This window comes from Anopheles merus, chromosome 2R (assembly GCF_017562075.2).
Source record: "Anopheles merus strain MAF chromosome 2R, AmerM5.1, whole genome shotgun sequence".
Taxonomy (NCBI): domain Eukaryota; kingdom Metazoa; phylum Arthropoda; class Insecta; order Diptera; family Culicidae; genus Anopheles; species Anopheles merus.
Genome location: NC_054082.1, coordinates 2,593,914 through 3,730,216, shown reverse-complemented (window position 1 = coordinate 3,730,216; position 1,136,303 = coordinate 2,593,914). Strand labels below are relative to the sequence as shown.

Sequence of the window (1,136,303 nt, the reverse complement as noted above, 5' to 3'; positions counted from 1 at the left end):
AGCGTCTTAACTCACGCGCTTTGGAGCATATGGAGATGGGCATGAGTCTGTTTGTGTGTGTGTGTGTTTGTGGTTTGGCTACCGAAGCGTAATCGGTTGCTCAATTCTTATTCCTCCAATTTACGTCTCAACCATATTGGGGGCTACACAAAACGTGGCCGGAACACACGGGGAAGGGTTGAGCCAGAAGATTTAAATCCCATTTAAAGGAGAGAAAACGCTAAAGCTACAGAATTGAACTACCGTTCAACTGGCAAAGTCATCGACCCGGGGGGGGGCGATGTTTTGGGGAACAGGGTTGTGGTCTGAGGCCCCGGCAAGAAGCAAAAGAGAACGGGCTACTGCGGCGCGATCTTCGTGCAGTACACCCGCTGACCGGAACGATCGGAGTGGCTTCTGGTTGCTGCGATCTGGTTGCAGGCGTCACTTGCACAGCACGCGGGCCAATATTAAATCCTGCTGCTCGATGCACCGTCACGTTTCCTGCACGACTACGAGGCGTTTCGGGAGCGATGAGTCGTTGTTGGCCCATCTGTCAGGGCAGACACGTTTTCGGGATCGTTACGCAGTTTTTACGAAGCTACCGAATTGCTGCTGGACGAAGATAATTGTGTGATGCACGGTGTTTTTGCTGTTTTCTTCCCGTCCATGGATGTTCATTGTCATTTGCTGCAACATTGTTTGGCACACAGAGCACAACAAATCCAAAAGAAGATAAGCGCTCTTTTGTGTGAGATTGATGCATCTCTGGGTGTGTAATTATCGACACGATGATATCGAAATTATCTAGCTGATGAAATGCATGGAGGACGTTTTACGGAGGATGGTACTCGTTTTCCCCAGCTTCAGCAAAATCGAGGTGGATTGACATTAAAGATATTAAGAGTAGGCTTTGTACAGATCGAGCCCTTGATGATCATAAACACATCATACGACTCTTGGAGTACGGATACGGATTCATTCTCTGCAAATGTTTCTTAACAAAGCCCCACTTCAAAAGAGCAGTGTTGTACCGAAAGTATAATGCGTTCGCGTTTAACAGTAAAAAGAGCTGTAGAATTAACAATTTCACGAGCATTCAACAGTAACCAAAATAAGGCTCCCCTCCCGAAAAATGAAGCATATCAAATCCACACCCAACATGCTTCTGGGCGCACCGAGCAAGGGCCACCAGTTTGAGAAAAGCAGAAGTAAAAACCGCAAGCACAAACCGCAACCAATCTCGGGTAGCCTGCAAGCGTCCCACCCATCTCCCAAGGCAAAACCACACCAAATCCTTTTGGTTAGCTCTTGAGGAAAAGATTTATTTGGCACCTTATCCACCAGTGGCCCGGTTTCTGTTCTGAAGCGCATCGAAATCGTTCGTCGTTAATGTGCTGTCTTACCGTTTTGCGCGAGAGGGCAGCGACGGTATCCCGTACCGGTAGCTGAAATGAGGCTTTTCAGCTTTGTTTCGTGCGACTGATCCACAGTCTCGGCTGTCGTTCGCAAATGATGCTCCACTGCTCCTTTTTGCGGTTACGGTCATGCGTGTGTACATGTGAATGTTTTCTTTTTTTGCCTTTTTGTTCGAGCTGTGTTCAGTCCTGCTTATTTATTGTTATTAATCCACGATCGTAAACATACGCAAGGGTGTATGGCAATAAAACTGAGCTTCGGTCAGTGTGAGATGCAGCCTTCGTTGATGGTTACACACTAGAACACATACACACAACAGAAGAGCACGAACAAGCGACAACCTGCAAGAACATATCACTGCTGGAACGGCTTTGGAGATTCATCACGAATCGCCAGGCACAACAGCACCGAAATGGTAATGACCGGTGCAATAATCTTTGTTATTACTGGCCATCAAAATCATTCGTGTCTTCTCGCGATTTTTTTTGTCTTGCGTATCTTACTGGTCAAACGCGTATGTTGTTTTGCAGGAGAAAATTATAATAATAATCGGGAAAGCGCACATCGCCTCGCAGTCGTACGGTGGGGCACAGTTTCTTAATGAGCCAACAGTTCCCAAACTGCTTTGCATGGTGCAATTCAGTGTGTATTTTATTTTTTAGCAATTTGGCAGACATGATCAGTGCAAGATCATGTTGTGGGTCAAACAGGATGGATTCTGCAGAACCTATGCTGAGATCAAACCTTCCCTTAAATAATACGGAGGATACGCTAAACACGTTTTATGGCTTTACTGCATTTCCCCACAGCTTCGGTAATCGACATTGACTTCACGTTTTCGCCCTGCACATTCGTTGAAAATTATAATACAGAATCAATAAATCAATCCATGTGCTCAGAACTCAGTTTAGAAACAAGTCTTTGTTCTTCAATGTTCAGCATCTAACCAGAACAACTTCCAGGAAGGTCTTCGCGTTCGCGATTTTCGGTAACTACCGCACCAGGTTTTACGATTCCAGACGCGCTATTATCTGGTTGCCCATCGTCCAGGAAGGGACTGGTCGCGAGCGATTAAGAAAAGTATTTTGGAGGCGTACCACACCGGGAACCAGATTTTGTGTTGGAAAAACGATCTCCGTATTGCATCATCTTCGCTTGACGGAGGCCGGTTTCGGCAATCTTCATGCCCTTTTTATTGGAAGCCCGACTTGGCCTGTCTTTAAATTTTAAACGGAAATCCATTCCATGCCTACTCAAAACATTCCCCAAGGGTATGGTTTGCTAAAAATTGGACTCTGTTTTATGTTTCCTTCGTAATGGGAGGAAAGGGATGAAGAAAAATCGTTCAAAACACAACCATTGTGTCTCGATAGAAAACCACCTGCATTAGAAAAAGGGTTAAAAGGGACAAGGATAATAATTTGCCAAGGCATCCAACAGCGAAACCACCCTAAAATCGTCGAGTTGATTCCGCGAACATAATGGTTCAAATATTTAATGGTGACTAATCTTACGACCGTCAACGGTTGGTGGTGGAATGCTTTGTGTTTTGTTTCGAGTTTTCGCTGTCTGGCTGTGAGTCATCTAACGCGCCGAAGATGCTGAACTGTTTCAAATAAAGCAAATACTTCAATATTACCATTCAAGTTGCATCATGTTTCATAATTTAATTTTCTCGCAAACTGAGGGGAATAATAGGTAAGAAAAAACAACAACTATTCACACAACTGTATAGTTGATCGATTACTGTACTGTGGTTAAAATCTCCAGCACGATCAATCACACCATTCCAGCACGCCTTGTCACTCATCCTGCTGCCACGGTACATCAAACAGAGCGAACGACTACTTCATTTGCGCACCAATCGTTAGTAATCACGTTAGAGGACGTCATTAGGAAATGTACACACACACACACACACACACAGCCACTGCTGGACAGTAGTCTATCGATGTCCTTGGTGGAAGACACTAATTGACGCAGGACGCCTTCTTTGCAGCGGATCGAAACAACTGCCCCTACAACCGATACGATGACGTCGTGCATGGTGTGCCTGCTACTCCCAATGACCGTAATGCCGTACAATTGCATGCGCACTCATTCATTAAACAGTCAACTCCCGCGCCTCCCTTTGCCCGGGAAGCCTCGGGATGTCCAACCCTCCTGATCAAATGTTGTGAACTTCAGCACTTGCACTTGATGCGTTTGCTACGTTTGGTTGATTCTACGCCTGGCTACGGCTGGCGCGCAGAGGGTTCACGCGCACTTAATTGACTAATTGCCAACGTTCCTTCCCTTTGCACAAACACAAACAGGGAGCCAATTTTTCCATCTCCCGTACGCAAGCTGGAGCTCAGGCGGGAAAGGAAAAATAGGCCACGTTTCCCGAAAGCAAAACCCGTCACTGCATCAGCGATCGGCTAAATGAACGTTGATTGGATTAACTTTTGCAAACGATTTACAATCGTTTGCCATGGGGGGACATGAAGAGTGTTGTACTGTTGCCATTCGAAGGGGAGGACACAAACATCCTTTTGCATCGAGCGTGAAACGTTTTGTTTTTTTGCTAGCGAGGCGTTCACTGCTAGACATTGGTGGACAAATTAGGGCCAATTACGACCCCGTGTGGCTGGTGCACTGTGGCCAGCTGTACCACGACCTATGGCGATTAAATCATGATCTAGCGCGGAGAAGCCTTGGCAAAGTGCAACAAAACCTACCCCACGGGAAAGAAAAGAGTCACTTTGTACAGATGCCCTTTTTTGCAGTGCATGCAAATTCTACAACCCGTTCAAAATAAGCAAATCATCGGAAGAATAAATTTGAAAACAATCACCGTATGCGGGGAGGATTTCCTGCATTTAATTGCTGCCTCGATTATCACACCGGAGGTTCTATTTGCGTTTCCGGGATGGTAAAATCTTCGTTTTTGCATCGTGTGTCATTGATTTTCGCGATGAGTATCTAGCTCTAACCCGTTTCAAGGTGGCTACAGTTCTAAACTGTATGTACTTTAACTTAAGTTTGCAACTTTCATGTGTACTTTAATAACATGTTATATTTTCTTTCGATTGAATTTCCATTTTCTAACTCTATTCTACATGCTCAAATCATCGCTGCATATCATCAGCAATCACCCTCACACCTCGGTTATCTGCCCGCATCGACAGAAGGTGCATACGAAATTGCAATCAAAACATTTGCATCACCTCCCTCCTCCCGCGTGCAAGATGCAGCAGCCACGACAAAGTGCTTCCCGCAGCGGCAGCGCAATTTGCATATTAGTTCGCTTTTATGTCTTGGCTTTTGACGCCATTGTTGTCGTTATTATTAGCTTCGACTGAGTCGTTGCATCAGGCGCCCATGGCTTCGGTAGAAGCGGGTGCCAAAGCCTTCCTTTCCCGCCTCAGAAAAAAAAACAGTTGGGCAGGGCAAGCATGGCCCCCAGCGGACGAAGGTGGGAGGGGAGATGTGTGAGGTTGAACTGAAGACAACTGTGATGGGCAACAATTGATCGGTGAATAGAACGTCGAGCAGTGAATAATTGCACATGTGCACTTAGAATAATTCATTTACTGCAAATCTCCCCTCCTAGCGGGGGGAGCATTCGCTAACAGGCCCCCACCGGAGGAAGGATGGCTCTGTGGGGTGGGGAGGGCGGGAGAGACAGAGCAAAGGTTAGCGTGGACGGCGTAAGGATGCCGCGAGACTGTCGATCGTCGGCGAGTGTTCGGAGCGGGTGCAGTGCAGCGGGGCAAATAAAGTTGCATTCGACGGGACGACGGGGACACGGGGCGGACGCAGAGCGTTAGCAGAGCCTGCGCGTCTAATGAATCCGACTGCACCCGATGCACCCGAGCGCGGTGGCATACGGAACACGCCGTCGGCTTGTCTTGTCGCTTGATCGGGTCTGCCCGCTGTACGATCGGAGGGAGGCTTATGCAATCAGGCAAGCGCTCAAGGTTAGCAGCGTGCGCCGGTACCACGCGATACTGCTGGCGAAGCTGGGCTATTTCCTGGGCTACTCTTTTTTCGCGCGCGCTCTCGTACGTGTTGCTCGCTTGCTGTGGTGCTGCGCTTTGTGCCAAAGCTGGGCATCGAGCGGCAGAGGCAGAGGGACCACAAATAGTGCACGTATTTGTCGGTAATTTGTGATCGGTTAGTAATGTGCGTTTGAAGTTTTTTCTTCTTCTTCTACTTCTTTATGATGCCTGCATGTATCACCCTTCACCATACCGTCCAATGCAACCACATCATGTATCGTACTTGTTTCTAGCTTCTTCTGTTGCAGTCTGCTGCATTAAATGCATCAAATCTTAACCGCGAAGGTTGACGTTTAGGAGTCTATGGGCCTATGCTGCTGCGCTGCGTTTATGTTGCGTTCAGCGCGGTGCCACGGTCGAACACTGGGTGCATCGCTTCATCATTTGTGATTACAATCGCTAACCGTCGTCGGGGTTGTTTGTGGTATTCTTTTTTTTTCGAATTTCATCGCATGTTTCAGTTGCACACGATTGCTGATGTCTGATTGTCTAGTTACTGTCTACATTTGAAGGATGCAACTCTAATATAATAACGACTGTAACATATTATTGATTTTAAGTAGATATATCGTTTTGAAAAGTTTTTTTTTTCAACAAAAAATCCTTCATAAGTATACTTGGCTTTTCTTTTTGTAAGAAACCACAGGAACTGGCACAGTTTTTAAATCAATTAATTGCATTTTTATGCATAATAAACAGTTAGCTCTGGGCTGTTTTTGGGTATATACTTCATTTTCAAATTGAACTCAACACGCCCATTTTGTTAATCTACTAAGCCCTGAGATATAATGTTAACAAGTGATTGAAAAACTGACCCGTTTAAACCATTTACCTTGTAATGTAGAACAATTGCCGCGAAGCATCGCACATTGGATGGATCCGGTCGGTGTTAAACACAATTAAAGCCACAACATAAAAAGCTCTCGAAATAAAAGCGTTAAATCTATTCTTGCTGTTGCTGCTGGTGCTACACTCCACACTGGCACCAATGTCACCCGAGCAGTGAGCCTTCCTGACGGTCACAGATGCATTTAATTGTTCCACTGCACGTGAACGCGTCTTGTTCCGTATGCTGTTGACACATTATCATTAAAGCTCGCGAGCGCCGTTGCACCTCAAACGAGCTGCACACTTGTGGATGGGTATCCGAGGGCTCCCTCCCCCAACATGTCAACCCCATTTTAGTTGGCTCTAGGTGAAGCATTTTTTTATGATTCTGGTCATTGCAATCCATTTGCCATTAGTTTCTCGCTGCTTAAGATGCTTCACCGTTCTGCCAGCGACAAACGTTACTATTAAAACCGGTCGTCGGTGAAGTTGGGGGGGGGGGATACTTTTTTAATTCATCAAAGTGTCAAAAGCGTGGACTCGATTCTGAAGCGGAGTACCTTTGCTTAAGAGCTACTTTGCCACCACCACCAAACAACACCGATCGCATAGACGATCGCATGCTTTGACGTGGAGCGAAAAAAATATGGTCTCATATTAAACCAAACAATCTACACGTGGTCTGGTCTTGTAGTTATTTTCATGCTTCTCTACAGAACGCAAACATGTGTGGTCATGGGCTCATGCTGTGTGTGTGTTTTTTTCCTCTATACCCAACAATACAGCACACCACTTCCCATCCTGTGCAGCTTTACTTGCTGCACTTAGGCGCGAGGGTTGCTCCGCGCATTAATCTGCAACTCATCGCTCGGCATCAAACGGCATCCTTCGGGCTGTTCGCCGATCGGACGGGGCAATTTGAGCGATCATTAAATGATAAGTGCATTCATTGTTATTTATCTAGTGTCATTTTTCGTCTGCTCCCCTGCTCCTGCCCATCCATGCAATCGATAATCATCTTTGCCTCGGCAGACCGGTAGCTCGCAAAGTGGTTCGCAATATCATGTTTATTTAAAGCCATTTGGTTCGCGAGCGCTCCCTACTGCCGCCGTTCGCACCGATTCGCTGCCCAGATCCCTTGCGATGCGTTTGGCGATGCGCTGCCACCGTCGGCCATCGCTCGGCCCCGCAGGATCCATGCGCAGATGTCGTGCTTTTTTGCACGTTCCTCCTCAAATCAAGCCCACCGATCAGTGGCGGTGCGCGTCCACTCGGCGCGAACCAATGAGCATAAGCTTCGAGCCTCACGCCTCGTACGCGAGTCGCGAAATTACTCCACTCCCAGCCGACCGTGACATGTGGGGGCAGCATTATTGCAGCATAAAATTTTTATTAATATGTGCACGTCGTCGCCATCGCTCGGAGAGGCAAGCACGGCAAACATACTGCGCAAGGGGACGACGAATCGATCGATACGTGAGTGATCTGGGAGAGACCGGAATGATTACACTACGGCCACGGGTACATTATCGGTGCACCGACAAAGCACTAGAAAAAAAACATAGTAAAATTGAACGACGAAGGAGAAGGAAAAAAAAGTACGTGCAGTACGTGCAGTATGAGAGAATTGTGTGCTATTGTCAAGGTTGGCCTAATGATCGGAAAAATTACAGTGCCCCGGTTAGTGTTTGTGGAGTAGCCGCAGTGTGGGTCACGGGATGGAAAGGAAAAACATACAGTACGCAGGCGCAAAGTGATCATGATGAGTGTGGAATAATCAGTCATAAATAAAAGGTCAAAGTTTGTCTCGAAGTAGCTACAGAATACATGTGTAAATCATTCTTGTAACAAGCGATAAATATGAGTCCTTATGTATTATTTCACATTTCATACTGCATCTAATTGCTTACAACTTGCTGTTGCTTTTTATAAGAATATATAACTAGCTATTTTCATCACAACAATCAATCAAAAGCATAAATTACCATTACCAATTGAGAATAAATTAGGCTTTTTGCTTTTGCTAACTCAACTCGAAACATCAATCAGAGCACCAAGTCCCCAACAATCATAAAGATATCGCTGTAAACTACAAATGATACATTATTCCGAGTGATCACAAACGTTAAAGTTCATGAACCGCCGTTAACCCTTTTATTGCGTCAGCCCTAAGAATAAAAGCGGCCGCCCTTAGGTGTGGTCCTAACCCGATAAGCGGCACAAGCAAAGCGAACTGGCGGGCAAGATCGAAAAGAAAGAAAGGGGGAAAAAACCTATCATGAAACATGATAAGCGCCATCGTCGGCGTTATTCCTTCGCGGAACTCTTCAACGCGCGCTTGGTTTGAAGTTCAAGCGCGCTCTGAAAATAAAATAACAAACTCCGCTCCGGCTACCAAGATATGATGGATCCAAGTCGTTGCGTATGCAAGCCGGCCGGGGTCAGTACGCATCGTACGATCGCGTATCGCATGCCGCCCGCCTATCGGTGTGTGCATGCGCGCTGCTAGCGGTGGAGTGGGAGAAACGGGTGCGATTTGTTTACGGAAACCAACGCCGAAGCACTCGCGATCGCTGCGCGCGCGTGGTTCGAAACTTCAGAGAGATTTTGAGAGCAAACAGTTACAGTGAAAGGAGGGGGCAGAAGGGTAGAAAGGGAAGGCAAGGAGGGGCTTCTTTCGTTGAAGCCGTACAAAAACAAGAAACGAATCACAAGTGCACCACGAGAACAGAGTGGAGGAAAGCCTGCGGCTGACCGAGGAGGAGTCGATGCTTGCAGACTGTGTACGTGCATGTGCATGTGCATTAGCATGTGGGGAACCGCATCTAGCGACACCTCCTCGTCCAACTCGTTCTAATGTGCAGTCGCTTTGCCTCCAATGCTCCTGCTGCTGCTTCCTTTCGCCCCTTCGCTAACCCAGGAGGTCCCAATTGAAATGGATGGTTAATTTATGGTTCGCGCTCAAGCCATCGTTGCAGTCTCTCCATTATCGTTCGGCCGGCTACGATGTGTGCGCGGCTTGTGCAAGTGCTGATGTTATGCAATCGGTCGCGCAGAGCGTGGAAGGGCGGCAATAGGAGGAGCAAGTGTAAATATTTTATTATTATAATCACAAACACTTGCCCCCGGGCACGATTCTCACTGGAGGATCGAGAGGCAGCAACGCTAGACGAAGAACAACTGAAGATGGGGAGGAATGGTAGCCACAACTATCGCAAGGGGGGTTGTTTTTATTGTGGGAGAGAACGTGCGAGAAAGAACCGAACATCTGGATGCGAGGGGATGTGTGTGACCGATATGTGAAATGGACGAACATTTGTTTGGACGCGTTGGATTCAATCCGTCTTGCTTCACGGAATAAGCCCAATGCTTCTCAAAAATGGTATCTTAATATAAGATAAACATACATCTACGTACCATTGCGCTGATTTATCATAAAACATCCCTTTTATATCTCGCTATAAACACGCTAACTAAGAACCTAGCTCCTGTCGCTCAATACGACGCCATTTTTCAGTCATTTTATGGACTCTGGTACTTTAATGCACGCATCACATCACATTACCCTCAAGGGTCTGGGCAATAATTATGCAAACATCGTAACTGACGGATGAGTTTATTGCAACGTTACGGAGAGTAACGATGCCCTGTCCGTAGTGGCAACTCATCGGACGATATTAACTCACCGAGTGGCTGATAATTTGCTAGCCAATCAATCCAATGCATCTGCAGAGCCTGTGCTGTGAGTTTAACCATTAATCCCGATAGCACCTGCTGCGCCATGGCGTGGATGAGGTACCCCAGACAGTCGACACGCGATGCGATGTGTGTCGTTGCGGATAAAGGGATGCTCATGATAAAGCGTAATTACATCCCTATTGATGAGACCTCCGCTGGCCTACATCGACACGGTCCAGGTCGTGTGCTATTTTGCAGCGAACCCCTCCGTTTGACATCGATTTCGTAGGTCTCTTGGATCTACAACAGGCATAGTCTCCCCAATCTCACCGTGCATGGGCATTCAACAACTTCCAGCAACTGAACCATCGATCGTTACAATGTTTGCGATCGGTGTGCATCACAACAAGGGATTTTGTTTTGTAAACAGCACGATCGCGCCCTAAGCCTTACTATTTCCCTGAGGCGACATTCGCATTCTGAGCTTCCTCTCGCAACGGGATCCCGAGCCGTTACAGGGGAATGTAATTCCCGCCGCTCTTCCCTCAACGTCCACCAGCAGCTGTAGCCAGTGGTGATCCTTGAAGATGGCGCAACGGGAAGCTGTAATATCCGATTCTTCATGCTCCAATCGGCGAGGTGTGTTGCACGGGGTGAAACAGGGTAGCACAAGTCGTGATATTCTATGAACGCGCGCACTCTCGCGCGATATTCTAACGATCGCGGTGACGATCGGAAACTGGTTTTAGCAAAAAGCGTATACAATCCAAGCACAAGCAGCTCCTTACATCAACAGCAGCATGGAGGTAGTTGAAAGGCATCAACAAACAAGAGGAAGGAAAAAACCGGCTCCTTTACAGCCGTTCCGAAAGGCGTCCCTCCTGCGTCCAGGCAGGGACGGTAGGCAAGGCTCGGGTAGCTGGTCGGTACCTTGCGTAGTAGCATCTCAAGCAGCGATTACTCGCGTGTAGCGTGTGACGTGTGGCGTGGGTCTTTAAGCCTTCCATCGGAGGCGTTAGAGGGCATCGTACATTTGGCGCGCAAAAGCACCACCTCCACCGGTTTCGAGTGTTCGTGACCAGTGTCCGCGGTGCCAGCTGTTTGGTGCGGTAAGGTTCTTGTTTACGATGCTAGTGCGACTCGGCGAGGCGGGCACCGCTCTGCTCCAGCTCGCTTGCACCGTAATCGTAGCCCAGCGCGGCAAGGGCTCGGGTCGATGCTGCGGTTTTGGGGGAAGCCGGTTTGCATAAAGTTGCACAAAGAAATAATCAATGCTGGTCCGTGCACGCAGATGGGAGGGGGCACGCTAGGGCCCTTCGGCAATGTGTTGCAACCCCGTACGGTCAGCAACCGACAGCAAACGGTGGCTTCCGTCAACAAAGCGGCGCATGGCGCGTACGATAAAGCCCGACGCATCGGAATCGCGCCGAGAGAGTGTTTCAAGGTTTTGTTTTTCTTCTTCGAGATGTGTACCATGACCTAATATACATTTTGTCGTGGTAATGGATTACACCTACTTCAAGTATTGACTGCAAACTTTTAACAATGCCAGACACCGGACGGCAAACACCTTACCCATACATCATTTCATGTCCTCTTAGTACAACGACAATAGAAACTTTACCAACATCCTGCTACCTAAGGTCACCGTCGAAACGAGCCCTTTAAATCACGCAAGATATCGTTAGAATCGCGTGGACGAAAAACATAATCGATATTGACCAATTCCCTAAAGTGCCCGTAACCACAGCAACCACGGTCTCTTATCCACAAGCCACTGTCTGGGCGGCCACTTTTCGCAACCAGCACCCGAGCTCAGTTTCGTTCTGATCGTTCGCATCGTGCGCATTCAAAATCGTTATGACCCGTGCGCGGACCCGTGCTGCCGTGACGCCGCTGGGTGTGTCCCAATCTGCACAATTTGGCTTCAAGGTGAGGGTTTTTGTGCGCCATTTTGAGCTTCGTGTAGCCACTCGATCAGAGGGGAGTTTTCACTCTATGCCAACTTCTAGGGGAGGGCAATAAGTTTGATCTAATTGAATATCTGACCGCCTCCAATAGATCCTAGCGGGTAGTCTACGATCTAACGGAGGGCGTATGGAAAACAAATGCAATTGACCCAACAAGGGTGTACTTTAGCTAAATGGCCTACGGAAGTACGGTAGCGCGGAGCATGTTCGTGGCACGAGCCCTATCGGGCGTGATGGTTGAAGTACGGCGGGATTAATTTATTGCCGACTGACTCAAAATTGCAACTTAGAAGCAGTTTGTTATTAAATCACTATTATTCACACCGCTTTCCATACGATATGGATGGGCTGTAATGGGTTTGTTGTTTGTGTTTTCTAGATTATGGATTTGAAGAGACGTTCAATGAGCCATGAGCATGTACGCAGAGCCAAATTAAATACAGAATCATAACAAAAGAGCTACTTAATCCTTTTTCCCCCCGAAGATAGCAGCTCGCTATTGCTTCATCCAAGGAATTGTGAAAAGGTACGTACCTGTAACGAAAGGGAGACGAAACAAAAATTGATTAGCATCAACACTACGGATATACCTTTTACATCAACCTCTCTGATAGATCCCTCCAGGCACAGAATATCGATAAAATCCCAATAGCACCCTCGCATACACAAAAGGAGCTCGAAAATCATCAGGTGAATACGGCAGGCTTCATTTTTGTTATTTTCTTTATCGAAGCGTAAGCAAAGGAAGCACACAGTGCACCCATATGTGAACCACGACCCAGAAGTATCCTTTCCAAACCCGTAGCCAGAAAGAAGCGAAGTAACACCAAACAACCAGCGATAAACGCGTTGAAGGAAACACCAGCAACGAGGCTCAAAATTGGGCCAGATGTTCCACATTTTTCCCCGATCAGGCTGTACGCTTATTGAGCATTGAACCCCTAATTTACTACCACACGGAAAACGCACACTTCACTAGCAGTGGCAGGTCCTCAATCGTATACAGGAGCCTCTAGGATCCTTTTGCCATGGGTCGACTGCACTGCTCACGGTGCAACACAACTCAAGTGCTCCGGCAAAGGCCCGAGGCATTCTCGTATTACAGCCCCGAATCAGACCAAGGACAAACGTATGCCCCGGAGCAAATGCTCGAATCTCGCCTTTCGCTAGGCCTTCTTATCTACACACGCACCACCATCCTTCTCGGCCAGCCGTTGGAACACTTCAATCATTGAGGCATAAAAGGAGAAATATACCAAAAAAAAACATGGATGAGCATGAAACAAAAACCCATCACATACTGTGATGCGTACGGAAGCTTCAAACTGCCGATTGCCAAACGTGCTCGAAGTCTTTTTTTTGTTATACACCCTGTCATACCACGCGTGTCCTGCGATCCTTTCTTCGTACGCAACGCTCAGATTCGGTCGCCCGGGGTTTTGTCTCGCTTTTACGATGCACGCGCGTGTAATTTTCCCACACATTTACATTTGTCCGCGCACGGACGAGACAAGGGAGCGTCCTGTTACAAGGAGCACGCAATGGCGAGGAACAAACGCGAACAACGTTAAAGCCTGTTCGTCCGTCGACGGGTCGTGCTTCTGTTTCGTACTCCTGGATTGGTGGTGGGTTTTTATTGCCCGACATTGCCAGCCTCTTACTTCGAGGGAGGTTACCATTTGACACGGTTTGACGCTCGACCTAACAAGTGTGAAATGGCTTGCAAGGAGTGGAGATCGCTCGGGGAAACAACGACAACGACTTGTACCGCGCTGAAGCGTAGGAGCAGCGGTTTACGTTTATGGTGCACATTGAAATATGAGCCCAGTTTTGTGCCCCGAGTGCAAGCGAGGACATCGCGATATTGGAGCCCACGTTTAATTTTTCATTCTAATCAACCGATGCAGATCGAGAAAACTCCTATTCCGATCCGGCAGAAAAACCGGTGTCTTGGAGGTGGTTTTAATTATGATTTTACACAGCAAACAAATGTCGGCGATTAATCAGAGCGGCTAGGAAACACAGTTGTATGCACTCTTAGTTTGTTTTTCGATCGTTTGCCCCGTTTGAAGTAGACCGAAAGTTATGCATTGGATAGATCTTCACATTGTTTTTATGCACCTAGCTTTTAATATTTCATAACTCAGCTGAATAATATGTTGTGTAACTTGCAAGTCCATTGAGAACAAGACGGCTTTAACATCTCTTACCTTACCTTAAAAGCCGCGCGAACAAAACGTGACAAACATGGTAGCGAATATTAATTCTCCAAGAAAGGAGCAAACAGTGATGTAAACTTGTAGTAAGGATTTAAAACAAACATCTCCCTCTCCCTGGCATTACTCCAAACCCTAGTACGCAAATGGAATAAAATGCAATGAATAATGCATACCGATTAGTCTACCGATCTCGTACAATTTATTCCACCAGCACGAGCCAAGCCGATTAATTAATTGCAAGACTTAACCCGACTGTTGGAGAGAGGGAGTACGTGTTGCTACCGGTTTTTTTTTTTTTTTTTTTTTTTGTATTTCTATCTTAACCACTGTAATTCTAGTTATAATTCTGATGAGAAAGTTTGTTTTCCTTTTTCCGTCTCAATCTCAAGCTCCTTCCACCTCCAAACAGACAACAACCTTTGGTCCATTTCCACCGAGCAAGCAAAACAAGTGCGACGGGGGTCGCCAAGTCGGCGGTGGCGAAAATCGATGGGCAATTAATATTATTAGACGAAATTATGAAACTCAGCGTACGAGCCCTAGCACGCACACGGAATGGTCCCTCGCCGTACTCTGCGCGTTAGCGCGCAAAGCAAACGGACCAACATAATGAGCCCGATCGGTACTTCCCTGCCGAATGGCACACTCTGCGGCGGCACACACAGGCACACCAACTCAGTTAATGCTAGTGATTTGCCAGCCACCACGCGGGGATGTCCACCAACGCGTACCGTGCGCCGCCGCTTTCACGCAGCACACGGGGCGTTCTTCCGCGTTGTGGCGTTGTGCTGCAGCGCAAATCCGTACAGTGGGAGCAAAATTAAACTAATTTCATCCACGCGTTTCGCCACCGCGTTTGGCAGCAAGCAAACGCCGTAGAACTCTTGCCCAAGCCTTATGCAACGCGCGTGAAGGTGGGATAAGAATAGGACACGAGAGGGGCTGGGTGTGCACACTGTCGACTGTCGGGCTAAGGAGGATACGCCACAGCGCAAAAAAAAAGCTGTCGATAAGATCCAATCAATCGATCGATCAGGAAAATGAGCAGCTCGTTTGTTTGCGCAGAACAAACCTGCGTAAGAAGAAAGCTTAATCGCCGCACACTAACGCAGGCTCCCATCAATCTCCTGTTGCCCTAAACGCCAACGTTACACTCATAAACACCCATCAAGCTGGCGCGGTCAGTGTTGCAAATTATACGATTCATTTCTTCCAGCCACCGACACCTTTGTTTAAGGTGCATTTATTGCCATATTACGAAACCAACGAACCAATGCTCCCGCTCAAGAGCCTGCGTCCAGAAGCGAGCCACGCAGGGCCACGCGCCTATCAATTTATCCTCACGCCAGCCCGTACGCCGCCGTAAGTGCGGGTGATTCCCGTTAACATCTATCCCGGTTTCTAAAGCACTTCGGGGTGCTGGTGTGATCGGCTGGAAAAACTGTGCAACACACAAATCAGGTGGCGCACAAATTGGTAGCGATTCGCCTGCTGCTGCTACTCCTTACTCGGTGGAAACGAGCTTCGAGAGACACACTGAGACTGAAGGGCGCCCTGATGAGGCAAAATTGAAGCATGATTGTGCTCCGTTAAAAAGCAACAACCACCCATAAGCAGCTGATGTATTGAACACACAAACAGAACAACCCATCTCGCGATCGATTCGTGATCATGGAGAGGATCAGCATCATACAGCAGCAACAAAAAAGAGCGCCTTCAGAGACACATAAACACGTAGGCAAACGCACACCTCTCCCTCCCCGCAGACACGGGGTAGCCCATCTCGTTCGATTAATACATCAATTCGTTTGGTTTGCACTGGCAATGTGCGCCAGGAGGTAATGGAGGAAAGGAAGGAGCAGTCCCAACGATCAAGAAGATGTGATAGATCGCGGATGGCGGGTGGACACAGGAGAGGGTGCAATCAGCGAACACAATAACGTAAACCGCGACGCTAAACAGGCCTTGACGATGGGTCCGAGCTAGTGCGAACAGCAAAGAAACGCGAATCAGATGGTGAAGAGAAAAAAAACACACACACACACACACACACACACACACACACACACACACACACACACACACACACACACACACACACACACACACACACCCGGAGAGCCGTGCTCTGCCTGCAATTGCAACTGCACCACCGGTTGGGGCAGGCTGGATATATCGGGAAACCAGTAGGGGTTTGTCTCGCAGCCCCCGAGTCCCCCAGGCCGAAGCGAGAGCGGTAAGCGCACGCGTGAGAGAAAGAGAGTGACAGCAAAATAGACCTATAATAAGCATATGTTTATAGCGGGAATAATTTATGAAATGCATACAAATACACACACTCAAGCGATGGGGCTCGTGTGTGCATGTGTGGACGTATGCAGGCAACAGAAAACCAGAATTGCGCACGTCCGCTAGAGAGAGGGTGGCGGCGCAAAGAAGGCGCATGAGGGAGGTTGGAATATTCGCGACACGAGGCACGAGGACTCCTGGCGCGAGGAGGGTGTTCTTGGGGGCAGCCAAGAAACTGCGTCGTAGAATTCAAGCTGCTAGGCTCCGGGGCTTCGAGGCAGCGAGATGGTGAGTCGGCGAAGGCACGATACGGCCTGCAGTTTCTTGCCACCGTTCCCTACCCCACCGGGTTTCGTCGCTCCGTGCGGCCCGTTGTCGTTTGACGTGCGCGAGTTAGACAAAGAGCACATAGGATACTGTGTGCAGCGCCTGCTGTGGTCCCGCACGAGACCCTTTTCCACCCCGCTTTTTTGCAAGAGTGTTCGCAACGATCGCGAAACAAACTGATGGAAAAGTGGCTCACTGGATATCGTCCCTTCGGAACAATTATTAGCATCGAGCAAAAATCCTGACTCGCATCCTGACACACGGTCCAAGATGGGTCGAAGCGACGATAAAACCTCAACACCATCGCACGCACAGCGCACAAGACCACACCCGTGAGGGATCCATGCCACCGTCCCTGTGTCGCCTGTCACGACACGAGCATAATACGGACAATGTCCAGGCGTGGAGGAGCTCGGACAGAGAGACAAGACAAGCGCAACGAAGGGCGCTATAAAGTGCAGAAAAATAACCTCATCATAGCCAATACTCCAATACACCCCCCGGGACGCGGTGTTCGGTTTCGGACGCCGGACGCACCAAACCATTCCAGGCAAGCGGTGGCCCGCCCGTCCTCTGTACGCCTGTGTGTGTGTGTGTTTGTGCCAATCTTAGGCGAAGTGATTAATGACGACGAGTGACAAGTTGCGAGTGTTTCTTTCTTCATTGCATTCACGCCGACCGTATCGCCGGGCGTACCGTTTTCCACTGCGGAGGGGAGCACTTGCACACGCGTTGGCTTAATCTGTTGCGCCGTTGCTTAACGAGATTCGCGGAGGCTGATGCCTGGCCGATGGTGGATCGTTTCAGGTGGTACGATGTCATAGGAAAGCGGGCACAGATCGGATCGTTTTTTTTTTCTGAGATCTGTGTTTCTTTTTCGGTCGTTACTATTTCTCGTTACGATGAGGTTTGTTCTGTTTTTCATAGAAACAAGCTAGCGGAATTAAGAAATAGTTGTTTACCATGAGAAATGGAACGTTGTGGGTGATCTGGTATAATTCTTTAGGACTCTTTTTAACACTCTTTAGATCCTAGACTCTTTTTCCATCTGGATCCAAGAGTAAGAGCATATTTTGGGAGTAAGTCTACATTTTCTTGAAGTACGTAATTGCTCATGCTATTTTGTAGTAGCTATACAAAGCACAAACACTGTAAACATCCGCAAAGACCCTCGCTATCGGCACAACCAATCAATATATCCGTAGCACATTGTCTGCCCGACTCACTGCCTGGTGTGCCCGCATGTTGCACAAAATTGCACCACAAGTGCACACATCCACACACACACACAGCTCTAGCCTCCTAGAGCAGCGTTTGCATCGTGTCTTTCCCGTCCGCTCTAGCCACAAAACAAAGAACGACGAAAAACGCATAAAACACACATTTATTTTTAATCACTCGCCATCCCACCGCCCGCTTGCGCGATGCAACAACACCATTCATGACCGGGGCCTGCACTGAGAAAGTGCAGCAAACCTGACGGAGGGACCGGACGGTGGCGGAACTCTGTGGTGAAATGGAGCCCCGTGTGTGTGTGACACGGGAAAGATGGAACTGGAGTTTGTTACATTATTTTAGCGCAATAAGGAAGAGCTTCGAAGACGTCGGGGGGGAAAAGTCACCTCGAACGCACTCTAATGGGGCTGCACGCGCACTCGCCTCGTGTAAGATCACGCTGCACAGTGGCTAATAATGGACAGGGGCGGGAAAACGGATTCGCATTGGAAACTGCGTATCGCCATCGCGGTCTCATCGCACATCGCTTTGACTTTGGCTGATTTATTATCTATGGTTTTATGCATTCCGCTCGCAGCGCCGCCTTATTTGCACTCTCCACTCAGTGTGTTCTATGTCATCCCCCACCCTGCCGAAAAATCAAACTTCCCTCGTTCACTTCAACAGCCTTTAAGAAAGTGAAACATTACCCACACACGCTCGCGCGCAAAAAAGCATCCCTGTCCGATCCTTACTCCATCCCAAGCAAGTCCAAACGACGGGCTCGCCCCTCGGTTACGGTTTAATTAACCCTCGCACACCCGACAAAAGGTGGCAAGGGTTAACTGCAGCTAACCCGAGAGAGCCGGGGAGAACTCTGTACCGAACTTGTTTTATGCCTTTTTGCCTTTTGCTGCTGCAGTTGCAACGGTTCTTGACGGCACCCCAATGAAGTCACTAGCTGCCCATCGCCCCTCGTCGACGTCGGGCCCTCCTTTGCCTCGCGCTCCTCGCACGATCGTAAATCAAACCCACTGCTCAACGAACCCCCCACCCGTTTGCGCTTGCACGCGAGTTTGCTGTTTGCTGGCGTGGTGTGCTATTTGCAATTTTGTCACAGTAAATTAAATTCAACCGAAGAAAAACAACACATCACAGCCCTTTGCGGCACAGCAACAGCAGAAGGAGAGAATGGGAAGTGCCTGCTTTTTGGTGCACTACGAACACTGCGGGGAATGCACACGCTCCGAACTGGAAACAGGAAAATGTGGGGGAAGCATGATGATGCAGATTGTATCCGGTAGATTGGCGTTCGCCAGAAATAGCATCGACAAAAAGGAGGGGATGCACCGTACAGCATCACTTCACTGTATCCTTCCACGCACTGGGGGCTTTGGAGGCAACGCTCAACGCTTAGAAAAGACACCAAGACAAGTGGAAAACAAACTCGGCAGGGGGCCTTACGTTCCCAAAGTGACACCAAACAAAAATAGTAAAAACACATCCTATTACGCGATGTTTTCGCAGTTCACAAATAAAATGCATTATGCAGCTCAGAGGGGGAAGCTGCCAGGCCGGATTCGCTCGTACAGCTGAAAATAGTGTTCTGCTGTTCGCCAAATCACCTCTGAATGAACGCAAACACACTTACGATGCACACAACATGCTCCGTATCGTACCAGGTGCCGATGACATGGAGGATGGGTTAAATTGATCGTGCAAGGAATGTTGTAACTTCTCGGGTCGGGGGTTGGCACGATCTTTCCTTTTGCTGCGCGGGAAAAAGGGGAAACAGGAATCCAGATGGATGGATGGTTGGCTGCTTCAAAGGAAAGTGTCTCACCCCATTCGGGCGCAAGTGCTAAACGATGGATGCAACACGTGCAGGAAGCATCCTTCGAATGCATCACGATGCACCGGTGCACGGTTGTTCTGGTCGTTTGAGTTGTGTGTGTGTGTGTGTGTGAGTTTTTTTTCTTCAAGAGACTCGCTGAGTGGTACGATTCTAAATGTCACGGACATGTTCCTTCCCCTCCACAAAGCGGTGATGCCACCGTCATCGACTGTTACAGCACAGCTATTTTGTACCAAGCCAGGCAAAGTTGGGGTTTGAATTTGACGCTTTTTTTCCTGGCTCTTCCAGTGGTTTGCACAAGGTAAAAGGGTTGGTCGGTTGTTTGCCTGTAGAAAGAGCAGTTAGGTCACTCCGAAACAAAAGCATGCAAATCCATCCAACGCGCACCAACGCTCTGCTCCAAACGGGGCACGATAGAACACACACACACGCTAAATCCACACCAAAGTCAGAATTGAACAGCAGCGGGACAGGAAATGAAAAATTATCCCCGTTTTATTTCACGCCCCACATCCACGCGGCTGTTCTAGCGATTGCAACGACACGAAGTCAGGAGAGTTGTCCCTTGCGTACGTGCCAAAGTTCACTGACATTGCGTCGTTTCGGGAAAGGGAAGAGGCAAACGATTACCTTTCCAAAACCTAATAACAGCATCCCAACAACAACGTGCTAAAAGACGATGCCCTTCTTACTTGCTTCGTTCTGTGTTTAGTTTCGTTTCGCTCGTTTCGTGTCATTTTCCAGCGCGGTTTTCCCTGCCCGATTCGCTAAAGCATACACAGCACCGTGAGTGTGGGGTGTGTCCACCGAGGACCGAGTAAAATGGATTCAATTGGCTTTTTTTATACCAAAGGAAGAGTTTTCGTGCCGTTTAAATCGAAGCTTTACTGTGTCCAAGGGACTTTAATTCCTAATTTCAATCGTTTTGGAGAAGTGTAAACGTTTCAATTGGAGAAAGCAAGTGTTTGGTAATAATTAAAAATGGAAAATGAAATAGACAAAATATTACAGATGCTTATTTTAAAATCAAAGTAGAAGAATAAAACATCAACAATGAAACACAACAACTCCACCAAAGCACAAACGGAACAAAGAACAGTTGGAAATAAAAATAGATAATTGAAACTATCAACGCCAGCCTGCGAGGTGGCGAAAAGATTGTTAATAAATGATTACGCCACAGCAGCATAAATAAAAAAAAACACAAACGACTGCACCACCATCGTTGCAGCATGGACGCTTGCCGCTGCAGACTATATTATCCCATAAAACAAGAACGACAAAAAACGGATAAACTACTCTGCAAAACGCAGCCCGGTTCCTAGTCGTTCCACCGTGTTTTTTTTTACTCTGTTTACGTGTGTGCATGTTTGGCTGGTGGTAAATCCGTTCCCTTCCCGCTCGAGCAGAGAGCGTCGCGGTAGGGTGGGACCGGTTTTATTATAATTGTAATACGTGTGTTTGACACAGATATAATAATAATTTGTTCGCGGAGGCGCGCGTGGCACAATTCTCGAAGGGCAACTCGGGGCGGCAAAACCGAGATTTAGAACTACCAACACGGCCGGCACGAGCGGAAACGGTTCGAACGGTGTGGCGCACGTCCGCCCCAGAACGGCGAACCGTTTCGGAGGCACGAGCCCACGGAAAAATTAAAGCTCCAGCGCCAGTCCTTTGCTTGTTTTATTCATTTGCGTCGGTAGTGGTAGTGGCTTTTGTTGTTGTTGTTGTTGTTGATGCTGATGTTTGACTCGTGCACTTGCAGCTCTCGTGTGACTTGCGTGGAGATGCATGAAGAAGGAGTGTTTTAACATCCCTGTTTACATACCGGTCTTTGATCTGTGCGGTTCGTGTCGGTACATCATGCCAAACGACAACCAAACAGCGACGATTACTGCACACCCCATCTCGCCCCCTTCTGCTCGTCTGTCTGTCCCGTTCCTGCCCTCTGCCCATGCGGTCGGGGACTGCCGAGCCTTTTGCGAAACATAAATCGTTTATAACGTTTTCACTTTATTGTTATATCGCTTATTAAAACATAGTTATCGTTGGGGGTGGGTCACTGGCAGCAGCAACAGCAACAGCGAACGCAAACGCCAAGCCTTCCAAGCAAGCAAACCTGCAATGATAGCGTTGACCAGCGGATTCATGTGCGAAGAGCAGCAGCGCAATGCTGTTCTTGGGATGCAATTTGCCCGTCTCGTTTAATGATAATGGTTTCCAGTGTGCCCGGGTGAAGCATCTGCCTGCTCGCAGGAGAGATTATCTCGTGCGACGACGGGCTCGGGGCTTGCGTTGGATAATGTGTGTTACTTAATTGCGGCCTGGAAGAAAGTCTGATCCCTTGCCACATGTCGCAAGATTGTCGTTCGTTTGGTGGAGATTAATAATAGGACGTTTTATTGCGAGGTAAATTACGTATCAAGCGACCGTTGTCTGCACGCAAGCGGCTGTAAACGTCATAATTGAAACTGAAGCGATTGTGCTGTAGATTTATGAAGAGAAAAGAAGACTCCTCTCCTGCAGTAGTTTGCGCTCATTTTAAAAACAAATAGTATAAGTGCCAATGGGAATGAAAACATCAATCCTCTATTGCAGCATAAATTACCAACTGCAACAAAGACACAGGAAATCACAGCAAGAATCACAAAGAACATGCTCAAAATCACGATTATGCAACGCATCCAAGCCCTTCTCGCTGCTACCGCCACCACGAGCTCCTTATACGGACGGTTCATTAAACTTTATTCTTCCCGGAATTGGCAAACCTTGGCAAGACGTGAAAAATCACCCTCTTTAGCTTCTCCCACACACTCTCTCTGTCTCTCCTTCAAAACCTGGCTACCAGTGCAGTACTCCAATCCAAAAAGGTTACAGAATTCACTTAAATGCGTAACACGTGTTTGGTTGGCTTCACCGTCTCCATCCGCGCCACTCCCCCGACGGTCCCCGAACCGATGCAAACGGACCCATCCGATGGATTCGTCAAGATAAAGCATCACCGGGGTGTGTGTAAAGGAACCACACTCCTCCCTCCTGCCCCCAACAGCACCATGACGCCAACAGCACGTGTACGCTAATGCACGGGCACTGTTCATGCGTAGCCTGCCTGTGTGCAGCTTAAAAGCTTAATTGATTTTAAAGTCTAACGGTACAAAACGGGTGCGACCGGTGGCCCACCGACGTCCCGCTCGTAGAGCTGATGTGCGTCCGTTGTTCTTGGTTTCGCCTAGAAAGTGACCCAAACCGTAAGGAAGGTGAGATGAGGGAGCCACCGCAAGAACCTGTGTATGGAGCGGCACAAAGGGAAGGGGGAATAAGGGCAATGTCTTCCCCACTAAAACATCGACACTAAAACCCTCTGCCAAATGGGGCCCTCTGATTTGATGACCATTTGCACCCGCTCAACTCTGCCCGTGTGTGCCTGTGTCTCTTGTCTCGTGGTGCTATCGCTTATGCGCCTTATGCTCGCGCTCCATCGAACAACACGTCTGGGGCGCGCGCGCGTGTGTGTGTGTGTTTGAAGCCCGATATGGCGAACCGAGCGGAGCACGTCTTTATTTATTCAAATGACGAATTAAAATGTTACTATCGTTCACTTTACACCCGTTTGCTGAGGTTTGCCTTTTTATGCTTTCCTCCACTGTCATTCCGTTCTCTGCCTCTGCCTTTCCCTTGCTGTTCGTTTTATGGGAGGATCTGTATGGAAGAAGCAAAATGCAAACATAGCACGGACCGAAGGAAACATATTTCGTACGGATTGTTTCCAGTAGGAGACCCAAAAAAAAATCCCCACAAGAGGTTTATGGGTATCAAAAAAGGGTACAGAAAGTACACTGTGAGTGCCTTTCTTAGGTGCCTTCTCACACACATCCATACACAGTACGGTACAGTAGCAATGATAACAAAGTCAAGTTGTTAATGCATTCGTGGAAGTGTCGATTAAATGTGGAAGAAAGCGGGCGTCGAAAAACAGTCCATCCATCCAAAATGCATCACCGAGATGTGCGTTGGTCGGAGATAAGCATCTTGAAGCAGCGGCACCACCACCACTGTCTTGGACGTGAAATTTGTGCCCAAGCGGCTCCACCACTACTTTGCTGCGTACGTCGAAAAGATCACGCAAAAGATGTTCTCGAGGGTTATGATTTCTGCTTCATTTGAGTAAGAGAAGGGTACGCTGGTACGGGGCGCTGAGTGGGGAGGAGGGTGATTATGCTTCTTGTTCGTTCGTACCTTCGTTGTAAGGGTCTCGACCAAAAGCCAACAGCCCGCAGGCGAACAAGTTTCAGCAGGTTCGTACCTGTTGTCGATGGCCGCCGGAAAGGCTTACGTTCTTTTCTGTGCGGCTCGGTATCAGAAGAACTTGATAGCACGCAATGGTTTTATGTTACGATATTGAAACGGGGCGATTAAAGATGGATGGGAAGTTATGAAAAGTATGCTTTATGATTTGTGAGAGCAATCATCACAATTAAAAGGGGGTTACATTATTTCCCTTTTAATGCCCCACTCAACGGCATTGCAATTAATTGAAGCTATTTAATCGTTTTAGTAGTGTCAAGAGAATGATTTTTTATATGAACTATTGATTTAAATCCGTACAACAGTATACTTTTATGTCGATCAATTCCCTTTAAATGCTAGAAGACGATAAGAAGAAATCAAAATGTAGCATCAGATCGAGCACAAATCAAACAACTTTTTTATGTGCGCTTTGCTTCAACCTGGGTCACTTCTTGCTTTCTTTTCCCCGAGCCCAAACCCCCGACAAGTGATGCTTTTGAAACGTCAAATGTTTATGTTAAGCTGGTGGGTACCCCCTAAATCACAACCCTATCACTGTTCCAGTTCCACCTCACGGAAGCCATACGATCCCTCCTTACAACCCCGAAGTATCAATTTGTCTTCAAAACCCGCATGCCCCGAACAGCCCGAACCGTATGGAAATGAGGAGGATGTGCTTGTTTTACGTTACACATTTTTCCCGCCATCGTCCCCCGAGGACTCGCATCCGTGCCTTGCAATAGAGCCGGTGTACAATTACATTAGACTTGATTACATTTGATGAGCTTTCTTCGCCTGAATCGTTTTTTTCGATTCTTCTATCGAGCCTTGGCCTGTCGTGCCGATGTTTGGGGCGGAAGGATTCGGTCTTGGCGTGTTGCACGATAGGGTTTTGTTTCCTTTCCCAGGACATAATGATGATACTTTACTGTCGCTCTGGGTGCTGGTAGAGTACCTTCCTTGCTTTGGAGTTGTCGTCCATGAATCATTGGAAAAGAAAGCAACTCAATACGTCTCTCCTCAGTGTACCGGCCTTGCCAGCGAGAAAGAGAACCTACACACGTATCTAGAAAATCATTTGATATGGTTCAGATTGCCCCTCCTCTGCTAGGGCGTCGGGTTAAAGGTGATGTAAACGTGTCATCATAGCGTTCAATTTCGGGTGAACCGTGAGCAAAGGATCATGGCCCGGGGCATTGTAAAGCAAATCAAGGTGCCATCGAAACCATCACTCATCAACTCGTGTCCGTGTGCCCGTGAAACTGCCGGTATCAATTTCTCGACATAGATCTTTACTGTGCGAGAGGCAGAAAGCCCTACAAAAATTTAAACCTGCCTGCCAGAGACGAAGCATGAATAATAAATTATATTCCCGGGAAAGCATTTCTTTCTCTCTAACCGACGCTCTGCTGAATCAACAATTACTCAACAGTTCGTAAGCACAATCTATTACGAGGCTCGTTTGAAGAAAAAAAACGCACCCTCTTCCATTGCCCACGAGACCACGGAGCAAATTATATTAAAAGGCGATTCTCATCTCTGCCAACTAATCGCACCTCATTTCACTCATGCCGGGGCGAAGCGCAAGTACAAAAGTAGCCAAAGAAAATCCGCTCAACAGCCTTCTGTTTCTCCACACCGACGGCACCCTGCTGCAACCGGTCGATGCACTTGGCGACGCAACGAAAGTCGTCAAAGCACGCGAAACGAACATTTAATTCGGAGCACTTCTTCCCAAGCGCGAAACGAGCGGATGAAGCAAGTAAGAAGATCGGCCCCGCACAATTATGACCGACGGAAACAGGAAGAGAAAGGCCAAGATGGACGGGGCAAGGTGGAACAGAAACGTTTTCTTAGTTAATTTAATGACCAGCTTGGGACACATCGTTGAAACAACAAAAAAAGGCGACGTTCCCCGCCCGGCCGTTGGTGGATGGTGTAATTAAATAATCGAAAGTGTGCGGTCAGAACGGTGGAGTCGTAGCTTCGTTCTCGGAAAATTCTCTTCACACCCCCCCAGTAGGGGATGATTTTACGCTTTGAGACGCTTCCGTTGCCATGAGGAAAATCCGTCCCCCAGGTGCATGACCGGACGGGCCCAGACCGCCGACGGCGAAGGATATTTTCACTTTAATTATTATCTACAGCAGGCGCACTAGCGACCAAGAAAGGGCATACTTTTTAATGATCCTTTAAAAGGATTGCCTCAGCCGACCCTGGGCGATTGCCGTTTTTGGTGCGCGGTCTACTCGGACGACGCTCAAGGATTCGCAATTTCCGCGTTCGATCGAGTTCTAGGATTTGTAATCACGGATCGCTGGAAATCACGAATTTACTCTTGATCGTCTGTACTTGATCAGCACCGTATTAAGGTCGCACCCTCACTAAGCTAATAAACCTAAACGGGGTGCGCTACACGATACGGGTGAGCTCTTTTCATTGACACGCGGGATTAATGCACAATCCACATTGTCCCGTATATTTATTCAACATCACTGATCTGCCTCAACTCATATGCGCACATATAATAGCGCCGTAATTTGCAGTGTAAAGTTAGCGATGCGAAACATTAGCCATCATCGTGGCAGCGGCGTGTCAGCAGCGCACGATAGAGGATCCACCCGAACCAGCGCTGCACCAGTGTGGTCACTAACCTACCTCACTAACCTGGAGTGGGATTAACATGTTGTGTTCTTTTTTTGCGCTTCCTTTCTACTTCTCTCGTTCCCTGCTTTCCCTCATGTTTCTCTGCCACGATGCGTCTGTTTGCACTTTGCGCATGAGTCACACCTTAAGGGGTCTTTGCGTTTAAAGAGACCAACGCACCGGCGAACCTAGAGAACCTGTTTCCCGCATGACACATTGCTCTGGTACTGCTGTTTGTTTATTCACGCCAGAGGAATCTATGATGAGTGACTAATAGAGACTACGGGAGAGGCTTTTTGACGTACAAATCCATAATCATTAAAAGTTAATAAAACGAAATTATTAAGATGCTACCTTTGAGGATGCAACATCGTAAATTGAACCTCAGCAACAGCCTCAAAGTCTGATCATATCATATCCAATCCAATCGTTTTATATCAACGGCACGTGCTACTTCTACACGCCCTTCCAGATGCAATTCATACCGTCTACTGTCTGAGCTACCTGAAAGTGGGCCTTTTTCGTTCCAAATTTTGCATTCAATCCGTAACATACGCCGCACAGAAACATCTATAATATCCATACCATCTGTTCTGGACCATTATTGGATTCTTCTTCTGCACAGTGATTGAACCTTCGATGTGCGTGATGAAAGCAGATATGGTATGATTTACTCCTCGGTTCCCTTTTGCATGTGCTACAAAGACGGCTGCTGTTAGTGTTCATGTCTTGTCGAGCTATCGATATGGTTTTCTGGATCCACCCAAAAGAGAAAAAAAATAGGGAAGCCAGCCCCAAACGCATGGGTTCGCAGAATTCAATTTCATGCTCGCTTCACCACTAATGACGTTCGTTCGGCAGGCTTCATCACGGACGAGCCTACCCAACGAGCGTCATGTTCGCAGCATGAATCATTATGCCCTCCCGAAACGCGGAGGATAACGCGAGAGTGAACCGATGGACGAAAGAGAAGAAGAAATAAACTGCTCAGTAGCATCAACAGTAGCATCGATCGACTTCTGCAACTTCCTTCTGCGCGTTCGAAACAGCACGTCTTTTGTGCCCAGCATCTGGTCCGCTTCCCTAGCCGCGGCGTATCCAATCCATCTCTTCGATTCCGTTCCCTCGCGGCTCTACGATGGCTAAAGCATTGGGCGATGATTATCCATCCACGACGCTTGATAATCGTCTTCGTCTGCAGCGTCGTTTAACTCGCGGGGTGGACAGACAGAATGGAACGCGGCTCCACCACAATCTCGACCTTTTCTTCCCGTTTTCGGTGGACCTCCGTAGCTTACCGGTCATGATATTGGCTACCGTTTTGCGCTTTCGGAAAGCATAAAAAATGATGGAAGATTTGCGCTGCTTGCAGCGCCCGGCACGGCAACACAAGAACAAATCCGTCCGGCGATGATTCGATACGCGTGTTACCCGGGTGGGGGGAGGGAGAAGATGCTTCAGGTGAAAGATCTCCAGCCCGGCCGCATCGGTTGGGGTGTACCGAGCGAGCGTAGCAAAATAAGCAATGAACAAGATAAATCGCCAGACAGACAGGGCCGCATTTGGAGTGATGAAATCGAAGGGAGAAGGGGCCCTGGACGGACGAGCCCGGCCAAACCTTCATCACCCCCGCTGGGCACGCGTGAGGAACGGTGGAAAAAGCCCAAAAGGGAGAAGAGCACACAAAAAAAAAAAACGAGCAATAAACATGTTTTAACATAAATCGAGCTACTGGTGTTGCGGTCGGACGAATCCAATGGCACCGGGGGAGAGGGGTTCGTCGCTTGCTTGAATTTATAATATTTTTCTCCGTAACACCATCGCGCCAATGCATCGAACGGATTGTCTTTTTGTGACAGGTTGCAGAACGCTTTGCTGTAGAAAATAAATCATCGGTAGAGCTCTTGCCCATTAAGAACTTTAAATGAACTCGCCAACTACTACTATGCGTCGAATGCATTGATTGTTCATCTTTTCTTTCAGATTTTTTTTTCACCCAACTATGATTCACCAGACCGATAGCGATCTTTGATTTCTTAGCTCGTGCCAAACCCGTTGCTTTCTTTAGCTTCGTTCCTCCTGTGTGCTATTACAATACGATAACATCTTCGATACCCTCTACGACCGAAGCATTCAATTCGATTCGCTTCATCCCGTGCCCATGCTTAAACCATAACCAATCATATGCTTGAGTGGTAGTTGCTGACCGCTACGTATAAAAAGCGATTAGCACAGGTTGGATCGTCCTACAACGGGGCGATGCGAGAACAAATATGTTCGATAGCAAAAATAAAATACATTTCCGCACCCAGTTCTGTTAGGCAGGCGATTAAGCACGCAAAATCGATCGATTCCATCGAACTCTGCCACGGCAGTAAGATGTTTATGCTTGTAGATGTTTAATAAATCTACCGTTTGCATAGATTACAATTCGAAACGCATCCATCAGACTGAAGCTGCACCATGGTAACAACGTTCGATTAAGGTTTATGGATCTTGAGAGATGGAAATCGGTTTGCAAGGCTTTTGCATTTAAATAGTGATGGCGATTCGTTTCTTCAATAATGGTTGTTAACCTATTCGCGGCTAATAATCAAATCGTAGTTCTAAAGAGATGCTGTTCTTTATGGTTTTAATTCATTTCTAAATCACAATATATTTTTATAGCCATATTTCAAAACAACAAAAAGCTAATATTCTCCCGTTTTACAAAATGCTGTCTATTAAATATGCGTTCCACCAGCAGCTCATAAATATCAAACACCGCAAACGCCCAGGCAAGCAAAACAACCAATTCTACCGCAACCATTATTCAACAGCATTTATAAAAAAAAAACTCTTTTTCGGTGTTCTAACCCACCCACCCATTCCTCACTGCGGCCAACAGTGCAGTTTATCCATTGCAACACAGGACACCGCACTATTAGCCCACCCAATCAACCCCCCCAGCTGTATCGAAATCCGGGGAGGTGTTAGAAAAGGAATCGGAATCGATTGCTTTGTGGTTGGGCTCACGATTAACTTTGCAGCACGGTAAACGGGCCCAAAGTGGTTCCGAGTTCGAGCTTACTTGAGCGGAAAAATAGCTACACCGGAGCTGCTGCACCAATGAAGATAAAAGCGAAGCGTTTGAAAAAAATAATAAAACACACACACACACACTCGCGGTGCAACAAAGAAACACGGAGCGGAACCAACGAACGGGCAAGTGTTATTTCCAGCTGGCCACCGCTAGCAGGAGAGGGGCGCTGGGTTGCAGCGGTTCAGGTGGCAAACCGCGAATGGATCGTTGTGAGTCATATATTCTCATACAAACGCACACACACACGCACACGTATTTACCCATGTATTGGTGCGGGTTTGATTGCCATCGCGATTCGGCCCGGTCGCGCTTCGGTCATAGATCATGCACCGTTTAAATTGTCATTTCCTGGCCCTTCCGCTACGGTTCTTCCGCTTATGCTCGGGGCCCGTCCCGTGTGTGCGTTGTCGAGCTTTTGTGTATTGCTGTGTGCTCGCGTTTCCAGCCGAGCGGACTTCATTTGCTAATCGATCCGTTACTCACAGCGTCATAATTCACCTCAAACTGCATTACAATACCGATTAACGAGGTCGCGAGGGCGTGGTGATGGTCGGTGGAAGAAGCAGGGAAGCTCATAAGATATGATTTACACCTAACCATCCGCCGCATGTGTGGCTGGACACATTTTCACATCCATTTGCAAATTCGGCAAGGACTCGGCTCCGCTGGTCCGCAGGTCCGCTTATCACTTCAGTTTGCGTTTAGGCGCGGGATAAGGTGGCAATTAATTAGATAATTAACATGTCGCTAAATGCAAACCAGCGCACCAGTCCTCTTCACACCATTGGCGCTTCAAACCAGCTGCTTGCTCGAACGCCATCGTAGACGAACCGACGCCACGGCGAACAGGAAGCGCTCGAAGATTGCGTTTCCCTCTTCCGACTGGCCGGCTGGAGGTTCGTTTGTTCTTACGCGTCGGCATCGGACACCGAGGTGTGAGGTTGATGTACCGTGTGTGTGTGTGTGCGGTTGTTGCTACGTGCTTGCAACTGTAAATAATTGATGCAAGTACCGCATGCAGTGCATTTCCCAAAACGGGTGAATCATATTTACTCCCCACTGGGCACCACGCACGCTTCTTGCCGTCTGGCCGTTGTCCTGTTTAAAGACTAGCGGACTTGGGTATGTCAATCGATGCAGTAGAAGGGTTGTCTGTGGTAAGAATCTAGCATTAAATGCTTTATCATTTGAACAAGCCTATGAGGCTAGAAATTCAATTTCTTGTTTGAAAGATTCCAAGCATCAGACATTGATTTCATGATGAGTTCATTGAATTATCAAACAAGAATAAAAACAATTTGCTCGTGTTGACGATGCCATTGACCGTCTGTCGCACTGACTTGCATGATTCATCCTGTTCCGGTAGCGCCATTACCTGTCGTGCAAAGCTACCTCGCTACTGTAAACATCGATCCGCTAATGAACCTCCAAATTTGTCACGGTGCAGCGGTCCAACGCTCGGCCACAGTTCACAGCAGGTCACAAGCACCAGCACAAAAGGTCGGCGCGCGGAAAGTCTTGAAAGGGACGTTCACTCGAAACCCCTTTTTCGGTCCGTCTCACTCGAACGGAAGCGAACCGGGCTGCTTGGCTAATTAAAACAGTTTTTACACCGCCAACGATACCAATCGATAAGCGGCGTGCAGCGCCGATTGCAAGTGTCGCAAAAACCAACTGCACTCGGCGCCATTTAAGGATGCACCCGACTGATTGATCTTCAAGGCGGAGCAAACTCCCATGCGAACGATGTCGCCTGGGAGCCGGAGGCCACCATTCCACCACAGAAGCAGCATAGAAAGAGTTGTCAATGTCAAGTTCGATCGCCGTTCGGTTATGTTCGATGTTGTTTGTGGTGCTTGGCATGTTTGGCCACTTAAGGGAATCACTAGCGCACGCCATATCAACGCAACGGTGGCGTCGGCAGGGTTTGAGGCTCGATTTAGAACCAGCAGCTACGCGAAGGATTAGACACACCGTCGCCGTACCGTCGATGGCTATGGAAATGCGGAAGCAAAACCGGCGCGCTAGGCCGATGTACGGAAGCCCGATTTTTTCACTGCCGCTCGTGTGGCTTCTGTCGTCCCGGGGGAGGAAATCCGCACTAATCACTCGTCAAAACTGTCCGCAGTAGCTTAGAGCCCGTGCCCGGCAAAGGGAAGCTGTCATGCGATTTTCAGCCAGCAACTGCCCAAACACGGCTGGCTGGATGGACTGGAGGATTAGCGTACGACTGATTGATCCTTTGTTTGTTCGCGTAATTCCCGTACTCAGGTGGAACGAAGCTTGCCACCGTTCTGTACTGTGCTGACGTCTGTAGTGTCTAAACATTCAATCGTGGTTTTACAGAGAATAATGGCTCAAACCACCGTGTTCAAAAAGGAAACAAGTCGTTGCATAAAGTGTCGCTTTACTGCTAGCATTTGTTGCAAATCAAGAGTAAAGCGCTTTTCCTAACGATCTGCGGACAAAAGAATTCCCTTTTACGGCCGACCGATCATTAACACATCCTCCCGCGCGGCGCAACGAAATTAATTAAGATAACCGTAACCCGTTCGAGCAGCGGTAGAACCCTGCCCCGGCACAGCAGCGTTCTTACGTTTTTCCGCAGAAATCCTCCACCTTTGCACCGGGGGCATGCATCGCACCGGTGAGTGCGTTTTAATTAGCGCCGCTTGCGAATGCTCGCCCAAAGGTGCAAGGTGCTGCAAGCAGGGTAGAAGATAAGCACACAATTGCATTGACATGTGCCTCCATTGGCCGTTGAACGACACCCCGGATCGTGGGTGACTCTAGTGCAGTGCACACACATGCATTTCTCCGACCGGCGGCGGCAGTAACAGTTTCAAGTGCAAGTGCAAGTGCACAGATGCGTGAAGGTTGAAAGCGACGCGCATTAGCTACCGCGCGAGGTGGTGGTGTTGGAGCGCTTCGGGGGAAGAGTCACTTGCTGGAGCTTAACCATTAAACCGGTTCAAATATGGGCGCAGGAATGGAATCGTTCTCATCTGTGCTCACCGCTACAGGAATGTGTGTGCAGGGGCGTTAATAAGCTTTCAGCTGCTGAGCTCGCACTGTGCTGTACGCTAAATGCAGAGCCACAACGTACTGCCATTCCACTGTGCCTCGCTGTAAAGTAGCACAAAGGGTACGCTGGATCAGTGGTGTGTGGCCCCTGGAAAATGGGTTCCAAATTCGACCAACAGCACAGACGGGAAAAGGTGGTAGCTACAATCTCATAGGCACAAGTATTTAATAGGTGCAACCAGTGATCGGTACTTTCCCGAGTGCTGCCTTCCATCACGGTGTTCGGTGGTGCTAATTTCATGCTTCATCGCAAACTCGGGATGCAAACGCAAGGTCAAGAGAGCTCGGGATGCAAACGCTGCACCTTTACGATTCCCGGCCGACAGGACGGTGCAACAAACGTATCGTTTGTTGGGCGTATTGCCACTGCCACTGTCGTCGTCGTGGGAAACGATGGAAAGGTTTTCAGGTGAGCTCTGGATGTGTTTGGGCGTGTCTTTGACGGACACTGACGGTGCTCCAAGGAGAACACATGTTATGACCCAAGCTGCCATAAAAAATATTGACTTACAAGTTATTTTGTTTTTTTCTCATCTTCTCTTTATTGCAATATTCAATCAGGGGAAAAGCTGTGTTCCCTCAGAGATTGAACACATCGGAAAATGCATTGCATTCTTGTAGGGCAGTGCAAATTCACCCCGCACAATGAATCGAACGAGCTGATGAGTAATAAAAAACTAAAGCTCCTCCAGCTCCAGATTGCGCTGCAGAACGACGCAGTAAGCCGCGATGCATGACCGATTCTTTCCAGGGCAGCAGTTTGTAGTGTTAGTTGCTTGTTGGTGGGAAAAAAATAAGCTCGATCGCATATAGGTGCCAGAGCAGACGGAAACAAAATCGAACGATCTTGTATAGGCCGATCGTGGAGTGCACGGGCTGGATGCACGCGCCCGCGACTTGACAAGGGATGAGTCACCGTATCGACGGCGAGGGCCAACAGTTTGTGGAAGATGACCGGTGAGAAGGGTAGCAGGGAAGCGAAGAAAGGTACGATAGCTCGCAAGATGTATGTCCAAGAACAACAGCAACTAGATTGCGTCGGATGCGCCGTGTCCATTTGTGTTTGCTCGATGAAAGTAGCGCTAGAGTGAGGGGCAAGTATTGGAGCCGCAGTCGCTCGCCATCTCAACCATTCGAGCCACATAAACCGGTGTGCTTGCTGCTGACGCTGACTCACGACACGTGCCACTTGTTTAAGCTGCCCCTCAGAGGGGTGTGTGTGTTCGTGTGTAATCATATGCAGTGGAGCAAAAATTGAAATATTAACAAAACTGAAGCTGAATTTATTCTCGATGCGTTTGTGTGTGTATGAGAGGTAATTTAAAAGAAAATTATAACATGACATAAGCATGTTTTCCACTCCCGAGCTGCCCGCACTGCGGGAAAAAGGGAGCAGAAAACTCGAAAATAAGATTTTCGATTCAGAACGTTTGAGCGTTGAATGGCTGCCGGGGGAGGGGATTAGACACACAAAAGGCATCCCTAAAATGAAACCAGTGAGCTTCGAGGGTCGAAGTGCCAAAACTGCCTCCAGCCTCGTACACAGGTGTTGGCGCGCTCGCCGTTTGCCTGCGGGATGGAAAGCGGGCTCGCTTTCCTCAGACTCCCGGTGGAACAGCGTGACGCAGCATCCCAGCAGCAGCTAACGATGATTTCTTGATTCTGAACAACTCGGAAATTTTGACAGTGACGGTGTAAGTTTTCGAACCCTTTGCCACCTAACCCTTGCCCTTCCTGCTGTTGCTCCCTCTCACTGCTGCTCACTGCAAAAGCCTTCCCAGCGTGCTTGAGCAGGATAAAATCGGGCGATTAAATTTTCGACACTCAATGGAGTTTGGAAATTGAATTTTAGAGCTGGTTTGCGCCTATGTTTGTGCCCTCTGTCTACCGTGCATGCAATCGAGCGGTTTGAGCAAATCGATTAGAGCGTTCTTGGCTGTGCTTTCACTGGGAACTGCGCCGAGCAAGATGTCTCTGAGCGATCGTTCGAGTGTGGGGGCTGTTGTGATGGAAATTAACGAATCCATTTACAGTTACAAGCATCGCGCACACACGGTAGCAGTCGGTGCGGTGTTGTTAATTTAAATTGACCGTTGCACGAATTGATTTTCCACACGGCAGCAGTGGGGTTTACTGCCCTAGGCTGACAGCAATTTGTTGCACGGGGAACACAGCGTCGTTTCGTTGTAAAGAGATCAATTTGTTGCGCCTGCTGGTGGTAATTTATGTGTTAATTACAATAATGCGCGCGACAGACTCAAAACAACGCCCCAAACGCTACCCCCCTCCCCTCTCTGGGCGACTCAATGTCAAACGGGAAAGAAACAGCAATTGATCACGATCGCGATCACCGTCGTCGCCCCATTTCCCTACGCTCATCAAACGCTAAGCAGCCATGTCATCGCCTTAGAACAGTTCACAGTGTTCGACGGTACAGCGCAAGGGGTAATGAATGAAAATCATTAAAATTTTACTTTCATGTCACGGCGTGTCACAGTGCGGTGATGGTATCTCCCCTTGTGAACGCACTGTTATTGATTTGTTTTCCTTTCTCGCGTCACGCACCAAAGCCATTTCCTTACGGACAGCAGCCACTGCCTAGCACAGCCCCACCTCTCTTTAAACGAATGTCTCACATTTCACACCACGCCAGGATGGTTGTTTGGACGCAAAACATGCGAAACGAAAACAAATAGCATTCATCCACTGCTGCAGCGACACTGCACAACCGCTGCGTTTCCGGGAAAATCCCTTCAATCATATGCACACTTGTTCCTAATGCGCTGGATGCAACATTTTTTGGCAAACCTTAAAACCACATTCTGCTGGAGGGTATTGCTTGCCTTCGTTCTGTTCCCGTGCAGCAAACGGACTTTTGGAATTTTCATTCTAAGCAAAAGCAGCTGCCGCTTCGTGAAATCATTAATCTTCCGCACCGAAACGCGAAACCTACACGCTCGCGTTCTTCCACACCACATGACACTTGTCTCTCGGGATCGATTCCATTACATCTCTTGGAGAATGAAAAGGCACTGCACTGCTTACCGGAAAACACATTTTTCAACCCTGCCCTGCCCAGGGTGGGAAAGGTGGAATGGAAACAGCAAACATAAATAAATATTTCTGCTCTGCTGCCAGTGGTACGCAACGCATTTTTCACTTGCATCTTGATTTGTTTGCATGCAAAAGCTTGACGGGGCGTGTGCCAAACGAAATGCGATGACTAAACAATGCTCCCTCCGGACCATCGGGGGAAGCAAATTTGTCTTGCCCGGCCAGGGTGACCGACTGACTCGGTTCGATTGGCGGATGATTGATTCTCCGCACTACTCTCGGTGTGTGTGTTGTGAGTGTTTTTGCTGCATTTGTTTGCTCGATCGGATTGTTTATCGAGCGGCGCGCGGTGTATGAATATGTATGTTTTTGCTTGCTGTCGCTTCCTTCTTCAACCCATCGCCCCACGTGGGATGCTTCGTTGGGTGGCATTATATGTCCATTCTGAAGTCATTAATCTCGCACAGAGCCAAGAGAGTTCGATTGGTTTGTTTGGTAGTTGATCTAAGAGAAAATAATAATTTCTCTACTCCAATTCAAACAACTCATCGCATTGCGCAAATTGAACGACACCAAGGTCATGTTCAGAGTGAGTCACAAATATTCTCGTTCAGCTCCTAAACCCTCGTTTCTAGAATCACTTGACTGACCTTGACAGTAATAGTCACCAGTGCGACGTGCTCTGGTACTTAACAAATCCATTCCTAAACAAAAACCCCAGTTCCTGCTCCCGCCGTTCCCTGTGTTAAATCTCCCGGCAGACGAAATGCAAATAGAACGCAAAGACCAATCCACTCTGCTGCCACACTATCACCATAGGTCTTTCACGCCATTGATCCGCCAAAAACGAAAACCTACGACAATCGAATGCCACTTGAGATGGTGCGAGCAGTAAACCTTCTCGCAAGCGTGTCGCACTGGATTCGATTTCGCAACAGCGTCCAACGCTCAAACAAAGCCAGCACGAGCACGTCACTGTCGGCACGTGGTCGGCCCATACGGGAAGTGCACTACCCACAACAAAGAGGCGAATGCATTTTTCACGTTCTTCCGTTTTACGTCACCGACCCGTATGCGTGTGCAATGGGGTAAAATGGGTTCAACCTCTCCGACTCGCTCGCATTGGAAAAGTGGCAGTTCTCGATTACAGTGCACACCAAACCCAGGCAAGGAAAATGCAATACGACACATTCCGGAAGGACGGAAGCAAAGTGCATCCAGTTCTGTGTACACTTTTGTAACTCGTTTTTTGATATCTGCGTTGCGTTTAAAATATTCTGCAAAGCCTAAGCTCTGAATGTTGCTGGCCTTGAAAAGTCCGCGCAAGCCTGTTTGCGTTAGCGTTATGAAAGCGTTAGCACGGCGTTAGTGTCAGACAGCTCGACGGCAGGCTCGCGAGACGTAATCCTATCTGCCACCGGTGGAAGCGATAACCCTGTGTCGGGTCAACGCAGGCCATTTTTGGTGCCTTAACAAGGGAATAACGGACTTTTAAAGCGCATTTGGAGCTCCACCAGATCCCCCCGCCAGAACAGGGGACGTGACGAATGCTCTTTTAGGGCGATAAAAATGCGATAAAAATCGTTGCCCTCTTGGGAGCTTCGCGTTTAGAACTGTAAATACAGGCCTTCAACACATCCACAACCGTAGGGGGCATGAACCATCGCTTTTGATTGCATTTCCTTCGTCCCCCAAAATTGGTCATAAAACTGGAGCAGGCAGCTTCTTGACCAGACGGGACACAATTTTCGATTGCTTTTGGACATAGAACACAATATCCAACAACAACAACAAAAAAACCTGAAATCGCTACAAATGCCCTCTAAATGGGGTATGTACGCGCCACATTCAGGCGCAAAGCGCGTCGTCAAGTGTTCAATTAGTTAATAGAAGATTGATAGGTTAATATAAATATTTATGTAACGGGTTTTGAGTGATGTGTTGTTTCTAGTTCGCCTCCCTTGCTCCTCTAGCTTAGATTGCACGGCCCCGGTCGAAAGCAAGCATGCAAGCGGCGTTAAATTAATCGTAAAACATCACCATCCAACCGAACGAAACCGATCCTGTACACCGAGCCAGGACAAAGACGAATAAATTAGCATATTATGAGCTTGATGGGTGTCTGTGCCCACCACCCGTTCCTTCCCGTGAACTGGTTGAATGAATCTTAAACCTATTCATCAGCAAACCGAACGAAATGAGCGACTCGTGTGCTAGCATGATGGAAATGCATCTTTTATGCCGTTGTCGGGGGGGGGGCGACTTATTGCACTCTAATCACTTAAAGTAGCGCGACTGATGCACTCGTAAAACTGATTACGTTAGCAAGAGACCGGGGGACGACGGAATAACACTGTCACCCAAAATTACCATCACTCATACAAGCGTTTATAGTAGGCAGAACCTTGTGTGACGCTACACGTCTGCACTGAACGACAAATACATCAGGCACGCGCTGAAAGGAAGCCAATCAGTCATAAAGCGACCCACATACCGGAACTACTACATGATACGTTGCGTGTTTGGATAGCATATTTAGTGTAACGCAAAATATGATTAATTCGATTTCAATGGGGAAATGCATTCCTTCCTTTCCAGGGACGGTTTGTACGTCCCGCTTCGTAATTGAGAAAAAAGTGCAGGTATGGAAATCAGCTCTCGTAAAAAAACGTTTTTCGAAGGCTCGATTGTGTAATGAGCGTCGTGGTACGCTTGTAAGTGATTAGATGTGTGGCCCACCGCTGTGGGTTTAATTATAATTACTGATTGATTACTGGACATTCAAACGAAACGGTAATTTATGCTTCCAAATTGAACTTCCATGTAGACCTTTGATAGGATGTCGCAAAAAAAAATGCTCCAATACCATTGTTTTAGGTACATGAATATTCCATTTTGAGCTCGTTTGATGTTTGATTTGATTGATTGAACATAATCGCCGGTCAAAGGTTCTACTGATTCTTAGATGATGTGTATCCATGCTCTATTACGCAGTATATCTGCTCATTGTCATAATGAGTACAACATCTTGGATCTTACATCCAGAGTGACACGAGACTCAACTCGACCATCTCTTATCAAAAGTTGTGGTCAGGCTCTAAGATGAACTCAAAGTAGAACATCTTCGTAGAACTCAATCCAAAAGTCTGTACTCTCAGATAAACTCTGAGCGACTCAAAGAGTGAAGCAGATCGTGGGATCAATTATCGCTACAGCAGCCTTAACCGCTTCATCATCTCTAAAGTATCCATACAATCGCTATTGATTCTGCGCAGACAACGAATCCTCATGCTGCGTGTTAAACGCCGTTTTTTGCGCCTTTCGTTCCAAGCTATTTGAACGATTTGCTACGCACCACGCGCGAGTTCGCGGTGGCAACAGTAACACAGAGAGCGAGATTGAGTACAACAACCGGACACTTACCTCCAAGCGAACAGCGATAGATGGCCTCGTACAGGGCCTGCACCAGCTGCTCGTTCACCGGTGGAATCTGCGGTGTCTGGACGGTGGTGGCGAACCCGCTCGGCGGCGGTGTCATCGGCAGCATCAGATGCGGATCCACCGGCACGGCGACCGACGACCCGGGTGGTGCGGCCATCAGCGTGCTGTGCGGGCCCTGGTACGCCTGGTAGTGCTGCTGCAGCTGCTGGTGGTGGTGGTGCAGCTGCTGCAGATGGTACTGCTGGGGCGAGGTGGGTACGGGCATTGGGATCGGAGCGGACGGTGGATGCCCGAGCGGACCGGCCGGATTGGCCGGATGGCTCGCCCCACTGCCCGAGCCGTTCGGGAGGGCGGGAGTGCTGGGAGCGGTACCGCCAGCAGCCGCGTTCGAGTTGGAAGACACGTTGTTGGCGGGCGGACCCGCGCCAGACGAGGACGATCCTCCGCCTGGGCCGGGTTCGGGTAGCGAAAATGGTTTGGCCATCACAAAACCAAACTATCACACAAACGCACACAAGCAGAAATGCTCCTGAGATTTTGTTTACGGTTTTGTCGTCTGCCTCGCCCTGCGCTGTCTACAATCACTTAAACGTTACGTGTGAACACACTGTTTGGAACACTTTGGTCACTTTGGTGCAATGGGCAGTGTAAGAATGGGCAAGTGCACAGGTGCGCTCTTTCAGTACTGATCAGTACACGGGTTACACGAACACAAACACACACACACACACACACTGGTATCAATCGGGACTCTCGAGAAAGATCGACAAAATGATCATCTTCATCGGTAGCGGGCCGGTCTCGGGAAAGGGCTTATCCGCACACACGCCTCGATGCGCCCTGCAAGCCACTTTCAATTGCTGTCAATTGTTGCTATTGCACACATGCACTGCGCGACTGTTGCACCCGCTTAAATTGATGTTTATTAGTGGGCCGTGCGTTTCCGAGCGCTGATGCAATGCACGATTAACACTTTTTTCCCTGGCGCGGCCCTGTGAAAGGTGTCGGAGGGTCAGATTTTCGTCTTCACTTGCATATAAACTCGCACGCACACACACTTTGCACACTCGCGTCACACCCTTTCTAGCTGTCGCAAGGATTGTTTACGTTCGTTTGTTCGATGATCGTTCTGGGGTTGATTCGTAGGATCGTGATTTTTTTTTTTGGGAGCTTCTCCGCAAATTCACACTCGACGCGTTTTTCGCACAATCTTTCTGGAAGACGTTTCGAACACGGTCTGGCCGATCCCACCGCTTGGAAGGCACTACTGCGGGGCTACACAACACACACGCGCGTAACGACGCTCTCGCTTGGGTCGCGGCGGAACACGACGATGCGTTCACTATGTGTGTGCCGAGTCCTCCTTTAGCTGCCTGCAGGTAGGTGCGCTGGTGTGTCTCTCCGACTGGTGCGTCCGACGCGCTGTGCAACTCCTATACAAATGCTCTCCACTGGCACTGCACAGGGCGCTGCTGCTGCTCACTTGCCTTTCCGAGCGATCACGGGCGAGGGAGAAGCGAACAACAGGAATAAAAAGAAACAAGAAACACACACGCAGGCAAGAACGCAACAAAAAAACAACACACACTCGAAGCCTGTCCCTACCGATGGCGTGAGCGTGTGTGTGTGTGGGAGACGGAGAGATAAAAAACCGAACGATAGAACGCGAGCGCTCGCTCTCCTCCTGCCCCGCTCTTTTAGCCCTTTTGCTGTTCTGGGCTGCACCGCACACACCGACAAGATAACGCTCGTACGATCGAGCGTGTGTGAGCGAGCACGCACAACAACAATTCGTAAGCGAGTGCGGGAGTGAGCGAAAGCAAGCTGCTGTACCCGTGTTTGCCTTTCCTCTCGCTCTCGCTCTCGTTCTGTGGCTTGCGTTTCGCTTCATCTCACGGTAGCGCACTCACGGTACAAGCAAAAACCTGATCTTGCAGCGCTTACAGGAGAGCACACGCCAGTTGTCTTACATTGGAATAATTTATAAAATATTTACAGTAAATTGACCCGGAAATTGAGCGTACAGTATGATCGATCATATGAAAAGTCTCATAATTTTTTTATAATCTCCCAAAAAATCACAACATTTCTATATCAAAAATAGCAAAAGCTACGCACATCACTGTACCTACCACCACTCTCACACACTATCCTGCAGCGATCATACTCAGTGTAAATCTAATTCCGCCTGCTCTCACGTCTCGTGTATGTGTGCGCGAGTAAAACGCATCCACCAGCTCGCTGCCTGCGATGACGGATAACAAAGAAACGATGACGTACGGGACGACGCGCTGAGAGTTGTGTGAGATCCTACTCGATCGACTCACAACCGCACGAGTGAGTCGTTTCTTCACACTCTCACATAGCGGGCAAATCACGGCGGTGCAATTTGCGTATCATTTGTTGTTTGTTTTTTATCTACTCTTCGTATTGTGAGCCTCTATCCACTCGCGTTACAAACACAGACGGGGAGAGTGTGTGAGTGTGCGCGAATGTTCTTGTGTGTGCGAAACCTCCACACCCTTCCACCGAGGTGGAGCAGCGTAAACATCCCCAACGGAGGGATGGATGATGCAATGCGAACCATTCCTGTCGCTACACGATTACGCGAGCCCTGGCAGGATCGATGCGGAGGCTTGTCCAGCCACTCCAACGGAGGGCAAAGTGTTTACGTTTCAGCGGGCAAGATAAGAACCACGGGAAGAAACAAACAGATATAGGGCTTTTAAAGCGTTCTTTAAGTAACCATTTTTATTCACCCAGTTCAGGGGTCAAACTAACGAATCGTTTAACCACACCCGATGATCCTGTCCGATAAGGGGTTTTGGAGCTGGAGCTTGGAGGTACTCTCCGAGCCAATAAAACGTTAATGGACGGTGAAGAGTTGTTAAAGACTCGGCCCAGAAATGGTAGCTCGAATAACAAACGGAAAAACCATAAACGCATAGGGCATCATTTACTGCAGCAGGAAGAAACATAATCCTATTAGCATCGGGTGCTGTGGGTATTAACGATTGAAAAATAATATTTCTAATGTCGCGATCGTAAAGCGATGCAGCGGGAGATGTTGGCGGGAATTCTTTCCCGAAGCCCGAGGAAGGTGCTGAAGATCGGTATCAGTAAATATGATCTTGCCTGACGTATCGTTTCGTAAGGAAAATACTTTTAATGAGAGATATTTCGCTGGCTAGAATAAGTGAAGAACGAAACCGAAAAAGGATGTGTAATAAATTATTACACTGCGAGTGCGAGCAGGTAATGTTTCTTATCCTGTCCGTCAGTTAATGTCAAACATTATGAAACGTAATGTACCTATAAACACATCCTCATCCTTCCCAAAGCCAAAAAAAAACAAAACAAAAACAATCATCTTTTGATATATGACAAAAGAAGGCTTCTGCGGACAGTTTGAGCGGTGCTAAATTTATTCCCATTACATCACACACAACGCAAACGATAAAGCGCATAATTTTTGTGCCCCATCCGGGCAAACGCAACGGAAGAATCGCTCGGCAGCGCGTGCATTACATTCTTGCTGCGATGTGCAAAAATAATCTTCACCATTTTGCACCAGGCTTAGGAGCAGAGCGCAAAGTTCTAATTTTCCCGATGACAACAATCCCGGCATGTACGGTGTACTTTCTCTCTGCATCTGTTCAGGGCGGCCCCTTGTTCACTTGTCCCTTTTTGACAAATAAAACACAGCAAAGCGACAGGAGACGAACCTGCCGTGCCGCGCACGAATCAACACTGTTGGTGGATATTTATATTTACACGCCGCAACGGTGCCATAATTCCAGGTCAGCAGCAGCGATCCCGCTGGGGTCGCCCTGATCGCCCCCAGAAGATCCGCGATCCTCCAAAGCAGCGAATCATAATATTTACAAAATGAGCCGAGCGCGCGAAAGAAGTGCGTATTTTCAGGGATAAAAATAGACCCAGGAACCGAGAAATGTGCAAGCATGGAAAGGGGGCAAACAGAAGGAGAATTGAAGGGGGAAAAAAACGCAACAAGAACAGCAAACAGGAATCGTTTCGAGCAAAGACAGATTCATTTTCCCTCGCTGCTTAGAGCGCACCCAACGGTGTAGGGGTGTTAAAAAGGAGATGTGAGGGATAGGCTTCTTTTTTTTTGCTTCTCTCCTTGGCTCTTCATTTATTTCACCCCAGAAACGGGATGGTTCCTTTTCATTTTTTTTTTTTTTTTGCTCGCTCGGTGATGCGCTCGACGAACAACGGGCTCACATGATGTGGCATCATGTGCCCATCAAACCGCCGGGTCCGGGTCCGGGTTATGCACACACGTGCAGCAAAACTGTACGGTGCACTCTTTTTCCGCCGCTGGAAGCGTACGGCGAACGGGCTGTGCGTGTGTCGAGGGCAACCGAGAGAGAGAGAGAGAGAAAAGAAGAAAACGAAAAACTCCTTGCCCAACCTCCGACGGAAGACGGAAGACGCAACGCACGGGACGAGACGAAGATAAATGGATAAAAAGGGCAAAGAAAACAAGGCGCAGAAGCACGGGCGGGAAAGGAGGGTGAAGGGACAGGGTCCATCTTGAGGGAGAGGTTCATCACCAACCAACAAAAAAAGGAGCAATAGACCTCGAGAAGAAGAAAACAAAAAAAGGCTGTCGATGAGGGAGCGAGCGAGAGGAACACAATCCACACAAACACACCAAAGATACGTCGAGTTTTCCATCGTTTTCGATGATTTCGATCGTTTTGCTTAAAAACCCCCTGATCGCGATCGTGTGTGTGTGTGTGAACGGTCTGTTCATGCAACCTCGGACGGTGAAGGGTGAAGGTACAGGAGTAGCCGGGCCTGTTGAAGAGGGGAATCGTAAAAAGGGAACGATTTTGGGGTACCTTGAGCTCAGCTCACCCTAAGCTCTCCCCACTTTTTCCCAACAGGTTGTCCACCGCTCGGTGTCCTTTCTCGCTCGCGAACGGCTCACCAAAGAAAGAGGTTTATTGTGCGGGATGGTTGTGGACAGAGGTTTGTGTTTCACAATTTCCCCCAATCCGTGCCCCGTTTTCTCTCGTTTTCGGTGCCTTGCAACGCGCTGGACGATGCACTTTGCAAAGCGAATTCGCTGCAACGGCTGACCAGAACGCGTCCAATTTGCCCTCAAAAAACCCCCCTCCTCCCCCCCTCCCCCTTCGGATGGTGGTTTAATGCAATGTATGCAGGTTTGTTGTTTTTTGCGAGCTTCATTTTTATCTCTTTCCCTGTCTCTGTCTCCCTTTTACGATCCTTTGCGTTCGATCTTATGCATTTAATTTTTTGCTTTTTGTGCAAGTTTCGCTTCCTTGCCTTCCACATTGGTTTGCATGTGTTTTATATTGCTTTGCGCCTTGCTTTGCCTCTTTCGGTTCTTTCCATATTAATTCCTATTTCCTCGTTTCCGTTTCATCTTCTCTAAAAGAAACAGCACAAACGTTCGGGCGATTTGGCACTCACAGCGACGAACTTTTCGTGTGGGTTATTCCTGTTGCTGTGCCCGCGTGGATTTTGTTGTTCGTGTTTGATCGCTTCGCTAGCGATCCTTGCAGTCCGCAGGACGGCAAAGCAATTTAGAACTTCGTTTGTTGTGTATTCTTTTTGCTGATGCGTACATCTTTTTTTTTTTCTCGTTCTCTTGTTGGTTCTCTTTCATCTTCTTCTGCCTGCCAATGCTTACTTCCGTTCACTTGATCGAGAGGATCGATCGCCGTCGATCGAGAGGCTTTATTTGCAAAAGTGAAGAGCACTTCACGAAGGAAAGAAAAAAAAAGGTCTACCAGAAGCTTCGCAGCAGAAGAAAGGATCTGTAAAAACCGAAATGCAAGGCAATGAACGTGGGCGAAAAATCGGTAGTTCGTTTGCGAAAGATTTGGAGAGGATGCATCATAAAACAGAACAGTCCAAAACTTGCAAACACAGCACAGGCAGCATCAATGCTGCGGGAACGAAGACCATATTGTATGGTTCGTCTCGTGCAAAGACCTTCTTTTTCTCTCTCAATTCGGACGCGTTTTCTTCCCCTCGGCCCCTCTCTCTTTCGCCCCCTCAACTGGCCACTGCAGGACGGAAATTCGATCCGATTTATGATAATTTAAATGACAGTCCCGTCAAATGGTAACCATATGTGTATGGCTTTTTTTTTGCTTCCTTACTGTCCCGAATCGTTGCCCAGATGATGGACCGTTCCGACTGCACCGAGCGGCACCATGCACATTGGCCAACTCGGGCTCAGTGCAAGTAAAACCAACAACAACAAAAAACCCCACAATAACCGCAATGAAAGTGACGTATTAGCGCCATGTCGTTCGCATCAGTGAAGGATCGGATTCGCGATCCTCCTCCATGCTGACGATGCTGGCATTTGAGCGCGCGCGTGTGTGTGTGTGTGAGCATGTTTGGGTTGTGCTTCTGTGCGGAAGATCACTTTCAAAACCAGTCCACCAGCACCGACAGCCTCCCTTCCCGGTCCAGTGGGAGAAGCGCATGAGCTATCGTTATGATGATGCCGGGTGAATGATTGCTCGGCAGCAAGTGCGTAACATTTCGCTTGAGGTTGGTCGGCGTCTCGTGGCGTTCGGTGGGCAGGAAGGCAATAATTCAGCCGAAAATCTGAACCGTCAAGGCGGGAGGGCTTGGGCTACGCTTCTTGGGAGGTGCCGACAACATTAAACAAATCATCGCTTCATCGGCCGCAGTGGTGCGCGGCGCGTAGTTTGGTAGCGTTTTGGGGTTTGCCGGTTCGATTTCAATATTAGCGGATACACTGGGCGGGCATCTAGTGTGTGTGTGTGTGTGGGGTAGTGAGATGGAGCAAGGGAAAAAGTATTTATAAAACATTGGCTCTGAAAAGGTCTATTTATTTTGTGAAGTTAATGAGACTGAAAATGCGTAAGCAAATAAAGTGATATCTTTAGCTGTTTCCAGTTCCAAGAACAAAATAACAAATATCTTCTAATGAATATATTGAAAGGTGCAGACATGAATAGTTTGATGCGCGTTCGAAATGTCTCGCATAAAGGGTAAGTTCTCAGGCAGTTAGAAATAATAACAGTAAGAATCTGCATCTTCAAACCCTTCCTCAACAATATAGCGAGATTATAAAGGGGTTACGAAAAAAGGGGAGGCCGCAAAATTAGGTTACGCTGATGAATTGTGCACCGAACTCTCCGAATATCTCCGATCGTGCTGTTGCATTTTTCGTTTTCCCTTCGAAATCATCCCGAGAAACGTATACCCATTCCGCTTTCCAGCAAAATCGTTCTTTGTCCCTTGATGCAGCTCTGGTGATGGACGGGCGGCTAATTTTATGATGCAGTGCAGCGCATACACCACAGTCTGCAGGTGGCCCTGCGATTTGGAAATGTGCATTTTTATTAATGTAGCGATCCGGGGTTGAGTGTTCGCTGTATCGAATTACAACGCACGGGTTTGCATGGGTGAAGAAATGTTCGCCCTCGCATAAAGTGGGACACAGTACGGAATCACACGGAAAGAGAGATGCCTGATAGGCTGGAATACCAGAATTGCACAGAAAGATTAGGATTATGGGAGCAAAAACTTTAATGCGTGTTAGAAACATTCGCTTGATCATGCGCTTGTTGCGTGAGTGTAAGGGTATTGTTTTTATCACATTATCACGTTCTCTAGACACTGGATTTTCTTCTTCTTCTTTGGCTCAACAACCGATGCCGGTCAAGGCCTGCCAACCCACTTGTGGGGTTGGCTTTCAGTGACTTATTGATTTCCCCCCATAGTAGGATAGTCAGTCCTACGTATGGCGGCACGGTCTATTTGGGGCTTGAACCCATGACGGGCATGTTGTTAAGTCGTACGAGTTGACGACTGTACCATGAGACCGGCTTGGACGACTGTACCATGACACTGGATTTTCACACACACAAAAATTGATATTGCTTATCAACATGATTTCTCTTTTTGATAACAACAAGCTTGTGCTTGACGGCTCGTTGTTATGACACCATGTTTTTTAAAACACTTTCAAAAAAACAGACAAATTAATGCGTAATTGCTTTGTAATCGTCAGTGATTCTCCCAAAACCGCAGCCCATCCAAATGGTACAAAGACAACAAAAAACCCCAATCCACGGACAAAGATCTGACAAACAGTCGGCAGGAACTTCCTCGTACAGCTGCGTTTGGCTGCCGCGTCTGATGATGATCGCGTCGGCAGAGATCGTTATCGTTTCGAGGTCAGTCTGTCGAGCGTATAATGAACTGCGGTTAACAGAAACCCCGGCCACCACCGATACACCCCCGAGAGGGTTGTGCTCTGAGTGGTGAAATGTGCTGTCATTCCTAGGGTTTAAGGTCAACCAGATAAGACGTGGCGATCGATTGAAGATTAGAAAGATCCGTCGCTCAAAATAGACCATATTCTTCGAGCCGTTTAAGTCCTTTCGAACAGTTCATTGCAGTGTAACCATCATGAATCAGTGCATTTAGTTGTCTACGTTACCGTATAAGCTCCAATTCGTCATCTGTCTGAGATTATTATTATCAAATCAACTGATTGCTCAAAAACAAACAAATCGTTCCGATCGCAAAACAACACGCCACCACTGTTGCTACACTTGTAGGAGTGTGAAATGAAGCACTTTTGCTGTTGCGGTTTACACCACCAGCTAGACGTGCTGGTAGACGCGCTTATCAGCGACTCAATCCACTTTCGTGACTACTCGGGGAATAGGGGTGAGGAAGGCCAGCGAAGAGTCTTGACACTCGTCACACTTCATTTGCGACGAGTAGCGGCGTAGTAATTAACATTCGCGTGAGCGAATTATGTACGTTTCTTCCGGGATTGAGTCCCCAGTGGCATCTTAAGCCTAGTTATTTCAAAGATTCGCCGACTGAGTTCTGTAAATTGTGGATTTTGTTTAAAGTGTTTATTAGTGCAGTAAAAACATCTTTGCCGAGGGGCCATACTGAAGCCGCATTTCACTTTCCCACGCTAGTTGACTGAGTCTGTAGTTGAGGTTGGAGGCAATGTCATCGTTATCAGTGTTTGCCAGTTCACCGGTTAGTTTGTGACAACAATGTGCGCAGTTTCATACGCTGCAGCTATTTTGCATGCAATGCATTATTGAGATTCGATAGATGGGAAAAGGGCAATACAGGGGAAGACCATATCGGGTGGTGAAGCGTGTGACAGATCAGATTGAGGAGCAATTTTAGACCTGCCCTACAACGACGTATATACGATGTGTGGAGGTAGTCTTGAATCACACTTTGAGTCATTTGGCAATTGAAATCGATTGTAAAAGAAAGTGTCGGCAATTAACGGGTTGAAGTGCTGATAACAAAGCCCTACTACATAGCGGTAGCTCATGCTATTAAGATGCTATACATACTTCAGGAGGGCAATTATGAAGGCCAGATATCTTAAACATTCATATTGAGCAGTAAAACCACTCAGTTCCAGGTGTTCACAGAAAAAAAAGAGCCGGTCTAGATCTCAAAGAGACAGTAATTGAATTGAATTGATATGTTTGAATAAAAAAGAAAATAGATATTCTTTTGTTTAACACATGAGACAACTTGTATGAACACACTTTCCTCAGCATGACACAAAATCATGTCTTGTGGTTGAAAGAGCTGAAGCAAAAACTAGAACAAAAGTGAATCATGCTTTGTGCGACACAAATTTGTGGTTTCGTTGTTTTCCGTCCCTCTGAGCTACTTTCTCTGTTTTATTTTTCTTATCTTCTGCCTGCAACGTGTCTGTTCCCAATTGATACGGTGCTGACCAGAATGACCTAAACCTTAAAACAATAGCCGATGCAGTTGCGGAGTGACCGTCACTCAACGTTATTTATTTGTTTCCTCCTATTTTAACGCTTAAAGGTACGGCTTAACACCAACGCAGGGCACTCATTGCACAAGCCGTAAGAGAATGATGCCTGCAAAGTAAACTATTAGACAAGGTTTGTTGCATAATGATCTCGGTTTTGTTCCTTCTGTGCTACCTCTCTTGTGCTTTTGAGCTGTCAGGAAGGAAGTCATACTGTGCGGAGTCGAACGGAGAGCCCCGGCATTCGATACCCACTGTGCAATTATGATGATAATGTGACTAAAACCAACCGAAAGCAGAATAGGAAGAAAATCAAATCGAATCGAGAAAAGAGGGAGCCAGTAAACATGGATGAAAGGTCCGGACAAATGGATTTATCAAAGTGCCCTCTACGCGACGGGTACGATGACAAACTCCGACCGAGGAGTAAGCGAGAGCGACAACTGAATACAAACCGCCAGGCGCAGTGGCCTGAAACGAGATAGCACGAAAACAATCTCTCCCACAAACACATGCACACACCGGGAGCGCATCTACGAAGGGCGTAACTAAAAAGAACGGACGGACCAAGATATCAAACGAGAACAGCGTGTGGAACCCTTGTTCGGGGACGGGTTTTGGAAAATTGGACCCTAAGTAAGCGTTGCATGCATAAATCAAGACACCCATCGGGGGCGAGCGAGACGGCACGATCGCAAACGCAAACAAATCATCCACCTTTCTTCCCTATCATCGGTCTCCCCAACCCAAACGATCGGCCGGGCTCGTACACCGATCGAAGCCCTCCGATCCGACCTAATTGTTCATCCGGCGCGGACCTTCCACTACTGCAAGCAAACCCTCGGGCACGGCAATTACAACGCTCCGGCTCGAAGGACCAAACACTGTTACGGAGCGATGAGCTGAGGTTGTACGGACCGATGCCCCGTCCAGAAGGGGAGCTTTTACATTTGATGACAAAAAAAAAACAACGTGTCGTGAAACGCCCAGACACTGCCCAGACAACGTTAGAACGTAGGATTCGTAGGGTATCTGACGCTCTGGAGGAGAGCTGGAGTTCCCGCGGGATCAGTGCACTCGAGCAGACGACGCTTTCATATCGACAAATGCAGACGAAGGCAGACCGAAGGCGATCGAGTGCAAGAGAGGGCAAGAAAGGAGGATCTCTTTTCAATAACCTATCATCTTCAGTCAGGCAACAACCTCCATTCGGGGTCTTCCGCTGGCAGAGATGAGTGAGTGTGGAGTGTGGTGTTTGATACAGCCAGGGATTAATGCTGAAGCAGGACCTCAAAGCTGAGATCGAACGAAAGGGAGCGAGAGAGAAAAAACAGCAGAATCAACATAATAAAGAACGAAAGAGACAACGGGACCCATCCGAGCCACAAAACCAGTTCTGGGAACGCTCGATGTCTCGATGTTTTTAGTGCAACAACCTGCAACAAACTGCGCAGAAGGAGGGAAAGAAAAATATAGAACACATAGGAAAGGAGGCGGATAATACAGGCGCGTTTGTTGTTGGGATGGGATTCAAACGCTTGGGAAAAAAGGGAGCCGGGACCATCGGATGCATATCCGAGTGCGTCGGTCGGTGCCGTACCGCCCGGCCAGGATCTGTGAAAGCCCGGGAGTGTACGCGTTAAGCCCGCTAAAGCGCTAATTGTGATCCACGCGGGCAATCGAGCGAGAAGCGGTCGCGGTAGCTATGACCTTTAAGGGTTAAACTTTAATGCGAGCTAATCGGCTTCGAAATTTGGGAACGGAAGAGCTTTAGGCGGACCAAACGTTGGTTGGTTCCATTGGCATCCCTTCCGTATTAATTGGTGAGAAATTGTGTTGTGTTAAATGCAGCCGTGCATGTTGTTTAAAGGTATTTTGTTTTCCAAACCCCTTTCTGCCAGTCATCGGAGGTGTGCGATGTGGGATTGGGAGAGAATAATAAGGGCTTAAATCCACTTCACAGCACAAAGATGTAATGATTATTGAAAAATTGTCTTTTTTCAGACTGTTATCTTTGTTTGAATTTCTGTTCCAGATCTTCAAGAGGCAATCGATTGATAGCTTTGGCTCCCGCGGTGTTTTTGATATTCGCCTCGATAGTCTCTTTAGTGGCTGCGTGTATCTGTGACTCATGCCAAGGGCGATGACCGACATTCAGTGTGGAGTATGGAGTGTAAAATATTGTTTTAATCGTACTCTGCATATTCCCTCTTAGTGTTAATTCATTATTACACCACTTACCTTCACACCTTTTCCGTTGACCTGTTGAACTCAACAGGTCGTGATCGATTGTGATAACCAAACAACCACACATTTCGAGCTATTTTTTTTTTTCGATTTTATTTGTTAACATACGTTTTCAATCAGTTTGATTATTTGATTCCAGTGGCACACTGCAAACATGTGACTCATCTTCAAGTAAAAACGGTGATTAATACCAGCACAACGTACACTTATCACACCTTAGCGTCCTAACTTTTTGTCTTCCTGTTTTTAAATAAACAATAAAAAAAAATCCAGGCTCTACATAACAACCTACAATTGTGGTTGGAGAGAAGAAGTATACAGAGCGGGGTAGAAATTGGAGTTTTAAAAATATTATTCTCATAAGTTCTGTCTTGTCTTGACGTAGTACGTTCCTCGTCATCGCATTATTATCCTCCCCCCCATGTCTGGTGTCGATGCTTTTCGTTTTGATGTTTGCTTAAACCTAACCTTTCTCGTCGGTTCCCCTCCATATTTCGACAGCATAATAACACGTCGTTGTTTCATTGATGTATTTTTCGCCCGTCGTCGATTCGAATGTAGGCCAGGTTAATCGTTCCCAAATCGATGCGAATGAGCAGCACGGTTCGATTTAATTACGTCGCTCCGCTCCCGTCAGTTAATTGGCCCGAAAGTCAATCATCCCGCTGCCGTCCGGTCGCGTTCGGATGACGACTACTGGAAGTGGTACAAGCGTTCCAATTAAATTCCTCCCCATTTCCAGTAGAGCGTCCTGCGTGTTTTTTGCCATCTCCTGGACGGGTTCGGGAGGTGGACATTCCTGCATTCTTCCTGCGTAGGCCCTTTGTTGTTGGTATGCCAAGGACTCGAAGGATAGTTCCCGCCGGATGGACGGAGCTAAGAATCGAAGTGCAAGTGTTACGGAATGGAAGGAAGGAATGGAATGTTGGGAAAAAGGACCCGTGCTGCCTTTCCCTGCCGAGACTACGAAAAGCGCAACGGAGACGAAAGGGTCGCCACACCAATCGCTGTGCTCAATGGTTCGTAGTAACGCAGAGGGCTTCCGAGATTGGATGTGCATCGGTGCATTTAATGCTGCATCCCTTCGTCGGACGGTAGCAAGGATGAGGGTGGGACTGCCAGCGTCAGCTTTCCTTCGACGACCGGGAGATCTGGTTCACTTCCATCGGACACCGACGGCAGCGGGACGGATGAGCCGGGCAAATCCTGACGCTGCATCTCCACCCCGACGGGAAGCGCATGATGATGGTCCAGCGGATGGCAGCCGGACGGTTGGGGATGGCTTGGAAGCGTGCCGGGTGTCCCGGATCCGGACGATGCCGGCGGACCCCGGCTGGACGGGCGGATGATGGCGATGGGCTCCGGAGAGGGTAGCTCTCCGATTGCTTTTAATTATCTTATAATCGGTGCCGAGCGGTCGTTTGTCTTGGTCGTGCGCAGTTTGACCGTCGCAAACTGGGAAGCTCTGTGGGTGGCGCGTGGGCGATGACAGAACACGCCGCAGGACATCCGATGACACAACGAGCACAAACAGAAGTCAATGGAAAAGAGAAGAATGAAATATTAGCGTTTTCGTGTGCTCTCAGCTGAAAGATGCAAATGTTTGTGCTATTCGGTGAAGGCATACAAAAGGAACTAGGTTTTGTTTTACTCTTTTCATAGAATTACTGAGACCAATTTAAAGTAAGAAAACGTTTCGACGATCAAGGGATAATTGCTGTCAGAACGTGACGTTTGTTTAGCCATGATAAATAGCGGTGATGTTTGCCGTACGGGTGCCAATATTGAATCAGGTTTGTTTGAGCTCCCGAAATGGGTTGGTCAAACAAATTCTGGATTGCTTCAGGAATCATCCATGAGCTGTTATCGCATTACCTATAGCAGGTCCTTGCTTTTGCTTTTGTTATGTTTCCAAGAATTCTCGAGCACTTTTATCAGCCAACGGAACAATGTTTGCACTGCAGGCTTGTTTGAAAGCGTGGTCACAACATTTTAACAACGATAAGAAAGGGATGTGGAGAGGCAAATGTGCTGCAGATGTGGCAGAGATTTCATTTTGTGTTGTTTTTTAAACAAATAAACAGCAAAGTAGCTTCGAAATCCACCGATACCTGAAGAACGTGCAGGAATCACATGGCACATGGAAATGAAGACAAGCGCCTAAATGTATGCAAATGGTACAACACAACTTGCATACCTGTTAGGCGCTACGAAGAGGCGCGAGCAGGCGATTACTTTTTGCTGATTTCGGTTGCAATTAAAGAAAAAAATCTGATCGTTGTTAACTAATATGATTTTATTGACAATAATAGATAATACAATCATAAACACAAAACGTTTCAAAAAGCCATCCGAAGACCGTAGCTCGCGCTGTGCGCAATGTTCAAGCTCGCGAACAAGATGCGAACCAGAATATTCCGGAAGTGGTTTTTTAAATTAAACATTCATTCGATTACGAAATGGTTGACTATCTTGTTACACTAGCCCTAAGAGTAATGGTTGAATATTATTGTCCCTTCCTTTGTTGCACTCCGCCCAAGTGCATCGTTCGAACTCAACTCTCCAGCGACCATTTCGCTCACTATTGGCACATTAACGTCTGTCTGGCGGTACAAAAAGTACAAAGCTTACTCTATTTATAACTCGCAGGAATGGTTTCACTAGGTCCAACATCAACATCGAATGTTTGAGCAGAAATCCTAACGCTTCCTCTTACACAAAACAGGTCGAAAGGGACGGAAGTGGATAATAGATGGAAGAGAAAAAAACACATCAAGTAAACAATACTGACTATGACGGGGCAGTTAACATCATTTTACAACATCGACAACCTGTAAATTACTGCCGAAATACTGCTGCTCTCCATTTAAAAACAAAACTAATACCGCGATTAACATTTGGAGAATACATCCCACAACCAGAAATAAAATTTCATTATAATATGCAAACGTAAAGGGAACAGTGGAAAACAAAACGAAACGATTCTGAACGGTCAACGTAAACATTAAACAGCGCCAGCGGCCGATTCTAATCCTGCTACGCGTTTGAAACCTTTGCATCTGGATCTGGGTACCAAAAGGGTAAAGCATCCGCATACGGTCTACTCTCTTACGTGCTATCGTAACCCTAAAAACATGCTTACCACGCTACTGTACGCACGCTCGACGGCGGCTGAGGTGAGGGTAAAACGAACGATTTAAATAATCGACTAATAAGACTAATAAAAAAAAACATTGCAGCGCCACTGCCGGCTGCATACATTTGGGAATGGTTGCATGGTGGTAATCATGTCGGCGCATATCCGTCCTGTCACTGTCCTGTCCAAACCGATCGACCATTGGGGCGTCCGATTTGTATCAATTTTTAGTAGTCATTTGCCGAAAAAGATTCACTTGAAGGTCATGGCGTCCTGGTTGTCCTGTATGTGCTATCGAATATTACTTTAGGGCTTGTATGCTGATTTGGTGACGTTATGATTGGGACTGCTGATTAAACTGTTGCATTGTGTGTACGTGTGTGTGTTTGTGCTTTTCGGCTGAAATGCGATCTTTACACCGACGTTAAAGATCGATTCACCATACGGAATACGCATACGGTGCACGATGGATTCTACAGCTTCTGGTTGTGGACCGAGCTATCGGCGCCCCACAGATCATACCACGGCCCGTACGCCTTCCCGTCCGAGGCGATCGATTTGGTGGACTTGCGCTTCTGTTGCTGCTGCTGCTGCTGCTGCTGCTGCTGACCGTTGCTTTGCATTTTGGCGCTGATGCGCGCCTCGTGCTCCGATTCGTACTTCGACTCGGCCAGATTGCCCTTGGAGCTTTTGGAACGGCGATCGCGGGTCTGTTGCTGGCGGGACTGTTGCTGCTGCTGCTGTTGCTGATGATGATGTTGCTGCTGCTCTTCCTCCATCAGCTCGTCGTCCAGTGTCATCGATGCCATCATCGTGTCATCGTCATCATCGTCCATCTGCCCGCGGCCTCCATTGCCGCCCGAAACACCGCCCCGGAACGTGGAGAATGCCATCTTGTCGTCGGGCATGCCGCGATCCTTCTTGTCGCCCCGCCGATCGTTCGTCATGCGCATCATCGTGCCGTCCTGGCCACCGTTCGACTTCCGATCGCGCCCCTTCGCCACCAGATGGTCGTCCACCACGATGCAGTCGTACGGGTCCGAGCTGGACGAGTTGCGCTCCGTGTCGGTGCCGCTGGAGTAGTACTGCTTCAGGATCTCCTTCCGGCGCACCGTCTTCATCAGCATCATGTCGTCCATCATGCCGTCGTCGTCGTAGAAGCTCGTGTCCTGCATCATGATCGAGTCGGCCGGTATGATCGAAAAGTCGTCGAACGTCTGGTCCTGGTAGTACTTGTTCAGCGCATCGTTGTTGCGGTTCTTGCTCGTTTCGCGCTCCGTCGTGCGATACTTGTCCTGCTTGCCACCGTGCTTCCCGCCGCCCATCGGTGCCTCCCCGTACAGCTCCTGCTCCTGGTGGTGCAAATGTTCGCCGGCGTAGCTGTGGCGCGAGTTGTTGTTGTTGTTGGTGTCGTTTTTGCCACCCTTGGACTGCTTGCGATCTCCTCCCTCGCCGCGATCGCGACCGGAACGACCTCCACGATCCTCCTCCTGTCCGCCGCGGCTGGCCTTCTTCTGCTGCTGGTGGAACTCCTGGTCAATCTTCGAGATGCGCTTGTCAATGTCCGACTTGGTGATGGGGAACTTCTCCTGCTCCGACATCAGCGCAATGCTGTGCGGCCGCTCACGCATTGGCTCGCCCCGCTGGTCTCGATCGCGGTCCCGCGACTCACGGTTGTTGCCGCGCACCAGCGTGCTGGTGTTGCTTTCGTTGTCCATCATACCGTTCGCGTTGCTCCGGGAGTTATCCTTGCGTCGTTGCTGCTGCTGCTGCTGCTGCTGCTCCTCCTCCGCCTTGGCCGCGATCATTTCCTTCTGCTTCTGCTTCTCCAGCTGCTCCTTCTTGCGCATGTTGCGCTTCAGCGTGGCCTCCTTCTTCTCCATCTCGCGCTTCTCGCGCCCCGTCGGTATGATGTCGTTGTGCTTCCACATGGCCATCCCCTCCAGGATGTGGTCCTCGGACTTGGAGAACTTCCAGAACGATTTGGTGCGCTTGATCTTCTGCGAGTCGCTCTGGTTGGGCTGGCCCTCCGAGCCGGACCCGCGGTTGCGCGTGCGATAGCCGTACTCGAGCGTGCCCGAGTTGCTTTCGGCAATGTTGCCGTAGCTGTTCGCCTGGCGCATCATCATCTGGCTTTGCTGGCCGCGGGGCCGCGGTGGCACAATCGTGCCGTAGATATCGTCCTCGTCGTGGTAGCGCGGCGAAGGGACGCTGCTGTCACGACCGCCGGAGCGTGTCATCGTCGTCTGGTCGTTCAGCAGGTTCTTCTCCGAGCGGGCCGATCTGCGGAGCATAGTAGCGTGTGAGGTTTTGGTCTTTCTTTTCGATTCTACCCGCTTCGATAAGCGATGTCCTTCACCTTTTGCTGTTAGTCAGCGCTCCACCTCTAGGAATTGTTAGTTATTAGTGCAAGAAAGCCCACAACACTCCAATCATCAAACAGCTCTTAAATTGGTTAGTAGTTGTCACCCAAAATGCCTTCACCGAAAGAGCCAAACCGCCAAGCAAAACCAAACCTCCCAAAAAGCTTACCTTATTGGCACTCGGTTCACTGGTTCCTCGTCCGAGTACAGATCAGCTTCCGGTTGCGGTTGGGGCTCGTTGGAGAACCCGCTGTCATTGCTGCTATGCAGCGAGGCACTGGCCATACCGTTGCTCGCCCGTTTTTGTTTCGGATTGCTGCTTGCCGGCTGCACATGGGAAGAAAGCGAACACAACATTAGCATCATGTTTTCGTCAGCATTCTCTCTACCTTTGATGGTACTTACCGGCTTGCTGAAGTTCATCGTAGCCGAGCCCGATTTGCGTTTGTCCGACGCCATCGGTGGCGCTCCGGCCGACGAGAAGCTGTTCGACTGGGGAATGCCCCCCGAGCCGGACGCCCCATCGTGACGCTGCTGCTGCTGCTGCTGCTTGCTGCCGCCACCGCTGTAACTGTTCGGCACGACCGGCGTCGGTACGGGAGCCGGCAGCTGGGGCGGCGGGCCCGGCTTTGGCGGCTTCTCGCCGCGCGACAGACGGCGGAACTGCTTCGACTGCCGGTACTGGATCGTGTCGCCGAACATGCGCGTCGGCGATGCGTCCTCGCCGCCGTGGTACGAACCGGTCATCTTCGACAGGCTGTCGTCCACCAGCGTACTCTCGAGCGACGTGTCGGGCGTGTGGTCCAGCTCGATGTCGCTCGCGGGCGCCTTCACCCACTCACTGATGCTGAAACACGCAGAAACAGAGGGAAACGTATCACGTCGCTACCCTATCACGATCGACCGACCGGCGGCACCCCCCCCACTTACCTCTCCTTGTCGTCGCGCTCCGTTTCGGTGTAGGCTATCGGGAACCAGCCGAACTTTTGCGTGCGCAGATTCTCCCCAAACTGCCAGCCCTTGGCCCGATCGCCCACGAGCGCAATGCGATCGCCCTCGAGAAAGCTGAGCTGGTTCTCGCCCGACGACAGGTACGCGTACAGCGCCTTCACCGTGGGCCGCTCCCAGTGCGAAATGTCCGGCTTGCCGTTGGTCGCTCCACCGATCATACTGCCAGCCCCGCCACCGCCACTGCCACCCATCATCATCATCGCGTGGTGGTTGTGGTGGTGATGGTGGTGATGGTGTCCACTCAGCAGCGTGCCGGTGTTGTTGTTCAGATTAAACTCGGACTTGGCCCGCGGCATCTGGAGCGTGCTGTTCGCGACGTCGGCCAGCGAGCGCATGTCCAGGCAGGACGCATCGATCGAGCGCGTCTTGCGCAGCTGGGACGCGATCGACTCCCGGTCGTCGTCGTCCTCGTCCTCCACGTCGCGCAGCGCCTGCTTGGCGGAGAACATGTTCTCCACGTTCGGGGGCAGAAATTCGCGCGTCGCCGCCACGTCGTTCCAGTTGTCGAGCGACTTTTCGATGATCATGTGGCCGGAGTGGTGGTACGCCATCCAGTGCTTCGCGAGCGAGCACTGGCGCTCCAGCACGAACCCGTACCGGCGCCGCTCCTGCGTCATCGCGTTCTTCAGGCTCTGCTCGCAGAACTGGTCCAGCTTGTGCTTCTCCTCCTCGAACGCCTGGATGCTCTTGATTTCCTTCTCCGCCTCCTTGGGCGTGTTTTTCGAGTTCTTCTTGCGGTACTTCTTCATCGTGGCGGCCGCCTTGCTGTAGCTGTCCGAGCGCATCTTGTGCTGCTGCAGAAACTTCTTCTGCTCGAACTGCACCACCTTGGTGTCCTTCTCGAGGTTCGTTTCCAGCGGCACCAGCAGATCGACGTAGAACGCTTTCAACTGCATCAGGGTGGGGGGGGGGGGAGGGAGGCGATGAGCGAGAGAAAAACCAAAAACCAGGTGTTAACATACGAAGCTTTCTATCTAATCTAAGCGTTTTCTGCGACTAGCAACTACGGGGCACTACTTACGATGTTCATGTGCTGATCCTGGATCTCTTTGTACACACCGACAATGTTCATCAAGGCGGAACCTGTAATCAGCAGAAAAGAAAGCGCTTATCCGTGTGTCCTGAGCAACAAGGAGCGAGGGGGGTGGGAATTAAATGGAAGGTTAACAACTGCCACTGGCACCGCACCGCTGCTCATTAATCGTAGTGCCCGTGCTGCCGGAATGTTGATTTATGACAATGGAAGGGTACGCGCTCGTGTTCATGCGCTTGTTTTGCGCCGGGCGTGCGATTGAAACGCTCGGTTCTTGCAAAACTATTCTGAGCGCCAAGCGTTGTTGTAGACAGTGGGAAAGGTTCCGGGTTGCTTTTACTTCAATCGGTGGCGAGAGTCATGAAAAGCCCCTTCGGGGCAATTGCTGCTAGAAAAGTAATTGTATGACTGCATATGTTGAAACTAGATTAAAAGCTAGTGAATAGAATGGCTTTTCTAGACATGTATAAAGGTAAAATGCAAAACAGCAATAAAAACACCTTTGGGCGTACGTGGCACATTCATTATGCTCAAAGTAAATTAATGAACAATTGCGAGCGACGGGGGCCCGTACAGCGTATTGAAACATTTTAATTTACTTTATAACCAAACTGTGTCACAACAAACAGATGGTCAGCAGAGTGGAACACGAAAGCGACAAAAGCAAGGAAACAATTGATTATTTATTTGGTTTGCAATTCACTCCCCATTCATCTCAATTTCGTGAATGTATCCGTTTTTTCCTGTGAGCGTTTTTTCCTTCCTCATTTTAAAATTTTCCCACTCCCACTGGCCGATTATTTTCCGATTTTTTTTTGTATCAGCCCGACATTATGCTCAATCGATGACACATGCGTTTGGCGCTCGAGATAAAATAAAATTAATGACCCCGTATCACCGTGCAGACGGCGGCGAGCGTGTGTGGATGTGGGCAGTTCCGGAAAAACTTACTCAAAAATTGATTGATGATGTCGCAATGAATTTTCACTTGTTTGGGGATGAACAACATGCATACAACACAAGGCAAACAAAAAGCAACGACAAACAAATATGCACCAATTTGCATCGTCATTACCATTATTACCGGAAAGTTGGGTTGTTTTTCTCGGGGAGTTTCCGTTGGAGGACTTTTTATGCAGTGAGCCTAAAAGAGGAACTTCACAGGTAACACCAGCAGATAAGTGCAGAAAGCATGAGGTCGTACATTTATTGCAAAAATACACGCTTTTGAAGTTATCGTGCATTTAAAAAGCGATGTAAAAATAACGCTTTTGTATAAAACTCTGCGTACATTGCTTCTAAGAGAATAATTATAAATAATACTGCTGTAGTGTACTACGCTGGAATGTTGATTAAAATCGACGGATGTTTGATGTGTGTTAAAGAGTTGAGAGCTTAAAATAATGCTACGGCCCGGTAAGCAACTAACATCATCGAGCAGTAAAAACGATCCCGCCCTCGGCAGCATCATTCAAAATCACTCACCGAAGAAACGAACCCGTATTTAATAACGCAAAACGCTGCACTTGCTAACGAAGTGCAGAAACAGCGATATGGTAAATAAATGAACCAAAAAGTACCCACTGCACGCATCTGGGAACGTCGTGGCGTATCGATGCGTACGCAAGCATCCCTTAACAGAGCGACAAAACTGCACCTGTTTACCACGGCGCCGGCAGTTGTTTATTCAATGATAAAAAGTGTGGTTTTTAATAATGAACACGGGCTGCACAATTCGCACAATATTTCGCTCCAGCCCAGAGGTTGGGACTATTTTATTTTTCGCGCTCTATAAAAGCACAGCTGCCGCGGAGTACGTTTGGGAATTTTGCTGCTTTTTTTGCCATTCGCCGCCACAGTTTTGCAACCAACAGGCACGTTCGGCGGGGAATGAATGTGAAATTTCTGCATCCTTTTTCCCGCGGTTCGATTTATCGCACCGACCGAAGCACGTACGTTCGGAAGCGACAGCGGAGAGGGAGAGAGAGCGCAAAACACAAAAAACTCCCTCGCCGTTGGGATGCAAATGGTAGGCAAGGGCGCCTATCGACTGTCAGAGGGTCTGGTCTGCGGAGTGCGGTGTGCATTTTTATCCACAATGCAAATGTGCAAGTGCACACATAATAGTAATAAAAAAGCAGCAGCTCCCATCACCAACAGCAAACAGACACACACACACAACAAATCTGAATTTCGAATTCTATCCCGAGCCACCGGGTACGGTTCGATCGTTGGCTTGATTTGCATTCGATGCGGTTCGGTTGAATCACAACGAATGTCTCTGCCCTCTGCACGCCTAGATGCTGAGACGCCTCTCTCCCTTTTGGCCAATCAATCAAAATCCACCGATCGTACACGGTGGACGTGAATCGGTTGCAAACAGCTCCAGCTAAAGTAATAAAGCTTGCACCCGTAAATGGACGCTTCAGGTCGGTTCGCAACAACAGGGAAGGAATCGTGTAAAAAAAAAATGGGAAGCTTCCTCTTCAGGAATTACGTTTTTATCAGCGACACACTGGCCCGGCACTGGTGAGAGTGATGGGAAGCATTCCTGTGCAGTGTATCATCGTCCGACGGTGCACTTTCGCTCTCGGCATTTACTGCGTCCGTTGTCCGGCCCTCCTGCTAGGCCGTTGACAGTAATTGGACAGTGATTGAAGCGGCCTGAACCGCCATTAGTCCCCGTACGAATCGGTCATCCGGTTGAGCTGCAAGGTTCGGCTGCAGATGTCGTCACGCACGTCGCAAGCGCCTCGTTTCAATCGGAGCGATTAGCATCGATCAGGTGGCTGTAAGGAACGCGTCCCTACAGTTCCTACCCGGTGAAGGTGAAAGAGAAAACGCTGCCCTACGCGTCCGGAAGCGTGCGGCGATAACTTCCAAGACAAACACCGTCAACCTGAGCGATAGTTATCAAACACTTTCCAGTGTGTCTGGTATGCTTTCCTGTAAAACAAAAAAGCGCGTTCGCCTCTGCACCGGTCGGAGCGGTTGGTGTTAGCAGCAAATTAATGACAAACTACAAATTATCTTCATTCCAGGCGTCATGCGTCCTCCTGCAGCAACGATGCGCTCACGCTCAATGTGATAAGAGGTAAATAAAGCGATCGTGATGAGATAATCGTAGGCTGGTGGCTGGTAATAAGGTGGCCACCGGACCTGACGACGATGGTAGCAGCAAATGCAGCTAATTGATGAAATCATAAGCTGGGCGTTTGTGGAGCAGGATGAAAGCAGGACGTTTGGTTTCTTGTAGCCATGGCAATCAATGCATTAATGAGTTCTTCCGCGATGCGACAAGACGGTCATTGATGGACGGAAGGATGATTGTAATAATTAGCCTCATAATACACACATCTAATGCTGGTTTTGCATGGACAAAAGCTTCCGTTTGCAGCAATCTTAAGACCGAACCAATAGTCTGTCAAGTTGAATGTTAATTAGAAATCAAACTCAACGTCGTTTTGCTCGATTGGGATAGATTTTGCTCCATCACAACGAACCTGTTAGAATCACTAGCACGTATGTGACTTTAAATCTAATTCTACCCAAGTGTTTGTGCGACAGCAGACGATAAAATCTCGCACCAAGTGCACCGTGAAGCCAATCGAGCTGCATAATGGTTAAATCGTTCGTTCAGACATTGAAACGATCCCGCGGGGTGGAACTATCTGACGGGTGAACATTCATTTGCACTCCATTTTTCTTGCCCCTATCGAGTACCGAAATCTCAAAAGCACACCTTACCGTATCGACTCGAGATCGTACGAGACGAGATATTTGGTTATCGCACTTTTTCCCCCTTATTTGCTTGAACTTTCTTCCTGGATCGACACAACGGCCGAAACGGTAGCACTAGCGCTAGGGAAGCAAGCACCACCCGTACGCCCGTGAGTTTCCATTGAATTTTCCACCTCATCAGCATCGCACAATCTGATCAGGGGTGCTGGCAATCGAGTGGAGTAGAGGGAGGCAAAAGGCAAATGGAAAGAAAACATTGAAAAGGAGCAAAAAACATCAACTACAAATCGTGCCAGAGCACATATGAAGCTTTGTAGCTTGGGTTGGCTAAAGAAGCAGAAAGGCGAATAGAAAAAGCACGCTCGAGTCAGCTCCATTCAGCACTGGCATCGTCAGTAAGCTGAGAGAAAGAAGTACGAAGAACGATAGAAGATGGTGGTTGTTGATTTTTCATTTTCAATTTAAGGCTTCCAAATCGGTGAAGCCTAAGAGCCAGATTTCCTGTTCCCTTTAGAACAAGATTTTCTTTCCCATAATTCAACTTTTCCAGGTGACTTTTCATTTGCTCTCGACGGCGATGCTTAGCGAACGAAGAGTTGGAGCTGTACGTGAGTTCTTTTCATTGACGGAAAGATACGAACGGGTGGATCCATCCTTCAGCCTGCCTGATTCTGATATTGGCTGACAAGATTAGACGTCGCTCGTGGCAGGTTTGTTTTTTGTTCATTTTGGTGATTTATTTAATTTCTGCCAGTCGCGAATTGGAAGCTGCTGGCTGGGATAAAGATCCCCATTTGCAGTGCTGGAATTGAATTAATTTCAACGAATTCAATTTCCCTGTGCACTCAAAATGTAAGTCCTTGGAGGTCGCAGGTTGCTGGAGGTAGGGCAAAATTCGTGCAGATTTGAGTATGTGTATGAATGCAATAAGCCGGATGCTTTCCGGAGTCATTTGATGTAGTTCAGCTACGAACAGCATACTGTAAACCAGACAGTCTTAAAAAGAATATCGAGGCACACTCTTAAGTAGTTCTTCATATCTGTTACCGGAAGTGAGTGTGCTACAAATTGGCTCGCTTCTTTAAAATTACCTTCCATCGAACGTAGACGTATCAAACTAGTTGATAATCTATTCCAACGACTCAATCGAGTCAAAAGAACCGCCCGGTAAGTGGCTTTCCAGAGACGAGAATGTATTGCCGGAAACATCATCGCCGGTGCATAATCTTTTTCCACCTCAACGGTCCTGTTCAGCTGAAGCAACCTTTGAGCAGCACGAAGGTACTCTCGCATATTGTAGCATTAAAAAAATCTGAAGTAAACCAAACCTTCCACCAACCTGCTCACGACGGTTTGTGAACGTGCAAACTTGTTCACATAAACGGGTCCTCAGCGTGGACAAGGACGCTCCAACGAGCTAGGCACATTAGCGAATGCATTAAACAGACACGGAGGGAAATATCAAAGGTTGATTCGCATATACGTTGTATATGCAGGCATTGGACGAACCGATGGGTCCTCTTGGTTCGTTAAAAAGCTTCCAGCTGCATCGCATGTGACCAGTGAGCGGCAAATGAATGTTTACCAATGCGTTAATGAGGGGTAATTCTAATAATCAGTACACCAGTGCGTCTAGGTTCAATAAAGCCTCATCGATTAAACAAATCACACTCCTGGACGGCTAGCTGTCCTCTTCCCGGTTCTTACCAATATCGATGGTTCCTCCCTGTTGTGCATTGACGGCGATCTTGGCGAGTGCCTCGTTAAAGACGTTCGACGCAGTGGACGCTCCATGCAGTGCCTTCAGGTACGCCTTGCCAGCGCTGATCAGCTGTCGTGCTCCGGGATTAAACTTTTCCAGTATGTTCTGAAAACAGACAAGAGCAGAGGAGTTCGTTAGCATTCAGTTGTTGTTTTTTTTTTAACGTCAGCAAGAGGAGATAGACAATTTCAATGAAATTATGTACGCTAAGGAAATGGAAGGAAGGTGGTATGAATCGTAAATAAATATGATTATGTTGCTATTGCGTCGTCAGTTTTGATGCTCATCGACTTGCGAAATCATATGGCACAAGTATTGGTTAGGCAAGCGACCGAATACCTCGAGCGCGCTGGCAACTGCTGAAGTTCGCACAAGACATTCAGCTGATCGAACTTCTTCGCGATCGGTTGAAGAGTTCGCAACCAGTCAATGATGCTGTAATGAGCATCAAGCAACGATTGTGTGCATCTGCCATAAGACACAAACTCCCGGTACCACAGCCGGTAGAAAAGCTACACAAAAATCTATCCGCCGGCAAAAGTGGTGTACTTCTGCGTCGCTGTCAGTTGCAATTACCGCTGACATTAATATCGATACTAATGGGCGGCATCTTTGGAGCCCTGGGGAGGTCAGATGACTCACTGCACGACGGTTTTGGCACCCTGCCGGATCTGCGAAGCTCATCAATGGCGAAGTGTAAGCCGTATGGGGCAATCGCAAGATCAAAATCGTGACTTGAAACACGCGGCACAGTCGGAAGACCGTAAAGATGTGCGCAGTTAATGTTTTCCTAAGTAGTAGGAGCAATATAGCGTGGTGGAGTAGTCTTTTTGATAAGTTTGATAAGTGTACGATTTAGCGTTGCTTCGTGAGTTTGAGGCATGAAGTCATCCTAAAATTAAAACACCCTTCGCGTGTTGACAGTTTGTCATGAATCTTTAAAAAGATTCGATACCAAAATGGTTATCTCCAAAGTGTAATTTTATACACGCCATTCCCAGCAAATCTAGCTGAGATCCTATCGATCTTGTGTATGTCACATGCGTTCGATGTCTGCATGGAACATGCTCAATCGCTACCATAAGCATGAACAGTTTATGGAAATTGTCATAATGCACGATTTCACGATCAATCAAACGCCACCAACGTCGACAGCAAGCATCTTACCAGGTTTGTGGTTTGCTTCCGGCATTCACGACATTTTGGTTTGCTTGAGTTGGGATGCAAAATAGCAACAAAGGGCATGATAGAAAAAGGAGAAAGAGAAGTACAATTTTGGAAATTTTTGATGTGATGCAGTTTTGGTACAGCTTGAAAGCTTAATTTCATTTTATGTTTTTACATTAAACTAAATTACCATTACGGCTTATAAGATCAAACAGTTATGTCGTAAAATTGAATGTATTACATTGTAAAATTCACTTTCCCTAACATTCCTGCAAACCAATGCTGCTCCTCCAAAAGAATCATCCATTCTGATGCACTGTGATCAAACTTTTAATGGGATAACTTTTCTAATGTAATTTTAAACCTGTCGAACCTTTCGCTAGCGCCTGCCTAAGGGAAGCAACACCGAGCGTGTGAGAAATATTCGTAGGAAAAACTGCACACAAACTCGAAAGTGCAGACAAAAAATCACAACTCAGAACAACCGGACCGGGCGTCCCTTAGGCCCTATTTCTTCTCATCCACCCACCAAACGGTACAAGGCGGAAAGTGTCGAGAGAGAAATATTTTCCTCTTAGAAAAAAAAGGCTCATCCAGAGCAAACGCATCACACCGTCGCCAGGGCCTTCCGGAGAAAGAAAAAACAACACAACGCCTTGCTTTATGCTACCCTCGGGGTGGAAAAGCGCGCTCCGAACGGCCCAGGCCCGGGAAGTAATCCGATTGTACGCCGCCCTTTTCGCACATAAAACCCCCCCAACAACCGAGAAGGCACGTGTGGAAGTGTTTGTGTTTACTTATTTTGTTGCCATATTTTTTATCCATTTTGCCAAGCATCTTTCTTCCCCCCTGAAAGATGGAATGAAGTGGAAACAAACGAATGGAATCGATGGAAATGGCAACAGTGTTTGGGAAACAAGGGCCCAAAGGAAAGACAAACTCCCTTCGTGGGCTGGTGAGGCTACAACGCTACCGGATGTTCAAACTTAACCCGAAACCGTTGCAGCCAATAGACGAAAATGCGACTGGGGTACGACTCTGGAAGGGGCCGCTGGGATGAAGAGGAAACACAGTAATGGGGACGTGGACGAGAGAAACCTTTCAAGAAGCCTCACAAAAATCGTCCACCCCGCCAGATCGTGGCAACGGAAAAGCCATCAATACCGTCGTTAGGGCTGATAATGCTTATTTATCGAAGAGATGATAAGAGGATGATGGGGTTTGGTTTCGGGCTTAGGATGATGCAGAACGTTCCCGCTTCGGCTTGGGTTACATGTTGCGTCTCCGAGGTTGTCTAAATTATTGTAATTAGCGTTGGAGAAAAACTTTTCCGTTACCCTCGGTCCTTGGCCCTTTCTTTTACTTCTCCAGGTTCGAAAGATTAAGATGATGATGATCATCATTATGATAATAATTCTCATAAAGCCAGGGTCAAGTGGTGGCATCGGCGGTGAAGATAAGAGGCCAGGCGCTTATTATGCTAATAGGGTCGGAAGGGATTGAACAAAAATATTAGGAAAACACGAAGTTTTACAAACAAATCCGCTGAATATGTTTTCCCCGTCTAGAGTGTCTTAAAATAGTCTAAATTCAACAGACTCGTTACTCCGATTGTGTCAAGTTCACATCCCAAAAAAAATTGAACAAGCCGTAAAGTCAATGCGTCATTTTTATGCAAATCAGATGCATTACTTTTAACGCTCTCCGCCCTCCCTGAAATGGTCTTGCATGATGTAACACTGTTTCCGCCGCTGTTGTATCCTTGCCGGCGGGTGTAATTTTTTATGCAAACACTATTTAAATTCGATATCCGAAATTGCTTTTGAGCCTTTGCGTATTCCCCGATGCGCATCACACCAACCGTCAAACGACCGAGAGTACCACGTGCTGGACATTGGAAGGAAAACAAATAAAAACTAATAAAAAAAAGAGTCTTGTCCTCCATTCGCACACCTACACATCCCGCATGCAATTATCATTTCCGCTCAACCATTCTGCCTACATGGGGCTAAAGGAAAAGGGTAGCTGATCCTTTTTCGCTTTGGCACACGGGAACACGTACCAATCACTGTCTGCTGGCGAGTGTTTTTGTTATTTAAAGGGTTGAAGCGGAGGAAAACACACTGGACCAACGTCACCACTGACGGACGGGTGTTGTGTCCCGTGGGACGCAAGCAGCCGCACTGTATCGGAAAAGAATATCACGAAAAGCTGCTCCACGAAGGGTGTAAGGTGTCCATCACGTGTAAAATAAATCGGAAGCCATTGAAGGGATAGCCGGCTGATGAGAGAGAGATAGTGTGTGTGTGAGCGTTGGCGAAAGTTAGGGGCAAAAAAGAGACAGAAATAGTCGCCAGCGAAATCGAGTTGTACTGCAAATTTACCCAAAGGTCGGCTGTACGGATTACAAACTGACCAAGCAGTCCCATTCAGGTGCAGGTGAAGCTTGCGGCAATGAGTAACGTCTAATAGTATTAGGAGACGGCTCGCGTACATCAGGATGGTGGTTTTGTTTTCTTGAACTATGTACAGAAAATATTCCTTCAACCTTCAATCTACTCGGTTCTGGGAACGGAAGACCCTCTTGACACCGGCACAGTGTATGGTGTATTTGAGAGTTTATAAATAAGTTTGCAACTGCCGAGGGTAGAAATAGAATAATCCCGCGTCACACTTGTGGAATCATTCGAAACTATTGCTAAAAGCGTGTTACGATACGAATGCTTCGAAACTACTTTTCCAATGTGTCGTGCTAATTCAATAACCTATTGCACGAACACGGGCTTTTCATCGCAAAATAGAGAGCTTATCAGTTCAAGAGGTGAACTTTAAACTTAATTTTGCTACTTGTATGGTTTAAAGAGGATCTTCCCAGTTGTTATGAATTGTTTTAACTTAACATTAGAAACAAATGAAAAATACAGCATTACACTAAATAAATCCTTAAACAACTCTTTCAAATTGCATGAAATCACCTCTGTTTTACGCCAACGATACTTCATTAATATCAGCTAAGCACTGTCCATTTTTCACCCATAATTCCCGCCCAAACAGCAAATCTCCAAAAGTGACTGTAACACGTTGAGCATTAAATCATCTCCCGCTCCACTTGCCCATCCGGACGTGTAATTCTTCCGTCCGAAGCATCCGATACTATGTACTGCCACCGGGTACTACACGGTACGGCACATGTGTTGAGCTAAACCTCGGACATGCATGTCACCGGGAAGTCTGTGTGTGTGTGTGTCGTGTTGTACCAGCAGGTGTCGGATAAAGTTGCAACTTCAACACCCGCTCGGCGACCTCCGACATCCCGATGCAGACACTGACCGGTAACCAGAAGGCTAGGCTCGGCGTTACACGCTGCAAGGTGGTCGAGAAAAATCCTTGGAAAAAAATGGCTAGAAATAGGAAGGCAGCTTCCACATGTAAGGATGTTCCGTACGTTCGCCTATTCTGCAGTCTCCCGCCGGTCTTACACGTTCCTGTAAATGCCAAAATGTGAATGACCGGCAACCATTACAGGCGGAAAAGGCGACAGCGCAAGATGAAGAGCGTTTAATCCCCATCCTTCCCCAGCGGGGTGGTCGAACACTCACACATTCACACGAAAAAATGAAACGCAAGGATTACAGCCGTGTCGCTGTGGGACGCCATACCAAAACACAGTGTGTCAGGTGTCGCTCCTATCAGAAAGGGCCGCCAGCACTACCAAAACTCACAAACACACACACACACACACGCATTCGCTTGTACCAACCCACGCAAGAACTATAAATCTCAAGCAAAAGGAAACACATGCCGGTCGACAATGGTTTGAATTTTTGCACCCGGAACTAGACCGGAACGGCGTGATGGAGCAGAAAAGCTCCCATTCCTTTTCACGCCCCAAAGAAACGTACCTCCCCAACGGTGGAGGCTGCTGACCGTTTGTGTGGCCGATTCTGGCCAAGTAACAGGAGAGAAAGAGGGGCGTTGGAGTAGCGGATAGGGAGCAAATAAAACCATTCGAATCGGTTCAACCGACCGACCATAATGCTCTCCTCAATCCGGCAGCGAATTATACTTCCTCCGGCTATGCCACGCAAGGTTTTGGGATTTGCCAGCTGTGGCCCGGATTTTGGGCATCGTCGAGGATTGAAAGCGGATTACCGACCGACTGACCATGGGTGGCGAACTTTTTTGCTCTCGATTGCCGAAGGATTTGTTACTATTTTTTGTGTTTTGCTCCCGTGCAATTGAGCTTTATCGTGTAGCACAGACGTAGTACGGTTGGTGAGTTTAGTTGTCCACGGTGTTTGGAAATGGTTGCATTAATTAGTGGTTTGTTTGAAAATGCATAAAAAACTGTGCGATTTTACAATACTCGATTCGATGCTTTAATTAAAATTCAATAGAACCTACAGTAAATATTAAGTCTGTATTCAAGACAACCCTTCTCCAACCACGACGACATTTTTGGCCTTTTCTTGAAAGGATACATCTCCAAAAAAACATTCCACAAAGACTGTAAATTGTAAAACGTTCAAGCAAACGCTCTTCTCGATCAGCCATCACTAGACTTTCACGCAATCCACAAACCAACTGGACCGAAACTTTCCCAGTTTACAACTCCTTCCCTTTTCAGTGACTTTTCACACAGAGCGGGCTTCACAGCACACAGCCCTTGCGAAGAGGTCGTAGCCGGAAGTTTGCTACCGCTCCACGGAAGATCCACAAAAACGGAAAGCACAAACACGCAGCAAGATGAAGTTGGTGAGCTTGTCAATTTTATTGTCAATTTTATCTACATTCTACCATTGACTGTCGCGTGCTGGCTGGAAGTGTAGTACCAAACGGTTCTAATGCTCAAGAAAACAGGAAACGAATGAAACCAACCAGGAAGCTGAGTCGTACTTCTTGCCAATGGTACCATCTGTGCCCTTCCGGGAGTGTCAAATGTGAGGGCAACTGGCACTTTTCTCCGCTCCCTGCAGTACACAGGGATATAGTAAATAGGATTTTTCCTTCCGGAGCTTCTGTCGTGTCGCTTCTGTATCACACACATATGTTCGGCGTAGGGTTCACCATCGTACCGCCCCGCGACAGGGTTACGTTTCATTTCGGTCGTGTTGAATTTACTGTTTTTGTCTTGTTGTTTCTTGAGCCTTCAACTCTACCCACGCCAAACAACATTAGACCGTCTCTAGGATAGTGAAAATTGCAGCAATACGGTTCGGAAACAGTGTGTTTGCTGTTACTTCAGTTCAGTGTCAAATCGATTCGCTGCACCGTCAAGCAAACGGAGCAGCGATTGCCAAGGAACCACTATAATCACATTAGGTCGCCGGCTCGTTCGGAACCAAAAGGAAAACACAAATGGATTCCGTAGAAAAAGAGTTTAGCTGAAAACTGGTTGAAGCATGACAATATTCCGTACACCTGATTTATTTTCCACCGACAAAGATGTCATTTTGGGGTCGTGTTTTCGGAAGTATGGAATAACATGCACATCCGATCATCTGTACCACGTCACACAGGGAGTGATCATTAGATGCATTTTTGAACAAACTTTCCCTTAAAACATAGCTCCCTTTTGTTCCGTTCTGTAAAGAATATGCTAATTTGATGTTGAAAGTTATGCTCTCCCCAAATATGCCTCAAAATTCCACCAGGCAGCAACTCTGTGTCGTAAATCACACAGCACAGCGCACGACAAACTTTGTAAAATGGCAGCATCCTGATGTCTGAAGTATGCTAGTTTATCTTTCATCCCCATTCCTCTATCCCGACAGTAAACAGCTCCCTTGAAACACACAAAACCCTCATAATTTGCAGATGTCTAGCTGCCTCCGCACATCAGCGTCTTGAGCGTTCTGACTTGAAGATGCGCTGGAGCAGGCGGCCGGGAAACGTTCACAACGCTCACATCTCTATCCGGCATGACGACGACAACGACGACGACGTAGACGGATGGAAAACTTTCCAATTCGCGTCTGGCGCCATCGGGTGCGCGTGTATGACGTCGGGGTAGTGTGAAAGGTTGATGGCGAAAAGTTCACACCACCCAGAACCAGAACCAGAGCTGCGAGCGGACGCACCCGGTCGGAACGTATGGAAGTGACATGTCGGCACACACACACACACACACTCGGGCGAATGAAGTGTTTTCACGAGATGAAAACTTGATTGGCATTGTGTTGGGGGAGCGGGCGGCTCAGTCTGTTTGGAAATGTGTGAATCGATACTGCCAGATGCAGTCATCATTTATTTCACGAGCAGGTATGTGAGTGATGTTATGATGAAGGGCCACCGTGAAAAAACGGGAATGTTGATTCGGAGTGTCGGGCGCGTTTATTGGGCTCAATTTAGCTGTGGAGTAAATTGATTGAGTCAATTGACGCTTGTTTGTTTTACCGTTTTGTATGAGTGTTTTTTTCTGAGTTTTTCGGTTATTTGTACATTTCTGAAACATTGTAAGCTATGCATCTAGCGAACAGCATGATCCTGTTTCGCTAGGTCGCCCTAAACCTTGAAATTGCATCATTGTTGGCACATCCTTAACTTTTAAACGGCTGAAACGGGCTTGGAAGCTTTACTACCTTCCAAAAAAAACCAAACTGAGCTGTGCTTGCTCGCAATTTTCCCTTTTCTTAGTCAGATACCTAGCAAATCTAGGTCAAGCAGCAAACATTTGGTGAACATAGCAACGTCATAATCCCCACGGGTTGCATAATCTCGCTAACCAACCTCACTCTTTTCATTCAAGGACATAAGACTATTTCATCGTGCTTTTTATCTACATTTTGCTCGCTGTTGTTTAAGAGGCAATAAAACATTTCTGAAACATAAGAAAATCTCATCTCACTCAAAAAACCGCGCCTTAAATGCAAACCAGCAAAGCAAGTGGGTTGCTGCTTTCGCGAGACAAATCTCCACCGTGACAATACAGTCTGGGTGGATATTTTTTGTGGCACTTTGCCAGCATTTTGCCAGCGAACGATTTGAAGCAACAAATTGAAGAGATAAGACAATTTGTTCCTCCTCTGTGAAGTGATTCCCGTTCCTCTAACGTGGTTGTAGTGATTTTTTTTAGGCATCCTCCTCTTTAAATCCTTTATTCACCGTGACATAACGCTTGCGTAGCTTCGTTCAGAACAAAAACGACACCACCATGGGGACGAAAAGTAAAACATGTCCCAATTTTAGTAGCTTCTCGAGTGAAAGTCAAACATCAAATCAACCTAAACGATCGTTTTAAGGGATTCGTGGGATTAAGCGTTCATTTTTCATACCATTTGTTAAGTTTCAAGTGCAAAGAAAACGAACCAAAACGCCGTTCCAAATGGGTACAAATCGAATCATGTCAAGCTCAGTTTACGTCCACCTCACCTTTGGCGGAAGGAAAAATCTCGTAAAACAAATCTAATCTAGCTCCGGTGGAAGCCAGGAGGGACACACCAAACACACCAAAAAATGTCTTCCACTAGTTGGATATTTTTTGCCTACAAATTTACGTATCCACAGGCCAGCTCTTCAAGAGCTCAGCTAACAGCGGATATTCTACCAGGCGTAAGTATGGTTGAGAAGAGAAAGATGATGATAATGGTAATCATGGCTGCGTTGAATTTAATTTTGCTTAATACACTGGAAAACACGACTCAACGAGCAGAAATGGAACGAAAAACGAAAAACCACTCATTTGCATTGTCCATGGCGGAAAGAAAAACGAAAGTAGAAAAACATGCAAGTGGGATCTCAAGACCCAGCGACTGGTTACGCCAAGGAGCAGAACGCTTTTAGCTTGCTGAACAACAATAGCCATTGCAAAAACTACCATAAGGCACCATTATTCGTCGTCTTTACTGTGAAAACAAGTCGAGATAAGAAAATGAGCCGGTCAGATGTTACTAATTACTATCTCAGAGTGCAAATAATGAAAGTTTAATGGGCTAGCTCTACAAGCTACCCAACTGTTCATTTACACAATTTACACGACACATACAGATTTTTAAGCTATTTTTACAAAACTTCAAAATTGATGACCCTTTTGAACGTCGCACTCGAAACGATAGCAACCGAACAATACAAATTTCAGTGGACTTTTGTGTGCTTCTCATCAGACATGCCGTTTTATCTCTGCTCCATCGTGGGTCATAGTTTGCGTAAGCTGTGCCGTAAAACGACAATCCTCTTGCAAACATGCAACCGAACTCCCTTCAGTGCGTGCTATCCTGTGTGTACGGTACATGGTGAAGCTGGTGTAAAACATTGTTTCTACCATTTGCGAATGCACTAGCACCGGAACCCGTCCCGTCGGAATAGCTGCTGACCAAGCTTTCGTCGGACGCTTCTAGCCGCTGGTCTGGGCGCTGGATGATGGTAACACCGGTTACAACAAATCGGACACAATTCATCAGTCCCAAAAGCACCAGATGCACTGGCAGAGTAGTGCAACGAACTGTGAAAAAAACTCCAACTCTAACGTTCTCACCGTTTGCACTCGGAAGCCATTCAAGCGCTGCCTTGCCCGTTCGCAAAACCGTAAGGGGAAAGTGGGAATGCTTTTTGAAACTGTTTAGATTGTCCCGTAGGGTCCAGGGTGCTAGAACCAGAGCTTGGTAGTTGCCCCTGATTGTACGTCAAACGCCGGGCATGCCTTCACCTCCCGCAGGTCTGTTGATAAGACTTCACCCAGCTAGCTCACTTCATTCTGGTCATGCGAGTCATGTTGCTAGTTCACCTTTAGCAACTCCAAAAGCGAGACACACACAACACAGCTAGAGCGTCATAAATATTTACGCTCTACGCTCACCGGCAAGCCGAGTACACCTACCGAGCCACACCTGTAATCCTGCAGGTCAGGTTCGCCAATGGGGCTGATCTCTACCCTTTTCCTACACCGTCCGTGCTGCAAAACCGGGACAGACACGATACAATTGCCCTCGCCACAATCTCTCGGTCGGTCGGTCGGTCGGTCGGGATCGAAGCGAAGCGGAGGAAGGTTTTGATCTACTTTAACCCACATTCCGTACGCTCGTCTCACGCCGGATAACGCGAGCCGTTCTGGTTCGCAGGGCAGCGGTTCGTGGAGTGTACGGTAAACTGGTTTAGTTCTATGCTCAACTTGCCGACATATGTGGAGCCGTGTGCAGTCAGCAACACACATACGGCGTTGGGTGTTGCGGATCCCGGAGCGTTAAAGACCAAGCCCATAACGTTTGCCCAGGAATGCAGGAAGAATGAAGAATGAACTGCGAAGCGGACGTCACACATCCTGACGTCAGCCGCGTGGTTGTAATTGCTGACAATAGCTCTGTCTCTGAGGGATGTTTAACATTGCCCTTTAAGAGAGTGCAGGAACGCATAATGACATCATTTGCAAGCTATTTCAATCCATGTTTCGTCTGATTAGTTTCCACATTAGGAATGTTTTTGTATGATGGTTTATAGTTTTACATTAGCTATATCAATTCTATGGTCGAAAAGCATCTCAAGCGACGTGCTTTCATGCTTCTTTCTTTGCTAGATTTTTATTCGGAATCTCACAAAATTGTCAGCATTTTTTACCAACTTACCAACTACATACCACGTCAAATACCTGTCTGAAAATGCTGTGTACCTGACTGTAACTTTTGGAAAACTATTTCCCTACTTTCTGTTCTATCCGCCAAAGGGTGTGTCAGTTGAAAGTTTTCCACTACTACCATCGCTACTCTAGCCCTTTGCTATTCAAAAAGAAAAACTTCATTTACAATCCCACCCACAGCGGGGCTTACCCTCGCCCGCTTCCGCTAGCGTTCCTTCAAACCACTCACCTTATAGATCCCGTCGACCAGTTTGATGATTTCCTCCGTTTCCATGTTGCCGTCGATGTGGATGTGCTGATGGCGCTCGGTTTGCTAAATGTCGGCCTCCGTACGCGAAGATCGGAGACTTTGATCGTCGTCCTCCGTTACGAACCCTTTCCGGCTCTCGGACGGATCGATTTTGTTGCTAATTCCCGACCCGACCACGGCTAACACTGGGTGCTGGCTGCACGAAAGCGGACCAATATTTGGATTAATTAACTTTTTCCCACCGGTACGGCCGGCGTGGGGTAAAGCGCCGTTTCCCGTACCACCAGCGCGATTCACTTCGGTTCACTTTCGAGGGACCACTTCCGGTAACGTTCGTTGGTCCGGTGCGGCAAGGGCCTTCGGACCGGTAGCCGGAATGATTTCACTTTCTATGCAGATTTATACTCACTTCTTTTATTTTTTCGATTCCTCGCTAGGTTGCACTATTTTCTCACACAACACACGTTCACTTCTTATGCACACGAACCCATTGGATAGGGCCGTTTCGATTTGCCTTTGGAGAAAGAAAGGGTAAACAAAAACGTAATGGATTTTAGATCTACTTTTGCTACGGGATGGGATCGAGCCGTTGAACTTTCTTTGAAAACAATTGTGTGGAGCTGTATTTAATAATACTTGCTAAAAGAACGAATAAATCACAATCATCGAAAAAACCATGCAAACCTAAAAAACACATTCATTTTCAAAACAATAAAACTAATACCAAATTCGATAACAATCCACTATGTCTCACTAACACCAACATGTGCGCTCGTACATTTATTACAACACAGAACAGCACTTGACCGAGCACAGGAGGAGCCCACGTTCAGCCCAGAAAAGTAGAACGGGCTGACTTTCCCTTCCCCGTCACGCATCGGCACAAACCCGGAACTGTCTTTGTGCGTCTGTGTCGGAAAGGAAAGAATTTGCCGTCCGTAACAAATTCTTCCTTATGATGACGCCGGGCGCAAAACGTCCACTGGACAACTGCCCATAAATCATGCCACACGTTCCGGCGTATTTATGATCTCTTACTGTTCGGGTTTTCTACACCAAGTCCCCCGAGAGTGGGGACACGTAACTAATAATTTATCGTTATGAGAGGGCAGCTTTCGGATTTCTGGTGGTCTGGGTAGCTACAGATGAATTTGTCGATGTTTTTCGTGCGGGATTTGTAGTGGGGATTTTGGGCACCACAGGTCTCGGTGAGCCGCTATCCAAATGGTAAAGATCAACAAGCGACGCCAGGAAGCCTGCAATGGAAAATAAAACGGAAAGATATCATTAGAAGAAATGTTTGACTGAGGAATGTATCGTTTTATTACGTAATTGATAATAATTTATCTCAATGTGCTTTTGATGTCGAGATAATCTGGCATTTATTCATTTTCTACTGCTTCTATAATCGTCAATTCCTTCTAATAAGCATATCAAAGCAAACAAATCTAAAGTCACGATCAATAACTTCGTAGTAAACTAAATTTATTCAAACTCTTGCAAAAAATAGCCTCCAGCAGGTCACTTTTACAAGCTCCATCGAACAGGTTTGGTGTCGCATTTGAAAAGCATCGCACATCGCACAAACGTAGAAATGACGTTTTAGTTTTAATTAAATTTATGAACCACCTAACGCCCATCGAACCGAGGGCGATTTTATTACACGCCATGTTGATTTACTGTTTGTCCATCGATGAGTCTTCATGCGCGATTGAAACCCATTCGAGCAAGCCCCAATCGTGGCTAATATTTCCCTGGTTCCCAAACCCTATGCTTCCACTTTGGTGCCTCGCGTGCCTCCGAATCGAAACACGTTCCCTTTAATCCACGCTGCCTTCTCCCTCGGCCCTCGTCGTTACACCCTGGGTGCAATTTAAAATGCAAATATTTTGCAATTAACCACATCGACCAGCAGTGCGGACTGGACGAATCAATCGAGTGCGAATGCGGTAGAACGATAGAAGGCAGAAAGGAAATCCTTTCAACCTGCGACGGGAGAACGTGCCCGGGATAGTGGAAACGGTGACACGCGACGAGGGCGAGGGATTATGCTTGCGGTTTCGATATTTTATTGAATCTCAACGCTTACACTCCGTGTGCTGGACACACGGAGCGTTGTGGTTGGGATGGTTTTCATGCTGATTTTTTTTCGACGCTCTATCTCTCTCGTCTGCTGGGTTTCGATTTTGCATATCCACCGCCCATTTGGCGAGAACCTTCGACCTACCCGGACGGATTGAACTTCAAAGCAATGACCCACAAACGGATTGTAGCATTCAAGTCTGAACGGCATCAGTCGCAGTTCAATAAATCGAATCGCCAGATCACTTTTTAATTTTGAAGCCAGAAAGCTATCGTTAAAATCGATTTTATTGTTTACTCGTTTACATTGAAGCTAAAATAGTCAGGCAATGAACGTTCCGCAGTGAATCATATCATCTCATTCACTTGAATATCCATTTCATAGTTATATATAGAATATAGTTTGACCTTCAATTACGTACAACTTCTATATGACAGCTACTTCTATGGCTTCTAGAGAATACTCGCAAAAGAATCATGCTTCTATCTAAACCACATCATGCTCTGATTTTATCTAAAGATGATTATGTCCGTTGCGTCCTTCTGGCAAGCTGTTCAAATAATCCAATCTCTATCTACCTTGCTCCCTGAATAGTGTGCGCACCGCTACGCTAGAACAAGTGTTTTTTCCTCCCCAAAGTGGGTGATAACATTTCTCCACTCAACGCCGTTATGATTGAGGTGATGCACAGTGAAGATGATGAACGCCGATGTTCATGATGGGTACCCCGTCCGACGTTGACTAATGGCCACGACTGTATGACTGCGCGCAGCTTTCTTCGCCGTCCGTAATGATGGTGATACAGTTTGAAGGACGAGTGGGTTTTCCGTGGAAAAGTAGCACTCGCTGCAAGAACCATCCCGCTTTCAGTCTAATGAGATATTTTCCCATCAGCGAGTGGGAAGACAGATGAAGCTGTACCGAACTATCCAGTCAGCTGGAAAAATGGAATCACATTCACTGCGCCTGAAAGAGTGACCAACTGAAAAGGATCATTCTGTGTGCCATTATGCCATTAGCTCGCGCAAGCTGCCAGGCAGCAAAAGAATAGAGCCCGCGCTCCTTTGTGCATTTATTGAGATGTAACTAGCACGCGTCCTAGAAATACTTTGTAACGTACTTCATAACAGGCGTTGCGAAGCAAAATACCACACTACCATTGAGATGGACATCCAGCAGGGTTATTACCGTTTCGTTTCGAATTTCTCATCCGCTTTGAAACCCTCAAGTTGCAAAACAACTCTACTGTCCCGGGCCGTCCTATTGTTATGAGGCTTATAGCTTGGTGCTGGCGAAATTAATTAACCCCTCACACCGGCGCCCAATACGGGCAAAAAGGGACGACGGGGGTGCGAAGATTTATTCGCTGGTAATACTTTAATTAAATCAATCGAAGCGTTACTTTTAATCCGATTTGAAGTGGCTGGTGTCGTAGCGTGTCGATTTTGTTTTCGGGAACGCACAATGATGGAGCATCCACAGCCAGACAGCGTTGTTTTGGGGCGGTGTTGTCTGAACCCGAGCATGTCTGGGATGTTCTATGGCCGGTGTCACACCAGACGAGAAACGATAGCAATTAACGCACACAATATAGGACGGTCCTGCTGGGTGGAGGACGTTGGTAGACATAGGCTAACGCTTATCAACCATTACGAGTGGGGGGGCGTCTGATTTAACACGAATCAGTGGATTTTGCCTTTCGGAAAACACTTTCAATGGCTTCCTGAAGGTGACGCTGGATTATGTCGAGGAAATGGTTGAGTTATCAAATAACTTAAGCAGGATTGTGTCTGGAGCGTTGGAAATGCATGAAAACTGTTGTTTAAGGAATTTAACACCGAAGGATGCTTGCTTTAACTCCGAGTCTGTGTCACAAAAATAATGGAATATTTGTTTCTTTTACTAAAATGATGCCAGATTCATCTTTCTAGCAATAATCAGGAGACAATTTTACGGTTAAAAAGATCTTAAAATGAACGGTCTAGCACACCAAGCAATGCGAATCTAGAAAACTACTTAAAAAGTTCACAAAAACTTCGTCGTCTACCGGCAAACGTTTTCGCAGTGCAATCGCAGTGCAGCGTGCAAACGTACTCATAATCAAGAACTTAAAAGATGAAGACGAAACTTTTACTTTTGTCTGTGTGCCTACTGAAAGGTGTTTGTGAATAGAAGAAGCAGTTGCGTGTGCTGTAGATATGAATTGGCCCCTAAAATGCCCACACACATCGAAGAAAACTCATCCATTTACTTTTCATACTAACACGAGCCAAACTTTACCCTCCTTCGTTATCAACCTTGCCATGTTATGCTTCCTTCCCCTCAACAAACCTAGTCCAAGATAGACTGTCTTTTTTGCCGGAACCTTAATTTAAAACACTGGAAATGTTTATGGTTGCTCGTTTCTATAAACGGAGTCAATCTGTGATAAGAAAGACCTGCTGCAACCATCCAAACAAGAAAAACCGTTCCATCGCAAAGCACAATTCCTCCCAAAAAATGAAAACATGGTGGAAAATCAGGGAAAATATTTTACTTTCGGTTTTGATCAACCGTTCCCCGAAAAGCACATTGCCCACAAAAATGGTAGTTTTTCTTGATGCACCCATCCCAGACTGTGGCTGCTGCCCCGAACCAGATTCTACTGCAACTGACGGCGAGTGTACCAACGACCACGAGGACGACAACGCCGCCGATGATGATGATGATGATGATGATGATGCGCCAGCACAAATTGCGTTGATTCGTTTCGATTCATATCGTCTCGCAGTGAGGCGCCACATCGAGCCACGATACGCCGTATTATGCGGCCACATAAAGCAGCATATTGCAGCAGCAGTAGCAGCAGCAGCATCCCTGTCTCCCCGGTCGGACGCCACAGACCGGGACCGTCGCTTGGCTCGGTCGATGTGCTTCGAATACAAATGGGCTAAATTTAGTGGCAGAGATTTCTTGTTTTCCGTTCTGCCAGTTAGGACTACACGAAAGGGAACGCAGTGGAGCCGGTGTTTCGCCGTATTTTTCGCCATCTCCCGACCAGGAGGGAAATTGTTCGCGTAGCATGCGTATTTCAGAGGGAATTTTCCTTTTTTTTACTGATAAACACACACAAACATAATGGAACGCAAAGTGGCTTCAATCAGCCCTATTTGTGCCCCGTTCCATTTGCATTTTTATCTGCAATGGTACAAACGCGTAAGGCAGCGATTCGCAAACAGGTAAGTGCTGTGTAATAAATGCAATTTCTTGTAACAAGGTGTTTTCTAATTGGATCTGTTTGGCAGGGAAGCTGCAGGATTAAGGTAAATACATTTTAGAAATTACATGGTAGTGTTGGCAATATTTGTAAAATACAGAAATGATGGAAACACGCACATTAAATTCATGTTCAATATTGCCACACAAACATAGTCATCAACAATGTTTACGTCTTTATTATTGTCGCTGTTTCGTTACAAGAAACAATTATAAACCGTTGCAAAACAACAAGAAAATAAAGATGTAAACCGACTCCTAAACATTCGTGTTTTAATAGGCAATCAAAAAAAAAACAACCACAGTGCTTAGCTTTGCCAAAGAGATAATTTTCCTCTTTGGCCGTTTTGCGGAAGAAAGGTATACCTTTATTTGTCTTTCTCTTGCACTCCTAACCCCCGAGCAGCGTAATCAGATAAAACCGGTGATAAACATGAAAGCGACGGTAAACATTTCCTCTCTGTTTTTTTATTTCATCCCATGCCAAACCGCTACATCCCGGGGAGGTTGTTTCTTGCACCGTGAGCATAAACGCTAAACGCAAAACACGCATATTTTGCAAGGGTATCCCCGATAGAGGAAACGCTTTTCTTCCCCATTCGCGCACCGGATGTGGTCGCGTAAAAACTGCCGCGTCTATTGCCAGATTTTTATTTCTGCGCTCGCTCGAGATCGGTGTCGTGCCATCAGCGAAATGACAAAGGCGTCATAAAATAAAAAGAAACTAGTCAGCCAAAATGGGTTTGTTTTTCGTCAAGTGGCGTGTTCCGCCCTTTTGGGAGTAGCAAATGTTACGTTATTTCCATTTGTGGCTCATCGGTGAATTTTATCGCAACACTGCTGGACAGTTGGAAATCGGTGCTACTTTTATGTTATCTTTTCTTTCATTTTGACTAATTCTATTTCCGGTAGATATGCAAAAAATGTGACAACTTTCACTCGCCCATTCGTCACCGGGTGCCACCTGGTGCGGTGTAATAAATTGGGCCTTTGCTTTGACGGCCACAAAAACCTTTATGGGTAGCTGCACATTAAATTTTGCGCGTTTAAACGCGCAAGACAATCTGCCTGAGAAGCGAACACTAATTTGGCTGATGATAATTTTTATTCCACTCATTGTCTGCAGCACATCATTCGTCTTCGCGCTTTTGGATGCTATCATTGCTTGTATTGTTGTCTTTTTTGTATTCACTTGCTTAACCGTTCCCTTTTTTTAGGTTCAACCATTTTCTGCTTCGTTCCGTCTCTCTCGGCCTGTATTTATTTTTCTTCTACTGTGGCAATGTATGTATGTTTGCGATTACGGGCTTCACGCGAGAGAGAAAAAAAGAAACAAACTGCTGAATGGAAATCGCGATAAAAACGAAACATATACATCTTCTCACGAAATGCTCTTCCACAAATGGTCGCACTCCTTGCCTTTGCCTTCCAAAACAGGCAATTTAAACCGACCAAGCCCGGTTGTGGCGGTATCAGTTCGCACTTGCTCCTCCCGCCAGACATGCACAAAGCCCGCTGCTGCACACTGCAAAAGAACTGTCAAATTGCACGCGTGCTGAATGCGAACGCTCATATCGCGCAACAATGGGATCATAAATTTTGTGCCACACTTCTTCCACGCTACCGGAATTGGCCGGCGGACGTGGAAGACGATCGGCGAAGAAGTGTCGTTTTTTTATCATGCAAATTGTTCCGCGCACTGGAAGAAAGCGTACACAACGACTGTGGTCGGTTGTTTGGAACTCACAAATTCAACCTTCAATTGAGTGTAAACATCTCCGTGAGATTGTACACACAAACTTCAAGTACTTGTTTGCACATACACACACGAATACGGAAATAGGGGTCGAAGCATACAAAAAACCACACATACACAATAAATTAGTCGAGGTATGATTTTAATCCTGTTTTACCTGACGATTTATGAGTGCTGAACCGGTTACGAAACCAGACGGGCGCACAGGTCTACCGCTCCACGCAGATACCTGCCGGTCCTGAGTCATTGTGAAGATTAAAAAACATTTTTATATGGCCTCCCACAAAGGTGTTCACCGGTGATAGCCCGACAAAAGAGGTAAAGACTTTCACCGGGCGGCCAATAAAGATGGCGAAACGGCTTTACTTTCCGTTGTGTAACGGACCTGGCGGTCAAAGGTTGCGCCTCTGTGATAAGCTCGGTAAGCTGCTAATACCACCGAGTTTCGGTGTTTACCGATGAGGTAGAACCTTACCCTTCGTTGGGCATAACACGCTAGCGGTTAGTTAACTCAATACAGCTGGAAATCGAAGGTAAGCGTGTGCACGGGAACTCAACTTAAAAGCAGGTTAGCATCATCTTGGGAAGGAAATTGACTGTTTGATCGAATCAATCAAACCCACCCCGTACCCGATACTATCGACTCGATTACGAAGCCGGGCAAGCACGTAAGCGAGTTGATCATGTGTGGGTTTTTAATTTTCACTTTTTTGGCGACTTGAGGAACTTCCAGCACGATTCGTATCCAAATATCTCATCAACCGAGCCTTCCGTTCGGGCACTTCATTAACCGTTTCGCCCAACCAAATATTGAAACGGGCAAATTGAATTTTCTCCAAAACTCTCTTTCCTCACATTCCATAACTCTCGCATCCTCATATAACGTCCTGTTTGGTGTGCTTCGTTAAAGGCACGAATGAGCTTTCTATGATAGGCGATGTACATCCATTTTAAACCTCCTTGCCCTGGCTAGGGGGCAAAACGGCGTGTGTGGATGCTGCCTGGCGAGATCAAACGACATAAATCCAATTATTATCGATTTCTCCCCGGGAATCCGGCAGAGATATTCCCGTGAGTGCTTATTGGTCAGATTGAAACATCATCGGAGGGAACTTCAGCAAAATTGCACAACTGAATCGTTTTAATTGGGAAAATGGGCACCGCATGGGGCACATTGAGTGCATCGAATAGAGCAGCAGGGTCTCAATTTCATTGCACTGATGTAGTGGATGTCGAATATGGCCCATTTAGCATGCACTTTCAAATGAAGCTCATTGTAAGTAGCCAAAGAGCTTCTCACTTGATGGTGACATGTGATATTAATAATAAATATGAAAGTTATAGAAATCTAAGCCTTGGAGCAACCATATTAGTTTAGTTTCATAAAGGCATCTTCGAATCTTGGAACTTCTCGTCATCCTCCCCTCAGAATGTCTATCAGTTAGAACTTATCTCTGGCGCCAAGATCCAGTACAGCATTAGATTGTTTACTACAATAATTAACAGACATCTCCTTACAAACAGAGTACATCTTGACGTGAACTAACCGTCGGTACGTCGGTCCATATCAAGAGCCTGATAAGCACATTTCCACAATCACCAGCTCCTCTACTCTTTCGCTGGTCGCGAAAGTTTGCCTCTAGAAACTAATTAAATCTGTCACAACATCATCCGGTTCGTGCTGCTTAATTAAAGCAAACACACCCATTGCCAAAGGAATCTAAACTTTCGCTCCGTTCGGCTTAGCAGCAGCAACAATCGGAAGATGCTACACCACTCGACCACTATTTCTTAAGCTTCAGACGCTCTGGTACACAAATAGAAGGGAAACCCTTTCGCAGTGTCGTTGCTGCACGCGAGCTGCACTTGTCGTTGCGCAATCGGCACCGCCAGTGAGGAGGACCGTAGCACGTGCACTGAACGGTTTATGTTCATCGTGTGGCACACATTCGAAGGCTTCTTCTTTCACCCAACATGAGAGCGAACGAGCTGCTAACGATGCCGCCGTTGCCACTCTGCAACCATGAACCGGCGAGTGAGGTTAGATGTTGGGACCTTTCGTGTGCGACCATGTTCGTGCCGGATCTTTAACACCGAAACAGGGCTAGGACGTGCCTCGGTGAAGAATGTGGTGAGATGTTGGGATGAATTGATGGCGTGCACAATGCTGGGTCAAACTGGTGGACCTCTGTTGAGTTACGGTTCGTGGAGGACATCAAGGTACTATGCATATTTATTTTATATCACGAAGGTATGTCCTTGTGCTTTAAACGTGAGTCGCATTAACTTTTGGGATGTTTTTGGACATTCTTCACGTACCACAACATTACGAAAGATCCTATCTTTATTTCGCATTGTTAGAAATATTCAACGTTTACATGTCGTTGTCTTGCCCCGTACAAGTACATTATTTTCATTACTTTCTCTTATTCAAAACCAATCCCACGTAATGGTGTGATGGTTCGGAGTGACAAACATTTTCCACCTGTGGGTATTACCGCTGATTGCATTCCCTAACAACTGCTGTGTACAATTTCCTGTAAAGTGTATTTCCATCAGCCAAATGCAATGCTCCAACGCAATGCAACAAGCAACGACAGGATTGCGATGGGAAACTTTCGCCGTGTTCTATAGTTTTCCACTTCCACAGGTGCACTGAATGGAGTGTTTCAACTCTCACGCTTCCTGTCTCATGCAAGTGTCAGAACAGTTCCTATGCAAAGCAACCGTGAGATAGTACACGTATGCTGATTGCGAAAAGTACTCCCCGGATGAAGAACGTGCGGATGGATTAATGCGACGGTGGCGACGGCAGAAGAAGCACGTGGTTGGGTTTAAGAAAATATTTACTCATCCGGTTATAGTCCTTGCACATATCCTCAGGAATGATGGAACGAAGATGATAGAGCACTCTGGTACACAGTTGTTCATGGGGAAGTGATGCTGCTGAATGGCATACATTTCGTGATGATGCGAGTTGTGACGTGCGAAACCAATATGAACGAATGGAAATATGAAGTGGGCTAGGCGTGGGGAATCAGAGGCTCGGCTGGAAAGTTTTGTCATCTTTTACGATTGCCTTACGGGTGGAACACTAATGACATCCGAAGACAAACATGATTGCACTTTTCGCGAGGGAAGTTCTACTTCTGATATTCTATAGATTCTATAGAAAGTAGGAAAATATTTGCATTGCTCTTCGGCAATCCATTGTATATTTTTTTGCCGTAGATTCAAACAAGTAAAACAAGCAAATGGAACCAAAAATCACATTACTTTGCAGTTCCATTTCGTAAATTATCATTATCATGGCCCGTAAATTGGAGCATTTTTGGCCAATCATTAGCAAACATTAGCAGCTGTGGCAACATCTGCGCCCAAATCCATTACATTCAATTCAACCTCGCGTCCAACTAAACCCGCACCAAACAACTTCGATTGAGCCTGCTGCTATCATTGTTCACGCCGCTTTAGATTCGTGTAACTCTTTCCTCATTTCCTTCGCTAAATTGCACACATTCAAGCAGTCACGAAGCCAGCCACCCCAGTCGGCGCCAGTAACGAGCCCAAATTTGGTCTAATTTCCATGCCCATCGCCCATGCGATTCGGCGAAGCAATTGCTGTACCACAATTTGAAGCGTCCAAAATTAATCAGGGTGTGTCTTAGGATTATACTGGGTGCGATTGGAATTGTTGTCACGAAGCTCGATTTGCGGCGAATGTCGGTGGAATGGTTTGAACTTCTCTGTAGATAAAAGCAGGAATAGTAGTACGGCATTATACAGCAACAACATGTTGTTTGATTTACTACTGCACCGTTATTATGCGGCTGTGTTTTAAGATGCAGCCAAATGCATCGACAAACTGAAACCTAAGTCAAGAAATATCGGAGAAAAAATGAAACACAAAAAAAAACGAAACACCAATGAACCAATCGCACGAAAACGAAAGCCCGTCAATGCACTGTACCGAACACCGAACTGATCGTAAAAGTGTACAGCAAACAGACCTACACTCGTACACACACATACACACACTCTTGCTAGCAAAAAGGGACTGCCAAACAACCGCAGGGGTGGATGACGAGCGCCACCCTGCCGGCAAAAGAAAGGGAAACACCATTTTCCGCTAATGAAATTACATGCTCGATTATTTTACGACTGGCGATGGAGTCAGGGCGACTTGGCCGAGAGTTTCGATTTCACCAGAGAAGTTTTCCTGCGTTACGGAGGGCAGCTTAGCACGGAGGCAGAAAAAAATAACACAAGGAACGATCGTTGGTCCTCGATTGGTTTTACTCTGATTTGATTTCCACTTTTTTGCGCCACTTTTCTTTTCGATTTTATAGATTCGATTTTTTGCCCCTGATGTGTGTGTGTCTAGTTGCAATTTTTGCCCTCTTTCTTCTGCGTGCGATAATCGTTTTGCTTAGGTTGTAAGGAATGAAGGCGAACGTTTTTTTTTGTTTCGATCGTTTCAGTTCCATGACGGCGAGTTGGTCGCGATTTGATCGTGTGCAAAAAATCGTCAAACATGTTACGTTCCTGGAAGGTGCAGACCCCGTTGTTAGTGCGTAAAATGTGTCCTGCTGGATAATGAACATCGCAAATGGGTAATTTGATGGTTCGCCATTTGCGCTCTTCGCTCCATCAATTTTAAACTGGCGTTAAATAATTAAATGTGCAAATGTGGCATAAATTTACGGTTTGACAGAGAGAGAGAGAGAGAGAGAGAGAGAGAGAGCTTCTCCATTGCAATGAATCGCTACCGTTTAAATTGGTGTCGTAAATTTGCCACTAATCCTACCAAAAAAAAATATGGAAACTCAGGAGCCGCACCGCTTAATATCGCCATGCGTGAACCAGTACATGTGTCCCATGCCCCCAAAAATGGCAGAAATGGCTCTTTAAGTGGCTTTAAATGTACCATTCGAAGGATTACGAGCACCACTCCCGCAACGTATGTACGGCAGGTCATAAATTTGGAGGGAGCCCCTAATCGCAACAAACACACTTCAAATCGGTAGGCTTCGTCGGTTTCCCGCTACAGACGGTTAATCCCCAATGCTGCTACACTGCTCGATCTTAAATTTTCCGCGAATGCATTTGAAACGCGCTTCCCTCGCGAAACCGATGAGATAACACCACCGGTTTAACACCTTCCGTCTCTTTCGATGGGGCATACACCCGGCCAAGCCCTTGGCTCGTTGGTGGTTTTAATACACCACACGCTTATCCTAGCCATACTTTACGACTGGGATAACTTTTCCACAGCATAATACCGCGTTGGAGGGTGATGAAAATTGCAAAATCATCCAGCACCCTGCGGTCTGTGGGCATTATACTCGCGTACCAACGTTCCAACCAAACAGGGGGGAAAAAACGAGCAAAGTTGTGTCCTGGTGTTGTTACTTCGGAAAGAATCTGTTGCCCACCGCGCATCGCAGCACAAGGTGCCGTCCAGGGAACGAATGGTAGAACAAGAAAAAACATAAATTTCACACCAAGGGATTATTTTTCCGGTCATACTTTAACGAGAGCCCCGTTTCGCGGGAAGTTATATTGCGTCTGGATTTGATTGTGATTTAAAATCAACGACAAACAATCACACACTTTGCACTCGTGACGGAACGATCTTTAAAAGCGCCATTGCGAACGGAATGATAACGTTCGTCCGTTTGATGGTGGTCGGAGCATTAACAGCGACCGTTCATCGTTTAATTAGCCGTGAAATCGTCTCAATGCGCTTTAATTGCAGATTAGCTAATAGGCAGCTTTTAACGCATAAATGACAAGTTTTAATTGATTGTTATGAAGACAGGACGAGGCAAAATGTAGATAATGCTCGGAAAATTCATCAAAAGTAAAGATAATTAGATTGCGAACGGTTTTCGGTGCGCAAATGAAAGCAATTTGAAGAAAAATTACATTGCCACGCAAAAGACGATTTTTACGATTATGAGAAAAACGAACGTAATTTCACTGCTTGAAAATAGAAAAACACATGAATTGAAAAACATTAATAAAAAGGAAAACAAGTCTTGTTACCTTGTGCAAGTGTATAAAAATTGGCCAAACGTATTTTTCATCACATTCTTTCATTGGCACCATTCACCACCGAAAACTTTTCTTTTCATTCGCTCCTGCCATTCAAACGTGTAGTAAAACGTGTCCAAACGATTGGATCCTTAAGTGGATGGAACGTTCCTTTGATGTAACATCTGTTTACTTTATGTTTACGATTGCAATCTTGCTCATCCCTAGCCACCACACCGCACCAGCGCCAGGCTATCGGTGTCCATTAAACATGCATTAGAATTTGCTCGTTCTCGTCCTTGGATAGCCGGCCGGTTTGCTTCCAATCTACACCAGGAGCCTATCATAGGAGCGATTCGTTCCAAAATTCGCTTCTGACGATAAACTTACAGTTTACACGACCGGGAAGATGGGAGGAAAACGGCAAACATCAGCATACGACCACAGTGTGTTGCCCGACAAAACTCAGATTGCGGTCACCCTTCTCAATATCAATAATTTTACTCTCCCGTGTAAAGACGGTCGCTTACAGCGTACCGCCACAAATCAATCCCATTTCCCGGAGGGAGTACAGCCGGGAGTAAGTAAACCATCACAACACTTGCTTGCTTTCAAACCCTTTTTTTCAAAGCGGTGTTTGCATTACCACTACCTTTCAGCATTCCCGTAGACAAGAGCAAATACAGTAAATGTGTACACCTTCTCAGTTCCTCGCGGCGCTTGTGTAAACTTCCACCATGCCAAGAACCGCTTCCTGTGTAATGCTAAAAAAGCAACTGGTACGATAGCTTAGCAAGTGATATCGTAACATCACCCAAACATAAATCGTCATTTACTGGGGCTTTGATACGCGCCAAAAGCCATTATCCCGGCAGCCGATCCCTTGGACTTTGATTTCCGGCGTGGGTTACCTTTGCTAGAAGCTAGCAAAGGGTTCGAGCTTACCTTGCTGCAAAAAGCAACTCCCTTAGCCCCAGAAAAAAAAGGATGTCGAGGAATCAGCGCGCCATCTGGCAATTAAAAAGCACGTGTCTGTGTCAATTTTCCGACAGATTTTCACCCTTCCCTTTGGGGAGCTGGAGATGGTAACGTGACATCCCAAACAGCACACCTTCATTAATGTTTCAGCAGCCCCGCCGCACCTCGGCTAAAGTAAACGAGACGCCAATCCCCGACGACCACAAAAATGCAGATGTTATTAATAAAGAGGTTGACATTTGCCGGCAAGCAATAAATCCCCAGGTGTAATGGTTCATTAAAATCCGGTCCGGTGAAAAGGACCTTCGCAAACCGCACCCTTCCCACAGGATCAAGCTGTCTTGCTGTGGAGGCAAGATGGAGATGTTTCGCCGTACCTGGTGGATGTTTAGCGAAGGATTGTGATTTTGTGTCGCTTCAGTCGGATTTTCATCGACCGTAACGTTGGCTTTTGTTAAATATTTGCCCGCCCTCCCTTAAACTCTACACTAAACTCCGGAATGGGTCAAGATTTACGCCGGCAATTTCAAGGAACGCGGTTTGATTAAAAAGTGAGAACGTTTCTTGGAAAGGTCCACACCGCAAGGTAATTTTTCAATCCGATACGCAAAACGCTGTCTACAATTGCCATTGGCCACAGGCTAGATTAAGCTAGCATACTGTCAACCTGAAGGTGGGCAATAGAGCACGGCAGTAGCACCTCAACAAAAACGCCAAACCAAAGAAAAACAGTAATTGAAAACTCCGAGCAATTATGCAATCCAAAGCGAAGCCGGCGAAACTTTGCAGACCGCGACCGCGAAGGGTTAATGGTTGGGTCGTTTGCAGCGAGAGGCTGCCTTCAAAAGAATGCGGTCAACGCATTTATGCTCGCTTTCCGACGCTGATTTCGATCCATCATAACCTGTTTCTTGTGTCGCAGTTGTTTCACTGCAAGTGGTTGTAATTGCAAACGACACAACCAACGCTGATGCCACAGTTGGGTGAGCCAAGAGCACACACCGGACAGGTGGACAGCAGTAGCCGTTTTGTGCACATCATGCACCATAATGCTTATCTTAGCTATTAATCAAAAATTTAAACTATTTCATGGGGTGAAAGCAACGTGCTGCAATCAGCAAGATTCTTGGATTCGTTCGTGACCCAACAGATTTGTTTACATTTTTTTAATCCAAAAAAGTTGAAATTTTTCATTCGATTTATTATTAGTTTCTTGAACGATCAGATTTTTTCCGATATGTTTCTTCTTAGCAATCAGCTGAATAAGCAAAATACCAACTAAATTTATGACCACTAGACACGAACCAATTTATTTTATAAGAGCCTAGGCTAAACTGCCATTAGAAATTGCCCTACGATGTTCCAACACAAACCAGTTCGCTGCATACTGTCAAAGAATTTGCACGTGCGTAGGGTCAGCAACCCCAAAAATGGCGAACGATAACTTAATTAACATGGATTTTGTGACAGTATCTGTGACTTGTAGGTCGGTCATGCAGATTAACAGTAATTAGCACATATCGGGAGCGAACGCTATTTCAAAGAATGCATACCAAGCACAGCAACCTTTCACGAATTACACCATCTTTCTTTAAGATACAGGTTTCCACGTTGCGTGCTCTTTTGAACGATGCCAAAGCTTAGTGTCGATGCCATCTATCCAGTAGGTGTTATTTTGATTTGCCGCGCTGTGTGTGACACTATTAACCGGATTGGTTCATCACCATCAGCTCCCATGATCGAATCGGCTTGATGACACCCCACGCTGAGAGTCAAGAAGGTAGCAACGCGCGATGGAATTGTTTTGAAGCTATGAAACAATCCTCACTTCAATCTATTACATAGCCTGGGCGAGCTAATGGAATGCCAGCTGGCTGTTGTGATGCTCTGCAAAAGAGGCACTAATGTGAGAAAAATCCATGAGAATTTAAATTATAAAATCGAATGCCTATATCCCACGCAACAAAACAAAGCTTATCTAAGTGATCTTACATTGCAGTAGCAGTGTTGCAATTTTATTGAGAGCCATTGACTCTAAAACTGCCCTACCCTGATGAACAAATCCTACATCATCAAACAACGGCACTATCAGAATTTTAATGTTCGGCATGTTCATGAAGGGTACCAATATGTGGTGCGTTTCTAAGGTCGCCTGCAGCTGAATAGACACCTAAGGTAATCTTGTTGGTGACGCTTGTCACAACCGTAGTCACAATACTTCACCATTCAATCTAACGCCAAAGAACACTTAAAGGCTTACGAAAACACCTCACAACTTACTGTTTCACTTCAATAATCCATCGGACACGAGTCAAGGTTGCGTCGTGACCGGTAACTTCCCTTCCACAAGCCAGAAGTCACACTCACACGGTAGAAGCAGGGCCGTACGGCAGGTGCTTGTTTTGAAAATTGGATGTCATCGCCTGAGAAGCAGACGAGTCAAAGGGCTGGCAATGGAGAAGATTGAAATTTTAATAACCCATTGCCCGGTGACGGAGTTCGTGAGACACTGCGTCTGAAAGACACCGCGCGCGATAGCACCTTCCAATATCTGGGTCAAGCTAACCAGCCAAGTCATATAGATCGTGTGATAGGTCGCGATAATCAATAGTCGGAGCGTTCCCTTGGAAAACCGCGTCGGACAATAAAAATTACTTTGCCAAGAAACAAGAGGGAAACCCACAGGCCATCCACAGGCTATGCCTGCTGCAAGCACGCTGATGATGGGCAGCAGTGTGTCAGCGGGCTTCGGTATCTGGCCTGGGCATCTGACTTCTCCCACCTTCAGGCTTTCCGTTGCCACAGTGCCCATTCGCCGGTTGAACCGCGTCAGGTCGATCAGGTTTACTTTCATGCCACTGTGGAGGTTGCTCAATGTCAGCATAGAGCTGGGCGCGGAACTACACACGATTTCTTGGGTGCGCCCTTACGATTATGGCAAGACTGGGGCTGTAGAACTATGGTTGTGGTGGTGCTATTTTGTACTCGTACGCATATGGAGTGCGCAGGTTTTGGTGCAAGGGATCAGACATTAGCAGACATCGCAGAAAAGTCAAACGACGCCCAACCGCCACGAGGTGGACCAGTGATGGAATTCTTGAAGTAACGTGAAAACAAAAAAAAAGAATTGACCCATACGACCAACACCAACAGTCCGATACATAGGGGAGCCAAATGACGAAATCACTATGACAGGGCGACGTTCACTGACAACCGTAGGACAGATATAATTAATTGCAGAATGCTAGGGACAAGAATATTCGGTGAAATCATTTGACCATGTTGGGAGCCATTATTCAAGAGTTGATACAGTTTGCGATAAGTTGGCACTGGGCAATGTGAAGATTAGTGAAACTTATGACAACTAAAAACAGTGTCCTGTCAGCTGTCGAGGTTGACTACTTTCGAAGCAGCGGGTTTAGCCTAACACTGGATTAAGACAAATTCCTCACTCAAAATCCTCAAACCTATCTAATTTTTGTCACAACACCTTCTACTCCTCAATGATAGCCACAAAAACTCATCAAGGTTCGCAATGAATCTTTGGCACTCCTCTGGGAAAATGATATCAATTTGATCAAAGTCATCCCATTAACCTCCTTCCATAAGGTCAACAGTCATTACGGAGTCGTGCTGCGTATCGCACTGGGATCCTGTGTCATCTCTCACCGAGCCAATTTATTGACGAGGGGTGTCGTGATGGAAACTCATTTTAAGGAGAACGGGGGAAAAAACTGTCCACTTCCCAGCATCAGATAGCAGTTCGCATCAATCGTTTCCCTTTCACCCCACAGCACGTATTGTGCGAAACACACTCACCACATGTGCCAGCTCAATTTAGCCACCCTGGAACGTTATGATCAATCTGAAAGTAGAAAGTAAGAAGTGGTTAGATAAGAAAAATAAAACAAAATGCGCAAAAAACATGTCTGGAACAAACAATCACAACGCACACACACGCCGAGAGTGTTATCCCGATTGAGTGGCCATTAACTCATCATCAGACGTGGTGAGCCAGAACAAAAGCATTGTTGTGGGTCGGCATCGTCAGCCGGCTGAAGCAGAATGGACCACAAACACTCTCCCTTGCTAACGAACGTGTTGACGTAGAGTGTGCTTTTCAAACGTCCCGTATGGTGCAACGTACTTGCACACACAATGAAAACGCTGGAAAATGGTACCACCGAAGAAAATAGCAACGGTCAACCACAGCCACCCGGAGAGAAGTGAAAGTTCGTTAATTCGATCTCCGATCATAATAATGCGCCCGGAAAAGGGTGTTCTCCACAGTTTCCATGTCAAAACCCAGCTATCACCCTGTTTTGAAGGTCTTTTGAAACATGCAGAGTTCGTGTGGGTTGGCATGCGGGTTCGCAGTAGCATATTAGCACCAAGAATAAACGATTGTTGCAAACTGTCCCCATGCCAACACTCCACTGAACCGGAGGAATGCTGTCGCTGAAAGTTCGGCTTGTTAAACAAAGTCTAATTTTCTCATTACATCGACAACCCTTTTGATACGCCGTGCTGCGCTCTATTATCGACACAGATGCACACAAAGTTCACAGAATATGGTTCACTTTCGAGTAGGGCGAATGAGATTTTAAAGTTTGATTAAATGTTCCAGTAACCGGCGCTTACTGCTACGTCGTTCCAAACTAAGGCTATTCAAACTGCTGCAGGAGAAAGCTTTGGCCCGCCTTATCGCTTGTACCATGCATCAACGCCATTGAATGATTTAGAGCAATAAGTTGGTGCAGCTCTTAAGCGCTTATGAATTGTTGAACGGGTAATATTACTCGCCCCGTTACCAGAAAAATATCAACTCTTTCTCCCGCTCCCTGGAGAAACATTTACTACCTACTACTACTACTACTACTACTACTACTACTACTACTACGGTTCAAGTGAGCGAACAAACACTTATTGCCAGTGGCTTATCGCACTCCCACCCCCCTTCACGCTGAGATGCTTTATCTGCACCGACCTCGGAAAGGAATGGACTTCTTGCACCCAAATTCACTTAACTTCTGCACAAACCGACACTCGACCAACGGCGGGCAAGCTAAAATATTTACTACCCTCTAAAACCACACTCAATTCCACACAGCTCTTCTTTTGCTATCTGCCACACAAACAAAACCCCAAACCTTCAAGAAAGCAAAAATCTAAACCGAACCTTTCCAACCACACACTCATGCCCGCTCGTCGCTTTCCCCTCCCGCTCCCTACTCTATGATTGTTGGACTAAATTTTCATACCAAACCCCCGCCCCGATTGGTACCCGGCCGTCCTGTACAATCCGTTCTCTGACTTTAGGATCCGGCTCGAAGGACCAGCAGCAAAAAAAAAGAAGAATAAACCACCAAACTCGTTTCCAACAAACAGTCGAAGCCAAACGAGCAGTTCCACACGTAATGCCCTGCAACGAGAACTAATTCGCACCAGGATCAGAATGTGGAAAAGTGGGCGGAAAAATGGGAAAACTTTTCCCTCCACATGCCCTTTGCATGCCTTCACTTGCTTCCTGGCTTTCCGGACAACTTTCTCCTGACAGCACACTTGCAGCACACATAAATTAGAAGCACGTGATAGGGCTACTGGAAGAGATTTCCACTTGCTCAGCTCATTGCCCGCACGGGATCGAGCCCGGTGAGTGGGCTGTTGGGAAAAGCCACTTTAATTGCTTATTGATTTCATTCAATAAACGAAATGGAAGTTCTTTCGCTTCACCAAACCCATCGACCAAAGACGGGTGTGGCAAGCGAGGCAAAGCGTAAGATGTGTATGGTTCAGAGGGTTTTTTTTTTGGGACGGCTTTATGCAGCTTTTGATTTTCAGCCTTCACGTCGATTGCATCGATCGATCGATCGATCGTTTGCTCTTCAGGGGAATCTGCACGTAGAACAAGGGCCTGCTGCCGGATAAACTTTTCTCCGAAGACCGAAGCGAAACCGCATCGTTTCGGAGTGAAAACGTTTTGCTTTCCCCATCACGCTTCACCGAGCACTTTGGAAAGTCGGGAAAATCCCTGCTGGAAACGACAACGGCACTGCTAGGGCAGTTCTGTACCAGCACCAGAACTTTTTACGAACGCATCATCAACGAACTTTCATTTACGTGCCCTCCTCACATTCAAGGGCTCTTTTTCTTGTTGGGAAAGAATTCCTCCCCATTCCGCAAAGTCACAATCGATGCTCTTGTTTCGGGTTTGAATGCTGTAGTGTTCGGTAGTGCTTCTAGTTTGGCACGCCGCCAACCGCCTGCTAGATCATGATGATTCGATTCGTCCCTTTTTTACAGTGTCCATCGCTGGAAAAGCGAATGTCACTTGCGATTTCTTTTGTCGCTTCTGCCAGGGCAGCTGGGTGCAAAGGACCCCGCAATTCCGTTACGAGACGATAGAGGACGAAAATTTTGGAACAAGATGTCAAGTGTGTCGTTAAATTGTATTGGGGAAAAGTCCTTTGTGCAATTATCCAGCGCATACCCCATTCACGGGCGCCTGGTTTTGTCTCGTTTTCGGCCAAGTGTAAGCAAACATAGAAACAAAACACTTTTCGAACGAAACTTCCACCGGTGACGATGAAGTCGATGAGCGGGAAGCATACCAACGGCTGTTAGGGTGTAGGGACGAACGCATTTTCGTCACAATTACTATCGCTTCAGTTGAGAACATTTCTCACATTTTTGATCGTTGCAAGAGTTTTGCACACATTCTTCAACGTTCCGTACTTCCGTGAAGTGCTGTCGATTTTTTTTGGCTCCGCTGAGATGCTGTGCGGATTGGAAAGTGCACAATGAATCTTGGAATGAATGCAGTAGTGTTGGACGTTCTAGGGATTTGATGAAAGGGAAGACCTCACGTTGGTGAAGCGGTGAAAGTAACGTTTCAACGTGAAGAACTTCTTCAATACAGTGAAGACGAGGGCATGATTGTTTTTCATCGTTTCTAGAGCCAAGTCAACAGCTGCTCCTTTCTATTATCTCGCCCTGATCACTGAACGACGCAAAAGCTGTCCACAACCACGTCCGTCCACCGGTGTTTGTCTATTCATCGATACACAAACGAGCCGGAGTTGAACCAACAACGCTGGACAAACATTTGCACAAACACCTGCGAAAGCATCGCAAGACGCAATACAAATTACCCAACCACGACATCGAAAGTGTGATAGCATTTGCACATCGGCTTCCCACATCGACGCCAGGCCTTTTAACCATCTTTTAACAATTATCTAACATTCCACGTTATTCCGATGCACGTCACCAAACCAAAAGAAGGCGTGTGTTGAACAATTTCCCCCTGGCTTCGGCATCCACCACCTCAGCGAGCACGTCAGGGTGGAACGAATGCATTCGCATCGCATGTCGCACCCTGCCCGCTGACGAGAATGCAGATGAAGACATCAGGCTGAAGAGATCGCGCGCCAAATCGATACAACGATTGAACAGTGGCCACCGAAAACCCTTCGCCTAGTGGGCGATCTGTTTCGTGCAGAGTTTACCGGTGAACTCTTGCACTAAAAATCAGCCGACCGTGCGCTCCATCGAGACGGATATTAATGATCTGCAGATCGAGATGATGGAGCGAACATAATTTTTTTTTTTGTCGAATTTGCGTTGCCTTACTCCGCCGCACAAGCAGCATGCAACGGGGCACATGCACGGTAGCGTTTCACTTTCATCATTTTGTGTTTCTGTTTGCATTTCATTTCCAGCCTGTGTTTTTCGCCATCTTCTGCTCGCTCTGCACAGATTCGTCCCTTAATTTCGCTCCCATCGGACAGGTGCTTTAAACGTTGCAAAGTTTTTTTTGTTGTTTTTTGCTCGCGTCTATTACATATCAGCCTCCCACCTCCCACCGCATCTGTCGAATGTTGTTGTTACAGCGTGTGTATCGAGTTGATCGATCGGTTGGTGCACGGTGAAATAACATCGGACGTAGCATGTGTGTAAGCGGCACTGCACCGTGCGAACAACAACTAATCGCGTGCAGTGTGCTCGGTTGGTCAGACATCGATCGATTCGACGCGGGGGTGTTGAGATGTGGTTTTTTTTTCTTTCACTGCCGAACAACACACAGCGCGCACATGTTCCTATTATGACTAACTGAAACGGTGAGCTTGAAAATACACACTGAACGAAGGATACACATAGAAAACACCCATCCAAAGCGCGTGAAGTGCCAGAAAAAAGCTTGTTGTGCAAAGGTCTATTTTATCTCGCAAAAACTATCTGAAAGAAAGTACTCACAAGACAAAACAGTCCATCATAGAAGGATGGGTTGTAGTTTTTGAAAAGCATTTTTCTTTAAATAAGAAAACAAATCAGTCGCTGCATTTTCATGCACTACCGTATAATTTATTCTGCACAGTCACATCATCTCCCACCCGTCAAAGTGATGCACAAAATGCCACTCTTCTCGCCCACACATATTTATTTAACTCATCATCGTCAACTGGTTTTGCCTTCACGGGGCCACAAAAACCGTCAAAACAAACCCTATTTGCCTAATGTTTGCGCTCCACGCTCGCGCTGCATTATGTCACTCGCCGTTTTATCCTCGCATGGCAAAGTTTGCGCGGCATCACCCACCTCGACAGGAGAGCGTGTGTCCCTAATGTCATAATTTTGCGATGCAACGGAGTGACGCCCCAAACACGGGGCCTGCCCTACCCTCCGATGTCTGATCTGGGAGTGACGCCGTTCTGCACCATAATTGCATTACCCACACCGCATTTGCGCGTCTTCTGTGTTTTCTCGCTGTATGTGGTTAACTTCCTCGAGAGACTCAACACTATGGCGAGTGCGCAAGTGCTCGAGTCGCGGTCTGCTGCACTTTGTGCGAACGTAAGAAGTTTCTCGCTACTTGTCTGGTCTGTTTTTTTTTTTATTCCACCCATCCAAACGGCACAGGGCCGGGGCATAATGTTATGCAAAATATGCTGTAGGGTGCTTCAGCTAAAAGACACCCTTTCCGTACTTGAGATGTGGTTGTTCTCGCCATGTTGACCGCACTTCAGCCTTACGCATCGGCAAAACGAGAAGTGGTCAACACTTGTTGTTGGCAGCAACGTGTTCGGAGCTACACAAACAGTCATCCAGCTTTTTTTCGGGTATGCATCTTTAAGCATCGTGGTAGTACTTCTTGTCCAGGAAATTGCTATTCCTAAAAACATTCGAAAGCGTTAATATTACTCAACTTCTTTAGCTCCAGTGTAATCGGACGTTAAAGCGTTCTCAATAAGGCGTTCATAATTGCTAACAGCTTTGCCGCTGCGTATGAAAAGGACACTTTTATGCAACTTCCAAATCCTTCCAAAATGGAACAAACTTTCTCTACGATTCACCAACATTTCGGAAACACTTTTCTTCGAACTCAATTATCACCTTTTTCCCAGTATAAACCGTTGTGCCAGGGGAAAAAACAACACAAACGTGTGGCAAAACTTTGCACAAGAAAACGATCATTACCAAACGCACCAGAGCGCCAGTGTGTAGCAACTTCGCCCGACCAACTATCCTTACAACCCATTATCACTTTCATCCAGGCGCAGATCCGATGGCGGAGATGGGTTCCGACCACCGAAAACGGATCATACCCCGTATCTGGGAACAGGGAAAAGTTTTGTAATTTAATTTCCTTCCGTACGAGAAATCGACACACAAAGTGGCACGTTCCGAAAATTAACCATTTTCCCGGAGCTTCAATGGGTTGGGGGCATGGCCTCTCCCTGCCGAGTGCACACGGAAGAAGTCATCCTTAACACTCATCGGGAGGTTCCTATGCTGATGTGCTGGATGGATGGGACACTGTCAGCACGTTTCGCAAACTCGCAAAAGGTCCTACGAATGGAATGCTGAAGAAGACATTCGTTCTAATCACGAACTAAAATTCAATTATCCTAAAACTAAGCCAATCGTGAACAGGAAGTCCAGAAGTCGGCTAAAACAAGCACACAAGCGCACACACACGTCCCATCTTATCTCTATCTGGGAGAGCATCCCTTAATAGAAGAACGCAATCTTCCAACTATCCTTTTCAGCACGTTCACGTACACACACACAACGAGCACTATCAAGCAAGTGGCTTTGTCTTCTCTAAACTGCTCTTAACTGTCCCTCCGCTGGTCTGTTACAGGAAAATTAGAGGGCTGGCTTCTGGATGTAAGTGACGCTGTTGGAACTGAAGACGTGAACCCAAGTAAATGGTGCTGCCGCTGTAAGAATGACATTATATTTTTGGGCCCAGGAAGAAGTAATGCTAGGTTCGGTGGAACTTGTACAAACCCCAGGAAGCTCGCCTTCCGTGCAAAATGATCTGTTATTATTATTTTGAGGGGCAGGGCAGGGAAACACTCATGAATATTCAAACGTAATGGAAGGATTTTATTCACTGACTTTCCTTTGCAATTGAGAGGGGACGCAAGAAGCTCCCTTGCCCAAAAACAACATCAGCTAAAGAGTTTTCCTCATCTGCGAGTTGGTTTAAATTTTTGTCCTTAATTCGTCTCGGGAGCAAAGCGTATCGCAAGACCCTTCCCGAAGTTCTTCTCACTTCTACGTAAATCTTCCGGCGCTACAACTTTGCCAGAAATTCTTCCACTCCTAATCATTGCGCACCAAAAAAGGGGGAGACTTCTTACGTTCTTTTGAACGTTTCCTTCCAGGCGCACCTGGAAATTTGGAAAACACCATTAACTTTCCTACCCTTTCGAGCGCTGCCAAAAGCTGTCGGAGGCCGTGGCATGAAGCGAAACAGTTCGGAATGTGATAAACGATTGAACTTTGGTAATGAGGCAATGTTGGGAACACGCGCGCTTCAATATTTCATGCCAATCAGTGATCCAACCGGCTGGGTTTGGAAGGGCAGCCTGTCGTCGCAGCTTGCGTGCCGCTGGAAGGTGAAGTTCGACGGAAACTCGTGCCCGTGGAAAACTGAGGTAAAAAGTTTTGCTGCGTGCTAACGGCTCCGAACGGCAACAAATGGATGGTATAATTGGTTTGCAAAATAGTACATGCAGATAATGTGAACGTGTGCCGTATGAGTGATGGGAGGTTCACACTTCGATTCACACTTGTGGGCTGGCGCATTGGCAGCAAATAGTTGAGCGCAAAGATAGTTTATTTGAAATGAATTTTACATGACAAGGGGTAATTGAACTTGGCAGTCTAATCGATAAAGATATCATGGTGTAAAGTGGGCTCAACTAGGCGGTTGGTATTTCTTTCTAGCTGTAACTACTCGTTCATAACATGGCATTGAGTATTAAGCAAGCGTAACTCTAGCTACAAATATCCAATTTTACGCATTTATAGTAAACCACTTCATCACAGCGGTACGTCCGCTTCCCATAACCTCGAGTTCTTACAAAGGCAAACACCTTCCCGACGCTGCTCGTACGGCGCAATTTAATCTCGTTCTGTCCACCGTTCACATCAACCATCGGTCACAACACCGTTTACCGCATCGATCAGCCGATCGGACCTCGACGGGTTGACCGACGGCTCAGCAACGTTAGCATTGACGGTGGATGGCACTCCTCTGGTCAAGCGAGTTTAAAGTGCTGGATCAAGATAAATGTGGGATCAAATGGCTTCTGGGTTGCTGCTGGCGAGGGACGCTTGACGAAAGAGATTGACCTTCAGCCTACCAGCATCACATTCCAACGGATCGGTGCACCACCAGCCGCCAGGTTACTGGAGCCTCAGCCTCGGCTATGACATTTCAATGATCAAATAACCACAACACACTGCGATACGCCATCATGTGAGCTGGCTTTTTTTGCAAAAAAAACATCTTTAAAGGCATACAAATTTTCCACACTTACAGACATTTTTCACTAAATCAACAAAGCTTTTGCTCGAAGTCAACAGCTGCCACAGACGAGTGATCGTTAAACAGTGTAACGTCCACCGAACGTCATCAGCTACATGATCTCAGCAAATGATTCTTTGCACCAAAGTCAAGTCAAGATCATCCAAAGCCCAGTGCAGCATCCATAACCGCCAGCGAGTAGCAAGCGGGTGGAATTTCATCACAAACAAACAAATACCTCTGCAGTCGTTAGATGAGCTCGTGATTGTGTGTGTATGGGGGGAGAAGTGTAACCAACCTGCTCCGGCTAAACGGATGAGCAGCGCAGAACGTTTTCAAGGTGAGCAAGGTTTTATGTTCTTGGTCACCCCATCCGGCATCGCGTGCGCCCATTTCTCAAACGCAATAGACACTCAAAACCTCCGCATGCTTCGCCAACAGCTCGTGGGCAACCACTGCTCTGCGTGGCTGGCTTTCGCGTGCACAGGCCGGTTGGAGGAGGATGTCCGTACCGCCTACCGCTCGATGTCGCGATGTTTTCAAACGCGGAGGTGTTGAGTGGTGAACTTCCTTCGCCTGGAATGTGCAGCACGGTGTCATTCACGGTTTAACGATTTCTCACTCCGGTAAGCGACTTGGAAAGTTCGAAGCGGGGTTTCATTTCGACGGGTGTGTGGGTTAATAGTAGGTTAGCCCCAGCAAGGGACTCGAGCTACACTATCATATTCAAATTAACGTATGAATAGCTAATCGACTTTAACGCTAACCTTCCGCGGCGGTTGGTAAGCTGATCGTGGCAGTCATTTAATGGCAAACGTAACAGATCTAGCCCAGATCGATCGGCGCAGGAGCACGCGACTGCAATGGAATGTGAGGAATGTTCCACTCGTGGCATGGTATACTTTGCAGGTGGCTATAATGAAGGAACTCAAAGCACGAGGAAATGCAAACATCTTAGGCACATGTTCTGCAAGTTCTTTGCTTCAACAGAACAAAAAATGTGGCAAGATCCCGTGGGCAAATAAAACAAGTGCTAAGAAAGAACATATTTACACGCAACTTCAACGCCCTCGCTTTCTGCACTACAGAACCACTAATTACATCATCATCACCCCTACCGGCAAAACGACTTCGGCTGAGCAGACGTGCAATTAAAATGCAAATAATCTTATTTGCACAGCACGACGAGGGAGGAATCTTCTTTTCATCCTGCTTTGCTCCTCACTCGCACCACATCTTTGCTCAACTTGCCGATGCTCGAGTGAGTGAGTGTGAATGTAACACACATTTACTTCATCGAACTCGCCTGGAAGTGAAAGCTTGATGCGCCATTGCAGGCACGTGATTGACAAGAGGATTGCAATTGCTGGCAAAACTTCATGCCTTTACAATAGACATCATCTTGCTGGAAACATTGTGCTGTCTTTTGATTGCTAAAAAATGAAACAAACAAAAAAGAATGTCTCCAGCGAACGGAAACAGAAAAAACATGGATACATTCTATCTGCTAATTTGGATGCATTTCAGCGCACGATGCACGAGTGCACGATGCAGTCGTGTCTGATTGTATCTAACAATTAGGAGACAATGTATCAGTTTGTGGGAAGCCCTGTGTTTTTTTTTCTGTCAGGAAATGTAAGCGCCATCAAAAAAGGGACTTCCACGGCCTCTACGTAAATGCCAAAATAATTGCATCCATGCTAATACCTTGGACTGTTGCGTGGTGGCAGTGATGCCCGCAAATGGCGTCAGCTCAATTGTTTAATGATGTCTTTACAATGTTTTAGCGTTTGAAATAAAAAGAAGGGCTCCTTGTTTTTATCCGTGCTGATATGGCAAGAAAGCTGGTTTAGTATTCTTCCTACAAGGCACTCCATAACGAGCGGGATGATCTAATCAGATACACACAAACTCACAAAAACGACTCCTTCTCACGACGTTGTCTCTTCAAACAAAACAATCTCCATCCAATCCATTCCCTTGGAGCCCTTTTTCCATTCTCTTTTGGACGTTATTTTTGTGAAAAATCTTCATTACTTCCCCATCCGCGCGGGGAGGCACTAATCTTGGTGCTTGGGAATGGAAGACCACTCATAAATGCATTTTAAATGACAACCGTATCTCCGGGTGAGTGTCATTTAGATTAATGCATTTGCACTCGTACAAATGGAAACCCATACACTTGCATCGGATTTAATACTACGTGCCAACAACAGAAGAAAAAAACATTCCATGACACACGGCTGTGGCCGTTTGCTGCTGCGTATCTTAGCAATACTGCAGTCCATAAAATACGAGCAAGCAAATACACCCAGAAGCCGTCGTCCAGAGCTAATGTTTACGAGCCTAATTGTTTATAGCGCCTGGGAATAGTAAACCGTAGTGGGATCTGAAATTATGGTGCATGTTTTTTTTTTGCTTCTCTGCTGTCCTCTGGCCCTCTCGCTTACGTTCGCAACCGTCGATTGTTTGACCGTTCGCTCGTTCTCGTCCAAATGCGGGCCCGACTGCTTCGATGTAGATATAGGCGGCAGGCTGGTGGAATGTGCCTCCGGTTGGCGATCGAGCTTGCGCTTGTCCTTTCACTTTCCCTTGGTGGCAAAGCACCCGAACCGAGCTACCATTCATTGGATGGTCACACCGGTACGCGACTTCGGTGCCGCAGCTAGTCGCTGCTCGCGTCCTCTTGGACAAGGTCTCCACAATTGCTCATTAGAAACTGCGATTCTCCGGCCTTTTTGCGCCGGTTTCAACACTGTTGCCGATAGGACGCTCGTACTCCTACAACTACCAGCTGTACCCGGTTGGCATTAGGCTCCGAGCACTGGCGTTTCAGGAAGAAATTCGATCACCGCTCGATCCGATACGAAACTCGTTACCCCTTTGAGGCCTTCGAGAATCAAGCGACCAAGCAGCGGCGAGAAACGAGGGGGAGAAACGATCGAATCGACAGGGAGGGAAGTTATTAGCTTGGGCATACAGCAGGATTAGCAGCGGTGGTGGGCCGTGAAGACAGCAGCGCCATCACGCAGCACAGCGGTAATTGGCGAAGATAATCGTACGGCACTGGGCCACACAGTGTCCGACAGTCGGCTTGCGGTTTGTTATTGTTGTTGCACCAACAGACCAACCAGTGGTTGTTGTGGTTGCACAGCCTGTCAAAACTACCAATTCCCCACGTCGGTCGTGGGTTTCCGCGCCTCTCGAGACCGGTGCGTAGTTATAATGATAAGTTTATGGGCCGGAATCACTGGAATGTGGCCAGTGCAATCGTGGTGGATGAAACGCGCAAACCCAAACATTACGATGCCGCGGGCTATTTGGAGCCCAAGAAGCGAGTAACGCGTATTCTGGGTAACATTTTTTTTTTGTGAGCTGCCATTAGTTGTGTCGCCTTAAGTCAATTAGCCGAACGTAAAATTCGTTCAGCTGTTGGTACCAACATTCGATTCAACGCTACTACCTTTCTGTTTTGTTGTTTATCTTTAAACGTTGACATATCACAAAGCTGCTCTTGAAGGTTGCATTTGCATACAGTTCACTTTGAAGGACAACATCAAACAGTTTCGCTTCAAACTGAATTTGAACAAAACATCCCTTTCCCTCTACTGCTATATTGCCGTTATCAAAACGTTAAATGCACGAAAATCATTCAACATCATACTGACAGACGATAAATTGTGCTTCTATTGAGACATCATTGCTCAAAGGATTAGCTCACAGCAACCAAACATACAACCACACTTTGACAGCCGACAGCCGATACGCTTCGGTTCCAATTTCCCGCCCGATGCGATCCTGTTTCCAGCTGGAATCAGAGCGCTGGAAAAACTTTTCAAACTGCACCGGCAACGAGCACCGCAACATACAACCATTCATCTTCATTTTTTCTCAATCACAGCACAGTAGATCCCCGTCCCTTTCTTGTTCGACGTACGCCAAGTTGCTTGATTGCCTGGAAGCGCCACCGGAAAAAAAGAAACATCAAACCATCGTTCTACCGGAATGCCGTGAAAAAAAAAACGCCCGATGGTAAAACTTTTGAGACAGCAGACAAATCTTCAGCTCGGGAAAATCCTCCGTAGCAGACATTCTGATGCTAGCCTGTCGGAAGGAAACATCCCTTTGATCCCCGAAGGGACGCTGCTGCACAAGCGCGCCACATTGCAGCGTGACAAACGTTCATAAATTTCCGGTTTATCATGTCACGAAACTGTCTGACAAACGAAACCATCGATTGACGGCATTTCGCGGAGGACCATGAAATAAGAATGGTGGGGAAATGATATCTTCACGCAAATGTATATCATCATCATCATTATATCACCAACCAATTTGGTTTTTGTTCATCCAAGGTAATGTAAACAGTAAAACGAAAGGCTCCGAATTTTATTCCATTCGGAATAGTATTTAGGCAAGTACATTAAATGATTTATTTAATAACAGGTATTATAATATCTGTCTTGGTAGTGAAACGTGACAAAATACTCCCATGTGTATATTTCATCATAACTCTACGCGTGTAGGAGAAAGTTCCAAAGCATTATCGGTCGAAGGGCCTGTCTCTTCGAAATCTTTTGAAGTTATCTTCAATGAACGGTATCCTGAGTTTTCGGTAAAGACCCCATTTTATTACGCAAAAATTTCACTCTACATATTTGCCAGATCTATACATTTCCTTTCTTCTCCATGCACCAATTTCGCTGTGAGAAAATCACTGAGGGCATTGACCGGGCGAGATCATTACACAAAACCTGCGATCGATTACAAACCAGAGCGACCCCAAAGTCACCTGATGGGTCATTTCCACCTCACGTCCGAACACATTAACATCCACACAAACACATACATGGGCTCTTAACATACACTCACACAAACTCTCAGTCAAAAGCACTAAAGGTGGAGGCTCACTCCGTCCGTCTACTTCAGCCGAGCTTCGGGTTCTTCTCCCTCTGGCGATAGAGGTCGCACACGATCAAGTTCGAAAAAAGAGAAAGCGACCTCTACAAACACACCGACCCACACACACACACACACAAACACACATGTGCGGCTCGCAAAACCCATTGCTCTCACAATACGACTTGCACCGAAATAAAAAAAAAAAAAACGAGTCAAACTGGTCTCACATGGCGCACAGATCTTACGTGGGGTCCTCTCGGGAAGACGGCTTGGATTATGCCGGCTGCTATTACTACCGCATCGTTTATTACCACTACCACCACCATCAGCACCTGAGGGCTTGGCAAGGGTTCGCACTGGCAATTACACCGATATGACCATTCGGAAGTCTGTGGTCGCCCACCAATTCCAACTGCATGCCGAACGATGCGACTGAGATGCTGCGCGTCCAAGCCCTTTGCGGAATGGGGAAATGATTGATCGCGAGCCGTCCTTCGCATCTCTACCATTTACGTCCGCATTCACTTCAATGGGCATTGGTGTCGTGGGGGGCTCCCACAGCTGGAAGCAGTTGCCAAAAATGGTCTCCCATACGAAATGACGATCACACTAGGGAAAGTGGTAACCCTACATGGGTCACTTTCTTCCAAACGGAGAGCTTCAAATTGGCGATTCTTTTTTCGGCCTTTACTTCTAGGACGGTGGCCGATGATGAGCCGTAAGTGGAGTTGAACTTCACACTCCACCGTACCCGCAAACGTAGGACGACTGTCGTAATTCGTTTAGCGAGGCAATCGAGTTACCGCGTGAAGATTATTAGCGCATCATAAAATGGATGCAAATTACCGAAGATTGGAAGGGCAATAGATTTTTCACTTTTTAAAGCTCCAATTATTTTCCTGCCGTGGTTAGGTGATGGGGTCAAGCACCGCTACATTTTTGTCTAAAGACCCACATTTTCTGAGCGCCTGGAATGTATATCATTAGGAAATTACTAATTAATTATAATCATAGCCATATTTAGAAATGAATCCTTAGGCAACTTACCACTGCAGTTACTGACTGATCGCCAATCGAATTAGAGCTCGATGATTCGCTAACTTCTTCAGTGACACATCGCTTTCGTGCAACAAAAACGGCGCAATCATCACATTGATTTCTTTTGCGTGCTGAGCAGCATTTTGACAACGATTAGCCTCATTTCCGGCACGGCTTGTGGCCAACCAAACCTATGGATTTGCCCACTCAGCGGTGTTCGTTTCGTGTGATTTATCATCCGTCAACAGTCAACGCAATGCTCGCTTGATGCGTGTCAGTGTACACTCCATTCAAACACATCATCCCACTCACACCTCACGCTGTACATTTTCCGCCACACATTGTCGGCTTTTCTTTTCTATTTGCCACCCAGAGGAAATTGGAAAGGTGTCTCAAACAAAAACATGACCTACAAGTATGCTCTGCCATGCAGGAAACGGCACATCATCTTGCAACGCAGCGCACGGAAAGTAAAGTGCGTTACAGATAAAGGCACCGAAAACAAGCGTTACCAATATTGCGAGGCGTTAAATACGGACGGCCCAATCGTATCCGAACGACGGGTAAATAAAAAAAAAGTGAAAGCCATTTAGCTGATGATGGATTTTTAATGGATAGTTCTGGTCGTCGAGTGGTGTTTGTTTCCGGTTTTGTTTGTGTGGTTTTGTTTGCCGGCACCTAGTTGTTTGTTCGTTTGTGATTAGAGAACGTTGTTTGAAGGGTCGCAAAAACATCTAAACCAGATGAAAGGAGAAGATTAGTGTGTGTGTGTGTGATACTAGTTGGGATATCGGAATAAGAAGATTAACATGTAAAGCCAGTAACTGCCGATTTACGAAATGGAGATAATAATTTCTATAAAGTCAGACCGATCATTAAATTTCTATTAACGCTCTAGAAGTGTTTGTCGTTAACAGGGGAGGATTTTTGTATATTTACTCTACAACTATCTTTTAAGCTGCAAAATATGCTTTGGGCGGCACGTGATAAATTGTTAAATTATATTGTTGATACAAACTGCTGTTTTCCTGTGCCTCCATTAATCACCCCAAAGAAAATAGAAGAAATATTGTTCCACACACTGAAGCGCGTAGCTGATTGTGCTCGTATTCCTCCAAACCATGGCCAAATTTCCTAATCACCAGATTAAAACGAAACCCCCGACTGAAAAGAAATAACGCAACATTGCTCCAACCTTTCGCTCCACTTCTGATCGATCGATTTTATAATCGGTGAATTATAATTTGCATCCTAAAGCCAAATTCACCAACACTCAGACACACACATACAGCACACCCCGATACAGCACAACTGCTTTTGCAACGCATAAAATTCCATTCAAAAATTAAACCGCGAACGGCAATCGCAACAGCAACAACAACAAAAAAAACCGTACCGTGATACAAATCGTTCCAGCGCCATTAGCAATTCCACTCCACCGCTCACTATAATTACGGGCGAACCCAACCGCGTGGCTAATCAATCTTTGCCTCTCGCGGTTGCATTCCGCCTGAGTCGCGGGAGAAGGTGGAAATCGCTTTGTCAAAACAATAATTTTTATCCCATTGCAACACTGCGGTCGGTCGATCGGTTGATCGCGTGGGTCCCACAAGGCGGTGCACCGGGAGATATTAGGGCTGCAGCTGCCGCCCACACCACAGACACTTGCATTCTTGGCTACGCGATTGCCTTGACGGAAACGGTTGCACGAAAGGGGACAAATCGGAAAGCTTTCTTCAGCACGGACAGTAAACACGGACCACCGACATTCACCTGACTTGGTCAACTGTGTCCCGATCAATTAAATACTTCTCAATACGAAGCGTGTCACAGGTTTCGCTCTGTCGCAAGTCGAAGCGTTTGGCGTTCCATAAGTCCTACCGGGAGCATTTTTAACCCCCAGTCGTTTGCAGAACGCTGTGATTGATTAGTTCCACGGTTCGTGATTCCACCTGCAGCTCAAGCGCCAAGACCACCATTGGGTTTGAGCAATCCGAAGGGTTTCTTTCCACTGGCAGTGTCTACAGAAAAATACGTACAAACTCAATCCCAACCCAGCTGCCAGCTGGTGAAACTTTCAGCCCTCGTCGTTTTGACTAAACAAACCTCCCCAACAACAACAAAAAACGAAGTCATGGCTAAAAGCCCAACTGTGATTCGGCCCCTCGATACCGAAATATTGAACCACAATTGCCACTAAGCTCTCCCGGTGACATAACAAGGTCTCCCGCGCCAATCGACATGCGTCCAAAGCAAGGAGAAATGTCTACCGGTCTTGAGCCTGCGCGCTCCAGTTTGAGAGGTCTGTCAAAACAAAAACCCCAAACGCTGCGTTCCATGCTGCACACAGAGACTCGTTGCTGAGGCATTGAATTGTTGATTCGATCCAGTTTTTTTTTCTTGAGGGAAATTTGAGGGAAATACCAAGCACAACTTTCGACAAACTATTTTTCTGCCGCTGGAATGAATTTCCACGACCCCCAAATTCGAGCACGGCCGTTTGTTTGTGTGTCGACAATCAATAACGACCGATTGCCGATTGACCCAGTGCCGGTGCTCCGGGCAGCAGTAGCTGCTGACATTCGATTTCCAGCCGGCCCTCCAATAGCAGATAAAACGGTATCGAGTCGGCAAATTGCATAAGCCTGCGTCCCGGAAAGCCCTTTGCACAGGACGCAGGACTTCCTGGGTGAGACGACGTACATAAATACGGCACGATGACATCCGATTGCAATTTGTCTGCACTTTTGCGCTGATTGCATCCAGTGCCAGAGAATCCGGACAGTCCTAAATTGATGCACCAAAACTCACTCTTGCGGTTTGCACCGTTCGCATGTTGTCGAAACAATTGTGCAGCGTGGCTGTGGCTGTGGCCATTGCACTAATGCGGCAGATGGATGTCGGAGATATTTCGCATCGATGGTTGTGTACAAATTCGCCCACTTGTCAACGACCGGGCCGAATTCGATGCACATTTGAGCATCATCCCCATTCCACTGGCTGCACCGAAAACCGAACCGAAGATTTAATACGCACCACCACCACCACCAACGGCACCACCTCTCCAAAGCGATCGATTCGAAAGTTTGAACCACTTCAGCTCAAAACTGAGGCTCTGTTTGATGTTCAAATGCTTAACCATTTCACCTGACCTGACCGCCACCTGAACCTTCACTCTCTCTGTCTCTCTCTCTCTCTCCCTCGGTTGCGATATCAGTTTCGAGGCTCGGTGGTGCTGCTCCCGATCAATGGTCAATTATTTCGCCTGAACGCCGAGAGTGCTTATCGAGCATCCACTTTGAACTGAACCGTTTTGCCGCACGAGAAAGTGATTCAAGTGTAGTGGATGTAGTAGGTGCACTTGTTCGGGGCCACCACAAAACATAGCACCGAGTGGTCGTTCAAACTTGGCAGAGGGAGCAGGCATCTTGTTTTGCATTAAATTTGCAAATTATATAACACATCTACGGTTTGGTGTGGAATCCCGCCGGGTGGAACAAAGCGGCAGAAATAGTTGGACATCATACGGTGGAGTTGTCCGTTTAGTGAATGAAGTGCTCATGAATGGTTAAAGAGTGTCGTGGTCGTGATGGGTCGTGATTGGGGTACGTAGCAACTGACCGCTTTGTACGGTTCAATTGTGACTGAAGTTAGTATTTGGTACTAATTGACCACAAGCTTAAATTGGCCACAAGTGGAAAGTATTCTGTCTGGAGCTATTGATTTAATGATATCCCGACATCTTTGATCATGGCTGCTATCAACTCATCTTCAAACTTAGTGCACTAATCCATCAAATTTCTCCTTCTCATTTGGAGTAATCCTGCTCGAAACGATTTTCGGAGCAAATTTTTGTAAAAGACTTGCGTTAAGATCGTCCCATAAATCGTCCTTAATTCCATGCAACAATGTAGCGTAACCGTAAGCACTTTAGCGAGCATGGCCAAAACAAAACTCTCCAAAGAACGTTTTAAGCATAAGTTGCTCCAGTCTGTGAAACAACGGACAAGATTGCAACCCATCAGTACCAGGGCTACTCCCGGCAAGGCTTCGGGCCTTCGACCTTGTGAAATTGGTTTCGACCAGGTACGCGATGATACCGGGCGAAAGTTTTAAATTAACTTACGAACTTTTCACATCTGTTTCACCTCTCGCTTGCCTGGTTTGCATCCCTAGAAGTCGTGTCGTTACGGGTATGAAGATGGTCAGCTTACCTACAATGAAAGAAGAAAAGAAAACGATTAAAGAAACTTGTCACAAACGTAGCTCACCCAGCAGGGTTACACCACACAAAAGAAGAGAAACACTCTCAAACGCTCCCAAATGCTCCAAATTTTCAATCCAACTTTCAATAGTTTCACAAGCAAATTTAATTAACGCCAACTGCATAACTCGCCCATCGACCAATTAATGCCGTGCCGTGCGAGTTTTATCACAAATTTTCCCTTCAGTCCCTGCGGTATCGATTTCTAAATTATGATAAAAAAACGACACATTCCCCTCGGGTTTTCTTGACTTCGGTGTAAAACAAAACGGCCCTCTTTTGCTTTCATTTTCCAGCTTGCCGAACTTTTACACCCTCCCAGTTCTAATTACCGAAAACAACCAACTATGACGCATGAGAGCACATTCCGTTCGGGCCTCGGCCCTTGCTTACGGCACCTCTGGGGCTGGGGTTGCTGCTTGGAGAGGTCGACCTGGCTGGCTGGGCCGATCGAACCAGGGCGGCTAATAGCTGAACATTCGATGTAATGAACGGGAGCTGTCAAGCTGCTCACTTTTCACTCTTTCACTTGTATGTCCACCATCCCTCCTGTCCGCCGCAAACACGGAGAGATGCATGCGGCGTAAGTTTTATCACCGATTAATTTGCAGCCGAGCATACTTTCCCTTTTTCCCACGTAACTCAACTAACGCGGTAGCTCAAATTGCTAACATTCACCCGGCCATGGATGCCCCCACAGGCTGGATGGGCTTCCCTTCAACATGCTCGTGCGGATGTACCAGCATTACTCGTGCCAAAAACGACCGCACTTTGCGAGTGAGTCTTTTGTCCGGTGCCCGTTTTGTTGAACTGGACTGGAGAATTGGTACTCCGCACCACGATGGTCGCTCGGAAGGTCATGTGTACGATGCGCTTTTAATCAGCTCCAGTACACGCTCCAGAGACTTTGGGGCTGCTCGAAGTGTCATTCTACACGGTGTAGTTTTGAGCCGGGACATACCACTTGGAAACATGCATTCTAGCCTCTATTGACACCAGCTACTCCATTTGTTAGGCAACCATTTGTCGCTACCAACATCATCCCCCTGTGGAAATTCCACCCGGCGAACACTTTGGCTTTCTAGCGATAATTTGACCTGTCATGGCTTTTCCGCTTTTAATTATCACCAGACCAGACCTGTGTAATGAACTTGGGCCCGAGCGTTGGGCTTTGAGCGACTCCAATCTACCGATTGGAAGACTGTACCCGAGGAGCTGGCGTTGCCATAGGGAGATCCTCACGGACACAGAGACAAACAATTAACTCATCCACCCCGTCGAAAGAACCGATAGCGATACCTTCCAGCAACACCGCGCTCCACCGATTATCCGCCAAAGGTCTTCATCTTTCACAGCGCCAAAGCCATCAACGGGAGCCGATCGGAGGTGCAGCCGTCCGTCATGCGACTATCGTTCGGTTCGTCTGTGTCTGTGCACCAAATCAATTGAAACAATTAAGCAAAGTTTTCCGCCAGGTTTCTTCTGTCTGTCCGGTGGCTAGAAAAGCCGCTCCGTCAAACAACGGTAGGAGAGAATGTGTTGCCTGCCCCGTGACCGGATGTGGTGCCCTCCTGTCCGGGCATCTCCAAACCAAAAGGCACACACACACACACACTCATGATGGCTTCATGATGATCATTTGTTTCTTTCCCTTCCCTTGTTGGAGAAAGTTCAGTTCTATTGACAGTGTATATTTTAACTTTCCTCAGTGGCACGACTAACGATGCTAGACGTTGTGCCAGGGCCTTTAGTCGGATGCTGGCAACATTGGTGCGGACAGCGACACAACGCGCACCTCTTCCCGAACACAAACATACGAACACACACACGGAGCAAAGTTCCGTGATTAGCCGCCCAAGAAGACCGGCCAACGCCAGAAGAGCATCATCATGGCGTAGAGCCAATGCCATTGCAATGTATCTTTTTTCGTTGTTGCTGCTGCTTCCTTGCTTAATAAAATATGTAAATTTATCGTACTGCATGACGCCGCCAAAGAAAGAAATGTTCCGTGGTGTGCAATAACGATTTCATACGCAGGTAAGAGCATGGCCGCCATGTTCATCTGCCGAAAAGGGCCGACCACCTGCCCCAGCAAGCTGGTCGCGCAGTTATCGCACAAAACACTTTCCAATGTTCGGATAAGACTCCCAATTTGTTCGTTCGCTCGGCACCGGTCTCGGTGGGACGGTCGCACCGAGAAGCAATGATGCCGCTGCATCGTTTAGCTTAAACGTCCCTTTCGTCCCGTACCGAAGCTAGTTAGCATAATCTATTTGAAATTCTAAACATTCGTACTGACCGGGCTCTGCACGAGGGCATAGTGCTTGGAACACTTCGAACGGTTCCCGTCCGAGCGGGGTTCGTTGTGCCCCAAACGACCCGAATGATAATCCAATCGAGCGAAACCAATCGTTTCCACTCTGTCGTACGACACTGCGATTATGCTCGATATGCGTCGTGGAATTAATTTGTATTAATTCGATCCGTTCGCTTGTCGCATGGGGACGTAATTTTATGTGCCACCGGACGGACCGGAGAATGTACATTCGGCTGGGTGTCTTTCCAAACATTCCACCATTTCTTTTGGAATCAGCGTCACCGGACCAGATAAAGGTCGCTTTATCTTAAAGTGGCATGCCTTATGCCTTATTCGTGTATTTTTATGTGAATCCACACTATGTTTTTATTTCATTGCACCCATTTACGCCACGAGCAATATCGCTTACAGATGAATCAGATACGAAACCACTTTGACGTACTCGTCGCTGCTGCTGCTGTTGCTGAAACAATCCCAACTGTCTCGAATGTCATTTTACCATAAAGTTTCGCAAAAGCAATCTCACTCGCTACATTTCACAAGCGAGCATATAAATTTGCAACTCTCCGCTTGGCAATCCGTAAAACCTGGATGCGAAGTTAATGACGACGACCAACTCCGGCTGACCGGCAAAGTTTGCCTGACACACACGGCACAACACACACACACAGTGAGTGTAGAAAACTCACCAAGACAAAGCTTGATGATTATTACCTACACTGCTGGTTGAAATTACATTCCAAAGCGCTGCTTATGGTGATTCAAAGAGTTATGCTTCTACTCCGAGTACGGCGCACGGACATGAACCCTCCGCGAGTCCACCGCGAGCCGGGTCGAGTGGCCTCCAAAGCTCGCGCCGTCTGTCTAGTTTTATGGGATTGCGAACGGCACACCTTTAAACTCTCGAAATAAAGGCAAAACTCTGGGCGGCTGTATTGCTGGTTTGGTAGCAACAGGAGGAGGGATGGAGCGAGTTTTGCACACCTTTTTGATGCTTACTTCTTTCCACTATGCTCAATAGTTTCAGTACACCTCTCGAAAACAATTGTGCAGCTTTTTTACAGTAAAAACCTCGTCAAGTTGAGCCTTCCGGTGGTCCTGAAAAGCTTCAGAATATACGAGACTTCACAAACCCTAAATCCAACTCAAACTCACTCCTAACCGCCTGCAATCACGGTGGTTGAAACGCTCTAAATAGCTGGCAAATTTAATGAACAACTTCCCAATCACGGAACGAAAGGGAACACGTTTTATTGAATTCAAAATGACAAATAATTTGATTGTGGAAATTGGTGTGCGGTTTGTACGGTCACCAGCGCAACCTTGCTCAACATTGCGTCCATTTTCGGTCACTGAAATAAATAAACACAACCCACACTCGCGCTGGAGGAGACTGACCGAGGAGCGGATTATGGTGTGTACACCGAGACATATCAAATAATGATCAAAACAAATGCACACGCAGTGCAAATGCAGTTGAAATAAAATTGATTAAACAAGCTGAAACAGCACAATATTTCCCTCCCGGGAGCATCCAGTTCCGTTTCAACTTGCCCGCAAACACCCATCGCCAGTTCATTTTTGGACGTTTGGAGTTGGCTTTAATTGATTGTTGAAACACCACCCGGTCGCACCGACCGACCCAACGTTGCCAACGCGTTTGATGCAATCATTAGGGAAATGTGTCCCTTGCGATGCGATTCGAACTTTGCTCGCTTCATTCACGCACCGGCCACACACATATCAAATTGCCGGTGGTGATTGTTGCGAATGAGTACGTGCACGCGTGTGTATATATTCTTTTTGGTATTTTTTGGGTTATTCCTTTTCGCCCTCAAACGACCTTGTTTTGGTCGTACGCAAAACCGCGGAAAATCGCTGTCTGCAGCGTGCACCACGCTCACCTATCGACATTAATTTATCTCCACCAACCCTGCGGAGCGGTGCGCTGCGGTCATTATAATTAAGAGCTAGGAAATGGGGGCCCTCATTCGATCAGCCATCGACGATATACATCCATCCATCGGCGGACTCCTTTTTCGTACCGCGTGCTGTGATCATGCACCTTCATGCAGTTCGTATATGGCCATGCGAAGAGTTCTGGAAGCATGAAAGACACTCTGCGCTTCGGGTTAACTCTACTCGAACCGACGGATCGGCAAGCTAATTAGGAAACGATACCGATTTATGACTGACACATGCCGTTCCGATGCACGATATAGATACCAAAACATAGGCCTTCGTTCGTTTGAAGCCGCTCGATTGTAGTCTGATGATCTTGCGCTCTGCACGGTGTACATCGCTGAGGACAAACGTCATGGCCTGCCAGCGGGAGGCGAAAAATCGCAAACGTGAAGCTGTAATCGATCATTGCAGTTCGTGTCGAGGTTCGTGACAGCTGCCGGAAGCTAGAAGCGTTACACTAATCTTTTCGTCAAATGAACTAACCTGTTCGATCGACAAACTTTAGCACCATACCATGAGGCTGCGCCGGCATAACACTCATTAGTGACGCGTTTATGGCTATCTCAGAATTACCCCGTGGCACTCCCAAAAATTGTTCTACAAGGTCAGACAATCAACACGTTGTTGTTTATGGCACGGATTCGAATGCGGATATAACCAGCTCGAGGCAATGTTCAAAGTATACAAACGTACCTTCACATCTCTTGAACACCGAAACCTCCTTTTCCAGTTACGACAAGCTTCAAACAACACTCTAAGGAACCTACGAAGACCCTTCAACGCTGGCCAGCACTTCTACGCATCGACACAATTGACAAAAAGTACTTTTAAAGAATGGACTGCCAAGAAATGGGGCATCATTTCATCGACGCCTCCCCGCGACACAAACGGGCGCCGAGTGTTAGGGGTGATCAACCGCATGAGCCACATGAACGTGCAGGAATCTTGCATATCATTGACCCACAAATGGGTCGCACGAACCTTTCCTTTGTGAGTGAGAGCTTGCTTCGACAAAGAACTTCAAGAAATCTTTCCCTCAATCCGTTGAAAGCGAGCAACGGTTATTGCAGCTCAGCGCAAAAGGAAACAGTTTGTTCTTTGCAAATATCACCCTGTCCTGTCCAACTAAATCGCCGACACCTTCCGCTTGATTACACAATTAATCCCCATGTTTTGTTGTCCATGTTTAGCTATCTTGCGTCCCCGCATTGATTGATCCCGCAGTCAGACGTCAAAAGTGATCATCCAAATCGAAAGCCTGCATCATTAGAACGAGCAGGTTTAGCGAATGATACCGACCTGCTGGCTCCATCCTCTGGGCCCACTGGTCGCGCAAACTGGTTACAGTTCTTTGACCCTTTCCCCCCAGAATCCAACACTCCAATCTCAAACAAACGATCCCGGTCGGCGAAAAAGTTTCAACTCCCATGGTCCGCGAGTCTACGGGAGAGTGTCGAATTCCTAGATTCCTCCATTTGCTAGGCCTCGGCCGTCTGCTCCAAGCCTCTTCTAGCTAATGTCCCAAAACTTCCTTCCAATAACTGGAGGCGCTCTGGCTTTGGCTCGTATCATAAATATTAATTTTCTTCAGCGCTTCATATTTTATCCGAAATATCTCGAAGGTATGCTTGGTCCCCCCCCCCCTCGGCAGGGTGTCTCGCAGTACGAAACCCACGCCTGAAGTCCAAGCCCCCAGGTTCGATCGACAAAAACGTTTGCTTTAAAACCCACCGCATGCCGCATGCTTCGAACGTTTCGAGCACATCCACGCACGCTCCCTCGGGGACGGTCATGGGCAGGGACAGGGACTGGAATCGATCGTTTGCTTGTTCCGTTATTCGCGCGACACGCACCTTATGCTGGTAAGATGAGCATGAAGAAGAGGGAGAAGAAGCCAAGGTGCGGTGGATGCGTACGCGCGTTTTTCAGCGTTTACCGGTTTTTTGGAGCGTCCGGGGCGACAGACAGGTTGTTGAACGCGTGTAATCAACGCAGCTTACATAACCTCCACCAAACCGGCCGTGTGGGGACGGAACGATGGAATTCGTCTATCACCATCCCTTTTGCCTCAATAATCTCTCCCGATCATAGCTATTTGGCCATGTCGCAATCATGCACGGTGAGTGCTGTGTCATCGCTTCATACACAAATTAATAGCGATTGGAGCGATTCATTTGGAAGAATTTGCCAATGCTCTCCGATCCTCCACACCTTCTGCTCGATCGTACGATGTCACACAGGTCACACACACAGACCTCAAGCCGAACAATGTAACAGGGAACAACTATTTCAAAGAGTTTACACTGAACAAAAAACCCTCCTCCACTGTCATAAGATATAATAAAGGCTTGGGAGATGACATCATACTGCGTACACTTTGGAACGTTTGGAATGATATCCTCTGACGCGACATTCCTCGCCAAACCTCTCGCAGAAGGGCCGGCAGCCTTCTTATTGTCTTGGGCCGGAGATGATGGTATTTTTTTATGTTAGCGACACACGCATGGTATGCAAATGAGCCTTCAGAGAGGTCTCCTTTCACCGGCCACATCTCAACAGGTCAACCAACTCGGAACGATATGACCATTGCGGGTTGCGTGAACTCTGGACATCGTGGACGGGTGGTACATTTTATTGGAGAAGTTTTTCGAGCGCATCATCCGCATCTTTTAACGACACACGACCTTCTTCTGTTCCGCCCATCCGCCCGCCGTATATTGACACAGCATTTGTTCTTCACCAAGCGAGATATCTGGTGCTATACCGTACGAACAGGAACTTTAATCCTTCCAATTTACGATATTGTCTCTCTTCACGGCCCATTAGCATACCCGCGCGAGCTAGGGAATGCGGACACATGGAAGGGCTCGAGCAGCGAGCTTTTAACGTTAAACCCGTTCACGGAGTTCACGGCTTGCACGAGAAGGCAAGTCTTTTCGGGTAAGATACTTTTAGGCTCAAAATCACCCCCCACACCGCAACTTGGCCGGTTGATGGCCCGATGTAGTTCCTCGCCGGCAGTGGCTCGGGACACCCGAAAATGTGCGCCCCTTTGCAATCGGCGGGCTGCAGCAGCAGGTCGCCGACCTGCGGGGCGATTAGTGGGAAAAGAAGCCAGTGACACTGCCGCTTGGCTTGCGGAGAAAGCTCCATAATTAGATTAATGCTAATCTAATGTTTAAAACACATGCCCTAGTCACCCTCCTGGGTGGACGAAATGTGCGACGCTAAGCAGGCTTATGCTGCCACGAACCTGCCGCTCGTAATAATCAAGATGGTGGTGAAATTCAGCAGCAGCAGCAGCTTATATACAAGCCAGCCCAAAAGCCAGCCTGCTTGGACCAAAAATTGCTAAACGTTATTAGTCCACACCCGACCCTACCCGGCTTGTGTGCGTGTGCCCGCAGCCAGGGCCAGGAGGGAAACATTGGAAGTCAACGCACCGCGACGGTAATCAAATTTGGAACCGTCGATAATTGGGCAACATCAAATCGATAATGACACACGGTGCTGCTCCAGGGGTTTTCTTTTTTGGGAGTTGCTCTTTCTCTCCTTCTGCGGTGGGCGGCTTTTGAAGTTAATTCGCCCAGGTGAGGCAACATTAGTGGCAAACACAAAACAGGCCAAAAAACACACACAGAAAACGGCAAAGAATTCATGCACGGTCGGCAGAAATCGTAATCGCTGTGCGAGGCAGTGTCAATACGTTTCGTTTTTCCCCCACTAATTGGAATTTGACCTGCAGCATTAACACATACTCGTGCAAGCGGCACAGGCCGTGCAGTTACCGTTTGTGGCCCAATGCCCACCGCCCAGCTTGGCTAGTGTGAGCGAGGTGGCCGTTTGGCGAGGGAAGTTAAGGTTACGTTTGCAGTTTAGTAGCGTGGATGAACCAGCAAGCCAAAACAAATCAATGCAAAATAGGCAAGAGAGAGTTTTCATGTAAAATTACTGAAATATACTTATATACTTCCCAAAATACAAACTTCCTATTGAGTTTGCAAGAAATACACAATAATGCAATTTTCGCAGCACAATTTCAACATAAACATAAAAATGACAAACTTCCTCTAATGATGAGCATTTCAAACATGGCACAGGAATAGAATGAATGCCTGCACAATAACAAATACGCCACATTCAGCAAGATGAGCATCGTTTAGGGAACCGGAAAGCATCAAACTACGTCAACATCATCCGGCGAAGCCACAACATGGGCACGATGAGGCATACAATACCATCCACCCAATTATTTACATACTTAAACCGAGTCCCGGTCGAAGCAACATTTTGGCAAAATTTCTCTCCACCAGGAAGTTGGCAAAAATGTTCCCTCTGTCAACCACGCAAAAAAAACCAAAATCCACGACGGAATTACATACCAAGAAAACATTCAAAAATGAAATGCGTAACCGCAATCAGGAGAATGGGCGAGCGACCGCAGAAGGCAGCCCGACATTTGGTGCCACTCACGCCACTGTGATGAACTTAACATGGGAGCCAACAACAAACAGACAATCAGAACCGTCGCTTGATTGTCGATCTCGTTATCATTATGCGTATCATCATCAGTTATCTTCATCGATAATATAGCGTGGAACAGTAGAACAGCAATTTCCATACCGACGCCTCAAACGAGGACGATCGAAGGTCATGCGAGACGCATTGGAGCTAAAGGCGAGGCACTCTGTTCACACACCACTGCCGAATCATTTAGTAACGGGCGTTTTATGACATTCGGGTGGCCGAAATTCGAGCACAGGGGGCATTTTCGGGGTGCAATTCCACAATCCGAAGCAATTCGTTGCCTATCAAAAACAAAAAGCGCCCAGCCAGGAGCGAGTGAAGGGAACTTGTAGCACACGATTGCAACAAGCCTGTTGCAACCGATGCTTTTTTAAAGCCATGGAAAATAAAGCCCAACATACGCGTACGCACCGACGAAATGCGCTGTCACTCTTGTCTGTCCCAATTCTATGCCGGGCCTCGGCTTGTGCCTCGAGCCAAGGTTAAACCCGCACACACACACATGGTCGTATCTCTTTCGCCTTTCCCGCACCTGAACGGAGGGGAAAAACACTTCGATTTACATTCTGGCGAGAGGCGTACAACTTCTTCGACCAGCCGGTATGGTTGTAATTTATTTCACACTCCAAAACCATACGGTGTGTTAATTGTTCGACCTTTCGGGAGGAAGCCAAGGGAAAAGCCGAAAAGACGACAAGACACTCTGTGTGTTGGTGCAGAAATTCGTATTAAGTGACCTTAATATTTAACATCCCTTTTCTTGATAGCCGGACAGAGAACGGGAATCGCGTGCAGTTTTGTTCGACGATCTCTTTGCCCCCTTTTTCCCGTCGCTCATCGCTCGCTTACTTCTTCCCTCTGTGTAAGTGGTTAATTTTGCCGACTTAACTGCAATGCAATGAGTTTACCACAGAACCAGTTATCAACCGGTATTAACGCGAGAGCCCCGTTGGGGAGATTGACCACCGAGTGTCGACTTTTGCTTGGCCCCTCTATCTGCTGCATCTGGCTCGGCTGCTCTCTGATACCTGTGGCATCACGACGGCGTCGGTTTTCGTGCTTCTGTCGCATAATAACCTTCTGCATCCTTCAATCAACCCTTTACGGCTAAAAATGGAACATAAAATGAGATAAAAAAAGCACACACACACTCACTGCCCGAAAAGATAAACACGACGGAAAAGTATGAGATTTTATAGGCCCGATATCTTGTACGACTATAATTGAGTTCGTGTACTACTGGACCAACAACAATGTAAGGCAGAGCAGGATCTCACAACAACAGGGGAATTGTTTTTGAGTTTTGTTACTGCTTGTTGCTGGTTCTCGGTACCAGTGTCCTCCTACTTGATCGTACCACAGCAACGCCATCTGTGAGAAAGATCACCTACCGCGCCTTTATCAAACTTACTTAACATTCATTCACTTTCACGCCACTCCTGCATCCCATAAAGTACATTTCCCCCAATTTCGACGCCGGCAACAACGAAACACAAACACCATCGTTTAATTGTTTACACCACGTGGAGCGCAATTTGAATTTCTAATCAGTTGACGAATCATTTTTCACTCCCTTCTTTACTCACGAGACGGAGCAGCATTGGAGAGCACGGCCGGCCTCGGGTGGACGGTACTGGTAGCGTGGAATCCAATTAGTAGAACATATTTCATCCCCCTCCCCAATTGTGTACCATCCAGTTCCGGGAAAGCCAAGACAAAGAGCGCATAAATGGACATGAAATCTCATGCTCGTTAATCAACGTAGCAAATGGCGGTCGGCGGGATGGCCGATTCGGTGGCACGAAAACAACAACACCTCGTCGCGCGTAATGGAAAACGACTATCGCTTATCAAATTTCAGTACATTTTCACGCCACTCCAATGTGAGTCGTCGGTCCCCCCCCCCCCTCCCCCAGCTCCTGTCGGAGAGCATTCCAAATGGACATGTTCCTTTCATCACGCCCTTTGATCGGACAACTCCGCCCTGCCGCGCGATTAGTTGTCGCGTCTTATGCAGTCGCGATGTGTTTGCGTAATACTGTCATCTTTCGATCGTTGGAAAACCGGATCGAACGAGCATTAAAAAAACACAGACGGCCACCGGACGACAAAACCGGACAAACCGAAGCGGAACTGGTTCGATGGCGCGCAACCCGTACTCGCATAACCGGACCCACACCGGATGCCCGGGTGCATAATCCGTTTGCCGGCATCACTTCCAAACGACCTCGAGCCGAGCGTCCATCCCTCACTGCACTGGCAGCTAGCTCGCCGCTGCCCGAGCGCCATCCGATCACACCCGACGAGGACGTAACGAATGAAAAGAAAGTGTCAAAAAATAGAAAGCATAGCATAATTTGCATACAGCCACCGCTGCCACCGCCCGGCCGGACGACCGAAAGGGTGTGGACGGTAAGAAAGGCACCTTCACCATCTTCTCAGCCAATGATTGGATGATTGGATCCAGTGATGCTTTCTCGGGGTTTTTGCGTGATGACAAAACCGCTTACCTCTGTGGTCTTCCGCAGGGCGTGCAATGAGACGCACCACCGGGGGTACGATGCTTGGTTTGAGTTTCTCCAAGTTCGTGACATCGAAGGGTACTCGTCGGATCACCGCCAGACACTTCTGGAAGTCACGATCAGTGGCACGGAGAAGGGAACAAGTGTAAAAGTGCATGGAGATGGGAGATTTCATTCATTCAGTGAGGTGACTAGGTGGCATTTCCCGTGATGCGTTTAGAATGAATCAAATTTCTTGACAGCTTTCTTGTCTCCCTCGCTGAGATCCAGGCCTTTCCCTTTTAAATTAACAAAGTAGTAAAGTCTGACTGAGGTTGGGACACATCCAATCTCCGACACACTCCCCTTGAAGGTGGGAAAGATTAATGAAACCAGTTCCATTCCTGCAAGGCATCGCTTCGATACACATCACCGACACACCAGCTAATGCTGCGTGGAAAGTGTTGACTGATTGAAGAGCGATAGATCAATCGGCTGATAAGGTGAATCGATCCCCACGCCAGCGCTCATCGCCCGTATAGTTTAAACAAAGTAAGAGATAAAAGCCTAATTCAGTTTCACTTTCCAAAGCGAAAAGATTCACTCGCCAGTTTGTTTAAGTGATCCCAAAAATTAGCCCGTACCCGCACAAGACCCCGATGCTCCAGCAACTCCAATTTGTACAGCAACTTTCGTTTTCGAAAAATGTTCGTGCTCCTCACAGGGCGACCGTCAACAAAACCGGAAACCAATCGAAAAACAGCCGCCCCAGGACACTCGGTCCGCTTGGTGGTGGGCATCCCGGCTTCAGAGGAATGCGACGCCATGAAGAGTTTGGTCCAAAGCATAGCCGAAACTAAAATAAAACAGCAAGTGCCGCTTTTCACACAACATTGCTGGAAGGTGGGAAGCTACGGGAGAAGGAGGAGCACGGCCACATTATATTGTTTTACCCCTGGAGGAAAAATTCGCAAAATGATTAATGACAGCGCCAACCCCCGACCACCCTACGCCACGCGGTTCAAACGAGAGAGGGCGAGATTGTCTGCATTATTTATGTTTTGATTGCTACAAACCTCGCCGGGCGCGTTTCGAGCGCTGGCGTGAATGCAAACAAAATTGAAGGGTTAAGACACCTTCTCCTTCTGGGGCTCGCGGCACGAACATCGCGCTATCGCGAACGAGATGCCGGTGGTGGTGGTACTTCCTTCCGTGATCACGCTCACGCGCGTAGATGTCGTTTCGTCGTTCGCTATCTAAATTCCAACGCCACAGTTTGCGCAGTCACGGCATGCTGGCTTCTCCAGAAGATGCTGGGGAGTTGCTCCAGCGGGGAGGGCATCAAAGGGATGTCCCTGCGGGCCTGATGGCCAAAAATGGATGCCTTCAACGAGCAGAACCCGACTCCGGTGTCCGGTGCGATAAGCAGATAAGCAAAAGTGAGATCCACCAACGTCTCGCTAGATCCTGGTTCCCAGAAAAGCCCCCCAACCGTTCGAGACGTTGTTTGGGGAGTGTTCGCCGGCACGGGAGAGATAGTGAAAGTTACCAGCGTTGCCTATCACCTTCACACACTAGACAATCCACACACAACCCAGCGCCGAGTCTTGCAAGGTCGGTGATTGATTGCTTCTGTTTGCGACGCCATCGATGCCCCACACCACCACCACGTCACAACGGAATTAGAAACCTATACAGTCGGAAAAGCAGTGCCCCGTTGCGGGACTTCCGAAACCGAAACAGAAACCGCAGTATAAGCTTCACGGTAGCCTATCCGGCTCACACAGGTGCACAATTCAATTACGAGCAGCTACACCTGCCGCGCGCATCGATGTCCTCGTGCCGAGCGTTGGTGCTGGAATTCCGTCCGGAACCACAACTGGGCCATGCCTTACTTTTCCACCCAGTGCCGCCCAGTGGCACTTGTTGGGCTTCATCCCTGTGCGCCTTCAATTATTGTGCCGCTGCAGGAACGAGCAAGCCCCGCACACATCGTGTCAATCAGTGAACCATTCAAATCACTCGCTACGGCGGCTCCATTTGCTTTCCAGGGCCTACTTTATCACCCAGTCGTCTCCCCACCTGGGATGACAATAGCAGATCGGTGGAAAAGTGCACTCCAAAGGCATCCGTGTGTTGTGTGTGTGTTTTCAGTGATAGTTTCCAAGATAAAGATGCACGACAAACTGTCACTAGGTCAAAAGTGACAGCGCATCGCAAGCCTTGCGCGTTACGTAGCACCTCATCTCAAGGGTTTGAGGATTGAACCGCTCCACCACTCGGTACAGAAGCGAGATTGAATTCGGTTTTTATTAGATACCAATCTGAGACCGCGCAAGCACTAAACCCAACATCGTCGTCATCATCATCATCGAGAGAAAAAGCGCTTCTTCCACGGTTCATAACAAGACAGCTTGTTACGCCGCGATTGGTCGTAAAATTAAAGAGCAGCTTAATGGAAAACGCGCGGCAGCCAAGGTACGCTGCTTGTGGATGGGAAAATCGCCAGCATTGAGCGTTCTGCATTGGCACGAGGGAAGACGTCACCGATAGGGTGACCACAGCACAATGCGCAAGGGCCGATGCAGGGCTGATGAGGAGGGGGAAGCTGTAAAGTTGAGCCACTCCTAATTAGGATTAGCTTCCGTACTCTGTACTCCGCAGCAAGAGGTGCCAATCAATTGAATTATTTGATAAAAATCAATACAAATAATAAAGCTGCGATGGTGAGCGGTACAGATGAAGCATATAATTTAGTGTACCACTCAATCAAGCTTAGTGTGTGTTTAATGACCAGCTCGATAGTACCACCCGGGCGAACGTCCTATTTCTCCGTCAGCGACCCTGTTCAGATGACACACAGCAGTTTATCGATTTTTCCACAGTTGCATGTAAGAGTGATCATTAAATTCATTATCTGCCTCAGTGTTTGCTCTTGCGTCTGTCACTATTAAAAACAAACAAGTCGGTATCGTGAGCAGTGTGTCTGTTTATTTTTAAGTCCTTCCTAAGCCTCTGCTGCCTTCCACCCAGTCATTGATCCATGCAATGCTCCTCCAATGTATTGGATTGACCCATAAAACTTTACGGCCAACCAACTCTTCCTACGCCTCTTATCTGGGACACACACACGTACACACAGTGCCGAAGCGCCTCTGCCAGCAGCAGGTGAAAGAAGATGCCACAAAAACGCGCAGCCCCATCTGGCGATCACCACCCCTCTGGCAACCCTATGAACCGTAACGCATCCTTAATTAATTGAAAGCTTATAAATTACCCCAACGCCCGAATATCCCATCCCAGGCCACCATAAAATATGGCAAAAGAAAACGCATGCAATCATGTTCCATGTTCCGGCAGGAGAAAACTAAAAACAAACCTCCCCCTCCTTCCCCCACAACCTGCGCCGTGTGTAGCTGTGTGTAGTTTGCAAAAGCGCCAAAAAAATCTCTCCCAGCTAATGACAGCAATTCCATCGGAAAATCACCCACCAATCGACACAACCCGGGCCCCGGTAGCCGTCACGGCACGGCAGCGGAGAATTCAATTTTCCACCTCCGAACCCCCCCAGTACCCAGTGGCAGGTAACGAGTAGTTTGTCGATAGATACCTACCCAACTACTCAGCTCTGCCTCTCAACACTCCGAACTCAACACGCCGCACAAAGCGGTTCCGATAAAATGTGGAAACTCTTTGCGTTTTTAATTCGACAGGAAAATAAAATTTTCATCAGTCGTGAGAGAACGCACCACCGGCTGAGGGTGTACAAGACAGCTTAAGCAAAAACGCACGCACACAACGACCATCCCTCTTCTGCTTGAATTGGGTGCAATGGTACAAAAAAACGGGACTGTCCGTGTATCTCTCTGTTGTCTTTACCTTCTCGCACTCAGCTGAACAAGATCTCCCCCAAAAAACACGACCCCTTGTTGGCAAAACATCCTCAATTAGCATAATAACCTTGAAAACGATGCAGCGTTTTCGCTGTGCGCGGGCTTTAGAGGGGAGCTGCGGCCAGGCGAGATGCTGCACCATAATCGCTGCCGAAGTCGTGCCCGCCCGGATGCTCGTGCCCCCGATGCCATTTTTGAATTCGAATAGCCACACCACTGCTTTGGGGTGGTTTGTGCGTGAATTGGACGGTTATGGGTCGCTCATGTGTGTTAACGGTTCGAGTGAGACTTTCGGATTGGCTCGCAAGTTCGGAACATGGAGCAGGCAATTAATCTAATTTCGATGCGATTTTTGAACGGCAAAGAAACGATTGAACATCGGATCGGAATAGGATATGGAGCTTCTTCGTTGCTTTGTAGTTTACGTGTGATTGCTGTGGCGCATTTTGGCATTTAATTTAAATAGTTTTCTCTCTTTTATCAGTAGAAACATCTAAGCTCATCACAAAACTTAATAAATTATTCCAACAACATGTGTAATTAATGCGTTTTTCCTTGAAACTTCCAATGAATATTCCTCCTATTTATCCAGCATCTCTCCAACTACTTTCAGCCGTACTTTACGACTTTTATCGATCACAACGCAGCAAGAAATGGCAACGTCTGCGACACAAATCAGCACACACTTCACACCCAATAACGGCTGAATTCCATTAGACAAGTGGTCACGCAGTCATGTCCAGACTGTGCGATGGAATAGGACATTCTTCGAATGTAACCTTATTCCAGGACACCGTTTCGTGCTCTGTTAAAGGGAGATATTCCCAACCACACAATAAGAGGGGAAAGTTATTGCGTAGTACGTCCAGCAGGATAAAATTACTCACTTTTCCTGAAGGGAGAGAAACAACAGCCTACGCCTGCCAAAGGTTTCCCGATAAATGTCATCTTTACGGTACAGCTAGACGCCACTTTTGCGTAAACGATATGAACACAATATTGAAACGACTTCAGAAACATCTTCAGAAGGCATCGAGAATCAATTCCCTCGCTTTTGTGGGACGCCACCGAGCGGCACATTCCTCGGCAGCAAATCGAGCGGCCACAAACAAACAACTCCCTGCCCTGACCCAAAAAGCCAAGAACAAACAGTACGTGCGTCCAATTTCCACTTCCGTTGAAAAACAATCCTCTTCGAGAGGATCTCCCGGAACCTACTGGAACCTCACACAGTGGCAGCGGGATGAAAAATATCGTCAATTTTGCCATGGATATGGGCCAATTATGGATGCCGAAAATATCCACACCTACCCGGAACAGGGCCCGCACGGCATCGCCCGAAAGGTGACGCCCGTCGAGACGGAAATAAAACAGACTTCTTGGTGGAAATGTGTTCCTGCTGTCTTCCGCCCGTCAAGAAGTTCGGCCGTCGTAACTCGCACTATCCTCAGAGTTCCTTCCCCGACTCCCAGGAGCAGGAGCCCGGCTGTAGGGCATGGTTCTTAAATTGGCTACTTCTACCACATTAGCACGTGCGAAATGTCTCCTCACGTCCGGCGGTTTTTTCCGCTGGCTGCTCGGTGGCGCAATTTCCGAAACGGAACTGGGATGGGCCCGGAAACTGGTCGCGAAACGCGCACGAAACAGCAGGACATCGGTTTACCGGTGACGGTAAAGCCGCAAGGAATCATTTCACGATTGGATTGCCACTAACGGTGGCCAAAGGGGGCATGCTTGCTCTGAAATTGGCTAGCTGACTTGCCAATTTGAAGAAGAAAACAGAAGCCAACTCACCCAGCGGGCCTCCACAAGGGTCTTGGGTCTTGGTATCGTATTGCGTGAAAAGGATTTTGGTTTCGAAGTTCCATTTCCAACACCCAGTCGAGGGACGGAAACACAAACACGGCTACCTGTACGCAGGAGAAAGGGCATTCGCCCTGAGGCGCCATCTTCCAGGCAGCCCCGTACGGCGGTAGAGAAGACGAATTAGATTTATGCGCTACGTTTTCCGCTCATGATCCTGCAGGATGGAGGGAAAACACATTTCCAGCCCTTGCTACACTTTATTTATTGGCTGAACGCGGCGCCAAAAACCAAGGAGTCTGCACCGGCTGTCCCGTTCGCGTTACGGCAATAGTATCCGTCGTTTCGCACCGAAAGCGGATCCATTCGCAGGCCAATTTCTAGAGCCGTACTACACTTCACTGCGATATCTATCTTAATAAATCGTAAATGAAGGCAAAAGGCACAGCACCGGGCCTCCCTGCCGCCGGGATAGTATCAATTGGGATATCGAAATAAATGCGTAGAGTACGTACCCTTCAAGCATCATTAAATTTTATTTCACTTTTTCGTGTTTTTCTTTTGGCAACCTACCCGGTGTGCTGTTGGGAGAGCTAATAAAGTGAATCAAAGTACTCAGTACGTGTGTATTGAGTAAATTTTCCAAATAGAATAGATGGTTTTTTGTGAAGAAAGCATGCTTTTCCTGCAGGAAGGTGCTTTAAAACCCTGATTTTGTCATGCGTATTGCATACATCCAGGCGGATCACGCGTACCTCATTACAGGCTGCGTGCTGCTTTTGATGGAACAACTTTGTTTATCATTCTTTTCGCACTTTTTACGCGAAACTCCTTCCCAAATTGAGACAGTTTTACATTTTACCCAACGGTGCTGTTGCCACTAGCTACTGGCCCCCGTTGACAACCCCGAAAATCTTCGCCCGCTGCTGGCACGCGCTAATGCAACCGTGACGACCTGGAGGGGTGTCATGCGTCTCTCGCCTTTTCTCTCGCCCGTGGCACTTGGAAAGAAACCTTTTTGCATTCAGCCCCGGTTCTGGTCACGGGGCCTTGAATTCCGACTCCAATCTTTCAGCACACGCCGTGGTTCAACAGTTTTGACAGTTGAAGAATTAATGATGCACGCAACGAGCTAATTAAAACTTTTTTGACAGTCAGATTCTATTATTTTTGCTTTTATCGCGCTCCGGGATACTCCCGGATGAAGGGGAACACATCCAGAAAGAATACGAACTGTGATGATAAATTTTGGCAGAGCCGTTTGTTTTCCTTCCTGAACGCACAAAAAAAATCAGTCTCCTTAGGGATAGGAAATTGCTATGCGCCACGGGTTGCCGCCGTATCGAGTTTCACCATCCTACTCCCCTCTTACTTAGGCTCGAAACACACGGCCACAGGGGGGGGGGGAGGGCTAGAACAAATCTAGAGCAAAGCGGTCCAATCCAATATGCGAATTCAGGGCAGCGACAACACTCTAACGAAACAGTCACGCCGCTAAGACACTGATGTCCCGTTCCAGCGCCACCAATTTCAACGCCAACAGTGCACTACACTATTTTACCCCTGCAAGCACTTCGCCTTTACCCAAGCTCCAGCCAATCCAGCACAGTTGGGGGAAACGCAAACACAACGACTGCGAAACATACCAAAAAAAACCGATCGAATTCAATTTCTAATGCAATTTCGATTGCCTGCCCGCCCGAGTGGTGCTTGGTGGCGGCTTCGAAAGAGGGCGAAAGTTTCGTGTAAACATACCAGCAGAAAAGGGCGGCACAGACTTCTGCCGCTGCGTCGTGGTTGTGGGGAAGAAGATCTATCGATTACGTCAGCGGCGACGGGACATTGTTGTTGTCTGTGAAAATACGACCACTTTCTCACGGACTGTACCTTGGGTTTGCTGCGGAACGAAGATGTCTTAGGTGGCATTTTCCCGCCTGTAGTGGTTGAACTTTACCGAGTTGAATTCACCGACGACGGGGGAGATGGGTTGTTTTTGTAGTGGCAAAGTGAAGTTGAAGGCTGGAGCAGTGCTTAAAGGCGAAGAGGCGGTTATGTTGTGTTTATGCGTAGCGCTGTCTATAAAGTCATTGGCTGAGTGTTTCACTTCCTATCGACGTTGTTGTAGTCTAATGAGGAGTTAAACGGCTCGCAGCTAAAGGGATGGAGCTACTGTGGCAGACTGTCATCGATAATAACACACACAGCACTCTCTGTGAATCCCTTCACGAAACCTTCACAACCGACCTAAGCCATTGCCAGGGTTAGATGAAATCCTAATCAACGTTGCCACCTAGTGTCGCTTGCTTCCGTAAACCATTTTACGACACAACATCAAACGACAAGCTTTTTCCGCCCACAGACGCACATCGGACCCTGTACTGCCTTTTTAAGACCCTCTTTTTCAATCATCATTTCCGAAAGCATCTACCCACCCACCCACTCGCATTGGCGCGCCTGCTGCCACCCATCATTGTTTTTACGAGTTCCCAGCGAAGCGTTCGTTACAAACTAACCGACCGTTACACAAAACCCTTCGGAGACTCGTTTTGCTGTGCAGCTCCAAAACCATCCAGCGCCGACCGCTGGCACCCCAACCCCTTCGTGTGTTTTCTTCACTTTCCATCTCGTTCAAAAACGGTGCAGCTAGAAACAGTTAAAACCGGTCCTTCTCTCCCGCTTGCAGGGTGACCACGGGACCGACAGACTGGGAATGCACACCGTCCGGGCAAGTTCGCTCTTCCGCTCGGACAACGCTCAGAGCGGTCAGTTCCGCTTCCGGTGCAACTGAAACTGGTTTAAATCTCGGCGTTTTAAGCACACCCGTCTAACTTCCTTTAAAAGTTGCTCCATGTTAGCGCTGTTTACGTGTGTTTTTGAGCGGAGTTCGCTACCATTTTTGTCACAAAACTCTCATCAACGGGGTTTTGCGGTGTGTTTTGGTAAACATTTTTGTATTCCCTTTTCACACCAATACGGTCTGTTTGAAGTGTACAGCAATCTGTGTGACCTACTACCGAACGGCAGACCGAACGGCGTGTGCAAGCAACACAAACAGCGCGTACTCACTCTTCGTTGTAAGTAAAGATCATTCCGTTCGATTGAATGGACACAACAGAAAGAACGCAAACGCATCGGTGCGGCAGCAAACAACCCCTTTCGCTTTCGTTTTCATCCTCTTCTGCGTGTGCCCGAAATGAGTTCACCCGAACTCGATCACGTTTCGCCACAACTCTAATCTCCCAAAAGCACCGGCGCCACCGTTGAAAGAAATCAAAGGAAAATCCGCCCCTGCGAAGGTCGACTCCTGCGGGGACTGGGTGTGTGTGTGTTTTTTTTTCTCCCTGTTTCCCCGGCTTCCCATTTCGCCACGCACCGTTGCGTTTTCTCCTCCTGCAAGCCAAGGGAGCAAAGAAAAACGTGCATTTCGGAATTGCAAACCTGGAATTTTCACCTTCTGCGTCCTGCTTGGGCGAGATTTATATCTTTTTATCATCCCTACGGTAAGGGGAAAAAAAGGCGAAGGAATGCACACACAAAAAGAACCACATTTCTCCACCGATGAGCCTATCTGAAGCCACACGGACGGGAAAAAGTTAGCGCAAATAGTAAAGTTGAAAAGATTGCCTTCTTTTCTGCCTTCTGAGACAGTCGTTGTCAGTCGTCGTCGTCGTCGTCGTCGTCGTCGTGTGTCCTTTTGCCTGCGAGGCGGAAGGAATATTTTAACTTCATCTCAATTTATTGCCGCTCAAACTTTCTTCGGTAGTTTTTGTTTTATTGTTCTTTTCTTCCCTTAGTTGCAATCGAAGTTATTTCTGCATTTTTTTGCTCACGAACGTACGGGGTACAGTTGGCGAGAAAATATTATTAGTGAGAAAAATTGTTTTTTGCAATAGTTTTCCATGCGGGACGGGCAATTCGTTTGCGCCCTTACGGACGAGTTAAGAAAAATCGTACTTTTGCAGGTATTTTAGTTGCGAGCAGCTGTGTTCTTAAGAAGTTAAGCTAATTGAAGATATGAAGAGGCTTTGTAACCTTATTTTAAAGGGTAAATTCACATCACAACGAACGAATTTAAAGCAGGATGAGCTGTATAACATTGGAGCTTTTATCTCCCCCAACAAAACGAGTGTGACTCTTAGGACTCAAGCTCAACATAAGCTTGAGAAGGCATATAACCGTAAGCAAATTTCAACCCACCCAGTATCTTGGCCACGGTGCCACAACAGCGCCTACGTCATTGGTGAAATATTTTACTTCCACCTCGCACCTCCAAGAGCAGAAGGACCCAGAGCACTACGGGACGAGTCACTCATTCTTGGCGCTCAGTGCGGAATCCGCATACCGCCGCAATGTGCTCGACTCGCCCACACGGTGAGCAAGAATTCAACAGCTTCAAACTATTTTAGGCGTGGTGGCCGTCCCGTGTAGTGGTTTTGCCATCAAAACTGTCCCGAAAAAAGCAACCTTGAGGAAGCAGCGTGAAGCGTCGCTGGAAAGAAACAACACTTATCCACTGAAAGAGTATTTATTATACCCATCATGTGGGAAATGGTTATTAAAACTAAGCTCCCAACTCCACCCGCAGAAGTCCTCTGTAGCAGAAAACAAATCCACCTTCAACATTTCGATTCTTGGCCGGCCGTCGGGCGTCATCGGGAGCGGTGCGCAACATCAAGTCCAAAAATTAACATAAACATTCCTTCCACCTCGGACAGAGAGACAGAGTGAGAGAGAGGGGGAGGTTTCTTGTGTCTCTCTGAAGAAATGATTTTTTTTTTTTGTAGCTTCAAACCGTCCAACCGGTTCCGTGCGATGAATAAGAAAAAAACGGCCGATCATAGCTACATAACGCCGCGGCTTGGCTGACCCCCACGGCACGGAAAGATCAGGTTTTGGGCTTTGCACACAGCCCCACAGCCCCACGAGGGAATGACATTTGGAAGAGGCAAGGCAAAGCAAAAAAACGGATCCCTTCTTGTCCAGGTTGGGATGGATTCGCGATGGATTCGGCTACAGCATTGAGTACACAACGGTTGGGAGGAGTTCGAAGGGGCGCTTTGTGTTATCACAAAAGTACGCACTGCTTGCGTTGAAATAAAGGAACAGCTCATCATGCCTTTTTTGGGGGAAAAGATGACCCGTTAACACTCGTTTGAAGCCTACTTTCGAGAGAGAGAGAGAAAAAGCGAACAGAACCAGAACCCATTCCCTCCCAACACGGAAACACGTGGCGTGGGACCCTCCTCGAGGAAGGTGTTTTCAGCCTCACAAAGAAGGAGCGATTTTCGGGACCCTTTTTTTTTGGAACCGCTCGATTGTGGAATGTGTAACCTATTTAAAGCGAAATCTTACGCTCCGGGGGCGATAAATCGAAGACCTTTATTGCCCTTTCGATTCGATCGTTATTTCCCTGGTCTGCCCCGGTCTGGTCCTACCACAACCGATCGTTCTCGATCCAACTTCGGCAAGCAAACAAACCACCTCCTCGATCGTATCTGGGAGGCCTTTTTGTTGTTGTTGCCACTCTCGTTGTACCACACACACACAGGCCATATTCTTCGAGGCAAATCAATCAATCAGCTAGTTCTCGCGGTGCCCTGAATACATTCACCGGAGGTGAGTGCAGAGGGATAGGTGGTTGATATTGAAGGTGCAATTTAAAATGCAATCCTACGAATCGAGATTAGGTCAGCCAAAGCGTAGCAAGCGGAACTTTGCCGAAAGGGCGAAACAGGGCGTTGGAGAAGGAGAAAAAAAAGCATCAACCGGTACAGAACCATCCTCCCATGGTGGTTCGTTCTTGATCACACAGTACCTGCTTGCCAATTAGCAACTTTCGATAATTAATTGTAATTACAATCAACCCACTGGCAGTGGCACATTAAAACTATTCCCGCAAAACAACACTCCGGAAATGAGATCATTCAATGGGTGCCCCCGGAAAAAAGGCCTTAAAGCGTGTCTTCTGTAAAAGTGGCCAAACAAGAGCACACACCGGCGTCAAAGTGGTGCCAACCGAGCGATTCCGATATCGTAAAGTAGCGCAATAAATTAGCCCCCCCCCCCCACCCCTCACACACACACCTACTGGCCGACCCAACGGGGCAAGAACGGAACCGCTAGAATCGGTTGAATTCGCAAACAGCGCCCGTTGCTCGTTGGGCTGGCGGCCACTTAAAGATTTTTCGTCTGCCGTTGCAGTTTGTTTTTCGATCCTTCTTCCTTCTTTTTTATGATTTTTATATGCGCTATCAGAGGGTGTATACGGGGTTGTGTGTGAGGGGGAAGGGAATTAGTGTAGCAATGATTCAAATCCACTGCGAAAAAGAACCGCTTTGCGGGGGAAAAAAAGCGGAAACACAGGGAGCGGGCTCCTCCTTTGAGGGATGAAAAATTGGCCCCACCGATTTCGGGCTCAAAACCCCAAAAATTGCACACCGCGGCCACGCATCGTCGCGCACCGGGCCCCCGGTGTTTAACGGTGTTAGCGGTGGCCTGCGGAGGAAACGCGGTTCTCTCGATTGCGGCCACACTTACGGCCGGGCCGGTTTTTGTGTGTGCACCTGTGCGCGCACCAAACAAACGGTGATTTACGGAAAGCCCAGTCGAATGTATCGAACGCCCACCCCCGGAGCCGCCACGCACAGGTAATTGGTGACGAATTTGGCGAAGCAGTTAGAGAAGATGCGTGTCTTTTTCTGTTTGTTGCGCTTACCGTTTGCCGCAGCTGTGTCTGCGGCCGCGGCACTGGTGGAGGGGCTCTCTCTCTCTCTCTCTCGGGTGTCTGGCGCAGAGGAGATCGTGTTTGGCTTCCCCCCGCACCGGTTGACCTTTTCGGATTTGTAATTTTTTGCGTCTTGTGCGATCGATCACGGGTTCACGAACGAGAGCGGGAGTGGGAAGGTTACCACCAGCAACTACCACACGCTCGCACACCTGAGACTTCGTACAGTTATTGACATTGAAACTTCACAGCGATCCGATCGAATCGAAGCGATCTTTAAAACCGATCATGCAGCAGGGGCTGCTCACTATGTTTTGGTCAAATGATATTCCCCACGTGGCACTGTGCACTGCGTCTTCTGCTTCTCGCTCACTACCGAACACACTACGAGATGTGTGGCCACTACCGCCAATTACCCCCCTCCGCTCCTCACACTTCTCTCTGATCACGACCCGCACAGTGAACGCACGTCTCTTCTGATCACGAAAAAACAAACACACACACACACACACACACACACACACACTCCCGCTCACATACAGCCTCCCTCACTTACGTCGGATGTGGATGCGGGTATCGCTGCGTAAGCGCTCCTACGTACACGTACACGAAGTTACAGAAAATCGTCTCTCCAAGCCACGCGCACGCACGCTCGACTGCGGAACTGCAAATGCGGCCGACGGGATCTGCGAGCCGCTGCTCCACCAAAGCGCACGGGCCAGCGAGCGTGTGTGCGTGTGTGTTGGTGGCGGTGGCCGACGACGACGCCGTTCGAACATGTCGCTGTCCCACATCCGTTGCGCACGCTGCCGCTCGCGCGACAGAGACGGAGCGCAAACACGGCCGCTTCTACTGTTCGCCTCGCGGGAAAAGCGTTGCAATTTGGTACCGACTTGCGATGGCAAACGATGAAATTAATCATTTTTCATTCCTTTTTTCTGTTTTTCACGTCTTTTTCCTTCAAAAATATCTGAATCCCTCTAGTGATGAGCAATTTTGCTCAAATTTTCTCGATTTGCTGCTGTCAGGGGCCATTTTTGACGCAGCCCAGGCTTTCGACGCCTCTAGGGAGGTACGGCGTGAGTTCGAACCATTTTCGAACGAGGCGAGCCATTGAAACGGTCGTTTTGAAACGTTTCGCGGTGAGTTTGAATTTTTGCGCCATTTTTGAATTTTCGCCGTTGTTGTTGGGAAGCGGACCGTTACGTACCGGTAGCGTGCCATAAAGCGACCGGTAGCGTGCTATAAAGTAGTTTGCTATAAATTTATGATTTTTAATGTCCCAACGTGGCCCAAAACATCCCCTAACTCGATCGTGAGCCAAAAAGAACGGCCAGCAACGGCGGAACCGGCGCATCGAATGGCCCAGTGAGGCGCCATCCACTTCGAGACGACTCTGGTAGCAAGGAAGAGGGGGAGCAGAGTTCAAAAAAGGACGACAGACGGAATTACCACACAAACCGAGCTATGGGAGTCCTCGATGCCGCTTACCTAGGCAGCTGTCTGGTGCTGGTTCCTTGAGACGATCGTTGCTTCGGGAGGTGAATCCCATTCCGGTGACAGGGAAATCGTCGTACTACGGTGATCCGTGGACCACCTCAGATGGTACGTTCCAGGATAACTGATGCAGAAGGGAGGACGACGAGACGTTCAGAGAGGACCTTCGATTCGGAGCCTACAAGCCGCGACCAAGGACCGAATGAGCCGTGGCAGATCAAAGTAGAAGAAGAAGCAATGTTCAACGGTCAAGTTCCAATTTTAATCTTTATTTCCGTATCTATGTACATACTTCCGTCCGCAGGCCTTCCCTTCCCGGCAGCTCGTTCAGTGCGCCTATTCGCCATACCCTACCGACCCTTCGACTTATTCCCATCCCCAGCTAGCTAATATTTTTTGTAATCCACTATGGGAGAGGAGGAGTCTGTCCGTGTGTGATTTAAATTTCTGTAGTGTTCAGAGATCTACCCAGCCGCCTCTCCTTCCGGTGCACTCCGGCCACTCCATTCGCAGTCTTTGTCTCGTGTATTGTATGTTTTCGTCACTCACTTCGCAATCCTGCTTGATCGATCGCACCTCCGCCTTTCTTTCGCTACCGACGAGCAGGGCCGGTTCCAGCGGCCAGCTCCCAACTCCCCACACAGCAGCATTGTTTCCAAAAAAGGGTCTGTTTATTTTGTTGTATCATCGTTACGGCTACGCTTAACCAGTAAATGTTACTAATCTTTGTGTGTGTGTTCCAATCCGTCCCCGCACACCCAGGCATGCTCTCTCGCGATTTCTCATTTCAATCATAATCGACTCGGGTTGCGGTTAGCTGCGTTCACAATGCAGTCGGTCGGCACGATCTGCCCCACCAGCACTTGCCTGCCAGCGTGCTCTCAGTTTATTTTGTATACAGCGTACGGATACTTCAATGATTTAGTGAAGATGTGCTGCTGCTCTTCCCGTGCGCGTCGAGGATACAGAGCACTCTCCCATCCTAATTTGCCAAATAACTTCCGGGAGCAGATCTCGCTGCAGATCAAGCAACTTAGCGATCTGCGCTCTGGGTACCTGTTCTGAGGGCACCCGCACTGTGCCTCTTTTCCTTCGCAACTCGCACACGGCGGCCTAGCTAGCTATGGGTGTTTTTGTAGTGTTGTCTGACTTATTCCCCTAAAACGAAAGCCCTCTTGAGGACACACAGCGGCAACACAACCCAATGTGTCTGGGACGCATCCTTCCGCCGTTTTGTACAGACACGAACGCCCTCCTGGATGCGCGATCTGCTCCCGCGCCTTCCCGTGGCATGCGCGTTTTGCGTCGCTTTTGCTATATATATATTTACTTTTTTGCTTCTTTTAAAATCAAACCTCTCGCACTCCTCCGCTCCTCTCCGCCTCCATTGCCCACACACTGCTACTGCTACCACTCTCTTTCTGTTTCGTCGGTCTTTGCAAAGCGTATTTTTATTTTGCAAAATCTCTACTATCTTACAAACTACTGTACAGCGTCGTACACACAGGGGCAAACTGCGGGATCAAACAAAAGTACACATAAAATGGGCAAAACTAAATGTGCTGCTGCTGCTGCTGCTGCTGTGGACGGGGCCTCGTCGCGGGAGAAGGACCAGGGCCAGGGAGAAGGACCGGATGCGATAAACGTGTACTCTCTGTCGTCTCTCTCTGTGTGCTTATTCTTACTTTTAATTCGAACTCCAGTTCACCCTAAACATACACCTGCGATGCCCCCTTCCGCACTGTGGCCGCTTGGTGCTCGCTCGATCGACAGCATTACCGGAGAAGAGAACGGAGGGCGCGGCGTTACACACGACAATACAAACAAAACTTCTAATTCCGATATCGACGATACACACGATCGATGCAAAGCGACGAAACGATTGAAAATTGAGCATTATGAAATATACAAGAGCAAACGAAGTACGGAGCGCCTTTGCACTAATTGATATGATCCAGGCGTGAAATCGATGAGTTCAAATCGAGCTGCTCCCATCACGGCCACAGTGCTCCCTTCCCGTTCTCTCCTTTCCCCTTTCCCTTTGAAACCGCCCATTTCCTTTCCCCCAACACATCATCCTCATGCGAGAGGAGGCCCCCACCGGCCCAGCACACTACTCCACTCTCTCTCCCTCCTCCTTACTCGATTTCCTGCTTCTGCAGATTGATCAGCGCACCCACGATCACCACGATGTCGTCCAGCAGCTTGAGCGTCCGCGCGTCGATGCAGGTCTGCGGGCTGAGCAGCTGATGGCTCTGGAAGTTCTCCAGGATGTTCTCGATGTAGTTCTTCAGCTTGAACGTTTTGCTCTTGCTGATCTTCTCCGACACGATGTCCTCGAAGTTGTCCACGCTGTTGCTGTTGCTGCCGCCGCCGCCGCCGAGTACCCGCTCGAGATCGTCGTCGCCGTCCGCGCCGGACCTGCTGCCCGAGGCGACCCGATTCCGCCGGCTGCCGTGCCCGCCATTGTTGTTGGTGTGGTCGTGGTGGTGCCCGTTCGCCAGCTGGTCCTCGAAGTGGTGGAAGTTTTTGCCCGCGATCAGGTTCGTGTTCGTCTTGAACTTGGTGAGAAAGCCGGACTGGCTCAGCACCTGCTCGTCGTCCGTCTGCACGCCGAACGCGCGCGACACGAAGCACACGCACCCGTCCAGCGTGGACGCGACCAGGTACTTCAGCTTGTGGCACTGCTCGTCCGGGCAGAAGGAGGTGGCGATCTCGACCGCCGGCAGCTCCTGCACGGCGCTCTGCTTCACCCGCACCACCAGATAGTTCAGGATGAGGTGGATCCGCTGGAAGTGCTGCCGCAGGCTGATCGGCACGTTCAGCTTCATCGTGATGTCGTCCGGCCACACGATGAAGTTGCGCAGGCAGTCCGCTATCTTAGGCACGTTTGTGTGAAACAGCAGCTCGACCTCGGTCGAGCCGAGCGCGAACACCGACCCCAGCCGGACGCTGCTCTCGTTCTGCTTGATCTTGCGCAGCGTCAGTATGATGTCGCGCTGGTTCAGATCGAACCACTGGGCCAGCGAGTTCACCAGAAACATCCGGTTGCGGCGCAGCCCGAGAAACAGCATCGGGAACTCGTGCACCATCTGCAGCTTGGCCTTGGCCGAGCAGTCGCTGCTGTTGGCGGTGCTGACCGTCGCGCCGCCGCTGGTGCCGCTGCCCACCGCGGTGCTGCTGTTCGGCCGGATGGGTAGTTTTCGTTTCACCTTCTTCCTGAATAACCGGTTGCCGGCCAGGGTGCCGTCTGTGTCCTCGATGTCGTCGTTGGCCGACACGCTGCCACCGACCACGGTGACCGCCTGCTCGTACTCCTCCATTGGGGCGTCGTCCTGTTGCTGCTGCTGCTGCTGCTGCTCCATCGTCATCATGAGCGGATCGACTGAGGACGCGTTCGCGCTGGTTTCGTCTGCTCGCTGCCGCTTCAGGCTGTGGTGGTGGTGGATCGTATTCGGACGGCCTTTGTTGAAGCTTTCCATCACTTGGTCGAGCGTCTCCTCGGCAGAGACCGTCGACGAGGACGTGCGGTCGTCCTCGTTGAGGTCCTCCACCAGGCTGTCGGTATCGGCCTGCTGCTCCTCCTCCTGCTCTTCCTCTTCCTGATGCTGCTGCTGCTGCTCTTCCTCGTGCTCCTGCTCCTCCTGCTCTTCCACAAGACGCTCGCTCTCCTCGCCCTGTATTATGTGCTCCGACAGCTGGCTGTCGTTCGGTTCCTCCTCATCCGTCTGAGGCTTCGACTGCAGTTGCGCCGTTTCCGACGCTGACACACTGTCCTCCTCCTCCACCCGACGCCTTTTCGCACCGCTCGTGGTCTGCTCCTCCGCCTGGCTGTCTTCCTCCGGCGCCACTTCCACTTCCTCTGCCACCGCCTCCTCCTGCTGCTGCGGTTCCGTTGGTTGGTCGCGTTGACCCGCGCGTTTGCCCGCTTCCAACGTCAGCCGGTTGGCCGTATTCTCCAGCTCCGGACTTAGATGGGTGGGGGTCGGAGAGGTGGCCGCTTTCGGGGCTGGTTTCTGCGGTTGCTGATCCTGCTTGGAGGCACCTTCTGCTTCGGCGACAGTTCGCACCGCCGTCCCGCCGTTCGTCTCCTGCGCTTCTCTGCTGACGACCGATCGAGTTCTCACTTTCTCGTGTGGTGGTGGCTGGGTGCTGTAGTTATGAATTTTCATAATACCGGCCTAAAATGACAAACGAACGAGACAATCATTATTGCAACAGGACACTTTGGACGTCTTTCGATTAGAAATTAACGTAATGTGGGGACGGGTAATGAAACGAATTTGCTTATCATCACCGCCACTGCCACCACAGTGATGAAAAGACGTGCGCGGATGTGTCATATACACCCCCTCAGCAGTCCACGAAGTAATGCAAATGAGGTCAGCGATTCTCCTCCGAATGAACATCGCGCGTGTGTGTGTGTGTGTGTGTGTGTTTCTTCCCTATAAGGAAATCGTCGTTACACCGAGCAACGTGCTCCAATAATCCACAGATGGTCTCGCGACCCCACAGGTCTTCGATCGGCACGGCTACACCACCGCAGACACGCATGATGCCAATTCTCACCAATACCTTGCACCCAGCGGTGCAAAAACGTTAAACGAAGATCACACGACACACCAGCAGGGGGGCCGGCCGGAAGTAACCATACACACAGCCAGCTAATGATCGTTGTTCGATTGCATTGGCACTTTGATGCATTACGTGAACAGACCACCCTCCGCACGCGCACCCCGCTGCGTTCCAAACAATGCGCATATTCTCTCGCGGACGACGCACACACAGACCGAGCCGAGCCCCACAGATGCGTTGGGCCGTGTGCGAGGTGGGCTGCCGCGCGCATGGGCAGATAAAGCCTAGGCGGATACAAAGTACGCGTCGCGTACACTTACAAATGCTGATAAAACAATAGGTTTCAAACACGCTTGCCGGGGGTGGAGAGAAGCACGTCTGAGGTAACATACAATGACATGGCTGGTAGATTCCCTTCAACAAACGATGGAAGGGACGAGAATGCATAGCACACACGCGCCGTTGCGCTTAGCGCGAAACTCACTTTTTTCGTCATCTTGCTGGTGGTGGCGGCGTTGGAAGTGGAGAAAACGAAACGATCACTGTATGACGACGATGAACGACGGACGAGTGTGTACTCTGGGGTGTAATTAATGTCCAAAAACCGACTTCAACAATCTGGTAAACCTGTCACCGTCTCCCAAAAAAGGGCCATATTCCTACACACTTGCGGACAACACACAAACACACGGTGTTTTTTTTTCTGTACGCTGCACCCACTGGGCGTTTAGCTTCGGTATCGAACACACAAATGAACAAACGACCGAACGAAGCCAGTAGAGCACACTAACCAGCGCGCGACTCAGGCAACGGTCACGACGCAACTTCTGCTCGGCGAGGCGTCTATTTCGAGCGCGCGCGCGCGCGATCGCTTCTACACGGGAGGAGACACGGAGGGGGAGAGGAGGGACCCGAATAGTTCAGAATGTCTGTGACGAAACCGACACGATACGATGCCTGTCCGCTCGGCACAAACCCCAAACCCGCCAGCGGGTGTGGTTTTGAACCTGTCCGCGTGCACCCGGCTCCAAAGTGCACTCCACTGCACGCTGCCTTTGTAGGCAGCTGGTGGTGCATTAGTGGTCTATCACATGCTGTTCCCTCTCTCTCTCTCTCTCTCTCTCTTCCCAAACGACACAACTGGGCGAGATCGTGGGCAGGGCGCACAGCACACGATACGCGATCACCTCGGGGGCACTCCGACAACTACTCTGACAATTCTGGCTGCCAAGGCGGCCGTGCAAGCCGACGAACAGACGAAAAAAAGCCGATAGTGTGTGCAGTCTCCTCCACTCCTCTGAGCTGCATCTGCTGCACACAGAGAGGCATATGCATCTCTCGCTTCCTCTCTCTCTTTCTGGTGTGCAATGTGCAGCAAGCGAAAGGGTAAAACATCGACATCGAGGGATCAACACTCACGACGATCACACCACAAGCGAGGGGAGGGTAAGGCAACATGCCCACACACACACACACGCATGCGCTCTCGATGATAATAAACCACTTTTACAGGGCAGCAGTCTACTTTACGCGCCATTGTGGTACATCAGCAGCACCACCATCGGTTCCCCCTCCAGGGCGAAGATAACAACATGAGAAGAGAGGACTGCCTGCCGCCGAGTTGCACCTAGCAATGAGTTCATGTCCATTGGGGGGAGGCCGAGCTGCAATGCAAAGGGAAATGGAATTGTGGAAAACAAACCCCAAATAAGGATGTGCGGCAGAAGTAGGTCAGTTGGCGGAGAGCGAACACACTGGCGACATATACTGGGAGCGTCAAATTAGGGCTTTCGAGCGTGAGTCATCGTGTGCAAAAGACAGTTACAGTGAGCAACTCAAATCGATGATGCGTATCATTTGCTAGTTAAGTCATGATAAGGGCGCCATCCGTTGGCGTTTAAAAAGTGGGCTATTCGGGGCGTATATATTTTTATCTTTTCCCTAATCAAACACTATTGCGCCCCTCGGGGGCTCCATCTCTCGAGCCACACACCACCAGTTACTGGGGAAACACAAATTCACTGTTCAAAAGCCACACCGCGGGGTTTGGAGGGGGTCCGCCGTTTGCGCCACCAACACCAGCGCAACACCACCACCAAGGGCGCACCAGCAAAAAAGGCGCGCATTTTCCGTCGCTTCACGACACACGACACACGACACACAAACACATACGCACGGCGGATTAGCGTAGTACGGCGTAGCACAAAGGGTGTTAGAAGAGGAGAGTAGTAGTGCGCACAATTCGCTCTTGGTACGATTCTCTTTTTGGCCGAGTGTGTGAGTGTTGGGGAGGGAAATGCTGCTCTGTCCGCAAAACGCCCGCGATAATCTAACACGCGATCATGAGATGATCCTCACTCTCTCACACTCGCCCGCTGTGTGGTTTTCCTTTCGTGAGTGAGGGTTCGTGCTTGGTGAATGAAGAAAACTGAAGCAAAGCCGAGCTTGTGTGTCTCATGTTTACAAAGGTCATCGTGGTACCGGGGCCCTGGCAAAGGGCACCACAGTGTTTGGAGGAAATAAACGCTTTTCCATGTCGGTTAGGGGTGCTTATCGCTTGCGCACTTGCAGATAGCTTATTGTTTCCACTTTGCAGGTTTGCTTCGTCGGATAAAATAGAATGGGGAAAATATGCTTCAGTATCATAACAACCGCCCATTGTTGGAGCATTGTTTGTTTGAAGAAGGGGTGGAACAACACGCACCTTAAGAGCGCGTATGTGCAAGCGTTGTTGATTTTAAAAACAGTATTTACTGCTGAAAATAACGAATGGGGCTTTATCGATTCCAAAACATCATTACTATTTTGTGCTGTGGGATAATTAAAACTCATCACTTAAGTTGCTCAAAATTAGGTAGCTATACTTTACTATTCTGTGGCAATGGATCTGGATGCTAAAAATACGTGCTTCTTAACTCACAAGACGAAAAGAAAACGATACAAAGCGAAAATGGAAGATTTTTACGGAACAGAACGACGATCGAGCGCACAGGAGAAGAGCACCGGATGTATGAATGATAAAGCAGGAAAGCGAAGTGAAATAGTGCCCGGAGTCGACCATAAACACTGATCAACGATCGAGCCACCACCACCACCACACACGGGCGCGCTGCTCTTGAAGATGATCGACACACCGGAACAGGGGCGTTGTCCGCACCCCAACTAGCCAGTAGTAGCGTGTACACCCAACAACAACAACACACCCTCAAGCGTACAGTACATGTTTGGAATAACGCACAACGCCGTATCGTAAATACTTTGCTACACCACCAGCAGCACCACCAGCAGCACCACCACCATGCTTTCCCAGCCCGGAAGGGCAGGCAGCCCGGTGAAACAGAAAGCGAAAACCCAAACACGGACTCGTACGTTTGCTAATAACGCCATTAAAACTACTGATTGTGTGCACGCTGTTGCTGTTCGCCCTCCCTTGATGAGCGCGATATGATAAGGGTGATCATGATCTTTCAGAAAAGTGTGTTCCCTTTTACCCGCAGACCGCAGAGATCCATCGGAAAACGAGGACCATTTTTCCATCGATGCGAGAAAGTAAGCAAAGCTCTCCTGTGTTGACCAGCATGATGGCTGGGCACGTGATAATTAGTAACAATTAAGATTATTAAACCACTGAGCCCTTCCGGAGTGAAAGTTTGTCAGCTCTTCATCATGGAATTAATTGCAGTATTGCTTACTATACTAGCGCAGCTATCAAGAAATGTTAATATTACCGAAAATTATACGAAAAAAATAGTAAAATCTTCCAATAAAATCGTTGCCTTGGTCTTCAGTGCGTTCCTCATGGGACGACAAAAGGCACACATGACTGGGTTGGCACGATTAAAGACAAACACTAAACGAGACACAGGTCCGTTGGGTCTTTTAGCGAATAGACCACATGTTCGGCTACTTATTATCAGTCGTCTCCCGGCACGTTCATTTTTATCTCATCCACACAAGCATGTGTTCACAGACCCATCATCACCAGTGGAAGTGTACACGATAAGAAGAGAAAGTCTTGAACAGTTCGCAGGCAGACTACAATGAAATCTGGGGAGGGAAATCGGCAACCATGTTACTCCCGTATTCCGACAGAAAAAATGGACACCAAGCAGATAATTCTGACTGAAAATTTCAACTCGACAAGAAGATAGCTTTTGATGCAGAAAACGACTGAATTTCGATTTGCAGTTTACAGTGGCAACAATAAAACAAAATTTCCCATCAAAAACCAGCCACACACAAAGAGGCATATAAAACATACCGTGACATAAAATCGATACCGGCACGCGATATTATTCTACAGATGGGGGAAACAACACACACACACACCCCTGCCAAGGGGATGAAATGATTTGGGTATTCAGTGGAAAAAAATGGTTTCATACAGCAACGGATTATATACACAACTTTCTTATTGTGAGCGTGCCATTCGCATTCGCTTGTGTGCCTTTAACTAAAAGAGAGCTTATTTCTGAAGCAATGGAACGCCTAATCACTTGCCGCAAATCCAGGAGGAACAGAACGCCGTATCCCCCCCCCCCCCCCCCCCCCAAAGGAACACTTGACACGATCCTCCATTGAAAACGCAAGGTTGGTCGATTTACATGTTTCAAGTTCTGCCGCTTTTCCCGTACAAAAGATTCGATTTTTTTACTTTTTAAGTCATTCACATAAAGGAGAAACGAGACATGCAGCTTGACCAACACACACCAACCGGGGGAGGGTGGCGACATGGAGGCAATTGCATGGTTCAACCGATGAGTTCGTGTTTGAATTTGTGGGGAAAACTATCACACAGATACACACACATGAAGGCACACATACAAGGAGCACTCTACGGACGGGCATGCGAATGTTACACATCATCCTTTCGGTCTGGCAACAGGAAATAAGGTTTGAAACCCCCTTCCCCACTAAAGCCCACCCCGGGGGAAAGGTGTAGAATAATCTAATACATAATCGAGTGGCCGAACAAAGCGACGGAAAAGGTGGAAAATTCGAACGAAAATCTCATACACGCGGCGCCGATTTTACACTGCGCCTGTTACAAAAAAGGGAAGAAAGAAGGCTTCTTACTGATTTCTTTAGCGTTTTTCGAGCCCCAAAACTCGCACGCCCCAAAAAAGGAAAGGTGTGAAATATTTGCAAGCTTTCGATCACCCGGGAAGATGCCGCAAAGCAGCAAACGCACACACACACACACGAAGGTCACCCTCGAGAGAGCTTGGAAAGCTGGCTGGCTCTGAGGCTTGCAAATGCGGCGAAAATTCCAAGGCTCCTTCTGAACCTGTAAGCAACTGACGCCTTCGTCCGTTACACGCTCCTGCGTCGTTCTCCTGCTTCTTCGAAGAAGCGTGTCTTTATCGCTTCCTTGCTTCCGGCAAATGTGCTTTTTCCATCGCCAACCGTGTGTCCAATTACTGATAAGCGGTTAAGCAGGGCACATGAGTGAAGAAACAGATAAGATCGTATCCTTTTTTTAACCCGTTCGTTTCCCCCAGGATGGAGTAGGCTCCTTGCTGGCTCCGTTTATCAGCAACAGCAGCGGATGGAAGCAACAAAAAAGGGCCCACAGACACTCGCCTCTTTCTCTGCAGCCCATCCCACGCCACTCCGCCCCACACGCCACTTAAGGACGAGCAACGTCCGGTGCAACAGAAGCGCTCGCCCAGTCACGCTGCTGCCTGCCACCCGTCGCGTACTACCACCAACACCACCACCACCAGCATCTAGCGTTCTTTCTGCACGCACCTTTCCCTTCCCTAGAAACACACACAACGCTTCACATATACACACACAGAGAAGAAGCGGCACCAAACGTCCGAACGACAGAGAACGCACGAGCAGAAGCCCTGCCTTCTTTCTCTCTCTCGCAATTATTGCGCTTTTTCGCTTCACATTCGCTCGCGGTCTTTCTCTCTCTCTCTCTCTCTCTCTATCATTCTCGTTCGTTCAACCGTTCAATGAATCGTCCACGCACGGTGATTCATGCACCAATGGGGAAATTGCTTCACGTACGCATTATCGCACCGATTTTTCTCACACAATCAATCAGCAGTAGCCACCACGGCACACCACGCACGAAAACGTGTCACGCACTCTTCCCGCACACTATCACGCGCCCCGTCCGCATTGTCTATCTGTGTCTGTGTGAGTGAGAGTGTGCGCGCGCGCTTCTTGCAATGGAGAGAGAGCGAGAGAGAAGGAACGAGATATGGCTGCGAGCGAGAAGGTGAATGATTACGTTACGATAGCCTGGCTTGCTACCCGTGGCGCTTCTGCTATTAGCGCGTTTTCTTCTTACACCCACCGCACACTACGACGACGACGACCGAAAAAAAGTGCTTCGACCGGATGAAATAAGCGCGCACACACAGTCTCACACACACATGTATATATACGGCTTCAAGCGGGTGTGCGAGCATCATCGTCATCATCAGTATCCTCATTCACACCGTCATTTCGTGATGAAACCAAAAACGCGCCATAACCACACGGAATGGAAACTTTTGCCTCTTCACACTACTATCGCAACAGCAACAAAAAAAAAAACAACACACTCACATTTCTTTCACAGCGGAGGACTTGCGTTGTCGTTTCGGCGCTGTCGTCAACGGTGTGTGCTTTTGCTCACACAACAGAAAATGCACTGTGCGATGATGTGTGTTCGCGCTGCGTGTGTTTTTTTCGCCTGTGCGGTCACGAACGTACTACGCTCCCCGGGTTCGACGATTCCGTTGCCAACGTTCTCTCTTCCAACACACACACACGCGCGTACACACACACGCACACACCAACAACCCCGGCCAACAATTCACACGCACACCAATTTACGCCTCCCTTTGCTGTGCAGCCGCTCAGCACACAGGCCAGCGTATGTACACACACCGCTTCGCTATCCTTCTCCCTCACTCACTCTTGCTCTCTCTCTCTCTCATACGCTATCGTACCGCTTCACTCGCACAGCGCGCGGTGAAGCAAAAACGGACGAAAAAATGCGTTTCAATTTGACCCCCAGCGTATGGGAGCGGGAGGGGGGTGACCGAGAAATGCGCGGGATGCGCTTTTTGTAGCGCTACACCCAGCACTACACGCACACACACACCCCGCACGGAGCCAACGGAGACGGCAGCAGAACAACCACCATACGGGGACTGGACCGGACCATGCCGCGTACGCCTTCTTCTTCTTCCTCCACTTGCCGGCTTCTTCCCGGGAGCGCGCGCGTTGGTTTAAGCCGGCTTGGCTGCCCTTTCACGCCCTGGGCCAATAGGCTGTACAATTGCAAACCGTTTTCTCAAAAGCTAAGGAAACAAACTGCAACTCACGCATTTCACACTGGAATGACGGGGCCACACAACTGCGGTTGGGTCAACTTTCCTCTCCTGCCGCTTCAGACGCTTGTTTTCTCAGGTGAGAAACAACGAGGTCATCGCAGGACACTAACCAAGCCAGAACCGCCACAGCCGACGACGGAAAAATCTAACCTACGCATCTCCGCTGCCGCGCGTTCCAAAACCCTTAACCAGCGACACACACACACACATACACACGCTTCGAAACGCGTGGCGGAAGAGAGAGAAAGAGAGAGAGAGACAACGCGCATGTATAGGGCAAGCATCGCAGCACACTCACACCAACTAATGCCGCCCAGATCGTCGACACGGCCTTTTTTCACGGGCTCCGTCCGCACAACTGAGGAATCAACCGCCTCGTGGCATGTGTGCCCCGTGCCTTTCGGTATGCACACAAAATGGTAGATTCACGACCCGTTGCTGTAAGTGCAGCCGTTCAGCCGACGGTGCATCCACTCACGGTGCAAAAATAAGCCGTTGGGCAGATTATTTCAGGAGGAAAAGATTTTTCGCACTTACCACACGAGCAGCTCGCGTTCGTTCGCTTGTGTCGCCTTGGCGAACAAAACCCGTCCGGCGTGTGGCCGTATTCGAACAGCTCACGTATTTGGGTGTGTGCGTAGTCCGCTGCTTGCGCTGGTGTGCAGAAGTGCGCTTGCCAGACGGAGAGAGCGAGAGCTACGTTGGAAAGAAGGAAACGACTAGCTTTCCGATTCACCTTTCATCGAACACACACACACATATGCAACAGGCGTACCAACGCCTAAACGGACACGGAATATCCCCACACCTTGTGCTTTGAAATAGAAAATATAGGTAATTTAATACAATTCTACAAGTGCGTAATTTTACGTGAATATTACGCATCGCGATTATGGACTCTTCTCGCTTCTCAAAGCACCAGCAACGACACATTTGAAGCGTTTGAATTTTGACGGCCATCTTTGAAAGACGTCACATTTCTTCGTCAAGTTTCACGTTCGTTAAAATGTCTTTCGGATGCAGTAGCCGTTAATTTGAATTCAAATTCTGCTTGCAACTCGGTTAAAACGACAAATGATTGCACACACAGTTCCTGAAATCGGTAAGATAGAAGTCAAGTTTATTGTTTCATTTTGTTTTTTTTTTCGCCCCCCCCATGAATCCTCCTGAAAACTCACATCTGTGAATCAAATAGTAGATTATCACTTATCTGGATGATTACTGGACTGTTCTGGCGGTTTCCAGGCTGTTTACATGCGTCTCGATTGATTTGCTCGCCGTAGCCCCGGCTAACCTACATCCGCTATCGCTTCTTCTCCACATTTTTTTCTTCCTTTTGTCCATCCCAGCTAATGATCACAAGTTTTTTTTCTTTCTCTCCCCTCACATCTCACACTCGTCCTGCCACTCGTGGTTCGAGATTCTTATTGCTAATGCTTTCAAACCTTCCGCAATACACCTTACATGGCGGTTCTTTTCCTTCTCAAACGTTTCACTGTCCAATGTACTGTTTAATTAACACTCACAATTGATAAAACGTTTTTCCAGCTGCTCCAGACGGTTCTGTTGGAGGAAGTTTACTGCTGGAAAAACGGCAATTAACGATCAAACGTATTCAAAGATTAGCCTGCATTAAACACACAGAGAGATATGGGAACGAAAGCGAACCAGCTTTGTGGAAAGCTTCAAATAGAACGAGAGAACTGGTAGGTGTAAAGATTGCTCGCGAAACGAAAACCCATGACTAACTCGAAACGATGCGCTGAGATAGATATCCTACGGTACACTTGATAAGATAGTCAGTAAAACAGCTAGTGTTACATCAGAAGAAGCTCGTTCGCGAAAGAGTTTATGCTCTTTTGGTTTGGGTTGTTACACACGTTTGAGTAATGTTTGATATTATTGTGTACGTTAAACATGCTCGCTTAAAAGTTACAAGAGAAAAAGGAACCTGAACATCCGTTTTTTTGTTTTTGTTGTTTTGTTTATTTGCGTACGTTTCGCATCCACCTAGTTTAGAGTTGTAGAGAGAACGTGTTCTTGTTTGGGGAGCACGAGGAGTCACCTTCGATTGTTTTGCATCATGCTTTTGTAGTTGTTGTTATCGTTGGAAAAGGTACTTTCGGTAAGTGTGCAATGTATATTAGTGTGCTCCTCATTACATTCGACTGTCCCCATGTGCGCCCAGCTGGCACCGCATGACAGCCCTAAAAGGTGGACTAGTACGTGGACGTTAAAAACTACCACTTAAAAATAGAGCCTGAATACAACAATATACTGATCACTTAGCTACGTTAACTAAAGGGCTGAAGTAAAAACGAATACCTCGGTTACCACTATATGTACAAACGTATGTATGTCAAGGGACTGGACATACCGTCCAGCTGCCCCTTTCGGTTGTGACCAATTCCAACTCGGCTGGTACGCTCACAAATGTTACCTACTCACTAGAAATTTGTTAAAAAACTTTACTATCTAAAAATACCCCACAACTTCGGGGACGACTAATATTCTCCAGCATGTGGGAGCGACATTGGGGATTGGGGGTTTGCATTCTTACGAGTCCCATGATTTGAGTGTTTATAAGTGAGAAAGGTGAATGTAGCATGTAAGTGTATATTGTTTTTTGAATAGCTGTACGCACTATGTATACGAGAGTTGTTAACGATAATACGGGAGCTCGGAGCACGACGGTTATCGGCCGGTTTTTTTGTTGTGATGTTTACAATATCAATAGCCTATTGAAATTAAACTGAACCAACCAGCAAAACAGCATTTCAATCACTGCGGTTTCATGATATCTAGCGAAGGAAACAGGATTCAGTATCTTCCATGCAGCATTGAACTGCAAATTTGCTTTTAAAACATTACTGACAGTATATGTGTTGGAGATGAAGATCTCTTTAATGGCCATCATTGACCCTCGCTCGGTTACAGCCAACATTAGAATAAATATGTACAACATCACTTTCCTCTCCCTTAAACTTATGCTTCTGTCTGTGTGCTTGTGTGGTATGTGTTTAAGGTATCAATCTGTTTTGGCCACTTCTTTGGTGCATATCCTAACCTACCATTAATCTCAGTAGAATGGTACATTATTTCTTGATATTTATATGCGAAAATAGCTTCGTCGGTCGTTGCTGAAGTGAAGAATAAACTGCAATTCTGTGTGTGTGTGTGTTCGAGCTTGTCAGTCCGGTTCGCGTAAAACTGGTGCGAACCATTGCGCGGAGTGATGTACATCTATAATGGAATAGTCTGGCCACTGAGCCTGATGACGGTTGCTTCCAAAATGTTAAGTACCAATCGCACCTACCGTCCGTCCGAAATGCCGTCTCTCTGAGCACCAGTTACTGTATCGCGGAAATGGGGTTCAAATACATTGATCGGAAAGTTGATATCGCAAATAAACAAAGCCATTTCACATGCGTAGGAAGGGCCATGCCTTCCCAAGATTCGATTCCTATACGACGCGGAAAAACGCAACTCTTTATGGGCCCTCTCCTCTAAACACCCAGACGGAGAGTTTCTTTAGCCAACGCGGCACCATCAGCGAATGTCCGGTCGTGTTCCACTCTTTCTACACGAGCCAGCTGGTCAGCTGTACCAGGTTCGTGCCGCCGTACTTCTTGCGATCCAGGGCCGGTGCGGGAGGATTTTTCCTTGCCTGCGTGTGCCACGTCAGTATCTGCAAACGAGAGGCGACCGAAGTGCCCGAACAGAGCGGACCGGTGAGTAGGCATACGATGGTAAAAATATTCCTCCAATTTACTTACCTCCGTACAGTTCGATGCTAGCAGCTCCACTTCCTTCAGCTCGAGCGGCTCCAGGCTGCGCAGGAAACCGTCCTCCTCGTACCCGGGCTTAAATGGCATCTGGGCCTTGGGGCGTTTGTGGAGAAACTTGACCGCCACCGCGAACCCGGCCATATCGAGCGGATATTTGCGCCCGCCCAGCCAACCGTCGTAGAAGCCCGTTATCGTACCATTCTTTACGACCGGCGAGCTGACCTGGTACTTAGAGATTAGACCCACCGGAAACATGGCCACCTTGCGTACGTGACGGAGCTATGGAGATGAATGGGATGAAGGACGCCATTTATTCAAGTGTAAAGTGAGTGCGTTACCCTGATTATTGCACGCTTACCTGTTCGAATAACTTCAGATTGTACGTGTTGTCATCGTCGGCAAAGTATAGGGTTCCTTCTGTCGCGTTCGCCCTGATCCACTGTAGCGCTCGGTTTCGATTGGACACACCTCGTGGTTTGACCTTTTGCTTGCGATACTGGGCGGGCATAGGCGCTGTGTTGCAAGAACAAAAAAGCATAGGATTTAGGATTTATTTAATGTTTCAGATGCTTTATCACATAATATTCAATCTCCAAAATGTCTCAAATTCCATGAGAAAAACTTCAAGTCACTGTATTTCTCTATAATGATTTCAAATTTCAATGGATCAATTTCATTGCTTGATCGACTCGCCATCTAAACTTCCCAGACGGTTCCAAACGTAACATTTCTAGCGTTCCATTTAAACAAGAATTTGAATAGGCACTATCAGTTCCTCACAACCAGCCCTATGAAAAAGGGCATCCTTACTATTCTAATTTGCCAGATCTGATGAACTTCTGGTGGTGCTGCTAAGTTAATCAGAGTATATGTGCACGTGAACGCTTGTGGCTTGAACTGTCCTCAAACTTCACATCCTCTTCTCTCATCCCCCCGAGATATACACATTCACCTACCGGCAAGCTGCACAAATGGCACACCGATCTCCTCCAGCAGCCGGGTAACGGTGGCGGTTCGGTTCTCCGAGTCCTCGACCACAATCCACAGGACGTTCTGTACGTGTTTCAGCGTGTAACCGAGGCGGGTAAGCTCCGGTATCTGTTCCGGCCGCCGGTACGTCGGGGTGATGATGTACAGCGGGGGCAGCTGCTTCGTGTCCACCGGAAATCGATACGGCACCTGCGAATGCATGCAAAAGAGAGGAGGACATCCATGAAACCATACCATACCTACGAACTACGGGCTGGAAGTTGTCTAATTGTCAGAAGGAAAGTTTGCCGTGCTGTTAATCAGCAATTTGTGTGAACGGTAGATTACGATGCTACGCTTGCTACTACTGGGTGCGCACGCGATGCTGCTGCCAACACGTGCAAAAGTTTGATAATTTTTGAAACCGACCTAGATACTGGGCTGGGTGCGGGGAAAATTATGTTTTCGAAAAGCACATCCTGGAAGGGGGCCTTTTTAGATGAATAAATTATCGTTCAATTAATTTGATCAAAGGGATGGCTTCCTCGGTGAAATTCTACTGGATACGGGGTGTTTTTTTTTTTTTTGAAGAGGCACGAAATTAAATTGGAATGCCCGCAAGCAGGAGTAGCAGCAGTGAGCTACACCGTCGATTGGTTCATATAGGAAGCCCTAAAATGCAAACAAATAATGGGTCGGTGCTTTCAGTAATTTTTGTTCCTGTTTTACAACATCCAATCAATTAATGGATGGCACGCTTATCGAGATGTTGGTTTTAAAACACATGCATTATTGAATGAAAGAAATGGTCCGTGCTTCCGTGATAGCTCGATCGTCCTTGCCCGGAATTGTGACACGGTCCCGGTATGGTAGGAGAGCTGGACAGTTGTCATCGGTTTGACTTTCGACACGTCGCGCGAGGCAACGCTCAATTACTTATTCATGAAACTATTGCACATTTAGCCCTGGAATTTGTTAGCCCAGTGGTGGTGTGATGTCTCCAAAGACTTGTCGCCCGTCAAATGTTCGCTGTCCGTTCGGTCCCATCTGGACGATACGGTCGCGCTAATGGAACGGAAAATGAAAGTACAAATGGAAAAAGCAGCTCCGGTGGCAGCTCGTTGCCTTCCATTAGCAAACGATGGTGTAGCATAATTTTGTAGTAGTGCCACCATACGGGAAGCAGAAAAAAAAGGAATGAGATGCGCTTAGATGAGATGTCCCTTGGCTGCTCGGCGCAAACACGCGACATTCGACACAGCATTAAAGCCATCGGACAAAGCGTCGAAAGGACAAAGGACCGACAGCAAAATCAACACACCGATGTTTACCAAGCATTTGCATCTTCGTTTCGTTCGAGCGGTTGATTCAAACTCCAATCAAACGCCCAAACACCCACCACCACTCCCAGGTGAAGGTGGTACCAGGATGCGACCATGCAGAAGGAGAATAAATTTCCCAGGAGCCATGTAAAACAAAAACACCTTTACATGCCACCGTCGCCCTCGGTACGGTGAGTGAAATATTGTGCTGGTAATAAATTATAGATGCTACTACTACTGCTACCGCTCAGTACTACTATCTGCCACCAAGAGTGTAGGAGGATGGCGTTGTTTGGCGATTCGTTGGTATCCGACTAATCAAACCTCCCCTTTACTGCCGCCTGTGCTCCAGCGTTTACCGAGGACATCAACCAGGCAGAAGCGCTTGTAATTGCTGGCATGCAGCAGCAGCAGCAGCAGCAGCAACAAACCACTCCAATACACGCTCGGCACGCTTCAAAGCGGCATCCAATTGAAACAACAACCACCGCCCGGACACACCAACGTACGGTACGTCACGGCATCCGGTGCATCATGCTTGCATGCTTCGGTCTGTTGGTGCATGTTTCGCTTCTTGTAGAGTGCATTCAATCGTGTACACGATTCTGGTAGCCGGAACCATCGTTTTTCCAGCCCAACCTCCTCTAAGGGATCTAGCAATCCATATGCAACCGATTACTTCCCGTTAGCGGACGATTCTGCTCCTTTGAGTGCGGGATTGGTGAGCACGGGAGAAAGAAGCTAAACTCCGGTACAAACGCGTTTAATCCTGATGAACGATTTTCACCGAGAAGGGAAATGAAAATCAATCGATTTTGGGCGTATGAGGGGTGCATGGCCAGCTGGTCTAGCTGCACCGAAAGACCAAACAAACGATCGATCGCAAAAACATCCATCATACACATGCACACGCGGCAGGGTGTAGTGCACTCGGACGCAAAACTAGAAAATACAATTTATTTGGCCCCGATTTGACAGATTCCGGGCGGAGTGGCTCGGGGAATTCTGAGCATGCATTTTCGATGTTGACGATGTGGTCCAAAAGTGCATTATATTAATTTGTTTTGGAACTTTGATTTGGAATGCTCGTGCTTTTTGGGTTGTTCGAACACAATTACATTACCAATATCAATGAAAGGTGGAAGGTGGAGATATTCTATCAATTACTTCAATTTTAAGTTTTTAATACATCCAGTTGGGCCGGTCTGGTGGTACAGTCGTCAACTCGTACGACTTAACAACACGCCCGTCATGGGTTCAAGCCCCGAATAGACCGTGTCCCCATACGTAGGACTGACTATCCTGCTATGGTAACAATAAGTCACTGAAAGCCAACTGAAAGTCACAACACGCCCGTCATGGGTTCAAGCCCCGAATAGACCGTGTCCCCATACGTAGGACTGACTATCCTGCTATGGTAACAATAAGTCACTGAAAGCCAAGCTCACTTCACTAGTGGGTTCAAGCAGGCCTTGACCGACAGCGGTTGTTGTGCCAAACAAGAAGAAGAAGAAGAATACATCCAGTTATTGGCATGTTTGCCAAGACATTTGCATGTTTGCAAAAACGTATCTGGAATTCATATTAATGTTCTTCCGAATAGGAATCATAATTACATAAACACCTGTGGTAGCTAACAATTTTGCATCTTGTACTTACATCTGAAGAACTTCCAGCTAGTATTCCATTTGTGCTCGGCGCTGTCGGTACCACTTTCGCTGTTGTCGTTGTGGATGTTGTCCTTGCCGTAGTGGTGCTCGTGGTGGTCGTAGCTGTGGTACTCGTGGCGGACGAAGTCGACGATGAGCGATCGTTTAGCTTCTGCAGCATATCCTTAGAGTTGAGGCTCCTCGAACGGATCTTCTCTGCTCCAAGTGCCGGCTCCGAGTCCCCGTACAGCAGCTCCAGACCATCGTTGCCTTGCAGCGGTGCAGCGACCACACCCGGCAAATCGTCAACGGATCCGGACGAGGCGGCCGCCGCATTGCTGACGAGGCTCGTGATAGAGCCCTGGTTCTGGCACACGATGAAGAAGATCGAGCTAACGAGCAGCATCAGATACAGTTTGTACGATCGCAGCATACTTGCAAATGGTAGGATATCCGTAAACCGACGACAATGTGGTTCCTTTTGCTTTACCGCTCGGTAATGCGTCTGCATCAATGCTCGAGATGAATGCTGCTGCGTGTTTGATATATCTTTTCGTTTTTTGTTTTACTATAAACTATCTATGTAGCGTAATGGCAAGTAGTACACGCGGAACGTGCGACCCAGGGCGTACGCCCTCTGGTGGTAAGCTATTTTTGTTATACCTAACTACGTAGCAGTGGCACGCGTGAAGGCCGCTTGAAGCCACCGCTCATCGAGATATGATTGTGCAGACGGATGTGGTCGAATGTGATGGACGATGCTATCGCCGGCACCTGAATGCGTTCGCTGTCCTGCTGGAACGTGCTCGCGTCGATTGAATGTCAGTGCCATTTGTGAGCGTCACCAAGTAGCGAAGCACACCAACCGCTGAACGAAGCTCTCGCTGTTCTTCATTAATCTGCAACGAAACAAATAAAGATATTGATCGTTAACTTCCGTGACTTAGATGCTAATATCTTTGCACTTAGTACAAACTGTTCTACAATTTCACTGTGCTAAAACACTTCCAGTGGCTCAGAGCAAACTCCTGCCAGAGTGTACGATTCTCTACGCTTATCGCATTGCTGATCACACGCACATGTACGGCAGTCGTCCGTATGTTGGAACTTCCGCCATCACGACGACTAAGCCACCATCATCATCATCATCGCTGTAAGTTACTCAGAGGCTATCGCTGGGCTTCCCTTGGGCATACTTTCTGCTCGATGCGACTAACGAGACAGTAATTGTATGTAAATTTTACCAACAGTTTCGTTCGTACTTTGCTTCCGACGTGACCGACCGCGCGGAGAATGAATATTTATCGTGCCTGAGAGATTGAAGAACCTAGAACCGCTTGGTTTGCAAGAGAAACCGACGGGTCGGAAATAGATGGTGTGTGTGTGTATGTGTGTGGCATGAAACCTCATACTACTCGCAAACCAACCAGTCCAGTGGTCCAGCGGTTGATAAGACTCACCATTCGCTGCTGAATACGATAAACGTATCAACGGAGCTGCCATAGACCGCAATTCTTGTATGAAAGCATCTGTTCAATTGGCTCGAGTTTCTTCGGGTACAAAGTAAACTGCCATTTCATGTTCATTTCGTAAAGTAAAGTAACCATACGTAAAATGCACTCACTACTGAGTCGTTCACCATCACCATTTGAGGTTAGATCTAAGACTAACAGAAGGTTTGCTCCAATTCATTCGAGTTCCAGCTATACCAAATTTCCGGATGTGTTGCCCACCGGAACAAACATCCAACGAAGCTCTTGAAGGCATCCAAAAACATTCCAAAGTGAATTACAAAGTTTCAGCTTCCTTTATCCTTGGGACCATAATCGCTTGATCGGATTATGCGTCGCTTTCGAGTGAAGCTAGAGCTGTCGTAGGGAGAAAAAGCCTCAAAATGCTCAAAAGAAGCGACGAAAGCATGCGATTCACAAGCGAAAGAAGAAGTTATCAGCTAACGGTCTCCTACATATTCAATTCATATTTCGATTATTGAATGCAAAACAAAACAAAAAACATCCATAACAGCTTCGGACAGCTTGTGTTTCGAGCCTTGATTGAAGATCCGGAGTTCCGGTTTCGTCTGGTTTTCTCTGTTTGGAAGGACGTTTACTTTGCTTGCTCTGTTTTGAATGGTACATTTCATCAGCCAAAGAACATGACTCATATTTTATTCATTCGTTACGCGTATCACGTACTCTTGGTGACCTTGCCATCGTTTTATTTATCTGCTTTCCACACCAAAGCCCCTTAAACTTCTTGCTTGCTGACGGGTTTTCCACGAACATGTTGCCAAGCCTATGAGGGAATAAAAAGCGAACTCTCCATCGGAGATCATTCAGCATTACTGTAGATTTCTCATCAATGTCGGCTACTGCTTCCTGGTCTAATGGTTTCCCTGCGTCGAACTTTTCCAGTTCGTTGACCATTTTTGCACATTTCATTTCACTTCCAATACGAAACACGACTATCGTGTTAGCCGATGTTTTTTCTCATCGGCTTTCCTCATCACACACCGTTTCACTCAACATTCGAGCAATGGTTGGCTCGTTGAAAAATAGCGTTTTACTCGGCAAATGGTTAATGAGAAAACACTTTATGTCAATTTTTGTAGACCTATTGAGTATGTCAATGAGTCGAACATAATGCTGGGCATATCAGCCTGCCGATGGATCTGTGTTCGTGGTAAAGATGAAAGGTTAAGCGCTTTACTGATGATGATTGTTCGACATTAGAGCGACAAGAACAGAATTTATATCATTGTACTCGTTGTCAGCTAAGAAATTAAGCAAAGCCTTTGCATATAAAAATAGAATCATCCAGCAACCTTTAATGTAATGGAACCATCCAGAAGAAATCAGAACAAAAGCATAGCAATAAGACTCCAACTGCGTCTCACGCAACGTGATTATTTAATTGCCTTTCTTTTATGAATGACATCATTACCGCATAACAACCCCTCACCAATTTCCCAAAATACACACTGATGGAAATGCCACCCCGCCATTCATCGGAAAACCAAACTGTCACATAATCGGCCACGGCAACACAACGCTTACGCACATTATTGTCGCGATCATCATCATCATCATCATGCAGTGGCCGGAAAGTGCTCTTCTCTGCAGCAACACCGCAGCATCCGGTAACCCACAACGCGGCCATCGTACACCGGAAACGCTTTGGCCTACACCTAGTTTTGCGTGGAAAAATCAAAACATCATCGACCGGCATAAGTTGGCCCGTTTCCGGCCACCGTGCACCACGAACTGGAGCAACGGGGGCGAACAGACACGCCGGACAGACGGATATACAACAAAAACTTTTCGCTACACAGTCTCCCACACACACAAACCCAAGTCTCGTACACATGTGCGGTGAAAACAGTTCCACACCAAAACCGGAGCCGTATAAATCACGGAACGTGGTGGGCCGAATGCCGGTCGCGGCAAATGTTGGCGCGGCAACCGAGATGCTTAATTTATGTTGCACATAGCCCCGAGACCCGCAGCGACAGTGTTTGCGGTTATGTTTGATTGCATGCTCGCTGCCCCTTGCCGCCCAAGTCCGAGAAGTGCATCAGCATAGCAACGAGCGTCCAGCGGAAGACGACATTGTTCCGATTGTGTGTTTTATTTTCCACCACCGCCCTTGTTGCGAAATCAGCAGCGACTGCTGTGTGCCACTCCCGCGAGTTCACGCCCGCAACCCACAACCGCACCGCGACTGTCCGCACTGTCCGAAACAATCAAAACCAGTACGCCACACTAGAGAGGCCAGTATGCCTAAATGGCTGCACCTCTGCCGACGAAAATGGTCACACTCCGCACCGCGGGACAGGGCCTCCGAGTGGAGAGTGTTTCATAATTAAGTGAAAATCATTTCATTAGCATAAATCAATAGCTTAGAATCGGAAACTCGGTACGGTACTCCCCGGAGCTGGGGTGGTGACTTTGGTGTAGTGGGCGGCCGAATTGATTAAACAACGTTTGTCAAAACCCTGGCGTTCTGGGCCGGCACTGTGTGGGAAGCGAACAGGCAGGGCTGGGTTGCCCGTGTGCCAAAACAAACAGCATAAATTGTACCTTTCGGTGGTGTTTTCTTTTTATCGGCCATTCTCATCTACGGAAATGTTTTACTCTCTTAGGTACTGACGTACTCTGACGCATCCTTTTGCTTTCATTTCTGTTGGGAGACTGATAATGATTTATTGGTATAACAACGGTAAGAAAATATTAAAATGTGGAATATCAAGGTTCACAAAGTAAATTTACATTTAGCATTGCTTTGCTGAACGCTTCACGGCATTACGGAAATATCAGCTTAACTAACCCTCATTTTTACCATACATTTTCCAACAAATAAACAACTTTAATCGTAGCCTGAATAAGTAAACCTCAACAATTAGTAGGCTGCGTACACAGTTCATTACTATTTGTCCTTGCTGGGGGGTTATTAAATGGAAGTTAACCGCTTTTTACGGAGCCTAATTTTGTTAATACTTTGCCATTTATTTACGCAACACGGCCACAAAGCCACGGCACGGCCGTGCCCTCAACCAAATTGGGAGCAGTGCTGTAGGCGGCGCTCTGGAATGCCATCCCATGAAAAGCTAACCCACCGGGAAGCTTCCCATCGGAGGTTTGAGATTTTTTTGTTCGCTCACTTATTCCCCACAAACGCGAACGCTCTCTCATACATAATTCAACCATATTCCCGTAAACCCTAATACGGCGGGCTACAGCATCACCGTTACGAGCATCACCTTCTTTCTGGGCTTCAGCTCATCACACTTCACCTCAGCTCCACCTGGTTCAGGCTTGTCACTGCGGTTGGGCCAAACGCCGCAGCGAGAAGAGCGGAGCATCATCGTTGGCAAAATTTCATATTATATGGCAGCATTATTTATTCCTTCCTTCATCACCGTGCCGTTATCATCCCGGATTCACCCGGTGCCGTACCGCGGCAAGTGAGCTTTGTAAAATTAGACTTAATGAACGGAAAATTACGCCCGGCGCAGAACTTTTTTTTTCCCCCAGTGTGCCCCAGAGTGCGCCCCGTCGCTCCAATGAAGCAATGTAATCCACCAATTTTACCGACCGTGCTGTGTCGTGATCATATTTTCCGATGCCCATGGTTGGGTGGAGGCGGTGAAAATCCGTTCGATTTTGCAAGCCTTCAGCAACAGAAATCCGTACGGACCTGGATATCCAGTGCGGTTTTTTAAAGATATTCCAAAAATGTGCGCTTTCGTGCCATCCATTATCATCATCATCAACATCATGGCTGATAGTCGAGTGATAGATTAGATGAACGAAAAAGATTTTCTGCCCAGTAAGGTTCCACTGTGATGGAGAAACTGCAGCCAGAGTTTCATAAATTCGTTATGACGGTTTAATTAATTTGGGATTATTATGGAGATGAGATGAGGGTGACGTTTGTTCAGCATGGGGAATTGGTGAACATATAAACGGTTAAATTTTGTGTCGTTGTCGCACTAGTTCGCTGAGGTTATTTACCATGTTCCAACGCATTTTACATTAGAAAACTCCTTATCGGTTTACTTGATATGCTGTTAATTATACGTGAATGTGTTCTCATTATTAAACATTACAACCTACAAAGCTTATTTCATGAACAAACAAACCCATTCATTCTAAGCTACTCGAAACGGCACCACAAATCACCCACTGACAATCATTAGCCTGCCGACGAAGCAGTTCCGGACGTGATGAACCGAAAGTTCGTACTCACTGTAGGGCTTGCACATGCTCGCGGAAGAAAAAAATGCTCCCCCATGGCGGAAAGTCTCGTTGACGCGTCCATCAACGAGCGGACATGGACACGGAGACCATTAATCTTGCAACACAATCGCAACCGATCGGGAATGGCACGCGAACGAACGCGAGACAATACGCATGACGTCGACAACTGTCAAGTGTCCGGTTGCCACTAGCGTGATGGATACGGTTCAGGTTGACAGTACGAGGCGTAGTGGCTGCGATACGAAAGCATAGTAGCTGCCGGGGATGATGCATGTACCGAAATGCATTAGTCCATCAGAATGCACCGGGTTAGCGTATTATGCAGATCATCCACGTGGGAAGTTACGACCTTCTGGGTAGCCCGTCGACACCCCGGTAGCGTCAGATCCGGTCGAATGAGTGAATGGCGACAGCTGGTTCTGATCTCATGTTACAGATGATAACTTCATAATGCACTCGACCACGAATGGGGATGGTAGAATTCTGTAGGTACTCCAGTAGTCGGTTGCATTTTTTCTAGACTGGGTTGAAATGAAACGGCCGACGAAGCTGTAGAATGCCGATAGTATCTAATTATAGTAGCGTCTAGGCACCAGTCAACCCAGTGCTTGAAGCAGAGAATAACCACTCATCGAAATAGGAAAAGGGCAATCACGGTTGCAACATAAATGAAACGACGTTTCTCAATGACTGAGCAGATTCGAGCAAAGAAAAACGCTCTGATTTTGAAATCATACCACGTCTGTATGGGAGCGAGTTCCCAGGAACAGTAAAATATCAGCCAGCTGCTTTTATTTTAATCACAGCTTCACGCCCTTCCTCACCAGAAAGAGCGTCTGTTGGCGTAGTGTTACATATTGCACGCCTTTTTACTCACTTCCGCAGCGAGCTACTCAACGTTTCCTGGAATGTCTGGACGTGGATGTGCAGCTTCCGTCTTCCGCGTGGAGCATTGCGAAAACGCAATTTTGTCGCTACGGAACGGGGGTACACGTGATTGCAGAAAACTCTTGGAGCCGGCATCTTGGACCGGGAGGGAAAACAATGTGCAACTTACTTTTCCAGCTGCTGGCCGATATGAATTTTTCCCCAACCCAGCGTGCTATAACAAAGCGACCACTGCACACGATTACCCGCTCCAGTGTGCAAGCATCCAGCAACAATCCACCAGGAGTGAAGATGCACGATGCAGTCGTAAAAAGTGTCGTCCATACCGACAAAGCGAAACGTGACCGCGTCCCACACAAAGCGACCGCCAGTGTTTTCCCCGGTGCCTGCGCAATATCCTTTAACGATGCTCGCGCTGTATTTCTTTCGGGTTTCATTTTTCACATTGGAAAGACCATTCATAAAACATGTCACAGCCCTGCGCACCAGGTGACACATCGTACGTTGTGCGGGAGAGTTTGTTGTCGGGTATGGGGGATTCTTTTTTTTGTACCAAACAAGGCGCTCCTTTAACTACCAAACATGGCTCTACGTTACCAGATTGTCACCGAGATCAGAACTGGCGACGGGTCGTCCACATACGCCCGGATATTGAAGCCATTAGCAACCCGTTGCAGCACCCCAGGCACACCAGGCTGCACAGGCCACTTCGCGACATTCTACGTATTTTCTTGATGGAAAAGTTGTCGCTCCCATCCCACCCAGACCTAGACGACCGGCCGACAGTCGCGATTCAGAAGTCGTCTGCACGGTCGCCAGATGCAGATCCGAACACGATGCATCGTACGGTGTGGCAGCAGACTGCAGACGGCGTCTGGATGGTGCGGTAGAGCATACACGAAACCGCACGGTGCATGCCCGCCCGAGGTGGGAAAATATATGGCAAATCATAAATTATGTACCACCGGGAAGTATCCGGGTGAGATTCCATAAAAAGGACCGGGTATGTAAAAAAGCCGACACTAGTTTCAGGATGGGTTTTATTAGATTATGTTTTAGATCGTTCGTGCGGTGGTACCATGTGCCCGATAGTTGGAAGAAACAGGAAATATGAAAATGCAAATCATCGACCGTCAAAATGGCGAGGTTTAATTTTAGCTGTGTTTGGGTCTTCCGGGATTCTTTGTGGCTCGCACAGGGGAATCCATTGGGATTTTTTTCTTACTGATTCAAAACCATAGAATACTTTACAAAAGATGTGCTCAAAGCAAACCTCTCCCAATATTTTTTTTACAAACAGCAAACACTAACCAATTCGATGAAAACTGACAATTAGTGCCGGAAATAGAACTACCCTGTCCTGGGAGTAAGTGTCTTTCAAACGAGCTAAACTCCGCTGGGCATTGTGCGCTTTTCGTCTGCCAAAATGTTGGATACCAGTCGCTACAGAGTCTGACGCAATGTTCTCGTTTATGGGACCTCCAGCAGCAACCAACGGCACCATTTCGCTAGCAGTATTCATGCAGCATTGGGAAACGTTCTGCTCACTTTTTACAGATCAGCAATCTAGCGGAAAAACTACCGAATGGTACGTGACTGGAACTCTGACGCCATGCCGGTGCTTCATGGGACCAAAAAATGAACGAACGAAATGTGAATGAAAAACATCGAGCAAACTAGAGCTGCGGCCAATCTTTCCTAGAACATCCGTAGACCATCGTGGGATAGCATCAAGCGCCTGGGGTACCTTTTAATAAAGGTGCAGTAAACCGTAATCATCTTCTAGAACGAAACGATACCAGCAACTGATAAGAAAAACACTTTTAAACAAGAAACAAAAACATGCACAGTTTTCCCTGGAGGCACCCCAACCGATGTCTGCACCATCCTTTGAGACTACCTTTTGAACTATAGTTAAATAAACTCGTTAACTTATAATCATCATCCTATCGAACCAAATGGAACATTGTGGAATGATCCGGGCCAAAGTCATGGTTTGCACAAGCCGAAACCACTTTTCCATTTTCCGACAGAAGCACTTTGTTTTGGTGAATAAATAAACATGTAGCATATGGCAAATATTTACCACAAGTATCCCACGGGAAGCAATCCTCATGGTCAGCAAAGACTGCGTGGTGCTCCAGGTGTGTTGTGCAAGGTGCAAAGGTTTTGCGCTCAAGTCTTCGTTCCAAGAAACGCACCGACAGCCAGGGCAACAATTCTATTTCAAGACAATTCCATTCCAACCGGTAAGTACCAATTAATTAAATATAATAGACAGGTTCTCGTTCTGGCATAACGAATGTGAGGGCTCACTCAAACGATACGTACTTGAGGTGGAAAAATTAGATCGATCGGGCTTACTGAGCGATGCCCTATATGCTGATCTGGGCGTTGGAGCCGTGAGCTGTTGTGGTATTATCCAAAGCTCCTAGATTGAAGATAAGCCGATGTAAGCGAATGGAAGCGGTACGGTTTAGTTGTGAAGAAAGCTTGTTCTTTCCACAAATGTTCTTCTTCGTGTGGAAGCAAACAATGTTCAGCTTCTGCAGCTCCTACCAAAGCATCCGGACATTGTCGCTTCCCAACATCTGGAACGCAACAGAAACAGCCTGAGCTGGAACGTAGAAAGCTTCGAGAGACACAAACGGTCAGCTCATCGGTCGGTCATTTATCATTGGATGATATTCGATCTCTATCCTGGTCTGGACAGAAAAAAGATGTGTCGCATACGCACCACAATCCCTTGCAGAAAGCCCTCTGCACCAATCGAGCGAACAGGATAGTGTACGAAGGTGGAATGTTTAATTAGATCGCACGGTTAAGGGATGGCAGTGGTATAACATCGAGGAGCGAGGTGCTTTCAACTAGCCAAGCTTCTAGTTATCCCTTACCATCCATTCCAGCCATCCATAAATCAATTAATCCATTCCGGACTCAAACACCAGCACTATTTGTTGGCGGCACATTGTGGACTCGAAAGCTCCTTTGCGCAGTAAATGTACTACGACGGAGGCCCCTTTCACGACCTCTTCTCTCCAGCTTCAGCACATTGGGTGACCATGTGGAGTGCGAAGCATACCTCACCAGCTTTCCTTCCCACCCATCAGAACAAAACGTCAATGCGGCAGTTTCTTCCGGTTCGTCCGACCGGTCCCTTTCACGCGAGGGTAAGCAACACGCAACAGTGAGACCGTCGTGTGGGATGCTGCGACAGGAGCAACTTGTTGCTTGCGAGCATCTGCAGCAATTTCCAATCCCCATCGTATGCGGCTCGTTATCGCCTAACGACCTAGATTTGCGAAATGTGTGGCCGCCAGGCCTATCGGTCCTAGGGCTGCTATCATGCACGTGAAACAGTACATTGCAAAAGATGAGATACCATGCCAAAGCAAGATGTAAATTAAAGAGAATGGAGCCTAATATTTTGACGTTTCATTTCATCGTTGATTGCGATATCAACTTGTGCTATCGACGGCTCGCATCTTTACCCAAGCTATGGAAAATAGATTTAGATAACTTAAGATTCTCACAATGCGTACCACACTGTGCGCGCTCCGGTCGTACGCAGGAAGAAGGTCAAACCCCAGCACCCGGTGGCGGCAAACCAAAACCGGAAACATCCAATGATGATAAAATTCAATGCTATACAGGCACCAGTATCAGCAGCAATAGCAAGTGTCTAGGCAGCGGTACGCATGTACGCGAGCGATTGTCTTTGATTTACAACCGTTTCATGCTCTGTATGTAAGTATGCATACGATAAAAGGGCATCAAATCGTCGCAAAGCACCATTTTATTTAGTTCTTGTTCAATTGCAAACGCGTGACAGAGCTAGTGCATTTGATCTTACTATCTCGAGGGACAAATTTTAGATAAGTTACAAAGCTAGATTTGTTTTAAGCTATTAAATGTTCCAAACATCTGAAGCACCACTTAAGAACAGCTCTGTCCAAAATGTTGGATAACTTTAACCGCATCAAGATTAGATTTCTGTAAATTAAATATGCTTCTGACTTTTTTATCATACCTAGGCGTTGCTGCAGTAATGGCACATGTGTCGCAATTCCATCCCGCACGATAATGCGATGCAGATGGTTTTTGCCCGACTCTCGACAGCAAATTGCTTCTTGATGGACACCGCGTGTGTAATCTTCACCCGATCCCATCGGTCGTTCCCATTATCGCCCGTACCACCCCAGGATAAAATGACGTTACATTTTCAAACGAAAACGAAGTTCAAGTTCAATTTCTGATGCCTCTTTCGTTGCTAGCGGGCCGAGGTTTCGGCGGCAACGAGCTGAACCGCACGAGAAGAATCGTTAACTGAAGGCTTACCATCAAATTACCATAATATAATATCGTCTCGTATTGCGCAAAACCTCATCTAAGACCCACATACACACACAAACACACACTCGCACACACATACATGTATGATTTCCAATGCAGACGGAAACGACGACAACGGCGCCACAGCATAAAGCGACATCACTTTCCGCGTCCCGCGTTATGTAGACGCCAAAAATCGTGCAATAGACGGGTGAACCTTAGAGCGAGAGAGAAAGAGAAAGCAACACAAAAACGCAAACCACCAAAGAACAAGAGAGCATGGAGATATGTTTTGCCTGATAAACTCGAGCCAGCACACGGAACGCTTGTGCCGAACAGGGAGCAGCAGCAGCAGCAAAAACTCATTCTACCAGCAGTTCCTTCTTTTAATGCAACCCAAAGAAAAGGCAGCAACTGAACCACGGAAGTTGGTTTCAACGGCACGCCAACGCCGATAGCATCGGAATCTGAGGGACCGAGCACCATACACTGTTTGCATTTTCGGCATGGAAATTGTGCAATCAGTTTACAGCTTCCTTCTGCTTCGTTCGCTTCACGGTGTATCACGAAATGTGGCTGAGCGGACCTTTTTTTTTTGTTGCTCTTGTGTTGTTAACGGGGTGCAGACCAACACCACCGACCTACCCTGAGCGTGCTAGAATAGAATGCGCGATTTTTTAAGCGAATAAAACCAGCCCTCCCTGCTGGCCCAGGCTGATGATGATGTTGAAGTAGATCATCGTGGAGCATTTGGGTATTTTTTATTTGTTCGCTCTTTCCACCGAAATGCGATGAGGGTACGGTGAGCGAAAAGTTGAAAATCAAATTTCTGCAGCTCCGCTAACAGCAATTCAATCAAACGACGCGTTTCTTTTTCTTCAGTTTCGGGAATGGGCAATTGAGGGTGGCCAAGGCGAATCCACCGGATCCCGGAAAATCCATATTTCTTTTGCAGTGCTGTTTTACGGCTCTAGAAGATCGCTTCGATACGGAAAGGTGCAAGGAGTAGTGTGTTTACATTACGAACACAGATTCAACATACCAGAGGCTGCATCGCTATCTGTGAACAATTCTCAATAATACATTTTTCTTGTAAATGGAATCTTTCCGGTATGTCTGGATGTGAGAGTAGACCGTGTTTGCTCATAGCGTATTTGAAAAAGTATGTACTACAACGTTATTGTTTTGTACAGAAACTCTTACACCTGACGCATATTATAACTAGATCAGCGAAACAATTTTGAAGTAATTTTGAAGATCCTGCTTGAGGAACAAACATTTCGGATCCTACCGAACATAATAATGCTGAAAAGAGCTTGGGAAAGACCTTAACAGTTCGCTTGTTTGCTTAAAATTTATTCATATCCGCCTCTTCTGTTCTTATGCTCTTATGACATGTACTTCTACTGCGTACTCCGGTTTACCTTTCGGAAAGTTATAAGTGAATGTATATACTACATTTTTTACATAGAAAGCTAAAGAAACTTCATCACCAGTGACTAGCAACTGTATGGAGGGAAACCAAACAAATATATGCTGTTACGCACCAACCTCAAGCACCAAGACTTCGGTGAATGCTCAAGAGTGTTACATTTCTGCAAAACTTTTAAGGTCTTGCAAATTTGTTATACATGGGCTGGTCACGTGATCAATGCGGCCAAAAAAGGAAAGTTTTCCAGCTTCCCAAAAGAACCTCTGGTTAGTAAAACTAAAACAAAGAGCACACATATAGAAATTTATGAAAGCTGCATGGTTTCAGTGTAAGAAAATACAGCAACACAAAAAAGCCTTCCATTAGTGCTCTACATGCGGTACACTACACCCTTTCGAAAGTGAGCAGCATCCCTCCTGGGTGGCGGAACACCGGCTCTAATTCACTCAACTACAGCGGTACGACAAAGTTCATCTTATTAAGAGCTGTGTACCATTTCTTCCCGTTGCACATATGCCCAGCCACGTATGAAATTCAATTTCCTTGTACCAAGCTCCCCATGACAGCCCCGGAGCATTTCAGCGCGCAGTTCCGTCACGAAACATCACTTGCACATTTACGCTTACGTGTGGAAAATCTTCGCTGCACTGTGTAGCGGGGTACTCACTGGCTAGATTAATATCTTACAATCAAGCATTTCCAACCGATTCGTAACAAGTGTGAGCTGCGAGCTTCACACTGAAGAGTGTAAATGCTAATCAGCGCTTGGCGATATCCTGGGCAAAAGTTGCTCCTCCGAAGAGGGATGAACTGATTAATATCCATAAATTTACGTCCGCCTTGGACTATCCTTCCTCCACCGTTCGGTGTGCTTTTCCTTGGCAGAGCTGAATAGAGCGGAAATTTTACAAGCAAGAGGAACACCCGACACCATGCCGGTAGACGGCACAGTTGAGGCAATTCATACCATAATAGTTCACACTAAAATGCAAATAACGCAGTTGTGCAACGTGGTCTGTGGTTTTGCAGATCGGCTGGATGTTAAGTGAAATTGAAATGAAACACACTCGCACAAATATTCTGGCATGCGAATACAGTAAGCATGAAAACATTCCACAATTACGGAGGAAAAAACGGCTCGGAGGAAAAGAAATGTTGTTGCTCTGAATAGAGTCATTCCGTTTACTTTCCGTCTCCTTTTTTTACTAGCTCCATCTTACCGTTACAAACACCGTCAAGTGATGTTTTCGTGATTCGTTTTGGGTACAAGCGAACTAAAAAACATCATTACCAGGGCGACTTCTTAAGGATATACAAAACGCCGGTGCCTTGAGAACGAGATCCAGCTCCAACGCTTCTCTCCTTCTCCGTACTGTACTTATGTGTCCATTGCAGCACGGTGGCGGAGAAACACTCGTACACATTTTAAGGACCGGATTTCAAATTATTTCATCCCCGGTAAAATTGTGCAAACGATGAAGAAGGAAAATGCAAATTCTCGCCCCAAGTGTCGACCAAAGTGGAGGCCTGTTGTGGACTCTTCCACCCAGAAACTACTGACAGTTGGAGAATTACTTATTCAGCTTGCTTTGTACTAGAATTTACCGAGGAATACATTTAAATCGAGAGAAAAGGTTCGTTCGTTCAGAACGAAGGAAACGGTAAATATATCACGTTTATCACCCAGGAAGGATTTCATCGTTTCTTATTTACGTTAGGCCAGGAAATGTGACACAGCAAAGTCTTTTTATTGAATTTATCATTAAAAAAATGTACGAAAGCAAAAGCTTCAAACGAATCCAACCACGAACGAACTGTGATGGTCTAACAGCATTGATCGTTTGAAACGAAATCAATCAAACTACGAAAGTGGTACGAAAGAAGAAAGAGTTTCCCGCGTCTTGGCTGCTCTGTACAAGGAGTCGCACTGTGCGCAAGGGCGTTTTCGTGCGTTCCATTTCGTGGTAGACTCATTTTCTCGAGAGCATCCTGCCCCAATGCAACGAACAAGGCCATCCGCCGAAAGGAAAGTGAAAATTCAATTTAAAAGTCATCATTCACCAGGCATAAGACCTTTTGCGCTCATTCGGTAAAATGAAGAAGTTTGTCTTGTGCGTCGTTTGGTGGCTTAACGAGAAGATGGGGTACGTTATTTTCATGCAATTGTTCGAAAAGACCGTAATAAAATGTCAGAAGTCGTGTGATGAGCAGATTATATAACTCAAATATCACATTTAAAACAAGCATCAAGATATTTAAAGTTGCTGTACAAACAAAAATTCCGAAAATAAGTGATTTTGTGATCTATCTGACATAATTAGCTAATGCCCTGGAGCGTTACCGTGCTCACTAATATCGTAAGTTAATCAACTCTTCAACCAATTTCATCCAATCACACTAAAACCCCCTCTCAGCAGCAAGTGTGCCGTGCGATAGCTTCCGGGCAGCTTCGAGTTCCGTCAAAGCCGTACTCTTCACCGATCGGACAGGATTTATCACATTCCCGAATCGCGGCAGCCCAGGAACGTAAGGATACAGGGCTGCGGTAAAAGCAATTTTCTTCGATAGCGAACCGATACCGTACCGTTCCGAGCCTGCCGAAGGCTTGTCCTGTTCGATTGCGTATCGATTTCATAGCAACAGTCTCGCTCAACCGAAACGGTCTATCTTCTGATTCGCACCCGGTGAAGGTGCAATTTCTCGGAAATATTGGTTACGTACTCACCAAAAAACCGCAAACTTGTCGGTTGGAAAGGAAGCGGCCAGCTCCAGCGCTGGGTGTTGAAGCAGCGAATCGAATTCAGGCGGTAAAGTTTCCGCACTTTACGGCACGAGAACTTCCTTTCGCATCGTTTTCTAAACTGCAACCCTATAACGCACGTACGGATAGACGTTCCTTGGAGCAAGCTTGCGTAAAGTTTGAGCAAGATTGAACTGCTCCTGAGTGGTTGATGGACATCCATAAGAGATTCGCTTGAATTCAAAGATTCACTAACGTAGTTCAACCATTCCAATGCAAGATTCTTTGAACAGAAAATTTCGAACTGGAATGATTGATTATCCACATTAGCCTCAGATCAATGTACAACTATTTGGGACGCTAGCTCAACTCCACTTGGTTACTGGCAGCTTTGGAGAAGAAAATACACCAACAATACCCGTTGAGTAGAATTTCGAATGATGCTCAGAACACTACCTCCACCGTGAAGCATCCTCCCATGGTGTTTGATTTCACTGAGGCAACTCGGCTTTCGATGCGTGTAAACCTTGAGCAACAAAGAGCTACATATCGGCTACGTGCCATTCTACCAAACACCTGATCCCATAGCTTCGTGACCCGAAACATGCTCCACTTGCTTGCTTTCTCCCGACATTGGCACATTCCGAATGGTTCAAAGAATCTCCTTCAGAACTCTTTTGTGTGGTTTTTCTCAAGAAAAAAGATCCATGTGCTGGGAGAAAGCACTCGATAAAAGTCAAATGAAAGCGCAGCCTGTACATTCCAAAGCTTGGCTTGGTTGTGTGGAGTTTGCAGGCTGTTGAAATCTGCAGACCCGTACAGACAGAAAGACAGTCAGACAGAGGAACTAGCAAACTGACAAATATTCAGTCTTTCAGGGAATGTGAGACTGCCAGGTACGCGAAATATAACCCGAACAAACACTGCCCCGCTCACCTCTCCAACTGGGCCACATGTGGGGAGGGAGTTTCCACCACTGTAGCGTTGTATTAAGAAAGCTCTATTTCTACACGATGTTTGCGCTCCCATCTAATCGTCCGTACATGCGAAAGAGAGGGTGAAATGGCTGCATTGGCTTTTATACGTGTGCCGCCTTCACCGAACGTGGCCAACACAAACATGGCCTCCGGAAAAGTGCAAAGGCTACAATGCCATACACACGACAAATGAGTGAAGGTTTTCCAACCCAGAGTTTCTCGCCCTCCCTTCGCGCCCGCTACTCCATTCCGGCCTATCACACAGCAATGTGCTCGGAAAACGTTTGCCTGTCCCTGAGCAAAAGCGCCAGCACCTGCACGACTAGGCTCTTGTTGCTCTTTGCTCTTCTCGCGCCATTTTTCCCGTGGTACTGGTGGTTTGTGCTCAACCTTTTCGCCGAAAAGTGATGAACGGCGGCTTCATCTACCGGAAAAATGGAATGCTAACACTTGGCGGAGAGCCGCTTCTTGGCGTGCAATTTTCACAACTTGCTGCAATAGTTCCTGTTCTAGCGCCCACGTTCACATACGAGAACGTTCAACTAGCAACGCGTACCCTACCCTAGCACACGAAGTGGTCGTTTGTTCTTGAACTTTAACAGTTTGTCTCTCCCCATAACCCTGACAACGGCAAGCGGTCACGGCCGTTTGTACTGCACTACGAAGTACCAAAGGCAGCTGCTACACACGAGAAATTAAGAAATATTGACATGGTTACAAAATATGTTCCTCCTCCTGGTAAAGAACATCACCTTTAACCTATGGGTGAAAAATCTTTCAATCTTGGATTGTGTTTTTGTTTGAATTTAGCACCTTCAAAATAAACGAAAGCTTGCAATGGTGCGCTGTATGTTTGGGATGTTTAAACATTACCGATACTCAAATAACCGACTCAATATGTAAAGCGACTTGTGCTCGTTTGCATTCCAACAACGATTGATACAACCTCTAGAAAATGTCTTAAAGTAACAACACAGCATACCACCCACCCACCACACAATGGTCGTAAAAGTAATCAACTTCATTCGCAATTATGTGCCGCGGCACGTGGTTCATTTGCGTGCGAAAGCGTCGGCGAGGACTTGAATCGTTGAAGAGGCGCAAATGTAATCAAGATACCGGCAAGACCCGCCGCCCATTGCTCTGTCGCCAACTCACCCAATCTAGAAAAAGCCCGACTAGAAGCAGTGACGTGAGTGGCTCCAAAACTTTGCTGCCTTCATGCCGGCATCTTCTCGACATCTTCGCGTGGCAAAAGTTCCTCCAAAGTGCTGACGTTCGATGAAGCGAATCGTAAACCCGACGCATCTCGAGTCACCGCAATGGATTCCGACTTTCGGGCAGACAATTTTATTGTGCCGATTATGGTGACTTTAGCTCGCTGTCTACTCAACGCAAACTTCTCCGGCCGGTTCCTGACAGCTCCGACATCATACTGCACTGCAACAATCCAGCTACCCGGCAGGAACGAAATGGAGAACGGTAAAACAATTGAGCAAAGCTGAAGCTTCTACTGCCGACGAACTGGGCATGAAAGCCTTGCCGCCAACCATCGTCATGATTGTTGCCAGTTAATGTTGGAAGGATGGAGAAGGGAATGGGTTCCTCCATCCTGATGGCTAGATTGCCATCCGATTCGAATGTAAAAAAACAGCCCCCACACACACACACACACTACATCATCGAGCCTCCGAATGCCGCAGAAATGTGACTCAGTACGAACCAATTTCGAATTTATTACTTCCTTCGCTTCCGGCAAAGTTTTGGAGCGGACGAGTTCGCCAACAGCTCTCTCCGGCACCTGTCAGCCGCCAAGCGGCTCTCGTGACAAAGAGCAGAGCTCCAATGGATCGGCCGTCGTCCGGAGGCGATCATTTATCTCGGATGCCTGCATTCATGGACAAACTAATTTCGCCGGCTTTTTGCCGAGACTTGATGTGCCCACCCCTATGGCCGTTTAGTGTGACAAACTTTCCACAGCAATGCAGCACGGAAAATGGCCCCGAGTGGGAATTCGGCACTCCAGCAGGCACCAGGATTGAGTTCACTCTCAACATTCCTACCGATAAATGATCTTGAGAAATTTACCATTCAACAACGAGTTTTATTACCCTCTGGCGGGTTTATCCGGCCTACGATCTACATTAATGTGATTGAATAAATTTGGTGCCAACGTGCCGAAAGCGGTTGCTGCCCCGGTAAGTTTTCTGGGCCACATTCCCATGCCCGACACTACGTGCCCGCTGCCGTTGGAACAATGTTCCGCATTCTTCGCGTCTTGTTTCTTCTACTATTTCACTGCTAATCTAGACGCTCCGGGAAAGCTCTCAGCTCCATCATACTTTGTCATTACTGTTCTCAACAATTCCCACTGGTGGCCACCATACGAACAGCAGCAGCAGCTGTAACCTCCCGGTAAATGATCTGGATACACCATACACGCTTTTTGGGGCCTCGGGATGACCCCGTTAGTAATCCATTTTTCCCCTGCTGCGTACACCGCTGGGATACGGCTGTCTGCAGCAGGAGCCTTTTCTAAGCAAAAGTTATAGGCTACCCACCCCGAAAAGTTTGCACCGTAGCACAAGACAAACGGTCTCGTATGCTTGTTGAAACTGAACCATTTCACATGCAGCCAGCAGGACAGTGTGCACCGACCGTCCGTAGGCAAAGTTTTGCTGCCAGCAAATTTTCCATTCCGCTCTTGCAGGCCTAGAAAAAGCGGCAAAGTCACTATAGCGAAGCATTGGGAGTCAGTATGTGCATTCTTCTTTTTTTCGTTCCAAGGAGCGTATAGCTTTTTCCCACATCTGCCAACTGCAGCAGTTTTGGCAAACAGAACACATAAATCAAAAGACCCCTGAATTGCTGTAAAAGGTCGACTGTGACATAAAAGTAAGTTCGGATCAAAATGGGAAGAGGGGGAAATTTTTCCTACAAATAGTGTTGATGTTTTCTTTCTGACTGTCCCGAGACCAAAACTCGGTGCAAACACGTCCGTCAAATTTCCGTCTCATACGAACGAGTTAAAAAGTTTGCCCTACCGTTGTGATAAAAGGCCCCCGTGCTGGATGTTCCATTATGGAATTCATTTCTCAAACCCTTTTGCCACATCGTCAGCGAACCGTACCTGATCACCATCTGTTGCCGATTGTTGTTAATGACTTCCTGACGATGGAAAAGGTGATAAATACAAACAGTTGCACAACATGCTCACAACTCATATCCTTGTGGGGCGGGCGGTACCAGTTGAAGAAAAGTCCACCACTGCTGAAAATTGCAAAAGGTGTGACATACCTGAAAGTAGACCAAAAAAAATGGGGGATACATTAAAATCAGCACATATTTTTTGTTGTGATGGGAAGTGAAAAATGGAAACCCATTATAATGAAAAAAAGCTTTTCCACTTTTCCGCTAGCTGGTTTTTGTTGCTGCTCCCGCATCGTGTTTTCCCATAAAAGGAAGCTGCAATTAGCAAGAAAAACAACGAATGTTGAGAACCTTTTCCAACAGCTGGAAAGTATTTTTCCTGCATACTCTGGATACTCCCAGATGGAATGGATGCCAACGCACTTGTTTCCCGACCCGGATCGCGGAGAAAAGAATTTCCGCCGAACTTGGGCTGCGATCCATCACCAAGCTTTCGGAAGCGTTCCCGGCGACAAAAAAAGGGGTCAACCTCGGCTGTCTGCCACATTTTTCAGGTTGGAATAGAATGAAAAATGTGAATGTACCGCGCTTAAATCGAGCGCACGGTCGAAAAAGGTAAGCGCACCGAGCCAAAAAGGTGGGATCCTTTTTGGGTATCTCGAAGGTATGCAAGAAGCCTGAGCCTTTACTGTTCGGCGAGTGCGAAAGCGTAGATCCAAAGATTGGTAAGCTAAGGAAACGCTGGCCATTGAGATCATCTTCAAGATTTAGGGCCACAGTAATAGGTTTTGTTGGTGCTGTGATGGATATTTCTTGGCATTTTTGTTCTCATTTTGAACAGGTTTTATACGCCTAATCGCTTTCTTGCACCTACATCCGATGAAATCTTCGGTTATCTAGCGTTATTTTAAAACCATTCTCTGACCATTGAATTCGACTGATTTAATACTCTTTCTAAACGTCTAAAGCTACCAAATAAGCATATTCTATGAACTCAATGTCTGTAAGCTTTTCCGAAGCAAGCTCCTTTCCAAAAATAAACACGATTAGCCATACAAATTTGACCATTCGTCCAGGAGATTGTACCTCCGTCGCTTCGCTGCGCAGCATACAAATACCAAGCACAAAGGACGGAGGACACTAACCAAACATCGTACGTTGTATCAGGAACCTGCAGTAATCCGATTGTCATTGAAGGAATTATGGGTAGGGCCAGTATTGGCCCAGCACCGGGAAAGATTCACCGACTCAAGTTTTAAATTCGATTCAAATCCCCGAGAGGTGTCATATTTCATCCTATTTTATTGCTGCTTGCAGTGCGGAGCAGAACAGGCGATTGTAATTTTGGTTCGCTTTACCTCGGAGGCCAATACGTTCTCGGAACCGGAATGCAGAGCTGTTGTGAATATATTGCTACTCGATATTCCACTCCAATTACAGGCTAAACGAGGGACCGAAGCGGAAATTTGCTCTAATGCAGCAGTAAATGTCATTCAGTAGTAGTTGTTTATCGAAAAAAGTCCCTTCCAAACCTTCGTTCCAGAAGTTTTAAACATTATTCCCCCAAATAACAAGTGACTTATCGTGCCAAATGCAGCGCTAATGCACAACGCTGGTCCCATCTTGCGTAAGCGGTTTCAGGGTCAGCAGACGATTTGCTGCAGCACAAAATGGCACTGCGCACCGGTTTTAAAAGCACTCTGGCTGGCAATGCTTTTGCAAAAGCTATAAATATTATCCACCGCTACCGGGCACATCATGCACCGCCACTGCCCGCGTGCCGCAAGTCCTTGCTGCTGACAACAAAGCACACGCGGCACGGTGGCACAACGAGCACCAGGGCGAAATAAATTGAGAACAGAAAGAGAGAGAGAGAGAGAGAGAGAGAGAGAGAGAGAGAGAGAGAGAGAGAGAGGAAAAAACAACACCATCCTGCCCGGAACACCGGAAAAGTGGAGTGATGATTTCGGAAATAGAATACGGCGAAGAAATGTGTGCAGGAACGATGCACGAGCCCGCCAACACATTCGCCACCGTGGGTTTACCAAACACGAAAATCAATTCTATTTTCACAATCGTTCATTAAGGTGATTATCAACGCTTTTGCGGATGGTTTGCGGGGGGGAGGTGTGAAAATGCAGCCACCGTGCGAAAAATGTAGGGAAAACTTTTAGCAACGCGAGCACGCTCATCAGCGACAGACAAGCGGCATCGTTATTTACGGCCTTCTGTGGATGGCTGTCTTTAAAATAGTGCCAAAATTTAACAAATCAATAGCAACGAAATCCGGCCTTTCTTTACCCATTGCTTAGCAGCTGCTCTTCATCTCATCAAGCTCACGATGGCGCAATTCAACGAGAACGATCGCGTAAAAATGCTTCTTGTTCATGGTAATTTGTTTTCCATATTCAAATGCCTACTGCCCCAAGTTTTCTACGGTATTATGATCGGTCGATGTAGCCCCCCTACAGCAAGCCACCAACAATAAGCTACCATCACTAACAAACCCACCTTCGGGTGAATCGTAAAGCTGGCCAAAAATAACGAAACTCTGCCTAATGACTCACGCCCATTGCTTCCTGCACGCCAGAGACAAACTTTTGCTTCCCAAACACATGGCCGCGGCTTGCCCTGCCCCGTCAAAACCCCATCGGTTGCAAATTTAATTACCAAAGTTTCGCGTTTTATTCATTCGCGTAACGGGCAGCCGGTGGAAACTAGCGCAACCCACACACACACACTTGTACAATTCTTCGACCGAGCAACGAAATGGAGCCAGTGCAAAAACTGAAAACTAGTGTTCGACAAAAAAAATGCCCAAAATAACTCCCGCTTGTATAACTATTTGTCCAAATCTACCATCCAACATGAAAAACAACGAAAAAAACGCCCTTTAACGGTGCAATAACAATCCGGCAGGTTTGAATTGCATTCCATGGGTGTGTGTGGGCGCATGTCCCGTTTGTTTGTTCTGCTAGCCGATATTTATTTGTGTGTACCTTTTACAACAATCATTTTTCTCTGTTTTGTTTCGCTTTCAAAACTGCCCCGCTTTGCTGAAACCTAGCATAAACTAGCATAAACCATCCGCGCCCCGGTTGCCCCTGCGAGTGCGAGTGGCACTTTTAATTATGAGTTTGCAACCGAACACACATGAGTTTCCTCCAGTTGCGCCGGTTGTAGTTGTTTTTTTCTCTCTCTCTATCGTGAATGAAGCACACAACAGGCGCACCCAAACCGCCCCGAAAATGAATGTGCCCTCCATTCAAAGCGAGCGCATTGGCGAGAGGGCGGTTATTTTGCATGCGCAGCATTAATGTACAACAAAGCGAAGCCCTCGGCCGGGACAGTTAGCAAACGTGACCCGGGCAGAACAGATGGCTTCTGAAATGAGCATGGTTTGTTTTTGTTTTGTTTTGCTGTTAAGCATGGCGAACGTTTATGCTGCGCTGTTGATTGACTGCCCACGAAGTAGAGTTTTGGGTGTGGAGTGGGTTTATGGCACCACGGGACGGGACTACTACAGGTGGCAACAGGTGAGAACATGAATTTCAACAACAAATGAATATTGATTCTGTGCTATTCTTATGTAAATTGTATACGTCGTTTCGTGCAAACTAATGCCAGCAATTCGATTTACATTCTTTTTAAATACTTGCAGATGGAGAAGATGGTGTTATTGCTTTCAAAAATTGATTGATCAATGTCGTTTTTTTCAGCCTTATGAAGATTAACGTAAGCCAAGCGGTATAATCAACTCCATTCCGAGCTTCTGAATTGCTCCCAGCCCCAGTAAACGCTTATGCTACGCACCGTGAGATCGCTCGTGGCCACGCAAATCCCTTTCGCACCTGTTTCACTTAACTCCTACACTCACAATCCGAATCTGACTCTCGTCCTGCCAAAAGCAAACAATTGCCGGTAGGTCGGGGAAAAGATGCGTACACGCTCGTAAAACCCCCATATTTACGACGCTATACATTCAACATTGTCGAACTTTATCCACCCGGGGTAGCACCGGAGCAGCATTCTGCCTTCAGACACTACCGACAGCAACTCAGCGGCCGTGATTTCATCCAGCCAAACATTTACTTCACCTTACGTTTTATGGGTGCGTCGTTTTATTTCTTCATCTTTCCCCATCAGTGCTCTCGGCGGCACAACCTTCTGCGAAGATCCGTCCGCTGAGAACGCGTTTGGCCGTGCCATGATACGCGCGTATTATGCAAAAGGCCATTGCAAACAATTGCCATCTTTAATACCGCCCGGGCCATTCGGATTGCGTACCGTTGAAGACTCACACAAGACGACGCAACTTCCGGTACAGGTATGACGAATAAAAAAGATGCATCATACATATTTGAAATCAGATCGCAGGACATTTCTTCCGAGATTCTAAACGATTGGCAACACATCGCAATGAAGGCACCTTTTTTTTATTTGCATGCCGTTGACTTCTCGGAAGCATGAATTGCGTGCATTATTGAGGTAATACTAGGACAACGCAACAAGTCTTTGGCTTAATAAACCGTAAAAGATAACCGACAGAGGTTTCAAGAGCAATACACAAGCTGTAATGCTGTTCAACGAGTTCAAGTTCAAGAGTCATTTGTTTAAAAACGAAAAAGAATTTGAAGAAAACACTTAGTTGTTGCCCATAAAAACAATGTTTTAGTTTCACAGGTGATCCTCGAACAATAAAGTCAATACCGCTAATCAAATAATAGGGCATTCCCTTCGAGAGACTACCAAAACCACGTGCAACCAGCACCAATTAACCAGCAACAATACCACCCGCTGATATCCCTCTTAACGGAAGTCAACCATTAGCCGCATCGATTGGCCGCTTATGCAGTCAAAACAAAAACAAGACCCATACACAATCCCTGCCATACGCAATCCTGCCTTGATGGCACAACATACGCCCCATTGCTCCCGTGCTGGTGCATTAATTAATGCCGCTTTCGAGGGCAGCATCCGGTAGCAACAATACCGGTGCGCTGGCCACACTGTCAAAGCACATGGCATCAATTTCGTGTCCACGTCCACCGTGGTCCACAATTCGCGCGCGCGCGCCCGCGCTCAAAGTATGACGATGACAATAATGGTGTAACTGATCCGGGCGGACATCTTCTTTAACGTGTAGTTGTGTGAAGGCGGCGTAAATAAGGCGGGAACGATTCAAATCATGCAAATGGAGCTGCCACTGATGGACGCACACGCTCACGCGGGGTTCTGTCCGTAAAATTAAACCTAATCACAGAACGCATTATGTCTCACTTAGGCACATTGTATCTGGATTACCTCCAACCTAAAACATACAGGTTACAGTTACAGGGCCAAGAGGTATAGCACGGTACAGAGTTTGGTGAATCAATGATTAATTTTCTGAATAATAAGCAACCAACACTTGAGCTAAATGAAAGATTTAAAAATGAAAAAATAGTTCTGATTACTTCTCATTCAAATTGTCCTATTGGTGTAGCCCTCATCAGCATTAGTCACATGATTCATCTACATTTAATGCAAAATAATCCACTTTCACTCTGTTATCTTCTTCCATGTCTGAAAATAATTCATATGCAGCGCTTACGAAACACTATCATCCCATCGAGGCCCATGTTTATCACTCGGACCTCCTCGGTTAGCTCAGTCCCCAGTTGGCCTGCTTTCCAGTGGACTAAAATAGCATTACTGATTTCAATTGAGTGACATCACGAAGATGCGCGTCGCATTTTTCGCTCCGTGGAGTGTGTTTGTTGTTTTGCCTTTTTCCTTGAGTAGCGGATAAGCTCTGACAATGTTTACCCAGCCAGCCCTGCTGCCATTTCTTAGCCCTTACGGTCACGCGAAGATATTGCGCATTGCGTTTGAGGAGAATGAGCATAAAGGGCGCTTAGCGAAGGGAAGCTAGCACGCTTCGCTGAGGTCACAAAGCTTTGCAAATTGTTTTGGTATGGCTAAAACAGTATAATAAATACTAATCTACTAAGATACTTTAATGAAATTAGTGGAACTATGGGCGAACCAGCTGCGGCATGACGCAAGTGTTTCGATTCTTAAAGGTGTTTATCTAAGAGATAATACCTCCGGCATCGGGTATGGGAACGTGGATCCTTCCCCTCTACTGGTTAAGAAACAAATTTTCCAAAGTACACTAAATTAAATCTTATTCCAATGTCCCCAACAACTTATCGCCACTGCAATGGGACTTTTTTTACATTATTTCTTCTCCATTACGACCATTACAGCTTGCTCTTTACCCTTGTTGTATTACATCGCTTCCCACCTTCGGCGCACATTACGGCTCCACGACGTACTACCCGTGCAGATCCGCGAGCAAAATCCCGGACCACAGATTGATGCCGTAAAGATGATGATTGATGAACATAACTTTTCTGTGTCACTGTTGTCGGCTTCGTTGTCGTCGGTCGTGGTGTCTCCCTGGAGGGAGCGGAAGAAGTTCGTTTTGTACCATTACCCGTGCTGCTACCGGGGCATGCCCATTTGCCGGCTGGAACGGCTGAACGATATAATTAACTTCGTTCTTAATGGGGAAAAATGGAGTCAAACATGGTTCGGGTACCGACCGTGCCCTGTTTCCCATGTCGCCGTGTTTGGCCCGCTCCGTCGGGAAGATCATTTGCATGTGAAGTAAGTGAAATGAAGCTTGGCGTTGCGATTCATTAGCGGATCGGGACTGGAACGGAGGGTGCATGTCAAGATGGCATTTCCAGCCCCTAGACCAGGAGCTTGTTTATTTTTCTTGCATTGAAATTGTAATTACAAAAAAATAAGCCACCATAATGCTCATCGCACAGCAGCGCATTGCTGCATAATTCATAAAAAAAACAAAGTATTTTTGTGGTGTCATGGTAGCACGGTGAATTGTTTTAACCGCGCCCTTGACGGGAATACATTGTGCATGGTTATAAATATATAGAGTGATGTTCATGTTAATGTAGCTCCTTACAGTTATCATACTCTCTAACGATCACTGGTAATAATGTAATAAAAACATGTTGAGTTATTTAATTGAAAAATGTTGCAACTCTTTGAAGTCCTCTGCGGTTCCAAACATTATTCCGAGCAATAAAGCAATATCTATTAAAAAAGAGCCGGTGTTTGTTATGCAACAACAAACAAAACCATAATATTTTCAATTAGTTCAGCGTTCTGTTATTAATTTTAACTCATTAGCAGTCACGCTCTAGTACGAGCGTAGTATATTCTCTTCTTGGAAAATGATTGTTTGAGCACTGTAAAATGTACAACAACTGTCCTTCGCAGCGTCCGATAGCATTCCACAGCATCATTTTCGCTTAAAACTATGCAAAGTCTTTCACTGACCATTGCTGCTACAACCATTCACTGGGCTCACGAAGGATTGCCTTGGAATGAGTAGCTTCAAGAGAGGAGCTCGTGGCCCGATACATCAAGTGAACCTTTTGATCTGAACTGTACGAATCCGGCAAAATGTTTAGGGTCTTGGGATGCCATCACTATCAACCTTTATTCTCTCGCTCTTTCTCCCTCCTCATGACCCAAACTATGGACAGCAACTGAACATCAAAATCATCCTTCGCACTCCAAAACCTTGCCAGCCTTCAAGACGTTGTGCATTCCTCAGCAAATGTTTGAAGTTTGAATAACGTTATCCGAACCCTTTTCGGGAACTCGAAAAACGTTTCAGATGCCGAGACTGTACAGGATTGTGTCTAGCATTGGTACGTCCCGTAGGAAATGTTGGGAATGCATTGGATTGCAAGATTATTTTCATTACGCTCTACTTAATTGCGTGGCTGACGAGTCGTTACACAGCTCCATTGAGATTCATTTTCCTGCCAAGTACGGCATGATTCTCAGACGTCCTGTCGTGCACACTTTCCTTCATTCATTATCTTTCTCTTATAGCCAGTATGATGCATGGAAAGGTTGTAGAAATAATTTAATGACGCAAAAGATGGTGGAGAGTGATCCTGGTTCACTTTATTCGTAAGACATGAACGACGAGAACGCGTGCAGCTCCATGTGTTTAAGGATAGCTTAACTTTGGAGCAACACTTATGTTTTGACGCAGCAGTTTTGCTAATGGGACACTTTAAATTAATTAAAATATAATTTCATACCAGACTGTTCATAAATTGTAGCACAGACAAAGGAAGATCTATGAACAGAACTTATCATTTACAAATTACAAGATCTCATTAGCAAGTAAATACAATACACTGTACAAATACACATATCCAGTAACTTTAATACTGTAGCTTTTGATGTACTCTGCTAAACTTATCATTTAAAACTATCGAAAACAATCCTTTTGTTGTAAAGTGAGTTATAAGGATGGCAGAGAAGAGTGAAGTTGTAAATAACAGCATAAGTACCAGGTGTTGGATAGTACAGTGCCATAATTTACACAAAATTTCAGCGGAAGCAATTACATCTACCCGAAGTAACTCACCGCGTTTAAGCACTTTTCCTTATCTCCATCCCCATCCGCGAGCCATCGCCTTTTCGAGATGGCGCTCTTTGTGATGAAACCGTTGAGCATGCATACTCCCAGGAGTGGGTTTGTGATTGTTCTTTCACAAACTCGCGCATACTCACATGCACAAACACACACACACATAACTCTCATTGCCATCCCGTCGTTTCATTTTACGCGAAATGAATGGTTTTTTTAGAACACAAACAAAAGCTTTCCAGCGGCAGACTCGGACCAGCCCAGAACCATTCTTGCTTAGTTAGAGAGGCAGCACGGCGTTACATTCCCATTGGGAGCAGCGTCCAAACGAACGCTCGGAGACTCGTGAACGCATACACACACGTTCGTACGAACAAAAAGAAAATTGTGAGCAAAGGTAATGAATTGTTTTCTCTTCCCACTTTCGGTCTCAAACAACCCAACCGTAAGAAAACCCGTAAAACCAATAAAGCGCACTTAAAGGAAAACAGACGAACTGCCCATCCTGAAACACGGGTCGGATGTAAGGGGAAGAAGGCAGGGGGGAAAAGCGTATCCATGGCACACAACCGCACCAAACGGACCAGTTTTCCATTCCCTGGAAAAAAGGTGCTTTTTGGCTTTTACTTACTAAGCTTCGTCGTCATCGACCGGAGCGGGAAAGCATCTTCCCGCAACAGTGTACTGGGTGTTTGGGAATTAAAAGTTCTTCCACCGCTACCTGCCTGATAAATGTGTTTGTTTGTATGTGTGCGCGTATGTATGTGCGCGCTTTCCGGTCTAGCTTTTGTTCGGTGAGTGGAGAGGTTAAGCTTCTATTACTTAGTTCGCTAATTTATGGGTTAGTACATTTCTCGCGCGCGTGATGGCGATTTTCCGACCACCGACACGCACACTGCCACCCGATTGGGAGAATTTATTGCAGTAAATAAAGATAAATAGATAGCCCACACACATATGGGGAGGTGCACACAATGCGCGCAGCCGTACGTGCTGGGTGCTGTTTAACAGATTTGCTCTGTCCCTTGTCTGAGGTTGCGGTGGTTCGTGCTTATGGAGCGTAGGTTAAACATTATCCTCGAAGCTCAAGCTTAACACGGGCTAACCAGTAGGCGTAATCTTCGTACAATCTCACAATCGATCCTACTACTTAATGGTGTTTTTTTTATTTATTTCACTCACTGATACTATGCATGTTACCAAACCTCGAAACCCGAAGTCACCCTGTTCAGGTAGTAACTTGAAATCACGTCCACGAACAAAAAGCGCCGCTGTAGGATCAAGGGACATTAATAGTTTATTGATCAACAGTTCCCGAAATTGTTGCGTTTTGACAGCACATCAAATGTGTCAGTGGGGCTTAATACTCCACCTTCCACCCTCAAGCAGGGAGCGCTCAGGCCCTCGAGGATTTGCTTTTCCCATTTCCTTTCCACGCCGGAGTGGAATAATGGACTCACACATTTACACCATGGAACCCCCGCTACCATAAGCGGATTATTATCAGAGCATTTGCTGTTGTTGTCCAGCTCTCTCCAGGTTTCTTGTCCAATAGTGGGGTTTCCACTTCTCTTGCTGCACCACAGCGCTTTGCAAGGTACGTCGTGCGTCGTGCAGAATGAAGACATACGGATTAAAAAAGTACGGAATATACGGAGGAGATACTGCAATGTCCAGCACGTAAGCGTTACCAGCAGCTTATCAGTAGGTTGGTGGATGGTGTCGGAGGTGTCACTTTTCAGTGTGACCCATGGTCGATTTGGAAAATTGGATTTCTTCGTGCCGTCTCCATTGTGTCGAACCGATGCATGGAGGCGCCTAGTGCGTGGTACGTGGAAGAAGCTTGCCTCCTGAACGCTACTAGCGTTTAACGATTTGCATTACAAATGGCTCGGTTTTGAACAAGTGTCTTAACACTCCTGTTCAATCATGACCTGGAAAATCATATATTTAAACATAAAAACATTTTAATATGAAACTAATAGGCTTTTTTGAACATTTATGTTATCTTGTCATAAAACAATTTACGAGGCTTGACGTTGAAACATCTTGCTGGGTTGAAATGCGACTGAAATCATAACCATACTGGCTCCTCGAGAAAATCTTATAAATATATTCTTCCCAGAATAAAGCTCTTCAAAGAAGCCAAACAAGCCGTTATATTCGTAGAAGGATAATAAACTGGCCCAACTCTCAGAAACGTGCTGCACCAACATAAGGTAAGGAGGGATGTTTACCTTTACGCACCATCACCGAGAAGTGAAAGTGTATTTTAACCATAGCTTAGCGAATCGATAATCGACGTCCATTTCTTTTGCAGATAGTTTTACTACAAAACATTCATCTTGATGCTGGCGCAAAGGCTACTGACGCTACGGTCGTTCCCGGCAAATAGCTTGTAATGTACATTAACATATCATTCGCATGGTGCTTCTTTATCACTTTATATACCTTACAACCAAAATAGATTTATTTCGGTAAGATACAGTACTGCCAGCTTTCCTCCGCAGCAGCTTACACACACACACACACACATTAAACGAAGAAGAATGTGCCAGCAATTTATTCTAATGGCTAGCGCAACCCGCAAAGTCCATCGCAAATATGTGCCCGGCATAGTTTTCTCAATTTGCGAGCTCAAATATCCTTTTTATGGCCGTGGTGAAACTGTGCTCATCCTCCGGCTGGCGGGAACGATTTCCCGGAATTTGCTAGCACTGTGCGACAGGGAAAATCGGGAAAATGACTGCATTCTGCCAGAATGGGCCACGCCCCAGCTCGAGTGCCACCGGTTGATGCCAGCCAGCGTCCTGTAAATCCTTAATACCTCTCAACGACCGGTGGCTTAGTTTAGGTCCAAATTTCATCACCCACCCCCAGTTCACGCTCACTCGCTCTCTCTCTCTCTCTCTCTCTTTCTATCGCTCGTTTATGCTCACTCGGCGATTCCAACGGCGGCGATGATGACGATAGTCACGACTCGCAATGAGGCAATCTTAAAATAATGAACATCAGTGGGTAGGTATGCTTTTACTACGCCGTGAGTCCACTGCACCCCTGCGTGGGGACTAGAGTTGGACCATCCTGCCAACCAGGAAGTGTTCCCATATGACCTACTCCCCTTCGAGCGAACCGACCGGGTCGTCCTGGCGAGCTGCCTAACAACGCCATTAGAAGAGTTGCGTGCGTAAAAGCCGTACATTGCAGGTGTGCCCTATCGAGCGGTATAAGGCTCAATCCGTACGTGGTACCTATGTACAATCTAACAAGCGAATCGCGCGCGCGCGTTTGTATGTGTCTGTGTGGACTATCCGGTAACACAAGAAACACAAAAGTTCTCGTCCCGGTGCCTTATAAAAGCCTTTCTCACGTACTAGAAAATCCGGCGCTGAAGTATTTCTTTTCGCAATAATTTCCACCCGCACGTCTCGGCTTCCCCCAGTCCTGGTGGTCCCATTTTCCTACACATTAAATAGCACTTCATTGTAGAGGATTTGTCCAACCGGGGCCAGTTCCGGTGCTGTTTCGGGGGAAAACAAAAATTGGGACAACCACAAGCGAGGAGTCACACGGTTTCCCTTACTTTTCACATACTTGTTGATGACGCTGTCGTTTCTACGGGTGTAGAAAAACTATATCATCATCGTTTGGCGATACAAAACCAATCGATCCGCCAATGTATGTAAGAACTGTGGCAAAATGGTATTACCGCGGAAACAAGATCGATTGTGACAGAAATGGTGTCAAAAAAAGTGGATGTGTCTAGAATTAGGGAAACATATGTACCGTTTCGGCAGCCCTATTCGTTCCGTGAGGAAGAAGAAGAAGAAGGAAGAAGGTATTGAGCCTTATGGTAATGACCTCACCAAAGATATTGGTGTGTGGTTAGCTGATTTTGAAGTAGTGGCAAATACGGCGCCGTGGGCCGATGAACAAATGTTTATCATGTGCCGCCGAAAAATGGTTGGTGTTGCGCGGAGTTTTCTCTCGGCGGAGAGAAACGTAACATCGTGTGCAGCTTTGAGGCCAAAGCTGATTAAAGAATTTGGAAAAATAGTGCGTTCGAGTAACGTACATAGGCGACTCATGGTACGAGTAAAACGTTAGAATACGTGTACGAGATGCAGCGCGTAGCTCGTGATACGGAAATCGATGATGGTAGCGTTGTCGAGTACATCGTGGACGGTGTGTCTTACGATGCAAAGGTGCGTGCGTCACTTTACCGATAGCTGATCGAAAGAGCGGAGAAGAAAAGTGCGGTAAAGAAGAATAGTGTTCAGCAAGAGCCAAGGTTGGCAGTAGGTGTGCGCAAGTGTTTAGTTGCGGCAAGCCTCGGGCATCGGGCTCAAGATTGTTCCACTTAAAAACGATCAACAGCTGACACGCACGCTTTTGTCCCGAGTACAAGCGAACGTACTACGATGAAGGGTTTTAGCTGTGGTGGTGAGGGGCATTTCGCCAAAAATTGTGACAAAAACAGTTACAGCGCGATGGGTGGTCAAGCTATTGTGACAGGTAGAGAGCACGACGAAATCGGGAAAAGACATGCGAAAGAGCGAGACAAAGTCGTCGATATTTGGATATCCGACGCGAGCGACTACCGATAGGAGAACACTGGTTAAGGCAAGGACATTCGTAGATGGTGCGTAGTGCCAGAATCCTCGATGGGCAGGAATTGGGAAAGGATGGAAGAAAGGAGATAAAAAAGGAACAAGGTCGATACAAGATGCATTTTGATAGGGGGGAAAAGCAAGAGCGTGAATGTGGTGTTGGATAGAATTCAATTATGATTAGGCGTAAAGAGTTTCACGATCAAATTCAGAAATTTGGATAGGATAATGAATGAGAAGGCTAGAACTTCGAGGATCGAAGTGCATCAGGAAGGGCCGAATGTAAGAATTGTGGCAAAATGGTATTGCCTGATGCAAACCGATATGAACCTATAAAGAAAAGAACTTGGGCTGAGAAGTCAGTCGTTGATCAGATTGCAATAAAGCAACACCGTCAGAAAAACAAATAGTCTGTGTCAACGGTTTCCCTCATTCGGTCCACCTCCTCTACCCCCTCGGTCGTCGAGTATTCGTCGCAATCATCCGCTCTCGTTCCTTCTTCTTCTCGTCATCGCCCACCCCCTGTCTCTTTTACATGTATCGCAATTGGGTGAGCAACGGCGTATTGATGGCGAGAAGGAAGTCAATAAATATTAGCATCACCAAGGAAGCGTTGCGCATAAAAAGCTTTCTCTCTTCTGAATGGCTGTAAGCCTGTGTGGGAATATTTGGAATTGTTTTGTTTACGATCAAATGGATAAATGTTTCATAAAGGTTTTTTTTGAGACGAATACTCACAACAACCACAAAACAATAATCTTCTAGCTTCCACGGATTGAAAATTTACTAATACCATTTATTCAGTGGTGAAAAAATTAATAAAAGAAAAGATTTTACTTTTTAACTCCACGAAAACAGAGAAGAAAGCAAAATGATGCTAAAGCTTTAGTGTGCTCAGGCGATGAAGCTAAAGGGGGAATACAAATTTATGGCAAACTTCTTGAAATATTTATCAGCTACTCTCCGCGACGGAGACTTTTACGAGTTGCGTTTTTGTAAAGTTTAGCTTATCCTTCCGATATGCTAAGTGGAGTTGCTGTAGGACGAAAAGAAGCTCCACAGCGCTCCCATGCTCCCGGAGGGAGTATTTCTGAGTAATACCATGCAGATTCGTGTGACATTTAGTGTGAAATAAAAGATTGCTCGCTTTCAAGAAGTCCCTTAAAATGTTTACGAACATCCAGCTAACATCGGATGGGTTGGTGTTAGACACTTGCAAATTTAAAACCTTCAAATCGCACACCACACAAGCTATGGTTTGAAGGTGTACAGCAGTTTAACTGACTAGAAAATGTAATATTCACTCTGCAACACACCACCACCACACGGCCACTACCTCAATACACTCATTTTTACCGAGAGTAGCGTCCATAAACGGCAGATACACCTGGTCGTACCGGCAAAGGTAATGCGAACTTTCTTGCACCGCCCCCAAGCCACCATTCAGGTGAAGCACCCGGAAGGAAACAAAGAACGAGCATACAAAAGCTAATGGCACTCGCTCGGTCCATTGTCGTCTTAGTGTAATCATCTCGCAGAGGGGAATAGTTAAGGTAAGAGGACGTAGGGCCGTAGCTGGTCGGCTGGGAGGGCGAAAAAGATATGATAATGGAAGTGCTCTCGCTCTCTATTCTGTTCTTCCATCCGGCGCTGCTTGGCTGCAATTTTTAATGCATTTCAAACTCTTTTGAAACGTTCATTTTTTTTGCTGTGATTACTGCTGCTGTTGCTTTGCACAATTCATTGAGCGGAAAATTGGCGCAAAAGAACTACTTTACTGATAACGCTTGGTGGAGTGTGCAGAAGAAAGTTTTAGCCATTTGTTTCACCGTTAGCTTTCTTGGTCGTTAGTAACAAGAGCGAGATTTAATGGAAACACAAACAAATTAAACTTTACAAAACTGAACATTATTTTTTTAACGCTTGATGTAACCTTCAAACACAACTAGCTCGATTCTAATTAATTAATAAGCCCATTAGACTGCTCGTAACAATTACAAACAGCACTACACTTCCTGCACCATAAAACAGCTGATTGGCAGCATTATCGGGCTCATTCTCAATAAAACATTATCGTAAAGCAGTGCATTAACACCACCGCTTTCCGCGTGTGGGCAGATACGTGTGAATGTAACGCAAAAACAAAACTCATCACACAATCGTGCTTGCGCACCGTGCCAAGGCATTGATTTTCTATCCATTCATTGAGCGTAGGAAAAGTCATAAAACCTCGCAACTCACGAGGCCGCCGCGTCTAGAATAAGCTTTTTGCTTCAGCTTGTGCCCTTCTTCTCGCACTGTAGCGTTCTGGGAGCGTCTTACTAAATGGGAGAATGATCGTAAATCTCCTCCCCCACCCCCTCTTCCCTTCCCCCTGCAACCCGGAGCCAAGGCATCATTCCAATAAGTCTGTTTACTTTATTGGCACAGGGTTAGCTAATTAGCTATTGACACGATCTCTCGCTCCCTCTGACCGGTGCGAACGTTTGCAATGGGAATTAGCAGAAGAACAAAAAAAATGGATTCCCGAGATGAGAGATCCGCTACTTCATTAGCACATTATCACAGGATGGTGAGTATGTGGGTATCTTTTTTTGCGATTTCTCCACGGTTTTTGCTGCTGCTTGTGTCTGACGTGAGTAAGGTTTAAACCGGCGCCTGCCAGTGCTAGGCCCGTGTTGTTTGGCTTGTTTTGCAAGCGCACATAAAGTTATGACAGATAAATTTCGCTTTGGTGCAGACATTTTACGAGGGGCAGTAAAATACGTCCGATTGTATCTTAACATGCGTGACAGGTAAATGTGTAATAAAGAAGCGCTCGGCAAAAGAGCACGCCATTGAACTGTAATGCCACGCAAAGGCTAATGCTATGAAATTGTTTACATAGAAAGAAAGCAAGAGACGCAAGTACGCCCCATTTCATTGGTCGCGCAAGTGAATCAAATTGTGTTTGTGTGTAAAAAATTAATAGCAAATAACAATCAACATTTGGTGGTGGTGCGGCAAACAATACTGTTACTGTTCAACTTTAACTGTCCATTTACGGGTTGACTTTGAGGTTTGAACAGGTCGTGCCAGGTACGGAACAATGTACAATCTTGTAGTGTTTTTGATGTGCAAACATGCAAACAGCTGTACTTTAAACGAAATGGTCATAAATAATTCATTTTTCTATTCCACGATGCTAAACCTCATCTCCACTAATCCAATCCAATCAATACCGTTTTGTATAAATTTGGTATCACAAAAAGTATGTGTGTGTGTGTGTGAAGGCTGGGCAGCCGTTTGTAACCCTTTTATCGTAAACCGAGCTCGGGAGCGCTCTCGATTTCCATTCCCACTCCCAGGAGGTCAATAAATAAGCTTATTATGGAGACGGAGTGGACCTTTACGCATGCTGGCCTGACCTACGCCACCGAGACTGTGCACGCAACCCGACCCGGCCGGCTGAGAGTCGGGGTCATTTTAATGACCCGGGTTCCGGTTCCCGGAAGTATCATCTATCATTTGCGCCAACCTCGAACTGCCAGAACGCACCACAAACCCGTGTCGATGTCCTTCGAAGCCGGAAATCGAAGGAAACGAGGCAAAATAATTTGGTTTTCCGTACGATGGGTGCCACCACCGGCACGACGAACGGTTATCGAAATGAAAAATATACACCTCTGATCGGGTTGGACCGGGTTTGCCGTGGCTAGGTCAAAGGGCTGATGCGGTAAACAACCCCTGTGCTTCCGCGGAGCAGCTTGGGGTGGAGGTAAGGAAATCCTAACCTCTGAAGATGATGATAACTTGATTATCCTTACCTTTCGTGTTGTGACAGTTCAATTTATCACGCTGCATCCTTTTTCGTTCCACGGTACGTCCAGTTGTGGTGCTCTGGCGTCGCGTCGCGGTGACTGGCAACGGTGACAGACGAATACGTGATGTAAAGAAAGGAAACGCTCGCTTCCCTTTTTGGACCACTGAGTCAAGCGTTCGGGCAACGTGTAACAGACGCGAAATGGCCGCCGCTCTGGGCACTGCGTGACGGTTGATAAATTGAATTTTTCACAGCACTGCACTAAACACACACACCACCACGGAATGGAAACAGTTTGCAAAACACTGGCCCTGGACACACTTTCACACTAAACTCGGCTGACCCGGGACAGTTCGGTTCGTGTCTGGGAGTGCTCTCAACACCAAACCCGTGACAGGACCGTGAGGCTATCTGCAATGGAAGGAAACCGTGAATCCAAAAGGCTCTCCCGTACCCGAGCCACGCCGAGCCACAAAGAAACGACAAACAAAGGAGGCGACGCGACCGGCGAAACTAATTTTGACAGATGATCTGCCGCGACGTCCTGCTACCACGGAATGGCTCGAAAGGAAAAGGAGAACCCTATTGTGGCTGTGGCAGATGCCAAGTGGTCGAAACAACCGCCACCAATACCAAATGCTTTTCCCTCACAGACACACACATTACCAGACATTCATCACTCATCGACGACGCACTTCACGACGAATGCGCAGGGATCTAAACAAACAACCGTGGAGTGGGCAAAACGGGAGTGAAGGACACGGATAAGCCGCCGACGAAAAACGCGACAATTACACACACACACACTCAGGTACGTTACTGTGGAAACGCTGGCGAGGCAGGATAACCTGCAGCAAGGATTAAACCGGACCAAACAACAGCAAACCAGGGGGAATAAAGGGTCGCCGAATGCGCCAGCCAGCCAGCAGTCCGCACGAAACGAGGGCGAGATTCTAATTTATCGAACCACACCGTCCGGAAGGGGCCATTAAGCGTTAAAAAAAGGGGTGAGAAATTGCGAACGGTAGTAAAAATGGGGTATTACGTTTGCTTCCCCTCTTTTTTAATGTGTACGCACGGCAGGTAAACACGCACGATGCGTGTGGCGTAAGTTCTGTAACGCCGGGAAAGTTGCTCGGGACAGTTTGTTTATACGACCTCGGAAGGGAGGCACTCAGGTTCTGGAACGCGCAATGTACGCAAAACGGGCAGTTCCTATATGCCCATGCACGAAGGCCGAGCTACTGCTGCAAGCTGGACAGGCGTATTATTAAGCAATTTAAACTCAATTTTCACCACCGCCGCACTGTCGACGGTCTTTAGACTTGGTGCGCTTGGCAACAACTACCCCGACACTCCAACCAACGGTCGACCATTAGCTCAACCTCAATAACTCTTTTCAAAACATAACTTTTAACTATTGCCACTATGAAAACAACGTTTTTTGGGGGTACGATGAGCCGGTTCCTTCTCTCCCCAGAGCCAGAGCCCGGGGCCCGAATTGGGCACTGCTTTTCCGTCGTCCGCAGACGACGACAGCTTAAAAATGCTTCTTTCCGTTTGTTTGTTCCTTCACTTGCCTGCAATGTTTTGCCTGTGCACCAACCGACCAACACCAACACAAAAAAACGGAAACAATCGATAACCTATTTTTCCATCGCACTCTCCCCAGCTCGGGCCGGAGTGGTTGGGGGGGGGGGGGGGGTGGAGTTGGCCGTGCCGTGCGTGTTGTCGTGCCGTTTGGTCAACGCACTATCGCACCCGTTTAGCGTTTGCTTTCGGAAGTACGCCTTAAGTGTCGGGGGACACTGAGTTGGAACACTTTCGAGAGTACGCGTACAAACGTTTTGGCCCCACAAAAACAAGCTACTGGAGCGATACCAACGAGTATTTAGGTCCTAGTAGACGGCCGGGCGATACGCGACACCTTCCCCAACAACTTTGAACTACTACTGCTGCTGCTGGTGCTGCTGCTGTCAAAAGAGCTGGAATTCGACTGTGTTGTCCCCAGCATCAACAATTCGCTCCGTGGGGCTAGACGGCATGGAAGAGAGAGAGAGAGAGAGAGCGTGTTAAGAGAGCGAGAACAACAACTCACGGAGAGAGAGAGAACATTACTCGTGGAAAATTACAGGGCTGATCGTTCGAAGGATGGTGTAGTGTTATAACGATAAATGAATATTTAAGGTTTTTGAATACCCTCTATTCCCTTTGCCATTATGCTATAGGTACGATATAAAAATGATAGTATATGGTTGTAGATGATAGATAGATTATGAAAACATTCTACACAACTGATAACGCTGTCGGTGAGCAACCCTGCACCCTGTTGGCGAGAACAAGTTGATTGGATATTCGTTCTCCAAACTCCTATTCGCGTGTGCTGATTTAAAATGTTCTCTCCTTTGCTTGCAGCGCTGGAGTAGAGTATTTTTGGATAAAAATGAGAATATCGTGAGTGTTTTAACCCTTTGCGCGCTGTTGCCTAGTCAAACCATGCACATGCCGGTTGCTGTATGAAAAAATGCATTAAATTCTCACTGTTTTGTGTTGGAAAATGTTCTTAAAATTAAAGAAAGATTAATAAAATGTGTAGCTTCAACACACTTTAGATCAACTGGCTTAAAATTGTCCGTTTTTTGTTGTACAAATTGATGCAATTCCACCGTGATTTGTGAGCAGCATTTCCAACTGTCATGTTGAACTCTCGCTCTCTCCGCCCTTTTAAATTCTCTCTTTCTCACTTTATTTTTCTCTCTCCTCTCTCTCTCTCTCTCTTTCTCAATGCGGTTTGTTTTCCTTTCGTTCGGAGGCCAGGCAACCAGCACGTTCCGATTCTCTGCGCTGGAAACGGTTTGTTTTCCCGCAGCAGCCCTCTTGGACCTCCTCCAGTGTTCTTTCCGCCTGCCTTTTTCCTCCGTACCGCTGTCTGTTTTCTTTCCATGGAAACACACCACAAACCAAACCAGACCAACACACACGATGTCTCGTCTCACTACTCCAAGAGCGCTTGCTCTCGGGCTCGGGGCATCACACCGGAGAACGTCGCCAGCTCAAGCAACGCGAAAACCGTTTACCGGGATTGGAAAATGGTACCTCGCTGGTTTAGCACATCGTTTCCCCCTTCTAATTTGGATCTTTTTTCGTTTATTTTTCCCCCCATCGCTTGATTGTGAGTGAACGAGCGGAGCGGCATTAGCAATTCAATTTCTAATCGCTGCCAGATTAATGGTGCACCGGTTGATGCAACTGCACCGGGCGACCGGCAGCAACAATGCTTCCCTCTCTTCCCTCAACCACCACGATGACCTTGCGCCGTGTGCGAATGCACTGTTTTTGTTCCCTCGGTACACCCGCACACACACACACACACGCGCGCGCGCGCGTGCTACCCTCATATGACGGCGGTTTGGAGGTCGGAGGTCGGAGATCTAACGATATATGACGGTCGATAAAAACTGGAGGGCTCCGTTGGTGCAATTGTTCGCTCGTCGATGCCCCCGAGGATTATGCTGGCGAGCGTGTGTAGCTCTTTATGCATGCCTGCTAATTGTTCAGTGCATCGACAACAGTGCACGGCTGTGCAGCGACCCGTTTGATGCAACTGACGGTTCCCGCTGCTCGACTGCGGGTTATGTGTGCGTTTCGGGGGGTTCGCTGCAATAGAATCGCTCGTGCACGGGAAGCGGAGGGAACGGGATTTCAAGTACGATTGGTTTGGTATCGGAAGGACATGAACCACCCAAGCGAACATGATTAAAGATTCATCTGAATTCTGAATCTTTTTCGGTTGGTGCGGATATGGGTGGCTGGCGGTAGACGTGCTTGTTCGGGTGCGCAGACTTGCGGGATTGGACGAGGGGTGGGGATCGAATATATGCGGTGATTAAATTAGGCACGCCAGCAGCCATCGGTGCGAACGCTTATCGCGGACAGGCAAATTAATTGCTCGCCCGTGAATACTTAAACTGTTTCTACCGGAATTGGAGTTTTTGTTGGGCAGAAATAGGAATTTGGAAGTATTGATTTAGGATATGTTAAACAAAGAAGTTAACACTTGTCTGTTGGTTTGTAAAGGTGATAAGAGCTACTAATCTTACCAAGATCTATCTTTTTAGGCATTATGCCCTGTAGGTACGTCATGTATCAGATGAACTCCACAAAGATGAACATGTAGTGAATTTTATAGCTTTTATAGAGCAAGGCTATGGTTGACCTTTTTGGCTGGATGTATCTTCGCCAATATTGTTGTCACCTATGCACTTAGCTTTATTGTGATTTACCATTATGAAGACGTTCAATTCATCCCACCATGGTACCAAACAGCAACCTTCACATACGTTTAATAGCACCTGTTTTGATCGTTTCGGATGCATCACAACATCTCACTTCATCACCTTTCCCTCACCCAGATTTATAGCATCGCCATTAGGCTTGCCAGGTAGCTCGCTCGCCTATCCTACCATGACCTTCATCCACGACACTTCTAAAACCAAAACTTTCCTAGCTTCCGCAGGTAACCGCATGTGAAAGGGAATCCCCTGCATGGGGACGACTGCATCGGCTTAATCGTGCGTTGAAATCGTTCGTGCCGACGTCACAGTGACTCGACTGCCGTGCGGAACGCATCGCTGCATGTCTGATCGTACAGCGCACAGCGTGGAGACAAGTGCATGCCGTATCAAGTGTCGGACACTTGAAGCAAGTGCCTTCGGGTCGGGAGAAAACTAGTTACGTTCTTAGTCCCGCCGTAGACGTCGTGCAAGCTGCACGATTGTGAGACGTTTGATCGATCGATCGTATCGATCGTGTGTGGACACGATCGTGCCCGTGTTCGGTGATTGCAGTATGAAGGTGAACCTTATATTATTAACTATACAAACAGATTTTTACTGTCGTTTAAAGTGATTACAGGTGCACAATGTGTATTTAAAGTGTTAATTATACATCAAGTTTTTACGATAGAAGAATTTGCGGTGTATCCTATGTTCACTTCCTGTTTTATCTAGCAGTGTAGTACTTTCGAGTGCAAACAGGTTCTTGTTGGGTAATTCTAGAATTTGGAACGAGCTTACCACCACGGCAGTGTCACGTTACAGTGGAATTTTTCACCAAACTCTCATTTTTTCAACAAACCTTCAAAGAAGATGAAACTTACAGTTCAGATAACCTGCCCACTGACACCTACCTCGGTTACAAACATCTTTCAAACCTCGCTGCCGGCCGTTGAAGTCACAAGTAAACGGCGTCGATTGCGACTTAAATGCTGGCGTTTGCTAGCACAAACCACAGCGTCTAGCCATGATCATTGATTATTATTCGATACGATCTACCAGTTTGTATGAGTGGAGACCATAGGAACCCTATGCGGTGTGTAGTGACGTGCGACACATGCGGTGCGAGGGGATCGCGATTGCCTGACTGTATAATACGCATATTTAATTAAACACCTCAAACCGGAAATGCCTGTAGGAGGATCTATCTAGCAGCTAAATATGGGCAATTGGAATAGAATCACTTTTTGTAATGTAATGACGATTCAGCAGAATTGTTTCAGCTTGTTTTGAATTCTGATCGCAAGATGATCGTACAATTCATTCGATGTATGTTCAAACTAACTGTATGCCTCATCTTGCAGCTCCTTTGTTTGTTGATCATTCTTATCGTGTGCGTGAAGATCAGTCATCAAAAAACGTCCCCATGTCCGGCGGTGTTTTCGTACGATGAGCGGGACGACACCCATGACACCTGGTTCGGTACGATACGCCTAAAAAGCAACGTACCGCTGTACGGTATCTTTGTGGACATTATCTTTTCCTCCCCGGTGCTGGCATTTGGGGTAAGTGTGCATGTCGTAGCTGTCCAAATTCTACTTTATTATCATGTCCTGTCCCTTCCTTTCCAGACATTCCTGCGGCAGCACAACACGGACGATAATGTGCACTTCCACATCATGGACAAATCGTACCGCGTGCGGGCGGGTGAGGTCGTGATCGTTAAGTTCTACGTGCGGTACGCACCGGACAGACCGGTTCCGTTGCTGCGTCAGGTCCGGTTCAATGGACAAAACATTTGTACCGAAACGCGTCAAAATCCGGTGCGTACGAATGTACGCCCCGCCGGAACGAGCTATGGCAATGCGCACGTGTAAGTAGGCAGCTGTCTGTGGAATTCTATGTTCACCTATCTCCAAGTAGTCACTAACCAGTTGCATTGGTTGCGTATACAAATAGAGCAACATCCTCTGAAACCGATGACATCATTGCCGATGTCTACACACCACCCGTAGTACAACCGATCAATTCCCACGTAGCGCATGCTCCCGTAGAATCCCAGGTACAGCCATTGTACTCCTCCAGTGCGTCGAGCTCGTCTCGCGGTGGTGCGGTGACACCCCGAGCTACCGATGCCCACCACAATCCCGCACACACTGGCGATGTGTATCCATCACGATTCAGCACCGATGACCAGGTGGAACACTCGTCTAGCACGTCCGGAAGTGGGGACGGGAAGGATCACGACTCGGATCGGTAGAACCCTTAGCTCCTGCAGATCTGATAGATTCTGACGTTTTTCTTTCCCAAATTTCTTCCTTCCAGTCAGCGCATAGCGAACAGGAGGATCACTACAACGACCACTACCTACCGACCAATAGCCGAGGAGCGTATATGGAACCAACCGTCGCAAAGATCTATTCCATCCGAGCCTACAAGCCAACCGAAACGTCTTTCGACCGTTCCACTGATCGCCGACAAAGGCTTCACCACACTAGCGCCCATCGCTCGCAGTACTACCGCGGGTGGCACTAGCCGGGACCAGTACTTTGCCGGTGATTACGCCTTCCTGCAGCACGAAAGTACACCCAAAGCCGGCCAAACGCACTACATCAACAAGTACGAGGGAGACATCTGCGGTACGGTTGTGCCGAAAGCAAATCCTCTCGTAACGCACGGCACGGTGTCGGAGCGTGGCCAATTCCCCTGGCACGGTGCACTGTACCGCAGTACGGTGACCGAGCTGAAGTATCTCTGCGGAGCAACGCTGATATCGCGCCGGGCTAGCATCACGGCGGCGCACTGTGTGACGCTGGAGAAAAGCTCCAAACCGGTCGATGCGGGCAGTTTGCTGCTGTACTTCGGCAAGATCGATCTGAGCAAGTGGAACGGGCCGGAAGAGGACGCCCAGATCCGATCGATCCACATACCGGCCCAGTATCAGCACGAACGGTTCTTCAACGACATTGCCGTGCTGGTGCTGAAGGAGGACATCAAGTACAGCAACTTTGTGCGGCCCGTTTGTTTGTGGAACTTTGACGACGACTACAAGACGCTGATCAACAAGATCGGGTTCGTGCCGGGATGGGGCTATAATGAGCATGGGCTGGTCAGTTCGCGGCTCTCCTTCGCCCAGATGCCGGTGGTGGCGCACGAAACGTGCATCTGGTCGAACCGGGACTTCTTCAGCAAGGTCACCTCGGACACGTCGTTCTGTGCCGGGTTCAAGAATGGCACTTCCGTGTGCAACGGTGACAGTGGCGGCGGCATGGTGTTCAAGCACAACAACCTGTGGTACCTGCGGGGCATAGTGTCGGTCAGTGCGGCGCTCCAGGATCGGTTCCACTGCGACTCGAAGCACTACGTCGTGTTTACGGATGCGGCCAAGTTTACGTCCTGGATCAAGGGACTCATGTAGCAGGTAGCGCAGGCAAGTGCGCGCGCAGTAGGAGAGCAGTAGTGTTAGTGAGTTATCAATGTAGAGTTACTACAGCAATATGTACAATAGTGAGCGCAATAAAACCATGTAATATGTCTTAATCTAGCGAATGCCGTTCCTTAATCTCGAGTCTTGAATTCCGACCCACTAACTCGAATTCCCACCGACGTCATCGTCGCAGTTCCTCGACTGCGCGTTCGCTTGACCATTGCGACCGATACGTCATCAGTACGGTTACGCGTTAGGCTTTGAATCACGCTACCCCGATGTAGCGATCGGTTCCCTGCCCCATCCATCAAACCCGCGCGAACGAGTGACGAGTGTTTGATTGAAATGCTTGGCGCCATTATCAATCCAAAGGGTCGGGATTATCGGTGCAGCAGGCGTGTTTGTGGTCGCCCTGCTCCGAAGCGCCGCCGTGCGAGCTCAACTCATTCGGTTCGTGATCTTCGATCAGACAGGAGCTAGGAGCACACAGAAGAAACAAATAAAACTGATCAGTCAGTCAAAGATGTTGCGCGAGACATCACTGCTGTCGCTGATCCTCGTGTGGACAGCCGCTGGCGCTCTCGCCACCTACATACGCGTGGGGCAAAGTGCAGAAGTGCGCCTGCCAACGCCACAAGCGACCAGCTGCAGTGATCTGTTTACGATCGATCACGAAGATGCGTACCGGAAGCAGTACGAGGGTACGCTGGTGCTGCGGCCCAACGTTACGATCCGCTACGTCCAGATGGTGGTGCAGTTTGATCGTCAAGTGGAGCAACTCACGGTAAGATACGCGGTTGGGATCGTCCGAGGACTGTGGTGGCCATTGCCAGTGTCAGTGATCGCGTGCGTCTTGTTTACAAATAACAGCAAGAAGAAAAAAAAACTACGTAGTGTGTAAGTGCACCGATGCAACGGATGCAGTGCTGGAATTTGATGATAAAGGCTTGCCAAGGCAAAGGCTATCAATGGTTGTAGGAAAGCAGTTTCGTTGCGTTTGTGAATAATATATAAAAAAAAACACCTGAACCGTCGTCGCACTGTGTCGGTGATCGTGTGCTCACTGTAGGGTTGATGAAGGATGTAATTGATTAACGATCGAAGTTGATCGACGTAATGAGTAACACCAGCGACAAGTGGACTGTGCATTCTGAGAATCCAATGCAAGATCATTCATCTTGCAATGGTAGTGGTTACCCAATGGCAGGGAATTGAGTAGTGCGCGTCAACGCTATTCGCAGGAACCGCCCCATGGCGTGTTCTCATCATCGCTAGCAGCACTTCAAACGTGTGATTTATGGCAGCTGTATTGATTGCTGTATCATTTCTATTCAAATTAGAATTACTTTGGAAGAATCAGCACCATCGACCATCAGAGCTTTCACATCGCCAATCTCACGTACCCGTTGCGCGCTGGTACAGTGGTCAAGATCCCGCTAGAGGTGTCCTACACCACCGGTTCCCCTCCGGCGGTCAGCCGAATCGAAGTCAACGGCGTTACCATCTGTCCAGTGGGCAATTTAAGGTAAGCGAGCATAAGCCTATGTGCATCAAAATCGAAGACTTAATTCAACCGTCTTATCACTTCCAGACCTTTGATCAGGAATTTCCGTGATCCATGGACGGGATCGGTAGTGCCGGGCGCGAGTACCACGACCCAGCCGGAAGTACACTCGAAAAATGGAACCGCAGAACCGGCCCATCAGTTCAACTCCTCCTGCCAGGCGATTCGTACCGGGGTGATCGTGTCGTCGGGCCGCTGGGACGCGGTTATGAATCTCGTGGCCGAAAACACGATCGATCGGGCGTTGATAGAGATCGTGTTCGATCAGCCAGTGTACATGTTGGGGGTAGGGGTAATACAGTGGCATTGTGACATGGGGTGTGAAGAACAGTTTAAAGCTACTTTTATCTCGTCCTTTTTTTTTTTGGTCAGAACGCTTTCGGCGAGGTGACGACGGAAGACAGCGTGCGGTTTAGGATCGAAAACCGAACCTTCATACTGGCGAAGGATGCGGAAATAGAGCTCAACTTCTTCATCCGCTACAACCAGATGGGACCGATCCCGGACGTGGTGGAGGTGAATTTCAACGGTCACAATCACTGCCAACAACGAAGACGCCGTGTGTTGAATGAACCTGCCAGGGAGGAAGAACACCGGAGAACCACAGGCAGGACTACCTCCACTACGGAGCGTGCTACGGCGTGGGTAAAGTTGGAGCACACAACGGAAAGGACGGTAAGATCGGACAATTGCCTAATGTGAGCTGTTAATGAAGAGGTGTTTCTTTAGCATGAAAATACCGGATGGTCATTGGAGCAGGATGAGTGTGCGACAGTGCTGGAACCGGTCGGGCCCCGTATCCGATCGCGAATCATTGGTGGAGTTACGTCCAACCAGGGCGAACATCCGTGGCATGTAGCTATCTATCTGGATGAGGTAGGTCGGGATGAGGTATACTAATACGGGAAGTGGAACTAATAGCAATTGCCCTTTACAGGAGTATCAATGCGGTGGCAGTATCATCGGACGACGCTGGATCTTAACGGCGGCCCACTGTCTGACGCGCCAAAACACGAACGAAACGCTGGACGTGGAACTGTTCCGGGTGTACACGGGCATCATAGATATCAGTACGATCGATGATCACTTTTACCGTACCGCCGATGAGGTCATAGTTCATCGGGACTACAATCCTGTGATGTACACGACGGATATAGGGCTGCTACGGCTCAAGCGTAACATCACCTACAACAGCTTTATAAAGCCCGTCTGTCTCTACAATCGAACGGTGGACATTAGCACGTTCTATGGCCGCGAGGGAAAGGTTACCGGCTGGGGATTCAATCGGGACGGCGTAATCAGCAACGTACTGAACTATCTAGAGGTGCCGGTCGTGTCGCAAAAGATGTGCTCCCAGCGGAATGTACAGTTCAATGGAGTGCTGGCGGTAGGCGAGTCTTTCTGTGCCGGACATGCCGATGGTACGTGTTGGAAGATTTTTCAAAGGGATTTTCGTTTTAATCACCGACCCCTTCTCCTTCGCAGGCAACTCCGTGTGCAATGGGGACAGTGGTGGTGGATTAGTGTTTGCCGAAGGCCCACGGTACTACGTCCGCGGAATCGTGTCGATCAGTGCCCAGCGTCGGAACTTGCTGCTCTGCGATCCGAACCAGTACTCCGTCTTTACCGATGTTTCCAAATTCCTCAACTGGATACGGCAGCAAGTATCGTAGACAGGTGAGCGGGCGCGTTACTCTTTTATGGAGAGAAAATATTTATTTCAATCGACACAGCAAAAATAGAACAGAACAACGATTAATAAAAATGCTTCTGCGCGGACAAAGCGGACACCGCGGTACGCTGGATGTTTTAGTTGTTGCGTATCACATTGCGTTGGTAGCAGCAGTACGGACGAAATGGAAACCCATTCCTGTCGAAGCAGCAGGAAACACTGAAACGGAAACTATCGCGGTCACTAGCAACGGCATCCGACTCGATCGCGGGGAATTAACCGAAGCTCGGAACCGTGCTTGAGGAACACGGTGCCAGCCGTCTGCTGCGGGTTGATGCCGATACCATCGTCCGTAATGATGGCACTCGTCGCTGGGGGCACTTTGAACTCTTCCGCCGCGAATTTTAGAACCGCCGTGAAGGGTGTCGCTTCCGGAACGCTTAGCCTGTGGATGGCAAAGCATGGGACGCGTGAAACACGATTCGGGCAAAGGATAAAGTAGACAGGTTTAACTTACACCTTGAACGGCAACTTCGGATCGGAGGTGAGTGTAATCTTGAACGTAACTTTAGAGCTGCAAGAGAGAGCAAAAATGTAGGTGAAAGTATGGTTCAATGTGGTTCTTGGAACGATTGCACGAGGCAACGCTGCCTTCACTTACGCTGCCATCGTTGGAAAAAGCCGTTGATTGAGTTGTCTATAATCTACGTCTAGCTAATAAAGGATGCCTTTCGCGGGGGAATGTAAAGCAAAATGCAGCAGCTTTCCCTGAATTTTCTATTCCACAAATTCCTTCCAAAACTGGCACACGAACCAGACCAAACAAAATTGTCAACAAATGCAACTGACACGTCGCCGCAACACGAGATGACAGTTGAGAGTGGGCACAGTGACCTACGCATTTTCGCTACACCTGCGCGGTGTGTTGCACTTTTCGCCGAGGAAAACAAAATGCACCAATCAATTTAGTTGACTTTGCTATTGGCTTCCTTCTTGAACAATAGGAACATTTTAAACAACAGGAGGAAAATTCCTTAATTTAAACCAAACAAAGAACGTTTCGCCCGATATTCGCCCGTATCAGGTACCAAATTCAATTCAAAACAGCTTTCCGTTACTCCGATCACTGTGACAACTTGAAGATTTCAGTTAAAACTTTATTTAATCTTACTTTCCATTTTACAGCTTACAACCATCATCGTCACTCACGCACACACGAACACACGCACACGAACACACAAACACACAATCGATATCTCTTCAACGCGTGAACGAGATTTGTTGCTAAACCTTTCAAATGTAATTTATACACAACCGCCAATTCTCGCTCCAGACACAGGTTACATCCTACTGAAACATAACTTGCTGGTTAAGTGTGCCCGGTAATCGTACAAACGTTCCGCCCTGCTGTTGTTGCTGCTGCTGCTGCTGCTGCTGCTGTTGCACCACCAGCGGCACACCAGAGCCGGACGCTACCGCGACGGTCGGTGCGACAATGGTGGCGGCGGTCGGTTGCAGAAGCAGGTCCTGCGACAGCATCGGAAGCGGTGGATCGCCCTGGAACCAGTTGATCAGGGCGTGCTCAGGAAACTTGGTACACTTTAGCTGGTCGGCGATCAGGTTCTGGGAAAAGTGGACGTGATTGTTGTACGCTTCGATCTCCTGCGTCGGTTCCTTCAGCATCCGATGCAGATCCTTCAGTATGGCACTGCCCCACAGCTGCACGTGAATGTCCGGTATTTTGGACGCCAGCTGCATTGCCGGCGTGACCATGTTCATGCTTTCCTTCGAGTTGCCAATGCTTAGGAACACGTGGCTCAGCAGCACGAGCGAGCAGGACGTCAACCGGTTCAGGTCTTCCGCGTTTGCCATCTTGAGGGTTTCGCGCAGAAAGCGTCTACAGTGGTAGGAAAGAAAGCAACGTGTTAGGACAATGTTTGATCAAACCCTTCACAAACCACCTTGCGGCTTTCGTACTTGGCCTCATGGAAGCTGCTCTTGTGGAATGCATTCAACCCCTGCACGTAGTAAAAACTCCCCATCAATGCCTGGCTGTTGGAGCACTGGGAATTTTCCTGCTGTATCTGCTCGAGGATGTTGCGCAAATCTTGCTCACGTTTCGTGCGCAAGTACACGATGGCAAGGTTCAGGTTGGCGAACAGTTTCAGCTCCCGTTCGGTCGTTTCCTGAATGCAGGCGTAAAACTGCTTCTCCGCGTGCTCGAACAAACTGGTGGACATGGCGTACAGGCCCAGCAAGCAGTGCAGCTGCGGTGCATGCTTCTTCAGCAGAAACTTGTTCGTCGACGACAGGCACACATCCTTGGCCAGGGCGATCTCCTTGATCGCGAGCGATTTGTTGCCCATCACCAGCCGGCACATGATGATGTGCTCGAGCAGGATGATCTGAAACACCGCCAGAATTGGTTTGTTTTCTTGAGCTGCAGGGAGAGTGGAAGAAACAAACGAAACGACCTCATTAGCGAACCCGATGCACGAACCCCCTCCAAGGAGCGACTTACATTTCAGTTTCTCGATTTGCGTCAGTGCCTTTTCGGTGTACTTCTGTGCCTTGTCCATGTAGCCAGCCATCATCGAGTGCGAAACGGTGACGAGATACACGAGCACGTACAGCTGCTCCTTCGGCAACCACATGAACATTTCCGTGTTGTTCTGGCCGAATATCTGCTCGTCCGATGGCCAGTTCGGTGCAATGATCGTCTGGATGCTTTGCTGCAGCATTTTCAGGCTCGTCTTTACCGTTTTCACCTGGCCCAGCTGTAGGTAGTGACACACTTGCAGCACGTAGAAGAACACCTTCAAGTACTCCTTCAGGTGAACGTTCTGGATCGAATGGTCGATGATGGGGCTGGCCTGGTTCAGGATCGCCAGCACGTCGTTCGTTTTCCGTTCGATCATCATGATCATGGCCCGGCTGAGCAAGAACAACGATTTCAGATAGGTCGCGTTCGATTCGTCCGTCGATTCCACACCCACCGCCAGCAGCTCCGAGGCCAGCGTGTACTCTTTGTCTGTTGCATGCGTTTGCTGTGAAGTAAAGACACATCTTTCGATCAATTCAAGCTCAACAGCAAGCCCCTTACTGTCCCTTACCGCGAGCTGGAACAGCAGCTTACAGTGCCAGTACACGTTGTGCTGGGACAATTCGATCGCTTTCCTCAGGACCGGTTTGGCAAGCGAGCTTTGGTCCTGCTGCTGGTACAACTGCGCCAACAAACTGGCCGTGTCGAACTTAACATCGTCAAAGTTGTTAATGTTTTCCGAAAGGATCCACTGGAATGAAACGAGAAGTGAGAAGTGAGTGCACGATGCATCTAATGCTGCCGGGGGATGATAACATGCTTCCCGCCGTCTGTGCTCCCCGGTCACTGGCAGTTCGCTAATCTCTATTCCCCCCTACTAACCGCCTGCTCGAGATGGTTCTTGGCAAGGTCCGTGTTCTTCGTGTACGCCATCAGTATCTGGCCGAGCTGCAGGTGCGTTCGGGCTTCCACCTTCAGCGGTGGCTTGAACGTAAACAACGCCTGCAGGCACTGGATGCACTTCTTGATATCCGGCGGAGTCGAAGTGCGAAAGTATTCCGCCAGTCCCAGCAGGGATATGTAGCACGCATCCTGGGAGGATGTCATCAGACGGATAGATGCACAGAAAAGGTTGAAAAAGGCGGAAAACTGGAGCGCTGGAGTCTCCCCGATGCTCTCTCGGCGGGGGAAGCGAATGTGTACCGATCGACGTAAACAAAAACGATGCATCGGTGCCCGCACCGCTGGAAACGCTCGCGGTCAACGGCGATGACGCGGTTGCGATAATTGCGAAACCAAAGCTTTATTTATTCAGCAAAATATACAGAAGATTTATTTGAAGATCGTAAAGGTCTTGGAAACACGTGTGTTTCTAGTTTTTCTTGAATGCATAATCTTTTGAATATTTTTATCTACAAAAGAAACATGACGGATTTGTCCAATATGGGATAGTGGTCGCCCACCGTGCGATTTCGCCACTTGACAGTGCTGCCAGCGTTGGGAATGGCGTCTATTTCAAATTTCCAACGGTTACGAGCCACGCGTGATTTCAATGCGTATTTTTTCAAATCTTTACTGAAAATAATGGTTAAAGTTTGTTACCGTAGATGGAATGGTTTTCATAAATGGATGGTTATGAATTAAACCGATTGAATGCATCTAATTGAGAATCATTTCGTCATTATTTTGCACCGTTCGTGTTAGGCTCATGAAGGTTTTTTGAAAGGACTTCAAAATTTTCTCGTTTGTTAGATGTACCCGAGTAACCATTTACCAATTGTCTATCTGTTTTGTATAGAGCTCGCGGGTCTACAGTTCACGCAGACGCATCTTCTTTATTACTTCTTTTTTTTTGCTATCTTTTACATCGGAAAACAGTCATTTGTACACGGGGCTTAGCGTATGCATCCTTAAATGCTAACTTTCTTTTTTACCAATAACCAACGCTTCCCTTTTCGACAATCACACAAACGCGATCCTTCAACCACATTCGTACAACCTTCCGTTGTGGTACGACGACGACAACGACGAGAGAAGCGAGTCACCGATTGGGCCTCAATTCCGTCCACGTCCACCAAACCGGCGATCGCGTCGGCCACCTCCACCTCCACCACCACCACCACCACCACCTCGATCGTCCCGAAAGTCTCTGCCCCCGCCCCGATTCCGGTGGTTGCCCCGATGGCCTCCACCTCCACCGTCGTTGCGCCAATCATCATTCCGGTTAAAATCGTTCCTATGATTGCCGGAATTGTGGTGATTGTTGTTGCTGTTGTTTTGGTGGTAGCCACCCTCCTCCTCGTTCTGGCCACCCATCATGGCGAACGGATTCGGGTTAAGGTTACCGAACGGCGGCGGCCCTCCCGGAATCGGCGGTGGAGGTCGTTGTAGATTAAATGCGTCCATCGATCGGCCACCGTCCTCATCACCGTAACCACCTCCGAACGGTGGCATGCTTCCCGAATGCTGGTTATTGCCACCGCCGGCACCACCACCACCACCACCACCGCCTCCCCCATTGCCACCATTGTTTGGCAGCTGCCACGGGGCCAACCCGTGCATGCCGGGCGGTGGACCACCCGACGGACCATCATTATCGTAGTCCGGCACCCACTGCCCGTTGCTGTTGGTGTTCTGGCTGACCGGCGTATCGGACCGGTTGGCCGAGGAGCCGGAGGGCGGTTCCATCACCATCACCGAGTCATCATTGTCGTCCTCGTCCCAGTTGCGATCGTTGTACTCCTTCCAGATCTTTTTGTCCTCCTCGAGATCACGCTTCTCGCGCTGCTGCTGGTCACGATCGCGTGCCTTCCAGTTGGCGCGCACATCTACCGGGTCCTCCGTGTTGAACTGCACGTTCACGGGCGGGTTTACGTCGAGCTGTAGAAGCGACGGAAGCTTCGGATCGAACGCCACGTCGTCCTTCGAGCGAGAATCGTCCGCTGAGTGGACCGAGTCGCGCGACTGCTCAGGAGGATCCATCATGAACGGCTGCGGGCCGTAAAAGAACTTTGGTTCGACGTCGAGCCGCGCTCGTTTAGCGGGCGGTTTTGGACGCTGCTCTTCGTCACCGTTCGCCGACTGTTCCGGTTCGTCGATCGGTGGGAATATGTCGCGCAGCTGCGGAATCCCACCATTCTCGATGAAACGGTTCAGCGCTTCCGTGCCGTCGCTTATCGCTTGCTCCAAGGCGCTGCCCGCTAGAAACAGAAATGTTTTGGTGAATAAGGCAAAGCCAAGACCGGGGGTCCGGTCCTCCTCATCCTACTTACGTATCACCGGGATCATATGCTCGTACAGCGAAATAGCGGTCGGCAGCGGCTTCTTCGGCGAGGCCGGTCCCCTGTCGACGATCTGCGAAATCACCTCCTTAATCTCGTCCGCTGTCGATGAGTGATCGTCAAGCTTGCTTGACTCGTTCCACTGGGCCTGGAAGTTGCGCGGAATGGGCTTGCTGTACGGTATCTTCTTTTCGCGCATCTTCTCATTGAAGCTGTTCAGGTTGAGATCCAAGCCCGGAATGGGGCCCGCCTCCTTCGTGGCAATGCTTTCCACGATGTCCACCTTGTCCTCCGGACCCATGCCCGGAATGACGATGTGTTCCTCCAGCTCGCACTCATCCAGCCCGGCCAAGCTGGCGGGCAGCGTGTTGAGGTTGTACTTGTCTCGCATCTGGTCGCCGGGCCGGTTGCGCGTCCAGAACTTTACCGTGTGATCGTTCGACCCAGAGCATAGGATGTGCCCGAGCGGATGCCACGCCAGCGTCCAGACGATACTGTCGTGCGCCATGTCGATGCTGCCCACCTCCTTGTCCGTTCTGCAATGGTTGGAAATAGAGCAATTGATTACCCACGATCGCCGCGATCGATCGACGCCTTACTTACCCAACGTTCCAGAAGAGGATCGACCCATCGGACCCACCGGATGAGAACAGACCCTCGTGTATCGGGTGCCACGATACCGCACTCGCTTCCTTCTTGTGCCCTCGGAACACCTGAACCTCCTCGCTGAGATTCCGCAAATCGAACAGCTTCAACAGGTGGTCCCGGGACGCCGTTACCAGCCAATTGCCGTTATCGTTCCACTTCAAATCCATCACCGTCGACTTGTGAGCGTGTCTGCAAAGGGGAGGGCGGAAAAAACACAAAGCATTACATGTTGTACCACGTGGCCGGGGGTGTTGTAGTGTCTCCAGATGCCGTACAGTGTTGCTAACGCTTGACCACACTTGGGATCCCACAGCTTGATCGGTTGCTGGTTGTCCTTGCTTCCCGACACGATCAGCGCCTTCTGCGGATGCCAGTGAACACACTTTACGTCCGCACCGTGGCCTCGCAGTACCCGTTCCTCCTGGCAGCGTAGAAAATCCCACACCCGCACCGTGCCGTCATCGCTGCAGCTCGCAAACTTAGCATCCGACGGACTAAAGCTGTTCGTTGACGTGGTGGATCATGCAAAAAAGGGGAAGAAAATGGGAAGAGAGAAAGGGAATTTCCATGTCGTGGAAAGAAAATTAGCATTACATTAGCGCTGGTAGGTTTGTAATTGCATATATCACACACACACGGGTCCATTTTCTGCTTCAATGCTGATAACAACCTCTTTTGCTCCATTGCTCCCCCGTGCCTCCCGTTCGACTGTGATAGGAAAGTAGTAGTTTTTATTCAACTGTGTTACGGGTTTCGCAACGAAACCGGACCGAATTTCGGAAGACAATGGCTGCCCTCAAAGGGAATCAAGGGGTGGCCCTCGCAGCGGCCTCGCGGCGTGTTTATTAGATTGCAAAGATGGGGGAAGGAACTTTATTTGTGTGTTGTATGTTTATTACCACATTCTTTCCACTTCATTCAGTTGCTGCAAGCCACACAACGCGAGAACGAGAATTGGCCACAGGTTAGCCGTTCAGAAGAAGAGCTACGAAATCAAGAGAAAGAAAAAAATGAACCCAAACGGTTGAATTCGGTTTTGTTTCCCCCGTTGGCTTCGGTTTGACCAAAACGGGATGTTTAACGATACTTTATTCAGCTCATTTGCCACTGTACAAAGCATAGCGCGGGGCCGGAGTAGGTACTTGCGGCACTTGCTGGGACATAGTATGATTATTCCGGCCAATGTAACTTTATTTGCACTTTTTTTTATTTTTGGCATATGATTTCGTGTTAAAATGTATGTTTTCCTTATTTATTTCGTTGCTTTCATTTTATTTGTTCTCTTCAGTTATTAAAATACACACACACACACACGAAAGGGTGATTTTACTCTACATGTTTCACAAACTTTCAAAGGCCGTTTGGGTGTAGTTGTTGTGCGCAGAGAACCTGTATCGTTAACGTTAGCTGTATTTATTTATTTCAGGTACTTTGTTCCGATTGCAATGAACCAAAATCAAGAAAATTAAAAAATTTAATCCATGAGATAGATGTAACACAGTGTTTGATATTCTGATGAATGCATCAGTTGCATCAGTTGTGTTCCGGAAATGGCAACAAGATGCATTGGAATGGGGAAAAATAACATAAAAAACTAGTATCACAGACAATGCAGCTCAATGCTTTAAGCAACAACACTGAGCATAACCGATTAAAGTGTCAATTGTCAAGAGAAACCTCTTGAACTGAACCATTAATTCACGATCAATGATCGAAATGGACCGCTAAAGCGATGATCCAAACAAAAAGTGCGCACCCATTTCGTAGTGGATGGTTTAAAGCGTAACTACTGATAACAAGAGGGGAGAGAGTGAGTAAAGGATAGATTGTATAGAGAGGCAAAGAGTGAGATAAGGTATACTTAGTCGAACGAGCAATGGCAGGATTATTAGCAGCATGAATGCGGCCAACGTCGCTAGCACCCGGCGTGCCCTTGAGAGAAGCCGTAACTGCAACCCAAAGCGGCGACGCACCGTGCCACCGACCGATGGCCACCAGTGGATGGACGTGGTGAGTGTGCTGCCGCTACCGGCTACCGCGAGGCCGCGTCCGCCGCTGTACCTGATTCCACGTATCGGGTCCTTGTGGGCCTGGAACATCTTGACGTTGTTCATGTTCGACTGCCAGTACTTGACGAATCCGCCGTGGTCGCCGGTCACCATCCAGTTGTCGTTGTGTGACCAAACCATCGTACGCACCGACACATCGTGTGCCTTTGGTTGGAGAAAGAGAAGGCGAAAAAAAACATTAATGAAAGACCATTTTGTTCCCATGGCAACAGGTGAAGGAGCGCATTCGTGCCGAGACTTACCTGCAGAATTGTCTCAAAGTTAAACATGAGCCCGTTCCATAGCGTAAACTCGCCGGAGCTTGCGCCCGTAATCAAACGGCGCCCTTCCGGGGTCCAGGCGAGGGTAAAGATCGGGCAGCGCATCTTGTTCGTGGCCGTCTTCACGAAGCGCGTCGTGACCGCGTTGCTCGGATTGTCCATGTAGCTTGGCGGGGGCAGCAGTTCGGGAATGTAGATGCTTTCCGGCTGCAGCGCGCGTCTGTCACGATGGTCTCGCTGCCAGGTTCGGCACTGTGGAAGATGAATGGGGCGGGTTTTGAGATTATTTGCCAGCTCTTACCAACTGAACATGCGAGTCTGCCACTTACCTCCAGTGCCTTTATGATGGACGCGTTATAGTCCACCGTTTTGCGCATAACCGACTTCCGGAGCCGCTTGCCATCGAAGTCATCCTGCGACATCGGGCCGCCGCCTCGGAAGCCATTGAAGTGGTGGTACGGTTTGTGGTGGTAGAAGTTAAACTGCTGCTTCGGTGGCTGCGGATGCTGGTAGCTCAGGATGCGGTTGATGGGCGGAGGGTTCGCGAAATGCTGCACGGACGGTGCGGCATCGACCGACGGCGGTGGCTGTGAGAATTCCATTCTCAGCTAACCGAGTGGAAGGAACGCACACCCACCACTGCTAACAAACGGCACCAGATAAGGAGGAGGGGTGAAATTTCGGATCTTTGGTTCACACTGACAAAACAGAAACACTGCTATCTACTACTATCTAGGCCCCGGGGGTAAGTAACTGCGCACTATTTACACACTATGCCACCGCACTGCCACAACATACTGTGTGGGTCACGATCCGGTGCTCTTGCAAAACAAAAAAAAAACAATCGGACTTCACTTTTCCTTTCCTTCACTGAAATGCGATACGGGGCCACCGGGAAAGAGCACACTATTCGCGATAGGTTAGATCGAACTACTTCCTGCTGTTATCAAACGCGTCGTTTAGCTTTCGCACCGGACAACAGACGTCCCTTACGTTTCGAGCATAGTAGTTCCCGCACGTCCTCCTCCCAAAGGTACCGTACGACGGTGTTCCGATGCTCTGGACGGGAAAGAACGCCACTCGGAACTGACTTCCCCGTTGCCGTTAGACTGCCACGGACAATGGAGAAAGGTTGGTGGGACTTTCAGTTGCACACATTTACCTAACTAATTACAATGCAGGTGCTTTAACCGCACAATATTTCCTGTTTCGTTTGCAAGTGGGTGAATGTTACGCGTGATTTTTGCGGCCAACCATTTTTCTGGCGTTTGACAATCGTCGCGATGACAGCGGTAATTTCCGACAAATGGATGACAGGTACGTGACATTTGCGCTCACCTGGCGATGTTTGTCGCATTTTTGTAAATTAATTTTAAATTAAAGAATGTTAACAACTACAATAGATTTGAATTAATTTGTTTTTTTTTTTTTTGTAAAATGTTCCACTTCCTACAGCAAATCATCGGTATACAATACAAAAAGCGTTTCTTTGTTTTTTTTTTAACGTAAAATCGATGTTCGACAGTGCACTATGGGTCATATCGAAATGGCAGCGCGGACAAAATAATTTATCTTCACAAAATCGACCAAAGGACAATATTCAAAAACAAGATTCTGCATTGGCGAAAACACAAATTGTGGCAGGTGAACACAAACCATAGACTAAGCACGATTTAGTTCTAAAATATATGTACCGATGGTGTGTTAGAGGAATAAATGCTCGACTATATTGCATATTTCGAAGTTTACTTTGACAAACTTTCATTACAATTTCATGAATATTCTACATACAATATATGTTCTTTTTAAACGGGCAACATAACATCCATGGTACGGTATTAGCCAAATTTAGTTTAATTTCGTCCGGTAGTGGAAAGTTAGATCCGATGACTGTTTCCAAATAAAATGCCTCACTGTACGAAGGTCCATGTTGGGATCACACAGCTAGTGGTAACGAGAAAAATGAGAGAGAAAATACGATAAAATAGTTATTAAAGTACAAATGCTTTGCAACAATGATGGATTCTCCTCCTACTCACCACCTCATTACACAATAGCTCGATTCGTTCCTCGGCAGGTATCTGACTGCTTTCGGAGTTACCATCACTTTGACTGTTATTTTGCGAAGAGTTGGAGTTGCCATTACTGTCGCTCGTTGGCAAATCGGAGCCCAGTACTTTCTCCAACACGTGCTCACACACTTTCCTACATTGAATGAACTCGTTCGCTATCAAGCGTTCCTGAGGAAAGGACCAAACCAAACGCAACGTTAGCACATTTATCCTAGCACAAAGATTGCACCCTCGGTTGGATCTTAATTGGAGCTTACCTTTTTGTTGCGGTCCTGCTTCAGCATCGATGGATGGGCCAGCAGATAAAACGGAAGCTTTATGAACTTGGGTAGCGTCCGATCGATGACCACATTGGTCACCCACGACGGGACGGTGTCGTTTAGCAGTGCGCTTTCCGTTTCACCGGCAGCATCCTTTACCAGCAGCCGGCACACATTCCTTCCACCAACTTCGCTAAAAATAATTGGAGTATGCTTCGGCACGCTGAAGTATTCATTGCCCCGAACGTCACCATCACAACCGTTTTCCAATTCAACCGGCCCGCCCTGGATATGGTGGTGCGATGGTGCAGGTCGCCAATGTTCCAGCAGCGCCTGTAGCAACAGACTGCCATAGTTCACCTTTGGATCTGACCCGGGTTCCGCATGCTCTGGAAGGCCCGCTTCCGCCGAAACCCATGCTGCGAAGCAATCGATTTCATCCTGTCCTAGCACTATCATTGGCATCTGTTAAAGGGGGCACAATGGAAGGATATGAAATGAACACACCATTATCACACGAGAGGATGAGAAACACTTACTCCTGTTTTTAAATCCACCATGAACCAATTCGGTACGTAAATTCGTTGGCTGCGCTTTTTAATTTCCTCCTCAAAGTCCACCTTTCCGAGATCCTCTACCTTTTTTATCTTCAGCACGTCGTAGATGGCCACGTTTTCGTCCGTATCCCTCGTCAGCATGAACCGTTTATCGTTTAGCACGTGGTATCGTTTGATGGCGGCGCCTCCTTTGATGCAAGCAACCTCATAGCCCTTGCCCGAGCTAGCCGTGGTCGTCCCGGTAGGCACTGCTGTCGGTGCTCTGCTGTTAGATGCTGGTGCTGGTGCCACAGAACTGGAGGTGCCATCACCGCTGCCGTTGTTGATACTGCTGTTGCTGTTGGAGTAGCTGTAGTTGCACAGTTTTTCCGTTTTGTGTAGCTTCCAGCATCGAATGTCAGAGTTCCATGTAGTGGCCCACACGCCTGTTTGGTCAATATTGTAGCACATGCTCAGAACGGGAGCCTGCTCTTCACATATTAAAACACTGTTCGCGGGATTCCGTAACTCTGTCATAATGATCTTCCGATCCCGGCTACCGGAGATCACGTGTGAGAAGCCCTCCGTCATCAGCAAACACCAAACACCTTCCGAGTGCACGCTAATGGTTTGAATGCAGCGCTGCTGCCCGATGCTCCACAGCTTGATCTTACCATCCGAGCTGCCGGACACGACCTGCGTGCCATCCTCGGATACGATTAGCGCTTTCACGTTTTCCGTGTGTCCCTTCAGTTTCGCGATCTTGTTGCATGTTCGCGGGTCCCAAATTCGAAGCGTGTTTTCTGTCGATCCGCTCACAATGATCGTCCCGGACGGATTCATCGCCAAGCTGTAGATTGAGTCCTTCGATCCCGATATGCTGGATGCTGAAACGTGCCCCCCCAAAACAACGTCGTCAATTGCAATTGTAACTCAATTACGAAATTACGAACACCTACTTGTAACTGTGTTATTGGAGGCAGTCAGTGCGGTAAGTGTGTTAACGTCCCACAGAAATATTGCCTTGTCCAATCCAGCGCTGGCAACCTGTTCGCGATCCTTTGCGTACGCAAGTGCTTGCACGTAATCCCGGTGCGTGCGCAAAGTCGACATGCAAAAACCTTTGTGTGCATTCCACACCTTCACTGTGGTGTCACAACTGGCGCTTATCACTGTTATAAACGAAAAAAAAAATACTAATTAGATCCTTCACAGCTATTCACAGCTCCAGCTCAAACTTACAGTTACGACCCCCGCAGCATAAGACGATATCGTTCACCCAATCGTTGTGATGCTCCATGCTCTGGATGTACGGCTCTGAGGAGGAAGTCTGTGTCGAGTTCCATAGGCGAATAATACCGTCTCTGCCGGCCGAATACAACCGGCCATTGATGCTGTCCAGCTGCAGCGCATTCACCCCATTTCGGTGGCGTTTTTCCTCAGCATCCCGTATGACGAAAGCCACCTGCATCTTTTTCCGTCCACCTTGATTGTTCTTGTGTGTAAGCATCTTGAAGCAGCTGTTTCTTAGTAGCTTTAACGATCCCGGAGAGTGACAATAGGTGTTGTCTAATCAGCAAACAGTGGAGCGAAGGAAACAATCACACCGAAACGTATCCTAAATGTTTACCTGCAAAAAAGCAGCACAAACATGTTTAAGGATGCCACACATAAACTATGATGGAATGGTGCCCGTCGCGCCGTACGTACAGTAGATGTTTTGTGCAGAACAAATGCTGTAATAATTTCATAAATTTCCTTGCTCGACACTCCGTTTCAGCAATCGATCAGCAGCTAGATGTGTGCTCTTCACATGTTTCCTCCAATACTTATGATCTGTAAAGAAAACGAAAGCCGTACAATCTCCGCTTGGGGAATCCGGAACGTATCGTCTGAAAAAACACCGTCGTACGCGGGGACAGGTACCTTGTAAACCACCCAAGTGTTGTTTGTAATCTAATTAAGCCTCTTTTAATGCCATATCAATGTGCCGTGTGTAGTGCCGCGCTGTTTTCCACAGAGATATGATTTAACTTTTTGCAATCGTCGGAATTTTCTCTGCAAAAACACAATTTACCACCGCTGTACAAGGAATAAAATTGTATTGTTGATTTATTTTGACGTTTGCTTTTGCCACCGTTTGACAGATTCGGCTTTGACATCGTTTTGCATTCATTTTCGATGTGCACAGTGCGTAGCGTGGATGACGCATGGCAAACCCCCTGGAAAATAAATAAAAACGAGAGATTATGAGTTTTTCGACAAACTCCGCGGTGTTTTGAAAAATCAGCAAGATAATTGTTCCATTTTATCAACGACTTTATGCGTTTTTGAATGCTTTCCTACGATTTCGGTACCACCGACCAAGTGCTGCGTGCTCGGCATTCTCATAGAGCACCGCCTAAGCTGGCCCTGTTCGGGTATGTCGCTTTCATTCATTGTTGATTCTCCTCATTCATTGTTACACTTCGGAAGGAGCAACAACGGTGGAACCGCGCTCGGTTGCTGAGGAAAAAGTTAGTTTCCCATTCTATATATAATCTTACACAATAGCCAATCGCTGTGCTCTGTGGTGCTGAATGTAAATGCGCTGGTTCGCATTTTCTGCCTTCCTATCGCTATTTCGAATCAGTTTGGTGTGGTTTTTTTGTGGGGAGACGAGCGCTTCCACTTAGACTGTGCGAGTGTGTGTATGTGTGGTGTGTGTTTTCGCGTACGTGTGCCGCTTGTGTACCGTGTGTGGGACTGGGCGTGTTTGTGTGTGTGTATGTGCGTATTTAGAGAGACGATAAAAGGTTTATAAAACAGCCCCACCAGCGAGAGAAATTGCGCTGCGATGTGTGGGGCGGTGGTGAAGAAAATGAAAGGAAAAACATCTAGAAGGTTTTATTTTGACCGAGGCTGTGTGCGTGTGTTATGTTGGTGAAACAGAAAACGAAAAAAAAAAATAGATTCCCTCATTATGTACGCAATTTGATGGTGTGTGGGGCCCGTTGTTGCTTCGTCATGCTAGCAACGTGTGTGTGTGTGTTTGGTTTCCGATGTTTGTTTGTTTGGTGCTAGCACAGTTTCAATTTAGAATTTCGCCCCTATTTGTGTGTGTGTGTGTGTGTGTGTGAGTGTGCTGGCTACAGGAATAATTTTCTATTGCGTTCTGGGTGAAAAGCTATCACACTTTTCTTCCGCTCCATTCTGTCCACGCCCTTATGGTGTACTGCAGGGGCTAGCGAGAGGGTGCAGTGTTAGGAGTGTATGTGTGTGTGTTTTTTTTTTTTTTTGGTACCGCCGTAGCGGAAGTTAGCGCATTGAAACGCATTCGACCGTGCAAATCGGGCGAGAAAAAAGGGAAATGTGCACAGCAGAGCTGGGCAAAGAACGAGCCGAGCCAAAGAGAGAGGGAGAGAGAGGGAGAGAGTTTTGAGTGGGAGTGGGCGGTGGAGCCAGAGCTCCCTTTTTCATTGCCACCTCAACGCGCAACACCCGTCCGCGCTCACATCCGGCCGTCCCCTGGAGTCCGTGTCTGCCCGTTCAACCCCGCACTACAACCATACACAAAGAGCAAGAGAGCAAGAGACGCAGCGAGCGCCAGAGAGAGAGAGAGAGAGCGAGAGCCCGCACGAAGCAATAGAAGGTTCCCGATGGTGCTGATCACGATGGCGCAGTGGAACCGAGTGGAAGTGAGTTTTAATCATGTTTATAGCTAGCATAGCATAAGTTGCCCACTCCCCTCCTCCACTCCCACTATCCTTCGTCTTCGTCTTTGGATGTATGTTGTAATCTTTTCTGTCTCTCTCCAATACAACCGTGTACCACCGCCAACTGTGTCATTCCGTCATACAAGTTCTGGTATTTCGATGGCGCGTGAAAAAAAACCCAACACTTGAGAGCCGTTCGGAACAAAAACACACCACCGCGGTGTGGTGCGAGACCACAATCTCTCGGCAATCAAAGCAACCATATAGCGCGCTTTGAGCCGCTGCACACAAGAACACACTGGCACACCCCCCCACCGTTGGCAGCCCTTCTGCCTTCGTTCGAGGTAAGGGTGTGTGCGCGCACGTGCGCCCTACCGTCCGTTGCTCGCCCTGCCTGTGGGGGTGAATCTGTACGTTTAAGGGTGAGTGTGAATGTGTGTGTGAGTGTGCGTGTGTACAGGCATGTTTCATTGTGATTTAGTTTTCAAGCCCTGAAGAGGGGCCTTCATTTGGCCGTGCACATATACAGTCGCACAAAGCGCGCAGGCATACCACACGCACACACACACCGAGCACAAGTACACCGTTGTGGCTGTGATTCATGCCGATGGGTCAGCTCTTTGTGCCAAGGATGACTTGTACGTTGGATGGGTGTATGGATGTATGGGTGTGTGCGTGATTTCCTCGTTATGTTTACTTTATGCTGCTATGGAATGGTTTGTTGATTAGACGATGCTTTGGACGGTTCGGTTCATTTCCGTGAGGGCGTTCAATGTTCCGTACGCATAATTTTAGATCATTTTTCACTGCTATAGTGTTTATTAATGGGTGGATTTTTTTGAAGCATAAATTATAAAACACTCATTACATTAGTTGGTAGATTAAAGGTTAAAAGTTAACCAACTGCGTTGTACATAAAGATTATCCCGATATGTGTGTGTGTCTGTTAAGGTCTAAAGACAGAGATCCAAAATGGAACACCGGGTGGCACGGTAACAAAGCAACCATTGTGTGTTTGGCCATTGTGTGTGTATCGTCTCTTCCTTCTTCCAGGGCTCTGAAATTCGCAAACATAAAAGGAAAAAAAGTATGCTGCAGTAACAAAAAAGGAGTACAAATTTGTGCCACACCACACACCGTCGTCACGCGAAAGTAAAATGAGTCCGGTCTTGACGATACAGTGACGGGAGTGACGCTTGAGAAGAGGGGGGCGAAAAAAGGGCAACCGCGTGTGAGATATCGTGTAACAAAAACAGAAAACGGACGGACATTCCTTCGGCGTGTGAGCGTGTGTCTGTTGTGTGTCGGCGTGTGTGCTTGCGTGTCTCCCGCTGGATAGTGCGAGTTTCCTTTGTTTCGCTTTTCTGTTCTGCTTTTGGGGGCATTTCATGCTGCTCTCCCTCCGTCTGCCTTCCCCTTCAGTGCTCCATTTGTTTCACTTTTACGAAGTACGCGCATGAAGCGATGACGACATTGATGATTAAACCACCTTCCCCCCCCCCCAGCGATTCGTCTCAAATGTGTGTGTTTCTTCATTGTTTTCTTTCCCTTATAGACGAGGAGTTGCTGTGGATTGCGGAGAGGTAAGAGGGGGTAGCTGCTGTAGCATAAAAGCACAAAAAGAAAATCGAAACAAAAACTGCTCGATTACCGGTGGAAGCGAAAAGCAAAAAAAAAAGAAATAATGAGAGAGTGATGGCATGAGGAAACAGAGGACGGAGAGGAAAACGAAAGGGCAACAAACCGAAATGATGAAGCACGAAGAGTGAGTGAGAGTTTGCATTTTCCGTCTAACGTTTTTTTTCCGGTCCCCGTCACGCTTCCCACCTTCACTGCACCCCTCTTGGCAAGGGCAGCTAAGCCGGCCAAAGCCTTACTTGATTACTCCATCGGCCTAATGGGGCAGCTTCTCCGATTTTTTTCCCGCCCGTCTTCTTCCCTCCCCCCCCCCCCCTCTCCCCTAACAGTGAGCTTTTTTCTTTGTGCGTTTTGAGATTGAAAGCGAAAATGAACCCCCAAAACATGTTGGGTATGTTGTGTAGGATGGTTGATGTGTCTGTTTGGGGAGGAATGGAAAATCGTGGCAAGATAGCTGACAAAACAAAAGCCCTCACGTGAAATCCCTCCTGCGAGTGGCGCTGAAGCCATTATTCTAGGCCCTTGTCAGCTTTTCATCTACGAGTTCCCGGTTTCCCGGTTGTCTTTTGTTGGAATGTTTCGGTGGGTTTTCGGTTTTTTTTCCGAGCCGCAGCCGTACGACGGTTGGTACTTGTACGGGCTCAAAACTTTAGTGAATAGCGACGCGTTACGAATCCGACAGCCTGGGCCACTTAACAGTAATGATTTCGATTGAAAATGTTGCTGGTAGGCTTGTGCAATCGGTGTTAAAACAACTGCTGGTGGTGGTGGTGGTGGTGCTGCTGCGGTTGCTTTGTTTGTTTGTACACAGAGACGTGTTGGAGAGCTTCACAGCACGTCCGTCAGCTGTACATCACACAACCACAACGACAAACAGCGTTGATTAGCGTTGACGCTGAGTGGCAGTGAGTTGATGATGAACTTCTTCACGTGTATCACTAGTGGGGATGAGCTTACATGATGTTCACTTCTAACATCAGTCGTATTTATTGTCCTTTTCCTCAATGATGGTAAACTTATTCGAGTTTTATGTTCTGGTCACTTTTCGCCACAGTTAAAGTTGTGTTCTAACACGGGGAAATGTTATCTGAACATGGAAATTGTGCTTCTAGAGCTCTCGGTCGATCTTGATATTGGCTGCTGAAAGTAGACTTATCATAGTGCAACATAGAACATGATTTAGCACATAGAACTGGACAAAAGAAGTCATTCTTTCGAAAGGAACATTTTGTAAAAAACTCTGTTTGCACTACTTTTGGTATGGCTTTCTAATGAAATGCACGACGCAAACGTTCCATAGAGTCAGCTTGTGCCGAAACCATTGCAGTGCGATGAACAATCTGACAATTTCCATCGGTTACGGGTTTCCCTTGCCCATCATACCACCACCACCGTGCCTGTATAGAAAATCCCCATGAGAAACCAGTGGAGAAAATCCAACCTTACCATCTCGCCATTGCTTATACTCTCTCCATCGGGATTCGTTGTGTTCGTTCACCGGGAATACCGAACGCGCATGTTCCCGGTCCACTCACACACACACACACACACACCCACATACGCAAAACGTTTGCGTTCCTGTCTCGTTTTGAAAAAGGATTTTGATGTGCCTTTACCCTCCGATGGTGTGCTGTGCTGGTGTGCCGCTCAACGTCAAAACCACCCGTAGCCGCACCCGCGGGGGTCGTCGGTCGTAGTGGCAAGGCGGAACTTTGTCTTTATGTTGCAATCTAGCTGCTGGTCCGCCGTTCGTAGGGCACGGGGGCGCAGGCAGCACGCAATAGAACGCGAGCACAAAAATAAAAGTTTTTTTTTCCTCCCCGAAACGGGCGCACCTAGAAGATTGTATCGGATTTCCCATTTCCCGTGTAGGAAAAGTTTACGATTAGTTTTAGCCACGGCAGAAACAAATTCCTGTTTGCTTGGAAGCCAGCTTAGAGCACTGTATGTGTACCGCTCTCTGTGTCTGTTCTGTACGAAGACTTGACAGTAGGTGAAGTATGAAAACCGGTTGATGGTGCTGTTGCAAACAGATATCGGTTTTAATTTGTGTTTGGACATTTATTTTCATTGGCGTCATCGCCATACGGTTCTAATAGCGCCTTTAGCTTTCATTAGTACATCAAAGCACTTGGTGTGCGTGTGTGCATGTTTTCGAGTTTTCCAAGTTCTACCGGTCTCACCCGGTTGAAGACAACTTTTGCTGAATGTGAATTGAATCAAACGTTGGTTTTGTGTTGGAAAGTTTCGAGAGATTGCGAGTGAGGCAAGTTTTCTATTTGCTACATTTGATCGTGTGCCATTCTCGGCAATCGATTCCGCATGTTTTGCGCGCGATTGAGCCACTACGTCGAGCTACGTAATCTCACACGCACGGGACAGCTTGTGATGAGTGTTTTTGAGGTGTTCATTTTCTATTTATAATTGAATTGATACAATGTTCGAAGTTTAGGTTTCGAAGCTCCGGGGGTAAGAGTGTCAGATGAGGCGTCCCAACAGAGCATCATTTAACCTTCTGTTGCTACAGGGGGCAATGGGACATAATAGCAATGGCATTGAAGTGGGCAACCATGGTCGTGGTCCAACTGCCAATAAAGAAGCGCATGATTGGTGGTGACGAGCAGAAACACATCTTGTTAGGTGTAGCATTTGCTTTTGATCTTTAAACCAGTAAATATTGCTGGGTCAGATCATAGCAAGAATTCAAGAATGTTTCAGGAAGTACGTATGCTTCCCAAGATGTTGTTGTGTTCACTGTTATATGGAGGGTTTGGACCTCTTGGGCCTCTTTAGCATGTATCTTCCGAAGATATCTTCCTTGGTAGATATTAATCCGACGTTGTTAGCCATAAACCAGCGTGCCCCACAACATATAGGTGCTTGTGCTGCAGGCTCTGACCATCGAATGACACCCGAGATGGTCGTTAAACGTTGGCCTTTTATGGGCATACCGACATACTACACGAATTACCGCGCAGAAACGGGCAGCATCACCAATGATAAACACGCTCTATACCTACTTTTACTTCTGGCAGGCTTCACGAAGTGCTTTAAAGGAGAATTCAATTTGTATGTCTAAAGAAATAAAATGTTCTTCTTCCTGCAAATCGGTTGGGTGGTTAGCTTATCGCGCTTCGAGTGATCGAAGGAGCAATCAGGCGGACTTTGAGATCGTATTTATGAGTTTATTGGCAGGATTCAAGATATTGTATTGCACTTGCAGCTCAAGAACTCATCATGTCATTAGTATGCCTGGTTGAGCTATAATCTGGATCACTTTATAGATCTGCACTCTTGACTCTGCTCGGATGCAGAAGACGTAAAGGATTAGTTTGGCTAACTTCTAGAATTCATCTCGGGGATTAAGAGGTGTGTGTGTGTGGTATGCGAAGTGCATTGGATTTATCGTTTGATTGCCTACTAAGGTAAGATTTGACGACGTCGAACCATCACTAATCATCATTACTCAACCACCTTTAGCTTCGACTTGTTTGGAGCATTTGACTTCAACGCATGGCTATCGAATGAGTCACACCTCGAAGGTAGTCTTGCACGGTTCGGGCTGCTTTTAGGATATGTTGTTGCGTGTGGCCGCGAAGGTAGCCCGGAGTTTTCGCATAAATTAAAACGCTTTGCGATGATTCACGCGAAATTGAACCAAAATGACGTAAGCAAAAGGCTTCTCATAACAGCAAGCCCTGCAAAGCCTTCGGATGGCTTGGGAAATTAGCATTAAAAGAGAACCAAATTTGTTTCGCTAGCTTTGCATCGCGAGCGCGAAAACGAAAAAAAAAAGAAACACTGCAACCATCCATATTGACTTTGGCTGGCCCGGCTTGGCTGGGTGTTGACAGAAACCTTCCCCGTGCCGAAAGGGGGCAACAATCCACCGCTTGCAGGTCCGACGAGCCAACATTTGCATTTGCATGTAACGGACGGAGGAAGCGCAGCAAAACGTGATCGAAGTACAAACGCGCTTTGAATAACACACGCACACACACACACACACACACACACACACACACACACACACAAACGCCTACCAGGCATAAAGTTGGGTCGTCTCCCACCCTGTAGTTGCAACAAACACGGGTGGGGAGCACGAATGGGGCCGTCATTGTCGTCGTCTAGTGGAAGGCTTCTCGTGCTGTAAATATGTAACCGTGAATTTTAAACAACCTTTGGAACGGTGCGACGGCCCTTCGTCCCCCCAACGAGGAAGGGAAAAAAAGGTTTTGCTGTACGCGCAGCAGAGCGCCGTGGCCGTGGCAAGAAGCCAGGTGGCGGAGGTGGAAGCAGTGACTGCACGAACACACACGTGGCTTTATCGCAATGTCTGTGCGCGTTCACGCTCGCGCCGTAAAACCGCTCCGTTGCGAACCGGTTGGTAACCGGTGGTAACGGAAATAGTAGACTCGGTTTCGAAAACTAGTCTCAAACCATATCATAATGCATAACCATGCTCACGTTTGAGTGGAGAGCCTTATTCGACTTCGTACGAACGTAAAACACACACCTCTATTCGCACGGATTCGTCCAATCGAAAGCGCAAACCAGTATTTTGGTCCTTCGAGCCGGATTGAATGACGTAGTACGATTTTGCCATACGTATTGCATTGATACAAGTAAGTCTTTTGACGGAGTTGTTAAAAATACTCCTCGTAAAAAGTGCCATCGACGACATTGAAACGTCACACGAGGAAATAGTTTTTTTAATAACCCTCATTTTTTTCTAACCTTTTTTATACACAAAGCCACAATGATAGATGACGCTCGCTACCGCTTCTCGCGACCCTTTCTCAGCAACGTCTCAACCCTGACTTAACCTTGGCTTTTAATCGGCATTCTTTTTATATTGTTTCCCTTACACAACTTCACACGGTCGTCATTGGTGTTGGGTGAGTTTGTATATGTGTGTGTGTGTCTCTGAGTTTACTTGATTCTTTTGGCAATGGCCGTAATTTTGATTGACCGCCCGGTCACGGACAGCCGACAGTGTCCGTTCCTGGGACGACCTGCACCTTCCAAAAGTGATCTCGACGCGACTGATGTCACTGTCACGGTACGCGGCTGAAGATCGCTTAAGCCGCGTGTCACTTCGTTGTTGTCCTTACGCTATCCTGGTTCATGGAGTCGTGAAAAAAGACACACAAGAAACTAAAGGCACAAACCTTGTAGTCCATGATTTTGATTGCGGTGAGGAGCGTTTTTTTGTAGTTGATTGTCGTTGTAAATTGCTGTTTCCTCTTCGGTGTCTCCAGCGCAACGTGCCGCAGTAATGGAAAGCAATGACAATTTGCCAGAATAGGCAAGGAGGACAAATCATAAAACAGTTTGCTTGGTGCCGGATTGTTTCGATGACAGCGCACTGGTGGATTTAACCTTCCGTCGTCGCTTAATTCGCTTGGAAACACGTGAAGCAAAAGGCAGATGGACGGAAGGTAGCCGCCATCGGCTGATGGGCACTCTTAGCCAGACGAGCCAGACAGACAGACAGGCCTTCAGCAATTTAGCGTGTGCGTGTGTGTGTAGTACCTGGCGAATTGGAGGGAACCTTCAATCATTTACTCACCACACACTTCTACACCGTATCTCCGTTGATGCCGAGACATAAGGCCCTCTCCGGTGGGGTGTTGCGAGCCCCTGCCTGCTTGCTTTATGTGTGAACCGCTCAACAACGGCACTCGCGCGCGGCGTGTGTGTTTTGCCACCGAAAACAATTGCGCATGGGAAGAAGAAAAAAAACGCATCACACATATGTTGCGGTTAAAATGTGCGAATGTTGCAGTCTGTTTACGCGTGTGTGTGTGTGTACTTTGTGTTTCGTTAGCATTGGCGTTGAGGAGGCCACAACAATTAAATGATGAAATAGGCAGGTATTTTTTGCAATAGATATTGGTGGACGTTCTACTGTAACCCCTTTTTCATATTGCTCATCTGCATGTATGAAGTGAATGAAACAATGCAACAACACTGTATGACATATTGTAGACAAAGCTTGTTGATTTTTCACGAGATTGTTTGTGGAAAAAACTGCGAAGTTACGAAATGACGCATTGTGTGTTATTGCTCTACAGTCTGTCATATACTGTGTCACCACAATTATGCTTCTGCTTGCTGATCCATTAATGTATGGTACGGTTCTTGTCTGGGTTCAGATATGTAATGATATGATGATGTGTATGATCAATGATGTATAGATGCCACAGGACAGTTGGTGTTGTCTTTGAACTTATGGAAATGTATTGAAATAGAGTAACCTAATAAACCAGCAAGAAGAATGTACTCCAATACAGTGCAATTTTGAATTACTTTTGCCAAAGTTGTTCTAGAAGGTAGAATAGTGTAGTCATTAAAGTACAAATAAAAAGTTCTGCATCCACAACTCCATTTAGATTGCACAGGCAACATCTCACTTTCGAACGAAAAGCAAAAGCAATCCAACGACTCTCATTTCCCTGCTGCTGCTTGTTCTGCGATCGTCTCCCTCTGTTACGTTGCGTTACGGGAAGTTTGCTGAACCCTGATGGGCCCGGTTGGTGGGTGGGTGGGTTGGCGGGTTGGATGGATAGTAGTCGGTTGATGCGTTCGCTCGCCTATTACGTGCTTTATGCGGGCTTGAAGATTATGTTTGTGGCTGGCAGCTTTCCAACCGTGCAATCGCCTTGCATTGAGAGCGCCAGCCCGCATCAGTGTGCCGAGGCCCCCTATCTCATCATCATCATCATCATCATTTTCGTTATAATCGTCTCCTTGAGCATCGCAATGCTGCTGCTGCTGCTGCTGCTGGCGTTGTTGGGTAAAGTGGTACGCTTCTCGGCGTGATGTTTTAGCCTTCCAGACGATCGCCTTGAAACACACACTCACACAGACGTTCCATCATTGAACCTTTCCAGCTCATTTTCATTTGGTTCCACCGGTTTGGTTTTGGTCCGCTTTGGGTTGCGTTGCGTTTTATTCCTGTATACATTTGGGCTGTTTTTCAGCATTTTTGTTTGCAGGTTTCTTTTCTTATTTGTGCTGGGGATTATTTTTTCCATCGACTAGTCGCGGTCGAAAGCGAAGCAGAAAATGCTGAAATTAAATTTCAGCAAGAAATCCCCGTACACACAATCGCCCGCAACGCTCCTTGGAATGGGGAATGCTTGCAGAGCTGATTGCCCTTCTAATCGCAATCGTTTATTCTTTTCCGATCTGCCGACATAAAAGAACCGACAGAGATGACTCATTTTGGAGGACAAGGCGATGATGTGAGCAGTAGGTTTGTTGGCTGAAACGATGCCGAACGAATGAGTTGTTGTGTGTATTTTAACGTTCTTGTGTGAATAATGCTTAATTTCTACTAATGAATACGGTTCGTTAATATTTCAAGAAGCAAACATGATGTTTAATTGACCATCCTTTCTATTCAACACCACGTTAAATCAAAATAGTTGCAAGAATAGTTCCTCTCTACCTGAGCTGCACATACATAAGTGCATAGTTGTGCGCTGCCGTCAGAAGAAACACTTCTTGACAGCCGAAACGAAAATCCGAAACCCGAACAAAGAACTTAACGCTCACCGGGAGAGCGGACGAGAGATGGATCACCGTTTAGGAATGTTGAGTTTCTTCAGTACGTGCTGCAAACAAAGCAATCGATCCTAACAGAACGGAAACGATTCAAAAAGCCATGAAAAGAGGCGCTTTATTTCATTCTCATCTTATCCAGGTGCATCATCCAGGAGAGGGTTCGTTTCATCTCCAGCTGCCACAGCATTCATCACGTCCGCCGCGAGTTGAACTCAACCAAGTTCTGGGCCAGCTGGCGGCCGATGCACCACCACCACCACCAACACCGCTCGAATGTGCACATGCGATGAAAGTTGTGTACGCCAAAAAAGAAAACATAAATCCGTAGGAGAAAATGTGAACAAAAACGGAATGGTGAAGCTGCTGCTGCTGCTGGTATGCCTTCTGTTCGTTTTAGCGGCTTAGGGCAGGATCCTTGCCCCTCGACCCAGACAGGTTTGAGACAGCAACTGAACCGTGCAGGGTGGGATTCGGGAGCGCACAATAAAAAAACTCTGGGTCGATGCCAGCAGAACAGTTGGCTCAGGCAGAAGCACGTATTTGAGGTGTTTTCGTTACCTTCCAGTGCCCTTCCATGACCCTTGGCAGATACTTGTGCCTCTGTCTCTACATGTCTGTGTGTGTTTGTGCGCTCACTGGTTTGGGTTTCCATTACACATGATGATGGTGGTGGCTGATTTTTTGTGACCTACACTTCCTGATCGTGGAGCAAGTAACACAAAAAGGAGATCGACAGAGAGAGACCGCGAGAGGACAAAAAAAAAGGCTAGCAATAACCGGCTCTCGGCACGAATGTGTAAGGCTTTTCCTCTTGCAGGTTTGATCCCGCGGGTTGAACCGGAAATTCTTCTCGATCGAGAGCACTTTCGGGCTGCAGTTTTTGAGCCGGAATTTCTGGTTGAAGCAAGAGTGCGGCCGTTGTGGCGGAAATCAAACGCAGAAAGGTCTAGCAAGTGCTGTGATTAGCCCAGATTTTTTTTCAAGGGGAAACCTGTCCCTCAGATTTGCAAAGTCTGCAAAAATTGTAACATGTAAAGGTGTAGAAACGTTGTAATACTCGCACATAAGCCAGACCATCGTTCTTTGAGCTGTGTCTATTTCCGGACCGAAGCTATCTCGTTCCAGTTCATGAAGTTCAACTGCTCTTGGGGACGTGTTTCAACCGTAGAAGAGAATGATAAGAAGAGAAAACCGTGCACCAAGTGACGGACGGACGGACATTTTGTGTAAAAAAGGGTCTAAAATAATCTTGCACTGGCAAGGGGGCAAAAAGACAGAGCCCCCCCCCCCCCCCCTTCTGTTCATTAGGCTTTGATGGCAAAACTATCAAAAGTCCTACGGTCCAAATTTTACCAAAACGCGAACCACGCCGACGTTCCAGGTCTTCTATGCGGCAATGCAGTAGAAGACTTTCCCGGGATTTTTTACTTCTCTCTCTCTCTCTCTCTGTTGATAGGCACCGGAAATAAAACCCACAAAATCCGCGTGATATAAGCTGTGATGGGCGCAATAAAAGAAGCAAAAGTTGGTCGCGAACTTTGCCCCCCCGACGTAGATGGGGCGAGTTGCAGTCCCACACAGGCACGGGTCCGCCATCGTCCCGGACCCCGAGCGCGCGTGTCATTAATTATTCATGACATTTTACTTCTTGTCTCACGGCTGCTGGTTGGTTGTGTTACTGCAGCATGCATGCAGTGAAAGCATAAAGCGGCCACAGCGCGTCCTTGATGATGGACTAGTTTAACTTTCTGCTGCTGCTGCATGTCTGGCATAGCGCGTCACATGATTGGCTGAATGCTAGTTTTAAAGCGACGATAAGAAAAGTCTGTCACCGAATGTGAAGACATTTGCAAGGCATGTGTTTTCTTTTTTCGGGCCTTTTTGTAGACAAACAGCATTCCAACTTTGATTAGTCATGTCGCTTTCGTCGCTAGGAGGTAAAGCAACCGAAACATAATCGAATAAGCTTTCAGACAGAAGCGAGCGTTCAAATGGTTCAAAAGCGTCTGCGTTTCTTCCCCAGTGTGGATGGTTTTTCTTTTCGGCTGACGATACAACTGTGCATAAAAAGCTCGCTGTGTGAGTTGAGTGACACCTCATCGCGCCACGGGGGCACGCCCGTGTCGTGCCATTTGTGTGCCGCCGAGCAGCGCCGTGCCAAACGGCGGGTTGACATTCACGGGCAAGCGTGGCCGAGAGCAAAGTTTAACGGCACCCTTTTGCTCGGTGTATCTTTATTTTCCGAATCGCATTTGTATTGGGTTGCTTGTTTTTGCTGCATTCTGTCGGATGATGTCACGGATGCAGTTGGTGCTGCTTTGGTCGTTCTCCTTGATGCTTTCATTTTTTCACGCCCCGACAAGATGCCCTCCCTGCAGTGGGGAAGATTTGTTGTTGCGCGCGCTGCACCGCTGTTGCTGTTTTGTCCCGTGTTGCGAAGGAAACATCTGGTCCGAACCGTGCACACCATCACGTCATCCGCTCTATTCGTGCGGCGGGCGGCGGGCACTGAGTGGTTCAGTTTGAGAAATTAAATCCTATCTAGCTGCTGATCCCGGGGGAAATTATTTTTCCTCCGGCCACAAGTCCCCGTGTCCCCGTGGGAAAACGGAGTTGCCGTTTCTCAGCTTTTTCGTGTCTGATTGGTATTTTAGCCTGGGCAAACAATCAATTTGGTGGCTGGCTGGCTGGCTGTGGTGGCCACCTTCTCTCTCCGTGCCGAGGAACAGATGGTGTCTGAAGCTGTTGAATATTTTATACCCGCTACGAAGATGATGTGTGGGGTGAGGGATTTGCGCCGGATTGGTCTTTCTTTCTCTTCCTCTAATGCAGCCTTATAAAGCTGTGTTCAGCGCGCTTAGCTGCTCTCCCCGGCTGACGCTGACAAAGTGCTCCTTAACAGCTACACATATTGTGAGGATTTATATGGTTTTGCTTGCTATTCGTCGACCATTTATTGTTTCAGCCCCTTGTTTTAGGGGCCTCTGGAGCGCATAATGCACACCACGGGAAGCATAGGCTGCATAAACCTCTCAGCTCTCGACTGAAGCCTTCCGTGGATTCCGTGGACTATATTGGAAGTGAGGAAGAATGAGAAGTGTAAAACATCCCGGGTGTCCCCTTCAGAGTGCGTTGCTCTCGTACTTTCCGGTATCCGAAGTTCTGGTAGGGCTTCTTATCAGCCGCCGCTGGAACCTTTGAAGGTATTTTCTTTTCCATGCTCCCTCTGTACGTTTCGGTCGAACTCAGCACGAGTTCTCAGGTTTCGATTCTGGGTTTTCGGAAGCATTATCCCGGAGTTGCCGCGCAGCTAAAGTTTCACGGCAAACTGTCCGTGCCCAGGATCCGTTCTTACCCGGCTTCCTCCAACCGTTCCAATCATTCAATTCATCGGAGAGCAACTGCCGGGCCGGATGGGGTTTGCTTCCATACACCTCCATCGACAATGGCACGAAACTTTACGTTTCCCTTCGCTTCGGTGGTACCTTTTTCGGTAAACTTGTCGAGAGGCAGCTGGAGACGCCGAAGAATGGTTATTGTAAATTTCAAGCACCTAAAATAAAAAAAATGAATGTACTTGGCGAAACAGTTTTTCTTTGCTGCACATTCTCACGAGCGTCGTTTTTGCACAATCGCTGTTTCTACTTGACATTCACTGTTAACTTTTCGGTGTCGATCGATCCTGCAGGCAATCCGGAGTATGCCAGGCCGGTGGGGGGGAGGAAGCACAGCAAGTCGATGGCATTTCGCATGCGAAGTTCAGTAACCGATTGTCTTTGGGGTTTGGTGGTTGCTTGTTGCATGAAAAGATGGAGCATGGTGGTTTGAGGTTAATTTAGGGTAGGTTCAATGGCATGGCTTGGCTAACCGCAGACAGAAGCATTGCATATTGTAGAACGGACATTAAGGTTGGGATTAAAAATGGAAGAGTGGTAGAGACGTTCCACCCCACAGCGTTACACGTTGGATGTAGTCGGTTTCGTTTGATGCTATAGTTCCCGATAGTGCTGATAGCTTCTTTAAATTGATTCAAAATAATGAAGACCCTCCCAAAGTATGTTTTGCAAGTTGCTGCATGCTCCCGTGGCACCACAAAATCCAACAGATCGTTGATAATAGCCCCTACACCAGCTTACGTGCAACTTCGTGACATTCATACACGTCTGGTCAACCGGTCCGATTTGGCACCAAGCGACCAATAATGGGGGTACACAGGCAGTCGTGCCTGAAATGTCCTCTCACGAGGCGCGACGTGATAATAATCGGTTAACGCACATACCTTCGTCCCATACAGCCGGCAATGGCCGGGGCCGGATCCAACGATTACGAGCGTCTTTGCGTGAACACTTGATTTAGTCGAGCGAATTCTGTTCGATAATCGCCGATTCCTTGACGCGTGATGTGTTTCAAGGTCAGCGAACCGAAACGGAAGGGGAAAAAAAAATCATGTCCGAGAGTAATCAGATCGATACGGTTCAACTCTTTCACCGACCGCAACCGGCCAGCATGCAAAAACGCTCCCCACGGGAGGGGAGAGAAACCCGACCGAGTCCTAGGCGTCACCTTCTCGTCATCATCTACCGTGAGGCCAACAAGTGCGTGTGTACGTCCGCGAACGTAAAGGCATAACGCGCCATCAATTATATCACCTTGAACTCCACCTCGTGCGCTTCAGTAGAAGGTCCGCGTTTCGCGAGGCGCTGCGCTGCGGTCCGGGAATGGTTCAGTGGTTTTTCTTGTCGTTAACCTCCCTGCCTGAACATTGTTTCCATTTTATTGTTTGCGCGAGGATGAAATCGTCTGGTTGGTCGTGGCGGTAATTGGTAGCCCAGCAGAACCGTCTCCTTCCTGGGGAGAAGAAACAATACCGATGGCTGGTTTCGAGTGGTTGAAGTTAAATTGGTGATTTGTGTGTGCTTTGATGGCGGGCCAACCGTTGCTGCAGGAAGTTCCAATTTCAATCATTCTTCTTGTACTCGGCAGTTCATTGACGGTGCAGAAAGCATTGTTGTTCTTGGGAAGTTCGTTTCAAGTTCAACTGAGGTTGAGCTGCATGCCGTCAAGGTAAAGTTCGATGAGAAATGTTGGGAATGCTCGTTGATTATCTAAAAGTGGACAAAGTTAAATAAAATCATTTGAAATCGTGTTTGTTTGACGAGTTGCCTTAAACTACTAAACTGAAACTCTCAAACATCTCACAGCAGATGTTGATAACGTTGAATTGCTTTAAATCTCTCAATCTTTTCATCGTATTTTTTAGCTGCTAGCGTTTCTGCCACACTCGAAATGGAACTTAGAACGCTCCTAGAACGGGTCCCCCTTTGCTTGAAACCAAAATTAATTTTGCATTCTAATGGCATTCGTTCTTCATTGCAACACCGCTCGCTGCATCTGGTGCCAATTAATGATCGGTCGTTTATTTTCCAGGGAGCCGGTTGTACCAAAGAAGAAGGGATACTACAGCGCACTGGAATCGGTTTGCAATGGCAACATTCGTTTTCTATTACCTCAGATCCGGACAAACGGGGGTACTTCTAATGGTGCCGGCTTTTCAAAAGCATTTTGCCGTCTGATGCGGGAGTTTCGTTACAACAATAGAAGAGTGAGAGCGAGAGTGGGAGAGTGCTATAAATGTTATCTTGATGCGGCTAAATTGCTGGAATGGATCCTTTCTTTGAAACTGAAGCTGAACCGCATATTGATTGGGAATTACCGAAGCAAACCACCACCGCAACATCACGCTTGTTTTTTTTTTCTGCGAGAAACACTTACCAATCTGCACGAATAAATTGTTGCAGTATATAATTTTGCAGTCCAAATATCGAGCCCCTTCTTTCGACGTATCAGGAACAGTTTTCTTTCGGGATCTAGATAATCATTTTTATAAATTCAGTGTACATTTCGAAACGATCGCAACCATCGGGAGTGATGGAAACCCTATCCCTCTCGATAAGCCCCGGTCTCCATGGCAAGGCGGGGGTTTATTTGCATCCTTTTTTTTTGCGTTTGTGTGTGTGTCGATCGAACCCTTCTCTTCTGTTAGCAGGAACGGATTTTTTGAGGCCAATGGAACATAATAATCGCCTCCATTTTTCATGGTTATATGAACCCTCCCAATGGTGCGTGTGGTGAAGGGTGGTGATGGTGGTGGTGGTGGTGGTTGCCTCTAGTGTGTGGGATCCCTTCTTTTATTTCTGGAGGCTTTTTGGGCCGCAGAAAGCATGTCGTCCAGTCCCGTTTTGGCAGCAACCCCTCGTCGACCGGCTTACCGTTTATCGATGATGAGGATTTGCCAGGATTTCTATCGTGGTACCCAAAACGGTCATCCTTTTGTTGAAGCCTTTGGGGCAGAGCTCGTACAGTATTGCTATTCCTTTTTTTTTGTTGGCGAAGGCTCTCATATTTGCCGGTTAGAATAGCGACAGGGTTGGGTTCAGCATAGTTTGTGTACCCTGCGGGCAATCGGAGCCAACGAGTTTGCCGTTTTGGAAATACAATCCTCTCCTTGCACATCAGCTCACTTTCGTAGCGTGTGGATCCACCATCATGTTTCATTTGGGGTTTTTTGGCTGTATCTTTGGCAATATATTTTATCTGTAGGGTCTTTTGGCTCTCTCTCTCTCTCTAACTGTTTTCAACAGCAAAGCTTAAAACTATCCACGACTTCAACTACTGTACTACGTCGTTGGTGTATTGCGGAGGGAAGTGAGGTCTAATCAAATTATACATAGCGATGCAGCAAAAGTTAAGAGATTTGTGGCAGAAACTGTGTGTGTGTGTATGTGTTGTATGTGTAATTGTGCTCGGTGTTTTGACGACCGGAGTGCTTCTTCTTAGAGACATGAAATTTGATTCTGTTGGTAGACACACGAGACAAGGAATAGGAGAGTATAAATTTGATTACGGTCTCTGCAGCACCAGCAGTAGCAGAATTCAAAGTTTCTTGTTTCTCACCTGCGCAATAGTTTCTCGTTTTATGAGGTAGCAGAGCGTAACTTTGTTTTGTTCTATAGTTTTCGAACAAAGTTTGTGTCGTCCTGCTCTGGTGTTCAAATACTCATCCATCATCATTTAGATTCGATTCGTTCGTCGCTTTCGTCGGACATGTACAGGACGAAGTGTAGTTGGTGTCCGAGTTCCTGCTCTATGTAGTGTAGCTGTTGGTGAAACATCGACTCTGCTTAAAGCGGTAGCTTTTTCCGTGTGGGACTTTTACCCTTTCACCACGAAACATCTGCAGCAAAGGACAGCATGTTGAAACATTCCGCAAGCCATCGGTATCAAACATCGAGTGCTACAGTGAAGAATCGATGCGGGAAGAGCCCTCGCTACATTACTCACTAACACGTCCTTCGCACAACACACACACACACAGACACACGCCACATACAACGGTGAAGTGGTTGGTCTGTGTGCCTTTCTCAATCCCGAAAGCATTCTGTGCTTCGTGTAGAAAAGTGAATTTTGTGCTGGAAGGGAAAAAAGGCCAAACTAACTACATGAGAAAGATGCCATCGGGCGTTCTCTGGACTGCAGAATGATTTAACGCTACTAGCTAGGAGCTGGAAAAGTGAGCTCGTTCGTACACGCTCGAACACGGCTCCCTCCGCGTGTCGTTGAGCCATGGGGTTGTGTGTTGTATGTGTGTGGTGTGTGTCGATGGAAACATGGGTTTTCTATTCCCTCCTCCCGGGTCCCGGCCAGCACTGACCAAACCCCTTGAAGTGATAGAAATGGTGATCACTTCACCGTACATGGACGCGTACCACCCGCCATTTGGTACAATCTAGCCAGTGTGGTTTTTGTACCATGTTTGTGTTCTTCGGTACGCTAGAAAAGCAGGAAAGGACACACCACTACCACCACGATTGGAGTAGTGTAAATGTTGTGGAAAGCTGAAATTGACGAATGCTTCACAAGGCTTGCGATAAGTTTTCTTTTTGTTGTTCGAGATTGTCGCACTGCTTCTAATGAGCGGCTGCTAGTGGAAAAGGAAGAATGCGTTAAAGTGTATGGTTTTAGGGATATTGATTACGGGAGGACCAAACATAATGCAAAAAGGTTCTGAACGGTTTATTAGTGTACCCAAAGTTCGAGAAAGTTGTACATGTAGCTCATACATTTTGAGTTGAAAATATAATAAATCTTCCATTCAATTCATTTGCGTTACTTGCTGAAATTGCAAATCGATTGCAAGAAATAATTAATTCATATCAAAATAAATTGCGTGGTTATCTTCTCCTAATGCTTCGTGTGTCTGTGTAGTCCTTTATTTGTTTATGTTAAAGAGTTGTTGATGTAGTAAATCCTCCATTCAATTCATGTTCCTCAATTCATTGTAAATCAATCGTAAGAAAAAGTTCATATCAAAAGAAAACGTTTGGTTATCTTACCCCAAAGTCTTTTGTACTTCGGCGAAGAATACATTTCATGTAACAAACTATCATAAAATATAAAAATTATCCTGATCGGTCTATCGGTCAGTTTGGCAAACTTAATGAATTTCGAGTCCTAAATCTTGGTATTTCACATTGAGATATCATATATCAGATTTAGCTCTTGCTGAAACGTTTTCAACATATTTCAGCAACCATGCAATGCAATACTTCACCCCTGATCGCTCATTTACGGCTTGGTTTTTTCTGTCGTTGGTGGTTTGCTGGAAAGAAAAGTAAAATGTAACTGTTCTATACTCTGGTCCACAACGAGCGACTTAAAATCTTACCTTTCTTTCTTGTGACTACGATCTTTTCGATCGTTCGTTCTGCTGCTACTGCTGGATGATTTCTTCTTGGCACAGGAAACACAGATCGATACAGTTGGTTCGTTACGCACTTTGCAGGCCGTGCATTTCCACCGCTTAGACGGTTCACTGTCATTTGTGGTAACGCTGGACGTAGTTTTGCTGGTGTTAGCTGTATTCCGTGAGCTGCGGTGCTGCTTCGGCTCCTCCGGTTTCGGTTCCTCCGGTTTCGGTTCCTCCGGTTTCGGTTCATTCGGTTTTGACTCTTTCGGTTGCGACTCCTTCGGTTTTGATTCTTTAGGTTTCGACTCCTTCGGTTTCGGTTCCTCCGGTTTCGGTTCCTTCGGTTTTGACTCTTTCGGTTGCGACTCTTTCGGTTTTGATTCTTTAGGTTTCGACTCCTTCGGTTTTGATTCTTTAGGCTTCGACTCCTTTGATTTCGACTCCTTCGATTTCGACTCCTTCGGATTCGATTCTTTCGGTTTCGATTCCTTCGGTTTCGAATCCTTCGATTTCAACTCTTTTGATACCGACTCCTTCGATTTCAACTCTATTGATTTCGACTCCTTCGCTTTCGATTCTTTCGGTTTCGACTCCTTCGCTTTCGATTCTCTCGGTTTCGACTCCTTTGATGATTTTGACTCCTTCGGTTTCGATTCTTTCGACTTCGGCATAGAGCTGTTACAAGCGATGCAGGTTTTCTTGTGTGGTTCGTTTCGTACCATACACACCTCACATGCCCATCTGTTGCCGGAATCAGCCATCAGGTCCTTGAAAGATCGTACCGGCGGTTGGTCATCATGCAACGGCTCTGGCTCGGCAAATTTAAACTTCATTGTCGCAGCGGGAAATGGATCATCCTGCAGCTGAGGTGGCCAGCTTCCGAGTAGCTGCGGTCGTGCAAATACAAACGTATTGATTTCACGCAGTAGTGTACTGGCTGTACTACTTTCTGTTTTCTCTGGTGGTGTCTGTTTCTGATCATGTTTTCGAACGCTAGTCTCTTTGTCGCTTGCGTTAGGTTTAAACTCACGCACGTTATCGGCCACCGGAAGTGTGCGACCTTTTAATGGTACGATGTTATCAAACTGTGGCAACCCTTTGATCAGCGGGGGTAGCTGTACGTTTGGGAGCTGGACCGGCTGTATCTTGGACAGCTGGGGTTCCTTTACCGGTTTTGCATGTATCCGTGTTCTTTTCGTTGTCTGCTTGCCACCGGTCGGTGTGCTTTGTTTGTTTCGCTCTATAGGACTGATCGGCACCGGAGGTTGGAGTCCGAGCTGTACCGGGAGCGTGTACTCCATCAAGGGAACAATCGGCGGCAGTGGTCGTTGCAGCTGCTGCTCTGTCTCTTGAGAATGTTCTCTCTTTGGCACGCGCATTGGTTGGACCATTGGAAGGGACCGTGACTTACACAGTGTCGCCTTCGAATGGGCTGCTGTGCGGTCCGATCTGTTCGTAGCATATTTATCCACTATCGCAAGTATTCGTTGCGAAGGGTACGGAACTGTCGAGCCACGGGAAGAGGAGGCCGATCCGTTTTCTGTTGGGATTTTTCTTCTTATCAGCGTAGTGACTGCCGTTGAATTAGGATCGTACCTGGCCAGCATTTGTGCGGCGGATGCACCACCGTAGCGAGTAAACCCTTCGTAAAACGGTGACCCTCCGTACTCCGGCGGAATATAACCAGTGGTCAGCGATTTTGCCACAGCGGTAATGGACGGTTTGAAGGATGGACGCTGGGAGGAAGCGAAGGAATCGTTTCTCCCCCTGGTAGGTTGAAGATGTGGGGTACCGAACAGCGGCTTGTGTATATTGCCATGGTGCCGTTGCTGCTGCATTCGTTTGCGATAGTGTGCGTTACCAAGAAAACCGGTAAGGCGGCGGTTTTGAACAGCCGGCACCGTATTGAATCGGCCCAAAGTCTTCGGTGGCTCGGGAACGTCGCACGTTTTTCCTTCACTTTCACACAGTCGGCGACGTTTTGCAGCCGTCTCACAGAGGAGGCTTTTGTTATTGTTGAACTCATTCGACTCGGGCACATTCTGTGAATGATGAACCACCTGCCCCAGCTCTTCTGGCGTTTGCGTTGCAAGGCTGCGGGATAATCTTCGCACTTCCTGCTGATTATGCGACGATTCAATGACGTCCTTTGAAAGACGAAACGGCAACAGCTTTGAAAACATGCACGAAAAGTTGGATCGAATTTTGTCGACAAAAGATTCTTCGTTGTGGTAGATGCTGCTGCTGCTGCTGTTGTTTATATTCGAGACGCTGCTTACATTCTTTCTGCCATCGATACTGTCTTCGGAAACGTTTTTCCATCCGGATGGCGAGGGAGTTTCTTCATCCTTTTCGTCCGAATGTTCTCCACCGCATTCCTCTACACGTCCCCCTGTACGCGGTGATGTTGAATCTCCGTGAGGCATTTTGTCCTTTTCGCACACGCGTGTAACGTACGGTGTTATCGTCAACGTGCTCTGCTTCACCAAATGAAGTGTTCACACATTCCAAATTCACAATTGTTTGCTGTTCCTGTTCCTGCGAAGAGCAGCTCGATTTATCACCAACGAAAGATCTGTGTTCGCTCACGCAACTTGCTGCACACTCGTTAGCGATCGGAAGTCGATTTGACAGTTCACTTGTTTGTTTACCAACAAGACGCCCAAGGTGTAGTTAGCTGAGGTGCGCTCGTTTTGTTTTCAAATGGACCGTTGGTAGCCTAGGTGGCAAATTTGATTTGGCTCGTTATCTAGCTGATTTGATGGCTTAATAGAATAATAATTTAAAAAAGAGATAATAATTTAAAAAAGACTGTTAAATTGCTTCGCAAAAGAATTGCTGCGCTAATTTCGTTCTACATGTTCGTGATTTTGCACAGTTTTAGCCAAAAAATGTATCTTAAAATGTATCATGCCGTGTTCCATCACATTATTTCCTTTTTTGGAAATACTATTGATTTGTTATTTATTTCTCTGCTCCTGCAATCTGCCGCAACGGAATAAAGAGTATCGGCAAGGGTGCCGAAAGGGTTTTGGGCGTTTGGGAAATTTATGTTTCCTTGCTGTTTTACGCTTCTTTTCCCGTAGGTGCATTACGTCAAATCGTGCAACGAAAACGAATGAGCTAGGTTTAGCGCGGTTGGATGGTGAATTCTTTGCCCGAAGTAGGGCCAGAAGCAACGTGCCTTCGACGAGCTTTGATAGCATCTCTAGTGTTTTGTGCGCAGGTTATGCAGAACGAACCGTTGAGTTGGTGGTTACGTTGGAAGAATTTTAATTAGCAAACCCACTGCCACACCTCCACCAGGAAATGCCACGTTGTCAAAAATAAAACGGGCTCAGTGCAACACACACACACGCGCGCGCATTCCTTTGCTTTTTAAAAGGACCTTCCTTTGCGCAAAAAAAGCAAATAGGCTGCGTTCTGATTCGATCGTTTTGAGAATGGGATTTTAGGAACGACAAAGACGAAAAGTGGCCTCGTTTCACTAAACGCCCTTTTTCCGGCAGGGTTCCGTCTAGTTGGACGTGTTGGAAAATGCAACCTTTTTGTCGCTTCGATTGCTTCCTTCTAGTCCCAATTTAAGGTGACGTATTTTAAAGGTGACAAGGAACAAAAACAACACAAAGGAAACAGGATAGAAAGCGTAATAGAAAATACGGCTCGAAAACAAAGACAATCTTATTAGGACGAAGTGGTTGTGACGAAGGAAAATGTTCGTTTCCCTTACCTTACCAGGCCGAAGAAAGTGAAATTATTATGGTACACACGATAGCGAAACGAGGCAGGAAAAACACGCCAAACTCGCGCTCGCTTTATGATTGCCGTCGATAATTGAAGTCGGCTCACACAGCCACACCTCCCCCCTTCAGAGCACTCATACAGGTCGGGAAAAGCAACGCCCTGTGGTGTACCTGGGTGAGTGGGAGTGTGAGCAAAACGTAAAAAAACAACAAATGGCCCGTAAAAGGAAGAAAGTACTGCCAGGAGCATACCAAGTGGTGGTAACATATCTCTCCTTCTCTTCCTGTCGGAGAGGATAAAGTCGCAACGGGTCCGCGCCTGGATGATGTGAAGATTGGTAATGATGGTGATGATGATGATCAAATCGTATTTGCGGTCATAATCTCGTGTACTCACTTGCGGGGTTTTATTTTCCTGTTCTTCGTCCTATGTGTGGGGTGGGGAAGATCCCATTTCGGATTCGATTTCCCACAAGCCACAAGTTATTATATCCTGTGCTCCCATCGACGCTTAACATAATTTTCCTTTACTCTCTCACACACTCTCACATACGAATAGCGCTATGTACGGGAGGTGTTAAACCCCAGGCATTGCTTCTCCTTTTTTTTGGCTTTCGCCTAACTCCTCCCCTGTAAGGTCGGGTTTGGCTCTTTGCGGCAACTGTCTGCGCGTACTTCAGGATATTGCTACTACATTTGTTGTATCTGCAACCGACAGACGCCTGTCGGAGTTGATACGAAATTTAACGTGTTTTTTTCTGTGATCTTTTGACTAGCTAAGCACAAACAGGTTTGTTGAGAATTTTCGTGTATGTAGGCCTGCTTTAGGCTTAGCAGAAGGTATAATACTGAAATTGAGTTTTTCTTCTGCTCGTTATTGAGAGAGCATTGCGAGAACGAGTGCTTTATTCACATTTTTTATCTCGACTTGAATCACAGAGATTCGTTTGATGATTTCTTGTAAGGAGAGAAGAAGTCAATTTTACTTTAAAAATTGAATGTTATTCAGTTTACACTCAACTCCAACCATCTCTCTATTGAAGATTACTATGCGGAAGTCTGACACAGGAAGTCCAATATGAAAAGCCCAAGGAAACACTGATTCATCGTCACACCGACTTCAGTGAATCATCTCGCCGTTACGAATCATTTGTAGTCTAATTCAATGAAGCGACCAGCATCATTAGCCTCCCGATCATCACGCACTCAGAGGGATAGGGAACCGGATCCATTAGAGCAGAACCATCCCTCCTGTAAAGTAATTGCACGCGATTCAGCCGTACTCCAATAAACGCCTAACTGCATCATGAACCCATGTTTGACCATGTTGTTGTTGCTGACGCTGCTGGTTGCTGCTATTGCCGATGTGCTGGTGGATGTTGCTGATTCCATCATGCGATCGCTTCCGCTGGCGCAATAGTTGCTCGGGCTTTCTGTTGCGCCCTGCTGGTCTCTGCAGGAGAGAAGTTTAATTAATCAGCTTCGCTACTGGTGAAGAAACGGAAGCCATCCAGTCATGTTGCATCGCCTGACGCCGATCACAGACGCCGAAGGGTTTATTGGGTCGAATAATTAAATTCACCATTTTCATGCCTTCATCGTGGTGCCCTTCTGCGGGTGTGTTGTTGTTTACGAAATATGATTAGGCGTTTATTGATGGCGCTTTAGTTGCTGGTGAAAAGAGAACTTCATTTTGCTTCTCTTAAGGAGCATCATACTTTAAATCACGAAAAAGGCCGTTCCATTTTAATCCAAACAGTTTGAGCGTCGTTTTCTTTCCCTGTTTTTTTAGCGAGAAAACGAACAAGGCCCCTCTCTATTTATACGACAATCGCTACGTTCATCCGAATGAAGGTACAATTTCTGCTTAGCATAATTCGCTTCGCTTAATGCAGCATGATAGGGAAAAAGTTGGAGCTAGATATTGAACCATTCCTTCAAAACGGTAGCGGAAGAGAAAATATGCAGAAAAATAAAGATAAAAGCGCGGTTGGTTGGTGGGATGAGATGGAATGTACTTCGTATCGGTTGAAGTTTTGGTTGGAGGAGAAATATGCAAATACACCTTTGCACGTCGTATGCCAAAGTGTCGAACCCACTGCAGCCCACTTTCGACAGTGCCGTGATGCTAGTTTCAAAATAATGGTAGTGAAAAAGACAGTTTCCGTTTTTCTATGATGTGCGAAATTTACATATTTTAGCATAGCGAGCCAATTGTTTGGTGAGTTTTTGGAAGAAACATCGAGGCATCAAAGTGCGTTTCGGTGTCGTACTGGAATGTATACAACCTTTTCCCGTTTAGAAGTTCACTTGCGCTAGGCATGTCCAGGAAGGAAGCGCGCTGTGTGAACAATAATTAAGAAAATGTTACTGCAAAGTGAAATGATATCATTGAAGAAGTTGAAATGAAAAACCTTCCAAACATAAAAATCAACAATAAGGAAAGCTTCCTTATTTCCTGCTCCTCGCAGTCAACGCAAACACGGGCTTCAGTTATGAAGAGACTGAACATTGAAAAAACGAACAAGTACCACGAGGCACACGAACAAAATGGAAGAAAAAGCTTTCATAATTGAATTTAAAATATCAGCAGCGCCTCTTCACATCCTTCTGAGTGCTCTTACTTCTGGGTTTGGATGGAAAGTAAAAGTGCGCCTTTGCTGGTTTACGGTTCACAATGTCTACGGCATTTCACGCGTGGGACGACGAACAGGGCGCAGTACCGAGAAGGTCGACATCTCCTCCTGCCAGGGCGGCCAAAGAAACCGCGTATGATCGAATGTAAACCAACAAGTTGGTGAGCGTTCTTCATCCTTCTTTCCAGTGTTGGCCCCGAAAAAAGAAGAAGGAAAAAAAACATCCACGTTATCTGGCCTCCGGTGGCACTTGTTTAGATGATGGGCGTCCAAGAGAAGGCTTCGTTGTGAAATTGCGTTCTTGCGGGAAGAAGTAGACACACACCCGGCCCCAGGCTCCGAACAGAAGCAGCGGCTATGTGTGTGCGTGGTTGCGCGCGGAGATAAGAAGCAATGCGGGATCGCTCGGGTGAGAGTAAAAGATTTTCAATTAAATTTCCTCCACCGGAAGGAAGCAGTAATAGGGGCAAATTTGGTGCTTAGTTGGGGATGGTTGGGCTGGGACCGGTACCTACAAGGCTGCTCACATTTTCATTGGTTGTTATTTCTTGGGCTGAGCATTCCTAATTGCAAGTTCTGCAAGTGTAGTGGAAGTGAACAGCTTCACCTGTGCTGTCGCAGACACACCTTGCACCGGATGTAAAAGTTGGATATGTGATGTACTCCTGGTGGAATGTAATGTATTATGGGGCGCGAGTCATCATGCTTACGATGCTGCTTAGGTTGGCTGCTAGGCAGTGCTATCAATATTAAGCTTTAATCGTGCTAATGGATGTACGCCTAGGGGATGGTTGGAGATATTACAGCGGCACAATTTTCATAAGAGTCCATTAGCGTCGAAACCATGTGTGCGTAATGGGCTTTCTGTGTGTGTGCGTGTGCGAATGTAAATTCGCTCGAGAAATGCCGGAGAAACCACCTCAGTTGATGTATGAGGATGGCTTCCATGGGTCAGATGCTTTTAATTAGAAACATTGCTCAAAACGATGTTCTGTTGTGGAGTTTGAAGAAGTGGTCGGATACGAAGGGGTAAGCAATTCATTTCAATCATATCAGGAAGATTGATTGCCGCACAGGAAAGGGTACGCGATGCAATGGAGGACTCTTTTGCATATGTAAATCCATTAGTATTAAAAAATAAAATTGAAGGATCCCTCATGCTATACTTTAAGTTATTCCTTAAGCTTATTCTTGGCACTACACATGTCTATATAAATCTACCAAACCTACCTATAGTCTACAAAACAGCGCACTAACATAGATCGATGTACGTTTGCTTTTTCTCTTCCAGAAATTTCCGTTCCATCATTGCGAGCCGTTCGGTAGCACCTTGACAAGCCGGAATCTTCGCGTCCTTACCCAAAACTAGGTCGCAAAGCAGCACAGCACGGACGGGGATGGGAGCGCGTCGTTAGTTGCAGAGCGAAACTCTTGCACAGCCAAACATCTGTAGCCCAGCCTCAGGAGTGGTGCGCCAAGTTTAGAGTATGTTTTAAAAATTTATACTCGCCAGTACTACGGTGTGTGTGTGTGTATGTCTTCGTTTGTGTGTCAGCTTTTAGTCGGAAGTTTTTATTTTGTCTATTTGCCGACCTTCTCCCCTTCTCTGCCGAAATCGATCGCAGAGCTCTGGTGTCGTCGTGTGGTTGTTTGCGGCCCTTTTTTTGCTACTTCCTCCTCGAATGCCCTCAATAACCATGATGTAATTTCCTAACGAGCCTAAATTACGCCAGTAATCCTTTTGCGAGTCAAACATCTAGACCTTGACAGGCCGTTCAAACGTGTGCTTTTTTCGAACGCTATTAAATGTCAAAGTCGTTGGTCCCCCGGTCATCGGAAGCGACGCGGTAAAAGGCCCCGGGCGGTGGGACGAATATCATCCAGGTTTCACCTATCGTTGAAAGCTCATGTTTAATAATGAAAATGCAATTTAAATTTCACATTAGCATGTTTTGTGTGGCGGTGTTGGCGGTGATCATGCTACATATGTACACGTGTACCTATGCTGTGGCTTTAGGCAAAGGATTACTCGCATTATGATGTGTGCAAAACCAAAAACCAAAAAAAAAAAGAAGAGATTGAAACTGTAGCCGAAAAGGGCAAACAACCACACACACACACACACAGTTAGTAGCTGCTCTGTTTACCACTTTTTACTGTTTAGAATGTGAATTTTGCTAATCCTTCGGGTTTGGGAAGCTCGGAGCTCCTGTTGTTTGTGCCGCAACTGAAATTAAACCTTGCGGTGCCGCCTTAACAACACGCTTCCTGCGCCCCGCAGGAAAGGTTTCCGCTGTTCATTTTTCTTAGCTACTCAGAGCTCAGACCGGTAAGCGTCGCACGGTTGCCTGGGCGTAGATTGTTTTCAGTAAAATTCATTACACGATGAATCTCCATGCTGGTATATGAACGAGAATTCATGGCACTAGCGCTGCGTATGAGGCGGAGGCAGCACTGACGAGAAATAACGAGCACTGCCGACTTGAGCCTGTTGTACTGGAACACCCGTAGAAATGCCGGCGGGTAAAGGTTAAATAATTCATTGGCAGTTAAATTAAGTACCATCACATACCAGCCAGCCTTTCCCTGGCTGTGTTCTATCAGCAGATGGTATTTTTTCGCTCTTTTGAGACGCGTAGTGTGCAGCGGGACCCACGATATGATGCCATAGAACGAAGATGCTAGTGACAAATGCTTTTATTTTGCAATATTAGTAGCTGCTCTGTAGAATGAGAGCATGATGCTGAGTCGAAAGAATAGTTTTACTCAAAAAATACTATATTGTATAGTTTACAACATCTACGCTAGAAGTTCGCTTTTACATTGAAGATTCATTTTCAGCCCGAGTGTGTTTTTGGTGACTAATAGACCATTCGAAAGAATATATCAATATAGATTTTTGATATAACATACGGGTTGTAAATAAGTATGACTAGCATGCCTTTCAGTGAACTCAAGAGTGATAAAACGTACCATTCCTTTCCGTATCGCTTATAATGTATGCTAAAAAAGTTTACCGTAAGAAAAAGGGTCATCTGCTTTTAAGTAAACTAACGTTTAAAATAGATTAAATGCCTCAACAAACCACTGATACGATATCAGTAAGCAAACTCGGCAAAGGCAAACTTTCGCTGGTCCGAACCAACAGAACGCGCTACAAACTTTGATTGCGATCTACCCAAAAAGCCTTTTTTCCCAGTCACCACGCGGCTCCAGGCGACGGCGGCAGGCTTCCGATTCAACGGTGACCCACCCGGCCGTTTGGAAAGTTAAACAAAATGATTATCTTGTGCGCTGCAAAGCACAAACAAACTTCAATGTTCGGCGATTCCGGGCGTCGTGGTCTCTGTATGCTTTGGCGGAGTGGTGTGGCGGCCGAGTACGAGAGGGGGAGCCTCCCGATGGCATTATCAAACGGCGGCAGCACAGCGTACAACCGCAGCACAGGGCCTTTATCGAAGATTTACTTAGGACTTATGGGTTGCCGGCGGTAGTTGTGGCCATGGCTTGGAAAGCAGGAACCACCCGGTTAGGGCGCATCTTTGGGTGTTATTTTACGACACAGTCCTTCGACGCGTTCACATCCGGGAAGTGTGTGTGTGTGTGTCTGTGTGTGCGCTGCTATCAAAACTATCTTTGTGCTTCGTGCTTCGACGGTTCGCTGTGTAACGCTGTGTTGCAAGACCGCGATAAGACGCTCGGTCATATCGGGTCATATAACTAGTTCGTTCGCTTCGACTGTAGTTACACCCTCCCCGTCGATCAGTTCGTTATGGACGATTGTCGCATTAGGGTGTTGTTTTTTGATGTATTTCGAGGCCCCGTAAGCCTTGGTGATGAACTGGCAGGATGCGCTAGACACTTTGCCAGAAATCATCGTCAAAGGGCTTGATTTTTGGGGTGTTCAAGATTCATTCCTATTTGATTAGTTCGTAAGATGATATGTGGGTGAATGTGTGTGCGTATGGATGGAGTACAATCTCGGTGCGACTTATGACCTCTTTCTGCACGTGGCATCTGCTGGCATCGTGCTGTGTATGCGGACGTGCCTGGAATTACTGATAAGGGTAGGTTTGCTGCAAGCCCGTAAGGGTACGATACCAGGAATTGGTCGCTCTGCTCTGTGCCACAAACACAGGCACACGCCCACTGGTAAATTGTATGCATAAGGCATCGTGCCATGCACATACATACTGTCAGAGCGGCTTCACTTAATTTCCCATAAATGTCACGAGTGATGAAATTAAAGTAGAAACGAATGACAAATGATTCAATGAACTCTGCCGTCAGTGACAGTCGGTTACGCGATGGTCTTAGTTACTTTTTTGAGCAACATAGGACAATTGTGCATTTTTTATGCATTGGTTTCATTTCCAGAGCTTTATAATGGGTCCTAAGTAACCTTTTTGATGGTATCACAATGTTGTTCCTTTGAAACCCAGATAGGCGTTCGATACGCAAACAAGGATAATAAATGTGAGTGGTAAAAATGGGGCGCAGGTTCAATGCAGATGTGTGTGTGCCCACAAAGTAACGTCATAATTCATGATTATGTTACACTGTGCGTTGTGTTTTTGTTTCACACTTCTCTCGTGTGCGCAGGCAGTGTTTATTATTGAAATTGTGGTACGCTGGTTAGCGTAACACAAAACATAACAGAGCAGCAGCATGATGGAACATGAAAATCAACAACCATGACCCGAGCGGTCGTCGACTGTTTGTGTGTGTGTGCGTGTGTCCATAAACCGAACATAGACCACTGCTGCATTTTTTTTTACAGCCCACCAAATCCCGTCTGGTTCCAGCGCCATCGAATGCGCGTCGTCATCCGGATCGTTGACGCAAATGATTATCGAGCACTTGAGCCGAGGGCCTCGTGTTGGAGGGTTATTGTTGGGTTTGTTGTTTTAGCCGCTAGAAAGAGTGCATCATCGCGTTCGTTGTACTGTTATGTGCTTCATGTGAAGCTCTTGTTTGTGATGCACAAGGGGTAAAGTTGGTACATTTTCCCGGCACAGCACTATGTTTTGCTATAACTGCCTATGAAGTCATGGTGGCAAATGTTTCGATCCCGAACTCGAGTGATGTTCATCGTGAAGTTATGAAATTGTTTCATTGTTCGAGATCCTTATGATTTTGGTTTTTAAAGGGATAAAGGACCATCTTTACTCTTTAGTGTAGGTAGATGCTTACCTCATCGATATTTACATGCCTCTATCAAGGTGAGGGTTTCGTTGAAAAGGCGTGTAAAGCCCGGGAAATTACTTGAATGACGAGCAGGTTTTGGTGTTTCTCGTTTTGTGTTCCATTTTCTCCATTTTATGCGATGCTATTATTGGAATATATTTGCTACAATGTTTGCGTGCTTTTTGCTGATTTATTTTCCCTTTCACTTCCATTTGACGAAGGACTAACGGGGATGATGGATTGATTTCCGCTAAATGTGTCGGCCCTTCCGTTTCTGTCTGTTTCTTCCGGCTTTTTCAAAAAAAAAACGTCAAAAACGTGTGGGATTTATGTATTGTAACAGTTGATTTGAATTTTTTATCGTTCACATTTCACATTTATCCTTTGTTGATATATTAGACTGTCTTATCTAGCATTTATATTCGTGTTGAGTGGTTTACTAGCGATAAGTTTTCGCTCGCTTTATTACTTTCTTTCTTTCTCTTACTAACTATGGTCGTGAAGATGAATAATTGTGAACATTTTTTACCATGATTTCGTGCAAAAAAAGCTGGGAACTAAAGCTTATGACAAAACGCGTTCACAAACACATGCACTCACCTCCTTCATTCGCACACAATTTTTGCCGGTAGAACAACACACTGCTGAACCCATCAACGACTCTCGCGGGTGACACAAAGGCTGAAGCGCTATTTCCGTTCGGTTTCAAAATGACTCACATATATCACCGGCATTGATAAAAGCTGTTGGCAATGTGTATTGGGCGCTGTTAATGCTAAATAACAATCGATGGAATAATGTATAATAAGCGTATAAGATTTGTTTTTTTTTTTCATCAGTTTATGAAAGAGCTGGGCTCAAGATGTTTCAAGGTACGAATTAGTTTTAGGTTTACGTGTGTGTAATTATTTGTCGGTTTAGCAGCGTATCTTTCTACTGTTGTCGTTGTTTTATTTTAGTTTCTGGTAAAAATCATTATGCGAATGTGATATGCACACACGCTGGCAAAGCTATTTATTTAAAGATATTAACCTACTACCTAGATGATTAGAGCGCAAATATGATACTCACACACACACGTTCATTGCGTGCCTAGTGGCTGTGCCTTACTTTATAATATTGTTATATGTTTTGTGCAACATTGTTGACGGTTCATCGGGTTTTTTATTTCGGTTGTTTGTTTAAGTATTTATTTCCTCCCCCTCCATCTCGCAAGCGTAAGTGGTGATGAGTGGCTGTAATTATAAATTATCGTTATTAAAATAATACTAGCCGTAAGGATACACGATTGTTAGGATTGCGAACATAACTACTATGTAATTTATTTCGTACTGTTATATATTTATATATGCATGACACTCTCTCTCTCTTTCTCTCGCTCTTTCTATACACAGTTGGATCGTTTCATATAATTTTATCGCATTTTTTATTTATTACAAAAAAAAGAAGAAGCTATACTGTATCAGTAAAACACAAAGAGACGCTTTTTGTTTATCTCAAACCATTCTTCTTTGCATAACTCATCACTAATTCGTTATTTCACCATAAGTAATGATTGTGGCTTTCGGCGAGCACCCGTCGCGACCTTTGTGTGTGTCTGTGTGTGTGTGTGTGGTTCGCAGATTCATTTTCGGTTATTGTGAATAGTTTTACATTGCTTTAGGTAGCTTTTGGCTCTATTTACTGACATGCACATGCGGTTCGACAAAAGCCCTTATTCAAAGTGCGTTTAATACCATGTTCCAGTAGCAACAGTTTCTGTACCGTATAAACGTACTTTGTATATGATTGTTTAGTATAAATCACACCTTTTATTTACTGTTATTAACACACTCTCTCATGGCTGCAATGCTGCAGGAGGACTATGAGCAAGTAAAATCCTTTTAAAAAATCGCACAGCAAAAACGGTCATGAAAATATTTGCTTTAATTTTTAATTGTACATCAAGTTTCATTCCAGTAACACACTACCCTTTAGTATTGTTGTGCAAGTTGAATGGGATGCGTTGCCAAAAGCATAACCGATCATTAGATTACACACGCTCTCTGGAGCTGGCGTTAATAATAATGTATACATACACACACACACATACACACACATCCTCACCTCACGAAAACAATTATTAATTATTAAACCCACTCAAAAACACAACACACCCACAGCCCGGATAATGATAAACTATGTATGTACCTTGTTGGAATGTATGTACAAGCCATTTACTAAAAAGGAATAAAATATATATATTTTATAGTACAATAAAATAGCAAACTATAGACACCTTGTTCGTTTCGAATCGTTTGTTAACTTAAATGTAATTGTTTTTTTGTTTTGTTATTTTGTTTCTACCTAATCTTCCTCCACCCTATGCGCTGTGCTCTCTTTTCCTTTACTCCTTTTTTCCACTGCAACCACCGATGTCGTTTTTCGTCTACTAATAGAGTGCTTCCTGTTCCCCCGTCTACACCCCGGGCAAGAATAGCGTACCGAACTAATCCAACCTCTCACGGCTGTTAGTTTTGCTGTTTTCCATTTGAATTTCACGTTCGCTACAGTATAAAAGGGTATAAGGTTTTTACAGAGCCCATCTTACTTTGTGTCGTACTTCACGTGTTTCATGTTTCTATATTTCTCAACGTTGCAACCGATCAATGCTTAGTCATGTTTATATTTTATGCGTATTGATATTACTGCTTCTACTTTTACACTAGTACAATATTGAGTTATTTGTAATCCGTTTGATTGTGTCTATTTTTCAACTTCAACCAGTCGTTAATGATCCTTTCGGTTGCCGAACTCAAATTTTATGCAGAATCTCAAATTATTTTTTGGTGTTTCATCAATCGGTGCTGGAATTAGTAGTTAGCTTTCGCATGCATTTGTATACTTTTCATTTACAAATAAGTAATTTTTAGAACCTGCTTACAAATTAATATACCGCGCCTGGAATCAAACCAGGGGGATCGAGAGAGAGAACAAAAAAAAATGCCAACAGATGCAAACAATACAAATGATTTATGGAGAGTTTCTGTTCGTTGTTGATTAACAATCGTTAATCAAGTTCCTTACAGGATATTTATCTCACGTGCTTTTTATAGCATTGAAAAAGTATACGAACTACGCAGATAGCGTAAAAATCGCTAGCATCACTTGATGAATGAAGCTAACAACTTGTCCCAGCACTGATTTTTAACCTATTTAAGCAAAAAGTGGCTTTATGTTACCCTTTCTATGGCTCTGCGTGCTAGCGAACTGTAATTTGGTGCCAAATTGTACGATTCGCCTTGTTTTCCTAGTCCGTTAGTTTGTTGTTGGTTCCCCATTACAAGCAAATCATAGAAGCACTTAGTGTAAAACTAACCCGAAAGAAAGGTTACCTCCCACACCGGAGTCATTTCCTTTGTTTTGACAATAAAAAGAAGGGTGCGCGATCGTTAATTTATCTGTTAATATATGTGATTGTTATTATTATTGTGCACTTATTTCATCTTCAACTGCTCGTCACGGTGTGATAATTTCCCTATTTAGTGCATTAAGCGATTGCGTGCTATGAATGGTGTGTTTGCATTGCAATGTAAATCGAAATGTTCGAGCTGGCACGGTGGTGTGTTTCATCATCTTTGTACAGAGAGGGAGACATCCTGCCCAAGGAGTCTATTGGGCCGGTTCCGTAGCTACTAATAAAACCACGTGCCACGTTCGTTGCCGCTTAGTAACTTCCTCACTGAGGGAAGGGATGAGTTGTGCCTGCCCACGCCTGCCTTGTCCGTTTTGGGTTTCACTAGTTTTTAGTACCTTGTTGGGCCCGGAAGAAAAGCTCTCCATCTCCATCCCCGGTCGTGTACGTATGGTGCAAGGTGTTGAAAGGTTGAAGGTAACTATAGCTTGTAAGGTAGTATAACAAAGAGTAGATGCTTTTCTATCCCGAAACAGAACAACAATATCACATTCTTTCATATGTTTGCTTTCTCTTAGTAGCTTCCGTCGCTTCGAAAGAAATGGCCGCGAATCGGACTAACAAAGAAAAAAAAACCGATGAAATTTTAAATACACCTCCCATTATCTACACATCCCATTCTTCGATTCTAGTTTAGCCGCTAGTGTTGGTAATCCTTTGTGCTATGTGTGTGCGTGCATTTGTATGTATTTGTTTATCATTTTTGGTTCTATTTTTTGCAGGTTCTATTGTGCCGTTCGGCGCGGGTTTGTGGACACCGCTGTACACACTTGTTGTAGCTACTGCATCTTCTTCGATTATGCACCCTTTTGCTCTTATGGTTAATTATTTCATTGTACAACTAATCGACCTTCATTGTTTTGTGCCGGTAACTCATCTTTGTTTCTTTGTATGGTAGTTTTTTTTTTCGTCACAAAATAATACATAATTGACATCATTTAAGTTTACGTGCTGTATGTTATACATCCTTTTTCTATACAATGTTCCTTATTCATTTAGCTCTATTTCCTAGCCTGGTGTTTGGTGTACAAAAAAAAGCATGCACGGCGTGGTAAAGTGCTCCCCACACACTCACTCAAAGCTCTCTTAATAAAACAAACCAAATATTTTGCGTTGATTGCTTGAACAATTTTCCTTTATCAAAATTACGCTTAAATTACATGTGTAAAAATCAGGCACAAGATTTATTGGCGGTACACGACCAAACACGACCGCCGCAAGCAATGAAGTAAGGCAAACCATAAGCTATTGAGGGTGTTGTAATGTGACTCTGCTGTCGTATCGCTTAAGCACGGCGCTAAGAACGTACTTTAACTACTACCGCTATTACTACTAGAGAGCTGTGGCTACAACACCTCACTCTGCGGCAACCATCAATGCCTACTACTACCTTTACTACGCCATCCAACATCTATCCAATACTGCTTGCTGCACGCCCCGGGTGTGTGTGTGTATGTGGTTGTTACTCTTCACAGGTGAGAGGTTTGTATAGCAATAGGTAGTAATTTCTAACCATTTATTTGCTGCTAATGCTAATATTGTTACAAATGTATGTTTTTTATGTATTTATGTGTGTGTGTGTGCCTAGTAATTATTTAAATTTGAATGTTTCGCTTAACTACAAAAGCCACAAATAGTGTTGTGGTTGATGGTGGGTTACTTTGTTTGTGCTTAAGATTAGTTAAATATTAAGTATAAAATATTCTTTGTTTTTTTGAGGTAGAAAACTGTACGCACAAAAGTATGTTTTAGAGCTTCTACTAACAATTATTGCTGCAAATTCGCTCGAACATGGTGCCGTTAAAGGTCGTAGCTGTTCTACAAACAATAGAATTGGGGGAAAACCCTGCTCAGAACGGTACGGCACATTGCGTGACAGATGCAGCATTTCCCGTTTGCCAGCGAGGGTATTTGCGCTTGTTTGTTTGTGCCTCATTTGACGCTTTATGAAGCACAAACAATATTAGCAAAGAACCGGCGAGAAGAACGCTCTCCGAACGAAGAGATTGCGATGGCCGCACCACTGTTAGTATGCGCTACCACACGAGCACTTTGTTGGTAGAAGAGCGTGACACTTTCAACGGATACACATTGCCTGAGCTTCGCCTCTGAGTGGTTAGAGTAGAATGCGCGCGACTATATCCTCTCTAATCCACTTATGGCTGATTATATCGTGGCCGAGTACGCCGAGGGAGAAATTCGCTGTGAAACGGGCGAAAGCGTGTGAAAAAAAGGTAAATGCATAGAACCGAGCGGGAAACTTGAGCCCCGATGCTCCTCTACCCGTAGTGTGTGACATTACGATTCGCGTATTGTGTGCCAGTATTTTTTTCCTGTTCTGTGTGAACCCATGGATAGTACGTGGGTGTCTCTTTGTTCATACTTTTTGACACTTTCAAGCGAAACTGAAGGACGGCCCACAGCAATGTTGACCTATTCGTCGCTCGTACATGCACGCGTATGATCGGCCTCGTATGGCACCGTGTATTGGGCAATGGGTAATCCCAGTTTCGCTACGTGCTTTTGATGACTTTTCGATGGATGGATTGATCCTGGTGCGTCCACTGTGACACGGTGGCGACAACAAACTGGCTAGATTATTTGTTTTTCTTTGGTGAATTTCCATAAAACCGTGTGAAACATAATTGATTGATTGGCGTGTACCACGCTGATGGAATGTGTTGGGTGCCAATGAAAATATCATCGCTTAATCGATGTATGATTGAGCCGAAACAGTGCAAAGGATTAAGCGAGCGTGTTTGTGTGTGTTTCTCCTTTTTTCCAGCATTCAACCATTTTGATCGATCGTTTGGTTCGATTCTACCAATAAGTGAGGAGAACATGCTGACATGACGAATGAAATTTACATTACTGTTGTGCAACTTTCTATCCACACCGGTTATGGATGAGCCTGTTGACATTTTGTAATTGTCATTCCTATAGTGATCATAACACCTGGTGCCCTCTTAAGGGAAGTTAATGAACCGCCGCAGCACTGTTTGTCGTTTCTTTTGCAGTATTTAGGACTTCTGCCATACGGAATTCGGACCAAAATCAAATCGAAATTCGTTATGTGTTTCACAGTTCTGGAATCGTATGTCCCTTAGCTTTTTTTTGGTACGTTTTAATTTGAGTATGAAATCAAACCCACTCATACAAAACCAACCTCATCATCTCCAATGATTTTGATGGTAAAACCCTGGTTGTTTGCTGAGTCGTGTCTACAGGCAAAACCTATTTTCTGGAAACGGTTTCCCTTTCCTTTCACTTTACCCTATGCTTTACTTTCCTTTCCACACTCACACACACCGTGATGGTGAAAATAGTATGTTTTTGTTTGCAGAATCTCCTTCCTAGACCCTTCAGGTTGCGGTTGAGGTTTCGTCCCACCAGATAGTGTCATTTCGTGCGGATTGCTTTTGTGTTTGCGGTATGCGGTGGTTTTTGTGCTCACGCGCGCGCGCGCCTTCTTCTGCCTGGCAGGTTTGCAAAAAGGGTTTTCTTGTAGCTTTTTATCGGACTTCTGGCCCATCTATAAACTGCTCCAACTGCCAACACACCATGGGACTAGACAGCGGGGTCTTGCAAATAGGGTCGAAATTACGCTCGGCAGCTTATCGTTCAGTTTCCAGTTGACGGTTTCTGGGAGGCCCAGTTCGCCGCGTGTTCGTTCGTCTCAAAATTTATGTCCTGCTAGCGGCTTAGCTTTTTTTGTCTTTGAAGAAATTTGAAACGATTAACATTTGTGTGTTGAAGGATGGCAAATAATCGGACTGATGATGAAGCACAGAAAAAAAAAATCGGGAAATAAAGGCGTCTAACCAAAACTTTCATCTATACCGCCACAGTAGGCAAGATTTTTCAAGTCTGTGTCTATGCAGAACAAGTTAGGATGTTATTTTTTGTGTTGTTGAATTTAATTCAAAAGTGCACCTTTTAGGGTTGCGATCCCGAACGAACCACAAATCGATGCAGGGGCGTTTATTCCATTTTCTGGGAAATGTTTTATGATAAAAATAAAACATAAACGCGAATGAGCCGACAGCCAAACCTCTGGAGCGCTTTGTTGCTTAAACAATCTTTCTAAACATATCCACCGGGGTCCTGCACGGATGGACGAAGCATCATCATCATCATCATCATCCTCAACACGGGGCCATGGCTGCAGGGTAATAATGGAAAGATGAAAAGCAAACATGCCTGCCAGCTTTGTTGGAGGAGATTAGAATTTGGGGAAATAATTTTTGCATCATCCCCACATCCTCTTTATTGCGGTCGTTTCGGCTCGTCGGATTCTTCATTATGAACAGTGTTGTTTTTTCTCCGCCAGTTCCACCACTAACGACGCGCCACAACAATGCTGTGAACATAAAACTCCTTGGACAGCAGTGCAAACAGCAGGAAAGGAATCCGCGATGCGTTGCGTTTCGTGTTAAGCGGATGATGTCGACTTTTTCTGCTCAGTGATCTTCCATGACGGTTGAAGCTGCTGTTTTGTTTCCCAACAGGGGGCGCACTTGTCGCAGTTTCCTACCCATTCAGGCAATGTAGAGAGTAATCGTTAATGAAATTACGAAATGCCGGCTCCCCCCCCCCCAAAACATGGCCACTCTCTATTCAATCTACTGAAATTTGGGTTCGTGTACACATGTCCTGCCGAGCACAGCAGCTTCCGGCCGGAGCGATAGATGGCATGCCTGTGTTGACGAATCACTCTTCTGGATCCCGTCTTGCTTAGTGGTTCGTGGGCGTGACACTCCCGCCGAGATCACCTTTTTGCTGCGTTCCCCTGTGTATGTTGATCTGTGTTTTGTTTCATTTCGTGTGACATCTTGTGTGGGATGGCGATGATGTGGTCTCCCGTTGTTGACTGGTGACGCTAGCGTTCCTTGATGATTATTTACGGGCCACGGTGCTGTGTACGTTCCTGTTGGAAGATTTATACGAACCAAATCCTCACTCAAGGTCACTCGGATGTGGCTCCGATGAAACACTCGCCTCGGTTTGGAGGCGGAAAAGAGAAGCTCTCCAACCGGGATAGATTTCACTTCGATAAGCACTTAAAGGATTCGCTGCGTGTGGCGTCCGTCATTGCCTTAAGGCTATCGATAAATCATCCCGTGGTATCCGTGGGCCGCGCGCCGCAGCCAACCCCAGATGCTCGGCACCGGAAATGAGCGGTAGGCTTGTGATTCGATTAATTTTGAATGGATTTAATGAGTATCATTCTCCCGGAACGCGATTTCATTAGGAATTAATGTGTTTTCCATTACCGATTGCATAAAAGACCAAAAGAGCTCGGCATGAAGCGCCCGCTGGGTGGTGTGTGTGTGTGTGTGCGTGGGGCTTGTGACGTGCGGTGGAAGGAAGGGTGTGCTCTATTTAGTTGGGATGGTAATATGAACCCTATACACACTGCGGAAAATGAGCCCGTAAATGTTCGCGCTCTCCCCTCCGTCCCCTTCGTACGTGTGCCTGATGCTGATTGGGACTTTCTGTGGCAACAAGCGCACAGTGAGAGGCACAACTTCACCTACGCTGCCACTTCAGAAGTTGAAAAGCTCAAATTTCCAACACACCAGCCACACTGAGCACGGAATCGATAAAACTTAATGTTGGCGCTCGGTTGGCTCACCGGCTCACCCGCCTAGCTAACGAACATTAATTAATCAAGTGCCATTTTCTTGTGCCTATTCTCGCGCCGGCACGCCTCCCACCAGGATGCGAGTGGGCGGAAAATAGAAATAATGTCCATGATATTGCTTTTATGCACGAAACGTGTGCTCGCATCATAACGGGTGCCGCCGGCCGTGTCTTGGTGTGTCCTTCTTTTTTTTTGTTCTTTTGGAGCATAAAGTTCTCCCTTTCCCCCGGAGGACGCCAGTTGGTGGCCATCGTTTTCCCTTGATGAACCCCTCGTGAATGCATCTGAATTCATTAGTAACTGGGAGAATTAATTGCCATCGAAAATTGAGCCACATTAATCGACTGGAGCGAAGGAGGAAGGGAAGTGGCAACCACGAACGGTTCGGTTTCGATTTGCTTTACGGTTATTAGTGACGCACGGAGTGCATATCAATTGAGCTGATCTGATTTGTTGGCTGACCAGTGAGGTGTTGGAGTCATGGAGTACAAAATTGGGGATTGGGGTTTTATTTTGCATCCATTGTTGAGCTAGGCTGATCGAATTGGAAGGATACTATTGTTGCATACTATTTAAATAAATAGTGACGGTAACTTCCTCGATAAGCGCCATCTACTGGCTACACAGAGAAAGATATTAAAAAGGCATTACGACTAGGAGCGTTACTTTTGCCGGTAATCTTCTCATCAGTTTCGTTATCCTTTCTTTTGAAACCGAACCTAGAGAGCTTGTTGCATTGTCCAAAGAAACCATATCCTGTCAAAGCTAAGAAACGCAGAGAACCATCGCACTCACCAAAGTGGGCAAAGCAGAGTGCCCAGGACAGGACCGTCCCGGGCCGCATCGATTATATCGTTAATACCATATCAAAGAAAAGATAAGTGAACGAATACCTTGCACGCCTGCTGGCGCCTGACCACCTACACCGACGCTTCTCACTCTCAAACTACCGATTTAATCCTCCATTTCAAGAACTGTTGCCTACGGAAAGCGCACCGAAGCGTGTGGTGGGTTTTACGGTATGGGGTAATCTTCAAAGCCCTGCCCGGCCTGCATAAATAGTAGTCAAATTATCTAGCACGGTAGAATCTGCTCGTCGAAAGGCTTGCCAGGCCAAGATCTATCCGCTCCAAGGGTAAAAGCATTTGCCCCATCATCCTCCCCACCCTTTGCCCCGGCCCCGTTGCGCGTAAAAGCAGCGAAGGTGTTAGTGTTCTATCATCCAATCTAACTTGCAAAGCTCATCCCCTCATCCTTGTGGCTGTGTGGCTTCGGGCACACTCGGGTGGCAACGTGCAAGCCCCCACAGCACACAGTCTTGCTTCTTATTCTTCTTTTTGGTCTAACAAGCTGGAGCTGGCGCGCGAACCTCTCCAACCGCCGGCTCAAGTGCTAGGAAACACTCTAACGAGCTGCCATTGTTTCACGAAAAAGGGAATCCTTTTCATTATGTGTGTCCCTCCATCCCCCCCCCCCCCCCCCTGGCCAGACCCATCAACCAGGAGTACTGTTGGTGTGGTCCAATAATTGCCACGTCCCTGTTCCACGCTTCACCTATCCATCCGTCGATCGTCATCAAGCCCCGTGGTGTCTGTCGTTGTCATCGTCATCTTGTGAGCGCGTATCTTCAAGTGTGCGTTGCCGGTTGCCTTTGAACGGTAGATAGCGCAGGAGGGTGGATAAGGAACGCTTTGCCCATCATTATTATCGTCACCATCGAGTTCGTCACGGCAATTCGTTGGAAGTAGTGTATGGCATTAGTACCTAGTCACCTACACACACACACAGCACCGAGCTCTGATGGTTTAAGGGTGTGTTTCAAGCTCCTCTACCAAGGCCGTCATTATCCTTAACGTTTTAGCTACAACTTCATACCAATATACATATCTAACACACGCACACACATAGAGACACATACATGCAGGGTTTCAATCCGATTGTCACGTGTATTCGGGCAGTTGGAAATAGTAGAAGAGATGGGACATGTTTGAAAAGTACCACTGTCAAGCGTGTGTTTCTACCATCACTCGTCGATGATGATGATGATGATGTGTGTGTGTGTGTGGGTGTTTGGCAAAACGAGGGGGGGTTGATGAATATGCTTCCAGGCAAAATGTGCCCCCGCTCACCGTACCACCACCTAATCTTGCCGCCCTCTTTCTCCCCGGGCACGCATCGCCGCCCCGAGTCGCTGTTTTGTTCGCGTTTCGGGTGGATTATGTATAAATATTGATGCATACCGCGCGTTCGCTCCCTCGACACACCCTGCTGCTGCCCTGCTGTTCGTTTCCGTTCCACGCAAAAGGACAGGCGGTGACGGTGCCGTGAAGAAGCGCCCTTTTGCCGCGTCTGTGGCGCATGTGCCCACCGCTGGGGCTTTTGCCGGCTCGCAGTGCGCAGCCGTGCGTCAACAACAAACGTCGGATTGCTCCGTTGCTCTGGGCGGATTTTGGCGTCGAGTGTGTTTTTCGGAATTGGGAAACGTTCTCGCGCTTGCTATTGTTTTCGAGCTCGCACATTTGCACGGCCTCTAATGGGACACAAACGGAATTAGTTAGGCGACGGTGAATTGTGGCACCGACTGTGGGACGTCGCCTTCGGCATACCTGCGGCCGAATGCTGTGTGATGGCATTTTGACGGACAGCTGTGTCACAATTTGCAGTTCTAGTGTGATAACTGATATCAGTTTGGAGAGGAGTTTTACCAAACAAAGGCAAAGGTGAAGATGGTATTTATGATGCTTTTCGCTAAGATAAACAAAAAAAAAGTTATTATTAAAAAAATAGCGTATTGAATTATAATATTGATACTTTTTAGCATGAATTATTAACAGTATTGATTTTTTTTAATCAAACATGAAATCATATTACAAAAGTATTAAATTTCCACAAAAGCGGTACGTACTGATCATACGTCCGTCTTGTCTCCCCCTTCGTGATGTGGCCAATCGTCAATCGTAAGCAAACTATTTCGATCTGTTGTTATTTTCGCCGTTTTCTGTTGATAAACAACACTTTGCATGAACATAACAACAAAACATGAGCGAAAGGAAAGAAACACTAGTGGTAGAGTGATGAAACCGGAGAAAATTGTTACAATTTCAGCGCAGCTTACGCACGCACGTTTGTACCGTGCCCTGTTCGAAACAACGCAAAACGTACTAAAACCGTTTTTAATCGATTCCAAAAAACCGGCAACGAGAAGATAAGCCTTCCTTCCCCAACTTTGCAAAAGGATGGGCGCGCGCGTATGTGTGTGTGTGTGTTTGGTGACCATCCTCTCGCACGGGGGAGTTGCACCTCCCCTCCAAAAAGCTCTTTTCCACACCAGCCAGGAGGGTGGAACAGCCGTGGGAAAAGCGGATCAAATCGGTATTAGTTGCGTTCGTCTTTCGTTTCGTCCATTTGGGTTTCCCCCACCATCAGTTTGCCCATTTCTCTTTCGCTTCGGCCCGCTGCTGGTCCGGTCTCGCTTGCGTAATAGTGTGCGGCTGGGAAGGAGGCTCACATTTCTAGGGCGACCGTGTTTAGACGCCACACATTCCACGTGAAATCGAAAGTCGCCGAACCCCGCGAAGACTCGCGAACGACGGCGCGGTCTCTTTTTTCTCTCTTTCTCTCTCTCTCTCTCTCTTTCTCTCTCCCACACACACACATACGCTCTCTCTCTCTCTCAATGTTTGTATGTGTGTGTGCGTGCGAGGGTGTGTTTCTCTCGCACATGCACGCATGCCACCATCGAAGCAAACCGGGAGCGGCTCGAATACCAACGCTCTTTCTCTCTCTCTCTCTGTACGGTTATGTACGCCTTCGTAGTAGTAGTGGTGTTGGTGGTGGTGCTGTAGTGAAAGCCCACCCCGAGCACGACGGGGCACACACAGGCAGCGGTTACTTAGTTCACCCCATAGCGTAAGGGTTGCTCGGTGGTACAGCACCGTCTAGTTGTTTAGTTTGCGAAGATGTCGTTAAAATAACGTTGTTCTAACAATTGTTTATGTGCTTTTTTTCAACTCTTTCAACAGTTCCGGTACATGAAACGCCACCACACACCTCGTGATCTGAAGACTCTCGCTAGGTGTGCGCGAAAACCAGGGAAATAGTGGCCAAAGCGACAAAGCTCGATACACATTCACCGTTCAGTGCACGACATTGCAAAGCGTAGCGTCGATGTATGGCTGTGGTAGTTAGTAGACTCTCGACCGAGGGCCAACTAATGCGTGCGTCTGTATGCGAAGAAACCCCTTGCCACAGGGACACTTCCTTTGCGAGGCTCGTTAAGATAACGCATACGCGCGGCAGTAGTAGTAGTGGTGGTAGTAGTAGTAGTGCGAGTGATTATTGTTTACACAGCAGCGTGTTCGAGTGTACGCGTGTGTTCGCGTTTTCGTGAATGGAAGTCATCCCATCTGGGATTGTTCCGTTTGTTTCCATCGTCTAACCATTTTGTTCGTTCTATCAGCAGCAGCTCTTTTTCAGCAGCAATCAGCAGTGTGTAAAGTGTGGTACGGAAAAAGGGAAAACATTACTACCCCCATGTGTGTGTGTTTCTGTGGGTGAAGTTATAAAAAAGAGAGAAATAATACTTTGTGTGTGATTTTGTACGCGTGTGGTACAGTCCTTTTTCTGTTTGGCCAAGGTGTAGTGATCGCAAGTGACAGATCGATAGTAAATAAACACTAAGGAAACGTCGGTGAGTAGCGCCGCTGGCGCTACTACTGTAAACAAATCGGCAGCAATCGGCAACGCCATCGAAAATGGTGTAGAAGGCGCAGAGGGCGCATAAGGTAAAGCTTCCGGTGGTGTGATACGTACATTCCACGAGACGTTCTTTCGTTTTGCGAGCAATTCCCCACCCATACAACGGAATAGAAAAGCAAAAACGATACGGGAAGGGAAGTGTGTGTCCCACACTGTCGTCTCTCCAGTGCATGAAGGAAGAAAGTGAAGCAAGAAACCCTGTGCAATAATTAGCGTGTTACTAAAATAGGAGGGCAGTGAGAGAGAATTTTCCAACAACAACAAAAAAACCCTTGCTCGTGGAACAAATCGCGCCCCACCACCGGACGCTCAGCAACGATGATGAATCCGAACCATTCCGGTGCGTCACGGCGGCCGTACTCGCGCGGTGCCGTACCGCGCAACCGCTCCCGGATGCCGTTCTCGCCGCACCATTCGCACCACGCGAACCGGAACCATGGCGGGCACAACCAGTCCTGGTACAACAAGGACATGGAGAATAGCTTTAACTACGGGTAAGTTGATTCGTTCGTCCAGGTTAACCGCTTCGTTCATACATATCCCGCTTGGTTAGAGAATACTTGTCGGGGGAAAAGGGGGAATTGCTCTTTGCTCTTTGCTCCGCACAAGTTGTAGTAGTTCATTTACGTCCATTTGCGATATGCGTTATGCGTTCTCACCAAACGCTCCTCGCTGCACACCACACACCGAAGGGATCAACTGGAAAATCCTTCCCTCGGTTGTATTGTGGCCGTGCGGGGGTGTGCGTGTGTGTGAGTGCATGTTCGCATCAGCAAATGTGTAGCTAAAAAAAATTAAAGAAATGCTAGGAAAAGACAACCATTTCCACACTCACTTTACAGTTAAGGTTAAGGCTACTCGGTAGAGGGTAATAATAACATTTCCGCACCCGAACCGGAGCAATGGTATCAACTGTGAAGGACGGAGGCACCATGTGCAGTAAACGGTGTATGGCAAATCATCTCAGACCGGCACATTATGCATGGAAACGCAGCATGCAGCATCATGTATTTGGTTCATTATTTAAATAGATTCTGTGTCGTCCTGTCAATCTAATAATAGTTGTACAAATAAGGCTACATTTCATGCAAGAAAATGTCGAATTTTTTAAATCAGTCTCAATTCTAATTGCGTTGTAGTATGCTTAAAAGCTTTCACAAACAATTTACCTATTTAATGTTTTTGAATTATTTTATATCTACTTCATGTTATTCACGGGCTATGTGTGAAGGTTAAAAAAGAGTGTTTGTAGCTGTAGTTATTTTATCGTTACTAACATATTCAAAGTAAAATATTTAGTGAAAATATAAATTAAATAAACTAATATTTCCGTTGTTTCACGCCACCTCTTGAACATGAAGGCACAAATTGCATGAAATCGTACTGATGTCTGAGCAAATTTACCTCTCCGCACTGCGCCAATACCCCTGTTGTCCATTAGCTTACCCGCACCTTGACGACGTTGATACCATTCCTCACATATCGGTGGCCCGAGTGGCATTTGCAATCGATTCAAAAGCTGCATTGTGCATACATTTGACTCTATTGCACATACCGCTGCACGGAAAACAATCTAGAACAGCAACAAGAACTCACAAATCGACTCCCTGGGTGGGGTAAATGTGTTTAATCAAAATACCAACTCTTCATACCTGCAACTGTCCTGTCCTCATATGAAATTTCGAAAAAAAAACCCACCTGCAAGTTCTCTCTCTCGCTCTCTCTCTCTCGTTCCTTACTCTACTAATGCAAATACAATTTAAAAAAAAAAAACACGTTTTAAATAACGATCAGTGTTGGTACCACTATTAGCATTATTCAATAGCATTTATCATTATTGCTACCACTAGTACTACTATACTTCTTTTTTTTATCTTTGATCAACTTAATTGCGTATTTCTGTAACAATTCAATATTGTACACGCTGCTAGTTACAAAAGTGTTGGCTGTTAGGTTTTGTTTGTGAAAAGTGTTTATGTTTCGTTGAGCGGAGAAATACTTTCAACTTTTTTCGATTCTCAGAACAATAAAAATATTCTGTAAATTCTTTCAGTTGACCGTATTATTCGATGTGATAGTTACTAAATTTAAAAGCAATATTTTTGTTTTTCTCCATTTTGTATAGATTTCTTTCCTATTGCTCGATGCAATTTTGGTGTAATGTTTTGGCACCGGGCTTTATTTTAATTCAAATTTTTAATTCTTTCTTTCACAAATTTCGGAATACTTTTCCCAAAAAAACTGTTGAAGTTCAAGTTTATAGTTTGACAAGTTTTTTACAATCTAATGCTACCAAATGTACTGCAGCAAGAGCATCCCAAAGTGCAGCACGTGCCATCTTCACCGCCTAGATTTCCGTTCGTTTACTGTTCGTTAGAGAATGAGCTAATTCCTTCCATTGACAGCAGTCGAGATAATACTGTTTGCACTGATGTTTTGTATCATGCTATGCATTCTAAAACACGATCCCACTCCCTAATTTAACCATCTAGACAATGTGATGTGTTTTTGTACATGTGCCTGGGGCGAGCCTCTAGTAATATGTTGGTGGTTTGTTGCGATATCGGGGAGACACGGCGCTTCAGCTGCATAGAGATTATGATTAACCTTTCTTTTGTTATACATTTTGTAACTATGATTATGTCCGGATGCATCCAACACTTTCCCACCCCGTTTGTTCATATCAAGCTGCAGCGCACTAACACCTTCAAACTGCAGGTGGGGGGGGGGGAGAAGAGGGTAGAAGAGAACAGATTACGCTAGTTGTGTTTTGTGTTTTTTTTTCATTTGCGATCTTTAAGTTAATGTGTTGCATTGTTGCCTGTCCACACGACGGTAGCAATGCGTAAGAGTGCGTACGATGCTATTTGTATTGGTTTGAGAGTTTAAAATACTAAAGAGGGATCGGATCGGATTGGATAGCTGTTGTGGTTGAAGAGCGTGTGCCATTTGTGATATAAAACCTTTATCTGTTGCACAACTTTCCTAGAGCCAGCCTAGTTATGACATGACGTACAAAGTACTGTGTTTACTTGTTTTTGTTTGTTTGTTTTACTTTACTGGATTATACTGCTAATGGTCGGTATTTGTTGTGCTCGTTTGTTTCATTTAGTAGACCGTTTTTTCGGGTGTTGGTTTACTGTTTCATGCTCCCATTCAATGTTTTGCGACTCCTTCCATTTAGTCTTTTTGAGTTTCTAAATTTACGTGTCTTGCTTAGCATGTGTTATTGGGGATTGTAATACAGAAATTGGAAGAATTGGTTTTACAACAAACCCACCGTGGATAAAATCAATGGAGCAATGAAACGTTAAACCAAAACACTATCAATTCCACTCCAAGTTCCAGACCACAGTTTTGTTTACTTTCTTCGTTTCTTTCCTTGTCGCCCACTCCTATCTACTGCTCTTACTTTTTTTATTTTACCCACGCGTTGATTGTGCAGACAAACCCCCCCCGTGTTCATGTACTTTATATCACAAATAGCTTTTTTGATTAATAATTTACCGCAATCGCCCATGGTTTTGCCCGAGAGTTTCCGTTGTGGTTTTCGTTTTTTCTCCTCATACCCGCGTATAACAAATCTCTTCTATATACGTAGACAGCAAGTGCAGTGCATTGTGTATTGTGTTATCGTTTGTAAAAGTGCAAGACACTCTCACACATACACACATACACACACACACACACACGCGTACACGTACTACATAAGCTTACCGTAATTGTAATTGTAAATTATATCATTTTAATTAATACATAATTGTTTTTGATTTTTTCTTCCGCATGCTTTTTGTCCTTTGTGGTAAATTTATTGCAAATATCAAACTGAACTGAACTTCAAAATCCAAACAAATATATGAAAAAAAAACCAAACTGATATGTACAACCTGCCACCACCACCAACCATCACCACTACAACCTTACCACCAAATATTTAAAAAAATATATAATAATAACCCTACCTGCGTGTACTACCTCTCTACTACTAATACTACCTATTGCTACCCCCATCTTCAACCACCGAAATGATGCAACCCATCCAATATACTGCTACCGAATGTGTGAACCCGATCATCCCCACTCCTGGTCCTGGCAACCCCCGAATCGCTACTATACACACATACACACACACACACCTTACCTTATGACCGTGAAAAATGCGTGTTTCGTCTTCTCTGTATCACCGTTATCAACATTGATGCCCGTGCTAATGCGAACAACAACAACAACAACTATTATTACTTACTGCCTGGTTACGTTTCTTGAAACTGGTTGCAAAACTCGCTTTAATTTTGTAACTTCTTTACTCTTGTAAAAATATTGCGACCCTGGTTTTGTAATCGTTACATTGTTGTGCTTCATTAACCCTCAATGCACCTGTTGATTTTTTTTACCTTAAATGTTGGTTACCTTCATTGTATCGGTGGTGTACTGCTGCTACTACTACTACTACTACTACCAACTATGTTAAACACACAATCACACACATCCCTCCGGTTCCTCCAAATCCTCCGAATTTCCGAACAACCACCTCCATGCCTCCATGGCTACCAAAAAAAAAAAAACCCGCCCACCGCGCAGTGACAGCGGCAGTAGTCCGAAAGAGTCATCCTTCACCTACACCTCCAAGTCCCCGCCGGTGCAGTTGCATTCCCCTCCCATAGCGGGCCGCCCGACGGCGGCCACCATACTAATGCCTTACGGTGCTGCTGACGATGGTAGTATTAATAATAGATCTCAACAAATTCATAGAGCCGGCCCGAGCCACATTGACCGACACCGGATCAATATGGGCGGTAATAGTATGCAGGAGCGCAACCGGCACACGATGAGTGCGTCCTCGATCGATCGCCATCTGGTGAGTTCCTCCTCGATGGTTTGGCCACTGCCCGGCAAATGTTTTTAATTGCTTCACCTTTTTTTTTGCGTTTACAGAATCACTTCGAGGGTCCATCCAACTCGACGCGCGGCGCGGATCTGCACGGTGGCGGCGACGCACGCTCGGTCCTGTCGATGGACTCGATGCGCAACAGCCGCGACAACAACGGTGGCGCCCGCGAGCGCTTCAGCCCGCACTATCACCCCGGTGGTGGTAGTGGTGGTGGGGGTGGGAGCGGCGGCGGCAATGGTTCCGGTCCAGCCGGTGGAAGCAATCAGGGCTCGTCGCCCCCGTACTGCCCGGTCGACGGGATCGGGGGCAACGGTGGCATCAAATCGGACAGCCCGTCGCGCAAGCGGCGACGTGTTTCGTCCCGGCTGCCGAGCCAATCGCCGCCGGCCGCCATCTGGGAGCAGCGCCGTTCGCCCCGCAACGGTGGCGGCATGATGTCGCTGATGGGCACGAGCGGCGCTAATGGCGGTGGGAATGGGCAGGGCAGCAACGGTGGCTTGGGAAACCATGGCATGAACGGGCACCACAGCATGTCCCAGCAGCAGCAGCAGCAGCAGCAGCAGCAGCAACAGCCACAATCATCGCAAAGCGGTCAGCAGCAGCAGCTGGTACCGCCGCAACTGCACCACCGTGACCATCCGCAGCCGCATCATCATCACCCGATGCACCATCATCACCATCACTCGCAGCAGCAGCAACAGCAGCAACAACAGCAGCAGCAGCAGTCTCATCATCACACGAACGGGGGAGGATCGCATCTGCACCCGAGCTCGGGCGGTGGTCTGGCGGCAGCCGTCATATCGCAGCTGCAGTCCCACGCACACCATCCGCAGGGCAGTCCGCCGATCCGGCGGCCCCGCTTCCACCGTGATCAGCAATCGCAGCAGCAACAGCAGCCTCAGCAGCAGCAACAGCAGCAGCCGCAACAGCAGCAACGTCCCTGGGAGTCGCTGACGCAGGTGTTCCAGCAGGCTCCGGCCGCGCAGGCCCAACATCAACATCCGGCCTCCTCGCTGATGGTCGACATTAACCAGGTGCCGGTCAGTCTGCCGCTCGGCCATCACCACGAGCAGCTGTGGACGTACTCGGCCGGGCCGCACATTTCAATCTGCTCCGGGCACCCGGCCGCACCGCACTTGCCACCGTGTCAGGTGAGGGGACGGCAGCGCTCCCTGCTCTGGAGCTCTTTAACAGCTTGACTAACACCACTGTCCGCACGTTTTGCAGGTCCATGGCGTGTACTCGCAACCGTTTGCACAGACCTGCGGTATTGGCGGGCATTTCGGAGGCTTTGCCTCGTCCGCTGGGCCGGCACTGGCCGTTCCGCATCCGCCACCGCACCAAGCGCACTACCAGCATCCCCATCTGGCACAGCAGGTAAGTGAATGGCGGGCGTCAGATTAGATTTCCTCATGTATTTACTTCACCCCCCATTTTCCCGTTTCCGTAGCGCACCGACGGCTTGACGCTGGACGGATTGGAGCATGCCGGCGGGTCACCGTTGCACCTGTCGCCGCTCGCCACGCACGCGCACCATCTGCACGGTGCCTCGCCGCAGATGACGCAGCTGACCGCGGCGGCCCAACCGATCTACATTTCCACCGAGGTAAGTGCCGTGGGCAGTGAGGTGCCCCGAACGGGCGTCACACCCGCCGGAACACTGATCCCACTGATCGCGAACGTCCCGCAGGGTCGCAACTATGAGATACTGCACCGGACGGTTCGCCGGGCGATCACGGCACCGCGGCGCAACTTTGCCCGCTTCCACTGGCCCGGCCCACCGCCGCCGCCGCCGCCACCGCCGCCACCGGCGCACCATCAGCACCACCATCCGGGCCACCACCCGACGCATCACCATCGGCCCCACGCGCCACCACCGCCGGCCGCCCTGCAGGCCCATCCGCAGCCGCTCGGCCATCCGCAGCCGGCCCACGTCACGCTGTCGGCCACCACGTCCGCCTACTCGGGCATACTGCTGAACTTCCTGTAAGTGTGCGATAGGCAGCTGTACATGCCGGCAAGGCCGGCGATCCTTTCCCGACCGCCCTCCCTTCCGCCCCGGAAGTATTCGCCGGACCGCTAACACTAACCCAGACCCGTCCGATGCCCTTTCAGAGCGATGTTCCCGCTGTCCTCGTACGGTCCGCCGGACCTGAACTCGCCGGACTCGAACGAGACGGAAAATTACGAAGCGCTGCTCAGCCTAGCCGAGCGTCTGGGCGAGGCGAAACCGCGCGGTCTGGCACGGCCCGAAATCGACCAGCTGCCGAGCTACAAGTTCAACGCAGAAACTCACACCGGTAAGAAGGGAGCAGCGTAAAGCGAACAGGTGGATGTCGTTGCTCACGTGCTTCTCTAACATGGATCCGTTCCGTTTTAGGTGATCAAACATCGTGCGTGGTTTGCATGTGTGATTTCGAGGCTCGTCAAATCCTGCGGGTGTTGCCCTGTTCGCACGAGTTCCATGCTAAATGCGTGGATAAGTGGTTGCGGGTAAGTATATAGTGTAGGTGGTAAGAATGGGATGAATTCGCGTTTCTGCCCTACAGATGGCATCAGGACCTCTATGCATTAATTGTATTTGCAGTTGCTCCCAAAATTGCTTTGACCTTAGCGACATCGTCTCATAATAACTATGTTTTCCCTCCCCTGTTTTACAGTCCAATCGCACGTGTCCAATATGCCGCGGCAACGCGTCGGAGTACTTCGAAAGCAGCGAGGAACAGTAATCATGAACACCGCCACAAACCGACGCAATCGAAAGCCATTCGGTAGGTGTGTATGTGTGCTAGCTTTCGGACTGTGGCAAGTTGGTGTTTACTGCCGCGCGGAGGACGGTGTTTATACAAATCTACGTTGTCGTGTTTGTCACCTTTTGCAATATTCTACCAATCAGCGTCTCAGTAAACAAAAACTGCCTCATCAGGAACAGTCCCTGGCAGAGTATGCTTTACGTCTTTCACATTTAAATCGCGCTAGTGACATCCACTGTAGTGTTTGCCACCCACCAACAGGCTGTTGCTTTTTATCTGGCCTCTTCTTGAGCGCAAAATCGCTAAAGTTTTCCTTTCCTCGATAAAGATGTGCGAATCTCAAGCAGCAGTAAGCTCACAAACACATAAAAATACCTTACGAAAGCTTGTTAAGTGGTTTTGTGTAAGTTTTTGCTTTACTAACATCATTTGAATTGCTGCCACCTCAACGTTACTAACGATAACACTTTATAGAAAAGTTTTGCGAGCGAAAACAAGAGTCTGTTGCATGTGGTAACAGGAATAAATCTATGAGCTACATAGGTGGATGTTTCCTTTCCAAATTAGGTTATTGTTTGTAGATGCTTTAGAAGAGTTTGCAAAGGAAATGGATAAATGTGTCCTGCAATTAGGCTACAAACGGAATGGCAATAATACAATGGCAACAACGATGGCAGCGTTATGAATTCAATCTTATTCCTATGTTTTGCACTTGTTTTGCCAGCAGGAGAGCGAGTAAATTCAAACTGCGACGATTCAGCAAACACAAAAGTGCGCTAATGGCGAGCAGCAACCGCAAGCATAACATTAAACTGCAAACTGCAAAACAATGGTTATCCAAGCGAGCAATCGTTGAAACCACGATAGAACCCGGAATGACAATGCAAAAGCCATTTCGCAACCACCCAAGAGCAATAATTAGAAAACAACAAACAAAGCAACCAAGCTCAGTCAACGTATACAACACACAATTGTTTTCATATGCCATAATATAAGTAGCGAATGGGAAACGATATAATACTGCTAACTATGTATAGCGTTACAAACATGCAACAATATTATTATGCAACAACCAAAAAACGAAAAAACTCAAAAAGGAACATTTTTATTCCAATGTCCAATGGCGTCGCGTTTGACAATGGCACTACGTCAACAGTACGGCAAGATTTGATGCAAAATTTTAAAACTTTTAAAGAGTCTTTTAAAGCACCTTACTATTGCTTTTATCGGTATTGTTCTGTTTCAATGCGGTTGTTGTTTCTTCATCATACTTTAACGGTTTTTCGAGTAGTAGATGCGTATCGTAATATTCTTACGTCTGTTTTCTTGCTTAACAAACAAACAACAAACAATATTCTAGTTAAGTTGCATTTTTTTAACACAATTTGTTGTTCGTTTAATCGGCCGGATTACACGCACCGCGGTAGAAGAATGTGTGCCATCACGGGTGGCCTCATAGGTGTATGTCTATATTTAGTGTGTAACCCATGTAAGCAAACGTTCAGCAGTCGGTTCGTGTAGCTGTTTGCATGGTTGTGGTTTTATAGAATCAAAATAATTTTATACTTATCGAAATGCTTGATCAACGAATAACCTGTGCGTACACACCCCTCAAGTCGGTGGTACCAGAAGGAACAGCAATGAACAGTAATGATTGTTAAAACATACGTAGGACCAATGCCATAATAGTCACGATACGATATAAGCAAATAGTATGACCACAAGAGCAAGTTAGAATCTTTTATCTTGTTTTTTTTTTGTTTTATCACTAACAAATCTCTTAATGATCAATTTCAACCAGAGTTACCTTACACATATTGGTTTTGCCTCGATAGCATTTTACATTATAGCAATCGCTTAAGCTCTTTCTTCTACTGTCGCCACCAACGTTATGTTTTGTGTAGGACCAACCCACGAACCTTTAGTTTTTCATAGTTTTGTAATTTAGGTAAGGTCAGATTTTCATGCACTTTTCGTCAGCACTGTTCTGCTCTGCTGCTTATAATGCTTGTTTAACAATCGTTGCACGTGTATGGTCGAGACTGGGCAGAGAACTGGATATTCAAAATCATTCCATTAGGCAAAACATTAAGGCTTGTAAGTCACGCGGATTTGCGACAAACTTCCCGTCAGAGGAGTGCAGATATTTTAAACGTGGTGTTTTGTGTTGTTTCCCTGCATACCTTTTTTAACTGATAATGCATTTTAAAGTTGCTGTGGAAATTCCTATCTTTTTGTTTTGTTTCAATTTATTCTATAAGCACACAATTAGCCCTTTTTTATCTCAGGACAAGTATCGTTTTTTTTTTTATATTTTACAAAAGCAGCAATGCTAGATTTGCAAGTACAGTTTTAGTTGGTATGATCGTGCGCACAGATTTAAATGATGCCGTTAGGTACATTGATTCGAATAACGGATGCAACAATCAGCAAACACAAAACAAAAGAAAAACGCTTTGAATCTTCTGTTCAGTTCCTGGGAGCTTCGATTTATGTTTCACCGGAGGAGCGCTTTATGATCTCGAATGAATTGCATGTGCGCGTACGTGTTTGTGTGTTATTAAACCGTTCGCAAGGAAATCTGTACTATCTATCACGTAGGTTATTTCTATTTTAATAAACATGCACGCACACGCAGACAAACCATGTGGCCCATCCCAACGAGGGTGTGGTCGGTTAAGCAATCATCCCTTTTATTGCCTTTCCATTAACCATAAATGCCATTCAGCTTTATTAATATAGCAGTGTTATAGTTGTTATGCGTTTAGTGATTAATTACTTGTTTCATTAAGTCATATTCTGCTCTTTTTTCAATGCTTTGTTTCGGGGTTAAATGTTTCTGTTTTGTACAAATGTCCAGTGGTGGCTAGCAATTGCATATCGTACATGTTTCTGCGTGTTTTTAAAATCATCACGATGATGTTTGTTGTTGTACATTGAAAAGCCAACAGCAATAAAACCAACCTTTGTTGTATCCGAGAGATGTTACAGCAAAACGTACATTGAAACCAATTTACTCTCTTCCTCTCCTCCAATTGCTCATTCGCACCCGGTAGATTTTAGTTGTGTTCAATGTTGCGTTGCCGAATGCAACGAATGCGTAACAAACAAAACAAAACAAACATAAAGAAGAAAAAAAACGCTAAACCTATTGAATGTGATTTTGGTACAATATTAGCTTAGAGGAAATCGATAAATTGAAACGTTTTGTATGTAGCATGTGTGTGTGTGTGTGCATGTGTGGTAAAAAGGATAAAAAATATGTTTCTAAAAAAATCGTAAAAAAAATCCGTCATCCTAACGCGTCGGTAGAAAAGTAGTTGTGGTGGCGTATGCATTAATGCGCAGGGAATAATACAAATACCAGCACTTTCCATAATCGACACAACAGGTCAGACCCCAGCATGTGTCGCGGATGGAAGTGACGATTGCGGGAAGCTAGTTATATCTTAAATGATGATTATCAATAAGAAGACAAGTACATTTTAAAATGGGATCAATGGATAGGTTTAAAGAGAATCACGCTTATGATGCGCGCTTGTGATGGTTTTCGTATTTCAGTCTGTTTGGTAGTGTTTTTTCTCTCCTTTCTTTCTTGTTTCACTTTGCAAACTTTCTACCGCTCCCTGTAGTTAATAACACTAGCCTCTAATTACAAAAAAAAAACAAATCCCGTAAAAGGGCTATCTTTGCGGGATAGGAGCAACAACAAAAAAAAACTCTCACACACAAGGGCTTTTATTATAAGCCGCGCAGCATGTTTTTTGGACAATATGTAAAACTAACTGTAACTTTCGTACGACACGGCACAAATTCTACTGCTATAGTAGCACCCACTGTTGTTGTAAAATCTCATCTCACCTATCGAAACCACACACCACACTATGCACGCTATGTTGTAATATCGCCTGTAACAGAACTGCCGTGAATGTGTAAAATCCGTACGTGTGAATGAGACCGCGTGTGTGAATGCGATTACGATTATCAGGCCGCATTATCAGGCGACGCCGACAATCGTTTGTGTGTGCAAGGATATGCCGAATGAATGGGGTAATTATTAACAAGGAAGAAAAATGTTTAAGTAAACAAAGTAACAGTAAAGCATTATTGTGTGCCCCTCCTACATTCTGGACTGATCTTTATATATATACATATGATAAAAACAAAAAAAAAACAATAGTACATATAAATATATATATATATATATCTATATACATTACGGTAAAGCAGACGTGTACAATGCAATGAAAAACAAACAAACAAAACGAACGAATAAAAAGAAAAGGGAACGCTCGAAAAGAGTATGCGTATTACCATATATCGAACCATTTTCCACCACCTGCGCAAAAAAAGAGGAAACGAACAACAACATTCCACAGTATTGTCACTAACCCCTTTGAAGCCAAATAGCGAAAAATGCATGTAAACTTAAATTACACCAAATAATACAGAAACAAATGAGAGTGCAGCACACCACACGCAGAGAGGGCAGTAGTGTGAATGCCATCGCCATTGGAAAAAAATCAAACGAAATAACAAAAAAAAAAAAAAACAAAACTAAACTATAGCAAAACTAAATGTGCGCAATTTTGCTGTAGCGTGTGTGTAGAGTGACGTGACTTTTAGTGGTTTCCATGTTGAATAATAAGAGAAAAAGCGAAGAAAAGAGAGAGAGGGAGGAAGGAAGGGAAAAATAGGAACTAACAAAAACATAAGAAAATACATCCGCCCTGTTTAGTAGTCTTTAAAATGCCACTAGCCTTGGTTGTTGCAACAAAAGGCATAAGCGTGTGAAAACAAAACAAAATGCAACAGAAACAACACAGAATTTCCTGCATTCAAAAGTCACAACCAAAAGAAACATATAAACCATCGGCCGCGTTCTAAATACACTCATACACAATACCTTGTATCTTCCTTATATTTTAACAATGTTCAATATTCATTAGTAAATGGGTGACCGAAATCAATCACTGCTAAATTACAGACAGGGCAGGGACAGTGTGCATGAAAGGATAGAACAACAAAAACAACAACAAGAAGAAAAAAACAGGAAATTTTAAACAATGCATTAAAAACCAACAGACAAAATCCCAACCATACGCAAACCACTCACAAAAGTGCACCGGGGATGTAAGAGTTAAAACAAGGCCAGAATTTCAACGTAACACATAGAGAGACAAAACAAAATTTAAAATGCATTTCCGCTGCTGCTAGATGTGATAAACTTTAATGAGGTAAAACAAACAAGTATATATGACAAGAAAGAAAAGCAAAAAAACACAAATAAAAACAAAAACCATTAACATATAGTTTAGTACCATACCAAGATGATGTCCAAGAGAGGGAAGAAAGAGAGAGAGAGAGATAGAACGAGAGATAACAGGAGAAAGAGTGTTGCTAACAAAACAATAAAACTAAATAAACCATCAATGCAAATTTATCTTTCTGGCTAACCATCCCACCACCCTCTGCTCTGCCATATTACTATCGCTACACCCCCTCTGCCCTCCACCATGCATGCTCCAATGCTATTATTTAGTTATGCTTAAATGCGTTTAAAAATGCGTCTGTTTGCCATTTCATAAGAGCACAAACAATATTCGCTCGACACACGTTCCGTAGACACGTCATCCTTAACATCCTTCTACACGGAGTATACCTAAGTTATACTAATCCGGCTCAGCGTACGTACATGCATACACAGCCAACACAGTTTATGGTGGTGTAATCGCTTTGCGACAGCCCCCAAGGGTACGCCTACTATGCGTGCACTAGCGCATGCACTATGTATCTGTTTGCGTCCGATTTTTCTTACAATTGCCATATTTGCATCCAATGTTTTATTCGTTATCTCCTGATTGTGTTTGTGGATGTGTATGTGTGTGTGTTTTTTCCTCATGTTCATAGTAACGCATGCATTGATAGTGTATCTACAAAGCGATTCTTTGTAGAAAGAGTGAGAAAATCTATCGGAAAAAACGTATGTCGGGTGGATATAACACAACTACCCAAATCAAAACATAAGAAATAAGTGATAGCAAAAACCTAGAAATGATTGATCATTGCTGCTGCTTCACGATGGTTCTTTCCCACCTGTCGTCAGCGTCTAGTTGCATGATGTGGTGTCGCGTCCACGCACTACGAGCTTCTAATCAATTCGTGGTATCCATTACTGTGTGAATTTTGGCGCATACGACCTGTACATAGCTTCGTTCGTCCAATACAAATAGTGTCAGCAATTCGATAAGTCCATAATCTTACACGTGCACGTGCATCGTGTAGTACGAGTACGGAATGCAATAGCAGCGATCGTAGGGGAGGAGTAGGGAACAAACAAACAAAAATGCAACACTTCACAATGGCAATAAACGGAAACAGTGTAGTTTTCCTTTGATGTAGCTTACTTATTACGAGTAAAACCTCACCGGGAAAACAAAAAAAATAAATATACATCCAATGCCAATAGCCTGTACGATGTGCGCTAGTTTAATATGGTGTAACGATAGTAGTGGCGTTATGGCACAGCAAAAGCAAAAAGACTATTAAGGAAAACATTATTTAGCAAACCACTGCAACAACAACAAAAAACCGAAAACTCACTCGATTCACACACACACACAGTTACAAATTTGCAACAACAAATGAAAAATGCAGCCTCTTAGAGACAAGTGCGCTGTAGCATGTATAAAATATCTATATTTTGGGTGTGCCTTTTTATACATTGTACAATTTTGAATGTGGCCACGTAATGATGTAAATGTATTTGAAAAATTAAACCAATGAAAAACAAAAGGAAAGCAACAAAAAGAAGAAAAAAACAACATAAAAAAATATTAATATCGAAAGTATATTGCAAACTAGATACTTGTTTTGGTAATGTTTTATTCTTCCGTTGGAACGTGTTGTTTGATTTGTGTTGGGCTTGCTATTGTTTTCTATCACTCTCTCTCTTCATATATATTTGCGTTTGTTTCTCCCACCTTTATAATAGTATATTCGCTGAATGTGTCTACACTTTTATATTCTTAAAACGGTTTTAAGTTCGTGTAGTGTAAACAATGTGTTTTTTTTTGTATTGTTTTATCATTTGTTTTGTCGGCAGATTGCATAATAGTTGTAGTTGAATCTGCCAGCAAAATACGTTTACTCTATTATGGGGCTTTGATTTTACTACACACTTATAGCCATATTTCGCATTCACATGGTGATTTGTATTGTCTGTTTCAAATTTTTATACCTTATTTACGCTCTTGCTTTTCAACAACATATTTGCCAACTAGAAAACTATTGATGTGTAAAGCGTGTTATGCATCTATTAAGAAGCGCTTTTTTTATTCTTATCCACGTTTTTTCCTCTCTTATACTAGCTTTAATTCCTACTTGCCCTCACATTACGAGGGTTTTCTGTCTTTTGTTCCCGGTTTCGATTACACCATTGCTATGTTTCTATCTATATATTTGAGAATGATAAGTGTGTTGTGTGAGTTATCTAATTGCGAGCCGTTACGAGACGGAAGTATATTCGTTTGCTTGCTTGGAATCGTGTAAAATAAAAAAACGGGTTCACTGCTTTCACTCTCTGCCAGCGTTAGCAGAGAATGTAATCTTTCCTAGCCTCTTCCTAGTTGGTTCTTTGAATGGTTCTGTCTTACGAGAGCATACAATAGTTTGTTGGGAACTTTCTCCATCGTTTCACCTTCTGTTCACACGCTGTACGTTGTCCTGCGTTAATATATATATTTAGTCGAAGGCGTATTATCGCTGGCATTAGTACGTAGCAAAAAACAAAAGCAAAAAAAAATCGAATGTCTCTTCTTTCCAACTGTTCATCATCCATCTCTGTATGCAATGTACTGTTGTTGTTACTACCAAATTGCTACACTTCTCGTACAACTAACCAACGGTGTTTGGAGGTGCATTCTATTTGTCTTTTTTTATACAATTTATATACATATCTAGCTGTATCTGTTCGTGTAGATCATGTTGTTTGTGCAAGTATCATCATTTGGGACTGCTGCTCTGCTCCTCCATTTATCACTTGTTTGACCCATCGCCCTGTGTGACGAGCACGGGTGCGTGTGTGCGTGCGCTTCGGATATCCTAGTTCCGTTTCCCTACTACTCCTATTTGCTACATGCTTGTACTAAACATGCGTTTAAGGTTTAATCTTTTGGAGAGAAAAAAAAAACATCCACCAATACGATTAGTGCACTGTGCACCACGCAGACATTAGACGGCGCGAGGCGCTTTATGTGGATTGGAACGCATCAAGCCGGCCACAAGCAAACGATAGCACATCAAACTGCGTATGATTGAATGATTGTTTGAAAATTGTACGTACCTAGCGAAGTGGTGTAAAATATTCGGAAAAAGGAAGCTTATCAATGGGCGACAGTAATTATGCTGCAATATGTGCCCGTTTGCAGTTCAGCCAAGGGCGAACGATCCACAGTTCCAATGGCAAGACCGCATTTTTGGCCGATACTGTTCGATACATTTGGCGGATCAGGTACAATTGATGCAATAATATACTAATCACAGTAAGTAGGAACATATGGAACTAGAAAGAAGAAGAAAAAAAAACGATGTCTATTACACACCACAGTATCAAACAAGAAAAAGCGCAGCCACACATAATGTGGTCCGAAATGTAGTCAAATCAGAACAGAACAGGTAGATGTGAAGTGAAAATAGAAACTCCTTTCAAGACAGAACTAGGAAGAGGAGCACCGGGGACTACAATGAAGCAAATTTGACGATAATGTAAAGAAACACACACACACACACACACTTATTTGGGCCCCTTTTAGCCAAGCCAAGAGCAAACGAAACAAAATAACATCATTCACTTCCTGCAACACTTACCGAAAATGAAATCCAATAAAGATGCGTATATAATTGTCGATTGGTGTTGGTTTTGCGAGTAAGTCACTTCTTCCGCCACCGTTGTACGTTCCGCCATTTAGCCAAGGAATGAGTAAGTGACAATACTTAAAAGGTTTGGCTAAATATCGTGAACGCGATTGCTGGGTATGTTTTACACCATCGCAGTTCACACTGGAATTTTGGGCTGTGGTGATCAGTGTTCGCATCATGCTCTGTTGGCAGTGAGTGGTTGAATCTAGCGATGTGTCCTTATTAGTTTGTGAAATTTGAAGAATAGCAAAACTTTATACTTCCTGTAGTGAGCTGAAGTTCTTTCACAGAACTGTCCTGGGGTAAGTAGAGCGACCAAACTAGCGGCCCGATTTGAACAACACTATTTCAATTCAACTGAATTCCATGGAAATGCTTTTCCATTTTTCGAGTCATTTCCGGTTTATTGAACGTTGTATGAGGGTTTTATAATCGAGCGCTAACCTATTAGAACCGATCGATCAGCTGCAGTATGTGGGACTGCTCCTGTTCGCGCCAATCGCTATCGTTAGCGTCGCCCAAATTGCCCGCATACTCGCGCATCACGTTGCGTATCATTTTCATCGACCCGTTGTGCAGGTTCAGAATCTTCAGGACGCGCTGCTTCACCACATCCGTGCAGCTGATCTCGAGGATCACGTAATCGACCAGCTGCAGTGTGAAGAGTCCGCCGGAGAGACGCTTCACGTACACCATGTCGTCGTCCTGCTCCTCGTCCTCATTGTTGCGCTGGGAGGGGGGAAAGAGAACACCGTTAAAACGTTGCAATAGACTGTTGGCATCGCTCTGTAAGCCACTTACCAGCTCCTGATCGATCTCACGGTCCATCGCTTCCACCTTGTCCAAATACTTGCGGTGCAGTTCCATCAGTCGTTCCACCTTCTCGAAATCGTTCTCGGTAAACTTCGACAGCAAGCGCTGCCGCTGCGAGCCTTTGCAGTTGCGCAGCATGCTGGCAATGATGGAGACGATGTGCTCCTCGTGCTCGTCCGTGCTGAGCAGGCGCTTCTTGCTCCGTTTCGGCGTCTTCATGAACAGCGGAAAGATCGTGCGCAGGCCGAGAATGTCGACGAACTTGTTGCAATTGTCGCGCCCGTCCGGTCCGGCCATCGCGTGATCCAGCACCTTCAGCGACCCGTTGCGCGAGAGCTTCTTCTCGCGCAGCATCAGGTTCATCAGCTGCAGACCCTCGCCTTTGAGAAACTTTTCCCGATTCTCCTTCGCCATCAGCGCCGAGCAGAGGCTGTTGAACAGGTTCTCCATAAACTCTTGCTCCTCCGCCGAGCTCGGATCGTGTCGCTTGTAGACGGCCAGCTGCTGCAGCAGCACATCGATGCCGTCTATGTTGCCCAGCGTGATGCGGTTCGCGTTCGTGTCCTGCACCAGTATCGACAGCATTTCGCTGCAGTACAGCTTGTTCGCGTCGAACGGCATCTTGGCGCGCAGCCGCTTCAGAATCCACTGCAGCAAGCCCTGTTCGGCCACTTCCTTCGCAATGTCGGCCTTCACCTCGATCAGATTCTCGAAGATGGCGAGCGTGTTGTGCACACCGTCCGCTTCCTCCTTCACAGACTCATCCAACCGCTCCAGGTTCTGCACGAGCAGTCCGGCAGCCTGCTGGTTGCGCAGCGCCTCGATCAGCGTCTCCGTACCGTCCAGGCTTTCGTGCAGGATGTCCACATCGGTAAGCTCCTGGAGCAGATTGACCACCGCCACGCTGATGTCCGAGTTTTGGTGCGACAGCAGGTCCAGCAAACTGGCCACACCGTTCAGCTCGACCAGCAGCGGGTACAGATCCGGCACGGTGGCGACCGCGTGCAGCTCCTGGATGGCGTCGTTCAGCTCAATCTCGCTTTCCATGAACTTTTCCGCACTGTCCGGAAACTTGATGCGCATCTCTTGGTTCTTCAGCACGCGCTTTTCGAACAGCAGCAGCATCCGTTTGAGGCCACCCTCATCCAGCACCTCTCCGTCGGGCTCCTCGGTTTCGACAAATTTCAGAATGTTCAGCCGTTCCTCCTCGCTGATTTGTGGCTCCTTGGTGGGCAGTGCGGGGATTCCTCGCGCGCTTACGCTCTGTTCCGTTCGGGTGACCTTTTTTGGGGGTTGGCTGCGGGCTGCCGGTTCCGGGGAGTGTTCATCGTCGTCGTCGTTTTGCTGATCCCTTTCAAAATCGGACGGGCGCTTTGGGGTTTGCTCGGGCTGCGAGAAGTGGTAAAGAGCGGTGAGGAAGCTGTGAATGCAGTAAAATCGATATTAAATATCACTTACCTTGAAAGAAAGCAGCTCTCCGACATCCATCGTGCTCAGTGCGTCTGGTGGCTGTGCGGTTTGTTTTCAGCGAGCAGAATGTAAACAATTCGACAGTTCCCCGCACCCTCCCTCAGAAACCAACGCTCCCCGTCGAAAACCGTCGCAAAACGTCAAAAAACCGTCGCAAGTACTTAAAACCGACGTCGCCAGAGAGGGAAATTTGCACCGTTTTTAACGCTGTGGCGACGGTTGTTGTGACGTTTCGCGACGGTTTGTGAGGCTTGTGGGAAACTGCTCGGCACTGCCCTGTCGGAAATAGTGACAGAAGAGCGCGAGATTGAACTGTCAAACAGCTCGGTACCAAATTTGAAATTACCGTTGGCACGGGCCGTTGCTGCTACAAAGCGCAGACATGATCAACGCAAGTGATAAGAAACGTAGCAGATGGTCTGTAAACATTGATATAAAACCACATAAATGGATTTCTGATTTGGTTGCCCAAATTCATCGAACTGTTCAACAAACGCCAGGAACGAAAGTTTTAAAATTGTGTACTTTTTATTTCCTATACACAACATTTACATTTAACAAAGCATTATATATCTCATATATTTTCCTCATTGTGTTGTTACTCTCATTCCTTTTATTCTCCTGCGTTGGCTCGTTCCCTCCCCCGTTTCCTCTTGATTACTATCGGTCTACCGCCATTGTTGTAAGCCCCCTCTCGCTGTATGCAAGGGCATTGAATTAGTGTTGGTTGATTCATTTTCTTTCCATTAGTAATATTCTTAGAAGGATTCAATTAATGAATTAATAAATTTAAATATATGCTATAGTGACACTTTATCATCTGTTGTCCTGCGAGCTGTGTAGCTCTCCCTCCTCGCAACCCTCGCGCGCGCTCCTTTTCTGTTCGCGTGGCTCCTTCCGCCCTATCTGCCCCAGAATCTGCCGCCGCTTGCATACTGTAACGTTTCATAATTGGCCAATTTCTACTAGCTCTAGTACTGAGTATTTAATCTAACCATCGAACAGAGTACGTTCCGCATTTAATGCGCTATCAGATTCGCTCCCTTAATTCATGCTGTAGGCGCAATACGAGGAAGTAAACCATAACCATATCGGTGCCTGCGGTGCCACCGAGCAGCAGTATTGTTGAGATTAAAGGACCAATATGTTTCGCAGTGTAACTGAAGTTAGGTAGATAAAAAGGGTTGGATTTTGGTTTTATTGTTCTTATTTATCTGCAGCTTTTGCTTAGTTGTTGTGGTGTGTGAAGCGTTACTTAGTATGAACATGTAGAATTCGTTGCAAGGTTTGCTCGTACTCTTGTTACGCATACACATCGCCGACATCGTTTGTAATAGAACGAATCGAAAAGCAATGCAGTGTCGTACAATCGCGCATGGAAATGAATGCAATACATATGTGGATTAACTGTGGTTTAGTGGTAAGTTGCCTTTTCTAGTCCGTTAAATGGTGCTTTACATAGTGCCGGCCTCTGCCATCGTTCCTTGCGTCTTGCCGCGCGTGTTACTATTTGATTTGATTGAAAAAATCGTAGCCCGTACTATTCTCTTGTGTTGCATTGTGCACATAGCCTCACGGAAAGGCCAGACCATTGCGCAGCCTTTGCTCTGTGGAATGCAATATTTAGTTTGTAGTTTTGTTTCATTTGTTGTTTGGTTGTTTGTTTTCCTTTTTTTCCTTGGTGCAGATCTCAGGATCAGCCACCCACTTATTACGCTACAATATATCGCTAATAGAAGCTTAAATGTAAAGGATCTGAACGTTATTCAGCGTAACCCCCGCACAAACATAGGTTGTATTTAGAAAGAGTGTGTACTTAAAGGATCAATTTGTTCTCTTTCCCCGCTGCTTCTAGTTATTGATTAACTGCTACTACATCTCTCATTAAGTGCTGCTACGAAGAATTGTGATTGTTTCGTATCGGTAACGGGAAGGAACGCTTCCGAATGCCCTAAGCCGTTGCCGGATTTTAAAATCGGACAGCGTCGCATCGGTCGTTTGCCGCTCCTAGCGTACGTCATTTAGGCCTACTACTTAGCTATGGGTTTGCTCTGAGTCTAACTTCCAACACAACAACGTACATAGCGTTCGATCTACAAATACTGGGGTTTCGTGTGGAAGGATTGCAAGTGCAAGCATTTCGTTCTTAGTACACAGGGCAAAGAATTGTGAATGTTATTAAAGGATGAACTCCTGCAAGAGCTAAAAGCAATCGCAACCACAGATGTGTTTTGATGCCCTTTGCAGCAGATCTTGGCGCACGGTTGTGTTTTCCATTTTCCTCCCGGAGCAACAAGCAACAGCGTGTGCTGGCGTGTGCTGAGTGTCTGGGTTCGTCAATTGTTGCCTCTAGTTTCGTTGAGCTTTTCACCGATGAACGCTGCAGGCTGTGTGCTTTTTGTTTAGTACGCGAAATTCATAATTATACTATCACTTAGTCAAATTTGGAACATGCTTACTAAATACCCCTACTGCTACGCTGTCTGTCTGTCTGTCCGTTTAGCTTTTATCTTGGGTTTTGCTTCCTAATGATTGATAATGTTTGAAAAAACAAATGTCCCGTCTCCCGCTCCCCGTCGCTCTTAGCAACACGTATCAACGTGAGCACGGGCAGAGGAGCGCTCGTTGGCTCGAGGGTGTGGCACACTCCTAATGCTTACACTAAAAACGTCAGCGATCAGCTTACCCTCCTTCTATCTTCAGCTGCTACACTGACTACTGCCCGCTTCTGCAAAGCCCGATTTGCTGATTTGTCACTACTCATTAACGGTGAACGGCTAGCACACGAAACGGAGCAAAAACGAACGCGGTATGCTTGAAAACACACTAAGCTTGATTACTAACGGGCGACCAATTCTCGGTGTGTTCGGCAAGCCTGGGGGGATGAAGAAGATACAGTGGATACATACTCTAAACCGCCAGATGGCCGCAGGGTGCTCGCTAATATCATTTATGTAATTGCAGTTCCTACCACGTTTACTACTCCTTACGGTTATTAATGCCATCAATAGTATTTGCTCTACTGGGGTTTTGCATGTTTGCTGTTTCCAGTTGCTGTGAGTTGGATTTATTCGACCATCACACAACTGGCCATTTTACACCGCTCCACCAGCAATGTGGATCTCACAATAAAAAATATACCTTTCAGAAAACCGGTCATAAAGTCTAAGCTTAAATGATATGTATTATGAATATTATTTTTATCCGTTCGTTCTTTCCTGACCGTTCCTTGGTTTAGCTTGCTGTTGATGCTATGTGTCACACAAACAATCTCTCGCATGGGTTTGGCTCTGAGTTTGGTTGATTTAAGATAACCTCTTGCTTGTTTCGCTTTAAAGGCAGGCAAGTCACAAATAAATAAATCGTATCAATAAAGCTTCAACAGGGAAGAAGCAAACTATACGCGCGTAATGCCATATCTTACGCTCCCCTGGAGGAACAATCAGAACAATTCGATCAGTTCCAAACCCACGAGAACCGTTCTTGTTGTCTTACCCACAGGCCCTCATTGCGCGGTGCGCTCATTAGATCAACCGGCTGCCACTCGCTAGTGCTATACTCGAACAGAAATCGATCTCACTTACACTGTCTAAAACTGTCCCGACATGATTCAGGGTTCACTGAAGGTCCTGTCAGCAGTATCGCGCTTGTGTGTGTGTGTGTGTGTGCAGTTGCCTTTCCTAACTTCGACGCACATACGAGCTTATGCTTGTTTCTGTGACGGGGAGTATTTAGTGGTATTATGGTGGTGTGCTATCAACCGCTTTGCTAGAGACAGAGTCTGCATCGTCCTCGATGTGTGTGTGCGCGCACTATCTGTTCATTTATTATACGTGTCTATTTATATTATTTTCGTCTTCTTTTTATATTTTTCTTCATTTGAAAATTGGTCCATTTTCAACGCGAATCATTGGCCAGTGGGGAAGGAAGGAAGTTTTACTCATCGAGTGCATCGAGAAACGAGTGTTTGGCGGAAACTCAAACCAGGCGAACGCAATGCTATTCTGAGCTGCTCGCTAATTAATCAAACTTCCAAACAAAATGGATTGCCCGATACAACAGCTTTACATATGTGATGCGCTGATGCGAGCACCAAAGCAGAGTAACAGAATGAGAGATAACTTAGTCTAGCTTGTTGGGGACTGCTGGCCACTGTTCACTGCTTGGGACTACGAATATTTACGTGTGTGCTACACGATACTTACGCGATTAGACTAGAGAGAGAGAGAGAGAGAGATGATCACGATCACGATGAGCGTCGGGTGCGTGTCAGGGGCAGGGCCATCATCATTTCAGGTCTGGCCGCTGCTCTGTGGCATGCTGCTGATTCTGTTCCTGTCCTGTAGCGCTTTGTGGAGTACTTGTACATATTGTGCATCAGTGAAGGGTGTCTGTCTGTGTGTGTGTGTCAATGTGCGTGTCGCGTGTAGGTGTGCAAGATGCGCTCCTGTGCAGTAGTAGTAGTAGTACTAGTAGTAGTAGTATGTTCTCTAAGTATCTTTCCTACATGTCGACCGTCGTTTGCTGCACACAGTTGCACAGAAACGACCGTTTCAAACAGTTACCTTCAAGGAAATCATCACAATAATGCGCGTTAAGAGCGTTTGTTTCTTTTTTTTTTGTTGTTGTTTAGTTGTTTTTTTGTTGTTGTTTTATGTACCGTTTTACTTTCCTATAATAATTGTTGTCTGCGGTGGCGTCTGCTGATTCGCCGCTACTCTCTTCTTGCTCTTTGACCTCCTTAGCATCGCTTTGCCGACACTTGCCCCCAACCATTTCATGCTTATATATTTTGTATATATATTATATATGTATATATATTATATATAAGACTACATAATTGAACAGCGGTAACGGTGCCGTTTTGTGTGTGTGTATCATTGTATTCACATCAATTGGCGCGCGCTACAGGCCGCTACAGCAACAACACGCACAATGCATTTTTGAGGGTTGGAAACCCGCTAGAGGCTGAACATGCTTTTCACCGCACCATCACGGCATCCATTCACCAAATCAGCTCTATTGCTGCTACGGAAAAGTGTCCTCGTGTGCAATTGTTGCAAAGAAAATCGTACATCTAAATGCAGTCCTTCGCCGAATCTCCTCCCTCGAAAAGCACAGTCATGTTTGAACTGGTTTGATTAGCTTGCCACAGTAGACAATCGATTGTTATTGTGTGTGTGTTGCCCATCCGGGTGACCAACCCATCCCAAAGTGTGGCGAGTTTTATTAAGCCCTTCCCGGTCTGGGCTACATTTGGCTTTCGTTATGTCTGCTTGCACTTATGCGCGTGGTTGTTAGATGGAGGAGGCTTGCGTGTTGCGGCCTGGTTAGCTGGCGTTAAGAGTGCGCTGTTGGCCAAATGGAGTTGATTTTCCTGTCCTTTTTTTCTGTTTCGAAGTGAGGTCCTAATATCATTTTCCAGAGCAATTGCGTGTGAATAAAACGAGGGTTTTGTATTTGGAGTTGTTTGTTAATTTTTTGTTGTTTTACTTATTCTCTTCACTGTCGTCGTTTCGCATTTCACGTCTTTGAGTTGTTCGGTGCAAGTGATACTGCTCATACTGCTGCTGTGTTGTGTGTGTGAATTTTTGAAAAAAGTGTCTGAAGTTTCGTACTCGTCTCGTTTTGCCTTAACCTCACTTGGGTGATTCTAGCTGTTATACTTTTTACTGTTTGTGATTTAGTTTGGCCAGGGCCTGAATGTCCGCGCCACCGGACCACAAGCCAATCTGCGTGCGTGCCTTGCCACCGCTTCTCTGTGCCCGTGTTTCCATTCCAGCGTAGCTTAAAACTATTCGATTTTTACCATTAGATTGCAACAGCATTACAAGATATGATATGTTTTCGGTTTTATTATTTTTTTTGCAAGTTTTATTTTATAACTCATTCCCCGTTCGACTCGCCGCTTTCGGTTGCTGCCTTTTGCCCTTTTCGTCGCCGTGTCGCTAGGTTTGGTATCTATATTTAACTTGGAATTTAAACACTATAACTATGACTCTGCCTTACTAGCGCGGGGCCTTGCTTTTGTGTGTTTTGTTCGCCTGCATGTGCGATGCTCAGGACAGCCCGCACGTGTCCCCGGTCTATTATAGACGGACGACGCTGTTACGACAGTCCTTCCCGTTTGCAGCAGGGAAAATGTATGTTTGAAAACTTGCTCTCCTGCTGCAGCAGTGTAGAGAGCTAAAGGGAACTCTAAACATTCGCCCACCACTTGTCTATTCCCTTACGCATTTCGTTCATTTGTTTGCTTCCATCAGCGGTGTGAAGAACGTGAAAGTAGAAAATGTACTCGCGCGACGCTTTGCTCGACAGTTTTTGTTTTCTTTTGTAACCTAATCTGTTTTTTTTTGTTTATGTTTTTGTGTGCTTCGCAATTTTGCTTTTGCGCCTCGGCCTCGGTCTAAATGTTTACTTTTTCCCTCTCTCTCTCTCTTCTAGTTTCTTTAGTTACATCTAATTGATTGTTGATAGTATTTGTGGGTTCTTTTTTTCGTGTTGTTCTTGCTGTTGTTGCAGGTGTTTCGCTTAGGTGTATTTAGTTTGTGTGTATGTGTTTTTGATTTCAGTTTTGCTTTTAACTTCCTTATCTTTATCTTACGCTTTTGCTCCAACGGGTTCGCCACAATCCAATGGGATTAGTAAGGTTAGTAGGCTTTTTTGTTTTGTTTTTGTTTTCTTATTTTTTTGGTAAATTTGTTCGTTCTGATTTTTTTGTTTACTTCCCGTTCTTATTTTGAGGAGTTTTCGAGCTTTAGAATGGATTGCAAGTAATTAGTTTTTTCTTAGTTTTGTTTTATACCTTTTGCAGAAATAATACCTCCTCCCTGCGCTCAATTGTAGCACAGTGTGTACTGCACCGGTTACTCTAGTACCTTTTGCTATTTTGCGTTGGTTTTGGTGTAAGGAAAGAAGTTTTACGAATGAGAAAACGGATAGGGCCAGGGTGTTGCTTTCGTGATGTGTAGCTGTGGTTGCGAGTCGAAAGTGTGCGCGGTGCTAGTTTACATCTTCAGCACGAAACGCGCAGCACTCCGCCAACGACCCGGTTCTGCTCCTGGTAACGAGTTACGAAGCGTTATTATGGAACAAATTCATACTGGTGGTGCAGTGGTGGTAAGCAAACCGGGGGAAGGGAGGGGCGGGGGTTTAATGTGTTTCGTCAGAACACGAGGGAAGTAGTAGTTCATGCGTATATATGCGTCTAGATGTATATTCATATAGTAAGTTTAACATTTGTTTATTGTTCCGGTGTGTTTTAGTAGATGTGTGGTGTTTAGTGTTGTTACACGGTAGTACATACCGCACGGTAGTAGATCCTGCTACAAACGGCGCTGCTGTCTGTGTGGAGGGGAAGGGGAAAAGGGGGGGGGGGGGAGGGAGTGGTTTTTTAGTGTAAAGCTATAAGAAGTGTGTTACTGTGTGTACGGGTCGTGGTGTATTCCAGCAACTGCCCATGAAACGGTTCAGCTGCTCCGGTCAGATGGATACTGATCGAACCCATCTTGCCATAATTTGCCATAAGAAAGTAGTTATTTAAGTAGTAGTTTGCTACTGTGCTGCCCCCTTGGTTTCGTGAACCCGGTTGCAGCTTTTGTTGTTGTTGTTGCTTCGATTATTCGATTTGCTTCTGCTCTCCTCGCCCGCCACCACTTGTTTTCCCTTTTCGCTATGTAGTCCTATCTCTCCCTCGGTACTGCTCTAAAGGGGGGGAAATTGGTTAGGAAAAATTTGTTCCTCACTATCTTAAAGCTTAAACGAACTAGGCCATGGATGGGGTAGTAATTATTGTATGAATCTGACGGTCGCCGTAAGCAGCGACACCAGCAGCACGATCAGATCAGGTCGGTAAAAAAATGCGCTGCTTTCGCACGGTTCACTGGGCGGTGCTGGCCCTGGTAGGTTCGCTGTTTTGAGGGAAAAGAGACGTGAGAGAGAGAGAGAGATACATTTGTTATTGCAACCTGGACCCTTATGGGGACGCGGGAGGAGGTTTCACGTGCAGCCACTAGACTTACAGGTAGCTGCAACTAGCTGGGGAAGGTACTTCTTCCAGAAGGCACACTGCCTCAACCGTGGGCCCCGACCGACGAAGGACGTGTTGAGGCCCAGCTCCAGATAGTGCCGTCCGTGGGCGGTGTGCTTGGGCCACTCGGGGAATTCGCTGCTGGCCGTGTTGGGATTTGGATTGCTGTTGAAGAGAGAAGGCGTTAGAGTAATCGACACTCTGCTGTTTGACACATACACACACACACACTTACCCGGTTTTGGCAAAGTTGGACCAGTATCGCATGATCTTCCGGCTAAAGTCTTTCTCGTCCTCGGTGTAGCCGAGGGTGGGGTTGAGCGGTTCGCCGAACACGTAGTTGATCTCGTCCCCGTGCATCACGCCCGTCCAGCGCGGCCACGGGTTGCCTTTGCTGCGGTGCGTGTACAGATACATGTAGACGTTGTTGCCCTCCTCGGCGTACCGCTGCGCGAACTCGTTCACGTTGCAGGTGAAGTGATAGTCGCCCACCATCTTGTCCAGCGCGTCCCGGTTGCTGTTCGGGTTGTCCGGCTCGGTCCAGTCGGTGTACTCGAACACGATCGCCTGCCGGGCCGCCCCGTTCACGTACGGGTTGAGCTCGCGCACCGCCTGCAGGAACTCCTCGCGCGTCACGGTCACGCCCTCCTCCTTGCGCAGCAGCTCGGTCAGGTAGTAGATGATGAAGTAGTAGCCCTCCTCCGTGTTGCTGCCGGTGAGGATCTCCGTCTTCTTGAAGCGCCCGCTGGCGAGCGAACGCTGCGGCGTCTCGTCCAGGAACGCACCGTCGACCACCGGCACGAACGGGAACTCGCAAATGCCGAGCGTGCCCCACTCGTTGTTGACCAGCACGTGCGGATCCTTGCCGCGCAGACACTCGACCGCATCGCTCAGCTTGCTCGGTTCGTGCGGGCAGCCGACCGCTTCGGCCAACCGCAGTGCTCTGGAGCGAGAAAAGAGCGAAGGAAAAGTGTGTTGTGGTGTGAGCTGTCTCGGGCTGGCGGTTAGGGCAAGCAGCAGCGCACACGTACCTTAGCGTGGCTTCCTCGCGCGATACCAATGCCCACGGTGCCGTCGGCGAGCCGCTCTGCAGGATGGCCCGCTGGAACAGATCGCGGGAAAGGGCGGACAGCAGATGCAGCGACACCGAGACGGCGCCGGCACTCTCGCCGAACAGTGTCACACGCGACGGATCGCCACCGAACCGGTGAATGTTGTCCCGCACCCAGCTGACTCCCAAGAAGTGATGGGAAGAAGAGCACCCCGTTAGAATACTAAAGCCTCACGCACACATGCAAAGACACCTACCGTAGCGCAAGGTTCTGATCGAACAGTCCCGCATTGCCCGGCGCTTCCGGGGTGCCGAGAAACAGGAAGCCCAGGCTGGCCACGCGGTACTGCAGCGACACCACGATCACGTTCTCCTCCGACGCAAGCGCCCGGTGGTCGTACACGTCCAGGGTGGCGGTGCCGGAGTAGAAGCCGCCGCCGAAGATCCACAGCATGACGGCCGCATTCTTGGGCCGGGGCCGCGGTGCCACCACGTTAATGTACAGACAGTCCTCGGAGAGGGGCGTGTTCGGGTTCCACATGGTCGCGCCCGGGAAGTCGCCGAACACGGTGTCCACGATCTGCACGCAGCTGTTGGGCGGTGTGGTCGTGTTCAGCACGCCGGTCCACTTTTCGGCCGGCCGCGGATGACGGAACCGTAGCGGCCCGACCGGCGGCTGGGCGTAGGGAATGCCGAGCCACACGTCCACCTTCTTGCCGCTGGGCGCATCGACCGTAATGCCGCGGATGCGCCCCTTATCCGTGTTGACCACCAGCGGATCGTTGTCGTTCGCGTCTGCCGGTGCGTACGTGTGTGCGTAGGGGGTAAAGTGCGTTGTAGTGCACAGGCAGGGTAAACGTCCACCCCTTCCGATCGGTACTTACCCGAGTTTGACTCGCGCCTCGTCAGACCGCGTCGCCGCGGCGTTGCTCCACTGTGGACATGCTCGAGCGTGCCCAACTCGGCGTCTATAATTCGTACGGACTCACCGTGACCTATATATGGTGTAAAAAATGCGTCTGAAATGTTGGAACCACAGAAAGAGAGAGAGAGAAAGAAAAAACAACACACAAACATGTCAAAAGAAAACCAACAACAACAACAACCAAGGAAATTCAATCTATCGCAACAATGCGCATTCATTTTGGCAGGGCGGTGTGAAGGTGGTGGCGTCGGCGGCGGCGACGGCGGAAGTGATAATGGTGTGTGAGTAGTGGTCGGTGGTGGGTACGTAATGGTAGGCGACTTGGTAGGTCTGGAGCCTGGAGCGATGATGTCGGGATAGGATCGATGACCTCGCCAGTAATCTCTTCATATTAACTTAGTATCAGCGCGAGCACTCTCCATATTGTTTGTTTTTGTTTCTGTAGTACATGTTTCGGTTAAAAGTCGGTATGAGCCTGGTGTAAGTGAATGAGGCTGTTGGAAATTATGCTGTCTCGTTTTATGTTCTAGTACACGTCGCAGTACAAAAGTGCAATTGTCTGTGAAAGGGAATATGATGCCTGTTCTCCGATCTTGCTTCTAGCAGCCGTGGAATACACACACACACGCCGCAAGCACCGCACGCACGCTGGGCGTTCTGGTTCTGGGCGAGGTCGTAGCGGAAGAAGTATGGTAATGTTTAGAAAAAAACACGACGAGAGAGGGATAAAAATACGAAGAAAAATTGAAAAAGAGAGATGAAAAAATGCGCTTTTCAACTTTCGAACATTCCGATCGAGAAAAAGAGCACAGGAGTAAAGGCGCGAACCTGTTCAATGCTGTGCTGGCACATACAAAGCTGTTCCGGTAGGTGCTATTTGCAAATGTGTGCTTCCTTGTGAGTGCTTAGATGTGCGACGTGTTTGACTAGTACATTTAGTGCCGGCTTGAGTGCAAGTAGGTGCTCGTGAGTGCAGTAGTAGCAGTAACAGTAGTGCGTGTGTTGCATTGAGTGCGTGGGGTGCAGAAGAGATAAAGGATAAAGGATATCTTACCATGTCAGTACAGGGTCATCGATGAAAAGGTTAGGTAGTTAGTTAGGGCTTTCTTTGAGCAGTGCTCGGAATAGTTCTTTTTGTTTTGCTTGACATTATTTAAGATATTTTCTAGTGCCCGCCTAAGTAATTATACTTTTTTGGTCGCATTTGAGCGTCTTAGACATTTAACATTGTCATAGGCAAACTTGGAAGTTTGTAATTACAACCGTATATGATTTGTTTAGACAAGAAAGGAACGCCCGCCAGCGATTGTCGTTACCAATATTTTGATTTCCTGTTGTTCATGCAAACTAAATCGATACAAAAAGCGATTCGAACAAACGACTTTAGACATGTCCGTTTGCAAAAGCTTTCGACACATTCGTGTTACATAAAAACCTTTGCAAGGAACCATACTTTATGCCGATACCTTTTGGCGTTGGTTGAAACGGAGTCCAACCCCATTGGGAAGGGATGATGCAAACTCATACAATAATCTACTTCTATACAATTCTACTACAAGATACTTGCTACGGAACATTTACTATAGATATTTATAATAAAAAAGAAAGACACATTAAAAGTTTGTTGGAAATGAAATGAATAGTGACAAAGTAAAGGGTGCCAGAAAGTCACACATAGAAAGAGCGGAATCAAACGGACGGACAAAGTAAGCAAGTTGTGTGTGAGGACTAGAGTGTCTGTACAGCTTCTTACTCTTCATCGCCTTTATTTTTCTGGAGCTCGTTTGAGAAGGCAGGAGAGTAAGAAGCGCACATGAAGAAGAACGGAAATGACCAATCCGTACCAATCCACCTCGACCCCGGCGTGTTTGCCTCTGTCAGGTGGAGTCAGACGATGGAACCCGTTTTTGCTTGCTTGTGGGGATCTGTATATCTGTGTTCTTTGTGTGCGCGTGTGTGGGTGAATCTGTATTTATGTAAGAATGATGGTCCGATTTCGGACGCCATCCAACCGACCTGCGTCCTTGCTGAGAGTAATGCGCGCCACGTCGTCCTCGGCTGACGATGACAGCAGCGACGACGAGGAGGAGGAGGAGGACGCTCCGGCAGCAGCAACGGATGACATCACACCGGATGCGAGCGATCCGGACTGGGCGGACTGGGAGGAAAGGCCAACACCGGCGGCAGCCGACAGCTGATGCGATCCGATAGCGGCACCATTGTTGAGCTCGTGGTGCCGGCCCTGCACCAGCGCGGACCAGGGTGGCAGGATTAGTAGCAGCGCGGTCACGCCGAGCAGACCCAGCGGAACCATCCGCCGTCCTAACCGTAGTCTACCCATCAGCAGCCCTCGGATCTCCATCGGCACGGGCGGAGAGCGCTAGAGAGAAGCGGACGAAGGTGAAGAAAAGAGTAAAAGATATCAGAAGTTGTGGATTAGTCGGTGGTTTGGTTTAGTATGCGGTTCGTATTTTCTCGTACTGGTACTAGCTCAGACTACTGCGACATCTACCCAGGACGGCAGAAGAAGGCGTTAGAGCTTACACATAAAATTTAAGAAAACTTAAAGCCAAATCCGACGTAAAATTTCCCATGCTCTTCTTCCGGTACACGAACCAAGCTTGACATCGGGCAATCGGAGCTCGGTGGCCATTTTGAGGCGATGAGGGTTGGCTTTTTTTTGCCTCCTCTTCGACGGCTGAAGTTTAATATTCATGGTCAATCGTGCGTTCCGGCGGAAATGGAATTGGCTCGGCACAACGGCACAACACGCCCGCTGCCAAATCGTCCGAGGTACGGATGGTGATGATAGTAATTACAGCGCGGGATTAAAACGCGCTGATTTTGTTCAGGCCAGTCGTTCTTACCCTCTCGGGCCGGATTAGAGGGCACGGCACACAGCATCACGGAATTTCTAATTCCCCATCAGCTTCTTTTCAAATGAGGCACAAGCGGAGACCCGCCCGAATCCGTGCTCTTGAAAAGCCGCTGTTCCATTATTTGACAGTTCTCGGTGTTCGTAAGGGAGCGTCCGTGGCCTGGCAGGCAAGGGTTTGGGCATCGGAGCGGAGCTTTCTTTCCTCGTAATACTCCAACAAAACAGCTTGAGCGACTAATGTGCAGAAATGCTAATCTACCTCTGGGCGTCGAAAATGTTTCAATGCCTCGGAAGGATGCTTGTTTGGATCGTACGTCTTTTTAAGAACTCCGAGATGAAAGTGTGGATTACGATGGAATATAAATACATCTCGAAACATTCGAATGTTTGGAACTGTTTGCCGACTTGGCTTCAGAAGAGGTTTTTTCATGCGATGAGTCACTGTTGGGACTTGCAGGTACTTTTGGGATTTAAAAGAATTAATGTTTATACTTGGACCACATTTCAACAGTGTTTTAATGCCAATTTTCAGTAGCTAAATGCTGCAAATGTGTCTTAATAACACAACCATCAATTAAACATAGTATACAACAAAAAGGACATCGCGCATCGTGATCCTTGCCCTTTCAGTTGAAGTAACCCAAAAACTGCCAAAAGTCTTGCCGAAATGTTTATCCGGTTTAAAAGTCACATTGGTTACAATGTAAACCGTTGATTGATTTTCAACATCAGCATTAACTTTCTGCTCGCACGAGTGATTTGAATTAAGCTCACGGATGCCCTTTTCGGAAGCGCTCTACACTCACAACGAAGCCGAAGCTTCGTGCCGCTGCATAATCATTCGTACCGGTTTCGACCGATCCGAAATGTGACCGAAAAAGGAGCAAGTCATCAGTATTTAGGGACCCCCCGTCGCCTGCTCCGTACGTCCATGCGCCATGCCGGAACCCGGTGGTCCTAATTTATCGGCCATAATTCTCCTTCCGGCGACTTTACGATCGGAACGGACAGGACAATAATTCGGCTGCCAGACCCGTGCCGTGGCATTCCGTTTATGGCAAGTTGAATTATTCCGGCCCATGTTTGTTGGCTCTTCAGGCTTGACAGGCGTGCAGAAGTTTCCCCCCCCCCCTGTCCCAACCACGTCGTGGGGTAATCGTGCCCTGGTTCTGCGCACTGTGTGTCCGGGTGTTGTTTTCTTTTAATTAAATTCCTTATTAAAGTTTTCCCTGTTTACTCTCGCTGGCAGAACTTTTGCCAGCTGCTTGTATGCTCTACCCCGGCCACCTATTCTTCAGGTAGAAGAGAACGCTTTGCTGCATTCGTTCCGAGTCGACGGCTTATCTAAGAGCTGGGACTTGTTTTGCGGATCAATATCCGTAACCGTACTCCGGGAGTTTCTTAACGGAAAATCGAATCCGCTCCGCGGCCGGCTTTCAACACCCAACTGTGCCACGAAACGGTGTCGGCCGACGTTGGGCCCGCGGATGGAATGGTGTAATGGGGTGTAAACATAAAATGGTGCGTAATATGCTTTGCCCTCTTGCTAAGCCAGGCTAACCCGAAGCAACTCGAAAGGCTCGAAGCGGCAAGAAACGAAGATGAAAGTTTATTTAATTAACACCTTTTTCGCACTGGCACGTCAATTTCATTCATATTTTATGATGCTTTCATTTCTGTCCCCAAACCAATCGCGAGCCGACGAGGACGACGGGTTTATGGTGGTTTGGTTGCGTTTGGTTCGCTATGGAGCGGGATTAGCGGGATTTCGCCCTAAGTGTAAGGTGCAGTTGGTAAAAGAGAGCTTTTTAAAAGAGAATAATAAAGTTACCTTCGTAAGGGGGGATATCATCGGGTTTGTGAGAAAGCGATTATAATTATAAATCAGTAGAGAACATGAGGGTTGATAAGTAGTTATGATATCTTTGCACGACATTCGAAGTAATACGCCTCAAAGTATGCAATACGCTTTGCAGTGTTGTCCTATTAAGCCTGTTCACATGTGCTTTTTCTTGCGTTGAAGCATCTAGCGGCTGTATAGCTTGATCAACAAACTTATTTCAGTTATCCTTAAACTTATTTCGCTTATCCCACGCAGGCCATAATACCGTGAAGCGCGTTGTGCTTGGATTGCTATGAATCTTTCAACCGCTTTGCAAGATAATCCTTCCAGCAAACCGCAATCCGATCATCTGAAGCGTTTGTCAAAACGGCGTCGCATCATGGTTTTTGCCTTTCCTGTTCCAAAAAGCACTACACACACACACACACACTCGAGCGCGCAAGAAACGTCGAAACAAATGTCACAGTCCTAATTGAAAACGGAAGGATTCGCTCTACCGTTTTTCACGCGAATAGTATGAGTGTGGGCAGGGACTCGTCAGGTTTCGCTCGTCCGATGCAAAGTAGCGTGGAAAATGCCATCCACATACACACTCCAATAAACCAACCGGCAGCTACGGCAAATATCACAGAGACGTGTGACGTCAAAATGATTCCTGCGATGCTGGTTCGGTGACCGCGATTCCCTGTCGTCCCCTTGCCAACCAACGGTAAGGTGAGGTGTGGTGTTTCGCCGTAAGTTTCGACGGATCCACTTCGTTCCCGTCTTTCGCGCTTCACCGTGTTTTTTTTTCGGAACGGAATCACACCGACACTCAATTATAAGAACTGATAAATATTTCATGCTACACTGTCACTGGTATCCGCAGTCCCTCAAAAAGCCGTTGTGTGGACGGATGGCAGATGGCGCGGGTCTCGCCGGACTGCAAACGGGGCAATGCCGGGGCCGGGAGAAAGATTATCAGCATGTTTCATCAATAATTCATGCTTCTAATAGATAAAAATAGCATTCCCATTTACGTCCACCATGTGCACTGAGTGTGTTTGCGTGTGTGTGTGTGTGTGTGCAACCTTTTCCGAAATCATCCTCTTTCGCACACAGTTGTCACAACGCTCTTGAGTCATTTTTCCTTTTTTTGCGAAAGTTACTGAATTGGCAGAAAATAGCTTTATCATCATAGTCGTCGTAGATTTGAGCCCCGTTCTCGCTGATGAGCTTTCAGCTTTCGATGGTGTATCTCGAGTACTCATTGACCGCGGGAAATTGTTTTACTGTTTTCTCTCCCTCTTAATGATGGCTGCCGTAATACTTTCCGAAGCGTAATTCTTATTAATTTCGGCTTTAGTTCATTCTAATCCAGAAAAAATGCAAAAAATGGCAAATAGATTAAAAAAAAAGATGACTGGAAGGAAGGCTATATAAATTGGATATTCATTTTTTCATCTATGGTTTGATAATAATCAATAAGTAAGCACTTACGCTAACGTTTATTTCTTGCCTTTGGGGCGTGTTTGTTTCCTCTCGACTGACGTGAGCTTTAAATTGTCTTAAATTTGAGCTACGAACAAAGTAGCACTCACCCTTGCATGAGCATGTTTACAGCGAATTCGCAACAAACTATGCCCGCAGCCGCTCGATCGCTTTCCATCACACGTACGCCGCACAACACCGCATAACAAGATAACGAGCCTATCGGTAGAATCCGATTATATCGGCACGACACTGGACGCACAATGGCTGCGGACAAAAAGCCCATTGAACATGAACATGATGCTGCACACAATGCCGAACGGTGGTACACGCGCGGCTGCTGCAGTATCCTGCCGATTTCCAGACCCCCGTCCAGGTTCGGCTGTGGGAGGCACGATCAAACCGATCACTGCCGCTGCCACTCAAATGCCATTTAATTAGTTTAACGAAGCGCCCCTAACGGAGATTATTCCGCCAAAGTGGGCAGTTATTTATTAATGCATAATGATGGTGGCCCGATTAGTGCTGCCGAGGGGGAGTGTGGTGGGCCCGGTCGCTGGGGCTGGGAGAGGGCGTAAGGAAGAGCATCAGCCGCCCCACCTACTCACCGCGATACACTTCCTGCCAACTCGGTTCATGGTCGAGCCCGGTAATGATCCAATAATAGCCTGGAGGGCTTAGGACATATTTCGAAGCTACGCCGAACAGTGGATGAAGGAAGAAGTGTAGGGAAGGGTGCTGTGGGAGGCCGACAGCGGCTAGTGTTTTCTTAGTAACGTGTCGTGCAGGTAATACAGCTGTTTGGGTGGCATTTTTTTTGCCCGAGTCTCGATGCAGGTTCATCCATCCATCGATTGTGATATTGGAAACGTCCTTGGAAGGTTGTCACATGATACTGAACGTTGAATGTTGATTCTCCGAACAATTGTGAGTAACATTCTATCTCTTGTATCACAATCATCCACGTATTAAACTTACGCAATCACTTTTTGGTGTAAATATCTCTTGAATATCAACATATCTTGAATATTTCATTCATTTGTGAGAGCTAATAAGCGATAAGTATCATCAGTAAAGAAAGCAAAGATGCTATTACTAATGAAGTCTACAACACTCTCAATCAACACTCGCATAAGATCGGCGGCCAATTAGATGCATACAAGCACACCACATTGCAAGAGCGAAACACAACACTGCTCATTTGATTTACATTTAATTACTTGCTAAGGATTTGCAAACATTTGCCAACCGCGTATTCAGCCGCGGCCAGCAGCACTGGCATCACACTGCACACGTTTGAAGCTTGGCGAACGACTTAATTCGCTAAGCGGATATCGGTTGATGTGGCTAATTTATGTGCCCTCCGTGTATTTGCCGCCGCCGCTCGCACACATCGTCGATGTGAAGGGCAACGTTCGTTTTACTTTTTCCCCCGCTTTAGAACGGGCATCATCCCATGTAGCTGTCGGGCCCGTCTTTAGGCCAATATTGATGTTGCGGTTGGAAAGCGTTTCACACTGCAAGTGTAAACAAATTTCCCTTGGATATACTACTACCCACCGTGTTTGGCAGTTTGGCTGGAGATGTAGCGGAATGAGAGCTTTTAAATTATCGCACAAAGACACAAGCACACGGGAAACGGGAGCATCACATGAAGGGTTTAGCATACCCTATGGATTGAAGCTCAGTCGGTGTATGTGCTTATACTTTACTTTAAATAATCTGCATTTGCCGATAGACAGTGGTGTGCTGTTATGCTCTTCAATTCGTACGCTCCGGTAGCATTATTTTATTGTTTATTGTTAACACAAATGCGGCCATCGTACCCTTTCAGCGCGGGCCAGACGGTTAAATCCCACAACCGGTATTACGTTGATTTGCTACGATTATTAGATTATGATTTACGATCTACGATCGCGCGCGGGTACGGGTCGTAGCGTTTCGCTTCCCTCTCTCTCTCTCCCCCTCGATATTCACCCCTTATGGCACCTATGTGAGGCTCAGTTGATGCTGTCTGTCGACGGCAGGCTTAACTTACGCAATATGTTTGCTGCCGGATGCTGTCGGTTGTTTTTTTTTTCGGGAGAGAGGGGAGATTATACGACCGGAAAGGTAATGGGAACCAATTTGACGTTTAATGATACACTTTGGCCTTGTCGATCACGTATCACGTACTACTAATCACCCCGAATTTGTGCGGTTTCGAAACGCGAACTCACTCTCTCTCGCTATGGATGTGTCGCTTATTGCTACTGATGGCAGAATGAAGGGAAGGGCTGAATATAGTTTGACAGACGCTTTAAAGTGTTTACACATTTGATAGATTTAGCAGGGTTAGCGGCTGTGGACGGGGATGCCACTGGCGATGTATTCAAACAGTATGGAAAATAAAATAAAATAAATGAATTGATAGTGTAGTGTTTTTTTACCAGGCTTGTCTTCTTTTCTTAAACAAGTCTTTCAACTTAATCATACTGATTGCACGATTCTTACGCCGCCACTGACAGCTCCCCTGTATTAGAGCCTGCACAACAACATATGTATGACTGTAGGTGTCGTGAATACGACCTGTGAAACGAATGATTGTGTGAGTTTTCGCTCTCGGAATTCAAATCGAAAACTGCTCTATGCTAGTAATAGTGGGCCGACTTTGTTGTTTAGCTGATTAACGATGCATTGTTGTATAACTGTGCCAGCGACTGCAGCTGATGGAATATGAAATCAACTGCATCTTTAAACGAACCGTATAGCACGATCTAGTTTTAAAATGACATGCGCATCTTGATCTGAAGCTTGTTCACCAAAGTATGATTTAATCTGGTTTGATCTTGCTTCCTCTTTAGCTAGACGATTGTTGTAAAGCTTACTTCCGTTACAACTCCTTCTAAAGATGGATGTTCAAAACCACGAAAATAATTCCAAACCGAAAGTATCGCGCCCCTTCCTCAGCTCAGAGCTCAGTGTTTAACGCCCGGAAAGGCTCATTCGGGGACGGTTTCCTGTCTCTGTGGTTTGCTTTGCTCTAGACACTCACCGTGTGCCGTGCCCCACCTCCGACGGTACAGGTGTAGACAACGAAAGCATCCCAACGACGGTATAAGCTGGTCGGTTAAACCTTTTGTGCGGTTTTGTCACTCGTTAGACAATGGAAGCACAAACGCCCCCAACGGACCGTCAACCGTTACACATGCTTGTAACCGGTCTGCCCGCAGAGCCAGGATCATGGAGACACACACATACATACGGGGCTCATATTAACATAGCGTTGGGTGAGAGTGTCAATCGAGTAAAGGGCCGCCACAAACATACACACACACACACACACATGCTGGGTGTTCTCACGGTTCATAAAACTTTCACATCACACCGTAGGTGCCGCAGGTCTCTGGCAGGTCCCATATCGACCTTTCGCCCGGCACAGGGACACCCGGTGTTCTTGGTCGGTTCATTATTCGAATATGAAATCATCAATTAGCAAAATGAAATTTAATTTCATTGCTCTTCTCTTCTATCTCCTCCTGTCCACCCTCTCTCCTTCTCGCACGTTTCGCATACAGCTCGTCGCTTGTGCTTCTGCCCGATCTAACACACTGGCGAGCATGCACGAGAAAGTCCGTTCGGGGCCGGGTGAATTAGTTTGCTTTTCGCACCTGTCCGACCTTGGCAGGAAACATGACGCGTCTCTCGGTTGCGCTCCGTCTCTCTCACACAAGGACAAATTGTTCTGATCGAGGCAAAATATAACCCGACGGAGAAGACCGTGGGATGTCCCGGGTTGCGACGAGCTCATGCTCATATCGACCGAGTGGAAAAGGACGTGCACACGAGGTGTGTTTTGGGTGCACTTGGCTCGGGTTGGATCAGCAAACCGATGTATCTGTATGCTGCCGGATAGGCCGCCTGTCAACCTCTACCGGAGTGCTTGCCGTTTGTTAATTGTATCAATTAAATTTGATAGATTTTCACATAACGAACTTTGCTGACTTGCACGGGAATGGTGCGGCTGCCAGTGACGCTATTGCGCCTATGCTTCGCTGTTTGAACGTCGTCTAGCACCCGGCATGCGGGGAGGTACTGGTCGAATGGGAGAGATCCAGATTAACACAGACATACCTATACTTGTGCTGGCAAACCGGCTCTTTAATCTATCTGCTAGATCAGGCTCAGAGTGCAGATGGCGTAGGAGAGAAAAGGCCCTCCAATCGCTCTCCCCGTACATTCTCAATGCCTCTGGGTCGATAGAGGACTAACGTAGCACTTGCAAAACTATTAAAACATTCTATTTTTACACGTTGAAAGGTTTTTTTTTTGTTATTTCGTAACTGTGATCCACTATCGTTTTGCAGTGATACAGGTTTAATGAGTGTCATCGTTGTGGACTATCGTCAAGTGCTGCCCTAGGACGGTGGGACTTCAATCGAAACGATAGCGAAAGAGTTGACGTTCAATCAGAATCAATGGTTAGAAATTGTTTACACTTCATTGTGTACGGAAGCATGTTCAAAGGGAAATTTAAATTTACTGCACACACTATCACATTGCATTTCCAAGCTTTCAAGTTGATGGTACTATCAACTTGTTCACACAAATGAAAGCATCTTGAACGACCATTACATTAGTGTTAAGAGTTACCGGAATTATTGGAATTATACATCTTGCTAACTTAATGTAATTTTATGAGGTCGTCTATGATACTACTCCAACAGTGTAGAGTAGTTTTTCCCGTGTCTACGAAGCACTGTTTGCAGTCGGATGGATCGCATTGCATTTTCCCCCAATTGAAGGCATTACTGTCCACTCAGCTCAACCGAAGCTCGACGGTGCATTGGGAAAATATTGATTCCCTTTTCTGCCAGTTTCTCCAACTTATTTCAGAGTGATTGGCCTTATCGTGCATCATCGTGTGCACACTGCGCTTACGCAAACAGGAAGTCTCTACGAGTCGATTTAATTAATATTCTAACGAGTTTATCTGCGAGGCTGCATTTTTGTCCAGTGCTCGTTCGTTCGCTCACTCTGTGCACGTGAAAGCTTAAATCAAACATTTACATTTATATCCGTAGAGCATCGGGATCCCTTACCCCACCGCACGGATCTCATCGATGCTTTCCCAGGAGTGAAGGGATACGGAAGCTTTTGACGTTTTGTTTGTTCACTGGAAGTTTTTTTTTGTAATCTACTCGAGGGTTCATTAATTATTTTAAATCCACATCCGCACACAGACAGCTTTTTTGTTTGTTTGTCAGTAACGGCTGATAAGTATCCGGTCGTGTCAAACGCAGAGTATGAACTCAACAAGGGGAGTTGGTTTGCTCGTCGGTGAAGTATATTTTTAGCAGTGAGTTGAGTACACCCATTCAAACCGGGATAAAAGCATTATAATGTACTTTTAGAAGAATATCGAACGGTTAGACCCAGTGATCAAAAACGAAAACTCTTCAAAACATGCAAACTAATCGACTACAGCGAAACAAAACAGTAATACTTTATACTGCATAAATCATGAAGCAAGTGCAGTATTGTGTATTTATATGTGTACAAAAACCGGATCCAATTCTTTTGAATTTGAGGCACTTCAACGTCAGCGGCAAATTTGTCTCACTGACTCCCGTGGAAGATGTTCTGCTAGCAAAAGTCGGTCAGGTCATTTGGTCAGCGTTTCGCTTCGTAACAGTTTTCCCAATCTCTCAATCGAACGGGTCAGCCATCCTTTCCCCCCTCCACTGCCCTAAAACGGATAACACAACTCACAACGCTTGTTCCGGGGCTACGCTAGCGTCTTGTGGAAGGTGGGACTGTTAGGGCCGGAGAGCCGGGAAAGGTTTCTACAAGGCGCCGTCCAATCCCACGCAGTCGGGCTCGCAAGAAACGCTTGTTCGCTTTCATTCTTCGCCCGCCTTTTGTTCGCCTGCTCCGGAAGCATCATCCAGCCGACGACACGACATGATGAAAAACAAAGTCAACTTTTGCACCACACACACACACACACACACACCCTACTGTGGGAAAGCGGTACTTGCCAACCAACCAACCAACCCACCACTGGCCAAACAAAAAAGACGAGACAAGAGAAAGCAAATATCATTCTTCATTTATGGTACGTTTTATGCATAATGTAGCCCGAATCCTTCCGAGCGAACGACGGATGCGAGCGAGGAGGACGAAAGGTTCGCCCGGGATACACACAGCACACACACACAACACAGAACACAGAACACAGAACCACACACATGTCCAACAATAGCACAAACGGACTGGAAGAAGTGGGACAGTAGAGTGGGAGAGTCGAACGCACGGCAGAAAGAAAAGCTTCTCGTGGCCGTAAAATTATGGTGAAGGATTGTTTTCTCGGGCCTCACCGTGCTGTTTGTTTTCCCTGGTCCCTGGTAGTGGAAAAGTGTGGAAAACCGGGACAGGGATTTTTCATTTCTGTACCCAACGCGGACGAATCCACGGACGTTTGCCGCGCGCGTGGCCTCGTCAAGTTTTGTCTGCTTTGACATTTGCCGAGGTCCGGTGTGTGTTGCAGGGCCTGTTGTCGGCTCGGGTTTGTTTTTGTCACTCGCCGCAGCAAAAATGCGCCCACAGCGCACAGCACATTTTAAAAGGAAGCCTTGCTTGACATTAACGAATTGCTTCGCTCTAGCTGCAGAAAACACGATTTCGGTGTGATTGCAGCAACGTCCTTTGACACGGCACGGTCGGATTGGGAGCTTAATTCCTACCCAATCCAGCATTGAGCCATGTTGCTGCAAAACTACCTGCCCCTGGGCTGATGCTTTGGTCGTTTGGCACTGGTGGTGATGCATAAATCACGCTTCATGGTTGTCATGTTGTCCAGTGCGATGTAGAATGTTACGCTGTTTATTCGATAGGCTTTAACACAACATTTAGTGCAATGTTTTTCTCATCTATGTATGATATATTCTGATATCAGACACTAAAATCTGTTCCATTTTTAAAATCTTGTATGTGTTTAAAATTGTTTGATTCTTACCGCATGGGAGAAGCTTTCAATTATTTATTTAGAAAATCTAGTATGTGTTTAGTTCGACCTATTCTTATTAAATAAGATCTTTATACCTCTAAAGTACAGACGGCTCAATAGCTGTTGGAAGTGTCGCATGCAAAATGTACACAAGCGAAACCCGGCGAGCAACAAAAAGCTAGACTATGTGTGTGTGCAAATGGCAAGCCAACGGGTGCTACAAACGGTTCTTTTTATGCGCAAAAAATACATCCAAGGACACTCTCGACAGCACATATGCTGCGTGCAAGGACATTTGTGCAATTTACTTGCAAATACGCACCATGAACCAGCGCCCAATCGTACCAGAGGCTTGGTTGCGTTTGAAACGGTGTGTCCCTGCGCCTCCCCCTCTTACACACAACCACTCTCTGTCACCACATTCTTTCCCGTCGGAATTGTTTCTTGCTCGAGTTTTAAGATGCGAACTCGTTGGGGGTAACGGTATGCACGAGAGTGGCCCAGCCGGGCGCACCTTACACAGTGCGGGCGAGAGAAGGATAATAAAATGACAAAATAATAAAAAAAACAGAACACATACACACGGATAAGGGCAATAAAAGTTGTGCCATTTTCATGCGTATTGCGGAATTAAAATCCTCCCGCTCCCAGCCACGCCGCCTCACGTACGGCGATCGAGTTTGGGTGTGATATTTCCCCCAACAGCGCTCGCACTACCGTCCCCAGTTTGACGGAGAGTATCCTGCGGCGAGAAACAACGTTTTTTTCCCCCTTCATGCGCTGATTTCATGTATGTTGGGGTTGTTTTTTTTTTGTGTATCAAGTTATGGCGCCATCCATTCCGCGGTGGAGGGAGAGAATTTTCGCCGAAATCATCCCAACCCCCCCCCCCCTTCCTGAACGATGATTATGTTTCCGGCGTGTTCATCTTCATCTGTGGGCGGCATTCCTCGGCCTGTCTGGTCGGATCGGTTCGGTCGGCTGCGATGACGGTTGTGAAATCGTTCCGGCGGCTCAGCCACACCACGGGTTTGCCAAATTCCCGGAAACGCGAGCTGTCGGGCATCGTTTGATGATTTTAGACGACGTGAAAAATGGAGGAAAATTCGTCGCTGCTTTTGTGGGCAGATTTTCGTTTTTTGTTTGTTTTATTGTTTCTGCTGCTGTCGGTCCGATCAACACGCATGGAAAGCAGCAGCTAGATCCGCTGTGCCAATGGTCGGTCCCATCAAAGGCATCAAAGAGAGACTTGATTTCCTGCCCAGTTGGGGGGTGATTTTTTGCACATCCAACGTGATGGACAAGCCAGCGAAGCTCGGGAGCGTTGGGTGTGTTTGCTGACGTTTGCCAAGTGATGTGTCAATTCATTTGGCAATAAAGTAATTAAAACTAGCTTTTGTGCGTCTGATTGTCATTCTAAAACGTTTGAGTAGCACAGCAAGACCTAGAAAAAAACAAAAATACTAGCAGCACTGAGCGGTGCTCGATCTCGAAACCCGATCAAACTAACCGGATTGAAAGCTTCAGTAACGACTGCGTCAACTAAGCGCCCGAAGGTAATGGCTGCTGTTAATTATCAAATACCGCTCCTTTCAATCAACTCGATTAGTTTGCTGTCATAACAATCCGGCAACAAGAAGCTCACCTTGCCTCGAATAGAGAGAGAGAGAGAGAGAGAGAGCGAGAGAGAGGGAAAGAGCGAGATAAAAAAGGAACAAATGGGAACAATCAATCCCATTCGGATTACTCCCTCCGAGATCATTAGTCGTGCAAAGTCCCGACTTGACGATGTTCAGCCCGTAAGCCACCGATACTGGCTGACCGTTGCGGGCCGGCCCGAAGTAGGTCACGGATTACCGCGTGATGTCTCCGCATGTATGTGTGTGAGCGTGTTTGTGCGAGAACCATACGGCAAATCGTGTCATCCCTGTCCACTGAGCTGTCAGCCGGCGCGAACAGGCGAGAACATTGGTGAGAACATTGGCAAACATATCCTGTCACATCGGGGCCGAGGGTGCCGCTGCTTCCAGCACTCCCCTCAAACACGAACGCTACGACAATCCGAACTTTCCTAATTTCTTTCCGGGAACAAGTTACCGCCGCATCCGAGCCCCGAGCCTCGTCCCGGATGTGTCGATTGTTTGCTCCGCCCGCAGTGCGCTTGCAATTCGCACGATCGAATGCAACGCCGTCGGAAGGCTTGCCGGCCAGTCGGCCCCTCGGAACCGGGAATGTGTGTCTGAATGTGTGCTGGGCCGGGGATTCATGTTCGAGGGGATGCGGTACTGTTTGTCATTTATGCAAATGAAGGCCGATGATAGGAAGAATAAATACATCCTGCATTAGCCGAGCCAGGTACGCAGCGGGCGAACCGGGCCAAGCTGTTAGAGTGAAGGATGAGGAGAGGGGGGAGAGGAGGTTCGGTTGGTGCATAACTAGGACACACACACACACACACACACACACACACACACACACACACACACATACACAGCTGGAAATCCTCGGTTCAACTGCTTTTTCCCGCACAACCGCAGTCGATCGAAGAGCGCCACGGGATCGACGCATTTTGGTCGTTTGGTTGTCTGAAGGACACAACCGTTTCGCCCTCCTCTCCCCACAACCCCACCCACTGCACCATAACTACAGTTGATCTCCTATGGCTAATAGCATTCGAGTTCGGGTTGCAATTGTGCACGGGCGATATAGGTATCGCTCCACGTAGATGTGACGTCAACGGCAGACGCTACCGCCGAGAATGCCGAGCTTAAGCCCCGCACCGTCACAAGCGACACATCCCACAGCACGCAGAGTGGGATTGAATATCTGTTTTTGTGTGTTCCTGATTATCCTTTGGCCGCAGGCGGGAGGTTTGCTGCACCGTGTGCCCCGTGGTGCATTCTGTGCTGGCTGCGGGCCAGCATTTCCATTTTCCCGGCAGACTATTTTAGTTCCCGGACTTGTCCCCGGGCCGCAAAAACGAACCCCACGCAAGCTTTTCGTGAATCGCTCCGCGTTTGTCGAGACCGTAATGAGTGTGCACAGCTATCCGTGGTCACCTGAGTGGGGCGGCTTAAGTGAGAAGAGTTCCCATTTGTGGCTGGTTGGAGATTTCGCCAGCACACCGTTCACCTGTGGATTCCGCACAATGGGACCATCTGAAGTATATTTGAATTGTATTTCTTCTAAATTGCCTGCGCGGTAAACTCCTGACTACTTTTAAAAGGGTACGACCGCCTAACAACCGGTCGTTCTCAACGGAGCTATGAATTGTATTGTAGAAGTAAATACATTGCATCGTGGAAGTAAATTAGGATCTGCTGTAAGCTGCCGCAAAAGTACAGCTGGAAAACAAATCACTCTCCAGTGTCTCTAGGGTAACATTAGTACACTAGGGTTTATACTATTAAGATGCATGACTAGCTTTATTTCACAGTATCCGGGGAAAATTGCTTCGAAACATTAAGGGGAAAAATGAGTGAAAGAATCGTACATGATGGTACTACTCGATCAGGCCTTTTTTCATTTGATGAAGTCAAATCAAATATTGCGGTCCCGGGAGTGAAAGGTTTTGTGTGATTTATCGTCCTGCAATGAGGATCCAAAGCTGGGGATAGGGACACAGTTGCTGAGCTGGTAACTAATCTTGGGTTTTTATTCGTATTCGTACTGACTATTAGTGTATGAGCAGAGAACGATGTAAGTTTGGGATACAAACAGAAAGCAGAAAAGCAGATTCCTCCCGCTATGGTTTGGCAACGTTGGTCATATGGCGTATAATTAGCTAATGTTCCTTCTTCTTCTTATATTTGGCGTAATGTACTACGCGGCCTACATGCCGGTCTATACGGGATTTCGAGACTTAATTCATTACCACGCAGCCGTATAGTCAATCCTTGCTACGGGGAGACGGTCCATTCCTGGCTTGAATTCATGACGGGCATGTTATTAAGTCGTTCGAGTTGACGACTGTACCACGGGATCGCCCCAAAGCTAATGTTCTATTGGGTGTTTTCGTCAGTTTTTGTAGTTAGCACTTCGCCAAACAATAATAATGATAATAATGTACCATTTTGAGCAAGAAATATGTTTTAATTTAATGCAATCGTATTTTGTCCGTGCAAACACAAACCATATGCACTCAATAAAATGGTTATTCGCGTATTCCTAATTCAAAATAACATTTTTATCTTATTTATCGTTAAAAATTGCCAAACAAAATGAATAATTTGCTTGAGCAATACGAAACGTTTAACCCTTCTGCAATGGAGCAGCACGATCTTTGGTTCGATCGTCACTACACGGAAAGCTTGTGAAGGAAGCTCATGCACATGCCCGAGCCACACCTTCTCATCTAATATGCAGTTGGTTTAGGCAGGCCTGTACAAATACAAATGCGTCGTTCCGCTTGCCTCTCCCTTGGACCCGGCTGGACGACTCCACAGCTCAGTCCAACTGTTTTGCCTTTTTGGCTTTTTCAAATGCTCTCCCTCAAATAAAGGTCCATCTGATTTTTGTGTTTTTTTGCTTTGTTTCTGACAAGAAAAGTTGATTATACTTCGAGGAGTCATAAATTTCCTGCACCAAACTTACACACGGACACCCGTCGGGCAGCGCTATCGAACGCCCTTTTGGCTGCCTTTTCGGCTTGGCATGCTGCCGCATCATCAGTCGGGCACCGAGCCGGGGCAGGCAGTAGCACTAGCACACAGCACCACAGCGTGGCAACGTGGTGGGGCACGCGCGCCCGCTGCTGTGTGGCGATGATATCGCTCTGTCGTGCTGATGCTGTGAAACGCGCCTCGGTTACAACGGCCACATGTGTGGCCTCGATATTTACTACTACGGGCGGATAAAAAATGAAGCTGCCTGAAATATTGATTTACTGCAGAGTTTTTCGCCACAAACGTGTGTGTGTGTGTGTGTGTGTGTGTGTGTGTGTGTGTGTGTGTGTGTGTGTGTGTGTGTGTGTGTGTGTGTGTGTTGTACTGCCGATCCCGAGTGGGCAGACTAAGCCAAAGAATAAAAAAGGACCAAATGAAGAAGAAACACTCTCTCACTCCGGCACGCCCAGCTGATGCGCAGTGGCAGAAAGGGCGGGAGGGGAGTGAGCCGAGGAGCTAGGTGTTTTAATTTTTCCGTTCGCTTTTCCCATTTTCGTTGCAGACGAAAAGTCGCACTGTTGTACGCTTTCGAAGGTTCAAGCTACGGCGAAAGAATATTTGTCCTTTCCTTAGAACTCCCGTCCCCGTGCGTCACCGTGCTTGGGACCGAGAGCGTATCCGGCTCGTAAAAATATGGTCCTCCTTTGCCTTTGACCAAAAGAAAACTTGGCTCATTTCTTTCTATGTTGCCGTGTGCGGCTTGTTTTTTTTTTGGTAGTTGCTGTGTACCGGCGACCACTCAACGTTTTTGCCCGAATTAACATCCAGCAGCTGTACAGGGGCTTTCGGTGCTCTCGGCACACGGTGGGGGGCCCCCGTTATAAGTCATCCGGTAAACGAGAAAACATTTCCCATTTGCGTGCCCAAATCTTCCAAGTGTGTGGGTCACACTCTTCTGGCCGTGGCCGTGCCTGGGCCGGACTAAATAAATTCATTTTCAGTGCCACCGGTCAATCTCCGCCGGCGGTTTGAGGAAGGTTCATCAAGGGTTTCGTTTCGTTTCTTTCTTTTGCTTTCACACCTTGTAGGACACTGAAGAAGTCTCTCTCTCTCTCTCTTACTAGTACCTTCTCTCGCTCGCCGTCTACGAACGGAAGCAGCAAAGAAGCAGAGGACGCCTTACCCACATCAACAGCATGACCACGTAGGGCTGCGTGAGTTTGTTATGATGTTTCTTGCGCTTTTCGCCACTCGCAGCAGCGCACCCACTCTTAATTGAGCTTTCGGTAATTAGGAAACGGAACGGAGAGGCCGTTCCACTTTCCCCCTTGGTGCCGCGGCCTCTTTTGGTGGCCAGCCAGGGGTCAACCAATGTCCCTAAAGAGAGGCGTGCGCGGCCTCCGTTTTTGCTTCCAATTATTTTTGTAGCCTTTCCGGGGCATCTTTTCCACCACATGCACACACACACCGTGAGATGAGTTTTCCTGTGAGATGATGTGCCCCCATGAAGCGGGTAAGGAAGAAAGCCCAAACTCCGAGGGAAAAGAAAACCGAGCCAAGACCGCTGTGTTCATTTCGCTCACAGCAATGGCTCTTGCGAAGAACTCGGGGACCGGGGCCCGAGGAGAAAGCAAAAACCTTAATAATAAAACTCTCCCTCTCCACTCACTACTCACTCTCCCTACAACCTTCCACCCCCCGGTGTGCCAGGACAGGTAGGAAACGATGCGGAAAAACTCGATTTACTCGCTGCTGGCCTTACCGTTCCCACCAATCGTTCCTCTCACTCTTGATGGCGGTGAAGAAATCACTACTTCCAATTATACTGGGTAGGTTTTTCCACCTCCTCTTTCCACAGCTGGGTGGTTGACCTTCGCTCGTGTCCAGGGAATGGAAGACGCACCCACGGGAGCTGCAGCGGCGGGATGAAATTCTGCGAAGAAAAGCAATACCTTTTCTCGATTGAAACTAAAAGTTTGTGATTGTATCGTATTGGAGGGAAGTTTTGCCGGTGTTTCCTAATTATTTTGGTGGAGTTTACGAGTAAAAAATATTGCACATTTCAGAGTCATCATTCCTACAATAAAATGATGTGTCTTTAATGTATTAGTATTAGTAAAGCGATCTATTACGCGAATGTATACCTAAGCTAATGTTGCTTTGAGTCGTCAAGATGATTTCCTACACACCCACCCAATGGTGTTTGGTAACCAAACTTTATAGCAATATGGCTAATTGATGTATGCCTCGAATGAGAATTGGTGGTGGCAGGATAAATATTTGTCTTTACCACGAATTGCGGAACGGCGGCGCCTTCTGCGAATGCCCCATCACGTCGCGATTGCTGCCGTCGACTTCTCCCAAGCACGACGCTGATGGTCCCCGCGATGATGTTATTGTTTCCTGCAGCGTGCTGCTTCGACACTGTTACGCTGTTGTTTTCGTTCGTGTTATTGCTGCTTTAATTGATATCGTGGAATATGCAGATCTGGGAAAAACAGCGAAGAAAAGGCTCGTCCTTTACCCATTTGCCCGTGCTGCTGCGCTCCATACACAGCATGAGTTGGTTTTCCACCACCAACCAGAGGAGGCATTTTCTCTCTCTCTCTCTCTCTCTCTCTCTCTCTCTCTCTCTCTCTCTCTCTTTCTCCCTTACTCTCCCGCATGCAGTGAAGCATGGTGAGGCTGGCATATCAAGTGGAAGCGCTTTAAACTCTCATGCTGGAAGCGGAGCAGAGCAGCATTCCGGAACACGGCCGATGCTCGGTTGAAGGAGAGATTGTAACCATCAACGGGCGATACAGGCAGGCAGAGGAGGGCATTAATTTTTTACAACAAAATTTATATCATTTTTTACGGCCTATACAGTTTGCCGCGCGCTTCCTCGGCCTCGCTGCTGTTGTTTACCCCTCGGCCTAAATAAAATGAGTTGAAAAGCTCACGCTACGGTGAACGCTGAAGTTTGAAGCTTTTCACTAGCACACAGGCGAAGGGGAGAGCAGGCATGCAGCAGGCGGCGCACGGGGACGGGGCGGCGTTGGGCGATAAAAAATGCCTCTCCTCGGTATTGAAAGTTTTTCTTTTGCTCGGCCGTTTAATTCGGTTACGCTTCTCCCCGGTGGTGCCATTCTGCTAGTGATAATGATCTGCCATGGAAACCATCGTCTGCGCCGCAACCTGGGAATGCGGCGTTGGATGTGGTTGAGTGTGGGGAAGCGGAGGGGGAGGGGGTTTTATGTTTATGCTGCATAACGACGCTGAAGCGAGCGAAACACGGTGCCCGGTGGCGCGAACGCGAGGATGTCGGGCGCGAGCACCGGGAGACTGGCGAAGAAGTCGTTAGTTTCGCGAGCAAGCTTGGCGACGGGGGAGGGGGGTGTGAGTAAAAACGACGCCGTCGTTGTGTGGGCTATACACTCGCCTCACACAGTGGAACGGTGGAATCTGGGGGAAACGGGAAGGGAAGGCATGGTTTAACCTAGATTGTTGTGAAACCGCTGTGGCGCTGAGCCATTTTTGCACCACTGCCGCGGGGCAGGCTTTTCACTTTCCATAAGTTTTTATGTGCACCGGCGAGTGACATTTTCCAATTGTGCTTTGCGCGCTCCATCCGTTTTTATTTCAATGTGTACGAAACACTATCATAACGATGGAGCGAACCAGTTTTTCTTAATTTATTTTACCCATCAACCACTTTATGCGCGATGGCCATCGTGCGGCATGGACAGAGTAGTTTGTGAGCGTTTTTTTGTTTTTAAGTTACTCTAAATGCATTCCTTTCATTGCGTTTCCCGACCTTGAGGACTTAGCGGCCTCTATACTATTCCCGTTTGAAGCAATCAACCAGCTTAGGGGTCAAGTTTTATGCGAATTTGCTGCAAGGTAATGAATTTCCTCAACTAACTGAACGCTATTAATTAGCGTCGTGTGTGCGGCTCGTCCCGCTCGGAGACAACTTTTTCGACAATCAAATGCTTTCCCGGCGGGGTAGATTGGCTCGGCAAAAGGACCACAACACAAAGACACGGCTGAGCTGAAAGTGTAATAGTTCAATTACAGAGTTTTCTTTTAATTCGCCAACCACGAGGACCTGAGAGTTCCGTCTGCTTCTCGCAGTAGCACCACCGACGTGTGTGTGTGTGTCAGTAAATCGAATTTATTACCACTATTACTCTCTCGCTCTCTCTCTGGAGCTCCTCTCGCCGGGGACAATCGACCCGGAAGGCAATCGTTTTCATTACTCGCCACCGTGTGTTGCAGCCCGCTCCCCCCGTTTGTAGAGCCGCGTCCTTCTCAGGCGTCCTCGGTTGCGGAGGATTAAATGACCGAAAAAACTCGCCAATATTGTAAGTGATTACGTGCCCGGGCCGCCCTGGACGGTGGCAGCCCCGGAGTGTGGTAAAACTAATTGCCACCGGGCGATAAAGTACCTTTCGCCGGGTACAGGCGGCCAGGTTGACGGGTTGCACGCGTGGGGGAAGCTGTGGCGGAGTGGCAAAGTCGCCCGGTCCCTTTTTGTTTGCTTCCCTTCCGCCTAGCAGCAGGTGTGCGCAATGGGTAATGTTGGTTTTAATTACGGTTGGATGCCACGACCGGCTGCAGGACGAGCGCCGCTTGCCGTAAACGCTCTCCCCATGCCGGTCCCAATGATTGACCTTCAGCCGCGAATCGTATTACTCACACACACACACACACACACACACACACACACACACACACACACACACACACACACACACACACAGGGGCAGGTCGTGTGATGAGCGTGACCGGTGTGGCCGGAGAGGACGCTGGCCACTGCCGAGGGCGCGTCGTTTGACTCACTACACAGCTCGGCACACAGCTATGGCCGGCGGTAAAATGCCACGCTGCGGAAATGGTCGTCCCGAACGAACTATTAAGGTTAATGTTCCTGGTATCGATCGAATCGCACCAGGGACGGGCCCCTTCGCTTCTTCTTCTTTTTCTTCCTTTTTTTTAGACCAATTGCTCCCGGACCGCCCCGGCACGAATACTGATTTGAGTAATTTTGTTTCGCTTATTTATTTATCACACCGAGCTGAACAACTTCATTAGGAAGGAAAAGTCCGAGCCGAAAATGCGTATCATTAATTAAGGCAAAGAGAATATTTGATCATACGCCGAAGCGTTACCCGAACCGGGTCAGCAGCATAAGCGGAGTGGGAGAGCGATGTTCGCTGTTGCCTGCTTGGGAAAATTGGGCAGGAGTTTTGCATACAGACGAATAATTTCGTCGCTCGTGCTGGCTGAAACAAGCGCTATGGACCAAGTTGGACACATTAAATGTGCTCTAGCAGTGCACCAGACTTACACGGTAAATGCCGGCTGCCAGTAAATAGCAATAAACAGTACAATAATGCTCGGCATGCTAAGAAAGGCCCTATAAAAGCATAAATATTCCTTTAACAACCATTAGTAGCAGGCGAAAACACACCGTGGATAATTATGCTTTTCTACAGCACTTACACACACACACCAACAACACTCATACAACATTGTTGACAACAAAACGGTCCTCGTTAGCGTGTGTTTAAGTGCAATTCAATGAGGTGACCAACGAAGTGTGCGCTAATTGTTCCTCATTTGTATGCCGCAGCATATACACACGCGCGCGCGCGCCCGGCTATGACACCGGCACACAAAAAAAGAAGAACAAAATCTCCCTTCCACCAACCTGCTTTCCACTCCTCCCGCTTCATGTTAATTACGCAATGCAGCTTAGCGGGCAGGTAAATGTGGCAGTATCACTTATCCTTGCTCTTTATCTTCCGGGCGCTATATGTCCTACCCCCGGGGCGACACGCTGCATCTTAAGCCCGGTACACGTACCGTGCCGCTGTGCGGTATGGAGCATAGCGTGCCGTGATGCAATTTATGTACCACAAGCACCACCCCAACGTTGCCAGCACTCGATAAGCGAACAGCACAGCCACAAACCCGCGCGTATCGTTTCTCGAGCGCGCGCAAAAGGATCGTTTTCAAGGATAGGGAAACTACATATTAACACCTTGCGTCGCATCGTTCGGAGGGTGCTCTAGTGTGTGTGTGTGTGTGTGTGTGTGTGTGTGTGTGTGTGTGTGTGTGTGTGTGTGGTGTGTGTGTGTGTGTGTGTGTGTGTGTGTGTGTGTGTGTGTGTGTGTGTGTGTGTGTGTGTGTGTGTGTGTGTGTGTGTGTGTGTGTGTGTGTGTGTGTGTGTGTGTGTGTGTGTGTGTGTGTGTGTGTGTGTGTGTGTGTGTGTGTGTGTGTGTGTGTGTGTGTGTGTATGATTTGGTTTCCTGCAGGCGAGCTGACATTGAAATGCGGCATTAAAGCAGAAAGCTGGCCGGGTATTAGCAGTGTTGTTTATTCCGGACTGCGGAATTGTCGGAAATGGCACGCTTTGCTAAAACAAACCACATCGCATGGCGGAGCGAATCCGGGCGACCTTCGCTCGTGCTTTGCTGCGGTGCGATTGAATAGACACTTTTCCGGCGAGAGACAGGAGGGAAAGGCATCGGGCGTTGGCAGGCCTTTTTGTTTCGTTTGACTTTAATTCGCTCAAATTTCCATTTCATTGCTATGGCTGACTTTGCTAAAAGAGCGACAAACAAAACGACACCAAACGCGCGCCCGAATCAATTGACAATTGGCAGCTCGAAGCTGCGTTGTGTGGTTAAAAAATCCGCCCTATCGGTCCCGTGGCGGTTGATTATAACTTATCATGTGTGTATGTGTGTGTGTCTGTGTGATATGTAGTTGCAATTATAAATGTTTTCATTATGCAAATTTGTACACCGCGGCCAACGAAAAGCCGCAGCAACGTGTGTGCCCTGCAATAGTGTTGCAGAGTGCGTTGCAACCCTTCGGACCTGTTTCGCCCTGTCACCTGCGGCGGAACAAAAACAAATTGTCATGTAAATGCTGGGCAATTTAAAAGCAATCAGCAGCGCACGGCCAGTGGTGGGGAGTGGCACAGGAAAGCGGAACGTTCAATTTTCAAATATCTTTAAATGCTCAGCCACCCATGTTGCCCGCTCGCTGTCCGCTGTGTGTGTCGCTGTCGCTGGTTTTGTTTTGACTGCTTTTGGAATCGCTGGCAAACCGAACGCGACACCGTTCGCACACCACAATGGCTGCAAATGAGCGCGAGAGTGCGAATCGATCGCAATGCTGCGGCGCACCACTCGACGGACTTTGTGCTATCCTTGCAGCGCAGGAGTGTGGCCGCGCGGTGGCCACCGGGGGGTTAATGCTGCCGGCCCCGCGAACATGTGTCGCATTTAATTAAGCTGTACCCGGTATGGGAAATTAAAATAAATAACTTCTTTGTTTTTTGTTCCGTGTGTAAACACGCGTGCGAAATTATGCTTCCAGTGCAGCTGCTGCTGCTGCCGCCGCTTCCATTCTGTACTGCGGGCGAATGGAAGCGTGCGGTGGCGTAAAGGGGCCGTATGTGTGTGTGTGCCAATGGGCTTAATTGAGTTGAAAGGCATGCAATACGGCAGCACACTCCAATGCAGCTGGCGGCGAATGGATCGGCAGCGCTCGATAGATGATGGAAAGATTAACCGGCTTTGGAAATGAAACGAAATATCCCGTGTTTTTTTTCCATATTTAAACAACGAATAACGCCATAACTCCTTGTTAAACTGCTTGTGACAATAAATCCACCCTTATTTTGTGCTGTGCACACACACAATCACACACAAAACGGTATACTGTTTGCGCCAAGGCCACAGTCACCTTGAATTTATGCGCCCCGGCAAACGCTTTACTGAAGTGGCAGTAAAATCCCTCTCGCCGCCCGAACCCACACTGCACAAAAATGCACCAGAAGTAAATCTAACACGTGAGACGATCTCCGACTCGTGTACGGCCCGGTTACAAAGTCCACTCAGCCCACCCACCGCCCCTATCCATACGGGCGTGCGGTAATGGTGCAATGGCAGAAAAATGTTTGCACCGTGGTCGCGCTTGTGCGGCGTAAATCCATCTAAAGCACTTCCAGCGCCAGAGCACGGGCCTCATTCGAACTGCATTTGGTGGGTTGCGCGGGCGATGTTACTTTCTTTGCCGTTCCCCAGCGTTGGCCTCCTTATGACCCGAAAGTCGAACACAATTGTCATCGCAGGGTGCCAGGGTGATGGTGACGGGTGGATGGAGGCGGTCTGCATCACTGCATCACTTCCACTGCATCGGCAGGAGCAGGCCGGTCGGTCGGTCGGTCTCTGACCTGACCTCGAACTACACCGAAGCCGAATGTTGCATATAAATCACCAGTTTAGAGGCGAACGGTTGCTGGACGGGGGTGGGGGGTGGGGGCGGGGTTTATACAACAAAGGGGAAAATAAAACTCAAGCCCCTGCTCAAGCACGAAACAGCGAAACGATTTTCTATTCTCGTTTGCAAAGCATGCGCCCGTGTGCAGCAGGTTTTTTGGATTTTACTGGTTTTCTGGTGTTGTGCACGAGCACGAGCATTTGTTTTTTCGCATTTTTCCTTTTTTTCGTACCCTCCCCCTCCTCCTCTCTCTCACTCTCTCTCTCTCTCTCTGTGTGCTGGTGTTGGTTATGGTCAAGTATGACCGGGACAAGGTTACGGGTATAACGGGTAGTGTTTCAACCTGTCGGTAGCAATACAGACAACGAACGACGAACGATGCAGTTGCGGCGTGGTGTTGGAGAGTGAATTTAGCATAAAAATTGCGATGGTTAGGGTTCTTTTTCGGGGGACTCAGAGCGGGGGTGGCGGGCGTTTCGATTCGCTTCTATTCTTTTGTTCACCTCATTCCGCAAGGGGTGCATGTTCTTGCGGGATATCTTTATTTCTCTGCCCCATCCGCTGCTTGAGAAACGATTCCAGTTTTGGGGATGAAGAGCACGGAGAAAAGTATAAATAGATGCCGCTGCACAAATGTCACTCAGGTGATTTCTCGTGACGACTAGCTTTTGTGTCGGTTTATGTTTTTTTTTTTTGCAACCAAACAGCTCGTTGCAGCATTGTTCTAAGCGAGAAGCAATCGTACGAAGAAATGGAATGCATTCTCGCTTGGTGTTGGATTATATCTTTTGTTTCCTAATAGACAATTATTTTGGCAGTATCAGAGAAATGGTTTATGTTGAACAAACACAGGAATTAAATATTCACAATAGTTGTGTGCTGTCTGGAGCGACACCGGAGTCGGAGTCATCTGGAGTCGTTCGGAATCGTCCGGAGTTTTCCGGAGTCGTCTTGAGCCGGAGTCGGATCGGAGTCGGATCGGAATCGTTCGGAGTCGTGCGGAGTCGGAGTCGTCCGGAGTCCTCCGGAGTTGTTCGGGGACGCCCGGAGTCGTCTAGAGACGTCCGGAGTCGTCTGGAGTTGTCCGGAGTCAATCGGAGTCAACGGGAGCCGTTCGGTGCAATGTGCTTGTGATCAGGCATTTCCTTTCGTTTTGTTTTTTTATCTTTTACTTTGCACATGCGATTCGTTTACAGGCCTTTGTTTCGAAGGCCGACTACGGACGTCATCGACTCCAGGCGACTCCGGACGTCTCTGGACGACTCTAGACGACTCCGACACCGAATGACTCCGACTCCGTACGACTCCGGCCGACTTCAGGAGATTTCGGATGGCTCCAGACGAATCCGAGGAACTCCAGATAATACTGAGCCAGAAACGGCAACATTTGTATCTCTACTTCCAACATGTGTATCTCTATTTATATAACAACATTCAGCTTCATAACCTTCATCCATATTCCAAACGATGTCGAATATGTCCTCAACTCCGGAAAACGACTACAAATCGTGTCTAATTGTTGTGTGCAAACCGTGAGCCCCTCCCCGTGCCCAGGAGTTCGGAAGCAGCGTGCCTGAAGCAAGTCTCAAGAGCCTAACGGCAATCATTACCTCATTTGCCTTTGCTGCTCGAGCTGAACAGCACTAATGACACAAACACTTGCACCATACCATGTGTGTCATTCATCTTCGCTGCCTCTTGCTGTTACACTTTGCACATGATATTGCCCTTGCGCTTGTCCCACGAGAGAAGCGCTTCAAATCGAGCTTTTCTTCCATGACCCCCCTCCTCCCCCCATGTCTGTCCCTGTTTCATGCTTACTTGAGTGCTTTTTTGTGCTCTCATCTCGACCTAGATCACATGCCCCCGCCCCGTATGCGGGTGTACTGTTTTCGGAGCAAGATGCAACCAGTTGGTCCCACTCAAGCCATCAACCACCCGATTCTTAGAAAATGATCCAAAGTGCCCATGAGCACGTACCCCGTCTGCATGTCTATTGTATAGATGGATACACTTTACTTGCTGACATTGATGAGCAATTTTGATCCCGTTTTGCTAAAAAGGCATGCTGTCTATCTCAGAGGCACGCATTTGCACATGGTTGCGGTGTGGGTAGAATACAAAGACCAAAAAAAATGTGCAAAAGATCAAGCAACTCGTTAACCTTAGCAACGTAAAATCGCTCTACCGCGTTTTGCGATTTGCAGCACTCTTGAGCTCTTTCCTCGCAAGCTCAAAAAGTCTGTTACGAGTCTGTGCGCTACGCTTGCTTGATCCTCAGTTCAAACTTTCGAGTGCCTCTCGTTGAGTGGTACATTGTACAAAGGGTATAATTTTACGAGTGCACTCGGCCCGACGGTTGGAATGCAGGCGAGTGCACAGAAACCCCCCTTCTACAGGCCTGCACACGCCTGTTGCACTGGAAAATGTCGCCTCGTCGAGCCCTGGGACCACCTTCCGTAACAAAGCCGTATCCAAAAATGGGTCCCATTTGTTTGCCAGTGTGCCAGTGTGAGTTGATTTTGCCATCAGAAAAAGGCTCCGGCCTGGCTGCTCCTACCTTTTTCACGCCGAGCCCAACAACGTCGAGGAGAGTTGAAGTCTATGACCTGGAAAACACTCCTCTGCCACCGCTCACCTGAAACGAAACGGGCAGAAAAGGAATACGGAATGATGAATAAGATGACCGGTCGGGGGCGGTAGGTAGTGGAATGTAAAGCTAAAGGAAAATAATTTAATTAGGCAGTCCCGCTCGTCGTCGAGAGCGATCACGTTTGCGGAATTAGGCTCTTGAAACTCTCCTCTCACTGGCACCTAGTTTTTCGGACCCAGCAGCAGCTTGTTGTTTGATCCATTTTTATTCATTCACCTTCAACCCATGTGGACTAGGGACGCGATGAGTATCACACTAATTGCCTGTCTTTCAAAATAAGAGAACCGCAACAGTGGAGGGACAGTGGGGCTGGTCGGCGGGAAAGTTTGTTACTATTGAGGTGGAGGATGCTTTGAATGATGTGGCGCGGCAGCAGCAATGGTTCCAAGTTTTTGGCCATGATAAAATTAGAATCTCCGGGCGCGCTTGGCAGCTCCCGCCAGGAGGCTCTGGAGATGGCGTGAAACTACGTCATCGAGCCGATGCGAGCCGGTTAGTAACAGTAGCTGGCTGAAACACTAAACCCAACCGGAGCGGTGTATGGTGAACGAGCACATGAGAGCACTCGATTGAAAAAGTTTTCGGATGCTCTCTGCCTTCCACTGATTTCGTAAGCGATTACGGGTTACATTGGCTGTTGTGCTGTCAATGACGTCATTGCTATAGTGTGCGGTACAGCATTGGAACAAAAAACACTACAAGCTGGGATAAAGTGCACGCTGAGTTTGTGTAGTAGAGCAATCTTCAAAACTATTGACATGGAAATATATAAATAAACGAGGAAAAGCAAAATGGTGCAGGGAACTACTTTCCCAGAACATCGCATTGTACTAGTGTTAGTTTCGTACGCACACAATCAGAACTATTTCACGATACGTAAATAGCCGCACCGTGTTTGAAAATAGCGTTCATTTGTGGCTTCATTAATACAAGCAACGTTTGATGCTAAGAACCGCCAATTGTCGATCGGATGGAGACGCCCGGTAGCCGACGGTTGGACGGCATTTTTCTCGGAATTTCGCAACTTTATCGACCCGCCTGGAGCGCTCTGACGCAGATGTCCGGCAGATGAACGTTTCAATCCATCCTCACGCTCATTAGAGAATAGAAAATGAGAACCTGTGTCACACGTGCCGTGCTAACGTTCGTGCTAATTGGGTACACAATTTGCCATGACGGACAAGGACACTACCAGGCACTAGGATTGGAAAATCAATGAGTGTCATTGCCAGTGCCAAAATAACGGCCAAACTTGGGGATTATTGTTTCTGCTGTCCTGTTTGTCTTGGCTTTTCTCGCTTCCAAATCCAAATCTCACATCCCCAGCAATCGCGACACGAGTTTGAGTTTGAGTTTCGCAAGAACTGATCCCTTCACGTGCCGGCAGATTGAATAAGTAACTGATTTAATAGAAAGTACAATCGAACGCGACAAAAAAGAGAGAGAGGCACCCAACACAACCGACCAACAAAAGCGGAAAATAAAACCAAATATTTGAAAGCAACTCTCGAGACGGAAAACCGATCCGTGACCGGGAGGCATAATAAGGCCGGCGGCTGGCCGGGTTTTTCCGCCAGTCAATATCTGCTTTCGCAGCACGGAAACTTCATTGTGCGTATCATAGCTATCCTTTTTTTTCGTGCCTTTGACATGAAGGAACGCACACGATGAGATGGAAGCAAAAGGAACGTGACCACTTACGCAAAAAGGGAATTGTTTTGTCTGCGAGATTTTCATGAATGATTTTCTTCCCAGCATCTTTTGGGGCAGGGAGATGGAGGCACAGATTCTGAAGAATCCTTGAGAAACGAATACACTAGCCTTTATGTTCCTGGGCTCATGCTGGTTGGCATGCAAAATCACCCACTGGTGTTCATTTCAGTCTCACGAGCATATCGGGCTATTCGTTTGTTCGGTTTGGCGAAAGTCGAGAGACTTACACGAACATTCCTTACGTAAGAATTTCGCAATAATACCGTTCATCGTTCCGTTAAGAGTAGAAGAAGCGTGAGTGGTGATTAAACTGATCATTCAGCTAGAAAACTTTCACTTTGCATCAACGGTTGGTTTGTATTTTTATTTAATTCTTCTTCCCCTCTCTCTCTCTGTCTTTTGCAGGATATATTAGATCAGCACAACAAAACTGCTGCAATATGCTGCTTTCTATTCCCCAAAGATACACGTACACACAGACCAATATCGGAGGAAACGAATAAGGGATGTATTCACCGAGCATGTACCAGCATTCAAAGGTCATAAAGTCACGGTACCGGAACTTTATTTGGAAAAAGAGACTGAAAATAGGGAAACGGAAAAATCGGCAGGCGTGTGTGTGTGGGTGTGTGTGGGTACGGTGGGTGGGTGAGCTCACATTTGGCACAAATTCCTCCGATGCATGGTGCACGCACGTCACGCCCGAGAATATTGTACGGTGAGGAATGAATATTAGCAGCTCGTGCGAAACATGCATGATAAAGAAATCCCGCACCGGGTCCGTTCCGCCCGTGCGCTACGTTTTCCGGACACGCACACACACACACAGATACACATCCGATGTGTTCCCCGCATGCCATCCGTTCTGCACCACCTGGACAAAAGCAGCGCCAACACACACAGACACACATGAGCAGCAATGGGTAGGAAAGGGCCAAATATGTCGATGTTGCTTCGATAAGCTCATTCCCGTACTTTTGTGGGTAGCTCTGCGAACGCCACGTGCAGCTTACGTGACGGTTGCTTTTGGGGGTTTGTTGTTGTTGTTGTTGTTGCTGTGGAAGCAACTTGAATGCCAATGTCCCAGGAACAGGAAGCAAACGAGAAGCTGCAAGCTGTTGGCCGGGGGCTGGCGGTGGATAAGATTCGATTAAGACGGAACTAGTCAATGCGTGCGAGTTTCGTTGCGCCCGTCGAGCAGGGGCAAAAACCACAAAAGAGAGCGTGTAATATCAGTGCGCTGCGCAAAGGCAGCAGCAAGGATATGCAAATATACATATATATATGTTCGCTGCTTCACGTACGCCGTGCAAGTATTTGCCAGACTCGCCGGGAAGATTGGATTTGCGCAAGTTGAAATTGAAAGGATTTGCAGTACATTTGCCGTTCTCCTTTCGAAATGAAATCAAACAAACCGGACGGGTGGGGTACGGTAGAAGAAGGAGAAAGGAAAAGGGGGAAAATATGCACAAGGCAGATTAAATATTAAAGCACAGCAAACGTAAACTAGTCACGAGGGAGCCACAACCACACAGTCACAGATGTTCGAGATAGTGTGGTCACACACTGTTCTGGATGCAGTGAGTAACCCTGTCGCAGTAGAAAGGTTTTCATTCCATCTAAGGGTATCTATAGCTTTTTTAGCACATCTATTAAACTGGTCTTGTTCAGGGAAGTCGTCCAAATTCCAGACACAGGCACAAAAGCCATAGAATGTGTCCTAACTTCATATTAAATAGCTCCTTGTTGTACACATTTTCGTTACGCGGTACGCGGTCACCTTTTCCAGCGTGAAGCGCCAATGGGTAGCAGGTCCGTGACAGTACCTCATAATCACGGACAACTATTTATAGTGCGCGACTACAAATGGGGTCTAAAAATACCATCACGCGTGGACCATTATTCGTGGGCAGCCACTGACGGTCAGCGACTGACGTATCGTAGACCTCCATTATCGTGCATTCTGATCTAAGGTTACTTTTCTTGATGGTGCGCCATCATTTCCATACTGTCACCTTCGGTCAACGCGGTACTGTCCGATAAGATCAAACCAAACCCTCCCCCGGTCAGAGCCAAACGATGGGACGCACGTGGAGGTCAGAGGAATTTGCTTTGCGCTTTCCACCAATGTGGACTCGGAACCGGAAACCATCAGTCCGGTCCCGGTTTGGGTGATTACCGCTCGCGGGACCTTAACGCTAATGTGCATCAGTTACGGTTCAATACGGTAGCGCCAAGGGGCAGTGCCACCAAATTGGAGTCACTTATTATTAGAGCCTTCTGTTTGGGTCGTATCGTATGTGTGTGTGTGCGTGTGTGGTTCTTATCAAAATCTCGTAGTTTATGTTACTTGTTTTTGATGGTTGAAAAAAAGCGACCCTTACTTTAAGGACCACTTGCTTGTGAAGTCAACGCAACCGCGACATCAGGGCCATGAGTGTCCCGGAACAGAAACGGACCAGTTCCCGGACGGTACGGCGGTTAACGGACGGACGCAAAGTTTTGACGAGCCACTTCAGCTGCGATAAGTATCGCGTGTCTGCTTTTGATTAATTTATTTACACTCCGTGTAGTAATTGGAGGAAAAGCGAAACATTTAGTAGTAATTACCCTGGCAGGGCGTCACAATCGATTCGTACGTACCCGGGTACGGGTTTGGCTGTGCGGAATGTATGTATGTGAACGAGTGCAGCTGGTTAAGCATAACGTGTCCCGCACAGATCGTAAATCATCCATCATTAGTGTTTTGTAGTTTTTTGTTGTGGTCCGCTGTTGCTGATTCGTTCCTTTTTCCCTCTTCCCTTTCCGTCCGGTGTACAAACGGAGCGAACGAAGGAGCAGACAGAGAGAGCGGCATGGGAAAGTGTAGTGCTGCCGCCTGTCACCGTTGCCATCATTTGCACTCGAGTGCGTTCTCGAGGACACGTCTTGAGCTATTTTTTTTTCTTTTCGAACCGAACGCGATGCTTTAATGGGAATGCTTCCGCATCCAGCGTGTGGCTCCGCATCCACCTCTTACGCAATACATTGGTCGATCCAATGCGGGGGGGGGGGGGGGGGGGCCACCAAACTCGATCGGCAACAGACCCACAGATACGATAAGTTTCTCGATAACGGAAAGAATACGAGTATAATCCGGGCGGATAATGCCGTCCGACTTCCGGGAAGTTCGGAGCTAGCTCCATAATTATAAAACTTTCACTATGCATAAACATGGAACTACAGCCCCGGCAAAGTTGGCGCTCCAGCACTGCCCTGCTTGAGGCGTAACATCAAGCGGATCGCCTTTGTTTTCCCATCGATTCGAGCCACCCACGGACGGAGGACGCTCGATCCAGGCCGGCGTTTGTCAATTTCACACCGGCCGGCAGGCAAAGGCGGGGAATCCAACGCGTCGTCGTACCTCCCCCTGAGCCGTGCCCTAAATGAGTGAATAATGGGCAGACGTCAGGGTCTTGTCAGAATGTGTCAAAAGTTTCTGATCGATCCAGACCCAGACCTCCGCTGGCCGCTCGTTCGCCGGTTCGGCTGGTTCTAATTGACAGGACGAAAAGTCAGTTGCCAAGCAGCGGCGGCGGCGGCATCGGCAACCCTGAAGTCACCGGCGACGGCCGGCAAGTGGACAAGTAACCCTCTACCCACACACATACACACACAAAAATAAACCCAACCGAAGATGATGCTTCAATCACTTATCCCGTGGCGACCCCGTGGCGGACCGGGTCGTGAATGGAGTCATCCCGTCGATCTCCATCTGTCACACGCAATCACACTAAAGGCTAAATGTCAAAGGTTGGCATTTCCGCCATGTGTCTAACCCGGGGTTTCGAGGACAAAATGGCCCGACAATGGCGTTGGCAATGCTGGTCGCCATCGGACCATCCATTCTGCTCACGAACTAATATACAATTGTGCCTGTGTGTGTGTGTGTATGTGTCCGTGTGCTTGGCTGTGCCCTTTTATTCGCTTTTCCATTGCATCTGCCAGAGGTCATGAACTGTTATGGCTTTCAGGAGTGTCATGGCCGTGGTCGTCGTGGGTTTGCTGCTGACCGTCGGACCACCGTGCGCGTCCACCGGTGGCATCCGTAATTGAAAGCAATTCTCCATTGTGATCCGTTTTTATTGTTGTGCCCTGCCGCGTTCGGCGCGTTCTACCATTCGTACGTGTAAGACTGGGGCGACAAAAACAAGTAGAAAATGGACAACGAAAAAAAACCTCCCGCCCCGGATGATGTGTGCTGCTTGCATTGATGTGAGTGGGTAACACACTCATACCGGACACCCGATTTGATCCGTGATGGACGGTGGTCGCTTGGTCATCCCGAGCACATCAGAACCGGTTCCTCCTGTTGGTTTGGTCGCCGGATGTGGACGTGGACGAAAGATGACGTGCATGCTGTGATATTGTGTGTAGAGGTGTGTATGTATGTGTTATTGTGTGTGGAATGGTGGCAAAGGTTTCGCATTCTATCGAGCGTCAGTTGGGCTATTTCCTTCCCAACGTAAGTGAAGGCGAATGAAAGTGAGCAGCAATGAGACAATCAGTCTGCAGCGCAAATATAAAGAACGCTAGCATAAAAGGGTCTCCAATGTGACCTCTCCTGCGGAAGGAACGTGTAGATAGTCTTGCACAACTGCTATTTCTGTCCGTCGTTGTCTATTCTGTAATTTTCGCACTTTCATTAATGTTCCAATATTAGGATTAGGAGGCTCAAAGAAATCCCCCAACAATGAAAGATTAAACAACAACCCCGTTGTAATGCTAAAAATTTAAATCGCTCTACATATCGTTTGTAAAAACGTGTTTAGGTCGAAATCATCATTCGACTGCGATGGCCGCTCAAAATAGGATGTCGCTTTGGCGGGAGCGGGCTGCGTTTGTCATCCGTCGTCAGCAAGAAACCTCGTTCGTTATGAGATCGACCATTGTCGCTGGCCGATAACGACTCTCCATTCCGGCTTTCGTTTCGATAAACAAATATAAATGTGTATCGCAGTCAGGCCCACGTGCCACCCTCCCACACCCCGCGACAGGCACAACAACAGACAGGCCGCGTAAAAATGGCCGCTTTCTGCTGCCATTCAACCGTATGATGAGTTTATTCCGAATCCACCCTAAGCTAAGCCCATCCGGCCTTCGAAACCCTGCCGGCGTCCACACGTTCAATCTGGTTTGGTTTATGGTTTGGTTCGATTTGTGCTTTTCCACTGACAGTCGATTTGTCGATTTTCTGGGGGGTGTGGAAAAGCCATTTGTAGGATTTATTTTATCTCTACGCCGGCTTATTTCGGAGCGTGCAGAAAAGGAGAGCAGCTTGGCCGCGTTTCGGCCTAGTGACATTTATTGTTCGGATATCAATGGATGAGATAATCATTGTTCGGGGTAGCCCAGTACAGGGGAGGAGGGGGAGGGTATGGTTGTGTGTGTTTGAATGGGCAAACGATACGTCAAACCGCCGAAACCCGTCCCCGGGCCCACGGTGCGAGCTTCTGAGCCACGGTCTTCGTTGACTTTACCTAGCCGAGGCGGCCTTCTGGCAGGATGGAAGTTGGTTTGGTACAGGTCTACCGGCTCGTTACTCAACACGAAGATGAAGTTCTCACCAGCCGTAGTACCCGCGCGGGCAGTGGTGTGCGGCGAAGCGATGGTATTATTTCGATTGTAAATTATTATTACCCCGGTCACGATTATTATCGTTTGGCACGAACCCAACCAACGGTCTCGGGCTGTACGGGAGAGCGGCGAGCGGCGTTTGTATGCCGCAGCGCGCGGTTCCTTTACCCACCGGCACTCCACCATCGGCCGCCATCAGCCGAGCTTTCTTTGGCGGGGCATTAACACCGGGCAAAACTTTGCGCTTACTTGGGGAGCCAGTGGCTCGGAGCTAGTAGGCCAGCAGTTCCCTTTCATCGCTGCAGCGGCTGCTCCGGCAGTGAAGTGTTTTAAAACAAAATTAATTTAAATTAGTTTATTAACGATTCGCTGGCCGTCGTGTTCGGGTCACGCCGTGGGACAGGGAGGATGGTGGCGGGGGGCAAAGGATAGTGTAAAATGTTAAGCGAACGGATTTATTCGTGACTTATTGCATTCTGTGCAGCGCGGTACCGAATCCAAACGGTACCCACTTTGACCCAGTTTAACCTGCCGAACTTTTGGTGGAGATGGGGTTGGGGGAGGCAGCGGCACTGTAGTGGTTGGCGCAGTAATTGTGCCCTGATTCGTGATGCAGCTTTGACTCGGAGGTGGAAAAGTTGGAAAGCAGCTTTCGGAGTAGTTTCATGAGTAAAGTGAATTAATTTGGCTGCATGAATTTTCCAGACCAATCCGAAGAACGGTAACCTGGTCCGGTTAGTCGGTTCGGTTCCCGTTCATTTTCATATTTTAATATTGCATTCCGGCTCGTGTGTGGGATCGTCCCGGTGAGTTCGCCAGATTGTGTTCTTGAATGATGTGCTTGGGCAAAGTTTGCAATAGGTTTCAATTTTTTCCTTGAGCTCCTTTTTCCTATTTCAAAAGGGTTAAATTAAGGATTACTCAAAAACTACCTTCTAAAAAAACATAAAGCATTGTTTTCTCCTGCTAAAAGAGCATTCCGCAAAGTGACACATCGCCCAAATCATGTTGAAAATTCCACCTTCATCCTTTGGCTCGCTTTTCATCGAACGAGATCATCCACTCACTTAGCTACAATGTCACGTGCAGCAGCACCTGCCACCTTTTGTTTCAGCGAACCGCGCACTCCGCCAGCACGAAAGTGTCGGTGTTGAGTCCCCCCCATGTCAGTTACAACACCGTAACGTGCGGCTCCAAATTGGTAAAGCAAAAGCGAAAATCCCATTGATAGCGTTTAGCGAAATCAAATCATCGATAGCATTACTTTTTTTTACTTTGTTCCCTTTTTGCACACTCCGATCAGCAGGCCGCGATGTCCCGAGATACAGGCGCTCGTCAGCAGGCAAAGAGGCCGAAAGCGGGAAAGGAGTACACCACTATAAGCTTTTCCTCTGCGCGAGCTGCAAAGCCTGTGCCTGTGAAAAAATCGATAAACCGCAATACGGCGGGTGTGTGTGCCGGGCTAGAGCAAAGGCAAACTTCATCCGCAGCCTCTGCTATCGTATCCCGATTACCAATGTACACACCATATTTCCTGCAGCCACTTCCTGTCTTTCTCACTCGCTTGCGTTCGCCGAATGCTGGTGCGGATATTATGATAGCAACAAAAAAACTGACACACACAAACTACTACTACTACCAAACCGAACAGAAATCATGCGCCCCCGGATACGCCTAGAAATACTTTGCGTCTCGGTGTTTTCGGTGTATTCCTGCTGCTTGCCGTCGGGTGCTCCAATATTTGTTACCACACAATTCCTAGTGAACTGTGCGCTCAACACCTTCCACCCCACAGTCAGCACAGCAAATTGAGAAAATTTGTCCGATCAAGCGAAGGAGCGGCAGGCAACGGCAGGCGGACTTAAAAAAGATAAAATCGAAACAAAAACATGATCCTTAACCCGGGGGGCCCTCACTATTGACGGCTCTCTCGACACAAATGGACGGATGGATGGACTCGTTGTCTTTGGCAGTTTTCGTTCCCTGCCGCTCCGAACTACTGCGAAGAAGAAGCGGATTCCATTATTGAGCTTCCCGTTTTTTTTTTTCTATTTTCTAAACGATTACGCTTTCCAGTTCGCTTCGCTCCAATCCAAACAATCGGGGCTGGAGTTTTGCTCAGTCTTGCAGACAAATTTGGAACCTGTACGTGTGTCTGTTTATGTCCACCCGCCACCCCCCCCCCCCCTTCCCTGCTGGAGGTGTGTAGTGCTGCAGTGTGCCTGCCCGGTATTTCCCCCCTCAACCCTCCAACCCTCCCCCGGTCCAAATGCTGCGCTCTTTCTTAAGCCCAGTTTAATGCCACCATTTTCCCGTGCGCTCACATTCATCGATCCGTTCGGTGGTATGGCGGTGTATGCAGCAGTAACGTCCTTCCACTCTGCAAATCTGCACCACCATGAGCGTGTGTGTGTATGTGTGAGCGAATGCGAGAGAAGGAGAGTGTGTGTGAGAGAGACAAGCGCTCGCTGGTAAGGCAACACCGGGGACAAGGTAAACAGTTTAAAAGCTTTCTGCAATAGCTTGTCACACCTGTCTTTTGTTGGGGCTTAAGTCAACTTCGAGCTTTCGGTGCCTCACGGGCACACACACACACACAGACGAGGAAAGGGCATTGGGGACACTTGGGACGCACTTCTGCACCTTCCACCCAACACTTCGCTTGCCAGGATCGCGGGCCGCATTCTGAACGCCGTGCACGCCGACAACCAAGGACAACCGACAACCTTCGTTTCCCAGGGGATGATATACTGTTACACACACTCCTCCATACCCTTCCCTACCTTTCCTCCTCCCTTTACACCGGTTGCGAAAACTTTCGCATACCTTTTGCTGCTTACCGAGCCGGCACCAAAGCCCCTGTGCGGCGATAAAACCCAACCGCGCACTGAAACGAGTAATGAGGGTTGTGGGAGGGATTGTGCCATAAGGGGTGTGGGGCGGAGGGTGGATCAAAAGAGACAGAAAGAACCAGCGAAAGATTCGCACTTTCGCACATGCAGGTGGAAGAACGGGGGAAACAAAAAGAAACCTGCGCGAAAACGCATGAAGAAGCAGAGAGGGAAAAAACAGAAACACTGCAAAACTTCCCGGGCAAGGAAGGGTTACTACCACCAACGGGGAAGGATTGTTCTGAGGCAAAGCGGGGAACGGTGAGGGGCTGCCATTGGGGCTGGGAAGAGGGCAATGTGGAGGTATGTGCTTTAGCGCGCACGCCATCACTTGATTTACGCAGCAAATTCAATTTAATTTGCAATAAATTTTCTCCAACCGCTTTTGTGCGTCAGTGTGTGTGTGTGTGTGTGTGCGTTTGAACGCTTGTGCTTGTATGCTTTCTGTGTATCTTGTGGTGCTTTATTTTCGTTTGTCCGCATTCGCCAACCAACCGTGCTTCTTCTTCCCTTTGTTTTCATTCGCATGCCTCATTTTTCCGCTCACTCGTGTGCGTAAGTGTGTGTGTGTGTGTGTGTTGTTATTCTTTGCTACTTATTTTGTTTAACGCCCGGAGAAGAGTTGCTCTCGGTTCAGACGGTGGCAGACTTTCTCCGTGCTTGTCCCCGCAGCCTGTGTGTGGGTGTGCTGTTTTACCGCTAAAAGTTTTATTTATTTTCACCAGCCACCGTTTCCTGCCACAGTGTCGCTTTTACCGGATTGATGTGCGCTTTTCCCGTGTATTCCGCCCGCCCGTGTTCGGATTCGGTGGGGGGTAGTAAACGGTTTGCACCTTTTGTTTAACCAGCACCTGGGTAACGTACACCCTTTTAGCAAGTATTCAAGTTTTACGACATTTTTTTTGGGAATTTTGAGCAAAGAAACATGAGCTGTTAGGCTACGCTAGAATAACTCTCCTAACGGAATGATTTTAAGCATTTGCATAAGTTTAGGAATGTATTTAAAAAATAGGATAAATTTGTACAGATGTTTTATTGTGATGGCTTGATTAAGTTGATAGATTTTATCTAAACGAAGTCAATTTCTTCAAATCAGCTTTGAAATGTTTATAGCGTGAAGATCATTTTTTACTTAAGCGTGCTTTTTTCGTCGAATACAACATATATCACACTGTAAGCCGTCGATTGGAGGTGTACCAACACGAAGGTGATATTTTACAAAACAAAGAACCAATAGCCAACCAACCAATGCAAGACAAAGCGAAACATCTTATCTTGACCACGGCGGTATTCGCAATTCGCAATTGGTCGCTGCGAGTGTTCAACGTAGGCTCGAAGCTTGTCCTCAACGCAGGGGCGTGTGCGAGTTTGCGACGAAGTTGACCTCTTAGCGACGAACCGAACTTCGAACGCTTTCGCACGCCTGCAAACCCACCAGCCCTTGGACAGATTAATGAGCACCTTGAGCGCCTTGAGCCTGAACTACACGGCCGACCTGGTTTCGTTTACCTCAGATTACCAGAGTCGAGCGGAACAAAAGCTCCTGTGGGTTCGTAAGGAAAAAAAACACACACACACATACTCACCGACAGTGTGAAATCCTCGGCAAAAGAGAATGCGAGTCGAAATACAGCAAAATACACCCAGAGCCTTTACCAAATGGATTGACTGGTGGTACGATTAGCTGTCGTTGTTGTAGTCCTCCGGTGTCGGTTCGAAGGATTTCCCTCCCTGTCGGTCCCACCCCCCACCCCCCCCTCATCGCTTGTTTAATGCCACACTACCACCGACAAGCAGACGACATCGCTTCGATTCCGTTCCGTAAGTCGCCCAAGACGAAGGTCAATTCAATTAATTTTATTGCTGGATCTAATCCGATTTGAGGGATCGGATTTGTCCCCGGTGGGGGTGTGTGTGTGGTATGAGTGTGCTATCGGAGCGGTTTTTGTCCCGCCAAATGGTGATCGGAGTGGTGATGGAGGACGGGTAGAAGAGGAACACCCACATCGGTGGAAAGTAAGGGACACAAAAATTCGTCTATCCCACCAAAAAAAATGGCTTCCACCGTCGTCGGTGGTCGAAAGGGACCAAATGTGGATTGGTGGAAAACACTTTCCACTGCTTTTTTCTTTAATAGCACTGAGCGTTTGTTTTTGATTAAGTGTGTGTGTATCGCAAACTCGGAAGAGCCTACTATGGGTCAGTTGGCTCTGATTAATCTTAGCTTTTCGAGCAGGGAATGTGCGAAGGGGGGGAGGGGGTGGGAAGCCGGGAGTGATGAAAACTCTTCGCCGAAAAAGCACGTGTCTTGCACGGCTTATACGTGTTCAAGGTTATTGAAAAGTCAAAGTCGTGCTCGTGATACAGCTATTCTTTCTCCCACCCACCTCACCCCCCCTCCGGAGAAAGCGCCACTTTTTGCTGTTGTTTTTAGTCACGAACCTTAACACGGGATCAGCGTGTTAGTGGAACAGCGCCACACCATTTGGATTCGGAAATGGAAATGGTCAAAAACGGGAAGCTCGAATTGAAACTGATTTTTCCTGACTACTCACGAACTGTTTTGCTTTTGTGTTTTAAATGCAATCTTATAAGAAAAAAAACGCATGATACGAGGAAGGAGCAGCATGAGGGGGAAGGATACAAAAAGCTATGATTGTGTTATTATTTTCCCTCGCCACTGCCAAGGTCGTAGCTAAAACATATGATTTACGGAGGTCATTCCGCTCCACCCCCCTCCAGAAGTCCCGCGTCCACTGGTAGCGTGAAGAAAGGCACACTGAGCGTGAAGCAGAATGTGGAAATGGCGACTATTGGAAGCTTAAATTACTAACTTAACGAATGAAACAATTCTTTCGCGAGTTGTGAAATTATTTTCATCGAAACTTTTCATCTTTTGATCATTTTTGGTTTGTATGACTTTATGTCCAAAAGTATCTCTTTATGTTACCTTTCGCGCGTATGGTCGCTTTATGATCGTCCTTTTGTCCATTGTGCACTCTCGTCCATTCGTGCCGTTTGCGTGTCGCACTCGGTTCGTTTGTTTTCACGTCACTCAAAGGAACCGCTGGTAGTGGGCTCGTGTTCCACCCGTATTTAAACCCCCTAGTCCCGCTCCCCTCAAGTAGCTCAGACGCCGACATACGAACACTATCGTGCCGGAATGGGTTGGAAATTTTATAACATCTAGCGTGTCATAATTCATTTTGTTCCAAATGCTAATCAGCGAACGAAACCATTTAACGAACCGTCGGGGGAGCTGACGTCTTCTGCCGGGCAGCCAGAGACAGCAACCCGGTGACCCGTACGACACGATGATAAATGGATGGAAGGGGCTGGCGGAGGTGGAGGCCCGTGTCAGCTACGCGGCTAAAAGGACACACTCACTGGTGACGAGAGAAATCAATTCCCTTAAACGCTTTCACCCCTAGCCGGCATGGTGGTGGTGGTGGTGGTATTAAGAATGGCCATTACACACACACAGACAAACACACGGCCACCCCCCCCCCCCCATACCCGGTGGGACTTGAGTGAAACCGATGTGTTAGATGACCGGGGTGATAAGTACGGAATGTGATTTATGTGGCTTTTATGGGCACGTTTATGGACACTTATCGGTTGTAATTTTCAGAAACACACTCACTGCCCCGGGCCTGATTTCTCCACGGAATTGACAGTTTCGTTGTGCGGTGGGCAGGGGTAGGGTGGTATTGGATTATTTTATATTTCTGTCTGTCTTTGCGAAAGATAATGGGGAAGTTTTTATGGCACCGAATTCCAGCACGGTTTGTGTTTGTGTATCGTAGACAGCTTTGTCTTTATTGGGAATGAATAGACAATATTTTATGTAGGTAAAACGGCGAATGGATACGCCTGGTGCTTTGTAGAGAGTGTCAGCGACCGGGCGTCTCCATTGGAAAACTGAATTTACACCGAAATTATAGTTAAAGCTTTTTTATTTCGCTTTTCGGTTACTAGATTCATGTTTTTGGTCAATTAGGGGTTTATCCTACTAATTAATGCTAAAGTTAGTGAATCTTTACCCAACCTGCTCGTGTTTTTGAGTTGATACGGAAAGTACAAATAAACATAATTGTGTTTAAAATATAATTGTCTGTGTCTCATGCGGTGATCGATTTTCAATCTTTTTTTTATACTTATGCCTGAAATTTAAACAATGGTCTAATTTTTTCCAAAATTTCCAAAAACATTGCCATAAATCACGATTGTTTCTATGGCCTCTTCGAAGAATTTTGCATCTGAAGCTCTCGACCCGCTGCTTTGTTCCCAAGTACAGTACAAACGCACACCCAAAGAGTAAAGGTAAATGTGCGCTGAACTGAAGCAAACGCAATAATAAAGCAGATATTTGCTGGCACACGGGGCATGAAAAATTCATCCTCTCGGCATTCCGCATCCCTCCTGCACCCAGTGCGGCAAAATCCTCCATCCGCCGCTGTGCGCCCCCAATTCTCCTCCCGTTATCCTATAGAACGGTTACTCGGGCTGCCCGAACACACACACACACACACACACACCCCCGACGCAGACCGCCACTAATGCTTACGGAGGGGCTCATAAAAATGATTTCCGGCCTTGTGGCTGCCGGTGGGCTACTGGCAGACCTCCCTCTCCGCCTCCTTCTTCTCCTCCGTGCTCCATGCGCAAAGACAGCATAGCTTCAAGCTCCGTATGTTGTGTGTGTGTGTGTGGGAGTACTTCCCTTTGCCGGTCCCATTTGTCCTAACATCTTTCGGTGCGATTTTTTTGCTTGTCCTGATTCCCGCAACCCGAAATGCAACCAACAGGGCTGTGGCCGCGGGCGATGTCCTATTTCTGGTGCAGTACAGTGATTTTGTTTGTGTGCGAGAGTCAAGAGCCGCGGTTTGGCGAGAGAAAAAAAGCACCTCAATTTGCCCCACCGTCGGTACGAAGGGTACGAAAAGCATATTTTCTGTGGATAAACTCACTTGCCCCGCCCTCAGGACGCCGACCAGGTACAGCTTTTCGATAAACTGATAAACGGAACTTCTGCTTCTATTTATACACCTTGGCCATTGATGTCCCGCTGGTGCAGTGTATTTTGCTCTTGTATGAATGATGGAATGAATTGATTTTCAACAAGGATACACAATCACAAGGCATCTTTAGTTCACAACCAGGAAATGAAGTAATGGGTTTATTTTACTCTTTGGTTATGCGCGGCAAATGGCGCTGATGGCCCGGGCGTAGTGTTCGGTACAGCTGAGGAGCGGTAAGCAACAAAAGCTTTTCTGCATGATACTTCCTTTTCTCAATTACTGTTGCAACTGCATCCTCGCGACGTGGGGCATGCAGATGCAAAACATTTTCCGATTCGTTTGCCACCGAGACAGGCCGCGCAGAAAGCTCCTGTCGGGGAAAATACGTTCACAGTAGTTAGGAAATGGCAGAAGATCGATAATAATCTGGCCAGCATGCAGTATGATACACTCGTTCCAAGCTTGAACGTGAGTTCAATGCTAATGGGGATTTCAATGTTGGCGCTTTGTTTGTCAATGAATGGCATATGGAGGATGTTGAGAAAAATACGCGTTCCAGTTCCATTACGATGATGAAAAGCCGCAGGTAGAAAGTCTGTCTGGCGTTATGTCATTATAAGCATGTCAAAACAGGTGTGGAGGGTGGATAACATTGTTCTTGTTTTATTTTTTTATTCCCCCTGATTGGATAACAATGTAATTTAGTTAATATAATGTTTTGGAGAGATCCTTCACCGTGTTCTGTTTCAAAATCATACGTTAAACGTTAAGCAGAGCCGTTCCACCGTTTTCAAAACACTCAAACAGCCCTCAGCCATCTCTACCCTAATTTCAAGCCTGTCAACTCCCAAGCGAATGCCGCACAAAAATCGAATTGCTTCAATTTTTTAAATGACCTTCTTCCAAACGCACCTGCCTTCCCTCGTCCCATTCTGCACAGCACCAGAGCCGCTGAATCATGCTGCCTCGAGAGCAATTTAACAAATTTTATTACTTCCATTATTATCCGGGGCCTACTTTTTTGTCGTTCGTTCGTTCGGTGCGTATTTGCTTTATCTTTGCGCCGCCCGACGTGCGCACTCGGCGCTACCTTTTTCCACCGCCGCACGGCCAATCTGCTGACCTGGCCCGAAATTGGTCCGACTTTGACTGTCGACTGGCGCACAGCACAGCAAAACAAAACAAAAAAAAGGCAAAGAAAATGCCGCCCCACGCAGAAAATTATGCACACAAAATATAGCAGCAGCTTCTCTGCCACTCGGCCATGCTTTCCGAAATTGGGTCTCTGCTGGGTTTCCCGATTGCCTCCAGAAACAAAAAAAAACGGGCAAAAACAACTGCCAGCGAAAAAGGAAACGCGATGAGGGGGGGGGGGGGAACAAACCACGCACACCACGCAACAACAACAACAGGAGCAGCAAAAAAGCTCCCCAAAAGCGTACAGCCACCGAATGATGATTGAGAAAAATCCCTCCGCGCGTAAGATAAGTGCGCGTTTCAGTTTTACATTCGCTTTCATTTTCCTTCGCTCTCGGGGGCTCCGTTTTTTTTTGTCTCGGGGCGCAACGATAACTTTTTGGCCTCGCTTCGGTAAGCCGCATCTTTATGGGGGAGGAAATAGCGCATGGTTGTACCGTGCCGCGTGCAAGACAACGGCAGTACAAAGGCTGTAGAACAAAAACACACACACCACGACTACCGGAACCGACTCCGTTTTTCCCATCATTTGGAGGGTTCCATCAAGCTGCTGCCACCAAACACCAGCGCACCACTCACAGTGTGGAATGATATGGTGTCCAAGTGGCGTCCTACCTTGGCGTGAGTCGTCTTTTTCCTTCACCGGCTCCGATGCGCCGTCGATGTTTGTGTGGTTTGGTTTTTGTTTTTCTCCCAAACGATTCGTGCTGCAGGCGCAACGGAAAACCATTTTCTCGCCTGAAGGCTATTAGCAATTTCCACCCGCCAACTGGCGGTGCGATGCCAAGCCCGTCATTTGATACAGGAACATACTCGCTTTCCGCTGCTCTGCTCGGTCAAGGTAGCTTTTCCATTTCATTGCGCACCCGATCGGAGCGAGAAAAGCAAAGAGAGAGGGAGAGGGAGAGAATTAAGATAGAAAGAGATGAAGGGCAAACAAGGGAGCAGAGAAAGAAAACCCCGATTGCAGGCAAAAAGTGGCAAAAATCTGCTACGTTTGCTCTTGCGTCTTCGCGTTGGGGCTGCCGAGGCCTTCCGCCCTCATCCCTTCGTATGTGTATGAGAGCATGTATTCGCGTTTGTACTGTGCTGCCTTCGCTCTTCGAAATGAGGCTTAAAGTGTGGCGTGGCCGAATGGTTTGAATTTATGCGAAAGAACGTCTCACATGGCCACACGAGGAGAAGGAACGAAACAAAACAACTTCCCCGCACATTGTTGGAAAGTAATCAAATGTTTGAGATGAAATTGTTTTACCACACCTTGGAGGAATGAACAAACAGTGTGTGTTTGTCTGCCTGGTGTGCTGGCAGGTTCAGACAAAGTTTTTAATATTTAAAATAAAAATGGATGTAATAATCAATGTTATTCAATATGGAGAGTAGGAAAGCTGTGAGCAATGCAATAACCATTTAACGTTTTGATCTTTTGTTGTTTTTACCTAACAAACTTTTGGTTGCAGTTGAAATTCCTCAGGCAACAGTCTTGATAGCAATTATACAGCACCAAAGTCATTTACACGCATTCTACCACCGTTCACAGGGAAAGCGACGGAGCGGCGTTGTACCTTTTTCCATTGGCATTTTCTCGCTCGTCTGCAACGCTGTGTCAGCTGTGTTCAAACGGGGCAGGGCTTGGAATTTGTAGTTGAATGTAGGAAAGAGTCACCAAAAATGCCATCTCGGCGTCTCGGCGGCAATAGAAATGTTTGCGCTAACAACCCCAAAAAACGGAACCGAATGGACTTCTCCCGGTCGAGTGAAGTTAGTCAAACCAGGGGGGCTTGTCGTCTGGCTCTGGGTGGGGGCCTGGTATGCGCCACCACACACAGTTACGCATTTGCGTTTGTATTGGTGCATACGAAATGAGCATTCAGCGAAGTTTGGGTTTGACTTTCTTTCGCGTTGGAACCAGCGTCGCCCGCCTGCTAGTGCCCAACGCGTGCTACGTTTTGCTCGGCGGCGGCGGAAGTGCTGGCGCCGGGAGACACCGGGCAGCTTTGTTTGTGATTAGTTCTCGTCAGCGGAAAATGGGCTTTCACTACTTCCCAGCTCGCTCGCCCTCTCCGCCACCGGCCAATTTTAGATTGTTCGTCCCGCTACGTTCGTAACGTCTACTGTTCGCTGTTCTGCTCAAGCTTTTACTGCTTGCCGGCTACTATCTACCAAAGCAAAGGGATGCCGCACCTCGCCGTTTTCCGCCGAAGGGATTGCGTCGGAACGAAACGGAAATATTTTCTCGTTATGTTTTAATCCAACCAGGATCGTAAATTTCCAGCCCTTGGGCATGGAGGGTCGAAGGGTTGGGTGCTGATTGCGGACGGTGTCGACATTTTAATGCTGACTTTATTAAGGAAGCCCGTGCCGGGGAAGGAGAAGCCGAAGGTAGGGCATTTACCTTCAAAAAGCGCTCGGCTAGCTAACAAACACACACAGCGTTCGCTACGACACTGTTCGCCTTGATCGTAATGCACTTGGTAATGGAAATATTTGCGATTCATTAACAGCGGGAGCAATGAACGCAGCAGCAGCAGCATAACGAATCCACTCAGCATCGCTACAGACGAACGGGTGAGACAAGTCGTTTTAACTCGCTCGCAATGACACAGTTAGTTGGAGGGGCCAAAAAAGAAAAAAAGGAAGAAGTTAAGGCTTCACGGCCATTAATTTTATACAATGTACATGTTGACTAATTATGAGCTGAGCGCAATACGATGATTTAAATTTACAAAATGAAATGTAACAATAACACATAACGCCGGCAATATGCAGCAGTACCGCAAAGCACAGCAGATGTGTGAAACCCAACCGGCAAACACATGGGAGCTGGTTACATCCAGTGGTGTATCTTATTACGACCACATGCAAGATAAATCACACTGGGCACACCAACCACGCCAACAGTACGACTTCATCTGTTCCGCTACCCGAGTAGATATTCCACACACGAACTATTCGTACACAAGTGCTGCGCGTTTGGCTACAATGTTGCTGGCCGCAATACACACCGATATTCCTGTGCAAATCCCTAGCTTCCATCCACGGTGTGTCCCTTCATCCTGGCAACAATCTAGCCCGCTTCGATTACACCCCGGGATTCCCCGGGTCTCCCGGTGGTCCCCCACATCCCCGTCCAGCGGACACTGCCGCCCCTGGGATCGTATCGTAAGCCAAGCAAGGGGCGCTTTTCTTTTGCTACTATCATCTCGCCCGTGCCCCAGTTTTGTTTGCGAGTCCACTGATCGAAACATTTTCTACCGTAATCCTCCACAGCGGTAGGAGATAAACAATACACCCGGGTGCGGGAGAACAACGATGATCCCACTGCTCCCCCTCCCCCTCCCCCGGGTCGAAACCTGCTGAAACCCACTGTGTGCGACGACAGTGGAGATTAAGTACGTGCAATAAATTTTTATTTATTTTTTATTTCCACACATGGTGGACGGTTGGGGGAGGACGCTGCAAGAAAAGCAAGCGTGCATGCGTTTCAGCCATCGGATGCGCTGGCCAACGGCAAAAAATGGCCGCCCTTCATGCATTGATCTTCCGATAACTGTCGGGCGATGCTGGCAGAGCTTTTGCCTGTTCCATTTTGCGGCCAGTGTGGCTGGCATACGTGCGAAACTGACTCGGTAGGTTTTTATTTCCTCGTGTAGGCCTCAATGACAACAGCAAATCCACCTCACCAACACACACACATACACACGCACACGTTTGCACGGCTTAATCGAGTCGGGTTTTGTCCAGTGCCCGGGAACGCGTGACATGCTTAGCGAAGCCATTGCTATCTTAAGTTCTGTTGGGCGCGGATGGGTTTTCTTCCGATCCACTGTGGCAGGCCATTAAGCGTGGCAATACCATTGCTGTGTGTTTTATTGATTTTAATATAAAAATAAACGATGCTTTCGAGCTGCTTGCGGCGGGAGCAGCAGTGTCGGTTTATGGTTTAAAGGGGGGAATGGGCCCATACGTACCATTTGCATTGATAGTTATGTTTTCTGATGGAACACAGCGGAATCGCTATCGATTTAGCTCGAGATGTTTTTAAAGATGCTGTACAATGTTTGAGAAATTATGTGAAAATTCAAAGACAAGCTATTGAAGTTAAAGCCGAACAAGTGTTTGCTAAAACCAAAGAGCTTGCCAATGCCATGAACAAATCAGTTCCGTTTCCTGCCAATCTTGTCAGCAATACGTTTGAAATTGCATTCACAAAACTACAAAGCTTGGCAACATCCCTGGCACATTGTTACGATTGTCAATTCGGTCGAAACCTTCATGGTCTCTTCCAACTCCGCGTTCGCTTTCCGTTGCAGTTGCTGCTGCTTCGGCAGACTCGCTTTGTGTGCGCCCTGAACAAGCAGTTTGTACAGTGGGTGACTGATGATTAAAAATTTAAACACTTCCAGTTCCTACGCGAGAAGTTCGCTTCCCGTTGCAACCTTGAACCGTGAGGAAACGGCCATACGGTGTGTGCGCCACCCATCCATCCATCCATCCAGCCCGACTGCCTTCCCCCTTGGTACACACACACACTCGGGGTTGTTTGTTTGCTCGCTGGTTTATTTGTCTTCCGTACGTCCTTCTGCGTACGTGACTCCCGACAGACTCTTTCCGGTGCAGAGTGTGTGGAAGGCTCATACACACACACACACACACGCAAACAAAGCACGTAAGGCAACAGCGTTGACGGGCTCGACGTTAAAGTCTGGGCAGTGGGATTCCTAAGAAAGCTCAAGCTCCATCCACGTGGATGGCAAAATGGAGCGAAAAGCGAAAGCAAGTCGGAGGTGGGCGAAAGCGATACAATACTTAAAAGTGAACTGTTTTCCCGCTGCAACCGCCGTTGGTTAAACATTTATCGTGCGGCGGCGGCGGTGAAGATGGCGGCGACGGGCGGCAGTCAAGTACTTAGTTTACGGAGCATTGGCCAGGGCAGCGGTGGGAGCTGTGCCTCAAGCAGCGGGCAAGCTTTGTAGCCATCGTTTCCGAGGCATTGTTTCCACAGCGCAAAGAGTTCCCGTGCTCCCGGCTCGTCGCACCCTTACGCTCGTGGCTAATATTGGACCAGGACGGTAAGTGGACGCTTTAAAACCTTCATCGTTTGCCCGCCTAGCATCGTTCAGGAAAGAGAAATTAAACTCAACAACAACACACACATGCAGATGGACCCGAATTGGCCATCCGAGCAGCAGCTGGCCAATCCTTTTGGTCGTGCAGCCTAATTGCGTTGATGGCGCACACACACAGGCAGGCGGAAAAATGTGTTTCCCTTCGATCGATTATTCAAACCCAGTGTGCGCCCCCCTCGTTTGAAGCATGTGGAATGATTTATTTAGCACCGCTTCGGCTATTTCTGGCACTTCCCTTTGCTGGCATGACGGTGTCGGTGTGGCGTGTTGGAGCGTGCCGGACCCACCAGCATGCCCGAGCGATGATGTGGCTGTGTAACGCTGTGTCAACAACGATGAGCGATGCATGTTTTTCCATCCGATCGGCCGCACGGGGGACGGGACGGGGGCAATTTTTCACGAGCGTATCGGTATCCATCAGAGAGTCATTGTTCATCTGAGTGGCTCGTTACTTTTCGGTACAATGAAGCTAAAGCACACGCTCACGCGCGAATGGTTCGGCAGGGAAGTGGGAGAGTTGAGACAGGGGAGTTGCAGCAAAAGGCAACTTTTTTAAGGCGAATTATTCCGCCGAAACTTTTACCATGATACATCAATTTTGATTGCCATTGGCTAATGTATTCGCAGGCAAACAAGCTTCTATTCATCCCTTAAGATGTTTGTCGCAATGGAGCAGAATTCTTAAGAAGAACAAGTTTGGAATTTTCTTGATAATTTTTTTTATAGAAATTTCAAGAATTTATAATAAATAATCATTAATAACTTAAATGACTCAAGTTGACTTTTGTTGAATTGTTAAACATTCTTCAGAACTCACTAGTCAACATAAAGATGTTCGTTCAAAGGATATTGGAATGCTTAGGACATTTAAACAATGGACAACTGCTACAAGATACATGTATGACGTTACTTACCTAAGTTTTTTCTATGATCCACTAGAACTATCCACTGGCGTTGCTCATCTACAGCAACTTGCTACTCAAACCGTGCTGCTTCGTCGCAGGTTAATGCACAATAAACGGGACACGGGATACACCTTAACTACACGCACCGATTACAGTTTTGTTCCGACAAACCACAAATTCCGCAGAGCGCGTAAACTTAACTCGCGCAACACACACCAACGCACACACAAAGCCACCGTGCGCCACGCCGAATTCGATACAGCCGAATGGATTTCGGTAAGTTGCGCTGTAACTTTTACACTTTGCAGCAACTTTCACCGTCAATGTTAGAGGTTTCACTCACAGCACAACAAATGGTGGCCAATTGCTGGCCGTACCGATACACACCGCACAGAACAATACGCTGGAAAGCAAAGAATAGAAAGTTTGCAAAACTCGTTCACCCGTGTACTGCTGGCGGCGGCTCTACCTTCTCGTCATCATCTGCCAGCGCACGGCGCACTTTACGCGTGGCAACTTTACCCAATCCTTATCGCCCGCTCTCGGTCGCCCGCCTGTCTGGTCAAAGCGTACAAGGACAAATGGTTCGGGCTTCGTTCCGCGGTCCGCTGCGTTCTTTGAGTCCGCTGCTTGAACTTGAACTTCTTGCCGACTTTTGTTCGCCAGCGTGCTGAAACAGCGAACCGTTGGCGCAATGGCGATTTCGAATTCACAATACTGTCCTATCGCCCGTTCGCATCCGGATCGCCCTTTGCACCAAAGCTGCCCAAACACACTGTGCGAATCAACCGGAAGCAAAGCCCCGTCCACCCGGTTCTGTGTGCACACCACGTATCGCTAAAGGTCGCACAGTACACAACGGTATCCGTTCCACTGGTCGACTGACTGAGAAAAGGACACCCGAAGTACGTACGGGTTTGACCCGCGCGGTGATACACACAGCATGACAATTGTGCTCCCTCCCGTTTTCCGCTGCAAACACATTCTCTCCTGCTCGGAGAGAAGAGAGTCAGCCTCCTGCTCTCACAATTTGTTTGGCATTTTTCCCGCAGGCAGTAAAATCTTGCTCTCTCTCTCGTTTTTCGGAAAAAACTGATGGGGAAAACGTGCACACTGAGAGCGCCCCGTGAAGGCGGGAATGAAACAGCGCTAGCGCGCGAACTCTCAGCGAAGGAAAGGAGCTTTTACTACCGAGAGAAGCCAATCCTCTCTGCCCCGCACACACCCCAACTTCTCGCACCCCTATTCTGGCAAGGCTAGAATGGTGTTGTGTCTGTGTTGGTAACCGTGCCTTCTACGGACGAGGACGAGCCTTTTTGCAAGGCGGACACAGGCAGCGCACATGTGGTGAGAGCATTTGAGGAGCAAGGAGATGGAGAGGAGGGGGGGGGGAGGCGGGAGGAGTTCGTACCAACTTTTTGCGGAGCAAAGTTTTCCGAGTCGATGCCACCTTCACGTGTGAAGACGAAACCGTCTACGGAGCAACTACTGCAGTGAAGTCTTGCTTGCAGATGACGTGCCGCAACCTCTTGGACCTGGTGTACCATTTGCCACCAATTTCCATTTGCAGGGCTTCCTCCGCACGCGTCGTCTATCGGGGCAGGAGCATACTATTTTCCTGGAACGTCGAGTGAAAGGTGTGTGTGCATGTGTGCCACCAACAAAACCAAACAGCTGGACTGTCCTCCCGTCCGTCCTTGCATGCTCTCGCGCAACGCATCCACAGTTCATCGCGCAAGGACTTACCGTCAAGGACACCGAGCCAGTACGCAAACCATTTCCTTCTTCCGACCGACCATTGCTGTGCGAAGCATTGTTTATGGCCAGCTCGAGTTATTGGGCGCATAATTTTCGCTCCTGCAACTCATGCAGATGGGTGGACAAGGAGAACCGAAATAACAATCATCATCTTCTTCATCTTCAACGTCACCATCGTTTGTGGTGATTAGCAGGCAGCAGTAAAGGTAGAATGTACCTCTCAATACACTACGCACCGTCCAATCAAGACGGAGTGCTTCATTAGCCCGCTGGGTGTTGGTGGGCGCCGTGCCTCTTAACACCGGAAAAAGCGGGGAGGCTGCGTAAAGGACCCTGTCGGGTTTGGGTCACCCACTGTCTGTGTGTGTGCAGTAGTACGCACACTATCAACGTCCACTGATTGGTGGACCGCAGGACCGGCCACAGCAGACAATCGAAGACAGCCTGCAGCTTCGCCAATGCAGCGGTTCTGCTGCCGGTTTTGTTGACCGGGAACAAAGGCCAGCACACGCCAGCAAGAGAGTCGGCCTTTAGAGAAAAAGTGAGCGAGACAAGAAGCAACGGAAAAGCGCTGGAATCTACTTGCAGCGAAAGTGGAATTCTTTTCGGAAGGTTTCACAATACGCTTACCCCAAGCGTCACGATGTTCATAATGCGCTAGAATGACTGACTTTCGCTGCGTGTGTTTACTATGGCCAGTTCTGCAAAGAATTGGGGAAGAACGCACAAACCGTACGACCTCTTTGCGCTCACAAGTACACTGCAGCAGCGCCAAGACGCAATAAAACATCCCAACTATTGTGTTCGGTTGTACCGTGGATGTTTTTTTTTTTTTTTTCACAGCGTTTTGCATTCCCGTCGCACTTGTATCTCGTCCCAGCACTCCTTTTGCTCTCACCAACCTTCCAAAACGTGGCACACCGACACACACTCGGGCGACACTGCGACACTGTTGTGGAGGGGGGGGGGGGGAGGATTCCAAAGGGATTTTCCTCACTGACGCCTACCAGGGGCACACAGATCTCCGATAATCTGGCAGAGCGATATCTCAGGCCACACAGGCAAGCACTAATCACACGCGTACAGAGCACTCGCAAACACCACAACCGCTTCGCAGCGAGTTCTATCTCATACTGGAAATGAACCAGCGTGCGACTCGGACTTGGGTTGCTCGGATGGAGAAGTAGTTACCATCGGGCGGAAAAACAATACCACCGCACACAGTCATCGTGTGTGTGTGTGCCATTCGTGTACTTGATGCAGAACTGCTCTGCTCTCTGCGTTCACTGTTGGTTCGCTGGCAATCTCACGAATTCAACTCCCCCTGTGCTCTCAGGCTCACAAGGACTGGACACTGGTACCCTTTGGAACCGGTACAGGAATGCAGCTACTTCGTACACAAAGTGTCCTTTTATTAGAATTCAACTTCCACCAAAGCTACTGGGTTCAATGTTGACGGTAAACTAATAATGAAATTGTTTCGAATCTTTTGTCAGAATTTGGGAGGATCAAAACACGCTGCCTTTATTGTGTATTACCGTATGCAACTGTCATCAAACTCGATAAGAATTAAACGAAACTTGAAATAAATTTGCAAACACCCAACCGAACCGAAGGCAAACCTGATGTTTATCGAATGCCGGGAGCATCCTAGCATCGTTTTCCCCGCACACAGTGGGGCACGCTTCGGGCAGGGGAAATTGACGCATGATCTTGTTATCCTGTTTTAGAAATGCGGCCTCTCTCTCTCGTGCTCTTCCGTAGCACAGTGTGTATCATCAGTACACTGGAACTGAAGTATCTCCCAGTGTTTGGAGCACATTGCGAGAGCATTCCCAACCAAAGCATCAGCAATCGGTAAGATTCTTCCGATTGCCATTGCTCGGTTCGCCATGCTCCATGCCAAGAGAGAATATACGGTTTGGGGGAAAAAAGAACACAACCATGACGTCATACGGCCAAAGCAATGACGTCATTCCGAGCATGGGCGAAATGTCTCTGTAGATAGTAAAAGTTTTTCGTCGTGTGTGTGTGTGTGTTTTTTTTTTTAATTCATTATGATCCCCAGCGAGGAGGTAATGTCACTCGGGCTTTATGACCGCAGGCGCCAACAAAGCTTGTCTGAGTTGATTTATTTCTCACAAATGGTTGGCAAAGATGCGGCAGCAAAAACTCCTATGCTGTTCTTGCTTTTCTGCCTAAAAAACACTACGCTTTAGGTAGCAGCACAGCACACTGACCTGATTGCTTGTCTTGGTGGGCCCGTCTGCTTTGATATCGACAGCCCAGGTGCACACGCTTCACAATCGGTAGCCAAATCGAATCGATTGTCCCGTTGACCAGGTGCGACACGAGAGCCAAGCTTTACCAAAGGGCTCGGGTTAATCTCGTCCAGCTTATCTCGACTCGATGCCACCATCACTGCCACCCTCGCTAAACTGGGAATCGGTACCGCCCTAAATCGCACCCGCTCAGTGGATTCGAAAAACAAAAATGTCACCAAGCACATGATAAGAATGGTTGAATTATTCGAGCCGATAATGGTCTTCGATCCTATAAAGGGGACCTTCTTACCGATGTAGGGGCTTATTTGTCCAACGTTCGAAGGAAAAGGTACGTTGTGCAGCAGTTTTAGTGATTGTGTAATTGTTAGTTGCAGAGTGTATTGTTGTTAGTTTCAGCTTTTAGTCCAGCTCGAGCGACCAAACAAACACACATACAATGCGTGCTGGATTGATTGTGGTAGCCTTGATGGCTCTGACGGCCAACGTCGGAGTGAAGGGTAAGTGCTAAAACGGCTCAGTGTATGCCCAAAGTGCCCAATTTCATTCCACATTGCGTCCACGTATGCCTCACTCTCTTCGCCAGAGGTCGCTGGACAGAACATCATTCTGGATGCGATCATGCGACGCATTCTGGAGAACTTGCGTGAGCTGATGCGCACCGGAAACCCGGAAACCGGCATGCCTGTACTTGCACCTTACCACAATCCGGACCTGTTCATCAATGCCTCGTTCGGAGGTTTGCTTGAGTATGGGACACGATGGATGTGCATTTGCTTGCCAAAACGTACTCACTGAAACCAAATCTAACCCCTCTTCATGAAGGTTCGACGCACGCTTCACTCCAATGAACATTATCGGACTGGATACGTTCGTGGGACGGCTGCAGGTCGATCTGGCGACGCTTCGCTTCCCGTTCGAGTTCCGCTTTGCTGAGATCAGTGCCAATGGATTCTACGATGCCAATGGCCGCCTGTGGGGTTTGATCCCGATCTTCGGTATCGGCGATTTCTCCGTGCGCCCGCGCGATGTCGTCGCGACCGGCTTTGCCACCATCACCGACAATGGGCAGGGCTTCCTGAAGCTGTCCGACTTCTCGATCAGTCTGCAGATCGGTTCGCTCGAGAGCAACATTCAGGGACTGCTGCTCGGCGGTGACCTCTCGGATCTGCTGAACGCCGTCATTCAGGACATTGTACCGTCGGTGCTGCGTAACTTCCCCGACGGCATGACCAACCTGCTGAACGCGCTGGTCGTACCGATCGCAAACCGCTTCCTGGCCACCCGCACCATGGAGGACCTGATGGGTTTGCTGTTCCCGTAAATGATTCCCGTGTGCTGTGGGCCGTGTTTGTTTTTGGATCGACTTTTGACCGTTGCGTAAAATAAATGTCAGCGAATTGCTAACGCGAATCGGTTCAATGGTGCTGTAAACACACTTTATCTTCACACTTTAAGTTGCTATCTTCGTTTTGTGAGGGCGAATATTTCTTTGTTCAGCACTTTGCGCTGATGTTACTAATTCTAATGTCTGCGAATTTAAAGCGCGACAGTGCTCTGATCGCCGTTTCGAACTCGATAACAATCGTCTAGGGTAGAACTGATAAGATTATGGAGCAAAATATACAACAAAACAAACGTGTTGCGCCGGTGTATGGTTAAGAAGTTGGTGGAAACGATTTCTGAAATATCTTATCAAATCCCGATTAGAGAATGTAGGGTTTCTCTCCATATTATACTCACGCATTCCAGACAGCTGTCAACTGGTGGCTGTTAGAAACAACATTTAAGCCAGCTATTCATTCGGATATGCTCTCTGTAATACTTCTTACTCTGATGTGGAACACCCCATAACATTCGAATTACTACCAGTACAAAGAGCATCGTGTGAGTTATCACCATTATGATCACCTTATGACCCCCACGGAAGCCCAATCAGTAGAACTTCGATAAGATACCACAATGTAATATAAGTTACGTTCGCCGATTCGATTGTTTACAGTCTTTAGTAAAACTTTGGCCTATTCCAACTCCCATTCTGCAAGTGTAAAGTGTTATTCCGCTTTCCAGATGAGTCGTTTCTTTGCTCTGGCGGCACTGTTCGTGGTCACCAGCAATGCTGCCACTATACCACACCAGCCCTCACGCCCGGAAGCACTGGCGCCTGAGCAACGTGCGACGCTTGACGAGGCGCTGGCTCAGCTGCTCGAGAATATCCGTGAGCTTTTGCGCACGGGTGACCCGGAACGCGGCATTCCCGTGATGGCTCCACTGGAGACTGATCGGCTTGATGTGGACTTAAGTTTGGGAGGATTGCTAGAGTAGGTGAGAAGTGCAGTGCGACAAAGGGCAGCAATGTGATAGACGCACCCCTTTTTCAGCTTTACAGCCATTTTGCGCAATCTGTTTGTCGATGGATTGGATCGGTTCCAGGGCACACTGACACTGAACGTGATGCAGATGGAGTTCCGGTACGATTTTCTGTTCCCGGACGTGGTCGCTCGCGGACACTACGATGCAAATGGTCGTCTCTTCGGTTTGATTCCGGTGTTCGGGTTGGGCAACTTCCATGTCGCTCCGCGCGATCTTCGCATCCAGGGAACGGCTCTACTGCGTCAGCTGCCCTCCGGTTACCTGCACATGCCCGAACTGAAAGCCAACGTGCGGCTTGGTTCGCTACAGGTAGGCTTAAGCTGGATACAGAGGTTCGCAGTTTCATACCGTTTAACCGTATGTACACTTTTGTTTGTAGAATAACATCGAGGGAATGCTGCTCGGAGGAGAACTGTCCGATCTGCTCAACGTAGTCATTCAGGATCTGATTCCTTCGGTGCTTATCAACTTTGCTCCGGAAGTGACGGATATTATTTCACGCGTTGGCATACCTATCGCTGATTCCGTCCTAAACACTATGACGCTGGAAGACTTATTCGCACTGATTCCTATGCAATGATAGATCAGAATCGTGCATAGAAGCATTGAAGAAATAAATACTAGTTAGGACTTCATGTAAAACGGGAGCAATAACTACTACTGCAACTCAACGGTGGATGGGATTAGATATATCATTCAAAAATAAATTGATTTTATGCAAATTCACTTTCCTCTGCATTGACTTTGTGTAACATCTCCCTTAACTTGGAACCAACGAGGGATCGAAGTAGACTCTGAACCATCACCTGTCCATTTTAGAAAGAAATCAAATTCAGTTGGATCTATTGAACTTTCAGAATGGGTCGTGCTACTGTCTTACGGATCATTGTGCTAATCACAACCATATCGTGGGGAGATTCTCTTGTTCCGCTTCCAGCAGGAAGTACTCATCAAACACCTTTTCAGATTAATAAACTTACGCTAGAATCGGTTGAAAAGTTTCGACAACAAATGGCTCGTGGATTTCCGCTCCTTGATCTTCCCGTGCTGGCGCCATTCACGTGGAAGGAACTTCATATAAATGATTTTGATAACAACATACTCCGGTACATACACGGTGAGTCTTTTCCATTCAAACCATTTTATCGCTTCTGTCTTCTCCAACAGATTAAGCGCGAAGCTAAAAGACGGCATCACACGCGGGCTGGATGTGTTCGATGTTACAGCACTAAATGTACAGATTTCAGACCGGAAGCTGGATTTTCAACTGACCTTTCCATCGCTCCAGACGAGCGGTCGTTATGAGGCAAAGGGTCAGTTAGCTGGATTCGTGCCGTTCGATCGGTCCGGGAAATGTTCATTGCAGCTACGCGGTACGGTTGCTGTTCGATACGTTTGCATCAAATTCGACCAAGTTCTGATGCTCTGTCACATTCTTTGTAGGACTTACTACGCATGGCACTGTAGTGTTTGATCTTTGGAGAAGATATCTCTTCGTACGCGATGTTCAAATCTCGTTTGCAGTGACATCTAGCCAGGTGGAGTTTGAAAATGTGATGCTACTACCATGGAACACCTTCCTGTTTAATCGGATAGTTTCGGGACAGATACCGGAGTATTTGCGCAGCAACCGCAATGCGATAGCGATGAAAATTCGAACCAAGATTCGATCCAAACTAAACGAAATACTGTGGAAATACGATGTACCGGATATTATTCGAATCATAAACGCAACCGCAACCACAGGGTGAGGAGAACATTAGAATCAGTCGACGTAAGTTGCATACAATATTTACTCGTAAACAATTAAACTGTATGCAACCGTTGCGTTCAAGTTTGCTCAACTTGCATGATGTTTTGCACATTTAAACAGGGTTTCTAGCACGATTCAGCAAAACATTGTTCCATACTTATGTTCCCTTTCAACTCAACTTGGTAAGATCGAACAACTTTTCTACATCCCAACTCAGCACGTGCGTAGATCCGCATTCTGCATTGACTTTTGCGTCGTCAATGTGATGTCAATGTCCAAATTCAGCAGGTGCACCTTCAAACCACGAACCTCCAGCACGCCTGATTAGATAGACGATGCTCCAAATCGGTCAACTCGAGAGCATTGTACCCAGCCAAAGCGATTGACATTGACTAATTGATTGGGAGCATTTCAAAGGCTTACGTCGTCCAGCAAAGTTCCGGGGTTGTGTTTTTATTTGGGTTGCACTCCAGGTCGCCCGTTCGGACCGGGTGGTAGGTAAACTATTTACCTTGGCCAGTCGGTTTGTAGCTCCATATCGTGCAATCCTTGAAATTGGGCTAAGTAAACTTATCGGTCAAGTTCGGCATGCTCACACTTCGACGGCCACCATGTGCATGTACACGGCTCCATCGGGAGCTCATGATAAGCGGGCTGAAGTGGTCGAAGCAGTAGCTCGTTTTGGGGGACCGCTTCTCGTGCAAAGCTCCCGGAATGGTTCAAGATGGGAGCGGGATTATCCTGAAGCTTCGCTGATAGTAATGCACACTCGCTGGTACAGTATCCACACCGTGAAGTGCCCCTACCGAGAGCGAGTGGAATTTCTCGTGGGTTAAGTTTTGCAACCCCCTTTCGGGACTGCCGATAAAGAATCGACAGCATGATGATAGGGAGTATTGGTGGTCTTGCGCGCAGTATTTAAACACTTCAGTCGCGACGGCAAACCATCAGAGATAGTTGTGTGGCGTTGCAAAGTGACACACAAAACGCCAACAGTGCGTTGTTGTTAAGTTTTTAAGTGCTATATTACCGTGGAACCGCTCGAGTTCTCGCGAGATGAAGATCTTGTTGCTTGTCGCCTGTAGCGTGCTGGTCAGCCTGGCCGGAGCACAAAATTACCAGGATGAGGGATTTCTTCTGCCTCATCCGCGTAATAATGCGCTGAACGAACTGATCATCAAGTTTCTGGAGGACTTCCGTCAGTCGATGGTTTGTCCCAATCCGGCTCTCGGTATTCCCGTGCTGGCCCCGTTTGAGCTAGAACATGTCGAAATGGAGCTGAAGGATAGGCTTATCCAGTGAGTATTTGGAATAGAATAATAACATAGCAATCGATTGTAATGTGCACTTTCCACCTTGCAGATTCAAGGGAGAGCTTAACCAAGTGGTCGTAGATGGATTGAACGAGTTTGAAATCATAAAGATCGACGTCAAGCCACTTAAACTGCGAGTGGACTTTGAGCTCTTCTTCGGTGCGCTGCGTACCAAGGGAAAGTACAAGACGAAGCTGAAGCTGATCGGTGTGCTCCCCGTCAACCGTTTCGGCTCGTTCCGCTTCGATTTGAAAGGTAAGTGAATCGATTTTAATGCCCCCCATTAGGTCAGCTGTTTTACCAATGCTTGTTCGTTCGTAGGTTTCACGGTAAAGGGCGGCGCATCGGTTGCCATCAGTGGAGACAAGCTGCAGGTGCGCGATTTGGTCATCACCCCAACGCTCAAGTCGGTACGCTCGGATGTGAGGGGCATATTCTTGAACCCGGTGGCAAGCTTCGCCTTCAACCGCATGGTTGAGCTGGCTGTGCCCGGCCTGATCAACAACAATCAGCAGGCAATAACGCAGGCGATCGAGCAGCAGCTCAAACCGGCCATCAATGAAATGTTGGGCGACATTTCGCTACAGGATCTGATTGACATGATTACCAGTGGAGGCGAAGGTGGTCCTGTTACCTGCTAGAGTGGCGACGACCCGTACCGTTTGCTGTGTGCCATGTTTACCTAAATCGTATCGATTATTGTACTGATAGAGCAATCGCTTTCCCAATTCGCAAAGGCTGTGTAGATGTATATTGCAAAAATTATAACCAATTGTAAATGGAAAATTAAAAGCAACGACTGTGTGCTTCCTGCAAAGAAATACGCAATTTTAGCTTCTTGAAACGTGATCAAACTGTTGTCAATCTGTTGTTTCCATCGACCAATTTCTTCCATAATTACATAGCAACCGGCCACATTTACAGTGAACTGTTGCTTGCCCCTCAAAACTTTCTGTTAGGCAAACATCCACTTTTGCTTTCTATTGAAAAATAGTGCAGCAAATTATCGGTAAAAAACTAACTTCACATTGCACACTTTCTGGAAATGCTATTTCCATTCTCCAAACGTTTCCTGCCATTTCGCCGGAACGGTTGGGCCGCCAGCCGGGCTTAGTTGTTTCTGCGGAACAACGAGTTGGTTTCCATAATTGATTTCCTTACAATCCGCACCAAAAACCTCCAGAAGCCAGTAAATATTATTGCCATAGGTAGATTACCGGGGAAAGCTCAACAACTGGCTACCGCAAAATATCGACTGCCTGGCAAATATTTAGCCCCGGGTTTCCTTTCTTTCTATGGAGTGGCTTGCCTGCAACCGGAGGAATATATTTTCAATTACGAAAAGAAAAGCTTCATGCCCGCTGCTCAATCTCCCCATTTACGCCCAACAATGCAAGGATCATCCGTTCAGTTCCGCTTAAAACCGTTTCACCGGTGTTGCGGTCCTTTTTTTATTATACTGCACACACAAATATTCATCAGGACCGGGCATTGTTCGGTGTGAGCGGGCAGGGTTTGCGGGCTTACCAGCTGGGCCATGATGGCGATCTGCTGTTCCTGGAAGGATACGACCGAAGTGGTGTGATGCGTGTGTGTGTGTGTGTGTGCGGTGTGTGATTGAAATGTAAAGTCCCTTTGTCCTTGCGAGTTTGTGGCGATTGTTACAACCAGAGCCCTCAAACGGCTCGCACAACAGAATTTCAGCGAAGCGACAAAAGCTCACCTCCTCCCAGCGGGTTCTCAAAGGACGAACGGTGGGAACGGTACAGGACGGAGGAGAAAGAAGAAGCAAAAAAACAAAAGACAAACCATAAAAGTGCAACAAAAGCAGGGCGCATTTGCTGGCCATGCCCGAGGACACGGAATGAAGGGGGAGTGGATGAAAGCGGCTCTCGAAAATAGAAGAGGCAACACAAGGTGCGAAATGTTGTTTAGCACATCGGACAACGACCAGCAAACCGGCAAAGGAAAGGCCAACAGGACGGGGAAAGGGGAAAAAAAGTTTGTGTAAATGTTTTTATAACTCATCCAACGCGCGCTGGAAACGCCCCGGAGAGGAGAGGTAATGCGTCAATGCTGGTTTCCCTTTGCTGGTTTGCGGTACTGCGTGGAGTGGTTGTTGCGTTCGTTGTTTGCTTGCGTGCGTTCACTGCATGGCCCGCATCATCATGTCATGTTACGCTGGGTTCGGCTGTACTTAAACAAACAAGCATACGATCAACCGGAATTCGCACGAATTTAAAACACGCACCAATGCTGCCATCGATGGTAAAAAGAAATGGTAAAAGGTAGCATCGAATGCGTGCACATAAGTACAGAACTGTTAAACAATGTGCGATACAATGTAGGAAACGATTCATCATCGGGAGAAACAAAAACACGAGCTAAGCGCAGTACATTTTCCAGCAGCCAAAGGACATCGCTAGAAAAGGTACCTCTCCAGCAATGCATTTGTTGTTCGCATCAAACAAACCGGAACGGAGTGAAGAAGGTTGTGGAATAGAGCTCAAAACCCTCCTCTAGGACAGGGTGCGTACATATTCCTAGAAGGATCAAGGAACGTTCAACGTTCGTTAGCGCCCCCCGGTTGGTGCAGTTGCAGTGAAAGTTGCCTTCCAGGCCATGCGTGTGCGGCTGCATCTCGGTGCGCTGTCCTTTTCACTGTGCAAGAGGTATATCGGAAGGTGCACTCACTTTAGAATTGGAAACGCTCTGTTTCCTGAGCATCATAACTTCATTTCAGCCCCTGGCTTGTGCTTAACACGCACTTTGCCGCTTCCCTCCATTGCCCGGATCCCTCTCCGGGTGTGACAGCCAGCAGCCAGCTGCCTCGTTAGAAGCGCTCGGTGGGTCTAATCGCAACGTGAGGATCTATTAAAGAAGAATAACCCCGGTCGACCAGTTTAAACCTCAATCTCATGCCCAGTCTTTACCCAGCGAAGCAACCAACGTAGAGCAGTTTTGGAAGAGTGTTTGCAGCAGAAGAAGGAAGTTAAATTTTGCGAATTCCTTCCGTTTCTCGGTTATCAGTTCGCTTTGATCTCGTTGCTTTGAGCTCGTTTCGGGCGTTCCGAGAAGCTGCGGAATGGGAATCGTAGCAAGAAACGAAATAGCTGGTAGGATTGTGCTGTTATCGATTCCAGACATTTCTTCGCAAATTTTTGGGTTTCGTAAGCGTAATTCCCGGGGCCTGTCCGTAACCGGACATCTCTCTCTCTCTCGAATGTACAACCAGAAACCAAGAAAAGTCCTGAAAATGACAATACTTTGCGGCTCTGGCACAGTTGTTGAAAATAGTTGCAATGGACGTGTACAGTGCTGGAGTTTCCGGAAAAACTCTCCGGGAAACTATCGTCCCAGTACTAACGACTTCCAGGAAGCCCCAAGATGGTGCTTTACACGCTGTAGCTGTATCAAATATGGGGAACGTCTGCCGCATGTTTGCATTATTACGGCCATGATTTACGACCACACGATGAAGAGATCGGTAAGTAAAGCCCCGTGGTGTTGTTGTAGTCCAGCGGCGGATCACACTTTTCGGTTCACCTTCGTCCACCATCGGCAGGAACTTGACCGTCCCAACACGTCGCAGTGTTTTTGTTGTGTCCCAGTCTTTACTTTGTTTTGCTGACTCGGTAGATGCAGAACGCCGACTCGCATCCTCGCAACAGCACTCTTTACACCCCCCCGTCGCGGTCTCACCGTTGTGGGTTTTGTTCCGCGCATGCGATTTAGTGTGGCAGCGTCGTGCGAACCACCACAACCAGACCGACCCTTGCGTGGAGGGGAGTGCATGGACCGCAACTGCCGCGCTGAAAGTTTATGTTTTCCATGAAATCTGCGCGCCAATCGATGACAACCGTACGAGCGGAGGGATGGGTTTTTGTGTATTGCAAAACGAGATTTTTGATTGTCGTTGGACGGCACAAAATAAACAGCCGCTACATTTTAAGGGCACATCGACGTTGCCGAACTGGAGCTCTTCGCTGCTTCAAAGAACGCTCGCCTAACATTGTATCACTTTTTGGGAATCATTTTTAACTGCAACGCCCGTAACGCATACACACGCGCCAACCGAAGGTTTGGTGTGTTTACGTTTTGGGCTGAACGTTTCGATGGCACCGCAAACAAACAACAGTCATCGTAGCAAGCGGCGGGGACGAAGCGAAGGAACGGTTATTTAGACGCCACCGGAACGAAGGGAGCGGCGCGATTGCATTTCACAGCGTGCGTGTGCTCTGGGGGAACGATTTGTGTGAGTGTTTGTGTGAGCTCTTGTTGCATCTTTCAGCGTGTTTGCCGGCTGACATAGCCCGAGTTCCTGGTATTTTTGTTTACGTCCTCTCCCGTTTCCGTTGCCGGTGTTGCAAAACCGAATGGAGCGCGCTCATCGCAACGAAAACCCGGGTGCTCTCTCTCTCTTTCTATCTTTATCTCTTTCTCTCCAATGAGCCCATTCTCTCACTACCGGACGCTTTGTGTACAGTGGGATTGGTTTTTCGCGGAATTATCAATGAAGTAACGGTAAGTCAGCCCGGTATCATCCGTGGGGGGGAGTTTTTAAAACAACCGATTGGAATTGTTTCAATGAAACTTTTGCAATTAAATATTTAATTTAAAGAGCAGCATTCGCTTTTGAGCCATTTGTTCTCTTCTGGAAACTGCGGGAAACGGTGTCGCTCTCTTTCGTTCGTGCACTTTTGCTCTCACGCTCGTGCGGGAGCATCGGGAGTAGGTGTTTCAAAAAGTTTTCACACATTTTCTTCCATGAATCGCTTTTATCGCCGAACAGCAAACAAGTAATTTTGCGTATCCACACACTGTAATTGTAATTTGTTATTATTTACAAAATAATTTGCCATTCGCCGAGAGAATATAACCTAAAAAGCCGGAATAAGAATGTCCAATAAGAGCTCTTTCCTATGCACCTACGAACTACACTTTCACACACACCCATCTCCATGCGGTCTGCTTGCTCTCTTTCGCTCACTCTTGCGCTGTCTCACACACCACACTCGCATGCTCACAGGCTGCTGGGACGCATGGCTCGAGCTGCTGCGGGTCTCTCTCGGACAGACATTTCTCGTTCAACTGTCGGCGCGTACGGTAGTTCATTCTGATTGCCGATCATCCGTGTGTTCGCTCCTCCGGCAAAGGTGCATTGGTGTGTCTGTGTGTGTGCGTGCGGAGGACGCTGGATTGCATTCGGGGAAAATACGTCGGATCCCTCTCGCTCTCTCTCTCTCTCACGCTGCGGGCGCCAACTGGCACCGCACATCAGCACGAACTCTCCTCGTCGCACTCTGGCAGCACCGGAGCAGAGCGTGCATTCGGCGAAAAAAGGCGCAATTCAGCGAATTAATCAACAGAATTAAATGAACCAAATCGTTCCATTTCGTTCCCGTTAGACAGAGCTGTGCTGGTGTTGCTACTCTCGTTAGGAGACGTAACCCATGGTAGGTGCTGACGGCAAGCGTGCTGCTATTGTTTCACTGTTGTGATTGTGTGTGTGTGTGTGAGTAGATGTATGTGTGCATAGTGCTTCCCCATTGCGTGTGATAAGCATCATGTGGATTTACACACGAAAAGGGCCGAAGGGCACAGAAGGCAAGCCGGCTGATAGGGGGAAAAGAACGATGAAGGATTCGTGCGAATGTGCGCGGTGATGGATTTTCCAAATTGTATCAATTCCCCGAATTCCAAGGAGTACTTCTTTCCTTCGCCTTGTCAGAGGCTCCCTTTGTATCCAAGAAGGCTGGATGGATGCCTGTGTGTGTGTATAGTGCGTTTCCGGTACCGAGGGTTAAGCATGGTCTGCATGTGTGTGTGTGAGTGTGTACGGGAAATTCCGGGAACTCTCGTCTATCGATCTCGGTGCGAGGGAGACCGTGTTTCAGAAAATGACCCAAAGTTGGTCGAGAATTCGGCACCGGCCCACACACACATCCATTGTGTCCTTTCACTTGAAATCATTCGCTCCCCTGAGGATCAGCGAATGAATGTACTTCGATAAGCATGGGGACAGGGCGGATTGTGCCGTTTGTACATTAAATTATGCAAAAGTGATCCACAGCGCGGGTATTAACATACGTGGTGTGGCCCCACCACAACCGAACCAACATAGGCGAATGTCCCCTTTGACCTGACTCAATACCTTAAGCTCTTTCGGTGTGTGTGTGTGGGTGGGTAGGTGGGTGAGTAGGTGGGTGGTGTGTAGTTCTCATGTGTCACTGACACGACTTGACATCGGAACCTTGTCGCATTGCGATGGAACGTGGGGGATGGTTTCGAAGTGTACTTATGCTGCTAAAACCTGCCAACTTTGATATGATACTTGTTCTTCGGTAACAATACATTCTGAAAGGAACCTTAGTACTTGTGCTGGTGTAAAAGTGCCCTGATGTATGTTCCTTGATGTGTACTCTAACACTTACAGCTCTTATAGCTGCTTGTACCATGACTTGCCATACTGTAAGCAACGTTGCATAACTACTGAATGTTGTACAAAGGTTTGCTTTACATGCGTGTAAGCCTCCAAAAATAACAGATCTTTCGAAAAATCTATGCAAAGCCATTAAACGATTCATTGGAGCGAATCTACCCTTATCATGATGAACCGAATGCCCATTTCTTTGAAGTAGTAACACCTGTGTGAAGTCCCCGTTTGCCCGCGTGAGTGTATTTATACACCTTAACCTTGATACCGATTTAGCTTCACCACGCCGCTAAATATAATCTTACGTTGGTTTCCAGCTCCAACGATAGGAAGGAAGGAGACACCACGTGACCAGTCTCCTGTCTGCCAATGTCTACTGGCTGCTGTGTCGTAACGAGGTTGACTCCTGGGGCAATAAAGACGATGAATGGTCTGCGAAGGCTACCTGTTATCTCTACCCGTTTCGATATCGCTCTCATGTTGTTGGGGAGTTGTAAGGAGCTTTTCAAATCTTTGCACACTAATGCGCTATCGTAAAAAAGAAACTTTCAAATAAATTTCGCGTATAATGAGTCACCATTTTATACTCTACTCGGTATACCAACAAAGCATCAAATGTACTAATGAACTTTTTTCTCTCCCTTTTCTATGTGATCTCATTTCAGGTCGTCTCCTCAAGTGCTATCCCCATTGCATGTTGGATACTCATTAAGGCAAACGCGGAACATCATCGGACACGCCAATTCCTGGAAGGAAATGCTTCATTGGCCGTGTCGATAGGTCACTACCATCGTGTATATACGCTGTGCACTGTCGTCGGACATCTTGTCATTGGCCAGTGTGTGTTGCTCCAATATCGGGTGCTTGTCATCTACGGTGAAAGCTAACAAACGAGAACTAAAAGCAATCAGTGTGCAGGGTGGGCTAGATCCTGTTAGAGCAATCAGTAGCGCGCGGGGGGTTGAGGAAAGCAAAGTCTCTGCTGCTTGCACCAGAATTATTTTTCCAGCGAAAGTAGAAGTGCATGTGGTGAGGTGTAGTGTACTAGCTGGCGCGAAGATTTGTCGCACCAACCTGTCTCGGCATCGAGCACCCCCAGGAACGTGGGCGCAATTTCAATTAACGGTTAGCAACGTAACTCGCTGTCCTTGGTAACCCTACCATCGAACTATACGAGATCTAACGCTTCTCTAGTGCTGCGCAATAAGCTTTTTAACACCGAGTAAAGCAGATCAAGCGATAATTAGTCCTGGAGCACTGCTACTGAACACCACTATTTCCGGGAACGAACTGGGATCATTCCGGTGTGCATTTGTGTGTGTCTGTGTGTGTGTGGGTTAGTGAGGAATTGAAAACGAAAGGTGGCTACGTCGCAAATTGTTAGCAGTTTAGCAAGTGTGTAAGAACACACTGTGTGTGTGTGTGTTAATTAAAGCACGAGTGTATTCAACTAGTTGTGCGTAATGCACTAAAATCGGTGAACCAACCAGCGATTGTGTAAACTAAGCGTGCACTTTAAGTGTACACGACGACAAGTGTGGTGCTAAGGGAGACCGAAACCAAAAAAAAAAAAACACACAACCACCAGCACCGAAACGATGGCGTCTGTTCGGAAAAGTGCTTGCAGCAGTAGCCGGCTAATACCGCTGTTGCTGATGTGTCTAACCGTCGCCATCATCATCGCACCCGCCTGGGCGGAAAATCACTGCAGCGAACATCGGTACGAGCATTCGCTCAACACCCATCATCTGCAGTTTACGAAGGAAATCCCCGACCGGGAGTACGGTGTGCTGAAGCAGTTCAAAAGCTTGCACTGCTGTGGCAAAGGGTACCGGAGCATTGAATGGTAAGTTCATTATGGGTAGCGATGGTACAGCAAAGGAAAAGTTTGATACAGAAGCGAATTTTGATTCGCTTTTTAAAATGGTTTCACTGCGAACAGACATAAACTAGACAAAACGGTGTTGGTTCTTTTGGGTGCAGCAGAGTTCAACCTTGGTTATGTATGTTGACTATCATCGACCTTTATTGTAGGATATGTGTGACTGTTTAAAAGCAATCCACGAAAAAAGCGCAATAGTTGTTTGTTTTATAAACAACCTTCACTCCATCTCTCAAATTGATGCTCATGATTCATCGTGCTGTACAGTAAGACGGTTCAAGAGAAAAGGTGATTCCCAGAAATGTTGTATGCATTGTAAACATTTGGCACACTAGCGGCACGTGTATGTGTGTGTATGTATGTTTGGGTATGTTTCCTATGGTTTTCCGCGAAAAATTCTGCCGTTTTTAGTCGAGGATGCATACATAAACAATGACTGGAAATAGAAGAAAAAACACACAAGCGAGAGCGAACTTGTGAAAAAAAAGAAAAACAGAATTTCTAAGAGTAAATTCACTTAGGATACACACAAATGAGAAGTTCAGTTCAAGTGAAGCAATAAAGTAGATGATGCAAATAGGTAGAATTCGAAAAGTTCATTAAAATGCTCATTAAATTGTTCTGAGGAAAATATGTGTCATTAAGTGAGCAGCAGGAATGATTCAATGAAACACTTTTTTTAAACATTTCTTTTGATAAACTTCTACACACATACTCATACACAAAAACTTTTAGAAATTTGCTCTCAGATGTTTTCTGTATGAGATGAAATCATTGGCAAAAACATCAATCATACACCGATGACGCTGCGTTGTGCTCTCGTCGGTGAGTGATTCATTCGCAAACGGGGAACCAACCGCTCTTTCAATGATTCATCTTGTGCCATGTGGTTGGTAGCAACTAGAAAGGTTGCTGTATGTGCAGAAATCGTATAATTCCTTGCTTGTTTTGTTTCGTTTTGGTTGTTAAATAAACTGTATGTTTTCCCCTACACCACGATGTTGTGGCTGACGTAATGGCACCCTTTGACGTGCAGAGAGAACTCGGATGCTGCCGTCCTGGCCATTGATGACGCTAACGTTAAACAGCAATCGGTTTGTCGTTAAATGTATGCACCACTACACACAGAATCAGCGTTTGTGGAATGTTGTGTTGCTGTGAGGAAATTTTCAGCGAAACATTGAAGTTCGCGAGAGTCACTACTGCAACGCTACTGATGATTGAGTGAATAGTTGGTTTTAAATCAATATTATTGCTCATGCCATGTACAGATGGCGAGAAAAATGTAGCATTAAAACGTGCATACATTTAAAAATATGCTGTTAAATTAAAAACTGTAAGATTCATTTGTTTATTGTGTTACTTCGCGGGAAACGAGTATCAATAAAACTGCTCACACCTTTGTGAACTGTTTGCGCTTCGTTTCCGTAGTTGCATGGTTGGCAAACACACAACATAGCCAATGTTTACTTACCGTTTTCCATCGACCGGCGTTCTGTGGCGGCCTGTAGTGCTTTGTTTTTGAAACGTTGTCAACATGAAATTATGCGGTTGGCCGTTGCACGTGTGCTTTGGTGCACATTTATCGTTTGCCTGTGTGCTCCAAATGCAGGACCAGCAGGGCTATTCAAATAGTCGGTGGTGGAAGTGATGCACCACGACCTGCCCACTCCGACCTGTTCATGTTTGCGTATCGTTTTCCCTAATAAAAGTACCGACAAAAGGGCAAACGCTTTCTATCTTTGAGCCGATTGATGGAACGATCAGAGCGAGAGAGAGAGAGAGACAGAGAGACACAGAGAGACTGAGAGGTGTACCGAAAGCAATGAAAAGGAGAATTTTTGAACGTTATGAAACAAACAAACCCCATTACAACAAGCAAGATGGGTACAATGGGTCCTCGTTTACCCCGTTTCTAACAAGGGTTGGAACCGATGCCCATTGATGACTCAGTGACGAATCTGGCAATGGTGTGTCAAAAAACACACAAACCACACTGTGTGGGAGAAGACTGCTCAATCGGTTCTTTTGAACATGTTCAAAACCATTTCAATGTTGACTTGTACTCCAAAGTTGAATTGAACTTCTCAGGTTACGGGCGCGTCATTCATGGCGCTGTCCGGGAGCTGCAATCAATCGGCATAAATCTCATTAATTAATTATGTGACCTTTTTCACTTAACCACAAAAAAAAGCACAGCACGTCGAATGGCACCGATACACGTACAGCGCACAGCATCCAAGCAGGCTTTCGCTTAAACAACGGGCTCTGGTGTAATATCGTAAGTGCTTGCGGAAAGCGTTTCGGTAGAATTTTGAATAAATAGCAAACAGCAGCTCCCCAATAAGTAGCCGGATTGTATTTTTCTCTGCAGTAAAACTCTCTGCAAAGGCCCCCAGTTGCCTAAGCCGCAGTATGATATTCCTTGAAACCACAAACATCGCTAGAAGAGTAGGTGTGTGTGTATATAGGGAGAGTGATTGCTAACGCCAGGTCTAAAACAAGCTAATAGAACCCTGTTTTGGAAAGTATACAATGGGTCCTTTCGTCTAACAAAAACGCTACATAAATATCAAACGGGTACGGATAGCCATGCTCTTACATGTGCAATCAGCTATTGATACTATTGATTGGCTCTGCCTGGGCCAGCTAACTAATTGCTACATTTCCAAGAACGACCCTCACAAACAGCCTCTACAACAAAATGTGTGTGTGTGTTTAATTGCAAAACGGTTGGAATTCAACGCTATAATAATTAAAGCACTAATGTTAGATGATTAATTCCCCGAAAATCTACTTGGTCGTATTGCAATGTTGTTCCATGTTGTATGTGCCAGCGGAAAGTTTTGCACATCGCAACATTTCAGCTGATTCTAGCTCAAGCACCAAGATGCTTACAAAATATCAAAACATCAAGCTCTCTTCTGCCTGTGCCTCCTCAGTATTATCAATTCGTGTTCAATTACACAGAACCGTCTCATCCTGTTATAAGAGCTCTTGAAGACTGTCAGACAGCTACGCAATCAGGGGCCATAATGAAGCGTTAATAATTTCCCAAATGATTTCGTCTTGTGACGAGAAGCCCGCAGGGGAAAAGCAGCTGGAGCGCTGTTTTTGCCGTCGAAATTTTCGCAAGCAAAATGGAGGAGCGCACACCAAATTGCACGCTTTTTGTCATCCTTTTTTTTGTTCAAAACTGCTTCGACTGTTACCTACGGGTACATTGGCAGAGTGTGTGTGTGTGTGTGCGGGTGGCTGCTGATGGTGGTTAGTAGTGATGGGTAATCCGGAGCGGAGTCATGGATCAACTCCGACTCCGGTGCGCAAAATATGACTCCGACTCCGGATCACAACCGGAATAAACTCCGGATCAGTCCGGATCACTCCGGATCACTCCGGATCACTCCGGATCACTCCAGATCACTCCGGAACAATCTGGATTACTCCGGATCAGTTGAAATGAGTCCGGATCAGTCCGGATCAGTTTGGATCAGTCCGAATGAGTCCGGGTCACTCTGAATCACTTCGGATCAGTCCGGATCAGTCCGAATGAGTCTGAATGTCTGCGAACAGACGGCGTCCACGGGCCTGCCCACGCCCGAATGCACAGCCGATGGCATACGATTCTATCTTCACCATTAACATGAGAGGGACAGAGCTTATACCGCGAACGTACCCAAAAGGTATGCATGCTTCACTCATCAGGATCTAAAGGCAAGGACAAGCTAAAGAGACAAAAAAAATTACGCGGCTACACATGTCATCTAGACTGATCCGGAGTGATCCGGAGTGATCCGGTGTGATCCGGAGTAATCCGGAGTGATCCGGAGTGATCCGGAGTAATCCGGAGTGATCTGGAGTGACTGATCCGGACTCGGAGTCGATGAGTCCGGAGGTTTGCTCGTGCGCACCCCCTCAACCCCCCCCCCCCCCCACGTTAAAACAGTCCGGAGTAACTCCGAGTCCGACTCCGAGGGGTACCGGAGTCGGATCGATCCGACTCCGGTAAAAAATCGTATTTACCCATCACTAGTGGTTAGCAGCCGGACGGATGCAACTACAACAGAATGCTCACCCCAAATATGCCCGAGTACACGGGCCCCGGATTCTCGAAATTCGCTCAAACTCATGGCCCCCACGTGCCTGGGACTTCGTGGAAGAAATCCTTGGCGAATATCGAGAAAACAGGGGTGAGAGATGCTGCACAAGGCCGTGCTCGAGCGAATCGAGCTGTGTGTGCTTTGGTTAGTTGTGGGTCGGTGTCGGTTGGTCGGGGTGGTCCGAGCGAGAGATTCGCATAAGCAAACACTTTGTAGCAGCAGCACATCTAACGAGCTTGAAGAAGGGGGCTGTAGGAGGGAGATGGTAGCCCGGAGGAGATGGAATAAAGCGAAAGGAAGTGTGAAAAACAATATTCAAAGCCTCGAGGCATATCCTTCCTGTGCAAGGACGCTGCAACTAGAGATAAAGGTTCGTCCTGCTGCCTGCCCGCTGTCCCCGATCTGGGTCGACGTGGACGCGTTTGCGCGCCCCAATGTTTATTGCACAAATCCCTAGAGAGAGACACACACACACACACAGACCGAGAGAGATAGAGAGGGAGAATAAACGGATGGGATCTCGGATCTTGGGTGTTGTTTGCGTTTGGGTGCTTGGTTTCGCGGAATTATCCTACATACTGCGCATTTATCACGCACCAGCATCAGTCCCGCCGCACCCCATCGCCATCGTTATATAGTCCGAACACCACTACTCCTTTCATGTGTCCAGTGCAACACCACCTGGCCATGGTGTGGAGCATGAAGCCGATGGGAAACGAGGCATCCGCGCGCCTCCTCCTTCCCCCCTTCCCAGGATGGATGGACGAGCAGAGCACGATGGATATTTTCTCTGTCAGTGAATTTTACAAACTGTTTTTCCTTCTCGGAACTCGGAACCATTATTTTCCAGCAAATCTGGATCGGCCACAATGACACAACGCTAGCAATGCCATTCTAGCCATTCTTTACGCAACCGAATCCTGCCATTTCGTGCCACAGTGGTGCCACACGAAATGGCTCCGCTTTTATATCCCTTTTTCCTCGTGGGAACCTTTAGTGCGGCGCGCGTGGTGTTGGTGGGTGGTAGTGGTGGGGGATGATACGGTTCATAGGTTTAATTGCTTTTTTCTTTGCGTCGCTATTGAAGCGTTTGATTCTGTTCTACCGTACAGCATTAGCATGATGAGACTCTTCCAACAAAGCTAATCAATGGATTCTGAAAAAAGGATCTATTTATCCAAAATAGACATGCACGATTCAATATGGCGAGCTTGGGCTTCGTTTAATTCGTGGTATGAGACAAAACGGGACACCATGGAGATTGAACGCGTATTGATCTCGGAACGCTCGGAAAGGAAGGGATGATGGATGGGTACCGCTTGCGCATGCTCAGGGCCAGGATTCTTGGAATCACTGGTCTAGACTTGAGAGATCTTTGTTGCTATGCAGGCTCCAGCTCGCTGCTATGCACTACCTCTGGCGATGTAACTAGCTTCTAATGGTGCAATTTTCCTGCAGTGTAATCAGCAATTCCTCGAAGCTTGGCCAATTCCACGGAGGATATATAAAAACTTGGAAGGATGTTGTACACTTTCACACAGTTTAGAGCTTCTTGCTAGCCAGGTGTCACACAATTTCAGGCAGCATGCGCAAGACCTCCATTTCACCATTTCACGCCACCGCCGCTTTTTTGTCTGTTTTGCAGAAGGTCTAAAAAATGTTGAAATAATTCTAACAGTGCTTAATTCTTCGATAGTGCTTCTTTTAACCTTCAAAACTTGCCACAACTTTCAAATAATGTTGTCCCTTTTTTATCAAGCGCTGGAACCCATCGCAGAAACGGATAATCGGCGCAATACACGCTGCTACTCGCCATCAATCATCATTTTAGCAAATCATTATTTTCCCAGCACGTCCATGCGCACACATATGCACATAATAGTACCACACCACACCACAAGCAGTTCATTTTGGACTCTTTCCTAACCACCAGGTTCCCTTCGTTTTCGCACCGATGCCGTATTATTAAAGGGTGCTGCTATACACCAAGCATGATTGATGCTGGACGAAAACAGGGCTGCGAGTGAACTGAAAATCGGACAATTATGCCCTTACCGCCTCTAGCCCTTGCCGCCGCCGCGTCTGAGGGTGAATTGTTTTCGCAGAAACGATTGACCTTTTGCTTTGGTGCTTTCTCGCCCCCAGCGAAAGACACATTACGAAATTACGATGTTGTGGAGATCGTGGTGCATCGTACTGAAATTTTATTGCAATTTCGTGTGCATACATCATCTTCATCATCATCATCATCATCATCGGCTTGATCATTAAATTGTAACGTGTGATTGGGACTTCTGGAAGGGGACGGGGGACATATTTCCGTTTCTGGCTTGTACGTGAGAAAGCAGCTACACACATGATGCCCGTCCGTGTGGTGTAAGACATTCGCCTACGGCATATGATCCAGCTGAACGGTTGTCAAATTGTAGCGAATGTGTGCAAGCAAAGTGTACTGTATTCCCCCAGCACACTGGTCATATACAATTCGATGTACTTTGATGATCGATGGATGGTAATGATGGGGTATTCTCTTGCTCGTTTGCAGCAGGATTCACGTATGCATCGCGTAAAGTTTAACTGCCAGCTATTGCTACATTCAACAAGGGCTCAGACGCGCGTAAGGCTAACAGTGTAGGAAAGTCTTTGTTTGCAAGTATTTCAGTTCCTGAACGATGTCTCGAAATTTTCCTTTGCTCTTTGCTTTGCCAAATTATTAGCCAGTGTGCCGGCCCGACCAAGCAAGCAACTTCACTAGCTACGGGCCTCTTTCGAGGAAGCCATACTGACAAACTGCGTGGAAGCACTACCGATTTTGGGATTTTGGCTGCAGTTTTAGGTGACAAATGTCCCGCAAAAAAAAGAAGAAAGACTTACATATTGACTACAAATTGCTGAACAGGCCGACCCTCCGAGCCCGTCGTCACCTGCGTGTCTGCACGGGTGAATGATGTTCAATTTACGGTTCGCTTTAAAAAAGCATGATATTAACCGTTCTGTGAACATGCTTTATTCGGATGCTTTGCACCATTCAACCAAGAGTAAGAATATCTTATCAATTTGATAATGCTGCACCTTCTCTTCGAAACTGCTTACCGCTCGGTTTCGTTGTGCTATTATGCTTTCTTTTGGCACTGGCATTGCAGACAAATTGCATTGCAAGCAACATCAACAACACACAAAAAGCGGCCAGCTGTGATGTAACCATTCCGCACCCCCTCCCCCCCCCCCACAACCACCCACCTCCCAGAAGTAACAATAGGAGCTTGAAACGATTTCTGCGATTGTAGCGTTCAAAATTACATTTGCTTCTTGGAACGAGCTGGCTCGTTCTTCCCAGAACATCATCTTACTTGCTGGAGAAGGTGCAGAAGCAGCAAGGACAGAAGGCAATATTACCTTTGGAGTGCCCGCCAGCTTTGGGTTCTCCCATTTTTGTCGCCCATGTCTTTTTTTTTTTGTTCCTTCCAATCCTTGTGTAGTGCGTGGCGTGTACGTTCGCTGTTTGAAGAAGGGCGCAAAAAAGGCTACAAGAAGAGATGAAGCATTCTAATATGGCCGTACTACTACGCTGATTGTCCTGATGAAGAGAGCGAAAAGCGAGCGAGAGAGAGAGAGAGAGAGAGACAGAATGCTTCGGTCTATGGGGTGACGCTGTTACATGGATCCAATTTTTCTTCCATTCGCCCATGTTGACGAGGTGTTTTGTGTGTCGAGGAGGGGCGGCGGGGCAGCAGAGCAGCGCCACCACCCGCCGTTCGCGGGAGTGATATTTTTATGAAGATGATTGGATGATTGTCCCCAGATCCCTTGTTTGAACTGCGCCTTGAATGGCGTGTGGCCCTTCCGGGAAAGCGTAGTGGCATTAACTTTGGCCGGGTTGGCTCCTCCGTTCGGGCTCCGTTCCCTTTGGTTCTTTAGCCGTTGGCAAGAAGAGGGCGAGAGAGGTTATAATCGTGTAATTCATTCACGCGAAAACCTTCGCCATCTCGAACCGCTGTGGGCTGTGGGCCGTGGAAGCAGGGAGCACACGGGTTGGCTGGCTAGCAATGGGTTTTGGCGTCCCTTCTCTTTTGGGTGGTGGGGGAAAGAAACCAGCGCGAGCGAGATTTTGTTTGTTTTATTTTGCTAAGAGTTTACTATTCCAGCTCACAGTTCAGGTAATTAGTAACCCGAACAGAGCGTTAAAACTTCTTCGCACCACTACTATACTGCCGTACCGTGGTGCCGTCTCCGTGGGGAATGTTGTAATGGTCTCTGATTTGGGTGTGTAAGGTTCATTAATTCCATTCTGCTGCGTCACTCACCTTCACTTTCCGCACCGGAAACGGATGCGGGAAAGCTCTGCAAAACTATGCAAATTTTTGTGTGGGACGAATTGGATGGATTCCCGGAAGGATTTGCCGTGGTTTGGTTTGCCGTGGAGAAAAGCACTATAACAGCAGCCGCATGTGTGTGTGTGTGTGTGTGTGTGTGTGTGTGTGTGGGTGCAAAATTTTCTTTGGCTTCTCTACAGGCTGCTGATAATCCGGAATGGTAGGTTTTGACAGCCCGATTGGATGAAATATTTGCTACTTTTTTTTAGCACTGGTGGGCCTAAAAGGTTTTGGACCCACAATGTCCTGTTGATACGATTCGCGATGAAGGTGCTCCTCCATTGCTTATTTTATCGTCGGTTAATATAACCATCGTCATACTTCAGCAAAATGACGGTGCCTATGTGAAATATCCATTTATCATTACTATTTCCCCCAAACAGTACTTGAAAGCACACCACATATCACAGATGCATGTCCTTGAACCGTCTCGTCCTGGCAAAGTGGAAAACTTCTCAACACATCCCCCACACCCGGGCGTGTCCCGTCCAGAGCGAATGGTTTTCCCTGAATCAATTAATGTTTTTGTTTGCTTTGGTGTCTCTTCTGCTGATCCGGCACCAACGATTCGTCTCATCCGTTTCCGATGCTAGGGGGCTGGAAAAGTCAGCTCCCCGGACAAGACGGACTGGCGTACTAAGCAAACCGTGATTGACTGGGGCACTGGATGGGGCGGGCCGTATTCGGTTCACTACCGCAAATGTGATTGCCATTTCGAGGAAGTGCTAATAAAATGGATCGCAACAGGGGGGATCCTGTATTATTGAGCCTGTATTGGATAGGAAATGCGTTGACGGCCCTGCCTTAAACTACTGAGCTGTGTCGTATACAATTATTGGAATTTAAAGCCTCGTGAGAAGGTGCAAACCACATCCAGATTGTGCGTGTAGTGTTTTGCTGCTACGAGTATTGCGATCCACGTGATTGTGCCATTAAAAGCTATTTGAATGCACAGCACGCCAACAGATGCACGGTGCAGTGGAGTGTATGGTACTGTTGTTTATGCGTACTAAATCCACTGCAAAGTGGCAGACACTGCAACAACAGCAGTCGAATATCTCCCTGTGTCTTTGATATAAGCTCAAAAATGCCTGCCACTGCCACGGTAGGTTTTGAACCACTGCAGTCCTTGCCTTGTGCGGGTTTCCGAGAACAAGCCCGGAGCTATTTCTAGTAATTCCCAGGTTTTGTAAATCATTATGAATCCAAACCCGATACTTGTCCGCCCGCTACTTCCGAAAAGGGGGTGAATTGTTGGATCGCCATTAAAAGCCATATGCCAAGCCCTGGGATTGCATCCTAGCCGAGCGAGTGACGTGGAATTCCATCCCGAAGCCAAATCCTGGAACTGCGCTGTAAAGTACCGTAGCGTTCCGGCAAATACTTCAAACATGCCTGTGTGCTTGTGTGTGTGTGTGTGTGTGTGTGTGTGGGGGGGGGGGGGTTGGGGTGTTTGTGGTGTTCATAAAAATGGACCTTTTTCACACAATTTTTCATTTCCATTCATTTTAAATTCGAGTGTGTAATTATGCTTTTCTTTAGCGTTTCATTTTGCATTTCAATTGAGGGGCTACTGTTTGTAAGTTGAGGCGTTTTTTTTCACTATCATTCAACGCTTACATTTGTGTTTATATTTATATTGATTGCTCCAGTTTTCCCTCGAATGTGGATACATAATTGCAACTCGCAAATGGCCGCAAAAAAAAAAACTGTTCCGATTGAATGTCGCTTTTGCAATCATGCATGCGTATGTACGTGCCACTTTAGAAATAGTTACACGGAAGCAGATGGTCGTCGAACCCCCTCGGCCATTCGACACGGTTCACTTTATTTAAATATCTAAATAAATAAAACTTTACCAACTACCATTTCAATGACGGCAATTATTCTTGCGCATGAAAGTTGAAAGCTGTTTGAAACGTTTGATTTCCCGTCACATGCTTGACACCCGAAGACACACACCAAACAGCACCACCATCGGTCAGCGAACGGAAACAGCAAACGGCGGTTTCAAATCGAATCACGTACCTTTTTTCATTTCTTACTATTGCCATGCTCTTCCGCAGCACAACCTATATATATATACATCGTTGTGTGTACAGTTGTCCTCGGAAAGAACGAACCCACGCGGAACAGGCGGAAGAAGGGAAAGGAAATGGGAACTAAATTGCATGTTGTCCTCGTACACCAGGGCTCACGGAATGGCGAAAGCAACGAGCCAGCCAGTGCACACAACCATCCCACCCACTATTGGCAATATTCACCGATGCATCAGTGTGCGTTTGTGTGTGTCTATGTTGGATCGAAGTGGGCCCGGGTTCCCTTCCGTTTATTCCTTCCCTCAGGCCCGTTTGCCGATGCGGAACCACCAGGTACAGTGTGCGCAAATCATTTTCCGGGAAATCCGACAGCGTCGGCGGATAGAATAAGCAAAGTTTGCAAAATAATTCAAACAGACCCGCACATCCCCTTCTATTGTACCCCTTCCTGCTCGGTGCAGTCTATCACAAACACACACACACACACACACACATACACTGGCAGTGAGAGGCACCATGATGCACCATCAGCCATTCTGGGCGTTGTTATTATTTGAAGGTATTTAGTGTCACTGTTGCTTTCCGACGCAGACTCGTTTGTCGTCGATCTCACCACAACGATGGTGCAAGAGTGTGCGAGAGAGAAGCAGAAAATCAGATAGAAGAGGGGGAAGAAGTAGTTTTCCTCATCCATGCTCCCGTCGGAAAGCTGTCAGCTACATACATACATCGTTATGATTGTTTTGCTGCCAAGTAGAACGAACCCATGAGATGCACATAGACTGCAGTTCAACAGTGCAACTGTCTGAATATAAATGCATCCTCTTTTGCTGGTGACTGGTGGCGGATATACCTGTTGCCATTGTTTGGTGGGTGTTCCCTAACGTGTAAAGTGGTTAGGCGATGACTCAACTGTTGCCCTCCGCAAATATCCCGCACGCGTTACCCACAACGACGATGACGACGAGTTTTGTATGGGGGATTTCCTTTTCTACGATCGTTCGTTTCACCATTTCGGGAGAGTAGCTTTAGACGCTTATGTGTATCCATTTAACACCTTCGCTTTTTGGTTTTTATTCCCCCGTATGCTTCGGCACTCTTGGCTATGGTGTTGTGTGGTTGTGCGAAAGTAGATAAAGGAGAGATATTTTTTCGATTCTGGTTTCGCTTCCAAGAGCGCTATGGTTTGAAGGCGCTATTACTACTCTTTTAAATAGCAAGTATCTTATCTGTAGCCCCAAGCTTATCATATGTGGCGTCCCGTTTCATGCCAGTCGGTTTGTTTGATGGACAGCTTGACTAGCTTGCAACGGTTACCTATCTTAATGCTATTTATACTCCTGAGAATGTGACTCAGATTTATGATGGATTATAAGCGCCAGCTTGAAATGTAAAGCGTCAACAAATACAAGGCCAATTATCTTCAACATGAACGCACACATTAAACATTCGGCTATAAAGTGCCCCAAGGTAATTGATCCATCAATCAATGAAATGTTGGAAATGTGAAGAGGCGTGATTTATATCGATTCTTCATGGTTCTACTCAACGAGAAGCAGCTATTAAATAATTCCTCGCTTCGAAGCAACTCTTTCTACCACGGTAGTAGTAGCTTACAACGACGGCCGCTTACTGCAACAACAACCTACTGTACGCATAATAATACACTCAACCGTCGAGAGGCCCGCCGAGCCCATTGGGCCTGGACAAAATTCTACGAAACTCTTCTCCAATTAAACTTGCTCCGAAAAATTAATAATGCAAGGCTAATTTTGCAAACCCATTTACGTCGATCCCCGTGCTAGAGCTGTAACTGCTGCCTGCTCGGGTTTTATTACGCATCTTCTCACATAATGCATACCCTACAACAAACAGCCCAAACTCGGACGAATGGTCGCCGTTAATGAAGGGGGATAGGGTGAGATAGAGAGAGACAGAGAGGCAGAGAGCATTTCAAGCGCTTCAAACACAAAAGCAAAAGCCTCAAAATGTGCAACCAAACAACCAAACGGGGACCCCCCGAACACGAAGCGGCAACCGTTGGTGCATTCCGAAATAATACCCAGGGTCCAACGGAACGGTTTCTCCCGGTGCGCTGCTGTGTGCTTCCCGGTATCGAGAAAAATGGCGTGCCCGAAAGATTGTTCTGCTCCTTCCCGACGGCGTTCCACGAAATTCACGGCAGTGTTGCAGATGACTGGGAACAGGAAAAGGTATCGTTGCAGTAATTGTAGCCTGCTGCTGCTGTCCGTCCGTCCGCCTGCCTGCTCCTGATACCTTCCCGGTTGGCCCTTTGGCAAACTGCTGAAGCCTCTTTGGCTGCTGGCAAAAAGGAGAAATTATGAAAACTGAGCAGCGCGCTGCAAGATGCAATCATCGTGCAAAGGACCAGCAGTGTGTGTTGTCCCTTTGGTGCTACACCAACCGGAGCAGTGCACCGGAGCTGCACCACAGGTTGCTGCTGGTAAGATCCTTCTTCTCATGGGAAGTTGTTGTGCGGCGTTGTTCGGAAACTACCCAAAACGGAGCCTTGTTTTGTTTGAGCCAGACTGATTGATTCTGGGTTCGGGGAAGTACTCTCGAAGACATCAAACTGCATCATCCGCTCTTTCTCTAAGATCTCCGCTAAGGGTGTGTGTCCTTGCTGTAGAGCTGGACCCTCTCGGGTTGTGACGGCTGGCTTCTCACCTATTAATTAAAACGGCTCCTCTGCTGTGGTGGCTATTGAGATGTTTTTCCTTCTTCCTGCGCGCGCCTCGGGCGGAATTCCATCGAGATGATGTTGTGTCGTTGGTTTTTCGGTTTGTTCGTCATTTGTTTTATTATGTTTTGGTTGTGTTTCGAGTGGTCTTTCTGCGCCCCTCTACCGCCGCCTGTACTCGGGCGATCGGTTCGTTAAGATTATCTGCTCCAGCCAGCATCGAGCTTAAAGCCTCTCTCTATGCAGAGGCAGGTAAACGTGAACAAATGTGCGCCGCCGGCAGAGACGAATCGATCCAGCCGGGAATATGGTGCGCTGAGAATGAAGAATGGCCCTTTTGTGACCAATTCTTTGCCGTGCAGTACACACGGAGGAGGAGGAGGAGGACGACGATGACGACGACGACGATGATGAAGATCCGTGCTCGAGATTAGAGCGACCTCGAGGGATTCGTCGGAAGGATGATCGTGTGAGGAGAAAACGGGGGTGGCTATGTCCTCGAAGGGTGTAGTGTGGAGTAGCCTAACCGTCAGAACTATTTCTCCAGACACTCCAGGCGGCGCCCACCACCGTCGTGTGTGTGCACCGCATATCCGACCGGGAGTCGTTTGCTTCTTCCCGCTCGTTTTGCGTAGCGATCCAAGGTGTTTCGGTAGACCCACGAGGGTGGAATTCGGCAATCATCTGGTGGTGGAGATACCTAGAATTTTCGTTTACCCAGCTCAACCCAGCACCGGTCGGTCGGATGAGATGGGATCGATCGACAGCGAACAAAAACCAGAAATGAACAATATGCCTGACATTTCCTGTGGAACGCGGGCCGTGTGGGGGTAATGTTTCCAATCTCTCGGCTGGTCGTTTCATTCAATATTTCGCTTGCGGTCGGTAACACTGCCGCTGCTGCAAAGAAGAGACCAGAAAGAGCGCGGGCGCAGTGCAGTATTTAATCTGTTTGCACACTTTCGTGCGTATTTCATTTCACGACCCAACCGTCTAATATTTCTTCTCTTCGGCGATTTTTTGTTGTGTGATGCTTTCCTTCCAGGTAAGATATTTTTACAGCACACAGGCCCAAACATTGATTTTACGGGCGACAAAGCAACAAAGAGAATAAGAGCAATCTAATCCATCATGGTTTCCACGTGCTCTCTCTCTCTGCGGTATTTGCCGGTTGCCACCGGTGTAGATTTCGCTTTCAAACCTGCAAAAAAGCCAAAAGTGCCAAAAAGCGCTGATGAACCACGCGGCAATACATCGCAATGTTAAGTTGCACAGGCTCTGTCCTCGGGGCGATCTCACCTTCCTCATCACAGCAGCATCAAACCTTGTTTAACGCTTCGTGGACATCGAAATATTACTACGAAGTACACCGAGTGAGCACTGGCAAAGCAAATGCCGATCTGTAGTGGGTCTCGGGGCTGGTAGGAAGGTAGGCCACAGGAAGACAGTACTTACTACACGCCCGGAATGCTTTACGGTCTGGTGTCCCCTCGGCTTGCACCTTTATCCGTCCGATGTCGCGTCCAAACGTTTGCGGCATTTCTCACACTCCAACCAAGATGATGCGAGATTTGAATGGGCACAGCATTTCCGAGAATCTCAACTACGGGGTACGCGCCTTCCTTTGCGCTGTGCACGTTCTTTCGTGTTGCACATTAAACGGAGAAAAGAAACACCAGAAACAAGAGCTTCAAATCGTTGGACCATAATCATCATCTTCAGGCGCAATCTACTTCTGCTCTTCTTCCCACTTGTCTTTCTTTTGCTCGCCTGCGATCCTCTCTTCAGGGTCAAAGCAGCAGCGCAAAAGGTATTTGTGAGAACGACCGCAAGAGAGAACGAAAGAGGGTCCGCTGGGACACTGGGACGCCAGAACGGAGCAAGCGCGGGCTTTTCCTTGGTCTCTATTCCCATTCGCCGTTCTTTTGTTTTAGACCGTCCGAAATTCGAGCCCGGGGGGACGGATCCGGACGGACTACCAAACGAAAGCAAAACAACGCAGCACCAGCAGCGAGACCTTCGGTGGAGAGTGTTGAAGGAAAAAAGGGGTAAAGATCTACGTTTTGTATCTGCATCCCCCCCTCCCCTGGTCACGGGAAGCTCCTCGAGGAATTCGATGGAATTTACTAAACCCCCCACGAAAAGGGATGACGCTGCAACAGGGCAGCTTGACTCCTGCAGATTGGTGGAATCGTTGTCCCTATTCTACTGCGCTAATCCCACCCAACAGCACCACCACCACCACAGTTGTGGTTCGCACATGACTCAACACATTGCGGGTCTCATTGGTTGACATTCTTTTTGCAACTTGGTCCACCAACAAAAGGGTCCGGCAGCTATCCCACACCCCTCTAGGGACTATTATCTGCTGATAATGATGACAATCAGATGATGCGCGGTTTGTCTCTTCCCATTTATGTTTCGACCATTCGCGGTGAAGGCTGTGTGATTGCCGCCTGTGATGCGCCTGGCTGGTGGTCAGCACCAGACAGTCGTCGTCGTCGTCGTCGAAAGGATGGAATATCGCACTCAACAGGAAACAACTCGCGACGATTCGAAATTCGACATAATCATCCTCCATTTCTGGGGGGATTTTGCATTGTGTCCGGACCTCTTGGGTTCGGGTTTGGGCTAATTTGACGTTCCTCGGAACTGTCCGTCTCTCCGGTCGGAATTGATGAACCGTGTTTTGGGTGTCGACAGCATGCGGATGGGGCAGCAGTGCGACTTAATAAGGTTGTTATGGTAAGTGAGAAGAATCTCGTCGTTAAAAGCCAGGACTATTGGGCAGAATTTGTCTAAATCATACTGTGCTGTGCAAGATAATGATCGCTGTCGCATCGTCGGGGTTTAAGTGATTCTCGAGAACTGTTGCCCGACACATTCACTACGTCCGGAAGATATGTCTGGAGCAATTGCTGTGAGTAGAGTTGGGAACTCCCCCCTTCTGTTGGGCGTTGTGGACGTATCCCTTTACGAGGCTTCTGTTGTTGGTCGGCTTTAGTTTAGACCGATGACCGACTGCAGCCAACATTCTCTCCTTCCCCCCGGCATACACCGGTATACAGAAGGTGTACACGACGAAACGCTCCAGACTAGCGACTTGGGACCACACATAAGATGCAGCCACAGTACTCTCATGGGGATCGCTGGAATGGAGGATTCCTTGAAGCTGGGGAAGCTTTTTCGTCAAATTTATGAAATTCAATCCTCAGAAAAGAGATAATGAGAGACCCAATTAGGTCTGCAGGGGAATACGGTGTGGTTTACTTTTGTGGATGAGTTGTGCAGGCCGTGCAGGTCCGGCACGGTAGAGGAGAGGGCAGAAAGATGGTGACCAGGACAGCAGTTCCAAGGCATTTCGGCACCCGACCCAAAGCTTTTAATGTTTAGTTTGTAGCAACGGAATTAATGCATGTCTCTCACTGGGCAAAGTTTCAAAGCTACACCGCACTGCATGTACCCCTAGCTAGTCGCTGTACTTGGGACGGAATAAGTAACCCTTTTCTTCTCTCTGTAATGGCTTTCGTCCATTAAAGGCCAGTCTGTGGGGGCCTGAACGATGTATTTATACTGAAACAGAACGCTCAAAACTAACCTTCACACGTGTGGTGCACGTATAAATGAACAAGTTAGTCATCCGATGGATGCATGTTGTTCAAAGCCAACCGCGCTCCAACCATCGCACAAAGACATAACGATCGGAAGCTTTTACGGAGGTATTCAGACCCTAGAACGCATCGTCGTAGGCAAATACACGTGAAATAAGGAAATGTAGCCCGGCAGGTTCTGAGAACACCGACAGAATCATACAAGTCAGCATACGAGGGGGAAGATGCTTTCTCGAACGTTCCCAAGAACTGTGTACATACACTCAGCTCATAAAACGATAAACATGCGGATGCATCCCGTCGAGTTTCTTTCTGACGTACTTCACCTAGTTCATATGTAGCAATCTAGTCTTCATGTAAAACCAATTTAGTGTTCATTTCTCTGCGTCATTACCAATGTTTGTTTGAAACTACTCACGGTGGTTGACAAAATGGGTTGCTTGGCAAGTCTTTACCGTGCATGACGACCTTGGAAGTATTTTGCAGGAGACGACAAGACGCTCCTGCTCGTGCACGACATTTTGGAGTGGTAATTTCCAAAAATGATATCCCACTGTTCAGCAACCCCATGCGTGTAATGCGAACAAGGGCTTACATGTATTATGCAACAGTCACACTGAAGCTGTCATGGCGAACCCTTACCGGGAATAACTACCAGCCGACGGGGTGCGTGTGTGACAAGAAGTCCAAAATTATCGACCGATGTTTGCAGATAGAAGATTTCATCAGACACACACACACACACACACACACACACACGACCGCTGCTGGGTTCGAGATAATGGTAGATACAAATTCGAAGAATTTCACCATTCCCGGAAAACGCTTTTCTCGCCAAATTAGATATTGCTCGCCAGACTGAGCAAAACGGGGAAGGGCGTTCGGGTGGTTTGTGTTTGTGGGGAGGATAAGGGGCAGGTTATGCGAGATCTTTTTTGTGGTAACATGCGCATGCGCCATGTTTGCACATTCGTGTGGTATACAGCAATTTAAGCAGCCTTTTTTTTTCGCTGGCATTCCGCGTCCAGCCATTATTATAGCGTCTGCCCACTTCCTTCCGAGTAACCCCTTCTGCCTGATGTGATAAGTATCTCGTACAGCACATATCACACCGAACTGCTGCGCCCTCCCTCCAACGCTTCAAGCGATATCATCGGGACACGCTGTTCGACCCGCCGAGGTACATAGAATGTTGTTTGATTTGATTTTACTAGGAAACGATAACGAAATCTGCAATTGCGCGAACACACGGGTGCTGCTGGCTGGCGGCCATTCGCCGATCTATCTATCAGCGAGAGCCTCCCCCTGGGCGATTAACAGCAATGTGTGTATGCGCACGCAAAATTCCGCGAAACAAATGATTATCACCGCGCGTACTTGCGCGCCACTGGCTACCGTCGTCGCTTTCGATGCAGGCCGTTTGAGGGGTTTATTGTTTACATCGTGCACTCCCTCTGTGTCTATGTCCATCCGAACCGAGGCATTCTAGGAATTGAAGGCCCTCTGGGCCAGTTAGCCAACGTGAGATCACGGCAGCGGTATCGTACTCCCCCCTGCTCCTGATCGTTATGATGCTCTAGCGATAGAACCAACAGAAAGATGCACTCATCAGTCGATGGGCGGACATTTGTTTGTAAACCTCTTGCTTTTACCCTCGTTGTAATAACATTTATTACTGCTTTCAATCTGCCACTCACTGCGTGTACTCTCAAAACCTTGAAGGTCTGGGCAGAACCGGTCGCTCTGCTTCCCGGAACGTGGATCACACCCCCGCGCCTTATTCCGTCTAGCGATGCCTGAGTGTGTGTGTGTGTATATCTGTGCGATTGCTAATTAACTCGTTAGTTATAGCTTTTCGATCGTAACGATTTGCTCTTGATGACGGACGGCGTTTCTAACAGAGCGATTGGTGGACGGGAACCGATCCGGTGGGAGCATGCTGGAGTTAGATTGCCGCCGAGCAGAGTCGTATCATTAGAGGCGCCTGGGGTTGCAGTTGTTGGAACCTCGGGGTGTGTGGAGCGAAAGGTAGTTTCCCGAGAATTGGGATGCAGTTTGTGTTTCGCCAGCTCAGCGACGGTAGCTTACAAGTTTGGTAAAAATGATATCCCTGACGGTGTGTGCGGCAAATGGTCAAACTACTATCCCTTGAAGGCTGAGTCTACCCCGGTACGGTCTCAGACATCTCCAGACCCCCGAAAGGAGTCTCAGGAAGCGGCGGCGGTTCGATCGGAAATTGGACACCGCAACTCCCCTCAGTTTGAAATTCCTTTCTCGTTCGGTTCCTTTTTTTGTTGGAGTCAAACAACCGAAACCCTTCAAAACGACCATACTTACACACACTCACTCTCTGTGGACGCTCTCTGGGACTTCTGAGGGAGGCACATGCACATTCTCCTACCCAGCGTGTGGAGGTGGTGGTGTTTACGGAGATTTTCACTCCCTTTTATCCCATTGCAACGGTGTATTCCACGGGTTATTAGCACCACTTTGGAACGGCTCAATGCCGCACCACCTGCTGCCGCTTTGTGTGTTGCTGTGTGTCCGTCCACCGTCGTTTCCAATCTGCCGACACTGCTTGGAAGCAGCGGTATCAGGTTACTTGCAAGGGAGGGGGAGAGAACAGCCCTTTACCACACACCACAGGAAGCGGCCGTGTCTCTCTCACTCATTGGCCGTCACATTATTGGCACCGAATGCGTCAATTCAGAGGAGGCGACAACAGTGGAGACCCAGGGCCCAGGGGTATGGGGCTTAACTGCCCCGGTCGCTTTGTTTGTTAGTTGGTTGGCTTGGCTGGGTGAGAAGTTAACCCAATCCTCCTGACAGACACACATCACAACACACACACAACACCCGACGGCAACGTTCCCGTGCAAACCGTTCGGAAAGCGAATGGCGAAAAAAGAGCAGTTGGCAAACAGCAGTGACCGCTGTAATCGGATCCGTGTGCCGTACCGCTTACCTCTTCTCCTCATTACACACACACACACACACACACACACATGTGCTTTGCTATTTCTTTCATTCTCTTTTAAGTACTCCTCACCTGAGAACCATCAAAAGACAAGCGGCCGGCGAGGTCTCCGTTCTGCCACTGCACACACACATACACACACACACGGTGTGGGGTGATAGTCTCTTCGCATTCTATCGGGAAAGAACCGCGCGCTAAACCTCAAAACCACCAGATTCGACGGCCAGGCACGTACGGCGGATCGAGTTCCGTGGACGCGCGGCGGTGGTTTGTGGATCAAGTTCCAATTCTCACACTTCTCACGCTCGCTTTCGTCCACACGGTATCGCGGGAAGTGGAGGAGAAGACAAACTAACAATCCACCCACCAACCCTCCCACTCACTGACCAACTGTACAAAGTGGTTCGCCGCGAGGGCCCCCAACACACACCGCCCGCTGCTATTTTGATGGAAGAGGATGGCAACTTCGTCAGCGCTTAGTCTGTGAAAGTGCATTTGCTCAAGAGTGGTTTGTTTTCATAACAGAGGACTCCTCTACACTATTTGCCCCTCAGACCGAACAGGCCGAATGGCGCAGAGTGGATGGAATTCGTTTTTGATATTATTAGCGAATATCTTCTTCCCAGGTTTCTCGCTCCCTGTCTATGACAATGGCTAAACGATTCTCCAACCTCCTCCAGTGGGTAGGGCAGTGGGGTGAATACTAGGAAAACTTCTTCTCCAACGATCGATGTGTCGTTTGGTAGGTTTCCTGGATGGAGTTTCATGCTCTGGGCCGCTTCAGAAACCCTTCGTAACAGGACCGTACTTTTCCCAGATCCACTATCCCCCTTCTTTTTGCTCGCATGCTGTGATGCTGGTGGAGCACTGGAGCCGAACGCGCTGCCTGTAGTCTGTTTTTGCGATGGGCATTTCATGGAAAGATGACGGACATACGATAGCCACAACGGGAAAGGGCGCTGCTGTGTGTCCAGAGCAAAATCCACGAGCCTGATGATCTCTCCAGCGGTCGATGCAAATGCACACAAATCCACAAATTCCTGCAATGCAAGAAGAAGCTCATCGACCACACCAGGTTGAGGTGTGTGTGTGTGATGTCGTGCGGACCGCTTTCCAGCGTTTTGCACTACTCCGTGGCAACTGTCCAGCAGCAGGGAGACACGATGCCGTCGATGATTACGACCCGAGCCGTATATGCTGTGGGTAGCCATTCTCCTTCCTCCATTTTTTGTATTATTTTGTCCCGCGAGGCAAGTTTATTATGCAAATCAATGCAAACAATTCCGCGGCCATATGCACGCGCGCGCGCCGCCGCCGCCGCCTCCGCCATCAATTCCCTTTGCGTGCTTCCGATTGATGAAACATTTGAATAGTGCGCAGACAGACGGCAGGCGAGACATAACACTGGTTGCGTGATGGATAGGCATAGGGGCAGCATTTATGGTGATTTAAGGACGCAGATTGTTTATTTCACTAAGCAAGCTATGCACGATTAATGTAATCCTCTCTTAACACCTTTTCAGATGGGCCATGTTTTGCGAATTCTATGCTTCCATCAAAAGTAACCTTTACATCCTTTCTGTCCTTTGTACAGAGATAGAGAGAGAAAGATAGACTGTAGCAAACAGTGGGTGGTGGAATGTGTGGTCTAAGTTCCTACTATCGCTTAGGGCCTTTCCCCAGAAGCATTCCAAGAGACGTACCAAACCACCTACAGCGAGCAATTAAGGAATCTTTAGAGTGCCTATGCATCGGTATCATCCGTTAGAATGTTATTAAGTTTGTATTGCTGGGAGGGAAATTCTGCCGGAACGACTTTGCTCAGTAGATGAAATAAGATATGCAAAGAGAGGCATCAATTTAAGATTTGGAATTTGGCAGGCTACTTTAGTGCACAGAGTAGGCGAGTGTATAGGTATATGAGTATTGATGTGCCGTATCATATGACTTTGGCTTTGGCTTTTGCTGTTGTGTTGGTGTGTGAGAAAATAAGTTTGCCCCTCGGTTCCAGGTATTGTTTATGTTTCCTACCATAACATCTACCAAACCTTACTATTGTGGACATGGGGTGAATCGCATTATTGGATTGCAAATGCATTTATATTGTAATGAAATTTATTAAATTTCCCAGAAAACCCCAGTCCCAGGGACGAATCACGAAAATGGCAACACACGAACTAAAGCGAGTGTGTTTGGTAGGGAAATTTGTTGCACGCTCATCAGCGTGGGATTAAATCTGAAACAAAAATAAAAGCTACAGCGGGGTATGAAAAGTGTGTACCCATCATCGCGCGCGCGCTTCATCCAATTTCCATCCCCCCGTCGGGGTTGTTTCAAGCGATGATGAAAATAGAGCCACTCTTCTGCTGCAGTGGCTCGGTTCGCGAACCAACAAGGAACAAAGTACAAACAAAGCACTGCTGACCGATGAGTTTCGAACTTTGCTCGAATTACTCTAATTAATTAGTACAGCGCGCTGGTACCGCCGGAGATACCCGAAACGTTGATGAAACCTTGAACCCACCGGCCCAAGCCTGGGAAACACCGACTAGTGGTGGTGCACAAGGGAGGGAAGAGTACGGTGCAATTATAATTATGAAATTTTTATACCATAATGTTCTAGATGCTTCTGGGCCTTTTGTAGTCTTGCCACTCAGTTGCCCCGCCCGCCACCCGTGGTTTCGTGGCCCACGACGAAGCACGGCGATAAATCATTATTTCAACGCGACAGCAATTGGTGCACGGTGAAAACGGCGGAACGCAAATTGGGAAAATTGATACCGTCGCCAAACAGAGAGCAACAATACCGACAGCATTGGCACGATATTTTCTCTTTGATACAGCGGTTTAATGTTTCAAAATACTGCACACCATTGTGTCTGTGCGTTTATTGGTACACTTCCCTATGATGAGCTGAATTGATCGGTTTGTATCCTGTATCTGGGCGTTTGTTTGACAAATTGAGCTGTAGAAAACAAGCAGCGCTCGGCACTAAAGATGAGCCTGTTTACCGTTTGTTGTTCGAGCACTGACACTAATCCGTTGCCCTTGTTTCTCTCATACATTCTAGATCAAACTAACTACACCCACAAACGAATCCATAATTAATCCATTTTCCATGTTTCGTTTGCCATAGGTTCAAAAACAACAAACCCCACCCATGGAGCAAGGACGTGTCGTCCTTCATCGTGTACCCGGAGGCGGCCAACCAAACCATCTACAGTCCCCGGCTGGAGGAGAACGACATCGGCAACTACAGCTGCATCCTGCGCAACGAAACGCATGCAATTAAGCACGAAATCGAACTCCGGTTACAGGGTAAGTGCCAACCCCCAATGCCCCACACAATCCCACACGTACAGACAGATCGCTAAGCTCGCGCACTTTTCTTTTTGCAGATAAGCTGGACAACCCGATGCCAACGTTCCGGCCGAAGGATCTGATGGTGAGCGTTGGCGAAAGTGCCCGCTTCTACTGTGAAGCGTTCGTCGGCAACCTCTACCTGCCGGACGCGACCAACGAGATCGTGTGGAGCCAAATGTTCGACGACCATCCGCACAACGTTAGCGACAGCATGCAGGTGAACGTGACCCGGTAAGCGCCTCTTCCCTGGCAGCGCGTAATGAACGCGGGCAGAGATTATCCGTTTGATGATTGCAAACACGTCCGTCCGGTTGTGTGTGTGTGCGGTAGCGGAACTCACGCGCGTATGCGTAGCGTAGAGAAATCCATTTCTGGTGCATCATCATGAACGATACTCGTTAGCCCATTCGCACTGTCCATTTTATGCAGTCTTCAACAACCCGCGGAACCACTCATTTAATCGTTTTCTGTCTGTTTCGCTATCTCTTCACAGGGAGGAAGGACAAATCATCGGCTCGTACCTGTCGATACCGAACATCCAGGCGCACCACTATGGCCGCTACCGGTGCCAGATTGTGTCGGGCAATTCGGCCCAAAAGCTCAACCTCAGCGTGCTGCTCTCGCCGGTGCAAGTGACGGCTATCACCGACACGCAGCTGTCCGTGCTGGTGTACGTCATGGCCACGTTGCTGCTCGTGCTGGTCGTCCTGTTTGCCTGGATCTGCCGGACCGTGCAGCAGCGCACCAGCAGCAAGAAGGATAACCGCTGTTCGGCCCAGTTCATTGCGAACAATGAGCACGAGAATGTATAAATGGAGCTCACGAGAACGTGGCTGAGAACGACGAACGAACGATGCCAACGGGCAGAGGAGTAGAGCGGCGAATTGATCTGTTGTGTACGTGTACGTTTTTTTGTTCTGCGCCAGGCGTGACACTGAACCAGCGCTTGGTTCGAAAGAGACTGAATTTCATGTTTTGCTGTGTGTGTGCTTCAAACAGACCGCTACCCGAGCGCGGTCGGTCAGGTCAGTCCGACGGTGTGACATTGTCCTGTGACACTATTGAAGTTACGCGCCACAACTCCCAGAATGCTGCAAGTTTGAAGACGCACCTTTCAAAAAGGCGTTTTCTCATGTTTCGTGCTTTTGCGCCCCAGCAATCGGAAATTATGAGATTCAATATTCGAGACTAACCCAATATTCGTACACACAGCACACAAAGCAAAGCCCGTAGTCTGTCGTTTGAAAAACAAAGCAAAAAAGCCGTTGCACTGTTTGTATAGTTAGTGTTAATGCCAACAGCTGTGTGTACGAGACAGGAGGGGAGGTCACAACACACATTCCACACATTTCAGGCGCTCTGTTGTTTTCCTCGGCTACGCAACACTAAAACACTTTCTGTGCACTTTGCACTTTCTCTTACTGCATTAAACGGTAACGGATACAGTGAGTTTGGCGAAGGAAGGAGAGAGAACGAGCGAACAAAAAGGATATATATATTGTATCGTTACGGGTTTACGGACGGAGCGTGTTTTCTGAAGCTAGCAAACACAACTATACCCACAAAACTGCATTTAGAAAGTATTACGAATGAGTTTTGCTAAAAGCAATCATTAGATTTAATGGACGGATTGAGGGAGGAAGGATGGTGACCATAAACTCAAAAATCTATTCACAAACAAAAGTACACGCGATGTGTGCTCTCTCTCTATTTAGAACAGCAAGTTTAGGTGGAGAAAATGGTAATTAAAGAACAGTAGAAGAACATATAACTAAAACTAAAGTCTATCGAGCGAGAAACAAATGCAAACCACAGTGGTACAATATTGTTCTATATAACAAACTGAACTTAAATTTGCAGAGAAAAACAAACTATTGTATACGAAGCTATAACAACACGAACGTAACATAACAACACACACATATACACATGAGCACAGTCCAAAGGAACCACTTGACAAGAAAAGATAGGAAAGATGAGCACTAATAGACTTACGAATGTAGCAATAATCAAAATTATGTACCACCATATTAACTCACACACTTTTTCGTTATGTGCTTTGACTGCTGCTTCTGGTGTAAAAGATGAAGAAAACTCTCCAAGCAAGTAAGCGATTTGCAACAAACACAGAACAAAGCGACAGAATGCTCTCAAAATTGCAGCTCACAAGAGCAGCTGCTGTAGGCACTACAGTTTCGGAGTACGCGTAGTACGTGTTGTGTAACTAGGTGTTGTGTATGTTATGTATATGTGTGTTGTGTACATATATACTAAAAGACGTGTAGGAAGTGTAGTGGCTGGTGGACATCCTTCGAAAGGATGCGTACACGTGGGATTGTAGCGCAAAACAATGCGCAAGAGGAGCGAGATGCGAGTAGTTTACGAGGAAAGTGATTGTACTAGTAACGTAAGAAGCAAAACTCAAACGAAACGTGCACGAACGGCCAACCCCAACCATGGATTATGGTGGCTACAAGGGGCGGGTGCACAGGGAGGGAGAACTGTTAGAGCTTAATTTAGCCGTTGGCGCGAGGCGTACAGTACGCAATGTCCCAGCAGCCACGTTACACGTGGCACACGTGTGGTGATCGCTTAATTTAATGACACTTATTTATTATCTCGGCAAAACACGGGGGAAAGAGCCGATAAAGGAAACAGCAAACTGCTTAACAAATGACAGTGACTAACTATAGCTACTTATAAAAATTAGTATCAGGGACGATACACACTACTGCATACGAGATGATGATGATGATGATGATGATGAAGGCATAAAGTAGGGTGAGGATGGAGAGCAGAAGGTGAAGAATATAGAGCTACCTACACCAAGGCGCACCAGCTAGGAGCTCCTAATTAGTTAGTTAGTTTGGTTATTGTATTTTTTTCGTTTCAAAAAGAAACTCTTTTGCTATTAGAAAAATGTTCGCTCTGTACAGCATACGACGGATTTCTTTGCTTCAATTTTAATTTAAACGATCTCGGTTAAGGTAAGCAGAGAAAGAAGGTTTGTTTTAGTTTACAAATGCTTTCAACAAACCTCTATTTTAGACGATCTGTCGTAATTGCGCTCAATATGTGTATTTTATTCCCATGTTCCCATTCATGCATTGGTGGAAAGTGTTAGCAGCGAGAAAGAGAAAGCGTTGCAAGTGATAACCAACAAAAACACACGAACGGAAATGCAAAACCTCCACCCCCGTTGAACGCTGTGTGCGGCGTCGGTGTGAGAGCTAAATCGAATTTAATGAACCCTTTCCTACCGGTTGCGTCGAAAATGGCGCGTATCATTCTGTGAAGACTAATATATTTAAAGAAAAGAATGCTATACAAATTGCAGGAAGAACAAGACTCCTCTCTCTTCTCTCCATGCATCAAGCAGTGCGCGATGCAATGTAGAGTCGTCTGTGCAGAGATACGAAATTTTGTCCCACGATACAAACGGCGCACGTGTTTAATGCGGTATTTCGTTGAGGAGTTTTTTTTTCATCCTGTTAACTCATATTCGTATTGCATACTTGATAAAAAAAACACAACCAACAAATCCAAACTAATTAAAGATAAAATAAACTGTCTAACATAGTCGTACCCGGGCCATGTTTATACCAAAATGCATTTTGAAGCTTAAAAAATATGAAAGAAAATACATTGTTCATTTCCAACCAGATTTTTCCTTGGTTATTTAACTACTGAGAAGTAGCTCTTCTGAGAAAATCTGCTTTTCCTGCATCATTACCCTTTTTTGACGATGACTGTACAAACCGTCAATTCAAAATTATCGTACAAGAAAGAACTCACTGCTAATTTTACAAGTAAATAATACATGTGTTATTCGTAGTAAACGTACTCTCATAATGCAAAAGCAAAGGGAATCAATTATTTGGCTCAAATTATTCAAAATTTATCCAAATTAGCAATAATTTTGCAGTTTTTCTCCAGTTTTGGGGGGTAGGAATGGGTCATTTTCGAAACATTCGAACTAGCGGCCCTGTCGAACATAGTGACGATTTGACAGCCCGAAAAACAACAACACAAAAATATACCACCAAACATTATTAATGCAAATCGGTGCGCATATTTCTTATCGCATTAAAACGTGTTTCCTCTGTCGTTTTTCGTGAAAAATGTTTTAACAATAGTGAAGCAGGAGCGAGTTATAGAAAAACGGTCAACAAACCTTTTGCGCCGTACCGCCGAGCGCTGTGTGCTGCTGCCAGCTGTTCGGCTCGGACGGCTCAGTGCTCAGGGGAACGGAAGAAAACGGGCAATGTAGAACACACAGCTGGAGCTTTCTCTCAACTAAAACGAAACACAATCCTTTCTATCCTTCCTATCGTACGTGGCTGTGAAATGTTTTGCTGTTTGAAGAACTGCCTCAACGGTGTGCTGCCGGCTCAGTCCGTGCACATCACGAAAACAGCCAACCCGGTACAACTGGACTCGTCACATATGGGTAGGTGGAGGGGATGAGGGGGCATTTTCTCATTCACTCTTTCATTGACCAATTCATCCGCTTCCCTTTTGCAGGCCATGAAGTGGTCATCATCAAAAACGGACTGCGAGCCTGCGGAACCGGTGGCGTACTGGCAAACGCACCGCTCGTCCAATCCAAATCGTATTTCGAAGTGAAGCTGCAGCAGTCCGGCCACTGGTCGATCGGGCTGGCCACGCAGCAAACGGACCTGAACCAATCGGTCGGCGGCAAGGACCGGGAATCGTGGTGTCTCAACTCCAACCATCTCGTACTGCACGGCGGCGACGTCATCTACCGGCTGGACGCGAGCAAAGGGAGTGCGGTACCAAACGGGGGACAAAACTCACCGGGACACACCGTCCCCGGCACCGTGCCCGTCGATCTCTCGCCCATCTCAGCGCCGCCCGCGTTCTCTTCGGTCGCTTCCCCACCCGGCGGCAGCGGGGAAAGTGGATTGCCCCAGGAAGGCGACACGATAGGCGTCGCGTACGACCACGTCGAGCTGAACTTCTACCTGAACGGCAAGAATCTGAACGTGCCGGTGCTGAACGTGCGCGGAACCGTCTATCCCTGTCTGTTCGTGGACGATGGTGCGATTCTGGACATTGTGCTGGATAACTTCGCGTACGGGCCACCGCCCGGCTTCGAGCGCATTCTGGTCGAGCAGTCGTTACTTTAACTGGTCACATGCGAGTGCGTGCGTGGGTGTACTGTTGCTTTTGTTAAGTTTTGAAACGCGCACGTTGCAATCGATTCACTTAAATAACTAATCTCTTCAGTGGGAAACGGACACTCGGTACGCGGGGGTTTCCTTATCATATCTCTTTCTCTCTCTCTCTCACACACAATCTATCTTACTAACTTTCTTCTATCCTGCCGTTTTTCTCTTCCGCTTTGTGTTAACACATCGTTACAAGATCGTGGCTGTGGTGGTTTAATGATTGCTTGCGGAAAGATCCGCTCCATACACTACTACGGCGTAACTTGTTACAGTAATCCATTGTCTTTCACACAAAAGTGCATAGAACGACGAGGGCAACGGTCCAACTACAATGTCCAGTATCAAGGATCGAATCAGAAGCGAAACAAAAATGCTAGCTTCATTCTTCCTGCCTAATCCATCATTCCTTTTTCCCCCCTTTACTACGACACCATCAAACTGAAACCGTTTATTGGAAGTTGGTGGAAGCATCCCCTTTTTCTATCGCCAACGTTTGCGTTCCCTTTCCTTCGAAAACCACAAAACGCTTCGAACTGATCTAAATATTTACGCTATTACGATTGTATAAATAGAACAAACTGCGAAACATTGGAAAAGAAAATATATTATACACATGAACATATTTATTACACGACGGAATCGCGTGGCTGGTGTGTTTTTTTTTTCGATAAATGCGTAGCAAGAGTATAAATGTGTGTTTTGATTATGATTTCAGCTAGCTAAACCCCGTAAAAGGAGTTCTAGCAATCGATGGATTGCTCCCATTTTTACATTCTTCCCCAAACTGGTCCTATTATTATTGATTCCAATAGAAGGAAGGTCATTTCGAAACATATACCAACACCAATTTTAATAAAAATAAGCAATGCTAGTCGGGCATCAAGACAGCAATGACAATGTAAAGCAAAAAAAAAACATCATAAATCAATAATTGATACCAACTCTTGCTCAAACCATGACGAACCGTGCCAGTCAGGATTTACCCGCCCTACTTGGTTTGTGCTTGTTATTGGGGTTTATTCGAAAGCTCGAAAGCCTGTATAGGTTGGCATGTCCTTGTAGGATGTTTCGCCAACTAGAAGAAGAAGAACAACTGTATCAAATTCACTATTATGTGACTATAAGTGGAGTTGCTCCTAATCCTCTCATTGTCTTTCATCAAAATTCATCATATTACTTTTATATAAAATACACAAACCCAGTGGGTATTTTGAGCAATTAGGAGCTAAATTTCATAGCTAACAGTTAGATAGATACCAGTTGAGGCTTTCACAAAATGCCAACAATCCTAAACGCTCCATGAAAGTCTCTTAGAACGCTCAGAACTAATACTTGAATCGGCGTTTTACTTTAAGGACAGATTAGTCGTCTTTTTTAAAGATTCCTTTCCAGTACTTTTTCGTGACAAGACCAAACAATCGCGCTTTTCCCTCACTCAATGCGCACCAATCGCTAAACAATACAATCCCACCGTGGCCCACCGAAACACACCACAACATGGCGCTCCACTTTGGTTCAAGAAAGAGGGACATGTAAGCTTTCTGTGTGTGCACGGTAAATTATGCAAAAGGGAGCTACCACCGGAAAACGTCCGTCCGCACACCAACCCACCAGGCCTTAGCCATCAAGGGATGCCATGGGAGGAGCCACACGTGCGGCCCATTGAGCGGACGATCCCGGCGGTCGCATCATCGTGTCCTCGGTTCCGTGTTTGGCAGAGCAATCGGTGTCCTTTTGTAAGCAGCAGCACAACTTCCCTCCTCTGACCGTGTCCTGGCTGTGTGTACGCGTTGTCCTTTGTGCTTTGACCTTTTCCCCCGTTTGGTGTGGATCCTGGCCAACAAACAAAGCGAACCCGGGCATAAAGTCAGCCTTTCGATTCGTCCCACCCATGTCCCGCCATGTCGTCCCTCGCACTAATGCCACCCACTATCGACAGGCAGGAGTCATGCGCGCTGTGTGGCTCGATACGGTCGGGTCGAAACCACACCTACTTTTGCAAATGGCTCCTAGCCACCATCACTCTGATGGGTGGGATTGTAGGGCTGAGAGCAGCTGAGCTGGGGTGGCGGTTGCGGGACGGAGATCCCGATCACAGCCAGGAGACCGAGGGATCGTCTGGTCGGAGGTCAAACCTCAAAACTCGACGGCTCGACAAGCCGTCCAACATGCGCTCGAGCATCAATTGCAACCGGAACGTCAATCGGAACGGCAAGCAAGCAGTAGTGGTGTGATCTGGACGATTGAAACACTTGTCAGGACATTCCAGAACGCGGTCATCGTGTGATAGTGTATGTGAGTGTGTGCGTTGGATCGATGTGCTTAAGTGGGTTATGACTAGTGCTTAATACAACATCACATCACCCGGACAATTCCGAGACGGTGTTGCAAGGATATTTTACCCACGACGATTGGGTTGCCATTTGTAGTAAGTTGCCTTTTAGCTTCCATACATGCAGTGGTAAAATGAAATGATGAAACAGGAATTCGTTGTGAACTTACTGGGTTAAAGTCTACTACATACAATATTTCAAAATTGTGAAGCAATACATCAAAATAAACTCATACTTATAATGAATTTCGCTTGCTTTCAAATCACAATTAATAGAACAATCAGTGTTCAATTTGAATCTTCAGATAGACATGCTCATAATAGGCTCGGTTTAAAAGATCGTCTTAAAGCACTTTTTACAGTTTTTTAGAGGATTTTTTTTGGAAGTTTAAGCAAACACAAATACTTAAAACGATTGATTCATACACTACTGTTAGCACATCCTGTGATCCTTCTAAATCATTATGCTCCTCCCAAAGTCCCAATAGCGACCAGCTGCGCCGTTTCTCGATGATTTGATAAAATGCAAATTTCAACTTTCGCCAACCCAGTCACACCTTTTCCTGGGTGAAACGGTGTCATCATCCATCGACGTGCTTCAATAGCCGAATCAATGGATTTACGTTGACGTCAATTATGTTGGGACACCGCTCTGCCCATGCTATCGATAGTCAATAAATGATTAATCAGCTTTTTTTTGTTAAACCATTATTGTTGTCGACAAACTTATCGACTCATGCCGGGCTCCGCCGGTGTAGATGTAAAAGGCTTGGGCAAGGGGATTCAAAGGATGGATTAGTTACAGTGCAGCTTCATTGTTGCAACCCTATTGTGGAGATCCTCTGGGCTTAATGTACAGTGTTTATGAACCAAAGTTATTGTTGTGGTGGTGAAATTTAAATTAGAATAACAACAACGCCAATATACAGGGCAATCAATATGACATTTACCAGTTTCGATATTGCCTCAAATTAATTTAATTTAATTTTCGCTATGCAATGATGTTGTGCGTGTGCCGGTCCCATAGTACAGTCTCATCAAGCCATACGAACTAACCAAATCCCATTCACATTCCGCGGAATTGGCTATTCTGTTATGGGTAAAACAAACAGTCAAAGATAGCCAAATTCAAAATTAGCTTTGATGGCTGGCCTTTGACTCTCTAACTAGGGTTATTGTGCCAAATGAGGAGAAGAAGAGGCTTCGGCCTACAAGGCTGGACATAAAACGTGTCACATACCAGCCGTTGACAGCGCTGATCTTCATACAGTGAAATCTCTGTAAGATGTAGTCTTTTCAAGATTAATTGTTTCTTTAGGATGAATATTTTGACGGTCCCGCCATATTCCATACATTTTATGTCTCTTAAAGATGAAGATCTCTCTAATGTGAACATTCTCTAAGATGCATATGAGATTTGGCACCCAAAATTCTCTAAGATAAATTTTAGTACGACAGTTCACTAAAATATTGGTACAAGGATGTGAGGTTTTTTCGGTGGTTTCTTGGAAACTTCATAGCAACAACTTCATTAGTTTTCCTCAACATGAATATCTCTCTAAGTGGACGGTTCCTTGAAGATTCACCTTATGGAGATGTCACTGTATAATACAGAGAACATTTCCCCCTCTTTTTTCATCTGGAATACTGTTGAGAGTAGCTGTCAATGATTGGGGCCGGTCTAGTGGTACAGTCGTCAACTCGTACGACGTAACAACATGCCCGTCATGGGTTCAAGTCCCGAATAGAGACCGTGCCCCCTTACGTAGGACTGACTATCCTGCTATGGTAACAATAAGTCACTGAAGGCCAAGCACACTTTCACTAGTGGGTACAGGCAGGCCTTCACCGACAGCGGTTGTTGTGCCAAAGAAGAAGAGAAGAGCTGTCAATGCTCAATCAATGCTTGAAAGCTGATGATAGAATAGCCATCTACTGTAAAATCGTAGTTCTTTCGAGTCGGTTACACCCTTTTACAAGTAATTAGCTTACTTGACTTACTGCATCTATTGAGTTGTTAAAAAGTCGACCAGCATGGCCTTGTAGAAATTAGGTCTTTTCGGCCTCAATTTGTAAGTAACAATATTTAAAAATATTTAAAGAAAAATATTAAAAAAATAAATAAATACCAATCTATCGTCCTATAGAGAGCTAAAGGTAATTTAAGCATATCTCAAAAAATGTTACTGCATAGTCTCTAGGATTCCACGCAGAGTTTTTAATTTGATCAGTTTTTTTGGTTTTAAATATCATTTTTCCAACACAAAGCCGATCAATCAAACTTTGAAGGACAAAATATCCAACAAACCGTAACGATCTTGTGGCTGTAATTGATTTTTCAATTGACTTTTTCCTGTTCCTTCAATATCTCTCTTTTGCGAACAAAAACTCCATTCCTCAATTTGCTAAAAACCGCAACAATCACAACATGTTTTTCATTGGAAAAAATATTAATTTTCATATCACTCCTCTCCGAAAACGCCTCACAGGAAATGCCACCGATAAAAACTACCTTATTACACACACACACACACACACCGCCCAATTCTTCCAATACCTCTCCAGCAGGGGTGCCTGTACCGAGACGAGAGACACCCCTACTACTTGACATTTCACCGGCGCGGCACTTTTCCAGCCAGCGGGGCAAAGTGAAAAGTCAAACCGTTTACCGCATAATTTGCTGCACGCGTCGTCGGTTGTATTGTTTTCCCTCCAGCGAGCTGAGCTTCGGTTGGCTCCGGTCGGTAATTATAATTGTGGCTCGTGTCTCGATTTCCGGTACACCTGTGTGTGTACTCGTGTCCAGCACAACCCAGGCTCCTCGCGCCAGTATGCAATGATGGGAAATTAATATCTTTACCGCCAGTGGCCAGAAGGTAGCACTGTTCAATAATGCAGTGGAAAAGGGTAGCAGGCAACCCGCCCGCACATCGTTGTTTTGGGCAAAAAAAAAGGGAAAATCTTGTTTCATAAAACTTTACCCATGGAAAATGACTTCTCTCGTCTCCGACGTGAATCCTTCTTTCAAAACTAAACTTTTTTAAACTCTTTTTCCCAATCCATCATCGTCCTAGGCAACACATTGCTTCACACACTGAAGGACGAATGCCGTTTTTGCTTGCTTGATGCACACACACACACATGTGTTGCTGCTTCGAACTTCCGCAGAAGTTCCTCAGTTCTCATGAGTCACGTGCTGCCGCCGTCGATTTACACACGCTTCATTATTATTGCATTTGAAGTGATTTTCCGCCTTTCCCTCGAAAGTTTCCTTTTCCCCCAGTTTTCGCCCTTTCAATCGGGCCAGATCGAACCGCTATCGACATATCTCTCCCTCTCTCTCTCTCTCTCTCTCTCTCTCTCTCTCTCTCTCTCTCGCGCGCGTCCCGGAAGTCGACGTTTCGTCAATGTATGTATCCTTATGCGTTATTATTGAAACCTGTCCAATTTACACGAGGGGTTGCGAGCTGTTGGAGAAGGTTTATGCATTTTTGTTTTGTCACCGCTGCCAGCTACTGTTAATGACGGCATCAGACCCAATCCCCTAGGTCTAGGGCGTGTATGTGTGTTTGTTGTATCCTTTTTTTTCCGATGAAAGGGATAATGCGGCGCACGTGTGGTGGTGGTTACTCGAGGGTACTTATTCAATGTTGTTCCTATTCTGGCGTGACGTTTAACAGCTGGCATTTGATTCGGTTTGGTGCGCTTTTTTGGAGCAATCTTTATCTGTGTATCTATTTTCGTACCGAAACAATCGCGCCCCCGGAGGTTAAATGGAGCAGGAGCGAGTCATTAGGCGAACGCTAATGTGATGGCATTTTGTGATTCGATATCCTGTATCTACGGTTTGGTTTCTAATGACCGATGCCTATCGGGCAATTAAGGCGCGAAAGGATCGTAATCAGGAATGTACGATCGTACGGAAAATATGGCACCAAATGAACAGGTTTATCGGACTTTGGAGGCTTCGGAAATTGGACATTGGAGATACTATTTCACTAAAAATATCACTAGACACTTATTGAGAACATGAATTCCAATCTGACGCGAGTTTCATACTTCTACAGTTGTACTCTACTAAATCTTAACAACTCCAACCACGAACATTACTTAAAGATTCCGACATTCCATTTTTGCGTCCTTACCAGATGTTGCTCTTACCTTTTTACGATCCATGTTGTACTGATAGCCATGTTTTCCATCCCTCGTTCAGGCTACTCCCGCCAGCCAGTGTGTCAACTCCATGAACGACAACATCGCCGGTGGTGGCGGAACAGGCGGTGGCAAGGTGTCAACCGGTGGGCCCGGTGCTCTGTGCAAGGTTTGCGGCGATCGGGCCTCGGGCAAACACTACGGTGTGCCGTCCTGCGATGGATGCCGTGGTTTCTTCAAGCGCAGCATCCGCAGGTAAGCAAGAGCTGAGAAGATGGAAGAAACAGTTTCTCAGTGTTCTCATGTACAGCAAATCATCATCGTTACAAATGTTTTCGCTCACCGTATTTACTCCCGGCTGCTGCCTGGCCTATCTTCCCGACAGAAATCTCGAGTACGTGTGCAAAGAGGGCGGCAAGTGTGTGGTGGACGTTTCGCGACGCAACCAATGCCAGGCGTGCCGATTTGCCAAGTGTCTGCAGGCCAACATGCGCCGAGAAGGTAAGTTACACACACGCACACAAACCCACATGTAAACACAGACACAGTGCCACGCGGATAAGAGACGAACCCCGGAAATCAAACACTTGTCGTATCGCCACTTGAACCGTATCCGTTCTCACATGCCTGGTCGCAATTAGCGCCACCATGTTCCACATCGTACCCCTGACACCAACTTTCTTACTCACTCTCTCTCTCTCTCTCCTTTGCTCTGGTGACATCTGACCCTTCCCAATGTTTGCTGCGATTGAAAAGATGTGTTTACCACTCGACCGCACAAAACGCGTCACGTTTTAGGATTTGCTCTTCCGCTTCTTTCGGAAGGCGGTGCATGAGCGGGGTCAGCTTTTCGATCCTGGCAAGTTCACTGTCCTCAGGACCCCTCGCATGTCTGTGATTGACACTTGCGTCGAACGAGCGGGCGCCCTACTTCGCCCGGATTGTGAAAATATTTGCTCCCAAAAACACTCTTCTAATTGCTAAATCAACAATCTGCCGCTGATGTGGCCCTCGGGTCGCACAATACAGTCCCGGGCGAAGGACCACGATCGATTACGGGTTTTTTCCCTCTCACGCAAGGAAACGCAAGAGATCTTCCCCTCTTCTGTCCTGGACGATCTTTTCGTGCTTCGTAGATTCTTGATTGAATCTGTGAAATGTTGAATTTTATGTTCATGTGTCCATTATTTCGAAAAATGTTATGCAAATGTTCAAATAAAACTTCAAACTTCAGCTCTTCCTAAAATCCTTGCTCGATTTCATACTTTGAATGTGTTTGATTTAGCGTATAGCTTACATATCCTAAGTATGTCTTTAGTTTCCGTTTATAAATCTACCACTAAGAGCAATTAACACCACAGCTACATTGATATCGGAATCCATTCCCCTACCTGTTCTTTCCCCTAAGTGCAGTTCTTTCGAGCGACACTTTCACCCGCTGCCTACCGTATGTTGACACAGAAACACAAAACAACCGTCTCCCCTCGACGGAGTCCTTGCTCTTCCCGTGCCCGAGGACGTGACAATGCGTTCGATCCCTCTTCACTCCATCACAGGCAGGAATTCAAATTTTCAACCAAACGAAAATGCTTCTATTCCCTGCATTTTTGGAGAAGGGGCGGAGAGTGAACGCATCAAACTTACAGCTAAAGCTAGATCCGATATCCGTCGATGTTTGGCCAGTTGGTTGCTTCACATCATAAAAATTTGGTTTTGTTTTCATTCCCGATGCTCCTCCTGTGATAACAGACCAGCACTAGAGCCTCGTAATGACGGGCCATTATTGCTCCGGAATGGAGTAGGTCCGGAAGGGGGAAAGTGTCCAAAGAAAATGTTTGTTTAATTCGAGCTGTTCCAATCTGATGGCGGGAAGTTGAAGGTGTTGTAAAATTTACCATAAGTGCAGCCAAAAGATGATACGATAAGAGGATGCGTTTTAGGTGCGTTTGAAGCATCCCATTTCTTCAGAAACATGTTTAAAAGAGATATTTGCCGGATTCCTTAGGGAGTCTTCCGTAGGGATGTTCTATGTTAGAATAGTGTACTAACCAAATCCTTCTATAGTTGATAAGGATACTTCCGGCCAAGCCAAGCAGTTGATTACAGGTCAACTTCATTTATTCGGAACAATTGACCATTGCTGGAGATCCTTTTTTTCAACCTTTCTGCACCCAAAACCGTTCCCCTTTAATCGTGCATCAGTAAACTGGGGTAACACAATGGTGGACACGACCCGGTGGTGTTGTCGGGTGGTGTATGTGTGTTTCTTCGCGACATAATAATCAGCATCATGGGAACCGGACCGGCTGTCACGGTTGTAGCTTTCTCCAGCGTTGAGTGTTCCCCCAGTCCGGATAGCGTTTAACTTATACATCGAATTTCTTCTGCTCTGTCTCCCTGGTTTTCCCCCCATTTCCCCTCCGTCAGCCGTCCAACATGAGCGAGCACCCCGGAACTGTACTCCGCTGACTGCGACCGTAAGTGGTCTCTCCGCACATGGCGATTACTACGCAGCCCGGACGTCCTTCGCCGCCCTGCCCCAGGCCAACCTATTCTTCCCACTTCCACTGCATATCACAGCGACAGCGGCTTCCGGACCATTTGCGCCCATCGCCGATCCGGGCCGTTTTCTTTCGCCATACGCAGCCCAGTCACTCGCAGCTGCCGCGGCCAATTCCACCAGCTTTGATCACTTTCCACCGCCAATACCACCACCACCACCACCGGCACCAGCCACGACACGAAGGACGTCTCCGACGGCTTTTCAACCAACGTCCACCGGTTTAGCGCCGGGTTCGGGACTGGTGCAAGTGCCAGTGCCTCTGCCAGCTTCAACGGCGGTCTCTAAAGCGAACCTGGTGAGCGAGGGAAGCCAGATGGCCACCACAATCACGGAATCCATGTTCAACAGCATCACGGGAGACTCGCTGGTTCTTCCGCCACCGCCACCAATCCACTCGATCAGTTCGATTCTAAGTCTCAGCTCGGCAAAAGAGAACGAAGTCAGCAGCACGGGTGAAGAAAGTCCTCCCCGTGGCTCGAGTGGCCAGCAACAGCAACAGCAGCAGCAGCAACAGCAGTACCATCATTCGGTATTGTTTGGCCAACCGGGCAGTATCACCGGTTCGATGCACGCCGTCAAGAGCGAAACGGATATGCTGCTAGAGTCTGCCGCTAAGCTGCTGTTTCTGGCAGTGAAGTGGGCGAAAACGGTGCCCTCGTTCCTGCAGCTGCCAGTCAACGATCAAAAACTGCTGCTAGAGGAGGCATGGGCCGAACTGTTCGTAATCACTGCGGCACAGTGGGGATTGCCGATCGACAATGGTAGGGCAGCTTGTCGCACTTGCGTCACTTTCAAATCTAATGCGATTGTTTTGTCCATTTTCGAATTTCATCTCTAGAATTCATTGCGCGGAATCCACAGGCCGTGAAGCTGCAGAGCGCCATCCAGCAGTTCGGCATCGCACGGGTGGACTATCGCGAGGCGGCCTGCCTGAAAGCGCTGGTACTGTTCCGACCGGATCAACCCCGCCTATACGCTGCGCACGAGGTTTTGCTGCTTCAAGACCAAACCGTTGCACTGCTGCACGAAAAGTGCGGCGGCGTAAGGTTGGGCCATCTGCTGCTACTTCTGCCGGCCATTAAGGCGGCGGCCAATGCGAAGGTACTGCAGGAGATGCTGTTTCGCAAAACGGTCGGTGAAGTGGCGATCGAGCGTCTGCTGCTGGATCTCATGAAAACATAACACATGGTGCGATAGTTTACTCTTAAATGTAGCTTTTAGCGGATGTAGTACCGGTATGGGTGGATTAGAAAATGTCGTAGAATTAGTGCCCTTTCGTGTTAGATGGAGTTGTGTTAGTGTGTTCCTTAGAAATAAAGTAAGTGACCGTGTACAGAACTTCTAAAGTGCAGTTCATGTGTATGAAAACAGGAAATAAAAACCTAATCAAATACAAATACTCACTGCTTTCTGCTTTTCGTCTAGTCTCTTCGTCCGCCAGTCGTAAACTAGCCTTCTTTGTTCATGTGACCGTGGTCTCAATGTAGCAAATAGTTGGTTGCTAGCCAACATTCCCTAGCCGCATACAACTGCTGTTAGTAATAAGCCTTCCACGTTGGCCTCGTTAAATACCCAAATCTCACACAACAACAATTCGGATGTAAATCTAGACCCTTTTTGAAGCAATTGCCACCGCTGGCTACATTGTAAAAGTCTGTTATATTTTCTAGATCGGTACTCGATCACTTCAATGCCTCAAAAGAAATCGGCAGCCTTCTGACGCTTGCCGCCGCTCGGAATATCCAGCAGGTCGTCTGTCAGATCTGTTGATGTTGCCTTCGAAGAACCGGCCGCTCCCACCAGAGGTGTTTTCCTTCTCACCATCGGTCTCGGAGAAGGTGTAACATGGCGTGGCTTAGCTTTACTACCAACACTACTGCTGCCACCGCCAACACCACCACCACTACGCCGACCACTTCCACTTACCATTACGGGTGTTTTCAATCCACACGAGCTGGCGGGCGATGCGAGCGGGCTAGGTGTGGCCAGAAAGCCGAGCTTGTTGGTAGCCAACCGACGGGCTGCCGGTGACATGCTGGCCAACCGATCGAACGAGCTGCGCACCAGCGGTGACGCTATGTTGCGCCGTGCCGCTTCGATCGCTTTCGCTTTCTTCTCCCGGGACTGCTCGGCCGCCTTTTCCGCCAGCTGTAGGGCCAAATTTTCGCGCTTCGACGTTTCCATGATACGGAACGACGGTCCACCGGCCGACGGATGGAGGGGTGTGTCTCCCCCGTCCAGCCGGAACGGAGTGCCCTCGATCTCACCCCACGTAAACAGCGGACTGTCCGTAATGCCCGGGCAGGGGGAGGGACTCTTCACGAACCCGAAGCCCCGCACCTGTGGCGATTCGCCCAGGGACTGATCCACCACCCGACCGTCCACGCCGATTTTCTCCGGCAGATGTTTGGCCTGCGTTTTGGCCGCCTCCACGATCGCCTGCCGGCTGTCTTGCTCGTTGAACGGATTGTGATGGAGGCGCGTGCTGTTGTGGTTGATTTCCTGCTTCCGCTTTGCCATTTCCAGCTGCTCCTCCTTGGTCAGCTCCACACCGTCCGGGGTGTACATGATGTAGTTTTTGTTCGTGTACCGCCACATATCGAGCTGCTTGGGTCGCTCTTGCTGGTTAAACTGCTGCTCGATGCTCGGCAGGGCTAGGCACTTGCCCATCTCGATGGCGGTCGTACCTTCAGCTTGGTACAGCACGGCAAACTTTTGACGCAGCTTCCGGTCGGCCGTTTCGATGATCTCCTGGAAGCTGTCATTGTCCTCGCTGGTGTACGTCTGCAGGAAGCTGTCCAACGAGTGCTTGTCACCGAGCGATTTGGTCGATTTGTTCGAACCTACGCTGGAGGTCGACCGGATCGATGGTGGCGCTTCGCTGGCTGGTGTCGCTTCCGGTAGTGGTGTCTCGAACGTGGCGGGACTAGCTGCAAACCAAGACGAAAGATTAATATATGTAACAAACAGTGAGATACCCGCAGCGGGAACTGCGACAATTACCTAAACGGGATGAGTTTGGTCTTTTGGAACTGTACTTGGAAAAAATCTGCCTCAATTTGCAAACATCATTGCTGGCCAGCGCGTCCAGATATTCGTTCTGTGCCTTCAGTTTCTGCAAGTCGGGAAAAAAGTCCCGCTGAATGATTTTGCCCATTTCCTGCAAACAGAAGCGAAAGAACAAGTTAGAGGAAGTTCATCCCGGAACCATACAATTGCTTCGCACCTGTATGTATTCCTCCTCCGTGAGGATGATTTTGTCCTTTGCTTTGGCCTTGGGCACGATGGGTGTTTTAAATACTGTGACCGCTTTACTTTGCTCCTTGATGGCTTGCAGGGCCCGTTCTCCCGGCTTCGCCATGGTGGAATATTACGGAAACTTTCGGTAAATTGTAGAAATTCACAAACCAAACTCTGTTGCGCGTTGTTTTGTAAACAAATGAATCATTGGGACCAGCGATACTTTTCGCTCTTGCGCGCCGCTAAAATCACATTTGCCTGTGCGAGAAAGCACATCGATTTTTGCTGCATGGACACTTTGGCGTGACATCGCATCTGTTTGACAGCGTCTGTAGTTGAGCTACTGTCCACTAGTGTCGCTAGCTGTGTGATTCTTTCAAAGTGACCGTTTAGCGACGAGATGTAAACACATGTTCATGGATCATTTTGTGTAATTTGCCAGTTTCTTTCAGTTCACAACATCGCATCATTGCAACTCTCTTTTTTATTCTTAGCATATCTTTATTCAAATTGTCACCAAGTGAATACTTATAGTTGCTGTGCTTTCGCTACAAACTCTCTCCCTCTCTCCGTGCGCTACAAACTACACAACATGTTTCGAAACGTACGCAAACGGCGTGGCTACCGCATTTCTTACATACTATTGGCAACGAAGGCACTCAGCAGGATGGCTCCAACGAGCAGCGACATCTGGGCGACCACACTGCCGGCCGCGTTGTATTCGAAATGCCGGAAGTTGCATCCATTGCCGGCGCACACATGGCAGTCGCGACTGTTCAGGCAGGACTCGTGTTCGGACAGGCAGCCGCGCTGAACGTTGTTTTCCCGCACCCGCACAACGCACTGATCGTCGGCCACAAAGCGCAGACAGGGCGTCGGCTCCGTTTGGATCTCTTCCCCACAGGTGCTGTTGGTGATTCCTTCGCACTGGTGGCAGTGCAGACGTCCGTGCGGGAACAGATTTCCGTTGCAGGCAGTGGTGTTTTCATTCGAGCAGAGTTGGCAGTTGTTCAGGAGCGCACAGTTATCACGCTCGGCCGCGGTCAGGGCGGTTGCACATCCACGCTCCACATCTTGGCCTGTGTTTGTCGTTGCAGAAGATGAGAGAGATTGGTGATTTGAGGTTTTATTACAACTCCCACCAACAATCGCCTCCACTACTTACCCACAATACGCGTGTAGCAGGTCACGGCAGTCACGTCCGGCGAGGGAGGACATTCCGAAAGCAGGACGTTCTGGTCCGGAACCAGACAGTTGGTACTGTTGAAGGTGGTGCACGTGAAACACCAGACTGCAGGCGACGAGCACGGTCAAAGGTGCAGCACGGAACAACGAACGGAAAGGTGGGAAGAAAAAGCTGTGCGTTAGTATGCGTTTGCATTCCGTAACCTGACGATGGGATCAAGATAAGATAAACGACTGCTAGCGAAAGTTAAGCACATCGAGCACATTGAGTAACAATATCTGAATGTAAGTGTCGAAAACTGGATAACCAGGTAGGATTTCAATTTTACGTAACAGATTTACGGTAAACTTTGCTTCGCACTTTAGAATTATTGCTTTCAAAAACGTTCCGTTCAGTCACTTGTACCCAGCACGATCTTTCTTCAGCTTTTGCAACGCATACAGAGGGCGAAACTATGTTTGCTTTCCGGTCACACCCAGAACGTGTCAACACATTTTCCGCCCCAAGCTAACCCCATTTCCAGGCAACCCACTTACATGCGGACGCATTTCCGGCACTGATAGCCAGCACTAATGCCACAGCTGCGATGTATTTGAACATTTTGCAAGCTTCGTTTTTGTTGCACTTTCAACTTTCAGAAACAAGCACACGAAACCACGGCCACTCTTGAAGCACTGCTCTACGGTGGGCTACCGGTGATGAACTGAAATTCAGACCATTCGTTATCCGGTCACGGCCCCAGCCGGCTTGCGCTCCGATGTACTGGGGAGAGATAAGATTAGATACCACTACACGGAAACAGTTTCAATACAACTTCAACCCGGAGGCCCTATCGACCGTTTGCATCGAACATGCGAGCCCCGGGACGGCTAATGGCACACGGCTGGAGACAAATTCACAGCGACTTTCTTCGGAATTCTGAGAGCTTTCTTTCGTTTTTCGGTTGTCGCTGTTTGGCAGTTAACGGTTTTTTTTTTTGGGTCTGGAAGGTACACTCGTTGCACTGTTTAAATGGAAGATCGCGTGCAAATAAGCAGCGCCGGATGTTTGCGCTTGCGACGGGTATGGTTCGATAGCTGGAGAGTTACTGGAGAGTTACTTCAAATGTGTTATCAAATAAGCGGCATAAAGCGGCCAAACATGACTGAACTAGGGATTTTGAATATTTACCAAATCCATGCTCAGGAATTTTAACAAGTTCTTTGCTCATGTAATGTCACATCAGTCAATGTTGCTGTAATGACTAAGCCTAATAGATGGCGTATACGTACTAACACATCGTCAATGCCTTTCCAACACTTACTAATAGTTTAAATATCACGTATTCCAACAAATTATTCTTATCACAAACGATTAGTTTAATAGCTCTAGAAGCAGTTTAAACGCGATACTTAACATTCGGAACAATGTCGTCTAATGTACTAAGCACTGCAGCTAGCGCTAATTTCCAACTGATACACACACATTCCCTGTCGGCATCGCTCCTACACCCACACAAGACCTTTAACAGACTAGGGGAAAAGCGTTAGTTTTCCCGCGATTCCTACGATATCTTCTACCAAACGAGAGGGGAAAAAACCCCCTCAACACTCACACACAGCATCAGCAGCAGTAAGACCAGAAGCTAAACCTTCATTGGCTGCTCGTACATCATCTCCGGGCGGGCATCTGTCTCTGCGTCATCTGGGTTGGGTAGCGTGAGCGAGCCAGCAAGCCTGGATGCGGCGTGTTTTCACGCACGCCAGCAGCTAAGGCCAGCAGCCAGCCCGGGAGGTTTGTCACAACGGAACTCCGCCTTCTCGAATCACGGGCAGCGGCAGCTCCGTGGATCGCGTCTCGTCTTGGGATCCGATCAGATCGACGCGAAACGATCGTGGCGCGGTGTACATGAGCATGATAAAAATAATCTTCGCGATCGACCGTGTTGGCAATTTGTGTCCGCACAGGGGGGGAAGAGGATGTTGTAGGGTGTAGAGAATGTCGTTTAAGTGGGGAGAGGTTTTTGCCGAGATGGTTACATTATTGGTCATTGCGGGATTGCGCGAAGGATTACGAAAGATGTGGTCAAATCAGGACAAAAGATGTATGACGATATTGAAGAGGATTAAGGTGTAGTACACCGCATTTACTATCAAGAATTCATGAATGTATGTACCACAATCACTGCTACATTGGCAGTAATAGATAACCAAATTCCAGATGTGAAGTCTGTCCCGTTCGATCTCTCGAGAAGCTCCCTGTAAATCTGGACTTCAAGCAACAATTCGACAGAAACACATACGCTCACAAAGCGAGGAATCGATAAATAAATACCCAAATGTACGACTTGCTTCGGAACACGAGAAAAAAACACCGGCACACCGTCAACTAGCCAAACACTTCACAAATCAAACGCCTAACTTACCTTCTCCGGCGGACTACTCCCGCGCGTTGTTTATCGTCGAAGGCCCTCCCTTCCTCAACCAGCAGGCACTGCGACACATTCACCCTTCCAAGATGCAAGCCTTTCTCCCGGCTCCTCCGAGCACCCCAACACTGAGATAGAGTTTTGGGACCGTTTTGGGTTCCTTTGGCGTCTTTCGACATCACCCCATAACAAAAAAAAATGCACCACTACCACTGCACACTCTACTCCAATCGGAAAGGGTATCGGGAGAGAGTGCCGTCGCCCCAACGCACGGCCACCGTTCCGGTCGATCCGATCGCCTGAGGGTTAGCAGCACAAACGGCTTTTGCCGGCTACGTCACAGGAACCGTCGACCGTCGATCGCGAGCTGACGAAAGATGGCGTTGGTTCACACTTTTCATTTTCACGCCGGAACGCTCGGCACGGTCCCGGTATGGTACGGTCCCCGGAGCTCGCCCGGTTCCGTCTGGTATTTTCGTCCCAGTCAACGCGCAATGTACGCAATCGCCCGTGTACGATGGAGGACAGACAGAAGGGTTTTGGGGCTAGAACGGAGCGGGTGAAACATAACCACGGCGGAGTGACTCTAGGTACTACCACCGTTGTGGTTCTAATTGCATCGAGCAACAGCAGTGAACGGAGCGGATCTTACCCGACTGCAAGGGGCTGACTCGATCGCGCACCGTTCATTTGCTTCCATTCGTCAATGATTTGTACTTGCTTCAAGTGCCAAAACTATGTCCATGACCTTTAAAACAACACACACAATCTGTGACGCAATTGTGAGAAAAGTGAATTTTCGTTCACTCCTAAATGAATGAGTTGGGTGGTAGATGGTGCTTATGTTTTTGTTCTAAGCAAAACTCTCTTAATCGAACAGTCAAGTCAGTAGCGAAGAAGGTTTCTGATTAGAAACTCTATTTTATATATGAAGCTAGCATGTGTTGAATTCAATTTTTCCGGAACTAATGAATGCAGCAGTATTGGTTTGGACATATTTATCTACAGAGTTGGGGCTTAGTGATGAGTCGGAAGAGATATGGAGGACAGTTGCAAAACAGTATTTTGCTCACAGAAAAGATAAGGAGGAAGCAAACAGAGGACAAGCTAGACTTGATCCGACGACCTATACGTTGTGAACTGCGAACTTATCCACGGCTTTTTAGATCCTTTTACAGACCTTACTAAACGAAAATATGTCCAAATCCTGAAAGGCTTTCTCATTACTCTTGGGCATCATATTTTACTTACTTACTTACTTATCCGGCACTACAACCGCTTTGCGGTCTTGGCCTGCCTCAGGAGTGTCCGAAACCGCTCACGGTCTCGCGCCTTCGTCTGCCAGTCCGTCATATTTTACTACAATTGCGTTATTGATCACAGAATTTGAACATAATTGATTCACTGATTCGATTCATTGGACAGAATTGATCTCGTGCCGTTAGAGATTAATGGTCATCAATCTGATTTTCTCCTTGCCGGAGTCAATCACAATCCCCTGATCAACTTCAAACAATGATCAAATCGACTGACTAACGTACTATTAAATCTGTAAAAAAAATGCGTGTATGCTGAGTAGCGAAAGAAGGAATAATTGGAATTTCTACCAGAGGAAAACGAGCCAGCTGGACGCTGGACGATTAATCAAAGGCGCTCAGTCGCTCTCGTATCTGTTCCTTTTAAAATCAGTTAAACTCCAACACAGAAGATAATGCCTGCAAACCTGCCTTCGTATCGTTTCCAACACATTCGAACGAGCGCCATATCCCATCTTTCGAGAGATTTTCACTTTCACTTCGATGCTATCGAACATACCCTCCTCCGTTCGTGGGCATTTTCCATCAGCATCGTTCTCGTTCTTGCATGCTCCGAAAAACTACAGACAGGAGCGACCATATGCTGGTCTCGCTCTGGCCTGCACACTTTCCCCCACAGCATCCGTACGATCGACGATCGTTCATCTCGCACGCCCGCTCGTACTCGTGCTCTGTCGCACACTCAGAACACCCGCGCGCAGCTTCCACGCCAACGCCGAGCCGAGCTGGGTTGGTGAAAATTGAACGCAACCGAGACACCACACTCACAAGCCACCCGGGCACACGGACGCGGACCGGGACACTCGCAACACGGCGCAATCCCAAACAACCGGAGTGCGTCCCAGTGCGCCACCAAACGTACGCGAGGAAAAAAGCGCAAGGAAAAACTGTTCACGCGAGAGAGCGCGCCGGCGCGCGCGCGCAAACTAGTGCGGTTGTTATAATTTTATTGTGCGATTATCATCAGGCAGGCACTGGGCCGCGCGGTGTCCCGCTGTGTGGCGGTCAATTTTCACCCATAATCACGGTGGGTCGCGGCAGGAAAATCTTCGTGCCCGGTTGAAAGTTTAATTATTATTATTTTCCCGCCCCCGATCGACCAAGCAGGCGAAGCACGGTGGTGGAAGAGTGTGTGTGTGTGTGTGGGATTCGAATTGTACAGCAAGTGAGTTATGTGAGCGTGCTTGTGCGTGAATGTGCGTTTGTGCGTCGTGGAAATCAGTGTGCGAAGTAGTTCTTTACGGGAGTAAGCAATAATTCCACGCGATAGTACACTCGGCAGGGGGAGCAAACAACTCCACGTCCGGTAGTGTTCGTTGGATGTCTCACAGATCGCTTTCGTAGTACCAGTGAGTAGAGGAAACACTCGTAACTATTGCCTACAAATTTTGTGCTTCGGCGTGGAGAGAAAAATCCAAAACAACCCCCACGTTCCCGGCAGGTTCCTCTCCCATTTTCCATCCTTCCGACGGGCGGCTTCATCGGTGCGGCAGCATGTGTGAAATACAGCCTGCTGCGACCTTTGTCTGTCGTTGCGGCAGTGACAGAAGAAGTGTGATCTGAAGAAGTGCGAATTGTCGTGTGCCTGCGCTCTCCGGTGCCGATTAGTGAAAATTGCTCAGGGTGTGAAAATTGGCCTACGGAAGGAAAATATAGATCCATCCGCATTGCTGTTGCTTTACGTACAGTTCAACGAAGTCGTTCGGTCTTTGAGTTGGCGCCAAAGGCCTTTGGGCGGAGTGGGTCAATTGAGTGTTTTGTTGTGCCGGTGGGAAAATCGCTATCCCCCCGTTACAGCTTCTCATCATGATGCATCATCTCGATTTTTCCAACGGTCATCGACACGGTGACAGTACGCTCGGAATGGCGGGCGGATCGACGGGCACGATGCTGCACGAGTCGTTCTCTAGCCTGGTGGGAACCATGCCGTCGGCAGTCGATCTGAACGGGACAGACTTTCTGCATCACTACAGTCCGGCGGCCGTCGACTATTGGAATCCGGTGGCGTACAAGAACGGTACCAATCCGATGAAAGCAATGGAAGGTAAGCAGAATCAGCGTGTAGAATCATGGCTCCTCTCCTTCGCAGGATGAGAGCTCAGGGAAAAAAGCAGGTTAAACAACATGGTGTTGGGGTCTTCGCAACGATTCTTTGTAAAATCTGATCCACATCCATCAAAATGTACTTCCCTGTTCGTACATATTTAATTAAACGATATTCATTCCGATGCCTCAGAACCGTCAACTTTTTGCATGATGGACGGGTAACAACGACGGCTAACACAACACTGCTCGAAAGGACAGCATTCCGGCACGACAAACGGCCAAGGATGCGTGCCTTTCCTGCCCGTGGCACAAGCAACGTCAGTGTCGTTGTCGGGGTGCATCATCTAATTAATTGAGTCATTTTCTCTACTGCGGCCTGCGCTTCTCAACTGCTTCCATCCCGTCCCCTCAATATTCCGTACCGCGTTGTAATGCGCCTCTTAATTAGGATCTCGTGGCAGCGGTGTAATCCGTTCCCTCCAATGTTGATTAACCGCAGAAACCACCACAAAAAAGGGAACACGAAACGAACCCGATTTATCACGCCACGGCCGAAATCGCTGGTAATCGCTGGCGGTGTAGGGACGCGATGATTTAGCGTATAAATTAATTATGATGTCAACTGTACTATCGCCCTGGAATGTGGACAACCCCTTTTTTCTTCCTTGTTCCCCCTTTTTTGTATGCGCCTCAAGCGCGTTAATTTCAAACGCAGATCTCGCGCGCGCATACGCGATGCCAGTATGTTTACAAACCAAGCTTCACGTGGAGCGCTGACGATGCCGAGTGCCGTTGGCCGTGTATTTTGATCGTGATGGAGCAATACATTTACTTCCGAGACACTCCTCACGCGGACGGCGCAAATGGGCCACTGTTGGCCACTCGAGCTTGGTCTGTCCAGCAGGCAAAATTATTGCCCGCTGGTGGGTTTGGTGAATATGTCCGTTCACTTCTTCCCCCCTCGCATGCTTCCTAGGACACTGTTGAAAGCAGTAGAAAAATGGCTGTCCAGTTGCCTAACACATTTCGATCACTTTGCCGTACTGATCGGAGGAAAAAGGTAGTGGAAGATCACACTCAACCTCTCTCTCGCTCTGTCTTTCTCGTGCATGATCACATCTTGCTCGATTAGCTGCTGTTAGTTTTGTTTTGCTGAATTTCCCCCCAAAAAAATGTTGTTATCCCATGAAAACAAGCATCATGGGTACGACGAGAACGAGCTTAATATATGCATTTATCAGTATCAATCCACCTAAAGCCTATTATTTTGGTGAACCATTTTGGATAAAATAATTCACCCTTTTTTCGAAAGCCAGCGATCGATACACTGATCATTTAATGGATGATTTTCGTTTTAATTTCCCAAAACCCAAGTAGCATCACGATTCTTCTCGACCGACCAGCTAACGTAACAACATCATTGCCCGATACTATTTACGCTAGATACACGGAAAGGGGGGAAAATACGATCAACCGATTCACTGAAACGGTAGAATAATACCCTTCCCGAGGCGAAGGAGCGCGTACGAGAATAGCGTGGAAAACAACAACTACCACCACCAACCGCAAGCACCCCCCCTCGGTGGCAGTGGATTGTGCAACCGCGGGGACAGGAAGGATCGCGGGAACACAGAAAACACTCGACTAATTACAACATAAATATTTGCTTTGGACATGACACTGTAAATTATGAGGCGACCCGTTCCAGCGCGCGGGAAAACTTACCTCAACAAGTGCGTGCTCGAGATTGACGACGGAGCGGATGTAGCGGACGGGTTTGGATTTTCGATGCTTTTTGGAGCACAAAAAAAATCGAAGAATATTGGTCGAAAACAGTCCTCCAGCTTGATTGGATTGGGGCTGGAGGATGTAAATTACCGAACAGTAGTATTTTTTTTCCGTGCCCCTTGAGACGATGAATCAGTTAAATCTGGCGGGCAGTTTGACATTCTTATTAAGCAGTTGTTTTCAAGTACAGAATTTAAAGGATTGATAACAGATAGATAGGATAGATAGAACAGAAAGGCTGAATTGTAAAACAAATTGAATCTAAGCTGAAATCCCGTGCGTTAAACATCTCTAGTGAGAGCTATGAACAGTTAGAATTTAGGTTTTTAAACTTTTAGGCATTATAAAGTTGATACTTTTTTGTCTGAGGTATTTTAATTGAAGACAGAAATAAGCCCGGAGGTTACGAAACTGAACTTTGAGTGTCATCGGAATCTGAAGTTAGATTCTTCAATCCATATCGAAAACGCCTAAAATAATCTATCTCAAAGAAGTACTTTAAACAACCTAGCAGCACAGTAAACCCGAGCAGGTCATCTACCTCGCTTCTTGGCGCAGTTATGAATCCATGCAAACCAATCACACCCGCTGACGAGCGTCGCAATCGTTACGCGCATTTGTTGCGCTGCCGTCCGGCACAGCCCCACAGCAAGGTGTTGACAGGTTTCTATGGCAGCACCATTTGCGCGCCCTCGCGGCTCGCACGGCATGGTGAAGGTGCCGGTAACCAAATTACGCCATCATCCGTGCACTGACATCGCCAAGCCGCGTAAAGGCACGCGACTCTGGCCCACGAACGGTCTGGAGTGAAGTACTTGAAGGACCACATTGTAATTGCATCCTCTTCTACCGGGAACACACACACCCCTCAGCCGCGCGCTGCGTTTGCGTCGGTAGCTCACGTGTGTCAATATTGTTATAGACTGGGCAATGAAAATAAGCAATCTGCAGGAACTGCATGCCGCTTTTGTCCACAAGTGCAGGCGGATTCCAGTATGGAGCGGTTTATTTGGTACGGGCGATGAAACCAATCTCGCCGCAGAGTCAACAACGCTCCCCGGTTCGGTGGGTGGTTTCTGCAGTGGTGAAACCGAAGCACTGATCTGTCCCATGCTGATCTGTCAAACAGACGGCAACAGTACATAAATCATCCAGGACAAACAGGATATCTTCAGCTAACGATCGGAGGCTTTTCACTTTGGTTTAATTGTAGTCTTTAGTTAAGCAAGTCATTTCTTTTGATGTCCTGAATATCTTGCATTTCATTCCAATGGCCCAAAACGTATTAGTCTTTAATGAGTGTTAGCAGCTTTCTTCACTTAAATCATCCATAAACCAGAACCTCTTTGATTAAAGCCTACTTAATGGGAAGAGCGCCGATTTCAACCAATTAGAAACAATTATTCGCGTAAAATGTTTCACGACCGTACTAATCACTGAGTCGAGATTTACAAAAAAAAACCCTACACGACCTTGCACAGAGATGCGCGCGCTCTGCACTGCTTGATGCCGCTGCACATCACACGTACAAGGCGCGCGACAAGATTTATTTCTTGTTAATTCTAAATGATTGCAACCGCTCGAGCGAATGACATTTGCCCATAAATCGTGCAGAACTAATTGTCAATTTGGAAAACTCAAAGCAACTCAAAGCTACTGCGGGCTTGCCAAGCTGCACATGCCACGGCCAAGCATTCCTGCCTTTGGTCGCCCGCCGTCTCCTGTCATTCACGGGCAATGTGCACGGGGCTGACATTTCATTCACACTTCGATCGACCCGGTACGATCGCTCAGCTGTTGGATGCAAACTATGATGCGTTACGACGACAAAACGCGGCGTAAAAAGGAGAGAACTCGGAGGAGGAAAAAACTGCAAAGCCTAGTTGTCGACATCTCCGTTCGTTGGAGATTTATGAGCGTAAAGTCTTGACGGTTTTGCTGCCGGTTACGATTGGGCTTCGCATTGATTTTTGACTGGTTGTGGTCGTTTTTTCATCTTGCCTACCCGAAATGTAGCTCACAATTGCTGGAAGTTTATCTCCTATGTCTGACAAGTGGCTCCAAATAGATCTAAATGTTTTGTTCATGTATCATGAGTCTTTTTTCTGATTATTGTTGTAGTAATCTCTAGGATGGTCCCTTCAGTGCAGACCCTTCACTTTCGAATGAGTTTGATTAATGGGTACCGGGACTGGCGTTCTACTAATACGATGAAATTGTTCACATACCAACACGATGTTCCGGGAGACATGTGGCAAAGGGACCAATACCCTTCAAAGAAACTTACAAAACAAATGTTTTTGTTGGAACGCTACACCACTTCTATCCGCATGAAATTTGATACATTTGGTGTAAGATTGCTGTGAGCAATTGTTCGATTGAACAAAACAAACATGATAATAGTTTTCAATGCTCCCAGATTTGTGTTAAGGCTCAGGTCATAGTTCAGAGAAAGTCACGAAATGAATTTAAGTTCTTAAAGTATAGAAACAGATAAGAACATTGAAAGTTAAACATTGTACGAAAACAATTAGCACACATGTATGTCACGAGGGCATGCGAACCTGCAATGTAAGGAGCACGGCTTGTGGCACCAAATGTATGTCCTGGTCGTATGCAAAACGCAAGCGCCATAAAAGCCAGCGACATTCCGAGAAACGATTCCGTGCTCAGACCATCCCGAACTCCCCACGCGCAAGTCTTCAGATCAGCAGATCAGTAGATCCGGGCTTACCGCAAGAAAGAAGGAGCCGCGAGCCAGCAAAGTTATGGCCGGCGGCATTTCAGTGCCGGTTTATGCTTGAACGTTTGCTCTCCCACCAGCGGAAGGTTTTGTTGACGCATCTCGCGGAAGCCGCCGCGAGTTTGGAGAGTCAAAATTTTATGATCTGTGAAAAATGTTCGATGATTGCTTAATGTTGAAGCGCACTTTTTCTTCCTACCAGCTTCGTTATCCCCTCCACTCCTTTAAACGGTGGCGGAAAGGAGGCGATGCTATTTGCGATGGCAAGTCACGGTACGCTGTCCGCCGTGAGCATGAGGGCGGCGCAGTTACTTTTATTTTAAATTTTATTCCTCCCGAGCGAAGGGGTCTTGGGGCTGTGGTCCCCGGGTGGAGCAGGTTCGACTGGTGCACAATTTACGGCGCTTCCTCGCTCGACTAAATAGTTTAGAGCGCAGGAGTTTTTATTTCTGCACCACGAGCAAACGAGCTGAAAAAGATGATTTAAATCCGGATCCCTGGAGGGCAACGCCGAAAACCCGTTAGCAGCAAAGCAGCAAAAGTGCCGCTATTTTTAAACCCACCCGTCTAACTCGAAAACGGCCCATTAAGCGACTGATACGTAAACAGTTTTTTTTTTGCACCGAAATTCGGGTATGTCGTAAGCGTTTGGTAAGGTTTGGTTCACAATCTCTTGTTGTATCGTACCAGTTATCTAAGAACCCGTACGGGGAGCCGAGCCACAGTGCCCTCGACATTGGGTGATAAGAATCGGGCTTCCCGAATTCCTTTTCCGATTGCAATCGTTTGTATGCGAGTGTCTAACCACTAGCCTTTCCGTTCTCTTTCTTTTCATCTTACTGCGCTCGGGAACAGCCTGCATTCAGAATGCCAACAAAGGACAATACAATCCACTGGAACAGGTCGAGCAGCTCAGCATTAGTTGTGACAGCGAATCACAGGCCTCACCGCTAGCACAGTCTGGAGTGCACGGTCTTCATCAGGCTGCCAACAACCTCCACAACCTTGGACATCATCAGCTTAATCATGATGCACACAACAACAACAACAACAACAACAACAGTCTTAGCAGTAACAAGAATCTTCGCGAATCACGCAACGATGGCAAAACGCAGCGATCTACAGGCTCGCGCCACAAATCACGTGCAGGACGGCGTGGTGCACCAAGCTCCCACAACTCTTCTCCAGAGGTGCACGAGGACTCACGCACAGGTATGGAGGTGGACCAGGAAGAGTGCAGCAGAACGGACGAGGAGGAGGAAGATGTCGAGGGTAGCGAAGACGATACGGGTGGTGATGGTGATGGTGATGGTAGTAGAAGAGCGTCTATCATTCAAAATGGCAGCAGACAGTCGCAGCAGCACCAGCAGCAACAGTCTACCAAGCAGCCGGGAGCGCCTCCGACGACCACTTTCGCAAGCAAAAAGTCACCCGAGATGGATAAGCCTTATCACTCGTCGCTCGCTTCGGCGGTGGTCGTGCTGGAGGGGAAACACTTGTGGGACAAGTTTCACGAGCAGGGGACGGAGATGATAGTCACCAAAGCTGGGCGCCGCATGTTTCCGACCTTCCAGGTGAAGGTGGTCGGGCTGGAGCTGGCCGCGGAGTACCTCATGATTATGGACTTTGTGCCGCTCGACGATAAGCGCTATCGATACGCGTTTCACACGTAAGGGCAGGGAAAGGATAAGGGCAAAGGGAAGGAATGGTGGACTCCGCACCTCGTGAATGCAGTTCTTTATGTGCGAGCAGCATGAAGCATGTGATGACGCCTGTGTTTGGATTACTAATGCCCTGCTCGATCCCGAACGCGTGTATAATCGCGACTAACCGCTGTCGCGGCAGATTATGTTTGATTAATTTCTCAGTGATCCGTTGTGCTATGCTACGCTCCGGATCTTCGAAAAAGGCTCTAAACCAACAAGAAGAGAGGAATATTACATCAAGCATGCATACATTTAGCTTAGCCGCATTTAATTTTGATCTGCAGTAACTGACTTTTATTGTAAATCTATCAGCATAAATTAACTATGTGCAAATAATGGAAGAGCTTAATATTACAGATGTTAACATACTACTCTTTGCATAACAGGAATAGATCAGTATAAGCTACTAACAATTATGCGTAACGGTTAGTATAATTTCTTACATGTTTTACCACTAATTGCGAATTGCGTACTACACCCTTTGCTACAACTCGATATACCTTGATCATCAAAGAGTTATACATATTTGCCTGCAGCTCGAGTTGGGTTGTCGCCGGTAAAGCGGATCCAATCTCACCGCCACGCATCAGCGTCCACCCGGACTCCCCGGCGACTGGTGCCACCTGGATGAAGCAGACGATTTCCTTCGACAAGCTGAAGCTCACCAACAACCAGCTCGACGACAATGGCCATGTAACTATGCAAAGCTAAAACTCTCTACCGCTCTTGCCTATACGTTATCGAACCGTTCCTCCCCCTGCAGATCATTCTCAACTCGATGCATCGCTACCAGCCCCGGCTGCACGTTTGCTACTTCACGCGCAACGGCGTCAAGGACGAAAAGGACACCCTGACGCACCGCACGTTCGTTTTTCCGGAAACGTCATTCACGGCCGTCACCGCCTACCAGAACCAGCGGGTAAGTCACGCACACCCGGACCGGACCCGGTATGTCACATGGAGCGGGAAGTTTATCATTTGCATCGCTGTGATCAAGTCAAGTGTCGAGGCGCAAGAGGTGTATAATGCTGGCATCGGGGCAGAAATGTTTACGCGAAGGAAGCACCGTCGTTCGGTTTTTCTTTTCTTCTTCTTCTTGTTCGGGCTTATTGCATGCTTCACCCAGCATCGCCACATCCTTTTCCCATTACGTTCGAGCAAACAAACGCTTAGAGTAAACGGTCTGTTTAATGTTTATCTTCATGGCCGCGCCCAACATGCCTTCGCTCTGCTTTTTCCTGTGCAGCCCTTGCTGCACGGGATGGCGGGAGGGTGTACAGGTTGGCGGATGATCGAGTAATTATTGATGCAACAGTGTTGTGCCGATGCAGACTGAGTGACTGAGAAGCACACTAAAAAACTACTGGCGATCGCTTGAGCTCCTGCGTTTACTGCGTGTCGTCAATCGGTCTGGAGCTTCGCTGAACGGAGGTGTTCCCCATGGGTGGCACTCATGTTTCATCGACTTTTTATTGCTCGCACCCAAAGCCATACATTCTTGTCAACTTCCCACGCGACGCGTTTTGACCCCGATTGAGCTCTTCGCGAACGGCACAGTTGTCGGGATCATCATTAAAACACATTTACAGCCAACGCGCTGACACGCGCTTGAAACCTCACTTCTAATGTACTTGTTTCTGCGCTCCGAAACAAGAAGGAGCTCCGCCAATTCCTCGATCAGTCGATTTTCATTCAGCCAGATAACGCAGCTCGAGAACGCACACACCTTAAGCGTGATCTGCTCGGGCCAAGTCCATGTCACACCAATTCCGAATCATATCCGTAACTGGGCTAATGTTTTGCACCCAGCGATGTTAACCGCTGCCAGCCGATCGTAGTCGTAAATTCTAAAACACGCCTAAATCATAAAAACCACAACCACGACTTACTAAATTGTATTTCCCCGGTGCATTTGGCACTCACAGACAAGAACTACGGAAAAAAGAAACACAAGCATTAAACGCATCTTTTCCCCACACGACAGCAAGATGTGTCGCCTCTCGGCGAAGCGCGGCTTTATGTGACGGAGGTACCAGCGCCAGCGCCCCCAAAACGATTAAAAGTAATGAATGGGTTTAAATATTTTGACAGATATTACAAAGTAGGAAAGATATATTGGAATGGTATCCAACCAAAACGAGAAAAATAAAACTCCCTCCCCATACAACATGCACCACGACTTTCGGGAGGAGATGCCGTTCCTTCACGGCGTCCAAATTTCCAAGTCGAAGCTATAAATTTATTTGCTGTCCCTCTGTGCTCTCTCGCCTCCGTCGTGGCAAACAAACGATCTTCCTAGTGTGTGTGTTTGTGTGTGCGTGTGTGTGGGGAGTGTCATAATTGGTTTCAAACAATCCAATGGGCAAAATAAATGAACCATGAGTCGTTTAAAAATTTAAAGTATTTTTCACTAATCTTCTTGCCGCAAGTGCGCACGCACCCTCTGCAGTCGGTATGTAGTTGATCATATTTCTTTCGTTCTTTTTTTATCAATCTCTCCCCAGGTGACGCAGCTTAAAATCGTCAGCAATCCCTTCGCAAAGGGTTTCCGGGACAACGAGACGAATGAAGAGTAAGTAGAAACAGTTCGATTGTTTTGTATTCTAGCTTCGGAAATTCCAATTAGCGTGATCATATAAATTGCTACGATCTTTAACGGTCGTTCTTCACTTTAAATTGTAGTTGATCTTCTGCACTCACAGTTTTCTATCAGTAGCAGCATGCCATGCATCTCTGCTATGCCATTCTATACCTTCACGGCTTCCCGTCTTTTGGCCCAGTGTTGGTGTTTTCATTCTAAATAAAACTAAATCAACAAACCAGACGACTCCCGAGGGCGGCGTTAGGTCGCGCTGGGCTATAAAAGTGCCAGCGGCACGTCATCATCACATTCACACCTTCGCAATCGTCCTCTAGCCAAAAGGTGGAGGAAAACAAACACTTTATCGCAACATTTCATCATTAAATGGTTCCAAAGTGAAACAAAAAAGAATGCGTCTTTATTCCCCCCCTGGGGCGAGGAAAACATACGCTGGCCCCATGGCTTATGGTTTTTTTCCGTCACCTTGATTGCTCTTATTTATGCTTCCTTTACACGGTGTGCATTATACTTTCATTATTGCAGTCCCCTTGTGAGCTTCCCTTTCCACGTGGCGGCAAACGGCCGAAACAATCCACCGAAATGCCACCGACCCTGGCACTGTGATTGTGGCCGGCGGTTTTGATTAACATTTAAGTTATGCGCTCTTTTCTACTCGCGACCAGGCGCTTTGTCACGATCACAATGTTAAAGGCGAAGGTTTGCGCATCGGAAGTGTATGTTTTCCGCCGACCTTCAGCGAACCGTAACGTCTGGGCGGATCTACACATGCGTCAAATGTTAACCGAAAAAAATGAGTCGAGCTCGAACATTACTCACCGAATGGAAGGAGGAACAGCTAAAAGTTTCCTTCCCGTTCGATGGACTGTGGTGTACTGCTGGTGTATAATGCTTTTATTTTCACCCCCCACCCACGGTTGCCTTCCTCGTTCCGGTCGATCCGGTACATTCCACAGACCGGTAGCGATTGGCAAATGCGTTATGTTGTGTGTATGAAATCTCGTACCTCTTCGTTTAATGGGCCCCCTCACCCTGGCTCTTCAACGTTGAGCGTGCCAGGTGGGAAATAAATTTCCATTGATGTGATACCGTTAAATAGAACGATTATCGTGTGTTTATACTTGCCCGTGCGCAGCTGTGCGTATGATCCGATCGTCGTTAATTCACTTGTTTAGGCGATCCATCTTACGGTGTAGCACTAGTTGGCGCTCATTTGAGGAATGTGCTGGGAACTTCGTCAATTTTCCCAGAATCTATTTGCTGGTGCGCACGTGGCTGGACGAGTGTTTTTAAAAGGCACATTTCGACACAATATCAACAATACAACATCCAAATGCGATCCTTTCAAACCGGAGGTGTTGATCACTCGACATCCCACTGGAAGGAAACAAACCCTCCTGCACTACGCAGTTTCGCTGTTCCACTAATGAGATGGCAACGATAACACGGCCCAGACGGGTCCGCCCTTCCATCCCGTTGCTGTCCATTGCTTGCAAACGCAAAAGCAAAGCGGACGCAACCGGACCGTGGCTTTCATCGATATTTTATAAGAAACATAAATAAACAGACCTCTCTAATCATTGCATCAAAAGTTTCTCGCTGCCCGTGATCGGTCCTGACACGGCCTGCTTGTTGCGATACCACCCTCCAGCACAGTACAGTGGAAATTGTTCCAATTTCCCGCGCTCCTCCATAATCGAATAAACAAAGTTGAACAGTGGCACATGGAGGGCGCAAAAGAAATTGATATAAAAGAAGCGTTTCCCAAAGGGCATCAGCAGGGTGGAAACATTTCATCGTTCGGAGCCATTCAGCAGATTCATGCCAGGGAGGAGGTTCTTGATACAGCAGCGTGTGCGTTATCGTTACCGCATGTTTTATTTACACACTCGACGCACGCACGTTCCGTTTTTTTTTTCCCCGTTGCGTCAATGTTAAGCAAACCTGGCGATAGAGCGTACAGATTCCTACAGCTCACCCTCGGACTTGTGATAGATGCTGACGTCCTGGAAGAACGCGTTCGGCACACCGTAGAACAGCTTCTCGTCGATCGGACGGTCGAACGGATAGCCGAAGGCGTACGAGTCCATGTAGCGCGCGCCGGAACCGACGCCGCACGACAGCACCGGATCGAAGCCGGTGTACTGGGACACCTGCGGTGCCTTGTACGGCGACACGATCACGTACAGCTGGAACGGCATACCGCCCTTCTTGCCCTTCGGCAGCATGAGCCGGTTCGGGAAGCCGCAGTGCGCCTCGGTCATGTCGAGCTGGAACTTCTCCGCCCCGGTGTATCCGGCCATGACGCTGCGGTACAGCTCGTAGAACGAGGTGCGATCCTTGACGTAGCCGTTGAAGTTGACCGAGCTGCGCGTCAGCACGTTCTTGCCGGCGGTCAGCTCCTGCACGAAGTAGTCCAGCTCGTAGAAGTTCTCGCGGTTCTCGTTCAGCGTGTACAGCCCACCGTACTCGTCGTCCTTGGGTCCGAGGAAGACGCGCACGGCCGCCTTGGCCGGCTTGTCCGCCGTCAGGCTGATCTTGTACGTGAACGGTTTGTGGTTGAGGCGCATGGTGCGCGCCTTGATCACGACCGGATCCGGCTTGTACTCGATCTCGCCGAAGCCTTCGTACTTGCCCGGCACGTACGGTTCCGGCTCGATGTCGATGGCGTTGGTGATGTCCACGTCGAAGCGATCGAAGTACGTCTGCAGCTTGTCCACCACCACGCCGTCGATCTTCACGCCCGGGTAGTACAGCTCCTCGTACGTGTACTCCGGCAGATGCTCCTTGAACTGGTGGTAGTACGCGACGATGCGCTTGTAGATCTGGTAGAAGACCGGGTCGCGCATGGCCGACTCGTAGTGCTCCAGCGCGCTCGGGATGACCTGGTACGGCTCGACGGGCTCGATGGCCGCGCCCATGATGATGCGCGCGTACATCGCCACATACTTGTAGAAACGGTGCTCGTAGCTGTCCGGGTTGGCCTGGATCAGATTGCCCAGCACGTCGATCGACTCGGGCGTGCTCAGGTTCACCTTCTTGCCGTCCGGCAGCACGAAGAAGCCCTGATCGATGACGTCCCGCAGGCGCTTCTCGTAGTCCACGACCTGGCGGATCTCGCGATAGTTCGACTCCTGATCGACGTGGTAGTAGTTGTCGCGTGCCGGGAAGCTGTGTCCATTGTAGTACTGCAGGTCCGGATAGTAACCGGTCGCGATCGGGGTCCACCACGAGAACTCGGGCACGTGGCCGAGATCGTTCGACAGACGCTCCAGATAGTAGCGGGCCAGAATCTGCTGGTGCTCGTACAGGTACAGCTCACCGCGACGGTCCTTGCTGAGGCCGAACAGCTCGCCACCGAGCCAGAACGGATAGTCCGTGTGCAGGTAGTAGTAGTAGCTGTTCAGTCCAATGTCCTCCGTGAAGTAGGAGATCTTCTGCTCGGCGTTAGTGTGCATGTACCAGCCGGTGTAGTTGCTCGGGATCGTCACCGTGTACACACCGTCCACCTTCTTCATGCCGTAGTAGCCCTGCATCTTGTACTGCTGGGCCTTCTGGATGACCTCGGTGTTGATGAAGTGGTACGGGCTGATCTCGTACGGCGCTGGCAGCACAAACCCGGCCATATCGGCACGGTGCGTGACGGCCACCGTCAGCGCGTACACAAACATGCCCTCGTTGACGTAGTAGCGGGCCCAGGCCGCCACCTTGTAGAACGTTTCCCAGTCCTTGGCGTGATACAGCACACGGAACAGAGCGATCGCCTGCTCGCGGTGCAGCTCGTCGTACACGGAGAACACTTCACCCTTGGGCAGCAGGCCATGCTCGTAGTAGGACCACAGCTTTTCCGCCCACTGTACGGTCGGTTCGTGCTGGAACAGCTCGGCGCTTTCCTTGAAGTGGAAGTTCTTAGCGTACGCCACCAGCTGCGGATTCCAGTCCTTCTCGTACAGATGGCGGAACAGCAGCAGCAGATCCTCCTGCTTGTGCAGCCAATCCTTCTCGGCGTACTTGACCTGGCTCGTGCTGGGCACAAACGCCCCAGAAGCGACGGCCAGAGCCGCTCCCAGAACAAACAGCGCAAACGTTCTCATCTTCGGACGTAGACTGATACCTGGCAGAACGGTCGAGGCACACTTATATAGCCCCCGCAGCAGGAGGATGGCTTTTATCGCACATCCTACCGCTGGGTAGCAGCTCTGACCTTCTGGAAGTCCTATCGGGAAGCACGCGATCAGTTGCATGGAGCATGCGGGACCGGTCGTTACCAACCAACATAAACGCTTGATAAGTTGGCAGCTTACACTGTATCAAGCGGCGGCGGCCACTCACCCAATCAGGTGAAATGTTCAAAATTTTATTTTAGGACCGCACAGGCCACACTTTCTCGACACAGACGCTAGGTTAATCACACCCGGGCGCCATTATCACTGTGATGCACGGGAATTGATGTACTCTTGAAATTCTGCATACAACAACAACAAAATACATTACAAATCATTCAGGGCAGCGCGAGCTACAGTCAGTGGCACCTAATAAATAGCCATTGGCTCGTATTTTCACGTAAAAATACCACAAATTCAAGCCATCATCGGTGGAGCAAAGTGCGTTAATTGGTATTGGTGGATTTAAGTTGACAGATCCCAAACAAATTTATAACTCCATTAGCTCCTCGCATGCTGCCTCGAAGGCAACGTATACCATCCGATTGTTAGAAAGAGTGAACCACAAGCACCGCTAAGCTCAAGCTAAACAATCCCAAAGCTATGAGCTGCTCCAACTGGACGCTGGGAATCATCAAACTCGTCGAATACTTTTCCAACATTCATTCAGAATCTTCAACTTTGTTCTCCGAATTCCGAACTCTTTTGGGTGTTCCGTTTTGCTTCGTGGAATATGTATACCGGTCATCTTTCTTCACGTACAAAAATTTTGAGTAATAGAAAGTAGATCTTACGAAGATGGTGGCCTTTTTTCCTCGGTTCCTTCACTAATGTCTCTTTCAGGGGTTCAAACAGGTTCGGAACTTTGGTGGGGCGCAGAGGATCTGAGGTGCGTTTAAACAAACAATAAATCATAACGAGACCCGTTTGTTTACCGGGTTGGCTCGATCGATTGCGGACTCACCATAAGATAATTTTCAAATCCTCTGCCCCTTCCACCCGAAATGCACTCACAGGCCCCGCAGCATGGGCCTCCGGCCTTTTCCACCTTTCTGCTTCATACAGATCAAATGATGTAGCATCAAATCTAGCGATACGATCGCCGGATCTCGATTGCTGTCCAGTGTCCGGCGATTGGTAGCATATGGTCGTATCTGGGCTGGGGGAGTACGATCCCTCGGGGCACATTAATTGGCGCTGAGCCGCTCACCTAACACCCCGATCGCATATGCGCAGGGCCGAGTGTTGCAACGCGATGAAATCTGCGGGGAGGAGAGGCCATAATGACCAGCCGTTGGTCCGGCAAGGGCATTCCGGTAAACAAAAGGTACTTGGATTCAAAGTTTGTTTTTAGAAAAAAAACGCCAGTCCGTCGGCGTATGGGTTTGGATTGGTGGGGCCTGCCGGACTGATAAGCCACATTCGGCGCACGCCACCCTGTCTGAGATGATACGGCAAGAGTGTGTGTGTGTGTTTGTGTGGAGTTGTTGGGTGGAACACTTGGACGATTCGGATGTTCGATTGTGCGTTTCGCTTTTGGTTTGTTGCTTTTGGAGCCTGCTGTAATCAATTGATGTTGCATCCGTTTGCGTTAGCTCAAACATAACATCGTGGGGATGCGTTGAATGCACCAGCGATGGTAGGGATTGGTAGCTTCGTTTGATGTTTCAATAATTGGTACAAAGCAGTACAAAATGATTATTATTTTTAAATCTCTCGTCCCGTGAGAACACCTTTGAAGAAGCTAATTTTAAACAAAAGTTGATTTCCCAACAGCTCACCGCATGTTGCTCCAAAGTCAAACTTACAGAAGAGTTTGTCCTCAAATCGTTGATCTCAACACAGTAATAAGCATAAATTCAACAGTAGTCTGCTGTTGGCACATTTGAAGCGCCCATAACTTTACGCTTTATCACTTTGACGATAAGACAAAACGATCGCTTTTTAAAAATTAAAACCACCAACACATCATGCGTTTACGAGTTGACAAAGAAAGAACAAACGGGGGCCCCAACGGACGGCATGTTCTTTCCCCACCGACCCGAAACCGATCGCATCATATCATTATCACATACTTTGTGCATCTTTCACCGAGATGCATTCCCAACAAATGGACCCCACAGCCCACAGTTCTACTGCAGTCGCTCATCATTTCTTTGAATTTCTTCACTTTCTTGTTGCAGATCTCAGGAACGATCGGCACCGGCCATAAGCGATCGGTTGAAAAATGAGCGCAGCTCCAGCTACAAAAGTAAGTAAGCGCAAACAGCGCCGGCAATAAGCGAAGGTCCCTCCCGGCTTATTGTTCCCTCCCCGCCTAGCCCAGGAGTCACATACACACCCGACCCTATAAATATTCGTCCCCGAGCCGGTGTCGACAGGAGCGAGCGAAGTGTTTCCGCACCACAACAACATACTTGAGACACTTTTTATTGCTCAACAGAATGCATCGGGAGGGAGAGAGTTTTTTTTTTAATTCTTTCTACTGAGAACATTTTCGATCGCTCGAATCAGTTACCTCACGGTCGGGCTCGTCTCGTGCAGTCTGGTTGCGTATTTTGCATCGATGCACTTCGGTTCGCGCTTTTGCCTGCGCTAACAATCGCATCAAGGATGGGTTTTCCATCGTCAACTACCGAGTGAATGCAATTGTTGAGGGGAAAATATGGAAAAATTGTTGATGAAACGACATAAAAAAAAGCCATTTGCCATCCGTTACTCCAACGATGGCGATGAAAAGCCTGGTGCACATTTTCTTCACACCCAGCGGCTGGTAGTGTTTTAAAATTGTATTTTATTTTCTCTTCGTCCAACTTCTAAAGGAAACAGTCAACGAATTCTGTGAAAATATATATTCCACAAAACAATTAAAATGGTAGCAACGGATAAAAGAATGAATACGAGTTGTGATCATAGAATCATTACAAATTGTCTTATGACTGTCAAGAGAGTACCAACTATTAGGTCTTCATAGAATCGTTCGCCTTTAAAACTAAGTAATTGACCTTCTATTCCGAACTGTAAGCATCACCATCATCATCCGCTACTGTATACTTAGTTCATTTTTGGCTCACTGTAAAGTAGTGACAAATGGCTCATATAATTTGCAGGATTTAACTATCTCCTAAAGACTACACTACTGCTCCTACTGCTCCAAACGCTCGCTAAATGATCCACTCGACGATCGTGTCCACGGTCACTAACGCCACTAACGCCTCACTTCTTTCGCACGTCTTCCGCAGAGGATAGCGAAATGGCAACCATTTCAACTGGCACGTCGTGCTCCTCGCCCCGGATAACTTCCTCCTCCGGTACGGCCACCGCCGCTGCCACCAACACCACGGCAGCCTCCGTCCTGTCGCTACATCAATCCGCACACCATCAGCACACCTCGCTGCACCATCTTCAGCACCACCTGCAGCATCTTCATTCGGCACCCGGCGCTAACCCCGCCGACGGAGCCGTAACGTCAACCGACGGCCATCATCATCACCCTCACCATCAACATCAACAGGCGCATCTACAACAGCATCAGCAACAGCATCAGCAGCACCAGCAACACCACCACAACGGCACTGGCGGCGGTTTGGCGTCGCTCGTACCGGGACATCATTCGCCTCTGAATTCGCCTGCATCCTCGTCCGGTGGCGGATCGTCCCTCTCGCCGTACGGACTATCCCCGCACGGTGCCAGCTCGGGCGGTACACCCACAGCGGGCTCGACCGTGGGTTCCGGTGGCAATATGCTTGCCCAACCGTACGCCTCCGATGCGAGCGGTTTCGGTCCGATCTATCACCATCATCACCATCACCATCATCACAACCCGCTGGCGGGAGGACCGGCACCGTACATGGGACATCCTTCGTTTGTGGATAAGTATAAGCTGTCCGCCACGCCACCTCCACCACCTGCACCGCCCAACACGCTGACTCCACCGGGAACGACGTACGCGGGCCATTATCAGGGCTTCTACGCTGGAGCAAGCCATCCCGGGGCGGCCATGATCTCTACCGGGCATCACACAATGGCGCATGGGACGAGGACGACCGTTCCGTCGATTGCCTGTCGAGATAGGGCCGATCATGGCTGGTATCCTTAGCTGGACGATTGCAGGAGATCTACAGCGATTGATACAATGATATTAAGGATGCCAATCACACGGACATAACCGTGATCGCGTAGTATTGAACAAGTATGTGGAAACTATTTATTAAGAAAGGAAATTGTGAATAGAGCAATAAAAGCGTTATGCTAACAATTCAAAAGGTTTATCTTGTTCTTGAGTGTTTCCTCGTGATGCCATAGCTCCAGAAACTTTAGATCTTTTTTCACCAAAAAGGCTTTGTAAATTCGCTTTACAACTCAGGGCGATTTCAACACGAGCAGCCCAAAAGCTGCCACCACAAAATTTATTGCTCTGACATCCGGGAAATAAATCGGCGTACCAACACATACACACTCACACACCAAAAAGGATGTAAAGTATTATTTATCACTCTTGCCATTTGGAAAAGCAAATGCTTCACAGTTTAAAAAAAAAACCCTCCATCGGTCGTCTTGAAGCATCGAAACTCGCACTTCGTCGTACGAATAAAGGAAGCAAGGAAACCACTCACGAAAGTGGCACCATATTTTTAGACTTTGACACCCTGGTCCCGAGGTAGACACACTGAGCAGCAGTAGCGTACACATTAAATGCAGCAACCAGCCAACCAGCCACCAGTCGGCCGATAAAACGCCTCAATGAAGGAGGTGTGAAAAAAGTGTGCGTAATTATAGAAATTTATTTTCCAATAAATTTGGAAGCACTTCCCGGACTCCAGCCCGATCGGGGCGCACTGCACTGGGCGCACCGGGCGACAGACTCCCGGGGACAAAGGTCTCGTGGCCCCAGGCGTTTCAAGTTCAGAGTTCGGAGCTGCCTAATCGTTTGGGCTTCCGCAAACCCGGCCAGGGATATGTCCGTCAACGCGCGTTACACACGACGACCGCGGGGTTATTCTTACGCGCGGGGTGTGTTTTACGAGTTTTGACAACCGAAGAGATTGATGAGCGTGTAAGGGAGAAGAAGGCAAGCGGGCAGGCGGGCGCACAGCGTCTCAGTGAACCAGAACCTTATCAAACGCTCGCGCCTGAACGCACGAACCAAATGGTAACGATTATTATTTGTACTGCTTCCGCTTCCTACGGAGATGCATGCCGTGCAGCATCATTCATTACATTCGTCCTTTCGAACTACACCGACCAGATAATCGAAAGGCCAGCACGGTATGGGACAGAGCACGAAACATAGGCAAAGGCAGTGGACGGAAGGCGAGAATGTAATTTATGCTTTATTTTGACACTTTTATTCCAAGCATTTGTCATGGACGATCGGTCGCTGGGAGTTTTGTTCCCGTCATTAGTCCGGACCGGGGTTCCCATTCCCAAGGCCCTCTCCCTCCGACACCGTTACTTGATCCGATGGCAATGCTGCGGAGTCATTTTCCCTTTGGTCTCTGAGCATCGAGAATACATTCTTATTTGCTGCAAAACGTCTTTGATCTCACATGCAAATGTCATATGCAAACACCGAGTGAGGCTGCGGAGAAAGATTCAAACGACCTATGTTTGTTAGTGTGTGTGTGCAATGGGACTGGAAAAGGACTTGGTGGCATCTGTACGCTCCTTGTCTGTCGGTAAGATCGTTGAAAGTGAAACCACTCCCATTCCTCGCTCCCAGCGACCCTTGGCAGCGTACCCGCAGTCATACGTCAAAATCGATCGTGTGGACGTGTGGAAAGTTTATGTTTTTCTTTCTTCCTCCTTTTCATCTTCTTTCGCTACCACTCTTCAGCTGTATCAGTTTTCCTGTCCCAAGGGTTTTGTTTATGCATGTTGCGGCCACAGAAGGGATGCTGCTCGCTGTACGACTCCCACGTGAGGTCCTAGGGTCTTGCTACCTACTCCCAAGAACTGGGAATTGGAAAACCCTTTTCCCGAGTCTTTCTTGGGCTAGTACATGCCAACAGTCACCGTGACAAATTGTTACAAACAGAGCCACGAACGCGACCTCTATCAGTTCAGGTTTGTTTACGACTTTTTCGCTCTTGCCCTTTCGTTGCTTCTGTTTCGAGCAATCCTATTCCTACTGCTCTGCTCTAGTAAACACGACCAGCGAAAGTAGACGCAAAGGGAACCGGGCCGGACGGGTCGCGTGTGAAAACGATCTGCTTCCACTTGAGTTGACAGATGACAGTTACGAATCCGGTTCGAAGGACCAGAGCTTCGGGAGAAAGTGATTGCGGTACAAGGACCACCATGATCCTGACCGACCGATCGAGCACAGCGCAGCTCCCTGTGTGCCTGTGTCAAAGTTTACACGGATTTTCACTCATCTCAAGTGGAGTAGCGTTTCACTACCAGGTCGTGTGGTATTGTACCGAATCGTCACTCGAGTAACGATGACGCCAGTGTTCGAAATGGAACGAAAGGCTTACCGTGCGTGGCACAAGCGATCATACGTTTGATCGTGCGTTGTTGGTGGCAGTTTTGATTGACAATGCTCATCAATGCGGGAAAGGTTGGGAGCTAATTAGCGCACGACTGTACCGCGACATGTGTATAAGGTTAGCGTGGAAAATTTAATGTTCTCTAGCTTGAGGTTGACCTGTAAAATCGAAGACATGAAGGGACGGGTGCCGGCGGTGCCGTCTGTTTGAAACTGATTCTTCTCGAAAATGAAAAGATGGTCGTTTTTGTTTTTGTTACTCTTATTTTCCTCAAGAAGTGAGCCTTTTTGCGTGAGTACTTCATGGCATGATCATATCGGTCTGGTAATGTCACACCCAAAACAACACATAGAAGAGTTTAACTATAAACCTATACGTCATCAAAAATAATCTTTATACATATTTGAAGATTACGAGTGAATTATTTGCCATTCGGGGTCTTTTATTTGAATTTACTTCAAATTTAAGAATTAAATAATAAATAAAGATTGAATTTCATAATAAATTTACCAAAGTGGTTCCGTTCCCTCCCTTTGTAGTAATGAAAAAATATAATAATACATGGATCTCACATTTAATCTAAAATATAACATTGTTTGATAAATTTAATTGCAGAAAATCAGATACTTCGGAATGATCCCAAGGTCGCAATGACTTTTGTTCACTGTGCCATTCTCGCTGATCGCATTACATCGTACTTGCACGTTTTCCCAATAGATGGCGCTCCTCAAGCTCTGCGCAAAGCTTCGAAGCACGTGTTCGATATTCAAATTTGATTTAACATGTTTCTTTTTCTCATTTAAAATGTTGTTGTTTTGTTCAAGTATGTTCAATGTTTTGATATGTTTTTGTAACAATATCGCTAATAACACCGTACAACGAGGTGCGAAAACTAAACACCAAATGGAACAGGTGCAGCGGTTTCCCGTGACAGTCCAGTTTCGGTGACAATCTTCAATTAAATTAATACAAACTGAATTAATAATCCATCAATGGCCTTAGCACTCGACGAACAAGATCGCACCAGGGCCATACACACTACCGAACACGATTATTAATTTCTTTATAAAGCTCGGTGCTAACCATTCCGGAAACAGCCATAAAGGAAACGGATAAAGGCTTCATGAATTTGCACATGTTAACCTGCTTGTAATTCGGTACTGTCTCTTCCTTCCGCATTGGCGTAACTTCAATGTCGTTAAATCATTGTAGCGTGAATCCGGTTCGGTTAGTCATCAAGTCGCTTGTTGCAAATGAGGTCATATATTTTTGGCTACTGCTGATTTTATCTTAAGGGCTGTTTGAGTGCCGTACAACCGAAGGGACGATTGTGCTTCAGCATCTTTGAACCGTTTTGCGTCCAAAAGCTTGATAACCCTGACCAAAATCCCTTCACCATATGGGCCTCTAACGAATGCGACCAAGCCCGAAGGTCCGAATCGTGCGACGATTCCATCTCCCACGGCCTACTGACAAATCGAGCAGAAAACTGCCCTGCTGACCGATACACAGACGCGTACACGATAATAACGATAGAAACATCAGATATGATAGTAAGACAACGACGATGACGTTAATATTCATACGACAAAAAGAATACCTAATTTTAGGCCTAACCTTAAGCCCTGGTTATTTATTGTCTAAACATCACCAACTGTCCACAACCAGTTTACTTTTTCATGGTTAAGGTTACTCGCTCACAACGAAAGCCCACTACCCAAAGCCCTGTCGGGTGATGGTGAGATACACATCTCCCTCCGCGATCATGGCTCTGCTAGGGCCACCGCGATTGTTAGGAGCTTGCTGACCTAATCGCCATGTGCGTGGGCTTCGCACAACAATGCACATGATGACCTCGAAAGTGGACCATCGAAAGGGGAAATTAATGTGCATCAACTCTTTTCTGTATCCGATAAAGAATCAAGACGATCGCATGTAGACACAATTTGCAGGTGGCAAACTATTAATTCTGACTCTCTCACCTCTCTCAGCTCTCCTGGGATTTGGGCGGAACCGCTTATTTTACGAGATATATTTTGGCAAACATTTGTGCATTCCTTCGCGGGGCTGGTTTTGCATAACCAGATTCCTTGCGACCAGATCAATACCCCGTTTGACTGGCTCACGTTTTAGGCACCTTTTTCCGGTTTCCCGAATACCGGTTTCAGTCCTATGGGGAACAGAAGATTTTGCATATAATAACATGCGCTAAAATCGCGTGATTTGAAAATGCTGATGATACCAGTAAGCCCGATAACAGGCCGTGAATGTCAAAGCTTTGGCAAAGATGACCATGAACTTCGCTCTTTTTCAGCCGTTTACTCACGTAGAATCCTATTCATTTCTTTTTTCCAACACACATTGGTTGTGTGACAGTTTCTCGTATCGTAAAAATATAAATTAGCAAACTGCAGCAAAGTTGAGCCAACGAAATTGGTTTCTTTTATTGTGAAATTTGCTACTCCATTTCGAGTGTAAATTTAACAACGAATAAAGTTGAAAGACCGGTTCCAATACTCAAATTTAGATTCAGGATTTTATGCTTCCGACGGTAAAAATTCAAAAAAATTCCTGTATCTTTTCTTATCGATTTCCTTTCTTAGGAGTGGAAAGGAAGCATTTGATGGGTATTCTTTTTATATCAGCATTTAACATTAGCCTTCCTCGGACGATTTCCGTTTGATAATCAGTTCAGAATACATTAATGATCGTGTTCTTCATAATGATCACACTACAAATAAAGATATATTTCCCGTGTTTTGTGTTCTATCTTTCATGCTTTAGATAATCAAATGAGCCTATATGAGTTTAAAGAACCTGCAGGCCTTCATAAAATGCCCTCTGTTGTAATGGAAATCTTCCACAGCTAAACAATTAATAAACAGTGCGGTAAACTGGATTTAGTTCATCGTGCTAGCGCCAACCTTATTTACGTCACCGACACCCCGAGACGCAATCACAAACACAAACATTGACGTACAGATCACTACCTAACCGGAATTGGAAACCTTTTCGGTCGCAAAACAAACAGGTACCGCTCCAACTGCCCTATGTGTCGATCTGTTCATAAATCATCCCCCGCTCGGCATGACAAATGTAATAGATCAAACCACTGTCCCCGATCGTGCGATCGCGTGATTGATTCATCGGTAGCTCTCAAGTTCCACTACTTGCACCGTATAGTTCGGCTGGTGTCATTGAGTTATCCCCTAGCCAGACGATTGCTTTCTGTGACTTCGTACTCCTTATCCAAGAACGAAAAACAAAATCAACTTTGGTAGATGACACAGATAATTAACTTCCAGCCAACCTGCGTGTCTACACGTATATCATTAGCACGATATATTCTCTGGGCGAGAATAATCAAAAAGCAACACGGCAAAAAAGCATCTTAAGAACTCTATTTTTTGTGTGTATGTGCATCACCAGCACTAAGCTAGATTGCTTTGACGAAAACGATACGTTCGACAAATTTCATAAAGCAATATGGCGAAACAAAGCAAAACAAAAAACAACTAACCTTACCGGACATACCGGCTGAAGCTAAAGATAATTAATTCTTAACCTCATGTGGGGAGCTCTTCATTCCCCCAGCTCCGACCGGCCGCACGATTCTACAGGTTTTGTCGGTGCCGAAATTTCGCATTATCTTCGGCCAGTCAATCATAGACGAGCCACCAGTGCGTCACCGGGCGATTTGTGTTGTTTTTCTCCCACCTTTTCTAATACTACGGTACTTCAAGGCTGGATCGGCTCAAAACAACTGCCCAGTCGATATTTTTGTGAGAGAATACGCGCCCCAAGAGATGGCGCTTGGCTCGATCGTACGATCGTATCGATATTCCGCTTTTAATGATCTTGTCCACAGTATTATGTAGCGTACATGACGTTAATCTAATTGCACGGACTAAGGTGTAAATTACGGGATATCAAACTCATCACGGACAATGACGTGTGCGATTACGCAAAAGCATCTGATTACTTTTGAAGCTTAGTGCGATTTCTGGCTTATTTTACATACGTTCCTTTTTTTTCTATCTCCATCAAGCACAACGATCAAGGTTTCGTGACAATGGTACGTTCTAACGCCCAAGGGCGAACGGTGATACAGCAAGAAGAAACGTTTTGCGCAACTGATCCTATAATTATGACCCACACTGTCCGAGCAGAGCGTACCTGCGAGTAGGGAGCACATTTTGTGGCTGGAGTTATGTTGTTTTTATCACAATCTGGGCGCATTTTTTGTGCTCCACCGATGGGACGAAACTATTTGGTATGCATCGACCGCTTCTCCCGCAGCCGTACTGCTGGGACGCGACGCACACGACAAATGGCGTCACTGGTTGTCCGTTGAACTGGCAGAACGCGGCCAGCACCACTACAAATACGCAAAAAGGGTGGGGGCTCCAGCCGGAACAACGCGCAACGAGGGGCAGGAAAGGAAACGGGGTAGAGAATTTCATACAATGACTGTGAAGATTGTCGAAGCGATGATTGACAGGCCGTAGTGGAAGAGATTTGTTATTGATGCGAATTATTAGCCAGGCGGGTTTTTGCTAACCACTCGAGAATATCAATAACCGTTCATTATTTATTTATTTATTTATTTATTTATTGTGTGGATTTGGCAAAATGAGGAGATAAAAACGATGTCCCTTCCAAAGCCAACTGTTGGTAGCAAAGGAAAAATTAACACATGCTTCACATTGTAAACTCGGCTAGTCGCTTGATCTTTACCTTGCCCATTACTCAACTCCAACTGCTACTTAAACCCGAATTTTCACTCAACCGTACTGCGCTTCCATAATTAGTTCATTACCATACCGAATAAAATGAACGCTTTTCCTTGGCGTCGTACGATGCTGCCTCCTTTCTTTGGACCGTTAAGTAAGCGCTCATGAAGCTGTGCACGAAAGAAAAGCGACATGGAACGAATTTTCTCCTCGGCACATGACCCATCGGTCAATGAGATCGGTTGAGATGGAGGGCTTAAATGTAGACCTTTAAATTCAGCCGCATTCTGTCCATTCCATACATCTCCGCTTTTTTTTTTTTGGCATGCCACTCATAGCCCAAGACGTAATTGTAGTTTATCCGACACGCGCTGGTAAGTTCAATTTTCGGAGGGAACGATTTACTTCAGAAAAATCGAATCCGCAAAACCACCTGCAACTAGTGGCTGGCTCAGCGCAGTCATAAAACGCTGTCGTAACAATCGGACGCTAGACCAAAGCAGATGACTCAACAGGCTCAATTGCTGGCTGCACTATTTTGTTGGTACTGTTTTCAGCTCCACTTACAACGCTTTACACGCAAGCGACAGGGAGCGCGATACAGCGTGAGACATACCTAGTTTATATATCTTTGCCTTCCAGCAACCCAGACCGATCCTCACGGACTAACCACCGCGACCAGTAGCAATGCGGATGTACGCCGCGCGGCCTATGCGGTGAGATATAAACAAAAATATTGAACCCACCACACACATACTCCAATTTCAACACGCAAAACAAAACTTTCCTTCTTTATTGCACGGAAGTGAGAAGGGGAAAAAACAGGAAAAAAACTCAAACATGCTTCGTATCCGCTTCAACCCGTAGACTGTTTTTGTTTCTCATAAATAAGCCCCCAAATAGTGACTTTAAACAAAACTGTCCACCATAACACGCGTGCTAAACTTAATCGAGTGAAGTAGCCCGGCTGAACGGGGTACTGAGCCCTTGTTAGCGAAGAAGCAAATACGCACACACCGACCACGGACATCTCGTCCGATCAAGAATAGACTTTGACCCCAGCATTGCCAAGACACTTTTTCGATTGTTGCGCCCACAGCGACGCTATCATAAGCTTTCAAACCTACGAGCTACTTAGGCTATAGGACTGTGGGAACCATGTATGTTTCACGCTTCAAGCTTTAATGCTCTGTTACACCCCCCAAAACAAAAAGCGATCACAAAAGTGCATCCGACGAGAAATAAAGCATCCAGTGACAACAACAAAAAAATCCTCTAACCTTCTTAAGACCATCCCCCATCCTAACGAGTGACGACGAACTATGGAGACACACCACATCTAAGGCTCTCGTACACGCACACACCGAAAGCTTGACCGAATGTTTGGCTGCAACATACGATCGCCTAAAGCTCCACGACAGTCACCAATTGGAAGGCCGGCAACGGGCATCATTTCCCACGAATAAAGGTAGCGTCGGCGGTCGGTACGACTTGTACTCTGCGCTCGCGCGGCATTCGGTGCGCACGGTCGTTTTGGGACAGCGCTTCGTCAGATCATTGCTAGCGGTCGGCCTGAACAGGTGGTCAGCTCCGCAACCAAAGAAAGCAGCACAAAACGTGGTGGTGGTGATACGGTACGCGTGGTGCGTGAGTTCGTGCGTGTAAAATCGTGCTGAGTGTTTGATTCTCTGAGATCTGTTTCGGATATTGGGGTAGAGTTCCAACTGGTGTCTTTGCGGGAGAGGATCGTCCTGGAGTTGCTGGCTGTGCAGTTATTGAATGTCATTCGCCCAATAGTGCTACATTTGGTTATGAACAAGTGATTATCGCATCTAAAGTGCAAACCTTCCCGCTAAAACAAAGAAACACAAAGTGACCCAAATAGTGACAGCAGTAGTGTGGTACCCAAAAAAAAAAGGAATAATATTTACTATCGCATTACGGTACATGCAGGACGGCCCGATCATGTCCGGCATAAGTGACTTCTATCGTGACAAGGTGGTGTTCGTAACCGGTGGCACCGGGTTCATCGGGAAGATCGTGGTGGAAAAGCTGCTTCGGTAAGATCCAGTGCAACCTTTCGCCAACCAGTCTCCAGCCATGATCGTCACCCTGTCTCACTGGTTCTATATGCCTCTTTTCTCTTTTTCGCCTGCCCTCCCCGACCCATCCGAACGATGCTGATCCATTGCCCGGCGGCCTGAACGAACAACAGAACGTGCGAAGTGAAGGAAGTGATTTTGATGGTGCGCGAGAAAAAGAACACGCTGCCCGAGCAGCGCATCAAGACGCTGTGCGCATCGCCGGTGAGTAGCTGGGCCACATTTTGGGTCAGTCCATCCGAAAGGGCTTTCAATCAAGTGCCGCATCCGTTCCGATCGTGCCCGCGCGTTGCCGCTGCCTTTCCGAGGTTCCATTGTGTGAATTATGCAACTGTGTGTGCGTCTATGTGTGCGCGCGTGTGTGTGTTTGTAGTCTTACGTAGATTGCATTTTTGGAAGACGGCCATGCTCTGTGCACGGTCCGGTGTAACAGATTAGGATTCGAACGGTTGCGAAAGCTCTTTAGTGACGGTCAGCATTTGAGTCATCCAAAGCGGCGGCTGACTGTCCAAAGGGCATGGCAGGCAGTGCGGGAAGGATGGAAAATTGGTCGTTTTAAGGGAACGCTCGCTCCACTGCCATGGGATTAACCGGTCGGCCAACCAGCCCAGACCGACGATGCGTCACAATAAAAGCATTCGCTCGGCCGGCCATCGCCACGGTGGCATAAAATCGAAAGTGCACTGCACGAGCCAAGCCCCACACGAGACCGAATGGGACCGTAGTGCGGAAAACCCGTCGATTTCTCTCGCGCACAAAACAAAACTAAGTGAAATGATAATATGACAGCGAATTTTATGAGGCCTGCGAAGGTTGACCGAGTCGGTCAAGGATAAACGGGGCGCGGGAAGATAAAGGGAAACTCCGTTGGCGAAGCGCAATAGACGAAAATAATTAGCGAAAAAGGCAAATCTGCGACAAAAACACACCAACAAAAACGCCACCGCATATCAGTTCATCCATAATGGATTGTGCGGACTGCGAATAGGAATGTAATGGCATTCCATATTCATAACGGTTCGTCGCTTCCGCCAAGCAGCCAACCTTTTTCTTAGTTGGCGCGTGTTTTGTTGTGCTGTTTGGAGGGTTTTTGGGGAGCTGGTAGCTGGTTGGACACTTTTACTTTAACTTAAAACAAGTCCAACAGCTAGCTCGACGCAGTATAAACATACTCCTTTCACCTCCCTGCAGAGTAAACACTTTCTACGCTGGCACAATTTTAGCGGTATCAGCGTGAGCATTTTGTGCCGCTTTCAAGTTCCCTGTTGAGGCGGTTTGGGGCTTCGTTTTCGAACGCTGCCGGCCGCCGACAGAAGCAACATTGCCGCCGCCGCTTCCCGGATGGAGCGGAAGGGAACAGGGAAAAGTGGACGCGAAACAATTAACACGTGTTACACAATTATTGATTATGCAGCAGGCTGCGACGGCCGTTGATGAAACTGACGAATGATGATCGTGATCATGATGCGAGTCGTAGCAGCATCAGACGGAGACCCCATTAAACATAGCTGCGATGGGATGCGAAGTAAACGCAACGGTTTCCAAAAATACAAATAATCCATCCGCATTTGCCGACCACATTCGCTCCCTCCTGATGCCCTAATATCGCCGCACTATGCAGCAATCGATGGGTGACGACGGCTTGGGACGCATAAATGGGACAGTCCTCCGGAGGCAAACATTTGGACACACGAGCTGCGGCGTCATTTCGGCCGGATTGCCTCAGATTGCGCCTCGGGTCGAGGCCAACACACACGGGGAAGTAGTGTCCCAACTCCATGCAAAGTACGGTATGCAAAATAAAAAAGAAACATATTTCGAAGCACGTTTGTCACCGAATGGCGTTGGTCGAATGATCGGTGTTTGATTTATCATCACTCAACTGTTCGACCCTGGGGTAAGATGTATCTGCGCCAGCGTTACGCACCCGTGCGTTATGTGCATAATCGGAGGGCACGTTACGTTGCGCTGGCTGCTTTGGTGCTTGACCTGAACGGTTCACTGGGTCAGTGTTTAGCGCAAGGTTTCGCTCGCGCAAGATATGTGCGCAAAGTGTGCTGTGTCGCGGGCAAGATTCCTATTCGGAAAGCGGCCAGTGCTGCAAACGCATTCGCTCCAGTTCTAGTGTGCCCGGACGGGGTGGTTGGTTTTTTTCCACCCCATCCTCGCGACGCGGCGCACATACCTTAGCAATCGGATAAGATCGAACGACACGGTGCAATGGAGCGCCTAATGCTTAAAGCATGAAGCTGACCTCCTCCATCAGTGTCGCTGACGGCGATTGCTACCACGCACGTCCCCTCCCGCCAAGCGCCACATTCTGACAGACGGAAAGTAAATCGTGGAAAAAAACTGAAATTTGTCTGCTAAATGATTGCAATCGAACACACGTATCGTATGGCGCAATCGGGCTCACACACGCTCCTCCACATTTTCTAGACCATTAGAAAGGGTGTTCTGGGATAATGTATTTGTTTTTCATACCCAGCGCAGCCAGTAATTACTAACAGACAACCGGCCAAGTGAATGAGGTTCGTCGCTAATCACTAATTGAAATCGTTTGTTTGCTTGTGACTTTGACTGCGTACGATACCGGACGCTTACTTCGTTTTTTTTTTTTATCAGGGAAAATAAATCTCTCTCACATAACGCTGTGGAGACGAGACGAGATTAACATGCATTATAGCAGGCGCATCCCATGTAAGCTGAGACCGGATGATTGATGATCGATAGGATTTGAAGGAACAAAGAAACTGGGCGTGTGAGGCTAGTTTGGTGTGAATTGCTTCATCTGGAGATCAAACGATTAGTGTTTTGTTGCGTTTGCTCGGTGTTTGCGTGAAGTCATACTGCCTGTTGGCGACCGACGATCGAGTAAAGCATCGTAGTATGGGTAAAGTGTCATTTTCAAACTTGAAATGCGCGATCAGAATACAATACAACAGAGTTTTGAGTAGCTAATCTATGCACATCAGTTCAGTTCACTCGTAATATAAATACCAATACGGCTGTTGACACGACAGAAGCACATCCAACAGCTCTTCTGTACTGCAATCAATAAAAGTGTTTGCAAATAATTCACCACAGCCGTAAAACCACGACTCAAATGACTGTTTCAATCGCATTCGTCGCGCTCGTTTAAACAAACGTCTGCTAATATTTACGACCAGTTTAGAGCAGTGTCGCGTTTCCCTCCCACCTCCCCCCAGACCGAGCACTTGCTTCGAGTTAGTGCTTCGACGTGCAACACCTACGACCACTCTCTGTCAGGGCGCAAAGAACCATTGCCGCGGGAATTGCAATCGTATCGCCAGCGCAATTAACGTGTGGCAATAAAACATAACCTTACTACCTTTTTTTTTTCGAGCCACCCAATGTGGCTACCGTTGGCCATAGAGTCATCACAGTCCGTCGCGTTAGTATTTGGAAACACGCCAGTCCTTGCGATCTCGCTTCCACCGCGCAGATCGAACTCGATCGTGCGCCCAAAGGGGAATGTCTACCCAGCAGTAGTAGTCCAAAGTAGCATGGCCCCGCACACGGCCCCGCATGTACGGCATGTCAGCGCGCGAATGTCGCCAAGCAGGTGGTTTGAAAAGTTGTCCAACTAGCCTTAAAACATTGCCCTCATTTGTGGCACTAGCACACTAGCGTTCAGGGGGGGTTTTCCGGCGAAAATGCTCCGCAAATCTGCTTCTTCCTATCTTGAAGGTGCGAAGGAAGCCCATCGCTGGTGCGTTAGGGTCTTTGTAACTGACCATCTGCAACGTGGTTTGGATTGAGTTTCTACAGCTGTCATATATCACGCAAGCATCCACCGAGTGCTGGCCCGATCGTGCAGTGCCAGTCGGCGCGCTATCGTCGATCAAATGTTGGCTTCTTTTTACCAAATCACCTCAAAACTTCAAGGTAATAACAAGGGTAGCTAATTTCGCACCCGGGCTCCTTTCATCACATTCTCTCTCCCTTTCTCTATCACGATGGCTGATGTCGTACGCCAATCAATCAAGCCACCGCTGTATCAACGCTCTAAACACACAATCCGCAAATCCAAACGGGTTGGGCGGTCGTGACTATCAACTCAATTTTTGTTTACTCGATTGCGTTCCAAGCGAGTTTGGCTGTTGAGTAATCGGACTAATTCCACACCAACTCCACCCTCCCGTACCTCTTAAGCCTGGTAGCAGGCCGGAAAATCGCCAGCCCGACCAACAAAACTCACACTCACACAGTTGAAAGTGTCGGACGTCTCGAGATGCAACCTCGGTAAAGCACACGCAGCGCGCTTTATTAACAGAATAAAGAGCAAACAAAAAAGCGAATGATCATTTCAACCCAACATCTAAACATCGAACCTCCACAGGCCCCGGCAGGTCGAAGGTTAGTCGTCGTTTAGTGTCTCGCTGTGGTGAACAATAGCGACTCAAATTGATCGCCACTGAACCTGCCTGCCCTGCACCACCAAATCCAATCGGCTGATGTATGATTTATGTCATGACACCAGGCGTGCGGCGGAATCGGGCAACTGGTTCTTCCGTTTTTGCCGTTAGCTGTAGGTCAGCCGAAAGGTGCAATTATGTTCCCCAAAAACGGACTCCCAGAATCAAAAGCCTTGACGTTAGTGCCGAAAGGAGCAAAAAATGGTGCTGGTTTGGAAGTGATGGCCACTTGCGCACCGCCGCCGGAAATGGTTGGGTACGATGAGCTGTTCGTGACATCGATTGGTTTTCAGTTTTTGTTTCCAGCTCCTGTATGACTATGTTCAGTGGGCAGACGGGGCTGGGTGAAGGACTAATTAACGAGTGATGGAATTTGAAATTCCAAGCTGCCAACACTTCCAGTACGCGCGGGAAGGGGGGGGGGCTAGTAGTGTAATTCAGTAAGCTAATTCGATGATAAAGAGCATTATGCCTGCTCCATAACTCCATAGTGAACGGCAGAAGGACAGAAAACCTTGGACGCTACTTCCCCGATCTGTACTACACAGCGACCGGTAGGGAAGCGTGGTTGGCTTTGTTGACTCAAGCAAGTAATCGTAATCGGCTTGGATCGTACGACCGTCCGTACATCGGACTGTACAGTGACAGAATGTTAATTACCCCGCACGTAAGAGGTTGGCGGCGAATATCAATATGATGGTCTAGAAGCGTTTTGGCTTGCTCTTTAACCCCGAACTGTTGTTAGACGGAGTCGTTTGGCGTGTGAGGCGTCTAGAATCTGTTTCTGCGATGCACGGTGCATGTGCAAAGTGAAGAACGAGACAAATAAAAGGAAATTAACAGCCTCGAGTCGACTTCGGTCGGTTCCAGTTCGAACTAGACTTTTCGAATCCAGATCGGCGTCCAGTCCAGGTTTTGGCCAACTTTTCCCATCACCAGAGCTCATTATGCTTTTATTACCCTTTGCAACTATTCCTTATCAATAATTCGTAAGCCGTGTCAAAATAACGACTGTTGTTTAATCTGAAATTTTGAAGATTTAGGAACTGCCATACATCACTAACACAGGGTCGCACTTATTTGCATAACGTCGACAGTATAAAAGCTTTCAACAGTCCAAGTAATGCTAAAATTAAAACAAATGCGGAAGATTTCACTTTCATCCATTAGAACCGGTTCATCCATTCGGGAAGTAGAATCTTTTCCGACAGCAGCTGATAGTGGGGCAGAGCAGGCGTAGAAACGTGATTAGCGAGTTGTTTAAGGAAGTTAAATTAACGACCAAAAATGTAGATCAAACCCCATTTAGAAGAAAAAAAGGCAGCCCAGCATGCGGCTCGTGTGCCATTGTGTGCCAAATGCACGGCCATCACTTGCTGTGGAATTAGTTTGCATACATAATTAAGCTTTCTGCCAAAACACCAAAAAAAAAAGTATGAAATTAGGAAGAGAAACAGCGAGGATAGCGATATTAGGTCAAATGCTCGTTTGGAAGAATTTACAGTCATTTGATCACTCATGCCTACAAAGATATCTTGACATGATGAGCAATCAATTAATAGGTGGTAAAATCGCACCCTACATAGCTAATTCTTCATTTTCTGTATGGCAAATGAAGTTTGTCGCCGAAAGAGTGAAGACTGCTTAGTGAGTTCCGGTGGCTCTTCGCGATGGAAGTTGAATGAACACCACGATTGACTCCTATCTCGGTTTGCATATCAGGTCAGGGCTGCCGTTTTACGACTGTATAATGTGTGTGGTGAGCCGGTTTACTACTTCTTCTGTTTGTGTGTGCGAGATCCTTGCTTTTAAGATCCATTTCCATAATTTGATCTGTTGACTGCCGTTACTAGTCCGTCTCGATGTGGTTGTTTCCTGATCGGTAGCTAATTCTGTAACATACGTTATGGTCGGCAGATAACGGTGGTGTCCGTTATGTTAAATTATTTCCCACTGTTCAGGTGAATGCCCTGAATCGCTGATAATTCATTGTCGGATTACTCGGTTGCTTGCATGCATTGATCCCCGTGTTCTTTCTTGCACATTCCCCTGCTCTCTATAAAAGGAAACGAAATTTGTTCTCCCAAAGTTGCATGCACCTTGCCTTTTTTTTCCAAAGCTGACTTCAACCAGAAAACCTGCTTTCGAAAATACATTAACCATTCAGTTCCTGTATTTTTGTTTGCTTTTTCGATACTCATACGATCACGTCATGTTAGCGGATTGTTCCAAAACATTCCAAACACTCCACTCCGGATGAGTGCATCCACGTTTCGAAGGTCAAACCGACTCTCCAAGCCACTCGAAATCTCGAAAGATCTACACCAAAGTGAAACTGATCCGCGAAGAAGATCGCCGATCGAGCGGGTTCTCGTCCGATAAGATGCGCCTACTGGTCATAAAAAAAATAAACTAAAACAGCTTCACCAAAACCACTGAGGACATCGCGAACGAGATGTGTTTCGGATAGGATGGTGTGTGCGTGGGTTTGTTAACGTGCCTGTGCGTGCACACCGCAACGGGAACCGTTTCCGAAGGTGGACTGGGCTGGGGACCGACGAAACATCGAATCTAAATCACCGCAAGGGTTCATCTTCGGAATTAGACACATAAATTATCGCTTTTTAACATAAGAAATTGATGGAGAGGACTGTTGCAGCAGCAGCAGCAGCAGCAGCAGCAGTCGAAAAGAACAAAGTTCACCCAAATTCAAAGCCGCCCTTTTGGATAAGGTCGCAAACACACACACACACACGCGCAAACAGCTGTGTCAAAGTTCAGTTTTATGACACCTAATAGCTAAAGTTGCAGCACTGGGAGCTCCAGTTCGGTTTTTGGTGGGCATTCCCCGGCATTCGGACGCGGGTAGATTATAGTTTTTGTTTATTCGCCACCTCCACCCCACAGCCAACGCGTACAGCCTCAACTCCCGAATAGTGTGACACGAGCCTCAAAATCAATCATATTAGCTAACCTAATCTCGCACTCTCTCTCCCTCTCTGTTTTGGGGCTTCAACCTACCGAAGCTAACGGCTAAAACCAGTTTTCCCCATCTACCACGTACTTTCTCACCCTCGTTAGATCCGACCGCATGGGCTGACCTTCTTCTATTTCTTCTTCTTTGTTATGATTGTCAATTGGTCTTTTCGCTGGTGTTAATCACCACAAGTTTGGAGGAGCGGGGGACACAACCGGGACCGGATTTTGGCTAACCCAGACCAGAGTAGCCCCTGTAACCCTCTGTGTGGGGAAAACAGTTTCACTCGGTACTCGGGTATGAATTTTTTGACAGAATAAATTCAAAAATAAATTGAAAAAAATCTAAAACATGAGAGTAATATTTTGCTCCTTCTCGTCTCGCAATCCTCCCGCGTGGAAACTCCATCCCAAAAAAAAATGACGAAGCGCAGTGAGGTGTGAAAAAGAGCACCCGAGCGCTGATCACTTTTCCTGCTTGCTGCACTCGAATAATCTCCCCTGACGGCTCGGCGGCTGAATCGAGTCGGCTCTTCCACGCACTACGTAATCCGTGGCGGCACCGGAAAGGAAATTTATTCCTACGTACTGCCTGTGTGCGACCGCTAGTGACCGCTGGCGACTAGTGCGACTAGTTATATAAGCCACGACACGTATGATACGCGAGCGGTTCGTCAAACGGATGACCCTTTCGGTGATGATATCGCACGGCGTTGGTTTCGGCAGACGAAAAAGTATCCATTTCCGCGAGTCGAAGTGTCGATCCTACCAGCCACTACGATGGTTAACACTCTATCCCCCGACGTTACGGCACTGCTTTCACCCCTACCGCTCGATCGTGGCGGCAGTGATCGTGTGCATACTCGAATTTATCATGCTCAAATGTACCACCGACCACACCTAGTGTATCATAGTTTTAGTTTTTAGTTTTTTGGTTGACTCACAACTACTACTGACCCCAATCGGGCGCATTCCACCCCGCTGGCAGAGAACAGCCACAAATTGTGTCACTTTTACAGAACACTCGATAAACAAACGGGCCAACAAATGTACTAGCAAATAAAACCACCTCCCCTAACATTGGCAGCCGGATTGGCGTCACAACTGGTCCGAAAAAAAGACAGCCACACAGACCCACATCACGAGCTCAATCGTGAAAAGTTGATCGGCGGACGTTGTCGTGCTGCAAACGGTGCCAAATGAGGGCAAATGGATTGTGGTGGTGTGTACGGGTGTGAAGGGGGAAGGAAGGAGTGGAGGGAATGTTCCCTTCTTTCGTCCCTCCTCTAGCGAGCTCTGGGCTGACAATTTTTAATGGATATCCATTAGGAGTTATGTCATACACTGAAGGGGGTAGGGGCTAATGTTTCTCCAAACTCGGCACATCGACAGGACACAACATGCGCTTTGAGTTTTGCTCGAAACATTTGGAACAAGAATGGTCCGTATTATACCACGACGAGGACACTAGGAAGAGTCTGAAGAGTGCACTTTTTCTCTCATTTTTATCGCTCGTCGAAACATTTCATTACTTGATCTCGATCCCACCGGTCGATCTTTCCCGAATTGAGCCGTTTCGATCCTCCCGATCGCAAACTTTTATTGCACCCATTCGACGAACGTGTGGCGCAGTGGGTGCCAATATCAAGCTCCAGCAACTCCACACATCGCGTAACAAAAAAAAAACGGGCAAAAACAGTGCAGGATGATTAAAAAAGATAGCAATTAAGGCAGCGGACAGCAATCAAATGTTGCCTGATTTTTTATTGTGCTGCCTCGTGTGCCAGGTGAAGGAGAGCACAAATTTAATTGTGTGCGTGTGCGAGCGAGCTGCAATCTAATGCTTTCGGAGGAAATGTACACCCCAACCACCACGCTGTGCGAACCTGTTTTAGGTTATCGTTTTCAGCTTTAAAACTTGTTAAACAAATTCTGAGAATGTGTCGATACAGAAGCAATGCCAAAAATGACAAAAAAAAACAGCACACAGAAACGAAGGCTTCATGATTAATGGTGCCACGTTGCTGACTCCATTAAATGTTAAATGTTGAATTATGAGACAACCCCAAACCAAATCTTCGAACGGCATGACACGCACAAAATGCAAATGCTCAAATCCGAATTGCCGAACCGCTGTGTGCCAGAAGCGAGAAACACTTTTGATAAACACATCATCGGGTGAGAAACGACAATTCCGATCGATCGAGCCCGGACGATAACATACTTAGCCCCGGGAAAAGAAGGTCCACCACCGGACTGTGGACAGCGCCGGCAAATATGGACGGGCCAGCCTCGGGGAATGAAATGGAGCAAACAAAACGACGACAAAAAAGGTGCCGATCGGTTGCTGCCGCCGATCCGATCTGATCGGCTTCTAATTATTGAAAGTAATTTCCCTTCGCGCGCTCCAACGCGTGTGGGTTGTTTGGTCAGCCTTTTTTTATGCTATTAACCATGAACTTTAGAATCTAGCGAGCATCAGCATGAAACACTCGCGTTAACGGTTGGACACTAATGGTGCAAGCCTGTGATTAGGCAACTTGCTGAAGCTTTCGAGCTCATAAACATGCGTTTGACCTCCTGACGGGGCAGCAGTTTTCATACGTGTACCGTCAGCTAGTCCAACCTCTTCTGACGCCCTCTTCGCACTTTCAGATATTTGAGCGACTGGCCAAAAAGAATCCCAACTACCAGGAGCGGATCCGCGTGATCGAGGGCGATCTCGAGAAGCCCAACTTTGACCTGTGCCCCGAGAGCATGGACTACCTGAAGGAGCACACGCACGTCATCCTGCACATTGCGGCCACGGTAAAGTTCGACGAGGAAATGATCAAGGCGATCACGATCAATCTGGCCGGCACGCGCACCGCGCTAGAGATTGGCCGGCAGTCCAAAAATCTACAGGTACGGTATCTCAAAGCGCTCATGTCCGCGGAGCCCCTTTCTAATCTCCCCCCACTAAAACCATCCATTTCGCAGAGTTTCGTGTACGTTTCAACGGCATACTCGAACAGCTACGACGAACACATTCAGGAGCGCGTCTACCCGATCGACTGCAATCCGGAGAAGATCCTGGCCAATCTCGACGACGAGAAGTTGATACAGGACGTGATCCAGTACTCGCTCAAGTGGCCCAACACGTACACCTTCACCAAGGCGATGGCCGAGGCCCTGGCGCTCGAGTACCGGCAGCACTTCCCGGTCGCCATCCTGCGTCCGTCCTGCGTCATGGCCAGCCTGAACGAACCGCTCCCCGGCTGGTGCGACTCGATCTACGGATCGAACGGCACCTTCATCGGCTGGTACTACGGGCTGATACGCACCAGCCACATCGATCCGGAGGTGACGATCGATACCGTGCCGGTCGACTACGTATCGAACGCGATCATTGCCGTCGGTTGGAAAACATACATGGAGAGGTAAGACTTATCGAGTTTCACATAACAGAGTTTGAAGTTCCCTCGACTAACCCGACTTTCCGATGCAGAGCGCAGGAGCCGGAAGTGCTGGTGTACAACTGTGTTAGCTCTACGGACAACCCTCTAACGTTTGGTAAGCAGCAAGATCAGGCATCGAAGTGAAGTGTGAAGTAGAACAGTTCCAAATCAACTCATTCTTGTCTCTCGCTTCCCGGCATTCCTTCGACAGATGAACGACGACGCGAGTGTGAGAAGGCGTGCAAGAAGCATCCCCTACTGACCGGCATCTACAAACCGATCACCTTCGCCTCGAGCAACGAGATCATGTTCCGGCTGTACTCGCTGGTGCTGCACTATCTGCCCGCCTACATCATGGACATGGCCTTGAGGTTTCGGGGTGAAAAGCCCCGTCTAGTCGATACGTACGTCAAGATCGATAAGGTCGTTGCCTCGGTGAAGAAGTTCTCCAACACCACGTACCTTTTCGACAATCAAAACATGAAGGATCTGTACCTGGCGTAAGTATTTCGCTCCCCCTCCCCTGTTGCGCAGCTTGCCATTAGGAGCGGCACGACCGCTTCACGACCTGTTTAGGCAATAGTTTGGGCTAGCAAAAACACACACACATGAAATTGCGTTTCATTTTATGTTTCACTTTTAAAGCTCCAGCAGTGAAACTACTCAACGGCACACACATGTCAGTTAGGATGGTGTAATTCAAATGAAGAGTTAATTTTGCTCCCAAAAAAAACCAACACCATCACACTAACTTAAGGCTTTAATTATGACCACGTGTGACCCGAAGCAGGTCCAAAGTAGCCAAAGATATAAACTTTTTTCTCTGCCTCGTGCAAAACATGGTTCATTAGTACGGGGAAAGTAGCGGACAGAGGCCTGTTTGCTTATCATGCAGTTCTTAATGAGGCTTAACAGTTGATGAGCTTGAATTGAAGCACACAACAACAAAAACTTACGTATCGGTATGATTATTTAAGCACGTGCGAGGAAACGATAGTTTGGATTGGTGGTGGTTGTTTTTCTAGTCACCCCAACGCCTAATTAACTGCATAGATGATGGGGTTACGTGTTATCAAATTTATCGCCTAATTTTGCGTTTTTTTCCCATTGTATCTCTTCCTCCGCGGTTCGACCACGAACCTCAGCATGAGCCCGGTCGATCACCAGCAGTACCCGTGCGACAACCGAAACTACAGCTGGCGTCTGTACTTCGAGGTTGCCGTGCCCGGGCTGAAGAAATACTTCTTCAAGGAGGACCTCAACAATGTCAAGCGAGCCCGCCAGGCGATGCGCAAGAAGGAGCTGATCGTTAATACTACGCTGTTTCTAATCGTCGGTCTGATGCTGCTCCAGCTCTACTACCTACTGCGCTAGGCAACGCACGCGCGTATGCAACGGTTCGGTCCAAGTAGGCCGGTTTCGGACGAGCGATGCAAATGACGTTCCGTGGTATTCCTCTCCCCCCAAGAAAAAAATTCCCTCCCCAAAATCCCGCAGCTGCATGGATCATAGCGCCGTGATGCGTTCGGGTCCATCGCCTGCTTCAGGGCCAACTGCTTGTGGTGCAAAGGTCCACACACATACACACACACACACACACGAACGCCACACATGGTTGATCGATCCATCGTGGATCATTCATTGGGGGCAGGGATGGTCGGGCGCATATCATCAGGCGGAGTTGTGGAGCGAATCGGACAATAAAACATAATGGGATGCGTTAGGTATTCGTAAATAAGGTTTTAGGGCCTAGGGAATGCCGACAGGCGGCTTGCCTGTTGGGTGGCGCTTTAGAGGTAGTGTGCTAGGTTAGACATTTCTGTATTTTTTTGGTAACCGTTTCGTCTGACCCTGTGGTTTCGACACATTCTAACGATCGATGCGGTGGGTCGTTTTCTTTGATTTGTTTTCTGAGTATTTCTATTTTAACAAGCACCAACTATTCCCGAAATACAACGAATGGCGGCGCGGCGACAGTGCAAGGAAGGCTGCAGCCTCGAACGCACCAGCCACCTTTGTTTGCGGGTCTAACGAAGCATCAGTATCCTTTGATTTTAACCTACCACTATTCTTGAGGTGCTACGATTTTGAACAGATATTTATTAATACGATTTCAGCGTGCCGAGCACTTGTATAGCTCAAGGAATAATAAAGTAGAGCCTAATGTAAGCGTGATTTGTGTCGATGTGTGTGCTTCATTCTCAACGTTTTACTATTCTTGATGACCGTTAAGAACATCGAACAAAATCCACTTTTTACCAGTCCAACAGCATGTCGAATGTACGCATATTCAAATGTTGAAAAGGCCTTTTTGTGACGACCTACGACGAAAAGGCACAATGCTGAACCGACTCAAACTCGCATCCCGCGCGTAAAGGATAGGTAAAGAAAATGAGAGAGATGCAGCGATATTCGAACGTCAAAAACCTTCGCCATGTTGTACGGGCAGGCGCGTCAACGACAACAACTTCACAACAAACAAACTCGTATGCGGCAAAAACATCTGATCGCAAACTCACAAGCCCTTCCTAAATACAGGCCTTCGGAATGGGGAAAATATCGTTCTACATCATTGATTATTGTGCAAATATAGAACAATGCACCATTCACAAGAACTCCGTTCGGATACGGAAAGCACATCACACCGAATACGATGCGTGCATTACGAGCGACCCGGTGCAGCTAGTGGATTTGTTGCTCAATTTGCGGTTCTTTCCTCGTTTTCGACTGAAAATCGCTAACGCACTCGTTGGTCGTGTACCGAGCGCTTCGCTCACCATACAACTCATCCCCCCCGTCAAAGAGCATTTAGATTACCATTGGTAAGTTCAACCTCTGCGTATAATTAAGACACATTTTTGCTTAAAATCCTTGCTACATCGCCCATTGCCGCTGCAGGGGACAACGTGCCGTTCACATGATGTGGGAGCTGGTCGAGCTCACCGAACTGATGGCTTGGCTCTCGACGCTCGGTGGAGCTTTCTCCGCTCTCGGCGACTACCAGCTCGCCTGTGCCGATACGGCGGGCAAAATATCGCTACACCAAATGAAGCTGGCCTGCCGGTTGGGCGATCCTTCGCTCGTAGCTCGCTGCCAGCTGTACCTTGCCATATCGCTCATCCAGAGGGCCGAATTTGCCACTGCTAAACACCTCATCCAGAGCGTGTACCGCGGCGCACGGAAGCAAAAGGAACCCGATACGCGCCTACTGAAGATGTGCCAGGGCATATGGGCGAAGCTGCGCTACGAGTACGATGTGCACCAGAGGAATGTGGCACGCAAGAAAACGTAAAGATCGCGTTTTAACGTTGTACCTTGATCGTTCCTTAAGAGAATAAATTTATAGTAAACATCGATTATCAGTTGTTAGCCTATCCGGGTTTTGGAAATATAATGCAAATTCTGTTTTCCTTTTTTTCTGTATAAAAAAGATATATTTCTTGTTATTATTCACATATTCCTTTTCGCTTCTGTTCCACTTTGCATCGCAATCTGCTTGGATCTATACCTATACGTTAATTGTGTGTATTAGAGTAAATCGATTTGTTGTTAGCGGTCGTATTCTGCACAACCCTGGCAAAGCCACGCACGTGCGGTGTGAAGAGGGGGTTGGTAGGTTGACTTTTTTTTTACTTAAATTTTTCAGCATACAGCAGTAGCAGTCAGCAGCAGTAATTGCGCACTTTGCGCATATCTAAAAGCTGTGATACACCTTCGACGGACACGTGCATGTTTTTCTAAAGTAATGATAGTGGACTGAATTCCAACCCCAATTTTATCAACACCCCCTTGCCCGATCGTCAGCCGCAGTAGCAGCTTTACGGCGTTACCCTGCCTACTTTGCCAGCGTGCCCATGGGATCCCAGGCGGGCAGCACGATTGGCGGGAGATCAAACACGTCCAGCACGTCCTGGCTCACTATGCTGCGATCGACGACCACCTCGAACACAAACTCCTTGAACCACTCGGCCGTCATTATTAGGTAACCCTTCTCGCCACGGTCCTCGCCCCACGAGTTTTCCACCCGGAACTTGGTCGGCTTTTGGCTGTTGGGCTGTTGGAGGAGTAGGGGAATCGAAGGGTTATTGAAAGAGCAAATTTGCGTCCCTTCCCATGCAAGTTTGTTACGCATACTCACATCAACCGACACCCCGGTAAACACCATGGCGTGCGTCATCATCGACTCGCCGTACAGCAGTCGGTCAGCCTTTTCCATCGTCGTCTGAATGTCCACTCCAAAGACCAGCTTGAAGTCATGGCTGCATAGATGAAAAGCATAGAAATTGGCACAAATCAGCGTTAGTTTATACCACACCACCACAGCCTTCCACTCCTCCCTCACTTACATGTCCAAATCTTCGATGCCTTGTTTGCCCGCGAAGCGCTTGTTCACCTCGCACCCGAACCAGACCGGTTCGCCAAACTTGAGCGCTTTCGTGACCAGATCGAGCAGCAGCTCCACCGGCTGGTTGTTGTACAGCACGGGCCGGCCACCGACCACATTGCCGAGACAGTCGACCGTGTAGGAGCGACCGTACAGATTCGACGAGCGCGGGTCCGTCACCAGGCACACCTTGTCATCGACGTTGAAGTACGGCTTGACGTACTTCTCGTAGAAATCGATCGGACGGATCGGGCCAATGTTAAGGTACTTCTTCGACTTGTCGTAGTACTCCCAGGTGAACTTCTCCGGCGGAATGCCCAAACAAATGCCCACAATGTTGTACACCTCGTTCATCTGCTTCTTCATTCGCTCCTTCACCTCGTCGTCCGTTGCACCGTTGTCGATGAGCTTTCGCAGATCCTTTGCGTACTCACGGAGCTATTGACGTTGGAAAGCAAAAATCGGTTACAGCTTTTTGTTCCCCATTTTCGCACTTGTGTACCCTTGCTCGCTTACCTTGCTCTTGACGACCGAATTCATCCGCGTGCTTGCCTCGCAGCTGTAACTCTCCGGGAAGCATTTTTTCGGCATCAAGCCGTGCTTGTTGATCAAGTTCACCAGCATGTCCCACTGGCCACCGTCACAGGTCGGATCGGACAACAAAAAGGACACCAGCCGACCGTCGACCGGTTCGCCACGCTTCGCCGTGTCGACCACATTGTTTAGGAAGTAGTTCGCGCGCTCGATCTTGTCCCAGTAGAACAGGTACGCCTGTGAGAACTCAAACTCGTCCAGATTGTACTGCTTGATGAACGGGATGCGAATGCAGTTGAGGGCCGCAAACAGCCAGCAGCGTCCCGAGCTTTTCTGGTTCGTCAGCGGTTTGCCTTCGTTCTCGATCTGGAAGCGGAAGCAAAAAAAAAAGAACAATTATTCAACTCATGTACCGCGAAGCACCGTTTACCGCGCGCCGTACCTTGTACGTAAAGACGTGCTGCGTATTCTCCAGCGATTTGCGCGACAGACACGCATCGAACGGATCTATCCGCGTGCATACATTCTGCGCCAGCACGTTCTTTGGGCAGTCGTAGAAGTCGTTGCGACACTTCTGGAAGAACTCTTCATTGAGCGGAGCTGCAAAGGAACAAACAAACAATGTGAAACTTGCACATGAGCTAATACGGCACGTTTGATGGGCCAGTCAGCAACACTTTCAATCTACCCCGAGCGCAGCACATCTTCATTATTAGTGACAGCATGGTGGCCAAACTCGTACTGTTCTGCTGGATCGAATAACATCATCCGCAAGAGCTTATCGAATCCCCTCCCGTCCCCCAATGCTTTCATCCTCCCCCGGCTGGCGTTCGTCATCCTTTACTTTCCCTGGGGTACCGGTCACTCCAACCATTGGCATCACAACGGCGGTAAGCGTCTTCCTGTTGTTGATAAGATGCTAACGCAACTCAACAACTCAACACACGATTAAGCCCGCAAGACGATGGAATCTGTCTCTTCGGGAGGGTAAGAAAAAAGTGCTGCGTGGCTCTCAGCTGATACCAATGATTCAGAATATTCCCAATTTGTATCAAGGTCAGTGCTGAGCTAAAAGCATTCACAAATAGTGCACAGACGTAGAAGAATAAAAAAAAATCCCCCATTCCCGCGATCAGTGGGCCTATCAACAGACAATTATCAACTATTGCAAAACCGTTAATGATGACAGAGGCGCAGGGCATCGATCATAAGAAAATGAAGAAATAAGAAGAAATATTACTCAATCCCATTTGCATTATTCTTTATCGCTGTGTGGCTGATGAGCTTCCGCATTGTTTGAATATTAGCCCCAGCATAGTTGCAAGAACAGCATAATATTGTTCCGCTCCATGTAATAGCACTAACCGGGGTTGAACGTTTGCCATGGCTTTGCTTCACAGTTCCGAGCTTATCATTGTTTAAAGGTACTCTTCACCAGTGTCCGTTGGCTGTTAGGGTGACACTTGAGACACCTTTGTGTGCCAACACTTCCTAATCTCACATTAAAATCAACTTCACCGGGACGTTTAACCTGACGGCCCATGGCGGTAAACAGTGACCGGGGCCAAAGCCCTGGCAAATGGTAAATACGCAGTGCTGTAGGAGAAGAAACAGAAACAGACAAATGTACACACATTGACACACACACAGCACAGCCATAACTAGGCAGTCGTAAAGTTCCCGGCAAAGTAAATCGGTTAGCAATGTAGGAAAGTATTAAATTCTGCAATCATTTTCGCTAAAGGTTCGTGAATTGATTTTCGAATCCTCGTTCAATCCTGTAATTGCGAGCGACGCAAAAGCGTTGTTTACAACCAAATTAAAATCCAAACAGAGTACCAACTTTGTGTAAATTATTGCCCCGTTCTTTGTCTCTTGTGTTCCCGGTAGCTCCACGTCGCGCACACAGACCCGCCGCTCGGTTTTAGTGCATCGCTATCACAACGCCAAAAGTAAACAAAAGAGGCGTGCGCGAGTTGATGGGACGGTTGTAAAATTATTTTTAAAACCCCACACCAATCATGCCTGCTTTAATCGCTTCAGTGACGGCAAAGGTGCCTTTGTCCGCAGCTAGCCAAGCGTCGTGTAGATGGCGACCCATGTTGGTGTGCGGGGTTTCATGTTTATCCTTCCATCGCCGCTCGCACTCACACCACAACGTTGCACGCCCCTGTCCGGCTAGATGTAACGGCAGTTACACTGTGTTCAATATGGAGCTACCCTGGCTGCGCACCCCACCGTAGTTCCTCCTTCCCTTTGGGCAGTTTCGGGAAAGGTTCTCCATTTTTGTATGTGCGTGCACGTAGCACACCCCACACGGTAGCAGCCATCATCATTTCCCAGACACTCTCGCTCTCTCTCTTTTCTTCCATCGGGGCTTTACTAACGGTGACCTAGATACGGGCGCGCTTACTTTGAGCCAGTGAAAGCGAAATCATCTCTCCGCTCTCCGTGCCCGGTAAAACCGGCTTAGAGGGAGGCGCTGCAGTAGCGGAGAGCCCGTAGCAACTCCATCCTACACAAAGGCAGCATACAACGGAGCAGGGGGTACGGGTTTAAAGCTGGATTGGTAACATGAAGAATTTACAGTCTGTATCTCTCTGGGGCGCTAACATCGTGGTAACATCGAACGCGGAAATCAACCTCTCTGAAGCACCTCCATTCCGATCGGACATTTTAATTTGTACGCCACGTTGAATATTTCACTTTGCCAGGGGGGGGGGGGGGGGGGGATTGTGAATCTGATGGAGCTGGTATTAAATTATTTCCTGTACCATTCCGAACAGCCAAACCAGTCCCAACTCCGGGCAGCTTCTTGCCTACACACTCGTGTGCGTCGTTCCTTCCCACTGCTTCCAAAAATCTTTAATTAGATCATATTACTCGTAAGCTGCTTCAAGGCACCCCGAGGCAGGGTGTGCTTTGCGTTTTGGGAAGGCAAGCAACGCCTAATCCTCGTAACAACTTTTTGGACCGTTTCCTTCGTCATCAGAATCTCCGCACCAGAAAATCAATGCAGCAGAACCGCAAACACGTACGATGCGGCATAAATTCTACCACACCAGCAGGCTGCATGAAGCATTATATAATTAAACGTTGTTAAAGTCGCACATAAAATGAACATCAATTCGCACACGTACAATCTCACACACACGCACGTATCAAGAGGACAAACAAAACACCCCAAAAAGCTAGCAGAAGGGGACTCGTTTTTCACACTTTTCCGCAGCGAAAGTGATGATGATTAAAAACATGAAAAAGGGGTTCTACACACTCCTCCCCTGAGGGAAATGGTACGGCTCGCTTACATGGCAACATTCTGGGACCGTTTTTCGCTTTCCCGTCGTTAACGCTCTGACGAATCCTGTGCGTCGCTGCTGTTAGGTCGCGTTACTGCCTTGCGCCCAACCTATTGTGTGTTGGTTGAACTTGCAATTGCGTAGCTGCTGCCGGGGCAAAGAGGGAGCCAAGAGGCGTTGTTCCTTCTGCCGTCGTTTCACTCGAAAAACGCCAGCCCCTTGGTTACAACAGTGGGCCGTAGCTGGATTCTGGAAACCGCTTGCCACGATAAAGAGGATTATGACCTCTTCCTTTTTTTTGCCTGCTCTGGCAGATTGTGACTACGATTAGCCAACCTCGACACGCACTCGCGCAAACACAACTAGCGACCACGACTTTCTCCGCGATTTTCAAGCAGCAGTGCAAGTGCCGCGTATCAGAAAAAACGTCCCTCACTTCCTCACTCACACGCACACACACATGCAAACTTATGCACACAAACAGCACTCCCTGTTACGACGATCCTTATGGGGGGGGGGGGGAATCCTTTCGCAGAAACCTCCGTAGAGTACGACGGGATTTCGTGCGCCGTTTAGGCCAAGTGTGCTGGCGAAATGTGGTCTATGTGGCGTACGGAGTGAGCAGCAGAGGAAGGTTTAATTTCTACAACGGAGCAACTGGCCGCTCCTCTGCAAAATCGGGTTTAAATTCGCTTCACGATGAGATTGTATTTACACATTCTGACTGACGTTTCGTTAAGTGCAATGACAGCTTCGTTAAACAAGATGGTTGGCCATTTGACAGCTGTTACCTTTTTTTTTATTCACAATTTGCGTGTAAACAAAATGAAGCGTTTTTTTTCTACACGATCGATCGATCTCCTTGCAAATAGAAATAGAAATAGCTTGGAAAAATGTTTTCTGATCTCATGAACAGATTTGTATTGTATTAAGGCTAGGGTATTGTTTGTAGGTAGGAGGAAATGATAACATTACAAGCGTGTTTTGCGTGCGACGCATCTTAAAAATAAACTGTGTAAGCCTCAATATAACTTATATGGGGAATGTTGTTTCTTTTCGAACTTTCCTGAATATTGCTCCACATAAAACAATAAAACGAAAGCACCGTCTTAAGCCTAGTACCTCAATTATGTTCAATGGGTTTCGATATTACGTGGGAACAATAACTTTAAAATACTAACTTTATGTTAAACACTATTATCAACCAACCTGTTCGGAGACCGGCTCGAGAAAAGTACAGTACGCTCATCAGCCAACTTTTCTGAACAGGTTTTTTAAACTATTCTTAAAAAAAAACTAAGGCGATAGTCAAAAACCAATAAATTTTCTTTTGTGCCGAGCCACCCGGAAGGTTGATTGAAGAGGATCACACACGCTCCGCCAATTGCAAACCTATATTAGATCATTTCGAGTAATGTTGCTTAATGATGTTTCGATAGGAGGCTGAGTAGGTGCGTAATGAGGTACGTTTTCGACCTATTTCAAAGCGATACATACCTTTGGGATGCGCCAGCACAGTGGTCCGCTTGTTGGCATCATCTGCTAGGGACGTTTTGCCCTCTGTTTTGGTACCACTTGTCTCCTTGAGCAGTGAATGCTGTTCAGTCTGCTGGTCCTCATTACTAGTCTCACTGGTAGATTCCCGTACGAGCTGTTCGTATCCCTTTTCATTGGACATTCGCACATGATCCCTTGCGGACGGTGAGTCGTTCAGCAGTGTCTCGGGCGGCTCGTTGAGTATCTCTACCTGGTTTAGCGTTTCCAGCTCGGACGCCTTTACGACCATGCCGGAGAAGCTGGTCAGTCCGTAAGATTCGCCGGCCAGCGGACCATCGATATACTCTTGCTCCGCATCAAACGAAATGATCCGATCGATAAACCGGTCACCTAGATTACATTCCACGTCTTCACAATCCGCGGAAAGCAGCGTAATGCCGATCTTTTGCCGTTTGCCACTCTCGTCCTCCTCGCCGCCAAACGGTGGCTCGACTGCGCCGTGACGTTTCAGCTGCTGTCTGCGTTCGTCGCGGAGCAATCGTTCCAGCTCGTCGCCCATCGCATCCATCGGCTGCACCAAGGCTACGGGCCGTACCTCGGGCAGGTTCAGCGTGGGAATGGCTGTCGGCAGCAGGTTACGGCACACGCCGTTGAAGCAATCCGGTCCAAAGTGGCGACGGCACACTCGCACACTCTTGAACACGTTCAGCGGGTCCAGCCGGAACAGGCGCGGATTGTTGATGAGAGCGAGCCATCGTCGGAAGCGATTCGATTCGCGCACGGGATGCGGAAACACATGGAACGAGATTCGGGGTCGCGTTTTCTGTGCATTGAATCTGCTGTTCGGGCAGCCAATCACTGCGCAGTCCCACATTAGGATAATCGATTCGATGCGACTGCTCAGAAAGCAAACATAACAGCGCGTTTCAACAAAACCACAAATTAAACAACCCACAAACACGAAACACAAATGTTATGCATCATAACAAAGAAAGACAACAGCATCCAAGCACGGAACGACACTGGCAGACCAGGTACGTACAACACCCCTAATATGTATCGCAATTTGAGGTGTGACATTCCAAACCGTTGACTCTCGATTATCCGTGCCAAATGTTCAATATTCAACAGAATTGTACAAATATTTTAAAATATTCCATATCTCATTAAGCTTTAATTTCAGATTATACTACACTCACTTTTGTGCTATAATCCGTTGAAAATCTTGCATTTTCTCATCTCATTTGCATTCGAAATTTTAAACTCAACGTCAACTGAAACTGTTTCGAAAAACCTGTCAAATGGTCCACTTGTGATGCAGCCTGCAAGCAGTTTGGTCTAGTAGGGGAGGGATGTTTGTTATGCACTTCGTCTCCCAGAAAAATCGCTCTTGCGGGTAGTTTTCTGGAACGAAAATGGATTTGCGTTGCATTCAAAGATCCTAGAATAGTTTGTGAAACAAGTGCTCGTATAGTAATACCGCCCACGTGCTCGTAACTCATCAGTATTCCATATTTTTGTAAGTAATTTTTATCGCTAGACGCACAGTGGTGAACATCATACAAAAAATCGGACACACATACACATTTCGGGCACTCGCGCGAACTGCAAGCACGCGGAAAATGTACAGCGAACGCGTGCGCGCACCTACGCCAGAACCGAGCTCCGGAAACGGCCCGTTTTATCCCAATATTTTGGTCCGACTGCTGTTTGCTGGTGGTAGTGGTAGTAGCAGCAGACCGTCTTCTACATACCCGGTGTATCGCTTGAGTTAGACAATCGTACAAGGAGAGATAAACAAAACCCGAACCAGACTGAGTGGTTTATTTGGGACGTGGAACGATTTGTGTGCTTTGCCAAGCCTCTGTCTTGGCTTTTGTTTTGGTCGCCTGGTTCGTGCGAGGGAAGACGGTGTTCGTGTGGATGGGTCGCGGTACGACGCACGACGCGGCCAACGAGACACGCGCACTACCACCCACTCGTCAGTGGAGCGAGCACTCGGCCCCGGGAAAAGAAGAAAGAATTTGTATCAGGACTTTCAATCTAGTAGCACATTCCTCTGCTAAGAGACCAGCTGTGCCAACTTGTCCGAGGGGGAAAACAAGAAATTTCCATATCTGCACGGCAAATGTGTGTTGAATTTTTATCACAACTCGGCTATTTCAGTTATCAACAGCCTGAGTACAGCTTCTTCTTTCTTTTCCAGGGGCCGCCGGGCTGGTCGTTGATGGTACCAGTGTGCGATTCAAGTGTGCAAGTGTCTGAGTGAGTGTCTGTTGGCACCAAATGTCGTTCTGATAATAGAAGAAGCTCGAAGATTGCTCGACAAACCACACGCTTCCATCCTCGTGACTTCTCGAACTGAACGGATAAAGTTTAATGCAACATCGTGGTGTATTTGGTTTGGTGGAAAAATGCGATCGGAATGCTACAACGGCAGCGGTGCCAGCACTTCCTCCCCCAAGCGACGGGTCAACGTAGTAGGCAATGGGAGGTCCAACCATCACCACCAGCGACAGCACCATGCAGCAGCCGGCGCAAATACCCACCGGGACACGACGACACATGACAGAGGCACAGACTCACCACCCACCCTGACCGAACTGCCACCGTCCAGCGGATCCTTTCTACACATATCAATCACCAAGCTGGCCATCGGAAGCCGCCTGTTCGTGATAGTGCTCCAGCTGGTTGCTAACCTTCTCCTGCCAGACCACGAAGCAGGCGTGTTTGTGGCACCGAGCGACAAGAACGCACCGGAGCGACCACTGGACGCACTGGTGCGACTCACGCTCGGCGGTCTGAACCGGTGGGATGGCCAATACTTCCTGCACGTTGCCGAGCACGGCTACACGTACGAAAATGCGCTCGCCTTCTTCCCGCTGTTCCCATTCATCCTGAAAATTGTGTGCAGCTCGCTCAGCAGCTACGAGGTGATCACCTTCTTGAGCTATCGGGAGCTGTCGCTGCTGCTGGCGGTGCTGCTGAACGTGGTGTGCTTTACCGGTGCAGCGAAAGCGCTCTATCGGCTGAGCAAGCACGTGCTCGGCAATCAGAAGAAGGCGGAGATTGCGGTGCTGCTGTTTTGCTTCAACCCGGCGTCCATCTTCTTCACCGCCCCGTACACCGAAAGTCTGTACGCGTGGCTGTCGTTCGTCGTGATGTACCAGTGCATCGAGGACGTGACGTCGATCTTCCTGACGATCCCGCTCAGCCTGTCGATACTGTGCCGCTCGAACGGCATGTTCAACATCGGGTTCGTGCTGTACTTTGCCGTGCGCCGGATCGTCGCCCAGTACAACGTGCACAACGTCATCTGCATCTGTTCGCGGCTCTTCTCGATGCTGATCATCGTGCTGTTCCACTACGGTATCGCCCAGGTGTACAACTACTATCTGTTTTGCTTCGTGCAGAAGTTCAACTTTCCCGACCACGTGCGTGAGTACGCGGCGGAGCATGGGCTAGTGCTGGCCGGCAACAAAACGGACGACTCATCGCCCTGGTGCACCAACCTGGTGCCGCTGTCGTACTCGTACGTACAGAGCCACTACTGGAACGTGGGCTTCCTGCGGTACTACGAGCTGAAACAGCTACCCAACTTTCTGCTCGCCCTGCCGGCCGTGTATCTCGTACTGAGCAACTCGTACCAGTATCTATGCGAGCACTGGGAGTACGCCCTACGGTTGGGGCTGTTCCGGCTGACCAAGAAGCAGCACAAGCTGATGCGCCCTTACGATCGGTTTGCGCTCGTGTTTGTCGTGCACGCGCTCGTGCTTACGCTCTTCTCGCTGGTGTTTGTGCACGTGCAGGTTACGACGCGGCTCCTGTGTGCGGCCAGTCCCGTGCTGTACTGGTACACGGCCGAATACTTTACCGGGGAGCGAGCGTTCATCAAGCGGCAGGTTATCCGCAAGCTGTCGAAGCAGGTGAAGGATGGCGAGGAAAACAGTTGCACCCACGTGCTGAACCACATCGAGCTGAGCGATTTGCTTGACTTTCGCTGGATGAACGGCCGGCAGCAAACGATCCTGGTGTACTTCCTCGGCTACACCGTGGTCGGGACGGTGCTGTTTAGCAACTTTTACCCGTGGACTTAATGGAAGAGGGAGAATCTGAGCGAACTGCAGCGATCATCCTTTCCTTCTTTCGCAGCTACAAAACAAGCAGCTACTCTCTCTCTCTCTCTCTCTCTCTCTCTCTCTCTCTCTCTCTCTCTCTCTCTCTGTTGTTGACCAAAGCTAAAAGACGGTTACCAAGAACCAGGACACAAATTCTACTCTAAACATTGGGATTACACTTATCTCGTGCCTTTTTCGCTCTACTACATATATACATACACACATATTGCCAAAACCGAACGACGAATACCAAAATTTGAGGGGCAGCAGCAAGGTGAGCAGAACCACAATGGTTTTCAACCAAATAGGTTCAAGCTGACTGCGTCGAAACGAACGAAAACTTCCAATTCGAAATTGACCAAAGTTTCGCTTTCTATTTGCTCATTGTTAAATTACAAAATTTGCCAAATTATTAGGAAATTAATTGGAGTGTTACGTACTATCGTTTCCTTCGACCATCATGATCGAACCCGGACTGTGTTCTTTTGTGTTAGCATTAGCCCGTAGACTAGTAGAATGTATTGCTATAATTTAAGGGATTTTAAAATTGAAAGCGAGAGCGAGCAGAACCGGTTGTTAGCGAATCTTAAGCTTAAGCGCGCTGAAATGTTCTGGTTAACATTATTGTTGTGTTCCGGGGACAATGTAGTTATCTCTATCCAACTTTGCCTTGCATTACCACCGAAAAGGAACAACTCTGTCGTCCGGCACTGCTGCTACTGTGGCGCCAACGAACCAATGGATGGGCTTTGACTGTTTTAGTTAGAAAACACAAGGAAGCAAAACGTGGTCGGTGTTTCTGCTACAGAAAAACCGCACTACAACAGCTAAAACGCAACGCATGGATCAATGGACATGGACAAGTGGGTGGATCGGATCAAACAAAAGCCAAACTTGCAGAGCTACCATATATAGATATACACATATACAGATAGCGACTTTACTTGAAAAATAAAAGAAAATACTATATACATATTTAAACTCGAGTCAAGCTATATATATACATATAATTAACATGGTTTTTAACCATCATTAGACTTTACAAAGCAGAGCTACTGTGGGTTGCAATAGTAGTGGTAAGACTCGCAAACCAGACGAACACGAAATATTGGAGTGAAAACAGCAGAAAAAAGAAAACGAAACTGTATCTTAAAACAAAATCATAAAAAAACAACATGTTAAAGCTATTCTCTTCCGATAGAAGTGCATAACTATAATGTAGATTAAACAAATAGCAACACTAAACACTTGCATCGTACATACGTACGTACGTACACCCTAAACAGAACAGAACGAAAACAATCAAATGAAATATTTCCTAATTATATCGAGAGACGGGCAATCGAACGAACTTAACATATTGTGAGAAACGGCGGACGAAGCAGACGGTAGCAAACGTTGGTTTTCCACTAGGATTAGACGTATTTCAATTCAAGTTGTTGTTGTTTATACAATTTCAAAACATTACTTACTTCGGGGAAGAAAAAGGTTAACGGTAACGAACCAATAACATTAGCAAAAAATACAGGAGTATCGCGTTTTACACAACACTTTCTACACACACTATTCTGTGTAGAGTAGGGTTTCGACTAGAGCGAGAACAACAAGTTAGTGATTAGTTAGTAAAAATCGAACTAAAGAGGAGACAAACGTAAACCAATTAAACCAAACATAATCAATCATATAAATGCAAGATGCTAATGCAATTAATACACTGTCGCACAGTAATTAAATAATTATCAAACTAAATAGAAACTTAAAACACAAATGAATGAAAAAACCATAACTTCCTCACGCATAAATAATCAAATCAATTACTAAACTAAACTGCATTACTTAAACTGCAGCTCCAAAGACACGCACATACCACTCTCACCGGTCGTGCTTTACATATTATCCATTCGATTTTAACTACTTTTAATAACTTATAAAATAAAAAGTAATAAAAAATTGACAAAAAAACTGTTCAATTAGGCACGCTTTATAGAAGCGAAAAGCATGGAGTTTAAAGGAAGGTGCGCCATAGTGAGACGTGTTATTTAGTCATTCGCATTCGTAGTCGACAATTCAGCTACTTATTGGAAGAGGTTACTCTCGTTCTTTTGCGTAATTACGATTTCAATGTGTAATATATTTCTCGCTCGCGTAAGCGATATTTGAAGAGCATGTAGAGCAATTATCAATTGAAAAATTTAAAGTATTTAAAGCGCTACACATAATTGATCTATTTGAACGAATCGAACTTATTGCAAAAGACAGTAATCGGGCAGTGGGCAGTTTTCAGTACAGTACGCACAGTACAGCGCTATCGAAATTGTTTGGAACGTCTCTCCCTTACCTCTCTAATCGTTGAAATCCGCTTTTAAAATTCAAAGAGTTTAGTGCAATACTATCTTCGAAGACGTTTGTTAGACAATATCTAGTTTCACTGTTGGACTATTTCTAATAGAAAAAAAACTCCAATAAACTGTTTCTCATTCGAATATGACGATCGTACGTGTGTGTTTGACCCCTTTTCTTTCCAAAAAACTCTTTTAGTATAAATATTAATGCATTTTTTGTTCTTAACATTGGTCTCATTTTAGGATCGCTGCCGCAATGGCTCACCGTACGGATCATGGGCGATCGAGAGAGTCGGGCTCACGAAGAAGACATCGTTCACGTTCCCGCAGTCCTCCAGTTCCAGCTTCTCCTGCACCCAACGATACTCAATCCCTTGAGCAGACGAATTTGATTCATTTTTCCTTTTTAAATCACAAAACCGAGCTGAACCGGGTGCTGCGTGGATATTGTGCCCGCGATCAACTGGTGGACGATGTGAACGACTTCTGGCTGTTTGTGAACAAGTACGAAGCACTGCTGAAGCGCACCGGACAACCGATCCTGCCCGACCCATCGACGGAGGGCAAGCGGCTGGACTGTCCCAGCGGAACGATTCCCAGCGAGTACAGGAAATCGCTCGGATGTTGCGTGTCACTGAGAGTTCCGGTGGAAGAACTGTTCGCACGGTTGGGCGGAACGACGGGTGCCGTAACGCGCACCAAACTACTTCAACTGCTGCAGATCGTAACGCATTATCTGGACTTTCGCCAGCGGGAAAAGTTTAACAAGTTGCGCAAATTGCGCCAAGCACAGGCCAATCTGCCCGTCGCCAAGCATCGCGAGGAAATCGTTGAAGCGGTACGAAACGAACGCGTGCTAGTGCTGGCCGGTGATACGGGCTGCGGGAAATCGACCCAGGTGCCGCAGTATCTGTACCGGGCGGGTTACGAGGGGATTGCCTGCACGCAGCCGCGGCGTATCGCTTGCATTTCCCTGTCGAAGCGCGTCGCGCACGAGCTGCTGGCCGAGTATCGGACGGAGGTTGGGTACCAGATACGGTTCGAGCGGAGCAAAAACACCAACACCAAGATACTGTTCATCACGGAGGGATTGTTGCTGCGGCAGCTGGCCAGCGAGGACAATCTGCAGCAGTACTCGGTCATCATACTGGACGAGGTGCACGAGCGCCACCTGCACGGTGACTTTCTGCTGGGGATTGCCAAGTGTTTGATACGCGCCCGGCCCGACCTGAAGCTGGTGCTCATGTCGGCCACCATCAACATCAAGCTGTTCGCGGATTACTTCTCCGAGGAGGAGGCGCGCATCATCGAGGTGCCGGGACGGTTGTTCCCGATCAAGCTGCACTACATGCCCCAGCTGCAGGATGTGCCGATGGTGAGCGGTGCGGGTGGTTCGAAACGCACCCAGAGCGACCGTCTCAGCCCGGAACCGTACATACAGATTCTGCAGCTCATCGATCAAAAGTACCCGCCGACGGAGAAGGGCGACGTGCTGATCTTTCTCAGCGGGTTGAACGAAATCACGGCGATCGTGGATGCGGCCCGCGAGTACAACGAGAAGAACAAGAACTGGATCATACTGCCGCTCCACAGCACGCTCTCGATCGCGGAACAGGACAAGGTGTTCGATTACGCACCGGACGGTATGCGCAAGTGCATCGTGTCCACGAACATTGCCGAAACGTCGGTCACGATCGATGGCATTCGGTTCGTGGTGGACAGCGGGAAGGTGAAGGAGATGAGCTACGATCCCACCACCAAGATGCAGCGGTTGAAGGAGTTCTGGATATCGAAAGCGTCGGCCGAGCAGCGCAAAGGTCGCGCAGGCCGTACCGGGCCAGGCATTTGCTATCGGCTGTACGCGGAGAAGCAGTTTTACGACTTTGACGCGTACAGTACGGCCGAAATACTGAAGGTGCCGCTGGAATCGCTGCTGCTGCAGATGATTTCGATGGGGCTGCCGAATGCGCGTCTCTTTCCCTTCGTCGAACCACCGCCGATGGATAATGTGGAAAATGCGATCGTCAATCTGAAGGAGGCGGAAGCCCTCACGGAGGACGAAAAGCTGACCCCGCTTGGGAAGGCGCTGGCCAAGATTCCGGTCGACATTGGCATCGGGAAGATGCTGCTAATGGGTTGTGTGTTTCAGCAGCTGCAACCGGTACTAACGCTGGCCGCGGCATTAAGCGTCCAATCGCCGTTCACCAATCGAGCCTACCGCGACCCAGAGTGTGAGGTAAGGACGGGGGCAACACACCGTGAGTTGGTGGAATGGTGGATCTAATCCGGTTCGTTTCTGATGGCTTCTTTTCCACAGAGGGCACGCAAATCGCTCGAATCCGACCATGGCGATCCGATCACGCTGCTGAACGCGTACAAGGAGTGGTTGGAGATCAAGCAGCACCGGACGGACTATGGGCGGCGTGACGATGGCGATCGGCGCAGCGAAAGCTCCAAGGTGTGGTGCCGTCGCCGGGGGCTGGAAGAGCAACGGTTCTACGAGATCACGAAACTGCGCAACCAGTTCCAGGATTTGCTGCAGGACTGCGGTCTGATGGAGACGCAAAACAACGATCATCTGTCCAGTGCCGAGCGAGCGATACGCAATGGAGAGTTGCGTCAGCTGAAGGAGTTACGCAAAGCGCACCGCATGGAAGCACCGCGGAAGCGCAAGCTGCTTAAATCCGATCCATGGGGGTTGGGTGAAGATGGCGAGGAGGAGGCCGATGATGGCCGGGTGGACATACGCGACGTGGAGTTTCGCTTGAGTCACGACTCGTCCAAGCTGCAGCATCTCGTGTCCGGTGCGACGGCCTGCAGTTATCGAGATCTGATGACGCTCAAGCTGATTCTGGTCAGTGGACTCTATCCCCAGGTGGCGATTGCTGACGAGTTCAACTACTGCAAGGTAGTGTGGTGATGTTGTGCAATGTGAACGCCACATTCGATTACCAAACGTATTCTTTACCTTCGCTTGCAGAGCTTATCGGAACAGTTCTTTCACACCCGTGCCAAACCGTACGTTTCGTTGCATCCCATGAGCTTCTTTGGCAACAACGCGCAGATACTGCAGCTAACGGACAGTGAGATCGAGGAGAAACCGCCGACGTACAAATCGCGCCAGCCGCTCAGCTCCCGGCACCAGATTGTGTGCTATTTGACGCTGCTGGAAACGAACAAATCCTACCTAACGAACACTTTGCGCATGCCGGCCGCTCAAACGCTACTGCTGTTTGCGCATACGATCGAGACGAACGCGACCTGCTCGCGCATCGTGTGTGACGCGTGGTTGTGTTTGGACTTTCCTGCGCCAGAAAGTGGGCAGGCGTTGCTGCTGAAAGCTACCAAACTGAGACGTCTATGGAACCGACTGTTGGCGGAAAAGTTGAAAGGTACTGTGTATCAGTGTTTTTAGTTTCTTTTTTGGATTCTATCCTTGCGATTGTTATTTTTTTTAGCTCTCACCATAACGGCCGATGGTGAGCTGACGAAAGCCGACCGAAACGTCTCGATCGATCAGATGAACCGCGAACTCTGGTCCAGTTTGGCTCAGTACATGAACACCGAAGTGTGCTATACCATGAAAAAGCTACTTCCGGCGGATCTAAAATCACTCTACAAAGGACCCTCGCTGGGGGAGGACGAGGAGGACGAGGAGCGGATGGAGCTACCGGATCCGAATCCCTTTGCGGAAGACTTCCAACCACTGCGCAACGAAACGAAGGGTGGCGTGTACTTGACAGAGAACATCACTTACGGCTGGTAAGTGCGAGTGCAATATGTCCAGTGTGGTGTAATTGTAACAAGCCTCCCTTTGTTATGTTAAAGTGTCGTAGAGACGGATTGGAGCATGCAGATGCAGGATCTAATCCTTGAGCAGGACTGGGAATGTGGCCATTGTCGAGGAACGTATCGTTTGACTGGGCTGCAGAAGCTACAGCATACCGTCCTCTGTAAGCCGGCCGACGTTGAGGAGGAAAAGGTGGCCCCATCGACAACAAGCGACGCTAGCAGTTCATCCAAAAAGCTGAACGCAACTCGATATGATTGTTCGAACTGTGGTCAGCAAATGATGCTGAGTGCGATTGAGGTGCTAAAGCATAAGAAGGGTTGTAGCAAGCGCGTTAAACAAGAGCCGTCGGATGATCCGAAAGAAGAGAAATGTTCGTAGATCAGGCGACCGTGTGGCACCAATATAGAATGTGAAAATCTGTTTACGTATGTATATATATATAGATTATCTTTTCGACTTTATTCATGTTAATGTGTGTATAGGATACTGTTTGGCTTTTTTTTGACAATGATTTGCATCAAATGGCACTAAACATTACCGACGTGGGCACATGCAGACAACCACACACACCAACACACTCACACTCACACACACTCAGACACACTGGACGCCGTTGAGTACAAAGAGGGACTACAAACCACCGCTACCTGATCCGTGGGGAGTAATACGAAGCGTTCTGGTGACTTCCGGGGAGGCTACATGTGATGTGATTGTGGCACTATTGAGTAGTTATGCCCAAGGGTTTGATTGATATTTGGAACACTTTTACCGATCGTCGTTTTTGATATTTCTTTTTTTTATCTACCTTTTTTCTATGCACTGTTTGGCCAACAAGAAAATGATTGGAATGTGGCACGCTCTACATGAAACGGCACGGGTTTTGGCACTGCTTTTTTGTTTGTAGGATATCTTAGTCTGCGTCTAGTAGTACCCCACATCGCACACATGCCCCATTTGACATCGTGTTACAAGCGAGCTGCTGCTGATTTTCCAGCACTACTCCAGCACTACACCAGCGGGCTAATACTGGTCACCACTACTACTAGCTACTACCATAAGTGCACTGCAGCGCTTCTACTGTAATGTGCTCTCCACAGCCGCACCCGCGCGAAGCTGCTTGAGTTTGGCATTGTAATTTGTTGTGCATTTTCGCCTAAAGTGTGTTGCATATACTGCATGCATATGTTTGCCACTAAGAGTATATGTATAAATTTCCTACACGCACTCCTCCCATCCCATCTAAGTATATGTGATTCTGTTAGTTTCGTTGACAATTGGCACACAGTCAGAACATCCATCGAGCAGCCGCTACAATAAGCACTTCCGTTTTCAAAAACTTCCCTGCAGCGTGTGATACTTTTTTATGGTTTAGCAATGCCACCGCTCCACGGTCCACATTCAAACACTCCGTTCCCTAATTCTTTGGCATGAGAAAGATGTTAAAACGACGGGACGCTAGTCTAATAGGGCCACAACGTTGCGATGGCCGTGCGGAAACACTATTGTAATTACACAACGGTTCGTTTGTGGTGAAGGTGTGATTGAACATTTGAAGAGAAATCTCCCACACACACACAGAGTGCTTTTCGTGTTCATAATTCCAGCAACATTGAAAGATTCGATGGGTCCAGGAATTCCCGCCATTTCTTCTGCAATGTCTCTGCAATCAACGATCTAAATGTAGCCGGTCGCTTTAGAACAGGAGAACAACGAGAGCAAAACTTCTCTAGACTACGCTGGAAGGCTAATAGTTAGCTGATACAACTATGGGGCCAGAGCAAAGGGGGCATCAGGATCGCATTAAATCATCCGAACAGATATTTCAGATAGAGAGAGACAGAGAGTCCTTTTGATCGGCACTACTGTGCGCGCGGTTCCCCCCGAACGGCCAACAATGTCTTGTCCACTGTGTCTATTTCCACCAAATTTCCAAGGCAATGGGTTAAAGACCGTAACTACGTGTTAACTCTGTTTGGTGGGAGGATCGAGGATCCTCCGGGTGTTTTTCACGACCACACATCACATGTCCCTCACGCAATGTCCACGATACACGCAAGTACGACGCAGTCAGGCAACGATTACCGGGAGAAGCAATGGCTCCATAAGCTACCTCGGTTCGCACAGTTGTGGGCCAGCAAAGCACTACCATGTCCCGCAGATCGATCTCCCGCCCTTCTCCCCCCCGTTCCCAGGAGCTTCAGTAGTGCTTTTGCTTCACCAAACATTAGTAATCGTGCGCACACAGTCGTCACAAGCTGAGCTTTAGCGCTTTGCGCTGGTTTTCCAGCTTCAGCTCGAGCATGGTGTACGGTATGACCGAGATGACGAGCAGTATCGCGAGGATGATGATTTTCGGCGCCTCGCAAAGCACCCCGTGGCCGGCAAACGTGACGGCCAGCCCGAGGAACCGCAGTGCCTGCAGCGGAGAGGTCACTTCGGCGAACTTGTTCGGATGGGTGAGCGTAGTCAGCGCAAACAGCAGCGTCTCCCAGACGGCATTGCAAACGCCCCACGCTGCCGGTATGACGTACAGCACGGCACTATCATCCCTGGAAGGCTTCCAGCGCAGCAGAACCAGCAGCAGACAGGCGTGAAACATGAAGCCAGCAACTGTGAACAAAGCAGGGCACAAATGTAAAACGAACTCCCATCCATTGTGTGTGGAGACATGCACAATACCTACCGATCACTACTACCCGCTTGGTGTGTCTCAGCAGCATGCTCAGGGTACAGGCGGCTATCAGCTGCATCACACCCATGCCGATCAGCACGCCCGCCACACTGTTCGGGCCTAGTTCGCAGGCAACAAAGGCCTAAAATGAAAAAAAGTCACAAGACAAACGGTATGAACGATCCTGTCGACTGGTCACACACACACACACACCCGTCTCCTCTTCTCACCTTCATAAAGTCGGCCATCATGTACGCTTGCTCGGTGCCGACGAAGTAGGCGAGCGGTCCGGCAAACAGCAGCGTGTCGGACATGCGCCGTATCGAGTCAAACTTCACGTTGAACTCAATGTCCGTCGTGAACGCGGTCACCGTGAACGCCAGCACCCCGAACACGAGATAGATGCCCATCAGCGGTGTCGCACCCGTGTAGCCCCGCAGCTTGAGCTGATTCTCCAGCGCGCTGCTGTTGATCGGCACGTTCCTGTCCCACACCGGGCACAGATGGGAGCCACAGATGCGCTCGCCGTAGTCGTTCGTCTGGAACATGCTGTACGGAAACCGGTCCATCAACTGGCCCGCCGGATCCTCGGCACCCCCGGCACCACCCGGTGGACCGGTCGATGTGCTGGCCGGGTGGAACCCTTCGTCACCGTTGCCGGTCGGATCGGGCAGCCGGATGTTGTACAGAAAGTACATCGTTTCGCGTAGAGTCGGCATCGAAGGAGTGGGCTTGCTGAGTTTTGTGCTCTCAGTCGTTGTGGTCGTTGTCGTTGTGGTTGTTGCGGTCGTTGGGATTTTTGGCGTGTCGGTTGGTTGGAGCTGTTCCGTCGCCTCGGGCAATGACATAAGCATGTCTCGGTACAGTGGCAATCCACCGTCCGCGGGCTGGTCGGTGTGCGATCCATTGTACGTTGCCATCGTTCCGTTCAGTGTTCCCGTGAGTGCCGCATTTGGGACCGGCGGACCGAGACTCGTGATGTAGTAACAGCCAATCCGGTTCGATCCGGAGGCGCACGTCAGCACAAACGCAGCCACGATGGTGCCGACTATCATGCCAAAGTCTCCCGCCGCTCGGAACCAACGTCCCAGGCGACGAACCTGCTCCTGCCGGCTGCATATTAACCGATGATCGTCGTAGCTGTCCGCATTGGCACCGGCCGTGCTGGTTCCTCCACATTCGGGCTGCGAGCAGCTCAGCTTGCCCGCCATCGACACCAGCAGCGCTTGCTTGCAGATGACGGAAGGGCCGAGAAACATGCCGAGCAGCAGGTATGCGGGCACCAGGGCCAACAGCACCGGGTAGATGTGAGCGGCCAGAAACAGACACAGAGCGCCGTAGCTGGCCGCCAGCACGATGGAGTACCCGAAGCGCTGCACCAGCTTGGTCGTCATCAGGCTCATGCCGGCCGTCACGGCACAGCACAGGCTTAGCAGGCCCGACCCAACGTCCGGACCGGCGGCCAGCCACGATTCCTGCTGGAACCAGGTGGAGTTGGCACCCTGCAGCACGATGAGCGGTATCAGCGCGGTGCACATGAAACCGTGCGCCACCGCCACCAGGATAAAGTTCTTCGTCATCTTCGAGCGGACGTGCGACGGGATCTTGTGCCGACAGCCGTAGCTTCGGTTCTGCACCGTCAGCAACTTGCGCACGGACGTCGCGCCGATGGAACTGTTGACCGAGTCGCGCCGATGTCGGTTGCCGAGCGAAGACGACTGGAACTGGTAGGTGGCGGGAAACGTTGGCCCAACCGAGATCCGATGGCTGCGGTTCGAGGCCGGCGAATAGTTATTTAAGTATTGCTGCAATGGAAAAGAGTGCTTCAATTGCTGTCGAAATATCGCGACAGAAGCTGGGCTGCGCTACTACTTACATCTATGATCGGGTCGTCCCAAATGTGATGCGCCTGTCCAGAGCTTCGCGTTCGCATCACCTTCCTCGAGCCGGGCGGACATTTCTGCTGAAAGATACTCTTCGCTGCTGCAATCTGTATAATCAAAAGAAGGGAAAAGAATCATAATCTTGCCCCAAACTCACGTTGGAATGGTTGTAACAACGCACGTTTTGCTTATGGATAAAGACGGGTCGTTCCAACGTTCGAATCGATTCCTTCTCCCGGCCAAAATCACGCTCAATGATGCGTTCGCGGGCAAGGATGCGTTCCCGCTCTTCCAGACGCCTTTCCAGCTTTTCGGTCGAAAGATCACTCAAGTTTGGCAAGCTGCCCATCTTATCGCACGACGCACGACTGTTCACTGTCTTCTGCAACCTGTTGGATTGGGTAGATTGAGCTGCTGTCTCAAGTACTGTACGTGCACTGTTGCAAATGCTATAATGCGCTGTTGGGAGCACTCATCGTTACATCTTGACACACATATGCACACACACACGTTCGTTAGTTACACCCACAGCTCCTTTGCTGTGGAAAGGAAGGGAATGAGAAAGAGAGAAAGACTAAATTAATCATAATTTTGATGTCTACAGATTGACAGATTTGCACATGGCGTTTCCATGGAAACGCAGCTTGCAAATGAGGTTGTCCACAAACAGAACTCTGGTTCTAGCGACACTGGAATCAAATTGGAATTCCATTGGAAAATGATACACCTAGAAAACAGAACGCAATCAGCGGGCCCACTCACTCCACTCTTACCACAACGGAACACGGTGTGTTTACCCGATTTAGTTACCGAGAATATAAAACAGTTTGTGGCTTCGGTAGTTCCTCGACAACACTGCAGCAGGGTGTAAGTAAATCAGAGCATTTTCTCGCTGAAACTCAATTTTCTCTCAAACCGTTGCAATGGCTACTTCCAGCTAAAGTTGTTCTTCAAATGGGAAATATAATGTGTCCGTTCCTCGAAACATGTGGAGCTATTTTACCGTAGGCCGATGATGCTCAATAATTGAATTCAGCGCGTTCCCAGAAATAGCCACCACAGAGCACCATAGAGTGCACCTCCATCCACCAACACTGCCGACTGTGGGAGAGTCCCATTACGGATACGGCTGACCCTGAAATTGGTAGCCACAGCACCATTCCGTTGAAAATTATTATTGTCGGTCGTGCCAGAATCGGTTCCAGAATGTTCCTTCCGTTCCATAATGTCTCATGCAAAATGCACTTGCACAAGCATCAACTATGCCATGATTCAACGAATTTACGTGTGGCAGCGGCACTAGAGAAGACAGCAAAAGCTATCGCCATGGAAACGAACTGCTTCAGCTGCCTCACAAAGCCCGGCAAGTGTTTCCGGGTGCAAAGTTTTCCCTGCTTGCGGAACTGCGGAACAACAGGTATTAGGCAGCTGGCAGCGAGCGTGTGACAGGCCCGGTTGTGAAATGTCATCTCCCCGTCTAGCACAGCTCTCCTCCCACGTCCGGGCGAAAGTTTTTTAATCACCCTGGCAACATCAGAGCACATCCGGCTTGGCGCGCTGATTGCTTGGATGGTTTGGGATGGCTGTCTTTAGCATCGTGTGGTTCGGGTTTGGTGTTTGGTGTAGGATTTGGCAGTCCAACGAGTCCAACCCACACCGGTAACCTCCAACGAAGGCATTCAGTAACGTAATACTCCGCTTGAAGGCATTATTTTCATTGCCCTGCTGTAAGAGATCAGTTGCATTTCTTCAACACACACACACCAAATGCTCTTCCTTGGGAGCATGCTATTGTTTTGTTGCGGACAAACGGGCAAATGATACGTTGTTTACGTTAACCTACCAACCTAATAAAAAGGACACAAAGAGCCATAACATAACATAAAGCATCAGCATCAGGCACACAATGAAACGCGCTCCATTTCGTCCACCAGTATCATAACAGCACGACGACGCTGTGACGCGGGCGAAAGAAATCTGTCATTTTCATGAACCAATAAATATGAGATCCTTTTTCTAGCAACTCCTACGAGCCAGGCTCTCGGTAGGCATCTTTACCATTTGTCTATTTTTGCATAAGCCGCCAACAATTCACATTCATGCAAATCATCGCGCACGCTAAATGAAATACGGACCGCCCCAGCCACGTGCCAACGTCGTACAGTTTTCGAAGCAAAGAGTTTGGGGAACGCGGGAATGTTTCTCCGGCGTGTGTGTGTGTGTGTTTGTGCATGGAGATGTAATGTCAATAACAACGGCCACAAATTTTACCATCCTTTCCACCGGTTGGTGTGCGCTTGTTTATTTTTCCCGGTTCGCCCGCCCACGTGAGCGTAATTTATTTGCAAATATCTCAACACGCTTCCAAATACGTCCCCGTGTACACATTTTCCGTGGGAGACAATTTTCTGGAAAGTACGATTGTATCGCCGTGTTTGTGTTCCAGAAGAAACGTTTCGCTGCTAAAGCTTGATCACGTTTCGTGCTTCGTACCGCAATTGTCTTAGTAATCCGTGGAAGAACCTCAAGCCTCAGGGCAGGAAGGATTATGGAGCAGCCCGGTCGTCCATGGAGACGCCTAGTCTTTAACGAATGATTGCCGCAACAGCACGCTGCATTCATCGCCCCAGTTCAACGGTCTGTGGTAATGTAGCTAAACAGCTTTTCACACGTCAATTATTCCGCTTAATGCGACAAGCAGAGCAAGTGCAAGTACACTGACTCGTACACAGTTGCGTACACAGTGGGTCATTGACTATCGGCGTTGCTGGAACATCCGCCGGATAAGGCCGGCGACCGACCGTAGACACCCAAAGAAAGTCGACAACACCAACCACTAGCGATACCATGAATCGGTCTTAGGTGAATGGTTGGTTCGCACAGTCACATTCTGCTATGCAAATTACCACCCGCGCAACGAGCGTTCCATCAGTGGGATGGAAAATTCGCGCACACACACGCACACACAATTCTTGAAATTATTTTCCCTTAAATCACTACTTTAGATCATTGCCATATTTGCAAAGACGTCAACGTGTAGTGCCCACGCTGCTGCAATGATAGATGTCTGATAAGCGTTGAACTGTGTTTGCAGGCTAATTAAAAGTGTCTTCTTATTCCACTACATGCGCAACCACTCAGTTGGTTGATTCGCATTGATTTTCATAAAACATTGCTTTTGGTAGCGATGTATCAAGCTGTGTCAACATTGGTTCGTCATGCCCGTCGGTGCCGTGTTATCTTAGGCTTAATCCCTTTGATATCATCCACTTTGGTTGAATGGAAAATAAGCGAGGTAATTAAAACACACTTCCATTCCAATAATTGAATTGGTTGGGATGAGTAATGGATGGTGAAAGTTGTTATTTTTGAAGGTGGAAATGTTCCGGATTGAGGATCACTTAAATAGACCATTGCCTTGGTAGATGAACCCTCGTCCTATGATCTGAAAAGTGTTTGCATTAAAAAAACTCATTCAATTCACTTTATGAGAAGAGCTAAAGAGTTGGAGAAGACATTTTGGGGGGGGGGGGGGGGGGGGGGGGGCGAAAGAGCAATCATTTATTCATACAAGCGAATCTCTCATTGAATTGCAAAACGCAACTCACGCAAACCGTGTTTAAACAAGGACTTTAAACGCAATTTATTTTCGATAAACAACAAACAAAGCACCTCCAACGACACTGTTAGCGTTCAATCAAGCCAACAGACAACTCAAGAAGCCAGCCAATAAGGCGCAGATTCGTGGAAAGTGGTGTTCCATCTTGCTATCTCCTCCCAGCCGGTCACCGCATTTAAGGTCGCCGGGTGCAAAAGTCGACTCCGGGAGCTCATGTTAGCTCTTCAGCCCGAGACCGGGACTTCTCGGAAATGCTAACATCCATTCTCCATCGTTGGCACTTTTTCGCACTGTAAAGACCGCTGTCGAAGCGAACGATATCGCGTGCGGAAGTAATCTAATTAGAATGCTTCAGCTCGAGAGGCGTTCAACATAGAACAATGCGAATTTGAGGAAACTTTGAGCCGTTTGCTCCCGAAGACGTGCCACTAAGTACGAAGGGGATTGTGCTTGGTGTTGTGCAACAATCAATAGACGCCAGATGCCCGCACGAGAAAGCGCGGGCACGGGGCTTTAATGGGAATAATTTTCAATATTAAAAGTGAACATAATTCTCACTTTGGTGTTTTTTTTTTTTGGTACAAGCAAAACTTTTACTTACAGCGATTCCCTCGAACATTCTACAAATAATTTAAAAGTGCTGGAAAGTTGTTTTTTCCTTCCTTCTTTAGAAGAGAGTATGAAGGATGGCAGCTTGTTGGGAACGTTTCACCGAGGACATGATTAGCCCCCGGGGTAGAGCTGGAAACATCAAACTCCGCTAAAGGTCGTTCTGAATTATCGACCATTTGGCTTTGAGCTTTTTCGGTTGCTGCTATCGACAAGCATGTTTTCTTCTTAAAAGATTAAAAAGAATGGGTAAAAGGGGGTTAGTTTACCATCTGCTGTTGCTCTTGTAAAAAACCCCTCTTGTCTGTTGTAAGCACAACATGCAAGAATTGTAATTACCGGGAATTAAAAACTGGAACACCCCTAAGGGTTGGCAAACTGAGAAACCAAAAAAGTCACGTAGTGTTCCCACCGGCAAGGATAATTTACTGGAAGTACAAACAATGCCCGGCTTTCCAGTAAACGACACGCTTGCTGTGCAAAGTTAACTAAAGCTTTAGAAAATCGGACAAATTTGCCTTACCGAAAAGTTGTTTGAAAGTTTTGATTGTATTTTTCCGTTTTTCTTCCAAAATGAGTTCCATATTTCTTTAGGCGCGAGGCCCATAATTCTTTGCGCAATTATTGTGAATTATTAATACCAAATTCAAACCTTCAACTTCATGGTCGCGCGCTCTGTGCGGGTGAAGTGAGACGTAACAAATGGACGACCTTTCTACAGATTCACTAGACAGTATCATTAGTTTTTGAGTTTACACTCTGCCCACTATTCGCCTACCGGGTCCGGATCCCAACATCTCCCCTGCCCCCCCTTCCCCTCCCAGCAACAACCGTCAGCTAGACATGAATAATCAATTTCCCAGCGAACCGAGAGGGCCAATTTCGTACTGGAAGGTAGAAACTCTAGAGCCACACTGTCGGCCTCCTGCCAGTGTGTACTCCGACAGCAAGACATCCAAATTGCATTACTTACAAATGGCGTCCGACCGGGTGAGGATACACTGTCTTTTATATTCCGTTGTCTGGGACGACTGGGAAGAAGGCGCTCGGGATGGGATGTAAACCGTACGAGCTCTCCAACTTGAGCGGACAGTATCACGGAATTGGCACTTGGTTGGAGGGGGATAAGATTGCTCCGTTCAATCACTTGCGATGTGGCGGCGCAGCAAAGGGTATGAATTGTTAAACAACTAATCAAGTCCGCAAAACGAATTGCGAATTTGTCATTGTATTTCTTTAGAGCGAGGTTAATCAAGATTAACTGTCCTGCTGCAGAATAGTCTCCCAAAGGGGACTTTTCAATAAGCGAGGATTGTTTTGGTGGGATAATATAAACGATGAAATTAATCGATTGATAACAACGAATCAATTACAGGTCTAAAATGATAACAAAAAAGGCAAAAAATAATACCATGAAATTGAACAAAAACCACTAACAATCTCCTCTTTCTTCTCTGGGGTGTTTTCTTTTCGTCCCAATTTCTGCCCGATTGTACTCAAACCGCAACTGCGAGGACACAAACACTCAGAGAGAGAGAAATATCCCCGTTTTTTAAGGAACAAAAAAAAAAAAAGAAAAACATCCTTACACACCTATGCATGCAATGGTATCCGTATTCATTTCAGTGTACGCGAGCCTGGGTACACTCGTACGACGCAGGATGGTAGCCACAGACTCCCGCTTTTCCGCTACACTGTCACTCCCTGTCACAGCCCTTTTATGCCACCATCTGCGTACGATGCAGAGTCGCAGTATCCTTGACAATGCGACACGACCACTTTGATCTATTCACCGTACTCCCCGGACCGTGGAGGAAACGCACTACACACTGGTTTTGTTAACTTTTACAGCTGGTTGAGCGTCAAAAGATTACGTTTTCTTACTATTTTTGTACACTTTTGTGGGTCACAACGGAACGATAAGAAAGTAATGGACAAACAACACTCACAAGCACGCACACGACGATACGCAACACACTTTGCGGACAACCTGATTTCCCAGCAGGAGGTTCACAGCTTCGATTTTCCTATTCCATCGAACGCCGCAGCAACCACTTCTGTCCTTTGTGTCTCTTTTCACAACCAAATCCTGTTCCTTTCCATGTTTCGACGTACAATCAGTTCCTTTTTTATTGCAGCGTGTTTTCCCTGAGTGATGACAGGTTGTATGGAGCGACGCTGTACCAGCTCCCAGGCAGGCCGAAGGATACTGTGACACTGGCGGAACATTCTACATTGCACCATCCTTCATAAACATACTACGCGTACAGTGCAGTATCGCACACACACAAACACTTGTGTCGTTCGTCGCCTGCACTACTTTACAAAACCCCCTCGGATCCTTTGGGGAACGTCGTCTCACTCCTACATGAAGGATGGATGCTGTTGCTACGGCAGCGACGAGACTCGTTGGCGGGATTTTCCTGCCATTCCCAGGCACTGTGGTCCGTCTATGTATCCGCACACACACACACACATCGAGCACCGATCAAGACAAGGATGCCATGGATCCACTCCACTAGGAAGAATTGGTGTCCCTTTTATGTGTATGTGTGTGAGAGAGAGTGATGCTGGCTATCATCGTGCCTTCCCTTGCCTTCCCTCGTTGCTGACAGATTGCAACACATTTTGACAGCTGCTAGCAACGGACATGCGCATCCTTCGTTTCTTGCGTTTGTGTTGGAGAAGCTTTTACGCCGAGAGTAGCTTTTGCCGGCACGGACGATAAGCGGTAGTAGCTTTCACGTCCGTTAGGATGTTATCGAAAGTATTGGTTCAAAAACTGACGCTCTTATTTTCCACCAGTTCAAGAACAATACTTCCATATAATTACTTACTATTTTTATGATATTTGTATAAAAACTTAACCACCCATGTATCACCGCCAGTTAAAACCCATCCTAGCAGCAATCTCGCTAAAACATCAACTCAAACTTAATTATCCAAAGTTGAATGACAGATTATTCTGCTACACCCGAAACTCCACGACGCCGCGGAATGACGTCAGCCCAAAAGGCCCACAAGATAGACCGCGTACCGCCCTCAGCCTTGTGCTAGATTCTTCCGCCGTGAGCCTAAAATATCGTAGATTAAAAATGATTATCATCGTTTGGGAGTAACATAGACACGGCAAGCTCGAAATGTAAAAATATAACGCATAAACCCCCTCCAAAACGAGACCCAGAACGGACGGCATGCCAAAGCACGCCCTCGAGTTAGTTCGCCGCGGTGGAGTCATTATTCAAAACTGAAATCATGACACGGTTCAGACAATCGAAAGCTATCCTTCGCCGTGTTATCGATGCGCAAAAGCATCGCTCCAAGTTCACCTAAATTAAATTTAAATGTTTAATCGATTCGAGAAACAATTTCCATAATTTCCCCAACTAGCTCTGTTCGTTCGTTCCGATTGATGCGCTTCACCTTCCCGTTGGAGGACGCATCTTCTCGAAGATCCTTCTCGTCAATACGGGGAAGAAATGTGTGCCCAATCTACGGCAAGATGGTGGTTTACTGTTATCACCCCGAGATCACAAAGACTGATACGAGCATCATAACCGTGACTTAACGTGTTCCCCCGTGCATCACTCTACCGTAACAAAACTCATAAACAAAGTTATTGATTTTCCAGCATCCGGCAGCTTTGCGAACCCACTGTAACCGTCTGTTTTGCATCGCGGTTCGGAAGCGGGTCGAATTTGATGAAGTGGAAAATTGTAATGCCAACTCCAACATCGGTTGCTAGCGGTGGCCTTCGTGCGTATGTGTTTCGCAGTATGAAAACACAGAATTCGCAAAAGAGCGTAAACACAAATAAGCGTAAAAGTCGGAAGCTGTGTAGCTTAACTTTAACGCGGCCTAGTCTTGGCCTAGTCCATGTGCTTCCCGTTTCTGTTTACCGCGTTTCGCGCAATGTTTACGTTCAATGTACCAGTCAACCTTTATAAATTGAGCGTCAGCATTGGGCAGAGGAAAAAAAAACAAACGGCTCCTTATGCCTCAACTGTCCCTCAACACGTCTGGCTGTGATGTAATACTTCCAATAGGACTACGATGTTCGGGATTTTAACCATCGCCCGTTCGGTTAATGAGAATATTGCACGCACAAATCATAATTATCACTTCATAGCACAATCAACCTATCAGGGAACGATTGGACACGATATGAACGAAAGCAAAAGCACTCATTTGCATGCTACCTGTGCCCTCCACCGTCCAACGCACCCTAATGACACCATTTTGTAGTCTCCAAAGTGCTCTAATCCCGTACTCATTAATCCATCGGCCAGACATTGAAATCACAACACCAACCACACCAAACCCGCTTCATCTTACACTGAGGTTTCGAAGCAAAAAGAAAAAAACCTCAACCGCAACGCTTCACTCCCCTTCCTCATTGGTCGGAGCACCAACCCAACCCCCAACGGAAACTATTTCATTACCAACCGGTTTATTGGGTCGGTTGGCTCTAATTTTGCTGGCTCATTATCGTACGACCTCAGCGAAATCGTTACGAGCCCTTGATGTGTGAGTGTTGTGAGGGAGGCGGCACACAAGTGAGGAAGCAACAATGAAACCAAAAGAGAAAAATGCGACCTCACCACCAAGCAGGTCTTCTTCCCCAGAGGAAACTCATTACCCTTTACCAGGGCGTTGGTGTGGAGTCCAACCGGCCGGCCGGATCGTCGGTTTGGCGGGTCTTTGCTGAGCTCTGCTATTGTGATGACTTTAATGACAGGTTTCTCCCGGGACTGAAGCTCAGTGCTTCATCAAAGCTCCACACACAGCGTGCCCTAAACATTGTGTCCCATCAGAACGAAACACTCTGGAGTGTCTGGAGAACAACGCAAACCGATTCTAATGTCTTGTCCGCAAGAGGAGGTTCGTCGTCGTCGTCGTCGTCGTCGTCGTCGCTAAAAGCCATCGATCAATACCCACTACTAGCCCTCAGTCCTGCTGAGTCAGCCGTAACTCGTGCCGTAAGCTCTATAGCGAATTGTTCTGTTCTCTGCCGTCTCTTCGCCGCGGGTTTGGTTTTCGATTGGTTTTGCACGAACTGGTAGTGGCGTGCCAGGAGGAAACGAGAAATTGACGTAAAAAATTTGTGAGCAAATTCTTTGCCCCGAACAATCCGGTTCCACTCTTAAGGTGACTGCCGAAACCGAAACCCCCGGCGTGCGTAACGTATCGAATGCGCATTCGTTCCACATTAGAGGATATACCTGCATAAATCGTGGAGTTATTGACGGTCTACAGCAACATCACATTTTGGACAACAATCGTTTAATTGAATTATACGAACGATTGAGCTGCGTTCCGTCGCCAATTGAACGTATTTTTAATAGGAAATGTGTTACAATTGGTACAGCACGTGCCACAATACAATAAAATAGACAGTAAAAATGTTTACTGTAGACTGATTACTTTACATCAGGAAATATATCTATGGACGATTTTTATACTACGCTACTCAATCAATCATTCATCAAAGCTCACACACAGTGAGACATTATTGATTAACTTCAGCAGCTGGTCTAGTGCGCTCCCTTCACACATTGAGTGTGCATTAGAATTTAATTACCGCATCTCCAGATGGCCACCGTCACGACTGCAATGTCTGGGGCGGGTCATTATTGCATGTAGCTCCATTACCAATCCCCTGGAAAGGAATGTACCTCCACTGCGGCAATAATATGCCGGCGACACAGTCTAGAATACTAGAATACTGCAGAACCTGTAGCCTGTTTCCAGGCAATCTTCGTACTGCTGGTACATACAAATCCCTCCACTAGGTGTCTTGGCAACCGAACGAACAGGTGCGTGTGGCATTATACAAATCTCTACCACCGTTTGTGCTAATCAACATGTTCAACGCCATTCGGTCCCAGGTTTGCCAGCAGCCCCACGCTCACGATCGCTGATTCGATATGTGCATTTGTAAGATCGGCATTATTCTGGCGTGGGATATATGGCGGCAGTATTACATAAACGTGATTCTCTCAACGATCACTTATATTCCTTTACCGATTGGATTAGAATTTTGTATTCGTAGTGCCTTGTAGGCAGCGAATTAGTGAGGAATGCTCGACCATATCCAGCCGGAACCTTAATTTTAACTGAATTAATGAGACCCACTATAGCGTTTCATTACAATGCAACGCTCCAATGACGATTACATTCACCAAAACCCGTGTGTGTGTGTGTTCGTGTGACTTTATGACGCCTTTCCCTTTACGTCCAAGTTCTTATCGTAAGGTCCTTCGTCCCGTGCGCGTGTTTCTAGATCAAGTTCACAGATCCTGCAAACTTCCTGCTGGTGTTCTCCTTGCAATCACCATCTGTCCAACCGTTCCAATAACCTTACCTCGATCGTTCAACTAAGCCTACGTTCCTTGTTTTTGTATGCAAACTTCACACATACGCCACCAAGCCACACCAATAAAAACCTACTGACCCTTCGCTATTGACCCTTCCACCTTCTCGCTGTCGCAGGTTTTTGTAAGCTTTGTTACACGCGCGTGTGCAACACTTTGCGCAACGGAATCGTGAGTCCCAACGCCAATTCCCCATGCGGTTCCCGGCGGGTCGCGTTGTAGCGACATCTGTGTGTGTGTGTGTGTGTGATTTGTTCTACCGAATCGAGAAGGCTGCAATGGTTCGTGGGGACCCAGACACCCGTTCACCGCCGACCGGGCCCCGATGGTGTGCCAATTTTTTTTTTTTTGTCCTTTTGTCACGAACACGGTGGCGATTGCAACCCAAGAACAGCCCACAGCAACTCCCGAAAAGGTCACCTAGAACGAGCCAATGCTCTGGTTGCTCCGATCGCGACTGATGGGAAACAAAAGCTTCGCCTTGTGGTTGCGATAAAACGTATCGGCGAGTGGCGAATGGCGAGTGTGAGAGACAATCAAACAGACGCCCGAAGGACTTGCGCCGACGTCCATGAGATCGATGCACTTGTTGCACATACAATTCGGCAACTCACTTGTGATTTCTTCAAACGCTTTGCTAGGGTCAGCTCCCGGCACTCATGCAAAGCACACGCAGAGCGCTTTAAAACTGTCGCACCCGTTCACCGGCCACCACCTGTGCTGTCGGAGGGTATTAATTTACGGCCCGGCGCTGACGCTTTGGGACCAAGGTTGCACCGGGTGCAGCGGCCGGGGGTGGATTCCAATCACTTTGGACCACCAATGGCCAGCGGGTACATGAGTACGAGGAATGTTTAATGCTGCTAACAAACGACATTTTCCTTCGGCCTCGCCTCCCCTCAGTGAGCGAGTTTTAACGATGCTAAGCCGTATCGTGTCGGACATTAATGCCTGTGCTTGCATAAAATACAAATTTGAAGTGTCTAAGGCACATTAAATTTCTGAAGTGTAAGAAAAATCGTTTGTTTCGTTGATGATCTCCTGTTTACATCTGTTCGCTGACCACATTACTCATCAAAGCGGTGTAAGGGAGCTGAAGAACTGGTTCCATGATCTCCCAAATCAAAACATTGAAAAAACCCAAAGTTGACACTGTCGTTAAACCACCAGGAAGTGGATCAAATTCCTCGTCACCAACCCCTCTGTGGACAAACGAAATTAGCGTTGCTTTTCGATATTGCTCACCGTCGTCCCTGGGCCGTCTTCATGGGATTTCCTTCCATTCTGGCGCACACCCTACGCGACCGGGGTCGAATACCCGTGGCAATGTGAAGACAGATGGAAAACCCACCCGCCCCAAATGCGCGCCGCACCGACTAGAACCGGTTTGAACTGAACCGTACCACAGCCACCGGATAGCGAAAGTTGCGAGTAGCTACGAAATGACCGCAACCACCCCAAAACAAGCATCATGCACGCGGGTCTGGGCTGGGTTGGGTGCTTTTTTTTCTCTCCTCTCTCATGTGCGCAACTTCTTGCGACTACTTGCTGACGAGCGGCTGATGAAGTAAGCCTCACCGTTGCATTGAACTTGACCGTGTGTGTGACGACCATTGGGAAGGTTGGGAAGGCCGGGCCTTACATTCACGCTTCCAAATGATGCCAATCAGCTTCGCATCATTGAACTTGGCCGTGTGTCTGTGTCTCGCTGCGGATGCTTAGGGTAATCCCTGAGAAGATACCTCGGTGCTTGGGATTGAAGATCTGATTGCACGAGGGGACACACAGTCACGAATAGACGTAGATCTGGTTGCCTTTTGATCTCCGATGAAGCAACATGTGTGTGTGAGTGTGTGGAGCGAACGTCCAATGACCGCGTTCGTTCTCCTGCTGTTAGCTGGCTGACATCCGCCGGGAAGAGACCTTGAAGCATCTGGATAACTCATGGCTCGAAGAGGACTGGAACAGGGGCTTTTTGTTTTACCGGCATAGCTGGAGCTTGGGCATGGCTTTTAGCACAAAGTTGCTGAAACATCCCGAACCACCGCTCCAAGATATGGTTACTCGCCAACCAGTAGCAAACACATCGGTCGGATATCTATCATGAGTATATAAATAACTTCAATGTACTGTCGCGCCTTGCGCCTCCGTCTCAAAACGCGCTCCGCGTTATGAACTATGAGCGATGGAGAGACACAGAGATTAAACCAAATTAGGAACAGCGTCGGTGGACAGGCTAACTGGTTTTGGGGTAACACAGGGCCCGGCCCACAAACAGACAGACGCAGGCACGCACGCGAGTTCGCAGATCCAGGAAAACAAGTCAACCATGGCAATGATGTCGATCATCGATCATTCTTGCACGCGAAACTGGGGTCGCGGTGGACAATTCTGAAATGAATGCGTACCACCTTTGTATGAGATTCTATTTGCGTGTCGTTGTGCAACCAACCGGTCACGAAGATGAAGACACACATTACCGGAAAACTGCTTTTAATGTGAATGTCGCCAAGAGTTAATAAGCTGCAGGAGATCAATTACTGTTTTGTCACCTCAACAGAATGCAGACCATTTCGGTTCCAAATTAGATTATTAGCCGCTAGCCGACAGTGCCAAAGTGACGAAATGGCACCCATCCAAAGAAGCCAATGAAGACCCCAACCGACGGTAATAAGTGATTAGGGTACTGGTGCGCTTTGGGTTCTGTTGTTAGCGCCGGAAAAGGGATAGGTGAACCTATCGGTGCGTGAAAATGTCTATTTCAAGCCGGAGCGAGAACCCGTTTTTCCCTCATGGAAGGCCTTACCACAACCTTCGAAGCACCCTCATTAACTTATGCAATTAGCACACCGGCTCGACGATAGCAACAGATGAGATCAGGGCAACATTTCGGTACCTTACCTTTCTCCGGCGTGTGCCTATCTGCTTGCAGTATGATCGATTACCCGAAACCGACCGACCCCTGGTTTCGCGGTCCTAACCACACACAATATAATGTCTACATAATGTCAACAGACGCGTTTGCCATGCCCGGGCAGGTAATAGGATGGATTCTAATCACATCAAACGCTTCCATATTACACGCAGGTATTCCTCACCAAGTGCGTCTTCGTGTACTTCGTGTGAATGGGATACCACGAGCGGGTAGCACAGCACACCTCGACAATCTAGAAAGTCAAAAACAGCTCGCCCTGGGCAACGATATATGGCAAACGGTGGTGTGGTTTGGCATCACCGGCAACTAGACGACGAGACACAGGTAATTGATTTTTCCGTTCAAAAACTATCAACAAAACAAATCAACGGTAGCGCAGTGAAGTGTGTACGCACCGTTCTGACGCGGTTGCTATGACGATCGCTTCGGGGGAGCTTGGTAGGCACGCTGGCAACCACCCCAAGAACAGAATGCAAGTAACAGTGCGCTTCCGCTGTGTAGCGATATATGTTGTTTTCCAATATCCTCCCGTCTGCTCCGTGGGGTGTGAGGCACGCAAAACCAAGGCAAGGCAAAAACAAAACGAGAGGGGCCAATTACTACCCGTTTGCTACCCGGTTAGTTGCTAGACGATTTTGTTTTGCCAGTTGCAATTGCCTTCCCGTTCGGCGAACCGGATTGTGCGCCCCATCCAAGAACTAACACCACCATCGCAGGGAATTCCATCCGAACCAGAATAGATCTGCTTTCCAGAACTTTATGCTCCAGGGTCAACTGGTGAGCCAGCGAAAAGAACAAACCATCCCAAGAACACTCCCGAGAGCTCGGCAGTGGTCGTAGTTGGGCCAGTGCATGCCAGGGTCCCCAATTCTGCCGTGTGGCCCCAGCAAAGACCCAGAGCCATTGCCTCGGACGGTGCGCTTACCCTTCCACCAGTTGCCACCTTATGGGCGCCTTCAGAACTGGTTACCTTACCGCGGCGGCTGGTTACCTCGCACATAGCGAGTGCTCCTCCCTCTCTCTTTCTCTTCCACCTCTTTCGCACCAACGCGCACGAAGCCCTCGCGTATGTGCGGCTTGCGGTGCTACGCGAATCGTACGCGTCTCGTCATTCCTGACTTATATTGGCGCGCTCGGAGCCACCGCAAGCTTATTTCGAGTCCGAATCGCGCCGGAGACGGTTCTCGTGTACGGTTGGAAGCGGACGAGCAGCGAAACTCGATAGACAGTGTCTACCACCAGAGCCGGAGAGGTTCTCTCGATCGAGCTCGACAGTGTATCGTGACGAAACAGTGCGCCATACCAGTGTCCAGTGATCGAGTGCTAGAGCCTAGCTCGCCCCAATTGTGGCGGTGTGTAGAACAACAGTGAAGAAGTAACAGTGCTGAGAATTTCTCTCCCTACTAGAGAAGAGAAGCAGCTTAGCCACTAGGCAAAAGTGTACCGTGCGCTTTTCGCGGTGATCTCTGCGCGGTTTTTTTGTGAAGCGTACTCTAAACAGCAGGCAGGACTAGAGCTGGACCGAGCTCCAACCCAACCGTGCGCCATCCTACTCCCGCGTGAAACTTCCTCAACTTCCCAAAGGTGAATGTCGGCAATTATCTGCAATTATTTCGGACTCAATCATTGCCCTGCCGGTGATTCCCATCTTCTCCGGCACTCCCTTGAGGGCAGGAAAGGGCTCTTACATCACGTTCTTTGTGGCTGTTCTGACTTTGTGCTTACCTCATCCTGTGATCGTGTGTTCTGTGCGTTCTGCGTCTTTAATTTCCCCGTCTGTGTAGGGGAAAAAATCATAATATTACGTGCCTCAAAGTCAAGAGCATTGAATTGTGTGGCGAATTCACAGCAAAACCATACAGAAAACCCAAAGTCAAAGTGTGGAAGGACGATGTTTGGGGCAAAAAGTATACCACCAAACGACACCCTAACGATCATGCCTTCACCGCTTTAAAGTGTGAAAAAAATCCTCACTCATTACTGTACTCAAAGCCAAACAGGGCGGCAACTCATAATTGAATCAACAGAATCGATTTGTACCTACGATTAGCTCGATCGACCAGATCCATACCATAAGCAGTCATTTAAATTACATTTTTGGTACGGTACCAGTGGATCGTTTTTTGCTCTCGTTTTTTTTTCTTCTTACAATGTTTTATTGATGTGTTTTGTTTTGTTTTGTTTTTGCGCGGCAAGGTGCTATTGTCAATGTTAGGTTTGAAAATTCCGCGCCAAAGACCTTGTGCGCACGCAGTTCCGCGTTAATCGTACGCGCGTTCACTCACCCACGCAACTTCCCCTCCCCCGGTGTGCACTGTTGTTTTTTCGGGTTTCAATGGCACGAACGGAACTAGCCGACGGAACGGATCGTGTGAAAATCACACCGTCGAAAATCGAGGCCACTAATCGTATCGATCACAAAGTCAAGGATGGCGCGCTACGTTTGCCGGTTCGAGTATGCGTGTAAAACTGTCAATTATAGATTAAGACCAAGCAACAGGCTGCTAATCCACCATAATATCATGCTTGCTTCAATATCGACCCATTACTAGCAGCTTGTTGATGCCAAGATTGTCACCGCACTGGGTGGAACTCTACTGCCCATGCATGTTGCTGTGTTTGCACCTTTCCGCTGGCAAAGGTCAACGAGAGACCTAATAATATTCATAATTAATTTCCGCCTGCATAGAAACGGTGTTAACCCACTTCTCTTATGCTATCGGCATCGGCGTTCCGGTTGGGCTGCTTGGGCATACCACCACGATCGGCAAACGATCGGCCGTCTGATCCAACGTACTGGCAGGCTCGCCGGAACCATTTATCATCTCCGCACCGAGAGTGTGTGTGTGTGTGTCGTTCTTTTGGAACGATCACGGCACGCAGATCGCATTTTATGATCGGGTTTAGCATGAATTTTGTTCTCCGCCGTGAAATGGATGCCGTTTATTACGACTTACTGCTTGCAATCGCGACGGCCAATCAAACAAACAAAGCAGACAGAGCAATTCGTATCCGCTCCCAATTGGCCACCATGAACTATGGATCCAGTACGAGACAAGACCTTGGAGGGCTGGAATTTACGAGCACAACGAAAAGAGGACAGCCTAAAAACCACAACGACAGCTCGTGCACAGTAAAAGCCCAGCGCGTGCTTAAGATGAGCGGGCTCGATCACGAAATGTTGGACAGTGTTTCTGTAATCTACAAATGTGCTAAATTTTACGATGAGTCGTCTGTCGTCTGTGAACCCGGGCAAGATCAAGGATGTTTGTTTTCAAAAATTCCTTTCCGCTTGAAATGTTTCATCAGATGATCTAATAATACAGCTCGAAGATTGTTGTTTAACTCATTGACGGATAATTTATCTTCCTGGTAGCTGTTTGTGGCCATTGGATCTTCCGTTAGAATACCTTACAAAAACTACGGAAATATTCCTCAACATGGCGATCAAGTAGCGCCTGCTAACGAGGAACGATCACGATCGCACAACTTAGATTGCTGGGATGAATGCGAGGTTCCGTTTGATTTCAAATTTTAGCCCCATAAACTAGCCATTTTGTCATTCCTCGAGCAAGAAAGAGCGAAGTGCGTATGATGGCCGGGCGACCACAATTTATCATCGATTTTACCTTGAACTTGCGCCATGGTTGGTACCGTCCAAGAAGGAAGAAGGAATTGAGTGAGAAAAAGCACACACGAAAAAAAAAACCCTAACCAAACCTCCATCGTTGCGGTCTTTAATGAAGCGCTAAAACACAACGCACACCGTGGCAGCTACATGAAATGTGAAACAAAACTACAAAAAAAAATGGTTTTCGATCGTAATCCAAGCTCGCAACTCAGCACGCACGCTGGATCCCTTTCGAGTGCGTACGGAAGAATACATCGCAAATGAGTGAAGCTGAAGCTTCTCGCTGGCTTTCAATTTCATCTCGCTCCGTGGAGAAGAAGCGCGAAGCAGTTTAAAAAGCTCCACTGGAGGCGGACGGTCATTAAAATGTTTCGTTCCAAACAGCGCATGATGGACGCGAATCTTTTAAGGGCGATCGTCTATTTTTTACGAGCTCTGTCTGTCAGCTCTGGGGTAATTGATTTCAAGGATGGAGAGGGGAACCCGTCACCATTAAGTTGCCATAATTAGATGGCGCTTCTATTCGATTTAGAGACTTCAATAACTTGTTATGTTGTTCTAAAGGATGGTTCCTGACATCTTTTTTTATATTTTCAAGATCACAAGATCAGACGAGAACACATAGTGTAATATGTTGTAATTACTAATCTCTAAACATAAGAGTATCATTCAAAACATCTGAATTCTTTGGAATATATTACATTATGTTTAAATTAGTTATCTTTATCTACCAGCTTTTATCGCGTTTTATTGAAGGATATGAGCAAACGTCTGTCCATAACTTTGTTTTAACGATACAAAAAGTGTGATATTTCGCACCAGGAAATCAAATACTTCCTGCTCAATCTAGCAAATGTCACACTATTAAGGACGCATAAATTCACATTCACTACAGAAAATGATTCAATTATCTAATGGACTAGTATGACAAGGCAATTCATTCATTAACGCACTTTTTTTTCAATGCATTTCATCAATTAAATGCAACTGACAACCATATCGCTTCATATTGCCATTCCAATCGATTCCAATCGGTGGTAGTTCCGTGTAGCGACAAAAGTTGCCACCGGCAAAAGCATTTGTAAATTAAATGTAAAGGCAAACGCACCTATATGATGAAAATCAACGAGATTCAGAAAATATACTTCTACGTATGCGTAATATTTTTGAAAAGAAAAAGGCTTATTGTCGGTTCTATTTACCTACGCTCCTGGTGATCCAAATGCTAGAATCGCCTCGGTCGGTGTTAATTGATGATTAAACTGTAGCAACTTGCAACCACCTGGTCGAGAGTTCCACTTAAGTGGCATTCGAACTTGAACTTGAAAATGTAAACGTTTCGGTGTAATCCGCTCGACTTCCACTGCTCTCCAGCTCACCCCCGCATCTCTGGCACGGATATGCGTTGGCGGAATATGCGTTGGCGGAACCTTCTCGTACGATGCGAAACGTATGAAAATATCATATCCGTGTCCAACGGGGGAGAGACATATGCCGAGCCCAGTTCACGATATCGGATCCGGAGAAGCCTGATGAATAATTCTTCCAAGGTATGTGCTACACGGTAAGCGCTGTGAGCAAGTCAATCAACCTCTGGAACGGATCAAGCAATTAACTCCGAACACCCAAGGGTCTAGTTTGCTGCAACAGGTGTTAGAATCGTGGCTGCAGTTTAGCGCACGGGTAGTAGAGGCAAGGTACTTAGAGTCAATCGAGTGGTTGAATAATTAATGGGTAGAGTTTAGCATCTCTTTCGCTACGAGTTGAATAGTAGAAGCAGTCTTGAACGATCTAAACAAGTTCGTAAAACTATGTTTTATCGTCGCACAGCTGTTTTAAGACACTAAGCCGGGAATTTAGTACGATCCACTAAAGCACACGGTTTATGAATGTGTTGACGAGGAAGGCAACACCTCGCATTATAGCGATTATACCGGTTCATGGACAACTCTCTGCTAAAGAGTGTTGTTGACTCTCCGAAACGAAATCCACTTTAAACATGGCACCTTTTCTTAAGCTCATTAAATTTCGAGCAATCCGTGTTGATTGCCAGAACCCGGAAATATCCTGCTCTAACAAATTCAAGCAGCAACACAAACTGCATTCTTCCGTGCTCCTTCCCTACCTGTTACCAAACTGTCTGTCTCCGCATTTGCCGTTGCACACACCTGGCAAGATTCGATGGTAAAGTATGTCGATCCAACAGGTAGCAGCACACACCGGTGTGGACCCGCCGCATGCTCTGCCCTTGTTACCATGGTGATACGTGGACGGTGTGTCAACTATATCTTGTCTGACGGGTAGGCGCCCCCTTTTATCGCTTCGCCAAACTTTTAAGCTGCAACTACACTACGGCCCACCGAGAGGGTGGTGCTGAAAGTGAAAGGATTATTGTCATTTTGTTTCATTTTTGCACCACAAACACAAACACACACACAGGCACGGGCGCAAAGCCAGCTTACCAGTGACAGGAAATGGGACGGAAAGGCAAAAACCCAACAATGCAGCAAGAACGTTCACGTCCAGCGAGCTACGCTGGACACGCCACACCGTTGAGTGTCTCGGAGAGTCGATGGTTACCTTGATCTTGGCAAACCCGTACGGTATGATACGTACACTCTAGGGGCACAGGTGGTATCGTATGTCGATCGTGCGTGTTTGCGACTGGGGACACAATGTTACGATGGGTTGTATTTCCGGAAAGGATGTCAATTATGGTAGTAGATATGAGAGAGTTAGAGTAGGCTTTTGAATATAGCACCAGCAGCAACCGAAAGTCGATATAGAATCCATTAGCGAGCTCATATGTCATGCTAAAAACAATCACAAACCATATTCATCCAGTAGATAGGAGTCCAGAACTCCCTTCAGCAGAGATCTTGATTCAAGGCCTAACACTACCCCATACGGGAACCTTTTACTGAATATCTCTAAAGTCATTTGGGGACATTAATTCCTCTGTCAACAAAAACAAAACAAGGGTAATAAAATAAAAACGGTGTAAAGAACACATCCGGCTCTCTGACGGCACTCTCTGTTCACCGTTCACCGTAATTAAATAAATATAGTTTACATTATTCAAGTTACACCACATTCACTGGCACAACAATAAGAGCAATGATCGAACGACGGGCAAAGGAAACAAAACGATCGTACGCGAGCCACACGCGCCGCCATCCTATTATTTAATCACACAACAATCAAAAACTGCATCTCATCCATAAATCATCAATCACGACCCGTCTGCCACTGTGCACTTAACCATCGCACGGGTTTATTAGTGCTCTCCTGTGCTTGCCTTGTTCGTGACCGACGGCGGAACGTGTCGAGGCATCACCCGTCTGGCGCAAGCATCATTCAAATATGCAGATTCGCGACAGCTAGATCATCCTCGGAATTACATTCTTGCGTTGCATAAGCTTACGCCTTATTGGTCACTGTTATGACGTCATTTTAAAGCTTCTGGGGGAAAAAGCACTGACCCTATTTTCTATGATATATCGTGTCGGAGCGCGGTCGCAGTGATTGATGATCGTACCGAACAATTATAGATCTATTAATTACTCTACTGGTCATAAATGGCTGTGTGGGTAAATTGAATGTTCAGACAACTGATGATTACCCTCGAACACTGTAATGAAAAATTACAACCGTAGTTTTTTTTCCATTCCACCGCCAAAAGGCCTTTCGGGTGGGAGCAGCATCCTTTACGAAACCGAACCAAACGGTTGTAAACGCCTGGAAGCTCCTTCTCCGTACTAACACACTGATGAGAACACACGAGGGCCATTGTCACTTCACAGTCACAGTCGGGACGCGGGTGCGGGCAGCGATCGCACTGCTTCAACAAAGGTTACTTGTCCCACTAACACACTCCACCGCCTGCCGTTGTGCGGCTCCGTTATTTTCCGTTCCGATCTCCATAGCTCACGCCCAAAAAGCAACCAAAAATGCAGTCCTCAATGATGGAGAAGCTAAGCTTCCTGTACAAACCGTACGTGCTGGCGGTGCTGACGATCGGTTACATTGCCGGCGAGCTGGGCCACTACCTGATCGGCGTCACCTCGAAAGCGACCGCCATCGAGCTGGACTACGGTGATCAGGCCTGCCAGCAGAACCATACCGACTTCCTGCGCCACGAGCTGCCGGCCCAGTGCGCGGAGTTTATCATCGAACACGAGTAAGTAGCTCTCTCCCTCTCGCTCTCTCTCTATGGCAACACGACGCATGAGTGCTTTATGAAACGGTCTACTTTGCTCGAACGACAGATGCCACCAGCAGCACATCAACGGCACAGTCTACTGCGAGTGGAACTACAATGGGCTCGGGCTGGAGTATCAGCTGCTGGCCGGGCCGAGCTTCATTGCCGTGTTTACGGTGATGGGCGTCGTGCTGGGCGTGGCCGCCGATCGGTACAACCGCGTGCGGATGCTGTTCGTGTGCACGCTCGTGTTTGCCGTGGCCATCCTGCTGCAGGGTACGGTGAAGGAGTACTGGCATCTGATACTGCTGCGCATGGTGATGGCGGCGGGCGAGGCCGGCTGCAATCCGCTCGCCACCGGCATCATGTCCGACATCTTCCCCGAGAGCAAGCGGGCCCTGGTGATGGCCATCTTTAACTGGGGCATCTACGGCGGGTACGGCATCGCGTTCCCGGTCGGCCGTTACATCACCAAGCTGGACATCGGTGGACTGGTAAGTGGAAGACTTGTGTACTTGCCACTGTACTTGCTGGACTTTTGTCTAATTGAACCCCCCCCCCTCTCTCTCTCTCTCTGTCTGTCTCTCTTAGGGCTGGCGTGTGTGCTACTATGGTACGGGTGTGCTGGCACTCATCATGGCCGTGCTGACCGGCACGACCCTGCGCGAACCGGAGCGTCAAAGTATCGGCGAAGATGCCGCGGGCAAGGCAAAGATTAACCTGGTGAAGGTGCTGCTGCAGCCGCGCGTGCTGCTGCTGGTGCTTGCCGCCTCGATCCGCCACTCGGGCGGCATGACCTTCGCGTACAACGCCGATCTGTACTACAACATCTACTTCCCGGATGTCGATCTCGGCTGGTGGCTGTTCGCCGTGACGATCGGTATCGGCAGCATCGGTGTGGTGGTTGGAGGCATCGTGTCGGACAAGGTTGTCGCCAAGATGGGCATCCGGTCCCGGGTGGCCTGTTTGGCGATCAGCCAGCTGCTGGCCACGCCGTTCGCGTTCGGTTCGGTGTACTTCGAGCCACTGTGGGCGATGATCACGCTTGGAATCAGCTATTTCTTCGGTGAGTGAGCCCTGCAAAAGCGTCCGCGTTTCCATGGTAACTAACTCTCTCGCTTATCTTGCAGCCGAGATGTGGTTCGGCATTGTGTTTGCCGTGCTGGTGGAGATCGTCCCACTGCAGGTCCGATCGACCACGATCGGCGTGTTCCTGTTCGTGATGAACAACATCGGTGGCAACCTGCCGATCCTGGTCGATCCGCTGGCGAAGGCGATCGGTTACCGCGGCTCGGTCATGTTCTTCTACGCCGGCTTCTACGGCATCAGCACGGTGCTGTTCTTCATCACGATGTTCTTCATGGACGGACCGAAGCCGGAGGAGACGGCCGCCACCATCGGGCACGATCCGACCAGCCACGCGAACCACGTCGAGATGGGCCACGAAAACAACACCTTCCAGCCGGACGATTATCTGCCGTCGCCGCACGCGAACGGGCATACCGCCAATGGGCATCGCAACATAGTCAGCGTACGACCATCGGAAAGCAGCCGTCTGTGAGGGAAAGCATTCCTAGGCATTCGAGGGCCAGGCAAATAACTATGGGCCACCGGTTCTACACGACGACCTAACTCGCAACGTACCTCTATCTGGTGTGCCCTGTAGACTGTACATGTTTTTTTTTTTATTATTTTATTTTATTGTTTTTCTCTCTCTAATAAGCGTGCCACGCCAGCCACGATGGCGCAATGGCGAGACCTGTTGGGCCGGGCGCAGAATCTCAGTAGCGCGCAGAGTGGCCAGAATCTCTCCCATTGATTGACTAAGCTTTTGATAAGATGTATTTATATAGTAGTAATCGATATCGATGACAACCACAATAATGCGCACATGCGAGTGAAGAAAGGGGACACAAACCACGACGAACAGAATTCACACAAATCCGTTCTTGTAGTTCGTGATGGAGGTGTCGCGACCGATTAAGTACAATTCCCCTCCTCCCGATAGGAGTACGCTCGCGGCCAATCTATCAATAGAGCTTTGACCTAGGTTATTTAAGTAATCAGCTCAATCACGTGCGTCGCGTCTAAAGCTAATTTTGTAGAACGTGTGCTACTACTATCATTGATAAATAATAAATCCACCAACGCGCAACACTCCTCCTGGGATGGAAACATTTCGGGGCGATTTTAATTCATGAGCTTCGATTTCACTCTGGTTCGGATATTATGCCACAGGCTTCAAAACACGGACGTTTCATGTTTCTCGTTTTGCCTCTTTTATTACTTAATGTTTTAGTTTATCATTTGCTCATTTGTGTTTGCCCATTCGCTTTCGCAGTAGCAGATCTTTTTTGTTTTGTTTTTGATCGCACATTCAATGATGCTTTGCTGCTGCTGCTGTTGCTGCTGTTGCTTCATGTTTAATTTTTGTATGATTTTCTGCGTTTTCTTTTGTTTCTTCCACCACACACCACCATCGCCCGATTCCTTCTGTGTTTTGTGAACTTTCTTTTCTTTTTCACTGCCTCCACCTTTCCACTACAAGCCTGTGTTGTGTTGTTGTTTTCGACGATTGTGTTTGATAAAAAATACACCAACGAATATTATGTGTACGAATATATGTCTCACATCCACAGCAGAACCAATGGAACGTGAGGTGAGATGAGGGATGAGCACACTCTCTGCTTTCGGTTGACATATAGATTGTGAGCCGAGGGGATGCATATGATCGGCAATGCGAGGGATAATGCCAAATGCGAAAGGAATTGTTCGACTTGGAAATGTTTCACACCTTCACGTGACGCGGAATATGTTGGCGGGGCCAAAGAAGACTAGGAGGAAGGAAGGCGTATCCTAATACGGCACGAAACAGACACATCTACACGCATACACACTGAACAAATAATTTCTTTTTTTTTGCTGTGAGGATCTTGTTAGATGAAGACATACTGTGTGCGTTACGGGATATTTTTCATGATTTGGCCGCTATCGCATAAAGCCGACCAAGCCGTAATTTCATGCAATTTCCTTTTGTAGAGGTGGACCATCAAGATATATGAGCACATAATACACACACACACACACTTATACGACACTGCCGTGCATAAGGAGAATCACGCTCGGACGTTTCACACCAAACACGTAATAAAGGGGAAATTTTGAGAGATGTGATGACTTAGTCCTCACGCAGATAGGAAAACATTTAAAACACATACGTTTTTCGATTTGCAAGCACATCTAGCGAATAGATGAAAAAGCCCATTTCGGTTACAACGATCATTTATCCTTAAAGAGGTCAAATACTGCCACCAACGCCCGACAGATACACAGGCCTGCGCGGACTTACTTAATACCTTCAGTACTTCGGACGGGTGTTTCGTAAACCACAGTGTGAACAGAAATGTAATGCAGCATTCCTTCACCATGCACATGCTGCACTGCTACTCCACGTCCCATGGTCCAGAGAGTTGGAGGAACTAAGGTCACACAAACGTAGGGGATAAGTTGACTGAATCCGGACGATGTGCCACGCACATCATGCTTGTTTTCACTAAATTCTTTTGATATTTCTTAACATCTAGCCGACTCGAGCTCACTATAGTCACATGCACACAAACACACACGCACACACACACACATACATCGTACATCACAATGGAGTGTTGTTTTCCAGATTTTGAGGAGAGATGGCGAACACAAAACCAACGCGACCGTAATATGATTGATAATGAATGATGAAAAATCGTATCAGCTGGTGGTTAGCTGGTGGTCCGTGAATAATCACTAGAAGTTGAATTCTTGAACTTGCGCTCCGATGCACACACGCGCAATCAAATCGGTGCAGTTACTCGTAAGCTTAGCTAGTAGAGCAGTTAGAGCTACAGTTCTTGTGCCATCTCTGTTTCCTTCTTTTATTTTGCGTCGCCACCGGGGGGTACCTTCATTGACTAAACTACATACTGTTCATCACACCTACGCATCAGACTGCCCTCCCACTGCAGAGAGCTCCAATCTGCTCTCAGCTCAAGCAGTTCATGTGTTGGTTTTTTTTGTGCTTACACATACCGTGACTGTGTGCGCCTCTACTTCTGTAGAGGATTCTACTTTGCTCATTCACTGCCACTCACTTGTCAACACAAAAAAGGGCTATCCTCCTTCTCGTTCTGCTCCTCCTCCGGTCTGGTCAGTTCTATGCAAGTTAGTTTTGTAGTTTCGAGTGTAATTCTTTATTTATACTCCTTCATTCGTTTGATATACTATGGTGGAAAAACAAAACTAGCGATAATAATAAACGAAACTAAGACCGGCCAATTCATACGTTCCAAGTTCATAAATTCTTTTCAGGAGTCAAAACATTCTAGTGCCGCATTTTCGTACAAAAAAAGAAGAAGAAGAAAACTAACGCCTCTCAAAGCCCTACGCCGTGGTGGCACGTGCGACAACACTCGACGCACGTTGCGAGAAACGTTGCGCACTTTGCCGCAGAAAGGCAACACGCTCTCCGTTCGCGCACTAAACTATCTTTGATGGAGAAGGAAAAGCACACCTTTCCTACCATATATTATTAAGTGGTCGAGGACCGGACTGAACCAAACGTGAAAAGTGAAATCTCGCCGTTCAAAAACAAAAACAAAAACTCTATCGATCGATCGCGATATAGAAGTCCTGCGAGTTCTTCACCCTGCCTTAAACACTATCATCACCCGGGGAAAGCGAATTGAGAAGATCGTTCTTTGTTTTGTTTTTTTCTCTCTCTCTCGAGCCTGTCTGCGGGTGTGTTCTTCCTACTTCCTCCATCGGTTGTGAGATATCGTTACTGTCTGCAAACGTTAAAAATTGTGTGTTTGTAGAGTGTCCCTGCAAATAATGAATGTTACCGTGATTCGGTTGCTAGCCAGAATGAATGCGTATCCTGCCTCTACTACCCCTTTGCTTCAGTTGATCGATCTTTGAGAAGAATAACAAGGATTTGTGAAAGATCACGTACTACTGCTGTTCATCCGTCCACGGCCATGTCTGTTCTTTACCATTTCCCGTTTACTGTCCCCCTCATCATATCTCCCTTCGTCCCGGTCGTTTTTCATAGCCTCTGCGGGACACGGAATTTCTTCTCTTCGTAAAATGGCCACTTCTAAACGTTCGATCGAGCGGACGACGATGTGCGATCGAGAGATTGATTGTGTTACTAGAATGTTGTATCTCAGCAAGATTTTCAAAGGTATTGGACAAAGGCAGCGATCCTGTACATCGATTACAATTCTCAATCACAACGATATACGCACATACACACACACACCTTTACTGAACGCAATGGAATTTTAGTACAACTTGAAGGTCGGTTTTATGGTCGGCCACACTCTTTGGGGGGGGGCATTGTATTTGCCTGCTGTACGACACTCCCAGACGAACTAGTGGCATGAGATATTATGCTGGCAGGGGCATGTTTGGACAGATGGTTTGCCTTCCTTGATTCCGAGCAGCTTGTTTTACGACCACACCACCCACACCCATGGACAGTGCACATTTTTGCTCGCGAGTTCCGGTAAAGTTGATTTACTTAATTGGTACAGCTCTGCTTCGTTCGATTTAGTATAGTTCACGGTAAATATATAAGAATGTCAAATTTCCTCCCCACTGCTCCTAATAACGGTTCCTCGCGCCCCGCACAATCCAGCTATCTATCCATCGTTCCGTTTCTACTACTCCTTCGCATCTACGGCTCGGCTCCTTCCCCCGGCCTCCAACATCCTCCCGCCGTCCGACTGCAGGTTGAAGGCCGTGTCCATATATGTGGATGCCGCCGCTAAATACGCAATCGTTGCCATTTCTCTACACGCTTCGCCGTTCCGTCCGATCCCGTCCTCGCTCCCATTCTTTTACAGCATTCCGATGATATTAAGCTAAGGTTGTGTGGTTTAACCGCTCTTAAATAATAGGATGGCAACCTGACCGAGATAAAAGTAAATGAAATGACGCGTTTCGTGCGTCACGTACGATCCAAAGTTTCGGCCCACGATGCAGTGCCAGGTGGGGTTGTACTTTTTGTCGAATTCTTTCTTTATGTAGGCAGCAATGTCCTAAAATGCAGAGCAAAAGATAAAAAAAAACAATTATTAAAAACTGATCGCGGAATTCAGATGGTTAGAAAAGGTAACACGATCGTGGCTGTTTTAAGTTTATTTCCAATCGTTGGCGCCCCACGTCGAATGGTTTGAAAAAACAGTTCCAGCCAAAATGTCCAATAGTCCCAGCAGACTTGACCTGGATTTGTCACGGGAGAAAAAATGGATGCTTCGTTCTTCCAGTCTCTCAAAAATGCACGCACACTGAATGTACAGGACAATATACAAGAGCATGCATCTCATATGCAACAAATCCATACATTCATTGCAGAAAAGTGTACCGAAAGCGGTGCGAAACACAGCCCATTCGTGTGCAGCAATCGATGAAAACCACTGATGCACCACATTCACCAACTGTGGCTCCTCTTCAACTGTTGTCTTTCTGTCTCATAATGCGCTTTATTTCCCGAGGAACGAAAAAGAAAACAACCCACATAATGGTGAAGGCAAATTTGGGTCGCACGGCAGCACCGGCAGCTGGAAAAATCTCTCCGCCAATCTCTGCACGACGGTACGCGCTTTTATTCCTGTGCACAAAAACGTTGTGCCATCAGCCGCCACCAGGAACACAGGAAATGAGTGCTCCCGCTGCTCCAAAGCACTAGCACAAAGGACAGCGTAAAGAACGAGGACGCTTGCTGAATAAACAGGATAAATGAAAGCATCTCCCTCTCTGTGTATGCACCGTCATGGCCTGGCGATGAAAGTGTCAAGTGAACGAACCACGCAGGATGCGAAGGGTAAAAATACATCTGCAGGGAGTTGCGTTTCTGTTGTTGGGCTGTGTGTGCATCGACGTGTACATGCAAAGTAAACATAATCAACCTCCACTTCCGGACTACGACGGCAGCAGTGGGTGGCGGCTTGCTGCTGGGCCATAAGCAGTGGGACGACGGTGGGTGGTCTAAGAGCGCGAGAGTTGAGTTGCTGCTGAGCTGCTTGTCTTTGCTTGCCCCACGTTGCGATGGTGTGGTGGCTCAACTTCACCACCTGAGCACGAGCGATGTGCATGGGAACTACTAAAAGGCACGAGCGAGCGAGCGAGATTCCAACGAGAGCACACATACAGGAACTACTCTCGACACATCATCTTGTTTGCACCATTCATCGCTCGCTTGTGTTTGTCTAGCAAATAGCGAAAGAGCGACATAATCAGCCTGGTGGTTCGTCTGTTTCTAACTCTAAAATACGACCCACACCAGACACGAGAGCGAGAGGGACAGAGAGAGAGAAAGAGAGGTAGGTAATCGCTTGTATGATGCCAGCTGTGTTGCATTGGAGTCAAAAGTCATGCTGGAAACTATACACTAATTGGGGGCGAGATTTTAATTGCTGAAAACTCTACCAATTTGAATAGCATAGGATATTATTTATTTTTTCAACCCAATCTAGCTTTTCAAACACTTTTCCCTATGGCGGGGAACAATTTGGGTCAGAGTTTTACTTTTATCTCTTTAATGAAAACATAAATTTTAAATCTGGAGTATTTGAGGAGTGGATGGCTGTGTGTGTGGAATACTTGTCCCATTTCATGGACATATCACTTTCTATATCTATCCCACACATCAGGACACACATACACCGCTGTGGCCACCCATGGCCTTGACTGACATCGTCACTGAGGATATGAAGCCGCTATTATTCAATCGAATTGTATCGTAGGCTTCGCGAGTTCTATGTCCCACTGAAGGGACGATAGCATGCTAAGCTCCCATTAGTAACACACCACCAGCGAATGGATGCGGATTTTCCGAAAGCCCCATTTTCGATACGGAGGCACGACCCTGTCCCTGCGGGCGGCTTGGAACAAAATTGGAGCACTTTTTCCTCGCGCTACACCCTGCGAAACACAATAAAAAGGTAAACTTCGTATCGATCTTGCCGCCGCCGACGGACTGACGCGCGACGCCCGGGGGAAGGCACTTTCAAGTAGAACACAAGCGTCAAACAGCGCACAAACCAATAAAAAAACCTCCGAGGCCCCACACACTATGCCGAAACCGAATGAGCACTCCTTACCCTGCTGTGTTGTGTGGGGCGTCTATTACACAAATCCGAGAGAAACTTTTTGAGGTCAGTAACAGTGTGTGATGGCATAGATAATAATCTCAAGCTTTACTGCCGCGCCCCCGACATGTTCTTGGGAGGGTTGGCATAATTGGAAGATTCTACTACTACCTTGGCACTAAATATGTTGCCAGAAAAGATAGGTCGACCTTTTGTGCGGCCATCCTTTTCTCCTCCCTGTCTAGGAGAGGTATTTCCTTCATTGAACTTGAGCTTATTTGGCGCTCACCGTTCTTTACTTCAAAGAACGAATGCCTTCGCATATATCGAGGTCATCAGCCAAATTCCGGTCACCTCAAACTGGAAAAGGCATATAATCGTTTTACTGCGCTATTGATTCTAGCCATGGTAAGGAAACCCCTTATACTTGGGGAGCAAAGGAGTGTAAATTCGATAAACTTTTCCCCTGCCAGAGTGAGAGAGAGAGAGAGAGAGAGAGAGAGAGAGAGAGAGAGAGAGAGAGAGAGAGAGAGAGAGAGAGAGAAGTGCATAAAATTGGACGGATTAGAAACTTTTCCCTAGCGACATTTACAGCCCTACCCATGGATCCATCCATCATCAAAACGAGCACCTTTTACCTTCACTAATCGAAGAGACGAAGGCAACAGCGGCCCAAAAGCGGTGTGGTTCTCCTGAGCGGAACTACTTGCGTACGAAGAAGCTGGCAAAGTTTACCAACTGAACAAACCCTCCCATTCCAGGCAAATTTTATTATTTGGACCCAGGGAGTAGTACTGCTCCGATGCGCTATCGTTGATAGTTTTTGCTCAAGCAAAATTTATTTGTTTACCCAACACAAACAGCAACAAAACTCCGCACTGGCATGGGGGGAAACATGGATAGATATTTAGGAACTGTAGCACAATAGACCTGCAGGATGTCCGTCCGGCTCCGTTTATAATGCGCTTTGCTTTACTTTACCTCAAACGATATGGCATTGGTGGTGGTGGTGGGCAACCGTAACTTGGTTAAAACTTTATCGATCCATTCCACCACCCAGAGTACCTTTACCGGTGCAGCTCCGTACGGTAGGGTTGGATGGGTTTTAGGAGGTGAGTTGAATCCCTTGCCTCGCACCCACTCACACTCACTAGTCAATTTTCTTTCGACTAGGCATACAATTAACCAGTTCAATTTTAGCTATTTCAGTACATTTCGTCCTTCATCTAACGTCCTTCCAAGTAATGCAGAAAAGCAGAAACAATCGTGTTTGTCTGATATAAAGAGCCCTTTCAGTTGCTTAACAGAAGCGCATTGATAATTCGAACGCTTGGTACAGAGTCACGTGAAAAAATCCGACCAAAAAGACCCATTACATGTCTATGCACATACACTTTCGTCACAGTTAAAGCATCAGCTCCTCGGTCTACTCACAACACAATAGGTTGTTTGGTGCATTATATGTCTAGACAAAAATATATTCCTTCTACAGATTCAACATTTAGTGAGTCATTTTTCTCGGTCATTTTTCGATCTCCGCCCGCTCGAGGGTACACGTTCTCTCCGCCAGTACACGGCGACAACGGTATTAAATCATTCAACGATGGTCAATTTACTCACTAAACGTTTTCCAAATGCTATTTTCTTTTTCTCTACCGAACAGAACACAGCGCCGAACCAAAGGCGGCACCCGTTAAGCCCCGGATGGGACGGTGGTGTACAGGAGGGACGGAAAATGACGATGAATTCACGGAAAAACGATTCAGTTGAAGGAAGAAGAGAGCAAGGCGGTAGAGCACCAGGTTTTCCTCGGGTCAGTTGCTGATACAACTTTTCCATCCAGATGAGCGCGCGCGCACGCTCCGGCCAATTGTAGCCGCACGAGATTCAGGGCGACAGGGATGGTGGTGGGTGCAAGTCGACTTTCCATCACCATCATCATGAGCATCATCGTCGGCACACAGAGCGTTTCTTCTCAAGAGAAGCCTCCTTCCCATCATCATCATCGTCATCATATCTCGAGAGTGGCAATCGAGGGTTCTGGGGCATATGCTTACGGCTTTTCATTTTCCTACCAGCCCCCAGAGCACGCACGCTGCTGCTGCTGGTCCTCTCTAGCTACTAAAATCTTGACATTAAATGGATTTATTATTCCATTTTCCGTCGGAGTTTCACGCGCGATGCCGCCCGGCCGAAAGCAAACGAGAAGCAAAAACAGATAACGAAGACACCGACGACGCGGGGACGGCCTTTGCCTTCTCGCAGTTAACAGCGAATAAAAGTTAATTCCAAAATTGAATCATATGCCAAAAGGAGCTCCACAGCCGAGTGGCAACGAAATGACGGACCATTGCATTTCATTTCGCAGTAAGACGACGCTTTGTTGCCCTTAAAGGTGGGCGCCCTTAAACCCACTCCCTGCGGCAAGGCAAAAAATTACACATACACACACACACACAGAGTCAGCAATCCTGCCGCCCACACAAACAACGTTTCTACCACAATTAAACGGAAAGGTCGCGTAAACGGCATGCGGCGGATGATGCTTGTTGAATGTGGGCCGACCCTCCAAAAGTGTACAAAAACGGCCGCTTTTCTCTCTCGCTTCGCATTTTCCATCTGTAACAGGTTGGTGAATTATAATGTGCGTTGCCGCCGTCGGGCAGGGTAAGAGATCCCTGCTAAACCTTTCGCTGTGCTCTTATTCTCTCGGATAGACTCACCATTTGCTCTAATAATGCCAACACATCTCTCGAGAAGATGATGATGAACGGCGATGGCGTTGTTGAGCGTCGCTTACCCAACAAGAAAAATTCGGTCAATACCTTATTCTTTGCTCCCCGAATGTGTGTGTGTGTGTGTGTGCTTGGGTGTATGCGGATGTGGTGGTGTGTGTGTGAGTGCCAGGTATTTTCTACATGGCCCATATATTGTAATTTTGGCCGAGTCGAACCTCCTACCTATCGTTCTTCCACATCTTACTCCTGGCTTTCTCTCGTTTTTCTTCTCGCAAAAAATATCTCTCCTTCTCTCACACAGACACATTTTATGTGGTGAAAATGCGTTCCTCATTGAAATACATGCTGTTTGATCATCATTTCCTTCTAGGCGGATGACGAAGGCCGGCAGCGGTACGTTGATAAAAACGGAGAACGCGAAACCTGCCGATGTGCCCCGCAGGGACACTAGAACGGACTAAATTTAGCAACGACACGAAAATAAAATGGAAAATTCCAGCAAACTGCTTGGGTCACCAGCTCCGGCACAGGCGTCACAGCATGGCCGGGGGACAGCGTTGAAGCACCGTTCGACAGCTGAGACTCTGACTAAAGGGCCAAAATTAAATTTAAAAGCCTGGCTCTTCTACGGTCCCCCACAGACCATGCCGTCCGGTCGCTTCCTGCATTCTTTTCGCTATGGCATTCATTCCGGCGAAAACCCACTCTTTTTACGTAGTTGGGTGTTATCGGTCCATTTTCCATGTTATCAACGTCACACAGATGACTATCTTTAGAATCCACCACACCATGGGCCAAAGGTTTCAAATGCATTTCGCCCACAACTGTCACCTAGAAGAGGATTCCTCGCAGACTTCCTACCCTTCAAGATGCATTTTGGATTTGGCTAGGATGTTCAACAGTACCACATCATCCTATATCCTACTACCCCTCACGATCGCTCGCTCTATCTATACATCGAAATCGATCCATCCATCAACAGTCTACCTATTATTGTACAACTTTTCCTCTTCCAAGCATACAATGGTAGCAGGAAAAGTTTATGTAAACCCATTCTCCTCCACAAACAACACCGAGTCCTTGTATACAACCCTCCTCTTCCCATCATGGTAGGTGTAAGAGGCAGGGGAGATGAGAAGAGGCCAGCATAATTCCATTAGGAGACAATAAATCAATCAATTTATGAATCGCTTTTCTCACATTGCGGACATTGGGAGGATTTATAAACAAAGCAAATCTTGTGTGTTTTTCGCGGCCGACTCCGAATTTCCCGAAAGACCTCTCCGCACTCTTGCTCGCTCTCCCTCTCTGGTCACGTGCACTCTTGCGGCTCTAGGGGCGGAAATACAAGATTGCCGGAAATTTCCACATCCGCAACGGAGAAAAGTAATCCCGAGAGGTTTCCTCTTTCACTACGGCCAAACCGAACACACAAAGCAAAGGGACTGAAGCTCGTGGAATTGCTGCAGTGGAAGTTATCCCAATTTCCCCTCACGGCAAGAGATCCTTGCTCTCTGTAATACTCCTTTTGGCAAGTTGTACTTTGGCTATGAAAAGTTCCACAACCTCCAAACCCCTTTTAAAGCTAACAGAATATTCCTACAGATGGAAAATTGAATTTTTGCACCTTCAAACGGCGCTGCGTTAGTTTCACCAAATTGTATCCCAATGCCAAAACAACATAATCATAAATCCCTTTATATCTTACGCCACTGCCCCCAGATAGTGAACGTACAGATGATGATGATTTTTATCCTAAAAACACAAAACCCAGTTTGCTACACAGTGTTCATATACCTTTCTTATCAGAAGGCAGGTCGAGAGCTAAAAGTGAGGACTCATAAATCAACAAGTTTTTATCATTGTTTATACGACTGGACTGATCCACATTTCAAAAACGTACCCCAGCCCAGCGTACTGCTTCTCCTTTGCCTTGACAAAATAACAAGCAAAAAGACGCATAAGCTGGTAACTTCTTCATCTGTTGCATCATTTAATGTGGAGCAAAATACAAAAAGAAAAACATATTCATGGCTTTCCAACAGTGACCGTATCATCTGAAAAATGATCTTCAAGATTAACGAGTTATTAAAATGCATTATAATCAGAATTTGATGCATAACCTTCTAGTTGTACTTTCAACATTTACTATAAAAGTGTTTCGCAGTTTGTACCATTCGGCCACAAACGCTGTTTCTACTCCAAGTATCAACGACGACCCTGCGCTGTACTTTTGCAATCGGTGCATATTCACCTTGTGACATCCATTCAACGTAGTGTTTTAGTGCTTTAGTTGCGTTTCAGTGTTCCCTCGTACTTCCAATCCCTATGAAATTAAAACACGTACAGGCAATACGTATGGCCAAACGTCACTCAATCGTAACTAGCTAGTGTTGTGGATGTGATTTTTCTTTTTATAGGTCACAGAAGTCAACCCTTTTACGCTTCTTTTGTGAGTTGTTATCCTTCCTTCCATGCATACTCATACATACGCTTGCACACAGGAGAGCAGCGTCCATTCCACGCAAGACCATGCTCACATCAAAGAGTTCTAGCGACAGAGACTGGTAGAGTGAAAATCTGGCACAGTACACTCATACTGGTTCGCTAACAACACTTCACTACATCATATCATATACCCATGATGCACAAAAGTAGGCTTTTCAGGGGCCAATGTGTATGATCCTTACCTTACAAAAAAGGTGTCCCATACCAATGAAATGAGACTGACATTTTTCATCAACATCAAAGGACTATCCATGGTTGAAATTGTTACTCATGTAGGTGTTCGTTTCTGTTTTTTATGTGTTCCCGCGAAACGAAATGTCATTAAGCTTTGCAATTGAAATTCGATGCGATAAAACAACACCCAAATGTGCAGCGATAGACACACAACCACACCGTCGAGCGATTATCTCCCACAGGCATTGAATAAAATAATTCTATTTCAGGATCGTGACGCTTCAGCAAATAAACTAATTCCAAACAGGCATGGGTTTCAAAAGGCATCATTTCCGGTGAAATAACACAGACACAAATGGCAAAACTTTACAAAGAGAACTAATGGCATCTAGAAAAAATGTGTTAGCGATCAATGTGTTATCACACTTTTCGTGAAATATTAATAATCCCAACTTTCTATTACCTCGAAATGACCAGCACCAGGATACACAGAGAACGTGCCCACTGACGTCAGTATTGTAGCAGGAGAGCCTGTCTAACAACAGACGCTTGTTGTATTCCTGTCTATATATTCGATAATAAGTAACAGGCGTAAAAAATTGATCGACGTCATGTCTTCAGGCCCAACAAACTCAGAGACCAAATGGAATCGCGAGGTAATAAAGCACTGCTGGACTGAGCTTGAAGTTGGATCGTCAAAGCATCAAACTACAATTATCACAGGGCTGGTTCTTCTTTGTGCATTGATTACTGATGGCAAATCACTGCCGTAACCAAACCTCACCTTTCGTTGAGCAGGAACTTAACACGAAACACAGCTTGGAGGAAAACGCACCCCGGTTGGCAGCTCAGTCGTTTCTCATAACCTCGATTAAGGAGTGTCAAATGCTTAAACTTCGCCAAGCTAGGCCAAATTTAATTTCTCATATAAAACACAGCTCGCAACACCTTCCACTTTGCCAGACGGAACATCAAACGAACAAAACTGCGGCGGCACTGGGGATGGACGAGAGCTCTTATAAAGGGTAGACACGCGATAAAACCTATCCCAAACAAGCAGAGAACGGGGAGCAAAAGCTCATTCGAAATCGAGTTTTAGCAAATGGCGTGCTGTTGCGCTAGATTTAGACCCGTAGGTTGAAGAAGTTTGCCGCCCTGAACAGCGCATTTCCCCTTTCTACCAATGGGAAATGGATACACCTCCCACTGCCAATGAGTCCCATTTTCCCAAATGCCGAAAAAGCGAGGCCCCAATCGAAAACGATAGTCGATTGCAATTTGGCGGAGGAAATAAACGGGAACATGCCATTTCCCACTTAGGCAAACTTGTAGGAAATCACATTCAGGAAGTTTCTGTATCAATGCCGTATTTAGGCAGCTCATGAACCCCGAACCGCTACTCCCCCAAACATATTCTGAATAATGTTGCCAGGGCGATATACGTTTTGGTGCCTTTTTTGCGTAAAGAGAACGTCACTTGTTGGTAGAACTAAGTACCAGCAGTTTGTTCAATATAAAATCAGATTTAGAATTAAGTTCAAACATTCATAAGTATATGGACAAGTATATGGCATCAAACAAGAGGAATGAGTAGATTTTCTCGGAACAAACCCTATAATGAATGTTCTTCACAATTATGAGTTTACACCTGTACCGAACGAACACCCCTGGCTCACCCATCAAAAAAGAATCGTCCACACAATTATTCCACTTGAACGCGTATCACATCCACTTCAACTCCCTTACTGTAGCGAACGCGAAATCAAGAAAAATGTTCTCGTGCCACGCAGTTGTGTTAAAGCTCTTGGACGGTGGCGACCGGAATTCGCTGGAGACACGGTTACACAAACCATCATTAGTGACGAGATGCACAGTTTGTTCACTGCTCCGAAACGGCAAGAGTACTGAAGGGAATCTTGAATCTTAACACTCATAAAACGTCACCAAAACACAGACCAAACGACTATATCTTAGGACGAATACAACACACCCTAACACATCATCGGCTACTGCTACTATCACGAAGCGCTCTACAAACCATGATAAAGCTGGCAGAAGAAGACAAGTTTGTGGTCCTTAGTAAATCCACCACCCCCTACCCAAAACCAAATGATGATCTTCGGGCGACATTCTTTCAAGTGTTTCTTCTTCATGGGACCAAGAACACTGGCACAAAACGAAACGATTGATCGCACGAAGGGGATGAGACAACGCGCTAGGGTCGAAAATCCTTTTTGCCCTACAAAACCAACCATAACCGACAATCCCTCGGTTCGTATTTATTGTGGAGTTCAAGCATGTGTCGTCGTCGGCTTCAAGCTCCATTACGCATGGTTGCATGGCCAGTTATCATCGAACGACCCAAACACCCAAGGCCATCAAAATAATGGGGAAAGGATTTTAGGTCGGCAATGCTTGACATTGCGAGAAAGAGGATAAAAGCCTTGTGGCCCTAATAACGGTCACAAATGATATAAAGGAATTCCAACTTCTCTTGATAATCTGTTGTTCTTGTATTAATGCTTTATAAAGTTTCATCTTTGAGCAAAATTCTGTTTTTGCTGCACTACAGGAGCAAGCACTTTAAATGCATTTAATTTCATCATCCAAACACTACTAGCATTATTGAACGATTGTAAATGAAAACATATACTTTAAATTTCAAACAAAATATCGAAACAAGCAAGCTAACGTTTTCTCTGGAATATCGAATATCGAAACAACACTAACAAACGTATAAACGTCTTCACATCGTGAACCGCACCTCGTAACCACCGTAACACCGTGCAGTAAAAGCAACTGTCCGGGTGTCATAAAAAGCAGTTTGATCTGAATATGAATTACGCAGCTTAATGCGGAAAAGCATACATCTCTCACTCTACGCCAGAGCACGCACTACTGGCCCCTCCCGCACGCCCTTGGCACCATCGAAGGGAAAGGAAATGAATAAGTAATGTTGCATGAGGCGAAAACAAAACCAAAACACACACAACCACACAGTCAAGGTAGCTCTGCTAATCCCTGCTACCAACCCTCAATGTCGTCACACACACGCACACACACGCCAGGATTCATCCATCCAGCCCAAGTGGTTGTTATGCCAATTTTTATGAACCACCCAGAAGGGCAAAACATTATTTTTTTCCCTTTTTTGCGATGTACAACCACACTTCGACCAAGCACACAGCACAGCAAGCAGCAGCAGCAGCGCGTCACAATGTTTCGTTGTTGGATAGAAAGCAGAAGCAGAGCTCCAAGCAGTGCAATGCAACCATCATCGAGAGCACGAGAGCGGAGCGAGAAGGCCAGCCAACGTAAGCTCGGAAATCAAAAGGACATTCGCTCGAGCACTCGCCATCTAACCGCAATGCCTCAGCCACAAACCGGAATTATGATACACGGTGGCGTACCGGTGGGTAAGAAAAGCGATTATTTCATTCTTTTCCCTTTGCACTTGACATAAATCAAGTGTTAGTCGGCAAGGCGCACGACGACGGAAGGCAAGCAAGAACGAAGCAAGGATACTTCACAACCTAAGAAAAAAGAATATAAAATTAAAAGCGAAACTAAAGAAGAAATCCGCACATAAAAAGCGCCACTAAATGCTTTACTCCATTTACTGCCTTCCCGAACCTCGCTGGTATGAAGATTCCACTCCAGATCCGGCCTCGAACCGCGCACGGCAGTTAAAAAGTACGCCCTTTGCACAATCTTTTCTTTTGGCCGTGCGGTCGTGCAGCGCTCCGGACAAACGCTACTTCCGGTCACTTGTGATCCAGCGAGCTGAAAGGAAAGTGCTACTTAACACCACGCCACAATGGCACACTTGCGCACAAATCGATACCGCGCACACCATCCTATCGTCACCTTCGATCGTGTGATTCTCGAGCACTTTATCGTAACTTTTTTCTCCCTTGCTTGGGATACACCTAGCTCGTGCGTTGAATGTTCCACGTACAAATGCTGCTTTTAGACAGTTCCGGAAGGAAAAGTTTTCTCCGTTTCCCAGGGGTAAAATAGTTTCCTCGAGTTCTGCACATGTATGTGCACATACCATACAGTACGCACACACGCCAGCCAGCAGGACAGAAATAATGGACGCCGTGCAAAGTGCAATCGTTTTGCTTGTGTGTGAAACAGACATGTTCAAAAGTTCAGTTGCGAAACTGCCTAAACTTTTCCGGTTTAAAATGCTCTCCCTCCCAGGTTGGCAGACCTTGTGTGGAACCGCTGCGCGCAAGAATCTTTGTTTGGTGATACAATTTCAACGCCTTTGCCGAACACAGGAAAGCATCATGATGATGATACCGGTTTTGTGGAGTCTATAATACGACGCGAAATGGAAAGCCACCACACAGGTTCCATTCAACGTAGATTACAATTTACTCTCGAAGAATCGAGCAAAATAACAAAACAAATGAGTCAGAGGTTTGCATAAACTCTACCGTGCAACATATCACCGCACAGCTCAGAACGTGCAAGTAAACGGGGTAAAGTGCGATTTTCGCTTAACTTTTCTTCGCATATCCCCACCATTTGTGCCTTATTCAGTGGGGGGAGGAAGAGAGAGGGAAGCTAAAGTGAAGCGAAATAACCCACCCTTGCAAAGCGAAAAAGGTCCTGACTGGGCAAATGGTATCGGCCATTTTTGCCGCAGAGTACGTGAACATTTTACCAAATACGAACGAAACGTTCCTCTTCGTTGAAAGGCATGTGGTGTTCCATTTTCTCGTGAAAGAAAATCAAATACTTTTTCAGCAGGTTTCATGCCAGGCCATTGCATTGGTTTGGGGATCGATTGTAAAATAATCGGCTTTTGCCGTCGTATGATCTCTGTTTGCATGTCACTCAACTCAAAGCATATCAAAATTTATATTAAAAGCATCATCACCTTATTGTTCCCACTAAAACCTATTGATTAGAAAATCGCACCATAATCATTCTTTAACTTAAGCTGTACCAAACCACCATCATGCGTTCTGTTACCCCTAACCTTCATCAACGCTATATTTGTTGCTTACATCACGAACAAATTCAAGCACAAAACGGCGCAACATAGGTGCCCCACCAGCAACACCATCCCGGCTTGTTTCATTGAACTAGAAAAAGTCGTTCCTGCAGTTGAAGCACAACTTTGACCAAGGCTAAAAATAATATCAATTTATTACAGGCGCATCTAACTGCACGACGTTGCGCTATTCTCGACACCCGTAGGCGAGTAGGTGATAACGAACACAGGGGGTACGCACATGTACAACCCCGCACATCTCACCTCCCAAGCAGCCAGCTTCAGTGAACATATTTTCTCTTGCGCTGTCGCTCCTTGCCAAATCGTCTGATCCTCCCCAAGGAAGAGAGAACTAAAGTCAGCTGGTACAGTGGAGGATAGAGCTGCCAAAACAAACGCTTCCTTCCCTTCCGCCCTAACTACGCGGTCTCCAACCATACGCACACACACACACCCTCTACACTCTACGACCTTCATGCGGACGGTTTCGACGCTAAAGTGACATCATCACCGTTTCGTCACCCATCTCTGGGGGCCAACTTTAGTTACATTAAGTGTACGGTTGTGCTGCACCAACATACCGCCCCAAACGGGGTCATGGTCGAAACAAAGTAAGGACGACCAAGAAGAAACTGCACACAACAAGAACATACCATGCCCACCCCATTATCTCTCCATCTCGGACCCAAACGTGGAGCTCTCCTTGCGTTGCGTACCTAGAAAGTTTTCAAAGCTGATCATTTAATTCGCACGATGGATGGGGGGGCCAAGGAAAAAAACACCTCCGATCCGACGGGTGCACTCAAGAAACAGAAGATGAATTTTGAAAGCGTGCCTCACGACTGCCGAGGAAGCGTCTGACAGTGGCGCTTTGGGAGCCATAACGAACTCAGCAGGTGTGTGCTATTAATTCGCCCATTTACACCGCCACTGTTAGCGCCAGTGTGGGCGTGTTGGTTGGTTGGTCGTTGTACGTACGGGTCTCAGCGTACCGTCGAGACAATGTACGTAAACCGTGTTCGTGAAAGTGAAAATTAAACTAATAGCTTTAGCGCGCGTGCTTCCTGCCTACGGGGGATGTGGCATACGTGGGATACGACTCCCGTTGACTGACACACCAGACGTACTCCTCCGGTACGCGCCCTCAGATGTCTAACAAATGTCTACTTCTATGAAGGAACGACTCTGTCATCCCTGTTAACCCTCATCTCCTTGCCAGCTTCATTGTTGGCCTTTCCCACATGCACATACAAACGCACCGAGGCATCGCAGTTACCCAGACTAACGCAAGGTCTGGTCTCACGCATTCGCGTCCTTGGCTAGGCGCTGCCGCGGTGACCTGTCCTTGTACTATTATTGTCTGCAAATGAAATTCCCGGGTTTGCGTGGCGTTCTGGCTGGAAATAACTGCAGCGAACTGCGTCCACCGAGCAAGGCTCGTTATGGATACGTATTTCCGACAACTTCTCTCTCTCTCTCCCCCTCTTAGCCATTCCCCTCCAGTCAACCAGCAGACGTACCTTTTCTATGTTGTACTTTTCCAGGGCCTGTGTTGCGCAGTCCACAGCGTCCTGCTGCATCTCCTCGCCCATGTCGGCATTCTTGATGACGGCTTTGCGGTCACTCATTTTTCTGGCGCTATTTGTTCTGCGGTGGCTAGATGGTGATGGCTTTTAAGACGAAGACCTGTAGCAAACGGTGAAAAGAAACTCGATTAGTAAGTGCGAAGAAAGTTATCTGCGGCGCGTTACAAGAGCCAATTATCACAGAGAAGAAAAGTTGACAATTAATGCTTTTCCACGGTCTCTGTTTTAGGTAAAGGTAAAAGAATGATCGGGAACACCTCTCGCGAAACAGAAATAACCTTTCACTATCCCACGGTAACTGCGTAACGATGAATTGCGAACTATATTGCCGCAAAAAAGTAAAATAATGATAGTTCACAAAGAAAATTTGCCCCCAACGTACCGCCACTTCCTTATTAAAAGCAAATTTCACGCAGAAAAAAACCTTCAATAATGTCAGCTTTAATATTCCGCAACAAAAAAGCAACTTTTCCCAAACGATCTGCGAAAGGAATGTATGTGCACGATAAACGATGCTGCATTTTCATTCGCAGCCTGCTACGATCAACGGCTATGCCCAGCGATGAATGATGGACGGACTTAGTGGGGCAAGACAACACAAAGCGGAATAACATAATTAAACGCATATAGTTGATTGATTATTTGTATAGAGAACATAAACACTTTCCCTCCCGCGAAATTGCATTAACGTTATTTGATGCTCGCTCTCTTTCTATTCAGCTCTGCATCTGCTCTGGTGAATGCAGAGCACCGCATGAAACTGAAGAGAGTGAAACTGGTCTGCTAGTCTGCCATCTGGAGCCAGCTTTTGCATGCTCAAGTACCATCATCAGAGTGCTCGAAAATAAATGGCCCCACTAACTCTCCACTGGGTAATATTCCAACTGCAATCGTATACTTTCTCTGAAAGGTGGGGACGGTAATGTTAATAATAAATCATTAAACGTGTTAAAGACTGGGCACATCGGGTGTAGATCTGATTTGCATCATGAAGAATCTAGGTTTGCATGTTTGAAGCAAATTCGTATTCAACGCTTTTCTTTGAGAGTGATGTATATAAATAATAAAAAATTAAAATAAGGCTACATGTGTCCTAAACCCTCATAGATAAGGACGTGAAAGTGAAACCCCGATCCGTGCAACATGCAATGCCCCAAAAAACGCAAGCTGTAATCGATGCAATCGCCCCAAACCCCCGTCATATTGCGGGACCCTAGCAAAGGTGACGGTTGCATAAATTTGCCCCCGAAAGGACCCAGAGCACCGAGTGCTTGCCAGGAGATGTTACGTTGGGAACACCCCAAGGCACCCCAGGCTTGCTGCTATTGCTGACCTTGAAACATAAGCGGGCCAGCCAACAACAATCGGAGCACATGGTTTTAATGCGCCTCGACCCGCGTGCGCTGAGGATGTGTGTGTGTGTGTATGTGTCTGTGTGTTGTGTAATATGTGTGCCTGGCCAAACCGGACCGAAAAGGCTCGAAAGGCTCCATGTCTCTCCATGTCTCTTCCACACTCTCTTTCTCTCTTTCCTTAGCATTATGAATGCATAGTCCTCTCTTTTCTAATCGCACACAGCTGTGCATGCTGCTCTGCCTGGCCTTAATCTGTGGAGTTTATGTATTGCCGTACGGGTAAGTGTGCTGGAAAGAAACAAGGGAGAGCCTCAGCACGAGTGTATCCTTAATTTTAGTCTCGCGTGCATGCTTCCGATAGGTGTTGGTAGCAGGATATTTAAATTCCCGTTTGCCGTAGCACCTCTGAACACACACACACTCACACCGCCAAACGCTAACCATTCTCCTGGGGCTAAACTCCACCTTGATTTCGTGGAAAAATACGTTTTCAATATTGTAGCGCTCGCAAACCCACAACGAGGCCAAGTGCGGGAGAAAGGAAAACCAATATCCAATGAAAAGGAAAATTGACATAGAAAAGAAAGGCGTGTTCCGTGCACCTCGTTTGAACGTGCACACTGTCGTCACAATCCTGCACAACTCGAATTGCACTACAAGTACAAAGTTGTCCCAGGACAAGAAAACCAACAAAAAAAGACGATTAACTCTCCTAAGGAACAAAATGAGAGAACAAATGGATGGAAAGTTTTCAAACGCAACAACCGTGTGTTTGAAGAATTAAACTGGCTAAACAAAACTCTCTCACACACACACACACACATACTCACACACGCATTCACTTTCGTGGAATGGTGTGGGCACCCAGAAAAGGAAACGCATGAAGTGCGAGCTTAGAGCTTGCTAGGTTGTGTCAAACGAACGCGCGCGCTTGCAACGGCTTCTATGACGATATCGTTCCGCCTGCTTCTAGTACATTCGATGGGAAATTTCCTTTCCCATTTTCGGCCACGCCATCGGCCAACGCGTTTTCCATTGGAACACTGTTCTTTGCGGAAAGTCGATGTTTCAGAGAATGATCTGCTACTTTTTTTTTTAGCAGAGTGGGGTAAATCCAAAAACTCAATATCCGTTCGAGCGGCCTTCCATGAGGCTTCCGGTCATAACGACACAGATGGAGCGCGGCTGACGGGATGCAGACTTTATGCAGGAAATTCCATCACCGCCCGTCCGTCTCACGCATGCCAACGTGTTTCTCACGTTTCGCATCGTTCTGGTTTGGTAGACCATGTATGGAGGCATCAAGGCATTCCCGACGTCACGGACGGAATATATGGCTGTAATCTACAGACAGCTTCAGTGTTAAGAAAAGAAATTGAGTTTTTTAAGCAACACGCAGTCTTTGATACAGTTCTAGCGTGTAGCCAGTGTACGATAGCGAAAGTTTGTTTCGGGAAACGGTCCATCCCAAGTTCGCGGAACACATCTCCCTCGCGTAACGGAAATCAATGCCTGCTATTGTGATAGCGATAGATCGGGAAGACGTTTGCTAGGAGAATGAGGTTAGACGACACTGCTAAAATGTTGCGATTTTTAACACTTTCTACCGTCCGTTTCGACCACTAGTGCAACGTGCACACAACACATTTGATATTCCATTGGCGAATCTTTTCTTGGTAAAGCCTACACGTTCCTGCTAGCTGTTCCCCAGTACACGCACACACACACATGGATTCCCCATACACAAACTATGCACGGCCAGTATACCGACGCAATGCACCGCTGCCGTTCCCGGCAAAATGTGTTTTACGGATAATATTCGCACCGTTGCTGTTTCGCCGTCTTTATCCCGTAATATCCCGTTTGCAATTTAGCAGTTTTAGCAACTAACGCTTCGCGAACACGGACTAAGGAAATGCTCACCCGTCGTTTACTCGTTTGCACTCTTTAGCGCGAAATGGCTCTTTTCTCTCTGTAGGTTAGCACACGACGGCGACGCAGACGAAAAACCGACAGCCGCTATTCCGGCAAATACGAGATTGTGTGAATTTTCCAGGCGGTTTCTAGCAGACGGATTCTAGCAAATGTCTGTCGCATCGAACAATCCACCTCGTGCAGGCTGGGCCACGGTACAGCGTCGAGACAGCTGTGACATTTGGCACTAGAATGTGATGGTATATTTACACTGTAGTTGTCGTTTATTCATTATTTATAGATAACTCGTTAAGTAAATGGATCGACTTTATACGCTTTGATTACCAAAATTTGGCTCTTTTCATATTCGAACATAATAAGACAAAAGGATAAATCTTAAAGGAGCAGCTCAATAAATCTAAACACTCATCTGTTTATCTGCAGTACGAGACCGTTGCCTCTGAATTTTGTTCCAAATAAAAATAAATAAGAACAATCGTGTCCATTCAACTAGAGAAACCTCTTTTCAGCTCTACAATTTTAAAAATCGATTCAAAATGCGTATATTTTTTTATTTATGCTTACAAACCATATTCTATGTAAGCACCTTGGCCGATTTCATTTGATATAGTGATGGTCATGTGGTTAGGTTTTGGCATTTCACTACATTGGCAACAGAAAAGCGTCGCAGTGTTTCGATAAATCGCTGAAAAGTCAGTAACAGAGAATTATTGGTATTGCAAGGTTAAACAAGCAGAATCAAATGAAAACGGAAATAAAATGCTTTCCTAGACAAATGCTTCAGGAATTATTGACAGCTCGACTGCTGCTTATGACACAACCTTCCCCACTGTAGTCTGCAAACTGTCAACCTGTCACTGGAGGTGGTTTTCTGCACTGGTCCGGATCTTCACAACAAAAACAGTGCGGTAGCGAAATTCGTTTGCATGTTTTCCCATGCAATTCTGTTCAATACACTCATCAGTAACATGTTGCGCAATATGTTTCGTTTGGCGTACAGCAAACAAAAGACGTTGTGTCGTTATTACGCGAGAAAGGCCCGCAATCCAGGGATCGATCGTCGCGCAGCACTGCTGCCGGAAGACGCAAAAGCAGCGGAGTACGAGAGCTTGGACGACAGTGAGGCAGATTTCCACCAGGTGCACAAGAGCCACAAACAGTTTGAGGCCGAGCAGGCACAGTATCGCGACCGGTTGCAGACGTGGATCGTCGGAAACAAATATTTTAAAACCAAGCAGCTCAACTTCCTGACCTGGTCCGAAAAGGAGCAGATCCGCTACCTGCACAGCTTCGATCCGGAGGAGTGGAACATTGACAAGCTGACGGAAAGCTTCCCGGCGGATCGGTACACCATAGCGAAGATCGTGAAAACCAAATGGCAGCCGAAGGACAGCAAACGGATGGAGCGGCACGATACGGCGGTGAAGGAAAACTGGCAAATGTTCCGCAGTGGTCGCATTAAGAACATTGATCCTGGCTTTGCACAACATTTACAAAAGTTCATGCAGCGCAATATCAACGATGTGGCTCATTTGCGACCGAAGCTGGAGTCGAAACCCCTGTACGAGATTAGACCCTTGCCGGAGGGCGAATTTAGTGCCATTGTAACGAGCTGTAAAAAATATCAATCGAAGGAGAACCACAACGAATCCCAGCAGACACTGTTGGGGGAGGAAAGCGACCAGTCGGAGGAAGACGGGCAACCAGAGCTATCTCATCGCGCTCCCAAACAGGACACGTTTCTGCTGGGAGACGTGCACAACACACAGCATGTAACGCTGGCAGAAATCAAAAGACGGGAACGTTTAACGCTCGCAGACGCCGACAAACCTGCGGATGATAGTGCAACGCTGGAATTGGACACAGGCATTGTGGATAGGTTGGCAAACATTCACAGGAAGTATGACACCGTCCAGTACGCCGACTCGACGTACGATGCGAGCGATGCAAAGCGGGAAGATATTAAAGAGTTTATAAAGATTCCCAAGAAGCTGTACAAGGAGGGAGCCACGTACCAGTTGGATGACTGTTTTTACGACGACGATGGGGAGTTCCTGTATCGAGTGCCTGGTATGTCGAAGATAAGGAAGCAGTAAATTGTTGTTGGGCAATGAAAATAGACCATTTAATGCAATAGTTAAGAAGAAACGTTCTATTTGCACCTAGTTGCATGATGACAAATGTGCTGCGGTGTCCGTGAGCTGTGGAGCAGTTGGCACCAGCCGCTAGGTAAGTAAACTGAAGTAAATAATTGTCTGCTGACCTTGTTCTATTTACTAGAAGATACATCTACTATTGCAGCTGTACGCTTGCTGGTTCTGTGTGGGCTACTTTTGGCATCGTAACAATAATCTCTTATATACTTCTGAACACAGTTCGTGGCACACAGTTTATGTCAAACGAGTACACAAAAAGCCATGGTTTAAAAAACAATACAAAACGACCGCATCAGCGCAACGTTCTAGCAGGTACTGCGGCATTAACAAAAAGGCACCCAAGATTGTTCGCTCCACTTGACCCATTTCCGTTCTCCATCAGCGAGCAAAGTGATTAGCTAAATATCAGCAAAATAAAACTAAAACCTTTGCAATGCTTATGCCAATGATAAGCAGGAGGGCACCACGACCGATCGATCATGTGGAGTCATTCGCCGTCAGTCGGCGCAAGAGCATAGATCGTGTAGGTTCCAGTGGCATTTGGTTGTCGGTGTTGTTTGATTGCGGAAGAAAGGCTACCACCCAGCAGGCTCCATACAATGGCCCTAAGTTTTGTCGCAAAGCGAGGCGTCAGTTGACGCATGCGCAAAAGAAGCTTCTGTTTGCGTTCGATTGATCGTTTTGCGTCGGATTCGCAGACTGATCAGCGCTAAACTCGTCAAAGCTTAACTTTTAAATGTTAAAAATTACACCCGTAACTCGTAAGCAGCAAAAGATTAAGTAGAGAGCGTGGGCTTTGCAGATCAGACGCAGATCGTATTTGGGGCCGACAAAGCGCTCAAATCGGCCGCAGTGAGACGCTGTCCCAAATTAATGAATTTTGTCGCATATATATAACGGGTGGCACGCGACTGGAGGGTACATGATTAATTAATGTTTTATTTCATAACTCGATGGGTCGTCCCTTATCAACGTGTGCCTACTTGAACAAGCGCGCCCTGTCGCGCGTCCGGCACACAGACCGAAAGCCACGCGATAAGACGGGACCCCGGGCACAGGAGCACGCGTTCCTGGTCAGGCCTCTGTGTTTTCGGCTAAGCTAAAAAGCTGGGTGTAGGTTGTGGTTTTATTGCATTTCTAAAAAGCTAATAAAACTAAGCAGTGGGAAAAAAGCCCCACTAAAATGAAGGAAAAAAGTTAAAGGAAGGCAACGATGTTCGCATAAACAACATGTCGTGATTGATTCTTTCTTTCTTTTTTTGTGGTTGTTATTTTGCTATGTCTAAGAAGCTCATTTCATCTGGCTTTAACTGCTGTGGTTGGCGTCATTAGTCGTTGTTTTTTTGTTGCTGATGTGCTGTATATTCCCATTGGCTGTCTTAGCCCGACGTTACGTTTGCAATCTTTTTGGTTGTTGTTTTTTTACTGTTTTCAATTTAATTTTATTTTTCCAAGAAGAGCGCTGTAGACGAAACTTCCTTACAGATGTGTTTTTTTTTACAGCGATGTTGGCCCGATTGGTTCAATTCGTCTCTTAAAAACTTTCTTAGGGCAACGGTTTAATTTACGGAATATGATTAGAGCGGAATAATGATGTGAGTAACGAGTCCTTGAAAAAGTATTTCAACTATAAAGAGCAAGGAGCGGTCCCAAGTCGAGCGAGCCACCGTCGTTGATCGATTGTGCAAGTATGTTCTAGATATTAGAAGAATTCTAACGATTTTTTGAAACATTTTCAGACAGAGCGGCTCGGCAGGAATCTCTTCTTTATTTATTTTATGTTTGAACTATTTACACCTTTATTACACATATTAAATGATACAAAACACAATATATTGATGTATGGGGCCGCGCGCACGAGCCGCACCGTGAGCCCTACCGGGAGCCCTGCTCGACCGGTAGCCTGTTACACACTCCTGCGTTAGGTGCGCTCTGCACACACTTAGCGCGCATCGCTAAGTGCGGCGTATTAGTGTGCGTGAGCGCAGTGTCGATTCCTGGATGTCGACCAGCAGCAGCGCAACTGCTACGGCGAATCCAGGGCTCGGCACGTCTATCCACAACATCTCCCCCTTTTAATAACCGAAGGGTCGAACCGACGCGGGTGATATTCCACAACGGAATACCAGCGTGGTGACACCCTTCGACCGATGGTACGTAGTGGGGCCCGTGATGCTGCTGCGCTCATGTTCCCGGGCGGCGGCGATGATGCCGCGTTCGCGTTCCTCGGGTTGCGGCTGTTGTTTCTGGAGCGGCGGCGATGAAGCCGCGTTCGCTGTCCTCGGGTCGCGTCTGCGATGATGACCTGTTGTCCCGGGGCGGCGGCGATGATGCCGCGTTCGCTTTCCTCGGGAGCGTCTGCTATGGTGCACCGTTGTCCCGGGCGGCGGCGATGATGCCGCGTTCGCGTCCTCGGATTGTAGCGTCGCTGCTACGCCTGCCGGGAGGTGAGGGTGGTGCCGCGATGAAACCTTGCACCGGCAGGGCCATGACCGGCGACAGCAATGGCCGGCCACAGCGATGGCGTCTCTGGCTGGACGTGCTGGGTTTGCTGCAGGTGAGGCGGAATGTGTCGTCGCCTATGATGCGAGGCTGCTGCGTTGCAGCCGAGGCGACTTACGTGTCGCCGTTGGTGATGCGGGGCTCGAGCCGCGGCGGGAATGCGACCACGCCGATGACGTGCTGCCGTGCTGTAGTCAAAGCAACCTGCGGGTTGCCGATGATGAGGCGGACTCGAGCCTTGGCGGGATTGCGACCTCGCCGATGATGTGCTGAAGTGCTGCAGCCGAAGCAACTTGCGCGTTGCTGTTGGTGTTGCTGGGCTCGAGCTGCGGTGGGATAGCTGCTTCGCCGATGACGTGCTGCAGGGCTCGAGCCGCGGCGGGAATGCGACCTCGCCGATGACGTGCTGCGGTGCTACAGCCGAAGCAACTTGCGCGTTGCTGTTGGTGTTGCTGGGCTCGAGCTGCGGCGGGATAGCTGCTTCGCCGATGACGTGCTGCAGGCCTCGAGCCGGGGCGGAATGTGCCGTCGCCCTTGATTTGCGGCTGCAGTGGGTGGTGTGTAGCCGGCTGCCCATTGCAGCGGTCGCCAGTGATGGGACAGCAGCCGGGGCCACGGTGTCTGCGGTGGCGGCGGCCCGGTGTTCCGCGGTATCCAAAGGCACAGGGAACCGTGCCATCGCGATGGCCGCTGCACTGACGCTGCAGAAAGGCCAAACGAAACGCGATGGCTGCCGCGGGTTCTGTAGGATCCTCCTTGCGCAAGAGGATCCCATCCTCGTCGCCACTTTTATGTTTGTACTATTTACACCTTTATTACACATATTAAATGATACAAAACACAATATATTGATGTATGGGGCCGCGCGCACGAGCCGCACCGTGAGCCCTACCGGGAGCCCTGCTCGACCGGTAGCCTGTTACACACTCCTGCGTTAGGTGCGCTCTGCACACACTTAGCGCGCATCGCTAAGTGCGGCGTATTAGTGTGCGTGAGCGCAGTGTCGATTCCTGGATGTCGACCAGCAGCAGCGCAACTGCTACGGCGAATCCAGGGCTCGGCACGTCTATCCACAACAATTTACTAATACATTTCCTTGATAATGATGGGCAATCGGAAGAAAAATAAAACATTCCCAAATAATCAATGAAAGCAGAGGTTTCAACAAAACCTCCTACCAAAATCCACTCCCAATGTGTGACACTGTAAGCACTCCCCAAAAATCAGCCGATTACTACCAACGCTCTAATCAGTGTGCACCCGAGCAATGGGGGAAAAAGTGCTCTCCGCACGGAATTATCGATGCATAATCTTACCTAGAGAAAGATGATTTATAAAACACGGCTAAAAAAGCGGTCCACGCCGGCGAGTCTACAGAATAATTGCCACATAATCAACGGTACATAAAAACACGACCCCAGTACAAATTCCATGATACCGGCGGGAGGCACTCGGAGAAGCCGATCGAGCTGCTGGGCCGTCTACGTTGCCTTGGAATCAATCGAAAAAGTTAACAGAAAATGGACATTTCGGCTGCTCGCCTGATAAGCCCGGTACACGATCCAACGATCTCTCTCTGTCTCTTTCTCTCTTTCTATATCTCTCTCCTTCTCTTTCCTTTTCTCACTCTCGACTAGCAGGATGTTCAGTAGTCCTGTGTGGAGCGGGCTAGTAGTCTGTGACCAACATCCAACCAGACAAGTGGGCCCGTACAGAGTACGCAGCCCGATCTCCTGTCGTTGTAGTTTTGCTGAAACTTTTGTTTTCCTATTTAAACGGAACATTTTTTTTTTGTCAACGTGTGTGAACGACGAAACTTCGCTCTATTGCGGATCAATTCGTCTGAAGTGAATTTGTTTGTTTGTGTTACTCATACAACGGAAAAATGGACGATGTTTCTGTTACGCATCTAAGCTGTGTGTTGGCTCTGTGGCGATCGTTTGAGTGTGTGATGTGGTGACTGCTTTTCAAGGTTCAATGAACGGGATTAGTTTTTAATAGCTCAGTTAATGTAAGCAAAATCGTCCTCAAGTGGTAAAGAGAGCGAAGAATTGAGTGCGATAAATAGCGTATTGGATGGATTGTAATTGATGGTATAATTACAGGTATTACAAACAAAAAAACACTACAGCATGTATAGGTTACCACGACAACGATGGTAGTGACATATGAAGGATCGAAAATGTGGAGACCGTCCCTTATCCTTAAGAACAAACTTTAAGTAGAGGGATTGTAAATTAGTTAAACATTTGTGAGCGCTTTTTTGCCAAATCTTTCCCTTATCCTTTTTGTTTTAGTTTCGTGTGCGCACATTTGATTACACAACGCGACAGACAGATTAACGGCAACGGACAGACAGCATTAAAAATGTCTGTCTCCCTGCCCTGCTCAATATTTAATTTGTTTCGTTATGAGACGGGAGTTTTACTGCGAATTGTTCATTGATTAAAGTATGTCATGCATGAAATCAGCCTCTTTTTTGTTGCTGCTGCCTTTCGGTACTTAGTCGACCTTTCCAAAATGCAGGCCAGTGGCCCCAGACAGTTTACATCCCGACGACGCAGACATGGTGCGGTCTCGCCGAATGCTTTTCGCATTGATAAGTGTGTTGTTTATTTTTGCTTTCAGCTCAGTTTTTGGCACGCGAGAAATCATAATCCCCCGAGTGTAATGTCTGCACGGGAAACGGTCGTCTCGACCGCCGTGTGCTGCACTGTTGATAACCTCGACGGTATGCCAGGCGTAACCGTAGCTCAGCACGAAGTTGCCGCCGCCGCCGCCGCCGACGACGTTACCCTAATCTGGCAGAACTTGACCATTACGCCCATCCGCAGCAAGCCCGGTGCTGGGGAGCAGCATCCGGTACTGAACGACATAAGTGGCACCTTGCAGCCGGGCACGCTGGTGGCCCTCATGGGACCGAGCGGGGCCGGCAAGACCACGCTCATGTCCGCCCTAGCGTACAGGATGAGCGGTAAGAGGGGGAAGGGGGGCTTAATTCTCGACCGAAGTGCAATAATGAAGGCTTCTTGGGGAGTTTTTTTTTTATTTTAGACAAAATGACAATTGCCGGCGATATTCGCGTCAACGGATGCCCGATCGGACCGTACATGTACAACATCAGCGGATACATCTATCAGGACGAGCTGCTGCCGGACTCGATCACCGTGCAGGAGCATCTGCAGCTGATGGCCAACCTGAAGCTCGGCAAGAGCGTGACGGCCGAGCGGAAGCGCGCCATGATCGCGAACATACTCTCCCGCACGGGGCTGGAGCGGTGCGCCAACACGAAGATCGCGGACGCTACCGGCATCGGCAAGACGCTGTCCGGCGGCGAGAAGAAGCGGCTCGCCTTTGCGGTGGAGCTGCTGTCCAAGCCAAAGTTCCTGTTCTGCGACGAGCCGACGACCGGGCTCGACTCGTACAGTGCGCGCCAGCTGGTCGAGATGATGAAATCGCTGACCCGCACCGGCACGACCGTCCTGTGCAGCATCCACCAGCCGGCGGAGAAGCTGCTGTACGAGTTCGACAGCCTCATCCTGCTGACCGGCGGGCGGACCGGGTTCATCGGCGCACCCTCCGAGGCGGTCCAGTTCCTGCGGTTGCAGGGTTTGGAGTGCGAGGCCGGCTACAACACGGCCGACTTTCTGCTCAAGGTGCTGTCGAGTACGACGACCACCACCAGGAAGGGCAACCAGTTCACGACGGGCGCGATCGGGCCGAAAACGATCTGCAACAACTACAGTGCCAGCGAGGCGGCCCGCCGCCAGGAGGCACTGATCAGCATGGAGCTGTACCGCACGACCGTGGACAGTGGAGGGGATGAGGCATTTCGAAGGCGACTTACCACGAGCCGCGACCGCTGCTGGTTCTACACGCTCTACTGGCTGATGTACCGGCACGTGCTTCAATCGCACCGGAATCCAAACTTGCAGTATTTTAAGATCGTGCAGCGAATCGTAAGTGTCGACCTGGGGCTAACTGTTGTGTGGTTTGTGCTCGCCTGTGGTCACTATGATTGATAGAAGCATCGCACCTTCTGTGCGATGATTAAGCGGGCGCTTTTCACTCAGTGGTGTGATAAGCCGCGCGGTGTCAAGGGGCCTGAACTACTGTTTCGATTGGGAATGTTTGTTATTTTTTCCATCTTTTTGTAATTATTTTGACTGCCTGACCTGAATTATCACTTTCGATTTCTTTTGTAGCAGGAGGTTTGTTTTTTTTTGTTGATGTCTTGCTTTGAGTGCGTGTGTGGGGTGCCCTTGTCAGCAGTCGAATTAATATTCCTCACACACAGAGCTAGTACAAAGATTGAGAGATTGAGTGATTCTCGCATGGTTTGGTGGTGGTTCTTTCTCGCTGTTCGCAGGCAATCGCGGTGCTGGTTGGACTCTGCTTTTCCGACGCGATCGAGCTATCGCAGCGAGGCGTCCAGGCCATGCAGGGTGTCATATTCCTGATCGTCTCGGAAAACACGTTCCTGCCGATGTATGCCGCCCTGTCGCTGTTTCCCGAGCGTTTCCCACTGTTTCAGCGCGAGAAGAAGGCGAATCTCTACAGCACGGCCCAGTTCTACATCTCCACCATTATGTCGATGGTAAGGGTAAAGGTGCAATTTGCTGCTTGCTATTGCGAATGCTAACAATTGTTTTCGGTTTGGTCTGCCCATTTCATTACCTTCCAGACACCGTTCGTTCTGCTAGAGACGTGCGCATTCATCCTGATCGTGTACTTCCTAGCTAATCTCAGACCGACGCTGCTCGGCTTGCTGGTCACCGTAGTCGTCTCCGTGCTGGTGATGAACGTGTCGATCGCATGCGGGTGCTTCTTCTCCGTCCTCTTTCCGACGGTCGCCTCCGCCATGTCGTACTTGGTGCCGTTCGATTACATTCTAATGATCACGTCGGGGATTTTTATCAAAATCTGGTACGTACGGTTCGCTTCGATGCGAAGGAAACGAAGCGTCTGAACCGCGACTACACATATAATTAAAATTTAATGTCGCCATGCTGCTAATGAACAATTTTCCAAATTTTACCGGCTTTTTTTTTCGTTGCTCCACAGGTCTATGCCTACATATTTGCAATGGATGCCGTTCATTTCGTGGATGATGTTCGCCAGCGAGGCCATCTCGATCGCCCAGTGGGATGGTGTGAAGAGTATCGGTAAGCATCGCCAGCCCAAACAATTATCAGCTGCCGAGTGCGGTCGACCGCGAAGAAGAGTAATGATTAATGTGTGTTCCCATCTTCCCATTCGCACGCAGAATGCTCCAACATCATTCCGAGCGTGTGTCTGCACAACGGTGAGCAAGTGCTGGATCAGTACTCGTTCAGCCGGCAGCATCTGAGGACGGATCTGGTGGTGCTGGTGGGACAGTACTTTATTTATCATCTGATGGCAATGCTGTGCCTGGCAAGGCGAGTGTCCCGCAATTAAACGATGCATAGCTATACAGTTTTATGTTCTATTTCTATAAAAAAACTAACGTTAACTGTGGTTCCAATAAAGTCTAGCCGAAAAAAAAACACAGAAAATGTTATTGTTTCTCTCCCGCATGATATGGTGAGCGCGTGAACTCTTTGGAAAGGATGAGCCAGTTATTACCGAGTGTCGTAAAGACCGTGAAGCCGAAAAAGAAGACGAAGAACTGGAGGAGATAACGAACCCAACGAAACATGAAGCTACGCAGTGTAACGTTTTTCAAATTCAAAATAGCGCCTAAATGTAGACATTACGATCTCGTTCAATATTGCATACCTTCTGGCGTAGTCTAGTTTTATGTGAGGCATGCACCCAGCAGGCAATTTCAATTTTCATCACTTGACGAGCTTTTGCAAAGCTAAAAAGGTAGAACGATAAAGAGATGGAATATGATTGTATTTACAGGGTTTCCCAAGGTTTTTTGGTTGCTTTCCATAGCTTTTGGATCGTTCCAACGATTTATTAGGCGTAACCTATAATGTTTTGGTTCAATTGTGATGATACCAGTAAATTGTGGGAACGATCCAAAAATATATCGGAAACGATTAATAAATCTTGAGAGAACCAACCAATACGTCGTGAAATATTTTATATTGTTTTTTTTTTCTTTCAATTTTCATTTCAATATTCCTCACTGATTTAAATCTTAAAACACAGTCATGTCGAGCACATGATTATATGATTGACGGTACTCATCGACACGCCTCTTCTGGATCGGTAATTAGCAGTGAGATAATGTACCCACCACAAGAGCGTAGACATTTTATTTTGCAAACATGCCATCCCGCTAACCAATGAGTCGTTTGCTGATAACGAGTATGCTACTACTCTTACTCTTTCTGCACGGAATCGCCACACAGTCTGGCGCTGGCAAAAAAGAGTTCCCTTCTTATCACTGCAAGGCTTGACCAGCGCAACCAGTAGCAACAGCGAGTACCACAAGACACTCGATTGGTGGACCAAAATTTGTCAAACACAATCAGTCACCACTCGCCACTGTCCATTCATTCTTTGCCCGACCGTCGATGAACGAACAACGAACATCCCGGCGTTGTGTCGTGCCTGATCCCCCGTTATCGTTGACCAGCGTTGACGGTTGACTTGCGCGGCAACACAAGCGAAGAACCGTTCGGCGTAGTGCGCGGAAAGAGTGAGTGCCCATATAGGTCGCTTATGTTGTCGCCGATGGATCCGACGGTAAACAGTACCGGCGGGTCGAGTGCCTGTGCCGACTACCGGAAGAAGCGCATCAAGAACGTGCAAAAGCTTGAGCTGGTGCGGTTAATGAAGGCCAACTTTCTGTTCATCCGCGGCAAGCATGCCGTCGCGCGCAGTGAGAAGAGTCGGGCCGACGTTTGGAAGGTGATTACCGGCCGGCTGAACAGTTTGGGCCCACCGGTCCAGTCGGCCGAAGCGTGGCAACGAGTGAGTGTGATCGATATAAAATAAAAAAGTTTGTAAGGGAAACTAACACAAAATGCGTTCAAATTAACAGCGCTGGAATGATATGCGATCGGCTACGAAGAGCAAGATGGCCAAAATTCAGAACTACGTGCGCGAGCACGGTGAAGACTGCCCGTACAAGCTGAACCTGGTGGAGCGGCTCATCTGGGACACGTTCAGTGTGAAGCCGGAGGAGTACATGAAGGATCTGAACATGAAGCTGTGGCGCGAGAAGCAGCAAAAGTGTGCCGGACCGTCGGTGGGTGACAGTGTGTCCTCCTGCTCGTCCCAGCTGTCGGCCGACCAGAGCTTCGACATGGGATGGAATCAGGTGGGGACGACCGTTCACGACACTGGTGCCACCGGGTGGAGCTCCGCGTCGTTCGCTGCCATGGGCAGGGAGGGCGGTGTGATGGAGGACACGAATCGAACGGCCCCTTTCTATCCTACTTCCAGCACTAGCCAGCCGGATCAAAGCTTCGGACCACCAGCACAGCCGATGGAAATGGACTATGCGGGATATTCGGGAGCATCCACAAGCAGCAACGTAACGCACCTCAGAAGCTTGGAATCAACGACTCACTGGCCATCTGCGGGCTCATCTTCCGAGGAGCAGTCAAAGGTATTCATTTACAAGTCAAACATTCCGCTTCAGCTAGTGATCGTTTGGTTTCTCTCCTCTTCAGCTAATCCCGAGTGGATCGACGGATCTCGTGCCCGGCAGCAAGGTGTTGCGAGAGCTGAACAAACTGTTCGATCTGGTACTGAAACAAAATGAAGAAATTCTGGCCTTGCTAAGGCAACCCGCAGCCAATGAGCAGGAGAACCGTGTGTGATGGAAACCAGTTCACGAAGAGTTCCTTAACAATAGTAAACTATGCTTGTAAAGAGTGTCTAAAGTTAAAATATATAACATACAGTAAATCATATACATCAGCAGTTTGCTTAGTTTTCAATTCCAAGGCCCTTATCTTAGTATAACAGTTTGTGAGCCTTGCCTCGGATTCAATTCTGAGATGATCCCGACATGATAGGAGAAGATCGGAGAATATGACACTACAGTACAAACTACCAAGGACAACAACAGCTTAACCCGGCGCTCTAGCACCAATGGAACATGACGATGCACCTCCACATAGCTCTATTCATTTGTTCGAGTCTGATATCTTGTTCGATTGGTGCCAGAGCGCCGCCTAACTGTTATACTGCAAGCGAATTGGGTTATGTACATCTACAGGTAAGTAAGTACACTCCTGTGGTGGTCAACTGCCAACGCACTAGATCAAATACTACTAAACGACCAGAAAAGTAGGCCGAAAAAAGGCTTGCGTTTAGTTGAGGGGAGGGGTGGTGGGGGGGGGGGGGAAAGTGTCCGCCACTAATCGGTTGTAATTTAATAATTGTCACATCGCTACCGCCATTCGTTGCGCCGCTGCTGATAATTGCTGACTAGTTGTACCGCCGTCGGCACATTCGTTTTGTATTTTCGGACCTTGATAGTGAGGCCGGTTTTGTGCCTGGCCGATCAACTGGAGGAGCTGTGGTCGTGTAGTTTTTAATTAAAATCTCGACGGACGCTGACAAACCAGCGATAAGTGATTGGAGTGATAGAGTGTTTGTTTTCGTTGTAAAACAATTTCAGGTCACAAATAGAGTGTCGGCTAGAGCTGTGGCGTCTTTGAAGTGTCGGCTGCCGCTTTAGTTAATCACGTTTGTTTGGAACCTCTTTTTTATTATTGATTATATAGTCAACACAACGGATGAAGCAATCGATGCTGCTGCAGAAGAAATTGGGCGCATGTTGAGGTAGAGTAAGGTTCGATAGGCTGCACACGCTCACAATAGGTTCGATAGGCTGTGGCACCATTAGCAGTTTATTATGGTTCACTTTTTTCTGAAAAGTATTTTTTTCTTTAACTGCAGGTACATTCAGACGATTATCTTTGACTCGTAAGAAATGGTCATCGCTTTAAGTTTGGCTGTAAACACTTCCTACAATCACAAAAAAGAACGTCACCCGTTTCGCGTCGTATCAAAAACCGGGCAAATGTAATCGAAACATCCGGCCAATTCTCTCTAATATGTCACACCGTGCGGAACGAGGATTAGCTAACCGCGAAAGGATTTGACAGGGATTCGAACCGTATCAATCGTGTCCGGTGGCGGGGCCATTCCAGCTGGCAGATTGGTTCGAATGAGGATGGAAGTTATTTTCGTCCGCTTTTTCGTGGCTATAAATGGGCACTGGATAGATGGCTGGTGCAGTGAAATAAATTATGAAACTGTCAATCAAGGCATGAACCGAAAACATCGCTAATTATATAAAGGATGGTAAACAAACTCATTGCCATCCTAGTTCACATTGAATTATGAAACATGTTCTTTAGTTAGGGCACCGATGTGTCGACCATGTTGCTCACAAAGTTCTGTGAAGTCGTCCAGAAAGATACAAGGAGCGTAGTAGGCCCAATTTGAGATGGAGACAGCTAGAAGACATCTGCCATTTAGACCGAAAAACGGATCGAATGATGAAGGCTTATTTCTTTTAAAAAACAACCTTGTGACACATCCGTAAGTACCCTAAACTCGAGTTTAACGTGGTTTGTTATACCGTAATACTCTTCTCCTTCTTCTTCTTCTATTTGGCGTAACGTCCTACGTGGACTTACCGGCCTATACAGGCTATCGAGACTTAATGCATTACCACGCAGCCGGATAGTCAATACTTGCTACGGGGGGACGGTCCATTCTAGGCTTGACCCATGACGGGCATGTTATTGAGTCGTTCGAGTTGACGACTGTACCACGGGACAGCCTCATTCTTATCGTAATACTATTAAAGGTTATAAATAGTTTCACACAACGCATAATTGGCGCCATACAACATAACAAAAGTTATAGGGCGTTACATCGCATACAGCTAGCAAACGATCCGATTAGCAAGTTAATTAAGCGTACGTTTCGTTCTGCAAGAGCTTGTGCAATAATCTGCAATGCTGTTGATGCAGTTTGCTGCAAGATGACTCTGCATGAAACTCACGATCCATTGTGGTTTGATAGATACGCCTGTTTACGCGACAGGGAATCGATTGGTTCACTGGCTTCGATAGTAGCCGTTATCATAGGGGCGCGATGGCTAAAAAAAACTTCGCTTGCAGAAAGGAAAACATCGCCCAATGCGACATCCTGGCTAGATGGATTGTAACGATCCGGCACTGATTGCCATCCCGATCAGGCGACAGCGAATGAGGACAACCAAGTCACAAGAGTGCTTGCTACTGGCTGTGCAGCATCGGCCATTATCGGAGTCTTGTGTTATCACTTAAGTCATGCGTATCGGAAGAGCGGATGACACCGGTGACGTAGGACGAACCGAATGCTCTTCGGGGACTTAATCTTCGAGCTGACACACTGAAATTGATTTAATTTCGTCGGTTAGTCGTACTCGGGCAGCGATTGGACGAGGTTCACGATCGTGTTCTACCAATGAGCTGGCATAGTGGTGAAGATTCTGGTACTGCGATGAACTACGCCTCGTACGGTGTTGGATCGTCGTCAGTGAGTGCGTTGAAGCCAGTGCAAAGTTCTCGAATGGATTCGACACAAGACACACTAGAACAGTACCAACTGCTCCAGGATGAGTGGCCTAGTTACTCGCACGCTACTACCTACAATAAACCCTCCATGGACATTCAGCTGCTGAACGACGAGCACGAGAAAGCGATCCTGCGTGATCTGTGCAAAACGGGTGGATCGGAAAGTACACCGTTGACCACGTTTAGCTACATCAGTGAGTACATCTGCTCGAACAACATCGACATTTGGCCGGGAGAGATAGCGAGCTCGTCCGAGGCGAGTGCTAAGCAGGAGTTGGACCACGGAGAACAGGTTCGTGCCAACAGGGCTAATGGTAGAATTGAATCTATTTAATGTTATTCTAATTTTTTTTAGCGTATACCCATTTCCGGATGCATTCATCAGCAAGTATACCTGCGATGCAAACGGGTGCTGGAGTCGATCATTGTGAGGAACGAACAGATTTTGGCCGTGCTGCGTCAAAAATCTTGTCAGAAGGATAGTATCAAGTAGACACAAAAGACGACATAATCAGGCATTTTTCAGGTTAAATTTAGGCAAGTAGCCTCTAGAGTTGAAAGGATCACGTTTTATGAGGATCGCCCTGTGTGCTACTGTGTCTGCAGTGGTAGTAACATGGTTTATAAGGCTGTTCATGGTGACATATAGCTTCATCATAAAGTTTAAAACAGAATAAGCTGAATGAATATGAGGCTGACTTCTGGCGAATATCTTGGAGTTTATTCTGGAGTCGCGGAAAGTAATAAATGTTCGGCGTTGGACTAAATGGACTAAAGTGTCAGTACTTTATTTTAGTATTATTGTTATTGTTGGTGTTACTCTTTAAACGTGATGCACCAAGTAAGATATTTGTTCCTGCTGATCTTGTACTTGGCGTAACAATTTGTAAAGATCTTCCAACGATGATCTACACTCTGCAGAAGTGTCGAGTATCTGGAAAAGCACAAAACATGATTTATTAGAAATCGAATAGGATTTCTCAAACAGCTTATTTCCAAACAAGTTTCGAAGAAGAAGCATAGCTTTGTAGATTATACCTGTGCAGTGCGTAGAATATTGGATTTTTTCCCATCTTCGATAAAAGTCAACTTGTTTGACATTTCATTATTCAGCTGAGAATGGGTTGAGGAATTCTTGAGGCTTGTAGCAGAGTTCTGCATGTCATACTCGTTTTTAGACGGATTGGAGCAAATGGAGGATGAACCGCAACTTCCGTCAAATGTAACAGATTTGCTGGCAGAATCTTTATAGACTGTTTCAATCTGCTTGGCCGGATTAGCACACAACGTGCTCCAGATTTGCCGCTCTAGCGAGGTCAGTCTGTAAGGACACAATTCTTCGCCATTTTCCCCAACAAAGCTCTGTATCTTGTGCATCTTTTGCTTGGTAGTGGATCGCAAATCGTTCCATCGCTGTAAACGAACGGAACAGAAACATCACAAACATATTGTTTTAAGGGCAATAAAACACGAAAACTCAAAGATACTCACTTTCTGCCATACTTCAGTCGAGTGCATCGGCGGCCCCAAGCTGTTTAGGCGGTTGGTGATCATTCTCCACACTTCTGCACGGCTCAGGTCACCCCTAACCACGGCATGTTTGCGCTCGATAAAGAGAAAGTTGGCTTTCATCAAACGTACCAGCTCCTGTTTCTGTACACCGTTAACACGCTGCCTAGACCTCTCGTCATCGGACGTAGGTGCTAACTGTTTCATGACTAAGTTCACCGGAGATGACATTGTTAAACCACTGATCTGATTAGCCTGAGCACACAAAAGACAATACAATTCCCAATTTTCACCTACGTCGACTAATCGAAAGGAAGTTGTGCAACTGAATTAGTGGCAGCGTGAAGAAGCGATCCTCTGGCTTTGGCAATGGTTCTGAACGGAATGGTAAATCAACGCAAAAGTAATGGATTTTTGTTCATTGTGAAAGTAGGATTAAAAATGTTAATACATCTATATACCATTTATGTTGATCATGAGCTGCAGTTGTGGTCCTAAAATGCAAGGTATAGTTTTATTTTGCGGAAACAATTTGCATGAGAGAATACTAAAAAAGCAAAATATTTACTCATTACAATCCGGAAAAGTGAATGACCTATCAGAGAAAAAAGACAAACAAATCCCTACTACATACTACATTGTATATAAAGTAAATGCAATACCATTATCTCACTTTTATTTTCGGCTAACTGGCAAATTAGAATTCTTTTGTTCTTCTTTCCAAAAAGTATCTCCCGATTCCATTAATCATCTCGCTCTATGATAGATAATAGCCGTAAAAGACGGCTTTACTGCTTTGAACCACACTAAAACAAAACAAAACTAAATGCTTACAGATCAAGAGGTCCAGAGTGAACCCCAAGCGCATTGTGTTTTATTTTTAATTGAATAAAGGTTCCGAATCGCTCATTCCATGAGCCGTGACAGGTTCAGTGTTGCATGGATTTTTTTCACAACTTGTTTCACATTAGGTGTTTCGGACAAATCTGTGCAAAAATTGAAAACTCACCATGATTCAGCATGAAATCGGCTAAATGAAGCGATATTGTGGGAGTGTTTTTGCAGCATGCCACGCGTGGCCATATCAGGGCAAAAAATGGCGAATGATACTAGTAGTATCAAAGAGTGTAGCAACTCAAATCAAATCCATGCGAAATGTGCAATGCAAATGACAGCTTAATAGATTAGCTCGTATGGTTCAGTTTGATTGGTCAGTCTTTATAGGGTAGAAGGAGAGTAAGTAGAAGAATGTGAAATACATGTATTTTGCATTAAAAAATCTTTAAACATCGTTGGTCGACCACATTCTGCAGGATCGACATAAGACAAATAAGAATGTTGATTATATACGTTCACTGCCATTTGTGTTTAGAAACGAAACTGTCTACTTACCTCAATGTTGTTGAAAATTAGTCCATTTCTTGCCTAAAATGCTTAGTGTAATTCTAGCGACACTGTCGAATGCTTCAAGCGTTTACCAACTTCAAATACTTGGCTATGGCAACCAACACGCGCGTTTTCTTTTCTCAATTTCTTTTCATTCCCTCTAGAGGTTGAGGCACGTGTCCTATTCATAAGATAGTTGGATCACTTTTATTGCTTCCGTCACGTCTTCCTTACAGTAAAACAAAAGGTAAATAAAAAGGAAATACACTCTCCTGATTTCCTGAGCTGCCCACCACAACTTCACAGATTCACTTGTTTAACACTTGTTAGCGACATTTGCACTACATACATGACTATTGTTATTATTGCCAGAATGTGTGTGTGTGTGTGTCTGGTGCACATGGCGCACACTACTCTTTATCGCTTGCTGGCCGTTGGGCCGACTGTTTGTGTGGTGGAGGAAACGGGCAACAGATCGCCCTCATCGTCCCCGCTGCTTGCACTTTCATCGTCCCCGTACATCTCGTACTCCTCCTCCTCCTCCTCCTGCTCATTGGTGTGCACCCGGTCGTACCGAATGCTGGTCAATCCACTGCCCGTGCCACCGTCGCCCCCGTCACCGACGAATGCCAGGTGCCCCGGCCCGGACATCTCGCCAATGCCGGGCGAACCGTGGAAGCAGTGCACCCACAGCACGTAAATTGCCACGAACGCGACCAAAAGCACCCCGGCGAGAAACACCACCGGCGGAAGGTAGCCGTAGATGGGGGCCAACCCGGAGGACGATGCGGTACCTGTTGGCGGGTGCTCGGTATTGCTCGGGTCGGGTGCTTTCACTCGACCTGCGCTGCCATTGTTCGGGCCAGCCACCGGCACCGGTTGGCCCGGGCGCTTGTCGTTGATTGACACACAAATGCGACTTTCGCCACCGGATGCAATTGGCTGGAAGCGGAAGGCGGCCTGACATTCGAGACAGTCGGTCGCTTGCGGTCCGGTACACTTCAGGCAGGTCGTATGGCACTGGAGACACTGGGGCGAGGCCACTGGGTTGGTGGTGGTACTGGTGCCAGCGTGTGCCACTGACCGTTGGGATGCTTCAGCAGAAGAGGCACCGTTCATCAATGCCGTCGCGACCACATGTTGCTCTTGGCGACGACGACGCCGCCGCAACGATGACGGTGACAGTGGCCGTTGACCGTTGATCGCTATTTCATCGATGTCCGCTCGGTGGGATGCTGCTGTGCCGTTCGCTTCCGGGGCAAGCGGTGCCGAGGGGTACGTCCCCGGGGGACATTGAATATAGCAGCGGCCTTTGTAGTGGTACGCGGTTGGTTTGCATTCTGTAGGGGAGGAGAGAGAGATGGGAAACGAGAGAGAAGCGCGTTAGCAACTGGGCAACAAGGGTTGTGTCGTGTTTTGAAGGTAATGATGAACCCTCAGAGTATTAGCTAAAGGGTAGCTGTACATGCGGAAACTATAATCGTTCTAAAGAGTGTGGGAGGAATATATTTTACAAAACTATAGGCGAGAGAGTAATGCAAACCACCGTTAGCCTAACTAAGCCTTAATAGTTTGAAACAAGCTAAAACGCTAAATTACAAAAGCATGCAGCAAAGTTTAGTACAACCAATGATGGTGTGTCTCACAACATAGTAAAGGTAAAATAAAAATAAAAATAGATAACTAAATGTTAAATATAAATTAAACACATGCTTAGGAATGTAAGGAAACGTAAACAGAGCTAAGTAATGTGTTAAATGATTAAATAATGTATCCCACAAACTCGCTTAAACTTAACGATAAAATACATCTTAACTTAAATGTTAATGAAACTCAGAAGACAAGTAAGGTTCAATCAATAAATAAAGTAGAGTAACAAAAAGAGGGGAAAAACAAGAAAAATTAAACAAATCTTAACAAACTCAAACAAACCAGAGTACAGAGTAAAACTCATACTTTATCAATTTGGTTTAACATGGTGAGTGAATGTATTTGTTTGTGCGTTTATCTTCGTGGTTTTTGTTGATGTGTGTATCGTTTTTATCTTCGTGTTTTTTTCCACGTTTTAAAGTTTCTTAACCATTATTTATAACATTTTTGGTTGCTTATGCTGTTTGGTTCGATGTTTTTGTGTGTGTGTGTGTGTGTGATGTGTGTTAAAGCTATGTAACGCAGTTGCATTCCGGTTATACATACACAAAACAGGTACAACACAACGAAAGGTACAGATGGTAAATGGATGTTGGGAAGAAAAAAAAACTTAATCGTACCAGATAAGATAATAGTATAATAACAAAACAAGCTTCTACACACTACATTCCCATACATAGTAGCATAGAATAACGACATAGGAGAGTAGATAGTAAACGGATGTGAAGAACGTAACCTTTTGTTTGCAGATTGAATTCGTCCGCAGCGTTTTTGGCGTGCCCGTCGCCCCCCAGAGTGTGTTTGTGTGGCGGCATCATCTCCTTCTGTTCTGGCGCTTATCGTCCTACTCGAGATAGCGCCATTTCCTAATCTCGGGCCTGTGAAAAAGCGAAAAAAATCCCCCGCACCCAGACAGCCTGTTGTCTCCGTGTGGTTGCGCTCCTTCCTGCTAGCAGTGTTCTCTCGTCATTCATTCATTGTGTTCGCTTGTGTTCGCTTTCGCGTTAATTTTGTATCATTTGCGAATTATTGTTTCGCAATAATTTATTTTCCTTTTTCTTTTAATAGTTGTTGTTTCGTTCTGTTTTGTATTGTTTTTTTTTTTGTTTGTTTCGCTATCCATCGAACCATCTACACACATTTTTGTTTCTTCTTCGGTACGTTTGCCGTATCTTTTGCGTTCAAACTCTCTTCTTCTGCGCGCCGAGAAACGCAGCACCGTCTGTGCCGCGCTTGTTGTTCTAATTTTATAGTTTTATGTGTTTTGCTTTGTGTTTGTGTTTTTAAATCATTACATTCGCACCATGGACACCATGGATGGGGAAGCCATCATCGTCTGCTCCTTTTGAGTCACTTTTTCCCCCAACAACAGGCTCCTTCCTTTATGCGCGACTTCCGCACATCATCGGCGTATGAAGTAACGCTTTTACAAAGAAAACCAAAAACCAAAACCATTACATTCCTCCACTTTTGCGAACCAGTGCAGGAGCTTAAGTCTTAAAAGTAGAAATGTTTTGCGCCTTTAGACGTTTGCTTCGCGTTTTACACCTATCTAGATTTGAATTTAGAGTTAATTGTGTATTTGTGTGTGTGTGTTTATTCTTTTACCTTTGCATTCACCTAGCCCACCCATTCTGCCCGCAACTTGTGGCCATTTTATGCGATTTAAACGTACTACATTGTCTGTGTGTGAGTGCGTTTGCTTGAAGGATTCCGTTAATAGGCATCCGCGAATAACGATTCCCTATTTCGGAATCTTCTTTTATCGTTTGGAATTTTTCGGTTTGCGCTTTAATTTTCATCAATTGCCTAATTTCGTTTTAAAAAGTTCACAATTTGTTAGTCTCTTCCTAGCCTTCGTTTGGTTGGTTCCTAATTAAATTCTAACGTTTTGCGCGCGCGCGCGCACGTCCGCCATTTGCGTCGCATCATGTGTTTGTTTGCTTTTTCGCTATGTACGAAGCTGCGGGATTTTCCTTTTTTTTTGTTTATCTACCTTTTTACTGTGTGTACTTTTAAACTGCTGCACAAGCGCCAGAGCAGCGCGTGTGTGTGTGTGTTTGTTCGTAATGTTTCTAAACCCTCTCGAAATGATCACATGTTTATCTCTCTGCCATGGCTGCTGCGTGTGATGAGGGAGCTTGTGCTCGATCGAGCACACACACACACACACTCAAACCCTTATCGTTACACTGGATGATACAAAAAGGGACTTATGCGGCGCGAATTGGTTTCAATTTCAACTGTCGTATGATACGGAGATGATGGAGCCGCCTAGTCTGTCGTTACACTTTGCTGTAGGTGTGTCTACGTTTCCCTTTTTTCGACGGAGTTTGTGGTTTAATTTACACCAACAACTGTATCATCTTTAAATTTACCAATTTACTTCAATATAAACCTAAAAAGATTTATATTATTTTATCCGTCGCATCAGTTTCTTCCTTCCTTTACCTACACAGTACGCGCGTTCGAGAATATCATTAATTTCTGGTTTGCCGACGAGTTTTAGCAGTGATGAACAACACTCTGCCGTAGATGACCGAGGTGAAAAATCATTGTGTGGCTCATGATGGTTGGAAATGTACAGCAATGGTAAGGTTGGGTGAAAAATTGGGCTACTTTCACGACTATTTGGCTACACTACACGCTTTCACCTTTCACCTTCGGGCGGGCACATTCTGCTATTTCGTTCTTAGCAATCCTTTGGCAGTATTTAATTATATCTCTTTGTTGTTTGAAGCGCCGGACAATCCATCCGGGCACCAGGATTTAGATGTTTACCCGCTTCGTTTGTTTAGTGAGCATTTTTGTTTCTCCCTCACAATGCGTGTTTCTAAGTACGAGCTCTCGGACAAAAACGTAAAGTACTTCATTGCCACCATAGGGAACCGCGCAACGCGACTAAAAGTTAAGCACAAAATGCGATGAAATGTAAAATGAACACAGATATTGCAGAAGAAGCACGATATGTATGAGGTTTTGTGTATGGAAATGCTTGCCTTTTTTTTTGGATTTTGAAGGATGAAATGTGTTTGATTACACACTTTGTTGCTGCAAAGCCGAACGATATGTGGGTTAATAAGTAATAATTACGAAACCAGATGAACCCTCTTGTAGAGGAGCACAAGCGATATGATGATAAGGAAAGGGTACGATAACTTTGACAGTGTGGTGGTTGTCTTTTTAACACAAATCCATCAAACTTCCCTCAAAGACAGAGGCGATCCCGCGCGATCGATGATCGATGCTAAAGCGATTTACGCGAATGATTATGTTGTGCACGTTGAACGTTCGTATTTGGCACGAAGAAATGTGGTTCCGCATTTGTAAGCGATTTGTTTCCTCCGACTGTTCGGGATTCATTATCGTTTACACTTTAACAAAAGCATGCCTATTACGGTAAATGACCAGCTGCTTTCCTCACGTCTATCCACAGCGCGTAAGCGTCCCATTGCGGGCTTGATGACAGCTTCAAGGCGCGAGATTAAATTTCTGCTTCAAATATTAATCTCCTTAGATTTATGAGTGTCACGGCCGCACGATAAACGGTTATTTGATCGCTAATCATAAATTGCTCCCTACCCAGCAGTCTTCTATTTGTCCTTCGGTTTCGTATTTTGATGAGTGGAGATTTTGAAAGAAAAGCATCCAAATTGTCTTCAATTTTTCCTCAATTTTTAAGCGTACATTTCGATTAAAAACGGCAGAACCAAACACCATGGTAGATCGTTTGACAATGGCATGATGCAGAATAATCATTCCCGAAGAAGTAACACACCGACAATGGCAACTGCTTTCTAGTTGAGTGCTTTTGATGCCACGACTTTACTGTGACCCTTGCACGCTTAACCTCCTGGAAGCTGCTGCTTATTCCATTTTTTCTCAAACTTTCCATTTCGCCGAGTATTATTATCCGAGTTGCTCATTGGCATATTTGTCCTCCGCAGCACTTTCCCACTTGGTCGGCTTTTGTCTCGGAGAGGAAACAAAAACCCCTCCCAAACGGGCGACTAATAACGAGACTCGTCCTTGTCGCCGTAGTCATCGCTGGTCAGAGGACAAACACAACTAACAAAAAAAAACGGCGGCCCCAATTGACTCTTTCACGGGTCTTTTACTGGGTGGGGAGGGGGGGGGCAGCCAACCCGGAAGGGGTGGTCTGTCTTTTAGACCATCGCTTGACATTTGCATAATGGAGGAGAGAGTGGGTCTGATTGTTTGAGATTAAAAGCTTGAAACAGGAATAAATTAAGCCCGACTCTTTCGCTGACTTGCTTCAACGCGAAGGAGGAAAAGGACAGAGCGAGCCAGCAGATAGTGCGGATTTAATGGACAGCAGCTCTTCACAGCGCACAGTGTCTAGCCAAATTGCCGCACAGAATGCGAAAAGCACGAGGCGCCCCACCACGCGAGCCGCTGCACTGTTCTGCTTTTTTTTTTGCCACTCCGGATGCCATTTTATTGCCATAAGCTACCAACGAAATTGCAACGTTTCATGTTTTCCGCCGTTCGATTGTTTCTCCGCTTCGGGGTGTTCGGGGGGGGTGCACGATGCTAAAGGGGCGATGGTTTTGCCATGTTGTTTTAATTTTCATTCCCACTGACGCGCTGCTGCTCTCTGCTGCCAATGCGTCTCCCATACATTGCTCCCCATCTCACCCTGTCGAGCACGATGATCGATCTGCGCTGGTGGCGTTATTTATGTTTATCCGCCAAAACGGTTCCAAATCAAACCAGACACATTTTGTTCGCGCCCTGCCGGCGACACATGGCGACGGAGGAATCACCCTGATTCGCACTATAAATTGGTCTCTGTCATTAATTTGTCAGAGGAATTGGCTTTTATTGGCACCAACCTGATAGGGGGGGGGGGGGTATCTGTGGGCGTCGGACGGTGCAGACAGACACACTTACTGCACGCGGAGATGCAAGTGTGGCACGAAACAACTAAAACGATTGCTTTAGTAAGAAGAGCATATTCCCACCCTTTAAAACGAACGAATATACCACGAAGAACTAAACTTTCTGCCATCGATCACCGTTCAATTGGAGACCTTCGCAAGATGGATTGGCCTATATTATTCATCCATAAAGAAAAAAGGATAGAATAAAGGGATAAGTAAAAAAGGGGGGTTAATCGGATCCCAGAAAATACACTCAATCATAAAGAAAGAAGATCCCAAACTTTCGATGTTTTCCGAAAAAGTGTTATCACCACCGAAATGATCCAGCTGCACGGTGGCCAACAGAGAGATAGCTCGTTTGACTAATATCCTTATTAAAACCATGCTAATCGCTCCCTTGTCAACAATAACAACAGTGTCAGTGAAAGCAACCGCGGAAGTGCTTTTAAGAAGCGATACCCCAAAAAGAAAAGGGAAGTCTCAATAGCCCCACCCTATCAATTTCAAAACGGGCTCCCGGCACGCATACAATAACAAATTATGATGGACAATCGATTTCCTTTCCGCAGTGGGCTAGGTGGGTGGTTTTAACATCATCACCCACATCAACGATGCTCTCGCCGAGCCGGTCGTTGGGGAGGAAATTTAGCACTCGATGAAGGTCACCGTGCGGAAGTAGTTAAGGCGTGAGATGACACCAAGGCGGTGATGTCCTTGGCGGGACAAGCCTACACAAACCAAGCCATCACACCATCGAGGGTGGAAAATCCTTGCGAATCGATAATGAGGCACGTCCGACACCACCCAACCACCCAACCGGACGAACCCGTGGATGGCCTTGTGGCTCGAGGGTTGATGGGATTCGAAAGCGCTGACACTGGCCAACGATGGCCACGCTTGCATAACAATATTGACACCCGAAGGCACGCGAAGCAGCAGTACGCAGTTCGCTTGTTGTTTTTTTGTGCTGATGATGATGTACCCCCCACCACCACCACCACCACCACCACCACCGTGGTCGGACCAGTTTTGGGACTGTTTATTATTGCGTCTAATTCTGTTACGCTATCATCAATACGCAAATACAATTAGCTGCCCCTTGAACCTTGATTACAAATTACGTTCCCCGCTAAGCAACGCCAATTCTATGTGGAATTGGAAAACGAATGCATTATGCGCTTAATTGGACGATTTTGAGTGTTTTGATTGGGCACCAGCGTCGTTATTATGAAAGCAGCCGATAAACAGATCTTTTAACAGATGATTTACGCAAAAGAACCGAAACAAACGCAAACGAGTCACTACAGCAACGTGAGACACAATAACGTTCGCAGTATAAGTAATAAGTATTCCAACAAACGCTATCATCAAACTCTTTCACATGCTTGTAATGGAACCATTGAAGGTGAAATGAAAAACCGATAACCGTACAGTAGACATCAAACCGACGCTACAATCTCTACACAGTGCACAGAGCAGAAACACACAGACAAGTGCTCCGGCACTTGGCTACATTCTGGCAAAAATCAATTTCACATCCTACCCTTTCGCGAAGGCAACGGAGGACGACATAGTGAGGCGTTTGCTAGATGCTGGTGCTGGTGCCAGGGAATCCGCCAGTCAATATACTCAACACAGTAACGATTCATAGCACCCGAGATAGCAGTCGACTTTGCAGTCGCGAACGATCCGGTGGATCTGGATATTCGTTGTTCGCTTCTCGTTCTCCATCATCAACCGATTCTCCCTCGTTCTCCTCCCTCAAAGGCCCCTCCTCCCCCTCTCTTGGTTATCCTCTGTTACCCTGTTGTCTGTCTGTCGTTTGGACGGAAATCTGCTAAGAGATCAATTTACTCGTGGCATCTGCACAACCTCCCCGACAACCGAGCAGCGAGAAAAGTAAACGATCAATATATGCAATCGATCGAACCGGCAAAAATGAACCACCGGAGCCGATGCGAGCAAGCGATCCGAAGCATCCGAAGCTCGCGCCTTCATTACAGAGCACAATTGCAATCAGAAAACAATCGGTGGGGGAAGGAGGAAAAGGCTGCCCCCCACCATCGCTCCCGAATTAATAATACATTCGCTTTGGTGGCAGTTTTCAGCCCTTTCTTTTTTTTTTTTTGGGGGGAAGATTGGACGTTTCACTGAAAAGGATTGCATTGCATGTTTGGTAGCGTTGTATGTGTCTAAAAAGCTAGTGACAGTGAAACAGTTCAAACAAATGAGAGCCGAAAGATTGTTAGTTCCATTTCAGTCGGTGTTTGCTCTATCGGAAGAGGAACTCGCGTGCCCGGAAAGTCTCTTATTGGATCTGTGGAACAATCTTTGTCCCCCAGCAGCTTGATTACAAATGGCCTTTTAAGGCTTCCGTTTTTCCTGTTATATCGTTGTTGCAGTTCTTCACTATTTTCGGAAAAAAAGCATCTCTCTACACAGCCCTACACTCCTTTACGGTGGTGGTGGTGGTGGTGGTGGCGGTGACCGTTTGCTGTACGGATCATCCGCTAACCCGAGACACATTCACAATGAGAAATGAATTTTAATGAGGCAAATGCTATCCCCCACTGACACCATTTTCTTCATTTGCTTTTCAGCAGATTTGCCAGTGCCGTATGTGTGTGTGTGTAGCGAAAGGAAAGAAAAAATCCAAATAGTCGCTTCACCATACATCCCAGCCGTAAGCGAACCGACAAACGAGCCTTATCGTTCTGGGGAGCGGCGCGCGTACCTCAAACGAGTCAAAAGGGAAGTTACTCTCTTGAATACGTTTTGATTTGGCACGTTTAGTGGTGGCGCAGAGAGTTTATTAAAACGAGAGCTGTTGTCGTTCTTGCCCCCGCACATGTCAAACTATTCATCGAGTATGGCGCGCTCGTTTCGCACATCGATACCGATCGAACGGCGAAAGACACTTTGCCGGGTGGTGGCATGTATTAGGAATAATCGTGGTTTCTGTGTATCGCTATTTTTCCGATACCCAAGTCACACATTCGGGCAGCCAGGGTGGATGGAATACGCCCCATTCCGGAGACGAAACCACGGCGGCATTGTGTGCTTGGCTGCCGGTGAAAAGCAAAAAGCTCGATAGTAATCCGCACCGAACGCCGCCGACTAGAAGGAGGTATGCAAATTGAGTTCAGCAAACTGGATCAGTGCCGGGCTGCTAACCGACCCCGTGCACCGGGGGTTGCGGCTTAGCTGGCAGTGCGCTACTGACGACCGGATCCAAGCGGGATCGTGCTCTGGTTGACCCTGTTTGCATATTGAGTAGGGTGGTGTTGAGAACGAAAAGAAGAGAGAGAGAGAGCGAGAAGGAAAGACAGTGAGCATAATAATGTTGTCGTTCGGGTGTGCCAATTTTGCATCCGTTGCGCTGCCGGCAAAGACGCTGCTATCCGCACTGCATAAGAGCAAGGCCCAGGGCTCAAGCCCTTTTCGGAAATTGGGCTTAAACGGAACAGAGTAGTAGTAGTGGCGCAAAAAGGGTAGAAAAGAGCGTTTGGAGTATGCGGTTAGAATACGGAGGTGGTCGGAATTTCACTCAACCATTTACCAATAAAGCTGCTGCTGCCAGCCCCACTAATTCGTACGAGTCCGAAAGATACCTCAATGTTCGGGACCTCCGGAAGAATGCTTATCTTGCTCGATCACCTGAGCGTATCGTTGTGCGAAAAGGGGATACATTGCATCTCAGATCTGATCGAAATTATCGACTCTGCTCCAGAAAAATGAATAAATTAACAAAAAACCATTTAAGGGCTGTGCTACATGATATGAATCTCAAATAAACATGAGTTTAACTCGTTGTGTTTACTTCACCAACACTATTTTAACAAACATGCATACGATAATGAACCCGACAATGGAGACGCACGGTACTTTACGATGATGCGATGGTGTATGTGTGATGTATAAGAGAACTACAGAGCTCGAAAGGATGCACGCAAAAAAACATGTTCGATGGAGCACGGTAGCATATAACATATCGAACGCATAATTCCAAAACGTTTGCTTTACGAAACTAACCTGACCCATGGATGTAAAATATATTCATTTCGAAAAAAATGTTCTAATTTAAAACTAATGTATATACCACTACAACTACCATTTTGATATTTTTACCTTTAGACACACTGGTTTTTGTTTTTTTTTTTTTTTTGCAATAACCGTGTGGTTTGGGATAGCGAACTTTCATAAGAATAGTATTTTACAAATTATATATTTACTAACAATGTTAAAGAGTATGGAACGGGTGATTCTCTCGCTACTGGATAAAAAGAGCAAAATATGCTTGTGTGTTTGTGGGTGTATGCGTGTGTGTGTGTTTTTGGCAAGGGTATAATATATTGCCCCTCCCCACACACACAAACACCAACTCTCACGAGCGGCTAAGCAGCAAAGCAAAACTTTGGCTTCAATCAGACGGAAAACTCGAACAACAGAGTCTATTTTCCAAACGGGATACCTGCTGCTACTGCCGCTGCTTCTGCTGTTAGCAATGCGAGCAGCACACATTTTGACTCGTGTTTGGTAGTAGGGGTAATTAACGCATCTGCGACTCTTCCTTTGCAGCCGCCCTCGAGAGCTCGTTTGGATTAGCTAATTCACAATTGCTGCCTCACTTGATGGCATGTTTCGTTGCTAGTCTCGCCTAGCCTAATTGCCGAATTATGGACGCAACACGCGTCACACATTGCTTCTCGGCGTGCCGCACGAAGCTGCCCGTTTGCGGATCATTCCTTTTGTACCGAGATTGGCCGATTACGGATTACAGTTGCATTTGTTTTACTTTACGTTTACGGGTGTTCTTTTGTTTTTCCGCTTCACATCACTCATGCGCTGCGCGCCTCCTATATGCCCGCTGATTTGCTGTAATTTGCCATGTCTGTTCGCTGTGGTGGTCGATTGCTGCGCGCGACAACGCGATAACGATTACCTACTACCGATTGAGCTTACTTGTCTGTCGGAGTAAAACTGTGATATGAACATTACAAGCAAGGACAAACCTATGCAGCTGGCGGCATCAAACCGTGCGCAGGATACCGTCGTCACGTCGTTCGATGAGGTTCGCTGCACCTCGCTGTGTCCCTCGCCGATCTGCGACAGCAAGGAAAGAGCAAAGAAAAACAAAACAACATGTCAGGTGAAACAATGTTTTTTTAATGTTTTATTGGATGGAATAAAATGAACCCCCGGGGCGCTTACCTGCTGCATATCTCGCCACTGATCGCTCGTTACGCCACTGTCAAATTCCAGCGCATTGTGTTCCATTTCACCGCCAAAGTTACTGTCGTAACCGGGCTTACCGAACCGGACCGGATCGTTCGGCTGTGCGGGCGTTTCCGTGCCGTAGAATATAAGATCCCATTGCGTAATTTGTGCTGCGTGAGTGTGCGGATGAACGAAAAGTAGAACGTTAGTTAATTGTTTACAAATAATGTAAGAGAAAGAGCAAAACATAAGGGCAAAAATTCAATTAAACGACACTTTCCATTAAACAAACAATAAGAAGGAAGCAAATAAATGAGAAAGAACACTAAAGTATTATAATTTTTACCAAACAAAATGTGATATCTACCTGTTTAATTAATCTAGCTCGTTTAATAATAGATTTGGCGACCGTACAAAATCTCGTAATTCAACAATTAAAACTTAAGCTGATAATCTACCCTCCAAAATTAAATGAACTCCCCAAGTATTATTTTATTATCAAACATGTGGATACGATGAAAAAAAAAAACAACCCCACAGTGCACGTAAAAGCGTCACGAACTGACACTAGAGTAGAGAAAAGTTTTCAAAATTTACGACTACACAGAACCTGGTGCCAGCCAACCAGGTGGGTGGATGGGGTGCACGCCGTTTGCCAATCGGGAAATAAAAATGCCGATAGAAAACGTCCTGGCCCTGGCCCTGGCCCGCATCTCAGTGGTTGGAAAGTATCTTCTAAGCACACCATAATTAGTTAATTTAGTTAATGTCTTGTGAAAATATGCGAAATCTTTGCCCGGGCAAGAAATCACACCAACGACAACGACTTATGTCGTTCGGGCAGGAGCGTACGTACAGGAATGTGCCAACATTCGGAAGAATGAAACCGAACGAGAAGAAGGTGACATGATCTTTCGGTGGAGGAGAGACATACACCCGCCGACATGGGCTTACTGAAAGTGCTGTCTGCTGTCTGCTGTGTGTGTGGGTGTGTGTGTGACATGTACTGTACAAGGAAAGGGGACGGTGCGCGCGTGTGGGCAAAACTTTATCGTACTACACTTTCGAGCAACGGCGAGCAATGAAAGTGCGATGTACCACATGGCAGTGGCACGAGTTATCACCTTCCAGCAGCAGCACGTGGTTCGACCCTGTCTTTGTCTTTCGGTGTGGAATTTCGAGAGCCAAGCATCGTCGCACTGGCGCGATAGGCGAGGTAAGGTTGTTTGGTTTACGATTTTCATGGTGCAGAGCATTTCCGAGCAAAAAGGCATTGCGCCATATTTCGCTTTTCCACAAGGTTTAAACTTACACGTTGCACACAACCTGCTGGTCAAATGAAAACAAAATCTTTAAACCGATTTAAGAGGCAAAGCCGGAAAACTTTGGCGCTCCAGCAATTTAGAGAACATGCCCCCCCGTTAGTCCACGCTTCACCGGTGTGCGGTGGTGTTTTAGCGTCAACAGAGAAGTTACTTCAACTTGGCGAGTGCTGGTAGCAAGGAAAAACTTATCCTTCCCACACAGAAAGAGAAAGAGAGCTCGATGAGTTCAGCCTTAAGCCAGAGCCCGCTGGTGCTTCCCAAAGACTCTAAGGACTGGGTGGAAAGTTTCGCATCCAAACCAAGCCGTACCATGTGTTTCACCAGTTGTTACGATTTGGGAGGAAACACAACTTTTCCCTCCCTGCTCCCGGGAGAGATGCAGTCAACGCGCGCAAACATACAGCCAAACACACCGCAAAGGATTGAAGCGCAGGTCTTAAAGTAAAGGCAGGGCGGCGAAAGATTCGTTCCGCCAAGAGTGCGGTCGGGCCAGCCAGAGTGATGCTGTAACGAACGATCGGCGGAAGCCTGCCGAGGAGGGCTTTTTCGAGCGAGCAGTTTCCGCCGTGGCCTTTGTATTATCCCCGGCAGCGCAAAATCGAGCTTATGCAACGATCCTATTTACCTGTTGGCAACATCACACGGCACCTGTCCCCTCTGCCACCTGCCACCAACGGAGGGTCCCGAGAACGCCAGTGGCAGTGGTTAGTGTCGAGGAGACCGCCCCGGGCCCGATCGCGCCCGATGACGTGGCTGAATAAATTTCCCAGCGGTTTTAGCAAGAACAGTAGATGAGAAACCGTCAAAAAGTTTATCGTTTACCCTTGGGTGGCTTAACGTTATCACCAGCGAGCGAGCGAGGACATTCGTTTCCACGCGCGCGCTCTGGCGCTAACGGAGAACAATACTACACCCCCCCACACGCCTACCTGCTTTTTGCAAGATTGGGCCGCGGGTATCGTGCTTGTGAGTGGGTAGATTTATTTCCCACCGGTTGGCGCCAAGCTGTCGATAAATCAATGCTTCGTATCAGGCGCTCACCGAATATAACCAACAAAAAAAAACGCACCACCAGAGTAGATTATGTGTTAAAATGGAGTTTTTACACTTTCACGCCCTATTTAGGAAATGTCACCATTGAGCGCAAATACTCTCGAGAGTTACACAAATTGGAATTCATTATGCATAAGAGCGGTGGCAGCGTCAGTACATAAATGAAAGGGAACGGAAGCAAGCACTCGTTAGCGCTAATAAACTCGTTCAGAGGAAGGCTGAAATCAAGATCTCTTGAAGCATACGTGCACACACTTCTCAGTAAAGCAAATATGAAAACTAAAACCATTACAGAAAGATACGACAAACACTAAGGTGTTTCAAAACTAAAACATTTTCAAATAAAAATCAACTCTACTAAAAGGGGTGGAAAATACACAAAACGTCGCACAAATGATCATAAGTAGAGAGAAAACCGGGACAACAGAAAATGGGCAAGCATAAGGAAAACACATGATTCGAAAAGGAGAACAGCCGATAACTACCCTTTCCGTGCTTTTGGTCGTTGGAGGACGAAATGAAGGAGCTCTGCGTTCGGCTGTAGTACGGTGACGACACGTAAGACGGTGGAATCGGCTGCAGGCTGGACGATATTTTGCGCGGTATCGCATCGATAATGTCGGAATCGGGGAAAAAGATCTTTGCCCGCGATGGTTTGCCGAGTGAAGTGCCGCCCCCTCCGGTAGCAGCAGTACCACCACCTGCCGATCCGAGCGTAATGCCAGGTGGTGCCGGTAATCTGGTGCCGGAAGTCATCGCTCCCGTGCCCTTACCCGACTGCTGGAAGTTACTGTTACCGGTGCCTGGCGCGGTGGGTGAGCTGAGCTTCACTACCGGTGGTGGCAGCGGTGGTGGAAGCTGCTGTCCGCCCGCCCCAGCCAGATCACCGTGCTCGTCGCGGATGGAAGAGTAGGGCTGAAGCTCGGGATAAAATTGCTGTATTTTGTCGTACTGCTGAAAGACCTTCGGTATGCGCGCGTTGATGGAGGATGCGGCCGGATAGCGGTCGTTGTATGTTGGGCTTGCGGTTACGGTGGTACCGCCGAGTGAAACCGTCGACGCACCACCGTGGCCGGGTGGAAAGGCTGGAGGCATACTGCCGCCACCACCACCACCCAGCGTCACACTCTGCAGCGCGATCGAGGAAGATGACAACGTTGTTGATGTGCCACTGCCACCGGCAGCCGTTGTTGCGGTGGTGGTTGTGGTTTTACGTCCCGACCCGGCGGACGTGGATGAGGAAGAGGAAGACGAGAAGGAGGAGGAGGATGCTGGAGCGGCAGCGCCAGATGATGAGCCGGATGATGAGACTGACTTTGAGGGGAACCCATTCTGTTTGACCTGCTTCGGGGCCTTGATAGCGATCTGCTTATCCTGTATGTTGGAGGTGGCCGCATGGTATTTGTCTCCCTTGCCATAATTAATAGTTTGCAATGGTGGCGGTGGTTTCTGTTTGGAGGAAGGATTTTTTCTGCCCCCAGCGCTCGAGCTTCCGCCGCCATAATTGTTGAGGTACATGTTTACCGTGGTCTGTTGGTTGACTGCCGCCGCCGACGACGACGAAGGCCGTGCGGTTGTGGTTTTCGAGGAGTTCTTGTTGGACTTGTTTTTGTTGCTCTTGCCTTTGTTGCCACGATTACTGTTGCCACTGTTGTTGCTGCTGCTGCTGCTAGTGCCGGAACTGTAGGCCGGTGTCATTCCGTATTGAACTGAAACCGACGAACCCGTTTGATGGTATTGCGTCTGATATTGTAGCTGTTGCTGCTGTTTACGGTTTGGTTTCGAAGCACCCGACGAGGAGGACGCAGAAGACGCCCCAGCAATGCCAGACGACGACGACGACGACGAAGAGGAAGCGGATGAAGAGGACGATGAGGAGTAGTAATTCTTTGATCCTCCACTGACCGTGTAGCCGTTGAAGCCGGCAGCGGGCAGGATCGGTGGCAGTGCGGGCGTTGGGGTTGAATACGGTCTCGAGACATTCGGTGGATCGTTCGGATCCGGCGGAATGCTCGTACCGTACAGTACCAGCGACCAGCCCCGTATGACCGAGTATCCTAGGGGCAACGATGCGTTCGTTGAAACAGGAAACATCCGGCGCAGCATGTGGAGAAATTGAATCGATATAGGTAAAGAACAAGACCGTTGGAACCGGTGCGTTAAATACGGGACGACACGTTGTTTGCAGCCCGAATCGATGTTAGTTTTAATTAAAATCGATCCTAGGCTCATTAACATCCTGCGTCAATGGCGTATTTGACGCTTGAGTATTTGCGACGGTGAGCGGAAATGCTTTCATATCCGGGTGTTCATTCAAAGCGACTGACGGAGCAATCGGATGCACCCGCCAGTGGAGCGTCATTGAGAGAAACCAATTTATAAGACATTTCGTATATGATTAATGGCTCATTTGGATAGCTCAGTCATTTGTGCTGGCGGAAAGTGTGTATCGATCCGCTTGAGATGATTGTGACATCGGTTAAAGCAAGTGGTAGTCAATCTGCAGCAGATAATAGCTTTTCTCTCAATGTCAACCTTCGTTAGAACCAATTAATTCTAACGTCCCAGGCGCATTGCAATGAGATAATAATGAGCTTCTCAAATCGGTTTGAGAATCAATCAACATTTAATGTATGAGAAATGTAACCACATTCCACACGAGATGGTATATCTCATGTGCGAAAGATACGTCTGACAAATGTTCAACTACATCCAATACAGATGGGCGGTCTAGATTAAATTTACGATTGGACTTCACGATTGAAATCGCACAGCCAGCTTCATTCAGTTTCGGCTCGACAGCGTGTTCGTGTGCGTTAAATCTAGCCAAACTTACCTAACAAACGACCTTCATTATGAATCTCCAGCTGCCAGGTACCGTGGGGTGCCTCGCCCCAAGTGTGCACCGACATGAACGGCCACTGATTGAACCCGGACCGCGACAAATCGTGGGATCTAACGAGTCCAATATGCAGATAAATGGCATAGGCACCGTCACCGTGGAAGGAAAAAAAGAAAGAGAAAGAGCAAAAAAACATGAAAGTCAAACCATTTGGAATCGGCGAGAACACGAAAAAGCACAGCACGGGAGAAGGTGCTTCCTTACCTTGGCGTCAGCAGGGTGACCCGCGTACCGGATGGCGAGGTTAGGAAGATTTTGATGTCGCCACGCCGTTGCGAGGTAAGGGTGATTTTGGCCTGTACGTGCTCGAGATAGTTCACGCCCATACAGTGCTCCACGATCAGCTGCAGGGTGACTTTGGTTCGGGGAGGTATTTGTCTGCAGCGAAATAGTAGATGGAAAAAAAAGATGTGACGGTAACGTTGAGTGAATGTGTAAGCAAAACCTCTGTGCACACGAAGCGAAACGTTGCTTCAAAAGAAGGCCGGAAAGGCGTACGGTTAGAATTTCGTGCCCTCGTGTAGGCCCACGCTATAGGCCATGCGAGGCGAACTTACTTGTCCAGATGGCGCGCGTTGATTTCGCAGACCTGCTGCTCCGGGACGGTTTTCCAGGTGCGTGCCAAACGGACCATAGCCGCTGCATCCATTAGGCCGTACCCGAACGAATGGGACACCCGTCGACCGACACCGTTTACCGACCAGTTCGGATCGATTAGGTTGCCCGGTTTTGCCGTTCTGACAACTAGAAAAAAGGGACATTAAAGCCCGAAAAAAAAAAAGATGCGACAAGCAACGAATGAGAGACTGTTTTTTGGTGCTGTGGCACTATAACGAACCTTTCGCCAGTGCTAAATTTCATTTTGCAAGGAATTCGCTCATGCGTCCAAAGCGCATGTGAGCGATTGTTTGACTTACCGATATGCTGTAGATCACGCCAGGTTAGATTACGGTTGGCTTCCAGCACCAGTGCCGCAATGCCGGCCGCCAGTGGAGCCGATGCCGACGTGCCCGTATGGGACGACGTGCACGTATGGTGGAGATCCGTTGTGATCACCTGCTTTTCGTTGGTGTTCCCGCTACTGTACGTTGTCGCTAGTGTTGAGCTGCACATTTCCGAGAACCTAGCGGGCGAGAATAACGCGATAAGCATAGAGCAGAAGGCGATTGCAGTGTATTTACACAGAGCGAAAGCGGCATTAAGGCCACAGAGCTCAGCGCTCCCTCCCCAAAGCACTACTCACCAAGGCACCTGACCCTCCTGGGAGGTGGACGATATCGAAAGCGTCCAGATGGAGTTGGTGTAGCCATCACAGTTGCAGTTATCATGCTCGCGACCACCGTTGCCCGAGGCCCAGATGAATATTGAGCCCTTGCCGCCGCGCCCGTTACGCACTCCCTCGATGAAGGCGCGCGTCGCCAGCTCACCCGGTCCGTCCACCGTTTTGCCGTCGTCGTCCGGACCCCAGGACGCACTGTAGATGTCTATGTGCTGGGAGTTGTGACCCAGTGAGCGCGCCTCCACTATGTCGGTCACGTCACCGTCCAGCATTCGCACACCGCCGACCTTCGCCCCGTACGCGATACCGACCGCACATTTGGAATTGTTCGCCGTGGCTGCCACCTCACCGGCACACCGCGTCCCGTGCCGGTTCGAGTCGGTTAGATCGTAGTGGGGCATCGGATCGTTGTCGGAGCTATTTACATCGTACGACGCGTATGGATCCTGTGCATGGGGGAAGGAGCAGACAAAAAGGATTATTTCAAACCGTTCAAACGTTCAAACGTTCAAACTTATATACGATGCATTCAGCATTCAGAAATAGTTATTTGATCAAACACGTTTTTTTCTTCTCTTAGTTAAACTTCATCGAGTCGCAGAGACAACACAGTTCATCATAAAGCGTTTACGTGCGGACTATGTTTACCGATCGACCAAGCAAACATCATATGCATGGCTGGTTGCTTGTAATCCCGAAAGTGTTGACTCTACCTGCTATGAATGTGTTTTTATTGATGTAAAACTACTATCCGCTCGCAAGGCACGCATCGCTTGGGGCCACTGTTTTGCACCTCGACATACGTTAACATATTTGCATTGTTCTCTCAGCTGTAAAGGATTTGATGTTGACATTCCGAAGCCAGGTGCAAAAAAATAGGTTGCGGTCAACCGGACGGGCAGCAAACTGGGCTGGCAACCTGGCATAAGCTGCATCATCCGTCCACTGCATGAAACAGGATTAATTTTGATGGCAATGCTTGTTTAAGGGGATTTTATTCACCAGTGGGCAATCGTTATGCGTTCACACCGTTCGAGGGGTACACTGTGCAGTGTAGAACACATTTATTAGTGCTTCATTTTTGTGGCAAACTGGAATGGAATGGAATTCCGGGGGCTCGAAATCGTATCAACCAAGCAGTGTTTAAAGCACAATCCATAGAAAGCATTTTAAATTTACGTTCGTATGGCATGTTTTCTATTAACTATCTTTAGCAGAGCCAAGCGGAACATCGAAAATCACATAATGACAGATAAAACCACTAGCCTCACTTTCTGAAGATATCATTCAAAACAAGGCCTCTCGGAAGTCAAGAACAGTATAAATATTCATGCGCACGAAAACACATCAAGCAGTGTGCATCGCTTCGCCGATGCGTCCGTGCTTGCACACCCCGATCTGCACTCAAGTTCTGTTCAAACAGTAGCATTTCCGCTGAAAAAGGCACCAAAGTAACGACAAGGGAAGCAACGCAGGATAGCTTCTCTCCTTGCACTGGGGAAGAGGGACGAGGAGTGCAATTAAAAATTCTGCACACGACAGCTTACATCGTTTCGGCAAGGGTGAACGACGACGGACGGCTCCCACTACCACCAGCCAACATCGAAAGGGAGGAAATGTAGAACCATTCTTTTGACCTGCCAAAGCATGCATGTACAAGCCGGCCACAACGGACGGACCATGCCCGGGCCCCCAGTCCCGGCGCGTTCATCGGTGTAGGGTAAAAATTTGTTTGCACTCCCCAGAGGTGAAAACGGAACAAGTGAAACACACGTGAGCGTGAAAACTCATCACACCGATGGTAACTCGAAGGTGGTGTTTCGGTCCAGGCGCTTGTACCGGAGTCGGACCATGACATAAGTAAAAAAAGGGCAGTTCCAAAAGGCTAGTTGAACTAACTCTCCACAGGGCAACAAAACTTTTTCATCCACCAGGTGTGACAGGTGGGAATTTTTACACCCTGTTGGATCTCTTTTTGTACGCCGGACATGATTACGGGTTGGTCCTGTATAATATTAAGCTTTTTGTTTCATGTGCCTGTTTTTGCCGTGTTTGAAATCTGTTGCATCGCCGCGCTTTCGAGTGCCTTTGCTTGCATTTTAATTCCAACATCGCATCGTAGTGCTCAACTAAAATGACGGAAACCCATAAAAGAAAAACTAAAACGCCTCAGCCACTCACATAGTTGTGCTCCAGATCGGGATGATCCGATTCCAGTCCGTCGTCCAGAATCGTCACCACCACCCCTTTCCCCGTCACACCTTCCTTCCACGCAGGAATCACATTCATGTCCAGCCCGTTGCCACGATTCTGCAAGAGAGTCAATGTTGTACACATTAATATGGGGTGACATCTTTAACCTTTAACCTGCGGTACACCTTACCAAGTACCACATTTCGGGCCATTTCGGGTCGTTTAGCTGGATCGGCAGCTGGTACGGTTTGGTCAGCGGTCGGAAGTCGCGCTTTTGACGCGATCTGGCCCGCTGCTGTTTCGCCCACCGAACACGCCGGTCCGATTCCAGCCGTTGCTGGTGAGGTTTGGAGGGATTGAGCGACCGCTTGTGCAGTCGGCTGTGCTCGAAGTGGTAGTGTTCGTGAAAGATCTGTGAACGAAAGTGCGAAAAAGAAGAACACTTTGAGTGACATGCTGATGTGACGTTGCCAAGGATACGATTATTTGACAGTTTGGGGCTTATGTGATGTGTGTTTAATCTCGGACAAACGGATCAAATAACCTAGAAAATCTAAAAAAATGGTGATAAAGCACGACAGAGTCCTAACGGAAGTAAATCATCAGTAAGCAGAAGGACGCGAAAGGATCATCAGTACCGCATTAACTTGCAGCAAGTAAAGTCTCGCTTTTTACATGCTTGTCTATAGAAAAAGAGCTTCTCCGTTGGGGCGCAGGTCGTAAATTAGTTTCCCTCATACCCAATCAGACCGTCACCAAAAATGGACAGATTAAGAAGTAAAACACACCTTTTCTGTCCCTCTTTATGCACGTTACCGAACCGCCAGCGGCATAATGATGTTTAATAAGGCTAAAAAACAGGTTGCCTGCCAGTCGAGCTATTTCAAACTTTATTTTTTCCCTCAGGACAAGCTGGGTTTTGCTTGCTTTTATTAATGAGTTCGGTAGAGTTTTCAAATTAATTTTCATAATAGGAAAAGTATTCTCCACCATTTTGCCGAACGGATTAAAAATACGCAACCGTTGCATCAATTATGAAATCGTTGGCAGAGTGCGCATTAAACGTTCGCGAATGAAATGCGTTTCCTTTACGCCACAACTACACTTTGAAGTATGCAAAAAGCACCAACGTGTGAAAAAGTATTTTTACCTGTTAAGCAAACTAATTCCGCTTAAATAGTGGTGCTTCATTGCAAGTTATGCGTCACTTTGAATAGCAAAAACACTTACTTCCATCGAAATATGGCCATGCGAAAACCAGAACATAAAATCTGGAATGTCGACACCTATTCGTAGATTGGTTTCCCAGGCAAAGCTACGGGAAAACTTTGAAATTTCTACCGAAACAATTTCGAGCATTTTCATGCATGCTCTCAGAAACCAACCCACCAGTCCACCACCGAATAAATAGTGCTTCGCTCTCCTACGGTGCTGCTAATGAATTTAATTTAAAAGCAATGTTTCGGGCCCTTGCATCCTCATCCTGGCTGACTTGCGGACGCTGCCTTGCCCTCGTACGGATACGTTTGCTCCGGGAAAGGTTGCTCTCGGGCAAGACGATGTAATGCGAGCACATGTGTGTTGTTCCTATTGTGGTGTACATACCCCTCAGCAGTGTAGCTCCAGTCATTTCAACGGAAATAAAAATCGATCCGAACATTGTGCCAGTCAGAAATGGGGTTTATTGCGTTTTCCAGTCCACTTCACAATCATTTCCACCCGATTGTTGGCTAGAGACAAAACAAAAAGGTGCCAGGTACACAGGAAACGGTAACGGTGCGTGCGTTTACTCCCCCCATATGCTAACAACCATCCTGCCCCTATTGGGGTTTGCTGAAGGGGTAGAGAACCATTGTACCAACATTTGTGGGCGAATTGTTTCCGAAAGAATCAGCAAATGGTAAACTTGACACGGCCCGGGGTTGGACTGATGATAAAAGCAAATGAACAAACCGAAAACTGTACTATGGGGCGGTACTGTACTGTGTGAACTCTTAAAATGCGGCAATGCTACGGTTCAACTGATGGCAAGCAATTTTTGTGTATTCCATTTAATCCCCTCAATAGATGTGTGTCTCCATCATTCTCCACATTCCATGCTTGGAATTACTAGCTCGCCATGAAAATATGTTCCGTATTCAATCGTAAAAGTGGACAACATTTATCCAATAAAGGAAGACCTGTACGCACAATTCATTTGAAGCCGAACAATGAATTAATGCTGAAATTTGCTCGAATGAAATGGTTTGCTCCCTCCAACAAAAAAAGACACCTCTCCACAATTTATGTTAGGTTGGGGAGGGAATAGTTTTGCAATCCTTTCAAATTAATGTTTTGTTATTGCACGGGACCTTTTATGATTTATGATTTATTGCTCCAACGAATGCCTAGTTTTGCAGAGCGCCAACAGCAGCCTTCCCAAGGACCCTTTGTATATCGATATGGGTGCTCTGTTCTTGAAAGGGTCAGGATTGCCGAAGGTCTAGGGGCAATAAACTGATCACAGTCATTGTTCAGTTGTTGGCAAACGAGGACAAAGGTCATAATGAAATAAGAAGCCCAAATTACACTAACACTTTTCGAACTGTCCAAATGTGACGACCCACTCTATGTTGAAAGGTGATAAACAAGTGAGTGAGACAAATTCAAACCTGTACTGTTAAACACAACATCACCTTCTGAAGGAAGGCGTGCTACCCACGTAAAGGATTGTGTCGACGATGGATTTGAAGACAGGGCGTATAAGTGGCGAAATCATTACGCCCAGGCAAACTTTACACCCTGGAAAAGTACCTTCCTCGTGAGCTCGCCTTGCAAAAACGCACCAAACCAGCAACAAAACGCTACACGCCAGCATAAGTCCCCTGGACCCTGGAGATGAGAAATTTAATTACTGCTACTTTGAAAGTACACACGCACGTTGTCTAAGCTGTGTTCAAATAGCAGAGCACATATGGGCGGGGCGGGTGTTGAAATCAGCAGATAACACTGACAGCTGCCTGCGTCCCCCTTGACTCGCCTCCCCCAGGATGAGTTCATCGGTTTTGTGGTCTCCGCAAAGCCATTTAGCGCAACATAGTTTCCCATGCTTGGTGGCTGCTCACAGCAACAGCAACCAGAGAAATCATTAGATATCAGACAAAATCAGCAGTGACTGCACCACCGTGTTGTGACTAAAGTGTTTTTGTCGCTTTCTGTTCCTTGCCGTGCCACAAGTGCACGGAAGTAATTTAGCACGTAATTTCGGAAGGATGTTAGTACTTGCATTCTACTCCGCTGCTGCTGCTGCTGCTAAAAGTCCTCTACACTGAGTCGGAGATTCGTTACACACATCAAGTTTGTACTTTTTGCGTTATCTTCTTGCGTGATGACGATGTTGATCACACAGCAATCACAACATGGCCCTGCTCGGCGATAACAACAAATACACATACATGACTTCAACAATAATGCACAGAAATTATAGTACAGTTGATGGAGGAGCCATTGTAGGACCGCTGACCGAAGGGTAAAGTTAACCCTTTTCCCACGTGGGAGGTCACGGTGAGGTATGTGCGTGTGTGTGTGTACGTTAAGATGTGTCTCTTCACCCACTTCAGGATAACTAATGATCGAGCGTCGTTAAACAAGTGGTTGCTTTTTTATGCGAGAGAAAGAGAGTCAATTGGTGACACTTTTGAGAAATTGTGTTGCTGTCAGCACAAGCATTCTCAACCCCCCCCCCCCCACCCTCCATCTGTGGTCCCTGCCTGACGGATGTCAAACCAAACAAAGGGACGTAGAAAATCAGTGAAGGTAATGTGGAGAAATTAAGTACAGCTCAGTGTTGCAAAATATTGGGCGAAAGCTTTTAACCACACAGGGCGATGATTGATGATCGACTCTTGGCTTTTACTGACGGTAAGGCTCACATGCGGCACACGATCCAATAACCCCGGACTGAACTGAACAATGTTTTGTTTTGCTACATTGTATTCTTTGTACGATAAATGACTTTACAGTTTACAGTTTCACATATCATGACTGCTTTTGTGCTCGGAATGGCTTTGTTTTACTGAAATATTCCTTTTTAGCTTTAATAAGGCATCATATAGAACGATAATAGAAAGCGTACAACGCATTGAATCTATTCGTTGGATATTAAATCAAGCAAAAAGAAAGCAAGAAAAAGTCATTAATGACCGCCGTCATGATTTATTTATTCCATCACTTTGCTGTCCCGCTTTGTTTGCCTTTTACTTGTTATAAAGCTTGTAAATAGCCCTGGCAGATTTTTGGTTTTAATTCAACACCAAAAAAAGCTCGCTCGAAGCCTAACCCTTCGGAGATCAAATATCCAGACAGACACACACAAACAAAAAACGGAAACCAATTTTCCATCCTAATCACCGCCACACCAGGGGGGGGGGGGGGGTCAGCTGCTCCAGAAGGTCCAACTTTTCCAATTAATTAACCGCTGCGGACTGTTGGTGGACTATATCGCTCACCCACTAATTCCTTTTCTCGTGGGGGACCTTTTTCGTGCTGCTGATAGATAATGATTTGTCCCGATCTTTAATTTGATTATTTTTACTTTCGCTTTATCCTTCACCCAAGGCTCACCCCGTCCCATTACGGCTTGCAAGTGACAGTTGACCTTATAAACACACTGCTTCTAACATGAACTGAAAGTCCTAATAGTCTTCCCATTCTTATCACGTCATGTTAATCACGATGGACACAGTTGATACACAGCTGGCCCCGCATTAGAAAACTTTCCACTTCGACCCTGTTCTTTCAATGACTGATAATCTTCTCCCGGTTTACATCTTTAACAAACTTTACATCATAAATTACACCTTAAAGAATAAATCCCAAAGCTAAACAGCAACAAAAACGCGGCAAATCTTGACTTTTTTTATTTGTTTTCTTTTTTCAAAGTAAAAAAAAAAACTAGACCTCAAGCTATCTTAATTAACACATGCAAGGGAAAGGAGTTGAATTGTTCAACCGCGTTATACGAGCGAAGCAAATGCAGTCATAGCGGCAAAGTCAAAATTTGTTGGCACAGTTTGTCGACAGTCTTGACACGCAGGGCAGGGCACTGTTGGGTTCTGACAACCGCTGGAACGTACAATTACAATTGTTTCGCCTTTCCACACACACCACGAAAAGGACTTTCTACAGTCAAGTAACAGAGTTAGAAGCAGTGGCAGAAAATGCGAAAAAAAACTAGTTGATTTTTTGTGAAAGCTTCATCACACTTTGGCCGTGGAAAAGCTGCATAAAAACGGTAGAACTAAATTAAATTACAGTTCGCTGACCGCTTGACCGACGCTCCGCCGGATTTACCACTCAGCCAAGCCCCACTTGAATACAAACACACACACACATACATACGGCACCCCGGTTACTCATAAAGTGCTTTCGCAAAAAGCTGGTAAATGGCTGGTAAAGCAAATGAAAAAAAGAAGCGATTTTTGGAAAGTTGTTCCACTCCAGACAGAGCCCGAGCATTTTTTTCCCCTTCCAATCTTAAAAAGGGGTTTCAACAAATTTTAAAATAATGACATGATAACAATTTTTGGCAAACGGTACCGATATAACTGACGCAGCAAAAGTAGCATCCAGCGAGACTGCCGTCTTGGCAACCTTCAACGGCGGCAACCATCCCAATGGTGGTAGGAGAGAGAGAGAGCGAGATTGTGCTTTTGCCAGCGTTCCCTGCGGACAATTCAGGTCAATATACTGGAGCCACGTGTAGAAGGGCCGGGTTCCGGGCATATTGCACACTCCATCATCTTCTCCTCGTGGCGCAAGAAAGCCAACCACTGCTGGGGGGATCTCCAAATGCAGGCAAATATATGCTGCTGCAGCTGCTAATGCAGGCTTGTTTCGGACGCTTCGCTGGATGACGCAAACATGCCCGGAAACGACCATAGCGACAGCTACGGTCAGTGACTTCTTGCTCACGGAGAGGCAAGCAAACCGGCAGGGCCTTTGCATGCAGTCAAACCATTCAAACCATTTGTCTCGGCAGGACATGAAAATGAAAGCATTTCCCTGGCCCGACCACGGCCACAGCGTAAAGACATTAAGGTTAAAAACCTATCCTCTGCAGAAAAACGTCGTAAAACTTGCCGGCGATACAATCCACGCCTGGAGCCTGGACATCCCCGCCTTGGGCCCAGAATCAGAAACACTTTGCAGCCAGCCATTCCGCTACCGCTTGTGCATCGCCCGAAATGCAACGATATGTCTTTTTGGCATTCTTTTCAGAGTTTATGTACCACGAAGTGTAACGCTTACGTTCTCATTCTCCTGGTCGTTGTCGGTGGCGGCGGCGGCGACGACGCCTCGCTCGCTCTGGCAATGAGTGCCGCTGGTATGCTTTAAAGACAATTCGTCGCATCGCAACTTCTGCCAGCAGAAACATAAGCGAGACGCGGTGCAAAATCCGGAGCCATCCGCGGAAGAGCAGAGCATTATGCTGCAGACGAGCCTTTCGGTTCAGCTGCTGTGCTGTGTGCACATGGCACGCGAATCTTTTACGGCGGACTTAAAACCGTCGGGTTTTGTTTTAATCGCTTGTGCCACATCCTCGCCGGATATAAACAATGTTCAACTCAACTGCAGTGATTCCGCTATAACTCACAGCCAAAGCGATAAAACCTCCACTATCTCGCTCTCTTGCTCTTGCTCTCTTTCCTTCTGTCTGGATGATGTGTGGCGCTTCGGTTGGCATGAAAGGACGTGATTTCCGCTCCCTCCCAACAAGTGCATTTCCGAACACAAATCGTGTTCGGAACATTTGAGCCCTCATTCAATTAATTAAATCTTCCATTTTGCTGATGGATTAGTCGGTCACCATGGTACGTTCAATTACGGACGAATTGCTTACAATGATTTATCACTTCCCGCAGCGGTTCAACGTTTACAGCACAGTAAAGCGCCTGGTTAAGTGATAGATTATTCATTTCGGAGCTGTACGGTCGGACGAACCGTTTGCGAATCATGACAATCAAAATACACTTGATTCATTTAGGGAAAAACTCCGGGAAATGGTTCCGATTTGCTAGGTAACTAGCAAACCAGTAACAGCTTACTGCGACCTCCGAAGGAAATGAACTTTTCCACGAAACCGAATGGTGCTGCGCCCACCGTTGCTCCGGCGTCTCTCCTCCCTCCGCCCCGCCATCGCTGTTTAATGGCTCAATCGCAGACAATGCCACGATAAATCCATCGGCTTTACGTAATAGCTTCTTCAAGCGAGCTGTAGAGTACCTTTACAAATATTGTTTTATTGTAGCGAGCGCCCATTCTGCGGCGCGGTACGGGTCGCTGCGGACGGACGAAGGTGGCAAGATACACCGCAAGGGAAAAATAAAACCGAAAGCGATTTGAAAATCAATATCGGTGGTCCCAGGAAACTGGCAGCATCCGGTCCGGCCTGGATGCAGCAGCAGTTGGCAGCGAACGGAAAGCCACCAATCCACCCGCCTCCCCACTCTTTCAATCTGATCCACCTAAACCGATTCCTATGAATAATTTATGTTTTTGTCTTTAGCCTTCCGGACACCCTCCGAGCTCGGCGCGGGTCCGCACGCTCTCCTGGGGAAAATGTATTGATCATTTTTTATCAATCTTCATAACGGCGGCACATATTTCTCTTACGCAACGCCCTGTTATGCCGCCGCCTCTTCCTGTATGGTCCCCTTCCCCCACATGGGCTATACGAAACAAAAACGATGCCTGGGGAGTTGATGTATGTTGCGTCAACGTCAATTGAAATCCGATTGATCGGTATCAATCAGCTGTCAATTTCAGGAAGCAATCTTTCAGGGGTTGGAGAGAAGCAGCCAAAAAAGCCACAATTTACATCTAAGCTGCTTGGGCGAGCCATGTTGGGAGCCGGTTTTTTGCGGTTTTTTTGCCTGCTGCCCTAGCACTTTACACCGTTGTGTCCCTGGTTCGATACGCTGATAAGGCAAGCCGGAATGAGAATGGTTCGAAGGTGTTGGGCAGACATTTTCCATCGCACCCCATCCCACTAACGGCCTTAATCTTATGCCTAAACATAGTTGGGCCGAGAAAAGGGTATGAAAGCCTAAGCCGATCACACTCCAGGTGAATCCGGAAACAGGAAGCTGTTTCTGTTGTGCCAGATATGGGGGGACAGGTGCAATCAAGATATGAGAATTTACCCCTACTGTGGGCGAAAAGCTCCCTGTTGCTTAATCAATTCTGGCTGTCGAAGCCCAAACTCCTTTAGCCACTTCCGTGCTGCCACTAATATAGTTTTGCCACTCCATTTAGCCAACCAACCACCAGCGCCGGCTAGCGAGTTGCCTAATGCTATCGGGATTTCCAGATGAGCTTCATCGATAGCAGGACCGTGACCACCACGCAATTTGCCCAGGCTACTTTACTCCGTCCGCCCGCCCGCGCGCTGCATCGGAGCCCTCCTTTGGGAGGGTAAAAGATGGCAAGATTGTCCCACGGGGCAAGGATTAAGAGCGGGAGCTTGCAAAGTTTCTGCTGCTCTAGCTGTGCTGGATTCGGGTTGATGGTTAAGCTTGTGATGCCACGTAACTCAAGAGTTTCTACGGTAAATTTGATGGGTATGAGTGGAAGCAGATGGATGCTAGCGGATGCTTTCCTTCGACTATCAGTAACGGATGCTCGTAGCCCTCGGAAGAAGCTAATACTCCCAGAAGATTGCTGGTTGAGCCATTTCGGAAAGGTGTTGAGAAGATGGTTGTAGCGCTTTCTGCCGTAGTTCTGATGGTTCGATAGCGAAACTAGGCGTGTTTGTCGGAAAGCGGCTAAGCAAACATTATGAAAGATAAGAACTTTTCCGTTAATCTTTTCACAGCTTCAGGGTAATGCACTCCAAACTTGCTAACGTGTTCATATGGAGGGCGAGCAAGAAGTACTACACCTCTCGTAGGATGGCTACATTAAAATGGAATTCATCCCACTTGGCTTATCAAAAAGAAAAACGGAAATTATCATGGTCTTTAGAAAACCATTAAAAGAAAATTTAATTTTCCGCCCAAACGTACGGGCTGGGCTACTACACCTTCGTTCAGCCTGCTCGCGACTGCTTCATATATTACAAGCAGATTGAATTCAGTGGCTCTCCGTTTTTTTGCTACACAACACTGGGGCGAATATGCAAAAACGATCCTCCCAGAGCACATAAAAACAGCACAGCATATATTAGCCTCTGTGTTGGGTACGTTGTGTGTGTGTGGGTCCAATGTAACCAATCCTGTTTGAGCAGTCGCAACAACAGCAGCGGCAGCAAAAAAAAAACGTTGAAAGCGAAGAGAAAACATATTAAAATCCAGCGCCACAAGCATTTAGTTTGCGATTCATTTATGCTTTTCCTTTCGCCCTTTTTTTTGGTGAGGGGAGGAGAGGACGCTCGCCCAGCATCGCCGCATGTAAACGAAGGCTGGAAAAGAGATATAGCTGGCAGCAACACACACGCTCACAAAAAGACAACTTTTAGAAGAAATGTTTGCCCGTTTGATGAAGGCATGGAAGCGGGATGGGGGAAAAAGCGGACGCTAAGCCTGCACATACCAGGTGGATCACAGGGCCCATCCATGTGGGATCACACAGCAGCCACAGATGTGCATTGCACGTTTTTACCTTAATTTAATGCTGCGACAATGAAGGACGAAGGCACAACGAGCTTGGAGGGCTGTACAGCGAGCAATGGAACGAGAGAAAAAAAGAGAGCATGGACTAAATTCAATTTACGCTGCTCATCGCCGCACTGCAAAATGGGGCGCCAAACCCGTCATCACGTTATTCATCATTCCCACGGATACATCACCCAGGCGAGGACAAATTTTTGCTTTTAGCGATAACGATGGATAACATTTGTTACTGTATTACGCGCGAGGGTGGTGGTGCTCGGGAAATGGGTTCAGTAAATCAACCGGCAAACCCCGCTGCACGCTGTATTGGTTTCATTATTAGCAAATAGATTGCACGGGAAAATGAAGGCAACACATGCAATGGATCTTTTAAAGGTATAATTCCATTAAAAGCGTATAAACAAGGGACAGTAGTGTTTGTGTAGTAAAGAGGATTAATTTGCGCACAACAGTGTGTGTGAGTGCTTTTTACATTGCGCCAGAGCGGAGATACCTGTGCGAATGCACCAATCCAGCGCAGGAATCATACATACAAACGGTCGCAAAAGCGCATTGGCAGAAAGTGAAAAGTGAACAGAAGCAAGCCAATTTTTCTCATCACACCAGATACACTTTCCCGCAGTGGTCCAATGCTCGCACACACACACACTACTAGCACTAGCCCGAGTGTAGCGGAGATTTATGGTGGGAATATATTCTGCTGGCTGGCTATACATTTTCCGCTCCCACTGGCACGCTCCCGTCCCTCCTCTTCGTCACCTCCAATGGCAGTGCAGTGTTGGCGGGCCGGCTTTCGACGGCGAAAAATTGTGCCAAGAAGCAAATGATGCCATCATCCGGGACGACGTTTGGCCGCCACCAGCACCACACCACTGTAGAGCTGCACGAGCAGACGAGAGCACAAGCTGCACCAAGCACACCGAGACTACGCGCCAAATGGGCAAACGGTAGTGCGGGCCAGGCGACGTTGATTATGCTTCCACCAGGGCCGAGGAATTATGAGATGGATCCATCATTTATGATACCGGGCACGGTGGCGTCCCGAAATGACATCGATGAGACGTGCCAGATTGGCGCTGATGGTGGTGGTGGTGGTGGTGGTGGTCATGGGAGGAGAGAAGCAATGCAGGACGGTGGTGTATTACGGAAAATTATTTCCTATAAATTGGGTCATAATTCGACTTCGTCGTTTGTCGTTCTCGCTTCCACTACGATTCGCCACGGTGAGTAATGTGTGTCATGCTACTAGCATTTTTCGGGCGAGTGTATCTGCAAGTTATTCCAATTTAATCTGTGCGAAAGCGTTGATGTTGTGTTTGAAAATTCCCAATTAAATACTTAAACGATTTGTACTTCACATTATATTAATTTGTAATTCTCCCCAGTTGCACCCATCACTGTTTTCATCGTATTGCAATCAATTCCTACATCCCAATGGTTCTACGCTTCTACAAAATCAATACCGACATAACATAATAAATCAGATCAAAGTGATGATAAAAGGCCAATGGATGAAATCCAATCCACAAAGCCGGCGGACACGTGTCTACGTGAGTTTACGTTCTAACTCTTTCACCATCATCTTCACCCGGGCTGGCCACTGCCATTTTACACCAGAAATACTACTACTGTTAAGAAAATAGACCCCGTTTGCTTTGCCGCTCGCCAGAACGTGCCGGCTGTGATAAGATTCGCCGGAAAAGCTTGAACGCACCACCAGGCGCCTCCATCGCAAGTGGAACCTCGAGCTCAACGAGACCGGGGGGAAACGATAACGTTCGATTCGTGTAGCCCTTCCCTCGGCAAAAACAATCTGCAAGGCGTGGGAGGTCTCTGCATACGACGGGCACGGAACAAGTAATGAAATTAACATTTAATCTGTTCCTGGCGGGAGACGAGAGCGACAGATCGGTTCGACACCATGTGCCATCGTTGGTGCTCGTTCCACCATCACCACACCATCAGCACTCTGCCGCGCGCAAACAAGTTGTTCTGAATGCACTTCCAATGGGTCCAACCGATTGGCTACAAGCACCCACAGATTGGACAGATTCTGCAGACGATGCACTGTTGTTCATGTCGTCGCCTTGCGTGAGACATTTTCTTCTTGCGGTGGCCCGGCTTCGATACAGATCACAGATAAACGCAAACACACACACACACACACACACAAGCATGGACAGATAACCGTCACCGGTACACATCGGTAAACGCAAGAAAGGAAGCTCCTCCGGCCAACCGCAATCTCTGTAGCGGGGGGTGAGTTTTCTTGGGGCTAATGCAATCTGTCTTTAGAAACACGTCCCCGGCCGTGCTGGCATGCATGTATCCGCCCCAACGATGTAGTTAAGAAGGCGACTGCGTGCGGTGGCAAACATCATTACCGGTCGCGGGGGGATCGTCGCACACTCTCGTGTGAAGCGGGCCAGTTAGTGCTGGATGAGTGTAATTTCCTACTGTTGCCACTTGACCTAACCCTTGCCCCCTCAGAGGGTTGACAAGAATCGACAAACCTTTGCTGATATGTTCGAGGAATCGTGCTATCGGTGAGCTTAGATGCACATTCTTCCAGACGAAGGCTATCGAAGGCTTATGCTGCTTTTTCATGCAGCTTCTGTGAATCATAATTACTTTCATCCTATTTATTAAACCACCGGAACACCAATCATTTCAAGAAAACAGGTTCATATGATCCACATACATGTCTTCATTATCTTTCCTAGCGCTTAATAAATCAAGACTTTTGCATAATTGAAATTTTCCGAACCCAACCTGACTATCCTACACGGGTGGTATTGTTCAAGAGTGTACGGAAAAAATACCAGAATGAAAAAAAGCTCCAACGTCCAAAAGAGTTCACTGATTACCGACGGGAAGAAACAGTAGAAGCTGGAATGCAAATTCCCGACATACTTCCCCCCATACTTCGCTGCTCGTCTTCAACGGACCAGGGCAGTAAAAACCGAAATACCGACGCATACATGCTTGTGAGTGCGGGTGGGTGAATTTGTTGCCTGGTTAGGTTTCTCAATCACCGTGAACGCAAAAAAAATCGGAAGTATGTTTTAATGAAGTGGTAACACCCATCACCGATCGTCAGGTGTTACATTTAAATTGGTCCATCCATAGTGTGCCAGCTGCGATCGACTTGACTCTCCGCTTCGCGTTACCTGTTTCATTAGCAATGTTTAAGCTTTTAATTAAAACCAAAGATTGGTACAATGTAGCTTCAGCTTAATGGAGATTTATTAAGAAGCTTTGGATTAGCTTCTACAAAAATTATTCTATGTTACCAGATTCCTAGAACCATCGGACACAAATTAAATAAGCAATAAAGTGATGAAAAAGCAAAAATTGTCCGATTTTTATATCCGAGGATTACAACACTGAAGCCATTCAGAGAAAAGGGACCCATAATTGACGTTACTTGCTTATTATCTTTGCCGATGTTTCGAGTCGTTCTCTTGGTTTAATTCATTCGTTATCTTTCGTTGTATCAGATTGTAATTGAATTTTTCGCGAATACGCTTTTGCCTGGGCAAACCGATCTATAAGTTGGCTCGCTTTTCCGGCATCTGTTTGCTTATCTCTGGCTCTATGATATCTAATAATATAAGCCAGCCCCAGTAAATTCCCGTAATTTTTAATAGCGTTTGCTTTCTGTCATAGGTTTCTGTTTGTCAGTGTCCAATATTATTACAGAAGTATACATTTTGTCTATATTCTCTGTCGCCCATATTGCTAAGGAATGTTTAGGAGAGATTTTACGGGATTTTTTTATAAAGCTAACGTAAATAGCAATTAATAATTCCAGCAAATCATCCGCCTAACCTTAGCTTTGCGCTGTTAATGGCTGATTTAAAAGTTTATCTTCATTTCACGTACAACCTTAGGTTAGTTAATCAACATTAAAAACAAAACAATCTGGTTTACCTCACAAGGAATAGAAAGGTTCCCGCCACAGAATTTCGTCCATAAACTTATAGCCACTTTTGGGCTTGGCCCAAAAAGTAACTACAACGCACCACACCATCATGGAGATTAATGATGGCCAGTCAGAACGTTCTTTAAGAAAGTGTAGCGCACACGACACACAGTTCGGTCGACCTTTAAGCGACTTACCGTATCGCGTGCTGTACTGAAGGTGTAATTAATTTGCGCAAAGACTACTTACTATCCCATCACGGCACGGATACACTGGTCCTAAGCCAGTGGTTGGGAAGGTTCAGTAGGGAAAGTGCGCAAACAAAAAACAAAAAACCATCCACCCTCCTGATCCTGCACTTCGTTAATAAGTGAGCGAAAGCATCAGCCGCGCTCGGTAACCGTGCCGAGCGCGGCGAGTCGGGAGGTTTAATTCCACCCACAGATACATTAACAGTAAAACCATCGGCTGGAACGGGATAATAGAAGCGCAAGGCTCACCCAACTGCCAAGGGCTAAAAAGCACAGGGATCAACCTTTTCGGCTGGCGGGAAAGCGGCGTGGTTGCCGGATTTACATGCAACGGAAACATACTCTGTGTACGGTGTACATGGGCGAAACATGGCCAGCGGAAGTGAAGGAAGCATGCGGTAATCGCCCGTTTTACTGCAACAAAACTCGTTTGCCCTTTTTCGTCACAGAATCAAGTTGAAAGTAATTTACTGTATACTGAAACGCTTGCTTGCTTGGCAAATGCATTTGCCACGAGGCTAGTATCCGGCGGAGCATCAGGTTTTTACTTCCCTTTCTACTCGTTGCGTTGGCTGGCTGGACGAATCTACTAAGTAACGAGTAATAATAAAAATTCTGCACTGTTCTTTGACACATATTGCATATTTTTATTTAATACAAATGAATCAAATTCTATTTTTTTAATTTGAATGCTATCATCTCAATGGATGATGCTGTTCTGAAGGAAATTTTAACACGCTTTCCATATTACACTCGGGTGGTATATGAAAATCAACCACCAACCCGTTTGATAGTGTAGCTCTTTCAACCAAGACTTGCTTTATATGAAGTTTTTTTTCCACTTTCATTACTTTCTACCTCTTCAGCGTCGTAAAGGTTATGATTCAAGCAACACACGACATCCAACCAAACACATCCGCAAGACACGGTAAAAGGGGTTTGAGAAAACGAAAGCCAAAGTGTCCCGGGCACCACCCCATTGACATTTCGTTTCATTTTAATCTTCCAAGTCAAGTGATTCCATTTTCAATTTTCAAGAGTTCTTCTGACTGTTTATGACATTCGTCTTACTCTGTCACCTCTCTTTTTCTCTCTCTCTCTGTCTGTCTTGCCGTTGCGCCGGCAAGCGAAAGTATGCATAACGTGTCTTCCCGTTTTCGGCGTAACACAAATACACAAGAACCGGGGGAGCCGCAACGGAACGGAAGTTTTGCAAAGTGAAGCATAAGTTGAAGCACCTTTTTTCTCGTATTCTTTTCGGCTCTGTGTCTCGCGAAATGTACTCAATACCGGGGGCACACCGACGACAGGGCAATGCAAAAGCCGGGCCAGTTTTGTAATCTGACAGAATATCTGCCCGACTCCTCTTTACACCGGTCCGGCGTCGACAGGATGTGCGCCAAAGGAAGGACCGAACGGTAGCAGACGGCAGAAGAAATCATCATGTTTCTTTCACGTCCCTGTGTGACACACGCGTGTATTTGAGGCGACGCGTTATGCAAGCAGTTTTTGCCATCATCAAGCCCACCAACACACGGTGCTTGGATAGCAGATTGGCACATTTTCGAGAATTTAACCCCACTTTTCTACATACTGCGGGCTTATCATTTCGTTGCTCGGTACAGCTTTATTCCGCATCTAATTTGATGGGCATGCCCGTGTGCTGTGTGTTTGGCGGGAAATAATTGCAGAAAGACAGCGTTCAACATTTTTGATGAGATTATTTCGCTTCACCTTTTCCTCGAAGGAAAAGTTTGCGTTTTTTGTGGAACTGGGAGGATGGTAAAAGTTTTACACCCTTATGGTACATTCCAACAATTGTAGCAACGGTGGAAGTTGCATTTCTTTTTTTATTGAGAATACATTCAAAGTAATTGAGAAGAATGTGAAGTTCGTGGGAATTCAATCGATTAATTTTATCAGACACAGAATCAACAAATAACAGCCTGATAAAGCAAACAATCTCGCCCGAACCATCACTACACGATGAGTGCTAACAATATTAACCGATAGGAGTAAATCAGCCCTTGTTCCACTGTTCGATAATGTAAATCATTTAGTATATCACAACGAACCCTCTCCCACAGACCACAACCTTAAGGACAAGATTTCAGCTGCGGAAAAAGAACAACCGTGCCATGCTATCCGCTAACCACCGTTACCGTGTAGATAGAGTGAGAGAGAGCTTGCGAGCGTGGCAGTCGCTAGGCCCAGTTTTCCCAACGGCACTGCGACACTACTTCCTGCCGTGAATCGCAAGTGCTCTCATGAATCAATTTTAACGACATCCATTACGGAAAATTTATTGCCCAGCTTGATCCTGCACTCCGATCGGCTCTGCGGCATATTGAGAGAGTTCACACGATAGTGGGAAAACATCGGGAAAAAGCCCTCCCCGGAATCGACAGCGAAAGCTTCCGCTGTGGGAGAGGGACAGGAGGCAGCATCAGGTTCGGTGTGCCTGTGAGCTTTGTTTTCCGGTTCTTTATCACCTTCTGCTTCCGGGCGCCAACCGGAAATGGAAACACTTCGACACTTCTCTGCATGTGTGTGTGCATGTCTGTGTGTGTGTCTGTGTTGCCGCGTTACCTGTCCGATAGGACACACTTCGTCGTTCTTGAAGCACAGGCCTCATGAATGCATACATTTTCCACACCCTTTGGGGAGTGGTTGAGGAATAATAATTTACTTCATCTTGCAGAGCTCACTGAATGCGTTTTTTTATTCTGCACGACTTCACAATAATTGAAATAAATCACTGGAGCAAGTAAGATTGATTACACACACTGTGCGGAACACGGTTAGACAAAGTTCGGACCACTGAAAGAATCGCAATAAAATGCTGCTTTTTTCGTCTCCCATTACATGCAGCACCTATCATTTACACTTGAATGCCCCACTGTATGCAGCTACAAAGATTGTGTCATTAATTATTGCTTAATTTCGAATTACCACTGCCCTCCCACCGACGACGCACAAACAAAATGCATCCTAAGTGGAGTGCATCCAGCCGAAAGCAAACGGATTTGCAAATGCCACTAAGCCACTGCACACATACCACACCCCAACAAGGGGACAATTTTCACCACCTCCCACCACGGCGACCGAGAATCAACTCGTTCGTTTATTTCATTTTCATCCAGAGCCCCACACACACACCCCCACACAGCCACACTCACCGACCGATTTGATATGTGCAAATATACGCATACTGGAACGGTTAGTTTCACACCCGAAAGCCACGGGTGGGAATGCTAAGCCTTGACCGCAAACACCGGCTGCAACCAAATGTTGCCACAAATTTGCCCCTAATTTGAGATTTATATGTAAATGTGTGTGCGCCCCTCCAGCTGATGCGTTTTCAAGTGTTTAAATCAATTGTCCAACACCGCACACACACACACACACACTCGTACACAACACCCTTTCTTGCTGTGGTGGCCTCGGCAAGGATAGATTCCATTTTTACCCAACACACCTACCGAGAGCGTGTGTTTATACGTGCCAAATATGAGGGTGTTTTTGATGGCATTCGTCTCTCGCCATGCTCCTGCCCCCTTTACACTGCGCCACCACGCTCACTGCTGGATGCACTGGATTGCAGCCATTTCCCACGACACAAACGCAGCATGCAACAGCTTCACGGGACACGGGAATTTAAATAGAAGGAGCGTAAGTCCTCCCACTCCCGCTATCAGGAGCAACCCGATACTTTCCCCTGCCTCGTTTCACGCAAACCATTCACACACTCGAGGACACTTCTCCCGTCGACCAGCAGGCACCACTTCACGAATGACACGTGTTGATTTATTGCCGAAGGAAATTGGATTATGTTAATTGAGCTGGGTATAAACATGAATAAATATGCAGCTATGCTACACGCAGCGACAGGTTTAACAACAATACCCAAGAGGGGATGGCCATCAGCCAGCCACGTCTTAACCGCAGGATGATACTGATGCGCTCGATTCATTTCCCTAGCGGTGGTAGAGTGCAGGGAAGTTTTCAATCGTCGCAAAAAGGCGCTTCTGGGATCACTTCGCACGGCCACCACAATAACGCTCAGTTTGTTTATCGTTGTTTTGGGGTGAAAAATGTGGAGCAAAATAATTATTTTAAAACCAATTAACCGCGAACAGGTTGGCGGTGGCGCTCATAATTTCGTAAAGCTAATTTGCATCCCTGCGAGCATGCCCTGGCTAGGTCGGTCAAAGTTGCTGCCACACGTAAGCACAACCGAGTGGGTCCACATTACATGTTTGGAGCGGAGTCAGGTCCGGAACAACATCAGGGAAAGAAACTGATACGGCGCCCATTGCCATATGGGGCACTCGTGCCTGTGTGTGTGTGTGTGTGTGTGGTTACGGTGGTGCGGTGAATCTGTCGTTTACAATTCAATTAAAGCCCGAATGGGCCGAGTAACCACTGGGCTGGACGTAATTTTGCTGCATCGGTTCATAATTCAATACACCTCTCTTCAATCGAGTTAAATAATTAGCTGTAACAGATGCAATTGGTAAACATAATAATTCACTCTGCCCAGCCCAGTGAAGCGTGGCACGGATGTGTGTTTGAGTATCAGCAACAATCGCAGTGATATTTGAATAAAACTGTGTGTGTGTGTGTGTACATCATTAAACATGCAACACACTTTTAATGACACTGCATTTGAACACATTATGCTTAATTGATCACTCAAAATGTTTATCTTGTTTGAAACGGTTAGTTTTCCTGTACCTAACCTAGCCCAGCAAGCATGCTCGAATGTAGTAATGCATCCTGTACAGTCGTAGGTACATTTCAAATACACTCAAAATCACCGCCGGGATGGCTGGACTGTCCCGAAGCATACATCTCTGTGTGGGAATATCGAAACTGAGCATCGGACCATGTGCAAACCCGTTTCATATATCTCATCCACCCTCCCAGACGAGGTTGGAGCGTTGATTCGTTATTAACGAAGCGATAATGGATGTGATTTATCAAGTGAGATGATTCATTTTCGTTACTATCTTCGAGTTTCGATGCTAAGCGCCACTCGCTCTGCAATGGGCTGGCTGGCAGCAGCAATGGCAGGGGAATTCCCATTCCGCTCAGCTCTGCCCGATCTCATCGATCCTTTCGGCGGAGATGCAGATAAAGTACACATCTGAGACTTGTCTGCCATGCTGAATAAATCGACTCCTCGACTGTCCTCTCCTTGTGATGGTGCTCCCCATGTACTGCTGCTGCTTACTCCACAAGTAATGGAACACACACGCTATTTGCTCATCTCAACGAACAACATCTGCACACATTCTCTGGGAGTCGTCTACAAATCTGATTTGGAAATACGAGAACATTCGTAAACACATCCCACTTCGGAGCTGTCTTTTTTAGCACGATGCCTGCATCCTGTGTTATGTTGAATGCTCTTCTTGCCCGCCGCTGCCTTCCTTTTTCTATTCCTCCATAAATTAAATTTCCCGCTTCGAATTATTTGAATTATTTGAGATTTCTCGTTTTACGCTTTCTGTATCGCACACACATGCATGTCACCACGGTAAATAATCTAGATTGGAAATTGCTTCTTCAAGTATACATACAATTAATGTGAATTGGAAGGCAAAAATATGTGTATTAACAGGATGATGACAACAATACGGAGATACCGAACAACATTCCCCATCCATATGCACGGATATGCGAAATGTTGGAAAGCTTTATCGCTGAAAATAAATCCGCGCTGCGATGCTTCATTCATGTACATAACATAAATACACTTTAAGTACATTTATTTGTGTATTTGCACCAATGAATGCGTTTGGATGTGTTTTGTTTTATCGCCATGGGCAATGTTTTCGGGGTAGCATCCAGAGCTAACGATTAATCATTCATTGCACCATGAGCACACTGACCGTTTTCGATTTGGCACAACTAAATCGTGATCATTGGTGTGTGATAGTACTCATAAAATATTTACTTTAAACATTTTACTACATGCAGCAATTGTTTTGCACTCTTCGAGCAGTAATTTGGAGAACATGAAATTTAATACACATTTAATGCAAATGCTGTCTACTAATGCATTTGTAACGAGCTGGTGGCGTTGGCATACAGCACCTGACTGAGCAAAACTTCTAGTGTTCGTTCCGGAGTCCTGCAATCCCCATGATATGCACGTTAATGTGTGTAGCTCATGCTGCGCATGCCGCATCATGGTAACCGATACGCAGAAAGTAATAAAAACCTCGCCTGAATGCATTTTCAACGCAGTATTGAAATACAGCAGGAAACAACAGAACCATCGAAACATGGTACACACGGTTGCGGTCACGAGATCTATTGGGCGTTATGCACAGCTCGTTGTATTGTTGAAATCGGGTTGAAAGCGGAAGCTGATTTGCTTTTAACTGCCTGTTAGGTCCCACATGTAGTGCATACCACCATTCACAGCTAATTGTTACTCAATTGAGTGCGATGTTGAAAGGGAATATAAATTCCTATTGTAAGTTGGCATCCTTTGAGAATCGTTCCATTTTAGAGCCGGAACATGAGGAATGTTGCAGACGCACGAGATGATAATAATTACCTAAAACGAGAAGAGAAGAGTTTTGTTAGATTTGCTAATTACAGACACATAAAAGGGGAAATTTTAATCAAGGCAAAGGCAAAGCGAATAATAATGCACATGTGTATTGCGTTTAGGTACAGATTCATGTACCATTCGTTTGCAAGAATTCGTCGAAAGGATGTGCAGATTCACAGCAATTAATCTACCGTAAGTGCGTACCAATTAGCGGATGCAGTTACCGAACGAACAGCGAAATGCTGCTTGTCATTCGATGAATGCAGACAAAACACCCATTAGGTAGGAAATTATGCACCCTTTTAAGATCCCATCCTAGCACATCTTCGCGCGGCAAGCTGCACCATCGCATTACCAACATATGATAATGATAGCGAACACGGTAAATATCTACCTGCAGTGAGTGGCCTACATTTAAGGGAGCGTTTGAAAGATCCCTGCCACACAAAAGCCTCTGCTGCTGCTCCAATGCACAATGGCAGAAATGTATACCATAAATTTCTAATTAAGTTTCCAAAACCTACCATCGGAAATTGAAGCATTGCGGAGCACCTTCAACGAGGTGTCTCTGCAAGATGTGCCGTGATTATATCAAGGACAGAGAAACTTCACCCTAGCCACAGAACGACAAACGTATAGACGGATATAATGGTTTCGGTTGGACGTTTCTGGATAAAGTGCTTCCCAGCGTGGAATGTAGAAGGGTTTGGCCGCAGACACTTACCCTGTGTGTGTGTACCTCTTTGTGCCCCGAACCTGTTTCAATTAGAGTAAACTATCGCGGTTTGATGAATCATAGATTCGTCCCAGTTGCCGCTCTCGTCTTCTGAGTTCTTGCCCAGTTTTGGTAGACACTATAGTTTGTGGTTTGATTCGTTGAATCGACATAACTAGAGGCACTTCCAAACTCTGGGTCAAATGCCGAAGCAGCTTTTCTATTGGGTGGGTGCAAATAAATAGCTTAGTTATCGCTTGCCACATCCTGTGTCCATTGCTTTTTGAGATTTTTGACAAAAGCACGTATTTTCTACTCCTACTTGAGACAAAATCTTAAAAATCCTGTGCTGCGTGTACTTCAGTCTACCCTCTACCAACTTGGATATTGATGAACATTCTACATTTATGACGATAACTTCTGAAAATTAACTCAAAAAATGTACATCTCTTCGCGTCATCCATCAGCAGCGCCACATTCTTGCGTTTCCATAGTTGCTGCGGATAAATCCGAAAGAAAGCTCGCAAAAAAAAATAGAGTGCCAAAAGATGGATGATGTACACTTGCTCCACCATCAAGAGGCATTACGTGGAGAGTTAATACCGGGCACATCAACGTCAAGCCGTCGTGTGTCTTGTGGCCACCTCACCGCACAAAGCCCCGCGAGGGAGAGTCAAAACGTGGTGGCCCGAGGGAAACAGGACAACCGGGGTTTGTTGTGGCCTCTTCCAGCAACTCCTCCCCATAATATCGACTAAGACGTGCGCTACAGCTCCTCACGAGACATTTTTTGGAAGAACATTCGGGCCACACACTTAAGCTTCGCGGCGATCGCAGGACTGAGGCACTGCCACATGCACAGCGACTCTGTTTTGGTACGCTTTGTGAGGACGCGAACAGAGATGCTTCCGGCAGCATCAGAATGGCATGGCAAAAATGACAGGACATCCTGGGGCGCACGCCCCGTCCAACCCGGCAGCCGTCTCTGCCCGGATGTGTACCGGGTGGGTTGCTTTATTGTTCCGTTTCGGTTATGAGGCGCAAAGACGAGTCGCTAGTCACTGCTACCGTCACTGCTACTCGAGAAGCTGCCATTTGATGGATGTCGCATTTAGTTGAGCGGTTGATGCACACAGACAAACAGACACACACACACACACACACATACATCGATGAAAGGGGATGCCGTGATTGCCGTAAAGATGAGCTGAGCAAACGTGGCCAAATATTCGCTGGGAACAAAACAGCGACCAAGGCAGCAGATTCATCCTCAGTACCATAGGTGGTACCGAGGGTCCAGCGAAAAAAAAAATGTCTGAGAGTAACAGAAACAAATGAGTCTCCCTTCAGCTTAGCTTGGCTGTGTTGTGCTGTTGTAACAGGGACTAAATCTCTTCTCGTTACGCAGTACGACACACACACTCAAAGAACCTGTAGCACAATATGCATTTCGTTATTGTTCAGAAGCTTCTTGATGATTTTGTGAAAGTAATAGGAAGTTTGGTCATTTTTTGCCGATACCAATCCTGTTTGAAGTGTTGTTTGCACACGTGTCTTGTCTTTATGCTTTGCACCAAAAAAAAGGAACACCAACACAATCTATCAAATTGATTAACATTCCATCAACCAACTGAAGAGGGAGCATTTTACAACCAACCGAGCCGAGATTTCGATCCTTTGCTACAACAACACACAAAAAACTCCGATAGAACGAGAATGTGATCTTACAACCACACACACACATACGCAAACGTTATGCTCAATTGATTTCAGTGTGCAAATAAACGTCCAAAACAGTTATTCGATCGGTTCGGGCAAAAGGGGAATGGGGCCGAATAGCAGAATGTTTCCAAAACAGTTGCCTGCTTGCTTGCCTTCAAAATTGAAATACCTTGTGAAAAGAAACAATTCACCCCCTAGTTTGTTTTTCTTCCATCCGTTCGTTCGTCCATCCGCCCGTTAGCCCGAACTGTTCATGTGCGAGTGCTGTGCTGTAACACACTCTGACTTCCGGTCGCCTTGAGTGGTGCCCACTTGCTTTTGGGGTTTCAGTTATTGGTTCTCGTTTCCCTTTGGTTTTGTTTCGTGCACAATGAAGGTATTTCCTTTTGCTACGAATAGGTGTGCCCCTGCGGGAGGTAACACCCCACACAAGCTCACACACTCGTTTTAAGCATTTACACGTGTTTTCACTGCTTGTTTCCACTGCTCGTAGTGCGCTGCTTTGCTGCCAACCGTTGGCGAAAGGGTCAAAACCTATAACGGCACATAGTTCAACTAGTGTGAGCAGGGAAGTCAGGGGCGGCAAGTGGCAGCAATCCCTTGACAATTGATTTTGTTGTTTTGAACGAGAAAAAAAAGCGTGTTCTTTTAAGCTCAAGTTTGACATTTTTATTTCGTAGCTGCGATTTGCTCCTTCGTGGAAGTGGGTACCTGCGCCCTGCATCTTGTCGGAAGCGCAAAGTCTTGTACAATCGGATTAAAGAGTCAGGAGAGAAAGTACAATTTCTGGAAGAAACCTTCCATTCAGTGCATGAAATGAAATAAAATAACAAAGTCAAGCGAAAATAAAACATACCACCATACCAGCAAGTGACATGGTATCGAAAGAGTGAGAAAGAGAAAGTGAAATAAAGAGAGAGAGAGAGAGAGAGAGAGAGAGAGAGAGAGAGAGAGAGAGAGAAGGATAAAATCTCAAATTAACTCAACTCTCTACACGTTACATCCGAGCATGTAAGTAACCGAAAAAATAAAAGTAAAATAAACCCCAACCAACACACAGTTCAATTGATTTATGTTCGTATCGTAACGAATGAATAGGCCCGTAGGTATTAGTGTGGCACACACTCTCTGGCTTGCAGTCAACGCACCAACCTCTGGCACCAACCAACGAGACTTTGACTGTGAGGTGACTCAGAAGAAGAAAAAGGGAGCATAATTTCATTCCCTTTCCGTGCTGGCAAGCAAAATAAACCACTTACAACCCCTACCTGAGCAGCCAAAAGCCCGGAACGCAAGCCTGGAAACGATTGGCCGGCGGGTCGAGGAGAGACGGTAAATGGTGATGGCAAACAAAATGTAAAATGTTTTCGACTGTGTTCGCAAACGCCAAGTACGCCAACTTCCCTCCTGCATAGAGGGACTTCCAAGGACAGTACGTTTTCTTCTGCAGCTGTGTATAGCTCAGTGTGTGCTGTGTGTGTGTAAATGGCCAATTGTTGAACGCTAGGGGAAGGACAATGCCTTAACGACCTTTTTTTTCCTCCGGGGAAATATGAACACAACGACTGTCCACCCTCGCATTTTCATTTTTGCGCGCTGACTGCACCTACATCACCTTTCTACCCCATTTTCGTTGCTATTGGCTTCCTGTGAGTGCGTGTGTTTGCACCTCCGCGCCATTATCGATCAAGTCGTCCAGGGAAGCAAACCATGCTGAACCTACTGTAGAGAGTAAATGTGAGATATTTCGCATTTTATCGAAAAATGGACATAGTTTTTAGAGAGAGAGAAAAGCCAAATCTATGAAATAATATTATTGCTCTAGCAAGTATGGATTGAAAATAGAAGCCCTACACAAACCTACACAAGCTGTTGCTGTGTCCGTCGTCGTGGTGGTGGTGTGTATTTTCCTCGTTTAATTGAAATAAAAAAGCTACTCCACCTCGTACGGCACATAAAGAAATCATTGACAACGGGAATATGGTACGTGACACGCAGGATTTGTTCAATAACCACCCACAGCCGATAGACACAGCAGTACGCACCCACACGCCACCGTTGCCGATGTCAATCCGTTTAGTTCGCCTGAACGACGAGGAGTCGACCAGAAGTAACAACGAAACGTTTGACAAGCCGTGACAGTTTGGTCCTTCCTACCACCTCCCTCAATCGGTACACACACACACACACACGCACACGCACACGTATCAACGTTTCGATTGGTTAGTGATGTGACGTGCGATCGAAAGATGTTTTCCTTTCACTTTCTTTTGCTTTTCTTTTGGAGTGTGAATTTTATTTTTCAATTTTCTATCATTCGATACGGACTGACATGGGTTTATATGGGGTAGCAGATGACGATAAAGTAATGTTGAAGCCTAGGCCTGCTTGCCATAAAATGTTATCAAACAAACTTACACAAACCACTGATAAAACAAATGTCAGACAAGTTAGACAACTGTATATATTCCATTTGCATCATACATCAACACGAAGGTAACTAACGACAAACGCACCCCAATAAGACGCACTAACCAGCAGGCCCACTGCGCACTGAAAAGTCACCCCACAAATCCAACCAGATCTCGCAGGCAAGAAGCCAGATATCAAAAACCACTGTCACCGTTGCGCCGGCTATGGTCAAAAGTGTATTCGTTCACCAGAAACGTACTCTATATCCGGGACCGGAGCTTCCATTACTTTTCGAGTTTAGAACGATGCTCTCGAGCACTGCTGGTTAAGGAATGCCAAAATGGCGCAAAGGTTTTTCGGTTACAGTTTCATGCTTAACCGCTGCCAACGAGTCCATCTTGCAGCGAGTGGGCCGGCCCTTTGCCATCTCTCGGCCACATCGAGCAAGCAAGAGCGCGCCAAAGTGCATTGGTATGTAAATTTTGTAGCCATCGTTTTTGCTTCCGTCGATGGTGGTTCCGGCCGACGTTGCCGACGGACCACGCCGTCATTGGATGGGAATGTCCTGCTCGGAGTCTAAATGTCCCAACCCATACAGACTGGAGCAGCAGCAGCGGCAGATTCAAACTCTCCACCAATGCTCCCTAGACAAACAACATTATACAATTTTGCTATGTTTACTGTTCGTCGAATTGGATGCTGCCGTTTGCCGGGGCGCGCTGCTAACCTAGGTTCGGATGACCGTTTCCTTTACATTTTCGGTGACCATTGGCATCGACGGTGCGTCCGGGTGTACGTGTTTGTGTGCGGTGCTGGTCGTTGTTGTCGGTTGTTGTCGCCACTGGCAACATCATATATTACACATATTTGCGATTCATGTGCCATGGATGCCTTTGGCCGGGGTCAGTCGCAAAAGTGGCCATTTGTGTGAAAATTTGTTCCAGTCCAGCGCCGCAGCTCGTGGCTCGTGGTGAAATGATTATGTGTAACTGGGGCGTGCCCGGAGTGTGTGCGACCGAAGCCGTTGGCGCGTCGTTCTTAGCTTGATCTGGGGTTAGATTTTATTTCGACGTTTGCTGGATCTCTCTTCTTAACTGGCAAACGGGAATTGGATGGTTGCGGCCATGGCAACAGAGCGAAACTATGCGATAGTTCATGATTAAGCGGCCCAGAGATGAATAAAATTCACATCAAACTCAACGTTGATATTGCATTTCAGCCCAAAGTATTACTACAAAGGCTTTGGATGATTCTATCAAACAGAGCGCAAAACAGTTTCCATGAAAATCTGCAATCTTGATCATCCAGGCTAAATTTAGCTGCTACAAACTGGAAACAGTTACGAAACATTCAAGGTGAAAGGGATATTTTTGGAGTGTTTAAATATTCAAACTTTTGTATAGCATTGTACCAACAGAGAGCCTATCCTCGCCCGAAGGTATTTTAACCATAACAGGGCTCGGGATATTGATTTTCATAACAAATTAAACAACCAAGCCAACCTTACGTATCCCATTCTACTAATTTCAGCGACCTTTGTTTGCAACGTTCAGATGCAAACAAAAGGATCTTACAGAATAGAGAACAAGCACGATGTTAGAATACCGCCTCCCGGAACGCTACACGTAACTATACCAAATTCAGCCGAACGAATCGTTCCCTTCTCCTTTCCAATAAAACCGTGAGCGGCATGCCGAATCAGTTTCCCTCCAGACAAGGGAGTTGGTTTTCTTTTTTGGGCAAGAATTGCTCTCCCAGTCCAAGTTCTAACTTAAGGACGGCAACACCACTGCAAGCAAGACATGAAGGGGAAATAAAACTGAACTCATCCCCCATTACGACGGTTTCGATTTCCGATAGTAAAACTCTGGGACCTATTTTCCCGCCGGCGGCCTTGGGGAATATTCGGGCTGGACGGTGTATAAAACAAACATGGATCCACTGATATGCTCTTCCTGTGCCGATCGATGTGTGCCGCCTGTCAACCTGCCACCAAGGCCCGGTGCTATCCCTACGAACAACACCATCACGGAACACATTGTAATGGAGGCTTTTCCCAAAATAAATGATACCCTGAGGGGCGAGGCGTTCGTACGAGCAAAATACGAAACATATTAAAGAAAACAGAAAAGATAACCTCATCACATTTGGGGACGGGGTGGTTTGCAGCATCCGAGAAGCACGTGGTTTCTGTTTATCCCTTTTGCCAACTCGCTGTAGCGACGAGATTCAATCAACCAATAATATAGGCTGCTGCGTCGAGGTGCCGAACTGTGAAGGTGACAGGGGGAGAGCCATGAAAACCTGACACTTTTTTCTTTGGGGTTTGCCGCCAGAACAAGGAACAAAAGACGTTTTGACCAAGAGAAGGGTGTTGTAGTCTGGGGCGAGAGGAGTGAAAAGGAAGTTATGCACTATAGAGGGTACGCATAGTTCATCATAGCGGAACGAAATTGCTGCTAATGCTGCCGCCGATGTACAATAATGGTCAATTTCAAATGCTTCTTCCCCCAGCATCGTACTAACCGAGGGAGAATCTTGCGATGAACGTCTTTCGGTAGGGCGAAAGCAATCTCTTTTTTTTTGCACCTAAATCTTCATCATTCTTACAGGGCGGGAGGGAGCGAGAACGTGAGACGAGAGTGTCCCATTTGGGCCGAGTATGATTCGCAAGAAAGATGATGCTAGGGTTTTATCCTCGCTTCCGCTTCTTAAGCCGTCGTCAGCTGCAACGATGATGGCAGATGGAATTTATTCGCAATTATCGATATTCGTACCAATGGCCTTGGGGAGCTGTTCCGCCCAATATCGAACTCCACAACAGGCCATGGTGTTACAGCGCCGCGGCAGATTGAATGTAGTTTGCCCTGTTGCGGCTGTACTTCTACGGGATGGCATGTTCGCATATGCGATACAAGGCCGCAACATTCGATCGATGAACATGAACCGCAGCGCGACTGGAAATGTCAGGGACTTGTGTTTCCCTTATCGGGCCCTTTGGAAGGCGGTACACGGCTCGCAGGAATGATAAGATTTGGCCTACCAAAACGTATGCATCTGGAGGGAGATACACGTACCGGTTGATCGCAACACGAAGGGCCAAATTGATCCCGCCTCTTCCCCCCCCTCCCCTCCTGAGTCCCCGTGCATTCTTCCATCGTTCACGCATTTTCCGTACATCGAAATAATAAAATAGGGAAATGTAAACATTGCCATCTCATAAACATCTTTCCTGCCACCCTTACACCGACAAGACCGTCGTCCCCGAGGCTTGAAAAATTGAACAGATGCTGATTGAACGGCGTTTAGAGAGCCCGGTGTGAGTGATACACCATTACAGAAACTGTGGGCCGAGTTTTCCGACGAGTGCTCACCGTCGGGTCGGGAGGGAGAGAAAAATATAAATAAATTGCGCAATTTCTTCGTGACGCGATGTTTCTTTTCCGACGCTTGTAACAATATTCTGGACACATTGGGAAATAATTTATCAAACAACGAATGATACGGGGTGTGGGGGGGGGGGAGCGGTGGAAAGGCTACTACACCACCTCGTCTTCGGTTTACCCTTGTGCGCGACCCAAACACGGTGTGACGGAGGCCAAACACGGTGTCGCTGTCGTGCGGGCATCTTTCTGTGTTCGTTTATATTTTCCACACACCCGGCGTTTGTGTCGGTGCGGAACAGTAATTCGGCAATATATTTCCCCGGCTGGTTACGAAGGTGTTTTGGGAGTACGGAGACTCGCAAGAGCATAGGAAGGAAGATAAGAAGATGGTGAAACACGACACGCGAATCGAAATGAACGCCTATGCCTAACTCGAAGACGTTGGAGGACTAACCCCGTACACACACATACAAACACGATAAACACGCAAAGTATGTTTCACGCATACATATGCACCCCCCAGTATGATGATACCATTTGTGGAAATTCATCATGTACGATAATCCAAAAACGAATCAATCCTGATGTCTCAATGGCATAGGAGTGGGAGCGCATGATATCTTTGAATTGTCTTTTATTTTCTCATGAGACGTTTGATGATAACTGTCTTTTAATGCACCTCGAATAAGCCAATCGAGGATTGGAATTGAACCGAAGTTTAATATATTGATAGAAGAGATGTTCCCAACAAGGAACACAATGCTCTAAAGTTGTTAAAAGAACAACCAATATTTAATCACAAACCAATTTGGCATTTATTATTGATTTGCATTTTCCTTTCCAAAGGCCATATAATTACTCTATTTTTAATCGAATTACGGTACACATGGATAACAACAACGGGTTTCAAGCGTACACTTAAAAATTAATTCACATTTTATTATGCGTACTTTTGCCAAACTGTTCCGCCAATTTTACGCTCGAGCACTTTCAGAATACAGCTGCAGAAATCGAATCACATTGATTCAATTAATTAACGCGCACTTGCTCAGAGTGGTGTATAAAATGTGTCAGCGTGAGACAAACACTCACTGAAAGTGTCCGGTAATCGGTACAAAGGACATTCAATGAAAATATGCAACGCGCTATTGCGTTATTGACAATGATCGGCATTACTCCCTGTATCGCCGACGCATCAATGTACACGCGGCGTGTAGCGCGACACTCAGCCGACTGTGAGCGCAGTTGGAATTGGCACAAATTAATAGTTAAAATATGCCATTGTTAGGTGCGACTTATTTCATTCAATTACATCCCTTATTCCAGGAACGCTATTGAGTAGAATATTCTGTTCCTTCTGTGCCAAATCAACACCAATTCCTACGTATATCAGATTACTACCAATGGAATGTATTATGCTACAAACAAACGAGTTTCATTGCAAGCAATAAGTATGCGATATGCATGAAAACAACACATACAGAGTTTTAAAGTTCTTGGAAATGTTTCGCAAATAGGCAACAAACACAAGCATGGATGTCCTCCAGACACGACCTTGTGCGGCAATGCGATTCCAATTCATTCGTCAAGGTGCCAGACGTCGTTGTTCTCCATTTTGTAACGCATCCGGTTACATGGTACACCCATCCGTTCACGCAAGAACACTACACACGTCCCACGGTGGCAAGCCCGACCCGGTAGGTAGAGGGAGCGAGCACTCACGCTCTCCGCACTTGGCTACACAGTCTCGAGACTGACTCGACACGCTTACGGAGCAGGCAGACGATCGGACGGCTCCAGTTTCACAATCCGACACAACTTCAGAAGAGCATGCACCATCAAAGCACAAAAGAAAATGACAGGATAAAAATCACGGGCCAGAATAGCTTACTACTGGCGCCCTACCTTCAGCCCCGTAGTAAGTTCGACTGAACAACAATTCTTGTACCATCAATTCTAACCAGACACAATCGTTCTATGGGAGGGAGAGGGGATTGCTGTCTTTATTCCAGACCGACCGAGACCTAACCTAGGCGAGGTTTTAAGAGAATGGTTCTTAAAATGCAATATCCAGAGCAGTCGTTAGTGTCAATGGTGGCCAAGTTGTTGGCCGTTGATTTGCCGCTACATTAGTGTGCGCTCTCTTATCTCGTAGGCACTCGTCCGCTGTGAAGTTTTTCTGTGCTTGCAACCGAGAGAGTGAGAAATTAAGGGCTGCCAACTAGTTTAAATAGCTTCTTTAAGTTGGCATTCGGGCAAGGCCCGATTACAGTCGCTTTTGTTTCATTTTAAAGACAGCAATCCCTGACGACTTACTTTATCTAATCGGCACCATTTTCATGCACTGGTCATGGAAGAAAGGTTTAGATTGATGATGATAAAACAAAAAGCTCTCAAAAGTACCCGATTTTACCGAGCTCGATAAAAGTATGTAAAAACATGGAATTGAACCTACGAATAAGATACTTGGAATTCAACACAATTAAAAGGAAGCTTTATCAGCAAAATAATCGATGAGTATACTTGACTTAATAATGCAATCCATTCTTGCAAATAAAAATAGACGTATGAACCATGTCAACAGACCCCAAATTTCTGTTATAAAACTCATCAACACATTCAAACGATGAAAGTGCATTCCCAACACTATTCAGCCAACCGAACAGCCTGGTCTCAAGTGTAAGCGCTTAGCTACAACAAGATTAAAATGTTCACCCACGTAAGCATCGCATCGGTGCGACGTGTGTATCATCTCATGAAACGTTAATGTCCAATAGGCTTAGGCTGGCCATTCCATCATTTCGGTAGCAGAAGCAGAGAACACACGCTGTCACAGCGGGTGTGGTTTGATCCTCGTCTGCAGCCACTAAAGTGGCACACTAAATGATGCTAGGCTGTTGCACGACCAGCACGTCCAGCCGTGGATAGCCTAATGCGTCTCTATTGCACTACGTTACAAAAAGCGACACACATTGTTGATGCAGTTTGTAGCGCTGGCACTTGGCGTGGGATATAGTTCTTCGCGCTGTCCACACTTCACCCGTTTAGAAGTACAAACAACGGCTCAGTCTGTGAGTGGGTACGTTGCAGCCTCGCACTAGAACGCTTTCAACAGTTTCATTAGCTTTCGGCAATGGTCAGCGTTCGAAATGGCAGCATCGTCGTCACAATCGCCCAACTTATAACGGGACGTCAAAAGGGTTATTGCTGGCGAGCAAGCACGAACGTGACCGTCTCTCACATAGAGCCTCTAGTGGGATACATTTTCCAGGACTTGGTGTATTGCCGTGCTGATGAGATAACTATAAAAAAAGTTATCATTTTGATAAAAACTACAACAAAATAGGCCGAATCAAACTGCAACAAACTTTCAAGTTGATTTTAATTACAAATCCGATATGTTTTGATGTTTTCTATGCCACACAGCGTCGATCTGTTAAACAATAATGCCTACTGAAGCAGCAGGACGATTCCAATGAAAGAGCAAACTACAAGCGAAGCTCTTTCCAAACCAATTGCTTATAACAATGGCATGATACAGACAGAATCCTTTCCAATGCTTAAGCTTCAATCAATAGCAATCAGGAACTACTTTCGATTGCACTTCAATGATAATATGTGAACATGTGCAACCTCCTTCATCAGAAGGAAGAATTTCATTTTCTCAAAGCTATTCCTTGTAACGTACTGCTCATGTGATGCAGAATTGCTTTTGCAATAGGATTTCATTGAATCCATTCAAAAAGAATGTGATTGTTAGGTTTAAACCTTACCCAAATATTGACCATCTCTCATGTCTGATTAGGATCTACTAGAATTACTCTGTCAATGACCAATATGAACACCTGAGGGGTTTGTTTAAATTTCCGTTGAAAAGAAGAATCAGCTAATCAATTTCATTAATGCAAGCCAGATGTTTGTGGTTTGTGAAATAACTGTGTGCTGATAAAAGCACCATATGAAATTCCAACACAACGCTTTCCATAACGATTCCGTGTACTATAAATTGTTACAGAGCAAACACTGTCATAAATAATAATATCCGCAATTTGTTGAGCGCATAATGTTAATGTTAATGTAATACAAACACACCATTATTTAACGATTACGCCATAATTCAATCCATTCGGAATTTATTTCACTCTCACACCGAGCCCATCACCACACCCCCGGAAAAGATGCTGAGATTTTTAATTGCTCTCTAATATTTTGCACCATTTCTAAACGACTAACAGCAGAGCGGGCTTATCAATGTTCCCCCGTTGGCGCTTTTCTCTCCACATCCCCGATTCGCTCGACAGGATCAAGGTGAATTATATCGTTTCTACTTTTTGATAATTAATTTTCCCAAAGTAAACAACCAGCACCGGCGTCGGGGAAGCACGGAACCATACGGCGCCCCTGCAGGCTGGAGAGTAAATTTAAACTTTCCACTGCTTCGGAGCGGCTGCTAAATTATCCTTCCCACCGCCAGCGCTTCTGTCAGTAAATTGACGGCACCATTACTTGCCCGCCCGCAAACCACTGTGGTGGAAGGCAACGCGTCGAACCATGAAAGCGAGAGTGTTTCATTTAACCGATTATGGGGACTTAGAAGCACAGACTCACGGGTTGCGGGGTACAACGTTAATGGATCGTGGACGCTTACGTTGGTATCTGTGCACTTTGGCTTAGTTTCATATTCGCTCAAAACCACATACCATAAAAATAAAGCTGAGTACGACCGTTTTACACTGTGTTTGATGTAGTTTACCTGTACCTGAATTTCTTTGATGTTTAATAATACGTCCATAGTTTTGATTACGAGCGTTAAAGCATGTGTGGGCGAATTTCGTTCTGGTCCTTCAACACCAATACCTGATCGATAAACGCCGTCGGGAAAGTGGAAAGTGTCGTATTTTGCGACATTACGCTCAACGTTCACCCTACGATATCACCGCCAATTTCCGAAAGTTCTGACAACGCTGGAAAAAGCATTAATTTCCCCCTTTTTCTACCCTGTTTTCTGTTCCCTTTACCCTTTCGCACATGCAAAGCTCATTAGCTTCTGATAATGAGTCTCTAATTGGGCCACCAACTCCTGCGCCACTGACATGGAGGCCAGATGGGTTGTGCTGTAATGCGAGATAAAGTGGCTTCGCCCACTAGGAAGAGTCGTGCGCTCATGCAAACATCAGCCATCTGTGTCTCGTGCGGCCGATATAATGCCAAATGGTTTCATAGCCATATTTTACAGCCATCGCCGAAAGTCTAACACTATCGACGCTCGATCGATAAGCCATCAATCATAATCAAACGTTTGAGAATGAGGCCCCCGAAATCGGATGTATCATTGCGGGAATAGCCTACCGTACGCAATCTGTTCTTGTCGATTCGTCAACGCGGAGCTAAATTTCCGGTAATCAAGAGATTTTAACATTTTTCGAAGCATGCATTCTGCTTTTGCCAACCCACCCCGCACGCACACACACACACCCACGCCGTGACAGACACACAACGATAGTGCGCTCAATTCCGGATCGCACTGATTGCTTTGGACGACACAAACTAATTGACTCGACAACATGCCAGAGCCCATTAAACGAGCGAACGTCAATTATCTGTTGAGAGACGGGAGCGATCCGGTCGAAACGTTTGATGCATATGTACGTCCCAGCAGAGCACAGGAATCAACCTCAACGGCAAATGCCTCACCCTGGCAGAACCTCAGCATCATTAACCCAGTCGAACAGCCTGTTCAGTGTGCTTTGATTTCTAGCAAATTTCATCATTAATATTACGTAGCTTCAGAATATTCATTAAAATCGCCTACATCAAACAATCGGCAGGGTCGTGCCGGTTGTAAACTAATGAATCACAGTCACATCAAAGTTCGCTACTAGCAGGGATTTAGAGTGGAAATATTCAATGCGTTAAACAAGCATGCGCGTGAAGTTACATCAAACTTTTGTGGCAATTTTGAAGGATCTGAGCAGTACGATTTTATCGCTACCTCAACAACCAGCCAGCCATCGTTGATTATATTTTTCCCAGAACAAGTTCACATAAGCATCGCATTAATAAATCGCACTAATCCTCTCCGCCCTCAGAGCCAAACAAAGTGCAATGCAGATATGCAGCAGAGCTGCATAATTATTTATCCTAGCACAAAACTCTCGCTCGCCTCGCTCGAGAAACCGCAATAGAGCAACAGTGAGCCGGGGAGGTGGAACCATTAAATCATACCACCAGTAAACATTACCACCATCACACGATAAAGCAAGATAGTGGCAACGGCTTCCTTTCAGCAGCCACGGGCGTACTCTGCAGAGTTTATTAATTTATCAACTGTGAAACAACAATCCGCCGTGTTCCGGCGCATTTGGAGTAATTTTGGGGGCGAAAAGGATAAAGAGAACACACATTTAATGCCTCAATTTCACTACGCTAGAGAGTGGCTGCATAGCAACGACAGCTTGCTGGCCGGAGAGTCAAACCAGCAGTAATGTTTAAAATGTTCCACACTTTGTGAGGAGCGCAAAGGTTGCAGCAGTTCTACGTTGCCCAACGAACAGTGGTCGGACACCAGCAGCGAGAATGGGGTTTGCCATCGGAACGATCGCGTTCGTTTTAGCCAAGGTGATGTGGTTATTGCCAAGCCGGCAAGTCACGCTCTGCCGTAGCAGCAAGCATACTCTTAAATGAGGGTAAGCTGATTAGTTGAACAATGATAACGCTCCCAAGTGATAACATTCAATTTTCACATTGAAGCGCTTGAAATGAAAACCATAACTGACCTTTTTTTTATAACGAGTGTACAAATTATTCAAAGAGTTTGTCTAATTGTACAGGAGTCAACAGAAAAGTCGTGTTTCAATCGAGGTGTCAGTGAATAAAAACTTCTAAAGTTGATGTATCGTTCTTGTCACATCAAGCAGAAAGTTTCCTATTAATTGATCGTCCTAAAGAAATAGACATTGATCGTTGTTAGCATTCATAATAGCATCACACACGAACACTGTTCGATTCTACATGAAATGTTACTTCGAACGTCAAACCTATAGAAAACTCTGCTCAAACTAGGACCATGGGCCAACTAAAGATTGATTCTGTCCAATTGCTGCAATTGAATAACCGACGTTCGCTTTCATACGTGAAAGACACACAAGGAACATCTTGCTAGCTACCCAGGCTCAGCCGCCACCTTCTCTTGGCCCATTTCCTACCGCACAAAGTAAGTTAGTTTGGCAACGGTAAGCGAAACTTTCTTACGCCAGCCCCGAAGCGGTTGGCCAGTAAACAATCTAATTAGCACGGACGTTAGCAGGCGCACAGAACAGCACGCCCAAGAAGAACTGTCGAACAAGTGCCGCTGTATTTGCAGACTTGTTCACCATGCCCAGCAGCTGTTGTACGGGAGGCGGAGAGCTAGAGGCGGCAGCGGCGTATTCTAACCAGTCGCTCACGTTCGCTACACGCTGAATAGGCTTCGGGGCCAACAACACGGCGCACTTTTCTATTCCAGTTGCCACAGCCGATCCCTCTGCTCTGCCTCTTCTCGACCCAGTTGATGGCTTTTCTTCTCCCGGTGCTGCTGGCCTTCTGCCTGACTTTCCGAGAGCAATACCGGTCGACCGCTGAATGATTTGAATGCGTTCTGATGTGCGACTCACCTGAAAATAGAGCAAACGGAACAAAACGAAAAGTGTCAATTAGTACAGTCGCTCTAAGTGGTGTGCCAAGTGGCGAAAGGCTACGTAATTCTGTTACGGCAGGAGCAACTTTTTGCGCTAACGGGTCTTTTCCCGCCCGCCCAGAACTTGGCTGACGAGTTAGTGTACTGTGCATAATATGCTGATGGCCTCAAACTTGCGATGAGCATGCGTAATATTCTAACCAGTCGTGATCCAAATTCGTGTGAAACACATTTTCACTGATGGATGTACCGTATTGGAATTTCATCCTTTGTTCGACCGATGTTCCTGCAATACCTTGCTCTTAAGGGATACACAATCCATCTTTTTTTCATTTTTCTACTACAATTACATTGTATTTAGCTAGCCTGACCTTACTGAAGTACTCATAATAAATACAACGTGTTTTACAGGTTGCAAGGAGGAGAAGAGGAAAATGTGTTTGTATATTTTTCGATCTCACTTAATGGAACGACTCTCGAATAGCAGGGGCAGGAGCACTTAGCGGAGATCAGGGAAAACAATGGAATTTTTGGTCCGCATCATGACCGTCAGAGCTTCTTGAAAAGGTACAGTGGCGTCATGTTTAAACAACGAGCCGTACCAACATTTGCTCGTTCAATGGGTAGCGTCAAAGATAAACAATGAGCCCCAACATCTTTTGGAGGGATGAGACATGACGTTAGCAGGGTCGGCGGACCACGTTTTACCATTCTGCGTTGCTAAGAGCATGACTTGAGAGAAAATGCTTCCGGGACACTTGTCTTGCTGTGAGATAATAAAAAGAATCATTATCATGCAGTGTTTTTATTACCGTATGCTGATGTTATATTCTTTTCTTGGGTGACCTGTTATCACCTTCCACTTGAATATGTGCATTATAATTTCTCCTTTGTTGGTACCAAGATTGATAAAAAAAGAAAATTTGGAAATTTCTTTTATAAATCACCAGATCTGTTACAATACTTTATACAAAGCCTAATAAATCATGCATTACATGCTAAAACCAAAACACAATATAGACATTGACAAATCCAGCTCAAATCATTCATGATTGTAACAAAACTATTTCACGACAAAACGAGTCTACATCATGCACAATTGTTGACCTACAGCCATCGCACCATTCATCCATTTCGTTTGCACAAACACGTCGATTCCCCGTAGAACAGGCGGATATTGTATGCGGATGCTTCCCCCGAGGCCAACGAATGCACACGCATGCAGAATCATAAAGATTCCTGTGCCGATTCAATGCATGTGCCCGCAACCCCCGCGATTGGGATATTGCAGATACAAAAAAAAGCCCCCGAGCATCGCAAAAAATATGCCCACGTCCATAAATTAAATGCTTGTGCGCTTGTCTTGGGGTCGATGGTCACGCACAGGGATATTGTACCACCATCGAACAGAAGTGGCGCTTGCGAATGGCTCTCGTGTCCATTCATCATGGCATCTCGCGCTTGCAATGGTTCATGCATCTGCGCCCTCGAAACGATGATTTACTATTCTATGCTTGATTCGGGGTACGCGACAAGACAAAAACCACCCCCCAAACTGCACGCGCTTCATTGGTTGCGCTTAAGTTGAGTGTAATTCCTATGCATCAAACGGCAGCCCATTGCAGCGGAACGCACAATTGATCGAGCGCAGCCGCATGTGATGGTGATGTTGTAAATTGATTTAAATCCATCGCTCATGATTCGCTTTAACGCTGGTAATACATTTCAATTCGGTTGGTGGTGTCTTAAGATCCTATCGCCTAAAGGTTAAATGGACCATGCTGTCAGTAATTGGTAGTTCTTAGCTTGTTCATTTTTATGACACAATTTCATATGAGCAGTCTATCTATGTAGCAGCTATGCTAAAAATACAATATAGCATAAACACTGCAGCTGAGCGTTTGCGTATGTATCATTTTATAAAATAAATATGGAGACGCCTGGTGCTCTCTGTACCTTGGCAAAGAATCAGCCCCTTCATTTAACAACAATAAACGAAATTGAAAGGAATCTGGGTTTTCCGAAATGAACAAGTTTCCTTTCCCTGGCACAGCACAGCCACAGCTGGGATTGATCATACCTTCTCTTGCGTGTGCCATGCTTCGAGTGGCGTTGTGCGCGCAAATCGCAACCGGCCCTGAGCGGTAACATGAACGGCACACGATGACCGGTTCCGGTCAGTTCTCCTTGCTTTTACGATACAACCAATTACTCGCCAAACGTGCTAGAGCCACGTTTCGATTTAAGAACTTTCATTAGTTTCCAGCTAGGATTGATCACGAAAGGAAGCAGTAGAACGGAAGGGGAAAGACACAGAGAGCGAAAGGAAGCAAATAAATCTGAAAGCATGCTTCACGAGGCAGCACACGGTCACTCTATTGCCGGTTCGTGCAGATTGATTTTCATTTACACTCTCGTACCCCGCCGCACACATGCACTTTGGAATAGCGATAACAAATCAGCAGGATTCATTCGGATTCACTGCAGCATCAACAACCATAAAAAGGCATTCTTTCAAGCGAAACAAGCGAAGTGTTTCTTTGGTAAATTCTGTGCAACGAACACAATAAGTACAGCCTTTCACAACACCAGGAAAACGAGTTTAATCAAACTCATTTGTCGATACAATTATAAAAATACTTCCTATCGAAATGCATTCATTTATCGATTCTCGGGAAACACTTCCGCTAAAGGAAACGTTACCGTTGTTCTCCGAATAGTCCGAGAGCTAGTGATTTTGCGCGCATAGGACACATTTTCACTGTTCAATATTCAAATGGCATGTTTCCATACAAGTAGCCCTGCCCGATTTACATACATACGAATCGAATGCCAGCACAGTTGCAGTAGTTACGCGTTGTAAGCACTCGCGTTTGCGCGCCAGTAAGCGCTCCATTACAATGTACAATTCTAAATCGTAGAATAATTCAACAGAGCCTTTGCCACTATATTGATTATCGCGCTTCATTCCAACTAACCCTAATTTTTCACTTAACTTAACGCACATCTGCACTACCGGTGCGTTATTCGCACGGATAATTATGATAAGTCCAAGCAATTCCTAGCAAGACGCCGTTGATTTATGTGTACTGAATATTTATGCACAACAAACCTTTCACCGACACTTAACCTGCGCACGGTTCCCCCAGCGAAGGATGCTAAACAGCGAACCGCAACTCTCTGATCCCTCTCTCTCTCTCTCTCTCTCTCTCTTACTCGTTTCCACGCGCCCACGTTAGTAGTAGCTGGGTGCCACCGAAACGGCTTCACAGCCTTTGCCAACGTTCACACTGCTGTGTACATGCTGGTTCTCGACCTCGCTCGCTGACCCTTAAATGCTGCCGAGGGAACACTCGCCAAACATTTGGGGCATGCGAATGCATAAAATGGGATGCGAACGAATTTCGACCGAATGGAAAGGGAGAGTGGCAACGAACGGGCGACCCAGGCACGACATGGTCGACGAGGGTTTTGCCAATGAATATTAATTCGTGTGATTCGTTCTATTGCGTGCTGGCTGCTTTCAGGTACACCCGTTCGAGGGGATGGTATCCTTTCGGGCGAAACGCATTTGTCAAGTGTGAATGCTTTGGCCACGCGTTCGCATTACTATCAGCCGTATCGAACAGCATGCGAAACAAATTAATTCTGCTGTTTGCAAATTAAAATCTCTTTCCTCGAATTTTTAGCAACATTAGGGAGTAGCGCTTTGACTATAGACTACGGACGAAAAAACAACCGACATTTTACGGCGAAAAAGACCGAAGCATGCAACGGAACGGAACGAAATGACGCACCACATTTCGCACATGCATCGCGTTTCAATGGGTGGTTGTGATCGACAAATTGATAAAGCGATACCAATTGATGTTGATCGTGCCAGGCGAGGGGGTAAATAATTTATTTCAATTCTCCATAATTGACAGACACTTCACACCTACAGCAGAGGGCACTTGTGCAGTGGGGCTGCTAGTTGCGTTCGTGTTCTTGCATCAGATGCCGATGGTTTGTGATCGAAACAAACAGCCTTAGCCATACGGAGGCAGTAGTAACTTACAAAACCTTTTAACGTAAATCATAAATTGTAATACACTCCTTAAATCATTCACTCCAGTACAACAGCTTCAAACGACCCAAGGTAACATGATATAACCCACGAAATCTGTTTACAGTATGGGGAGAAGTATTGTCCTAAGCAACGTGAACGCGGCGTTTAAGACTCGTCTCGTCTCCTCGAGAAAACATCAAAGATCGCGCGAAAAAAAAGCGTTCAAACGATTCCAATGCCACCTATACCGACCCAGGCAGCAATAGGACAGCGCAAAACTTCGGGCACTTCACAAACACTCCAGCCGTGAACCACTGTCGAATTTCAAAGCTGTGCCCGAAATCTGTGTGTTTACTTCTCCTTTGCCGTATTGCCGAAAGACAAGCAAACCGACAGCGAAAATACGGCTTATCGCTTCGGGGCAATTCGATTTGCTTCATTAGTAACGCGACGGGGGAGCTAGGCCGCGCCTGTTTGCGAGGTTATGCTTTCGCACGCACGCACGGCACCGAAAGGGCACACGACGCTGGGCCAGAAGGTTGGGTGGGTTGTAAAATTTCGGCATCTTACGGTAAAGTTTTCGCACGCAAAAGTTTCCTTCCGCCACAGTTCGTCAATGCCCCGGCCAGCGACGGCGTTTCAGCGAAGACGCGATTTGCTAAAAATGGACAACTCACAAACCCCAACCCAACCATGACCTTCTGGCGGAGTGGGTTTCTTTGCTTTTGGAGGACCCGGATCGGACGGATGAAGGATACACACAGGCGTTACAAATCTCATTAACACATTCGATCCATCGAGCGGGGATTCGGTGTAAATGGTAATTAATACTGTAAAAACTACCTTACTTTATCGTTTCGACACCTTGCGGCTTGTGGCTTGCGGGTTCCGCTTTGTGCGTTGGACAAACTAATGCGTCAATGCTTGCACTGGGGACACGCATCATCACACCCTACCTTGCGTTAAAGCTACCGATCTTTGCGTAGTAGTGTAGGGTTTCCTGCATTGTGGCAATTGGTTAAAACAGTTACCTAAAAATATAAATTCCAACCACTTGCTAATGGCTTCTTAAGTGTAGCGCTTCATCTTCCAGGAACATTCACAGCAACAGTTTGCACTGCACACGTAAGTCGTTATTATTGTTTAAAGTCGAAAGATTAGGGGAATGATTAGATTAACTTGCCATTCCCAACACACTGGGCACTACATTTCCAGCAAAACCTTCACCTCTACCCAATGGAAAGTTCAGGGCTAATCGCGTGAAGGCACTGGCCTTGCTGGCTGCGACGACATGCACCCATCACGTAACTTGATATACATACACACACATACAAACGTAGCACTCTCATTCACTCATGCTCATGCTCTTTTCCACCGCGGAGCAAGGGTAAAGTAAACCCACATTTAGGTGAGATCCTAGAACCAGACGGACCTCGGGGGGTTAGAGACTCGCCCTCCTAAGCGGCTTACCAGCGCCTGATGTGGGTGGTGATGATGGTAGTGGTGGTAGGAGCTGAGAGAGCGAGAGACACAAACCGTTTTGCAAATAGCAACATGTTGCACAGGTTGGCGGAGGGCGGCTAATGCGCGCGACCTGTACGGGGCCTTATGACTTGAGCTCATGATTGACGGGGTGAAAGGGAAAGAAACGCACAGACACACACAAACATGCACACACTAATACGATGGTGGCATGTTTGAAAGGATACATTTTTCCGCTTGATAAATTGCCGCCGGGCATGAAATAGTTTGCCTAACTGACAGGCGCTCGCACAAACATAAACACACACATTCCGGTGGGTTGAAAGTTGAGATGTATTCTACTGTGGACGAGGAGTTTCCGACAAATGGTAATGCCACAACAGGTAGGATACGGCCGCCATAGCTTGCTCTCTTCGATAAAACCCTTCGTTATTGAGGACTACACTGACGGTTGGATAATTAGAATTGATTTGACAGCGAAAAAAAAAAGCGGCAACTACCGCCCCGGTCTAGTCCGTCTAAACTGATCAAGCTGGATGGACCAATTAGGGGGGTAATGATTGTGGTTTGTATCGTAGTAGTAGCTGAGTGGCATGATTAAATAATTCGACCTGTTGAATGTACTTCCACTGTGTGGCGGTTGGTTGTTGGCTTGTGGAGCGTTTAATAAGGAAGCATGATATACTTATCAATCAACAAAACCGAAGTCGTGTTGGATTTCCAGCCATTTCTGTATGCGAAAATAACAAACCAATGCCGATGCGCAAATTATTTGTTCATCCACTACTTTATTACCAAATAGTTTCATTTCATCATTTGGCTCGCTATTAAAACATGTTGCTAGCGTCCACTTACGAACCAGAGACACATTTCATAAACCGGCAAGCAGCAGTCAATAAACAAACAGAAAACCGGGACAAAAAGTTTCCATTTTCGTATATTCTACCATTTTCCGACGGGGGAAAAGAACAAACGTATTGCTTGCTCATTCCAAAGTGGACCACCATTGGGAGCACTTTACTGAAACAATCGATCTTCATACGGCGGGTCCGAAGCACGCGAATGAACGTCAGCAAACGACCCTCGAAGAAGCGCTTTTGCGTTTATTAAATTTTATTTCATTCAGTTCTACTCTCTTCCCACCGATTCTGTTTGATTTGCGAATGAAGCACGGCGGTAGGGATTAACAATTCTCTGCGGTCTCTCCGCAATTGCCATCCATATTTATATCATTTCCACTGGCCTCAATGAAAACGGGAACAGTGTCATAATGGTTGCAGCCCAGAGGCGAAGAGAGGGCGAGCAAGCGAAGCTGCTCCCGTTTCCGTTTGATTTACGTTTCATTTCCTGCTGCTGTCTGTCGCTTTTGCACAGCCCGAGCTAACCGTAATGACTGAGACATCGTTAAATTAAAACTAAATGAAAGAAATTGTAAGCGCATTAGCACGATGGTGGTCGCCCACACAACTTGACAGCTGTTTTCTGGCGTAACGAAACTTTTTCCCCTGGGCTTTCCACATTTTCCTCAACCAATGCACGGGCCACCACACCGTGTGCTGTTGCTGTACAAATTTAAAGCACAGAATCCCTTTTGGAGAGCAGCTGTGTGGAGTTGAGGTTGAGGTGTGGCGTGGGCCAAAAAGGACACCGCCGTCATCATTTTCCCAAAACTTTCCACCAAACATTCGACCGAAATTTGACTTTGTTTAATGTTTGTGAAGAGTTGCGTGTGTAAGAGACCTGTGCTTTTGCTGCTTCTGCTGCGATGTGGTGCGCAAAAAACTTTCATCCCTTGCGCTACCCGCTTGACTCGCGGAAAAGGGATTAGCAGTTGATCCCTTCGCGTGGCGTTTCCGGCGGGCATACCAAACAGTAATTAGCCAAGATGGTGCCGCATAAAAATGTAAACTTTTCTCCCCGCCAAACGCACAATACGCATGTTGTTTACTTTTGATTGTTGGGGTAGGATCATTTTTAACCTTAAACTTTTAATGGGTCAACCGTTGCAAAAAAAAGGGGTGTCTTAAGGTAAAGATCACAGCGAAAGAAATATGGGACCAGAATGGGTGGAGTGGGTGCTTGGTGGCATACAAGCTACAGATGTACTACTAATTTAAGTATCTTTGACTCACGATGAGCAATTCAAAATTACGACGAGTATAGCTAACGGAACATTGGAAGCAAATGACAGCACCATATAGTCAATCGTTATCTACAATCTATCTACATCAGACTGGATACTAATTTATAATACTAATAGTTAAGTTAATCGTAACTCTAATTTGTATAACCTTCACTAACCCTTTTTCGATACGAAAACAGACCTTTAACACAATATATGCAACCAAATTCCATTCCATATGTTCAGTTTCCAGTTCTAAAATTACACAAAAAGTGCTTCAACCAGCTAGAGAAATATTTTCCATTCCGTTCCGTTCGAAAATACGTAACATTGCACGCTTCCCACCACACGGGCCGAGAACTGTTTGCCGCCCAGCTTGGTCAGAGCCTATATAAGGTTTCTAGTATGAAATTTTAAATTGATTTTTCGAGTGCCTGCACCGTAACTACCAAACCTCCTGTGCACCACTCTCCCTCCCTCGATAGAGCTTTGTGTTTCAAGTTTATGGCTCATGTCAAACACTTGTCCCGAATACCATTCACTCACTCTCCTGTACAGCTGGGACCGCTCTCCGGTACGCGATCCGACACAAGCAATTATGAATACGGTAGCTAGCCCGGTGTTTTTTAGCACATTCACACAGCACACGTACGCCGCCGGTTTCGATTTATCCATCCGTTCGGGGTCCAGTTGCGGAATGGGCGTTGATGCATTCGGCAGAAGGATGAAACGCACACTCACACTCGTTCGCAGCAAAACTGCCCGATGGGGTTCGGGAAAACCACACCGGGACGGGTACATCATCGACACCCTCCGAGAGACATGGTTTTGGGGGCACCGAAAACGCACGATGAATTCGCAAAGAGAACCCAATTTCCATTCATGTTTTTGAAGTTTGCCATTGCTGCAGGCTCTAGCATCAATTCCAACTGTCTAATCCAGACACATCAGTGTAGGGGCTGCCAACCATAAATTCCACCAGCACTTATGCAAAACTAACATGCCAATCGGAACAGTTCCAAAGCTCGTCACCACTTCAAGTTCAAGCTCATCGTTGCATGTTACTTTTGATTTTTTTTTTAATAAAAATCTTTTTTTATCTCAAATACTGGCAGATAGCAATAAAATTGATAAATTGACCAACAATTCAATCTATAAAGCCAAACTATAATACATTATAACTCTTTTGCTCTTCTGCATATCATTCACACCATTTCATCCCACTATTGTGATATGCTGAGCCCGGTATATGATTCCAATAACTCATTCTCTAACATAACATGAAAGAAGCGCATGAAGCCTAGCGGCTCAAAATCTGTGTAAAACAATCAACCAAACAACCAACACACCATGGCACCGGTGCTTTTGTATTCCATCACAATCTCTTATACTTGACTCTTGTGGACGTGAATGTAGGAACCATCGCAACTTCAGCAGAGCATCTGCAGAGAAAGAAATGCGTCTGTTTTTGCAAGCAAGACACATTTCACCCATCACGGTTCCTCAACCAAGTTTCATTAAAATGTTAATTATTGTGGTCGCTCTTGACCGTAAACTCCAGCAGCACTGGAAATACGCTCTGATCTCTACACACTGTACAGAAGGAACTTATTCGTTTTGTGGTTATGGTTAGATCGGGACATCCAAACCACTCAGTGATAATTGCTTGGAAACATTAAATTTCAAATCACAAAGTGATGATGGATTTTCAACAGCTCACCGAGCGCACATGAAACGAAATACATACGATAAGAGGTGTATTTCATTTTTAGTTTGACTAACATTCTTCCAGACCAACCAACTGGCACCGTTTGGCCGTTTGGGAACCAAAACAAAACGTAATGGGTATTGGATTTTGACGCAAATTTGTTGCCACAATCTCAGTTTAGCCAGCGTGCAGTGCAGAGTGCACCAAGACTGATGCAGAAGTTTTCTAGCCAAATGGCATTGTTTTCGACACCTGGAAAGCTCCCAACTTCGTTATTATTCGCAACAGCCTTCCTCTTGTCTCGGATGTTGACCGTTATTTGTTATTCCGCAAATAAACTTTTCCCGTTTTGCAGTTTGTTACCGCAAAAACAAATACAGATGCAATGGTCAAAGTTTAAACCAAATCATAAAGAAGCTTTGCTTGAGAAGATATGCAGTTGTAGATTTAAAGATTGTTTGAACAAACTTTAAAATGAGAACCTCGTTTGAGAGAATTTTCTTCTCCTTAAATAACACCAAATCTGTTGTAAACTGTTAGTAAACATAAACAAAACTCTGATCAAAGTAAATACTCAGCGTTTAATTAGCAACCACACGCTCTTACCAAACCATTGCTTGACAACGGACATTTTCTTCTATTGCCAACACAAACCGGGGACGTTTGCGGTTCCGTGCTTTGTCCTATCCACCCTCCCACCAACAATAGGAAAGAATGCCAACAAAAAAGATACTTTTGAAAGCTTTTTACCTCTGCTCTGAACCTTTTTACGCACGGCAACTTTTTCCATGGGGTGGTTCACCGCCACTGCATAGCAAACAAAAACACTGACCACGGACAGCAACCAAACGTTGCCGACCGTATCGCACTTATTACGCCAAACATCGTAACTGAATTTGTTTCTTGTATTGTCAAAAACTTTTCTCCCCCTTTGGCCCCAGCGTTCCGCGCGTACGAACCAACTTTTCAAGCTCGTTGCCTGCCCGTACGCACGCCCGCACTGATAACGATTGAGTTACGCTCGACAGCGAGAGCAAGAACGCGAGCCCTAAGCCCTACAGATAAGCCGACGGAAGAGTACGCGAAAACGGAAAACGCCTAAACATGCGGCCGCGCGCCTGGTTTCTCTGAGACGGCTTCACCTTCATCATTATCGTGCAGGCTTTCGCGAACAAAACGGTTGAATAATAATGTCCATTAAAATGGCGCACAGTCACAAACACACCCGAACGGATCCCACCAAAACACCGAGCCAGATCCAGTACAAGCAGAGGCGCAGCAAAAGGGACACCATTTGGCATCATCGACATGATCGTCATTATCATTTACTTGAAGCCGCTCGGTCTAATGAACTGTATACCGGAGGATAAATGAAGATTTACAGTCTCGATAGCAAATGAAGCATGAGAGCGCTTCTCTTTCCGCACATTCGCCCTCCGAATGCTTTGAGCTTTTAGTCTGCTGCTGATGCTGCGCCTGGTGTGATGGTGATGGTTGTTGGGTTTGTGCTGACCGCTTATCGGAATCGGTTCATTTTATGCTCTTCTCTCCATCAAATCTTGCACGTTTATTGCTGCAAAACAGGGTTCAGTAGTAACCGCCGCTCCTTAGCAGACATTCACGCTGAACACCATTGCAACTGTCGTTACTACGCCGTCATATAAACTTCACTCAACTTCAACTGGTTTGGCCTTTCGCCTGTGAAACGATGTGATACTGATGTCAAATGATGATTTGGAGATTCAAAATTGAAGCTTTGCCAGAAACCCTCAACGATGTTTAAAGCTGGCAAATCGTCTCGAAATTCATGCAAAACAATCAACGCTGTATTAAAGGCAATCTACGGAAGATGACCCTAGCTATTCGGTATGATCAAAAGCATTATCGACTCAACTTAAAAGCTCGTTATGAGGAACAATTTCAAGATACGCCAGCAAAAAATAGCTGCCAATAACATCTAATGTGCTTCTCGCCTAATTCTAATCTCGCTGCAAATTACACACCACTACTCGTGGCCAATATTCAATTGAAGTTTTCATTGCACTGCAAACACCTACCAGAGGCACCCGATAATCTCGTACCCCAGAGTTAGCCAGTCAACAACACATGCGCCCGCATTGTTGCTAATAATTATCACTATCTCTCAGTCCACAGCGCCACCACACCCGCCAGCCAGTATATGGTGTACAGGCCAATGGGAACGATGCACTGGGTCCAGCCCAACGAGGAGAGCTAATGCTTCTCCATGCGGCTATGACTGCTAATTACTATTATTATCAAATTACATCGCATTAAGTGCGCCTCGCGCAGATGCCAATGATTTCGGATTGCGCGACAATTTAGATTCCGTTCACGCACCGACCACCGACGCTAGGTACATCGAAGTTCCTCTTTTTTCCCCACCACGCAATGCCATCCACTCATTAGCTGTCCCAGCCCCAATAGGGTCAGGGCAGAAGAACAAAACACCCTCTCATCGGTACCGCAATCGGTGGCGGAGCAGTTGGTTTATCGCCGTATGCAAAGCAATTAGTTTAATGGGCTATGGAACGCCTATTTATAACAGCACGTACGAGTTTAGCCCTCGGTGAACGAAAGATGCACGCGAGATACAGCCGATAGACAGAACCAAACGAACTAAACAGCGGCAAAAAGAAGGGCAAAACGGTCCTCTAGCGTCCGACACGACCCACGTCGCGCTCAACACTTTCCTGATGCTATTTGTATCGTATTCCTCGCTGTGACTCTCCTGCGCTCTCGATGGATCAAACCAGCTGCAACCATTGCACGGAGATGGGAAAGGGATCATCAGAGCTCCCACACCCAGCACATGCAGAACCGCAAAAATACTCCCCGGAGCTCACCCTAATAACTGTTCAAATAATTTTGCCCTTTTTCACCCCCAATCCTTGCCACACGCTGTCTCTCCCTCGGGCAGGAAGTAAATTAAAGACTTCTGCCCAACAATAGCAGCTCCCGTGGAACAGGTCGACACCAGTACTTTCATCGTTTTCGATATATTGTCATGCCTTTGCACTAACCTGCCGTACCTAACACAACACATTTCCCCTCTGGTACAGCCACTCGAATGGGTCGACTCGACCAAACCAACTAATATGAGTGAAGCTCCTGTGATTGCTCCGCTCTGGCTTCATTTGTATGAAGTTATTACAATCACTGTAATAAACTTTGAGGCAGAGGCGAACCGTTGCTTAAATGGCACCCGTCAACCACACGCCGTCCTCGGGTGCCATTTTGTGTCAGGGCACACAAATAAACCCCGCCCCCTAAACCCTCCTCCCTATAGTGACACACACACACACACACACACATGGCGACCATCGGCCGGAAGCACCGGAAAAGCTTTATTCACCGACTGCTGCTTCCACCTGCGCCGTCCGTCCATTGAGTCCCCGTCCCTCGGGAGCACGGTGGCGTTGCAATTCCAAAGAATACAGTATCCGTACACGGGACACAGGGCAAAACGTTCGAAAAGATATACCACCGTCCGCGTTCGGGGTTCCGGAATGCTTACCCTCCCCCGTAGGGGGTTGAAAAACGACGAAAGGATTTATACTTCTCCCGAGGATAATAATTATACAATGCTGGGCGCACCACACTCTGAAAACGCGATGGCTTAGCGCCGCAGCTCACCGAGCGATGCATATTTTGTGGGTTTGCAGAAGCGAGCAGTGGAGGGGCGGCGGATGGGGAAGCCTAATCCGCACACTCTACACTGCTTGGGGTCAATTTTTATGCCAGCCTTTCGACTGGGCATGGTCCCTCGATTCCAGCAGTTTCTGAACAGGGGCAAAGCGTTTACTGCGTTTCGGTTTCGATCGTTATCCAATGTACGAAGCACGTGTATGGAAGAGTAATGTCCGTGCTGGGTAGTCGTTAAGCGGTCGAATTTGTGGCGGTGGGTAATTTTTAAAGACGAAATCGTTGAGCATTCAGCAGGAGTTGATTCCGCTGGGAACCATAAAACTTTTTGGGCGAGTAAATGGATCAACGTTCAACTTCGTTGCAGGTTTGATTCTAAACACCTCACTCAGGCACATCTAGGGTTCGCACAGGTGAGCTAGGCGCTTTAAAGAGGGCGTTGGAACACATTTGTCGAGCAGATTTATCGGAAGATTACAGGCAATGCTGGTCCTAAGCCGAGTCACCCATTCATTGAATGAAGAAAGACCCTTCCTGCAAGCAATCCAATTAAGATTCAAGGATAAATAAGTCATAATTTATGCGAAATGATCGCTACTACAGAAGGTGTATGCAGTGTAGTAGCCTCTTAGAATTCCTGAACTTGTTTCAACCCTACCTTGACGCCTCATGAGCACAGTACAATGCATCTTAACAGCTACAAATTTAATTACATAAATGCATCAAATCGACTTACCTTTCCCCGATTGATGAAACCGTGCTCGGCGGCAACTCGATCGGCCAGACCATGCACATCACCTTCCGGAATGTGCACCGCCCAGTGGTGTGTGAAGTGGCGTACGCCATCCAGCATTTCATCGATTTCGTTGACGCTTAGCAACTTTGCCTCATCGTCACTACTGCTGCTACTGCTGATGCTGCTGCTGTTGGCAGTGGCCAAAATGCCCGCCAGCAGTCCCTTCTTAAGCTCCCCGCCGTCGCCACTACCCCTTACACCGGTCGTTACATTTTCATCACAGTTAACCGCGGAATTGATGCCGCTAAATACTAAAACTACCGATAACACTAGCACTAATTGAAACTGGATGATGCGACTCCACGGAGACGCTCGGGGATGAAGGTGATGCTGCTGATAGCGCGGGTGCACAGTCGACGCAGACTGACATCGCGGACGCCGCGTGTGACAGCCAACAGCGGAACAGCTGCTTTCGGTACTATCACTGCTACAATCGTCGGAGCTGCTGCTGCTACCTTGATGCCATCGGAGCTCATTTTGGGGATCCTCCGGATCGTCTTGATCAGTGGATCGCTCGTCCGGGAAATAGCTATCCGACCTGGAGTTACACCTCAACGCTCCACCATGCTGCTCTAGCATCACCGCACTTACTGACCACGGTACATCGTGCTGTCCGGTTGCATTGCCTTTGCCCCTGCTAAAAGATTTACGTTCGCGCTGCAGCGCAGTCTTTATAGTCATTTTGATGCAGGAATCCTTCGCCCGTCTTGGTTAATCTAGCTGCACAAATTGTTTCAGAGAAGCGACCACCACAACACTCCACAGCGTTACAAGCCACGAACAGACGCAACGCGCTCCCACCGGCATGGAGCTACGGACAGCAAAACGATCCAGGGCCACAACGAGACCAGAGCTATCGTTTACTGGGAGCAGCTAGAGCCGGCGTTCCACACAATCTCCGGGTGGTGGTGCCGTTACGAACCAGATCCATCCAACCGACTTAGACCATAGCGTGCGAAGGGCTGGTTCGTCCTGCCGGTATAGATGCTTTCCCGGAACCGGGATAACTAGTCATCCAATAAGGCTGCACGGATGACGGAATGTGGTCGAAGGCTTTCCGAACCGACGACGAGGGTACCGTCTCCGTTCCGAGAAAGCTCTAGCGAAGCAGCAGTCGAGTACACCGGTCCGGGGTCCGTTCTGCCCTCCAGTCGCAGGGATAATCAAGATGATTTAATTAAAACATAATTATTATTAATTTCATCCCACCGAGGCTCGTTCTCGATGACCTTTCTAGCCAAAGGCGATTCTTACGAGTACCTGCTTCGGGGTGATTTATCGGGCCGATCTTCCGCCTCCGCTCCGTTTGCTCGTTTTTCGTTCCCCAGGAGTGTGACCTCCCCGTCTCTCGGTAAAAAAGCACACAAATTTTAGGCTGCTGTCCGGGTGTTTGCCGACAAAGGGGATGTCTGGCTCACAGCCCCTTTTAATACTTCTTGCCGGGCCGGTTGATAAGGCGGGTCTTACACATCGCTCCCTCTGCTTTCCTTTTCGCCGCCTCCCCGCTCGACACGCGCTCTCTGTCCGCCCTCGCTGAATGGTGATTTCCTTATTTCCCGACCGATCCTTATCCGTTTTTAATCAATCAATTAAGACTGTACACCGTGCCCTGTGCAGTAAGCGTGGCACGATGGTCGCTCTTGCTGAAACGATCCACCGGCTTCGTGTCTTATATTAAGGATGCTCTTCCGGACGTCTACAAAAACGGACAACCGTATAGTCACCGGGCTCCACGACGGTTTGCGGCGATTCACTTCTTCACCTTTGCAACTTTTTTTTCCTATCGACAAACGTTGCCCATCACTCGACACGAACACAGACGCGCGCACGCACAAGCTCACCACTTTGCTTCTGTTGCTAATTTGATTCTAGAAAGTTCCGTCCACTCTGAAGTAAGGGAAGAAATAATCATTTAATAGACATTACACAACAATAACACAACAAATACAACAATATCAGACCGGCCGCTCTCTTTCGATTTCGCGACACCAGACGAGCAGGACCTGGATGCAGAGTTAGGCTCTAGTTTCTACACTAATCAGTTGATTGCCATTCCGTTAGTCTAGTTTAGTCTAGTTTATACACAGTTCACCAGGATCTGGCATTCAACCGATTTCACTCAGTTCACTTCATTTGCCACTGACGTTTTTTTTCCAGAGTATGTGTGTCTGTGTGGTATCACTGTTTGGCACATCTGAAACGATAAACAGAAAAAAAACAGACATTAAAATTACAGAAGTTGAGTAATTAAAATACTTTCGTATTTATTGTTTCCCAAATCCAAAAAACTTTGTGCCATCATCTGTGGCACACAGAATCTTTCCTAATAAACGTCCAAAGAGTGATGAAGCGCCCCTTACACATTGCAAAAACCAGACATTAATATAGCAATATGCCAGTACCGTTGAAGCGCCGTGTGAGACTTTCTCATTCGGCAGCTCATCGGTTGGAAATGAAAGCCAAACTTTCATTCATTCGACAGCGCACACAGCCGGTCTTAGCATGAGACATAAATCCTGCTCCGCCCGCCTCATTTTGCTACGCCATTTCCGCCGAAATCTATTCCTCGACGCACTGCTATTCTGACACGCACCTGCCCAACATCAAAAGCCTAACCCCGCTGAACTTTATTAATGAATATTGGAAAAGTTAGCTCCGAGAAATCAGTCCGATTATTATTTATGACAACCCGGAAACGGTCCGGCGACCTTCCGGAAGGGAGGCATTCACGGGTGGACGGTTCCAGTGATGTGTTAACTCTTTCGAGCCACGGGAAAACTAATTATCTCACATTGAAGTTAGTCTGTACTGTCTGGCCGCTAAACAATGCGCTCGTTTCAACCCGAACCAGGGAACTTCTGATGTACGAGCGCTTACTTCACCGTGACAGTGACGCTCACCATGACGTACATTCGCTCGTGGATTTGATGGAGTGAAAAAGGTTTAAAGGATTTGTCACACTCAGCATGCAAAATGAAATGCAAATGTCTATTTGACTTTGCTGATAAGGCTCGCGCGTATGTTGGATGTGTGTGACTGTTCTGTGCGCTCGTGAGCTCGGAATAAACAGTCCGTACCTTTCCCCGTTGTAATTAGGTTCTTCATCGCTCCCAATTTCCCGCCAGTGCGATACTGACTAACTTCATTTGTTATCATACTGTTATTGATATCGCGTTTCGGTACACGTGCTGATTTGCGCGCACACATCAAATACACCCAAAACAAATCACAGCTCATTAGCGCTCGCTAGGCATGCCAACGGGCGCTGTACATGCGGCGAGTAGGATGAAAGGGCAAAATGTTATCTGCACGCTGTCAGCGTGATGCTCGCACCCTGCTATGTTGACAATTTCGGCCACGATAAATCCAGTGGATCTTAATTTTACCATCAGATGCACTAACACAATTTAGCTGACAACGTCCGGGCGGACAAAGGGACCGGTGCTGAAGTATGCAATTGATTTCATAAACCAGAGCAATGGTAATGAAATGGCGAGTACCGTATGGCGTTGCCGGTTCATCGTTTATATGCGATAGCTTCATCGAGATGTACCCATCATTCACAGGCGCCGGGCTCGAAAGCAGTTTGCGTAACAATAAACCACTTGACAGCTGACGATCTCGATATAAGCGTAGAGCATTTTTGAATGGTGTTGCGATTTCGTAACAACGATAGTCTCATCCAACTGGTTAGTGCAACTGATGGGCCATTGATAGAGATATGATTTTATCAATGTTGAATATTATTATTTACGCCTTAAATTACTTCACAATGCAAATGAAATGCAAATAACATACACGCAACTATACGAACCCTTTGTTGTGCCGTTAACAAATCCGCTTATCATTTAAAACAGCTGGCAGCTTATCGTTTAGCCTCGCAAACTAAATCCAACTACCCATTGTACTGAGATCAATCATTAATCATGCCCTCGTGGGTACTTCGAAGCGTACGAAGGATTAAAAATGCAATATTTTATCGGCCTTCAGTTTGAAACTAACGTTTCATACGCGTTGCAATTATTAATTTGTACAAATACACTATTGCAAACATCAATTTGCAATATGCTGCCGTACTGTTGTTCCAGTGCAATGGGCAGCCTCTTAGTGTAAGTGGTTTCTTCAGCAGCATTTACGATTATTTGTCTTCAGTCACCCACACACGCTGAAGCGTACCCTTGCCAGATTGTTTCGTTTGACTGCGTTCAGGGGGTTCGAACGTGTTTCTAAATTGATTTAAATATCTACGGCCCACGAGCGAGTGTTGTTTTTCATCGACACGTGGCCTTTTCCCAGGAGAAACCGCACCAATATACCCGTACCAGACCACTCACTGGCACGTTGCCGTCTGTTGGTGCTGTTACGTGTGCCTGCGCTAGACAAACTTCCCTTTTCCCGATGGGGCGAGGAAAGAAAGGCAACAACACGGGCCCATTGATCGAAACGCTAACTAACCACCGGCAAAAGCCACAAAACAGTATTAGGAAACAATGTTGGTTTCATCGTCCAAGCGCTCAAATGAAGCATTTTTGTTGCTGCTTTATCTCCGTAGCTCGTACTCGTGCTTGAGGAGTCAGTTTTTAGTGATGATGTTTAAATAACAATAATTTTGCTACACATTTTTAATGCTCGATTCACCTTCAAGCATTTTGATGAGAGCTGTAAAACTGTGACACGCACTATTGGTTCCATCGACTGTTGTTCACTGCCACAACACACACACACACACACACAAAAAACCCTTTCATTCCCAAATCCACTGGTACAGAAATACCCAAGGTGCTGATAAAAAGGGAACAAAAACTCCGTTCTCCCATCACCAACTCTACACCTGAGCATTAAGGATCACAACGCACCAGGCCGGGCGCCGGGTGTGCCGCCCGCATCAATATGCAAACGAGCACCGCCGCTGCTGCCGCTGGGTTGCTTGCCGGCGGTTGCCGAAGGTGGTGGATTTCGCGTCGTCGTCACTTTACCTCTCGGTAAACTCATCTGGTGAATTGAGTTTTCAAATGCCATTTTCCTCTCCCGCCCACACTTTACCACACTGAATTGCTTCGCCCCACCCGGCTTGCTTGGGGACTTGAGTTTTCCGCACCCATCACTACCACCACCACCACACAAACGCGTACGTACACATACGCGTCTCGCGCGCGTGCTGGAGATGTTGTGTGAAACATTATAAAATTCATGAAATTCATCCCCGCGCGGTCGCTTCATCATTGCGGGTCGTTCATAATGCACGCTCGGGTCGAATGTGCGGATCAAACGTGGAGAGGTGAGGCGATGAATACGCTACCATTATCTTACACCCGTTTACGCAGCAACAAACTCCCAAAATACACGCTGTTCCCACACACACACACACATCTGATCGCCAAATTCAATCGAATCTGTATGTGAAGGGAACGGTCGTACCATCATCTCGCGTCTGGGCTGGATTTTCCTGTTTCACTGAATCGTGTTCAACGCATCCTCGATAAACGTCGTCGGACTGGGAGATCCAAACGGAATGGTGAAAATTATGAAACCGTCCCTCGAGCTTAATAACATACAACTGTCTGTGTGGGTGGGTCGGTTGCTTTGGTAGATATTCCGCTATGTAACGATTACGTTCTGCAAAATCGAATAAAAAATTTACATTTCAATAGACCGAAGATGAATCTATGCAAAAAAAAACCCACTTTCACCATTTTTCCGTAGAACTCTTACTCTATTTAAGCCCATTTAAACAACGCTAGGATCAATAGGAAAGGAACGAAACTTTTTGCAACTCTTTAATTTATTTGCCACACCTTACGAGTCTCGCGCGCTTTCCACCGCCCTACAAAGAATGGAAATAAAGGTTGGAGTAAGCATAACAAAAAAAAGTCAACGGAGCAACCAATGTATGCACTGCAGCATTAATCTACGCCATTCCAACAAGTCGTTACGATGCTGGGCACGTGGAAGATTAATGGAAAAAAATATTCAAATTACGTTTCGGTACGCGCCCGGTCTTGGCACACCGGACGTTATACCGTTTTTTTTGCCTGCGCGCTCGCCCGCTTGCTTCCAGTACACTCCAACCACTGACCAACGTTTTGTACCAAATGAAGATGAACTTTTCGCACTTCCGCACTCGCACCTAGCCGTCCCCGGGTCGTCCGGCACACAGCTGCAGCCAACACGAGCCGGCGTCACACATCGTACAAATACCTAAAAGTTGACAGGGCATGGCAAGGTACACAAATAATCTTACACGTCCCTGTCTGATGAGTTGACACAGCGAACGTGCCTGACCTGGATCTACCCTATCACTGGGTGCGGGGCAGGCATAAGGCGCGACGACGCTAAGACACGGTGCTCCACAGCTCAACACCGTTTTCTTCATACGTTCAAAGCTGATGTGTGGCCGTTCTCGGCCAAAGAGCAAACACAAATCTGTAAAAGGTCGAATGTGTCTCGCCCAAAGTGACATTCACACAGCAACACACACGCACACACACACACAGGAACCATTTTGTACAAACACCAACTAGTGAAGCGAGAAGATGCAGAACGATTGCCGAGACTCATCTCGGATATGGACCGGAGTGTCTAGGGCCGCAGTATCTCTGACCAGGCCTCCGGCAACTGCTCGCAACTTGAAAGCTCTGTCGCACACAATAGTGTATGATGATTTCTGGTCCCTAGAATTCAAACCACTCCGTTGTAGCAGCGCCACTATTCCCAAGCAACTCTCTCCCAAGACCTGTGCGATAAACTGTTTAGTATGCTGGAGCTGCGCCCCAGAACTACGGACACCGGACGACGATCCATCCAATTCGTTTTCGCTGTGAAAACCCCTGGCAGCAGCACCACTATTCCTGTGTCATGTGTCTTCTTTTTTGTGTGTGCAAAAACCTTACCAGTTTGTTCGAAGCAATGTTCAAAGCATTGCGAGGATCCATTTCCTGTGATTCTTTTGATGCATAGCGACCGGAAAGGAAAATCCAATCTTCCTCCACCTTTTAGTGAGGTTGGTTTTTAGTCACATACCGAATGTGACTATCCAGTGTGCATACGAATCGGTGAAACGATCGGTTCGACACAGTAACGAACAGTGTAATTTAAAAGAGTCATTGGAACAGGATTTGTGACACCGTCCACTCGTCCCGTGTCTCACCCGAGGAGCGCCAGATTGAAGTGTATTTCTTGGACCGTCCAACCGATGAGTCATTGAAGTATTCCGAGCGGTGATCATAGGCAAGCAAACCAATTTGTTTCGAGTTTAGTGCGATGCAATGTATTGCAAAACTACGGAAAGTAGGACAATCTCATTTATCAGGGAGAAAAAGTCGGCATCAATTAAAGTTATTTACAAAACACCAAGTAAAATTAATTCTTTCCAGAGCAAAAACAATCCAATTTACAAAATTTCCATCACAACAATCTGCTGCTATTTTTAAATGCAACGCATGCCCTAACGGAAGAGAAAGAAATAATAAAGACCCCAAGCGCTTTAAGTTCTCCCCAGAGCACACACCGCAGACTGACCCAAGCACTTGTGTGTTGTGCACCGTTCCGTGTCATAATTTTCATAACCCTCGACGTAAACACATAACGGACGCGTGAAATCACGACACCCCGAAAGGGTGCACACGACGCCTCCCCTCCCCTCCTTCTCTTTGCCTTTAGAGTTGTTGGGAAAGCTGCTCAAACCCGGTGCGAAAGTGACACGCAACATTTGACATTGTGCCGCGCCCTCTTCGCCCGCGTTTGCCGTGCGCATTTCGCGCCAGCCGTTTAACGCCAACGGGGCCCGACGGTGTGTGGTGGGGGTGTGAAGGAACGTTTTCCACCCAACCGTGTCAAGCCACGCGATTAATGTAAATTTACATAACCTTCCCAAAAATCGGGCATGGTTAAACGAAACAGGGCCGCGGGGAGGCCGTTGCAGTGTGCCCGATCGTTTGTGGATGTTCTGTTTCACTTTGCGCCCTCCTTTCGATCGAAAACATTACCAACGTTCCAGCTAAAAGGTTGCTTCAATATTGATATACATTATGTGACAACTGCAAACGAGAGGCTATTACCAATTATCTTTTAATTGTGGTCTCGCGATACTGGAAATGATGGATTAAGCGAGAGAAGCGAATAAATTAATTGAAATTGCCTATCATTAGTGCCAAATACAATGGATATGTTGAATAATTGTATGTGCTTTTTTTTTACTACTGCATTGGCATTGTTAGCACTTCACCATCGTTATGTATTTTCGCTTCAATAGTACACTGTTTCGGGAAAGTCTATGCGCACAATTGAATCCTGCCTCAGGATAAAAAACCAAATAACACATACTTTCAGAGTGATCAAACAGCAAAACCTGAACTATTCAACAAAACAGCTAAAAAACGGGATACATTACTAGATAACGCAGAACTCATGCTATACGCATCACTGCCGATTGCGTTAATTGGATTAACGGTCCGAAATGGAAGATATCACCGTGACTTTTCTGCTAACGGCACATCCCAGGATTTACATTCTGACACAGTAACCGACAGTGGCAGCAGCAACAACCCTTATTGTTAACCTCCTTCTACGACCGTACACCATACCCAGGGACATGGACAGGGAGCGGGCACAACAACAACAACAAAAAAAGATCCCACAAACGCTGGCACGCTTCGCATCACAGGAATCTGTACCTTCCGAAATCACAAGCTTTTCCGAGCGGAAAACTTTTCAAAGCGAACGCAGCAACATCATTTTGATCTCGAATGGCCAGAAGCATTCACTCGCTGGGTTAGGATTTTTCAGCACGCTTGGCTAACCGGCACCGCACGCAGTCATTCTGGGAAGGATGAGGGGGGGGGAGAAAGGGTGCTGATACATATCCGCTGGATGAAATCATTTCCCGAAGCACCACACAAGGTAAAACCCATTTCATCAGCGCCAGTGTTACGGTGTTTCCGGATAAGTCTGTCAACAAGCCACTGTCATTGAAGTCTGCATTACATTAATGAAATGTTTTTGAGGAGAACACATGAGTGCATCTAAATAACTCACTTGCCAAAAGAGTTATGAATGTACAGCTTTGCTTCGATTAGCAGAAAACATTTCAATTTTCCAAACAACCACACCCGTAATGCCACTTTCATACATCTTCACCCATAATTCCGTCTACATCCTGTGCTGTGTCTACACACGTTATTACAGGATCTGTTCAGCCGTTTAACGGCGTAGTAAAAGCCGATGATGATTTCCAGTTCATTAGCAAATCTAATCCAATTATGATGACATATTTCTTTTATACGCCAGCAAACCATTAAACCGTGCCATAAAACGGGTACCTGGTTAACGTTAGCCCTCTCTCGGGAGAGGAGGGCTTTATACGTCACCATCGTCCTAGATCGCATCATCCAGTGCACGCGCACGCACAGCAAACGATGGTGACCTTCATCATCGTAATCGCCATTCAAATAAAGCTCCTGTAAGCTCCTAAACGAGCAACCAAGGATTCATCTTGCCATCTTCCAGGCGCAACACACCCACACACACCTGCTTCTCCATCTCAAGGGAGCTTGTAAAAGTGAAAGCATCCCATCCCCAGGTCAATGCGGGGCGCACTACCGGAACCACCGAAATCCCATTGACAACACAACCCGCGACGACGATGACAACAACGGTGATCTCCTCCCATCCACCACCCACCTCGTTCTGCTACCTCGGGCGAAGGAAGCGAGAGTAAAAACCGGACACGAATGGTGCCGAAAAGATCCGTGACGGGCCATAAAATTTCATTGCACCAATCTCACCCATCCAGCGCCCTCCGTACGGTGGCACTATCGTACGTTTTCCAGCTAGAATTTCTTACGTACACCCAGCACCACCACCACCACCAAGGCGAAATCTTTTTTCGTCAATTCTTCGCGCGCGCGTGTGGGCCTTGCTCTCGCTTGCACTGTACCAGCTGGCTCCAGCTGTTTGCCAACCGTTTGCTTCACGCCATCGCGACGACTACTTCCGATTTTTCCGTGCCAGGATGCCCCCTCCGCCCCGCCAGCTGCCAAGTGTCCCAAGCGGAATCAAGCGGTGGGAGTCGAAGAGCGACAATTTAATCTGCCGTAAGTCCCCTTAAATGGCTGCAAATGGAAATCGATATTTTCTTAACCAATTGATAGCAGAAGGCGATATAAATCGGAACACTAAGTAAGAGCGAACAAGAGCGAACAAAATACAAAGGTTGGGAGTGCGAAAAAGAGAGAGAAAGAGAGGCTCCCCACACTTCGCATGGGGTTCAGCTTCAACCACCGAAACATATATTTTTTCTTTCGCCTTTTTTAGGGTTATGTTTCATTTCGCCTTTGGTTCGGTAATCCGGTGACGGAAATCGTTTTCCGACCTCTGTCTCTCAATCTCCATTCGCCGCCACCTCCTCCAGGGAGTGCGTGCTGGGTGCGGCTTACAGAAAATGGAGAAGCAATTAAAAATTAATTTCAGATTACTTATTCATTCCAGGATACTGACGCTTCGATCCGATCTGTCTCTTGGGGGAGGGCAGTAATACGGGAGGCGCTACTACTACCGCCGCCCGTGCGCAATATGCTCAACGGTGAAGTATATTTATCAAACTGTGGAAAACGAGATAGGCTTCAAACGAACATTTCCAACATCACCTCACCTTTATTTTATCTGCGCCTTTACCCATCTGTGTTTGACCACCGTCATATAATTATTTCGTAATAGCCCGGTGTAGAGGGCTTAACCCGCGAACGCGAAACGCGGCAACTGGATTTTAAACACTTGTTTATTTGCTGCCGGCGATGGACGAAATCTGTCGACAGCTTCCACCCCCAAAACCCCAAAACCCATTAGAGCTCGCAGGCTAACTCGGGAGCGCTTTGATCTGGTAACGATTTATGGTGTTTTAGATCGCACTCGAAAACTGATCCCTGCCTCAGATGATCTCACAGACAGTCAACTTGAAGTATCCCTCCATTAGCCTATGACCCTACACAAAACAAAAAAAAAGAATGCTTCGCGAGGGAGCTTAAAAACAAGGGGTGAGAAAATTAATTACCAAATCACTCCACAAACTCACGCTGAAATATATCGTTTTCCTATCAATTTCGTTTCGAGTGCTGAAACTTTTCGGGTGAACGGAAAAATGGTAATTAATTCTACACCGATCGAACAACTAAAACGGAAGCCCTTATGGCCGACTATGGCCCTTACGTTTGCCGAGAAATCGAGTCGATTGGTTCCAATTTTTCAACCATCCATGAACCTTGCCGCCTGTGTCTGCTTCAGCCTAAAACGATGCCTCGGAAAAAAACGCGCGCCAACTTTACCGCGACTGTGTGGTCTTCCTGTGTGCCGTCGAATGCGGCAGGCGCTAAGAGTCGATACGGCAGTTACTGAACGAACTCAATGTTTCTCGCCAGGTCACAGGCACCCACCGACCGGCTGCACAGTGAGCTGAGCTGGGAAAAACTGACGAGAAAATAGAATTAATGAGGCTTACACTGACGCGTTGGCTTTGCCTTTGCACTTTCGCGATTAATCATAGTCAGGCGCTTGTGGTGCGGCACGAAGACGACGACGTGCGCGGAGATTACGCTTTAGGGAAGCGTTGAGCGTTTTCTTTTTCGCCTTCGCAACCCAACCCAATTGCCCAACTGGCACTACAACATCCCGTTCACACTGGGCGCGCGGCATAAGTTTTCCGTTAGTAGGAGCACGCGCGGCGGCACCACAAGCACACGCCGACACTAATCCCCTCCCCCAGTCAGCTGACTGAGATTGGACCGAGAGAAGTTAACCGTGATCGATGCTCTCGGTACTGCTGAAAAATGGAAGTTTGTTTGCTTGTGCCTGTGTGTGTGTGTCTGTGGATTTTGGTTTCGTTCGACCATGGCTAGTGCGCGAAAGAGTTGCGGCTTTGATCCGACGCTGCCGACCACGAAATGAATATCCAGAAAGTTTGTGCGTAGCTCGCTCGTTCGTAGGTAGGGCGCACGGCGAAACAAACGATACTACCAAGACGCTATTTGTAATCCGGAGATCGACACGGTAAACACACCCACCCGCCGGTAAGGCACGCCAACTTGCTCCAGCGGGTCGGGTCGAATTAACTTGCTCCACACCGTCGTTCTAGTAATTAATGGAAATCATCAATCATACGGTGGATGTCTATTTGTTTCTGTGCTTCATCCCCACCACCATCGACGACGGTGTGTCGGGAGGTGAGAAAATACGTCAATCGCTAATTGCTTCATGCATGTTGATGGTGAAACATTTGATATCAATTTGCGATGGCAGTGCGTTGAAATAATCATGATAAATGATAAAATACAATCGCTCCAGCAATACTTACAATCAACGTGGATTGCATCGAAAGCCAAGCCAACAAGACACACACGCGTGCTTAGTATTCATTTATCTTCACCTAACAACTAACCTTACATTTCAGGGTACTTTCCGCTGCAGTATCATCTGTCTCAGCAAATTCTAACCCAGCGTACGCCACTTTCTTTCTATCCGTGGAGCTACCATTACATTAAGACACATCTGTATTCATAGATTTACACTTGCCGTTTCGTTCAATCGATTTGATGGCGGCACAAGCAAACAACCCGATTTCTATTGCCGTGCGTACTTCTAACCAGCCGACAAATGGCGTTGGCAGTAAAAGCATCGACGAGTACATTCAATAAACGGGCACATGCCACCAAACCAGAAGCGGATTGTTCCTTCAGCAAAGGCTAAAAAAGGATATCAAATTCCGCGATAAAACTCCCACTACTATACACTGTCGCAACACACATACGCTTCGTAACAACTTTTTGGAGGAAAATCTACTCCGGCAGCTGCGTGACCGGGACGCTACGTTTGCCAAAATGCACCATAAAAAGTAGAACCCTTTTGTCCCTACAGAAAGCTCCCAATGCCCAAATGGGAGGAGCAGATTGGAAGTCTGAAGCGGATCATCGGTTTCTGACACTTTGCCCACTTGAGTGTCCCTGGCGTGAGTGACAAAGCTTCGGTCGTAAAATTTAATGACACCCATATATGATGGGAGAGAAAGAGCTCATAAACTACATTGTCCCGATAAACAGAGTGCAATGGGGGAGATCAGAAAGTCATGAAGCATAGGGCGCGTGATGGATTGTAATCGAATTTTGGCAGTCAATTCACATTTGTCAGTGTAGGCTGTAGCGTGACACTGACAGCGTCAATGTTGCCAAACAATATCTTCAAACCATGTGCCTTGACAGTTGATAGCGTGCAACGTCCATGTCTATATAATTCCCCCATCGAATAGACCCCATCAACTCTACACCTTCATTTTCCAAACATATGGCGCGTTGTGCAAATCAAAATTAATTAAGTCAATTGCTTAAGTTCACAGCACAACGTTTATGCGATGTAATTAAAACTTTATCAACGAAATGGTATGTCACACATTCATTCCACTCTACACACGGCACGTCCCACAACCAGTTCCTAAGAAAATGTCAAATGATTTCATTTAAATTAACCTCATCACCGGGGCAACCGCAGAGTGCTTGAACAGTCTGAAGGAGGATGATTGTTGATTATACCACATACGGCAGGAAAACGATCCAAGCAAATAAACAAACGACCTAACCCGCCAGGTCCCACTCTTTATTGCTTTCTTGCCTCGCTGCAAATGCTTCAGCGGTAGGGGAAGAAACTAGCCTATTCTTATCCGTTGTTGTTTATTGGACAAACAAAAAAAGAACGCACCCACGTGCGTACATCGCATCCATCCAAGGTGGGGATTGCGTGGAATCCGAAAAACCGGAAGCTGCAGCACAGAATAGCCGGCCATCAATTACGCGCTTAATTTCCTTCTCCTCGCAGGGACACATCCTGCCCGTTACCGGGAGGGAGCGAGCGAGAGCGGTTCGTCCTACGTTTCTAAGCTTTTGCTGATCCTCCATTATGACCGAGTTTGGCACGTTGATGACCTTAGCATCGTTCAGCCACGGACGACGAGAGCCACTGCTGCCCAGAAGCCCTTTATATCATTCGTTAACTTTTGCTTCTACACCAACGTCGGTTGGCCAGCGGCAACGGGTCTTAGACCACGCTGCCACTACCGCACGTGCTAACGCGCCCGACGTAGTCGCTGTGGCACTCGAGCACCGTACTTCAACTCACTCAGGATAACCGTAAACATTGCCCTCTGTCCTTACGAGAACGTGGCGGATTAAGTCGCTCGACACGCTGCACTCGATAAGTCGTACGTTGGTCGAAAGGACCGACAGAAGAATGGCGAGCGACTGGGACAAGTATTCCAAGCCAAAGCAACTTTTTACCCCCTTTTTTACCGAAAACAAAAAAAACCCAACCTCACACACATTGCACGGCATGTCCGGCGGCCTACAGCGGCAAGGTAGTTGGTGTACATGGGAAAAATTCTAGCTCGATTCGTTCAAACCTAAAATCCACAGTTTTCACACTTACTACACCTTACCGCACCAGCCAACTTTATCGTCTCTTACGTCCCAGGAAAAGAAGAAAAAAGAACCTTTTTCTTTATGTTTTGCGGTGTGTACGGCCGGTGAGAGCACGACCGGAACTCAAGACCATTCAATGGTGGGCGGGATTTTTTATTTTTTTATTATTTCCCTTGCTTGCCTGCTGACCGAGCAAATCGGTGTGGAGTGTAATAATCGTAAAAACGTTTGATAGAAACCAACGCTGGCGTAGTTGAAAGCATCGCCCCAGCATCTTGCGCAAATATTCCTCTAAACTTCAGCACCTGAAGGCCCTTAAAATGTTGGTTGAGCAGAGCTAGATACTGCTGGCATGCATTCTTAAAGCAGAGCTCGCACCGGTTTGAAGTTGACTAGAAGAGGTATCGTGTTTAATATACTTAAACAATTTCAAAACTGCATTAAAATTTGCAATATCCAGTTGGTCAATGTTTGGACATTGCTGAGATTTGATTATTTTACTTTTTTTTTGCGTTATTTGCTCTGCAAGTAATCAGTACGGAGAACTTATCACCAAACGCAATCAATGCAAAATGTTTACTCATCTCCCCTATCCCAATCCTTTGTTTTATCCTTCAATCCCCTACACGTACAAAGACGAGCGAACGACCCAACAACCCTCCTAGCTGCGGCCGGTAGCATGTTTTCATTTCACTTACCATCACCAACTTTAAACTAACAACGACCTGCTCCGTTGTTTAGTTTAGCTTGCTTGCTTACACGATGCTTTTCAGCTTTTTGCCGCAATGCAACACATCGTCCACCGAACGATACGGCCAATATCCAGTGGGGCCGATAGACCGACAATAGCTGCTTCCGGCAAAGAATATGGTCTTGCAATTCCACTCCACGATGCTACGGCACAGCACAACGCACGGGAGATATAGCGTCCAGCAAGCGGTAGAACAGGTGGAACAGGGAGGTCCAAGGACCGTCGTCCCCGGGAGTCGCTTCTACGGTGACTCCGGATACTGCCAATCGATGACTCCGGAATGACCATTTAAGAAATTGCTTGTTGACCACAGTCAACTCGTGTTACTTCCTTCTTCAATGGCTAACAATAAAGAACAGCACGGGCGCTCGTGACGTCCCAGCCAGTACAAGCAACCTGAGCAACGGTAGTGTACACATCCTAACGTACACTTTGGAGTTTATGCTAGAGCTGCACGGTGTCTTGCGGATCAGAAAACAAACACTTGCTTCTTGAACGGTTGATTGGAAAATCGGGAGATGCCAAGATTGGCCAAGAATTCTGAACCAGCTCAGCATGAGGAATAAAGGTGTAATAAAAATGTAGCTTCATGTCGCACTGTTGTATCGATGCAAAATCTTGAACGCCCCAAGGGTCACCTTAAAAAGACATCTTCGTCTTCTTGCTTGTCTTGAATTACCCTCAATGGTTGGTGTGGCTGAAGCTTACCAAACCGGAACTAAAGCGCATAAACATATGCACCAAACAATCAGAGCAGAAAAACAAACCACACAAAGCGACATGAAACAACAATCCTTTGGATGCACAACCAACATCACCCGACGGGTTGCCAACATAACGTGTACCCTTGTTTTCCATATTTTGCACCTCACAAACATTCGGAGTATGCATTGAGCAGAGCAATTCCAGGAAAAGCTCTTGCTGAAGAGACAACCATTGCTACACTGTTTTGAAACCAAGAGGAATCCTGCCTACAGGAGTAATACGGAACAATTTTGCGCTTTCATTTTCTCATAATTTGCTTCCAGGCCAATCTTACCGAGATTCGGCTGTCGAATGTAAGACAACGGCTCGAATAATGTCCAATTTTATGGAAGCGTTAATGCCCGTGTGCCAGAACACATCCAACGAGCACACATCACCCACAAAGATCCCATTGCGATAAGCTCCTGACACCATTTCAAGAGTTCCACTGTGTTCCACTCTCGCCGAGCAGCGGCAAATGAGACCCCGATTGAAGATCCCGCACAGTGGTTTATGATCCTTGCAAACTGCTTGCGTGCTTTTCACAGCAAAACAGCCAATATCGAGTGCCACACTAAACCGTGTCCCCCCCTCCCCCCCACATACCGCAGCCGATGATAAAACGATAAACTTTTACATGTGCCGTTTCTGGGACGCGGCTGATGATGCTTTAAATTTGCTATCAACGTAAAGCGAAGAAGATGATGCAAAAAAAAACGTCCCACACAATCTTCCCTTCCATCTACGACCATTTTATGTCGCTTGCAGTGGATCAGGCTCGCCATGGCATGCAAAGATTTCCCGAAAACGCAAGCGAACGGACGGCGGAGGTGATAAAATTACCCAGAACATGGGATCATCTTCGGCATTGGGCGTGGAGCAGGTGGAGGGGAACAATTTAGGAGGGCTTTTGGAAAATTTGGGTCTAATTTCAATTTTCAAAACCAACTTTTAATGTTGCACGATAAAATTAATGCGACTGTATTTCAGGGCGAGCGCGCGCTCGCATCATTATATCCCATCAAGCGGAGCTTCTCGCTGTGGCAAATAGAGACTAAGCCCACCCACGGAATGATTGTCTAGCCAAAAGTACCATTAAAAAGAAGCTCAACATTATTTCACAAGAATTGCCAGTAGTGTTTCCGCCCTGCTGCGTCTCTCTTCAGTACAGCGAACCTGCGCTGCTGCTGCGGAAACACACGGTGTCGTCCAGCGAGTTGGGTAAATATTTTTTCTTACAACCAGCAGCAAACCACCCCCCCCCCCCCCCCCCCCTAGAACATCTCGCGGGGGCCACTCGCTTATGTACGCAAACAATGTGGCAGCAGCAAACAAGTATCCGCATCGCATCGGAACGCACGTAGAATTATAACCAGCACCAGGAGGAGCAGTAACACACGCACAACACACAGTGACATGAATGGTCATTACACCCCTTTTTCGCTAGACGAAACGGGTTGTGGGGGCAAAAAGATAAATACACACACACACGTAGGGAAGAACTAGGTCCTACGGTATGGTAGAAGACACCCGCGACCAACCACTGGCCGGACGGAGAAATTCTTTTACCTAGCCGTAACCGCGCAATACAGCGACAACTTACAGGGGATAGAAGGCACTGTCCAAGCCATGAGCATGTGCACACTTACAAAAAGGCCAACACCTCCGCTGACATACCCCAACTCCCCCTTTCGCTATGCTAGCAAACATGGCATTGCGAACAACTCCGGCCATCTGTTAAGGAGCGGTGTGTTCTATTGCCATTTGTATGCTTTCCGGCCCGGGTTTGGTAAATGTTTGTGCCGGCCAGAAGCCGCGCTACAGTGATCGCATAAATACCTCACGTAATAATTCAATTACCGTTTCCGCAGGATCGGCCCCACGGTCAGCCGCAAAGAGATGAGAGGTAAACAGTAACCAGAGAGAGAGAGAGAGAGAGAGAGAGAGAGAGAGAGAGAGAGAGAGAGAGAGAGAGAGAGAGAGAGAAAGAGAGAGAGAGAGAGATAGAGAGAGATAGAGAGAGAGAGAGAGAGAGAGAGAGAGAGAGAGAGAGAGAGAGAGAGAGAGAGAGAGAGAGAGACCCTTGCATACGTTTGTCGGCCAATTGGTCCGACTCCGCTTCGTGAAGCGCTTTGTGATAAACGCAATTCATTGTACTACTATGACGACTACCAACCGCACGAGAAAAAGGAAATGATCAACAAACCTGTAAAGCACATTTCACATTTTGGAAGGTAGAAATTATCCTACCAAACAGTACGACGGTGCGGCATTGAAACGAAAAAAACATGTCAAACCAACAAAACCGACCTGCGTCCTTCCTTTTTGCTTACTGTTGCACACGCGCTTTTCCCGAAGTAATTCCTCGCCCGCTTGTAAGACACCGTCATTTTCCCTCATCAAGCCCGTCGCATGCTTACCTGTTGGAAAAAAAGGAAAGAGAAGAAAAATGGAGAAAGGTAAAACAAATTCATTAATATTAATTTTCCAGCTTATAACGTTCTCGTCAAAACGCAAACGGTGTCGTGTGTCAGCATTGCAATCGGAGGGAAGATAAAAAGAAGGACAAGAGACTCGCCCGAAAAGAAATTGTTTCATTCGTTTCGGATAGTCCCCCTCGGCCAGCGGCGGCGGCGGTGGTGTTGGTTGGTCTTTTTCATTGAAATAAAAATCCATTATAGCGCAAACGTCGTTTACTGTTTTGCCTGCGAACCCTGAACACCCCCAGAGCAAGAATCTGCGAAAAACCTGCCCCTCCATCCCATCTTCACCATTTGCCGTGTGTCCAAGCCGCGATAGATGAGTAAAAATTCAATTCTAAAGAACTCTCGGCATAACAAAGCCTTACGCACACGGTGCTGCTTCCATTGCTCCGTTGCAAGGATTTCTACACCTTCTCCCTGACCCGCGTCAAACGATAGAGGCAAAAAAAAACGTTCCGGAACCGGAAACGGATACCACGGAAGCAGAGACGACCCCCAAAAAAGAAGCGACAAAACACATATTTTCTATCCAGGCTTGCCGCTTTTCCACACTCCCTGCAGCACACAGAGACGGTGCCGCCTGACGTGCGTTCGCAGTGCCGCCACCGCCGGGAGAGCTTTCGGATGGGAACAATGTGCAGCATCGAATTAGCATAGATATGAAAAAACTCCTTGAACTTTCACACGCTCTTCGCCGAGCCCCATCAGTGGACGCAATCGCGGTGTGTTTTAGCCGTAACTGACTTTTGACTGGATATTAAGGAGAACCCCACCGCACCCGTACGTGTCGGACGCTCTCGGTGCTCGACTAACGGGTCGGACAAGATCTGTCGACTTCCTTACGAGCGCGTAAGCTCGTACAACGCTCCTTTCCACCTCTTGGCAGGGGGGGCAAAAAGACGACGAGAAAAGCCTGCGAAATTCGTCATTTGCATCTGGGTTTTGGGGGGGGGGGGGCGAACTCGCGGAGGGCGCATGCAATCACCCAGCGGAAAGGGTGTTAAACTCCTATAAATTTGCAATTCCAATCAGCTGCTTCTGCTGTCACTTCATAACTCGTTCCCGGCAGTACCCTGCTAAGGACAGATTTTCAAAACGCTTATTTGCTCTTCGCTGAACATTCATAATTAACGAATTTTCCTCATCAAACAAAAGACTTACTTCGGTAACGATTACGGTGGCCAGAGAAGCGGAAAACTAGTTGCAAAACTGTTGCAAGTTAGTTAAAATGCTAATGGACTAAACATCTTTACCTTTTATTTCAATTGTGCATTTGCGACATTTTCTATTTGAAATAGACATTGAATGGAGTTCTAATTAATTTATAACGGTTTTTTCGTGTTTTTTTTTAAGTTGACACACTTAGTTGAGTCTTAATTTTGTACTACGAAAAGCACCAGTACCATAACCGTTGCAATATAATTGTTTAAATCTTGTTTAGGGTATAACTTTACATTAAATTGAATATTTTCATGAAACTTTCAAATAGGCTTGAAAGTCGATGTACCAATTTTCTCCTGTAATAGAAAAGTGTACTACTGAGCTTCCTTTTTTAATGCGATTGCTCTAAATTATGCGGCATAATTTCTCGCCGGATGCTACAAAATCGCACGACAGAGTTACACGGCACAGAGACTCGCAGACTCTGTCCATGCTGTCCCGAACGGAACACTGGGAGCAACATCGTTTACTAACTTTACCATCCCTCGCCCGTTCTTCGTCAGCCATACACACACCCGTCGCCCGATAATGAACGTACCGAGACACATAATTAACTCAGTACATCAACAAACGGCGTATTTGCATAGCAACACACCGTCCGACCAGGACCAGGGGTTTGACTACTACTTACGGGGCTCTACTCGCATCTGCCACTGTGTGGCATCTGTTGCGGTGCCAATGCTTGCCAAACATTCAACAAATTTTTTAACCAAAACAGACTCTGCTCTGATGTTGAGCAATGACCAAAGCAGCAAAACGCAGCGGAGGAGCTCTCTCGATTTTCTCGTGTCTGCTGCGCACAGCTTGAGGCCACCTCTGGAGGGCTGCTACTACCCACACATACACGAGGGCGGGCAAACCTATGGCAGGTGGTTGTTGCCTTATGGAAGGAAAAGCAATGAGTTGAATGGGAAATTCGCTTCGCAAAAAAGTGAAACGCTGTGGAGGAGAAGGTTCGATGGTTTGGCGGTCTGTACACCCTTAGTGCAAATATTAGCGAGTTGCCGCACAATTTTCGGCACAACCCGCAACTGTGTGATGCAAAAAAAGCAACCGTGCTTCATTGACCAACTTGGTATTGTTATTAAATTGGACGCAATATTCTGAACACTCTCTTCAAACGGTACTGGACAGGTTAATGAGCGCTGGGAAAACCGGATGCTGTGCTCCAAATGGTGGTGGTGCTATACTGCTGCTGCTGCTGCTGCTGCTCGCCACACATCGGAAGCTAGCCATTTTAGACAGCACGACCGCTAACAAATAACAATATTTGACAGCCAAACAACAACCGCAAAAAGAGAACCGTTCGTCTCCTGCTTTTCGCCCTCTATTCCCTAACGAGGAGTAACCTTCGAAACAAGGCGCGTTCAGCCTGACTCCACCAATTCCCAAAAAACGAGCCCATTGCGAAAGGATTCGGAGTGCGTCGGTTTTCGCAGCCAAATTTGCCGCCGCTTATTTGCAAACCCCTGGCGCTTTTGCTCTTCGGTCAGCTGGACAGTTGCTGCTATAAACCACGCCAGCTAACCGATGCACGTGCAGGGGGAGAAGAGAAGCCGGGGCTAATGGCGGTGGTGGATGAAACGCGGTGGATGATCCTCCCCCACCCCGGGCCAAACGTTAGAAACGGTGGTTTTAACGCGAATCGGGTCGGTGTCGAGCGGTTTCGGTGAATAATTTAGAAGCCTCGGTCGCTCTCCCTTTTCGGAGGTTTTGCTCGTATGCACGCTTATGCGGCTGGCTCACCAAACGGACCAAACGGGCAGCCGAAAACCAACCAGCCATTTCTCACCCATCGGGGCCTGCTCTCAGACGTCCTTCTATTGTGGGTGAAGGTACAGTTTTCGTCACCTTGCCTCGCCTTTGCTCTCACTCGGTATTATTATGTAGTATTGGACGGTTTAAGGTATGCCCGCAAAGGATAAAATTTATCACTTCAACCACACGACCAGGCTCAACAGACGGCGTTTTTGGGAGTATGTGATGATCGTGCGAATGTGAGAAGTATAAGCGACATGATGATCATCGTCTCATACGCCCCTGCACGATCGGTTTCGCTCTGCTATGTATTTTCATTCAGAAGCTGTATTGATTCGTTCGTTTGTCTTCCTAAATGTTTCAAAGCTGAAGCCGATAAATCTCATTCTTCAAACAATTCATGCTGCCTTGCTGCTACCAATAAATGAACTCCTAAAGGAAATGCATGTTTTACAGCACCACAAACGGTCATTAACAAACTGCCTACGGAAATGGCCGTCCCATTCAGAGGACGAGAAAGCAAACACAATGAAACGATAAAACGCTCTCTATGCTCTGATTAATTCTTCCACCATTTTCACTTTTGTTTGTCTACAAATCTCACCATAATTGCATAATCTATGGATTGCACGAGGTTTTGCTAGAAAGTGAAAACAAGCCACCGATCGCAAGTGAACTCGTTTGCAAAACGGTTGCTGGTATCGATAGTTAATCACTCCCCCCGCGGTACCGAGTGACCGAAAACTCAACCACCATGAATCGATGATAGTGGAGCCGTTCATCCAACCGAAGAAAACAAAACTCCGATTGAGGTTAATTTCCCCAGACCGTAAAACACAATAGCGCCAACAACCGGTCGGTCATGGTCGGTCCATCATTTGGCTGTTTTTATTCTGAAACCAGGCAGGCTGGAGGAGAGCTAGCCGATGAAAAATGGCCCTTTCACCATAGCCCGCTGGCACAGGGTGGATGCAGTAAACAAAACATCTTCACTAACAGCACAGAACTGCAATTATAACATAAGCTAATTAAGTAAACCATTTTTAAGAAGTAATTATAATTTACAGTTCCTTGCACAAATTACCGATTCTACTTCAAGTCTACTAGCGCACCGTTAGTCTCTGAATCAAAACCCTTCTCCACCCGCGTATGATTTCAATTACATTTCTCAGCAAATTGAACTTCTAGCCAACTTTTAAATCAATATATCCAACTAACGCTCGCTTCACCGCCACGCCATCAATGCCACAGGCGGGTGCGGTTGACATACAAAGGGCGCAAATAAAGAAATCGAATAAAGAATAAGCTCACATTCCTGCACGCAATTTTCTGTGGCTCTTTCTTATCGCGTTACCGCCCTCGCCCATCACCAACAGCCTGTCTGCACAACCTGCAAAGCAGCAGCCCCACAGTTCCCGTACCATTGTGGGAAAGCCCTTCGAACTATTTGAAAACTCAATTAAAATAACCCTTCCCTGGGCGAGCGACCGCAACCGACGACATCCTTTTCTCGGCGAATTGCGCTGCTCTGCTCTACCACGAAGTTTGGCTAGCTTGCCCGATAGCGTTCCGACATCCGAGAAGAGTTCGCGTATTCACGGCCGTTTCATTTCTTTTTTGTCACTTTGCACAGTCGTTTTTTTTGCCACATACCGATGGCGAATCCCGATTGTTTCTGTCTATTTCTTACGCAACGGATTTCGCTTCCGTTCCGTACGGTGGCCACCCGAACAAATGCCCATCGGTTGTGCCGACCTTCGGGCGTCCTTGACCGTACCGTGGTGGTGGTGGTGGTGGTGGTGGGCCGGTGCACTAGCGCTTGGTGCTGGTGCTGGCATCAGGATGTTGTTCCTTAACTTTGCGCCAAACTTTACCAAATAAAAGCTTCCGACAAGCTGTCACTAACCCCGTCATCCGTTAATGAGAAATTAAAAGCCATCCGAAAGGCGGACGAAGCGTTGATTTGGCAGCGGGCAAATTTGAATGACATGAAAGAATTCCACCAAACGCGAAATCCATTTCCGCTGCCATTTCTGACGGTTGTGCGAAAACGGTCGGCGACGAAACCGGTAGTGCAGCGCGGAAACCATTCACCATGCCCGAGTAGTTCCCCACCGGTTCCAATTTCCGCCAGAAGTGCTTTGCGATACTTTCTGCACTTGCGAAAAGGCAAAAATTAACCGCCATTTTCCAAGGAATGCCATCGCGCGGGCAAAACACGCAAACGCTTTTAGGCACACTCTAGCAGCAGCAGCAGCAGCGGCAGCAGTGGCAGTTTCCACCAGCAAACCAGACAACAAGCTAATAAACTCTCAACATTAATCGATGATTTTATGGCCAAACCACATTTTTAACCGCAAAAGACATACACACTCAGAATGTTTTGGCTTTGCATGCGCACGGCACGACACAAAGAAGCAGTGGCAGTTGCATGAAAGAGAAACCAACAGGAGCCTCCAAGTATGTTACCGCTAACATATGTCTCTTGATAAAAGGCTCTTTACGGCTAATGGCCATCTGGGATGCGTAATGTCTTGGGAATCGTACAGCAAAACAAGAGCACATGGCTTTGTAACAAACGCGAATGGAACGTGATGAATTTTAATACCTCATCTTTTTAAATTCCCAAACAGACGGTGCCAAAGAGGACGGAGGGAGAGCACGTTCAATGGCGAGAAGGGGGGAGGGGGGGGGGCGCAAACGGCAAATCGTGCATTGTACGCCCCAAGAATACTAACAAGCACCACAGCCAGCAGGTCCTTGTCGCGAGCGCTGCTAATTGGAAGTTGGTATGCGTTTTTCGTTGCGTATTGAAATGTAAAGACGAGCAAGAATAAATTCCACAACATTGACCGACATTCTCCGCACAGCATATGATACGCAACCAAAACATGCTATGTCTTCATGATGTTGAGGAGATCTTAATCTTAAAGCGTTCATCTTCCAGGAATCTGGTTTCATTAGCGTTTTCTTTCCTGAAGACATTTTGTGTTTCAGAATTTTTGGAAATTTAAGACATTGCGAATTTACAGCAAGAAATATAATAACAAACAGGACATCGCCCTGCACTCTGCAGCATTATTAAGCGGAGATTGCAGTTCTCCAGGAATTCTCCATTCTCCAAGATCTTAGAAACACGTTGGAAATACACGCATTAATTAAATCACAACAAGCAACCGATAGGGCACGTTTCGTTTCAGTTTTCTTAATCTACAAATAAATAGCTTCGTAATGAATGTCTTATGCAGTGAAGCCATATTCATAGGAAGTTTACAACAAAGGATCTGTCCTTCGGTGCTTCAGTTGCGTGTAAGGACCGCAAATGCGTACCATAACCTACTTTCCACCTGGGATCGTATCAATTCAATTACATGGCTCCAGGTTCCCGCTTTATCGGAGCGCACCAACGCTCGAGACGATGTGCGACAACTGCCAACTAGCAGCAGATGGAGAGGATACGGCCACATGTAACGCGACTTGGTGTTTCGCTCAAATGAGAAATATTTTACAAACCTATACCATGCATTACGGCTTGCGGTTCGTAAGTTTCGTCGGCGCCATCTGCAACTAGCAGCCGGAGCCATTTTGCACTAAACGTACGCATACACACACGCACACCCCTGCGTACATGTGTAATCGTGGTACGTTTCACTGCACCACACGAAGGCAAGAGCGCGTGGGTTTCATCGCTAAATTCAATCAGCTTCAGTGGCTCCGCAACATTTGCCTGCAACCGCAGTACACGGTGCTGCTAGCAGCACCCCTATATTCCCGTCAGGAAGTTACTAAAACTTTACATTCTCCTTCACGAGTTCACGCCATGAGCGTACCCAAACACACCTGCGTACATTGCGGGGGGGTGTGTGAAGGCAAAGGCATCCACTGACACAAATTAGCCACACTTACCAACTAGTAAGAGCCCGGGACACATCCATCATAGCGAAACGAGAGTTGCCCTTTAAGCTCCCTTGGACGCCCATATCTCTCCGCCCCATCCTACATCTGGACGCATTTCCCAAGACGATAAACAAAGCTTAAAATGTGGATTTATATCCCACCCGGCTATGTGCTCTAGCCCAGCACGGTACGGAGGGACCCAGTACAGGGGACTTTTCTTCTCCAATAACAAGCTTCACTGGACTGCGTACGATCATGCCAGAATCTGGCCCTAGCGAGCGCAAAGTTTTCCGCGTTAATCATTATCACAATGGCCTATTATAAACATTACCGTCGACATTATCTACGTCACTAGTGAAGCCTGGTTAAGCCTTCCCGTAACTGTGCCGCGTACTCAAGTAGGCAGCTGCGCTTTAGTGGCTAAATCATAAATTTTCATCTGCTTAGAGTTTCGCCCGAAGCTACCGGCACGGCTCGAGAGTGATGATAGATTTTGCACCATGTTTACGGGGATCTTCGAGCGGGAACCTTGTGAGATAAGCTCTAGGTATTTGATATTCCAACTAGAACTGAGTCCAAATGGGGGTGAATAATCACAGCTATTGAAACTATCAGAGACGCTCACGCTAGCTTACATCAGATCGCTTTTTGCAATGATAACAACGCCTCCGTACTTCCCATTTCCCACGAAACGAAACATCTCTAGATTCTCCCTTTCCGTTCCACAGCTCATTAATAAACATGACCTAGATTAAGCTCACTGGAATGCTGCCCATCGCCCGCATCGTCAGCAGTACCAAACCGTGTGCCAAAGTAAAGTTCTTTCGATTAGTCGACATAATTATGATTCATTGACTTTACAACAAATCCGGCACGACCTCTCTGGCCGCTATTGATTGAGAGGCAAAACACTCTGACGTTTTGCGTTCAGCAAGTTCCACGACGGAACAATTCTCATTGCCGAATCGTTTGTTAATGAGTGAGAGAGAGAGAGAGAGAGAGAGTAAAATCAGAAAGAGAGATCATACCAATTGCATTTAATCGATCCCAGACAACCCCACGAGGGCAAAACTTCTCCACGTGCCATGCATGGCCAGTCGCATTCGCCCTTTTAATCGGTCTTCATTATCAGCCAAGAATCGGCGAGCGAAATTGGCAAGCATCGGAAAGCCCGTGATGTCGCCCAACCGCCCGGGTAAATAGCTGTGGAAAATTCCAATCGAGCAGCAAGCACACAGCTCTCCTCATGCAACTGCATCGACCAGTGACGCAAAGCGCATTCCAGGACAAATTCAACGCCGACGGAAGATATTCCGACTATTTTTTGCAATCAAAGCGACTTCGGCTTCGACGGGCGAAGAGTTTTGTGGAGAGTTAAAACGGCGTTCGTGGGATTGAAGTGAAGCGCAAAACTGGTGCTCGTAAACGGTTTATATGCTAATCCACCCCGCCGTCGTCGACTGCGCATCACATTCTGAACCGGTGGTTCTGAATTCTGAACTAATGGAAAAACTTAGCAAATTTCCAATTATGATCTTCATTACCTTTAATCGTGGAATGGGAGAGAGAGAATGCACCAAAAGAAAACGTTTCGTTACTGTTGCAGCATTATTGCAGTGGCGGGAAAAAATAAGTCGGACTAATGCAATCATGTTTTATCTATAATCTTATTGCAGTCTTTCGCTCGTTCTATTCGGTCGTCCAAAGTTCATCCAATTGGCAAAAGTTGGCTGCAATTGGGAAATTGATGCTTTGAGATTGAGGAAAAACGATCAGACATTAAAAGCAGTTCCTCCTTCACATCTTGAGACCAATTTTTCGCTAAAGCTAAACATTTTATGGACACAGTTAGCGCATTCAGTGCCACATTGACTAAGGTATAAAACGGGAACGCTGAAATGACGACGTATTTTCTTGAAAAACAAACACCCTGCAGCAATTAAAACTCAAATCAACGGTAAACAGCGCGTCACAAACTTAACGTGCTGATTATAGTACACTATATAACGAGGAGACAAGCAAGCAATGCGCAACGAAAAGAAGCGCATCTATAAAGTAAGCAACCGACACCACAGCGCTGCCCTTAACCGCGCCACATCAAGGGAAAGTTATCAAGGGAACGAGAAGATTTTTTCCGCGAAAAAAAAACATACACAAAAACCGTCCATCCGATTGTGTGCTTCGCGGTTTCGCGGTACGATTCGCCCGTTATGCTGGCTGGCCTTGTGTGTACGTCTTGCTGTTACGCAAACGGTCTCGCACGGCTGGAAGCTGGGTGGAGTGACGTTGCATTTCAAAACAAGCGAACGACAGAAGCTGCTGAATGAGTCACCTGCATTTCCGGGACAGAGAAAGAGAGTTTGTGTAAAGCTACCAGCCAGTGACATATTCGAGTGGGGCTGCTCTGCAAACTGCAAACACTACACAATGCAAGCTTTTATTTCCGGGCAGCGGGACCCACGCACACCGGGACCCACCCTGGATCTTTGGGGCGGAACATTAGCGATGCATAGAGACGTCAAAAATGGATGCACGTATGTCATCATAAATGCAAACGGACGAAATTTATGTTGCAGCTGCGAGCTGCGTCGCGCCTCACTGGCCGGGTGGTGGTGGTGTGAAGCGAATTCAGTTAACCGGTGGCTGTGTGCGGTAGTAGAGTAGCAAACACGGGCACGAGCGGAAACCATATAACGGGAAGTTCGGACAGCGCCAAACACAACGTGAACGGAAGCTCGCGCAAAACACAAAACCCGCTGCGAGCGAGCCCTTGCCGCTGAGTGGGCAAGAAAATTAAAAGAGCCGAAGAAAAAGGATGACTCCCTTTTGCGCATCCTTTTCCACTGCCTCTTCCCTCCCCCCCCCGCCCTGGCTGGCATACTCTCGGCGCTACATTGTTTCGACAGTTTGGCAAGCTCCCCGGGAATGGCGCGACGACAATGCCGACGATGACAACCACGACGATAAGCGTCAGCACACACAGCCACACACATAACAAACACGATGAGGCGGAGATGATGATGTGGACCATTCCGCGGTTTTTTTTGGCGTGCGGTGTTGTCCGGGAGATGCAGCGCGGCTGTATTTACGATTGTGCATTGTGTTGTTCTGGTAAGCCGGGCGGTGTGTGGTTAAGCTGGTTTCGGTGCGGAATGTCGCCCGTGTGTGCTTTGCCCGAGTGCAGCATAACTTTTGCATTTCTTTCTCTCCGCACCCTTTCCCTTCTCGCACGCTCCAGACTCTGAAGACATTCCACCCGAGAGGAGAGACCTTGGTGATCAGATGCCTCGAAGAAGCGTGCCCCTTGTCGTCGGCTGGAAAGACAAGAGCCGAGAGGGAAGTGCGGACATACATACATGACACCGCAATCATTTTACCCGATCTTGCTCCGACCCTATCCAGCCAATCTCGTCCCTCTGAAGAAAGACAATGTACCCTTCATCGCAAACCCTCCACTCATCACCTCCCCCCCCCCCCACCTAACACGATCGTGGTCGGCAGCAAAGGTCGAAAGTTAACCACGGTTTGCGGAAGTTGTACCACACACTTTCAACAATAGCGTCACTCAAGAGTTCCCGACCAAAACCCGGAATGCCTTCTTCGGTTGGCTGATGTGTGTCTGTTTGCCTATGCCTCTCTCTGTATATATATGTCTGTGTGTGTGTGTGTGTGTGTGTGTGTGTGTGTGTGTGTGTGTGTGTGTGTGTGTGTGTGTGTGTGTGTGTGTGTGTGTGTGTGTGTGTGTGTGTGTGGTGTGTGTGTGTGTGTGTGTGTGTGTGTGTGTGTGTGTGTGTGTGTGTGTGTGTGTGTGTGTTGTGTGTGTGTGTGTGGTGTGTGTGTGTGTGTGTGTGTGTGTGTGTGTGTGTGTGTGTGTGTGTGTGGTGTGTGTGTGTGTGTGGTGTGTGTGTGTGTGTGGTGTGTGTGTGTGTGTGTGTGTGTGTGTGTGTGTGTGTGTGTGTGTGTGTGTGTGTGTGTGTGTGTTGTGTGTGTGTGTGTGTTGTGTGTGTGTGTGTGGTGTGTGTGTGTGTGTGTGTGTGTGTGTGTGTGTGTGTGTGTGTGTGTGTGTGTGGTGTGTGTGTGGTGTGTGTGTGTGTGTGTGTGTGTGTGTGTGTGTGTGTGTGGTGTGTGTGTGTGTGTGTGTGTGTGTGTGGTGTGTGTGTGTGTGTGTGTGTGTGTGTGTGTGGGTGTGTGTGTGTGTGTGTGTGTGTGTGTGTGTGTGTGTGTGTGTGTGTGTGTGTGTGTGTGGTGTGTGTGTGTGTGTGTGTGTGTGTGTGTGTGTGTGTGTGTGTGGTGTGTGTGTGTGTGTGTGGTGTGTGTGTGTGTGTGTGTGTGTGTGTGTGTGTGTGTGTGTGTGTGTGTGTGGTGTGTGTGTGTGTGTGTGTGTGTGTGTGGTGTGTGTGTGTGTGGTTGTGTGTGTGTGTGTGTGTGTGTGTGTGTGGTGTGTGTGTGTGTGTGTGTGTGTGTGTGTGTTGTGTGTGTGTGTGTGTGTGTGGTGTGTGTGTGTGTGTGTGTGTGTGTGTGTGTGTGTGTGTGTGGTGTGTGTGTGTGTGTGTGTGTGTGTGTGTGGTGTGTGTGTGTGTGTGTGTGTGTGTGTGGTGTGTGTGTGGTGTGTGTGTGTGTGTGTGTGTGTGTGTGTGTGTGTGTGTGTGTGTGTGTGTGTGTGTGTGTGTGTGTGTGTGTGTGTGTGTGTGTGTGTGTGTGTGTGTGTGTGGTGTGTGTGTGTGTGTGTGTGTGTGTGTGTGTGTGTGTGTGTGTGTGTGTGTGTGTGTGTGTGTGTGTGTGTGTGTGTGTGTGTGTGTGTGTGTGTGTGTTTGGTTGAGTGAGCTTTTCTTTCTCCATTTAGAGAACTGCCGCGCACGGTGACTCCTCCTCTATTATGCTGCCTCCTGGATTTAGCTCCTAACACACAGCCGCTTTGTCGTCTTGCGAACCGGAAGAATGTTTCGGCATGTTTCTTTTGGCATTCACAATGCTAAATGTCATTCGCGCAATGTACTACACCTCTCTCCCAGTTTCTGCCTCTCTGCCCTGCTGCACACACGGGTCGACAATAAGCTCGCGATTCACCCCAACAAAAAAAGCACACCAAATAATATCACCGGGCATCATGCGCGCGGTTTCGTCGTCTGCCCAACCGGTGGATGCCGCTAACGTAACGTCATGTCCCTATCCTCTACTGCTTGTGGACTTGAGGTAGGGCCATGAGAAAAAAAGACACACACAAACACACAGCCAAGAATGGAAGAAAGATATTTAAAATTATACAAACAATTGCATGAGCAGCAACGATCTTGCAGGTTTAGGCGACTGCCATCAGCGTACATTTTTTATGGCCCTCTCCGCTAGCCTCATCACAGCCTGACCGTGCAGAACTGGAAGGAAGGAACGATCTTACCCGGGAGGGCTTTTCGAATGCACGGAAGCATGATGTAGCCCTCTGCTCGAGCTGGTGTTCATTATGATAAATTATCTTTACACCGTCGAGTGCCACGAGCAGGCAAACAAAGCAAAAACCCTACGCGACTCATCACTTCCCCGGTCCGTACCATACTGGGAAGATGATTTGCGAATAAAAATCCAACGGTTGAAAAAATGTATCCAGCAATAATAATAAACGTGAGGAGGTCTCCATTTTCACAGAAAACCATCACAAATACCCTTTCGCGCTGCAACTGAGCGCTAAGCATTCTCACCTTCAAGAAAAACCGACCTGAAACCCTTTTAATTACAATCATGCGCTTGCAGCACGTGACGCACCATCACCAATGAGAGAAAAAATCGCGAAAAACGTGCACTTTTAATCAAATTCTTCATTCTACTGAGAAAAAATGTCATTAACTTGCAACACGTGATCGTTTAATGACAAAAAAGGACACAAGACGAGGAGACGAACAGACCGACGAAGCGTGTTGTCGCCAATACTGCAGATGTGACCATGCTTTGCTTACGCATAACAAATCATGCCCCAAGAGCGTGCCAGCACAGATCCATTCCACGAACTGGCGAATAATGATACTTTGCCTTTTTGACCGACATCTTCGCTTGACACTACTTTTAAACATTCCAAGTAATAGGGCACCGACGACGGTTGCTATCGATTGCCGGTGCCGGGCCCCGCCGCCTACGTGCCAAACGCGTCAACTTACACTCTGACATGCTTATACGCACAACCTCCCGACCACCCATTCACCAACCTCCAATCAGCTAGCAAACGAACGGCGAATGACAGTTGGTGCGCCGTCAAACATATTTTGGAATCGCTTCCACTAATACTTTTTTCCCCGAAGGTGCCATTATTCGGACCTGTAATGGTTTCCAGCCAAAAAGGATCGGTATGCCATTCTGCTTAACTGGGTAATAATAAGCACGGGGAAAAAAAAACTTTGCAGTAAGATAAGGATTTACGTTACACAATTATTCGTATATTTTGCATTACACCGATCGGAAGCTATCGCTCAGCTGGGAGATGGAACTCCCCTGCGGTAAGAACTGTACTACTGCAGGGCAGAAGAAGGGCAAGCGTTCTTGAATCGCGAAGATCAACAGAAATACATCACAGGCACCTTTAGAAGAGGTACGGATAGGTGGCGGCACTGTAGGCCGTGTAGGCGGCAGCCGGCAGCACCGGAGCACCAGCCGCACTGTAGGCGGTGTAGGCAGCCGGGGCAGCAGCCGCACTGTAAGCGGTGTAGGCGGCAGCCGGGGCAGCAACGTACTTGGCCACTGCTGGTGCAACGGCCGCCACTGGGGCAGGCGCGGCGACATACTTGGCCACAGCGACCGGAGCGGCAACAGGGGTGGCAGCAACGTACGGGGCAGCAATGTTGTGGTTTACCGTGTGCGCATTGTACGACGTGGCGTACGGTGCAATGACACCAGCCGCCGCCAACGGAGCCGCCACGGGAACGACGCCGGCCGAAACGGTGCTCAGAACGCACAGAGCGAAGGCAATCTGCGGAAAGGACCGGAAATCGATTTGTTACTACTATCGCGATATTCTGTGGCACAGGTACAGCAGACCGAAGAGAAGCGAGGGACTAAACTTACCACAACTTTGGAGTACATCTTGGATGGGATTGTTTGGTGTGGTTGGGGCTTGATAAGCTGAAGATACTTGACTGCAGTGAAGACACGATTGCGACTGATGCCTTTTGCCTGCCGATACTGAGCTTTTTATAATCAAAATACAGTGGCCAACCAACCATCCCACCATTTCGCAGCCCGGCGAAGACACACGTTTCAATCCCCCATCACATCGCGGTCGAAGGGATTCGACGACACCCAAAGTCCGTAAAACTGCTCGAATTCAAAATGAAGCTACGATCAACTCCGACACTCCGACACTGACTACGTCCGGGGAATTTTAAATCGACGGGACGACCTCCAAGATGCATTGGCTGCTGCTCCCGTTCCATCGCAAGTGCAATTAAATGGACGAATTAATGAGAAGCATCGGTATGCCGCACTCCTCCTACCGTTCTTTACACATTACGCCGCACTGTGTGTATGCAAATTTTGGACCACATTTTTTGTCCCCGAAACGAATTTCTGGCGGCTTTGAAACGTAGACGCACAAGCGTATCAGGCGAAATATTTAATTCAATCAACGAAACAACGCCACAAGGACTATGCGCTACACCTACCTCGATTAAGCAATCAAAGACATTATTGTAGCGTAATGGTTGAATCGAGCAGCGCTGTTCAGTCTGAGTCACTGCAGAGCAACATCACATAACCGCTGCGGCCGTTCCGTTACCCAAGGTCAAGGCTTGTGTCCACCACTATCACCAATCGAGCTTGGAGTTGAGGTTTGGACCATCCAGAGCTGTCCACACACCACGGCAGCGTAGGTGTGGCTATCGTATAAAACCACCTGTACTGTGGTGGACCAAAGTACAGTCTCTGTCTGCAGCACATCCAGTCTAGTCTTCAACTTTCCCCAACACATCCTCAACATGTTCGCCAAAGTGGTAAGTGTTGGAACGCATTTCTCATCATCACGTTCCTCGGGGGATCAGATCCTTAGCCTGAATCGCAAAAGGAACACTCCCCACGTGTTCTACATTCTAATCCTTCACATTCTATTCTTCTCGCTTCAGATCTTTGTTGCCCTGCTGGCTATTGCCGCTACCTCCGCCAAGCCCTTGGTGCCGCTGGCTTACACGGCTGCAGCTGCCCCGCTCGTAGCTGCACCTGCTGTGGCCACGGTAGCGTCGCCCTATCTTGCTCCCTATGCGGCCGCCCCTGCTGCCCTGGCTGCCTACACCACTCCCTACGCAGCGGCATACACGGCCGGCTTCCCGTACGCGGCTACCCTTCCCTATGCTGCCGCCGCCCCGTACACCTCGCTAGTGCTGTAAGCGCATGGAACCGATATGGACGACATTCGACCGTATGCAAAGTATACAAAAAACACACACACAGCTAAAACCTTTCGTTTGAAAAAGCAATAAAACGCCAATGGACACACATACCCAGTGAATGATTCGTCGAACAATTTTGTCGCTTCCTCACACAACCAGTTCCTGGGATATTATATGATAGAGAACATTTCGAGTAGAATGTTGTATGCTCTGACAAACTCTGGATGATTGCACCGTTGCAACATTCCACCGGTCTTACCTGAAATGAAATTAAATAGAAATAGATTTTATTACAGGCAAACAAGCAGCACAACAAGTAGAAGAGAAAATTTTGAATTCCTAGTAGCGCAGCTGGTCGCCAAGACCCCGGGGGGTAATTTAATTGAGTTCGCATTATTTTCCTCACCCTTCAGCAACGGCCGATTTGCTGTGAAATATTCGCTGACCTGGAAAAAATATGTCTAACCCCAGAAAAGCTGACTAGGTACAGAGGTTATAATGGGAGTTTTCAGTAATATAAAAAATAGTATTTTTTCAGCTACTAAGAAACAATTAAAAAACGGTCAACACTCTTTACTGTCAAGCTGTTTGTGATCGTAAAGAGGATATTATTCGGGCAGCACAAAATAGTTCAAAAATTATCCACCACTTCAAAGAAATCACCATGGTTAACGGTTTCCATCCTCTACCGTTTTGAAAAATGTGCTTTTACCGCAAGCTTCAATTACGTCATCCCACATCCTGCCACATACACCGCGGGTCTGAGATTTGCAACTTAAAAGCAAAATTAATGCAATGTTCAGGCGACCTAAGATTCCTCTTTATGCACTTTTCATTCCTTCTCCCAGGTACCACCACCACACCGTTTGAACCCCAGCGTGCAGCAAAGATAACGGGCAAACAGGCACACTCAAGAGGCAGAAAGAATTCCCCGCCAGCAAGGATTCGAAGTGGCCTCACTTCTCTACGCCTCGTGTGGTTTAGCCACAAACTTTGCATTCATTTCTGTTTCCTAAGGAGCAACCACTTTCCTCGCGCTTGCACTCATAATGAGAATCAAGAGCCTAGCGCTTCATTAGAGCGGAAACGCTCCAGCAGTAAACGGGACGGACGTGAAGGAGAAGGGCAAATTGTGAGCCACTTGAAACGAATTTCTACGGTATCGTGCGAAAAATTACGTGCAAAGAAAGGTACTAACGACGACAACAGCAACAAAACACACCACATATTCAGAGCTGAGCCCACACCTTTTTAGGTAACAGATTTACTACGAACAAATGCGCCTTTCAACACTTCGGTGACCACTTCAATTACGTCAGTGGTCCACTTTTGGTGGTTTGTCACTTCGTAGACCGGACGCAGTTAAGCACGAAGAAGCATTTTGAATGCTAAAAGAACACGACCGACACACAAAATTGATAAACTTGTTTGGCTACTATTTTTAACCACATTAAGCTTTATGAAAGTTGTGCTAACTTGTTCCACCACGCTTTGAACGTGTGTGTTACTACACATTGAGAGATCTTTTTTTTTTTGTTTTGTTTCGCCCCTCTCAAATAACAAATATCAAAACTGCTACGAATGGTGCCGAGATGCGCAAAGTTCCCGTACGCGGTCGCTAGGCCCCTGGAAGTGAAAATTCATTCCGAAAAACCGACCATCCATAACGTATTAATTTATCTAGCAGCTTCACGCCGACGCTCTACTTCCGTGGCAAGTATCGAAACTTTGCTACAACTTTCAGAACGTCAGCAGTTACACGCATACACACACATACGAACTACTACTGTTACGGAATGGCCCCCCCGTCCTGTAGGTTTTTATTTTGCGCAACTTCCACACCGAAAAGGAATTAAATTACGAAACTAAACGAACCCACTTTTTCCCGATCGGATTGTTTTACGGCGAAAGTTTTGGGTGAACTTTTTTTGTTTGTTTTCTCTCCTATTCCAATCACGCGACAAACAGCTCAAATCACAGCACTGCTGCCGCTCCACGAGTACCGTGACTACCGTTTTGATTTTCAACGCTCACGGATATCTTTTTGTCTTCTTCAAACATTTGCTTTGAGCATTCACCGAAAAAGGCATTACTAAAAAAAACTCCTGAAGTAATCAAGAATGTAGCTCGTTAACAGTCAAAACAAATATCAAATGATTAACAGCAAGCTTGAAATTAAACCATAATCTCCACATTTAATATACTTATATACAATAACTACACACTTCATATCATCTTTAACAGTTGATAATAATTTAAAGTACCTATAACTTTTAGATTCATTTCCCGTGCTTCAATAGCTCCAGGAGAGCACACCTCAAGCGATCGTTGATCCGATTATGCGCAATGTTATGCGTTCTGCTACTTCCGTTTGAACTAAAAATAGTCACTCCTCTGCGCCAATAGGTTCCGTCCGTTTCAACGAAGACAACATTTTCATTTAGTATTCATGGCGTTAGCTTTGAACGTTTCGGATAAGCTTACATATTCGTTACGTGGAATATCATCAGTTTTAAACCAAACGAACAAACAAATGAAACAAGAACAAATTAGCCACAGTTTTACCATTTTAATTGTGTTCTAACTTCATAACTCCAATGATATCTTTGAACTAAAATACCTCGACACAAAGAAACTAAACTCTTAACACAATCGTTTACCCAAAACGCTATAATTTCAGTGGATCATACGATCCCACAACATGTTGATCGTTTGAAAACGAAACATACACAAAACAACGCCGGTGGCATAACCATTTCCCCCCCCCCCCCCCCCCCCTAGAGCAATCAGCGGCTCAAGTCATGTAGGGGGAGATGTATCGTTAAGCTACGGTTAATGGTCTTCAATAATCCATTTTTAGACAAAGTATCATTCTACACCGCTACTCCCGGCTCCACTTACACATCGCGCCCACACTACACGGATCTCCCCCACCCGGTCAAACCACTTTCCAGTAAATTATACGCCGAAAACAAATGGCAGGAAATATTTCACAATGCCCCGCCACATAATTATCGGACGGCAGCTCCAGCGTCTTGTCTTCCCCACCCTGTTAGAATCTCTGGAACGGAGTTGTGTGTTTCCCGAAAAAGATCGTCACGATTTCTTAATCATGACGCCACGCAGCCCCAATGTGCTGCCCCCTCCCATGATTAGCAAACGAATGCGGGGAAAGACGGCCCAGCCGACTGCTCATCATCGACATAATGATGAACCGTTTGCCGCACGGTCAGGGGAGTTTTCGACCAGCAAGAAGGTGGAACGATAACGACGCCGTTATGTGCCGGCACGGAACTCCAATCCGGTTTAAACTCTACTACGGTACTGATCCTACAAGCGCCGCGTCCCGAGTTTTGAAACATTTGGCTTCAGAAAAATGTCTTCTAAGATATCGAAACGGCGATGGATGTATGGAATAAAACGAAAGAATCGAAGAAGAATTGAAAGCCAAGTTTCCACAAACAATTATGTCAAGCAATTTAACGACCTTCAATAGCCCGCTGTCCTATTTCTGCTGCTTATCTTTAGTTCCGGACAGTAGGAAACACATTTTACGGTCGACACATAAAATAATGCTAAAGAATCTCCTAATCACAGCGCAATCGGACGCTAAAAGTGAAACACAGTGTGGAGGAGCCCGTGTGCTCAACCCCTTCTTCTCTCAGCGATGAAGAGGAAGCACGACGACACAATCTTCTCCAACCGCCGCACAGTCGATCAAGTGATTTTGTGTGAAGAGATACGACGAGAGCACACTTAAATAAGAAAACATACGCCGCCCGTCATTGAAAGCCCTAATGTGCCCTTAAAGACGTGCACATACACGCACGCACACTGTAGCACTGTATCGTACCATGTTCCGAGTGATTCAAGAAGAGTTTGGTTTGTGTGAATGTGAGCAAACTGTGGTTGTGATGTGAAGGTACAAGAGAGAGAAGGCAAAAAACCCAAACGATGAGGGCTAAAAATCTAAACCGATATTTGGAGAACCTCCAACAGATTCCGATCTCATTTCAACTCCTCCACACTCCCCAAACCCCGTTTGATTGTCCCTACAGGTACACATACACAAACACGCTGCCGACTTCAAAATCCGTACGCTCTTCCAACGCCAAGCCGGCTTTTGATGGGCGCCTGCCACCAGCATTCCAACGAATCCCTCAAGAACCATTTGCCGAAAGCAAAATTATCTCTCTCATCGTTTGTTTCTTTCGTTCCTGGTGTGTGGAACGGACGAAACGGTATGTTTGGCGTGCTGTTTTTTTTTTTTTTCTACCGGCCTACCTGCTGATCACACATGACTCGCCCTTGTCCAAACGCGTATAGGACATGGCGGTATGTCACGAAACGAATGGAAGGCATAGGAATTCTATTACAAACCACAGAGCTTCAACATAAAAGCACTCAAATAATCACCATCTCTGTTCTAAGGACATAACGAAATGATAATAGTAAAATGTTTATTCTTTTGATTGAAGAGTTCAAAACATTTATAATTTACGGTTCCAATATATCTGATAGTATCAATGTTCAATGCCACGTTAGAAAGTTTTAAGAATAAGAAATTCCATTCTGAAGAACGAACCCTTAGCAGCAATGCCCAGTGTCTGCTCTCCTACAATGTCTCCTCTTTCCACTTGAATATGACAATTCCAGTGCGAAAAAAACAAACAAACAAACAAACATCGCTTTTGGTTCAGTTTCCATGTCTGTCTGGTGCCAGAGCTTTCCTTACTTCAGCCATCCAACCAGCTCTACTGTTTTGTCGCACGAGCGCACACACACGCACACGTACACATATAATCCTGATTTCAATCAATAAATAATAATCCTATTTTCATAAACATTCACATTTTACGACCCAGCTTCTGCCTTTATTGTTTCATATATATTATGCGTTTTTTTTTATCGCAGCTATTATTTTCGGTTTTATTATTTGTTTATGGGCGTATTTTCCCGTTTGGGCTGCTTTTCAAGACATTCTTGGATGGTGTAGTGGAGGAAGGGTGTGTCCTCTTCCCATTTGCTGTTGCAACCTCTGCGCATCGCTGCCTGTGCTGCGCCCTCGGTCACACGCCGGACATCGGGCCGGCGATGAGTAAAGCATAGCTTACGGTTGTTTGTTTGGATGAATATTTGTGGGACTGTCCCCACGGGTTGGTCTTCCTTTCATTATAATGCGACGGAAGTGGTTGGTCGTTTTGTAGCATCAGTGCGAGCGACGCTAGGCGTTAGGCTTATAAATGTTTTAAAAACAACAATATATTTCAATTGCATTTCTAAGCTGCCGAAAGGCAGAAGAATAACAACCCGTATTTGAATCATGTTTATTCTATTCAACCCTGAAAGATCATGAATTATTCCATCAAATCCTTGAGATTATCTAATAATAGGAATGTTTCCAAGGATGGATCAAGGATCAAAATTTCATGAAAATACATGCTGAAATATTGGATCATTTTGGCAAAGCCATTTCCACAACGTTAGCGCAACATAGATTTGGATCCTTTCTTTTAAAAAAGGGATCCAAAGTTGTCTGTCTGCAGACAGCCTTCTCCTACACACGCGTGTACAAAAAAACAAACAACACATTACAACTTCATTTGCACAGCTTCCGACAAACAGCGATTTAAAAGTGAGTAGGTAAGTGAGTGGTACATGTCTTCATAATGAGCGCATTAAATAAAGGCACCATCTTACACTAAGCGCTCGTCGTTAAATGCAAGTTATCTTGAGGCACCCGGAACGGGACACGGAACGGGCACAAGCCCGAAGAAAAATCCCACCCATAACCAACGACTACAACAACAACAATGTAGCGGTGTTATTTTTCACCGGAAAAGTTTTACTTTGCGCCAGCCGAGTAATCCCGTCAACTCGATTCCGCCCCGGAAACGGGCATAGTGCACAAATAATGCATTTCTTCTTTTCGCTTCACTCTGTCGCTTCCTTCCTGCAGAAAAAAACGGGCGAGGGTGAGATGGGAGATGGAGAGCGTTCCTCTAGCGTTGGATAAGCAAAAGTCACATTTCCGTCCTTGAGAAGCAAATCACTACAGCTGCATCTGCAGTTCTCTGTTACGGTGCTACTTCGCGCAACACAACCGCTTGCAGCAGCATAGCAGCAACAACAAAGTAAGAAAAGCCTTTTGCATAAGCTAGCAGTCGCATCGGGACACGGATTCACTTTTCAGCGATTCTTCCTCAGCAGCGAGATACGCGCATTTCCTCCACCGACTAAGTAGAACGCTCATTAACTAAACTTTTCGTCCAGCAAACTTCCCTGACTGGCTGCACCCGTCCCATCCCTTGGCTGGCACGATTTGCAACGGAAAGTTGTACTACTATCGCAGAGCACACCGTGTCTCGTCATACTGGTGCTACCCATGTTGATCCAGATGATCGCTACCCGTACAGCGCACTACAGAGGAAGTTTGCAGGGTCCTCCCTCATAACAGCTTGCGCATCGTTTTCGGAGTGCGTCACCCTCGCTTAACTTGATAGTACGTCGTTACGGCTATTCAGACCGAGCGAGAAACAAAAATACAGCTTTGCGTCCAATAATTACGACACTGTGAAGCTGCAAATTAAATACCGAGGAGGAGTTTGTGTGTCTTGACACTGGCCAAGTGCTTTCTTGCCACATACACACACACACACGCGGCATGCCGGTGAAAGAAGCATAATTGTGCTATAAAAGCAGGCAAGCAAGCATCACTTCTCGCCAGGATAAAGCGGCCTTGCAGCAAAGCTGTGTGGTTTGCAAACTTCCGTAATATGCACTCCCCTATGCAACCGCCGCCAAGTGTTTAGCATCTGCAAAGCAGCTAACGCAAGCAGCAACAGCAGAGCGTTTATTGCTAGGAGGGAAAAAGTAAACATTAAAAGAAATCTTATTACTGCCACCACAAACAACTAACACAGCACAAACATGACGCAAAGTGGCTTTCCTGCATTATCTCGCTCCGTGCCTTTACTTTGCCCATCGACACGGAGCACGGAACGGAACGGATGGGGAGTGAAGAAAGGGAATCTTTTAACGAGAATTGGAATTTAAACTGTATAACAAATGCAGCTCACTATCTATCTCGACGAGCTTGCCGCTCTCACACATCTTGCGTTTGAAAATTCAATTTCCAAGATTGCATCGCACGATAGAGCGCTCCCCTTGGGCGCCACGGCAATTGCGAAAGGATTTTTTCCACCCCCTTTCCATTCTGTTCCGTTCTTGCACGCGCAGCAAACCGGGACGAGCGATTGAGAGCTGCTTCGCAATTCCATTCGCAGATTCCTGCGCCCCAAACCCTGTGTTGTCCCCTGTGCTCTGTTGGCAGTCCCTTTGGTGTCTGTATTTCCTTAATTCAACTAAGATGGACGTGAGGAGATGCAAACAATCCGAAAGTAGCGCCAAGAGAAAACGCACACACCCATACAGGCGCGGCCGAATACGTGGAAGAAGGAAGCAAGCACGCCACGAGCCAGCACTGACTTACAGTTACTGCAACCGGGTGCAATTGCACCGTGGCAAGTGAACCGTGTAAGGAGCTGCTCCCTTTCCCCCGATGGGCGGTAAGCGCCAGCAGAAAAATCTAACGCGTGGTGCAGAATAAATAAAAAGAAACCATGCAACGGTGAAGAATATTGAACAGCAGCGCTTCCTCTTTCGCCGAAGCGATGGGAAGTGGCAACAAATTGAGAGCGTAAAAAATGTAAACTAAACCGTCCCGAGAGGGTTCTTCTCTTTGTGGCAACAATTTGCGCTGCCGGGAAGTAGGAGCAAATATGAAAGATTGTCTAAAAAAGTATATGACAGGCGACAAATTGAACGAGCTTATAGTTCACGAATTATAGTTGCTATATTTGTCATTTGTTGGGAAATCAATTTATTTTTATCTACGAAAGCACACATTGTCGTGTACTTGTTAGAATTATATTGCATCGAAGTGTGTCCAGATTCCTCTCACTTTCCAATCAGTACCATTACCATTAGAACATCTAACCTGTCAAGGGTTTGAGACCTATATTTTTGGATATTCTTTGAGCGTTTGCAAATCATTGAATATTCCTCAAACTGACAGTTAACCTTGCGTAAATTCAGGAATGGCAATTGAACACAACTTCCGCCTCCAAACGAAACGAAATCCAAGCCTCCACATTAATCTATTACAATACTTATCAAACAGCCGCCTTCGCAATGCGCACAGTAAAATACCACATTTTAATTGGATTGCTCCGTCTTTCTACGGCTAACAACACGGATAACGACAAGGGCAGGCGCGCTAGACCAATGCCTAACTCAAACAACCGTCACACCTTCTCTGTCCGCTGTCACATTCCTACGCGCGGCTGTCCTGATAAGAAACTGACAGCTCTTTGGCAGTGGAGAGCTGAACGATTGATTTACTGCCAATTCCAGAGCACTTTGCCACGGCTCCACACAGCTCCGCAACGCACGAGAAACAGGGAGACAAGGACCAAAATGAAGATTACCTTCCGCCAGCGCCGGGGCCAGCGTTTTTCAGCGCTGGTGTTTATCTTGCCTGCTGTTATATTGCTGCTACCGCTCCTTGTTCGCTTGTTCATCAGTCGCTCCTTCTGCTGCTGCCAAGCGCCACAAAGCTATACTCTTCTGCGCGTGCTGCAAGTTAGTACACAAACGGCACGGGCTAGAAGAAGCCTCGTTCATTTCCCCTGCACAGAAAGCTGTCGAGGGAAAAGCGTTGGGCACACAGGAAAATGACAATACTGCCAAACACAAGCAGAAACAGTCGAAACAAACAACGAAACGAGCATACCGAGAGTGATGTGTGTACGTACTAAACGTAGGGAGACGCGGCACACATAGACACACACACACAAAAATCAAACAAAACTGCCGCCAGGTTCGTTCGTGACAGCCGAACCATCTCTCGTCGTAGTGCAGAGCTTCAAAAGTCCCACCCTCGCTCCGGAGCCTTTGTTTTGTGTTAGAAATAATAATGAAACAAACTCGCCAGTCACAACAACATGAAAACAATAACAATCACACATTTTCTCCCCTCTTCCACACATTCCGCGCGTACGGCTAGGGTTTTCACACTCCCCCATCCTCCATATTTCGTAATCCCTCAAGGTATATATCTTTCGTTCGCATTGCCCCGTGTTGCTGGCTGCTGGAGCGGCTGACATGATGGAAAAAGTCAATCGGCGGCCCCGACACATACTCACACAAAAGTGACACACCGAATGTGCTGCTCCCGGAAGCGAGTCCGACCAGAACTCAATATATCCACTTCATTCCACAGTGACAGCAGTGTGCGTAGTGGGCGAGGTTGGGTTGTGATTTGTGACAGACATAAACGACTGTGGCAACAATGAAATGTATGTTTGGGTACACAGGGACCGGGATCTCGTTTCCCCGTGGTGCGCATTCTAGCCGATCCGCCGTTCCCTCGGCTAGTCACTTTCGATTTCTTCCAGCCGTACCGGAGAGCCGGCTGCTGTTGGTGTAAGCCATCATTACACCGCTATCATTATGGTCTTTACGATAATGAGCGGCGACGAAGATGGCCGCTTTTGTTTGGTACGTCATGATACTAAAAATGTCCCTAACACGCTGTCAGCATACGTTGTTTTACACCTTCCACCGTACACAGCCATGGGGGACGCGATGTTTGTGGCCAGAGATGATGCGGTTGTGCAAACAAACTACCGAACCGCGAAGAACGTTGATGTTTTGTTTGTTTGTTTGGTCGTCTTCCATACTAACCTAAAACGATACAATCGAAAAAGGGAGAGAGAAAACAAAATTAGTTCATTTGTTACTGACAAAATGGCTACAAAATTCCCAAAAGAGTAGACAAGAAAAGAAGATCATCTTCGGATACGGCACCCAAAGACCCGGTGTCTTACAATTTGCTTTCTTTTTTGTTTCATATTAATTCTTCCTTTCCCTTTCAAATAACCTTCTTTGCGACGGTGTGTGCCAAACGGTTTCCTCTTGTTTAGATAGTGACCCAATCGAACGACGTCATCCTACAGGTACAACCTCCTGCCTTGCCAACACAATCCCTTCCTTCTCCAATTTACCACCGATATTTCCGTCTTGTCCCTTCCGGTTAGGCTGGGCTGTAAATTTCACGCCACAATTCAAACGCTCTGAAATTATGTTCGCTTTTCCGTATGATGTAACAATAATTGTTGCGAAAAGGTACTCAAAGAAAATTAAGTAGATATTTCTAACGGCGAAAAATCACAAAATTAGTTTATTCTCCGAGTAACTGGCGCGAAAAGAGGCCGGGAGTCCGTCCTCCGGCCCTTTTATCCTCTCACCCTCCCGCCATCGCGATTCAATCGCGATGGAGTTTTCTCCTGTCGAGCAGTGGAACTCTACAACAGTTTCCTCTCTACATTTGTGGTGTTCCCCAAAACCATAACAAACGCTGTTGTCACAACATTCTCCCCATCAGTTTAGCGCCCCTGGGTGCTACACTCCTATGACGTTTGTTTCTGCTCGCTCTGTTCTCCACTGCTGTCATTAATCCCATGCGGTCTCCCTTGTTGTTCTTTGCTAGCCTCATCACTTGACTTAACCTTTTCGCCTACATCTAGAACCGCAATTTTGGTCGCCGGACGCTCTAAAATCCCGTTTACCGTCTGCACTGTCGCTCTTCTTACTTGCCCATCCCTTGCACAAATTACGCTTAAAACTCTCCCCATCGGCCAACTGTTCCTCGGCAAATTTCCGTCCACGATCACTACAACATCGTCTACCTTGATGCGCGGTGCCGGATGAAACCATTTCGATCTGCGGGTAAGTGTAGGAAGATAATCCGCGATCCACCTCTTCCAGAACAAGTCCGCATTCCCTTGTGTGGCGCTCCAAGACGATTTAATCGATGCCGGGGAGTCATCGAAGAACGCCGTAGTTTTTCTTCCGTCTGAGCTGCCTAGCAGTAGGTGGTTTGGGGTTATGGGAAAGTCCAGGTCCTCATCGAGCGGTATGTAGGTCAGCGGCCGGGAGTTTACCATCATCTCAATCTCCGTCATCGTGGTGAGCAGTATTTCATGGTTGTCGGTGTAGCACATGGACCAAACACAGTCCATCCAAGTCTCGTCTTTGCGGCGATTGGTTCGTCAAAGCTCCCTTCAGCGCACCGTGACGGTTTTCCCAGGTGGATATTGTCCATACCAATCAGGATTCGTGGCTTCACTCCAACATAAGAAGCTATCGGCAGGCCCCTTAGGTGTGAGTATTTCTGGGCCAGTTCCTCGAGCGGTAGCGTTTGTGCTGGAAGTGATAACTCATTCACTGTGTGCACCTTTTGAAGATCGTATGTTGGAGCTCCCCTGTAGACACCTGATACCCGCAGCGACACCATTAACGAATTGGCCTCCTCGCGTGTAGTGTCACCAGTCCATTTCAGGCACAATGGATGTGGAATGCCCTCAATGCCAAGTTCGTCGATCAACCTTCGATCAATAAACGTCGCCGAGGAGCCTTCGTCTAAGAAGGCGTAAGTGTTGACATCCTTCTTCCCGCCGTATATTGTGATAGGTATGTAACGAAAGAGTGAATTCGGTTTAGTGCTAACGTGAGTGTTCAGTGCGTGTTGTGTGCTGCCGCTGCGTTGTGTAGTGTCACATTCAACGTGAAGCAGTTGGTGGTGTTTCGCCTGGCATCCGTCCATGCCGCAAGGAGATCGGACGAAACACGGACCTCGGTGTGTTCCGAGACATATATGGCACCGACGATGTTCGTTAATATAAACTCGACGTTCCTGGATCGTTAGCTCGTGAAACCTTGCGCAATCTACGAGTGTGCGACATGTATCGTGGCAAAGCGCACATGTAGTGGTACGGTGAACGTTTAGGTGGTGGTGGTTAGTAAGTGGTCGGCGCGCCGGTTGTGATCGCGTCGTTTCGGTGTGTTGCGTGTATTTTTCGAACGGGTTAACCTCGGTACTCGCGGCCACCGCAATTTCAGTAAACCACTTGCCGAATTCTTCTATGGTCTTCCTCGGTAACTTCACCTTATAGCGTGCCCATTCCAGGCGTCTCTCGGCCGGTAATTTTGCAACTAACTCCTTAAGCAACGCAACATTGCAATTATAATCTTCTAGACCGGACGCTTTTATTGTGGCGCACAACTTGCGTACTGCCTTGCCAAAGTTCGCCAAGGTATCAAGCCTTTCGGCTCTGACTGGTGGTAACCTTCTCACCTTATCGACGAGGTTGTCCACTATCAGGTCGGGACGACCATACTCTGTCCGCAGAATGTCTAAAACTTCCTTTAGACCGTCCGGGAGTAGAAGCACGTGATCCACGGACTCTAATGCAGGTCCACGTAGCGCCTGCTGGAGTCGGATGAGATTTTCGTCATCAGTGAAACCACAAGCCTTGGTGGATCGTTCATAAACGGCTATGAACAGCGGCCACTGCTCCACAGACCCTGAGAACACAGGGAGCTCCTTGGGTGTGCTATCCCGCGCGGCCTTTTGACTTGGCGTCAAAAGGTTCCCCATTACGGCATTTTGATTCGCGGGTGTCGGCTTCAACGTCGAGTTGACGCCGTATGGTGCCGCCATCGCCATCGCGCCAACCTGGTTTGGCTGGCCAAAGTGCTTGGTACGGTGCGTTTTGATGGAGTCTTCCACCGCGCGTCTCCACTGTGCATATTCCCGTTCCATGGCAGCGGCTTGGTCTTCTGCCAAGGTCCGGTCGTAATCCGGGGGGAAGCTGGACATTGCTGGGGACGATGGTTGATGACACCGGCTTGCGTCCGCCATCGTGCATTCCTCTCGTGATGACGTTGGTGTTGCTTCAGCGGCTAACTGCGTAGCGCCCGTTGTTGCCGAGTTATGTTTCACTGTGGTCGAAGGTGAATGACCGATGCATTCGCCATCGTGATGAACCATCAAGTTTGTTCCAATATCATTCGTCTTTTGCATCCAGACTTCTGTTTTCCGCACAAAATCGCTTACATGGCTGCCTCGATCTGAAATCTCTTCCTCGAGTTCCAGTTCACATAGTTCCAGTTCGAGCTCCTTCTGAACCTTCTCGAGCTCAAACTGTTTCCTGCGGATCTCAAGCCGCTTCCTCCTCACCTCCAGGTCGCGGGGTAGTCCCGCGGGCTGCGAGGCTGACTCGTCTTTGTTTGCAGCATCTTCCACGACGCTCACGCGCCTCTCCGGGGAGATGCTGGACGTTTCACCTAGCTGCTGCTGCGTCTCCACCACCACACAGCTTGCGTCCTGTACTGCTCTTTCGTTCATCATCGCAACGAAACAACGTTCCTTCACGGTTTGTGTCACTCGCGGATTCGCACTACTCCCGGTGGCGAGATTTATATACGATCGTATCGCGCGCGTAACTTCGGAATACTATAAACGATTACTCGTCACTGCACGTTCGCGGCGTCTTCACTATACTTTCAACTGAAAGATTTACGAGTTATTCCGCGCGTTTGTTCGTATTACTTCGGTTGAAGATTTATATACGTTTCAGTGTGGTGAACGAATCCAAAGTTTGTATATTTATCACTGTGAAGAACTAATTTTGTGAAATGTTGCGAAAAGGTACTCAAAGAAAATTAAGTAGATATTTCTAACGGCGAAAAATCACAAAATTAGTTTATTCTCCGAGTAACTGGCGCGAAAAGAGGCCGGGAGTCCGTCCTCCGGCCCTTTTATCCTCTCACCCTCCCGCCATCGCGATTCAATCGCGATGGAGTTTTCTCCTGTCGAGCAGTGGAACTCTACAACAGTTTCCTCTCTACATTTGTGGTGTTCCCCAAAACCATAACAAACGCTGTTGTCACAACAATAATATTGTTCTACCATCCGAACCGCCAACAAACAATGCTACCACCACCCCCCAGGGATCGGTGCAAATCATTAATCAGGCACCTTCCAAACCCACACGTGTGCACATGTTTACGTCCCACACAAACTCCGGGTTTGTGAGCGTACATGAATCAATGTACGACAAAATTTACCATTTCCTTCCGAGTACAGACCGAGGGATAGTTTGCAACCGGAGAAGGAAATGGACACCCTTCCCGGGGCGGGGCGGGGAAGGTGCATAAGAACTAGAACCTTCCGGTCAGCAGGTAAATAAACAACATTACCATGTGCACAAATGGCTATACGTGTGTGCTTCTGACACGGTGTACCTCTTGCTCTTGGGCAGTGGTGCTCCGAAAAGGTAACAACACGTACGATGTTGTACGCTTTCTTTGGAGCATGCAGCCGATCATAAAGCATATGGAGTGTCACACACACAGCATCTTCTCTTATGATGCAAAGCAAATCTAACGAACGGGTGCACCAAATCTGGACAAATAAACACATTTGTCATTTGGTTACGCCTGGAAGCAGAAATGGAATGTTGATGCAAACGGAAGGCCTGTTTCGATACGATAAGAATGTCATTTATTGAACTGTGCTGTTTCTTTGTATGGCGATGTGTCATGAAAAAGAAAATACTTGTAAACGACAACAAACAGCAAATAGCACAAATCTTTCTTCACGTGTTTTAACACACCCAAACAACAGCAGCAAAGCAGAAACGAAGAATCAGCCACACAAAACATGACAAATTAAATAACGACAACCTCGTAAGCGAACACACGACGCTCCATCTTCATTCCAACCCTTTTTTACGACACATCGTTCGCCGCCGCGTAATGAACAATGAAGCGACCAAATAAATAGATTTTCGTTCGTCCTCCACTTCACCGAAGACGGTAAACGCAAAGATCATTTGCATTCGCACACCGTGCTCCGTACCCACATTCTCTCTCTCTCTTTCAATCTCCTCCATATCTTGCCCCGCATCATCATTATGGCCGGGAAAAATAAGATGCTAACGCGGTTGTGCGGGCTTTTCAAATCACCGACACAGGTGAAAAACAGTTCAATATTTGAACAACTCCCCGCCTTCCTGGCCCATTCCTTAAAAACACGTGCGCTGCGCTGCGCCATCGTGAAACACCAAGCGCCCCCATCGAAAATAACCACGTGCGGCCGGGCATAGAAAAAAACGGCTCTTATTGAATACACATAAACACACGCACACTCCGCTATGCCCCAGCCCTGCCAACACCATTCCCCCATTTTCCCTCCTAAACAAACGTGCGCGCGGTGGCGCTTACCTCTGCCCTTTTCAAGCTGTCGCGTAACCGTCGGCGCCGTACACCAACACCACCACCACCATCACCAGACAGCAGTTCATTTTACGTCGACAATTTCATTTGTAACGTGCCTGCTAAACAGCTCCATCCTCTTTCTCCCGTCTCCACCTTTCGTTTGCATGAAAGCTTGCAAAAGATTTTTCTACTCTTGTGTGCAAAAGGACACAATTTGATGGTCGTTGTTTTTTTTTTTCTTCTCTTCTCCCCTTCATTCCAACACACAAACCTGATTGTCACTTTTTTGTGAGCTTCGGAAAACTTCTCCAGGGTCACAAAACAGCAACATACCATCGATAGAATGTCATAAACCAGATGTAGCCACAACAACAAAAAAAACGCTACTTTCACCTTTAGTAAGCTGTTTTTCTTCATGTTTTTTTCGTATTTTTTTGAACGGACAGGCAACCAGGTTTGCACTTCTCATCAAACTTTCTTATTCGATTTTTTCCACCAACTTTCTTTTCAACACTTACACATGGCTAAGCGTGATAACGGCGGCGGTGGGTGCGTGCGTGACTGACGCGTGAAGGAGAAAACCCATCGGTTTCGGCACTGCCCGCTGGCTAGATACGGATCATCGTATCGCCAAAAGCACACCAAGACACCGCACGAAGCAAAGGGCGACATATCAATCAAAGTTTATGGGATTACATGAAATTACATAAGGTTATCCTATCCCACACACACACATACCAAGAGCAGATGATCGTTCTCGTGCCCCATGAGTCTCGTGCTCTCTACCCACAGCTCACAGTAAACGTTGCGGCAGCTACATTAAAGCTTTTGCAGATGATACGAGTCGACACGACGGCTTCGGTTGCTTTTATTTATTTATTTTTTGCTTCCTCTACAGCACGTGCATAGGCGCTCCAACCCATCCGTTTCCCAAGCAATTTAATCGAATTTAATCCATCCCCAAAAATCCTGCTGTCCTGCTACTGCCTGCTTGCTACCATTATTGAGGATTCTTGGCCGTTCCCCGTCAGGTCCAAAATAATCAGGCCCCGCAAGTCAATTGAAAGGCTAAATTAAGATTCAGCCCTCCTCCGATGACGAATGTTTCCCGCCGGACGAACGAGGAACATCGAACACAACAAAAAAGTGAGCAAAAGAGGTAACACACACGCTTTCAACAATCGATTGATTAGGTTCTATTGTGGCAGATTCTAACAAATCCCCCGAAAAAAGGAAAAAAATAAACCCGTCACCCAATTTCTTTTATGCCAGCCAATTCATGCCTGCCCACGTTTTCGGAAAGCCTATCAGACCGCATTAGGGTAGATAAGGCACGTAAACCATCAGGCACGAAAAAAGGCACATATGTTGTGTGCCTGGTCCAGATTTATCGTACGTTCAACCCCAAAGAGAAAGACGTTTTTGGTGGTTGATGCTAGGACAAAATTTTGCTTTATTGCCTAACACAACGTGCTACGTCCGAAAGGGATGTTTCTTTTCCAGTGTTATCTCAATAAATAGCATTTGTTTTTAAGATCCAAACCTGGGCGGCCTACGATCGATGTCAATTACTACGGTTACAAGTAAATGATTCATAGAACTCCATTTTAAGCGGACAGTTTCAAACGCACAGGTCAAGGAGGAGAAATAAAATCCAATGATATTTCGCTCCACGACCAGCAGAGTTCAATCGTAATCAGGAATATCCTGGCACACACTTCTGCGCTTCACATTGCACACACTAGGAAGCATCATAGAGCTGGGGAGGAAAAACCTACGAGAGCTCCAATTTTACAAATGGAAAATCCAACTCGTCCAAGCCCAATTGCCGTTTCGGTATTCCGCATTTTCCGCTCTCATTCCCTCTCTCTCTCTTTCTTCCTCTACAGCCATGCAGGCTGGCACAACAAAACTGGAAAATAAACACCAACCATGCCATAGACAGTCCGACACATACACACACACACACACATACCAAAGCTCACAGATTCAAGAATGCCGATGCCAAAGGAAAGCGCGACGCTGAAACGGCGAACGCTATCAAAACGATCGCATAATTTATCTTTTAACAAGCACCGGAGCACACTGCCAACCCGGGCCAACACACAGGCAGCATAAACGGATGCTTCACCATTGCCACAACCACACACCATCGCCATTTCACCGTTGCCAAGGAATGGGGAGCTTCTTCGAAACGGAGTCCGAGGAAAAAAAGACCAACCTTATCGAAAAAGAGCGCTCTGGTGCGGCGGTGTGTGAATCGATCTCGGTCCGACGAAATCATAAACATGCGAGAAAATAGGGCCAAGCGGCGCAGGAAAAGCGCAGCGGGCAAAAGTAAAAGAGAGTGTCCACCTTTTTTTTTCTTTTGCTTTTCTTCCACCCTTTTTCTTCCGTTTCGTTTTGGCGATAAAAATCTTATTGAACATCATTATAACGTACCATTTCACTCCGAAGTTGTAGATAAGAAAAGGAAGAAGGAACTGACAAGCGCAACAACAACAACAAAAAAAACATCGAATCGAAGAAGGAAAGGATTTTCCCAGAATCATCACAGAGACACCACCACCGCAGCATCGGAGAAAAGCGGCGCACGCTTGTTGTATATCTATCGGCGGCATTTCCACCCCAACCCATTGCCCCGCCCTTCAAACGATGGAGAAAAGCGACAAGAGATGAGACAAGTGACCACTTTTGGATATGAGAAAAGGTCACACTGCTCAACCCCTTGGTGTTACACACACACACACACACACACACTGTGTATTCTTTTGCCGATTCAACGGCGATCTCCACAATAGCCACGGTTTTGCAACGTTGAATAAGGGCGTTGAATCAGCAACACCAGCACAAAACAGTGGCTGCAAATGACTTTCGAGGTTGCGGGGTTTTTCCCCAAGAAAACTTTTTTTTTGTCATTTGCATCATTGATTTTTGCACCATTTCGCCGGCGCCAAGAGAAGGATGAAATTGCAATACACACCAATACATGCCATCATAAAAAGAGAACGGATTATAAAAGCCGAGGGGTCGTTGGTGATTGTAATTGTGCTGGGGGGGGGGGGAAATGTCCCTTCCAGCTTAACCTCCTCAATCGATAGCCCCGCGGAAGAAAGTAAAGGGCAAGTTCGAATTAGAAAATTAAGTAAATCAGATTGGAAATATAATGTGAATTCAGTTTCTAGTTGACGTTTTGTCACCACACCGCTACACACCGAGAGCAAGTTGCTAACGAATAACCAACCAAGCTTTCGGTAGAACACAGCTGTGGGATTTAGAATCGTCCTAGGGTAATCTCGTTTTTCGCTGCTCCAACCGCCACCGAGAAGGATGCAAACGAAAGCATCATCTTGCTTTTGGAAAAAGAAATTGCAATAGAATGAAAAGGAAACACCACTGCAACGAAACGGTACTTTCCAACAAGACGCTACACAGACCGTGCGGCATCGGAATGCATCAAATATACACAGAACTGCCTGCCAAACACACACACACAAAAAGGATGGAAAATATTGAATTTTATTCAATCAAATTATTCAATATCTCATAATTCGCCAGATGCGCCAGTGAAACGGCTACGGATGGAAATCACTACCGACAAGACGGCAGCAGCATTCCTGCTCTATCTTTCTCCTGCGAGAGAATGCATCGCAAAGGACGGCACTTGCGACATTTTTCTGAGACGCGCACAGTGGTCTTTAAATGCATCCTACATGCTGGCTGGTCAGAATTACTTGTTTTTATTGATTTTTTTTTTTTTAAGAAACACTTTATAAAATATTCGTGTCTTCTAACTTTATACCAAGCACTTCCTACTTTTCTCTAATAAAGATATTTAGAATCAATATTTCCCTCAATTTTCGTTCATTGTTGCGCGGCGACAAGTCGAAACACACTCCCGGTGTGTGCCTTTTCTTTGCGAAAATCAATAACGCATTCATATTTTATTTTCGCCATGTCAGGACTGATACCAGGAGAGTGTGCGCTCCCGCGCTTTAACCCTATCATACCGCGCCCACACCAGCCTCCACACACACACACACACACACACACACACACACAATATAACGATTGTCAAAAAGGTGAGCAGCATAAGAAAATTAAATCATACTCTGAGCATGACACGCAAAATGCATAGCTGCTGGAAGCACACACCGAGAGAGAGAGAAGACAGAGAGGTTTCCTTCCCAGGAAACCCGCGTTTTCTTTTGCTCTATCCCACCGACTGGAGCAGCACGAGGCATCGAAACACGCGTATCGATTGCATATAGGAGACGCTTTTCGTGGTGGAAAGCTACACCAAGGAAAGTGGAATCGCTATGCGGAAAAGCCACTTGTCACATTTGCGGCGTTTGCCTACAATCGAACTTCAAACCCCTGGGAAACACCGCCGCCGTTTGTTTCTTGGGGAAATTCCAGCGCATCTGCACCGGGAAATGGCATCAAACTTTTGCTTCCTATTTTGGATGTTTCTGCAGATTGCGTTTGGCACTTGAGAGACACTTGGACGAGTGGAATTGCCGGTTAGCTCCTCGCCTTATGCACAGTTTTAATTCGTTTCACAATCGACTGCAGTCCAATAACGAGTAGGGTACACTTCAAACTAGGAAAATATGAGAAATTTCTATGTCTATTACCAACGCAACACACACACACCCAAAATTCGCAATCGGTTTAAATCGTTTTTTTTTGCAGTCCTTTATTCCTCCCTTGTATTCAAATCTCTTTTTGACGACTTTTGAATTCGGTTTTTCCAACAGCAATCGTTCCAAGAGTATGTTAAGGTCATCATGCGGCCTGCCAGTGACAACCAGTGTGCCAACAAACTAACACACTTTTTCCCACCCGCAAAAAAAGGCGAATGGCATCGAAATGCACAACAACTCAAGACGCATACAATGGCGCGTCCTACATATCTCGGATGGCCAGCAGTGCCAGCATCATTCCCCGGACAAAACCCCGACCGAGTGGGGACATGGCCAACCGCTCTAAAACACACCGCCATCACACCGCTGTCGATGTGGTTTTATGTGCATAGTCATACAAACGTACTTACCACACACACACACTAAGGCGGTTGGTGTGGTGCCGTTATGACAAATGTGAATCTAGGATAATGTGATTTTTATATCTGCCATATCCCGTCTGGTGCCCATTTGGTGTTTTGCTTGGCACGAGACTTTGGACCCGCACTATTGAGGAGGGGAGGAAAAACCAGGCGAATATCAAACTTTTCATGAATCGTTCCAGGGACACCAGGGAGAAGAATAAGTACGCGTACTCGTCTAACTAATAGGAAGCATGCATTCTGTTTGCACAACTGACACAAGAAGGTCTGCACACGAAACTACATTTCAGCGAATTTCATGGAGCGCATCATTCTTATTGCTTATTTACCACAGCCGCCGCAACTGCAACCAGTAAGTTGTGCCCTTAATTTTTAAATATTTAAAAACGTGCATTTTCATCCTTCTCTACTGCAGAGAGAGCGCACACGTGCGTTCTAAAAAATTCATACTACCGAGAGTTTCGCGACGCGTCCGTTGAATGATTGCCAAACCTCTCAAGCCGCCCGTTATCGCACGCTAAATGGATTTCGACATTCACCGAAATGGCGGGGGCACCGGAAACAGAAACAGACTGACCAGATAAATTCTGACGCGAAAAGGCGATCCCCGCACGAATGACGAACGGGAAAAACGGCAGTAGGAGGAGAGAGCACACATATAGAGCCCACACACACAAAAAAAAAACGAGACAGACAAAACAGAATCACGCTAGCGTATAAATTGATATCGATATTTATGTTATGCTATAAATTTTATTTGATTTTCGATTGACTCTACTGCTCCCGGGCACTATCATATCTGGTGGAAGCCGGAAATGCCAGCGATGCCAGGAGAGCACCACAGACATCAGTGGATTAGGATTCTTTGACTCTGTTTCAGGCACGCTTTCTCGCCCCAAAACTAGCTTAATAAATCCATCTCTCGGGCTCGCTGCTCTCGGGGACGCAGATGGTACTCCAAATCGGGTCGTTCCAACCAGATTGTGATGCGCTGCAGCTCTTCCCGAGTACGATTTCTTCATCACATCTCGATAAGAATTGCGTTTCCTTTCCTGGCACACACAGTCCCCCCGTGATCATTTTCATTCCACATTGACCACAGCCAAGTCGGCGAGTTGGTTGGGGTCATCGACGTCCGCCGAGCACTCCGGTTTACTGCTCTGCTTTGTACGTTCGCTTCGCCTGCCCCCTTGCTTCACTGCTGCCAACAATTGATCGCAGACGCACAGCTTGCACATCAGGGGCAGGAGACTGCAGGAGGATTCTCCCGATCCCGTGTGCCTTTGCGCACGTTGTTAATCAAATTTTCACAATCTGCTCTTGCACACAAACCCGTCGGAGCCAGGGATAAGCGGCAGCCATTTGCCGGTGCATCCGTCCGGAAGCACGCAGGAAGCCAAATATTGCTGAAATTCGAGCCATTCCCAAAGGAAAAGTGGGAGCATGGAGGGGGGAGGGGGTATGAATGGAAAATTCACATAAAAATGTTCGCGCACTCGCACATACCGCGCCACAAGCACGGAAGCGAGGGGGAACACTAAATTGCACATGAGCTATATATTGTACAGTTTTTAGTCGAAATGTGGAATGCTCTCTATCTCGCCCGTATATCGCTGGCATAGGGAAGGAAGCAGGATGGGGGGGGGGGGAGGATAAAAATGCGCCACCAATCAAACCAAAGGCTTCATATAGCCCCGGGCGAGAAAAAATGGCCCAACTACTATCCAGCAGCTTCATTTAAAATCGAATGAGATTTTGAATGATGAAATAGCACCGAAGTGGATTTTGTAGCAGAAACAATATTCTTATGGGATTTACTTTGTTGAGGAAAAAAAATGTTCCCATTAAAACCGATACTGTTTCCAACAGCGAGTGAATTACAATGCACATTTTGTGATTGTTGATTGATCGGAAAAATGCCGATGATGCTTTAATGGTTTTGCTGCACTGCGAATAAAAATAATAATATCAATTCTAATTAAATGTCCTCAAGTCCTGCACAATACAGCATTTCATAACAAAGGAAAGCCCTTGACAACGCAACAAATGATCTCATATAACGTTCGATACGACGGCTTCATTACATCCCATCACAGCAACCCCCATAGTCTGTTGGTTGTTTCAGTGAACACACACACACACAAAAACAATATCTGGTTGAACGCATCCATCGTGCTTCCGTTTCCATCGCTGCTGCAGGGCATCATCGAGCGATGATTTAATAAAGTTAAATGAAAATGTTTTCAAATTAATTATCTGGAGATCGTGTCGGTGCCTGGGTCTGGTATTGTACACCGACGGTTACGCGTCGATATACATTCCCATAGCAACATGGTGTCCCGTTTGCACCGATGCATCCGCTTATTAATTTACTGACTTGTGACCGACCGCACACCTCGACGACTTCAACACAATCAGCACGGGGGCGAGGGTTTGTCTGATATGAAAAAGGATACGCTGTTTCCATCCCAGTTCCCCCTCCCCCCCCCCCCAGCTCTCTTTCTCGTTGTTGATGCTTTTCATGCACCATAAAAAAGGAAGGAGATGTGTCGTGAATTGCAATCCCCATGCGTTTTCCCCACTGCAATTGTATCGTAGAGCGAAGCAAACGATCGTTCGTTCCGTTGGACAATACGCGACCCTGCTCCCCATGTACACTGCTGCAGCTCGACAGACGCGCAATATTGTACCGGACCGCCATATTTATTGTTTCATCAACCGCTGACGAAGAAAATGCAATAACATAAATCATACCCCTATTCAGCTCCATTTCCCATCGGCTCGTGCATGCCTGTCAGTAATGAACACCACCAACCTGTGCACACACACACACACACATTCAATAACGCCGCTCAACGCACACGCAACATACGCGCAAATTATTAATGCCGATAATTTGGAGCATAATTTGCACCGAACCGCAACCGACACAGACAAGACAAATAATAATGCTTTCGTGCACACATTTAAATGTTTTGCCTTGTTGTGTTTTTTCTCTCTCCCTCGCTCTCTCCCTCTCTTCACGGCCACATTATCATAACATATGCACCGGAGCTTAAACGCGCAACATCGTGTTGTCATCATCATTGGCGGGGCCGTTTTAAAAAAAACATGATGTTGCATTCGCTTTTTACCAGTGTGTGTAACGAGCGTGTTCTCCGAGGTTTGCTTTACTGAACCAACCACCTGCCCCACCGGTACAACATATTTACGCCCTGTTTACGCCATGCTCCGTCCACCATTGCAACAGGTACAGCGCAGCAGCAGCAGCAGCAGCGAGTTCCCACGAGGAAAATCACCTTCAATTACTCTCACGGTTTCTTGGCTCTGTGTTTTTGCTCACTGATTCCTTCCGAATCAGTTAACTGCATACCATTTTGGTGGCATATTGAAGAAATTGTTTAACGAACGGTGGTTAAAGGCCGCTGATCATCATCCTGTACCCAAAGGCCAATCAGGGAGTTGGGTTCAGCGGCTCGGGCGACACAATCGCTGCCATTTCGATGAAGCGTAACAGCCTTTTGCCGGGCGAATTTTGGCGAACATTTTAAAAACACTCTCCACAACACAACAGACAGGGCCGTGATGATTTCTTGTTATGATTATCGCCGCCCTCGTTTTGGGGAAATGGGCCAATCAATTCCAACGATAACGATAAGCTTTGTTCTATCGCTGTTTGCTTGTTGGTCGTCGGCGGCGTCGGCGTAATAGTAATTGAAAGCAAATATGTAGCAACAACAGCCTTATACTCGTCGCAAAATCTGCGCCACGCACAGAGAGCCACGCCACACACACACACTATTGAGTTATACTGAATCAGATTTCCATCACACAGGGATATGAAACGATATTACGGTTAACACCATTGCGACACAAACCAAACCGAACCGATTTTCATGCACGTTTTTCCGGTGACACCGAGCAGACGGCGATGGGACCACATCTTCAGGGCACCCGAAACAAACATCCGGAAGTCATGGATCTGTGCAAAGATCCTCACGAAAAAGCCTACCCTTTCAGGATGTAACACTGTCCCCACCTTCCCCCTTGTAGAATGTTTTGAAAAATCAATCAACAACTCTTTTTTTCTTACACGCCGCCATACCATGCTTGGAGGGTATACTCTTCCGACAGCAGTAACGGTAAGGTAAAAAGGTTCAAATTTTGTAGGTCCCACGGCCCCGAGTAAATGAACCGTAACATATTTCTTAGTTCACTGCCGCCTTCCTCAGGAGGACCTTTCCGACCGTTTCCCATCGATCGAGAGAATTTGCTCCGATGTTTTTTTATGAAGTACACAGAGGTTCCTCCTTCGCACGTGGGTTAATCTTTGGATGTCTAGGCTTCCTTAACCGGCACCATAAGCTCGCACACAACTTTTCGCGTTGCCCTCCCCCGAGGGGGTGCTGTCTGGAACAGCATCGTTTAACCCACCTCCCAGAGGGCTTCTACATCATCACCAGCGCATAGAGGAAGCATAGACTTACGTGTCTAGCTACTAACTGCTGCTCTTGCAAAAGCAAAAAACCCTTGAAAAAAGAGAAAACGGACACACGGGGCACAGAGACATGCAACGTGAAGTTATGTTCTGACATTTATAAGCTGCCGCACCCTACCCTGCCCCCACCGATTTTGCTTTGGTGAATTTTTATCGCGATACTCTGACCTCACCCCGAAGGGTACGTGACCGGGGTAAAGGTGTGTACAACCGTTTTGACCGGTTAAGACATTGACCCGAAACTACCTGAATTCTTTATTAATGGTAAAAGCGTGTCCTGCGCCCTCCGGACAAGGTGAACTAAATTTAGCAACAAATCCCTTACTTACAGCGCATTACCGAGGCAGACCGAAAGCGAGGGAAGGAGCTCAAAGGAGGGGGGGAGCAGGGCATGAAATAAATAAAGTTGGAAACAAATCCAGATCCTATAAATAAACACTTTTGGAATTAATTTTTAACGGCCCCAAAACTAATCTGGATAATTGCAAAATGGAAGAAAGGGAGCGCAACGAGTACCGTTAGATGTGTATGTGTTCTTTTCGTCAATGAAAATTAAATTACTTTACAGCCCAATACAGTGCGTATCACGAAGCATAGTCCAGCTTAATCCCCACTAATTCCCATTAAAAGGCTTCACCGAAAATCCTATCTGATAATGTGACAAAAGTAGTCATTAGTCGTATCCAACTGCTGCGCTCGAGCCCATCGGAACCCAATGGGATCGCCATTTTCCTGTTCATCTTAATCTCGCACAACGCCCATTCCCATTACGTTATCTCTCGTGCGCCAGCCTTCATCTGCTACAACACACACTCATGCTATCAACGATGCTATGACGACATTGCAAAACGATAACTGTGTCCTCGCGTTCAGCAGGAGCTCACTTATCTAAGCCGATCAAAACCAAAACACCGACAGCGTACGAAAATCAGCCACAGTGCAAGAAGCGAACGGCCCCCAAACCCACCATCCAAATATAGGTACAGTACAGACAGCAAGCGTTTTCAATAAGTCTATCCCAGAGCCAGTTTTTCGATCAATTTCACCAAATTCTATCTTCTCCTCCCGTAAGGCTGATTCCACCACCGTCACACCACTTCCCTTCCATCCCACAAACGCAGCAGGATTTTTTTTCCGGGTTATTCCGCGCGCTCTTTCCTGTGTGCGAACCTGTGGGAGCAGGTTTCACTGAAACCTCGCACGAAGGGAAAAGATTGTTTCATGCTTGCCCAACTTCCTGCGCTTCTGTATCGCTTCGTTAAGCAACAGTATAGAGCAAAGGAAGCGCTTTTCACTAGAAGAAAGCAACGAAGAGCACGCCAAAAATCGAGTGCTCCTGCAGCAGTACATAACGAACCTTGCGGGTGGAGAGAAGCTGTACGTACGACGAATAAGCTCAAGCTAAGTACAGTAGACTAAGCAAACAACGGAGAGCGAGAGTTCGAGTGTGTACACGCCATTAATATTGGAATTGATAGTAAGACGCGGCCGTAATCCGGATCCGTTCTCTCCACAGAGAGCCACCATGTGGCCTAGCATTTTACACAATTTCCTCTGACATGAAGCGCATGTTCGTAAAGCAAACACAGATTTGAAAAAGTGTGTACAGCCTTAGTAAACTCCAAAATATTACTACAACTTTTCGTTGAAATAAAAATCTTTAAAGAGAGAGTGCGCGATGGAAAAATGAATAAAGTCATAACAAGCCGGTTTTGTCATGCAAATTGCATGACTTTAGGCGCTTTTGGCTTAATGTTTGTCTCTCGCGTTACACCCAACACAATATGGGGTTTCATTTCAGTGTACATTGCAAAGGTCTTCTTTTACCAACTAGATTAATGAAAATATCATATCAAAACCCCATTCTCACATCATTGCATCGAAATTCAAAGACAACTCAAACACACCAACCTTCCCCATCGTCTCTGCTCGGGCATGAACAAAGACACGAGGGATAAAAACAACGAACCCTACAAACCAACAGCAAAAAATCCATCCCTCGAAGCATCCTTTTGCGCAACCAGAGATCAGATAATATGGCGAATAATATGAACGGGTGTTTCAATGTTTTCGTTCCATCATCAAGGCAAATGAGGATCGGACCCCGGGAGCTCGACTTTTTTTTGGGTGGGAGGGGATGGGAGTGTTATCGAAAAAGCAATCACTAAAACGGTTTCGCCCCACAGTGTCAGGAAAAAGGAAAACATTTACCTTTGATATTCGACAACGCTACAGGCTGGCTGGCTGGCCTATCCTCTTCAGTGTCGAGTAGCGTTCGTGTTTCATCAACTCTCAGGTTGCCAAAAAGAGGACAGCAAAACAAAAAAACTCGAGCTCTCCCACCGAACTTCTAAGGACCCATAGTCGTACCAGAGAACACCGGATGTACCCGGCCGCTGTATAGTAGTATATTATGCTATCACTTCAAAAGCGAGCCTCGAAAATGCGAGAAACTCTCGTATCATATCCCGGGTAGGTAGCTAGCTATAGCTCGGGATTATATCCGGAGGGTCTTCCCAAAAGTAGCCCTGATTGATTGCTAAAGCTTTTGCAATTGGGAGACATTTCCGCAGTCCGCTCCAATGACAGCCGCCATCGGGGAGAGGGTAAAAAATGGATTTGTATCGAAAATTCATCGATAGCAGACGATCGGTAAGGACGAGCGCGTTGCCGATACCAAATCCAGTTCGCCGATACCAGTTACCAAATCGAGCACAAACTACAGACAAAAAAGAAAACATAATAATGAAAAAACGATTCAAACAATAATCTAAATGAAAAATTCCCACAAAATGAAAGCTTGTACAAACGCGCACTCGAATGGTAGTGTCCCGATGGCTCACCACAGCAGAGTGTACCTAAATCCTGCTCCAAATGGAGGCAGCGATGAGATTTAGCGCCATTTGCATCGCAACAATCGGATGGGGTACACTTTGCGCACAAAATATCCCCCATGAAACAGTGCTCGATCAGATCAATCGCTCGGTATTTGGAGTTCGGGCATTGAGGATTTGTTCGACGCAAGCACCAAAAAAAAAAAACACAAAAACACTCAAACGAGCGACAGTTTTGACGCTGCGGGGCACATACGGGCGTACACCGGGAACGAAACGATACATCCTCAGCAACAGAGCTAATCCGTTGCAACATAACCACCACTGCCGGAGATTGACGTTCTTGTTCTGTCGTTTCGAACGCAACGATTCAGACGCCCTACACACAGATTCACGCAGGCGGCGGCAATGGCGTTGCAGTTTGGTGGTTTTTCGCTGCAAAGCCTCCCTAAAACCCAATGCAAAATCAGGAGAGCCCGTGCGCGCTATAAACGTGAATCACAACTAGCAGAGCTGGCAAGCAGCAGCAACACACATGCTGAGGGATTGTTTATGTTGATTCAATTCAAATCGTGGTGCCCACCGGTCACTACAAAACGCTAAAAAGTATGTCTCGATACACTCGTGTCGTATTGGCGCATCCGACGTGTCTATCGATAGCGCAGTGACAAAAACGACACTTTTTTATGTCTGGCTTCATAAACATAAAATATATTCTTTTCGCAAAAGAGCTTTAGAATTTTGCGGTGAATAATATTTTACAGTTCTCTTTTGTGTACAATTACTAGCTAGTGCTACAGTACTAAACTACTTTTAACCAACACTACCATCAGTGGGAAAGATGTTTCAACCATTTTCTTGAAATGACTTGAAGCGTCGCTAACCCGTTTAAAACTTGGCCAAAACTAAAACTAATGAATCACGCAACTTTCGACGTGCCAAAGTAGACAGTAATGCCACTATCATTCCCACCCACCTCACCTCAGCTCAATAGCGATGACTGTCACTAATAAAAGGTAAAATTTTAAATAAAAACCCACCCATCGCCACCCAGTGCTCTATCTCTCCCTCTCTCTCTCGAATTCTCTGTCCCGAATTTGCTTCACTGAAACGGATGCTTTCCAAGCCCCAGCACAACCACCAGGAGTGGAAAAACTCTCGATAAGCGCACACAAACTTTTCTCCTTCGCGCAAGGAGATCCTCTTCAACGTTAAATAAAATCCGGCGAAGGAAATAAGTGATTTCTCTGTGCATTGCATTGTGCGAAGACTACTTTCCACGGTCGGTTTTCTGGTGTCCTCGAAGGAACGACCGGAACCCACCCGAAAATACAATAACAAAAAAAAAACCCTTAACAGTCCACGTGTATTCCTCCGCACCGGTTTACTTTTATCTTCAGGATACAACTTTCAACTTCGAAATGACTTTGGAATGCACTGAGAACCGTACACGTACGCAGCAGCGCTCCCAATGTCTCCTGCCCAATGTGCTTACAACAGGATAAGAACACACGGCGTGGTATTACTTCTTTCGCAACGGTTCAAACCCTTCCTCCGGCCGTCCAACTTTCATCACTCCTGTCCCCTCAACAACTATCTCAAGTGAAGTGCGCTAGTGCTTGCAGCTTCCGGGCCCTGTTCCTCCACTCGGTTTGGCTAGATTCCAGTGCACTTGGGAGCTTTGCAAGCATACGCAGAGGAAAAACAGGAAAAAGTAAACCCAGCGGAAAGCGACGATTCGGTCTCACTGTTGTTCTATTGTCACGCTCGACTCGCTTTTATATGCGCTTCTAAGCCCGCTAACGACAGATTCTTTTGGGCTGTGAGCACCACAAAAAGAAGCGCCCAGAGCTATTATCCTTCACTCTTTCCAAGAATTCATCAACTTTCCCCGTTTTATAAAGCGCCAAATGATGCAATAAATGAAAGAAAAGTAATAAGAATTTTTTAAACAAAGCATCATAATGGTTCTGCTTCAAAAATAGTGCGCGAACGGCAAAAACCACACCCAACTAAAGTGATTAGAAACTATTGGCTGCCGCGTTCGTGTTTACTTCACAAATCACAATTGCAATAACTTTGCACAAAAAGAGCTCTGGGCTCGCGCCCTCGTTACGGTGAAGAGGAGCAAAAAAGCCCCCCCCCCCACACCAACAACAACAAAACGATCGACCAACGATTCTTTCCCATTTCCCGTACTAAAAATCATTTCAACAGGCAAACTTTCATCAAACTTTGCCTTGCTCGGTGTGGCTTTCTGGGCCACGGTTTCTACCCGGAACTGCACACGGTGTTCCGGTACTTCATTCATGTCCCTTTCTCTTTCATCCTTAGACGTTCCGAAATCTATTTCAATCCCGACACACACACGGTTTGAATGGAAGAAAAGAAGCATCATACCCATGAGCCAAGGAATCTGGCGATTCTGGGAAGAAAAGAAACGAGAACTTCTTCCACCACCCGAGCAGAAACCAATGTTCTGCACTAGAGCCTTACCCGTTCGTGCAGTAAAAGCGTGTATATCACCTTCACCGGCAGGCAGTGGCGAAGCAGTGTGCTCCCAAAAAGTGCGGCAAAGAAGGGCTGTAAAGGTATATATTTATAACGCTTTTTTTGTTGGGTGGGATGTTCCTCCCCCCGGTGTGTCGACCGGCGGAACGTTCCCATTCAGTACAAAAGCCATAAATTTCAAATTTACCGAACGAGAGCAAATGCATTAGTTTTGCAGTGATAATATTTAGAGCAGAAGCGGGACGCCACCGACCCCGAGGCCCACACACAGACACACACACACACATGCTTAGTGTGAGATGTACCGAAAGGCCTTTTTTAAGCTTCAACCTCGCTCAACCACCAGGAGCAGCGGCGTGAAGGAAAAAGGCCAACAAAACACCATATCCAGATCGAAAAAGTTTTCATGCTCCCAAAAAAAAAAACGAATCCCGAAAAACTACACACACACACACTGGTTTGCTGTCTATCCCCCCCATGCCCAGAAATTTTAGCTCAGGAGAATGCTACCAAGCGAAAGGTGACCGGTGACGATGGCAAAGTGTGCGAAAAAAGTTATTTCATTCTCGAAAATTTCGACTCGATCGATCCAATTTATAAATGCAATCAGGCAAATTATTCAAATAAGTTGCTGCCACTACTTGCTGGATTAGGGAGCTGCCGGGAAGGGGGGTGATGTGCCACGCAGGGTTTTGTTGTCTGACAGGGATGCGCTTATTTTCTTCAAGTGGCGCGCGGGGAGATAGGGTGTTGGCCAATGTGAATCCAAATTCAATTCAGCTAAAAACCGTCCACGGAATCGTATAATAGCACTAGACACACACACACACACACACAGTGTGTGTCTCTGGCAGCTGCGCCGAACGAAGCCGCGCGCGTACAAAACCGACTCCCACCCACCGCTCTCTAATTCAATTTATCAGCTTACCTTGGGCCCGCGTCTAGGCAAATTAAATCGCGAACAAACGCACCAACTAACGATAGCGAACAAATTGTGTAATAATTGCATTTCCGGGTAAGACATGTTTGGTGAAAGCGCGTTGTTTTCGCTCCAGAGTTGGTGGGTTTGTGCAAATTGGGAAAGATCAGGTTCGTTCACTAACCAAAGAACGCTGAATGGAAGAAAATTTATAGAATCAATTTCCGGTGCTTAGAACAAGCACCATTACGCAGGGGGGTCTCGACGGATACGGGTTCTATCTTCTCACAATGACGTCTAACAAGTTGAAAATGTCGATGATATGTGCATTTTACAACTTATGAGGCACCGGCAGCCATTTCTTCAAAATAATCTGTATAAGATGATCGCTTTAAAATTCCCACAAAGCACCCCGGGGTACCGTTCGCATTTCCATGCAATCGATCCTTAAGGGTGCGTGTGTATGTGTGTATCGTATGCCTCTGTGTATGTGTGAGTAGTTCCCTTTTGAAAGGTGAGCTCATTTAAGGGAATGCACATTCTGATGCAGTTTACTGGCAAACTGTCAGGAAAATTCCTCAACCTCTACGCTCTTTCTCACTCTCTCTCTCTCTCTCTCTCTCGCTCCCTCTCTCCCTCAAAAGACTAGCAAAAAATAGCACTCCTCCCACCACCTCCCTCCACCAGGCGCAAGTTCTTTTTGCTAAACCCATCAAATCAATTCAGTTGATTGCAAAAACAGACGAGCACGAATGAAGCCCGAAGGAACTAAACCAAAGCACGGTATGCACCACCATCACCACGCCTCCCTTCTTATGCAGTTTTCGCTTTTGCTCGATGCACCCGATTTTATCGTCTTTTATTCCAATAACCCGTTGTTGCACACAAACACACACACACGCATTGTGCAAAATATCTTTCGCATTCACACGAAATGCTTTGAAGTATGCATTGAAAAGCATACGATGCTAAGTGCAGCTTGGGTACACACACAAGTACGTTGAAAGGACTTATGTTCTTCAGCAAATATACACACACACACACCCACACTAAGCTTCATAAGCCCTTCAATACGAAGCGCAATAGAGTCCACTGGATGCCATAAAATACTTCCCAACTGTCCATCTTGAGGGCAAGAATTATTTTTGCACCAAGCAAAGAAACAATTTTCATTTCAGCGAAATCAATCATCACATACAGCAGCAGCAGATTGCTGTAATCACGCTGTAGCGCGCCCTATCGCATCGTGGTGTGTCAAGGTTACTGGAGTTCGACTACTACGCCGCGGCGAAACCGTGTTTACTTTAAACACTCCAACCGGTTAATCGCACCAACACACCCAAATCCGGACACTTCAGTTACTGATTTGTTTGATTTTAACAGTAACTAATGAATTTCCAACACCGCAACACCAAGAATCGCGCTTGTGCGCGAAGAAAGACTGATTACGAAATGACTGTTTGCCGTTTGTTTTGTTACATCTGTCAAACGAAATTTTGTCATCTTGTGAGTCCTCCTTAATTCACGGGCACGGTTTACTTGCAGCACAGTCTTTTGTGTGATAGACAAAGCTCCAATCATAAGTAGATCAACCCCGCCATATAGTCCGACGTTTTGGCTCAAAAGAAACTGTCTTCTCATCACGGCTGACTCACCCCGATGTCAACCGTATGTATCGCGCGCGGAGCTGCAGTAAGAGAGCGAAAGCCGAGATGATTCAACACTAATGACAAGACGCAACGCGTCTTATCTTCTATCCATCGGGTCCGAGACGTCGCCGCGTCGTTGATTTCCACGGCGCGCTGATTCCTACGGAACGGAACCCAGAGCAGCCTAGGGCCCGAGCAAAAACCAATGGCAGAGTTATACAGCAAGGCAAGAGAAATTATGCCAAAAGCCACAGCTCACTAGATGACTGCACCACAAACAGATATTTAGATGAGTCGGGTTTTTTTTCTTCTTCTTTTTAGCGCGATCACGTAACCAGCGGTCTAAAAGATCTGCACTGCGAATTTCTCTTTCGCGCTTCCCCGTCCAGAAATAGTCTGCCCAATCCTTTCTCAGGTTCTTTCATCATCTGTCACCTTTCCCTTTCCCGGGGTTGAGTTGTAGTGGTGGGAACTCGGAATCGGAACTACCCGGTTCCGGTTATATATTCGGAAACGATTCTGAGGCCGATTCCGATTCTGGAATCAATTCCGATTCTTGAAGTCGTTCCGGAGAAGATTCCAAAGCTGATTCTGGAGTAGATTCCGGAGAAGATTTCAAAGCCAATTCTGGAGTAGATTCCGGAGGCGAATCGGATTCCAGAATTAGTCCTAAAATCGCAATCAGCGCCGGAATCGGAATCAGAATTGGCTCCGGAGTCAGACGCTTTTAGAAACGAGAACAATCCCGGAATCTCCTTGCGATTGGATCGTTTACAAATAAATTTGGGTTCTTGGGGACTATCGATGCACTCATAGGTGCATAGGAACCAAACGCCTTTACCGAAAGCGAATTAGATTCCGGAGCCGATTCTGATAGCGGAGCCGACTTCGATTCCGATGACGATGCTGACAGCGGATCCGACTCCGATTCTGGAGCAGATTCTGGAGCAGATTCCGGAACCAATCGCGGAGCAGAATCCGAAATCGATTCTGAAAACTGATCCCTACGAACCTACTATCCGGAATCGATTCCATAAAAATTCGGAGCTAGTCGGAATCGATTCCGACCAAAACTTCATGTATCCCACCACTAGTGTGGTGCATTCGGACATAGACCACACCAACCACACACACACACTCTTAGCGCAACTCATCAGCGCCAGCCGCGAACCCAGGTGAATTCGCCCATTTCCTTCCATATTTAGACGGCCGTGGATCGTGGAGTAAACGTTTGTCACCCACTCGGCGGACGAGTCCGCACCGAGTCAGCGGAGATTCTCGCAGGTGAGTGAACTCCTAGACGAAACGATCGTGCGATTAGCACCAGCGGGAGCAGCAGCTGACAACAACGACGGAGCGGCCTGCTGTCCGATGATGATCGCTCAGATTGACAGAATGAGTACCAACGTCCGCTTAGCTTCTCCACTCGCTCTCTTCTACCCTTCTCCTGGGGCTCTGTGTGTCAATCTGTGCTCGGGGAAATTAGTGCTCGCAAACACACGCACGCACCCCAAAGAGCATTCAACTGCTCCTCCTCCCTCGTTGTCGTCGTCTCCTTTCGCTCATTAGCCCTATTTCTATCGCCCCCCCCCCCCTCCCCCCTTTTGAGGCAGAGAGAAGCATGATGAAGAATTGCGTAGCCCCGTTGCCCTCGACACACACCTCGGAAGAACCTTCGCGGTTGCGTGGTTGCGTGCTTGCCCCCAGCAAGTTGACTTGTGAACACACATTCACTTCCTCCCTTCTTCTACACCCTACCTCCCCCTTCATCACCTCTTCCTAGCCAACTCGAGAAGCACGCTAGCAAGCAGCGCACGCGTTTGGGGGGCTAAATAGATCAGTTACAATTTAGACTCTATAGTAGAAAGCCTCTCTCTGTTTCTCTCTCGTTCGCAGCCACGCAACACACTCACAAGCCGGGTGCCGTTGCTATTATCGAATGAATCTTTCGGATGACCTTTCGGGCTCTCGGTGTGATGTCTCAGGCCACTAACACAAGCGTGCGCGGCCCATCGCCCGATCCACTTGTTTATTTGCGGGCATCTCGGGGAGGGTAGCAACAGCAGCAGCAGCAGCCAGCAGCATCGGAGAGCCAGAGGGGTTGAAACGCGCAAGATTTGAAGCATCTTCACCGCAAGAGAGAAACATTAAAAAATGGACCCATCGTTTTGTTTCCTCCCCACACACACACACACAAAGACGAGAGAAGCACGCAAACACGCAGCGAGCAGAAAGCGAACGCAAACGAACGACTGCAGCTCGGGGAAGAACAAACAAACCAAAGCGCAAGGGCGCACACATCATCATGATCATCATCATCATCATCCACATCATCTTTTCGCTGCAGCCCCCACCCTCCAGTTCCTTCTACACGTTCCGGTTTTGACGTTTGGAAGTGAGTTGCGTCGCTCGCTTAGTACGCTGCTTGATTAAGCATCAAAACGCGAGGCGGCTAACACTATTAAGGGAGGGAAGAAGAAGACGTTCGCCAGCTAGGGAAGCAAAGGCAATGCCTCCGATGCATCCGATGGGATCTTACGAAGCCATGCTTTTCTTTTGCTTCGCGTAACGTACAGATTTAATCCGCTTGCCGCCACCTCCCCGGGAGTACGCGCGAGTGTTCGCGGATAGCAAAAAAATGGAAGAGGGAAGGCCCACCGCCGGTGGTGGTGGTGGTGGTACGCAGCAGGTGGTCCATGTTTAGAGAACTGTTACACACACACACACACGATGCTTGCAGCTTGGTGCTCTCGTTCAGAACTCCCCACACACCCGCCGTCGGCCAACTGTTCGTCAGACCGAACCGACCATAACTCACATACATGGCAGCGAGCCGCGTTCTTGTTCCAACAAATTCGACCCTTCCTTAAGGGGAAGGGGAGAGAGAGGGAAGTGTTTGATTTATGCGTTATAGAGTTATGTAACATTTTTTTGAGATTTTGTTCCATTTCAGTGGCCGGCGGCATCGTGTTGGTGGTGTGGCACTTTTCGTTTTACCTTTTCCTGCTGTTTCCTGCTTGTCCGCGATTTGTCTAAGCCAATGCTGAGCACTTCAAGCCGGCTTGCTCGTACGTTAACCCTTCCGAATTGAGCAATTACTTGAAACCACCAACGAAACGTGTCTTATTGTATTGTTGAAGATCAAAGAACAACTTCGTTCTAGCCAAGTATGACATTGTTCTATTGTGCGCGGTACACCAAAAAAAAAACGATCATCCCATCATAGATTTCCCCTCCAGCACACGGGGTCGGGACGAGCGAGCATATACATACCATCAATCAAACACAACGTACCAAGCTTTATGACGCACCCAAATAGCCCCGACCCACAGCCACACGTCTGCCCTTGCGCCTGCTTATCTAATCTCTGCAAATATAGTGTGACAAATCCGCACGACACGTATCCACGCCGCCCGTGCGTATGACAAACGGCGCGCTTACACGAATGAAAAGCATAAAAAAGAAGCGCGCACAGACAGAGACTTAACGCCAAAACATTGCCATGCTTTTGTATCGCTCTTATCAGTCCGATAATGGTGCGGAGGCACGTTTGCACACCCGCTGGGCCAAACTCGGGGCAGAAAATGCCACAGACAAACAGAAACATTGTCTTATCCCAGAACAAAGGAATGAGCTTGTTTTTTGCAACGCCAAAGCAAACAGTAAACGACGGCTAAAATGAGTCGCTTGTGGGATGATTATAGCAAATAGTACAACATGGAAATGCAGCGGAAAAATTGAACAAAAAGTAACACCATTTGAAAAAAAATTAAATAAATGCAAAATGTGTACGAAATGGATTCGCTAATAGCCCTCTCTGCATCAAACGCTGCAATTTTAAATCCCTCACTGCATCTTTATTCATCCTCAATGTACCTCAAATTGATCACGTTTTGCCAAAGTCATGGTAAAGAATTTAAAAAAAAAACGCATATTTATTCCCAGGGCAAATCACATAACGTGTCAAATTCTACCCGTAAGGCGAACGCACCCACAAACGACGCGCAAAACCGGAATTGGATTTGTGAAGCGATTGAATGCATATTTAAATGTCGCAACAACAACAAAACGATCAAAATTGAACGAAAAAAAAAAACAGGAACGTCACAATAATTCCGCAATGAAAATTCGCATCGAACGTTCGCAGCACGTTGCATTAATAGCTCAAGAGCGCAGCTGCACCACACCACCAACCAAGCCGCTGAAAAATGGGATTTTGATTGGTTGTGCAGGCCACACCGGAACAGGGAGCCAGTATTAGGGGGGAAGAGCACAGAGGGATTAGTTTGCAAATTTGATGAAATATGTTTTCTTTTTTTGTTTTCCACCAACCATAGCGGACCATGTGTGCGGTGTGTGTGTGGGCATAGCAGAAACTCGATTACGCTTTTAGCTGAAACTGACACGCGACTTGGTTGTGGTTTGAAAATGATAATTCAATTACAGTGTATCGAGAGTGCAACGAAACAGAAACGGCCCCCCAGCCTGCAGTATTATGGTTGGATGGATGCAGTTTTTGTTGCGCCGAGAGGACTAACGTTTTATGTGGCTTATCAGTTGTAGTTCCAAGAAATGCATAAATTTAGTACATACTAAATACTGGTTTTTCTACCGCAAACAGTCCACAGCAATTTTTGCAAAACCTTTCATGTCAATTGGTGCCTTTAACCCGTTCGGTGTAACTCTAACCACGTGACGAAGCGTTACAAACGAGTTGCAAAATAACGATTTCCTCCTCTCTTCTCTACAGACCCATATGAAGTTTGGGAAAAGTGTTGGACTTACCTGTCAAACTGATGTGATGTCCCTTCGATGCCAATGCAAACTTGGATCCGTCGTAGTTATTATTGCCAATATTATTTATAACGCTTTCCGATGCACTCACACATAAACATGGGTTCAAATCTCAACGGAACTGAGCTTTTTCTTTAGCTTCTCCTTCACTGCTTCGTTTCAGTAAAGGAAAATGTGTCATCGTTCGACGTTGTTTCAACCTTTTTCCCCCTCCCGGAAACGATCTGAAGCACACTTTTTTGAGGAAATGGTACGCCTCAAAGAAACAGGTCGCGATAATGTGCAGGTGTGTGTGTGCCGACGGTAGCCAGAATCGTTTGACTTAAAATAAATCACAAACGAGGAAATTCTATCACCCCCCCCCCCCCCCCTACCAGGTTCCCAATTTTCACCCCCGCCAGAGCTTCGATGGATCACAGGTGGAAGGTGGAGTCTTTTCTTCCCCTCCTGCTTTTGGTTCTTCCCTTCCTTTCTTCGATTGCATTCATTCTTTGCACCTTCGGGGAGAGGTGCCGCGCAACATTATCTTACTGTTTGCGAGTTTTTTTTTTTTTTGTTTCTACCCCATTTCCATCGGCACACTAAGAAGCCGCGGCACGACTTTTGTTTACGCTGCGAACGACGACCGAACAGACTTTGCGCGTTCTATTTTGACTCCATGCTTTTCCCCTGCCTTGGCAACTGCGACTAGTTTTCTTTTCGGTGCACACACACACACACGTCGTTTCCATCGCTTGCCTGGTTTTTATGCTCAGTTCGTTTTCTTCTCCTGGGCGCAGCGCAGCGATTCCCGTTCCCGTGTGGCACCGGTTTTCCGCCCCCTCTGCCAAACATTTGCCACAGGTCCACACTGGCTGGAAACGGAGGTGGACGACTTGGGATGAGGTGTTTTGTTGCTGCACACACCCGGGTAGCGTACGCCATTCCCGTACAAACCGCCCCACGCACACACACACACCGAGTACCTTCTATGGGGCACTTGAAAAGAAAATTTGCCCAGCCTGCTTTGCTGCCGCGTGGATTTTGCTCTTAACTTGTGCTACTTTTTCCTTCCCTATCTTTGGCTCGGGGGGGGGTTCGCTGTTAGCTGGCTGCTCGTCCCGTTAATTTGAGCTTCGCTGGTTAGTTGCCGTACCTGAACCGTACCTAAAGGGGGGGGGGGGAGGGATGAAACTAGCTGAGCGTGCTGGGATCTTTTTTTTTTCTTTTAGTTGCGTCGTGCTTCCTGCTCGACGATGGTCGATTATGGCTGTCTTTAGGAATATAAAGCGCTCTCGGGTGAAGGTGATGGAAATGATTCAACAATCAGCAATACAACAGTCGCATTTCAGGTTCGTAAAATATTCATCCTAATTATTGCTCTATATTGCATATTAATTTAATAATGATAGCTTCAAAATCGATCTTGCTAAAGGGTCTGTAAGTTCCATTTCAATCAAACATAGAACCACGAAGCAACTTTACCTCTCAAGCAGATGTAACCATTCTCCAACGGAACGGTACACAATAGCGAAGGTAAAGCCCTTTCAATATTGACCAGGAATGGATCTGACAGCTAGACCGCAGTAAATAAAAAGGAAGAACCGGACCCAAGCTGGAATGATAATTGTGTTTCCCCCCTCCTGTGCCGGATTTGTCCACCTCTTATCGGGATCGGGAAGAAGACGCACGTACGGTGTTCGCTTTTGCCCGATTCTCGCTCTCTTTCTCACTCGCTCTTGCACGCACCCCCGTGCGGCACTCCCACCAACACACACAAACATACAGGCCGCACGCTTTTGTTTACACACGGCCACCAAAAATTCCTTCGCAGTCACCCTGTTGCGGTGTGGTGTGCGTGCATCCACACAGCGGGCACTCACTCGAAACTGCCAGCGCTCACTCACTCACACACTCATTCGCGAGCACGTCAAGTGTTCGAGGGAGCGAAAGAGAAAACGAATGTAGGGAGGTTCACATTCGACGTACAGCGGACGCGCTTATTCACGATTGAAACCAATCAAACAACCCTTCACTGTGATTGAATTTACAAAACTAACGTTCTACCAGACTGCATCAAATGTGAAGGTTCGTTTCGCTTTTGGGTGCGATAACAATTTCTCCCCAAAAAAGGGACATTTCTTTCTAGCTACAGGAATGTCCAATCCCAGTGACAGATCTATCTCTACACCACACGCGCGCACATACACTCTCTCGCCTGCTGCTCAGTCTCCCTCGTGCATCTCTTTCTCGCACACGCAGCCGGATGTTGTCGTTTGCCTTGAATTGTTTGGATGGACCACAACAACACACTACCACTACTACCAACTATCACAGTCCACCACACACAGCCGAATTGCATCGCAGTCGGTTTTAAAACAAATGTGCGTTTGGTTACATTTGCCCTACTACGATTTACGCTCATCCACCGCCACAGCCAGTGCCCCACAGTGGCCGGAAAAGTAGGCCACTTCCTGGCAGCTCTCCCGGTGCGCCAGTATGTGTTTCGGGCGCTTTCTCCTAAAACATTTTGATTCACAACACAGAATCTTGTGTAAAGTGGGATTTTTACAGCACTTACTGTACTGTGCGTGAATAACAAACGCACACAAACGCATAAACACACACACACACACACATGACAAGATAGGGTATCGGCCACGCCGTCCTCTACCTACGGTGTAAGAAGAGAGCCAGTAAGAAAACAACAACACAGCATCTCTTCATGGCGCCAGGCGCCACACCAGACAGACCACCGGGCAAAACGTCACCGAAAGGGAGAAAAAAGATCACGACAAACAGCATCTCCTATGTGCGTGTGTTTGTGTGTCTGTAATTGTGTGCGGGTTTGTTCGCTGCCCTTCCGGATATTGACCGCTGTGTGCATAGCGAATCTTTGCGATTATCTGCAACGATTTCCAAGTAGGGCTTAACCAATTTACATACGCACGTAGAGAAAGTGGGCCCAAAAAGAGAAAAGAGATAAAACAAGCAGGCCCTCACACATACACACACCACACACACACACACACACTGATTCACTGTAGTTTGCTATCTGTCCTAAATGGTAGATCAAGTTGTGATCTTTACTTTGCAATTCTGGCTTCCGTTACAACGTCGCTACAATGGGACAAAGTTCGCACTCAGATTCGACCTTTTGCAAGACACCACAAAGAATGGTGCAACTGCCAACATATCATCCCCCCTCTCCCGACGGGGTGACGATCACGACGATGGCGACGATCGCGACAACGGGACTTTGGTAGGGTTGCTTTGATGAGGTACAATTCACTTGTGCTCTTCCTTCTACCACCACACCGACTCGACCACGCACACACACGAACACACACTGCTCGCATAGAAATGCTTGTGCACTTTGTTGTGATACAGGAGGGGGATGGATCAAGTATACGCACTTTGCCATCGCACTTTACTATGCTGGCAACATGCCACACACACGCACACACACACACACCTCACCACGAGAAAGGTTTCAGCACGCAGAACATCAACACAACACAATCGGCACAGAATACGAAACCCGCACGCCATGTGCCGCTACGGAAGATGTTTCGACAACCTAGCGACACCGAGACGGCGTGTAAGCGGTTCACCCCCTCTAGTAGTCAGCTGATGGAAAGGGAAACACACACTTTTCTTGACACACAGCCTGCAACTTATTTAGCCCTGCTTCAAGCACCCAACTGGCAGCGGCAACTTACAATGCACTCGCGACAAATGTTGGAAAACGCGGTTTCCCCCGAATATTGGAATATCCTTTGCCCAAGATCGGCCAGACGGGAGCAACGTGCAGCACGTCCGCACTCTTGAAAGCGTTGGAAGCGAGTGTGCGTGAGTGGCGCTTTTGGCTGAGGTTTCGGATGGATGTTGCCCTCTCACGAGTGGCCAACAATTTGTTGTTTGCGATTGTATGTGTGTGTGAACGCGCGAGCGTGTTCGAACTGTCAGGGGCGGTTAAGGTTGTCTACACGGAGGATTCGGTGCATCCCGAGCAGCATCTTTGTCTAACGATTGTGAGTGATTTTCTGTGAAAAAAGTGTACATTTTTTTTTTAATTACAGGCGGTCCCCGAGATACACGGTTAATGGGGACCGAAAACGGCAGCAAAATACCGCGTACCTCGAATTTCCGCGTAAGTCGAATCTCGTGATTTCCAGCCAAAATATCACAAATTTTCATGCAATTTTGCACGTAGGGGTGGTTTTCGCCACTAAATTAATTATCTGATATGTTTCTACTGAATTAATCCTTTTTAAATAGTATTTTACATTCGTTCAATACGGAAATTATTTGGTATTTCACAATGGATGTGTCAAATCAGTACAATTTGCTCAAAGAACTGTCAAATTTGGAAAACCGCGTATCTCCGAATCCGCGTATAAGAGGTACCGTGTATCTCGGGGACCGCCTGTATCATAAAATACAGGCCTAGAGCAATAGAAAAACAACGTTTGCGGAGTATTGGAAATTATTCATTGATACTTACTGGCTCTTTCTAGGTGTGATAAATAAACCAAGTTTGCACAGTAAAATAAGGCGGCGCTCTGTAACTCTGCAATCGATAGAAAAGACAACAGACTCCGTAAACGAACGTAAAGCGATGTCAGACACGCTTCCACAAACGAGCCAAACATCGTTTCCAACCTGTCAAATTATATACGTTTGTTCGAGGAGTGTGACGTCTTGTTCGATAGATGACAGTGCGTGCACTAACCGCAAGACTCCACACAGCATAACACGGAGCGCAACATAACAACTGACAGCTGCCAAACGCATCACAAAACGCTTGGGAAAGGAGGTAAAGCGATTCATCAACTGTCGGTCATCTCAGTAGGTTGGGAGGTTTTCTATGAGCAGTGAGCGGCCTACTAAGAATATTCAAAACATGGTTCCAGCAATAAAGCGTTTTCTGAAGCGTTTGGCAGCTGTCAGTTGTTATGTTGCGCTCCGTGTTATGCTGTGTGGAGTCCTACGGTAAGATAACTAACTTCAAAATAATAGTGTTCGATATGAAGAGTTAGATTGATGATAATTGAAACATTAGAACGAAGAAAATGGTGACAAAATAAAGAAAACGAAGAAATATAAACTAACATTGTAGGTATACAGGGTTTCCCACGATTTATTGGTCAGTTCCCATGATTTTTTGGTGCGTTCCCACGATTTTTTGGTCGTATCCCATAGATTTTTGGTTCGTTCCCATAATTTATTGGTATTTTCCGATTGGATATCAATACAATTGGACCAAAAAATTCTGGGAAACGACCAAAAAATCGTGGGAACGCATCAACAAAATATGGGAACCCACCAAAAATTGATGGGAACCGACCAATAAATCGTGGGAAACCCTGTAAGGTGCCGGAATAGAACAAACTAAACTAAACTAAAACATGAAAAATGATCAAATTATATTTTAACATAAATCGTGGCAGTTTAGTGTACATCGAGTAATTATTTTAGCTTGTTTTGTTTTAATATTTTGCATCGCACAAAAACAATGCCGACACTAACAGCACAAACTCTAAATGTCTCAATAACGAAGCTCAATTCATACCAGACAAGCCTCCTGGGAACGTGCGAAGCAAAGCCTCAAACCTCTGTAATGTTTTACAAACCAAATTTTTCCTTGTGATCCTAATTCAAGCAAACTTGCTCAGCGTCATCTAGTGGCAAATTTACTAACCAAACAGGGGAAATGCTAAATTTAAGCGAGTCGGGGATTTTACAAAAATTGTCCGTATTCTAAACCGCATCTAGCCTATCTTTTAAAACCTCGGCTAAATTGAAATTGAAATTGACGTTTATTGGGAAAAAATATATATATATAAAAAAAATACAAATTTCGGATGTATGGTCGCCACCAACGTACAACAACAAGCCGACACATTTGTACAATTTTACAATTTCACTGATGTTTGCTTTCTTTTTCTTTGCAGTAATTATAATCTAACCATTCCAGTGCCGTTTACGATGCATATTATCTTACTGTAAGTTCTACCGTTTGTTCGAGTTACTTGCATCAAGTAGCATAATGCATGTCTTAAGATCATTGAGAAAGTTCAATGTTTGCTTATTCCATACCTGGAACCTACAACACGTACGGATCGTACGCTAATACGCTATGTATGAATGGAAGTATGTGGTTAGAATGGATAGAGAGGTACATACATACACACACACTCCTACCTGTTTGAATGTATTACCCCGTAATCTATCGTTCCTGCTTACAGTGCTTTGCCTTTGCTCATCAAACTTATGTCCCTCGCGATCGACCCCAGATTTGGGTCATCACCTTTTACCCTTTTTGAACATCGGTTTATCCTGTATCGTTCGTATACGTTTTGCACTCGGACGTGACTAATGATGAAATGTGGAAAGAACCTGTACCTCTCAGCTAAGGTCAAATAATTTGTTTGCGATTAAGCAGAAACATGCCTACCAAACTTTAGGTTGGCAGAAAGGGTAACATACATTCTACGCAAAAATGAACATCAATTTTCTGCCTCTATATCTCACGATGGCGATGCAGATGATGATGATGATGATTGGGTACTGTTACAAACACGCTAGCAGCTAATTCATGAGACTTTAGACCTACACGTCTATCGTAATTCTTGCTACGCCATTGTAATTCCAATTGTTCATGCATGGACGCGTACGGAAACCAGACTTGAGAGTAAGAGAATACACACATTTACACTCTTAAAAACAACGTTGAGATGTAAACCTTATGAAATTAAATTCTTAAACTATTTGCATTAATTCATCCAACGGTCCAATCAATGTGGTACACTAAATAAATCAGCAATTCACATACACACGGCGTACAGTGTGCCGCTGCTGTATCCTTCTTCTTCCTCCTGCTACAATTTACTTGTACAATCGAATAACTTAACCAAAGGTCGCTGGCAAATTAAAAACCAATTTTGGTTTGACTATGCTCTCACCATACCATAGACTATAAAGCATCGAAAATCGTTCGGCTTTGGAAGTAAATATTAATAAATAATAAACAGTTTTGTCTGTTAACGCTACCCAGTTGAGCGATCATTTCGACCCAGAACTTTTAACCACAACTGTCCGCTTGGCTACACAATGCGTTTCCAAAACAATTACAAAACAAAACTAATTAAAAAAAAACCATGCTACTGAGCTATACTCTGCCGTCAAAAGCTATCTTAATCGCTTTGGAGCGCATTAATCTCCTTCCATTCTGTACACTTAAACAATATGATCAATTTGTCATGCACGATTGTATCCCACTATCAATATCACCGTCACTTTTGTCAGCCAAAGATATTCTCCCTCCCTCTGTTACGATTGTGTGTGTGTGTGTCTGTGTGTGGATGTATATGTGGATGTGTGAATGCGTATTCAGCGAATACTAATGGTCTATGTACATTGAAGTGGATCCACTAACCTAATGGATTTAAAATCCGACAATTGCGCTCACACTGCATTACGGATCGTTTTCCGTAAGGACAGCAGTATTGGTAGTAGTAGTGGTAGTAGCAGTAATAGTAGTCGTCGTGCCATTCGCTGATGCCGTCGCTTCATCCATTTCCCCCCCTATTGCCTCTGATGATGATTCCGTCGTTTCTGCGGCTGCCGCCTTCGTTTCGGCGGCGATGGAGGTAACATTAGCAGCAGATCCCAATGCGTTAGCAGTCCCTCCCGCGGTCGTCGCTGGCGTTTTGCTCTCCCGTGCACTAGGCCTCCCGTCAGGTGGTTCATCCGACTGCTTGCCCTCTGCTTTAGCGACATCTGCATCTATTGCACACTGCAGTGCTTCATCTTCCTCCACAAGCGATTTTGCCGCATTCCACAGCTCGTTCTCCATCTCTTGGCTGAGTTTTGTACGCGCTTGCTCGGGTGAGGGGGCGGCATCATCGTTTGGGCACGTCTCTCCATCATTCTCCACCCGGCCATGAGCAACGCTCGAGTGAAGAGAAAGATCTTCCGGCTGTAAATCGCAGAGGTGCTGCTGCTGCATGTCTGGACAAACCTCCGGTAGGTCGGAGAGTGTCCTTGGCGGTTTCATCACTGCGCCCGCTACGTGTTGCAGTGACTGTTAGTCATCTTGGTGGTTCTTCTGCCGTTTCGATGCATTCGGTAGGTAGTCCTCGGCGAAGCAATCGACCTCGAGGTACTTTGGTAACCACTTGGAGAGCTGCTGCTCGAAGAACTTCTCCAACTTGCGGGCATTCTTGTACGTCATGCTGTCCTCCTGTGTTGTGGGGGGTGGAGGGGAGAAGAAGCTGATTCAGCATTGGCGCACTAGGTGCAAGTGATTGTATTACTTACCTGATAGTAGAGGTACACATTATCGAACAATCGCTTCACATCAGCGATAAACGAAACAATGTCTGTGTAATGGTCATTATTGCTCATTTCTAGCTTTTCACGAATCATCGTTAACGAAATTGGACTGTGAAAGAGAAATCGAAGAAAGTTGTTTGTTAATTGTATGCTCTCTCACTATCAACAGCAATGGGATGTATTTACTTACTTTCGCACAATATCATAGTATGCTTTGTTTGTGTCCGGCTCGAGAAGACGGAAGGGCATGCTGGTTTCATACTGGCAGAACAATTCCAGCACAATGCGCTGCAAAATCTTCAGCTCCAATGGCGTTATGCCAACGTTGCGTTTCTCTCCAGTAGGTTCTGAAAGAAATAATAAAACTCATTTTTATAACAAACTACCAAAATGCATACATTTCGAGGTAAATGCTTACCCGGCGGTAGATCGGCAAAGTTGTAGCACAGCAAGCATTGCCAGGTTTCGCTCTCGTCCGGCAGCGAATCGATTACCGGTATGTGGCAAGTTTGGTGGAAGACCTTGGGGCACTTATCACAGCACATCAGCTCACCGCCGTCCATGCACACCGCGCACCAGTCCTCGTTCGGGTCCAGTTCCTTCGGCAAGTTTTTATCGTCCAGCACGATCGTGGTGGTGTTGTTCGTACCGCCGGCCGAACTGGCCCCAGAGCTCGAGCCACTCACTACCGTGCCGCTGCCGGTGTGCAGATCGGTTGAGCTGTGCACCTGCGGGGATGTCGTTTTGCCACGGTGGCCTTCCGGCAGTACCTGCACCCCGTTCGAATCTAGCTTCGCAATCGTTGCCATCAGATCGTTCACCGAGTCCTCGCAAGCCTTGTCAATCGATTCGGCAAAATCCTTCGCCGGCTATTACACGGGAGAAATGATATTATAGATAGGCGTAATGTTTTTATGCTACTGAACTATCCAAAGGCCTTTGCAACTCACCTCATTTGTGCTCGGACTTGGCGTTTTCGGGTTTGTGGAGGACACATTTGGAAGAGCATTCTGGAGCTGTTGCAGATGATTCTGCAACTGCTGTTGGCTATGTAACTGCTGCTGTTGTTGCAGTTGCTGCTGCTGCTGCTGTTGATGATGTTGCTGTTGCTGCTGCTGTTGTTGCTGTTGTTGCTGCTGCTGTTGTTGGTGTTGTTGTTGCTGCTGCTGCTGCTGCTGTTGTTGCTGCTGTTGCTGTTGCTGCTGATGCTGCTGTTGCTGCTGCTGTTGTTGACTATGATGATGATGGTGATGATGATGGTGTCCACCGCCGCTTCCACCATGTGCACCGTGCGACAGGGAACCTCCGGACGATCCGCCACCATTCAGAAGCATTGCATTGCGCATCGTGTCTGGAGATTTTAGAGGAATTTTGAACGACTCGTTTGGCCCATTCCCAAATAGGTGTAATCCTGAAGGGCCACAAAACCCTGCAAAATTCGAAGAAAGGAAAAAGGAACATTATTTAAACTTGTTTTTCAACCATCATAGTCTAACCGAGCACTCACCGTTGTTCTGTTGGGCTTGCATGTTTTGTGGAATGTGCCATTTGGCGCCTCCACTGCTACCGCCTCCGCTGCCCCCACCACCACCGCCACCTCCACTACCCGGTCCGCCGATACCGGGCCCGGGCACGGGTGCGCCGGAAAGCTGCGGCGGAAGCTGAGGTGGTTGCGGCGAGTTCGGACCGTATCCCGGCTGAGGCTGCTGTCCCGGGTAGCGTAACGACTGTTGCTTTGGTGTCAGTAAGGTGGATGAGTTCTGCTGAATGCACCAAAAAAAAAAACCCCCGAGCCCGAAACAACCAAAACGATATTTATTTTCACGATACTGGCACGATTGCGCAACAATCGCGATGTGATCGATGATACTTACATTACCCATTATGTGCCGCATCGAGGAGGGCATCGCGAATCGGGGAAACGATTGGAAACGTGCCGCAGCCACGGCAGCAGCCGCCGCAGCCGATCCGTTCCCTCCCATGCCCATTCCGCCGCTGCTGGGCGGTACGCCGGGCGGTCCTTGGTTGAAGTTTTGGTGAGGCGCACCGCCCGGGCCGCCCAAAAAGTTGCCCGGACCGCCCATCTGACCGGACAGCCGATGGGACGGTGGTCCACCGCCCGATCCGCCCGGTGACACACCGCTGCCCATGAAGTTTGCTGTGCCAGTAAATTGATTATTAGCCATAGCGTTATTGCCAGCATTGCTGCCTGAGTGAGGGGGTCCCCCGGCATTGCCACTTCCACCACTACTACTACTACCACTACCACCACCACCACCACCGCCAGGCCCACCGCAAGGATGGCCAACACCTAGATGGGACCCGCTGCCAACCGCGAGACCGGCTCCTCCTCCTCCCCCTCCACCCGATGGGAGTGGAGGGCAGCTCGACTTTTGGTTCAACAAATTACGCAAACTAATATCTGTGGCAGTGAGGGATGGATGGAATGGTGTCGTTTAACCAAACGTGTCAGCAGTAGTAGTAGTAGTAGTAGGTAGTCAAGTGTAATAGTGTGTAGGAGGAGCAAGTGTACAGACATCGTGATGAAATGGTCGATTGAACCACCCGACACACATAGGAAAGTAATTACGTACAATGGCGGGCGATGAGGGTGGTGGTTGTTAGGGCGAAAATAAAAGAAGAAGAAAAAGAAAACAACGAAAATAAAAAAATACCGTTAATAAGCCCCCCATCAAAACTGTAGCCAATAACCGAGAAACTAACTAAAATAAAATAAAATAAAATAAAATAAACCGACTAGTAGTACTGCAAACAAAAGAGCATGCCCATCAATGCATTTTCTAATTCTGGGCGCCTAAGGCCCCAAATAAAGGTTAATCGACAGATGAAATCAGTGCATGTAATGATCGTGGTGTGTTAGCAACAAGTTAAAAAGAGTGCGCTAAAGCAATACGAACGGTGTATGTACACAGGCATAGTTGAATTTTGTCGTGTTTACTAATGTCGTTACTAATAAAGTGCATAATCACGCATCCATTTAAGCTAGCAAGTTATTTTCTTTACAAACATTCCCTAACCATTCCATTTAAAGCAAAGGTATTGCTCATCGTATTGACCAGACCTTATCCACTTACCCATATTCTGTGGATGTGTAGAGGAGCTAACGTGCTGCTGAGTTGGCATACCCATCGGCGGTCCCATTTGACCGAACCGACCGTAGCCGGGACCGGGACCGGGGCCATTTTCCTGCGGGAATGATCTGCTCATCGGATGGTTGGGCGGGAAGGGAGCCCCCACCGGTACGCCACCGTTGCCATTGTACATAGGCGGTACCTGTGCGAAGTTTCCTCCCAGACCACCACCTCCACCACTACCGCCTCCTCCACCTCCCGGTCCACCACCACCACCACCGCCAGGACCGCCAGGACCGTTGGAGGAAAGGGTCGTCATACCCGGACCGGGCATGCCCGGTCGCAACGGAGGCGTAATGTTGGGGCTTGGCTGTTTGCTTCTGTTTTGCGGTGACGGACCAGGCCCCGGGCCGGGAACTGGTGGTCCTGGCGGAACATTGTTCGAGCTGGGAGACTGTGGGTACACCTTGCCATCGACGAGTATTGTACCGATGCGTGCGACCACTGGAAGAAACGATAGGATTAAACAATTATCGAAAAACTATACGTTTCGTGGGGCACAGCAATACATACTGGACTGTAGCTCGGCTACATTGGAAGCGTACAGCTGGACGCGCACCGGTATCTCCGGGTTCGGTATGTCGGCCCGTTGACTTTTCACCTTCTGCAGATGCCGGGCAAGCGTTTTCTTGCTGTACAGCACGGCACTGTCGCTGCCCTTGTCTAGCGCGGTCTGCACAAACTCGATACAGTGGTCCGTGTGTCCGGAGAGTAACTGTAGCGCTTCCTTCTTCTCGTTCAATACTTGAAGTTTGTTGTCGCAAACCTGAAACCAACGAACAGGCGATCGATTAGTCTCTTTTGTTAGAACCACCACAGGGTAGCGCTCCACAACATACCTGATTTAGCCGATACACCAACTGCTTGCCGCGAGCGTTCACTGCATTCGTCAGCTTCACCACCAGATCGGCGATCTCTTTGGACAGTTCTTTCTTCTTCTCCGTGATCTGCGCCTGCCGATCGTCGATCACCTTCATGGCGCTCGACAGCAGAACCTTCTTGTAGCTGATCTCGCTCAGCAGCCCGCTAAGGCTGCTGCGCGTTTCGCTGGCAATTTCGTTGGCAAACTTGTACTTGTGATCCCGATGGTCGAGCAGCTGACAGTCGCGACAGGTCAACCGATCGCACGTCTCACAGTAGAGGGACAGTTTTTCCTGTGGAAAGATGAAAAGGAAACAAATGAGAGCGAAAAATCTTACACATTCTTCACAAAAACATGAAAAAGTACATGAATGTCGTTCAAATAAATACACGAAACACATCGAACAGGTGGACATAGTGCACCATGAGGCCTTGAAATGTCACACCCAACAATCAGGGCAGGCGGTACAAAATGGCAACGTTGCCGAGCCCGGGGTTGCTGCACATAATGAGCTGCAGCTGTCTGTTTCCTTTTCCGAAATCACGTCTTGCAGGCGGCCGTCGCCGACCGGCCGCTGTGTTCGAGGGCAGTCAACTATTTATGGCAGAAATGTCACAAACCGGCAACGTGTCGGCTCGTGCTCTCATTGCAATTAACGTGCATTTGTTACACGTTTCTACCGACGAGGTGGAGGAGCATATATCGATGTCGGATATCTTGTTACAATCACATTCATCGTGAGACTCTTCCTTCTCCGTTTGGGAACGTTCATCCAAAATTTAGATAGAACTGCAATCCAAACTCCAAAGAGCGAACACATAAAAAGGCAATAATGAATTTAGTATCATTTCCCATTCGTTCCACTTTGTTCCAGCACCATTCCCGTTTCTTTACGATTCATTGCAGCCATGTCGTACAAGATGTGGCCGCCCCTTTTCACTGTCAGGTTCGCTATCAATCCAGCGACCGACGACTCGTACGACGCTATTCAAACACTCCATCCGTCCGAGAACCATGAATCTGATGAATCTCTATAAAACCATAGTAGAAAGAACGGTATTAACATGAGCGCCACCGAGCGCAGTCTTCCCAACGCCGCCAAATCCAGCCCTTATCCAGCAGCCATGAAGGATTATTGGCGTCCAGGATTATGCAGCAAACCATCTGTATGTGTGTGTGTGTGTGTGTGTGTGTGTGCGCGGAGCGCGTGTGTTTGTGTGTATACCATCTGTTGTAGCACATAAATTTCATTGAAATCCAATTTATTCCAGCCAACCACGGCCACACAGTAGTCTCCTCGCTCCTGCTTCGGTTTCGCTTCGTTCGCCAACGAAAGCTGTGCGCACACAGCAGGTGCCACAGCGTACATATTAAGCTGTTCAACGGACATTGCCTACAGATGCGATACTGCAACGAGAGCATAACGCAGCTGGCGCATTTGCAATTGCACAGAGGCTTCCCAGCAGCAGCAGCAGCAGCAGCAGCAGCAGGAGCAGCAACGAAAAAGAAAGAAATGGTGCATCCTCCTCCTTTGGGAGATTGATAATAAAAACCTGCTGGAGCTGAAGAGCTGAACCGAAAATGTTGGAACCATGAGATTTTGGGGCGTTCGATGGAACGACAATGAAATAAATCGATTACCCTATTTCAACCACACTGATATCAATATTCCTCAAAATACGACGAATAAAGGTAGAGAAAATTCATCGCTTTCCAAATGGTCCTTCTTCTTGCCCAAATAAACTCCCCAGCCAGCGTACCTTTTCAAGTGAAAACAGATGTTGTTTATCGTTTCAAACATCAATCATCGATTTGATTGCAAGCCAAACAGTAGTACAGCACCACTAGTAGTGGTGGCGGTGACCACCATAGTAAACAACAAACAAACGTAAAAGCTTTCTGTGCACAAAACCCCGGACAAGCATCGTTTTTTGCTTGATATTCAATTTGGTTCGCCGCGCGTAGAGTTCAACGAACAACATCAGGCGGCCGCAACCGTTTCATATTTCGCACACCGAATTGCAAATAATAATATAGCACACACACAACACACGCCCTTTGTGCTACTACTGCTACTACTATTTGCCCACAACTCGCCGACTTATTGCATGGATCGCGAATAATAAACATACGAATCTCGGGCAATCAGCGATATCGTTTCATGCAAATGGGTCGTTTGATTGGCAGTTGGAAGAATTTTAATAGTGACTTCAATAACGCTTGATTTATTGCATCCATCAACGCACACACAACAACTGGAGGACCGCGTTCCGCCATAAACAACAAGCCGCATTCGATCGCAATAATAGCACTTTTGTTGTTGCGGAGTTGGCAAAGATGCTAACCGAAAATATGTATTTGTGTGCTCCTTCTTATCGCGAGCTACATCTACCGAATCGTCCAAATCTAGCGGTGGAATTGTGGAGAGGCCACGTTGCCATGTTGTCGTAGGACGACTGCCTGACAACAATGCATGTGGAGGGTGTGTTCAGTGTACAGGGGCCTCTCTTCTCCCCGGCGGTTGCAGAATTAAAAACCATTCATCCGGTTCACAGAGAGCACAACCCCAAATCTTGCCCGGATGTAATTTCAAGCTGATGTAGTGTACGCCGCGCGCGCTTTGCTCTTTATTCACCGGGCATGTTTATTTATTTCCCCCCCGCGCGTTCACACAAATCCAATTGGCCGCACCTATTGCGCGCGCACGTTAACAAAACAAACACAGGGAATGTTGTGATTTTATACCGAAACAGGCAAGGGAGAGAGAGAGAGGAATTTGGTGAATATTTACATCGTGCCGTACCACCCAATCGGTCGCACAAATGGCGTGTGCTAAATGTCAGGCTAGGCTTTATTCAAAAACAAGATCGTTTGAATAGCGAAGAAAGCGCAGCATTTCAAACGGCCAGTAATACGAGCTTTCGGCGTCAACATTTTCTCATGCATGATGATTGAACGGGTGCAACACAACTACGAACCAATATTGACGCATCTGAGTATCCACAGTATCGTGTCTGAGTCATGGAGAGTTTTATGCAATCAATCGCTTTTCATCATCCTGCCCCCCTGGTGGTGTGTTTGTTTGGAGGGTAAGTGTGAACGGCGTGTGCTGATAAGATTATCACGCCACCAGTTTAATTATCGAGGATATTTGTTTCGTCCGTTCATTTGCTAAATATGATTCATTATCGTGGTGTTGTTAATTTTTGAATCGGGCCTGAGCGCTCGTGGACGATGACCCAAGATGGTGTTGCAATGTTGCTGCTCCAAGTTTTAGGTATTCTCTCATACTGTTACACTCATACACTCATACTGTTGACTACTGCCTAAAGAGACCTAAAGAGTGCTTCTGTTTCGAGGAACCACGGACCAGCAACACTCCACCATAAATTCGGTTGCTAACCTCGGTTAAAGCAAAGCGATGTACTTGACGAATCTTCGATGTACGTACAAAATCATGCATATCCATGTATGGGAAGTTTCTGCAGTTTGCACACAATCCATCCATTGTATGTACCACCCCGCCTAATGGCACGATGCAAAATGAACCCGAGGGAGCTCCTCGGTCTAATGAACCATAACCGAACACAATGTACAGCACACCAGACGTCAACCATCGAAAAACGAACCACACCAACCGATCGGGGCGGGAACGCTGCCAGAACGGAAGTGTGTTAATGATGAGTCCAGGGTGTATCGACAATGTCGAACATTGTTGTTACGAGTACGAGGAGTTTTACAATATCAACAACATCGACCCGAGCGTGCCACAAAAGCTCGGCGGCACGCACTCCTATACACGTCAGCGGCGTTAGTTTCGAGCGAACCTAAAACAACAAACGATGCAAAGGATGGCATTAGTCCACACCGCAACCGGCCACCAGAAAAGGGGTGATTTCCAGCCACAAAAGTGTTGCCACTCTCGGGGTGTACATAATGTATGCCGTTGTTAAATGTTTGGCCCTGAAGGCCATTATGCATTCTACCGAGTTGTTGGAATCGCACGAACCTCACTTCGCATGACACGTACACCTCAAAACCTGTGAACCTTGGTCTTGATACACCTCAAAACTTACCTGCGGATGCATGTGACACATGATGTTCTTGCCGGCCAGCCCGTTAGTGCCCGCCGGCTCACTGTTTGCCGCCTCCTTCGGCTTGATCGTGTGCTCCTTCGTGATCTTCAGCCGCTGGTGGGCCTGCACGCAGCTATCGCAGATGAATTCCGCACACTCCACGCACCACGAGGTGGCGTTTGCGTCGTCGCTGCAACTGCTACACTTGATCTGATCCTTGGTCGACTCCACGCTGCCCGGATTGTCCTCGCCGCTCGCCGCGGACGTTTCGCTCAGAAACACGTTGTCGATGATGTACTCGAGCCGGCTCTCCATCTTGCACACCGGGCAGACGAGCGGCGAGTTGTGCGACAGCTCCGTGATCTTCTGCTTCACGCACGCGTGGCACGCATTGTGCAGACATTCCAGCAGCTTCGGATGGTCGTTCGGTGTGAGCGTCTGCTGGCACCAGACACATTTCGTCGGTGCCGGCGGTTCATTTGCCGTTTCCGCCTCATCAATCTGTGAAACGAACGAGTGGAAGAATAAGCGAGAAAAGAAACAATTAGAAGAAGGTTTGACAAATTATTTAGCGAAAAATTACACCGATAGCATCCAGCGAACTCTTTCCAGCGGGTTCGCACTGTACCGGAAGCACCTGCACGATGGCAAACACGTTCGGCAACTCCTCCAAGGGTATCTGTATTCGCAAATTCATCGTATTGCTCACGGCAACCTTAACACACAGCGCCCGCGAAGCATTTAGAAACAGTTCCCTTCTATAACCTTGGCCACAAAGGCACCAAACCAAAACTGTGTGCGCTCTCTGTCTTTTGCAATTCAATTGTGCGCCCTTTCGCCAGGTCAAACGGTATAGTACTGGAGCCCTGGTCAATTCGCCGCCACAACCCTTGCCTCCCTACACCACTACAGACAGAACCATGCGCTCGTTTGTATCGAAGGGAATAGATACAGCTGTCATTCGGTTGGAAAACCACAACTCAAGACTTTATCCGCCGTTCTGGTGGTGAGGTTTCTTCGGATCCTGTAAATAGAACAGGCCGGCTAAAAAAAAACCTGTAGAGTTGACGGACACGTCACCCTGTTGCTAGGGACAACGACAAAGCCCACGTGGACGAACCGACGGCAAGCCACGTCAGAAAACGGACTCACCAGTCGGCAAAGTCTATTAAAAATAATTGTCACATTTAGTTTGCATGAATGATGCGAAGATACGCAACACTACACAACAGCAAAAAAGGAAAACCGGAACCCTCTCGCAAGTGGCATTTAAAGTCTTTCATACCCAAGATATTGCGTACGCTAACGAGTGGTTGTGTAATTATAAGCAAGAAGGTGGAAAGCTTTTTGATGAATACCAGCCGCCATCATATAACGGCTATCACGTTACCAGTTCTTTACTATGCAGCACAACACGTAGGGGTTGAAAAACTATAAAAGAAAACAATTAGAACGCTGTGACGGACACGACAATTAATCAGCAGCATAATTACTGCGCTTAATTGGGACCAAATGGTGTTGCTCAGTGTGATATGACAAATGAGCGTAATATGAGCTTGTTTGGAGGTTGATAAAAATGTTTCTGCTGGTGAAAACTTCATTCCCCAACTGACCATATTTTAAACACGATTACGTGCGTAGAGGGTTGGATGTCAGTAGGACAGGAAGTAGCTTAAATGTTTCACTATCCTCTGGACATGATTCATCATCTATTTTTCTCTGAAATATTGACACACCGCGCCGTTCAAAGATACCAAACCAAACAGTGTCTAAAAATATACCAAATTAAATATCCTTAACATCATTTCTCAGCTATATAAAGTCAACAGTGCTTTTTGTGTCCTCCCCGGTATTCCGTGCACCAAAAGGCTGATAACATCAATGGTTATTTTTGTTCGATGGTAAAAGATCAACCTCTTCTCACCTCTTTTTGCTTGTTTTTCCTTCGATTCGTTTCCAAACTCTGGCAGACTTTTGCCACCCCCTCCAACCGCTCGGTCGGTGGTAAAGCTACCATAAACAAGCGCGATAAGATAAGGGGTACATCATGATAGCTGATTAAACATTAAAAAATATTCCCCGCGGGCTGACGGCTGCCTGGGGGCCCACCAGCCGCCTGGGTCAAAGCTTCCGATACGGGCAGGATTAATTTAAGCAGCAAAAAAGCAAAAAAAAAAGAGCCAACGTAAATGAAAAGGTAGAGAAAGTGTTTGTTTTTAGTGTGTTTACTTACTTCTTTTCGATCGGTCCACAAAGCAACTACTCCTGGACCCGCAACGTGAGTGTGTGTGTGTGGTTTAGTTCGTACGTAATGTCGTAAAAGTTAATCAGCCCACGGTAAATAAAACAGAAGAGAGTAAAAAAAACCCACACAACGCAACATTCCGCCATTCCTATGTGTGTGTGTTTGTGCGTCTATTTTCAAACGCTACTCTTGTCCGCTTGGTCAAAAAGTGATGGAGAGAGCGCGGCTGAAAGTTTGGCAACGTCGCAGCAAATGACGGTTGGTTGGTTGGTGGCGGTCGCGCACAGCACGTGTTTCTACTCAACCGTACACCGCGCCACCGCCAGCGCGGGTGCATGGGGGATGCAACAGCTCGAAAAGGAAGAAGAATTAGCAGCTATGAAGACGCAAAGATGCATTTCAAAAAATCGAGAAAGAGAGGGAGATAATAATGCACACTTTTATTGTAGGTAAAAAAAAAACAGTGTTTCTCCTCCCTGCTCAACGAGCTTGGGGCGGGGGACAGGCCAACTTTCACGAGCACGTGAAAGTGGGATGCATAAATTTAGGTTATTTATAAGTGATTTTAAGGTCAGGCAAATTTATAGCACATTTTGCAAACTGAATGGCTCGCGTTGCTTTGCCTTTGCATGGCTCACACAAGCAGGATATATGCACATTGTGACAGCTGCCAAAAGAGACGCCAGTGAGTCGGCGCACAATTGATGCGCAAGCTCTGATTGTGGTTTAAGAAATAAATTTAATTTACGACAACACGCACACACACACACACACCCTTACAGAGGGGGGCATGATGGTGCACAAACCATTGCCCTTTTGTGGCCCCCACGAACAATCTACGCGTTTCCTCTCTTCATCGATCATCGCATTCTGACATTCTCAAACTCACACAATGAACAATTGCCACTCGAACAGGTTCATCAATCTTCATTCATCTTAATCAATCCTCCATCTATTTTTTTTTTCTTGTCATTTCAAGCGACGCTGCACGAATTGTTGGGAAGAAACAAACAAAAAATGCACAAAAACGTTCGCGCTCCTTTGAGAGAGCTCTCATCGACATCGATTCCCTTTTTGCAGCACGCCGATAGATTTGCATACAGAAGAATATGTTACTTCCACCCCCCGTCCACGCAGCTCCGCCCAATCAAACAGCATCAAACGTCAGCCAGCCTGTGCCAAGAAAGTGAGTAAACAGCTCTTTTTGACATTTTGAAACATCAACGATCAGATCAAATACGACAGCTTCTTCCAACCATCATTCGTTGTCTCGCCTATAATGCACCTGTGACTACCATCAAACACACACACACAAAGGGGGCCACCACAAGGGGCATTGAAAGGTGTCGTGCTGTGGGTTGATCTTGAATGTACCACCGGTCCAAAACGAAAGCAAACAGGGCGCGTGTATAGTCCAAATGTCAACTCTCCTTTTAGCAAGCAAAAATACGCAGCATACTAATATGTGGGAAGGTTAGGGCGTATTAGGCCCCAACGCCTTGCTGCCGTGCTACAAAGGTTCATTCACTTCACGTGCACATTCGATGTGGTTAGCACGTTGCAGTTTAATTACAATATTCATGAGAGATAATCAAGCTTGAATAATGGCGCTAAACACACAATCCGTTCAGCGGCGCAACAGCAAATTGGCGAATTCATGGTTGTTTTTTGCGCATCTCAACTGCAGACTTCAAACTTTGTGTCTAATGCATACAGTTAAGAGTGTCTGCTGTTACTTTTTCAAAAAAAAAAAAAAAAAAAAAAAACATTCACTTCACGTCCTACTGTGCTACAAAAAAGACAGGTTGTCACCGATCGTGATCGTCCACGCAAATGCGCTTAATTTCCCGTGGGTGCGCACAACCACATCCTCCCATGCAAGGCGAGTTCTTTTGCGAGACAAATGACTAATAAACTTCTAGCAATAAAGTGTAACAACTCCAACCAACAGACGCTCGGAGGAGGATGACAAATTGAGCTCGGGGTAGTGTATACAGACACACAGCTGCTGCTGCCAAACTTTTAACCAAATCACGTCGTCCAAGAACAACGCACGCGCAACACACTCCAAAACACACTTTAGAGCGTTGTTCCAAAAAACCGAGCGATTACAAGAGCGAGATTACGCACGTAATGGGTCGGAGTTTGTTTCCGTTTTGCACAACACACACGATCTCACGAGAGGCCACCGCAGCAACCGCAGAGCAAATTTGGACACAAAATCATATCCCACGCGACTGGCACGAGACACTTCCTTCCTTTCGCGCGGCGTTCGTTACTGCACGATCGTTCTGGATGGTTTGGGGGCGTTTCTATTTCAGTTATAACGACAGAAACGCAACGGATGGCGGAGAAGATGATCTTGAACGATTTTCGGTTACAAATACTAGACTTGGAGGTCTTGGAGTCTCCTATTAATTAATAACCGCTTCTGATAGGATTATCCTAACATCCATATATGTTGTTCAACATCTCGAGCAGCGATGGAGCAGTTGAGTTCCAGATAAGATTTGAACTCCCCAATTCTGGTGTACAATAGCCAGCATTGGATAAAGAATCCACAATATCGTAATGTATCTGTGATCGTTGTGCGCAATTTATCTTCCTATTTTAGCTAGAAAACGACACGTGCTGCTTGTGTCCAGTGGATATGATGTTTGCACTAGCTCTTGTGTAGCAGTCCCCCGCGTAAAATACGACCACGACCTACCATATACAAACACAGGACCTTGCCTTATTGACAAAGCCCTATATATGCGGCGTAGGTACGATCAGTAGGTTGATCGGTCGACTGCTTTCCGAGACACTCACGTAGGAGGGGAAACACTTACGTAGGAGAAAGACAAATAAAAAGCCGCTATTTGAGAGCATTCCAAAACAGGAAGATCTGCATCTGAAGAAACATGTGGGACGACATTTCCTTGACTGCAGGTACCAAATGTAAGGTATATTCTACGAGTTATGATAAGATATGATCATGCACTATGAAAGATATATTTAAAATATGAAAATTAAGGTAAAATGAGGAACTCTTGAATGGTCTATGTTATTGCATCTAAAGTTCCGTATACCACAAACAGTTTTGGTATTCTAGGCATCAAACCACCAGATTGTTTTATAATTGGCTTTGAAACAATTCCAACAAACCGAGACGCTTTCCCCATTGTCCGGGGAAAATTATCAAAATGTAATTAATAGTACATTTTCCATTTAACAAACCACAAAAAATTTCTCCAAAAATTCTCGCTCTTCTACTCTCTAGAAAAGTTCACATTATTGTTCCATGTTTTGCTGGAACAATGTCTGGAAAATGTTCTACAAAGAAATACACATTCCAATTGTGCAAAAGTTTCACTCCATAATTTGCAAGCTTTGCGCATACTTGTGTTCTCGCTCGGCAGGAAAGTTTGACTGTGAGAAAGTTTGTTTTTTATTAACTTTTTCCCCCCGGCCCCCAGGCACGTCAAAACGACTCACAAAAATGAGACACCGAAACTGAAAGATACCAAATAGGCAGAACAATTCGTACCGAAAAGCTAACTTTTGCTTCAAGAATTTCTTAACAAAAGAAGGCACAAAAAAATCTCGTTACGCTCTGTCTGTCCCTCTCCTTCGCGAAGTAGGATAATCTCGCAAGGATCTCTCGCAAACCGACCCGGTGTGTGGTGCGTTGCGGAGGCAATATTTACGCAACAAGCACTGCACACAACTTGATCCTCCTCCAACCGGCGTCGTGTGTCTTTCGGAGGTAAGGCACCAGTTAAAGTTTAAATAAAACATTCAGCGGTACCGACCGACCGTACGCGCAAGACACTCGGAAGGAGCATTGCTTTCTTCATTTTATTCATTGCAGCAGATGGATTTTCTTCTGCTGCTGCGGTGAGGCTTTCGGGGGCGAAGAAGTTTAAATGAAATGAATTCGTAATTGAAAGACATGGCATTACTCACTACCAAACACACACACACACACACGAGAGATGTGGTTTGGTATGCATCGCGCTTTGTACAAAAGGAGATCCAGAACTCCCAAAAGGAGCAACGAGCTTCGCGCATTGAGAGTGAAAAAATAAGGGCGCTGCTGTATCCCAGTTTTGAAAAGCCGGAATACCGGTACACACACACCGGGGCATTATCATTCGTCTTTTGCCGGGGCACCGTAGTACTCGCAAAGATCTTCGGTCGGTCGGTCGAATCCTTTTATTTCGCATGTGGGGCGGCACTTCTTTTCTCAAGCCTTCACCACCGTGCCATAAATAACCGGATTATGGAGATTTCAGAGAGAAATTTTATAAAGCTTCTCTCCGGAGCATGATGAACGTTTGCATAACAACGGCAGCGGCATTTTACGCCTCGCTGAATAGCGTAATCAATTCATCGTCTAGCCCCCCCCCCCCCCACGGTTGCGCGATTAAATCGAAATGTGATGATGCCGCCGCTGCTGCTTCTTCTGAATCCATTCGCGAAAGGATGAATGTCGAATCGAGCGAGCGAACGAGTCAGGCGAAAGGAAATGCCCAAGATGGAGATAAATGGAAGCCAATAAAGAAGCGGGGTGGTACACAAGTGTGAGCAATTTTAATGAAATCAGCATTCAATTTAATTATCAACTAAACCTTCCGTTCTTTGAACCATTCATATCAACCAATTTCTAAACTAATTCTGACGCTCGCCTTGAACTGTAATGAACACGGGTTTGCAGTTTTTTTAAAGATAAATTCTTTTTTTTCCGAAAGCGACTCATTGCATGTACAAAAGACTTTCTCAATGAATGAGAGAATCACATGAACAAATCACAGCATCCACCAAAGACCCTTTAATTAAAGTTAACACACCTTTCACTCTACTGTTTCATGCCAAAGAAAACTGAAATTAATTGAAAATAACGTTCCATTGTGAGGGCGAAGCTTAATTTGCCATTCACAAAAGAAAACGAAAAAAAAGCATGAGTAGGTATAGGCAACCTTGGTGTAGAAAGGCATTTAATTTCCGCCATCCATTGTGCTTCTCTTCCAACCTCCGAATGTTTTGTATGGCTTCATGAAGTAACCATTTTGAACGCGCCCTGCCCTTCCTATGTAACATATCTACCCCGAGCCAGATAAAGGGAGACTAATTTGCACTACTTTACAGCACCAACGGCTCGGGGAAAAGGGAAATAGGATAGAATTTCTCTGCTAAATGTCCGTCCGCACGACATGTTACACATTTGTTACTACCATTACAATCTTCATCGCCCACCTCCCATTCCCGGATTTGGTTGCACCACACCACTCTAAACATATTCATCGCCGGGAAGCGGCAGCTACATATCTATGTGTGTGGATATCATTGTTCCAGGAACATCACAAACATAGCTCGAGCTTTTATTAGAGAACTTTCAGCTGTCAATCATTGCAGAAATGGAATGGCAGCCGACTGTCACTGCATTTGAATTGAAAACCAAAGGAACAGAGCGAACGCGTTATTCGTTTGTTTCTACGAATCCTTAACCAACCATTCTGGGAAATTCAAAATAGAATAGGAATCATTTTTGCATTTCAAATGGTTGAAATTTAAAACCAAATGCTTTGTAGACAACAACGATCATCAACTATTCTTTAAGAACGTAACATTTCGAAACCGGAAGGCCGACAACTGGGAGTCAATCTCACCCTAATAACGCCACACGGGAGAGTGACATTCTGTCCTATGGGAACTGTCAATTTGTTTTCCTTTCTAATGTCATTTCAAGGTGATGGCGGCACAGAATAGACGAGTGGCGCAAGGAAAATCGACCGCAGCCGGCACACGTCATCAGTCGACAAAAACGCAGCCGAAAACGCAAATGAAAAAGCAAGACATAAAAATAAATAACCCTAGCCATAATAATAAATGACAAGCATTAACCTCGAAAGCGAGAAGTTTTCCTTTTTTGTGGTTTTTAGTGTGCGTGTGCGTTTCAGACACATGGCAGCATCACCTGCATAGCACAGAGGTTTCCGGCGTGACCGGATGCGATTCCGTGGGCAGCACAGAAGAAGGTGCCCTCCCATCCATCATCTCCCCCTGCGCTTCTTCCCGCACTTCCTGGCCTTGTTGGCGCATCTTTCAAACGTTGGCGCAGTGTTATTTGACGTTTCGTAATCTCACACGACGGGGGTAAAATGGGGTAAAATTGAATGATATTATGAACGACCACACAGCACAAGATTTGAGAGTTTGTGCTCCTCCAGTACCTTTCACTTCCTTACACTGAGGTGCCAACCAGAGTTGAACAGAGGCATCCCACACACTCCCTAAAATGTATCATAGCAACGTTGCCGTGTTTCAAGCATCGCTATGAACATTGGCAACAGGGCTTTTTCCCCCTTTGCCATACAAATGCAGCGTTAAGAGCGCCATTGCAGCGTTGCCATTTTCAGCGCGTCGGTGAGCACAGCACACAATGGCAACAGGGCGATATTGACGTTTCTTCTTTTTTTACTTACATTTGATCTCTACACAGCACCAAAAAATAACAAAATGCTTCTTCTTCCCTATTACAACTGCCCCAAAAACTCTTGCTGTGCAAAAGAGCTTGATGGTTCGCTTGAGATTAGAGGCACCTGCACAACACATCAATCAAACACACTAATACCTCAACCATCTTCTTCTGAACCTTCAAAACAAACTCGTTTTTTCCGTGACCAGATCTCGTTCCGTCGAGCTGTCAAGGCACGACAACAAATAGATTTGGCATCTGTCTGTGTGTGTGTGTGTTTTGGAAAGCCCTCACCCTTTCTTTTCCGATTAACGACCGAGATTAGTGACATAACACAGCATGCTATGTTCGTAGAGTCCCATAGCACTCGTGAAGAGAATTACCATGCGCTAACCTTGGGGCAGGATGGATTTTATGCAGCATGTGACACGTGAGGAATTTCAATGTCTTGTTTAAATAGCAGTCTTTCCTAATATTCCGAGCTTTAGTGGGATGACACGATAAAACACGGCTAGAACTGGGACAAAAACAGACTTGCAAAACACTTCTTTTTTTTAAGTAAAATACTTCCATGCAGCAGGATTTCTCTTTTTTTGCTCATTTTAACAACCAACTCTCAGCTCCCAAACACAACTGGCATTCCAAAAGCTATGCAGGCACAGTACCAGGGGCAACCGAACGCAACACGCTCGTAGCAATTCAAATCTCCCGCGCGTTGGCTTTGGCCAGGATAAATAAATTCACCAACGGAATATAAATAATTCATTCTGTATACCATAAATAAATAATTCATCCTTCCGCTGATTGGGGCAAGCACACCAAAAGCTATCATTTTAAATTGGCCCAGTTGTTGGCAACGGTCGATGGTGGCGGCTGTGATGGCGAACCGTGATGGAACGCGCTCCTCCATCGGGACACAATGCGGAGGGAGGAGGTTTTACTAGTTAGCCTTTAAATTATTCAATAAATAAAATATTAAGCAATGTATTGCAGCTGAACCAGACCTTATGACAACCGGATATAGTCGGGAGTGGAGGAGCAAATGATTTTGGTAGTGTTTCACCTTTGTGTAATAGAAAAAGAAGTACTATAAATTTATTATGTTCATCTATCCTAGAAATCATAGAAAACGTAATGTATAAGGATAAAACCAACCGCACTTCAAATCTTTTTATTGGCACCCCCTCTCTCTCTCTAAAGCCCCTTCATTCGCCATGATCGCTTCTCTCTGTGCTAGCCACAGCGAACGGCTAGCATAAGTCGGTAAATTATGTCAGACAGCTACACGGAACCGTCTGTTTTCTTTCCACCTCCCGCCGGGCAAGCAGCAGAAACAGAATGAATTGATGAAAAATAACAACCAACTGGTAGCGCACCACAAATCATTCCCTCCAAATTCCCTTTTTTGCTCGGTTCTTTGCAATCCATTTAATCCCTCTCCTTCATCATTCATTTCAAATGATGCCAAAGGATTAGATTAAAGCATTTCTCGGAAATGAAAGCAATACTTAAAATGGCTAATGTTGCTAAAAGATTTGCAAATAAACGACAGTTCTGTTATGAAATGTTGAAAGTTCTAAACACTTTTCTAAACCAACCACGAACGCATTTAGTTACGAACAAACGCGTACGGTTTGGTACGCAACCTAAACGCAACGGCTAATAAAAAATGGTAATCTACACAGCATCGCCGTCGTAAAATAAAATCTACAGTAAAAGCACCGGAATAAGTATCTTAAAACATTAACGTCCGGACCCATCGCGTCCTATTAGCATTACATGAGCGCCGGGGACGAGCTGCGGGCAATATAACCGGCAACATAAATCCCTCGTCGTCGGTTTCCGCACAAAGCAACACAATCGTACATACACACACACGACACGTTCAAGGATTCTCGACCGGCCTCGAAATTGAATTTCACTACCTTGAGCAAAACCCACGGTGGTGACGACGACCGGCGCACAGGTTGCATTCCGTGGTGCCATTCGAGAACTCCATGAAACTCTCCACAAGCAATCCATAAATTCGCTTTTATGAACAACGCGTCGAAAGCATAACCACATACATAAAAAGTGTTCCAGGCGAGCGGCCGAGACATGGCCAAAGGCTGTAAATACACCATCCAAAGTAGACGATGTAGCCGAACATAAACAAAAGTGTAGCGTGTACCGGGGGGGCGCACACTAAGTTACGGCGCGCAATCGTATAAAGTAGATCCTAACCCGCATTCATGCCATTGTTGTAGCTACAAACGACCTTCTAACAATAATATCGTCACACCGAAAAACATAGTAACATTGCGCCCTGTTTGCATTAATTTGAAATTTGCAACGTAAATTAAATATCCGAGAACCAGAGTGAACAAGATTTGCACACACAATACTATCACACAAAAAGGATCCAGCCAACAAACCCCTCCCTCCCCCACGTGGCTGTAACGCGAAACATGTAAATTAATGCTAATCACGGAACAGACAAGCACACGTTGGGAGGGTGTGTGTGTCATTTGCATTTTTACACTCAATCACTGTTAATCTGCTTTTAACAGCTTTTGGTCGAGGTGGACCAGCAGCAGCAGCATCAGCCGAAATACAGCATCATCTCTCTCTCTTTACCAAGAAGTTTCGTTTGAAGTACCTGAAAACTCAAACGTAAATATTCTACAACGAGTAAGCTAGCGAGCGAAATGTAAACGAACAGAGAACACATTTAACATGTATTGTTTTGTTTCCTCGTTTAATTGTACTTGCGATGCGCGTTGTAAAATGGATAGACTCTATGTAAAAGGAAACATTTGACACCAGGCATTTCAGCAGTATAAAAGATAATCAATCGAATAAAGGCAGCATGAATAATTTAAACCCGTTCCAAAGCGGGGCAGCAGCGCCATCTGCCCGGGGCTTATGAATATGGAATCGGAAATGGATTGCTGAAATGGTCGTGGAACGTTTCGTTCATCGCAGATGCAGGACACGACTTAAACCGGATACATACAAAGCACATCTTCAGAAGAATTCGTGGAATGTAGATTGCGCAACCATCAAGAGAAGGGGAAGGAAATATCGAGAAAAATGGTCGAATGGGGGGGTTTAATGAAACACATTCATGCTAATCGAACACTCCAGACGTCCTCGAGACGCTACAATCCAATTAGCAGCGTTCGGCCGCCTAGCCATACGGGCGCTAATCTTGAAGCCGTAAGGGTTGTAAATGTTAATGAGACGGATTTTCAAATCTTGGGAATCATATATCAATCGCATTTAAAGCGAATTGACGCACACAGTGCCTGCTATTTTGCCCATATAATAAACTGGTTGCTACTTCAGAGGCGATGGTTAAGTTAAATCGTTATATGTTTATGGCGTTATGAGACCAATCATTTCCAATCATTTCGTCTCAAGAAATAAGATTCGCATAAATAGGCACTTGTTATTTTTAGAATGATTTTTTGATATCATGTCGCATAATTGTAATATTGAATATAGTTTGATTCCACAGGTTTTTTTTTATAATTGTCATATTATATTTAATCTTAGATATACAAATTAAAAACCATAAAAATAGCTTTAGATATAAGTTTGTAAGCTTATCAAAATTATTCAATGCCCTATGGAAGCTTACATGACAAGTGTGCATAAACACTTGCACAACTGGTATCACCTTTTTTTCGAAAAAAAAAAAACATCTTTATCTCACCACACATCCCTCTCGCCTAGCGGCTGATACTAAAGCGCCCCCATCAGCAGCAACCCAACCACACACCACACACAATTTTCCTTCCAGCTGCGCAGGCTAAACGCAACCGCATAAAAAGAACATCACAAAAGCGTCGGGAAAACGATAGCCAGCTGCCATGTCTGTCTGTCTGTCCGTCCCGTGACTCGAGCTAAAATATACACATTCCACCCTTTCCCCCAGCCCAGCGAAACCACCACAGCAGCAGCAGCAGGAGGGCAAGAAGGCAACATGAATCGTTTTAAACCGCAGGCGACGCTCTCATCAAGCATTCCGTTTTGTCGCACGTTTTCGTACTTCCCTGGGGTGGTGCGCGCGTTTTCGTGCGCATTATCGACGTGGCAACAGGGCACAGACGAGCGCAGCATGCGCACACAGCACCGCATGCTTGCACACAGCAAGCAAAAGAACATCTCCGCCGCCGCCGCCGCCGCACGGGAAAGCTGATCTTTCGAAGGCGTTGTGAACACGCATGCACACGCACGCAAAGCTAACCATGCGCGCAGCAGAACAAATAAACACACAAGGCAAATGTGCCAATCCAGCATCACCGCGCCGCCAAGTCATGGAATTGGAAGAAAGATGCTGGCGCATAGAGCGCACACACACTTCACCCCACACGACCACGCGCAAAGACATAAAAAGTTCTAACGACTTCAGCACAACGAATGGTAACACTGCTGGCGGCATCTCGTTGTCGCGTCATCATCGTCGTCCCTGATCCACAAAATAATACGCCATAAATAAATCGGACATAAAAATCGCGCTCGCACACAACACAAACGGCCCTCAAGTAACTCAAGACGTCGTGCGACGTTGCCATGATTTCAACAAACCTCCCCGGGTCCGTATCTCGCTGACAGCAGAGGTACGAAAATCCAACGAACGTTACGCAGTTTAGTGAAGCGCGCATGTTCAGCATGTAGCCGACACCACCACCACCCGTGAGCCAATACCGTGTTATAGTTAACAAAAATTAAAAAGAAACACAACCCCAACGAAGGGATAGAAATAAAAGACCAAAAAGGAAACGGCGATGATTGAGTGGTGGTGCTGCTGCTGTTGCTCTCTCTTTCTTTCTCTCTCTCTGCCACGGTTTTGCGCTCGTGCGCGGCCCGATCCTGCAGCAGCAGCAACGCGCAAACCGGCAGTCGCACACAAAAATGTTTTACGTAGAGAAAAAGGTCACACAGCCAAAAGGGAAACGCACACACACACACATACACTGCCGCGGCGTTCGTTGCGATAATGAGGAAGGGGAAAAAAAAGCATGCTCAAGTTTTACAACGCACCAGGCACTTGTAAATCATCGCCGCAGGGCGCGAACGGGCAGCTGCACCAGGAAATGAGCTGAAGTAAAATTATAGGGTGCTAAGGTTGTAAAATTTGATAGCAGCTTGTTTAAGTGTGTATGTGTGTGTGCGCGCAAAAATTTTAATGTTGGCGTCTAATGTCTCACACTTTCACATTTAATGTGAAAGTTAATTCGATAAAGGATCTTGCCAATTGTTCGGTACACCATCGTACAGAGATTCTCTTACATTAAAAAAAAGCATTGAATCTGTCCGACCTTAAGCAGGAATCTCCCCCAAGTCACCAACTACAACATCTCCTCTTTCTTCGCTGATCCTTAGAGCGATCGTGTTGCTCGCCATAAGCTTCGAAAATCGTTTCAGTCACGTTCACATCACAGCACACCGTCCTCTGAGCCGCCATTCACACGCCATTATGATACGAATTCCCCCTTTCCGAACAATGAAGCAATGAAGAACAACAACTACACAAAAAGAACCGAACTGAGTCGACAAACGCGCGACACGTTGCCAAGTTTGAGGAGAGCAGCAGCCGTGCATTGGTTCCGCCGTTGGGCATCGGAAACATTCCATTCTCTTTGCGTGATGCCCCTTTTCAAAAGTATGCCAAACAATTTGAGTAAAAAAAACGACACCCACAGATAGACAGAGAGAGAGAGAGAGAGAGAGCTATATAGAGAGAGAATGAAAGGAAAGCACAAAAACACTTAAAAAAGCTCCACACCACGCGAACGGTGGTACACAGAAAAAGCACAGCCTTTCGAAGCCAAACAAAAAACGTGGCAACAGGGCGCAACACGACCAGAAGCCCACCCTCGGGGCTAGGGGATCAAGCCACACAAACTCAAGCGCGCACACACACACACACACACAGACACACTCTACTGTGCGCCGCAGGGGTTCAGCACGGAAATGAATTCGTTAAGCTTCTTTTTCATATCGGATTCACGTTCCCGGAACGTAAAGTGTGCCCTGCCCTGCCCCGCTGCAACCGATGCGAGACGACGATACGCTGACGAAGCACGACCAACGGGAGGGAAAACGGTTCGACAGTCCACCACGCTTCCGTTCCTTACCTTCCTTCCGGAGGGGGAATTTCATGGATTGTGATTCTTCTTTTTCTAAATTTTTGCTGTATTTTTTGCTGTATTTTTTGCACTGCACCTCTGCCTGGGGGGATTTAGTGGGGGGGATGCCTTCCCTCGGGGTGCTTGTGGAGGGGAGCTATGATGGTTCGCTGACTCAGCACCAATACCCTACTACTACTACTACCTACACTGCAGCAGAAACGTTGGTTGAGCAACGTTCGAACTTGGTGCGTTTTTTTATTCGGTTCTGCTCCTCGCCCTCTCCATATCCCTCCCTACCTGCCTGCCTACCTGCTGCTTGGTTTAGCGTTGCGCTAGCTGCTGCCCAGTTTGGGTACGCGGTAACGGTCGTTTTTCCCATTATTCAGCAAATTGTATGGAGCACAGAGCATACCGCGCGCGCTCTGCGGGGCCACAGTTAATTACGCGCACACCAACTGATTGCCGCCTGCCCGGGGGATGTGTTGTGAGAAGGGAAAGGAGCGTCACTTCTTGCTCGCCCCAATCGCCACCTCTCCTCCTCCACCAGAGAGCCGCGCGCTGTAGGAAAGTTTGGTGAGATTTTCGTTTCACATATTTTCTTTCACACTGTATTTCTTTGCGCGGTTTTACTAACGCACAGTGCAATGACCAGCAACAGAGTGAAGAGAGAATGGAGGGAGACACAAAAAAGGTGACTTAGTATTTCAATTTTGCCCAACAGTTTGCTACGATGGGGACAGGAATTAAATAACATTTCTTCTCTAATAATACGTTACATTTTATCAATCTTTCCAGCACACAACATGATTGCAATCAGCCCACATGGCGACTACATACTTGTTTGCACAAATAATGGTAGCAGAGGAATTTCATTTTCCATCGCATGCGGTCTCTGATACCAACTGTTGTGAAAGGGGCAACAAAACAAAGGGAAAAACATCGGCAAGAAATTCCACCGCCCTCTCCAGCGCAGCAGCGGCGCTCGAATCGTGGTAGGCGGACACATGCTACCGAAACGTGGCAACGTTGCTTTTGCGATCGAAACGAACGAGCAGAATAACATAAATAACAGAAGAAAACTTCTCCCTTTCTTACACAAACACATAGATAGAGTGTCGTATGGGAAATCGAACCGTTCAGCTTTTGTTTAACGTTTCACCACCAGCTACAAACCAACCGACGGACGACGTCCCACTTTCTGTCATTCTAAAGCCAAAATTGACGCTTTGTGATCGACAGTGAGCGCTTCTTCAACCCCAACCCCTCTTCTTGCAGTCGACAGTTATTGTGAGAAACGCTCATCTCACAAGAGGCCGCCAATAAAACGCACAGCAAGCAAGCAAGCAATCGACCGCACTTTTGACAACGTTGCCAAGTTTTTCCTGCTTCTGCGAAAAAGTACGTTTTCCCCCTCTCCCCATCTTTTTTTTTTGCAGTCTCGGGGGCAAGACATGGTTGAGCGGTGTTGATAAACCGTTGGCTGAGACTGGGTACGCTGAAGTGCATCACAAATAGATGACTATCGAACGAGACAATTGAACGTTTAATGAAAGCTACCCAAGCTGAACTGTTAATTTGATTATAAATTACAGTGAGCTACGCTACAAAATACTATAAATGAGCACATGAACAAGTATACCTCTCGGCAAATGTCCCCTAAATGACCCTATCAAGTCACACCAAAAACGCTCCTTATCCTCCCTCCTTTGGGCAAGATCTCACACCGACCGAGGGATTCGCTAAAAACCATTTAAACAACAAGGCGCAATAATTCCAGTGCGTCCAGTCCATGCAGTTATAAAAGGGTCGTAAAAATTATATAAAAACCTCGCACCAATAACAACAAAACAACCCATTAGACACGGTCATTCTCCTCTTTTCCGAGGCAATATTGGAGGAGCAAAAAAAAAAATCCAATATGAAAAGAAAACGATTCGTCAAAAACGCAATCTCTCGCTTTTGGTGGTAGTGGCGGTTTTGGTGGGGTGGTGGGGCGGCGGCCGCTTGCGCAAAGTTTCTTCCTTTATTTTTCCTTTGCCTTGTCTTGTGTCGTGCGTTTTAATGACTTTGACCCGCGATGAGCGTATTTTTAGCGTATCTGAGACGAAATATCTTCGTCAAAGGTGAAGTTGATTGAACGTGAAAAATGTGAGAGTTCGGTTCGGTGGTGGTGCAGCATTCTTCCAATATGGGATATTTTTATGATGATTTTATGATGAGAGGTTGCGTTCGTAGGGCAGCAGCAGCAGCAGGTGTTCCGCGGTGTGTCGTTCGAGCAGATGTAAATTTTACCTCCTCAACAAGCAACGGATTTATTACTTACGATAAATTGACACTTTTTTAAGCGATCGATTCGTTGCTGTTTCGTCGTTCGCTGTCAGTTTCGCTGCCACACGTTATGGAGGATCTTACCTGAAATCGCATAAGTGAGATAGAGGAAGAGAGAGAAAGAGAGAGGAAAATGATTATTTTCAACGCAATCTAAACATTAATTAATGGTGTATAAACACTGTGCTTCCTAGCAAATAATTTACTTTTTCAGATAGGAGCAAATTTGGTCGGGAAATATCCGCACAGACACTTAAACACACACACAAGACCGGATGCGAAGGCAGCAGTTAAAACATAAATTTAATTAACCAGTTCCGCGTTGTCTCTCGAGCTCCGCTGGACCGTACACGTCCGTCCGTCGTCGTCCTCCTGCCATCATCACCTTCGCCGCCGTTCAAATTCGTTTCGTTTGAAAGTGTGGGGAGTCGCGGTCTTCCAATCGAACCAGAACGCATGCTAGCCCCCCACAGGAGGCTTCGGTCTCGGAAACCCATTAAAATTATGGCAACAAACCTTATTACCGACGATGAATGGGGTACTGTTTTCGTCCACCTCTCGGGGGCTTTTGGGAAAACTTCTGATGTGTGTTTGCTGCGCGAAACGACTCTGCCTGCCACCGGGTGCAATATTTTATACAGCTCTCCACTTCCCATAAAAAAAAAACACGGACTCTTTTCCGGAGCATAGCTTTGAAACTAGTGATGGGGAAAATGAAGATTTCGTCGGAATCGATTCCGGCTAGCTCCGAAATTTTCTGGAATCGATTCCGGATAGTAGGTTCGGAATCAGTTTCCAGATTCGATTCCGGAACCAATTTCGGAATCGGCTCCGGAACCAACTCCGGAATCGGCTCCGAAATTGGTTCCGGAATCGGCTCCGGAACCAACTCCGGAATCGGCTCCGAAATTGGTTCCGGAATCGGCTCCGGAATTAGTTCCAGAATCGGCTTCGGAATCGGAATTGGATCAGGAATTGGGTCCGGAATCGGAATTAGCTCTGGATTCAGAATCAGCTCCGGAATCGGAATCGGTTCCGGAATTGGCTCCGGAATCAAAATCGGTTCCGACATCGGAATTGACTCCAAAATCAGAATTGGCTTCGAAACGGAGTCGGTTTGGGCATCTTCATAGGAATAGGCGTTTGGGTCCAATGATGCTATGTGTTGATAGCAACAAAGAATCAAAATTTACTTGTAAATGACTTATTCACATGGAGATTCGCGGACTTATTTCGCTTCCCACACTTCTTATTTCAATTCAAACCATTCCATTTCTGGAGTCAAGTTCTGATTCCGGAGCCGATCCTGGAATCAATTCCGGAGTCGACTCCGGAATCGGCTCCAAAACCAACTCCGGAATTGGAATCGATTCTAGCATCGGAATCGGCTCCGGAATTGATTCCGAACACGGAATTGGAATCGGGTAGGTCCGATTCCGAACACAGAATCGGAATCGGGTAGGTCCGATTCCGAGCTCCCACCACTATTTGAAACACTGGCATTGGATAGTAAAGCATCTACTACTGTTGAAAGGGTGGTAAAAAAAACTGTTGGCAAAATTCCAATAGTTACCATCCCGGCTATTAAAAGTTTGTCTTTAATATTGCATTAAACTGTGATCATTAAGCTGCAAAGCATACGATTTAAAGACCGTAAGCAACGCTGTGGATCACGCTTAATGACGGGTAAAATAAAATTACCCCATGCATTAAATCACTTGAACGAAGAATGATGATAAAACGTTACGATAACTTCGTTACCCTCCCTCAGAAAGACAGAAAGTAATGAAAACCGCCAGAGAACACACACACCGTACCGTACACTGCTCTCTACTGTGCAATGAATGGTTGAAACACAAAAATCCAGCGCTCCTATCCGGTGGTCGTGCGAGTGTGAGTGCATGGAGCGACTGCCATCATCATCCTCAAGTGTGTTCACTCTTGAGTCGCCAACGGCGTCACTTGAAGCGATCACTTGAAAAACTCAAGTTTGGAGCAACCGACCGGGCAAGAGAACCGAGCGACGTCGTGTCAGCTTACGCGCAAAGCCTAAACACTCTTGTTACACTCGGGGGGGCCGGGCCCTGAAGAATAATTCTAAACGAAAATCGAATGCAAAGACGCCGAGCCGAGGGTGAGGGCTCGCTATTTCAGCTGCACTTAAACTCCCAAGAGATGCCTACCAATGGACTGGTGCGAGGACCTTCTTCACGCTGTGGAAACCACTGATTTCGGAATAGTTCAAACGCGTTTGAATGCTTAAGGACGCCAAGAGAAGTTTGGGCAGATAAATCTATTCTATGGAATGCTTGGAAACCAAACACCACAGTAGTTTGACCTCGAATGAAAGAAAAAAAAAGATAAAACTTTGGTGCCATGATATGAAACTTTAAGAATGAATAAACCGGATCTGCTTTCAAATCAAGCTAACCGACAAAAAACCTATCACAGCAACGCCAGCAGGAAATAAAACGAACTGCTTCCGGAGTCGAAAAGATAACATTTTCTTATCACAAGCCTCCACCCCCCCAGCATTGTGAATTTCTGCGAGCACAACTTTTCTTTACGGTTTTCTGACTTCGCACAATCAAATCTCTATTATCGTCCAAAAAGTTCTTTTTGCGAACTGCTCTCACTATGGTGCGTGCGGGGTAGCTCCCTTCGCAATGTAGTGTTGGCTTGGCGTTAAAAAAAAAGGAAAATTTTCAGTGGGCTTTGGAAGGAAATAAAGCTGATTTATCACGGAAGGATATCCAACTGGCGCTTGATAGTTATTGCACTAACAGATACTAGAGATTTGTTAGACGGAATGTAGTGCAATAAGCGGGTAAGAAGAATTTATATCGATCACTATGCGTCGAAACAACTTTCCTAAAAAAAAAGAGCAATAAATTCAATCCAAACACAAATCAAAAGAATGTATAATACTATAAACCTTTTTTTCATAATTTCGCATCATAACAAAGATGGCACATCCATATAACGATCAGCTGCTGCTGCTGCTACTGTTGTTGCTGTGCAGGCCGGCGATCTATCAGCATTAGTTGGTGTGCTTGCTGCAGCAGCATGATTGATAGAATGATGGAGCGCAATTTCGCATCGTGCATCCCACGCAAACCAACAACCCCCCCCCCCCACCCCTCTTCGCTCCCCTATCATCAGCACCGCCCTCCCTGCCCTTGACCACCGTCGTCCTTCCGGGCCGAAGTATTTTTGCATAGCTTCTACACTGACAATGATTGATTTGCCGTTCAATGCCATCCATTAATCTACCCCCAGAAGCTCTGCCGTGGATCGGTCACAGGGAGCTTCGTTTTTTTTTGGGGAGGGGTAGAAACTAAAATTAAATTCGATCAGAAAGCTGTACCGTTGGTTGAAATTGGCAAAAACAGCCTTTTGCGAGAAAGGGTAAAAACGAAAGCTTAATTTCATTTTCTTTTTTTGCGGGTTCAAAACGAAACTCCATCAAAATGTGTATTAATCTTTCTGTGAAGCTCACATTAGCGACGAAGCGAACGTCCAAAAACTACTTTACAATCACTACCGACCGAAGACATTTACCAAAAAACGAGCAAATAATGTCGGTGTCCATATCTTTGCCTTCCACCAGCGGCCTTGTAGGCGGCTGGCTGCTGGTGGTGGGTGTGTAATGTAGTATAAAATGGCATAAAAATGTCTCCATAAATGCTTGCACACACCACACAGAGCGCATGGAAGACGACATTGGCGAGAGAGCATTATGATTGTGTGCTGAGCGCTACTACTCCCTCCTCCCACTGCTACCATCAATGATCCATTATTAATCGGTTATCATGATGCGAATTTTCTTGCGCCTCCTCCTCCACACACTCTGCTCGTTTCCACCGCTGGTCGCTCTTTGTTTGTTCTAACGACACTGCACACCAGTGCAAACATAACTGTTGTTGCTGTTGTTGCTGTTACTGCAAACTTAATGATGCTGATGGCATTAGGTGCTGTGGGAAAAGCAAGCAGCTGTTACACCGGCACAGGTAACGACCGATCACTCAGTAACTGGCAAAAGCGGTAAGTGGAAACTGTAATAACGTAGAAAAAAGGATTACTGTGACAACGACGAAGAGAAAAAGCGAACCTCATGCAGAACACTGTCACTCACACACACTAAAAAAGCTACCGGATATGCACCGGGGCCGGTTGTTAAATTGGAAGGCAAACACACACCATTCAGATAAACATACATTTAATGCTTCGGAAACATCGACATCCTTCGAATACTCTTTGCAATGGTAATGTTTGCATTGAAGCAGTAAATCGCAATCGCAGGCGTGTTTATTTTAACGATTAGCACCCTGGCGTGATCATCTGCATAGTGTAATCACATTCGAATGTGACGACTGCTGCTGCTGCTGTCGAAGGAATGTTTGATGGCATCATTTCGGGGCGTCACACACGCGTCATGAAATTCCTCAAAATGCCATTCACTTTTATAGGTCATTATTTTCTATTCTTTTTGCTAGTTTCTTGGACCTCCACCGTTACGATGGCCTGTACAAGCGTTCTAAACTGATTCGAAGCACGCCATTGGACAGTCCTTCATTAGAGGAAATGTTTCAAATGGGAATCGATACCGTCCGGGCTTGGTATAAGTTGGCTTTTTAATCTAATAAACCTTCGGGTTTTCATCGATAATTTTAAAAACATTTGATAAAGTTGATATTTTTGGTATCTTTAAATAAGCTTATTGATTTATGGAGTCGATTTCATTGATATTGCACAACCTGTATGATAAATTAATTATTTAATTAACATTTACTTGTTGAATTAACATCCTTTGCATTGGTCAAAACGGACGGTCCTTTGATTGCTCGAAAGAAACAATGGATGTAAAAACATTTCCCATGAAACCGGTCTAAATGCTATCCTAATCTGCATTTAGGACCGGTTTTAACGACCTCGATCATTAGTTTTCGCATTGAGAAATGATAGTCAGGTAGCATACCTTCACCAAATACCCAAATTTCCTGATTCAATAGCCCCATAACTCATTTACTGTCTAGCGTTATTATTTTTATTTTCCAAAAATAAATTATAACACAATCAAATGATACGCAAAGCGTGCTCACAACTACTATTTGTGCCGTTACAATCGTTGCAAGCCGAAAAGCTTTCGCAAATGGCAATTTCGCGCGCTGCTTGTGCACACGGAACCCCCGATTGATCACATTTTGGTAATTTATTCATGCGGAAAGCATAATTCTCGCTTTATGAAACCAATTTACCAACACATCCATACTACCCCAGGCCCCCAACACACACAAGCCCCAACCCTCTCATCTGCTTTCCTCTTTCTCCTCCGCAAACTGCCCATCCAAAGCTTTGCAGTTTGCAAAAATAGGAACACAAACCAGGAACGTCCCTTTTTTGGCACTCCGGGAACCGGCACGCACACACACGTACACACGCGGGACAAGGAGAACGGTCGGTTCGCGAACCGAGCGAGCGAGCGAGCGCGTGCGCTGGTGTTGTTTTGTTATGCTAACGATATTACGTCTGCAGCGGTATATTTTAATTTCGAATGTTATCGTTTCATGTTGCAGGAATGAAATGGACCGCCACCGTCCGCAAAGAAGAAGAAGAAGAACGGCGGGCCACAAACACACCGTCGAATTACACACACACACACACACACACACACACACACACACACACACACACACACACACACACAACACACACACACACACACACACACACACACACACACACACACACACACACACACACACACACACACACACACCACACACACACACACACACACCACACACACACACACACACACACACACACACACACACACACACACACACACACACACACACACACACACACACACACACACACACACCACACACACACACACACACACACAACACACACACACACACAACACACACACACACACACACACACACACACACACACACACACACACACACACACACACACACACACACACACACACACACAAACGCAAGCGTAAACCAGCGGATGATTCAAACAAATCTGCCATTCGGAAAGGATTTTCACCCGAAATGTGGTGTTTGCTTAATAAACACGGAAAAAGTAAATCGAAGAGGAGAACTTTCCGAGCTATTCTCGTTTGCATTTTTGTGTTCATTTTGATTCATTATAAAATCGCACATTTATTTTTGCACAACTACTGTTTTTGTGGTTTTGTGTTTTCGGAGGGAGTTCATGAATATTGCTTTTTTGATTAAACATAAATAACTCCTTGTTGCAATATATCCTTCCTTACTCATGTCGAATTTGCGTTAATTTATGCCAAATACTGCCAACACGTAAAAATACACAAAAACCACACAATACAGGGCTGTGTCTGTGCTGTTCCGCAATCAAAGTTTCATCCAGCTTATATAATCCTTCGGCCCAATTCAGCCACAACATCTGCTGTTTCTCTCGCCCTTGCGAAATCACATTCCGTCCTCGTTCCGATCATCTGTTTGCGGAAATTGCGCTCCTCGAATACATATCGGGGAAATTGGGCAATCGGAAATTATAATAATATGCCTTGCCCCGGTCACCGAAATGATGACGATGAGACAGACAACAGGACCCGGAGAAAGGATCCACCACATTTCTCCAACACTCTTTCGTGCTACCCACCCACCCGCGAGCAAAGGAGAAGAGCGCGGCCAAAGCGCGAGATCTCGACCCTCGACAAAAGTGCCTAGTGTAGATGTGTGTGTGTGCGTGTGCGGTCTGTCTGTGAGAGTATTCGAAGAAGATATGACGATAATATCGTTAAAAAATAACGTCCTATCATTCAATAACCTTTATGGATGCCGGGTTAAAACTGCCGCGCTGTTGGTACGTTGAACGATCGTTTCGTGATGCTGCATATGAATTGGTCGTTTATGTGGAGTGGCGCGTTTTTTCACCTTCATTTCTAGCTTTTTGCATTTTACAACCCCGGGTGGGTCTGACGATCCAACGGCCACCACCGTCATGCAGCATCTCGCGAGCGCTCGTTAAGCTTTGGTGAAAATATTCATTTAAATGGCCTGTCCGTCGGAATGGCTAGAAATTACATAGAAAGCAGCAGCAGCAGCACCATACCATTCCCAGCACCAGGTTATCGGACTGTTTCCAACGCTCGACGTCAGCTTGTTTGGAGCTTTTTTTTTTCAAATTTAAATTGTGATGCGAATTTGTGCTGTCATCAGTATAAATTTCGCCAAACCCGTTCCACTAATACACTGATTAAACAGCTAATTCTATGCTACCTAGTTTATGCATCGCTGGACACCGCTAAACATATTTCCCCTAACCCTATTATTTTGCATCAACATGCAAACGAGTAGAAGCAGAATTTCTAATGTACATTTTAAACGTTTATTTATTCAAACTTGGCGGGGGCATGGCTGAGTGGAAGCTGCGACCACCACGAGACAGGAAGAAGTTGCATCGAACCAAATCATACAAAACAGGGTTCTTTACTCTACCAAATGCATGCAACTCGTCAAATGTTTCTCGCTTGTTCTTTTGTTCATCTGTTTGACTGCTTTTTGACGCTCATAAAATAAACAAATAAATAGAGACAAACTAAAAAGCAACAAAAAACAGAACGGAATAAACAACCTGTGTTGGAGGTGGGACTTAGCATCATCAACAGTGGTGTTAAATTTTCCACTTGACAGGGAACACCAATCAATATGCGCTAATTAACCGTGTTTGAATTAAAACTAATGAATCGACATCTACTTGTTGTGAATATTCTAGAATTCTGAAGAGCTCTGAATAATATGATAATTGTTTGTATTGAGTTAGAACCTTCTTCTTCATATATTCTGATAGATAATACAGGCGTCAATCAATATGTTAGTGATTTTTATTTATTTAGGAGCGATTGTACGGTCCAAAAGGGCCGTATTGCTTTTGTTGATTTATTTGATTTCATTTATTTATTAATTTATTAATTTATTTGATTTATTTATTTTAAATGAATGTACAGCAGCATTGAATACAATTTGATCTAAACAGTACAGGTTTTTTTTAATAAGTTACAATAAATCCAAATGGAAGATTTGTTTCTCTATTATTTCATCAACATACACAGAATACACATTAATTTGAAAAATTTAATCCACTTGCTAATGCTTTTAGCAGCTTCCTATTAGACAAACAAAAAACATAAATGAACCCGGTTTAAACCGTACCGCAAACAGCGAGAGTGCGGTCTTATAGCTTCCAAATACTTTGTTAAATCCTTTCCCCCAAATTCCTATATTCCTCGACATCAAATACTTTACGCCCCAACGAATCCCACACCAGCAACGCAGCCGCAAACGGCGTTCGACCGCAAAGCTGCACCAGGAGATGCAACGGAGAAAGGGACGCAGAAAGGTGCATTTCGCTAGGCCACACTTTCCCGTGCTAAAGCTGCTTACCGCATTGTTGCTAGAGCAGAGGGGATGAAACAATATTATTTACCCTCAAACAATAGCAATATTGCGAACAGGGCAAAAGGGACGGTTGGAGTTTTCTGGATTTTTTACACATTTTCGCGCCATTCCACAAAGCCGCTGGTATTGGTATATCGGGGTGTCATACACACAGGCAACAGCAAAACAGGACACACATTTTGGACACGACGGCATATAGGCTCTGCACGTTGCACATTCTTTAATTTTCCCCGATGCGAAATGTTTCACATTGCAACCAAGTTGTTTAATTAATATTTTGTGATGAATATTTTGCATGCGCCCATGTCCATCCGAATTTAACGACCCTTTGAAATCGTTAACAAAAATCATGTATTTCATTTGAAATTGATAATAAATTACACATAAACATTGCTCTGCGTAATACCACGCATTCTAATGCAATCTGCGAGTAATTTAAACCCACACCACCGCATAACAAACACACACACACACACACTCCCCACACCTTATGCACGCGGTGCTGATGAGATGGTGGGGGCACGCCGGAGGGTTTCAAGGTTGTTGCGCGGCCGATCAGCTGACGATGACAATGTCAGCATGTGCGCGCACAGTCCGGCATCGCGTACTTTTACTATTCCTTTCGCTCCCTTTATCCTCACAATCCCCCGCACACCACTGCGGTACCTTCCACCCACACACTCTGCTTCCCTTCACACTCTCCACGCAGATGGTTGTAAATTATCTTCCAGCGTGACACGGTGTTGTCTGGGCGAAAGCGAACCTTTGGGGTTTCGAACCATTGCTTCCTCCACCCCGCATACAAACATCGTGTGGGGGGGGGGGGGGGGTGCTTGCGAGACAGACCGGTGCTGGGAGACGGTCGTTCCCCGAAGCGGGCGAGCAAGGTTAAACACGCTGGCAGTGAATATAAAAATCTTAGAAAAACCGTTTTCCCCGCACGAGAGCAGACAATCCTCCCCATCGCTACGCTAGACGGAATGGATGCTTCGCGAGAGTGTTTGTATTTCTCACTTGGTTTCTCTTCTCTTCTTTCTGATCGAATTTGTTCTTCACACGAACACTGTATGCTTGATGCGCGACGAAGGGGCGCGTGAGTGTGTTAGGAACATGGCCTGCTTGTTTTCGCCTCCACATCACATCAACAAGCAACATGACGGAGGAATAAACAACACTGGATGGATTTAGTGAATGATTTCCAAAGAGAAAAACCTTAAATAGATACATAAATACAATCCTAGCACAATTTTACATATTATTTTATAAAGAATATTAATCCACAAAAAGGTTTTGAATATCCTTTCTAAAATTTAAGTGTACCCCTTTTCTTAGTAACACTTTATCAAATCGAAAAATACAAGATAGGTATGAAATGAAGTCAAAAAACCATTCCGGTTATTTGTATTCGCTATTGTGTCAGAGACCACTAGCCACTCCTCTCCGGACGATATTGTTGTTCACTGCCAATCCAAGGCTGGGCGCCTCCACTAGAAGAGTACAACGCTTCCCTAGCAAAATGGCGCTTGAATCCAAAACAAAACATAAACCACGGGCAGCCTTACGACTTTCAACATGTTAAACTTATAGTTCAGTTAATTTTTACTACTATAGAAAATAGATGCTGCAGGAAAGCTGAATAAATATGAAAAATAATGTAAAATGATTGGAAATTTCGTGTAAAGAAATTATTGCATATTATATTTCTAATCCAATCAATTACAAAACAAACAAAAAACTGCATTATTGCCACTTGCTCCTCGCAGTTCTGCCATTTAATTTGCTTGCGTTAAACGGCAAAAGTACAATTTTGCTCCATAAATCCAGAAACTGTTAAAGCGAGCACCAGCGGTTCGTGGAAAAAAGAGTAATATCAAGAGCGGGACAAGGGATTAAATTATCATTATTTTGTTTTGTTACAGTGTCATTTCCATTTCGAAAAGCTCGAGTTTTTTTTTTGTACGCGAAGGAGAAATGTCATTCACATTTGGTAATTTAATTTCCCCGAAAAGGCTCACGTTTCTCCCTTAATGAAACAAAAGGGACAAAAGAACGAATTTTGTATACAAACGATATTTAACTATACAATTTTATCCAACAGTAATTTGTGAACAATGCTTTTGGAGCGCTTTTTGATTATTCAAACTCTGTTCTGTTGATTCATCAAACTGAGGGAAATGAGTTTGTAACGTGTTCAGAGTACATTTGCCGCATATCCATTGGACGCAAAGCAATTAGATTAACGTTTTGCTATAACAATCGTCAGCAGCACCAGCTTGCCATTACAATAAATCACATAAATTTGGATAGCTTGGCATATAACGCTGGATCGATTATAGTAGGGAGCTAGTAAGATGGTTTCTTGTTAAATTATACAAACACTTCCATATTCTAATGGAATATGAGGCGGCAACAACATAAATGCAACCATAACCAAATCATAACTATTGAACCGTATGGAACACGAATGAATGAAGTTGCAATTATTCATCTTCTCACTCCTTTTCCGTACATTTCGAGCAATCGAGGTGGTTTGCAAGTACTCGGAACTCCCGTTTCGATTTACATTTCTGTTTGATGTGCATTCAGGCGCCATTCGGAAAATGCATTTCTGAGTACGTACAGAAAATTAATATTTATCGAGAATTTAATCATCAACCACCCCGCAAATACCGCAAGCTGCAGAGGCAAAGCAAGTACAAACTTACCTTATTTTCCACACTGTCACACAGGTTGCCCTTTTCGGTTGCATCAAACAGCTCCTGTTTGATGTTTTCCGGCAGCAGTGGAAGAAAATCGTTCATCGTATCGGAAAGCTCGTCCGTTTCCATGTTGCCTCCTGACGCCGCCATAAGACATTCAACAAGGGGGTGGTCCCCGTTTGCACAACGGACTTGATGGAAGATTCACCACTAAACCGCGTTCTTCAATCACACACTGAGCACAGCAACAAGAAGAAGAAGAATAAAAACAAAACACCTCCCTCTGGTCGTTCACTGCTGGCCTACTACGCTTTTGTAGTAGAGCCTTTTGCTTCTTCCTTCTCCGTTTCCCTTGGCTCTTGGCCTTGGCCCTTCAGGGTTGTACTGCGATGGTTCTCTTTATCGATGCCAAAAAAAAAACACCACCACTATCACCACACTAACTAGAGCCGCCTTTCACCTTTCCTGCTATATTCGAAGAAAAACTTAACAGAAAAAAACAACATCAAGTTACACCTACAGCATACTTTCACTCGCCACACACACACAAAAACGACCACACCGGTTTCACAGATGCAGGGCGGCAATGTGTTGTTAACAGCATGCGGAGAAAGGAAGAAAGAAAGCAACTAACAACACATTACTTTTACACCACACCAGCTTTTGCAAATGCAGGCCACGGGTTCGACCTACACACACACACACACACACACACACACACACACACACACACACACACACACACACACACACACACACACACATACAAACACCCCGTTACGCGCTGTGAGTGGATGACGCCAACCGGCGGATTTATTTTCATGCAGCGTAGTGTGCATCCACCCACACACACACACACACACACTCACACACAAACATACACAGATACCGGGATTTGCCTGATGCGGAAAAAAAAACTAAATCCTTTTGCACCACCACCTTGCTTCATACGGCGTTAATCCTTGCTGGCTACTGACACATGCACACAACGCTCCCGAACGCCTTCACACCATTAGAAAAGCCCTCACACGCACAGCACGCTTGCTCTAGTAGTGTTTGTGTGGCTATTGTTGTTGTTGTTGTTGTTGTTGTTGTGTGATGTTGCCGTACCAGAGAGACCGCATGCGACTGTGCGGTGCTGGCCGCGACTGAAGAAAAGCATACAAAAGAACGGCTACCGCAGCACGGCGGCGCTTGCTATGTTGCCGTTCGCATCGTACACACACACACACACTCACACAGCGACGTACACACGCACTGACAGCTAGCACACTACGGCAACACAGCACGCGCAAACCCCGAAACACACACCTATATCTACGCGCTTACATCGCGTTCAGCCGCGATGATTTGTTGTGCGTGCGCCACTGTCTCGCCATTTGCCGGCGAATGCACTCCTAGTGGACGGTTTTGGGTAGCAAATAAATGCTCGAGCAATATAACACACAACCCTGCGCTCAAACGCACGGCGAACACGCTCCACACGCACGCACACAAGCACAGCAGCACACGCAAAAGCACGCAGGCCGGTGAGAGCAACTGTCCGGGGAAAATGGCCGCCCTCTAGCGCCCTCGGGCAAATTGATTGTTCCGGATGGCAATTGCGGTGCGCAGCACAGCGACCCGTTTCCCGGAAACCTGCCTGCCGAATGACCTTGGGCTACAGCTCCAAAGCGCGTCTCTTGTTGATGTCAGCTGTGGGCACGAATTTAGAACACCAGTGGCAAAGCGAAAGAAGAAAAAAAAACAACAACCACACACAATCCAATAATTTCTATTGCGTTGTTAGGTGCGAATTGCTGTTTGCCGATGCACTCACACACAACACCTAATTCAAACAATGCCAACCCAAACACACAAACCCAGGGGTGTTTTATGGACTCAGACCTCACATCACACGCGTGTTACGGCAGCATATTTGGGCTGCATTTGAGATGGTTTGCTGCTAAACACTCGACATTTTCTCACACGCATGCTTGCTTCCTTTTTTTTCTCCATTCACATTCACAATCACATACCTCGTCATAGCCGTAAAAACATAACCAAGCGAAGGTTTTATTTACTGCCACAATAAAAACTCACATCGACGGTAGCTTTCCGCGGTAGCACGGTCCGATCTCGGGCGAGTGTAAATTTGTTGTACCAAATCCCGCTGCTCGCTTCCCGTCTGTGTGCGTCTGATGTTGCGAGCGATGGCGATTGACCCAGCTAGCCAAGCTCGACGCGGTGACAGCTGTCAGTGGCCAAATCAAAAGCACCCAACGAAACTTTCGATTTTTGTTGGAGAAAATAAAATAAACGTGTAAGAAATTTGATTTTGTTTGCAAACCCGATCGAATTCAATACTGTGCGAGCATTAAGAATGTATTCGCATTATAATCGACAAACTTTTTGCAGAGTGTTGGTGCATATCATGCACATACACCTTGGTTTTTGAACGAAAACTAATGTCTACCAAGATATACTGAGAAAGGTAAACTTGACGATCGTTTCGACTTTTGCTGCATGGGCTTAAAACACGAAAAAACAAATTGCCGTGCTGTTTTGAATTTAATTTTTTAAACAATTATAATTCCATCCCACGCGTTTAATTCAAGATACTTTTATTCCCAAACATACACAACGAATTTAAAAAAGTGCTTGATTTATTACAGTAATTGACCACACCATACACGTTACAATTCAGTTCAACACGTACGCGTATCACATCCTACCATACTCTTCAACAAACACGTTTACCCCAACGCAGGACGTCTGCAACACCGGCAACAGCTCGATTCTGGACTTTTCATCCGCCTCCTGCACCGCCACCTCCTTCACGAAGGGGAAGCTCTGCAGGCGGGGATCGTTACCGATCCTCACGTACGCCGATTCCGTTGTGTGCAGCAAAATTTTGAACTTAACGTCCGCACTCTCCGGCAAGCGCTTTAAATTCTTCATACGAGCATCCAGCGCCAGCAACGACTGTCGGAGCTCCTCCTCAAACGCGCTCATGTTTTCATCGCTCTCCCTCGCCAGCCGCTGGTAGTCTAGGTTGAACACGTAGCTTTCCAGGGGATTGTCTTCCTCCTCGAAGAGGATCACTTCCAGCCGTCGCACCTTGCGGTTTCGTAACATTTCCCGGACAGCTTTTAACGTTTGCGCGATGTAGTCGTTCAGCGCGCTGTAGATGGAAATGTACACCGGGATGTTGTACGCCTTGCGGATGCGAAATATTGCCTCGGGGTAGAGTTTGCGCTTGTACAGGATGGAGTTGATGTAGATCTCCATCATCTCGACGATGACGTCTATTTCTGCAAACGAATAAAGCAACGATTATCTCACCTTCGATCCATTGCAAATTGCAGTGTATCACGGATTTTACCCTGCTTTTCCGTAGCTGTAGCCATTTTGGCGCCCTTGTTTGCGTTTGTTGATGTTTCGGTATGTTGGGTGTGTTTGCTCACGATGACATTTACATCCCCTCCTCCCATCCCAGCGCGCGTCCGACTGTTGTTTACCGGCCATGATTTGTTTTATGCTGCACAGGCAAATAATCAAAATACCTTCGCATATCTATGGTTACGAGACCATTTTCGGACTGCCATCTAGAGCGCCAGTATTGCAACAATCATGTGAAACTTTTACGCAGAGCATATGTAGTACTTTGCATGCCTTCTGATGTTTATTCCATCTTCATTTTTAAATCCAACCAATTTCACTTCAACCACAACGCCCTTTCCGTTCTTCACGTTACTCTTCTGTGGCCCTGTGTGATCGACGTTTGGCCGGCCATTTGCTGAATGATTTTTGTTCGGGAATTGACATCGTAAAGCAGTAACATACATTTCTTGCTGTTCGATTGGATGTGCTTTGAGGGAACACCAATGTAGAGAAATATATTTTTTGCTAGCAAATGTGTGTATTTGTGAGTGTCGGTCAAAACGGTGAGTAGTGTCGGGTCCAGTGTGTGTGTAAGTATGTTTTTGTGGCACTAATTCCTATTCCTAATCATGTATCCAACTAGTTATTGTTCTCGGGATGCAGGTTTGATATATATTTTGTCTCTCCATTACACTACTGCCCAATGGAAACTCCAAAAAGGACCAGAACTGGGTTCGAAAAAAGCACTCGATCGTATCGATCGTCACAAAGCAGCGATCAAACCCAAACACAGGCTAGCTAACAGACATTCCACGGCACAGCGAAAAGGGGTTTTAGAATTTCAATCGTAATTTCAATTCATATTTCTATCCTACGGTATGCACTGGTACTTGACCCTTATGCCAGATGATAAGGAGAAGAGAATATCTAGTGATGATGCCGAACACTGTCGAGTTAGCCCGTGCTTCCATGTGAGGTGTCCTAATTCATAATTATTATCGAGCGAAAGAGAGTTCAAAGGTACGTACAACCATTAAACCACTTGCTGTTGTAACAAGCGTACATCATTATTGCTATTAAAGACTGCGAGAGAAAACGGTGTGCAAAAACGGAGAGCCTTGAAGGCGCGCGCGCGCGCGCTCGTGTGCAGGTGACTTAAGACGGTAAAAAGTAGAACGAACCCGGCCTGCCGGACGACCTTTTACAGCTTGATCTTGTCGGCCAGCGAACAGGACAGTCCGGTACCGTCCGGCTCGACGTTGAGCGACTTCACGACACCGTCCTCCAGCACCATCGAGTAGCGCTTGGAGCGCAGCCCACCGAGCGGCGGCAGATCGGCCCCGAGCTCGAGCGCCTTCGTGAAGGCGGCGGCCGGATCGGCCAGCATGCGCACCTTGCCGGTCGCGTTGTGCTGCTTGCCCCAGGCCGACATCACGAACGGATCGTTCACGGACACGCACACAATCTCGGTAGCGCCGGACGATTTCAGGTCGGCCGCCTTCTCGACGTACCCGGGCAGGTGCGTCTTGGAGCAGCCGGGCGTGAAGGCGCCGGGGACGGCAAACAGGATCACCTTCTTGCCGGCGCACAGGTCCGCCATGTTTACCTTGTTGGCGGGCGAATCCTCAAACAGGTCGATCGAGGGAATCTTGTCACCTTCCTGCAAAAGATACAGAAATACATACGTTAAAAGCCTCCACTCACAGCAAAACATACAACACACAGTGCAGGGCTGAAATCAGTGCAAACATAAGAAAAACGCGCCAACCCTGCTGCGGGCTGGAGATATATCGATTTATCACGGACCATTTACCCACCCAGTGCCATTATGTCATTTCACCACAAAAAGGAAACGTGCTGGGAAGACGTGGTTTATGAAATATAGATTGCTGTCCTTCGCCCCGCACCGAACAATAATCTACCCATTAATCCTACACCTTTATGCGCTCGGTGGCATATGCCCTTCGCTCGCCAACTAAGATTATCTTCAACCATCCTTAGCTCTCAGGGCGTCCAGCCGTTGTACGTAGAACGCAAATGAGGGGGTAATACATATTTCATGCGGAACCCACCGGCTCTAAACGACCGTCCAACGATAGTGGAAAGCGACACACACACACACACAGCCACACACCACACCAGCACTTCCTTCTTTCCATCGGCTCGTCGGATCGTCGAGGTTGCTTTTTAATGAATCGGAGTTTGTGGGGTTTCGCTTGTTACATCGATTTTTGCCTTCTACACGGTTCTAATATCCTCTCCACTCCTATTTTATGGGTGCAATCGAATGGCTATCAATCCCTCCCCCCATCTCCACCCCTCTGGTATCCTATTCTTACCCATTGTCCGGCTCGTAAGTGCTTCAGGCAATACAATACATTTAGCCAGAACCGTGTACAAACTTGCTGAATAATTGATTTCTAATTTTCACGTTTAGCTCCTCGTTCGTTTTCTCCTTTCTTCCTGTGCCTGTGTGTGACCTTCTCAAGTGTAGTCCTATTATCTTCTCCATCTTCTCGACAAAAACACACTTCACCCGGCAGGGTGCGTGAGGATACACCTTTCCGTAATGTTATTTAAATGGCGTTAAGATCCACTTACCACGCCCGCAAGTCAGCACATGTGATTGAGTAATAAGATTTAAGGTTTTAGCGTTTCCAACAACCATTTTGCTGAAACAGGAAAAAATCTCCTATAATGGTCACCAATCCAACAAAAATAAATGGTAAATGTGGCCCATAAAACCGTAGGCATTCTTCTGCAGACTGGAGCAACTTATAAGCGAGAGTTGCTACTGTACTTCTAAACTGAATTAAAAGCCGTTCTAGGAATGGTAGAAGTTCCACTGCGCTCCATCGACTAGAAGAGGTAAAGTTATTCTAGCCAAATTAGCGAGTTGATCAACCGTTGCCCCCAACAACCCTTAAAATCCTTTCCCACACTCCCTCTCACACACACATGGGGCTCCTGAATCAACAAATAGTAGTGTACCGACCGCATGGGTTGGAAAATTCATCGAGGATGCCATGGAGTGAGGGGACCATCATCAGGGAGGCATAAAAAGAACACAAACGTTGATTCTATTTACCGACTCAACACAGCCGGAATGAAGGTTAAACAACCGAAACAGTATCGTCCACCGAGAAAGGGGTACAGAGAGAGAGAGAGGGTGAGTGGGTGTGTTGGGGGCTAAGATAATATTCATCCATTCCATACAAACTTTCAGGGGTTTTTGGAAGCGTTCGCCGTACAAATTGGGCTTCGCCGTAGGACGGGCCGGGTGTAAAACAACACACAAAACCCAGCAGCAGAAAGAAAAGCATACAATATTCAACCTCAAACGTTACGTAGCATAACTTTGAATATCTCCCACTGCCCACACCTCCGCCCATCGTTTACTGCAACATCGGGTGGAAATTTCCCAAACGATAGGCACCTAGACTCAATGTGCTGGAAAATTCCAGCCACATGTGTGGTGGTGGTGGGCGTGCGTGTGATGTAGCCGCGGCTTGTTGCTTTTCAAGTGGCTACCACCAATGGTGCTTATCATTCGAAACAAATGCAGAACGGAGTCGTTTTACAAACAAAACACAACTACGGTGACTTCCCCTCTAACGAAGTACGTTACATGCTTCTAGTAGTCAGCCCGATCCTTTTACTGTTGTTTTTTTTTATGTGTGAAACTGAACAGCAGTGCCAAGCACACGGAGCTGGGCTCAATATCAAGTTGCCAGCCAGCTGAAGAACAAGCGAGGCATCATAAATAACGAGAATGAACAAAACATACAACAACAAAAAAATTGCCCAGCTACAAATACTCCCGCGGTGTACGCTCGTTAGTATCGATCGTCGAGGTGTACGTGCGAATTATTCGACCATCCTGTGCCAGTACTGGGACACCTTTTCGTCCTTCTCAGCCATTTCATCAACAACACTGGTAAGCACACACAGGCAACAAAAAAAAAAACAACACGGCCCCATTTCTGCCCGTTCTAGAAGGCATATTTGCATTTGCCTAATGGCAAACCAAACAACAAGCACCGTGGGATGGTGCGCTCATCATGCATCAGCGAGCATAAATGCAAATGCACCTCAACCGACGACGATGCCGCCGGCTGGTTTTGTCATCCGTGTCGTTTGAAGAGTGTGCTCTTGGCGGTTCATTATAGCCCCGCACGAGGAACGTTTTAAAGTGTCGCACGGTAGCCATGGTTACTATCAAAGCAAAGGTGATTTGCAGTGCTTTAAGCGAATGTGGTGTTATAAAATACAAACTTCACGCTTATAAACTTACAAACTAGACACAAAAACAGCAGAAAACGTTCGAAAAAAGAATTGGAGAGTGGCTCCTATTCCTTTCTATTTTAAAAGTAAAATTATTCATTAACCCCAAGTTCACGGTCAGCTGAACTTAAAGTTCTGAAAGCGAATCTACTTGACACGCTGTGACGTTCTGCACCAAGCATTACGTGGCATCAGATCGTGTCTGATAACTTTTGCTGCCATTAACCACACACCGGAAGCAATACCGGAAGCCTGGCCTGGTATGAAAGCAACATAAAAATAACATTAACCAAACACAAACACATTCACACGCCAGAAGAATCCTCCGATCTCAATCATTCCATGATGCGCTCGCGTGTCGTCGTCGCCGTCACGGCAAATGAAACTCCATTACGGCGATCGCGCGCGCGTCTCATCCAAAAAAGCTGTATTATGTAATTTATGTTTGCTGATAATCTACGCCGCTAAGGGCCACCAGTGTGTGGGGCCATATCACACTACCACCCGAACCCGATAATTGCTTCTATGTTCTCCCATCCACCCGGCTTCGCTTTGTTGCCTTACCTTAATTTGCACCATCTTCGACGTGTGGAATGTGGCAGCAGCGTTCAGCAACACGGGACGTCCGCACTGGTTCAGCACAAAGGAGTTTTTGACGACGGCACACGACGAACGCACGAACGAATGCATCGAGTAATCGCGCGCGCACACACCCGCAAGCAGCAGAGGGAACAAAACCGGATTTCGGTACGCGTGGAACGTCAGCGAGTGCGACGGAGGCAGGTTGAGGGCGATGAAGGGCGCGCGTAATCGAGAGGGTCCTTATCTGTGAGACCAACAACAGACAAACACACACACACAAGCGATGCCGGTTCGGTTCTGCAACGAAAAAGGGCGAAGGATACCTGCTGTAAAACGAACATTTATGTGCTTTCCTCATGCATGTGTGTGCGTGTGTGTGGGTAAGCGGGGCAACGTTTCGTGTTGGTGGAGAATCAATTTTCCGTCGAACATGCCGGCGGAAAGATGCCGGCCATGATACGGAAAGAGAAATACAGACACGCACTTTTCCCCGCTCTTTACCAACGCCTTTAATAATGTCCTCCCGTCGGGCTATTATTTGCAGCTGATGTTTTTCGATTTCCTCGGGAATCGTACGCGGAAGATTTCTCCTTGCACAAGCTACAGAGTGGCGGTTTTAAAGCGGTGAAAATCAAAAGCAAGCGGTGACAATTAAAGGCAATGGTTCTCTCTTTCCGGGGGGGGTTGCGGTGCAATTTAATGGAGTTTAATGAAAGGGGATGAAAATATAGTTCACCTGTTTAACGCCGATTTATTGTGGTTTCCACTTTATTGTTGCACAACACCTGCACAATGTTATTCACGGCAAATCGCTCCTTGACAGCAGGCCACAGTGGGCTACTTCCGTGCAATTGAGGACACATTTTTTTATTCAAATGTCTGAGCGGGTATTTGAAAATGCATTATCAAATACCAGCCTTACAAAATGATTTGTTTTTGGAAACGTTTGAAATATTTTTGAAATCCATTTTTTCCTTAAAAAAAGAATAATTAAAAAAATCTCTTTTGCTATCAACTTTCTTGACCGACTGACCTCCCTACCGTGCTACCAAAGTAAACAATCCAACAAAACAGCCGGTGCTGCTCAGCTGTCAACACATTGTTTTTCTGGATCGCTCTCACACATTCTAGAAACTACACAGCCGCATACCTCTGGACGAAATTCGCAACTAATGCGCCTCTGGCGGTGTGAAATAACCAGCAGTAAGTAACGGATTGGCCACAGTGCATCCGATCCCATTCGCCGACTAACTGTTTCCCTCGCTCTATCCCCACCAGATGGATGACACGGAAATTGAACTGTGCCCGCGCATTAGCACGGTCTCGAAGGACGGGCATGCGGATGATCCCGGCCAGCAGGTGAAATCGAACGCCATCGTGCGCTTTTCGATCGTGCAGAGTACGGTACCGTTCGGTCGGCTCAAGTGCAACACCAATCTCAACATGCCACCGTCCAACTGGCTGAGCAATTCGGCCAACTCCTACGGCTTGGGACAGTTCCTGTCCCACCAGGCCGGTTTCAGCAGCTTCCGGATGGCGAACATGTTTCCCGACTGCGTTGGCGGCGTGGACGTGGTGTCGGACTCGGAAAACATCAAGCGTCTGCTCAAGCTGCCGTACTCGCGCAAAAGCGTCATCTCGATGATTGTGCATCGCATCGAAAACACGCTGCTGATCGACGAGTTTGACGTGGCCAAGTATCTGCTGCTGCAGGAGGAAGCCGAATGGCACTGGCTGCGCTCGTTCATCTACGAAAACATTCTGAAGAGTCTGAACGACAGCGAGCGGAAGTTGTTCCTGCATCCCAAAACGCGCGAAGCATTTCAGCAGAAGTATCTCACCTCCAAGTTTCTGTACCACAGCTTGCAGACGGGGACGGAACAGGAGGACGCGACCGCAAAAAGTGAACCGCACGATGTGATACTGAACAATTGCGCACCGTACACGCCACTGCCCCACGCCGGACCGCTACTGCCCGAGCCGACGGAGGAGGAGCACTTTCCCGATGCGCAGCAGAGAAATCACATGTTCAATCGCAACGTGATCTGGACGTTCGAGGACATCCGGATGCTGATCGGGACGGATCTGCCCATCTTTGGTGGAGCGAATCGTCCGTGCATAAGCCTACGGCTGCGCGACGAATCGAAACCGATCAACGTACTTACCGGCATCGATTACTGGCTGGACAATTTGATGTCCAACGTGCCGGAGGTGGTCATGTGCTACCATCTGGACGGTATCGTGCAGCGGTACGAGCTGATCAAGACCGAGGATCTGCCACGGTTGGAGAATTCCGAGTTTTCTCCCCAGCTCATCCGCAACGTGGCCCAGAACATTCTCGCCTTTCTGAAGGCGAACGTCACCAAGGCGGGCCACACCTACTGGCTGTTTAAGGCGCGCAACGATGACGTTGTGAAGCTGTACGATCTGACCACCCTGTGCGAAGCGCACGGCGAGGGCGGAACCGCGGCAGAGGAGGATGGAACGGCCAAGAAAGGGGATACGGAGGAATTGTCCTCTAAGCAACCCGCGCCCACCGGTGCTGCCAAGGTTGGAGAAGATAACAATCCCACCAGCCTACCGCCGGGTGGACAGAATCCTTTCACCGTGCCGGTTGCGATGTTACTTTACACCGTAGCGAGAAATATGAAAAATTCCGTCGAAAATGGCACTGTGTCGGCGTCAAAAGCGGGTGCCATCCGGACGCTGCTGAACAATTGCATCACCCTGCTGCCCAAGGAAAAGTATCCGCAGATTGTTACGTCCTCACATTACATTCTGTCCGATTTGCATATTCCTGCGGACACGGATCCATGTAAGTTAAACAGCAGATAGAAATTGTGTTCCATTTTAGATTTACATTTGCTTTGTGTGCTTTGTGCCACAGGTTCACCCAAGTTCAACACTACGATCGACGAGGATGAAGACGACGATGTTGGCTATCTGTGCGGTGAGCGCAATTCCACGCCCTCGGAAAACGGGCTGGACGAGACGGAGGATGAAGCGCCAGCGGCTGTGAAGGAGCAGGAAGGGCAGCGGGAACCAACAGGAGGCAGCGTAAAGCTGGAAGCAGCCATCCAGAGCATCAAAGATACGCTCAAAGAGTACAAGGTGGAGGAGCGATTGGGCAAGCATCACAACTCCCGTCCGGCGCCACTGCTCTGCAGCACGGCGGAACGGTGCAACATTGCGCTGCAGCATATCGTCGACGGATTGCAGTGTCTGCAGTATTTCGACAATTACGAGGAGCAGAAGCAGCGCGAGAAGGAAAAGGAAGCCGAACGGCAAAAGATCGTCCACGAGGAGACACACCCAAACATGGCAAAGTCGGACAATGCGATCCCGCTGCCGTACCAACCGCTGCGCCCGGAGCCGTGCCCGGTCGATCCGGCAAAAATCATCCCGATGGGCTGGAAGGAGGGGTGCGCGGGTGCACAAGAGGAGAAGGATTCCGAACGGAACGGAAAGGCGGGCAAAAAGCGCTCGAAGCGTAAAGATGCGGAAAAGCAACGAAAGGGCGGCAGTGGCGGCTCGAACAAGCCGGATGCCGGTCCCGATCGTGCGCCGGAAGCGGATCCGCGGGCGCTTTTGCTGAAGGGACAGATTGGTGTGATTAAATCGTGGAACGTGCACTTAAAGATACTGCTGTTCGAGAAAGCCTGCCTCGTGTATGCGACCATGGCAGAGCAAGAGTACGCACAGCAGCGATACGGAGCGACCTTGCGCTATCTATACTCTGCCATCCGCTGCCAGCAGGTGGTGACGAAGCACATCTCGTGCGTATCCTCCCAGCTTGGCAACTTGCTGGGTCGAGCGGGCGATTGCTTTTTCCAGCTCGCCAAAGATTGGGATCGGATTGGCGAGCATTTGGCCCAGTTTGCGGCCCAGCATCCTCTCGATCAGCTGATTATGGAGGAGCTAGTGAAGGACATTGGCAGCGAGGTGGAAAACACGCTACCCGTGCCGACGGCAAACATGGAACAGCTCATAGTGACCAGCTGCGGCTGCTACGAAACTGCCATTGCCGTGGCGACCAAGGACGAGGACGAGTTGCGGCGCCGGCTCGGCAGTGTTCGAAACGAGCTCGGCGTCAAGTATATGCACTGGGCGCAGGAAGAGTATCAGAAGTACGTGGAACGCACGGAGGACGGCGCGCTCGATTCGACGGAACCGTTGTATCAGCTGTTGACGAAGAAATCGTACGATTCGCTGCAGAAAGGCATCGCGCTGTTTGAGGCCGTCAACGACACGACGAATCTAGCGTTTCTCCTGTGCAACATGGGCCGGTTCATGCGGTTCCGGGCACACATTCATCTGGTCGGCGAAAAGTAAGACTTGTGTTGCAAACTTTATATCTTTTTGTTATTTACCTTGCTAATGGTGTTCTCTTTCCTGTGTCTCTAGACCGAACAATGTGACAGCAATGAAGAAATTCTACCACGAAGCATTTGAATACTACCATCGAGCGCTCGGGATTCTCGGTTCGCGCAAGGATTATCCGGACATGTGGTCGTTGGTTACGTGGGAGCTATCTACGGCCACGTTCAATCTGGCCAGGCAGCTGCAGGATCATAACGTGATTGCGGTCGACGGACAGGGAGGTCAATCGCAGTCACAGGAAGAGGTCGAGCAGGAGGTGGTTGAAATGCTGCAGCGAGCGTTGAAACTGTGCGATCAAGACAACAGCGGTCCCAAACAGGTCCTGTACTCCTTCCGTGCTGGTCTCATTCACCATCGGTAGGTGTTTCACGAGTAGCTTTGGAAAGTTTCGTTTAGGTTTTAATGCTCCTTCCTCACTTTCTCTCTTTTTAACAGTATTGCATCGTACCACCACATGTCGTACCGTTCGACGGCCGTTGAACATCGCCGTAAAACATCCCTGCGACTCACAAAGCTCCACTACGAAAAGGCTGCCAACATCTTTGAAAGCCTCTCGGAACCGCAGGAATATCTGCAGATCCAAATGGAACGCATCGCGCTGCAGGAGTACCAATGCGAACAGGCGTCTGCATCGGTCGCAAAAACGTCCCACCTGCTCGGTGCATTGTCCCTCTGCAAGCAGGCATATCCGCTAATCGAACACCTTGCCATCACAAAGCCACACGCCGTCGACGAGCCTCCGACCGGCACGGCGGACAGCGGCGGCAGCAGCAACACCAATGACGGTAACGCTGGCGGCTACGAGGAGCTGCAGAAGCTGCTGGAGCTGTTTGAAAAGCGACTGCAGGTGATTTTGCGAACGCTCACGAAGCTGTCGCTTCAAGCGGCCGGCGACCAGAAGGACCCCACGGCCACCCATTACAAAGCGCTGTTCGCGGTGGCCTTACAGAAAAAACCGGCCCAAGTAGCGGAAGATGTTCCGCCGCCCAAGGGTGGCGGTGAGGCCGGTGCAGTGATCAAAGAGTATGCCTTGCACCTGTCCAACGTTTTGCGGCAGATATGTGATCTCGATCGCGACCACGAAGCGGTAGCGCGGCGGACAGCAGCGCCGCGATAAACGCCCGGCGGGCAGGGCGGGTGTCTAAATTGTTGTGAATGAAACGCTTCCCGTTACTCGCTTTGTCGCCGCCGCTGTGTTGTGAAGTACGATTCATGTTTGCCGTGTTTTTTTACTGAAATAAACTCCGTACAATATCCGTACAACCGCGCACTGTTTTAACGAGTCCGAAGACGCCGTCCTTGCGGTGACCCAATTTGTTGTCAAACGACAGTTTTCTAATTACCGTCGACAGAAATAGGTACATGGCTCGTGCGTATCAAACTTAAACACGACAACAAACCGTTTATCATGCCGTCTTGCGGGTGGGGGAGCGACTGTGTGTTCTTCAGTTCCTTGCGTCCGTGTTGTTTTTAATTTGATGCGTCTAAAAATTGTGACCTTCGTGTGTTGTTTTTGCGATGACAAATTTCAGTTCGCGTGTTTTCTTCCCCCTCGAAGCAAACACCAATTTTTAATTCAATGTCTCATTATTTTCCCATTCACTTGTTGACATCTTTTCCTTACCCGCGCCTATTATTAGCGTATGACGATGCGAAAGAAACGCATAATTTAGGCACTGCAGTAAATCAAAAGCAATGTTTCTAGATTTTCATTTTACACGGATCTGAATCAAGGCAGGATGAAGCAATGTGGTGAAATGAGGTGCCATAGGATACTGTTACAACAATCGAAAGTTTAAAACAATTACTCTATCACTATCTTTAAGGTAATCGGCAAGGGCGTATCACTCGCTGCACAGTTTGCTGAATGACCTTTGGCAATGATCCCAACGGCACAATACTTCACTAGTAGTAGCAGTTTCGATTGACCACAAACCTCCAAGTTCATTGCCATTTACCCAACGGTCGTCTCATCTCATGCCCGCCCTGCAAGACGTTACACGGGACATTTCAATGTCGTACGGCGCACCCTGTTTTTAAATTCCTTCAATGAAAGGGAACTGCCCGCCGCCTTAGTCCGAAAGAAGACATTTTGGCAACCGTGTTCAGTGGGACTGTTTGTGCTGTTGGGAGAGTGAGAGGATACGGGATTAAGATCATCCACCGTACCCCGTGTATGGGACGGTTGTCTATTTTTACATAAACGGCCCAAGAACGGTTAAGCAGCGTCATCTCTGAGGGATGACGACTTGATATTGTTTGGTTGGATGGATTGGTGGTTGGCCCATATCCCCACCACAAAATCGTTCGTTGCGTCGGTCCGGAAATGGCCAGCCGGACGGTAGGAACGCCAACCGATCGGGCAGTTGAATCGCATCCTTCGACGGATACACATCACCACAGTTAAACAAGCAACTCATTGACAAGGTTTAGTAGTTCTCCGTGATTCGTTAAGATCCAGCATGGGTAAAGGCAAGGGTGGCGGTTCCGGTGGTGGCGGTGGTGGTGGCCAGCCTGGCGGTGGTGTAAGTAGAGTTTACTGAGACTCGGACGCCAGCAAGCACCGTTCGTGTTACTCTAGTTCGAACGTTGTTTCAGAAAAAAGGCCCTGCAGGTGGTGGCGCCGCCAAGGGTGGAAATGACGCTAAAGGTGGTGCTGGCGGTAAAGCAGCAGACAAGGGAGCCGGAAAGAAGGGTGGTAAAAAGTGATGGAATGGATTTCCTCGGACAGCAGCTCACCCCGACCTACTTCCGGAAGCGATAACAGCAGCGGATTCGGCCGGCCAGCGAAAGGGAGCCCCTTACGAATTCGAATTGTGATTTGGACTGTGAACATTATTATTCAAGCGTTTACCGATGTATTTATTGTTGGCTTTTTCCTGCGTGGCGCAAGCACTCGTACGCGGGGTTTGTGCTTCTAAACGGAACAAAACAATTACAAAAGACAAACTAAGCAAACTAGCACGCTAGCTAAACTCAAACCAGTACTCAATAGACACGAAACCAATCCGCTGCTGTAGTATTTTTCCATCTCTTTCGCTATTCAACCACCTCTCATCGATTCCACCGCACATCTTTCACTAGACGACGACAAGAGCACCTTCTCTATCTATGGTTAAGATTTGTTTTATATTATTTTCCTCGCAAGTGAATATACATTTAAAAGCTTTCATTGGAAATAAAAGAAACAAGCTATTCAAATACTACTACCTTGTTACACTGATGATTCATTCTTCCCAACTTACTTTTATCGGAACCAATCCTTATCTAAGCCGAAGAAGGCAGCCGCACCCTTGGCATAATTCTGTGCCGTACCAGCAGACGTACTACTGCCACCACCCGCAGTGGCCTCTTTGGTGGATTGTTTCGTAGTCCCAGCAGCACTGTTCCCACTGCTACTGCCGAGAGTGGATTTTCCCGATTCACCGCCACCGGCTGCGGACTTTCCTTTCTGTTGTTCCTGCAACGAGAGAGAGCAAAACGTGCATAAGTTTGGTGTATTTGGCCATTCAAGCAAGACGGTATAATTTTAGAAGCATTCACACATGCACGCTTACGCGACGCGATTTTGTCAGCGAGCCAACACGGAGAGAGTAAAACCACAAATTGTTATTCCAACGAACTTAGCAACACGATTGGAATTAGTTGTAGAAAGAGATTAGTAGATGAAATATGGAGGAAATTAGGAAAAAATTAAAGGCGCAATATTATTAACACCCCACAAAAAAAAAAGACACTCATAGAAACACTTTCACACACTCAAACACAAAAACCTTCACCTTCGAGAAGGCGTCACCTTCAAATGATGAGTGGCGAATACTAAGTTGAGAATGTAAAGGGCTGAAATAAAAATAATCTTCTTATAGGTACGTTCTTACAGCTATCGTGACCGACCATCTCACCTAAAAGACCGTAAATATCTCAATCATTATGCCATACCTTGAAACTATCGCCTCCCAATGAAGCGGTCGTCAGTCCACTCGAGTCCGCTGTAGCCGAAGCAGTGTCCTTGCAAACAACTGGCAGCAGCGGGAACCACACCATGCTTAGGCTGTTCGAGCTGAGCGTAAGGATGTTTGGGTTTTTGTCCAACGGCTCCGTCCCTGCCCCGCTGGGACCCACAATCGTGCCGAGCTGCTCGCTGTGGCATATGAGTGCGCCCAGAAAGTGCTGCAGCTTCAAGATGGATCGTTTCACGTTCGCGTTCAGATGGCCATAAAACACGTCAAAATCGAACGGATCGATGTACGATTTGAACCGGCCCACCAGTTCGTTGAAGCGCTCGTTCAGCTGCTTCTGTTCGCGCCCCATCAGCAGCAGCTGCAGGAAACGAACGTCGAGATAGTACTGCAGGGCTAGGGATTGATTTTGCTGCACGAATTCCGTCCCGGCCAGCACGTCGTAGTGCTTTAGCAGCATTGTTGCGAGCCGCTCCACGATGTCGAGCATCGTTGGGCGCGGAATGGTCTGTGGGATGGCTTCGTTCAGCAGCTCGTACACGTGATGGAGACACTTCTGCACCGGGAAGCTCGGTTGCGACGGCACACGAATGGTCGATTGAATTGGATGATTGTTTTCATCGTTCTCCTCGATCGTAACCGTCTCCCAGACGGGGAAATCGTTCAGCAGCGCATCGTACCCGACGTCGGCGGACAGTGTGGGCCACCGTTGCTGGAATCGTTCCACCCACAGCGTCCAGCATTGCAAACTCTCATCCTCGAGCAGCCCGGCCACCTTGGCCCATCGCTCCGGATCCTCCTCAGGCATGGCGACGGTCGATGAGGATGTTCGGCCCGCGTGCCAACTATCCGCCAGACCGATCGACGTGGGAATGAAACATTCACGCAGCGCCGGACAAAGCTCCCGGACGGCGGTGAGAAAACGTGCCAACAGTGCGTACCGTTCGGCGGTCGGATCAAATTCAGCTGACTTGGTGGCCGTTATCAGCTCGGCTACACCGTCCACGCAGCACTGCCGGAAGTAGGCCAACATTTCGTCTACCTCGGACCGTGTTGAGGACGAGAGAAACGAACGAACGTCACGGGTTAACGTTTGCAGACGCCCGTTCAGTGAACCGATGAGTGCAACCAGTGCCGGAGTGTACCCGTGTGCTTTCATGAGCAGTTTGCGGGTGGATGGATTCGATCGATCGAGTGCAGTTTCCAGATTCATCGGCACGTCGTCGAGCGATTCCTTCCACACGAATGCCTTCAAATCGCCCGGATTGCCTGCCAGCAATTCCAGCAAGTCCGAGCGAGTTTTCTGCACCGTTTCGGTCCACGCTGACTTTATGATGCTTCGCATGCGATCGTTTATGAGTCGCTGGTAGAAGGTGGCGTAGAAATCGGTCCCTTCCGACAGTCCTAGCGCTGCGGTGACGGCACTCCAGTTGGACGGTTTATCCAGCGCGATAGCCTGCCTCTTGATATCATGCAGCGTTTTTATCGACGGCACCAGACTGACCAAGCGTTTCAGTCGACCGGCAACTGTCGTTTCGATACTGCGCAGAAAGGCACTAACTGCAGTCCGCACGTTCTCTTCCGCCAAATCGATTCGCTCCAATCGGGGCCGGAACTTTGCAATCATTTCCGGAACCATCTGCATAATCATCGGATCCTCCGACCGTATCAATCCGATCGTTGGTGCCGCTTTATCCCCGGTAATGTGCTGTAGCTCGCGCTGAAACCCTCCCTGAACACCGTCCGCCTCCGCAGTGCCGTCGTCGACGAAGCACTCGTAAAACAGGCGCACCGTACCGATCAACACCTTCAAGCTGGCCAGCAGCTTATCCTTCACCTTCTCGTACACGGTTTCATTTTCATCCAGCACGTCGAGGAACGCTTTCGAGCGCCGCTCCGTAAACATGGATAGGGTCTGCTCGACCGGACACGACTCCAGCAGCAGCCAGCTGGCCAAGCTCTTGGAAGCCACCGCAACCGACAGCTCCTCACGCCCCAGCGACTCTCGGCACGCTGCCTCGATGGTGAAGAAAAACTGGCTCAGCACTTGCCACTGCTTGGCGGCGACGGGGAATTTGCGCATCGTTTCCCGTTCCGTGTCCAGGCTCAACCCCGTCGAGATGTGCCGGGCAAAGATGAACAGCTGCGTCGCCACGAAGTAGTCCTCCCGATCGATACGGCTCCAAATCATCTCGGGCAGGCTGGTCAGCAGCTTAATCTGCACAATCACACCGTGAAAGTTGTGATCGCGGTGCTTCTTCTGCATCCGCTGGTAGTCGGTGCCGGTGCGAAAGCCAATCAGATTGTGATCGTTCAGCTGCTGACAGCGGGCCGTGATGCGGTCGACATTGCCAATGATGGAACCGGCCGTCTGCTTCATGTCACCGATCGTATCTGCCGCCTTCAGCAAATCACGGTAGCGTTCGCTGCGGAGGGAATGGAAGAAAATGCATTAAACTCGTATAAACCTAACACGCCACGGTGCACGGCCAAACACATACCCAACCATCGTGCGAAGTTCCTCGCGCTTCAGCTCAATCTCGTTCAGCACCCGCTTGTGCACCAAATCGATTTCGGCTACATTGTGCTGCTTGAACAGTTGATCCACATCGATGTTCAGTAAATCTAAGCTCTTCGCCATTCTGGTGGCGTCCAAACTGGCAATCGGTCCAATTCACTTGCTCGAGATGCAGAGGGTTCCCAATTTTCTATTGCCAACTCGTCACTCCGCCTACTGGGGTAGTATGTGTGACGAACGATGTGATCACAACAAACGCACCACTGACGTCGGCTGTCTCTGTTTCGCGGTCAAGATTTATAGAGCGCGAGGTGATTCAAAAAAATGCATCCAGGAAATTTCGCAACATGCACTTTTTTATTATTTTACCGCTCCCTCATCTTCTAGTTCACGTTGCTGGCCAACCATATTCCCACGGCAAATCCCATGCACGGCCAAACTGTGCGTGTCATCGTGATAAGATAGGAATGATGAGGACACACCTGTTACCAGCGGAAAAAAGGCATCCAACCGCCTCTCGAGTGAGGATTATATTTTGTGCAACAAAGCAGAAGAAGACGACGAAGCCTTCAAGAGATGAGTCGCTCGAGTGCATCACTTAATCGTGCAAATGCCGATAACCTTTCCCGCATGTGCCTCATCGAACAGGCAGTCCACGAGGAATTGGCCGAGATCGAGCTTGGAGATGGACCGCGAATGGCCGGGCGCTTTGTCGTAGGCGGTGGCAAACTCGGCCTGAGGCTCGTCGGCAATGTGCGGTGGCAGCACGGCCCGGTACTCCAACCCGCAGCCCTTCACCGTCTCCAGCATGCGGCGGTGCTCTCCGTTAATGTTGACAAAGATGGCCGGCACCTTGTCCGGGTCCATGAACAGGAACGACGACAGGCAGACGGAAAACTTCTTCAGCGAAGCTTCTTTCATAGCTGCGATGATGTTCGACATGCCGTCCGACATTGCCGTGGTTGGTTTGAGATCGTTGCGCGTGCCCAGCACCACACAGACCAACTCCTGACCGGCGACCGCTTTCTTCACGTCCTCCACGTTCGTTACATCACCCTGCACCAGCTCGACCTTTGCTTTGAAATCTTCCGGAACGGTCGCCTCGTTGCGCACCAGCAAACGAACGGACAGCCCTACAACGAAACCAATTGAAGATGCAAATTAGCTTCGGTTCTGCAGCTCCCCCCGGGCCTTCCAACTCAGCCGCTTCTTACCCTTTTTCAGTGCGTACCGAACCGCACATTGGCCGGACATGCCGGTGCCGCCGAAAAAGACAATCTTCTGCATCTTTTGTACAAGAGTAGAACCGAGGGGGATAGAATAGAACAATCGTATCCAAAATTACAATCACGGCTGTAGCGCTTCGCGGTGTCGAGACTGAATAAATATTGCTTTTTATTATCAGCCGGATAACGCGGCGGCAGTAGAATGCGAATGCAAACACGGCTCTAGCGGCAGGTCGACTCATCGAAGAACGCGTTCATGGCAGTGACTTGACAGTTGAGTGTTTGGTTGCCGAAGCACCTGTCAAAACGGTTTGCAACCGGCATTTTGCTATTTCCGAGTATCTGCTCAGATCGTTTGGTAGTGAAAGTACAGTCGAAATTAACTGAGCAACATGTCGGAGTTGGAACAATTGGAAGAAGCCTACTCACAGCTGGTTGAGTTTGTGAAGGAACTAGAAAATAACCCTGATGATGATGCACCTGCTGCAACCGAACCATCCAACGACGAGCCGATCCCTTCCAAGGCCGTAGAAGTGGTAATGCAGGCAACTAACAAGGTGGTGAAGTCATTGTGTATGTTTCACGAGTTTGAAATGGTGCTTAATGATAAAATAGGTACGCGTCCGAATGGAGTCGTTTCTTTCCGACTTCTAGCTAATGTTTTGTGTCTTGTATTTCAGCCTCTTTGCACATCATCTCGAACGAGCTGATGCTTACCGGCTTGCATTTGCAGGAGCTTAACAATGAGATAGCGGAAATACGCAAAAAGGCCAACAAAGACAACTACGACAAGTTGTTCCAGAGCTGCGAACCGTTCGTAGCTTCGATAGAGGAGCTTGAAACCGTCGCTGAATAAAGATGATTTTAGTGTTGTACGCCTGGTTTGACTATTTTATTAACACATCCGAATGCATGTACAAATCGCTGTTTGTGTGTATGTGCTTACTTGCTTTTTGAAGAACTTGACCGCCATTTTTCTCTCCAAAACAGCGCTCTTGTTCGTTTTACTTTCCACCGACGGTGTAAGTATAAGGTATAAAAAAGTCTTTTTCTACACAACGTGCTATCTGATACGATTTCTCTAACGCTATATATGTGTCTTCCAATGTGCCACTTACCAACGGGCTGTTTCTTGTTTGATTTCTCCTGCAAAATCGCGTCCCAGTTTTGGAGCTGCTGCCGTTTCACAATCCTGTCGCTTCACATGACATTTCCTCGGGTTCTACAAGTATGCTAACTAATATAATACATCTAGCCTGCTGCGATGGTGGCCCGCGTCGGTGCTGTCCGTTTTGTAGAAATTGTCTCCTCAAAGATGCCTCCTTACATCACCATACCCTCAACACTGCTCCGTTCGGGACCGTGGATCTTCACCGATAACTATCGTTCCTTTTGCAATACATTCGTACTTTTCGATTAGCTGCACAGTGCTCGGGGCCTTGAGGAAGCCTGGGCCAGAAGAAGAAATAAAAGCGACTCGTATTGCACCAGCGTAAAGACGGGGGAGTTTTCTTGCATTTGCCCTACAGGACGATGGGTTTTGCTCGCTTTTAACACATAAGTTATAACACAGTCATTCGTTTGAAATGGAAACTAAAGCATCGCCTCACGCCCGCCGCGTGACTACTTGTTCTTCAGGGCCATCGTACGGTGCGTAACGCGTCCACACAGCAGCCCAAAGATGAAGATGATGCCGATGAAGCTGAACAACACGAGCAAAAAGTAGTGCTTCGAGGGCGACGCAACCACCTGGCTGTACAGCTGATGGAGGCTTTCCGCCGGTGGAACAAACTGGGAATGGAGGAAGGAAGTGGAAATCCATTTAGTTTGAAAAGGCCTTCTAAGGCCATCTTCGCCCTACTTACCGCAGCTGCATTCTGGAACATTTCCAGGCGGGTCAACAGCTTGTTCTTGCAATCATCCTCCAGCGCTTTGCTCTCTCCTTGCAGGATTCCTTCCAAACATTTAAGTACTAAAAAGGGAGAGAAAAGTTGTAAAATTAAACAAATCATTCAAAAAATCGGGATCACACACACGCCACGTGACTTACAGCGTCCATTGCCGCTTTGTATGTGGGAGCAGTATTTCAGCAAGTCTACCGAGCAAGCCCGCTGCAGCAGCGGATCGGCATAGATGTCCGCCTTGCCCTCCTGAATCAGCTCAGCGACCTCCACCTTGCACGCCCGGTTAATCAACTTCTTGTCGATGAACGCCTGCTTCAGACACTCCTCAACTGCTCCATGGTCTTCGTTCGTGTCCGTCTCGGAAACGGCACTGCACAGCACCTGTATCTCATCGTGGCATACGCTCTGCAGCAGCGGGTTAAGCTTATAGTTCAGCGCCCGTTCGTGCAGCACCTCCGTCATCTGCTTTTCACACTCCGGCAGCAGTTTACCCTCGCGGAACCGAATCTTCAAACAATCGATCACCTTCCCGTTCAGCTCCTCGTTCTGCTTGGCGTTGCGTATGATGGGCGTACAGTATTCGGCAATGTTCTTCGAGCACGCCGTCTGCAACGCCGGATTAAACCGGTAGTCTAGATTCTGCTCGATCATCCGATTCACCACCACCAGATGGCAGCGATCGTCGAACAGTGTTTCGTCCTTGTGCAGCTTCAGACAGTGGAGCATCTTGGAGGGTTCCGTATCGTGGCAGTACTGGCGAATCATGTCCTTGCAGGTGTTGAGCAGCGTGTAGTCCGTGGCACTGTCCGTGAGTTCCGACTTCTTGATGGAAAATATCTGATGATGGCACGCTTCCGTCAGATCGCCGTGGTGGGTTTGCAAGCATTCCAGCACCTGTACACGATGGGAGAAAAGTGACAGTGGCATTAGTTTTCAGCGGATAGCTGCTGGCGCTATAGAACAGTTATAGTTATAAGCATTCCAATAGAAGCAAACGGAGCGGCAGTGAATGATGCGAAATTGATAAGGAATAGGAGACAGAATGAAGAATGAATGGGATAAAAGCGAGCACACTTGCATTGTTCGTATTCACCTGTCCCGAACCGTGCGGTATCTGTGGACAGTGGCGTGCAATGTCCTCCTTGCAGGCGGCCTTCAGCTTCGGATCGAAGTCGATGTTCTCGCGCTGCTGGTACAGCTGGGCGCGCACCTGCTGCCGGCACTCCTTCGGGATGGAATGTTTCGCCTCCTTGATCGTATCGTTGCGCATCACCTCGCTCAGGCAGGCCACCACCTCGTACTTGGTGGTGCATTTGCTGCAAAAGCGGGACACGTGCAGCCGGCACGCCTCCTTGAACTTGTACGTAAAGTGGAAGCTTTTGAGCGAGATGATTTGAAAGTGTTCGATCGCCGCCCGGCACTTGATGTCTTCGCGCATGTCCGGCAGATTCTTCGCCCCGATCAGACACTCCATCATCTCGCCCTCGTCGCGCCCGGTTTTCAGCACGTTCGCACAATGCTTCTCCATCGCATCGCCACACACGGACATGATGATGGGGTTCAGCTCGACGTGAGCGGCTTCCTCTTCGGTGTACCGCGAAACGGCCGCTTTGCACGCCTCCTGCAGCTTCTCGAGATTGTCCTGCAGGCACTGCATCTCCTCTCCTTTGGCCGTTTTGTCGAAGCAAAAGTAGGCCAAATCGTCCAAGCACTCGTCCTCCACCTCCGGTATGAGATCGACGGACTTTGCCCGCTGACGCATGACGCGCTTCACCTCTTGCAGGCATTCCGGCTTCAAGCGCATCTCTTCCTTCTCCGGGTAAGCGTACCGGTGCAGACAGGGCAGTATGAGCGGACCACGTTCCGGATCCATCTGTGCCGTGTCGAGATCGGCCCAGGTCTTTTTCGCTTTACAAAACCGGATCGCGTCGTCCTTGCAGTTGCTACAAAAAGAAACATCAATCTCACAAATTTGTTGACCGTTCTAAACCATGAAACTTACCGATAAAGCTGCGGATCTAGCTTAAAGTCCCGTGCCACAAAGTACTGTATCTGCAGCAGTGCCGATTCGCACTCCACGTTCATGTAGTTGGTGCCCAGTTTTTCCATCAAGCAGGACATTACCCTGGCATCGCCTCCATCCGTGTCGGAACAGGCAACGTCCACCACCGGCTTGCAAGCCTTGCGCAGCACGGGATCAACGCGCCAATCCTCCCCCACGTCCGTAATCTTCACCAGCGTTTCCAGCGCCCGCAGACACATGTCCGTGACACGCCTGTCCTTTTTTTTCTTCAACCGGGCGTGCTCCATCAGACAGTGGATGGTTTTTCCTCCCGCATCCAGGTTGCTGCAAAACTTTTCAATGTCATTCTCACACCCGGTCAATATCTCGGGCGACAGTTTGTAGTCGTTCAGCAGCATCTTCCGATGGTCGTTGATTTCGGCCACGCACTCCGGCATCAGCTTGGTGCTGTTCTTCTGTACCGCCTCGAGGCAGAGCAGGATCTGCGCCAGCCGCACATCCTTATCGTCGGACACGCCCCGCCTGCACCGGTACGTCTTGATGTCCTCCTTGCACGCGCGCGTAAGTCCGCGCGACACTTTGTAGTCGTGCACCACGAGCCGATCGCGGCGCAGCAGCTGCTGCTGGCAGTTTTTCGTCATGTCCGGATCGTTCCGGTGCTTCATGAGACACTTGAGCAGCTGGGGCGATCCCGGCGCGAGTGACTGGCAGAAGCGGAAGGCATCGTTCACGCACGCCACATCCAGCTGCCGATCGAGCGTAATGTCTTCCGACTGAACTTCGGACAGATGGAGCACCTCCCGCTTGCACTCCTCGTTCAGGTTGTCCAGCGAGCTTTGCAGGCAGGCAACCGTTTCACCCTGGGACATCTTTTCCCGATCGTTGCCAGCGGCCACCCGGCCACAGCCCAGCGCTTCAATGTCGCGCGTACAGTGCGCAAGGAACCGCTTAATGAACCGGTAGTCGGAGAAGGCCACCCATTCCAGGCGCTTTATGTAGTTGATGCAACCGTTGCCTTTCGCCGCGCTTCGATGGTCAATGATGCAGGCCAAGTACTGGCCCGGCTCTTCGCTCTGGGAGCACGGGAACTGCTGAAAGTCCTTCGGGCAGCCCTTCTGTATCAAGCGCTTCAGGTTCGCATCGTCCATCAGGGCCGTCGTATGCAGCCAGATCATATGTTGGCATTCCGGCTCGAGACTGTCGATCTGCTCCGGATGCAGCGACTGGACGCACTCCAGCGCTTTAATGTCTTCCGCCGTCGAGGCACTCTTCGGGCAGAGCGTTTTCAGCTGTGCGCACGCTGGCTCGTCGATCAGCTTCACCGGACTGGACAAGGGGACTCCCGTTCCGCGGCACTGCCCAGCAAGGATAGCGACGAGCACCGCCCAAACAATTGTTACCGCACTGTACGCACCCATGCTGGTTGTTTTGTGCATTGCCGGTTGAAGTTCTACTGCACTTGCTGTTGCTGGGTGGTGGGTGCCGACGGTGTTACAAACGGGCCAATTCACACGCCCCGTGCGCCCGCCGTGTACGCGTAATTACCAGCTCCGACAATCGTTCACGATGGCTTCCACTGCACAGCGACACATAATCATCACCAAGCGGCACTTGTTCTTCCAGACCAGTGGGAAGGGCCGGATACGGGATACTGTACACTTTATTGCGAGGGGACACTTTTTCTACCGTAAATTGACCGCAACCATTGAGGACAAGAGCACGAAATGCGAAGACGTGTCAGTGCAGTGTGTATTTTTATTTACTCCTCTGGCGGCTTGCGATTGTGGTTCTTCCGCGGAAAAAAGAATCCCGAGTTCATTGACAGTTCTAGCGGCATCGCGTTGTGCGTTTTTGTCCCGTTCGATGCAATGTCCAGCATGCAACAGATGAGAAGCGATTTTCATTTTCCACTGGCATTTCCTTCGTTTATTAATGTTGGATCCTTTTTTGGAGCTTTTAAAAGAGTGGCTGGATCAGGAAATGTTTTACCAAAGGTAAATTGGAACAAGAAACCTTCCACCGACGTTTGTCATCCAAGCGACCGTTGACGGAATGTGTCGTGTCGGTGTTAACAGCTGCGTTGACAGTCGGTGCACTCGTACGGGACGATTCTGTGTAAATAAACCCGGCAACAAGCGGCACGAAACGGCTTGCATCCTCCATGAATCGTGTCGGTTTGGTGCGCTTGGAAAAAGCACCATGAATCTGAGGGGCAAGGAAAAGTACAATTCCGTTAACCATTTGACTGGGCTAGCACAGTGTCTAATCGATAGGAATACAATAATTGATCTTCGCAATGAAACGATGGTGGCAGGAACGATCGTCGACGTCGATGGGTTCGTATGTGCGGTGTGGTGTGGGCGCCAAAATAGGCCAACCCCAAGACGCTGCAAAGAATGCATGGGTGGTTTCGTTTTAGGTACATGAACGTAACGATGGAAAATGCGGTCTACATCGATCAACTAGGGCGGCAGTACCCGTTGGACAATTTTATGGTTTACTCGAAGTACATCAGATACATACACATTCCGGAAGATGTAAGTATTACCTCCAACATATTTCGGTTTAGTTTGCTACTTTCTTTTACTGTTCGAAAATTCGCGATTAGAAGATGGTTTCCGTACGCAGTGACGATTCCATAGTTGATGTACGCTGATAAAAAAAAGTATGCCAACAGCTGATCCATTTGACAGCCACTGTGTTCGACGTGAGGTCGTCCTTGATCAAAACAAACACACAGTCCGCAGCGAGCGAGCTGCGAATGATTGTAGTTGGCAAGGGTTTTGTGGCAACTGCCCAGTACACGTTGCCAGTTTTTGGGTGGCTGCAGTAGAATTGCAGCAGTGCAGTAGTAGTGAGTTCGATCGAGTCGCGCTGCAAAGACGTCACGGATGTTCAAGTGGGAAAGTGATGAGATGATACTCGATATCGCTGACGACACGCTGGCGAGTCAAGTGTGTTGAAGTAATAGAACAACGAAAACGGACTCACTCAAGCGTATGAATCAACGGCAATGGTCGATGGCAAACCCCTTCATTCGGATTAGCGTGACCCTTGAACGGAGGTGCTACGGAATTTATTTCGGGAGCGTCGCGAAATCACCTTGACGCGTTTGAGCAACTTGGATCGGGGGCTCCTGGCGTGTATCAGTGTGCTTGTGTAGACTAATCGATAGCTTATCCTCCTCCTCTCCGTTGCCGACCGTGATATCATTCCCGTGAGACAAACGCTGTGCCACACATATCTCGGGTTTGTGGGGCGAATCTTTTCGTGGATCGTTGATTGGCCTCGTAAAAAGCATTACGTAAAAAATCATCCCCCGCGACAACAGGGAGGTCGCGTTCGTTTTGTATGGTTCTCCCCGTGAACAATGCCACCCCGCCCCACTCATTGACCTTCCCGTCCGCAACCTTGTGGCTGTTGTTTTGAATCGACGAAGGGGCGACCGTGTGTGTTTGTTTTGGATTGATATGATTGTGGGCAGCAGCGAACGGCGGTGGTAAAGCGAGAAAACAGAACTTTTATTGCGCGAAAGCGAGACAATCGTACAATCGCGTACAGGCGTGCTCCCGAGAGTGGAAAGCGCAAAAACAGAGTCACGCGGTCGGGCGGATATTTGCGCGATTGTTCACGGCGAGAGTGAAATAGCTTTGTGCGCGTGTGCGTGTGGCGCGCTACGATGTTTTGGTGAATGGGGTGTGTTGGTTGGTGGGCGAATTAAAATAAATCTCGAACGGGTACGGGTTTGTGTGCGCGCAAGAAGAAGCAACAAAAGAAGAAGACATGAAGTCGTTAACCGTTGGAATTCTGGGCCGCTGCGGTACTGGTGCGGGCCTGTTCGGTGGCAGTCGCTCGTCGGAAGTAATCGCAGCAAGTTTACCATTTGTCCGCGCCATCACCACCACCACTACAGGCGGTACAGCAACGGCGGCAGCTGGTTGTCAAGTGAGCTGTCAAAACATTGGCGCCTCGTTGCAGTTGTGTTCGCGCACCGCGATTCCGTGGCATTTCGGACGGACGACGGGACAACGGTTCTATTCGCGCTACTCAGCCAACCGCATCATGACCGGGGCGGACACGTTCAGCTTTGCCGACTACGACTGCGTCGGGTTCGATCTGGATAACACGCTGCTGCGCTACCGGATCGGTGAGATGATCGAGCTGGAGTACCGCACGGTGGCCCGGTTTCTGGTCGAGCAGCGCGGTTATGCCGGGCGACATTTGCTGCAGCCGCTCGACAAGGACTTCCTGCAGCGCGGGCTAATCATCGACTTTCACCGGGGAAACATCCTGAAGCTTGACCCGGACGGTGTCATACAGCAGGCGACGCACGGCACCAAGCGCATGGCGGACGAGGAAATCCGCGCCTACTACGGCGACGAGAAGCGGTGGGAGGTGACGAACGAGTACTGTCGGAACATGCTCGTAGCGTGGAACGGCCCACTGTCGGAGCAGATACGCACGGTGCTGGATTACTTCGACATCTGCGCCACGCTGCTGTTCGGGCGCGTGATCGATACGCTGGACGAGGACGCGCACGAGCGCATCGGACGGTACAACGTGTGGCCCGACATTCTCGACGGGCTGGTGTACATGTACTCGAGGGACCACTTCGGTGCCAACATCGGCGGCTACTTCGAGGCGCTGAAGGCCAACCCGGAGCGGTACCTGCAGAAAGCGTCCCCCGAGCTGGTGCGTTGGTTGCGCGAGCTGAAGAAAACGAAAACCACCTTCCTGGTGACCGGATCGCATATCGATTTCGCCAACTTTACCGCATCGTACGCGTACGGTCCGGACTGGCCCGAGCTGTTCGATGTGGTGGTTGGGTTCGCCAAGAAGCCGGGCTTCTTTACCGCGGGCAAGCCGTTCGTGCGGCTGGAAGGGCACGACGAGACGGAACCGCTGACGGCCGGCCAGCTGGAACGGTACGGCGTCTACTCGCAGGGCAACTGGCGCGATTTGACGGTGCTGCTGGGTAAGATCTGCCACAAGTCCAACCCGCGCTATCTGTACGTGGGCGACAATCTCATACAGGACATGTACACGCCGTCCAAGTACACGACGGCCGACACGGTGGCGATCGTGGAGGAAATGGAAGCGGAAGGTATGCGCGATTGCGACGCGGGCCATCCGGACGCACCGTACATCGTGTCCAAGTTCTGGGGATCGTTCTTCACCACCCGGTCGGGACCGGGCGTGGAGGATGCGTCGCTGTGGGCGGGCCTGATAAAGCAGCACGCCAAGATTTGCGTCCCGTCGATGGACGAAGTGGCCAAGTATCCGATCGATCATTGCTACAACAGCTTCACGGAAAACGTTAGCTGCAACGGTTACTATCCGGCCGAGCCGCTGAAGTTGGTCAACAATTAAAGCGCTGGCACGCTATCTTTTGCTACTGTTTGTACTGTTTATGGTCTGTTTGTAGTTGAGCGTGTGTAGTAGAGCTGAAGTGTGTTTTTAGGGTACAGGAGACAAAAAGTGTACGGGATTGCATTTGGCATTTGGGTACACAAAGAGTACCCTCTCAAGCAAGGACAAGATAAATAGCAAAACTTGAATGTTGATAGCGTAATAGTTGCAGCCCTTCAACCTTCGCGAACCTACAATAACAGTATCTATCGTTTGTGAGCGTTTACGACAGCGCTCAAAGTATTCTAAAGAGCGTAACCGCTGGAAGGTTTGACGTTGGTAGGTTAGAAATAGTTTCCGAACTCTATACCCTTTTACGAATCGCGCTATCTTGACTCCCTTTTTCCTACGTTGATCAATATCCCCACTACAGTCAAACTTCTCTGACACACACAATGTTTTTATCTATGTTAGTAAAACCAGCCACAGCCCGAGAAAAGATTGTTTGTGCGATGAATGGGATGATCTTTCGATGTAATTTATCGCACCTTCCCAATTGTAAATGTCTGATGACGCCGTTGATCGTTGCAGAAAGCACATTATTCAAAGATCAGCAGTGTACGAGCGACGAAGACGAAATGCACAAAATAATGCCGAAAACAAAGCATTCGTGTGTTAAAAATAATATGATTACGTTCTGGTTTGCAGTGAACAAATATGAGGCCATAAAAAGTAGCTCAAAGCTACCATTCCCTTTAGGTTGTGTTTGTCGGAATTAACGATATTAAAAAAACTAGCTTCAAGCTCTGTTAATCTGAAAGATTAAAGTCCAACGAGACTTTCACGTTTAGCAGGTTTTTTTTCTCTGTTCTGTCGAACCATTCAAAATGTTATACCATGTTCTTGAGATTAACCAAGCGGCTGTCAAACCACGGCGGAAGATTACAAGCTATGCTAGCGGGCAAGCTGATAAACAAAAAAAAAAAAACAATAATTAGATAGTAATGAAGATGTGTAGTGTATTCTGCTCACATGTGAAACATGTCGAACTGCAAATAAATAAAGTAAACGGAAGCAAAAAGACAGCTAAACGTACAAAAATCCGTACAAGCATTGTTTGTCTGCTTTGAGTTTGGTTTTTGCTGCATAAAAGATAAAATCCTGTTTTTGTTTGCTTCGTGATAATCTCATCACTTCAACCACTCTTTTACTACTCTCACCCACAGGTTAAAATACTTCCATCGTTTGAGAATTATTTGAGCTCAATGGCGGGTCCGCAACGTGGCGAAAAGAAGAAGCTTACATTCAGAGAAAAGCGGACCAAAATGAGTAACCTCAACACGATGATGGAAAACAACATGACGAGCAGAAAATAGTGCAGGAATTTTAAGAGAATTATACGTTTATTGCCATCGTCACTTGCGATTTATGATGCTGTAGGGTACAGCAGCAGTTGCCTTACTCTGAATACTCTTCATAGAAGGAAGAAAAAATACAATTGAGTACGAAAAATACATATCATTCGGTAAGCGTAAGTACAAAACTGTTCCATTAAAGCGTCTTCACACCATTTCCACCGCCATGGCGACACCCATACCGCCGCCAACGCACAAGGATGCAACACCCTTCTTGCCGCCTGTTCGCTTGAGTGCGTAGAGCAGCGTAACCAGTACTCGGCAGCCTGCAAAACAAGACACAAAGACATTAGACGAGGAATTGCTAATGGTGGATATTTCGAATAGTCACGTAGGCTTACCCGAAGCTCCAATGGGATGTCCGAGAGCGATGGCACCTCCGCCAACGTTAACCTTGGCCGGGTCCACGCCAAGACCCTTGTTGACGGCCAGTGCCTGGGCTGCGAATGCTTCGTTCAGCTCAAACAGATCGACCTCTTCCAACTTCCAGCCGGCTTTTTGAAGCTGCAATCAAAGGAGATTATTGCGTGAAAGGGGGCTTCGAAATGTACTGCAATACCCACACTTACCACAGCCTGTACGGCCGAGATCGGTCCAGCGCCCATCGTTTTCGGACATATTCCCGTTTGCGCGTAGGCAACGATCTTTGCCATCGGTTTGGCGTTTCGCTTTTGAACCTCCTCGCCGGACATCAGCAGAACGGCGGCAGCAGAATCGTTAATACCGGACGCGTTTCCGGGCGTAACGGTACCGTCCTTAATGAAGCACGGCCGCAGCTTGGCTAGCCCTTCCGCCGTGGTACCATGCTTCGGGTACTCGTCCACCGCAAACTTGATCGTTTCCTTGCGGCCCGCAACCTCCACCGGTACGATCTCCTCGGTAAAGTATCCTTTCTGTTGAGATTCTTCAGCCAGCTGCTGGCTCTTGGCGGCGAATGCATCCTGCGCCTCTCGGCCAATGTCGAACTCTATGGCTAGATTTTCCGCCGTAATGCCCATGTGCAGATCGTAGAACGCATCCGTCAGGCCGTCGTTGAGCATCGAATCGACCATCTTGGCCTCGCCCATTTTGGTGCCACTGCGCATATGCATCACATGCGGTGCCTTGGACATGGACTCTTGTCCACCCGCGACGACGACGGTAGCATCACCGGCCCGGATCGCCTGATAGCCGAGGGCAACCGTTTTCAGGCCCGAACCGCACAGCATGTTGATGTTGTACGCTGGGACTTCCTTCGGTACGCCCGCTTTAATGGAAGCCTGGCGGGCCGGGTTCTGTCCCTGGCCGGCCGTTAGGGCCTGTCCCAGAATGACCTCGCTCACATCGGCCGGATCGACGCTGGCTCGCTGCAGCACTTCTTTCACGGCCACCGCACCAAGATCGGCGGCACTAAGCGACGCGAGTGTGCCCATGAAATTACCTGCAAATGGATGTTCAATTAATGCTCATTAGCAAACCGGGATTTACGCGTCGTTAGTAAGGTTTCATGTAGAAAAAAAGGTTCAAATAAGCAAATGCGAGATCATTAGCGGTTCGACGCTTTTTTTGTCCCTCGATGGGGAAGTATAATAAGTCGTAGCTGTACTACGTCTTAGAAACCTTTTGCTTGTTACATAAACATTAAAATGTTTCTATTTGCATTCAAATTCCGACGGTGATTTATTCCACCCACAAAGGAAACTCTATTGATCCTTTCTATTCAGTCGGTGATAACAACATTTACATTCCATCTCCCGCGGGGTTTGTTACATAAAGAGAGAAACCGAGCGTATCGTGTCATCTCGGGATTTGTCAAAGGTAAACCAATCCCTGTCCGTGTTATTGTTGCTGATGCAAGAGGATGCGTATGCAACACGACACGAACCGATCATACCGTTGGGCATCACGTAACGGCATGTTTGTTCCTGACCCACAAAAAAAACCAACCCGTCGTGCCCATTCGCGCACACGTGGAAAGAAAGTGTACCGAATGTTTTGTTTTATAGTACCGTAGTAATGCAGGTACACGGCGTTTGTAAAATTCCATTACCTACCGATCGGGGTTCTGGCGGCCGACACGATGAAAACTTCTCCTGCTGACGTCATTTTGAAGCGAGATCCGCGCGTAGTGTAGTATAACACACCGTTAAGTTAATGTGTTTTTATCAAAAACTGTCGAATCTCGCGAACTGCGATTCGATAAATGCACCGATAGGCAAAGGGTTACTCAAAGCACACAATAGCTGGCAAGGTAAAATAAAAGGGGAAACCGCCGCTACCAGATGACAGGTCCGCAACACGTCAGCGTGCTTTCTCGCGCAAGTGAACTTTACGAATGGAAATCAAACATTTTCACCACCGTCAGGTTCAATGCTGTGCTGTGTGGATGCGGCACACGAAACGGGTTTTTTTTCTCCAATACGCTTTTATCCCCTCCACGGAACGGGTTTCTTGGGGAGTGTTGGTTTGCGCAACGTGCTTGTTGAATAACACAGTGTACCGGGAGGTGATGAGTAGGGGGTTTTGAATGAATCGAACACCAGCAGGCGGGGCAAGTTGTTTACAACCGCAATTCGTAGAATGAGAGGTACTGCCAGGAACAAGCATTTTGACAATAGCCGTGCAATGGAATGGAATATTGCGGCGGTGAAGGAATAATAGCGAAAACAGTTCTTTAAAAATGGTAGAACGTGTTTGGAATGAAGAGTTGTGGACAGGATTTTTTAAAGTGCATTTAAATAGCTACACGAGAGTGTGAATATCACTTGCATAAGTTTCTATAGAAGAGCAGCTAATGGGCAAACGTTGACCAATGGTAAACTACACATTTTTACTAATGTTACTTCTTGCTCTCATACCCAACTACTCATATTGTCGTTAGTTGCTGCAGACTATTCTAAAACATTATTGTTTCTAATTTTCAGTGTGAATGCGCTGCGCGTACGCCCTTAATAACCAGCATTGAACGTCGCACTATAAACGCACTGTAAACGTCAAATGGGCAATCCGTTGCCCTTCGAATATCCGGCGGTGTCTGTCGGAATGGGCACGGATAAGCGAGGCCGTTCACTACCAAAAACAACGTGTGGCTGTGCGGTCGTGTGGCTGCTGTGCGTGTCCGGACTTGTGCGAGAAGAAAGAAGAGAGAGAGAAAAAAAGTTCAGACCAGAAGTCAGAGTACGTGAAAAAGAAAAGAATCTTCTCCAACGCAAAAGTCACACCAGCCATTCGTGCACGCGTGTAGTCTCTGCACAAGAAAGTTGTTAGTTTGCTCCCCCGCCTTTTTATCTTTACAAAAACCTCCAATTTGCAAAGTGCCTGTGTGTGTGTATGTGTGCGTACGATTGGCGTGATTATTGCACACATTTTGCGACCCGCAAACCGCTCGGAAAGGTCACGGCTCTGTGTGCAAACGCGAAGCGAATTTGGCCGAAGAATTGCAAAAAGAAACTCCTCCCTTAGACGGTTTGACGACGGGCACCTAGCAGCAGTAGCAGCAGTCGCAGCCTTTCCCGTTGTCGTCATTGCTGTAATTATCGCTGTCAGATATATACGCATCCCATTGCGCTTGTTCCGAGAAAAGCGAAACGACCTGCTTCGCCTGCTCGCTCTCGTCGTCGTCAGGTGTGGTTTTGATAGTGTGCGTCTGTGTGTGTGCTTGTGTGTGTGTGTGTCGCGTCCACCCGCGCGCGCGAGCCTAGCAGAGTGTGTGGTGCGGATTGCGTATATTCCGTGGCCGTCTCTCTTTCCGGGCAGGTGTGTGTAGTACAGTGGTGGTGTGTAGCCCGAGCGGAGTGAGTGCGTTCGACGGGAGGCAAAGAAATACTCGCACACAGCAGCTGAGCCGATCGATCCCGGGATAGAGTGTGTGCGTGCCGTGTGTCCCCCTCCCCTGGCCATTAGTCTGAGTTTTTGTAGGGAAAAAATAAGAAGAAGAAAAAACGCAGAAAAAGGCCCCATAAGGGTTAAATTCTTTAGCCGCGAAAGTATTTTATACACGAAAGTAATCGACCCAAGTGTGAATCGCTCGATTCTGCACTCTCTTGCTACATCGCCCTCTCTCTCTTACTGTTTCTCACACTCTATCTTTCTCTCTTACTCTTTTCCCCCCTTGAAGCAAGCAAAAAGTGTTTGTGGCCAAGTCGGTGTGCGTACGTGCGTGCCCGTGTGTGTGTATGAGTGTGTGTTTGTAATTTGTGTATGTGTGTGCGTGCGCGTTTGCCGTGTTGGCAGTGCAGGAAAGTGCAACTCTCGTATTCCGTTGAACCGAATTAGAGAAGAAAGTTCCAGCATCCATCCGAGCGCTTCCCAGACCGCTTCTAATATAGAGGGAGCGCGCATACGGCAAAAGAACCGACACCGCAGATCCGCCAGCAGCAGCAGCAACGAAAGAAATCGTATCAAGACAGCTCCGGGCGACGGAGAAGTAGCAAGAAAGAGAGTGAGAGAGAAAAAGAACCCGACCTTCAGCACGTCGTGCGGCCACCCGTCATCTCCCCAGTGGCAAATTGCTTTGTGTTCGAGAAGGCATCTGTCGAGGCGAGACCGAATCAAGACAAACGATTCAGCTACATCCCCACGGCTCTCCTCCCCACTCCTGCATCAACATGGCGGATTCTACGGAAGAAATTAACCAAATTCTTGACAACAAAACGCAGTCACCAGGTAGGAATGGCCGAAAAGCCGGCCGCATCACGTGTTTCCGGGCCCCGAGCCTTTCAGAACAGCCTGGAACAAATCGTGTTATCTATCGTCTGCTCCGGTTTTCCAACGGACCGGTTATTGGGTGTGTGTGTGTGTGAGGTCCTGCTTCTTCTGCGCTCGGCGTGCTTTCTTGCCAAATCGATAAACACCTTCGATCGAAAAGTTGGGCCCATTAAACGCCGTATTTCTTTCACCCATTCGTTGTCACCGGCCGTCCACGGTATAGGATATTTATCGATCCTTTCGGAAGCACCGACATAGCCAAACGCGACAAAACCGGGCTCCGGGTAACCTTGAGACACAATTTGGGCACCGAATTTGTTTGTCCACCTCGGCCTGGTCGGCAGTGGAAGCGAAGCAAGCGACCGTCACCACCATCTGGACACACTAGATGGTCGTTAGTGGTGTTAGTTGTGCATTTGCTGTTCGTTCGTATGGCGACATCTGACGCAACCAATCGAAGAGCTCGGTGTGGATGTAGAAAGGACGAAGCCAACGTACACGGACGCTAACGAACATCGTGTAAAACCAGCTGGTGGTGGTGGTGAACGGACGAACGGATGAACGGGTTTCTGTCGTTGCACACATTAAAAGTGCGTATCCTTTTTTTTTTTTTAGTTTCGTCGCTCCCCTTTTATGCACATAATATCGTCACAAGAGAATGCGCATTCTCTTTCTGCGATGGTGCGAACAGAAATGGATCAATGAGCTTGATTCCGAAACCGAGCGATGCAACTTCGCAGCAGGTGGTGGTGTTGGTTGGTGGGCTCGAGTTTCGAGTTCGATGGCCCCCGCACCGGGTTGGACGGGCCAAGCCAAGCCGGTAATGGGATTTTGCACTCCGGAAGCGGTCGAAATGTGCAGACAATAATGTGTCTGTTGCGCGAATGTGTGCTTCCACCTCACACACACACACGCACACAGAATTATTATGTAATCTTTCGGAAGCTAAAAATAGTCAGAAGCTGCAGAAAAATAAGGCAAATCATTTCAAACGATTAACCGATGGCGTTCTTTTGGGGAGGGGGCTTGAACGGGGCTCGCTTAATATGGAAGCTCAAATATGGAGGAATGTTCAAAACGCTTTGCCGCTTGGCCTCGGCCGGAAGTTGCATTCTTGTTAGGGTCGTTCACGTGCTTCTAAAGCGTTCCACAACCAAACACTGGCCACCTTGGCAACCGTGCACAGCTGGGGGAGGGAGTAGTGGGGGTGAGGCTTAACTATCGATATGTCCTTTGGGAATAGGAGTTTTAGGGGTTTTAGAATCGTTTACGAGCGGAAGATAGGGAAAGCATTTTATTGAACTCACTCTTGCAGGACATTCAATCGATACCGGAGGCGATTTATAAACTACGAAGCAACGTAAAGATTGTTTTCCGTCGTCACAGTCGCCACCGATAAACAACAAGCGGCGGGTACGAGGGAACCTTCGAACCCGGGGACCATACATGACGTCAGGTCTTTCCCTTCGGAGTCGATTTTTCATGTCCCTTCGGCTCGGGGGTTTATTTTTGTTGTGTCATAAATTTGTTCTTTCGTCCTAAACGTAGAGCCACAAAATAAAAGGCATGAGAAGGGCGGTATGTGTATATATGTACCTGTCGGCAGCCATTTACACCGGGTTGGGTAAAGGAATAAGGACAGGTAGATCGATTGTGTGGGATCGATCGCACTCAATATCTTATCTCGTGCCGAGGGCTCTACGTGCCGTAATTTGAGCATGTGTAAACGCGTTGAAGGTGTTGATATCCATTATTCACGGTGGACATGGTTGAAATGTAATTACATTAAACGACATTCAATCTGCAGGATTGATTGACACCCTGGAGCTAGGGAAAGTACACGATAAACCGTTTAAAATGTGCATCTTGTGTGTACGAATCTTGGAAATTGTTTTAAAGGGAAATTTCAAATTGAGCAGCTTAACTTTTTTGGATAAAAAATCAATTTTTACTTGCCCCCGGAGCTCGTACCGCCGGTGTTTTGTAACACGGACAGAGTGGGGAAGAACCACCTCGCCGCCACTGCAGACAATCGAGAAAGGAAGTCTCGGCGCGGGTGCTGCCGTCTGTCGTCCGGGTGGAGGAAACCTTCCAAAGCAGGACGGGAAGCTATGAATAAAACAATTTAACTTGAGAAAGTAAAACGGCAGCAGCAGGCAGGAGCACACACACAAAAAAACTGCGGACACGAACACGATACTGCAAGTAAGTGGAGGCGAAATTTGCTGTTACTACCGCCGTGGATGTGTTACATGAAGCACTAAAGGTGCAGCCGAATGGTCGTTTGTTGTTTAGCATATTGATATGCACGGGTTCGGGGGTTTTTTTTTTGTTTTAGTTTTCGGCATGTCGTTTGGGGCGTTATGTTTGACCAACACAAATGTACACACACACTTCACTTGATGACAATGTTTGCGGCGGACAGTTCGTTTGCATATTACAAGGCATTGAGAGTGTCCTTCCTGCTGAAGGATATTTGCAAGTGTGACAGAAAGGTGCGCTGTAAAGGTCATTCTCGAGCATCGTGGGCATCATAAATTGATTGCAATGAGCTGCTACGTTTGGTTTCCCTGCGGGATGGCCACGAACATAAATTTGTACTTAAATTTAAAATGAGAGAAGCAATTGTTTTGGTCTCGGAATAGAAATAGATAGAAAGAAAATGTACCATAATAGCGCAACTTCAAGGATTCTTGTGGTATCAGCAAGGTGTGATGAGCAGAAAAGGAACGGTTGAACAGAAGGTGTGAAGAGAGACAACAAGATTGGTTTCGGAAACTTCCTTTGGTTTCGGAAAGAAGAAGGGGCGTTCGCCTGCCTGCCACTGCAAACAATGCAGAAGGCAGAAGAGGGTGCATTGTAGGGCTTACTTCCGAACCGGCGCAACTTGATGTTGCGCCCTGCTGTCCGTACGGGGGGGGGGGGGGGAAGTAAGCCGCTCGCCTTCCGGTATGCATCGGAGCGTGTCGGAGTTATGCGCTGCTGCTGTTGCTGCCGTTTCTATGCTGTGGCGAGAGCGAAAAGCAACCCAACTCGATGCTGCTACACCCCGGCACCGATGTGTGTGTGTGTGTGTATTTTGCTAATCCGCTAATGGCGTTCCATTCATTCGTGTTGGTGCGTTGTGCGATTTGTGGCCGACACATGGCTGGAGAACCACAGCCAGCCGCGCGAAGCGAAGAAGCGCACGCCTCTTGTGCTCGACGGTGCTCCGACAAAGCGCGCCTCGGTTGTTACATATTTTAACATTTTGCTGGCAGTTCCTTCCTCCTCTCCGGTGCACCGCCGCCCGAGTTGCATTCGGGGTCCGCTGCAGCAACCGTGGGCTCCGCAGACGACCTTCGGTCAAGGAAAACGGACGTGCGATGGGGTGAGCGTGAGCGCCGCACTGTACCCACATGTGTACGTGTGCACAACGTGGTATGCCGTTTGCTCTGGAGTGTGCCGGTTTGATGTGTGTGTGGCGCTTTTGTGCCACACCGAAGGACAAGCCCGCTTTTGGCATGGCAATAATGAAATCATGTCATGGAAAAGGCACAGAAATAGTTTGCTCGCATGGCATGGGACATTTAAATGTCACCGCCGCATTTTGGGCTGGTTGAATATGCTTTCAGATTTTATTTTCGATGAGCTTTCGTGGTGGTTTTGTGAATGTTTAAATCGATAGTATTTATCATAAAAAGTGCATGGACAGCTTACAATTAAAATGGTTTAACAATCGATTAGTGCAGGGGGAGTGCAATTGAAATTTAATTGCCCAACTTCTCAAAGCATGAATAATTCAAGCATCTTCAATGAAATCAGTCTGCTCTGCTCATTTGCACACACACGGGCATTCCGAGTTGAATCTTCCATTGCCACGTTTCTGGCCAATCGCTTCTTGTCTCTCTTGTTCTCTAAGTGTCCGACCGCCCAAGACAACCAGAGAACACGACCCGTTGGAAATGGCGTTTCCAATTGGAGCTCAATTGGATTTATCGAGCGACAAAATGGCCAGAGAGATTCGGCGGAACGATTGTCATTCGAAGCCATCAAATCCCCGGGAAATCCACCGCTGTCTCGATTCTTTCGCTTCCCTTTTGGCAGCAAGCGTGTTGCTCTTGGCAGGCAAGAAGTTGGCAGAGATTTTCATGCTCCAGCTGTGCAGGAAATCATCTCCGAATGCTGGGGTGTGGAGAAGGAAATGGGAAGATTTTTCCGGGTCGAAGCGCCCGATTCTGCTCGCAACGGATGGGTTGGAAAAATATAGTACCTCGGCGTGGTCAAGCCATAAAATAAACGATCTTTCACACACATACACGTACCACTGGAGGCAATCGAGGTGAAGACAATGTGAGGGTTGAGAGAAGAGTTATATGTGAAAAGCAATTGAATGAAACGACGACCATCGCTGTTGCTGGGGATATGCTGAAGAGAACGTTCTTTGCCCTAAGAGTTAGTGCTGATTTTTTTTTGTTCTTTTAAACGATGGTCTTAAACGCCACGACAACCGACGCTGCGAATAGATCTTTTTGGATCATTTTCTTTCGCGTCTACCGTGGAAACGAATGAATCTTGCGGAGCCTAATTCTGCCCCTTGGCGCTCCGGCCCTAGGGAAGCGAAAAGATTGGCTCGGGGAGGGGAAAAGAAATTCTCTTTGAAAGCTAATTAATTTACAGCACTCGGAAACGGGACACACCAACAGTACGCTAGACGAGGCACGGGCAGCCACCAGTACACTGTGCCGAAGAAGCAGAGGCTAACCTACCGGAAGGAGCGTTAAGGTGGGCTTTCTAACGAGCAAATGCCGGGTTAGTGTGGCGGGTTCGGACTGCGCCGTTGGATTCGAGCAGAAGTACCGTAACGCGATGACTTAATTCGACCGGCGTTTGGGGGGCAACTAGCCTAATGATGGAAGGGGCGAGGTGGTGGTATAAAATCGTCTTGATTTATTCGAAACAGGGTGACATAACTGTGTCTGCGGTGCTGTACGGTCGCTCTCCCAAGTGCTCATTTCCCTTCGCCATCGCCGGTGGACCTAATTGTGATCCAGATCGACATGGAAAGAGAGTTAATTCGTGCTTAAATTGTGCTTCGATTGTGGTCGATGTTGAAGGAAGGAAAAAAACACACGAGACACGTCGTTTGTGTAAATAGAGGTATATTGATTGTAATAACCGGTCATCGAAGATAATTTCAGTGGTGTGCGGCAAGATTTGATATTTTTTTGTTATTGTTTTGTTCATGCACCATAAACTCCCCAACTCCTCCTGCTCGGCTCGTTGGTATGGTTCACTGCAGTCTGCACTGAGGCGGCCGGGCAGGTGTGGTGGGGTTGAAGAGTTATGGTGATCATGTTCATGTTCCGTATGCATTGCCTCTCACTCTCTCGCTCTGTGTCGCTCTTTCACACGAATGCATACACACAAAGGGGGTCAGTTGGTGCCCGGTTTTAAAAGAAAAGCCTTCTTCTTCCTCCCTGCTGTTGTGTGCGACGATGGTGGTGGTGGTGGCCCGGGGAAAACGGGTCATCGGTTTTCCCCTCTTGCTTCGTGCACTCTAATGTGTGCCAAATATGCATCCATATATACGATGCGGTACGGTATTGTGTTCGGCGTGTGTGTATGTGTGTGTGTGTCAGTCGGTCTAGCGCCTAGCGTGTGTGCGCCATGGTTCGATGATCCGTAAAGGGTCGCGGAACGGATTTGGAACGGAGCCAGCCAAATAATGCGGCAGATAGAGAGAGTATCCCCGCTCTCCACCCTTTTCACCTCCTCTCCAATACGACGATATGAGGGAGCGACCGGCGTTTTTCCTGTTTGTTGCCGCCGATTTCGATCGATTTGCTTTGCACTTTTGGCACAGTGTGTGTGTGTGTGTGTGGTGTGGCATTATCGCTTTGTTCACGATGATGTCCGAAGAGTCGCAATGAATGGCCGATGCCAGTCCAGTAAAAGGTTTTTCTTCGTGGCCAATGTTGAATACGAAAGGTGCCAACATGAGCTGAATTCGGATTGTTGGTTTCAATGCATTCAGCAACATATTGAGCTACCAATGGCAAGCATCGGAAATTTGCTGTATTCATTAAAATAATGTTAAACTAACAACATGGCCTTTGCTACTCGTCCAGATGGAACTGACAAAGTCTACAAAGCAGCGTTCATTTATCTTATCTTGCTCGCCAAAGTCGGTGCCATCATCGACTCATCAGTTTTCTAATCCTTTCTTTATCGGCAGCGGGAAAAACTCGAATCTATAATACCCTCTCTCTGTCTAATGGTTGGTCGTTTGTGCTGCTCGGTTGTAGCAGATTACCCCTTTTTTCAAGCTTTTTTTTGATATAGACGGTGGAGGTCACTGCCGATTTGAGGTGAAAATTTTCACACCCATTCACACCCCAACGGGGGATACCAAGTCAAGCAAGTAACTTTTCCACACAACAACCTCAAAAGCAAGAGGAAACAAAAAACAACGCCGCCACCGCCGGTAGAGGTCTTTGTTAGCGTGTCGAACAGAGTTGGTTGTAAAGCCGGGTGAAATGAGGTGTTAATTTCAATGTCAGAGAGTCACAGCCCCTTTGGGCCGTCGAGAGAGGCTTGGGTGCGCGCGCGTTCGACGAACCAACGCTAACTGGAGGAGCCCAACTGTGTTAGTGATACCTGTGAGGGCGGAGAGCCTTGAGTGGAAAAAGGGTTGGACTTATCACTGCACTGGAAATGCGCATTATGAACGACAGTGCAAAAGCTCGGACCACTATGAGACCTGTATGACGACTAGGTCCTGAGGAGACTTGAACTTAGGACGACCATGTTGCTGAACTGAACATTATACGGATGTACCACGAGACGTCTCTTCTTTAGCTCTGCAATACTTGTACTAGTATCTACAACCTCTGGTATAGTCTAGTCTTGTAAGTCATTGAGACACCCAACAACCATTATTATGAATGCTAAAACGTTCAGAAAAACACCGTCTTTCGGTCTGAAATGTCCCAAAAATATGATTGCATGTCTCTGATTAGTAACTAATCTTTACCACCTCAGCACAAACAGTGTATTACTGACAACTTCCACTACGGTCTCCTGCAAGCACAGCAGCCCCAGCCATCTTATCGGTTCAGTTGAGGGTGGCTCATATTTTTGCGCACCCGTTAAGATTGGCCTTATCTTATCTATCGACCGGAGATCATTTATGGTGCTGCAAAGTGCAGTCGAAGCTAAATGTGTGTGCTTCGGTGGCCTTTGGACATTCCCTTTGGATCGAAACGCACTCGCGCAAACTGTTTCGAACACTAGCGCGCGCGGTTTGTGAAAGTAAACAAACATACGCTGGCCACTCCGGTTGGTGGTAGTGGTGTGCGTTTGTGGGACGTCAATTATTGACGGGGATAGCAGGTGGAGAGAGAGAGAGAGAGAACGGAGAACGCCTACAGTGGGTGGATTTAATCCTGCGGCTCCCTTGCGGTGTGTCCGTGTTGGAGCGCATTTGCTTGCGCACGTTCCGTCTGGTCAGTGAGGTAGTGCGAGTTCGCTTCTAGATGCTTCTGGGCGACACAAACACCCGCATTCGAGATGGCGCTTGTGCTGTTTTGGGGGGTGGTGGTGTGAGCTCCGAGATGTCCGATTTCGTCGCCGTCTGGTGGTGTTTATCTACTCGTTCGCAGTGGCACGGTACACGTCATCGTGTAAACGGTGCGAAGGGGAAGTTGAAAGCGCCACTCACGCGCACCGCTTTCGCGTTCGTTGACGGCAGTAAGGGGTAAACAAATTAATCGACCTATATATATTTACCCATTTCGTTATTGCTCACATTACAAACAGACCGCAATGCTTCTGTGTCCAGTTGGTAGCAGGAACGGGAGCCTGATCGATTTGCAAATCGAATTGGAAAGTAATTGTCATTGAGCAACCTTTTTGCGACCTTGTTTTTTTTTCTTGAGGGGATTGATTGAATTTTCTTTCTGTTTCGTTATCTCTGTCCAGCGAACCGTAAACACAAACATCACAATCATCGCGATCCCTTACCGCGATCCCTACAGCGGTCAATGATCACTTATTCGTGATCGTGGGTTTTTCCTTTACACTTTGATGAACGTGCCGACCTTGACATTGATCGTCGGCTCATAAAACTGTCAATGGGAAGAGCAATCAAGAGAAGAGCGTGTTGGTAGAAATCGTCGGGTTAGGAAAAAAGGGCGCCGACCAGCGTGAACTTCAACACTGGAATGATTATCGCAAACGTCGCTTGGTTGTGACTGTGATGGTCACGAGGCCGTAGATGCTTGAGTGATGATGACGTGACGCGAGTGCAGCTTTAGCGGTGTAGTCGTCGTTAATGCTCTGATACAACCATTTTGCTTTTCGCACCAGTTTGACGTACTCTCGCTGGTCTTGGTTTGGCGTGTCAGAATTGATGCCACGTCGTTGCAATGAATCATGCGGTACATCCACCGTAGCAGATGGGCAGCTGGGAACTGGGAATCAGCCGGCCACAGCACACCCACGGCAAAATCAACCAGATATGGGGGTTGGAAAATCAGAATTTAATTAGTGTGCTTTCTCTCCCCACTCTGCGGTCGATAATTGCTAGAATTCATGCTTAATGTTGCCAGGCGAAATGCTAGCCACGAAGACCGAATGGATAGAGCGATAGAATAAAATGTGCAAGAAGCCGCCCGTCTGCTCTCCCCACCAAAGCGGCCCCTGTTGAAGCTAAAAATGGACCAAAGCTAACGCGCAAGAATACCGTAAATAGGCAGCAGCACACCACGATCGCCACAGCGAGGCACCATGACGGACGGACGCCATCCGTGATCGTTGGTGTGCGCGATCGGTATCTCCGTGGATCTGCAGCGCACTCACCCAAGCTGCAAGTTATTCAACCCGATCCGTGTAAGCTTTTCGGTCAGTGTCGTGCTCTTCGATGTTTTCTTTTGCATCCTTCAATCGTTCGGCAGCTGTTCGGAAGTGGTTTGTTGTGTGAGTGCATCAAATTAAGATCTATTGCGACGGGGGGAACCAACGCTCCAACCAAACGCACCAAAAACCAAAGCTCTCGTTTGCGAGCAGCCAAAACAAAACCGGAAAATGGGAATATGCACTTGCCGCGTTTGGGCTGTGGCAGGTGATTTATTTACACCGGCCGGGCCTCATCGATGGGCTTTCATGGAAATTTATCATTTCGGTTGAGCTGTTGTGGAAGCGTTGTTTTGTTCGTTGCTGCGCCTGCCCAGGCTTTGCTCATTATTGTGTTGCGAAGCTTTAGGAAAAGCGCGTGGATTCGTTTCGGCATTTTTTAGGGCTCAAGCACAGCACAGATACAGCGGTTGAAAGTGGGCTGCGTTTTTGTGGGGCTACATCTTAGTTGCAATGGGTGAAAAAATGCACCAGCAGCAAAAAAAAAAACAAGTTACGTACGTAAGTTATTTCGACAATATATTAAGCAGCAAGAAGCAATAAATCAGTCCGATATTGGTCGTGAAGCATGTTTGCAGACACACTTTGACCGATGGTGGGAGATCTACCTCTGATCTACCGGGCGCTTTTGACGTAAAACGATTGTTTTGGTATGATTGAAGGGTCGTTAGCTTGGGGCTCTCTCGATCAGACGAGGAACTGCAGGAAGCAACGACGTGTGTACCTTCCGCAGCAAAAATGCGGCTGTGTGTGCGTGTGTGGGGGGAAATTAACACATAATCACGCTTAATATTAACTTCCGTTTATTTTGCCCACAAACTACGAAACCACTACGTGTGCGTGGCATGATTTGGTGTTGTTATTAATCGAGAAGGAAAGCATTTTTCCTTCCTCTCCCTGCTATGGGCATTGTTTTATAATACAACAGGCAGCATCCGGGAGTAATGAGGGTGAGTAGTAGTAGGAGCATGTGTTGATTTTGTTAAAACAGAAAAGGCATAAATTAAGCGAGCGAAGTGTTGGTACGATTCGCTTGTTTGTTTGAGCTTGTTAAGCATGTGAAGCTTTCTTCCTGTATGAACTGGGTGTAGCAGCGTGTGCGTAACATGTATTTTAATAACTCAGTATCATGTTTCAATTTACATGATCCACCAGGGCACAACATAATTGGTTTGAATATTTATTTTATTAGTTGCGATAACAGCACAAAACCTGAAACTTTTAGTGAACTTCCATTATCTCATCGTAGTGGTGCGCACGTGGTGGCGGTACGTCAGCCTTTTGTCGACCCCCACGTGTGGTGTGCGTGCCTGGCGTGCGTGACTTCCTTTTGCTATCGCTGTGAGGTGCGTTTCGTGTCGGAATGTAGACGCCATAATCCGTGGAAAAGGATGGCGCTTCCTTTTGTAGGTCTTCCTTGCTTGGGCGCTGAGAGTTCCTTGGCTTACGCTCGATTTTTCACGCGTCCGTAGACATGCGAAAGCTTTTCTCAGATTGTGTATGTACGTCTAGTAAGCGGTTGTTACGATTGAAGATCGACGAAAGGAGTGATTAATCATACAAAGAAATAAATCTTCAAAGGACCCAAACGTTCTGGCTCTTTTTTAACAAGTGCGAGACGGTCTTAAAAATCTTTTTACATTAACTCTTGACATTTAAAAGAAGTAGCCGAGGAGAAAGAAATGCTAACCCGAGACCTTCGTCAATTTCCTGTTTCATTTGCATGGAGCGTTGCTCGGAACTCTACTGGCAAGTTTGCTAGAACTCAGTCAACCGGAAAAGGCGTTTAGCGTTGAGGTTTTGCTTCTAGTTCATTGTTCGTTTTCTTCGATTGCTTTCCTCCGTGCGTTGAATACCGGCTAACCTCAGCATTCACGTTAGCGTAATCGATCGGATTGGCTTTTTGTTGCCATTGGGCAATTGGTGCTGCTATGTAACGCAGCTCCAAACATGAGGTTACCGCGTTGTAGACTCAACCACGAACAGAACAAATGCCTCGAACGTCCTAGAAACATTCTCGATTGTTTGAAGTTGAGGCATTGAGTGGCTTGAGAGGGTGAAACTAGCTAGGTTGGCAAAATGTTAGTCAATTAGATTATCCACTCGCTTAAGCATCCTGTCGTGCACACACACACACACACGCACGGGGAAATAAGATGGATTACAGGTCATTCCCTCACTTTTCCAGCAGTTAGTATGCATGATCTTCCTAAGACTTCAAAACATCCGTTAAATTGTACGGATGCTATCAAATTTGATAATTAATTCGACCTCACTTCTTCCAGCCTCGCGCAGACGAATGCGATCCGTACGTGTGCAAGATAGTTTTTAACGAGCCTCGGGGCACTTTGCCTTGCCAGCAGGTGAATGAATAGGGGGAAAACAGAACGTAAAAAAGCATAACGATCTTGCGCAATCAGAAATAGCTCTCCGGGAACAATAAACCGTGCGCGCGGCGTTAGAGTTTGCGAAGCGCACCTGATACGTACGGCGAATGCTGTGCTCCACGTTCTCTGGAGAACTACCACCGCCAGCGTGCCATATGGAGCAAGACGGGGATTAGCGTCGGCAGATCGAACGGGGAATTTTCTGCCGAGCTTTTCTGTGTGTCCTCTCTCGCTCTCTCTTCCCTTCGCAACGGATCCAGATGAGTTGCTGTGTTTTGTGGCTTGTTTGTGAGGTCGTTCCATTGTGGGACTTCTTCCCGTCCGCTTCGGGGCTTTGATGCTCCTCTTTTTTTGGTGAAAGTTGCACCTGTTGCTGGACATATGCTGCACTTCAAACCGATTTCTAAAACCGACATAGAACTTCAGGTGCGGGATGCAAGGGGAGGAACCTGTTGGTGGCGAGTTCGGTCGAGTGCTTTAGATAACGGCATCTAGAAACCAGCACCATCTCCCTCCGCCCAATCACGCGCTAGCTAATGAAGTGTCGGCGACTGTGGGTGGCGCTAATGAAGTCAGAAGTGAAGCCTGCAAGCCATCAAAAAGCTGAGGAATTTTTTTTTGTACATTTCCGGTGCGAGGCGATAAAGTCGCCAGCCCCGTGTGTACGATGATCATAAGAGAAGTGCACTCGAGTGAGTCGAATGTTCGAGCTGACGAGCCCGGTTGTAGTACATAACCACAACTCATGAGATCATGATTACCTGGTTCGTCCGCAGATCGTAACGATGGATCGGCGTCTCGGATGTGTTTGTTTTACTAACTCACATCATTCGCGTCGATGGTGGAGCGCTATATTTCTTTAGACTTTGTTGTGTCAAACAGGTTACAGCTGGGCTTGAAAAGATCATTGTGTTCTTTTTATGGCTCGTTCACACATCATAACGTCTGTGTTGAAGTTTGGAAATGAATGGATCCAAGGCTTTGTGAACGTTTTCTTATAACATTTTTAACGATGCCGCTAACAAGAATCACGCTAAATCCAAGTATCTGTCAGGGAAAACACTATTTAACGGCTAAAGCTTTCTAGAGCTTTTGTCCATTAAGTGGCACAACATCTCATGCTAACTTGGCTAAAACTGTCACAGAATGTTCTAGCAGGATTTGTAAAAACATTCGATTCATCTCTGTAATTTCATGCTCCAACAAAAAAAGGAAGCCAAGCAATGTGGTCACAGAGGAATGTAAGGTCTTTCAAAGGATAAAGTCCTCGGCTTTTCTCGCTGAAGTTCGCGGACATCGTAAAATTCCCAAAGCCTGCAACTTTTTGCCATTCGTTGTTAGCAGAACCGTCTTCCAGATTGTTCTGTTCAGCAGCAGTGGGATGATTTCACGTACAACTTCCATACAACACCGCACCGGGTTTCTGCACGTTCAACCGATCCATATCGCGTACGCGTTTGAAGTCCAGCAGGTCGTTTGGAGTCGGAATTTGTTTTTTCCTCAAACGTCTTCTAGATTTAAATACCTTACGCTGAGTAATTTATGCGTTTCTCGCCCGGGCTATGTTTAGACGCTGTGGTATACGCAGGCAGCGCTCCCATGGTTCGGGCCCGGTTAGTTGAGCTAACTTATTCAGCGGCTGCCAACAGAAACCGGCTGCTCTCTAAATGTAAATGTCACGCCTTGGAGGCTAGAATGGAGAAAGATTCTTTCGTCGGTTACCTATTACGTTTAAGATATTGGGTTCTTCGTGCCTGGCCTCTCCGCAGTGGCTGCGATATCGATGGCCGTAGGACGCTGCTGGCAAGTGTTGAGAGCGGGAGCAAGATTAATGGCTGCACTTGGTGCTGTCCACTTCGGGGTAGGTTGCTGCTTCGGCAGCATTCTGTCGGATGATCTTCATTTCGCTCATTTGAAATCGGTCCGTTCCGTTTGTGCCGGGTGGCGTTGTTTCGATTTGATGCGGAAAATCGTATTAGCATAGCTAATTTAGTGCGAAGCCTATTGATTGGCGGTTGGTCGATGGTTGGCGTCATTTCTCGAGGAAAGAGACAGAGGAAATGCGGATTAGTCAAATTAGGTAGAATATCCCTCAATTTACGTGGTGAGGACGTATGTGTTCAAGAATGTTTTGAAAGGGCCTTATCCATCCAGAGGGAAACTATCACTGTACTTCCGATTAGCGTCAGGCTACTCATGATGGTTCAGTGTGTCATTGACACGTATATAGGCAGAGTGGGTCGTTTTCGGTCGTCGACGCGTTACTGCCATCAATGACATGCAAAGGTCAGAATTAGTCATACCATTATTAGCATAGCTCGCATGAGCGACATGCTAGACGGGTTTCCGAAAACGAATACAGCCGCGCACGTTCGTGGGAGAGAAGAATGTTTGCAACGCAACCCGTTTGACAATGTGACGATGATAGTTTGTGTTGTTGTTGCGCTGCTGTTCGATCGGCTGTAGTTCTGTGTTGCGCAAACAACGGGCAATAAAAATAAAACTCCCCCGAAAAACACATTCCATCAATCAGAGAGTAGCGCCATCGTTTGCGTTAGTCGATCGCTACTACCAAAATAACACCGACAAGAGGCACACGATGGGGCCGATTTGATCCTTTCGCTGTTGGAAGATGATCATTATGCTACGCCGAGATATAGCCCACGCGACCGTCCGAAAGTGTTTTGTGTTTGTCTTTTCCCATCCACGCCCCCGTGTTTTATGACTCATCGATTTGTTTTGAATCGATCGCGTTCGTGCGCAGGAAATGCATTGCGTGCGTGCGTGCGTGCAGTTGCATCACTTTCCTCCGCGCGGATCGCGCTTCTCGCGTGCACACACACACCCACACACGCGCTGTCACCGTTGTTTGGGGGCTTTTAAATGTGTGCGGGTCGACCTTTTTTCATTGTGCTTGAATGTATCGCCAGCGGACGATCGATTACTACTAGCTTTCTCTTCATTCCATCGAATGTCCATCGGCAAGACGTCAATTTTACAATCACTTTTGATGCCTGTGTGTGTGTTCATTCCAACTTCCACCCGCTTTTTGCGCACTTACCGAGGGGTGCTGAAGGTTGGGTGAGATTGTGTTCTGTCATACACACCCTAACAACGGCAACGGGGCGTGGTTGGGGGTGGTAATCTCTTAATACTTATCCGAATTTATTGCTGCTGCAACAGCGCCGTCGATCGGCTTCGGTGGGCGCACTAAAACCCCATTCCGTCCACTTATTCGATTGGTTTCTTCTCGTTTAGCTCGCGGGAAGCTCGGAGCCGGCGTGCATTCGATCGGTTCTTGGCGTGGTTTTGACACGCCCAGCCACGCGGCGACTTCACTGCACAAACTATCGGCGATGGTGGCGCGGCATATTGTGCTAATTTAATTATCTCTTCAAATCGGACACGTCGCGGAATGGACCAAAGCCGCCCGATTGGACCGCTGGGGACCATCGACAATGGTCGTCTGGCTCCATTTCGATTATCTGCTATTTATTTGGTGTCTGCAAACGTAGAGATTCCCTTCCGCGGTGGAAGCCATCGGAACCGACATTCGTTTACATTGGCTTACGGACGGGCAAAGGATGGATTAGGGATGGATCGATAGGATTGGATAAATATAGAGCCAATGCTCTGATGATTGCATTCGAATGGATCCCCATCCCTGCGCTCTGTCGCGCTTAAACCGTAAGCTACGATACAGTTCAATAAAAATAGTGGCAGAGGGCAAAAAATGCATTTAAATCTCGATCCTAATGAGCTTCGCTGCACTAATCGCCATTAGCAAACAAAAACAAATAAAAGAAAAAAAGCCCAATTCCTTCGTTCTCTCATTCGCTTGTTCCGATTCCTGTGCAAACCATTGTGATATGAATATTCATGGCCGTTCAAATCTATTGCATGGCCCGCGCAGTTTAATGTAATATTTATAAAACTCACCTGCGGAAAATAACGTGAAGGTGCACTGAATTTAAATTAAATGTTACCCTCCTCTTCGACGCCTGCCAGCAAGCAGCTCACGGTTCAGCAGCGCAGCGTGTAACGGGTAGAGTAACACGTGTGGTGGCTCGCTCGGTAACGGTTCATCGTTAGCGGATCTTCGCAGTGGTAGATTGTTGGATAAATTTATGCGCACCAATTTAGGCTCATGGGTGTCGCCTTCCTTCCCACCTTCCTCGCCAAAGGTGCGTGAAGTAATGTTCCGGTCTAAAAATGACGTCATCTCGTCGCTTCCAGGAATCGTTCGCCGCGCGCCTGACCTACTTCTTGCTCGCGGTGGTGGGATTTTTAATTTGTTATCCTGCTTTTTTCGTTGCTCTGCCGCTAGTGGACAAGGTTGGAAAACAAATTACATTAAGAGACATACTCACGCACATCCCCTCTTGACTGACTGGTGGTAGTTATCAGTAAAATTTTTGCTAGTTTCGCAACGACAGTGTTGTGTGAGCGAACGACACTAATTATGTTGGATTAGCTAACGCGCGCTGTGCGAGGCTAATATTCATGAGTGCTCTTAGGTTGTATTGGCGGAAGAGAGGGAAAAAAGTGCACACCAGCTAACCATTTGTGAAACTATTTACGAGAAAATGGTGCGCCATCGTCCATAAATATGGATATTATTGCACGGCACGATGAATATATTGTTATGCGCTTTTTATGGCAGAATTGGAATGTTCTGTTTTTGGGTGTGAAAAGGGAAAACAAATGAAAATTGTACGAGGATCGTCGAGGTAGTTAAATGGTGCATTCTAATAAAAAATAAAGTTATTTAAAAACACCAAAATTAACAATGAGTACAAACAATACACATTGACGTCATTAGTCAATCAGTGTCGTCTTTCTTTTGTCATTGCGTATGGGATTTTGACGAATATTTTGCCATGTCATGCGTATCTAACCATGATAAACATCAGATATTTTGCCCGTCCTGATAAGATAACGCTTACAAACAGCTGTTCGGAAAAAAGATACGAAACAAGTAAGCGTTAGCTGATAATGTCAATGTCAATTAGTAACAGAACCTTTACAATCCCTTTCGAAGTTACCCTGTGTGTCATTCGCCAATGAAGCACGGAATGAAGCATTTGCATTTTCGCTGGTCAGCTGTTTAGCCCTTAGCTGTGTACCGCTGTGTGTCTTTTGCCTGCCTGGAGTAAAGAAACAGACGCATAAATGTAATTGCAGACGTAAATTGGACCAAGCATAATACGTGCTGCGCATACACGCGTGCTTCTTCCTTCCTTCTGGGCGGTCGATATTGAAGGAGAAACCCTGACCAGAAGGTACCGGCGACACTAAACGTTCGCCTGAAGTGTCTGACCAGTGGGCATACAATTTTCGCTTCACCCAACCAAAAGTTTTCCAATGTCCGCATGTGCACGTGAGGTCACGAACTGTCTGTGTTGCGTTTGCACACTTACGTCACCGGTCCGGAATGTCGTCAATGTTTCACTGTTTTCCCCCGAGATATACATTGCCTCATTGTGTGTGTGTCGTTGACTCATAAAACTTTTCTTCCGATTTTCAGCGGCAATTTTCATCACGGGTAGAAGTAGTAAGCATCATTGAATTATGAATATCCGGGCACGTGCCGGGTCGGTCCGTTTAGATATGAGAAAAGTATTTATATAGCGCCTGCCGGGCAGAGCACAGATCCGCAAAGAAGACATTCTCAATTTCCTGTCTCCACGGTGTCTGGTTGAAGAGAGGAGGATCGCCGACTACCACGGCGCTAGGGAGGGGTTAGCGAACCTTTAAGAATGTGTTATAAAATACGAGCGAAGATGTTGATGTTGAGCTTGCGGATGCAAATCACGTCCAGTCGTTGAGTCGTTCAGTTGATTGCGGTTTGGCAAAAGGCACACGACCAATCTGCCCGCTTCCTTGCATGCACGTCACACTAGATGACCCGCCGCAAGGCTGTTTTTGGTGTGCCGCCGATAGGAGCTTGGCGAAAGAATATGATATATACGGTACGTGGCGAGCGGTTTTGGCGACGTGGAACTCACCCAATCGTGCAGGCAAGAGGCCTCGACATTGTCGCGGGCGGCATTTTGGAAAGCAATCGATGAAGTGGAGGAGACACGCGTATATTGGATTCGCCGCCGCCGTCGTCATCGTCGTCGTCGGTCGTTGGCGAAGCCTTAAAGTTTACCGATAGGATCAGGCTAATCGTAATGGGGCCGGTTAGGGTATATGCGGCTGCGCCTCGGTATTGGTCGGTTTGCAGGAAGCTATCTTACTCTTTATTCTACGCTTGTTTTCGTTGGCTGAACGTGTACGTAATTGGCGTGCATGGCGTGAAACGGTCGGCGGATAGCAGCGATGGGGGGGGCGCGGGATATTACACCATCTATAAATTGGCAAAGTCCGAGTGGCAAAAGTAAGGTTTATTTGGGGGCAATGACTGAAGGCAGGCTTTGATGCTCAATGACAACACTCATTGCTTCGTAGGCCGCTTGTTTGCCGCTTGTTTCGAACTGTTTGCGATCGGAAGCTAGTCGTGAAAGATTGTCAGTCACGTGTGTTTCTTTTCTATTTAACAAAAAAAAAAGCTGGTGAAAGTTAAACTTCAATGAGAACCGAATCGAAAGATACGGACGATCGAAATGGAAATGCAGCGCAAATGTGCCCATGTACTCAATTGTATGCTATTTTGCTAAACTTTACACAGACACCACTTTTCCCCCGTCCCCGCTCTCTCCCTTACGAAAGAAACTGTGCAACACGCATGACATACAAACCGTGGCCTGAACCATGTTTGGCATTTTGTGTTTGAAGTCACTCTGCTGCACGGCATGTTTCTTTTTCTCTCAGTTTTTTTTTTGGTTGAGAGTGGACTAGGCCATCTTTTGGAAAGGAGGAAATAGTAATACACCAGCACACACACACACACGTACACACAATTTACGAATGGGTCAAATTTCTTTCCCACCGAGGCCACTCGGTACAGAACTGCATTGATACTTTCGTTGTTTGAGCCGCAAACAGAAGTCGCACACGGACGGCGAGGTCTCTCTAGCACTTCAACACTCTTTCCGAACATGGTATGGCTTTCCCGAGTGCGTTGCTTTTACATGTAACCTTGTACCGACGGCGATTAGGATGCATATCTTCGGACCGGCCCAATAAAGTCATTGCGGAAAGCGTGCATTTTCATTTCTTGCCGACTTTGTTTGGGAGGTGGTATGATGCGCTGTTGATTCCACCAGTCTCATGATGAGTTGATAATCATGATGAATTGATTGAGGGGAAATTTTCGGCCAAGAAAGGAACCGCCTAAATTGAGGTGTTCCACAAAGCGCGAAAGCAAATGGGAGAAGATGAAAGAGATTCAGATGACTGAAGGCGATACATGGTTGGTTGGTTTGCATTTGACGAACCGATGGGTAACGTTGGATGGTTTTCAGTAAGTTGTATTCATTTCCATGAAGTTTATAGGTTCGTGTTTTTGGCACTTTTATAGGCAACTCGACATACTACACAAAATAAAGCAAACCAAAATATCTTCGCTAAGTCGCTAAACAACAGCTCCTTACCATCAAGAAGCTGTTTCGGAAATTTGATTTTCAGTCCTTTGAATGCGGTTCTGGTGAAATTGTTTTTCGCGTCGTTTGGAACTTCTGGCAGTGTTTTGTACATCATCCGCGCGCAGTAAGACGATATCTTGATGTTTTGGCGTTTGTTGTGTTGTGGCAATATAAACTTTTCCAATTTACCTGGCGCAGGATTATTGAAACCAGCAAGAAATGTGAAGAAATACTCTCTACTCAGCTGTGTGCAGTATCACAACAGGATAGAGGAGGGAGTAGCAATGGTTGTTAACCTTGCCGATATCTCCGCCCGTGTATACTTGTGCGTACATCAGCAATACTCCAATCTTGTAGCATCAACGCAGATTTTGTCTTACTCTTTGCTCGAAGCGAAAGATGCAAATTTAATACTTTTGCCGCCATCTCTGGAGCTCTCGGGGCACTGAAGATTAACCTTGGTTGGATTATGTTGCGAATGAACCTTCGCGGCAAACTTAAAATACTAACGGCTGCTGGGTCGTCGAGGGCTGGTCGGTGATGTTGGCGCAATGCTGGTTTGCGAATACGGTGAATATTATAGCAGAAGCGTCGAAAGGGCAAATGGCGTGTCGTTTAGACTCCTCTTTTTTTCAAAGTGCAAAATGAAGATTTAAAACTGTACTCCATGGTGTGGACTATTTGTAAATTGCAGAAATGCGTTCAGTTTCCTCGGGATTATTTATGATTTGGCAAACAAAAGCGACACGCTGTTTGCGTTGTGCGAAATATGCTGCTCGAGCTGCTAAAATGGGCGTTAAAAATAGCAGTTGGCACACGGGTATCGATCAATGACCTTGCGAAATTCCATAGCCAGCCAGCATAGCATAGCATAGCATAGCATGGAGCCCTACCCTTACATAAATCATGTGCTGTACATGACATTGTTATGAGCTCCTTTTGTGCTGTCCTGCGCGAAAAGTTGTGTCACGTGAAATAAATCCCTCGCCGTGGAAAGCCAATAAACGGAACCTCCATCACGCTAGGGACTAGCTGTGGCTCAAAGTGGAATGTTATTGGACTTGATAATTAAAGCCCCATAATTATAGCACTTTTTAATCAATGCGGCTTTGCGGAGGTTTGTTGTGATGTTGTTGTGACTAAGCCTCTACATATACATAGTCAGCTGGGTGTTTGTGTGTGTATTTAAAACGACCATCACTACACCAACACATGCTCACAGCTGTCAGACACACGAGCATGTGATGGACGGTGACGTCATTTTTATTTCAGACGAATGATACTACTGTGGCTCATGCGTGTAATGGGCCGTGGTAGTAAACTGCAGTTTCTGGCTGTTGGATGTGTGTTTTTATGTCTTTTCTATCCCTTTTGCCACCGTTCGAGTATGTGTGTAGGTTGGAGAGTATGGCACACACAAGCAGACGTGTCCTTGGAATTAGATTATACCGTGCGTGCTGGCACAAAATGATTTCCGTCGATTGTGTCATGATGTTGCGTCTATGTATAGGTAATTAGTAAAAAATGGTTGGCATATGGCACAGACGAGATGTATTTAAATTAGCTTTGTTTACCTTTTCTATAATGTGTTCCTAGATGTGTTATTACTTTACGTCTTCCTAGCATAAAACATCTTAAACGTCGTCTTGTGATTAAAATGCTCACAAGCTGCGCGCGATTCAGGTTCTTCCACTGCAATACAATAAGCACCCAAATGTCACCAAGAGATGGGCTGCTGCACCGGCATGTGTCGTCCAATTGCTGCTGTCATAAAATGTCCCATCACGTCACTGTTTGGCTTGCATGTGTGTGTGTGTGTGTGTGTGTAAACCCCCGAACCGATCTGTTTAAAAATAAACCATCGAACCCGCGGGCAGACAGTCAGACAGACTGACGGGGCGGGAGTCTCTATCGTAAGCGCGACACTGTCCACCGATAATGTGCCGCTTCGGTGCAGGAAACTCGGTGGAAAAACTTCCTCACCTTCGTTCGCCGTGGAGCGATCGGAATTTACGGAAATCGGCTGCATTACGCCGTGTCAGAAAAAGCCGGGCGGAAAAAGACGGTACAGCTCGAGGTTTTCCTGCTCCACCACGCTGCTTGTTTTCCACACGCTACTTTCACTCCTTGGAGCAGCGCAGCAGCACGTACGAGTTGCCGGTTGAGTATGTGAATTTTCCAATCCCGTCGTTGCTTTCTGGCAAGGCGGGGGGATGTATGTCGTCGTCGTTGCACACTTTTTGGCTTTCTTTTGTTTGCAGTGCACCGCGCGCTGTTCCACTTTTCCAACCGCGCATGGGCATGGGACATGGACGGGTGTGTGAACGGGCGTGTGGAAATATTGGAACCTCTGCTTGGGGTGTTGGCTCGGCTTGGTTTGCATGTGCATGCTTTGGGAAAAATATTATTTTAGTACCGCCAGTGTGTACACCGCGTACGCGCTCTCTCTGCTCGTCGAAATGTGACAAAGGAAGTCTATAGAGAGAAAGAGAGAGCGCAGAGGTGTGTGTAGCAGTGTGTGGAGGTCTTTTGGCAGTTGAGCTATATATAGTTCCGTTTGGTGAGTGCATGCGGTGGGTTGCAGCGGTGCAGTTGCATGCCGGAATGCGCCACCATGTGCTGGGGCGCGTTACGATTTAGACTGTGCGTGTAAGTGTTGGTGCACTGCTTTGGTCTGAAGCAACACATAGAACATCTTGCTCTCTCTCTGCTTGTGGTATAAAGATGCTCGAATCGAATTATGTTTGGTCATGGTAACGCTGGAGCAGTCGCAGCCAGACTTTTTACTCTAGAACGCGTGACTTGACGACCATAAAATGAATGCAAGAGAATGCCATATAACCAACGTGCCAGCGAAAACAGGAACGATCTCACCCGGAAGCTTTGTCATATGTCGGTAAAAAAAACTTCTAGAAGCTCCAATTAGCACATAACCACGCACACGTGTCATAATAACGAGAGGCAGCCACTTGAATACGGCCGTGATTTTGCGCCCGCATTCGATAGTGCACTCGAAAAGCGCCCAGAGAGGCACGTTGCAAACGATTAGCCACTAATCGTGGGAAGGCATTGGCATTGAACAAAGCTAGGTAAACAATTTAAGGTAAACAATATTTTGTGTGACATGCGAAGCGAAGAATGGTTACAGTTATAAACAAATCCAGTTCTATTGCTTTTGCCGGGCTCATCCTGCATCGGACAGACGTCAATAGAAGAGAGGAGAGCATGACATCATAATCCGAAGGAAAATTGCGCACACACCATGAAGAGCACCTCAATCGCATTGCGCGTACCCATCCATGCGCATCGCGTTCACCTAGCTCGCGTGAAATGTACCACGTACACTCAGCGTCTTTATGTGTGTTCCCCACAAACCTGTGTGTTTGTGTTGGTGGTAGCAGCCAGAGCAATGATCACATTTAGAGATTAGATGCTGATGTTCGACGTAAGGCGATGCGGCGTACCTCTTTTTGTAGGTGTGAGTCCACTTCCGCTGTAGTGTTTCGGTTGCCGCATATACACGTACATGGCAGCACCGATATCGAATCTGCGTCACTTTGTTCCGTTGTGTGCTTGTGTGCAGAACCTTTCTGTGGAGAGGCAACACCGGGCGAGAAGGTACAAGCCGTCGTCGGTCAGCTCGATTTGATGTGCGGAGAGGCGAAATAAATACAATTAAACAGTCCGCTTCTATCTTGCGTGGGTGAAATTGTGTCACTTTGTGTGTCTTCGTTGTGTGGAGAAAGAAAAGTGGCTGGTGTGGGTGCCATGGGGGGGAGTGAAACGGGACAAGCTCCGTAATGGCTAGACTAAATACTAACGGCGAACGGGCGACGTTTCGTTGTCAGTGGTACAACGGGGTTGCTTCAAGACGACAGGTGATGTGTTCTGGTGTGTCAGTCGGCCAATTGACGACACATGAGCACAGAACGACGACACACGGGCGCTTCCTGCGGGTATGGTGGTTGTTCGGAGGTTTTTTTGTGTGTGTGTGGGTGTGCAAAAAACAAAAATAAAACAAAAGAATAGCGCAAACATGGCGATTAAAAAGAGGGGCAGTAGAGGCAGCTAGGCAAGCGCCAGACAGGGGACAGGGGGGTTGACCGAGATTTGAAACTGAATGAACAAAGCCGGTCGATGATGGCGGAACGATTTTGTGCTCGGAGCTCCCCTTGGGCGTGGCGTGGTCATGGCCATTGCTGCTCGTTATGCTGGTTTTGTAGAAGGTTTGAAGCACGCTGCACAGTACTGCTGCTAACGTCAACACAACAGAGCGTTCTAACTTTTGTCCGATCTCACGGTTCGTCATACCATTTCCTAGTTGAATCTTTTTTTTTGTTGAGGTTTTGGCCTTCTGGCTGTGTTCGGCTGTTTTCAGCAGGGGAATGGCATGGAATGGACGGGCATCCCGCCTTAATGCAACCGCCCTAGGTACGTTTCAATTGCTCTAGACATTAAACGGCGTGCCTCCGCCTTGTGCTATTGTTCAGGTGTTCGTAAAATTCGCACTCACCTTGTCGTAGTACCGAACCCGGCCCCCTACTACTACAATTTATGTTGACCCTTTTGAACCGAATGATTGATTTGGCTGAATGAAACGAATGGTGCGAAATGTAGACGAATATGAGACGCTGTACTATTCCCGCGCGACATAGCTCCCTGTCCCAACGGACAGAAGCTGTCCGCAAAGCAAGAGTTCCCGACGGAAGAGGAGGTTAAATGGGACCAGGTTTGTTGGAATTGCTTGTCCCGGGTTCGTTTGTAGCCCGCAGTTACTGCGTGACGGTTCAGCGACTGATCTACGTCCGTCACTGTCACTGGGAAGCATGGGATTTCGGTACGGTCGGTAGCGAACGTACCTATTTCTTTTGGCGTACAGTCCATTGAAACTGTAAATCGATAAATTTTCACTTCCCGACATACCATCGTCTAGCTGGGTCAGAGCCTAAACCTACGGGTGTGTGTGTGTCAGTGGTAGTATCCGACGTGCCGTCATTCACCAGCAACTTGCCAAGGTATATGGAGTAGTTTTTTTCCCACTACCTTTCCGGCACATTGGAAAAGGTCTATATAATTTCTCCCCCCCCCCCCCCCCTACATGCTTTCCTCTGCGGCTCATTTCGTGTTGTGCAGGACTTTTGCCAAGTCGGTCGGAATCACACCTCACCAAATGGGTTCGTCTGGATGAGAGGGACGCGACTGTGACGGTGGTGGAGCAAGCGGTGCATTATAATTTGATAGTTTGCAGTCTTACCATCTCCACCCCGCTCCCCGTGGGTTCGGGTTATTTATTGTTAGCCCCTTACCGGAAGCCGGGGAAAATAAAAATAGACTATCCGTTTTCCTGTCTTCCGCTTCGAGTGGCCGGCGCCACCCAGCAGTCTGTGCCGCACAGCGTTAATAATTTGCGTAGCAGCAGCTCTTTTGCCACATGGGGTCGGTGAGGGGAGAAAGCGCCCGCCCAGTAGTGTTTCAATGTTGGCTCAGAAGAAAGGGGCAAATCAACGTGCTGTTGCCGAAAATCCCAACCCCCTGATGGGTGAACTTGCAAATTAAGTCGTACATCTTCGGTGGAGTCCGTCCATGCTTTTGCCAACCGGTGAACCACCGGGCTCGCAGTTGCGTGCCACCAGGCTTTGGAAGTGTTTCGTTTTGCTTCTTTTAGGTTGGCGTTGGTTCAAGATTGTAAGATTGTGGCACGTATAATGTGCCGGAGGACGGTTCGTGTGCCTTTCTGGTTGGTCGGATGAAAGCTTTGCACTGAAAGGTGTGAAAAAGGTTAGCAGCTTTTGGCACCCTGGAAGACGTTAATCATGGATAGGGTCTCAAAGTGAAAAGTATGGTTTTCTTCTTGGCTGATTTGTTTTGTTCTTTGATGTGGGCTCGTTTGTAGTGTTTGCGCTGTTCTGAAACTCGTTATGAAATTGTAATAACCAATTTGTATACAAATCAATATTAATGATTTTGTTTTTTTTTCTTTTCGTTTTAGGTAAGTCCATGGAATTTGATTTAGATGCGATTCTGCGATATGAATTTGGATGAACTCGGAATGAAAATGTTGCCCGCTAATGGAATCGATCTAAAGCAAAGAGATGCTGTGATTACGTTCAGAGTAGAATTAATCGAAATAAGTGAATACAAGCATGGGAAACATCTTAGAAAGTTGAAGAATGAATAAAATGAAATTAAGAAAATACGAAACGTAGGTAAATTTAAGACAAGATAAGTGAAGCACAGCTATTATTTTTAGCTGAGTAGATTCCAATGCTATCCAGTCATTTTACATGCATGACTGGTCTACTGGTTTATGATATCAGAATAGTGCAGGACATGTAATCGTATTACAATTTCGTCTCCTGGTCGCGTTCTCCGGTAAAATAAGTCTGTTAAACCTATACAAGACTAGTAAGAATGGATAGGTCATTAAATCAAAAAGAATATTAGTTACAGACAGGTCATGAAACAATACGGCAAGAACGAAATGTCGTTAAACACAGCTTAAAAAACAAGTACAATTAGCTGCATCATACTTTTATGCTTGGTTTGGTATTGCATTAAAATAGATTTATTATTATTTTGCGTATGTAGCCAGTAGGGTTATTAAAATGAGATACAAAGGATGAACTTATACTTTCCGACCTATAAATGTTTGGTTCTCAAACTAATAGACGAGATATATGCTATATATAGTTTACGCTCGATAATTCGCACTTGTGATAACCAAACTCATGAGAAGTGTGTTTGATAAAAAAATATAAAAAAATAACATGAAAATGCATGATAGATAATAATAAACCCATGGACAGAGACAACAATAAGAAGTTTACAAAACACATTAAAAAGTCATTCGATAATCCGCATTCGATCAAGTGCGGATTACCGAGCGTGAATTGTATATTGGGCGCACTTAAATCAATAACAGTTGAATCATTATCTTGGTACGATAACGGAGAAATGTACATTTATTGGACATCATTTAGTTTACACCAAGCTAAGACGATCTTGAGGTGGTCTATTAGATACAGTAGATAGATCCTATACCCAGGTAGCTAATTACGCAAAAAAAAAATATCGATTGTATGAAAAGACATTAGAATCAAAAACTGAAATGAAATTCAGGAAAGATGTTCAAAGTGAGGATTCCTCCAAAAAGTCCACATGATCTGGACCTCAGAAGTTCGATAGTTTTATCGACAGTATACTCGAAAAGGAATAGGTTTTATGAATATTAGTGCATATTAGAAATATTGTTAGTAAACCAAACAAAGAAACCAAACGAAATATGTATCTAGTATCTAGAAATAGATAGTTGGGCGTTTCTGAAAAAGGCTGTGATTGGAGAATAATGTAACGTCGATTCATATTGGTATCGTTTACATTTGCTCATGATTGATGGGCATACCATGAGTTTAGGAAAGTATTTTTGTACAATTATGACACAGATGCAACTGATCCTACATGGCCTTGCGGTATAGATTCATTTTCATCTATAAATTGCCCTCATGTAACTTCGCTTACGGCAGGTCTGGTGGTACAGTCAGCAAACTTGTACGACGTAACAACATGCCCGTCATGAGTTCAAGTCCCGAATAGACCGTGCCCCCATACGTAGGACTGAGTATCCTGCAATGGTAACAATAAGTCACTGAGAGCCAAGCTCACTTTACTAGTGGGCACAGGCAGGCCTTCATCGACAGCGGTTGTTGTGCAAAAGAAGAACTTCACTTAACTTTTTGGATACGTGTCAAGTTTAAATGTCTAGATCGGTATGGTCGCATAGAAGTATACGAAATTATAATGGATGGTAGTATATATGCCCTACAGATTCTAATGATATGTATGTTTGAAGTATATAAGAAGAATCATATCAGTAAGATATCAGTTGGAACATTCAAAATGCCATTGACATTTGAAGCAATTGTAGACAAAGATAATTGATTCAAATTTAATTGTTAGTAGGTCCTTTTGCTTCAGCTCACGGTCGCCACTGAAGAAGTCAACTTATAGCTAGCTTAAACTGAAATGTCTTGCATTTTTTCTCCGATTCGCCTCTCATATTTGCTATACTGATTATAATTTAAGTACGACATTATTACAATGCTTCAATCTATTATCATATCGTTGTAGCGGAGGTTATATTTACCAAATTTGATAATACCTCTATTTCCTTTAAAAATCCGTGTAATTGGTATACGCATTTCTGATCCATTCAGCTTATAGAATGAATGTTGATAGATTTTGACACGGAATTAAAAACTGTCGAAAGTAATTTGCCGCCTATCATAACAACTCGTCTATTATGTGATCCTTTCTAAAAGGCTTTCGTTGTCATTAATGTGGCATTTTTGTGACATAATTGAGACAATAAATGTACAAAGCAAATTAGATACAGATAGCTGCAATCAAGCAACCGTGATTTGTCTTGATTAGTATTGGTTTATGGAAGTGTTAGGCTTGATTTTCTTCAGAATGCTTGGAAAAAATATCTGAGAAATCTGAGAGAGTTGAATACTCTTACTGCTGACTTGTAGAAAATGGGTTTTTAAACATACCCGCAAGACTTGATAATTTCTGCTGTCGAGAGCACACGGCATAAACATCGAGCCTTCTTTTTCGACATTACGGCACACCTTCGTGATGTGTGGCGCTCAGCGAAACTAACTCCTTCTGCGCAAGCACTGCGAAACTGCGGCGAGTGTATGTACACTTGCCGACAGCTGTCAGAGACGATTATCATTATTTGCAAGTTTTCTATTACCTACAAGTGTTTGTCAGTCAGTAACTCCCTTAATGGTAGAAACTTCACGCATGAGTGCAACATTAGATGGCTTTCGGAAAAGGTGCAGTTTTCCCGCAGGCTCGGAAGATGTTAATGCGAAAGATAAACTGGCAACGGCATGAAAACCGGATTAGTCTCGCATTAGGACTACAGGTTGTTAGTTACGTTTGCGGCATATTACAGGCGATGTATGAAAGTATTTATGTGCTTTTAATTTGATAGTAACCGTAAAAGACTTATATTCTGATGAAGGGTAATTGAAGAAACAATAGTAATACGATTTTATTAAAAGAAGCTATTGGAAAACGCGAATGCGTAGCAAGAGGATGAATGTTATGTAAAGATGTGATAATCAGTAGGATCTATTATCACCTGCAGTGCTTCGGCTGTTCGGGTCTAACTAAACTAGGAAAAGGTACCTAATCGGATACGGCAGACGGAACGTCTTTGAGTAGCTCTTTTTCCCCTGTCGGCGATTTCCCAACAGCTTACGAAACGTCGTTACACCATTTACACCTGAATGAAGTCAAATTAGATATGCACTTCAAAGTAGCTACCTAGCCGCATACCCGTCACGATGATGGTGCATTTCTTGTTTGTCACGTGCTTTGCAGTCGCATGTCAAAACCGGCTTTTTAGCAGTCAGTGCCGCTTCTAGTCGTAGTTGCACCGGTGAGAGTTACACCCAGAGGATAAAACTGACTTTCGGTGTCGAGTATGTGTCGAATGCGATTAGCATCCTCGGTGGGCAGGGCTCCATTTGACGTGGATCTTTATTTTATCCGTACTGTTGCATTCCATCGCCTGGTTAAAGTGAGCCGCTCAGCTAGTCTTGTATGTTAGAGATAGGATGTATGTATGATAGTATGTTTAGAGATAGGACGTACGAAGCAAATTAATCTGAGAGCCGTTTAATAATATCCGCGATTTATTATTTCTGATTGTATGATAGGTGATAGAGGTTTTGACTGAAATATGAATATTATGAGTGGCGTTAGGAATTAAAATAGATAACTAATGTATTCTAAAGCAATACGATTTGACTGCTACTGCTTGATGTTAAAATACTAAATATCTTCTTTTCGTTACAGGTACAATAGAAGGTAAGTTCCAGAAAGATCGTCGCTCAGCACAATCCAGGTTGATGAATGAATAAATAAACATTTTCGCGGTACAAGGCGCAAACGTGTGCCGACAGAAAGATGCCGTCTCAAAGATATGGAGAAAGTCGTTAAATTAAACGATGATCATCATTCGCAGGCAGTACGCTGTAGGGATCGCCTCGAGCCACAGCTTCGAATGAGATGAAAATCAATCATCAACGAATCGGGCAACTGTACGCTTCCTTTGATGTTCCGTTTTGGACGTCGGTTCGTTTTTCCGCCACATAAACGACGGGGCCAAAGCAAAAGCGTTTCCATATGATAGCTAGCCCCAAAAATTTCCGCACTGTCTGACGTCGCGCTATTGCCTTTCTATCATCATCCGCTTGTTTTGGCTCGGCAGATTCGTTTGTTGCACGGTAGCCTAATTTTGCGGAAGCCTTTACCTATCCCGAATGGAGACCTCCGGCGACGATAGCGTCTAGTCGCCGCCAGTCTATTCGATTGGAATCCTTTTTATTGGGAGTGTCCGGATGTTTTGATTGCCGAAACGGCGTCGAGGGTAGGGGGAAGCGAACCTCTTTGCGTCATTTATTTTGCACCGACTAGAGCCCACTGGTTGACCGCTTAATTCGTGACCCTTGAACATGGTTAACTTGAGAAAGTGATCGTTACATCGGAGTGATTTTTCACATGGGTCTCACGATCGATTTCTTTGATCGAAAAGTGGCGGGGCCGCGTTGCCGCGCCTGGAGTTTTAACGTGTTGACGCTTCCGTCTTATTATGCTGCGTTACGTGATATCCGTCCTAGGTGGAGCTTAGTGAGCGATATTGTGCAGTAGAGTGGTCGCTTTGCGTGCTGTTTTGGTACAGCGGGTACTTTTTGCGTATCTTTTCGGTCGGATGTACATATGGTGCAAATTATCATAACTCGTACATCTCGCATCTCGGAGGTCCGCAGTATGTGTCGGTGTGACTGACGGGAGATAAAACCGTTGCGAGTGCCGAGACCTACTGGGAACGGAAATAAAATTTCAAGCCTGCTTGAGAAGTAGCAGCCATAAAACGTGTAATGCAACCGGTATCCAGCTCACGTACCGCTCATAACCATTACGGCGCACGAATGTCTCGCAAGACGGGATGTGTGGGTATGGGATGTGTACTAGACGTTACAAGTGTCATTGCAAGTGGTGCTGTTGAATATGATATACATTTAGAGGAAAGTTGTGATAGCACTCACTTCAGCTTAAAGATTTTATTTTATTTTTTGAATTAGAGTTGTCTCAAGCGCATGATTCATAAAATTTATAAAGAGAATCTTCAATATCCGCGTTCCAAGGAAAAACATCACAAAACAAAATCTTCATCATCAGAGGAGGAGTGTCTTTCTTTAGAAAACTACCAATTCCAATGACACGATGTTTACTTTGAGTACCTCTTCACGCGTTGCCCACTCAGTGTTAAGTGCACTCCTCGCGTGAAGAAGAACTTCTTGCAGTGACTTCGTTTTGCTGCACCTTCCTAGTTGCATTTTTCTCTGCCCTTGGCGGGCTAGTATCATTAAACGTGGAATGTTTCAGTGCTTTGAATCTTGCATAACAGCGTGTGTTGGATTTTATGTTCCGTTTGGTTGCTGGCTGGCAGGAAAGAACGCCAAAAGTACTTGGCAGAGAACGAAGTATTAGTGTAAGAACCAGGGCGTGTCTGGTGAAATGGAGCTTGGTTGAAGATTGGTGACAAAAACAGGGAAAGAAGAAAGATGTGCTTCACTTAAATATAGAACTGTGCGATTTTAATCTCTCAGAAGGGGTCAATTAAACAGAAAGAGTTAATCCACATGTACCGTGCGCTAAGTTATGTTTACTCTAGGTACGGAGGTACTCTCTTCAATGATGTATCCGCATGTTTTTTTTATGCTGCACCCCATGCAGGGCAATGAATTATGCACCCCCGAACGTTTAGCGCCGTAAAGTTCCTGCGTTTACGTATAGGGTTTTAGCGCGCGCTGTGATTGGCCGCAGCTAATCATTGCTGTTCGACCGGGTGAAGTATGCGCGCCCCATGCGCGCACCATGCTAATAACCGTCATAATGCGTTGAGCCTGTGCGGCTGGTTGCGGCTTTTTGCTGCTGGTGGTGGTACTGTGGCGTTGGTTTTGTGCATGGATTATAATTAACCAGCATGAAGTCATCCGTTATTAGTCGGTCGCTGGGAGTTGAACAGCTTTTAGGCGTTGCGGGATTTGCTGCTCCATCGATAGAGGGTGTTGGGTTTGTTTAGCGCTAGCCAAAGCGAGCCCATGCATGCTTGTTTGTTTATGGTTTTATCGATAGTTGTGCGGCATGATGTATGCTCATCAGCATGGGTTGGGCCATTCACCCGTTTGATCATAAATTTATGTTGTGTTATCGTATCGTGGTGATTAAATTTGAAAACGTGTATCTTCTCATTGATCGATACCGCGTTGATAAGTTTTTATGTCACCGTGTGCGTCTGTTGGGAGAGTCACCAAGCAATTTCGTCCTAATGGTTGTTGGTTTGATTATCGTTTCGATAACATCACCAATATTTGACATTGTTGGACTTTTTCTCACCACTCCGCTGTTAAACTCATGCCACAAAAAGCCAATCTTCCAGCCGGTATAAAGCGCAACGACATTAAGTTTACGTCGTGATTAAATCTGTTCATTCTGTTCGGCATGTGGCGGTATGCTTTCGTTTTGCATACGATCTCGTAAGACGAAGGACATCGCCATTCCATGACCGATTAAATTCGGCTTACATAATACGCTGCGGCGAGAAATAAGTGAACGTTCGATAGAGCCACCGGTCGATTGTTGGGGCCGCTCGGTCCTGTTCGCAAAGTGCGATTACTGAAATTGTACAAAATTGTTATTCCTTTGTAGGTTAAACATTTACCACCTTTGAGGCTAATAATTTTGTGGCAGAGCTGCTGTAATACATCCAAATAATTCATGCAAATCGGAGAAGCTGGAAGGAAACTTTACACTTTTCATCGCAGCAAGGGACGACGATGCGCCAAAACGGTGATGATGCAATACGGAGTGTTTGGGGAAAATTAGTCTCACAGACTCCGAATCTGCTGTCCAGTGTTCGTAAGCCAAGCAAAGCAGTAGAAATGATCGAATGTCTGCTCGGTTATGTTTATCGAGCACGGGCCTGATAATAATTACCCGTCCGACCTGCAATGAATTGGGCGAAGGTGTGAAGTTTGGCTGTGTCTGCTCGTTATTTTCTGCGTGTGTAACATCTTGCCGGCCAACGTAACCTGAGTGATAATGATATCTCGGGCGATAGCTTTCCTGCGGATTGAATATTTATTATGTGTCTCACGTGCTAGAGCTGTAGACTGTGTGTGATGATTTAATTTGCGGGCAACTATCAGCAACCGTCTGACGAATGTGATAACATACTGCAGTGCCGATGCTTAGCATTGTTTGAAAAATTGTATTTTTCTGTGAAAAATACTTCAAATGAATTGGTAAAAAAAATGAGTTTCTTTTCCGTTTGTACGACTTTAAACATTCATAAACAACCGCGTCCAGCACATCCAGAAGTAAGGTTCTCTTCAACGGGAATTCCACATTCCTTTCTGTGGGCCAATTATGCGGCATCTTTCCTTTTTGGAGAGCCTTTCTCTCCATCCGTCTGATGATTTAATTTTCTTAACAGTCGCTCTTGGGCGAGTATCTCAACAAATGTTCAGCACGCCCTCGGGGGGTATGTTGAGCGTGTGCGTACGTTGGCATGAAAAATGGTTTCGTCATGGGTTGTCCAAAGGACTGCGAAAGTGAAGTTTGCGTTTCATCATTTCTCCCAAACCTTTTCCTCCTCCCCCCTGCTATTTTGGCACAAACCGTCTGATCTACCATGCTACGTTTTATAAATGACGTTTTTTTTGTCGATGTCTTGAGACTGATTGAAACACACACAGCTCATCAAAATGACGAAATCAACCTCTGACCACAGTCTTCCACTTTCTGCCTGTGGGTCTGTGTATTAATCCCGTGCAAATTATGATGGTTGATGGTCTGATCTGATCGACGATCTGATTATTTTCGCCCGCGGCTATTTGCTCGCTGAACTAACTTTCTTTACGCCATATACTTGAGGATGTGTGGAGTGTGTGTTGTTGCTTTGTTTCGTCCCTTTTTCGTCGACTAATATTTATTGTACGACCCGCAGAAAAGGGTAATTGTTATATCTTGACGTATTATTTATACGCCTGTCACTTTGATGGAGATCACAATCCAACTTAACATTATACAGAGCAAGTGAGATTGGCTTGAATGTATGAATGTTGCCGGTGTATGGTGTGGTGTGTTTTTTTTTCGTCGCACAACAAACGCGTTGCATAATTTCACTTGATGTTCTTTTTTGTGTGTGGAAAAAGGGAGAAGGAGTGGGCAAGTGTGTTTAGTTTCTTATCCCCATTAAATTCGTCATTTTCGCGTGCTTTTTGCCAATTAGTTCAACTCATTGCAATGTAGACGTCGTCCACCGGCAGAGACTGTTGGCTTTCCTTGAGTGATTCACACCCCCCCCCCCCCCCTCCCACATTACTGACGGTAAAGTGTTTCGGAGTGAACGGTTACTAACTAAATAAGCCATTTGCTGTCGTTGCGCGACTTCGCCACGTCTGGGGTGGTGCTAATCTGCGCTGCTATTTGTTCGTTCGAGCGCCAGCTTAGGTGTGCCATTTGCGGTTCTTTCGTCTCATTAATGCATCGATTTTGACGCAGTGAACGGTGGATCATCGTGTTTTGTATGGCCGAGGGGGGATCCTTCTATTGTCACAGCGTCGTCTCGAGGGTGCTGCAGCAAGCGGCCGGGGGGAGGCTCAAAGGGGAAATGAAATTAAATCGTCCACCATCGCAATTATTCATCTATTCAGTTGAATCGTGTTGATGTTGCAATGTCGTCGTACAAATTCATACAGCCAGGCCAGACCATGCACACTCAGCACAGGTACTACAGCAAGTGCTTCCTTATTTTTTGCCATTGCTTTGTTGTGCTCGCTTCGTTTGCAGTGATCGAACGGGTGCGATAATGCACATGGTGGTATGGTGGTAGTGTGTTGTGTGGTGCATTTTTGTCAATCGGTTGGCGCAATATTACGCGAACAACAACAACAACAACGACATCAACAGCCGAAGCAGCAGTAGGTCAGGTGTGGCGGCTCGGTTGCTGCTTTGGCGAAAGGTGGTGCATTTGTGGTGGTGCGCGTGGACGAGGACGTCGCTGGTTGGGAAGTGCATTTCAGAGTTGCATCGATGTGCCACCAGAGTCATGTGACAGGGAAGACATGACACTTGTTTTATGTGGTGGTTCTTTGTGTTGGGGTTTGTTGATGTTTTAGGCACGGTCCGATGCGCACGGTTGTGGTTTTCCGACTCAAATAAACTTTTCGTCAATCGATTACACAACTTGCGATTGAGTTTTGTTGGCTTGAGCAGTGGAGGAAAAATAATATTCCATTAGATTGAAATCAAATTGAGATATTGATGATAATGCTCTGCCCTCGTGAGAATACGTTATTTGTTTTTTTTTTCAATAAAGTATTAATAATAATTAATTAATAAAGGTATATCAGCATTCGAATGTTGTTAGTGTGTGACATCTTTACTATCGTTTAATTAAAACCAACAAACCCGACTAATATGGTTAATATCCTGCTAATATCTGTTTGATAGTTGTTGTAGCTAGTGGCCATTGGCAATATTTTCTCTACGCTACGCTGCTTAACGACGTGCCGTGGCCGTCAGTTTCACAATCGAAACTGACAGCATCCTGCTGGCGTAAAATGTGTTTTATTGGGCTTTTTAACAGCAACTGGACTGGTGGTGTGGTTGCCTTTTTTTTCGTTTCCCATCGCCTAGGTCAGAGTTCGGTTTTGTAATTTAATGTTGTGCGGATATATCAATTCGGCTTTGTGCGAGTTGTGGTTTTGAGAATGTTTATGATTGTAGCGAAACTGACACCATCATCCTTTCGTTTTTTTTTGCAATCGTAGCTCGCAGGAGAGCCAACGAAACCGTGAGCTATGCGAGGTCTTGAATTTCTCGATCGTATCGAAACGAGAAACAATTCATCTCCGAGTTGGAAGATCAAAAATCCTTCACAACGAATCACTCAACCGCACGTGAACAACACAACCGCGTGTAAGAGCTATCCTTGAAAATGTATAAACTCTTGTGTAGTGAATCATTTTTGCTTTTCGAGTAGAGTAGACACAATGAAAAATTAGTATATTTTGCATCCGACATTTAAACACTGTGTTCGGCGAGCAATTTGCGGTGCTTTGAACGGAAGGAGTTAATTGTTCCGCTACTAGCAGCGATTACAGAGTATAGGTGAAGTTGGAAGGCTTAGAATATCACGCAAACCTGGAGGCTATGAAGCTCTCCCTTCTTGAGACAATGTTAGGTATAAAGTAAGATGAGCTACCAGTAGAAGGTCAAGGGTAAACTAAATTTTGCTTATGAAACCTTAAGCGTAAACCGTAGTTATTGTTTTCTTTCTTGGGGTTTCAAAGCAATCTGTTTGGATTTGTGTGGCCGCTGTTTTAACCGCGTGCTGTTCTTGTTATGATCTGCAAGGAAACATAAAACTTAAACACATAAACATCCAATTGCATAACGTTTAAAGCCACAAATTGTCAGTTTTGAAGATGATGCCGGATGCTCCTAGCCCATGTGGGAGCAGCGAGCGTGCTGGAGAGCGAGCGAGATTGCGGCCATTTGTGTGCACATAATTGTCAGCATAAAATTGGCAATTCAAGGTGCTATTAGACAGAGCGAGAGTGTGAGTGTCTTAGATAACACTTGCCTCGCCCGGTGTGCCCTCCCAGCATCTCAAAACCTAGTCCTAAAAAAAACCTTGTGACGTGGTCATCGTTGTCGAATCCGGCTCGGTTGAATTCAACTTGCGACATGGAAGCATAAAAGATTGCTCCTATGTTGCTGCTGCTGCTGCTGCTGTTGCCGGTGTACTTGATCGTGGCGAACGTTATTAGCACATCGTCCCCTTGTCGTTGGCGTCGTCGCCGCAGTCCATCGACGGCGGAGAGCAAATTGTCGAGTATAAATAATTCGTTGCAATTATGAATCCTCTACTGCCCTGGGGGTAAAGTAAGAGAGTGATGGAGACAGTCTTGAGTCTGGTGGTTCCTTGCTGGGCCTGGCTCTGCTTACTGCCATTCTCGGAGTACGTGTTTACAGTGCGATGTAACGTTTTGTTTTGTGCACGAAGGGATTGAATTTCTTCGCCCTGGCCATGGCATGTGGTGGGCTCGGCTGTTCGATCTAATAGTGTTGTGTGATGTGTAGGTAGCCCGGTCGTCTGTGTTTTCCCGGTGCAAGGAGCGAATGCATTCCAGCAATGGAAGGATAATGTGTGCACCGTTAGCATAATGATCGCAACATAAAATCACGTTCGCGCGCGCACTATTCGAGATGTGTGCAGGAGCCTGTTTGGCATTGCACGACGCCCCACCTACAGCACACTTTGTCTCGGACTGGCCTAAGCTTAGGCTGGGCTAATTTGTCATGCTTGTGTCTCTGGAAGGCAACGCCAAGTACGTGCTGTCCATCAGGGTTCAATCTGGGTGTACCGGGCAGGGTGGGAGCATAAAATGGTTAAATAAGCTCGATTGAAAGGAATTACTCAACACAAACGAGAGCACGAGAGAGGTGGCATTTGGTCGTGGGCTTGATTGAGTTCGCTCAGTAAGAATGAGATTAAGCCAAAAGGTTGATCGTGAAGATGGTTTTGCGACATGTTCAGTGGGACCGTTGATGCTTCTTCCTGGAGAAGTGTAGGAAAATGGACCTCTTTTCCCCTTTAACAATACCCACACACACAAACACACACGGGCGTAATTATCTTCATTAGTTTGCTCCAACACACGAGCGAAACTGTTGAAAGGCGCCAACAACTATACTGCACCGTTGCAGCGCTGCATCGATCGTGTCGTGTCGATATGACATCACATGGCGTAAAACAATTACTGTTCGCTTCGAAACCATGCACACACGCTCGCTCTCGACGGCTCATTTACTTGTCTGTTGGACGGCTGAAGATGTGAGCTGCTGCGATGAACATGGTGTTGATTGGTTGATGGTTGAAAATGTGCCACTGAAGACCCTGGCGATAATCCTTTCGTCTACCTCCCCGCCTGAAAGTGGCCGGGAAGCTGCACACAAGGCAATTATTATTATTATTATTTTCCTTTGTCAGCGTGGCCTGCATGCGCTCTTGAGATGCATCTGCCCATTTTTCGTGTTGCTTCTGTGGTCTGCTTTCGATTGTGGAATGATAATAACTCACCCAGCAAATAATGTTTCACAATGTAGCGATATTGTACACAATGTCCGCTGTGTGCGCTCTTTGCAGTAGTTTTATGGATATTTTATGTGTATCTATATTGTCGAACGAGCCATCAACTGAAATGCTTTGTTTTATTTTTCAAATGATTATTATTCAAATGATGTTCTTTGCAAAGTTAAATTACATTTAAATTGTCCTTTTTTCTTTGTAGGTAAGGATCCCTCTTTAAATTCCATTCATCCATGTATTGATACAAGTAAGTATAAAAAATGAATTGAATTATGTCTTGTCATGGACATGTGCGTCGTTCAACATACAAATAGCAGAAACAGGGGCGTATTTTAACGGTAATATCATATGTAAAAGGGATGTAGAAGAAAAAAACAGTTGATGATGTCATGTTCAAGTATGCAATAAAAATGCATGTGTTGTGTTATTGGCTTGCAAACGGTGACATAATGGTGACATATTGGGAGAGTTTAACTCCACACAATGGTTCATGTCATGAAACGAATGCCGATGTGTTGTTGGAAGATTGCAAAGTGCAGGTTGTTTGTGTGTGAAGTAAGGTCCTGCTACAATCAATACTTCTCGCGATGATTGTGTGCAGAAAAGATGAAAGTTAAATGAAATTTTCAACCAGCGAAAACTGCTGAACCAGCACCACTACGGCAGGTTTTACCATGAAGGTGCTCACCGACCATGTCATGAAGGAACTCTCAAGAGTTGGAGCTTTCGTGAGTGGACGCTTTATCACCGGCATTTGGCACCCACGGGATGAGTAGCTCTTGTGTGAAATCCAAGAGCACGAAACAAAACCACGTTTTGAGTGTGCGCGCATTGTTCGCAGCTCTTGTTCGGAGCTGGTGCCGGGTTGTTTCGTTGAACGCGCCCCATTTATCACGCACGGACACCGTACGCTCTCTTTTCGCTCTTGCAATCATCTCCCCCCAGTTGGAGCTTCTTCAACTGTGGGGAGAGACTTTCTCCTTTTGGAATACGCTCGGCACCACCTGATAGTCCGCCACTGCCTTTAGTAGCCTCTCGTGTGCTCTCGACTCTTTGGAGGAGCTTTCCAGAGCACTCCGACCCAGTGGAAAGCTCTCCAAGCGGTCCCTCTCGCACGGCACTCATCTATCGGAGGTTGGTACGTACGTTGAACCGATGCGTCTCCATCATTAGTGTGGCAACCACCAGCTGAAGTCGAATACAACGTGCGCGCGCACGAGAGAGAACAATAGTACCAGCAGTAGTGTGTGCGGTCGCCGTGTCATCTTCGTCACTCGATCGATCGTGTACGCTCGATCGGCTGTCGATCGATGTGTGATGCGGCATCTTGTCACGCACTGTCCGTGGGCACACTCTCGTGTACAGTTGTATCCCTTCTCTCGTAGTGTTGTGGTTCAGTCTTCGTGCCAGTGACGGCGCGGTTCGCTGCAGCTTTCGCGGTTAGTTGTCGCTCAGCAGCATTGATAAGCGTACGTGCGGTTTGGTAGCTCGTGTTGTCATGCTGTAGGTATCGCGGTCCACGTTTCACCCTCTGTGTATGTGTGCGTCCATATGTTTACCTTGGTTTTGCTGTTGCGTTGTAGTTGCCGCATTATCAACCTGTTGTCAGTTTTCGCTGCAACTAGACTCATTGCCAGTGTACGCAAAGAGGAAGAGTGTACTGCCGGTTATTGGCACCACACACCGACCTGCGTGTGCATTGCTTTGTTCTTCAGTGCGATTACGAATAAGAAAAGAAGTTTGCGAGTGAGTGCATATCGGCGAGGGCGGTGTGCATTAATGGAAACGGTTGCGTGAATTGACATTAATTATTTTTTGTTCTGCCCGATTGCCAGTTCATGTGGTATAGAATAATAAATAACAGATTCGCTTAAAATGCATCGCAAGTGATCTCACTGTATCGGTAAAGTGAGTCGTTGTATATTTTTTCAATAATCTGCTGTGTGAAAAACCGCCTCGTGTGTGTATTCGTCACCAGATAGTTGTGGCGTGTGACTCAGTGTGTTAAATTATTATTGCATTCCGATGTGTATCGCGCCCTGGGTGTGAAAGCGGTTGAGTTTGATGAAGTAATTTGCAGCCGTGTAGTGGGCTGTACAGTGTCAACGAGACGCATTGGTATTTGTGAAAAAAATGTACCGATATAAATGAAATATTTATTTTGTGAAAATACTGTGAAAAGTGCTTGTTTTTTTTAATGAATACTCGCTAGAAACGACTATCAATGGAATGACGCTTAAAGGCGGTATGAAAAAATTGCATCTGCATTTTTGGTTACGCATTAATGCAGATGCAGTTCTCGTTAAGTGTAAAATTGATTCACAGCACCACAGCTGGAACCGAGCGTGTCCCGTGTGCGTGCGTGCACGTTTACGATTTTGCGTGATAACATTTGGTCTGAAAACACGAAGCACATGCATTTGCACCTCAGCAGCCGTTCACCCTTTATCGTTGCACATCTTCGCTTCGTTTTGAGTGTTATCATACCTGGGCAGGGAACTGTGGTGCTTAGCAGAGTCACCATATGGGTAAAAAAAGCTGGTGTAAAATATATTGCACCACATACAGCCATTCCGCCGACTGCGGTGCAACGGGGACGAACAGTAGCAAACGTTCGGAAGTGATGTGCAAACACACGTACGCTTGAACACATACACACGCACACTGTTTGTGGAGTGAAAATTGCTGCTGTTTAGAAAATCCGGGCCAGTAGAGGAGGAACAGAAGAAGAGGAGGAGCTTTCACGTGGCGAAGAAGCGACAATGAAGCTGCCAATGATGGTGCAGTCGAGCTGGTGCAATGCAGCGCATGTTGCTCCCTGCTCTCCAATAAGAGCACATTGTTGCTGCCAAACATGTGTGGCGTATGTGTGTGCGAGCTTGCTTAATTGAAGTTTTTGGGATCATCTGTTCCCCTGCATGGTGTGTGTGGGGTGGTGAATTTTCTCTGCGCCATTCATAAAATATAGACGCACGATGGTTGGCCAGAAGCATTCCAGGACAGTGGGTGCTTTTTTCAGATTTTAGCCCATTAAAATGCGTTTGTTGTAAGCGTTCTTCCAACCATAATTATGATGAATTTCGTCCACGCCAATCCGTCTCAATCGAGCAAATGTTAATCAATGCCATTTGTGCAATGGCGATAAGAGTGAAATATTTATACGTAATAAAAGCAGCGTTTTTGTCGTCTGCGAGCCAAGATGGAATGATTTTGCAAAGCAAACCACAATATTTAATGATAACGAATAACCAGCTTATTTGTCCCAGGTTCATGGCTTTTGCAGGGGTGGAGTTTTTCCCTCCTTATCGGACCGAATTGATAGATTGTTGGGTTTTTTTTGCATTCCAAGCAGTGGCCTCGCCTACCAAATGATAATGGAAGAAGTGTTTGAAAACATATGTGTTTGAATTTCAAGACATTTTGTTAAAGTACACAAGGTCGTTACAAGGTGCTTGGAAGTTATACTAACAGATCATTTTTGGCGTAGCTTTTACAAAGTCCAACTTCATACCTGGTTCGCTTCATGCAAAAACACGCCCCCCAGCGACTTGCCATAAATCAATCAAAGTGCAATACAAAATGGACCGAAGGCGTACTGATCTCGTCCATTAATAGTAGCTTCTTTGTAATCATGTTGTCAGCACGGACAAGCTCACATCCTTTAATTGAGCACTTTCGCGATTTTGGATGATTCTCCGATAGTTTGGCTGCAGCCAAAAGGAATGAAGGTTTCGGTGTAAGCTGTTGTTTGCGTGAGACGAAAATGTCAAGGTTTGGAGCACGTTCGCGTATTCTCTTCGACCCAAAGTCCCTTTCGGGGAAGGGTTAAACCACGCAAGCCCACTTTTTTGCCCACTGAGCTTTGGGTAAGCCCCAAGCGATGATAGGGGGTTTCCGTGTAGTCCGCTGAGTAACTTCAGCTGCACTGAAGGGAGAGAAATGTCCATGAAAGGTGTCATTACCCTTGGTGGGTTTATTTATTTTATTTATCCTACTACGAAAGGATAAAAAGAAATCGAAAACACCGGTGAGGGACTACGCAAACCCTGGACGTGCCGGAATACTTTTTGAGTGTCGTCTTGCTCCCCAGACGATATCCTGCTGACTGGTGGTCACCGGTGCCTGTCGCTGAATGTTGATTATTGGTTACGACACCAGACACGAAGCTGTGGGAGGTGATCTTATAAACCGGTAGTATAGTAGCTTCGGGTTAAGCTAATTTACATGAGCTTAAATTAGCGCTGAAATGAAAATGCGAAACGGCTTTTAAAACGCGTCACGTTGTGCACCATTGAGGTGATTTATTTCCCCAACGCGCGCATAAGACAGACGGTCAATATAGAAGAGGGCAGCAAGAGTTGCACGAGAAAATGGGTCAACTAAACTATGACGTAAAGTTGTTTTTTTGTTACTGCTCCGGTAATGAGAGCATATGGAGGAGATCCGTGTTGTGAATGTCGAGCCGCTGTGCCGGAGGCTGGAATAGGTTGAAAGTTAGCAAAAAGCTGCTAGAGTTTTCTGCAGACGGTTGTCAGCAAATTGAATGACTGGAGAGAAATAATTTCGCTTTTGAGTTAGTCAGCGCACACTCCAAATTAGAAAAAGCGCGTAGGCGCTGCCTTGTCCCGTCGTTTAATGGGGAGTGAGTAAATTGGAAACAATTGTCAGTGTGCTCTGCTGGCGTTGGGCAGAGAGGCAGAGTTGATAGGGGCGTTGAATAAATTCGGCTCATGGAATTGTTACATTGTGAAATCTTCGCGTTATGCTAGCTTAGTTGAGTTGTTTTGACGTTTTCTTTGTGTGTTATTCCAATCACCAAAATCTTCATTCTGCAAAAAGGGAATGCCAGTGCCTTCGTCACCTTCACACCTTGCCGCTCTACAACTCGTGTGTGAAATTATTCTGCATTTTTAATATACAGAATGAAAAATTCAGAACCAAAGTATGGCATGAAGATGGACGGTTGCAGCGTGTAGTATAAAAAGCAATTTGTAAGGTTTTTATTGCTTGAAGTAAAGAAATTAAAGAAGATTTGAGGAATGCTTCCAGCACACTGAACAGTAGTACCAACAGCAAGCGCCATCAGGATGGTTGCAAGTTTAGTTCGCAACAGCACTGAAACGAAAGCGATCATCCTCCTTTGGTCATCCGGGCAGTGAATTCGTGTTGAATTAATTACAATCAGCACTCGGCCAGCACCAGGAAGAAAAGTAAAAAAGCACTCGACATGGTCTGTTCCGAGGCCACCACCATCAGGCGGAAAGCAACCGAGTGGAAACTAGGAACTATCTTTTCAATGGGCCAGTTTTAGAGAATGGAACAAGGAAGACGCTAGGCGTGTTGTTTTTTCCCTGGTTGAGTAGTTCTAGCTCTGTGTGCGCGTGGGGAATACAACACCGCCACTCTGTTTGTGGCGTTTTCGGTTGGATGACCGTTGGATCACAGAATCGCTTTATTAGCCGGTTCGTTTTGTACGACGCATTGCGCGTCGTGTGAAGTAGTTGTCGCACCGTAAATTTCATTGCGCATGTTAGCCAATGTTTTGTGTGAAATAACAAGTGTGAGCCCCCCGGACGGCTTCTGTGTCGCGCTGCGTCTTTCGAGAAAATAATAATTCGCGCAGTGTCAATTAAATTTACCAACTCGCTCGGTCGCTTGCGACGATGACAGCGGTTTATTGTTCTTTTGCAATCGTTTGTCCGAAACGCACGCTAACTACCACCATCACCTCGACCAGGCTCACATTGTAGTGTGTTGGCGTGGGGGCATGTTTGTAAGTCAAAACCGACGACGTGCCCGAAGGTGGTCTGAAAAGTATCAAATAAGACGCAGAAACTATAAGCCCGGCACATGCTGGCTAGCAAAGCAAAACAATGCGACGATGGGTGATGGGTTTGTCTGGTAAAGTTGAAGTTTTAATAGAAATCGTCTAGAGGCAACAAGGGAAGGGACTTGTGACAGACCGACGGGAAGGAAAATGTAAAGCAAGACGAAAATTGTTTTTCTGGTACTGTTCGCCGAGGTTCGGTTGAATGGTGAGATCTGTTGCCGAATTAACACCTGTTTTTGGCACTTTATAGTTTCGAAGATCATGAGGCTTCTTTTTGCAGAGGATCATCGGTTCGTAGGGAGTCGATTTTGGGGTCTAACGAATAAAACATCAAGTTGGTGGCACAGTTTTGAGCTCGGCATGCTTCACTACACCTGCTGCGTCCTGCTCAATAAATATGAGCCAAGTTTTGGACGATTGCGCGAAGAAAAGGCGCATTTATTGTCCTATGGTCATTCATCGGATCATTGAGGTCAATGCTTTTTTTATCCTCCCTTTCCACGGGTGCTCAATAGCTCATAAGGCAGCGAAGTTTAACTATTCGAAGGTGCTGCAAATGTCGATTCGTTTATTTCTATAGGCGCTTTCCGAGATGAGAACCTGCGGGACGAGGAAAACGCGACGAAGATGTTCCCAAGGTGTGACTGAATTGTGTGTTGTACGGGTTTTTTTAATTGATTTTTTTTACAAGACCAACACTTTCGAAAAAATGCGACGAAACACGACCTTCTTTGAGTCGTAAGCGTGCCCGTGTGTTGTGGACCGGCAAGAGAGAACAATTCAATTGGACATTGGATCCAGCCTGCTTGAGTTAGTCAACCGATATTTAGCCGATTCTGTCTTGCATGGCATTTAGTTCACTCGTCTGGAGCTTTGGTTGGTTGTAGTAGAGCGACAAAGCAGCGCATACCTCACGAATTGAACTCTTGATCGAATGTCAAGGTTAGATAGGGCAGCCGGGAGTCTGGAATTGTTGCCGCGAAATCATTTCGCTGGATCTGGTTTGGGACACGATCATTTGTTGCTGATTGCAGAGAATTAATTATCGTTCTTGAGCGCTTAATACCCGGCAGGTCGTAAAGGTCTAGAACTTTTGGATCATTACCGTTTGATTGCTGCATGCGATTAAACCGTCGTCCTATTGTTGACATTGAGTCTTCTTCGAGAGATGATGGGGAAGCAAAGGCCTAGGAATGCATGGTTTACGAAGTGTTGTGATTTTTTTTTCGCTTTTCTTCGTCGACTTGACGTTGTGCGTTTGTGAAGCTTTCAGCTGAAGCCACTTACTGTTTGTTCACTAATGGCCGAAGTTGGCCGTAACGCTTAGAGACGCTGTGAAACTAATCCGCCTGCTTCATTTGGGCAGTTCGCATCGTTTTGAACTTGGAGGCGTGTTCATTATTAGTTGCTCAATCATGAAAGGCAGTAGTTATGATATTTATTTTTCACCGTCCTAACCTTACCAGCCTTAATCCAATAAAAGTTCCGTGGTGTTTCGTTTTCGGTTAAGGTGAATACGAAAAAATGCGCCAAATTGGACGATAAACGTTTGAGGATAGAAAGTTGTGGAAAGTTAGCAAACGCACGTCTGCCGAAGAGGATGGTTAAAGGCAAACTGGTTTTAATGGTGAGATAAATTGCGGTGGGTGACGATTTTGGTGAATTGGCAAATGTTAATCCAAAACAGTGTTGTTTGGCTCGCTCGATCTCGCCAGAAGTGAAAGGTGTAGTAATGGCCGTTCTAAGTCATCGCAAATATTTGTACCCTCTAAGTGCAGATTGTTGTTCGTGAGCTAATAAAAACGACATTCTTTTCGCAGTTTCAAATAGCTTTTATCATCTACTTCACGGTATGAGGTAGACCAATGGTTTAATTTGAACTTTTGAAAATCCCCCTCCAATTAGAGCAACCAAATAAATGTAGACAGTATTATGAGTGTTTGTTTGTGTGCGTGTGTATTTTCTTGCCAAGGGTTTCTACTTTCAAATATCTGACCAAACTATCCTTTCACGCCACCCAGCACTGGTGCGGCCAGCGGTGGCTAATTGCAGGAAGGAAGAGTCAGGTACCGCGCGGCACGCGTGCATCTAATGACCAAGAAATAATTAGCGCGATTGCGTGAGCAATGATGCCTGAAGGAGGCCACCCTTGTTCGCCTGAAGGGTTTTGTACTTCCAAAAAGTGTTTCTTCGTGTGGACTTTTCCGCCAGGCTCGTTCTCCCATGTCCAGTGTGCTCCAAAGTGGAGCAGTGAGGCCGGTAAGGCGAGCTTACCGCGTGTGTGTGTGTGTGTCATAGGGTGCCAGAAAACGCCGATCGTTGTCTACGGATTGAAGTTTGTTTTTGTGCCGCAAACAATTGAGGCTAATCACGTTCCGATTTATGGCGTATACAGTCTAGTGGAGTGCTCCAGAACCCTCAGTAATGTTGCGACAACAGGTCCTTCTTAGATTCTGTTGCTATGCAAACCAGCTGTAACTGACGGTAGAATTTAGCCCAAGGTTTTTCTGTGATGTCGATAAAGTCGTGAAAGTATCACACGGATATTATCATTGGAATGGGAGAAAATGTAGAGTAACGTTTTTGTGGGTGACACTTTGCTCTGTTGCCGTGCACATTGTAATCAGCAGTAGAACAGAACCTACGACCGTAGTTTGTTGGTGTGACTGGTTTTGTTCTAGTTGGTGTTTATGCTTTAGACATCTTATCATCTTTGTGCTAGTTCACAAGAAACGATTACTCCTTAGTACCTGTTTTTAGAGTGAAACTACGCTCATTTTGGACTGAGTGACCACCTACTTGGTGTAACGCCCTTAGACCTTTTTTCCATATGTAAGGTATAGGAGGCGACTCCAACGGCGCGCAGTAATCGGTCGGAAACAAGCTTTCTTTGGTGGACCGCATTGAATCGATTTCTATGTACAAGAGGTCTCCCGCCAGGTTTCGGCTTGATATAGGAAAGGAGGTTCGGTAGTTTTCTCCGTGTCGTTTAATGTAAGCTGCAATCGATTACCCACAATGGGCTTTTTTCCATCGCGGTGTGATGATTGTGTGAACAGCCCAGCAGTCAACCCTAGAGCGGACGGGCCACAGTAGGATGATGGGCACATCACACAATTGAAGAAATTAAGCCGAATAATCAAATCGGTTACGATCGATTCTTCGCCGACGGGAGGCATGCAGGCATCTACACAAACCGGACGGTAGAGACCATTAAAAGGTAATGGCTGTCGTCGCGTCGCGCCCAGTTGGAATTCGGCTCCTTTTTGTGGGTCTAAAAGTGGACAGCACACCCCACATGCAGTAAAACGCCAAGTTCGTTTGGGCTACAGCAGCAGCAGAGCGCGCGGTCGATAAATCGTGTACCATTTAGAGCCGCGAACGCCGTCGTGTGCGTGTCGCCACAGAGCCAGGCGGTTGCTTTCTTTCGATAACCGCATGATTTCGAGGAAGAAGGTAAAAAAACGGCCCCGTCTCGCGAAGGGGTTGGACGCTCGGCAAGTAGTAGGTCATTCGCATACCGACCTCGGCGTGGTTTGGGGTGGACGGTGCGACCTCCTATGTATACGTATGCCCGGCGTATGCAAATGATTGACCGATAGCTTCTTGGCGTGGCGACGCGTCGCCTGTCGACGACAGGTTGCCGTGTACTAGGCGGGGTAATGAAACACACCACTGACATTGCCAGCGTTGCTACGCCCTTAAGAAGAGCACGCGAAGCGAACGCCGTGTTAGAGTGTTTTCGATCGAGATGACCCCAAATTTCGACCGATTTTGTATTGTTGTGTGACATTTTATGAAGTGTTACAGCTGAAGTCGGTTAATATGATGCGTCTCGGTAGTGACGGTGTTATAAAACTTTATTTAAGCCTCATTGACACGCGAGGCGTTCACATCATTGCTATGCTTGAGGACAATACACGAAAGTTGTTTAATTATGGATGTGTAGAAAAGTATGATGATAAATTTGAATTTCTGAGAAATTGGTTATACTTTACAGCTAGTACCTTGCAAGTCGTCCAATCATATCAGTGAAAAGCTGTTAGCTCACTCCATTAGAAGCTCGTTTATTGTTCTATTTGTTCTAGAGCACATCGACCTTTTCCTATGGCATTGTGTTAACATAGATCGATAGAATGGGTCAGCATTAATGGGACACTCTGGCTGGTCACGCTATTGGGTTTTCTAGATGGTATTAATCTAATTTGAATCATTTACAAAGAATTAATAACAAGTTGTGTTGCGGCTGTCCGAGTAGCTATATGTTGCGTGAAACCATAAAGATTGAATCTGAGACCCTTCATTTGTATTCAATTCCCCAAGGGAAGTAATTTTCGTTTTACATAATCGCAACAGTTGGATAAAACAAACAACCCCTTACGAGCTCTGTTTTGAAGGGTGAAATTTGAAATGCGGATCTTCCTAGCAACCATTACGACTGCTCGGAATTGGAGTAGTCTTTGGTTAATGGACTACCGAACATACGTACCTTCGTACCTCCGTATCCCCGGCCCCGGCATTTGCTGAAGTTGCGTACAAAGAAGTTGTGCGGAAGATACGGGGCTGTTTTTTGTGTCATTGTTGACCAGATAGCAAATGATATGTGTAATTATCCATAATTATCCTTTTCCGGACTGATTCTCGACCGCGAGGGGTGGGACACATTGGAGAAACGGGGACACATTTGTCAGCTACGGTTGCGTTGGTTTTTGTGTGCCATCCCGCGCAGCTCTGTCCTGCCACCGACAAGCGCCTTCATGTCTTTTTCATTGCCGGCAATTTGTTAGCTCTCGGTATGAGGTGAGGTTTCGTTTAGGGTGAGGTGAAGAATGAGCGCTAGATAGTGTGTCATTAGGCCGCGGAAGTTTTTGGCTGATAATTGAAAATTAGTTTTTCATATTCGTTCAACGGACGCTCATGCAAACGATGAGGTGTAATGGGGAAAGATATGCTTTTTTGTAGGCTTGTGTATGTACCTAACGCTGTTATTTGTAGGGAATGTTTTGAGTGAACCGTTCGGTACAAGATAATGTGAGTCCAAGTTATCTACAAGTTGGACGGTTTCGTCTGCAATGAGCTTTAAAGGGCACGTAAGAATGATTTTTTGTTGACGATAACTAGTGAAGAAAGTTGCATGGAGCAACGTGTGGCATGTCTGAAAGGCGATTTTGTGGAGCTTCGTTGACCGATTGGCAAGGTCTGTGTTAAACTGTCCATGCCGTATCGTTTCCACACGAACTGCTCAAGGTTATGCGGTTGGGGATAGTATTTCGCTCGAGAAGTGGGGCTAGCTTTGAAGGATTAAATTAAACAGCGTACCATTGGAACCATTCGGAGAGCGGATCAATGACCACGAGAGTGTCCAGTAACGGAGAACATTTTACGAGCCTGTGGGCTCAAAAACGAACAAGTAATGTTGTAGCATTCCCGAACTGCCGCGGGAAGTCGGACATGCAAACAACGCAGAAGCTATGTGGGCAATGCGCCTTTGGCTCTCACACTATTCTGCGGTTGGGTAGATTTATAACCATTGCGCTGTAGTTCTGCTCATAATATTGTGGTTGTGTTCTGTGTGTTAAGAGACAGTGAACATTGTTTATTCGGTGGTAGTTCCTAACAGTAAAGCCCTATGATAAATGATGTATGATGGTCAATAACTCTTGTGTGTTGGTAAATCGCCAACACAAGGATATATTTGCGCATACAATGTATCTTTTATACAGTCGTACAATTTAATTATGTTTAATGTTTGGATTGTCTCAATAGGCACACTGAAAGATCACTGTATCTGCGCTTATGCAACACAAGCAACAGTGGTACCCGTTCAATTACGCTCAACTTCGTGTTCAATGCTTATTGAAATCGAAATTGATCACCGAACGACGGCAGCCGGGAAATTGGATTCTTTGATTAGATTCTGATTGGTTTAGCTTTGTGGTGGCCGTTTGGCGATCGAGTGCAGCAGGCAAATGGGCTTCGGTTACTTCTCGCATGGAAAGCTTGCCATTTGCTTGATCGATCTGTTCTAGCACAAACGATAATTGGCACAAGGTGTGAGCAAAAGGGGGGCACACAGAGGAGGTACGAGCTTTTCCGACAAAATGAATATTAGGTAACTAGCAAGACTTCTGGAGTCACACGTTCGCTGGTGTTACTCCGGTTGTGACGAATGACCTAGCGTCTAAGCTTCGACACCTAAAGGTCGGATAAAAACACTACACAACTGTCCCGTGTCCTACGGTTCTGGCAGCAAGAAGCAGACGCGAGTACTCAGAAAGGTCGACAGAATGGCCCCATGGTTTCAGAGTAAACATTTTGTTTTACTCGTTCCGTTTGCTTGCTCCCTGAGGATGGCAATGGACGACATTGGGGGGCGTAGTTGGCTTTAGTGGGGTCAGCGAGGCACAAAAATGATCCACTCGGATTATGTAAGGATTATCAGCTTTGGCGCGCGACACACGACGGCAGTACGCGTCGAGCCGTAGCTTATGGTTGGCCCGGTCCGGTTTGTGTGTGTGTGTGTGTGTGCGAAGGGCCTTGGAGGATTTGCCAATTCTCGTGGACGATGAATGTAGGATAGTTTCTCGGTTGCCAGTCTTTCTCCATCGAATCGTACCATTACAAACCGCCCATGGTATGTTTATTTTCGGGAGCCTAATTGGATAACGATATTGACAGAAGTTGTCCAACCGCGCGGTTGTGTGTATGTGTGTATGTGTTTGCCTCGCTTTTCGCAGATATAGAGTACTAACCTTCTGGAAGCTATCAATTGACAATTAACCGTATGCTACTCACTATTCCCGTGCACTTGGATGGGATGGGACGGGATAGAAGTCCAGGGGTTGGAACCGGGTCGTTGCACTAATTGACAAAATCGAAAATCGATCCACGGGTCGCATGCCGTAGATTGAGCTAAATGATTTGAGCTGTCAAGTTTGCTGTCGCGGCCCGCAAACCCACAGGGGTTTCAATTTATTTTTATTGTTTCCAATGGAATTGCAACCGTTTCTAGCCATCCTTTTGGAAAAGCATGGACGATACTTCCGTGCAGCGGCCAGAGAGCAATATCGTGGTGTGGATTTTTCTTTTATTTGTGCGAGGTTAAGCGAAAGTCAACTCGAAGCATATTATTATTATTATTTATTTATAATAATATTATTTTTCCTCGTTTGCAGGTCAACCGGGTGACGATAGATTTCCCCCCCGGCAGAGCTATCTTTTTTCCACCTCAGCTAGCAGCTAACTGCTGCTGAAACGGGCAGCCGGTCGAACGTTTGACTCGAGGCTCTGCTCCCCATATCTGGAGCATAGATGCGGGCGTCGGCTCGATCTTTGATTTTATTAGCGATCTCGTGTGATTCGATCACATCGCACTCCCCCGAGCAGAGGAAGGAGAGAAAAAAGGCACCCGACTTTTTCCCATTTTAAACGGAACATTAATGAAATGAACAGTTTGACGCGCTTCGTCTGTGAAGATACACTTCCCCACGAAGACTGCGTGCATGGAAAGGGGGACGAGCAACGAGATCCCTCGGAAGCATCGCATCTGCTTCTCGCACACGCACTCCAGAGTTATCGAACCGGCAAAAGCCACCAGACACCAAGATTCGATCGGGCTGTTTGCTGGCGGCCGTGTGTTTGTGGGTCTTATGGTGTACTTTCTTGCGGTCCCATGGCACCGAAGACACGTCGGCGAAGAAGCCTCTCTTGCCTGTGCTGGTTGGCACTGATGGTGATGATGATGATGACCACATCTAATTGTGACTGACTTGCTCTAGTTAAACCGTTTTACATTATCGCAACGCCGTATCGCTTCCCACACCGCGCGCGGGGCCTGGGCTGGGCGTTGTGTGTTTGGTTGTTTGTTTATACGAGCACACGAGAGCCTGTCGGACGGAACAAACGGGAACGAGGAGAGGAAGGGGGTTGAAGATCTTTCCCTGTGCACTGCTATGGTATGGTGGAAATAAAAGCATTGCATTTATTGCGTTTCGGATCGCAGCACGGAGCTCGTCGTTGACTCCGGGGTCGGTTTGTGTTTTTGGAAACTCAGTAGAAAAATATTTCCCAATAATCGAATGCGTGTGTTGTTATTTTTTTTTCGAGAGCTGTGTTGAGGGGTGTATAGCATTTCGGTATATTTCTCGCTTTGTTCAATTGGTTGTGCATCATCACCAGCGCACATTGAACGGGATGGGGGGATGGTTGGTAGTGGCTGGGAAAACATTGAGCGCACGGCTCATAGTATAAGAAGTCTCCTCACAGTTGGAAAGTACAGTGAGAAATGTCTACAGCACGTGTGGTGCGACGGTCGTTCGAAAAATGGAACACAGACAGAATTTGTGTAGCTTAGGCGTTGTCTAATGTGTCCTCCGAGTCGTCCCGTGTTCGTTCAAGCAACAAGAGATAAGCGAAATACGTGAGTGATAGTGCGCATTAGACGGGAAGTAATCGAAAGTTCTTGATTACCTCGAAAGCATTTCCGATTGCAACAATTTGGATGAAACGGATCACTTGATTGGTCGAGGGAAAAAGTGATGCACAACCTCTCCTTCCTCGGTCTACCGCGAACCGTGACACAAAGAAAAGAAAACATTCGCTGTTGCTGGTGCTCTGCTGGTTTTTGAAATTGGTTCGGAAAAACTAATAAATTACCAAATCGTGAGAAAAGTATTACCATACCTTTCTACTGCTCGCGATCGAACGTGATTGAGCCCGAATCGAGAGTGTAAATTGACGTTGGTTTGTAATCGTTTATCATGCTGGCACACATACACACAGACGCAAAGCAGGGCTTCCGAAAAGGCTTCACTTCTTATTGCAGTTATCACTTGGCACGACTGCCACGAAATTGCCTTACCGCTTGCACATTGCCCCGTTGTTGGTGTGGGGCAAATTGTAGATGGCAAAGCCTAAAAACTGATCCAGCGGGTGCTAAGTAGTGTAAATAAAGTGTAGCTTGAGCTGTTGTCGGACACGGGACGGGGCGTGTGAGTGGCTAATAAGCAAAATAATTGTAGTACTGGGTGGGGAGGAACGAGGCAGAAAACAACAATTGCTCTTGGTTGGCGACTGTTTGGCGCAGTGATTGGATTAGGCCTGCAAACGGTCTGTGAAATATGGAATAGAAAACTAATCCGAGGGCAGTGTGGTGAAGGAACCAACGTTGCAGTGTGCCCGGGGAAGTTAGATTTATGGCGGGCAACCCTCCGTGTGCTTCGTGATTCCGATTTGTGTTCCGGAGATGGATGATTCACAGCGAGTCGCAGAAGCTGCTGGGGACTGCGAGAGTGAAGCCGCTAGACGCTCACAGCGAACCGATGGAAGACGGTGCACGGCATTTGTGCTGGTTGGTAGCAAAAAGTGAAAGTGCAGCAGTGCGCTCTCCATATGCATATCGATACATATCAATCAAAAGTGAAACACAAATGATACGCAAACCACAGGCGCACACTGTGTGTAACAACAGGTATCGGCGGACCGCGAGAGCAGCCCTCCCGGTACACAGCACAAGATGAGGCCAATCCATTTTGTGGCTTTTGCGGGGCACGTGATGGAAAATACTCTCATGAGCGGGGACTGCGTGCTGAATGATTGGAGCTGCGCGCTGGAAACGGTATCGAACTACGTTCACTTGACCGCAATCGTTGGGGAAGTGTGTGTGTGTGTGTGCGCTGTAGGAGGGAGAGTTCTGTGAGGTTCCGCCGCGGCAGTCCATCCTGGCCTTAGTTCATTGTTTAGTGCTGCTGTTGTTTGGCCGACAGGTGGTAGCATCTTAAAGAAAAAACCTTCCACTAGTGCTCGGCAAGATGTAAATACCTGTTAGACAATTTTCCATTAGACAATTGAGCTGTAATCGACCGGTAATTACCGGCTTTTAGGTTTGCTCGGGTGCAAACACAAGATCCGCTATCTGTGTGCAGTTGAAGGCAGGAATGGCGCTGCCGTGTATCTGGATCGGGTGCACTGCGGGAGTGTTTCGACGCTGCATTAGCCTCCTCGCCTGTCTGGCTGGACCACACGATGGCCGTTAGTCGGTGGAGCGGTAGTAGCTCACGTTGGCCCGCAGGGTACGCTCACACTCCATTCACTTAATATTTATTACTAGCTTAAATCACTTTCAACGTCTCTATCGTGTTTTCACCGCGGTAGCCGTGTTAGGTAGCTCCAAGCATTGCGAACGCAGCTAAGACGACTGCTAGCTACTAGGATTTCAGGAGTCCCAGGCACGGTCTTGGTTTGTCAATAAACGATGATTTTTGTGCACTTCTTGTAATGATGCCGGGACACACAGTAGTAATGCGCAACACTCCATTGCGGAGGACAACAATTGACAATCGGGCGAAGGAGAACTTCTGCGGAACGAATCGATCTTTCCTCAGCAACAGGGCGGGAAAAGGGGGTGAATGGAACGATTTCCTGTACATGGAAAATGACTGCAAGAAATGTTCAATTCTTTTGCACACTTGCACAGTTCAGTTGCCACTGCACACACAATCGCAAAGGAAAAGCCCTTTTGTGTCCAATCGATCGCGGGCCACCATTAAAAGCCGGTAGCGGGAGTAGATTAACACCAAATGGTTGGAGGCAGAGAGGAGGTAACTGTTGTCCCTTCATTCGTTTGGTTCATTTTAAAAGTGCAATCGTGCGCAAACATGATCGTGTCGGGGCAAGAGTAAAAAAAACCACCCCGTCATGTAAGAATAAATGGGCAACTCTGGGTGACGCTCCAGTGTCGTCCGGGTGTAAAGACACAAGTGCACGATCGTTGCAAGTGGGATGAAGGAATTGCTGCAGAGTGAGGTAACAGACATACTCATTCCATCACAATGGTCTCCGTTTCTTGCTTTCTTTTTTTGCCTGCAATTGAAAAGGAAAACTAATTTTCCACAGTTGACCCACGTGGCAGCAAATTTACGGGGCTCGCTGCTCAGGTGGGGTGTGACTTGTGACCAGTTTAGTTGTGATTTTGCAACCATAAAATAGTGCACCGAGCGTGTTTTTGTGACCTGTGAAAATGATCGACAACCTTTCTCGGGGGGAGCGAGTGTTTCTGTTTGTGTGTGTGTTCGTTCGGGTGTGGTCTAGGTGTACACTTTCGCCCTAGCACTCCATCCCCATAGAAAGTGGTAATGTTTCTGCGATGTCTTTTGCCTATCGCATTTGGTGCCCGCGCGAAGTGTCGGGAGGTCGGGAAATTGATTACCTTTTTGTTGTCGATTGTTTATTCCCCTTTTTCCCCTTGGCAGTGGAAAGTGAAAGCACGACGAACCGGGGCGATGTGTAGGGGCTCTAGTGCCAGAGCACGCTCGTTCTGAGTGCAGATAGTAAATTGCGCACAAAACGGAGTGCGCAAATCGGGAACGAGAATCAAGCTCAAGCGCTCGTTTTAATTTGCCGTTTGAGTGTGTACAAAGTAACCGCAATGGATATGGGGAAGACCATTTGGGTGTTTACTGAAGCACCCAAACCTGAAACTAGAGCAAATCGAAACGAATTGTGCTTCGCCTATTCCAATTTTCTACCAAATTTGATGGAGAGGTGCCTCGCCAGGTGGTTTGGCTTAAGAATATTAAACGGAAGCCGCACGATTCAATTATGAAGTCGTGTGCTAGATATCGATACCGTTTAGCATTGCGCACGTCAGAGAGGCATCGCGATATGGGAGATGCGTAAAGGAGTCAAACATTCAGCCGAAAAATGTTGAACGATAAAAGAAATATGTTTAAACCATTCTGGAACGGTCCGTTTTTAAACGGTACCTCGCGGACGATACCATCATGCTCAATGGTTGTTTGGGAAGGGTTTCCGTTACAGATGCTATGGGCAGCGCACTTTTTTGGATATCAGTTTGAGTCGAAGTTGGTTACTTTTTTGCACAAATTTTCCCATTCGGAAGTGCGAAGACTCGTAGATTCTCATGCGGGGTTTTTTCTCCTCCCTGCCAAATGATTGGACAATTACATTTTCCTGTCGTTGATACATCATTGATCTGCTTTCTTAATGATTTTGATTGAGCCACTCTCACTCTCCGAGATGATGAGATTTCGATCTGTCTGTTTGTTGTGTATGTTTGTAATCACGGTTTGCCAATCGATTGATCGGCCCGAACAGATTGACCATCGTCCCGTGCAGCACCACCACCGCTTCGATTGATCGGTCAACGCTCCCGCGGAGATGAAGATCGATATGGTTTTTGACGTCAAGCCGTCAATGGTTTGGAAGTTGTGAAATCATGTGGTGCCACGTGCTGCCCCCCTGTCGAAATTTGCTTTGTGCTCTCGTTTGTCAAAGGTAAACAGGAAAGCTGAAATTGCCTAAAACGGGTACGCGCACACGGTAAGCTTTATGTTCACATAGATGTTTTTGGCATTGCGGTCATCTTCTGTTCGTTCGTTGCAAATAACGGAGACTGTGGTAATGATGTGACCTCTGATATAGTGCACTTCATCTGGAGTAACATGTGTAGACGCTGAGCTTCGAAGTGTTCAACAACTCTAAGTTGGTACATTGATACGAACGGTTTATCCATGTTGTGACATCTTGAGTGGCATCGCTTCCGTGCATCGATATCTCGCTTCTCAATTTGCCTCTCTCCAGCATCGAGCCGACGATTATATGCTGGAGTAAAAAGAAATTCCAAAAGGAATAAAAAATTAAAATGCGGCGATACATGCTGCTGGTATTTTTCTTCTCGCACCTGTTTGTTCACTCATCGGCGATGGATGGCATTGGAAAAGAAAGTGAAAATTCAATTGATACTAAAGTCAGAAAAACAACATCGTTAAATGTGCCGGGAAAAGTAGAGCATAGAGAGGAGGAGAAGCAGACCACGCAGACAACACCATCTCGGTTGTTAAATTATGACTTGAAACCAAAACCCTGGCACCTATATGGTTAACAAGCCACCAGAGTAAACCTTTTTGGGGTGTATTCGGGTGGTGTGTGTGTGTGCGTGCCTTTTTTTCGGTGTTTTGTTTCGCTTCCACGGTGGTGCACCTGACACCGGCTAGGGTCGCGTTTTTGTCTGGGTCTTGGGGATACGGCGGCGGTGTTCATTAGCCATAAATTATATCGGGGTTGTTTGCGTCCTATTTGAGGTTTTGTGAGGCTGGCTGTGCCATGACCACCCAGGAATGGTAGCACGCTACTTGTGTATACGTTGGAGTTGAGATAGACGCTGTCTAAGTCTATGTTGCGTGCGTGCTGTTTTGTGTTGGACCTGTAATTATAACTGTCAAATAAAATTAGGAACGAGTGTCGGACTTTTCTGAAAGGTTATTAGTTGGTTATCTAGTAGTGATTTCAAAACGCGTATTTCTTAGAACTCGTGGTGTAAATACTGTAAAACAATATAACAATAATAGAGTGCTTTTGTTACTGCGTTAAATTGTGCTTTTCCTAATACTTAATTCATTCTCCATCCCGTGCGGTGCTACAGAAGAAAATGATCGATAGTTGAAGAAATAACCTAGCACAAAGTTATCCGGAAACTACTGCCTATCTAGCGATGAACCGTAGCCGATAGTTTAATGTCTGTGATAAGAAGAACGTTTGAGATTTCAGCTGTGCAAACAGACGACACTCCTGTATGTCTCGTGCTTGTTCTGTGATGGTGCTAGTGTAATATAGAGGTATTCTGGTATAGTGATAGCAGCAGAGAGTATCCGGAACGTCCTGTTTTTGCTGGACGCATGTTTGACGTGCCGTGCCTTTAGTGTGACGTGTTTGGATAGGTCATCGATAAAATAAAATCGACCGTGGTGCCGCCCCCTGGACTGCCAGAGCTATGATATCGGTGAAACGTCCAAGTGTTCCAGGCCACCCTAGTGCTCATCATCACCATCACCATCACCACCACCATCATCATCACCACCATCAACAACAACCGCATCAACACCATAGGCAGCACCATCAGTTGCACAGTCTCCAGAACGGAGCATCCAGTGCCAGCTCGGTCACCTCGGCACCGTTGGTGACAACGACATCAGCGAACAATAATCGTCTGATACGCAGTCGAAATCAATTATCCTCCGCCGGGAGCAACGAGCAGCAGCAGCAGCAAGAGAGCAAACATCAGACGCAGAACCATTGGACTAGTGGTGGCGTTGTGTCCAATGGTGGAGCAACGGTAGGCGCATTCGGAGGTGGTGGTGGACGACCCACGGGAGCCGCTTCTTGGACCGGCACGGGAAGCGGATGTTCGATCATAACGAACGGCGGCAGTCTGTACTACAGCAGCAGTAACGGTTACGGTGTCGGCACGGCCAGCGTAAATCCCAAGATACGGGACATCTACGAGTTTGACAGCCTGTTCTTACTACCATCGTGTGCCTTAACGTCCGATAAGGCACTAAATCTTCGCAAGGATCTTGCCGCGTACGACTTTGACATCAAAATTCTGGAGGACAGTCCACGGGGATCTCATAACGTTTGGCAATGTAAGTGTGCGCCTGTCTGGTTGTGGAATACTGATTCTTTCACCACGCTGTCGTGTGGAAAGTGAAAGAGGATGTGCTTTTTACGATCTTACTTTTACTTCTCGAACATTACGAAACAGCATTTTGATTAACCTAAATGTTGTACAGATTATTTAGACGAGGATTAGAGCGAAGGAAGAAAGAGAGAGTGCTCATGTTACGCACTGGATCATAAAATGGGTAGTAACAATCATATAAACATTTCCCATCGTTTGATCTCGCATTCGTTCAGAGATTGTTCTTTTGTCTTATAAAGCTCTTAACTGCTCATCTGGTAGCTAGACTCGGTAAACCAAGATTGACTGCTCGATTGATATCGTTTAGCTTTGCCGGCTGCATGAATGCGTAGTAAAACGAGCTTATGCTAAGCTATTTAAATCATATCAATTGCGGCCATCGATTATGATCGCATCAAGTCACTGTTTTGTCTGGGAGCAGGCTGCAACTCGTCGGCACATTTAAGATTTCATTAAATTTATGAATGTTCATTATCGCATTGTAGAAAAGAAATGTTACTCACCGTGTGCAGCGACGATATCTAAAACATGCGAAGAGAAAAGCAAACAAGTGGTCGCTACATGCTACGGATTTAATAGAAATGGAATGTAAATCAGTTGTTTACTTAGGTTTGATTGTGTTGTTCAATTACATTTTTCGCTATCAGTACAGTTTCTCGCTTTAAAGGGAGAAACCTGTGTCTCGCTTTCAGGCGAGCGCGTTGTCTAGTCCAATTCAAAGCCTTTATTTTATGGCTCTATTGCTACGCCGCTCGTGCCTGAGTGTGCTTGTTTGCTTTGGCGCAGCGTAGAGGAACGTGCTCTCCATACGGCATCGGGTTCAGGATCGTAAAGGGGGAACTTCTATCAGCTTCCGGATGTTTTCGTTTACCTGTGTGTTGCCGTTTGGCTCACAACGAAAAGGGAAGTGGCACACGATCACATTGCAGCGAGAAAGCATATGCGGCTCGTCCGTCGACTGCAGATTGCTCATCACATCTGATCGATTTCAGATTTTTTTTTGCTGTAAGCAACACTGCTATTGATTTCGCTCTCCGATCGAAATGTGTATCAGAATGAAAAGTAAAACCTTCCCGGGGAATGTGTGTGTGTACGTGTTTCTGTAAGGGCGAGGTTTCATTACTGTGCATCATTGGGTGCAAGCGCGAGCGCGCACACACGCCCCTGTGTCTTCAGATGTGTCTCCGCTTTCGGTTAAATGTTTATTTCCGGTTACATTGCCCAGGTCTGGTCCCGCGGCCTAAGGGGGACATCTTTGCAGAAAAGGCACTTTCAGGCTGTGTTTATGGAGTGTTCAATTGACTGGTTTGTCGCTGTTGAAACAAGCGTGTGCTCTGTGTCAGTTTTGGACGTGCGCGCTCGAGACGTCTTCTTCGTCTGGACGTCAATTGGCATCACTTTCACGCCTTTCGGGCATGGTTAATGAAGGTGGCTTTCGCTATCTTGCCATTTTTTTTACGTGTGACGTCCAAGAGGCCGTAGAGAAAATTGCACATCTAGATTGGTGAATCGAACGCGTGTGTCTGTTTGCTTCTGCTCAGAAAACATTAAGAAGGTTTGCCAGACGGAGTTGGCTACAAAATTGGTGTATTTTCAAGAACATTATTTCACCGTCGTTGAGACAAATGTCAGTTAATGTGGAGCCATTTGCAAAAAGTAATAATTTTCCGTTTCAAGGACAATCATTACTAGATATTATGCCAGAAAAGTGGGAAATTGGCACAAATGGGTCTATCTGAATTGTACCACTTATGATTTTGCAAGGTTATAAGGTTTAGAAATATGTTATGTGTGTACGGGGTTTGAAGGATTTTACCATTTCTTTTTCTTCTCTTTGCAGGTAAGTGTTGATGACCAGTTCACAACCGACGAAGATTGAAGGTGGTTGGTAAGACAGTAAAGAAACAATAGTTTGGTTTGAAGGTTAATGTTGAACTATCACAATCACATTAAACAGGCTTATTTCGCTTTGAGCCACATCTCAAGCGCCTTAGGCGAAGAAGTCAAATATAATTTCGGGTGACGTATTTAGTGATAACTTATATCGATCGAATTTTGAAACCCCGTTAGCTTCATTAGATTCGGTCTATGATTGATTGAAAATGCTACTCCTCCAGTGGTCTGACATGAGCATTCCATCATGCTGGAAAACGGGAGTAAGAAAAGGAGTTTTTTTTTGCGCGTGCACTGTTCGTACCTCGTACTCCACCATCTGCTCTGATTTGGCTCATTTTTCATGTTTTTGCCAATAAAAAATAGGCTACACTTCTTGTCGAATACGGCTCGAAGCAAGCGCAAACGATGTTTTAATTATGACAAACGACCCATTTTCGGATGAATCCGTTGGAAAGAATGTTGCTCTAATTTTGAATCCGTTTGGTATGTGTAAGAAATCTTCATTTATCTACCTGGTGGAAATGTTTTTGAACTGAACGTATTTGTTATAATTACTTTTTATACATTTGTGTCAACGTATCACAGCGGGCTTAAATCGAGGAATAGCAAAATGACACTATTAACTCACAAAATCGAATGTAAATCAAGCGATTGGTGTAATTAACCCATTTTTACTTCAGTTTGATGGTTGAACTTCAAGTCACATTTTATTGTTATATGAGACTGCAACTGCGCTCGCAGGAGAGAAAGAAAAGCATCCAAACAAACAAACTAGTCTGATGATTGTTGATACAATTTGATGAACATGGTCGTTCGATCGTAGAAAAGAGGTTACCGTTTACCGATCGGGTACAGGTTTCCGTAGACGAGACGATGAAAGGGCTAGTAGGGTTGATTGTAAGGTGGTGATGGAAACGATACTTATGTTGCAGAGTTTTTTTTCCGGATTATGTTCAGTATCGTAACTTACCGCCCGAGCAAGAAGAAAACCTAGTCACATGGAACACAGCATAAGAACAACAATTAACGGTCATTTAAAACATGCGATTGTTACAAAGGGGTGTTACTTTGTTTTACTCTTTTCATCTATGGTTGTTACGCCATGGAGGAGGAGGTTTTATGGTGGGTAAGCTTTCTTTCAACGTGGAGAGGGGTCCAGTTTTTATGATTGGATGGACATTATTTGTGTGAAACTGCACCTGTTGTAAGTATACATTTCAGACGATAGCATTACAATAAAATGTAATTCAAACATAAACGAGACATAGCTAGTTGTTCGGAAGTGATTTGAACTCGGGAAATTGAATGCTTCGCTTGTCTTGATCATGTTTTACAAAGCTGTTGCTGCCACACCAAAGCAGATGCCCCTTTCTTCATCGCCTACATTGGCAGAGGTACCGTGCTTGAGCATCGATGTGATTGTAATCGCATGGGAACATCGAAACGAGCCCACAGCTTGAAATGAACCCCTCCTGTACTAATGGTGCTAAATGCGAACTAAACGAACGATTTCGCGATCATGTACAAGCAGCAGAGCGCAGATCTGGGAATTTGCATCCCGCTAGCTCTGTGGAGCAGCATACAAACCACAAAGCACTTAGATTCGCACTCATTCTCGACAGTGGTGTGTGTACACATAATGAAGATAAAGCCCCCCTGAATCCCATGGTATTTAATTAAACCGGTCCGCGTGAGCACTACGGGCGGGTTCGTCGATGGATTGTAACTTCTTTTTTTTATTTAACTAAAAACTGCTCTTACGCTGTGGGTAGTTATTTTTCTTGCTTCGTTTGTTTCTTCTCTTGCACAACGTAATTCGGCGAAGGGATTTGGATCGTTTGCATGGCAAAGAAAAGGAAAAAAATAAACTATCCCAATCATGGGAATATCACATGCGCACCATCGTTTCGATTTTGTTACCTTCGAACGAAAGCAAAGATCCATTTGGTGGAAGGTTCTCTGTTCTGTGCGTGCTTTTTTGCTTGAGGCGATTGGGTTTGCATTCGAAATTAACTAGAAAATTTAACCGTTTGTTAGCTGACTCAACCCATCGATCCCGTGTTCGTGGGGTACCACACATTGTAAGATGCTCATCCTTTCCATTTGTTTTTATTCAGTGTAGTTCTCTAAATGTTTGATGGGTAGTTTGATTGCACAAAACACGAAGTAGTAGTATGGTGGCTGCTTAGCGGGAACACGCGAAATGGAAAATCAATTCAACTGTGCCCGAAGTGGGAAGTGGAAACCACAATGATACCCTATTCAACACCTCATTGTTTCTGCCCGTATCTGGCGGTTTTGCCAACCATTTTTTCCCCGATGGGAGCCAAACATTATTGAGGGTTAGTTCCGATTGCGGTGCCTTTTCTTTGCGTGAGCAATCGGTGCGAAGGGAAAAAACCTTGCCCTCATTTTGTGTGGAGCAGCATAACTGTTGTTCCTTAGAAGGTTGCTGTTGTTTCACCGATGAGAAGCTTAAATGGTTCAATTCCCGAGGTGTTCTACAGGCTTAAAATGGGTTGGGCAGAAATTTTGAAGGTTCTGGTAATGAGTGGGGAGAGTGGTTGGAAAAGATTGGGCAGATTTTTATCAAGAGATATGAAAACTTTTTTTTGAGGATGGTGAGAGGTAAGTCCAACCAATTACGCCCAACAAAGTGTTGCATAAATGATTTACCAGGCGGAAGATCGATATTGATGAAAGCTCTGAACAATATATAGTTCAAAGGTAGAAGAAGTAGTTCCGCTGTTTCTAATTAAGTTCTTTACCCCGTTCGTTGTACTGGTTGGTACTAGATATGATAGAGCATCTCTATAAATATCAACTTCAAGAATATTTATAGTTGCCGAGATTGGGCATATTTTTCAATGTATCCTACTGATCATTATAACGGATATTTGCTCCCGGTCATCTAGACATAGAGATATCTATCTCATACTAAGTAGAATAATGTTCACTGAAATACTTATTTCATTACTGATTTGAAAAAGCAATGCCTTAATGGCCACATGTTAGTTTTGTAGGCCATGCAAGTAAATTGTATGATGTACTGTTTGTGTGTCATGTTGCTTACAAAAGTGTGATGCCGAAGTTTGATGATTATTAAAAGATTCTTGAACTGCATGCATATTTTCTTAGGTTTCAAGATATTGTAGTTCATGTTAAAAATATAGAAAAAAGATTTCAGTTTTCTCTCCACAACTAACATCTCATCCATAGGTAATTCTGATGCTACTCCCCTGATGTAAAATTGGCAGACAATAAAGAAAAGGCAGTAAACCACCCTGCGTGACCTAAAAAGGGCATACCATTTTAACGGGAACTGAGCGCGCGCGGTTTCGGTGTTGCTACATCCGTAGTGTAATATTGAGGAATAGCTCAGCTGGTTTCTATCGTAGGCAGATTCTCATGAAGATTCAGTTGAAAACGCTTTTAAAGAAATGAGGTGTGAGTAGTTTCTTAAGCGCTTTTCAGGCAGCGTGTTGTTGGTGTTGGTATACTCAAAAGTGTTCGACAGAAAAACGACACTTGATAAATGGTCCAACCAGATGCTAACAGTCATGCTATAAGCAGAATATGCTCAAGTACAACCCACAAGCTATTCAATGGCACTCCTTACTGTTAATGCAGCGCAGTAAAAGTAATGTTCTGCAAAATTCCACACCTGTACCACCAGAAGCTTTCCTTGCCTTTTTTGTGACCAAAAAAGGGGCGCAATCGATAATCAGTCAGTTATGTTTGATTTCGCCTCGAGTGCCACCTAACGAACTATCTTGCTGGGCGAGAAAGAGTCGTACTCTCTGTATCACGGTGCACGGTGCGTCAAATTTGCGGTTTTTCGTCTCTCCACCTCCGGGTCTTTGTGGTGCCAAACGGAAGATGGAAGATGGAAAAGATTGGATTAGAGACCTGGGCTGAACCGCTCGTTGGTCTTAACTGGTGGGCCCGGCCTAGATGGTGGCTGCCGACGGAAGACCGTATCTCCGTCGTGGGAGGAGTCTGAAACCGTACGGCACTCTGTTCTTGTGCGCGTTTGCGTCTGCAAATTACGTCCCGCCCGCCGAAGGGTTAGGGCCCGATGCGTAATTGCGCACAGAGCGAGTGACTTTCCGGGCCAACTAACGGTACATCCGGTGAGGTCAGAATGAAAGTGAAGTTTTTTTTTTCCTCCACTGTGACGGGAAATGAAGGTAGAGATAGAAGGTGAGTGGGTAAGAAAGTAGCAGACACGGTACGGGGATTGTCCCACGTGGAAGTTTACAAGATCTGTTTGTGGTTCCGTACGATAAGTACTGCGACTCACCGAAGGGCCTAGCGATGACACGGTATGTGACGTTCAGTGTGAACTGGAGCAGTTCATTTCATTTTTCATTATCCATTTATCCTGCGGCTGTGGCAGAAACGGTGGTGACATAGTTCTCCGTCTAATAAGAAAAAGATAGACTCACTAATCAATCGTGTGCCGCATGACATCATGGGTGAACGTCTAGAAGATGGAAGGAGTTATTGAACTATATCTCATTGGATCTTAGCAGATGCCTCTACTTTTTTGAACAGAGCTCTGTTGGTTGTTTTGCCTTGCTCAGAAAGCTAAAGCAAATGTATTGATTCGCTTCCAACGTCCCTTGTATAGTGTCGAAATGGGTGGGTGTCGAAATACTTTTCTTCGTAGTTCTCGTAGTGGCTTAGTGCCTTTATTTGCTCGTCACATTTGCCTTTATTTGCTCCCTCGGGTACGCAAAACCATGCCAGAAAGATTGTGGTGGAAGCTTAATTCATTTAGTTGGAAGCCCCAGAATGTGATTTTTATGTTTATTGAGATGCAAGTTAAATGATCTCGTATTACACACGCTGTTTTGCTGCTGGTTCCTTATGGTTGGGGTGGAGCTCAGACGTCGCCGTCTGGGCAGGAAATCGTCGATGGTGGTCTAATGCAAACATGGTAACTGGATGGAGTATTGTTGAGGATGAAGAAATAGGAAGTCTCCTTTGGCTGAGACGTCGTTGGCTTTTTCATTGTTGTCTGAGCTAAGCTTCTTGGCTTTGGCTTTTGTGAACCATCTTCTTTAGGCGAGTGTAATGGTTTTAACAAGGTTAAATCGATTCTTGGTTATTGGCTTTCTGCAATGTCATATCGAAGACTGGCATCCACAAGAGTGTTTAAACTGTCGTTACCCGTGGAATATGGAAAATCAATTGAAACGCCACAGACAGAGGTGGTATTTGTCATCACCATATTCCACCGTAATACCCCGCGTGGTGTGACCTTCGAACGTGGGAACGGGTTGAGCAACAAGGCAAACGTGCAAATGTGTGATTAAATGTTGTCTAGTCTCACGCAAAATCTCGCTTTCCCACCGAGTTGCCCAATAGTGGATTCTGTAGGAAGTGCCCGGCTCCCATCGTGATGACATTTTTGCGTTTCCCAAACCCTGACAACTGTCTGGGTCATGAGCATGTCGCCTACTAAACGGTTGTTTGTCACTTTCTTACCGGTCGGGTCGCTGTTGTTTGAGTTTCTGATTGATGTTAAGCCATCAGTTCCGGGGCTTGAACGAGCGAGGTACGTACCGTTTGCCACTGCCGAATGTGCCGTTGGGCGTCGTGGGAGAAAGTGTACACGACGGAGAGGGTGAGGGTTTACATACGTTGCCCCGGGGGAAGAAGGGAAGGACATGTCAACGGTGATGCATGCCTTGCCCCGATGGTAACTATCATCGTAAGCAATGCATCGTAGTTACTTGTACCAGTGTCCGACGTGCCCCCCTTCCAAGCAAGACAGCCTTCGCATAAATCACACGCAGCAGGAGCCTGGGGAGTTGTGAGTACGGCTTAATTAATTACTCTCCCTTTCAAACAACACCTTTAAGATAAACGATGGGTTTGGTGGGTAGGTTTGAAGTCCAGCCCAGGTTCGCCAACCCTATTGACAAATACATCCGGACAAGCATGTTTGTGCATTTCCACTTCCGTGTTGGCCTGTCTGAAGTTTGGACAACGAAGTTTCTTCTGCAGCACACACCCAGCAAGAGTGGTGCAACAGCGTGGAGCAAAGGTCTAATAGCAAATATTGTTGTTGTTTATCTCAAAACCACTTTCCATCACTATGACGCATCTCTGTCTGTGTGTGTGTGTGTGTGTGTGTGTGTGTGTGTGTGTGTGTGTGTCTGTTGGCATTTTGGGAGTCTTACGTGCACAGGCAAAACGCAATCACAGGGAGAAAAATGATGCGCGAAAATGAGGCAAATCTTTCGCAAATCTGCTTCCGAAGCGGAGCCATGGAAATCTTCTTCGTCGCTTCATTAAAAGTTCATTTCGATAAATTTGCAACGCTTTTACGTTTTCACTTTCCTGCCCCTCCCCGTTTTTCCGTTCACCAGTTGGGCCCTTTCCGCGATGGGGCCTGCATACGACTCGTTGATAGTAAGGAATAAAATTTAAAAAAAAGCAACAACACAACCGCGCCGTGGTCGGTTACATTGGGAGTTTGGGGCCCCGACGATGGATGCGCTGGCTGGCAGCCACGTCCGTTGTTATGCGGGGCGAGTATTAAATAAAAATAAACGGCAAATCGTTGCAAAAGCGTGCAGTCAGTCTCCGTGTGGAATGGTAAGACGATGATTGTGCTCTTCTGACGTACGTCTGGGAGGCATCGCAGCGCTCGCATGCATAACTCATCGCGTGCAGATGTCATCGTGGATGGGTACTACGAGGCTTCGGAAGGTGGGTGTGGCCCCAGCGTGTCCCAGTGCAGTGGAACAGAGCTGCCTTGCGAAAAGGGAGTCATAATTAACCCTTCTCCGCGTGCCGGTGTGAAGCACTTCATATCCTTTTGATAATGTTCTGCCCCAGACGCGGGGTCATATGAGTAGGTGGTCAGTGGTTGCAAATTTTCACCTACACACGCGACGCGTGCGGAACTAAATGGGTGTGGAACAGTTTTGTTTTGTATTTTCGAAAACTAGTGCCGGGTCGGAGTGTGTTCCTCTGTGATAGTCGTCGGTGAGCTCTAAAACCCACGCATCGGTATGTTTCGACGCCTCCGCCGCCTCGTACAAGCGACACAAAGGCGAGCGAAAATTGGAAAGATGCTCAATGACGCAAAGCTTTTGCGATGGTGCGCTTATTGTGGTATCGTCTCGATGCTGGAACGATTCGATTTGATCGAAAAACTCATCTTCCACATTTCAAGCTCATCAATGAATCGCGAAGGAAAGGCAATGAATTGATTCGGTCGTATGTATAAGTAAGGTTAGGAAATAAAAAAAAGAAGGCCAACCCGTTCGTGGCAGGGCGATTGAATCGTCTTGAAAACCCTTACAGCGACTACCGGTTGACGTATGAAATCGAGCATGGAATTATGAAGCGTTGTATCCTCCATTAGGCGGTGCGTCTAAATGGTATTGCTTTTGCTTTTCGGACATCCTCGACACCGCGACCTCTGGCCACTCACCCACCGCCCTGTGTGTTCCGTTTCGACGGAAAAAGATTTGTAGCGCTTTCCATTTCGAATGACGCGATCCGCAGCGGAAGGTTTATCTAAATACCATCGCCAACGTCCGGCAGTGTGGCTGTCTATGTTACCCACCGGGTGTGTTAGGCTTCTGGTTTCCCATGCTTTTAACTGTTGTGTGGATGCCGCCATACCGCTCTCGGTCGGCAGCGTTTGGAATTGTGCCCCGAAGGCGTCTGCAATCGATGTAACTCTCTATCATTTGCATCGGGCACGTCGGTGTGTTCTGGTGCACCGGCCTAGGCGGGCAGTACGGTTTGCTTGAGGGTGAGCAAGTTTCGTTGCTCGTGCTGGCGCACATCGGAACAAGTGTTGAAATTACAGGGATTTCAACGCCATCTCGTTCAGATTTGTTGCATCCGTAGCTTAAAGTCTAATGAGTAACGGGGGTAAGTATCGGTAGCGGCGATGTTTAATAACACGGTGCCAACGACTACTTCATATGCTCTTCGTAGGTATGCTACCGAACGGCTTACAGTAGTCACATATGTAGTGCATGAACTTGATCTTTCGTGATTCGATGGTGGATTAGTGTGTGGTTTATTCATTCGTTTGGTAAGATTGTTAGATTAATGAGAAATTGATATTCTTTACCGAGGGACTATGTGAGTCGCCTTTGATGCAGTGAGTAGATAGAGTGTTGTCAATGTCAGTGGAGATGTATCAATGGAAACTACGATAGGTAAATCTGGCTCAGCTACAATGAGGCCTGTAATTATGCAAGTAAACTTTCTAATCCAGCTGCACAGAGTTTTGTAATCTCCAATAAATATGGATTGCATTAGAAACTTTCAATATATTCACTCAGTTCTTCGTTCCAGCTGATTTTATGGACGACTTCCATTACCATTACCAGAGCAAGGGTTCATTTATGCAACAAGCTAAGCACCATCAACAACGCTCAAGTCAACAAGGCACTCGTAGTTTGGAGTGAAAATTAAAAACTTATCTCAACTTCACCGCCCGCAGATGTTCGAATGTTCCGCCTCCAGTCCAGCTAGACCGGCCAGACTATAGTGACAAGAAGCGTTAAAACCACTGCTCAAAATAACACCACCACTTTGCTTACAGTCAACGTGTGGCAGTTAAAATGCATCGGTCGGTATTATCTCGCTGGCCTTATTCAGGTTTGGTAAGCCAGCTAATAGTCCGTGGAGCGGGAAATGGTGAGAGAATTTTAAATGGTTTTAGTACATCCCGGCGGACTGCAATTTTCCAATCACACACGATTGATCTTGAAAGGGATCATAATTAATTAAGCATCGATTCCTTAATTATTGCCCTCTCACCGGGGCGAGTGCTGAAGGCGTTCGCATACGGTGTTGCCGATGTTGGCGTTCGAATGGCCTGTAGGCACGGCAAGAAAAAAGGAACATAACCATGACCCGCCGAGCGGGCGAGTAACAAGGATACGAACATGCTTATTACTGTCGTATCGATTTAGTAAAACGTACTATGATTAAAAAAAGCGCGGCTAGAAAATTGAAACTTTTCACTCCGCGAAGAAAGTAGGCGAGCGACAACACAGCGCCCTAATCACGTACAGCGACACATGCACAGGTGTCGACAGCCAGAGGCAACCTTTTGGAGAGATAGCATATTTGTGCATAACGCTCGTTATGAAACGTGTGTTTTGTCCGAAAGGTACGGCAGGTTGAAAGGAGGTTAGCCGTTGTAAAGCCTTCGTCTAATGAAATGGCAACCGATCTCATCATCGTCATCATCACCTACCCGGTTAAGGGTAATGGAAAGCTGTGGTTACGACTCGACTGAGGGCAGATCCTGTGTTATGATGTATTGTCCGTCCTGTTTTTCAGCAGAGGATATAGTATGGCAAACATACAAAAAATAACGACAAACCTTAAACCCGAAAGGTAAACTACCAGTGACGATTGTACGAAGTTTGAACTGATTGTTGGTCAGAGTCGAATTGCTTTGGGTCAGTTTGTCTCTGTCTGGTACACACCGTGCTTTAATGGAACGGCTTCTCCCATTGAGTCGGGCGTTATGAAACGCGATACACAGGCGGTGCACAGGCCGTGCCAGGCTGGGTTAATATGGTAATAATTCAAAACTTAAAATTAAATAAAGCCCCTTCGGTCGGGACCAGTGCGACTTCCGCAAGTGCATGTGAAACTTGTTCATTCAAAGGGTTAATTGTTGTTATTCGTGCGCACACAGGATAAACTTTCGTGGAAAGTGAAACTGTTGAGAAACGATCGGCCGGTCCTTCGCGCACCGCCGCCGAAAAAGGGGATGTGTAGCTGCTAGCAGTACCTCATGCTTCATACAAGATAATCAGCATGGAGTGGGTTTTATGTTTCTTCTTGAGCATAAATATTGCATCCTTTCGTTCGTCGCGCAAACGGGTGGCTAATGATTACCCGTATGGGCAATATAAATGCAACCGCCATCGAGCGATGTTGGTGTCTGCAGTTCGCGGAGCATCATATCATGCATCCCTTCAGACGCGTGGCCAGTGTATTGACGTAACGTGATCGTGTCACAGATATGATTCACCATATTTACTCATTTGCAAGCTCACTCCCACAATCCCTCGGCAGGAAGCCGTGTAACAGTTTTCGCCAGCTTTCAATCGCCGCACGTGTCGATAGTTCAAAAGGTGTGCTTGGTGTGCGCTGGTTGCTGCACCGTGTACCACCCATCCTACGACGGGAAAGGTGTATCCGGAATGGAGTGTAAATTGATAGAAATTTGTACATGCTCATCGTTTCCATAAGCTACCATCTCGGGATGTATATATGCCGACAGTGCAGCAGGAATGAAACCAATGATTATGCAATGTCTTTATGATTTGATTATACGATCATTATGATTGTAAAGTGTTATATCCGTCTTCAGCCGAACGACCGGTCCATTGGTCGGACAGGACGATCGTAGATTGCTCGGAAGAGACAGTACCTTCGTTCAGTACAGCCGGAGACGGTCGCCGGTGGATCAAGATATAACGTGAAACGATCGTTCCGCGGTGGTTCAGGCTCATGTAATGATGCTGCTTACGGTTTATGGATGGGTCACTGTGTGAAAGTGAAAGCAGTCACCGCCAGAACGGAGCATAGTGGGAAAATGTCAGCAGGAACCAAGGTCCGCCATAGGACGTCCTGCAGTGTAATGATCTGAAATATGAGCTTTTATGAGAATATAATATGCTTTAATTAATAGCAATATCATTTTTGTTGTAGTAATTGTACTTATTGCTGACGGTGATAGCAAAAAAACTCATAAAAAACATTCGTGAACTGTGAACTGTTTGTAGTTGCTCGATTGTCACTCATCGTAGAGGGTCACTCACCATCCGTCAACGACACTTTGCACGTGAAGACCCTTAAACCATGATCGTGATCCTTGTTTGAGGCGGAGGAAGAGGTTTAAAAGGCAACATCAGTTACTGCCACCGACCGTTCCGACATGCCGAGTGTAGAGTGCCCTATTACGGTGCGGTTCAAGTGGATGATAGATACTGCTCGTCTTGGAGCATTCCGTTACGTTTTTCGGTATCCTTATCCATCAGTTCCACGGGTCAAAAGCTCGATCTGTCGTGTCGTGTCTCGGCGCGCTGGTGCGGATTTTGGCCGGCGTGCGGCCCGCGCGCCATGTACACAAAGACAACGTGCGCGGCACAGTCGTCGCCTCGTGTTAAACGGTTAAAGTGGGCTGGAATTCCTCTCGGCAATTCGTTGGCGTTTCGATGCCGTGGAACTTGTCATTAGCTTGTCACGTCACGAAACGGAAGATACGGCGATACGATTTCGATCATCCACCGGGACTGGATGGTTTTGTGGCACATTCATTTCGAAGGAGGCACCCGATGACTTTTTACGGAGATTACAAGAGGTCTTGGGTCGTGTGTAGCGCCCGCTCGCCAATAAGGAAGAGGAGGTTTTTCGGGAATTTTTACGCTACACCGATGGCAACCGGTAAGCCGGGGGTGAGATTGATGATGACTTCATCGTTTGCGATCGTTTTGGTCGTGGGGCGGGGACAACAAGAGAGGGTGTACTACGGTCGTTAGCGAACGCGTTGGACCAAACTGAAGTCACTCTCTAGATGTTGCTGCCGTAGCTATATCCAGTAGAATCTTTATCGACCCGTGACCAAGCGACGAGCGTGCCGTAATCGTGCTTTTAGTTTGTTTCTTGGTTGATGGTCAATGAAACTTGTGTTTTTTTTCTTCGCCAACCAAAGGAATCGGTTGGAAGCGCTTTCCTTAAGCAAATCAACGAGCAGATCGTCATCCATCATACACTGATCACGATGTGGGCAGGAGTTTTTTTTTCGCCTACCACCACCGATCCCACCGAAAGGAACTAAAAGTAGAGGTTAATTCGTTTTTAGTTGCCATTTAACGGCTGTCAAATCAGCTGGTGCGGAAGCGGGGTGGTAAAATTGCTGAGGAAAATAATGTACTGTTGATGTGTCGAAGCCATCAACTCTCGCTCCACGTTGTTGTCGTTGTTGCTGCTGTAGCCAACGCAATGAAGATGCGCGATGACGCATGTGCCTCGTAGTGCATACTGTTAGGCGTTTATTGTAAGCGTGATGTCGGCGTGGCGTATCCAATAGTTCAGACTGAGTCATCCGTTCATTGCCTTTTACTATGGTATTGAGTTGCAATAGTAATAATCATTGAAATTTAATTTTACTTAAAATAATAATAATATTTTTTTCTATTGCAGCTTTGTTGAAATGAGCGTAAACATGAAAGCATTTAAAAAGAACATGTTTTATTACGTCACTTTGAATCGTGAAGTGAATTTAAAATCATTGAAAGTAGAATTGCATTTGTGGGATGGATTTGTTCACTTCATACAAAACTATGAATGTTTTATGCCGCACGGCTACAGCGGGTGCTCTTCTGGCGTCTGTGGTGATCTTGAGAACTGCGTCTAATGAACATTGGTAACTATTCCAAAATTAGTACCTCCGTACTACATGTGTTACGGAGAAGCGATCGAGCGGGAAAGATCATAAAACCAAATTAGATTTGGACATGGAACTAGGAGAAAGCATATGTAAATGGTAGACACCAAGTTTCATGTGGATGTAAGATATGGTACTGAGGGAAAGATGCGCAAGAATTTGCAGCTGCTTATGTCTATTCTGTTGAATAACTGTTAAGATCGGTGAACCTAACATTCACTTAAGAATCTGAAAATGAATAGAGATGTGTTTTAAAATATGAAATGCACAACCAAATTAGTTAGTACAACATGAATGATTTGGATAATTAATTCGGTTCTAGCTCGAGCACTTCTACATGCTTTATCCAAACAAACCCCAACGAACTGCGTTTAAAAGGCTATCACAAACATGAAACAACCCATTAACGCTTTTGGATTGGAATTTTTAATTGACAATTTCTACTTTTTTAATTTCTTACTTTTTGTTGTTTTTTAAAACCGGTGGTTTTCTTATCCGTACCTCACTGTAGCTTCAGTTTCTCTCCCTCTCTTCACAAGCACAAACGTTCGCTAGATTCTCTCTTGTTCTCAACCGTTGCGTGCATTCAAACGAAGACGGCGGCTTGTGTCATCTTGTGCCCTGGCCGGAGAGCCTCTAAGCTAAAACGACTTACGCAGGGAGGGCCGGCCCGGTGGTGGTACAGTCGTCGTGCGCTCACACACAGCGACGCTGCGACTGTAGTTGTGTGGGGAGAAATAATGGCTTTAGTTGCGACCGTGCGGCGCGAAATCAGTCACCAACCGTGGTCGTCGTGGTGATCGTACGAGCCTTGCCGTGAGACTCTGGACCGGCCGTCTTGGTTCGCTCGCTGCCATTCTCCATCTTCCAGTGCTCCCGGTACGAGGTGGTGTTGCGCGCGTTCCGTCAGTGCTCTGGGGTTCGCCCTTTTTCAGTGCAATTCGAACGGAGTCGAACGAAGGTTGAACCGCGATAGATCGAACGCGAGCGCGCGCGTGTTTCTTTTATTTTCTGTCGAAGGCAAAGATTGCGGCACGGAACGAGTTCGAGCAAGAACAGCCCTCGGAACGATTGCTGCTGGTGCTGGCTGGTGGCTGTCTTGTTGTTGTTATTGTTGTTATTGTTGTTGGTGGTGTTTTCGGTTGGGTTTCAAGTGTGGGTTGGGTTCGTGGCTGGGCCTAGAATGGTGCAAGGTTAGCCCAAGTGTGTGCTTGTCCTATGTGTATGTAAGAGAGGGCGATAGAGAACAAGAGAAGCAGCGAAAAAAAAATGTGTGTTATGTTTACTTTTTTGATATTGCTACTGGCATACCACCAGCACATGCAGCCCTAATCGAGTGAGCGTAAAACCCGTAAAACAAAAATTGTACAAGAATCAATAGTTTGAAGTAATCGTGACTGCGTCGGGGTTCGGTGTCGAACAGGCAGCTGGTCGGGAATATAATTTGATATGTGACTTCGTGTTTGACAAGTTTACAATTGCGCCCAAGTATATGCTGGAGCTGTGTGTGGCGTGTGGCCCTGCATACTGATCGTGATGGGCTCTGCCGTTCCGTTTGTCGTGGCCGCTCTTCTCGATGAGTTAATAAAGAAGCTCGTGCAAGCGCAGCACCTCCCACAGCTCAGTGAATGCGTTCGTGGCGGATTCCGTCCGCCGCGATAAGATAGAGGAAATAGATTCTGGCCCGGGGCTGGTGTACCACTTGATAGTGTGCGCGTGAGAGTGCCTGCGTGTATGCGTGTGGAATTTTGGAATGGTGACGAAGCACATGTGCAGCCGGGTGTTCATTTTCTCCCCACTGGCAGATGACGAATGGCGAGGGTACAATTCACAAATACATCACTGTATTGCCTACCAAACTGAACCATAATTTGGGGAAAAAGAATCCATCTAAATCCGCATCGATTAGATGTTTTTAAAAACAAAAACGTCTTATCGGATCGAATACGATTTGTCAACTAATCGTTTGACTATGTTCACTACAACTGTTGAATTCCTTCCCACCGGACAGGTCGCACGGCAATAAAACAAAATTTATGTGCGCCATTTAAAACCCTTGAAAATTATTTTCCCATAAACTGTTTCAACCGCCGCGTTCGGTCGGTCGGTGTGTGTGTGTCTGTAGTCGAGTGATTTCTATCGATCCTCCCCTCCATTCCACCCCACGTGTACTCTGGCAGAAGTACAACTCCAACTACAACTCCAACTCCAACATTCGTCTTGTAAATCTTCCCTATTGGTTCGTTAGCGAACAACTAACCTTGTTAGCTCCATTCATGGTTTGCCAATGCTCTCTAGCGCATAGTTTTGTTGTAGTTTCGTTAAATCGACGCGATCGTGTGGCGCGACCTCAATGTAAACCTGTCCCCGAGATATGGTTGAACGATCGACAAGCATAGGGCCTCCCACCGTCGCCCTCTTGCGAATCGGACGAACGATTATCGATTGCGAACCAATAATTTGGCCCACTGCAAACGATCGATCACAGTGCGGCACACGGTCAGTGGAAGTTTTTAGTACTTCCATGGTGCACAAACAAAAGAAGAAAAAAAAAACAACAGCTGTACGGAAGGGTGTTGTTTGGGCGCAGATTTTTGTTCGTTACGGCCCCAAGTGGCGGCATAACCTTAAATGATGAAATCGGTTAAGATTAGTCTGGTTCAAGGGTCTGGTATGGGTAAGAGGTAGAGAAACCTTTATCTACGAAAGGCCATGGTCGAGCAAATAGGCGAAGAATAGCTAATATTTACTTGTTTGTTATCGCTAAAGCATCTTGCCCCTTTTTGGCTGTGAAGCCTTCCTGCTTTAAACCAAAACATCCCGAGTCCTCCCCCCCCCCTCCGAGGTATCTACTTCGGAGCAGAACAAACGTAGCACGTGGAAGGGTGCACAGCAAGCAAATGAAGTTGAAGGAACTTTCGGCACACTTTCTACACGGCTGAATGCGTTTTGTTTGATGTTGTTGGGGAAGAAAACGTCATGTCGCACGTAACGTACACTGGACACACCATCGGCTGCTAACGCTCTGGGTGTCAATTGCATCACGTTCACGCATCACCGAGCGTACTGAACGTTTTTGCTTGAATCATTTGAGCGAGCTTGGAGCAGGTTCTTGAATGGAGTGACTGAATGTACAAGGGGAGTTGTCGGTGTGCCAAGTCAGCTGGATCGGCGCGAGCGGAGAAGTTGAACTTCTTCGCCACCACGACCTTGGCGGAGGTGATCAGAATCTTTGGAGAGCTAAAATTGTTTGTGACGAGGCAAGTTTGCCGTCCCGTGTCCGTGGTTGGAGCGTGTGTATACGCGTGGGCAGTGCTTGGAGGTGTTATTCGGTGTGATGCAAATTAAGCTCGCCCCCTCTTTGGCATGACGTTGCATGATAATGGGGCGAATGGTGAACGGCAAAAGACTCCGGTTACCCCGGTTGACAGTCCACAGTCGATCACCCCAGCGCACCCGAAAGCTCGATCGTACGGAGCGTGACAGCGTTCCGAAGGAAGCTTCCACTTTCTACCCCGTCGACAGCTGATGGGGCTCTGTCGATGGTGATGCATTCACGATTTGCGAATGCACACGATGCACTTGTTTGGGGACAGTTTGGAACCGTTTGCAGCCGTTGAATAATCGATTGACCATTTCCATTTCCTTGCCTGGAGGGGACGTTGTTTGTGCTACCGTATATGGGGAGAGCAAAGGCCTCACCGTCGTATCACAAGCCCATCCATTCCAACAACGTTTCGCTACAGGTAGAGTGTGGTAGTGGCAGTAACACTTGTTTCCGAATACGCTAATTGCAACATTTAATGCACAGCGCGTACTATTTCGCCCACGTGCGAACTAGCGGAATGCTAAATGGAACGCTTGCTTATGGTAGGACTGTTTTGTCAAGTAATGTAAGAACCAAACACCTTCCGTTTTGCGTAGGGCCGTTTGATGTAGGCAGCAGTGTGGTTAGCGTTGCCGCTGGTTCGTCTTTGTTTCATTAGCACGTTAAGAGTGGCTTTTACCAGGCAACTGCGCGTAAATTCCACCTTGCAACGCTAATGTTGTAGATAATTTCATGTGCAAAGAATGTGAATGGCATTCTTCGTACAGCACACATTGCTACAAGTACAAAGGGTACACTACTTTCGAATCACACTTGCCCCGATCGGGTTTTGACACGAAATGCAAGAATCATCATAATCAAACTGCTGGCGCGGGACCATGCCTGCCAGAAGTGTGAGCTCACAGGGGAGCGTCGTGACCTTTGGCCACGATTACGTCAGCTCCTAAAGTGTGTGATCATCGTCGGGTCAGCCGGCGAACTAGACGGTGGCTAATCATGGGACCATTATAATAAACCACAAAACAGTGTTGCAATGCTACTACACCATCACACTCTTGTGCCCTGTTATGCTGTTATGCTGCTCCAGATGTAACTGTTGCTGCTGGAGGGGGAGCGATATATTGTGGCAGACGGTAGCATGCATCCGTCAAGTCATTATGAGAGGTCTTTGCTGATGTAAAACGCAGACTGCAGCGCTCTGTGGGTCGTGTGGAAGCAATATTACTATTGTTTATTGCCTATTTTGGCACGTTCCAACCGGCGCACGGCTGATGAGTTGGTGCGGCAGCCTAGCTGCTGTCGCGAATTCTCTAAGGTCGGCAGGGTAATAAAGATGGGAACGTTTGCACAGCGTCTCGTCTTAATGTGATGCAAGCGAGGTTGAGATGGAGTAGCAGAGCACAGTTATTGTTATTTGCTCCTAATTAATACATATTTTTTGTTAAAAGCAAGCGGAAATATGGATGTTATTTGCTTTACCAAATATGGTGGAATTGGGGTTCGTTAGTAAATGGATGCATATTCAACGCCCATAGTAATATGAAGTGAACAGCACTGCACAGTGTTATTTGAGCTCGCTCGGGTCTCATTGCAAAGCAGGTGCAATCTTCACGTGGTAGGTTGTGGTGCTTGAGAAATGCCAATTCGCCGTATAAGGTTCGGATGAACGTGCAAATGATTGAACAAATACGCAGTGATCCATACCAAAACGGGTGGCGGATCAAAATTCGTAGCGCTGATCTAATGTTTGCGTAGTTCGTTTGATAGCAGGAACTGGCTTAGCTCGTCGCGAGTGTTCACGGAAGGTGCGTCAGTTTTTTGCTAGATGTGTGTGTGTGTGTGCGTTGTGAAAGATGAGTCAGTCAGCGGATCTCTAGCGCCGTGAAGCAGGGGGCTTTGCTTCATTAAATATTCGCAGCAACTGTGAGTGTCTTGCGCCTTATCAAATTACGGTGTCGGTGATTATCGTTGCACTTGGCCCACACTGAACTAAATTCGTTGAACCGAGAATGATGCCTACGCTGATAGAGGAGGACACGTTTTGATTTCCTCCGATCGTTTGTTTTGTTTTGATTTGGTTAAAAGGTACCATGTCCGGTTGGGTTAGCTGTTGTGTGTCGGTTTGCTCGATGTCGGATTGTGCGATCAATGTTTATGAAACATTAGACGAGATCACTCAATGGTCAGACCTTCGTTCGAGGAATGACGAGCAAAAAGAAACGTCTTGGCAGGAATAGAAATGACATTATCAACCGTGTGCTGATACAATCCACTTTTGCTGCGAGTAAGAGCCATAAACAACTCTCAATGTCAGCGTGTTCGAAGATTATGACTCAAGGATGTGTTAGTGTGCGAGGTGCGAATAGCAAATTGGACATGGGTGTTTAGCATACGGCCGGGGGATGTACACACTTCTTCACGGCGCACAGCTACACAATGAAGGGGGGATGGTTGCTCCGGCGATGAATGAGAGAAATTGTTAGTGTGTTGGTAGTTAGGGGTAGATTGGGGGACAAGTAGCACGGGCCAACTGTCAACGCCACGTTTTGATAGCTCGCAGAAGGTGTACCTTAGTGTGGGGCTTTTCAGACTGTAGAGCGTTTCGGTTGGGGTAAGATATCATCCAGCTGTTGTGTGTGTGTGTCGTCGTTCTCATGGCACGGGGAGTGTACCAGGAACGTGACTTGCGCTAGAGCATCTAGAGCTAGAGCGATAGGTTGTGCTTGCTTGTGTGGGGTTGTAACGCAGTGTTTTGTATTCCGATAAGTGTGAAGAATCAAACGCTCCAGAGAGGATATTCAAGCTGGATCTACAATTCTGTGCAGATGATTGATGTTTTCAGTCGATGGGTGGGCAATAGACACTAAAGTCTTTTCATCGTTGTGATATTCTGCAGTACAAGTGTTTGTGACTCCCTTGCGTCCCCTTGCCTGCTGGTAATGGGTTTGATCGACGATGACAGTTTCAATGAATCAGTGCACTCAAGCGCCATCATGTTGACCGATGAAAGTGATCGTATTCCGAGCACGACGCTCGCAGTGCTGCGCGGCATATTAGTGAAATCATTGTCCCGCGAGAATTTGAGCCTGACCGATCAGCAGCAGCTGTTGGGAACGCGGAAGGCACGCCATGTTCAATTTAGTCTAGGTAAGAATGGTTGACAGAAGGAAGTCACTGAGCTGTCGGGAATGTTAATTCTAAATCTATTCACTGTTCAACTGGCCCTTTCCTTTGTACATGATGTGCTGTGTCAAATGAAAAGCACCTGTTTGGGAATCATCTCCAGCAGTCACGTACGTAATTTAAGATAACGTTACTGTGACTGAACTCCTCACAAGCCGTTCTGAACAGATTGACAATCATCATTACTCTCAAACCACTGTTTGTTTGCATTGTCTTAGCCGTCTCTGGGACGTGCTGTGAATTTATATCGGCTGTTTTGCACTAATCGATACTGACAGCAGAGTAGCACCGTGTCGTCAATTATCCAGATTTTGCACAACCTGTCACAACAAGCTGTCGGCGATGTTGTTCCCGTATTTTCATCACAACTCTCGCATTAAAAGTTCATTGTTTTGATTGTTGCTTTTTCGCTCTTCTCTTCCCTTTCTTTCCCCGTTTTCGGCGCTCGTCATCTTCAGCTGGAAACAGAGATGCGACCGTACAAAAACAGTCAAGGCCGTCTTCAGCCAATAGAGGTAAGTGACCAAATATGGACAACTTCACCGCAATACAAGCTGACAACGCAGGTTGCGCCAGCAAGTGATCTCCGGGGCGGATGCAGGACAAGAAGAAGCTACGAAATGAACTCACGTCGTTTGAACTGGAATGAAGCTACTGACAATTGTGAAGGGTTTTCCGTATAGTTTATCAGTGAAGTTAATTACGCCAACGTTCAATGAAAGAGATGATGAAGCCTCTATCATAAGATAGACCCGCGCGCCCTTCTAATGATAGTGTTTCTTGTTCTTTATATTTCCATTTTCCATCGTCTACACTTCTTGTATCACTTCTTGTGCGCGCTCTTGCACTGCAAACCCGGGCTGGACCGTGTCCAGATCGACTGCACGAACAGTCCGTTGCGCACACTCTTCACTGGTTTGCTTGCGTCGGCGATGATAGCGTCGATAATGGTAGAACCACAGAAGGTATACTGCAGGCCGAAGTCGCGTTGCGGTCGTCAGTAGCAGCAAAGTCCTGGGTGTAAATGATTACCATGTGTTTCAACCACACATGATTGGTGGTACACTCGAGCGACCATTAATGCTATGGCGGCAATGCGATTTTTTACTGTTGTTGTTGTTGTTGTTGTTGTGGCGTGTGCTCTGACCACGTGTGCATAATAATAACATGATCGTTGATTTTTGCTATTGTTGTCGTAGAAGAACAACGGGATCCATGCGTTGTTCCTATTAACAGAACGTTGTTACTCTTTCCCCTAGATTACATTTAATCGCACGTTAAGATGAACTAAACTCCTTCTTGTTGCTATCGATGTATTGAACTAACCCTGCGTGCCGTAGATTGTGCATAAGCATTCGATATAACTAGCAGAAATTGGAAAGATTAATATGCAATAATTCGCGCAGCAAGTGTTTAGTTTTGCAATCAAATCTAATGGATTGTTCATCAATGATCTGATCTGAGGTCCTCGATTTAATCGATTCTTTATAATGAAAGATGCTTAATTAAGCGTAAAATTAAGGCAGTGTCCTGCACGCATACTTGCCCTCTCCGCTCCTCGTGTGCCTGTAATATTTTATATATCGTCCCCCCCCTGAGAAAACGCATTGCTGTATACTGCTTTACTAACATTCCACCCTTTTTACTTTGCTTTTCGCCACCATCAATGCCACCCTTTCTCCAGAACTGCAAAAGGAACGTGAGGAACGAATAAAACAGATGAAGGAACGACAGAACGAGGAGCGGCAGAAGAAGCTCGAGGAGCTGAAGGCACAAGCACTAGCGGCGCAAAAGTTCCGCGAGCAGAAGGAGGAAGAACGACGCCGCCGGATGGACGACCTGCGGAGGCGGGAAAGCGACCGACGGTCACAGGTCGAGGAGCGTCGCCGGGCCATCATCGAGGCCGATAACGAGCGGCGGGAGTACATACTGCGCAAGAACCAGGAGCGGGAACAGCGCATGGAGACGAAACGACGCAACGATCGAGGCTCGATCCAGTTCGCTTTCGGATCGTCGACACCGCGGATGATCGATACCAGTGACAGTGGCATGTGCAGCTCGTTCTGGGCTCATAGGAGGTAAGTGTCGTGCCCAGGATCCAGGGTGTTGTCTACTCTGGGCGATTGTGGGAGGACAACGAGTAATCTGCTAACGACTTTCTTTTTAACACTTTTAGAGCCACATCCATTACGAACGTAGCGTATACAGGGGCGGCATTAACGAGGCGTAGTTCCGAGCGCGAACTAACCGACAGTGCGTCGAAGAAACGAGCTACCTCTGCCAGTGGTCTCGACCGATCGACCGACGGTACGTATTCTGGATTTGAGATGATGACGATCGCTGTAGTTTGTTGAACAGTCCCGGCGGAAACTGCAGTCGGAGAAGCTGCTTTGCAGTATTAGGTCACAAAATGCCACATGAAACGACACTCGTCGATTTCAACAACACATTCATCCATAACGCATTCTCATTACGCGTGGATGCGGTTAGTCCGACATCACACACGTTCCATAGAATCCATGTTCCTTTCGATGTGATCATCTGAGTCGTGGTGGAGCATTATCGTAGAGCTCGTGTTAGATATTATTCCGTTCCGTTTAGTGTAGATCCTACGGTACGCTGGTCAAATGTAAAGCTTTTGTAGGAAGATATGTTATTACGACGAAATGGAGATGTTTGCAGAATATTTTACACAATCGTGCAACGGAGATTATGCTCTCCGTTTCATGAAATTTCTTTTTCCTTGTTTAGCTATGTTTAGTGGATGTTATCATAAATAGTGTTTCACCGTTTGTTCGAACACACGCAAAGAGTTTTTAGAGTGCTCGCTGTGCCCCGTCCGATCGATAGTCGGTCATCCATCTGAAGTATCTTCTTTTAAGCTTTGCCTTATTGGTTTTAGTACACTACTGCTGCTGGTCGTGGTTTGCTTACAGTGATGTTTCTTTTTTATTTGGATAGGACTGCTGCGTTACATTAATGCAACTACAAGAACACTATGTTGTCTTTCTGACTATCGTTTCCATCCTAACCAAGTGGCTTCTATTTAGTTAGCGGTCCTCTCTTTCTGCTCTTTGCATTCAATCATACGGGTTTCTTCTTTACCTATATTTTCTGGACGGTTTCCTATCCTTATGGTTTACAATGTTCGATACTGTTTAGCGTTCCGTTTCAGTTTACGAATCACTGAATGTGCTGTGATAATCAAATTTAATGTATTTCTCTTGTGTTTCTGTTAATGAGTTTCATACATACGCTAGCAAAACGTTCTCTACTTCCTCCTTCTCGGCTTGCGCCACATGTTAATCTCCTTTTTCAATTCTGTTCTCTTTCGTACATGATTTTCACACAACCCGCTTCAAATGCTACACTTCAAACAATCGGATATGCTCCTTCAAAATCACACCCCTCCTTCTCGTTCGCGATCGTTTCGCGATAATGGACGAAATACCCGGATGCTGTACTTGTCTTGTTGTTTGACCGATTTCTTACTTTCATCGATTGTTCTTCTCTGGACACTTTTGGTGTCCATTTCTTCATTGTGGTTCCTGCTGGCTTGTGTTGACTGTCCCGTACCCTATCCGTATGCCATGGTGAACATTGAAATAACAAAACCCTCCCAACGGTGGCCCCCGGTTGTGTGTTCGTGCCCACCCACAGACCAACGGCGAATGTCCAGCTCGATGTACGAGGTGTTCAACTGGACGAGCACCAGCGAGTGTCCGAGAAAGCTAACGTTCTCGCTGGCTGGGTCCGGCATCAACATCGACGATCCTCCGACGGCTGCCGAATATCAACCGGCAGCTTCGCGCAATTATGCTAGCGGAAAGGGTAAAGCCATCCTTTATGCGTGTTCTTGCGACTCCAATGGAAGAACAGCAATGCCTTCTATTTCTCCTTTGCCTTCTTTTGCATCCCTGTTCAAACGTTTCGTTTTGGTGTGCACTTTTATTTGTTTTGATTTCATTTTCCATATTCAGTTCCAGCTTCATTTCTCCCTTTTGTACATTCTGCTCTGGTTTCTACTCCTACTCATTTGTTTTTCTTTCATTTCTTTCGCAAAGGTTTTAAGTTTGTCCGCACTGTTATATATACATTCGCATCAGTTTTTTACATCTCTTTTAGTTTATTCCGCACCTTACTATTTTTAGTTACACCATCTGTTTGTCTTTTTAATTTTATTCCAACATTTATTATACTGCTTTACCACCCCGTCTTTTACTCTTTCGGTTGCAAACATCTCTTTGTTACTCTGGTTATTCGCGTTGTTGTGGTTGTTGTTGTTGTTGTTAAATCCTGTTTGCCTTCTCAGCATTTTGGCGCCTGGCTTTTGTTCTCCAGTGGAATGATTGTAAATAAATAGTTAGTTCAGTTAGGATGTTTCGATGACTGACGTTTTGCTCTCATTTTTTGTTTGGGTGTGGCTGGTTTTTGTCGACTAGCAAGTTGATTCGTTCTGGGTTTGTTTCTATTTCTCAGTGAAATCTTCTGTACTCAGTGAAGCTTTCGTTTGGAAAGTACACTCCGACGCTCAATGTATAAATGTGGAATGAATGCTTTGTATTTGTTTACATTCAGTTGGATATTATTATAGCTTCTATAGCGCATAAAACTATTTCGAAGAGCGTTTCTTCCTTGTTCTGTTGGTCTGTTTTTTTCTTTTCTTTATGCAATCTTTACTCTTTCAAACTAGCACACTTATCCTTTCATTTATGTTTTTGTTTAATGTTTGTGCATGTTTGAACGCCACGATGAAAGTGAATGTATGTGTATGTTATGTTTGTGGTTCAACTAAGTAACTCTATCTCAAACTGTGTTCGTTATGTTTACTTCTTCTAAATTGAATTTGATAGATTTTTTTTTTTACAAATTGGCTCTTAACGTGAATTGTGTGAATTTCTAGAAGCATGCTGTGTTGAATATACATAAATAACTACTATATTACAACTTTTGACTACCAGTTGTTGTGATATGTTTAACAAATTTTCCTTTCCAAAGTCGACTAAACCCCAAATTGTGTATAAAACCACTGCAAAAATAACAAAACTCTTTCGGTGACTAACGAAAACTTCTCACATGAAGATTTGTTGACATATAATTATATTCATTTTTGTCTCTTTCTGTCTTTTTCTTTCCATGTTTACTTTTTCTGTGTTATTTCTTCATTTCCTTTCTTACCCCTCCATCCCTCTGCCACGTTATGTGTCTCTCATCTCGACTATCTCTACTACCTTTACTCCAACACCACGTCGAAATGCAACGCTTCGGCAACAACACACCTGTTTCCGGTGGGTGGTTAACGATAAACGTACTGTCCGGCATTCTGTCCGCACACATAACTCATACCTTTCTTTCTTTCTTTCCTTTTCTATTTTCTCTTGTTTTTACTAATTTTCTTTTCACGGGGTTTCCATGCCGGCCACACATACTGATTGTTTGTTGTCCATCGAACCGATTTCCTTGACATGGTGACACTACTTTTGTGTTCTTCCCTTCCTCCTTCACGCCTCGTTCTCCCGTGTTTTTTTCCGCCACTCCCATCCACTCCTTTCTACTCTTCTTCGACCTCTTTGCTTTCTTCTTCCTCTGTCTCTCTTTCTCTCTTTCTCTCTTTCTCCCTATCTTTCTATCACTTTCTCTCTGTTTCTCCTGCAGACGATACAGCAGAAATGAACTATCAGCGCACTGTCAATCGTCGAAAGACCGATCTAATGCCTACCATTCCTAGTCCTCGTGATAGCTCTAGATCGTCTCTCGGTACACACACTCCCAGAACACCAGGTAGTATTTTATTGCTTTGGCGTACGCGTCTACTATTTTCTTTTTAGCATATTTGTTTAGTTTTGTTTGTGCGTTCTGTTTTCGTTCTTGTTCGGTTTCGTTTTGTTCGGTTTAATGTATGTTACCTTGTGTTGTCTTTATGCCTGAAACGCTCTCTTATTTGTTATGTGCCATGTTTGCGGCTTTTCAAAAGTGCTCTTTCCTAAGTTACCCATTATGTTTCATGCGATTTTACTACTTTATCATTGGCAAATTGTAAATTGGCATTCATTATTCAGTATGATTGATTTTTCTCAACACAACTTTGCATGAGGGCCATATCACACCTCCCACACCTAGTCTTCCGCTAGTCTTTCGGATTGTCTCGAGCTCGTTCTCTTTTCGGTCTGCACACTATCGCGCGTACAGAAGAAGAAAGTCATCATCGTTGTACAACTTACCACATGCTTCTACTTGTGTTTGCTTTTGCTTCACTACTCTACTGCCCTCTTACCAAACATACCTGCTTCCGTGCGATGTACCGATGTATCGGTTGTGATCGAAGAAATGTTATCTTAAGTGCGGTTATCCTTTCGTTCGGATTATCGTTCGCTCAGCTGAGTGTGCATGTGTTGTTTTCTGCATGTGCGCGGGTAACTCCAGTCTCTCACCAAGCCGTAGAGCGTTACTTTTGTGGATCATCAGTTCAATTATTTGCATAGTAGTAGTGGCCTATAGATGTTGTTTACTGCCCATCATACCATGATCATTCGCGCTCATTCTTCACTACATCTCTCGTTACACGATGGCGGCACCCACGTGCTGCAAGACGGACAAAATGTTACAGTGAAAGGAACGAAATCATTAGAACATTGGAATTTTGTGCATCGTATAGTGTAGCAATGGTTTATTTTATTGATCGGAGTTTTCTTTTTGCTTTTCTTCCCTTACCTTCTTTTTTATTTGACTCGAAACAAAATATATTTCAACTCAACTCATTGCTCGTCCTCTCTGCATGATGATGGCTGTCACAAAATACACACACTCATCATTTCGAATATTAACACTAAAACGCATAATCCCACATGAACGCCCACATACATATATACACACACACACATACACACATACAATCACGTACCCAATTACTTTTCTCGTTCGACGATGAAATATCGATGGATATTCTGATGTTTGCCGAATTGATGCGCCCACCTCACCTCTACCACCGCCACCTCCGTTACGGCACATACACACACACAACCACCTACTCCCACTCGACACACGAAACCCGAAAATCCGGACGTACCACCAACCAAAGACCGAGCGTTCTCGATGACACGCTTGGATCAGCTGGCGCAACCACGACGACGCAACGGCGAGCACATCAGCGCGATTCTGGAGCGCGAGCGCCGTCAGGCCCTGGAGCTGGAGAACCTTACCCGTTTGTCACTGTCCTCGTCCCGCTCGTCGCCGACCGGTAGCGGCGGCAACAGCAAGCGAATGTCGCGCAGCATGTCTCAGCTGGCCGGCAGCGGCGCCAAGTATCGGAACCAATCGCAGGACTCGAATTCCGGCCGCAGTCCCGGCTTCGGCGGAGGTCGCAAGTCATCGTTCAATTCGTCGTCAATTAACAGTGGCAGCACGTCGCCCATGCGTCGCAACGATACCTCCAAGAGCATGTCCCAGCTGAACACGGCCGGCAGCACACCGCGCATCACCAAAACCGAGCGTCTCCGCCAGCAGTACCACCACCATCAGCAGCAACAGCAGCATCACCAACAGCATCAGAATCAGCTCCTGGTGACGAACGGTGGGTCTCAAGCGTCTCGCTCAGTCTCGATAGCCTCGAATCAATCGCGAACCGAATAAGTGTGTGGGATTGGGACACAGCAACATGCTAATCGCGGGCCCAGAAGCTATTCCCTGTCGGGTGGGGGTTTTTCAAGATGTCCTTCTATTTACCTTTGCTAATTTTTGGCTTCGCATTTCTCTTGAGAGTACCGACAGGGGTCGATGGGGTTGCTGCACTAACGGGACTGCTGAACTTTTAACACGTACAATTAAGTCTACAGCACCTGCTGGTGGTGGTTGTACTGATAACCATTGTATGGCTGTGAAGCTTTGAAGCTCAGGTACTCTTCCAGCAAGATGCCTGTTGCTCTTCAGGTTTATGATTCTTCAGACTGTGGTGTATTGGCAAAACAATAACTACACCCACATACACATTCACCATCAACAACCTCTCTAACACGTACTATAGAGTCAACACGCTCGTAGTGCCTCTAACTCTAACATATCACCGGAACTTAACTCGTTTCATTAGACGTCTAATCCACATTTTAACCTAATCGTACTGCAAACATCTTATTTTTTTACATCTTGCTTGGTAGAAAACGATACGAAAAGCTCATCTCTCCATCGCATTAAACCTTCATCTCATGGCTGCTTATTCGTACTCTCGCCTATTGAATATTACTTCGTTTGTTGCATATGTTAAGTGACACGTTGTTCTGAGGCCTTTCGCATTATGTTATGGTGCAACTGTACATACTACTTACATCTACTGCTCTTTCAACCTCTTTCTGGATGTTTTAAAGCAATAGATAATTTTACAGTGTTATGGTTTTTTTTTTGTGTTTCAACATTATTACTCGCTAATACCAACAAACAATATACAGCTACATACCTACACACATGTACATACAACTCATTACCTCCATCTGATTATTCGATGTTCTCTTCTTTTCTTTTCATTCCTTTCCTCTCTCTCCCTCGCTCGCTCTACAAAACCTCCGAATAAACCTCCTTTTCGATTCGTTGTATCGACAATCGTCTGTATCCTTGGCCTAATTGTGTTGCGGCTGCCCTGGACGTAACACACGCATCAAACGCCCTAACAAACACCCTCTTCGCACACGTACACGCAAAACGCAACAATGCCGCTAATGGTCCCATGTGTGTCCATGTGTCCATACGATCATTCCGTGTTGTTACGTTTATATCTTAAATATTCCTGTTAACATCCCTCACACCTTCCCCCCCCCACCCCTTGGCTACGTTGTATTCGTATCTGTGCGATGGATTTGTGTGTGCTTGTACGTGCGTCATGTTGATGTGGCGGGCCCTACCTCTTTCTGTGGACGAAATGATGAATTCTTCTGGCCGTTTGGGGATGGAAAATACACAGGTCTTCGTTCCGGTGAAATGACGCCCACCAGTCTGAACACTTCGCGGCCAGGAAGTGCAATGTCCAGCTCGACGACCGCGTCCGGTATCGTATATCGACGAACCCTGCCAGCACAACGTAAACCACGACCGGCCAGTATCGCCGTCACGGGCGTATCTGCTTCCGGCCTGAAGGAAGGTTTGTGTGTTTTTCTTTGTTGTATAAGTTTTAATCCTCACGTTTGCTCTCGCGATCTTAGCGCGTTCGTCGCTCCCCTCTCCCCATTAACACGAATACTATACGTTGCTCGCCGAATAATAAATGTGTCACCCAATAGCATCAATTGCACTTCAATTGTAAATATACAACCATATCAATGTCTGTATCCGTTGCTAAACTGTCGAGCGATTTGGCTAACTAACGAGTAAATTGATTCGCAAATTAATAGTTATCAAGCTCCTCGTTCACTGTTGCGAAATCCAGCTGTGTAGTAATATTTCATTGAAGCTTTCAAAATCATTTGCCCACAAAATTGTAGATTTGCACTCTGAACAACAACTTTCATTCGCCAACAACTTCTGCCAATATACCCCAACACAAAGGAACGAAGGATGGGAAACTCCTTCAAGTCTAACTATTCCTAAACGAGCTTTGTTTTAATTGCTTATGATTTATTGAAGTTTGCAAGGTGTCAAAAATTATTGAACAATCAAAGATGGGCTTTTACAAAGTTTGCCATTTCGATTATTTGCTTGTTTGCAATTCTGTATAATACTAACACTTCCAAGTCACGTTCTATTTGACAAGAAATGATTTCTGGCGAGGGTTCTTTTTCGCTCGTGAAATCCATTTCCACGGTGGTAGGAATCGGAAGGTCCTGTACATTACAGCGATACTCATTCAATGTGTTCTGGTTCAAACCCTTTTGCAGATAAACCTCCACTCCCAAAGACAGGATCCGGCGCATCGACCGGCAGCGGTGTATCTAGCGCGACCAGCAAACATCGGCTATCGAGCGCTGGTTCCGGCAGCATCACCACGACCCCTGCAAAATCCGCATCCGGCACGGAAACGCCCACGAAGAAACCGTTGACGCTGCACTCGGCAGAGAAACGTTCCGCGGGCGCGAGAGGCTCCACACCGAAAGCGTCCTCTACGCCGCTGCAATCACCTGGACCGGAGAAGGCATCGCGCAATCTGCTGGATTCGTTGAAGAAATCGGCGGATGGCCCCAAGAAGGCCCCGGCGCCGAAGACTCCCGCTCAAAAGGATGATGCAGTGGTGGTGGAAGCCAAGCAGGAACCGTCGGTTGCTGCTCCCAAGGTGGAAGAGCTGAGCGCCCAGCAGGAAGCGATCCTGCAACGTGACGACGGCTCGCAGCAGGCTTCACTGGTAGAGGTGGATCAATCGTTCGGGCAAGAGGAACAGCCACAGCAGCAGCAGGAAGAGGTGGTGGTTCCGGTGCAGCAAGAAGCTCCGGCACCCGCACAGACAGAGGACGCTGAACTACCAAAGCAAGCAGAAGAAGCCGTTACGGTGGAGGTAGTAGAACAAGCGCCAACCACGAAGCAACAACAGCAAGCTCCATTGGAACAACAGGACGTTAGTGCTGTTCAAGCAGCAGAGCCTACAGCGATGGTCGCGGAAGAGGTACCAGAGAACGTTAACGGTAGTTTAACTGTTGAAGTATCCGGGGCCGGGGCTGACGCAATGACCGCTTCCATGATCGCCAAGCGCATCAACACGGAGGAGGAAGCAAAGGCTGCACTGGCCGAGCGTCGTCGTCTGGCGCGCGAGGAAGCCGAACGACTGGCGGAACTGGAGCGCAAGCGCATCGAGGCCGAGGAGCAGGCCGAGCGGCAGCGCATCCTGGAGGAAGAAGAGCGCCTGCGCAAGCTGGAAGAGGAAACGATCCGGCTGGCCGAGGAGCAGCGGCGCATGGAGGAGGAGCGGCTTCAGCAGGCCATCGAGGAGGCACGCCGACGGGATGAGGAGGAGCGCAAGCGGCGCGAAGAGGAAGCTCGGCAAAAGGCGGAGCGCGAGGAGGCCGAGCGTAAGGCGCGCGAGGAAGCCGAACGGCAGCGCGTCGAGATGGCCGAGCGGCTGAAGAAGGAGGAAAAGGAACGCGAGGAACGCCGGAAGCGCGTTGAAGCAATCATGTCCCGTACCCGTGCCAAGGGAGCGGCCAACAATACGCCGACAAAGGTAAATTGCCCGTGATCACCCACGTGGCACGTGTTGAAAGGGTTTGCTACAAGAAGAAATGCTTAATGATATTGTGTTTGATTTTAGAATAACGAAGACGACAAGGAAAATGCCATGTCCAAGAGCCAGATTGTACTTTCGTCCACGCCGGCCGCCCTACCAACCGGTACTGCCATGTCCGCATCTACCATATCGATGACCGATTCGTTCATTGCGTCCGAAATTCGACAAGAGCAGCAGCAGCAGCAGCAGCAACAGACCCAACAGCAGTCCCTGGAACAGGCAATGGAGTCCCTGTCGCTAAGCAACAACAACACCACCAGTAGCAATAGCAGCAGTAGCAGCAGTGACACCCTAGCCAACAGTAGCACCATTAACAACAACATCAACAACAACAACAACAACAACAACAACACCAACGGCGGTAACGTGCAGTTCGACAAGTCCGTGACGGAGAAGGAGAACCTACTGCTCGCCAGCAGTACCGCCGGTGCCGCCGTGGTGGTGGCTAACAACAATCTCAACAACGGTAGCACCAGCAATGGTACCGTGGTCGAACCAGCCACCAACGAGGAAGGCACTAACGGCACCAAGGGTGAGTCGCTTCTACTGACGACGAACGGCAAATCGGAGCAGCAGTCGCCAGCGATGATGGCGAGCAGCAATGGCAGCAGCAATGCCACCACAGCCAACAGCACCTCGGACCTGATCATCGAGGATGCGCTGATGGGCCAAACCAACGGACACAAGAACGGCACCATGGACAATGTGTTGTAAGTATTCGGCATTCATCACCGATGCGGTGCTAAAATGGGAATGGTCGGGCATTTGGCAGAACAAACTTAGCGGGGTCATTTGCGCAACATATGTGTGTGTGTTTGTATGTGAAGCTTTGCTTTGGAACCATGGTTGTTCCATGATCTTTCCGGCCAATGATGTTTTATGAAGGATTTGTTGGGTGGAATGTGGCAAACCAATGTGCTTTTGAGACAAAATTTGCAGAAAAACAAAGAAAGTGTTTCGAAAAGATGACTGTACCATGCTTTCCAATGGTTGATAAGCTTGATTCAAGCTTCAACCTGAGCTGAGCTTAGCTGTGATATGATTGTTTCGTCGTTCTTGGGTGCTTTTGAGAATGTGCATTTTTTAACCGTCTGTAACTTTTACCTCTTTTAGATTTCCGCGCGTTTCCGACATCTGATTGTAAAGTTGAAGGAAATCATGTACAGTTGCCGAGATGATTGTAGCCACAACCTTTCCACCCCTTTTTACCATAACCAACCAACTGCTAGTGTATGTACATCCTGTGTGTCCTTGTGCGTGGCGTTTTGTGAACCACCTGCAATGTGCAATATCTTCCAATCCAAGGGAATAAAGATCGGGCGCATACAAAGGAAGTACTAATGTGAGCAGATAGATGACTTTGAATGTTTCCTCTTGGTAGATGCAAGCTTCCCGTTTACTGTTCATACTAGTTGTTGATCACCAAAGGATTTGGTTGACATATGTGCTAACGGTCCTTGGTTTTCTTGTCTAATGTTGATTGTTGCCGGAATGTAAAAACGTTATAATCGCAATGAAACCTAAATAAAATATTTAAAAATCACTTTGATGCAGTACAGAAACCTAAAACGTCGAGAAAACACTAATCTAAACCACATCAACATCAAAATTTAACAAAACAATACCTGTTCGTTATCATATAGTTTTATCTATTTTACTAGTGGGATTGTTTTCGAACGTTATAATTGCATGTATTGTTTATATGTTTTAAGTTCCAATATTTCTCATAAAAGAGGATCATTACAGCAGCGTTTGGCGCTCATCGCCTTTGCGAGTGTGATCTTGGTTATCGTTTTATTTGCACTTTTACCAATGCTGCAACTCTAACCACACGTTTTGATTTACATCCCTTCCCTTGTTGAGTCAACGAAAAGCATCCCAAAAGCATCACCATTAATTACACCGTTTTTGTTTACTTTCTCACCTATTATCCCCGTGTGTTGCCCTTGCCCCTTTTGGTCCCTGCTTACCCAGTGCTGTGAATGATTCGATGAAGGCGCAGACCGTTTCGACCGAACTAACTAACGATTTCTACACGCCGAAAAATGGTGAACATCACCAGAACGGCGACAGCAGCGGCGACGGCGCTGATCGGGACGCATACCCTTCCTTGATCGAGCCTGCGAACACTGCCGGAACCGAACAGCAGCAGCACTGCTCGTCCTTTGACTCGTCTGGCACTGTCTCGACTGTCACGACAGAAACAACCATCGTTATGGCGGACGGTGCAAGCACCAATGCTGACCAGTTGATCGATTTCGCTAGCTTTTCCACCAGCGAGGAACCGTTCGGCCATTCGATGCCTCGCGATGCAAGCGTCAGCGATGCTAACTTCAACCCGCTTCTCGCCTCTCCCGCGTTCGGCGGTAGTGTTGCTGCTGGCAGCGAGAACGAGACGAGCCTTGCGCAACATACATCCCTCGATGTGCATAACATATCCAACAACAATAGTATTAACCCCTTCTTCACTGTGAGCGATCCCGTGCTGCTCGACAGCAAACGACGAGAGTCTGGTGGAAACGATGCGCCCGAAGCGGTCCTCTTTGATCTAACCCTTGATAACACCGGGAACGGCGGAAGCAACAACAGTATCACTAGCAGTCCCTTTTTCAATAACAACAACAATAACACTGCACCATCATCCAACAACACTCCCTGGCTAGTCTCGGCGACAACCGACGGTCAAGAGAATCGAGGTAAATAGGGCAGATGATGATGATGATGATGAAGGACGAGTGCCGAGTGCGGGGCGCGTTCGACGGCATTAAAACCCTTTCCAACTGCCCGAGTTCTGCACTGGCCATTTTGCTGCCTTCTGTCTTCTTGATTTTTGTCTCATCCTTACACATGTGTGCACCTTTGTAGGGCGTGGAAGGAAAATTATTTGTGTGCCATTTTTCCATTCCATTTTGTTAATTCGCACATTCGCACTAGTGTAGCGTGTTGGATTTTAGTGGTATTTGTTTTGGGTTTTTATTAGTTTTTGAAAGGGTAGCATTTGCTTATCTTTCGATGTTTGGTATGTTCGATGTTGTTCTAGGTATGAAGAACGTATATGTTCCCGTTATTTTGGTTCTTTTACTACGCACGAGGGGCTAAATTTGTTTCGTAGTATAGGCTTAGCAATTCGTTTTATCGTAGAGTGTGCCTCAGTTTTTGTGTGTTACTAGTACATTTGATTTTGTTTCTTTTACATCCTCATACACATTTACGCATCACGAATTGGCTCTCTGAAACACCTTTACACACGAAACCTGCGACCGGCACCACGGGTAAATTGCTCATTGCCATCCTACTGAAGATAGTAGCAAATCCTTGCTAAAAGGGCACTTACCCATCGTCCGGAACGTCCGGGTCAGCCCGGCAGGAGGGTGGCGGTTGCTCTTTACACTCGCACTGTCTATATTAGTCACACAGTTTGGGTTTTATTTGTGGTTGAGTGGCGACAAAGACACGACGACGACACCCGACGGTGGCGGGATAACGCCATCAACTACAGCAACGGGTTGTTTCATCAACTAATTTAGCAGAGCTTTTCAGTAGGTACAGATGCGGGTGCTTGTACTGCCCTGTTCCCCTCCGTCTCTAACCGGATTCTAATGGAGTGATCTCCCAAGGATATGTTTAATTAAAAAAAAAGAAAAAAAACATTTTAATGCCCTCTCCAGTAAGCACAATACCACCAGCCATGTTTTAACACATGTTTGTAAAGAACGAGTGTGCTTTTAATCTTTTTTCGTATTTATTTGAACTAAAGTGATGATATTCGTTGGAAGAGAGAGGGACCAATACATCGCCCTCCCCGTCTGTAGCTAATGTGTACTTTGTTCGTAAAATTGTTTGCTATTTTTATTCCTTTTTAATTACTCTTCTTCTTCGTCAACTTGCACGCATACAAATGTTGCTGTAGCTTAGGGAATTGAAAACAATAATACTAACATTTAAAACATCTCTCAAACCCCCCCGTTGCAGACTTGTCGCTCTTGTGAACGAGTAAGGTGTAAAAGAAGGCAAGCAAAAAAGTGCGCACCCGTGTGGCAGAGCTAATCAAATTCCGACGGGCTGAAGAGAAGATTGTAAATCCGTGTGGCACACCTCTCTATGGTCAGCAGTAAGAAAAGAAGGAAGTGATCGTCCAGACAGCAGCAGCAGCTGCGCGACAACAGTTGCACACGTGGGTGCACGAGTGCGCGCGCCCGAGCGGCCATTGCTTCCGGGCCAATGTGAATGGGAAGGGCAACATTGTTCCATTACTGCTACCGATCGATCGATGTGTTTTACCCGATAGTCAAACATAGCTAATATATGTGAAGTGAAGAAGTGAAGTAAGGGGAAAGCATACCCCCACCCCAGCTAAGCAGCGAAATCGCGCGGAACACGAGCCAGGGCACTGATTGGAAAAAAAAACACAAAAAATGGTTCGCGGCCACCAGGTTTCTGTTTCGCTGTAGGATAGGTAACAAAACAAAAATCTAATGAAAAGCTGTTAAAGGTTAAAGGCCGCCGGCAAGCGGAAGGAGAAAGGCACGAGCACGAAACAACAGGACGGAAGGCGTAGAAGGCGTGTAGAAACGAATGATGAAAAGTGAAATCAGACAAAAAACACAGGCAAAACAAATATCTAACGTATGTTCACGTTTATCACGCTGAAGTTACACTTGTGCATCAGGATAAAAAAAGAAAAAAAACAAATTGTCTTATTATTATGATAAGGGGATGATATAATGATAGGAGCATCGAAACTGACTGAGGACATATGAACAGATCACGTTATTTGAGAACACCTTCAAAAACACTCCCTTCAAAAGCGGCACTCCTCCACTTCCTCCTCTTGCGCACCAGGTACAGTAGTAACCAGCAAGTCGAACTCAGTTTGAGGGGAAACATAATTTTACTGTGTATAGTTTAGAACAATACGAACAAGGAAACAGACACACAGATACACGCTTCCCCCCCCCCCCCCCCCCCACCCGTAATGCTACTTCCCATACGTAAGCTAAAATCTACAAATTGTAAATTTATTATAATTCCAATATGTGCAACCAATTTTGTCCGCTACTGTGGCCAGTGCGCATCGGCCGTTACTACTGCGCACGTTCGAAATGTTTGGTACACGTGTCATGTACTTTCTGAAGCATCGCGATACACACACACACATCCTACCTTTCAAGTAAGGCATAGGACTATGTTGGTAGTTTATGTTTTAAAACGTTCAACAACTTACCTGTTTTCTCCGTTTTTGTTTGTTTTTTTTTTTCGTGTCTGCTTACATTTCCGTCGAAGTGTATGACCTTGAATGGCGTATAAATTGTGTATTATAATTTATTTGCGTATGATACACCATCATCATCATCATCATCGGTAGGGTTGGAAGGTGTAAAAAGCACACGCCGAGCGTAGTTCTACAATTGTTTGTAGCTGCGTAGATTAGGCAAGCCCCCCGCCCCCCCTCCCCCCATGTATCCCTTTCTCTACTCTCTTTAGTTAAGCGTGTTCGATCGTAAGCCTTTTTTCTAGTTTCATTTTATCAACGAGTGCTACAGTTACAACTCAATCGAGGAATAAGTCAGTTACGAGAGAGAGGGAGAAGAGAAAGGTAGAAGTGAGTGTTGTTGTGAACACACATCATCCCCCCTTATAACTACACATTTGTTTTTGTGCGGCACATTATGTGAATGCCGCTTTGGTGTACCGTGAATCGCGCAGTGTTTAGTCAGTAATTTGCAAATCAAAACGTGTAAAGAAAGCTAATAAAAAATCAACATTAAAAGACTTATTCAAAATGAAGCAAATGGATACCGTGTAACGACATGCTGGACATTCTTGGAAGAGAATTAAAACACACACAAACACATACACACAGAGGGCATGAAATGTGCTTTTAGCAAATGCAGAAGTAATGCAACAAACGAGAGCTAATCAAATCAAGCGGTGGCGCGCCATCGGCGAACGTTTGCAATCCTCCTATCCTGGTGCGATAGGGTGAGCTCTAAGGGTGTGCAAACCATCTTCACCGAGCGGAAGCGTTGTAGATTGTAAAAATGCAACAAGCATAAGAGAGGGAAGAAACCAATCATCAGTGTTTGATAACGCGCAAGAGAGGAAGTGTAGGGCCGGGCGATCTTCTTCTATCTATGGTACCGGTTTAATTGACTATTTAATTAACAACTGATTGACACAGCAACATCAAAACAAAACCTATCTAATTCACACCTCGTGTGTCCCGTGATCGTTTGTGATCGCCGGTGGAAGAAGAAAATACCATCGAGAGGATCCCATTTGGAGCAGAAGTGGTGCAATACAAACACAAACACACATGGCGGTAGTGTTATACTATTACACGCAGCTTTGTTCTTGCTTACTGCATAGGACCCCTTTTGCACACGTTAGAAGTAATGGTAAAAAAAAGGATACGAAGCAGGCCTTGGAAAAGCCCTTTAGCCGGAATATAAATAGCATGAATGTGTGGTGAATGTACGGCAGAGAGAAAGGAAGCGCGAAGCCAGAGAGGGAGAGAGATAATCCTAGTATTCTAATCTGTTAAATTATGATGTATAAAACAAAACAAATTGTGCTGAGGATGAGAGTGTCCTTTGTAAACATCCACACAAGAAAACACATAAAACACATAAAGCACACACAATGAAACATTCACACGTTTACTAAAGAGAGAGAGAGAGAGAGAGAGAGAGAGAGAGAGAGAGAGAGAGAGAGAGAGAGAGAGAGAGAGAGAGAGAGGGCAAAAAGGGTGAAGCCGGCGTTCCTCCCACCAGAGCAGGAACAAATGGCGGAGAAACCCATTGCAGCGAATAACTAACAGCTTACACCCACAAAAAAAGAAAAGCAAAAAGGTACACACTCACACTCACAGAGAGAAAGATACACGCGCGTACAGTCTAGTTTAAAACTAATCCTACAAATAAATGTGTTAATTTATATGTACCACACACACAAGGAGTTACTTCTTTGCCTTTTTGGAACCTTGGCTTGCCCCGGTGTTCGGTGTTCGGTGTAGAGTGTAGCGAAGGAGGAAGGGAGGAGTTGTAATTGTTTCTTTCGTTCTTTTAACAGCAAACAAAAGTCAGCAACAGGACGAGAGTGGCAAGGACCAGAGGAAGAAGCAAATAGGACAAAATAAAAGTCAAAACTGCTAGAGAGAGAGAAAAGAAAGCAGGAAAGAATAAAACGAGAGAAGAGAGAGAGAGAGAGAGCGAAGGAGAGTAAAGTTAAATTATTCAACTGTATGTTTTCCAATGATAATGTTTTTTTTCTCTTTATCTTATTCTTTTTTGCAATAAAATCAGAAGAATAGTAACAGAATATGGTTTTCCTTTGTTTGTGTTTTTATGATTTTACTTTTAAGTTTTTATTCACCTTTTTTTTTTAGATCGATGAAACATGGAACATTTGCTGGAATGCTGGAGTAGTAGTAGATCAACAATCAAAAACTGTGAAAAGTTACCAATAAACTGAAAAGGAGGGAAAAACAGAGAACTTAGCAAAAAGAACGACAACAATAAAGCTTCAACGCACGTATGCAAAAGTTTTTGAAGAATTTGGATAAACTGCTTAATGAACGCGTTTATTACATCTCAAATCAATAATCGATCGAATCAACTAATTGCGCTATATAGCAGCATTAATACACAACCAACTACTAAACCGGAGAGATTGTTCTTATTGTATGGCGGTTTGGCGGGGCGAGGGTGGAGAAATGAACGCGTGAAACAAGGTATATTTCCAAAAGCTGTGAAAAGTAATAGAAATGAGCGATTGTGACAGTTTCGCGGGAGGAAAATTGTAGCGAATGCAAATTGGGGTGAGAAACAATTTGGAACCATATAATCGCTTGTAATAAATGCTTTACATCAACCTGAGGTATATGAGGAATAAATAAAAATCCTATTTAACAAACAGCAGCAGCAGCAGCAGCGTTGGTTTGTGTGTTTTTATTTTAAATTATCAATATAAAGATGTGTTTTCCATTATGAAGGCATGTGAGTTTTGTTCCACATTCAACGGTTTGCTGAAGTGTTTGAATTCCCGCCGACGTTTGCTGAATGTCAGCAATCATTTGACAGTTCAGCTGTCAACGGAGTGTCCAACTCGTGAAGTGTCCACGAACCCTGCACCAAACGAAACTGCGGAATCAAAACAAAGCTTTACAAATAGTGACTACGTTCGCAAGAATATCGAGATTTAATTCGTTTTTCTACAATAAAACAAAATGTATTCCATTGCATACGGTGGTGAGGTGCTGCAGTTGCCGGTAGGAAGTGAAGGCGAGTGCAACATACCGTTCGCAATCGAGCGTTGGACGGTAAGTAAACCGTGTGCGCAGTCCGTGCTGCTGCAGATGATGAAATTCACTTTGGTACCTCGTTTTGGTCTATTTCACAGGGTCTGCTACCATCGGAGTACTACTGCACCCAGAACGGACGCCGTGTATCAGCCGCCGATCATGGCAATCTCGTTCCGGATGTTCCGCTGCGCGTCTGCGAGCGACTTCCGGGCGGAAAGGGTGGTTTCGGTTCGATGCTGCGAGCCATCGGTGCACAGATCGAGAAAACCACCAACCGAGAGGCTTGCCGGGACCTGAGTGGACGCCGACTGCGCGATATCAACGAGGAGAAACGGCTCAAAGCGTACCTGGAGAAGCAACAGGAGGCGGAAGACAATGAGCGGGTCAAGGCGGAACGAAAGATTGCGAAGCTGCTGTCCAAGCCGAAGCACGAGTTTCACGATAAAGAGTACGAGCACGCCCGGAGTGAGCTGGTTGTGGCGGCCGACGAAGCGATCGAGGAGGGATTGCAGAAGGCAATCGTGCTGGAGATGGAACAGGCGGTGAAGGATGCAGTGACGGCTGAAGTGGCTGCAACAGCCAAGACGGCAACAGCTGACACTCTGGCCAAAGACAGTCGCAAAAGGAAGCTGCCGGATACGAAGTCCAAGAAGGCACCAGCGAAGAAAGGCGCTCTGTGGTTAGGCGTGGGAGATCTGAGTTCCTCCAGCGAGACGGATGACGATTCGACGGACGAGAGTAGTGATGGTGCGGTGGCGAAGGGAAAACTGGTTGCGGTGTGAGATATATACATACGAAAATGTTCTTATCAAATCATTCATCATTTTTTTATTTGTATCTTTTCTATATTCCCTCATGTAGAGAATAATTCAGACGATAATATACGTTACGATGTACATAAAGTTGCCGTTGTAATTGTGTAAAGCTTGTGAAGAATAAAAACAAACTTTTAAGAAGGATAATCACAGATAGTTTTATAAAGATTCTGCATTTATACAACGAAATATTAACCTTTTTCGGAATCTGTAAATCAATTGTAACGCCAATCCGTAGCTCAACAGAACGCAAGTGGTTTGTGTCATGGAAAATCCAACAGAGGGCGCCACGCATCACACGAAAGAATTTCGCACGTGTCCGCGCACGTGCTGCAGAATTTAATTCCTCCACCGAAGTACTTTCAGCATTATTTACAAAACATTTCACCTTTTTTGTTCTTAAAGTTCTGTTTTATTAGGCAATAACTTATCCGTTTACAATTACATTTAAACAAAACATATATTTATGTATACTTTCAATAATTTACGACCTTCGGTGCGTGGTAAATGATTTCACAAACTAAAACACAAGAAAAACGCAAAAAATAAATGTTTCAAAGCCCTGGATGAAAAAAAAACGCGAGCTCAAAAAAAAACAATTTATGCCGTAGGCTTCGGGAAGCACATTCCTATAATCATTCGTGCCCAACAGGGCTTGATCGCAAATCATATTTATGCTTAATTTTGAACAGCACGATTTACGAGCTAAAGTGCATATGCGAAAGCACCCAGTCCAGAGTGAGATGCACAGTCGCTTCTAATTCGTCCCGTGTCGTGTATGTGTCAAATGAAATGAACAAAAACCTCGGTCATACCGAAAAGGAAAAACTAAGCAACCATGGCAGAAAACGGCACATCCTTTTTGCTTCCCGAGCGGGTCGCAGACAGCAGCGGGATGCGTCCGCGATACAACAGTGTATAATTACTTGCGCGCCTAATGGTTTCCGGCCTGCCTGTCTAGCCGTCCGTCTAGCAAGTGGTGTGGGGCGCGCCTTAAACGCTAGCTACCTAATTTGTCCTCTCTCCTACTGTGAATGTCGTGATCTACGTTCATATATATCGGTTTTCGCTTTCTTTTCAACAAGCTCTACGGAATGTGTGTTAACAATGCCTAATCTTTATATGTGTTTGAATATCCTTATTCGTTTGTATATTGTTTGTTTGTGGAATGCTAACGACTCTGACTACGATACGGAAGCTTGGAAAATACCTTTTTTTTTGAGTAGAGGTAAACGTGTGTATAATATTAGACTCACGGAAGAGCACGGTTTAGTAAATAATGCTACGGGCACCGTGCCATCATCCCCCGTCCTACTACTGCACGAGCCACACACTAAGGCGGAGGAAAAAGAGTGTCTCTCCATTTGCTAAGGCGCTATCGTTTCGTTTACTTTTCTTTTGTTAAAAAAAGAGGTACGTAATTGCTATAACTTGTATCCCACTTTTGCGTTTGTTCCTACGTTTGTAACAAAATGCACTTTCAGCTTTCTGGAATGTGGATTGAATTCGTTGGCCTCCTGTGTTTTGGACCTTTTCCCGCTCACCCCCGCGTTTGATTAGGTCGGTCGGTATGCGCACCAAAAGAAGAGGGGTTTTTCTTTTTCGGGTCGAATTAACGTACTACTACACACCCCCCCGGGAGTTCTGGCGAGTTGTTACGACACACATGCACACACACACGCTAGCACCTTACATGTGTCTGGTGTTGCCAAAGTTGATGCCGCTCTGGGTGGCGCCCTTGTTCGAGCCGTACTGCAGCGAGATGACGGTCTGGCCGGCCCGCAGCTGCTCGTCGCTGAACTGGCGCTCGTTCTTGTCCGCCTCCTTCGGGCCGATCGAGGGCTTGCCGTACTTGCCCGCCTTGCGCCCGAGCGACTGGACGCAGATGACGACCGAGTTGAGATTCTGCCGCTCCCACAGGTCCACGCTCTGGAAGGTTTCCTGCGGCGGCACGCCGAACTTCTTCGCCGCCTCCAGGAACGCGGAGATGTTCTCCATGCACTTGAACGCCATCTTGCTCGTGTTGACCTTCTTCACCGTGCCCGCCTCGATGGCGTTCGCGAGCGTGCACAGCACGGTACCGTCCTTCAGCACCTCGAAGAAGTTGTCCATGTCGCCGGACGTGTTGATCGGTTCGCCGGTCACCTCCTTGATCCATTCCAGACATTCGGCGGCCAGCTCCTCGCTGTACTTGGAGTTGATCTGCGAAACGAGTACCGGAAATAGAGAGACACTCGTTATTGCTTGCTCCTGTTTCCTTTGATACAACAAAACAGCCGCCCATGTACGGGTAACGAAGAGTGCGTGTGTGTACATGTCGCCGCACCCTTGACCCTCCTCAAATCACCATGACAACGGAGTGGAGCGAGCCGCACAGCGCTTATTTGCAATGCATTTGTTTTTGTTCTACCAAGGACACACCTGCACCTGTGTGTGTGTGTGTGTGTATTTGTTTCACCACGTATGGTAATCCTTGCCCTTCCTCTCTAGTGTTGTTACATTTACGAGCAATGATTGACAAGGCAACCGCTGGGAGCTCATTACGAGCAGCATTGCATCCGATTAGAACAACATGTGCGTCTGATGTCATTGTAAACATTGCCAACATAGCAAGCTTTAATTTGCTGGACACAAACACAACAATCCTTTGCAACACAACAACCTCTCAACACTCTTGTTAAGTTAAATAGATTAGTTAGAAGATAAAGCAACACGTCATAGAGCGCAAATCGAAAGCGAAACCAATCAACACCTTTATGCAAATTGTCGTGAGTAACCCCACCGCCAGCTTTGCATACATAATTGGGTGACGCGCAGAGCGCAAAAGATCAAGTGCGATAAATTCGGATCGATCGACACAACATGTGGTTGAATTTCACTTCCCATCAGGAACGACGCGAGACCTAGGGACCGACCCAGAGCAAAGAGGAGTGCTAATTAATTCCAGCAGCAATTAGCAGCACACACGTGTTGCGCCCATACCACACTACCGGTATTGCCGGATTGTGATGGCGTTACTTTTGTTTTCGAAATTCCCATAAAACACACGGGCGAAGGCGAGAGTGGAAGATGAACGAGCAATTTCGCACGGGAAAAAGCAACCAAACCGGAGCTTTTCCTTCCCGCACGGCTGTTTCGCTACATTCCGGTGATTAAACGTGAGCCCAGAAGACACACTGTGAGAGGTTGTCCTGGGTCTGGGAGAGCAACTCCGGAACCCGACGAGGAGGAGGAGTTGGATGTTGCTGTTGCCTTTTATGTCAGGCGTACTTTTTCCATTGGCGTCGGCTAGATGTCGCCAGCGGATAGAATAGAGAGTCGGACGGCCACGCAGAGCAAAGCGACGGTTGTGTTCCGTGTACCCTTTTTTGGCCAAACGTTTAGATTATAGCTAACCAGCGGCTGGCTTGCCGGGACAACCCGTTCCTACGCAGCCCCTTTTTTCCTAATTTCCTCCGCTGCGCTGGCGACCTGGAGCTTAACCTGGAGAGATGGAATGTCTGGGGGTGCGAGGAACGGGCACTTTCATTGCTAATTCAAAAAGAAGAGGAAGAAGCGTACGATGGTGATCGCAAGGCGGTACACTGTAATCCCCCCCCTGTAAGAAGTGTCCAGAACTGTACGACTTCACTTGACGCGGTTGACGTAAGACGTGGAGGAGAACGTGCTGTGAATGTCATCATCGAAGAAGGCGACGATCGAAAACAAAGTGGAAAGGGAATCTGCACACTGCACACGTACACAGCATTAGATCAGACGTAATCCGGGGGGGGGGGGGGGGAAAGGGGCGAAAAGAGGGCGAAGAAAGTAGCGCATTTTATTGCAAAGAGCGCTACAAACATTGGACACAACTCCTCGAGAGCAACACGTCAGCCAAGTGGCTATATCACTCTGTGCTGGTAGTGAACCTTCGGTGATTTAACTCTCCAAAGCCCAATACCCAAAGCAACAAACCATATTGACGGCGTTCCGTTTAAAGATTCTTCCATATTTGGATTTAAAAAAGTACCAACGATCGATGATGGCGATGGCGGTGGTGGTGGTAGTGACTGGCTGGCAGAGACGCTGGCGGAGAACTTGTTTCGAGGACCGAGGTCTCGCCGGTTGTCCCTGGTTGCTGCTGCACTCTCGCGTTTCTCTGTCTCTGTGTGAGTGTTTCTGGAGGGAGAAAAACCTGTTCCTCCATCGGCGTAATAGCCGGCAAACGATGATAAAACCGAAAGTACACACACACCACACTACAATACGGGCGGATACGAACCGGAATCTTCCAGAAATTGAAGTCTTGCGTCAGGATGACTAAAGACCAAGGGTGCTTGGGATAGGATGCTAGGTGTTAGGTTATCTTCTTCCCATGACTCACATGCACACACACACACACACACACACCGGAGATCGAGCAGATCAACCTTGGTAGGTAGGAAAAATGATCGATACGACCGAGAGGCGGCGCAGGCGACCCGGCGACGACATTGTAGACTTTCCTCCTTGCCCTGTCTAAATATGGCCATGCGAGAATCGAACGCGTTTCCAGCGCCGTTGCGATCCGGTCGATCGTTCGGTTGGTTGGGGTTTAGTCTACAAAGCAGTGATATTGCTGCTGCTGCTGGGCAGGGTACTTGTATCACCCGTGCTACACTAATCCGATGTTCCGAGTCATCGGCCAAGGCACACCAGAGCGAAACACTGCCGAAAATGGCGGCTTTTTGACGGGTTGAAGGACACACACGCGCAGCAGAGGAGGTGGTGTGGGGTTATTCAAATATTTCGCCAATGACTTTATTTGGCCCTCCTCTCTCCAATGGTTTTCGTGCCTACGCGCATGTCATTCGTCATCTTCTGCTGCAATAGTAGCTTGTGGTGAGGCGTAAGGTGAGGTGTTGTCCGCATTCTAATGTACCAATACGGACACAAAGTCACGAGTCATGAATTGAGCAAATCGAAATCATTGTTTCGGAAGTGACGAAAGGACCGTTCCATTCCGTTAATTCTTCAGCGTTGATGTTGCAATCGGATAAGCGAAAACGGTGACCAACCTCCGTTTATCGGTTTACTCATCGGCGGAGCATTTTGGACATAGATTTGTGCGCTACGGAATGTGGGACCCGTTGTTTCTGTGTTCGATAAAGATGGGTGTGAGTCACCCCAGTGTTGTTGTATGTTGCATGTTAGTAGCCTGCAGGTCTTTGTTTTGGAAGCAATTTTTATGAGCTGCCAGCAGACAAATGCGATGTGATCGAGAATAGAATAGCCGCCAGCAGCTGTTCGCGATCGCAACTCCACCTCCCAAGAAAGAATATTCTCCAGCCCAAACAGAACCACCAACAGAAAACATTCATTGTCAGCGCAGCACATTCTCGAGCTTCGTTCGTAGCGGGTGTCATAAACCTTTTACAAACGCTTGTGTTAATTACGGCCACGGGATAGTAGCAGCAGATGGTGGTGTTGTGCATGCCCCTATCGCGCCGAAAATGGCTCGTAGCCTCATAAACGGCCTCTGTTGACTTCCAAGTGTTTTTCATGCTGCTCTTCCACCGGCTAACTACTACCACCCATTCGCGATCGCGGTGTGTTGAAAACTTTGCATTCAAATATGGTAACTTCCCTCCTCTCACGCCGATTTCTTCTTCGTCCTGCAGATCATCGCACCCCCCTTCTCACTGTGCGATCGCCATTTGGGTTCGACCGAGTTTTCGAACCACGATCCAGGTCACAACAAGGGGGGGACTCGCAACCACGGACGGGAGGACAACCTTTTTGGGGCCTTGCAAAGGGTTGGTTCTGGCTTGGTACAGCGGTGACTCCCCAATGTACACACACACTGCAGGGGGCATTATACTGTTGTGGGGATGTGTCTAGTCAGCGAATCTACACACACACACACCAGTCGGCTGTTTGGGACTGCTTGCGCGATCACCCCCCTCGTTGTGGCGTGCTCTCGGACTGCTGTTCGGGCGCAAATGCCGATTCATCATCGTATATGGACATTATGTTTTTGCTGTGTAACACGATAACACCGCCATAATGCGAGCTAGATTAACTGCGCTGCACAGCACACTCCTTGATGCACCACCTTTTCTTTAATCGGAGCCACAGCGAGCCAGCCAGCCAGCCAGCCAGCCAGTCAGGCCAGTTCGCTAATGTGTTCGCTCCAATGACAAATGGTGCTGATTTGTGCGCGAAATGGTATGGCAGCCGGCCTGCAGTAGCAATCCGCCGAATGAACTAAAAAACCAGTAAAACCACACCGAACCATCAGTAGAAAAGCCACACAACAACCGGAGTAGATCATCTTTCCTGCTTCAGGTGTTTGTGTGTGTCGGAGTGAAATCTCCGAGCGTTAATGTCTAAAGCGAGTTAATCTTCTTTGTGTCTCGCTATTAATCTGAACAGGATATGCATTTCTCTCAGTTCAGGGTAGAAAGTGTAAACAGCCACCACGAAGCGGTTCGTAATTTGATCACACATCAGCACTAAGTAATAACCAGCTAGCATCATTTTCCACTAAAGCTCAAGCTTCATTATCGTGATCATAAAACAAATGTCTTTGAGGTCTTACGCAACGGTACCGTAACGAACGATCCCTGCTATCTCCATGTGGTCCATCTTATCCGGACGTATTACACTGTACTACACCCCTATACTCATCGGGACAAATACGAAAGCCATAAAGCCCCGTAGGACCTTATTTGTTGAGCTAATTGTTGAAACAAATTGACTCCACCAGACACTATCATCGGAGCCTGATCTGGAGGTGAAGTGCCTTGCCTCGTTCGATACGACGATAAGAGGGCGCGCAGCAGGGCGCAGTGGATGGATGGAGTGTTGCAGGTTTATTGATTGGCGGGTCTTTTTATTGCCACTCCATACTCGAATCATGTGATGAACGGTTTCCCTTTCTTACACACACACTGCACTGCAGGGAACTGCATCGTTCAAGTGTTTCCTGTGCCATAATCATCCTTCTGCCCCCTCCGCCAAGTGCGAAGAAATCAATTTTGCTTATGCTTTCGGCTCCGTGACGTGCAAATGATGTTGTCCATCCAAAACAGCAATGAAAACAAATGGCAATCGGGTTCAATTTCCTTCGATTGTCATCACAATTGAACGGCGTGGTGTTGACGGGACACGGCCACCGTCTTTCTATCAGTGATACGTATCGCTGCATGTAATACTGAAACAGTGCGCTCCCGGCGCACTGTCAGCGATCGCGATCGCGATGATTTATTTGGGGCGAGATACAGCCGGCACATCACAAAAATGGAGACCAATGGACGGGGTGACATCATAACAACCATCTGTCAGCAATGTGCCTAAAAATGTGCATAAATACTTAATTTTTAGTTTCACAAAAATGACCCACATTTAGTCTGGGTCCGGTCTTAACCGGTTCATCAGTTCGACTCCGAAGAAGACTGCCATTGCTGGGCGAAGTTGGAGCGTTCAACAATTGCTAGCAAACACACACACACACATAGCCGATCCGTAAAGCAATATTCTTCAGCGATCGGACACTCTCTCTCTCTTCATCTCGGCATCTCGCATCACGACACGAACGGTTTTTTCGTGAATGTTGCAGAATCGATTTGTACACGTCATTGACCACGGGTGTACACTACACCACCACCGCGTGAAGGTAATGATAATGATGATCGCAGGAACAGTCAAGAAAGCAGAACCAGCAAAACAGACAAACCACCCCCGGTGAGCCCTAGGCAGTGGCAGTGGGTAAAGATCACCAACACGATCAACCGTCGTCAACGAGGGCCGCCGGGAGATCTCTTGCGAAGGAAACCTGAACATCGTTCCTTCCAGAGGGACACAAACGGTCTCCACCGAAAGACGGATAAAAATGGGTCAAATAACTTGTTTTACTTTCGGATTCCGTGCTATGGAGCATTGATTTTTGTATGTGTGTGTGTGTGAGCGCAATGTTGTTATGAGAGAGCAGAGCAAATGACCGAAATTAAAAATAATTCCGCAGGAAAGGTACACCCCAAATTGTTTCTTAATGCTACTTTCGGGTGGTTCACGATGTTAAATGCCCTTTTCAAGTTCTGATGAGGTGCATCATTATCTCATCAGTAGATGGTGATCATCGTGTTTCATGCTACGAGTTGCGGACGATAGCAACTTATCATCAAAACGGCGCAATTTCTGATGATACCATTATCTATTGATGTAATGGTGTGATAATGTATGCGGTATGTGCGGCAATGATAAGTTACGAATGAAGCAAACTTCCATCATGCAGCTGACGAATTGTACTTATTTCTGTGGACTTCAACATTTCCTCCCACATCTTCGATCGTCAAGATCACACTTCTTCAATGCGATCGTATTAACTCCGCCGCGTTTCTAGCTCTCACCACCTATCACTCTATCTGTCAGAAGATCTGACAACAATTATCAAATACCAACACCACCAGCCAGCTTCAAAGTGGTGATCCGCAAAGGGCGAAGACTGGACAATAGGGATGGGAGGTGGAGGAGATGCTGCAGCTAAACTGGAATTTTGAGGCCGCAAAATATTGCCTCCACCACCTTTTGCGGATGGGATCACACGACGGCAAGATGTTCAACGCTGCTTCTTTGGGGCGTTGCGAGACGAAACTAGCACGAGACTGCCAAATCATTGCGTTTGATTTGATTTGGGTGATCTTTCGCGCCCTTCACCGCCGTTTGCCCCTTGTGGGCTTCTTCCTTTGTGTGTCCATTCGCACACTGAACGTTGTACACGTTCAATTAATCTTAAGCTACCAATAACAACACAGACAAGGTTAGGCACTAAAGCTTAAGATCAACTATACCCGCTTCAAGGCAACGAAATTGCCGCACGTTCGGTTGGGGTAGCGCGCGTATAGCAACTCGAGTGTGTCAGATCGATCGAAATCTTCTCTAGCAGCTGCCTCGATAAACAATAATCAGACCCCGCCACAGGCAGCAGCAGCAACAAGCGATACATCCCTCTGCGTTGACCGCAGACACGACGTCATGAACTGTCTATGGAAATGATTCATGAAGCATACAGTGGTGGTGATGCTGCGCGCAGGGTCATAGGAGCGCGCGCAATACAAAACACGTGCGTCGATCATTAGAGTGGAAGAGACCGTCGTGGAGAGCCTGTGGAGGACGCGTCTGTGTGGACGACGTGGATGTGGATGCAGGAATATTCTAGCACTTTGTGAAATCGAACCATTGTGTGTTTATCACAGTGGAGCAGTGGAGAATTCGAAACGCGCGTGGTGCCGCGCGACGCCCTGGATGCAGCTGTTTATTGGCAGTAAACATTCACACCTTATCACACTCAACTCAATGAGTTGTGGTCACAGCCCAGCTCCTGCCCTGGGTAATTGGTTCAGTGTGTGGTAGTTGTTCAGAACGTGATACCGATGTAGTGATTCGTAACTGCGAGCAAGTGTGCAGTAATGTTGTTTGATAATACTTTTACACTCTTGCAGGTACTGAATGTCCATCCGGTCGGTGGAACTGATATGCTTCAAGAGAGTAAACAAACTATTATCCCCCGTTCAAGTGACGCCGTTCTAACGCTGATAGACGATTGGATGACTTCATCGCTCGAAATGTTCCCCACCAGGCCCTCATCCGCCATCGGGGCGCATTTTATTGAATTGTCGATCATTGCAGGGCACGTATTTGGCGGTTTCAATTGCAGCACTAAGCGCTGAGCTAACTGTCTAAAACCATTTAATGGTAATGTCCCACTGCTTATCTGCTAGAACGGCCACCCTATACAAGTGCCAGTACAGGGCTGAGCGCACTGGAGGACGTGGTCGTCGTCGTCGTCGTCTTGGCACTGGAGCTTATCTATGGTTTATTTTTCCACCCTCCGTGCTTCGATGGTTCATTTAGTGAGCTAATGAAATCCATAACCCACTGTTGTACCGGGCTTGGTGACGACTGACTCCCCGCGTCTGGCTGGTATGTGTTGACAGAGGGGAACACACACCACACGTCCCCAGTATCGAGGGGGGCATGAGTGCCAGACACCGTGAAACCTTGCAGTGGATTTACACCATTTACTGTACAACAGCTCGACAAGGGCTGTTGCTGTTAGAGCTGTAATGGTGACATGTATAGGTCCCCATCCCCCGTTGAGTGAGCACACAAATTAACGACAATCCTAACACTAATCGTACGCTAATGGAGAATGTTCCGCACGGCTCACAAACTGCCATGATGGCACCACCAAAACGGAACATTTAGGTTTCAATATAAAGAATAATCAATTTGATTGATTGACCCACATCTCTCTCACCAACAGTGTGTTGGCGTGGCCGCCGGTGGTGTGATGGGTTCGTTGATTTGAACTCCCCGTCAACAAAACAGAGATCCTAAAATATGGATGACTTCACGGTGCGGCAAATGATCTCATGCACACAGAAAGACAGAGAGATCACGTTTTCGCTGAAGCTCTACTCAGCGAGAAGCCCCTCCGCTCAGCTCGCTTTTAAGGGCCGATGATAAGCGACTCACTGACGAAGCGAAAACACTCCACTTCTGGATGAGTTGGGTGACTGGAGCTAGCAGCGATCCAGTTACTGCAGTGCGTGAATGCTCCGTGAAATCCTCTCCTCACACAAAAACGAGCCGCGGAAGGAAGTCTCTGTTTAACCGAACCGAGTTGATTGATGTGACATGGGAAATGGGTGCGTGTGTGGGACCCTACACCACACAACCTCCCCCTGGCAGATGACGGTGTATGGCAGTTGGCTTTTGCTGCCCGCACAGGAAATACGTCATCATGAACGCGTTGGGTCCACACGACGACGACTCCTGCTATCTTTTCACATCGGTGTATGTGGAACCGTTGCAACCGGTGCAAGCGTTATCTTCTTTCTCTTGTAGGCTGGCTGGCGCAGAGAAGGTGCAGACGGGGCCACGGCCGGAGAACGTGAGTAAGTGGGCCTTGTTCGAGCATCAAAGGGAGAGCACCATACCTTGTCGTGGTTGGCGCGTTCGGTCCAATCGATAGATAGCCGCTATCAGGAGCGTTCCAAATTCCATTAGCCGGCGAAGAATGGCGCAGAAAGAGCCAATGGAGATATAGGAAGGTGAAACGAGCGTCCCCTAGTCGCAACGGGGGAATGAATTTTGATGCTTCCCAGGCAGGCGGAAACTGATCGGATTAAAGTATTACGGACAAAGCAGCGCAGCGTTTGGGGCCAAAATAAAGCAACCCAATTGACTCATTGGATTTCATAGTGGCCCTCGACCACCGAACACACACACCTTTGCCATGCGTTGCATCCTGTCCAATCGAACACGGCCGGCGCCTATCTTTCTCGGTCAATGGTCGACTGCTGTTTGCTCGATTTTCTCCCCGATTTAAAACATGAAACATTTATCTACAATCTGCTACATCCAGGAAAGAAAGCAACGATGACCACCGAAAGTGCTCTCAAATATAATTAAACCAGCCGCCCCAGCCCTGGCCTAACCTAGCCGACCGAATAGAAAGCAATTAATCATATCCTACAATCCCAAACGGTACTCGCGCCTAGGGGAAGTTTTTGCTAGTGTTGTGGCAAAAGCCACAACAAAAAAAAACCCTCACAAGGGTGTGATCATTCCAAGCTCGACGTGTCCATGTCGATACGCCGTTTGGTTGGCTTGCCGCCGCTACCCCCGATTGAAGGTGCCGAATGTTTTGGCGATTTTACATTTGGCGCAATTAACTCCATCACGGACCATCATCACGGGGAAAAGAGTAGTTTGGGGAGCACAATAATTAATACCACATGCTAATGGGGGGGTAAAGGGAAATGGGCTTCGCGGTGCGGGGTTCGGTAGGTTAACAGGCGTGTAAATGGAGATTTGGATGCGATAGGACAACGGTGCATCAGCGGAAGAGTGGCGACGAGCTCACCTTACAAAAGGGTGGCCAGGCAATTTCTGCACTAAATGACCCACTTTCTTAGGCGTTCGCTTAATCGCCACACACACACACGCGCACGGAAGCTGTGGAGTGTAGAGAGACACGTCTTTGTGTGCCACGTGTACATTGTTTTGGAATTGGTGATGAGTGCGATAAAGGCAGATAACATCACCAACTCCAAACCTCACGTTACAAGAAACAATAAATCAGATTTTATCCAACCATCTTGATTCAACCCTTTACCTTACTTTACTCGAGAGAAGAACCATCCAGCGCAACGGGATCACCGGAAAGATCCTCCACCCAAGCGATCGTGCACGATATTGCTGAAGAACTCTTCCAGCAATAAAAGTATCACCATAATAAACCTTCCCCCCGGCTAAGGGTAGTATGGGGGAAAGTGGGCCCGTGGCTTGTGACGACGCTGATTCGGGGTTCAGTTCTTCATGTGCCGCGGCGCGCTAACGGCATAAGCGTCACGCATCAATTCATTGTTTTCGGCTTTTTGGAGAGTACTGTTGTTTGGACAGACAGACAGTTCGTATGTTAGACGCGTAAGCGTAATTGAATGCATCCCTCCAGGCGATGGCTTGACTGCTGATGTGCAGCGTTTCCGGTGCATCGTTTCGTGCGCAGGAAGTTCCAGTAAAAAAAAGTAACGAAGAAAGCATTTCCAGAACAAACCACCCAGAAACCCACATAAGATCAGGTCATCAGGTACTCTCCCCATAAGCTCTATATGCCTAAAACGATTGTTTCTATTATCAATTCATTTTATCAAACGCAAAAGTTCGTGTCGTGGCGAAGGTGCTCGTGCCAGCCCGTTTTCATGACCCGCCAGCCAGGGTTTTCCACATAAACCTTCCCTCTTTATCGCGTGCCACTCGTGTTGTTTGGCAGCTGAATGGACTTGGGGACTCGGTTTTGTGGGGGGGTTTGTATAAAAAAAAAGAGAAGCTCCAAACAAACAAGCTTACGGGGTGGAGAACACGGGTGTAATTCTTGAACCGGTTAATGGACGCTTTTTGTTAAGCGTTCTGCTAGTATAAAGCAAACACGAGCACACTTTTTAAGGCATTTCCTTTTACTACTTTTTACCCTTGCCCATGATGATGCCCATGATAGTTGACCACGGTGCGTAACGAGGTAGGAGGCTTGCGCCTCGACGACCCCAGTCTCCCTAGTTAGACGTGTTGGCGGTCACCATCTTCACCGTAAGGCGCGCTACAGCTCTACAGCCGGGCAAGGTCTACGCTGCCCGGGCCCATGTCACCCGTGGTTTGTGGTGCGATGTCAGGGCTTATTAAAAGCAGAACTCATCCCCTGCCCCTCCGCCCACCCGTTAAGCCATTCAAACGAAGTCAAGGTTTGCTATTTTCAAAGCAGGCGGCAGCGTAATATGGTCAGCTTCTCGTTCACTGGAAGTCATCAGAAATTCTATCTGGAAGCACCACTTTACTTTCTTTCCATGCTGTGTCGGTCCACCGTTTCTCTCCCGTCCACCGGACGAATGCTTACTGTCCTTGAGCGCGACACTTGAGATATTATCCCACGCTCTTCGGAATAATCACTGTTGTGTGTTGGGGCGAGGCTTTGTTTCCACTACCTCCGAGCCGTTGCTTCGTTTCTCGTCAAACTTTAATCGCCAACGTTAGCCACAGCTCGTGGCAACCGTCCCTCGTGTGCTCCAAAACGTGGCGGTGGCGACGAATACACACAGCGGCTTAAGAGCATCTCAAAGTCGCAACATTCATACGCGAAAAGGCGTACAGGTTTATGTGTGTAGAAGTGTGGCGTGAGTCATCCAACGCAGCAAAATTCAATAGAATGTAGGCATTAGCCCATTTGATGATGACCGTTGGCGATCGTTCACGCTGGATTTTGAATTCAAACTTCAACAGCTGAAGCGTGCTTCAGTTACCATGGCAACCACGCCACGTTCAGCGGCCGGCGCAAACGTTGGCGTCAATCGCATGATGTTTGAAGGTAAAAGTTGAATTATTCGTCGTTTTTCGTTACAAAAACGATCATTATGTTCTTTGTTGAGATAATATACTTTAATATTTAGGACACGATTGGCGTTTTACTTCACTGCAGAAATTCACGCACACACACATGCACATTCTGGTTCACCCTCTGCCATGTTCAGGTATGTATGCTTTTTGTGAGGTCTTCTTTGTGCGTGTTTATTACTTCGCCCGGTGCGGGGTTTTTTTTTGTATTACCTTTCCAAATGATTCGCGTTTTTGACCAGAGCGAGCCACAGGGAAACAAGGACGCCAAACATCCGTGTTTACAGAGACGAGCGTTATTTTGAACGTGAAGCCCACCACGGAAAGCGGACGTGACACAAAGGAGGGAGAGGGAGCCAGCAAAGTAACGATCGAGTGGAAGGAAGATGACATCATCCGGGGCTGGTTGCGCGTTCGTTTTTTTTTCTATAGAAAATATGATGCCTTCTTTTGCCCGTCAGCATGAACGACTTTTTTCCGTTCGCTTGCGCGGCAAAAAACAGGCGCGGCCAGCAAATACGATAATATGAATCCCCGGCACACCTCACCCAAGGCAGCACCAATATCCACGGTGTGTTGCGTTCCGATTTATTTCTGCCATATAGAGAGACAACCGGCGACAGCAAGGGGTCCCCAGGGTCAACTTTCCTTGCGCCCTTATCCTTGACTTTTTTACCCAGCGCCTGTGTGCGTATGAGCGAGAGATGTTTTTTGATACGCAAAGAAAAGGGCACACAGTAAAATGGGAAGCAGAATCGGAAGTAACTTGGCAGAAAGGTTGGGAAGCAATGTGAATGTCTGGAATGTCCGACGAAGACACATTAATTCGGTGCAGGGCAAAGGAATTGAAACGAAAACGTAGCACAATAACCAATAACTGTAGGGCTGTAGGGATGGGGGGGGGGGGGTTCTTCTCTTTCGCCAACGAAGAGCTGAGGGGAATGGGGGTTTGCAAAATCAGCTACCCCTGAGTTAATTTTGTTCTTTTTTTTCGCACAAGAGTGTGTGCAAGAGAACTGCTGCGGGTTAAACTTGCAGCAGATGCTCGCTTTTTCGGCTAATTGAGAATTAATTGCATTTGCGGGGCGAAATGCGGGCAGCTCTCTCGGTGAGAGCTACTAATCAGCATAATGGAAAACACATTAGTTTGGGGCAGTCGAAGATATGATGTTCGTTTGAACAGCAGGATTGTAAATGATTGTTAAAACGACCGCACACAAATATATATGTATGGCCGCTCCAACGTTTTGCCCAACGGGAAAGGGCGAATTTAGGGGTGCAAAGCAAGCCCTAAACTGGTTTATGGTTTAAGTGCGTTACGTTTGGCGATGGTTTCGTGTACGATTTTGTATCTGTCGATCGACACGGGAAGGCGAGTGTCGTGATAGCACTCCAAAAAGCTTCCTCCCGTTTATGGCGAAGAAGGTGTGGCGACAGAGGCCCTCTGTGTCTTCCTCCTCACTTTGATTGATTGCTTCGCATGAGCAAGCATATTTCAAATCATGCGAGTGTGTGACATCCGCCTATAAAACGGAATGTGTTATTTTTTGCACACAAAACCTACCACACAATTGGTGGGAAAATGCGTTGGTGAAAGATTTCTTAATTGATCGTGTGCATGTGTGTGTGAGGGTGATCGTACGCAGCTCTTTGCACAAGTGCAATTTTTCAAGCTCGTGACGGTTAGAAAATCGGTTATTCAAATTAATATGTCCGCTGAACACGAAACACCAGGGCCTCTTATATGCTTTGCACCCCTACGAAGACGAACTAGCCAGGTACAAACACACACACACGCACACAACCCTAAAGTGCACGGCCCCGGTCGGACACGTTGCGTTCTTCCACCGGTAAAAAGCGGGTCAAGTAAGGCAGCGAAAAGCATAACCAGACAGAGAGACAAAATAAAAGCCTATCAGCGACTCGAGGCGAACGGGTTGACCGAAAGACCGTGCCGCACCTGGTGACCGAAGGCGCCGTGCGCGGAAGGGAATCAGGATGGAAAGCATTCCAATCCCAAGAGTCCCGTTTCTCTCTCTCTTTCTCTCTCTTTGCTGGGACTGACGACGGTATAACAGTCTTTTTGTTAATTCCCGAGTGGGTCGACCCGAACAGAGAGGCTGGCGGCGGAATGCAGATTGACCAAAACGGAATTCCTGCGCACGTTTGTCTTGCTGCATTTGAGAGAAAGCCGGTGGTGAAGAGATGCAACCGTCTCCCACGCGCAATGATCACTCCCGCCCGAAAGTGCAGGACGAGGGGAAGAAGGTGGAAGAAGCAGAATGGAGAACGGGGAGGAGGATCTGTGTGGGGTCGCAAACCAACTGACGACATGCACACACACACAACCAACCAACATTGACACACTCACCTTTCGCTGAGCTTCGGCGGCGAATCCGGATTTCGGTGCACGATGCGTCGACATGGTGGTTCTGTTGTTGTTGTGTTGTTGTATTGCACTGCACACAAACACACTGGGGGTGTCTGTTTTTGTTCTGTTTAATCCGATTCCGGAGAAGGGTTTTCTACTAGTCGTTCGGTAGAGCTGCGGGGTGGGAGCTTGCACGGCAGGCAGTGTGGACACACGCGGGAAACGGCCTGTCTTGTGAGGAGAAGCGGCGGTGACAAAAGCGCAAACACTACGAGCGGAGACAGAGAGAGAAACGTCCGAACGCGAACACGGCACTTGAAGAATTGAATAGCGGAACACGCACCCGACCCGTCCGAAGCTCGTGTGTGCACATCGCGTCGGCCTAACCTTTGTGTCGGTATGGTGGCCACTTCGGGTGGAGAAATGTTTTTTTTTTGTGTGGGAATATCTATCGTTAGATGTGTGATCTGCTTTCAATTGTAAAGCTAGCACGTAGAAATACTAAAAGTAACACGTGGACAACAGAAAATGTGTGTAAAAATGAAACCGAATCATTCGCATCTGTTAGGTTCGGTCCAAATAGTGTCACAAGCTAGTCACATTAAAAACCGTAGGATGGATTTTTAAATACCTTCCACGAAAAAAATTCACTCAATCAATGGAGAGTGGATTTAATTTGGAGAATAGGGATTTCTAGGAACTTGAAAGACGGTTGGAGTTGTGCATAAGGGTTAAACCCGAACACGAATAGCGATTGCCTTCGTGGACCCGGAAAGGGGGTGTGAGGCATGCCGAGACTGAGTGGAACCGCGGAGTGCGGCCACCGCTTTTCCCACAGGGCAAGGCGCGAGCTTTTTGGCGACTCAAAATGTCAAAAACCGTCACAACTACTTTCAAAAAGCATCGTCAGCGAGGGAAAATCGAACCGATTTGGAGCGTTGGCGAGCTCACGAAACCCGGGTTGAGGCCTGCGGGAAGTGCTGATTTGATTTGAAATGGAAATGGACATAGCAAGGAATGACGCTTTTCTTTCCGGACGGCATTTCTCATATTCTCCGTAACGATGAATTTGGTCTTGCAATTACACATATTGGTTAGTACTTAGTCGTTACTGCAGTCTTTGTATTAATCACACACAGCACAGCAAACATTGTAATTAATAACATACGTATCATCGTATTTTAACATTTATTTTACGTTCGATTGCACCATAACAACATGATCGCGGGTCTTTCGCTCCGTTCCTGTTTGTGATAATTTTAACGCTTAGTCTTTTTGGGACACGAGTTCCGAATTCCGTTACAACGGGCTTTGTTGTGCATTTTTGTTCAGTAGCTGTTACTTTTCCAATTTCGTGCAAATCACATAAAAGCTGCTAACATTCATAGTGTCGTCGATCATTCGCGATCGCGATCCGCAGTGCAAGTTGATTTAGGTGTGTGTGTGTGTGCTGATACACAGTAGGCGGTGCAGGTAAAGTACATTGGTGCATTATGGGGGGTGGTTATTTACTGTCGGTGGCATTACTTCTACCCATCGAACTCTTCGATATTTGCTGAAAGTGGAGAAACTGGTGATCAGTAACGGAACAGTACTCGAATAGCGACCAAATAAAAGGCATCCTCCGTGTGGTTCATGCAGTTTGGATTTAAATAACTTATGAGTTGCTTTCGATTTTTCTCCGGACCGGACAACAAGCGCACGGCAGTGTAATCGTGTTTCTTCTCTCCGTTGGTGGTAACTTTTCCGTGCTTTGAACGTACCTATCGAACAGCCCCCGGAAGATGATGATGATGCAGATATCAATATCATCAGGGGAAAGAATTTTGGATTTTGGGAGACGAGTAATAACTGAACTGAACGAACAGGATTATTGGCTTCGTTAAATAACTATCTATTTATCCTTTGCGCTCCTGTTAGTGTTTGCCGCGCAGTACTTTAGTGGTTATGAGTTATGTTTCGCTTAACCGTGCCGAGACGAGCTGATGACATGCGTGGTATGTGTGTGTGTTTTTGTTTAAATTGTTTTCTCTCTAAACCAGCTCCAATCTCTTCATCTCTTTGATCAGCTCCTTGCCCATCTGGGCCGGGCTTCTCGTGACGATCACACCGGCCTTCTCGAGCGCGTTGATCTTATCCTGAGCACCGCCCTTTCCGCCGGAAATGATGGCACCAGCATGACCCATACGGCGACCGGGCGGGGCCGAAAGGCCAGCAATGAACGATACTACTGGTTTCGCTTTGATGCCCTAAAAAACCAAACGAAAGTTAAACGACGAACGCAAAGAAGTTTTCCCGTGGTAAGCCGATGCAAACCACCTACCTGGTTGTACTGCATAAGATAATCGGCGGCCTTTTCCTCGGCCACACCACCAATCTCACCGATCAGGATGATGCCCTTGGTGTCGGGATCCTTCAGGAAGACCTCCAGGCAGTCGATGAAGTCGGTTCCGTTGAACGGATCGCCACCAATGCCGACGCACAGCGTCTGGCCGAGGCCGACCTCGGTCGTCTGGTGGACGGCTTCGTAGGTCAGCGTGCCGGACCGGGACACGACTCCGATCTTGCCGCGCTTGTGAATATGTCCCGGCATAATACCGATTTTGCACTGCGGAAAAATTGAAGCGATCGAACAATTCATTATACGTAATCGGCCAGAGCGTGACAGCGCGGCAACATCTGTTGCCGCATCGGCGGTTCGTGCCAAGCATCATTCACACATTGTTCTATTTTTATCCACGACATTTTGCTTCATTTGTTCACCGGTTCCATATGGCATTGAAAGCTGGTACGAAACCAACCTCAACATCGCGCTGCTTGTTGCGACGTAACAGCACCTTTCGGCAATAGAAGATGCGACCGTCCGTCGCGGGGAGCGGTTTTAATCAACGAATCTTGTTTACATGCACTAGAGACAGAGTTCCGCGTCCACAGCGGAGCTACAGCTCTTATCTCTTCCCGGCAAGAGGTCATTTCTTCGTTGAATATTGAACTTTGTCTTGTGAAGATAATGCCGCAGTGGGCCGGCAATCACTCACAAAAACAACGCCGTTTCACACACACACACACACCGACCGACGGTCGTTCTCATTTCATCCCAACACAACATTCCTCACACGGTGCTACTTACTTGCTCGGGCGCAATGATTCCGGGGCAGTTGGGACCGACGAGACGGGACTTGTCCTGCGCCAGCAGGGCGTGCTTCACCTTCACCATGTCGTGCTGGGGCACTCCCTCGGTAATGCACACGATCAGTGGCATCTCAGCCTCGATCGCTTCCATGATGGCCTTTGCGGCACCGGGCGGCGGCACGTAAATGACGGACGCTTCCGCGCCAGTAGCCTTCTTCGCTTCGGCCACCGTGTTGAACACTGGTCGGTCCAGGTGCGTGCGGCCACCCTTGCCGGGGGACACTCCACCGACCAGCTTGGTGCCATACTCGATGGCCTGCTGCGAGTGGAAGGTTCCCTGCTTGCCGGTGAATCCCTGGCAGATAACTTTCGAGTTCGAGTTCAGCTTCAGGTTCTTGCGCGTGGCTTCGTAGCTCGCGAACCGGACGCTGGTCGAGAAACCATCTAGGAAAAAAGGAAAGAAAAGAACGGAACGTTAACACTTTGTTTGATCATGCATAATACGTCATCGAGGCAAAGGTTAACCAGCCCTTTGGCACACACCACCTTCACCGAACCGACCGGGCTACTGCGTGCGAAAACTGGACGCACAAGGCTAATAAACAAACCGCCGCACGATGACGAAGATTTAATCATGCAAAACGAGTTAGGCGACGTTGATAATAGATGCAGGCACAACTTGATTAGGAAACCGCACCAGGCGCACCTCCGCAATGTCTGCGGCGTGTGTGTGACCGCAGGCCCTTTCTATTATTCGGGATTATGTAATTTTGCGAACTGTTTTCGCGAATACGCCGCACGGGCCAGCCCTGATTCGATTCGGCACCGCTCCAGCACTTACCTTTTACCCGGGAGAAAAGCCTTGCACTTGCGGCAGCCATCGTTGGAAGCAGAAAATGCGGAATTTAGGTAGAATCCGAGGCCGTAAGGTGCAAAGTCGCGTTTTAATCGGAACCCTCGGTCTAGTTCGATGAGCAATTTGTCGACTGGATTTGACAGCTCGCGAGCAAAGCTGACAGGGCTGCCAGACGGTCGGCAGTGTTGCCGTCTCGTGGTTATTATTTTCCGCTGTTTTCTTCGGATATTTCTTCGTGAACGTAGTTTTAATGAAAATAACTTTTAATACTTTTTACATCGATTTATTCCAAGAGCTACATACTTATTGAATCACTTATTTATCTCCACTTCCTGTAAATAGTTAAAAGATCATATTCAAAGTCGATCCCGATGAGAAAAAAAAAACTGTTTACAGAAGCTCACCCTCCTCTGGAACTTGCTGGCTTATCTTGGCAAGCGCCTCAAACGTTCTCGGTTCCCAAATGGCCAAGTCGGCCAACACTTTTCGGTTCAACAGAATATCATTGCGATACAGCCCATACTGGAAGTCGGCAAACTGCATACCATGCTGCTCGCACCCCGCATTGACTCGCTGTGTCCACAGCTCTCGCATATCCTCCTTCTTCAGCTCACGTCCTTTCGTGGCGTAGGCAAGGGCTCGGTTTACATTTCGAATCGCAATGGAATAGCAATTGCGCCGACGACCGATGTAGTGCTGAAAAATAATTGCACAGACACATTGCATGAGTGTGGGGCTTGCGGCGCGGTTCTTCCAACTGTACTTACTGCGGCTAGTTTGAAAATCCTGCGCTTTCTCCAGAACTCGTCCGGTCCCCGGGACCGCACAAAGTTCACCACCGATGTAAAAACCATGTTTCTGGGGGCAAAGCTATAAATTTAGCTCTCCAAATCCGATTATCCCGGCAAAGTTGTGCCGAGCCCAAAACAAAACAAACATGTGCAATTTTTTACGTAATGTCACGCTTGTCAAACGGCGTTCGCGAGGAAAACACTGTCGGATGTCAGCTGTCGGAGCTCGATTGCCGCGAGAGGGCGCTAGCAGCCATCAAAACAAACAGTGCAGAAAACCGGAAAAATATCAGCGAAAAGTTAGCAGAAGGTGCACAAAGCGTTGGTTGGTGAGAAAAAGCAACGATTCAAGCACAACATGTACAAAGATCTGGTCGGCGGGGTAACGTACAAGCATTGAGAAAGCAAAGGGATCATTAGGACGGGTGTGCGAAATCTGTGAACCATGGCCATAATGTTGTGCTACGAGGGAAGACTGAGCCTGTACTGCTTTCTGGGCGGAATGGCCAGCTTGCTGGTGTTCTACGGGGCAGAAGCATTCCTGCACGAGGAAAGCATATGGACCAAGGTGGCCCTTTCGGTGGGCTACTACATTGCGCTGAACGTTATCATACGGATAAGATACAACCCGCGGGATTATCAGGTGAGCTAGCCGCTTCAGTCCGGGTTATCATCAATTTGTATGTAATGAACGAATTGTACTATTTTTTGTGTTGCTTTCCGTTTATCCACAGATTGCTGTGAGGGCGGCATTCCTGGGAACTGTATTATCAGCCGGAATCGTTGTTGTCCTTTACGCTCAGGAGCAGTACAAATCGTTTGGCATCTATGCCACCCTGATGGCACTGTTTCATTACACGGAATATCTGGGTATTGCCATTTGCAACCCGAAAACGCTGTCACCCGACTCGTTCATTCTGAACCACTCGATACATTACGGGTTGGCCGCTGCGGCAAGCTGGATTGAGTATTTCGTTGAGGTGCATTACTTCCCAGGTAAGCAGTAAGGTCGTGGGTTTTTAATGCATTCCTCCTGCTCATGTTGTACGACGCTTGTTCCAGAAATGAAAACATACAAATCGGTATGGATTGCTGGCTTGCTGCTGTGTCTAGCGGGAGAATCACTCCGGAAGGTGGCAATGATAACGGCCAGCAAGAACTTTAGTCACATCGTAAGAGAGCACAGATCCCGGGGGCAATGTAATTCAGACGATTAAACGGCTGGTTTTCCTTTCAGGTTCAATTTGAACGACACAACGAGCACGAGCTGGTGACACACGGTGTTTATGGTTGGATGAGACACCCTTCCTACGTGGGATGGTTCTATTGGTCGATAGGCACACAGGTAGATGACACGGCGAAATTTGAAAATGAAATGATCGTTGCGCTATTAACATTCCCTTTGAACCCTCTTAGATTACGCTGGCCAATCCCGTGTGCTGCGTAATTTACGCAATCGCTAGCTGGAAATTTTTCCACGACCGAATACTGATGGAGGAAATAACGCTGCTGAACTTTTTCGGCGAAGAGTACATCCAGTACCAGGAGCGTGTTCCCTCCGGCCTGCCGTACATAAGCGGGTTCCGCGTGGAACCATGATATTTCGAGCACGATCCCGGCTGCGAGGATCAAACCAGTTTTCACACGGACAAACGCAATGAGACTGATGAGCGCGTAGGAACCGGCACGGTCCGGCGATCCTTCGAGGACAATAACGAGCGACACGTGCTGGAAATGGCAAAGGTGGATGTGGAACGAAGAAGAAGCATCGGAGGTGGTGGCAGTGGTGGTGGAATAGAGCACAGTCGTAACCGGAGGTACTCGGGAACGTACGATAACTGTGATGATCAGGATGCATCATCGTTGGTGTAGGAATCGTATCTCGGTTCATTTCCCTCCGGATGGGGATTTTCTTTTGTTGCATTTTTGTTGGACAAAAAAGAATCAGAACGTACATTTTAGCTACATAGTTAGAGCCTGGAAAGGTCATGGTGAGCTTATCATCACTAAACAAAAGCACAGACAACAGTCATAGGTATGATAAATGTTTCCTCTATAATTCCCTGAACCCTCCAGAACCGAACCAAATGCATCGGTTCGTGAATGCTACAGCACAGTAATCATTAATCAAGGACAGAAGTAAGCACTACCGACAGCGGTGTATATTTATAGTTTCGATAACAAATCATAGCTTTAGTATGGTTGTACTAATTTATATGTATACAAGTGCATGTATTTCTCGTTTTCTTACAAAACATACAAGAACCATTTACAAAACCCAGTGCCACAGAATGGTTAGAGAATCGTGCAAACTAATACAAAACTGTTCGTATAAAATCGTTTCCGCGTGGTTTAGTTCCTTTCAATGCGCACCTTGGCCGACTCCTTTACGTTAAAGTTCGGTACGCGATCCTTCTTGCCCAGGATCTTTGTCGTCGGCTCAATGTAGGTGACGTTGCTGATGATGCTCAGCACCCGGCGCTCGATGATGCCTAGGAACAGTTTAGCATTGTTCAGCGTCACCCGACGTTCGTTGTTGAGCAGGTTCAGTATGGGCGCCTCATCGCACATGAGAAGTCTGTGGAAATTTCCCCAAAAGACATTAGTCACGTGTGCTGTAAAAGATGCTCCTAGTCGATCCCATTTTCTTACTTGTATATCCGTTCAGCCATTCTCAGCAGCTCGTCCAGCTTAACGTCCAACTTCAGCTTAACTTCCTGGGCCGTCTCGGCCGCCTCACGACACTCCTGTTCTGCGAGGCGCAGTGCATCGATGTTGTCGTCCTGCGAGTGTTCCTTCGACTCGTTGATTGCTATCTGTTCCGCTGTGGAAAAGCACACAAAAAAAAAAACATTGAAAAATAATTAAACTCCTCTCCTTCGACCCTCGCAACGGCAGCTACAAACCAATGTTGTCCTGCAACAGTTGCACACTTTCGGTGAGCGTTTCCACCTCGTGGCTCAGCTCGTTCACGTAGTTGAAGAGGGCAAAGTTTTCCTCCTCCTTTTTGATGAACTTGGCCACCAGCCGGTCGATGTCGTCCTCGCCCGAGAAGTTCATGATGCGCGTCATGATCTGCTCGTACTCCTGGTACTGCTTCTCGAGATGCTCCAGCATCTTCTTGCGCTTCTGTGCCTCGCGCTCCTCCAGCTCCGCATTGGCGCGCCGCTGCCCCTTGATGCCCAGGAACTCTTGCAGCTTGGCGTCGTGATCGAGCTTGCGCTGCAGCTCGCGCATCTCCTGTATGTGGGCCAGCTTGTCGCTTTGGCCCTTATCCTTGAGGATCTGCAGCTTGGTGCAGAGCTCCTCCCTCGTATCGTACGCCGAGGTGGCCTGCTCGATCAGATCGATCATGTAGCGCTTGCCCTCGTTCAGCTTGTTCACCAGCTTCTCCCACATGATGTTGAAGGTGGCCCGTTCCGTCAGCATGTGGTCGATGGTTTGACGCAACTGCGCATTCTCTGCCATAACCGCACCGGCCCGCTTGTTCACCACGTCCAGCCGGTTCTCCAGCTTCTTGACGGACTGTTGCGCCTTGGCAATGGTTTCGTTGTACAGATTGTCCGTCACCTCGTTGTTCCGTATCTCGGCAATCTCGCGGTGGATCTTCTTGATGTGGCCCTCCAGCTCCCACAGACTGTCCTTCTTCGCCTTCAGCGCCTGGTGTGCCTTTTCCTGCCGATCGTACGCCAGCTCCAGCACACCCTCCAGCTCCTGCTCGCGCTTGGAGTGCGTACCGTTCTCCTCGCAGTTCAGCTGCAGCTGCAGCTGCTGCTTTTCCTTCTCGAGCACGCGGATGTTTTGCTCGAACTTGCGCAGCGCTTTCGATTTCGTGTCCAGGAACGAGGCGCGCTCGTTCAGCAGCGTCCGGAGCAGCTTCTGCAGCCGCGATATCTCCGCCTCTGCCAGCTGATCCATCTCGTACTGCTCGGCCGCCCCGATCTCCGACGCCATCTTCGGTTGGCTGGACATGGCTGGGGTTTCGCGTTTGCACTAAGTAACCGCGGGGCGCGTCGTGCCTGTAGCTCACTGAAAGCACGCAATAAGATGGCAGCAAACGCTATAATGAGGAACACAAACAGTTGCGCACACGGTGCGCTTTTGCAACGCCGGAACATTGCCCGTTTGTTAGGGGGCGAAAGATACGGCGGAACAACGTGCAAAACTGGTGCAAACAATTAGCATAAATAAATGATTTGATTGAAGATGAATAAGCGGGAGAGAGGGAGAGCAAGAGTGAAAAGCACAGAAAACGCAAGTAGGAAGTGCAATCGTTTCGCTTGTGTTTTTGGGAAAGTTTGCAGACAAACTGCGTCTGGTGCATGGAGCTTGTTGTTGTTGTTGTTGTTGGTGGTGCAAGCGGAAGTAAAATTCCGATGGAAACTGGCGCCGGCCAGGGGAAACAAGAAAAAGCTCATCTCCAACATCACCAGACGCACCCGACCCACTGTTGGGTAGGGTGTGAAACAATGGTGCGAATATTGTTGTGCGATCTTCAATTCTCCCAAAAGCAAAACAAAAAAACACTTTCTATCTTTGCACACACACACCCCCACCCACCCCGGTTGGAGCAAAACCGAGAGCTGGAAAACAAACGGGGACACTTCCGAGAAAAGCAAGATTGAACGGAGGGGGGATAAATTCTATTTATGCGCCAGCTGCAAACAATTGATTTCTATTTCAAATCACCTTTCTTTTCAGAACTGTTTCACTTTCATCGGGGAAAAAGGGTGAGTGAAAATTCCCACCCCGATCGCTAATCGAGCTGGATTAAACGGATGAAAAACACCTCCAAGAATGTCGCAGTTGGAATACGGACTGACTTCATCAAAGGCTCTGCGAAGCTCTTCTCTGCCGGAATGAGGGAAGTATGCCCCAAGCAGGGTCAAAATGCCATCGATACACTCGTTTGATCGATGGAGTGCTATGCGTTGCCATGGAGATGCATTGCCGTACGACTTCCGATCCGGGTGAGGGATGGTTGTTCCGACATGGTAGTTTTTTTGTATTGCTTTTGTATTTCATTCATCCCGGCGGTGAAATGATCCATCATCACTATCACCATCATCGATTGATTCAACCTAATTAATTGGCCGCTTGATCGCTGGTGAAAGGGTTTTACACGGGGGGCGCCAACGCTTGGACGAGATTTGAGCCGCACGCTTTTAATCACTTCCTCCCAAATAACTCCACAACCGGAGGACCGGAGGGTTTTTGTTGCTGTTATTTCCTCAGGCCATGTTGGGTCAAAAAAGTAGGGCTCTAAACTGTCGGACCATTTTCCCGGTGGCACTTCCGAGGCAGGGTGAGCGAACACTTTGTTCGTAGTGAAAAGTGCCGACACCTTGGAGAAAAGTGCGACAGCAGCTGAACCCTTTTTTGTGGGTCGAGTGTGGTCACCGCTGTATAACGGGGAAGTGTTCGACATATGTCGGCTTAGCGCAAGTGCATTCCAAAACTGTGGCCGTTCCGGCATGGAGTTATGCAATTTGTCAGCTTTGTTCGTTGTAATGAGGCTTTTGAAATGGTTTCTTGAAAGTCATACGGTGTACTTTTTGTATGGGTTATTTGTGTTGTATTATTGGTAAAAGGGGTTTCAAGCGATGTAACAGTTAATGTGATCAATCTTCATCTTCTTCTACATCCTTGGAAGGATCCTGTACATAATTAGTATCAAATTGACCCTTCAACCTCCAACGTGACACCCTTAAGTGGCCCCATTTTATCTCACCAGTACATCAACGACACCGCACCGCACTGAAGCGTGCTATCCTAATTTCTACCGACTGCCGACTCCTAAACAAACAACAAGCAAGTCAGCCAGTCTTGCGGTGGCCCTTTTTCCTTTCAAACGCCACAACGCGTCAGCGACTGACGCAATGCACTTGTCACAATGCTTGTATGTTCGGGCGCCCCAAAACACACATGGCGGAGGGGGGGGGGTCCCTTATTATAGCATCCATCTTTTCTTTTTTTCTTCTTCTTCGAGGCCGCATGTGCATTTTCACTCGAGTGCATCCACGGGCAGCCCAGACACGGGCCCGGTCGGTCGGGTTGCGAAAATTGTATGTTTTGTGAAGTTGCAACCGTCCGCAACGACGAAAAGCACAACTTTTATTTACAACTCGCCGCCAAACCCCACCGACCGAATCTTCTTGCCGGCTGGAGGCCGTTGTGGCGTTGTGGCTGCACCAGACAGAAGCTCAGCAGCCTGCAGGGCCCTCAGCGGGGCAGTACCAAACGGTTCGTGTTCGTTACGAGGTTCTACACAGGGGGGGGGGGGGGGGGGTGTTGGCAAGAAACAATGGAGTAGAATGAATGGTAAGCGGCAGTGAGCATTGTTAGTTGCGGTACAAATGCTGGTGCGCCAGCATGGATTATGATTAGCTTAACACAAATCATAAAATGCTGTTTCGTTTGAGGCCATTTACATAAGTTCCAATTTATATCACAATTAGAAGCGTAATGGTGGTGGTTTATTCGAACCTTGATTAGGACGTGATGATCGCTTCCTTATCAGTGTACTCCTAGTAGTTTGCAACGAGTGCAATTAATTGATCAACCTTACAACATTAACCCTCCAAGTAGATGTTCTTAAGACGCAACAGCAGCAACATCGGACCAATTCACCACAAACCTTGCACTGTGATACAGTTCGATTTTGAAATGTAACGCTTCATTTCAACCGCCGAACGAATCGACTGCGCCCTCCCGAAGGTCTGCTGGGGCGGAAGCGGTGCATTCTGCCGCGTGAGAGACCTTTTGCGGTTCGCAAGATCTTAGGCTGCTAAGGTTATCGGCTGTAGCTGTAACCGTGGCAACCACCATCCATCGATGGTATCGAATTAATTACCTTCGTTAAAGCTTAACAAACGGAACCGTTGCGCCGCTGGTATCCGGTGCGAGGAAATGGAGTGATTTAGTCGAACTTAGAAGGTGGGGTTGGGCTAGATTTTCCCGCGCAACCATCCACTACCACTCATTTATGTAGATGAACCATCACGATGATCGTCGCTCGTTCGAATATTTAACAAGCAGAAGACCACTTCCTGCCGCGACGACTACTCGCTTGCGCTGAAGCCTTGTAGCCAACCGACCCAAAGAGAAAGTGATAAGCTGAGAACGGTTTCGGTGGGCTTTCTTTGCGCCCCATAAATCGGAGGGGGGGGGGGGAGGGGGTGGAAAATGCACCGCGATGGGAAATTTTGTTTACGAGCGTGCTGAGGTAGTGTTTCTCCCATCGTTGCCCATTCACCGGCAGTGTTTATGCGTCTGCCATCAAGCTAAAGTGGGTGTGCGTACCGAAAGTGAGGAAGATTTTTCTCAGCGCCCGCGTTTGCGCGTAGTGTTTGCGTTTAAACGCGTGTGCGATGCGTGCGGAAGTGAAAAGCGTTAATATCTGTCGAATTGGGAATGCTCGCACCCCACGGAGGTAACAATTGAAAAGAAGAGAGAGAGAGAGAGAGAGAGAGAGAGAGCGAGAAAACAACACCGATACAGTTTTTAATTATCCACGGGTTTCGTGTCAAAAACTGCGCCTTTACGGGTAAACAAACACACGACACATTAACAATCGTTGGGAAATTGTGTGCCATTTTCCACCGTGGCTGTCCCAAAACTCCATTGTCTCCATTGGCGCCGGAATTCGTGGGTCAAAAGTGCATCGGCAACTGCACTTCGCTGGGCCGGAGGTTCTCGCCCCACATTTTGGGGTCAATTTAAGGGGACCGCCATAAATGCCACCGCCACCGCAAGCAAGCAAGTTCATGAGCAAACGCCTACCGGACAATAACCTCTTGCACCCGGCCCATCCACTGGGTAGCTTTCCATCGGGCGATAAGCATTTATTATTAACGGTATTTTGCGTTTGGGATTAAATGTGTATCAGGCGTTTGTTCCACATAATAAATTTAAATCCTCCTCCTTTCGCTCCCTAACAAAAAAACAGGTGCCTTTCCCCCCGAGCTGATGGGAACACTTTCAGTGACACCTTTTCGGAGAGGGAAAAAAACAGTTTCCCGCGTAGAAGAACAAGTGCGCAAAGAGTCACGCCACAGCGACGCGCACAAGCTGCGCTGCGTTGCTCAAGCGCGGGACACGCGGGCCCCCGAAAGGAAATATGATGGCTGCTTGTATGACCCAGTAAATCACATGCCCGGCCACCGTCGGCAATGGTAATAATGCTAATAATAGCCCCGCCGAATGCCGTCACACGGGTAGGCACGCTGCGTTTTCCTTCCAGTCTCGAAACAACAAAAAACGCCATTTACCGGAGTTAATGCGTCGCTGTGTGTTGGTATTTTACTAAATGGCGTACTGGTGTTGCGTTTTCCCGTACCATCACTTATGCTTATTACAATTTCGGTGCCACGATGTGTGCTGTTTTGGTGCTCTTTTCGGTGAGAGGATTTTAAATCGTTTTTCACTCGATCAACAAGCAAAGGGATGGCATTAAAATTAATTTAGAAAAAAAAAACATACAACCGACTTGACAGTACGAAGATTCCATGCGAACGCTACTCACTCACCTTGACTTTCATCCACCCCCATTCCACGAACTTACCAACTCGCAGATTGGCAGACGCATCAAAGCATGCGCCGAGCGTTTGGGGATTGGGTGCACGTGATCGCATTGCAGACACGGGCTTCCCTCGCGCGCGCACACACTAACACACGCCTTTGCCATTTCCATGCATTTCTGTGTCAGGGCGTACATTTTCTAAACTCGTACGTACTATTTCGGATGGCTTTACAACGCGGGGAGAGAGAGAGAGGGGCAAGCCCATATAAACATACGGGCAGGAAGACGATTGCAAGCAAATTGTTTCATGGCCAATGAATTTGAAAGGCTCAATGGGGAAATGACGACGATGGCGACGGCGACGGTGACGACGGTGCTTTGCTGTACCTATTGAGGGAACGCTCCCCTCACCCCACAGTGCTCACAAACTCATACACCACCACCATAGAGCAGCAAGTGGTGCAGTGTCGTAGGAAGAAGCGCACAAAACGGGGCACGGGTGGCATGGATTTGATCCAAAAGAAGGGTTATGATTTAGCCGTACAGTGACCATTAGTTGAGATTCAGTTCAGGAAAAAAGCTGCACTTTGAAGGGCTTGGTTGCGTTCGTTTCCATTTCCTGTGCGTAGGCTTCAATTACTCTCTGCTACTGCTTGCACGGGAGACGAAGAGAAATTGATGAATAATACATTTTATATGGAGGCATTTCTGGGCGTGAAAGTATTGGTCGAACTGCCAGGGCATTTGCATAGTGCCTTTTCTGTCTGAGTTGGTTTTCATATTGCTCTCTCGTCCCGCCACATACACACACAGTTTGTCGAAGCGTCTGTGAGGCCGTTTGGTGCAGCCTCCATTGCATCATTTTCCTGTCGCACGCCGAAGCCGAACCGAGCTGAGCCAAGCCAAGCCAGCACAGCCACAGTAACAGAAACGGAAATTGCTCCGCTTGGCAGTGGTGTTGGCTGCTGTGGAAGTGGAACCGTGTACCGCCATGCTGTTTATCTGCTGCTTCCGTCGATTCAAACGCGCAATCGAGCGTGATGCAATCCGTCAAAAGGGATTTCCCCTGCTCCCGCCTCCTGTCCACCTGAAATTGGGCTTCTGATGCAGGTACGGTGCATCTAATTATGGTTTACGATGCATCGCACATCCATTCGCCTGTTGGCTGGCGGCAAGCACGATTATTGCCAAGCTTTCCGAAGGCCTTTATTGCCCTTTCGGAAGAAGTGCTAGCGAGAGAAGGGAGAGAGAGAGAGAGGAGGGCGTCAATGAAACATTTTATCTATATTTGTTCTGCTAAGCTACCGGGAGACTGGAAGACCACCACCACCACCGGCAGTACACGACCAAGCCAAGCTTTATTTTCCCACCACTCCCAGCACTCAGGATGCAGTGGGGTGAAAAAGTGTTCAATCCTTGTGAAACCTTTCGGCTCATCTCTGAGCGCCCAAGCTCCAGGGTTATCATCACCACGGTATCGCAACATCCAATCAATCCATTTGCTGTGGACCAATGGCTGTTGTTGCTACTTTACCAGTATTATTAACCGAAATGGCACTACACGTGTGTGTAGGGCGAAAGCGCGCAAGGCGTGAAAGTCTTTTTGCCAATCAATAAACAAATTATTCGTTCGGTACGGCCCGGACCCGCGAGCCGTCGTGGCGTGAGTGGCATCATCAGCGTTTCATAATGATTTGATGGAAGCTAATTGGTACGTTCAGATGGTTTGGGGGGATTTTTTTGTTTGTTACTGTCGTTACACACACACACACACACGTATAAATTCACACAAAGCATACACACTTTGCGCCTTGTTAAGATAGCCGCGAAGAGAAGCTTGTGAAGCTGCGAAACACACGAGCTGAACGGTAGCGGAAGCGACAAACCTCTCCGAATGCGCTTGGGTGGTACCGCGCAAGATGCGCGAGAGAAGTTGGCGGAATGTGAATTGAATGTGCTCAAAATAGATACGCAGACAGATGCTGAAACACGCCAGCATTCAGCAGCAGTAGTAGCAAAAAAACAGAAGGCTTAATTGGAAGATTGGCACTATCAAGCGTGTGGTGTCTATTTCCTGGTAATTAAGGAGGTAACATTAGATGCTCCACAAAGTATGTTAATTTCAGCAATAAATGTGAAGCAGCTTTGCGATAAGATTACGGACGGAAAAGCACCATTTGTAGATTACACTCTACACGGGGGAAGTATAAAGCGCCAAAGACCGAAACACTGAAGCGTTCTAGCTAAAATATTAGCGTAAAATGTAACATTGTCTTGAACTTGGAACAAATTGAACTTGAATTTGGGACCGTTTTTAAACGGTTTAATGCCCTTAGAAGTGAAACAAACTTCTGCATGCCATTATGGTTCTGTCCCTCGATCGCCGAAACGATCAGTCATGTCAAATTTAATTGAATTATTTCACTCAACTTAGCCCGAGGACGCCCATGGTTTGCAAAGTCTAAAGCCAAAATTGTCCATTGCCATGGCTTTACCGCAAGGTTGATTGACTACCCGACACGACTCAAGCGCGTTTCACACTGCACAGTTCAATGTTGGAGGTGAAATTTCGATCAAATCCCACGTACGCAAGCAAAATTGAGAATTTATCTCCCCCTGCCCCTGAGGGGGTGAGAGAGTCTGGGTGTGCAAAAGAGGGTTAGTGATCTGTGGGGCCGATCCCGAGGTTACGCTTGATGGAGCTGATGTTGTTGCCGATTTTCCCCGATTTTTTTGCAACAACAACAGCAGCAGCAGCAGCACATACACATTTGGCATTGTGTCCGGTTTTAATGTTGATGGTGGCGTTGCTGGTGCGTTGCAGTGCCTCCTCCCACCTGCAGTGTGTGATGATGTGAACATACATATTTTTTCAATTCCAACCACAATGACCTCTGCTTGATCACAGCACACCACGAGCCATCGACGGAAGCTGGATGGAAGAAGAGCAGAGCGCCACACAGAGCGCCTTGTTGTGGTGGTGTAAAACATTAATTTATGATTCGTTTGTGGGCGCGTTTCTGCACTCCCGCAGCCTGTGGGGTGGAGCAGTGGGGTGGAATTTGCGTATCTCACCCATCAAACGGCACGACTGCATGCAAATGAGTGATGTTGATGCCTGCTAATGCTAATTTGGCAACGCTTGCATAATGTGGCCAGGCGAGATGGATGGATGGATGGATGCAACGAGCAGCCCGCCAGGGCCCGATCTTCATGATGAAGAAGAAGCTTCGAGAGTTTGGAGGGCGATTTTTTTCTCCTATCGGGCCCATAAATCTCAGTACCTTTAGTGGCGTTTGTTGGCGGTGCGTATTGTGCCACCGTGCCACCATTACACAAACCCGGTGCGCAAGGCTTGTTGATTCAATTAATCGTAAATAATCGATTGGCAAAACCGCCCCAGAAGGCGTGCAATATTGTGTATTTCCATAGCGCTGATAAAGCACCCCAAAGCCCCAGCCCCCCCCCCCCCATAAGTGTTTACTTCCCGCTTGTGTAATCATCTTTTTGTGGTGCGGGAGATTTTTTTTTGGTTGGCAACTTTTATGATGCGTAATTGCTTTCCCGTACGGGCGTTAGTTATGAGTGCCGAAAATGCCAAGAAAAAAGAATACAGGAAAAAAACATGCTATTAAACGTTTACAGACAGCATTTCGTGATGGGAGGTTTAACAAACGATTGCGTTACACACGAATCCAGAAGCTTTGGCTAATTTGGCTGGGATGAGCACAATTAGAAACGCATTAAGAGGACAACCGGCAGAATGCTCGTGGTCTCTCTTCCGAGCGAGGGAAACTGATGCTTTTAAGCAATAGGTTAATGACCAGGAACTATTTTGAAATGTACGTTTATTTTCACTGTTTGTATTTTAAGCAAACAACAATACAGTTTTGTTGCTGAAACGCACATACAAAAACACTGTTCTTTCTATTAACATATTCAAAGCAGGGAAAGGCACACAATGAACAGGTGTCGTTTTTGTGTGTGTTACTATTGGCCTCTGCATCATCTGCCCCTTCGGCTAGACAAGGGAAATGTCACCTATCGTCCGACACGTCTGCCGACACTGCTGGGTCGCTGGGAAAAGTGAAACATTTCAGTTCCGTGCCAACAAAACAGGGAGAAAACAATCGCTACTATCTCATCTGCCGCGCTTTTTCGCGTGCAAAAGAACAACAACAGGTGGAACAACCCAGCTCTGCTACACAAGGGTGTCACAAAACAAACAACAAAAAACACAATGCGTAAAAAATCACAATCGCATAGAGTGCGCAAAACATGTGCATATGTGTGTGTTTGTGTATGGGAGAGTGAGACTACCGTGGTACCATGGGGGAAAATGTCGAAACTGCAGACTCTTTCAAACGGAAAAGTCAAGCCAAACGAACGCGTACGCAAATGGCAACAAACCCGGCGGCGGCTGCGCAACGCAACACTACACAATGGTAGTAGATCCCAACCGATTAGTGTGTATCTAATGGGCAGCCCCGGGTTTAATTGCCCCGATGCCACAGGGCGCGCGGTAGAAGAAGATGGTCGCGCAGTTACGCAGCGCCCAACACGACACGGCCATGAATTTGCGCGGCCAGGTGCCAGTGCAGATGAGGAATGGGCATGAAAATGGCCGCAATGGTAGCAATTTTCGGTCCTGAGGCAACACAGCCGCACGATTGTGATCCGTCCAAGGGGGTCTTCTGAAGGTCTGAGCGTGATCGGAGCGCTTCCTCGGCCGCCTAACGGAACGGGGCGCGTGGGGCGTGATCGTGAATCGAAATGCCCGCGCAAACTGTCATCTTTGGCGTACCTATGGACCTGGTGGATCTGTGAAAATGGCCGCAGATTCCGATGTCATGTCAGTGAGCCCGGGAGTTTCGCGCTCAAGGTGAAAAGGTGTACCACAAGCCCGCACCCGATCGGTGGACGTGAAGTTGTTCGGTTGGGCGTTTTTCTCTCTTTTTCCCATGTTTTTTTTTTGCGGTAGCAATTTCCGTCCACCTCAGGACCCCTGCGCCATTCCACCCCGAGAACAGGTCCAGCATCATTCGTGTGCGGTCGAAACGGGTTTTTTTTTCGACGATCATTATGGGCACGTTCGGTTTCGGTCAGGTGTGTAGCTATTTTGCTAATAGTCTGTCGGTTAGGTCGGTTTCTGGAAGCCGCCAAAACCGATGGTTGGTCACGTAGAACCGATTCTGTGAAGCGGATTGTGGCTGTGAGTGATGAAATTTTGAGCAAAACATGAGCACCAAACAGGCTCTGGGGGCCTAGAACCTAGAAGTTATTCACCCATGAAATGCAATTATATAGCCATTGGATGTGGTAGAATGAAACGAAACTCAATGAAATGGGATTTTTCCAAGGTTGTGCTCGTACAAATAAAGATGTACAATGATTCGGTGGTTTTGTATCGTACAGTGCTACATTTTCATGAAGAAATTCCACACACACAAAAAGATTAGCGTGTGTATGGCGTGTCCGCATTCGACCTGCGTCGCTCAATCGCGAACAGAGTATAAACAGACATGGTCGTCCCTCCATCGCCATGGCAACGGGCGACGTGACTGCAGGGCAAAACATTAAGCTCGTTCTTCCGTTCCCTTTTAGCGATACCCGGTTGACTGTGTGTGTGTGGGACGCTGGTAAATATTGTCACACATCCCCGTAGGAGTACACCGAAGCTATTTCACTAATTGGATCCCACACTAGAAGGCAGAACAGCGGCCCCGTTTTGCGTCCAATTCCTTGCGCGAACGTGCCGACGCGTGGACGTCATTCAATCCGGATGTTTGTGCGGCGAAAAGGCCCCCGCCCCATTCCTCATCCACCGGACGGGGGGTAACATGTGATCGATGAACGTAAAAGTCATGGCTCATCTCAGCTGGGAATTAAGAGACCTCCGCGCGGAATAACGAACTTCAAAGTGCAAAGAGAACCAAGCGACGAACCCCCTCCCCGACGTGAGGGAAATCATTAAATGAAGACGCACCAATCGGAAAGGTTAGCATAATTTATGGAAGTCGCATCATTAGCATTGCTGTGCTACACTGTCGAAGTCGAAGAAGTGAACAAAAAAAAAACAGAGAGTCACCAGTGTATGTCGAAATGCGGAACTATAGCGCCCGCATCCGTTTGGACACATTTCTTCTCCGTGGGGATGATAGTGAGATAGTTAGTACAATCTCACCCCTAAACTATTCTCTCTGGTGCATGCTCTCTCTCTCTCTCTCTCTCTCTCTCTCTTCCGTCTGAAACTTGCAAGCGTTGCAAGAAGTCCACAACAAATACCCCCGGCGCTTGGCATTCGCTCTCACCTGTATGCTCACCGCTCAGCCTTAGCTCTCTCTCACCTGCGGCGGCTTCGTGTGAATAGCAACGGGAAGGGGGAAAACCAACCCCCAGTGTGGGGCTTTGCGTGTTGTGGACGATTTTCTCCGTGCTCAGTATCAGAGTAGACTTTGGCCAAAGCACGTTGGAAGCCTCGTCGAGAGGTGTTTCGGTACTGTTGTTATTGCTGTTGCCAGCGGTGTGGTGTGCGCGCGTGTGTGGTTAGTCATACCGGAGGGGTAGTTTTGTTCGCTGTTGGTTTCTTCATCCCCCGTTTGCAACGGCGCAAGTTTGCGCAGCAGTTCCGTGCGAGTGTTGTGTCGGGCGTTGTGTACCGCCCGTTGCCAAGGAGCCGTGTGCCTAACTGACTGTGTGTGTGTGTGTGTGTGTGCGCCTGTGTGTGCCTGTGTGTGCTGTGTGTGTGTAGAATATACGAGGGCATCTCGTGTTTTGTGCCCCCCCTGCCATCGAGATACAGCACCCGTTGTAGAAAACGGAACATTTAAGGTGATTTGAGAATGGTTGTTTGCTGGTTTCAATAACATGCAGCGTCAGTGGCGGCAAAATGTAACCAAACCAAAAATAATAACGCTCATCATTTCCTGCTAAATCGATCCTTCCTTCCTTCACGTCTTTCTATGCAAAGCGCCATATTTCCATTCGCCAAGCGTCGATTCGCCCTGTGTCGTCGATCATTCCGTTGTGCTTTTCTGCTCGAATTGTCTGTGTCTCTCTATGTGTGTGTGTGTCTTGTGTATGTGTGTGTGTTTGAGTGTGTACATATGTGCCATAAGTATAACGTTTTGTGAGCGAGTTTTTTTGTCGATTGCGCGACCTACTTCTGTTTGTGTGATAAACCGCAGCCCCAACGGCGTTGCGGCGGATCTCAGCGAGAGGCTGCGAAGATCACGGGCCGGACGCGCAACTCCGCCACACACCAATACTACCACCACCACCACCAGCAGCAGCCCAAAAACGCGCCTGTCTTGTGTTCGATAGTTTGAAGCTTTTAAGCACAAGCCTTTTCTTTCGCTTTCTTTCCTTCGCGTTGCGTCCTCATCGGCGTGGCTCTTTCGCGTGGTTTATTGTTGCCGACGGTTCGCGCACGCACGCAATTTTCCCTTCCTGCCCTCCGCATGGGGCACCACGGGTTGGAAGAAATGGTCAGAGGAAGGTGGTGATGGTGGTTGCTGCTGCTGTTTTCTCAATCGTTCGGCGCGAGGGCCAATTAAATAGATTAGCAGCAATAGCAGCAAAACATCAGCAGCGCGAAAAAAGGAAGTGACCAACCTCCAAACACAATACCTCTTTCTTTCACACATACGCCCAAACGCTCTTGCTTGGAGCATGTAACGATCGAGCAACGGGGGTGTTGTTTTCTTCTTCTTCTTCTGTGCAAAACCAGCCCCCTTCTCCTCATTTGGGGGGATGGTAAGAAAATTGCGAGCGCGCGAGGAAAATACAGTGAACCCGAAAATCGATTGTGAAACGAACGTGCACGCGTGTTTGTGCGGTATGGGGGTGGGTAAAAGGGGGTGATGGAATGAAAAAAAAAAACAAAAAGGAAAATTCACTACACCCCCGCCGCTTTACACCACGACTAAAGAACGGCTCAAAAAACGGAACAAAAACGCAACAAACGCAAATGTCCAAAAATGGCTTTGCGGAGAAATTAAATGCCTGCAAAGAGAGGAGTCCAGTGCTGGCATGGAATACAACAACACACACACACACATGCATACAAACACGTATCCTTTTTGAACGTTTGGTGATCGGTGTGTGTGTGTGTGTGGGTTCATGCAACGAAGTGGCTGGAAAAGCGCTGGAGCAACCGTAAGGGGCCCAACGCAACGCGATAGACGGCCTTCCGTTTGGTGGAAACAACATTTGATCGATAAATTCATTCGCCACACGAACAGGAGAAGTAGTTGAGGGGAGGGAGGGGGCTTGGAAGGGCAAACAAACAGAACCTCGTGCAAACATGCAAAAGCTACATTTACTGCCCACGTAAAGTTGCTGTTTCGTTGTGTGTGTGTGTGTTTCTTACTAAAGGGAATTTCCTGCAACACGAAAAAGGGAGCCGAGCGAGGGCGAACAAAAACACAACAACCACAACTGTTCCGCAAGAAGTCCGTTGGCGTGTTTGGCGCCCTTTAATGAATTGGCCAGTGCACAATAAGCAAAAAAAAAAAACACAACAAACAGACGCCCATCCACTACGGGTGGACACTAATGTCGGATGGATTATTAAAGACCGCGTGATGCAAACGGCGAACCCGCCTACTTCGATCCATTTCGCCAACAGCCGCCCCGTACGCTAGCCGTAAAGGTGTAAAGTACGTCAAAGTGTGTGCCATCGCAGCTGCAAGTGCATCCCCAATTCGGATCGGAGAGCTTTAATTTGGTGGCTTGAAGCACGCTTCGGGTATGGGTGCACTTTTCGATTTTGGTTAATACGCGCCACGGGATTTTGTAAACACGTTGGAAGAGCGCGCAAGAACGTGATTGAATGAGCGTGAATTGCATTCGTCGCGCTATCGCTTGAAGCGTTGTATGCACCACAAGGCATACACCAGAGCGCAAACGGGAACGAAACGGTGGTCTTTGTTGATGAGATGAATTTAGTAGTAGCAACCCCACACACACACACACACACACACACACACACACACACACACACACACACACACACACACACACACACACACACCGACACGTTATTTGGCATGGAAAATGGATGAGATTGTTTTCTTTCTCTCCGGTGCTATTGATGAAAAATGACGAAAACCAAACCGCAGAGATTGGGAAAGCAAAAGGGAACAGGAGACGTCAGTGGAGTTGTGGTACATTTCACGCCACGCCGACTGAGAGGGAAAGAGGGAGGAGGTGACTTGCATCGAAGGGTGCATCGCTTTCGAAGATGCGAAGGCGAAAGCTTCTCACCCATCGTCAGCCAAGCAAGCTGACGCAGCTGAGACGTCTCGGTGTTACGTGTGCGTGGCGATGAAATTTTCATGCCTTTTCTTCTTCGTGCGTGTGTGATCACGAAACATGGCCCCATTGGGCTGGGTTCGGTGTTTTCGAGGGCATTACTGGACGATGGCCGCGTGTGGTCCGTGTGCCTCGGGTGTCGTCCTTGGCCTCTGCTGACCGAAACAGGCCAGCAGTGGAGGGGTAAAGCGGGTTATAAACCCCAGTTTTTTTTTCTTTTTGGAAACGCTCAACCAGGGTGCACCCAGGTAGCTGTTTTCCTAGTCTAAATAAACCGACCGATTGTCACTAAACGCGGGCAAAGGCAAATTAATCAACGACGGTCCGCGATGTGAAGGGGCGGAAACGATATTTTATTCCACGCAACATTAGTTAAAAACCCGTCGTTGGCTCTTCTGTTTTTTATCAAATATTGATGAGCAATTTATTGAACACCTCCGAAATTAAAACCAAAGTAAAAAGAAGCGAAGAAGAAAACATCCAACTGGGTGGCAATAGAGAAATATGGGTTCGTATAAATAAATAAGCGTTAGGTGCAGACGTTTGTTTCGCCGCAGCTCGAGAGATAGAGAATGTGGATAAGGTGAAAGATGAGGTAAATTAACACAACCATTGTGTGTGATGAGCTGCGGCCAGAGTAAAAGCCAAATTAACGAAAGGAAAACTGGCTGCAGTTGGCAGTTGAAAGTAAAAATCAATCACCGCTGTAGCGGGGTTCATTCTGCTCGCTCAATACTTTGCACTTGGCACGTTTTCAAAGATTGATTGAGCGAAGCTTGTTTGTTGGGTGGTGGTGTCACCTGCTGGTGCTTTGGTGCTGCCGAGCCGATCTCACCCGCTTAGCTGGGTTTGAGGTCAGCATTTTGGGGCTGTAACCAATCTACAATCCCCCTTCCCAGCTGGGCCATAACGCTGACCCCGCCCGAAAGCGCAACCACAGCGGACAATCGAATTTCGGTCGAAGGTTTTCCATTGAGGGAAATTGACTTTGACGCTTGGGGGAGGACGTTCGACGGTGAGCTTTTGCTTTTTTTTTACGGTGTGTTGTTTTGTGCCGCCCGCTGTATTTCAAGCTTCACCGCCCGCTTCAATATTGGAGGCTTCGATCATTCGTCATTATCACTTCCCTTTTAAGTGGCAAAATAAAGTTTCGATTTCATGCGGCAGTTCAAGCGAGAACTTGCGCACAACTTGCTCTCACTCTCTCTCTCTCTCGGCAAACGGAGGTCCTGTGGCAGCAGTGTTGAATTGGAGAGGGTGCAGATAGGTGCCAAGCCTTTCCCGCTGGTTTGTGCCATTTTTCCAGGCCAGGTCCTGGGAACGGTAGGCACCGAAACTAGGTCATCTTTGTCCGGCCCAAACGGAGCGTGTTTGCAGTGCAGTGGGGATCGATTTTTGAAGGCCTGCCCGAAAAGAAAAAAAAAAGAATCTTAAATTCACTTCCACGTGCAATCGTATTAGTAAACGAGCCGCCCAAACGACAATACCCATCAGCAGCCGGGCGTGCCGGTTGGCCATTAAAATGGCAAATAAATTATTTGTCCCGGAAATAATCGTTCAAATGGCTCACCGGGAACCGGGTGCCATCGAACCATTAGAATGCATCGATCCAGCAGTGTGCTTTTTTGTGCCGGATGGGAGCTTTTTAAAGCAAGCAGCAGTCATGCATCGATCGTTCGATATGCATCTTTGTCCCCATGCGGTCAAGCAGGCGTACCAATCGGGGTGATGAGATCTGTTTTCGCTTTCGTGGTCATCGTTTGGTGGTGCTCGCCCCCCCCCTGGGGGAGGGATTGGATGGGTGCTTTCCATTACTTAATCATCAGTACTGTTGAGTCGTTCGTGCAAGTGTAGTCATATTTCAGTGACATTGAACTACGTCGCATTTAATCGATTGAGTGTTGTTGGCCCCAGCGAGAACGAAATGAAATGGGAGAGCAAAAAAAAAGGGAAAACAAACAGTTTGCTACAACTACGAGAAGGCACTTTACTGCTGTTCAAGAGCCATTTATTGAATGTATCAAAATGTATGGTGCTCGCTTTATCTCGTGTCACGCCGCGCACATGATAAGATAAAGTGCAACAAGGTTGTGGTGATGGTGATGGCGGTGGGTGGTGTGTATGTAAGCCTGTCGTTTGTCGTCCAGTTACACTTCTAACACGGCAACGATACAGGGTAATCGTATGAAATGGTTTCTCTCCCTTATCGTGTCAACTGACGGACTGACTCAGCATGTGCTAGAACTCATTTGTTGTCACCTTTTTTTTCTGCACTGCATCGATCCAACATCATCCCTAAGGTTTAGAGACCCGAGGTGTATGTGTGTGTGTGTGCCAATGTGATTCGTTCCGAACGTCATACCGTGCCGGGGCGAAAGTTGGTACGCGCGTCGCAGAAACGCCAAAGCGGAACTACCCCGGATTGGTTCACCTATAAATAAAAGGCAACCAGTTGAGTCATCCGAAGACGAGCACCCGCTACCCTTTTCCCCCGCAACGGACTGTCTTCGCTCCGGCGCGGGTGAAATCCAAGAGCGGCGAGTGGGCGAGAAGAAAAAAAACACATCACTCATACACAAACACACACAGAGATATGGGGGAATGTGAGGCTTTGGTGGGCAAACGTGTGCGCCGTGCACCGTGAAGTCCTCGCGACGAGAGGGCATACGGTATTTATTTCGCGCTTAACCGTATCGTTGTTATTGTTATTTTATTTTAAAAGTATTTTTGTTCCCCCCCTACCTTCCTACCTACCACCTTATTCGCACCTTTCAGTCAATGCTTGCGGGCTAAAGGTTCATAAAAACCCCCCACTTCCGGTGGTGGTTTTCGGGGGTGCTTGGTGCTGATTTTTCTACCATTACGCTTCACGCCGCAAATGAAGTAATGTGAGCGCGTCGGCAGTGAAGACAAACGGTAAACGCTTGGACATTCGATTCGGCGGTCACGACGATAAGGTCGACCGATCCTTACGCACATTTCCTGCTTGGGCCCGGGCGGAGGCCGGAGGTTGTTGTTGGAAAGAGAAACGAGCCCTTTTTCTTAGTAGGTTTAATGTAAGCAGAATTATAAGCAGATTTAATTTACATTTCCCAACTCGCTTTCTTTCTGCTTTCTGTGTTGGTAAATGAACCATCAAACCAGACACACACACACACACACACACACACACACACACACACACACACACACACACACACACACACACACACACACACACACACACACACACACACACACACACACACACACACACACACACACACACACACACACACACACACACACACACACACATACATACATACATCATTATATAAAGGTGATCATCGCGAGGTTCGCGTAACGTCTTGAGTTTGTTTACCGTTTTTCCCCCTTTTTTCCTCATAACGATCATTACTTTTGCAAATTTCCTACAATAAAGCGCTGATAAAATCTTTATGATTGTTCGATTGTGCGTTTGGGCTTTGCGCGCGTGTGTGTGTGTGCGCCAGTGTGAGGATCAGCAAATTGCACCTCCAATAAAGCTTCCTTTTGTGTGCAAAAACATATAATGTAGCAAATGATCGCTAAACTCTGCCCCTTTATCGAGGCATTACATTATCGTTATTCCAATCGGCGCTGTTGAAATGCTGTTAGAAAATTCTATTCATTTCAGTGTACACTGTCAATTTGTGGGGCCGTTTGGCTGTTGCCTCGCTGCCTCCCTGACTTACAATTAGCCCAATTAGCGTTTCGGTTTGGTGAGTTTAGTGTGGCACCGGCAAGAATTACACAACAACCTCCAAACGGCGTGCGTTTCGATTGGAGGGGTTGGGTTACAGTTAAAGAAGTGTTTTGCTTAATTTGCCCACCGTACAACCCGCAGGCCCGGCAAATCTGGAGCATGGAAATTGTGGGTGATCTACTGAGAAATAATCCCAAATCCGAGATCCAGGGGTCCAACAGATCTTGAAAAGCCGCCGAGCGATGATTCATCGTGGTGTTCGCGGTTACAGTGTGTTTTTTTGTGTTGCCCTCCTCGGCTCTTAATTTGATAAATACCATAGCCAACCGCGGCCTGGTGCATTTACCCCTCAAAACCGTTAGGTAAGGCGAGTTCAATTGAATTACTCCGTTTTTTGTTGTTGTTGTTGTTGTTGTGTGGTGTTTATATCGATTTCACAAGCGATGGAGCAAAAAGAGACTTCCACCAAGATCCACCAATCGGCGGGCACCTTACCACCCGTCCCAGCATCGTGGCCAGCAAACGTTCGACAATCACCGTTAGACAGACCCGTAACGATGAAGCCCTGCCCCCTGGTAGGGGGGGGATGAAAGGGTATGAACGATTTACAAACGACTTCCTTTGTGCTGACTCACTGGTGCAACACAACAATGTGTTTGCTCCATGCCGTTCATGATCAACCGACGATCACGATCACGAAGATAGAAGAGATGGGGAAAAAGAGCCTTATGTTCGGAGGGTGTCACAGCATCTGCTGAAGTCATTTTTTCCTCCTTCTTGGGGCTTTGATCACCACTTTTTTTGTGTCTTGGTGCGCGCTTGAATTCAACAAAAAAAAGAGATGTTCACGGAAGGAAGCACTTTTACTCTTGTGATTTTGCAAAAGGGGGCTTTTCGAGCTTCCGCCGACGCCGGATCGTTATTGTTGAAGAAGAAAAAAAAACACGACCATCAGCCCGTGCTCTCCCTTGCGGCCACGCGTTTGACCACCATTCTTCTCCAATGAGCTTCCGATTCCGAGGCGGCACGGGGTGTGTGAGTGTGTGAGCGAAAGAGAAATATGCGGGGATTGGGTAAAAAGAAAAACAACAACCAAAAAGCAGCTTTCAATTTTTGCCATTCGGAACCGAATCGATGCGCTTTAAGGTTTCGGACAGTGATTGAAGCATTAGGTGAGTTTGGTAGCAAAGGTAACAAAAAAAAGCAGCCAAACTCATCTGGCACGCCGACGCCAATTTACACACCGCATTCTCTCGTTGTAAATGGGTGTGATTTTTCTCTTTTTTTCGGAAAGTGCTTTTCTTGCTTGCGGTCCGGGGGGGAGGGGGGGGGGAGTGGCGGTAGTGGAGCGGCTCTCGTAATAGTTTTGAATAAAGGCGCTGTAACCGTGCGGTATCGCTTTTCCGATGCCTTTGAGATGCCTTTTTCCATGGGGAGGGGGGGGGGGAGCGGGTTTTCTCCCTGGGCGAAGGTTAAGTTCATTGGAATAAAAAAGCGCCGAATGACATTCGGCCGGCGGCCCTGTGGGGTGTGCGTTTGGGTCAAACTTTCTTCTCCAAACTCCGCAAGCTTTCTTGTGCCTTTTTTTCCATTCAAGCCGGGTAAAGTGGCCGTATTTTGTGTTTTGCTTTTAATACACCGAAACGATTTGCTCGCTCAGTGATTGATTCTACCGATTCATAAGTCATGAAGCGAAATGAGGGAAGAAAAACCGGCAGAGGAGTGAGTGCAAAAACAGGGTTTTGGCGATTTTATGTGCCGCGCAGTGAAAAGATACATTATTCATGCGAGCAAAATTATACAAAATGAACCAAGTGTGCTTTAATTTCGACTATTCGTCTTTTCTGGCTGGCTTCTTTTTTAATTTAACGAATAGGGTGTGGTTTGTGTGTGTGTGTGTGTGCGCGCGTGAATGATACCAACTGTAGATAAGTTTGCACTCGAGACGGTTGTGGCCTTTCCTTCATTATCTTACACTCCGCACGGGAGGCTTGGGCTTATCGAGCAGGGGGTGGATTTTCCCTATTTTCCCTCGTCATTATCAGCAATATTTTATCATAAATTTATCATTTGTCCTGTAAGATAAGTCTCGATCCAAGCGTTATCGAATGTGTGCGGTGTGTGTGTGTGTGTTTGGGGATGGATTTATACTGTAGTACGATACGAGTTTGATTAAAAATTGCCCCTTTTCTTGTGCAAACCCTCTTTATGCGTCCGATGCAGCTGTCTGTGGTGTGCAAAAGGCGACCGCGTCCCTTGTTTGCTGCTGGCGGGCACAGTTTCGGCACCATTCCTTGAGCCTGCCGTCGTGTTTGATGCGAGTGAACCGTTATGACGCATGGATTCGATGATGCGAAGTGTGCAACCGAGTGCAGTGCAGTGCCCGGTGGCCTCGCAGCGCCAGATGTAACGTAACCGAGTACCGGCGGTACGCATAGAGACGAACGGTGCCCGCAAGAAGAGAAGAGTGTAAAAAGTTGTGCAGAATCAGTGTTGTTACTAGAAGATGCTTCCTGCTGTCCCCAAACGGCACGCTAACCCAATCGTTCATCGATCATCATCGGCTAAGGATTATAATAGGCAAATCGTGCGCACAGCTAACCCGTCGTCGTTGTCGTCGTCGTCGTCGTCGTCTGTGTCCATACGCTAAAACTTGTACTATTCCTCATCGCCTAAAACCTACTACGCGCTACCTAAACTACTACCACCACTACTACTACTAAGCTCCTTCTCTCTAACCATCATTCTATCGCTTTGTACGTTGCTGACCAACTTTCTGAACCTAAGCTAAAAACAAAGAGAGAGAGAAAGGGAGGGGAGTTAGAGACATTGTGACTCACTCTCGCCGACAAAAAAAAAACAACCACAACCCCTCTCGGTTATTCTCCTCCCAAGAGTGGCCTCTAATCGTAAGCTCACACCCATCGTCAATTTCATATCCGCACATGGATGCGCACAGTAAATTGAAGCCCACCCTCGAGGACTACATCCTAGAGATGGAAACCAGACCACCCGACAGCGGCCAGGTCACGGAAAAGGACGTGTGGGCGCAGCTGCACCAAAAGGAGGCCGATCTGCTGCTGGCCGCCGAGCTCGGTAAGGCACTGCTCGAGAAGAACGAGGAGCTGAAGAAGAACCAGGAAAAGCTGATCGATGACTACTCGGCAAAGGTTGAGGTAAGTGGCAGGGCAGGGGTAACGAGAGTGAGGGAGACGTTGTTGGGTTATTTATATAACACAATGGGTAAGTCAATGGGTTGAATTAGCCTTAAAATAGAAGAGAGTAGGGTACTTCACAGTGCACTTCATTTGAAGTAAGAGCAGATGTTGATATCTATGAGTGTTTCCTGATCGTTACACTCACTGTCCCTGTGAATCGATATGAATCATCTATCTATTGGATTGTTATTTGGAGTAGCCACATGGACAGACGGGCTCTTCTATCTTATACCCAATGTGATACTGATTCTGATACTAGAAATTCTTGAAATAGAGAAGGAGATGCTTCAAACATTTTGCTCCTAATCCAGACCGGAGACCTCTAAGGTCAGGGTATTGTTCATTTCAATCTAAAAGGTCAGGTCATAAGATGTCCAGAGGATCATTTACATATCATGCTAGAACATCTTTATGGCTAATTGCAGACTAAGGTTCTAATAGTGATTTGCAATATCGTTCGAGAATCTTCGTCACGCATTGAAGTTCTAGTGATCTTCATCTTCATGATCTTCACGAAAGTGAATTATGGCGACAATAAGAAGAATACCGAACAATCAGAATGACTAGGTCTTTCAGCTGTATAAAGATCCCCATTTCAGTAGAATATAGAGCATTGCCTAGATTTAGTGGATCTTTTATATACGTTGAAATCTCGCATAAAGCCTTCCCGGCACCATTCTCGCAGCATTCACACTTTAATTTGAATAAAACTCACATACTCAATTCATCCATTCCAAATCTCTGCTGACGAACGTCACTCCGAAAGTGGTCCAGTGGCGAAGGTCCTCCGTTAATGTAAATCGTGAAATGTCGCTTCTTCAGTAATGGGTTTAATCAATAACTCCGTATTTCTATAAATTATGATTTCCTTCATCGTTAAAGCTGTCCCCGACCGACCGACCGACCGATCGGCAACCGGAGCTTTGCGGCGGGCTGCGTTTACCCCCTTCATAATAAACCACCCGAGCTATGTAGATCAAATCGGGGTTGTTTGCGCTCCAAACTCGTTGCCCTTGAGCAAAATCAACCATCTCATACAGCTCCGAAGCTAAACATGACCGTTGTGCCTTATGCTGGAAATACCACGTTTGGGCGCTGTTCAATGTGAGTCTAAAGATTTAAAACAGTTTGTGCGAAACACCGTAAATAGCAGTTGCAATGAAAGCTGTATTTGTGAGTGTTTCTACTCGCAGAGGCAACACAGTGAATAAAATAAAGAACGCCACGCCACCCTTCTAAAACAGCACAAAGAGAGCCCTTTTCCATGCACGTTCTGCAAAGTGAAAGGAACGAACGGTCGCATATCCGCAATCAGCAGGCAGCTTCGTTACTCTGTGGCGTGGTCAACTGAATCCCGCGACGCTGTATTGAATTACTTTATCGTGACACACGGTCGGTGTGGGTGTAGAGAAAACAAAAAAAAACGGCCACATACAATCCACCTACTTGCGGTTCCTATGCGGTCGATCGCAGAGCGAAGCCCAAGCATGTCTTTGGAACTGGTTTTTCTGCGAAGAATACGCGCGGCCGTAATTCGCGAAACGTGGATCTTGTCTCGTCGGCTGCTGTCAAATCGTGGTTTGTGGAGGGCAATGTGGGTGAACAGTGTGTGACCTTTTTCATCAGCGATCATTCACACACGCCACCCGTTCCAAGGGAAATGAGGGCTCGTTCGCTAAGACCGTCGAGACAAGGGTCACGTTGCTGTGGTGCATAGTGGCACATGTTATCAATGGTGCATGTCTGGTGTAGCGATGCCATGTGGCCAAGCCGACTTATATTGAATAATTTAATTAAACAACCCCCAAAACCATCCGCCCGATGACGCAGTATCGGGCTTCTGTGGAGTACGTTCCAGACAACTTCAACCGTTGGAAGGTATTACACGCAAACGTGTCGGAGTTTAATTACGAACGTTACACTTTGGACCGAAGTAACTAAAGGGGAACTAGAATAGCGAATGGAATCAATCATACGGGACATGCTTAGCATTCAGTGGCCGTACACTGGTGGCGCTGCTGCTGAGCACGGGTGAGATCAGCCTTCCTCGCCCGCTTACCCGAGCGATCGTTACAAATCCGACAAGGCTAGCAGCGGCTTATGTAGCTGGTCCGTAAAGCAGGCCCGCGAATGGCCATGCCCAAGGAAGCCCGAGAAGATTGTACAAATAAATAAACTCACACTCGGCCGTGTTTGCGGCCGCCGCATGTGTATTTGTGAGAAGTGGGGTGGAATTAAAGGTAATCCGCGAATTACGCCAACTCTCCCGGGTGCTCCGATCGAGCAAATGTCCCGCCGCTTTGGGCGAGGCCACAGTAAATGCAGTAAATCGATAAATTGCACCGTCGAAGCGAATCAGCTAGGGCCGGTTGGACAGCTGGTGTAGTGCCCGCTGAGTATGTGTGAACGTGTCGTTTCTAATTCCGCTAGTGCTTAACTATAATGCTCGAGCAGGGGTGTCGGTTACGAGGGTGGTCACACTTAAAACAGGGAGGCGGAGGTGGGTACTACTGGTCACCAAAACGAGAAGACGGAGGTAAATGTGGAACCGAATTGAAATCGTGAAGGATCCGCTTGACGCTGGATCGATCGGTGGATGACGTTATGCGCCATTGAGTCATTAGGCTAAATCATTCAGACTTACCATTGCCGCCGTTGCATTGAGGTCCTGTGAGGGGGTGGTGCATGATTGTGCATGGTTTGTATACGGACGTACATAAACCTTTATGGAAGGCTGTGTGCCGACTGTATACTTAGTGCAAAAGCGCGCACCGAGCGAGCGGCTGTAATTAGAGTTGCGGCGTTAACGAAGCCACTTCACGGCACATTACTGTGGCGACTGTGCTGCAACACTCTCCGTACCTGTAGCGCTGGATAATACGATCGAACAATACTGCTAGCAGCGCAAACCAAAGAAATCATCGGATGCTCTCGAACACTCCGTGGCAAAGTGAGCGCAATTTCACATGACTTCATCTGCTCGGCGAGCGCGCCCGCACGCACACAGTGTGTTTTGAGTATTTACAGAAATTATTATGCAAATGCAAAACGGGTCGCTGAGACATTCGCGAGTGAGCGATGATTATTTGCACGCCCAAGAAACGATCGCACATGACGAAAGGGATTTTTGCAAAGCATTCGGGCAGGCGAAAAGTCAAACAATTGTTTGAGAAGGGGAAGAATCGTTTAATGCCGTCGAGGCCGTCCGGGCTCCACCAGGATGCAGGAGGTTGACCTCATCGAGTGAGCAGCGCACGCGCCCGCTGACTCATACGGTGAGGATCGCGCCGAAAGATCGTAACGCACGGTTAAGTGACGAACGCACGGTTAAGTGACGAACGCACGGTTAAGTGACGAACGCACGGTGGAATTAGTGGTGGAGTGTTGGGGACTTTTTGAAATCAAACCTTGAGTCACTGTGAACCCGCATACAATTAGAACGCAAGCAAAACATTACAATAGATAGGCGCAAATGAGTATCCATTGTTTGGAAAACGCCAAACGGTTCTAAGCGTTCGCTCCCTTCTGAGTGTTGTTTGAATTTCTAATTGTTCTTCTTCGCTTTTTGTGTGTGTTTCTGTGCTTGCGGTTTCGGGAGCAACCGCCGAATAGCTTGAATGATTGATAGCATTGACATTGAATCCATAATTACAGTGCGGACGGGCGGGCAGTCTGTCCTGTTAAAGCCCGCTCGGAAACCGAAAGGAGTGAAGCCTGGTGGTGGTGCCTTTTTGCCGCACAGGTTGACCTTGGTGTGACGCTGAGCAGTGACTCACGCACCCGCCGTCTGTTGGCGATTCCCAACGGCCCGAAATGTAGAAGGGGGAAACATTGCCACCTCCGGCTGGGTTCATGGTTAGTTCTCCAATTTAGTTTCGAAGATTTCGAAGGGGGGGGGGGGAAGGGAGAGTAGCAGCAGCAGCAGCAAAAGAACGAACACCGGAACGGTTGGCCGTACGCTGGCGCCGTACGGTTGAAGGGCGTTCCTTCGCATTCGTGTCACATGCTCGTTGCAAGCCAAATGGCGCAAGTAAGGGCTGCCAAGAGGTCTGCTTGGGCGTGTGCGTGTGAGTAGAGTTGTGTAGGTGAAACCTTTTATCTGTGCTATCTCTCACTCTGCTAAAACGCATGTCATAGAAAATGGGCTTTCAGAGCCACCTTCGGCCCGGATTGGGCTTGAAGATTGGGATTTGGTACTTTAGATTAATGCACCTCCAAACGAGATAAGCGCCGATTTGTTTCTTCAATCGCGGTTAAGGTGTGTTTGATTTTGTGCGTGCTTCCATGCTTAAGCATCAGGTCACAAATGAATCGCACCGTCTGGGAAAAGACCTGAACCAGACGACCACTTGAAGTTGGTCAGATAAAAGCTTAAGATAAAAGACACGATGAAAACGGTGCGCTGCGGTGGTGTCGGCGAGCTTGTTGACGGTGTTCAGATTGACGCACTTTTCAGATTCTCATCCATTCCAGTGATCTAATCCAGTCGCCCAAGAACTCGCTTATGTAGCACTGTGCCGTGTTTGGGGTAGGTTCGCTACCCATAAAGATAAATCTTCAAAAGTAGCACCATCACGACCATGCGAAGCTTTTCCAGATGAGCTTACTGTTGAGGTGTGCGGGCTAGCTTATGGTATGTTTCCGGCTGGACACGAATGGGTGACAATTAGTTTTTAGCACACCCAAATCGGGCTGGCGGATTGAGGATTAAGAAAGAGATGATTGTTTATTTATTTGGGGGAGGTTGTTGGGTGCGTTTTGGTACAAATAAATTACCAAGATACGCTTGGTATGGAAAGTGCCAGAAGTGTAAATGTTGACAAACATGATGAAATCATGATTTATTTTTTGAAAAAAGTCATGGAACATTTTCCAAGGCGTGTCATCTGTCACATGTAGCTTCATAATAATGCAGGTCATCATAGGACTTCTCTATTTCATCGTGACCTTTCCTCCCCCTCGGTTCAACGCTGCGTTTGAAATGCGTAGAAAGCTGCACGCTTTTCTTGCATCACTTTCCATTGGGAATGTCCTTTTGTACGGTGTCAAACCCGCACTAACGACGTGTTTTATTTGACATTGTTTCCAGTCTAGTTCCTACGCTCGTGATCCGTAACGGGAGCAATTTACCATTATTCTTCTAATGTCTCCGCAAACGCACATCTAGGGGTGCTTGCGTATTTGCCACCGCACCACGGTAGCAAACAACAAAACGATCGTCGTCACGATCATCATCATCATCATCATAACGGCAGGTTTTGATGGTTTTAAACAACCGCGCACACACCGTTTGTGCGTTGGCTCGCTACCGTATCCAACGGGTAGAAGCGATTTAATAGCCTCGATTTGCCGTTAAACAGTGTTAGCTGTGTTGTGTACCGGTTGTTGGTGTTACATTTCGGTGACATTTCCCAACCAAGGCGGTGTAAGTGAAGGAAAACAAACAAGGGCAGGAATCCCCCTCAGTGGCAGGTTCTTTACCTTTAGGGACGGGCTGGGCCCGTGGCTAGTTTGCGTGTCGTTTTACAGCTAGCAGGTTTCGGTTGCGCGGGAAGAAAAGCGAAAGTGAGAACACCGTAGCTCGTGTGTTCTACCATTTCCACAGCGCAACGGCATTGCTAACGGAGCCGGAGTTGGAGTGGGAAAAGGTGGCCCAAGCAACGCGTGGCAATAATTAATCCCCGATTTGCTAAAATTATTCCCCGCATCGTGAAGCATCTTGAAACAACTCAATTCCAAACACCTCGAAACCTCATTCGCCGTTCGCTCCGCCGCAACGCGCGGCACGCTCCGAACCGATTGAGGTCGCTGCGAGAGGCCTCGTCCTCGGCTTGGCTGCAACGCTATACCCCCCAGGCAGCTGCTCCAAGCAGCTTGGTACATGGGAATTGCATAACACGCACCGAAAAGCCTACCACCCCTAGCCACCCTGCCTGCCTGCTAGTAGGGTAGTTATAATCCGCACAAAATTGAACAATTAAAAAGACCCGCAAACACACACACAACACAAAACACAAATGAGTGGCACTATGCGCTACTGTTCTGTCTGTCTAAGCCGTCGGGACTTCCCCATTCCCCTCGGCGAGCCACAGCGCTGCAGCCGGTCGCTGGTGTGCGATCAACCGATCGCGATTAGCATCGGCGCGGGCTGATTGTTTATCATGTGCAACGGAATCGTTATTATGTGGCTCTGTGTGTGCTGGCCGGAGCAACAAAGCTTACGCGATAACACGCGCCGTTCTTGACGCACAGTCGGCCATGCGGCCGGGGAGGACTATGTACGCTGTTATCGTTATGCGCTCACAAAGCCTTCCTTGCAAACCTTTCCGCGACCGACCGACCGAGCGGAGGATAAATGTTTTAACAGCTGGTTCAGGTTGTTGGAGGCCGCCCGGGGAAGGAGAGAAGGTTGCCAGCAACGATTATGTATGCGGCGGTTGGAAAGAAAGAAGTGTGTGTGTGTGTTTTACATTGCTCAGCCATGATCACGTGGTAGGAGTGTACAACTTTCACGTCCACTAGCTCATTGGTGAACTTTTCAAAAACAAACCAAAGCATTGATCAATTAATTTACTTTTCAAATTTATAGGTGTTTTCACGAAAAAAAAGGAATGGAAGCAATATAAACCAGACGACCAATACATTGAACCCCTCGGTTTTTAATAGATTCATGAAAAACAAAGTCATCAAGCCTCATCGCTAACGCCATCGATACGGAATTCTTAATCGTTCTAGAAATTCACAAACAACATTCCTTCCAGAGCTAAGAAGCGTTTAACGACCTACAACCGCTCCGCAGCAAACACGCAAATCGGTCGCGTTTTGGGGGAGGTTTACTACAATGTCTTACCCGTTGGACGGACAGGCCGGAAGGCAAGCTGAGCGAGCTGCTGCTCGACCAGCAAGCGGCACCCACGCAAACGTGCCAATTTTAACAAACGTCCGATGACGTTAACCACCCCCGGGGTGGTGGTGGGCCTTGTGATCCGTAAAACCGAACCAACGGAACGGTGATGACTCAAACGCGAACTGTTTCCATTTTTTGCTTGCTTGCTTGTTCAGTTTCGTGGATGGTCATTGCGGTCAAAACGCGACTCGAAAGCAGGTTCAATAAGTTTCCACACTTTGGTCGACGGATCGATCGATGGTCGGAGGGACGGGCAGGCAGACAGGCGCTGGAACAGGCGTGGCTCTCGACATAAGCGTCATCTGTTGATTGATATGCGATTGTGGTTGTGGTGTTGGAAGTTTGATGATGCTTTTACATTACCATTTCAAATTCCACCTCACACTCGCGCGTGTCCAAACTGCCCAAAAAAAAAAAATGGCTCCGAAACATACGCGATCCGATCATCTCACACTGAATCGATCATCCAATCCCCAATTGCGATCGTTGTCGGTCTTTTACGAGCGTGTCGTGGCGTGAAGAATACGATATTAAGATTTCGTCAACGTTTCGAGCCAATCAAGCCCACCGGTGCCATACGGTAGCCAATATGGTTGCGTCTGCAGGTCCGTTTCAAACCCTTTGTCCCTACACGCCACCATAACATTGCATAACGGTCGATCGATTTCGGATACACTGGGGTTGATCGATGTCAAAAATCTTGTGCGTTCAAATGGCATCGTAAAACGGATTTTAGTCTCGCGTGCCAAACTCTGGCGCCTGGTCTGGTCTGCTTGCGCTTGCAAGTTCTAATTAGGCTTAATTAAAGTTTTCCCCTTGAACGTCAGCCAGCTTACACACTCACGCTTCGCGAATTGGCAGAAATCGATGCCGACTGTGGTTGTGTGTGAGTCAAAGTGTTTTGCTCATCGGTGTGTTTTTCCTTCTCGATCGCTTCTCACCATCGAGACCATCTCCGCACAGCAATCGATGTGTGTAATGATCTAATTTGCAGCTGGCATGCCCTCGAATGGTCAATCAGCTTCGTTTGCCTCGCATTCGAACGGTTTCGGGCCAATTTGGCCGGGCCGATTCGTGCCGGCTCCTGTGAATGGCAAGTGTTTGTGTGTGTGTTGTGAGAAAGGTTGTCGGAGGTTGTCAGAGTTTCTGGGTTTGTGGGTGAAAACGGCAAGACAAATTGCTAGCTGCTAAGATGTTTGCAAAACACACACACGTTACCGTGTTTACGCCGATTGCTTTGATGGGCGCACTTTAGTTTCTGGGTGGGATTTCGGACACAGGTTGCAGTTGGAATGGGCTTTTTGTGTTTCCTTGGGAAGATAAACCGTTAATAGAGCCCAGCGGATGAATTCCGGATTGCATTGTGTCCAACGAATGATATGATTTATTTTTTACCAGCCATAAATCCCGAGCCAAGAATTTATGTCGTTCTAATTGCTGGTTGGTGCGGTGTGTGGTGGCTTTTTTTCTCCTACTTCTTTCAAACCTTTGCCTATTGTTTGCCTTTCTAAGGTGCGAGAAGTGACCTCGAACGTCTGGCGTGTTGTGGCTAGTTAGACACAATTTATGGTTCTTTTCGTGCCGGCTGATGAACGGGTCTCAAAGTGGCAAGTTCCGCCAAGTCAAAGTGGTTGGCGGACGTTTCACGATTCTGACGCGCATTCCGGCCATAATTAGTCGCCACCGGTACCAAGCCGGAGGGTTGGTTAATAATGTGTGATTGGTTGGAGGGCGAACGGGTCGAGCGTAGGGCCGTAGGTGTCGTTTGTACTTCAGCTCACTGCACAGTGGTAGGGTGGAGAGATTTAGCAGATTTTCTGTAGCGCGCCTCAAACTGCCAAGAACGATAAATTAGTGGTCGATACCGTTACCTTCACGTCCGAGGGGGTCTCTTAGTTCACTTGCTCCACTTGCGACAAGGTGGAGTGACCTTCCACTGGTGGTCCACTTTTTGGTGGGTGGTTCGAAGGTTCACCTTCGTCGTCTCTCTAACCTAGCTGACCTCCCAGGTAATGTGTGTGTGGAATAATTTCTCATCGATTTTCCTCCCCGCTTTCTTCCCCCGGCAGAACTTGGAGCAGGAAAAGTACATCCTAAAGCGACAGCTGGAAATTAGCTCGAGCGAAAATGAGGCAATCATACTGGAGCTGCAGGGCGACATCAAGCAGTTCCGGCAGAAGCTGGAAGCGCAGGAGCAGATCATGCGCCAGATGGAGCGCGAGAAGAACATGCTGATCGAGGAGCTGACGGCGCAGAACACGAGGCTCTCGAACGAGCTGCAGAAGTCGAACGCGACCGAGCAGCAGCTGACGGCCCAGCTGCAGGAGATCAAGGAGCAGTGCAATCGCCGAACGCTCAGCATACAGGACCACGTCAGCAGTCTGGAGAGCTTGAAGAACGAGCTGCGCCTGATACTGGAGAAGAAGAACGAGCTGGAGAACCGGCTCCACATGACGGTGAACGAGCGGGAGAACCTGTCGATCGCGCTCAACGAAGCGTCCGAGCGAATACACATCCTGGAGCGCAGCACGAAGGAGCAGGACACCAAGTACCAGATGACGGTGCAGACGCTCGACCGGTTGGAGCGCGAGAATGGAACGCTGAGCGAGCGGTTGGAGTCGTTCGATTCGCAGCGATCGCTGCACGGTGAGCTGCAGCATCACTCCTCGCTGCTGCAGGAGATGAACGGCGAGGAGGAGTGTGCGGGATCGAAGGACGAAGCGAGTCAGCTCGTCCTGAAGGAGGCTCAGTCGGTGTACAAACAGCTAAAGACACTATGCCAAACACTGCGCAGCACGCATCACGATGACGATTCAGGTAATTAGGGAGTCAGACGTCACGTCACGAGCGCTGTTGGACATCTATTCCATTGTATCATTTTCCCATCTCGTTAGGTCTCCATTCGGACATGTCCTTCTCGTCGCTGGACAACACGATGGCGCCCGTATCGATGGCGACCCCGAGCTCGGTGACGGAAGCGACCAGCGCCAGCATGACCGTGAACGATAAGTTTAGCCGCGGCATGCTGTCCGCCGTCGCCGACGAGCTCGTGCACACCATCATGAACCTGGACGCGATGCAGTTCAAGACGATGTTCGAGCAGACGCGATCGATGCTGATCGAGCAGGAGGAGGAGCTGAAGAAGAAGAACGACGTCATTATGCAGCTGGAAAGCAAGGTAAGCTGCCGTTTTGCTTTGTGCCACAGTGCGCAGGTTGAACTAACTCTCTTCTATGCTTCTCTCTGTGCTTTTCCCAGCTCTCGGTGCGAGAAGTGGAGCTGCAGAGTACGATCGAGGAGCGCAACCAGGCCCGGGAAGATGCGTCCCATTCGAGCCTGGCCCAGGACGAGACGGTCGTGCAGGCCCGCAAGGACCGTGACGCTGCTATCGAGCGACGTACAAAGGCGGAGGTGGAGCTGGCCAAGAACCGGGTGGAGCTGATGCAGGCCAACAGTCAACTGCTGGAGGCGATCCAGCAGAAGGTCGAGCTGCTGCAGCAGCTCGAACAGTGGCAGATCGACATGCACGAGCTGATCGAGGAGCAGATGAAGAACAAGCTGATCGAGTCCAGTACAAAGCCGCAGCAACATCAGCAGCAGTCGCAGCAATCGTCCGGCGCCTCGACGACCGGCAGCCGCAAGAGCCGGCTTCTCGATCTGTTCTACCACCGATGAAACGTGAGCGGTCGGCTAACGTAAGGGCACAGTAGATCGGGAAAGCATCCAAGCGAATGTTAAGGTTCACTGATGCATTTAACTTATGATGGTAAAGCACGACTAGCTTTGGACGCGTATCCGATCGTACCTCGATTAGAAACCACCTGCAGCCAAACTGAGGAGACGGCGGAAGAGGCGATCCTCTCTTCCCTTCCCCCCTCAAGAAGTTTGGCATAAGTACGGTGCTTTCCATAACTGCCTCGCCAATACAACCTCTCGCCTTCGACCCGCATGGATCGGTGGGGTACGCGCGTGTCTTGTGGCGGTTTTGTTGATGTTTCTTGTTTGGAATGTTTTTGCCACGTGGGTGGCGAATGGGTGTGTTAGCTCACGCAATATCTAGCTGGATGGACACGAAGTCGAGTCAAAAGTGTACGTGAATGAGCAGCCAGCCGGAAACACGGTTGGGCGACAGTTTAGAGTAATTTTAATTTTATTCATTTGACATAGGCAAAGCGGTATTCTTAATTTACCCCCGATTAACACCTTTATGTGTCGCTAACCAAATCTTATCGTTAACGTATCATATCGCGAAAAAGGGAGGAGAAGGCCCAAGAGATTCTAGTTGCCCCGGGACGGTGTGTAGCGCGTCGGGTTTGGTTTTCAATTGCAAGGAAGTAGTACGCTGCGCAAATGTGATAGGAATTGGAAAATGCAGACAAACCGGTGCACGCGAATTGGAAAAGCAAAAACAAACACACACACACACAAGTTGAAATCCACGGCAAATAAATTAAAGAAAAACACACACACAAACGGTGGCCTTTTCGTTCGTACGCAAGTGATATACACGCGAGAGCTGCTTTACTACGCGATAGATAACAAGTGAGAGTTACTAACGTGACGCATACTATGTACACTAAGTAGACAGATTCAGAGTGATTCGGGATAGCGTTGGCGTTCCACTGTAGCAACTGGGAATGGAATGGAAAGTAGTATAATATAACTTTTTCTACGAGCGTTGAAAGCTGTCGCTAGAACGGGAGTCGGTGGCAAAGCAGCGAAGGCGCAGCAGGACAATGAATAATATTTTGTATATACTCTTATTGCAGCTAAATGTGAAGAATAATTTAACAATTTTTAAAATGAGATATTTATGTGTTTGTGTGTGTGTACTTGATTTGTTTCAAAGAAAAGTATCTGAACAGGTAGGTAATATTACTTTCATTCTTAAACATGGGTTTAGATGTTTTTTGAGAAATTTGGAATCATGTATAAGAGTTATGGATGGAGAGAGACGAATGATGCAGAGATGCTCAAAGTCTCGATAAGCCGAAACACCAACCAACCAGTTATTTACGGAATGTTATTGTATACGACTAAAAACTCAAGTATTCATCAAATTATTCAAATAAGATCAGCTTTACATCGCAAATCACGCTTGCGATGGACGGTTTGAATGATATCGACAAAGGTTCGTTCGCGCGTTATCGACAATGGTTCGTGCATTTCAAATCGACAATATTATTGTTTATTACCAAATATTGGGCTGTAACACGTATGTTGTACAATTTTACCGGCTGTTACGAACCGAGCTTCTCCGGCAGGCCACGCGAAGGTTTGGCCCTCAGCAAGAGTTGCAGGGTTGTAACGGAGGAGAAACAAACAGCCGCAGAGTGGACAGAGTATTTGATACTTCGCCTACTAACCAGTCCTTCCCGCTAGTTGCTTCTAATCCAAGGTTGGGAAGCCTATGCAGACGGAAGGGGGTGTTTGGCTCGGAAATCCAGGGGCTCTGTCCTATTTCGGATATTTAGAATTAAACCTCTTTACTCCAAGAGCTTCTGCGTTTGAATCCTGCTTTATTTAAAATATGGCCTACTTTTATACTAAATTTATCCTCACAAGTTTACCCGAATATCCGTTCGGACGGGATAATTCGTGTTTCCAGAAACATCTTATTTTCACGTGGAAGGATAAATAATGGTTACTATGATCAGATTGGTAAGAAAAAAGAAATTTAGAATCGCGTGCGTAACACCGGCAGTTTTAAATATTTGGCTGCGTACGTGTTTCTTCGTTCAACGAACGCAGCGCCTTCTGGCGCATTTGATGTCAGTTTCTCCGAAGTGCTGACGATTTGACATTTCACCAGAACACAATATAAACAACACAAACAAACATCGTCATCGTCTTGCGAAAAACGGAACAAAGTCGCTACAATTTCATCACACTTCTAATACCTAATACCTAAGCTAAAACCAATCAAAGCAGCATGGTAAGTGTAAAGCACAAGATCTCCGCTATATAAAATGTCGCAGCACTTGTGTGCTAATAGCCGCTGTTGTAGTTCCAGTTCAACGGCTTCAACATGATGTTCCCGGACCATTCCCGTCCGTTCAACACGACGTACAAATGCTACTCGGTATCGATGCTGCCAGGCAACGAGCGACAGGATGTGGAGAATGGAGGCAAGATCATTATGCCACCGTCGGCGCTGGACCAGCTGACCCGGTTGAACGTGGTGTATCCGATGTTGTTCAAGATCACGAATGGCTCGATCAACCGCAGTACACACGCGGGTGTGCTGGAGTTTGTGGCGGACGAAGGCAAAATCTACATGCCCTACTGGATGATGCACAATCTGGCCCTGGACCAGGGCGATATTGTGGAGATCGAGAGCGTCTCCATCCCGGTGGCAACTTATTCCAAGTTCCAGCCGCAGAGCGTCGAGTTCCTGGACATCACGAACCCGAAGGCGGTGCTGGAGAACTGTTTACGAAACTTCGCATGCCTCACGACGGGCGACCTGATTGCGATAAAGTACAACAACACGACGTACGAGCTGTCGGTGCTGGAAACGAAGCCCGGTCCAGCGGTAACAATCATCGAATGTGACATGAACGTCGAGTTCGCCCCACCGGTCGGGTACACGGAACCGGAGCGAAAGGAAAAGGAGGAAGAACCGATGACGATCGATCCGACGGAGCTGATGCCCGAGCCGACCGGGTTCGTAGCGTTCAAGGGAGAGGGTACCAGGTTGGATGGGAAAAAGAAGAAAGACAACGGCACGAACGATGCGCCGGCGGCGCTAAGACAGACCTACGTGCGAGGCATTCCCGACTACGATCATCCCTACGGTTTGCTACGGTTCGATCGCAGTGTGAGGAAAACGGACCAACTTGAGTCGAAGCTGGAGGACAGTAAATTCCAGGAGTTCCAGGGCGAAGGCTTCAATCTGAAGAAGAACCGCAAATAGAGATGGACATGATCTCCTTCAGTAGCAGCTGTACGAAGAACTGTCCAAACTGAGCGTTAACTATGGCGAATGTTCGTGTGTGTGTGTTATAAACCTTATATTTCCGTCTCTTCACAATTGATCGTATAAATTTCTGTGGTAGATAAAATTACTGAACTCAATGACTTACGGCGCTCATTTGTCTCGACTGCTGTTTAAGACGCGCGAGGTGCAGAGACCCTTCGCGTAATACGCTTCGCTTGAATCCGCCGGAATCCGAATGGACTAATACAGATTTTCGCTTACACTACGTTTCGTTGCCGCGTGTTCTCTAAATACTTTTGGCTAGTGTGCGGCGGAAACGAAAAATGCTGTAATGGAAGAAAGAATACCAGTCTCGTGAGTTAAATGAGTCGAAGTTGGCTAAGTAATTTTACCTTTTCTTAATGGAACAGCTGAACAACTTTGCAAGAAACGAAAAAAATGAAAAAGAAACAAAGAGAGAAGACATGCACGGAGCGGCAGGAATGTAAACAACCGCCTGCCAGCGCGTCCTTAGAACCGCTTCAGGAACTCCTCCGAACAGATGCGCGCACGGGCATTGACGGCCAGCTTCATCTCGCTAATCTCCTTGTCGATCTCCTCCATGAAGTGAATCACAAAGTCCACCAGCTTGTGCTTGTACATCTGCTCGGTGTGGAAGTTCGTGATGAGAAAGCTGATGTCGTACCCGTCGATCGGTTTCCGCCGCAGGATGATGAAGTTTTCCGCCCGCATCATCATGAACCGGGTGAACTTGTGGCAGAGGATCTTCTCAATCTCGTCCGCCTGCTTGACGGCGATGCTGATGCGCACCGAGTTGACGCTCGTCTCGATCAGTACGCGTTCCTTCTCGTTGCGCGATATCACCACCGGGGTCAGCAGCAGCTCCTTGCTGCTGCGGACCTCCACCTCGGGTTTGTTGTGCCGTTCGACGACCTGGGACGAGAAGTTGCTCAGACACATTGCCGCCGTGAGGGTGTGACGCACCGCGGTCAGGTAGGGCTTTAGTGTTGCGGCCATTTTTTCGGCTTTCTGCGTCGTTTTCACACTCCGCTGGGAGTTTTCCTGGGAAAATGGGTGGAGAAAATGGTGGAAAACACAAAATAATGATGATTCAGAGAGTTGGTGTTTATCGGCCTTATTTTCCTTACTTGCACACCCGCCCAGATAAAAAATACACAGACAATATGCGTCAGTGTGTGCGTGTGTGTTCGGCGGATGACAGTTCCGTTTGACAGCGTTTCTCAGATTTAGGTCACATTCAGTGTGGCAGCACAATTTAGATCACATTCAGTGCATTCCGTTGGGAAAGTGTTTGAGGAATCTTTCTGCATCGTTTTCCAATTTAAACTAAACTATGAAGAGCGACAGAAAGCCACAGAAATGGTCTTTGAAAAAAGGGATCCAACAAAAGTACGTCACAGATGTGCATTTTATAAAATTATTATGACTGGTGTGTTGTAACGGTTTTTATTCAAATCAAAACTCCTTTATCTTTTTTATGGCTCATAGCAAAAATCTAAAAATCTTATAAAAGATGTGCAACATACAGTTCTCCACACTTCTAGAGCAATTTTGCTGTAAAAATGTTGTAAAGAACTGAAAAAATATTTTTTACATTTTGTATTTATTTTCAAAAAAAAATCCTGTAAACTTTGAAAAGCCATAACTAAAAAACGATAGCGAGTTGAACCAATTTATGCACAGTTATAGAAACTGCATTAGTTTATTTAGTTTTCACCAGAGGATTGCATCAATATTGGATCACCCATTCAAAAGATATGAGCCTCCAAAGTGGCTGGCTACCCGGGTAGCCCGGTTGCCTGGAATATGATGTCTTTTTGGTTGCCAGTGTAAAGTATTATTAAAGTATTATTACAGGTAAAGTATTGGGTTAAGGTAAAGTATTATTACAATCGATAGTCAATGGCGCATAATTGTATCTTGCTATTGTTCCAGAAACACTAAACGAATATTGATCATGAATCTCTGGACAGGCAGTCAGGTATGCCACAAAACTGATACATTGCCTGCTTGGGCTTCCTTCTTCTACCCCTTGAGGAAAGGCGTAGAAGTGGATACACGCAGAATGATGCGTTTTTTCCTTCTTCTCTCACCTAACTTGCACCTCCGACAACGCTGGCCGCTGGAATGTGTAGAGAGCGGTGTAGTAAGCAAGCGAAACTTTTCACTTCACTTTCCCGGTGTCCATAGTTTCCCGTGCCACGTTTCCCAACAGACAATCAAATTACATTTTCCTTTGGCTAGCTCTAAGCGAAAGGTTAGTGTGCCCGCTGCTGCTGCTGTCCCTGCACGTCCGGACGGTTGAAGAGCACTACAGCTCTATCCGCCGTAAAATAGGCCTCGGCGGAACGATGCAACTTACTCCGGCAGGGTGTAGCGTAGGTTAAGATACACGGGAAACTCGCGAAACTTTTTTCTCCGTTCCTGCTCCAGCGGATGTCGGGATTACTTGGACGAAGCGCATCGCAATCACCGTCCCCAGGAACAGCCGGAAGACAGAGCCGGAGCAGAGCTAGTAGTAGTAGTAGTAGTAGTAATAGTAGTAATGTAGCTGTAGCAACATTCTCAACCATAAATTCCATTTTTTTACGATCTGCGGGGATGTGAAATGAAAAGGGAAAGTGCCTTTCCGCGTACCGTTGGACTTTGATAGGAAACCCCGAAGTCTAAAACAAGGGACAAGGAGATGTAGTTTAAAAACTGCAAGACCACCGTGTAAACCTTTGCTGAGGCAAAAAGTGGTGCCGCTGTTCTGTTGTTTGGCCCATCCAAACGGGGAACGATCGCGAGCAGCCCCGTACATTGGTATGACCATTAGCTGCGGGAGGTAAGGTTAGTTTGAACAAACGGAAATTTACACAGAGGGACACAGCGGGGAAGTCCAACAGCGGCAGTCCTAGAGAAACGATGGAATATAGAACACTCCATAACCGGCACGAAAACAAGGCACTTTAAATACTGCGAGAACGGATTGCGGGTCACGATTCCATTCCGCCTCGGTCAACAACGCTGACGAAGGACGAACGCGCACAGCAGCACACCTGTCCGGTGCGGAGCCGGGCACCGGCGACCTGTGCCGGGGACGCACAAAATGCGAACCGAGCACGGTTCTTATCCGGATTTTGACACGCCATTTCATTTAAATATTTTCCGGACGCACCTCAGCTGGTGTGCTCCCAGTGCAGCCCTCGATCCCTCGCACATCCGCTTTTCCCCGTGGGCTGTCAGCGTGGCACCGGGGCAGCGGGGTTAGGAAAAAAAGCTCCAAATTTATGATTATTATTCCATCTTTTCCGCTCTCTTAAATTCCGGCCCGGCGAGAAGAGGGCGCACGCGACGCCAAGAAGAAGAAGCAGAAGAAGAAAGAAGTCGAGAAGTAACACAATCGACCGTGGGAGAATGCTTAATTTGAATATTAATAGCCAAAATTCCGCCCCAGAACCAGGGCCAGTGTCAGTTCATTGGGTGGAAAAGTTCGGTTGCAAAATCGCGTGGATGGCTTTGGAGCGTAGATTGGCCCGTTGTTGTCCAGCACGCTAACCGATGGCGAGTGTGGGCAAGTGGTACAAATGTTTCTGATTATGTCCCTCCACGGTAGTGGTTACGCTGGTTGTGTTGGTGCTCGGCTGATTAACTTAAAACAGTGCAAATTTTAAGGCGCCCGGACAATGAGGACTAGTGAGAATGAGGAGTTTAGCAAGTAATCGCAATTTTAGTCAAAGGACAGCAAAGAAGGAAGCAAAATTCCAAGTCCGTTTTTGTACCTTCATCAGGCAAGGGATGCGAGCCGGTAGTCATTGGGTCAGTTTCTTTTCGTACAAGCGCAGTGCGAATTGTTCGTAGCTGCATTTCCTAACACGGAGCGTCTTTAAGACAACTCTCCAAGACGTAGTACACACGTTCCGTTACATGCCAAGGCAAAGAGATATCGCGCGCGCGTAAGCTCCAACGCGTCCTCCACTTCCGGCCAGTGTTTCCGACCGATTTTAAACGGATTATGGGAGATGAAGATTTCATCCGTCGCCCCGTGTCCGCTGTCCCGTTTGCCCCTTTGATGAGTGTCAGATTTCTTTCGCAACCCAACGCCCTGGCACTGGACGGAAACCCGGACACTATGGTTTCGTTTGCGACGGCATAGAGTTTGAGGTTCAGCCTCCGGAAGGACACTTACGGGGGGGATAGCGCTGCTTATCTTACCCTCCCATTTACATAACTAATGAAACAATGCGATAAGCGCAAACGGGGAGAGACACAGACAGAGAGAGAGAGAGAGAGAGAGGCGGCCGAGTGCCGGCTTTTTGGTCGGTAATTTCCGTCCGGAGATATTGTTCTTCGCTCCAACCTGTTGGGAGGGCACGGCACGAATGGGAGCATTTCTTCCGCCTTGCATTGTGCTTTCCATCCAGGGTGTCAAGTGTTTTTATTTGAAGCTCGTCTTTTCGTGTTCTTGTTTTGTCGTTGTTGTGTGCGATAGCGTGGAGGGAGATTTGAATTTTTCTACTACAGAGCGTGAACAGAAACAGACGGGGACTTATCGTTCGATAATGAGCTTGTACTTGTAGCGCTTACGTTGGCCCTGCGCTGCGGGCGGCTAGCCTTTTGTGGGAGCTTTACGCGTGACCTTTTGCGGATATTAGCGCGTACGCACGAAATCGTATTAAATCATGCCATGTATGTGCGTGTGTGTGGTGCGTGTGTATGTGATTACGCATCCAAAGTTACACCTTGTTACAACTCTTTTGTTGGGTAAACTTTTCCTTTCCCGCCGCTCGCGCCCTCGGACGATGACTTCTGTAATTTGGCCTCCATTATTCATCCACTCGCTAATCTAGCCAATAGGGAAACTTACCTAATTGCTTCTATTATTTACGGTAAATTGTGGGCGATGAATTATTGACCCGACGGCCAAGACGACGACGCCGACGACGACGAGGGGAGCGGTATGAGCGCCCTACGGCCTTGTCGTTTCCCTACAACCACCAAAGGAGAAGAGCCGCAGGGGGTGGGAGAGGGGGGGGGGCAGACATTTCCCCCCAGTGTGTTATAGCGTCCGAGGACATTCCGAGGACCGGTGGGATGGCACGGAACGAGAGAGCTTATGTAGAAAGTTACCCTCACCCCGGTCTAAGCCAGGGCCTGGAATCGGATTTCTGAGGATTGTTCGTAGAATCGCTTGCGGTCCTGCTGACAGAATATTAAATATGGCCAGGAACGGCCGCCCCAAGAATGGTGGAAGATGTTTCGTGCCTGTAGGTTGCAATAAAACACTGCAGCACGGGGCGCCGTAGGTGCCGTCGGATGAACACTCATCGGTTGGGCTTTGGCGAGGGATGAATTTTTCATGGTCACCGGCACTTCGGCACTACCATTGGACGGTCGTCGTCGTTGTAGCCAGAGCTTAACACTTCCTTAGGAATTCAGCAAAGTCAGCCGCATCGGAGCCGTGCGTGTAGCTCCACTCTGAGGGCTTTAGATATATGATGCTTTGAGGTTATGCGATGCAGATTGGACGTTGTGCGTGTGTGTGTGTGTCGTTGGTGAATAATCAATCGCACTACCGAAGGCAGAGGGCGGCCCTGCATCGACGGCAGTGAAGTGCATCGGACATCGGATTTGGTGACACTATAGCACTCTCACCGCGGAAATGGTGTCAGTGAGTGCTGCAGGCACACATCCCTCATCCAAGGTGGCGGCGGCGCCTAAAATATGGAAGCGTAATCTCGCCTTCCCAAAATCAATTGGATCAATGAAGTCATCAAACCGGCCTCAGCGGTGTAGTGCGTGCCCCTATTGTCGGTTGTTATTTTTGTATATTTTATAGCGCTTCTTCGCTTACTTACTTCTCTTCTCTCTTCGCGTGCTCTGATAGACGACGATCAAAATCCAATCACAGTAGTCAGAGACTTTGTTTTCCGTCCGCCCAGCTTCTCAATTCGTGTGAAAGCGACTCAGGCGCGCGGTGGTCGGCCAGCTCCAGCCAGAAACAGCCGACCACGACAGGGCAATAAAACGATTGATTGAAAATGCTTTTTATCCTGCAGCGCTTGTGAAGGAGATGGGACGGATGGGAGAGAGTGAGAGCAAGGTGCCGAAAACAAACAGGCCTTGGCGGTGATGGCCGCACTGGGCTGGGTGGAAACGGAGGACCGTCGAGGAAATGGTTCATTTAGCCTGCCTTCAGTTATTGGATTCTGAGGCGTTCGTCGTCTGCTCGCTCGCTTGGACAGTTGGAGTTGGAGCGGCTCACATTCACCTTTTTGTCCTGCAGTGGATCACAGAGAGAGAAAAAGAGAGAAAGAGAGAGAGAGATTGAGAGAGCAAATGAGTCTGACAGGCAGGAGGGCAGCAAACGATACGTTGGAGGATTGCTGGACCACCACCACCATGCGCTAAATCTGGTGCGGAACGTCATCATCGTCCTGTTCGTCAACGTTGTCGCTGGTGCATGAAACGTGGCGGTACATGGTGGTAAAAAATAAATACTTCACCTTACCATTGCTCACGGCGCTCGTGTCGTACTCATTCAATTTCACTCACTTATCGCCAATCAACCGTAGCTCCGAGCACTCTCCGAGGGTGGGATGGGAGGGTAGGAATGCTAGTCAATTTGCGAAATGAAACGAATCAATCGCAAAAGTTTGGAATTCCATCGAATCCGGTCGAGCCTGTGCTACTGTCGAGGAAGTTGATTCTTGGTCGTCGCGTCCGTGGACCGTGCTGCAGATGGTGTGCTCTCGGCTTGCTTTGATTAATGTTATTAAGCTGTCAGTTATGCTTATTTATACCGAATGGCTGTTTCGCTGTTTGGTGAAATTCACGGACTGCTTTGATTAATTTATTAGCGGTCGAAAAGGAACAGAGAAGCGAAAAGGAAAGGGCTTTGGCGAAGGCAAAGGCAGTAGTATTTTTCACCAATTATGAGAAAACTTCGAAGCGTATCGGTTTCGAGAGATGCTGCGCATTCTCCTGCTGTGCCCATTATGTGTTCCTGCACGTGTTGATATGGTTTACCGATTCAATTGAACGCTTCTCTCACATCTCGCAAAACAAACCACCGTTGATGGAGTGTTATCATGTCCCATCCGGCCACTAGCCACGGAAACGTGATTTATAGCAAAACCCAGCCACTGCTGTATCTTCCCTACCCGTGCATTGTGCTATGCACATGGCAAAGCTGAAGTGGCTCACGGGAGCACGGGAGCTTGCCGAGGCGGAACTTTATTCATATTTAATTTGGAAAAAGTTTCACTAACATTTCAAGCACACACTTTTCAATATATTCAATAGGTCTTTCGGACCATTCTTTTTTTTTGCACTCTCTCTCGGAGGGAGCGGTCTATTCCGGTCTAGATCTGGCCAGGGCCACAGGGCCCTCGTTTGAGGTTACGGCGGTCGACTCTAAGGCCGGTGGAAGGATGAATTTCATGTGCAGCTCATGTTCTATTAGCCGAATGTTAGTTTTTATTATTAATGCTTCCCGTTTGCTGCTGCAAGCGCCGTGACCGCATCGATACCACTTCCGCTCCTTCGGGCACGTACTGACCTTCGACCCGCACCTGCTGCTGCGCCAGCTTGCCGTCCTGTCGTCCCTCTGGCGGGCTGTTCCTTCAATTAAGGGTCTTGAGAGAGCGTACGTTCGGAGCGGGTTGCGTTAGTTTTATCGGGTCGGGGAGGTTTTTTTGCCTTTTCTAACCACTTCTTTCCGTTCCGAAGCCCTCAAGTGGTTGGCCAAGGATCGGACACACACGTACCGTACACACACACACTCATCCGTTGCTGTGGGTTTTGTACACTCGTGCCTCCTTGCGGATAAACAAGAGGGCCCCCGAATGTGAGAGTGTGAGCAAAAGGGGCGGTTGCAAAAACTTTTCATTTGTAGAAATAAAAATAAAATGCATACATGACACACACACACACATGTGGACAGGAAAAAAAAATAAAATGAGAAAAATGGAGCAATGTTGGAAACAGCAGATATTTTTCACCAATCTCGCCTTTCCCGCGCACAACAACTTTCGTTGTAGGGAAAGGGGAGAGGGAGGGGGGCAGGTGGTGTGCGGTGTCCTTCTTCCGTTCGGTCAAAAGCACCCGCTGGTCATACGCGCCCAAGTGGAGGAAATTTTCAACCCACTTAATACACGCTTCTGTGCAAAACTGTGCAAAGGTTCGAAAATCCTGCCTGTGCCTGTGTACAAAGTTGCTGCTACAAGTGTGTTTTGAGCTTTTCTGGGACGCCATTGCCAGAGTGGCTCGATTGTTTCGCTCCCAGGAGTGTGTGTGTGTGTGTGTGTGTGCTAGCAAAGGATTAAATACAAAAATAACATCGTTATCCTTGCAGAACACGCGAGTTGGAGTGGGCAAAGAGCGCGGCGTTGGACGAGAAGGGACTCGGGAAATTGTGGATTGCGCGAGAACTTTATCCACCAGAGCGTGTTTCACATTTTGGGGCCTCCCGAGTTGCTGCTGTTGTTGTTCTTGACCTCTGGATGGTGTTGATGAGGAGAAGGTCGTTCTATAATTATTACTGCATATGTGTGCAAACCAAGCCAAGCCACTCAAATAAGCCTGTGGTTGAACATACATTGCATCTTTGCACAGCGATCATTAGGAAACGGGTTTTTTGTTAGCTTTATTCCCAACAGAAACTCTTATCGCTGCCTGTGAGTTGGCTGTGCAGCACACCGAGAAAAAACTGCAAACGTGCAAGCTATTTTCCGGTCGTACTGCTTACTAGCTATTTGCCGTTTAAAGTAAAATTACATAAAGAGGTGATTCATGGAGAAAATGATGTGTCTGTCGAACTTCAGCCACCCATTTCCCTATCAACAGAGAGAGAGAGAGAGTGTGTGTGTGGATAGAGGGATAGGGGAGTAGAAAACATGATCAAAAGAGTACCGCTGACCCCGTGCGCAGCCCACGCCCTGGAACGGAAACGGAGAGTAAAAGCGATGCTTTTCTGATTAGCTTTGCATCTCGAGCACTAATGGGCGCACTTTTACGTTCCCGGCCATACGTTGTTCCTGTCATTACCCGACGGGTGTCCGTTTTTTTTTTTTCGTGGAACCGGTAAATGACTGTGAACAAAAAACCCTAGGAGTAGAAGAAAGTGTAACCCAAAGCCCCAAGGGACCTGGAGGGAGTAAAGCTAATTCAAATTGCATCCTCAGGATGGGAAAATGATTAAGCTCAGGTTGGCGGTTGGTTGGTTGGTTGGTATCGTTCGTAGAAAGGGGCAAGAAAGACAAGCCGGAAAATCATCAAACGCTTCCAATTTTACATGCCCCACTCGTCCGTCTCATTATCATTTGCAACAATCTCTTCCCACGGTTTCCGTTTTTGAAGCTCCTTCTCTCTCTCTCTATCTCTCCCCCCCTTGTGGTTTGGATCGGGATGCATTCCAAGCTGTATCACTGGCTGCATTGGTAAACATTTAATACACACAGCACGGCACCGACTGGCAAGCCCGGAGTGATGAGAAATGACTATGCTATGACAAAAGTGAGAAAAAGCATTGTGGTTTCGCAGCATGTGCCTCATGCGATGCGAGTGTCCTTTTCGCTGTTCGGAATGATAAAGGAGGAGCACTGTACGGGCCATGAAATCAAGCATTTTACATTCACCCATTGACTCCATCCACCAAAAACTGTTGTAGATGTTCTTCAGAATGTATCACGTGGACGTCCAGTGCCGCGGAGAGAGAGAGAGAGAGAGAGAGAGAGAGAGAGAGAGAGAGAGAGAGAGAGAGAGAGAGAGTGAAGTTTTACCGAGTTACCATGGACAACAACGGTCGGGGCCGAAAGGGGAACGACACTGCTGTCTCTGTCAGACACGCAACTGCTGGTGCAAACAATGCAACCGCAAGGCGCAAGGGTAAAAAATACGTTGCCATGGAAATGGTTCAAATGTATGTTTAATTCAGGGTTAGACAATTCTTCAGAAAATTATTCAACAATACTCATCAAAAAGTGGATGTAAATATAGCTGCATGATTGTAAAATCTTTCTTTTCCTAGAAACACACTGAATTGAGTGCTGCACTGCTCAAGGGGCGAAAAAGCATCACGAAAGCAGCAACATTGAACCGACCGAATGGCCGGGAAAGTGTACTGCGAGCTAAATAAAAGCTCTAATTTCATAAACAAACAGAGTGTAAGTGATACATCTTCTTCCGTTTTGCCTTTGTGCTGTCTGTGTGTGTGTGTGTGTGTGTGAGGCTGGGTGTGGTGCGATTGTGTCGTCTGGCACATCCGGCAATAGAAAATGCGCCTGCCATGCGGCAATAGAGCGCACCAGCGATGGAGAGAGAGGGCGGAAGCGCGATGAAGCGAACGGAAATATAGCCGAGTGAAAAATCTCATTGGAATTCCATGCTCATCTATTTAAAATGATACAGGGAGCCATCGTTAGTCCTGGGCACTTTGCCTCCGTGGCTTCTCCTCTGCCTCCCACTGGTGCGCTGGTGTCATCTTCCGTCTCCTGAGGGAAAGGGAAACCATCCCCTTGCTCCCCCTCCGTCCCCATGGCATTGGTTGCTTTCATTTCCTTAAGCACTCGGCACTGCTCGGGCAGCAGCACACAATCGACCTGTGTGTGTGTGTGTGTGTGGGCGGTGAAGGTGGCAAGCGTTCGGGAATCGTTTGTGTTTTCAGTGTTTCGCTTGTATCCAGTGTGCGCTCGAAAATGAATGAGTCCCGCAGATCGCCGTATGCGGTTGGGAAAAGCGATTCTTCTTTCGCCTCGAAGTGGTTTTATCGGGTTTGAAGTCATCATTCCGACCGCGTATGGGTGTGGTGCGGTAGCGGGACGACAGCTTCCGGTTCCGAGAGCAAAGGCAGTGAGGGTGGGATGGCGAATTGTTGGCGACCAACGCGCACCACCTTCGCTTCGCTTGCACCTCCAGGCAGATGGGGAGGTAGGTTTTGTCTTACGGTGACTGTATTTACTGCGACCAGGATCGTCGGAAGTGAAGAGTCGAAGTTTGACGATTCAAATTTCCTCAGGAATCGTCGTATTCAATTAGCTCATGTTACGATGCTGTTTTCACTGCCGCAGCCCACGAACACCACGTTCGTTGTACGAGTAACTGATGCTGATTTAAGCACTCATTTTCATTTGCAGCAGTCTCGCGTCTCTTCGTTCTAATTGCGAGCGTTTTTCGGGAACAATGGTACATTCGATTCCATTAGACAATCACTGTGTGCTCTTGTATTCAAAGCTATTTTTGTGAAGCATACAAATTTCCCGTTTTTTTGTAGTTGAATATTTAAACACCGATCCTTTACTTAGTGTCATTTGTTATTTATCGTCACTGGTGTCCGTATCTTAATCCTCTCCGCAACAAAAACAGAAAGGTCACACAAAAGCTTTACCTAGGTCGCTTCATGCAATTATTAGTGTGTCCCATTTCCATGATGAGAGTTTTTCCCGTGGGATGTCAAGGAGAAGAGGGGGAGGGGGGTCTAGGGAGCGAGGACGATTGCAGTTTATCTTTCCGATACCCCAAAATCATTGTTTGTCCCACACAGACTCAATTTTGGATTATCCCAGTTAAATAAGGAAACAAAAAAAGAGAAGACATACAAAGAGTGTGTGAGAGAGAGAGAGAGAGAGAGAGAGAGAGAGAGAGAGAGAGAGAGAGAGAGAGCTGGAGCTAGGACGGTTTAGATGGGTCCCCGAACAATTCCAACCGTCACCCTTCACATGGTGCGGGCGGGCGCGCGAGCGCACACACATATTCAAATGGGCTAATATGATAAATAGATGAAACCAACAAGGACCGAGTCGGTCGTGGGGCGTGCGCTAGAGCGATTACACAAAATGCGGGGCGGGGGGGGGGGATATGTGGGTGGGAATCGGGGGATAAAAAAGCGAAATTTACCATACAAACACACACACTCACACAATTACCGCAGCGAGCTCTGTGAACCGAGCCAAATTCGAGCAGAGTCCAAAAGCCGTATAAAATATTTAAAACGAATCCTTTCCTACTTTAGCCGAAGGGAGGGGAGACGTAAAGGGAGGGATCGGGATGACGTCTTAGACTCCCCCCTTACGTCCCAGTGGGACTGACACTCCACCGCCAGCAGTCAGCTAGCAAAATAGGCTCCGTCGCACACACAGACACACATACACCCACTTTCACTCGGTACACGTACGTACAACAAATACACCAGCACCGCACGGAACGGAAACGCTCCACGAGGTGTTAGACACGTGCAGGCAGGAGCGTACAACACAAAGGAAAAAGTATTGGCGCGCTGGAGTAGTAGGCTAGGGATGCGAAATGTTTTGCCTCCTTTTTTGGGAGGGGATGGTTTGAGAGGGGCCAGTCGAAAGATGCTACACTCCCTGCTAAACTTTGTGGAAGAACCCCCCCCCCCACTCCACACCGTTGTCATGGTTTCGCTCCTGCCAAGCGAACGGGTTGAGGACCACGTGACGGCCTACGATTTTGGTTTTTTCTTCCTTCTTTTTTGGGCAGCACGGGAAAATAGCACTGTTGAATAAAATATACCAACGAAGGTCGTCCGGGTTTCGGGGCAAATAGGGAAGCAACACAAAAAAAGAATAAAAGCGGTGGGCATGAAAAGTCTGCCGAAAATCGTCTGGAAATCGCTGTGTTAAGGATATCGTTCGCACACAAAACCGTTCGTCCTTGGTTCTTCGTTCGCATTCTTTCTTGCTTCTAGCTGCGCTGGGAAAAAAACGAGTTCGATGAAAGTGAGGTTAGATTGTGGAATGTGGATATGTGGGTGTGATGTAGGAAAAAATAAATTTCTTTCCGCCCACCAGTCCGCCGATCCTTTGTGCCCATGTGATGTGCTTCATCTTGGACACATTACCGAGCGAGAAGTTTTGCCTAGTTCTAAGTGGCAAGGATTTCGGAACGTGCTGTTGCTGGCATTTTTCTTTTTTCTTCTTCTTCTTCTTCTTCTTCTTCTTCTTCTTCTTCTTCGTTTTGTTGCTGGATCGAAGGGGAAGGGGCAGGAAGACAAAGTTTCACTGCTTTGAAGGAGATTTCACGGTGCGGAGCTGGAGGGAGGTTCTGTGGTTCGTACAACCCGAGAGGGCACCACATGGAACTAGTCAGGGTGCGTCGTTTTTTTGCTTAAAAATTTCATCCCAATATATGTTTTTTTGAGGAAAGGGACATTCCCGAAATGGATGGAAAAAGAGCGTGTGGAAAGTGAGGATGGAATTGAATCAAAGCGAAACGATGGGGAGAAGGGGTGATATGGTGTATTGGTTACGGTCAACACAGGGTCTGGGAAAGAGTAGATAATCGAATGCGCATATGATCAATGATTGAGTGCCAAACTCCGGGAACGATCCCTTTCCCGTCTTGAAGACCGGCCACCATACTAGGAAGTACCAGAAAGAGCGTACCCTTTTGTAGATGCACGTCCCATGCCTGTGTGCGGCAGACCGATGAAACGGTAAAGACGAGGCAAAATATTACCATGTGTGGACGCGGTACCAAAGGCTGGATACGATCACCGACCAACTACCAAACAGATCCAGTGACGGGGTGGCAAATCGGAAGGAAAGGAAAAAAAGAATACACCGGTTTTGTTTGCAACCACAACCGAAAAAGGTCCGTCCTGGCAGGATAAACCGGAATCGAGGAAAGAGTAGTCAAAAGGAAGTGGAAGACAAAAAGCGAATTGCAATGTTGTGTCGTCGAAACAATGGCCACAAGGTGTACAGAGGGTGCACTCCCCACCCCAAAATCAAACCTGGCCGAACAATAGACACTGAACACACTGAACAGTGAAACAAGTCTCCTACCTAGTCGAATCCGTCCTCCATGGTCGCCCCAATCTTACGTGATGCTGGGCGATGAGACAGTTTTAAAACACAAGTCACTTTAAAAATGGGTTTCAAATTAGGAAAAGGCTCCCTGCGCTAGCTTCTTTCGTGCAATAAACCTTTGATTTAGCACCGGAGCGCACCAAACCCCCTCCCAAACCCCGGTCCCCCCTGGAAGATGCAACTGCAACGGCTAGAACGGCTTCATTGTTCCAAATTGAACGCAACATTTCATCCACCATTGTTAAGTATCCTGGTGTAACCTGGTCGACGGCTCCGGTGCTATCCGCTACGAGCACACATAAATAATTGAAACTATTTCATCCCGCTCGTACTGCTAGAGCGCTTTGTGTGTGTGTCTGTGCCGCTCTGCTCGGCAGAGGGTCTTTGGTCAGGAGTTTCGCCCACCGGTCGAAATTCCAATTCGGTTTCCGTGCGCCCTGTCCAAAGGTGTGCGCGCCCAACCAAAAATTGGTCATGAAGTGGCGGCACACCGCTATGGTTTAGATTGCAATAAAAATTGCACGAATCGGAGATTACAATTCATGTGCCGACGCAAGGACGCAAAGTAACCGGGGCCCTTCCGACCGGGGCGGACAAACCCGATGCAATGATAGCAACCTAAAAGTGGGAAGAAACCACCCAGCCGACGCTTTGTGTGGGACGCTTTAGTTTTGTGCGGGTCGAGGACCAAACGGGCCAAAATCGATAGGAATTTTATTGTTCACTGCAAACACAATCACGTGTGCTCGCCGATGAGACAAAGGGTGGGAAGTGGGCGCTTGCTCTCGTCTACGGAAGCAGTCCCGATTTGTTCCCATTGCTTGCCGGAACGTGTTTGAGATTTGGGAAAATCACATTCAGAACTCTTTCCGGTTACCGGAGCTCGGGGGAGGGGATCCCCGGACAACGGGAAGCATCACACCGACTAGTGCGGACTAGTGGAATTAAGGGACGAATTGGAAAAAAGGGGCGAACAAGAACTTCGAAAGCGAGTAAAAAAACACGCACTGAATCCGAGATTGAAAGGATCCGATTGGAAAACGTCGTAATCGGACGGATCTCGCCCCTCCATTTTGTTGTGATTTTTGGTGTGTGTGTGTGTGTGCGTCTTTGCTGGAATTACTCAAACCTTAAGCCATGCCTAGACGAACGAGCTCCGACCACCGAGCTAGAACGATTAGAAACATTAGAACCGGGGGGTTGGAAGCCTCTATCTCTCTTTGTCCCGGACAGTGAAAAAGGACACATTCCTCACGCGCAAACTAATCCCGCGTGCGTTTGTGTCACTGTTTAGGTTGGTGAATGGGCCACTTTGCGTCGTCGTCGTCGTCGTCGACAATGTGCGGAACGAATACGAAACGCTCGGATTTTCTCCCCGCATTGATCGTGTGTGTGCAGCAGCTTTTAAGCCACCGGAATCTGTGCCGAACGCACTTTGCACGTCCACAAATTGGGGTCGACATTTCGCGGGCGGCGGGAGGCGGAAGGGAAGCGCAGCATGGGCATTATGGGGGATGCAATTTCGTCCATTGTTCTGGCTTGGCCGTTGGCAGCGGTCGGTCGTGGCCGTTGTTTGGCATCAGCAATTTGTATCCAATCGTCAGCACGTTGTCCCTTTTCGTCGGCGTCACCGTTTTGTCGTCAGTCACTAGCATTGCCGGCAACCGGTTTACGTCGTCCACTATTGTTGTATGGGTGTATGTGTGTGTCCCTTTTTTCCATCCCAGCAGTGGCAGTGGCAGTGGCAGACGCAAAAGGAGTGCATCCTTGTGTTTCTGAATCCTTTACCGGTTTGAAGTGCACTTGATAGAATGTAAACCACGAGCGGCACACTCTCGTTGGCATCGGCGCACGATCATCGTCACCATCGTCGTCGCTGCAGCGGGCACCCGCTACGGAAGCCCGTGATGCCGTTTTCATTTCGTGCTGGTCGTATCGCCACTTGTTTTGCTTTTTGCGGAGTGGAAAATATATTGTTTTCGAGTGTTTTCGAAACCGTTGCGCTTTGCTGCAGTGTGCATTTTGTTGCCGGGGCAATCGCAATTGTGTATGTGTGTGTGTGTTTTGCAGAGAGGAGGTAAGTCCACTAAAGACAACGTGAGGCAGCCAAACAACAAGAAGAAAAGCCCGGGAAAACAAAATTGGCAAAGAGCTTAATTCATCTCCGAACATGAAGCTTTGCTACTGGCGCACGGCACTAAATCGCCATCGTGTGCTATCTCGCCTCGGCGGGAAGCCGGCAAGGAAGCCAGGTGGGGCAAACTGTGGGCGCTTGTCACTAGGCTGTCGGCTTGGGAAGTCGTTGGGCGGGGGTAAGCATTGCCTGTGGATGAACAGTGGCCTTTATATTTGCCCCTCGATACCGGTGCACACACCGGTCCCGGTGCCAAGTGGCTACTTGCGGTGCTAATTTGTTGGTTAGCGCCTCTCTTCTGCTGCGCCACACAGAAGTGACACACTTCTTACACATTAAACACATCTTAGCGAAACGTGATAACGACTGCTAATTTGCTCCGCAGATGCTCGCGCAGAAGGGGGAGAAGGGCTGCCACATCGTTTTGGCAGGTCTATTCGGATGAAATTTATGCTCCACTGGGAGGTTTCGGGAGCTCGCTTCACACTGGCCGGAATGGTTATTGAAACAAAGGCAGCGCACGGTTGAAGTGTTTGTAAACATAATAGCCCACTCGAAGGTTGGTTTGTTTCGAACAAACAGTGCTGGCTCTGGTTTTTAGGGTATGCGGTATATGAGCTTTTAAATTATGAGCCTATGAAGGTTTAATTTAATTTAGTGAGGTGCTTGTTTCGGGAATTTTCGGATCAACGCCCCCAATCTTCCCTTTTAATGGGGCCCGCGTCCTCAATGCGTATTGACGATCGTTGTGCCAATTGCTGTTAACATGTGTTGCTGCTGCATCGCTTTCCCGACACCGTTTTCCCAACACCGAACCGAAGCTTACTTTGCAAACATTTGTACTGCGAACACGGGCAAACGGGTGGAGCAAATGCCCAACCACCGTGGAAGCTTTATCCTCTCTCGTGGCTGCTTTCCTCCCGGGAATGGAATGCACCCACGAACCGGTTTACAATAGTGTGCTTATTATTCTGACCAAACTGGGGTCCATCGGGTGGAGTGGAAGGCTTCAGCATCACTGATTCTCCTGCCAACGTTTCCATCACGCGATGGAAAAAGGGCGTCCAATCACTTTGATGCATAGTCGGAATTGTTCGATTCCATCGCCATCGCCATGCTGTCCGTTAACAGATGCAACGATGCAACGATGCAATCGATCGAACCATCAGTCCCGTCACACCGTTACAGCGCTCCTTCCGGCCCTGGCCCTGTCCTCCCCTTGCTGGCAGCTGACAGCTCGAGCTGCAATGAAAAACTAAACCTTCAATCATTGGCGTAAGCGTTTCCGGGGAAGGGATTGGGAGCTCGTTTCATTTTTCTCTCACGCCGGGGGTTTAGCCGTTTTCCCTAACCGCCTGGGATAATGTTTTCGTTTGCCAGAAGTAGATAAATTGTTGCACACAAAGCACCTGATAGTCCGTTTTGGCGTCCACTGTGGGATGCTTTTGTAAATGCTTCATTTTTAAAGCTTCAAAGAGCCCAAAACGCGACGACATTTGTAGCTTCTAACCGCAAGCAGATTTTCTGCCCGAGCTTGTCACTCTAGCTTTCTGTCACGAGACGCTCCAATGGCCAAGCGCACAAGAGCTCGTGCCCTTTGCTTTGCGTTCAATATCATAAGTAGCGGAACGAAGAAATTGAGAAACCATCGCTCCGCAATGTCACCTCAGCAATGCAACCGATACGCGCGATGTCCATTGCTTCGTCCATCATTCGCAGTGCTTCAGTGCGGCGGGGAATTTCCGGTAGAGCAGCGACCGTTTCAGCTTCGCATTTACAATTCAATTTGTTCCATTCCGTTTTCCAGCTCGTATTTCTTCAAGCAGCCCGGGGGAAAGGGGAGAAAAAAAGGCTACGATCCAGCTAGTACTGCAGTAAATTCCTCACCGGCCACCGTGCATCTTCTGAAAGGGGAATGATTCCGTTTCGTTACTACGGCCCAGATACTGGATGCGTCCATTGGAGAGAGCGATAAAGATGGAAGGATGTAAAGGCTTTGAGGCTCAGCTCATCGGGTACCTCATTAGTGAGATGGATGTATGCTTATTGAATGCGTTTTCCTCGGATGCTTTTCTGGGCGGTATATTGATGCAAGAGAATGAAACAAAAAAGAAACGAAGGAAAGAAACGACTTTGAAAGCCACAATTGCAAGAATGAGAACGCGGCCAGGATGATCGTACACCGATGCATGAAAGGACGATATAATTCATTAGGAAATTAATGTCCCTGTTAAAAAGAGTCGATGGACATCTTTGTACCCATCGTTTAAAGAGATTTCCTTTGCGGACCGGCAATGGGAAACCTTTTTTGATGCTATTTTAATTAGAAACAAACACAAGCAATGAAATCTAGATTGATCAATTTGACAAATTAATGAATCAAACTGTTTCTCTTCGGAGGACGAATTCTGCACGGGGAAACCCATACATTTTTTTTCTTTTTCATTTAAATAGTTTCCAACCGCACACTCCTTCGGCCACCGTTCCTTGCGCAAACACATGTGAGACCTACGGTTTTGGCCCAAAACTTATCGAAAAACTATAAACGAACGAACCGAACCGGTATCGCTGCTATCGACTTTGGCTGCTAATGAAGGAAAGAAGACTAAAAAGTCACCGGGCGGAGAGAAGGAAAGGAAAACGTTAAAAAACAAACACACACGATAATGAAACCAAGCCAGCAACAGTAAACGAAAATGGTACGAATTGAATGAACAAACTTAACGAAGGATAATAGGAATGTATTGGACAGAGGCGAAAAAAAATAAATTTAGCTTACCGTTTGCTTATTTTCTTTCGTTCGATCGATTCCACCATCCACTGCAAGCTTTAAGCCTCGTGAACGATAGCTGCTGGGATGGTGTCCAACGATCGAAGCAGCCATTGGAGCAATTGCCTAAGCTTCCATCGTTGCTGTGGTGCAGTGACAGGGTAGGATTGTAAAGAAAAAATTAAGCTTCTGTCAAAGTGGACCCGGGACCGGGTGGGAAATTAAATGAAAGCAGAAACTCGTCTTAGAGAATTGGTTTTTCGTTGGCGTTTCTCTTCTTTTTTTTTTGCTGGTTTCCGCCCAGCCCAGCAGTAACTTGTGCGGCAATGGTTTAACCTTCCAAAAAACTATTCGTTTGTCTGCGAGTTTTGGTCGCTTTGGCCTCTCTCGTTGGCCTGTCTTTCCGAGCACTCATATACACCACGACAACAGGTAGGCAGTGGACCGGACCAGCGCACCGCGAATGGGAAAGTTTAGGTAGGAGGTGAAAAAGAAGCGAAACTTTAAGCGCAAAGTTAATTTCGACCGCGAGTTGGGAGGGGGGCCTTTGGGTAGTTTGCGTTGAATAATGAAACAGATTCGCACACTTTCAAGCTGTGCCAACGCACCGGGCTGCATTCGGAAGTAAAGCAAGCGCCAAACTGTTTTTCGCGCGAATAGTTAGGACTTCCCCTAGCACGCCATCTCCTCCTACCTTGTCACTTACCACTTTTATCAACGTTAAGAAAAGTGTACCTTGCCAAGCGCAAAAGCGTTCTTGTGGTGTTTTTGTGTTCTCGATGCAAGAAAAATTTCCCCTCACCCACCACCCACGACACGACAAACGATGCGATGGAGTGTAAGGGGTTGAGCTGGGAACGACGACGAACAGAAAGCAAGTGACAATGCTGTCCTGCCGCCACCACCGTCACCATTGCACCAAAGCCAGTGTCCAGAGCGGCGCAGCGAATCGCGAAAGAACGGAAAAGAAAAGTATTAAAAGTTTAATTAAATGAGGTTATTGTGTGTTACTGAGTGGAGGAAATGGACCGAGGGGGTGGAGGAGCTAGCAGGTAGCAACAATGACGATGGAGCTAAGATTTGCCTTGTCCAAAAGTAACTCAAACGCCACCTAGCGCCACCAAGCAGTGGGGTCAACAGGAGAGGGTAGCGCGTGTGGTCCGAGATTGAGCTGAGGCGGGGTTGTATGCTACAGCTTTGTAATAGTGTAATTATGCTGCTGGAAATTGGATTTTAGAGCTTCGAATCCCTCCGGTGCAGTTCATTTTCATACTAGGCAGCTCGGGAGGGTCGCACACCGTGGACGCTTTTCGCAATGGCAATTTATTCGTTTCTTTTTCCGTGCGTTTTTTTTTTGGGTTTTGGTTTTGGTTTTGTGTAAGAAGAACGGCTACTTTAGTGTGAAAAGTGGTGGAAAGTGCTTCATCGCAGCCTATTGTAATGGTGAGCTGCTTTTATCACGGTTGCGACACAGCAAGCAAGCGTACCTTTATCGGACACTTTGGAATTGCGCTGCTTTAGAGCAGCGTCTTCGTCGATTTTCGTTTAAAAATCGGCTGCCCGTTGGTTGAAGTTTACATGCTTTAGTGAAAAATGGTCTGTGACGTGTAAAAATGCCAACGTGCGCCCCATTCTGTTGACCTACGAAACGTGACCGAACGTGTTAACGATGGCAGAATATGTGTTGTACGAACTTTGTAGGAAACGTTTGCCAATTTGAAGGCGTCTGATGAACCATACAACTTTGAACTGCACATTGACCTACGATGCGTTTTATATGGTTTTTTTTGCGTGTGTGTACCAAAATATGTAGCTTTTGCTGAGCATCTCCTTTGAGAAATGGAGCGCTGGTAGTAAACGCCTAATAGTATGCAATTGGCAATACACGTAGATGGCTATTACGAATGAAATAAGCGGTAATTGGGAGCATTCGAGTATTCAGCTCAATTTCCTTACTTTAAGCTATGTTTGTTCCCTTTTTTCATTAGAAAAATTATTCCATTAGTAGTACTTTGGAAAATCGCAAAGAAAAAGCTTTCTCCATAAGACAATATTAGCATATCATAGAAAAAGCAAACATTCGCCTGATCGTAACTACCGCTTTTCCTGTGTCTGTTGGAGCAATGGAGCTAGTTCCATCATAACTTAACATGATGAAACGCTTGCCTGTGGTTCCCCTTTTGTATAGCCAACCATTCTGCCATGTAAATGTGTTGACTTTCATTAGATCTCCTGTTTTTTTTTCTTCCTCTCTCAAACGATTTGATTTGCCGAATCGCCGACCGGAAACGCAATCCGAACTCAATCACCATTAAGAACGAACGGAACGGAATTAAGATAACAAATTTCTTCAATAAATATTTTCCATTCTTCAGTCCGCTCCACTCGCCCAAACATTGCCGGCGGTAAGGAAGCCTACGGATGGATGAAGACATCGCCGGGGGTTTTTTTTTTTTGCTTTCTTGCTGTTGCCACCGAGAGAGGCACAATTTCACATTAGACATGGCGCAAGGGAAAGAAGCCTGTGCTTTGCTCGCTGCTTCCACACTTTCCCAAAAAGGCGTGTGAAGACGGGTGTGGAACATGTAACATGGGTATAAAACTGTCTGGTTCGTTTGCGAAAGGCAAACATATTCATCTTGCCCCCGAGTTCTTGAACTCGGGCTTTTGGGGGTTCCCGTTTGTGCCCTTTCCTCTGTACGGAAGCGTGTCGAACAAGGGGGGGGGGGGGCGCGCTGCTATGTGTGGAACTCGTTTTGCTTTGTGGACGAACTATTTCATTGGGTCGTGTATGTATGTGTGTGTGTGTATTTGTGTGTAAGTGTAGATCGGAGCTTAAACGGAGTGTTGGACGCGCGACTCCCCATCTTCACACTCCGCAAACGGATAAAAATGCAAACGATCGAACAGTAGGCTGGTAGATGGCTCAGCTGGGCCTTTCTTGAGTAGCACCTACAGAGAAAGAATGTGTGTGTGTGTGTGTGTGAGAGAGAAAGAGAGAGGGAGTAAGCGACACAGTTTACCAAGAAGCAGGGATAGGAAAAGCATTTTCAAAGGAATAAATTTCCACCACTTTCTTCGACGACGCTGAATCGCATAAAAATGCTATTTGCTTATTTTTAGCATATTTCCATTCCTCTACTGTCTAGTGCGCGAGGAGAGAGAGGGGACTTTGGGCGTTTGGCAGCCACACACACACACACACACACACATTCACACTCTTTTGCGAGACGGCCACAGTTGAAGCTCTATACGGGTAAAGGGAGGCAAAGCGAGGGGTGAAATATTTTTCCCTTCGATTTATCGCTCAAGTGCTCAGGTGTCTGTTCAGGTGACTGCGCTCTTATGGCGGGCCCATAACGGCCACCCCGAGGGGAAAGATGCGAGGAACTGATGAAAGGATATCACGCTTACGGACCGATGAGCAATGAGTTGGCAATGCGTTGGGATTTGGAGGATTGTGCCTAGATAAGAAGGATTTCGCCTTTCGGCCGCCCCGGCTCGGTTACACCACGGAACGATCCATCTTTGGCAAAGCCCAGCACGGTTCGGCTTCGTGTTCAAGGGTGTTTAGCTGACAATCGGTGCCATGTGTGGCCCGCCGCTGCTCTTGGAAGGGGATGGGGATGGGCGCGTGGGCTTGGCTGGTCGCCATCGTCACCGCTTCGTTGTGAGCTGGTCGCTCCGGAATCAGATTAAAACTTTCAATCATCATAAAATTGACACAAATGAAAGAGAAAGACGGTACGATGTAACCGATGTTGGGTGGTTGGGCGTCGAGAAGCGGGGGGCCGGGGGGCGAGGATGAGATTCAGTGGAAGTGTTCTGAAAAACTCCAGTTTGAAGTTGGAAGCGGTGGAGAACACATTTCTGCAACAAATTGAGTTGTTCAGTTGATTGCACAAACGTGTGGCTCTAACTTAGTCCCTTTTGTGCAGTGGCAGGGAATGGGGACTGGGAATGGAAAAGAAGGTGGTAGTTTGTGGGGGAATCGTAGAAGTGTAGAATGCGGGCACGCCCAAACTCGCATGCTAACATCACACCCGGTGACGGATCCCGAGTACGGTGGGAAGATACTTTGCACAAGGTTTCCACGGGGCTGGATCGGACGGAACGGATGGGACGCGCGGGAGCGGATGAAGAACACATCCGGAAGCAGCCAGTCCGGGATTCGCAGACACAGTCACAAATGCGGATCGTGTGGCCGGGGCGAATGATGTGGAGAAAATGTGTTGTAGATTTATGCAAAGCAGCTCGCCCGGCCCTGGAGCTCGCGTCCAAGACAAGGAAAGGGAGAGAGAAGGCGAATGCTATCGAGAAATGAGCTGACGGCACAATTTATACCCTTGCTGCCACTGCTGTTGCATCCATTTATTCGCTTCTTCTGACGAAAACGTGCCCGGAGTGGTTGAAATGTGTATTATTTGGCGCTTGGCAGCGATAGCGTGCGACAGGGCAGGGATGTCGGATTGGCAAGCGGGCCGCGGCGGAAAGCATGTTGAATGTCTCGGCATGCGGAACTTGCGGTATTCAGATTAGCAGATTACCAGACACAACGCGCTGCAACGGTGTCGCTTGTGAAGCGTGGAGCAATCGAGTGTTGCTGGGTGCGCCTCGAACGGAGGAAGCCATCGTTTTGTGGGCTCGTTTCGCGCGGTGATGCTGCGTCCCCTCTCCAAACCGCAAGATTGGGAAAGATACAAGCGTAATTCACACTAATAAGTACCCTGTGCAGGCAGTGGTGGTACCTGCAATTTAATTACACTGTCATCGGTCACAGCGCCCGCCCAGAAGCGTGTTGCCTGTTTGCTGGGGAAGTTATGAGCGTAATCGAGAATTTCGACTGTAATAAAGACTCCTAAGAGGGGGCTGGTCGATAGTGAAGAGCGCGTCTGAAAAGCTTCTCAACGAGCCAGTTAACGTAAGACTTTCGAAAGTTACATCACCGTAACTCCGAATTGGAGTTTATTCGAATGTTGAAATGCCATCTGAAGAAAGTGTCCTGCAAACGTCCACTCCACTCACTCGCCTTGGATGACTACTGAACCTAAACGCCTAACTGGCCACACTTCGTTACGGCCGTTACGAAATCACGAAACGTCCCGAATGTCCGCAGCTCTTCAATCATTACGCATCCCGCTGTCACGTGTGATGTGCTGGTGCGGCTTGTGCCGTACTTCCAATCGTAGTTTATTGCCTTTGATGAGTTGCCGAGTTGCTTTCGGAGGACACGCGTCCACTCCACACGCAAAACGGGCTTGTTTTGGTAACCCACTTATCGATGAAGCTCGACAAGTTTGGCCGTCATCGTGTGCGCACTGCACTTTGACGAAGTCGTTAAAGACGTTCATTTGAAAAGTTTCCTGTCGGTGGAACTTTTTTACCCATCGGGGCAGCGGGGTAACCCATTCGGGAATCATGGGACAAAAAGTCATGTCCATAAAAACCCGATGGGAACAGTGCGATTCTTGCTCGGCTTTCGTGGCCGTGCTGTTTTCTTCTCTTCTCTTCCGTACAAAGTTATCAAAATTGGTCACAAACTTTACGTTCCGTTTGATTTCGGTGTGTGACTTTTTCTGAACTTCTTCTAGCTTCTGTTTTCTCTTTGCACGCTCTCGCTCTCTCTCTCTCTCTCTTTCTCTCTCTTCGGGTTTAACGAAGCAAACACTGCACAACTACTGGCGGCGCACTTGTCTGTCGATCGAATTGTACTACCGCCCCCTGCGGGGCATAATCGTCATAATCAAATAAATCATCATGCAGCAGCTCCGAGCCATCAGTGGTGCGGCGTTCGACAGCGACACGGCATACACGATTTGATTTGATTGGCTTTTGCGTAGTGCAACGCGTGGCCCGGAACAAAAGGGGACGCCCCGACGACGGCAATCGTTACACACGTCGCCCAGGATATCGATTGTGTCTTTCCCATCCGGTGCAAAGGGGAGGGGGAAGGGCATTGAATTGCCCCGAGGAGGGGGAGGGGGGGGGTGGAACACACTATCGACGCGTTTATTATGCGAACTATTATGAGGTGCGCTTTGAGCTGCCGGATCGCGTGTGGAGGGAAGATTTATGATGTTCTTTTGTCAGCGTATTATCTCCTTTCCAGTGCACTTGAATTGTTGATCTTCCCAGCCCGTGCCGGCAGGGCAAGCTCAATCTGCTTCATCATCATCATCATCGTCGTCGTCGTCATCATCAGACACAATGGAAGCCTAAAACACGACCAGAATAGCTGCCCGCCCGGAGCTACTCTATCGATCTCGCACGCTCACGCTCAGCTGCTGCATGCGGCAAAGGTGGTGGTCGGCTTTGGTACAGTGGTACGTGCCTAAGGCTGGCGGATTTTCGAGTCCGACACATGATTCGATGGATTAAATGTAAATGAGAATTTTCCAATCGGAATTTCCCTCTGAAGGATGTCTAGTGAAGTGGTGCACTCCTGTACCGGAGGAGCATACGCTGCTGCTGCTGCTGCTGTTCGATCTCTCGAACGCTTGTTCAATGTTGACAACAGATGGTTTTCGATGAGCCAGTGGTTTTGCTTGCCAGTGCTTGCCATCATGCATACGTGTGTGGGCTGTAGTAATGGCAGCTTCCGTCAGCTACAACGTCGGTTGGGTAATGTTTGTCGAAGCGTGCTCGAACCACGCTCTCTAGAGAACTAGAGGAAGAAGATGGTCCTCACCCTGCTATGAACATATTTTTGACAGTCTTTATTGATTACTTTAAGTTCTGCGAGAGCTTGTGAGGAGCGGCGATGGGAGGAAGAGGAGACTGCCTCTTAAAATAAACCATGGCATGCCACATACAGTTTCGTGATGCACGTGAGCTTTTCATAGCCGTCATCTTGCGGATACGGATGCGAAAAGTTGAGTTCTTTGAAGATGCTCCAAAAACTTCGCTTTGACAGCTTCAACATGTATTGATCCGAGAGAGGGGGGGGGGGGGGGGTAATCAATGAACTGGCACAGAAATTAAAATGCCCCCCCCCCCCTCATTCCCTCCCCACTCTCCTCGCGCAATCGCTTAATTTCCTTTTAGCCCATTGAAAGTTTTCGACAACATTGAGTCGGTAATAGAATTTACTTGGAAGCCGATAGACGATAGACGAGCACGAGCAACCGTATCAAAGGACAGCATCAGCACAACGCAACCACCGACCGAAAGCGTGCCGAAGGGCGACCAATTTAATGGTGGCTTTGGTCGAGCGCTCTTTGGGAGGATGGCCGGGGCCAGGGACGGGCGACGCGGCTGGCACGTAAATTGCAAACAGTGGAGAACAAATTATCGGCTAATTGAGTTATGTGCGACATTTTCTGTGCGTGTACTTTTGATCTCGGCGACCATCTCGCAATGGCACTCACAGACACACACTCCGAACCACTGGTTTCACTTTCATCGACTCCAGCGTGTCCGGTTCAGTACTTTTGCGGAGGGAGTAACACATTTTGGTGAAAGATTTTGTGGCTACAGAAGAAGGGAGTGAATGGCTGTTGGGACGGGGGGACTGGTTGCGCCCCGAAAAGGTCCCGCTAATGTTGCGCAACAGCTGGACGGGCGTTGGACGGGAAAAATAGTCGCCACAGTAGCCTTTGAAAGGGCGTTTCGTGAAACGTCATTAGCCAGGAGCTTGGAGAGCTTTTAGAAGCAGCTGAAGTGAAACTTCATTAAGCATTCCGTTACAAAAATCGCCTCCCCTGACACGGCACTAAGGCATTCGAGTGCTCGGATCGATTACTTCCGTACTGTAGGTGCGTGTTACGGCGAAACATCTGTCGCACCGGGGAGCACTTGCAGTGAAGCATCCTTGTATTTTGTTCCGCTTCGTTTGGTTGTGCTTGGTTGCTGTAATAATTTGTAAAATGATCCAAGTGTAGTGCGCAGACACACACACACACACACACACACACACACACACACACACACACACACACACACACCTCAAAGATGGAAAGTTGGAACATGGGTGCTTACTTACGATCGGTACGATTCGTCTGGATACGGTCCTCCGTTTCCGTTTCGTTGCGCATCGGAGCTGGCTCAGTGTGGTGCTAAATGAGCAAATAATCAAACGAGATGCAACTGCAATTAAGACCTAAGTTTAACAATTCTACTGTGCCACTGCGGCGGTGCCTTGCCTGTGCTGCGGTACGGGCACGTTGATGAAGTTCGATGTGCAGAGTCGTATACGTATCGCTTTGTACGTACACCCCAGTACATCTCTTCATTCGCTCACGACTCAGAAGTCAAAGCCGTCAATCAAGAAATTACTGTTTGCCCACAGGAAGCATGAGCACTAAACGGCAACTCCGGCACACGGCACCCGTCAACAAGTTCAGCATAAGCGTCGTGAAGGAGCTGCTGCCCAGAATGCCATTGGACCATGATGAAGAGATACCGTCTCATTGCGCTCTACAATGTACATACCTCTCCCGGGGTACAGGTGATGTACGCGACACTAACTTTCCCAAACTGTCGTAGCCGTGGCGTGGTTACGTTAAAGTGATCATTTGCCCAATTTAAACTTTTCTCCCCTTCCCCACGCTCGTGATCGGCTAAGGATCGGCCGGGTGGCAGAATGGGCGATAAAACGTTGCCATCGTGATGCAGCGTGTAACGACGGTGTTCTACCCCACCCCCTGCACGGAGTGGATGCATCCAGCGCCAGATGTCAGCCGGTCGGAAACAGGTCAAACTGTCAGGCCCATCGGGGGAGAGCCCTAACACCGCTCCTTCGGCTCGCTCGCAGAATGTCACCGACGGGTGGCGTTTGCATTCTGCCGCTTCGGACGAAGCGAAACCCCCGGCCAACCACCGGCATCGGGAAAGGTGCTGTAGCGTAGAAGGTAAACTTTTAATCAGCTTTATGCGTCACAACTGCCACGAACAGCAGCAGCGCGCGGGGAGACAGCAGAGCGCGTCCGTTGGCGTAAAGATGACACAAAGTCAGCCAGCTTTCGCGACCCGAAAACCCCGACTCATTCGCCGATTTGTGTGTGTCTGTGGGAGAGAGTTGCTCTGTCCATGTCTAGCATGGGATGTTTTCTCCGCACCGTGACAGAATGCTTTGCACCAGCGCGACGCTGCAACTCAAACACAAGTTCTTTTGTTATGTATATGAGTGGTTTAAAATTATAATAAACACCTAAACCGCGGTAGGTGAGACAGTCGTCGTCGTGACCGCCGCAAAAATGCCACAGTGCCCGAACGCGCCAACCTGCTGAACCTTCGTTCGACAGCAGCCCGTACTGTGGGGAGTGGAAATTTAAACAACTTTAGCGAGAAAAACCGCGACATCCCGGAAGGTTGGGTCGGCACCGTACGCCGTCTAATTTGACACCGAGAATTGTTGTTGTTGTTGTTAGTTTCTCGTCGTGTTCTTGTCTCGCCCGCGTTATGAAGCCGCGGTTGACGCTGATTTTCTTGCAGCGCTTGATTGTCGAGCGGCGAAGGTGACGGGACGGTGGCAGGAAAGGGTCGTGGTTCTCGCTTTCATCAGCCTTTGCTTATGCAAATTAGTCAAACATTAGCCACACTTCGCTGATGCGCACAGCACCACACACACACACTCACACACGCTCATCCACCTTTCTCGCTGTACAAGTTATGGGAAGACTCGGCTTCACGTTCCGCGGTGGCTGAAGAAACTTGTCCTAACCGTACCGGAGACCGGATGAATTAGAACATAAAACCGACACACCTCGAGCTCGACACTGCTTTGCCCTTTTATTTGCTTCGCTTTGTATCGACACACAAAGACGGTGGTTTTGTGGATGCTACACGAAATGGAAAGCCTTTTTCGGTACCCCGCCTCGCTGTGTTTGTTGTTCTTGCTAGTGCGCAGCGTGTGTGCTCTCCAGGCACAAGCGCTCCATGCTGCGGATGCTGCACGGGATTCTTCGAAGGGATTCGGTGATCAAACACTGTTCAATACCCTGCGACATGTTGCCTACCCCAGGTTCTCCCAGGTGCTTCCCTGGCTGGAAGCAGTTTATTTATACATTCGTCTCCGGGATGGATCGGAGGATAAAATTTCTTACTCACACACGGCACACGGCACGGCAGCAATATTGATTTAAGACACAGCCACCACCCCACGGTTGGATGGTGGATTAGGGCGAATGCTTCAACGCTGTTCGGCGAATCGAAAGCGCGCAAAAGATTTGCTTGTTTTTGGCCTTTTATCTGCTGGTGAGAGCTGTCTGAGAGTGCAGCGAGCACACACGTACCCACCGGCAGAAGGTTACAATTTTCGCAACAAATCCTTCGAATCGGTTGCTGTGGCGGGGCCGTGGCGGACGAACGGAAGCAATCGATTTACCATCATTACTCAACCGAACTCAAGCAGGCCTGTCGCATGGGCCCGGAAGGCCTGGGTGACGGTTCCCCGGACACTGTGCCGCGTGGCATCATCTTATCCTGCTCCTGCCCCACTTGAGCCCGTAGCTATGACGTTTTCGTGCGTTTGTATCCGTTTTTCGTTTGCTTTCGTCGTTACTACCTACTTTACGAAATTCTCAACACTCGAGAGTACATTGATGTCGCTTCTTTCTTTTTTTTTTTGTTTCAGGGAAAAGTGTACGTTTTTTGCGTGTGCTTACCGTGCTGTCCTGTCACTTCCTTAGGGAAGGCTTTTGAAGGCTTTTGTCACCAGCTTATTATTTTTTTGTTTTGAGTGGGTCGAGCATACCGAGCAACCAAGTCTTAGTCTTAGGCTGACGAATTGCTTGTCTGCTGTGTGTTACTGCTTTGCGTTTGTGTGAATAGCAGGCGCAGCGAATGGAAAAAGACATCAAATCAAGCAGGATAAATCTGTAGTAAAATAAACATCGACTTAGAAAAACCATGGCACCAGCAAAAGCACCCCCAAAAAGAAGTAATTGCAATCGACTAGGGCGAACAAAAAGCAACGCAGGCAGGAGAATTGTAATAAATTGTTTCTTTTTCGCATTGATCCATCTGCAAGGCGGAAATGTAGGCTGATGATCATCCTTTTCGTGGGTGGGTTTCGTGACAACTGCGTGACAAAAAAACCATCCATAAAACTGCATCCAAGTTCGGAAAATTCTACCCGAAAAACTGTTGGAAATGCAAACAGTTTAGGAGGAAAATGGGCACATGTGTATTGTATTTGCAGTGTATTTTTCTTGTGTGCAAGTTTGTGTTTCCCCACATAACAGCTTGTTGACTGCTCCGTATGTTTATTTGTGATAAATGAAATGAATTTGCAGAATTCAATTATTGAGAATCGGTCGAAGCAACAGCCATTGCTGCTCCACTGCTCGATGTGACATCAATAGGTAAATATACACCCCGGACGAAGTGAATGGAATTGCTAACAGATATTTATTTGATTAACGTGACGTTTTTTTCCATTATGCAAACTCATCATCACAGAGTGGGAAATGGGAATAAAAGTTCTCACAAAGTATTATTTTCCTTGCACCGCTCGTCCCGTTTTGCACACATGTCCTGGAATCGGAGCTGCAGTTTGCCAGTAATTATTGACTGCATAAAAGGGGAGAAAATGTATGCGCACTGTCACACAAAAGCAAAATAAAACCACCTCCGCTTGCTAAGGAGCGCAGATCCCGTCAACTCGGATTTCCAAAAACAAGCACACACACACACACACACACACACACACACATATTGAGCCATGTATGCAGAGTTCATAATGCTCTCGGTGCATGGTGGATGAAATATTCCCTGTCCGTTTTTTTCTGTCTCCTTTTTCGGGGTGTATGCAAATATGCATTGCTGAACGAAAAAGGACGTCTCTCGAGCTCGCAAAGGCAAGAACAAATGTCGAGTTATGCAAATGTATTCCGTCGAGCAACGACATCCGACCCCGGTTCACCGAGCTCTCCCCCCCCCCCCCGCTTCTTGCAGCCGTGCAATGGCAATGCAGACAACGGATTCATGGCACATTCCCGATCTCGGGATTCTCGGCTCCCTCCGTTTCGCCTGCTGCACCGGGAATTCCACCGCACGACCGCCACGAGCATTTTTCCACAAAACGTTGAGGTTAGGGTTTCGTTTTCATTCCGTTCGTCCGTCCGTGCCCGCGTCCGTCGCCCGATAAGAAAACTGGTTCGGGGCCGATCATAACCCTAATCGACCACAGGATTCTCATATTTTTCGGTGATAGCTGACGGCTGACGGCGAACTGGCGGTATGCAAATCGTATGTAAAGGCATCGTAAAATTAATTAGTTTTCATCCAATAACGAAAGAAACGGAAGGGGACAGCGCCAAGGAAAGGAATGATGACGGTTTTGGTGAACCGATATTTCATGCTCACGGCGAGTATGGCCCCCGAGGTATGGCGCTGTGTGACGTTGCTTTAAAGCCATCGGTCGGTCGGTGCTGGAGTGCTCTCGGCAGGGGCTAAATTACATCGAAGCTTAATGATGATGATACATTGCCTGTTCACCTGCCAATCCAGCGCATCCTTTGCCGTCGCTTGAATGAGCTCGACTGAGCCCGCAGAAAATAGCCGTTTCCCATCAACGCAGGGAGCCCTTCGAAGCAACGTTGTACAATGATGGAAGCTTTTTCTTTTATGCAAAACATTATTTAAGCGTTCACATTGCCTGATATGGTTAAGAAATGCCGCACTGCAAACGCGCTCTTGTTGCGAATGGAAGCGAGCTGCATACCCAAAGCTGCACGGTGTTTTCATTCCATTAATTTTACATATTTGTCTATTTTTGTAAACCGAATTAGACGTAAAATTACAAGAACCCCGCCCCGCATGACGGAGGACAAATTGTTCGCCAAGAAGCAAAGGAAAGAAATCCTATGCGCCATATGCATTTTTCATCCGAAACCCCACATTCCAGCTGGTTTTGTTCGGGGAATTTCTCCCCATCACACCTTTGCAGGATGTACTGCTGGATGCAAAATGCGAAGCGCCGAGTAGTGAAGTGTTGTTCCTTTACATTCATCGAGCAAAAAAGAAATGCCTCTGGTCGTCGGGCCCGTCCACCACCACCACCACCACCCTGCCTTTGCTGCCCTCTGTGCCGATTCGTGCGATGGATTCGCATCGCTCAGAAAAGGGATCGCTCTCAGGCATAAAATGTTAATTTCTTCCCAAGCAAACGAAAACGAAATGGGAAGGAAAATGGGTAAAGGTGGTGCCCGTACGCTCACTTCCATCGTGGTTTACTTGTTTATCTGTTCCCGTGTCTGCTTTGCCGATCCGATCTTGCTCGGTCGGAAGCGGGGAGCCACGTTTTGTGACGCTCTGTGACGAAGAAACACATGTTACCGTTTTGATAGAAAATATTGTTTTATTATAATCAAACCCACCTACACACACATAGAGAGAGACTCACACACCCATCTGTTTCCGTATCTGCATACACACCTTTCCCGGGCACTGGATGTTTTCGTCTGCGGGAAAGGTTGGCTGGGAATGCACAATGCCACCCGGGGTACGGGTACGGTTGCAGCTCTTCGTATACACCACAAGCGCTTCATTCAAAAAACACCTCAAAAAACAAAAAGGAAAGATGTTGCAAAACATCACCGATACATTGTTTTTAGACTCGACCTGCTCTCTGCCGCCACAGGTCACCGAACAGGTCGCACCCACCCACCTAACCCGGTTTGACGCAATACTGCGGCAAACACGATGTGTTGCTTCATCGTACCACCGGCGTGATGTTCCAAGAAACACGTAAATCGGTGATGCTTGAATGGGAAGATGGAGATTACGTACGATCTGTTTGTGTGTGTGTGTGTGTGTATGGTGAAAGTTTGCACTGTCTTTATTGAAAAGTAGGTTGAACTGTTGATGCTATCCCACCGCCCCTCTTGCCTCTTTGTTGTTTTTTTTCTTTGCTGGTTTTGTATTTAACATAGGAAAAGTGTGAGTTTTTGGGAACCAAGGCACTGTGCACGTGTAAGCAGGGGTTTGCACTTTTAGCACTAGTCGGATATTTACAGCAACGCTCATGTAGATCATCCGTGTTGAGCTCAAAACAGGGTGTGTGTGCGTGTGCTTCGTATTCGTTACGAGTTGTGAAAAGTTTCTCCACAGTAGCGGTTGTTGTTTCCAGTAAAGAAAGGTGTCATAGTTGTTTGTAACAACTTAGGTTGTTTGACAGAATGTGTAGATGCATCTTGCAGGATGGTTGGGAGTAAGTACGGTGACGGATTGAGTTATGCAATTATTGATTTCCAAACCAAACCTTCTTTGCAATACTACAACCACCGGCTAGCTTTCCTTCTAGCTTAACCTCTATTTCTAACGAAATGTTTTGTATCCTCGCAAAACAATGGCTGGCGGCTTTGTGAGTACTTCTGCTTCTCTCAACAATGCACCGCACGGTAGCATACGAGAGCAATACGAACGAGGTTCAAACAGTCTCATCAGCGGCAGAAGATCATTCCTTCCAGAAGCAACATAATTGTATCGCTCGTCTCGAACAGAAGGAAGGCAAGAAAAGAAAACTCGGCATTGTTATTACACCTACCACAAGACAAGCTGTACGAGCCTTCCTTTCTTAAGCAGTCAGCATTGCGCAACGGAGATCGCAGAGATGCACCGACAATGGATTGAAAAGTTCATTCATTACTTGCTCGTTGAAAAATTAGCAGCAACCAGCCTATTGTGTGGGGGCACATGCAAGGCAGCATTTCATTTTTGTTTTGTAACAAACTACCGACTACAATGCTGCGGTGAGGGTATTGAGATCCTGTTCGCTAGACAATCTACCGCAGCCTGTACGGTGGAGTACCGTGTCGGATCCTTCAAGTCTGTGCAAAGAGGCTCCACAGTGCGATCGCTCCATACCAGACACTCGGCAGCTGGTGGTTGGTTGGATTGATGAAGGCGCAGAAAGAATGGAAACATCTTGCCATCAAAGTCAAAGTTCCATCAATATTCGAGCGTTGTTCGGCCTTTTTTACACATACAACAGCACTAGCTCCGTTCGCTCGTACGATGCGAAACACACTTGAGAACACGCAAAGTCTCAATCACAGACAATGTACCAGCATCGCTGGAGTAGGAACTCGACAAGGGGCTGTCTGGTGAGGGTGAGAGGAAATAAATACACGCTGCTTTATTTGACAAGCTTGTGCATCATAATGAAGAATCTCCCTTCCTTCCGCTGGCGATGAACATAATTTAAACCACTCAGTGCACCCTGTGTCAGTGTTATGCCCTGTGTTCGTCCTGTCCGTGCGTTGGTTTTTGGAGCTTTTTTCGACCAGGAACAGACCGAAAAGAGAGGCAGACAGGCGGGACAGGCATAATAACCGTAATCAAAAGAAACATAACCGTTTATTTCCGACTGCGGGACGGACGCACGGAACGGCAGGCTCGGAATGTCCTAAAGTAGCTGAACCACTTTAGCTACGGCGCTGGCATGAAACTGCCAATCCGGTGATTCGCCTCGGCTTTCCCTCGACATTGGCTTTTTGTGCCATTTCGCCCGCCCCCGAATTCCGATGTCGAGTCGCCCTGCCCCGTGTCGGGGGGAAAAAAACCGGACACGGAATTAAACTAAACTGTGTGACTGGCTGTGTGTGAGTAGGAGCATGGGGCGGTGGCAGTTGGCTGGTTCTGCTGGTGATTTTCGGCTTCCTAATGAACCTTCCGAAATTACCATCAGATTTATGTACGCTGCTGCTGCTGCTGCTGCTGGCGAGTCATCATGGTTTGGGGCGTATCGGAAAGAAACGCCACGCCACAAGCGGCTGACGGGCTCGGACTACTTGAAATGAATTTTTATTCTGTTTATTCTGAGGAAGTTGTACCGTGTTGTGCATTTATCCCGCTCGTCCTTCCCTCTCCGCCCAAAGTGGAAGCAAAGTGGTAGCAAGATTGATTCATCATCGTTTCGCAAAGCGGGATCACCTTGTCGTGTTGGAGCATCTTGCCGTTCCGTTTCGGGCAGAGTTATCGTTGCTTGCAAACGGTACCGCAAACGAACCGAACAATAGTGGGGCGGATGGTTGGATTTGCCGTACGTTAATATTCATATCTGTTTTCATGCTTGGCTCCCTTGGCGGACAATAGCATCAAAGCTCTCTAGCTGCTGCTATCCGTTCTGTCCCGTTCTGTGGTACGTGCGTTTATCCTTCGATAGTTTTGCGACGGTAGTCGAGAGGAGTCCTCCGGGCACAATGGAATGGGCAGACAGGAGGCAGCAGCAGCAGCAGCAGCAGCAGAATCATATCTTTCTCCTAATCATCCATCTACTTGTGTATTCGACCTTCATATTTTGCGTTCAGACGCCGTCAGGAGAGGAGAGGCCTGGATGCGGAAAACCGGGAAACATTAATTTGGTTTTGTGCCATTTCATGTTATGATTTCCGTTCAATTGTTTCCACCTTCCCGATTCAATCACTGAGTCAATGTTGGTCCTTAGCAAACAGACACTAATGAAGGGACAAAAGCGCACCGAACCGTGGCTGCACAGGTAGCGGAAAGAATCCAACATCAAAGCATTAATAATTTCCACAGCCTTTGCCCAAGACAAACCACGACCACTTGCCAGTGCGTCGTGTTTCGTCCGGTGAACGAGTCCGCTTTCTTTCGACTTCCAATTTCGACACTCGTCACCAAGGCGTACCGGTTCATGAGACGGTAATTAATGAAAGTCGTGTCTCTCACGTGGTTCCGTTTTAAAAATGGGACTGAATAAAAAAGAAACGAAAAAAAGCAGCGCCACACCTCAATCGCTTGCGGGCTGCGGTCTGGCGTACCGTGTTAACGTCAAAAAATGTGCCAAATAATGAACAAAGAAATCTGTACCGGCGCTAGAGCCATGTCATGGATGCCAGGACCCAGCCCAGTCGCCCCCCCCCCCCCCCCCGGCTGGTGTAATGCTCTAATTTTTATGAATGATTCATTATCCCTAACGAAATCCAGTATTATTCATGGCAGATTTCTGCCCCATTCTTTCACCTTTTTTCCATCGCTTTCGTGTCCCATCCCGCGTTTCCCAAGGCTGGACCGATTTTATGAACCGGCTGGTGTGGATGTTCTTTTCCGCACACATCGTCGCGCCCCGGCTGGCAACGCTATCCGTCTTTGTAATAATTCTTCATCCCACAATAACCGCTCCACCGCCGTCGCTTCCGTCGCTGCTGTCATGTGACAAACGTCACCGAAATGTCATCGTTACGCTGGTTTTTTCTTTCTTTTCGTTGTTCGTTGTACGGGAAACATGATCCTCGTTATCCACGTCCGCTGTGTTCCCATTGTCCTCCTATTGCACTTCCCCCTCGGGCGTGTTACAAAATCTTATTCACCGTCAATAAATAAAATGACGATCGCGCCACCCCTCAAGGGGTGCGGGGAGGCAAGATCTCACAACAAAAGCGCCAAGCACCGATAAAGCAAGCGAGCGAATTTGTATCCCGAGCCGCTCTTGATTGTCAAATGTGACCTCTGTGGAGGAGGTAGCAGGGGCTAACAGAGGTGAAAGGAGAAGGGTTCCATTGTAATGTGCGAGGTGGGAAATGTACAATGTCCCATCTGCTTCCCGTTTCATCATCACACGGGATATTGCCTATGCCTATGAGTCTTTAACAAGATTCCTTCCCGTGCCCTTTTTGCCCCACTGCTCAGCGCTTGGAGCGAAAAGAACAGCGGTAAAGTAAAGGTACAGCCACAAAGCTCGTGCTCGTTTGTCGCTTCCACTTATTATTTATCTCATAAACATACGGATTGTTCCCATTCCCCAACGCTCAACGCGCTGACATGATGGGGGCGGAAAAGCTTTATCGACTTTGTCATCGCGGGCTTCACTTTCGAACATATCGAATCTCAATCTTTGTCGCCCGTCCCATTGCTCACCCACTGCTGTCTCAATTCGTTTGGTTATGAAATGTTTGACAGAATGAAAGAGAGAGAGAGAGAGAGAGAGAGAGAGAGAGAGAGAGAGAGAGAGACAGGGATGAACCCACACCTCGTCATATGTGGGTGTGAAAATGTCGCAAAAGGATATTATGCTGATTGAATTACGCTGTATCCACTGTTCGTTTCCCTGTTTCCGCTCTGTCTGCCAACGGGAAGAGAGAGAGAGAGAGTCGTGATACGCAGCAACTGTACCACGTGGAACGCTCCATTTCCCACCAGGGATGCTCTCGGACGCTTGCTGCAGTGAGTGGGCACATGTGAGCAGAACGATAAAGCAGCTACAACTGTTACCCAGCTCCACACAGCAAGCGGCGTAGCAGTAGGCCTTGTAGATATGAACTTTTCTTTGCGTATCGTACGCAGCTGAAGCGGAGCCGTGTGGGGTGAGTGTACGAACAGTCCCGCTGGGACTCCTCAGCAACCTCCGAGTGCGGAGATGGACACGTGGGAGATAAATTTATGAGCAAAATATTAATATTCAATGCGGTTCGAGCGGATGGGGTGTGGGCAAACGCGCAAACACATCCCAACATCCGGCTATACGAAGGGGATCGAAATCGGGGGTAAATTTTTTGGTTCGGATTTAGCACTGGAGTTCAGCTTTATTAGGAAGCGTGCCCACACACACACACACACACGCACGTGGGGTGGACCCAGGTGTAAGTGCCGATGCAAAAACGAAGGTACGCAGAGGTTTGATGTTGGAGATTGATGCGAAAAATTGGCGTAAGTGTGGGCACACGGTAGCTGGAATTGGTTTGCTGTTATGAATGTTGCCAGAAAAGGGCTGATTTTATGCCTTGGAGTATACGATAAAAAGAACTCCACACAATAAGTAAGATATCAAACAGACCGAACCGGTTTACGCGGGGCATGGCAGCAAAAAGAAGACTCGCCGAGATATCACAAACAAGCTGAGTAGCAAAATGATTTACTGTCATCACGACATTTGGCAATTTGAAGGTGGTAAAGATCCGGCGAGATATCCCATCCGGTTCACCTTCGAACGGTATTCCTACTTCTCGTCCTTCCTGCACTACCACCCCAAAAAAAAAACCAGGGCTTAGCACATCGGTACAAAAGGCAAAACCCCCGGCCGGTTTGTTTGCCGTCGATAGACAGAAGCAGGCACGGCTTCGGTCGGTCCGCGTTGAGTCGAATCCTTTCGTACAGACCCCGGGCTGGCAGAGGGAAAGTTACCACTGTTTTACACAATCATCGTCGGAAGTGATGGCGGTGGCCGCCGCCGACCCGCGAGGCAAGGATAGCGACGGCACGACAACGAGAGACTCCTTCGGCGAAGCAATAACTCATTCCCGCGGCCGAAAGATGCCGTGCGACAGTGATTTATCGCACCGACACGAAGGTAACCGCTAATAAAGTTTCCATCCGCGCTGGTTCAATACCATCCTTCGCTTCGGGATGGTCCCACTGCCGGATGTTGGCAGCCCGTTGCCTTCCCTTCCCGTTCGATCTTCTTCTCGCCCTCACGCCAGTTGGCGCTGAAATTGGCGAAATACAGCGGGAAGACAAGAAGCGAGTGCGAACACCTAAATTGCAGCATCCATTCCAATTATGTGCTTCGAAGTTCGAACGCAAAGGAAGCACCGGGCTGTCTGGGTTTTGGGAGATTAGTTAAGAATTCGCGACGGCTGTGGATGTAATCGTCCCGTTGGCTACCTTCGCTTGGACCGCGCGGAGCTCATCACGCGGAAGCCATGGCTGTCGCGAGGATGATGGTAAACGGATAGCTATCGTCCAAAATTGCACCAGAACTTGCAATCAGAACGGAATAAATCAAACAGCTCCCCAAATGAAGAAAGCTAACAATCCTAATTAAAATTTCTCGTCCCGTTCGTCCTGCTAGTACGGAACAGCGACTAACTGGATTTCGTTCCACTCGTTCGGTGCTCGATGGTGGAGGACGGATTCGACGGATTGGACGGACCCGCCCGTGGAATGGAAAACTCCTCGTGCTCAACTGTTTCGCGGGCTGGGTAAAATTGGCATGACGGATGGACAATTACACGGTCGGACAGATTGCATGTAAAGGTGGCAGAATTCGCTAGAAGCAACGCTCTACCCGGAGCGGAGGAAAAGGAGGAGCGTTTGCAGGCGCGTTTCAATGTGTTGAAAACGAGTATCTATGTTGCTAGGATACGGAAAACTGACAGTACATAAATTTAAATTTTTTCTTTTTACATTGTGGTGTGGGAAAATTCACGATAAACCGAATACTATTGACGGGGTAGAATAATGACGAACCCTCAAACTTTTCACCACAATGACCGACCATTCTGAGTATTCTCGACCATTATAAATTTGATATTACTTTCCTGTGGAAAACTCGGCACCGTTTGCTATCCACTCGGTAATAATATCCATTAAAATTGTGAGTAAAAATCCAGCTTTTAAAGCACACAAACAAACCGATGTAATGCTATCTCCATTGGCAAAGTGCACGCCCGAGCTGAAGCAGCCCGAGTAAACATCGTTTACCATACGGACTGACCACGGTAAATACATCCGAATAATGCATTCATGCCCAACCTCTTGTGCAAACTGCACCAGCCACCAGGCACCTCCATCCATCGAGTGCGCCCGCACCCAGCACCAGGCGGCTCCATGTACCGTGCGGCAAAACTTGTTGAAATGATTTGCTCGCCACACGGTCGGACGAGCCGGTCGCGGAGACTAATTTCACCGAGTTCCGTTTGTACTAGTGATTTCATCGGCTCACGACAGGCGGGACCGAAATTATTTCTTCCCAAACTTTGCCATCGATAATAGCTTTGGCTATTAATCATCTTAATTCGCGTGCTTCGCCCAGAGCTTCCGCGTTCGACCTGAGGCGCAAATCGAGCAGGCACTTCGTACCGAATCGGAGCTCGTTGTGCTCTAGGTTCCTAAGTGCCGGACGAGAACGGTGGTCGCACATTTCCCACCGGGAAGAGAAGAACCCGAATCTGGGCCGTGCCGTGCTAAGGGCCACGCCAGGTCGAGCGAGAGAACGGCACGTGGTGTGGCCCCTAAGTGACGAGGGCACTCGAGGGTCGTCTAGCGGCTGGATGAAAAGAAAGAACTAATTTGAATAGATTTTATCGCCTTCCAATAATAATAATTTATCACTTGGTGCAATAGTACGCCACGATGTCGTCGCTTGGTGCTGGAGTGGTATTGGCATCGGCACTCTCTCTCTCTCTCTCTCTTGGGACACTGCTGTACAGTACAGTAAAGCACCGGTGTTCGTGCACCGGTGTCTTTGAATTTGGCAAGCTGCTTGCTCAAAAATATAAGTTTGAAATCCTTTAATCTACCGACCAGCATCTCGCGCACGGGTGGGAAAAGGAAATGCGACCCGGGACAGCTGCACACGTACTCCGGCGTGTGTGTGTGTGTGTGTGTGTGTGTGTGTGTGTGTGTGTGTGTGTGTGTGTTGGGGATGGTGTAAATTTATGCTGAAAAATCGATGGCCATTGATCGTGAAGATTATGCCCGGGAGGGTATCGTAATGCGAAGGGAGGGTTTTGCGTTTATCGTTTTTTGTTCTTTTTTGGCTCTCGCTGGTGCGGCTCATCGCGCAAAATTCAATATTGTTTTGTGTCGCCTCGGTATGGGAAAATGATTATCGCCGAATTTCGATCTGAATGGTTCTGGTCGTCGGTTTTGCAGCACTGTCTGTCTGCTTGCGTACATGGTCTGTACTGTTTTGTGTTGTTCTTTATTTGCTGAAGTATTGATTGGTGGTTCGATAAAGTGAGCTAAAGTGAACGGAGGATTACTGGACGAAACAAATTGAAGTGTTCCGTGAGGATGGCTCGAATAAGCATTAAAAATAAATTCGTTTTCATAAACTCGTGTCATTTGTTTGGTTCTGCCTCTTACGCGACATTTTCTTCGGTAGCAATGTTTTGGTTTTATTACAAGATTATTGATTTCACCAGATGATGCTCTCGTTTGGGAGTTAACAGCTACAAGAACTATTAAATAATTAGCAGCATAAACGAAAAGCAATAGACCGAACATAAATAAAGAAACAAAATGTGCCCTAAAATACGTTTGCAAGCATTTACTTAGCGAACACACAACCACTAACGACCTTTAGAGAATGCTTATTTTCCTATTTTCCTATTTTCCCCCCATCTGGCTGTGTGCAATGGAACGCATTTTGCCAACTCCAGAAGAAAATGTGGACTATTTCCGTCTGCTTCCCGAGTTTGTTTTGGCCCTTTAACTACACCACAATGTTTATATGCCTTAATCTTTATTTTCTTCCACGAATGAGGTGATTTGTTTTTCCTCCGCCACCCCCCCCCCCCCCCCCCCAAAAAAACACCAACCACCGGCCCAACTTTATATGGAACGTGCAGAGAGCGATGGCGGAACGAAGGAACCTTTCCTAATGGAAATAATGTGAGTGAAATAATAATTTTATTTAGCTCTTCACTTTGCTGTCTGCTTCGCGGCGTGAAAGTTTGTTTCAAAAGCTTCCGGACGTACGTATGTGTATGTGTGTGTGTTTTTGTGCGAATGGAAGAAGTGGCTAGTGGGGAAAGGTACACGAAGAGAGCAGATGCATTGGCAGCAAAGTTTCCGTCCGCTTTTTGGACGGCGGTTTTTCCCTCTGTGTGTTTCACTTCCGGGAGCCACGAAACAACCCCTAGAGGGAACTTGTTTTAAGACGCTCGCAAACCGTCGCTTAAAAGCTAACCCAGAATGCAACCAGCAGCACAATCCCTCCCCTAAACAAATACACCGAAATGAAACAAACTAGCAAAAAGCGCACCGAGAGGACGTAAACAAGGCAGCAAGAAGTAGTCTTCAAGCAAATGGAAACAAATACCGTTCTGTTTAACGTTCTCTCCTTGCCCGCGCGCGCGCCCGTCTGTGTGTGTGTATGTTATTGAAACAGTTTTCCACTAACGTTTCGTTTTCATGCCGTTGACGCAGCACACAAAAAAAGGCACAACAAACAATGCGATAAGGAAAGATAGACGGTGCCTTATGTGATTACCCTCGGACACACACACACACAGCTCAACTGCCTTCAGCTGCCCGGAGCTGTCCGCCAATCGGAAAAGCTTCCTGCGTCCACTTTCCTTCGGCTTGGTCCTGCTTTCCCATTCGGCGATCGAGCGTCTTGAAGGACGCTTTGGAAAATATTGGTTGTAACGATGGACCCATCAGTGAATCCTGCAATGGCAATGTATATTTCCGGTTTTCTTTGCCACTTTTCCACATGCCTTCGGGACGGATGGACATTGCTCGATTTCGAACGACGAGTGAAATGAATTCTAGTACGCCCGGAGAGCACCAGCGGGGGCCGGTGGGATGATGACGATACATTAGATAGGAAAATGGCTGAAATTCGTACATGGCTGCTTCTGTGTGTCTTTTGTGCGTGTGTGAGTGCGTGTGTGTTTTAGTGAAGACTGAATGGATACATGAGTAACGCCGGCGGGAACGCTAGCAGCTCGAGATAGAAGGGTCAACGAAATTGTTAGCCCGATTTTATGAGAGCGATAATCGAATTAAGAGACGATGATCCAACATTCTCCTGAACCGTGTGTGTTTGCGTATGTGTGTGTGTGTGTGTGTGTGTGCGCCCGAAAAGCCCCTGGAGTGGTGGGTGTAGGACCCCGAAATAAATTATGATCTATAAAGTTTCCCCTCAGCGCTCCAGCGTTATCACTTTTTCGGTCACTCACATTTCTTCCCTTTCTGTTCGGTACCGTCGTAAAATCGGACGAAATTTTCATTCCACCGATTTCACCAACCACACGTGCAGACACACACACACACACACACACACAAACACACACACGCTTTCTTCGGTTGAAAAGAGAAGATTCCTCCGCCATACAAACGCAGCCAAGGATGAAGCAACCGAAGCTCCCGTATTCTTTTAATAGCTTTCGATTTGTACGGCACGAAGGGATGGAAGTTCGGTCGAAGGAGGATACGGTCCGGCAAGAGAATGGCTCTATATCGTCGCCGTCGTCATCGTCAGTCTTGGACATTCGTCTATTTTTGATCCATTCTGTAGGTTAATAGGACATCGAGACGGGTGATGCAACCCCCGTTCTTCGCACCAGCTACGTAGTGTGGTTGACAACGAGCTAATGGATCGATAAAATTTCCCCCACCCCCGAAAACAGTACAAGACAAGGGAATAGCACCCCATGAGCGCAAAATCGATCGCTCGGAAAGCAGTTATCCATCCAACACGATCCTTCGATTGTGACAAACATCTAAAAAGTGGTCGAAAAGGGATACAACTTTTCACCGTGGGCGCGGCAGTGGAGACGAGCGGGCAAAGTTTGGTGGAAAATTGTGTGAAAATTACATCTAATCTAACCGGGGCTACGGAACCACCGGAGAAATCCCAAGCGTCTCTTTATGTGATTGTGTGTGTGTGTGTCCGTCGACTTTCTAAGCCAATTCCGGTCGAGTTAAATGCATGCGCTACCAGTGCTGGGCGTTATTGTGTGAAACCAGCAGGAAAACTTCAAAACACCGAACGTGACCAGGATGCCGAAAAGGAAATTCGATCGCTTGCAACAGTGGAAAAAGTTGCACGGAGGAGGGTGGGGGGAGGGGGGGGTTGGCGGTGAACTTTGGATCAGGACCTCACAGACAAAGCGAACAAAACGAGTCAACGAACTTGTTTCCATGCAAAGCTCGCACAATGCCGCCCGCTTCTTCAATCCAGCTCGTTCGGTTAGGGAAGTTTTTGTTCGGGGCAAAAGTTTTCCCGAAAAGCTCAAAACAAACTTTCCTTGTGTGTAGTGGTCAAAGGCTACCACTACTGATCAGTTTCATGATCAAGATAAAGCTAAAAGTGAGCAAAATAACAATATTCTACCAGACCAACTGAACTAGCACATTATTTTACATCAAACGGCACAGTTTCAGGGAAAACGAAATATTAATTTCGATCTGTTTCGTCCACCTTTTCTCGAGAAACCGATAGCGTGATGAAAAATATGCGCCACAGAAAGAGAAAAATCGGCGCTGCCTATTACCGCCCCGTTCAATAAACAGCCGAACAGCAGATCAAAGCAGCGTTGCATCCAATCCACGGCCCGCCCCGGTTTCCGGCGGGACCTAATATCAATATGCGTCAATGCGCCTGGGCCTGGGACCGGAACTTTCCGTCACCAAGCGCCAGTACAGACAATGTAAGCTGCGGCCGATCCGTACCGGCCGGGGCAGCACCGATTGTTCCGGTGCTGGATGCGTTTGAAGTTGTTTTTATCAGCACTGGATTAGTGGAATAATAAACTATCCATCCAAAGGCAACGCAACGGTGAGCTACGGGAAGAGCAGGAAGTAATCAATATGTACAGAACGGAATGGGTTTCAGCAAGTAAAAAACATGGATGTTTTTGTAATTCAAATTTACAGCATCAATCGAAACGGAAAAACATATTTACTTCCTTTTTAACATTTGCACTCGTTTTCGTCCCTTATCCCCAAACTTTTAGAACGTTTCGGGGAATAGATGTGCCTTTGTCGCTTTCATTTTACAGCAAAAAGTGTTGATTGGGACGCACCCACACCCACACACACACACACTCATCGGGTTGACTTTTCTTTGCTCATAAATCGTTGCCAGATTTTAATTAAAAATCGGACGATCACTGTCACATGCACATACACAATTTTCTGTCACCATGCCGCATATCGTTTTATGTCCCTTTTCAACTCTAACTTTCTCCGTTCTCTCGCACATGTTCTGCACTCCGTTTTCTCTCTCTCTCTCTCTCTCTCTCTCTTTCTCTCTCTCTGTCTCTATTTCGCTCATATGTTACCGCGTTGATAGATGACGTTTATCATCGACCGAGCGTTCTGTGGTTGCTTCGATTTCGAAAATCGTTCTTTTGGTTGTTTTGCTAACACAAAAAAAAATGAATGTGCTCATCATGAGCTAGCCTGTCCAGTGGCATGCCAACCAGTCCATGGGCAACAAGCTCCAGTCGGTTGGTGGGTCACACCATTTCTCAGAACACTCTGCGTTTATTTATCTTCCAGTTGACATTGCACGGTACCGGAGGCAGCGTGAAAAGCAAACCCCAGTGACAGAAAAAAAAACAGAATAAATCTTTTCAATTAAAAACGCAAACCGTGGACCGGTTGCGCTTAGTTTAATATTCGGGTATTTATCTTGTTTCACTTTTCGCCTTTTGTTGGTTCCATGTTTTTTTTTTGCACGTTATAAAGGCCCGCGAGACGCTGGTCACAGTTCGGCTGTGCAGCATTGTCGGTGTGGCACATGTTCGCTCTAACATTTAAATTCATGCAAAACGCAACAAAGACCGTTAGGAATTGGCCTCCTCTGCCTCCTCTGCGTCTGACCGTTCTTCCCCGTCTCCGTCTGCTCCCATTAACCTTGACAATGCCGTTTGGGGTGGGACACAAACTTCCATCCAACAATACTGCGGCGACCTCGCTCCCTCGCTCTGGTTGCTGTCCGGTCGGTATGTAATGGATGGATAAAATTAATTAGTACACCACATGTCTCCGAACAATGGGGCTTTTAACAAGGCTCTTAACTGCCCACTGTCTCGCCACATTGTGTCCGGCGATGTCCCAATTTGGGCTGACGAAACGTGAGACTTTCGTTGGGTGAGTTGTGTCCATCGGATGCTCTGTGCGTTCGTACAACTCCATTCCCTTTAAGGTCCGGTGCATGCATTCTTTTTTGTCTCCTTTCTCCGACGATAAACATAAACCTTCCCCTCAACTTGCTGCTCCACCTGCTGTTGGTCGTCGGCTAATGCTCGGGCATTTATTGTTGTTGTTCTTGGTTTATTTGGCAACAGCGGGAGTTGCTGTGTACTGCAAAAAATGATACGCACAATGATGCTTCAAAATGAACACTTTACGAGATCGGGAGTCATGCGTTCATTCTCATTCCGATGAACCTCTCCGGCTCTTGCTCGCTCGTTTCCACTCCTCCGATCCGTTGGCTCCCAAAAAAACAGGAGTAACCCACCAAACGACCGGGCATGCGATGCAAGGGGATGCAATAAATCATTGGAATGTAACGAAAAATGTGACAGCGTGAAAGAATGTCTCCGGTGGATGGAGGAGGACCACCAGATCATAACACTCCGTTTGTCGGTGTCGGGCCAGGCGTCGCAGCAAGGACCTTGAGCAAGGCAATTCGTTCACGTAGCTGTCCGCTGCACGTCGACTTACGCTGACACCTCGCGTGATCAAAGCGATATCAAGATATCACGGTGGCACTGTGTGTGCGCCCGGAACGTAGTTCCTCGCCCAGTTCGTCTAGCCTCGGCTGGTAAAGGTAACGTGATCTCGATGTCACCATTTATCTCCTACTATGACACTCACCAGCCAGACCGTGTGTCCTTCATTATCCCTTTTATGGATCATCGTTAGCGAACGTGTCCAACCCGCCCTCCGAGCCGAGGTGCTGTGTGTAAGGAATGTTCATCAAACGAATTCCCACGGATTCGACCAATCGGATCCCGCGTTAATGCGGCCATGCACCAGAGTGGAGGCAAAAGCAAATCGATAACCTTGCCACCGCCCGCGGCACCCTTTCCCCGCGCACCAATGTCGGGAGGAAGGCAGGGATTTAACGATTCCATTTCAACGCAAACCTTTGCAGCATTGACACTGGCTTCCCTTGCATCTTCTGCCCCGCTTTACCGCATGCACACGATTGATTTGTTTTAAATTATTCATCCCCATGCACGCCGCGGCAGAGCCCGAGAGTGCTGACTTCAAATGGAACCGCGCGCGCCATCGATGCTCCTTAATGCTAATGCCACTGAGCCACAGTGGCCGTGCGCTGACTGTTCCCTCTGCCCGCCCTCACCGGGCCCGGATAGTTCCGGTGGCTGCAGCACGTCCGCGTTCCGGCAAGATTTCCTCTGAGAGTCATTTATTGCAACTCCCAGCACCCAGCACGACCAGTAGCAGCGACCAGTCGTCCCCCGGTGGAGTTCAGCCGCGGAGTCAACAGTGCTAGCGACGCAACCGTCCGCAACCGGATGCTGTGCTATCGGGTGCTGCTGCTGCCGGAGTTCCGGAGTGCCGTTCGGGTGAGTTTCGGTGGCTCGCGGTCCCTGGCGTCTGCGCAGAACGCCTTGCGTACGCTCGGAGGATCTCGGGGCCGTTCTTCCGTTCACCCGGGGGGGGGGGAAAACAGGGGAGTGCGACCTACACCGGTCGGTGTGGAGTTCATTCGTTACAGACTGCTGGACGCCTGGACGGTTTTGGGTAGATCGGCCAAGCGATGTCGTTGCGGCTGTCAGTATCAAACGATCGCTGGCCGGCGCTGTACGCTGTCTGGCGAGTGTGCGGGCGATGCTGTCGTACCCGTGACCGTGTTGTTGAATAAATCATCAACGAACGCTTTTGACAGTTCTGTTGTTGTTGGTTGAGCGACGACTGATGTTCTTCATCGACTGTTGCTGGTGACGCGGTTGCTATAGTTTATGTGGATTAATGTGAAGAACTGCTATAACAAGTGTGTGTGTTGAGTGTGGAAATTTAAGTAACATCTACAAAAATTTCTCATCCAAATTCGTAACTCTCGTGCTAAAGTTCAGACATCAGCTGTTGGTGAATTAACCGTCGCGGTAGTTAGTGTGTCATGCATATTTAACACACTCGCTCTATCCTTCTGGTCGGTCTGGTTGCGTCCCTTCCAGTCGCATTCGCAACAAGAAGCAGTAAATTCCACCCGGGAATGCGAGCCCCTGCTCCCAGCGGGTTCGCGCTAGCTAATGGAAGTTTGATCAGTGCAAAAGTGAGTTATCGTTATCGACTTATCGGTTAGCCGTTCCCAAAGGGCACTTACCCGGGGAACGCTCGCCCTGCGGTTCACCGAAAACGGTGTCTGGTGCGTGATGTGTGTAGCCATGGCAACGACCGTCTGAAGGTGTATATACAGACGTAGACGCACAGCTTCTCACCACCCCAAAAGAGCATCATCTAGCGGCGCGTGGATTAAACGGCTCAGGTTTCATTCGTGGAAAGCGCGGGAATAACCAATAACCAGGTACGAACTGATCGGGTTTTTACTGTCTACCGATACCGAGCACGCTGGGTGCAATTCTCGTACCTTCATGTTATACGATCGCCCATCCACGCAAACCACACACAAACACACGCACACGCACCCAAAGTGGCAAGAGTCGTTTGCGAAAATGAAGTTCATTCACTTGCGCCCAATAACCGCAAGCAAAGGTGTGGGTGTGTGTGGGTGGGTGTGTGTATGAGGGGGGTTGCGTGATACCCGTAGTAAGATAATCCTCCAGTTAGCATCGCCACAGATCAAAACACCGGCACCTCAACGCTGCTGGAAAGAAGTCAAACAGCTTAGTAAGAAAAGGGCAAAACATGCGAAAGTAAGAAAACTCTCCACAAGAAGCAGCAGTATTAAATATGATTATATGCATTATTAACGCTTTTACGATACCGAAAAGGTAATTTTGCCGCGCACAGCTTTCGTAGCGCAGCGGGTTGCCGTTGCCGTTTTCTTCATCAGCGCTAAGTGTTTGGGGTGTCATGTTTTCCCTGCGCGCCTTTCTCTTCCTTCCCTTTCCTGCTCGCAACACCGTGCAAAGCGCAGGCAAGCCAAATAAATGATATTCCCCGATTGGGAGTTGCGTTTTTATCGCACGTGTTTAGAAGCGGTTTGATATTTGTTGCTGCCCAAGTGCCGTGCGTTCCTCTTAACTCGAATCTCACTCTCCCTCTCTCTCAGTCGCTTCCCACGAAGCTCAGAACGGTTAATGGCTTGGAAGAGACAAAAAACGATGATGCTCTGGGGGGGGGGGGGTTGAATGCAGGAGGTTGTAGGAAGTCCCATTGGAAAATTGCTCGATTGCCTCGTTATCGTGCCGTTACATAAATGGAAGAAATTCCCCCGAGTTAGCCACACAGTGGGTACGACTCGGTTCAGCGGGCGAAATGGGCTTATTATATTCACTGGCTGCTAGTAACCTCCTACCCACCCGCTGGGCAACATCATTTATGTGTTGGTTCAACTTTAAATTGTTTTCCAACTGCAAACTATTTAGTAAAAAGCTCGCAAACAAAATGCCATTAGAGATACTGTCACAAAAACGGTGACTCGCTTTACCTCTGCCCTTGGCATTTACAGAGTGAAACAAAGGGAGAGAAGGAGAAAGAGAGAGAGAGGGAGTGCGAGCTTTGGGTGGGTTTCTCCGCATCTCGTTTCAGTTAGTCGCGCTGGCCGGGAGCCAAGCTGGCCGGCCAGTTGTTCAGAAAATTTCTCATTAAACTCCGGAAAGATTCGCCAGATATGGGGAAATTGACTACTGGCAGCTGTCTGTTACCGCAAATGACGGGTTAGGATTGTAATTATAAGTTACTCCCTGCCCGGAATGGCATTCCGCAGTCGTTGATCGTCCTGTGTCCCTCGTTTCTGTCCCGTGATGATAACCCTCCCTCCGATGCTAGCAATAAAGGATTGCAAAACTTCCTCCCAATCTCGTTGCTGCAGATGAAGCTGACGGTTGAAAGGGAGATACACGATATACGACCTTCCGACTTCGGACTTCCGGTTTTTTTCATGTTTCTTACATTCTTTCTGTCCCATCTTTCCCAAGCGTGTCAACGCGATTGATTGTCATTAAGCTCTGTGGAAGAAACGGTTCCATCATCAAATTTTACCCCGTTTGGTGTGTGTGATTTTTTGCTGCCCGGGCACGAGCTTTTTTATTTGCCGACGCAACCGAAAAGTCGCTCCCGACCGAGCAAAACATTCTTCGGAAAAATGGGCGTAAAAAAGGGGTGAAAACAAAATTGAAACAAACCAAGCGAACGCACCGCACCGTCGCCTGGAACGATAATGAAATTCTTTCCATTTTCGACTTTGTGCCTTTTTACTTTGTGATGTGCCGCTGTGTAGGGACATCCGGTCACAAAGTGTGTGTGTGTGCGTGTGGAAGAAAATGTAAACTTTCCGACCCCTTTCCAGCCTTTCCAGCCCCTCGAACGCTCTTCTTCGTGGATTACAGGGGGAGGCGAGTGAAACTTTCCTGTCGCCCCGTGCTGTGTGCCGTGGACACGGGCTGGTTACTTTGTATGGACCCCCCTCTTGGAGCTCGCGGCAGACATTGGAGGTGGTTGGACATTGATTGAGGGTCCCCGGTTTTGATCCCCGATGGTCGATGGAAATCGCGCCGCAATTTAATTTAAATCGCCGCCAAGAGAGAAAGCCATAAAACTTTTACATCGCGTGCACCGTGCCCGTCTTCGTGGCGTGTTCTTTCCCTCCGACACATTGAGCATTCTGCGTGGACACTCCAAACGGGGGGGTGGGGGGTGGTTGGTTGCTGTGGTTGTTGTTGTTATTTTTAACATCCTAAAAGCATCCCATCGGACAAGAGCGCAAAAGGAAATTTGGAACAATTTGCGGACGTTGTTGCCAAGTCTTTGAAGATGCGACATCGTTCGTTGCTCGTTTCGGGCGAAAGTGACCAGTGTAAGAGCAAAATTGAGCCACTAATATAAAAGATCAGCACTTCCGTAGATCAAAGTCATGCAAAATGGGGGGAAAACAGGCATGGGCGAGAGAGAGAAAATCTCTATTAAGAGCACATTTGTAAGAAATCCTACCAAAGCAAATACCTGAGTAAAAATGGAGAAGAAAATTGCCATTTCATACTGAATTCTGGTTGCGAGCAAGCTAGGGGGCCCCCACGCTGAAATGAATGCAAAATTGAAAGCCAAAATTGTCTTAGATTATTTAATTTACCACCGGAACCAAGCGACTCCGGTCCGCGGGTGGTGTAGTTGCCTTTTTACCCACTCTCCCACCCTACCTTCGCCTAGACCGGATTGTGTTTTGTTCACCTGTAAGTGGTAGTCAAAAAAAAAAAAGAAAACCCCCGCCAGATCCACCTAATGGAGGACAAATGCACAACCGACGCTGCTTTCTTGGAAGTTGCGTTTTATTTTTCCCATCCGCGTACATGGTGCTTTCGAGGAAAAGCAAAGCAGGAATTCAGCGTCGTCGTCATCGTCTTCATCAGCATCGTCGAGAGCCAATTTAGGCATTCATCTTTTCATTTTCTAAGAGCCTGATCGTGAGCGCTTTGTTGTTGTCCTGTTTGGTTTTTGCCTCCAGCCATGCCAAGTTCTTAAAAATAAAGTAGCACCCACCCATAAAGGTGGGTAGGAGGCATCGTCCGAGCAAGGAAGGCACGTATTCAATACGTGCTCGGAACGGTTCCACACATATCCACTGAGCCACCGGTTTGAAACCGTCTCCTCATTTGCGGCAGCAAAGTTTCATTGAAATATTGTTTGAATTAAATTTTACAGCCCACAAGCTGTGTTCGGCCGCTGCTTGCTTGCTGCCGCCTCCGTTTAACGATCGATCGTTTTGGAAGCTGTGGAGCGGAGGGGGCGAGAGGTGCGCTACCGATTAGCTGGTGGAATTAATACACCTTTCATGTGCATCGAAATGTGAACCACGTGAGCCACCCACTCGCACTCAATCCAGTGGAAAGCATCTTCTCCGTTTATGTCTTTCATCGGATGAGTTAGGTATCGTTCGCCTTTTTGAGGTTAAAATTTAACGACATCTCCAGCTCATTCCGGCTCCAACTCGAGGGCTTTCCACACAAACTCTCTCTCTCTCTCTGCGTTCTGGCATGGGGGCTGGGGTTGGGGAAAAGGGTGTTGAGTTGTCTTGCGTCCGGAGGTTTTAGAGCCTCCTTTAAGACAACGTGACTGGTACGGGAGAGGACATAAATCTTCAACTGCTTGCTAATGGGCGATAAATGTAAAGAATGGGGTGTGGGACGGGTTTAACCCACCCAGGCGGCCCGGTCGCTTGACTGACTGAATGAAGTGAATGGTTTTGTCTTTTGGGTCTCTTTTCGGGGAAGGTGTAAAACGTGACCCCAAGAAAGTTGTGATGCCCTACTCCGGAGGGGTGAGAGCATTAAGCATCTTGACCAGTTCCCTTCCTTTATGCTCGAACTGCCGTAATGAGAGGGTTTGGCGAGCAGAAGATGGTTCCCTTAAAGCAGCAGGCCCATGATTTTGCATTTCGTTCCACTGAAAGCGTTTCATTAAAAGGAATGTTAATGGAATGTTAATATCTACCGGTTATACGGCTGTTGAACGATCTCTGCTCGTGCTCGTGTTCGAAAGAAATGCTGCCATGTGATGAATGCTCTTATTACATTCCTCTGCGTAACGCTGCTTCATGTTTTGCGTTTCAGCTCAGGCTACGGTTAAAGTTTCACTCACGCCCCCAGAATCGTATCTCCGCACATCGACGACTGTTGCATGTTTCATTTGCTTCCATATTGGCAGACGGTCGCGTGGAACGTCCCGAAACTGGAAACCATGCAGGGAGCAGGGCAAAAACACACGGTCACCGTGATCATCCGCTACACGCCAAGAGGCGAAAGTTTTCCAATTTGCCAAATGGACTTGCTGTTGCGTTTGATATTAACTTCAAATCAGCAAATCGACACCGACTCATAAACATCTTGCTCGCTGCTAAGAAGCTAACACAAACAGAACAGATTCTTGCCCGCGGTTTACGTAGCGTTTGGGGCGCAATCGTCGGTGTCTGTGTCTCGCCTACGACAAAAAAGCTCTCTACCCTTGCGTGGATGGAATGGTGACAGCGAAAAACATCCCGCCTGTGACATTCCAAGACACGATTCTTCGTCTCTGCATGGAGCAAGGAAAAAAACGGAAAAGAGTGAAATTAATCTGCTCTCAAAAAGTGCTCTCGATACGCCATTCGATTCGCCCCGAACGAACCACCCTTTGTAAACGGCTGTTGTAATTTCGCCCGCAGAAAAGCGTAAACGGCGGCTACTGCGAAAACAATCTCGCTCGATTGTCAAACAGCAGACCGAACGGCAGTGTAAATAGACTGAAGGAAGGGGGAAAAGGGGACTGAAAGAATGAACAACCACAACAGCAGGCGCACCCTTCCGTGCAGGGCAACGGACGAAGGGAATGGATATCATTTTCCAATATCGCATTACGCAGTGTACAATATTTGCGCAAGCGACCACTTCTGACAGCGCAGCATAAATAATTTACTTAAATCGATGTAAACCCATCCGCTAAGAGTAGTATCCCTTATCTTTCTGACCTCTTCTCTTTCTGCTTTCAGACTTGCGGCCACTGTCCGGGGCACGCACGCTTGCTTCCTGCACGCACGGACACGGCTCTCGGGGAATCAACACCGGAAAGGACCTCAAGGACGACCACATCCGCTAGTGTCTGTGTACGCGTGTGTTTTTCTCTGTGTGTGTGTGTGTGTAGAAGTATGTGGAATGTAGCTAGCAATTTGTGCGTGCGTGCGAAAACCCGTATCTCGGGCCCGTCGTAAAAAGTTATCGCAAAGCGAAAGGGTGATTTTATTAGAATACTGACAACATCTGACGGACTGCGTGCGGTGTGGCCTAAGTAAATAAAACGGCCTATTTGCACTTTCTTTCTCGTGGGTGAAAGTGATGTGGACTCGCATCGGTTGGTACGTGCGCCGGAAGGCTTACACTGGCACCGGGTCCTTAATTCTGCGCTAAACTGCCGCGTCAGGATGTGTCCGTGAGGTGCTTCGCACGTTCGCCGCCATACTGCCTGCGCGCTTCCTTAACGTCGTACCGATTCTAATCTGCCCTGTAGCACGCCCACTGCAGTTCAATGGGCGAATGATTATTACGATTATTGCTAAACAAACACACGCACGCACACTCATCTAGACAACAACAGAGTGAACTGAGCAAGCCTTGCGGCGCCCTTCCGAAGAAATAGGAATGTGCGAATTTGACAACCCGTGTCGCACGTCACAGGATGTGCGAATATGATGGCCAATAAAGGCGAAGGACAACAGCAGTGCGCTCGCTGGCTGCCAAAAGGGTTAACGACGGAACGCAAGTGCTTATGCGTATCGAATCGTAGATATCGGCCAGATTGAGCCCCAGGGAGTGTGGAGAGCGTGGGGCGATCCGTGCTGGTAGAGACATATCTCGAAACCCCTTCGAACCAGCCGCCCGAAATGACGGTCGTCGTTCGCTTGACTCATAAAACGATTTTCCACAGCAGCGGCCGTAGTGAGCGCCCATCGGCTCTTTTTTGGCCCATCGGCCCAAACGAAATCGAAAATCGGAGCAACAGCACGCGAGAACAAGTGTAAAGTGTGAAGTGTGAGGGCGAGCTAAGAAGGCCGCAGTGGGGTGAAAGTGGATTTTTACAAAATTTATGAAACGGCCAACCCCAAACGGTGTTTGGGCGCAAAGGGCGGTTTTGCAAATCGTAGCGCTTCTCCATCTGGTTCCGTTATAGTTAAGTTTTTTGTTGTTTTTGCGTGGTTTGGAAACATTTCCCGCCCCGGCCCCCAGTGTGAATGACCCAGCAACGAAGGACGTGCAGCTAGGCACAAGTCATCGAAGTTCCGGGTTGCAACTTCTCTCTATCGAACCATCTCAAGTGTGTGTGTGTGTTTCTGTGCGTGTTGTCGTCCCGTTCGTTCGTTCGGTGTACGTGATCGGTATAAAAGCGGCAGAAATTATGTACGTCGGTTCGGGTCGACCTTCTACCGGTGGGGCGGCGACGCCCTGGCCCACCCGACCGGCTGCTACCCGCCGAACCGGCGCTCGACAGCGAACAGTTCCGGCCGGTGGATTATTGCTGTGGCTGGGACTGCTGACGATGTTTGTCAAGGGTAAGTGTTGGGACGGAAACAGATGAAAGAAATCGAATCGCTCAAGAATAAGAGAAAAAAAAAACAGGAACAGAATTTTCCCTTAGTTCGGAAGAACGGAGCCACTCCCTACCAACGGTGTGTTTGGTTTCGGAAATGGTCACGTAGCACGTGTTTGCAAATCCGTTGGAATTTCCAACTAGTTTACCAAAGCACCAAGTATCCCGACGATAAGGTCGGGTGTCCCCGTTACTGGCCGTGTCGTGTCTTTAAATTGTGGGAAAAGGAAATTTAAAAGAGCAAGAGAGAGAGAGAGAGAGAGAGAGAGAGAGAGAGAGAGAGTGCTAAGAACTCTCGACCGGTAGGGCAGACGAAAGCAGACGAACGTTATTATTCCACACACATGCTCTTGCATCGATCGAGCTGATGATCAATCAAGATATTATGAGATTGTGATGACTTTCAACATCTTGCCAGCACTGTCAGGGGGACAGGGTAAGCTTGCAAAAAGGGATTTTCTCCGAAGTGAAGATGCCTCTTGTGTGTGTGTCGTTTTCGCTTCCGGTTGGAATGTATTTCAAAGCCTCTCCAGTTTAAAGAAGCTTAAGCAATCATGAAAACGATGTGCAACAAAACGCTTTATTCCTTTCTCCGACTCCCCCGAGACGAGAGGAAGGAATGTGAAAATGATTAGCTAAACGACCAAACTGATTAGACCGAGGCGAGGCGGTACATTAAAGCGATTTAAAGCGTAATCCCGGCGAACAGGCAGGGCGAATTTAATTATGTGCTTTCGTGGTGGTGTGCGAACGCGAAGCTTTTTAATTACAAGTTATCTGAGCTTCTCGTGAAAAGCCCTGTTTCTGGTAATAACTCTTTGGCGCTTACTGCTCGAAGCAAAAACTGCACCCATCCATGTTGTTGCGCCACGTTATTGAAAACAATATCTCTTCTCGTTAGGATGTCGCATCGGAGCGTTCGTTTTTTGGTTGGTGTTTGGTGTTTGGTGGGTAAGATTTATTTTCCACCCTGAAAAACACCAGCCCAAGCTTAATATCACACACACATACATACATTCACGGACTGGTTTTGTGGTGTTGTGGTGTTTTTTTTTTTGTCGGAAAAGTGGATGCGACTGATGCGTAAATTAAACCAAACGACAAACACTAGCCTCTCGCCTCTCCAGCCTAGTGATAAATGCCCGGGTCGATGGCAGATATTTGTGACCCCAAAACCGGCACGCTTACTGCGCAAAGGGGAGGAAGTGGACTGGAACTGTGACCCCAAAAGGATACTCCGTTTCAATCGTTTGCGGTAACACGGGTTTCGGGATGAGCCACGTTCATAATTTACGGTTGACCTCAAGTGTTGATTAAGTACGCTTCCGATAGGTTGATTAATTATTACCCAAGCCACCCCAAAAACGCTCCACAGCTCAATCGACCCGCCGGGTGCGGTGTGGCCTGTGTGTGTGTGTTTGTGTATTGGAAATAAAACACGACTAGGTGTGGAAACGTGGGTGCGCGCAGGACAACAGTGTGACGACGATGACTCCGGATCGGAACCATCAATCATGTGTCGGAATGCGAGCTCTCTAAAGCATGTCAAATGCAAACGCTTAGACGCTCGATACAGGGCAGCCAATGAGTGCTAAAATTGAATGAGAATTTATCCCCCCCAGGCACTTCCCTTGCCCTTCCCTGCTCCATTGCTTATTGAGTGTCGTTCAATTTATGTGAGTGGAGAGAGAGACAGGGAAATAGAGCGGGTCCTGTGCATACGGGCAGGTTTTAGTTAGGTTTTTGGACAGTCGGACAATGTTGTTTGGAAATGGTGCTTCAAAGGGAAAACACATACACCCACACCCAAATAAATCTCCCCGCCTCGCAAAAAAAAACACGATCTTTGTGCAAGTGCAATGATAGAAAATGACAATCCATCAATCATGTTTTTCTGGGCTGCTTCGGATCAATTTTAGTTATTTCATTTCCTTTCCCTTTTGTTATATCCCTGGATGTGCTCGGGACGCCCTTTTTTGTTCGTATGCTGCCCTTGTCCAATTCCAAACGAGCCAAACACACACACATACACATGGATGTTGAATGTTTTTTCAGGCGCGCCTATCCGTTTAGCGCTTTGATTCGTACAAGCTCCCGGTCCCATTCAAATACATCGATCTTGCAGATCCATACAGCCGGTAGGACCCTTTTTCTTGTGTGCTTTCTTCTGCTTGGTCGGTCGCTTGGGTTGACCTGCCGAAAGGGCTAAGGGGTAGGGCTGCAAAAGGACCAGCGAATCCTTTTTCTGCTGCTACAGCACGCCGACAGATGGTGGAGCGGAAAAAATACACCCGTGACCGTGACCGAGCTAGCGGACCGCGAAGGGCGGAGTGGATTTCCCCGAACTGAACGAGGATCGACCGCAAGACTGTGTTGAAAAGGGCGGCGGCAGCAGTAGCCGGAGTATGTCCTTCCGGGGGCATTCGAATAGAAAGAAAAACATCCACCGCCCCGTTTTGTGGCGAGTGGCGAGGCAATTGGGGAAGTAGTTTTTCCTTTCAGTTTTCCCTCCCAGCTTTGCGTTCGCTATCGAGGAGCGTTCGCTCCGCCACCCAGCGGTCCTTAAACCGGGATCAATAGCGATTCCGAGAGATTTGGCCGAACAAAAGCCAATAATGCTTAAACGTGCGCTCGTGTGTGTGTGTGGGTGTGTGCAGTGGAGAGAACAGGGCACAGGAACTCGACGGGGAAAATCCTCTTCAGCGTTCCCTGCTCACACGCATCGAATACACACATTCACGAACAAGCTTTCCGCTAATGCTTGAACAACCTCATTTTGCAGGGGGTGAATGGGGTGAATGAAGCTCGAGCACAACCAAGAAGGACACATAAAAGTGGCCAACGTGCTTTCGGGGCTGGCACGGGTGTGCGAAGCATTGAAGCGGAAAGCAATAGAGCAAAACTTTATCGCCCACCGAGGCGAGTGTTTCCGCGAACTGGTGTGGAGGTGGGTATGGGAACCTATTGCTCGACCCTTCCCCCCCCCCCTCCGGGCACGGAATGGCACACGGAAGCGGCTTACGGATGTGGAAAGTTTGGCATTTGTTTGTCGGTGGTTCCCGCTCGCACGCGCAACATCCCCGGATGATGATGGCGATGGTGGTGGTGGTGCATTATTGATACAACCCAATAAGCGCCATTTTAAAGCACAAAACCCTGCGTAACCGAGGGTCTCGGTTTAAGGGTGAAGGTGGGGTTGAAGAGCGAGGGAAAAAAGGGAAGCTTAGATACCGTCAGTTTATGGTATCTTTTGTTTTACAATTTCTGGGAAATAATTTGTGGGTTTTTTTGTTTTTCCTCTTTTTTTTCGTGCTGGAAAGTTAGACAGTTTCCCGCACAGAACGTGTCTTTACGGGGCTTCTGAAAGGCAACTGCCCACGGCACACGGCACCTCCAACTCACATAAGCGATTATGTTGCATAAGTTATTGAGGCATTGCGGCGAAGAGCCGGCCGACTACCAGCGGTGATCATTTGATCCTTGTTAGTAGCGGTCCGCGAAGAGCCCTGGTTTGTATGGTCCTAGCGGAAATAAAGTCGTTCGATAAGACTGTTACGACCAAATTAGGACCGCCAGATATAGCAGCCCCGGCGGAAGAAGAATGCATCTTACAATCAGTTCCCCGAACGTCGAGCTCGACTGGAGCATTCCCATCGCACCGACAACACTCGAAGGTCCGTGGCCTGTTCATTCACTAACGGTTGCTCATTTGCATAAGTGGTTCAGTGTGCCGCCGCCGGTGTGCTTTTCAAAACAGAATCGTCACCGCCATCACTGTCGTGCGGGTTCCCCTCCCCCCCCACCCCCTTACGAACGTTTCTCAATTAGCCGTCGCTTTCGTTGCTTCACTGCAGTGCAAATTAACCCCGTTGACGTAGTTGAGCAACGAAACTTAAAGTTCAGTGGCGCATTTTTTTTGTCCACCCCGTGCCAGTCTGCAGTTAAGTAGATTATGAGCTTTTGCTACAGCCGGGGCAGATGATGATGAGGCTGGATGGCAAGTTGACAAGTCATTCCAAAGGACCCGCCAAAGCACTTGTTACGGCGTAAGGAATACGGAAAAAAGGGCCGCCTTTTGTCGGCCGCCTGGTCGGGCAGAAGTCGGTCAGGCACTAATTTAGAGGGTGTTTTATTTGAATTATGTTGCAACTTTTTGCCACGAGACACCTTTAAAATGCTTCGCCCGCTCCCGCTCGTTCCCTCTTTCGGCGTGAGTAGCTTCGGCGTAAGCCCTCGAGCGTTTTGTCTGCCGCTCGGGCAAGCCTTTGCGGCTGGCCCTGTGTGTCTGTGTGCGGCTCAATAATAATTATGTAAATTCAAATAAAAACTCATTCAACCGTTCGTCGGCTCTGTTCGGCGGGCGGGCGAACAAAAATCTCGCTACATTACATCGAGTAGGGGGTGGGATGATGGTGGCGTTCGTGGTTCGCGCCCGGTCCCAGTGCCGCTTTCTTTGCTTTCTAATTCGTCACGGTCTGGCGGTGGAAAGGATTTTTATCGCTGTTTACAATCGGTGTGCCTGGGAGGCGCACTGGCAGCTTTTCCTACGAGCAGAAACTGTTCTTACAGGGAGGCGTTTTACAGGGTTTGACGGCTTAATAGTGAAGCCTTTCTGCAGTAGCTTACTGGTGGCAAAAACATTGTAAGCGACAGCGAACAGGTTGATAAAGAATTTAATAAAAATCATTTATTTGAAACAATGCTTAAAAAGCAAAAAAACGTATACTGCTTACAATAAAACCCTGCAATTCTGGGTGCCATGGAGTCTACCAAACTTTATCCCGAACGACTCCTCAGCCGTTGTTGGTGGTGGAAGTTTAGCATGAAATGAATGCAAATCTCCGAGCGTTTCTACGAAATCGCAAGGGAATTGACCAATTTTGTTCACCAACGCAAAGCAGCGCCTGATGAGCACCACTCTCATCGCCATCGATAAGATTTAAAGCGATTTGTTTGTTGGTCTATTAAATTGCACGCTTGTTTTACTCTATTTTCTGCCCTTCCTCTCAATCTAACTTCATCTAGCGGGTAGTGTACTTTTTTCTCGATAACAGAACAAAAGCTTCCATGCAAACGAAGATTAATTCACTTCGCCACAGTTTTAACCTCCTTTACTACAAATGATTGATCGCTACTGCCATCTTCCATCACCTTGTTGCGCTGGCTGCGGTGCTGTAGAAAGAAAGCAAGTATCTGAAACTCATTACGTTTACCGATCCCCATCGGTATTTAGCGAGTGAAGTAATTCATTTTCCACCGATCAAAACCGTCCTCCCTGGATGGCAGCGCAGCGAGCCGTTCTCTCTGGGGCTCGGGTGTATTGTGTTTAATGAGCTTGGAGAATTGTGGCCATTGCTTGGCGGCCAACAAGAGGCTCCTGGCAATTCTTGTGTTGCTTTTTATTCTCCCCTTTTTATTCCACGCTGCCAGCCCGGGGGGGGGGGAATGCTTTAGAAATCGCTTGAAGGAAGCGACTTCCGGCCGAGGATGCTGTGATGCACGATTGCGTTTAAGTTTACTGGATGATGGATGTGGAACCGTTGTGCCGGCGGGTTTGTGGAGCCCATGAAGCAGAATGAAGCAAGATTTGCCCTTTGTTGGTTGGAAATCTTCAGCAGTAGAGCGGTTTCGTATAAAAAAGGCAATAGCAAAGATGCATTTTTCAACTGTCCCCCTTCTTCACTGTGGTCAATTTCCCGTCCTCGTCCAATTAAAATAAAGCTCCAGTGAAGATTACGAATGCATGGGAGAGTTTTTATCGTGCAACCGATACAATCAATTGCTTCCGACAACGGTACAGTAAAATGCTTTATGCAACAGCTCCTTGTAACTCTGTGTGTTGCTGGGCGCTGGTGTGTGTGTGTTTGTGTGGTACGAACGTACTTATCGGGAAGTGGGAAGGTTTTGTGCGCAATAAAAACATATTCAGTTACAAATTGAACTGAAACATGGAGCGGGGAGAAGGGGGACCTACCAAACACAGCCACTCACACAACCAGCTTCCGTTTTGTAGCTGTGCAGTGCTTGGAATAATGATGCAAGCTCAAGCTGCATCGCATTTGTGCCGGCCAGGTGCATCGGAAAAGTATCGAACAGAATGGGTACTCTACTGGTGGCCCCTGTGGTGTAAGTGCAAAGCGGTACCGGCGTGTCCGTAACCACCAAAGAAGGAAGGAACACTGTAGTATTGTCGAACGAGTCGGTTTCGCCACTCGGTTTCGTGTTTGGTTGAACGCTTCGATTACTTTGCAACAGTATCAGCAGTAGTAGCAGCAGAAGCAGCAGCTGCAGTAGTTGTCCCAACAGTTGCCAAGCCTCCGTGTGCACTCCTATCGGTTGCCTTGCATCGGAGGTGGAACGGATACATCAATGTTTTTCGAAGCAAGCGAGTAAGAAAGGGTAGTATAGAGGAGAGGCACCTTTCTGCTATGTTGGTAACATCTGGCCCGGCCCGAATTATGGAGCATAACATTTTGGGACCTCCCAAAACCCGAAACACAGCCTTCAGGACACGAAAGGACAGTTCATTTTCACAGTGCAGCTGAAAATGGAGCGCTCACCCCGGCGACAAACCCGGGATTCCGGGATCGGATTTGAGATTTCACAAATCCGCCCCCTCTTCTCTGGCACAATTGTTGTGGAGGAAGCTGAAGGGGAGCATTTTCCGGTGTCCCGCAAACGCATCACACCGGTGTACGCGTTCGAGTGTGCAGTCGCTTCACCTGATCGGTGTTTCATGCATCGGCTACTGGTGTGGGTGTAGGTGCCGAGGTCTGAGGCCGATTGATATTGGGCTTCAATTTTCATTTCCGGTGTCGAAACGAACTGATGCGCGCACAGGAAATAGCAGGCCTCGGCATGGCTGCTTTGCGAAGGAGATTCGAGATGGACAGTAAACCGAACGGGCACACCACCGGGTCGTATGAATATCGGCTACCGGTCATTCAAATCATCACCTTGATCGTTGCTTGTCTCCGACAGTGACCAATGAAACATCCCTTTGAATTCAAATGAAGTGTTGGCCGTGGTTTTTGTAAGGAGAAAGAAATCAAATTATTGGAACGTTCTTTCCCTCCGTCACATGACACCCTGGCGGACAGATTACGGGGGTGTCGGTATTCAAAGTCCCAAAAGACTCCACAAAAGACTCCATCAACGGCTATCGAATGGAGTATTGCCGGCAGCATCACAAGTCGCAAGTAAAAGTAAATTTCCGCTCGAAATTCGGACTGCTGCGGTTGCGATCATCGTGCCATAGCAACCCTCGAGCTTGATTGACCGGAAAGCAGAAAAATGAGTTAAACAGCTCCTAGCCCTCCCTTCGTCGCTGGTGTGTTTTGGTTGACCACCAATTTACCCCGAAAATCACCCCCTCAAACTGGGAACTAAACTACCGCTGACGGGAGCCTTTTGGGGAGAAAGTAGGACGCAAAAAAAAACAACAACAACAACCTCAAGAACTTTCACCCGGAGCGAACGACCATTTACAATAGTCAGCGGAAAATGGAGGAAATTGGTCATTATTGAATGCTTCGGTTAATGGTAGGCCATCGTTTCCTGTCCAAAAGGAACGCTTTCCCCAGCAGGAACACAGCTTCGGGCGGGGCGGGCTGGCAGGCAGGCAGACGGGCCATCCGGAAGGGGGATTAGAGAGTGTAAATCGTTGATTGAAAAATTCCATCCCTTAAGAAGGGCAGATCGCTTACCGAAACGACGACGACGACGACGACGACGACTACGACGAACGACAACAACTTGCCCGAGGGAAAGGGCGAGTGTGTTTATCCCGATTCGAGCAAGGAACAAACAAAAAAAAAACCAAACCAAACCAAACCAAGTAGTAAAACCAATAAATTTCCCAAGCTCCTGAAGCTATTCCAGTGTACCGTGTGTGCTGTGCTGTGCTGTGCTGTGAGTCCTGCGCAAGGGCTGATTTATCTTTCCACGCTGTGTCCTCCGTTGCCATGGGAGCACACGGCGGAGTCAGCACTTTTCGCTCGTGCAGCGTACAATTTGTATCTTGCGGCGGGATTCATTTTTGTCCCCACTCGCACATGCTCTCTCCCTCTCTCTCACACACACGCCGAGCCAATCGATCGTTATTAGAGTGATGGAGGGCAATTTGCGCGTCTCGCAACGGGATTTGGGTGGCGCACAATTTATGGCAACTGCTCAAGTTGGTGCGCTTTGGACGGTTTGTTTTGTTTCGTTATTATTTCCTTCCCCTCCCCCTGTGTTTGGAGTGTTTACTAGAGCTGCAGTGAGGGGGAAAAATAGGTCGAAACACAGGCTCGGGCTTTCTTTAACATATTTAGATGGGATTCGTTTTGTCACGGTGATAAGCTTGCCCTGTCGATGCGACTGTTTTCTTCTTTTGGATTGAATTTTAAGCTTGATTAATGAATGTGAACGGTTTTATGGGATATAGGGAGAGATCATCATTAATAGAGATGTGAGGCGCTAGACAGCGGGGGAAGTGTTAATCTCTTCCAGTGCAAAAGATCACCAAAATTGTCTGATTGAATGGCTTTTTCCTCTCAGAAAGCGTCTATTAAATCGGCGCTTTCTTTGCGTCGCTTTCGATTCGCAAGCAGTCAATTTCCTACCAAGAACACAGCGAGATCACTTTTCCTCTCACGTACTCACGTAATAGCAAGCTAATAATCCATTCGTAAACGACGAATCGATTAGCAATTCCGAGGATGCTGCAGAAGAAAAGCATTTCAAGCACTATTCTTTATGTGGGCGGAAAGCCAAAGCGTCGAATGCCAAATTTCTGCCTTTCCATTGCTCGCTTGCCCCGTAATGAATCACGATCACAAACGTTTAGCAAATCGATTAACTGCGAGCTAAAAGCACCGAAGCAGGGGGTGCTTCGCCTTGCATGTAAACTCCCAAAAGAAAGGTATGTAGTAGAACCTGCGGAACGGAATTTCTTTCATTCCATGTGCAATAATTTGTAATTTACGGCTTATCTCACCGCGGGACAGTGAGCAGTGGATGGTATGGGTTGCGGTAGGCACAATTGCAAGCGCCCGTTAGGTTGCATTCAGCATGGCAGAAATGCATTCCTGGGTGAACCGTGTATTTTTTTAACCCTTCGCTGAGGATATTTTCAATTTAAACAGAGAACAGAACATATCTCATACCTCTTGTGGAAAAGGCATTGTAAGGCAGTGAAATAGAAGGAATTCAGATCGGTGTGCTTGGAAATTGATTTTTCCTGTCTTATTTCCATTTCTTGCTGTTCGCCCACCACCACCACACTGCCCCTTATGGATCCAGCGTTATGGAACGGAAAAAAAGCAAGAGAACCTGTTCGAAGAAGGACGCACCGAAGAACAATGATAATTTACGTGCTGCTCATGAATTTATTGCCCACACATATAAATATTCGATATTCGATTTGCGATGCGATGATTTATATTTTGCGAACATTATACCACATCCTCCCCATATCCCATCCTTTCGCCTGCGGCCGCTGCAGATGTTGCAGCGCCGAAGCTGACTGTATTGACTCACAAATTGCAACGGTGAAGCCAACGGTGAGATTTCCACCCACCACAGGAGTCACAGGTGTGGGGAAATAGGCGATGGTGAAAATTTCACAACAATCAACAATCGAAACGATGGCAAGCAGCAAGCCCCGTGGCAAGCAGACACACAAACACAGACAAATACCAAAAGCAAACAAAACTGTCCCCCACGGGTGGGTGTATGTGTTCGTGTGTGTTCTTAATTTCCATCCCTCCGTGACTGTGATAGCACGTTAATTTTGGTATCGGAAAAAAGAGCATGTAAATGATACACAATTAAAAGGAGAACAGCCGTACAACCGAAAACAAAGGCTCAACGAACACAAGTGTACAGCCAATTTCGAGTTCGGAAGGAATTAAACTCATCCTTTGATTACCTTTTAAAAACTCTCCAGCATTATATTCACTTTTTCTCACATTCGCGCTTGTGGGTTGTTTGTTCTGCCCGCTTGCTGATGTGTGATTGTGTGTGTCTGTGTGTGGTTGGCATGTTAGTGGGCACTTTCCTCTCATTAAGCTGTGAAATTTAACAACCGAAACATAAAACAAATAGTACAAAAAAAAACAAAACAAAAAAAGGACGTAACGGTGGGTCATTTCATCAAAGGTTAAACAACAAACACACAAAGCACGGAGCCGGGTGATCCCCTCCCACGGACCCCCGTAAGCATTAAACTGGGCCCATTTTCAAGCGATTTACTTCCGAGAGTTTACCGCCGGCGCGGCTTCTGGGTTCCGAGGATTCGGCGAAGCGCGACACGATTTGACGCGAAAGTAAAATAAAAAGCCAGCGAAATAAAATAAAGGCACAGACCCTTTGGGGGGGGGAGCGCCGGAAGGCGACCTTCCTCGAACTGGTGGCAGATTGGAAGTAGCAACAGCCAACGAACGAAAGGTGCAAAAAAATGGTACAAAATAACACAAAAAGAACGAGTCCTTCTCCCCCGTCGAAAAGAACGAGTTGAAACGGTTGGTTGATGTTGTTGAAGCTGGTTGGATTCGGTTCCGTGCGTGTGGCTGTGTGTGTGTGTGTGTTTGTCCGTTATTTTCGCAAACAAAACCTAGACCCTAGTCGCGCGCCCGTAGGATACAAAACCAGAACTCGGTTACAAACCGAAACCTCTCTAACGAAAAAAAGGGCAGCAAAACAGCGCGAACAAGCGGCCAGCTGGTACCGCTGACCGGGCGGTACATATACAACAATTAAACTGTAATTTTCCACCATTTGCATTTTGGCTACTCCGGCCAGTTTCTGTTTATTATCTCTTTCTTTCTCTCTTTCTCTGGTCGGGTTTGCCTATTTTTCCCAAAACGCTGCTGGAAGCCACCGGTCGGTTGGACTTTGGTCCGGTTCGGTGCCTTTATGTTTGCGCTGCACGTGTGTATCGTACTTGCGAGTGTGGTCATGTTGGTCCCTCGGAAAATGTTCACCGAAAATACACACACACACACACACCCAAATATGGGCCGACCCACACGGGGCTGAGCGAACAGCGCGCCGTCGGAAAAATCAACACCCAGGCGAACGCGGAAAAATCCCAACCAACCGTTCCGCTCCAAAACGCCATGTTTGCAACGCCATTCCGGAAGGTTTGGTGCATGTTTCCGGACACGGTTCGTAACAATCAGCAACCTTCTTGTCCGCCCCATGGCTGCCGTCGGAGGGCGATTGGGCGGGGGGGCATTGTAAACTGTCACCAGCAACCGATGGCGCACGAGACAGACCAGACTGCTGGGGATCGAAAAACACAACTTTCGCCCCGCCAGCCTCTCTAACATATTGGACGGGGTTGGGCATTGGGCATTGGGGGACGATCGGAGTGTGGGCCATCCACCCATTCTCTCCCTCATACCCAATTCTTGAACTTTCCGTTTCGTACCGAAAGTTTCGGCCGGTCGGTGCGACGGTGAGCAGATTTACTGAGTTTGACGGCTGTGACCGCGAATCCGGGCATGTGATCTGCACCTTTTTTGTGTGATTGTGTGTGTGTGTGTTTGTATTTGTGTTAGTACACGTCGGTTTACAAACTTTGCAATCAGTTTTTCGCGAACGCGGTGGGAATTTTTTGTCAACGCCCCGCAAATACCCGCGTCACACGTTATACGGGGAACACGTGTTTTTGGTGGGCGTGGGAAAAAAGCGCTGCCCAAATTGAAATGGAAAAATCCAATTGCATTCCATTGCCTTCCCGACGGACGCAATGAAAAAACCTGCTATTCACTGTGGGCGAGCTGAGCTTTTATTTTCGTCCTTTTTGTCAGCGATCATGGAGTTTTTCCGCGTTTTTCTACCACCAAACAAACGCACACACACACACACACACACACACGCCGAGAGATGAATATGAAAAATTAGACGTTCGTAACCATTTTCCATACGTTACAGGTTTTTGGGTGCGGAAATAAATGGCTGTTACACGGTGCTGTGAGGCAATGGGTTGTGATTGCTTCATTAGTACCTGCAGTACGACCTTTTTGTACGCAGCGTTTGACGCATTTTTTGTTTCATTTCCCTTTTTCCGCAGGAAATCCCGAAACGCGTGGTAACGAGCAGGAACTGAAGCCGAGCTTCGCAAGCCCAATCGAGAACGTGACAGTTCCTATAGGTAGAGAGGCGACGCTCAGTTGCATTGTACAAAATTTAGGTGCCTACAAGGTAAGTTGGTGTCGGTCTGTCCCGCTCAACACGAGACCGCACCGAATTGCTAACGAGACGACGGTCCCTTTCGGCATGCTGTTTTCTTCGTTCGACAGGTCGGCTGGATGCGAGCCTCCGACCAGACAGTCCTGGCGCTCCAGGGACGGGTTGTGACGCACAACTCACGCTACAGCGTGACGCAGGAGGAGCGTGATGTCTGGCGGCTGAAGATACGCAACGTGCGCGAATCCGACCGCGGTTGCTACATGTGTCAAATAAACGTCACTCCGCTGCAGAAGCAAGTAGGCTGTGTCGATGTACAGCGTAAGTAACGGCCTGTATTGAGTGTGCGCGTGTTCTCCACGGTAACTTACATCAATTACCCTCCGTACAGTACCGCCGGATATATCGGACGAACAATCTTCCTCGGATCTGACAGTACGCGAAGGTGGCAATGCGACGTTCTACTGCCGCGCCACCGGACATCCGGCACCGAAAGTCACCTGGCGGCGGGACGATGGCAATCCGCTCTATCTTCTCCGGAACGGAACCGACACACGCAAGGGTAAGTGTGTAAACTGTGTCTGGTTCGATCAACTCGAACCATCGAAATCAACTTCGTCAGCAACACACTTGTTTGCTCGATGTAAACTCACTACTCACTACACAATGGTACACAATCAATCGGTTTAAACAATCGATGTCATGTCGGGCAGATTGTTCCATGGAAAGCGGCTGTACAGGAAATGGCTTCCAGTGCTTAGAAACACACTCAACCATCCCACTGCGAAACTCGGCAGCTGTCGGTAAAAGCCCCTAACAGACATTAAACAGGCTTTCTTCAATCCTTTTCCCATGAAGTTTACGATCCATCAACGAAGCAACAACATCCCTACCGCACGCCACACCATCGGCCCTACTTCGGCCCAAGACATCGGTTATGTCTCTTCGACTTTACCGACCGACCGATGCCGGTTGATTTATGACCAATCTTTCGTAATACTGCCACTGCTTTAACCCCAAATTGCGGGCCCGTCCAATAATATTCTCCATAAATTTTTACCTCACCTCAAGGTTCCACCATTTTTTTTTTCGCATCACTCTCCCGTCTTCCATCATCGTGCCTTATCAGTAATCTTTATCGTTTATTTTTATTATTTACCGTTTTCCCCTTTCCAACCACCCGAAGCAATCAAACTGTAACTGAAATTTGTTTTGCACCCGATGATGTACAGAAAGGAAGAAATCTCCGTCCATCAGCAGGACCCTTTTTTATTGGGATACATAACGCACAAACTTACGCAACAAGTTGATTTGGGTTGGATGAGATATTTATTTATTGCCAAAGTCGTTTCTGTTTACCTCCCGTGTTTCTGGGTTGGAATCGTTGAGCATGGAAACTGCGTACTGATTTCTTTATTCTATCCCTCTCTGTCTCTCTCTCTCTCTCTTATGAATTGTTCAATCGAATCTATTCCGATCGGTTGCATACACTCCCGACAGTCGATCAGCATGTTGGCATCTTCCTAAACCTGACCCACGTCAGCCGGAAGCAGATGGGTGCATATCTGTGTATCGCCTCGAACGAAGTTCCGCCCGCCGTTAGCAAGCGTGTCTATCTCAACGTGCATTGTAAGTCGTCCCAATCGCCCACAGACGCTCCGACACCTTTGTCTAATTCCTCCCCTTTGTTCTCCGTTGTGTTGTAAAGTTCCACCAAATGTGACTACACCAAAGACGCTGCTGGGCGCGTACGAAGAATCGGACGTGGAGCTGGAGTGCGAGGTAGAGTCATTTCCCCGCTCGGTCAACTACTGGACGAAGGTGGCGAAGGGCGGCCGCGCCACGGGCAGCAGCCTCGGGTCTACGTCCAGCGCGGAAAGCTACAACCACCACCACCAGGAGGTGATGCTGAACGGCGATCGGTACGAGATCCGGGAGCAGCATTTCGGCAGCCTGTACGCGGCCAAGATGACGCTCCGGATTCGTAGCTTCTCGGTGGCGGACGCCGGCAGCTACATGTGCATATCATCGAACGCTTTCGGCAAGGCAAACCGAACGATTCGGCTGTACGGTACGTATTTGGGACGTACGCGTCCTATCCTTTCGGTCTGCGTGTCTAATCGATTGACTTTCGTGCATCCATCGTTCCAATTTGCAGAGATTAAAAGACCTACGACGACCACCACCACGACAACGACGACCACTACGACTACGACGACAACGACTACGACCACCACCACCCCTGCACCGCCACCACCACCGACGCCCCCGCGCCGAAGAACTACACTAATGGGTCCGAGTAAGTACTTCCAAAGTTTGTGTGCCCTTTATTGCCGCCCGTTTACACCTGTGCACAACCACGCCGAATGATGAATGTACTTTTCCGAGCACCCATAGACACACACACGCACACATACAGAGAAAACAAAACCCCGAACGGAAACTTTTTTAAACTCCACTTTATCATGGTGTGTGGGTTTTGTTAGTGTTTCTAGATATTAAATTTTAAATTTACCTGCTCTTATCAGTGACTATGTTTTTTTGGTGGAATTTAGTAGAAGTACCAGAATTTCGCCCAATTACTCTCCCACCGTGAACGGCACTGTGCTTTGTCATTGGAAAAGTCACAGGTCGAACGATTCCCCGTGTCGGATACGGTTCCGTGCACTCCCAACACCTGACACGAACACCTTCTTCGCCGTGTAATGATGCCATTTTTTTTTCTTCCTTCTCTCCTGTCGCTCTGCACCGGAACGATCCATTTTCGCCAGGGCCACCTTACGACACGACGCCCTACCCGCCGACCGGACTCATCATCGAGTACATCACCTACTCGCCGGCCTTCGTCGAGTACGGGGCGAACGGTGAGACCTACATCAACTATCCGCAGCTGACGGCCTACTCCAAATCGTCCTCCTCGTCCGCATCGTCCTCCTCCTCCTCCTCCTCCTCGTCGGCCAACTCGCACGGATCATCAGCGGCGTCGTCGGCGGCCTCGCCACCCTCCACCGTGGCGCTGCTCGGTGGCCGCTGGACGGCCGGTACGCTCGGCGGTACGCTCCGGCCCCTGGCCCTGGGGCTGGAGGATAGATTTATGAGCATTTTGATCGTGACAGCCCTGTCCTGTGTGTCCTTTTTTCGCTACTTTCAAATCTATCTTCCCTGGATTACACTTTTTCTGCTGCTCCTGCTGATCGGCCGCAAGCCGAAGGAGAAAATCTCGCCCGATCTCGTCTTCCGCCATGCGCCGCCGTGCGCCCTGTGAGACGACCGGCACGGGTGCCATCTGTCACCGCCGGATACAGTGTCCCTGCCAGACAGCAACGGCAGCAACCTGACGACAGCGATGCTGCCGGTGCTGCTGCCGCCCGTCGACCGTTGCGAAAGAGGTAACGAAGGTAATGTTGTTTTCTAATTTGCTAGGATTAATCAGAAAACAACGACCTTCCCTCGTGGCACCCTTTTTTCCTTCCCTCAGCTCCCGTACCCGTAAAGTGGCGCTCGATGTGACTGGCGCCTGTTCCCCAAAAAAAGGGTCCCAGCACAAGTATAGAATAGATCAAATAAGCAGAACGGTGTACCCCGAACGAGTGAAGGATGCGTGTAGCAAATGAAGCAAAATACAAATTGGGGCACGGGATCGAAAGAGGACCCCCATAAATGGGCCCCAGGGAGACCCGGTGATGGGAGTAAGGGAAAGAAAGTGAGCACCGAGTCTCCCACTAAAGCAAAACGGAGACTCCTTCCTGCCCCAGTGCCAAGGGGGGGAGCATGTTACGATGTACATATTAAGCAAATACTTCCAGTAATAAATTGCAATAGCCAGCAGAGGAACCGTATCACACACACCCCCCTAGTTGACAGATGTGTTGTCAGGCAGTGCCGAAACGCCCGTTAGGCAAGGTTAGGAAAAGTAATGAAACAAGACACACACAAAAAAACACACTCACACACCGGGCCAGGGCGCCCATCAGAAAGTACTAATCAATAAAGAAAACAAAAACGAAAGAGGAGCAGGATCACAGAAACTGAAACAACAAACGGTGTAAACAGCACTTGCTGACATGCTGCTTGTCAAAGTTGAGAAATCAAGTGATCGAGAGACAGAGCGAGAGACGGTTGCGTTTGTGTGTGCTGCCATGGCAACGTGGGCAGGATAGGAGCAACTTTAGTACCGTTCACCTTCATCGTCGTCCTCGTCGCAGTCGCCTGTTGGTGTGTTGGTTGGTTGGTAACCATTTTTCTCGCTTTGATGCACGACAAACTTGCCGGGCAATAAATTAATCTTTGTCCGGAAGTGTTCGTTGGCTGACGTTCCCGGTTGCTGCCAAACTTCTCGATTGCCAGTTGAGGAAGTGTTTTAGGAAGATTCTCATATCGCTCGTGCGCGCGTCTGTGTGTGTATGTGGATGTGGGATAGGTAAGTGTGCAGTAGATGAAATCAATAACAATCGATACAAATATCCCCACACGCTCTCCCGGTTCGATGCATACACGGCGGTCCGTTTTCGTTGCAAAAGCTAAGGTAAGTGTGGCAAAACTTTCCCATCCGTTTCCATCGTTTTTCTTCCTCCCTTTCACCGTGAAGGTTTGTAGTGGTGCCGGTCAAAGATATCGGGCTTCGGTTTTTGGGGTATCGCATTTGGGAAAGTTTTTTAATTTCAAAAGTATTAAAGTGAAATAAATGCTTTCGGGCTTGCAAACTGTTTGCCCGCGCTGCATCGGGCCACACATTCATCTAAATCACTTGCATCCGGCTGATCGAGCTGCATATATGTTGCGTTGGGTCTCTATTTGCACAACACTGCACTGTCAGAGGGAGAGAAAGAGTGAGAGAGAGAGAGAGAATGATAGAAAAAGAAAGAGATCAAGGGCGCCATCATACGAGAAAGTTTACGAAACCATTATTCATGGTTGGTGTGCTAATGGCAATTCTTCGATTCCGCCCATCAGGCGGCTCCATCGATGTGGAAAAGTGGAAAGTTGTTGCTGGAAACAGCTTTGGGGTTCATGTTTTATTACTTTACTTTCAGCACAACAAACGCTCTCGGGTTTAAAGCTTATCTAATGAACAACCGATTCGTGTGTCTGCCGGTGACGCGACGGCGATGATTGGTGTCTATCTTGACGAGTGCATCAAAGAGTTGCGGCAGCCGACCTAAACACACCGACCAATCCAATCCAATCCAATCCAAGCCTGTAGAGCCAGCGGTATAGTTTCGGTTCGGAATCGTGTCATCAGGCAATTAAATATTCACAATCTGCTGATCAAATTTAGCATATTGAATGCGTTCGACCTCCATTACCGCAACAGCATTCCCGTGAGTGTCACGACCAGAAGCACTCCGTTTCAGAATGAGCGTACTAATCACGCTTCAGTGTGTTTGTGATTGAAATTTGCCACACTTTCCCGCATGCCCTCCCCCCCAAACCCGAGCTAGATGAGAATCCAGGGAAGGAAGTCGCCGTAAGTCTTATTAATTCATTCTCGCACCGTTCGACAGATCGATCAAATTCGCTCGATCGCATTCGGCGGTGACCCGCACCGTCGCCTGCGCATTCCCATCCGGTTGGTGGCAAGTACATGGCCGTCGGTCGGGGATTAACAATTCTGCCGGAATGCTCATTCCGGCCGCCGGGTTGATTGATTACCCAATCAATGATTGTCACCATGGTACAAGGCCGACTTTGTGGGGCGAAGCGATTTCTTTCCCACGACAAGAGACACGACACGGGGTGTGCCTTCTTACACGGTGCCCAGGCGCTGCTAATCCTGGCGCCCGGCGATTAATCAATCAGGCCCAACCCAGCACCGACTGAGCTGCTGGGGCAAGGTTTTTACTGGTCCTTTCTTTGCTTCCTTTCGGTGTAGCTACTTTGCCCTTGCTTCGGTGTAGCTACTAATTCATTCCCATTTGCCACGTTCGCCTCCGTTCCTTTTCTTCGCCGCCACACATTGAGCCTTACCAGATGGGAACGATTGTCCTTCCCACATACGCTCGAGGTGACAGCGAGATTCCCGTTCCTAACAAACATCCCTTCTTGAGACGAAAGTGAAGCAAGAAAGCAAAAGCATCGTTTTCCCACTCAACCAAAGGATGGCGTGTGCTGTCTTTTCCCTCTCATGTGTCCCCCCAACGCATGGCACTGGCTTTGAAAGGTGCAGCACTTCGGTAACCTCCCTTCTATTAGTAGACCGCCTCTCAAGAAAGTGCTTTCCTCGGACAAGTGTTCTGCCTGTCTGCCTCGGTCACACCGGCGAAAGCCTCACGGCGACGAGCCGAACACACGGATGTCACGGTTAATAGCATGCAAATTGAGAGCGCTTCGCTAATGAATATCAAGAGTCGTCGAATCATAGTTACCGACCATCGACAGTGCCTGCCACCATGACGACCGTCCGTCGCCGCACCGCGAAAGACTTTCCTTTTGCCCGGTTGCACGTCGTCGCCATCGTGAGCGCGCGCGCGCGCGCGAAAAAGACATTTGACAGCAAAATTATGCCATAAACATCTTCAGGGCCCCTTTTTCTGCCACGTCCCACAGCCCTGCTAGGTCGGGGGATTGGGTGTTGAAACATCTTTTCATGAATAAATTGCTCAGCATTACTGAATTAGTTTGTCTAACGGTTACTGCGTTACTCTTTGCGCTCTCTTCGTTCTTCTGCGTTCTACTGTGCACGGTACACCCCGCTCGTACTCCCCCAAGAAGGTTGCCATAAAATCGCCATCGTTTCGTTTTATTTCGTTTTTGCCCCGATCCCTCCTAAGTACTTCCGGGGCCAGCACCACCGGGAGAGAATAAAGCGTGTGCCGTTATTTATAAGCTATGCATTTTTGCTTCGCCTGACATTTACATTTATTACACGCCAGAAGGCGGCAGAAGGTGGTACGCGCTGTGCGCTGGCGGTGTCCTTTGGCCAAGGCCAAGTGACGGATGAAGGAAATTCCGACTTGCCCGAACGCCCCAAGACACGCTTATCGATGGCGTTGGAATGCAAAACGCTCATCTGCAGAAAGTGCCGTCTGGAGAAAAAGGTCACCCGTTGCTTATAGAGCTCCCCTGCTGGACCCGACACTACAGAGCCAAGAACTGGGAATGAAGTGTAAATGAAGTGTGCACAAATTCCAAAGACATTGTCGAGTATTCGCATCATCCACGACATCATCCGCAAGGCTCAAACCGCACGTGGAATGTAATTAATGTTTATCGAAACACGAGCGCGCTGTCCTGCACAGCCCCGAAAGCTCACACAACATCTTGCGAACACAGGACCGATGCGATACGAGTGCCAAATAGTTATTCAGTTTGTTTTTCGTTGCTCCTGCGCTTGATCATCACCCGCCAGTTTCTGTGTGTCCATCCGTGCCTGAGTGTCGCCTTTGATGTAGGACGGCTCGCAACGTTGCTCGGGTTGCGCATAAGTTTGCCAATTTGCATCGGGAAGATGTTCGCGCGGGCGCTCGTGGCCGTGCGTGCCCATGTTGCATCTTGCTAATTTGTATGCCACACAGAGGACGAGCTCGCTGCGGGTTAATTATCTTGCAACATAATTAACAAATATCCGGTTGATTTAAACGCGTGCCCGTGTGCCTTCGAGCTTCGGCCGTGTAATGGCGGCAGCACGATCGAGGCGATGCTGTTTATTGAAATCTTCGGTTCGGTTTATTAGCAAATATTATGCTCGATTGCAAACTAATGCATTGGAATTGGCTAAGTAATGGCTTCATCAGAGCAGGGGCTTTCGCAATGGCGATGTCTCTTTTTTAATGCTGGGTTCCCTTTTTCGCTCGCAAACAAGGAAATGGATCCGCTTCCGTATTAAACTAATTGCGCTTCACTCATCTGGGGCGTCCTTTAATTTGCTCGAAACGCTTCCACAAACCACATCCCTTGTATTAATGCGGATGTCTGTTGTTGTTGTTGTTGTTGCTACACAACCATCCCGATCCGTGTGTCGATCGTGTGTAATTTTAGACTCGCTTGCTTCTTTGTAGACTCGTGTCAAAGCACGCAAAAACCAACGCACCGAGACACTTTTTCCAACAAGCTTTTCGCTCGGTCGCTGTAGGACGAGCGACTGCAACGAACATGCCAAGCTCAGTGTGAGGTTGATGAGGTGGATCTAAACTTCTTCCCGGAAGTCTCGCTCCCCCTTCCCCAAGCCGTGTACCAGCACAGACGTCCGGACGATCGAACTCTCGGTATGCCGTTGTGCCAAGGGGTGAGTGCGGTTGTAGCACGGAAGCGAGAACTTCTCGCTACCGTCGGTTGGCAGGAGAATAAATTTTCATTATATATTATCGCATTAGATACGTGTCAGGCCGAGCCGATGGCTTACATCACGGCTGTTGTTCTTCTCTCCACTGTCTGGCAAGTCCCTTTTTGGGCAAGTTCCGTAGAACGAGGGATGGCATTCTGATGGTTCCAGCACGTCGTACAAAGCGCGTTCCGAAGGATTCGTAGTAGTAGTGGTACTGGAGGTACCTTACCATGCGTGGACATGTGTCACAGGCAAAATGGGGGTGGTCGCTCTCTAGCCAGGTCCAAAATCGACGATGGCGACCAAGCACAAGCAAAAGCCGGTCGAAAATTCGACAAAATGCGAAAGCGAATCCCAAACCGACTGACATTTAAATTATAACACGACCGAACCGGTTTTTCCAGCGACAACTCGGGAACACGCTCTGGGTCCTTCATGTGTGTGTGTGATTACACGCGTGAACATCGTTGCTGAAACCGCACTCCACCTCACACATACCGTCCCCACCCACAGGGGGTCATCTGCCCGTTACATCCGGTGGAACTGCAAAGCTTGGAAAAGGGCACACATACACAAACCACCCGTCCTTGCCCCGTGTAATGGTCGAATTAGGGGACAGCGCTCATCTGCTCAGCATCTCCCTGGGCCGAAACTAGTCCCGCCCAGCCATCGGAAAACTGCTCCCTGCCCCGAGTCGTAAATGGAAAATAATTAAGTAAGAGAGACGGGGAACGGCGGGCGTGTGCCACCCACCACCGTGCGCGCTCTGTTGCTGTCCATGCGAGCGGGACAAGGCGCAAAAACCTCCAACGCAATTAGTTGCAAATAATTACTTTATCTTATTTACTCTAGTGTTTATTTCTTTGGGTGTTTCTGTTTCCCTTTTTTTGCGACGGAACTAGGGGAGTGCCTCGTTTTTGCACGCAGAGCTCCGTCGACGTATTGGAACGTACCCGGATGGGGGGAGGAAAAAAATACCCCCATACATTGCCAGATTTTGACGGGCACCAAAAGAAAAAAAAAATAGAACCACGCTTCAACCCGGTAGTAAGCCATTTGTTCGTGGAAAATCGTCCCAACATGACGCTTCCTGGCAACGGTAGCGCTGCGATAAGCGCATCCATCCAAAGGAAGCGGGTAGCGGCAAGCGGTAATGATGGCGGCCCAGAGCGAAATTAGTTCCATTAGGCTTGCCCGCTGGCCCATCGGCCATCCTTCGGGTTGTTGTTATTTCTCCACCGATAATGTTCTCATTTGGGAAGCTTTTTTTTGTCGCTCGTTTGTTTTGGGGTTTTCCCCCCAACAGGGAAACTCCCCTTTTGGGCGCTCAAATTATGGGCCATGAAAAACTAGCTCGTTTACCGTTGGGGATGCGAACGTGCAGCTTACGGTCAGTTGTTCATGTGATTTAAAAGCTCGTTTTGATGTGAAAAGAGCAAAATAATGACGTTCTTTTAATGTTTATGACCTTACGATGTGTGTATCCCATATTCCTGTAAGCTGCTTTTTGGACATTTCGAGTAGGAAATATGTGATTAACTAATTGGTTTTCCAATTGGAAAAACACAACCAACGAGAATTGTCTGCTAGATTGTGTAAAAAAAGTGAAACATATTATCTATAAAGCTTTCTTTTTAACACTTTAATCGCAATAGTAGCTTAGCTAATTTATAGAAAGATTCAGCTTTTATGTCCCCATCCAACTATGGCTCTATAAAAAAAAAAAAACAACAACCAATTTAACGGTTCTGTCGTCGGGTTACGAGTCCCCACCATTGTCACCGTCACAGCCGATATCTAATGCTTAGTAAATCTAAAGAAACAGCGCTCTAAGGACTCCTTATGATCTTCACATGCCACCGTTGGGCCATTCTTTTGCACCAGCAAATGCACAGCACCAGCACAACACACAAAGGTAAAGTGCAATCGAGAAGAAGTGCTCTTTGAAGGCATCGGCACGGTTGCACCCTGAACGCTGCAACCTCGCTCAACCGGCGAGTGAGCGAATTGTAATCTCATAAATTGTTCATAAATTTGCAACAAAAAGGAATAGGAGTGAGAGAGAGGAAGAGAGCGATAGTGAGAAGGTTATTTTACAATTCCAACAAGCCAACGAAACAATAGACCGTCACCGAAACGAACGAACGAACGAACTGTCGTGGCTAAAGTGGCAATAACCGAAACGGCAACAAACAGTCGGACAGCTGCCCTTAGCTCCTTTGCCACTGGGGCAGGTTTATAAACTCCATGACACATACACACTCATACAACACACCATCCTGTGTCGACGTAGACTCGCTGTTCCCACCCTTAAAGTACACTTGATCGTTGCCCAACGCCGGCAACGTGCAATGATTTCATTCCGTTTGTTGTTCCGTGCTTCTCCCGTGAGTTCATTGTGCACGGTGGAGAAGGTTCCTCTCCTTCCGTCCTCCAACAGCTCTCCCATCGCCAGAGGAATCTAAAAGCACATAAATAAGGACAATCAACAATGCACTTGCACTTGTACCGGGACGGGAGCCCTGTCCGTTCGCCGTCGCTGACTGGCTGGCTGGCTGGCTGGCGTCGAGTATGTCTTCGGGAAGGGATTAATAATTCAACGAGACTTTACACCTTTCTTTGCTCTCCTCCCTTTGGTGAGCTCTGCGGAACATCGAGACACTTGGTTCTTTTATCTTCGCTTGTGGAGGCGCTTTTTCCCCCTGCGGGTTCGGTCTCTGATGCTGCGATTTGGGCTATTCGAGCGAGGAAATGGACCCACCTGTTTTCTTGGAACTAAGCTTCTCCTTCCTTTCTCGCCCCGACACCGGAGCAAAATACAACGGACACTGCGCTTGAAAATCGTTTTCACTGCATCATTACACACTCACACACACACACATACAGACACATACTTTTCCATTGGCCTAAGAACAATTTATGAAGTGTTATGACCGGAGTTGAAAAATATGTATGGCCCATAAACGAAACCCATTACTCAACGCCACCTCTATCTCTCTCTCTCTCTCTCTCTCTCTCTCTCTCTCTCTCTCTCTCTCACACACTCTCTCTCACTCTCTTTCTGTGTCTTTGCTAAAGGTGCAACTGCACTCCAGGTGTCCATTCTTCCCCGTTTGATATGACGAATATTTCATTAAACGATAACAATCACTCCCGGCAACGGGGTGGCAGTGGCCATTGTTCATCATCAGCTCCCCGGCAGCTTTGTTGCTACTACTGCCACTACTACAGCTGCATCTCAGCAGGTGCCGGAATGCAACTGGTGGAAGTGTCCTCAACGGAAGCGTTTGGCTGTACCGCCATGGTTACCATGGGGGGAGGTGGGGAGGCCAACCCGGTGAGAGTGTTCAAGTAAATTGGAAAAGCTTGCTTCGTTGTTTTTCATCCACACACACACACTCCACTCACACACGCACAAGTGGTTCCTGCGGGCAAATCCAACCACCATCCGCGACGCCGTTTCCTGAGCTAGCTTTTAGCGCAATCGACCAAACCCAACCGGACGGAAAACCCTCGACGGAAGCTGGGAAGTAATTTATTAGCCCGGGCCACAAGACGGAACCACCCGGAGGACGTAACGCAAACGAGTGTAATTGTTTCCGAACAAGGAAAATATTTTCCTTGCACTCCAAAACTCGCAATCGCAAGCATCATTGTCGTGAATGCATAGAAACGCCGCACGACCGCGCGCCTCTGCCAAACTAATCCCTATTTTTCCGCCACGCTTTTCCCGCGTCCGTTTCCGCCAACGGGAGGGGAATGTTTTCTTCTATATCTGCATCTTTCCGGTCCCGCCGCACAGGGGCATTGTGTTTTCTTGATAGGATTTTACACCCTCCCACAACGTTCCAGCACCCGCAACCCGATCTGGAGCGCATGAACGCATTTCGTTCATTTTAGCAGCACCAGCAAACTTTGCATTCGCTTCGGAAAGAATAATTTAACTTTGTCAACGAAGGTTTTACACGTCCAAACTGGGGTGTGGGCTGTGTTTTCCATCGGGCAACCCGACTCCTTCCGCGCAACGGTTTTCCACCGCCCTTCGACAGCAAACAGCCGTGTCGATTGAGCATACTTTTAGGCGCGTCGAGTAAGGGTTTGTCGCTTTCTTCCCTGCAAGAACGAGTGTTGCTTTAGCGCACTTTTTCGCATTGATGGTGTTGATGACGCAGAAGAACAATAGCCAAAGCAAAGGGTGTGGAAAACTGCTCACACATGCTATTGCCACATGCCGAATGTGTCCCTCGAGGCAGCCGTATGACTTTAGCCATTCGCGCCAAACCGAGCTGGTTGAAAGGCACGGCGAGGGTTTGCAGGGGGGTTGGTGCACCCAATATCGCAATAACGCGACACTAGTTGATAAGTGTTTCGAGTTGGCAAAAATAACACTAGTAACACACACAGCCATTCTTTCGCTCCCAAGATGAACCGGCACCTTGGGACGGAACGCGTTTCTTCGGAAGCCAATTTTGTCCCAAACACTTTTTGTTCCACATTCACTGTTGAGAGTTGTGCCGAAAACCACCGTCACAGCCATGACGACCGGATATAATGGTGCCTGTCGACCGGTTGATTGTGCTGCGGCGCAAGTGAAGTGGGCGGTGATGCGAAAGAAATGTAAAAAGTTGACAGTTTTCCTCGCTTCGCCCGTTTCGTCGTGCTACAAGGGGGGGGGGTAAGGGGTGTGAAAGCGAAGGGAACATTGAAGCGAAGTAAACGAACCGAAAGGCGAAAATATGCAGCCAATGCTCCGATGATGGTAAGCGAATCGAAGCGAAACTTACATACACGTACCCACATGAAATCCTCGTTGATTTGGCGCGTTTATGAACCATTTTCGTTACTTTATTCCGACAAATCCAAAAATACTTCAAACCTTGCGACCCTTGCGAGTCTTGCAACAAACCCCCCTCAGCCCCTCAGGGGATGTGGCAATCGTTCTCCTTCTCACTGTGTGTTGACGGTTGGATTCGTTTTTCGAGCAGCTCGTTATTTTGTCATTCTTCCCGTCAGCAACTATCACGCAGCTGCTGGGTTGCTCGGTCGTACTGCCGAATGCTGATGTTTATTTTCGCCTCTTCAAGGACATTTGTGTGACTTTGCATACCTTTAGGCGTACCGTGTTTTTGTTTTTATTGCAATGTGTTCCATGTTTGTTTGTTTGTTTTTTTTTTTTTCATATATTTTCGAACATTCTACCTTTAGAGTTTGTACATACACCTCTAGAGCACCTTACACTACTACAATGCCACATACTGTTTGCAGCGTTTACTCGATACATCCTAAAATACTTTATCGCAAATCCCTCCCATTCCAAACGAAACCTCCGACGGACTCTGCCTCTTCCTATCACACTCACACGGCAGAAGAAGAAGAAGAAGAAGAAAACGTCCTCCACCAGCTTCCCCTTTTCAGCCAGCATACGTCTGCACCAGCTTGTTCCATTCGGACGGGAAGTTTCGCTGCAAATGAGCTAACGTTTTCTTGATCTGGTTCATCTCGGCCGGCGTACACTGTGGACAAGCGCCGCGAAGCACGAACGGTGCCAAGCCTGCAAAGAAGGAAGAGAAGAATAAGAAAAAAAACAGACCGACAGTTAATGACCCGTAGGAAACGATATGCAAGATATGCCCGTCCGCCCAACAAGTAGAATAAATCAGTAAATCTATTAACTTTTCACACAGAACCCATCCATCCGTTCGCGCCGGTCCGTTCGCGAGGTTTCATCTTCTAGGAATGCCGTCACCCATTGATTGCATAAATAATGCTCGAAGACTTTCCCCGTCGCGCCCCGTTGTCAGATGCAAAAAGGCCGGCAGCAGCGCGGGCGGGAGGGAATCGCATTCAAACCGTTTAGTTGTAACACCCGATTGGCGCTCACTCAGCCCCCCCCCCCCCCCCCCCTTTTACAAGCACACCCACCGGATGGGCACAATCTGTGGAATCAATTAGATTTTAATTGAAGATTTAATTACACATTAATGGTGCACAGTTTCGCGGAGTGAAAAATCATTACCAAGCCCGGCATGGTTCGCGCCTGAATGGCGGCAATGTGGGATCATCAACGCGGGAAAGACCCACCGGTGGGACGCTTGGGCAGCAACACAAAAAGGCACTCCTTGCGATCGCTGCTTAATGGAAGTAAACCAAACCGATCGATACGAGCCATCTGCCACAAAGCGGTCCGATCAACAGTTGGGACGGTTGGACGATGTTTAATCGCAGTCCTAAACATCAGGGAGCACACAACATCTTGTGCATGTTGTGCAGGAACTTCAAAGCACACACACACACAGTAGAACGAACCAATATTGAGCATTGCAGCACCGAAATGTTCCTCCACTATCCACCAGCGCAATCGTCCCCGACTTGAAACCAATCTATCAAACCATAAATTATGGTTTTCGAGGTCCTAATGCGAACAATTTAATTAACAGCAACATTAGCAGTCTCCTCGCCAGCCAGCCGCCCAGTGGGGGAGGGGGGAGTGATTGCAACAAATTGCTTGGCCAGCGCATACAACACAACGAGCTGGAATCGTTGGGCGGTGGCGGTGGCGGGGGTGGCGAGGTGAAACCATGAAATGCGATGCGATGAATTATGTATAACCGCTGCCATCGTCACCGGTCACCATCGTCGTCGTCGTCGTCATCGTTCGGGATGTACCCACACACGCGTTTCCTTTAATTGTGCATCGGCGGCAAAATATTTATTCTATGCTCGTTCGCCAACAGTCTCGGGCAATCAGGCCGACAGTCCCCGATAGACGCAGCACGCACACGCACCACCACGACGGCACTGGCGCGAACGAGTCTCGTGCACCACCCGCCCAAACTGGCCGACCCATACACATACACACACACACACGCATTTTGTGCACGCACGTTTCTAAAATGACCTCCAACACCTCCTGCCATTGGTGTCGCGAGCCCTTGCCACTGCCAAAACTCTCTTTGGGACTCCCGAAAGTGAGGCCGCCCTTGGGGGAAAAAGATGGAAAACCTTTGACCACCCCATTCGATGGAGACATTCCTTTATCACCAGTGTCATCAGCATACAGCTAACGTTCACCCAGCTTCGATCCAGCCCATCCTCTACACCCTGACCCCCGCTTATCAGTGTGCGATTTAATTAAGTGTTAAAAGAGCGCGGTGTCGAATCGGTGGCGTGAACAAAAATGCCATAAATGTGACACAAAATATGCGCGCCACGGGGACGTGTTTGTTGAAACAATACAGCATGAATATGCTCGAACCACCCACCCACACCGCTCCACTCCAACAGCCGGTCATAAATCACTGACTTTGGAATAGAATTAATGCATTTTTCGCATCTCATTATCAACAGGCATGCACAGCACAACAGTTCAATCCCGCTCGCCTATGTGTGTGTGTATGTGGGCTGGGACACGCAGACAGAGGGAGTGGACGGGGGAGATGCCGTAGGTGTTAATTCGCGCTAAAGTGTAGTCTTAAATTAAATATTGTCACAAAGGAGGGGGCCCTTAACAAACGGCACGTCGCCGGCGGGGTCATTTGTCACGGTTTGCAAAACCGGCAAAATGTTATTTAAAATTATCTGATAATTAATAATGTGAGCGGGCGCGGCATGGGGGGGGGGGGGGGGGGTGTCAGGGGAGACAGCGGCACGTCCGGATTGTTGGTCCGGGGGCACGAGCTGTGATTAAACAATTCGCTCTGCACTGGACGGGACAGCAGGAGCAGGCGCTATTACATGCAATTTTCAATCATTAAACGGATTCTTTAGTTATTATAGCACGTATTTTTCGCACCCAAGCCTGCAGAGTAAGAAGCAATTGTTGTGTGCACAAATTTCACTGAAATATTAATGATTCGCTCGCGTAACAACACAACACAGCGCACACACGCGCTTGCTACTCGCGGGATATAAATCGCGTTTTATAACCGCTTATTGCATCGTTCGTTTGTTCGCTTTGCTTGGTGCTAAATCGTTTCACTGCCCCCAGAATTTACGAGCAATAAAATGTTTCAACACGCTCCCTCCCCCACCCCCTCCTCCGACTGAAAGTGCCCTTTCGTTCACCCAGCTTCCACCACCCTGCACCCGCCAAAAAGGGAAAGAGAACAAGTTTGCTGTAGACCACCACCAGCACGAGCAATTGATTGAGTTAAATTTCGAACGTTATCGCTAAAAGCATCCCAGGCAGAACAAATGTTCGATTTTGGTGGGAAAAGTTTAAGAAAGAAAATGCCCCCACATCTCCTCTCTTTTTTTTTTTTTTGGAAGGATAGCACCTCGGGAGCATTTTAGAGCGAGCAATAAAGTCATTAGGAAACGGCCAAAACTAACCGCTAAAACCGCATACACAAAAACCGTGCAATTAGTGCTTGCCAAATCTGTGAGCTGTGTGTGTGTGTTTGTGCGTGTATGTGTTTGTGCGTGTATGTGTGTCCGATTGTGTTGTTATGTCTTTGCTTGACTTTTTGCGGAAAACAGCTCCCAGCAAGCAACATTTCACTCCCAAGTCAACTGCAACGGCTAAAACCACCGAACGCTTGCGGGCTTTGGTCAGCCTTCAGTGGCCGGGGGCACCAGCAAGGGGTCCCGTTCTGGCCCACTTTCAAAAAGTCGCCACCAACTTCCCCCAAAGACAAATATCTTTTATAGTGTGAAGAGTAATCATAAAAAGCATCGCACCCAAGCACACCCGAACACAGCAAAACTCCATAAATCGGTTCGTGCAAGGCGTCCTGGGAAGCGAGCAGGCGACGAACAGCAGCAGCACCGCCACCACATTCTCCAAGAAACGGACCATTCCATTCTTTCCCCAAAACCCGAAAACAAAAACACTCAAAACCACAAACCTTTCTGCTGCTTCGCTACCTTTCTCCGCTGGAAAACATTATTCGTCTTGAGTTGCAGTGGCTTGTTTCGCTCACAGTGCACACAACACACACACACACACACACGTACCCTTCTGGCCACTTTATCTCACAACAAATGGACCACCAAATCCCTGTCCTAGTGTACCACCTCCCAGCACTGTCAGCCCTCCGGTTCGCCCTAGAACGGATGAACGTAATTATCATTTTAATTTTAATTAAGATCGCTTTTCTTTTGTACGCTTTTCGGTCCGCGCTGGACCGAACAGGCAAACAAACAAAGAAACACAGCCCCGATCGAAATGCGAGAAAACATGATGCCGATGCTGACGGCGAAGGACGACGAATCGGTTTGCCTGGTTGGTGGTTTGCTCAAACTTTGCTCGCTTCTTCGTCCGATTAAGCCGTTTTTTGTGTCTGTGTTGTTTTTCCCCCGTAGCAACAAAATGATACTTGCTTGTACCTCACTAGCTGAAAAGATACATTATTCTTTCCTTCGAGGACGACGACTGCAACGGTCACCTAGCGCTACCCCGTCCCTCCCGGAAGTAGGCAACCACCAAAGGGAACCAAAGGAACGGGATTATGGTGAGTCCGGTGTCTTTTTTCGGGTTTCGTTCCTTTCCCTCCACGGACTGGCTCCTGTGTGGTTGCACTTTCGAGCTAACCGCCACACCAGGGCCAAGCTGAAAGCGTTGTTTAATTAACGAACAAAACTGACTGCTTAAGATGTGCGATTTTGAGCGGCGCCGAATTTAAATGCTTTCCCATTTGTTTCTGGCCATTGCGCCGGTCCGGACTGCACCGGCCACCGGGACGAAAGTTTCGTTCAATGGCAATGGCGCTTCTTGGAGGGCTTTTTTTTTAGTTGTTGTTGAACAGCTCTTTTCCTGTTCGGCCAAAACTTTAAACTAAACCCGAAACAGTGCTCTCAACTCTGCGCCCGAGTTTCCGACACTCTGCACTACTTTTTTTTTTGCTGTGACCTCCTTTCCCCCCCGGTTGTGGCAAAAAGCTGTGCATGTGGATGTGTGTGTGTGTGTGTGTGTGTGTGTGTGTGTGTGTGTATGTGTGTGTGTGATACTTACTCTTGAGGCGCTTTCCCACCGGATCGCACGCTACCTCGCCGAGGGCGCACTTTAGCTGGCGCATCAGGTACCGCTTGTCGCTGAGCGCTTTGTCGAGTGCTTCGTCCGAGACCTGCGTCCGGGCGGTGGTCGCTTCGGCGGCACAGGTACTGCCGGACAGCGCCACCGCCACCAGCCAGACCAGCCCCAGCCCGACCAGCCAGCATACGCTCACGGCGCTGCGACTGCTGACCTGCTTTTTGTGCCGAAACACCGGGCAAAATGTGACCGCAAAACGGCGATCGCCAAGAGAGAGAGAAAGAAGAAAGAAAGAAAGAAGAAAAAGAGCAAACATAAATACCGGATTGCAACACACACACACACATACAAAGAGAGCGAGAGAAAGAGGTTATGCAGCATAATCGCACACGAAGCGGCTGAAAAGTAAAAGGCAATCATAAACAGAAGAAGAAAAAAACAACAATCCAACCGGCCCCCACCCCACGGATGAGGGTGGATGAAGAAAGGGAAAGCTCCAGCCGGGCAAGGAGGGGCCGGGTAATGATGGGTAAAGTGAGCGATAATCACAAACACAAACACACACACGTAGATATAAACATCATCTCCAGTTAGCTTTTGTGTTTCGCTCCTCCATTCTCCCACCCACCCAATCAAACACCCTTTCACCCTCCCGTGCCAAACCCAACCAAAGCTGCTCGCCATTCATCTTTCGCCTTTTTGCGGTTTCGTCGTTTGCGGCCGGGCTGGGCGTGTGTGGGGGGGGGAAGCTTTCGGTTTGTTTTTGCTCTTTTATGTCTTTATCATTTCGCACAATCGCTCCATCCCACACACACACATACACGAGCGCCATATTCGATTATGTAACGGATATTACTCACCTTGCCAGTGGTCTTTTGCATTTTGTAGCTGTGTGGATGTGTGTGTTTCGACGAGGAGCTTTCGAAAAAAAATTGGGAAAATCACAGAACCTGTGCCGGCGAACGAAACTGTCAAGCCGGTTCGCAACGGAACGAACAAAGTGGTTCTCCGGGATGGCAAAAGGTTACTGTGCTGTGCTTCACGTGCGCTGGAACGGTGAGATAATGCTCCACCACCTCCTCCTTCGAGTAACTATGGCGACAACGAAAGGCGATGACGCTATTGTGTAACTGTCAGCAGCGAGTTGACTTTCTCCTTTGATGGACACCTTTCGATTTCGTTGTGCCCTTTTTTGCTGCCGCTGCTGCTGCTGCTGCTGCTGCTTGTGGTCTCCCGGTTTCTGGTAGTGGGTCGTGATAAGTGGGCCGAGCGATGCTATGTTGCAACACCCAAGACAGTACTCGACGCAGTACTATCGGACACCGAACACCGAGGACGGTGTTTCGCTTGCTTCACAGAACGCCACCGACTTGTGTTAGCTGAACTGATTGCTTCGGAGTACACTTTATAGCATTCCAGAACTTTCACTAACAAACACTTGATTCTTGTGCTTCGCTAGACACACTGCTGGGAACTGGAGGTTGGCGAAAACAAAAAACTAGTCGGTCGGGCACTCACTCAACTTCGATGATCGAACAATCCGTAACGACGCCGAACGATCGAAAACTACAAATGACGCCGTGTTGCCCACCGAAGCCCGTCGAAACCGCACAACTCCGAGTTCGAGTGGGTGATGGTAGTGAAGCAAAAAAGCACAGCGGAGAGTGGGAGAGTTGACTACCCGTGAGAAATAGATAGTTGGCTGGCTGGCTGGCTCTACTACCCTGCTGGTGGTGCTGCTGCTGCTGTCCCTTGCCGTCTCCCTTTAGCTCACTGTCATCTTAGCTGCTTCGTAGGACGTTGTGTTGCAGTGGGGAGGGAGGCGTCCAATAATAGCCACGTGTGTATGCCTAGCAACCGGGAAAGACAAAACCGGGCAGGTGGTGGGTAATGCTGCTGTTGTTGTTCACTTTTGCTTTCCTTCGCTACGCACTAACGCCCTCCGTGCGTTTCATACTTTCCGGTGCAATGCGCACGGTGCACTCCGTCGTCACACTTGCAAGAGATGATTGTGTGTGTGTGTATGTGAGTCCGTGTATGTACACAACCCGCTAAGTACACATGGGACACGCTGGCGGGGTGCAACTTTACGACGACAATCTTACCAAAACGCATTACACCAGCCAAGGGGTTGCGACACCGGCGCCTCGGGTTTTTACCAAAGTGACATGAGAGCCTAGGAGAGCAATGCTTCAGGCTGTGTGCCACAGGAGGAGGGCGTTTCAGCTGGGTGGTGGGTAATTCCGAATTGCAATTTGGCAACACCAATCACACATTGGCCGAGCAATTTCAACAGGTTTTACCCCGACGAACCTCCCATTTCTTCCAACTTTACAGCCCCAAATTGACCTGCCCGTTGTGGTGCTGTGGAAGAGTTGTCTCAAGTTGTCTGTGCGGTTGTCTGCTATCTAATTAAATCAATCCCCATGAATTAATTTCTCCTCAAGCCTACGCATTGAACATAATCCACCAGCCGCCCATCCCTTGAGTGCTTTACCTACTTCCCCGATGCCGCAAATCCAAAACTCAACTTCTTTTGCTACCTTCCCACCGTTCGACACGACACTGCCAGACATCCCACATTACAGGACGATTATTTTCATCGAGTCAACTCCAACTCCAACGGCAGCAACAACGGGCTGGGAATTTCCTTCTGCTACCCTGTCACCTTCTCCGCCCTGTGCCGCCAAGCATCTCTCGCAGGGCAAACAAACAACAACACATAAGAAACCGTTTAAGAGGATTAACCGAAAAGAAATCCCCCCGGAGACCACTTAATAGGGGATTACAACAGACTGGCACCCGAGAAATTATGGTTACCTCCTGGCCTGGGCGTCCCCGGAGCCACCACACCGGTGGTAATGGGCATCGGTGGTGCGGGAGGACTTACACACACACACACACACACACACACACACACACACACACACACACACACACACACACACACACACACACACACACACACACACACACACCACACACACACACACACACACACACACACACACACACCACACACACACACACACACACACACACACACACACACCACACACACACACACACACACACACACACACATACACCCGGCAATAGCAACGGCAGCAGCAGCAAAAAAAAAGTTCTCCTCTCGGGGGGAGGGGTTCTGGTAAGATTCGTGGCACAACAAATCCTGGCTTGTGGGATATTTATATATGTGTGTCACGGTGCCAGGCAGAAGAAGAGCAGGCCACCGAAGAGGCCCGTTTTCCACTGTGGACAACCAAGATGCCCAGACAGGCAGGCAGAGGTGAGCGTGTGTGTGGTGAGGAGACACTGCTTTGGGATAAACAAAATTATGGCGCCAAAAGTGAACAGTCGCCCGGGCAGGAGGGTAGAACCGACCCGGACCCGAGGACGCGCAGCTAATGGGATTTTTATAACATAATTTATTTTACCATCGGATGCATGCACCTTCTCCGTCGGCCAGCGGATAGCCTTCGCGACCAGTAGCTTTTCAAAAAAAAATACAAACACTCTCGTCCCGCTCCCTCCCGTTTTCCCTCTCCCTCTCTCTCTCTCTCTCTCTCTCTCTCTCTCTCTCTCTCTCTCTCTCTCTCTCTCTCTCTCTCTCTCTCTCTCTCTCTCTCTCTCTCTCTCTCTCTCTCTCTCTCTCTCCATTACAAGCGCTGACAAGCACCAGCGTTAGGGATCCCGCTTTTAGTGGTAAGCAAATTTAATTGTCATGTTTATGAAAACCTTCTTCCATCTAGCGGAGGGCGGAGTGTGCCAGCCTCTTAGCTACCCGGGCGAGGTTGGGTGCATTTCGTCACTCGTTAAATCGGATTTGACACACCCACACAAGACCGCTAAAATGGACGAGATTTTACACGGCTTGTGACAATTTATTACGCTACCGTGGTTATTTTATTTACGCGAGATGTAATTATGCACTAAGACATAGAAGATGGCAGCACACAAACAAACAAAAAACGAACCACTCTGTGCGTACTGGTCATCCAATCCGCTTTTCCGTTACAAACCGCTGCCACCCGAATAGCCTTTGGATAGCATTTGCGCAGTGGAAAAAAGTGATTCGATATCGATGATTTATTAAATCGATTATTACTATCACGTACATTGTGATGTGCATGTGTTTTTTTTTTTTTTTAGTGCTGCATTCCGCTTGCTCGCCATAGTTCGATTTAATTAAGCTCAAAATTTATCACGATGTCATTTTCACCCCCCAAAACACAGTGTAAATAGCATTTTATTCGTTAGAAAAGGCTTTAAAAACACTCATCCCACGCACAGGGTGTTTCGGGTTGCCTCATCGGCTGCTTTATCCCTGTCTGTGGCAGGATCAAACGCATAATAATATTTTGCATGATGCCAAAGCCGTGCAATTCGTTTACAAGCACATTAATGACCGCGCAGATACATCGGTCGCCCCGGATTCCCAGTTCCAATCCAACAATATCCCGCCCGATCAGTTAATCATGGCTGGACACGCGTTTTTTCTGTGTGTGTGTTTGTGTGCTGTTGTCCCACTGCATGTGTTCCCATTCCGAGGTTATGTCATGTGGCCACGGAAGCTCGATGCTGTTAAGTTGTTCGAATAGGAATGTTTTTTTTTGTTTTTCACTCCGCCTCACTCTTTCTCTCGCATTGCTTTCCTGCCTCACTTTCCAATAGCAACTGGCCCGGTAAGGATAAAATTTTAATCAGTGTTCAGTGAATCGACACAGGAAGGCAACGGACAACGGCGACGGGGGCGACGGGGGCGACAAGCGAACGGTGCGGAACCGTGAATTAACGACAGATAAATGTACAATTTTTTTGTTTTTGCTTCATCGGTCGGTTTTTTGGCGTACGGGTATGAATTTTAATAAATATTAAACGTATCTTAATCGAGGATTAATCGACCGTAAGCCCACTCTCCGAATCGGTTCTCCGGGTTTGCAGCTCGCGCTGTGCGCACACACTTTCCTCCCTCCCGCCCCCCATTGGAAGCTTCGTGGGAAATGCTGCACTTGCACACCCAGCTGTGCAACGGCGACGTGTTTCGGGTGTGGTTTGGCAGCACTTTTCCCACCAGCCACGGATCGCCAAACCGAACTCCACCAAATTGTCATCGAAGCAGCAGTGCGTTTGCGGGCAGATGGTGCACGCTTTTGATGATTATTGTTCTTCTCTCACCCACCGCACTCACGAGGCGCACGCCTGTTGGTTCACTGCCGACAACAACGACGGCAGCACACGAGAGCACAACTTCGGACGATTACACAATTACTGAATTGCAACTATTCCGGTGGCCGTCTGCAGTGGCAATAGAAGGACCACCGGTCGAGCACGCAAAACTTCAAGATAGCGCACCGCGTACCACCGGGAACGATGCGATGCGATAAATATTATCTGCCCACTCCGCCTCACAGGAATTGGCGCCGTTTTTAATCGCCACCAGCAGCACCACACCACACACCCTCCCGTTTTAATGCTAGACTGGACGGAAAACTGCTGGATCGTCAACGCCCTCCGACGCATTCCGCAAATCCATAAATTAATTTCTCAATGGGCCATTAGGTTTCAATTTGGCGGATTTATATGCATCCATATTTAATTACGTGTTAGTATAATTGAGCAGAACCTTTTCAACACAATCGAACGTCTCGTTCTATCGCGTTCGTCCCACCTTCTAAAACCACCCCTTCTGTGGTGGTGGTTACTGGGGAGGGGAGGGATGGGCAAATAACTGTGAAACAGTGCCCCCAGCCGTCCTGCTTTCCGCACCGTACGCACCTAGGCAGCGCGCTTTGACAGCTCAACACCGTTTGATCGAAATCAATTACACGCATTCAAGCAGGCGTCGTTGCAGTGCTTTCAACGGTCCGTGGGAAGCTTTTTTTTCGCTCCTCTCGAAATTGCATTACACGGTTCGATCCGATTCGTACAATTCAGTGCGAGCAAAACACAAAAAATAGGCACACACTACTGCTCTCCATTCAAAGTATCACCGCAGTATGCAGATGACGTCATGCATGTTTGAATGAGGGGGAAGTAATAATTACCCCGTCCTGCTAACGGCACACATTGCCGCGGCGATTGTAAACTGCCCTGCGCGAGAGACAAAGCGTGGCTCTTTACGAGCACGTGGCGCGGTCTCTATTTTGATTGCGGCCAAACACACTAACGCACCCCAAACATGGTGCAGCTGTAAGGTTAAGTGTTCCTTAACCGTTGTACGGGTTGGGTGTACTACACGTTTGCTGTCGCCTTGACCTTTACCTTCAAACAGACCCATAAACGGTATTAACGATGCACTGTGCATTTAAATGTTTTATTTTGTACACCCTACGAGACACGCCACCCCAATTCCATCTAAATGCGCATATGTGTAATGCCTCCGAAATAAGCTTTGGCCAAACAAATTCAATTAAGCCCGTACAAAGCGCTGTAGATATTGCTCCCTCAAACTGTCACTAAATTGCTGTTCAGCTCGGTACACGCGATACACGCCACGCCGACACGTTTTACAGCAAAAGATTTACAATCAACAGCGCCAAATTTCGATTACCTCATCTTGCCCCGAACCCACCTTTGGTGTCCGTTTTATTTATACTCCACTCCATTACCGAAGCGGGCGATACGGTTGTACGAATTTCCTGGAACGCAAAGCACGCCACCACCGGACCCGGGTGGAATTTCCGCTAGAGCTCTGTCACCTACAGGGCTCGGTTCGCTCAGAACCGTTGGAAAGGAAGTTGAGCATCACCCTTCCAGCTTTCGACGAACCGACCCCTGTGGTTGACAGCCCACTAGCAGTAGCAGTAAAATGACTGCATTTTAATCACATCTACTGACTGAAACACCGCACCGCAACGAAACGCGGTGCGCAATAAACAATACCATACGCGCTACAAATAGATGAGCGCCACACGTCGGCGCAACGGTTTGCGCGACATCGACACTCAAAATAGGGTTTGGCGAGCATTAAATTCGCATAAGCTGCCCGCGCACTTGTTCGGGCAGGGAGTGAGGAGTTAGTTTGCAACATTACTGCTGGGCCGTTTATGTGAGGCCCTTTCCTTTAGTGCACCGAAACAGATACCAGTGTGTTCATCTGGTGTCCAGAAATAGAGCATTTTGGATTGGTCATTCGCCCTTGTATGACGCTGCCCCGAAAGCCGATGGGCGAATAGTAATGAGCATATGGAGGTGGCTAAAAATAAATGAAATTTTCCACACCATTATCAGAACTGGCGGTGCCAGTCACCGATGCCAACTGAAAGTTGCTGGATTGCGGGAAAGAGAGGGAACTTGGGTGAGAAAGAGAGAGATCGAGTGAATGCCAGGGCTGCTTGTCCGGTTCGAAGGACCAAACTTTCGAAATACCATTCGGCCTCAACTCGCATTCCCCTCCCCCAGAACCGCAGAGAGGGCAAGGGAATGGAATTTTGTAATCAAAATAAGGGTTTTATTAAATTGCACACACGCAATTTGGATTAAAGCATGGATTACGGACGGATCCGGCTAGAGGTGTTGAAATCAAAACCCCTTCACAAAGGCAAACGTACGTACACGGTTCCTTTCCTCTGCTTTGCTGTTGCGCCCTCAATTATGTTATCAAACACGGGCACAGTTTTTTTTTGCACGCGCCCTGTGAAATTGTCTGCCAACAATGTGCCACAGCATTTAAAAAAAACCACTCCGCCGTCGAACTGCTCAAATATGTAAAACATTCCTGACGTAGATTAATTTCCCGCACACCTACCTACACAGCGTGGGAACGTAGTTGGACAGGATTAATTGGTTCGCAAAAAGGGACTTGAGGAAGCATAATTTTTCACACGCTGCTCTCATAACATTCCACACGCGGCGACGGCGGCGGCGGCGCCATATTAGAAGCTACTTTTCCGCTTTAAACGTAATCAACTCTGGCCCCCCGTATTTCTCGGCACAAAACCGAAGATACCTTGTCTCTCCCTCTCTCTCCCTCCCTTAGCAAATGCCGGGGGTTGATTGATAATGGTACGCGCCCAAGACTCCCGGGCGTAACTTCTCACATTTGAATAATGTTCCGCATGAAGCCCGGGACCTTCAGGATGCTTCAGGTCGGTTCAAACGCATCACTCACTTTCCACCTTTCACATTGAGCGCACACAAACACGCGCACAGACACACACACACACACACACATACACACACACATACACCCTTCGTACTATGCAAAACCTGGCCGGCGGGGCAAACAAAATGATCATATTAAACACATTTGAGCCGGTGAAGTAAACGAAACATTCGGTACCATGTGTGCTCTGCAGCCGACGATCGTGATCTTGACGATGGCCACGAAAGAAGGGAAGAGAAATGGGGAGGGGGGGAAGCACACATACATACACTCACCAAAAAAATACCCTCCCTCCTAAAAACACCAACAACACAACTGTGCAACGGTGACGTACTAATGATGGTTGTGTTGTTTTTTGATGTGACTAATGGCGTTACTTGAGCACAACCGAGCGCTCTCGCGCGCGCCAGCAGTCCGTCGGACGGGCAGGCGTTATCCTTTCCGGAGCTTGCCGAGAGCACACTATTAATGATATTGCTCGTGCAACAAATGTTACGTTCTGGGTACCGACCTCGTTTCAGGGGTTCGTTTTTGCTTACCCTTCCCCGCTCACGTACTGCTGTTGCACACGCGGTTTCGACAAATTTAATTGAAACAAAAGCAGCTTTATGGGAAAATTGATGAACAGCAGATAAATGCCTTGGCGCCAGTTGTCGGTGATATATCTTTTAAATAATAAGACATGACCGTTTACTTTATGCTTCGTGAGTCTAACAGGATCATCACTGCCGTTGAAAAGTGCATAACGCTTGGAACGACCAACGGCAAAGCGTTGTTCAGTATTTAATAAAAAAATTCAATCATTAAACGTACTTAATATGGTTAATTTTACAAATACATCTCTGTTCAACAACTCAAATAAGGCCAAAACTAGAGACTTTCAGTGGTGAAACCAGATTTAATATACTGTAATGAAGTAAATTTGCCCACTTTCCCACCGTATGTTCGACCGTTTTAAACAACTTTCTAATTTACAGCTTAAAGTCAAGTACGGCCACTCTCACCATGCATCACTTTCATGCTAAATTTCGGAAGCGATTGAATTCAATCCTACTTCCGTACGTACGTTTCCACCATCCGCCAGCACCTCTCCACGCGCTCGTTTGATGTAAGTTTTTGCTCGCCCAGGTGGAATCGAAAGCGTTACACTAAATTGCATTAAGCTTGCCGGGGTTTTTCACCACGACCGTTTCGACGTTTGGCGGTACAGGCAGCAGCACACCACGACCAAAGGCTGCGCACCGTTTGCCGATTGCAATCAAATTGAAGTGTATTTACCAAGAAAATGGTTAGTCGGATCACTTCAGCACGGACAAGCAGCAACACCGTCCCCTTTTTCTGACACTTCTGATTCCGGAGGCCGTCGATGGTGTAAAGGCACTGTGTCCGTCCAAGCATTGAAGCAGGTGCGGTTAAATGATTCAAGTCAATCGTTCGCTCGTCGTTCTCAGTTTTGAGATGTAAATCAATTTCTTCCATTCAATGTGAAGAAGCGTAGAACGTAGGGAACGTTGACCACAAGTGCATCACTACACTGCACTGTTTGCTGAGCGCTGGGGAAAAAGGAGGCAATCGATCTGTGTGTCATAGACATTGAACAGGGAATGGTAACACTGAAAGAAACCTCAAGAATTGATCACTTCTACCAGGGTACTTTCGCTTAATGAATCACTCAAACGCCTTAACCAGCACATTTGTCGCATTTCCCGTGTCGCGCAGTTAATTTTATTGTTCAATTAATTACTCACCGCATGCCGTCGTCCTTCCGATGCTCGTTATGTGCTCTTCGTACGCTCTCACACACTATATTCCAATCAATTCTACCATACTGGAACGACCCCTGCACCGTATGCAAGATTGACGTTTTGTAATCGAAAATTAATTTTACATAATCACACCATCAATGACTGTCACGGCAAGTGTTTCCCAGACTGTCCTCTTTTCCATGCCCGCGTGTCCTGAGCGTGTCCTCACCACCACGCTGAATGTGTGTTGCAGCGTGAAAGTGGACATGTAATTGTTACTGTTAACAATCGAATCAACAGCAGCAAACAACTATCTTCCGATTCCTTGAACAAAATGTACCACGCCCTTGGTCAACATACGACCCCTCCGGCATGCCGTTGCTGCCGTTGCTGCCGTTCGACCTGCTGACCACACGGATACGTTCTGCTTCCCCGAATCGGTGCCAGAGCTTCCGCTACAATGCGATAAGACGTATGATCATGTTTACCGAGGAGTTAATCTACACCCGTGTCTGCGCCTTCGTCGGGTCTCTCTCTCTCGGCGCGTTCGATAAAACTACAACTTCCGGCGATAGAGTTTCAAGAAAAGGATGCAACGATGTATTAGGTGTGTTCCAGGCTGTGTTTGGCTATGTGTTCAAGGCGTTACCACTACACTTTCCTGCTAAGCTGGTAAAACACACGAGCCAAATGATGACTTATGCTAAAATCCCACCCGCTTTCCCGAAAGGGGAGAGGGATGGGGGGGGGGGGGGGGGTATAATATGTGCCATACACTTCATCACCTTCGCATTTCCGTTCCGTTCCCCTGTGGCACACTGTCCCCGTGCTTCCGCACCATGTTTGTGGTGTTGGTACGCAAACAGAGTTTCCTCTTGCTGTGCAGCAGGGGCCGAGCGTATGAGTGTGTGTGTGTACCATGTGCCGCCCGTTCGATGGAAGAAAAAGCCACAAGAGAAAGCATCTTCGATCCGAGGTGCTACAACCATCTTTCCATCGCATCATTGGCGAGTGTTCGAACTGTCTTATCCTCTTCAGCAAAACTACCCCACAAGTGAACCGGAAGTTTAAGACAGTAGAATCATAATGTTTACGAAGGAAAAGCCCTTCCAATCCACACATCGCACGCCCCAACGCCTTCCGGGTCGGCTCGGTCGAATCGGTCCGATCTAAAGCCCTATTTTCCATATGGCAACTATAAATCGCCTTGCGTCTACTAATCTCCTTCCCAGGGCATAATCCTTCTGTTCGGACCAGCTTCCGGCTGTCGGTGAAAAATATGAACAATCATTATTCTCTGCTAATTGGAAAAAAGGGACCAACCAAGAAAGAGCAAGAGCGAAAGAGAGGGATTAAGATGCTTTCTACGCTTAAGCTGCTATACTCCTCCGGCTGCTGTTGTATGGTAATTGTTGAATCAGAATTACCGAAACAATCCACCCTGCTGTGTGCTGTGTTCTCTGTGGTTACGCTTCAAGGGATGATGTCTTCAAATTAAATAAAGGATATTTAGCAACTGCACACCCACACACACACACACACACACACACACACACACACACACAAAGACACACACACTTACACACTCAACCACGAACGATAGTCGACAGGCTGCCCCTGTTGGAGCAGCGTGCAACAGCATTTTCTAATAATCTAATACTGCACACTTGCACGGACAAGGATACACGCTCCAAAGCTCAACCACTTCAAGAGACATGCAAAAATGCTAATACGCTCCCCCCTCCCCCCCCCCCCCCCCCCCATCGGATGGCACAGTAACGCCAACGCAAACGAGAATGGTTACATCGTTCTGGGACAAAAGTGTCAAATTTTTCCACAAAACACGACGCCCACAAACTGTCCCCCAATGGGCGGCCCGGAGTGGAGCAGACTAAACCTCCCCCCCCTCAAGCGCCACTACTTGCCGCCAAGAAGTGTGAAACTTTGTCAAAGTGAGTGTAATAGAATTTCTACCAGCCGGCAGCGTTCCCAGTAAACAACAAGGGAACTCCGCTTTACCGTGACACTCTTTGGCTGTTCAACGGGAAGGCGACGGGAACTCTGGGTGTGTGTGGGTGTGTGGGTGGGTCGGCAAAATGTAAGATTTATTTACCCAGCACCCCAGCAGTTCCCCGTGCTTGTGCACTCGGGAAAACACCCCCCGGGAAGCAACTGCAGTCTTCTGTGCAGTTAATAAGATTTTATGAAAGTTTGTACGTTGCCGCCGCTGGAGTGGCCCCCAACGGAACGGGAAGCGTTTAAGCGTAAGGATGCTATGGCCCACTACGTAAGGCGCTGTGGACGCTTGGTAAACTTTCTCCTCCGGAAAAGCGTTGAGTGAAGGCACACAACAACAATGACGAAAAAAAAAACAGCAGCAAACAAACACTCCACTATCAACCTGTGATAAATAATAGACAACTTTCACGGCGATTAGTAAACGTTGCTCGAAGGCAAACGTGCGACAGCGACGACAAACTATTGTTCCTCACATCGAACCCCCCGACCGGCCCCGACATTTCGTCGATTCGATGTGCTCTGAGGCGAACTTTATAGAAACACTATTTAACTTCGTTATCACCTTCCCCGTTCGCCGTTACTGATTTCCTATTCAACTCAATTTTTGTTTCAAATTGTGGAGCTCTTCTCACGCTTACCGGCATTTTCCTGCATTTGCTCGCCGCAACGAAGTTGCTTTAAAAGTAATGAACCGAGCGGGTCGCCCATTATTAATAGCACAGTTTTCATTTACGTGGCCCAAAACTGTACGGTGTCACTGAGAGAAAACAAAAACCCGCTTACATCTCGTGTGTGCGAAAGGAAAATACTTTGCCTGCCACAGAATGGAAATGGAAATCTTCACTGTCGTAAAACTTCTAACACACTTCACACACACACACACACACACACCCGTGACCCGTACATTGCGTACCGTTTGTGCCGTGTTGGATTAGAAGAAATGGCGATATCCTTCATCCCATCACCACCATCACCACCACCACCACCGGCGCAACTACTACTGACCCACTGGAAATGTGTAATGAAAAGTCATATCAAATGTGTGTGTGTGTGTCTGGGTCATGTTTTTTGTTGTGTCTCTGTCTCCGTGTGTGCCCTCTGTGGCGTCCTTCAGCTTTATTCCCACGCCACGAGGAGTCTTTTCGAGGGGCACATACATGTCGACCGCACACGACTCGAACTCAAACTCGGTGCTTTTGCAAGGACAATGGGCTGGCTGGGATGCTGCCCCGGAGCATGCATGTGATACGTCCCATTCCCGTGCCGCCTGCAGTGATGAATACTCCCACAAGACATAACGCCATGGCCGAGAACAGTGGTGGTGTTTATGGCCACTTCTCTCCGTCTCGAGCTCATCCTTTCGTGGGATCATCAGCAGCAGCAGCAGCAGCAGCAACAAAAAAGAACCATTTTCCACGAGCGGGCGGAAAACTAGTTACGTTTCTTTCACACGCACTCCCTGCACTGGGGCTAGGGGGGGGAGGTTCCATAGTTCCAAAAGTGCATATTTGGATTTATCTACCCCATTTATGAGCGCTGGCTGGCTGGGCTGGCTGGCTGGGCATGAATGTTTCATCTTTTCATTTCCACCCGGCGACGGGTTTTACGGGTCCCGGGGTTGGTTTTACGAATCGCCCGCCCCACAGAAAAATAGAAACGACCAAAACGAAACAATTCCCCTCAGATATATCCCGAGAGTGTTACTGTGCGTTCAAAGATGAGAAGTCGTACGATAGAGCCCATCTTTCTAAAAGAAATCTAAATAAAACTGACCCACCACATGTGAACTGTGACGAACCGTCGAGCCTGAGCGGAGTTGCCCTGCACGACCAACCGAAGGGTTGTAAAACTTTCACCACACACCAGGCCTGCCAGCTTTCTTTTACAGCTTGCGATTGTGCATGGGCCGTGCCGTGCCGGGGATTGGGATTGGGGATCCTTTCGTTCTATTTTCTAATGCGCTTCTAAAGGGGGGGACCCCGATTGCGTGACGGACAAGCATTGCGGACGGATTGCGATGAAAGCAACTATTTTCGCTTCGTTTATGAACTTCTTACGGATCAAATTACGAGATAAGTGCAGGCATAAAAACGGATCCCCTCACTCGACCCGCTTTCGCCGAGCTTTGTAGCTTTGCCATTTTCTCGGCGAAGGGGAAGGAAGAAATTCATTAGCGCTAGTTAAACTGCACATACATTGTGATTGCTGGAGATTGTCCACCAAACAACCGTCGGCTTAGCGGAGTAGGAAAAAAAGGGTAAATATTGACTCGCCGTTGCTACTACCCTGCCCTCCTACAGTTGACAATGGGGCATGGGAAGAATCATTCTGGCGTGAAAAAAGAGCACATTCTAACCTCGAGTTTTCTACCGAGAAAATTGATATGAAAACCTCGGTACTATGTAAATGCTACTCCACTTTTCCATCCGTACTTGTTTCTTGCTCCGTTCTGTAAACTACACGCGCGCTAGATTACACTGATACGGCTGGAAAGCAGTAATGTGTACACCACAGTCATGCGTCCTTGTGTTTGTGTGTTCCACCAGACAACAAGCGAGACGACTTTTTCCAACGCTATCCTTAACCGTGCGCCATACCTTCGTTCTTGCTTGGAGTTTAACGTCTCGGTAAAAACTTTCATCGGTTGCGTGTAATGAAAGCATTCGAAGGAAGCAAAAAACCCTACCACACACACACACACACACACTCTGTATGGGACAAGCAGTTGACAGACAGTCGCAACCGCTCTCCAATCCGCGCGGGGAAGGAAGGAAATGAACAAAGATGTCAACAAAGTGATTGTGCTTTTCCTGGCATTTCATCTTTTCGCATCCGGCTTCCGGCTGCAGCAGGTTGGTTGGTTGCTTTATCTAATCGCTTCAACCACCGTTTATGTGTGTGGGTATGTGGGATATGTAGCAAGCATGTCCGGAAGATAGTTCCCCGTGCTGCCGCTTCCGCGTGTCACGCAGCCCGAAACATGCGCCCACACACGTAAGATGATACTTTATTGCAATGAGAAGTTGCCTAATTTCCGCTACTAAATGTGACGCTGCTTTTTTGTCTTATTGCAACCGTTGCGGGATACGGAATACTTTCCGGTGTGCTGGTACCGCTTGTAAAATCCAATTAGAATCAGTTTGGAAAGGATTCCTACTACAGCTACTGCTCGTGCACTGAAGATATGTGTTAACATTTACCCATTTGAGTGAAAGCGAAACATGGAAACTTAACAACATATTATTGCGACTACTTTGAGATGGAATAGATGGGGTAGGCAGCAATTAACGTAAAATAATATTTAAAGAACCGACTGGAAATGAAATCATTTTCGTGAAAAACTGTTTCTTTGAACGGTATCGCAACACTCCCAAGTAGTGCAAAATCACATTTAAGTATCTTAACTTCTCCGAATTGTTAAGTCGTTATGTTAGCCTCAATTATGTCATCGGCAGAATCCAACTAATGTCTTTTCCGAATGCCAAATCGATTTAATTTCCATGGAATCGCCCATTCCAATCCCAGGCTCGTTCTGAAAAGAGCTTTCAACGCCATGACAACCGTCTGAAAGCGATTTACACTCGACCAATAGAACAGCTCCCACCACCGAACCCGTCATTCCACCAGCAACACAAAAAAGTACACACACGTCGAGCTTGAAATGGAAATAATCAACATCCATTACTATTCAAATCCACCCAAACACCCCCCCCCCCCCCCCCCGCCCATCTCCTCAAACCCTCCAACCCTCCAGTTCCTGTCCAACCTGTCTGTCAGTGTCGGCAGGCCCGATGAGTGTTTGCACATTGTATCATCTTCAATATTTTGACAATAATGCCTCGAATGTTGTTTGATGTGAAACGTGCCACCGAATGCTTTTGGCCGCATTTCCACACCCGCGCCTGTCCCGGCTTCCGTTCTTGCACTCTAATCCGTGACGTGTTACATTTTTGTTTCTTCTGATACACACACACACACATCGTGCAGTGAAAAGACAGGCACTCCATTTTCCAGCAACCGACAGCCCTTTGTCCTTTTGTTCGATTTTGCTTTCACCCCATTCACACCCACTGCCTGCTCAAGAGCGGGAGATTCGGTATGAAAATACATGTAAATTGACTAGTAGGGCGGATCGGTAGAATTGTCTGCCTGGTCTGGCGAACCATCGAAATCGAACCATGTGTCGGCGCTTTCGACACACGAAAAAAAAATCCCCCAACGAAACTTACGAATCCCGCTTACGGCAGCTTTTGCAAAATCGGAAAAGCTGTGAATCAGCTTTAATTCTTCGATGAAAGGGAGGTAAAAGAAGGGGTGTTGTGGGGAATAAGGAAATAGCTAGATAAGAGACCAATAATCGAATCTCACGCCAACACGAGACCGGAACGAAATGGACGCCAATTGGTAAGAACCATCATGCAGAGAAGGAAGCAGCACTGGAATCGAACGAAATTGTTGAGAATTTTTAAAGTAAGCTCACCGTTTTGTGCTGGCCGAAATGCCATTCGTACCATTCGTATCTTCTTATCGCGTGAAAGAGGTTAAAGATCGCGTGGCCATGGCGGCGGCGTGGGGACCTCCACCGTACGTTGGCATAAAGTGACATTCGAAATGTAGTTGCTTCCTTTATTCCGCCTCTTTCTACCTCTTTCTCTCTGTCTCTCTCTCTCTCTCTCTCCAGGGACTGTGTAACGAGTCCTGTGTGAGTGTCTGCAATCGGTACGAGATCATAAGATTCCGATGAATATAAATGTGCACCAGCGAATCGTGTGTGTGTGTGTGTGTGTGTGTGTGTGTGTGTGTGTGTGTATTCGGTTTTGTACCGAACGATAACGAGCGAACTTTGCCGTTTTGTGGATTATCCTTACCGATTTTTGTCCGTTCAGTGTCGTTACACAAAAAAAAAGTGGAGGAGAGCAACTTGACGGTACTCCACATTTGCTCCACCCGAATGGATGGGTGGGTTTCCGGCACAGTATTGAATATGTATTATCATCCCTTATCGTTCCTGTTTATTCGGTCCAATTACTGTGACAATTGCTCGGGATTTGGAGCGCACACAATGCTACTTCGTCCTCGGTGTAGATGATTGTGTCTTAGCAAATTGAATGAACCGCAGTACGAAACTGTTCATAAGACTTTGAGGATCGTTTCCCATCAATACTTACATAACCTTTTGTGGTGGTATTGTGGCTTGCAAACGCCTGGCACCAGCACTGCATAGATGCAACAGGGCCCGAAGTGCATTGGTCGGATAGTTTCAATTCCATTCGTAAGCTCTTGGGTTGTGTTCGCCTATCGTTCCCATTCAACATGCAAAGTTTGCTCTGTAAATACCGCATCAGCAATATCTTGGGGGTGGAGGAAGCAGCAGAAATTAAACTCACTGGTAACCGCACCTGCCGGCACTAGTCCCTTTTTCAATCAATGTTTGTATCGTTGATCCTGGAATTTGGTTTTACCATTTTGTTTTCCCCTGCACAGCGAGCACAAGCCCAGTGTGCTTAACCAAATCGATCACAATCCACCGGAGCAGAGAAGGTTGGAATAATATTCCATCCCAAAACCCCACTTCAAATTGCTGAAAAGAGCGGTTTTGAAGGTAGTACACTGCCTTGGAAAATCATACCTACCATGCTGGCAGTTTGTTTGTTTATTCCTTCGAATTTGAAGCTGCTGCTTCAGGGAAACGCAGACAACAGCCCGGAAATAGATGATGAGTGTTTCCATCGGTTTCATTGAAACCTGAAACCGACGCCTCGAGGTGCGCAAAGCATTGGCAAAAATCACGGACATGAATTACGAACCCGCCTGGTGGATGGCTGCCGCTGACCACTGAAAACAGCTCCCCAATCACAAGGAGAGGATGGGTGAGGATGGATGAACCGGAAGCAATACTCCGAAAATAAGCCCGGGTGTGATGAAAAATAGGCCACACAAAATCAACCATTGCGATCGTCCGAAACATTGATGTCGGAAAAGAAAAGTGGATATCAAAGCACTGCCAAAGCACTGGCGAACTGGACAGGCCCGTCGTCTTGTGTAACACTCTGGCTCTCCCACCCGCCCTGGTGCGGCCGGTCTGCAACTGACACACAATCCGTACAGAAGGATAAGCTGCTGAATTGCTGGCCAAATTCCGTCCACCCCACTTGAACCGGCTCCAAACAACACACAAAAACACACACAAACACATTCTCACAAAACACTCCTCCGACGGCTGCTTTTCGATACATATTTATCAACACTTCCGGTGCTGTTTGTGTTTGTGTTTGTCCACCGGAATCTATGAACTGGCCGACAGTGTTGTGCTGTGAACTTGGTGAACACTGGCCCACTTCTTCATCGTCGTAGTCGTCGTGCACAAAGCCGATCGTGCCCGGCGTATCGATCACTTTTTAAATCAATATTGTTTTTAACTGCCGCTTGACCACAGAGGCCGGCAGGGACAGGGCTTTGCTCGTTCAGGTTTGCGCTACACAAGGGCTTGCTTTCTCATCGAACGCGCTTTTCTTTCCCGGGGCCATATTCGAGATGCAGGGGGGAGGAGGGGGGTAGGAGAGGACGTGATTGACAGTGCTCTAATAAGAACTGTAGTGCAGCGAAACGAAACGCAATTCGAACGGAGTCAAAACGGAATAGAATCTCTGGTTCGTTCCAGGACCGAAACCTAAAACTTCTGTTGTCTGTTGTCCCGTCGTCGTCCTCACCGCCGTCGCCGTCTGTCGTTTGTCTCCAATGCTAAGATCAAACAACCAAGCTGTGTGTATCGATAGCTTGTTTTTTTGTTTTTGCTTTTCTCTGCTAGAAACGCTTCATTTGCGTTGGTATGCAGCTTACTTATTGCAGTACGTTATTTCTCTCCCAAGCAGTGCAATTAGTTCCGATAGGCAAACATAAACAATCGATCGTCGGGTCGTCGGTAAAGAAGTAAAGTCACAAAGTGGTAGTGCCTTGCTGCTGCTGCTGCTGCTATACATTCCCCTGCGTAACTGTAGGACGCTGCAGGGCGAATAGCATAAAGGTTATGTGACACACTCCGCATTTTATTGGTCGTATCGATTTATATCATTTTAAGTCTAGTGCTCAACACAACCCACACCTTCTTTACGATCGGTTTCTTCAGTTTAACAAGATTCAAATGAAGTTAACCACGGAAAAAGTATGCACACATTCATCTGGCATTTGCTATTCATTGCAAGCGCTCGAAGCGCTCCATTGAAACAAGCAATCTAATTACCATTTCTCGATATGTTGCCATCTATTTGATTGAACATTTGTATTAAATGCATTCGTATGCAATCTATCAATACGATTTCAGACAACGACGGCCAGTAATTGCGTTTACATTGTAAGGAATCTCTGCGCCGATTGAAACTTGCATTATTGATAGCGATTGTACCGACGAGCTTGTTCGCTGGAATTGTGCAGCACTTACAATGCACTTAACAGGGTTCTAAGTGCATTTGATTCAGTTGTGGTGTTCGATGCATTTGCTATTCGACAACAATAATCCGGTATGGTATATGCGCCCGAAGGTATGCAAGCTGCAGAACAAAACGCCTACAAGTATGTTGTCTTATTTTTAAGGCTCATTTGCTGGCATTTGTTTGTCATTATTTACAGCTTACTGTTTTGTATTAAAATCTGTACCTCTATTCCTCAGTAAACTACACTGTATTGCTACTCTGAAAAGTAACACACAAAAATTATATCCGACCATCGCGACAGTGAGGGGAAAGAATAGCGCATACACAAATATTTCTCTTTCTGTCTGTTTACTAAAAATACTCCGTTTTGTACGCCAGCTTGGCAAGCAAAAACAAGCAAATAATTATCCAAACTAAAGCTGTTTACATTTATAGTTCGTGCTCAAAACGCAAACATCAACATTGCCTCCCGATTTCTCCCTAGCTACGGTAGGCGAGTAGTGTTTTTTGTTGTCGGTCTCCCCTTTTGTCAACAAACATCAACAAAAAAAAACCTCAAAACAAACACCATAAAACGTGAATCAACACTCTGGCTCGCAACTCTTATGCGCCCATTGCATCTATGACGTTCAGATTAACGATTCGATTTCATTACCACTGTCCGAGGGCCGCAAGAAGCGTCCCCCTCACGCCGCTCGGTCTCGTTTGATGATTAAATCGTGTAGCCGTGATGGTATGGAATAAATCACCCCGCAAAGTGGTGATACGGTGTTGCCCAGCAGTGGCAAGGGATGGACACAAAAGGGACAGCGCGTAGATTTCCCTTCGAACCACGAGGAAATAGGGAGGGGAGGGGGACATTGGACAGGCGCTGGCAATAACGTGACTGCAACACGGTGCGAACTAACGGCTTCGTTCCATTCCGTTCCTCGGACACCGGTCAGGGCACCGTTCAAGTTGTTGCCATAGCACAACACACTGACAAGAATTAAGGACAGAGAGCAGGAAACACACACACACACACACACACACAACAACAACAACCAAAGCATGCCGGGACGCGCGATCTGAACACGTGCTGGGAGCCCCCGAGTGGCTGAAAAATACTATCGGCAATATAAAAGTTATTAGCGTTATTAAATTTTACGATTCAAACGTCTGTTGCGTTCTATTTTATTCCATCTCCTGTGCCTTCCGGGTGTGCCGATGCCATTGCGGACGGGTGTTCTAGGACCGCGCGTGCCTAGTCTCCTGGCAACGCCACGATGTATTTTTGTGCGAGAATTAGTCTCCATCGACAAAGCGAGCTAGGGAGCCGGAGGGCCGTCTGACTACTGAACTGCAGATTGTTTTCATTGGCACAAACATTTAATGATGATGACTATTCGATTTGTTTCGGTGAGAGATGCCGGCTCGATGCACGACGGGCCTTTCCTGTGTACGTGTCACCCGATTGATAGGAATAATGGCGCAGCTTAGGTGAAGTTCGGCAACGGCCGAGGTGAAGTAAAATCAACCGAAAATAATAAAGAATCTTTCCGTGTGCTTGCGAGTGAACGTTTCATGAACAGTACATGGGGACAGCACAGGACGGATGGCCTTCCGGGGAGAGGGTGGTGGGTTTTAACTGCCAAAACACACTCGAACCCGCCAGCCAGTACGTGAGCGCGTATTGGCGTATGAATTTGTTTTAATAGTATTTGTCTTGCAATGGCTGCAAACACCGGAACCATTCCCTACATTCAGTCGAATCTGTTTGCCATTTTTTGTTTGTGTGTATGTGTGTGTGCACTTCCCGGCGAAAAGCACCAGGGCAAGTGAGCTGCTTGGTGTCGACATTTTTCCCGCCCGTGGTTGCCATGGGTGATAATCATCTTAACGGGCGCTTTTCCGCTCCGTTTGAACACAGTGGAGCACCATCTCCATTGAGCGTCACACGAACAGAGAGAAAGAGACAGAGCGCACGGAAAAGAGATTATCGAAGCCATTTAATGTCGATGATGATTCGATTGTGGATTTGGATTTTTATCGCTGCCGAACCGTTTGTTTGTCCGTGGTGCCGATGGTGTGCCATAGCCCCGTTGGTTCCTGCTTTGACAGCTGCCTCGACGACTGTCATCAGCGTCACGTGCTGCTCGCATGTTAATATTCGAACGTGAGTATGATTAGTTGCCGTTAAAGCTAATCGAGTTTGTGTGGCATTCAAAGCACAAAAGGAATTGCTTTTATCGCAGTAGAGTCTGTTAAATCTTGTATTAATTATCTCTCTCTCTCTCTCTCTCCCTCACAAAAGGGTCTAACACAACCCGTCAAAACTACATATCACATATCTACCATCTGTTTCTCGGGCAAACATATTTTGTGGCAATCGTGGTGGGAGGAGAAGGAGGAAAAAACTCGACCGCGTTCAACTAGAAACCGTGGAAAATAAATAACCTTCATGCGCATGCCGGCCCCTGCGACTGTCTCTTGCGCTCGGGTGAAATATAAATATTTGAAATTATTAACAAAAACGGAAGCACCCACTTCATACGCCCCAGCCCACCGGCCGCACAATTTACGCACAGACGCGCACAAAAGAGCATAAATCCATCGGACGGCAAATATGCAATATGCTGCTGGTGTGTGGCCACCAGTCGGGCTGGTTCAGTTCCGGGATTGTGTCCGTACTTTTTGCATCTCGCCCAAGAAGCAAGCATACACCCAGCCGGACAATAATAACAAAACACAAAAACACGCGAGGCGAGGAAAACAACTCTCCCCACTACCGGTCTATGTGTGTCTATCTGAAAATAAAAATTGCATCCCATCCATAATTCTCCTCAATATATCCTTTTGATACAGCCTCGCGTACGTAGCCGGGGTCGCTGGAGCCGGAGAAGCGGGCTCGAATGGAAACGTTTTCCCTTTGATTTACGGGTACGTGAGTGCATGTGCACTTTGCGCGCGTTGCTGCTCCACCGTTCCGTCCGTTCGCTTCCGGCGGCCCAAAGCCCGGGAAAGCTCTTCCGGTTCGGTTAAATATAATTCAATTATTTCATTGCTGAACTTCACCCTCTGTCTGCATAAAAATCCACTCCCGGGCAGCGCGGAAAAGATTGGCGATACAATAACGGAAAAAACCCCGGGTCTGTGTTTGTATTTGATCATGCTGCTTGGGAGGGAACAGCATTCCAACGATTGATTCGATGAGGCCAACCGCACACACACAGCAGCAGCAGCAGCAGCATGCTTGTTGTTTGTTGGTTTCTCAATATATGCGAAATTTTATCTTTCCTCCTTTTTTAGCCTCCTTCCCACGTATGCTTGGCATCCTTTTGATCAATGCCGTTTTACCCATCCCCGGCCTCGCACGTATACATTCCCGTGCGACAATCTACAATCGGTGGGGCTTGCATTAATGGCATCACGAGCACGAGAGAGATTATTGGCCTCCGGCAACCGATTATGACGATGGCGACATGATGATAATGACGAACTGATGATCAGCACGAGGCGATCGCACGATGATTGCACCAAGAGGAAGTCGTATTTTAAAGTCCACCCCGTCCCGTTCGTCCATTACTCCACGGGCACAATTTCACTGGCCCGGAAATGGAAAGCAAAACGGGCAAAGCCCAAAAATGAAAATCCTATGAAAAACCACACCAGCCTTCCCATCCCTGCATCACAACCGCTCGAAGTCGTTCGACCGCAACAACTCATCCCTTTTTTTGCTCTTCTCTGGGGTTCGCTGTTGTCTGGAAAATGGATAAAATTGTGGACACAGGCCCGGAAAGGGCCATAGATTGCACATTTTACCGACTTTCCCGACCCAACCCGGGAACGATGCGCAGCCGAATTATTCACACACGCGCGCGCGCTTACACCCGTACCAGTTCGACTTTTGTGTTGACATTGATTTGAGGCCAGCGCCAGAATTCTCGCGCACAGCGAAAGGCGGAAAAGCCACCGCAAACAATGGCAAGGGATGGCTGGTGGAGATAATGGTGGAGGACGTAGTGTTGTCCGTCCCCCCTGCAACAAAGCGACTTGCAATGAGTGTAAAATTAATCGAACGAAAACACGAGCACAATATGGAGCGTTGCAGGGATGCAAAAACTTAACACGCCATGCTCTCCTGTCCATGGGCTGGGAGGGAGAGGAATGGTCGTCACTGCATACAACAACGCTTGTTACGAACCACAATGAAAAAGGGCAACACCAACGGCTACAACAATACCCATATTTAACACAAACGGATATGACGGAACAGGGAGTAAGTTGTGGCGTTTTTTGCTGTTCATTTTCGCCGGCCATTCCCAGCCCAGTGTGTTCTTGGGGATAACAATGAGGCAAAATGGAGGGAAAGCTAGAGAGGAGAGACACCCGGCGGATGATGTTTTTACAGCTGCATCTCTATGGCGATTGATTTATTTTCGCATTCGTTCTCCCCCTTTTTTTCTGGTACGTAAATTCTCCCGTGGCTGCACTACAACTACTGCAGTTTGAGAAGAGACACAAAAGAACAAAACAAAACAACGTCCACGACATAAAAAAACACAGTATAAATCAGAGGAAAATATCCTTTTCCACCGCAGGCGAGTTGCATTGTGTTTGATTTAAGAGGACTGCTTTTACCGCTCTTCTTCCTGGTGTGGGAAATGGGGAGGAAAAACAAATAAAACAAACACACACAAGCACGCGAGGACGCTGGCAGCACATGTGTAAATGGCAGGTAAAATGGGCTCCGATCAGCATGCCATTCTATTGATTGATTCGGTGCAAACGCGTGTTTACCCCTGCGCCCCGTTACCCTTGACGACCATTTGGCAACAGTTGGTTGGCAGCGACGGAAAGCTCTTAAAAGCATTCCCTCTCTCTCTCTCGCTCTCTCGCTGTCATTTTTCTTCTTCCTTTGCGCAACAAACGGGGGGGGGGATAATAATTTCCAGACTGTAGGCGAACGGTAGGCGAGAAGAAATGCAATTTTATGCACCCTCCAAGTGCAAGTGTTGCATAATAATTCACCCACCCGCTGTCGGCGGGACGGTGGCGAGATGGTGTGAAAAATGGAACATAATTTTTAAAACCCATCAAAACTTTCATAACCCATTCACCGTCGCCATTTTGACCCATTTTATTAGCCACCTCTTTTTTGCCGCTGCTGCTGCTTTCGAGGCTTCATATTGTTTATAGATTCTGCTGGCGGTGTTCTTACCGCTGCCGGTGTAAGATTCTGATTTCCACCCATAAAAAGGCTTGCTCATCGCACTCGGTAAACTTGTGCTCTCAGCTCCGGAAAGTTTGGAGCAACCAGCAGCAGCGCGCTGAAAAAACCCAGCGCTGCTCTGTGATGGGAGCCAGCTGAAGTTGTTTATCCTTTGAAAACATGCACTAGAGAAAATAGTTTTGCAGCATCCCGAAACACCCGGCGAGCTGCTTCAGTGGGATTAATTATTTGTTTGTGCTAAGCCACCACGATGTTTCAAGCTACCGACAACACAATTTAGCTTTAACAAGGCAAACAAAAAAGCAAGCTAATGCTCGCGCACCCCGCGCGTTACGTTTCTACAATAACAATAGAGCAGAAAAAGGCCGTCGACAGTTTGCTCTCGCGCAGCAGATTATCCCTCTAATGTATTGTGAAAAAGGGGAGCCAATTGTTCACCGTACCGAAGGGGGATGACGGCGCCTCCATCGCAACAGGATGGTAAGCTTCCGCAAATTTTATAACAATTATTCCCTTCTACCGAACGCCACCCATTCAGCCGAACGGATCAAACGCAACTGAAGGGCGGGGCCCTTTTCGTTTTGGGATTATAATTTCCCTTTTTTTCGCCCTCCTCTACCTTTGCTTCTTGCATTGAACGCGGAAAAAAGGGATGAAAAAAAACACACACACCGAAAACCGTTAACATGAAAGACGCCAAAGCGGGCGGCATGATGACTTTCGTGATTCATTCCAGAGCAGCTGAAGTCAACGATGTAAAGATTCCTCTCACTTCATAAAGCCTGGAATATGATTAAAACCTAACTGCCGGTCGAAACCTTGAGCGGGCATTTTATTGCCCCGGATGCTGGGGAAAAGAAAAATTTCGACACTGGAGGATAAAAATGGGAAAAGCCGGGTTGTTTCTTCCCCTCTCTGCTCGCTACTGGCTACCCCACTGTCTGATTAATAACAAGATACCGAAAAACCGGGGAACGGGTACGAGGCACCCGGCACCCGCAATTGGGACACAACCGGATTCGGATGAATATTGGCGCCAAGTTAGGTTTTCCCTCCCATTTATCCTCTCCTCAGACGAGGGCCGCTCTCCAATCGAGCACCGGGAGGATAATAAAAAAAGATTTTCTTCCCACTTCCTCCCTTACCGTGTGACCTTTTTTCGGTTCTTTCTTCGCGTTCACAAATCTCAGAACGCCACGTGGATTCAATCACAGAGGCACACTGCAAGGCGGGAGGGCGAGTGAAAATCTCATGCCTGAAATTTCGTGATTGAGATGGAGGATTTGCTTGGGAAAAAAGAAAAACCACGCATCGCCCACCATCCATCCCACCCATCTCCCGACAAACGGGAAGAATTTGTACGGCAATACGGCCCCGGAAAGTGGGCACAACACAGCACAGGCCAAGAAGCGCCGGTGCCATCAAAGGCCAAACAGGAAAGGCACTTCCGGTGAGTGTGTGTGTGAATGTGTGCTTGTGTGTGTGTGGAAGGTCCGTTTTTCTTGGAGTTTGCCTGCCGAAACGATAAGAAATCAGCAAATCGGTTTTTCCGTTCCCCGCCAACTCGGACCCCAGCCCCCGTGGCGTGACGTGGCGCGGGTGGCCGCACAGAACAGACTACAACCAAAACTTAAAATGCAAAGCACTGGCCCCCCCCGGGGAGGGGGTGTGGGCTGCTGAAAGGGCTAACCTTTCTTCCCCGCAAGCAAAGCAAGAAGCCAAAACCGTGCGCTGCTGGGAAGCGCGAGCAAAGATGGATATGTTTATTTTCGTTTAATGTTCGCCAAATCTCCAATAGCTCACCGGTTGCCCCCCCTTTCCCCTCGTTTGCTCGGTGGGTGGCAAACGGTGAAAGAAGATTTTCCCTTTATGGTTACCAATTTCTAGCCGAAATCGTTCGGCAAATTTCTGCACCCTTTTTGCCGCCTTTTTTCGGATCGCCTCGGCCTTCCTGGCTTGACGAACCCGCCAAACCCTTTGAAACGACGTTAGCCGGTTGACTTCTAAGGAAAGTGAGGAGTTTGGGGCGAGCAAAAAAGAAAGAAAGGAGCAAAACTTTGAGGCGATCAAACAGAACCATCTCCCACCCTTTTGCAGGCAGTCATGGAGGACCCATGTGGATAATCGTCGACAGCTGAGGTACGAGTATTTATTTTAACAAAATTTATTTCCCAATCATGATGTTCACCGTGACCATTTTCCAACCCCCTGCCCGCAGGGCGTGCAGGGCAGGGTAGAAGAGAGCAAGGGAATAGAAAAGGTAAACACACATCTGCTACCCTGCCAGCGGGAGAGATTGAGAGATTTTATTTGTAAGCACACCACACAACGCCACACCGAGGCCATTAATCGAACCGTAAAAGCACCTCCGAACAACAACAAGAAAAAGGTTTAAAACAACCAAAAATTGATACACTTTGCACGCATTTCTATAGAAATAAATCTTCGATACATCTAATCAGTGGTTAATTGACGGATGAGGAACAGATTAACTCAAGCCGGCAAAATAATTACTTCTGGAAAAGTGCTTCAAAAGAAGAGTGTGCAAAAGAGACTCTCGCTCTCCTTCTCTCTATTCCATCCATCCTTTCCGGAATCACTTCGCACCGATGCGTAATCCTACGCTATCTTTCCCTGCAATCAAATCAAACCCTCTTCCTGCTGGTGAGGGTTTCTTCTGCCTTTCAAGTCGCATACCCGAAGAAGAGTCTTCAGCTTCCCCAAGCGGCTTCCTGTGCAGTCAATTCACACAGACACTTTCTGACACAGAAGAATGAAAAAAAAAACACACAAGCGAACCGCAAACAGCTTTTACCGACAGGCGATTATGGTTGACTTTCGGTAATTAAACAGATTTTTTGCTCGCTTCACCTCCCGCAGCTACCACCCACCCACCGGTTATGACCTTTTGCTGTGAAGCTTATTTTTTCTTCTCTCCTGTTCGCCTTCCATTTCGCATGCTCTTAATTACTTTCTATTTGATTAATTTTGAAGGCTTTACCTTTAAACACTCGCTCGCGCTCTGTCTGCGCTTCCGATAGAGGTTCTTGCTGTTCGGCAGGGGTTGATCAAAATGGAAAGCCTGTCCTCGGTAAAGTGTGTTCCGGACGAAGGCGTAAGGTGTAAGAGCGCTTCTTGGTTATTATTGACCGCTCGCTGCGAACGATAGCTCATCGGTGTGTCGTGTTCGGCAGTGTCGTTTTGTTGATTGCTTTCCCGAGACATCATCACCTCCTGCCACTGCTTTCCGGGCAAAGAGAGGGCATCTTAAGTATTATTATGCAAATGGGCGAGCTGTCGGTTGGCATTTTGCGGGTCCGGAGAAGGGCAGAAGATTCAGCCCACCGACACTACTCGTCACACAAACGTTCCAGCACAAGAGAGAGATAGAGAGAGCTTCAACTAAATTGAAAACATCATCAACTCGGCACACGATCTTGCTCGAGCAGGGGGCCTTCGCTCCACGGCACGTAAGCCGACGATAATGGAGTGCCAACGGGATGATAATTGCTGCCAATTAATGGCAAGTCTTTCCCGACCCGACCCGGGGCTTGTGGCTGCCGGTGCGACCTAAGCCGAACCACCGCACTGAAAGTCGGCCACCAAATCCTTCCTTTAATGAGCGAGCGCGTCTTTTCGCTGTGCGAAGTGTCGGTCCTCTTTCCCGGCGAAGTTTGAAACGCTTCCTTGGGCCTCGGTGCGTTTGTTGTGATAACGCAGGGGAAAATATCATTTCACCACACAACTCACACAGTGGGAAAGATTATCCAAAGTAACACGGTATTTACACACCTCGCGTAGCTAGCGAGGAACCGCTTTGCCTGTATTCTGTGCCGTTGCAGGGCCGCTTCCAAAACGATGCCAGTAAAAAGTAGAAAACCAGACAGAATTAAACCAAACGCGTTGGATTTATGTTGGCACACAAGTAGCACGACATGCAACACTTACCCGAAAAGTGTACCGCGGCAAGGGACCGGAAGTTCCGAAGTGAACTTACACACACACACATAACTGTGCGCCCAATCAACAGCAAACGACGAACGCAAAATGGACTAACAAAAAAGTACAATATTTAAATATGTGACTAGTAAAATAAGCAAAAACAGTTGAGGGAGCCCATTTTCCTTCCGCAAACCCTGCCGAGTCCATCAAGTCATCGGTCACGAAGGGAATCACGGGGAAAGCAGTACGGCACTCGACTACGTTGCCCAAAAGCCAAAAACTCAAATAGCTGAATATTTCACACACACACACACAAACATTCACACAAAACAACGCGCTTCTTGCCGCTTCTCGGTTCTTCTATCTCGATGAGAGAGAGAGAGTGTTCCGGGGACGCACCAACACACACTGCACCGGTCGGTCGGTTCGCTTGCATTCATGCATGTATGCATAACAAAGCAGTGGTGGTGTTTTTTTTTTTTGTGTTGCCTCTACCGCACCTCCCCTTTTGGCACATCCTTTTTTTGTCAAGCTTTTTACGGCATACAGCGACCGCCCCTGGACGAGATGTGCAATTGTTGATTGATGCTGGCAAAAGCTAAAAGTTGTTTAAATATTTTTCATGCAGAGCACTCTTTCCATAGCCCGGAACGCTCCCAAATGCATGTACACTCGGAGCAGCTTTACTCAAACAACGCCGAGCAGCGGGGAAGGGGAAGCACACACGCGCACAAGAAATAAAACCATCGAAGCTGGAGCACACTGTTCCACCACGGCCGACGCACGTCGCAATGCAACCGAATGCAACACGCTCTAAGCCGATAAGTGAATGTAGTAGGCCGGTGGTGTGTGGACCACAGCAGGCCTCGTTTCAAATTGTCGGCCAGCGCGCCGATTCGGATCCAACTTGCCGCTAAGCTAAGCTGTTGGGCCAAGCAGTGTGAACGATTTGGAAAACACTCAAACGGAACGAATTGAAAGGATTGTCGGGCACAATTTATCCCGTACGATGGCGCTACTGACCAACACCAAACCACACGAAAAAAAATCCTCATGCCTAATTTCTAATGCAAATAAAAAACTTGCCTAAAGAGAGGGAGAAAGAGCGTCGGAGGGCTAGTACAGTTTTGGCTAATGGCAAGCAACACGACGAGATATTAACATTCAAATTTAACAGTATGACGAGTCCTGGCGTTTTTGAGAATAATTTCATTTGAATGAAGAATTGTTTTACAAATCTGTAGATTTAAACATGTTAGGAGACTCAAAGACGAATGTAATCTACGAAGCGGAAGGCGCATACAAACGCTCAATGCGACATGCAAAAACTTCTAATTCAACGTAAACTTTGCTGTTATAGACGCATTGCGTTAAACCCTGTAGTAAGATGAAGCTCATTACCCAGTGTATCAAGCTTTTAAGGAATTTAGCCCAAGAACAGTAACGATTTCATCAGAATTCGATGCATTGTCTACGCTTACAGCTGACGCTCTCAAGGATATTCAGCACTCCAGTTCAAGCACATCGATGGAAAGTGCTCGCTTTTGGCATCAGGACAAACAACTGCCCCTCTTCTCCACCATCCCATCCACCATCGCTTAAGCTAAAGAGTTTGGCCGCTGCGAGCAGAGCTTAAGCTACGAATTGGCTTCGTTACCGAGCGAACCTGGGAATCCTTGCTTTCACCCACTGCATTTAAGCAAAGAACGTGTGACTAGCGAAAGCCTTTCGAAATCTGAGCAACACAGCTTTAATGCGCCCTCCCCAAAGGAGATGAAGCAAAAAGTGGCAAACACCGTGTTAGCATTAGCACGGAAGTACGTTCTCGGAAGTTGCACAGTGCTATTAAAATCGAATATGGACTAAGTTTTCGTGCTTGCACCGTGTACGCCGGAGCATGACGTTATTGCTGCTGCCACCCTCTTTCGGGTGGGAATCCTTCTACCACAGCGAAAGACGCGCCATGGCGCCGAGAGCTGGCATGGGCCATGAGTTGGCTTTGCACGTTGCACACTGGCCAAACTCGCCGAAGGTAACAGACACACACACACATCCACACAAACAACGCTTAACCCATCCACAAGCGTCCTCTCTGTATTACAATACCCTGGACAGCCGAGAGACACCCTGCAGGCAATGGACGGTGGAGTGAGCACGGTCCGGGGAGGAGCTGCACGTGCAAAAAGCAAAATATGTATGTACGTACATGCTCCGCTTGTCCTTCCGTATTCTTCGTGGGTTCATGCTTCGTTACGCCGTAGATATCGGACATGCGAGCCTCCCTGGGCGGGCTCCCTGGCTAGCCAAACCGGCCGGATCGTGTCCCGAGCTATCTGTTTCTCTCACTGCGGACTTGGACGGGACTTTGTTCATTTTAATAGGAATAAATTCATTGCTATAATAACTTCTGTCCAGCGTAGTACGTGTGTGTGTGTGTGTGTGTGTTGTGTGTGTGTTGGGTGCTTTGGTTGCTTACTTACTAGCCACATACTGCCAAAGGAAGAACATTCGTTCTAATACACTCACTTCCGCCTGTACCGGTACCTTCCCCAGCAAAGAATGACCACACACAACAGAAACGCCCCGTTTGGGAGGCGGGGGGGGGAGCGCAAAAGAAAACTTAATTAAAACAATTATCGCCCTACCATAGTTCATAATCTAATTTTCGGACCACATGTTTCATGCACGGACCACAGTCGTTCTTTTACGCTTAAAATCACGTCTTTACGGTCGTCTGATGGTACTGGCGGATTATGGCAGCACCGCCAAAGGAGTGCATCGTTCCCTTGCGACGTGTAATGAGCGTTTGCCAGTGTTGAATAATCTAGTAAACACATACAACTGCACCCCTAGCAACGTGGTTCCGTTTATGAACGACCATGCGTCTCCACCGGCGGAGCGTTAGACTGGGAAGAAGAACCCTGTTCTGTTTGCCCGTGAAAAAAACAGCTTAAAAACGTTTTGATAATTATTATCACAGAACGTTCCACTTTGCCTTCAGCTTTTATATTTTTGTTTCGAAAACTAAACCCATTCTTCCAACATTTGCTTGGCTAAACCAACAATTGGGTGTGTTTTTATCCCCACAATCACCACACCAACACAGGCCACAAAGTAAACATTCGCTCAAATGCAAACATGCAGCCTTTCGAAGCGACATGACATTAAAAAAAAAAGTGCCTCAACCTCAACGCCATTGCCTTCGCGGAAACAGATATCCGGCCAGCACCATAATCACTTGTTAACAGAGAAATTAATCTTCATTCATTTTCCTGACAGAATTAGGATAATTAAAACCGTAATTAAAACATTCCTGTTTGCGCACGGGCACACGCAAAGACGGGAAGCGGGGTTTGAAACAAAGAAAAAAGCAGGCTCAAGCGATGCTGTTTGCACGAAAGAAGCTGACGAAACACATTTTTTTTTTCCTTCAAACGAAAAAGGGTAGTGGTTTGGCGGGACAAAGAGCGGGATAACGCACACGACAGATGCTGCTATAACCGACTAGCACTTTACGGCATGAAATAGCGGTTGAAAGTTATTTAAGTAATCAAAAAAAGCAAGAGCCAGAGCGAAAGGGAAGGTTGTGAAACAAAGCAACGGTACGGTACGACGACATTGCGTCGTTTCCTTCGTCAAAACGATAAAGCGAACGGCAACCGATCGGTATGGGACAGAACAGATCCATCCACTGGAACCGCTGGAGAACGATTGACAGCGGTAGGCGAAGGCAGGCAACACTGCACTGATGGGAGTAACAAAAAAAATCACCCACTGCCACTGGTAGTATGTAATACTTCAAATAAATTACATCCAAATGCAACCTTACCGAGACCGACGACGCTGGTCGCTCCGTTCCTTTGCTGCATTACAGCGAAACAGATTTCCGGTTAGTGGGTGAGCCGAGGGCGAAGAAGAAGAGGCAAATCACATTTCCTTGCCACCGCTTTTCACCACCGTCCTCGAAGCGTTCGTCACTGTTCCGGCCCAAAATTGAAAGAAAACTTTTGCTACTTTCCTTCCCATCCCGGATGTTCGAGCGAGCGAGCGAGCGAGCGTTTGGATCTCATTCAATATTTATTCTTGCCACTGAACGAATCACACTCCACTCCGCGCGCATGAGGTTGGGGACACTGAAATTTGCGACTTTCGGCAGCGCCGATGCAGCAAGTGACCCTCAAAGGTTCTCGGTACAAGCAGGTCCCACAAAAGCACAAGAACAGACAGGATGAACCAGATCGAAGCCAAACGAAATAAATAGCAAAAGCGCAAGAACCGCTCACCAGCTGTACAATTCGTTCGACTGGTGTATGCAATTTCCTAACGCCGCCCTGTCCGCTGGTTCGCTCCACGACCCCTGGCAACGATCTGTGTGATGATGTGCATCTTCTACTTCATCTTGAAACGGCTCAATTTCCATCCTCCCTCACCCGGCTGGGTGCTCGTGCTACCTTCACGTTTTATCTTTCAAATCTCTTCAACAAAGCCCTTTCACTGTCGTTTCACTGGCCAGAAATGCCAGAAGCTGATTCTTCGGTCACTGGCTCGTGTTCTCATCCAGTGATGCCACTGTTCCCGTAAGCTCCTTGCCCTGTGTGTGTGCTGCTGCTCCGGGAATCCGTATCCGTAGCGCGTTAGAAGAATAGAGGGACGATCTCTAGCCAAGCGGTTTGCTCGGCGTCTCTCGTTCGCTTTCACCACCCAGCCACGATCGTTATTGTCCATTTTATGCTTCCTTTCCTTTTTTTCCTCGCACCACCGAGGAATGGGCCCTTTTTTTTGTTCCTTCTCTGGGACGATTTTAAACCGTACGTCCGTACGTCCTTTCGTGTTCTACACGCCAGCATTGTTGCATGGGAAAGGAACAGATCCAGATGCAGCAACCGAATCGCTTCCCTTTGACTACACACACACATACACACATACCACACCACATCTCCTTACCAACACCAGGAATGACATTTTTCCTTTGCAAACGGATAACTCACCGCTCGCTGCCCGCTCCCCGGGGGGCGTGTGGACGACGTGATGAATCCCACGGTGTCGTCAAGATGTTTAATCGAGAATCTGTCCACCCGAAGGAACCGTCCGCCTGACGTTTGAGTGATGGGAATATTCTGTGCACCATTTTTCACATGGCGCAAACCTTAAGCCATCTCCGCATACACCTCACTGCTCGGAAGTCCCTTTCTGTGTGCCTTTGTCCGTAATCCTTTTGGCCGAACTGTTCTGTTGTTTTGCTCCCGCTTCGGTTGAGCGAACGAAGAACGACAAACCGTATACTATTAATTGCATTTCCCACCTTCCTGACTGGCTGCGAGCGCACGAAGGGATCCCTTTTCCACTTCCCCCAGCGCACTACGGCTGACCACATCCGGCAAAGGGGGGGGGGGGGGGAGAAGGATGGGATTGGACTGGTTCGGCTTTCAACATGACATTCGATTGAGATCGTGTTGAAAAATGAACCTCCTGAATGGCAGAAGCGCAGGAGGCAAAACCGCGCCCGGTGGCGCCCGGTTGTTAGCATCGTCCAACAATTATTTGCTCAACTTAACCTCATGCTCGGAACGGCAGGACATGGGCACGGAGGGCGGGGAGAAGGGAGGGGCGGACAGGTTCCGACCAAAAGACACACAACATACAAACAGGGCAACATTTTTCATCCCGCGTGCCGGAGCGCATCTTCCCATGCGGATTTGCCCGCGCCACCGTTTACGCGCCAACTCACGCGCAACAGTGCGTGCAAGTGGGAGGGATGTCCTTGTTGTGTTTTTGCTCGCCCTGCTGGTGTGTTGGCCGGTGCTTAATAAATTGTAAAAATAAATTGAAAAACTTCTGCCCATAATCTCCAGGTGCGTCCCGTGTACAAGAGAGTTCGAATTGTGAATACTTCACGCGCTTCACCAACCCGGCCGGCCGGTTGTGCTGCTGTAGTAGTTCTCGGATTCGGAAGCACAGAGAGAGAGAGAGAGAGAGAGAGAGAGAGAGAGAGAAAGAGAACAAAAATGGAACAACGCTGGACCTCCTACTGGATCACCAGCAGCAGCACTAAAACTTTGTTTTCTCGTGAGGCACCGACTCGCAGCAGCACAAAATAAATAATCACCAACGATGCAAACGGTTGGCGGTTACATCGCTTCGCATTGTTGACGGTGGTGGTGGTGGTGGTGGTGCTTCGAGTATGGCGTTGTTTATGGCGTGCGTTTTGCAGTACACCTACGTACGTGGGCAAGCATTGCACCGCGATGATAAACCGACAGAGGTTTGAAAAATTTCAACACTCAGCGCTTCTTGATTTTATGAGTTTTCGACGGTGGAGCGGTAGTAAATCCCTCACGGGCTTAAAAACCTCCGAGCGTGTTAGATTTATCTTCCTCCATTTCGATACGCGCAACCAAGCATTCCTATTGTTGGCGGATTGCCGCACACACACAAACACACATCTCTACGTTACGATCAATAGTTTCTTATCACCGCTTCACTCCCCTGGCAAGGCTAAAGCTTTGCTCAAGTCACGGTGTCTGACACCAAGCGCAGCATAAAATCGCATATAAAGACCTCCACCCTCCCGGCGAGTCTGACACGCGGGACGTTAATGTGCCACATCATTAGCGAAAGAGCGCGAGGTAATGCTGGTAATCCTAAGCCGAAATATTATTTCGACATTATTGACGTTGCAATCCCGCAGCGCAGCGGCCTCGTACCGAGCGAGCACTGGTGCCGCTGATCGTGAAAAGGGGTTCGAATGCAAATACGACCCCCGTATTGCGTGCGGCGGCCACCGAAGACGTCAGGGCGCACTGGTAAGCCGCGTGAGAGGATATGAGATTGCAGCTTCATCCTCGAGGGGACACACACACACACACACACACCCTACGATGCAATCATCGTTAGCCGGGAGCCGCATGCTGCCTGCGCGGGAATGCAAGTGAGTGAGTGATTTTCACATCGACACGCCCGCCCTAGTCCCCCAAAATGCGCGGCCCAATTCGCAACCCAATGTTGACACATTCCAGATTGGAATGGAATTATTCTTCCCTGCACCCAACCACTCGCACCGATTCGCACAGTGGTGATGGTTGAAAGGTCTTTTCTAAAAAGAGAACGAGTTCGATTTGGCTCCCGTGCCCTGCACTGCATGATCACCACCACCAGGACGCGGCGGCCGTTGTGATGTGATTATTGGAAAATGGTCGTAAGCTGGAGGCGATAAGCGCTGTTCATTCGTACGCACACGGACCCGTCGTCGTCGACGGCTCGCCAAAAGGGTCGGGAGGTGAAGAGCACACACCGGTAGTAACGGTCGGCCACACACACGGTGTGTTCTGCTTCGGTGCAGTCGAATGTGCAAGCGTGGGCTGGCCAATTTCCAATCGATACTGCCGCCACCACGGCCACCCAACCACCCAATCGCGCTATCACGCGCCAATCTCGTTATGTGTGAGCCAAAATTGCCTTCAGCAGCAGTGTACCCTGTCGTCGGTACTAATGTTCACACAAAGCGAGGATTGCATTTTGCCCATCAACACGTGTGTGCTGCACCGTCGTGCGTCGCTTTTTGTGGAAAAAGGGGAAAATGGCAAATAAAAACGAGTATTATTAAAACTAGAGAGATTTGTAAAAAGCAAACCATCATGCTTCCCATACGGGGAGTTCAACAGAGCAAGTTGGTGCACATCACCCACCGTTCACCACACGCTTCGCTTTAAATAGCTCACCCGAAAGGATCATCCTCTCCACCGTGCCGTGATTGTGTGTACTTTACGGCTGCCTGCCTGATCACAGTCAACAATGGACACCGATGGCGATGGTGGATGGCTTCATTTTCGCAATGGCCGACCAAAGCTCGAAATGACCCCTTTTTGGCGAAGCACATTTATTCGATGTGAAATCTAACGATTCGGTCAATCGAGAGCCCTGTTCCCCGCTTTCCTTTTACACCTGCTTTAGTCCCGAAATGCAACAGCAACGTCCCGGATGCACTCCCTCAAAATGCCATCGAGAATTAGCAGCAGTTTCTGTCCACTCCACTTGTCCACTGCATCTCCTTTTGTTGCGTGTTAAGTAGCCCCATAAGCACGAGTGTCCATTTCCGGCGTTTTGGAGTGAGCAAAGTGAGCGTAAATCAGAGGCATGAGGTAACCATTAACATTGTTTTAAATTTAATGATTCTATGAAAAATGTTTCAATGCTGAACATACAATACTATATAAAGGTTATTGAATTTCAAACACTTTTCATCTGCCACTAGAAGTACAATGCAAAATATAATTATTACTGATATAAAATCCCATAAACTCGCTGTCAGAAAAGCGCCATTCTAAAGACTTCCCAGAACAACTGGTAAAACAATTAATCATAATTCCATCCATTTGAGCAACAACAAAAAAAGCGTCCACCTCCGCCAAGGGGCTTCATTGCAATGAGCAAATTAGCTTCGCTTCGTTCAAATCCATCGATCAAATTCAATTGATGGATTCCGCACCACGCGAGTGCTGCGACCCCGCTGCGCATCAACAATCTCGCCGAATTTTTAGGACTTCTCGCGGTAATTCAATGTTGTTTGCAAACACAAACAAATACAAAACACACACACAAACACACACAATGCAATCCTAAAACGGCACGCAATGCTCTGTGGCACAGATGCAGATTGATTTGTTTGGCGAAAGCCTGCTCCATTTCATCGAAAATATGAATTCCATTTGGTCGCGCGGTTTGTTTCCCGCCCCGGTGCGCCATTTTGTTTTGAGCCGTTCCCAGAATGGGCGCGAGGAGTTGGAGTGGACCGGGGCACCAGGATACACTTGTCACCGAGGGAAACGATCCGGAACTAGTTCGGGCTAATTAATATTCATGTGACCCAACTGTGCTCGGCCCGACTGCTCGCATGGGTTGTGCTTGGAAGCTAAAACGCGGGCGGGACTGGGCCTGTGTTGTGCCGGCCATTGTTTGGCTGGGCTGCTCCGACACAACGGGCACCAGCCGGAAATGAATTTTCGGTTGCGGTTTCGATTTCGGCAACGACCATAAAGGATCAAGTCCAGTGGGTTCCACGAACTCGCATACGGCGGGCATTCGGCGGAGGCATGCAAACAATGTGCGACTAACGCTGGGGGTCGGGCCGGGCTGGGCCGGGCCGGGCTGGGCCGGGCCGGGCTTAGCTTTTCGCCACTTGATTGATACAATGTTTCCCAATTTGCAATGTGTCCACCAGGCGTCCAGTGGACACATTACGATTACATTCCTTCGCTCTTGCTCCCGAGCTGTTTGATTGTGTTTGAGCTGAGCGTTTGCAAATGCAATTCGCATTCTTCCATTGCAGCCCAGCTAACGCTCTAACTAACGACCGATGCGTCGATTCAAGCTTGGTCGAAAGCACTCAGCACCCAGACCGTACCAGAAAGCGTACGAGTACCCCTATAATGGGCACTATTTTGCGAGCCGCTTTCATCGATAGTCGCGGTTATCTGGGGAGCTATTGTTTTCTAATAAATTTATGCATCCCCTGGCATGCCGTTCCGTCGAGCAGAGCGCCTCATCGCAGTCGAACCCGTTCTCCAGAGACCGGACACCAGGTAGCAAGCCTGGGACACGGGGTGCCACGGGCAGATAAAGTTATGATGGTCGCTTTGATCGCGCGCTAACCGCCCGTACTATGGCGATGCCCGATAAATCGGCACAATAGGATCCATTATGTCTTGCAGCCCCTGGAGCTCCTTACTGGGTCACCGGGTGTTTTGGGCTGTGTGTAAGCACCCCCAGTTGGGCCCCATGTCGCAGCAACGGAAGACTTCTTCTTCTTCTTCTCGACTGCAGGCTCGAATCCCGCAAGGAGCTTTCCCATCTTCAGGCGCTCCTGTCTAACATCATTCAATCAATTTTCTCAATTTGTCGCTCTCTGCAGCGAACACCCCAGCGAGCGAGCGAGCCTTATCGGGCTGTGCACAATCGTGCTGCAGCGTGCTGCATAACAAGGGCATTTGCCACTCATCTTGACGCTCTGCAGCGCCCACTAGCAAACGAACAGCAATGAACAGGTTTAATATCTATTGTGTGTGCCCTCCAGGAGGCTAAAACGGATAAACACTGCTCCTCGACCTGCGACCAAGACCATGATAACCATGGAGTGCGATAATAACAGGAGCCGAGCGTCCACCGAGACACAGCGCAAACCACTATCGCCCGAGGAGCGTATTCGTATTCAATCCGTCGTGAGCTAATAAACAACTCTCACAGCAGCAAGGAAGCTAAAGTCTCGCCTTGCAGTGAAAATGTTATTAGTTTTTTCTTCGCTTTTCTTTTGGCTTTTTTTTTGGTGAATTCATTTCGTTTGCTTTCCACCAACCCGACGGCCGTGCGACTCGCGTTTTTGGAGCGAAATTTATGAAAAGGCTGTACCGAATATTTCATTTTCCTTCCAAAACAGCGCACTCCATCGTCGTGATGATCGTTTCTCACTCCCGACAGCGCCCCCGTGATATGGTGCTGTTGACGTTTTCAACCTCATCAGCATTGCAATCATCATCATCATCATCATCATCGTTGGAGGCGTCGCAGTAGAACCGAGAGCGCTTGTCGTCAGCTTGTGTCTTATTATTTTTTGTCCCCATAGCTTCCTCTGCGCTTCGTACGGCGAGCTAGCCAAAAAGCTATGCAAATGGATTCCTTAACCTAATAAGAATCCTTTTTGCTTCGCTTAATACTACACCGAAAGGCACGCAAAGCAGCGGATTCACTGCTGCAGGTTGCTGTTGTGCGGAAAAAGGACGATTTCTTCGAAATGTAGCTCAACCAAGCCAGCAAACCAATGGGGGCGCACTCGTCGAATGTGATGGATTCGCTCACTCAATTAAAGTGAGCACACTCATGTGCTGTAGCGGGTGTAGTGCTGCATACGCAAACACCCAGCACGTGGTCGATTGGCCTATTCATCCGCAAATCAAACCATCGCCACCATCATCTCCTTCCGCAAAGCATCCATTCCTGCAACCGCAAACTGTACCCAACATTCACTGTCTTCAGTGAGCTGGAACGGCCCATCGCTCTCTCTCCCCCCCAGCAAAAAAAAACCAATGCCATTAATTGCCATCAAAATTCCAATCGCATGCGAAATCTCGCATCGAACGTAAAGTGCGCTCCGCCATTCGCCATTTGTTTACCCAACCGGCAAGGACTTGCGGTACGGTTTGCCCTCCAAGCGGTACTATCTCCATCGGGCAAATGGCACCCATACTACAAATCGTCAACCAAAACAACAACAAAAAAACGGCACACACCGAAGCCAATAACTCTGGATTGAAAGGTAAAGTAAACGCACACCGGGCACACCTCCGTCACCTCCGCCGGTGTTGCGTCAATACAAAAACCGCTCCGTGGGCCGATGGAAAATTCAATTTCCCCGCACACGGCTCCCAAAAAGGGAGGAGCAGGAGGAGGACAAGACCGAAATGGCTGTAATGGGAAGCCGGTAGGGAAAATAAAACCGTCCACAGTTTACGCACATATTTCGAATGTATAATTTGAATTTCTCTTTTGTCGCGCGACCGCGGTAGTCCCCTTACGCTGCTGCGACCCCACCGCTGTGTAAGTATTTGCTCACCTTTTTTTTCCACGAACGATGCTTTCCCGGTGCGATGCTGATGAGCCTACCGAAACCCCGCCGGCGGCCGAGACACTCCCTCACGAAAGGCCGTTTCCGACGTGCGTTTGCAATCTGCGAGTCGGGCAAAACTCTGTGCCCGGAATCGGAAATCGAGCGGAAGGTTGCGATTTTTCTTTCTGCTACCGCACGCCACGGGTGGCACTTCCGCCAACCGCCAGTGTGCCGTTTGGTTTTTCCAGACCACCCACCCAACCCATAACTCGTGAAATCAAATCGCAACAATGCTCGATCGAATCTGTGCGGCACGGAATCAGGAGCCAGGTGAAGTGGGAGAGAGCGAGAGAGAGAGCCACAGGGTCGGCAACTTCCGTGTGTGTGTGTGTGTGTCGCAGTTTGCATTAGAACCGTACGCAATCGTTCATTACCAGTCACGTAGGCTGTGTGGTGCTGCTTGCGTGCTGTTACTGCTGTGTTTTCGGTCGGATTTCATGGCAAACTGTGATGCAAAATTAGCATTCGAGGTGGAAAACGCATAACCTAGTTCGTGGCGCTTGGTGCGTGTACCTGCTACACGCGATTGTAATAAAAATATTACTTCATCTACACGCCGAACCCGTACCGGTGCACGTGCTAATAAACTACGCAACGCTACTGATGCGCGGGTGTGACATTCCCGGTTACAATACAAAATCGCTACGGTACGCCATTTTACGGCTCATCAATTCCATGATAAATGTCGATCAAATTGTTTCACTTCCGTTGTTCCGTCCGGCACACACAATCCCACTACCCGGAGCCACAACAAACCCGTGTGCAGCAGTTACTCTAGGTAAAGCTGTTGCTACTGTCAACTTCCACCCGGTCGGTTCGGTCGAAACGAAGATTGGATGCCGCCGTTTGATGAAGGTATAGCATATCCACCCCCCCCCCTCCCCTCGCACATCAAGAATGTTGCCATTATTTATGTGATATCAACAACATCAAGTATCATTGCCTCGTGTATGTCCCTCCCCCCACCCCCTTGGATGGTTTACCGTCATCGTCAAGGACCAAATGGACCATCGTCGCCAATCCACCGGAGGACCCACGAGAGAGTTGGGATTGAAAGCGGTTCCTTTAATGTCCCTTCCAGGCAACACACACACACACCCAACTGTCAGCTTGCCGTAAGTCATCATGTTTTGTTTGGACCAAGCCCCGGTTTACACACAAATCATCGCCAGGCCTTTTGTACCGTACCCGTACTGTGTTTTACTTCGTCGCTTTCTTTCACTACGCCGTCGTCCGGCTATCGGTGGGGCCGAGCAGGGAAAACGGGAGGGAAGAGGTTGCCATAAACCAGGGTATAAATTATGGCCGCGCTTGATAGCACTAGATCGAGCTCATCGCCGCTGAGGGCCAGTGGTTGTAGCCCGGGCCCGGGTCGTCGCCGTATGTGATGAAACAACGAACCGCCGTTCCCATACTGCTTGGGTCCGAAAACTTTGTGTGGCCATTGTTGCTGACCGAAAATTGCGATGCCATGATAAATTGAGCTTTCCCGTCCCCCCCCCCCTCCGCGCTCACTGAATTAAGATCGTTAATCGTTGCGTAAATGGTTGGGCCATTGTTACGCGCTGCGGTAGTTACAATGCGTCAAACGCAAAGGCAGCATCCCGGCAAACCTCAAGAGATCACACGAGAGCGTCTCCCGTCCCGTCTCCTGCCCGTGAGAGGGATCAATAACGGCCAATCATCTTGAAAAAAAAAAACTGATGTGCAACTGTTTATCCTCTTTTTCTCTAGCGTGGTATTGTTTTTTAAAAAACCACCGTACCACCGTACCACCGGAACAGCAACCCATATGTCATTTCAAAATGACGGTTATGAAGAAGGCTTTCAATTTGTTTTGCCTTCCGTTGTGTTGTTGTGTTGTCCCCTCCCCCTTACCGTTTGATTGTTGCGACAGCGCACCACGACACGCGAACAATGAATGATTAATGACTTTCACGCATGTCGCTTTCATGATTGGTGCCGCCGCCGCGGCAGTTTACAAAAGCAAAAGCGCCGAAAATACCCGTCAAAAACAAACTCGTTTGACATTTTATTCTAACTTAACGGGAAACGATTATCCCGTTGACAAGCGTAGCGTAGAAATTGGTGACGAAAAAAAAACACTACATTTTGCTAAACACTTTGCATAACTTTAAACACCGATTTGTTACACAGAGTGTAACGCACTTCCAGGAGGTTAGCAGAGTTGTACAACTCCAAGAGTGCGAATACGCGCCTACAACTATGCAATACGCGTCGCACAATTTGTCTTGTTAGCCTCTTGTATGTCATTTTTAACAAGCCCGTCAACAGAACGGCAAACTACAGCCAACTCGCGGCCCCAATAGTCTATTGGAAGCTGACATCGACCCCGTGTTGATTACATGCTTCTGGTGGCGAGCAAGCAGGGCGACGGCGGGCGAAAAGCGTCCTGATGGATGAACCACCATCCATTTGACATCAGTGATAGGAGGACTATTATCGCACGGCAATCTTTTGCCGTATCACGTGCGCCTCACATGACTGTGGTGACATACGACACTCGCCGAACTGAAGCTGTCGGCCGAACTGGCGAATCCGACAACCACCGTCCGCCGCCCCAGTGACACTCTCCTCTACCTAGACCACTCGGCACTCTAATTCGATATTAATGTGTCATTCTTGGTGGGAGGGGGGGGGGGTTGGGTCGTGAGCGCGCGCGTGATAAACGACAAGCGGGCGTAATGTTATCTACGCTTCGCCGCTTTCATCAACTTCTACCCAACAGTGTTGTTGGCCGGGCTGGGAGGAGCCGGAGTCGGTATGTCAGTTTTGTCTAATACCTACCGTTGACTGATCCCGTGTGACGGGTTAGGCCCAAATCGAAACCCGGACGCCCTGGTGAAATCAAAAACCACTTTTCTGGCTATCACACACCGACGGAGGAGAAGCGCGTGCACATGCCGTCACAAATATTGCCGTTTGGGTTCTGCCACGGGTTGCTAATGTTGTAATAGAATCTAATGGCCTGCCCAGTTTATCGTGCTGGGCATGCGGGAGCTTTTATCATACGGACGCCCAAGATAAGCTTTTTGAGCGAAGCAAGCGGCGCAAATAATTTATCCACCGGGACATATCTTCATCGGCAGTAATGCTTGCGATTGTGGCACAACATTCACATCACTCATGCACTACCGGTAGAATCCGAAGAGAGAGAGAGAGAGAGAGAGAGAGAGAGAGAGAGAGAGAGAAAGAGAGAGAGAGAGAGAGTGGCACAAACACCAGTACAAAAACTGATTTACTAATCTAGCCAAATTGTTTCCACAGAAAACGGGGTTTTAGCAAAAACTTTTCCCCACGGAGAAAACAGTGCTTTCTCCGTTCCATCCATTAACTTTGCTGTCGAGGGCAACAACAGGGGTAGAACAAAAAGTCTAAATTTTGCTAAACTTGCAGCGGAGCGGCGGAAATCCTTCCACTGAATCAATGCCGGAAGTTGTCCACCAGAAAGAGAGAGAGAGAGAGAGAGAGAGAGAGATAGGAGGAAAAAACAGGAAAAAGCTTCACGATGCTCACAGCAGCATCACGATGGTGATGGAGGAATTTGACACCGAAAACAAAAATGACGGTTAGAAGAACTAGAACTTTCACACGCCGCGTTGGCAACAGTTTTCCGGCCATTCTCATGACCACTCACTGCGGGGCCACTTGTGTTGCTGGTGGGCAGGGAGCTGGTGGGCACAGCATTCGGCTGTTGATGCCATTTCCGGATCCCCGCTCCCCTGCCGGCTTTCGCGTGCGGGGATACAATTGAAATAAAAATTATTGCAAAACTTTCGTCTATGGCGTGGATTCGGACCGCCGACCATTTCAAGAGCGGAAGCAGGAGGAATGAATAAACGAATTTTTAGCTATCCTCTCCGCGCCATTTACACGCGACCATCGTTTATGCTGCTTTCGGTCCGAGCCGCGTGCAGGATGCACGTCATGGGAAAACGATGTAACTTTGCTTTCCTGCCAGCGTACTTTTGCGTACTTCGGCGTCCCGCCAAATCACACAAACATTTCGCACGGTTCATAAAAATAAGCGCCGAGGCGGCAACTTGTGGCCCCGCGTACCACGCATTCCGTGTTCCGCGGCATGCAGTACGTATTCACCGGGCAAAAACTTTCCCCCCGGGCCCTCCATCATCATCACCGGGGATCGTGAGCGGGGGAAAAACCAAAAATATCAATGCCGGGGCGAAGAATTTTAATCAAATTTTGATTTGTTCCGCAGCTTTTGTGACGTGCTTGCTGACATTCCACCCTGTGTAGCAAGCGGCCGGATGAGTGGTCCCTCTTGCGAGCTTGCTATCCGCTTCGCTCATACCATCAATGGTAGCGGCAAACTGTCTGCTTGATGAAGAAAAACACATTCCTTGTGTTGCGTTCAATTTCTTTTCCGCCATGCCTTCACTCGCAGGAGCTCGAGCGGCGTCGAAAGCATTCCTGTTTGATTCGATTCCGTTTTTCCGAGCCCGAGAGGTGTGGAGCGGCTGCTGCTGCTGCTGCAAGCGAACGCGGGCTCTTTCTTCAAATACTTTCATTTACTTTTCATCCCCCCGCCCCCCTCATTGCATCCCTTATCCCTTTGCGTCAGCCCTTGCCGGGTGGTGCTCGAAATGAGCTCGAAAGCGACGAACGACATGCTTCACCAGCGACTAACTATTGATGTCGATTCGAACTATTTTCTCCCCACTACCCGTCATCCCCCGGTCATCTACTTAGAATGACACAAATAGCTTCCAACAACACACCCAAGCCACTCAAACGCTCCACTCAAAGGCATTCCACTTTGAGAGGCTACAGGGCGAAAGGGAAAAGCCCGCCCTTCCCGTGCGGAACAACCCCAGGAAACAGTTTTCTGCTCGAGCGAGTTTGGACACGGGCCACTAGGGAAGGTGGTTTGTGGCATTTACCCGTTGAAGGATGTTGTCTCGGTGCAGCTGCCAACAAGTAGAGCTGGCAACCGTTTCCGATCATTCTGTCTCTGTGTGTGAGTGTGTGCCAACACAACAACAAAGAGCTCCCTTTGGCTTGTTAAAATCCATATTTTATTCCATCCACAACCACATCATTCCCGCCAACTATGATAATTCCCGCGATCGATCGAGAGCGATCGTGCATGCCGCGCCGAATGTGCCGCTCATTGGAGGGCTCAACGGGCGACGGCTCTAAGCGGGCTGCATCGCCACTAAATCAAACACCCATCGAGACCCATCGAGCGTAGTAGCACCAGCGTTACCTCCATTTGCATACATCTGCATACGCTGGGGGGGTCCGTGTGTTACGTGGGCTGGTTGTTCCGGATGTTCTTGTGTTTTCAACCAAAAACCTTAAAAATGAAGGAGTTCTAAGGGAGACAGCAGAAAGGGATTGCCGAGCAGCACACCAATGGAGAGTCACTACCAACACCACCACCACCACGCTGGCCTGAAACATGACAAGCGCCGTTGTCAACGCCAGATGGCACACTGTAACGGACTGTGTCGTTCCAACCCCCCCCCCCCCCCCCCCCCACCCGAACCCACCACGACTGGACGCTGGACCCGGACAATGTTTAAGTGACCCCGACGAGCTTTTGCTTTTACCATTCTTCAACAAACATGGCCACAGGACGACACAAAACCGGGCAGCCATCGTGGCCAATTTCATCCAAGAAATAGTATGCAAATTTGTGCAACTTTTGTCCACCAAAAGCTGCTCCTTCCCTTCCACCCGCTTGCCGCAGGGGACAACACCGACTCTTAACTTCACGGGCGGGATAGTTTATGAGGGTGAGAAAGAAATGGGTCTGAGTGTGTGTGTGTGTGTGTGTGTGTGTGTGTTATTTTTTGTACTCCCAATCCCACCAGCAGCAAGTAAACACTTGCGAGTGACTTTTTTCCACACCGGACAGTTGTCTAATGTTCCAGCAGCAGGGCAGCAGTCAGCAAGGCAACGACGCTTCAATTCCTTCGCTGGAGGAAATGTGTTTTCGTTTGACCGACTTATTGCTGCTTTTTTTGCCCCACTTTCCCCCCGGACGCCGGACGGTTTTTGTGGCAAGAAAGCAAAACGAAGCTTTTCTTTGGAAATGTTTTTGTTTTTTCGCACCCTCACCGGAGGGCGCAATGGGCGTGTGCGCGGAGCGCCAAACAAACGAAACTCCTTTCTTAAGGGAGCGAATACCGGGGCGAGGGTTCGCTTGTTCGTTTGCTCACTACTGTGCTAATTCTTTTTGACAGTTTTGCGTAGCATATTTCCCCTCGGCAAATTCCCTCCCCTCGGGGACAGCTGACAGGGAAGGTGTTCGCACCCTATGGTTTATGTTTGGCTCGGCCAAATTAGCATTATAATGAGTTTGTTTTAGTGTCGCCCTAAAGTAGTGGCGCGCGTAAAATGCGAATAAAAAAAACCATTTCACCTTACCATTCGCCCCTAAACGATCTCAAACAACGATGCTACTGGTAGGGGGGTGTCTGTGTGCTCGACCATCCATTAGTAAAACTCCATCCTTGCACACACGTGAGTCGTCCTGATAAAGACTCCCTCCCGCATCACCGTGTGTGATGGAAATTCTATAACACCGCCATTATCATCATCGGCAGCGATAAGACCACTTGGTGATGGGATGCAGAAGCCAGGACTCTTTTTACTACATTTGTTTTTCGTGCCACATCCCACTCCCACCTCGCTCCATGACAGTTCATCTTGGCTCTATCCTCCCAGGCTGCTGCTATTCGGTCGTTGGCGCGTACGTGCTACGGCGAATAATCCACCCGTAATCTGTGTCATAACCGTGTGTGTGTGTGTTGGTTTGGTACAAATTTGCTCCCCCCCCCCCCCCCCCACACACACCACTATGACAACAACAATAGCCGGCTCCAAGCGCGAGGGATCGCGCCATCAGCATCGGGAGGCAAAACTATGAAGCAAACCAGAACTGTAAAAACGCTCTCATTGTGGCTGTCAGGGAAAGTCACAAAATTTTATGCTGATAACATCTGTCCCCGAGCCCCGGGTTTGCCGTGCGGCGGGTTCGTATAGTTTTCCACCCCTTCGACCCGTTTGCCCGTGCTTCGTCTCACTGCAGTCGATCGACACACTGCAGCACCAGTTGTCTTGTCAGCGCGTCTGTCACCGCCAGCGAACATTTCGCAACCACTACCACCGCGAAACCTTTGAACCCACCCCCCCGTCACCGGGAAAGTCACTCCTGAGACCCCTCCCCCTCCCTTTCCTACACCATTGCGGTGGAACCAAGGCTGCTTACAATGTGCCATTGTTAAGCACAAGCGCGTGTGGGTCCCGCAAGCCAGCGTTGTTCGCTGTTTACTTCGAGAGAAATGACGAAAAGCATAGCGCAGCGTGAATTGTTCTCCATCAACGGGAAAGGGTAGACAATATGATATACCTCTTGGGCGAGTAGGGGCTGAGCTTTCGGTCTAACGACTCGCAACTAAAACTGCAACAGCAGCAGCAGTAGCAGTAGCAGCAGCAGGTTGCAGCAGCAAACAGGGCAACATTATGCTACTCCCCCGCTTCATGTGCACCACCGATGGGACTGTGATGTGATGAGCGCTAATGCTGTGCTCCCAGCCACCAGTGTGGCTCTAATTTGTGCTCACAACGAAAAAAAAAGGGTCACTGTTTTGTCACTCCACTCCATTCCGCAGCTCATTATTTGATTAATGTGTGCTCCGCTCCTTTAAGCCCGCTCTTGCTTTAGTTCCACATACTTGCTGCATAGTAAAGCTATCACACACTTTGCTTTGTGTTTTGCTTATTTTCGGGACGGACTGTGTCGAAACTTTCACCATCCTTCCTACAAGGTCACCCGAATTGGTTCGCCTTTAGTGATGGTGATGATGGTGATGATGCCGCGGCTGACATTGTTGCCAAATTGTTATCATGCTGCTGCTGTTGCTCCAAAAAAATTGACGCTGGTGGCGTAACGAAGCACAACACACCCAACCCTATCCTTCCTCGACTCCCGGGGAGTTTCTCCAGGAACAAGCAAACAAAAAACGACATTACCCACACTGGTGCAGCTGTGAAGGTTGTGCTGGAAAAGGAAGCGAACGCCAGGAACTTCTTTGTCATTCTCGGGGGTTTTTTTCCTTTGCTACCTCACTGTTTGCAAGTTCAATGGCGGTGCGTTTGTAGGGTGAATTTAACGGTAATGTTGCACCATTGAGATGCATTCTTTACTGTGAAAAGGAGGAAAAAAAACCCCACTGCAAACGTGCACCAGTCGCTGGTACAGTATCATTGTGCAAAGATGTGCGCACTATACATAGAGCGAAAGGTTCAGTTTAGTTGAGCGAATCTTTGAAATATGCTTCAAACTAACTGCACAAAGAACCTGTCTTTTCAACATTACTACATATTGAAGAAAAAACACTATAAACGGTGCGACAATGTTGGGAGTTTGGAGGAGGTCGTGTATAATAGGACCATTCAGTGACGTACGCTATGTTTGTAACGTATATTGCATAACTTCGGGCGTTTAACTCCACAAAGTTCCTCTTCGTATGCAAACCGTACAGCAATGCAATGCAATCAATGCAATAAGTTCGTAAAATGTATTACTTCACTCTGTTCAGTTTGATCCCGTCAATCCTTCATATCACCCCGTCCTTACGAACGTCAAATTAAAAAGGGAAAAGTTCAATCAACCGCGTAATAAATAATTTAATTTTGTGCGTACTTCTTCTTTCAATCAACCTGGAAAACGCAAACTCGAACTACACACTCCACGCCACAGCCAGTTGCACGTTGCCATGTTTCAAATTGATATACTCATCAACGAGTATGGAATGTATCGCTCGAAACGATTGCCGTGTGAAGTGTGGGCCAAGGGCCAAAGAGCACGGGCTTCAGACTCCGTCGGCGGCTGACACACACACACACACACACACACTGGCCAGCATGATGGTCGGCCGGTGAACAGTGGTAATTACTAGCGCAAAGTGAACCCCCAATCAAGCGTGCGTTTATGTACTGGAGGGGGGAGGGGGGGAGGGCTCAGAAAACCCCTTTTGGGGTTCATGTTGCGGATCATAAATAGTAACTGCTTCCGTGTAGTTCAGTTGTTGCCGGATTTGGTGCTTTTATTTTCGATCGGTAAGCCCCTATTATGAAACAACAGTGCCCGGAAGCCGCAACCTGTAAACAAATACTTCAATTATCGTAACAGTTCATACAATGAGCCTTTTCATCAGCGCCAAGTAGTACAGGCAGCGCAACAACACGCTTCCACTCCCACTTTCCCACTTACTGTCCACACGCGCATCATGGTTGCTATGGTATCGCCAAGAATTATGACGCGTTGCCATGCAGAGAGTGGTACACGTCGGAAAATTCGCCAGTACGAGTAGCTTGCCCACCATCAGCACCGCTGCCAAATACCCCCAACAGCTCCTCCGTCTCCTCCTTCTCGAGCAACGTACAATGTGCCTCGAGTGCAATGTTGTTAAATTAATTGTAAGGGCTTTTATTTCCTACCCCACTTCATCGAAACAATGACGGAGCATGCACACACACACACACAAAGGCCCGAGGGACCCACAGGGCCGCGTGCAGGACGGCAGACAGCCCTCCCCGTTTCTGGTGCAATATTATGTTTTAACCTAATCACCCGAACCACATTATTTTATATACGGTGCCGCCGCCACTGGGCCGGCCGCTGGGCGCTGCACTGATCAGCCGCACACGTGCGTCCACACACACACACACACACGGGGCCATTGACGACAAGCCTGGGCGACAACAGGGGAAGGGGGGGGGAGGGAGGAAATCGCGAGGCGACGGCACACCATTTGGTCGCATTTTTGCTGATTAGCAATAGCAGGAAAACAGTTAAATGGGCCGTACTCAATTTGGCACGAATTCGAATTCCTGATCCTGTGGCGAGAGCCAGCCAACCTGCCCAGCAGGAGCAGGCTCCAAATGGACACGCGGCGACCGGGTGGAAGTGATTGTGATTGTGTGAATGCTCTTCGTTTGATCATTGACCTACCATGCCCTGCTCACCGCCGCTCACACACACACACACGGACACATCGTAATCGGGCCGGGAAAGTCCCTCGGTGCCCCGGGCAGGGGGAAAGCTGGCACTCGTGGGCAGCAAATTGCGAAAGCCGCCGAATTGAAACCGGACGTAATTTAATAATAAAATTTCCATGTTTATGATACATTCAGTGCATGCACACAGCCCACAGCACAAACCCCGTTTTATGCTTGGCCCTGTTCCTACGGAAAGGGGCGTTTGCGCACCCGATAAACACGGGAGTGGAAATGATGCTGCCACCGCGTGAAACTCCACCGGTGGCCATATATGCTCGCACCCAGCCCGACGGGTCGTCGTCTCGCTGGCGGATGCAAAGATATGGTGGCAAAGCTAGAAAGAACACAGGTCGGCGATCATTTCGGGCCCAAAATCAATTACATCGATCAATAAAAACAGCCCCCTCAAAACCCTCACCAGCACAGATGGAGATGAGAAATGGGGAATGGGGAAAAACTGGACCAGAACACATACCCCCCGGTAGAGGAATAATTGGACAATCATTGTTCCACTAGTGTCCATCCGCCACACACACACACACACCACACCCGCTGGAGGTGGGCACAGGCATTCCGACAAAGCGCACTTTATACGTAATCCGCCAGCCACACCGGGAAATGGTCAAGCGGGTGTGTCTGGGACGGCCTCGTTTAACCCCGTCGTGTGTGTTGTGGGGAGTGTCCGTCCCTAACAAACCGTTCTAACACATATTCAAAAATGCCCAATTCTCTCCTATCCGAGGACTAGTGCAGCAACACACGATGCACGATGTGAAAATGCGCGCCTCCCATCATGGTGCGACGAGAATTAGATTTTCCAACTAAATTCGTTTTCCGGTTCGTGGGGATATTTAGTATATGGAGAGGAGTGAGTGGGGATAATCATAAACTGGAATATGTGTTACACACACACACACTCTCTCACAAGCCCAATCAAACACTACACTTTAGGCCCAGGTTCCAGGAACATGTACGATTCAAATATGAAATACGTCTGGGAAGGTATATTCCAGATTCGAACTGGTGACCGAATCTCGAACGGTCCAAAGCTGTCATCAGCAGTGCGCTTACCGATTGCTCTTATAGGTGTCTCACAATGAGCGAGTTGATGAGCGTATATAAATCACGTGCCCAATTTTGCTTAGCTCTTTAATTTAATCACCCTACTACGTATAACATTAACACGGTAAAATACATTCAAACTAACCTGCCCTATCTCTTACCGTACTGCCGTTCCAGCAATCGCACGGTTGTTAAAAGAAATCACAACTTCTTCAGCCCTTTCACGTCCGTGCAACGTCAAAGCATGCCACGATATTACTCAAACAAAAAAAAACTACGCAGCATAAACACACGCATCTCACAATTCCATCACTTGTCAGCGTGCTGGAATGACAACGGCAGAGTTTTGGAAGGCAGAAGTCAATTAAAGTGACGCCAGAAGCACTTTCCAAACTCCGGAAGCGTGTGCTTTATTAAATTCTCTTACCGAGAGCATCACTTTTTTCTCCACCTTCTCCTGTTTTCCGCTGCATATCTCTGCTGTCGTCGTGCAATGTGCTTCTTACCATTCGTTCGTGGCGTATGCAAACAAATGAGACAATTAAAAAAAAACACACACACCTCACACCCACCGGGAACTGAATGGGCAAAAAGGGGGGGGGAGGGGCTTTAGTGAAAGAAACAAGAAGAGAGTGAATTCCCTTGGTCCTGGTAAAACACGGTACCCGTGACATTTGCACCATTATCCCTACTTGAAATGTTTTCAACATCATCTACAACAAAAAGACTCACCCAACCTGTCTGCCACTTAACCCTTTTGCTTTTGTTTCTTAACTCCTTCGTCTGTTTCCGCTTCCTAACCCCCCCAGATGCGTGCGACACTTGGGATGAGAACGGTCGGGGAGGTTGTCCCTTTGCCTTTTGTTTGCGCGCTGAAAGGACATAATTAAACACGATTAAATTCACACCTCACAATGTGTTTTAGGCTTTCTTTTTTGTCACCTCTATCTTTACCTTGCTTTTGCTTTTACCGGACGACTTTTTTCTTCCGTCGCTTTAACAATCTTCAGTGCTTGATTGTTTTCAGCACCCCGGTTGGTGCCCGTTCTGCGCAAAAAACTTTTTCTCCCGCCCTCCCAATCGGCCGAAGCGGATAAGAGAGAAAATTAGGCTCTGAATGAACAGAATAGGTCCCTGTGTGTTGGTCGTTCGGTTTGCGTTCCTGCGGTCACACCATCACCCCCCCCCCCCCTCTGCGGGTAGATTCTTTTGTTTTGTTGCGCAAAATTTACCACCAGCGACGTTTGCATGCGCTTATCCGCGCAACATCGACCACGTGGCATTCGGTTAAAGGAGTGATTCCCCGCACCATCAGTAACTGTGCAGCACTAACGCAGCTGTGTTTGCAAAGCGAAGGTGATATTTCATATCAAACCCCGTTTTCTTTCGCCTCGCAAAATTCAACCCTGTTCCGCTGGGAAATAAATGACCATCAGTGATACGCATTGTTCGAATAATAATTTGTTAGATTATTTTCGTAAACTAATGCAATTCCCCCCATCGAAACACACCAAACCTGTTTGATTTACACTTCATGCCCGCAACACACGGTGGTCCCAGCGCGGAACGGAAAGCGCCATGTAATGCTGGTGAAATAGATCGTCCCATGTGCCCAACACTACTTACCCGGTGTGGTAGTGCACATCATAAACAAGCTTTAGCCCGAGCGCTGATGTTGGTGTAGCTCCTGCTCTCGTCCAAGAACTATGCAAATATCTATTTAGAGAGCGAAAAAACGCCCCTTTCGTCGTCCCTTTTTACAAGCCCCGCATCTGAGCAGGGGCTTTCCATGAATCGCACCGTCATCGAAAGCTCACTAACGTGCAATGTAAAAATAGCTCCCATCCTAAAATACCATGCAAAAGCGACACACAGCACATTCAGCGGGTCCCGCTGTCGATGGTGTTTAGAATCGTGAGGTACGTTACCCAAAAATCCAATTATCACGTGGTTTGCCGGTGACGGGTGACGGAGGGGGTTTTTCCTGGGACAGCTGCTGCATGGTTGCATGAGTCGGTTATGCAGCAGAAGCCGCACCGCAGACTGGCAGACTGAAGCTTTTACCACTCTGAAGCGATCACTCACCCAAAACATCTTCGCAACCGGTGTAGCTGCAACACCGTAGTAGTAGTAACGAGAATGCTTTCCAGATCCGAGTACATACATTGTAGTTTACACACGTTCCGGAGACTGTGCCCTCCCCTGGATGTACCAGAAGGTATCGTGGACCAGCACAACAACAGTTCGACAAGCAGCATTCTAGAGGGTTTGCTGATGCTCTTCAACCCAACGCCAAGGGAAGAAATCGCAACAACACACTGCTCGCTCGGGGGCCGATTTTCCAAGCAGTCAGCAGCAAAAGTTTATGTTGTTTTCGAGTGCTTCCGGCCTCGGGCGTCTAAGGTGTGCGTGTGATGCAAATGAAGAGCCAGGAAGGGGGATGTCTTCGCGACGGCGACGATTGATATATGTATCCATGCACGTTTCCGGCAGCTGCGGTCGGCCAACAGAGGACTGAAGTCTGGGTTGCTGCATACCACACTGCTCCTCTTTGGTCCTCTTCAGATTGGGAGGATGAGGATCGGGAGGGTGCTTGTACGACAAGCTGACGGTTTACACCCGGACTGTGAGGAGAAACTTTTGCCTCGGAAAAACTTTTCACCCGTACCACACTGCAAGACATTCCGCTGACCTCCTACTTACTCCTGGGTCGTCCGACAGGCACGGTCGCTGTCCCCCGATCGCTGGGGGGACAACCCTCCAAAACCCAACGCGCACGGAACGCGCTGTATATATATATATGAGCAATAAACGTCAGCAAGAGCAACCCGACAACCGGCGTTCTTGAGAGCAGCGAGAAATACAAGCAGCATTTCCACAAGTACACCGCACCGGTGCTACTGGGTTGCTGGCGGTTTCCTCAATTTGCAAATTGAAACACTTCCTTTCGTAAACGGCAACTGCCGATGTGACGGAAGCCCGGATCCTCGCCTACCCCTGCTCGATGCGGCAACTTGGCGGCCGGCATGGCCTTTGCGAAACGGCGAATTAAGGCACACAGACTGAGACTGAGACTGAGACTGAGTGAGTGAAGACGTGCTGCAAGCACAGATACACGACGCGCTGGATGAGTAGGATACAATTTACTTAGTAAATTATAACTTTTCGTTCAATTCCAACCACCGGGCGCCGGGAGATTCGCTGCACTGAGAGCAGATCAACCTATGAAGTCGTTCGAGGCCATCTGTCTGTGTGTGTGTGTGTGTGTGTGTGTGTGTGTGTGTGTGTGTGTGTGTGTGTGTGTGTGTGTGTGTCTCGGCCGTTCTACATCGCTTTCGTAACAAATGTATCGGATCATTCGAGCATTGGGGTATGCTGCACCGAATGGAAAGATAAAGTTTTGGCTCGTTTAGCAATAGTAGGGAGACGGCATACTAAAAAACAGCACTTCCAACTACATGGGTATAGTTTTTCAAACACTCCCAAATGCTACGCTCATTAGATGGCTCTTTTCAAACTCGTTAATGTTGAACAAATCGGCTACAATAAACGATACCGCCCGTGCGCTTGATGTAAGCAAAACAGAAGGTTTATGCAGTTAAAGTACGCCATTCAAGTAAGGGTTGAACATTACAACATCAGGAGATGGAGTGGAAATTCCTCAACACTAGCCAACGAACGAATGACCCATCCGCAAAGGTGGCGAGAGGTTGGTGAGATTTAAATTTGAGCTAAAACATCCCGGGATAATAAATTTACATTTTAAGGGAATAAGAAGCATAATGAACTATGCTCAATGCTTTAAATGCAAGAGTATTCATTCAAAACGTTTCCCTTTTTCCGTTTTGCAAGTTTGAATGAATTTGAAAAGACATCTTCGAAAACCGTTACATTACAGTTTGTCGATTTCGAACTTCAAAACTCAGCGCACGTTTATATTCGCAGCGCTGCGGAGTTCACTTCTCCGCTCGGGATGTTTGACAGGCGGTCCACAATAACAACGCGGAGCAAAGTGCGATAAGTTTTGTTACAATTACCAAATAATTGCCACCAACGATGGCGCCGACCGTGCAAAACGGTGCGAACGGAGCTGATAAGCGTCCCGTTCGTCAGCAGGAGCGCAGGTAAGCATGCGAAAACCACCCTCGACGCAATTGTAAACAACCGCTCCCACGCTACCGTCCCGCTTCATGGTGCTGTTGTTGCTTTCCGTTGTTCCCCATTCCTTTCGCTAGGTCGGAGCTAATTTCCCGGGTGAAATATTGCAACACGCTGCCGGACATTCCGTTCGATCTGAAGTTCATCACGTACCCGTTCGAGAATGATCGCTTCATCCAGTACAATCCGACCTCGCTGGAGCGGAACTATCGCTACGAGGTGCTTACCGAGCACGATCTGGGCGTCACCATCGATCTGATCAACCGGGACCTGTACCAGATCGACCATTCGGCCCAGCTCGATCCGGCCGACGAGAAGCTGCTCGAGGAGGACATTCACACGCCGCAGGACTCGATGCGCAGCAGCCGCCATGCGAAGAGCGTGTCCTGGTTGCGGAAGTCGGAGTACATCTCGACCGAGCAGACGCGCTTCAACCCGCAGACGATGGAAAAGGTGGAGGCGAAGGTGGGCTTCAACGTGAAGAAGAGTCTGCGCGAGGAGACACTGTACATGGACCGGGAGGCACAGATCAAGGCGATCGAGAAAACGTTCGAGGACAACACCAAGCCGATCACGACGCACTACAGCAAGCCGGGCGTGACGCCGGTCGAGATCATGCCCGTCTTCCCGGACTTTGCCAACTGGAAGTATCCGTGCGCGCAGGTCATTTTCGATTCGGATCCGGCCCCGAGCGGCAAGAACGTGCCGGCCCAGATCGAGGAGATGTCCCAGGCCATGATTCGGGGCGTGATGGACGAGAGTGGCGAGCAGTTCGTGGCGTACTTCCTGCCGACGGACGATACGCTCGAGAAGCGGCGCCGCGATCTGGTCAACGATACGCTGTACGAGGATGAGGAGGAGTACGAGTACAAGATGGCCCGCGAGTACAACTGGAACGTGAAGAGCAAGGCGTCGAAGGGGTACGAGGAAAACTACTACCTCGTGCTGCGCCCGGACGGTATCTACTACAACGAGCTGGAGACACGCGTTCGGCTGAGCAAGCGTCGGCAGAAGAACGCTCAGCAGCAGAGCAACACGAAGCTGGTGGTGAAACATCGCCCGCTCAATGCTTCCGAGCATCGTATGCAGCGCTATCGCGAGCGGCAGCTTGAGCCGGCCGGCGAAGAGGACGACGAAGACATCGAGGAGGAAGAGGAAGAGGAGGAGGACGAGGAGGAAGCGCAAGCAAGCCAGACGCAGGCGGGCGAGGGCAAGGGCGGAGACGGCAAGGACGATGAAAAGGCGAAGCGTGAAAGTCGGGATAGAAGTCGTTCGGGCAGCCGGTCGCGGTCCAGATCGCAGGGATCGAATCGTTCCGGCTCGTCGCGATCCAGATCAAGGTATGTGTGTGTGCAGGCGAATAACAATTTCACGGAGAAAGTATTTACACGCTGCTGCATCCTTCATCTCTTTCAGATCCGGTACCAGATCTCAGTCGAGATCCGTGTCGAGAAGTCGCAGCCGATCAAAGTCGGGCAGCCGCAGCCGCAGTCGCAGCGGTTCGGGTAGTCGCAGTCGCAGTCGCAGCGGATCTGGAAGTCGTTCGCCAACTCGCAGCCGCAGTCGCAGCGTTTCTCGCTCACGTTCCCGGTCTGGATCGCAGCGCGGATCGGCATCCCGTTCGCGATCTCGTTCCCGGTCCGGGTCTCGGTCCCGCTCCCGGTCTCGCTCGCGTTCGGGCTCTCGTTCGGGCTCCCGTTCGGGATCTGGATCACGCAGCCGTTCCGGCACTCCCGACGGAGGTTCGCCCAGTGGATCGGCCAGCCGGTCGGGCAGTGAATCGGAATAAGTTCTACGCGAAAGCGCAAGCCCTTTTTACATTTCTATGCAATACAATAAACTTCAATGACTATGGCACAATGTTGTGGCCTCGCGACAGTGGCTCTGGTAGTTGCCATGGTGATGACAGCTCAGTTCGCGATACACAACCAAGAAACTCAGTTGGTAATGGAGTGTTTTTACACGCCAGTGAACACTATCTAGGGACTCGAAATGAATCAAAAGCCCGTTTGGGAGGACAGGGAGGTGAAATTCGACATTCCCTCAATGTAAGCAACTGCCCGTTGGTGCGTTTCCCAGCCTAATTCCCATTCTTCCTTCCAGCTACAAAACCATACGCAGCGGCGAAGTTGTACTCGATGTCCTTGACTCGGTCGAAGACACGAAGGGCAACAGTGGGGACTGCGGTCGAATTTTGGTGACCAACCTGCGCCTCATCTGGTACTCGGTCACGTCTCATCGGTTCAGCCTGTCTGTGGGCTTCTCCTGCATACTGACGATGAACACGAAAACGGTCGTTTCGAAGGTGCGCGGAACAACCCAAGCCCTGTACATACTGAGCGTCGGCTCCAACTCCCGGTTCGAGTTCATATTCACCAACCTAACCGCGACCAATACGAAACACTTTGCCTCCATCTTCGACGTGTACCGGCTGTACCAGGCCTCAACCATTTTCCGGGAGCTAAAGTTGCGCTCTTCGGTGGTAGTGTCGGGCCAGCTGCAAGTCCAACCGCAGGAGCAGATCTTTAACACCATCAGCGGCGTATGGAACCTGTCCAGCGATCAGGGCAATCTGGGCATCCTCATCGTGAGCAACGTGCGCCTCGTGTGGTACGCCGAGATGAACAACAGCTTCAACATATCTCTGCCGTACATGCAGATTGCCAGTTTGCGCATTCGCGAATCCAAGTACGGACCGGCGTTGGTAATCCAAACGCTCGAAACGGCCGGCTCGTATGTGCTCGGTTTTCGCATCGATCCGGCGGACCGGCTCGGGGACGTGTTCAAGGAGCTGCTCTCGCTGCACAGCGTCTACACGGAAACTCCCGTCTTTGGGGTGTTTTACGAAGCCCCGGCCGACTGCGAACGCGCCCCAACGGAATCGGCTGACGACATTGAGGAGCTCGATTCCACGCCCGGTGGTGACATAAATGCCAAGTTTACGGCCTACCTGGCGGATACGGCTACGGGCGATGGTTCGAAAAGGAAACCGGTCTACTGCAAGGAGCTGGGTTTCGCCATGGAATCGCTGAAGGAAGGTTACACGATAAAGGATCTGTGGGATGTACTTCCCACCCAATAGTAAGCTCCACTGCACTTGCTGAAACGCACACTATTCGCTACACAAATTAGAAGACATTTTAGCAGAAGTGGTTGCCAGCATGTAAAGAGGAGCATCGAGATGATATCGTACCGTTTTCATCAATTTCCAAGAGCAGGAATCACTACGCCAGGACACTTTGATTCGGTCCGTTGCTGGAGATTCACACACACGAAGAAATCAACTACGACCTCTAAACTTGCCCAACCAACAATGACATTTCGTTTATCCACAACAATCTTCACAATAAACCGTGCAAAAATAGCTCATTTCACAACAGCAAACGCATAATTCTGCCGCAAAATGGGTGTAAATGATGCCGTGAACTATGTCCTCTTCAACAATCCCGTCTCCAGCACCGTGTGGTCCATAGCAGCGCAAGGAGCCAGAGCTGCGGTAAGTATTATCAGCAGTTGAACAAACTGATTGTCCATCGCTTCCTGCGACCATTGTGATTTTAACGCAGGATGTCGTCCTTCGCCGCTAGGGACTGAAACCGAAAGCCGTAACGCAAACGGCGGCAACTCACACCAAAGCGGTGGTCGAACAGGCGCTGCCACCGATGTGGAAGCTGCTGGGCCACAACCGGCACATCGTGAGACTGGCTGGACTGAGTGGTGCGGCGGCAGTCATTCTTGGGGCCTATGGAGCTCACTACCATTTCACGCCGAAGGACGAGGACATACAGGAACGGGACCCGAAGCAGATATTTGAAATGACCAATCGGTATCACTTCATCCATTCGTTGGCCCTTCTGGCTGCCCCCTTTGCACGACGTCCGTATCTGGTAAGTCATTTCGAATTGGTGGACTATGCACAGAACGTTCTCTCTGACTTTCTCTCTTCCCACACGACCAGACAACGGCACTAATGGCTTCGGGAATGTCGCTTTTCTGTGGCACATGCTACTACGTGGCGTTCACCAACGATCGCAGCGTGGTCCGGCTCACGCCGATGGGTGGCTTCCTTTTGATCTTTGGATGGCTGTCTTTTATTATCTAAGCTTACTAACAACAGAGGGGAAAGCAAAGAGCATTTTCAACGTGTTTCATGATCCACTTTAGTGTATAGTCGCGTTTGATGTATGAATTGATAAAATAAAGCGACGCTTACAGCACGATTACCTTCGGCTTCAGATTGCACCGTTCGATCACGTACTGTGGCATGCAGAAGGTAGGATTGACCGGCTTCAGCCGCTTGTCGCCCAGCAGGGACAGCGCACCGAGCCCGAACAGGGTGTGAAATATATCCGGCATGTTGCCGGTACGGTCCGCAAATCCGCCCGTCTCCGCGTCCTGGCACGAGAGGATAAAGTTCTCCAGCTTCTCCGAACTGATCCAGTGCAACCGGCCGATGATGGTGAGGGACGCCAACACCCACCAGGAGTAGCAAACGTCGGGCAGCTTCTCCGGCCGTCCGTTTAGGCCACCGCTCGGCAGCTGTCGCTCGCAAAGCCACCACGCCAGCCGCTCACAATCCAGCCGGTGCAGTTGATCCGTTATCGAGAGAAAGCCCACGCAGCAGTAGATCAATCCGGCGTGACTTTCCGCGTTCGGTTTCGATCCAAAGCCACCGTCCGAGTTGCAGCACGACATGACGAACGTCACCGCCTTTTCCACATCCATCACGTCCATTCGACCCTTTGTGGGGGAGAGGAAGTAAACATTAGCCAAAGCACCGAAACCATAGAGCAGCCCTATCGCGTCGACAATACTTACAATCAAGCTAAGAATGGCAACCGCACAGAAGGAAAACCGAGTGTCCACCTCGCCCCACTTGTCCCCGAAGAAGCTTCCGTCCAGCTGCTGCAGTGAGGCCACATACTTTGCTACCAGCTCCGTATCGATCGCGTCCAGACAGTCGTAGATGACCAGTATCTGCACCGCACTCAGCGTATACAGCATGTGCGGATCGTGACCTTCGCAGGCAGCGATGCCACCCGTCACCGGACACTGGCACTTCTTAATGAACTCGATAATCGACGCTTTGTCCAGCCGGCCCAGCTCGTTCATCAGATCCAGTCCCGTCACGCCCCAGTAAATTCCGGACATTCGAAGAAACTCGGTCATACAGTACTCCTACCAATGAGGAAGGGCGATTAGCGATTCCCATCAAAGCAGCCAGAACAATGCTGCAATACTCACGTAGTCGTTCTTGTCGTTGCCATGGTTTGCGATGTAGTCCACATGCTTGTTGAAGTGCAATTCCTTCGAGTCATCGGATATTCTCACATCGTTCGAGGTGAATGCCTACCGAGCAGATGAAATGCGCGTATTAGTTTGGCCCTTTTGCTGTTGGTGTGTTGGTTCAACGCTTGCTTACCATTTCGGAACACAAAATATCTCCTCCAAACGTGGCTGTTGCTGCACTCTAGTTCCGCGGCCAATGCAGGTGCGCTAATCGTGGTCGAGATTTTCAATGCGATCCTGCTAATTTCTCCGTTCCCTTTTTCTACGAATGACCTTAGAAAAACAAAGAAATGTCAAATTCATTTAACGCGATCAACCGCACCCAGGGTTGTACTCGCACAGGAATGGCAAGGTTTGTTCGCAATTTAATTACACGCTTTGTATTGTACGCTTTCCGAACAAAGAAAAACGCTGTCTAATTCCAAAATATGAAATCATTCCCACCACACGATACCTTAAAATTCACCCGGGAATGTTCTTTTCCGTCCGCGATGTCGGAGTGCGCCAACGGCCAAAAACATCGCACGCCGAAATGACAGCAAAGTGACACGAAAATTGTTAAAACGTCAACAAACAAACGCTGGCCTTTTGATTACATTTTTTCACCGCCCAATAAAGCAAAAGCGAGCGAGAGATAGAAAAAAAAACGCTCAAAGTAAACATCTGACCAAATGATTCACTGCGACCAACGACGAACCGACACTTGCTTTCCGCTGACTCGCTGATACGTTCTCGTGAACGAAGGGCAGTGCTAATTAGTTTTTGCTGTGCGTCTTGTGTGCCTCATAGTTGGTGGAATTAGAGAATTTTGTGAAACTTCTTCTGGTAGATAAATCCGCAACAGATACCTGTTCTACGAAAGGGTTCGCAGCTAAGCGCACGAAACAGCGTTTTAACTGATAACAAAGCCTGCCACCCGGTTATAAGAACGAACGTCGTCGTCCCACCGTTGTGTGGTGCTGAAGCTTGACTACGTGTCACCTGTGCCTGCCTGCCTACTTTGTTTGAAGAAAGCCGTGCCGCGCACACAGAGGTATGGGTGTCGTCGGAAAAGGTGACGGAATGAGGGCGCTAATCCTGGTCGGCGGATACGGTACGCGGCTGCGGCCGCTAACACTCAGCACGCCAAAACCGCTGGTCGAGTTTGCCAACAAGCCGATCCTGCTGCACCAGATCGAGGCACTGGTCGAGGCGGGCGTAACCCAGGTCATACTGGCCGTGTCGTACCGGGCGGAACAGATGGAAGCGGAACTGTCGGCCCAGGTCGAGCGGCTCGGCGTCAAGTTGATCTTTTCCCACGAGACGGAACCGCTCGGCACGGCCGGCCCGCTGGCGCTGGCCAAGTCCATCCTCGCCGAAAGCACCGAACCGTTCTTCGTGCTCAACTCCGACATCATCTGTGACTTTCCGTTCAAAGAGCTGGAGCAGTTCCATCGGCGGCACGGGCGCGAGGGCACGATCGTGGTGACACGTGTCGAGGAACCGTCCAAGTACGGCGTCGTGCTGTACGCGGATGACGGCTGCATCAAGAGCTTCATCGAGAAGCCGCAGGAGTTCGTGAGCAACAAAATCAACGCCGGCATGTACGTGCTCAACCCGTCCGTCCTGGCCCGGATCGAGCTGAAGCCAACGTCCATCGAGAAGGAGATCTTCCCGGTCATGTCGCACGAGCAGGAGCTGTACGCGTTCGAACTGAACGGGTTTTGGATGGACATTGGGCAGCCGCGCGACTTCCTTACCGGCATGTGCCTCTACCTGACCTCGCTGCGCCAGCGGCAACCGGACCGGCTGTACAGCGGACCGGCCGGATTCGTGGGCAACGTCCTGGTGGATCCGACCGCCAAGATTGGGGCCGGCTGTCGCATCGGACCGAACGTCACGATCGGCCCGAACGTGGTCATCGAGGACGGGGTGTGCATCAAGCGGTGTACCATCCTGAAGGACGCCATCATCAAGTCACACTCCTGGCTGGACAGCTGCATTATCGGGTGGCGCTGTGTCGTCGGCCGCTGGGTGCGGCTCGAAGGCACGACCGTGCTCGGCGAGGACGTGATCGTGAAGGACGAAATCTACATCAACGGTGGTCAGGTGCTGCCACACAAAAGCATCGCACTGAGCGTTCCCGAGCCGCAGATCATCATGTAGAGCGCCAGGGGGGCAGGAGAGGTGAGCCGAGTGTCGACATCCACCGAAAGCAACCCGCACCCCGAGAACCGGTTTCTGTGCCTATCGAGCGGCTGGGCGGAAGGGGGAGGAAGATGCTGCTGAACGTCGTTTTTTATGTTTTCTTTTCTTAAGGTAGTTTTATTCTTGTTTTACCATATTACAAATCCCCATCGAATGGAACATGTTTTGTTTTTTTATAAACGAACGGGTGAACACACGTCCTCACGTTTCTTCCAATTTAGCTTTTAATTTAGTGGAAACTTTGAAGATGCCGTTTTATATATTTTTTTAATCGTGTGTTCATTCGTGTGTCGTTTCCTCACACACTTCACATCGGGCCAGTAGCACAGAACTCGTTAGGAAACTCGAATAATCTGTGTACTATATGTTTTGCATTCCAAAATAAAAGAAGAAAACAAACCCCCACACTGTCTATTCGAAAAGAACAGATCGTTGCTGTGGATTGTGGTCCGAAACGGGGACATTGGCGCGGGAGTAGTTTCAGAGTTCCGATGGCTAAGCATAGAGGGTGGTGTGGTAATATCAATCGATTTGGCAGTTATGATAATAGACAGATAGAAAGTAGATTAGATTAGCATTACTGTGTACGTGGAACTGTCGCTGGGAACTGTCCTCTCTACGGTTAGTGATAATTGTTCAACTGTGTGCTCTTTTTGAACCATCTACATACTGTGTTGGTCAGTCCCTTGGTGCAGTCGTCAAGTCGTCGTGCGACCAACGGACCCACAATGGGTGCCAGGGACTGTCTGTCTTGGGAAGGAGTTAAACCATCAAGTCCAAGCCTAATTTGGAGTTAAAGAACTGGCCTTGTTTGTAATTTCTGCATTTGTTCTTTGGCTTTCCAACCATGGGGACTGCGCGCTTTTTGGTCGAGAATTGTATGAAGATTGAAAGAACAAAGAGTAGAGGTTATGGTAAGGGTAGTTTTAAAATGTCTCGGGCTGTGTCTATTTTACAATATTAAAAACCTACACTTATTAGGTTATTGCGGCTGTAGTGTTGTAGCTAACATCTAAATAACTTGCAGTACTTGCATTCTCCATCCGGCCTCTCTATGCCGGTTCCGTTCCGGAGCTCCTGTTCGAGTGCACAATCACAGGGCTTATTATAGAGGGAACACGCCTTTACGCGCGTGTGTGTGTGTATGTAGGAAACTTCCTGCCCTCAGTAGTAGGAAAAATACGAAACAAAAAAGACTGATGCCGGTGATTGTTCTCCGTTGCTTAAACGCTAAAAAAATGGATGCCTTACAATCGTTAAACCATATACACCTTTCGACAACATGGAACACAGCGGTGCGCGGATTAGTAGCGACCGTTGTCGAACCGATTGGACATCGATTGGCCGTACCGGTCCTGGGGCCTTCCGCCACTGCCGCCCATGAACTGATTCGCGCGCGACTGATCCATGAAGCCACCTCCTCCCCCTCCGCCACCGCCACCACCGCCGGAGGACATCGGCATCGGTTTGCGCTCGTTGTACGTCCGATCGTACCGATCCTGGCCGTTGTCCATGTTTCTCCAGCCACCACCACCACCGCCGCTGCCGCCATCGTTCGTCTTATCGCCCCAATTGCCGAGCGACGATATTCCACTGATCTGCGACAGCCCGGCGCTGCTGTGCCAGTTGCCGCCACCGGAAGCCGTTCCATTGCCGCCGCTCGTACGATCGTTACCGTACCGGCTGCTGGAGGAATTGTTGCGATCACGATCATCGCCACGACCGCCTCCGCCGCTTCCACCGTTCAGACCGCCTCCGCTACTACCACTGACGCCTCCGCCGCCACCGCGATAGTCATTCGAGCGATCCGAATAGCGGCTCTCCTTGCCTAGCGATTGCGAAAGGAGGCCACTGCCACCACCACCACCACCGCCTCCACGGCTATCGTACGAGCTGGAGATAGGACGATCTAGATCGCGCTTGCTGTAGCCACTGTCCCGTTTGCCATAGTCATCGCCCGAACGGCCGCTCGATTTGTAGTCATCGCGAGAGTCGCGCTTAAAGTCATCTCCACTGCGCTTATAGTCGTCTCCGCCGCGCTTGTAGTCATCGCCACCGCGCCTGTAATCGTCACCGCGCTTGAAGGTGTCCCTTCGGAAGTCATCTCGCTTGGAGGAGGACGAGGACGATGCAGGGTAATCGTCCAACCGACTCTTCTTGTCGGTCGACGGAATGCGGTCGTAGTTGGAGCGTCTACTAAAAGCGACCACAACGGAACACAACGTTAGCAACGAGAGGAAAACCGGTTTTTCAAACCACTTATGTTGGAGACTTACCCGGAACTGGAGGTGATCGAAGAATCGAACCTCGGTGGCGGTGGTGCTTCAACGCGCCTGTCGGGTGCGGGCCGCTTGCGATCATCATCATACCGGTCGGTTGACGGGCGCTTCAACGACCTCTTTGCCTCTTCGATCCTGGAATGGGTTCGGGTGGGTAAAAAGGAGGGTAAATATTAATGACATGCATTCGCTAGTCATTCGATGTGTCTGGTGGGAAGACCTCGTGGTAAAAAAGGGAGAAAGAAATTTGTTAAAATGCAACTTCGGACAGCCAGCTCATCTTTGGACGATTGGCAGGCGGGTTGCATCGCCCATCCAACGTCCTACAACTGCTGGCGGCTTAGTATTTCACACTTTCGCTGCTCTCAACCGGATTCAGAAGCACTGCATTTTCACTTAGCACACACTGAAAGCGTCTCTAGAGCTTCGAAGATTTCGTATCACTCTGCAAGCTTTGACTACGTCGGACACAACACGGTCGCGGGACACCGACACCGCGACACCGTACGCATCTAACTTCCTTCGTACTGCTCAGCATCCGGGATTGGGAAAGTCTCTGCACGGGGAAGACCTCTTCTTCGAACGGTAGCCGACAGATGGCAGACAGCAGCTCTCCGGTCTAGCTTTTTAACGTTGACTCCATCTCGTTGCTCTGGTCAGTCACACTGGGATATGAAGAAATGTCTTTTCAAGTCATCTGGCACAGCACTTTCACGGAAGATTGATGAAATGGCGAGAACAAGGATCTCAGCAGGCTCGTCGATTACTTAAATGTCTGATTTCAGAGTTGCCAGTTCACACACATGCAATTATGCCGTCTCGTTGTTGAAATGGCATCAGTTGTTTCTTCTACGTCTAGCAGCTGGGTGACAACTGTTGTTAACATTTCCTAACACGTTGCCTCAAACACTACTTCACACGGCGCTTCGCTCACTCAATTCCCAATCTGGGAAATCTAGAGGCAAACAATTCCCTGTACACGGTACCATCATTTGGATGAGTAGCAGGGAGTATTATTTAAATAAACAAACAAACGGTACAAACGGAAACCGTAACTCTAACGAGAAATCTAGAATGAAAGGTAAATGTGTGTGTTTTGTTGGGGGGTGAAATATGTATGAATTTGCAACCGTACTTCCTTTGCTGCTGTTTCAGCTCCAGATGCTCGAGCTCGATCTTCTCCCTCTCGAGCTTCTGCCGCTCGCGCACGATCCGCAGCAGCTCCGCCTTCTCCTTTTCGATACGCTCGCGCTCGGCGGCCAGCTTTTCCCGCTCGCGCTGCAGTCGCTCCTCCTCCTCGCGTTGCCGGGCGCGGATCTCCCGCCGGCGGCGTTCCTCCTCGCGCAGCTGCCGCTCCCGTTCGCGCAGCCGGTGGCGCTCCCGTTCCTCGCGTATCTTCTGCAAAGACAGAACCTCGCGCGACTCGCGCGAGTCGCGCTCCCTGGGGCCTGTCGCTCCCCGGCTGCTGCCACGGCTGCGCTGCTGCCGGTCCCGCACCTGCGACGACGATCCGTGCGTGTTTGAGCGGCGATCGCGGGACGAGCGGCTCCGATCACGGCTACGGCGACCGGCCGACGCGGCCACGTTGTCGCTGCTTTTGCTCGCTGCTGCTCCTCCACTCTTCTCACCTCCGGTCCCGGATGCGCCGGCAGACCGCGATGTACCTGTTCCCCCGGCAGTTGATGGGCGTTTACCGTCGGACGCCGGAGTTCGTGCTGGACGTGCTGATGCTGCTGCTGGTTTGGCGCGATCTTTCGGCGCCGGTTTCTTGTCCTTGTCGGCGGCGGAGGCGTTGGCGCTCGTCTTCGAAACGTCGCCATTCTTCTTCTTGTCGCTGTTGGACGTGGAAGAAGATGTTTTCGGTTTCGTGTCGCTTTTGCCCCCAGTCCCAGAACTCTTGCCGGATGCGTTGCTGCTCGATGCGGTGGTCGCCTTCGCCGACGAAGAGTCCGCCCCCGTGGACGAGGAGCGCGCCGGCCCCAGCTCCGATTTGGCGCGTTCCACCGAAATCAGCCGACCGTGCAGCTCGGTGCGATGCAGATGGTTGATGCACTCCGTCGCGTCCTTGGCCGAGGCCATCGTGACGTACCCGTAGCAGCGCGTCCCGGGCGTCCTCGAGTTGGTGACCACCTTGGCACCAATCACTTTGCCGTACTTGGAAAAGATTTGCTTCAGATCGGTGGCCCGGGTCAGCGAGGACAGCCGCGATACCCACAGGTTGCGGCTCACGTTCGCGGCGGAGCCGCTGCCACCGTCCGTGCTTCCTCCTCCCTTCGTCTTATCGTCGCCGCCGGCAGTGGTGCTGGCGGAGGCGGCGGTAGAGTTGGTCGTGCTGGCGGGCGACGCTGTCGTCGCCTTTTCGCCTCCCGATCTCGCCGACGCTGCCGTTGACGATGAGGATGACGATGATGATGCTGTTGTTTTAGTTGCCGCGCCGTCTGTAATATATTTCGCGTATCCGAGCAAAAATATAGAACGATTATTCAACAAGTACACCCAATCTTCTCGCTCGCACGGTGATACTCGATGACACCCTCGGTTCGTCTCTCATCGTAGCTCTTTCTCTCCACTCTCTCTCTCTATCTCTCTCGTATTCTACCAAGAAGTGCACCGGGACATCGACATCTGGTTCAAGATACAGGGTTGCACCACCAGTGCCACCAGTGGAGGGAGGAAGATTCGACGCGCATGGTACCACTGCGCCCGACGAGACTATTGTCCCCTCTTGCCCGTTTGCCCTCTGCACGAGTGTTGTGTATTACACGGATCGCACGGTTGTGGTTCACAGCCCGCCCGGACACAGAATGGTGCATTATTGCAACAAATCAATGATGAATCAATCGAACAAAACAGGAAAGTATAGCAAAACGCGTCTCTATCCGGGATCGTACACTTGCCGGGCTTAGCCGGCCTTCCATAGATGGTACAGTTTCGGGACGACTACCTTCATTTGACATCTTAACAGCTATTTTTTCACACGCCAAAATCATACCACAAATTAAAAACAAATAACAACAAGCTATGACTCTTTAAACAAAAAAAAAACAGAATCGCGCACACACATAATACAATTCGCACCGACGTTAAGCAACCCAAAACGACGTTCAACATTACCTTTCTCCGTGCTGGAGGTAACCACGCTCTTCTCGCTGGAAAGAAAAACGCATCGGATTAGTGACATTGCGGCCCCGTTTTTGTGGCTTTCTACCTACATCTTTCCCTCTCGCTTGTCGTCGTTTTTCTTCGAGTCTTCGGAGGCATTTTCTTTAGCCTTTGCGGACGATTGTTCCTTCTTTTGCGTCTCTACAGTGCGAAAGATGGACATGATTACGTTTCGGGGGTCGTTATGCGGCTAGGAGCCTTCCACGTTACTCACCTTCCTCCTTCTGCTCTACCTCCATGTTGCTATCGTGAAGCAACTTTTCATCCTCCTCGCCGATCGTAAGGTTCAGGGAGTCCTCATTGTCTGCTTCCTTCGAGTCTTCCTTCAGATCCACGGGCTTGCTTTCTTCCTGCTTGGTGGCCACCACCTTTTCCTGCGACACACTTTCGGTTGGCTACAACATTCAACCACGAAAGCTCCCCGTTAGACCTCTGCAGTGCATTCGCCCCCATTCACACACCCGTTACCTACCTTCACGAATTCTTCCTTCTTCTGCTCCACACTGACCTTCTCCTGAGCCGGCTCTTCCGCGGCTTCCGATTCCTTCTCCTCGCTCTCTTCCGGCTGCGTTGCGTCAGTGGCCTTTCCGTTTAGTTGCTCCTCTTCCTCCTTCTCCTCCGTTCCCTTTCCATTTTCGACAGCTGGCTCTTCGTCCGACGCTTTGCTATCCTCGGCCGGCTGACTAGTCTCCGTTGAGTCAGCATTCTGCTCACTGCTGGCCGCCGCATCCGCAGTGCTGCCCGATTCTTCATCCGTCTTACCGCCCGTGCTAGCTCTCACCTTCTTCACGGACGCCTTGCCAGCGGCTATCTCAAACTCCATCGTCTCCGGATCGAGCCCCTCGTCCCGCAACGTCTGTACAAAAGAAACAATGGGTAGGCAGCATGTGATCAATCGCAATCATTCAGCACTGCAGAGGCGAGCGCATGGCAAAGGGATGCGAAAAAAAAAACATCCATTTTTCATGCCCATCCAATATGGCGTCCCCTTTCGGAGCTAAGAGCCCTCCGTACCTGAGTGAGCCGCTCCAGAAGCACATTTTTCACACCGTTGCCATCCTTTCCACGCTTTTCCAGCTCCAGCTTCAGGTCCACCACGCGCAGTTCACTGAGTTTTCGCTTTTCGGGCGTTTCCGTCATGTTTGTTCGCGAATTTACGGTCCAATTTTCACACCAGCATCAGCTTTGGCCGATTTTCCTTTCGCATCTAATCTTCTTTTTCTTCGCGCACAGCACATTACCTGACGTGACAGGTTGGGCTGCAACTTTTTTCAAACGTCATCAAACTGACATTCAGTTAGACAGGTATGCTCCACTCGCAACCAGTTGCTCGAAAATAAATTTACAAAAAAAGTGGAAATCATGAAGAAAAGTTACTGAAATGTTGGGAAAATATTTTCAAAGCGGAAAGAGAATATTTTTCGAATTATTTTGCTTCGAACCCACATCGAACTTGTCCTTCGATAGCTCTGGACGTGCTGGAGCCTTGCTTGCACGTGCGAGACCACCACCTCTGGTTGTTTATTTCACCAGATTGCTTCTGTCAATAGTCCACACTCGCTGGTGCACTCGTTCTATTTTCTACTGCAAACGTACTTTTACGTATCGCCAAGATGTTTCTAATTAACCCTTGAAAAGTTTACCCATCGAGAGGATTCTTCAGCCGCAACGCGCGTATTGTGAAATCAAAAGCAGCAGAAAAACGCACAATGGCTCGCAGTGTGGGCAGCAGTGTCGCAGTAGCGCCAGGAGAAGATATGGACGACAGTCGCTTTCGGATTCGACCCTATCAGCAGATACTATCATCCTGTAGCGGCGCATTGGTAACGTCGCTATTTAGTAAGTTTCCCGCCCGGTCGGTAGATGATGCAATCACGTGGTGGTGCATTAATTTGTGCAAACTCATCCACTCAATCGACCGTTTCCCGTTCCCTTGCAGTGACTCCACTGGACGTGGTCAAGACTCGGCTGCAGGCACAACAGAAGGTGCTGATATCAAACAAATGCTATCTGTACTGCAACGGGCTGATGGATCATATCTGTCCCTGTGGTCCGAACGGTCCGATGGCCCCATCGACAATCAGCAAGCGTCCCCTACACTTCACCGGAACGATCGTAAGCAAGTAGCGAACGGGAAGGCATCAATGCGACTCGGATGTAATGCTTGTGTTTCTGCTTGTTCCGCCCTATCTTCTCCATTTTAGGATGCGTTTACCAAAATCAGTCGCTACGAGGGCGTCCCGTCGCTCTGGTCCGGACTCGGGCCCACGCTGATACTGGCCCTTCCGACGACAGTCATTTACTTCGTTGCGTACGAACAATTCCGCATCCGCCTGAAGGAACTGTACCAAAGAAGGAAAGGGCGGGACGCTGAGCTGCCGATCTGGTTGCCCCTGCTGGCCGGCAGCTCGGCCCGCGTGCTCGCCGTCACCATCGTGAATCCGCTCGAGCTGATCCGCACCAAGATGCAGTCGGAGAAGCTGAGCTATCGGGAGGTTGGCCAGGCGTTCCGCAGCATGCTCCGGGTGCAGGGCATTCTGGGGCTGTGGAAAGGGTTCTTTCCCACGATTCTGCGCGATGTGCCGTTCAGTGGCATCTACTGGACGACGTACGAATCGTTCAAGAAGCACTTCAACGTCAGCCAACCGACGTTCGCGTTCAGCTTCGCCGGCGGTGCCATTTCCGGCGGGGTGGCCGCCTTCTTCACCGTTCCGTTCGACGTGGTCAAAACGCACCAGCAGATCGCGTTCGGGGAGCAGTTCCTGTACGCGCAGAACGGTGACAGCAAAGCGGCCGGGCCCAAGAACCCCGTCCGATCCATCGGTACGTTCGAGACGATGGGCAGGATATTCCAGATGAACGGTATCCGGGGGCTGTTCGCGGGCTTAACGCCGCGCCTGGTCAAGGTGGCACCGGCGTGCGCCATCATGATCGCATCGTTCGAGTATGGCAAGAACTTTTTCTACCGCTACAATGTGCAGCGCTACCAGGAGCGCAAGGACCGAGTGGCGTCCGGTTCCGGCGACGGTTCTGTGGTTAGTAGCAGTTCCTCCGCTTCGCTCGTTAATCGCGCACGCCAGATAAACAAGTACTAAGAAGAAGAACAATTTTTTTTTTTCAATCTCCAGTAACATTGGGCAAGCGTCCTCATCTCACCTTCCCCCCCCACAATCTCACGCGCGCGCTGGTTGCGGAATGTGAGAAAAGCACAACAACACGTGCTGCTGCAACTAACTGCAAAACAACTGATTGCCGCCACCGTGTACAATAAATTGTTAGTCGTTTGTTGGACCAACTGTTTCGTTCTGTTTCTATTTAAAAAGAATTATTCGAGAAGTATGTAAAAGAGTAAAAGAAGATCGTTCTTTCAATTCGTTCTTTTAAACACGTGTGTGCCAACATGGCTCTACTGCTGATTTTGACCACATGACCATCGAATTTTATTAGCTCTAGGTATATACGTATGTCGATACTTGGGTGAATATGCTTAAACACTACCAACGATACATGCGTTTTGTTGCCGAGTGCGGTGTCATCCACCGAATCCGTGTTTTTTTGATAAGTTCGCACATCAATATGCGCATTCTGAGCTAGCAGTTCCTTCCTGGTCGCTGCACACGCCAATTCTTGGATAAAGGGAATTGAGAATAACTACACCTTCAAGTGGTGGCGTGGCGCACGCTACCTGGGGTTCACGAGATTGTAAATCCCACCAATTGTTGATTCGAAAAGGAAACAAAATTCACACAGAAATGTTCTCAAAGCCCGTACTTATATTGTGTATGAAATGTTATGAACATAAGACGTAATTCTTGCTTACCTAAAATTTAATTTGTTAAAACAACGTTACTTCGCACACGCTTCTCATTTCGATTGTGTTTCATCATCACATGAAAGAAGAAAGGGAACGATCGATCTCGATCTAAAATATACAACACACTGTCCGTCTGTTCGAATTTCACTAGTTACCAACCCCCGCCGCTCTGCTAACTCGGCCTCAACAGATCATCGATCTGTTTTCATTGCGGTGGGATTTCATACAACTGTGTGTGCCTCCCCGTCCCAACATTACTTGCGCTTAAGCCAACTTAAAACAGCTCTCCAATGGAACTAAATTCAATCTGAACACACACGACGCTCGTGCAGATCCAGAATCCACGGCTATGTGATTTCTTCATTCTCTCTTTCTCGCTCTCTCTCTCGTATGCAGCAAATATATAGGTTGGTTTACCTTAATCGCTCTATTGATAGTGTACTGTTAGTTGATTTATGCTTATCTCGCTTCTCTTGTATGTGTATGTGTGTTCCCCCAGTGTGAATCATTTCTTATAGCATTTGTCTTACTACTCGCTTATTTATCGTCTATGCATATATATATTTATATGTATTTGGCTGCAAAAGGAAATCCTATCTCTCTCTATCTCTCTCGATACGTTCTCAATCGAATTCCACGAGCTGTGTGTTTGGGTGGTCGTAATTGGTAAATACGCCAAATTGCAGCTTTTCGCATTGAAATATAAACAAAACCTTCGAACGTCTCTAACCAGACGCATTGAAACGATACCATGGCCAGTGCTACGGTTCTCTTTCACGCTTCAGCCTATCTCCATCAATAGTGTCTGGTTGTGTTATTTTGCCTTTTATTCGATTCTACCAATAAGGATTATTCCATTATCATTTAAGATTTGTTGTGAGCTTTTTATATGTATGTATACGGGGGTAGAGTAGAGAAAAGGGGGAGATTATTTACATCGGGCGGTATAGCCCCCGATCCGGTTTGCACGCACCCTTCTACCAATTGCCAGGCCGACGACCGTATGGCAACCGTTTCTTCGTGCAAGCACAACGACCATCATATATTTAGCTACCACACGGAGGAATAGAGATTTAGATATTGTTTGCAATGGCCACCCACCCGCGGTGCTGCTTCGCATTGAACTTGATTTCTTATCATCAGCGCACAGGAGCATATGAAAACACCATGCACAATGTGCATGACGAATTATTTCTCTCGCAGCGAACCAACCATAAGAGCTTCACAAAACGGAAACACGCGCACACTTCTTGCCACGTTGATCTAGGACCATGGATTTACGACAGATGGAAACTCATGCTTCCCTCGCTGGCGGCCATCTTTAGCTTTTGGCGCATCACATCGCGATTCGAATAGTCCGGCAGCTTCAGATAGTTGACGCACGTCATCACCGATGGCAGATACTCGTCCGGGTTCTGGTTGCCGTCCATCTTCTTGCGCACGATCGTGAGCGGTGGCGTGAGCGCCTTGAAGCCGCCGGTTGGCAGCCGTGGGCTGCCGGTGACGAACTGCAGGAACAGCCGCTGCTCGTCCCGATTGTACGTAGCGAGAATGTCGTAGAAGAACTGAATCGCCGGCGAGTCCTGGTTGAAGCCGTGGTCCGTTCGGCAGCTTTCCGCCAGCATTCGGACGTCCCAGCGCTGCTGATTGGTTCCACCGATGCCGGATCCGCAGAACACGTTCTCCAGCTCCTCCGGGTAGAACATTTGCAGACGGCTCATCGGGAAGACGGTATCAAATCCTGGAGGAGAAGACAAGATAAATGAGGCAAAACGTCGACACATACCACATATTAGACCCGCGTCTTTCGGGCAGATACGAACCTTCGCGGAGTGCTTCAAACTGACGAGATACTCCTTCGGCAAGGAACCAGTGCGTTACGAGCGAAATGTACTGATGCAGATTGTTGATCGTCACCGCCATATCACGTCCACCACGGCGCAGTTCGATGTTCGGGTGTCCCGGTAGGACAAAGTCCAGTCCTAGGTCCGCAATGGGACATCCGTCCAAATCGAGTGCTTCGATCTGCAAGCATACAATGAATAGTTCTTTTTGTGTTAGTTACGCCGTCTAATGGAGAGAGTTGCGGGAGATCCTCCCGTGCGCGAAAATTCACCTTTTCAGTCTTTTCCATGGCATTGAGGGTCGGATCAGCCTGGATCTGGTCTCGCTGCTTCACGATCTCGTTCAGCCGGAGCAATGTGCCCTGCACTTCTGGCGCAATCTGACCCAAATCGGACAGCCCGAGTGAACTCTCTTCGCTCAGCATCCAGCGGTAAAACGGAATGGAGAAGGGCAAATCAAGCTACGGAAAAAGAGAATAAAAAAAGAAGAATGTAATAAGCCACCAAAACGTCCCATGCGAACGGAACAGAATGCGAAGCAGGTGCACCTACCATCCTACTGTCCATTACAGCTTTAGCCATAAATTTGCCCAAAAACTTGAACTTGTGCTTCAGGCGCGAAATCTGCGACGTCTTCGCCGTCTTGCTAAGTGGAATCGGGAACAGTCCTCGCGGTGCATTCACGTACGACACGGCACCGGCGCCGATGACGGCCGGGCTGCCCGTACCATCCGTTGTGCCCACTCCGCCCGCCAGTGGCGTTATCATCAAACCTTCCACGTCGGCGAACGACGACGGCGGCAGTGCCGGCGGTGGCGTCGAGTTGTTCTCCAGCTCCGCCTGCTGCGGATTCAGCTGCAGCAGATGGTCCGACTGCTCGATCAGCATGTTGAGCGAATTGTCGTTGCTGATGATGAAGCTGCTGTTGTCGTCGCTGACGCCGCTGACACTGTTGTTGGCGGCCTCGTCGCTGCCACGGTTCGATCCGAGCGAGGAGCGCGTGGTGGTCGTCATGCTGACGAGCGCCATCGTCGTTGCCGTCGTGGTCGTGTCCAAGCTGGCGTCCTCGAGCGCCCCGCCGCCCATCGATGACTTGACGATGTTGTCCGCGATCGAGGTCGATTGTTGATTATTGTTTTTGTAGCTATCACTATCGTTCCATAAGCCTAAATCACAGCGTTGCAGTTCCGTCGAGACCAGTGCGTAGAACTCGAGCGTTGGCCCCAGCCCTGTGCCGGCCTCGTTCTCATACTGAATTTCCAACAGTGCCTTCGAGTGGCCAAAGTCCTATAGAGAGGTAAACACGGGGTACACGGTGAACAACACGCGTCTAAAGAAGGCGCGCAGGCCGGCTTTGCTGCATTGCCACTTACCTGGATGATCGATTCTGCCTGCTTCAGTATGTCCTCTCGGGATATGGCCCGTTTTCGACGGTCGAGGCGCGGCGTTACGCGCTCGCTCGTGTCAGCCGAATTGAGATCAGGTGTCGTATCAAGCAGACGCTGCAGCGCTCTGTCTCGATCGAACGAAACGGCGTAAAACAGAAGGTGGCGCGTTTCGAATGGGAAAAGGAACGGACACGCTACTGCAATCTGCTGCAGCCATTGCGGTAAGTTGCCGGTCATGATCACTAGCGGATCCTGCAGCTGACGACTTGCCTTGGCCGCAATCTACGCGATGAAGGAAAACAATTAAAATAGGAGGTTAGCGTGCCTCTTCCGTCGCTCGCTTTTGCGCATTCGTCGTCATTTCTACACCTACCTTTGAGTGAATAAACTCCGCTTGCGGAACAATCGGCAGGTGCGGCACCGAGAAGTACAGCGTTGCCCAGTGCCGATTGAGCGCGTTGATGATGCGCAGCATGCAGAGTGCGTCTAGCGACGCATCCTGGACGGTGACTACGTCCGGCAGCTTCGACGTAAGGAACGGTCCGAGCGGAGACACCACTGCCGGCACCTGTCCGTCGATCCAGAACTCGGGCTTTCTGCGCATCAGCTTGGATTGGGAGGAATTTTTGCTATTCTTTCGCGACGATCCCGACGCACCCTTGCTGGAACCGTTCGATTCTTCCTCCACGGGACGGTAGTAGATTGTGTGCTGTTGCACCCAAATGCTTGCACTTCCTGTAAATCGACATGACCGCATTAGATCCCAATCGTTCTTTGGCTGTTGCGGCACAATGTTTAGTAAGCTTACCAATCGGTGTTTCCGTATCCGTGTCCGTCTCGGACTGATCATTCACCAGCGGCGAGTACTGCCGAATCGCCTGGTACACCGTCATATTGTACGGCAGCACATGCTCGCCGATCAGAAACTGTAGCTTGTGCTTGAGTCCACCCATCGATATCATGGCCGCTGCATCGATGTTATCAATGTCTTCCTCCGAGTCCTCCTCCGAGTCCACGCGGATGCCGCCGTACCCGCGCACGACCAAATATCTCTCGATGGCCTGCACCAACGCGAGCGGATCGATTTTCACAGTACCGCCTTTCCATTGGCGCAAATTTGTACATTCTGGATGGCGTTGAAGATTGCACTGCAAGAAAAAAAGGGGAAAAGCACGACGTTAATCAACCATTTTCTCTTTTCTTTCCATTCGCGCTGCCTTACCTTCAGTTGATGTGTGTTGAAGAATTTAAGAGCACTTGTGTTGGATCGTCCTCCGACGCCGGCCGGGAAATCGTGCACCTTCACCGGGAACTGTTCCAGCTGCGTGACGCAACCGTTCAGCTTCGCCACCAGAGCGCTAAACGCGGCTCCGTCCATGCCGGCGGGAGTGCCGGCGCCCACGTGCGAGTAGCTAGCATCGAGCGGTAGTCCGGCGAACACGTGCAAAAACATGCGCAAGCGGGTCGCCCGTTCGACCAGCGGATTCTCATCGTTCGCCATGTAGTTCAGCATCGCCCGGATCAGCCCGGAATGGTTCACCTCAAACGGCGATATGTCGCTCTCCATCAGGATGTCTCGCAGCTCCTGCAGCGCACTCAGACATTCCTCCCCGCGGCCGTCCAGCTTGCGGATTGCCTCCGTCAGCCGGATCAGAATGGTGCAGGCCGGGTGTTGCTGAAGCACACCACCGCCCAAACCGGCGACAGCACCGTCGGCCGACCCACTAGCCGTGTCCGCGGAGTATCGGCTAACGAACTGGATCGCCTGGTCGCGGATCCACTGGCGGGCCTTCTCGCGATTACCGGCCGCGATCAGGTTCGAGTTCGAGTGGCTCTTGTTCAACGAGCTTCCGCCGCTGCCGTCCTTGCCATAGCCCGAGCCGGACGACGCAGCATTGTGCGACGTGGACGCTGTCGACGACGAGGAAGATTGCCGGCCCCAGCGGGCGGGATTCAGAGACGCAAGGAACGAGGTCGTCTTGGAAGTGCCCGTAAACCGTGACCGGGACGAACCCGATCCGGACGCGGGTGTGTGTCGTCCGGAGGATGATGAGCTTGCTCCCATCGTGGTCGCCTTGTTGATGAACTCCTGCATCACGGAGGACACTCCACCGGACGAAGATCCACTCGCACCGGCCGTACCGGCGGCTCCAGCACCGGCAGACGAGGACGACCCAGCCGCCCCACCGGACGACGCGTGCGCATCATCGTGACGGGATTTGGATTTGGAGCTGCCCTGCGATTTCCGTTTCGGTGGTACCTTGCGCTTCAGAATGTCGGACATCTTGAGCTGGCCCGGATTGCTGCTGCCACTGCTGCCACTCTCGTGCGCCCCGTGATGGGCCGTGCCAGTCGTCGTGGTGCCGCTGTTCGAAGTAGCCACCACACCGTGCATTGCCGCGTTGCTGTTGCCTACGACCGCGGGGGGCGGTACGTTGGGTGTTCCTACCAGGGTGGTGCCCGCCAGCAGTGCAACGTTCGTTTGCTGGTCCGTCACCGCCACGTTGTAGCCGCCGAAGGCGTCGGAAAAGTGATGCGGCGGCTGGTAGATATGCGTCACCGTCGCTCCCGTCGGTTGCTGCGCATGGTGGCCCTGATGGTGCGGGAGGGCATGCGGCTGTTGATGGGCATGCGGATGCGCCTGATGATGGTTCATCGGGTTCATGGCGGCGGCGGCAGCCGAATTGTAGATGGCATTCAGCAGAATGTTTCCATTGCTCGTCGTGGTGACCGTGGCCGTTACGATCGAAGTGCCCGGAGCCGCCTGCACCATCGGCTGCACGCTGGTCCCACTGTTGCTGGGGTCGAGGTGATGATGCAAGTTGGCCACCGGCATATGCTGCCCGGCGGTCGACACATGGCCACCCACAGAGTGCGGGATCAGATTCATCAGATGATGGTGGTGGTGATGGACCGGCGCCGCTTGCTGCTGTCGCATCGAGGACGACTTGTTGAGGTTTATCGCAGTGCCAGCGGCGGCGACGGCAGTTGATGTCGTGTAGCTGTTACCGCCACTACTCATCGCCATTGTTCCCGCGGACGACGAAGGTTGCTGCTGCTGATGCTGCTGCTGTTGATGGTGATGGTGGGAAAGGTGTTGATGGTGCTGATGCGTTCCCATCTTACTGCTCGCCATCATCATCGCCGACGACAGGTTCTTCACATGCGATCCGCCGGCGTTGCCACCGATCGCTATTGCCACCTGGCCACTCCCCGCTGCCTTCGAGCTCGAGGCAATGGCACTGCTGTCGAAATCGAACGTTTGCCCGCTGCCGCTCGGATGCAGCGTGGCCGAGGCGGGCGCACTCTGCGTTCCGCCGGTCGATTTGGGCGACGGCGCCGCACAGATCGGTATCGATGGATCCGTCAGCTGCTTGAACTGATGCATGACGCCCTCGCGCCGGAAGTGCATGCCGAACACCTCGGGCAGCTTGTGCATTAGTATGTCCGCCATCTGCACCGCCCCGACGACGATGCGCATGTCGTTCGACGCCATCATGCCGGCGATGTGCGATGAGACGAGCTGGTTTTTCAGCACGTCCCGCAGCAAATCGCCGTTCGCGAAGTACACCATCCGGAGCAGCGCTCGCAAACACTTGTACCGCACCGACGGGCCGGCCGAGGAGCTGTACACTTCGTACAGCACGGAGAACAGGTTGCGAATGAACTGGGCCGCCAGTCCGCGCTCCTCCTTCAGGCAAGCGATTCTTGCGTCACGCTGCGCATTCGGCGGTCGTGTGGCAAGATTCAGCGAACCGGTGCCGACGGTCGAGGTGGTCGCTTCCGCACTGCTTCCTCCTGCAGCAGCCGGACTGTCGGCGTTACCTCCGGCGGGTGGGCTCACGATGACGGCCGCTTCTGCTGCCGCGGCAGCCGCTGCACCCTGCTGGGCGAGCAGCTGGTGGTTTATCTTTCGCTGTACCGAGCGCGTCGTGCCGGTGTCCTCGTTGATTTGCTGCATCGAGTGGAAATCGATCGTGTAGGTGCGCCCCAGCGTGCTGAGGCTGATCTCGTCGTCCGAGTTCAGGTGGGCCGCCTCAATCATGCGCGAGTCGATGGACGAATACGGGCGCCAGACGCCGCGATCGTCGCGCCACTGCCACTGCACCGCATCCTGGACCGTCGGCTGCGGTCGCTCGAGCAGCGCATCCACGGCGAATATGCCATCCGTCGGCAGGCGGGGCATCAGCTCCCCGATCAGGCAGGTGATCTCGTACAGCTCGGACGGGCTGCGCGGTACCAGCTCCACGTCGGTCGTCACCGGCTCCGCCGAGCCGGTCAGCAAGTACAGCAGCGTCGAGGCGATGTCGTTCTTCAGCAGCGTGATGGCCAAATCCGGACAGTTGGCACACATGACGCTCAGCATGCGCACCACGTTCGTGAAGGTGCCACTGTTCAGCACCGAGGGCGTCACGATCAGCAGCTGCTGACAGTTCTTCAGCAGCTCCATGCTGGCGATCTCCTGCAGCACCGCTTGATCGTGCTGGAAGCTGTCCACCAGCCGGTAAAACGCCGTGCAAATGCTTTCCACGCTCTTCTTGTCCTGCTGGGCCAGCAGCCGCGCGAGCAGCGCCAGCGATTCCTTCACAAAGTGAAACTCTTCCGCGTGCAGGTTCAGGCAGCAGTTGGCGGTGATGGCCAGGGCGGCGCGCTGCGCGTTGATCGAGAAAAAGTCCAAAAAGGTGAGACACGACGAGACGCCGTTCGCCTGCAGGATGTTTTTGTTGTGCCGGCGGGACAGGATTTCCAGTGCGGTTAGGCTCTGCTCCGCCACGTCCATGCACTGGATGACCTGCAGCTTTTCGAGAAAGGCGGGAATCGCGTCGACCACCGTGCCGGACGAGCGGGGCAGCGCCTCGAGCATGTACGCCAGCGCACGGCACGCGTTGTTCATGATGTCGAAGTTGTGCTCCATGCGCAGCAGCGTGATCAGCGCCGGCACGACCTGCTTGGTGGGGAACCCGGCCAGCGTGTCCTCGTTGCCCATCACCAGCATTTGGCACATCTCGATGGCGGCCTGCAGCTGCTGGCTCTCGTCCGGGCACTGCAGGCCCTGCAGCAGCTGCTGCGCCTTCGACGAGCTGCTGTTCGTTCCCATCGTGCGGTGCAGCAGATGGTGCATCCGCGGCCCGAGCGCTCCGAACAGGTGGGGCGGCAGGCCGCGCGCCTCCAGCAGTGCCTGCAGTCTGCCCACCTCGCTGTCGTCGCTTTCGGAGTCAGGGTGCGGTGGCACACCGGAGCTACCGCCGGCCGCACCCGACCCGGACGAGGTCGATGCGGTAGTGCCGGCCGCGGTCGTTCCACCCGCATGCAGCATGTTCACGTCCACCATGCCCGACGACGACGAGCCGGACGGGTGCGATGGCACTCCGGACGAGGAGCCCGACGAGGATCCTCCTCCCCCCAGGGCGGCCTTCGTTAGCTTGATCAACGGATGGGTCGATTGCTGCTGCTGCTGGTGGTGGTGTGAGCCTGCTCCATCGTTACCGCTGCTGTTGTTGTTGTTATTGTTGTTGTTACGAGAACCATCGTTGGCCATCGCATTCGAGGTAGAGGGGCCGCCACCACCACCACCCCCACCACTTCCGCTACCACCCGCTGCGCCCGTGCCGTCAAAGCTGGTCGCCAAAAGGATCGCACCACCAGCCTTGGACGACGATGACGAGCTGCCCCCCTTGGACGAGGAGGAAGTGCCGGCGATCACCGTCGTGCCCGCGCTGCTCAGATGGGCGGCACCACCGGTTGCTGCGACGCCGCCGCCACCACCACCACCGCGGTGATGATGATGATGGCTACCGGATCGCGATGATGATGACGCGGAGTGCGATTGTGGCTGGTGGTAGGGATTGTTGGTTGGATTGGAGCTAACGCAAGACCCCGTGGTTGCGGATGAGTGGGAACTCTTGCCCCGAGAACTGCGTCTTAGTAAACCTCCAACACCTCCACTGCTACGCCCGTGCTGCTGCTGCTGCTGCTGTTGCTGCGGCTGTTGTATCGCCGTGCCACCGCTTGGCGCCGCTACTTCGTACTGCTGCTGCTGCGTCAGGTGCAGACCACTTGGCTCGCCCACGGCAAACTGTTGTTGCTGATGGAGCAGTTGGGGTGGATGGGCCGCCGTCGGCAGATGCTGCTGCTGCTGCTGCTGCTGGTAGTGATGAAAGTGTTGCTGTTGCTGGGCAGAATAATGGGGTATCTGCTGGGAATGTAGCGTGTAGTGTTGCTGCGCCAACTGCTGCTGACCTTGATGATGATGATGCACTACCAAATGCTGCTGCTGCTGCTGCTGCTGTTGATGGTGGTAGTGCTGCAGACCGACCGTGTTCAGGTGGTGATTGTGGTGGTGCTGCTGCTCTCTACTGCCGCTACTACGTGCCGCTAGTCTTGCACCCAGATTTGGGTGCTGCTGCTGATGGGGCTGGTGGTGGTGGGTATGTTGATTATTGTGATCCCCCCCCACTTTCTGGCGCTTTTTGGGCACTTGCGCACCACCGGAACAAGCAGAAGCAGAATACGACGACGCGGTCGGGGCGGTAGGGGCTGCGCTCGAAGATACCTGCGCGCCGGTCACAAGTCCTTGCTCGTTAACGGTCGCAGTAAGCGTTATGTGCTGCTGCTGCTGCTGCTGCTGCTGGTGTTGGTGGTGTGAGCGCAAGTTACGAATGGTGACTACCTCTACCGCCGATTGCTCTACTGCAGCAGAGTTGGAGGATGATGATGGACGCGTAGCGGCGGCTGAGGATGTTTCCTGCTGCCACTTGCGGTCACCTTTGGAGCGACGCTGGCCCGCTTTGATTGTTGTCGCCTTCGACGCCGGTTTGGTGTCTTCCGCGAGCAAACCCTTCCGGTCGGCTATCTTACGCAAAAGCTTCGCTGACGACGAGTTTCCGCCGGATTTTCTGTGCTTGGTTTTGCTGATTGCACGCGACGAAGAGGCTAGCGATGGCGTACTGCAAGCGCTGCTATCTTCTCCGTTTGCCCGATGATTGCTTGCGCCAATGACGGATCCACGCTTCGCTTTGGAGTGCTGCTGCGTTTCTACTGCGGCGGCGGACGACACAGGCGTTGCGCTGTTGTGATCGGTCGCTGTCGACGTCGACGAGCTGCTACGATCTACGGCTGCTGAATTACGCTCGGATGATGGTGTGGAATTGCTGCCAGTAGCTGTCTTTGTACTCTCATGAGGGTTGGGCCCGGAGCCTCCTCCCTTCGCAGCGGACGACGACTGTGCTGCTGTTTTGCTGGACGATTTGTTGCGATTGTTTCGAACGTCGACAAGCTTCGGAGGTGGTGTCACGGCTGCTTGAAGCTGCAAATGATGCTGCTGCTGTTGATGCTGTGGTTGCTGCTGGTGTTTGAGATCAAACCCGTGCTCGGCTGTACTACTGACACCGACCGCAGTGCCGCTGGCGCTGGATCCGGTGAACACGAGCTCTTTGGAGGTGGTGCGAGACCGCGTACGGTAGGCAACCGGGGCAGCGGTGGCCGCTGCTGCCTTACAATTCAACGACTGCCGTTTCGCGACTGGATGATGTTCGGCCGATGGGCTACCCTGCGCTACCTCCGCACTGCTACTGCTCCCGGTCAGTGGTAAGCTGTGCTTTCGCTTTGCACTGCGCGACAAACTGGGCTTGCTGTTGTCGGCCGAGTCCGAGCGTTCCTGCTTTGCGGCAGGTTCTGCCTGCTGATGGGCACCAGCCCCGCCGGGCAACTCCCGGGCAGAGGATAAGCTACTTCGGTTTGCGTCTCCCTTGGAGGATTTGCCCGCTCTGGATCGACGGTTTTCACTGTGGTGCGCTGCTTGGCCGCTACCGCTACTGCTGACAGTGCCGTCCTTGCGCTGATGAGGGTGCTGCTGCTGCTGCTGTGGCTGCTCCTTGGACTGCTGCTGTTGCTTCGCTTGTGGCTGCTGGTGCTGCTGCTGTAGATGATGATGCCCCTCCGTCACTGCAGAGAGCACTTGCTTACCAACGGATTCGGCCATAGACGACGCTTACAAGGCTCCCTGTGTCCATTAAACATACCCGGCTGCGTGGTGCGATTGTTGTAAGCGCGTTAGCTGCGGGGCAAATCACTTCTGCTCGACGACAAAACTCGTTCGCTTCTCCTTAACACGCACACACAACCTACACAATCCAACCAAACGCTAAGCGACCGGGTCCGCAGACGTACACGGTTGCACGGTTCTCTGGCTCTGATCGATTTTTAGTCCAAAAGCTAACACTCCCTCTATTAATCCGCACCACACCTTCCGGAGCTTACTCCAGCGCAACAAAAAACACCTCCCGATCCGAGTGTGCGTGTGTGTCCGAGCGGTTGCACTTGTTCACTGAGCCACTGGAAGAGCAATCTAACCGTGTTCCGAATGGGTAACAGCTCTTGCTCTACGATTTGCCCGGCACGAAGCGCTGTCTTTCACCAGGCAACTGTTCCAGGGGAAATTAGATCTGAAATAAAAACAATTCACGTACTCGATTAGGGTCCAGCTCGTACTCGCTAATGGTCCGACAGACGGGACCACTATGATGATGGCAGCTAATTGAAAACAACATTAGGCAATGTTTCCCTTTCGGATAACAAACATGGCGCACATCATAGTCCCACGCAAAAGCGTCCCGAAGCTAAAAGCTTCCTTTTTTACAGCAGCAGCAACAGGACTCACAATACCTCCACTGGTATAAGGCCATACCTTCCGGGGTGACACTTTCCACAATCCCAAGAACACGTACGGAGAGTGAGAGATAGAGAGAGAGAGCAATGAACTAAGATTTTGACCGTGGAATGAGCGAAAATATCTGCTGAAAAACGCCTGTCGAACGCCTTCTAATGACAATATTCACCACCGTGTGTCGGGCGGGCGAGATTGTAATACGATTTTCGATTCCCTTCGCACTATTCGTCTCTCTTTCTCTCTCGCTCTCTCTCTCGTGTTATGATGCAGATAGCCGCGCTCGCTGTGCGTCTTCAACCTCCTAATACAAAGCCTACTACTACCACAACCGTCGATGGTGCGTCTGGCTGCTTTCCTGTCGCGACTTGTGTTGCTCCGTCTGTACCCGGTCTGCTCTGTCGTTCACGCACTCTGCCACTGCTGCTGCTGCTGCTATACCGTGTAAAAGAGTGCGAAAGGAAGCAGAACAGAGCAAAAGAGGAAACGCACTGAGAGAACGCACGGCTCGAAACGCGAACGAACCGAGCTCGTCGTCGAGTGGGTATTCAGAGCCGTGGTTTGATGGGTTCCGTCCCATGCCTGCTGCTCGCTCCGGCAACAAAGCACCCTATTTTGTCAAGCTAAAGGGTAGAGCAGCAGCACCAGCAGCAGAGGGAGAAAGATATATGCCGAATGTAAATAAAGGTTATTGTCCATTTCAATAACGCATCAAAAGCAACAGGAATGGAATAAATAAAAAAAAACACACATTCACACACACAAACACACCCCAGAGCCACGACGATGTTGTTGCGATTGTGTGTCGTTGTCGCCGGCAGCATAGCATAGCCTCCCTCGCACATGGCTGGCAGCACCACGGCTCATCGTTCAAACATCTGAACAGCGAGCCTCGAAAGAGACGGCGAGAGAGAGAGAGAGAGAGAGAGAGAGAGAGAGAGAGAGAGAGAGAGAGAGAGAGAGAGAGAGAGCGAGCGAAAGAACAGGGTCAGAAGAAGTCGAACCCTCTAAAAAACCATACACGGACGGATGGACAAACCAACCGAAACGTGCAACCATACATACACACAGCCACACACATCACAGGTTACTACACCTCACCACAAGAAGGCCCAGCAACATAAAAAAGCACCTTCACTTAGAATGAATTTGTGCGAGTCAACGGCAGCGCACGGAAACGGCACCAAGCGAACCCGAGCGAAGGAAACACATTAATTCATTGGTCGAGAGTTCAGTCAAGTTCGGTTCAGAATCGGTTGCTGTTTGCCTGTTGCCAGCAGCATGCTCCTCTCTCTCTCTCTCTCTCTCTCTCTTTCTCGAGCGAGACTACACTCTATGTTTGCAGCCACACGACGACGCATGAGGCATAAGGTGAGCCTCCCCGGCGGCCAGACAAAAGACTGAAGAAAGGAAAATCACGAAAACGAAACCTTAATCATCATCTCCTTGCGCCCGCGGTTCGAGAAACGCACGCTGCTGCTGGCTCTGGATGGAAAACCGGAATCACGGCCTATGTGCGTCTCGGGGCAAACAGGCACAGGCAGAAAGCGAACCGTATTTATGTTTGTTGACCCGTCCGTCGTGTGAGTGTACTGACTGGCTGGCTGGGCCCCGCCAACGTGCTCTACACTCCAAAACAACTCTCCGCGTGTGGGGTGTGTGCTATGTTCAAATGGTACTACACCAACAAGATACACAGAAAGAGGACGATGGTGGCGGGGCGGCTTTGGGATAGTTTGTGCCAATCGACGCCCGCCTCAAACTCTTTGGATTCGGTTTTAATAGTAATTGAAGCCAATTTCTGGAATCTATGTTTTCAAGTCACTTCAATCCCTTACTAATGCTATACAAACATGCGATGTGTAACTGTATACAACCAACCTAATTTACTCCCTACTTCAACCATGGCCCTCCCTACTCCATGGCACACCATGACAACCATGGGACACACGAACAACACGAGTCAGCGCTCTTAATGCTACAAAATTTATGTTTCCAAACATAAGCTACCGCTTGTCTCGCTCTTTCGCACCAGGTAGGGACCCGAAGCGGCTGTAAAGCCGATCCCTTCAGTTCTGCACTTTTTCGTTTTACTTCTGTTACAGAATGACCCATCACCAACACACTTGTGCAAACCCGAACGAACCTGCCACAGGAAAAGCTTTGGCTCAGCAGCAACTTGGTTGCTTTGGCAATCCGGGATTTATCAAGGGGTACCACCAGCAGCAGCAGCAGCACCACCACCACCACCACCATGCAATGCAGCGATTTATCTTCCTTCTCATCCTTGCACCAGAGGACCAACCGATGACACACGCGCATCCTACACCGCTTACTTCGTTGGCTGTCCCCGTTGCCGTTGTTTACCTTTTTCACATGATGCGCTTTTGCTCCATGTCGCGCGTTCGTAATTACTAGAAAGGTCCTTCGGTCTGTGTCGCCTCACGAACGGAATCTACACATCGGTTCAAAATCGATCCTTCTTGCTCTGTTCAAACCCGTCTGTGGCAATGATGGTGATGATGATGATGCATGGGAAAAAATCTCGTCATTTGAGTGTTTTTTTTCCTGTCTCGCACTGGAAACACAGATATGAGGGGCACGTATTCAAATAGCCATTACTGAGTTACTGATTATTACTTTCCACAATCGAAAGTCACAGAAATAATCACCATAGCAACATCTAGGACGATAAGATTACAGAAGCCACACACAGACACACACTCTACCCGGGCCCGATCGCTTTTTCAAACCCGAATCCATGCCAACGTGAACAACGATAACGTGGTTAACCAAATGCCCGGAAAAAAAGGTTCTACCCACGACGTACGACGACGGCAATGCGCACTGGGAGACATGTTTCAACCCGCATAAAATGATGGGCTAATTGGGAAAGGGAAAGAAATAAAACATAAATGCGTATATGCGCGCGTACACCACACACATACGCTCTGCTGCTCTCGGTCCATCCAAGCAGGAGTTAGCTCTTGTTTCCGGGCCTACTTTTCCACCGAAAAAGGTTACTGACCTTTCCATGCTAGCCATACGGCGTAATGTGCACGGCGACGGTAGTGTCGCAGCATATCCCGTCCGTGTATAATGATGATTCCCTCGGCAGGAAAGCAAATCCTGCGTCAGCGTGATTATCCCTCTCGCGTGCGAGTGAGTATCGGCTGCACCACGATATTGTAGTATGGCCAGCCAGAAGCCGAAAAGGCGAAGGGGACGCGTTTATAAAATCACGCACTCTGATTATTGCACATTGGTGGCATCGGCAATCCACCAGCAGCACCACCATCACCGCACTTGGCTGTTCTGCGTTGCTCGGTATAATACGCCGTGGCTGACAGCACCGTCCTCCTATCGTCGTAATAGAAGCATGACAATGAAAGCATGCTCTGCATGGCATGCTGTCTACCAGCTGCATGAGATTTACACAAGCACATTCAAAGCAATCCGGGGATAAGGCACAATTGATACTTTTTGAACTCGTTCTTCTCTCCGTTTGGCTGGACTAGCAGCAACCCCGAAGGGCGAAGAAAAACTCCATACATCTTTATCTACGGAAAGTGTGGATAGCACAGGAAGCACACCACCTACCTTCCGACGTAGAATTGATTCCATCTGCGTCACAGCAACTGGTTTGCAATCGCAGATCGAAAAAGGAATGAAACGCTTGCAAAAGACCGAATCGAACAACAACTTCCTCCAACAAGAAGCCCCCAACACGTTCGCACATGTTTGCCCCCAATGTTGCTCACAAAAGCTCACAGCATTTCCCTTGTAAACCATCATAAAACAGCCCATCTGAAGTCCAATCGATACAGATCGGTGCAACCAGAAGTTCGATTTTTCTAATCGTGTGTGTGTGTGTGTGTGTGTGTGTGTGTGTGTGTGTGTGTGTGTGTGTGTGTGTGTGTGTGTGTGTGTGTGTGAAAATAGCCATCAGGAAAAGCACACCCAGAGCAAACTTTTATCGAACACTACACACTACAACACGTCATGGGGTGCACAAATACGCCATACCACACACGCACGCACACGCACGAAACCAACGTTGCCAACATCATTGTGCTGCCTCTGCTAAATACAACACCAATCAGGATGATTTGGTTCTAATATTTATATTTAAAAGCAGCAGTCGCATCATCTTTTAATACGTACGTACACACCCGACCGACAAGAAACGAAGACGACGACGATGACGACGACGATGATGATGACGGTCGGACAGAGCAATCTAGCTGAGCGACTCACAGCAAAAAGTCGGATTGTGAGGTGAATTCTCTACAACGCTTGGCATTTGGTTAATTTCACTTCGCCTTTACTGTTTCTCTGATCATAAATTCATGAAACGAAAATGCTAGCGCAAGTGTTTCCGCAGCAGCAGCAGCACAGCTTTCCGCACTGGCTGACAGAAGGCGGAGCAGCGCTAGCGCTGCTGACAGTGCTGATATAGAAATTTTCAACAAAATGGCCTGCTACCTCTATCTATAGCCTCTTGGCTCGGGCGAGTTGTTCGAGCCGATTTCGTGGCGAACGTAACCTCCAATGTCGGCACACATTCCACGCACAAAACGCGTATCAATCGCCCATCCTGAGGGAAATTGTGAATAAAACAGCTCAGCTTCTGGATCTTAATTTCTACGCTCCATTCTGTACGCTCCACACGACGACGACGATGACTTTGTCGACCAGCCATCTTTACACGGACGGCACACACGACACGGGCACACCACATTTCGTGCAATTCCGCACCTTCATTATGTAATTAGAACCGTTCCGGGGGTCGGAACCGACCCCGACACGGTGCCAACCTACTTACCATCATTTCGACGACACTTTGAACCACAGTTTCACCGAAAGTACGACTATTTTCTGGTGATTTTTAGATGTTGAACAAAGGAAATGTCGCAACGATATGATCCCCTGGAAGAAAAACCACCTCTGTGCCTTTCCTTCTCTTTCGTGCTACTGACGTTAACGTTCGATTTCAAAACACACGCACACGGCACCAAGCGCAGCACCCGTGCTTCGATGTGTGAGCGTGTGTTGGTGTGGGCAGTTGTAACTGTCAAACTGCTTGCCAGCCCAGCTTTCCCAAGTAACGTGTTTGCGCGACGTTCGTTTTGGGTCACGTTTGGGACAAGATGGTGCATTTTTCAACATCTCTTTTTATTGTAAATAATGAAATATTCTGTAGGCTATCCGTGTTAATATGGCTATATTTAAAAATTAAATTATTATTTAAGGCTATTTGTAGTTATGTCATTGCCGGTCTCATGGTACAGTCGTCAACTCGTACGACTTAACAACATGCCCGTCACGGGTTCAAACCCCAAATAGACCGTGCCGCCATACGTAGGACTGACTATCCTGCTATGGGGGGAAATCAATAAGTCACTGAAAGCCAACCCCACAAGTGTGTTGGCAGGCCTTGACCGGCATCGGTTGTTGAGCCAAACAAGAAGAAGAAGAAGTAGTTATGTCAAGCTTACTTCAGTCAGTAAAAGTACGTACAGTAAAAGTGCATAGAAATTTAATTAAGATATTGTCGATTAACAGTACATAAAAGTAACGTGAAAATACAACTACCTGGTAGTTTACTTGCGCCAAAAACGCACAGGCCAAAAGATAGAACCCTGTTTTAGTCCCTTCTCAAGTGCCACTAATCCACTATACGACCACTAAACGGGTTCTAAACGGCATAAGCCCTAGAAGGAATCTAAAAAGACTTCGTTTAGTAGACGGTAAAGGACTAATGCCCAAAATTCTAAAAAAAAGCAACAAAAAACGGTGGTCCCATCTGTTAGTGGGGGCCCCACTTTGAGAGCTTTTTTTATAAAACTTTAATTCTTTTCTATGGATATTTGATTTTCCAATCGTTTCAGCTTTATCTATGACGATTGGTATAGACCACTTTGAAAGACTGAGCAATAAAGTTTTGAATTTAAAGTAGGATAGCGAGTTTGCAGTATAGGAAGGTTTTTTGATTTATTGTCAGATCCAGTATCACAAAACTATTTTTCAACCAAAGCACCTGAGTGATACGATACCCCAAATTATTCATCATTACATTCCATACATCTTTTTCCAAGATAATTGTTGCATCTACAGTACATCGGACAATGATCGTGGTTATTAATTATTTTGTTTAATACATGCCATACTGAGCACAGAATTCAGGATCGATAGTACCGCACATCAATAAATAAAGTAATTTTGATAATACACTTCCATAAGGGCTTTATGTAAAGTTACAAACATGACGTCACACGAAGCGTAAACTTTGGCGTAAACTGGATTACAACCCTTCAATCTTTAAACGGGAAGTTTACGCACTCCCATACAAATCAAGCGTAATCTTTTTGAGTTCACGCTTCGTGTGATTTTGAAATAAGGCAGACTGAACAAAAATTGGATGTTTCTTTTTCGTTATTTGATCGTCGTGTCCCAATTCCAAAAATGTTACTTGGGGAACCATTCGCGTAGACCTTCTGTTGATTACCTTGAAAGATGGAGTTAATTCTTTACTTTTTTTTTCTTTGTATCGTTCAATGAATTGAAAAATTATGCTTAAATGTAGCTATAATGGATATGATCACTTGGAGCATTCCATGACGGCCATATTTCCAATTTAAAGCTCCCTTTTGCAACACAATAATGCGCACATCTCCCTATTGCCTCTCCCTGTGGGTACTACGCATGACATCTTGAACCGTACCAAGATAGGGAAGAATTATCAAAAACTCGCTATGGCGATGGTGTTTCTTTGTAAATCCATGTTTCACCCAAATCTGCAACTCGCGGCACTTACATTGCTGAGACAGCTTGCGAAGCATATCGTCGTTTTCCATATTGTCATTTCCAGATTTAACTCCGTGGGGTCCATTTTTGGACGGGCTAACACCACACACACGCACACACACACACTGCACTTGGAAAATCAATAATCACTGGATAGCAACACTACGCGTTGGCTGCGATAAAATCTTTCCACTTTTCCACACCACCGAACTGACGATGATTGCCACACATTATCGCGGATGCTCCCCCTCCTGAAAAAAGAACGGCTAGATCACTCTGCCCAAATGTCTATTTCACCTTGAAAGCACTGGCTGTAGAGTTCTTTCCGTCCAATTGGGAGCGTTTGCTTCTCGCGCACACCACAGTTTCACTTTGTGCATCCACTGACAATGCAAAGTGGTGCTAGAGCTAGATTTGTTTTCAGTTTTTCGCTTCCACGCACACACAGCCACATACTCGCACACACACACCCGAACACAAACTTCCGTACATGCGTGTGTGAAACAAAGACAGCCTACTGGGAGGTGGCAGCACGTGTCGGGCGCGTTTAGAAAAATCCATCACAATCTGACAGAACCTTCACGAGCACGATGCACGTGTGTGCACATTGTCTCATGTTATGCGTCTGAATAAAATTTATATTAAGGGAATAATAAACATAAAATGCCTTTCAGATCGAAGATTATCCTTCTTCCATTGATAAAGTTTCTATTCTACACGCAGCTTTACCTGGAACTGTCAAAATAAGGCTCAGTATGGCCGATGGCGTAACGGTACGCAAAGCGTAACTGCGCCTACTCGGAACTAACGCACCGTTCATGGCTGTGTGCGTGTAGCGTCGTTCGAATCGTTGGTTTGGTGTGCGTGATAGCGACGAGAATATAAATTTCAAGGAATATCAGCTGTTTTGTAAATCGCTGATTGTTGCGACATCGCTTGTATGCATGACGCCTTTGTTTACCTAGCGTCTCGAGCATTTCGAGGTTATAGTATGCTGCGCTGGGGTTCGAGGCCTCCCGCTTCGAAGATGGCACGGAAGGGAGATACACATAAATTTGCATACCAAATCGCTTTGGATGGTTGAGTTTTGGGCTTTTCATTTCAATAATGTATATTCTCTGTCGTAAACTTATAGTACTGCGCATTAACGGTGGGTGCCGCTTACAAATATGCCACAAATATACCTCGCTTTCGATGGGACAAGCAACTAGCACGAAAAAAGGCTGATTTTGTTTGACGATAATTGTTTTAACGACGTTGCTTCCGTAATCACCATGCATTATCAAGCTTAAGCCCTTCCAAATCTTCCAGTTGACCACCGTCGAAGGCGCTCGGCGAAAGCAGACACAGGCTTTCGATGCGAGGGAAGTTCGCCTCACTGGCAGCAGAGGAGGACTGCGGTGGTTCCGTTTGGTCCGATAGTGACCGCAGCTGATTAGCCATCCCAGCGTCACCGTACAGTGTGGGCTGCGGTTGCAACTGCGCATCGTACAGCAAGGAAGGCGAGGATGCGCTACTGATATCCAGCTTATCGTACGTTCCCTTTACCAGCTCGTCCAGCGTACGGTTCACGTAGTCTGCCGTCGTTTGTTTGTCCTCCTCCTCGTTGGGCTCGGCCGAGATGTTGCAAAGCGATCCCTCCATGAACGTTGGTTCCTTTGGCTGCATTGGATCAGAGACGGACCCTTCCGGGATGATTGAGGAAGACTGCAGCAGCTTCTGTAGCAGATCACCGGTTTTCCGTACCACCGTCCCGGGTGGACTCGCTGGACACTTGTGGGTGCGTTGGGACACTTTGTAGCGAAAACTTTTCTCACAACCGGAACATTTGTACGGCATTAGTCCGGTGTGTATCCGCCGGTGAACCAGATAGGACACGCGCTGCCGGAAACACTTCCCTGGGGGGAAATTGGACAGAAGGACATCGTTAGCCCTCATTGGACCATGGACACCATGGAGTTCCACTGGACACCGCTACTTACCACACGTTTCGCAGGCAAACGGCTTTTCGCCAGAATGTATCCGCTGGTGGTTGTGCAGCGTGGACAGTTCTTTGAACGCACGGTTGCAAACCGAACACACGTGCGGCTTCTCGTCGCTGTGGTAAAGCAGATGCTTGTGGTAGGACTGCTGAAACGTGAACGATTTGTGGCAGATTCCACAGGTGTAAGGCATCTCACCTGCAAAATGTTACAACTGCATTAGGAACTACCTTAAATTGAGTACGCTCTTGCTTACTGACCCGTATGAAGTCGGTTGTGTTTCTTGAGGAAATACTTGGTGGTGAAGGATTTGCGGCATACCTCGCATTCCCATTGCTTTGCATTTTCGTGCATTCCTTGCTGTCCGTGCTGCTGTTGCTGGTGCGGTTGCTGTGGAGACGAGGGCAGTGAAAAGCTATCCCTGGCTTGCTGCGCTACTCCAGCAGTCGAAGGTAGACCAATCTGCTGGGTGTCGGAGTTCGGTGGCAGATACACCACCTGTGCGAGTTGCCGAGGATCAATGATTTGTATAATGTGCGTTTCGGAAGACGCTGGCACGGAGTTTGCTTCGGCCGTTGCGGGAGACAGTTGCGACTGGAAGAGCATTTGCATGGGCACCATTGTGGGTCCATTGGCGGGGGTACATTCACCACCATTGCCCACACCCGCCGCGTTCGTTGCCATATGGCTACTAGATTCGATCGCACGCGCGGTAGTTGCACTGTCGGCGTCCAGGCAAATCTTCTTCGAACCAGCATCGTGTACCACTCGCATGTGTATCTTCAGCGAACCCTTCATCTTGAACTCCTTCGGGCAGATGTGGCAGTGGAATCGCTTATCGAACACACCGTCCCGGGTCGGTGTCACCGGGGCAATGTTGCTGCTGTCGTGGAACACCTCCCGATGCATTTTGAGCAGGGCCGAGTTACGAAACACCACGTCACACTCGGAACAGTGGTTCGCGTTCGTGGAACAACCAGCAGCAGCTTGGCTATTTTCAAGCGCGGGCGACATTTTGCCACCCGCCGCCCGACCGCTGTCACCGCCGTTCCGGTGCTTCACTTCCGTTTCGTGCGCTGCCTTTTTACGGACTTTGCGCAACGTTTTGAACGAGCTCGAGGCAAAGGTGGTGCTGGACTGACTGCTGCCGGTGCCATCGTTCGTCGCTTGCTCCGTCGCTGGTGTGCGCTCCGCTTGCTGGTCCTCGAGCAACGAATGGCCGAACAGGTGGATCGTCAGCTTGTCCAAGCCGAGCAGCTCGTCACCACAGATCGGACACTTCAAGGGACGGGCCGTCACTTTCAGCAAGCTAACGCGCAATGCATCGATGCTGGGAAAATTGGGCTGTCCGCACAGGATGCACGACAAACTTTTGGTGCACATTCGTTTAGCTCGCTTCCGGAGAGTACACAGCGCGTTAAAAGGGCACTTTGTTTCGGTGGAACGGATTAGGCAAAAGGGCCAAAATTGAGGTGATCTTTTCCTTTTTGACAGACAGAATGGTGCTTCCTTCTTCGCTGAAAATTCGTTCTGCGCCGTACGGATTTGGCCGTGCGCACGTTTTGACGGATGCTGGGACGATCTTTGCGCAGGCGTTAGCGCGTCTTTGCGAGAGGAGACATGCCAGAGAATGCACCCGCTCGACTGTTGTTACCGATGGGGAAAGCATCCGAAAATAGCAAGGAATTGTAAATACTCCGCATGCGTGTCCCATCTGCCACCAGATCCAGCACACCGCTCCGCTTGCTATCCTCCTTGTTGGAGCACAAGACGAGCGCACCTCAGTGAATTGAATTGAAGACAGAGGCGCGGTTACCTCTGCATCGCACAGGTGCATTTGGGCCCGATAATCAATAACCATAGGAATTGTACCGACGAGTGGTATGGGGTTTGGCGATGGAATGCAACAGTTGTCCGGACCGCATGCGCACACTGCACCGCGTCGCCGGATAGAGGCAGTTTGCATGCGAGTATAATCAAAGCACGCGCGCGATTTCACCCCCGGCTCCTGCCACGTGTCCATAGTAACTGGCGTCGTCGACACCGATTGACTACTACGTTGTTGTCAGTAGGAAAACAGCTTTTCAGCAAGGCAGTTCGTTCGAAATTGAAGCAGTTGCAGTGCAGGACATTTTCCGAGCTCCCCGAGAATCTTATTCCCCACGGCTTCAGGATGGTTGACACACAACCGTACATAATCCGCGTTATGGAGGAGATGGGTTTGGCCGAGGGTGGCTTCATACCGATTGCAAACGAGGAGAACAAGCAGCTGCTCGAGCAGATCAATCGTCTGTCCGCGGGCAGGACGGACTCAGCGGGCAAGGTGCAGCTTAGTGACCAGCGGTTGGGCAATCTGAAGGTGCATCTGAAGAATGCCCAGCAGGAGTTTGAGCAAAACTCCAAGCTGATCGGTGTGGACAAAGGGCAAATCACGACCGAGCACGGACTGCTGAAGGTGTCGCAAAACGATCGCTCCTTTTACCGCCAGCAACTGTCCGATGCGAAGAAAGAGCACTCGGAGTTGGAGAAGCACGATGAGCGAGCTCAGGGTGGGTATCAAGTGGATGTCGCGTAAGATCTTTGAAAGTAACGCCTATATTGCTGTTCCTTTTTTTGCAGGAGACATGAAAAAATTGACCGGCAATGTGGAGAAGTACACCGAGCGCATAAAGTGGGCAAAAGGAGCATTGGCCGAATGGAAGCAGGTGATGGGCGATGGCGATAAAACGAACAAGCTCATCCTGAAGTACTGCAAGCAGGATGCCAGCAAGGCTGAATCGCTGGAAGCGAAAAGAAAGCAGCTGGAAAACAAAATTGCCACCCGGCGGGCCGTACTGGTGACGCTGTACGAGGAGTACAAATCCTTGGAGCAGGTTCTCGAGCGAACGTCGCAGCTTTTCCGCCAGGCGCACTACGAGCGCCGCCACATGGTGCAGACGTGGAAGGAGGCGGTGAAGCATATGAACCAACGCGAGGGTGCCATCAAATCGGTGGAGGCCGAAATCGACAGCGCCCACGAGGTGACGGAGATGCTGCAGGGCGATCTGCAGGCGCAGGTCGAGTTTCTCGAGCAGCAGCAGCGCAACAACCAGGAGATTGAGCTCCGCATTGCCGATCTTAATGTGGAGGTGTCGAAGCTGAGGAACAGACTGACGGCGCTGAACGACAGTGTGCAGCTGAAGACGAACGAGTATCAAATCACGCGCAAAGCGGTGCAGAACCTCTCGAACAAGCTGGCCATGATGCGGAGCCGGAACTGCCACTCGCTAGTCGAGGGCAATGAGAAGGAGCAACAGATCCACGCCAATCTCAGCGAGCTCGAGCTGCTGCGTGACAAGCTTGATAACTTCCGCAGCAAGAGCCTGTGCGCACAGGACCGGCTGCGGCAGTTGAACGAAATTGTGGAGTCGGAGGAGAAGCAGATCCGCGCGATGGAGAATGAAACGGAGCGTCTGTCCACCGCACTGTTTCGCGCCCAGCAGCAACTGTTCGCGATGCGGGAGGAGGACAAGCTGCTCAAGGTGGAGGTACACTCGACCGAGTCGGGCATGGCCAAAATCCAGGCTGCACTTAAAAACATGAAGAAGGAAATTGTCCGCCAACTGGAGATATCGTACACCGTAGACTACAACATGGAGAAGGTGCAGGAAAGGATTGCCAACATGAAGGGCGCCGGCAATACCCAGGAGGAGGCCAATCGAGCCCATGCCAAGCTGACGCACGCTCAAAACATTCTGATGATGAAGCGGCAGAATCTGGAGGTGCTGCTGGCGCAAACGGTTAAGAACCAGCAGGACTACCGGCAGGCGAGTCTGGTCTATCAGCAGGACGCAGTCGAGATCGAACGGATGACGGGCAAGTGGAAGGAAAAGACGCTGTTGGTCGAGGGTGGCGAGAAGAAGGTACGCCAGTGCAAGGCCGAAAATCAGGAGCGGCTGGTGGAGAAGAGCTTGCTCAAGATGCGCATCAAGCAGATGGAGCGGCAGCTCGACAGCCAGAGCGACAAGATGTATACGCTCGAGCGGCACCGGATGGAGCTGGAGGCCGCAATCAACAAGCGCATGGTGGACATAACGGCCCAGAAGGACATGCTGCAGCTGAAGCGGAAGTATCTCGCCGAGGAGCGGGCACAGCTGCGGGCGGACATATCGGAGCGTTCGCTAAAGATCGAGCAGCTGCGCAATCGGTACGACCTGTCGCTGGATCTGCTCGGTAAGAATGAGGATGGTACGATTGTTACGGCGACGCAGATAAAGATTCAAACGGCCCAGGAAAAGTACATGCTGCTGCGGGAAGGCAGTGAGCTAAACGTGAAGATCCTGAAGGCCGAGGAAGATCTGAAGGCGCTGGAGAATACGCTCAAGGTGATGAACTACGCGAACGACAAGTACAAGCGCGGATTCCAGAAGGTAGAGGACGAGAATCCGGACATGATTGCGATGGAAAACATCCAGGCCGATTACTGTAAGGCTGTGGCAGCGCTCAAGAGCGTCCGATCGGATCTGGCTTCGAACACGGAAAACTTGCACGATCTGAACGAATGTCGCGAGCAAAACGATAAAGCGCTGGAACAGGCCCAGAAGGTGCGGCTGGACAGCAACGATGTGCTGTTGCGCATTCAGAAGGAGCTGATGGACCAGCGGACGAAGATCCAGCGCGCCGAACGGGAGCTCAAGCTGGCGATCAAGGCGGCGAAGGCAAAAACGAACGATGACGATCTGATGCTGATATTCCAGAAGGATCTCAACCTGAAGGAGCTGGAGGAGCGCAACAGTAACGCGCTGCAGCATCTGGCCGATCTGGTGGAGCAAAACACGGAGCTGGCTGCGTCGGTCAGCAAGCATTGCTACGAGCGGGGTTTACGCCTGCCGTTGATTAAGCGCACCAAGAGTCAGATATCGTGGCGGAGTGAAAATTCCCACGGCACGGAGTACAGTGGACGCGTGGATACGATATCTTCTAAGCAAGGTAAGGTAGTGGGGAGTAGGAAACATGTCTGAAGAGTTACAGTAAGGTTGTTTTTAATGCTTTACAGCCTCCCGTCTTTCGATCTGCACCACAACATCTTCTCGCAATACAGATTCTTCGGAGGATATCGCCAAGTCCTTCGACAATCGCATGAGCGCTGGACTGTCCGTCATTCTGATCGACTTCCCCGGCAGCAAGGCGGCCGGTGGCAAATCCATGAAGAAGTAAGAGAATTCGATTCGATAATGATGATAACTTTATTTTACTCTCCATTTGTGTCCGAGTGTAGCAGAGTTGGTATGGTGGCCTATTTTGAGGAGTTTTGTTTGCTTGCTTGTTTTTTTTTGCTGCCCTTTTAGTAGTAGTGTGTATTGTGGCAACCTGTGCGCCCACTTCCTTGGAAATGGGACGCTACACGCGTCTAAATCGTCGTTTGATTAGTAAAAAATCGCTTTCCGTACGAAAATAAAATGCAGAAACGCACTGGTGTGCAAGTCTCGCTGCGCGTACACAAAAAATCACCACCAGAGCGGATAGTATATGGCTTCTACACGTGCGTCGCGCGTCCCTTAAATGCATAATGTTGTAGAATACGAGCGTTTGGAAGAAGCCGAAACGCGGCGCGCGGCTTGCGGCGACTAAACACACAACACCACAATCCGAACGCGCTTTTGTGCATTTGACATATTTCTAAAAAACAGGGGGAAAATATATTATATATTATATACACCTAAGTATTGGAATCCGATCGACAGAATGATTTCTTAGCAAAGTTCTTCTGCCCCCCACCGCGTGGTATTCTATTGCCGTATGATGATACTGTTCGTTACACATTGTCAACAAGTTTGTCTGCCCCTTGGGGACATGGTTAATCTCCTGTGCGCTCGGACCACCGTCCGTTCAGCTGTATTGAGCTACTAAATAAGGATAAACAGATAAACTGCCGCTGCTTTGCGTAGAGTTGAGTTTGAATCTTTGTTCTCGCGATTACTATTATCAATGGACTCGCCGATAGTATCGCACATCGCGCATCGTTTGTAAGTATTGTTTGCAAGAAAGGAAACCATTCTTAACGGATTACATCGCTTAAGCTAGACCAAAAAAAAAAAAATCACGTTTCATGTACGTACAACACAAAAGAAGAGCTTTCGCGAAAAGAGTATTACTTTGCTGCGCAGGATACATGTACAGTTCAGAAACAAATATTCGACATTCAATTTTCCCGTTCCGCTTGCTATCATTCCGCTCATATGTGGGTTTCTTTATACAATAAAGTTAATAAGATAGGTTGAAGTAGAGATAAATATGAAGATTGCATTCGTTTGCCGTGCTGTGTTTGATTGATTGCACCTAAAAAAAACAGTCCTGGAACGATAACAAACAAGAGTTTCGTCTGCTTTTCTGTTTTGACCCATCATATCCTGCTGAAACAACGATTCATTCTGCGGTTAATAGTTTGCTGAGTGTTACATGTGCCTGCGTACGTCGAAGTTGTACCAAACGGTGTGGTGTACTGTTGCTGTGCGCATCGCATCGCCTCTAGCGAGTCTTGTTGCGCGTTGATTTACGCACCGGAACAGTCGGTTGCGGTTCTTCCGGATAGTCTTGCTGCAACTCATCCGGACTGGTATCGTTGCCGCCGATGGTTGTTCGAACCTGTCGCGTCTGCCGTCGCGTTTTCACTTGTGGCGCAACTCGCTTGGGAGGCGAAACGCTGGAAGGAACGTCATTCTCCACACTGCTACTGGTGGCCTTACGTTTGCGCTGCGTTGCCTGACCCGAAGCCGGCTGCTTCTTTGTGCTGCTCGAGCTGGGAGTATTATCGTCCGAGTTGTTTAACACGGCATTGTTGCTTTTGGTGCTACCGCCACGTGTGTCGCACGCTCTCTCCGCGATGCCGTAGTTTAAGCCCCTGCGACGCAACGAATAGACGGTGCTTCTCGCCATGGTTCCGGGCTGTCGCTGGATCTCCTGCATTACCCCACACGCACGGTTCAGCTTTTGCTGCAGTTTCTGCGCATACTCAAAGTCGCGTCGCTCCATCTCGATCTGCTGCTCGCGGCGCTGCTGATCGCTCACGATGATGTCCTTTATGGTGGACGGGCGAATCGCCGCGGTGCGCTTGGTGCGACCGTTGCTGCCGGATGCTCCAGCGTCCGGTTTTGGCGGTGTTTTCTGCGTTCTGGTGGGTGTAAACTTGATTCGACGTGGGCGTCCCCGGGCTCGTGGCGTGTTGCGCGGGACGACTTCCTTCTTTATCGAATCAACAACCGACGACTGTTCCCCGGGCTCGGCGAACGGGACCGGCGACGGGGACAGAAGCTCTAGTTTCACAACCTTAAATGCTGACGACGATCTGTTGTGCTTGAGCGGCTGGTAGGGACTCTTCTGCGGGGACGATTCGTACTTGGCCGGCGATGGAACAGGTCGGACGGTTGGCACACGCCGAAAGGTATTGCACGAGAAGCTGTAGAAGAGGAAAAACGACGGAAGCAAATTAGATATAAAGCTTACAGCAAGGAGGGAAAGCAACTAACCTGCTTTTCGGCATCGACTGCACGATCGGTATGAAGTGGTTCTGTTCCGATTTCAAGCTGTCCGAATCGTCTCCTCCCTCAGCGTCGTCCCCTTCCACGCCGCGACGCTCCAGCTTGTGGACTGCCGTCGGTTTGACGCACAGCTCGCTTTTGTTCAGATCGATTACGTTGAGCGAACGTTGGTGCTGTTGCAGCTTTCCTGCCGTTAGCCGATGCAGGATTGTGTCTTGCACTTTTTGCTTCACGATCTCTGCCGACCGGCCAACCTTCTGGGCGACCGATTTGATCAAACTGTAGCGTCCCGAGGCGGACGACGTGGCACACGATGAAGCGGTCACACCGGACGCGGCGGACGAAGTGGAGGAAATTGAAATTACACTAAAACAGATGAGCGGAAAAAGAAGCATATTTTAATACCACTGGACTGGCCACCATCATGCGTTTATCGATCCGTTTACCTTCCACTAGACGGTGAGTTGTGATTCAATGTACCGGATGGCTTGGTTCCGTTAAGTGTCGTAAGCTGGTTGGGCTGAATCTGCCTGCGTACCGTCGATGGACCCGCCACCGAACCGCAACCGGCCGGTGCGTGATCCACGGTGGAGCATTTTCCACCCCCAACACCGTCATGCAGATCGGGAGTGGTCGCGGACGATACGGAAACGTGGCTGCTGTTATCGGCCAGATCGATTATACCTTCCTGTTTGTACAGATTGATTATATACTGCTCCGAAGCGGTCAGCTCTTTTGCCTTTTCTTCGTAAATTTCCTTCTGGTATCGCTTCAGCTCGTCTTTGTACTCCTTTCCGATTTCTCCCGGATTGGCCAGCTGAACGGTGGATGTTGGTGCTGAAAAAAAAGAAACAAAGGTTAACTTCATAGCTCAGCTTTTGCATTCGTCTAGGAAGTTGATGTAGCTTACGGGCTGTGTATAATGGTTTGGTCTGATGCGTCGCCGAGCGTTTCGACGAGCCTGCTGACGGGTTATCTTCGTCCAAGTGCTCACGGAACTGGCTTTGGATCGCACGCCAAAGCTGTTCGTGCACGAGTTCGTTGGCACGGGAAGCATTGCGATACCATGTGCCGAACCGTTTCCGGCAGCACGGACAGCACAGTTTGTTCGTTTCGATCGTCTCCCGGATGCAGCTGCGGCAGAAGAGATGCTGGCAGGGCAGAAACACCGGTTCGATCAGCACCGACTGGCAGACGGCACACAGGATATCGTCCAGCCGCAGGTTGTCATAGTTGAACGAGGAGGAACTGGTGCTTGCGCTGGACGATACGGCGGTCGACGAAGCGGCCACAAAGCGTGTGTGAGCGTTCGTTGTGCTGCTGGCCGCGGGATAGTTGAGGACTTTTGAAAACATTATCAAATGCTCGCAACGCGATGGCTGCGGTGTTGCTGTTTCGCAGCTACGCTGGGATGGCTGGGTGTGTGGTAAAGGAATGTGTTAACGGCAGAGAATGTACATTGAGGACGCAGCACACGACACGGGCCACATATTAAGCGTCAATTATGCCTTTTGCCTGTAGGAACCAACAACCGCACGCAGAAAACGCTAATCTGTAAACAAAACAGCGCCTGCTTCTACATGGTACGCTTCCCTTGCGCGACCGGAACTCGATGCAAATCGGGCACAAGCACTGCACGCAATGGAACACAATCGCACCCCAAGTGGCACGGACAAACACGGACACGGACGGTACTTGGTAGTCGGTGCCAAACCGGCACTAGATTTTCAGTAAATTACAATAAATACACCAACTTTTTCTTTGCCAAACCATGTATGCCCGTGCACGGTTGACATCTATTGTTGACATTACGTTAGATGGTATTTGACAGCCAGTGGGAATAGAATGAGATACCGCAACGCAACTCACGCAAGGCCCCGGGTTTGCCCCGGGAGAGTGAAAGAGCAAGCAGCATAGCGCTCTTACATCGGGAGAGAAAAATAAACAAAAATCGTTCGAGATACGTTCGAGGAGCCGTTGTAAATGCCACAGTACAGTGACGTTCAACTGTGGCCAACTGGTATAGTATAAATTTGAAAGAGGCGGTTATGGGAGGAATTAGAATTGAAGAATTGGGTGAGTTCTAAAACGGTCTAAACAGATTAGAAGGCAAAATGGGTTTCAATGATAGCACGTAAAATTAAAACATGATTTTTGTCATCCGTAGACCATTGACGATTTTTAGAAGAAATTCGTCCGCTGATTTTAAGCGTTCTCGATTCGTGCCCTATATTATTTGGTTGCATCAGTAAGGTCTAAAACATATTTTGTTATCAAATGCCAATAAAAAAAGTAGTAAGTACGGTAAGTTTTAAACTATAATTTGAACTAATGTTGTCACACTTTTTTTAACATCATTACAATGCTATGATGTAAATTCCACAACAATTTCGAAATCCTTCAACCCTTTCTTTTTTATCAACAGTTGTAACGTGCCGTTTGCTTCTGTTTAAAATTCTCTGATTGGTTCGACAGCGGTGTAGCCGAGTTCGCGAATGCTCCGCCTTCATCATTCGCTTCCCGCTGCCAGTTAGCATATACCGATAGTTGCACCGTACATTAGACAATGTTTCCGTTGCCGTACCGATTTTGGCAATGCGCAGCTGCAAAAGTCACGCCGCGCGCGTCCTGGGGCGAATCTTGAGAATGGGTCCCGGCTACCCGACCCCGGAGTGCTCAAAAAGAGTTAAAGCAACTCAGGGAGTCTGGAGTGGTGGAGCAAAAGTCGGCACAATGGAGATTGTTTTTGTTGCACCGTCGTCCACTTGTGAATTGTTGCAATTCCATTGCGTAAAGCCGTTACTCGTTGGGTCGGGAAGGAACGGGGAAGGAGCTTATCCAGCTCTTTTTTTTATATCTCCAGCGAGAACCTGCTGAAGAGCCAATCCGGACCGCCGGATCCATTGTGTCCCATCGGCAGCAAGTATCTGAAGAATCACTTGAAATACCTAAAACAGCGACGTCCCTGCCCTGCGGGTTCTCGGGCTCGTGTTTTTTTTTTGTTATTCTTTATGGATCTTTCAATGAGTTTGGGACGCTCAAAGGCACGCACGCAGCGCGCATTAAACGCTCGAACGACGCACGAGAGTATGAAATGGTAGAATGATTTCTGTTCCGATGAGTGTTTCTATGAGGCTTGGTAACGAGCGCGAGAAGATGGGAAAAGTTAAATGCTTGAGAAAGGCGGGTTTTGTTGTGTTGTGTGGTTGAAATGGCTCTAGAGAAGTAACAAACCCATACGTCTCCCTGCTTCGGTGGATCTTTCGGTGGGCGAGAAGGGGCTCTTTATGGTTCGAAGCGTGGAAGTTTAGCAAAATAACCTTCTGCTTCCCCCGTGCCGTTAAGGCGCACGATGCAATAATATTTCCATAGTCGGTGTGACGTTGATGGCGATGAGTGACCAATCAAAAAACAATAATCGTAATTATCACCCGTCTTGGCGGCCGTTTGGGCGGAGGTGTAGGATGGCGGAATGGCGGACGGCGTGAACAAGACACGGTGTTGCCCATAAAACAAAAACCCATCTTACCATTTGTGAGAATTTCTTGAGCCGCGGAGTCGAAAGATTTAAATATGAATAAAACACATCTCAGCGAGGATGTAAATAACAAACCAATTCCGTCGTCGCAGCTCGATTGATTATGGGCAGCGGTAGACGTTTTAAAAGGCACTCTTTTACAGACTTCGATTGAAAAGTCTCTCGAGGTGCTGCACCTTCCAGCTCACCGGCAATCGAATGTCACATTCTGCAATGCGGTCCAATAGTGCGGAAGTGGCCCCAAACCTCATTGCCGTGAAAAGGTGTGAAAAGATGATATCCCTGTAATGCCAGCTTGCAACCAGATCCGAATCCCATGCCGAGAGTGAAGCTGTGAGGGGGCCACCAACCATGCGTGTACGCTTCCCCATCTTCTCGCGGACTTGTGGTCCAATTTCGTCGTGAGTGGTTTAGCACGGTGATGGTAATAAAAATGCTCGCCAGGCTTCAACCGACGACAGAGATCCGTTTGGTAGGTGAGACGACGGGTGGCTCTTGTTCCTTCCCACACCCGGCAGGAGTTCTCCCCCCCCCCCTCCGCTTCGTTCACGGCTGGATGCAAATTTGGAAAACCACAAACTGCCTCTTCACTGTCCCATCGTTGTCGATCGGTCGTCCAATTGCATGACGCTCTGAGGGCATCTGGGAAGTGTTGGTGCGCCTCGCCTGGGATTTGTCCCCGTGGGCACGTGGGTGTGAGTAGGTTGGCAAACGAGCTGCAGTGGTTGGACGACCTGGGGTGGGGGACTTGGTGGTCTATGATCTATGGGAGGCCTGTTTATGGGATTTATCCTCAACTTCGCAGGCGAATGAAGTTGTCACGCGGGCTCAAATCACGCTCTGTCCGCTGTTTAATGGTACCGTCGTAGTGAAAGGTTTTACAGCTTTGCTGTTGGTAATTAGCGATAGGTTAAACATTGACCCAGCAAGACCGTTGTCCTTTCCACGAGGGGCAATTTCATATAAATGCGTGTCTAGCGTTAGTGAAGTTGTTCCACATTTTCCAATGCGTCACTCCAACTCGATAGAGCCATTAAGTGGCAAGAGGGGAGCAAGTAATAGCCACCGAAATTGACTTCATTTCGCCGATTAACCAACGACGGTGACGGCCCCGACGGCGCGGCGAAGAGTGTGGCGGCAATGATCAAAGACAACTTTCGGCGAGAAAACTCATCTCCAGTGCGTAAATTGGTTGAAGTTCAATAGAAATTGGCCGACTACGGCAGTAACGGCAACGACTCGGCTCCAAAATAACCCATTTCCCTCGCCTCCCCCTTCCCCATTTCCCTGTGGCCAATAATCTAATCTCCTATAATTATCACACTGTGAGCTATATTGAGTGGTGAAGGTAAATCGCATTTGCTCCTGCAGTGCACCACCCATTCGGAGGGTGGCGGGTGGCCGGCCCGGAGTACAGCGGAGTGCACGCGAGCCAAAGTGAAAAATCCAATTTTCAGATACGCGCACCCGGTCACTCTGTCTGATGTGGTTTACAGGGGGGAAAAGGACGTTTTTTTGCTTCCTTCTTTTGCTCCCCTAAAATTCGGACAGAAAAGCTTTCCATCGATAGGGGCCATCTATTTGATGGGGGAAATTGGAAATAAATTCCAACCTTCGTGGAGAGTAAATTCAATCAATGTGCTGTTTTGGGGCCGAGGCCCTGGTAGTGGTGGCGAAGGAAGCAAATAGAACGTAACGGACCTGTCGGCACAGGGAAAGCGTGCTATAGTGTTGTGTCTATGTTGGCGCTCGTATGTGTCATGGACGTTCCGTAAACCTTCCTACACTCACTGCACCGTGGCTTGGCAGCCTTTATTGGCACTTGTCTGCTTGTACAAGAGGAGCCTGGGGGAAAATGGGCAAAAATAGCAAAAGCAAAAGAAAATCCTTTTCTTCAAGTGCAAAGAGAACATCCTAGAGGACCACTGCTCACCCCATCGCTAGTTGCAGGGAAAAGGGAGGACACGGAGGCAGACGAAACCGAGGTTTGCTGCTCTGCCCGCGCTCTGCCCATGCTCGAGTTATGTTTTTGGTCGCATGTACGTCAAGTATATCGTTTTGCTCATAATTCATGGCGCCCTCGGAACGCTTGCTTGTGCTTTCTTTCCTGTGCGCCCTTGCTCCACTGCGCAACATTAAGGATACGTGTATGTTGATACAGAGAGAGAAAGAGAAAGAGAGAGAGAGAGAGCGTGAAGAGGCAGAGGTGTTTGGGGCCTAAGTGCCTTCGGGAGCACTCACGAGGACACAGCGTTCACGGGATGGGGATGAGGGAAAAAATGCTTTTAGCTACCACTGTTTTGGTTGTTGTTCGTTCGATCGGCCTGGAGGACGGGGAAGCATATGACGGGCTGCTGGGGCAGCTTGCAGTATTTGTGGGGCCTTTCCAGAGTGAGGTGCTTTTGAATCAGCACCCATGCGGTGCGAGCAGATGACTCGAAAAGGTTCTGGAGTTGCAAAGACTAACGAGTAAGGTTGGGAGTTGAGGTTTGTAGAATTGTAGGATTCCTATTGCAAAAATCCTTTCTTTTGTGAATAATATGAAACATAAGGAAGAATATCTCGACCGGATGGCCTAGTCACTTTCCAACTCACCCACGGGAGGGTTCTTTTTTTGTGCACGCAGGCACAGGAAGCGATGCGTTAGTTCACCACGAACCAGGCAAGAGCAGATTCTGAGGTAAATTTGACAACGACAGCGACGAGGACGACGACGACGACCACGGTGGCAGAGCTGGCTCCGTACGGCAGAAAAGAAGTTGTTGGCCGTGGCAACCAAAACGGTTAAAGCGGGCGGGCGGGAGGGTGCTAGAAGGGCGGCCAAAGAGAACCGGAACGTATATTTCATATAGATTGTTATAAATAATATTATCAGAATCTTGCATTAAATAAAAGCAAATTCATGCTGCGTGCGAAATTGATCAGGCATCCCTGCAGCTTGAACTATGATGATACATCATGTTGTCGTCATCAAACAGTACCCACCACCACCGCCACCGGCACACGTTCGTGTTTATGTGGGGCTTCACGGACAGGAACACCGGAGTAGAGCAGGAGAGAGAGTGTTATGCCATGGTGCTGTGACGCTCGATGGTGTGCAGGACTTACTTATCCTTGCGTGTTTTTGGTGTTGTTGTTGGGTGTCCCCGTTGGAGAAGGCACTTTTCGGAGAACGTCCTTCGGAATTTGGAGGGTGAAATATTATTGCATGTGCTCGTGCTTCTGTTCTTTATGGTGTAGAAGTAGTTCGGCCGGCGAGAACAAGTGTGTGATGGAGAAAACACTCTCTCGTGGCAGCAGTGATGAAGATTATTGCAATTCTAATTTATCGTTAATTTGGATACATTGATGTTGGTACTTCGGCTGAAGGGGAGTGATTTTCAAAACTGTTCAAGAGTGTGTTGAACAGAGTGTTATCAAATAATATGAGTATAAGTAGCTCTTTCCAACGCCGAAACAGCCAAAACTCTCCTCCAAAACTACTTGAAAGTCCTTCATTTATTCCTTCAGTAGCGTGTTTAAAGCATCGCATTTGCAAGGAATGTGAATTGATTTGTTGTTTTGTTGTTTTGTCCTCCAACAGTTCATTCTCTTCACATCAACTCGCTAAAAACAATGACGTAAAGACCCCGATGCCGTGTTCGGAAAGCAAAAATAAAGGGCCCCCGGGCGCAAGGACCCTTCACATTGTCAAAATACAGCTCGAACGGTAAATTTCTTCGCCAAAAAAGCAAACGACAAACAGGACGACGGCCAAGTGGCGAAGGCGTTACATTGGAGGGTCCTTTTCCTTCGTCTTAAAACGCCAGCAGCAGCGCCGGGAAGTTGACGAACCAAACGGCAGCCTTCCAGCAGCGTGGGAACTTCGGGTGCGCCGCTTTTGCGGCTGTAAGGCGATGCGTTTTTACGGTCTGTTACGGCCTTTTCTGCATGATGTTTATCATTGTTCAGCTTTTTTTCTTTTCTTTTCTTTTCTTCCCCCCACAAACGTGCAAATCGCGACGACTCTCGACTTTGTGACGTTACAACACACACACACATTAATTGACCGACTGCAATGTACATGGGGGAACAGATTCCCGGAGCTGGCCCAAAATACGGAGGCAGTTCCCGTCGACGCCCCGTTATTGTTCAACATCGTTCCACGTCTCGGAAGCTTCAAACTTCAAGCGGGGAGGAAAAATCGTAGGCCCCTTCCGGTTTGCATCAACCACACCGCGTTGACGTTCGATTCGTTTGCGTTTTGCGCTTTGCGTTTGCGTTCCGCCAACGGCTTACCCTTTTTACGCGGACGAGCCCACGGCGTGCTTAGATTTCCGACCCGCAAACGAACAGCAAAGCGCGAAATGCGCACACATTAGCATAAAACGCCTAGCGCCGTTGAAGGAGTTCGTAGTGTGTGTGTTTTTTTTACTGTTCTGTTATTGCTGCCGGAGTGACATTACCGAGCTAAGAACGTACAAACAGAACGGAGCATTTCTTTGATTTCAAATACGGACGAATGTTACCAACAAGAACGAGGGAGAAGGGAGAGCAAAAAAAACGAGGGCAGCATAATTAGTGGCTACCGCTGGGTCTTCTCGCCATGAGCTGGTTGGAGTGACAAAAGGAACAACAACTGCGCCTCGACAGCCTGACAAAAATACGGTGTATGGTTTGGCCTTTTTTCCCTTATTTCCGGCACAGTGTGCGAGCATTAATTGGTGGGCCGTTGCTGCAAAGGGATGGAAATTGTAGCGTGCAAAGGGACATTTGTAGACGAAGGATGTATTTTCAGGTGAGATTTAAAGGTGATTGGAAAATAATGTCGAACGTATGGCGTCGTTGTTTTGCCGCGTTGCATATTTCGTGCAATTTGGCGCCAAAAGTCGAGTTGGATTTGCTTTAAATTGTTAGCATGACACACTTTAAAATGTGTTTAAGATAAAAGTCCCTTATAGAAACTTATAGTTCAGGTGGTAAAGGCCAGTAAAATCCCTTGTCTAGTCGAACATCCCATGTCGTTGTAATGAATTGTTCTAAAGCAATATACGCGCATTTGGGTTCGAATGAACTAATGAAAATTCCAATCAAAACAATAAGTCACTCGCTATTGCCATTAGTCCATATGCACCATCCTGATAGTCAATTGAACTGAAAAGGGGAAAATTTGAACAAATACTCCCACAAAAAAGGGTCCACCACACTCACAACGGCATCATCATCGCACGTAGGCATAACTGCTAAGCATGATAGATAATAAATCCATCAATACATTAATCAAAGCTCACCGTGGGAGGCAATCATTCGCTTTTGAGGGCTTCGGGTTTACGGTCACGTGACACATCATTACATCATATCATATGCATATCCCATTGATGAGTAAGCGGTGTTCAGTATGATCACCATCTTCCCAGTGCTGGACCAGTGGAAACCACAATTTCCAATCAATCTGGTCAAGCTATTTGCCAACGTCAACCCACCCAATGTCCCACGGGCCCACAATGTGGATGCCGGATGCAAATAAATTAATTTTCCACCGCATTTAGGGGTGCAACCATCATTCAAGTCCTTTTGGTTCTGAGAATTTGACGAAACTGGCCCCGAGATGTGATGCAATTTGCCCGCTGCCGACTTCATCAAATGCAGTCCAAACTCGCAGACTCATAGCCATGGAGCAATCGTCAAGTATCAACAATTACAAACTCATTACGCCAGCAGCCAGAAGGCCCAACACGACGCCGGGCCGTGAAAATGAAAAGGGATATCGTGCATTGTTTCAGCTTCCGGTGTCAAATTTCGTCTCAAAATAGGGCACATTGGCAAGGCGCACAAGACGCACGGAGGTTTCATGCTGTTTCAAAGATTTCAATTGCACTGTTCTCTACCGTCCCTCAGACGGAGAAAATAAAAAAAAGAAGGGAGCGCATAGGCTCTTTGTTCGCACCTTCTTCCAGGGAGGGAGAAGGACTTTTCGACTTTCCGAGTGCGGGTCGGTGACGTTTTCGTCCCTGCGAACGTCTTCTGCAAGGGTTGGGTCTTCTTGCGCAAAACGCCAACAGCAACAGCATTGGGGTTGGCTTCGTTGTTGCACACCAAATTGTACGTTTAAATGAGCTCCCGCATTGTGCGTCGCTCGCTACCCAACAATTATCGTAACGCGTCGCCAGCCATACAGTGCGCCTTGCGGCCTTGGTTGCGTAGGAAAAGCTATCGAAATGCATGGCGAAAAACTATTGTGTAGCACGCGGTGTAGGCAAACGACCATTCGGAGCCTGGGAAATTCAGTTAGAAAATACGTTGATCGTACTGCGTGCGGCTCAAACAAGAAGTCGTTGCCTTCAATCACATCGTGAGATTGGTTGTAAGTGGAACCTGAACAACCGTCAAGCAGTAGCACGAGCAACTGAAGAAGTTGTGGAGTGTGTGTGTGTGTGTGTGTCCTTGGTAAGTGATTTCTTCGTTGCTGCAATATCCTTCAAGAGACACTTCTCAACTGATCATGAAGTCAGGCGTGAAAAGGACGTTAATTGAGCAGCTTCTAGCGTCACGCGCGCGCCCATCCGTCACGTGTCGTCACTTCAGGGCGGACTGTGCACGGATAAAAGCGGATGTTCCGGTGACCACGGACCGATCGGTGCGGACTGATAAGAACCTATCCTATCCATTATGCCAAGATTCAAGATTGTGTCGGGCAGGGAAAACAGTCAGCTGATTGGATCATTACCGTTTCCACGGTGTCGTGCAATGGACTCGTTGGGCCAGATTGCGCGATACGAGCAAACCCATTTACCGCTGTCACAACAATGGAGACATCGTTAGTGTATCGGCACTGCACATCAGCAACTGGAATGGGCGTTAAATGGTAATGGAGATATGAAGGATGTGTTGCAACGATTGTGGTCCGAGATTGCATCAAAAATTGCCTCGAGGAATTGCGCTTTTGGGGGTTGTTTTAGCTTCAGAGGGTCTTGCTATCTGGTGCGCAAATCTACATCTTCAATTAACGTGACGGATATTATTGAAATGGAATCGATTGCGTTTCCACGAAGTTATGAGCATTTCATCCCTTCCGAGCAACTGTTGAGGGGCGCTCATGCAAGAAGGCAACTACTGCCGCAAACCTATGCGTCAATGCCGATAAAGCGTAAAGCGCGGATGGGAGTTGGGATTGTTTGCCGCAGCGTTCATTAGCGGTTGCCGATCAATGGTGATTACCGTTGAATACGCGGCGGCAAACTCAATATTGTCATAATTACGAAATTGAAGGATGTTGTCTTCAATTCCCCTTTTCACCCTACACGCCGTTGATTGACGATCGTGCCCATTGGCGCGGCTCTCTATGGTCGGCATCGAGACATCGGGTGAAGGTTTTGAATGCAACTTTGTTGATGTTAATAGATCATTCCCTCGATGGTAGTGAGTAGAGTTTGTGGCGAACGGGTAGTCCGCAACCGGCTGCCACACTTTGTCTCCGCTTGTGTCGTGCTTCCTGCATCTATTGCCGATCGTCGCTTGTAACAACCGCGTCCCGTCTTTTCATCCCGATCGAAGATCATCGAAACGAATCACATTGACGGTATCAAATGATACCGATCACCTGCGGTGCGTTTGAGTTTGAGCCTTTCATCAGATGCCGAAATCGCGGCGTGGTGCGGCCGTTTCGGGCAACTCTTCTGGGGGCGAGAAACCAGCAGTAGAACGAACCGGGACCGGGTGCGAAGCCAAGGCAACGATGATCAACAACAAATCATCGCCCGATTGGCCCACCATTAGAGATTATCATTGTTTGCACCTAGAGAGCGCGTGGAGCCGGAGCAACTACAATAACACAACAATAATGATATTCAAAAATGCGTCTTTCATTCCTATAATTATTATCATTATTGCCAGTTACAGTTACGCCAAGCTTTTGGGGGCCCCAAGATCGAGCCGTACCCGAGCGGTTGCCAGATACGGCAATGCTACAGCTACTCTTTTGCCTTCCTTTTCTGGGTGCTGTCTGGGTGGAAAATGGAACGAATGCTCGGGACCTTTTATCCGGCCTGCCGTAGAAGAGGAATCGCGTCAGAAGTTGGGATTGGATGGATGTTTTTGATTTGCCTTTGCTTCTGCGCTCTTCTCTAGGAGCGCAGTTTTCTATTTGATTGCAAACGGGGGTATTACGAGGAAGATAATGTACTTACGGTTCGAAAGGTGTGCAACTCTTCCCGGATCGGTGGGTGGTACGGCTCGCCAGTTTGAAAAGGGCTCCCGCGGTGGAGCTGAAAAGCTGACTTCGGGAAAATTACCCTTTTGCCCCGTGGTGCGGACCTATTGCTTCTGCTTCTGTTGTTACTGCTTCTGCCAGCCTGCCCCGGTGCGAAGGGAACGAATTCTTCTCCCGCTTCCCCCGATCGTTCGACGCGGTTTGATTCGCTCGGTTCGAAAAGATTCGATTATCTAACACCCGAAAAAGAAAAAAAAAATAAATGAACGGGGGCAAGGAAAATAATGCAGACACACAAGCCTTTCGATCGCCGGACGCTTTCGGGTTTGCCACCCGGTGGGGGAGAGCTCCGGGAGCAAATTAGTGGAAAGGATCTAGTGTTCGCTGCCACAATGGCTCACTTGCCACCGGCCGGCACTGGGCTGGAGATTTCGGTCGGCAGGTTTCCTGTGATGTTTCGGGCGAATCGTCAGCCATCTTATTGGCAGCTTATTAGAGAGGTGGTTTCGCCCGCGGTGATCACGCCACGCCACGCGGTTCGGTACCCCGTTCGGGTGTGGGTAATACGTCTGGGATGGTCTTAGAAGAAGTGTTTGGGTTGTTGTGCTTTTTTTTCTCTTTTCTCGGGCGGGTGCTGGTGGTGGCAGCTGTAATTAATATGGTAGCTAGGATGCATGCTGATTCTCTCACCGGTGATCTCCCCCGGTGATGGGGCAGGTCCGGAAATTATTTTCCGTTCCGTTTTTCCAACGCATCGTGCGCATTTTCGGGTTAACCGGAACGAAAACTAGCCATGATCGATGCGTCGATCACGCCGCGATCGATGGGGTGCTTCTTCTCACTAGAGCGACTAGTGTGTCCAAATGTCCGGTTGCATCGGCGGTCTGGGAAAGTGTGCAGCCGTTACCGCATACAGCCGCCCCTTCCACCCCGGGGAACTTCGTTGGCCCATGGAACAGGAAGATGATCTAGGCTAGAGCGAGCAGGAGAAATTCATCTCTCACATTTGTCATAATGTGAGGCTCATTATAGCAACAATATCGCCACTAATGAGACCGTTCCATCCGATAAGCAAACAGCGATTTACTATTGCTCAACGACGACGCCAAACGCCGTCGTCGTTATTGCAGCGCCAAACTTCCTTTCCTACGCGCGCGCGGTACGTGGGCGCTGCTACGTTGCCGTTGCCTTCAAGCAATTCCTCGGGCTCGGGTTTTGCGATTTTCGTCCGCCTGGAGACGGTCCCGAGGAATGTGATAAATTGATTGATATAATCAAGTTATTTTTGTTTAATTTTTTATTCATACGATGGCAATCACGGCCGTCGTCATCGTGAATGTTGGTGCGTATGTTTAGCACGGTAGACACGTCTTCCCTTCCTCACGGTCCTCTTCATTCGCACCCATCGCTGTGGCTGATGAGGACGATTGTAGCGATTAAGTATGATACGTTGTCACAACGGCTATCTTCCATCTGGGCATATCCGTGAGCATTCTCGTGCAGCAGACGGCGCGCTTCTGCAGCCGATTGAGATGTCATATAGCGGGGTATGGTAGCGTTTCTTCGTTCTTTTAGCTCTTACGCTTTGTTTGGATCATCATCACGGCTGGAAATTGGTATCATTTCCGGCCAGCACCGTCGCGGAGAAGATGCTCAAGAGGCTCGTAATAAAAACAAATCCAAATGGCTACTCACCCTTCCGCTTGCCGTGTGGAAATTCCTTTCGAGCGCTGGTCCGACGATGGTGAAAGATGTTCTCGCGCTGATAAAATGCCTTCCAAACGATGAAAATATGATTTGTGGCTCGTTCCCGCCATCCAAAACGACTCGTGATGGCATCCCTTCGATGTGCTTGGTACCTTTGCGTTGATGGTGGTGCGATTCGGGATCGAAGAAACCGTTGAAATTCATGTTTGCAGGACGTCCTTCCCAAGCCGACTGGGATGGCCGTTTTTTGCTCCCTCCAAAGTCTTAAGGCACAGTTGACGCGTCGTCCGTAAATCGAATACCCGACGCATTCCATCACTGTTGACCGGGTGCAGGAAGGAATGCCACACATTCGGCACGTGCTGTGAGCCACGCACTCGTCCCGTCCTTCGCGTCCTTCGCCGAGAAATATGGAGCAAACTCGTGCCTCGATAACTACCCTCCCGAAAGGCGCGTAGACATTTTGTGAAGTTTGAGCCAGTCACTTAGCAGCGGACGGCTTGTCCGACCATCTGCGCGGGATCTTTGCACGGGCCGGAATGGAACCCCCAACTGAGGGGCTCTTTTGTTTTGCGCGAGCCCCGGCACACCGCCGAGAGCGAGTGGCTCCTAAGTGCACGGGCGACCCAGCTGCCGGGGCGTTGTTTTTTTTTTGTTTCTGCAATGGAGGTTTGTACACCGTTCTCGCAACCGCATCGTCGTACCCGCTGTGCGAGCATGTTAGGTTTTGTTGTTTTTTTCCACTTCATTTTGCAAAGGATTTAAGAGGTAGCTTGCATTATTGTGATACTAGGTCCCGCTTGTTCCCCCCACCAACTCCCCCGAAATCGCTCGGGATGATCGATGCACGCGAACAAAACAACGATTGACGCTGTCAGAAGCGAACTGTCCAAGTCGTTTGTTTACGTGTTTGTTCCAGTGTGCAAATGGCGCTGCAGCGGAGTGCGTTTCGCAAAAGGTTCTAGCTTTCATCGAGTCAGCACTGAAACAGGACAGGACAGGATTCCTTCACCGAGAGCGAGAATACGGTCGGCATTGGCGGGCCCCCGGGGGCATGAGTACAGCGCAAGGGTAAGTGAGTCTGTGCGAGATCATTATACTTTGCGTAATTTTTCGGTTAGACCGCCCTGGTCGAATGCTTCCGGGGGGTGTGTAACCTCGCGGCGGGGCGTAGTGCACACCGCACCGGGAGAGCACCGCGCACCGCACGGCTTCGAGGGCCAGGAGGAAGAGTTTACCCGGCCGTTCCGGCGCACAAGATTGACTTGCGGCAGCAGGCGTCGTGCGGACTTGGGGTGATGTCAATGGTGCGATAAACCATTGTTAGAAGTCGATTTCGGCGAGGCAGTAGGTCGCTTAATCCGGGCCCGCCAGTTCTGCCGACCTTTCCAGATGCGCCGTGGAGGACCACCTAGTGATAATAAAATAAATACGTTACATGATGATATAATCATAATCATCATCATCATAATCAAGCCCCGCGCGCGAGTGCGATTACGCGATTGTGCCAAAATATGGGGAGAAAACACAAAATCGAAGACCGCCGGGGAAGCTCCGGGGAAGCGTTGACAGTAAGCGCGCGAATAACAATCGTTAATTGTTCGCCGTTTTCGCTCCCGGTAGCCCGCTGGCAGTCTGGTCGGGCGCGGGATGCTGGCGGACAGATGGTCGCTCGCCGAGTTTTACCGCCATCGCATTGGCGTGACGCGCCGAGATCTGTTCGCCGTAGGTCACCGTGAGGTTAAACGATAGAGTCAAAAGGTGCAGAGGTGCAGATATTTTGCGCGCTGGTTCCGCCGGGAGTCCGGGAGTTCAGGTCCAGGACAGTTTGTGCTTTTCTGGATTGGTTTTCCGGTACAAAGGTCAAAATTTCGGGTTCGAAATGAGTCGCGTACCGCCAGGCGGTCGGTAATGTCAGCATGTCGATGATGATGGTTGACTGCGTTCAAAAGGACAACTGGGTGCAGCACCCGCGGATGCGTGGTTTCGCTTACGCACAGCGCTGGAACAATGTTTAACGCGCATCCACGTAGTCCAAAATGTTCAACCGCGCCCAAGATCAATCGGGAAAGTTTGAATATTTAATTAAAAATACCAAAAGAGGTTTGCCTGCTCCTAATAAACCCTGTGCAGCAGGACACAGCAGGCTCACGGATTTGCCGAAATCCCTGCGCTCTTTCGACTATGCCAGTCTGTCCAACTGACACAGCTATGGTACACAGAATATGAAGTGATATTGTAGAACTGGTCCACATCAAAGACAGACCGTGGAACAAATGAAATGTTCGTAAATTTATTGGCAGTCGCACGAAAGAAGTCCGACAGCGAATGCTGACGAAACATCAAACGGATATAGAAATTCGAATTTTCCCGTACACAAAATTTCCCGTTCGATTGGTCGATGTCGATGATTGAGGAAAAATTCTTTGAAAGCACACATTTTCCAGCACAATAGCCCGGGATACCGGTAGGGGTCAATGGAAGTAGGGCGTGATTTGATTCTTTCGCTCGATGGTCGACCGAGATATTGGTTTGCACAATTGGTAAATATTTGCTTCGGTTTACAAAAAAAGATCTAATAAAGCGAAGGTAAGGGCTATATCTGCAAATTGAACATTCCTCACTAATAGCTCATTGCAGGATGGTGGTGCTGCTTGAATGGAACAGTGCTGAAAGCACTTGAAAGTTTCGGTTTTCTATCGCTGCTGTGCCATCAAAGCTAAGGCGGAATGTTTGGACACGGTAGAGCGGCTTTCGGAGGTTCGGATGAATGTAGCAGGCGGCAATGATGGCGGCAACCTTTTCCTAGAAAGAAGAGAATTGTGGAATACCAAAAAAATAAAATAAAAAGCCAATAAGAACAAACGATTCACCAAAAAATTACATCACAAGCAAAGAAAATCAGCACCAGAGGTGGTAGTACTTGAGGTGCAATTGAAATGAATGGAACCGATCGAACCACCGGGCGGTTCGGTCAAAGGATGAATGAGTCGACAGGATGGCACCAATTGGACAACACCGGAGAGGCTGACTCGAGCATGAACAGGCGGTTAGGTTCAGCCGTACTCAGAAAGGAGCTTTGTAGGAGGTCTGGAAGGAAATGGAGCATGGAAAGAATAAATACGAAATGAATGAAGAGCAGCCCGTTCAGCCCGAACATTCGGTGGTGGGGACTGTTGGCATTTGGAAGCCCAATTGAAGATGCTAAAAATCGACGGCCTCGTGTACTAGCGCGATGGCTTCTAATGTCAGATGTCTTGAGCAGCGTTGGAGAGCGGCGGGTAAGAAGCTATAAGTTACGCAGTACGATACAAATTACGCCCGAAAATAAGGCTCAGCACACATGCAACCTCCACGCTTCCACTTGATCTTGGTGAAACGAAACGAAGAGGCAAGGTTTGAGCAAGTGCCTCAATATTGCGCTACTTGCGTGGCCGTGGCTCTCGTACAGAGTTCACGCTTGGAGGTGGAAAATTGAGAAATCTATGTCTAATTTGCAGACCACGAAACCGACACAGTTCGGAGCGACACCATGCGGCGACATTGAAAGTGCGCTTCCGGAGAGGCATCTTCAGAGGCTCGAAATCGGTTTGTTCGAGGTATAGGAGAAAATAAAACTTCTTTTGAGAAGAGAAATCGGTAATAACCTTCGGTGCAACAACCTCCGCCCAGAAGGCAGGTTCGAGATCATCTCGAAAGATCACCACCAAGCCGTACCGAAATCGAAAGACCTTGAGAGCCTTCTGTGAATTGACTTTTGCGACTTTTGAGACTTTGGGTGTCTAATAGGGGGCCAATAAAACCATTAAACCGAAGGTCTCGGGGACATGGCTTTAAAACCCACACAGTCATGAAACCTGTGTCGGTTTTTGCGGGAAGTGTCCTCTGTGTGTGCATCCTGATAGCCCTACAGCCTGCAGGAGTATGGATGTGTGTGTGTGTATGTGTTTGTAATATTGTTTTACAACATTGCTCCGAACCCTCGGGGAAAAGGGACTTGTTAGGCTCGGAAGGATCGTTCATGACAACTCAACGAAGGAATGTGTCAAAAGTCAAGTAACAAGTTTGTTTTGGACTGGGCTGAGGGTCGAGTGTGGGTTTTCTGGTGCATTAATTGTACTGAGAAGGTTTGCATAAAAAAGACAAGAATCTTTTCCGTTTATTGGAATTATCTTCTCTCGAGGTCAGTGGATGCAGGAAGGATGGTTTGTGAAAGGTTCTGTTGCTTTGGTTTGCGATGGCTTAGGCTGGTCGAAATCATTCGCTGTAAATGATTTACAACCCATTATGCAGTCTTATTGCTTATCCATGTTACACAGAAGATTCGGATGGAGAGAAGATAGGAAAACCATGAGCATGAAACGGATGCTTCTCCTGATAGCACCTTGAAAGGCTAACTGGTAATGAATGTTAGTTTGTTGGACAAAAACCATTTCGAATGAACGCCTCTCTAATGTTATGCAGTTATGTGCGTTGAGTTTGTTTAGTTTGCAAATTAAAACAAATTCTGCACTCCTCTTACTTAGCCCTTTTAAAGAGAAAGCAGTCACGAAAGTGTGGGAATAAATCATGCACCTAAGCTTTTCAACGTTACACATTGCTATGAAATATTAGCCCCAACAAGGCTTCGTGTCATCCACGCACCCTCTTGCTGCCCTGAAGTGCGACTGGAGTATCACTGTCCGGCATGCGTTCGCGCTAAGTGAACATAATGAGTTGGCACCTCCCGAACGAGCAGGGGGGGGGGGGGGGAATGTGGGATGATGGGTTTGGAGGCCCCGAGGCGTCGAGCTTTTTGCCAGTGTGATTCAAGGAGGAGAGAGCGAGTGAATGTTGCCAATCACACCGAACCTGGCTTTCGTGTTTGTGTGGAAGTGGATGCGAAGGAACCGCGAGCGGTGTAAAAGTACACGAAGCCTTTAATTGATAAAATGCGGTCGCAGCTACTGCTGGGCTCACTCTCTATGAGTAGGCGTTTGAAGCGTGTTGCAAACACAGCATGTTGGAAAGGCGTACAGTGGTGGTGCAAGGAATGTACAGTGAGATTTTGATTTTTTTTTGTAGAAAAGTCGTAGTTCTCGTAGGAAAGAAATAATTTCTCGAGAACAAAGAAAACACTCTTAATTTCGAATGACATAAATCAGCTTCAACATTTGTGAGCAGCGCTGGAGATGCAATGTAATACCGCTCGTATCCTTACACTTGATTTACTGTTGCACAACCGGTTCTTTATTAAATTTTAATTATTATTTGTTGCTGCAAAATTCCAGCATCTATGACGGCATTGTCTCTAGGAGCCGCATCTCGAACACACGGGGTTGAGCACCCGACAAGAAAAAGAATCCTTTTGTTGTTTGCTCGCCGCTCTGGCTTCGCCTCTTCGCTGTCCCGCGTGAAGAAGCTCCGCGCAAGAAGAATTAACAATATTTTAATTAAAAAACAACTTACACGTACCCCATACGGTGTTGTTTAACGTTTCGTGCACCCTTACTTCTCGCCTGCTGGAAAAGGGCTACCAAGCAACGAAGCCTTTTCTTCGACCTCCCAGGGAATGTCTTTTGCGTTTGCGCCCAAGCCCAACGCCGGTCGGCGGTTTGTAGAGTGGAACTTTTTAATCAGAAAACCACCCACGAACGTATTAATAACAATTAGTACCGAGGCTGTCCGGACCTTTCCCCCTTCGGAATCGTCCGTCGGCAGAGTTGTGAAGTAAATGAAATGCACAACTCATTTCACTCCGCCGTGATTCGGTACGGGGGTTTTCGCTTTGTCGGGGACATATTAGGGAATGGTGTAGATTCGCTTCAAGTGCTTCCCCGGGGTCGAGCGTGAAATGGAGCAATCGAAATTATTACAGCAATCGGAATCCGATGAAAAGGCGATGAATATCGAAAAAAGTAGTGTACAAACATTGCACCCGATCCGCCGTCCATTAAGCTGCAAGGACCTCCTAAGCACCGAACCCGAGATCGAACGTTGGAACCGGGCGGACCCAACGGTGCACCAATGGGTGAATTGTTTGAAAGACAGCTCAGTCTTTTCAGGCTCTAGGATTCGTCGTTTCGAACCGGCAATCATTTATCACTTACCGCGTTACCTTTTTTCTCTGGAGGACAGGGCAGATCGTCCTGATGACGCAGCTGTTTTGGTTTCGGTTATGGTTGGTCTTTGGGCTTGGCAATGGCAGCCGGTGCTGGTTCCCTCGCTGGGAGGTGAACCCTCGAAAGGTGTGCTTTCGTGTGGTTGGTGTTGGCGAAGCGTAGGTGACGTTGATTCCATATTGATGGTCAGTCAGCGTTATCTCTCTATTATCATAGGTTCTTTTGGCAGGCTCTCGCACGCACACATACACACGCTAGCAAAACGAAATAGGGAACCCAGGATCGAACTGCACAAAATGGGAGATTGATGACACGTACGGAAACCTGAAACATGACAAATGATGTTTGAGGGTTGGAAGGTTTGATAAGTAGATCGTTGGATTACGAGCAATCGGTCAGTCAGTCCGTGTGGTTAATGATTATTTGAAAGTTTTACATTTAGTTTGGTTTGACGAATCATCAGCATTTCAGTTACAAAAATTTAAGCAAGCAATTTGGATGGAAATATTTTGATCCCGCTAACAAATTGCGCTAATTTGCTCGTTTGTGAGTGAAATGGTTGTGACATTAACCGGACATTCTTGGATACGAAACATGGTTGGCGTGAAACCAAAAAAAAAAAAAAGACACAAACAAACAAAAAGCAATAAAAAATACAGAATCGTGTGAATAAAATCACCAGAATCTTGCCATCACCCTCCACCAGAGCACAAGAATCTGTGGTTAAAAAGAAAAAAAAAACTCGTGCCCAATACGAATTGCCGGACGGGTCCCGAGGGTGAATAAATCATTGGAGCGAATAAATCAAGTTAATTGTAGCTGGTGGGAGTGGTGTTGTTGAATTACGTTCGATATTATAATATTTTCCGTTCCCTCAACGGTGGTGGACATTCGCGAGCGGGTGGTGTACAGCTTGTTGTAGAGCTGTGTGCAGAAAGCTGCATGGTGGAGTATGAAAAGCACGAAGGTGCCAGAATCATTTGCCATCGCGATCACAACTCGATCCCGATCGGTGTTGGTACAGCAGATCTCTCCCTCTCCACATGACCAGAGGTAACCAGGTAGCGCTTGGGACGCTGCTGCTTTGCAAACCGAAAGCACAGGGTCGCGATAGTGGATGATATGATTTAGCGCAGGTTTATTTGCACATTAGGAAGAAATATGTTGCACCTTTCTATATGTGCACGGTAAATGCGCAACCCGTCGTGGTCAAAAATAAAGAAAGAAACCATGACGACCATAACTCAGCCACGCTTTGCAACCTTTGTGGTGTTGCGGAAGAGACACTTTCTGCCGCACACTGGGGGACACACGGTGGAGACAGAGCCAGAGCTGCTCACTGCCGTGGAGTTGTTTATGCCGAATAAAGTGAATTCATTCTCAATATTTATGGTAATCACTGCACCTAATATGGGCTCACGAAGAAACGCATCTTCTGGCGATGTGTGTGTGTGTGTGTGTGCAATCGTTAGAATGAAGTTGTCGGACCCGAACTGGTGTATTGTGCCGTAGACCGATCGATGGCCGTTTTAGGTCATGGACTTGAATCTAAGACAGTTCGCTCGTCTGCCCCTGGAAAACAAAGGAAGATGAGCTGGCGTTCAGATGATGTATTGGGAAATTTGCCAAACAGCGTCTTGTAGTGAACTGGTGCTGGCATTTGGATGGTTGCTTTCGAACCCCCTCCGACCGGCACGAAAGAACGCACCACAGTGTCGGCGTTGGACGACATGGGAGAAAAGTAGTAAAGTAAATTATTTCGTTTATTACTGTTGTGCACTTTGTATGCAGCCGGCGACGAACGGTACGAATGGTAGGGTGGTGTTTTATTTATTGTTACGCATATCCGGCCAATATTGCACGCGCCTCCTAGCGGGAGATCACCAGCCGCGTCGTTGGCATCTGTTCCGAGCGGCAGATCCTTCTGCCGTGTATGTGTGTCGGATTTCGTTCCCTCGCAATACTTTGTTCGCCGTCTGAGCATCCGGACGGTGTTGATACATTGTACAACACACACAACACCGTGCATGGGCTCGTCGTACATTTCGAGAACAACTCATCATGTCACACACTCATCTCACTCAACTCCCGCTCATCTGGGGTACGGGTTGAGGCTCTCGTGTTTCTCACCTTTATGGTGCGATTTGTTGAAATTATCGATGAAGTAATTACAACGTGCTGGTAACAAACGGCGATGGACATGTGTTTAATGCTGGTTCTAAACTAGATCTAATGCTTAGAAACGGTAATGCGTCCAATAAATTATCTGTGAAGCACAATAGTTGAGGTGGAGTTGAGCTAAAGATGGGCTATTTATGGTAAGAATTTAGCATTTCTACGAAGTAGCAAATGAATGGAATCTTCCCAAAACTTCCATATCATCTGATGGTCCTTCTTTGCCCACGTGCTGTTACAGTGTGTTTTTGTTTGCTATGGTCCACGTCGTATTGTGCCTGTTTGTCGTCTATCCCAAAGCGATCTCCTGGCGAGCCAGAACAGACACGGAAACAAACCAAACCATGCCGCCACATTTATCTCTGCAGATTTCGATTGTTTTTCGATTCATTTACCATTATTTAGTGTTCGGCAAAGATTGTCACGACCGGTGTTCCATTACCGGGTGGGTACACAGTGCGTGCCTTTTGTTTTCACTGAAAAGGTGCTTGCACAAGGTGTGAAATAGGTACAATCGGGAGTGTGTCTGCTGCGAAAAGCTTGTTAGAGATGTCCTGCAGTGCAAGGATACGCGCAGTGAAAGACATTGTTGGTTGTAGTCTTCGTGGGCGGAAGAACGTTTTTTGAGAGCAATCAAATCACCTCGCCCTGCAGCAATAACAGCAGCATCAGCAGCGTATGCGTCACGAGGCACAGTGCGCAAATTAGCTTGCGCAGAATCTTCAGCTGCTTGCTGGCTATTCACGGACCTCTACGAATGGCATGTGTCGAGCTGGGTTGAGTGATAATCAGGTATACATGGCAGGGAATGGGTGCGAACGTTGCCATGGCTGTAATTCCTCCAAAACTGTTGCCTGCAGGTGTTGATGACCGTTACACAACAATCTTGCCCCGGTCCGTTGCTAAACCGTTGGAGTGTCTGCAGCAAGGAAAACAGAAACAAACAAGAAAATGTGTGCCGTAAGCAGCAGCACCGTAAGCAAGATATGGCCGAGAAAGACCTAAGCATGGGAACTGAGAAATGTTGAAAAGGGGAGGATACTGCTGCCAGAACTCATCTTTCCAATTTTTCGCCTCTCCAGGTCTGTGCTTCTGCAGCAGGCTTCATTGCCGTTCATTAATCATTTAATTAGAGGAAAAACAAACACCGTGAAAATGCCACGCAATACACCCCAGAGCCGGAGCGCTGTTGTTGCTGCGGGGCTTAAAGTGCGGCTGGTACAGGTTGCATGATCGTTCGTTCGCTCACGGTTACGATCCGGCAGCCCACCTCGGTGCCGTGTCTGTTGCTCGCTGGCCTGTCTGGCAAAATCGCTAAACGGTTCCAGAACTTCTCGTTTCCAAAAACACCCAACCGGACCCCGAATGATGATTTATGAGCTTAAGAGCGTAGGATCCAGCTATCGATACCGGGTCCGATCGCTGTGTACCACCGAGTACCTGTTTGATTGGAGAAACGACTGGGCTGGTGAGTCAGCTCGCGCCTGTCCGTGCCGTGGTCTGGTTAGGTTCGTGATAATCCTTAATTAAAACACTAAGCAGTAGGACGCGTTAAAACATTTTCCATCGGGACCCGAGGGACTCAACGTTGCAAGCGTTATTGGGCTGCTAGCCTTTGTTGGGGGTTGGTTGCATTTTATTCGATTATGTGTGTTCTCTACCCGTTGCTCGGCACTAACCGTTTTCGGCCCGTCCGATTACGGGCAGACATCTGACCTTAGGAAGGATAATTAATTGGGCAGATTTAAGGAATGCTTTCCAGGAAGAGATTCCGGGACGATGCTCGCCTCGGCTCGAGGTCGAAGGATTAGGGCAAGCGATCGAAATCGACAGATCGCTTCTCCCCAGGCCCTTGGCCGAAGCCGTGGAAGGTTGCGCATTCCACGTGTGCTTAATTTAAATGTAATTAATCACGCTCACAATGTAGGTCTGTAGGCTCTGAGGGATCGACGGAGGAGAAGTGTTTCGTGCGAGGACGGAGATGGGTCATTCCTTTTGGGCAATTAGTAACGGTCGACTTTTCTCCAAAGGCAAGTGCGTCCGATCGGACCGACGTTATTGTCCGGTAAGCCGATTGCCGGCTGAACACCGTGGCATTGACTGCGATGAAGCACACTCGTTTTGCACTGGATGACAGTCGAGATAAATCGATGAAATTCGATGAAATCCGATGATTCGCCGATCGAATGATCATCGCATGCGTGCAAAGGAAAAGAAGGCGCCAGTTTTGCGCTTTTTTTCAGCGCGCGATAATATCTCGGGTGGACTTACAAATGTCGGCGCGCGAAACAACGACCAAGCGAGGGAGGCAGAGAGAGAGAGAGAGAGAGAGAGAGAGAGAGAGAGAGAGAGAGAGAGAGATGGTGAGCAGCAAGTTTTATGGCTCCTTTACCCGGCAACGGTAATTAATTTGGAATCCGAAATATCAGATTACGCGGCTCAAAGCGTACAGGTTGTTGGAGCACGAACGATGGCGCCAGCTAGGCTACCGGCCTGAACAAGGAAACATGAAAAGAAAGGAGAAGGCGTGCATTGGAGCAGGCAGTAGGGTATGGTCGGTATCTTCGATTGGAGTTATCTCTAGAGTCACTGCCTGATCGTAGAGTAGGGGTTGAGGAATGTTCATAGAGCTGCTTGTACGGCACTTGCATCAATTGTGCACAAATAGGATCGTTAAACCTTCGCATGTGCAACCGTCTGCTGCTGCAACGAGCCAATGTACACTCGTCCAATGAGCGTTGTGTAAACAGGTATTAATCATAGGAACGGTATCTGCTGGCAGCGATCTTGGCGATCTGGCGAAGGTCGCTGGGGCTCGCGTAATGACGGTAATTAATAACAATATCTGTCCGACGGATTGATTGGAGCTTGCAGATTGCATCCGGATTGTAGAAAGCAAGTCACAGACCATCGTCGTACTTACGGTTTGTGTACGGTCAAGTCAATATAATTCTAAGCTTCAAATAATAGTGACTAATCGAAGAATCTCAATCCGCAGGCACTACAGAAGTATGTATTCAAATGAAAATCTAAAAGTTTCTTCGGAAAGGGGAATGATTTTGTAAGAAATCCTTTCATTTTTCTAACTCCTGTAACCAATTTCACACTCAACTGGATTACAATTGTTATGAAAATCCTTCGCTGTGGGCCCAATTTTCCATGCCCCGACGATATTTGATTCCATTTTTCAGAAATTTTCATATCATGTTACGGTTGTTCCGATCAACGGCTCTGAAGAAATCGGCATCCACACAATGCGAGAATGAAATAGATGTGGCCAGGACCTCCGCTACCCCGTTCCCTTTGAGGCGAATCCTTTCCACGTGCAGCTGGTGTATCCTTCATTTTTTATCATTTGTTGTGCGTCCTTGCGCGGGTTTGGGCAGGGACAAGCCCGAACAAAATGGTCATTTGTCTCGATTAGAGGGCCCCCGAGCAGCGCATGCCGCATCGTCCAAAGAATCCGCCTTCGGGTTTCGTCAGAAATACCGTTCCGTGTGTTTGTGGTTTGTTGTGCTGTTTGATAAAGCGAAGCAGCAAAAAGGACGAAAGAAAGGCTCACACCCTTCTGGTAAGTGTGTTGTGTATCCTTTATCCTTTCTCTTCATTGGTGTGCGCGGGCCGTAAGGACACTGGTTGATCCGTGCCAACCCCCGACGGTGTCGTTAAAGTGTTTTTTGGACGCTCGCTAGTTGATTGGTAACATTAATAATTCCGCCAGGGCTTTTTCGTTTGTCCGCAAGCGGGCGGGCCGAGTGCTCTGGTGTCTTTTGTTTTGCGGCATCGTGGGCCCAGCATTGTGGCTGGATGCCCATGGGACAAAACAAAAAACAAAACCGGGAATGCCAACGCCACGCGAGACCTTCCGATCGTGCATCGATTCCAGGGATCGTAAAGCATACATGTGGGACATGTGTCCTTGGAATCCCTTTCGAAAAGTGCCGACCGAAAAGTGCTGGGTCGGCGTGGGATGCTGGCTTGGAGATAGTTTGATTCGAAGGAGTTAGAACCGTTAGGTGACATCACACTCGTCACACGCAGCTGGCGATGGGAAAGTTATTCGTGACGAACCCGTTTCGGGCGTTTATGTTTGTGTCCTATTTCGTAAGACAAGCGCGGGTTCGATTTTTTTATGAAGACATCTCTCACGTGGAGTTGTCATTTTAATAGTCCGCCGAGCCTATCAATAACTTGGCAGCTGAAGCGTCATTGCGCCATCGTTCGGGGGATGATCTTTCGGTGGAAGAAAAACAAACCCCGACCCTCGCTCGAATCGAATCGGCCAGCTATAAAATGGTTTACAATCAAGTTGCTGACTTCTAACAAATTTATGAGCTCAAAGATCAATTTGTGTCAGAAGGCGCGTTCGGAGATACCGTGATAGAAGCGGCAGCGTTCTCATGGAGGCTCTTCCAAATGCTAATGTTGCAACGGGGAAAAGCTAATGTTGCCAAAGCTTCGCTCGGTACACTCGCAAAGGAAGGAGCTCAGTTCCAATAAATTCGTAAAATTCAACGTGTCTTGTACCAATAATCGTATAAAGTGAGTTGTAAAGAGCAGGAATGTGAAAAAAAGCTATTCACCGAACCCAATGCGTAGGCCGAGGAACAACGTGGCCCAATACGGTACGGCCAAACCGTTAAAGGACCTCGAACATTTGGACGGAGGGCATAATAAAAATGGTAACTAGTTTTTTGTTTTAGCATTCTCTCGGAATCTCGGAAAGCGACCAAACGGAGGAGGAAAAAGTTGGGTTAAAATAAAATTATATTGTTTTATTACATGATTGCGTGTTGTAGTTATTTTGTTTCTGAATCCGTTTGTGTGCCTTTTTTCTTTTGCTTCGCTTTTTTCAACTCAGAGCATAGAAATACCCATCGGCAGCCAGCGAAGCAGAGGAAGGTGGTGGAAAACAAACAATCAAAGGCCTGCTGGTAGATTCCTGCACGAGCGAAATACCTGCGACTGACCTGCGAACGAATTCTTAACCCACGCCACGCATGGAACTTCAGGGCAATGAGGGAAGGCTACGCAAATCGAGGAAAAAGGGTAAGTGAGTTAACTAATAAAACAAAAAGCACCACACATATATTTTTTCGGGACGCGCTAAAACAAACATTTTCATAGCCACCGCACGTGGGGAATATGGTTGCGGGCTTTCGGGGCTCGAAAGGGTGATGTAATTGCTCTAATGCGTGTGCTGTATGTTGGCAAGCACTTAGCATTTTAGGGGCCCGTTTACCTGCCAGTCGGGGGTGATTTGAAGTTCATAAAAATCCAATGCCAAAAAGTGACCGAATGTTTGTTTTTTTCATTTTTCGCTCTCGGTGACGAGTTAACGAATCCCGACACTAATGGGTGTTGAAGGTCGTGTAGAGAAACTGGAGGACACGATTGTGCTCGATCGATCGATCCATCGATCCTGAAGGCGCAAAAAAGCTGCTCGATGGTAAAACACCCGTTGGGCTCTTGCCGAGAGGGTTAATAAGGAAAGTCACACTTTTTGTTATGGGTTCTTTCTACAGATCATTTAAAAAGGTTATCGTTGTTGAAGAAACCGTCCCAGAAAAGAATGTGAAGCGCGAGGAAAGCAAAACTCATCAAACAGCAACGGGCAACAGCACAGAACGTTGAAATAAAAATAAAAATTAAATAAATCCAAACCCGATGCTTGGGATGTACGCGCACATACGGGGCTCGGGTTAATATAAAGATGAAATATGAATAAAATTATCATAAAAATTATGCTGATCGTGCTGATCGGCTGGGATTTGGGCTCGATCATCGGTGGTATCGGTGTCCATGCTTGATCGTGTGTGTGTGTGTGTGCTTGCGATGGTACGGACTGCCATTTAGCCGTTTATCGTCATCCGATGCGACTGTCGGACGGTTGAATTGGCCCGTGTCTGGTGGTTCGATTCTGATTAGGCAAATCTTCGACCTTTCCATGGTTCTACGAAAAATATGAAAAAAGCTGCTCGCGAAGAAATCGTTCTGGCTTTCATAATTTCCGAACCATCGGACATATTGAAACGATTCGGATGAGCCACGGTTGCACACGGTCCATGGCATAGCGTTTGATCTCGTCCATTTGGTTGAAATTTATGATCCTCCGGTGAGAGGACGCTGCTGGCTTCCCTGTACCGTCGGGATAAGGTTTGTCGCGCGGTGCTGAGGCTGTTTGTTGGTTTGTTGAATTGTTGTGAAGAATTTTAAACGATCACCCCCTGGAACTCGTAACGATCTGTTGCTTATGCGAGACGGTTTGTTTGAGCGGTCGTTTCGATGGTCGTGCTCCCTTGCCCGGGCCATCCAGCTGGCAGAAGAGTCGGCAAACACCACCACATCGGCTTGGCTCACCTTTTGGGATGCTTTTCTTCACTTGCTAAATGTCGCTAGTGGTCACCATAACGAATCGATTATTGCGCCGCTGATGATGATCCGCAAAAGGTCTCCATTCTTCGTGCAGAGTTCTTGCAATGGTGGAGAGCAGCGAAGATGCTGGGGCTGCAACCGTAGTCTGTTTGTTCGCCCTCCAGCCTAGCTCAGATTGTGAGCGTAAACGTGGAAGCGGAAGGTAGTGGGTCTTACAGTCACCCACCACGAGCGCACTCCTCCAGCGCTGGTCCAGTTTGATCCCAATTTATGGACTTCCGATGTGTGAGTGTTTGCCAGCGTCAAACGAGAAACGCCATAAAAGCGCTCAATTTTATAGCCATTTAAAGTGCCGTTGAATTGTTCGACCCGGGACAGAGGCATCCAATCACCCAATGCGCCACCCTCACACGGGCGCCTTTGTTCCCTGTGTTACGCGCGATCCCTGGGTCAAACATCGTTGTGTGCTTCCCTCGTGTTTCCCGCGCAAGCAAAAGGATCGTAAAATGTGTCGGAGAGTAGAACGGGGCTGCGGTGTGATCCGGTCCACCCCGTCGGTTTTCGGCACGCCCGGAACGAACCCGAAAGCAGTTTGAATTAACAGAGCGTGCTAATTTGTTGACAAATTTGTCCGGCCGCTACAAATTGAACAGCCATTATGTTGCGGGAGGGTGAGTCGAGATATTGGGTCACGTTTGTTGTTGTTGACGCTTCGAGTGGTAACTGCTTTGATGTGAAATAAAGTGGGCAATAAAAGTTTAATGGCATTGGATTTGCGCATTGGATGCTGGTTCCGATTTGGGTGCCTAAATGGCAATTAATTAGTTGCCACGAAACAATTGATCGCTGTACAATGTAATGCATACTTGAAGAAGCCTTTTTACAATGGAAAAAATCACATAAAACAATATGGATAGAACATTTAATCTTATTGTTACAACTAGCCCTGTAGGATGACTGGTACAAATGAGTACAAAGTACCGTATTAGATGTGATTTCTATGGAGCATTAAAGAAGGATCTGGAAGGTATTGCACAAAGTCCTTAATCCGTCCGGTAAAACCTTTCGTTTTACAATCGAGCCTAATAAATCAAGACGTCTCGGTGGAAGAGTTTCTATAAAAGGATTAGCTAAGGCGACGATCGGACGAAGCATGCGAAGGGGCTTTCGCTCTCGAATGAAGGACATCGTATATTGGCGTTTGATGATAGGATATTCACTCTCCGCCTAGAGCAATAGGCACTATCTATCTATCGTTCCGCTTCATATTCGTCACGGCGGCTTAACTTGTGCGGCTGATTGTGTGTTATTTTGGAAGCATTCTCTCTCCCTGACCACCTTCCAAATGGGCGACGGAAAGAGACAGCAGCGTTTGATGGAAATAGATCAGGATAGGATAAGAAGAGCCGGTATTCGGTACGGTATACTCCCCGGGAAGCGGCCCCATGCTAGGTTCGTAACAGGATTTGACCGAGCGTCCTGTGTGGAAAAAGGGTTAAAACAACAAATACGGCCATGCCAATATTTGTAAACTACCGTCACCGCCAGCTCGCCGGGCCTTTTGTCATTGTCGCAAGGATATGCCCTGGACAAGAAAGGATGCGTTTGTTTGTACCCTTGTACGTCGTATTGTGTAGGTGCGCCCATAAACAGATTAAGCGTTAATCCTTTCGTCTATTGTTGTGCTTACCTCAGATGCCTACCCTCGATTGACCGCCCTTAACCCTTTGACTTGTGCTGGTTGCAGCCATTAGGTGCAGAGCACGGGGAAGAAAGTCATCTTCTTCTACCTACCCGGACACGATGGAGTACGCCCACTGAAGACGCCCCCAGAAATTGGTCAACAAACTTGGGACCTACCTACGAGCTGCCTGTGTGTGTGTATGTGTGTCCGTTAGAATTTCGGGAGTATTTGACTTTTAAATTGCTGCCATCACTACCTTCGCCGGCCCTTAATTGCTATTGGGGTAGTTTCATAACTCGCCTCTATCCACGAAGAAGTTCAATCGTGAAAGGTTCAACAATCACAGCAGCCCACTCCGCATCCTTCGGTGTGTTGATCCCCCGTCGGCTACCCCGTTCTGCCCGTCGGCTTCCTAATGACTTCATTGAACTGGATCGGAGTGCGGAATCTGCGGAGGTTCTTCTGCGGGAGGGTAATGCGACACGTTAGTCCGTACCTATTCACACCTTCACGCGCATGCACTCATGCGGGCATGCTGTCGTGTACACTTGTGCATAGTTTCGCGAGGACTTGCCGAGTTGGTGTCCAAACGCTCCAGGGACGCATAATTGAATGCTTCCTTTCGAACTGGTTTATGGCACAGCTTATCACGGCACTAGACTGTGTGCTTATTTTGTGGCCTAAAGGTACCCCCTGGGCTAGGTTTAATGGTTTACCAAAGCCAACCATTGCTCCATTTACATGGAGGACGAAAGGAATACTAGTAGCGCATACGGGATAGCTTGCCTGAATGGTCACCATTTTGTAGTGGGGAAGTATTATTTACAAAGCTTGGCGCAACAAGGGGATCCTTCTCTCTTGGGAGAGAAGCTAACACAGCTGGTACTTCATATACATTTATTCAAAATAAAATGGCGTCCAGAATACACGAACAAATGGCTTGCCAGCACTGTGTTGCCGTGCTCTCTGGCTAATTTATTGGTAATTTTTCACTTATGAGTGTTGCCGTGCACCTGACCCCTTGTTCACTGTGGGTTTCCGCTTTTCGGACCATGGACAGTTGCTCGATTGGTTGGCAACCGTCCAGCTCTCTGTTTTGCTCACGCAGCGTCCTACCTTCGCGGTGTGTATATTTTATAATTTTACGAGCATTTTGGAACGGTTTTAACATTTTATCAAATATGTTTATTGCCGGTGTTGCTGCTGCTGCTGCTACTTTCGTGTCCGAAGTCTTATTTCTTTGGCCCCTCAGTTCCAGCGTGCCGTTTAGTTACCGCCCCAGTAACTAATGGACTTCGAACAGCAAAGGCACAGGGTGTCTTTAGCAGGTAAATAGATGAATTTCTGCCAGCCATCACTACCAGTTTCGATTGCGCGAGACACGCTCGCACCAACATTCCGCTGGCAAAATAATGTTTCGATAGCGCGACAAGAAATAATGATAATAATTGGCATCCTTTGTAATTATTAACATTGCAACGAGGTTCGCTAGGGTTTCGTTTTTGCAATGGCAATGGGTCTCCTCTTTCATGTGAGTATGCGTGTGTGTGTGTTTCTGAGGTTAGCCACAAAGCCTCAAGGCTTTCAGCGGTGCGCTTGGTGTATGAAAGAAGCACACATTCTGGCGGCACCCTTGTTGTAGTGAGCGCGGTTGAATATAAATATGTTTATTACAGCCGGACCCTAGTGTGGCCACTTTGTCCGTGGTGGCGCGACCGTGCGGTGAAAATGTGCGTATAAAAATATCATTTATTCATTCGCTTCGGTTGCAAGCGAATCAAAATATAATTAAAAATATATATTAATGGCCACCCCTATTTTTTACCAACCGCTTTGCACACGGCGGTCAACCCGCGCTCCCCAGTTGATGATCGGTTTTAATCCAATCTCGAGTTCGGGCTCGAATTTGCCTGCTTTGCTCGAATGCGGCTCACGCGGCTAAACTTCTCACTTGCGCACCGTCGTCGCAGGGGCGCATATTACGAAATGATTAAGCGGGCAGCAGTGCCTTTCGACAATCGGTGCAGCTCCGATCGCGAGAAAGACGCGTCTCTTGGCGCGCATTTGGGGCGGCTTTGGGGTGCGATTCCCTCCGCGCGCACTCGAGTGGGGATTTGAAAAGACCTTACCAGAAGGAACGAGTGAGAAAGTCGTAAAAAATACATATAACCGATGCTCCATGCGGTTTAATGGATGCGCGTTCCATAATTTCTGTGTAAACACGACACAAAAGCAGGGAATACAACAATCATCATTTCATCGTTTCTTTCTCTGTCTGTCTTGTTTGCATCTCGTCCCCCCATTTCTGCCCCTAGCTCTCATCTCACATAAGACGATTTTCGATTGTTTCTTAAGCCGATCGAGTGTGCGTGTGTGTGTGTCTCAAAAAAGGGGATGAAAAGCTGGCGCTAGTGAAGCAAGAATGCTTAAGTAGGCTATGATTTACCGTGCTCCCGTCCCGTGCTAGTGGTGGAAGATGCGACGCTGTTGACCGTCGCGGTTTCGTCTGAGAAAAGCTGACAGTTTTCGAATGAACTGAAACTGAATGGAAAAATAAAAGAATAATCAAATAAAATCACTGTCTCGATAAGACGTCCAAACAACGGCAACACAGCCGCAGATGATTAGAAATTAAATGGATTAGAAATGGACAAGATTGTTATCAGTTGATTATGGGCCGAGAACCATAAATTACGTGGACACTAGGCGCGCTTGTTAGATCGGCCCGGTGGCGTCTGTGGCGGCAAGCTTACACGAGCGTTCAATGGGAAATGGCACCCAGTCCGGGAATGATGGCATCGAGATCATCTTTCTAGTTTCGTTTCCTGTACGCTTGTGGCGCTCTGTTGTTTTGTGCGCTGGAAGCTTTGGATCGTAAATTGAACCAAATTTCGGCCAAGCGGCGGCAAACTGAACGGTATAGAATGTCGCATATACATATCGCGGGAATCGATATCCTGTCATAAGGGTGATGCTTTATGGGTGCATATTTGATATTTATTTCCATCCCTTTTTAGGAGAAGCTCAAGTTTCTTGCGAGTTGTTTTTGAAAAAGAACCAATTGATCATTTCATTAGTTTGTACGAAGCAAGAAGGTTTCCACTTGCTCAATCGTTCTGTATGATCGTTAGTAAGTAAATTAACGAATGTCGAATATCTGCTTCATGTAAAAGATAAAAATCGCCCAATCTTGCAGTGTTAAATGCAGTGTGAAAGCAAATATCTCGATTACTGTCAGTAACAACAGTCGACAGACAAGCTATAAATATTTACATAAGCTCAATGTCAATCAACGGCACATTTGCTGCTTCCTTTCAGCCACCTTTCTTCGTACAGGGTAGTAAAAATATAGAATGAACGAGCAAAAGGGAACAAAACATGGCACAAATGAAGCCTGTGAATATTGTACACCGTGTTGTATGATTTGCCAGTATCCCAATGAATGTGGAACTTTCGTTGACGTTGAAAGTAGACAGAAAGAATCCATTCCAAAGCTACGAGACCAATGTCTGACAGATCGGCAAGCAGAATCACAGTTCGTAAGCTGAACCTTACGATGGGTCATAAAGCAATAAAGTGTTTGAAAATGAGCAAATGTGCTTTTCCTGCGTCGTTCGAAACCGTTTCTGTACCTCGCCGATGCACGAATACACAGTGACCTGTTCTGCCAGCCCAGTACAATCACCCATAAAACGATTGACTTCGGGATTAACTTTTCCGATAAAAATGTTCAAGCCTCCAAAGTCCTGGTTCCCTTCGCCGGTGGTGGGATGAGCCGAACCCATAGGCAAGCCCATGGGAGTCGAAAATATTGACTTTTGGGAGGAAAAGCGCGTCATAAAGCTCTCATTTAATAGATTTACGATGGGTTCCGGAACGGGCAGCGAAAGCAAACATGTTACCCGAAGGAAGCGACAAAGAAAATGGCAAGGGCTTACTGGGTGGATAAAGATTCTTATCCTGCAAAACGCCCCTCGAGCGTTTTTGTGTGTTTTTGCTTTGTTTCAACAAGGATGGAAAGCTGTCAACATTCACCTTGAGCCGTGATTGACTAGCTATTGCTAGGCGAGGAAAATTAAAACAAGGAAAACTTATATCTGAGGGTGATAAAGTCGCATCAAGATATTGCATAGCTGTGGGTAAGGATATTGTGATGTTATTTTATATACGCTCCGGAGATGCAATCAGCATACCCAACAGCCCAACAACGTATCTTACCCCAGTACACTCAGCAGCCATATTTTGTTGGGAATGGGGCAATCGTTACGTGGTTCAACGTATGACCGGAAGGAAAACACAATTTTCCTACTAGGAAAAAGCACACACACACATACATCCAAACCCTGCTCGTTATGGTCATCCCGTGGCGCCCTCAGCTGCCCTTTTGACTGCAGACATTTCCGAAGTGCCCCACGGCTAGCTTCCCGCTTCCCTCCCGGACGGATGTTGGAGAAAGTTAATAAAATAATCCCCGGGGAAGCCGCGGCGGGTTCAACTGACCACATCAAACGAGACATGTTTATGGTCGGCAGCGGCCATGCTCCCAGGCCATCCCTTTTCGTACCGCGATCGGGAGACAATTGAGCGAACAAAGCAGGGCTCCTTTCCGTCCGCAGCCTGAATGCGGTTGATAGTTTTAATTACCTTTCACTGGTATCTCCAATAGAATCTTTCCACCCAGGCGCTAGTCCAACCGAGAGCTAGTCAGGCGGGGAATACTTCCGAGCCGCGGGCGAGGGGATTTAATGGCTTAGTCACACGGGCACACAACCGGCCAGCGTGTGGAACGGCTTGCAGTTACGGACGATAAACGCTATCGGCGTGGAAGGAGGGAACAAACCACTAAATGACCGTAACATCTTCCCAACACTGGACAACTTGAGACTTTTGCTTGAGACTTTCTTCGAGAGCGAGAGAGCGGGAGAGAAAAGCGTCCACAAACTAGCAGCGGGGATGAAACTTTATTATTGATGAGTTACGGCCATAAAAACGGCGGGATGTCTTTGTTTTCCCCCAGCGGCCCGACAATAGGATGCGCCATTGTATTGGGTGCAATTTTTATGATGCACAAAATTGATACAGCAATGGCGATGGTGTAGTTGTCTTGAAGAAAACAGTTTCGTCCAGCAGATCGTTCAAGAGAAATGAGTTCATCTCTGGGCTTTATTAGATATTGCGAGGGAAATTACGAGCCTTGCTAGGCCTCTTAATATCAAGTGTGTTATAATCTCTCTTTTCCTCCAAGACTCCAAGCCTCCGAGATGACTGCAAGTCATCAACAGAGGGCAGTTTATGAAATGCAAACGTGTACTGTACTGGAAGAGATCTAGAGTTGAAGATTTTGCAAAATACTCTATCCGTTGCTGCGATCAAAACACAGAAGCTCACTGAACCCAAACTGTTTCGATGCCAAAGATAGAACTGGTGTACCGTTAGCAAAGCAATGTAGCCAAGCCAGCACGAACGAACCCGGCAAAGGGAAGACAAACTGCTCACTACCGCCGAGCTATCAATCGATAACCAGTATCTTAATGTCTGCTCGCCCCAAAGAAATCGATCGCGTCTCGGTGATTGATGGTATCGAACTCACCGGCGCTCCCTTTCGCGTGGAGTTGATCTACGGCTCGAGCTCAGTTTTGCCACCGGACCATTCCCGGCTTGATTGGCCCGGGGAGTCATCTCACGACCGCTGAGATCGCGATCTCCATCGCCAGGCCTCATCAGTGGGTTCGCGAGGGTCTCCGTGAAGCGATCGAATAATCGACAGCTCTCCGGGTTCGGTTCGGAGAATCGGTTTGCCCACGATAGTTTGATGTTGATGATGGCGGTAGTGTGGCAGGCAAATACCGGCAGCTAGACGGTATTGAAACAGCACCCAACCAGCAGCCCCGGTACCGTACCGTAATAAAGTTGGGCCGCTTCGGTGCGCCCCGGGTGAATGGCGAAGAATGGAAATTAGATGGCAAAGGGATCTACCCCCGGGTGTGCGATCTTCTTGAGCATCATCTGTTGGAGATTAATAGCAATCAGCGTGGAAAGCAATTTCTCATCATTTACCTCCGCGTGCGCGCTACGCTTCCCCCGGTGGTGAGTCCCGTGTGTCTCTTGGCAAATGCGGCCGTCCGTTTATTTCCCTGGCCTATGCTTCTGGTTGTTTGGGCTCCCCGCGTAAGGGCTAGGCGCTTGGTAGCAAAATTAGTTTCCCATCCATCACATATCAATCCATCGTACCCTTTCCCTCCCTGCGTCCGTTCCCCATCAGGCTATCGATCGAGGATTCCTGATCTATGATAAATTGGTATCGATCACATCTCGAAATGACGCGAACGCTAGACGACGGGATCGGTGAGATCGCGCACACCGGAGTCCACATTCCACAATTCCATCGAAAATAGTTAGTTGCCGTTCTGGCGCAGCTCGCAAGGCGCAGTGATGGAAATTTATTGCCCTATTCCTTGTAGGACCCAAACGGGGTCCTTTTTGAGAGTCGTGTGAGACTTAGCATAGCGTAGCTGCGTTTGAGGTGCTGGCTGCTAGGGTGAGTAATAGTGAACTGTCGTAATGTAGCCGATTGATAAATTAATCCTTTCGCCGAAGGGAGCGCTTCGCAGGGACGGAAAGTTTGTGCACGATTAGGGCAAAGGCGATCGTCACGCTGAGGGTGGTTCGCGTCTGGGTGGGTGAAAGCTCGGTCCGGGAATGAATTTTGTAGCCAAACAAAGTTCAGAAGCAGTTTAATTTACCTCCGACGCGGTTAAGCTGATCACGATCGACGAGCTGCTGCTGCTTAAAATCCGTAAATGAAGGCGAAATAGGCAATTTGTAATTCGTGGAGGTTGGATGGCAGGAATCTCAAAGTATTGCGTGTTGGAATTTCAAACAGGGTAGAGCTTATTTGGGAAGATAAATGCAATTGTAGGTAAAAAAGGTTTCAAAACATTTAAGATGTAGATGCACTGTTCTGCAGGCAGAATGGTATTCATTTGTTTTGGCGGTTCATTTTGCGAGAGGCCAGACAGGCGACTGCAGAAGGCAAAAAGCAAACTTCAAACGGGAATGAAAGTTTCTTCCAATGCTACAAAGTCGAAATCGGATTTAAAGTTATTGATTTTGATCATGAACCTTTGGCAAAATAAATAACAAACCGCATTCAACATGGAAGGATCTGTGGTGAGGCTTTTTTATTGTTGGTTTGCGATCGAGCCAAGGGAAAGCGATGGGGAATCGAACGCACGATAAAGGCTGCCATAGGTTCGTGGGATGCGTGGAAGCCGAACGCAGCCAAGTTATGAGCTCCAGTCAGAAATGGTAATTAATTATCGTTTTAATGTAAAATCATTTATATCATTTTGTTTATTTGTTTTCTCGTCCCACGAACCCGGGCTGTGGGGGTAGGATGGGCTGAAGACGATCGCAGGGGAGGATCAGCAGGAAGCTTCGGAAGCATTTCAGTGGAGAATGGAAGCAAAAGCTCACTGAGACAAACGAATATCGAGGGATAGCGCTTCAGAGCATTTCACTGATTCAACAAACAATTTATCAAAACATGCGCCACAAAATTGTTTCCTCACCCCCAAAGTGCTCCATCCGGGGCGCTCCCCAACCCAATCCCGTCGGTGGCTTCATTAAGAGTGGGATGAGTGTCAACGGAACCAAAGAAGGCTGCACAGGCAGGTTCTGTCGCTACCTAGTGGGTTCCTGTTGGTTCGTGCGCTTCGTGCTGCTTCGTTCGATGTGGAGCGCTCCTTGGAAAAACCGTCGAGTTCCAAAAGGAGCAATCTCGGACGAGCCCACATCGTTATCGAAAAAATGCTTCCCACCTTCCACCTGGCCCGTCCCGTTCGCCCTTCCCACCCGGCCGAAGGCTCATGATCATTAGCTGCCGAGCAACGGGAGCACCAACCCGGGCCTGCAGGAATGCACCAACAATACCCGTGGCGCATGGGTCCGCGCAGCGCTCGCACAAAAAGACGCAACCGATATGGCAGGGCACACGGTACGCGAATGCGCTCGAAAGATAATTGATTTCGTTCCCATAATGCCCTTGCCCAAGCCACCGTTCCACCTACACGCCTGAACCTTCTGCCCGGGCTGACCTCCGCTCGGACCGGGAGCAGTTCCAGGAGTTCCAGGACCCCTGGGCGGGCGCAAAAAAGGGGCAAAAATTGATTAGACAGCCGATGGGAAGCCTGGGAACGTGGACGTACCGTCGTAAGCCGTGTTGTGGTGTTATGACGTGGCCGTTGTCCTGCGCAACCCCCGGGGGTGGAAGCGATTCGATGCCGCAGCGCACATACCCCGTTGCAAACCAAGAGCCCCGAGAACAAGTGAACCAAAATCGTAAAGTATCCGCGTATACATATCCCCTTTATGGATAGTGAGTCGTGCATACCGGTAGCAGGACGCCCCCGGGACGTCCCGACACTGGGCCACTGGGCGAACATTGGCTCCATTTTCTTTTGCCATCAATTTTCTTTGCCATCCTTTGACCCTTTGGCTGACACGGGGCGGTGGGCTCCCGTGGAAAGCGGCTCTGCGATCGATCAGCCCTAGATCGGTTTCAACTACTGTGCGACGCAATGGTTGGATCAAAACGCTGCTGGAATCTATGTTTTTTGCACGTCGTTTTTTTCGCTGTTGTTGTTGCTTCATTCGCTGTCCTGCTGCGGGCACGACGTTACCGCCCGTACCGGGGGCCCTTCGATGCTGTGTGTG

At 47.6% G+C, this 1,136,303-nt stretch overlaps 75 protein-coding genes and 1 long non-coding RNA gene across 176 annotated transcripts in view; 37 read left to right on the top strand and 39 right to left on the bottom strand.

Annotated features, from left to right (window-relative positions):
* Positions 1 to 40,869, bottom strand: part of LOC121589924 (cell death protein hid) — a 54,185-nt gene extending 13,316 nt beyond the window's left edge. Inside the window, exon 1 of the mRNA XM_041909194.1 lies at positions 39,399 to 40,869. Coding sequence (XP_041765128.1) covers positions 39,399 to 39,900 — 502 coding nt within the window. The 5' untranslated portion in view covers positions 39,901 to 40,869. The remainder of the gene's footprint in view (positions 1 to 39,398) is intronic.
* Positions 40,870 to 53,755: 12,886 nt separating this feature from the next.
* On the bottom strand, positions 53,756 to 136,061 carry LOC121587618 (protein piccolo). Of its 2 annotated transcripts, XM_041904573.1 has the most exons (9): positions 135,928 to 136,061; positions 75,918 to 76,022; positions 75,488 to 75,704; positions 64,469 to 64,628; positions 59,009 to 59,070; positions 57,907 to 58,877; positions 57,382 to 57,823; positions 57,146 to 57,303; positions 53,756 to 56,896 (listed from the first exon to the last, which is right to left on the bottom strand). In XM_041904573.1, exons 3-9 carry the CDS (start codon positions 75,530 to 75,532, stop codon positions 55,087 to 55,089), a joined length of 3,648 nt encoding a protein of 1,215 aa, XP_041760507.1. In that variant the 5' UTR covers positions 75,533 to 75,704; positions 75,918 to 76,022; positions 135,928 to 136,061; the 3' UTR covers positions 53,756 to 55,086. The 2 variants fall into 2 exon arrangements, with proteins under 2 accessions (XP_041760507.1, XP_041760508.1); XM_041904574.1 differs by lacking the exon at positions 135,928 to 136,061 and adding an exon at positions 76,547 to 76,639 and having other exon boundaries at positions 75,488 to 76,022.
* Positions 136,062 to 137,116: 1,055 nt separating this feature from the next.
* LOC121590361 lies at positions 137,117 to 149,469 on the bottom strand. Of its 5 annotated transcripts, none has more exons than XM_041909972.1 (2): positions 149,318 to 149,469; positions 137,117 to 141,049 (listed from the first exon to the last, which is right to left on the bottom strand). In XM_041909972.1, exon 2 carries the CDS (start codon positions 141,038 to 141,040, stop codon positions 139,007 to 139,009), a length of 2,034 nt encoding a protein of 677 aa, XP_041765906.1. In that variant the 5' UTR covers positions 141,041 to 141,049; positions 149,318 to 149,469; the 3' UTR covers positions 137,117 to 139,006. The 5 variants fall into 5 exon arrangements, with proteins under 5 accessions (XP_041765906.1, XP_041765905.1, XP_041765902.1 ...); XM_041909971.1 differs by lacking the exon at positions 149,318 to 149,469 and adding an exon at positions 149,079 to 149,100; XM_041909968.1 differs by lacking the exon at positions 149,318 to 149,469 and adding an exon at positions 148,772 to 148,954.
* A 405-nt stretch (positions 149,470 to 149,874) lies between these two features.
* Positions 149,875 to 194,681, bottom strand: LOC121590362 (galactosylgalactosylxylosylprotein 3-beta-glucuronosyltransferase P). 2 transcript variants are annotated; one of them, XM_041909974.1, is made up of 8 exons: positions 194,548 to 194,681; positions 192,667 to 193,073; positions 175,767 to 175,933; positions 156,519 to 157,407; positions 153,525 to 153,747; positions 152,927 to 153,081; positions 152,557 to 152,847; positions 149,875 to 152,468 (listed from the first exon to the last, which is right to left on the bottom strand). In XM_041909974.1, the coding sequence occupies exons 4-8, from the start codon at positions 157,017 to 157,019 to the stop codon at positions 152,361 to 152,363; spliced, it is 1,278 nt and encodes a 425-aa protein (XP_041765908.1). In that variant the 5' UTR covers positions 157,020 to 157,407; positions 175,767 to 175,933; positions 192,667 to 193,073; positions 194,548 to 194,681; the 3' UTR covers positions 149,875 to 152,360. The 2 variants fall into 2 exon arrangements, with proteins under 2 accessions (XP_041765908.1, XP_041765907.1); XM_041909973.1 differs by lacking the exon at positions 175,767 to 175,933.
* A 2,704-nt stretch (positions 194,682 to 197,385) lies between these two features.
* LOC121589791 lies at positions 197,386 to 203,722 on the top strand. Its single transcript, XM_041908946.1, has 13 exons — positions 197,386 to 197,516; positions 198,301 to 198,501; positions 198,568 to 198,809; positions 198,896 to 199,192; positions 199,262 to 200,353; positions 200,557 to 200,608; positions 200,704 to 201,147; positions 201,704 to 201,888; positions 201,955 to 202,219; positions 202,300 to 202,602; positions 202,657 to 202,803; positions 202,865 to 203,348; positions 203,413 to 203,722. Exons 1-13 carry the CDS (start codon positions 197,511 to 197,513, stop codon positions 203,598 to 203,600), a joined length of 3,906 nt encoding a protein of 1,301 aa, XP_041764880.1. The 5' UTR covers positions 197,386 to 197,510; the 3' UTR covers positions 203,601 to 203,722.
* On the bottom strand, positions 203,618 to 204,466 carry LOC121590363 (ubiquitin-fold modifier 1). The gene is made up of 3 exons (XM_041909975.1): positions 204,261 to 204,466; positions 204,117 to 204,173; positions 203,618 to 204,044 (listed from the first exon to the last, which is right to left on the bottom strand). The coding sequence occupies exons 1-3, from the start codon at positions 204,266 to 204,268 to the stop codon at positions 203,843 to 203,845; spliced, it is 267 nt and encodes an 88-aa protein (XP_041765909.1). The 5' UTR covers positions 204,269 to 204,466; the 3' UTR covers positions 203,618 to 203,842.
* A 256-nt stretch (positions 204,467 to 204,722) lies between these two features.
* Positions 204,723 to 207,380, bottom strand: LOC121590360 (MAU2 chromatid cohesion factor homolog). Of its 2 annotated transcripts, XM_041909966.1 has the most exons (5): positions 207,024 to 207,378; positions 206,713 to 206,892; positions 206,121 to 206,646; positions 205,577 to 206,039; positions 204,723 to 205,496 (listed from the first exon to the last, which is right to left on the bottom strand). In XM_041909966.1, the coding sequence occupies exons 1-5, from the start codon at positions 207,369 to 207,371 to the stop codon at positions 204,947 to 204,949; spliced, it is 2,067 nt and encodes a 688-aa protein (XP_041765900.1). In that variant the 5' UTR covers positions 207,372 to 207,378; the 3' UTR covers positions 204,723 to 204,946. The 2 variants fall into 2 exon arrangements, with proteins under 2 accessions (XP_041765900.1, XP_041765899.1); XM_041909965.1 differs by having other exon boundaries at positions 205,577 to 206,646; positions 207,024 to 207,380.
* Positions 207,381 to 207,931: 551 nt separating this feature from the next.
* Positions 207,932 to 213,683, bottom strand: LOC121588418 (pre-mRNA 3' end processing protein WDR33). Its single transcript, XM_041906319.1, has 7 exons — positions 212,729 to 213,683; positions 212,382 to 212,651; positions 212,132 to 212,283; positions 210,346 to 210,570; positions 210,026 to 210,259; positions 209,414 to 209,958; positions 207,932 to 209,341 (listed from the first exon to the last, which is right to left on the bottom strand). The coding sequence occupies exons 1-7, from the start codon at positions 212,999 to 213,001 to the stop codon at positions 208,197 to 208,199; spliced, it is 2,844 nt and encodes a 947-aa protein (XP_041762253.1). The 5' UTR covers positions 213,002 to 213,683; the 3' UTR covers positions 207,932 to 208,196.
* A 447-nt stretch (positions 213,684 to 214,130) lies between these two features.
* LOC121588420 (WD repeat-containing protein 48 homolog) lies at positions 214,131 to 216,777 on the bottom strand. The gene is made up of 6 exons (XM_041906320.1): positions 216,510 to 216,777; positions 216,227 to 216,439; positions 215,271 to 216,154; positions 214,729 to 215,196; positions 214,439 to 214,639; positions 214,131 to 214,343 (listed from the first exon to the last, which is right to left on the bottom strand). The coding sequence occupies exons 1-6, from the start codon at positions 216,775 to 216,777 to the stop codon at positions 214,248 to 214,250; spliced, it is 2,130 nt and encodes a 709-aa protein (XP_041762254.1). The 3' UTR covers positions 214,131 to 214,247.
* A 942-nt stretch (positions 216,778 to 217,719) lies between these two features.
* On the top strand, positions 217,720 to 278,890 carry LOC121591162 (ataxin-2 homolog). Of its 18 annotated transcripts, none has more exons than XM_041911597.1 (11): positions 217,727 to 218,944; positions 244,589 to 244,782; positions 261,605 to 261,609; positions 262,045 to 262,834; positions 266,922 to 267,198; positions 267,276 to 268,382; positions 268,459 to 268,608; positions 268,682 to 269,217; positions 269,326 to 269,531; positions 269,612 to 269,724; positions 269,892 to 278,890. In XM_041911597.1, exons 4-11 carry the CDS (start codon positions 262,659 to 262,661, stop codon positions 269,958 to 269,960), a joined length of 2,634 nt encoding a protein of 877 aa, XP_041767531.1. In that variant the 5' UTR covers positions 217,727 to 218,944; positions 244,589 to 244,782; positions 261,605 to 261,609; positions 262,045 to 262,658; the 3' UTR covers positions 269,961 to 278,890. The 18 variants fall into 18 exon arrangements, with proteins under 18 accessions (XP_041767528.1, XP_041767525.1, XP_041767531.1 ...); XM_041911593.1 differs by having other exon boundaries at positions 262,042 to 262,834; XM_041911607.1 differs by having other exon boundaries at positions 261,605 to 262,834; positions 268,682 to 268,837; positions 268,922 to 269,217; positions 269,347 to 269,531.
* On the bottom strand, positions 236,222 to 240,190 carry LOC121591165 (proteoglycan 4-like). Its single transcript, XM_041911609.1, has 2 exons — positions 236,898 to 240,190; positions 236,222 to 236,831 (listed from the first exon to the last, which is right to left on the bottom strand). Exons 1-2 carry the CDS (start codon positions 239,342 to 239,344, stop codon positions 236,798 to 236,800), a joined length of 2,481 nt encoding a protein of 826 aa, XP_041767543.1. The 5' UTR covers positions 239,345 to 240,190; the 3' UTR covers positions 236,222 to 236,797.
* Positions 278,891 to 279,279: 389 nt separating the features above from the next.
* Positions 279,280 to 281,324, bottom strand: LOC121591167 (beta-catenin-like protein 1). The gene is made up of 3 exons (XM_041911613.1): positions 281,175 to 281,324; positions 279,705 to 281,105; positions 279,280 to 279,632 (listed from the first exon to the last, which is right to left on the bottom strand). The coding sequence occupies exons 1-3, from the start codon at positions 281,202 to 281,204 to the stop codon at positions 279,351 to 279,353; spliced, it is 1,713 nt and encodes a 570-aa protein (XP_041767547.1). The 5' UTR covers positions 281,205 to 281,324; the 3' UTR covers positions 279,280 to 279,350.
* Positions 281,325 to 285,814: 4,490 nt separating this feature from the next.
* On the bottom strand, positions 285,815 to 343,321 carry LOC121591166 (acetylcholinesterase). 2 transcript variants are annotated; one of them, XM_041911610.1, is made up of 8 exons: positions 342,389 to 343,321; positions 293,208 to 293,571; positions 291,151 to 291,285; positions 290,524 to 291,061; positions 290,247 to 290,444; positions 289,451 to 290,158; positions 289,208 to 289,380; positions 285,815 to 289,096 (listed from the first exon to the last, which is right to left on the bottom strand). In XM_041911610.1, exons 2-8 carry the CDS (start codon positions 293,551 to 293,553, stop codon positions 288,975 to 288,977), a joined length of 2,220 nt encoding a protein of 739 aa, XP_041767544.1. In that variant the 5' UTR covers positions 293,554 to 293,571; positions 342,389 to 343,321; the 3' UTR covers positions 285,815 to 288,974. The 2 variants fall into 2 exon arrangements, with proteins under 2 accessions (XP_041767544.1, XP_041767546.1); XM_041911612.1 differs by having other exon boundaries at positions 291,151 to 291,261.
* Positions 343,322 to 346,653: 3,332 nt separating this feature from the next.
* LOC121589692 lies at positions 346,654 to 347,841 on the top strand. Of its 2 annotated transcripts, none has more exons than XM_041908781.1 (4): positions 346,654 to 346,750; positions 346,813 to 346,919; positions 347,006 to 347,168; positions 347,245 to 347,841. In XM_041908781.1, the coding sequence occupies exons 2-4, from the start codon at positions 346,859 to 346,861 to the stop codon at positions 347,741 to 347,743; spliced, it is 723 nt and encodes a 240-aa protein (XP_041764715.1). In that variant the 5' UTR covers positions 346,654 to 346,750; positions 346,813 to 346,858; the 3' UTR covers positions 347,744 to 347,841. The 2 variants fall into 2 exon arrangements, with proteins under 2 accessions (XP_041764715.1, XP_041764716.1); XM_041908782.1 differs by having other exon boundaries at positions 346,656 to 346,750; positions 346,819 to 346,919.
* A 95-nt stretch (positions 347,842 to 347,936) lies between these two features.
* LOC121589690 lies at positions 347,937 to 349,518 on the top strand. The gene is made up of 3 exons (XM_041908780.1): positions 347,937 to 348,740; positions 348,801 to 349,101; positions 349,172 to 349,518. Exons 1-3 carry the CDS (start codon positions 348,490 to 348,492, stop codon positions 349,370 to 349,372), a joined length of 753 nt encoding a protein of 250 aa, XP_041764714.1. The 5' UTR covers positions 347,937 to 348,489; the 3' UTR covers positions 349,373 to 349,518.
* A 69-nt stretch (positions 349,519 to 349,587) lies between these two features.
* Positions 349,588 to 352,701, top strand: LOC121588147. The gene is made up of 6 exons (XM_041905787.1): positions 349,588 to 349,898; positions 349,960 to 350,165; positions 350,236 to 350,566; positions 350,666 to 351,843; positions 351,908 to 352,113; positions 352,180 to 352,701. Exons 4-6 carry the CDS (start codon positions 351,602 to 351,604, stop codon positions 352,497 to 352,499), a joined length of 768 nt encoding a protein of 255 aa, XP_041761721.1. The 5' UTR covers positions 349,588 to 349,898; positions 349,960 to 350,165; positions 350,236 to 350,566; positions 350,666 to 351,601; the 3' UTR covers positions 352,500 to 352,701.
* Positions 352,702 to 356,925: 4,224 nt separating this feature from the next.
* On the top strand, positions 356,926 to 386,930 carry LOC121588146 (fibroblast growth factor receptor-like). Its single transcript, XM_041905786.1, has 5 exons — positions 356,926 to 357,314; positions 358,960 to 360,140; positions 383,114 to 383,295; positions 383,376 to 383,571; positions 383,834 to 386,930. The coding sequence occupies exons 2-5, from the start codon at positions 359,893 to 359,895 to the stop codon at positions 384,150 to 384,152; spliced, it is 945 nt and encodes a 314-aa protein (XP_041761720.1). The 5' UTR covers positions 356,926 to 357,314; positions 358,960 to 359,892; the 3' UTR covers positions 384,153 to 386,930.
* Positions 386,931 to 387,349: 419 nt separating this feature from the next.
* On the top strand, positions 387,350 to 389,166 carry LOC121589942 (SPRY domain-containing protein 7). Its single transcript, XM_041909236.1, has 2 exons — positions 387,350 to 387,790; positions 387,865 to 389,166. Exons 1-2 carry the CDS (start codon positions 387,688 to 387,690, stop codon positions 388,488 to 388,490), a joined length of 729 nt encoding a protein of 242 aa, XP_041765170.1. The 5' UTR covers positions 387,350 to 387,687; the 3' UTR covers positions 388,491 to 389,166.
* Positions 389,167 to 395,167: 6,001 nt separating this feature from the next.
* Positions 395,168 to 398,963, top strand: LOC121589777 (nuclear receptor subfamily 2 group E member 1-like; the record flags this gene model as incomplete). The annotated part of the gene is made up of 4 exons (XM_041908900.1): positions 395,168 to 395,271; positions 395,402 to 395,517; positions 397,444 to 398,340; positions 398,418 to 398,963. Coding segments are annotated over 4 exons (1,461 nt in total), but the record flags the coding sequence as incomplete, so codon positions are not given.
* Positions 398,964 to 399,219: 256 nt separating this feature from the next.
* On the bottom strand, positions 399,220 to 401,084 carry LOC121590153 (splicing factor ESS-2 homolog). The gene is made up of 3 exons (XM_041909579.1): positions 400,806 to 401,084; positions 400,583 to 400,739; positions 399,220 to 400,509 (listed from the first exon to the last, which is right to left on the bottom strand). The coding sequence occupies exons 1-3, from the start codon at positions 400,938 to 400,940 to the stop codon at positions 399,275 to 399,277; spliced, it is 1,527 nt and encodes a 508-aa protein (XP_041765513.1). The 5' UTR covers positions 400,941 to 401,084; the 3' UTR covers positions 399,220 to 399,274.
* A 215-nt stretch (positions 401,085 to 401,299) lies between these two features.
* Positions 401,300 to 402,727, bottom strand: LOC121590266. The gene is made up of 3 exons (XM_041909759.1): positions 402,542 to 402,727; positions 401,985 to 402,110; positions 401,300 to 401,898 (listed from the first exon to the last, which is right to left on the bottom strand). Exons 1-3 carry the CDS (start codon positions 402,603 to 402,605, stop codon positions 401,453 to 401,455), a joined length of 636 nt encoding a protein of 211 aa, XP_041765693.1. The 5' UTR covers positions 402,606 to 402,727; the 3' UTR covers positions 401,300 to 401,452.
* Positions 402,728 to 406,412: 3,685 nt separating this feature from the next.
* LOC121589649 (T-box transcription factor TBX18) lies at positions 406,413 to 425,029 on the top strand. 2 transcript variants are annotated; one of them, XM_041908726.1, is made up of 8 exons: positions 406,413 to 407,077; positions 407,170 to 407,772; positions 413,161 to 413,974; positions 414,548 to 414,704; positions 414,775 to 414,930; positions 416,516 to 416,583; positions 422,957 to 423,024; positions 424,016 to 425,029. In XM_041908726.1, exons 2-8 carry the CDS (start codon positions 407,535 to 407,537, stop codon positions 424,870 to 424,872), a joined length of 2,358 nt encoding a protein of 785 aa, XP_041764660.1. In that variant the 5' UTR covers positions 406,413 to 407,077; positions 407,170 to 407,534; the 3' UTR covers positions 424,873 to 425,029. The 2 variants fall into 2 exon arrangements, with proteins under 2 accessions (XP_041764660.1, XP_041764659.1); XM_041908725.1 differs by having other exon boundaries at positions 406,413 to 407,772.
* On the bottom strand, positions 418,447 to 420,736 carry LOC121589650 (hexamerin-1.1-like). The gene has a single exon (XM_041908727.1). It carries the CDS (start codon positions 420,702 to 420,704, stop codon positions 418,578 to 418,580), a length of 2,127 nt encoding a protein of 708 aa, XP_041764661.1. The 5' UTR covers positions 420,705 to 420,736; the 3' UTR covers positions 418,447 to 418,577.
* Positions 425,030 to 433,413: 8,384 nt separating the features above from the next.
* On the top strand, positions 433,414 to 447,126 carry LOC121587657 (fatty acyl-CoA reductase 1-like). Its single transcript, XM_041904640.1, has 7 exons — positions 433,414 to 434,057; positions 434,213 to 434,303; positions 444,170 to 444,418; positions 444,494 to 444,933; positions 445,002 to 445,066; positions 445,163 to 445,451; positions 446,097 to 447,126. Exons 1-7 carry the CDS (start codon positions 433,945 to 433,947, stop codon positions 446,323 to 446,325), a joined length of 1,476 nt encoding a protein of 491 aa, XP_041760574.1. The 5' UTR covers positions 433,414 to 433,944; the 3' UTR covers positions 446,326 to 447,126.
* A 77-nt stretch (positions 447,127 to 447,203) lies between these two features.
* Positions 447,204 to 448,385, top strand: LOC121587658 (uncharacterized protein F58A4.6). Its single transcript, XM_041904641.1, has 2 exons — positions 447,204 to 447,773; positions 447,850 to 448,385. The coding sequence occupies exons 1-2, from the start codon at positions 447,499 to 447,501 to the stop codon at positions 448,241 to 448,243; spliced, it is 669 nt and encodes a 222-aa protein (XP_041760575.1). The 5' UTR covers positions 447,204 to 447,498; the 3' UTR covers positions 448,244 to 448,385.
* Positions 448,386 to 448,589: 204 nt separating this feature from the next.
* On the bottom strand, positions 448,590 to 455,686 carry LOC121587652 (bleomycin hydrolase). 5 transcript variants are annotated; one of them, XM_041904631.1, is made up of 6 exons: positions 454,666 to 455,686; positions 450,312 to 450,469; positions 449,852 to 450,235; positions 449,298 to 449,773; positions 449,090 to 449,210; positions 448,590 to 449,005 (listed from the first exon to the last, which is right to left on the bottom strand). In XM_041904631.1, the coding sequence occupies exons 1-6, from the start codon at positions 455,537 to 455,539 to the stop codon at positions 448,787 to 448,789; spliced, it is 2,232 nt and encodes a 743-aa protein (XP_041760565.1). In that variant the 5' UTR covers positions 455,540 to 455,686; the 3' UTR covers positions 448,590 to 448,786. The 5 variants fall into 5 exon arrangements, with proteins under 5 accessions (XP_041760565.1, XP_041760566.1, XP_041760569.1 ...); XM_041904632.1 differs by lacking the exon at positions 454,666 to 455,686 and adding an exon at positions 454,378 to 454,482; XM_041904635.1 differs by lacking the exon at positions 454,666 to 455,686 and adding an exon at positions 453,178 to 453,900.
* Positions 455,687 to 456,089: 403 nt separating this feature from the next.
* LOC121587650 (probable ATP-dependent RNA helicase DHX34) lies at positions 456,090 to 465,382 on the top strand. 2 transcript variants are annotated; one of them, XM_041904624.1, is made up of 6 exons: positions 456,090 to 456,184; positions 461,369 to 463,361; positions 463,443 to 464,033; positions 464,106 to 464,517; positions 464,584 to 464,887; positions 464,954 to 465,382. In XM_041904624.1, the coding sequence occupies exons 2-6, from the start codon at positions 461,382 to 461,384 to the stop codon at positions 465,294 to 465,296; spliced, it is 3,630 nt and encodes a 1,209-aa protein (XP_041760558.1). In that variant the 5' UTR covers positions 456,090 to 456,184; positions 461,369 to 461,381; the 3' UTR covers positions 465,297 to 465,382. The 2 variants fall into 2 exon arrangements, with proteins under 2 accessions (XP_041760558.1, XP_041760559.1); XM_041904625.1 differs by lacking the exon at positions 456,090 to 456,184 and adding an exon at positions 458,976 to 459,057.
* On the top strand, positions 456,095 to 461,433 carry LOC121587654 (GPI mannosyltransferase 2). Of its 2 annotated transcripts, none has more exons than XM_041904636.1 (2): positions 456,095 to 456,184; positions 456,872 to 461,433. In XM_041904636.1, exon 2 carries the CDS (start codon positions 457,080 to 457,082, stop codon positions 458,760 to 458,762), a length of 1,683 nt encoding a protein of 560 aa, XP_041760570.1. In that variant the 5' UTR covers positions 456,095 to 456,184; positions 456,872 to 457,079; the 3' UTR covers positions 458,763 to 461,433. The 2 variants fall into 2 exon arrangements, with proteins under 2 accessions (XP_041760570.1, XP_041760572.1); XM_041904638.1 differs by lacking the exon at positions 456,095 to 456,184 and adding an exon at positions 456,201 to 456,795.
* Positions 465,383 to 465,702: 320 nt separating the features above from the next.
* LOC121587651 lies at positions 465,703 to 489,338 on the bottom strand. 5 transcript variants are annotated; one of them, XM_041904627.1, is made up of 7 exons: positions 489,103 to 489,338; positions 488,766 to 489,013; positions 469,654 to 470,011; positions 469,466 to 469,579; positions 467,820 to 469,394; positions 467,602 to 467,731; positions 465,703 to 467,528 (listed from the first exon to the last, which is right to left on the bottom strand). In XM_041904627.1, exons 3-7 carry the CDS (start codon positions 469,819 to 469,821, stop codon positions 467,167 to 467,169), a joined length of 2,349 nt encoding a protein of 782 aa, XP_041760561.1. In that variant the 5' UTR covers positions 469,822 to 470,011; positions 488,766 to 489,013; positions 489,103 to 489,338; the 3' UTR covers positions 465,703 to 467,166. The 5 variants fall into 5 exon arrangements, with proteins under 5 accessions (XP_041760561.1, XP_041760563.1, XP_041760560.1 ...); XM_041904629.1 differs by having other exon boundaries at positions 488,766 to 489,338; XM_041904626.1 differs by lacking the exons at positions 488,766 to 489,013; positions 489,103 to 489,338 and adding an exon at positions 475,294 to 476,161.
* On the top strand, positions 484,148 to 493,035 carry LOC121587656 (probable sphingolipid transporter spinster homolog 3). The gene is made up of 5 exons (XM_041904639.1): positions 484,148 to 484,593; positions 490,567 to 490,820; positions 490,909 to 491,335; positions 491,433 to 491,907; positions 491,972 to 493,035. The coding sequence occupies exons 2-5, from the start codon at positions 490,591 to 490,593 to the stop codon at positions 492,400 to 492,402; spliced, it is 1,563 nt and encodes a 520-aa protein (XP_041760573.1). The 5' UTR covers positions 484,148 to 484,593; positions 490,567 to 490,590; the 3' UTR covers positions 492,403 to 493,035.
* Positions 493,036 to 496,119: 3,084 nt separating this feature from the next.
* LOC121587659 (dynein light chain 1, cytoplasmic) lies at positions 496,120 to 514,421 on the bottom strand. Of its 3 annotated transcripts, none has more exons than XM_041904643.1 (3): positions 514,266 to 514,421; positions 510,922 to 511,087; positions 496,120 to 496,921 (listed from the first exon to the last, which is right to left on the bottom strand). In XM_041904643.1, exons 2-3 carry the CDS (start codon positions 511,027 to 511,029, stop codon positions 496,760 to 496,762), a joined length of 270 nt encoding a protein of 89 aa, XP_041760577.1. In that variant the 5' UTR covers positions 511,030 to 511,087; positions 514,266 to 514,421; the 3' UTR covers positions 496,120 to 496,759. The 3 variants fall into 3 exon arrangements, with proteins under 3 accessions (XP_041760577.1, XP_041760578.1, XP_041760576.1); XM_041904644.1 differs by lacking the exon at positions 514,266 to 514,421 and adding an exon at positions 514,168 to 514,190; XM_041904642.1 differs by lacking the exon at positions 514,266 to 514,421 and adding an exon at positions 511,370 to 511,533.
* On the top strand, positions 513,900 to 516,418 carry LOC121589762. Its single transcript, XM_041908877.1, has 3 exons — positions 513,900 to 513,904; positions 515,075 to 515,185; positions 515,278 to 516,418. Exons 1-3 carry the CDS (start codon positions 513,900 to 513,902, stop codon positions 516,371 to 516,373), a joined length of 1,212 nt encoding a protein of 403 aa, XP_041764811.1. The 3' UTR covers positions 516,374 to 516,418.
* A 3,618-nt stretch (positions 516,419 to 520,036) lies between these two features.
* On the top strand, positions 520,037 to 524,463 carry LOC121590455 (protein scarlet-like). Of its 6 annotated transcripts, XM_041910171.1 has the most exons (8): positions 520,037 to 520,946; positions 521,041 to 521,186; positions 521,564 to 521,909; positions 521,990 to 522,894; positions 523,305 to 523,532; positions 523,620 to 523,861; positions 524,000 to 524,100; positions 524,202 to 524,463. In XM_041910171.1, exons 3-8 carry the CDS (start codon positions 521,606 to 521,608, stop codon positions 524,372 to 524,374), a joined length of 1,953 nt encoding a protein of 650 aa, XP_041766105.1. In that variant the 5' UTR covers positions 520,037 to 520,946; positions 521,041 to 521,186; positions 521,564 to 521,605; the 3' UTR covers positions 524,375 to 524,463. The 6 variants fall into 6 exon arrangements, with proteins under 6 accessions (XP_041766105.1, XP_041766104.1, XP_041766103.1 ...); XM_041910170.1 differs by lacking the exon at positions 521,041 to 521,186; XM_041910169.1 differs by lacking the exon at positions 521,041 to 521,186 and having other exon boundaries at positions 520,037 to 521,040.
* Positions 524,464 to 525,407: 944 nt separating this feature from the next.
* LOC121588585 lies at positions 525,408 to 526,791 on the top strand. Its single transcript, XM_041906667.1, has 3 exons — positions 525,408 to 525,844; positions 525,915 to 526,484; positions 526,549 to 526,791. Exons 1-3 carry the CDS (start codon positions 525,593 to 525,595, stop codon positions 526,696 to 526,698), a joined length of 972 nt encoding a protein of 323 aa, XP_041762601.1. The 5' UTR covers positions 525,408 to 525,592; the 3' UTR covers positions 526,699 to 526,791.
* A 450-nt stretch (positions 526,792 to 527,241) lies between these two features.
* Positions 527,242 to 528,583, top strand: LOC121589667. The gene is made up of 3 exons (XR_006004335.1): positions 527,242 to 527,668; positions 527,786 to 528,433; positions 528,544 to 528,583. It is a non-coding gene; the product is annotated as an uncharacterized LOC121589667 (long non-coding RNA).
* Positions 528,584 to 528,623: 40 nt separating this feature from the next.
* Positions 528,624 to 530,231, top strand: LOC121588590. The gene is made up of 2 exons (XM_041906687.1): positions 528,624 to 529,750; positions 529,814 to 530,231. The coding sequence occupies exons 1-2, from the start codon at positions 529,349 to 529,351 to the stop codon at positions 529,949 to 529,951; spliced, it is 540 nt and encodes a 179-aa protein (XP_041762621.1). The 5' UTR covers positions 528,624 to 529,348; the 3' UTR covers positions 529,952 to 530,231.
* A 401-nt stretch (positions 530,232 to 530,632) lies between these two features.
* On the bottom strand, positions 530,633 to 532,024 carry LOC121589752. Its single transcript, XM_041908864.1, has 4 exons — positions 531,977 to 532,024; positions 530,950 to 531,176; positions 530,713 to 530,871; positions 530,633 to 530,668 (listed from the first exon to the last, which is right to left on the bottom strand). The coding sequence occupies exons 1-4, from the start codon at positions 531,987 to 531,989 to the stop codon at positions 530,633 to 530,635; spliced, it is 435 nt and encodes a 144-aa protein (XP_041764798.1). The 5' UTR covers positions 531,990 to 532,024.
* A 513-nt stretch (positions 532,025 to 532,537) lies between these two features.
* On the bottom strand, positions 532,538 to 677,893 carry LOC121589521 (furin-like protease 1, isoforms 1/1-X/2). Of its 5 annotated transcripts, none has more exons than XM_041908501.1 (15): positions 677,770 to 677,893; positions 674,060 to 674,292; positions 604,961 to 605,193; positions 602,940 to 604,886; positions 553,067 to 553,288; positions 552,865 to 552,993; positions 550,648 to 551,129; positions 550,322 to 550,527; positions 549,962 to 550,148; positions 549,609 to 549,782; positions 549,339 to 549,457; positions 546,988 to 548,559; positions 544,119 to 544,294; positions 543,920 to 544,010; positions 532,538 to 533,693 (listed from the first exon to the last, which is right to left on the bottom strand). In XM_041908501.1, the coding sequence occupies exons 4-15, from the start codon at positions 603,678 to 603,680 to the stop codon at positions 532,771 to 532,773; spliced, it is 5,022 nt and encodes a 1,673-aa protein (XP_041764435.1). In that variant the 5' UTR covers positions 603,681 to 604,886; positions 604,961 to 605,193; positions 674,060 to 674,292; positions 677,770 to 677,893; the 3' UTR covers positions 532,538 to 532,770. The 5 variants fall into 5 exon arrangements, with proteins under 5 accessions (XP_041764435.1, XP_041764436.1, XP_041764437.1 ...); XM_041908502.1 differs by having other exon boundaries at positions 674,060 to 674,217; XM_041908503.1 differs by lacking the exons at positions 604,961 to 605,193; positions 674,060 to 674,292 and having other exon boundaries at positions 602,940 to 604,139; positions 604,260 to 604,886.
* On the bottom strand, positions 634,602 to 635,960 carry LOC121589522 (cuticle protein 38-like). The gene is made up of 2 exons (XM_041908505.1): positions 635,354 to 635,960; positions 634,602 to 635,258 (listed from the first exon to the last, which is right to left on the bottom strand). The coding sequence occupies exons 1-2, from the start codon at positions 635,369 to 635,371 to the stop codon at positions 634,872 to 634,874; spliced, it is 405 nt and encodes a 134-aa protein (XP_041764439.1). The 5' UTR covers positions 635,372 to 635,960; the 3' UTR covers positions 634,602 to 634,871.
* Positions 636,187 to 636,788, top strand: LOC121589523 (cuticle protein 19.8-like). Its single transcript, XM_041908506.1, has 2 exons — positions 636,187 to 636,276; positions 636,406 to 636,788. The coding sequence occupies exons 1-2, from the start codon at positions 636,262 to 636,264 to the stop codon at positions 636,664 to 636,666; spliced, it is 276 nt and encodes a 91-aa protein (XP_041764440.1). The 5' UTR covers positions 636,187 to 636,261; the 3' UTR covers positions 636,667 to 636,788.
* LOC121589738 lies at positions 647,693 to 649,921 on the bottom strand. Its single transcript, XM_041908849.1, has one exon. The coding sequence runs from the start codon at positions 649,919 to 649,921 to the stop codon at positions 647,693 to 647,695; it is 2,229 nt and encodes a 742-aa protein (XP_041764783.1).
* Positions 677,894 to 679,963: 2,070 nt separating the features above from the next.
* On the bottom strand, positions 679,964 to 720,999 carry LOC121603650 (E3 ubiquitin-protein ligase TRIM33). Its single transcript, XM_041932696.1, has 14 exons — positions 720,812 to 720,999; positions 718,800 to 719,278; positions 690,478 to 690,978; positions 686,379 to 686,693; positions 686,053 to 686,305; positions 685,483 to 685,983; positions 684,262 to 684,809; positions 683,895 to 684,147; positions 683,631 to 683,816; positions 683,338 to 683,486; positions 682,806 to 683,256; positions 682,578 to 682,734; positions 682,373 to 682,496; positions 679,964 to 682,295 (listed from the first exon to the last, which is right to left on the bottom strand). The coding sequence occupies exons 2-14, from the start codon at positions 718,941 to 718,943 to the stop codon at positions 682,140 to 682,142; spliced, it is 3,738 nt and encodes a 1,245-aa protein (XP_041788630.1). The 5' UTR covers positions 718,944 to 719,278; positions 720,812 to 720,999; the 3' UTR covers positions 679,964 to 682,139.
* A 408-nt stretch (positions 721,000 to 721,407) lies between these two features.
* Positions 721,408 to 723,356, bottom strand: LOC121588440 (DNA polymerase zeta processivity subunit). Its single transcript, XM_041906378.1, has 2 exons — positions 722,158 to 723,356; positions 721,408 to 722,086 (listed from the first exon to the last, which is right to left on the bottom strand). The coding sequence occupies exons 1-2, from the start codon at positions 722,264 to 722,266 to the stop codon at positions 721,497 to 721,499; spliced, it is 699 nt and encodes a 232-aa protein (XP_041762312.1). The 5' UTR covers positions 722,267 to 723,356; the 3' UTR covers positions 721,408 to 721,496.
* Position 723,357: 1 nt separating this feature from the next.
* LOC121589726 (peroxiredoxin-5, mitochondrial) lies at positions 723,358 to 727,130 on the bottom strand. Its single transcript, XM_041908834.1, has 2 exons — positions 727,005 to 727,130; positions 723,358 to 723,816 (listed from the first exon to the last, which is right to left on the bottom strand). Exons 1-2 carry the CDS (start codon positions 727,128 to 727,130, stop codon positions 723,358 to 723,360), a joined length of 585 nt encoding a protein of 194 aa, XP_041764768.1.
* LOC121588433 (erythroid differentiation-related factor 1) lies at positions 725,064 to 732,681 on the top strand. 2 transcript variants are annotated; one of them, XM_041906369.1, is made up of 8 exons: positions 725,064 to 725,325; positions 725,383 to 725,775; positions 725,851 to 726,093; positions 728,077 to 728,225; positions 728,301 to 729,837; positions 729,910 to 731,350; positions 731,427 to 731,759; positions 731,838 to 732,681. In XM_041906369.1, the coding sequence occupies exons 5-8, from the start codon at positions 728,301 to 728,303 to the stop codon at positions 732,517 to 732,519; spliced, it is 3,993 nt and encodes a 1,330-aa protein (XP_041762303.1). In that variant the 5' UTR covers positions 725,064 to 725,325; positions 725,383 to 725,775; positions 725,851 to 726,093; positions 728,077 to 728,225; the 3' UTR covers positions 732,520 to 732,681. The 2 variants fall into 2 exon arrangements, with proteins under 2 accessions (XP_041762303.1, XP_041762302.1); XM_041906368.1 differs by having other exon boundaries at positions 725,848 to 726,093.
* LOC121588436 (conserved oligomeric Golgi complex subunit 1) lies at positions 727,127 to 738,106 on the bottom strand. 2 transcript variants are annotated; one of them, XM_041906372.1, is made up of 4 exons: positions 737,863 to 738,105; positions 735,342 to 737,787; positions 734,648 to 734,862; positions 727,127 to 727,319 (listed from the first exon to the last, which is right to left on the bottom strand). In XM_041906372.1, exons 1-3 carry the CDS (start codon positions 738,000 to 738,002, stop codon positions 734,650 to 734,652), a joined length of 2,799 nt encoding a protein of 932 aa, XP_041762306.1. In that variant the 5' UTR covers positions 738,003 to 738,105; the 3' UTR covers positions 727,127 to 727,319; positions 734,648 to 734,649. The 2 variants fall into 2 exon arrangements, with proteins under 2 accessions (XP_041762306.1, XP_041762307.1); XM_041906373.1 differs by lacking the exon at positions 727,127 to 727,319 and adding an exon at positions 735,182 to 735,242 and having other exon boundaries at positions 734,772 to 734,862; positions 737,863 to 738,106.
* Positions 733,558 to 734,608, top strand: LOC121588446 (probable H/ACA ribonucleoprotein complex subunit 1). 2 transcript variants are annotated; one of them, XM_041906384.1, is made up of 2 exons: positions 733,558 to 733,927; positions 734,001 to 734,608. In XM_041906384.1, the coding sequence occupies exons 1-2, from the start codon at positions 733,865 to 733,867 to the stop codon at positions 734,109 to 734,111; spliced, it is 174 nt and encodes a 57-aa protein (XP_041762318.1). In that variant the 5' UTR covers positions 733,558 to 733,864; the 3' UTR covers positions 734,112 to 734,608. The 2 variants fall into 2 exon arrangements, with proteins under 2 accessions (XP_041762318.1, XP_041762317.1); XM_041906383.1 differs by having other exon boundaries at positions 733,647 to 733,927; positions 734,008 to 734,608.
* A 258-nt stretch (positions 738,107 to 738,364) lies between the features above and the next one.
* Positions 738,365 to 739,307, bottom strand: LOC121588441 (flavin reductase (NADPH)). The gene is made up of 2 exons (XM_041906379.1): positions 739,094 to 739,307; positions 738,365 to 739,012 (listed from the first exon to the last, which is right to left on the bottom strand). The coding sequence occupies exons 1-2, from the start codon at positions 739,164 to 739,166 to the stop codon at positions 738,474 to 738,476; spliced, it is 612 nt and encodes a 203-aa protein (XP_041762313.1). The 5' UTR covers positions 739,167 to 739,307; the 3' UTR covers positions 738,365 to 738,473.
* An 84-nt stretch (positions 739,308 to 739,391) lies between these two features.
* Positions 739,392 to 739,980, top strand: LOC121588444. Its single transcript, XM_041906382.1, has 2 exons — positions 739,392 to 739,720; positions 739,786 to 739,980. The coding sequence occupies exons 1-2, from the start codon at positions 739,498 to 739,500 to the stop codon at positions 739,959 to 739,961; spliced, it is 399 nt and encodes a 132-aa protein (XP_041762316.1). The 5' UTR covers positions 739,392 to 739,497; the 3' UTR covers positions 739,962 to 739,980.
* LOC121588434 (Golgi apparatus protein 1) lies at positions 739,976 to 744,997 on the bottom strand. Of its 2 annotated transcripts, none has more exons than XM_041906370.1 (5): positions 743,012 to 744,997; positions 742,088 to 742,952; positions 741,156 to 741,903; positions 740,971 to 741,077; positions 739,976 to 740,896 (listed from the first exon to the last, which is right to left on the bottom strand). In XM_041906370.1, the coding sequence occupies exons 1-5, from the start codon at positions 744,466 to 744,468 to the stop codon at positions 740,729 to 740,731; spliced, it is 3,345 nt and encodes a 1,114-aa protein (XP_041762304.1). In that variant the 5' UTR covers positions 744,469 to 744,997; the 3' UTR covers positions 739,976 to 740,728. The 2 variants fall into 2 exon arrangements, with proteins under 2 accessions (XP_041762304.1, XP_041762305.1); XM_041906371.1 differs by having other exon boundaries at positions 742,103 to 742,952.
* An 87-nt stretch (positions 744,998 to 745,084) lies between these two features.
* Positions 745,085 to 749,897, top strand: LOC121588443. The gene is made up of 3 exons (XM_041906381.1): positions 745,085 to 745,368; positions 745,452 to 745,569; positions 749,608 to 749,897. The coding sequence occupies exons 1-3, from the start codon at positions 745,085 to 745,087 to the stop codon at positions 749,755 to 749,757; spliced, it is 552 nt and encodes a 183-aa protein (XP_041762315.1). The 3' UTR covers positions 749,758 to 749,897.
* On the top strand, positions 745,787 to 749,533 carry LOC121588437 (5'-nucleotidase domain-containing protein 1). The gene has a single exon (XM_041906374.1). It carries the CDS (start codon positions 746,816 to 746,818, stop codon positions 748,400 to 748,402), a length of 1,587 nt encoding a protein of 528 aa, XP_041762308.1. The 5' UTR covers positions 745,787 to 746,815; the 3' UTR covers positions 748,403 to 749,533.
* LOC121588438 (acetyl-CoA acetyltransferase, cytosolic) lies at positions 749,766 to 752,330 on the bottom strand. Its single transcript, XM_041906376.1, has 4 exons — positions 751,830 to 752,330; positions 750,366 to 751,216; positions 750,138 to 750,300; positions 749,766 to 750,062 (listed from the first exon to the last, which is right to left on the bottom strand). The coding sequence occupies exons 1-4, from the start codon at positions 751,879 to 751,881 to the stop codon at positions 749,944 to 749,946; spliced, it is 1,185 nt and encodes a 394-aa protein (XP_041762310.1). The 5' UTR covers positions 751,882 to 752,330; the 3' UTR covers positions 749,766 to 749,943.
* A 495-nt stretch (positions 752,331 to 752,825) lies between these two features.
* Positions 752,826 to 851,236, top strand: LOC121588431 (probable WRKY transcription factor protein 1). 32 transcript variants are annotated; one of them, XM_041906352.1, is made up of 15 exons: positions 752,826 to 752,952; positions 753,893 to 754,440; positions 783,164 to 783,175; positions 833,181 to 833,237; positions 833,598 to 833,687; positions 834,407 to 834,800; positions 834,899 to 835,029; positions 836,383 to 836,553; positions 838,378 to 838,503; positions 839,801 to 840,292; positions 841,670 to 841,846; positions 842,580 to 843,853; positions 843,941 to 844,626; positions 845,891 to 846,612; positions 847,889 to 851,236. In XM_041906352.1, the coding sequence occupies exons 2-15, from the start codon at positions 754,383 to 754,385 to the stop codon at positions 847,903 to 847,905; spliced, it is 4,407 nt and encodes a 1,468-aa protein (XP_041762286.1). In that variant the 5' UTR covers positions 752,826 to 752,952; positions 753,893 to 754,382; the 3' UTR covers positions 847,906 to 851,236. The 32 variants fall into 32 exon arrangements, 31 of the variants coding, with proteins under 31 accessions (XP_041762286.1, XP_041762288.1, XP_041762287.1 ...); XM_041906354.1 differs by having other exon boundaries at positions 752,826 to 753,034; XM_041906353.1 differs by having other exon boundaries at positions 752,826 to 753,037.
* A 794-nt stretch (positions 851,237 to 852,030) lies between these two features.
* Positions 852,031 to 853,181, top strand: LOC121588439 (replication stress response regulator SDE2). Its single transcript, XM_041906377.1, has 2 exons — positions 852,031 to 852,236; positions 852,317 to 853,181. The coding sequence occupies exons 1-2, from the start codon at positions 852,144 to 852,146 to the stop codon at positions 852,998 to 853,000; spliced, it is 777 nt and encodes a 258-aa protein (XP_041762311.1). The 5' UTR covers positions 852,031 to 852,143; the 3' UTR covers positions 853,001 to 853,181.
* A 1,074-nt stretch (positions 853,182 to 854,255) lies between these two features.
* LOC121588442 (myophilin) lies at positions 854,256 to 869,658 on the bottom strand. Its single transcript, XM_041906380.1, has 2 exons — positions 869,316 to 869,658; positions 854,256 to 855,235 (listed from the first exon to the last, which is right to left on the bottom strand). The coding sequence occupies exons 1-2, from the start codon at positions 869,367 to 869,369 to the stop codon at positions 854,723 to 854,725; spliced, it is 567 nt and encodes a 188-aa protein (XP_041762314.1). The 5' UTR covers positions 869,370 to 869,658; the 3' UTR covers positions 854,256 to 854,722.
* Positions 869,659 to 870,489: 831 nt separating this feature from the next.
* On the bottom strand, positions 870,490 to 873,461 carry LOC121588485 (succinate--CoA ligase [ADP/GDP-forming] subunit alpha, mitochondrial). Its single transcript, XM_041906487.1, has 4 exons — positions 873,289 to 873,461; positions 872,446 to 872,891; positions 871,639 to 871,923; positions 870,490 to 871,564 (listed from the first exon to the last, which is right to left on the bottom strand). Exons 1-4 carry the CDS (start codon positions 873,326 to 873,328, stop codon positions 871,349 to 871,351), a joined length of 987 nt encoding a protein of 328 aa, XP_041762421.1. The 5' UTR covers positions 873,329 to 873,461; the 3' UTR covers positions 870,490 to 871,348.
* Positions 873,462 to 873,570: 109 nt separating this feature from the next.
* On the bottom strand, positions 873,571 to 874,258 carry LOC121588488 (39S ribosomal protein L20, mitochondrial). The gene is made up of 3 exons (XM_041906489.1): positions 874,071 to 874,258; positions 873,708 to 873,999; positions 873,571 to 873,635 (listed from the first exon to the last, which is right to left on the bottom strand). Exons 1-3 carry the CDS (start codon positions 874,155 to 874,157, stop codon positions 873,619 to 873,621), a joined length of 396 nt encoding a protein of 131 aa, XP_041762423.1. The 5' UTR covers positions 874,158 to 874,258; the 3' UTR covers positions 873,571 to 873,618.
* A 64-nt stretch (positions 874,259 to 874,322) lies between these two features.
* Positions 874,323 to 876,399, top strand: LOC121588486 (protein-S-isoprenylcysteine O-methyltransferase). Its single transcript, XM_041906488.1, has 5 exons — positions 874,323 to 874,737; positions 874,829 to 875,090; positions 875,157 to 875,266; positions 875,332 to 875,439; positions 875,511 to 876,399. The coding sequence occupies exons 1-5, from the start codon at positions 874,540 to 874,542 to the stop codon at positions 875,691 to 875,693; spliced, it is 861 nt and encodes a 286-aa protein (XP_041762422.1). The 5' UTR covers positions 874,323 to 874,539; the 3' UTR covers positions 875,694 to 876,399.
* Positions 876,400 to 876,425: 26 nt separating this feature from the next.
* Positions 876,426 to 878,955, bottom strand: LOC121588484 (coiled-coil domain-containing protein 63). The gene is made up of 4 exons (XM_041906486.1): positions 878,784 to 878,955; positions 877,001 to 878,123; positions 876,747 to 876,918; positions 876,426 to 876,672 (listed from the first exon to the last, which is right to left on the bottom strand). The coding sequence occupies exons 2-4, from the start codon at positions 878,064 to 878,066 to the stop codon at positions 876,447 to 876,449; spliced, it is 1,464 nt and encodes a 487-aa protein (XP_041762420.1). The 5' UTR covers positions 878,067 to 878,123; positions 878,784 to 878,955; the 3' UTR covers positions 876,426 to 876,446.
* Positions 878,956 to 888,574: 9,619 nt separating this feature from the next.
* On the top strand, positions 888,575 to 910,590 carry LOC121587939 (bicaudal D-related protein homolog). 6 transcript variants are annotated; one of them, XM_041905307.1, is made up of 5 exons: positions 888,575 to 888,612; positions 898,617 to 898,833; positions 907,852 to 908,599; positions 908,677 to 908,960; positions 909,041 to 910,590. In XM_041905307.1, the coding sequence occupies exons 1-5, from the start codon at positions 888,590 to 888,592 to the stop codon at positions 909,455 to 909,457; spliced, it is 1,689 nt and encodes a 562-aa protein (XP_041761241.1). In that variant the 5' UTR covers positions 888,575 to 888,589; the 3' UTR covers positions 909,458 to 910,590. The 6 variants fall into 6 exon arrangements, with proteins under 6 accessions (XP_041761241.1, XP_041761245.1, XP_041761242.1 ...); XM_041905311.1 differs by lacking the exon at positions 888,575 to 888,612 and adding an exon at positions 889,045 to 889,446; XM_041905308.1 differs by lacking the exon at positions 888,575 to 888,612 and adding an exon at positions 889,045 to 889,446 and having other exon boundaries at positions 897,881 to 898,833.
* A 972-nt stretch (positions 910,591 to 911,562) lies between these two features.
* Positions 911,563 to 912,859, top strand: LOC121587924 (ubiquitin fusion degradation protein 1 homolog). The gene is made up of 2 exons (XM_041905278.1): positions 911,563 to 911,717; positions 911,790 to 912,859. The coding sequence occupies exons 1-2, from the start codon at positions 911,715 to 911,717 to the stop codon at positions 912,696 to 912,698; spliced, it is 912 nt and encodes a 303-aa protein (XP_041761212.1). The 5' UTR covers positions 911,563 to 911,714; the 3' UTR covers positions 912,699 to 912,859.
* LOC121587925 (actin-related protein 2/3 complex subunit 4-like) lies at positions 912,771 to 913,977 on the bottom strand. The gene is made up of 3 exons (XM_041905279.1): positions 913,871 to 913,977; positions 913,115 to 913,784; positions 912,771 to 913,048 (listed from the first exon to the last, which is right to left on the bottom strand). The coding sequence occupies exon 2, from the start codon at positions 913,737 to 913,739 to the stop codon at positions 913,233 to 913,235; it is 507 nt and encodes a 168-aa protein (XP_041761213.1). The 5' UTR covers positions 913,740 to 913,784; positions 913,871 to 913,977; the 3' UTR covers positions 912,771 to 913,048; positions 913,115 to 913,232.
* Positions 913,978 to 959,615: 45,638 nt separating this feature from the next.
* LOC121587923 (opioid-binding protein/cell adhesion molecule homolog) lies at positions 959,616 to 983,191 on the top strand. 2 transcript variants are annotated; one of them, XR_006004132.1, is made up of 10 exons: positions 959,616 to 960,379; positions 965,498 to 967,051; positions 979,151 to 979,281; positions 979,380 to 979,587; positions 979,658 to 979,828; positions 980,767 to 980,895; positions 980,975 to 981,337; positions 981,425 to 981,565; positions 982,038 to 982,655; positions 982,745 to 983,191. XR_006004132.1 is itself a non-coding variant. In XM_041905277.1 (9 exons), the coding sequence occupies exons 2-9, from the start codon at positions 966,898 to 966,900 to the stop codon at positions 982,529 to 982,531; spliced, it is 1,791 nt and encodes a 596-aa protein (XP_041761211.1). In that variant the 5' UTR covers positions 959,616 to 960,379; positions 965,498 to 966,897; the 3' UTR covers positions 982,532 to 983,191. The 2 variants fall into 2 exon arrangements, 1 of the variants encoding a protein (XP_041761211.1); XM_041905277.1 differs by having other exon boundaries at positions 982,038 to 983,191.
* Positions 983,192 to 992,352: 9,161 nt separating this feature from the next.
* LOC121587922 (putative odorant-binding protein A10) lies at positions 992,353 to 1,002,945 on the bottom strand. 6 transcript variants are annotated; one of them, XM_041905274.1, is made up of 4 exons: positions 1,002,865 to 1,002,945; positions 998,360 to 998,973; positions 997,482 to 997,716; positions 992,353 to 993,080 (listed from the first exon to the last, which is right to left on the bottom strand). In XM_041905274.1, exons 2-4 carry the CDS (start codon positions 998,378 to 998,380, stop codon positions 992,941 to 992,943), a joined length of 396 nt encoding a protein of 131 aa, XP_041761208.1. In that variant the 5' UTR covers positions 998,381 to 998,973; positions 1,002,865 to 1,002,945; the 3' UTR covers positions 992,353 to 992,940. The 6 variants fall into 6 exon arrangements, with proteins under 6 accessions (XP_041761208.1, XP_041761207.1, XP_041761209.1 ...); XM_041905273.1 differs by lacking the exon at positions 1,002,865 to 1,002,945 and adding an exon at positions 1,002,681 to 1,002,827; XM_041905275.1 differs by lacking the exon at positions 1,002,865 to 1,002,945 and adding an exon at positions 1,002,685 to 1,002,827.
* Positions 1,002,946 to 1,052,683: 49,738 nt separating this feature from the next.
* Positions 1,052,684 to 1,054,764, top strand: LOC121591102 (RNA polymerase II-associated factor 1 homolog). Its single transcript, XM_041911481.1, has 3 exons — positions 1,052,684 to 1,052,852; positions 1,052,964 to 1,054,226; positions 1,054,303 to 1,054,764. The coding sequence occupies exons 1-3, from the start codon at positions 1,052,785 to 1,052,787 to the stop codon at positions 1,054,673 to 1,054,675; spliced, it is 1,704 nt and encodes a 567-aa protein (XP_041767415.1). The 5' UTR covers positions 1,052,684 to 1,052,784; the 3' UTR covers positions 1,054,676 to 1,054,764.
* Positions 1,054,765 to 1,054,842: 78 nt separating this feature from the next.
* Positions 1,054,843 to 1,055,969, top strand: LOC121591105 (Bardet-Biedl syndrome 5 protein homolog). Its single transcript, XM_041911486.1, has 2 exons — positions 1,054,843 to 1,054,934; positions 1,054,990 to 1,055,969. Exons 1-2 carry the CDS (start codon positions 1,054,879 to 1,054,881, stop codon positions 1,055,966 to 1,055,968), a joined length of 1,035 nt encoding a protein of 344 aa, XP_041767420.1. The 5' UTR covers positions 1,054,843 to 1,054,878; the 3' UTR covers position 1,055,969.
* A 230-nt stretch (positions 1,055,970 to 1,056,199) lies between these two features.
* On the top strand, positions 1,056,200 to 1,057,109 carry LOC121591107 (transmembrane protein 256 homolog). Its single transcript, XM_041911489.1, has 3 exons — positions 1,056,200 to 1,056,382; positions 1,056,474 to 1,056,773; positions 1,056,845 to 1,057,109. The coding sequence occupies exons 1-3, from the start codon at positions 1,056,290 to 1,056,292 to the stop codon at positions 1,056,986 to 1,056,988; spliced, it is 537 nt and encodes a 178-aa protein (XP_041767423.1). The 5' UTR covers positions 1,056,200 to 1,056,289; the 3' UTR covers positions 1,056,989 to 1,057,109.
* On the bottom strand, positions 1,057,031 to 1,058,750 carry LOC121591106 (geranylgeranyl transferase type-2 subunit beta). 2 transcript variants are annotated; one of them, XM_041911487.1, is made up of 5 exons: positions 1,058,630 to 1,058,750; positions 1,058,309 to 1,058,448; positions 1,058,131 to 1,058,235; positions 1,057,705 to 1,058,064; positions 1,057,031 to 1,057,626 (listed from the first exon to the last, which is right to left on the bottom strand). In XM_041911487.1, exons 2-5 carry the CDS (start codon positions 1,058,309 to 1,058,311, stop codon positions 1,057,096 to 1,057,098), a joined length of 999 nt encoding a protein of 332 aa, XP_041767421.1. In that variant the 5' UTR covers positions 1,058,312 to 1,058,448; positions 1,058,630 to 1,058,750; the 3' UTR covers positions 1,057,031 to 1,057,095. The 2 variants fall into 2 exon arrangements, with proteins under 2 accessions (XP_041767421.1, XP_041767422.1); XM_041911488.1 differs by having other exon boundaries at positions 1,058,309 to 1,058,437.
* Positions 1,058,751 to 1,058,805: 55 nt separating this feature from the next.
* LOC121591104 (mannose-1-phosphate guanyltransferase beta) lies at positions 1,058,806 to 1,060,761 on the top strand. Its single transcript, XM_041911485.1, has one exon. The coding sequence runs from the start codon at positions 1,059,211 to 1,059,213 to the stop codon at positions 1,060,318 to 1,060,320; it is 1,110 nt and encodes a 369-aa protein (XP_041767419.1). The 5' UTR covers positions 1,058,806 to 1,059,210; the 3' UTR covers positions 1,060,321 to 1,060,761.
* LOC121591097 (SAFB-like transcription modulator) lies at positions 1,060,474 to 1,067,039 on the bottom strand. Of its 2 annotated transcripts, none has more exons than XM_041911476.1 (8): positions 1,066,818 to 1,067,039; positions 1,066,276 to 1,066,659; positions 1,066,018 to 1,066,198; positions 1,065,854 to 1,065,944; positions 1,065,756 to 1,065,790; positions 1,063,777 to 1,065,079; positions 1,062,639 to 1,062,776; positions 1,060,474 to 1,062,558 (listed from the first exon to the last, which is right to left on the bottom strand). In XM_041911476.1, the coding sequence occupies exons 1-8, from the start codon at positions 1,066,941 to 1,066,943 to the stop codon at positions 1,061,667 to 1,061,669; spliced, it is 3,150 nt and encodes a 1,049-aa protein (XP_041767410.1). In that variant the 5' UTR covers positions 1,066,944 to 1,067,039; the 3' UTR covers positions 1,060,474 to 1,061,666. The 2 variants fall into 2 exon arrangements, with proteins under 2 accessions (XP_041767410.1, XP_041767411.1); XM_041911477.1 differs by having other exon boundaries at positions 1,060,474 to 1,062,555.
* Positions 1,067,040 to 1,067,323: 284 nt separating this feature from the next.
* Positions 1,067,324 to 1,069,098, top strand: LOC121591103 (solute carrier family 25 member 40-like). 2 transcript variants are annotated; one of them, XM_041911484.1, is made up of 4 exons: positions 1,067,325 to 1,067,642; positions 1,067,743 to 1,067,918; positions 1,068,008 to 1,068,838; positions 1,068,932 to 1,069,098. In XM_041911484.1, the coding sequence occupies exons 1-4, from the start codon at positions 1,067,513 to 1,067,515 to the stop codon at positions 1,068,932 to 1,068,934; spliced, it is 1,140 nt and encodes a 379-aa protein (XP_041767418.1). In that variant the 5' UTR covers positions 1,067,325 to 1,067,512; the 3' UTR covers positions 1,068,935 to 1,069,098. The 2 variants fall into 2 exon arrangements, with proteins under 2 accessions (XP_041767417.1, XP_041767418.1); XM_041911483.1 differs by having other exon boundaries at positions 1,067,324 to 1,067,642; positions 1,068,008 to 1,069,098.
* Positions 1,069,099 to 1,069,216: 118 nt separating this feature from the next.
* Positions 1,069,217 to 1,088,784, bottom strand: LOC121591096 (E3 ubiquitin-protein ligase TRIP12). 4 transcript variants are annotated; one of them, XM_041911472.1, is made up of 9 exons: positions 1,088,332 to 1,088,784; positions 1,074,072 to 1,081,293; positions 1,073,658 to 1,073,997; positions 1,073,223 to 1,073,584; positions 1,072,835 to 1,073,131; positions 1,072,014 to 1,072,748; positions 1,071,734 to 1,071,922; positions 1,071,441 to 1,071,642; positions 1,069,217 to 1,071,358 (listed from the first exon to the last, which is right to left on the bottom strand). In XM_041911472.1, exons 2-9 carry the CDS (start codon positions 1,080,828 to 1,080,830, stop codon positions 1,070,895 to 1,070,897), a joined length of 9,348 nt encoding a protein of 3,115 aa, XP_041767406.1. In that variant the 5' UTR covers positions 1,080,831 to 1,081,293; positions 1,088,332 to 1,088,784; the 3' UTR covers positions 1,069,217 to 1,070,894. The 4 variants fall into 4 exon arrangements, with proteins under 4 accessions (XP_041767406.1, XP_041767407.1, XP_041767409.1 ...); XM_041911473.1 differs by lacking the exon at positions 1,088,332 to 1,088,784 and adding an exon at positions 1,086,340 to 1,086,512; XM_041911475.1 differs by lacking the exon at positions 1,088,332 to 1,088,784 and adding an exon at positions 1,081,841 to 1,082,036.
* A 617-nt stretch (positions 1,088,785 to 1,089,401) lies between these two features.
* LOC121591101 (zinc finger protein 271) lies at positions 1,089,402 to 1,091,968 on the bottom strand. The gene is made up of 3 exons (XM_041911480.1): positions 1,090,564 to 1,091,968; positions 1,090,304 to 1,090,501; positions 1,089,402 to 1,090,219 (listed from the first exon to the last, which is right to left on the bottom strand). Exons 1-3 carry the CDS (start codon positions 1,091,684 to 1,091,686, stop codon positions 1,089,591 to 1,089,593), a joined length of 1,950 nt encoding a protein of 649 aa, XP_041767414.1. The 5' UTR covers positions 1,091,687 to 1,091,968; the 3' UTR covers positions 1,089,402 to 1,089,590.
* Positions 1,091,969 to 1,092,096: 128 nt separating this feature from the next.
* On the top strand, positions 1,092,097 to 1,095,754 carry LOC121591098 (coiled-coil domain-containing protein 39). Its single transcript, XM_041911478.1, has 3 exons — positions 1,092,097 to 1,092,852; positions 1,092,923 to 1,095,271; positions 1,095,339 to 1,095,754. The coding sequence occupies exons 1-3, from the start codon at positions 1,092,477 to 1,092,479 to the stop codon at positions 1,095,497 to 1,095,499; spliced, it is 2,886 nt and encodes a 961-aa protein (XP_041767412.1). The 5' UTR covers positions 1,092,097 to 1,092,476; the 3' UTR covers positions 1,095,500 to 1,095,754.
* A 467-nt stretch (positions 1,095,755 to 1,096,221) lies between these two features.
* Positions 1,096,222 to 1,099,649, bottom strand: LOC121591100. The gene is made up of 4 exons (XM_041911479.1): positions 1,098,731 to 1,099,649; positions 1,098,267 to 1,098,657; positions 1,097,809 to 1,098,186; positions 1,096,222 to 1,097,738 (listed from the first exon to the last, which is right to left on the bottom strand). The coding sequence occupies exons 1-4, from the start codon at positions 1,099,173 to 1,099,175 to the stop codon at positions 1,096,811 to 1,096,813; spliced, it is 2,142 nt and encodes a 713-aa protein (XP_041767413.1). The 5' UTR covers positions 1,099,176 to 1,099,649; the 3' UTR covers positions 1,096,222 to 1,096,810.
* Between the last annotated feature and the right edge of the window lie 36,654 nt (positions 1,099,650 to 1,136,303).

Coding starts and splice junctions, on each gene's coding strand:
- LOC121588431 (XM_041906336.1), top strand. CDS start 811,154: ATGATATCGGTGAAACGTCCAAGTGTTCCAGGCCACCCTAGTGCTCAT. Junction 834,801..834,898: donor TCGTTCTGGGCTCATAGGAG/GTAAGTGTCGTG, acceptor TAACACTTTTAG/AGCCACATCCATTACGAACG. Junction 838,504..839,800: donor ACACACTCCCAGAACACCAG/GTAGTATTTTAT, acceptor CACCAACCAAAG/ACCGAGCGTTCTCGATGACA.
- LOC121588437 (XM_041906374.1), top strand. CDS start 746,816: ATGAAGTCGTTAACCGTTGGAATTCTGGGCCGCTGCGGTACTGGTGCG.
- LOC121588418 (XM_041906319.1), bottom strand. CDS start 213,001: ATGGAATTCTCACAGCCACCGCCGTCGGTCGATGCCGCACCGTCCGTG. Junction 212,284..212,381: donor ACTTTGAGACAATTCTGCAG/GTAAGTCTCGGC, acceptor CTCCAACCAAAG/GCACACGATGTGTCGGTGCG. Junction 210,571..212,131: donor GACCCGATACGTGGAATCAG/GTACAGCGGCGG, acceptor GTCAACGAACAG/CTTTAGTCCGTCGGATGCTA.
- LOC121588486 (XM_041906488.1), top strand. CDS start 874,540: ATGGCCATAATGTTGTGCTACGAGGGAAGACTGAGCCTGTACTGCTTT. Junction 874,738..874,828: donor ACAACCCGCGGGATTATCAG/GTGAGCTAGCCG, acceptor GTTTATCCACAG/ATTGCTGTGAGGGCGGCATT. Junction 875,267..875,331: donor GCAAGAACTTTAGTCACATC/GTAAGAGAGCAC, acceptor TTTTCCTTTCAG/GTTCAATTTGAACGACACAA.
- LOC121588146 (XM_041905786.1), top strand. CDS start 359,893: ATGGCGTCTGTTCGGAAAAGTGCTTGCAGCAGTAGCCGGCTAATACCG. Junction 360,141..383,113: donor GGGTACCGGAGCATTGAATG/GTAAGTTCATTA, acceptor CGTTTGCCATAG/GTTCAAAAACAACAAACCCC. Junction 383,572..383,833: donor ATGCAGGTGAACGTGACCCG/GTAAGCGCCTCT, acceptor ATCTCTTCACAG/GGAGGAAGGACAAATCATCG.
- LOC121589752 (XM_041908864.1), bottom strand. Junction 530,872..530,949: donor CGACTGAAGTATGGCAGAAA/GTGAGTATCTTT, acceptor GTTCGTTTACAG/CGATGGAACGATTTGCGATC. Junction 530,669..530,712: donor CGGCCAAGCAGATTGAAACA/GTCTATAAAGAT, acceptor ATTTGACGGAAG/TTGCGGTTCATCCTCCATTT.
- LOC121587618 (XM_041904573.1), bottom strand. CDS start 75,532: ATGGAAACGGAGGAAATCATCAAACTGGTCGACGGGATCTATAAG. Junction 59,071..64,468: donor GGGAGGAACCATCGATATTG/GTAAGAACCGGG, acceptor TGCTGATTACAG/GTTCCGCCTTGATGAACATT. Junction 56,897..57,145: donor GTGAACCGAGTGCCAATAAG/GTAAGCTTTTTG, acceptor TATGCTCCGCAG/ATCGGCCCGCTCGGAGAAGA.
- LOC121588434 (XM_041906370.1), bottom strand. CDS start 744,468: ATGCACAAAACAACCAGCATGGGTGCGTACAGTGCGGTAACAATTGTT. Junction 742,953..743,011: donor CTAGATCCGCAGCTTTATCG/GTAAGTTTCATG, acceptor TTCTTTTTGTAG/CAACTGCAAGGACGACGCGA. Junction 741,078..741,155: donor ACAAAGCGGCAATGGACGCT/GTAAGTCACGTG, acceptor CTCCCTTTTTAG/TACTTAAATGTTTGGAAGGA.
- LOC121588488 (XM_041906489.1), bottom strand. CDS start 874,157: ATGGTTTTTACATCGGTGGTGAACTTTGTGCGGTCCCGGGGACCGGAC. Junction 874,000..874,070: donor GGATTTTCAAACTAGCCGCA/GTAAGTACAGTT, acceptor ATTATTTTTCAG/CACTACATCGGTCGTCGGCG.
- LOC121591167 (XM_041911613.1), bottom strand. CDS start 281,204: ATGGATGTCGGAGAGCTGCTTTCTTTCAAG. Junction 281,106..281,174: donor GAGAGCTGCTTTCTTTCAAG/GTAAGTGATATT, acceptor CACTTCTCGCAG/CCCGAGCAAACCCCAAAGCG. Junction 279,633..279,704: donor GTGAGATCGATCAGGAGCTG/GTAAGTGGCTTA, acceptor CCCCCCTCCCAG/CGCAACAATGAGGACGAGGA.
- LOC121591165 (XM_041911609.1), bottom strand. CDS start 239,344: ATGCCTCACGGAGATTCAACATCACCGCGTACAGGGGGACGTGTAGAG. Junction 236,832..236,897: donor CGTAGTCACAAGAAAGAAAG/GTAAGATTTTAA, acceptor TTTTCTTTCCAG/CAAACCACCAACGACAGAAA.
- LOC121588443 (XM_041906381.1), top strand. CDS start 745,085: ATGTGTCGTGTCGGTGTTAACAGCTGCGTTGACAGTCGGTGCACTCGT. Junction 745,369..745,451: donor ACGATCGTCGACGTCGATGG/GTTCGTATGTGC, acceptor GTTTCGTTTTAG/GTACATGAACGTAACGATGG. Junction 745,570..749,607: donor ACATACACATTCCGGAAGAT/GTAAGTATTACC, acceptor TCTCACCCACAG/GTTAAAATACTTCCATCGTT.
- LOC121589942 (XM_041909236.1), top strand. CDS start 387,688: ATGTTTTGCTGTTTGAAGAACTGCCTCAACGGTGTGCTGCCGGCTCAG. Junction 387,791..387,864: donor ACTGGACTCGTCACATATGG/GTAGGTGGAGGG, acceptor TCCCTTTTGCAG/GCCATGAAGTGGTCATCATC.
- LOC121587657 (XM_041904640.1), top strand. CDS start 433,945: ATGCAGGACGGCCCGATCATGTCCGGCATAAGTGACTTCTATCGTGAC. Junction 434,058..434,212: donor GTGGTGGAAAAGCTGCTTCG/GTAAGATCCAGT, acceptor AACGAACAACAG/AACGTGCGAAGTGAAGGAAG. Junction 445,452..446,096: donor ATGAAGGATCTGTACCTGGC/GTAAGTATTTCG, acceptor CACGAACCTCAG/CATGAGCCCGGTCGATCACC.
- LOC121587656 (XM_041904639.1), top strand. CDS start 490,591: ATGCAGTCCTCAATGATGGAGAAGCTAAGCTTCCTGTACAAACCGTAC. Junction 491,336..491,432: donor AGCTGGACATCGGTGGACTG/GTAAGTGGAAGA, acceptor TGTCTCTCTTAG/GGCTGGCGTGTGTGCTACTA. Junction 491,908..491,971: donor TGGAATCAGCTATTTCTTCG/GTGAGTGAGCCC, acceptor CTTATCTTGCAG/CCGAGATGTGGTTCGGCATT.
- LOC121589650 (XM_041908727.1), bottom strand. CDS start 420,704: ATGAGAACGTTTGCGCTGTTTGTTCTGGGAGCGGCTCTGGCCGTCGCT.
- LOC121588436 (XM_041906372.1), bottom strand. CDS start 738,002: ATGGCGAAGAGCTTAGATTTACTGAACATCGATGTGGATCAACTGTTC. Junction 737,788..737,862: donor GAACTTCGCACGATGGTTGG/GTATGTGTTTGG, acceptor TTCCCTCCGCAG/CGAACGCTACCGTGATTTGC. Junction 734,863..735,341: donor TGGGAGGCGATAGTTTCAAG/GTATGGCATAAT, acceptor CTCTCGTTGCAG/GAACAACAGAAAGGAAAGTC.
- LOC121591103 (XM_041911483.1), top strand. CDS start 1,067,513: ATGGCTCGCAGTGTGGGCAGCAGTGTCGCAGTAGCGCCAGGAGAAGAT. Junction 1,067,643..1,067,742: donor ATTGGTAACGTCGCTATTTA/GTAAGTTTCCCG, acceptor GTTCCCTTGCAG/TGACTCCACTGGACGTGGTC. Junction 1,067,919..1,068,007: donor TACACTTCACCGGAACGATC/GTAAGCAAGTAG, acceptor TCTCCATTTTAG/GATGCGTTTACCAAAATCAG.
- LOC121587652 (XM_041904631.1), bottom strand. CDS start 455,539: ATGTGGGACTGCGCAGTGATTGGCTGCCCGAACAGCAGATTCAATGCA. Junction 450,470..454,665: donor TGTGCTGGCGCATCCCAAAG/GTATGTATCGCT, acceptor GTTCCTTTGCAG/CTCCGCTCAATGAAGAGTTC. Junction 449,006..449,089: donor TTACCGGGGTGTCGGTTGAT/GTGAGTATGCGT, acceptor CTCCTCCAACAG/CCCAACAGCCAAAAGCCGAC.
- LOC121589649 (XM_041908726.1), top strand. CDS start 407,535: ATGATGCATCATCTCGATTTTTCCAACGGTCATCGACACGGTGACAGT. Junction 414,931..416,515: donor CCGCCTACCAGAACCAGCGG/GTAAGTCACGCA, acceptor ATCTCTCCCCAG/GTGACGCAGCTTAAAATCGT. Junction 416,584..422,956: donor GACAACGAGACGAATGAAGA/GTAAGTAGAAAC, acceptor TTCTTGTTGCAG/ATCTCAGGAACGATCGGCAC.
- LOC121591102 (XM_041911481.1), top strand. CDS start 1,052,785: ATGGCGCCGACCGTGCAAAACGGTGCGAACGGAGCTGATAAGCGTCCC. Junction 1,052,853..1,052,963: donor GTTCGTCAGCAGGAGCGCAG/GTAAGCATGCGA, acceptor TCCTTTCGCTAG/GTCGGAGCTAATTTCCCGGG. Junction 1,054,227..1,054,302: donor TCGTCGCGATCCAGATCAAG/GTATGTGTGTGT, acceptor CATCTCTTTCAG/ATCCGGTACCAGATCTCAGT.
- LOC121591166 (XM_041911610.1), bottom strand. CDS start 293,553: ATGGAGATCCGAGGGCTGCTGATGGGTAGACTACGGTTAGGACGGCGG. Junction 291,062..291,150: donor GAGGCGCGAGTCAAACTCGG/GTAAGTACCGAT, acceptor ACGCACCGGCAG/ACGCGAACGACAACGATCCG. Junction 289,381..289,450: donor TCCAACTTTGCCAAAACCGG/GTAAGTGTGTGT, acceptor TCTCTTCAACAG/CAATCCAAATCCCAACACGG.
- LOC121588590 (XM_041906687.1), top strand. CDS start 529,349: ATGAGCTGGCATAGTGGTGAAGATTCTGGTACTGCGATGAACTACGCC. Junction 529,751..529,813: donor AGTTGGACCACGGAGAACAG/GTTCGTGCCAAC, acceptor AATTTTTTTTAG/CGTATACCCATTTCCGGATG.
- LOC121587651 (XM_041904629.1), bottom strand. CDS start 469,821: ATGGGCAGCTTGCCAAACTTGAGTGATCTTTCGACCGAAAAGCTGGAA. Junction 469,580..469,653: donor TCTTTATCCATAAGCAAAAC/GTGCGTTGTTAC, acceptor TTGATTATACAG/ATTGCAGCAGCGAAGAGTAT. Junction 469,395..469,465: donor GGGACGACCCGATCATAGAT/GTAAGTAGTAGC, acceptor TTTCCATTGCAG/CAATACTTAAATAACTATTC.
- LOC121589521 (XM_041908501.1), bottom strand. CDS start 603,680: ATGACTATAAAGACTGCGCTGCAGCGCGAACGTAAATCTTTTAGCAGG. Junction 552,994..553,066: donor GGCCCGAAATGTGGTACTTG/GTAAGGTGTACC, acceptor ACTCTCTTGCAG/AATCGTGGCAACGGGCTGGA. Junction 549,783..549,961: donor AACGCGCGCCATCTGGACAA/GTAAGTTCGCCT, acceptor ATTTCGCTGCAG/ACAAATACCTCCCCGAACCA.
- LOC121589726 (XM_041908834.1), bottom strand. CDS start 727,130: ATGCATTCGTTCGTGCGTTCGTCGTGTGCCGTCGTCAAAAACTCCTTT. Junction 723,817..727,004: donor CGAAGATGGTGCAAATTAAG/GTAAGGCAACAA, acceptor TATCTTTTGCAG/GAAGGTGACAAGATTCCCTC.
- LOC121588440 (XM_041906378.1), bottom strand. CDS start 722,266: ATGGGAGGAGGGGATGTAAATGTCATCGTGAGCAAACACACCCAACAT. Junction 722,087..722,157: donor TACAGCTACGGAAAAGCAGG/GTAAAATCCGTG, acceptor ATTCGTTTGCAG/AAATAGACGTCATCGTCGAG.
- LOC121587925 (XM_041905279.1), bottom strand. CDS start 913,739: ATGGCCGCAACACTAAAGCCCTACCTGACCGCGGTGCGTCACACCCTC.
- LOC121590266 (XM_041909759.1), bottom strand. CDS start 402,605: ATGTTCAAATACATCGCAGCTGTGGCATTAGTGCTGGCTATCAGTGCC. Junction 402,111..402,541: donor TGCCGGAAATGCGTCCGCAT/GTAAGTGGGTTG, acceptor CGTCGCCTGCAG/TCTGGTGTTTCACGTGCACC. Junction 401,899..401,984: donor CTGCTACACGCGTATTGTGG/GTAAGTAGTGGA, acceptor CGACAAACACAG/GCCAAGATGTGGAGCGTGGA.
- LOC121591097 (XM_041911476.1), bottom strand. CDS start 1,066,943: ATGACGGAAACGCCCGAAAAGCGAAAACTCAGTGAACTGCGCGTGGTG. Junction 1,066,660..1,066,817: donor TTCTGGAGCGGCTCACTCAG/GTACGGAGGGCT, acceptor TCTTTTGTACAG/ACGTTGCGGGACGAGGGGCT. Junction 1,066,199..1,066,275: donor AGAAGGAAGAATTCGTGAAG/GTAGGTAACGGG, acceptor TGAATGTTGTAG/CCAACCGAAAGTGTGTCGCA.
- LOC121588438 (XM_041906376.1), bottom strand. CDS start 751,881: ATGACGTCAGCAGGAGAAGTTTTCATCGTGTCGGCCGCCAGAACCCCG. Junction 751,217..751,829: donor GGCCGCCAGAACCCCGATCG/GTAGGTAATGGA, acceptor ATCCATTTGCAG/GTAATTTCATGGGCACACTC. Junction 750,301..750,365: donor TCTCGGCCGTACAGGCTGTG/GTAAGTGTGGGT, acceptor CTTTGATTGCAG/CTTCAAAAAGCCGGCTGGAA.
- LOC121587922 (XM_041905274.1), bottom strand. CDS start 998,380: ATGCAAAAGACCACTGGCAAG. Junction 997,717..998,359: donor TGCAAAAGACCACTGGCAAG/GTGAGTAATATC, acceptor CGGCACAAAAAG/CAGGTCAGCAGTCGCAGCGC. Junction 993,081..997,481: donor GGTGGGAAAGCGCCTCAAGA/GTAAGTATCACA, acceptor CCTTCTTTGCAG/GCTTGGCACCGTTCGTGCTT.
- LOC121591107 (XM_041911489.1), top strand. CDS start 1,056,290: ATGGGTGTAAATGATGCCGTGAACTATGTCCTCTTCAACAATCCCGTC. Junction 1,056,383..1,056,473: donor CGCAAGGAGCCAGAGCTGCG/GTAAGTATTATC, acceptor CTTCGCCGCTAG/GGACTGAAACCGAAAGCCGT. Junction 1,056,774..1,056,844: donor TTGCACGACGTCCGTATCTG/GTAAGTCATTTC, acceptor CCACACGACCAG/ACAACGGCACTAATGGCTTC.
- LOC121587658 (XM_041904641.1), top strand. CDS start 447,499: ATGGGGAAAATATCGTTCTACATCATTGATTATTGTGCAAATATAGAA. Junction 447,774..447,849: donor GAGCATTTAGATTACCATTG/GTAAGTTCAACC, acceptor TTGCCGCTGCAG/GGGACAACGTGCCGTTCACA.
- LOC121591106 (XM_041911487.1), bottom strand. Junction 1,058,065..1,058,130: donor GCAACGACAAGAACGACTAC/GTGAGTATTGCA, acceptor CCTCATTGGTAG/GAGTACTGTATGACCGAGTT. Junction 1,057,627..1,057,704: donor TTGCCATTCTTAGCTTGATT/GTAAGTATTGTC, acceptor TCCCCCACAAAG/GGTCGAATGGACGTGATGGA.
- LOC121589738 (XM_041908849.1), bottom strand. CDS start 649,921: ATGAACGAAAGAGCAGTACAGGACGCAAGCTGTGTGGTGGTGGAGACG.
- LOC121591104 (XM_041911485.1), top strand. CDS start 1,059,211: ATGGGTGTCGTCGGAAAAGGTGACGGAATGAGGGCGCTAATCCTGGTC.
- LOC121589791 (XM_041908946.1), top strand. Junction 202,603..202,656: donor AGCACACAACGGAAAGGACG/GTAAGATCGGAC, acceptor GTGTTTCTTTAG/CATGAAAATACCGGATGGTC. Junction 202,804..202,864: donor TAGCTATCTATCTGGATGAG/GTAGGTCGGGAT, acceptor TGCCCTTTACAG/GAGTATCAATGCGGTGGCAG.
- LOC121588442 (XM_041906380.1), bottom strand. CDS start 869,369: ATGTCGACGCATCGTGCACCGAAATCCGGATTCGCCGCCGAAGCTCAG. Junction 855,236..869,315: donor CCGCCGAAGCTCAGCGAAAG/GTGAGTGTGTCA, acceptor CTCGTTTCGCAG/ATCAACTCCAAGTACAGCGA.
- LOC121587650 (XM_041904624.1), top strand. CDS start 461,382: ATGGCTCACCGTACGGATCATGGGCGATCGAGAGAGTCGGGCTCACGA. Junction 463,362..463,442: donor ACCGCGACCCAGAGTGTGAG/GTAAGGACGGGG, acceptor TCTTTTCCACAG/AGGGCACGCAAATCGCTCGA. Junction 464,034..464,105: donor ACGAGTTCAACTACTGCAAG/GTAGTGTGGTGA, acceptor CTTCGCTTGCAG/AGCTTATCGGAACAGTTCTT.
- LOC121603650 (XM_041932696.1), bottom strand. CDS start 718,943: ATGGCGGCGTCAGGAGGCAACATGGAAACGGACGAGCTTTCCGATACG. Junction 690,979..718,799: donor GTGACAGTGTGGAAAATAAG/GTAAGTTTGTAC, acceptor TTCGTTTCACAG/ATTGATGAGGCGGAAACGGC. Junction 685,984..686,052: donor TGTAGCCGAGCTACAGTCCA/GTATGTATTGCT, acceptor CGTTTCTTCCAG/TGGTCGCACGCATCGGTACA.
- LOC121590455 (XM_041910168.1), top strand. Junction 521,910..521,989: donor CCTAGCGTACAGGATGAGCG/GTAAGAGGGGGA, acceptor TTTTTATTTTAG/ACAAAATGACAATTGCCGGC. Junction 524,101..524,201: donor GGATGGTGTGAAGAGTATCG/GTAAGCATCGCC, acceptor ATTCGCACGCAG/AATGCTCCAACATCATTCCG.
- LOC121590363 (XM_041909975.1), bottom strand. Junction 204,045..204,116: donor CCGAAGTTGCCGTTCAAGGT/GTAAGTTAAACC, acceptor TGCCATCCACAG/GCTAAGCGTTCCGGAAGCGA.
- LOC121588147 (XM_041905787.1), top strand. CDS start 351,602: ATGAAGATCTTGTTGCTTGTCGCCTGTAGCGTGCTGGTCAGCCTGGCC. Junction 351,844..351,907: donor CTGAAGGATAGGCTTATCCA/GTGAGTATTTGG, acceptor TCCACCTTGCAG/ATTCAAGGGAGAGCTTAACC. Junction 352,114..352,179: donor GTTCCGCTTCGATTTGAAAG/GTAAGTGAATCG, acceptor GTTCGTTCGTAG/GTTTCACGGTAAAGGGCGGC.
- LOC121588433 (XM_041906369.1), top strand. CDS start 728,301: ATGGATGACACGGAAATTGAACTGTGCCCGCGCATTAGCACGGTCTCG. Junction 729,838..729,909: donor TCCTGCGGACACGGATCCAT/GTAAGTTAAACA, acceptor TTTGTGCCACAG/GTTCACCCAAGTTCAACACT. Junction 731,351..731,426: donor ATTCATCTGGTCGGCGAAAA/GTAAGACTTGTG, acceptor CTGTGTCTCTAG/ACCGAACAATGTGACAGCAA.
- LOC121591101 (XM_041911480.1), bottom strand. CDS start 1,091,686: ATGTGCACCAAAAGTTTGTCGTGCATCCTGTGCGGACAGCCCAATTTT. Junction 1,090,502..1,090,563: donor ACACAACCGACTTCATACGG/GTCAGTAAGCAA, acceptor AACATTTTGCAG/GTGAGATGCCTTACACCTGT. Junction 1,090,220..1,090,303: donor GTTTGCCTGCGAAACGTGTG/GTAAGTAGCGGT, acceptor ATTTCCCCCCAG/GGAAGTGTTTCCGGCAGCGC.
- LOC121591105 (XM_041911486.1), top strand. CDS start 1,054,879: ATGAATCAAAAGCCCGTTTGGGAGGACAGGGAGGTGAAATTCGACATT. Junction 1,054,935..1,054,989: donor AAATTCGACATTCCCTCAAT/GTAAGCAACTGC, acceptor TCTTCCTTCCAG/CTACAAAACCATACGCAGCG.
- LOC121588420 (XM_041906320.1), bottom strand. CDS start 216,777: ATGCTTACACACAAGAACAATCAAGGTGGACGGAAAAAGATGCAGGTG. Junction 216,440..216,509: donor ATGCTGCGGGGGTCGTAACT/GTAAGTTTGAGC, acceptor CGTTTATAACAG/TGATAAGCGCCAGTTGTGAC. Junction 216,155..216,226: donor CTCCAATAACACAGTTACAA/GTAGGTGTTCGT, acceptor GGCACGTTTCAG/CATCCAGCATATCGGGATCG.
- LOC121587939 (XM_041905307.1), top strand. CDS start 888,590: ATGAAGACGCACCAATCGGAAAG. Junction 898,834..907,851: donor ACTACTCGGCAAAGGTTGAG/GTAAGTGGCAGG, acceptor TTCCCCCGGCAG/AACTTGGAGCAGGAAAAGTA. Junction 908,961..909,040: donor TTATGCAGCTGGAAAGCAAG/GTAAGCTGCCGT, acceptor TGCTTTTCCCAG/CTCTCGGTGCGAGAAGTGGA.
- LOC121590362 (XM_041909974.1), bottom strand. CDS start 157,019: ATGCAGACGCATTACCGAGCGGTAAAGCAAAAGGAACCACATTGTCGT. Junction 153,082..153,524: donor GCCATTTGTGCAGCTTGCCG/GTAGGTGAATGT, acceptor CTTGCAACACAG/CGCCTATGCCCGCCCAGTAT. Junction 152,469..152,556: donor TAGCATCGAACTGTACGGAG/GTAAGTAAATTG, acceptor TCTCGTTTGCAG/ATACTGACGTGGCACACGCA.
- LOC121591096 (XM_041911472.1), bottom strand. CDS start 1,080,830: ATGGCCGAATCCGTTGGTAAGCAAGTGCTCTCTGCAGTGACGGAGGGG. Junction 1,073,132..1,073,222: donor CGGAGTTTATTCACTCAAAG/GTAGGTGTAGAA, acceptor TTCATCGCGTAG/ATTGCGGCCAAGGCAAGTCG. Junction 1,071,923..1,072,013: donor CTGTAATGGACAGTAGGATG/GTAGGTGCACCT, acceptor CTTTTTCCGTAG/CTTGATTTGCCCTTCTCCAT.
- LOC121588444 (XM_041906382.1), top strand. CDS start 739,498: ATGTCGGAGTTGGAACAATTGGAAGAAGCCTACTCACAGCTGGTTGAG. Junction 739,721..739,785: donor GGTGCTTAATGATAAAATAG/GTACGCGTCCGA, acceptor CTTGTATTTCAG/CCTCTTTGCACATCATCTCG.
- LOC121590153 (XM_041909579.1), bottom strand. CDS start 400,940: ATGGCGAAGCCGGGAGAACGGGCCCTGCAAGCCATCAAGGAGCAAAGT. Junction 400,740..400,805: donor CGGAGGAGGAATACATACAG/GTGCGAAGCAAT, acceptor TTCTGTTTGCAG/GAAATGGGCAAAATCATTCA. Junction 400,510..400,582: donor ACCAAACTCATCCCGTTTAG/GTAATTGTCGCA, acceptor CTTGGTTTGCAG/CTAGTCCCGCCACGTTCGAG.
- LOC121588446 (XM_041906383.1), top strand. CDS start 733,865: ATGGGTAAAGGCAAGGGTGGCGGTTCCGGTGGTGGCGGTGGTGGTGGC. Junction 733,928..734,007: donor GTGGCCAGCCTGGCGGTGGT/GTAAGTAGAGTT, acceptor TTCAGAAAAAAG/GCCCTGCAGGTGGTGGCGCC.
- LOC121588439 (XM_041906377.1), top strand. CDS start 852,144: ATGTATTCCATTGCATACGGTGGTGAGGTGCTGCAGTTGCCGGTAGGA. Junction 852,237..852,316: donor TCGCAATCGAGCGTTGGACG/GTAAGTAAACCG, acceptor TCTATTTCACAG/GGTCTGCTACCATCGGAGTA.
- LOC121587923 (XM_041905277.1), top strand. CDS start 966,898: ATGTACGTCGGTTCGGGTCGACCTTCTACCGGTGGGGCGGCGACGCCC. Junction 967,052..979,150: donor GCTGACGATGTTTGTCAAGG/GTAAGTGTTGGG, acceptor CTTTTTCCGCAG/GAAATCCCGAAACGCGTGGT. Junction 981,338..981,424: donor CCGAACGATTCGGCTGTACG/GTACGTATTTGG, acceptor TCCAATTTGCAG/AGATTAAAAGACCTACGACG.
- LOC121589692 (XM_041908781.1), top strand. CDS start 346,859: ATGCGTGCTGGATTGATTGTGGTAGCCTTGATGGCTCTGACGGCCAAC. Junction 346,920..347,005: donor GGCCAACGTCGGAGTGAAGG/GTAAGTGCTAAA, acceptor TCTCTTCGCCAG/AGGTCGCTGGACAGAACATC. Junction 347,169..347,244: donor TCGTTCGGAGGTTTGCTTGA/GTATGGGACACG, acceptor CTCTTCATGAAG/GTTCGACGCACGCTTCACTC.
- LOC121591162 (XM_041911594.1), top strand. CDS start 262,659: ATGATGAATCCGAACCATTCCGGTGCGTCACGGCGGCCGTACTCGCGC. Junction 268,383..268,458: donor CGCACTTGCCACCGTGTCAG/GTGAGGGGACGG, acceptor CACGTTTTGCAG/GTCCATGGCGTGTACTCGCA. Junction 269,218..269,325: donor GGCATACTGCTGAACTTCCT/GTAAGTGTGCGA, acceptor ACACTAACCCAG/ACCCGTCCGATGCCCTTTCA.
- LOC121588485 (XM_041906487.1), bottom strand. CDS start 873,328: ATGGCTGCCGCAAGTGCAAGGCTTTTCTCCCGGGTAAAAG. Junction 872,892..873,288: donor GCTTTTCTCCCGGGTAAAAG/GTAAGTGCTGGA, acceptor CTTTTTTCCTAG/ATGGTTTCTCGACCAGCGTC. Junction 871,924..872,445: donor GAATCATTGCGCCCGAGCAA/GTAAGTAGCACC, acceptor ATTTTTCCGCAG/TGCAAAATCGGTATTATGCC.
- LOC121591100 (XM_041911479.1), bottom strand. CDS start 1,099,175: ATGTTTTCAAAAGTCCTCAACTATCCCGCGGCCAGCAGCACAACGAAC. Junction 1,098,658..1,098,730: donor CAAACCATTATACACAGCCC/GTAAGCTACATC, acceptor CTTTTTTTTCAG/CACCAACATCCACCGTTCAG. Junction 1,097,739..1,097,808: donor CAGTCGATGCCGAAAAGCAG/GTTAGTTGCTTT, acceptor CCTCTTCTACAG/CTTCTCGTGCAATACCTTTC.
- LOC121591098 (XM_041911478.1), top strand. CDS start 1,092,477: ATGGTTGACACACAACCGTACATAATCCGCGTTATGGAGGAGATGGGT. Junction 1,092,853..1,092,922: donor GCACGATGAGCGAGCTCAGG/GTGGGTATCAAG, acceptor CTTTTTTTGCAG/GAGACATGAAAAAATTGACC. Junction 1,095,272..1,095,338: donor TACGATATCTTCTAAGCAAG/GTAAGGTAGTGG, acceptor AATGCTTTACAG/CCTCCCGTCTTTCGATCTGC.
- LOC121590360 (XM_041909965.1), bottom strand. CDS start 207,371: ATGCATCGTTTTTGTTTACGTCGATCGGTACACATTCGCTTCCCCCGC. Junction 206,893..207,023: donor AGAACCATCTCGAGCAGGCG/GTTAGTAGGGGG, acceptor GTTTCATTCCAG/TGGATCCTTTCGGAAAACAT. Junction 205,497..205,576: donor AGCAGCTTCCATGAGGCCAA/GTACGAAAGCCG, acceptor CTACCACTGTAG/ACGCTTTCTGCGCGAAACCC.
- LOC121587654 (XM_041904636.1), top strand. CDS start 457,080: ATGCGATCGGAATGCTACAACGGCAGCGGTGCCAGCACTTCCTCCCCC.
- LOC121588585 (XM_041906667.1), top strand. CDS start 525,593: ATGTTGTCGCCGATGGATCCGACGGTAAACAGTACCGGCGGGTCGAGT. Junction 525,845..525,914: donor CGGCCGAAGCGTGGCAACGA/GTGAGTGTGATC, acceptor TCAAATTAACAG/CGCTGGAATGATATGCGATC. Junction 526,485..526,548: donor CTTCCGAGGAGCAGTCAAAG/GTATTCATTTAC, acceptor TCTCCTCTTCAG/CTAATCCCGAGTGGATCGAC.
- LOC121589762 (XM_041908877.1), top strand. Junction 515,186..515,277: donor TTCACAACAAAAACAGTGCG/GTAGCGAAATTC, acceptor TTTGGCGTACAG/CAAACAAAAGACGTTGTGTC.
- LOC121588441 (XM_041906379.1), bottom strand. CDS start 739,166: ATGCAGAAGATTGTCTTTTTCGGCGGCACCGGCATGTCCGGCCAATGT. Junction 739,013..739,093: donor TCGGTACGCACTGAAAAAGG/GTAAGAAGCGGC, acceptor GTTTCGTTGTAG/GGCTGTCCGTTCGTTTGCTG.
- LOC121588484 (XM_041906486.1), bottom strand. CDS start 878,066: ATGTCCAGCCAACCGAAGATGGCGTCGGAGATCGGGGCGGCCGAGCAG. Junction 876,919..877,000: donor ACTGTTGCAGGACAACATTG/GTTTGTAGCTGC, acceptor GCTTTTCCACAG/CGGAACAGATAGCAATCAAC. Junction 876,673..876,746: donor ATGGCTGAACGGATATACAA/GTAAGAAAATGG, acceptor AAATTTCCACAG/ACTTCTCATGTGCGATGAGG.
- LOC121589690 (XM_041908780.1), top strand. CDS start 348,490: ATGAGTCGTTTCTTTGCTCTGGCGGCACTGTTCGTGGTCACCAGCAAT. Junction 348,741..348,800: donor AGTTTGGGAGGATTGCTAGA/GTAGGTGAGAAG, acceptor CCCCTTTTTCAG/CTTTACAGCCATTTTGCGCA. Junction 349,102..349,171: donor TGCGGCTTGGTTCGCTACAG/GTAGGCTTAAGC, acceptor TTTTGTTTGTAG/AATAACATCGAGGGAATGCT.
- LOC121587659 (XM_041904643.1), bottom strand. CDS start 511,029: ATGAGTGACCGCAAAGCCGTCATCAAGAATGCCGACATGGGCGAGGAG. Junction 496,922..510,921: donor AAAAGTACAACATAGAAAAG/GTACGTCTGCTG, acceptor TCTGCATTTTAG/GACATTGCTGCCTACATAAA.